Consider the following 1153433-nt stretch of genomic DNA (forward strand, 5'->3'; position numbering starts at 1 on the left):
AAAAATTATCCAACCTGCAAAACAGAGAGAAAGAAACTTTTTAAATGGAAACAGTCCCAAGCAACTGCGGGCCAACACTAAAAGGTGTAACACATGTAGACAGGCAGACCTCAGAGACACTGCAGGTTTGGCTTCACATCCCTTGCAAGATAGTGAGTCACATGAATTTTCTGGTTTCCCAGTGTTTTTGAAAGTCATGTTTACACATGCTGTAGTCTATTAAAGTGTGCAATAGCATTATGTCCACAAAAACAATGTACTTACCTTAATTTAAAAATATTTTACTGCTAAAAAATGCCAGGACAATTACAACAGTAACAACAAAGATCACTGATCACAAATCACTGTAACGCATCATGAAAAAGTCTAAAATATTGAGAGAATTACCCAAGAGTGACACAGAACATGAAGTGAGCAAATGCTGCTGGAAAAAAGGCACCAGCAGTCATGCTTGAGGCAGGGGTGCCGCAGGGCCTCAACTTGAAAAAAAATGCATCATCTGTAAAGAGCAATAAAGCAAAGCATAAAACAAGGTCTGCCTGTCACAGAGGTCTAAGAAGGTAAGTGTGGAAAGGGGCAGAAAATATATTTGAAAAAATAATGCCCAAATATTCCCCAAATTTCATTAAAGACATACATTTACAGATTCAAGATTGGTGAACCCCAAGCAGGATAAATACAAAGAAAATCCCAGCGAAGGATGTGACAGCATTTAGTGTCACCTCTTTAGATGAGATGCTCCCTGAGGGCAGAGACTGGCCTGTTTCTGTCTCCAGCAAGTGGCCTGCAGACACGGATGGCTAATGGTCCCCTCTGTCAGCTAGGCGTCCAGCACAGTTCTGTGTTTTACATGAGCTATTGCATTTACCTTCTTCTTAAGCCTTCAAATATGTGTTGATGAAGACTCCCTTTCTGATGAAGCTCTGTAAATGACCATCAGTCAATAAATATGTATGGACCCCTGTGAAGCACCAGGCGCTGTTGTTTGACTAACAGGCTGTAACAGTAAATATGATGCCCCCCGCCTGCCCTGCTGAGCCCTAGCTGCTGGGGGACACACGTAAATAGAGTGGGAGCCAGGCATCCAGGGACAAGTGCTAACAAGGCGGAAATACAGAGTACCTAGCAAAATGCTTCATATTTTAAAAATTGCACACAGCTAACTTTTGGTAAGAAAGTAACTCGGAAATCCACCATCCATCCAATCACTCCACGAGGGGCTGCTTGGTGTGGAGGCGTCGGGGCCGTGCTGGGGCTCAGACACACAGATGGCCGGGGTCCTCGCGGAGCACAGCGCGTGGACAGCCAGCTCAGAGCCGCGGCCGCAGGAGCCTGGATGCCAGCCTGCTCCCCTAAGGTGGCTGCTCCTGCCCCCCGACCTCAGCTGCCACAATCCCCTGCGGTGCTTTCCCATGTGCAGTGCAGGTCCATCAGAAACCGTCCCCAGCCAGCAGCTTAACCTCACTCTGTTCTCTCACAGGAAACAGGCAGAACGCCCCCTTTTCAAAGGATCATTTTAAGGAATAGAGGGAAGCATCTCAGAAGCTATCCATGCTCCCGAATATCAGTCGCTACAATTCAGACTAGATGTGGTTAAGATGCCAAAGCCTCCTGGGCAGGTTGCTTCCTGCTCTGGGAACAGCGTTTTCAAACTGTACCAGTCCTTTCCCAAGTCACTCGCAGAACCAACTTCAACTCTTGTCTACACAAAAATTGTGTCAAAATTTTTTGAGCAGTATTACATCTGAGCAGTATCTTTTATCATCTAATAATGGAAAGTGAAAGTGAAGTCGCTCAATCGTGTCTGACTCTTTGCGACTCCACAGACTGTAGCCTACCAGGCTCTTCCATCCATGGAATTTTCCAGGCACGAGTATTGGAGTGGGTTGCCATTTCCTTCTCTAGGGGATCTTCCCGACCCAGGGATCGAACCCAGGTCTCCCACATTGCAGTCAGATGCTTTACCATCTGAGCCACCAGGGAAAAATGGAAAGGCTAATTAAAAACCCTACCAAGCCCCAATTTCTCCCCCCACCCCAAAAGGTTAACCATACAACACTGCTATAATAAGCAAAACTGTTTAGGGTTAAAAGTGTAATTTTATTTAGATGTTACTTGTACATAATCTATAGTAAGATATACAAACAGATAAAAATTGTTTACCAGGAGGTTTTTCTTTTTTAATACCACTTTAAATTCAGTGTACAACAGCATTGGTAATACTGCAAGGTGACAGACTCTGGTTTAGAAAACAAAAATTACTTGCTACTCTGGCTGATACATTCCCATGAGTCTTCAATGGATGAAAATGTATCATGAATTTCAGCTGCAAATTATTACAAAACTTTCACAACCTAGCCACGTGGTGCTCAGAAAAGATTTCGACATTCTAAAAATTTACTGAAATGAAAATGCTAATTCTCCAACAGTATACTTTTACTGAAGAAAAACGTAAGTGACCAAATCTTATGGTTTTAGTGCTAGACAACAGAAAATTGACTACATCATATGCGTGCAGTTAATGGGTGGTTCTGAGTCTTCTCATCCCTCTGCCTGATCCATGACATGAGAAAAAGCTTGTAAGAAATTAGACTAAACAAAAAAATAAAATAACCTTACAACATAGAGCTTACTTTAAAATGTAAAATCCATAGATAGGAAATATGCATTTAAATGTTTTTCTCCATTTGTCTCGTAAATACTTCTTGAAAATGAAAATGGACAGTTCAAAATAGTCACTTTTTCCTTTTCATGTGCTATCGTATTAGAAAAAGTCTGGATTTCATTTTTAGAATAAATCAGTGCTGAGAAAAATACTGCAAAAAATAATTTAAAATGGATTTTAGTCCTTTTCCATTCTCTTAGAGGCTACATAACACATCAGGGCAAAAGCGTTTTCACTGGTCAGAACATCAAGTTGAAAATAACTTGTTGATTAAACTACAGGAAGACAACCAATACTTAACAGGCTCATGAATATGTATAAAGTGCCACTAATTTTACTGTGATAAGATATAAATAGAAGAAATCCTGACACGGATAGTAGCTTTATGCATTCTCTCCATCCTGAGGACAGAAGGGACATTACAAAAAAAAATAACAAAACAAAGATTTACCAAACATAGGTTCTAGAAGGACACAGATGCTTCCGTATCCAAAAGTAACAGTAAAGACAAAATACTGTAAGAAAGACAAAATATGACAATTGGTAAAAGTCCCAAGAAAAATGCCAACACAGCTGGCCTCTGCACTGGAGAAAAAGAAATTAAAAGAGAGGAACTGGGGAGTTGATTAATAACTACTTAGAGGCAACACAACATGGTGATGAGCTCCAACAAGCGTGTGCCTGAACAGCTGGTTTTAGCTGAAAAGACTCAGAGACAACCTTGGCCTGGGCACTTGGAAACAAGGGTAATACAGATCTGAGGCTCTTCTCGAGTTCCAACCTAGGTGACTCAAGGCCCGTCAGGCAGCCCTTACAGGATGACTGTGACCTTCCACAGCCCGTGTGTGTCCTTCAGGGACACAGACGTGATGGTGGGAGCAGCGGCTTCCTGGGGAGAACTCAGCAACAACACCCCCCACCCCCGGCAGTCAGGGTCCTGCTGACATCCTACCGTCCACCCAAACATCTCTGTTTTAGCCACAGATGCCTTGGTCACAACTGAGCGTCACCAGGACCCGAGGCGCATGTGGCAGAGAAGGCAGACCTGCTCTGGGGTAAAGTGTCTTTGTACATCTGTGAAGCTGCACCTGAGATCAAAGCCTGGGGTGTTTTTTTCTTCCAAACAAACAGTTCACCTTCACCCAGCATTACAGAATCTAAGTTCTCATTCACGAGTTTCCTAGCAGTTTGTCCTGAACAGGAAGACCCGCTCAGGCTCACCTGTCATCACGTGGGAAGGGACAAGGAAGGGTTGACCCTCCCCCGGGGTACCTGGTCAAGCATGGTGTGCTGACAACTGGGTAGGAGAGGAACCCGTGCGCTTTGAGGGCTGAGTCCCTAACTGGCCACAGCACCAGGGAAGGCAAAAAAGATGCGACAGTCTCCTCTCACCCAAATGAAGCTCTCAGAACTCAAGACCAGGTGGGGCCAGGTGCCACCTGGAGCCTTCCCTGTGGCTCCAAGGCCTCCACGTGGCCCGCCTGGGATGTGGTTCCAGGAGAGAGGTTGTACAGGCCCTGCTCCCAGGTCCGTGTGGGCTGGTTCCCCAGCTCCAGGGGCCGCTGAGGGTGCTGAGTGCACCCCCGCCCCCGACAACCCCAAAGGAAAAAGAGCTGTTCTCCACTTCCCTTCCTACTGCGCTGCTGAAACCTCCTACAGAAACCACCAGCGAGCACTGACTCTGTGAATGCCTGCGAGGGATCCTGCCTGAGAAGGGCCAAGTTCACATTTCACAAGGTCAGCAGAGAAAATGAGGTTCTTCAACAGAGCCTCCAGATTGACAGAGGCCGCCGGGCCATGATAGTGCAAGCTCAGACAGCTGAGTCTCCTACTTGTCAAATCTTTCTCTCGAGAATCAACTTCTTCTGAAACACATTTTCTTTTTTTCTTTTTAAAAAAGTGGAAAACAATATCGCTTACTGATCGGAAGACACTGGTCTGTCGCACAGTTGTGAATCTCGCAGACACCTGACAACAGGCAGCTTCACAAACACACAGCAAGTCTGCAGGATTTTCACGATCAAGGAGCGTGAACCCAAACGGCACTGAACGGGTTTGTGGCCGAGAGAAAGAAGCAAGAGGCTGTTCTCAGGACGATGCGATAGTTACAGCGTTATTTCCTCATGTGCCGCGCGGTTTGCTATGTTTAGTGGCACTTAAGTATTACACAGTAAATACTGAAAAAACCCAGAAGTTTTGGATGTGCAAAAGCAATCTCACATTATTGATACAAAAGTGGCTAAGCTACGGGATTATAATACCACTATCTGGGTGCTGGGACCACTGACATCGTCAACACGCGCCCCCCGGCCCGGCCCAGCCCGCTGGGAGCCCGTCTCAGTCGGACCAGTCGTTCTCATCGAACTCCGAGTCGTCGTCCGAGTCGCTGTACTCGACGGCGATGCGCCGGGACAGGATGGTGGCCACGTCGTTGCCCACCGGCTCGCGCTTGGCCTCCTGCTCCCGCTGCTCCTGCACCTTCTTCAGCTGAATCCCTAGAGACACGAGACGCGGCTCAGAACGCAATCCCTCTGCCCGCTCCGATGAAACAGAGATGGACCAGCAAGCCTGTTAGACTTTTTTTGGCCTACTGACGCTACAATGAAATGTTTTAGAAACTGGAGGGGAAATGCTTGGGAAATAGATGTTCCAGGACCAAGAAGAAAAATAAAATGTATAGAAGCCGTGACATTCCTTAAGCGATGTGTTGAAATGTAAGACAGACAGCTAACGATTCCAGAGCACATGAGCACTGAGAGAGAACTTTCTAGAGCAGCACAGCCCACCAAGGTAGCCACTGGCCACCAGACGCTGTTTCAAGGTTTCCAGTGGCCCCCTGCACTGGGACAGTTGTGCCAACATGAGTGTTTCCATCATGAAGACCATACTCCTGGATGGCCTGCAGCTCACTAGCACATCAAACTAAAAATATGAAAAGTCTAAGATAAGACACATCCTAGATATGAAAAACTAGATCACTGACAGGAGCTAATTTTCTTTTATTTATACTTCTGACCTTAAGTATAAGATGGAGTGAAAGAAGTATAAGTAAGTTTAAAGTGTAAGTAAGTATAAAAAATATAAGTAAGATGGAGTGAAAAACAGAAGATCCAATTAATTGATGATCATTTTTATAACCTATTTCTAGTCAAGTAAAGCTTTCCTGAATTCTCAGTGCTTTATCACCATGTTTACTTGGCACTGAAAAAACACATCCACTGTTTAAAAAAAAAAAGGAAAACCAAATGCAGCTCCTGTCACCCTCTCCTAAAGGCCATCTGGTGGAGGCTGGAGCTGATGGAAGCCGAGGAGGCCATGGCTGGTGGGCCGCTGTCCTGGGACAGGCACTCACCCATCCGGATGGCGGCGAGCAGGTCGCTGCGGGCATCGCTGACCGGCGGCTGCGCAGCCTCCTGCCTCTTGGCCTCGGCCCCCGGGGGGGCGTGCATTGGGGAGGAGGAGAGCGAGGAGCCGGCACCTGGAGGGCCAGGCGGGGGCGGCGGGGGGCCCGGGGGCGGCGGGGCCGTGACCACAAGCCCACCCGAGGGAGGGTGGGGAGGGCCGGCATAGGTGGAGCCGGCGGAGGCAGGGAAGGGGGGCTGCAGGGGCATCTGGAGGGGGCAGACGAAAGCAGTTTGTGCAGAGGGGATCACGGGCGGGGGCGGGGGCGGCGGGGGTCCTGAGGGGCTGTAATACTCCGTGATCTGAGCCGGCAGAATCCTGGCAGAGACAGGAAGCAGAGAGTCACTAGAGAGCAAAGGGCAGTCCCATCCTTGGAGGGTCTCCCCCACCTTGGAGACAGCGCCCCCCCAGACACTGCACACGCTGTCATGTGAAACACTGCAGGACACAAATAACCGTGCTTTGGACCACAGGTCATCACAAGTCACTGTGATGGGACTCGAGATGGTCCGCTGACGTGCACCAAGTGATAACCACCAGAAAAGGGGACGTTTGTGGAGCGCTGGACAGCTGACTGCAGCGTGAAGAAAGCAGGACAGGGCATCCTTACATGGGGCATCTCAGGAAAGGGGCTTGGGAGGGTTCTGAGGCCAATCAGATTGGCAAATTCTGTGTTTTACATCCCGTCCCCATGGAAATTCCCCAAAGCCCACAAAGCCCATCAGAACATCCAAAGCTTCGAAACCCCTCCAGCCAAGAAACCTGCAGGGTTCTACTTAGCCGAGAGTTTTCCAAACCAACTGGACCACAGACTCTCTCTGCCTGACACTTGGAGCCTTGGAACACTCTGTGGGAACCCTGAGTTACAGAGAACCAACTGCAGGGACTGTCTAAGACCCTGCGGTCGGAGAGAAAACTTCTGGGGGCTGAGGGATGTACGTTTAGAGTGTCACCCTTACTGCTCCACAGTGGAGAAAACCCTGTCCGTGGAAACACGTGTTCAAATTCCCTAGGTGCTGACTAGGAGGGACTAACTCTTGAAAAACTAAGCTTAAAGCCGAAAAGACCGCTTACCAAAACACAGGCGGTGCTTAACTTAACAAGCCCTTAACATGAGGATCACTTTTTTAGGAGATGTTTGAACTTTTCCCAAATAACACAAAACAAGAGGACCTGGTGGCAGAATAGTATTTGGGTACCCAGAGGTCAGGGTTACATACATCCAAGTCTAAGAAGTCCTGTGTTGCATATTATCGTTTTCTCCTTTGAAATGTGAATTCTCTGGAGCATTTGTGACATGCTGGTCACAAAACTGGCATGTCGTCCTTTGTCAAGGCCCTGCCTCAGCCATTCAAACATAAAGGTAACGTGTGTTCACAAACATAGACACAAACCTGAGGCTTGTGTGTAATAAAAGGGGAGTGGCGTGACCCTGCCTTTCCTAACACAGAGTTTCTCATAACAGATAGAATCTGCACCCGCTCATTCCTGGCTTCATCCTGGCCTCCAGAGTTTGGCTCAGGGTTCAGTGTTAGTCACTCAGTTGTGTCCAACTCTTTGTGGCCCCATGGACTGTAGCCCACCAGGCTCCTCTGTCTACAGAATTCCCCAGGCAAGAATTCTGGAGTGGGTTGCCATTTCCTTCTCCAGGTTATTCAGTGACAATTCCTCATCACCCATCCACAACACCCCCAAGCAATGGCGAGCCCCAGAGCAAGCCCAGGATGGGGTATTTACCCGTAGTCGGCTGGGGCCACGGGCGCGGGGGCCTGGGGGCCCTCCGCAGCCTGCGGCGGGGGCGGCGGGGGCTGCTGGGGCCTGTTCAGGGCCAGGTGTCGGGCCGAGGCCGATGGGGGCCGGAACTCATGCTCGGGGGCCTGGGCTGCCGGCCCATGGGGAGGCGCGTCACCTGCTCCGTAGGAAGGGGTCCCAGGCTGCGGGTGCAGAGAGTGGTTGGGGGTGGCCGGGTACGAGTAATCCGTGACATCCGATGCGTGGGACCTGAGGGCCAGAGCCAGGGGTGGGAGAAAGTGGCGTCAGTTAAGAAGACTTCCCCCCCAACCAGGCATCAGCGTACATTTAAATCTGAACACGGCCAAGGCACAGAAATCACACGCTTATTCCCTGTACTATCGACAAGGTCGAGGCCCATAAGAGCTTCCAAGCACAATGCAATCATGACTTTAGCGGCAAAGCTCCAGGGTTACGTGGTTTCAGAGCCACAGCTGTGATGTGCGTGGTCAGACAGACGGACAAGCAGCAGACAGCACAGCCCCTTCACAGCATCGCAGCAGACACGTTTGTAAGACAGGAGCCTCCAAGACAGGGCGTTGAACTTGAAAACGGCATCCAAGGTGGAAGATTTCAGTGGCGATTAAACTGACAGCATATAACTAGACCTTAACAAACGGCAGATGAATCAAAAAAAAAAATGAACCGTAAGAACAGAGAAAAAAGTCAAGAATGCAGTGAGTGGTAGTTTTCTTGAACAGGAGAAATGTATTTATGGCCAAAAGAGAGAGAGAAGGAACACAGTGCTGCAGGCAGAAGCCCTCTTGCTGCCTCCAAGGCCCGAGGGAGAGAGAAACTCTGAAAGGATGCACACATCTCCGTGTTAGTCGGCAGAGTTCAGAAGGGTGCTGGGACCCTGGGGGTACCGCTGGGGGCGGGGAGGGCTGGGCAGCGCCGCAGGGCGTTAGTCACCCGGGTTATGGGACGTGTGGTCAGTACAGGGCAGGGCATCCTCTCGTGACGCCGAAGCGGGGGGCCACGGGGGCTGGAACCCGGAGCAAGCGGAACCACAAACCCGGCGGGCGTCCTGGGCTCTGCCGCGCCCCCTGCCTGCTGCAGCCTCCTCGCGTCACTCATGAACTCAATGCCCATCTTCCTTCTCTCCCACTCTTCTCTTCTGGTCCTGACTTTTCTCACACTTATCTGCTGGCTTCTGCTGGGATTCAGCTTGTGTCTCTCTCTCTGAAGGGAAGAGGCAAACACACGTCGGGTCTTTGGAATTCAGACAGCAGCTTCCCTGGGACATCACTGCGTAGAAAAGTTCTCTAAATGGCAGAAAGACTACTGTTTTTGTTTTTTTTCCTTTTTTCTTCCCTAATTGCAGTATAAACATAACTTGAAACTCACTTCCTTTTTCCCTAACTGCAGTATAAACTGTACATTATGGTGTGCATACGACTGTCTTTTGAATTATGCCAACTGTTGGCAAGGGAGTTAAAAATATTTTCATTGGGGGAACAATCTGACCTGTTTTTAGTTTTAGCAAATTTTAAAAATGTAAATACCTGAAACTCTGGATTCCCTGATGATGAGGGCGTGACCCCATGTGGGGAACTGTGTCATAGCCGGGGTACAACTTTCTAAAGGAAACAAACTCATCTACAGGCTACGGACTGCTTCTGATGGGGCGAGGAGCCGGGGCTGGAAATATCCTGGCACAATTCAGAGCTCTGTTCTGTAAGGTGCGGGGTGATACAGGAGGCCATGGAGGACAAAACTCAGTGGAGGACAGAAGTGAGCAGGACATGCCCAATGTCGGGAATTACAGCAGGAGAGCCTGGGGGGCAGGGCTCTGTGATGGTGGTGGGGTGGAGTGGAGAGGGGGCTGACTGGTCACTCCAAGTGTCACTGCCCCTGTTCAGGGGACACCGGTGGACTGGACAAGAGATGAGAAGGAGGGTGACCGCTGAGCGAAAAGGACCCCCCAACAGGAAGTCAGAATCAGGCCCAGGATTCATGGCACCAGTGTGGGCCCGGGCGGGTGGTCCTAAAGCTGCAGGGGCACCAGGAGCTATCTGTTAGGGGAAAGAGAATGTAGAGGAGTGAAGAAAAGATGGGACAGGAGAAGTGTCAGCAGTGGAGACTCAGTGGGAAAAGCGAATGAAGCCCTCGGGGTTCTGCGGGAGGGCAGGGTCGAGTGTCTGCGACACAAGGTCAGGCAGCTGCAATACCCAGAACAGGGTGAGGAAGGGGGAGGACAGGGGCCAGAGGGCACCCTGCTTCCTGATCGATGGGGGGAGCGGGGGACAAGCATTTCATCCAGGCTCATCCTAAATGTACCCTTAGAATCAAACCATTCCTGATGATCTACAAAGAGAGTGAAAACTTATCATTAGTTTGTGTGATGAGCTGAAAATGTATTACTTACAAGAACAAATTATATACATACCATCAAACTTAAAGCTCAAATTTCCCTCAGTTACCCTGAGTACATCCATTAAAAACCACGTTTCTAAATAACACTTCAAACAGGAATGTGTGAAAGTCGCTCAGTTGTGTTTGACTGTTTGCAACCCCATGGACTGTAGCCCACCAGGCTCCTCTGTCCATGGGATTCTCCAGGCAAGAATACTGGAGTGGGTAGCCATTCCCTTCTCCAGGGGCTCTTCCCAACCCAGGAATTGGCCCAGGTCTCCCACATTGCAGGCGATTCTTTATTCTCTGAGTCACCAGAGAAGCCCAGAAATATGAGACATTATAAAGTCAAAAGGTAAATAACACAGGGCAGACTTCAATTTCATTAAGTAAAAAATATACACATGTACAGAAAAAAGACCAAAAAAAGAAATACACTAAAATGCAAAAACAGTGATTTCTCTGGTAATAGGATTATGAATAATTTTTTCCAAATATAAAAATTTAATCTTATTTTATAATAAGAAAACTGTTACACTTTCATAAAATAAAAAATATCCAAAATAATTTAAGGGCTATAATCCATCAATTTTATACCCAGCATGGCACAGTCTAATCTCAGATTCCGGAATGAATATCGATTAATTCAACTGAGAGATTTTTAAAAAGTCATTTTTCCATCTGTACCTATGGAAAGAGTTATGTATGGAATATTACAAAGTATATGTTTTACACGAATAAACAGTCACAGCTTAGCTGGAGAAAACCGAACAGCAGATATGACATCCTGGGAGCTGTCAAGTTCATGTACTTCTCACCCAAAGAACTATGAGCAGAAGTGTATCTTCAGTCTTAACCTTCTACAGAGATAAACTGACACAAAGACTAAAACTTGAGGCTACAGCTCAGTTCAAGCTGCAGGAATTGTCAAATCATTACCTGTTAACAGCTTGTATAGAAAAATCTAGACGCTGCAGTGACCGGCAGCCCTTGTGGGATAAGTGTATTTATGGGAACTATACCCACCAAACATTAAGCATCTTCTGTACGTCAGACTGAGCTAACCACGGAGGTTAATACACATTTCTTAAAACACAGATTTAATGCAAGGTCCAGGTTACTGCTGATGTAAGAATCCTCCATTCACATTTTTAAATGCCGATGGAAGAGCCCACCTTTACAGAAGCAAAAATATGAAATTAACTGTAAATTACAATTACTGGTCAGTTCTTCCTGTCCAGTGAAGCCCTTTCAGGATAAATGCTGCTTAGTGACCATGTCTTTCACATCTGCAAGAAAACAGCTTTACTGAATTGCTAACAATCTTTTAAAATAAATTCCTAAGAGAATTCTCCTCCTGCAATTAGAATACATAAGATTAGCGAACTGAAGGGGGGGAAAAAAAAACTTTGTTCATCCCTTTTGGAAAGGTTATCAAAAAGAAAAATGAAGTTATTCCTTGATCACATCAATCACTACCTACAATCGTTTCAGATACCAAGTGGCAAAGGAAAAGCAAAATTCTAAGCAAAAGAGGCAGAGAAAGAATGAAAGGATTATCAAAATGAAAATGCCAGTCATGGGCAGGTACTAAGCCCAAATTCAGAATCGAGGTTAAAACAGTACATCTAGATTAATCAAATGATTAAGTGAAGTCACAGATGGAAAATGATGCAAAGTAACCCAACATCAAACAAAACTAAAGTATTATTTCAAACTCAAAACATACACAACACTCATCTTTAAGGGAAGTTTGGACACACACTGTGGACCACAAAGACACAAAGCTGTGCTCCATTTCCACTTACGGGAAGCCGGGCCCACTCGCCCTCACAAAGCATGCACGCGCGCGCGCACACACACACACACCTAGTGTCTGGGGACAAGGATCCTTCAGAAGACGCTCCGTGGTGTGTGCTCTGGGATAACCTGGTGTCGGGTCTAAGCTCTTTGTCATACGCCATCATATTCCATTCTTGGCGCCTGTTTCTGGCTTTTCTAACCTTTTTCACCTCCCGGGTTGTGCCATCTATACGCTTTTGCTCCTGACGTCCGAGGAGGAAGGCAAGTGTGCCGAGACAGAGGGAAGGAAAAGAGCGGGTTAGTGCGGTTGCCACAGCAGCGGTGAGCCAGGGGTGCAGACAGGGTGGGCCCCTTTCCATCACTCCCGGGTCGAGAACCTCCTGACACCCTCGCCCAACTCAGACCCAACCAAGAGAACAGAAACCTACTGATTTAACACCAACGTGTAAAAGTTACTGTGCTGCAGTTTCAAGAATTGCTTACCATCATTTTTGGTTAAGAATTCTCACTTCACTAAGATGGAGCTTCTTTTCAGTGTACGATACTTCTAGATCTATTTTATACACACGAAATACCTGCCCGCTCCATGCAGAGACATCGTTTCCCACCCTTATACTGCTCTGACTTGTTAATGTATAATTATCTGTCACAAAATAATTTTAAGTGCTCAGTTTCAAAAGGATTATTTCAGAATATTTGAGCGAACCCTGCAACTAGCTTAACACAAACTAAAAACGAGCTGAGAACTTACCTTCCCTCTCACTCCTGCTCCAGATCTACTTTGCCAGTAAAAATGTCTTCAATAAATAACTTGGGTCCTATGCAGGTGCTTTTTTAAAGGTGAGGACACTGCTTCCATGAGTGTTTATATGTCCTTCCTGCTCCCCTCGTGAAATCTGACGATCTTCGGGAAACTGATCTATGAGCCTTTAAGTCCTACGCCCCCCCTTACAGCCCCTCCACACACGGCTCTGCAATGAACAAATCCAGGTAACAAGATGTTCACTACGGCTGAGGCACCTGCCAAGCCCGGACGGTACGAATGGCAAACAAAAGAGGACAGGTATCTGCCCTCATGGGGCTTGTGGTCTCACCCAAGCCGAACTCCTAACTGTCAATGGAAAGGAACCATTAAAAATTATATTTTAAAATTTTAAATGAAGATAATGCCTAATAAAAAGAGCGATAATCTTCATGACTGGAGGAGCCCTGTTAGGGGCATAAACTGGTCCAGTCCTGAGAGGGTCAAGAGCAAGAGGGTGGCACCTTTCAAAATTTTAAGTCCACGCTGCACTGCTGGGAACTGACCCTGAAGAAATATGTGCCCTGGAGTACAGGTACCCCCTACAGTGCTGTGTTAGTGACAGTTTAGAAGCAACCTAAATACTCATTAATTTATTAACTGGTAAATAGCTTATGAAGCATCCAAACTTTGGAATATGATACAACTCCTAAGAAGAACAAAGCATATCTTTATTATATCACGGTATGGATCTGTCTGTATCTGTGTATGCAGGTCAATTCCAGGGATAAAAAATACTTTGTGAAGTGTGTACACCTGTATTATGAATGCAGAGCTGTTACCAGAGGGCAGTTATGCCTGGGCAAGGGAGAAACTCACCCCCAAATTTTCTAAACGCATGTGTTTACTTCAGGATGGGTTAGGCATTTTACAACTGGCGTGTATTGTCTGAATGCTTTTAAAACCAAGAGAAAGAAAAGGAAGGTGATTTCTCTGGATTCCAACATACCTCCTGCTTGAGAGTCACTGTCTTCGACTAATTAATAGCTATCACCCTACTTTTAAGAGGTGAATGCTGACATGGGTAGGGACAAGTGTAGTGGTATCTGCCACTCTCTTTACAATGGCTCAGCCTCCAATCTACCCATCAATGCTCAACTCACACTCACACACACACACACACACGCTGACTATGACATAACATTGACCCTGACACACCTGCACCTGACTACACCGCCTACATGAAGACCCCAAGGCTGTCCCCAGCTCCTTTTTACCCCAGGATGATTTCAGCTGCTGCTACTTAGAATGCTCCTCCATCCTGAAGCCCCACCACCCCCTCACACACACTCACTCCGCTCAGCCAGCCTCCTCTGCAGCCAGCCTGCATCTCAGGCACAGGCCTCCTCCACTCTCCATGTCCTCCTCGCAGTCACCTCGCCTCCTGCTGCCACCTCCCCCAAAGCCACCCGATCCCTCACTTTCCAGCTCTGCAACTTCAGCCTGACACCAACGTCGTTATTTGCACGACTTAAATGTTTTTACACCAACAAATGAAGGAAATTTCATGTTCAGAGACAACGGATGTCTTCTCCCCAAATTTGCTAAACTAATTCTTCTTTCAGATGGGCTTGTCCATTCCAAATGAGAGTGTGACTTCTGGGGTTTCTAGATTCCTGGGAAATGAAGGCTACCTTGCCTCGTTTTCTGTTCCTATAGAAAGCAGATTTTGTATTAAAAATTTCAAATTTCTTTCCCTCTTTATGAGTTCCAGAGGATGGCATGACTTTTTTTAATGTCTGTTTCCTCTACTCGACTCTCATCTCCATGAGGGTGATAGTCCTTTCTTTTACATCACAGCCTTTAGAAGGCATTCAAAAAAGAACCATTATACAAATGAGTGAAGGAGAAACTCTCATCAGAATTTTATGCGTTTGAGGCACAAAGGATGAGACAAAACCACCAAGGAAGTGACAATTCTGTACACACCGTAATCACACACAATCAACTGAGACTGCTTTCCCCTGAAGAACAATGGCAGAAAAGTTAAATATTTTTGCCAAAATGAACACTGCTGCTTCGAGGGAATTCTGGGAGGCCATTTTAAAGGAGGCATGCTGTAAAGGAGAGAACTTGTAAAGTCTTGGGGTTCTGCCCTGGTGCCATGAAGAGGTTTGGGGATTCAGATCCACTCCTTCTCCTTTGGAGATACCAGCACCTTCCCATTCTGTACTTCAGTCCTTAGCGGTGTCTCTGCTTGAATATTTCTCCACTTGAACACCCAGCAACTCTTCCAAGATTCCCCACTGAACTGCCCCAGTGGGAGTCTCCAGGCAAGAATACTGGAGCAGGTTGCCATGCTGTTCTCCAGGGGCTCTTCCCGACCCGGGGAACGAACCTGGGTCTCCTGCATTGCAGGCGGATTCGTTACCACCTGGGCCCCCTGGGGAGCCCCGAGAAGAGCACACAGACAACAATCTGAGAAATTCCCTCCCAGGATTTGAGGTAACATTTCACACCTGCAGTCTGCATGCTCCCTTTCCGAAATCCTGTTTTCAAATCTCAAGTCCTCTTCCATCCTGAGCTGTGCCTCCTGCTGCGCCGGTACACCTACGGTGGTCTCCCACTCCCAGGGAGCCAGCCCACAAAATGCTAATAAGCTCTTAACTCACACGCTAGGTGGTCATTGTTTAAAACATTGTTCATATATAAAAGGCTTGGCAAACTAATTGCCTTTGGAGAATTAACTGATTTTCAGTCAGTTAAGTCTAATTTCTGGGCCCCAAAGGCACAATTTTCAAAATAGAAGTTCCTGAACCTGAGGGTGGGTTTGTCCCTCCAAGAGTGTTTGCAAGGCAGGTGCCTCAGTTCTCCTGCCTACGACCACCCCACCAAAGGGAAGCAGCTCATTTTCAGGAAATGCTATCCTCTCAGTGTGCTGACCACACATGCTTTTCCATCTGATACGAACCTCTCTCACCAAGGCCTTAATTACAGTTAGGTGGCAGCCCAACAATTAATAATGTTAAAAATGCCAAAAGCAGACAATTCTAACTGATAGTGGAAGGTTGACTGCTTTATGCAATTTGAAAGTGCAAGAGAAAAGTTATAAAATTCAGTGACAAACAATACTGAAATTTTTGCCACTACTTTTATGAAAGCAAAGCAAGTTTTAGAGAATAAATCAATAGAATTTATTGGCAGTAGTACTGTATTACTGTGTTAGATTGAATGGTATCTTCACGTGAAGAATGCAACCTCTAAAAAAACTTCAGCACAAAACCCAACATGTCAACTGTTTAAAAAATGTACTGATTTTTAAATCTCTAATTTCTAAGCAAGCATCTCAATTACACGTTTATATGAGCATTTCCCCTACTTGAATTCTTTACCTTTTGACGTCTTTTCTCTTTCCTTTTGTCTTCCGTGTCCTGTAACATTTTTTCTTTCCAGAGGTCAAAGAAATAGGAAGGATCAGTATAGAACTTCAGCCCATCCTTCTTATCATCTCTGTAAATCAATGTATTACAAGTCAGGTGGGAATAAAAGGTTGTTAGATATTTTCATATGGGGTAATTATTAATGTTCATTTAAACTCACGAGATAACAGCTGCATGAGAAATCTGAACTATCCTACACTCTCTGAAGTCTCCCAATTTTCCTTATTTGAAAAAAAATGTGTGAACATGCAGTAACAGTAGTTTTTTCTAGAATAATTAAGTAAAAACTACTCTTGCATATTTAGATTTAGAAAAATGCTACCCAAAATCACAATATAGCTCATAAACAGCAATATTTAATACCACAATTATTTCAAGGTATGTTCTGTTTATTCCAATGGGGGCTACATATAGAGATGGATGGATCTCTTAGCACATATATGTTCACTTCTATTCTGGAGCGACAAGGCTATTTGGATAAAAATTAGCAAGTACTCTTTTTTTAAAAATCAGGTTTGCCCAACATCTATAATTCAATTAGGAAAGAAGCAGAATATTCATGGTGCATAAATGTAACTAGGATAGAAAGTGATGACCTAGATACTTTTCAAATGGAAAGTGAAAGTGTTAGTCACTTAGTCATATCACTTTGCGACCCCTGGGACTGTGACCCGCCAGGTTCCTCTGTCCATGGAACTCTCCAGGCAAGAATACCAGAGTGGGTTGCCATTCCCTTCTCCAGGGTTGTAAACGGAAGTAACTCACAAAGAAAATTCACTTACAGCTATTTAGTTTTCACGAACTGCTATAATTACTATATATTAAAAAATATTTCAAGTCTTTATATGCTACTCATTTATCACAAAGTCAATAAAATGCAGCCAACATGGACCCAAAGTTGTAATATACATCAATAGACAGCAAAGCTCAAAATAATCATGTTAAGAAGTGAACACTCTATCTGCTAATGCTTTAAAAAGAGCATGTGACCTGTATATTACTTTCAAGAGGAAGCAAAACATTTTCACTTAAAGACAGCATTTCAATTAGTCATTTGAGGCATACAGAGAAAGAAAAAAAAATCAGAGAAAATAAGTCTAGGAAAGAGTTTGTGGCCCAGTAGTCAAACAAAGTGACGTGAATTACTTGAGGGAAACTGGTCTTGAAGTTCCTGCTTTGCTGGGTTCTCTAAGCTTCTCAGCATCAAATGATAGGCCAGGCTCTCAGGAGGGTGGTCTGGCAGTTCCCTGCCTGAAAGTCGCTAACAAACCAGCACAATTCACTCTGTACTTCAATCTTTAGTTATTTAAAATCCTCTCTCTTCCCAGTTTCCTAAGTGACAAACAACCTGCATTATTGGGATTTTATTAAAAACATTGTTGTGAAAAATATAAACTATTTCCCTAAGATACTACTAGGTCATCAATATAGTTGAGGACATAGAAAAACTGAGCAGCAACTTGCTGCAATTTTAAAATATATAAAATGCATCTTCTTTTTTCCAAAAGTGGAGCTGATACTTTGATGAGGAGTTACTACTTAATGGAACAAATACGTATAATAACTTAAGCAAACGTTAACCTTGACACCAGAATATAAGCAGAAATATTCTATGTTTATCGCAACACTTGACTTTTCATTCACACTGTACTTATTTAAAACTGTGTTGTCACTATCATATTTAAATCCAATTGCAAAAGTTTGTGTTTTTTCCTACCCAAAGTATTTCTGTATTAATAAAAAGTAGATTTGAGTTGGCATGACTATTTTTAAATACACTATTAAAAGACAGTTTTCTTTTCCGTAAAACTGAGTATACACAATATATATGAACATCAATTTATTTTTATGCAATTAAAAATTTTAACCACCACAAAGATCATTTAATCATGATCTTGATTAGTAAATATGAGTGGTTCACTGAGTCTTCTGGGTTTCTTTTCTCCTTTATAACAAAATATTTAGTGAAGTTTCTTAGGAAAATTTTAGTAAGTTCTCATGGCTCTGGGATAAAAAGAGCTGAAACTGCCCCCAGAAAAATGTCTGCTGAACAAGTTAAAAAATTAGATTTCCCACCCCATCTCACCTCTCTAGCTTGTCACAGAGCCACGGTTTGAGTTCCCAGAGTCATATGGCAAATTCCCACTGGCTATCTATTTTACAGACAGTGGAGCGGGAGGCAGGAGAGAGGTTCAAGAGGGAGGGGAAATGTGTACACCTAGGATGGATTCATGCTGATGTACGGCAGAAACCAACACAGTATTATAAAGCAATTATCCTTCAATTAAAAATAAATTTTTAAAAGGTAAAAAAAATAAATTAGGCTTACAATACTACTATTCATTTTTAAGATGAGTATCTAAAGACTCCAGAAACATACACTTGTTTCATAGAAAAATGTGGTATCCTGATCCTCTCCCATCACAGCTTCCATGGAATCCCGATTTCATTTTCTGGAGCATTTTTCTGTCCATGCTGAAGAAAGGGATGCAGTCTGAACAACTACTTTCCTAGCAGAGCTGCAATAAAGGACGGGCCCAAACATTTCCTTTTGCACCCTGAGAAAGGACAGGAATTCAGACCAAGAAAACCCCTGGGCACTGCCTGAGAAGGGCCACTAGACCCAGGAGAGAAGTAATGGAAATGAAGGACTCGGTGAATTCAGGAAGGCTGGGGTACCATCCAGCAGAGCTAATCCTGTGGGACCATGAGGACCACCCCTCACCAGTCTGAGCTCATCAGAGGCTGAGAAGCAAGCTCTACAGAGGGTGAAGATGGGGACGAATTACTTGGGTAGGCCAAAAAGTTCATTTGGGTTTTCCTATAACCGTTCCAAAAACCCAAATGAACCTTTTAGCCAACCCAATACATGAAAACAGGAAAGAACACAGTGATGTGGCAGTAGGTCAGAGAGGAGTTCTAAAGAGCATTTTTAGTGTCTTAATAATAATTTTTGTACAATTTATTTTTCATTCTTTTTCTAGGAAGTTCAGTCCTGATAGTGAGTCCTACCAATTCAAACGAAAGGTTACCTTCTTGATTCTATATTCACTCTTAGAAACCCCAACGCTGCAGAACACACGTTTCTGAATTAAATAACAAACGTCTGCGGGGCTGAAATGCTGAGACAGGTACTTGACTGCATTAGAGATGAATTATGCAACTCCTTTAAACTTGACTTTGAACGTGAGGATCAACACAATCACACACCATTACTATGTAATGTACCCTCCTCTACTCAAGATATCTGCATCTGAAAGCTAACATCAGAGCTCACACTTCCCTTGGTAAGCTTATCTGTATTTTGAAATACTCAAACTTTAGCAACTCTGTAAATCACTAATGTCATCACGGTTGTTTTTGTTGTTGAGTCACCAAAAGTCGACTCTTTTGTGACCCCAAGAACTGTAGCCCGCCAGGCTCCTCTGTCCATGTAATTCTCCAGGCAAGAACCCACTGGAGTGGGTTGTCTTTTCCTTCTCCAGGGCATCTTCCTGACCCAGGGATCGAACCTGTGTCTCCTGCATCGGCAGGCGGGTTCTTTAGCATCTGTGCCATCTGGGAAGCACAATTTCATCGTGGATAATACTGCAATTATTATTCTCAAAGTCTGAAAAGATGTTTTCACCACACTGTCCACCTCTCCCAACTTACTTACCCTAAGAAGCTCTGGTGATACACCTGCACATGGAGGACCTACCTGTACGGTGTAAGGATGTTCAGAGGAGGTGGTTTATCACTCTGGTTGTAAATGTCAGCAACAGGATTAGGAATGCTGTTCTTTGAAACCACCTGCTGGTCTTGGACTGTGGAACTTTTGAAAGCTTTTTTCATGTTGATATCCTGTAGTGACACTGTTTAGAGAAAAGTCCCCCAAGTCGGGTTATGTGGAAATATTCTGAACCGTTTAGAAACAAGTATAATTTGATTCACAATCGTAAACATCTCCTAGAATAGCTGAATATATAACATCTATTCTAGCCGAACAATAGTATCTATCATTGTTCATTTAAAATCATGCTTACTAGTATGCGCAACCCCTACCTCTGATAAACAACAGTTATCTCTACAAATCATGTCTTTCCTTCTTTTGTGGCAATATAATGATTTCATTGAGCCTAATTATGAGTGCATCATTCTTTACTTAAATAGCATTTCTCAGAAATCACACAGGAAAAAAATTATGAGTATAATAGGTATGTAAACACAAAGATTCAGGGTATCCAGGGGGAAGGGACCCATTCAAACAGTTAATACCAGTTTAGTTACAATACATGTGGGAAATGCGTATGTAAAAAATACATGAATGTAGAAAGTGCAGTAAGTTTTTCTGACAGCAATATTAAGGAGAAATGGCAAAGCTTTTCAGGACACCTAGAGTCCTGGAAATTAAGCAGCATGATACAACTCTACACTAAGGAGTCTGAGAGAAGCAGGCTAATTACACTCATTTCTTGAGTCTGAACGGCATGCTGCATCTCAGGTATTAACTCATCTGACCTTGACATGACTTTCTGAGGTGGGTGCACAGGCGCATTCACCCACTGGACCAATGAGGCTGACAGTCAGGGGTGTTAAATGACCTTTCCAAGCCTGCCCAACGGAAGAGTGGCAGGATCACATAGAGCATAGATTTCCTGACTTGGTCAAGGATTCTTCTATAGGAATATCCACACCAAGGAAAGTCAAAAGGGAGAATACTGATTGAGAAGGGAATTTAAGGCTATAAAATGTACTGTAGAATCTCAGGATGCTAACCTTTTCCAGGGTAAGTTTTATCACAAGCATCACAACTGCAAGAGCCAACAAAAAGCTGAATAAAGACAAGTAAGTATTTTTAAAATCATTTTTGATACCATTTGAAAAGTATATGATTGATTTAACTCCTTGTCTGAATAGACCCAGTAGCTATTCAAACTTTTCCTTTTAAATAAAAGATATATTTAAAAATCAAATTAAAAAGAGCATGTCTCTAGCTTCCTACTTACTGTTGGAAAAGTAAGAATGTTCCTAACTAATATTAAAATCTCAATGTTCTACGCTTGTTAAATTTTTAGTTCACTAATTTAATTTCGACCTTTGAAACAGGTCTGAAGATAAGAAAATAAGTTTTTTTGAGTGATGAGGGATGAATTTCATAAATAATTACATTTAAAAAAAACTTTCACTTTTTATTAATACTGCTATTGTAGGCCTAGTAGAAAAATAAGGTGCTAGGATCATTTTAGTGCCAGGAGAGAAACTGTAACTACCTATATAAAGGAAAAATAATTTTTAATCTGAGCATTTTCTTCAAAGTAAATATAAAATGGCACATCTTGATGTGGGGGGACAGTTTTTTTCAGTCTTTTATTTGAAAGAGACAAAAAGTGAAAATTTTTTTAAGGGATTGTTGAATTTTAATTTTTTTTTAAACTATCCCAAATTCAGGGTACATCATCAAAATGACCATCAGTTAACTACACAGCACCTGTGGATATTAACTTTGTTTTAGAGGCCTGAAGCCCTTCATTTCTGGGCAATTAAGTCAGCAGGATCAGCTCAATTACCTACAATCGGTCCTAAGGGGAGCAGAGGGTACAGGGCTCTCTTAGCTGGACAGTATCTTTGGAGTGAGTCTGTGATTTTTCCGGTAAGAAAGTATCTTTCTAATAACAACCAGTAACCTCCATTAGGACTTCTAACACCTAATGCATTCAGAGAGTCCTTTAAAACAAATACTGCATGTGTCATTTATTTAAAAATTGAGTGTGGTTCACAAGGTAGACCAGATGTGACTCTTAATTACTAAGTAACCCCTCACTGTGGGTTTTGCCCCTCGCTTTTCTTCTAGGAAAAGACGAGATGAAGGATGAGCGCACAACCCCGAGGAAGCAGCAGGTGACTCCCTCCCCTCCTTCATCATCACTTCCAGCTCCCACCTCTCCAGGGATGACCTACCCTCTTCCACCGTGGAATCCAGCTGGGTGACCTTAACAGCGAGGCGATCAATCCTGTCCTGCAGAGAGTTCGCGCGGATGTAGAAGTTGTTGGCCTCGTTAAACAGCTCTCCGAATATGTCCTCAGCATGTTTGCCTGCAGAAGGCATGAGCAGAAGGGCGCCTGGTCAGAGGCTACACTCTCACCCAAACCCAACGCCAACCTCCACATGTGCGGTTTTGTGCAAATCATCACAAAATGCATCACTGTCAAAGACCTGTAGGATCTTTCAAAATTTATTAGGAATACTCATACATATCTGAAAGTGACCCAAAGTTGTAGGATTTTTAAATGACCCAGATAATATAGAATTTTTACCATGAGCTTTCCACCCCCACCAAGTTGCTTCCCATTAAATTAAGCTTCTTGAGAAAAAAACTCACTCTCATTTTGCATGCTTTGCGATACACGGCTCAGGACCTGAACTTTCCTTTTACTTCCCAAGTAAACAAATTTAATTCAACAAATCATGTTGGCTTCTAAATTCAGGATTTTAACCTCAGCAATATCAGATATCTTATATGGTGCCTCACACTTCCAATGGCATCAAATTCTTCTAATTCATATTTCAAAATCTAGGTATAGAATGCTGACTTTGGCCCTCCCTAAGAATCAGTACGTTGAATTCTGAGTTAAATTTTTCTGTACAGATCATCTCTTCTTTTCCGTGAGTGTGAGACATACACCCATCTTCCTTAAAGTGTAATTAATAACATTTCTGAAAATTTCACAAGATGGGAATCAGTATCTGCTTATGCTCAATTTCCAAATCCTAACACCATTCCTTTACTCACTCAACAAACATTTAATAACTGCCTACTAAGCGTGCAAGGAGCATGACCGCTAGAGCATGACTGCTATGGTGTGAGTAGGTTTAGTGCTTTAAGAAACAGCTAAACCGTCTTCCAGAGTGGCTGGACCATTCTGCATTCCCACCAGCAATGAACGAGAGTTCCTGCTGCTCTGCACCCTCCTTAGCACCTGATGTTGTGAGTGTTTTATGTTGTGGCCGTTCTAATAGGTGTTTTTTATCTTGTTTTAAGCTGCATTTCCCTGAAGACTGTGATGTGGAGCATCTTTTCACGTGCTTGTTTGCCACCTGCACATCTTCCCCAGTGAGAGGTCTGTTCAGGTCTTTTGCCCATTTCTCAAACAAGTTGTTCATTTTCTTATTGCTGAGTTTTAAGAGTTCTTTGGATATATTTTGGATACCGGCCCTTTATCAGATTATGTCTTTTGGAAACATCTTTCCCCAGTCGTTGGCCTGTCTTCTTCTTCTCCACAATATCTTTTACAGAACGGAAGTCTTTCATTTGGATGAAGTCCAGCTTATCAATTATTTCTTTCACTGTCATGCCTTTTAGCACCGTGCGTAAAAAGTCACAGTCATATCCAAGCTCATCTAGGCTTTTTCCTTTGCTATCATCGAGGAGTTTTATTGTGTTACATCTAGGTCTAGGATCCATTTTGACTTAATTTTTGTGAGGGGTATAACATGCGTTGACCTGCAACTTTTTATCTGCACATTCTATCAACTTATCACTCAAAAGGGAAGAAAGCCTGAACCTTCCCAGAAGAAAAGTTACCTGGAGCAAGAATAACTATAATGTTTTCACTGTGCTTTACAATTTACACTGTTTTCTCACACTCACTCACCTTAGTCTTTGCTGTGAACCCTGAGACTATAACCTCCATGAGAGTTAAGAACCACCTGTGTCCACCGGGTGTCCCCAGCTGTCCCCACCTGGGACAGAGCCTTCTGGCACCACCTGTATGATGAGTGAGAACTCATGAGCCAGACATGGAGCCGCTGCTCCCACCTTCCAGGTGACTAAGCTGGGCACCACGTCCAGACACCGTGCCAAGCAAGCGGGAGAAACAGATGAAATGACAACTTGGGTCTCCTCTCTTCTGATTCCGTGCCTTAGCTCATACTTCCCTCAACTTTCTCGGCTAGAAATTTGCAACTCCCCATGAATTATCTCAGGTCATGAGACACTTGGAAATTTCCTGTTTACTTCATAAAATGGATTGAAATATTCTGCTGCTTCAGTGGTTACTCCTAGATACTGGATAAGCATCTCTTAAGAATTGAGAATTTGTATAATTTCATAAATTCTAACACTGTAACTGTCTTAATAACAGGAACGCTGTCTGAGGAAGGAAGAATAAGAAAGGCATCAATGAATACCACTAAAACCGGGAGTGGGGACTTTGACTACGTACCTCAGTTGAGCAGTAAATCATTTCTCCTGAAGCTGAAAACCTGCAGTGCGGCTTTCTGGAGTCACCTGAAATCCTGCTGACAGTCCCCACTCACGCAATATACAAAATGGTTCCAAAAGGCGAACCAATTTAAAAAGGGTCTTCAAACGAACTATGCATGCTTTTAAACACTGTAACTAGATGTGGCATCCAACGGTAAGGTTTGCTTGCTGCCTTCATTATGAACTTCCTGAGCAGGCCTTGTGTGTCTAATTACCTAATAGACATCTCCATGCTGGTGTCCTGTAAGAATCGAAATCCCTGGACAAGTTCTCATAGGAGCTCATGTTCCCATTAACTCAAACCCACACCCCTACGGGGAAAGGCATGGTCCACCTGCGATGAAGCCCCAGAAAGAACAGAGTCACCATGACTGCTCCCTCCCCCCACGGGACTGACATCAAACCACTCCTGCTCCCCACCCCCTGGGCTCCGGCCCTCCCTGTTTCTCTCCTAAATTACATCAACAGCTTTGTTTTCCCGTGTCCAGATTCACCTTCCATTCTTAGATCTGCACATACAATGCTGCTAGTCCGACCCTTCACGGCTTCCATCATCTCAAGACCAAACCCAAGGCTCTGAGCAGGCACGGGGGCCCCATGCACTTTCGCTCTGTCCTTTTTCTGGGCTCCGGCAGAACACACTGCCTGAACCCTCCCCGCTTGCTCACAGATGCCGTTAGTCCTCTGCGTGTTCAAACCCTTCCATGATGTCACCTCACTCAGAAGGAGAGATGAAGGCCGGGAGTGACTCAGAAGGCTCTGCCGGATCCAGTTCAGTGACCTCCCGGGCCCATCCCCTGCTTCCATCTCCCTCCCACGTTCCACGCCAACCACACGGGCCGCAGATACTCAGACACGCCAGACACGCCCGCTCCTGCCCGGGCTTTCACATTTCCTGCACCTCCCGCCTGGACCACTTCTGTCAGCCAGGTCTAGACCCCAGTGTCATCTTCTAAGGGAGACGTTATTAGCACCTCTAGCTAAATGGAGTCACCTCTCTGTACACACACTCACAGATGTAAACAAACTCCCACACCCCCGCCGTCCCCTCCCTGCTATGTTTTTCTCTGAGCACTCACCGCCATATAATAAGTTATACACTTGTATTTAGTGATCCTGTTTCCGGCCTGCCTCCTTCCACAAGAACGCACGATCCAGGAGAGGAGGACTCTATGCATCGCTGCACCCATCGCCAAGGTCTAGGGCGTGTCTGGCTTATTGTAGGTGCTCAAAAAGAGATTTGAAGAAACGAACAAAAATGCACACACTTAAAACCTATCCTTCGGGAAGCAGACTGGGGTCCGTGAGACCAGAGGCCCCTTCCTGTGTGCGCAGATACCCAGAGGACATCTCAGTCACAGGACGCATCCCACACCCCTCCGCTTGGCTTTTTCACACAAGTCCTGTAAGGCGTGGGCCACGCCCCTGGTCTCTGCACTGATCGCGCTAGCCGGTGCTCAGCATCTCTTGAATAAAAACACATAACCTGTACTGGTGTTTTCATTCACAAGGACACAACCAACAAAGGCTCCCTGCTCAGGTACATTTGGGAAATGCTGGACTAGAAAGTTTAAACATGTATATGCCTCAGGCATCTCAAAATCTTCAACATGCTCATGTGTGTTGGGGTTCCACAGGACAAGCACGGTGCACACCACCTTTTCAAACTGACTGGTTTTTGAAACACCTGTAATGCCTTTCAGACTGTTTTCTGAAGCCTGTTTGGGAAAACACCTGCCCATTCAGCTGGACAACCTGTAGACAAAGTACCATGTTCCAAATGGTTTGGATTCAAGTCTACCAGCTGTTTTTCAGAACGCCAGATGTAATCAAAATAGAACCAACTAATTTTTTTCTACTTGACCATTCATGGTTAAAATAAAAAAAAATTCCAGTGGAACTCCAAGAAAACTCCTTTCCCTTCAGCACTGCAGAAATCTAATTAATAGCGACAGTGTGTACCACCAACAACTCGGGCATGGACAGCCTCTTGCTGAAGGGACTTCAATGTTCTCAAAACACACTCTGTAGAAGCTAAACAGGTTGAAAAGAATCAATAACACGGACCCTCCACCTTCATTGCTTAATCCTATTTGAAAAAACACAACGGACACTCTACTCCCCTTAGAAGTTCTCAATTTATAAAAAGAAACAGAAATTAAAGACTTGCAAACTTAATCTTCTACCAGCTGCTGGAAGCTGACAAGTGACTAAAGAAAAGAAAATGCGAGGAACTCTATTTTCTGATGAACAAGAATAAAGTATTGCAACCACAGCACTCAGTTCTAGGAAGAGTCACTTGTTTGAAGAGCTTCATTTGACTCACTCTTCCAATGGCAAGTCCGATAATAGTTGACTGAACTAATTCTGAATTGAATTAAAGACCATGAAGAGGTAAGAGCCACTGATTCATTCTTAACTGACAAAGAACCAATTAGGGATTTATCTGTACCACACGAGTTCGAGTCCAAGCTCAAAAAATCTTGTTGGGAAGGAAGGGAGCAAGGAACGGGGCAATGGACAGAGGGTGATCTCTCAATAAATGAGTATTTGGTAGGAAGGATACAGACGGGAGTCAGGGGTGCATGAGGCAGGCAAGAAGCGGGTAAACCCAGTCCCGGGATCACCACCGTAGAGTGGGCGGGGCAGGACGTGCCGGTATAGAGGCAAAGCAGAGGGCTGAGACGGCAGAAGGGGGATGTCTGGTTCTCCCCTAAAAGCTTTTATTTTCCCAGTGAAATAAGCAAATCATTAGCTCACTATCTGGGATGGGGGGCTGAGGTGAGAAAAGACGTGAAACAGGCAGCAAACTAATTACTGCAGGAATTACAGCGTGCCTGCCGAGAAGCCCTGAATGCCCACATGAGGAAGGCTGCTGATTTCACGTCCCTCTCCTTTTCTGACACAAGCATTTAAAGATACAAACTTCCCTCTGAGCACCTCTTTACATAAATCCCACAGATACGTTGGTGATTCTGTGTGTTCATTACCAGTGCAGTGAGAGTTTGCAATTTCCTTTTTGATTTCTTCTTTGACCCAAGGATTAATTTAGAAGCTGCCGTTTGATTTTCCAATATGTGAGAACTATCTAGAAAGATTATTAGAATTATTTTCTCATTAACATCATGCTCTTGGTGGTATGAGTCTCTTCAAATGTATTATTTTATGGCCAAGCACATGCCCCATCTTAGAGAGGCAGCATTAAAAGAATGTATATTCTGCAGGTGGGAGTTCTGTGTTCTACAAACACGGATGAAGTCAGCCTGGCAGGCACTGTCGTTCAAACCTCCCATATCCTGGTGGAATCTGTCTTTCCCAGTTCTGGGGCAGTGGTTTGTCCTGTGACCTCAGTTCTCCGATGATCTAAGAGAAGCTGCTGAGATCTTTTCTTATGAAGGTGGGTGTGACTTCCATGTCTGGAATGCCAGGCTGGGGTCATCTGTGGTTCCTGCTTCTTTCTGTAACTTCTCTTTTTCTTGATCGGGTGTCACGCTTTTCTCCCTTCCCATGAGTCTCCTACTTTATTTTTTGGCTGGACCACGTGTGTAAAAGGCTGGTAGAGAAAGAAACAGACACAGTAGACCTACCCTTACGAAAGGCCCTGTGTCGAGGAGGAACACAACTGACCTGAGACTGCTGATGATCATAGTCATGGACTGATGGGACAGTGGTGTCATGGTTTGGACAATTTTAGAAAAAAACATTAAAAACCTTGAAAACCTTCCCTCAACGTTTTTAGGTGATAGTAACAGTGCAGATCGCAACAGTCAGAAAGACACCTGTAAGTCACTTATGAAACGTTACCGTAGGCCTATGAACTCATGAGACGGGAAGAACACAGATGATGAAGGCAGAGAGGTCTGATAGCTGGCTCTCCACGTGTGTTAGGAAGAATCAGTCTGCATTTAAATCCTGCCGCGATGCAGTCAGCCCAGAGCAGGGAGAGGTGAGAAACAACCCCGGTGTCATTACTTCTATTGAGGAAACACGTCTGATGCTCCAGGTGAGGGATGGGTGAGGGAAAACGCTTCAGTTTCCAACAGCCCTGTCTTTGTCAGGAGGGGATTCTTCCACTTACCTTCAATTCTGTGGCTGACAGAGCCTTACTTTACACATACACATACACAGGACTGCTTACCTCCTTCACTGGCTTTCTATTTTTATCCACAAGAGATGTAAACACGTATCTCAGTTTGAGGCAGTAAATTTTTAAAAATTCATGCTGTTTCTTCCAGTCAACTCTGTCTAGTACATAAACCCCTCTTCTCTCAAAGCACCCTTAGCCTAGCCTGAACCTGCATGGTAATGAACTTGTGATCTATCTCTTGCATATATTATATTTAATCTTCCCTTTTTCCCCCTCAAATCTTCCATTTGGCTAAAAACATCCAAGAAATCTATTCAGCGCATGCCTTCAAAACACTTAAAATCTCTCTTCTGACTAAAACTGCACTTGGTATAATCAATTAACACAACCCTGAATTTCAGATCCAATTACATAAAGCAAATGTATTATGCTTCAAGCCATCAAGAAAAGTATTTTGATTCAATTTAGCATTTGGTTTGATATGAGACATAATACATAAAGAGTATTAATAAAAATATTAATCACTAATTAAAAAACTGAGAAGAAAACAGACTTTCCTTCTCATTTATACAAGTACTCAATGTAGAAATTAAATGGAAAATAGGTTTTGTAATCTTTTTTTTTAAAGAGACTCATGTTTAAAACTGATAGTCTCAGAATTTTTATACCATTGGTAAGGATGATCTTAGCTCTGTGGGAGGAAGCTTGATGACATATAAGATGAAATCTTAAAAAAAAAAAGAAAAGAGAGATGCCAAAAAAGATTTGAGATGTAAGTACTAGTTTTATACAAGAATTATGACAGTGTTTCCCCAAAGAAACATATGTATGCGCAACAGCAAGATAATGGTTATTCATGGTATATCAATATAATAATCTCTAGCTATTAAAAATGTATCTTAGATGCTGAATATCTACCAAGTGAGAATAGGCTATAAAACCAGATGTATGAGAAATCACTTTTAGAATGATATATATATGAACCATTATCAATGACTTCCTGTGATTAATTAAAAAAAAATGGTAATTTTTTCCTTTCATGTTATCCTGTGCTAAGTTCTCTATACTATCTTATTAGTACCATCAAATATAACCAAAAACTCTGGGCAGGGGGTACCTAAGGTCTAATTCCTTTCCTTGTGACATCTTGGGGGCCTTCATACGAAAGGAAAAGAAAGCTATTACTGCAAGAACGTAGAGAGAGAAGCGGAAACTGGCTTGGGAGGCACAGAAATGGACTGGACACAAATGCTCTGTCTCCTTTTTAAAGCAAATTCTATTAGAATTATATTATAATATCGGAAGGAATTTGACTGCAAGACAATAATTTTAATTGAGCAACTAGGTGAAAAGGACAAGAGCACTCAGATAATTAATCAAGGAAAATGATGAAAAAGCACTCCCAATTCAATGTTCATTGCTACACGAAACTGTCATTATTTGAAGAAAAAAATATCAATACTCCATTGCTGGAAAACCAAGTAACACACTAATTTTTTTTCACTGAAGTAAAGTTGATTTACATATTATTTTCATTTCAGTTAAATAGCACAGTGATTCAGTATTTTTACAGGTTATATACTGCATTAAAAGCTATTACGAGATAATGGCTATAATTCTCTGTGCTATATATAGTAGATTCTTGTTGCTTATCTGCTTTGTACATAGTCGTTTGTATCTCTTAATCCCACACCCATATCTTGCCCCTCCCTCTGCCCCACTGGTAACCATTAGCTTGTTTTCTGTATCTGTGAGTCTGTTTCTGTTTTGCTATATACAATCATTTATTTTCTAGATTCCACATATAAGTGATATGCAGTATGTCTTTCTCTGACACTTATTTCACCAAGTATAATATTCTCTTGGTCCGTCCACATTGCTGCAAATGGCAGAATTTCACTCTTTTTTATGGCAGAGTAATATTCTCCTGCATGTATGTGTGTATCTGCAGCCCACTGTCTCTGTCCATTGGTCTGTCAATGGACAGTCAGGCTGCTTCCACCTCTCAGTTTTTGCAAACAGTGCTGCTAGGAACACAGAGGCTGCTGAAGAATGTTTTCCAGTTAGTATACATTTTCTTCTGGATATAAATCCAGGAGTGGAATCGCTGGGTCATATGTGAGTTCTGTTTGCATTCTGAGGGACTATTTGGTATCTATTATCCCTTCATGACGCTGAACTATCCCCCCACAGATGTAAAGAGAACCAGAGAGACACCAGAGGTGCACCAGGCCCTCCACTGCTAAGTCTTCCTTCTGGAAAAGACCAAAGAGATGCCTTCTGGCCCTGGCTCTGTTCTTCCTCCCCTAGACCCACGAGAGCAGTGCTCCCCAGCCTTCTTGGTCTTGGGGGACCGATTTTGTGGCAGAAAATTCTTCCACAGATCGGAGGCAAGGGGCTGGCTTCAGGATGATCCAACACACTACACTTGCTATGCTCTTTATCTCTACTCTAACATTACCACTGACCTGACGGGAGGCAGTGGTCTGTGGCCCAGGGGTTGGGGACCGCTGCACTAGAGAACTAATGACTCCGGATTGCCCATTTAAAGGACCCCCGGTTTTCACTGGGCCCACCTGGACAGCCCAGGGTAACTTGCTTCTTGTGAGATGAGCTGACAAGCAGCCTCAACCCTCTGCCTGCCGAGTGACACAGCACACCCGTGGGTCCCCAGGGTGAAGATTCAGAAGCCCTCGGACGGGCGGCCCTCAGTCTGCCCAGAGGGGGCTCCACGGAACAGACCAGACCGTGTGGGCGGCTCCACTTACAAACAGGCCCCACAGACACGGCTGATGCAACGCTGTACGGAACACGGCATGATTATTAACAACCGTAATAGTTCATGTTGGTTTTCCTCACGTAGACCCCATGCCCATAGACGCTTCAGGCATAAAAACAAGAGACTGAAAAGCATTCTTACAGAAATACATGAAGGCACACAGAAACACGTTCACCCTTCAATAATCTACATGGTGTCCTCTTGTAACATGAATCTACACATTTTATCAACAACCGCTACCAAAAATCAATTATAATTAGTTCAGACTCCAGAAGAAATCTATTTTGAAACACATTTTAAGTAATTTCCAGGTTATTCTGGCCTCAGCCAACGATTATAGGTATCATATATCAAAAATATATCCATAACAACACAGTACAATTCTTTTAAAGAAAAAAAAACTCATCTGTTATGTTTCTTCTTCAAAACAAATAAAAGTACTTGAGTTGTGTTTTTTTTTTTTTTTAAACCACTCTCCTGTGCTTGAGGTGACCGGGACGTGAAATTTCATGGAGGATTTTCTCATTATTAACAGAGGTTCTGAAAATTTAACTGTGAAAACCTGTCACCCAAAATGCAGTGTGAACCATCTAAACCGAAAAGGAGTGGGATGAAGTGAGAAAACAAGATCACGACGTGAATGTAAAAGTTAGGCAGAAAGACTGCAACTTCAAAAAGCTTTGGAGGAAAAGCATTTTCATGCACAAATAAGTCTTAAGAAATGGAGTATTCCTTGTGTATCTCATACTAATGTTCAAAATTGGAAAAAAAGGAAGCCCTCTCCTCCTTATGCTTGTGTTTGCTTACATGTCTGTAACCCACGCGTGTGATGTGTACATAGCACTGCATATGTGTCACCAGCAGCTCATTGCTGACCTCCATTTGGAAGTCAGTACCCGAACTTTAACTTTTAGAAGGTTAAAATCGGCAAGTCTCACTGGTTTCAGGCTGGATCCTCTGATTCAGTTGAAATCTTATTCAATCAACAAACATGTATCGAGCCTCCACTCTATGCCAGACATAGCACCAGTTCTCAATTCACCACGTTTAAAAAAAAGATTAGTCCTGTCCAAGTGTAATAAGTAACTCACTTAAAAAAAAACAACTACCAATGACTTTATCCTTATGTATAATAAGCTTTTAACAATGAACACTACTTTAAACTACACATTTGGTCTTATCTAGTCATCTGCGAACCAGTCAATTCCAACGTGATCACACCAAGCTGGTGTCAGCAGACCAGAGAGGGCAGACAGCTCATTTCATGCTGGGAAATTTTCAGGAGGGAGGAAGGCTCTTTCCTCCAAAGCCTCTTCTTTGGACAATCCCAGAACCACTGAACTGAAATCACTTGGCTGAAGTCATTAAAATTAACACGTCACTGGCAATCGGAACGGAGGGAGCCTGAGGCGAGGGGACTCACTCAGACTGCTCAGCTGGCGGATGATGGCGGCCAGGGTGCTGTTGGTCACACACTCAAGCTCGCTGGTGATGCCCTCGGGCAGGGCTCCCCGGCACAGGTGCCGGGGCTCGATGTTCCTCTTCACTAAGGGCATGGCTCACGACCTGAAAATGAGAAAGATGGTTTCAGAAGCTCACAGTCCCAGTGCAACGCGCCTGGAGCTTCGACTCCCTGGAAAAAGACTCTTGCCCAGGAATCTGCATTATCCTATCACTTCTATGTGAGTGAACTGGCTAAACACGCAACAGATGTCGAACTACTTATATAAACGTTACAGATTTCAAAGATATACAGACAGCACATCCTACTTTTATAGAAACATGATGTATGCACAATTTCTAGTTAAGCATGGCTAAAATAAAATACTTAAAATTATTTCCCATCTAATTTTGCTTACTGTACAATTAATCTAAATCTGAATTTTTCCTGTGATTTTACTCATTACGCAACAAGACGCCTGCATACTGGCATTTAACTTCCAGTAGTACTCTTCATTACAATTCAAGTCAAATGATAAAAGAATTTCAGAATCGTATCAATATGCTTTCTACTTTCAGGCAACTTTCCTATCTTCCAATAACTCATCTAATCTCTTTTAAAAATTCCATACAACGAAGCTCTTCAGTTATCCCATAGAATGATTAACTGGAATACCTTTTTTCTTAAAAAAAAAAAAGAAAGAAAGAAATTAAGGAAGCAACTCCACAGATGTTTAAAACAGTATGAAGTTCTCAGAGCATCTCTTTCTGTGACCATCCCTTCCATGTGAACCATCTGGAAGATGTCTTTTGGGTGAGCAGCCAAAGCCATCTGAGTGAGACAAACACAATTAGTCAGTTTTTCCAGATCTCTTACTGCTGGTGGTTTTCAGTTTAATTTTGTTGTGATCAGAGGGCATGCTTTGTCTGATTTTAATTCTTTTAAATCTGCTTTGTTTTACGGCCCAGAAAACGGTGTGTCTTGGAGAATGCCTCACACGTGCTTCAAAAGACTGTGTATCGGCTGCAGTGACTGACGCTGCTGCTGAGATGTTCCGTATCCTTGGCTGATTTCTAATACCCTCGTTCCATGAATTACTGAGAGGGGGGCTGGAGCTGTCAGTGATCACTGTGGATCTGTCAATTTCTCCCTTGAGCTCCATCAGTTTTTGTTTATCTATTTTGAAGGTCTGCTGTTGAACATACACACAACATTTAAGATTCCTGTGTCTTCTTTTTTAATTTATTACGTTTGGTTGCCCTGGGTCTACATTGCTGCTTGTGGGCATTCTCTAGTTGTGGCAAATGGGGGCTACTCTCTAGTTGTGGTGTGTGGGCTTCTCATCACACCGGCTTTTCTTGTTGCAGAGCGTGGGCTCTAGGTGCACCGGCTCTCAGGCTCAGCAGTTGTAGTGCCTGGGCTTAGTGGCTCTGCAGCATGTGGGGTCTTAGTTCCTCAACCAGGGATCAAACCTGCGTCCCCTGCACCGGCAGGAGGATTCTTAACCCCTGGACCATCAGGGAAGTACCCACTGTATATTTTCAGTGAAATGACCTCATTATCTTTCGGTGATGGTCCACTTTTTCTGGGAGATCGCGGTGCTGGCTGCCCGTGTTTGGATCTGTGATCATGTTGACAGGTATGCAGGAATTCTGTCCTCAGAATAAACATGATCCCAGAAAAACTGGCCACATAGAGCCTGTGCTCTGACTCCGCCGTACTGTCCACTGTCAAGGGCAAGGTTGCGGCTGCTCCCCAGTTTTACAGCACTCCGCTTGCCGGCTGACATCCCAGGAGGTCACGTGTCCGCAGTCAGAGGGGGAACCTGGGCTTCCCCAAGGCCCAGCCCATTCTGTGACCTTCTAGAGAGATACCGCCTGGCCTCTTCCTAGTTAAGCTTCAGATGAAAGTCGTGATCAAGTGAGGGGCGGGGCGGGGGAAGGATCACAGACGGTTCACCAGTCGTGGTTCACTGGGATCAACGTCCTGACTTTGCTACTAGGACACAGTCTGTCCACTTCTGCAGGATGAGAGACAGAGAATACGGGGTCCTGCCACTAACACCGCGCGGCCCTGGGAGACATCTTAACCGAGAGAGGTCTCAGGTTCCTCTTCTGATCAACAGAGCCACTGCTCTCCAAGGGTCCCGGGCTCTCATAGGCTTTCCTTCCTTCCAGTTAGATACACTTAGCTGGATTCCAGAAACATCCACATTGGATTCGCCTGCACGCCAAACATCTGCATTTTGATTATACTTCAGCCAGTGGAAATGCAGAGAATAAACAGCAAAAAATAAGACAAAATTCCCTTTCCTCAAGGAATTAAAGGTTCAGTGAGAGAGACAGGCATATAAATGAAGTTACAATCCAGGGTGACAAGCACTAGTTTAAGGTATTTCCCATTTCCCGGGAAGTTAAAACACAACTGGAAAGACTTCACTGGCGGGGAAGAGGGGGAAGGGGCGGGGTCGCACTGCATCGCCGACCCCATGCGTGGCACATGGAGGCCACTCACTAAACACAGGGGTGGTGGAGGAGTGCCGTTCACAGCTGTGGCTTAGAAGCAGATCCGAGGTACAGTGGGGAGCAGAGCTGCCTTCCAAGGCTTAGAAGCAGCATCCCATTATTTTAAAAAAATCATCCAGTCTTTGCTCAAAACCCTTTACAACTAAATAAGTATCTCTGGGTGGGGAAAGCAGAGTTCTGTCTATGGACTAACACAGTGATACATAAACAGTCATGCACCTTTCCTTGACACGTGAACCCTTCAGGTGGATGCTAACACCCAGTTCTAACTGAAAAGGCAGAGAGCAGAGGGCAAGGATGACATTCCTCTGCCCCCGTGCGTTCACCACTGGCTCCTGTCTCATTGCTTGTCTGCTATAAGAAGAAGCCCCAGAGCCATCAGTCTATCATGAAAGAGATGCAAACTGAAACCACTAGGAGGTGGTGGGCACACCTGTTAGAATGGATAAGGTAAAACCACCGGCCACACTGAATGTTTGGTAAGGATGTGGACAGAGCAGAGTTCTCTGCAGAAGGGAATGGAAAACGACCCAATCACTACGGCAGTCTGGCAGGTTCTCAAAAGATTAAACACACACTTCTCAGGATGATCCTAGGATCTACTCCATGCCTGGGAACTCACGCAGAAGAAGTAAAAGCACACGCCCAAAAAAAGACCTGTACATGAACGATCATACGCCCTCATCTGTAAAAGCCAAAAACAACCCCAGAATAGAAACAAGCCCAAATTCATCAACAGGTGAGTAGATAAACAAACAGCACTTCTCAGCAACAGCGAGGAATGAATCACTGATCCGGGAAACAACGTGGATGAACCTGGGATGATCACACTGAACCAAAGTCAGACCAAAAAACAGTACAACGATGCAGGACTCCATCTATGTAACTATTATACTGTGATTTATAGTAACAAATATATATATATTTGGTCTTCATCTCCATCGATGGTACAGAGCTCCAAAAACTCTCGGAATTCCTAAGTGACAAGAGCTATAAAGGTGTCTTTTGCCACAAACAAGCCAACCCCATTGAACCACACCTGTGGATGTTACTGAAGTGACTCTGGACCCTCCCCAAGGATGGGGACTGGTTATCAGGGGAACCAACCCAGTGAGTAGGAGGCTGGAAGCTTCAGTCTTACCCCCGAACCCCTGAGGAGAGGACAGCGGCTAGAGGCTGAGTCCCATTACCCACTGCCGATGACCTAATGCATCGTGTCTGTCACGAAGCCACCATACTCCCAAAATGATGGGGTTCAAGGGCTCCCAGCTTCATGCACCAGATGCATTTACGTGCCAGGAGGGTGAACTTCAAGACCAAGCTCACGGGGACAGAAGCTCCAGGGGCTCGGGGCCCACAAGATTTTGCCCTCTGTCCTCATCATCGAACTGCGCATCGTGTCCTTGAAGGTCCTTCTAACAACGCTGCCATGAGTCTGGTGGGAAAACTGGCTTCCTGGGCTTTGGGCACCATGAAGCTCAGATGGGGCCATGGGAACCTTGGATTTACAGTTAGTCGGCCAGAGCGCAGGTGACAAAGGAAGCTTGTGGGGTGAGGGCGGGGGGTCGTGGGGGACGGACACAAAAGGCCACAGTTAATGGCTCAGTGAATCCAGCAGACTGAAACGCTAGCTCAGTTCCGAGGAAAAGTTTCCTTCTGCAGAGTTCCCTCCTCCTCAGGGGATGAGTTCCCCCCTCAGCAGGCCCCAAGTCAGTACTGCAAAGAGGGTGAGTGCTGAGCAGAGACAGCTGCTCTGCCGGGCCCCGCCTCCCTCCCGCACCGCAGCCAGACAAGCCAGACCACTGAGCCGAACCCGAGTTCTTCCACTAAACCCCAGTCCTCACCTACAACACGGGAGCAACAACACCAGCTGCTCACCTCCAAGGGCCGCGATGAGACTACACACGAGCAAGGTCGGGAATGCCGAAAAGTGGACCCCAAACCCCCAGACACTACTCCTGTGAAGGGATCGAGGCTTACTTGACACATTAAAGAACTAGCCCCATCCCTCCCCTCTCCTCTTTAACTGGACAGGAAGGGGAGGACGGTTTATCAGCACCACAACCGGGCTGTGATCACACTGTGATGAGCAGGCCAGGCTCACGAGCTGCCTTCTGCAGTATTATTCCTGCGGTATTCATTAGGATCCACACTAAGTGTCTGTTACGTGAATGCCCTTTTAAATAAAACTAAAATAGTCAACTTCTGATCCGAAGTACAATAAACATGTGACCTATAGACACTTGACAAACACAAGATTAAGTTGAGCGGCCACTGCATTATTTTCCTAAGAACACATGAAGAAGCTGAAGCCATCGAGAGTGCTTTAAGACTTGTGAGGGAGACAGAGCTTTCTGAAAAATATGAATCTCAAAGAATTCTCAGGGGCTCAGACTCTACTATATGACCTATGAACTCAAGGTTTGATTCTCAAAAGGCTCTAGTTTTTGTTTCTGTCCACTCACTTGACCGTAAATGGAGAGTCTTCCTGGAGGTAAGTCAGCATCTCCTCTTCTCGTTAAGAAAGACGCAGCTCTCCTTTTTCCCCACCCTACTCCTTTACAGCAACCATCTGAGAATGACAGTCACCAGAGAAATGAACGGAAGTCCAAAATGCATTAAAAATAAATTTAAGGTCCTGGAGGAAATGAACTATAAGATACAAAAGCAGATCATTTGCCAATCGTGTAAAGAAAACACTATCGGCATAGCCTGAAATATCAACTTGAACCATACAAAATTACCACTTTTGTTGGTCAAAAATAGTCAAATGTTGGTGATTCATATGAATGACATAAAGTAAGGTCAAAATAGCAGTAAATCTGTAGAACCTATCAACTGTTCCCCAGTACACGTGCTATGAATCTGTGGAGTCTCTGTATTTTTAGAAACCAAAAGCATCCTGATGGCAGTATTTTTGGCAACTAGAAGCTGTGCTCATGGAAGAAAGTTAAGATAAACTGAACGGCTATTTTAGTTAACTACTCTCAATTGTTTGCACTATGAAAGCAGGAAGTGATGTACTAGTGAAGTATCTAAAATTTGCAACACTCGGTCTCAAAGAGCACACCCGGCATCCTATTGGTTCCAACACAGTACAAAAGGTGGATTATCATCATCTCCAAAAGGATCATTCAGGCTTCCAGGTGATGCAGAGTCCTGCCCCAAGGCCACAGAAGCTGAGCCCAGTACTAAGGTCATCTCTGGAACTGACTGGGCCCCTTGTAACTATTGCCAAATAGCCCCCCTGAATCTTACCAGCCAGTTTTCAAAAGACCCCAAATTAGGCAAAAATGCCCATCCCAGTACTCTCCCTATAGCACCCTAACCATTCATCTAATGCCACCCTTCCAGCAGAAATTTTCTTTGTTTTGAAGCTATACACACTGGTTTAGTTCAGTTGCTCAGTCATGTCCGACTCTTTGCAATCCCATGGACTGTAGCATGCCAGGCTTCTCTGTCCATCACCAACTCCCGGAGCCTACTTAAACTCATGTCCATTGCGTTGGCAATGCCATCCAACCATCTCATCCTCTGTCATCCCCTTCTCCTCCCACCTTCAATCTTTCCCAGCATCAGGGTCTTTTCCAATGAGTTGTTTCTTCGCATCAGGTGGCTGAAGTATTGGAGTTTCAGCTTCATCATCAGTCCTTCCAATGAACACTCAGGACTGATCTCCTTTAGGATGGACTGGTTGGATCTCCTTGCAGTCCAAGGGACTCTCAAGAGTCTTCTCCAACACCACAGTTCAAAAGCATTCAATTAATCCCCAAAAAGCAGTGATTTGCCCTGGTCGGTCAGGAGGTCAGCCTGCTGCACTCGTGGTGCCCACATGATCTCTGCTCTTTGTTCTCAATAAACTCACTCCTTTCTGAAATGATCTGTGCCTGGAACTTCTCTTCCAACCCACGTTTGGACATGTCATTTTACAGAAAATCAACCAAAGAAACAAAATCATAAAGCTGATGATGGTAAATTGGTTACACATGATAAATGGGAACATGTTATCAATACATATGTAAGCATTTTATATGTCATTGATACCCACTACAACTTTATAGGCTGGCAGATAAAGATAAACTTAACAGATTAAGAACTCAGGGCTCAAAAAGTAACTTATCCAGAGTGATGTGACTAGTAAGTGCAAGAACTTCAACTCCAAACCAGCTATGGCAGGTGCCAAAGTCTTAGTATGTTTCTGCAACTAACATCCTCCGTCAGCATCACCAAGTGAGGGTCCACGGTCTCCAAGGTGCCCTGAGGAATGTTTTTCAATGTTTTCAGCAGCTTATCAAGATTGTGTGTGTGTGCCAAGTCGCTTCAGTTGTGTCCCACTCTTTGCAACCCCATGGATTGTAGCCCACCAGGCTCCTCTGACCATGGGATTCTCTAGGCAAGAGTGGGTTGCCCTGCCCTTCTCCAGGGGATCCTATATTATTACGCAAAACATGTCCGTATACTCTAAGACATGACAGCAAGCACACAGAACAATTGTTAACTCCTCCAAAGCCAAGTGACAGTTATAACACAGTTAACAAATAATGTTGCTATACTATCACAGAATTTGAGAGGACCTCTTAACATTGTTTCAGATAGCCTTTTTCTTTAAAAAAACAAAGGCTATTTAATGAAGTTGAAACCAATGCATAACTTTTAAGTACTATACACAGCTTTCCAGTTACATTAACAGAAAGAAGAAAATGTCGAAATAAGACCTCCCAATAAACGATGCTGACTTTTAACTTTAAACTTAAAAGAAAACAGTAATTTAAACTCGCAAGTGATATAAATGTGTTGCCTTGCTTTCTTGAGTTTCAGATCACAACCACAGAAACCAACACTGAGTAGACAGTACGGGCTGGTATTCAACAGCGACTCCCAGCCCCTACCCTCCCTGATATATCAGAGGCTAGCAGGCGAACCCACATTTCTGAGGCCCCTGGCGAGGGGAACCCTGAATCTGCTTTCGCCTCTTTCCCTATCCATATACCTTATATTTCTTTTTCTTGCTTTGTTTCACTGACTAGGACAATTCTGAAGTAAATGGGCAAAATACACAGGGGAGAAAAATGAGACCCAGTTTAATGAGTCAGAAACTGCATAGCCACATTTGTGGTTCACGTAAAAATTAACAGGAAATTAAGATATCAAATTTCAGTTTTCCTCTTTCAAATTCTTACTGTTGACTAGGAACAAAAGCTTGATATGTTACCTGGCTGTTAATATTTATATGTTAAATTATATTAATATTTAATATTTAGAAACATTAACATATTTTATCCTATTCTATTTCAAATTAACATTTTGAACTACAATGTTATAGAAATTAAATGGCTTTAATGATGAAATGCATACACACTTACCATGTAGCTGTTGACTTATGGGTTGCAGAAATGTCCCCTAGGTAGCATCACCACTGGCTCAGGTATCAGTAGTAACAGCAATCAAAATTAAAGCTAAAAAGGAAAAAATAAAATTAAATACTGGCAAGCAAAATGCATTCGAGTCTCCAAGAAAGTTTAAAATTCAAATTTCACATTTTGATTATCTCATCAGCAAAGCTCTAGTCCCAGAACTAGTTCTTTTTTAATTAGCAGGGAGCTAATAAGGAATGTGCATTCTGATATGACTCCCACTCCTTTTCTTGGAATAAGCTCTGCAAGTAACTTCAAGGAGTCGAGTAAATAACAGCCAAAGGGAAGAAACACAAAAGCCCAGTAAATCACAGGTCTGTTCAGTGGAACTGCTCACACACAATGTAGGCTTGTGACCACCCTCAATTAATGGAATACCAACCCTCTGCACAAGAACTCTTATTTCAAGTCCATAAAAATTTTGGTGATCACTTCAAAAATATTTCAATAGCACATATGGGGATAAAACAGTGACAAAGACTCCATGTGAGCCGAACTGACCCTAGTGTTTCCAGGATGACTGACAGTAACAGCAAGTCTACAGAGTCACCTGAAGTTAAACACTGTTCACCAGTGAGAAGAAGCTAAGCCAAGTCACTTCAGTCGTGTCCGACTCTATGCGACCCCATAGACATCAGACCCCCAGGCTCCCCCGTCCCTGGGATTCTCCAGGCAAGAACACTGGAGTGGGTTGCCATTTCCTTCTCCAACGCATGAAAGAGAAAAGTGAAAGTGAAGTTGCTCAGTCGTGTCTGACTCTTAGCGACCCCATGGACCGCAGCCTACCAGGCTCCTCCATCTATGGGATTTTCCAGGTAAGAGTACTGGAGTTGGGTGCCATTGCCTTCTCTTAGAAGAAGCTATGCGGTGCCAAAAACAGTATAGCTTCCTACCCAAACAGAGTTATGGTTCACTATGGCGAATACAGTTAAGAAAGTTATAGTGAACAAGCATTCATTCATCCAAAAAAACTTTTCCAAGTACCTGGCATAAGTTGGCCCCGCCTTTTCAACACTGCGGACACAAAAATGACTGAGAGGATGCCCGCTCAACCCTGTGAGGATGGCCGACGCTGGCATGTACAACACAACACAGCAGGTGCAGGCAAGGTCAGAGCAGCCCGGAAGTGGGTGTAGGAGAGCAAAAGCTTCCCGGGAGATCAAGGGCGGCTGGGGAGGGGTGACGCTAGGAAAGGAGGCCCAGGAAAGGACAGGATACAATGTCCTTAGGCAAGGTGAGCAACCTGAAGTCTAGAAAGGGCTGTGTTGTGAGCTGTACATGGGCCAGCAGACAACGAACACCCAGAGTTAGGATCATCACCATCCTTTTGAAAGTGTGGAAAAAAAAAAATAGATCGTTCAATGACACTCTGATCCACATATGTCCTCCTCGTTTGCTCACTTAAAATTAACAGCAGCACATGACTTCCTTCCCCTTTCTCAGGAGCAGCTGTACGGCAGGCGCTTGATTACACAAAATTAAAAATTACTTTTCCCTAAGCCATTTGCATAAGCGACCATCCTATTTTCAATGACAGAGAAGAATCTCTGGGTTTTAGATGATCCAGGCCAAATTTCTCCTGAACCAGATCACCACATCTGCATGATTCTGAAAGTAACCAGCATGTATGTTTCACTTTGGATAAGGTTATTATATATATCTGCTAGCTGTGCATAAGGGCAAGGCCGGTGTCCACATACACGTGTCCTGGGTGACGCTTTGTATTTACAGCCCTGGGTTACCTCTTTCTTCGGGAAACACAAGTGTGGATTTCCCCATTCATGTGAAAGGCTATGCAACTAATATTCTGTTATCAGTTATCTAGTGGTAATTGTCTCACTGAAGACCAAGCAGAATGCTAACATGTAACTCACACTTAACCTTCGCAAGGCAGGACAGAACCATGCTCCCTGCCATTTCAATAAACAAAGAACGCTGCCCACCATCCAACCAGCAGCCATAGCAGCTGCCCTGACAAGTCAGCCCTGAGGGAATTCAGAATTGAGAAAAACAGGATACCAGCCCTAGGCAGTCAAGACAGAGGATGAAGGACTATGTTCCATGAGCCCAGATCCCTGCATCTTCCCCCAAACAGAAAAGCACTAAAATCATTAAACTAGGACGTCCATCTTTTATGATTATTAGTGACCTTCTGATGTTCAACTACATGTTTGTTCATTTTTCCCCAACAAAACTCCAGTTTATCCTGGCTCCCCCTTCACCTCTTTGGAGCAGTCCCTCAGAGAAACTGCGAGGCTATCTCCCAGGCTCTAGTCCTCAGTAGGGCCCCCACCCAAATGAAACGTAACTCCCAACTTTCAGGCTGTGTGGTTTTCTTTGGTTGACACAGGTAAACACCCTTATTAAAAAAAAGAGGAAATGGGTGATCGGAAGGTGCCTTGTCCAGATGACACGGCTTTGGAGAGGCAGAGTCCGGACAGGCTGTCTGGCCACCACCATTGCTCTTAGTTACCACATCACACAACGTGCATCACAGGACCTCCTTGGGACGTGCACACATGTACTCTTCTTTCCTACTGACTGGCAAACATGTCTAAGCTAAGTCAGGAGCTGTGAAGGGCTTGAAGAATTAACTCGGCTCTGTGAATGTGCTGCCTCACTTTACAGGGGAACGTGAATCTTTAACTCCTTGGAAGTTACAGGGGAAGACTGCAAAGTGTGAAATGCAGTGCCTCTAAGGAGAGATGTCACACTAGCTCAGGGAAACACAGTTATATGCCGCACCATCAACACGGTAACCCAAAGGTCTATGTCCCTGGGTGAGGCACTGGCCATGGTGCTGAACATGCCCCTCCGTGGCTCCTCCTGGGAGCACAGCGCCCTTCACTTCCTGCCAACAGGCGTGCATCTCTGACGGTCCCCACCACGAATGCCTCTTTTCTTCTGGTTTCCATGCATCCGAACTGGCTCCAGCCTTCACAGCGCAACCTCGAGTGGCCTCCTTCACCCACCCGTTCCTCCCTCTGTCTGCTCAATGAACACACACCTGCTGGGGTGATGTGTCAGGTTTCGTGTGTGTGTCCCGACCCTGTCAAGTCAAAGCCCATACTGCACCCACAAGAACCTCTTGGTGCCCCAGAAGAAAAGTCCTATTGATGAGGAATCAGCGTTCAATGTGATGAATGTATGCGTGTCGTATCGAGAGCACAGGGGAGCAGTGGCAGCCATGGGGGACAGGGGAGGAATTCACAACCTGGTAACACTGCAGCCTTAATTCAGACGACAGATGACCAAGACCTACAATGAGATGGGGAGAAGTTTTTAATGGGAATGAGCTTGAGAGGCGTAGGCACTGGGTGATGGGGCAGATGGGCACTGGGGTGTCTCAGGGGTAGGGGTGGGCCTGGGGCAGAGGCAGCACTGCCTGGCTCAGCTCCTCCATACACAACCCCATGCCACAGCGATGGACGTGTTCCACAGATGGACACTGGTCTGTGTACAGCCCAAGCCACAGACGGCACTTGAGTGACTGCTTGACCTTGACAAGTGTTACTGAGGAGCTGAGTTTTCCATTTTATTTCTTAATTAACATTAAACAGCAGTACATGGGGCTTTCCAGGTGGTGCTAGTGATAAAGAATCCACCTGTCAATGCAGGAGACATAAGAGATGAGGGTTCGATCCCTGGGTCGGGAAGATCCCCTGCAGGAGGACATGGCAACCCACTCCAGTATTCTTGCCTGGGAAAATTCCATGGACAGAGAAGCCTGGCAGGCTATAGTGCATGGGGTCGCAAAGAGTTGGACGCAACTGAAGTGACTTAGCATGCACACACTCATGCGCACAGCAATGCGTGGCTAGTGGCCACGAGACGGAACAGTGCAGCTCCTAATGTTGCAGGCTTGCGATTCTGAGCTGAGGGGTGGTCACCAGATCTGGGAAAGGGAACACTAAGAGAAAGGCATGCAGACATGCAATTATTTGTTGAATAGACGGATGAAGAAGTCAAAGGACAGAGGAAGAAACTGAGTGAGCTTAAGGACTCCTCCCTTTAAAATCCCACCAAGACGTGGCTGTCCTCATCCGGTCAGGTCTCCAGTAAAGTCCTCAACATGGGGGCATCAGAGTGTACTCACGCTGGCCTCAGATCACAGCCTAATCCTTAAAACACTGCTACTAACTTAAAATCCCTTATCCTGTGAAGTACAAAAACAAAAGGGAGGGGGGAGAAAAAATGAAGAATAAGGAAAAACTATTATTTTGAAACTACAGCGTCATAATGCAGATCAAGGATAATGAACGAAGCCAGGATAAGTATCTGTCTAGAAAAATATGTCTTTTTCTAAAAAAAGGAGGCAGAGAAGGGAGAGGTGGCTTGATCGTGAGTTCAGGTCATTTCAGATACATTACAGGCCACTCAGCTCCTAAGCGGTTCAGCTGAACTTGGTCTACACTCTTCTGTGAAAGAAATGACTGAATTTACTTACGAAATAACGCATTTTGTTCTAAACAGCATTTTGTTCTAAACTTTAAAAAGATAATAAAGCTGTCCCTGGGATTTTGCCCTTTCCTCTTAGTTCCTACAACGTCCAAAGTCAACACAAAAGAAGGAACTCTGTGATGTGAAAACATCTAACCTGAGGACAGGTTGTGTCTAAATAACTCACTGGTAATCTGCCAATAATTAACCTAATCTGATTGTATCAGGATTTGTTTACTATTTCGGTCCCTGCCATCCCGCCTAAGCTTCTGAATTCCAGTTTTCCGGAAATGGGGAGCTGCGTACATACGACACACACATGTGGTCCAGGATGGTGGTTTCTGCACTGCATTCCGGGGCCACCTTCCTTCTCAGACTCAGGTTCTAAGCTCCTCTCCATCCAGGAGATCACAGCATCAACCATCTTCACTCTGCACACAGCAAGCTCTACTTACAAGATGGTGAGCACCCCGGAACATGCAGACTCTACCGTCTTCAGAGAAACGTCTCATCAGTATGTCTAATAGGAATGGTTTTAGCTAAAGTGCGTGTCTAACAATATGATAAAACAGCAACCTCTGTGTTGCTCCACCTGGCCTCTCAGGTTGGTTATCTGAGCTTCAGCTCCCACAGCTGGAGTTGTTTTACACCTCCCAGGTCAGGGCCACTAGGGACACACTTAGCCGGCCCCATGGCTCAGCTCAACATGTAGGGAGCTCCTGTGTAGAAGTGCCAAGGGGCACACACGGTCCTGGTGCCCTGTGTGTGTGTGTGTGTGAGAGACACAGTCCTGATGCCCTGAGCTTCACCTGGTGAGGAACAGGGTGTGTGCGTGTGTGTGTGTGTGTGCATGTAAGACATGGTCCTGGTGCTGTGTGTGTGTGTGTGACACAGTCCTGGGGCCCTGAGAGCTTCACCTGGTGAGGAACAGGGTGTGTGTGCGTGTGTGTGTGTATGTGTGCATGTAAGACATGGTCCTGGTGCTGCGTGTTTAAGACACAGTCCCGGAGCCCTGAGAGCTTCACCTGGTGAGGAACAGGGTGTGTGTGTGTGTGTGTGTATGTGTGTGTAAGACATGGTCCTGGTGCTGTGTGTGTGTGTGACACAGTTCTGGGGCCCTGAGAGCTTCACCTGGTGAGGAATAGGGTGTGTGTGTGTGTGTACACATAAAACAAGCAGCAGGAGAGGTACTGCTGTATAAAACACAAAAATAATGTCAGCTGACATTCAGAGCCCACCCCCAACTAGGGACACTCATTTAACAATTAACAAAACCACATTAATTATCTTAAGAGGATGCAGATGAGGAAAAATTCTCCCAGTTTTAAGTATTTGTTCATTTAAAAAGTACGTATCACAGATTTATATGCTAAGGTCATAAAAACAATAGTTTCTCCCCCTTCATTTCATGATCAATAACTACCCAGTATAACAGGAAGATAAAATGATCGATTCCTGATACGACGCGGCTGTGTGGAGCCACGGCTGGCCCACACCTCTGGGCTGAGTCCCCAGCCAGAGACTCGGATAACCCAGACGGAGATCTGGGCCATGTCAACACCTCACAGTCCATTCAATCACTGAGCGTCTTCCTACGACACAGAAGAAACACAGTCACGAATCAGGCGGAAACGAGGCCTGAAAGCGCTATGTGGCCAGAGCGACCCGCACAGTGTCCTGGGAGGAGAGGACCAGCTGCCACGAATAAGACAAGACTTAGACGTGTGTGCAGAACAAAGTGACACCACGAGACTGAGTCCTGTCCTCGGAGGCACGGGGACGCGGCGAGGTCCAGACAGACAAGGGCTCCGCCACCACCTAAATACGGAGGCATCGTGAGGGGCTGAGAACGTTCCCAGGTCCAGAGCCTGCTCATAACATAAACCACCTGTCCTCTCTGCCGAGGTCTCGACAGCTACAGGAAATGCAGTGGCCAGAGCGGGAAGGGCCGGAGAGCCGCCCACCACTCAGTGCAGACTCCCCTCTGGGCTGCCCCACCCCTGGGGGCTTCTCCTGAACACTGCCCAGGCAGGAGACGCTGTAACCTCTCGTGAACACCAGCTCTATATTCAGTTCAAGCCTGCGTCTTTATCACTTCAAACCCGTGCTCTCCGTCTGCCCTTGGAAACCAAAGAATCCAGCTTGGCCACCTCTCGCCTCTGCAAGCTTCCAGGGACCTGAAGGCAGGGGTGGGCTCCCAGCCCCTCTGGCCTTCCCCAGGTCCTCCAGTTCGCCCTTCACAGATGCAGGTGCGTCAGAGGCACCGGGGGCTGCAGTGCACCCTCCCATTAACACGGCCAGCCTGCCTGCTAAATAAGCTGGCTTTTCCTTGGGGTCCCCATGCGATGAGCACAACCCCACCCCACGGGTGACATAGCCAATTCCTGGGCAGGCTCCACAGGTTTCCCCACCTGCCCCTCCTCCCCACCTGCATCTCCCACACCTGCCCTCCCACCTGTACGCCCTCGGTTCCCCTCTGACCAATGAGTGATCACTTACACTGCTAGCTGCAGGTGGAGCCCGCCCCCTCCTCTGTGCCCACCAAACCAGCTGGGCAATGCAGGATGGCATGGTGTGGTGGGCTCTGGAGCCAGAATCCAGCTCAGACTGGGCTCCCACTTACACCCTCTAAGGCAGGTTACTTAAGCTTAAACTCCCTGAGATACAAAAATGAGACTGAGAATCAAAGGAATGATCCCTGGGACAAGCTGGGCTCCCACATGGTAACATCGCCCTGAGAGCCTCCATCACTGACCCGGCGCTGGCCCTGCCTGGTCCCTGTGACTGCCCCCCAGGCTGCGGAAGGATCACCTCATCCTTATACCCCCAGGGTTTCACACAGAAAGGAGCTCAGAGACCTCCTGAACCATCCTGGGTCCAGAACAAAACAGTGAACCAGTGAACGAGCACACAAGAGTCTAATACCAAGACGATCGAAGAAGCCCAGATTTAGGTCTGGTCTTACATCTGCCTGGTTATTCATTACCGCAGCACAAGATACCCGAGCTATTGGAGACCAAAGAACTCAGAGGCTGAAAAAGTTTGGAAATTCACAGTAAACAATCAGTTTTCAAAGAAAAGTGGATTTTCTAATTAGTTGTTGCTTCTGCCAACTATGACTGTTTAGCGTTCATAAATATATATATAATGTTTTTAGGGCTTCCCAGGCGGCGCTAGTGGTAAAGAACCTGCCTGCCAGTGCAAGAGACATAAGAGACACGGGTTTGATCCCCGGGTCGGGCAGAGCCCCTGGAGGAGGGCACAGCAACCCACTCCAGTATTAGAGAATCCAATGGACAGAAGAGCCTGGCAGGCTACAGTCCATAGGGTTGCAGAGAGTCAGACATGACCAAAGCGACTTAGCGCGCACACATGTAACATTTCTAACACTCACAGCAGAGAGGTCTGGCTGTGGGCAGCTACCTGAGTCCTAACACTGCACTCCTCACTCCCAAAGATCTTTTTCATTTTCTTTTTTAATTCCTAGTACCCGGCTCCATGCTTGGCACACAAGCAATGATCAAAGGGCATTTGTCAAATAAGTGAACTTTCCCAAATGCCTTGGTTAAAAAAAAAAAAATCACACTGCACCTTCATGACCTACTTCAGCTAGGTGCCTCGTGCCCTGGCGTCAGCCCCACGGTCACCACCTCAAGGGCTGGGCTCCACCCAGGGGAGCGGCAGGAGAATCTGGGTCAACAGAACCCCCGATTCAACGCAGCCCAACAGTTAATGAGCTTTTGCGGAAGGGGCATGAAAGACAAAGTAATAATAACTTGCGCGGGATAAAATAAGGCTCCCAGCTCGAGGAGAGATTGCTGACAGGGAGCAAGTTTTCAGAGAGCTGTTTAGCAACGTTATGGAACGATCCACAGCCATTAGATACAAATGTGGATCGGGACCAACTGGCAGCTATATGCCCTGTGCCTTCACAGTATTCACAGGCCGCAGAGAACGGGAAAAACAACCGAGCACAGAACCGATGCAGGAGACGGGCAGAACTGACCAGCGGGGAGGGTCTGAGGACAGGCAGACGGGGGGACGCCCAGGGATCCCTCCACATTTCTTCCAGAGCCCTGCCGATGACACAGTTACCACAAGCTTACCCATTAAAGACATCCCAAGGATTTTTTTTTTTTTAAACTTCCCTTCTTAAAAAGGGGACACTGTGTCCTTGGCTGAGGTCCTGGCACTCTTCTTCTTGTTTGTGACCCCACGGGGGATGACAGACCAACAATTCTGGGCAGACCCCGAGGACAGCAGTCTGAACCCTGAAACAGAGTCAACTCAAGTAAAAAGATTTTCTTGCCTACACAATGTTATATTTTTCTCTGCTTTAATTACTGAATCCTGTAACTGGGATTCATCACTGATTCAAACAGATGCTAAAAATAGTCTGTTCTAGAATGTGGAATGAGAAGCATCGTGTGATTTTGCTACTAAATGGACTCTGTTTTTTTCACAGCTCAGTAACTTACTCTTCAGATATATTTCCTCTTTTTATTAACCAAAAATGTAAAACCCTCCAGATTCACACTAAACATTAATTTTCAGTACTAATTATGTATTTATAAGTTTGTAAGTTAAGATCTCAGACATACACTAACCTTACTAAAAAAGTCTCTTTGACTCCTTCCCTCAATGTCTAATCACGACCTTCATCAAACACCTCTGATTACAAGAATACAACCTCATTTACATATGATGAATGAATTAAAACGGAGCTGTGATCCAACAGGCTCCTGCTGCAAATGGCAAATTATTAATAACACCTCACATCTGAATCCATGGTGCCATTTACAAAGGGCTCTCACATAAATCGTCCTGTTTAATCTCTACAACAAGCATGATGCCAACAAGCAAGGCAGAAATTAAACTAGCTTACCAGTGAGGAAATGGGCTCCAGGGGCCAACAGCATGAAAAGGTGGGAGGGGGAAGGGCCCTCCCCACATTCCCCTCACTGAAGTCCCACCTAGTATAACATTTCCTAAGCACCCCCAGGCCAGCCCGCTCACCCCCTCCTCCGGCTTCAATAGAACTCAGGATAAGCACCCAGGTAACACCCAATGCCTCTTCTTCCTACTGAGGTTTCCCTCTGGATGCAGAGGCTCTGTCTTCTCACCTCAATGAGAAGCTCTGTACGGTAAAAAGAGCAGCTTACATTTCATGCTGTCCAGAATAACACCACACACACCACAGGGGGACGCTGGACCAGTGTTAAGACATCTCCTATCAAGAAACCGGCGTGGCTCTTGGCTTTGGCCTCGCCTTCCTCGCTGCAGCTATGTTAGAAAGTCCATCCCAGGCCATCGTTAGTAAATATAAAGGAGGTTTCCTTAGCAATGATTCAAGTTGCTTTCACCTTTATAAATGGTCCCTGGCTTCTGACTGTGTGTTGGTTCTTGAGAACCTGGGAACCTGACCCACTGGGTGTCTCCATGGTGTCTATTTCCTTGCTATGACCCTCCTTGATTCCCATTTGCCCCTGGCTTCTGTCCATTCCTTTCACTTCCAGCCCCACCAACCTGACTTTCTAACCCGTCCTCACATGGACCCCAGTCAGTCCCTACAGGGACCCACAGAGTTTCTACAACTGCCGGAAAGAGGGGGTACTTCTTCACTTATACCTTGAGTCCTGCAGGTCCAAGCTCCTTCAGGAGGACAGACGTAACTCAGATATGAGGGCAGTCACTCTGGCCTCCCCACAACAATATACTTCCTCTTCAAACTCGGACTAATCAACATCACAACCTCCCAAAGCACCACACAGTCAGCAATCAGCACACTGCCAGACACCAAACAGACCATAACAAATCAGGACCACTGTTTAGTTTCATTCAATATGCTGAATCTTAAATTTGGACCAAAACTATCACATAAATGCACAAAAGTACTTAAGAAATCTGCACCTTATCAGATGGAAATAGAGGATATAAATGCGCAGCAGAGGGCTGGGTTTTTCCCATCACCATGACAATTTTTATGTATTCCAGAATCAAAATCTATTTCAAAGCTTTCTGTGTACCACTAAACCTGACATAAAGATTTCACGAGCAATTCAACAAGTAACGTCAGCTCTTTTTCTCCCTGGGGACAGAGTATAGTCACAGCTGCTGTAACAAAGGGGTCCATAAACAGCGCCCCCCGCCCCCAGCAAAGGGGACCTGTTCCTGCAAACAAGACAGATACACGTGGCTATCACAGTTTATGATGCGTCCGCATTCAGGTCTCCCGAGTCCCTGGTCACACCCTGCAGTAGCCACGCCTGAAACACACTGAGGAGGAAAAACACAGCCCGTGGGAGGAGACAAACAGGGGGGAATGATAACCGCCCAGAAAGACAGGTGAAATTTCAGTCGCCTGGAAAGTAGCTCATCACTAAAGAGGAAATGGGAAAGAACTGAGAATCGCTCCCACACCCCCAAGCTTCACTTGTCTCCAAAGGGAACAGGGCAGGAGGAGCAGGTCGCGATGGAAAGAGAACACTTACCAGCCTGGAGGTGGGGACCCGAGGTGCAGGGAAAGCCCCAGACCCCCAGTGAACAGAGCTGAGCCCAGAGTAAGAATGTCAGGATCCACCAGCACTGCTGCAACTGGCGGACGGAACAGGGACACGGCAGGTGGGAGGCCAGGGGAATGAACACAGATGAAAGAAAACAGCCTGAGAGCAAATGCCAGCAGAAAGGCGCTCTCCTAAAGTGCCAGTGGGGGTAGAAACTGTTGTACTTCTGTTGTCAGTGTATGTTAAGAGCCTTAAATTATTTAAACGATTTCAACTAGCAATTCTTTATATATATGGAAGTTAAAGTGAAAGTTGCTGAGCCGTGTCCGACTCTTTGTGACCCTGTGGACTGTATAGCCCACCAGGCTCCTCTGTCCATGAGATTCTCCAGGCAGGAATACTGGAGTGCGTAGGCATGCCCTCCACCAGGGGATCTTCCTGACTCAGGGATCGAACCCCGGTCTCCTGCAGTGGAGGCGGATTCTTCACTATCTGAGCTACAATGTGTCACTATATATATAAATATACGCTAAAGAAGTAAACACAAATGTGGGCAAAGATTTGCACATTAAGATGTTCCCCTTAGTGTTATTTATAATAATAAAACACAGGAAAAATAGAACAAAAGAAATTAATTTAAAGCAAATTATGTTACATTTGTAAAATAAATTATTAGGCAACCACCTATGTTGCATTTTAGAAGACTTCCAAATTACATGGTAAAAGTCTTGTGACACAAGATTACATGGGAAGCGTACAAAATAGTATCTACAGTATTAACTTATAAAAAAAATTATTTGTTGGGTATCTACTACGTACTAGTGCCTAGGTACTAGGGACCTAGTAAAAAATGCAGTAAAAGATATAATTCCTTATTTTTGTGGAACATGGATTCTATTGGTAAGCATCCCAGAAATGGTAAATAAATAAATCTGCAAGAGAATCTCATGTGAAATAAATGCTAACAAGGCAAACATTAACAGATGATATAAAAAGAGTATCAACTATAAGAAAAAAATCTGAAGTTGAGTTAAAATGTAAAGCAAAAAGCAAAATGTAAAATAAAAACCAAGAGCGAATTTCAGGTGACTTAATTTCAGGTCTAGAAAAATAAAGGTGGCATTAAGACAACTGAAAAAGCGTCTGGGTCCTTTATAGTTTACCCTTCAGTATCCCCAGGAGGCGAACTTACAAGCTCTGACCTCTCAGCCTCAAACATAAAAGTCAGGAAGTGCAGGAAGGCAGGCTGCCCACGGAGGCCTGGGCTCCACCCCTGGCTCCCAACAGCCTATTCCCCACTCAGAAGGGAGAGCAATTCTGTCAACAGGGGAGCTGGCTCTCCGTCTTTCCTGATCTGAAACTCTCTAAGGGCTGGTCATCTCACTCAGGTAAAAGCCACAAGCCCTACGACGACCCGGAAGAGGCACCTGGCCCGTGTCCTCCCCTCCCTTCACCGCTCTGCCTCGTCTCTCCCATCTGACTCTGGCCACCTCCCTGTCCTTCGGGGACTCCTCTTCCCCCAGACCACTGCCTCCTTCCGATGTGCACGTGTGTGTAACTGACTAGGTTTCCTCCTCTACCGCCCACTTCTCCCATTAATGGTGGCTCAGCAGGGGTGGGGCGAAGATTTTCTCACTGTCTGGTTCACTGATGAATCCCCAGTGTCCAGAGAACACAACACATAACACGGGAGTCAACAGCCAGCCTGCTTTAAGTCCGTGTGGCGTTTCATCCCTACTTCTCATACAGAAGAAACTAGCGAGTTATGAGACTATCAGATTTTAGATGTATTTATTTGGAACTTTTCCTCAGTGATCTCATCTAGATCTGCCTTGTACTTAAGTCTCAGCCAGATTACTTTCTACGAGTAAATTTTCAGGGGATATTTCTGGTTTAAGATCTACATTTAAAGATGAGATCTGTAGGAAGAAAGACATTTTATAAGAATCATCAACTTATCAACTTATGCCTCCTTTTAGTTTTCCCCTCAAATAAGAAAGGTCAAAATTTTAAAAAAAAAGTGACTGAAGTGAAAGTAAATATCAGGTTACATCTTTTTACAGAGAGTGAGAGACGGCAATCTTCTGAGTCTGATTAAATGGGGAAGAGAGATCTTCTCAGCAGAGGATCACAGATAAGAAAAGAGCAGGGAGGAAACCCAAGCGTTCCAGCCTCCAGCCAAGAATATCCGAACAGTGTCTTGCTGCCGAGGACGGACAAAGCATATTAATGAGAAATCCTGTTGTGAACGCTATTCAGATGCGGGCTCAGCACCAGCTTCCCCAAACGGAATGGGTTTCATTCACAGGGGAGGGAAAGTTACACACACGAGAACAAAGGCGTGTTTACATTCCCCATTCACTCCTGTAACCTGAGCTTATGAGGCCACCTTCGCCCGCACTGGCGGAAATCCAGGAAGGGGTGGTGGTGGTCAGTCAAGGAACCAATGTGGGGACGGGACGCTGCCCTGCTCCAGTTCAGTGTGAGAGGCATGACAAGGGTGTTCACCGAGGCTAAAGTCTAAAGAATCATCTGGCCAAGCAGCGTGAGTCTACCCATGTCCAAGATCACGCAGAGCACGAGGTCTAACATTGAGAGGAAGATGGTCCACTCCACCCCAACCTTCACCAGCGGGACTGTTTTTAACGTAACTGCAAGAGAAGCACACAGACACGTCTGCCCAGCTCCGTGGTGCTTTGGAGAAATAGCCAAAGGGGAGATTTGCAAATATATGCAAAATCATTCCCAAAGGATTTTTACTTTCAGCATTCAACAATGTTGAATCAGCAAGATGCATCCGACACAGGCATCTATGGACACTACCATACCAGGTCAACGTCTCTAACGTTCATGGAACTTTGTCACTTGCGACATAGGTAACTGGCCAGACCATACAGTTCCCGATGCCTGCTGAGTGGTCACGGCTACAGTCCTACTGATCACGATCGACCTGTCGGCCCGGCGGTTCCCATCAGGCGCGCTCACTTCCTTCCGTGCTCTGCTGGCACCTGCCTGCTCCCCCCACCCAAGCTGGTCCCAAGATGAACCTATATCTATGTGAACCTAGTGCTATATCTGATGCCTCACAGAACAAGTTGAAACTCTTCCCAAATGAATCCTCTCACAAAACAGAAGACTCCCTGCAGCCCAGGGACTCGTCTGAACAAAAACAGGGAACTCAGGGAACTAAGTCACGCTCCATCCAGTGATTAACAGAAGAGCAGGCATAAAGAGGACTTTCCTGTGGCTCAGATAGTAAAGAATCTGCCTGCAACGCAGGAGACCCGGGTTCGATCCCTGGGTGGTGAAGACCCTCTGGAGAAGGGAATGGCAATCCACTCCAGTATTCTCGCCTGGAGAATTCCATGAACAGAGAACTTGGCGGGCTACAGTCCATGGGGTTGCAAAGAGTCGGACAAGACTGAGCAACTAACCCTAAGCATGAAGAAGTGGCTAACCTCACGTGACATCCATAAATGCAGAGGAGAGCCGCTGCGCCATACGCTCTTTTCACTTATTATATTAGCAAAGGTTGAGACACGAAAATCTACATGCTGGCCAGGGTAGGGGAACAGACACTCTGACACTTTACTGGCACACATATAAGCTATAAAGGAAGCTTTTTCAGATGGCAAAGGGTGCCCAAGATCAAATTAGAATCTAAGGAAAAAATATGTATTTCCCGGGCTTCCCTGGTGGTTCTGTGATTAAGAATCTGCTTTGCAATTCAGGGAACACCTGTTTGACCTCTAGTCCTGGGAGATCCCACGTGCCTTGGGGCAACTAAGCCCATGTACCACAACCACGAGCCAGAGCCACAACTACGGAAGCCCACAACTACTGAAATCCCACACCTAGTGCCCATGCTCCAAACCAAGAGAAGCTTCCACAGGGAGAAGCCAGTGCACCCCAACAAGAGTAAGCCCCGCTTGCTGCAACTAGAGAAAGCCTTCCTACAATGAAGACTGACCACAGCCAAATAAAAATAAATAATTATTAAAAAACTATGCATTACACACACACACACACACACACACACACACACACACACACACACACACACACACACACACACACACACACACACACACACACACACACACACACACACACGCTCCCCGGCCGCAGTGTGACCAGGACGGACATGACCCAAAATGGGCTGGTTGGCTTCCCTCCCAGGACCTGGGATCTGAGACTCTGATTCTGGCTGACCCCCATCATCTGTGTGCCAATGAAGGAAACTCACATCAAGGGCTTTACCGACTGAAGTCCCACGTTCCTGGCATGTCCTCTTTCTACTTAGCACACAAACAGCATCTGGATCCAGTCAACTGACTCCCAGTTTGAATTTTCCAAATGTAGGATTGCTGTTGCTGTTTTTTAGTTGCTCTGTCATGCCTGACTCTTTGCAACCCCATGGACTGTAGCCTGCCAGGCTCCTCTGTCCATGGGATTCTCCAGGCAAGAATCCAGGAGTGGGTTGCCATTTCTTTCTCCAGGGGATTTTCCTGACCCAGGGACTGAACCCCCAGTCTCTGCAATGGCAGGCAGATTCTTTATCACTGAGCCCCCAGGGAAGCCATACTCTAAGATTATTTTCTTATGTTCTTGTTTTTCCTAAACCCCCTTCTTTAACCTTTCTAATTTCATAGTGGTGATTTAACAAGTTTATCTGATGACTATATTGACCCCTATGATTTGCGTTTCTTAAAGAGACTGTCTGCTGTAACTAGATTCAACACATCCCAAACCTCACCCTTCACTTCAGAATACCATTCTGATAGAATTATAGGATTTTTCATGGCTCTTTTTTTAGTTTTTTTTCCTTTAAGTCCCATAACAACTTTAAAATCAATGAATCCTGAAAGTAATTTTCCAAAGGGGACAAAAAAAAGAAACTGTCATCTCCTCACTTTTAAAACTCACTTTAATGGTAACCGCTATTCACTTATAGATGAAGGCCAATCTTCTCCCATCATTTGTTCCATTATTTTCCAATCTGTTACAGAATCCCACAAAGTATAGACGTGATGTGCCCTTCAAAATGTAAACTCTGGCTCATCTGAGAATTAACACAGCCTTGATTGTCTCCTCCCATAATCATTCCATCCAAGGCTTTCTCCGGCCCTAACAACGGACACTCAGAAAGGGAAGAAGATATGTACATACTTATTTCAATCATAATAGTCAACTATGACAACACAAAGAATGCAAGCTTTCAAAGCACTTAATTCTGCTGAAGATGCAGTTGCGTTACATGCTTCGAAAATAACCCACTCCCCCATCCTGTTTTTAGAGAACTTTGAAAATCTAGACAATATGCTTCCTTTCAAAACACCAACTGCTTACAGAGGAAAAGAAAGAAACAGACAAATGATCCTGCCAAGAACCACTTCTGCAGTTTCTCTTGTTGGAGTAGCCCTTTCAGCCACGACAAAGATGTAAATTCAATCCTTGATGGGGTTGATGATATACCACCTCTCGTTTATCTAGAACTGAATTTTAGAACAAAAAAGAGCTTACAGGACTCTAATTCAGCTGCTTCCAACTTCTGCAAGGATGAGCACCCCACTTCGATGCTAAAAAATGTTAAAGGTTCTTACAATAGTTGTGTCTAGTGACTGAGAAAGTTAAAAAAAAAAAGTGAGTACACAGCAATTCTTTAAAAGCACCTGCAAACAGCTGTAAAATAGTAAAACGTGAATCCGATTTTTTTTTTTTTTTTACAAAGCCAGTTAATGTCCGAACTAGGTTTAAAATCAAGTCTCTAGGCTAACAACACAGATGGGGCCCTAAGAATCCAGAGTGTCACTCATCACAGAGGATGGTTTTTCACTAAGTATGCCCAACAATCCTCTTAGGAACAAGACAAGCCGATTTTAAAGTTCTTATGGGAAAACAAGCAGAGATGTGAAATTCTGAAAAAGAAGACTAAAGAGCTGATAGCATCCCCATCAGACACAGAGACACTAAAGCTACAGTAATTAATCAGTGTGGTGCTGACTTATGAGTAAATACACCTATGAAGGAGCAGATTAGAAAATGCAGAAAATGACAAATACATACACATCTAGGAACTCAGTCTAAAATGGATGTGGCATTTCAAACCACTGGAGTAAAGATTATTATTAAATGCTACTGTAACAACCCATTCAGTCAGTCAGTTCAGTCACTTAGTCGTGTCCAACTCGTTGTGACCCCATGAATCGCAGCACACCAGGCCTCTCTGTCCATCACCAATTCCTGGAGTTTATTCAAACTCATGTCCATCGAGTCGGTGACGCCATCCAGCCATTTCATCCTCTGTCGTCCCCTTCTCCTCCTGCCCCCAATCCCTCCCAGCATCAGGGTCTTTTCCAATTAGTCAACTCTTCGCATGAGGTGGCCAAAGTATTGGAATTTCAGCTTCAGCATCAGTCCTTCCAATGAACACCCAGGAATGATCTCCTTTAGGATGGACTGGTTGGATCTCCTTGCGCTCCAAGGGACTCTCAAGAGTCTTCTCCAACACCACAGTTCAAAAGCATCAATTTTTCGGCGCTCAGCTTTCTTCACAGTCCAACTCTCACATCCATACATGATCACTGGAAAAACCATAGCCTTGACTAGATGGACCTTTGTTGGCAAAGTAATGTCTCTGTTTTTTAATATGCTATCTAGGTTGGTCATAACTTTCCTTTCAAGGAGTAAGCATCTTTTAATTTCATAGCTGCAATCACCATCTGCAGTGATTTTGGAGCCCCCAAAAATAAAAGTCTGACACTGTTTCCACTGTTTCCCCATCTATTTCCCATGAAGTGACGGGACCAGATGCCATGATCTTAGTCTTCTGAATGTTGAGCTTTAAGCCAACTTTTTCACTCTCCTCTTTCACTTTCATCAAGAGGCTTTTTAGTTCCTCTTCACTTTCTGCCATAAGGGTGGTGTCATCTGCATATCTGAGGCCCATTAGGGGGTTAAAAATCCACTGAGTCTGAACCCATCCTTTATACCAAAAGAAATTTCAAATACGAGCCAACAAAGGACTGAAAGAAACAGAAGATTTTTTTCAATATGTATCGTGCAGTGGAGAAGGTCTTTCAAAACATGATTGAACAAGAAGCCAAACGTTAAATTACTTGAAAAAAATCAAATATTACATCATTACTGAAAATTCTATGCATGCACTGTCAGTCGTGTCCAACTCTTTACTACCCCATGGACTGTAGCCCACCAGGTTCCTCTATCCATGGGATTCTCCAGGGAAGAATACTGGAGAGGGCTGCCATTTCCTTCTCCAGGGGATCTTCCTGACCCGGGGTCAAATCCCATGTCTCCTGCATTTCCTGCACTGGCAGGCAGGTTTTTTTTACCACTGAGCCACAATCATTTGAAACATGATTGAACAACAGAAGCCAAATGTTAAACTACTTGGAGAAATCAAATATTACTTCATTATTAAAAATTCTATAAACAAAGCCAGAATTCTGCACTAGAAGAGGACCCCTTCAGAACACAATTCCGACCAGCGAACACACCCAAGTTCTCCGCCACCGCCGCACAGCGCTCCTGTTTGCTATACAGCTCCAGATTAAAAAAAAAACTAAACCTCACAGAATCCAGGGGAACAACGTCAAACCTTTCTCTCTTGCCTGGACCTGGGAAGCGAGGTTTCTAGAGCACTGTCCTCAGCTACGACCTCCACTCACACTGGAAACCATCAGCCACACAGTAAATTTTTCATCAGGCATCTGGGGCCACAGTTGAACTTAACAAAACATACACATGGCAAAGCAACAAGCGATTTTTGTTTTTTTGTTTCTGTTTTTTTTTTTTTTCCAGAATAAGCCTGCTCTGGGGTGTACGGTCTGACGGTCCGCATGCAGACTCAGCAGTGAACGCTTACTGATTTATGATGTCCACAGACGCGCCTGGGCACCTGCTGTATGTAAGCTGTGACACCAACTCTAAGATGGAGAAGAGCCAGCCTTCTGCCTTTGAGAAGCTTACTGTCTAACTTATTAGCCAAACAAACCGTATGGATCAACAGCAGCAACATGGGTCACGTTTCAGTCTTCTCACTTCCCCGTATGACCAAATAAAGCAAAACAACTGTTATCTAATGTATTCAGTCAGTTCAGTTCAGTCGCTCAGTCGTGTCTGACTCTTTGCGACCCCATGAATCGCAGCACGCCAGGCCTCCCTGTCCATCACCAACTCCTGGAGTTTACTCAAACTCATGCCCATTGAGTCGGTGATGCCATCCAACCGTCTTATTCTCTGTCGTCCCCTTCTCCTCCTTCTCCCGATCCCTCCCAGCATCAGGGTCTTTTCCAATGAATCAACCCTTTGCATCAGGTGGCCAAAGTATTGGAGTTTCAGCTTCAGCACCAGTCCTTCCAATGAACACCCAGGACTGATCTAATGTGTTATTTATAAGCAAGTCACTTCTAATCATGTTTTTTTTAAAACCAGTTTATGGGTTACCTAAATGCCTCAGCCTCAAACTAGAAGGCACCAAAGAATAGCCTCTTAGCTGAGTGGGGGCTCCATTGGCATGGTAAACAGCTGCTGTGTGTGTATGTGTGTGTGTGTGTGACTCAGTCACGTCCGACTCTTTGTGACCCCATGGACTGTGACCCACCAGGCTCCCCTGTCCACGGGATTCTCCAGGCGAGAATACTGGAGTGGGCTGTCATGCCCTTCTCCAGGGTATCTTCCTGACTCAGGGATCGAACCCAGGTCTCCTGCATTGCAGCTGCTATTAATATTTAAACTCAACCGTTATTCAGTATCAGTATCACATAGGTCCTGAAACCATGGAATTTCTACTTCTTGTGGATTCGTTCCCCTTTATCCATAGCCTGTTTTCCTCCAAGTTTTCATCCACTCATTCTTTCTCTTTGACATGAGAATTCCATTTGCTACAATTACGTATTCGCACACTTCTATTTTTGCCAAGTTTTCTTCCTTTTGTGCTTCCCGTGCTATTACTTTGGAGGATATTATGTATTTCACAATGGAAGCTCTGATTCGGAGGGAATTTGCTCCCCACCATCCCACCATCACTCCCCAGAGAATGGGAGACATTTCTCCTTCGCGTCCTTGGCCAAACGCACCAGCTGTCGGAACTATCAAAGGAGGAACTCTTTTCATCTTTTTCGTTTACAGTCTTTGAAACAGTTCTGACTTTCTGTAAGGTCATTTGCAGGGCAATTCTGACTTTGCAAAAGATTCCAAAACCTCTTATCCTATGTGTACCTTCAGCATGCAGAGTCTAAAAAGATTCCTGAATAACTATTTCATGTGTTTCTTTGCTGCCCATGAACGTTCCCCATAAAGCTGAAAAAGATTTTATAGGTTCCTTATTTTAATTTGAGGAAATGACTGAACTCAAGACAAAGCATCCTTTAATCTGGTAGTTACGAAGAGGTGAATGAAATTATAAGTCAATTCCATTAAGCTGTCCTTAATAATTTCTGCAATAAATAATTCTTTGGTTAACAACCAGGACTCTCAATATACTGCAGTGAATATATTAAATGTAGATTAGGTTAACAGAGGCCATATAGTCTTAATTTCAGATCCCATGACTAGTTTCATAAAAATTATGTTCACTGCCTAGTACTGGAAATTAAAGTCACACTTCTACTCCAAAAATAAGTGCTCCAGAGAAGCACTCTTAGCAAATATTTCTCGTGAATTATAAGATACCTTCATTTGCCACAGTCAGAGATTTTCATAGTAAATATCTTTAAAATACTGAGTGTTTTATTTGTATTCCAGCAGAAACCATCCAGCCCTCAAGAAAAAGGAACAGGAGAAGGCTTCCCAGTCTGTTAACGTACAGGTCCCCTGTCATTCAGCCATGATGAAGAGCCTTTGTTATCATGCTCACTGGACCTCCATAATCCTGCAAAACCAAGGGTGTCTTTGCTTTTCTTTTCTGGAAGGGAGGGGAATGATAGGAGAGCACCAGAGGTACCACTTAAAAGTTAGAGATGTAAGGAAACAGGAGGCAAAAATGCATTATCTTACAGGAGGTCAGGGGCTTCCCTGGTGGTTCATCAGTAAAGAATCCGCCTGCCAGTGCAGGAGACAATGTTCGATCCCTGGGTGGGGAAGATCCCCTGGAGGAGGAAATGGCAACCCACTCCAGTATTCTTGCCTGGAGAATCCCATGGACAGAGGACTGGTGGGATACAGTCCATGGGGTTGCAAAGAGTCAGACATGACTGAACACACAGACCAGGAGATCAGAGATTCACTGCCCTGAGCCCAAGATGAACTGCACTGACCTGAGTTCTCAGGACCTTTCTGAGATCTCTTTCTGGTGAGCCGTGGCTTCTGCACACCCAACCTTTCCCGGCTACTGAGGGGACGGCCATCTTACTGATGCCTTTTACCACCTGTGGAGACTGAAATGGTCCTGACGCAGCCGCCCAACCACAAAGGCAAACTTGAAGAAAGCAAGAGAGGCTCCAACAGACAGTCATGGCTCTAAGGGACATCCTACAGATGTGATACAGAAGAGGAATGGGGAGGTGGCCCAAAGCCACAGGACAGTGTGTTAGGGGCCATTTCCCCAAAAAACTTCTCAAAGAAACAACAAAAGCAGGAAATAACAAATTCACAATTTAAAAAGCAAATACAAATACTTTTTAATAGAATGGGCTTCCCTGGTGCTGCTCAGTCTATAAGGAATCTGCCTGCAATGCAAGAGATAGGGATTGTATCCTTGGGTCAGGAAGATCCCCTAAGGAAAGGCATGGCAACCCACTCCAGAATTCTCGCCTGGAGAATCTCATGGACGGAGGAACCTCGCATGCTGCTGTCCATGGGGTCGCAGTGTCGGACACAACTTAGCAACTGAACAACACAACAACAACAGTGAGAGAGGGTTAAAACATAGCCTTGGTGGTGGTAGTGGTTTACTCGCTAAGTCGTGTCCAACTCTTGCAACCCCGTGGACTTTAGCCTGCCAGGTTCCTCTGTCCATGGGATTTTCCAAGCAAGAATACTGGAGTGGATTGCCATTTCCTTCTCCAGGGGATCTTCCCGACCCAGGAATCGAACCCAGGTCTCCTGCATTGCAGGCAGATTCTTTACTGACTGGGCTACAAACATAGCCTTAGGATGTAGCATTTACTGTTTCCGCATCGCGTGAGAAGGAAGGACAACAGATCAAAAAGTTTTGGTCAACTCAAACCTCTCTGGGTTTACATTTATTCAACTTTCCTAAAATGTGGCTTAACTCACTACTGTTCATATCCCCAACACTTCAAAACTTCTGGAAACTTAACTTTAAATGAAACTGGCGCAATCTTATGTATTTTAATAATTTCTTATATATTTTAGTACTTGAGATAAATCAAATTTCACTCAATTCAGGAACAGAAATCATATTCCATCCATCCAGATAAGGGTTTCTCATTTCACCAACAAACCAATGCTTGTAAAACAAACATAATCTTTAAAAAAAAATCTGAAATTACCAGAAATAATTTGAGGCTGACACTAGAATTACGGGGCAGAAAAAAGTCAACAAAGTGCTGAAATGTATTATATGAAATCCAACACTTCAGAAATAATATTTCAAAGCTAACTAGACCTACAAAAGCATATGAATCTAATGCTTGGCCGCTTTTATACAAAGCCCATTGAAAGGGATTCCATTCACTGAGGTTCTTTGAGATGTTCCTGATAGAAACAGAAACTGCACATATTTTTAAGCTTCATTATGCTATAGCACTTCTGAGGGGGAAAAAAAAACATGAAAGCCAACTTTTGGACACATTCATATTAATAAGAACCTATCCTAATAACTGCTCTAAAAGGAAAAACTGAAAAGGTTATTTTCAAGTGCCTTTCATACTGGAAACCCAAAAATACATAATAAGAAATGACTGGAAATACATACATCTCTAATTTTCAACAGCTAAGGCTTCTGAAAGGCAGTCAATCCAGAAATCATGTGTTTTTTGGGCATGATTCAGTTTCATTTTTCTCTGGGCTCATTCATTTGCTTCTGATGACCATGCATAATCAGTGGGCATGCTAACCGTCAGGAATGGCGTCTCCTGCTGGAAAGGGTCATCACAAGAATATGTGCTCAGTTGTGTCCAACTCTGTATGACCCCATGGACTGCAGCCTGCCAGGCTCCTCTGTCCATGGGATTTTCCAGGCAAGAATACTGGAGTGGGTTGCTATGCCCTCTTCTAGGGGATTTTCCTGACCCAGGGATTGAACCCAAGTCTTCTGCATTGCAGGCAGATTCTTTACTGCTGAGCCACTGGGGAAGCCCCTCACAAGGGTACACACCATCTCTACAGATCATAGTGAGGGATGGATGCAGGGTGACCAGGATACAAAGAGAGTCACGTTTTTCTTTTTCCTTTTTTTTCATTCCCCCCCCCCCAAAAGTTCATAGACAAAAGAAAAATGGTAAAATAGGCAAGGTGATAATATATGTGAGATTTTGTTATATCTGGAAAACAAACCAAAATACAAATATTCCCTCATAAAGAAGAACTATTATTTTCAACCTATTTCCTATCTTCCATACTTTGATTTAATGTTTGTCTGGAATCCATGAAACATTAAAACACTTGAATTTTATTTGCCTATATCGAAAATTACTCAGTAAAAGGGAAGCAAAAAATTATAATTAAATAATTTGCTTATTATTTAAAGGTGATGGATCACCACCATCTTTCCCCTTCTCTAGCTTGCGTAGTTTATTTACCTTTGTGTTTTAATCTAGTTTCTCTCTTCTTGCTGTACAACAGTTTCACAGTAAAGAGACAGTTTCAGACAACTGTCATTCTAAAATTTTATAGTCTAAAACACATTCATAGATCATTTTTCAACAGTTTTGAAGTTAAGTTCTACCTAGATGGAGAAGATTAACAAAACTGACTGACCATGAAACAAGGAGAGGAATCACAAATCGGTAAAGTCAGGAATGAAAGAACAGACATTGATCACTACTAAGGATTACAAGGAAATACTCTGAAGAAGTTTATGCCACTAAACTAGACAATTTAGATGAAAAGGGAAATTCCTAGAAACATGTATATTAACAAAACTGACTTAGAAAGAGAAAAGCTGAATAAATGGACAGCAAGTTAAGAGACTGAATTAGTAATTAAAAATCTTCCCACAGAGAAAAGCTCAGGTCCAAATGACTTCACAGGTGAACATCTAAAAAGAAATACCAATCTTTCACAAATTCTGCTACAAGAGGAAACACTTCCTAATTCATTCTACAAACCAGTTTTATGCTGACACCAAAGCCAAACAAAATACCACAAGGAAATTATACATCAACAGCCCTCTTGAATTAGATGCAAAAACCCTCAACAAAATAAATCAAATCTAGAAAATAAAGTTACATATCATGAACAAATTGGATTTATCCTAGGAATGCAAAGTTAGCTTAACCCCACAAAATCAATTAGCACAACATGTCATATTAATACGGAGAAGGCAGTGGCAACCCACTCCAGTACTCTTGCCTGGAAAATCCCATGGACAGAGAAGCCTGGTAGACTGCAGTCCATGGGGTCACGAAGAGTCGGACATGACTGAGCGACTTCACTTTCACTTTTCCCTTTCATGCATTGGAGAAGGAAATAGCAATCCACTCCAGTGTTCTTGCCTGGAGAACCCCAGGGATGGCGGAGCCTGGTGGGCTGCCGTCTATAGGGTCGCACAGAGTCAGACACGACTGAAGCGACTTAGCAGCAGCAGCAGTCAATTTCATGACTAGAGCATGTCATGATCCTATATGTAGATCCTATATGTAGGGAATCCACAGTGACACTGCTAAAACCAAAAGACAGGTTCTATAAGGTCACAGAACACAAACCAGCACAAAGCAACTGGTGCCATGAAACCAGAAGACGACTGCTTCCTGGCAGGAAAGCAATGGCAAACCTAGACAGTGTGTTGAAAAGCAGAGATATTACTCTGCCAACAAAGGTCCATATAGTCAAGGCTAGGGTCTTCCCAGTGGTTGTGAGAGTTGGACCGTAGAGAAGGCAGAATGCCAAAGAATTGATGCCTTTGAACTGTGGCGCTGGAGAAGACTCCTCAAAGTCCCTTGGACTGCAAGAAGATCAAATCAATCAATCTTAAGGGAGATCAAACCTGAATATTCACTGAAAGGACTGAAGCTGAAGTTTCAGTATTTTGGTCATCTGATGCGAACAGGCGACTCATTGGAAAAGTCCCTGATGCTGGGAAAGATTGAGGGCAGAAGGAGAAGAGGGTGTCAGAGGATGAGATGGCTGGAAGGCATCACCCATGCAATGAACATGAACTTGGGCAAACTCCAGGAGATGGTGAGGGACAGGGAGGCCTGGCGTGCTGCAGTCTATGGGGTCGCAAAGAGTCAGACACGACTGGGTGACTGAACAAGAAGAAGGTGAAAACAAAGGTTTTTCTTTTTAATTACATTAAAAACATTTAAAACAGACTCAAATGGCCTCTTCCTTTTCTTTTTCTACTTAAATGTTTAAAACTTTTTTCTTGGAAATATTTCACATCTACAAAAAGGTTCACATCCCCCTAAACCTACAACTTTTAGAGAATTACCATAAAGTGGACAAACCCAGGTAATTCACAGAGATCATGAAGCGGGGCACTGTCAACACCCTCAGATGTGCCCTCCATGCCCGCTCAGGTGTTAATCCTTTCTCCTTCCCAAAGGGAACCATTTCCTTAACACCCCTTTTTAATTTTATTTAAGTAAAATCTCACAGTTATGAATTCTGCTGTTGAGCATCTTCTGCCCAACATTAAATGTACGAGATTATCACTGTTGTTGCATGGAGGCATGATGTTTTCCGTTTCTATCACTGAACAATACGTGAATTCACCACAATTTACTCAGTCGCTCTACTGCTGATGAACATCTAGGCTGTTTCCAAACGGGCTATTGCAGCAGTGCTGCTGTGACCACCACCATACCTGCATCCTGGTAGGGTCGTGCATTTCTGCTGGATGTGTGTACACCTAGAACAGAGATTCTGGCTCACAAGGCATCTAGATAGTCAGCTTTAGTAAATAACGCCTGACAATTCTCCATGTTTGTGACAATCCGCACACCCATGGGTCAGGGATACGAGTGCCCGCTGCCCCACTGCTCTCCACACTACAGGCCTCTGTCTGGTCTTTTCCATGTTAGCCAATCTGATGACTGTACGGCGGCATCTCAGGATTATTTCTATCTGTGCTTCCTGATTCCTAATGAATGTAAGCTTCTTTTCATGTGTTCACTGGCCATCTGTATGGCCATACCTGTACATTTGCAAAATACTTATTCAAATCTCTTACCCATTTTTCTTTTGGATCACACACCAATTCTCAAAAATACCATACTTTCCAAACTTTCTGTATGTAATACAATCAAATGTCTACACATTTCTGGTTCTGTTTCAGGGCTTTCTATACAATTTCATTAATCTGTTTGCCTACGCCTGTACCAATATTGCACTGTCTAGAACATATGACTTTATAAACTCTTGATATCTGGTAAGTCCACCTGTTTTTCTTCAAGGGTGTCTTGAAATTCTCTGCTCTCTACATTCATATAAATCCTAGAAACACATAAACACATAGCCAATTTCCACACCCCTAAATTTTTTCAGGCTATGGACTAGAGTTGAAAGGAATCTGTATCAATTTAGGAAGAATGGACATCTCTGTAATATTAGTCTTTCACTCCATGAACATGGTATATTCCTTCTTTACTTACCTGTTCCTTGAATTTTCTAAATATTTTATGGTTTTCTACGTAAAGGTATTGCAAATTACTTGCAAGTTCTACTCCTGTATATTCAGATACTTACTGTTATTATAAACAGTACCTTTATTAACTTCATTTTCTAATTGTTTATGGCTATAGAGAATCTAGCAAGCAGCCTAAACACCCATCTTAAGTCTAATAACTTACACATAATCTTTTGGATGTTTATACATACAAAATAGTTTTGTCTGCATGTACTGAATTTTCTCCTCTTCCAACTCTTGTAGCTTTTGTTTCGTTTTCTTATCTTCGTGCACTGGCAAGAACCCACAACATAATGCTGAATAAATGTGATAATAACAAGCATCCGTTTCTCATTTCCAATTTCAGAAGGTCACTTTTTATTATTTCACCACCAATATGACACCTGCTGCACATTTTCTTCCAGATACTCTTCCTGCTTTGCTTGGAAGTTTTTCATCACAAATAGATATTAAATTTAGTGTTTCCTGCATCTAATGGTGATTGTCTAGTTTTTTTTCCTTCATTAATATGGTGATATACACTGGATTCTGAATGCTAAACCAACAATGCATGCTAGAATAAACACAAATAGCACATGATGTATTATCCTTTTATATTAATAGATGTAACTATTATTTTTTAGGATTTAGCAAGCACATTTATGAATCAGACTACCCTTTGATTTTTTTCCTTGTAACATCCTTGACAATATTAGATATTAAAATTATGCTGGCCTGGCAGGACTTCCAGGCTCTGAGGATTTTTGTCTACCTAATTCAAAATCTCCCCATTCTCCCTCCAAACCATCCATAAGAAGAGTGAAAAATCCACCTATGACCATGCCTTCCAGCATTAATAGAAGACAAAATACAACAGCCTTCAAACTACTTGTAAGTAGAGGAATAAACTGAATTCCAACAGAGCTTCCAACACACACCACCTCAAGCCACTTGAGTCACTGACACCTTGCATTATTCAAATAAGTCCATCACATCTAAAACAATGACCTGGAAGGCTCGAATGCCACTGACAGTACAGATATTGTCGTTTTAATTCCCGATCCTCATAGAGTTTTGATTCTCATTATTTATAACAGCTTTATTATTATGAGTATCTCCTGTAAGTTAATTCAAGCCTCTATGTAATGGGGGGACAAGAGCGATAAGCCCCCATTGTTTCTGTCCAATAAAATCATCAAGTATCCCAATAAATATTTGAAAAGAGTACACATTCCATTTAAACAAAACTGTACTTGGAACTTTCACTTATACACAGTGGATCTAAGTTATTTCGGTGTCCAAAAAAAAAGAAAAAAAATGCTGAGTAAATATAAAAATACAGGGCAATATCATTTGTCTCAAGTGAAATTTGACAATCATTAGCCACCAAATAGCTGCAGAAATAAAGCCACAAACTTCCAAACTGTGTATCAGGAAATAGTAGCCACAGATGTGGCTTAAAAGAAATTCTCTTCTAAACCCTTTAATGCCTAATCCCTAATACAATTCTTTCAAATGATGCCCAAAGGTTTTGTCATGTCCACAGTTTTTTTTTTTTTTTTTTTTTGGAGGAGTAGAATGTCCAGGATGTTCCTGGACATCCTGAAGAAGGTTTTAACTAACCTAGGTGACTGCAATGGACAAACAGTGCATTTTTAATTAGGCTCAGGCAGGGACTTCACTAAGGCTGACAAGCCTGTAACCATTCAAAATTACAATGCCAATTTGTAAAAAGAAGTAATGTTTTAATAATCTTCCTCCCTGGGACATCTCAAAGAACAACTTCCACTGCAGTCAAGCCTTTGGAAACAAAGCTGTTTGCCATGTGCAATTGAAATCTGAAGACAGGTGACTGGGGAGTTTGGGGGATTCTGTGTACTGCCGTTTTTTAAATCAATAATCAAGGTGGTTAACTCTGAACTGTACAAAAATGGGAGACAAATCCTATGGAAAACCAAGAACAAAGATATGTTCTAAATATACAGGGTCGGTTGTAAAACAAATTAGTTTTCTGTTACTACTGAAACAGACGAATGTCTTATCTTAAAAAATTACAATCATGGCCCCCAAATTAAGATGTTACTTTGCAGAAATGGAAGGTGACTCTGTGGCTCCCCTTTCCAGGCTACGGACAGCCGCTCTGAGGATGAGACCAACAGGAGCAAACGCTGCTTTATCTCTCTCCTTGCACCTTCCTGGTTAATGCCATCCCACTTCGGACTGGACACTTGGCTCTCTGTTTAGGCACTATTCCTTCCAGGCACCACAAGGAGTAATTTAAATCCCTGAGCCTCTCCAGAAGCATTCATTCTAGCCTGAGGAAAGAGCTACAATGTCAGGCCGATGCAGAAATCTGCCAGGTAACTCCCTAACCCAGCACTACATAAAGGAACAGGTGAAAACCAAAAACCACAGCATCATATACAAGTTTGAAAAGCTGAAAGAAAATAAGTGTGACGCTAGCAGGACAAAATGACTCCAGTCAAGTTTTTACAATTACACAGTAGGGGTAGTGCTCTGCTTAGGTCATGAATCAAAATTTATGACATTCAGTCAATGAAAAAATATTTGTTGAGGCTCTTCTATGGGCAAGGAATACACTATTTCATTCATTTAGTGGATAAAATATGGCCACATGGGCTGTGGTTCACAGTCAATCACATCCATACCTTTACACTGCCAACAGAATTTCACTGAACTGTTGACAAGCACAAAACAGAGACCTGCACTCAGGGAGAGGATGGCAGGAGATGAACGAAAATGGAACTGTTGCCGTAGATAATAAAATCTTTCGATTGGGACTCCCTTGGTGGCCCAGTGGCAAAGACTCCATGCTCCCAATGCAGCCGGCCTAGGTTCAAGCCCTGGTCAGGGAACTAGATCCCACATGCCACAACTAAAGACTCCACCTGCCGCCATAAAGATCAAAGACCCTACATGCTGCAACTAAGACCCAGGGCAGCCAAAATAATAAAAATAAACATTAAAAAAAAAAAACTTTGGATAGCACTGGAACACAACTTTTAAAGTCCAATACTGTCAGAAGCACTCAGAGACCAAAGGTCAAGTTGGCTGGCAGAAGACAATGAGTGTTACCCCTTTGAGCTAAGGCTATGAGCTATTGAGGTCTTTACCTGAGGTCATCTGACAAAGCCAGACACATCTACCAAGACAGGCACCACCTGTCAGGTTCCTGCCCATCAGGAGTTTATAGATGGTGAATGAGACAATTAACCCTCTGCCTCACCTCTCTGGCTTTAGAGGACAGGGGTTTGGCTCTATCAATCCTGTCACCACCAGTAACTATCATGATACATGGTAGGCATTCAAACACGAGGGAACCTCCTGAAAAGAACCAGAAAGCAAAAACTAAAAGAAAGAAATTAAAATAAATAAAACATTGAAAAAGTTCAAGGATATGTAATACAACTGACAACATCTTTACATCAATTTCAAGACCATTGTTCCAGAAGGTCAGAGGGTACCCCAACAACGGGCATTAAGAGGGAAAAAAAAATCTCATTTGTAAGAAGTCTGAGAAATGATCCCAGGTGCTAAGCTCAGACTCAAGGCTCAGAGGCTCTAACAGACCTGAAAAGTGAGAAAATACCCTGGGGTGTTTGGGATATTTAAAATTTTTTAAAAATAAAAAGTCAACAGAGGTGAAGAGCTAACCTCAGAGACAAGAGGCATGGTCCAGGGAAAAAAAAACAGATGAGGGTGACTCCAAAGATCTGGAGTGAAATCTGAGTATGGAGAATATTCTAATCAAAGGACATCTATTAAGTTAGGGGGAGGGGCTCTGATAGGAAACAAACAAGACTGGCCTTGAGGCCAGTGGGCAAGAAAGCACCACCAGGACGGTGCAGCCAGAGAAAGGATGTCACAGACCATGTGACCCCCCCAAGGACACCAGGACCTGGGAAAATGACAAGGCTGTGTACACAAATACCCATCCTTAGAAGAACCACCTGCTGCAGGAAAAGCATGCCTTAAGAGGAAAACAGCATCTTAAGAAGACTGCTTTTAACAAGGGAAACTTCTGACAGTACTGGACCTTAAAAGTTGTGTTCCAATGCTATCCAAAGTTTTTTTTTTAATATTTATTTTTATTTATTTATTTTGGCTGCGCCGGGTCTTAGTTGCAGCATGTAGGGTCTTTGATCTCTGTTGTGGCAGGCGGAGTCTTTAGTTGCAGCATGTGGGTTCTAGTTCCTTGACCAGGGGCCTTGAACCTGAGGCCCTGTGCTGGGAGCACGAAAGTCCCAATCCAAAGATTTTACTATCTACTGCAACAGTTCCATTTTAGCTTAACTCATAACAATCCTCTCTCTGAGTGCCAGTCCCCATTTTGTGTTTGTCACAAAACACAAAACTCACCCTGAACTAGGGTTCCTCTCTAAGCAAAGGCCCTTCTCTCATCTTCAAAATCTAGCCTTCCCTGACTGGCTTCACCCACTTCGCTCCATCACCCCTCAATCCAGAGCAGTAAGGCTCCCTTGAGATGCTTCCTGCCAAAATCAGTAACTACATCTTAGGGCTAAATCCAACAAAAACCTTGAAACCACCATCCAACAGCATGTCTGTCTAGCACCCTCTCCCCCTTGGTCCTTTAATATGCTCAAACGCCTCCAGTAAAAAAGAAGAAAATGCCCCCCTTCACCTACCCTCCTCCATCACCCTTCAGCACCACACTTCTGGCCCCCACTTACAAGGAAGCCCCCTTACAAACTGGCTGTCTTGCTCCTGTTCCCATAACTGTGTCACCACTGCCATCACCTCTGTGATAATGTCCTGGCTGCTATCACCCCCCCCTTGAATGACGTTTCACTGGATCATGGTTTCCCAGACACCAACCATGTCCCCAACTCCCATTTGCAGTCTTGACGTGGCAGCCTGCCTTTTAAACATGAGAACCCCTCAGAGTCCCTTCTCCTCACTTCTCTTCTCACTCTACACATGCTCCCTGAATAACCTGATCTACTCCACAGCCTCCACTGTTAACAAAGGCAGAGGTTCCAGAACTTTCTCTGCTCACTGCACATGTTCACTGCACCCAGAAAATACCCAGCGAGTAATGAAACCCTTAGCTACATGAAAGTAACAAGTATCTACTAGCAACTTAGTACCCATTTGAAAACAGTGCACTTCTATTGAGAGAAAACGGGTATTTTACTTCACTCTTAAATAAACCATGAACAGCCCACATACCTGTGTGGAACAGCTCACAATTTCTCACACCTGGAGTCAGACTGGATACCATTCCCCCCAGCCCTTCCCTAGCAAGCAGGGAAGGTCTAGCTTTGCAAAGATGACATCATCAGAAGGAATTTTGTAGAAACTCCGGTGGAAGCTGTCCTTAGGTGCTCAGCACTGACAGGTGTTTGCACTGCTGAGGCTCCTTCAACAATTTAATCCCCACAATCTCCCTGTGACTTCACTGTAGCAAGTAGTTTGGGAGCCAGTGCTGAGAACTCTCGAGTGTGTGTCTCCAAGTCCAGACACCTCCCAATATCTGGATCCCAGTGCAGCCACTGACCGATGCGCCCTGCAGGCACCTTGAACTTGACAAGGTCAGCATCTTCCCCCAAGGGAATGGCTGCTGCTCCCTGACCTGGTGTCGAGGGACAGCAGTGCCATCCACCAGCCAACACCCTGCATGGCCCTGTCCCCTCCCTCTGCCAACACACACAACCCCATCCTACTCTTCAACCCCCCTCCCTCCAGCCTTGCCCCAGTGCCCGTTCTCCAAGGACACACCTGACCATGGAGAAAGAAACAGGACAGGACTAGAGCGCCAATAAGAGGAGGAGAGGAGACTGCAGACTTTCTACTCCACTGATCTCTAGAGTGATGTTAAAATTACTGTACAATATGCATTATTTATGCACTGCTGGTCTACGATATTCCTGTATTACCTGCCTAAAATGAGGTGGAGGTAAAGAACCAGCGCTGAAGAAGAATGCAGAGGTCCAAATGCCAAGAGCATTTGGAAAAACCAGGTGCTAAGAAAAGGATGGAAAAGAGAAGTTGAGCATTTGCAGTCTGTCCAGCCATGTGGATGCGCTCCCAAGAAAATATAAGGTACAACAGTCGCCTATGCCTGGAAAACACAATCTCGAAGAGCTATCCTTCAGAGAAAGTTCTGGGCACTCTGAAGGACCATCAGCAGTAGCCCAGGAGCTCAGATACCTCTGAACACTTGAAACAGGCAACTGTTTCAATCAAAATGTCCCAATAACCAAAAAGTTCCTTGTCACATGCAGACCTCCACAGGAAGAAGGGTAAAGCCCACCTACAAGGACACACTGGGAAGAGAAGCGATGCCCTAATGCTGGCAGGACTGCTCAGCGAAGTGTGTTTTTCTACCTTTATATTCAGAATTTGTAAAAATGGTATAGAACATCATTGACTATTCAGTCAATAAATCTGAGACAGACAGAGAAAACGATGCTATAATGCAACTTCAGGTCAGCAACCAGAAGGGCAGGAACAATTTTTTATAAGTAGATAGTTCTAGAACAAGCTTTTCATGGTGGTAAGAAAACAGAGACTACAGGTCAGATGGTAACTACATAAAGCCAAGCAAACTTTCCAACCTAGTGAGTTTGAAACGTCTGAAAAGACACAACTCTCATGAATATAAATTAAGGAGGTCTTTTAAAATGAAGAAAAATGAGTCTGACTGTGGCTGTTCTTAGAAAGGAGCCCAGACACACAATGAGAACTGCCTATGGGAAAGACCAGACCGGCTTCCTTTTGTTTAACCTCTCAAGCAGATAAAAAGAACTAGCTTTCAAGAATCTCCGCATTGTTTCACTGCTAGAAAAGGAAAGTTGGGTGAAGCAGATACAAAAAGAAGCAACCAACCTTCAGCGGAATTTGCCCTAGAGGCAAAAGAAAAGTAAGTCAATTATAATACTTTGAACCTAATTTCGATAGAGAAGCAGACATTTTAAATTTTGGGCAAACCTCATTTTTTTTAAAGATGCAAAACATTTCTAATGGCTGGCTCCTCCCCTTAAAAAAATGTGGATTCCAGTTCTTAAGTTAGTATCTCCTGCCCCACGAGACACTTGATTTGAAGCGCTTCAAAAGCTAAAGCAGACCTTTTAAAGTGTCAGCTTTTAAAAACTTATTAATTATTGCTAGTAGTGACTGAGTATTTAAAATTCACCCCCATATGAGAAAGAATTCCTATTCCGCCCAATAGCAGCTAAGAAATGAGATGTTCCATTCATCCCTTAAGCCCACGGCTGAGTTTCTTAATAATTAAGAACTCTGCTCTCCACCAGGGAACTCTCCCTTGCAGAGACTGAACCAAGAAGAAATCGCCATTGCCCGTGAGCCGGCACACCGAGAGGCAAAGGCTTTCGCCCCCGGCCGAAGCCCCGGGCCCCGCCGGGAGAGTCTCCCCGAAGGACGCATCCCTGCCCAGCGACCCCGCGGCCCCGCAGCGCGCCGCTCCCGGGCTGCCGACCCCTTCCCGGAGCCCAGCCCGAACGAAGGCCGAGGCCGGGACCCTGACCTCGGGTGCCCGCAGCCCCGGGGGAGGGCCGAGCCGAGCGGAGAAGGCCGGACCTCGGTCGGCGGGCACCCGGGGACCGGGCCAAGGTGCGACGAGGGCGCGCGCAGCCCGGAGGGACGCGAGGTTCCCGGGCGCTGGGCAGCCCCGAGCTCGTGCGTGCGGCGCGAGCCGAGGCCCGGGCGCCCGCCCTGGGGCCGGGAGGCGCGTACCGGGGCCAAGGGCCGCAGACCGACCGCTGGAAGCCGGCGGGGAGAATGCGCCGGGCCGCAGTGGGCCCCGCCGATCGCCCAGGCGCCCGGGCGATGCAGCAAGTTCACTTGGCCGCGGGGCTGCGGGGCGCGCACCCGCCTCCGCCCGGCCCGGAGCCGGCAGGGATCGAGGCCGGGGACAGACAGCCGGCCGGCCGCAGCACGCACTCACCGGTCCGCGCCCCCAGCTCCATGGTCCCGCCGCGGCCGCCCCGCACCTCCCGCACCGCCCCGCACCGCCCCGCGCGCAGCGGCGCCGGCGACGCCGCCTCCGGCCCGGCCACGGCCGCGGCCACGCCCCCTCCCGGCTGGGGGCCCGGCGGAGCGGGGTGGGGCCCATCGCCGGCTCCACCAACCAGAGCCCGCTCACCGACCGAGGCTCTCGGATTGGCGGGCGTCTCGGCCAATGGGGGCGCGGTAGGAGCGCGGCGTGTCTGCGCCGAGGGGCGGGGCATTGCGGAGGAGGCGGTACTTAGCCTTGGTCCTCCGCCCCGGGCTTGGGGATGAGGCTCTGGCCGAAGTCCCTCCCCCGGGGGTTGGACAGGTGAGGACGCTGTGGGCAGAGTTTAGCGTGCGGACCGTGCATCCTCTCCGCTTACGATGGGCCCACTGCAGTCCCTTCGGGTGTCCTCCCCTACCTGAACCTTGGCGGGCTTGGAGGGCTCTTGCAGACAGAGATGCATGTACCTGCGTGCTGCAGAGTTGAGGGCTGGCCGCCCTGAGAGGATTAGAGCCGTGCCCGCGGTTGGTCTTATGCCCTTCTCAAATCCTTTACCGGCCTCCCTGCAGAGCATTCTCATCTCCCTCTGCAGGTGTTTTCCCTTCTTTTCCCCAACTCCAGTCTCCCTCTTTCCAAATGTGAGAGAATCCACAATATCTATTAAACGCAGGGTACGCCTGAAACTACTCAGCCAAGCCCCCTGGCAGTGGGACTTGATGACTTAGGGGTAAACTTAAGGAAAGAAAAGAAGGGGGGGGGGGGGAGGAAAAGGGAGGAAAGGAAGACAAAAAGAGAGAGAGAGAAGCCAATTATGTTCTCCTAGGTCCTGAAGGATGTGTGGATCATAACAAACAGTGGAAAACTCTTAAAGAGATGGGAATAACAGACCATCTTACCTGCCTCCTGAGAAACCTGTATGCCGGTCAAGAAGCAATAGTTAAAACCTTATATGGTACAACTGACTGATTCAGGATTCAGAAAGGAGTATGATAGGGCTGTTTATTGTCACCCTGTTTATTTAACTTATGCGCAGAGCACATCATGAGAAATGCAGGGCTGGAAGAGTTACAAGATGGAATCAAGCTTGCAGGGAGAGACAGCAACAACTTCAGATACGCTGATGATACCACTCTAATGGCAGAAAACGAAAGGAACTAAAGAACCTCTTGATGAGGGTGAAGGAGAGTGAAAAAGCAGGCTTAAAACTAAATATTAAAAAAACTAAGATCATGGCATCTGGCCCCATCATTTCATGGCAAATAGAAGAGGAAAGGTGGAAGCAGTGACAGATTTCCTCTGCTTGGGCTCTACAATCACTGCGGATGGTGGCTGCAGCCATGAAATTAGAAGACGATTGCTTCTTGGCAGGAAAGCTATGACAAACCTAGGCAGTGTGTTAAAAAGCAAAGACATCACTTTGCCTACAAAGGTCCCTATAGTCAAGGCTATGGTCTTCCCAGTAGTCACATACAGTTGTGAGAGTTGGACCATAAAGAAGGCAGAGCGCCAAAGAATTGATGCTTTTGAACTGTGGTGCTGGAGAAGGCTCTTGAGAGTCCCTGGACAGTAAGATCAAACCAGTCAATCTTAAAGGAAATCCACCCTGAATACTCATTGTTAAGGGGAACTTCAGCTGAACCTGAAGCTCCAATACTTTGGCCACCTGATGGAAAGAGCTGACTCATTGGAAAAGACCCTGATGCTGGGAAAGATTGAAGGCAGAAGGAGAACAGGGCGACAGAGGATGAGATGGTTGGATGGCAGCACCAGTGCAATGGATATGAACTTGGGCAAAATCCAGGAGATGGTAGGGGACAGGAGGTCTAGGAGAAGGAAATGGCAACCTACTCCAGTATTCTTGCCTGGAGAATCCCAGGGACAGAGGAACCTGGTGGGCTGCCATCTATGGGGTCACTCAGAGTCGGACACGACTGAAGTGACTTAGCAGCAGCAGCAGCAACAGGGAGGCCTGGCTTGCTACAGCCCATGGGGTTGCAAAGAGCCAGACATGACCTGGTGACTGAACAACAGCTTTATTCTTTTGATTTACCAATAAGAACACTAAATCCCAAGTTCAAATCCCAATAAAGAGTTCTAGAAAAACTAACTCAGGTTGTCTTTACAGACAAGTGATAACTACCCACATCTTATCCTGCTGGTAACAGCAACTACATGCTAGGAAAAATGCATAGTAGTTGATAACAATTTTAGCAATGTTTGCAGCACTGGAAATGCAGAAGAAAAAGCATACACCCCTCTTTATGTGTAATCTATTAACCTACATTACTTCCAAAGGAAGGGTTTTTGAAGCTCTATTTTAAGGTGACATATATTTAGTTTCCATATCATGGCAACATGAAATATACTGGCCATTCATAAGGTAAACAGGATATTAGTGAATTATCACAGTGCTCTGTATTTGAAGTATTAATACCCGAGTGATAAATTTCTGCTCAATTCAAAGCTGAATTGGCATTCAAGTTAAAATGTTTTTTCTTCATTCTGTCTTCACTTACCCAGGGGAGTAGCTTCCATGTCTATATTTAGGTCATTGATTTAGAATTCAAAAACATGAAGGCATAGATTATCCAGAGTGTGTTTTCAGGGCTGCTAATCACATTTGCCTTGTTCCTCCTGGCTTCAGTGACCGCCCCCCACCACCGTATGTAAAGTGCTGCTACACTTAATTTACACCTTCTATTAGCTCTTAATTGTATTATCCTGATGTGTACAGGGTTGTCTCCTAGAAGTTGGCCTGATCTCAAATTAGATGGTAAATCCCATGAGGGTAAGGCACTTACTTTCTACTCCTGTTTCCTCACTGCATAATGTCTAGAGCAGTGCTGGAACATCCAGTAAATATAACCCTACCCTAGTACCGTGTCCACAATGTAGAACATTTTCTTCAAATATACTACTTCTGTGAACCAGTCCTTCAGATAAAATTGCTCAGAGCATTTTCATTAAAGGGCTAATGCCTCACACTTAACAGAGCTTGAAAAATGTTGCCAAATCTGGAGTCAATTGGTTGCCTGTAACAGAAACTTGAGGCAAGTGTATAAGAGGGAGGGGGGAGGGGGGGTGTTTCTTAACCACATAGTAGGAAGGCTGGAGTCAGCCTGGGGCTTCTGCCTCAGCTCCAAGGGGTCCGTGGGTGTCAGCCTCCTTCTCCCCATTGTCTCTGCTGTCCTTGACACGTGACTCTGTCTCCGTCTCACATATGCCTGCTCCCCTCTGGACGTTGTCTCGTACTCTGGAAAATGGTAGGGGGATGGGTAAAGGACACAAGGGCAAAGAGATGACTGCCAACTGAATCTTCCCCTTAACAGTCTTTCTGGGAGGTCCCAACCACCATCTTCTGCCTGCTTCTGATTGGCCAGACATGTGTCACACTGACCACCCTTAGATGCCAAAGAATCTAAAAGTAACATAAGCCATGGACCTTGTCTGCACCAATGTTAGGGCTCTGATAGTGAGGGAAAAGGGGAAAGTAGTTTCTTTCATGGTCGCCCAGTCTCTTCCCTCACTCTTATTTATTTATTCATGAGATGACCCACTTTTTTAAACAAGTCATTCAAATCTCAGTAAGAAAACAAAGAGCCCAGTGTAAAAGTGAGCAAAAGGTCTGAAGAGACTCCTCATCAAACAGAGAGGGCAATATTCATTACATGTCAGAGATCTGTAAGTCAAACAATGAAATACTGCAACATACCTTCTAGAATGGCTAAAATCCAAAAAACTAGTAATACCAGACCTGGAAAGGATGCCGAGCAACTGGAACAGTCGTTCCCTGATGGTGGGAATGCAGAATGGTGCAGCCGTCTTGGAAGATAGCATGGTAGTTTTCCACAAAGCTAAGCAGAGTCTGACCACATAATCCAGCATTTGAGCCCCTTGGTATTTACCTAGATGAGTTGAAACAAAGGTCCCCGTGAGAACCTGCATCCACATGTTTGTTAACATTCACCAAACACTGGAAGCAACCAAGATGTCCTTCTGCAGGTTAATGGATAAACAAACTGGTATATCCAGACAATGGGATGTTATTCAATGATAAAAAGAAATGAGGTATCAAGCCATGAAAAGATGTAGACAAATCTGAAGTATATACAGTATTGCTAAATGAGAGAAGCTAGGCTATATACTGTGTGATTCCAACTATATGACATTCTGGAAAAGGCAAAACTATGGAGACAGTAAAAAAAGATCAGTGGTTGCCAGGGGTTAGGAGGAGGATGGGATGTATAGGCAGAATACAGGATTTTTAGGGTAGTGAGACTGCTCTGTATATTATAATCATAGACACATCATTATATATATATATATATATGTCAAAAGTCCATAGAATGTACAACCCAATGTATAACACAAAAGTGAAATATCCTGTAAACCACAGGCCTTAATTAATAAAAATGTATCAGTATTGGTTCATTCATTGTAACCATACTAAAAGATGTTATTAATAGTAGAAACCATGTGAGGGGGTCGGTTGGGGAGGGGTGCACGTGGTGGTTGTATGGCCCTCTATCTGCGGCCCTCTATGTACTATCTGCCCAATTATCATGTGAATCTAAAACTGTGCTAAAGAATAAAGTCTATTAATCATTAAAGAAAAAAACAGAAACCATAGTTAACATAATGATGTCAACATAATGAAGCTATCATAATAAAAATAAAAAATTTGCTTTGAAGGAGTCATCTTTGTTTTATTTATGGACTTTGAATGCATTCACAGACAAATTCTATTGTCCTTCAACTACTGCTAAATCTTAAAAAGTTCTTCACATATACCTTTTTTTTCAGATTTGAAAGTGAAAGTGAAGTCACTCAGTCCTGTCCGACTCTTTGCGACCCCATGGACTGTAGCCTACCAGGCTCCTCCCTCCATGGGATTCTCCGGGCAAGAATACTGGAGTGGGTTGCCATTTCCTTCTCCAGGGGATCTTCCCAACTCAGGGATCGAACCCAGGTCTCCTGCACTGCAGGCAGACGCTTTAACCTCTGAGCCACCAGGGAAGCCCATACTTTTTTTTTTTTAGCTTTAGTTCTGGGTAAAAGATTCACCAATTGTCTGCCACTGCCACATTTTTTTCAATCTTTATCAGTCTCTCTCTCCCTCTCTGAACCCCCTCCCATTTTATCTGTCTCTGTCTATCTGTCTCTCTCTCAGCATGCATGACTTTTTTTCCATTCAACCACTGAAAGTGAATTCCAGACACCCAGACACTCTACCCTTGATACTTCAGCATGCATCTCCAGGAACAAAAACATCTTGATTGTTCTACAAGATGGGACCATGGAGATTAGGCACACGAACTACTCAAGACTTCATCATTTCCTTTTTTTTCCCCTATAAATATTTGTCCAACCTGATATACAGTGCCCTTATCCCCAGGAACTGAAATTCTGCTGAAGCAGTAAAATTAAGTTTGGGAGCACTGGAGGTGATGATAAAGCATCGTGCTGAAGAGAATCCTGGTGATGTGAGGCGATCAGTCGTTCATGTTCTATGAAATGATGTGTGTGGAGCATGTGATGCAGCCAGTCCTGTAACCACCAGTGAGCTAAATGCACACTGCCCGGTGTTATTATTAGGACAACTGAACAAACTCTCAAGTATATTCCTAATGAGATCCTCACAGCTATATTCTTCAAAGTTTTTGAAATGTGCCAACGTTGTTCCTCTTTACCCTTGCTGGTCAAAATCTTGGATAAATTCCCAAAGTTAAAATATAGGCAGTTTTAGTGTCATCTTTACTTTTAAATCAGATGAATCTGAGAGTGATAACACCGTGATTTTGTGAGACTCTTTATAAATGAGATACTTGCTTGGTGATGTGCTTAAGTTATCTTTATCATTGTTAAGTCCTTAGTGAAAAAACAATTGTCATTCTTTTTACTTAATAGCATGTCATCTTACATAAAAATTACAAACTGTTTTGCATTAGGAAGTGAGTTCAGCCTCACTTTGTGTGAAGCCAAGGAATGAGAGTGGTTACTAATTAAAAGAACATGATTAGAATATGTAAGAAATCAAATTAGAAGAGCACAATAATTGTCAACACTTTTGACATGTTCATCTGTCCTTATTCTCAGAATGAAGTGTAGTAATGACTATAAATACCTCAGTTCTCAAGAGTTAATGTAGCTCCATATATAAATCTTTATAAACATGCTTCACTTACGCTAGCTTTCTGTTGAAGGATGGTATCTATTTCTATCTTGACACGAGAGTGAGATAAATACACACATCTACGTGCCCACATCTCACAAGAATAAAATCTACCCCAGAAAAATGAAGTGCTTTATCTTACATTGGAATATTAGCTCAATTATCTTGTGAGAACAGGGCAGTATATTGATATCAACCTTATTTTCAAGTGATAGGAATTACAGGGTGGTGGTAATAACTAACATGTATTGACAATTCATTATTTGCAATGCAATATGCTTGTTATCCTTAACATTTATAACATCTTATTCAGTACATGGAATTATGTCCATTTTACAGATGGACATGGAGAAATTATGTTATTTACCTGGGGTGATATTTTAGTGCTAATGCTGTTTTTCCAGTGAACCAGGACAATGGTGAAAATTGCCACGTGCACACACTCTTCCGAGACCACATCCAGTACTTCTGCCATCTGTCCCCTGCCTTTCTTTCCAAGTGCCACTGTGCAAGCTGAGGTCACTGCCACCACCTTCTGTACTGTGACAGAAGTATTTCTAATACTGGTCTCCAGGCTTCAGTCCCCTTCTGTCTTCACACAATTTTGTGAGTGGTTTTAAAAATTCCTATGAATTTGACTGAATCCCTTCACTGCTCACAAACCTTCCAAGGTGCCTACCGTCTGCACGTTTAAGTCAAATTATTTTCTGGCTCCAGCCAGTTTTCCTAAAGCATCCTGCACTCACCTGCATGCCTGGGCTGTCTGATACCCGTGGTGTCCTTCCCTTCTGCCCCTGGGAAGCTCGCCTTTCACAGGCAGCTCGATGTCACCCTCTCTGGAGCCTTCTGGCGCTTATTCACCTCCGCCTCTGTGCTGACCTGTGTACCCCTCCACCTTCGTTTCCTCCCGCAGCTACTTCACTGGCCCCCACCAGACAGGGGATCCCTAGAAGGCAGCAGCTCGTTGTTATCTGTCTTGAATCCCAGGCCCCTCCTCATGCTAGGCATTTAACTAAGCCTGTTGAATGGATTTCATGACAGCAGAGGAATAACTTACATCCGAGAGATTCACGGAGCACTTAAGGACAGAGGGCTCTGAGGCACCAGGCTTAGACATTTCCATGGTGAGTGGGTGGAAAGTAGGCTTCCATCCCCCATGAAGGCCACGAAGCTGACGGCAGTGGGAGCAGGAAGGGTGAAGGTGTCCGGGTGGTGGGCAGCCTGGCCACGCATGGCCTGGGGCTCCCGCCTGCTCCAGCGCTGCCCCTACCCCACGGCCCTGGTCACCTTCTCCTGACCCTCGTCTGCTAGCCTCGCGGTCTGACCTTGCTGCAGGGAAAGCATGAGGATCTGAAGTTACCTGACTGCCAAATGCGTTCCCAAAAGAGAAGCACGGGCCATAACTAGACGCCATTTGTTGTCTGCTCACTCTGGGCCCTGAAGCCTGCGGAGGCAGCAGGGATGGGCTGCGAAGGGTGTGAGTTCTGGAATGAACCACTCGGGACCTGCACTTCTGAACCCCATTCACGCAGGGCAGTAACCATGTTTCTGAGCCCCAGCTGCCTCATATAAAATGTGCATCAAAGTGGTTGTACCAGCTTCCCTGGTGGTCCAGTGGTTAAGAATCTGACTCGCAAGGCAAGGAACTCTGGTTTGATCCCTGGTCCGGGAGGATCCCACAAGCCAAGGAGCAACTGAGCCTACACCCCGATTACTGGGCCCGTGCTGTACTCTGGAGCCCGGGAGCCCCAACTAGTGAAGCCCACGCACGTCAGAGCCCGTGCTCTGCACCGAGAGAAGCCCGTGCAATGAGAAGCCCACAGACCTCAACTAAAGAGCAACCCCAGATCTCTGCAACTAGAGAAAGCCCACACTCAGTGCAACCAAAAACAAATAACTTAAAAAAAATGATTGTACCCTAAGTATACATACGTCCCCTCCCTCTTCAACCTGCCTCCCCTGTGTATACTCACAGCTGACTCAAGAAAACTTAAAACATAAAATAAAAATAAATTTTTAAAAAGTGGTTGTACCCTTGCCAGTGTTCAGGAAATGTTAATCATTCCTCTTCTCCACCTTCTCAATGTCCAGACGACACTCGATTTATCAGCTCTATTCCCTTCACCACCTGAAGGAATCCTGTTTTAAGTCAGTATTTTACTAACAATGCAGAAGAGTTACTTGGAAATGCCTGAACCAAACCTATGACGTGGACTCAAGTTATGGTAAGTATGTAAACAAGCAGTAAATAGGGTGCAGGATGGACCTGGGTGTTGCAATGAGGAGGTTTTTTTTGTTTCGTTTTGTTTTATCAACCCTGTAGTTGATATTGCTGAGGGTACAGGCTGGTCCAATTGGACTCATAGGGAATGTGTTAATCCCTAGCTGGGATGGGTGCTTCTTTTACTAATAGATCCAGGTGTGCTATATTTTCGTATCATCACAAAAACTGAAGAGCGCTTGTTTCAAATTCAGTTATTAAATGACAAGTCTTCATTTTACTGCTCGGGTTATTATTGTGCCTAATTTGCTCCTGAAACAAGTTTACAGCTCTCTCGTGTACTGCAGGCTACACAGTGACCAGCTAGAGCTGCTGGGGCCATTTTCAACTCCGTGAGGTCGAGTTAAATAAGACATCGGGTCCTTAACAGGAAGTAACTGGCTCCCAGGTAGATGCTACCTGAGAGATGTACCTTCATTTCCAGATGCTCCCTTTGACCATCACAGCTGGAGTTTTGCCAGTTAACCCCATTGCAAACCCATTTATGTGTGGATTATGATGCAATGGCTTTTCCTATAAAATGTAAGGGCTTCCCTGGTGGCTCAGACGGTAAAGAATCTGCCTGCGATGCAGGAGACCTAAAAGATCTTAACAGATTTGGGTGTTTTAAAAAATTTATGTTTTCTTAGAAAAGCCCTTGAAGGTAAGATATTTGACAGATGAGGCATGGGAGGCTCAAGGAAGTTAAATATCTTGCCTGGGGTTACAGAGGATTTTTATTTTAATAAACCTCAGAAGATGTCCTGATTGCCTTAGCTGCCAGTCTGAGTCATCCTGGGTGGAAAGTCTGTTTTCTTCCCCCTCTTTGTGATTCCCACATCACGTTCACTAGCCCTCACTACTCATAAGCAATCATCAAGTCTTCTTAGTTACTGCAAAGCACTAATGATATTCAACAACCTTTCTAAAAGGAAATATAACTTGCAAGGTATTCTGAAGGATGCCAAGCCAAAAGTCATGTTCCTTCCTGCCCACAAGCGGCATCTCGGGAGGGAAACCCAGGCGTGTTATCAAGTTCAAACCTTGTAAGTCAAGGAAGAAAGGTTAGCTGTAGGGGAGAAGAAAGGTAGGTAGTTCTAGGGTAGAAGTCAGTTATAAATTACATTCCACTGGAACATTGTAGAGGGGGGTATAGATTCATTCGAGTGGAAGCATGGAAGAGATAACCTTCAAGTTGAACCTTCAAGGGTAGAGATGTCATTTTGGAAATGGCAGAGTTGGGGAGAAATAGGAAGAAGTTGTGGAGAAGCCAGAGGAAGAGATTAGGACTTATCTCCATTGGGTCATTAAGGTCTTGCTAAGAAATTCAGACATCATTGCATAGATGGCGAGGACCCAGTGGAGACAGTCGGTCGGTCCAGCCACACATGCAAGCGAGCTAAGTGGCCAGAGCCCTGGGGAAGGGTTGAAATGACTTGCACTTGTGCTTCGGGAGGACTTGTGTCCTGTGGAGGGGAGGTGGGCTGGAGAGGAGAGGTCGGGGGTGAGTGAGTGAGTTCTCACAGTTACTCACAGGTTACAAGGATTCAAACTGGTCACACAGCAGAGGGAACAGAGAGGAATGGCAGGTGTGGGGCGTGGGCAGTGGTCTGGCCCTTGGGGTTTAGCCCTGGTCTGGAAGGAGGAAGAGAGGAGGTTAAAATGTCAGGGATTTGAGTCAAGGTTTCAAGTTTCTGGGGAGGGCCAGGAGGATGTTACTATAAACAGAGGAGGCTGGAGAAAGGGCAGGCTGGAAGACATATCTGGAGTTTCACAGTGAACACTAAGGAAATTCACCGGGTACTGTATAGATAGAAAAGATAGAAATCTACAACCAAAAACACACTGGTGTAGGGCTCCCTGGAGGTCCAATGGTTAACAATGCACTTCCCCTGCCGGGGCCACAGGTTGGGTCCCTGGTTGGGGAATAAGGAAACTGCATGCCTTGCAGGAGGCCAAAAAAATAAATAACAAATATAATCTATCTATGCTGTTTACTCAGGAGTTCCTTTCTGCGAGAGAAAAAACAGAAATAAATGGAATTTTTAAAAAATCCATTGGTGCATAGATGAACAATGAAGTCCTACTATATAGCACAGGGAAGTTGTATGTGTAACTGAGTGACTTTGTTGTACACCAGAAACTAACACAGCATTGTAAATCAACTATACTTCAATTAAACATACATATATGTGAAGTGAAGTGAAGTGAAGTCGCTCAGTCGTGTCTGACTCTTTGCGACCCCATGGACTGTAGCCTACCGGGCTCCTCTGTCCATGGGATTTTCCAGGCAAGAGTACTGGAGTGGGTTGCCATTTCCTTCTCCAGAGGATCTTCCTGACCCAGGGTCTCCCGCAGTGTAGGCAGATGCTTTAGCGTCTGAGCCACAAGGGAAGCCTTGTGTTTATATATGTACATATATATATATATATTATATACAGGCACAGAGGTTGACTTATTAGAATCTGAAAACCTGAACCATCTCTCTGCAAAACTGAATATGAGGTCAGTGTGTTAAACCAAGTGATCTATTATGACAGCTATTAATAAAGTGAAACCTTACTCTCCAGGGGAAATCAAGTGATTTTTAGATAGCGTCATTGATTGACACTGACAGAAGACTGAATGACCACACCAAACCTACACAGACTATCTTAATTCACCCAAACAAAGGTCCGTTCTCTGAGGTGTCCTTGCTGGTTTCTATTTTGTCACTCGTTCCAATGTGGGCAAGAGTCGGGAGCATTTTACTTGCCCTTAATGAAAGTGTTCAAAAAATTAAAAGTCTCAGCTGCTGAGGAATTTGCAGTTTAGTCGAGAATATCAGGAGAAGCAAGTGGACTATCTCAGTCAGTGTGCACACACTTCCAGAAGGTTCTATGAGAAGCATCTTAAGCAGAGAAGCTGAAAAAGGGAAACTGATGCAAGAAGCCTTCTTGAGGAGGAGACTCAGGATGAGCAGGAATCAGTAAGCTCGAGCAAAGAGCCACCTGTAGGCAAAGTTGTACCAAAAGCAAAGGTACCAGGGTGTATGGAGAATTCAGGTAAATATCACTGTTAACTCCGGACAGACGTAGAAAGCTGATGTACATGGAGTGTGTGTATGTGTGCACACCCATGTCAGTGTAGGCATAGGAGAGAGGTATGGAAAGGTTATACAGAAATGAGGCAGGAGGCAAACTGAGGCAGGTCCTATTCATGTAGCCGAATAATTTACTTACACATTATATGATTACAAAGAAGGTTTAAAGGATGTCATAGCATATATTCCACAAAACAAGGTAAAAAGACTAATGAGGAGGGCTTCCCTGGTGGTTCAGTGATTAGGAATCTGCTTTGCAATGCAAGGGACACTGGTTTGTTCCCTGATCCGAGAAGATTTCACATGCCTTGGAGCAACTAAGCCCTTGGAGCAACTAAGCCCGTGCTCTAGAGCTCAGGAGCTGCAACTACGGAGTCCACGTGCCGCAACTGCTGAAATCTGAGTGCCTGGAGCCCATTCTCTGCAACAAGAGAAGCTACCACAATGAGAAGCCCGCACACCACAACGAAGAGTAGTCCCTGCTAGCCGCAGCTAGAGAAAAACCACACGCAGCAACAAAGAGCCAGTGCAACCAGAAACAAACAAATAAATAAATCTTAAAAAAAAAACTAACGAGGAAATTGAAGAACAAACATATGAGGCCTGGACATCCTGAGATGAGGCTGAAATCACAAAGAGTAGTTAAAGGTGGACCATTTATTTGGTTCTGAGTTTCCTAGCTGCCAACCTAAAGAAGAATGACTCACAAAGTTGATTAAATAAAAAGAATTCAGTGGCTCAGAAGAAGCAGTGGCACCTGGAATGTAGAAAAGGTTCCTGAAGGTTCGCAGGGTAGATGTTTTGCTGACAGGAACATGGAGCTGGAAAAATAAAGATCTGAGGACAACCATCCTCATAAGGTACCAAGCGGGATGAGAGGATGAGGGGGCGGCTATACCAGGAGCCAGGCCTCCCACCCCCTCTTTGCCATCCAGGCTCCTCTCCTGCCATCTGGGATTAAATCAGCATGGGAGCCGGGCACCCACATACACCCAGCATAGGTGTTCTGGCTGGCCGGCATCGTGTTTTCATTATTGTTGTCTTTTGTTTTAACTCTTCTCCCACTATTACCAAACCAATTCATTTGTAAAATTTTAAGATATAGAAATATATTTTCTATATAAAATACAGGAAAAAAAAAGACAAAACAAACTTCAATCCTGATCAGAAATGAGCACTATTCACACCTGCTTTTTATCCTGGATATTAGCTCCAGTGACAAACACACCAGCCCCCCGGTGTCTCATCCTCTTCTTACAAAGACATGGGTCATCTTGGCTTAGGGTCCTACCCCAGTGGGCTCATTCAACTTAACCCTTTCTTTAGCGATTGCATCTTCCAATACAGACACATTTTGAGGTACTGGGGTTTGGGACTCCCATACATGAAACTAGGGGAGACACAGTTTAGCACATCACAGCATCATTCATAATGTCTAACTGGAAAACATTGGCTTCAGCTTATACTGTATTCAGCAGTTTCTAATCTGGTATCTGCCCAAGTATATACGAAAGATCTAAGATCTACCACAGGTTTGCTTGTAACACCTTCCAATGGCAGAGTCTTTTAAGAAGGATATGATGGGCTGCAGGGGGGAAGGGGTGTTTACATCCAGCCCCAGGAAACAAAGCAGAATTGGAGGGTGAGGGCAGTGCCAATCCCCAGTCCCAGATGTAGAATCATTGCTTTTTAAGGATTTGTTGCAGAACTAGCCTTTATGTCAATAACAATTGCTGGGATCTTAGAGATTGATTCTGGCAGGCTTAAATATAGCTACGGTTAATGACTTATAGATTATTACAGTATAACAGCCCTGTAAAAGCCGTTTCCCACTCAATTGTCAGTTGAAACCAGGAGAAGAAGTCAGGCTCAGCCAGGCTCTGGAAACCAACAGTGCCACACAGTCTTTCTGTAATTCCAGGTTTTTCGAAAGAGAGAGAATTGTCAGTCAGGCAGGTGCTGTTAAACACGGTTCTGATACCAGGACAGAGGACTGGAGGCCCCGAGGCTCTGGGACGGGGGGGCTCACTTTGTTTAGTGCTTCCCATCGTTCCACCTGGAGTCCACACACCGCCTCTCCTCCTTGTCCTAGAATTGGCTGTTTATATCTGACATTTACAACTGCATGAATCTATTACTCCCCCCACCTCAGCCCCCATGCAACAGTGATAGTTCTTTTGTTGTTGTTCAGTAGCTCAGTTGTGTCCAACTCTTTGCAACCCCATGAACCGCAGCAAGCCAGGCTTCCCGGTCCTTCACCATCTCCCGGAGCTTGCTCAGACTCATGTTCATTGAGTCAGTGATGCCACCCAACCATCTTGTCCTCTGCCATTCCCTTCTCCTCCTGCCTTCCTTCTTTCCCAGCATCAAGGTCTTTTCTAAGGAGTCAGCTCTTTGCATCAGATGGCCAAAGTATTGGAACTTCAGCTTCAGCATCAGTCCTTCCAATGAATATTCAGGACTGATTTCCTTTAGGATTGACTGGTTGGATCTCCTTGCAGTCCAAGGGACTCTCAAGAGTCTTCTCCAACACCATAGTTCAAAAGCATCAATTTTTTGGTGCTCAGTCTTCTTTATAGGCCAACTCTGGACCAGATTCAAAATGAAGTCATTGTCTCTTTGAATGATCTCTATCATATTTTTTCAGTCCTAACTGGAAAATAAACGTCTTCTGAATCAATAAATAATCCACCTTCATTTCTAACAACTTTTCCCACATAGTTTTCCAGATTTGCTTTCAAACTAAGCAAACATCCATCCATCCATCCTTCCACTCATCCATGCTTTACTTCCTCCAACATGCACAGAGGGATCCCAAGAGCCCAGGTGAAATACTTCCAGAAAAACAAAGACCCAGGTCAAAGTCAGGGCAGATCCCTTCCCACAACTTCTGTATCACCCTAGCATGCTGCTGCCTGGACATGATTCAGAGAAGTGGGGCTCAGGCTTCAACACAGGGACCAATGGGCCATGACGCCCCAAAGCCCTGTGCTACTCCCCTTCATGTCTTCTTTTTCTTTGCCTACTTTACAGACTCCAACATTTTAGCCCAATTCAGAAATTCTTTATCCCATTAAATCTGTAGGCTCCTCATGCTGTACTCTACTCGCTGCCTCCACAAAAGTGACACTAAATAAATGTCACAGGCCACCAGTCTATGAGCATTTGCTGAGCACCTGGCCTATGCCCAGGGCAACAACAGCCCTTGCTGCTGGGTTTTAGTTTTCAATGGGCCTTGGGCAGGAGGAGGTGGGGAGGACTGGTTACCCCAGATGAAACACATTCGACATGTGGCCTTGAACCCTCATCCTCACATCAGTGTGTGACGTTAACACGACTTCAGGCAAAGAGGTGCCCACCTCGACAACTACTTCTCACTGGCAGGTTTTGTTTTTGTTTGGTTTTTTATTTTATTGAAGTATAGTTGATTTATAATAATGTGTTGGCTTCTACTGTACAGCAAAGTAAGAAGTTGTATGTGTCTATACCTTCTTGTTCATGTTCTTTTCCGTTACGGTGTATCACTATATTCAGGATATTGAATCCTGAATCCTCCACAGTAGGACCTTGTTGTTTACTCATCCTACATGTAATGGCTTGTATCTGCTAATCCCAAACTCCCAATCCATCCCTCCCCCTTGGCAACCACAAATCTCTTCTCTCTACCTATCTGTTTCTGTTTTGTAGATACGTTCATTTGTTTCACAGTTTAGATTTCACATAGAAGAGATTTCATATGGTCTTTCTCTTTCTGACTTCACTTAGTATGATAATCCCTAGGTCCATCCATGTTGCTGCAAATGGCATTACTTCGTTCTTTTTTATGGCTGAGTAGTATTCCGCTGTATACATGTCCCACATTTTCTTCATTCATCTGTCAACAGACATTTAGTTTGCTACCATGTCTTGGTTACTGAGAATACTGCTGCTACGGACACAGGGGTGCATGTATCTTTTTGAATCATAGTTTTGTCTGGATATATGCACAGAAGTGGGATTGCTGGATCATACAATAGTTCTATTTTTAGCTTTTTGAGGTTCCTCCATAGTGGTCACACCAGTTTGCATTCCCACCAGCTTGCTGGCAGGTTTCAATGCTGTCCTCCAATTAAGATTCTGTGGCTCCCCAGCAAACAGAAGACAAAAACATTTGAGAAGCAAGTATGGTCTAGATGGAGATGATTTACAGTTTATTTGCCAAGATGTGTAGAGGTAAGTCTAAAACAAAACCCTAACAAGTTTAGCATTTTCCTTCTCCAAATATAATGTGGCTGACTCCAGGCCAACAATATAGCCTCACACTGATCAGCACACTTCCTCATGCTAAAATGTGCCCAGAACGGCAGCCATCACTGCTCAGCAACGAGACACCATCCCAGTCATTTGTGAGTTTGTGGCCACATACTGGCTTCTTCAGACAACCTGCACTCTTACTTACAACTGACCTTGCAGAGAACAAATTTAATGGTGGAACTTGTTGAAACAGTGAGCCTTTACACATAACCAAAGGTCATATTTTTTTTCCTCAAAGATCATGTTTTGAATGTGCAATTAGTCTTCCTCACAGATGTGAAGCAACAAGTGAAGGACAGTTGCCATGAAGCAGTGAAGGTCAGCATCTCACAGGTGCCCAGCCAGGAGATTCCAAGTAGCATTTTTGTAGAGCAAACTGATTGTCTTCAAAACGTGCGATTCAACTCAGATAATCCACGGAAGGTATGGCAGTTTCCTGGCATATGGTTCCCAAAAGGAGTGAAATAAGTGCCCAGTTAACCAGCAGAAGGGAGGCACGTTCAGGGAACCTGGTTCAGAGCGACAGACGGATGCAGGGGAGAGTGGAGCCACTCCAGGTCAGAGGCTCAAAAAAGGAAATCTTGAGTAAAGGATGTGAGGTTTGAGATGGAGTTGAAAGGCTAGATGGGGGACTTTCCTGGCAGTCCTGTATGGTTAGGATTTTGTGCTTCTACCACTGAGGGCATGGGTTCAATCCCTGGTCAGGGAACTAAGATCCTGCATGCAAGACAAGTTGGCCAAAAAAACAAAAAATGAGCTAAATTTCTTTTTTAAAAAACAAAGAAAGAAAGGCTAGGCGGGACTTTGGAGATATAAAAAGGAGGAACCCAAATGGTGTTGGAGCGCCAGGTGAGACACACACCCCCACCCAATCCTGTCTGCCTTCTCCCCATAGGAGTTAACATTGATTGCATACTTACTACATACCAGACACCAGACAAAGTACTTGTTACATAAATAATTCATTCAATTCTCAAAATACTCCTGAGATTATCCATAAAATAATCTTATCCCATTTTTTTCATCAGACACACAAGGCACAGAGAGGTTAAGCAGCTGGCCCAGGATTGCACAGCTGTCAGATGATGGGCTGGATAAAAACCAGGCTAGCTGCTAACAGTCACAGTCTTAAGCACCCCTTCCCCTGCCCTAGGGAGCTTGGGCCCCACACTTGGGGACTTGGCTTGACTCTGCTCTGGGGCCAGGGCTCACAGCTGACCTCATCCTTGCATCAGAGAATCAGGACTCTTGGAAATACCTTACATTTTTAATTTATAAAAATAATGTCTTTGGGTTGTTTTTCTTACTAAAAACACAATACTTCTTTACTGTAGAATAATCAAATGATAGAAAGAAGAAAAGTAAAAGACTTCCAGAATATCACCACCTCCCACCCCGAGACAGTCACTCATAACATATGGCTGAGTTTCCTGAAAGACTCTCTCTGTACATACATACCACACCCCTGAGGTTATTGCACACAGATACAAACTCCCTTGCAATCTGCTTTTTATCACTTAGCACCGACACAAACATCTGTCTGGATCAATAAATATTTATCTATAGCCTGATTTATCATCTCCTAATAGGGAGTTGGGTGCAAAGCACGTGGGTGGGGGAAGGGGTTGTTTGGGGTCTGAAGCAGGGAAGAAGGCCCTGGAACTGATGGAACACAGGATGAAGAGGCAGCATGGGTGGTCAGGGGCTCAGGATTGTCAACCTCATCCAGAGGGGGCAGAGGACATGGTAAATTCAGCCTGATTCAGAGCTGCCCTGGGAGCAGGTGCGGGCGGCAGACTTCTGAGTGCTGATTATGAAACACCGGGATGGAGCAGGACTGGGGCCAGGACCAATGTTCTACCTTATTCTCGGCACCCATCTGGGCTTGACAGGTAGTCCTGCCAGGGCTGGAAGCCTGCTCTGGTTTGCAGACTTCCTGTCTGTTGCAACTTGAACATTTCCACACATCCTCTCACGGGACCCCTCCAAGCCTGCTCCAGGCCTCAGTGCGTTCGCTCACAAGGCCTCAGACACCATGTTCTGCCCGCCAGGCGGCTGTCCTTCCCACACCTGTACCTTACCTGGACCCATGCATCCCTCCCAGGGCCTCTACATAGTTGGAGTCAGCCAGGCTGACTCACCACGTCCAAGGACAATGCAGGAGAACGCTAGAGTGGAGGCGGGCTAGGCAAGAACGCCCCGCCGTGTCTTGAACAGCGGGACAAGGAACCTGTTCAACTCAGAGTAAAAGGAGAGCCACGGAAGGTTCCAGAGCACTGGCCCTGAAAGGGTCATCTGGAAGTAGCATGGAGGATGGATGATGGGGAAGATGACCAAGCAGTGCTTGATTCTGACTTCTCTAGCATCTCCTGGGCAGTTGCTGGGCTGCCCATTTTCAGAGACTCTAACTCAAGTGGTCCCAGGGAGGTACTTGTTAAATACCTTGAACGGTTTAACCAGGAATGGGGAGTCTTAAAGAAAGGACGTGATCCGAAAAACACAGCTGAGTGGCCTACTCATTTTTTTCCAAAAACAGAAAGGTATTTCCAGGAATGAGTTCCTCCCTGGGTCTCTGGTTCCTGGTCTCACTTTTGCATTAGTTCCTGAATCTGGTAGCCACCCTCAGCCCCTGCCACCCTCACCTCTGCTGACCAGTCCGCACTCACCTGACGCTTGGTTGGCCACCCTGACGCTCGGTAACTAGGCCCGGCTATGCCTCCAGATTCTGCGTTTGCCTCCACAGTTGATATAATCAGCCGTTGTTTTCCCGGCAAGCCCACACCCCCAGACCATGTAAAGCTGATAGGAGTATGTGTGTGTGTGTGTAGGGGGGTGGTGTATGTGAGAGGCATTACAAAAGGAAACACTCAGGGCTCTGCAGCTGATTGAAGCTGACAGGCTACAATTGAAGAGAGAAGAGCGAGATTTCATTGAACAGCCATGAATTCCTGCAGCTGATTAACATTTGCTGAGAACACAGAGTGTAAAGTCTGTAGGAGGAAAAATATCTCCTACGTCGCATGTCTTGGGCTGTGGGAGGGTGTGCGTTTCCGGCAGCAACACAGGCGTGGTGGTTGCCGACGGGAGGCGGGTGAATTGACAGGTGTGGAGAGCCGAGCTGGAGCCCGTCAGGAGAAAAGATGATAGAAGGAGATTAGCAAAGCCGCAGTGCGGGGATTAGAAGCAGGCGGGAGCTCCCACTCCTGAAATGCCAGAGTGAGGCCGAGGCCCGGCGTGGAGGAGGGTTTCAGGCTTTGACCTGAGCCATGATTTGAGCAGAAGGAGTCTATTGAAAAGATTTTCCCTCCTGGTATAAAATGAAATGAATAAGAGGGTGCATGCTTAATTTTTAGATGTCCTCCATGAGTGTGATGGTTCAGAAGGACTCAGTTTGGAACTGGCTCATAAGACAGGGAGATTCTGGCCTGATTGGAACAGAGCGGTGTATTCATTGGGGGAGAACTCGAAGTCAGCTCTGAGACATTCTGGGGGGCGGGGGGCAGTCCACGGGCCCACACAGTCCCCACCCAGGCACCTCAGCCCTGAAACTCAACAGTTTGATATTCATTTCCTCGTGTGCCTTCCCATTTAGCCCTCTTGTTAAAATTCAGACACTCGCTTTTAGAGGTAACACATTAAGTACATTTGCACCAAGGTGTTAATGATTTCTCAGATCTCCTTTCCTGATGACAAGAGTGTAGAGTAAAGGGAGAAATCGCCAGAAACTTGGATTACAAATCAGAAGGGAGAGGGAGACAGAGGGAGGGAGAAGAGAGAAAGAGAGTTATTTGTATACCAATGTCCAGAGAAGCATTATTCACAGCAACCAAAAAGTGGAAGCAACCCAAGTTTCCTGTAGGGAGTGAACGGATAAAGGAAAAGTGGTCCATCCAGACAGTGGAATACCACTTGGCTTTTAAGGAAGGAAATCCTGACGACGGATACATAGATAAACCTGGAGGACATTGTGCTCAGTGAAATAAGCCAGTCACACAAAGGCAAACACTGCATGATTCCACTTGCATGAGGTACCAGGTGTGGTCAAGCTTGTGGAGACAGAGAGTAGGATGGTGGATGCCAGGGGCCAGGGGCAGTGGGCGGAGCATCGGTATTTAATTGACATGGAGTTGCCGTTTTGCAAGATGGAAAAGTACTGGAGATTGGTTCCATCACGGTGTGAACGCGCTTAGCGCTACTGAACTACGCACTTTAAAATGGTTAGGAAGAGAAATTTTATGCTATGGGTTTTCTTTTAAATAAGGGTAGTGAAAGACAAAAAGAAATTTTGTCTATTTTGAAATTTTGCACAGAGCAGGCTCTGAATGGAAATTTTTTGGTTTTATTTTTGTTTTTTTTTTTTTAAGAGACAAAAGGAAGAGATATGCTGTAGTTGTTGCTTTTCTGTCTGGAGTGCCCACCTCTGAATTCCCGTTGGTGGGTTAAGTTAGGGTCTCTTTCACCATCGATATCAAGTTCAGTTCCCATGGACTGAGCACCTCCCACAGGGTCTGTGCTCCTGTGAGTCCTCATTTGTAGGGACCAGTCTCCGTATGGTACAGAGGGAGAAACTGAGAAACAGCAACTCCTCCAGGATCCAGGAGCTGGCCTCCAGTGAGCTCCCGCTTTGGAGAGGTTTCTGTGATTGTTTCTTGGCCCTAGTCAGTATTTGTATTTCCCCATCGTCTTTATTCTCCTGGATTACAGAAAACTTGGAAGTGGAAAATAAGAGGCTTCATAGAGGCCTCTCTATGAAAATAGAGAGGAAAATAAGAGGAAAAAAAGAGCCTTCTCCTTGAGAACAAGTGGGGGACACAGTGTGAGCGGAGGAGGCCAGTCAAAGACTGTCCACGGTGTGCGCCCCGCGGCCAGCATCCTGCAACTTCACCTTCACTCTCTGCACGCAGTTCAAGCCCAGCACAGGCAAACGCCCCTCCACGTGAAGACACACACGTGCAGAGCTAGCAAACAGCCACGAGCTCTGGCGAGTCAAGGAGCAAGGACTTCTGAGCTGGTCGCCTTCTTTCTTGCAATCTCATGAGGCCCCCACAGCAAATAACTGTGCTTCCTTGTGTTTACCCTGGTGATTCAGTGGTAAGAAAACACCAGCCGATGTAAGACATGTGGGTTTGATCCTTGGGTCAGGTAGATCCCCTGGGAGGAGGGCATGGCAACCCACTCCAGTATTCTTGCCTGGAGAATCCCATGGACAGAGGAGCCTGGTGGGTTACAGTCTATGGGGTCGCAAAGAGTCAGACTGAACTTAGTGACTAAACCACCACCATCACCACTTGTGTTTACACGTTAACACTTGCCAGTAGAGACGGATCCCCCTCCGCTCTACTTTCACTCCTACCCAGGCAGACCTTGCACTGGTTCTCTCTGGACTTAGGTCAGAGCCCAGCCACTGCCCTACAAAGCTCTATTGAGGTGGTCTTACCCCTTTCCTGCCTTCTTGCTCTTGGTAGATGCACAAGTGGCCAGATCCATGTGTGTGTCAGTGCAGGAGACTAGGTTTCATCCTCAGGTTGGGAAGACCAAAGGCCTCACATGTGTTATCTCCTCTGATTTGTAGAACAATCCTCCAATGTTGGTATTATTGATCCCGTTTTACAGATGAGGAAACAGGCTCAGAAATACTTCAGAGTTTGCCCATGATCACAGAGTTTGCATGCAGCGGTCAGAAAATGAAACAGGCCTGCCTGACTCCAAAGCCAGGACTCTCAAACTCGATCTGTCCACTTGGCCAAGTGTGTTTCCCCAAATGCTGCAAACCCTTCTTTGCTTATTTTTCGGTCGGACTGTACAGCATGTCGGATCTTAGCTCCCCAACAAGGTATCGAGCCTGAGTCCCCTGCATTGGAAGTAGGGAGTCTTAACCACTGGACCACCAGGGAAGTTCCCACAAATGCTTCTTTAAAACCCTCCTTGACCTTACCTCCTACCCCTCACCCCTGCAGGCACATCCTGTGACTTCTCCTTCCTGACTCCTTTGTTAAACCCTGTGTCCTGAGGGCCTGCAGCCGGCCAGGCCTTTGAAGGGAACAAACCCTCCAGTCTGATAAGTTGTAACTGTCGCTCCCTCAAGGGCAGGGCCTGGGTTGTGTTTTTGTTGCTGGCCCTCCTACTTCCCAGGTGAGTAGATTGACCTGATTCTCAGCCTGGAGGCCTATGGTTAGGAGAAGGTTTATTTATCCTGGGGCCCTCTCCCCTTTTTATGAGGTTTGCTGGAGGGGAGGTTCTTCTACTTTCTAAATCCTTCATGCCGCCCCCCACATAACAGTGCTGTCCACAATCAAGCTTAGGGCTGCAGGTTGTAGACCCGTCCTCCTCCCACCAAGGTCACCGTGATCCCCAACTAGTCATTTCTGTGAACAAATCCTTTGATTTAAAATTGTATTAATGCAAGACCAATCTGGCCACCAAATGATGTCTAAGAAGTATCTTGCTCAAACTTGCTGTGAACCAACGGCCTGAGCATCAGCAACAGAGAGAAGGCCTAGAGCACTCCCCTCCAGTGGCCCTCGGCATCAGGAATGCACAGGACACGTGGTGACCGGCTTGTCCAAGAGTCCTGCCAGGGGTGCTTAAGGCGCCCCTGTAAGAGAGGGGACAAGAGGGTAGCATTGACATAGGTACACTGCCATGTGTAAGACAGATAGATGGCTCGTGGGAAGCTGATGTAAAGAACAGGGAGCTCAGCTTGGTGCTCAGTGATGACCTAGAGGGGTGGCATGCAGGGTGGGGTAGGAGAGAGGTCCAAGAGGGAGGGGATATATGTATACATATAGCTGATTCACTTCATCGTGCAGCAGAAACTAACACAACATTCCAAAGCAATTTGTTGCTGTTGTTCAGTCATTAAGTTGTATACAACTTTGCACGACCCCGTGGACTGCAGCACACCAGGCTTCCCTGTCCTTCACCATCTCCCGGAGTTTGCTCAAACTCATGTCCATTGAGTCAGAGATGCCATCCAACCATCTCATCCTCTGTTGTCCCCTTCTCCTCCCACCTTCAATCTTTCCCAGCAACAGAGTCTTTTCAAATGAGTCAGCTGTTCCCTCAGATGGCCAAAGTATTGGAACTTCAGCTTCAGCATCAGTCCTTCCAATGAATATTCAGGACTGATTTCCTTTGGTATTGACTGGTTGGATCTCCTTGCAGTCCAAGGGACTCTCAAGAGTCTTCTCCAACACCACAGTTCAAAAGCATTAATTCTTCTGCGCTCAGCCTTCTTTATAGTCCAACTCCCACATTCATACATGAGTACTGGAAAAACCATAGCTTTGACTATACAGATCTTTTTTGGCAAAGTGATGTCTCTGCTTTTTAAATCTCTAAGTTTGTCATAGCTTTTCTTCCAAGGAGCAAGCATCTTTTAATTTCATGGCAATTATCCTCCAATTAAAAAAAAATGCAGCTCCAAAAAAGGGGGGAGGGGGAAAGAATGGCCAAGAGTTTTCCCACAATATTTGCCTTTTACTCACCCCACAAGCATGAAGAAGTCCAGCCCTTATCCTGACCCCCCGGAGACCTGCTCAGTCACCCAAGCTGAGTCCCTGGGTCTTATCGATCTGGTCAAAAGAACAAAATGCCGGGTGCCAAGGATTCTTCCCCTGGGCAGGAGCCACAGGGAAGCTGTGTGAACTCTCTGGGCCCTGAAAGTACTGTTTACCAGATTACAGAACATTCAGAGCACCTGAGTCATGGAATTAGGTCCTGACAATCTGGTTCCATGGAAACGCATGAGGAAGGATTTAAGCAGCACATGGAGGCCTCACTGTCTATTCTGTGCCCAAGGAATCACGTCTGCTTTGTGAAGTGCTGCGAACCAGGGGATTTAATCCTATTTTATAAAAATCTTCCAACACCGTTCTCCTGATAAACTGTTAACAGGTCACCTGCAGTGGGTGCCAGCTGTTTGGCTCTCGCCCACCTCAAGTCATTGGCGTGGAAGACTAACCAGCCTTTAGGGACGAGAGCTTAGACCTTGGCAGACACCTCCTTTGTAGACACAAGCTCAGGGCTGAGGTTTCTGTCTGTCTTTAGGGAAACACTATGGAGCCACATCAATTAGTCATTTAGGTCCAAAGCTTTCATTCCATTTTCCTTCCACTGAGACATGTTGAATTTATGAGGCTGGGCTTACAGAATAAATGTTTCCAACATCTCAAGGGAAGCTCTTTCTTTCTTTCTTTTTTTTTTTGAGTTTTTTTTTTTTTTTTTGCTGAGGACTATTTTTAAATTCTTTATTGAATTTGTTATAATATTGTTTCTGTTTTCTGTTACGGTTTTTTGGCCGAGAGACATGTGGGATATAGTTCCCTGACCAGGGATCGAACCTGCCTCCCTGCATCGGATGGTGAAGCAGTCTTAACCACTGGACCACCAGGGAAGTCCCCTGGAAGTTCTTCTTCTTCTTTTCATTGGCCATTTTGTATTGCCTAAATTCTAGGTATTTCAGATGTTTCTTTTATGTTTCTTTACCTTTAAGGCAATATTAAAATTTGTATTCTCATTGAGTTTCAGTCAATAATTTTTCCTCTGAAAAAAATGTTCCTCAATATGCAAGAACAAATGGTTGTTATTTCTGGAGAATGGAAGAGGGAACTAGGTTTGAGGGTGATGGAAAATGGCATTCTAGTCTTTCTCTGTTGAATATATTCTACTAACATACTTACAAATAAAAATCTGTTGTGTTGTTCAGTTGCTCAGTTGTGTCTGACTCTTTGCGACCCCATGGACTGTAACACGCCAGGCTTCCCTGTCCTTCACTGCCTCCCGGAGTTTGCTCAAATTCATGTCCATTGAGTCAATGATGCTATCTAACCATTTCATCTTCTGCCATCCCTTTCTCCTTTTGTCTTCAACCTTTCCCAGCATCAGGGTCTATAAGTAAATATAAACAGTGTGAACAAAGTAGCTGATTTGGAACAAGGTAGCTGTCACTGCCTCCCCCAACACAGCTAAAATAAAGCTGTTCCATAGGTCTCCACAGACTCCTGAGGAGTTCATTCAGTCTGTACCAGCCATTCCCTGCTGCTGCTTCCCAGCCAGGCCTGGGTACAGCCCCAGAACACTGGCACCTCCATTTCCTGGCAGTTGTTTCTGCCACAACTTTTGGGGTGGTGCTGGCCCCTCCCGTGGGGCCACTGCCAACATTCCCAGACTGCAAACTCTCTCGGAGCCCAAAGAGCTTTCTGTTGCCTTCCTGGCTCCTCTCCTCCCAGCCCTCGGTCCTTTTCTTTTGTGCATGAATTGAGGACAGTGTTCCTCTCCCTAAGGTCCACCTTAGCCCTTGGTACTGGGATGAGCAGCAGATACTACATTTTTCTGCTTCTTTTCCTTGACTTGACTTGGGAGGTCACCTGGTTCATTGTCTGCTCCAAGAATCTCCAAAGTGTTCCCTTGGAAGACCTTATTTCCCTTGTAAATCATTCAGGAAGAGAGTTTGGAGAACAATGGATCCTCCTTGGCCCCACAACACAAATAGCTTAGATTCAGTCATATATGTTTACTTACACATGCATGCGAAAAAAAGGTGTGTGTGTATTTGAAAGTATAAAACCATATTTACACACATAAGCAGATGTACGAATGAATGTACAATTCAAGTAGAGATTCAGGCAACCACTAAGTGCAGTGCCTGGCTCCTAATCTGACCACTTGTTGCTTTTATAATTTTATATTCCTGGAGTCCAGTACATTCTCATTAACATAGCTGTGAAGTGGGTGAGTGAAAGTCACTCCATCGTATTCAACTCTTTTCTACCCCAAGGACTATACAGTCCATGAAATTCTCCAGGCTGGGATACTAGAGTGGGTAGCCATTCCCTTCTCCAGGGGATCTTCCCAACCCGGGGATCAAACCCAGGTCTACTGCATTGCAGGTGCATTCTTTACCAACTGAGCTATGTGAGCTATTATAAGTTAACATAGTTGTAGCTTATAATAATTCTCAATGGGACACATTATTTCAATATGTTTGGAAAGATCTCCTCAAGCCTTTAAATATTGCTATTAAAAAAAAAATCCTTGCAAATGTCATCAAGGAGTTAAAAGATTTCAAAATACCAGGGGTTTATTATGAATGCCACTTTACAAGTTAAATTATACATCAGGGTTATATGTAAGGTAAATAGTAAGAAATAATGGTACAAAATTCAGTAACTAGCCAAAGATTTATAGAGGAAAATATGGCTGAATGTTTATCTGATGTTTTCAACATTCCTACATCCAATACTTATACAGTAAATATATATCCCTTTATAAAACATATCTGTGTGCATAAATGAGAAAGGCAATGAAAATGTGCTAAAACAAACGACCTAATGGGGCTTGCCTGGTGGCTCAGATGATAAAAAACCCACCTGCAATGCAGAAGACTCAGTTTCCATCCCTGGGTCAGGAAGATCCCCTGGAGAAGAAAATGGCAACCCACTCGAGTATTCTTGACTGGAGAATTCCATGGTCAGAGAAGCCTGGCAGGCTGCAGTGCACGGGGTCCCATTACTGCTTATAGAGTAAATATATTTCCTCTTATGAAACATATCTATGTGTGTAAATGAGAAAAGCAATGAAAATGTGCTAAAACAAAGAAACTTATTTGATTTCTTTGAGAACTCATTAAATTAATTTCACTTGGTTCTTAGGGTGGCTAAGCTTGGAAAATCAGGTTCAAGAACATCTGCTTCCTCCCAGAAAAAGAATCTGTAATTCAAGGCAAAAGAATACAAAATAGAGACAAAATGTGCTGTGGATCGTTTGGCTGGGACACACAGGCATTTCAGGTTTGGGGGTGGGGGAAAGGAGTGTGTGTGTGCACGTCTACCTGCATCTTTAATTTGCAGAGGCTTGGCTCCCAGCATAATCTGGACACCCAGCAGCAGGAGATGGCATGCTTAATTACTTAAGAGACCCAGAGAATAACAGCAAGATCTTTATTAATGGAGGCGTTTCTTGCTTCTTGTGCTTCTTTCTCTGATAAGCTGATTATCATTTTATTGGTGCCAGTCTTGTCAGGACCATGGACAGCTCCACCACAGCGGGGAGTCTCTGCCTCCTCTTCCACTGGTAGAATTTCAGAGAAAAACAGACCTGAAAGCTTAACTATTTTCACACTTCACTATACAGATGACAAAATGGGTGCCCACAGAAGTTAAAGGACATGTTCAAGTCACACGTTTAAATCCAAAGAGCAGTCTCTCCCCTGACACAGCGGGGGAGAAAATGTACATGAATGAGTCTAAATGGACATTCTGCCTGTTAGTAGCTCTGTGTAATTTGGACTTCAGCTTCCTGATTCTGCAAAATGGGTGCCAGGATGCCTTCCGTATACAGAAGGGGGCTTCAGAGTGAAGCCTGTAAAATGCTGAGCTCAACCTGACAAAAAGTAAGGCCTCCATAAACAATAGCCAGGGATGAAATCAATGCAAGCCACATACCGCACCGAGAAATAAGTGCAAGACATCACCCAAGGTGGGGTTGGCTACCTGAAATGAGTGAGGCTGAATTCCAAAGAGCCTGGAGTTCTACCTGACTAGTGTGAAGTCATATTGTTGTTGTTGTTATTGTTTAGTCGATATGTCGTTCTGACTCTTTGTGGCCTCATGGACTGTAGCCCACCAGGCTTCTCCATCCAGGCAGGAATACTGGAGTGGATTGACATCCTCTCCTCCTGGGGGTCTTCCCGACCCAGGGATGGATCCTGCATCTATTACATCTCCTACATTGACAGGCAGGTTCTTTACCACTAGCGCCACCTGGGAAGCCCTCTACAATGGACATGTAATGGCAAAATCCAGCATTTCAAATCTTATAACATGAAATATGTTTTTAGTGCTGTCAACTTTTTCCTTCGCTGGAAGAACACATCAGAATGAGGTCTTTTTAATGTAGCTAACAAAAAAAGGGAAATCTTCTAGAAGTACATTAAAATATACATCACAAAGCCCATGCTGGGCCAACAATCACATTGGAATGCTCACAAAAGATTAAGATACAGGTGATCAGCAAACCAGTCTGGAGTGTGCATTTGGGAGTTTTTGAATATGTGATTAATGTGGATGTTGACTCGGGACTTTGTACACGCTTATCTACTTTTGAGCCATGTTACCTGATTTGTTGCATAAATTTCACATCTAAGGCTTATTATACAGAGCGTAGCTAATACTAATAAGGATTTGTGTGTAAATGTTCATCCTCAAAGTACTCAGTAAGCATTAATTAATACATTAAGCCCCTTGTTGAAAGAGATGTGCTTTGTAGCCCTATTTTTAGAGACTCGGGACTCTACACTTCACCTCAAGGCAGTAAGGGAATTAGTGATGGAATGTGGTTATCTCAGTGTGTAAAATACTTATCCTCAAGGTGTGTGCAAGTGCACACGTGTGTATGTCTAAGTATGTACTCACTCTCTTTAGCTTTATCTCTCTTTTCTTTCTCCATTCCCCCAGCCCCCCTTTTTTTTCTCTCCAATCTTAAAGACCAGCAGTTTGGAAACAAGTTAGATTAGGAAGAAATCAGCAGAAAAGAAAAGAAGTGAAATGGAAAAGAAAAAGTATCCAGTCTATAAATAATTCATATTGGCTTATGTAACACTTCACTTTCCTGCCCATGATTTACTACTGTTTGATTTAAAATGATAACAGCTATCCTGCATTGAGTGACTTATATGTGCGGCATTGTGCCAGGCAGTGTTCCAGGCAGAGGAGAAAGGTTTTTAAAAATGGGAGAGACAGGGACTTCCCTGGAGGTCCAGTGGTTAACACTCTGCACTTCCACTGCAGGGGGGCATGGATTCGATCCCTCGTTGGGGAAAAAAGATCCTGCATGCCAAATGGCATGGCCAAACAATAAATAAATTTTAAAAATAAAATGGAAGAGACAAGCCCTGGCTTTCCAGGGATGTATAGTATATTGAGGAGACAACCTCAGAAATAGCTGTGATGTCCTGTGGTAAATGATATGGCAGCTGTACCCACAGTGTGTAAAGTCATCATAGAGAAGGAGAATTTGATCTAGTCTGAATCAGTCATGGGAGAATCCCTAGAGGAGATGCGACCTGGGCAAAGTCTTATGAGGTGAATGAGAGTTCCAGGGTGTAGAGGGGAGAGGCATTCCAGGCAGGAGAGCAGCATGCTATGTGTGTGTGTGTTTGTGCATGTGTATGCATGTGTGGTGGGCGGGGGTGGCTGCAGCAGAGGCAGGTGGAGGAAGCCACAACATTCATCTTAGTTGCCGGGCGATGATCAAGGCATAGAGTAGGAGGCCTGGAATCAGGAGTGAAGATGGAAGCCTCCATAACTAAGGGGAAGCCATCATCTCCCTCTATCGGCTCTTTGTTGGCCACATTGTACAATTTGATGGAAAGAAGCCACGTTCCTGAATATATTTTTCATAAACAAAGCGTGGGGCATCCATGAGGCAGAATACTACTCAGCACTAAAGAGGAAACACTCCTGGTATACACAACATGCTTGAATCTTGTATGAATTATGCTAACAAGCCAGGTTGAAGTCAGTCAGTTGTGACAGCCCTCCGAGATGAATAGACTTATTAACAGTCAATACATTTTGTTTAAAGATATGTATTCCTTTAGAATAAAAACTTTCAAAATGTCTAATCACTTTGGAGAAATATATTTATCAGCTATATGTATAAATGCAGTATATTGAGCATGTTTTATCCCCTTGTTGCTTCCACCAGGCCTGCCCATCTTCCTTTTGTATCAGGTTGGAACAGGGCACGGCTGGGCTCTCGGGGACTTGAGAAGACAGGGCTCTCTGTCTCTTCTGTGTCTGGTCCCAGGATGCTCTGCTTGTTGAGGACTTTCATCTGCTTTTAGGCTTTGGTTTGGTTTTGTCTTTGTCTCCTCCTATTCTTTCAGGCTGCAATTTTCTCCCATTTTTTTCACGTTCTTGTCTCTAGAAGACTTCTGACTTCTTCCTAAAGGTATTTCTTATGGGTTGTGAGCTGAACATCAGATAACCAAGTTTGCTGGGATTCTGTCTAAAAATTCACGTCTTTGTCTCAGATGTTGTGACATCTCTTTTTAACTTTTCAGAAGTGGTCTAACGTCCTTCCTAGGTCTTGGCAGCGTCATGCACACTTGAGATGGCCATCTAACTGACTGCCAGGTAAATGAGATGTCTCCGAGACAATGGAGATTTCTTCATGGGTGTGACTAGCTGTCTCCCCAGAGCTCCAGAGTGCGAGGTTCGTTGATACCTTTCACTCTGTTCTGTCTGCCTTATCAGACAGCCCTGGGGTCTCAGGCCACACTGGCTGTCCCATGGAGCGGCTGTCAGGAATTCTTTCTTGTCTTCCTGGCCTGACATTCTGCTGGATTTGTGACTCTCGTGGAAGACAGATACCATTTGTCTTCCTACATCTCCATCTAGATCCAGAAAGATACCCTAATTTGTCAGAACTCATTCACAGCCATCACAAAATTCAGGGCCCGTAGACTGGCAAGGCAATTTTTTAAATGTCAAAAGAAAACTTGTCTTGAGGACCAAAATTAAACTTGAGCAAACTGGCCCATGAGATGGAAGCCCTGGGCACTGGCTCTAGTTCAGCTGTGGCTCCGTGGGGGCTGGGGCCATGCTGGTACCCAGGGGGAAGATGCCCAGCCCTCTGTGCTTTAGTTTAATTGAAGTGACGATTCCTTCTTGTTTAACTCTGAGCTGAGCGGCACTGGGGGGACCCTGAGTACTTGCTAACCTCTGGCCTGTTCATTGCCCAAGGCTGCATTATAGATTCCTGAGCACATCACAGCGGACCAGGGAGGGAAGGCTGAGGTGGACAGGTCATCCTTGCAGCCACATCTACTGCTATTTCCACTGGAACCACAAACGCTGCCACCCTCCATGTCTTCCCCAGGGTCCCTTCAATCTCACATCCTTACGCTGTCAGTAGATATGGAAGAAAGGTGTGTTTGCAGTTTATTTTATGCCGACACTAGGGAAGTCCAGGTGGCTTAGTGGTAAAGAATCTGCCTGCAGTGCAGGAGACGCAGGTTCAATCCCTGGGTCGGAAGATCCCCTGGAGAAGGAAATGACAACCCACTGCAGCATTCTTGCCTGGGAAATCCCATGGACAGAGGAGCCTGGCGGGGTAGAGTCCATGGGGACACAACTGAGTGACTAAACAACATGGCCCAAATAAGTTCAAGGCAGGACTTTTACCCAAAGCTGCAGGCACCAGCTGGCGCTAGTGGTGAAGAATCTGCCTACCAATACAGGAGACCTGGGTTTGACCCCTGGGTCAAGAAGATCCCCTGGAGAAGGGAATGTCTACCCACTCCAGTATTCTTGCCTGCAGAATTCCATGGGCAGGAGAGCTTGGTGGGCTACAGTCCACGGGGTCACAAAGAGTTGGACACGACAGAGAGATTAACACTTTACTTTCAACGCATGGATGACAGTGGCCCAGAGAAGCCACTCAATCTTGCTGGGCTTCAGCTAATGAGAATGAAGACTCTTAAGTTCCACCAGCCTTCTGGGTGACCCATCGTAAAAGCTGACACCCACCTCGCCGGCTGACCTGGGTTGGGACACAAGAGCGAGTGTTAACGTTTCATGTATGTTTGTCTTGGCTCCTCTGTTGGACGCTCCCCAACAGGGCTGGGACCAGGCTGCTGGCATTCATGCATGTGAGCAATCATTTATTCACATGTTCACTTAGAGTAAACCCAGCACTCAAGGGATGCCTCATCTGGTCATCAGCCTGGCTTGCCTCTCTTCTCTAAGCTAGAATAATATTACCCTAATGTCCTTGGGATGCTAAGCGTCATGCCCTAACTCGGGCTGGCAGCGTGGCCTCTGGGGGCAAGGCTGAGGGTGTTTCAGACGCCTTCAGACCCCACCTCTCCCTTTCCAGCTGGAGGAACACTGACCTCGTGTTTCTTTGCACTGCCTATGGTAGCACCATTCAACACTGTTGGCTTAAAGGGAACCCCACACTCATCCTCATGGCCCCTGATCACTCAATGCCCAGCTGACTTTGAAGCCACCCTGTGCCCTGCGCTGTATCTTAATTCATGGTTAGGAGCGGGTGGTATCACCGAATTTTTATTTGATGACTTCTATAGTTTCCATTTCATACAATTTTCTCAGGAAGAAGGCTCTTGTGAGCTCTCCACCCTGATCTGCACTTTCCTCTGTGACCTCCTTAATCTGGGATTTCTCAGCCTGTTCTTTCCGCAGCAGGGGCTTGTCTGGTGCCATCAGAGGGGACCTTAATTGGAATCTAGAGCTAAATTCCAATTAAGAATTGGAAAAAGACTGCTCTGCGGAGGCTGCTGGGGGTGTGAGGAAGGAAAGGACAGATGACGCTCCCATGCTGGATGGAGGCTCAGAGTCAGGAGGCCCTTTACTTCTGAGTGGCCCCCGCATTCAAGCCCCTCTTGTCCAGGCAACCTCCTCCCGTGCTTGTCCTTTCCCAGCCCTCTCCCTCCACCTCTGACCACGGGAGATGAGACAGGCGAGAAAAAGAAGAAAGAGGAGATTGGGGATGCGGTGGACGCAGAGGAGGAAACCTTACTTCTCCCTCCCCCAGCCCACCCTTCAGCTGAAAAACAGCTCCTGTCACCTTAACTTAACTCTAACCTCCCCAGCAAGCCTTCTGCACAACAAAGCTGCTTTTAGCATTTGCTCATTCCAAGCTGAGATGGGAATTACATGGGGAAAGCACTCTTATTTCTTCCCTCCCATCCTGGAGGAGAGACTCATGCAAGTAAACAAGAAAACGTTGAGAAAACAAGAACAAGCCCTTCAGTAGACTGTACTCGTAGATGCATGCCCTAAGAGATTCTGTAAAATACAGCCAATCAATGAATCAGAAAGAGAAAAAAAAACAGAAGGAAGAGAATACTGAAAATAGTACCTGCCTATAAACCTCGGCACGTGAATCACCTGGGATGTACCAGCTGGTGAGGTATGAAGCCAGCTTTAAACAAGCACACCTACTGTCATTTACATTTTAATTATCACGTTTTATGAGGCTGTTACATCTTAATGAAATACAAATTTGTTTACCCAAAGTTCTCTTTGCCATATGGCTCAATAATTGGGCCTGTCTCGTAAGCGTCACAGGGTCAGGATGGAGAAGAATGATCCTTCATAATAACACAACCTTCCAGAAGGATGCTGTCCAGCCATCATCCCAGAGGTGGGGTCCAGCCAGCCTCAGGAGAAGGCCTGGAGGACTTAAATTGCCATCTGAAAAATCTCTCTTCAGAAGACTTGTCCTCCACTGCTGCTCTCAAAATGTGTGAGGGATCTGAATTGATTCACGGTGGACAAAAAATAATAGAAATCACCCTCCCGTCTGTCAGCAAAGGGCCACTTTTTGTCTGTGCGTGCTCAGTCACGTTCGACTTTTTGGACCCCAGGGACTGTAGCCCACCAGGCTCCGCTGTCCTTGGAGTTTTCCAGGCAAGAATACTGGAGTGGGTTGCCATTTCCAACCCCAAGTTATCTTCCCAACCCAGGGATCGAACCGGAGTCCCCTGCATTGGCAGGCAGATTCTTTACCACCGTGCCATCTGGGGATTCTCATTCCTAACAAAGGAACATGTTATTTGTCATGATAGAAAAAGGCATTAGCTTTCCCCTGAAATGGCGTATTTTGTGGGGGGACAGAAGTCTCCTTCTCTCTTTGAGGAGGAAGCTTTCTAATAAATCCAGCATTCCCTCCCTTCCTTTAGAAATTTTCACCTGGAACTGTCAACATCCTGTGATAAACCATAATGGAAAAGAGTATTAGAAAAAGAATGGATGTATATGTGTAACTGAGTCAGTTTGCTGCACAGCAAAAATTAACATTGCAAATCCACTGTACTTGAATAAATTAAAAAAAATTTTTTTTATTGGAGGATAATTGCTTTACACTATTGTGTTGGTTTCTGCTACACATCAAAATGGATCAGCCACAGGTATACATGTTTCCCGTCCCTCCCGAACCTCCCTCCCCCCTCGCACGCCACCCCACCCGTCTAGGTTGTCACAGAGCACTGGACTGAGCTCCCTGAGCTACACAGCGAATTCCCACTGGCTGTCTATTTTACATATGGTGGTGTATATGTTTCCATGCTATTCTCTCCATTCATCCCATCCTCTCCTTCCCCCGCTGTGTCCACAAGTCTGGTCTCTATATCTGTGTCTCCACTGCTGCCCTGCAAATGGGTTCCTCAGTACCATCTTTCTAGATTCCATATGCATGCATTAATATACAATAAATTTCTTTCTTCAATAAAATTTTTAGAAAATTCTCTCCCGGTGATCTTCAGAATTAGTTTGAAGACTCCACAGGTGAGTAGAAGTTCACAGCTCCAGGAGTTCTCCACGGCTTTCTGGTTTCTTCAGTCTCACTGTTTTCACACTGTCCCCTCCCTGTGTTAACAGGGATGGAAAGGCCACCTGCAGAGCTGGGATGTCTCAGGGCTCAAAACTGTGCACAGAACAAATGGCAAAGGCCTCTCTGACTCACCCCAGAATTGGGCTGTAACTGCCATTCCTGTTGTCACCAAAGGCACACCCAGTCCCAGCGGCTAGAAAAGAGGCCAAGGGCCAAAGTGTGTGGGGGGTTGGAGCATCACTGCACCAAGGGTTAAAGCGGCGGAAGGCGAGAAGGCACAGCCAAGCCGATTCTAACTCTGTTACGGGAAGGTGACCCCGGGATGCAGGTCGGCCCACGGAAGCAAAGGGGATGCTCCTGAAGGCCTGGGTCAGGCAGGGGTCCCAAGGGCCCGCCTTTCCTTCTTTGCCCTTTGGTAGTGCTTCCAGGGACACTGATGGTGACGATGGGGACAAAAGGCATGTTTTATCATTCGGTCAACTTTGCAGTCACATCACACACACGTTGTATCATTGTGAGGCAGGCTGGGTGGCTGATCACAACCAGTTAAGAGATAGGGAAACCAAAGCTCAGAAGTTTCAGTGATTTTTCCCAGTCTCATGGCAATAAACTCAGGACTCCAGTTATCCAGAATATGTAACTCCAAATCCTGTGTTTTTTACAACACCAAGTTTTCTTCCTAAAATTACTCAAACAAACAAACAAAAAAAAGAAAACCCAAAACACCCCTAATATTAGAAAAGAGGGCTGGCCCTCTAGTCATCATGCTGAGTCGTTTATCTGGCCTGTCAAGGGTATGTTTTCCATCTAAGGTCATACAGCTCACAGTCTTCTGTTTAGACTTTTTTATTTGATAAGTTCAAGGTTGCCTGGAAACAGTGAGCAGAAGAAATGAAAAACCAATATCTCCTCTTTTTTTTAAATCCCCAAATGTAATTGAATTTATAACTCACGTGGGAATTCTGATGTTAAAAGTCTATTTTTACCTAGCCTTCAGAAAGGCAGCCTTCCTTCATTTCAACAAAACTTATTTGAAATGACTTTGTAGATTCACAAGTAACTTGGAAAGCTCACTGATGGCAATAAAGGTTTCTATTAATCAGACAATGCTGTGTACTCCAGGGAAGGGAACACAGCCTCAAGCTGCCTATCATCTAGTTGGGGCTGGGGACATGGAGAGCCATTAGGAAGCTGCTGGACCAGAAGTCAGAGAGGGAAAATGATGGAGCTTTTCCAGACATATTTCTGTCTTTTTAAATACTCCTCAACCCTTTCCTGCCTCTCTTTAACTTCAAGGACCATCCATCCATCCATTCATCATCCATCCATTCATACATCTATCCATTCATACATCTATCTATCCATCCATTCATTCATCCATCCATCCATCTACTCAGCTTGTCCATGACTTAAAGTTGACTGTGTCCAATAGAGCAGGAGACATCCTTGCCTTTTTTAGGCCACCTCATTGATTTATGTTTCCACTAAAGCATCAGTTTCTAGTGTAGGATACCCCCAAACTCTTGACTCAAAATTTTCATGACACTGGTGAAATTTCATTTCTTCCCTGAAGACTTCCTATAAGTTGCCAATGTCATCTAATGAACCAGAAAATGATAGAATCAGAACTTTCTTTGAACTGGGAGGAATCTTAACAATCATTTCTTTTTACAGATGAGGGAACTGAAGCCTCTGAAATGAAGATGCTTTTCCCAGGGCCCCAGCTGTTGGGTGATGGATGTGGTCCTAGAAGCCCCCTTTTCTGCCAACTGGGCACCCACAGCAGCTGGGGTCCAGGGTGGGCACTGCGAGATGAACAAGTCCTTCCTACCTCCCTAACTCCTTGTTATTATTTATGTCTGACTTCCAAATAATGCTAGTCGATTGTGATAATATACTCTAGAGATTTTCTGCCCAACTGCAGTCTGGCTGACCTTTCCGTAATCTTCCTTTGCCAGATTCTGGGAAAAGTCTAAAGGGAAATTAACAATGATGTTCATTTTTTTTAAGGTTAAAACCTTGATTTCAGTTTTCAAACCACTGCCATTTTATTTAAGCTTTGAAAACTTTCCAGAATTTCCAGGTTTTTCTTATATAGGAATATACTGCTTTCAAAACAACACAAGCAACTACAAAGTGGCTAGAATTAACCTGTAAAATAATTAATAGGAATATTATGTGATGCTCAATTCAAGACCTCTTCATAGATGAGCATAGACTATGTCCCAAACAAGGGATTCCCCCCCACCATCTTCTCTGTAATTTAAGGCTGCATGGTTAAATAGTAAACAACTCACAGTTGCAAAAAGGAAGTTGGAGACAGACTATAATTTTACATCAAATACAATTCCAAAGAGGTCTATAATTTGTGAGAATGGTATTGTTTCTCTGATTCTTTCCTTATATATCAGCTTCCCCTTAACACAAACCTATACAAAGGATTTCATGTTTTCAAGTATTAGCATCTCTTGTGAAAGAATGAAAGAATTCTAACTTTGCCAGCACACCCTCAGTTTCCATGTGGGTCAGCAAGATAGACCCTATTACTAGAAGCTTCTGGGACGGCTTTAAATTAAGCCAAGATAAGAAAGAGAAGTCTTTGGTGGTCTTTTGACACCAATAAATCTGGGCATATAACCGTTCCTATGTTTCATCTGAGTGCAATTCAATTGCATACGCAGAGTGGTGGCCTGAAATTTATTGGGGCACAGAAGAACCTGGCATTTAAAAAATACCCAAATGAGGCAATTTTATGGCGCGGAGTTTCTAATGGCAGAGATGCCAAGAGCTAAAGAGGTTTCAAAGTGTTCTCTCCTCCTCAAATTCCGGGACTATGTGCCACTGAAGCCGCTGGAGTGGTCTGGAATAAGTGCCAGGGATAATAAAGCCAGGGCAATCAGAGGCTGATGATGTGGAAAAGCACACTTTAGCAAAACTGAACTACACGCGGGCTTCAGCCTTCCTGGGGTCAACACCGAGCCTTTGGAGGGAGGCTGGGTGCTGCCTGCTGCTCTTGGGGAGGGGTGGCAGGGCAGGGAAGGGAAGGCAGGCAGGTGCCTTCAGACAAGGTGGAGCCAGGATGGAGGGACAGCGTGGATAAGAGCAGCACGTTCTTCTCTTCCAAACTTCCTCGGGATTCAGATAGATCTTTTTTCCTTTAAGTTCAGTTTTTAATATTTTTAATTTTTATTTTTAATTGGAGGATAACTGTTTTACAATATTGTGTTCATTTCGGCCATACTGGTTTTTAATTTTTATTTCAAAATAAATCTCACACTTACCGAAAAGTCGCAAGAATAATACCCAGACTTTTCACGTACCTTTCGCCCACATCCTTCAAATGTTAGCATTTAAAAGATGTTTTACATTTGTGATGGGTGTATAGTTGATTTTCAGTGCTGTGTTTCAGGGGTGCAGAAAAGTGAGTCCGTTATACAAGGCATCCCTTCTTTTACAGACTCGTTTCCCATAGAGGTTGTTACAGAAGATAGAGGAGAGTTCCCTGTGCTACATCAGACAGATCTTGAAAGGGGAAAAAAATTCCAAAAATGATGAGGAAAAGGAGGAGGCGCTGGCGAGACTGAGCAGCAGAGAAGCCAAGCTGAGCCTCCAGCTGACTCTGGAGAGGGGACGAGGAGGCCAGGGGGACCTTAGGAAGCTGAGTTGTCTTCAAAATTAGAGACTGAGGGCGCTGCATTTCAATATGAGACGATGTTCCTGGCTACCTGTTTTAAAAAGAAGGTCAAGTACCCCCAAGACAGGCCAGAGCCAATTAAGCTGCTTTTCTTCACCTTCAAAGCCCAGGAGAAGACAGGCCTTGATATTTACCTACCGGTCTTTCTCTTTTCCCTTTTCCCCAAGAGGGGAAAACCCCCACTTTAGCCAAAATGGTAGAGAACTCTCCAGACTGGCTGGCGTGGCAGGGGTGGGCAGGGTGGTGATGGTGGTGGCAATTCAGGGCTGATGCTTTAAACGCTAAAGCCATTTAAACAAAGCACAACAAAACCCTCTTTAATCTGGTCTTCAACCCAGAAACCAACAAACCTGTTTTTAGAAAATCGAGCCCGTGGAATTCCCACCTGTAGGCATTTCTTTAGATTCCCAGGGCTGCCATAGTAAAGCACCACAGACTGGGCGGCTCAGAATGACAGGAATGGTTGTCTCCCAGTCCTGGAGGCTGGAAGTTTAAGATCAAGGTGCCAGCCGGGCCTTGATGCCCCTGAATCCTGCATCCCGTCTTCCGATGGCCTTAGGGCTCCTGGGCTTGTAGACGCCTGGCTCCCCTGTGTCTTCAGGTCATCTTCCGTCTGGGTGTCTGCACCCAAATGACCCATTTTCACGAGCACACAGTCACACTGGACTGGAGCCCACCCTCATGGCCTCATTTGAACTTGATCACCTCTGCAAAGGCCTCGTCTCCAAACAAGGTCACGTGCTGAGGTCCTGGGGGCTCAGCACTCCAGCGCATCTTTCTTGGGGGACACAGTTTAACATGTAGTGGGGCTTGGGGTCAGGGCGTGGATGGAGGCATGATACTCCGGCCTGACATGCTTTCACTGGAGGCTGTGGCCACCCCTAGAATGGACTCTGCACGTCTCCAGAAGCACCATCGAAGAGCCCAGGGGCTGACCATCTCCAACCCTCTCCCACAGGTTCTGTGCTTTCTTATTTTAAAAAATTGAAGCATAGTTGATTTACAATGTTGTGTTTATTTATTTTAAACTCTTGGCTGCCCCCCGTGACATGTTTGGGTTCTGGTTTCCCGACCAGGGATTGAACCCGCACCCTCTGCATTGGAAGGTGGAGCCCCAGCCCCTGGGCCTCCAGGGGAGTCCCCTCTCCCATAGGTTTTGAACTCAACCTGCAGAAGGTTTGTTTTTCCTTCCTAGGGAATCCAGCTTCAATTTTAAAAGAAAAACTAGTGGAAAAATGGGGTTCACATACCTTCTATTTAAAGGTGACATATTAAACACCAACTTTTTAATCTCCTTTTTCCTCCCACACCCTGCTAAGATGATAGTAAGGCAATGAGAATTATTCCTAAACTATTAATAATGCATATGACATTGCATATATGCAATATGCAATGCTTGTTGGAATAATGCAAATAACCATACGACACTCTGGAAATGGGAAAACTATGAAGAAGTAAAAGGATCGGGGGTTGCCAAGGGCTGCGGGGGGAGAGAGTTGAATGGGCAAGGCACAGGCGAGTTTTAGGGCAGCAATGTTGTATAGGACACCATATTAGTGAGTATGTGTCATTACCCATCTGTCCAAGTCCATAGCGTGTGTACCATGGAGAGTGCTCCCTGCTGTCTGACTATGGACTCCGGGTGATGAGGGCATGTGGATGTGGGATCGTGGATTGACCGGAACATCCCTCAGGTGGGGATGTTGATAGCCGGGAGATGGTTTACAAGAATTCTCTGCACCTCCTGCTCAATCCAACTGTGACTCTAAAACCACTGTAAAAATAGTTTCATTATTAAAAATATTAACCCCAAAAGACAAGCCATACAGAAAAGAGGGAAACTAAACGCTGTTTGGAAGATTCACAGGAGGTGGAGTAGTGGGATGAAGGAAGCCGGGGTGGGCAGGGCGGTGAGATGAACTCCCTCGCAGCCTCGGTGGACCCACGAAGCCCTGAAGGCTCGGCGGTCCCTGGGGTCCCCATGCACGCTGGCCATCATCCTGAGTTGGGGACTCTTTCCTTCCAGAGAGAAGCCCTCCGCTGGGCTGGCTGCAGCAAGGCATGACCAGCCCCCCAGGTGGGGAAGGAGGCTGGAGAAGGTACCGGGTCACCCACGTCATCCCGGCACTCAGGGTCACCTCACCCCACTCCAGGGGGCATCCCAGAGACCTCCCCTCTCCACCCGACCTTCCCAGGCCCTGCTGTTAGCCCGGCCCCCACCCAGCTGCCTGATGGACCCTCAGCGGGAATCACCTGCTCTTTCATCTGCTGGCCCCCCTCCCCCACCCCCTCCCTCTCCTTCATGCTGTGAGTAAATGACCACTGCCCTGTGTCAGAATCCACACACTTGTTTGGATGGTCGTCTAGAGTATTAAGAGACTTCCTTGCTGGTCCAGTGGCTAAGACGCTGCACTCCCAATGCAGGGGGCCCAGGTTTGATCCCTGGACAGGGAACTAGATCCCATATGCTGCAACTAAGACCTGGGACAGTCAAATATTTTGGAGAAAGAAATGGCAACCCACTCCAGTATTCTTGCCTGGCACATTCCATGGACGGAGGAGCCTGGTGGGCCATAGTCCATGGGGTCGCAAAGAGTCAGACACGACTCAGCGACTTCACCTTCTTTCTTTCCAGAGTATTATGTTTAGTGACATAAGTCAGAGAAAGACAAATACTCTATTATCATTAATATCCGGAATCTAAAAGATGAAAGGAAGGAATTATAAGGAAGCAGAAACTGGACTCAGAGGTAGAGAGCAAACTAGTGGTTACCAGTGGGGAGAGGGAAGTGGGGAGGAACAAATAGGGGCTGGGGATGAAGCGGTCCAAACTACTGTGTGTAAAATAAGTAGGTGACAGTGATAGACTGTACAGCACGGGGAAGTGATAACTTTAGACGGAGCATAATTTATCAGAATGCTGAATCACTATGTTGTACACCTGAAGTTAATACAATTTTGTAAGTCAGTTTATAAAAAGAAAAAATCAGTTATCAAAAACTCCTAACACTTGTAAAAAGCTGTATATTTGGAGACGTCTTACCTGTGGCTCCTTCCACTCCCACCCACCCCGTCCCCCCCACAGGTAACTGTTTTATGGGTCTTTCACGTCTCACCTGCCTCTCTTAGTTCCTTCCCAGGGAGGGAGGTTCATAGTGATGTGTTTATGCTTCCCCACTCTGCTAAGCTGGTTTCTTCTTATTTCATCTTTCAAATATTTCCTGAAATGTTGTTATCTACTCTCCCATTTTCTTCTCCTTGTGCATTTATACTTCAAAACTTTTCTTTATTGTCATTTTAGTGACCTCATGAAGGAATGAAGAAAAAGTCAGCAGAAGATTTCATTCCTGCCTGAACTCTCATGCTCTCTTTTAACCCTGAACAAATGGTCAAATAGAACTTAACTGGAAAAGAGGCAACGCTGATGTGTACAGTTTGCCACTTAAAAGGCTGACACTTACTGAACCATGGCCAGGCCCAAATACAGATCATGACCAGCTCACAGATTCCCCCACCCCACATTCCTGACCCTCCCCAGCCCCAGCCCCCGTGAGTGCATTGTAGGTTAATGACCATCACCAGGGGAAGCTGGCTGAAGGGTACGTGGGCCTCTGTCCCCTTCCTGCAATGTCATGTAAATATATAATCATCTCAAAAGAAGCCTGTATATATTCATAGATATGATGAATTACATGTGCATCAAAATGTGAACCAATTTCTATACTTTTTGTGACAATCACAGTCACACACCAGAAAAATTACTTGGAAAGGCACATGTCCACCATTTGCTAGCTGTTCAGAAAATATGGACATGGTACGTTTGTAAGAAAAACTGGCAGACTAGGGAAGGAAGAGAATTCAAACTCTGTGGACACTATTCGTATCTCCATTTTAGTGACAAGAAAAGAGAGGTGCTCTAAGATGCCCAGGGTCACACTGCTTGCATGGATGCCGCCTTGGTTCCTGTGCAGTCTGGTCTTACAGGGTGTCACTTCCCCAGAGACACTCACTGGTGACCCATCTAAACCACCTTTACACCTTCACGTTCTCCCGTCCTAGCCTGTTATTTTCCTCCAAAGTGGTTATTATCACCAACACTCTATTAAGCACTCACTCATGGTCTTCTTATCAGCCATCTTCTTCCCCTTACCCCCAGTTTGTAGACCCCATGAAGGGTTTTGTCTGCCTTATTGATCTTATTGATGCTGAAGCTCCAATACTTTGGCCAACTGATGCGAAGAGCCAATTCATTGGAAAATATCCTGATGCTGGGAAAGGTTGAAGGCAGGAGGAGAAGGAGGTGACAGAGCATGAGATGGTTGGATGGCATCACCGACTCAATGGACGTGAGTTTGAGCAAAGTCGGGGAGACAGTGAAGGACAGGTAAGCCTGGTGTGCTGCAGTTCATGGGGTCGCAGAGTCAGACACAACTGAGAGACTGAACAACAACAATTGATCTCTGATCCCCAGTGCCCATGAAAATGCCTGACACATAGTAGGCTTGCAAGAAATATGAGGTTAATGAAAAATAATCAATTTTTAAAACAAAGGAATGTGTATCATCCTTAAGAGAAAAATAGCTCTATACGAGTGCCCCAAATAGGATGCCTTCTCACTTGGCTTGATACCAGAAGCCAGGGAAAAGTCATTCTCCCTCATATGGATTTTTCCTGAAACCTTAGACTGGATGTGTATCAGAAAACCATCAAAATGCTTGTAGGCAACATAATATTAACAGGGCATCTAGCATTTCCTACCAGCTTCATGACCTTAAAAATTTAATAGTTGAATTTGTAAGTGTACCAATGGCTATGATGAAATGTACACCGTCACTGAAAATTCAGCGTTCCTGGTTGGTGTGTTCGAATCCCTTCCAACCTCTGTAGGCAGCTGCCCATGTTGTCTAGGTTTGTCTACAGCAGGGGCACTTTCAGCACATGCTGACCCCTTGACCCAAGCATGTAGACCAGTTAATTAAGACAATATTCCCCTAACTGTGGTCCATGGAGGAAAATATTTTCCTCAAAAAGAAATCCTTTATTTTCGTGAACTCGAAAAAGGTAATAGGACATCCCTTGTGGTCCAGTGGTTAAGACTTCTCCTCCCAATGCAGGGTGTGTGGGCGCGATCCCTGGTTGGGAAGCTAAGATCCTACAATGCCTAATAGCCAAAAATGCAAAATGTAAAACAGAAGCAATATTGTAACAGATTCAATAAAGACTTTAAAAATGGGCCACACTTAAAAAAAAAAACTTTAAAAAATTTTAAAAAGAAAAAAGATAACTGATATTGTCAGAGTTGGCCCAAGGGAGCCTGGGGCTGTGGTGCTGAGTCCCTGTGATAACTTGACACAGATGGGCATTTAGGTGTAATCAGTTTCCAAGCGTTAATAGTACTCAACTTTGAAGTCATTCTTTCCACACCCCAATCCTTCTGACACTCTCCCCTCACTGTGGGCTGAGAAAAATCATTCCCAAGCAGGAGAAGGAGAAGCATGGGCCCCCGGAAGCTCACCCCTCAGAGACAAATCTAGCTCGTGGGTAAGAGCAAGGACCCTCATTCTGTCTATTGGGATGGGTTGCTCAACATTTTTGTGCCTCCATTTCCTCAACTCTCAACTGGGGATACTCGTGGCACTTACCCAATAGGGGCGGAATGGGGGTTGAACAAGTTAATACATGCACATACCTGGTAATCGTTAACTCTTCCTGTCTCACTAGAACTTAAGCTTACTGAGGGCAAAGATGTGGTCTGTTTGGAGGACTGTAGGGCTCCAGTGCCTACTCAAGACTGACATGTGGTGAGCACTCACGAGAATATTTGTGGGACGAATGAATAAGAGAATGAATAACAAATTCTAGCATAGCATGGATCTGTGCAGTAGCACAGTAGAAAGGGTATCAACTGTATCTCTTGAAACAACGACGAGGACTTCATAGTTAATATCTGAATTTAAACAATCACAAAGGAAGAATCCTTTCTATGATTGGCCAGTTCCCATCTGATAGAAGGGAGTTAGCCCCCCACCCCCTGCCTCACCCTCCCCAGGATGGCACTGGATATGAAACAGCACATGGAAGGCAGAGCATCAGAGCCAGGGCAGCAGATAAGAACAGAGACTTTGGGGACTTCTCTGGTACTCTAGTGGTTAAGGATCAGCCTTCCAGTGTGGGGGAAGCAGGTTCGATTCCCTAGTTGGGGAACTAGGATCCCACATGAGGGGTAGCTAAGCCCACACACCACAACTCCTACCCCACACACTGCCACAAAGGCACAGCACAGCCAAAAAAATAAATAAATAAAATAACAGTGACCTTTCCTTGGTCACTCCTGAATAAAGATATCAATTCCCCAGGGAGGAGAGATTCAATGTTAAGAACAAAACAAGGTTCCAGTTTCCCAAACACTGGAGGACTACCAGCCAGCCGTGCCATCTCTTCCCCCAGCTCCAGCTTCAGCTGCCCCATCCCATGATTGTCCCACCCCTCACTGCCCTGACTCCTGACTCCTGGATACCTCCTGGTTGTCTTAACATGCAGTTCTGGTTGAGGACTCTGATGCTACCAACCAGCTCAGAGAACAGCAGGAGTTCTTGAAACCACACTTTGATTAGCACCACCTAACAAGAAGCAGCCGTGGCAGCAGCTACTTCACTCTGGGCGGACTCCTGGGAGACTCGCGAGTCTCTGCAGTACCGCGTCCTCCACTTGTGGCTCTCTTTGAAGTCAGGTAGCCGCCTCCCATGGGGAAGGCAATGGCACCCCACTCCAGTACTCTTGCCTGGAAAAGCCCATGGACCGAGGAGCCTGGTAGGCTGCGGTCCATGGGGTCACTAAGAGTCGGACACGACTGAGCGACTTCACTTTCACTTTTCACTTTGACTTTTCACTTTCATGCATTGGAGAAGGAAATGGCAACCCACTCCAGTGTTCTTGCCTGGAGAATCCCAGGGATGGGGGAGCCTGGTGGGCTGCCGTCTATGGGGTCGCACAGAGTCGGACACGACTGAGCGACTTAGCAGCAGCAGCAGCGACCGCCTCCCAGGTCTGGAGGAACAAACTGTCTCAGGGAGTCAGTGGAATATTTTTTCTTTGGAAAGTCACATTTGTATTTTCTGCTATAAAAATTTAATTATGGAACCACAAATGTAGAAATTATCCATCATTCTGCCAGTCTCCTGCCATCACTGTTTGTTTTTTTAAGTACATACTGATATTTTCTAAGGTCTTTTTTTTTTAGTTAAATTTAATGTATTTATTTTTCTATTTCTGGCTGTGCTAGGTCTTTGTTGGTGCCTGAGGGCTTTTCTCTAGTTGTGGGCAAGGGCAACTCTTCTTTGCAGTGCACGGGCTTCTCATTCCATGGCTTCCTGTTGAGGAGCACGGGCTCCAGGGTGAGTGGGCTCAGTAGTTATGGCACACGGGCTTAGCTGCTCTGTGGCATGTGGGATCTTCCCAGACCAGAGATTGAACCCATGTGCCCTGTATTGGCAGCTGGATTCTACCACTGGGCCACCAGGGAAGGCCCCATCACTGTTCATGTAGCAAAGTTGATGGTGGGTGTGTTCCCTATCTCCAGCTAGTACACAAACACTGTCAGTTTTACATCCTGAGTTTTTCTCTGTGAAGTCAGCATCTTCTTGTCATTTGTAATGGTTGAATAATATTCCCAACAGGGGGTTTATAGGGTTGGCATAACCATTCCCCTGTCCTTATTTAAAGTGTTTACTGTTTATATTAAACATATTAAAAAGCAGAGACACTACTTTGCCAAAAAGGTCCGTCTAGTCAACATATTAAAAAGCAGAGACATTACTTTGCCAAAAAGGTCCGTCTAGTCAAGGCTATGGTTTTTTCAGTAGTCATGTATGGATGTGAGAGTTGGACTATAAAGAAAACTGAGCACTGAAGAATTGATGCTTATGAACTGTGGTGTTGGAGAAGACTCTTGAGAGTCCCTTGGACTGCAAGGAGATCCAACCAGTCCATCCTAAAGGAAATCAACCCTGAATATTTATTGGAAGGACTGATGTTGAAGCTAAAACTCCAATACTTTGGCCACCTGATGCGAAGAGCTGACTCATTTGAAAAGACCCTGATGCTAGGAAAGATTGAAGGTGGGAGAAGGGGACGACAGAGGACGAGATGGTTGGATGGCATCACCAACTAAATGGACATGAGTTTGGGTAAACTCCGGGAGTTGGTGATGGACAGGGAGGCCTGGCATGCTGCAGTCCATGGGGTCGCAAAGAGTCGGACATGACTGAGTGACTGAACTGAACTGTTTTTTCACGCTAATAAGCAGTGCTGTCATAAGCACAGTCCTGAATGTAGATTTTTCAGGATTTGGGATTACTGACTTTGGCAAATTCCCAGAGACAGACTAGCTTGCACACTGGTGTGGGGAAGATGTTGACATTTTCATCAGGGACCAAACTGGCTAAGCTGTTTTGCCAGAAAATCAAGTTACCCGTTTCTAAGAAAGTCCTAACACAACTATTACTATTTTTTAAAAGTTTTAAAGCATATATTCTTAGGGAGGCTAATGATGAAGCAGAATTCAATGAACCCGGGAGCCATGCTTCTTGGCCCCGAGTCAGAGCAGATTCCTGCCCACCCTCTTGTTGTTGCTTAGTTGCTAAGCCATGTCTAACTCTTTGAGGCCCCATAGACTGCAGCCCACAAGGCTCCTCTGTCCATGGAATTTTCCCAGGCAAGAATACTGGAGTGGGTTGCCATGCCCTCCTCCAAGGATCTCCTCCTCCCAGGGATCAAACCTGTGTCCTGACTTGGAGGCGGATTCTTTACCACTGAGCCACAGGGGAAGCCCGTCTGCCCTCCTGTCTGACTAGTAAATGGAACAAGGTGAATGTGGTCCTTTCTCTCTTATCCCAGAAGCCCATCATCTGTATTTCCCATCAAGTTGCAGAGGAAGAGGGGGAGGGTCTATTTTGCCCTCCCTCCTCTTCATTATCAAAAGCCCATTTTCATGAGTGTCAGCATCACCGATGAAAGCCAGGGTTGCCTCCAGACCCACGCTGGCCTGGGGACCTCGCCACCCTTGCCCTGAATCACACCTTCTTCCCAGAGTTCAGCCCCTCCCCACCCCCCCAGCACTGGGGAGAAAAGCTGGGCTGCAGGAAAGCTGATTCCTCCAGTCCCAACACCAGGGATGGTTTTAATTACCTGGGAGCTCCTTCCCTTACCGGCTGTGGAAATAAAACAGGGTCAGGGAGGCTGGGGACCAGCTGTCACACCGTCTGTGCCTCTAAGGGTGGAAACGCAGTGTTTCCAACAAATGGGCTCTGTTCTTCCTGCCTGTCTGGCCCTTCATCTAGGGGTGTCTGACACCCCCTCCTCCAAAAATACCCCCCTTAGGGCCCTTGACATGCTTCCTTTGGCAGGTTATTTACTTTGGCAAGAGGAAATGGCATGGGTCACCCAGTTTGAAAGAGACAGGCAGGGTGGGCTGGACGTGGGACCCTCAGGAGCCAGAAACTTCAGTCCTCCTGCTGACTTACAGACCATGACAGTGCCTCTACGACGCTGGAAGCCTCCCTGCCTTCTGCTTTTCTGTCTTTGATTCAGGAGAAAAGAAGGCTGGGTGGGAAGCAGAAAGGAGAAGGAGCCAGCCTGGGGTGGGGGATGGAGGCAGGGGGGCGGGGGGTGGGGTGGTGCCTAATTGTCTCCTGCAGAGCATCGGAGAGGCCAAGGTACCAAAAATTCTTATGCCAGGTCCCAACTTGGGAGGCAGTGAGGTCAGGATGGGGGAGCACTCACAGACGGGATTAGTGTCCTTACAAAAGAGGCCCCAGGGAGGTGGGGTCCCGGGGGTCGGGGGGAAGTGATCACCTGTGACCTGAGGAATAGAGAGGTTCGCAAGACACCAGATCCTCTGGCGCCTAGATTGTGGGCTTCCCGGCCTCCAGACTGTGAGAAATCAATATCTGTGTTTTTAAGTCACCCAGTGTTTCTGTTACAGTCGCCCAAATAGACTAGGACAGACACTTAAAACCAGTGCTGGTTGCCTGAGCTCCGAGAGGGCAGGGCTGGGCGTTCAGGGCAAGGCTGGGAAATGCCGCGGTGCAGACGGTAACGGGCCGGACCGGGCCCCACCCTCCTCTCACACCCCGTGTTGCCCTGGGGACATCATCACTCAGGCCCTCGGGGTTGGGGTGGTCATCGATGGGACACAATGTGCTGGTGCTGTTGTCTTGGAGCTGGGACACCCACTGTTACTTGCACAGGGGCCTTCATTCCAGGGGCCATCACCACCCAGCCTCTCAGGCTGTTCTTAAAGCGGGCTTCCTGATCCCCACAGTCAGTCCGTCATAATAACAGCACTGTCATGTCCACACCTCTTCATGGACCACCGTCGGGGGCTGCTGAAAGACTGGCAATGTAGTTCCTGCCGGGAGGGCTCCTTCCCCAGACGGGAAGGGCCCGTCAACAGAAAGCCCAGGGTTGCATTCTGTTGCTATTTACAGCTCGAGCCACTTTCTATCCCCAAGGCTCCCTGCTTTGGCGGTTCTGGTTGCATTCGAGAGACATGGCGTTAAATCTGCACAGAGAGGAAGGACAAGATGCCTGGCTCCACATTATGGCGAGGCCACGCCGGGCGGTAGACGGGCTCTCAGCTCCGAGGACCTGAGGTCCGGCCAGCACCAGGCAGGGGTGCCCCCAGCCTCTCAGCCCCCTCAACCTGCTGGGCTCCGGTCTAGAAACACCATCTGCCATCCAGCATTTCCCCTTGTCACTTCAGGTGTGCTTATGGTCTTCTGGAAGAATGATGTTCCGTTGCGAACACCGGGCAAATGAACGTGAGTGACTCCGCATCCAGAAGTGGCTCCTCTGGGGCCATCCATCCTCACGAGAAGAGGAACACTTAGCCCCCTGGGCTCAATGAATCCGCTGCCTTTTAGGCTGCTCACAAATTGCTCAGCTATCAAGGGAGGACTGGGGTTTAGAGCATCTTTTACTGGCTGCCAGCCACAGTTTCACATACTACTGGAATTCGATATTAGCAATGACTTCTTGGAGACAGGAAGTGTCTGAAATTGCTCTGTCTAGAAAAATGCGGGTCGATGGATTTCTTAATAAATATGTAGAACGAGGACTTCTGTGAGTCTGAGCTGACTGATGCCAAATGGTAATTAACTTGCCTGCATTCTTGGGTTTTCAAAGCCAAGCGGGAACAACTTACAAAACGAATGAGTGGGGAACCACAGGCGCTTGCCAGAGCCGCTCCTGCTGGGAAGTGAGCTAGTGAAGCCTTCAGGCTCATTCACTTCCTCCCAGGAGCCGTGTGTTTCCCGCGGGTGATGCTGGAGATGAGAGGCCAGCTCTGGAGGACTTGAACTTGATTTCTTTGAGGCGACTAGAGATGAGGGTGTGGCCCCGTGTTCACCCAACAGCGTTGAGTGGCCATCGGTTCCGCAGACACAGTAGGTAAGATTTAGACCAGAGCGGACGATGGAGGGTGATCATTAGTAGCCTGGGGCTGGGGCAGGAGCGCCTCAAAAGATGTGTGGTGTCATCTAAGTTGACGCCCAGGGCTGTGGGCTGTCCCTGGGCAGATGAAGGTGCTCCAGGGAGCAGGAACTGTAATATGCAGAGGCCCCAGTGTCTGAGGGAGCTTGTGGGCAACAGAACCGAGTGTGCACCCGGTGTGGGGGGAGCAGAGGAGAGGGCGGCAGTGGCTGCCACAAGCCAGGCCAGCACTGGGGGTCTCGCCAGGGCACTGGGTGAACCTGGACTTTATTCTCGAGCGGGGTTTCTCGGCCCTGGTATGGCTGACATCAAGGACCGGATGGGTCTGTGTCGAGGGTGGGGTGGGGTGGAGGGTCGTCCTGTACTCCCTGGGGGGTGCTCAGCAGCGTCTCTAGCTCACACCCACAAGAGGCCAGCGGGAGCTTGCCAGTCATGACCATCAAAAGTGTCTCCAGGCATTGCCAGATGGCCCCCTAGCCCCCGGTTGGTGGGGGTGGAGAAATCCCCCCCTGTTGAGAACCCTTGTTCCAGGGGCCGTGGGGCGCCGTGGAAGGATCTTCAGCAGCAGCCAGGTCCCGAGAGCAGGAATGTGAACGGTGTGGGTTTACAGCCGTCACTCCCATCTCCCTTCCCTCTGCTGGGCGAGCTTCTTGTGAGCATGGAACACTGCAGGAGAAGAAGGACTTGCTGCGTCTCTCCTCAGAAACTGAAAGTAGAAACAGCCTCCTCTTCTGATGAATCAGTACACTATCTTTTTGACGCAAGAGCCCTGAACAGTTTCTGAAAGCTCAGAATCATTTTTGCATTTTAGCTCCATCAGCCTCTCTGGGCGAATCTGAGTGACCCCAGGTGAGTGAGACAGCAGGTGGGTGGCAGGGACCTTGCACATCTCCGTCGACCCAGCAGGGGGCAGCAGCTCCCCAGCTCCAGCTATGGGGCCATGACGTCAGATTTTGGAATTGTTCGAGAAAAACAGGAAATCCAGATTTCTGTGTAAGATCTCCCAATGTTTAATTATTGGCAGTAAATCAAGATGCGGATAAGGCATCTGCCAGGTTCAACCAAATCATCTTGGGGATCTTTTCTGCTCAAGGGCCTGTTTGTAACCTCCCAATCTGTGGTTTTTGTTTTGATCTTTAAAAAAAAAAAAAAGTATCCTTTTTCTTCTTTTTGCTCTGGTTTTAATTATCTTAATCTCATTTTTTTTTTCTTTAAAGTAGAGGATTGTGTTGGCTGTCTTCTGTTAGACCCACACAAATCCACTTCCATCTTCCCCCACCTCACCCTGCATCCTGGGAACACTTGCGGGTGTCGTCAGGTGACACTGGCGGGGTTCAGGGGAAGGACGCGAAATGGAATGACCCCCCAGGCCGCCCTCCCCCTCTGCTGACCCTCCTGCAGGAGTGGGCTCAGGTTGCCCACAGCACCCTCTCCAGGGCTGGAATCTGCTCCCCACTCCTGCCCTTATAGAGCAGGTCAGCTAAGGAACCCTGACACCTTCACTATAACCCTGTGGTTTTCCTTTGTTGTTGTTCAGTCGCTCAGTCGTGTCCGACTCTTTGAAACCCCATGGACTGCAGCACACCAGACTTCCCTGTCCCTCACCAACTCCTGGAGTTTACTGAAACTCATGTTCACTGAGTGGGTGATGCCATCCAACCATCTCATCCTCTGCCATCCCCTTCTCCTCCTGCCTTCAACCTTTCCCAGCATCAGGGTCTTTTCCAATGAGTCAGTTCTTCACATTAGGCGGCCAAGGTATTGGAGTTTCAGCTTCAGCATTAGTCCTTCCAATGAATATTCAGGACTGATTTCCTTTAGGATGGGCTGGTTTGATCTCCTCGCAGTCCAAGAGACTCTGAAGAGTCTTCTCCAGCACCACTGTTCAAAAGCATCAATTCTTCGGTGCTCAGCCTTCTTTCTGGTCCAACTCTCACATCCCGCTCACTCATGGCTTACAGCGCACCAGGAGCGCCCCTGGGCTACAAGCACGTTTAGATGTGGTCTGTTCTTCCAGGAGCTCCTGCTGAGCAGGAGGAGAGTCAGCCAGACTCACGTCTCAGGCAGTAGGTAGGTAGCCTCTCAAGTCAACGTCAAGGAGAAAATCAAGCATGATCAACACTACCTGTAGGGGAAACAGTCCCTCGGGGAGTGGTAGGTACCTTGGCGTCTGAAACCACGCACCAACTACTTAGTAGCAACAGCGCAGCCAGCCCCCCGCAGCAGCGCACAGATGGCTGCTCATCACCGAGAAAGCACTCAGCGTGGCTTGCATTCCGAGGTCAGGCTGTACAGAAAATACGGTTGTTGCTCGAAACGTGGGTGTGAGATGCCCCCAGCATGCGATGCTTCCAGCACGAGAATCAGAATGGGTGCACACGTGCCCAGATCCACACTCCAGGGCATATGTGTACGGTGGGGAGGGCCGACAGAACCCACGCTTTGTAGGCATGGTTTTCCTCGAGTCCCTACAGTTGAATTCACTTGAGCTAAATGCCTACAGGGCGGGGCTCAATTGCAAAATGACCAGTATGGTGCCACGTGGCAAAGGCGATGCTCTTTCAGAGGAGGTGAGACAAGTCAGGAGACAGACATATCTTGCCCGCTGTGTATAAACCAGAGTTAAAGAGTAAAGCAGAAACGACCCCAAACTAAGACATTCAAAGGAACAGCAACAATGACAGCAAAGAGATTAAGAGGGACAAAATGTTAAGATGTAAATTCAAAAGGATGTTTTGTTTTTAGGGAGAAAATGATTAAGATAGGTGAAAACTAAAATGTGGATAATAAAAGCATGTCAGCATTAAGAAATTAAAATGATTTATAAGTCACAATAAAAGGAATTTTTAAAAGATAAAAGTTGAGGCAAAGATAAACAGAACAATTTTAAACAGTGGCTGGAAGGAAATGAAGGCAGTTAAAGATGGATAACGATATAAACCAAAGACCAGAGGGAAACATAAAGACTAGAAAAGGAAAATAAGCAGTAGTTTATGTGCTAACGGAGAATATTTTTGAAAAGTACCCAAAAGGAAGGATCTTCAGGGGAAGGTGATTGAAAGGACGAGGCAGCAGCTGGAAGCCAGGGGTGAGACCAGGACCGTCCTCTGACCACGGTGCCTGCAGTGAAGGGGTTGGCTGGTGCCATGGACCCTGGGGCCCAGGAGGCTCCGCGGGCCTCAGGCCAGCCCGTCTGTCGTTTCTGCTTCTCCTGCAGGGCTGGCGCGAGCCTGGATGTGCCTTCTGAAAGAGCTGCCGCCGCCAGTCAGCCTGAGTCTGCCTCAAGCCCCAGCACCCAGGAGCTCCCACTCTGGGAGGCAGTCTGTCCCCACCACACCCTCCGCCCTCTCCGACGACTGCAACGGGATGCCTGATGCACACACTCCTTCCAGGGCACAAATGCCACGGAGGGGGGCTGAAGGGAAAGCCTAGCGTGAGAAGGTGGGCGAGAGAGGGAAGAGGAATGGCGATGGTCCGTACTGTGTTCTTGGTGCTACACGGATGCTGCTTCTCTTGGGGACCCTCCTGGCCAGCCACCATGTGAATTGCGGCTCTGTGCCCATTGCACAGATGTGAACCCAGAGGCCCGGGACCCTCTGCCTATCCCCTCTCTAGCCTCTGCAGCTCTGGTGCTCTGTGCTGTCTTCAGAGCTTTCTCCATTGACCCTCAGCTCCTGGCCGCACTTGGCATTGTATTTGTGCTCTTTTCTGCCTGTTCATTCTGTGTTAAGTCACTTCAGTTGTGCCTAACTCTTTGTGATCCCATGGGCAGTAGCCCACCAGGCTCCTCTGTCCATGGGATTCTCCAGGCAAGAATACTGGAGTGGGTTGCCATTTTCTTCCCCAGGGGATCTTCCCGACCCAGGGATCGAACCTGTGTCTCTTATGTCTCCTGCACTGGCAGGCGGGATCTTTACCACTACTGCCATTCTGGCCACAGTCAATTCTGACATGTGCTCAGCTTCTCTCCGGATACACATGTCTTACGCAGACATTCTGTACCCTAGTATCAAAAGATGGAACCTCTGGCGTCAGACTTCATGCCACCCCAATTTTGCCTACTAAACATGAAAAAGCCTCCCAGGAACCCCTAAAAACCAAGCTCCTCAATTTCCTTTTTGCATTGATTTTTAGATTGTCAAGACACCCCCAATCAGGAATGGAAATCATCTCAGTCTATGATGCTGAACTTTCAAAGAAAGGGAAGAAGAGCCTTTTGAGACTTGAACTGTTAATAATTGATGTCAATAAACAGCATATTCTTATCTGTTTCTGACAATTTTTTTATTTAAAAAAGAAAGTGGGTAAGTTCTCTGTCGTGTCTGACTCTTTGCAACCCCATGGACTGTAGCCTGCCAAGGCTCCTCTGTCCACGGGATTTCCGAAGCAAGAACGCTGAAGTGGGTAGTCATTTCTTCCTCCAGGGATCCTCCTGATCCAAGGCTCGAACCTGTGTCTCCTGCTTTGATAGATTCTTTATCACTGAGCCACCTGGGAAGCCCTTTAAAAAGAAACCATGTAGGCAAGAAAGGGTTAAAAATAAAGACTAACGTTTTGAAAATAAGCACTTTTAAAGTTTGCCCTCTAGTGGACAGAGGTAGAAATGCATATAACCTTGAGAAAAACGGATGCCTTACTGGCATCAGTAAGTCTTACTGACATAGAAAGTACAGAGTGGCTGCTGGGGATACCTGTTGTGGCCCTAGCACACTCACACCTCAGAATGAGACTGAGTGTGGATATGGGTCTGTAAAGGGGGGATTCAGTTACAATGAAGCCTTCAGGGGTCCTAATGCAATCTGCCTGGTGTTCTTAAAACACAGAGAGACCCCAGGACCACCGCGCACAGAATGACCAGCTGAGGACCCAGGGAGGAGGCGGCCGTCTGCAAGCAGGAGAGAGGCCTCAGGGGAAACCCACCCTGCCCACACCTTGATCTTGGACGTCCAACCTCCAGATCTGTGTTTAAATGCCTGCTACTCTTTGCATGTAGGTGGTGGGTGGAGGCACCTGGTTTCAGCTGCCTCCAAGGGCAGAACACTAACCCAACCATGGCAGGCTTGCTGCGCTTGCCCCAGTATAATCAATTCCAACCTAAAAAAAAAAAAAAAAAAAAGGCTGCCGTTTCAGCCACCCAGCCTGTGGTATTTGTTACAGCAGCCCTCGCTGACTCACACAACCAGCACTTGGGAACAAGCATCCCCACTGACAAGGAGGTTAAACGTCTGGGTACCACCGAGTATCTGTTCTCTAAGAGAGCGTCCTGCCTCCCACAGGGCTGACGGCCGTCTGACTTCCGTGAAAGCCCCGCCAGGTGTCCCGTGAGGAGGGCCGGCCCCTCGTGGAGCTACATGGTACCACCTGCTCTCACCCCAGCTGGCTTCCTCGTTGATGTCCACACACCCCATACATGGGTGGGTGACAAACATGTGTAACACTTGACAGGCAGAACATGAAAAAGAGGCAGATCCATGAAGGGAAGAAAATGCGTCCAGTGCTTTCCAAAGTAAAACCTACGTAAATGTGAATATTCTGTTTTATACCTCTGGGTGCACTTTCATTGGGGAATCTAACATGATCTGTAAGGGATGCATGTTCAGGCCATTTCCTCACCTGCCACCTTGTCAGGGAAGTGCTATTTTCATGAACTGTCTTCCTTTCAGAAGGGTGATGCTTCCCATATCAGAAACGAGCCATGACCCTGTGGGTGAAGCCGACACAAGTGATGATAAAGTGGGTCCCACATACACGGAGCACATTCCAAGGGGACTTTTCAAGCCACCTGGGCCAGCAGTCGATTCACTTGTCCCTGGTCCCGGCTCCTCTCTGCGGTCACCCCTCTCAGCATCTCCTTTCCAGCCTCAGCATCCACCTGTGAACTCTCATCGACCAACACCTCACCCTCCCTCCAAACACACGTGCTGAACCCACTTCCCTGGGCAGGCCCTGCTCGCTCCTGGGGTCGGGCTCTGCCCAGGATCCAAGACACCCTGGCCTGGGAGGCTGGGGATGCATGTTAACCGTGTGTAAATACAATCGCAGAATTGAATTTGACCCTTTTTCAACTTTAGGAAATTGATGTCCATTCTGAATCACTTTGCTTCCCAAGTGGCTCAGCATTAAAGAACCCACCTGCAAAGTAGCAGAAGGGGCAGGAAATGTGGGTTTGATCCCTGGGTAGAGAAGGTTCCCTGGAGAAGGGAGTGGTTACCCACTCCAGTATCGTTGCCTGGAGAATCCCATGGACAGAGGAGCCTGGCAGGCTACAGTCCATGGGGTCACAAAGAGTCAGATACGACTGAGCACACACACACCTGAAACGCTGTAAATCAACAATACTTAAAAAATTAAAAATAAAATTCCAACAAATTTTAAAAAGCATTCCGTTTAGATTATCAAGAAAATATGAACAAGTAACTCTGCGTCTCTGGGCTGGATGCCGGATGAATCTGATGGGGATGGGGGAGCTGTTGACCAGAATGAGCCCCACTGAGTCCTGAGACGTCAACCCTGGGTCAAGCATCGGGAAGCATTAAGTGACAAATGGCCCCTTTGACAACAGTCTTTCCTGCAGCAAACGCCTGGGACCACCAAAGGGAGTAAGAGGGGCTCCGCTCACCCGGAGGGAGTCCCCTCTCTGAGTTCTAGCCTTTTCTGGTGACAGCCCCTCCTTCTGACCCCCAGCTCTGACCTGGGAAATATAACCACCCAACCAGACCTGGCAGAGGGACCGTTCCGATATGCTGAGCAGCCGACCGAGAATAACTCTGTCTCTCTTTCACTATTACTTCACTGTCTAAACTCCCCCGGAATTTTCTTGAATACGTAAGTACTTCAACAAATGTGTTACCCTCTCTTCCTCAAAAGGACACTGTAAGAGCCTTGTTTCATTTAGTTCAGTCAGAAGGAAATGGCAACCCACTCCAGCATCCTTGCCTGGAGAACCCCATGGACAGAAGAGTCTGGCGTGCTGCAGTCCATGGGATCACAAAGAGTTGGACACGACTTAGCGACGTGACTGAACAACCAAGTGCTTACGTGAGGAATCATCTTAGGGATCTGTCTGTCTGTCTGTCTCTGTTTACAATGCTTCCCCCAGCCCTGGAGGCTCCATCCTTGTGGTACAAAAAAAATGGAAAATGTCTCATCAGTAATTTGAACATATATTGAAAAAATAATATTTCAGATATACTGGGTTAAATAAAATATATTAAAGTTAATTTCACCTTTTTTGTTTGTTTGTTTGTTTTTCTAGTACCACTACTGGAATATAGAGAAGTCCACATGACTGGAATGTTTCTATTGGGCAGCACTGGTCTGCGGGGCCCTGCATGGTCTGACCCTGTTGGCTCTCCTGGCTTCATCTTCTCCTCCTCTGCCTCACCTGCTTGTCCCCACCATACTGGGCTCCTTGATGCTTCTTCAAGGCATCCAGCAGGTTCCTGCCCCAGGACCTTTGCATGTGCTCCTCTATTACATACCCATGCGCATGTCTGTTCCCTTTCCTCCCATTTCTACTCCATGGTCAACTGCATAACAGTGGTGATTGCTCTGGCTGCCCTCTCTAAAAAGTCACCATCACCTCCCAAATTCCTACCTCTCTCCCCTGCTTTACTGTTCATACTTAATATGTATCTCTAGCCAAAGTCGTGCTCACCTATCTTGTTTATGATCTGTGTCCCCATCAACAAGAAAGCTGATACAGGTGGGGCTTTTGTCTCTTTTGTTCCCAGCTGTACAGTCTGTACCCAGAAAGGAGAACAGTGCTTTGAACAGAGTAACATGCAATAACTATTTATTGAAGGAGAGACTACAGAATGCAGGCTTTTAGCCTCAGAGTTCTCACTCCAAAGGCGAGAAGGCGAGTATATATAACAGATTAAAGATGGTACCATGGTGCAGGGAGTGGGGGAGGAAAGAAGAGACCACAGGTGTGGGGCAGGGGTGAGAACTGGGCCAGCTGAGGAGGCCTGGCCCCAGCCAAGACATTCTCATACCCACTCAGTCCTGCTGTCTGATGGTGGTGGGGGTGGGTGGAGGGCAGAGCTGGGTAGAAAGGGGGAAATGAAGAATTTGTATTTTTCGAAAACCTTCTATAAGATCTGTGGGGCTCACTCACTGAGACCAGCCCTTGGGGCTTTGGCTTGTCTTTGTGGTGTGATGGAACACAGTGGAAGAAGAATGGCCTGGCTTGTAGGGCAAGTGGCCCAGAACTTGCTGCAAAGCCCACTTCAGAAATGCTGATTACAATTTGTGTTGCATCCCGTCCCCAGGAAACCCTGTTCATATAGCACCTCAGAATGCATTCAGCTCCATCAGTGAATGAATGAACAGAAAAAATGTGGTCCATCCATACAATGGAATATTATTCAGCCTTGGAAAGGCAGGAAAGTCTGACATCTGCTACAACAGGGATGAACTCTGAAGACTTCACTCGGTGAGAGAAACCGGACACAGAAGGACAAACACGGTACGATTCCACTTACCTGAGGGACTAGAGCAGGCAAATTCACGGAGACAGAAAGCAGAAGGGTGGCTGCCAGGGGTTGGGGGCGGGGAGAACGGGGACTTGGTGTTTAATGGGGACAGAGTCTCCATTTGGGAAGATGAAGTTTCATGCATGGATGGTGGTGACGGTTGCACAAGTATGAATGTATTTAATGCCACTGCGCTGTATTAAAAACAGTTAAGATGGGAAATTTTATGTCTGTATATTTTACCAAATCTTACAAGAGCTTATGGGCTTCCCTGGTGGCTCAGAGAGTAAAGAATTTGCCTGCAATGCAGGAGACCCACGTATGATCCCTAAGTCAGGAAGATGCCCTGGAGAAGGGAATGGCAACCCACTTCAGTATTCTTGCCTGGAGAATCCTACGGACAGAAGAGCCTGGAGGGCTACTGTCCATGGGGTCACAAAGAGTTGGACATGATTGAGCAAATAACATTTTCACTTTCACAAGTGCCTACAAGTCTCTTGGACTGGGGCCTGAGAATCTGTATTCCTAAGGAGGCCTCTGAGCTGATGTTACCAGCCTGGGGGAACCTCCAGTGAAGCCAACACAAGTGAATTCAGCACCACTGAATTCCCCGCGTCACAGTTTCTGGGTCCAGTGTCCAACCAGGGACCAACGTCCTGTTTGCTACACGCAGGCTCAGTCCTCTCAGTTAGTACCAGTTTCAACAGTTCACACAAGGAACACCCCCTAGCTCCCCACCCTGCCTTCAGGGAGGGGCCTCTCTCCTTTAAAGACCATCGGGAAGGAACCTGACTTCAATAGCATTTTCACGAAAGCATTCACGCAGGAACTTCTCACATGTGTCAAGGGGAGTGTTCTCTGGGTAGAGGTGTGTGAGAACTGATTGTAGAAAGCTTGCACAAATCAACAAAAAGTGAGGAACACCCTCACGGGAAAAAGGCCAAGGGTAGTCTTAAAGAGGCATTTGATAAAGTATTAATAAGAAATACAGATGGCCAGTACGTGTCAAAAGTGATAAATCTCATGGGTAATCAAACAAATGGAAGGAAACATTACAAGAATGCATTTTTCAAATACTGGTTTGGAAAAAAAATTAAAAGAATAATAACCAGTATTGGCATGGGTATGAGGAAAACGACCGCTTTTTCAGATCGAAGGGACCATAAACAGGTACATTGAAGGAACAATCTGGCGAGATGCAGCAAAAGTCCCTGTAAGGAACACAGTCTTTGTAGTATTCTCTTTCTGGGAGTTTTTTTGGGGAAGCAAGCAAACCTGTGCACCAAGATATACACACAAGGTGATTCACTGCAGTGTTTAGCATAGCAAAAATAATGCACACCTCCTAAATAAGTGACAAAATACAGTGATCTATCTATGGTTGTAAAGGGGTACTCCACAGCCATCCTAAAAGATACCAGGGATTCTAGTTCTCTCCTACTGGGAAGGATGTTCAGCATACATGTGATGGAAAAGCAGTTTAGAGAGCTACATGTATAATGAGAATGAAATTTGTTTCTAAAGGACATTCATATTTACATTTAAGGTCAGGAATCCAGGTTACTGTGCTTGTCCCTGGGTGGAAAGATTTAGATTATTTTAGTCAAATCTCTGGCTGTTGCTTATCTGTAATATCTAATTTTTCTACAATGCTTATGTATTACAAGAGTTTGTTGGTTTTTTTTAATCTCCCATTTTGGCACATGAAGAGGAGCCCACAAAAGAAACCAGTTGCAAAGATGAAAGGTGTTTACCAGACTGAGTTCTCGTGTATCATGGGGGGCGGGGGTGTCACTGTGGGCGAACGGAAAAGCGGTAATTAGGCTGAACCTTAAGGGATGGGGCATTCAGGGGAGACGCAGAGTAGTTGGCGGCCACCGAACGCCACGGGGATCCCAGGAACCACAAACGCGGGATGCTGCGGGGAGAGGCAGCCCGCCTCCTGCCCCCCCCGCCCCACCCGCGCGCATCTCCGGACGCGCAGCGCCCACGGGTCCAGGTGGGGACCTGGGCCCCCGGGGACGCTGCCCCGCGTGCGCGGGGTGCCCCAGCCTCGCCCGCCCCGAGGCCGCCCCTGCGCGCGTCCCCACCCCGCGCGTGACACCTGGGGGTGGGGCCCCTGCCACGGGCGCAGCACCCCAACCCTGCCCTCCCTCCCGCCCACAGGCGGGCTTGGTTCCCATGGCAACCTGGACACCGCCCCGCGACGCGCCGCTGGAGCCGCAGCCCCGCTGGGGACAAGGTCACGGTCACGGTCACGCTCGGCGCCGGGAGGAGGGGAGGGGCCAGCAGCCGGCCCAGCCCAGCGGCCGCTCCCCCAGCCCCCGCCCCGGGGAGGGGCGCGGGCGCGGGCACGTGGGCGAGTCCGGACCCTCCCGGCCCCGCGGAGGCCACGTGGGGACGGCCACCCGCCTCCCCGGGGCGCGCGGTCCGCGCTGACCAAGGCGGGACTCGCGCCACGGCGGCCCCCGCTCCCCCGTGACGATCCCGCACCCTAAAACAGGGACGGCCGGCTGGGGACCCGAACTGCAGCTCGGTTACCCAGAACTCACCTTTTCAGCAAACTCCACCAAACCGAACACAACCAAGAACTGGTTGGGAAGCAGAAAAACCTGCCGTGGGAACAGTGATTTCTAAAGCCAGCCGTGAAAAGCGGTGGTGAGCCAGGGAGCCGGGCCCTTGGGGAGGACCACCCCCGCTGCTCCCCGATGTCCCCTGTTTGCTGAGACCCACAGCTTCTCGACAGCAGATATTGACTTCTGCCGGCTGGGAACGCTGGACGTCTGGGATCCGCGTGCAGCTGGGCAGGTTCTCATGAGGCCCTCTTCTGGGTTGCAGACCACAGACTCCTTGTGTCCTCACACGAGTAGAGGGCTCTCTCAGTTCAGTTCAGTGGCTCAGTGGTGTCCGACTCTACAACCCCACAGGCTGCAGCACGCCAGGCCTCCCTGTCCATCACCAACTCCCGGAGCTTACTCAAACTCATGTCCATCCAGTCGGTGATGCCATCCAGCCATCTCAGCATATTGGGGAGTTATCGACCTGGGGAGTTCATCTTACAGTGTCATGTCTTTTTGCCTTTTCATACTGTTCATGGGGTTCTCATGGCGAGAATACTGAAGTGGTTTGCCAGTCCCTTCTCCAGTGGACCACATTTTGTCAGAACTCTCCACCATGACCTATCGGTCTTAGGTGGCCCTACATGGCATGGCTCATGATTTCATTGAGTTAGACAAGGCTGTAGTCCGTGTGATAAGTTTGGTTAGTTTTCTGTGATTGTGGTTTTCATCCTGGGGTCCCTTTAATGAGACCACTCCTCCCATTCACAAGGGCTCCACTCTCCTGACCTAATAACCTCTCAAAGGTCCCACCACCTCAGACCATTACCTTGGAGGTCAGGATGTGAACATATAGATTTGGGGGGACACAAGAATTTGTGCATGACATCCCCCAAGCCAGTTTGGTTATCTGGTTTCCTGGCCAACACAAAAGCCAGGGGGCAAAGTGGAGCCCCTCCCAGGCCCCTCTTATTGGGCTACACCCTGCCCCTAGCCTCCAGGAATATTGGCTGCTATGGACTCACAGGTGTCCCCTTCTTTGGAGACTTGTCTTTGGTCAAACCAGATCTGACTCATCCTGGGGATGGTTAGAAGCATCTGCTGTCCCCACCCCCGGGCAGCCTGCAGCCAGTGACTGACTGGCAGAGTAGTGCCAAGGCTGGCTGCTTTGCGTCCAGGTGCAAGCTACCAGATGCAGTCCAGCTTCAGGGCTCCCAGTCGAAACCGCACCCTTCACAGTCCCCACCGCCCAGCCCTGCTCCTTTTCTGCTATCTCCTGAGAGCTAGAAATGAGAGCTTGGAAGAGACTGTCCAAGCAAGTGTCCCCAAATCTGGCTGGACAGCTGCTTGTTGAAATGCAGATTCCAGGACCCACTCTAGACCTTTGGTGGTGTTAGTTGCTAAGTCTTTGAGACCCCATGGACTGCAGCACGCCAGGCTTCCCTGTCCTCTGCTATCTCCTGGAGTTTGCTCAGATTCATGTCCATTGAGTCGGTGATGCCATCCAACCATCTCATCCTTTGTCGTCCCCTTCTCCTCCTGCCTTCAATCTTACCTAGCATCAGAGTCTTTTCTAATGAGTCAGCTCTTCGCATCTGGTGGCCAAAGGATTGGAGCTTCCGCTTCAGCATCAGTTGCTCCAGATCTACCATGTCAGAATTCGGTGTGGGAGGTAGGAATCTGTATTCTCAGCAAGTTTACCAGATTATATGCTGCAGACTGGCATCTGAATGAGAGGATCTCGCCTCTGAAGGGAGGACCACACTTGTGCTTTTTCATAACAATGCCTCTGAGAGATCAAGACTCTGTTCAAAACGTCAGAGCTTCAGAGACTACCTTTCAGGGCTGCTCGCCCCTCAGTACAGCCAGCAGAGTCAGCCCTGCTGGGCCTCATGTTCAAGAATGCTGCTGCTGCTGGGGGTTATTTCCTGCTCTTGCTCCTGAAAGGTCAAGTGCACAAGTGCTGGACCCTGGCAAAGCCTGCACTGCCGGAGTTTGGGGGGAGTCCCTGTTCAGTTCAGGGGGGCCTGGCATGGACTCACCTTGTGAGCACAGCCCTGGCCAGGGCCTGCCTCTGCCAGTCCTGGGGACAGCCCTGAACATCTGCTTCACTCTTGAACTGATGAGGCTCTGGGTGCCTCCTCAGTGCTGGTGCCATGGGCCGGCGCATGACAACTGTTCCTAATTGTGAAGGAGCTCAGACCCCACCTCCACTGGGAGAATGGCATAGCCTCCTCTGCCTCACAGCCTGGGTTTGCCTTCTCCTTAAAGAAAAAGGAGTTTTGACCTCCTGTCATTTAGTACTTGAAAACAGCACCTCTCTATAATTACATATGGGCTTGCCAGGTAGTTCATCGGTAAAGAACCCGCCTGCAATGTAGGAGACACAGAGACGTGGGTTCGATCCCTGCGTTGGGAAGATTCCCCTGGAGGAGGTCATGACAACCCACTCCACTATTCTTGCCTGGAGACTCCCATGGACAGAGGAGCCTGGAAGGCTATGGTCCATAGGGTCACAAAGAGTCAGACACTACTGAGGACATACACGCACTCATAATTACATATATAGATGGATAGATGATAGACATATAAAATGTGAGTGTAAGGTAGTTCTATCTATCTGTCTATCTATGTCTGACATTTATCTGGCCAATTCCTAACCCATCAAGAACTTCCACTTTTTTTCAACCTATCACCTGATACAAATAAAAATAATTTTCATATCCATGAAGAGGCTAGTAGCAACAGCATCACCCAGAGGCACACAGACCAGTTTTACTTCTTAGCGTTTCATTTCATCCCATGATACACTGTGACTCAGAGAAACAGCTACAAATAAACATGGACAGCATTATTCTGAAGGAGCGCATAACAACTGGAGCTAGAGCTGGGCAACCTACGTGCTGGGGGCAGAGAGAGGGAGGCCAGAGGGGGAACATCCCAGGGCTTAGATGTCCCTGGAGCTCTCTGTGGGAAATGAACCAGTGTCCAAAAGTCAGAAATCCCACGACAGCTGCTCGGGGCCACTGATGCCCATGAAATCCAACCGCCGTAAATCCAGGGCCTGGGCGGGCGGCGGAGGGGGGAGCTGAATGCATGAATTTGGAGGCAAAATGAGGATTTTCCAATATCAAAGCAACACACCCAGAGAGTCAGAGACTCCTTGGCACGCTTGAAAAATCAAAGGCATGTGTAGGGTCCTGCTCGCCCAGCACGTGCAAGGGCCCTGAAGTGTGGATTCCGCCCCCCACCCCCTGGCAATGGCCCTGCCCAGGAGCCCTGGAGTCTCTGTGGGGCCCAGTCTTTGGTCTCAGAGAGCAGTGGGGAGGTGTAGGGACAGGATGGGGCATGCGTCATTCTGTCAGAGGCGTCACCAGCTGAGGAGTCAGCCAGGCGGGATTCCTGCCTCCTGGTCACTGAGGCTCCTTGGCCGACACCCTGAGGCTGGGCGAATTCCCAGCCCCACAGGGCTGCGGTCACTGCTGCTCTTGTCACCGGTGTTACAAGCCTGGTGTGTGAGTCACCGCACATCACGTTATCAGATGGGTAAGAGGGCAGCAATGGGGCCTTCCTTGTTGCTACTTCCTGCTGCAAACCTCGTGCTGAGTGTTGGAGGCGGGGACGGTGTGTGGACAGGATCAGCCAGACAGGCTGCTGGTGCCCCAGGAGGACTCTGAGAAAAGCCCCCTTGCCCTAACATACCTTTCTCATTAGGAAACCATGGTGTCTGAGTTCCTGCCAGGAGAGTTACTTATTCAATTAAGTTACTCCATAAAGTACAGCTTAACAAGGAGTAAGGAGTTGATGTAGCAATTCGGTGAACGGCTGTTTGGTCTCAGGATGAGCTAAACAGCAGAGCAAGTGAGCTTGGGCGGAGAGAGTCAGGACCGCGGGTGTGGCTGGAAGGACAATGAGAGAATGAGGCAACTAGGTGGGCAGAGAATGCTCTGGGCAACTGGATGGGAGGGGGCAGAGGAGGCAGGGAACAGAGTTGTGGCGGGGGCGGTGGGGGGGGGGAGAGCTGGAACTTCCCATGTGGCATGAGTGGTAAAGAACTCGCCTGCCAATGCAGCAGACTTAAGAGACACGGGTTCATTCCCTGGGTGGGGAAGATCCCCTGGAGAAGGAAATGGCAACCCACTCCAGTATTCCTGCCTGGACTATCCCATGGACAGAGGAGCCTGGCGGGCTACAGTCCATAGGGTCACAAAGAGTGGGACACAATTGAGTGACTTAGCACGGGGGAGAGCTGGTGGGAGCAGGACAGGAGGAGTGAAATAGGCCCTTCTAGGCTTAGGGTCTTGCACACACATAATTTTCATACAACGGTGATGTCACCCTCTATACGCAATTTCTGGCTGTTAAAATGGGGTGGAAGAAATGCAAGCAGAATTGATCCAAAAAGCAGCACAAAATCACCCTGAAAAACAACTTGTTTTCATCCCCAGAAATCATCGGTTGATTGTTATGCTCAGGATCTGGACAAAAGAGTACTTAACAGCTTGCCAATCACAGACGTCTAAGTAGGACACGGAGAGCAGGCAGAACACGGGCGGGGAGGTCATGGCAGCACGTGTAACTCTGGAATGCACAGCTGCGCTTCGCAGCTGGGAGCTGGGAAGGAGCAGTGCGGGCCGTCAGCCCAGCCTGCCCTCAGTCCTGGTGCCTTCAGAGCACCGGCCGGGTGGCAAGCCCCGCACCCGGAGTCTTGATGTGTGTGAAGATGAAGATCTGGTCCTTCTCAGGAAGGTCACCATCCAGAGGAGGTTAAGGAATACACGCTATGGAGTAGAAAGAGCACCGATGTGAAGGCTGCCATCAGAATTCAATTTCACAGCCCCACTCAGAGCAACTGTTTCATTTTCTGTAACAAAGAGTAATAATATATACCTCCCAGGGTTGCGTAAACCTTGAAGGAGCTAATAAAAAGTCTTAATGCAATGATTGATCTAATAAATGTTAGCTTTCCTCCTTCTTTCCACAAATGCGTCTAATACACGGCAGAATGTGATGTGTCGCAAAAGAAATGTATTCTGAGGATTCAGAGAATAGAGGTGCAATTACTTATAGCTGGGGAAGCTCAGAACAGAGTTCATGTACTTGGTTTTGAAGATGAGTAGATTTAGAGATGGAGGAACAGGGGAGGAGGAATTCCAGGTAGAGCGACTGGCATCCAGGGACAAAGACCAGGAGCAGGTGACCACTGCCTGGGAGATAAAGTTGGAAGCTTACCAGGGTCATGCCATTGAGGGTCTTGATGCAAGGTTAAACCTCAGGGGTAACCAGAAGAATTTGAGCAGGGAGCTGAGCTTGGTCAGAGCTCTGCTTTATAATTATGACTGTTATAGCTGTTTCTTGTCAACTGGAAGGGAGACTGTTGAGGACAAGAGGCTGGAAGCATGATCTCAAGGTCTTAGATGGGATAAAGGAGTGAATACGTCCCCTAACCCGCCTGACTTAGCTAATGAGCTAATAAGCTTCGACTCCATAGCTCAGCGAAGAATGAGATGAGGTCAAACAGGAAAAACAAATTATGCTTGAAGAAAAAAAATACCTTTACTGAAGCTGGAAAATCATGCCTTCTCTACGGAGTGGTGTATCATTGGGTTGTTGTATCTATTGCTTAGAAATGTCGTCATTGCCAGTATGAAGGCTCGTGGTGGATTCTCTGAGCTTATAGGAGCCCTTGGTCCCATCCCCAGGGGAGAAGCTCAAGCATCCGAACTCAGAAGAACTGGACAGGAAGGCTCCTTACGGTTTGAGTGAACGTGACCCCACTTGTAACGCGCTCCACAGTTTCTTACTCGGGAAAAGGAGCCGTCCATCAATCACCAGAATGGGAGGTTCTGTGGAGACAGGAACCCTAAAGCCAGACTGGAAGCAGCTTTTCTCAGATACGCTGTTTGAGTTTTGCTCTTCTTTTTTATTGTTAATTGGATGAGGTTTGCTCTTTCCTCATGCGCCTATGACACATTCCTTGACCTTTCAGAATTTTTATTTAATTTTAAAAGGAGCTATGATAAAAATACATTTTATCCTAAACATGGTGGGCGTTATTAAAACATCAGTCATACACACACACACACAGATACACACGCACATGTGAAAAGGGGTTCAGAGAAAGAAACAGAGGCAGAGAGAAGCACAAAACAGAACGCTCTTGGCAGCTCTCAGGCCAGGACCCAGTTGTGATTTAAGAGCTGCCTGTGGGGTTTCCCTCGTGGTTCAGTGGTTAAGACTGCACACTCCCTACACAGGATCATGGGTTCTATTCCTAGTCAGGGGATTAAGATTCTGCAGGCTGCATGATGCGGCCAAGAAAAAAGGAGCTTTCTTTTTGTAAGAATATCGAGTCTCTCAGGTCCTCGCGTGGGCTGTTGAAAACAAAGGAATTTCACAACATTTCAGGGCTGAGTGGAGGAGAGGGCGACCAGCTGCTTCCTCACTTAACACAGAGTCCCACTGGCTCCGTTGCAAACGGCAGAAATGTCAGACCAACTCGGAGACAAATATCTGCTGAAAGACGTCCTCAGGGCGGCTGAGGACACTGGGCTCTGCTCTCCCCACGTCAGTGGTGTCTGTGACCAGCATGCCTGGCCCTCCAACGCTGAGATCTCCATCAGGGAGTCTTCACAACTCTACATGACACATCATCTGGCCCATGAGGGAAAACCTGCTTTTCTCTCCTTTGAGGATAAACAGTGTTATCAGCGGGCGGGGGAAGGACTTCAGTTCCCATAGTAAGACAGAGCCCGAGATCCTGGGCTCAGAACTCAAGGACGGGTCATCCTCTTCGACTGAAGGTTTACATTAGGGAGAACTCGCGCCACCAGCTCAGTGTGAATGAACTTGACATGTGACACTGTGAAAAGAAGTCAGGATGATATTGCAAAGAGGGAAATAACAGTCATAACAGAATCTGACAAAAAACTCGAGGTGGGTGACGAGAGTGGCACTGTCCCCAGGGAGGAGGCGGGGAGGGTGACACGGTGTCTGATCTCCTTGGCATTCTTATTGGTGTTGGTGTTTCGTCGCGCCGACTCTTTGTGACCCCATGGACTGTGCCTGCAGGCCCCTCTGTCCATGGGATTGCCTAGGTGTGGATGGGAGATTTCACTGGCTATAAATCAAAGCTTCCCACGACCCCCTCCTTCATTTGCTAGAGTGGCGCATAGAACTCAGGAAACCTGTTTACTAGTGAGATTACTGGTTTATTTCAAAGGATATTAAAGGATGCAAACCAACAGCGAGACGAAGGGCTGCAGGAGGGCAAGCCCCTTGAACAAGGTGGCACATGGAAGGGTTTGGGTTCCCCAACCGAGAAGGTCTCTGAACCTCATCATTTGGGGTTTATGTGGAATCTTTGTTACACAGGCACGACTGATCAAATCATGATTAAATCATCTGCAACTGAGTCAATCTCCAGCCCTTCCTCTCCCTGGAGATCAGGGGGTGGGGCTGAAAGTTCCACCCCTTTCCTGGTTTGTTCCCCTGGCAACCTGCACCCCCACTTCCAAGAGTCACCTCATCAACATAAACCCAGCAGTGGTAGAAAGGGTCTCACTATGTATAACAAGATACCCATTACACCTTGATGGCTCTGAAGCAATTTCAGGAACTGAGGACAAAAGACCAAATATTATTATAACAAAAGATCCTCCCATGGCTCATATCGATCAGGAAATTCCAAGGCTGTCAGAGCTGTGAACCAGGAATAGATGAAGACCAAAATAGATGAAAACCAAAATACGAGTTGTTTGTGGTCTGCCTCTGCAGAGGCATGAGGGTCAGAGACAGCTGAAGGGCCACGGGGCAGTGGAGGGGGCCAGCTCGGGGGAGAAGGGTCTGGAGCAGGGACCACAGGCGTACACCTGAGGGTGGCCCTGAGGGTCCACTATTCCTCAAGGAACAGACGAGCTCTGTTTGCATCAGCAAAGCAAACATCTATCGAGGCACCCGAAAGCATCACTTTGCTCTTTAAAGAGCCTGCAGGTAAAATCTTTGTCCGAGTTTTTTGCCTTCCATCCTTCTCTCCTGCAGCGCCTTCGGACACCTTCTGTACAGTTTCACTCCCTCAGGGCCTCTCATAAATCTCCCTTCTGCATCATGCTGCTCCACAGAACAAAATTCCTGGTTTATCTTATCTGGATGACGACAGTAGTCTTTGTTAAATACAAATTATTTTAAAGGTTACTTTCCATTGACAGCTATTACAAAATACTGGAATTACAAAATATTCCCCAGACATCCTTGAGCCCATCTTACATCCAACAGTTTGCACCTCCCCCTCCCCCACTCTGTTACCCCTCCCTCCCCTCCCCACCATAACCCTAGTCTGTTCTCAGTATCTGTGAGGCTTCTTCTTTTTCTTCTTCTGTCTTATTAGTCTTCTAATCAGTTTCTCAGCTTTTTTTATCTTGTTGTCCCTTCCAATCTGTTTTCCTCCCTGCCTCCAGAGTAATATTTACAAAACCCAAAGCAGAATGTGTCTATTGCAGCTTCAAAGTATTCAGTGAGTTCTCTTTGTTTACAGGATAAAGCCTATGTGCCTTAGTACGAGGTATGAGACCCTACAAGCTTAACTGCCAACCACATTTTCACCTCCGGACATGCTCTTCCTGGAAACTTGGGTTTTAACTAACCACTTGCATTTCCTAGAATCTGTCTGGCTATTTCCAGCTTGCGAGGTGTTGTTCTTCTGCCCTTGCTGGCTGGCATTGTTTTCCCTCCTTTAGAGTTTTTTTAGTGTTAGTTGCTCACTCATGTCTGACTCTTTGTGACTCCATGGACTGCAGCCCACCAGGCTCCTCTGTCCATGGAATTCTCCAGGGAAGAATACTGGAGTGGATAGCAATTCCCTTCTCCAAAGAATCTTGCTGATCTAGGGATCAAACCCAGGTCCCCTGCATTGCAGGCAGATTCTTTACCATCTGAGTCACCAAGGAAGCCCTTTATTACTTGGCAAATAGCTATGTATCCATCTTTCAAGACTTCGCTCAAATACTCTCTAACCTGCTCTCCCTTCTCTGGTTAGAACCAGTCTCTCCATCCTTATACAGATCTTTATCTGCTGCACAAGGGAAAAGACTTCATTTCCTTTGGTCAGCTTCCTTGAAATATAACTTACAGACAATGAAGTTCACCATTTTTATTGAAACAATTCAGTGGGTACTGACAAATACACAGTTGTATACCAGCAACACAATCATGAGAATATTTCCATCTCTCCTAAAGTGCCCTCAGACCCCTCTATTCATTTCCTTCCTTTTAACCGCCTGGCCCTTGGCAACCTTTAAACTGCTAACACTATAGTTTTGCCTTTTGTAGAAGTTCATGTAAATGAAATAAAATAGTCCATAGCCTTTGTGTCCAACTTCTTTCACTTAATATATTTTAAGGATTCATTCACGTTAGTGCATATGAATCTAACCCATCCTTTTTCCTTTCTGAGTAATATTCCATTGTATGGATATACCACTATCTGTTCATTCATTCACAGGTTAATGAACGTTGGAGGTATTGGGGCAGTTATGAACAAAGCTGATCACATTTGAATGCAATTTGCTGTGGAGATATGGTGGGAGTGGAGATGCTGGATCCCATGGAAAGTGTATGTTTAACTTTATAAGAAACAGCCAAACTGTTTTCCCAAGTAACTAAAATGTTTTTCATTCTGACCATTAATTCACAAGAGTTCCACTCACTCTAGAACTTTGCCACAGACTTTACTCTTAGCTCTTCTAGTGGGTATCTCATTGATTAACAAGGTTATAGCATCTTTTCACATGTTCATTTGACATACACATAGCTTTACCACTACATATATTTTAAATCTTTCATCTGTTTTATTAAAACATTGGGTTATTTCTTTTCCTTTCCTTTAGTTGTATGTGTTATCTATTGTGGATGTTGAGTCCTTTGTATATACATGCTTTGGAAATACTTTCTTCCAGCTTGTGGCTTGCTTTTAAGTCTTTTAGCACTCTTCTTTGAAGGAGCAAATGTTTTAAATGTTAACAAAATCTAATTTATTCATTTCTGCTTTCTGTGTGCTATTTAATAGATCATTGCTTGCCTTAAGTCACTAAGGTTTTTCTCCTTTGTGTTCTAGTCAGTTTATAGTTTCAGCTTTTATTTATGTCTATGTTCCATTTCAAGCAAATCTCTGTAAATGGTATGAGGTAAAGGTGTATATATATATATATGTATATATATATATATACATGGGCTTCCCAGGTGGTATTAGTGGTAAAGAACCTTCCTACCAATACAGGAGACAAAATATTGGACATGACTGAGCGACCAAGCACAGCACAGGAGGCTCGGGTTCGATCCCTGGGTCGGGAAGATCCCCTAGAGGAGGGCATGGCCACCCACTCCAGGACTCTTGCCTGGAGAATCCCATGGACAGAGGAGACCGCCAGGCTACAATCTATAGGGTCACAAACGGTTGAACACGACTAAAGTGCCTTAGCACATAAACGCATGCACACACACACATAAACATACATATATATATATATTGTTGTCTGCTTGTTCTAGCATCATTTGTTGAAAGATTATCCTTTATCCATTAAACTGCATTGGCAATTGTATCAAAAACCCACTGGCCAGATACTGTGGATCTGTTTGGGGATTCACTACTCTATTTCAATGAACTACTTGCCTGTTCTACACCAATACTGTTTTGATTACTATTACTTACAACCTGGGAATGTGAGCTCTCTAAGTTTGTTCTTCTTTTTCAGAACTGTTTTGACTATTCAAGGTCTTTTGCATTTCCATCCAAATTCTAGAATTTGCTTATTGATCTATTAAAAAAAAAAAACAAAAAAAAAACTTGCTGGGATTTTGGTTTCGCTATTGCATTGAATACATATGTAAGTCAATATGGGAAGAAATGACAAAACTTTAGTTGAATATGTGAACTCCTTCTACATACAAGGTGCTTAAACCAATTTGATTTTTACAGCCCTTGATAGTTTCCAAAGCCAGTTCACACACATTATCCCATTTGATCTACCAAATAACCAGAGGGAAATGTGGGCCTCACTTTGCAAATGAGAAAAATGAACCCCAGGAGACTTGACTTGGTCAACTGGTGGATAGTGGTGGCGCCAGTTGGCCTGGTGTTTCATTTCATGTCTACAGTCTATTTAATACTTGATCTTGTAAATATTGATCCGGTATATCTAAAAACGTTGGCACGTCGGCCAAGGCAAGAAGCCCTGGCAACACTGCCAATTCAGCCTCATACACTTTCACTCCCCCTTACTTGGGTAAAGAGGAAGCTGGACACCCAGTCACCCCTGCTTTCAGACCAGCCCTGGGGAGCTGGCTCCACCCTGTGAATCTCAAACACTCAGGGAGCTTTAAAAACACATGCCTCGGCCTCTCTTCAAGGTCTTAATTCAATTGTGGGGTCTAGGGCCCAAGCGTACAAAAGCTTCCCAGGTGACCCTCATATACAGCCAGGTTTGAAAACGGCAATTCTGGTGTTTCCAGGGAAAGAGAGAGCAGGAAAGTCAGAAGATTTCTGAGACTTGAGCAAAGCCTGAGGGTCAGGGGTCACCGACATAACCGCCCCTCCACTCAGAAGGGAAGGGAAATGAGAGAGCCGGACAGAGGTCTTGCCAAATTCCTGAGCAGAATCAGAACGAGATACTAAACGCATGACAACTCCCCTCAGGGACTGACCACCCCCCGCCATTCCTTTAAAAATATCCTTCACTCTCGGTGAATAATAAGAAATTCAGATCTCATGGGAATCAGATAAATTCATAACAGGAAACAGTTTGGGATTATTTTGTCCAATTTCTTATCTCTAGATCGGAAAACTGAAGTCCTCTGAGGCCGATGACTGCGTCAACACTGTTCCCCGCCCTCCACCCCCAGACGGGGCAGAGCCAGGATTGGACTCCCCTCAAGCCTCTTTCCACTGCTCTGTGCAGCCTGAGCCATTCACTCACTTGTTTATGGGGCCTACTGGGGTGAGGGGCTGATTTCTGGGGTGTTAGGACCACTGGCTGGGAAGAGTTGACTCACTGGAAAAGAACCTGATGCTGGGAAAGATTGAGGGCAGGAGGAGAAGGGGATAGAGCGTGAGATGGTTGGATGGCATCACCGATTCAATGGACATGAGTTTGGGCAAACTCCGGGAGATGGTGAAGGACAGGGAAGCCCGGCGAGCTGCAGTCCATGTGGTTGCAGAAAGTCAGATCTGACTGAGTGACTGAACAGCAACAGCAAAGGGCCACTGGCTCCCAACCTTGGTGCATCTAATCACTGGGGAAGTGAAAATAGAGATTCCTGATCGTAGCCTAGAAGCCAGCTCTTTGTGGTGGGAGGCGAGACTAGGAATCTGAGTCACACTGTTCCCCACTCTTCTTTGGCTCTCTCTGGGTCTGTTTTAAGTGTTCATGAATTCCAAGGTCTGACACTGCAGTCCTTGGCAAGCCCTGGGTTTAGTGATTACCTGTGAATTCACTTGTGGAAATATCTCTGCCACCAGGGCTTCCCTGGTGGCTCAGACAGTAAAGAGTCCACCTGCAATGCGGAAGACCTGGGTTCGATCCCTGGGATGGGAAGATATCTTGGAGAAGGGCATGGCAACCCACTCCAGTATTCTTACCTGGAGAATCCCCATGGGCAGAGAAGCCTGGCAGGCTACAGTCCATGGGGTCGCAAAGAGTCAGACATGATTGAGCGACTAAGCACACAGCACTGCCCCCACTGCCATTCCGTCGGCTCAGTCGCTCAGTCATGTCCGACTCTGCGACCCCAAGGACGGCAGCACGCCAGGCTTCCCTGTCCATCGCTGAGCTTACTCAAACTCATGTCTATCTAGTCGGTGATAGTCGAGTCACCATCTGCAGGGATCTTGGAGCCCAAAAAAATAAAGTCTGTCACTGTTTTCATTGTTTCCCCATCTATTTGCCATGAAGTGATGGGACCAGATGCCATGATTTTAGTTTTCTGAATGTTGAGTTTTAAGCCAACTTTTTCACTCTCCTCTTTCATTTTCATCAAGAGGCCATTGCCATTAGGAGTGAACAACACTAGATTTACAGCCTGATTCAACCAAGATTTTCCCCTCATTTTCACAAGAGCTAAAATACAAACTGAACATGGCAATCATTTTAAGGCCACAGAGAAACTGACCAGAGCTTTGGGCAGCCACAGAAAGGGCAGGCCCTGCCCAGCGCTGTGTATGTTTTGCAAGTTGGGCAGGCACTGCCCAGATGGTGGGCACCCCCTGCCTCCCACCCTGCAACTTCTGGGACCACCAACCCCCTTCCAGCCCCCGTGCAGGACTCCCAACTGGGGCCTGTGGGTGCTCACCCTGGGTTCAAGTCCCCACACTGCAGCTGGTCAGTGGCACCTCTCAGGTCCCCATCTGTAAAAGGGGGGCCTCACCTGTAAGAGAGGTGTCAAACTATAGCTGAGCTGTCAGGCTCAGCCATCACAGTGTCCTTGGAGCCTGCTCTTGAAGCCACCCGGCTGAAGGCCCCAGGGTCACAGAAGCAACGCATGCCTCCCTCCCCACACCAAGCCTGACGGCGGTAGGTCTGAACCCACGTTCTGCCCACAGTCTGGGGGGAGACAGGCGGGAATACGATCCATTATCATCCAGTGACCTGGTGCCGAACTAACAGGTTCGAAGATCGACGCATGAGGGATGGGCATGCTGGGCAGGGGGGCTACGTGTGATCCTGAGGGCGTGGGGGTTGAGGAGGTGCAGTCCTGGGGCTCAGGGTCCCGGCAGGCTCTGCCGGACCCAACAAGGGCGGCTGGAGAGTGTGTGTACCCGGCAGGCGGTGCTGTCATCCCCAGAAAACCAAGCAGACAAACGGTTTAGTGGTGGGGGTGTGGGGGTGCTGGCGGGAATGGGGTGAGAGATGCTGGGAACTAGGAGGTTAACCAGGGTTGAAACATCACAGGAGCTCTGACTGGGACCTGTTGGTTCAGGGATGTGGATCTTGCCCTGTGACCCCCAGAATTACAAGAAAGGGTGCTCTTGATAACCAGGTTAACCTAAGGGAAGGCCACCTACACAAGGAAAGCATCCCAAGTGGTTAAGATGGTAACTCTTCTGTTACGTATGTTTTACCACAATGAAAAGGCGCAGGAAGGAGGTGCAGTCCGAGGGAGGCGGAGGCTGGTTCCTGGGCAGGACAGAGGGGAAGACAGCTCCCTCTGGCCGGCCTGACTCACCGCTTCTCACCCTCCACACTTTCTCAGGGTCACCAGCAAAGCACCCGCAAAGAGGTGCTGCCTGGGATGTGATGGTGAAAAACCTCGGGTTCTTTGCTTGATTCTGCGAGGTTCCTAGCCTAGAGCAGAGCCTCATCTACGGCGGGGAGAGACCTGTGTGCGGCCGCAGAGTCTGGCCCTTCCGGCAGAGTCCTCACTGTCACGTCCCAGGCGGCGCCTCTGCGGGTGCTTTGCTGGTGACCCTGAGTGCGCTGGGCTTCGGGAAGAGAAAGTGAAGGGGGAGCAGCGGTGAGTCAGGCCAGCTGGAGGGAGCTGCCTTCCCCTCTCTCCTTCCCACAGACTGCACCTCCTTCCTGCGCCTTTTCATTGTGGTAAAACATACATAACAGAAAAGTTACCATCTTAACCACTCGGGATGCTTTCCTTGGGTAACCATCACCCCCTCCATCCCCAGGACTCTTGCCAAACTGTAACTCCCTCCCCCATCTCCAGCCCCTGGTGACCCCACCCTACTGTCTGTCTCTACATTTGACTTATAGCACAAGAAAGAAAGCAAATTTCCGAAAGGTTTTTATTGACAAAATTTACAACGTCCCAGGGTAACCTGGGTATGTATACCCAATATACTGAGTATAATTTCTCAGTGAATGAGGCAGAAGTGACTGGATCTGGGAGCCCAGCTCTCCACGGCCTTCGCCTTTCTCTGGTGGGGGGGCGCTCACCCCTTCACCCCAAAGGGCGAGCAGTCAAAGGGAGTTCCACTGAGGTCAGACAGGATCTCTTTGCAGTTCAAAAAGGCCAAGCGGGTTCCTTTTTTTTTCTTTTTAATTAAATCACCTGATATAGTTTTTAAAAATGAGGAATGTCAAAGCAGTGACAAAAATATTGGCATATTTTAGCATTTCACAGTTTAACAAATTAACGAGTTTGTCACGCCTGCACACATACAATGCATTTAACTGTGCCAGACACGAAATAACTACTGCATTAAAAAGAAAAAAACAAAACAAAACAGATTAATTCCTGGGGCCTGGTGGGTGTGAGGAGTGGGGATAGATGCAATTTTAAGATTGCAGGATGAGCAGTTTCTACCCTCCATCAGTTTCCTCTGGGGCTGAACTTGTGACTTTCACCGGGAGACAGCGTGGAAGGGTCTGCACCGGACGCTCCTCAGGCACCAGGGAGCCTGGGGGGTGCTGCAGGCGCCCGGGCACACCCCTGGTGAGTGAGGCCAGGAGACCAGAGGCCTGGCTTTCCAGCAGGTTCACATACGAGGGTCCCCATCTGGAAGTGTCTGGAGGCCATTGTGATCACCACATGTCAAGGCCACTTCCTCCAGGAGGTCCTGGCCCTCTTTCATCCACAGGGGTGTGGGCTGACTCTGGCCTCCACTGGATGTGGCAGGACTTGGCACAGCGAGCAGGATTCACACGGAAGCCACCGGAGGGCCGGGGGTCCGTGCGGGTCTGGCCCACACCTGGAGGACGACCTCAGGAGTCGAATCCAGCCGCTCTAGGGTTTCCCAGCCCTTCCGTGGGCCTGCTTCTCGAGTCCCCAGTGTTTAAACACAGGATGAGTTTGCATTACAAATTTTCTCATTTTAGGAAAACGAGTTATGATGACATTTCTATGAATAAGAAGTTGGTTGAGAAAAACTTAAAATATTATTCAACTTGCAACACAGACCATTTCCCCTCCTCCACCTCCAGATACACAAAGGTGTTCACCTTCATCCCGGGAACCTAACTCGATGTCCAGGTGGTCTCAAGGAGAGAATGGGGTTTCAAGAGCAGACAAAGGAGACTCGAACACCATGGTTATTGGCCATCTTCCATCTTCACCCTGGTGACTGTGTGGGAACTGGACCCTCCGAAATCCTCAGAGGGTGCGGGCATGTCGGGGCCATGGACAGAGTCATCTCTCCTGGTCAAGACTCCATCAGGACGTCTGTCCCCCTGGGCACACCTGGTTCTACTGTCCAGCTCACTGGCTGTCCTTATCTCTTGACAAAATCTAAGCTACAGCTTGAGGGAACTTGGTCCTCTGTGGGCCCTGGGGCCTGAGGCACTCTACCCGCAAGACCCGATGATGCTGTGAGAACCTTCGTCCACCCTTGTCTGTAGGTCTGTCTTCTCCAGGCTGCCCTTACCCTGGGCACTACCCCCTCACGACTGTCCCCCCTCACCCACCCTCTAATTGTTGGGGTGGACAATTAGAGCCACCCCGAGTGTCCCCATTTGCAAGTGTCCGAGCCCTTTTCTGCCTGCACATGCAGTTTCCCAGGCAGGGTTGAGCAGCCTCCTCAGTGAACAGGCTGGCTGGATACCAAAGCTTTTCAGCATTCAGGCTCACCCTCTCCCCAGCCACAGCTCACCTGGCTGTATGACCACCCTCCGAGGGCGGCTGCCTCCCGTCCTCCGGGCAGGGACACAAATCAAGTGCTTCCCGGTAGGCTGAGAAAGCGCGGGTTGTGTGTGAGGATAAGAGCATCATTGAGACGTAATCAGGGATGCAGGGGAGGCTTCGCCTGGGAGAAAGACAGACCTTTCTAACCCACCGCTGCTGTCTGGAGTGGCGGGCTCTCCCCACAAGGCTGCGATTGTACAGCTTGAGAAGAAATAAATCACTTGGAAGGGAGCGTGAGAGGGCTTTGTGACCAGAGAGCACGCTTGTGACGCACCACCAATAAATAAAATGCTACCTCTCTCTCCACATAGAGCAGGACAGTCTCATAAATGCCCAGGGGCAAGAGAGAAACACAGAAGTTAAAAGAGGGGGGAAAAATATATTCATGAGAACAAAAGCGAGTGAACATTTAATCATCTACTGACACATTTAGATTTCCAATTCGTACGTGATAAATATCAGTGAACACTTCATGTATATAACCCTGCAGAAATGAAGCACATGTGTAAATAATTAGTAAATGGAAGAGGTAGGATGGTAGGAGGGTCCCACACCCAGCTTGCTGGAGGACCGCACATGTGGCTTGCTGGTGTATCCAGAGTCCTTTCCACTGCAAATAGCCAAAAACCAACTCAGAAATGGCTTTAGGAGTACATCTGCTTACTGTTTACACGTGAACCTCTTTACGAAACAGAAACAGACGCATGAACATAGAGAACAGGCTTGTGGTTGCCCAAGGGGAGGGGGATGGAGGAGGGACGGACTGGGAGGCTGGGGTTAGCAGATGTAAGCTTTTATCTACAGGATGGATAAAAAACAAGGTCCTACTGCATAGGACAGGGAACTATATTCAGTATCCTGTGGTAAATATAATGGAAGAGAGTACTTTAAGAAGTGAGTGTATATGTATGCATAACTGAATCACGTTGCCGTACAGCAGAAATTAACACATTGAAAATCAACTATACTTCAATTAAAATATAATTCTTTTTTAAAAAGCAGGAAAACAAGAAAGAATTTCCTTGACTCAAAGGCAGCAGAATACTTTTTTTTCCAACATGAAGGAACATAACATTTTTCTAGGATCAGAGACCAAAGCGACCACACCCAGATCAAGCCCTGAGAACCTGTGTGCTGTGGGGCCTCTCGGGGCGACAGGAGCAGGGGGAATTGTGTCCCTAGTTATCTATTTTGGATGGCGTGAGGGCAAATTCTTAACTGTGCTTGGAAATGTCCAATGCTTTTAGTAGCTAGCAACAATAGAAAGATTTTTGATATCGAAGCAACATCCCCCAGGAAGAGAAAAAGCACTCAGAATCTATCTCAAATGACTGTAGAAGTGAAGACACTTGACCTCTCAGAATTTTTAGTTGTGTCTGCTGCTCCCTGCTACTTGCTGCTCCTGAGTTCTGCTCACTGTGGGGGGAAAAGTCAACCAGAAACTAGATGTCAACACTGCCGTCACAGATGAACTCGATTCACTGACAGGTAATCATCCAGTGCCCCTCTTTGCCTGCTGCCATGCGGGTCCCACCCCTCGGCGAGGCACACCAGGCTGGATTCCCGCTCCAGTGAAGCTCACAGAAGGTAGGCTGGTGATGTGGACAGAGGGGTGCTGTGAGCTCAGGAGGGAGCCCCGTTCCAGACCCTCTGGAGGCTCGGTTCACCCACGCAGATGGTACCAGGGCTCTGGGGAGGTGCCAGCCGCAGCCTGGGATTCGCCCGGCAGCCCTGGAGTTGCCGTGCATGTCTGTCACTCCCCACGCTCCCTGCTTCACATGGGGAAACCTGAGCCCCTCGCCACCCACCCCCCAACACTGCCCCAAGAGCCCGACACGGGTCAGAACACAGTTCCATGTTTCTTCCTCCAGAATGTGCCATCCCCTCAGGCACAGAGCTGATGGCCCATTTTCAGCCTGACTCTGGACCATGGGTCATCCCTCAGTATAAAACACTGTGAAAGAAATCAAGTAACAAAGGAGAGAGCTCTGGGCATCGTTTCAAGTTGGCTTGACAGTTACTGGATGAGAGGGGATGCTATGAACACATGGGCCCTGGGTGCACTTGCCCTTAAGGATGGAGAAACCAGAGCCCGAGAAAATGCCATTTGTTAATGTTTCAAAAAATTATTTCTTTAAGAACGCTTGGCTCAGCACACATGAAATCTCCTTCCGTATAAAAATGAGTAACTGGTGTGGGAGAGGGTGACGGGGCTGGTTGAGCTCTGGTTAACGTCAGTTTTCTGGCCAGTAGGGAAAGAATTGTGCTGGAGAGGAGAGCGAGGATGTGCTTTAGGGACAGGAATGCGTTGGCAGAAATAACTTTTTAAGCCAGGGCATGAAGACATTCCTGGACCAAGCACTTGACTGCCCCCACCTTGCACTAGCCTCCAAGCAGGGAGCTCTCTCAACTTTTCCTCAGGACCAGAGGTGTCCTCTGCCAACAAGACCAGCAGCTGCTTTTCTACATTAAAAGGAGGAGGAGGAAGGGAAGGAGAAGAAGAGAGCAAACAGGGGAGCAAGAGAAGAAACACTGAATTACAGAAGGCGGTGGATATTTTCATAGTGTAGACAGGGTATTTCCAGCACATCTGGGCAAGATCTTAAACTCACAGACTGGTTAATCTAAGATTCTCATGCTTCCTAGGGATGTCTTATTGCATTACTTCCAAGTTTCATCCCTTTATTTCCAATTTGTATCCTTGGGGAATGGAACAAAAAAGATTTTCTGAATCACAGGAAATGATTCCAGCTGGGTACAATTTGATATTAACCGAGGGTATCCAGGAGCCACAGATGAACTTGGCACTTTTTCGCGGATTCTAAAACAGGATTCAAAGTGGCAAACATTATTCTTCCCCCCGCTAATTCAATAAAGTGACAGAATGAGTTAAGTTATTAAAGATCTGACACCCTGCCAGGATTCCACAGTGCTGAGGTGAATTGAATTACTCTTTCTAAATAATATAGCGAGGGGAAATGAAGGCATCATTGTTACCATACCCAAGAACCAGTGAAGGAAACAAGTTAAGTTTTATGAAGAGATTCAGCCCTCAAGACTTCTGTTTTTGTAAATAAATAAATAAAACAAAACAAAACCCCCATCAATTTCATTAAACAGATTCTTTAATCCTACATTTCTTCCTGGATCCTATGACTGCCATTTAAATTGTCTCACAAGCAGGTGTGGCTTAGGAAGGACCTGTACTCTGGGGTCAGGATGCTGGTGAGAAAAATGACATTTGCCTCTGAAAAATGCAGGTGTGCCAAAGACTCAGGGAAAATGAAGCTGAAAATATGAGAAGAAAAATGAACATACTCACCCAGTCCAAACCCACGTTAAGCACATAATGTTTTTATGGGTTCTGGTAGCATATTCAGAGAATTGGTGAATTGAGTCTTCTCATATTTTATTCTCTGAATTAATTTCCACCTTCCAATGAAGGAAAATGCTTGGAAATACATTTAAGAGGGTTTATGGTGTTATATACTTAGGAAGAAAATCATGGAGGAAATTAAAGCTGAAGTATAAAGTGAGATTGTCTCTCAGTCTTATCCCTCAAAATAGAAGGAATCATCTGACAAGATTAGTTGAGGCAGGCACTGTTCTCAAATAGGGTTGTCAGACTTAACAAAGAAAAATCTGTATTCTTATTTTAACTGGGCATTTTGTATGCTCAGATAAATCTAAATTTCAGATACACAATATTTTTTTTAGTATGTTTTAAACAATATTTGGGGCATTATTACATTAAAATTTATTGGTTATCTGAAATTCAAGTTTAAGTGGACACCCTATAATTTATCTTGCAAGTCGAGTATAAAATGACCTTAAAATGATAGTTTCGGATGGTTATAGAGGTCATTTGATGGAATGATTTCTAAAAACAGAGACAAAGAAATTGAACAGGTTTAGTACTTAGTTATTATTCTTGGGGTTGTGACATACTTGATTACAGTTGTCAGGTATACATATTGTAAACAAGCCTTACATAAATCACTTATGACCCCGTGGACTGCAGCCCATCAGGCTTCTCTGTCCATGGGATTGCCCAGGCAAGATTACTGCAGTGGGTTGCCATTTCTTTCTCCAGGGGATCTTCCCAGATCAGGGATCGAATCCATGTCTCCGGCACTGGCAGGCGGATTCTTCACCACTGAGTCACCAGGGAAGCTCTAGGAAAATGTATGGACTGTCTTATCAAGGTCAAACTCACTTATATCACAATACCAATAAATCCAGTCAATCTGCCTAATGTTCTACCTGCCCAACTGTCTCCACGTGCGGACCGTGCTTCCAGCCAAGATGGAGTAATGGGACCAGATTTACCCTTCTTTACACACTCCAAAAACTGGGTAAAATACATTTAAAAGCTGGTTTTCAGACATCAGTGGACAGCACGGTACTGTTTCCCTGAGAAACGGGAGTTTAGCTGGTGTGTGAGAAGCTCCCAGTGCAGGAAAGAATCCATGTGAAGTCCAGGGGTCTTGGGGTTCTGAGCAGATAACAGCTACAGTGCATGGGAGCGGAGGAGGAGGGAATTTAAGAGCAACGGACTGCAGAGTGGGAGGGGCAAGGAGAGGCTGCTTTGGAGATCTGCATGGGGGTCCGCTCGAGCCAGCGCGGGCCTGAGAGGCCTCAACCAGCTGAGACTCGCACAGGCTGGAAATCGTCTGTATTCCCACCAGTCAGAGCGGCAGCTGGGCCTTCTGGCAGAATTCTCAGAAGGACATTTCTTTAGCTGTGGGGCCTAATTTGCTCTAGACTGAAAGGCATGCTAGACTTGATATACAAGCTTAGAAACAAGTATCAAAAAGATACAGTTAATTTAACAGTGTGCCAAAACAAAATTTAACCCTAAGCAAATATAACCCTAGCAACCAACAGAGCAAAATTCAAAATATCCAGCATCCAATGTAAAAAACTACTCGGTTGAGAAATTAAGAAGAAAATTCCATTACAGTGCACCAAAAAGAATAAAATACCTAGGAATAAAGTTAACCAAGGTAGTGAAGGATCTGTATACTGAAAACTATATACAATTTGATGAAAGAAAGTTAAGAAACAAAATAAATGGAAAGATACTCCGTGCTCATTGTTTGAAAGGATTAATATTGTTAAAATGGTCATACTACCTGAGGAATCTGCAATCCCTGTCAAAATACCAAAGGCATTTTTTCCACAGAAACAGAAAAAAATAATCCCCAAATTTGTATGGAACCATAAAAGATCCCAAATTGCCAAAGCAATCTTGAGAAAGAAGAGCAAAGCTAAAGGCATCACACATTCTGATTTTGAAATACATTGCAAAGCTACAGTAATCACAGCAATATGGTGCCGTCATGAAAACAGACATAGAGATCAATGTAATAGAGCCCAGAAATAAACCCGTGCACCATCAACCGATCTACCACGTAGGAGACCAGAATATAGAATGAACGCGGGAAGGACTGTCTCTTCAACAAATGGGGTCAGGAAAGCTGGACAGCCACATGCAAAAGAATGAAACTGGATCCCTACTGTCCACCAGACACAAACAAGTGATCCTGGTGATCATTTTTTGGATTTGACACCCACCGAAAGCAAAGACAACAAAAGAAAATGAAAGTGGAAGTATAGCACACTAGAAAGCTGAAGCCCTGATATTCTGGCCACCTGATGTGAGGAGCCGATTCATTGGAAAAGACCCTGATGCTGGGGAAGATTGAGGGCAGGAAGAGAAGGGGACAGCAGAGGATGAAATGGTTGGATGGCATCACCAACTCAATGGACATGAGTTTGAGCAAACTCCGGGAGACAGTAAAGGACAGGGAAGCCTGGTATGTTGTAGTCCATGGGGGTCGCAGAGTCAGACACAACTGAGTGACTAAACAACAAACCCTATAAGCGCCAGCTGCCCCTCCCATCCTGAGTCTGGAGGGGGTCCCAACAGAGCACCTGTCCAAAACATGGCTGCAGCCCACTGTCCCAGTGGCCGGAGGAAGCAGCAGCCCACAGGGGCACAGGGCGTCCAGTATAACTTGGTATAGTGAGAGCTTCTGACTGCTTCAGAGACAAACTGTACTTGTCTGTTTTTGCCTATGTAGAGCTCTCTTTCTGCCAATGGAGAAACTCAACTGGAAAAGCAATTACCGCTTATTAATCAAGCTGATTTTAGGGCCTATTAATTAAACCTGCATCAGTTTTTAAAATCCATTATATTGTTGAGTATGCTTTCAACAGACATCAGTAACTAGTAAAATACAAATTCTTTCTGTACTTCGTAATTTAAATGGGAAAGCACACCAAGAAATGACTTTATTGGAGAAAGTTCATTAATTTCATCTCTGGTTCCATGCCACAGGACATGTTGTATGCTCTGGACGGAGTAGACACTTCATCAGCCACGACCATCCTGGGCTCATTCCTTTCTCTGAGGACTGGAAGCTGAGATAAAGCAAATCTGACTTTGTCACACAGTTGACTATGAGCAGGGCATGGTCTCTCCAAACTTCATTTTTCCCGTTTGTAAAATGGGGAAAATGACCCTTAACTCACAAAACTTTTGTGAGTGTGTAACAGGCTTCACGTAGCACCTGGTACACGGTGGGTGTTCAGTGTTACTTTAGGGTCCAGCTGAGATAATAATCGTGCCACTTTGAAGAGTGATATAGTTTGCTTTACACGCTGCCTTCCAGCATTTCTATGACAGTGAAAGCATCGCTGTTACTATTACAATTCTTATTACTGACAGGGGCTCGGGAAAGCTGAATGACAACCAAAGCTGACATGAAGGAACCAGCAGAGCCAAGACCTAGGTCTTCTGACTGCAAGCCCTGTGTTCTGCTGCGTCACACCAACCCTCGCCCCCCAGGACACCCCACCCACATGCTGCTTCCTCTCCTTAAGACAGTTCCAGTTCTCGACCCTCCATGCAGCCACTAATGGCTCCCGCTGCTGTGTATTCTGACTCCTCGACTAAGGTAAGTTCCCTGAGGATTTGACAATGGCAACCATGGCCTGTTTCATTCGTTTGGCTCCAAGTCCTCCCAGGCTACCAAATGTTCAGTAAATGTCTAATGAGTTCCGTACTTCTGATCCCTCAAAGAACATCTGGGTTATGAGAAAGCACACAGCTCTCCCCACATGAGAGGAAGACTATTAACTGTTCAGTAACATTTTTTAGTGTTTTGGCCGCGCTGTGCGGCATGTGGGATCTTGGTTCCCTGACCAGGGATGGAACCTGCGCCCCTGCATTGCAAGTGTAGAGTCTTAACCACTGGACCTCCAGGGAAGTCCTGTTCAGTAATATTTCAGAAAAGTTGGAGCCCTAGTCTTTGCAGACTTAAAAAAGAAAACTTTTATAATGAAAATTGAATTCAGGGGGATCTTTATATAATTTTGGCCCTGGAATCGTTGATGCACTAATGCCACGTCTGCTCATTTAAACACTCTACTCTGCTTCATGAGGTGAGGAAATGACTGGTCATGAAAGGACTTCAAGTTTAACTTACCTGTGAGAACTAGGTCATATTATGTCTTAAGAAAAAAATCTTATTTCCATATGGAGAGGACACTAACAATAATTAACATTTAATGTATGCTTATAAATTTGGTACGTGTTAAAAGGTTTACAAATACTGGGTTTTAAGTTTAAGGTGCAATTGATATACAAATCACCAATTTAAACTGTATTTTGATGCGTTTTGAAAAATGTATAATGTGTACACAGAATCACCATACAATCAAGATTCTACCAAATGCTCACTTTTATTGCTGAATATTTTACTTCACTGAATTTATCTTGTTTTGCTTGTTTAGTCACTAAGTCGTGTCTGACTCTTTGTGACCTCATGGACTGCAGCACACCAGGCTTCCCATCCTTCACTATCTCCTGGAGTTTACTCAAATTCATGTCTATTGAGTTGGTGATGTTACCTAACCATTTTATCCTCTGTCATCCTGTTCTCTTGCCTTCAATCTTTCCCAGCATCAGGGTCTTTTCCAATGAGTCAGTTCTTTGCATGAGGTGGCCAAAGTATTAGAGCTTCAGCATCAGTCCTTCCAATGAATATTCAGGGTTGATTTTCTTTAGGATTGGCTGTTTTTTTCTCCTTGGTGTCCAAGGGACTCTCAAGGGTTCTCCAGCACTACAATTCAAAAGCATCAATTCTTCTGTACTCAGCCTTCTTTATGGTCCACCACTCACATCCGTACACAACTACTGGCAAAACCACAGCTTTCATTGTGGATCTTTGCCAGCAAAGTGATCTCTTTGTTTCTGAAAACACTGTCTAGGTCATTCATAGTTTTCCTTCCAAGGAGGAAGTGTCTTTTAATTTCATGGCTGCAGTCACTGTCTGCAGTGATTTTGGAGCCCAAGAAAATAAAATTTGTCACTGTTTACACTTTTCCCCCATTTATTTATCTATTTCTCTATAAACAGACATCCATTTGTGGGCTATAATATAAAGGTGTTTTGAACATGTATCTACAGGCTACTGTGTGGACATGCTTTGATTTCTGTTGGTTAAATAACTAAAGTGCAACTCCAAGATCATATGGTAAGTATACGATTAACTTTATAAGGAACCATCGAATTGTTTTCCAAAGTGACTGTTCTAGTTTATATTCCCACCAGTAATGTATGAGAATTCCAGTTGTTTCTTATCCTTGCCAACACTAGATTTGTTGGTCTTTTTTTTTTTTCCCTTCTATTTATTTTTTTTTTAAGGAAAAATTTATAACTACTAAGATTCACCTGCTCAGTTCTGCAGGTTTTCACGTTCACTTGTGCTGCAGAAATCAGGACACAGAAGAGTTTCATCACCCAAAGCAACCCCCACATGTCCTTTTGTGGTCAACCCCGATCTCGCCTGGTGGTCCAGGGGTTAAGACTCGCGCTTCCAAGGCAGGGACCGTGGGTTCAATCCCTGGTTGGGGAACTGAGATCCCACAGGTGGCAGCCAAAAGTTGGAAGAAAAAAACCCCCCAAAACAAACCCCTTTCTCTCTTGCCCCTGGCAACCACGGTTTTGTTTTCTGACCTCGTGCTTCTGCCTCTTCCAGTATGTCATACAGGCGGGCTCATGGGCATCCAATCAAAAGACTGTACACTTCAATTTTACAGTGTGTGTGTTCATTATACTTCTATTGAAAAGCAAAAGCTGTCTTTGTAGAGTTTATGTTTGAGGAGTAGAATAAGCACGACACAAGTATGTGTTGGTGATGGTAAGTGTGATGCAGGAAAACAAAGCCACGCCAAGGGGTCGGGATGCTGGCTGGTGGGGAAGGCAGGGACAGGCTGTTTTATACAGAGAGCAAGTGGGCGGTGAGGGGAGAGGGGAGCCTCTGATAAGGTACAATTCGAGCTGACCTCAGAGAGGTGAGGGAGAAAGCCAAAAAGCTGGGGGAAGACAGATGCAGTGGAACAGAAAGTGTCAAAGTCTCGAGACGACACCCGTGAGGCAGGCTCCAGGGACAGCTGGACCTGGACCACACTGGAGCTGGAGGATCACACTGGAGCTGGAGGAGGTGGGTGATGGGGCAGGGGACACGCGGGAGGACGTGCGGGGCCTGGTGGGGACAGTTAGGGGTCTGGCCGTCTGGAGGGGGTGAGCAGAGAAGACTGGGGGTGCAGGGAAGGGGAGGAGGTGTTGGCTGGGAGTCCCTGCAGGAAAAGTCGCATGTGGGGTGGACAGGGCTAAGAAGCGGGTGCGCGTGTGTATGAAGATGTGCCAAGGCTGCCGTGTGGCCCAGACAACTGGGCGGGAGGATCCCGGTCAGGCGGAGGTACAGGCGGGTCAGTGGAGGTGGGAGTCTGCACTTGGATGTGCTCAGTCCAGAGGGAACCTAGTAACAGCTCAGATGTGCCAGTGAGGTCCAGGGTGGAAATCTGGGCATCGCAGCCAGGGAGCAAGTGTGAAGAGGGGAGGCCTGGGATGGAGGGGTAAGGGACAGAAAACAGCTATGTGTCAGAGGTGCTGTACAGAGACATGGGGCCAGGGGGCCAGCCAGAGAACTGCGGCGGGCATGTGTGTCACCTGTCACAGACGCAACCAAGTACAAAAACCTGCAGCCTGGGGAGGACACCGGCAAGCCTGGGCAGCACCACCCGGAGAACCGAGGCTGATAAAGGAATAAAGGCATCCGAGACCCGTGTCCACGGAGTTTCCAGCACCCAGAAAGGAACTTGTTGCCGTGGGTTTGGCTTTTTGAAGTTCATGCAGAAGGAAAAGACAGTGGTGCAGCCTTCTCTCCGAGTCACTGAGCCGCTACATTCGCTCAGGCTTTACAGCAGTCTGGGGGCATTCTTCTTCCTGGGCAACCCTCAACAAGGGCATCAGAGCCAACCGCGGACCCGGTTAAAATCAAAGACTCCATGTTCCACCCAAGCCTACCCAATCAACCTCAGGTACCAGCCCTAAGACAGAAAGCTCTAGACGATTCTCGCGTGCATGAGTTTGAAAAGCATGGCACTGAGGGCAGGGAGAAAAAAACAGAAGACAATCAGAGAGGAAGGGAAATTCTGGTAAAAGGTCTATGGAGCTGACCCAGAGGTGGGGGCCCTGCTCTCAGATCTGTCCCTTGTGTGAGTGAAGAACTAACACGGAAACACAAACTCAGCTTCCAAAAATTATCCTTCCCGTGAGGGTCAAGGCCACTCAGGATCCCTCAGTTCTTAAAATGTTCTAGAATGTATTTCAATGCATTGAGTTTTAAAGAAAAGAATATGTTAGTTTTTTAATCTTCTGTATTTTGTGAAGGAGGTACTCCCTCTCAAATAATTATTTGGGATAAAACAAAATGGGCTCAGCATAACACAGATTTTGGCATTATTCTAGAAAGGGAAGGCTCATGATAATGTCTTTCAGTTAGAAAAGTGTCTTTCTCATCTTATATTATTGCACTAAGTGTAACAGAGAAATGAATTTGTATCTAAACCTTAGGCCACCACTTCATTGTGGAGGCAGAAGATACAGATACTATCAATGAAAACACCTGAAAAGGTTTCCTCAGAGGCCACTTGTTAGGGTACATTTTTAAAATAAAACACCTGTGTGTACATAAAAATACAGTTGACTCCATATTTTGATTTATGAAAAATAAATTTATTACATAACACCTTGTTTTTAACAATGTTCAATTTTTTAAATTCAGAATACTTGTGTCATTCATGTAAAATAGTTTGATACAGTACATTGTATGTTATAGGTTTTCTTTTTTCCTCAAAAATTCTAAGGCTCTCCTACTCCTTCTCCTTTGCTGAAGTAAGGGCACCCTAAACAACGTGCGAACAAGTTTTAAAAAAAGTAAATGAACTGAACAAAATTTTAGTAGCACTACACCAACCAGCTTTAAAATCAGGACAAAATATCTGAATCGGATGCCGCACCTTTTTAAGGAAGTTATCATTCATGCTTTTTTCATCTTAAAGCATGCTCACAAATCAGCAACACCAACAGGAAAAATAAAACACTGTCTATGACAATCATTTTAGTTTGTTTGCTGAACCAAACAGGTTTATATCAATGACAACATATTTAATTACTATCAATAGCAGCTTTAATACCAGTCAAGTCATAGATTGAAAATAAAAACAAACTCAGAAGTTGGAAATTAATCTTTGGGACTTTTTGAAACCTTCCTGGAAAAACTATGTGGCTTCTTGTACTTTCCAAAACAATCCAAGCAATATTCTTGGTCAAAGAACACTGATTAATGTAGAAAATAATCAACCCACTGATAAGACATTGAAATGAAAGGTGTACCGAAATAATCTCACGTTGAGTCTTGGTTACTTCGTTGAGTTAATGTATACTGCGTGTTTCAAGTACCAGTTAAACTTCTGTGTGTGTGTGTACTATTGGTCAGATAATGTTGTTACACTGGAAGAATTCACCACATACGACGACAAATGCTTGCCCCTAGCACGTTTCACAGCTTCAACTGCTACAGACTGTCACTGAAAAAAATGCATTGGTCAGTCTGAACCATGTCAAGTAAACTATGGAAGTAGCAAACCCACAACACAAACTGTGCTAGCACTTTCTTCTCAAGCCTAACTCCAGACAGCAACAACGTGGAAGCCACTACCCCAATCTGTGAAAAGCGGTGGAACTCGGCTACCGGACATCTGACTACGTGGCTGCACAGTACATTCTCATCGCCCATCCCAGGCTCCCGCTGAGAGCGGCAGGCGGCCTGCGGCACAGCGGCAGTGCATGGGCAGTGTCCGACGCAGCTCAGTACCGATGTGTCTGGTGGGAGTACTGTGGAGGCTGCTGGGAGGTAGTTGAGTACCCCATGCTGCTCTGCGGCTGTGATGTGCTTGGTCCGGGGTTGGGATAGGCAGCATGCGGATTGGAACGCTGGAAAAGCAGAAGAGGAGACATGACTCGGTGTTGCTGTGGGCTGGCTGCATCCCAGGCCAGCAAGGCTTCTGTGTGTTTGAAATGTCACTTATTTTATGGCAGTAAGAACTTTAAAGGTCCTGTGCTAGGTACTGGCTTTAGAATTAAAACAACAAAACCCTTAAAATCTTTTAGGGTTAGCCTTTCTTTATGAAGGTCAGAAGTACTGCTGATAAATAACACTAAAGTGAGTCTTACTCCTGTGCTGCGTGGTTCATTCTATTAACAGGAACGCCCTTTCATGCTCTCTCGTATCTACCTGATAAATAATTTGTCTGGGACACTTACTCTTGAACTCAATGATGTATACATAGAAGAAATTCAAAGCTAATCTACATACTTGTGTTTTCAATAGAAAACTCTCAACACCCATGCATGACTGAAGAATAAAAAATGAACATGACAAGAAAGGAAACTAGAGAATTACTTCTTCAGCATTAGATATCTTTATGCCCTATAAATTAGTGAACCTTGTTTTTCAGCTACAAGCAATATACGAAGGCAAAGCTACAGTTACTGAAATACAGGAAGAGTGGTATTCTCAATTCTAGAGGCAGCAGAAGAGGCAGAGTTCAAACACCTCTAGTTCCAATAGGTATATTCTCAGCCCTGCACGTCTCTCTCATGCTATTGGCTCCCCAAAACACACACTATGGAAGATTAACAATAATTTAATACTTTCCTCTTTCAGAGATATCTAATAAATCATATAACTCGAAATTCTGCCAACCCTAGCAAAAATAACATTTTAAAGAGAGTGGACAGGTAAAACTAGTCAGAAATACTAGTTTTGAAATCACTCATAAAAACCACCACAATTATGTCAACAGACAGACACACAGGAGCATTTCCTTGGTTTCAGTGGCAAAGGTTAGAGACCCCCCCCACCCCCCGCTTCCTACTCAGGATGCACACCTTGTGTGCAAACACACCTGTGTGCCGGAGATGCGCTCGTCTCCCAGGTGGGGAGGGGAGCAGCAACCATGAGCTCACAAGATGCCTGCCTTGGAGACCCCTGCTCACTGAGCTCACTGCAGGAAAGTCACCGCTCAGCAAACAGGGATCCCCAGGGCTTGCTAGGCTGCACCCCCCATGAACCACGTGAAGAGCTCCGATCTAATTCCTGACGTGTAGCCGCAGGCTCTGGGAGCCTTATCCATTTATTACAATCTCTCTCTTTCAGTAGGTAAATAATTCTCATGGGTCAAGTTTTCAGTACACTTCCACCCTGAATCCAGACCAGATGGGAACAGGATCAGAACAAGGAATACAGTTTTCAAAAATGGGTCTGTCTGCTGTTGTCACTGCAGAGGACGCAGAGAACCGCCTAGCAGGTCTGAGTCTGCGTCCTGAGTGCACCCCGGCCCAAGGGGTAAGCGAGGGAACGGGCTCAACCTCCACGAGCCCCAGTTTCCTGCCAGTAACGCTTACCTCACAGCTACCATACTGCTTGGAGGAAGGAAGGTCTGTCCCACACGGACAGAAAAGCTGCACACCTGTCTCGACAAGCCCTTCCTATGACCGCGTCACCTCCTCAGCACCACCACCGACACTTAGCAAGTACTCACTGTGCACTGTGAACACTACTAAGAGTTTTAAGGATGATAATAATAATGAACACAGTGACTGGTGTCATCTATCAAACGACTGTTGGTCCGGCCGGCCACTACCATTAGCTCACACTGTCTCATCTCATCCTGACTACAGCCTCACACTAACCACCACCCACACCCAACAAATGAAGACACCGAGAAGATCTGAACCACCCCCCTGAGGCTGGATGGGGTTGCAGAAATGAGACCCACCACTTCCTGAGCACCCCCATGAACCAGATGCTGAGGGTCACCACAGCCGCCCCCGCAGCAGCGGCAGGATAGGTGCGCCCGGCTCATGATACAGACGAGAAACTAAAGCCGTGTCCAGGGTCAAAGAGCCAACCAACGGCACAATTGAGGTCCAATCACCCCAAGTCTGGCTAAGCCCCCTCTACTGTACCACCGGGCACCTTCCACGCCCACAGCTCTTCCTGTCAATGTGTTGGCACACACGGGTGGGTCTTTTCTTAGCTACGTCGCATTTCCCAGTGCTTACAAGCCGACAGACAGTACTGACACGCAGATCACTGCGAGACAGCCTGAGTACCTGATAGTCTGAGGTCATGATCAGTCCACCTGAGGTAGTGGTAGGAGGGACGACTCTCACTTTCTTCAACGGGGGTCCCTGGGTGTGACTGCTGTCTTGGTTCCCTGGGTGGCCGGTCCCATTCGTGTGGTTATTGCCCGGCTGCTGCTGCTGGTTCTTCTCAATTGGTTAAACAGAGAGACACAGCTCAACTCAGAGGGAGAACCAAAGATGTCCATGCCAGAAGTCACGGGGGCACCGAACAAAGCCAGATGCCAACTATACTTTAATACTTACTTTGTCTCCTTTGTCATCAGGTTCTTCTTCTGTTAAAAATTCTCGTTTTGGGTAAGGGATCTGACAACCGGCAAAAACACTGATCATAAGAAAAAAGAAAAAGAAAAAGGATTTCCGGTATACTAACCAGTATTTCAAATGCTGTATGTAAGTGGTTTCTTGCTTTCATCTTTTAGTCTGGACTCTATCCCTCTATCTGTGATGTAATAAGCATCTTCCATGCAACTGTGACACAGCATGTCCCTTCTTCTAACCACTGCCGTGACAGCAGGCCACGGGAGGGCTGCTCACTGTATAAATAATCAATACTACTCCGATAGGACTCTGCTTTCTTCTTTGATCCCAGTGGTCATTTTTTATCATCACAAACAAGAGACAGATTCTGGCAGGAATGTGATTAGTCAAACAAAACTTTCTCTTTTACTCTCCATGCTACATTTAAAAGGAAAGAAAGAATGGAAACACAAATGTACTTGGGGATGGAGTCTGCAACTGTAACTGCAAGCAGTGAGGCAGACAGTGTGTGGAACCAACCCATCACTAATCAAATGACAGAGGCAAATGATGCCAGCACTGCACCAGCTGTAAAACCCGAGGACACTTCAGTCATCAGAGCTCACTTTCCGCCTCTCATAAGGATTCCTCTGGGTCCCCATACAAGAGCGATGGTGACTTGGAGCTGACAACTAGAGGAAAGCAGGCACCAAAACCGTCTATGGGGCTGGTGAGTGAACAAACTGATCACTTACTCTGATGTAGGAAGCGGGTCTTCTAGGAAATAGGGGTCCTGCATAGCCTGCTCTGAGGTAATTCGCTTTATTGGGTCCATGGTAAGCAACTTCTGAAGCTGAAACCACAAATCATAAACATATCACTCTTTTACTTCTCATAGTCATACCTGTGGCACATTTGTGGGAGGCATTTTTTTAAATTAATAATACCTCTAGGGAGAGCATTTATTACCCCAAATTAACTCCCCCCTCCAAGTTCCCCAATTATTCCACGTAATGTAATAATTCACATTTTAGTCATTCTAATATTCATTATCTCAGTTGGTTCTCCTGTAGGAAGTAAACTCATGTCTTCTTACTCTAAACCAACGATCTTTTCCCTACATTATGTAAATTGCTATATCCAATTTAGAACAGGACTAAAATTCTTTGAGTTATTATTTTTCTATTAAAGGGAAAACTTATAATATAAATATACTAGCCACATGTGGCTATTTAGATTTAAATCCAAATGAATCGAAACTAAATTAAACTTTAAAAGTCAATTTCTCAGTCATATCAGGTCCATTTCTAGAGCATGGCAGCCGCGCATGGCTCAGGACTGCCCTGCTGGACAGCGCTCTCCTGACAGTGCGCACCAGGCTACAGACAGATGTGGGGCCTGGCACAGAACCAGAGTACACGGGCGTGCTTATGAGTGGAGACGCCAAGGAGACTGCATGGCTTCAAATCCTGACTTTACATTTATTAGCTGAGTGACTTTGAAACAAGTTACTTAACCACTTTGTAACCCTGCTTGTCAAACAGGGGTTAAAAACAGTACCTTTTATCGTTAAGTTTATTTTCAGAATTAAAGGAGTTAATATGTAGAAAGCAATTATAATGGTGTTGGGCACAAAGAAAGCACTATATAAGTCTTAGCCATTACTATCATCATCATCATAACTAATATTACTTACAGAAATGTCACACTAATGTGTGAAAATTCAGTATCTTCTGGTTGAAATATAATTTACTGAAGGCTCTATGAAGTAGAACATTTGAGGTAACATGTTATTTAAGATAGTATCTAAATGATGGTCTCTTGGCTTATATCTCTGACCTAACGCCATGATTTCCAGGCTTCAGAGCACTCCAGCATCAGCCTGGGAGCACTTCCTAACAGCCCCAGATGACTCTGGTGCTGCTGGACTAGGACACGCTCTGAAAACCATGGAACATGTGGCGACGGTGGGAGATGATACAATCAAGAACAAAAGGACAGAAGATATGTTTAAATGCAGATGAAATGCTGAGATGGTGAGAGTTTAATTTCAATGAGCTGATATTTCAGTAGAAGCACAATTCTATTTTGAGACTGAAAGGAAAAGCATGGATTTGCCACTTAAAACACTCATCAACAGGTTTAACGAAATTACATTAGAGCTTTCGGATGGGACTACGCAAGACAGTTACCCTAGTAAAAACAAGCAGGTGAGTGGAAAAGAAAGTTGGTCTCTGGAGTGTCAGTGGTGGGGGTGGTGAGAGACCTCAGACCAGCCTGAGCAGCAGTGAGCAGGGCGGGGGGTAAGGCAATCCCCCTATGGCGGGACTCCTGCTCTACCACTGTCCCCAGCATTTTGTTAGAATAAATAAGGCCGTAACTTTGAAGGGTCTAACTTACCTTCCAATTTGGGTACTATCTTAAGTATATTACAGGAAGCCATGATTTGGATAATAATACAACTGTGTGGTAATATGGTCAGTTGAGCACAGTCTTTTAAGTTGCTGATTAGACATGAAATGTATGATACAGGACATGATAAAACATTACTGCAGGAGCAGAAGAGTAGAAGAAGAAAAAGCAGAAATGGAAGAAATATTTGCCAAGTGGCCTGGTACTAAAGGAAATTTTAATCCTTTCAAAGTAGAAAAATTCCCGTTTAATGAACTTACTTAAAAAATACTGGGAAAAAAGGATTTAAAAGAATTTTAAGCCAAGCAAAATACAACATGCTTCCCCCAATCCTCCTTTATATTACTTTCTTTTGAAAAACATAAAACTGAAAAACATTTTTAATTGTTATAATATAAAAGTGGAGATTTCATTGTAAACAAATTTGACAACAGTTGACTATAGTGTCACAAGTCACCTTGATAGTGCACAGTTGGACCCTAGGTCAAATCATCTTCCCACTGTGCAGTATCTACACACTGCGTCTCTCATACTCTTCCAGAAGAAGCACACTACGCACAGCATCCCTGATGGACCTTTAACAGCTAAGTTTATAAGCGGCACCTTGGGAATTAAAATTCTGTAAACAACCTTTCAAAGGACTGAAATTAAAAAATAATCTCTAAACCTTATTTCTGAACAGTAAGACTGTTTTCATTTTGATTCTTTGAAATTTTAAAATAACTGGTGAAAACCAATAAACAGAATTAAAAAAAAGTGACAGACTTGGTTCAATGACTGTCTTTAGAAAATTAAATGTAATCAAACATTAAGGCTGTCAAACCTGGCTTTGGAAAAACCTGGGTTTTGATATCATTACTAGTACACACCAACAAGAACTCTCCATTAGTATTACTATTAAAGAACTCTAAGAATACTGAGTAACCACAGAAATTGAGTCAAAAAGGTCAGGTTGGGTTAAACAGGTGGGAAAAATATAGTTCATTAGTACTGTTCTCTAAAACTTACCAAGTGGAATGCTTTACTATCTGGTTTAACTTTATGTTTTTCCATATACTTGATAAGGCTGCAGTTGGTATACCTGAAAGAGAAACACTATGAAATATCTCTATTAGATTTGAGATTAATTCTACATTGGGTAAAATTTTCTGAACAGAATTATTTTAATCATAACCAACACAGAACATACACTGAAAATGGTATTAAATCAATTTTACACTTCATTCAGGACTCCCACGAGTCACTTTTAAGTGGATACCACTGATTAAATGCAAGAACATTTCATGAATAACATTCAGACTGCTTAGCTTTTGTTCACATGAATGCTATCGCAACAATGATCTTAAATAACATATGGGTCAAGAGTTGAACTCAGCCTTACTAGTAAGCTTAATACAAATTTTTAAAACAGTCATATGTCATATAGGTCTATAAACTGCATGTCCCAATTCCCTGTTCCTGCTGTGAAAACAGATGAGCCATTCCTTCTTCTCTATTAAAAAAATTGCTTAAATTTACAACCCAAGCCAGGAGGAGCAGGCAGGTGGCTACCAGCAAAGGTTGGTTTGTTTGAGTCTCTTACTGCTTCAGTTGTGATACCTTTCACAGATGCAGAGCTTCCCGAAAGTAATAAATATGGAAAGAAATGAACTGACTTCTTTCTTCATATCCAAATCAGTTGCTGCTATTAGATATTTACCTTCTTGTATCACCATTCAAGCATCTTAAGAAATGAAGACTACCACAATGCAAAAACATTTATTACGGTAAATAAGTAAAATTTAACAGACTAGTCTTCTAGTCTGTTAAAAAATTTAACAGAGTAGTCTGTCATGCTGAGTATTCAATCTTATCCTGAGTATTCTAGAAAAGCAAAAACCAACAGTCTATTTTCTTGCCAACTTACGTATTTCTTCTGAAATCTTTCATTAATGTTGAATGTTCAGGCATCTTTTTTATGTCTTCCCAATCTTTATCTGTGAAACACATTGATACAATTTTATATTGTCTACGTTCCTATTATCAAGAACTTTAATAAAGGTGACTTCACTTCTCATTACATGTCCTACATTTTAACCTCCCTGAAAGCACAGACTTCGAATGAATGGTGAGCTGCAGTAAACATCTTTAACTGTAAATGCATTCTCCATACGTTGTGTTCTCTTGTTTTTTTTAAACTTTTAAAATGTCTATTTTCTCTATGTTTTACTATAAGTTATCTCAGTTTCTATACTAAGATACCAACAAGTTATAAACAAATATTTCCATTATTAAATAGTTATATTTTTATCTGTAAAACCACTTTCGTCCCACCATGTCTTGGTTAATCCAGCAACTGATCTTTTCAACAATAAATGCACTATCTTCCCCCTCAGCAGCTGTAAGCTGTCCTTTTTATATGGCCCTCCTTACACTCCCCTTATTAAATAACACTGCCTTATGTGGTAATCAAGGTAAGCAGTTACAGCTGTCTGAAACACAGAGTAGGATGTACGAGCATGTAAACAAGTCAGCTAGTACCTGGGCTAGTTTCAATAATACTAACAAAAGCAACCTCAGCTACCGGACCCATCAGGTGGAAACGTCTTGGTCACTTTTGCTGGCATTAGAATTATTCAACCACCACACGCAGTTTGAGAAGCCTGCTGTCCCCATTAGGGGGCGTCACTAAGAGTCCACAGGTGCCCACATTCTACTAGGTAGCTTCACAGCACCTCAGCTTTTAAATGACCTCCAGAGGTTAGCTTCTCTCTCAAGTGGCTTATAAAAATATCTGCTATCTAGCCTCCAGATACCACATATTGTAAACTAAATATATACTTCTAAATGGAATTTTCTCCTTGACTACTTTCTTGTTCCAATTTCTTTATTTCTGTCAATTTCTCAAGTAGAAATCCTGAGATAATCCTTTATTTTTTTCTTCCAATTACAGGCTTACTCTAAAAAATTATGCCATTATCCTTTCTTCTCCATCCAAAACACTTTACACATGGAGTACTGCTGCAGATAAGAGCTGGTTTCCTGACTTCAGTTACCCCTCTTAAATTTTTACATACCCCTCCGTAAAAACCTTTCTAAAATAGAACACAAACCACAGCACTAGTTCTCAAAAACTTATCATAGATTTTCCTTCTTTAGCACATCAAATCTAAATTTTATTGCCTGGTTCTCAGATTCCCTATAAGCGGATCCCAACTGTGGAACCACACCCTAAGAACCATTTCAGAACCATCTCCTGTGGAGGCCGCCCCTCCTCCAAGCCCCTGTAAGTCAGGCTCCTTCCCCAGGGGACCCCTGAAATGATGAGTGCATTCAGAAGTGGGAAGAATAGGCCATTCTTCTCCATCTACTCAAACCACTCCTATTCTTTCAACATTCTACTTAGAGCAGCTCAATGTCAACTCCGAGAGGGCAAGAATCACGTCTGTTATATCAACAATATTTTACACTTAACACAGTGCCTGAAACATGGCAGGTGCTCAATAAATATCTAGTGAATAAATGAAACTCCCATCTCAACATAGCAATCTTTGTAGAAATGTTGGTCAATTTTGGACAAAGGTGGGTACTTTACACTTACTGATAATTAAAGGGAATGTGGAATTATAATTCCCAGATATTTCTGTATTAGTTTTGAGCCACTGACCTGAGAAAAATTCCTAATAAGAAACAGCTTATTGTTTCTCACTGTTATTTCAATAATAAGTTATTGATATTTAAATTAATATATTTATTAATAATAAACTTATTATTATTTCAACAATAAGTACTTGACTAGCCAAAACTATGCAGGCATTTCAAAAGGAGAGTGATGGACTTCTGTTCTGTGGCACAAGGACTGGGCTGGGGCTGGAGCTCTAAAGCACGTGACGAGACGCCCCAACAACTGCCTCCCAGTGGCAGTCAGAGCAGGCCCGCTCGCTGTGCAGGGCTGGGCCTTCACTCACATCCTGCCTGTTCTAACTGGAAAGAATGTTCTTACTGACAAGGGTTAAAGAGCAAAAAATGCTATGATTCAATACAACGTGTTTCAAGTAGAAAGTCTTCAAAATCTTCATTCAAATACCAAACAATGACATTGCTATTAAGTGCTGTCAGACAAAAAGACATGCTCCTGAGTTCTATTCAGTTGCCAATGGTGAGAACTAAAGGCACTTTTTAAACGCAGATATTGCAAATATTTTATCATTTTAAATATTAAACAAAACAAAACCAAAAACCGAAATGAAACAAAAATACACTCCTCAAATTCAAGAAACCCATAAATATTTTTATGCTAATATGTGAACTCTACAAATTTTGCTATTTCTATGGGTCTTGGATTAATGCAAGTCATAAATATAGAGAATTGAGTAAGAGTAGCTTTCATCAGCTAAAAATACATATTCTTTCAATGTAGACATCTAAGTTCAAACAACAGTGGTTTAAAAATAAAAACAAAAGTATAATGTGTACCTGCAGGAAATCCCATTACATTGAATATTCTGTCCAGCTGGTCATGGTGATAAGGATTACTAGTTTTGATGTCCTCTTGTCGACAGTGAAATATTGGTTCTGACGTTAGTAGTTCTGCAAATATACACCCTATAGCCCAAATATCTTTAAAACAAAAAAAAGAAAAAGAAAAGGAAAAAAAAAAAACAAGAAAGGAAAAAAGAAAAAGAAAGGAGGAAAATAAAGTGGTTCTTTCCAAAAGAAAATGCATCTTTATCTTGGCAGGGAGTGTTTTTTCATTCTTTTTCTCCCCTAATAAGTCATATTAAATCCTAAGCAATTATAAATATAAAAAATATTGTTTGTAAATATATATTCCCACCCCATCCACCCATTTTTCATTCCTTGTTATACCTCCATCCCACCCAGTGGTTTCAGTCCAGGTTCAATCAAACTTATTACCTAAAATTTTTGGTGAGTTTTAAGTGCTTCAAACGTTACCTTATCTGTGAAATACATACAAAGCTGCACACGGAGCATAGGAACCATAAATAAACAAAACTAAACAAACAAACAAAAAAAACAAACAGAAAACCCAAACAGCCTTGGAAATTGGGCATACTTGCTGAAAACAATCAGCACCATTTTTTGAGGTAAAAAATATTATTTTTTATCTAGTTTATGGACTTATTAGCTTATAAAGTTTAATAATTATCCTCCTGTGTTAGAACTAGTTAGCAAGGTGCTGTTCCAACAGGAAAAAGACAACGCCTGGCCTCAAATATTCTAACAAAATAGCATTTCTCCTGGAAGGACTTTCTGTTCAAAGGGTTTCTTCATGCTATAGCAGTGTCAGACTTTGCAAGTTTAAGTGTTTAAAAGACAAGAAAATATGGGGCAAAATACTACATTTCAATAGGCAGAGGCTATAACTTCATAAGAATTATTTAAAAGCCAGGCAAAGGGATTTCTCTGTATACAACAAATTTCCTTCACTTACTTTAAGATACAGGCTAACTTTCATTCATATTAAATTCCTACTAATAGGACTATTAGTAGAGGAAAGATAAATATGCCAATTTATAATCTGAAGCTGCAGATACTCCATTTCTACCCTTAACAAATCCCTAAACCAGCAATGGCAACTTCCCTACACTCAGGACAGTGCCGTGCACACAGCAGACAGTAAACAGTGTCTCACTGATCTAACCAATACCTGTGGCAAACATAAAAACTATGTGAAGTGAAAGTCGCTCAGCTGTGTCCGACTCTTTGTGACTCCATGGACTTTACAGTCCATGGACTTCTCCAGGCCAGAATCCTGGAGTGGATAGCCTTTCCCTTCTCCAGGGGATGTTCCCAACCCAGGGATTGAACCCAGGTCTCCCACATTGCAGGCGGATTCTTTACCAGCTGAACCACAAAGGAAGCCCTAAATAACTATAGGAGGACAGTTAAAACCACTATTAAAGCTGATTATTCAGACCTGTTAATAATGGTCACTTAAATAGAAAGTGAGGGAAAAAAATGTTAATAAATAACTGGGAATTTCTAAAATCTAAAACTGGAATATACATATTTCATCTAAAATTACCACACTTGTATTTCAAAATAACTAGTTAAACCTCTATTTACTTTAAGATTACAAGCAAGACTATAAGCAAGTGATTTCAAAAATGACACTGTCTGCTCATCAGTTTTCTCCCCCATCAGAGAACCAAATCAGGCCAACACCACCTTATGAAAAAGTCTCCTCAAGAAATATAAGCCAGGATATCTTCTTTGTCAGAAAGTAAACGGGAAAGTTAATTATTTTGTGATTATTCTTTTTATGTGGGAACCCCACAGAAAAGTGACCTTTGATCGTCTCAATCCAAAGGAAGAAGGTAGGCAAGCTACTAAGTGGGGTCACCGAGATGGCCTGTGGGGCAGTGTGCATCTTTAAAACCCTACTCATGGCACCCAAGAGACACTGTTACCAACTCAGCCTGGTAATGAAAAACCCCAACAAAGAAAATAAAACATGCAAAGGAAGATGAATAGTAAGTAAATAGTTTAACTACCCTCACTCGACATTGCTTTAAAAGAAAAGTCAAGAAAGTAGGAAAAATACTGAAACTTGCTTAACTTTACCCTATATAACTTCTCTCTTCATGTCTTTTCTATTATCTTTCACCTGTTATTAATTTCACCATCCTTCCCTCCTTCAAATCCTGACCCAAACAATAATTACGAATTTGACTTCGCTGATCAGGCTGTTACTTCAGATAAATTTGTGAATCTTTGTCAACAAGTCTCTCCTACCTTGCCTATTTTTTCAGATTGTGCTGAATTCATAAGAAAGTCCCTTCTTGCTCACCTGTCAAATTTCTTCTAGAAAAACTTTTCAAATTAAAAACACACAAACCCCATCTACTTCTCAAATTCTGTAATGCTCATGTGTAGCTACGGAGCTAACCAGGCAAAGTAGACACCAACTGGCAGGCTACGCAGACCCAAATGGGGGGAGGGGGGGATATATTAAATTTGTTTTAATCAGTAATTATAAGCCTCTACCTTAATGCAAGAGTAAATTCTCATTCTCCCCGTTTCACTCAAGTTTATACTTTAGAAAAACTTTTAAGACTGCCCTAGTGACAATTAATTAAAGAGCTGATTCCCCTCCTGCACCCTTCTCCACAAAGTCAATCAAACAAAACCCTCAACACTCAAAACTGAATTAAACTTTGTCCCCATGAGTAATGAGCCTATCTCCGTTGACTAGTCTATCATTTTCTCTCGGGTTGAATGACTCAGCTTGCAGTCTCCTACAAGGAAGTGAATGATCACAGCACTAAGACCTATGTGCAGCAAGGCTGGGAACAGGTGGGCTCATGTGCTCACATTTCCCCCATGCTCTCCTGATGCCTGTTAGTACCTTAGTCTTAACACGACCCACCCAACTCCACTGGCAGGTTTATGCCTTCTCAGTGATGTGACTAAAATGAACATATTCAGCTAGTAATATGTAAGTTCAACCACAAAGGTTCCTCTATCTGCTTCAGGAAGTCCATGTGCTAGGGAAGTGCATTGACAGTGGTCTGGAGGCCTAGCTGAGAACCTCACTGCACCCCTAGGCTACCCACCTGGGGAGCAGGAGGAATGTAATGGTGCAGGAGAGACTGGAAGCAAGGTAGAAGTTTCATTTTTCACTTGTAGATTCTAGTGGATCACTAGATTCACAGTGGATTCACTGTGGATTTTATTCTTAAAAATGTATATAAAAGTGATTTATGTATGATTTTTCTCTCTCAAATGAAAAAGCAATCTGTAAGATCCTATATCATTACTTTTTTGATCCAATGTTTTTTTTTAAATGCAGTTATCACTTTAGTTTTTTTTTATTATTACTAAAATTTATTTTTTTTTTATTAAAGGATAATTGCTTTACAGAATTTTATTGTTTTCTGTCAAACCTCACTGGAAGAAAGCATTCTCCAGAACTACTCTGGGCCAGGCCAGGCACTCTCGTGGGGACAGGCACGGACCTTGGTCTCAGTTACCTGCCCCCACGTTAGTCCGCTGTGCTCTTCCTACCCCAGAAGGCAGTGGAGTCTATCCAAGGGCACAGAATGTTTAGAGTTAAAGGGACCTAAGAGGTGATTTAGGCTAAATCCTTGTCTTCAGAAAATGAGGTTGTGAAGGACACATCGTCCCCCAACCCCCAGAGTGGCAGAGCTAAGGCAACAAGTCAGAGGGCTAAGCTTCCGCTGTTCAAAGATGGCAACATATTTTCCACACATATTCATTCTGTTTCTCAAATGGATGGAGATCCCTTAAGAGTAAATGACATAATTTCCATTCATTTTGGTTTCTCTTAAGTTTTAAAAAGCTTAATAGTTATCCAATAACTTTTGATGTTAATGAGGAGGAAGGCCTTTTACTACCCAAATTATGCACCCATCTGAACAAGGGAATCTATCTAATAGCTGGTGAGCCCAGCTTTGTGATGAACAGCCCTGACATAGAACTACTAAACTGCTCTGGATGGCAACAGCTTGTTCAGATCTCAATGTTCACAATGAAAAATGGGCTTCTTAAGAAAATAGAAAAAGATAAATGATGAGCCAGAGTCACAAACCTATGTGACAGTTTATTTTTTCCTCAATTTCTATCAATTCAGTCTCAAAAAAAAAAAAAAAAATCAGTCTCAAGTTTTCCATTAATAGCAGCTACAAGTTGATAATTACTTTCTTATTTGTATAGTCTTTAAATATGTCTTACCAAAAGTAGCACTGTTTTTAAATATTCATTTTCTAGATGGAAAAAAAAAGCTATTTTGATATTAGTTTACATGCTTAAGCATTTAGAATACACTTGTAAAAAAGATAACTAAATGTATGCTTTAGGTAGTAATATACATTGAAAAACAGGACTAGCTTCAGTAATCTTTCCTTTTCCTTCTAATTGACTTCTTTAAAAAATAAAATATTTTATTTTGGAATAATTTTAGATTTGTAGAAAGACTGCAATAATAGCACAGAAAAGTCCCATATCTAATAATCTATCTTTATTTTTCTATACAGTAAAATGTGATCTCAAAGCAGATGTAAAGATTAGTGAACATAAAAGGTCTTAAGAAGAAAGACACATTGACTTCAAGATTGCTATGAGGGAAAGAGCACAACCACCGCTCCTTTCCCCTCTGAATACACACTGAAGTGACAGCAAAGCCCAGTAACACAGAGCGTGCAAAGAGACCATCAGGGATTCCTTGGCAAGGAGCCACTTCTCACCCGGGGCCATGCAGGCAACGGCCTCCAGCAGTGACAGCTGGGCACGGCCCACCCAGTTAGCGGATTTCAGACATTGCATACAGCTACCAGGATGGGGAAGGCGGATGATGTGACCAAGGAAGTTCTCCCTCAAGAGGGAGAATTGTGACTAAGACCTGGATGAAGACACGTGTGCAGACCTGACTGAGCAGACATACAGATAAAAACATTTCTGGAAACAGTTCAGACAAGGCCCCAGTCCACAGTATTATTGTTGGATGGGAAGCAGATGTGTCCTGCACAACTCAGGGAAGATTCTGTACTTGGAAATATCAAATACAAAGACTGTATTTGGAACTGTGGACCACCACCCACCCCACTTCCCAAATGCAGTGAGACTACCAGGCTAGACTGGGCTGAAGGTTGGAGGATTTTTCCCTTATAGAGAATCTGAAAGTCCTCAGAGCAAAGACTCGCACATGCTGGCATTCAGGGTTCCCCACCAATGGCCGCTCTCGGCTGGATCACTCTGAGTAAAGCCACCAGCCTCGGCGCTCTCTGATCCACGCACACTAGGTCCCCAGGCAGCGCTCTGCAACCTGAGCCTTAAATGCAAGAGCTATCAAGGGTCAACTAACCGTTGAAGAATATTAACCACATGAAAGGGAGACTAAGACAAATCAATGAAGAGAGTGACTACAAAGAAAACACAGAGAACAAGAAAGGTAGAAAAATACGAGCAGAAAAGTGGTATAAAGGATCCAGTCCAAGAAATCCGACATTTGCCTACACTCAGCTTTGGAAAGAGAGAAGTAAAACACAAAAGAGAAAATCAAGTCTACTTCAAGAGAATTTTCCACCGACACGGGATATAAACTTTGAACTGAATGGGCCTGTAGGTGGTCAGCAAATCAGTGTGAAACACAAGGATGAGAAATCCTCTGTTTTCAGGAAACACAAAACCCCACAGAATCCACCACCACATGAGACCTTCCATTAGCAATACTGATGCCAGAGCACAGTTGAGCAGCCTCACCAAACTCTAAGGGAAGATCACTTTGAATCTGTAACTTTAGTCCCTGCCAAACTGTAAAGTATGACAAATGCTTTTTTTCAGAAATACAGAACTAGAAAATTTACCTCTAAGACAGGTTACTTGAGAATATTCTGCAGCAAAGTAAGGGATGAAATAATGAATCCAGAAAGAAACAGATCCAACCCAGATGAACACAAAAAGGAAAAAGCAAGCTGAAAATCAATCCAGAATAGAGCAAAGTATAAAAGAGTTGGGGATGAGTTATCCAATAAAATAAAAATGGGTTTAACACCATTCTGGAGAATGCAGAACAAGCAAGCAATAAAGGCATACAAAAACAGGAAAAAAGTAAAGACAAAATATGTAAGAAAAAACTACTTGATAAAATTCTACCAAATAAAATGAAGCAGAATAAAGATGTCATAAAAGGATTGTGATATAGCTGTGATAAAAGGACTGTTGTAGCTGACTATCAAGTCCATTACAATATGTAGTTAAGTATAAACAACAGTGGGCATTTTGGCTCGCAAACAGAAAATAAATGCTGTAAACATCAACAAAGTGATAACAATAATGATGATGATAATGACTGATATTATTAAGAGAGCTTATAAATTGAGAGGCTGGTGGGGGAACAAGTTAAAAGAGCACTCATTTCCTAATTCTTCATACAGGGAGATAATCAATACTAATAAAAACTGCAAAGTGAATGACCATGTTCTCAGCTCCTACTTATTTTCATAATCTTCCTTTCCCTAATTTTAAGGGAAATCTTTTAGAAGCTAGTATTTCTTTAGGCAAAAGAAATATTTGTCTGAAGTTCAATGATTCAGAAATTTCATTGTGTTTATTTTTCTTTTTCACCTAAACTTAAAATAGTTTTTACTCATAGTATGGGCCCATATATTTAAAAATCTTTTTAGCATCTGTTTATTTAACAGAAATAGATGTCTGGAATGGTATACCCCTAATGCCAATGATGGTATTTCTAGACAGTAGAATTTTATGTTAGTTTTTGCTCTTACTTTTATAATTTTCTGTATCACTTGACCTAAAAAACATACAGACATACGTATATTTCACAACAACAAGGCCACTTTAAAAATGTCATGGAACTTTTATTAGTTCTACTCACCAATAGCTTTGGTATAATGTCTTGCTCCAAGAAGTAATTCTGGGGCTCGGTACCAGAATGTAACTACTACTGGATCCAAATCTGCTAAAGGCTTCAAAGGTGAATTAAATAATCGGGCAAAGCCCATATCAGCTGCAAAAAAAAAAAAAAAATAATAACAACAACAACAATGCTAAGTAAATTGATTTTTACAAATATAATTGATGACTCTAATTTTACTATTATTACTTAGTAAGCTATGAAAAACGTGAATTCTGCGGGGAGAAAAACCAACAAAACATCTCACCCCTTTCAGAAGTCTAAATATAAGCCAAGGTTGACATCTTCATTCATTGCAAACTACTGCCACTGGGTTACAGACACACTCTGCTGCCTGAGGTCCAGGGTGACCCTACTCCTCTGGGCAGATTTCTCCCATCTGTCTTACCACCAGGGGGACAGGGCTGTGCAGCCAGCCGCATGTTCATTCTTTTTACTGGTCACAAGTACCAGGGAACTAGATCAGTTAGGATGAGGCTTCCCATTATCTGCATCAGTAAGCATGCTCACTGGCGTAAGCTGATGTACAGTATGACAATACCACTATTTCCCCCCATTTATTTGGGCTGAGTTTTTTCTTTAATTTTAAAGAATTGTGTTTGTTTTTTTTAAGTTGGAAAAGACTTTAAAGATCATATAATTCAATCACCTCCTTTTTCAAATGAGGAAACTGAGGGCAGAAGAAACTGATTTGACAAATGTCAACAACTCGTATCTCAGAGCTGGAGCTGTGTTGAGATACAGTTCACAGCATTTCGAACAGTTTACTATGTAGTGCAGTTATTCAGGCAAAGCTGTTTGTCCTAACGAACCATGATCTTACAGATAAAAACGTTTTTGTCTCGCTATCCCTTGGAACATCAAGTACAGTGTCATTACACAGAGCTGCCAAATACACACTGAATGAACAATCACTAGTCATACCACCTATTCAAAAATTTCAAGATTCATCCACTGTTTGTTTGATTTTGCTCTAATACACATTTTTAATGAAGCAGGCCTTAATCGATCTACTTATAGAGGTTAAAAAAACCAACACAGAAATGTGGCAAAGAACTAAAACCATGAGTCAGATTACTAAATACTGATTTACAGAACAATGTATCTTAAGTGTGATTACTTTAGGCTATTGATATCCCCCATATCCCACATATATGTCAACATCATATATGTGACACAGAAATAATTCCAAACGAGATTATTTTTAATATATAAATTTTCCCAAAGTCTTACAGTAGCGAACACATCTGTAAATACTGTCTGGCTGGGTCTTTTAGACTGTGCGTGCTTTGAACTTACATTTGAATTTGATGCCACCACGCTGGTTGGATGAAATCTGCTAAATGCACACCTAAGAACCTAACAGGTGTCTGACACTACGTAAGGACCAACAGGGCCTGGTTCTTAAAGCAAGCCAATTGACTAGGAGCATTCTGAGATGCATCAAATGTTTGTCAAGAATTTTGCAGTCTGTATCAAGGGTATTTTCAGAGTCTAATTAGAAGGAGAAAATGGGATTGGAGGATTTAAAGGGGAGGGTAGAAAGAAGGGTTGGGAACACCTGGGCTTTTCTTTGCTGGTGAAGTGGTACAAATCAGCTGACAATCCCAATTTATACTAAATGTGGCAATCAGAAATTCCTATTTATTTTGTTATATACTCCCATAACCCTGCTGCTTTAAAATTAAGATAATTTGGTTACTACATTTCTTCTATCCACACACAAACTAAATAAATGTCACAAACACAACTTGCAAATGACAATGAAAAAATAGTTAGGATGAATAAATCTAGCTCTACCCTTATAAGTTATCAGACCAGAAATGGGTAAAATTTTGCACTGATACACAAGAAAACAGAGCTATTAGAAAACATGCAGAGGTACAGAAAGCTCGTTAATTCTTTTCCCTTCAGGCAAAGGCTCGTTAGAACCTACCCAGCCTCAGTGGTATTCTTAGTTTGTAATCCCTGACCTAAATGAGGCTAACAGAAGGATATGTTCGGATCGACCGGCTCAGGGAAACAGAAGGGATGGTATGATTAGTAGTTTGCTGTACGCCCTTAGGACTAAAGGCGAGGTTGGCTTCTAACAGGGATAGAAGCCACTCACCTCTACAGGCTATTTTTAATGAAGGCAAAAAATTTCTAAGAAACTCACATGGCTTATTTTATAATTAGAACACTTCAGTCTCTAAAGATTGTCTGACACCTTTCGAGAGTGTGAAACATTTTTCACTTTTAATGTATACTCTTTAGAAATGGCTTCGATCACATGGAACTATATGAATAAATGCATATTATTACAGCAAAAATTAGAAGTGATAAAGCTGCCTGCAAAAGTTTTAAAAGAGTGCTACGCTGTGACTTATCAAAGATATAACATACCAATTTTTACTCTTCCTCGCTCAGGACCTTCACCCATAACTAAAATATTAGCAGGTTTCTGTGGAAACAAAATAGTGTTTTTTTTCAGTAGACAGTAGTGGTTTCTTTTAAATATAGACAATATGCCAATATAACATAAATCCACCTTTAAAAAAACCACATTTACTCAAAAATTAAAATCAAACACAGGAAGTCACCAAAGAAGCTTTATGTATGTGTGTGTGTGTATGTGTGTATGCCAAGTAATATGCAACTTCATGAAGGCCAAATATGGTAGTGCTTTCTCCAGGCAGAGCGAGGGCTTTTCTTGGCGCTGTTATCAGTCTGCTTTCACTACTGTGGAACCTCTGGCAGAAAGTTACAATGCTCTGCTTCCTTCTAACTCTTTCAATTATATAAAATGCCCTGCAACTTTAAGGGGAAATGTATCTTCAAATATAATACTGTATTATTAAAATAGCAAGTTAATTACAGGGACGGGGCCACCTGATAGCTTTTTTTTTTTTTTTTGGAAACCACATAGTATACATCTATGTTTCAAACAAATTATAGAGAAATCAATGTAAGAGCCTTTTCTAAATGAGTTAGCAGAGTAGTAGAAATTTTCCATGACCTGGACAGTTCCCATTTTTAAATAAAAAAGGAAACTAGCATATTAAAATGAGATTTTACAAAAGTAATACTTCAAACAGTTTTAAAATGTCTAAAAACAGCAAGATTAACTGTCATCTAAAATCCGTTATGGTGGTATCTACCACACTAACATGCAATGTAAGGGCTGCCCCTCTTGAGGAAAAGGGAGAAGGGAAGGAAGCAGAGGAGGAGGGAAGGCGGCAGCCACAACCTCTCTCAGGCCGCCATCCTGCTGTCCGCCTGACCTGACTGCAGTTTTACCAGTCTGCCAAATAAGAGCGAAACCCGAGCTCAATGCCTTTCAAACGTGGATCAAAGCAATCGTGAAGATCAAATTAAAGCTCTTAATGAAGGCTGTGTACAGTGGGAACCAGGTCACAGGCTCCCCTGACCATATTTAACAACAGCCTCTATGCTATTACTGAGAAAATGTGACTTCCAGGATACTACTCTACCAACCACCGAAGATCAAAATCATTTCTTTATCCTCAGCGAAAAGACACTGCTAAAAAGGCAGTGTACACATTTCAAAGGTTGAAAATTCTGCAGCTTTTCAGGTGAGGAAACACGGCACCAGAGAGAGTGACTGGCCTGCCCTGAGTGCGATGGATGAGCTGGGGCGGCAGCAAGAATCCAGCCTGCCCCTGAGCAGAGCCGCCCCCTTCCCAACATGCCCTGCTGAGAGTGATTTATACAGCCAGCTTTAAATGGATGTGTATCACCATAGTCATGATCATTATGTTCTGCTCAAGAAAACGTTTCCAGAACCTCTCTCATCACACCCGCTCCTGCCTCGAGACAGCAGGGCAAAGCACAAGGAAGTGCAGGGCCGATAACACTCCCCATGAGCCGCGTGGAGCTGCCAACCACAAACAGCACTGCCCATCGGTGAGACCAGATGAGGCTCTGCTCCAGGGCAAACCAGGGCTCAGGGAGGCTTGTGAAATGTGACGGCAGCGGTGGGCCCTCCCAGAGGCATAGGCAGCCTGGCACCTGACCGGGGGTGGGGCTCAGGAGGGGACCTGACGTCTGGGCTAGAACTCTCTCCTCATGGGCCACCTCGTGAACCCCATTTTGATTCTCCTCTCACCAACTCTGCCTTCTCTACCATCGCCAGGGCTCACTTCCTAAGAGACAAAGCTGATCACGTCTCCCCCTTGCTTAAAATCTTCCACAGTAACAGGGGAAAATTATTAGGAAAACAGTGGAACAGAAAATGATAGACACACTGTGATTACAACTGGGTTAAAAAAAAAAAGTGAGATGAGTAAGGACTAGAAGAACAAAAAAGGTTAGTGACAGGTAGGGATGAACTTTTTCACAAGTTTCTTTGAGCCCTTTTCTTGTGCTTTATTATTACTTAAATGCTTCACCTTTCACGGCTCCCCCCCATCCTGTGCTGTGAATAGGTAGAAGTCTTCATGGTGGGACGCCAGGCACCTGCAAGCTCGGCTCCAGGACCACTCCCCCACCCCAGGGCACGGCTCTGCCACAAATGTGCTGCATGACAGTCCTGTTCTGTGACTAGTCAGACCTTGTTCACAACTACGTCAGTGCTGGCCCTGTATTTCTGCCACAACAACTTTCCTTTCCTCTGTGTTACTTGGCAACATCTGGTTCTCAACTCGCCTTTTAAAGATATAATATGCGAATACACCCTGATTATACACAGGCCACATACAGTTAAAAGATTCTAAAGAGTCAGACTCTTGCCACCACCCATCACTCCTCCACCGCATCCCGAACACCACTCCTTCCTCCAGAGTTACCAGCTGATTATCTGGCTTGCTGTGAAGAATTCTGCTAGCACTCAAGTGCTCCTAAAAGATTACTTCCGTTTCTGATAAAAGCACAAGCACAAAGGGGCATTTCTTTCTTCCTTCTATCCTAGATAGAGTGGAAAAACTCCCTCTTTTGATTTCTTACTCATTCAGCAGCTGGGCTCAGATCTGAGAAGCGCTGGGGTGGGTGGTACTGGTTAGCCTGCTACTAGGCAAAGAGGGGGGAGAAAAACCCTCTCTTGGTCTTCATTGTATTATACACTCAATGGACTGGCCATGTCCCAAGCAGCTTGGTTCTGAGCCTTGGTTGGGAACAGTTTCTCCGTCAAAGTCTTGCCTGGTATTAGGATTTGGGGCCAAAGCTCCAGCTAATAATTAGAACTTTTTCTAAGAGACAACTCATTGCCTATTGCATGACCTGAAGTAGATCTCAGGGCTGAGGCGCTAAGCAGACTTAAATCAGTGGATTTAAGTTCAGCTGTGGCATGCTATATAATCAGAAACAAAAGAGAACAGTGTTAAGTGCTGTTTTAATAACACTATTTATAAGCAGTGAGTCGCTCCCCATGGGATCGCCCATGCTGCCATTCCACAGGCCCTAGAGAGTGACAGTCTGATTTAGGAGACAAATTCCACACTACATTTCTTTTGAGAATGTAACCTAATGGAAAGTTCAAGAGAAAATGGCAGAAAAGCCACAGAGATATGAATACTCTTGTATTTTTAATCAGCATTAAGGAAGACTTCGAAAGACTTGATTTTTGTTTTAGTATTTAATGCCACACCGAGACAATATTATATCCTCCAAAAGGCTAATTTCTTTCATCTTTGTCTATCAGTGAGAGAACCTGGTAGCCCTAGGGCCAAACCATCCAAGTCACTGATGATAAAACACAATAACAGTCATGACTTTAGTAAACTGCAACCAAACATAATCATCTTAAAAGAACATATAGAACTTTGCTGATCACATTTTGATGAGGCACATCCCCCATTAAACTATTTGCTGCTACATACAGCAAAGGTCCAATGTGACTTAAAAGTATTATAGCATCATGACAACATCTTCAAGAATAGTTATCTTACTCACAGAAGTGACTACAGGATACTTGTATTGCCTGCTGAACAATGAAACAGATGGATGAAATACTTTTCGAAATCTACTTATTTGATTATTTGAAACTATGCCTTGAAACAAGCCTTTCTCTTGTTTTCTTTCTCCCAGAAAAAAAACTAATTTTGTATTAGGTTGGTATGAAAAAACTTAAATGAACTTTTTGGCCAACCTGAAATTAAAAGAGCATGCCCGTTTTACAGTCTCACGGCTTTTCTTCTTGTTTTATGCTGTTGTGCTCCAAAAAAGTCCCCACTGCCATTTCCTAAAAAAAAATGTCTGTTACAGAGATAACCATTCCTGGTGAGACTTTCTGCTCTCCAGACTCTGTCACACTGGGCAACATCACACTGATGACTCTGGCAAACAGCAGAGATGGTAAACTGGTTTCATTTAAGGGCCCAACTCTGGAAGAAAACTAAGGGCTGCCGGGAACTGCATCTTGAGAAAGACAGGACCTGGGCTAGTCAGGAAACTGCCATTATCAATTAGAGGTATCTCACACAGATACAGAACTGCACAACGCTGGCATCTCTGTCAAGCTAACTGCAAAAACTTTTTATTCTAGGGATGAAGCCAGGGTCTTCATATGTTCACTGACCTTATCAAGGCAAAATGGAGACTCTGAGTCAGTAAGAAAAGCTGATTTTTAATGGATCTATGAAAAGAAGACAGCGATGCACAAGTAACCTGTCAAGTGCTGCTCACCAAGATTTGTTTGGAACTCACACAACCTGGTGGCGCACTTTCTGGACACCTGGTAACTTTCAGCTTGGTTGTTAATTACTGTGTGCCACAATACACACTGATCTGTATTTCAAATGACACTTTTCAATTGATGATGTCTACCTGTTAAGAAAATACAATTCTGCTTTTACTCCTAGTTTTGTGTTCTGAGAGATGAATGCAGAATCTGTATCTTTATGAATACTTATTATGTATATCTTTATCTTGCACTACACACTGAATTTTTCTAGACATACATTTTTATTGAATGTTTATTTATATATATATTTTTATTTCTAGGCTGTGCTGTGCACACTGCGGGATCTTAGTTCCCCAAAGAGACGTTGAATCTGGGCCCTAGGCAGTGGAAGTGCAGAGTTCTAAGCGCTGGATCACCAGGGATTCCTAGGTAATGCATATTTTAAAATATATTCTTTTAAATGTCCCTAAATGCCAAGCAATTCTACTGTATCACATAGCTTCATTCTATAGTTTTTGCTTATTCTTTATTTAAACAAATTTGTCACAATCTGATTTATAGTATACCAAGGTACATAATTATATATTCCTAATTCCTTCTACACAACTGCCAAATTGAACAAATCATAAGTTTTTTGGTGTATATTCATTATTTCAAGCATCCTGCTATTATAAAATGTGTTTCAATCTTTTGAAATAAAACATACTTTTTTTGCCACACCCCGTGGCATGTGGGATCTTAGTTCCCTGATCAGGGATCAAACCTGTATCCCCTGTGCTAGAAGGCAGGGTCTTAATCTCTGGACCACCAGGGAAGTCCCTTGAAATAAAATATATTTTATCTAATACTCTGATTTTTTTCTATATTTGAACAGACACAGACTCTAGACCCAGAGTTCTCAACTTTTTTTCTTCCCCTAAACATTTGAGGAATACAACAGACTTCTGAAGATGAGGAAGTATGATTAAATGCTTTAGAATAGGCTAAAAAAAAAAAAATCAAGGATCCCATCAACTATTAGTTCCATGACCTTCACCTCCATTTTCTCATTTATAAAATATGGACAAAAATAATGACAAGTTAGTGTTGCAAAGATAAATTTTGCTAATGTACATAAAAGAATACAATGCTTGATATATTAAAAGTCCAAAACATAATGATGGCTAACACTATAATCTGTTAACAGTGACTAACAACTGAAGTGACTTAAGTAGAAACTCCTGGGCGCAGGGTACCCATGTACGACTGGATAATACCACCAAGATGATTTTTCTCTATCACCCTATTTGTGGTATTCTTAATACCACAAATTAAGAGATGCCCCTAATTTGTTTTTAATCATTTATCTAGATTTCAGTCACTTATGCCTTTTACAAATCAAAAAACTGTTTATTATTAGTAATAGCTTCTTAAGAATTAAACCAATAAAAATATAGATTCCTGTAGGAGATTAAAATATAGAAAAGTACAACAAAAGTAAAATTTACCTGAAACTTCACCTTACATAGTTAGGTCATTACAAACATTTCGGTGGACATAATTCCAGATCTCTCTAAATCTATATTATTACATGTATATAAATACCTTAGAAAAGCCCTTTTGATTACTTCACTTAACAGTGAACAAATAATAAATAAATGCATAGCACTACTATATTGATCCTACTTTATTTAGCCTCCCCTACCATAGCTCCTTAGGCTGCTTTTAGACCAGAAGAGCTCTAGGACATTGTCAGGTAACAGTGGTAACAGAGAAGTCAGATGGATAACAGCTGCTGACTTGCTTACACACTTACAGGTTTCCTTCCTTCCTCATTTTTATAAAGAACTTCAACCAGAAATGAATATTAAATTTTGTCAAACACTGAATTTTGCAAAAGTTTTACATTTACAACTACTGAGATAACCATAGCGTTATTCTCCTAGCATTATTAATATGAATTCTGTCAACAGGTTTCCAAATACTGAGTCATCTTCACATTCTTGAAATGAACTTCATTTTACTTGGAGTATAGTAATCTTTTAATGTTCCTCTGGATCCTATTCACTAATATTTTATCTAAGATATAAGCAAAAATGTTTATATGTGACACTGACCGACTGTATTTATTAGGTTTGTGTTTAGGATAGATTCTGAGTTACCTGTCTCACAAGTTAGAAGGCTGTTGAGGAATTGCAGGAAGGGGAATGACATGGTGTGCTTTGCTTTCTAGAGGTCATTCTGATTGCTACGTAGATACTGGACCACAGAAACGAAAGACTGCAAGGAGGGACGATCACGTGCTTGTTTTTTCAGTAATCCAAGTACCCTGGATTAGAATAGCAGCGATAGAAACGATAAGAAGCAAAGTCAAGAGGCAGGAAATGGACTGCAAAAAACTCAACTGTGCAGTGGGAGGTCAGGCTACTGTAGGATCAATGAACAGGAAAGAGCGAAATCTATGAGCAGACCTGGAAGTTCACTTGAGAAGTCCAAACCCACACCCTGAAATCAAGGGGGTCTGAAATCTTCCTGTTAAGTTTGCACCTGTCCACTGGGCAGACCCAGAGAGACTTAGCTAGGGGGACTGCATCATCCCTGCTCATCTGCCCTTTCCTCCTGGCTAACTCTTCCCACAGCATCTTCTCCCTGAAAACAAGCACTACAGTTGACTCTTCTTTGAGAAAAGATGCTGGTCAGATGACTGGGACCAATGGCCAGTTGTGTTACTTCAAATCAGAGTTACAGGAGAGTCTTACTGTACTTCAATCTGAAATATGTTCTGAAGATAGCACTGATAAGAATCCAGTTATTCAATCAATAAATATTTATCATGCAGCTAGTATGTGCTATCCTGGGTGCTAAAGATACACCAGTAAGTGAAATGGATAAAGTTCGCGAACCTAAGGTACTTATTCACAGTCCTAAGGCAACCTAATGATGGACTGGAACTAAAATGCACTGACTGAACATTTATTATGCACCAAACAACCTGATATTTCACTCTCTATCAAAGAGACAAAAATATGGGTCTGGCTTCATTTTATGTTTTAAAAAAAAGAGAGAAAAGATATATGTGACTTAAAACTCGGATAATCTTCTATTTCTAGCCAATTTTCAGGATTACTCAAAAATATCATCTTCACTTTTTTTTTTAAAGCTCAATTAAATTATTTAGAATATCTGTCTTGTCTGGTGAAAAATGGGACTTAAAAAAGATTCTAGCATCTTGCTGATCAAGTGTCTGAAAAGATTCATCAAGAATCTGAAGGTAGATGAGAAGACACACGCAAACTAAGCAACATAGTGTTTTTATAATCAACTTCTAGTCTGCCCACATAAGCAGGTACAATGTCTGGAGCTGCACTATTTAGTAAAAATGGGCCACTTTTTCATTATTTACAAACAATAGAACACAGTTCATTATGCATGCTCAATATCTAAATTACACAAATGTGGCATATGTTAAGAAACTAAAGGGACTGTTTATAATCAAATACTTCCAAGAAAGAAAACTGTCCAACTGTCATTTAAGTCAACTTACTAGAGAATAAACACAATATTTGTTATGTTAACCAAAAGTAATGCAAACCTCATTTTAGTTTGCCTTAACTCATTCTTATCAATAAAACCTATGTTTCATCTTCAAGCCTAAATTTTATGGATACAATTTTGTATGTTTTCCTAGTTATATAATTAGACAAATAAGAAAATTAGAGTAAATCCTTGGAGATTCCATTTATTCCCAGTAAATGAAGCAAATCTCAAGTAATAAGCAGTGATTGATCCTGACAATCACAAAGCATTTTTCTTCAAAAAATCTGTTTTAAAGAAACATGCTTAATATATTCCCAACACTCATTTCTAGGAAGCTAAGCACAGAAAAGGAGCAACAATAGCAGTGAGAACAGAGGCCTTGAACACAGTCTCCTTTCTTCCCAGCTGGCCAATCAATTTGTTTCTTTGCTTCTTTCAGCATTTGGACAGTGTCAAGGTCCTTTCTGCTTCCCCTGTCCCCTAAAGAATGTACTGGCCCCTCCTTTTAGGCAGACAAAAAAGTGCATGCATGGCTTTTTTCCCCTTAATAGCAACCATCCTCTACTGACATAAAACAAATACACTAAACAACACTGAATATTATGTGTGAACTTTAACAAAAGACTAAATAGGTATTTTCTTCTGTTTCCTTCTATATGATTATAACATGTTAACTGCAAACTATTAGAAAATTCAGAAAGGTGTTAAAGGAGGAAGGTGAAACTTGCCTGAAATTCTCCCACCTATAAATAAACCCTACTTAGAAAAACATATTCCCTACAGGGCTACAGCTATTCAACATGATTTTATTATCAATATCAAGAAATTTGCATAAAATATTAAAGTACTTATAATTAGAACAAAGTATTTTCTACAGACTTGATCTTCCCTTTTCCTAAACATATCAAGTACCTTTTTGGCAACAGTGTAAGACCAGAGGCTTTCAAACCTTCTTGAACACAACCCACAGGAAGAGAATCACTTATTATGGCCATAATTACACACATACACACACACACACATATACAACTGAAACAAAAGTTTCATGATCAACAACCTCCCTCAAGACATATGATGTACTCTGATATTTGCTCTGTCCTGCTCTAGTCCATTAAAAAAATTTAAAATTATATACACACACACACACACATACAACTGAAACAAAAGTTTCATGAATCAACAACCTCCCTCAAGACATATGATGTACTCTGATATTTGCTCTGTCCTACTCTATTCCATTAAAAAAATTTAAAAAGGCTGGTTGTGTTGTGTGATTTCCCAACTCACAGCTTACAACCTGCAATTTAAAAATCACTGACCTAGAGGGGAAAATCCCTAAATTCAGAGATCCAGCTTTGAAAATAATTAGCTAAGTAACCAGAATCAGGTCATTTAATCTCTTCTCTTCTGAGTTTTCCACTTCCTTTACAGAGCTCAGCAGTCAATAAGAAAATGAATCTAAAAATCCCAAGCAAACCAACTAATTATATTACTGTTTGCAAACTTCAGTATTAGTAAGCAAATCTAACAAACCAGGTGATCTTTTACTCAAATAAGAAGAATCAGATCAAAAACACCCCAATAATTCATCACGTTATAATCAGTAATTAGGTGCTGTCATGAAGTAGGCCCTATGATGCTGAGTCTGAGTCAATGGCTCACTCCGAGATTTTGAGCATATTGAACAGTTGCTAGGAAACCAACTCATCCTTCACCAAACACAGTTAAACCTCTGCCCCCACCACCAAGTCATTCCAAGTTATCCAATATAATTAAAATAAACTGCAAGGTAGCAGCACTATCAGATTTTTTTTTAATAAGCCAGATTAAAGCTCTGAAATAGCTCGAGCATTTTATAAACATGTTTATGCAATGGCCCACTGGGCTATTTCACCTCACATACTACACATGACAAGACATCCCCCTGGGATACTTCCAAAGGAAATCTCTGCAGACATTTATTTTCTAGGAAATTTTACTATGTCAAAAAACTGCGCAAAAAAACAAAGAACCTATTTTGCAGTGAATGCTCTGTCACTGAGCTATACCCACCCCTCTCCCCTCCAAAAGAAAATATTCTGAATTGTTTTAGGGCAGAAGTGATCAACTTTAGATAGCTGTGATACTCCAAAACACTCCAAATTTCACATACAGCCTTGTAATTCAGCTTAAAGTAAAAAAAAGGAAAAAAATTATGAAAGTTTAGTATATCTTACATTATCCATTTGGTGCAAGAGGATGAAAATATAGCCTATGTGCCTGGGAGCGCCAAGTTAATTACCACTATGAAAAAATCATTAAAGTAGTAATTAAAATGAAATTTGGGGGGGATACTAGATTTTTTTAAAAGTGGAACACATTAATGACCATATGAGAACTGATATATACTTAATGAAAGTTAATGGCAAACAGGTAAGTCATAATAACTACTTCTTTACTCTCTATTAAATGCCTTAGGAAACAAGTCAAAAGCACAAGTCTTTAATATTTACTTAAATACAAGTCTGATTTGACTGTAAATCATTTCTATGTTAAGTCTGATATACCTGAATGAATATTTTCAACAAAAAGCACAAAATTCAGCCAACAATGAATTCACTAGAAAATTTTAAAAGAACTATCAGCTAGAAATTAAAATACTGACACTGTGATTAGAAATGACCTGGTCTGCTAAATGTAGGATTAAAGTGAAACATCAGCGATGCAAGTTCAGAATAGTTGGAACGTACAGAAAAGAGGCATGCCCACCCCAACCCCATTAACAATTAAATAATAATTCACAAAGAAGGGACTTCCAGAAGTTCTGGAAAGAAAAAAGTGACGGATGTATATCAACAATGATGAAAATGTCCCACCCTTAAGATTAAAGGAGAAAAATTGGAAAAAATAAATGACATAAAGTGAACATCAGAACAAACAGACAAAGGGCCAAGAAATAGGTCTCCCTGGGCGGAACAAATATCTGGAGGAGAGGAAGGGAGCGATGGATGAGATCAACAGATCACTGTCATTAGCTGAATGGTCTCTGAACTGACTGATAAGAGCTGAGTTCTTTTCAGTGGAAAGAAGAAGGCTGCTGAAAGGACTTAAAATGTGGTATGAATAGAAAATAATTTTTTCTGCACTGTTTCACTGCACTAAATCATAGCAGAGATAAGAGGGAGTGAAAGGAAGAAGTGCAGCAGAGTCTGTGTGCATCCCTAGATACGGAGAAGTGTCAGGTAACATCAGCGATAAGCTATGGGGAATAACCTTGGAGACCGCTTTGCTTCTGTTATAGACGGGCTAGTTCGTTCATTCACCCCGTGTAAGCAATACTGTATACATTACTGTGTATTCCACAGGCACTGGGAAGTCTACAAAGACATAAGAAGTCCCAGGTTTTGCCCTCAGGAACTTACCATCAGACAGAGGAGTACAATTACCCAGCTAGTAAGCACCCCAGGGGTAGTTAAAAATTATGCTACAGGGTTTAGAAGTAAACATTCTCATTCTTAGCTAGTGTGACTGGGGTGGTGGGTGCTGGGGGCTTTTCTGATGAGGTAGCAGGAGCAGAGCTTTAAAGGATGAATAGAATTTCAAATGCTGGAGATGAAGGGAGGAGGGCATTCAGACAGGCAGGACAACCTCTGGGTTGACTGGAAAATAAATATAAAGAATGAGATAAAAGAAAAACAGGAGATGGAGCCAGACCATAGTGGTGTTTTTAATCTTCAATTTGGCAGCATGCATACTGGTGAGAAGTGTTTTTCAAATTCTTAATCTATCACAGAATTTTTCCTAGGAAGAGAAAAATTACTGAGTTTGAAATTTCACAATTGCACAAGAAAACAATGACAAAATTTAGAAAGTTTTATAAAAAAAAAAAAAAATCATTTCCATTGATAGAGCCTAGACAGTGAACTGGCTGGACATCCTCAAATAGGTCCCAATGGCATCACTGATGGTCACACCCTTGCCCATGTGCTCTAACTCAATCCCAGAGGACTACCTCTCAAAGGGGAGTTCAGTCACCACTGCTGGATCAAGCCTGGCTTCTACACAAAAAGGATCGAATATGACTCTGGTGCTTCAAGCTTTTTACTAGACTGGGCTCAGAAAAAAAACCACCAACCAATCAGGCTAATGGACTTCAAACTTGTCCTTATTTTGAGTCACTAAAACCTATCTTTACTTGAAACTTTCCTAATATTTCACACTTAGTTTCTCTTTATGGTACATATGCCAAAGAAACCCAAAAAACCTTACTATTCCTTAACACAACAAAACACTACTATTTTATGTAGGCAGATAATTGGGGGGCTGGGGCGGGGGAGAATATAGACAACACAACCCTGAAATACCTTTTCCCAAGTTGCGTGTGTCTCAGTTGATGCATTTGAATAGGATGGCTATTTGGGTGTCACCTTGGCTGGACCATAGTTAGGCGCCTACACATCTGGTCAAAGACTATTCTGGATGTTTCTATCAAGGTGTTTTTGGATGAGACTGACACTTAATTTATGGACTCTGATTTAAGTGGGATCACCCTCCATAATGTGGGTGAGCTTCACCCCAAAACAAGAAGGAATTCTGCCAGGGGACTGACTCTGGACTCAACTGCAACTCTTGCCTTGGGTCTGCCAAACCTGCCAGCCTGACCTGCAGCTTCTGGACTGACCCTGCCTCCACAACTGCCTGAAGGAAGTGCTTAGGAGAAACCTCACTCCCTCCACACAAACCCACTCTCTCTACACAGACCTGTTTCTCTCTGGAGAACAATGATTAATACAGGTAGTAATGCCAGAATCAGGACTAGAGACTGCTAGTCAAACAACTTTCATTTCCAAGGAGAGGAGACTAAGAAGAGAGTGGAAGGGCGTAGTCCCAAAGAAGGAGTAAAGTTACCTTACACACACCACTGTTTTTATTTCTTTCTCCAGTTTACTCTGAAGTCATAAATTATCTCACAAATACTGCATAGACTTCCTTTCCAGCCCATTTCTTAGAAGATCTGCACATGTGTACTTATTACTACATTCAGCCCAACAAGAGTTTCAGAATTATTAAGTCTCTATTTCCTGTGGAGGATGACAGACCTCAGTTACTGATTTGCTACTACATAATGATCAGCAGTGATAAAATTAACCTTTATTAAATGGTAAAGTTAACTATACATATCAATCAAAGAACTCCATAACTCTATCATCTCAAATCAGTATTTCTATTAACAATAAAGCCAATTTTATTAAGCAGAAGTTTCAGTAACACTCTGGACTATTTTCAAATGGTGTTTTTAGGGGGTCTATGTTAACTTTCTATCTTAACATGAAGCTTCATGTGGCAAGTCAGCACCTTAACCAACTGGTCCAATTCTTAACATTAGAAATCTACGTAGACCTGCTAAGGTTGGTATCACCTCATTTCATCTAAACCTGACTGAAAAGGAGCAATGAACATAATTAACTAGTAATTATGCTGCAAATAATAACTGCTTGAGGAAAGATTTTAAAAAAGGTCATGTCATACAGCTTCTAAAGAATATTCTTCAGAGTAAATACTTTAATACTACATATATGAACATCTTATGTAGCTAAAGTTGAAAAATCATATACTATCAAACTCCAAAATTTGATTTTCAGTTGGCAGGAAGGTAGGCACAATTTTAATAAAAACTATGATTATGAATCTTTCCTTCAAGAACCGAAGAGGCAGGGACCTGAACCTGTAAGATCCAGCCTAGGGGCAGAGGTTATCACTTCAATGAGAGAATGGTTCAGTGGGCCTGCAATGCACAGAAGGGTCAGGTGTTTAGAAAGAGCACTAAGAAGCCAAGCATTGACATTACAGGAAACCATGCTTCAGACGGGAAAGTCAAAGGAGGCAGCAGCAGACAAATAATTGATTACAGTTTAGAGAAGACTGTAGATGAACACACTTCTAAACAGATGGCAGTGGCCTAGCAAGAGGGGCACAGTAGCAAGAGGGATTTGACTTCAGTGAATAGGAGTATTTTACCCCGATACTGTTCAGAATTGCCAGTATCTGGTAATAATAAAGTGTTCCATTATTATTTTTAAATCAGCTGCAGACAGTGCATTCCTTTGTCACCTGCACCTGGATGCACTGCTCCACGCCCCCTGTCTCCCGGGGCACCACCAACACAGACTTCTGAAATGACCTGCTTGACACTGTCTCTATGCCAAAGACAACTGTTCAGGCTGTGTCAATAGAAAGAACTCTCCCAAAAGAAACCAGACTTCAAAATGATTTTCATTACTTTCATTATTTTCATTACTTTCATTATTTCATAGTGTAGTTAACACTAATATAAGCAGTTCAGGTATATTATGGGGCTTCCCTGGTGGCTCAGATGGTAAAGAATCTGCCTGCCAAAGCAGGAGACCCAGGTTTGATCCCTGGATTGGGAAAATGCCCTGGAGAAGGGAATGGCAACCCACTCCAGTGTTCTTGCCTGGAAAATCCCATGAACAGAGGAGGTATATTACATATTAATATAAAAATTAAATACTGGTTTAAAAATCAGTTTGTGTTTATCTAATGAACATACATATTTCAGTGATGAGAAAACATTTAAATTAAAAATATAACATTATTTTAGCATATTTAACTCTAAGGGAGAAAAATGCCCTTTAACCATATTCTTTTAAAATAATGAAAAATGTCAGGAGCTCAAAAGTACTAACAGTTTTTCCCTAAGCTGACTCTTCTAAAAGCTGAAATTTATTTTCATTTTCATAAAGAGACAAAGGATTTTTCATATTTATGTTCTATAAATTCACTGCTTATAAATATCCTAATTTTATTAAAAATAAAGTTTGCATAAGAGAAAAAGTTATTTTAACCGAATTTCTGATGTGTTACTTGGTCCTACTGTAAATGCTTTTTCTAGGCTTGAGAACTAGAGATAAAATAACTGCCACCAAATGTATTTCAAGGAGATTTACTGAAGACAGATGAAAGAACCAGAAACTAAAACACCTGACTGAAGGCGAGACGAATGCATTAAACACAGAGCACCTGGCAAAGAGCACGCACGTGAGGGCAGAGCGGCTCCACCTCATCAGGATGGAGAAGCCTCCTACGTACACATGTGATCACAGACCACGCCACAGCTTCCAGCGCTGTGTCTATAACTGCTTGAAAGGAAGGCACTGCTACAAACCTCACTAGAGTCACTACATTTACAAAGAAAAGAACAACAAAAGCACAATGTAATTATGCAATATGAAAGGGGTAAACAGGAATCTGAAATTTAAATGATTTAAATATATAAAGCTTTCATGAACAAGCACAATGTAATCAACAATTTAATAATATACATTTTTTAAAGGGCATACACTATTCTGCCATGTAAAATAAAAATAAAGTCAATTTCTGAAGTTTATGAATTTTTAAGAATTTAGTGTACCTTAACATGGCAAGGCTTCTTAATAATGTATTCAATTATGATTAATAAAGGCTACTGGCTGAGAGACTGCTACTAATATAGTGGGGTTCAAAAAATGAGCAGTTGAACACTCCTCTTCTAATATTCAACTTCATATGCAGTAGGCTCCAAAGGTTGTATTTTCAAGTTATTCATAAATACACCAACTTCCAGAGTTTATCTGGCATCTAATAATCAATATAAAGCAAGCCAATGCTTTATTTACAGACTTAAATGCTTAGCGGAACCAGTGTGGCCTCTTTCACCTCTTAAGCATCAGCTAATATATGTCCCGAAGCAGGAGACATCACACAAAAGCACAAGGCTGGGCTCGTTTTGAGACCGCAGCATTCTTGCTTCCCCTGTGAGGTCTGCAGGCCTGTACAGCGCTAACATCTAGAGACATCACCCAACTCTGAAGTGCATCTTTCTAGCTTACACCTAACTACGTTTCAACTTACCAAATCCCTGTGCAACACCCAGTTAGCATGCAGGTAGTGGATCCCATCTAGAATCTGATACAATAGTGACTTCACCATCCCCCGAGGTAACTGAACTGGCTTCTTGTTTGCTTTAGAAGCTCTGTGAAACTTGATTATATGCTGAAAGAAAGAAAAATATCACCAGAAGCTTAAAAAAGAAAAGAAGGAAAGATAGTTTGATAAATAATATTTTCCTAACTGAAAAGGAAACACTCAGCGATTTCCAAAGATACTGAAAATATCATTTCACATTCTGCTGGATAGCATAAATAACCTTAAATAACTACAGCTAAAATGTCATTTCCTGAGCATGGGATAGGGCCTCAGAAAATAAATGACAACAAAGAAGTAGAAAGTAATGTGATTTTATTTTTAAAGTATAATTAAAAATTACTTTCAGAGTTACTTGACCTGTTTATCTAGTGAAAATTTTCAAGAAACAAATACCTGTTATTCTGCAGTGAATAAAATGTGTATTAAATGAAAGAAAGAAAAAAAAGAACAGAGTTTTGGCTGGCTGACATAGCATAGGTGTGGTACCTATTTACCACAACTGGGTTATAAAGAAAGCAAATGGAAAAATATTTCAATTAAGTACACAGACGCACAAAGGAATAATATGTAAATGACCAGCTCATATCTTTGGTCATATATAATATTTAGAAATATCAATGCTTTAGACAAGGGGGGAAAAATGGCCTTGAAACATCCAGCAAAGCTTTCTAGGTATAATGTTAGTGGACATCCAGTAAACATGATGCCAGTTTATAAACAGAAAAATCATTTTACAAATAAATGTACCTCAACAGAAACAAGATCCACTGTTTCAAACTCTCGACAGATTTCTCCATTGTAATGAAAGCACTCTCAAACTGCAAGAAAATCTAGAAATCGGCTGCAGCCAACTCTACTGTGTGTACCACTGACAGGCCTACATCTAACATGCACAAGAGCAGACTCCTGGCCAGTATCTGACTGCATATTAGGTGTATTCTTGAACTTACCTTTCCATTTCTCTTTTCTTAAGCCATATATAGAAGTAGAAAATGGGTAAGAAGTAACTAATGACTAATGAGTGAAGGAGTTTTATTTTCCAAAGAAAAAATATAGAGCAAAGGCCTATATTTGGGAAGGTAAAGGGTATCAGTTAGTGTCTTTAGTAGTATGTAGTATGATTAATGTAGTATGTAGTATGATTAATCAATTTAGTATGATTAATCTATCCTTTAGTAGCAGCATGATATTATTTTAATTTTCTTCTCGGTCATTTTTTCGAAGTACTTAAGAACAGGCAAACAAAACAGAGCTATAGTAAGTCTTAATAATCTAGACTGTTTTGTCACCTATCCAAAGAAATGACAATCAAGTCACATCACCTTAAGAAGAACCAGTAGCTCTCAGAGCTTTAAAAAAAAAAATTAAGATACATTAAAAAAAGAAAATTAAAACCTGCCAGAGTAAGAATGAAAGGAATAAATATGTGCAGGAGGTAAGATAATCAATTGATGCTATATACATTTCTTTAGGTAGTATTTTCATTAGGGTATTTACAAATTACTTTTTTACCAATATTTTATAGCTACAAAAACTACAGTGGGGAAATCTCTTACCTTCATTTTCATTCCTGGGCTATATAACAAATATGCAATACATATACCATAAGATTTCACCAACACCTAAGTAATTTTTTAAAATGACTTTTTATTCTTTCTGCCCTTTGCTGCCTTACCCCAGCTAATTCATTTCAATATTCCAATTAAAATAAGAAAATAAAATGGATAAAGAGTAGTTTTAGTAAACTGAATCATCATTTGGTTTTTATTAAAATGAGCACTAAAAGTGCTTATTTGGCTTAAATGAGTTGATAAAGCCAATGGTGACTCTATGCACACATTCTGCTGGCTGCTAAGTCACTTCAGTCGTGTCCGACTCTGTGTGACCCCACAGATGGCAGCCCACCAGGTGCCTCTGACCCTGGGATTTCCCAGGCAAGAATACTGGAGTGGGTTGCCATTTCCTTCTCCATCTACACACATTACATGCAGCTTATTTTATGAAAGTATAATTATTATATCTACACATAAAATTAAATATTACATACCAGCTTTGCTAGAAACCATGTTGAATACAATACTATCTCCTATGCTCAACTATGTCTTATTACATATCTTGCTTATCAACTAGCCTGGAAATTTTCTCATAAACTTGGATTATATAATTTGATTTTATATTACATTTGAATATGATGAGTGTTCAATACTGGCCACTCCAATTTAATGAACTTTTATTAACAGAATCTGAATTTGATTTGATTTCTTTTACAATAACAGAAGCCAACAAAAACTATCATGCACCTTGGGCAATAGTCTCATAAAACAGGGAAAATTTCATGTGTCTATTTTCTGTTCGAAAATAGTTCTTTCCAGGTAACTTATATAAAAATAAATGGAATCAAATCACATTTAGTCATGTAAAATAGCAATCTACAAACAATACAAAAAAACTTAAAAAAAAAAATCTGAAAGCATATGAAACCAAAGTAAGTTTCAATTTCTGGAGTCTGTTAAAGTTAAAATGACGAAAATGAGGGTTCACCTGGAAATTAGCAAAAGAGTTTGAAACTTTCACTACTTTCAGAAGGCGAATTTCCTGTTACAGTTTTACCAGGATTTGTGCTAGCTTTATTTCAAAAGTTTGTACTTCCATTTACGAACTACAGCTGAATGAAAAGATAAATTATTTTGAAGATTCTGAAATTGAGCCAGGATACTGTAATCCCTTGCATATGTTTTCTCTTTTTATTTAGCTCAATAAATGCACAGCCATGCTAATTCAGTAAGTATAGACAGGATGCAAAATATAGCAAAATATTTAAAGAACATATTACATATTAAATAGCAGAAAAATGTATTTCACAATAGTGAAGTAGTTAATTAACTACTATTATTACTATTATAAATAAGTAATAAATAAGTAAATAAGTAAATAATAAGTAATAAATACTTATTAACTATTGACACAATACTGGATATTATTTACTTGTAAAAAAGAGCAGTAAAAGTATTATATTTTACAGATGGGGGAAGCTACCCCTTCAGAGTCATTAAGAGATTTGCCCTATGTCATATGACAAATAGACAGGCCCACTAAATCCCAATCTGAGTGAGTGAATCTAAGTCGCTCAATTGTGTGAGACTCTTTGAGACCCCAAGGACTATATATCTATATATATATAGTCCATGGAATTTTCCAGGCCAGTATACTGGAGTGGGTAGCCTTCCCCTTCTCCAGGGGATCTTCCCAACCCAGGGATCAAACCCAGGTCTCCTGCATAGCAGGCAGATTCTTTACCAGCTGAGCCACAGGGGAAGCCCAAATCTCAATCTAGTTCTCCAAATAAATACAACATACTCAGGTCCCTACACAAGGTATTATCACCTTCCCATGGAAATGGAAACCCACTCCTCTACTCTTGCCTGGAAAATCCCATGGATGGAGGAGCCTGGTAGGCTACAGTCCATGGGGTTGCAAAGAGTCAGACACGACTGAGCGACTTCACTTCGCTACAGAATAAAAGGAAATAGGCTGTTTTTAAATTTTACAACAAAACAGTTATTACTGTTACTTTTTTTTATGTTGTCAAAATCCACAGCTAGGAAACAATATTGAAGAGCTGTTTATACTCTTCAGATTCTTTTGTTCTCTGCAGTATGTCAAACTGATAAGAACAAAAGTAAAAATACAAAGCAACACTCTAGCCTTCATACTTTCTCAACTGCATTCTGAGATCCCTTTTATCTTAAAATAATATCTAATACTACGATGAGCTCCCCAAATTGTCTCCAGTTAGTCCTGTTGATCCCCGACTGAAACCATGGCCCCACATCCACCGTGGTGCGCCTTACCCAGAGGTCATGTTCGGCATAGTCAAACAGAAGCCACACTTTCCTGTCTGCGTGAGACAGAAACACCTTTTGAAGAGAGATGACATTTGGGTGCTTAAGTTCTCGAAGTAGCTGCAAAACAAAGGGGAGTCATTAAAAATCTTTGTCATAAAAGTAACATGAAAAACCCTACACCGTTTGTAACTCAAAGGCAATACAAACCTAATGGTACTCAATCCTAAAAATCTAATAAATACCCATTTTCTTAAACGTATTTTCTCAAAATACAATTTTGAGATGCCCATACAAATGAATACAAATCTGTGGGCAAAAGATACTGAAAAGATATAATTGTGTAAATCTGTCAGTTTTGTTGTTATTGTTCAGCCGGCTTCCTTCTTTAATGTTTTTATTATGGTAAAATACATGTAATGTAAAAATTACCATTTTATGCTACTGATGAACCTATCTGCAGGGCAGGAGTAGAGACTCAGACATAGAGAACAGATTTATGGACACACTAGGAGCAGGAGAGGGTGGGCGAATTGAAACAGCAGGACTGAAATATATACGTTACCATATGTAATATAGATAGCTAATGAAAGCTGCTATATAACACAGGGAGTTCGACCTGGTGCTCCCTGATAACCTAGCGGGGTGGGATGGGGTAGGAGGTGGGTTCAAGAGGGAGGGAACATATGGATACCTATGGTTGATTCATGTTGATGTATGGCAGAAACCAACATAATAGTGTAAAGCAACTATCCTTCAATTAAAAATAAATATAATGTTAAAATATTATGTTGTAAAAAATTTTTAAATAAATAAATTTTTAAGAAACTACCATTTTAACCATTTTTAAGGGTACAATTCAGTAGTAGCATAAGCACACTCACAATGCTATGCAGCCATCCCCACCATCCATTTTAGAACCGTTTTATCATCCTAAACAGAAATTCTGTACCCGTTAAATGATAACTCCCCACTTTTCTCTCCCTGTGAGCCCCTGGTAACCCCTAATCTACTTTCTGTCTCTATGAATTTGTCTATTCTAGGTGCCTCACGTAAGTAGAATTATTCAGTATTTGTCCTTTTGTGTGGCTTATTTCACTAAGCATAACTTAGTCTTTAAGGTTTATCCATGGTGTAACATATTTCAAAATTTCATTGCTTTTTATGGCTGAGTACATTCCATTCCATATATACACATCTTGCTTATTCATTCATCAGCTAACAGTCACCGGTTATTTCCACATTTTGGCTACTGTGAATAATGTTGCTATGAACATTGGTGTATAGGTACTCAAATTCCTCCTTTCAGTTCTTTGAGTAAATACCTAGGAGGGGAACAGCGAGATCATATGATGACTCTATGTTTAACTTTTCCAGGAACCACCAAACTGGTTTTGACAGTAGTTTCACCGTTTACATTCCCATCAGCAATGTGTTGAGAGTTCCAATATCTCCACACCCTCACCAACGTCTATTTACCTTCTAAATTTTTTTTATAATAGCCACGTCCTAATAGGTATGATGCGGTATCTGCTGTGGCTTTGATTTGCGCTCCCGAATGACTCATGGTGTTAAGCATCTTTTCATGTGCTTATTGGTATATCTTCTTTGGAGAAATGTCTATTCAAGTCTTTTTCATAATGTCTATTCAAGTCCTCTGCCTATTTCTGAACTGGGTTTTTTGATGTTGTTATTGAGTTGTATTTCTTTATATAGTGTAGACATTAATCCTTTAGCAGTATATGATTTACAAATATTTTCTCTCATTACACTAGTTGCCTATGTTTTGACATCACACAACAATACACTTAAAACAAATCTGTAGTTTGTAATTCTTTGAAAAACTAACTATAGTTGTCCCTCAATATCAGAGGGGGTCTGATTCCAGGATACCCCAATACCCCACCCCACATGGGTACCCAAATCCCCCAGTGCTCAAGTTCCTTATGTAGAATGGTACAATACCTGCATATAACCTATGCACATCCTCCCATATACTTAAAATCATCTTTGGATTACTTAAAATATCTAATACAATGTAAACACTACACAAATAGTTGCTGGAGCAGGTAGATTCAAATTTTGCTTTTTGGAACTTTCTGGAAAGTTCTTCCCCCGAATATTTCCTATTTGCAGTTGGTTGAATCTATGGATACAAAGGGACAACTGTAACAGCAACATTAGAAAATACAACAAAATAACACTCATCACCACTGAATACCAGATGAGAATTAAGATCTGTAACTCTGTGAGATACAGTACCTATTTTCTCAGGTATTTACATTACAAAGTAAAGTTGATTAAAATTTTATAAATGTTTCATAAAATAATAAAGAGCTTATACAGATAGAAACAACCAAGTAGAACACACTTTAAGGGCTTACTAACCCTTGTCATCTCCGAGAAGGACATTCTTCTATTAACACCTTGTATCTCCATATTTTATCTCCATTTAGCAACCCAAGTGGCCCTAATAATCCATCAGCATTCCCCCTCCACTAAGCAAAAACAAATAAAACAGCAACAATAAGAAAAAACTTCACATGAAGCCTGATATTCTGTCTTTATCAGTTAGAAATGATTTACACCGTGCCCTGCAAACGTGTTCCAAAGACATGACAGACCTGTGAGAAAGTCAAGGTCTTAAGAACTTAGGACTTCAGTATCTTTTATAAGAATACTGTCACCAAAATAGCTATCAAGTAAATGTAATGTTAATAATGTATTAGGGGCTCTGAAATGAATTCACAAAAGACAGACTATGAATGGACTATATATGAAGTCATTTATATGAACAATTATTCTTTGGAAAGTGATGATTATTCTATTTAGGAACAAGATTAAATTCAAGTTATATATTTCTACTTTTAGAACAAAACTTCAAACTTATGAAACTCTAGAGATTAAATACAAGTTCTCTGAAACTTAAGGCCAATATCTAAAACTATTTGCTAATTAACAAACAAGGCCAAGAATCTGATACAGGAAAGCCGGGGCTTTGGGGTCACTGGGGACCAGTCAGCTGGCTGGAAGAGTGGACCTAGCGCTAAGTTCATCTCAGTTCTGGGTCAGTGTTTTCTCCATTACCTCACAACTGGAACACACTTCTCAGCTGGGCAGCTATTTCAAATCCTCTCTGGAAACCAGCAGGGTGGAAATTATAACAAACAAACTCCAAAGCTTTGGCAAAAGCTCTCTCAAATTATTAGAAACCTACATACAAGTAGGTTATTCTTAGGTGTCACCTGAATCTCACCTCTGAGAGGAGGCTGAGTTCCTGTACTAAAAAGAAAACAGCAGCAACCATTTTACCAAGCTCTTCCCAGGTGCCAAGAACGGGACTAAGTAGGTGACATGCGCTCTCTCACTCCATCAGGAATTACCCTATGAAATATTTATACTGCTCCTGTTTTACAAAGAGGAAACAGTGGTGTAAGGAGATTAAATAATTTGCTCAAGGTCACATTCATAAGTAGTGGTTAGAATCAGGATTTAAATGCTTTTGAAGTTAACTAATTAATTTCTAAGATACAAATCTAACACTCTGTGGTCTCATATCAACACCTCCTAAGACCTACCCCCAGGGGCGGTAATTCTCCTTCATCCAGAGACACAGAGATTTTAAATACATACTAGGCTGTGAACTGGACAGTGGCAGGCACTGTGTTTTGATTATCACGGGACTGCTAGTTTCAAGCACACTGCCTGGTACTTGAAAGGTACTCATTAAACACCTGGTGAATATATGAATAACTGAATTTATGAATAAACAAAATATATCAGCTAAAGGGCATCATCAACAAACCCTCTGTCTTCTGAACTGTGGACTAACATCAATGCTTTCATCAAAAAAATCAATTCACTTCTATTTTAAAGAAAATCCATCTGATTGGTCAAATATTAAGTCTTTGAGGGCAATGATTTTACTAGTAAGTAACTGTGATTATTATAGTAGTAATAAAAGTGTTACAGACTTAACTGAGTTTGTGTTTGCAAATTCTTGTGTTGAAGCCCTAATCCCCGGCCCCTCAGAATGATTCTATTTGGAGATAAGACCCTTAAAGAGGTAATTAAGGTAAAATGAGGTCAGTAGGATGGGCCCTAATCCAATCAGAATGGTGACCTTACAGAAAAGGAGATTAGAACGCAGAGAGAGATGACCTCGTGAAGAGGCCATAGCAGGGTGGCCGTCTGCAAACCAAGGAGAGGTCTCACAGGAAGCCAACTGTGCAGGCACCCTCCACCACTAAGAAAATAAGGTTCTGTTGTTGAAGTCCCCCAGTCTGTAGCATTCTGTTGTGGCAGCCCGGGCAAATAGTACAGTAAATAGCTATTACTACTGAGTTCGTACAACACGCTCTCCTGGGAGCTGGGTCACTGAGGGATTGGAGCTGGAGCCGAGTCTCTGTGAGGAGCTGCCTCTAAGTAAATATTTACACTCACTCACTTCCAAAGGGCCAGGGAGCTCTGGCAGGGCTCGTTTACCCAACACCTGCCACACTCCAGGCCCTGTGGTAGGTGCTACACAAGGTCCCAGGATATAAAATGTGCCGAGACCTTCCACAGAAGTCCTCCGGCAGCAGATTAATTCAAGTGGGCAGGCTGTCTACGCACTGTGGCTGCCGCAGTGATGACTGGCATCTACTGAGAAGCCAATAGGTACCCCGAGTTCACCGTGCCCCAAGAAGTGACCAACACTCCTCATGCACAGAAACCCTATGAGATACCACTGCTCTCATTTTACAAAGAGGAAACTAAAACAGGGATATCAGGTAACCTGCTTTGGGTCCTACAAGCCAAGTACGTGGTAAAGCCAGGGTAACGAGTGAAGTGAAAGTCTCTCAGTCATGTCCGACTCTTTGCCATGACCCCATACAGTTCACAGAATTCTCCAAGCCAGAATACTGGAGTGGGTAGCCGTTCCCTTCTCTAGGGGATCTTCCCAAGCCAGGGATTGAACCCAGGTCTCCTGCGTTGCACACGGATTCTTTACCAATGGAGCTATCAGGGAAGTCCAAAGCCAAGATAAGAGCCTGGGTAATCTGGGTAGGGTCTTAACCACTCTTTGCAACCCTGTGAGGCGGTGAGCTAAGAGAGGAACAAGGAGGACAGTAGTGGGGGAAAAAACTAGTAATCAACAATAAACTATCCACAAAGCCTCACATATTTAAAAATTAAACCATATATTTCTAAATAACCCATGAATAAAAGAAAAAACTCAAAGAAAATGGAGATTGTACTAAGTGATGATAATAATACATTTGTCAAGAGAAAACTGCAAGAAAAACATAACTTAGGGGCAAATTTATAGTCTTAATTGCCTATATTAGAAAAGAATAGTTTAAAAAAAAAATCAATGACCTAATGGTCCACCTTAAGAAGATAAGAAAAGCAGGCCAAAAGTAAGTAGAAGAAATAATAAAAGTTTAAGAGCAAAAATCAATGACACAGAGAACACAGATTACCAAGTCCACAATGAAACAGGGACACGACTCTAGAAGCTACATTTATGAAAGATAGTAAGAGAATATTCTTAACTTTGTGCCAGTAAATTCAATAACTTAAAATGAAAAAATTACATAAAAAACACAACTTAAACACAAAATACTAAATGTGAAGATACATGGTTTGTGAATTCTGTCAAGCATCTGAGGAAAAATAACTGCCAACTGCACGGAAACTATCAGAATACAGAGGATGAAGAAAGGCTGCCTGACCTGTTCCGTGAGGACAGCACAACTTCAATACTGAAGACAAAGGCATTACAAGAATGATAATCATAGACTAACATTCTTCAGAAGACCTAAGACTCCTTAACAGCACACTAGTAAATCAAAGCAAGTGATATATATAATCAAGCAGGGATTATTTCAAAACTGCAAAATTGGATAAGTATTAGGAAAGTAATCAATGTAGTCAACCAATATAACAGTAAGAACTATACAGTCATTTCAGGACATTCAGAAAAAAGCATCTGACAAAATTCACTACCATTTACACACACACACAAAAAAAAAAAGAAGTGAACTTCCTAAAGCTTGACTAATGATATCCATAAAAAGCCTATAGCTAGCATTTAACTTGATGGTGAAACACTGAAAACACTTTCCCCCAAGACTGGGAACAAGTAGTAAGATGCTGGCTCTCACCACTATTCAACATCTTCTGAGAGGTTCTAGCCAATGCAATAGGAAAGGAAAAAAATAAACGCATACAGACAGAAAGAAGTAAAACTATTCCTATTTATAGATGACATAATTATGTATGTAGGAAATTCCAAGGTATCACCAAACCTACCAGTGAATTTAGAAATAAAATTTATATAATATATAGCATTTTAGGGCTTTCTTTGTGGCTCGGTGGTAAAGAACCCGCCTGCCAATGCAGGAGACATGGGTTTGATCCCTGGTCTGGGAAGACCCCATATATCACAGAGTAATTAAACTTGTGCACCACAACTACTGAAGCCTGTGTGCCCTAGAGCCTGTGCTCCACAACAACAGAAGCCACTGAAATAAGAAGCCCACACACCGCAACCAGAGAAAAGTCCACGTGGCAACGAAGACCCAGCACAACCAAAAATAAATAAATAAAGTTATATGAAAAAAAAAGGATGAAGGAAATACTCAGAAAAAATATAGGTAAGTAAGTGGGTAAATCAGGTAAATCTAAATAAATTTGATTTAAAAAAACTTATAACATTAAAAAAATATATTCTAAGTACAGAAGCAAAGTAGAAGAAAATATTTTAAAATAATACATATATAGTACAGAAAACATAAAATCCTTAGGAATGAATTTAACAACTATGTAAAACCTCCACACTAAAAAACTATAAAACATTATTGACAGAAATTTTGTAAAAACCTTAAAAATGGAAAATATACCTTCTTAAGATTCATGGCTTGGAAGTTTCAGTATTATTAAGATATCAGTTCGCCCTGAACTGATGTAAACCATAATCTCAGCAGGCATTTTTTAGAAATAAAAATGACTAGCCAGTTCAACAATGTATATGCTAATTCAGAGAACCTAAAATAGCCCAAACAATCCTGAATCCAAAGAATAAAGCTGGTGGCATTATACCACCTCGCTTCAAGTCTTGATGTGTGTGATGCAGAGTGATCTGGAATCAGCCATGGAGAGACAAAGAGATCAATGGAACAGAATAGAGCCCAGAAATAGCCCAACACTTACAGTCATTTCATTTTTTACAAATATGCCAAAGGAATTCAATGGAAAAGAGTCTTTTCAAAAAATGATGCTACAATTGTACATTTACATGGAGAGAGGGGAGGAGACATTCAAGCATTACATCAGACTACAAATAGAAATAAAGTGAACAGATCACAGACTTACAATAAAAGCTGAAATTGCAAGGCTTTAGAAGAAAACAAAGGGAAATATCTTCACAATCAGCAAACAGATGAAGATTTCTTCAGCCAGACACAGAAAACAAGTCATAAAAGGAAAAAACTAGCAAATGAGACGTCATCAAAATTAAAAATTTCTGCTCACCTTAGCTATAAGAACCAAGATCAAGTACAATAAAAATAAGGAGTATTCCTTATTGTGCTTAACTGCATTTACAATTATCAACACAGATAAAAAGCTAAGAATGTTTCTGAAATGAATGGAGAGTTGTTTTAAAAACTTTTTGTTGACGAATAATAAAGACAGAGGAAAGCACGTGAATGGTAAGTGCACAGCTCAGTGAGTTTTCACACATGAAACCCACATGACCAGACCCAGGGCAAAATCAAGAAACGGAACATCACTAGCATCCTGAAAGCCCGCTTGTCTGTCCTTCTGCTCCCTCTCTGCCCCTCCGAAGGTCATCACTATCCCGATGCCCAACATCACTCACCATACTGCAATGGATTTTAATCCTTTACAACTGACTGGAACACAGAGAATAGTAGAAGTTGCAGAACTGACAGTTAATGAACAGATATCTTACCTCAAGATTCAAGGGTATGAGAATTTTATTAATGAAATGAAACATAGTTTTCATTACAGCATACCTTTGGTTAAGAACGCCCTCCATCTCACTCCTATTCCTCCCTTGTGGGGGTAATACTTACATGGCCTCCAAAATCTGAAACCCTCCTCGATTCTCTGCTGCTGCTGCTAAGTCACTTCAGTCGTGTCTGACCCTGTGTGACCCCATAGACGGCAGCCCACCAGGCTCCCCCATCCCTGGGATTCTCAAGGCAAGAACACTTCCTCGATTCTCTACTTATGTACATATACCATTTTCCGTCACTTCTATCATAGTGTCTGTTACATTGTTCCTATAAGTTATGAGTCTCCTTCCTCATCAGTGTGTAAACACTTAAGGCCAGGGTTCTTGACTTTTCTAAGTTTCTATACTTTTACTTGGTCTAGTTGTTGTCAATATGATACAAAATAATTGACTATTAGTTGAAAACCCAATGGTATAGAAGCTGTTAAATTGAGTAAAATTATTTAAATTAATACCTCCAGGCTGTAACAGCCTATATCTGTAGAAAGAGGGCTGAAAGCAATAAAAGTAAAGACTATTATAATACATATTTTAGAATATTCTGACTAGAGACTGAAAAGATAAGTCTGGACCCATAGTTTCCCAATAGTAAAAACTGAAGTAAAATCTCACTTTAAATGTATGAATAATTATTTGGTAATGCATTAACATGAAGAATATTTTCCTTCGGAATCAAAATGAGATTTCAATTACCATATGGCAAGGATATGCTTCCAAAAAGGGGGGTATATAATTTTACATATGCAAATGGACAGAAACAATGAAAATCAAATAATCTCATTTTAAGTTCATAAGTAATGGCAATAATTTCATCTTATTAAAATAGAAACACGAATTCTATATGAATTAACATATAATAAATACTTTTATTACACACAATGAAATAAGAATAACTGGACCTTTATCTATTTAGTGACATTTTTTGGAAAACATAAATTTAAATAGTTGATATGAAAAATACTTCTCGTGCTCGCTTCGGCAGCACATATACTAAAATTGGAACAATACAGAGAAGATTAGCATGGCCCCTGCGCAAGGACGACACGAAAAATACTTCTCAACTTTCAGTTAATGTGTTTGTGACAAATACAATTCAGAGACCTATATAATTGACACGCATAAGTCAGTTGATAATAATGATGATAAAAAAGAGCTTCACTTACTGCTATTTCTCTACATGCCGACATAGAGATCCCGGTTCCTTCTATCTGTTTTAAAGCATAGTCTTTATCATCTTTCCTGTGAAAACAAAGTGATTTTAATATATAAATAAATCTAAATATACATGCATTTTAATTTATATAAAGAAATACGAATCACATACACTTTGACACTCTTCATATATAATCACATAATTTCACATGGGAAAAACGTTTTAGATAATCCAGCACAATCACATTACTTGATGAAGAAAGTTATATTCAACCGAATAAAAAGACCTGTCCAAGGCTCTATGCTTATTTGCACAGAAGAGAAAGAAGATTCCAAAATGAAGCTCCTGACTGCCAACAAGTAAGGTTCTTTCTGCTCTAATATGTATACGCTTCCCTGTCTGTGTGTGTACATGTGTGCACATGTACACAACGCATATAAAGTAAAACTTGCTTTCTTAAAACCCGCTCAGATATTAAGGGGTCAAAATAGTTAAGAAATGAATGCATCTCTCATAAAGTACAAAATGATTATGATTTAAAACATGTTATAGTTCATATCCCCAAATACCTTCAGATTCACTCAGCTTATGTTTGCTGAGCACTCCCTGTCTCCAGAACTGGGGACTGACTGGGGCTCCACCTCCATGGTGGAGCTCTCTGTGTGTACCGGCAGTGAGAGGTAACTAACCGACCCACCACAGGACATGTGCTAAGGCACAACCCGCAGAGGTGACCCAAGTCACGCTGTCGAGACCCAAGCCAAGTCTCCTCAGAGGAAATCCCAACTAACCAAGGCCTGAAAGACAGTCCTCAGACCTTCTGGACTTGGGACCCTTTTTCTCTCTTGGGTGTCACTGAAGACCCTGAAGAGGTTCTATCAGTATTAACCCTCTTAGAATTTAAAAATGGGAACTGTTAAAAACACAGCCTACAAAAGCACATATCCACTAGCCACCAGAGAGCAACGGCATCAATCACCTGATATGTCACCTTTGAGAAAAAGCCACTGTACACTCATGAGAATCAGAGTGAAGAAAAGCAAAGAATACAGCACTATTATGAAAATAGTGTTGACTCTGCCGATCCTCTGAAAGGATTCTGGGGACACCTAGGGCTTCCCAGACCACACTCTGAGAACTGTGCTGTGTGTGTGTGTTAAGAGGGAAACACAGTGTGCCGTACCACCTGAAGGGAGGGAAAAGCACTTGAAAAATAGTCACATTCAATAACTGAAGATGAAGCTGGGGATATAATTAGGAACCAGATCATACAAGTCTTTTTATTCCAAGAACAATAGGAGACACTCCATTCAAGATTTTTAAACAGGAGAATAGCAATCCTCCTTTGGGGAAAACATCTTTGCCTACCTTTTTTGAATGCTAGGGAGGTGTGTGTGGTGGGGGTGGGGGTGGTAAGGACAGGAGGCTGAGAGATCAGTTAAGTCAACAGTGTCAGAATGACTCAGGTGAGAGGTGATGCTGGCTGCTGCAGAAGAGACGGCTGGAGCCACCTGAGGCAGCACCGCAGCCCACAGGATAGAATCCTGGGGGTGAGAAAGGAGGAGTCGTCACAGATGATGACTCCTGCCTCAGGGAACAGGCTAACAGCATCATTCACAGGAGGTCAGAGGAAACAGGAAGATGAGCGCTCCGCTGTGTGCAGGCTGAGTCTGATGCCTGTGAGACACCTACGTGGGAGTGGCAAGCTGAACAGACCCGTCCAAAGAGAAAGCTGAAGATATTAGAGTATACATACCATCATCCAAGTCAGGACAGCACATGAGGGGAGATCAGAGACTAGGAATGGCAAGAAAAAGAATTTCAGAAAAGGGCAGAATAGTAAACAGTACCCAAAGCTGCAGAGAAGCCTAGTAAGGTGAGGACTGAGCAGCGTCCACTGAATTTAGCAATGATGAAGTCACCGAGGGATGCTGGACTAGGCAAAAATAGCTGCAGTGACGCAGCAGCAGAGTCTACACTGCAGAAGGCTGAGCAATGACTTGGGCATTAAGTCAACTAAGACGTAGGTGATTCTTTGAAGGTGATAAAATAAAGCAGCAGCTGGAGTAGTACACAAGATTAAACATTTTTTAAGATGTAAGAGACTCGAGTATGTTAAGTACCGAGAGGAAGAGCCCAGAGAAAAGGAAACGAGAGGGGAAAACGAGAAAAGCAGAGACTGAAATGCTGGGAGTGAGGGCGGGGTTGGGGGGGGACTAGATTGCAAGCAAGATCAAATGCTCCTCCATCGTATCACTAACAAGAAGACCAAGGAGGATACAGGTGCAGAGGGGTGGGTTCAGAGGCAAAAGCCAGGGAGTTCTCATTCTGATGGCTTTCATATTTTTCTGATGTTGGAAATTAGGTCAAATACTAAAAGCAAGGGCAGGGTGATAGAGCTGGAGCTCTGAAAAGACTGAAGATTTGACTGAACAAAAGGGTAACTCCTTAGAAAATCAATTAATTTTATTTAGCACTTTATTATTTTAAGTTATTAAGTTTGCTTGACTTTATCTTTGCTTATATAACATTTACACCTTATTTTTAGTTGCAAAAACAAATCTCAATGACATTATTTTTCTGAAGAGATTTGTTTTATGACAATCAGATCTACAAGTACTTTCCAGCAAAGCACACATTATATTAAATATACATTAAGAATATCTGTACTCAATGTTCACCAAGTCGGAATGATGTCTGAAAACTTAAAGGGGACATTAAAGAGAGTGACACAAAACCAAAATGAAATTGGGATCAGAATAAATCCACCAGGGATTAGATAGTTCATGTGCAAGGCACTAATTTAAACAGATGGTCAACCCAGGAGTGTAACAGGTTGTTATATCTACTGCTGAGGATGACTTCCTAAACTAGAGCCCTCTGTGGAGAGAATGAGCAGTGGGGAAGGAAAAAAACCAAAGACTAACTCATTCACCCCCTTAACAACCACCTCTGGACTTTATCTTCTTTAAAAACCGCCTTGTGAAAATTTCTTCAAACTGAACTAAAAAAATTTGAATCTGCAATCAGTTCTCTCCCTCACCCCAAGTAGTTACATGTTTTATCTTTTTAAAAAGTTATCAAAAAGAAAGGTAAATGGGAGAATACTTAAAAAAAAAAAACCTTAAAAGATGTGTAATTATCAAAAAGGCAACCATCTCTTAAAACTCACCTAATTACCGTCATAATATAACAGTACTTGGTGATGTGTGGAGCACACTTCTTTAACCACAAAGGCACACTAGAGAGGAAAGAGTCACAATCTAGTCATAGTAGTCAGACTATCAATAATAACTGCAGTACAGGGTTCTATATAAAGTACTATAAACACAGGGGATGTTCAGCTATACCTAGAAGGGTTGAAGGAAAGCTTCTACAAGAGTATACTTAAGCAGAAGGTCTTAAGACTAAAGAAGCTTGTCAGGAAAGGAAAGAGGGGTTGGGGAAAGAAATGAGTAGTTACATGAGACACCCCAGGAAGGGGGAACAGCATGAACAAAAATACTGAGTACAGGCAGGGTCTGGCTGCTCGGAGAAGAGCAAAGATGAGCAGCAGCTGTGTAAAGTCATGGAAACACGCGGCCAGCCCTGAGGTCCACCTGCTTGCAGAGGAGGGGTGGGAGCAGGACTTTCACGTCAGCTGCCTCCAAAGGATGCAGAGTATGTGTGCCTCACCTCAAGGAGTGTACAAAACAAATGAGGATGACAAGAGAACATTATTACATTTAAAGATATGCAAACAAAGCTAGAGAAAGTGTGTCATGTGACATGACCATAAAGAAGAGGGTACAGCCATGATGAACACTTGCCTTTAACAGATGGGGGGCGGGTAAGTTAATGGCTGCAAAGGAGTGCTTACAAAAATGAGCAGTGTTTTGGTAAAACAGAGTACTGAACACATATCAAACTTGACTCCCCTCCTACAGCCTACTAAGAATATGGAAAAGGCACAAACTTGTAAAGAAGAAAAATGGGAGAGAAGATGGCATAGAAATATGGAAACTAGAACAAAAGTGGACAAACAGTAACAGATAACAAGGATCCAAAAAAACTGAAGAAGCTGATAGAAAGCTGAGCACCAACTGGATTTTCGGAGTCAAATCCTCAAAGCTGAGACCTGAGAGGACAAGATCCCTCTGGAAGCAGAGCTGGCTAGGCAAAAGATAAATTGAGGAGAGAGCCTAAGAAGCAGCAGTCAAACACAGAGAAATGTGAAAGAAAAACAAGAGAAATCAGAGAACCAGTCCAGGGAATCCAAATAATTAGGAGTTTCAGAAAAAAAAGAACACAAAAGAGAGGCAGAAAACTTACAAAGTAATTCAAGAAAACTCCAGCAACTGAAGGACAGGATTTGTAACACTACAAGGGTTCAATGAGTTCCCATCACAAATGAATGAAAGCCCACCCACATCAAGACACAATATTTAGGTATTTCAGAAAAGTGGAGACAAGTGGCAGATTTTACAAGTATCCAGTGAAGATGGGTAATGGGGCCACCTAAAAAGGATCAATGTTATTCAGCCATGAGAAAGAAAGAAATCCTGCCACTTGTGATAACTCGGATCATGTGTGGATTTTGAAGACCCTATGCTAGGTGAGATAAATCAGACAGATAATATCACTTACATGTGCAGTCTCCTGTAAATAGAGAAAGCAGAAGACTGGTTACCAGGGGCTCAGGGACTGGGCAGGTATTGTTTAAGGATAAAACTTGCAACCCGAAGATAAAAAAAATCCTGGAGATCTATGCACAGCACAGTGTACTATAAACTTCAAAGTTGCTAAGAGACTATATCTTAATTATCTCCATCACAAAAAAAGAAATTGTGTGATGTAATAATTCTAGTTAATGTAATAATTTTCCAGAGCTGTTCAACCTTATCACTGATGTAAACAACGATCTTCCCTTGCCAGATACTTAACCAGCTCTACATGCTCTCAGATTAGGTATTTGGCTATTTCTGAAGCAACATTAGGGAAAGACTGCACTTGTGCTCCCATGGAAATGGCCTTGCCATGTTCTGCAGTAAAACTCCGTGGATCCACAGCTCTCAATAACAATGACAGACCACTTCCTCATATTACTGGAAGACTGTCAAGCTAGAGACCCAAATTGAGGATTCCTAAGAATCATCCAGAAGACAATCTCAGAATGAGAAACTTCTACCTGAGACCTTTGGATCAAGCGGCCTGAGAGAGACAGCTTCCACACTCAGGAATTTCAGAACAAAATCTAAATAGTTAGAACCAAAGATTGTCAGGCTTTAATCTGCATGCTCTTTTTCAGTTCTTTCCCATCCTCTCTGCTGCTTTAAACTTCTGAATTGTTAACAGACACTTGTTTCTAACAATGATACCCATAATATTGCTCTTTGCACCCCAAGTCACTCCTTGCATGAGTCTTATTCCTGGCTACAATTTGCTCAGAAGTTCACTAAAATTTGCAAACAGGCCAACTGTTGAAATTGTAGCCATTCTTTTGGGTGCAAGTCAGCTCACTCTAGTTCTTGGGCACTCAAGTACTAAGCAATTCTCTCAAAGAGCCAACTAAAAACAGTAAACAAGACAAACAGCCCCTGTGATGTCAAACCTAGGATAGTTTGTCTGCGCCAAAACCACACTTGGGACCTTGGTGCTTGGATTACAAGTGGTTAATAATCTCTCAGCATTTGCCAGTGTGCTAGAGCTCAGATGTCATCTCCAGAGTCATCTAGTACACAGCCACCTTTACTTCAGAGGGCTCAATAACTAACCTTACAACAAGAAGTATTCATGAAATACTGACTTCAGTTAACAGTAGCTAAGGCTCTCCGAACAGTCTCCTGGTCAGCAGAATCCCAGCACAGAGAGCTGGATTTCATAGAACAATGTCCTCCAGGGCTAAATCTGGCCAAAAATAAGGCCTGAGAAAGTGAAAATAAACCCCACTGATAATCAAATTCTGATATCCCTCAGAAATTAGTGGCAAGGCCAGTAGAAAAGGCAAGCAGGAAATGGAGTTTCGCCCAAGGCTACAGCAGAATGGCAAAAGGACTAAAACGGCCCTTTTCTGAGCAATGACTGCTCTGACTGATGAGGACCCAGCTCTGCTTCACTCCTCCTGCTTTGAGCAGAATACTGAAGCACCCAATTACCAAACGACCCACCCCACGACAGGATCCAGCCCATAGGTGGTCTCCTCCTCAGTTCTTCCTTAGAATCATTCCACCCACACTCACCTAGGAAGACCCCCCTGCTCTGGGAGCCAGGTGTGCGCCCGCCCTTGCTGCAGCAGACCAATAAACTCTAGTACTGGTGCATTCCTGCGGCCTGTATCATACAGGATACCCAATTATCTTACATGAAGTTACAATGCATTAAAGCAAACTGAAACAACAGTCCCTTTCATTTAAATCAGGTCAGCTCTCAGAGAACACATTCTAGCTAGCCATGCTACATTTTGCTTAAAATTCCTTTTCAGGTTAACATGTTGGCTCTTTCAGTCATTCTGACAAATGAAATCTGCAACTTTTTGGTTAATTACATTAGTTTATTTAAAAGATTATTAGAACTACTAACTCTTGATTTGGGGGGTCGTTCCTGTGCTTGGCACTGTTACGGTTCCTAAGATATACCAGTGAGCAAGACAGACCCAACAGGAGTTACTTCCAGGTTTCTCGACAGCTCCAGATGCCAAGCTCCGGGAAGTTACAAAGATTCTTGTAAACTTAGCTATGAATCTCTCTCCTCTGCATTATCATGAGAGATTCAAGCTCAGTTTGTTAGCTCTCATACTTCAAATGCATCTTTATCTTGTTTGGAAAAAAAAATACGTAAAGTTTAAAAAGTATTTCTAAGCTTGGAGACTAGAAAGAAACTCCTGGTCCTTTCTGTCTGTTTAGTTACAAGATTACAGTAAAAGGATCAGATACCACTAAATGTATACTTGGAGTACAACACATGAATTTTGTGTGTGTGTGTGAATATTTTTAAATGTTCAGGTATATTCACATGCCTGATGTGATGCTACTTTTAAGAAGAAAATCTTTGGGGCCAAGCAGAAATAAATGGGCAGATATGCAAAATAGCAGGAAAGACCAGTCATTAGGGAGGAAAGGATTACACATTAATTTCTCTTTTCAGTGTTGCTCATTTCTTCTAGCTCGAATATTAAGGAGAAAAAGAATGATTATAAATTACCAGTGCCAAAATATAGTTCTTGAAGTCAAGATGCCATGATTATAACTTTATTCTTCACAGAGCTGTGTTCAAAAAAATGACACTGGGAAGACGATTTAAGAAACATGGGTTGGTTGTTTACTTTGATGGAAAGCCCCACATTTAGTAATATCTGATCACATTACTGTAAATATATTTAAAATGCATATGTAAATACATGCACATATATATACATGTACACCTACACAGATAAAAACTTTCACATACATGAGATAGACATATACACATCCCAAAATACATGTGTCTACATATATGCAGAGGAAGAGGAAGAAGAAAATAATTTTTTAGTGTTGTTAAGTTACTGACTGGCCATAGTACTGTTTTAACTTAAACAGCTATGAGAGCAATTATACAGGTGCTTCATGAAGAAAAAATGCACCGTGGTTATTTTACATAGCTATGGTTTACATAGCTATGACAGATTATCCTTTATATGGCAAGTGTTGTTCAATAATGACTCAAGCTGTTGTTACATATTCTATGAACAACCAAGAAAATAGATGATACCTTAAAAACAAAAGACTACTTGAACTTTCAAGATTTGTAGCATTCACAGATCTACAACCTTTTAATTATGCAAAACTAAAATATAGTGAAGAGGTAAAAAAAATTTAACTGTGTGTAAAAACTATGATTTAACAAGTTAACATTCTGAGTGGTTGGAAATCAAGAGAAAAGGCACAATCAACTTCAGGAAAGAAGGGCTATCATCAAAAAATCCACAAACAAAAAATGCTGGACAGGGTGTGGAGAAAAGGGAGCCCTCTGCACTGCTGGTGGGAATGTAAGTTGGTATAGCCACAATGGAGAAGAGCAAGGAAGTTCCCCCAAAATTAACAACAGAGCTACCATATGAGTTAGCAATCTTAATCCTGGGCATATACCTGGAGAAAATAATAATTCAAAAAGATACATGCACCCCAATGTTCACTGTGGCACTGTTTAACCAGGACATAGAAGCAACCTAAATGTTCATCAACAGATAAATGGATAAAGAAGATACGGTATATATATACAATGGAATATTACTCAGCCATGAAAAGGAACAAACCTGGATCATTTATAGTGATATGGATGAACCTATATTCTGTCACACGGAGTGAAGTAAGTCAAAAGAGAAAAACAAATATTGTATATTAATGCATATATACGGAATCTAGAAAAACGGTTCTCATCAACCTATAGGGCAGGAATAGAGGTGCAGATGTAGAGAACAGACTTGTGGACACAAATCAGAAAGGAGGGGGTGGGGTGGATTGGAAGTAGCATTAACATATATATACTATAATGTGTAAAACAGGTGGAGGGAAGCAGCTTCATACCACAGGGAGCTCAGCTCAACGCTCTGTGATGACCTAGAGGGTGGGAAGGGGGGCGGGAGGGAGGCCCGAGAGGGAGGGGATATGTGTATACACATAGCTGATTTACCCTGTTGTACAGTAAAAATGAATACAACATTGTAAAGCAATTATATTCCACTTAAAAAATAAAGTATATGGGATGATATGCATAGTTCATGTATGTGTGAACACTACATCATTCTATTTATTTATTTAAAATCTTCACCACACCAAGTGGCATGTGATTGATCTCAGTTCCCCAATCAGAGATTAAACCCTCAGCCTCCACAGCAGAAGCATGGAGTTTTAACCACTTCCCATCATGGAAGTCCCAAAAAGGAAACAAGTATCCTCAATTTTTTACATCCAAAGGGTCCTAGAAACAATACCCCTGACCTTCCACTCTGTGCCCAGGGCTGACTATACTTCAAATCTACCCCTTCAATTTCCAAGTTGAAAGACCCAAATCCTTTCAGTTTATACTATGGTACTCTTCTCCAATCATTTTATCATATTTGCCTTTCTCCAGAGCTACTCTAGTTCTTGTCTTCCTACCACATGACGATGCTTGTCAAAAGCAAAAAGGTCTCATGATTTTGTACAATGGTAGGATTACATTTTCCACTTTGTTGTCAACACACGGTCTAATGATACAGTGAACAGAGTAGTCCCCCCTTACCAGCACTTTCAGTTACTCGTGGTCAACCACAGTCTGAAAATATTAAACGGAAAATAAACAATTCGTAAGTTTTAAACTGCATGCCGTCCTGAGCAGCATGATGAAATCTTGCATCTCGCCAAGGATGAGGATCACTTCTCTGTCCAGTGTACCATGCTGTATACATTTAGTATATGAGAGAACACAGGAAATATGCTACTATCCAAGGTTTCGGGCATCTGCCAGGAAGCTTGGAGCGTATCCCATCTGGATAAGGAGGGGACTACTGTTTCATCTGCTCAACCCCTCGACACATGTGTTTTTCTAGAGATAACTACCCCTGGAATTCTCTGGAACCCACTCACACACTTTTAACAACAACAAATGTATTGGTACAACCAGATCCTATCAATAAGCACCGTTTACTGAGCTGGGCATCAACACTGCACTGAGTTAGAGCAATGACAAATGTCTCAATCTATAGAATGGGTCGTCTGGTCACCTGAAATCAACAAATATTTACAGTACTTACTATCTACCCTGTACTGGCAAATACAGGCAAGTCTCTTATAGCATGAGTTTTTACAACACAACATGCTTATAACATCACCAATTAATTAGGGGGGAAAAGTCTCTACACAAAGGCATTATTACGATGCAAACTGGAATCAGCACAGAGTAAACAGGAAAAATAATAGTTGCATGCAAAGAATATGCACACACAGATGCATTGTTTGACTGTCTGGGTGTTCTTCTGGAATGAAATTGTTTTGTTTACCCAAGCATTCTTTTATTCTTTTACCACTGGCAATGGTAGCAAGACTGCTCAATCAGGGACAAAGGTTGGGGAACCGCAACCTTCTGAGTAGACTAAATGGTAAGGAAGCAAAGTTTATTTCTGTCCTGTTTAGTCAACAGATGCATTCCTCTTAGAATACAACTACAAAAATAGTTATATCACAGCCAAGTCCAACAAAAGCCCTCTAGCACCCATACCCCAGTGAAAGAGCTGTTTTCATTAGAGATTTTTTGTAAGAGATTTCTCAGAAACACAACCATGACATCATAGGCAGACGCACTGTAAGTTACTATCTGCAAAAAGACATATTTAGGAAAACTGCCTACTAATAAACATCACAAATTCTTCCTGAAAAATATAAATTAGCATAACTGGGCACTGGAGAAATAGTGGAACCACAAACAATAGAACCAGTGAGATTAATTTAATAAATACATTAAAATATGTATAATTTACATGGCCCTATGAGAGCCTGAAAACTTTCTTTACATGCTTTATCATATACTATACAAAGGATCTCTGTGGGATGAATCTGTTTTTATAGACAAGAAATCCACAGTGCTCAGAAAGATTAAATGAATTGATCCAGCTGGTATACTGCATGTCAATCTCATATCTAATACTGCTATGAGAATAAAAATTAGTTAAGTGTTCTCACCCATAAGGATAGCTATATTAAAAAAAAAGGTTGGGGTGGGAAGAAAGTGTTAACAAAGATGTAGAGAAACTGGAACCCTTGTGGGTTGCTAGTGGGAATGTAAAATGGTGTGGCCACTGAGGACACATACACATACCATATGATCCAGAAATTCCACTCCTAAGTGTATATCCAAATTCCACATTTGTATGTATATCCTAGGCACATGTATATCCAAGGAACTGAAAGAAGGGACTCAGATGCACACCAATGTTCATAGCTGCCTTACTCATAATAACCAAAAAAGTGGAAACAACCCAACTATCCAACAACTGATGAATGACAGACAAAATGTGATACATGCTAAATCATGGATGGGCCTTAAAAACATTACATTAAGTGAAAGAAGCCAGTCACAAAAAACCACATATTGTATGATTTCATTTCAATGAAATGTCCAGAACAGGCAAATCCAGACAGAAAGCAGATTAGCGGTTGCCTAAGGCTGGAGGGTTGGAGGGTAAGTGGAACGACTGCTAATGGGTGCAGGGTTTCTTTTGGGGGGATGAAAATATTCTAAATTAGATTGTGGTGACAACCACACAACTCTGTAAATATACTAAGAACAGTGAACTGTACACTTAAAACAGGTGAGCTGGACGGTATGCGAATTATACCTCAATAAAGCTATTAGAAAGCTTTATTAATGTATAAAAATGTATAACTTCTTGATAGCTTTCACTAATATTTTCTGCATGAAGACAACTAGTATTGAATTTCTCTACTTAATACACTGCAACTAACTCAAAAGTACTTTTTAAAACACTTAAAAATGAGTCACTATTTTAACAAATGTTATCTTACATTCCAAAACATTTCAGGGATAATCATAGTACAGAATTTCACCAAGGAAAAACGTAATTGTGCTGCATTCTGATTTGAAAATCAGCAAGCATACTTAAATTGGGTGAGTTCAGTTTTACAAAGTGCAATGGAAATAGAGCAAATGCTACATGATCCAAGTCAAATAAAGGTTAAAGGGTGGTAAGGTTGATTAGTATTTCTGGCTTGCATTGAAAACTTCAAGCATTTAAAGTTAACATCAGGTTGAATCACCTTTCAGAACCTAATGGTTCCATCCCTTCAAAAAAAAAAAAAAGTGCAGAAGAGCAACAGGTGAAGTAGGAGATGTGTATGCTACTCTGACAGGCTTCTTTATGTTTTTCACGTATGCACGTCCAAGCACAAGTCAAGGCTCTGAGGAGGTTAGCTAGTCTTGGCTAAAAACAGGACAATAGTAACTTTCGGTTCCAGGGTATCTTATCTGGTTTAAACTCTCAAGAAGTGCGGGACGCATCTGTACTAAAATAGATTTTCAGATAAAAAGATGAAATGTTTGCATACTTTTTCAGCTTCTTATCTGCCTATAAGAAGTAAGTACTTTCCGACTTCTGTTGAGCAGATATTATGTACATGAAGAACACGTTTAGCTGAGCTTAAGACTTTTAAAAAAAAATCTCTTCCAAATTCGTAAAACACATCAGAACTATCTTATAATCAGCTGCCTGCCTACCAACATAAACAATTACCACTGCTGAATACACAAAGTTAAGCAATTCCACTGGCAACAGAAGAGGGTCAAGCTTTCTGTCCACAGAGGCAAGCCCAGAGGGGAATACGACTGAGACAGGGGACAGGGAACAAAGAACAAGGTCAAAGTCAAAATCAGTACAAAACAGAAAAAAAGCAAGCCAAAAGGGGTGAAAAGGAAAAGACTGGGTCACTGCTGGTCAGGGAATGAAAAGATGACCAAAGTCAAGCAACAGGAAACAGAGAGAAAGATCATTTGAGCAACAGAGGAGTACACGCAGTCAGGGCTGAACAGGTGGCTGGAGGAGACACTGCATCAAGAGCTCCAGGCACATGGGACAGGAACAGAGGTCAGCAGCAGTGTTCAGCCGGAACAGAGAAATCTCATGAATGTGAACATAAAATAACATGTGAACTTCATAGTGACTGTAATTTTAAATGTCCACAAGTCTTAATTTCTTTATGACAACCAGCAATCTAAAATACCCAGGACTATGCAGGCAAAGAAAACCTACAGCAAAGTTTCCAAAAGAACAATCGAAACAATTCTGACTCTACAATGCATTTCACCCCCATGATTCAAACATGTTATTATTGTATTTATTCCCATTTCTTCCTTCCACATTAAGTTTTGTTTTGGGAGTTTGGATGACAGTGTAATTGGTGCAAACTTTCTTGAGGACATAAGACTGGATCTCAGAAGAGCCTGAAGCCCAGGCCTGTTAAAGAGACACTCCTGGGAAACTGACCTGCACTGCAGCAGTCTACCAGTGATGTGCTGGGGTCATGTATCACTTGTGCTTGGCACGCTGATCAGTCTGTAAAACAGTTGAGAGAAGCCAGGAGGGAGCTTCCCTTGCTTCATGCACACTTCGCTCCTTGCCAGTGGTATCCTCCACAGCAAACCTCCCTATGGGGAAGGCTCTGGGGACCTGGGCAGTTCTATCTCCACCTGAGAGAATGCTGTATGCAAAGACTGATATAAAGGACATTTACTGCAGTACTGTTTAAGAGCATTAAAAAGCAAAGAAAAGAAAACAATCTAAACGTCTTCAATTGGATCTGTGTATCACTAATACAGTATGTTCATAAAACAGAATGACAAGCTGCTGAAGTGAACTGATTATGGCTGTTGTGTGCATGCTCAATCGCTCAGTCACGACCAACTCTGTGCGACCCCATGGACTGTAGCCATCTTCAGAACACAAAAACTGAGAAAAGCAAGGAACAAAACATACATATACGCCATCAAAGAATTTGTGTTTAGAGATGACGACATACAGACCTTTCTAATTTCTACATGTAACCCAGCAGCCACTGATAAATGTGACTTCATAAAAATAAGAGTTACACATAAAAAATAATACCATAAACTAAGTCCAAAGATGTTTGTGTCCACAAAGCTGGACTGCATACACAAGAAACACATCTAAGTGGACAGCTCTGCAAGAAGAAATGGGTGACTGGAGGAGAAAGAGATGAGAGGACTTAAGTTTTCACTTCCTCAGTATACTTACATTTTTTACATACGCATGTATTATCTGCTTAAAATGAATGAAGTATTAAATTTTAAAGTCGACCCAGACATACACCTGCTTCCACTTGCACACACACAGGAGGCTGACAACGACTGTCCCTAAAGAGGGGGACTGCTGTCTTCCCGCATAGCCTTACATTCTGCTTGATTATTTATCCTGAGAGCTTATTAATTTTATAATCTAATCTTATAACAGAAATATACTTGTTGAAAGAATACAATCTTTGACCCTAAAATTCCACTGCAAGAACTTGATATTATATTGAAGAACTGTAGTCATATTTTCTAGGAGCTTCTTTGCTCACTGCAATGGCCAAAATTTAGAGACTACTTAAATTTCATCTATCACTAGAGAACTGGTTAACTGGATACATATTTACATATAAATCTGTGTGTATATCAAAATAATGTGATGCCCACAATGATTAAAACTAAGGATTTGGAGCTATACTCACAGACATGGAAAGATGCATAATACTCTCGAATGAAAAAATGTAAGGTCATAGGAGATTTCATTCATTGTTTTCTCCACCACAGCCCTATCCCACTTACTACAAGTAACTGTTTACTTGCTTGTGCCCCTCAAAGTCTTTAAGTTCCCTAAAGACTTACAACTGTGGCCTGTCCACTGCTGAATCACCCATACCTGGCACAGAACCTGGAACCTGGCATATTACAGGCATTCAGTGAATAGCTACCAAATAAACTATAAATACACAAATTTGCCTTCCCCCCATTACAGCTAAAGAGAAACTATAATGGAATGTCAAATATTTAAATGATTTAATTTTACATTTAAAAGAACCTTCAATGTTAAGTCAGCAGTAGAAAACAAATGTTAAGTACTCCTTACTGTGTGCTTAACACTTTCTTGGGAACTGTGTATAAATTGAAATTTTTTGCAAACTGAGTCCCAGGATAAGTTTGTTAGGATAGATCCCTTACTTAAAGGACTTCTTTCATAAAGTGAAAAAGCTCCAAACAAATGTGTTTATCCTATATGAGCTTAAAATTTTCATGAGATTTATTGGCTTTCCTTAAAACAAGCCACATAAAAATAATTTTTCAATACCTACCTCCTCTTTTCCCCAAAATACTGACTTGTTTAATATAAACTATGATACCACTGTTTGACAAGTTTGGGTTTTTTTTAAATCCCTTAGTTCTCTAGACAACCTATAAAATTCAGGTGTATCGAAACACTCACAGCAGGCATCCTGATGTGAGGAATTCCTCTCCTTAGGATGACTGTTTACTAGAACTCATGGGTTATAATAAAGTTATACATTTTAAAGAGCTTGTCTGGAAAGATGAGTAACTTGAGTTACCTTGAGCAGCTGTTAAACTGCATAATTTATTCACATGACAAAAGAAAATTTCAAATATGAAACAATCACAGAGCTTAAATAAAATTAAATGCCAACTTTGGTTGAGATTAATTATATTTTCCTTAAGTTTAAAAATAAAGGTTTGATCCCCATTTAAACTGATGCATTGGCAAGGTATACTTTAGAAAATACTTTTTTTTTTGTAGTGGCTCAATTTTTCAAATACCTTTTTTCAATTAACAAAGCTTGCATCTGGCCTTTGGTTTTGTTCAAGTCTGTTCCTGGTATTAATTTAGCCAGCCCATCAAACTTAGCTTCTGTGGGTATTTTCACAAGACACTACTTTTTTATTTCAAAATATGCTCAAGTTTTTAAGTTTAGCAATTTTAAAAGGAAAATTTTCAGATATCAATTTTAGGTACACCAAAAATAAAAAAATATTAAAATACCTGTCAACATTTGGCAATATGCCAGGAAGTAAGGGGAACACAATTACTGCCCTAGAGGAAATTTATACTATCTAACCCATGAACATTCACCAGAAAAGACCCAAAGGACATATAAACAGTAATCACATACACACTGAAGTAGTTACAGAATAATCTATGAAAAGCTAACTATGTGTTGTGTGGTGATGAGTGAAGAGAGGATTATTGGAGTTGTACTTTAAGAAAAAGTAGTTAGGATTTCTGAACCGATGTCAGAACCGATTTCAGCTGAGGGAAAAAAATGCCCAGCAACAGGTGCTGCCTGAGAATAAGTTCAGAAGGGCAGTCTGATTTAATGGACGAGGAGCAGTTGCATTAATCTGAATTTCAGAATCACTATGATATAGACTAGTGTGTCAACAATGTCCTGGGAACAAGGTGTCCTGGAAATTAAGGTGTCCAGGGCTTGCGGACAAAGGACAAATCCTGGTTCTAAACCAAAGTCAAGGTAGAGAGACTCAAAGTGATTCTCAGCTGCTTTCAAACATTTGGCAGTTTCTCAAAAAGCTAAACAGTTACCATATGACTCTGGGTATATGCCTAAGAGAACCCACAACAGGTATCTACACAATAATTCGCACATGAAGTTTCACAGCAGCATTATTCAAAACAGCCAAGAAGCAGAGACAATCCAGGTGTCCACCAAGTAATAAACGGATACACAAAACATGGACTATCCATACAAGGCAATAGTTTTCAACCATAAAAAGGAATGAAATACTGATGCATGCACAACACAGATGAATACTGAAAACACTATGCTAAGTAAAAGACACAAATGGCCACATACTGTGTGCTTTCATTTACATGGAATGTTCAGAATAGGCAAATCCATGGAGAAAGGAAGTAGGTGAGTGGTTGCCAGGGCCTGGGAATAAGGGGAACTGTGGAGCGACTACTAACCGATGTGGAGTTCCTTCTGACAGGAGAAAAATGTTCCGGCATAGATAGCAGTGATAATGGCACAGCTTTGTGAACAGACTAAAAGCCAGTGGGCTGCACACTTTGAAAGGGTGAATTTTATGGTATGTGATATATCTGTTTTTAAAAGGGGCATTTGTTCTGCGATGACACACCTGAACGACATGACATAACTCTATCAGTAAAAGTAGCTTACTACAGCAGGGGCTGGATTTGTGACTTTGACAATCACTACACTAAAGAATCTTGAGGAAATTATACTAAAGGGTCTTTAAGTATTAAGATCAAAATAACGAGTGAAAGTCACTTTTCAGTGACAACTTCAAGAACTGCCTTGGGGTGACAAGAGATATTTAAAGACAAAAAACATCACAGTAGTTTCAAAAAGATGGCCAAGGCCTACTTAAGCTGCTGTGAAGGAAAGGATATACAAACTGCTCTGAAGGAGCTAAGGACAGTAGGATTTCCATTCTCTAGCAGCAGCTAAGAACAGAAAAAGCATTAAAAAAAAAAAAAAAACCCAGACGACGAGGATTCATTCAACAATGTAAGACATGACAAGAAAAATGACACTAGCCACAGGGGAAAAAATATATATTTATCAACACTGATTTGGCATATACAGTTCCCTTACATATGGTTATTTCAAGTGTTTGTAAATCATAATTCTGGACACAGTTGCCAAGAGGACAAATTTTTGAAAAAGCAGGTAAGTTTGCAAATGACCAACAATAACTTATAATAATATATCATTATTTCTGTTTTCCTGGCTGATATTCAGTATGCTGGAAGCCCCCTCCCTACCACCTCTTCACACCACCGAGAGTCCCAGCAAGAGGAAGTCCCCCTCTGAACTGCTGCCACCACCATCTCAGCAGCGAGAAAATTCTGGCTCCCTACTCCTAACAGAAGTGAGGCCAGAGGAAGATCATCTACCATTGGGAGTCATAAGCCAAAGGCTGTCCTGCCGTGGCAGTTCACACGTGAGCGCTACTCCTAAACCAGACACCTGGACTTCAGAGGCAGCTTGTGCTCTGATGCACCAATGTTCTAAAGGTGGCAAACTGCCCCAGAGACAATGAATGTGCTCTGTGTGCATGTGCGCTTAGGTGCTCAGTCATGTCTGACTCTTTGCAACCGCGTGGACTGTAGCCCGCCAGGCCCCTCTGTCCATGGGGTTTTTTCATGCATGAATACTGGCATGGGTGGCCATTTCCTGCTCCAGGGGATCTTCCCAAGCCAGGCGGGGTTATTCACCACCGCGCCACCTCCGTGCTGATAAAGTTATCCCTGTGCTGAATTGGGGGCCTCATCAGGTTCAGTGCAGACAAGGGAACATCTGCAGCGCATGTGTGGAGCACTACGCACGCAGCAGGAGCTTGAAGACGCTGGCAACAGACAGGTACAGGGAGGGAAGGCATGGGAAGAAAGAATCCAAACCCACAGCCTGTGCTGGGGTCTAAGAGCACAACAGAAAGCACTCTTTTGTCCTCCTGAAATGTCCTTTCTGAGGAGACCTTCCCTTTCCTCTCATGGTCAACAGAGTGCTGCCCTCTGTGAGGGGCTTCCCTGAAAGCAGAGAAGCTGGAAGCTCCACGTCTGTGTCCCAAGAGCACCTGGTATTGATTATCATAGTGCTTGTTCAATTACTACAGCTTATTTACATGTTTGTTTCCTCAGCAGGTATCTTCTCAAATAATGGAGTATTTTATTCATCTTTGCACTGTCAATACCTTGGACAGTGCTTGGCAGATAGAAGGATCCAGTAAATATTTGCTGAATGAATGAGGGGATGGACTTCTTTCAATGTTAGAAGAAACTGATGTTAGAAGAAACTGTAAAACAAATCCAAATGAATTAATTTGCCAGTCTTGCTACTAAGAAAATCGGATTTAAGAATGACACCTCAGAGAGGCCTAACCTGTGGATCTGAATTCACTGAGTATCTAAAACAGGTAAGTTCAACGGCCAGCAGGTAAGAAACGCACAATGAATGTTCTGCCTGTCCCTTCCCATCACAGGTTTTAAATGTTACAAGGAATATTCCTTACCGGACATGCAAAATCCCCAGTAGCAGGGATTATTACATGCTGGATTTGCCACATCTGACATCTAAAGAAATACTTATATCAAATTCAAGCTAGATACTGGGTTCAGCGATATTCAGAACAAAACTATCAGAATCCTTCAGGGGAAGATAGGGTTCCAACCAAGTTCTGATCACAGTTAAGGAATTAAAGCCGACTCACAGCATCAGTGCAGATCAGAGAAGTCTCTCATGCTAGCCACCAAATGAGTGGTGCACAATAGTGGGGGAGCCACATGAACCTGGTACCTTCACAGGTAAACGGAGGGGATGCTACAGTGGGATAAAAGACATGCTAGGTGTGGGAGCTGACAAGTCTTTGGAAGTTACCTGTCTTCTCATTGGCGGTTGATGAGAATCCACATTAAAGCATGAGACTAAGAAACATGGAAGTATATTACTGCCTAAGGTAAAATTTTTGTCTTAGTAGTTGTTTACCTGATCTTGCAAAAGTATTTTCTAGTCATGATTTTTACTTCTTCAAATTACAATACTAGGAAGTCCCAAAAAGTTATCAACTGAAACCCTGTAATCTTAGAAATAAAGAAACAAAGGTCTACAAGGACAAATGACTTGCCCAGGGTCACACTGGTGATCAGAGGCAGAGTCTGAACTCATACTCAATTCTCCAGTCTCCCCAACTTAACAGTTCATCCTAACACACACACACACACAATAAGCAGAAACACCCACATAGTTATATACTTACTTTTGCAGCATTAGAAAAAACTAAGATTGTTCAGAAACATACTAAGAAAGTGTAAGTTAACTAAAAAGACTAGCCCAGGAATAAGGCACTCATGTTTTCTGAATGACTCCCTAAAACACCAAATCCCCATGACTATGCTTATATTTATGTTAATACAAAGCATGATGGATAAAAGCATGGGTCTGGAGTAAGAGATTGCTTGTAACCCCCCAATTCCAGCTCTGATATTTAATTAGTTATGTAATCATGGACAAATTTGTTTCACCTTTTAAATCTCCGTTTCCTCAACTGTAAAACTGAAAAAACACATGAGTTTGAGCAAACTCTGGGAGATACTGAAAGACAGGAAAGCCTGGGGTGCTGCAGTCCATGGCGTCTAAAAGTCGGACACAACTGAGTGACTGAAATGAACTGACATCAAAACAAAATTTATTTCATTTTATTTAAATCTGAGTACTCTCTTTGAAGGTGTTACTGTCTAGGATCCTAGAGTTCTCTGAAATCTCAGCTGCAGAATATATAATTTCATTTGAAAATAAATCAATACTAGAACCAAACTATCTGATCATCTTTTTATAAAAGATTAAATAGCCACAAATTTTATTTTACCTGGACTAAAATGCATTAAATTACATTTCACTGACATAAGATCAAAAAAGCTTCATAAATATAATACTGCATTTTACCAGAGTGAGGTTATAAGAAGCCAAACCGAAAAATATTCCCTTTGGAACACAGAAACTGTTGAAAGTAATTTTAAAACTCTCTTGACATTTGATCCATTTTTTAAAAAAGTTTTTCCTATGAACAAAATCATTAATGGCCACTGAAAAACAAGCCCAAGGAATTATAAACAAAAAGTTAATGTTTACAAATGCAATGCTACCTGGCTATCATTAATAAAGAAATGTTCATATACCTACATCCAACTATTTTTAAATTGTACATATTAAATTTAAATCTCCTAAAGTTATCCTAAATGAAAACTTGACCAGAAGACATAAAATGTGGTCAAAAGTACCTCCTGCCAGTAAACAACATTACAGTTTTTAATAAAATGTTCAAAGTTAATTTAGATGTTTTATTAAAATAGTAATTTATGAAAATAGAACTTTTTTTCAGAGAGATCAAAAAGAATTTAAGGTCACCAGAATTTTATAGAACAGATGACAGACTGGTCAAATGTACTACAATGTCTAACCTCATGGGATCGGGCATTTTATGAACATGCCCCAAATTACATAATACTGGGGGACAGGGAGAGAGTATAAGGCTCTTAAAAACATTGTACAGGAAGTTAACAAGGATAATTTTTTAAATATGTACTTTATTACAGAGTAATACTTCAATGAGAAACATAATTAAACAAGAGTCAGCAGTATCTCCAGACAGTGATTTCTCAAATGTCACCCAACTATCCATTCCACTAAAAAGTACTTTTGAATACATGCAGCACCTACAGGATCAAGTTTTCAACTCCCTATCTTTGCAGATACCAGTACTGCTTTATTGCTGCATACAAGCACTGAAACTTATATTCCAAACTAATTAGAATTACTATCTTCTTCCTTAGAGTCCATTTTAAGGTATTTTAGAAAGATACCCCAGTAAATCTAAGAAAAATATTGAATACATAGCTCCTTCCTTTTCCAATATTGAGAATACTGAAGTATTTATAAATATGGCTTCCCCCCAACCCAGGTAACTTCAGCTTTACGAATGGTTTCATTTTTTTAAGCACTAATACCGTTCTGAACATATCCTCCCATCTAATCTGTTGAAAAAAGCAATTATTTTAAACGTTAAACTGCAGCTTAACCAAACTAAGAGTGATGTTCAAGTAAACCTACTTTGTTTATAATAAAATCTAAAGATTATATAAGCTTTGACGTCCTTTCCAGCCTTTTCCTATAGTGTCAAAGGTGGGAAAGACAACATCCGTTTTTACAAGAGGAAAACTAGGAGTTAACAGATTATATTTCTCAACTAAGAAATGTCTTCTCTTTTGTCAACATTACAAGACATTCATCTACTGACAAAGGAAAAATGAACAGTTCACTTGCCGGTTTAGGAAACTAAACTGGGACCATTACCAGCCACAGACTTAATTATTTCTAGGTAAGAACATTTAAAGCAAAAAGACTATTTAAAGTTCCTTGCCAACTGCTAAACTGGGGGTGGGGGGCTCTGAATAAGACACCCCTATTAGTCACTCGCCTTTTTCCCCACCACCCACCCTGCACCAAATCCTCATTGTTCTAGGAAAACTCGCAGCTAATGATAGCGAAACAGCAACTGCTACGTTTCTGCCGCAGGTGATCGATCACCGGGAGGAACTCTTCAGAACCACACGGACTTGCTGCTTTCTTCCCCACAAATAAAACCCAAATGGGGTCTTAAATGCATCACCAACCTGTGCGAGGGAAAGGATCCCAGGTTCCCTTCCGGGCTGATGCATGTCAGTCCGCAGGCGGGTAAAGGGTCCCCTAATAAATCGACCCCTCCCTCCAAGATCATTTAAGCTGACATTTTAAAGCAACATTTAAAGAAATCTGGCACCAAAGCCCTTGAAAAGTACAGAGCCCGTGGATCAGACGCTCCTCCTCCCGACGAGCGGCGCCCGGAGACCACTGGAGCGGCTCGCGGGGTGGGGGTGGGGGTCTCGCGCAGGCTCGGCCCCCTTCGGGCACCATGTCCTCCAGGAGCCCGGCCCGCGGGAGGCTGCCCACCTGCCCCGCCGACACTCACCCATCCTTCCGCTTGGCTTTGTAGACGTGACCGTAAGTGCCTCGGCCAACTTTGCAGCCCTCGTATTCAAACAGGTCCTCGACCCGCTCCCGCTCGCTGCTCAGCTTCACTTTAAAGTCATAGTCCATTGTCACGGCCGGCGGGGCCGGGGAGCTGGGGTCGCGGCGCCGCGGCGCGGGGGCGGGGGCCCTCCGGGAGGCTCCGGCAGCCGCGGCCCCCGGGAAGCCGCCCGCTCTACGCCCGGCGGCCGCAGCGCCGGCCCGGCCGCGGCGGCAGGAGCAAAAGGAGGCCCCGCGAGGGCGCCGGGGACATCCAGCGGGGCAGCGGGGCGGCGGGGCGGGGGCCGGCCGGGGTGGGGTGGGGGGGACACACGCCGAGGAACCCGGGGGCGCAGGAGGGCAAAGGACCGGGGCTGGGGGTGGGGAGTGCGGTCGCTGCCCTTGTCCCCGCGGGCTCCGGCTCCTGCGCTCCGGCCGCGCGCTCGGCCCCCGCGGCGGGCGGCGGCGCGGCGGGCTCTCCCTCGGAGGCTCGCGCCTAGCCGCGCTCACACACGCTCACGCTCGCTCCCTAAGTCGCTCGCTCCCTCGCTCGCTCTCCCGTCCACTCAGACAGAAAGGCAGCGCCGCACAACAGCCGGCACCTCCTCAGAGAGCGGAGGGCGGGGACTCGCGGAACGCGGCCGCGCTGTCGCAAAAACGTCGCGAAGACCCGGGCCGTTCGGCCTTCCCCGCCGCCCGCGCCGCGCACCGCTCCAGCCGAGCCTCGCTCCCCGAGGGGGCGCGTGAACCTAGCGCGGTAGCCGCTGCCCAGAGCAGCCGCCACCAGCACCACGTGGGCTGTCCCGGCGGCAGCCGGGGCTCCAGACTACAGCACCCAGAATGCACCGGCCGTCGCCGTGGCCGCCCCGCCTTCGGCTCCGCCCCCCCGCGAGGGGGGGAGGTGGGAGCGATGCACGATGGGATTCGTAGTCCAGAAGGAGGGGAGTCGTTTCGATGACCACTTGGAAAATTTTTTTTTTTTTTAACAGCGTTGTCGCTAGAGTCAGATTTGGGCCAGAAACTTAACTAGAGAAATTTAAGCGTGAGGGAGTCTAGTCTGTGTTAGAATCACATTTTGTGCCGCTTCCGAACTTCAGAGTTTAAAGGGCACTATCGTTATCGAAGAAAAATAAGTCTAATTATTGATCAACGGCTCACAGACTATCACTCGGGAAATCTTGTCGTTCACGGTCTAATAAGGGCTGCACAGTGATAGCAATGTGCTGACACGCATTGCAAAGATCAGTAAAAGGGAGTCAGTTGGGAGTGGCCACGCTGCCCCTAGAAAGTGGCACTCTTGGGACAGACGACTGTCCTTTCAGAGGTGATGTTACTTTGAGTACGGCCTTCTGCACCACTACTCCTAAGAATAGCCATTTTTAGCTATGATTACAGCAATGGATCTAAATCCATAAAAACTGTTCATAATTTTAAGGGAGGAAAGGTGTCTGCTGGAGGAATCTTGGTATCTTTATCGTTTTTTAAAAAAATATTTGTTCATTTGGCTGCACCAGGTCTTAGTTGTGGCACTCAGGATCTTTAGTTGCAACATGTGGGGTCTAATTCCCTGACCAGGGATGGAACGTTGGACTCCTGCATTTGGGAGTGTGGAGTCTTAGCCACTGGACCAACAAGAAAGTCCCAGTGCTGATATATTGATAATAATACCTCATTTTGTTTTATCCCCCTTATTTAGATGTCTATTTTTCATTTTTTGATTTTATGTTAATTTTATGTTTATATTTATTTTTCCAAACTGCTACCATTTTCACGAAAGCTCCCCACGTTGTCTCTCCACTTTGAACCTCCAACCAATTTTTTCACCTCTCCCATGGTATTCATCAGATTGTGTTCTTTTACTTCCTGTTCCTTGCTAGATTATTAATTCCTATAGGAAGTAGTATTTGCATATTTCCTGATGCCTAGTATCATGGCTTGATTTTGGTGTGCAGTAAACATGTGTTGAGTTAGTAAGTAAGGACATTTGTGTCAAAAACGTCTATATCCATGGGATTCTCCAGGCCAGAATATTGGAGTGGGTAGCCTTTCCCTTCTCCAGCGAATCTTCCCAACCCAGAGATTGAACCCAAGTCTTCCACATTGCAGGCAGATTCTTTACCAGCTGAGCCACCAGGGAAGCCCAAGAATACTGGAGTGGGTAGCTTGTCCCTTCTCCAGGAGATCTTCCCGACCCAGGAATCAAACAGGGGTCTCCTGCATTGCAGGCAGATTCTTCACCAACTGTGCTATCAGAGAAACTGGAAACATGTGTTGAATTAATGAGTAAGGACATTTGTGTCAAAAATATCTATGTACAAATGATGACCATGATACCATTTTATGAAAAATCCTCAGAAGGGCTCTTAAATAAATTTCCCAGGAGAAAAGAGTGACTTCACCACTGGTTTAAACAAAGTTGTTTTTCCTAGTGTGTCAAATACTATTTAGTGTTTAAGTATACTGACTGGTCAGGGAGACCCGGATTTGAATCTTGATGTACCAGTAATTGGAGAAGGCAATGGCACCCCACTGCAGTACTCTTGCCTAGAAAATCCCATGGATGGAGGAGCCTGGTGGGCTGCAGTCCATGGGGTTACTACAAGTTGGACATGACTGAGCAACTTCACTTTCACTTTTCACTTTCATACATTGGAGAAGGAAATGGCAACCCACTCCAGTGTTCTTGTCTGGAGAATCCCAGGGACGGGGGAGCCTGGTGGACTGCAATCTGTGGGGTCGCACAGAGTCGGACACAACTGAAGTGACTTAGCAGCAGCAGCAGTACCATTTATTAGCAGTGTGTCCTTGGTCCCTGAATTCCTTTCTTTGCAAAATGGAGATATACGAAACCTCAGTGACTTCCCTGGTGGTCCAGTGGTTAAGATTCGAGCTTCCAATGCAGGGGGCTCAGGTTCGATCCTTGAATGGGGAATTAAGATCCCACATGACTCACAGCGTGACCAAAAAATTAAAAATAAAAAAAACCTCAGCTTAGGGTAAGTGCTCCAGAAAGGTAAGCGTTCATGATTAGGATGTTAGATGTTTCTATTCACTGATGTAAATTGGAGGATTTCTAGCAGGACTTTTCCTTTGCATAAAGAATTTAATTTTTTTCCTAAATACGAATTTAGAATAGACTCTTCCTGAAGCTTATACATTTTGTATTTCTCGAATGATGTGTTTTTTTGTGCAATCATTTACTCATAGATCCTGAGAAACCAAACCACGATGCTAGAGAAAAGGTTGTGAAGAAGCTTGGGACTGGGCTTGCCCCCACCCTGGCCCTGTACCCACTTCCCACATCCCCTGCACACGATATTCCTAAATCCTGAAGGTCCCCAACTTCTTCAAATGACTTTTGACTACTCTTATGACTTCATCCATTTTATGGATGAAGATAAGACAGACATCCTTGTGCAGAAACTGAGTTTGTTTGTTTTTTAAATAATTTTCTTTATATATTTTACTTCTGGCTGTGCTGGTTCTCCATTGCTGTGCTGTCTTTTCTCTGGTTGTGGTGAACAGGGGTTACTCTCTAGTTGCGGTCCACGGGCTTCTCATTGCAGTGGCTTCTCTTGATGTGGAGCACGGGCTGTCGAGTTGGAGCTTCAGTAGTTTCTATGCACAGGCTTAGTTGCTCCTTCAATCCCCTGGGATCTTACCAGCTCAGGGATTGAACCTGCATTGGTAGGTGGATTCTTTATCACTGAGCCACCAGGGAAGCTCCTGAGTTGTTGTTTTTTTTCTTAAAGATGGATTTAAGAGGCACAACATGATGTTTTGATATACATGTACATGGTGAAATGACTCCTGTAGTCAAGCTAGCCATGTTTCTACTGTGAGTAATCCCAGGACAGGAAAGGAAGGCCACCTTGGACCAGGGAAGAGAAAGGCTTACTTTTCTCTTTGCAACTATGGTGTGAGTTAGAGGTCTGGACTCTAGGTTGGGGGCACACAGGGGTGTGAAGTGAGCTGGCCCCTTAGCAGAGCATCAGGATAGGGAGCAAAGGAAGAGAGAGCCACTAGGGTCCCTGAGGGGAGCTTGGCTAATGTGTCAGGAGCAGTAATAGCTAATATCCAGCTTGAGGTTTTTCTTTTCTGTGTGGTAATTCCCGTCTATCATCCCTAAGACATAAGCTGGTTTTACCTTTGGAGCCTGTGTCCAGGCTTAAAGGAAAGGAAGAGGCAGCAGATGGAACCTCAATTACAGGAGTGAAAAAGTGGCCCACAGAGCCAAAGCAGTGCGCGCTGGGAAGCCCTTGGGGCTCATGCTTGTATTCCCAAGACTTGAGGGAAGGATCAGAGAAATCAGCTTCAGACTTAACTGTTGTTTGACTGAATCGAACATATCAGGGACCCAAGGGCTCCCGTTTCGGTTTGATTTCAGCCTCGGGTCATCCTGATGTCACATCTCATGGCACCACGACGACTTCCAGTGACCCTGGAGCACCTCTGGCCCTCGTTGGTCCGTGTTCCAGACAACGCACAAGTCATGCTTGTGCTTCTTTTCTTAAAATGTGGTTCTTTACATTCTAAATTTAACATCTCCAGTCTAAACATGCCTCTCAAACACCAGCCCCACATTTCCACTGCCTCCTGTTCAGCCTCAGGGGATAATGTGCTGTCATCTCAAACTTAAAATTTCTGAAACGGAACATACCATACGGTGCCCTGAACTTCCCAATTCCCCAGCACAGCGATGCCGATAGACAGACGTTCTGCTGTTTTCCTGCCAACCCTCCAAGCTCAGGCCTTCATTTGCTGTTCACTGTTCTTCGTGCCCATGCCAAGTATGCCTTTGTCCCATTCTCAAAGGCTGGATGCTTCCTCATACCATCTCTGACCTTTGCAGGCCTACCCATCCTCCAAGGTACAGCTCAAATGCCTAAGTCAGTCATGCAGCCTTTCCTGGTTCTGGCAACTGAATATGACCTTTCTCTCCCATGAACTCCTACCCCAGCCCTGGTACCATTGCACTTGCTTTATAACTCACATAGAAACATCATGGTTCCCTCATATGTGTGCATGCTAAGTCGCATCAGTCATGTCCGATTCTTTGCGACCCCATGGACTGTAGCCTGCTAGGCTCCTCTGTCCATGGAATTCTCCAGGCAAGAATACTAGAGTGGGTTGTTCTGCTCTGTAAGAAGATCTTACAGACCCAAGGATTGAACCTGGGTTTCCTGCATTGCAGGCAGACTCTTTACTGCCTGAACCATGAGGGAAGCCTGGCTACCTTCAGTCAGTTCAGTCGCTCAGTCGTGTCCAACTCTTTGCGACCCCATGAATCGCAGCACGCCAGGCCTCCCTGTCCATCACAAACTCCCGGAGTTTACTCAAACCTATGTCCATCGAGTCAATGATGCCATCCAACCATCTCATCCTCTGTCGTCCCCTTCTCCTCCTGCCCCCAATCCCTCCCAGCATCAGGGTCTTTTCCAATGAGTCAACTCTTCGCATGAGGTGGCCAAAGTACTGGAGTTTCATCTTCAACATCAGTCCTTCCAATAGACACCAGGACTGATCTCCTTTAGGATGGACTGGTTGAATCTCCTTGCAGTCCAAGGGACTCTCAAGAGTTTTCTCCAACATCATGGTTCAAAAGCATCAATTTTTTGGCACTCAGCTTTCTTCACAGTCCAACTCTCACATCCATGCATGACCACTGGAAAAACCATAGCCTTGACCAGATGGACCTTTGTTGGCAATGTAATGATTCTGCTGTTTAATATGCTATCTAAGTTGGTCATAACTTTCCTTCCAAGGAGTAAGCGTCTTTTAATTTCATGGCTGCAATCACCATCTGCAGTGGTTTGGGAGCCCAAAAAAATAAAGTCTGACACTGTTTCCACTGTCTCCCCATCTATTTCCCATGAAGTGATGGGACCAGATGCCATGATCTTAGTTTTCTGAATGTTAAGCTTTAAGCCAACTTTTTCACTCTCCTCCTTCACTTTCATCAAGAGGCTTTTTAGTTCCTCTTCACTCTCTGCCATAAGGGTGGTGTCATCTGCATATCTGAGGTTATTGATATTTCTCCCGGCAATCTTGATTCCAGCTTGTGCTTCTTCCAGCCCAGTGTTTCTCATGATGTACTCTGCATATAAGTTAAATAAGCAGGGTGACAATATACAGGCTTGGCGTACTCCTTTTCCTATTTGGAACCAGTCTGTTGTTCCATGTTACATGATAGTAATTTATTTTGCTGCTGTTGTTTAGTCCCTCAGTTGTGTCTGACTCGTGCAACCCCACAGATTGTAGCCCACCAGACTCCTCTGTTCATAGAATTTCCAAGCCAAGAATACAGGAGTGGGTTGCCATTTTCTTCTCTGGGGATCTTCCTGACCCAGGGATTAAACTCTACTCTCCTGCTTGACAGGCGCATTCTTTATCACTGAGCCACCAGGGAAGCCCAGCCATTTATTTTATGTACTTTAAAAAAAAATCTTTCCTTTAATGAACACCTTAATGACCAAGTCTCTAACTTATCTTAGGCCTCCACACAGGGCCCAGGACATAGTTTGCATAATTATAAAGAATTAGAATGTGCTGCATTGGCTTGGTTTCTATAAAGATTTAAATGAAACTTAATAATAATATGAAGGGGAGCAAGTCATTTTAAAACATTTGACATTTTCCTCAGCCCCTCCTCTGAGCATGTGCTTTTTGCAGCAAAAGGTTTTGGTGCTTTATGACATATGAACGTTAAAAGTCTTACTGAGTCTTCTCAGCATTGATCACTTGTCTCTGTAACTTTTAATTCCATTTTCTCAGTCAGTATCTCAATTCTAGTCCTAAGTGATTTAAATGGAAAATATCTACTCTCCCATTCTACAGGTTGAGTGTTCGTTACCTTTATCATCAAAATGCACAAATTAAGCATCTATATTTGAGTGTAATGTTAGACACGAGAAATAGCAGGCTCAATCTGTCTAGTCTTTTATAATTTTTCAAAGAAAATACTGATGCAAAAAGTTTCTCAACTCTATAAGCATCTTGAATTTAATTTAGACCCTAGAAAACACCAGAACCAAAAAAAAAGAAAAAGAACACTTTCAAAAATAACTTTCTTCCCTTCATCATGTGAGTGTCATTTGCTCTTACAGAGTCATTTCCTCCACATGACTGGACACATGACCACTAACAGTCCCTGAATTTGATGTAAGATGCCTGTCATTAGAGAAGAATCAGCTTTGCTTCTCAATTCCAGTTCTAAAAATCCCAGGAAAGATGCTGGACCAGCTGGGTCAGGGGCCCATCTTGGACCAGTGAAGTGTGGCCATGGAGGCAGGGTTATATAAGAATACAGTGCTCCTTCATTCAGAGGGATGAGGAAGATGAGGGTAAAGAGCTCACAGGAGAAAGGGGAATGCTCTAAGTAAGTACCATGAAGAAATGAAAGAGGGCAGTGAGATGGAAAGTGGGCCCAGGAGGAGATTACTTAGGTCAATGGCCAGAGACTCTCTGAGGTGATGCTTAAGGGGAGACCTGAGTGACGAGGGGCAAAAGCTGCCAAGGGGAGGGAGGCAGAGTGGTCCAGATGGATGGATCTGAGGGACAGCAAGTACAAAGACCTTGAGCCAGGAGCCAAGGAATAGAAACAAGGCTGTGTGATAGGAGTGTCATGAGGAGAGAGGTTGTGTGAGATGAGGACAGTGAGGCAGGCAGGGGCAAGCTCATACAGAACCATTTGTTAGTTGCTCAGTTGTGTCCGACTCAACTCTTTGCAACCCCATGATCTGTAGCTCACCAGGCTTCTCCATCCATGGGATTCCCCAGGCAGGAATCCTGGAGTGGGTTGCCATTTCCTTCTCCATGGGACCTTCCTGACCCAGGCTTCTCCGTCCATGGGATTCCCCAGGCAGGAATCCTGGAGTGGGTTGCCATTTCCTTCTCCTTGGGACCTTCCTGACCCAGGGATCGAACCGGGGTCTACCTGTATTGCAGGCAGCTTCTTTGCCGACTGAGCCACCAGGGAAGCCTTTTAGGCCACAGGCTTTATTTTGGAGGAAATAGCAACCCACTCCAGTACTCTTGCCTGGAAAATTCCATGGATGGAGGAGCCTGGTAGGCTACAGTCCATGAGATTGCAGAGTCGGACACGATTGAGCAACTTCAGTGACTGGAAGGTTGCAAGCAGGTTAGTGACCAGGTGTCTTTACTTTGAAAAGAACAACTTGGCTGCTATGTTAAGAATGGATTGTAGAAGGCAAGATTGAGAGACAGATATATGGATGGATAGGCAAGTAGATAGATAGATAGGGGACTTGCTGATTGTTGGAAGGGATGTAAAGAAAAAGGAATCAAGATGACCCCTGAAGATGTTGCCACTTACTGAGATGGGGAAGCCTTTGAAAGAGACAAGTTTAGAAGAGAAGTTAAAAACTCCATTTTGGACATGTCAAATAGGAGATGTTGCAGAAATATAAGTGAACATTCCTAGTGGGAAGGGGGATATGGGAGACTAAAGCTAAAAAGAGAGATCATAGCTGGAGATAAAAATTCGGAAATCATCAGCTGTACAAATTGGCTCGATCACCTGCAAAGTGTTACACTGAGAACAGAGCAGATCCCAGGGCACTTCCAACATCCAGGGCTGGGGAGAGGAGGAGCCAGAAAGGGAGACTGAGAGGAGGCAGCCAGAGGGTTATTTGGGGGAATCAAGGGGAGTGATGTCACAAAAGACAAAGGAAGAACAAGGGAATGGTCAAGAGTGTTGGGTGTTGTCAAGAAGTAAAGCAAGATAAGGAGTATAGTGTTTAATTTACACAGTGTTTCTCAACCTCTTTTAAAATTATCGCCCCCCCCCCCAAGGAATATTTTTAGACATTTTGCTTCCTAACTGTCCACCCCTATGAAATGTTAATACCACAGATACACTGTGTATCTGTTTACCATGGCACTTTGAGGACCACAAGCCATTGTAATAGCTAAGAATTTTGGGGCCTCTTAAGAGCCAGTTTCTTTGGGGGGGGGCACTAAGAGCCTGTGACTTATCTACATAGGTTGTTTTGGATAATAAGTGCAGTTTTGGTGGTAAGATGGGGGCAAAGCCAGTCTACATTGAGTGGAAGAGTTAAGTTTGAAGTAAGGAAATGGAACAGAGTGTAGATGCTTTTATAGCAGAATGGTTAGGAGAACTGACTGTAGCCACAAAATCCGGCTTTCATACCCAGACCTGCAACAGGGCACCTTGTTTTTCACTTCCTTGTGCCTCTGTTTTCTCAGCTGCAAAATTGGAATTATAGTAGTAACTACCTCTTGAGGTAATTGTCATAGTTAAGGCACTTAATAATGTATGTATGTAGAATGGTGCCTAGCTATGGTAAGTGTTCATGTATGATAGCTATTACAAGTCTCGTTCAGGACATTAGCTGTGAAAGGGAGATGAGTAGAGCCTACAGCATCAGGGCTAAAACTGGGAGTGAACATAAGATTGAAGGAAGCTCTGTTAGTCACAAGAGACTGGAGGTATTTCCTTAATTCAGTGGAACCGGTTATAAGGGATTAGTGAGGTTGATGAATAGTTGTGGACCCCTAAACTAGCAAGAGAGACTGGACCAGAGAGGGGAAGCTTGTGCTTGAACATCTCCTCTGTGGTTAAAAGGTAGGAGGAGAAAATGACACAAAATATTTTCACAGATCTCCTGCTGCCCTACAGTCAACCCCAGAACACAGTGGTGTGAAACAGAAACTGATTGTTCCTTGCTTTTCTGGGGGTTGGCGGGGTTCAGCGGTCCAGTCTCACACTTTCCTACATCACCTGGGAAAGCTCTTAAATGGCAAAGGTTAAAGGGTTAAGGTCTCTTGAGGCTGGGGCTCTGGAACTTACATGGCATCACTTCTACCACATTCTGTTGGTGAAAGCAAGACTCAAGATCAGCCCGGTTTCAAAGACTGGGCAAGTAGACCTCACCTCTTGGGAGTAGGAAGTGCAACATATCATCCATGCTTTTCTGACTACCCAGGCATGGATATATATGACTCTGTAGATTTGGTGAAAGTAGTTCCTTTTCAGATGGCGCTGGTTTTCTCTATATGGTAAAAGTTTGCCTGCTGTGAATGAGCAGACAGGTGTGGAAGGAGAGAAAGCAATGATTTCATACCTGAAAAGACTGCAGGTTGAAACAACCTTTGGGCGGAATCAGAGAGATGGCTGGCAGACCGTCCTAGGACTTCCAGCCAATGTCAGGGGCCCATCTGCAGGTGCAGCCACGCAGTGTATCAGTATCTGTCTGCCCTGCTGTGAGGTTTTTGACACCAGCACTCAACAGCCCAGGTGGAGACCAGGCAAAGACAGATGTTGGATTCATCCTGGATTAGGGCCCTGCCAGCTGGTTAGGATGACAAGATGAGGGCTGGCAAGTGAGGATTATTGGCAGCAGTGAGTGAAAAGGACAGACCATGACATTTAAGCTGGGTCAGAAGGGAAATGAAGACAGGATTTCCCCTCTTTATAACACTAGCTTGATGTTTTTAATTTAATGTTTTGCAAAATAATTTAAAAAATGCCTACACTCATCCGTTGCTTCATTAATGTCTATGTATGGTGCCAAGACCCTTCCATCAAATACCTACTAAGTAAAACAGACAGCTGAAAAACACATATAACAGGTTAAAAAATTACTTTTCTTAGCTAAGAGATTCCCATTACAGTGACCGGTAAGAATGTCGCAAGCTGAAATTTTCTCCCATTTGTTGATGATGAATTCTGCTCTCGTGTTCTGTAACTATTAAAGAAAATTTACCTCTTTAAATTGATGTTCAGGAATATAATATTGTCCTTTTATCCCTCTACTGGACACCTTTTTTCTTGAATAAGCATATGACTTTAATTTTCATTTCAAAGTATATTTTGCTACACCACAGTGTAGCAAGTAATCTATAGGAACACCATTTAGTTTCATGTCAGTTTTTCGAGGTTTAATATCTTACTCTGGCTTTTCATTCCAATATGTTTCACCCTCCCAATAGCTGGACCATGCTACTCAGAAAAGCCGAGTCATTTCTGGCTGGTTCCTGTCCAATCATGAGTCTCCTATGAGGCACAGAGCTCTTTCTATCGAACACAAACACGATTAGGTCACCTCTGCAACCACCTGATACTTGATATGTAAGGTTATTTGTTTCCATGCTCAGAAATTCTGGGGCTTTTTCACCCTTCATAGCCCTTCCCCTTACTAGCCCAAGGTCAAGTTCCATCAGATGATTGTCCTTCTTGCTGTGAAACCCTACATCCTTTTTAAATTTTAAAACGCTCTTTTATTTACATCATTACTCCACTCAGAAATCTTCAAGGATCCTGTGTGACCTTTCACCGCCTACAGCCTAGCTCCTTTATCTAATATTTCAGTCTTTATTTACTTTAACCTGCCATGATGAAAACACCTCAAGGCAGCTTGCAGTGGAAACGTTAGAATTAGATTCATTAGCTCCACATAGCTACATTTCCCACAGTCCGAGCTCTTCTGAGTCTCCACTATGGTTCCTAACCAGTTTCTCCTATGCTGCTTTCCATCCAATTAAACAGTGGCTTGCGACCTTGGGTGTCCATTGAAAATACCTGGTGAATCACTCAAGCAATTCTGGTGTAATTGATCTGGGCTGAAACTGAGCACTGGGATTTTTAAAGCTCCCTGGTGATCCTAATGGGCATTCAAGGTTGAGAATGGCTACGTAGGACACGTTTATTGATTCTCTCTAAAACAATCACCATTCCCCTCCCTCCCTCATCCACATTCCCCTTCCTTCTTTACTTCTCTAAATCCTGTCACCTCTTTGAGATTCAACTCAGGTATTGCTGGGATCTTAACTCATCACCCAAAGCCAATACCTTCCCAAAGCAATGCCCTTTTATTGTTGTTCAGTTGCTCAGTCATGTCTGACTCTTTTCGACCCCATGAACTGGATTTTAAATTTCAATTAAGGTTGTCATTGTAAGAAGCCAAAATAATTTAAACATTTTCAGTACATAAAACAGAAAACATACAGAAGATCCTTTTAATGATACGGTTTTAATTCTTTTATACCTTTTTATTCCTAATTGTAAAAAGTCTTGGAGCTAAAAGACACACATAACCTACATGCCCATCGACAGACGAATGGATAAAGAAGTTGTGGTACATATACACAATGGAATATTACTCAGCCATAAAAAGGAACACATTTGAGTCAGTTCTGATGAGGTGGATGAACCTAGAACCTATTATACAGAGTGAAGTGAGCCAGAAACAAAAAGATAAATATCGTATTCTAACACACATATACGGAATCTAGAAAAATGGTTCTGAAGAATTTATTTACAGGGCAGCAATGGAGAAACAGACATGGAGAATAGACTTACGGACGTGGGGAGAGGGGAGGAGCGGGTGAGATGTATGGAAAGAGTAACATGGAAACTTATATTACCATATGTAAAATAGACAGCCAACGGGAATTTGCTGTATGGCTCAGGAAACTCAAACAGGGGCTCTGTGTCAACCTAGAGGGGTGGGATGGGGAGGGGGATGGGAGGGAGGTTCAAAAGGGAGAGGATGTATGTATACCTATGGCTGATTCATGTTGAGGTTTGACAGAAAACAACAAAATTCCGTAAAGCAATTATCCTTCAATAAAAAAATAAATTAAAAAAAAAAGACACACAAAAAAGGCCAGGTACTACTATAGTAAACAAGATTAATTAGGGTTAGGGTTAGGGTTTTGGCAGGTTATAAGACCTAGAAATACAGATATCCAGAGTGATCTGTCTCTCTGTCCCAGTTATCATATCTAGAACCCTTGTAGAGTCACTTTATCTTAGGCTACAAAACTGAAGCAAGATACTGGATTCAGGTTCAGTACATGACCTGACTGTCTATCCACAGAAATTTGTAGAAATTTCCACATGGTAAATCACATGATTAGACTTTATATTTTTTTACTCCTAGGGTAGGGAGTATTATGCTCATTAAAACTCATCTAGATACTTGAAATGATTTCTGCTTGAATTTTAGATGTCTCACGTGTGATTTTCTCAAACTTGTACTCACAGTTCTTGAGGTCGTTGCACTAACATGCATTAATCCTGTTTGTAAAAAGTTTGCATTCTTTTTTTAGTCATGCTGCACAGCATGCAGAATCGTAGTTCCCCAAGCAGGGATGGAATTTGTGCACCCTGCAGTGGAAGCGTGGAGATCTAACCACTGGTCTCCCAGCCAAGTCTCAAAAGTGCATTTTTCTCTGCTCATCCATGCAATTGTCTGGGGGGCTTGTTGTGCCATGCCCTGTGCTGAGTTCTGGGACTATAAAAATGAAGGAAACCATTTGTTCTAATGGAAGGAGTTTGGACCTTAGATGGGAGAGACCTATAAATGAACAGAAAATCAAATCATTGTAGGAACTTGCTCAGTGGCTGTCTTGTTCAATTGAAAAGGAGGGCAAGAGGCCTGGTTGGTCTCATCTTCTGTTATCACTAGCACCTAATTCCTAGTGGCACCCAGTAAATATTTGTTATCCTTGGATAAGGAAATGGCAACCCACTTCAGTATTCTTGCTTGAAAATCCCCATGGACAGAGGAGACTGGTGGGCTATAGTCCATTGGGTGACAAAGAGTCCGACTAGACTTAGGGATTGAGCAGCAATATGAGTAAATGATAAAACATTTACACAGAGGGAGCTATGGGTGCGCCCATACAAGGGACATGGGCCTAGTTTTATGTGTGTCTGGAGGTTGGTGTTAGTGTCAAGTCAGAAGTATCAGAGAAAAAAACCTTTGACCATGAGATATGAAATGAGTCCTGGGAGATAAAGGAAATTAGGTAAAAGTAGGGTTGGGGTTGCCTAGGAGTTCCCAAGATTGAATTTCAAGTAGTTCCCAGACACCAAGAAGAGTCCAGTCTGTAGCAGTAAGCGGCAGAGATGACTGAAGGGGCTTGCAGGCGGCATCATTTATATATTTCCATTTTTAGTCTCTATAACTATGCCAATTAAAAAGCAAACCAACAAACGTCCGTCGACCCCTACGACACTGGTAGCTCATGGACTCCTAAGCTCACACCGGCTTGTTACCCAGGAGCTCAGCGTGATGGCGGGGATCGACGAGCGGCTCCCCAGTTAAGGCCATGAATGAATGAATGAGCTGAAGAATCACAGCAGTGTGAGCACCCGCGCAGTGACTGAGTCTTCTGGACCGTAGGGAAGTCGGGGAGCCCCTGCCAGGCTGAGCAGGGACTCAAGAGTTTAACGAGTGGTGTGAGGCGAGTCTGGAAAGCGTCACATCTCAGAAATAAAACCAGAGGCACGACTGTGGGCAGAGTTTCAACGCGCCTTCCTAGCGGGAAGGTGAAGCAACAGGAGTAAAAGCGCTCGAGAGTTGACGGGGGCTGGCAATTTCCGACAAGCGATACGGGAAAGCGGCTGGGTGTTGAGCTACGCGGTACCCAGGCGATCCAGGGATAGGAGCCGACAGCTGGGCTTCGTGCCAACCGGGGAGAGCGGCCCAGAGACCGCCGGCGCCGAGGGCCGGAACGCTGGACACCGCCTCCCGGGCCCCGCCGGACGCGGTTTCCGGTCGCACCGGCGTGCGCCCCGCAGCGGTGGAGCGAGCATCTCCAGTCGCGCAGGGCGTGGCCCGGCCGTCCCGCCTCCAGAGGAGGCTGGACAGTCCCGCGGCACAGCAGGAGGCCTCTCCTCAGCAGACGCCCACAGAGGGCAGCGGCCTCCAGAGGCGCGGATGCGAGCCCCGCCCGCCGTCGGGTCACAGCCTCCGGGACGCACGCTTCTCTCCCGTCAGCTGAAGGGAAGCGGACCGAACGCCGGCGAGGTGAGCTCCTAGGAACTCTCCAGGCCTCCCGCGAACTTCCGGGAGACACCGCCCCCACCCCACCGCCTGGAGCCCCGCCTCTGCTCTGATTGGCTACCCGCGTGCCCGCTGCACCGCCCTGGCCGGTGATTGGCTCTGAGGCGCAGTCTGTCAGCCGCCTCCCTCGGGAATCTGGGTCGCCAGGGGAAGCGTTCGTTACTCGGGGACGGCTTGGGAAGAGGTTGGTGGGGCCCTTTGAGCTGGTTTGTTTATTGTTCTGGGGACCCTATCCCCGGCGCGCGCTTCCGTCGCAACGGCCAGGACAGGAGCCGGTATCGGAGGCGGAGGGCAGGGGTGGCGAGAAAGTGAAGGTTGAGAAGTGAGTCCGAGGCCCCCAAGCCCGGCCGCCTCCGAGAAGGAGCCGTGTGGGAAGGAAGGGCCTGAGAGGAGCTATCACTCTGGGAGAGGCCTAGTTTCTGCTGCGGGGGAGGGCGGCGGGGGTTCATGACCTAGTTGTCGGGCATCTCATTTTCTAGGTGAGTTTCTCCACAGAATTTACTGGAGATTTTTGCCTCGGCTTTGCAGCCGAGTTTGGAGACGGCCAGCCCGTTTCCTCGCCTTCCCAGAGGCCTTAGACTAAATTCATTCACTCTCTTTTACCGCTTCAGATGAGCAGCCGTCAAAAAAAGCACAAACAATGGAAAGACGGATACCACTGCGTATGTTAAAAGCATGTTGAAAGGAAAATAAGGTATTCACTTGGATTTAATTGTGTTTAATTGTACGAGAGAATTACCTTTTTGAGGAGAAGCTCAAAAGTTTTAAACAATACTAATTTAGTTTGGTCTTGTGACAGGTTTCAAATTTTTTTAATCGTTTAATATACAAAAGTCACATTACTGCCGTACCTACCAAATACGCTCTTTGCTAATGATGGGCTAGTCCTGACCATGCTGAACATGAAAAGAAATAGGGAACTTTTGATAATGTTCATTTGCATATGATTACATGGTGCTACAGACCTTTTAAAAATGACGTTATCACTGTTAAAAAAAAAACTTGTAATTTAATGTTAGACTGTGTGTGAGATTGGATAGTAGCTAATTCTTAAAATAAGTTACACTCGTAGGCTAATTTCACTTTGTTTTTAAAGTACAAATTCGTTGTTTGTTGCTCAGTTGCTCAGTCATGTCGGACTCTTCTGTGACCCCGTGGACTGTAGCCCACCAGGTTCCTCTGTCCATGAGGTTTCCCAGGCTAGAATACTGGAGTGGGTTGCCTTTCCCCACCCAGCGATCGCATTGGAGTCTCCTGCAGTGGTAGGCAGTTCTTTACCACTGAGCCACCGGGGAAACCCAAAATATCAATAGTTTGCTTGCTAGACACTGAGTCATTGTTATAACAGTTGCTTCACTACCCCCCTAGTCATTTGACCCTCTAGCTTCTATTAAGTTATATGCTGTCTTATACATATCTGTTAGTGACATACTGGAAATTGTCAAGGAATGGTTTATTTATTTATTTATTATTTTTTTTCTATTTATTTTTATTAGTTGGAGGCTAATTACTTCACATTATTGTAGTGGTTTTTGTCATACATTGACATGAATCAGCCATGGAGTTACATGTATTCCCAATCCCGATCCCCCCTCCCACCTCCCTCTCCACCCCATCCCCGTGGGTCTTCCCAGTGCACCAGGCCCGGGCACTTGTCTCATGCATCCAACCTGGGCTGGTGATCTGTTTCACCCTAGATAGTATACATGTTTCGGTGCTGTTCTCTCGAAACATCCCACCCTCGCCTTCTCCCACAGAGTCCAAAAGTCTGTTCTGTACATCTGTGTCTCTTTTTCTGTTTTGCATATAGGGTTATCGTTACCATCTTTCTAAATTCCATATGTATGTGTTAGTATGCTGTATTGGTCTTTATCTCTCTGGCTTACTTCACTCTGTATAATGGGCTCCAGTTTCACCCATCTCATTAGAACTGATTCAAATGAATCCTTTTTAATGGCTGAGTAATATTCCATGGTGTATATGTACCAAGGAATGGTTTATTTCAGCCACATGTATGCATGCTAAGTTGCTTCAGTGATGTCTGACTCTGTGTGACCCTATGGACTGTAGCCCACCAGGCTCCTCTGTCCATGGGATTCTCCAGAACCCACACTCAGGAATACTGGAGTGGGTTGCCATGCCCTCCTCCAGGAACCTTCCTGACCCAGAGATTGAACCTGTGTCTCCTACATCTCCTGCATTGGCAGGCAGATTCTTTACCACTGGCATCACTCAGGAATCCCCATTTCAGCCACAGAACACCCAAATTAGCTCTTGAAGTTAGACCTGGGCCCTACCCTGGAAAATTCTGACCTGGATTGGGGATGAACTCTGGATATCTGTATTCTGATAAATTTCCTCAAGTGAGTTTGATATGCATTCCCAGTTGAGAACTGAAGCTTTAACGACTTAGATATGTTTAAGAAATTTTAAGATATTTATGAAATAAATAATTCCTCCCTTGATTTCCTTATGGTTTAAAAGTAAATTTCTCAGGAATGACATTTCAGGATAATCCAAAAGCAGTGTTTGCCTCAGCAAGGTCAGGGAGTTTGACTGGCACTCAGCAGCCTCTGGACTAACCACTCCAATCTTAGGAACAAGGTTCTTATGGAGAGGCACAAAAGCTCTGATGTGCTTGCAGGATCCCCAGAGCTGTGCATGTAGTATTGTCTCCTGTGAGGTGTAAGAGAGGTCAACTCCAGGTCTGTTCAGCTAACTTATTTTTACTTCAACAAAATGCAAAGAGGGTAATGTTACATTTATGAACTTTATTTTGGAAAGAAAACCCCTACTGGAAATAAATGTAAATGATACCCTCCCAATACCCAGTAGTCCTTTGCTTATTAAGTAAAGACTGCATAATTCAAGGTTAAAATCTGTATGCCAACATGAAGTATTCGGATATTTGGAATATATTAGACCAACTTTACAAGAGAGTCAAAGAGGTTAAAAAGTGAGATGATCACTTTGGTTTTCAAGTTTGAGAAATGTGTGGTGAAACCAAATCCATTCTAACTTCAAGGACAGCTTTTGGCAAAGCAGTAGGCCCAGTTGTGTTGTACTGCCTAGGAGCAGTTGGTATTGATACTTATTTTACATGTAAGATTTTCACTGCAAGACTTGGCATATGAAAGTATTTGAGTACTGGGCAGATTTTTAAAATGAAAATGAAAAAACCAAGTTAAACATGAAGCCATGTGTTTAGTCAGTCCATGACTAATACCTTGAATTTGTGTTTATTGTTTGAACAGAAAGCCAGGAGTCTCAGCATGAATCGATCTAGATCTCAATCAGATGATGGTGGTGAAGAAACCTCATCCCAAGACCAGCATCACCAAGAAAATGAGAGAAGGTGGCAGCAAGAGCGTCTTCACAGAGAAGAAGCCTATTACCAGTTTATCAACAATCTCAATGATGAAGATTACCGGCTGATGAGAGACCATAATCTTTTAGGCACTCCTGGTAAGGGATAGGTAAAAGAGAAAATACCTTTTTCAGCATTATTAAAAGTTTCAGCGTTAGGAGGGGTTTTTATCCCCATCTTCCCTGTTCCAAAATACACTGTACTGTTTTGGTGACTTCAAGAGCTTTGTAACATAACAACATAGAAAAATCACTGGCATACTTCTGTATGTCATAAGTAGGTTAATATTGGGGCTTCCCTGGTGGCTCAGCAGTAAAGACTCCACCTGCCAATGCAGGAGATTCACTTTGATCCTTGGTCAGGAAGATCCCTGGAGGAGGAAATGGCAGCCCAATCCAGTGTTCTTGCCTGGGAAATCCCAAGGCCAGAGGAGCCTAGTGGGCTACAGTCCATGGGCTTACAAGAGTCAGACATGACTTAGCGACTAAACAAGAATATTGAATATATAGCACTGTTATACAAGTGTCAAACAAACCAACTGGTTCATGTACATGATAGTGTTCAGTATTTACCTATGTGGTCCTGTTTCTCTTAAGTCATATTTGTACAAATACTATTCATTTCAAACCTGATTCTAACTCATTTGAGGTGTTACTGTTTATTTATTTAGTTGAACTAATAACTCCCCCAGAGTCAGACGTGCTCCATGATTTTTTTACAAATTAATTTCACAATGAACTGGTTGAAACTTGCAGGTTTGTATGTAATATATTTGTATGTTGCATATTTGCATACTATATATAGGATTACCCATATAATGAACTAGGTAGAATTCAAGTAAAGATCTGAAGTTTTCTCTAGAAATATGCCCCTCTTAATTTCTTTTTACCTCTGACAGAAACCTACAGAATTATAGCCTATGGGTTCCTAAGTATATCAGCTGGGAGCACTTTATTAATGATTCAAATTAAATCTTATTTTAATTTAAATAAAACATTAATAAATGAAACAACCAAAATGATGTGTATTTGCATCAGGTAAACAGTTTTTACTGTTTTCAGTTTACAGAAATGAAAACAGTAGAATGTCTTTCACAGATTGCTAAAGATTAGTCTGACCATAAGTTTTCATAAAACTTAGTAATTTAAAAATTTGGATTTCAGTGAGCATTTTTCTGTTTTTTAGGAGAAATAACATCAGAAGAATTACAACAGCGGTTAGATGGTGTCAAGGAACAAATAGCATCTCAGCCTGACTTGAGAAATGGGACAAATGCCAGAGGTACTATGGACTCCTTTCCATAAGGAACAGGTTTGAATGGAGTAATTGCAGACATGAGCTTCCAGGACCTTGTCTGACGTTGGTTTTTAGTGTTTTTCAGATTTAACGTGATACTCATTCAGGGAATATTTATAAATTATATGCTATGCAGTACAGTTTGACAGTACAGGACAGAGGTTGCATATAAAGATGTCTTATACACCCGTTGCCTTCAGGAGCTCCTGTGTATGAAGTAGTATATTAATTGCCAGCAGAATTCTTTTTAATTTTAGAATGCACGGACTAGTTTTTATGTTTAAATTAATATAACTAAGCTTAGCTTTTAAAAAGTTATACAGAACAACACAGAAAGACTGAGTCAGGGAAACCTGTTTGTTGCTTTGCTGTGTTTTTGTGTTTGTTATATCATTTTACTGAAAAGACACTAAGTCATGATAGAAGTTCTTAGAAACAAATTGCTTGTAAAAAAAAAATTCAAACTAAACAGAAGTGTATAGAATTAAAAGTAAAGCCAGCATTAAGGTCCACCCTACCACTTCCTTCCCCACAAGTATTTGTTAGTAGTAGTTTCACATATTATATCAAGATCATGGTATAAATTAGGGTGAAGACTATTAAAAACCCCAAGGGCATTGGCTCAGGAAGATACAAGTTTACTCCTCTTTCATGTTAACAGTCCAGGGCAGACACGCTTTACTCCATAAAGCCTCCTGGGACCCACCCAGCCAGCAGAGTGGTTCTACAACTGTGCTGTCCACACAGTGCAGTAGCTACTGGCCACATGGGCCTATTTCAATTTAATAAAACTGAAAACTCAGTTCCTCAAGTCATATTAGCCACATTTAGGCGTTTAATAGTCCCATGTGGCCAACGGCTTCTGTATCTGACAGCACAGAGACAGAGCACCTCTACTATTGCAGAAAGGTTTACTGGACATCAACTGCTGCTGCTCTGGGGTGCGCCCTTCATGATCAAGCTAAGTCACCACCACATCTAGGTTCCAACTGGCAGTTCTAGGTCCAGAGGGAGGCGCAGGCACCTGCCTGAAAATGAGCTCTCTCTCTTCCAACTCCAGTTCTGTTGATGAGAACTCAGTCCTGTGAACACCCTGCTTGCCAGGCTGCTCCCAGGACCGTCAGTGCATTTACAGTGGAAGAAGGGACCACAGATTTTGTGAGATACAAGTGACCGCTTTCATGCATCATCATCACTACATCCTAGTAATTTAAGAAGTGGCATTTAGAATGAGTTAATGTTTACCTGCTCTTTACTCATATCTCTTTGCAAATTAAAATGGGAAGTGGATATTAACTCTTATTTTCTTTACATTGGTATAGGCAGATTGTACTGTATGAGTATAGCTGGTAAGACTGGTCCTTTGAGATATGTTTTAATGGAAAATGTACTCATCACAAATGAAATAGCTTATATTTTTAGACTATGGCTAAAGTTGCTTATTTTACTGATAATCAGCAGCTGATTAACAGGTTTAACTTTAATAAAGAACATTTTTTATGAGAGATTGCAGTAATGAAATAAAAGCAGTCCCATTTAATAGCTGTTTTTGAGTAGAAGAGACTTTAAGGGTAAAGTCTGTGTAGTTAATATGCATCACAATGCCTTTCAATGAGTTTTGTACTTTAATAACCCACTGGTTAAAAACAGAAAATGTAAGCTTCCCACAGTAGCACTGTCATAGTCAAAGAAGTTTATCAGGGGCACAGTTATTTCTAAATTGATTCATTCAGCAGTACTAACTGAGAGTCTGATTTCTACCAAATAGAATAGAGGTTGGGGATTTAACAGTGAACAAAATAAGACAAAACTTGTTTGTTTTCATGCAGCTCACATTCTAAATGAACAGAAAATGTATTTTATTGTATTATATATAATGGCTAACATTTATTGAGTGCTTTCTCAGATATTATATCATACCAGATGTTATATTAATCATATACCATGTCTTCTTTTATCCTCATGATGATTCCCTGACATCTATTCTATTATTATCTCAAATTTGCAGATAAGGATATAGCCATAGAGAACTGAATTAAATGCTTAAAATTTCCTTTCTTTACATAAAGACATATGGTTCTAATATTTTACTCATAAAGCCACAGTTCTTGAGCTATATGTTTTTGGCAGTTTCTAAGAAACAAGATTCTTAAGGTTACCAAAATACCTAGTTGTAAAAAACAGTTACCTTTCCCAAAAGGATTCTACAAATTCAAGTGAATTATCTATGTTTTGTTGCTATGTTTTATTAATATTGCCATATGAATAAAGCAGTTTAAATGTACAGTTTTGGTAATGGTTATAGTTTTCATTTGCCTTAATATTTTGCCAATAATAGGCCTATAGAAAGCAAGAGTTAAGATTTCTTCACCCCTCTGCACAAATAGTATTTAAAATTTTATAATGTTAATTCACACTGTGTATTCTAGTATGTTTGTAGTATACACCTTTCTTTTAGAAAGTTCATTTTCTTTTTGGCTGTTTTTCATTCATTCAAATGCACAGATGTTCTTAAATATAATTTAATAAAAACTATCTTACAAGCTTTCAATGAAAATCTAAAGATAGATTTCAGGAATTGATGTTAAGTTGATTTGGTTTGCTTTCCAGGCTCAGGAATCCCTCGAGAGAATTCGAATGAAGATTCTCTGCTGGAGTGGCTGAACACCTTTCTTCGCACAGGAAATGCAACTCGAAGTGGGCAGAATGGGAACCAGACCTGGAGAGCTGTGAGTCGAACCAACCCGCACAGTGGAGAGTTTCGGTTTAGTCTGGAAATCCACATCAACCACGAGAACAGAGGATTTGAAATGGATGGCGAAGACTCTGCGGGCATGCCCTTCTCAGATGTCAGCCAAGATCAGGCTGCAGATGGGCCCCAGAGACCAAGCAGTCCTGTGGCCAGGCGAACCAGGAGCCAGGCTGCAGGGAATCTAAGCCGCGGTGCCCGCATTCCCAGGATGCGCCTTGGCTCCGGGGGGCAGAGCTCAGCTGAAGGCTCTCTGTCTCCATTGGGAAGACTAAGAAATGGAATTGGGGGTGCATCTGTCAGTCCTGGACCTGGTGTTCCCCTCACTCATCTCAGCACCCCATCAGGTGGGAGTGAACTCAGGCAGAGGGAAGGGCAGCGGTTTGGAGCGGCCCATGTCTGGGAAAATGGGACCAGAACCAACGTCACAGTAAGGAATACAAACCAAAGACTAGAGCCCATAAGACTAAGGTCTACTTTCAGGAGTCGGAGCCGGTCGCCGATTCAGCGGCCCAGTGGCACAGTTTACCATAATTCACAAAGAGAGAGCCGGCCTTCCCAGCAGAGCACCAGGCGGTCTGTCAGGAGGAGAGGGGTAACCCGGGTCTTCCTGGAGCAGGACCCAGAAGGCAGAGGGGCCGCGTCCTCGTTCTTCTCCAACTCCAGGCTCGTGTCCAGAATCACGGTGGAAGAGGAAGAGGAGGAGGAGCTCAGCAGGCTGCCCGCGGCTGTGCGGCGACACCCGACCATCACCCTGGACCTGCAGGTGAGGAGGATTCGTCCCGGAGAGAGCAGCGACCGCGACAGCATCGCCAACAGGACTCGGTCTCGGGTAGGGCTGGCGGAGAACCGGATCTCCTTGGAGAGAAACAGCGGGGGCTTCCACCGCAGCATCTCACGCCAGGAGCGCTCGGGGATGCGCACCTACGTGAGCACCATCACCGTGCCGCTGCGCAGAGTGGCTGAGCACGAGCTCGTCGAGCCGTCCTCCGCGGCGCTGCGATCAATCCTAAGGCAGATTATGACTGGCTTTGGTGAGCTGAGTTCTCTCATGGAGGCCGAGTCAGAGTCAGAGGCGCAGAGTGATGGGCCGTACGGGCCGGCGCTGCGCTCAGACGCCGGTTCCCCCGGTGGGGCCACCGGCCCTCTCTTGGGAGGAGCCCCCTGGGGCCGACTGGCCCGCGTGGAGCTCACCCCGCCTCATACACTAGCCAGCGACCCCATGGCGGGCCGGGCTGCGCGGAGTTCAGGTAACTTAGTGGAGACGGGAACACTACCCATTCTTCGCCTCGCTCACTTCTTCCTGCTTAACGAGGGGGACGATGACGACCCTACGCGTGGTTTAACCAAAGAGCAGATCGACAATCTCTCCACCCGGAACTACGAGCACAGCGGTGCGGACGGCGAGCCGGGCAAGGCCTGCAGTGTGTGCATCAGCGACTACGTGGCCGGAAACAAGCTCAGGCAGTTACCCTGCATGCACGAGTTCCACATCCACTGCATCGACCGGTGGCTCTCCGAGAACTGCACCTGCCCCGTCTGCCGGCAACCTGTCTTAGGGTCCGGCCTAGCCAACAGTGGGTGACGCCCTAAGTCCCTCAGAAGCACACCGCCGTGGAGCTGTGTTCAGGCATTGTTTTCTTGAATCATTTGTGATGCGCTTACCAGGATGAAAAATAGCAGATAATTATAGTTTGAACTATTTCTTTTGTGTGCTTTTTTAACTTGTTAAAAAGAGTAAATTTATAGAAAGTTTAAAATGCAAATGTTAAATTATCCTAAAGTACAGAATAGTTAATATTGCTAGAACCAAATATTTTTATTTTGGTAATTTTGTTCATGCTAAGCACTTTTGTATCTGCACAGTTCGGTAGGTTACAAGTCAGTATTTGTCCGAAAAGTCCTGCAGGGTTTTGCTTGGACTTTCAGGTCCCATAGGCTTCATACTGTGTCCAGACGTTGGTGTCTAAATAAGCCTTCCTTTAACTTTTCATTTTAAGGACAGTGTCTTCATGAAAGAGTCCCTGGCTGAATGTTTGCTCAATGCACTTAAGTTACTTGAAATGTTAAATTTATTATGCAGCACTTAAATTTAATATGTGTATATATAGGTATATAATTTTAAGGTTAAAATATTCAGTCTGAAAACTACTGGTTTGTTTCTTATTTTAAGCTGTTGGGCTATTACTGCATATGGCACAATATTTAATATTTGCCAGATCATCTCTGGGAGGAAGTGGATTAAGATATTTAAAAATAGAGATAATTTATGAAGCGTTTCTGACAATCTGACTTACTAGACAGCAAGCAATATATAACACTGAACAAGTATTTTTTTTCAGAAATGGAACATGGACATTTTAGAGCATAGAGGTTATTTGAGTTCTGCCTTTTCATGACTTTTTTGAAAGTGCAAACCATTTTTTGGATTAAATTAAGTAAAATGTACAACATGCATGGTTTCTCAAATTTAGTTTAAAATCTTAAAAAAAAAAACTGTAAAGAATCAAATGCATAGATACTATGTTAAGTTTACTTGGAGGCCAAAAAAACTCTAAATAAAACAATGACAACAAAAGTTAAGAGAATGTAGAATTTATACAAACACAAAGTATGCATTGAAGATCTGTTTCTATCAATAAATATTAAAACATGTCAACTATTCTCTGTTGGTCCACTGTGGTTTATTCACTGAAAGAAGTAGATATTTCGCATCAGCTGGATGCCAGGCACTGTTACAGGTGTCAAGGATTCCATAGAGGAGAGACAGAGTCCCTCTCACGCGAAAGACATATTTGCTCTTAGAAATGGAAACTTGGTTAATAAAATGAGTTACTGTTCTGACTTTCATGTTTGTTCATATCATTAATAAATGACAGTTTCCTGTGGTGACACTGCTTGGACAAAATCACAAGAACAAGTACCTCAAGGCCAATTCTGTGAGATTGAGGTATATCTCAAGACTTTGTTTTCCTTTCCAGTTAGCGATTAAATGCATTTTGTTCAGTAAGATACATGAACAGACGTTAGGAAGAGTATTTCACAGCTGGAGTGAAAAGTTTATGTAAAGGTGGTAACTTTGGAGTAAATGGTTTATGTAGGGCATGCACACATGGGACATGGGACTCAGAAATTGGATCTGAAGACTTTAAATACCAGACTTAAGGACTTTTTACTTTACAGACTTGAGGTGTCTCTTGCTAACTTACATTGGCGAAGGGTGGGATCATTTTTCATGTTTTGGGAAGATTGGTGTGGTGCCGAGTCCAGTGGAGTCGAAAAAGATTGGAAGCAAAAAGTCAATAAAGGAACAATTGCTGTAAATTTTTACTACCAATTATCATCATCATCACCAGTTATTATCTAACCCAGGGTAATGGCAATGAAACTGGAAAGAAAGGGCAGAAAAATACTGGGGAAAAAAAGACATTATTTCATTGTTTCTTGTTCACTGTGAAGAGGTGGAAGGTCATCGGTAAAGCATCTCTGAAGGCAGGAGGGAGGACACGTTATAAGCTTGGCCAGTGTAGACATTTACCTGAAACAAAACTGTGTTCACGTATCTGTCCCACTCATTTGAGTGTGAACATTTGACCCCAGTATGACAAGAGACTATGGGCTTCCTAGGTGGTGATAGGGGTAAAGAATCTGCCTGCCAATACAGGAGACTCAAGAGTCTCAGGTTCGATCCCTGGGTCAGGAAGATCCCATGGAGAAGAAAATGGCAACCCACTCCAGTGTTCTTGCTGGAGAATCCCATGGACAGAGGAGCCTGGTGGGCTACAGTCCATGGGGCCACAAAGAGACACAACTGAGCACACACACACACATAACAAGAGACTAAATCCAGCAGTTACTGCTCAGATGAAATTTTCCTTAGGAAGTTCTAGCTCCCTGTTCTGACGAATTCGGAAAATCAAGAAAACAAAGAAATGGGGAAATGAACAAAGCAGGGGTCAGGGAGAAATGAGAGCGCGTAGATCCTCGGTGCTTTGCAAGTTGTGGGAGGACCTGCATGCAGAGAGATCCCAGGTAGGCACTGGATGTGAAATTCGATGGTGGGTAGTATGGAAAATTCCATGAAAGCAGCAGGAATGCCTAATGAGTGGTAAATTGGTATCCTAGTTGGGAACAAAGAAGTGTTTAATAATTTCATTAATCTTCCAGTAAACAAGTCCCATGACAAATACAAAGGCTCTATCTATTTATAGCATCTACTCAGAAAGGATTGTACCCTTTGTGCTTCCAATATAGAAAGGAACAGATCATTTAAAATCCTCCATTTGAATATTAGGTTCCCTGACATGTCCTTAGAGCCTCTTCTGTAAAGTGTGGCTGTCTTGCAAACTTCTGTCAGCTTTCCAGCCAGCTATCCTGGTGGCTCAGACGGTAAAGAATCTGCCTGCAATGCAGAAGACCCGAGATCAATCCCTGGGTCGGGAAGATCCCCTGGAGGAGGAAATGGCAACCCACTCCAGTATTCTTGCCTGGAGAATTACAATGACACAGAAGACTGGCAGACTACAGTCCATGGGATCATAGAGTTGGACATTACTGAGTGACTTTCACTTTCTTACATATTACATCCTTTCCCCATCTTGTATCGCAGAGTTTTATAATTTCAACTAGCATTGTTGTGACTTGATCATCTTTCATCCACTCTTAGGTCATTTTTCTTTAAATCTTTAATGTGACTTCATAATTTAGATCTCCCGTGAGCTCCTTGAAGTATTATTGCCAATTAATTGGCAGTAATTCGCAGTCTCTGGGATCTTATGCCTGATGATCTGAGGTGGAGCTGATGATAATAATAATAGATATAAAGTGCACAATACATGTAATGTTCTTGAATCATCCTGAAAGCATTGCCCTCCCCCACCCTGGTCTGTGGAAAAATCTATGAAAGCAGTCCTCCATGCCAAAAAGGATGGGGACCTCTGATTTAACACAGTAGATGGCAGAGTTTAGAGAGTCAGTCACAGGACTATTTGCCTCCAAACCTGTGCTCTTCCCACACCCTGCATTCACAGAAGCAGAAATGCCTTGAGACATTTTCAATCTAACTCCTTCCTAAAGATATTTTTCTTTCTTTTTTGTGTGTGTTGGGGGGCACACCCCATGTGCAACACGTGGGCTCTTATTTCCTCAACCAGGGGTCGAACACGTGCTCCCTGAACTGGAAGCTCAGAGTCTGAACCACTGGACCACCAGGGAGGTCCCTGAAAAGATATTTTTCTAATTTTGTAACTGTTATGTCATGTTTCCATGTGCAAATACATCTTTTCTGTCTCAAGGATGAATAGAGAAGGACTGCTCCAGAAAGATATCAAGCATAATCTATATTACAAGGATGAATCCAGAAAAGAGATGAATCAGTTCAGTTCAGTTGCTCAGTCATGTCCAACTCTTTGCGACCCCATGAATCGCAGCACACCAGGCCTCCCTGTCCATCACCAACTCCTGGAGTCCACCCAAACCCATGTCCATTGAGTCGGTGATGCCATCCAACCATCTCATCATCTCATCATCTTTCATCCCCTTCTCCTTCTGCCCACAATCTTTCCCAGCATCAGGGTCTTTTCAAATGAGTCAGCTCTTCGCATCAGGTGGCCAAAGTATTGGAGTTTCAGCTTTAACATTAGTCCTTCCAATGAACACCCAGGACTGATCTCCTTTAGGATGAACTGGTTGGATCTCCTTGCAGTCCAAGGGACTCTCAAGAGTCTTCTCCAACACCACAGTTCAAAAGCATCGATTCTTCAGCTCTCAGCTTTCTTTATAGTCCAACTCTCACATCCATACATGACCACTGGAAAAACCATAGCCTTGACTAGACGGACCTTTGTTGACAAAGTAATGTCTCTGCTTTTTAATATGCTGTCTAGGTTGGTCATAACTTTCCTCCCAAGGAGTAAGCGACTTTTAATTTCATGGCTGCAATCACCATCTGCAGTGATTTTGGAGCCCAGCCGCTGTGTTTCCCCATCTATTTCCCATGAAGTGATGGGACCAGATGCCATGATCTTAGTTTTCTGAATGTTGAGCTTTAGGCCAACTTTTTCACTCTCCTCTTTCACCTTCATCAAGAGTCTCTTTAATTCTTCTTCACCTTCTGCCATAAGGGTGGTGTCATCTGCATGTCTGAGGTTATTGATATTTCCCCTGGCAATCTTGATTCCAGCTTGTGCTTCTTCCAGCCCAGCGTTTCTCATGACGCACTCTGCATGTAAGTTAAATAAGCAGGGTGACAATATACAGCCTTGACGTACTCCTTTTCCTATTTGGAACCAGTCTGTTGTTCTATGTCCAGTTCTAACTGTTGCTTCCTGAACTGCATACAGGTTTCTCATGAGGCAGGTCAGGTGGTCTGGTATTCCCATCTCTTGAAGAATTTTCTACAGTTTGTTGTGATCCACACAGTCAAAGGTTTTGGCATAGTCAATAAAGCAGAAATAGATGTTTTCTGGAACTCTCTTGCTTTTTTGATGATCCAACAGATGTTGGCAATTTGATCTCTGGTTCCTCTGCCTTTTCTAAAACCAGCTTGAACATCTGGAAGTTCATGGTTCACGTATTGCTGAAATCTGGCTTGGAGAATTTTGAGCATTACTTTACTAGCATGTGAGATGAGTGCAATTGTGCGGTAGTTTGAGCATTTTTTGGCATTGCCTTACTCAGGGATTGGAATGAAAACGGACCTTTTCCAGTCCTGTGGCCACTGCTGAGTTTTCCAAATTTGCTGGCATATTGAGTGCAGCACTTTCACAGCATCATCTTTCAGGATTTGAAAAAGCTCAACTGGAATTCCATCACCTCCACTAGCTTTGTTCATAGCGATGCTTCCTAAGGCCCACTTGACTTCACATTCCAGGATGTCTGGCTCTAGGTGAGTGATCACACCATCGTGATTATCTGGATCGTGAAGATCTTTTTTGTACAGTTCTTCTGTGTATTCTTGCCACCTCTTCTTAATATCTTCTGCTTCTGTTAGATCCATACTATTTCTGTCCTTTTTTGTGCCCATCTTGGCATGAAATGTTCCCTTGGTATCTCTAATTTTCTTGAAGAAATCTCTAGTCTTTCCCATTCTATTGTTTCCCTCTATTTCTTTGCACTGATCACTGAGGAAGGCTTTCTTATCTCTCCTTGCTATTCTTTGGAACTCTGCATTCAAATGGGCATATCTTTCCTTTTCTCCTTTGCTTTTTGCTTCTCTTCTTTTCACAGCTATTTGTAAGGCCTCCTCAGCCATTTTGCTTTTATGCACTTCTTTTTCTTGGGAATGGTCTTGATTCCTGTCTCCTGTACAGTGTCATGAACCTCCGTCCATAGTTCATCAGGCACTCTGTCTATCAGATCTAGTCCATTAAATAGGAGACATCTGAAGATGCTGCGTTAAGATCAGAGTTAAAAGGCTTCATCTGAAGGCTTTTCATGAATATTATCAATCCTCTCACGCAAGAACTTACAAGGAACTTTTCATCTTCCTGCATCTCTCCATTTGAATAATCTCCAGCCAGAGGAAGAAGACATCGTGTAGGAATGGTGCTCCAAATGAAGCAGGTGGTTTTGCTTCCATTGCAGAGTCAGCAGGGTCTCCCCCTCAACCTTGTATAACATTGGAAATCAGAGACCTTAGATATCTGTCAACACAGACGTGGGAGGTGATTTCCTGGGAAACCAGAGCTGCCTTTTGTTGAGAAGGCCAAATGTTCTTGTTTCAGAGAATGTGGCTGTGTGTGCCAGCAGTGGTGGTTGCCTTGATGTCTTTAGACAGGTTGAGGGTACTTTTCAGTGACTCTGAGTGTATTAGGCCCTGATGTTTCTGCCCTTGTGATAATTGTAGATCCACAAATACTTTCAGCAAGTATATATATATATTTTTTTGATATGTTTTATTTTGAGCACTACATCTCTGAAGACTCTCGAGTGGGGGAAGTTTGAGCTGGTTCATCACATTGCTTTTGGGATTCAATTCAGTTCCAAAGCTGGTCCTCAGATCTGTGGCCTTCTAATACAAATGAAGATGAGGCTGCATTTACTTCTGCAGTAACTTTAACAGCATCTGCTAGAGCCGTGCAGGTTTCAGATCAGAGATGGTGACAGGGACAGTAAAGATGTCATTCAGGCATTTTTCATTATCGTTCAGGTAAACATTTTAAGGTCATATTTCTTGGGTCATATAACTTATAAAAAATGAAATAAACTAGGATCATTCAACCTCTGTTATATTTCAGTGCCAGAAACAGACTCATAGAATCTCAGTCCTAGGAGAAGGTGGACTATCTAAGCACATCCTCTTTTAACCCCCGGGAGCCTGCCCTTCAAATGTCTCAGTTAATTGCAGAGCCTACTTTTAAAGACAAAAGATTACTTTCCTCTCCCAACACAGCATGCTGTTAGACTGGGTCTCTGAGAAGCAGACACATTTGACAGCTTTACACATCGTGGTTGTTTTGTTTTGTCGCTGAGTTGTACTCAACTCTTTTGCGACCCCATGGACTGGAGCCCACTAGGCTCCTCTGTCCACAGGATTTCCCCGGCAAGAATAGTGGAGTGGTTGTCATTTCCTCCTCCAAAGATTATACATACAAGAGATTTACTGGGGAAGCACGTGTTAAGGATAAAAGGGTCAGAGCAGGAGCAGGTGAGGGTAACCTCCAGGCTACTTTGCATGTCTCACACCTCAGACAAGAGGGAAGGAGCCGGCTTGGGGGACGAGAAGCTTCAGACCACTGGGTGGTTCTGGGAGAGGAACCTCAGGGGGCATCATCAGGGCCAGCAGGGGAGGCCCCCACTGGGCAAGGATGGCCCAGCTCTTGTCCCTGCTCAGGTCAGTCATTACCTGGGGCAGCTGAAAGAACAGCAGCCTGGACCTGGAAGCCTCGGCAAGCCCAAAGGGTGACACCTGGAGGCTGTCGGTCGATTGTGTCCCCACTGCAGGCTCTCTTGCATGGTATACCTGCATGGTCGCCACAGACACACAGCATCCTTTGTTTCCAGAAACAGTCACAACTGGATCCTCGTTTAGTCGGAATCCTGCTTCTCTCCCAAACCACCAGTAACCATTTTCTATTGCTTAACCTCAACTATCATGAGGTAAGTTAACTTTCCTATGGATTTCAGCTTAGCTCTCTTTCCCAGTTTTGTGTGTGTGCTCAGTTGCTCAGTTGTATCCGACTCTTTGAGACTCCATAGACTGCAGCCTGCCTGGCTCCTTTGTCCATGGGATTCTCCAGTCAAGAATACTAAGTGGGTTGCCATTTCTTCCTCCAGGGGATCTTCCTGACACAGAGATCAAACCATTGTCTCTTAGGTCTCATTGGCAGGCGAACTCTTTGCCACTAAGTCACCTGGATAGCCCAGAAAGCAGTAAACCCAGAGGTAATTCATACCAATGACTCCTAAGTACTAACCTACTGAGCAGTTTCCCATGTTTAAATAATTTTATTCCTCTCACTTCTACCCACAGGATCCTCTTAAGGTTTGCCAAGTCCCTCTGCCAAAGCCCAGAATTGTGCCCATTGCCCTCCATGAACAGGATGCTCTCAGAGAGGCAACTGACAGTCTTGATTAGGAACACAGACTTGGGTGACAGATGTCAGCTCAAGTCCCAAATTTGCCACATGATGGCTTGGAGGCCTTGGGCAAGTATTGTAATGCTCTGGGCAACATTTTCCTGGTTTGTGAAATATGGATACAATGATACCCACCTAGTGGGGTTAAAGAAGATAACGCATGTATACACTAAAATCCGACCCCCCCCCCCCGCACATGGTCCTCCATAAATATTGTTAACATCATCCCCAGTCCTGAGCTTAATTAATGAAAGGACTTCTGTTGCTGACTCATATCCAATTTATGAGCCATTTGGCTTAGCCTTGGGGTACTTTTGTTCATTATTTGTTCTGTATCTGCCAGGGTGATACTGACATCTCTGTTTTTCCTTCCTAAATGTACTCTACTATTTTTATTCTTGCTCACTGACCCTTTCTCTTCCAGCTTTTCTGCAAAGTCTGTGCTTCTGAGAATCAGTTAAAGGTTTTCCTTTTTTGTTTGGGGCGGGTGTTTAGTGATGCTCTGAGGCAGAGATAAGAAACTGCCTTGTATCATTGTTAAAGCACTCCACCTCTGAGCTCTAACAATGAATGCCTCTTTTGGACTCACAGTGCTTCCCAGGTTTTCAGGAAGCTGGCACAGCCACAAAACTCTTTGATCCTTGTTTCATGAATAGCAGTATATTGAAAGCTAATGGGACTCCCCCAGTCTGATTATGATATGATTCTCTCTTACTGTCAATAGTCTGGAAAGGAAGGAGAGGGTGCCAGCCCCACTCTGGAATGCTGATGATACTACTCATCAGCACATCATCCTAATTTTCTGACATTTCATCTGCCCAAAGAGGTTTCATGCTTCATGTCTCATTTGATATTCAAACCAACTTGAGAATAGGTTAGGTAAGGATTATTTATGTTTATTTTGGAAGAAACTCAAGTACAGAGAAATGAATAATATGCCCATATCAATCAAAAGGCCCAGTAGCAGTACCAGAAACAGATCTTGGATTTCTGGAATTTTGTTTCATGCTAAGTGACCAAAGAATGTGAATGTTGTTGTTGACACCGGTGCCGAGCCCAGGAACCCCCCAGCCATGCCATCCTGTGGGGAAGAGGTATGGTGAACAGTGACAAATCGGGTAAAATTAACAGTAGTAAACCATTTTTTACAGTTCTTCCTCATAGGTGATCTCCAGTTCTCAAAGTCTCCTTGCCATTTCCTGCAAATCTCCTTGGAGGAGTCTCCTGTGTTCTCTGAGGTCCTGCCCATTGTCTGTGGCTACAATATCAGTAATGATGTGATATTGTGGTGGTCATAACTTAAGCCTGTCAACTCTCCTACTGCACCCAAGAAAAAAAATTCCTCTAAGGGCATGCTTTGAGGGTTAGGTTATTGATTATTTTTTACAATATGTGTGAACATTAAATGGGTAGAGCTTGGTTTGCTTAAATTGTCTTAATCATGTTACATTTTTAAACATCCAAACCTATGCATAAATAAGGAAAGAAACCAACACATGGTCACCTGCCCCAGAAAGATTCCATTTTGCCCTAAGGGAAGGGGAACCACTTGATCTTTGCTACTATCAGGCCCAAGTTCTCTGAGTTGATACAGGTAGTAAAAGAAGAGGGCGAGCAGAGTTCTCCAGCACCTCATAGAGAACTGAAAAAGAATGATACCACTATTGTTTCACTGTTTACTCAGACAGCATTGCACCATCTTTTAGTTCTCATTTTAGACCCTGTCTTCACTTATAATGCAATTTCAAGTTTCAACTCAGTATACCCTCTTAGGGACCAAACAAAATTTAAAAATAAGAATCACTGAGAATGAAATTATCCTCACAGGATACAAACTTGGTTCCAACCAAAACAATGCCAGAAACACTTCCAGCAATCATTAAGAAGGTCTTTGGAAATATGGCTGAAGTTGACCTGGAGTCAAAGAAGTCAGAATTATTCTGAGTCTTAAAGGCAAACATGCCTAAAAAAAAAAAAATACATAAATGATTATTTTGCAACAAAGCATTCAAATAAGAAAGCTGAAGGGGAGACCTCAAATGTTAATTATAAAATGCACCAATTTCTAAACAATGAAGAGATGAAGTCAACAGATAATTCAGTCTACCAGGGAACATTCAATGTTATGGTGTCAGCTGCAGAGTCTCTAGAAAATTGAGTTGAAAAGAAAAAACAACCACCAGATTTTCATTTTCTGTCAGGAAATTGGAGTGAAAATTAGTTATGTTTATTTACAGTATTTCAGTTCATCTATATTTCAGAAGGAGCAGTACACAAGGTGAATGCAAATTACACTTTCCAGAATGCACATGGAGAGGATATTTTTCGACCAAGGGGAAGAGGGTAGAAGTTAAGTGGCTAAGAACAAACGACTTGATAAACTTCACCCTCCAGAGCACCTCCCAGATTGTACAGGTTGCCAGTGCCTGGAGCTCTGCTGGAGACTCAGATAAACTCAATCACAGGAAGCTAAAGGGTGTTTTGAGCTTCCCTGGTGGCTCAGAAGGTAAGGAATCCCCCTGCAATGCAGGAGACCTGGGTCGGGAAGATCCCCTGGAGAAGGGAATGGCAAGCCACTCCAGTATTCTTGCTTGGAAAATCCCATGGAAAGAGGAGCCTGGCGGGCTGCAGTTCATAAGATTGCAAGGAATTGGACATGATTGGGCGACTAACACACAAAGGGTGTTAGCTGCCGGGTTTGTAGCCTGTAGAGATGGTTATTTCTTGTTTCACAGGCTCTTTGCAGAGAGGGAGGTGTTGTGCTACCCCATCGCCACAGAATTCCTAGTCTTCTCAGTGCCTTTGAGAAGACTTCTATTTAAAAACAAGCAGTAAAACAGTCTGAATATACTCGACCCACAGCCCAAACTGAAAGGATTATCTGCACAAGTCCCGTCTTCTCTGGCTGCCATGGCGTCAGCAGAAATTTACAGCATGGCTTCTCCTCTAGGCTTTATTTATCTAAATCCACTCATCTTGGAAGTCTCAACTTTTTCCAAGAAATCATCTTGGCTTACTCTGATTGAAACTATTCTATCTTACTAAAATCTTCTCTCCCTCAGGGCTAGAGTAAGATTTTCAGAGGACTGTGGGTATGAGAACGGTCTGATGTTCCCCCCATTATAATCCAAAGCAAAAACAACCCTGAAATATGAAACATATGTACAAAGTTTCTAACTTCTTCCTATAATCATTATTTACATGATTTAAAAACAAAACAAAACAACAACATTCTTTCAGACTTCCCGGTGGTCCAGATTTTAGGAATCTGCCTGCCAATGCTGGGGACACTGGTTCGATTCCTGGTCAGGGAGGATCCCACATGCTGAGGGGCAACTAAGCCGGTGCACCACAGCTATTGAGCCCACTCTCCCTAGAGCCCATACTCTGAAGCAAGAGAAGCCACTGCAACGAGAAGCCCGCACAACTAGACAGTAGCCCCGGTTAAACACAACTAGAGGAAGCCCGTGTGCAGCAGGCAGCACAGCCAAAAATAAATGCAATTTAAAAATCCATTCTTTCAAGAATTTTTTGGTACCCTTGATCTGGTGTATTCAAGGCAATGCTAATACTGTTTGTTGGATCATCCACCTGTTTTCTTCACCAGAAGTAATGTGTTATGAGGTTAAAGACCTTGGCTGATAAATTCCCCCATCTCTGAAGCCTAGAATAGAACCCACATATAATAGGTTCTACCAGTTCGTTCAACTGAGGAATGACAGCAAAATCATCTAGCTGTCTTCAAATATTTCAAGAATACCACGTGGACGTATGTAAGTGGGGATACCAGACTGGGTTTTCTTCTGCATTTCCGAAGGCAAAGACCTGTGCATGGGAACACTGGCACTGAACATACTCATCTTCTGACATTTAGAGTTGGTCATCACCTGTAGATTAGAGGTGATTAGAGTTGAACATGACCCTCGGCAGCCTCATAAAGTACTAACCTCCCCGCTGTCAGTGGAAGTACTCAAAACAGCATGTGTCAGGGGATTCCTTCTTGCAGAAAGTAGGCAGAATAACAACCCTCCCCAACAGATACTCATGTCCTAATCCCTAGAAAGGCAGTGCCAAAGAATGTTCAAACTACCACACAATTGCACTCATCTCACACACTAGCAAAGTAATGCTCAAACTTCTCCAAGCGAGGCTTCAACAGTGTGTGAACCATGAACTTCCAGGTGTTCAAGCTGGATTTAGAAAAGGCTGAGGAACCAGAGATCAAATTGCCAACATTCGCTGGATCATTGAAAAAGCAAGACAATTCCAGAAAAACATCTACTTCTGCTTTATTGACTACGCCAAAGCCTTTGACTGTGTGGATCACAACAAACTGTGGAAAATTCTTAAAGAGAAGGGAATACCAGACCACCTAACCTGCATCCTGAGAAATCTGTATGCAGGTCAAGAAGCAACATTTAGAACTTAGCATGGAACAGACTGGTTCCAAATTGGGAAAGGAGTATGTCAAGGCTGTATATTGTCACCCTGCTTATTTAACTTACCTGCAGAGTACATTATGAGAAATGCCGGGCTGGATGAAACACAAGGTGGAATCAAGATTTCTGGGAGAAATATCAATAACCTCAGATATGCAGACGACAGCACCCTTGCAGCAGAAAGAACTAAAGAGCCTCTTGATGAAAGTGAAAGAGGAGAGTGAAAAAGTTGGCTTAAAGCTCAACATTCAGAAAACTAAGATCATGGCATCTGGTCCCATCACTTTATGGCAAATAGATGAGAAAACAATGGAAACAGTGACAGACTTTATTTTTTGGGGTTCCAAAATCACTGCAGATGGTGACTGCAGCCATGGAATTAAAAGATGCTTGCTTCTCGGAAGAAAAGCTATGACCAACCTAAACAGTTTATTAAAAAGCAGAGACGTTACTTTGCCAACAAAGGTCAGTCCAGTCAAAGCTATGGTTTTTGCAGTAGTCATATACGGATGTGAGAGTCGGACTATAAAGAAAGCTGAGTGTGGAAGAAGCAATGTTTTTGAACTGTGGTGTTGGAGAGGACTCTTGAGAGTCTCTTGGACTGCAAGGAGATCCAGCCAGTCAATCCTGAAGGAAATAAGTCCTGAATATTCATTGGAAGGACGGATGCTGAAGCTGAAACTCCAATACTTTGGCCATCTGATGCAAAGAACTGACTCATTGGAAAAGACCCTGATGCTGGAAAAGATTGAAGGCGGGAGGAGAAGGGGATGAGAGAGGATGAGACGGTTGGATGGCATCACCAACGCAATTGGTGAGTTTGAGTAGGCTCTGGGAATTGGTGATGGAGAGGGAGGCCTGGTGTGCTGCAGTCCATGGGATCGCAAAGAGTTGGACATGACTGAGCGACTAAACTGAACTGAACTGAATCCCTAGAACCTGTGGATGCTACCTTACGTGGCAAAAGGGACTTCATAGATGTGATTAAGATAAGGACTTTAAAGTGGGGAGATGATCCTGGATTATTGGCAGGGGGTTGGGAGTGTTCAGTCTAACCCCATGTCCTTAAAATCAGAAAAGCTTTCCCCACTGAGGTCAGAATCAGAGGAAGATGTAAAGAAGGGTCAGAAGAGGCAATATTGCTAGTTTTGAAGGAGAATGGGGGTCACAAACCAAGTAATAAAGTTAGCCTCTAAAGAAGTAAGAAAGGCAAGAAAGACACCACCAACCCAGCAAGAGCCCCCAGAAACAATCACAGCCCGGCTATCTGATTTTTTCTTAACTTGCATTGATTTTTTTTTTACTTCTGTTGGAATTCTAAATGCATAGAACTGTAAGATAATAAAGTATTGTGTTTCAATCCATCAAATTTGGTGGAAAACTAATACAATGACCTTTAAGGCTTTTTTCCAGATCTAAGTTTCCATAATGCTACCCTGGTGGAGGAGGGATTGGATTAGAACCAGGAAAACTATTCCAAAAGTGAGGGGTTTTTAATTTATTTATCTTCTCCTTCTTTTTTTTTTTTTTTTGTTTAAATTTGCCACCCCATGCAGCATGCGGGACCTTAGTTCTTCAACTAGGAAGTGTGGAGTCTGTATGAAGGGAGGTAGGGTGGGGGGTTGGCTGTTGGTGGTGAAGGTGGCAAATGCCCTAATCGTCTCCCTTGTACCATCAGCATTTCTCACCATCTCTCACCATTCTCACCTTGTCCACCAACCATTTATTCTTACAGAATCCAGTTTCCCATTAGTGGTGATGAGGCCACTTCACCTTGGAGCCGCTGCATCACCCTTAGAATAGGTTACATGCTGGCCTGCCAATGACTAGTTACACGCCCTAGAATTTGTAGACCTTGGACATTAACCCTGTTTCTTAATTTTCACTGGCATATAGTTGCTTCACAATCGTTGGGTTAGTTTCTACTGTATAGCCAAGTGAATCATCTATACTAAACCCGTTTCTTCCAGGGGGAAACTGAAGTCTTGCTTTAGGCTACCTGCTGACTGCCAGTCCTATTTTTTGACTCCCAGTCCAGTGGGCTTGTAGTTCAGGGCGCTGTGGTCCCAAGCTGGCATCAGATATGGCTGAAACTAAACATTTTAGAGACGGATCTAGCATGTTGGTTGAGAGCATAGCCTCTGGAATCTGAGCGGTCTGGGTTTGAATTCTGAGGGCCACTTTTGGCAATGGGACCTCGGGTAAGTTACTTAACCATGCGTTTACCCACAAAAATCACTGCTTCCAGAACTTGGCTTAATTCCTGGGAAGGGGACCCCCCCCCCCCCAGAAAAAAAAAAACAAGCAAAAAACACAGTGTAATTTTAATTTTGTACCCAGTCCATCAGAAGGGGACAGGGAAGGGTGGGTTGCACGTGGCTCAGAGGAGTCATAAAGTGAGATGCAGAAAATTAAGAGGTGCGGTATTTCTTGCACACCAGAGCTGACATTCACACCAACACCCCAGGCACCCTGGGAACTCTCCTCTCCTGCGATCCCCAAGGCTATCCGCCTGACCACCAAACGTTCACCGCTCCTGGGGCCGGCTCGGTTTTCCAGGCCTTTCCCCATCCCGTGCGTCTCCGGCGGGCTCCCAGTCCGAAGACTGGACACAACGCAGCCTGGCCGGGGGGCGGGGCCAAGGCGGCGGGACCAGCCGTTCTCGGGCTTGTGGTCCGATCACTGTTCGCCCGCGAACTTCGGACTTGGCGAGGTCCCCGGGAAGCCCCTGCGCGAGGGTCGCGGGTCGACCGTAAAACCCACATGTCACCGCAACCCGCCTGAGGGCCTCGCGGGAAGGCGGCGGAGGAGCAGCTGCCCTAGGCGCGGCCTCGTCAAGATAGGCGGGTCCAAAAGGCGCTCTGAACAAACTGCTGGAGCTTTAGCGGTTCAAAGCTGCCCAGGTTCTGGCCGTCAGATTTCCAGAACTGTCTTGAGGGCTTGCTCCCCAACCCCCACCCTCCGCGCCCCGCTTATTTGTTTTGAAATCTCATTCTGCAGCGTGTAATGGCCTGACTCTTGGACCTGCTGTAGGCAACCTAGGGCATGAAAAAGGGAAATGGAAGCTTCCCTAAATCAACTTGAATTTCTGCCCTTGATTAAAAGCTGTGACTGCCCCCCCCCCCCCCTCCATTGCATTTTTGGATACAATCTAAAATCCTTACACAGGTTGCAGCCTCTGCGTGACCTGTCCGCAGTGGACCTGTCCAAGTCCACCCGGCCTCACTTCCTCCCCGCAGGCTCCAGGTACATGGACCATGTGCAGTTCTTTAGGGAGAGAAATCTCTGCCCAGATGACACTTCCCACTTCTGCTTTGTTTCCCCAGACAAAGACTTCTCCTCCTTTCTGCACATCCTTCAGATTAAAGGCCACTTCCTTGGAAGGACTTTCGCTGATCTTTCGAAACTTTATTCTCCTTGGCACTTATCCCAGTATATCATTTAAAAAATAATTTAATTCCTATATTATTCGTAGTTTTTTTGGTGAGATATTCTCTACGTTTACATATATGCATGTATATTATATGATAAATTTATAAAACCTCAGATATGCAGATGACACCACACTTATGGCAGAAAGTGAAGATGAACTAAAAAGCCTCTTGATGAAAGTGAAAGAGGAGAGTGAAAAAGTTGGCTTAAAGCTTAACATTCAGAAAACTAAGATCATGGCATCTGGTCCCATCACTTCATGGGAAATAGATGGAGAAACAGTGTCAGACTTTATTTTTTGGGGCTCCAAAATCACTGCAGATGGTGATTGCAGCCATGAAATTAAAAGATGCTTACTCCTTGGAAGGAAAGTTATGACCAACCTAGATATCATATTAAAAAGCAGAGACATTACTTTGCCAACAAAGGTCCGTCTAGTCAAGGCTATGGTTTTTCCAGTGGTCATGTATGGATGTGAGAGTTGGACTATAAAGAAAGCTGAGAGCTGAAGAATCGATGCTTTTGAACTGTGGTGTTGGAGAAGACTCTTGAGAGTCCCTTGGACTGCCAGGAGATCCAACCAGTCCATCCTAAAGGAGCTCAGTCCTGGGTGTTCATTGGAAGGACTGATGTTGAAGCTGAAGCTCCAATACTTTGGCCACTGATGTGAAGAGCTGTCTCATTTGAAAAGACCCTGATGCTGAGAAAGATTGAGGGCAGGAGGAGAAGGGGATGACAGAGGATGAGACGGTTGGATGGCATCACCGACTCAATGGACATGGGTTTGGGTGGACTCCAGGAGTTGGTGATGGACAGGGAGGCCTGGTGTGCTGCGATTCATGGGGTCGCAAAGAGTTGGACACGACTGAACGACTGAACTGAACTGAACTGAATAGGCTTATGTATTTTAAGCCTTGAGGACTTCTAGAGTAAAAGTGTAACAGATTTCTATAAAATGTCTTTTGGACTTAAATAGTTCAGTATTTGAACAAATTTGTAAATACCTTTATGGAGCAGATGAAATGGGGGAGACTAATCATATAGTCTGAGGAATACATTAAAGACCTGTGTATGCGTTTCCAGCAAAGTCAGATATAGGACTGTGAGATACAGGGCTGAAACATGTAATGTAAATCAAAAGAGCAATTGTTCACTAATTGTTTACAGTTTCCAGTTCTGTAGATAAATAATTCAGTCACCATTTTTTTATTTCTCCAAGTTTTTTTAAACTACTTGTTCAACATATTCAATTTTACTTTCTATTTCTGCTTCTGCAAAAACTAATATGTTTTAGAATCTAAGCTGCCCGTGTCTTCAAATTGCAGTCTGTTGGGGTTATAGGCAAAGAAATAAATGATCATAAGCAGGTAAGAGTCCTGATCCCTCACCCTGATTCCCAAATAACAAGCACTAGCAAATATACACAACTGCCCCAAAATGCCTAGGTAGGGTAGGGAAAGGAGGGGAGAAAGACAAGGTAGAATTGCTTTAGATATTCCACTGACTGTGAGCTTCTCATGCCTGATAGAAGCTTCCTTCACTGTCCCTTGTATCTCTCTACTTCACTTCCAGGCCACATGTCAAGCAGGAATATTATGTGGGCAGCCCACAGTCCAACCACAGTCTCCTAAGGGAACACATCTCTCAGAATTCCTTTGTCAAAGATTACAACCCCACCCAACGCTCCCATCACTTTCCTTATTCGAGGTCACCAAAGGAATTCTTTTTTGGAACTATACTCGGGTCCTGTGGCATACCGAGTTGCGTGTTATTTACTGATTAGTTATATATGGAAAGAAGGTGCCATTACGATGGAGAGACTTAGAGGACACTATTTTAACTAGATGATCAGTTGATCATCAGCAACAGCTCTGAGCCCTGGCTGGGCTTCCTCTAGCCCCAGGCGGGCACCGCGAAGTGGCTCTTCCCTCCTGGGGTTGCGGCCCGGTCTGGGGGAAAGGACGGAACCACACTAGGTGCTGGGTGATGATGCTGGGACCTGCTCCTGGAGCTCCTGGCAGCTAGGCGGTGCCCCTAGGCGCCAGCAGAGGGCGCGCCGCCGAGGTCCCTGGGTGCTGACTGCGCAGGCGCAGAGCCGGGCGGTCGCGCGGCGCTCTGTCAAGCTTCTGGGGCTACTCCTCTCGCGTGACAGCTCATCCTGAGGAGCCCGGGGTGCGGGAGGCTGCCGGAGCAACAGCCGCGGACCCGCGGAGGAGCGTGCAGGACGCACGGGCGAAGCCGAGCTGGGCCGCTCCCTGCCTTAGTTTCCTCCTTAGTGACCCTGCCTCGAGTGGGCCGTGAAGGAACAGCGTCGGACACGTGGCCGGTGCGCCTGAAGAAAACGGTGACAGGAAAAAGGCGCGGGCTGCAGGCTGTGTCCCTGTGTCCCCGCGTCCCCTCCCGTGGGAATGCCGCCCGCGTTCCCGGTCCCCGCGGCCGCTGATGCTGGGAGTTGGACTGGGGACCCTAGGGACGGCCTTGCTTCCTGTGGAGACAGCTCACCGCTCACGTGACGCTCCATCTCAGTCTTCAGTGTCCACGTTGGAATCGAGTGAAGGATGGTCTAGCCCACGTGTGGGTCGAATGAATGTTCAGGAATTATTTTAAGAGTGCTGAGGAGAGCGCCTGGCATCTAAAAGCGTCACATTCCTGGTTTAACATCTTAACTTCGCAAGGCCCTTGCTCTTCATCTGTGAGAGTGACTCCTTTGGCCAAGATCACAGGCCAGGGAGCTGCACTGCTGGCTGCGATTTTTTTTTTTTAAATTTTTAAAAATTGAAGTACAGTTAATTTACAGTCGTGTTAATTTCTGCTAAACAGCAAAGTGATTCTGTTCATATGTATATGTGTGTATATGTATATATTATTTTTAAAAATTCTTTTCCATTCTGATTTATCACAGGATATTGACTGTGGTTCCCTGTGCAAAGTGCTGGCTGAAATGTGAAGCAAGGTATTTGACCTCGTCTCTGTGCTCTTCTTAGTCACAACAGTTAGCCGGCACCAAGAAGCACACTTTAGATGTCTTTTCTATTTTTTTTTTGTTCTTTTAATTTAGGAAATAAATCACTTCAGAGGACATCTATGACCTTTCCGTCCTACATGGATAGTAAACGTGCAGTGGCTTACAGGATATTGACGTTCTTGTGCATGTTTTTCAAGTTGACCTATGGCAGAATCCGGCTGCCTGAATTTCTTAAATATAAATGACATCTGAAGTCAAAATACACATGATCAACAGAAGGCAACCACAAAACTCACAGGACTCAAACTTTCTATGGTCCACTGGGTCACCGTTCATCTAAAGGAAACTGTAACTGTAGTTGCTGGTGAAACTAAAGGGACCCAGATGTTATCTCCCCTAGGAGGATGGTTGGGCATCTCATAGAAGCTTTACTTCCAGAGGTCAGTCGTTTATGAGATTTGCTCTGTTCTTTGAAGCTACATATTTCAAAAACATTTCTTCTTAAGACCATATGTCTTTCCTAGTATCACTTTCCCAGCAGCACTGAGCATGTGTACTCAGTCATAGTTGAATCTTTGTGACCCTGTGGACTGTAGCCCGCCATACTCCTCTGTTCTTGGGATTTCCCCAGGCAAGAATACTGGAGTGGGCTGCCATTTCTTCCTCCAGGGGATCTTCTCGACCCAGGGATTGAACCCTGGTCTCGTGTATTGGCAGGCAGATTCTTTACCCCTGAGCCACCTGGGAAGCTCTCTCTCCCGGCACAAAGCTCAATATATTCCTATAACGTATTCCTTTCACTAATTTCTATGCTAGAGGAAATGAAGTTAATCAGTTGGGTGTATGTGAGAAGACTCCTCAGGGAAATGTAAAATGGTTAGAGGGCAATTTGCCAGACAGCTAGCATTGTTGCATGAAGAGCTGTGGGAGCAAATATTAGACTTTTTAGGGGTCATGGTTGGGTTTTCAGGCATTTCCTGCTAAATCATGGTAAAGAATGCACGTTCGTGCATCAGAGGGGCCTATTTTACACGTTAGAAATAAGATCTTTGGATGGAGTATTGAGTTATGCTTTAGAAACTGTGAGTCCATGATGATAGGCTGAAAAGTGCTCCCCCAAAGTTATCCACACCCTACAACAAACTAGGTAGCTCCAAACTACAGGAATGTATTCTTTTACAGTTCTGGAGGCCAGAAGTCTGAGATCAAAGAGTCAGCAGGACTCTGCTCCACCTGAGGTTCTGGGTAGAATCCTGTTTTGCCTCTTGTTAGTTTCTGGTGGTAACCACCAATCCTTGGTGTGCATTGGCTTGTAGACACATCCAGTTCTTCTCTCCATCATCACATGGTACTGACTCTGTGTGATTCTGTCTGTACATGACATTTTCCTCTTGTAAGGACACGAGTTATGTTGGATTATGTTCTACCCTAATGATCTCATCTTAACTTGGTTACATCTGCAAAGACCTTGTTTCCTAATACTGTCACATCCTCAGGTACCAGGGGTTAGGACATCAGCGTGTATTTGGGGGACACAATTGAATCTGTAACAGTCAAGGGGAGACTGGGAGAGCATGCTTAAAGTGAAAGGAAAAGTAGAGACTAGAGAACCCTGAAGACAAGCTTCCCCACATGAAAATGTCTGATCTTGACTAGAAGGTGGAGTTTCAGTTCAGAGAGTGACCAGCCAACCCCTCTTCCCATCTTCAATCCTCTTCATTAGTTCCACTGGACCTCACACCTCAGACAACCACCACTGCCTATTTAGCAGGTTTCGCCTCCTCTTGGCCATGTCTTTAAGATTCACTTCTAAGGCATTGATGTGGACAACTTTATGTCCCAAGGCTGACAGTTAGGTACATCCAGAGCATGACCACTGCTGGCTTTCCATGAAATGTGAAAGCGTGTTCCTACCCTTTTCTTGTCAAACACACATACATGCACACGTGCGCATGCACACACACACACACACACTGCCTCGAGAATCTTGAATTTTATATGAGTCTGAGAAAATTGTAAAAAAGCAGGCATTTTCATTGTTTTCCTTACACATCTTCCAGGTGGAAATTGCCCTGCATCCTGGTATAACCCAGAGGCATATGCTGCTGCCCCAGGGGTCACTAGGAGAGTGAGGAAATTGTCCACCGTCTCTGACTCCCTTTTGGTACCCTCTGCTGCTTCCTCACTGCCCAGTTTTCCTTGCTTTCAGGCGGCTCTTGGTCTGCAACAAGGTGTGTCTGGAATCAATTCCTTAGGATGCCTCTAGCTGTGGTAGTAACCAGGGAACCAAAGACAAGTAAGCCAAGCTTCATCTTAGAGAGGGCCATGTGATAGGCCCTCAGGGAGGACGGCTGAGTGTGCCTGGGTACATGGGGGTTGGAGAGGGAAGTCACTATTCTTTGGGTCAGAGTGTTCTCTTAAAACACACTTGATGGACTTACCTGGTGGTCCATTGGTTGGAACTCCCCGCTTCCACTGCAGGGGCCACGGGTTCTATCCCCAGCCAGGAAACTGAGATTCCCACATGCCACTCCATGAGACCAAAAAGTGAAACAAACAAGCAAAACCCCCCAAACAAACAACAAAAAAAGCACCTGACTCAGAGAATAAGTACCTTGGTTGGTAGCGAACTCCTTGGCTGCTAGCAAGAATCTTTGGAAATTGTATGGGCTAGATTGTCTGCCCCAAAGTCCCACTCCCCAGTACCCTAGAATTCAGCTATATTTGGAGATACCTTTAAAGAGGTAATTAAGTTAAAATGAGGCCTCTAGGGTGGGCCTTAATCCACTATAACTGGTATCCTTATAAAAAGAAAAGGTTAGAACCCTAGACCCCAGGAATGCATGTCCAAGAGGAAGGACCACGTGAGGACACAGTGAGAAGGTGGCTGTCTGTGTGCCAAGGAGAGAGGCTTCCGAAGAATCCTCATCTGCTAGCACCTTGATTGTGGACTTTGAGCTTCCAGAGCTGTGAGAAGTACACTTTAATCACTCAGGTCATGCAGTCTATGGCATTTTATTATGGCAGCCCTTCCAAGGAAGGGTATCCGTAAGTCTCCTGGGGGACTGTCTGGAAGCTGGCCGGCCCTAGGATCATCCTGCACTGTTCCCACCAGGTGGCAGAACATCCTGGAGGGCCGGCTGGGGGTGCAGGCTGGGCATGGGGTGAAGGCACGGCCTCGTGTCCTCTCCACCCAGACTCTAGAGGTTGCCTTCTGACCCCTGAGCTTCTGTTGCACTGGGTCCACTTAGCACATGTGCTGCCTGTGATGTACGACTTTACAAATTTCGGGGAGGGAAGGCTGACTCTTCATTCCAGGAAGTGCTGATTTCCTATTTGCAACAAACCCATGAAACATTGGGGGTTCCCAGGTAGAGCTTAGTAGTAAAGAACCCTCCTGCCAAAGTGGGAGAATAAGAGATGCAGATTCAACCCATAGATTGGGAAGATGCCCTGGAGTGGGGCATGGCAACCCACTCCATTATTCTTGCTTGTAGAATCCCATGGACAGAAGAACCTGGTGGGCTATTGATCATGGGGTTGCAAAGAGTCAGACATAACTGAAGCAACTTATCATGCATGCACATGAAACATTCCCTTTTAAGACTCATCCAGGGACACAAAACTTCCTCGGTTGAGGTGATTACAGGGAATCGGAAGCCAGCCTTGTCCTAGCACTTGGAGCACTGACGTCACTCCAACCGATATTCTAATTCTCGAAGAGCCTGGTGCCTGGCAGTGGGAAAACTCTTTTGTGACTACAGGAAGAAACTAAAAGTGTATGTGCACTCCCAGTTTGCCTAGGAGTCAAGAGGGACAGGAAGGGTAGGACAGAAATAAATAACTTTTTTGGGGGAGGGGGCAAAAGAGCTATCAAAGTCTTCTGTCCCTCTGCAGCAGACAGCTTTACAGAGATTCCCAGCACTGATGTGATCGCTCCCTCTTGTGAGCAGTACAAGGTCCATATCAGTACTAGTTGTGCTTGTTTGTTCATTAATTCCACAGGGATTTATTGAGCTCCTTCTGATGCTTGCTAGATGCAGAAACAAATCGTAAGGCACGATTCCTGCCCTTGAGGAAGCCAAGGTCTGGCCTGGAGAAAAATCCCCCACTGGGAACACTAGTATGTCGAGGTAAGGTGCCACATAGGAGAGGGCCATACAGGATGGCCAGAGGGGAGGGAGGGCCACAGGGCGGAGGGGACGTCTGAGCAGGAGTTCGCCGAGGGGGGCCAGCATTAGACAAGGCGGCATGTGCTTGGAGGGGCGTGGGGTGTGGAGGGGCTCTGCGTGCCCCAGGGATGCTGATGGGTCCAGCTTTTGAATTCTGTCCACCACAGACTGGCATCTGCCATGGGTGCTTCTCTTCTGCCTCTGCAAGGATTAACTCATGTGCCATGGCAGTTGCTGACCTCCAACACCCTCTGAAGGAGCTCAGGGTGGAGAGCAGGAATGAGGAGCTCTGTGTTCCAGGAAGCTGGCAGGAAATGTCTTTAGATAGTTAGATATTCTCAGGAGCTCATTTTGTGAGTCCAATTCTTTGTATCATCTCATATCTAGGAAAGCACTAAAATCCTTCACGATGACGACTGTTTCTCGTGACTATCAGAAGCTTCACGAGACCTGCAGAGACTTTCTACAGAAAAAATATGTGCTTGGTTGCATGTACTCCCCCTTTTACCAAAATCACATATATACTGTCTTTTCCCCCTATGTCTTTGGAACAGTTTCTCAGAGTTATCTGAGGTGCTGTTTCCCAGGCTGCAGTTCTCATATTGCCCTGGATAAAACCAGCTCTCACGTTGTACATTTTTTTAGTCGACAATACTCATGTGAAAAGATGAAGTGACAGGAGAGAAAACCAGATAAGGGGCCAGTTGGTGAAGGGTCATATATATTGTTAAAGATTCTGTCCTTGACACCACAGGCCCCTAGGAGCCAGGGTGAAGTTTTGAACTGAGAGATTAGATATGCAAACAGACATGGCCAGACCCATATGTAAAGACAGAACTCCCACCATAGTCTGCAGCAACAAGCCCAGAAATCAACGTATTATGCACAGTAACCAGCCCAGGAAGTCAGTCTGCTAGCTACAAATCAGACTTTGAGGAAGTCAGACCTTCATCTCTAGTAATCTTCCAGGAAAACAAACAATAACCTCTATAACAATTGCCCCCACACAACCAGGACTTGATTCCTGACAGCTTTTCTAATTTTCATCTCCACTCCCAATTTAGGACCAACTAGAGAAAGTCAAACATACATGCATAACCAACCACGTATGAAGCCCTGCTTCTCACACACATCTGCAGCTTCTCAGTGCCAGTAGCCTCCAGTCAGGGTGCCCCTGAAGCCTTCTCATTTTTCTACTATGAAGCTTTTCCACTCCTCTGCCTGCCTTTCAGTCTCAGCAAAAATGCCAATGATGCTGGCTTACTCCTCTCTAGAAGCAAGTTCAGAATAAGTGGCCTTTGTTTGTTCTCATCTGGTTGTGAAAGTTGCTTAGTCGTATACAACTCTTTGCAACCCCATGGAATTCTCCAGGCCAGAATACTGGAGTGGGTAGCCTATCCTTTCTCCAGGGGATCTTCCCGACCAGGAATTGAACTGGGGTCTCCTGCATTGCAGGCAGACTGTTTATCAACTGAGCTATGAGGGAAGCTGGTTTTCAGTTATTTCCATAGAATCTGGGGGAGACAAAATAGTGTGAGAATAGACAGTTGGCTGCTGCTGTCTCCTATGCCTTGGGCTGAACTCTGCTGAACTAGTAACTTACTCTTGTTTATTTGTGTTTCTTTCTTTTTTTTTTTTTCTCCCTAGCAGGTCCAGAAAAGGGTCCAGGGTCCAGAACTTGAGGATAAAGGACAGGACTCAATGACCCCCCCCACCCCCTCTTGGGGAGATAAGGCTTCTCAATAGTGGTGCTCCAGGTCAGGGCTAAGAAGAGAGACATTCAAGGCAGACCTGGGGCGAAGCTGTGGATAGAGCACCATTCAAGCATCTGGGTGTGTGTGTTTTAAATTGGTGAGTGATTGCTTTGCAATGTTGTGTTAGTTTCTGCTCTACGGCAATGTGAATCAGCTGTATGTTTACACACATGCCCTTCCTCTCGAGCCTCCTTCCTGCCCACCATCCCATTCCTCTGGGTCATCACGTAGCCCCGAGCTGAGCTCCCTGGGCTAGACAGCAGCTTCCCACGAGCTGTTTTACACGGTAGTGTGTCTATGTCAGTGCTACTCTCTCAGCTTGTCCCATCCTCTTCTTTCCCCTCTCTGTCCGCAAGTCTCTTCTCTACATCTGCACCTCTCTTCCTGCCCTGCAATAGGTTCATCAGTACCATTTTCTAGATTTTATATATACATATGTTAATATACGATGCTTGTTTTTCTCTTCCTGACTTACTTCACACTGTCTGAGTCTCTAGGTCGGTCCACATTTCTACAAATGAGTTTCAAGTTGTTCCTCGCTCTGCTCTAATTTCCCTTTATGAGTGAAAGTGCTATTTGCTCTGTTGTATCTGACTTTGCGACCCTGTGGACTGGAATTCTCCAGGAAAGAAGACGAGTAGGTAGCCATTCTCTCCTCTGCAGGGGGCGGGGAGGGGCAGGTCTTCCCAACCCGGGGATCGACCCTGGGTCTACCTGCATTGCAGGCAGATTCTTTACCATCTGAGCCACCAGGGATGCCCTTATTAGTCCTGAGCCCTTGGCAAAGCCTATCCCACAAGATAACCTTGTATCACCATTATTGTGGAGAGGAGGAAGGTGTCTGTCCTGCTTTGGGAGGTGCTGTGAGCTGCCAGCTTGGTGCAGAAGGCTCGACAGCCCCTCAGCACTTGTTCACCCACCAAAGCTTGGGGGACTTGATAGCACTCTGGACACTCAGCACTTAGGATGTGCTTCTGTTTCTTTAGTTATTTCAGTCATACAATTTTATATGCGTCAGAAAACCTGTGCTATTACTTCTATACAATCACTGATTTTGACTGTTTCTAGTAGTCAATGCACCTATAGTTAAAGTGTGAAGGTGTCTTTTTTTTGGCACTTTATAAAATATTAACAGCTTGATGAATATACCTATGATTTTTTACTACTTATTATGATATATTTCCTTAATGAAATGTAAGGTGGATGCATTTTAATGTATTTATTTCAAGATTTTGGGTCTTTTTGTGGGCAGTGCTCTAGAACCGTGGTGGTGGGGGGACCATAGAGTTCAGGACCCTTTCTTTCTCATCCTTTCTCATGGATTGTAACCTATCCATCAGATAGGTTTCTCATCCCTTGTAACCTATGCTCAGGGGTTACTATCCAGACATGTGATTGGCGCTGGAAGCCAGCAGGGACAAGAATGAAAGATTGGCAAAGTCCAGACTGTCTGCTGGTGAGTCGCAGGGAGCTGCTCGGCTAAGAGGCTCCTGGAAGTGTCCTGAGAAGCTCTCCTCCCACCTCAGGCCGGAAGCTCCACTGAAGCGGTCATGTTTATCACCTGTGGTCAAGTCTAAGCCAGTGGCTCTCACGTTCCAGGTGCTCAATAAGTATCTGTTGACTGAGTGAGAACTTTCAGGTACCCTTGTGCTCTGGTTTCTCTCTCTCCAGTTCTCCCCTAGGACATAGGGTAGTTTAACAGAGCAGAGGAGGTTACCTAATATATAATATAAATCTGTATGGATGGAATATCATCTCTGTAATGTCAAGAATAATCAAAAGTAAGATGATATGGCAGTTATATGTTTTATAATTTTTTCCATGTATTCTCTAGCTTCTTACATCCTGTAAAAACTATCAGACTCACACATACCTAATTAGAAATGAAAATTTGTTTACTTGTTCCTCTGCCGAAAATGTATATTAAAATTATTTTGCTGATACAAGGTAACTTAGAAAAACAGGGTATTAGTTCAACACAAGAAATTTTATGTCTTCAGCATTGTCTTGAAGTGCCCTTTCATATTATACAGTTTTTAAAAATCTCATTTTACTTGGGAGAATAAACTGGTCAGCTAACTCATGAATCCTGTGGGGGCACTTACTGTATCATGTCCCATGAGTAGTTGTCACATGTAAAGAAGTGTTTACATAGTCTTGGCAAGTCTTTTTTTTTTTAAACTGCGCTGAGTGGCATGTGGGATCTTAGTTCCATGATCAGGGATTGAACCCTTGCCCGCTGCAGTGGAAGCATAGGGCTGTAATCACTGGACCTCCAGGGAAGTCCCAGTGAGTCTTTTTTTTTTTTACAAGGAGAACACCAAACATACTTTATTAGCACAAAAAAGCAGCTGTAACAAGGCACAACAAGCAGAAACATACATTAGCAGTCCAAGGGTTAGTGTTACATACAAATATAGCTTTCCTTTTTTTGGCCTTGGCGATAGCCATTGGGATGTAAAATAACTTTCTGTAGCAGCAGGTAAGGAAACTAGGAAGCACTCACCAGTGGTACAGAGCACATTAACAGAAAGACACGAGAACGGATTTGACTACTTTAGTGCAAAATGTCTAAGACAGACTGTAAATTCGGTTCAATACTAAGAAGCAAACACTAGAACTTGATATTACGTCCAAAATAGTTCACTCAAGTAGTACTGCATACTATTCTAAGTGACAAAAAGGAGCTAAGTAAAGTTATTTACAGATACAATGGTTGTACAGTACCTTTTAAATCAGCAATTTAGGTTTCAGATTTTCCATTAAAAATTAAGTGCACTGAAATTCTATAACTTGTACTTAAGCAATTCAGCTATAAGAGTTTACAACAAAGAGATAAATACTGCCATCCAAATTATGAGTTACAGTTTAACAATAATCTCAATGACCAGCAACCACTGTAGTTAGTATCATCTGACTTGTCTGGGTATGGTCTCGTCTCACTTTCTTCATGGTTCACAAACTCATCATGGGCATAGAAAAAGACCCAACTTTAACCAACCAGCAACTCGACTGCACATGTCAACTTAAAAAAATCACACGCAGGCCTACCTTGCAGCAGCTATTTCCAATGCGTTTTAAGTTAAAGCACTCATAAAAAAATGAATACGTAAGGCCTTAAATAAAATTCTATTACAACTTTTTATATGTCTGAAATTTTAAGAACTACTACTTAGAAAACCTGGTTTACTTACCAGTACCTTTTGCAGAAGAGAAAAGGAGACTGACTATAAACTATATCAACACTTACATGAACTGCACTATGCCCTTGTGGCCAGAAAATTGCATTTTCTTTTTTCTAAAAGGAAGGCAATCTTTATTTTTTTGGACTTCCAAACTTGACTTATAGTAACTATAAACATCACTACTTTTGGAAGGTTATAGAAAAATTCTTAGAAAAAATAATAATTTCAAACATTAGTCATACCGTTGAAATACTCATTCAATATTAATAATTTGTTCTTCAGTAAGAAATAGAATTCTTCATAGCAAATGCCCCAGAGTTGCTTCACTCAGTTACTACAGCCATTAAAAACCAAACTGCCAGCTAAATCGGCAGAATGTCTTTGCAGCCTTCCTGAATACCTGTAGCTCTACCCCTTCTTGTCTCAATAGGCACCAATTTACTGAGTAAAAGTAACAGCAGATTGCCCCTGACAGATACTAACACTAAGCTTACATACTGACTGAAAGACCTAACACTGATATGTGTGCTTGCTATAGGTATACTGCCTGGTGCACATAAAAGCAGATCTAGTTAATGCCCTTGGGGGACAGGAGGGTTTACTTTGCTTTGACTGGTTCTCGTTCTAGCCAGCGAACTCTGACCTTCTGTTTATAATGATACTCTTTTAAAAAATCCTGTAACATCGATGGTAAAGGGAGCCCATCAATTCCATCATATGTCGTGCATCTACAGATGACTGCATGGCAGATGTACTGCAGGCTAAAAGGGAAAGTCCTCTTTTCAGTGGCACAGTTTTGGTTTCTCCTTGAAGAATTCTTTGAAGGGCTTAACCCTAGTTGTAAGGCAACATTTTCTCTCAAGGGACTGCTTTGCTGCTGGGGAGCTGAGTCTCCTAAACTGATGTTTTTCTCTTTGACAAACATCTGTTGGAGTTCATATCCACATTTTCACTACGGCTTCCTCCCTCGTGACCGAAGAGATTCTGACACCTGTACTTGAAGTTATTCCACATTTTCCCCACTTTATCCATTGATTATAAGACCGGTCGGGGCACGCGGGGCGGCCTCATCCAGGGGCACCTGCGGCCAGGCAGGACGGACTAAAGCCTCCACTACAACACTGCATAGACACTGTGAGAAAGGACAGCCTCGTATTGTTTCCAGTCTTACAGAGAAAGCATTCAGTCTTTGGCAATTAAGTATGATATTTGCTGCAGGTTTTTCATAGAAATCCTTTGTCAGGTTGAGGAAATTTCCTTCTTTTCTTGGTTTGCTGAGAGATTTTATTGATTAATGTTAATTTTGTCAAATAGTTCTTCTATATCTACTGACATCATTACCATGCTTTTCAGTCTTTCGACAAGTTTCATTATTTTGGTTTCAAATGATTCAACCTTGCTTCATTCAACCTAACCCTAACCCCACATGTTGTTCAGTCACTCAGGCATGCCCGATGCTTTGCGACCCCACGGACTGCAGCATGCCAGGCTTGCCTGTCCATCACCATCTTCTGGAGCTTGCTCAAACTCATGTCCATTGAGTCAGTGATGACATCCAACCATCTCATCCTCTGTCATCCCCTTCTCCTCCTGTCTTCAGTCTTTCCCAGCATCAGGGTCTTTTCCAATGAGTCAGTTCTTCTCATCAGTACCCAAAGTATTGGAGTTTCAGCTTCAACATGAGCCCTTCCAATTCAGGACTGATTTCCTTTAGGATTGACTGGTTTGATCTCCTTGCAGTCCAAGGGATGAAAGGTATACTCTTGGACGAAAGAGTCTTCTCCAACACCACAGTTCAAAAGCATCAGTTCTTCAGTGCTCAGCCTTCTTTATGGTCCAACTCTCACATCTATACATAACTACTGGAAAAACCAAAGCTTTGACTATTTGGACCTTTGTTGGCAAAGTAATGTCTCTGCTTTTTAATATGCTGTCTAGGTATGTCATAGGTTTTCTTCCAAGGAGCAAGCATCTTTTAATTTCATGGCTGTAGTCACCATCTGCAGTGATTTTGGAATCCAAGAAAATAATGTCTTTCACTGTTTTTGTTGTTTCCCCATCTATTTGCCATAAAGTGATGTGACCAGATGCCATGATCTTAGTTTTTTGAATGTTGGGTTTTAAGCCAGCTTTTTCACTTGACTCTTTCACCATTAAGAGGCTCTTTAGCTCCTCTTTGCTTTCCTGCCATAAGGGTGGTGTCATCTGCATATCTGAGGTTATTGATATTTCTCCAGCAATCTTGATTCCAGCTTGTGCTTCATCCACCCCAGCATTTCGCATGATGTACTCTGCATGTAAGTTAAGTAAGCAGGGTAACAATATAGAGCCTTGATGTACTCCTTTCCCAATTTTGAACCAGTCCCCACATGGTCATCATTAGTTTCCTGACACAGGAAAGTACCACAAAATGGCTGATTTAGGACAGCAGAGATTTACTGTCTCATGTTTCTTGAGGATAGAAGTCTGAAATCACGGTGTCATCAGCCCATGCTCGATGTGAAGCCTGTAGGGAAGGATCATTCTTTGTTCTTTCCGTTTCTGGCCTGTGTCAACAGAATTCCATTCTTTACTTCCATCTTCACGTGACATTCGCCGTCTCTGCCCATCTTCCCCTTATTTGTATGTCTGTCTCTGAGCCCAAATGTCTCTCTTTTATAAGGACACTAGTTACATTGGATTCGGGTTCATCCTAATGACATCATCTTAACTTAGTTAAATCTGCGAACAACTTATGCTATGGTTTTCAAGTTTGTGTCCTGCCTCCCCACCATTCATATGTTGAAATCCTAACCCCCAAAGGTGATGGTATTTGTAGGTGGGGCCTTCCGAAGGAGCTTAGGCATGAAAGTGGAGTTCTCATCAGTGGGATTATTGCCTCATAAAGGAGGGTCCAGAGGCACCATAGACCCTCTTCCAGGTGAGAACACAGAATGCGCTGTGTGGATGAATCAGGTGGATGGTCCTTACCAGAACGTGATCACACTGGTGTCTTGATCTTGAACTTCTCAGCTTCCAAAATTGTGAGAAACAGATTTCTGTTGTTTATAAGCTACCCTATCTGTGGTATTCTGTTATAGTGGCCCAAACAGATCTAGACAATTTATTTCCAAATATGATCACATTGAGGTACTACTCCAAGGTCAGGATGTCAATATATTAATGTTTCCTTTGGTGGGGAAACACAATTCCACCTACAAAAGTTATGATGTGTAATCATTTTGCATAGTGGTAGATTTTAAATACTTTGCTAAAGATTTTTGTGTCCATGTTTATAAAGTATTTTGTACCATTTTTTTCTTATAATGACTTTGGTTTTGATATGACTATAATGTGGCTTCATAGAATATTTTGGGAAGAGTTCCTGCTTCCCCTCTTATTTTTCTGTGGCTAACTTTAAGATTTTTTCTTTGACTTTTGTTTTCTGTATTTACTACATGTGTAAGTATGATTTTGTTTTTATTTATCTTATAAAGACTTGTTGGTTTTCTTGCTTTTATGGAAGAGTCATAGCCATTGGTTCTTCACATATTGCCTCCGCTCCATTTTTTTTTCTCCTCTCTTTTCCCTGTGAGACTCCAATTAAATTTTTGTTAGATCATTTTACTTTATTTACTTGAATTTCTTTATGTATATTCCATCTATTCCCTTCCCCAAGCTGTATTTTTCATAATTTCTCAGATCTCTATTTCATCTTGTTATTTTCACTTTCAGCAGCAGCCTATCTGCTGCCAAATTTGTCCACTAAATTTTTAAGTTTGACTATGACTTCCCTCATTTATAGAGGTTTTGTCTGATTCTTTTTCACACTTGTCGGGTTACTTCTCATAGTTTCTCTCCATATAGGTATGTTAAAGCTTGTGCTTTTTTTTATATGGTTATTTTCTTTCTAAAGAAATCTGTACCTTCTAACTCAAGCATTTGAAATCTTTAGTGGGCAATTTCTGCCATCTTTTATTCATAATGCTGATTATTTATGATGCTTTGCTTTCTTTTTTGGCTGTATATTACTCCTTATCCTCAATGAGTAATTTGTGGGGATTTTATGAGGCTTAGGATGAAGGTATTTTTCTTTGGAGTGGACTATTTGTTTCAGTCACCTCTAGCACTACCAGTGTTGAACCCTTTTAGATAAAGCTTGACGTTTCTTTCAACTCTGGTGATTCCATTTTGGATTATTTTGCTAGACAGCCAGCCCACCAGAAGTTGTAGCCTTCCAGGATGTGTTCTCTGTCTCTTTCCTTCCTTCCTCCCTCCCTCGCTCCCTCCCTTCCTCCTCTTTCCCTCTTCCCTTTTTCTCTCTCCTTCCTCAGGAGATGAATCTGTGTGACCATAGGGTTCTTTCAAATTCCCTAAGCCTTTCAGGACCTGAGCCTTGACTTATATACCCTCTATTTCTCTATAATTAACTTTAGTAGGACTTTGCAAATTTCTTCTGGGAAAAAGTGCTTTTTGATTTTTTTCATCTATTTCTCTGGATTTTTTGCTTTTGACTGATTTTTTGCCCAATAATAGCTTTTATCTTGACTATTCAATGCATTAAAAAAAACTTTAAAATTTTGGCTTTTTTTTTTTTTTTTTAAGCATTTTAAAATGTTTCCGTAGAGAGTTTGGTCACAATAAGATTGCCCACCATTATCTAAAGCCTTACTTTTGTGTCTAAATAAATCACTGCTTCCTACTAGTCTTGATTACCAAAGTTTTTCATTCATTTCTTGGTGGGATATTCAATCTTCTGTCTCTGGCTTGAATGTTTCAGTGGTAGAGTATAAGTGTGGCTCCAGTATTCCCTTTCCTTCCAAATTTTGTAGGTGATTAAATTGGTTTTAGGGGACTTCCCTGGTGGTCCAGTGGTTAAGAATCCACCTTGCAATGCAAGGATATGGGTTTGATCCCTATTCTTAGAACTAAGATCCCGCATGCCAAGGCAACTAAACCTGTCTGCTATAACAACTGAGCCCTGGTGGTCTGGAGCCTGCACAACACAAGACACAAGGAGGTTCCCCAGTACTGCAACCAAGACCCCATGCAGCCAAATAAGTGCATTGAATAATCTAGCTTTTGATTGAAATGAAATAATGATTTTTTTAAAAAAAGAATAATGATCTGTTTTTCATTATTCTTAAAGTCCAACAAACTTTGTCAGGAAGTGTCTTGGCATTGGGCATTGGTTGTTTTGTATCAGATTTTCCTTAATCATGTCATGCCCCTTAAAGAAAAGTCTTTAATGACAAGCTTATTCTACCATGGCTTTGGATATTTTTATTTGTAATTTTTTATTTGCATCAGCAACTGCTTAGCTAATTTTTTTGTTTTTTGTTTTCTTTCTCAAGGACAACAAATATACACACATTCGATATACTTTGTCTTAAATTTATAATTTTTCTCCAGTTCTTTATCCTCTGTGCTCTTTCAAATTTCATCTTGCTTAGTTTTCTGTAGTATGTGCAGCATACCCCCTCTTTTCAGCTATTATTTGAGTTGCTTCAATGTAGCTTTTCATTTTCTTAAGGTATTTTTCTCTTTCATTTCTTCCCTGAGCTCTTTCAGGTCAGTTTAAAATTCTTCTGAAGTTTTATTATCACTTTACTTTTTAAAGATTTTTTTTTAATGTGAACCATTATTAAAGTCTGTGTTGAATTTATTACAATATTTCTTCCGTTTTATGGTTTGGTTTTTTGGCCAGAAGGCACTGTGGGATCTTAGCTCCCATACCAGGAATCGAACCCTCACCCCTTGCATTGGTAGGTGAAGTCTTAACCACTGTACCACCAGGAAAGTCTCTATTATCACTTTAAAAAGTGATTTTTTTTGAGCTCTTGTTTCATCATGGCTAATTTAACTTCTTTTAAAGTAAATGCATTTTCTATGTGTTTTGTTACTTAATTCTTTTGATATGCAAACAACAATTCCCTTTGTCTTTTGTTCCTCCTACTTTGTCATATTTTGGGCAAAAGGCTGCATAACTTTGCATGGATCCTGTGCTGGATCACTTTCTACCACTGCTCAGTTTCCTGGCCCACTCTCCTGACCAGGTACCTGCTGAGGAAGGAGGCACCTTATGGGTGCACAGGGGCTTTGTCTTAGGCTTGGCCCTTCCCAGTGGGAACAGTCGGCCACTGGCAACCTTCCCTTAGGTTGCAGGTCAGCAGGCTTTACGAGGTAGCCCTGATGACACAGGTCTCTGGTTGGGTGAAGACCCAGAGCTTTGTTTACATTCATCAGCAGCAGCTTAGCTGTCATTCACCTCTTTTATTGTGTTTCTTTTGTATCTTCCCCTCACTCATGGATACTTTGTTAGTGAAATATGGGAAGAGAAATACCTGGACTAAGCTATAATTATGATGGTCGAATCCCTGACCCAGAGAATCTGAACATCTACTTTAACCCTGAGCTGAAAGAATTTTGACAAATCTGGGCAATGTGGGTGTTTGGACACATACAGAGTTATTTTCTCAGTGTGGATGGCCTGCAGGGCAGAGCCCCTCCCCAGGCTGGCCTCTCCTCACCACAAACAAAGCTACCTTTGGCCCTTTGGTCAAAAACCTTCTTCCTTCTTGAGTTAGATGTCCGAGTAGGAAAGCTACATAGACAAGGAAGACTATTCAAGACTCTTGCAGAAAGAAGGGAGACAGAGCTCAACTCAGCTGACACAAAGGACTGGAGAGGGATTTTTAAGAGCTGAGGTGGGGAAGAGGGGGATCGTGGACAATCCAGGGTTTGAACATTCATTTTACCCAAAGGAAAAGTACAGCTTCTCCCCTTTCATAACAGGAGGGAGTTTTCCAGCTTTGAGCAGTGCCTCAGCCGAAGTCAGGAGTCTATGGTCCTGGATGATTGCATTTCAGAGATATCCCAGGTCCTTGAGAAAGATTCCCTGAATCTTAAAGCTGATAAAGGGCTTTTGAGATTTACATACATTTCAAAGGGCATAGAGTAAGTTTAGTTACAATTACAGGTTATCTAAAGAGAATACTTTAGAAAAAAGAAAAGTTACTTCAAGGACCTGCAGGCAGAAAGACAACTGTTTGGACTTTAGTTTAGATGAAGGTCATCTTGGTCAGGGTTCAGGTTTCTGATCTGGGAGCCATTGCTCCTTAGCTAAGACACTCTTCAGGGGGGGTCCCCATCCCATCCTCCCCTCTGCTTCCCTTTCTTCAGTCTCTTTCCTCCTCCTCATTCTGGGTCCAGCCTTTGGGTCCTAATTCATGGTTCCTCACCCGTTTCTTGGGCCCTGTGCCCACCCAGAGCCTCTGGGGCTGGGGAGAGGTGGGGTATGTGAGTTGTGAAGCAGTCCGGCTGTCCCCTCTATGCAGGGCAGCAGGGGAAGGCTGCTCTACCTCTCTTGGCCCAGGTCATGATCCCTGGGAGCAAAGAACGCTGTCCTCCCCAGGGGACTCAAGAGAAGCTGTGTGTAACCCCTCCACACACACACAGATACACATACACAGAGTACCCGCTGTCCTCCCTGGAGCCTGCCTTCACCTGAGTTTCCATGTAACGTCTTGGTGCCTTCTTGCCACAGGACCTGTTCGCATCTCTGGGGGCTGTTGGACGTGGAGGAAAAGATGGGCTTGAGGCAATCTCTGCAAGGAGCAGATGTGCCACAGGCCCGCACCATTTACCTCAATGAACCCCTTAGGAACACTTTCTGCAAAAACTCCATCAGGTGAGAAGACTGTGGAGGTAGGAGAGGAAGGAGGAACGAGGAGGCTGTGGTCTTCCCAATAAACAACACTTTGTATGGATGCTCCAGGCTAGAGCAGTGTTCTTGAACCTGGAGGAACTCACTGCAGAGAACAGGATTTGTCTTCACCTCCTCTTCGAGGCTTCTTGAAGTCGCTCTCTGCTCTGACTTGTCCCCATTCACAGTCTGAGAGTGCTCTAGCAAAACCACCTGCAAGGGAGCGGGGCAAAGCCCTCGCCAGGGGAGCCACCCACCATCACCCACTGGGGAATGAGTATTAGCTAGGAAGAGTTCTGCTTCCTGAGGAATTCACTGAGCTGAGTACTGAAACTCTGCAGAGGCAGTTTAGATGAAAGCCTAAAAGGGACTTTTTTCATATATATGTTTATAACTTCCCTGGTGGTTCAGATGGTAAAGAATCCACCTGCAATGCGGGAGACCTGTGTTCTATCCCTGGGTCAGGAAGATCCACTGGAGAAGGAAATGGCTACCCACTCCAGTATTCTGGAGGCTTCCTGGACAGAGGAACCTGGTGGTCTATAGTCCATGGGGTTGCAAAGAGTTGGACATGACTGAGCAACTAACACACATATGCACACACACACATATATATGTGTACATACGTATATACACACACACATATATATTCTTTATTTTTTTAAAACCATGCTCTAAGGCCAGAGGTTGGATACATGAGGTCAGTAGTCAGTAAGCTTTTTCACTATTAACTAACTAACCAAAGAGCTTAAAAATGTGCATCATTGACTCGGCAAGAGAAAGAGGATATCACTGAAGCCAAAAATGAAGGCAAAGCAGGAACCCAAAGAGGTCAAGGTTGCAGATGTGGCTGGTTTTGGAGGACACCTGCCCAGTTCTGGTGACTTAGGGCTTCAGATTTCGTGCTCAGGGGGAGAAGGGAACTCAAACCTAAGGCCACACCTGGTGGAAAACAGAATTGTATACCCACTACCGTAATACTGGGTCTTTGGAGGACTACGTCCTAAATGAAGGGAGAATAAAACATCTGCTTTTTAAAAGGCATGTGATGAAGAAACTTAACCTCTTTTAAATTTGGCTCTGGCTTTAATATTTATAAAATTATTTTGTGTATCAATAGTCTTAAAAGTTATTAAATGTAATGAACTTGAAGAACAATTTTGGATTGCTAATTATTAATTCTATTTAGTCCATGAGTCTTTCAAAAACATCCTACCTAAGGAATTCTTCAAATTCAATGAGGATGAATTAAAAGAAGAAATATTAAATTTCCTATCTCAAAACTCCAAAAGTTTGGTAAAATAACATGCATAATATCCAGCAAATCCAAACATAATAAAGAATATAAGGAGTATATGAAAAGAAAGTATGAAAGATAAGCGAGGTACCCAGAACACATTTTTAAAAATTAACCATACTTCAATAGATTTTACAAAAATATTTGAAGAATTTGATCCTTTATATTTTTGGATTTATAGAGCTAAAATTTTTAAACCATTCATATCTACCTATCATCTCTCTGTCATGGTCTGAATTCCCCCGAAGTTTATATGTTGAAATCCTAGCCCTCCAATGTGATGTTTTAGTAGGTGGAGCCCTTGGGAAATGATGGGGTCATTTGGGCAGAGTCCTCATTAGTGGACTTGTGACCTTATAAAAGGGCCCCAGAGAGCTGCCTTGCCCCTTCCACAATGTGAGGTTACACTGAGAATGTCAGTGGTGAAGTGGATACTCACCAGACACTGAATTTACTGGTGCCATGATCTCAGACCCCCAGTCTCCGGAACTGTGAGAAATAAATGTTGGTTGTTTATAAAGCACCCAGTTTATGTATGTTTGTTACAGCAGTTCAAATAGACTGAGACATTATCCTAGACCAAAAGACATACTGTCTATACTTTTATACATGTTAAATAACCTTCACCAGAGATGATGCCAGTTTACACCTACATCATCAGTTTGAGAGCTCATGTTTCCTCATGTCCTTGCTAATAATGCCGGGACTGCTCAGTCACTCAGTTGTCGGTGTAAGAAGCAAAAGCCTCTATTTGTTTTTATTCCTTTGATTATTAGAGGTTTATTTGCTTGCTTTATGTTTACTGGCCACTTGTATTTATTCTTTTGATAATTACTTGTTTATGCTTTAGATCCATTTTTATATTATGGTGAATGTTGTTTGCTTAATGGTTTTTAAAGACTCACTGTATACTAGAGATATTAGCCTCTTTTTCCTATGTGCTACAAATATATTTTTCCTAGTTGGTTATCATTTTTCAGTCTTATAGTGCTTTCTTTCTGAACAGAACTTATATTTTTATATATCAAAATTTTGCTCATTACCAGGTTGTGTTCCTTATTACCTTCTCCTTTCCATGTGTTTATTTTTTTTCTTTTGAATTTTTTATTATGTATTGGAGTATAGCTGATTAACAATTTTGTGATAGTTTCAGTTGAACAGCAAAGGGACTCAGTCATCCATGTGTCTAGATAGCATGTGGCTCTCTGCTTTCAGATCCTTGGTTCTCCACATCTGCCTGTGTATTCACAGTACTTCATGAAATGGGGAAATTCTTCTTTTACCTTGGGTTTTTTTAAAAATAACAATGAATGCTGTCAAAAAAGACAAAATATCTTTAGAAAAGGCTCAGCATTTTAAAACAATGTTTTATCCACTTCTGAGTTATAACCAGATTTTGTGTTTTCCATTGGTGTTTACTGAGTTCAGAAGGTTAACTTTCTAACTTTCTACCCTTCTACCCACAGCACAGCCAAGTACAGCATGTGGTCGTTTCTCCCTCGATATTTGTATCTGCAGTTTAGCAAAACTGCCAACGCCTTCTTCCTGTTCATCACTATATTGCAGGTGATGTTTTGAACATGTTGTTAGATTCAGATTTCTAAGAAGTAAAAAAGGTATAACAATCTCATGAGTGTGATCAGAGAATAAGTTTAAGCACTGTAAAGAGAACTCTCTACTTAAAATATTTAACTTACTCAGTGAGACACTAAACTCCATTACTCAGCTGAAAGACATGTTGGTGAACAGTAGATGAATTAATGAGATGTATTTTGAAGTGACTTTTGTCATTTGTGCCACCTCTATAATAAGATAATTTTACTGCATTTTGAAAGATACAATTCACCGCCTCATATTAGTTTAAAATAACATCTCCCCACCCCCGCCCCCCCCCAGTAATGATAAGAACACTTAACATGAGGTCTAGCACCTTAAACTTTTAAGTCTCCAATCTCCAATAAAGTGCTATTACCTGTAGGGCCTTTGCTGTTCCTGCTTCCCTGGCCACTGCCCCGCCCCCATCACCAGGCTCTGGCACCCACTGTTCCCCTTGATAATTCTGTTAGTTTGACTATTTTAGATACCTCATATCAGTGGAGTCATATAGTATTGTCCTTCTGTGATTGGCTTTTTTCACTTCCATAATTTTCTCAAGGGTCATCCATGTTGTCACATATAATGGAATTTCCTTCTTTTAAGGCTGAACTATGTGTATGTATATGTACTATTATACAAAGAAATAATAAGCAAGCAAAAAAACTAAGGCAGCATAGAGAGTGTACCTAGGCCCACATCTGGAAATATAGTCTAAATACTGGCTTAAAACTCAACATTAAAAAAACAAAGATCTTGGCATCTAGTCCCATCACTTCCTGGAAAACAGAAGAAAACACGGAAGCAGTGGCAGATTTTATTTTCTTGGGCTCCAAAATCACTGCAGATGGTGACTGCAGCCGTGAAATTAAAAGACGCTTGCTCTCTGGAAGTAAGGCTGTGACAAACCTACACAGCATATTAAAAAGCAGAGACATCACTTTGCTGACAAAGGTCCATATATTCAAAGCTATGGTATTTCCAGTAATTACGTGAGAACTGGAGCATAAAGAAGTCCCAGTGCTGAAGAACTGATGCTTTTGAACTGTGGTGCTGGAGAAGACTCTTGAGAGTCCCTTGGACTGCGAGGAGGTCAAACCAGTCAATCGTAAAGGAAATCAACCCTGAGCATTCACTGGCAGGATTGGTGCTGAAGCTGATGCGCCAATACTCTGGCCGCCTGATGCAAAGAGTTGACTCACTGGAAAAGATCTGAAGCTGGGAAGAATCGAAGGTAAAAGAAGTGGATGGCAGAGGATGAGATGGTTGGATAGCAACACCGACTCAATGGACATGAATTTGAGCAAATGCCCAGAGATAGTGGAGGATAGTGGAGCCTAGTGTGCTGCAGTCCATGGAGTTGCAAAGAGTCAGACCCAACTGAGTGACTGAACAAGAACTTGTCTAAATCTGGAAAACTAAAGGGTCAGACCCCAGACCTCACTTAGGCTTGCATCCATCAGAAAGCAACTACAACCTCAGTTTCAATCACGTTATTTTTCACAATTTAGACAGTAGCGGGTAGCCCTAGAGCACTGTCTATAGGTAACTTGTACCCAGGAAACATTATTCTTCTGGGCCTCCAAAAAATTTCTCCCCTTTCTCAAAAAGAAGTAAGATTAAGATAGCTGATCATTTGGATTTAGCAATTTTGAAAAGATGCTCTTTTATTTATTATTTTAAAATTTACTTTATTTTTTTGGCTGTGGGGCTTGTGGAATCTTAGTTCCCTGACCAGGGATTGAACCCAAGCTTTTGGCAATGAAAGTGTGGAGTCCTAACCTCTGGACTGCCAAGGAATTTCCCCCAAAGATGCTATTTTAAACATTGAGGTTTTGCGCTGTCTCAACCAAAACATAATATTAGAAAGGTGACACAATAACTGAAATGTCATTAAGCAATTGCTCTGGGGACTTTTCTGTAGTGTATAACATTTAGTGTCTGGGCTTCCCTTGTGGCTCAGGTAGTAAAGAATCTGCCCGCAACATGGGAGACCAGTGTTCAATCCCTGTGTTTGGAAGATTCCCTGGAGAAGGGAATGGCAACCCACTCCAGTATTCTTGCCTGGAGAATTGCATGGACAGAGGAGCCTAGCAGGCTGCATAGTCTATGGGGTCGCACAGAGCTGGACACAGCTGAGCGACTAACACTTGGACTTTTTGACTTTGAGTATTTAGTGTCACACTCCAGGGTTGATTTTGGTATCCTGAATCCTTTGCCTTTATATTTAATGTGTCTGTTGTTGTCACATCCTGGATCATGCCATTAGCAGTGTAACTTTCAATATATGCAAAATATAATAAGGACTTAAGAAATTAATAGTGTAACTCTATTTTGCAGCAAATTCCAGACGTATCTCCGACGGGAAAATACACAACTCTGGTGCCTCTGCTAGTTATTCTTGTAATTTCAGGCATTAAAGAGATTGTAGAAGATTATGTAAGTTTACTGTTAGTAAATGCTCTCAAAACCACTGCTTTGAATGTAAGAGGTGTATTTCTTGCTCTTTTTTTTTTTTTTCAGGCTACTGGTTGGAACTGTATAGTTCTTTAAATCTGTAGTTGATATGAAGAGTGAATTAAAGTTTTGAGGTTTCACGTTTTTAATTGTATGTGTATTTGACAGACCAGCAGGACTTCATATCTATTCTGAGAACTATGATAGTATCTTTGGGGACATAATCCAGCCAGAGGAGAGAACCCTAGATGGCAGAGAAGGATGTACACACAACTTTGTCGTCTTACTTTGTTTTTCCTATAACCTTGGCAGAGGAGTGATTTTACAGGCACCTGCAGATTTCAGTAGAAAAATAAAAGAAGACAGATAGCTAACAGTGTTTTCTTTTGCTGCAGCTGGGGTCTCTCTAGAGTTGTCTCCCCCTCCTCACCTACAGTCCTAATGCTCGTTTCTAAAATAACTAGTGGTGTCATCCATGTGTTTCTGCCTCGCTCCTACCAGCTTGTTATGTCATCAGTTAAATCTGTTAGACCTTTCAATTGGTTGATAGTGTGAAAGAATTTTTCAAACTTAAAAGCTTTTGGTTATATTGGGGCAATATTCGACATAGCCAATTATGTGTTTCGCCAAATAGTCATTACAAACATCACATGAAATGCTAACATTTCAAGTAAGCACTTTACTATGCAGCAGGCACTGTGCTATGTGTCAATATATCTGTGTGTGTGTATGTGTGTGTGTGTGTGTGTGTGTGTATGTGTGAATTCATTTAAACTGAGGCACAGACAAGTCAATGACCTGATGAGGCTGTCACAGTCAGGGGCAGAGTTGGGACGTCAACCAGGGCAAGCTGGTTCTAGATGTCCCACACTTGACCACGTTGGTCGTTGGCCTCCCCTAGGGCACACCTCAGTTTAGGAAGTCATGTAAAGGAGAAAGGAAAGTGAAATCAGTTATAGCCAAAAACCTGCTTTATAGTTAGGTTTACTACCTCGATTCTTTTTAAGCCCACTGTGTCTTGTATTGTGATTTGAATGATTCATTTCAAACTTTTGATAGCATGGTTTTTTTTTTTTTTTCCTGTAACAGAAACGACATATGGCAGACAAATTAGTTAACTCAAAGAACACAATAGGTAAGATATTAGATTTAGCTTTTACCCTATTTCACTCTAAGAAAATATCCAAATTCATCAAGTAGATACTTGTAATATGTTTTATAACATTTTGGTATTTAAAGAAATATAGAAATAAATAGCAAAAACCAGAAGGAAACTCAATTTCCATATGTTAGAATCATGTAAATACATTAACTAGAATAAAAGGAAAGATAAAAGGTGGGGAAGGGTAGAGTATTCAGGATATGAACAATTCTTTTTTGTTTTTTAACAATTCTTATGCCCGTAAAAAAGATCTGGGTGTTACATATTCTCTCAGTCCTGGTTTTGATATGTGCTATCTCTGTATTTGATTGGAAAAATGTTACTCTTCAGGCTACAGCCAGTATTTTAGCATATAACAGCAAACTGTTTTCTCTTGGGATTGGAAGTGACTTAATACAGCCTCTATCTGCCTGTCTATTTATATTATATTATAATATATATTATCCTATAGTGTTATGTTATATATATTGCTCTTTTTGCTAAAGTGCATATTACTCTTTCAGTTTATATAAAAGTTAAATTAACAAAGAGAATATAAAGAAATGCCTGTAGTTTTTGGGAAAGTTATCTTTATTACACTGAATACATAGCTGTTTCTTCTTCAGTGTTAAGACAGAATGCATGGCAAATGATTCTGTGGAAAGAGGTAAGAATGTAATTTAATGCTTAACTTAGTCATAAGCACCTACCATATTTAAAGCTAACAGATTTTTATCTGTGAAGCATGTCTTTCGAAACCATCATATTGTCCATTTGTTGCTGTTGTTTATGAGGAAGTATAGAATCGAAGAAAACGAGCCTCTTGCTCAAAGTTATGTGGCCAAGAAGGAGTGAAATGGATCTGAACTTAAGTTGGCCTGGCTAGAGGTCTACACACCTCCACTGTGCCTGGGTGTTACCCCCATGTCACTGCATGGAACATTTAAAGTCAGTTCAGTTCAGTTCAGTCACCCAGTCTAGTCCTACTCTTTGTGACCCCATTGACTGCAGCACACCAGGCCTCCTGTCCATCACCAACTCCTAGAGCTTGCTCAAACTCATGTCCATCAAGTCAGTGATGCCATCCAATCATCTCATCTTCCGTTGTCACCTCCTCGTGTCTTCAATCTTTCCCAGTATTAGGGTCTTTTCCAATGAGTCAGTTCTTCGCATCAGGTGGCAAAAGTATTGGAGTTTCATTTTCAGCATCAGTCCTTCCAAATGAATATTCAGGACTGATTTCTTTTAGGATGGACTGGTTGGATCTCCTTGCTGTCCAAGAGACTGTCACGAGTCTTCTCCAACACCACAGTTCAAATGCATCAATTATTTGGTGCTCAGCCTTCTTTATGGTCCAGCTCTCACATCCATACATGACTACTGGAAAAACCATAGCTTTGACTAGACGGACCTTTGCTGGCAAAGTAATATCTCTGCTTTTTAATATGCTGTCTAGGTTGGTCATAGCTTTTCTTCCAAGGAACAAGCATCTTTTAATTTCATGGCTGCAGTCACCATCTGCAGTGATTTTGGAGCCCCCCCCCAAATAAAGTCTCTCACTGTTTCCATTGTTTTCCCATCTATTTGCCATGAAGTGACGGGACTGGATGTCATGATCTTCGTTTTTTGAATGTTGAGTTTTAAGCCAGCTTTTTCACTCTCCTCTTTCACTTTCATCAAGAGGCTCTTTAGTTCCTCTTCGCTTCCTTCCATAAAAGTGGTGTCATCTGCATATCTGAGGTTATTGATATTTCTCCAGCAATCTTGATTCCAGCTTGTGCTTCATCCAGGCCAGCATTTCGCATGATGTACTCTGCCTGTAAGTTAAATAAGCAGAGTGACAATATACAGCCTTGATGTACTCCTTTCCCAATTTGGAACCAGTCTATTGTTCCATGTCCAATTCTAACTGTTGCTTCTTGACCTGCATACAGATTTCTCAGGAGGCAGGTCAGATGGTCTGGTATTCCCATCTCTTTAAGAATTTTTCAGTCTGTTGTGATCCACACTGTCAAAGGCTTTGATGTTGACTTAAAGTCAACGGTTCACAGCCTGTTGCTGTGGGTACAAGACAGCATTTATATGGAAGATATCATGGAGGAGTGAAAGCATCAGGAGATTCAGTTGTTCTAATGTAGCTGAATTTATTAGGATGGCCCCAGGATTTTCATCTTATGCTTGAGAATATTTGACAGATTTTGCTTTTAATTGTGCTTTTAAAAGTTCATGCTTCTGTGTTTTCTCTCCTGGTTTGAAAGGTTAATGTGGGTGACATTGTGAAGGCCACCAATGGGCAGTTCCTTCCTGCAGACATGGTCCTGATTTCTTCCAGGTTAGTTATGTTAGTGGGCATTTAAGGAACTTTTGTTATGAAATAGAAATTAAACAAAAAAACCAAAGGCCTTTTCTTCTTTCACTCCTTTCACCATCCCTTTATACTGGACACCAGTGATTGCAAACATTTTCTGTAAAAGGACACATAGTAAGTATTTTCAGCTTTGTGGGCCATGCAATCTCTGTTGTAGTTACTCAGGTCTTTTTCTGTACTATCAGAAACAACCAAAGGCAAAATGTAAACAAATAGAATGATTGTGTCCCAGTAAAACTTTATTTATGAAAATAAGCAGGGGCCAGATTTAGCATTTGGGTCATAGATTGATGATTGCTATTCTATACTTCTATGATCTTTAATTTCCCTGGACATATTTTCTTCTATTCTGATTCTTAGGTTAATTCTATCTCTTCTACAATTTCTATAGACATTCAACAAATCTAAAATATTTTACACTTATTATCTTGTTTTATTGTCATGTAATAAAAAGATATATTTTACAATAGAAACAAAAATGATAGGGTACTTAAGAACAGATCTGACAAAACATATGCAAGTGCTTAATGGAGGACTTAAATGTATGGAGAAATATATCATGTTCTTGGATAGGAAGATTCAATATTATAAAGATGTCAATTCCCGCCAGACTGATCTAAAAGCTTACTGCCATTCAAACCAAAATAGCAAACATATTTTAATGGGAATCGATGAGCTGATTATAAATATCTAATTTGTACCTGTGGGATTTGACCTTGTGGAGGTGATTGAATGATGATATTCAATGCCATTGAGAGAAGAGTCATTATACTTCCCAAGAGAGGGCAAGATGCCCTGCCATGCAGGGTTCAAAGGGGAGGCATTGCATTTGGTCAGGAGGTAGAAACGAGAGAGAGAGGAAGCCGAGGTCAGAGCCTTTAGTGAGATTTCTGGAGGAAAGTCAGGGCAGGGCAGAGTGAACCATTTAGGATTGCTTAAGCTCTAATACTTTGACCACCTGATGCTAAGAGCCAACTCATTGGAAAAGACCCTGATGCTGGGAAAAATTGAGGGCAGGATGAGAAGGGGTCAACAGAGGATGAGCTGGTTTGATAGCATCATTGACTCAATGGACATGAGTTTGAGCAAACTCCAGGAAATAGTGAAGGACAGGGAAGCTGGGCCTGCTGCAGTCCATGGAGTTATGAAAAGTTGGACTGGACTTAGTGACTGAGCAGCAACAACAGTCTTGGCTAATTCTGCTGGGCTCTGGGCTATAGGTCTCCTGTTGCCGAGTACCAGGCCCTGGGATGATTTAGGGCACAAGTGTGTGAAAGTTAGATAAAGTAGATGTTTAGGGAGCATAGACTCAGGATTGGTTGGTTTGCATGTGAAGGCACACTCCTGGTAGAGCCCTACTCTGTCTCTAAGGATCAATTGCCCTTGAGAATTGCAGTCTCTCTCCAGCCAACACTATTTGTAAGATGTCAAGACATCATGAGATACAGAAAGTCAAAGACAATGTTAATAGAAATGTATTTGGAAGAGCAAAGGGCTGAGAACAGTCAAGGCACTTGTGAATAGGAATAAAGACTCAGACATAGAGAGCAAACTCAAAGCAGGGGAAGAAGAGGGTAGGATGAATTGAGAGAGGAGCATTGAAATATATACTTTACCATGGGGCTTCCCAGGTGGCGTTAGCAGTAAAGAACCCACCTGCCAATGCAGGAGACGTAAGAGATGTGGGTTTGTTCCCTGCGTCAGGAAGAGCCCGTGGAGAAGGAAATGGCAACCCACTCCACTGTTCTTGCCTGGAGAATGCCATAGATAGAGGAACCTGGCGGGCTACAGTCTCTAGGGTTACAAAGAGTCAGACATGGCTGAAGCAACAGTGCGCATGTGTAAAATAGATAGGTAATGGGAAGTTGCTGTGTAACACAGGGAGCTCAGCTTGGTGCTCTGTGACAACCTAAAGGGGGTGAGATGGGGTGGTGGGAGGCAGCTTCAAGAGGGAGGGGACGTGTGTATGCCTGTGGCTGATGCATGTTGATGTATGGCAGAAATCAATACAACATTGTAAAGCAATTCTCCTCCAATTAAAAATAAATTTAGAAAAGAATTATTTGAGGGTAGCTGTCTGACTTCATTTAAAGAGATGGGTTTCAATTTGTAGCAGTTTAGACGGGTTAATATTAGCACAGGAACAGAAAAACTAGGATCATGGGAGGTAATAGAGAATCCAGAAACACATCTGTACATGTTGGAGCTTTGATGTGTGACAGTGGTGGCACTCTGCTTCAGTGGTAACAGGAGTTAGAGTTAGAGTTATTTGCTCAGTCGTGTCTGACTCTTTTGTGACCCCATGGACTGTAGCCTGCCAGGCTCCTCTGTCCATGGAATTCTCCAGGCAGTAGTACTGGAGTGGGTTGTCATTCCCTTCTCCAGGGGATCTTCCCAACTCAGGGATTGAACCCAGGTCTCTAGTGTTGCAGGCAGATTATTTACCATCTGAGCCACCAGGGAAGCCAGTGGTAACAGGACGGGCTGTTAAATAGTAATGTTTTGGAACTGGTTACCCACACAGCAAAAAGTGAAATTCCTTTCTACACAGAAACCAACTTTAGGGAATTCCCTGATGGCCCAGTGATTAGGACTCTTGGGCTTGTAGGATCACACTGCTGAAATCCACTGGCAAGGTAGTTGTTGTGGTCCTTTTAGTTCTGAAGAATCCTTACTGATGTAGATCATATTTCATGGTTACAGTTATTGGGAAATTAATTTGTTGGAGAGATATTGATTCAATATTACTCGTTTTATTTTCTTTAGTGAACCTCAGGCAACGTGTTTTGTTGCAACATCTAATCTGGATGGAGAGACGAATCTAAAAATACGACAGGTAAAGATACCTTTATTTACTTATTTGGCTGCACCTGGTCCAAATTGCGGCACCTGAACTCCTAGTTGTGGCACATGGGATCTAGTTCCCTAACCAGGGATAGAACCTGGGCCCCCTGCATTGGGAGCCCAGAGTCTCAGACACTGGACCACCAGGGAAGTCCTGAGATGTCTTTCTAATTCCTAACTTTATACTTGAGTCCACAGTGTCAAGTTTTGTCATGTACCAAATTTACTTTTTTTTCATGATGCAAATGGTCTCACCACTAATAAATATAATTTATTTACATAGATATAATTTATTTAAATAGATGTAATTTATCCTCATGAGATATTTAGAAGGTACTTTCAAAAGAATAAGCAACAACTACATGAATGTGTCACTCACTACTGCAAGAAAAATCGTATTGTATAAAATTCAGGTCATAAAGGATGACACACCTTTATGCATTTTGTTTTGAGTTTGATATTTCTGCTGATGATTGATGATAAAACTGTCCTGACTAAATATAACTAGATCAAAGTGTGTTACTCGCTCAGTCATGTCCAAATATTTGGCATCCTGTGGACTGTAGTCCACTAGGGTCCTCTGTCCATGGAATTCTCCAGGCAAGAATACTGGAGTGGGTAAGCAGTTCCCTTCTCCAGGGGATTTTCCCAACCCAGGGACTGAACCCAGGTCTCCTGCATTGCAGGCAGATTCTTTACTGGCTAAGCCACCAGGGAAGTTGTCCATAACCAGATTAAAAGGGGATATAAATGAACACTGGATGATCTTATATACCATTGCTTTTAAAACTACCATCTGAACTTTAGATTAGCATGTGATTATGAGTGGGCAGAGGCAGTGTTCAATTATCTTTTCATTAATGGAGAAAAGGACATTGATCTTTGCTCTGTTAGTTTGCTTAAGTAAGGAAGTACCTGATTTTATATTTGATTATTTGCATGTCTGTTGCTACCTTTACTGCAAACTTTAATTTGATTTGAAAATAGAAAACAGGTTTAGAATTTGTTAAATCTATCATCTTTGTAAAAGTAATTGAGAAAATGAGTTTATTTTACCTCTGGCACTTTCCAAATCCCACCTTTGTCCCCAGTGCTAATCATAGTAATAGTTTGGTACCTACCTGATTTTTTAAAAATTCAATTACAGACTTCTGTTTCTGTGAAGATGGAGTAGACATTGTTTTACCTATTTTTTCCTGCTAAGTACAACTAAAGACTTTGGCTTTTATATAAAAAACAAACAAGACTCTGAAAAACTGAGAGGAGAAGCCAGATGGCAGGACCTTGCGACCCTGTGAACAGTGTGATGGCGAGTTCCCTGTTCTTTCTTTGGCCTCATTTATCTCAGGGTCCACATAGTCAAAGCTGTGGTTTTCCCAGTAGTCACACATGGATGTGACAGTTGGATTATAATGAAGGTTGAGCACTGAAGAATTGATGCTTTTGAACTATGGTGTTGGAGAAGACTGTTGAGAGTCCCTTGGACAGCAAGGAGATCAAACCAGTCAATCCTAAAGGAAATGAACCCTGGATATTCATTGGAAGGACTGATGCTGAAGCTTCAATACTTTGGCCACCTGATGCAAAGAGCCAACTCATTGGAAAAGACCCTGATGCTGGGAAATATTGAAGGCAAAAGGAGAAGGGAGTGGCAGAGGATGAGGTGGTTAGATAGCATCACCAACTCAATAGACATGAATTTGAGCAAACTCCAGGAGATAGGAAAGATATTCCTTCCAATGAATATTCAGGGTTCATTTCCTTTAGGATCAGGAGACCATGTGGACAGTAGTAACAAGGCATTGCAACCCATTCACGCCAGGGAGGTGTTGTTGAAGGTCTACAGGGAGATCAAGGGCTCTCACCCTTGCTCAGCTATAACTGACCACCCCCCCAACTTGGCCATCAAAAAAGGTCAAGTTTGCAACTTGTATTCTTATCCCCCATCATGCAGTAATGAGATAGCACTTTCATCCCCTGTCAGAGAGGTGCCAGAGGAAGCCAGCTAAGGTTTAAATGATATCTATCTAGTATCTCGTAACATAATATGTGTAATAGGCAAGCTGTCCGTTTTCAGTCAAAATTTATTCACCATACCCCAAACCAGAAGGATCTCAAACTCAATGAAAAATGACAACCCATGATGCTAACACCAAAATAACAAAAAATGTAAGCATTATCTGACAGAGACACTTCAGGGGACATTAGAAAAAAGGCTTTCATGAGCAATGACAAAAATGCTTGAAACAAAAGTCTCAGCAAAGAAACAGTCTCAGCAAGGAAATTTGGAAATTTAAAAACTTAAAAATACAATAACTAGCCCCTCTCCCCCCTCAGACACACACAAATCAACCGCCAAAGCAACCAACCAACCAAATGAAAAAAGCTCAGGGGTTGGGCTCAACAGCAGAATGTAAGGGCTGGGGAAAAGAATCTGTGAATTGAAAGATAGCACAATAGAAACTACCCAATTTAAACAACAAAGAAAGTAGACGAGAAAAAAATGAAGAGATGTATTTGTTCTTGTTGGGGGCTTCCCTAGGGGCTCATACAGTGAAGAATCTACTGCAATGCAGGAGACCTGACTCAGCCCCTGGTTGGGAAAGATCCCCTGGAGAAGGGAATGGCTACCCACTCCAGTATTCTTGCCTGTAGAATTCCATAGACAGAGGAACCTGGTGGGCTACAGTCCATGGGGTCACAAAGAGTTGAACACGACTGAGTGACTAACATTTTCAATACACTTTTCATTCATTCATTCTCTTTCTGATTTATAGAATCTCTTCATGCACTTTCAGCACATAATAGGTATATCAGTTGTATGTGTTGCAAATGTCTTCTTCAAGTTGGTAACTTGCTTTCAGACTTTATTTAAGGTATCTTCTGTTGAATGGAAGTTCATCCCAAACTGTTTCAATGTAGGTCCCTGAGTGTCAAAACTTTTAAGACTTTGTATGCATGCCTGAGAATATTTGTGCTAAACTTTCATTTATTTGAAATTAGAAAGTTGTAACATTCTAGATTTAAAGGTCTCTTAATTAAGTACTTAAAAATAAAATCCTCTGTCTTTAAGTATTTCCTATTGTTAGACTAATGACAATTTGATTCTGAATTCTCTTGGAGGTGATCTGCCCTTTCTCTCTGGAAGGCTGAGATCATCTCATTGGGATGAGGCATTTTCTCGATGAGTGATTCTCAAAGTGTGATCCTTGGACCAGCAGCGTCACTATCCTGTTAGAGTTGTTAGAAATGCAAGTTTTGGTGCCTTACCCCAGACCCACTGAATAAAAAAACTCTGGGGGCACAGCCCTGTAATCTGTACTTTACCATGACTGCAGGTTAGTCTGATGCACACAGAAGTTTGGAATCATTGTTCTAGATCCTTGCTAGTCAGAGTGTGATCCACAGTTGAACATCATCAGTTGCAGGCATAAATCTATCAAATACTACATGGTGTTTGATTGTGATAATTATAATTTCACTTCAAGGCAATGGAAACTTAACTTTCATACCTCTTTTGACCTCATTAGAATTATTTGCAAAATGTTGGTATGGCAAAGCCTTCTAGCAAAGTTTATGTTAGCATTTGATATAAATTTTTTTTTGTTTGGTAAGTACACTGACTTACCAAAGTCACTTACAGTGACTTTCAGACACTGACTTTCATAATATTCTTTTATTAGCCATTATGGCAACCCTCTCCAGTATTCTTGCCTGGGAAATCCTATGGACAGAGTAGCCTGGCGGGCTACAGTCCATGGGGTCGCAAAGAGTTGGACATAATTGAGCGACAGAACAACAAGAGACATTGAACTTTGTCTTGAAAATTCTGTTTTCATTTTCTCCTTTGATTTTATTTTGTAGGCTTTGTCAGAAACAGCTGCCATGAAAACAGAAAAGCAATTGTCAAGCCTATCTGGAAAAATAAAATGTGAAGGGCCTAATTTTCATTTCAACAGTTTTGTGGGGACCTTGTACCTAAATAGTAAAAGGTATCATTTTTTTCCTTCTCAAACATTTTTTTGTCCACTTAATCTTCCCTGACAATAACTTTTATAGTCACTCTAAGTATAAAGATTGTTTACTCTCTAAAAATTTTAACCTACATATATTTGGAATGGTGAGAAATGGATAACAAAGCAATTTTTTTCTGTGCTGTTTTAGAAATAGATACTTTCTTTGAAGACACATTTGTTTTTATTGCTATTTTTCCAGAAAGTTAAACTTGACAAAGGAAATATATATATATATATATATATATGGTGAAAGTCTAGGTTTGTTTTACATTGTGAAAATAAAAAGTTCTGTGGTAATTTACTAATACTCTTTTTATTTTTTTAGCCCTATTTCAATTGGGCCTGACCAGGTCTTGCTGAGAGGTACACAGCTTAAAAATACTGAGTGGATCCTGGGCATAGTTGTTTACACTGGATTTGAAACTAAATTCATGCAGGTAAATAATCTATGGTGACAAATAGCATTGCCCCAAATCACAACATTTTGTGTTTTTAGGAACCCTAGGACTTTGGACTTTGAGATGATAGATCTGCTATGTGGATCTGTTTCCTGTGAACTAGAGAGTGATGCTCCAAGAAGCAAGGTGGAAAGCCATGGGCACACTTTCAGTCCATCTGTGATTTGGCAAAAGATGTTGTACTTTTTGACCATTGCAGTTTTTAGCCTCCTTCACCATCAAACTGTAATTCACTTGTCTTGCTTGTTTGTGGTCCTTTTTGGTGTGTGGTTGCCTGCTACCATGCAGAATGCCGTCAAGTCACCCCTCAAGAGATCCAAGGTGGAGAAGGTGACCAACGTGCAGATCCTGGTGTTGTTCCTGCTGCTGTTGGTCATGTCCTTGGTGAGCTGTGTGGGAGCCATATTCTGGAGAGACAGGTACAGAGCAGAGCCCTGGTACATCGGGAAGAAAGGTAAGTGTCAGAGCATGGGAGGAAGACGCCGCTTTTGTAAGCTACTTCCCATGTTTTCATGTAAAAGGGAAGGCTCTCGTTCTAACTGGAGGCTGGCGCTTTTGCCTTACTTGTTTGTTTTCAGAAACTGAAGGTTAATGAGTTTTAGAAATAGAACATTTCCTTCTTAAGCACCAACCTCCAGCATTTTTACAGCTTCCTTTGTATTTAGTTAGAACTTCTTCCTCCCATAATTCAACTATATAAATTTAATATGTAAGTCTGAGATGCAAGTTGTCAGGAAGACATATATAAGGCAGTGCATATAGATCCTCTGAACAATTTCTAGATATTTTTAAGTAAAATATCTTTTACTTCTTTCCCTGGGTTTTAAAAAATCATTATAATAATTATCTCTTTAGCTTCAAATCTACGGTTACTGTTACTTTAGTCCCTAAGTCATGTCTGACTCTTTTGCAACTCCATGGACTGTAGCCCACCAGGCTCCTCTGTCCATGGGACTCCCCAGGCAAGAATACTGGAAAGGGTTGTCATTTACTTCTCCAGGGGAATCTTCCTGCCCCAGGGATCAAACCTGGGTCTCTTATATTGGCAGGCAGGTCTTTTACCACTGAGCTACCAGCGAAGCCCTCAAACCTACTGTTATATACAGTTTAAAAAGTCCGCCTCATCACCCCCTCCTCATCTGCTGTGTTTAGCAACTTCCTTTCTTCAATGCTTTGCTCACCACCTTATCCAAGACCCGTTTCTGTGCCTCCAGCTTTGTGTTTTTTTTTGCTACACACCTCACAGAGTTCGTCCCGCTGTCTTTCCTGACTCATCCCACTTTCTCAAGCTATCTGAAGTTCTCTGAGGACAGGATCTAAGTCTTATTAGAATTTGTATCCCCATGCTTCTATGCACCCTATTACATGATTGATTGGTACTTAGCTAATATTTTAAAAACTATCTTATATCTGTGTCCACTTAATTATACTCTTAATAATAATTTCCATGGAGAAAAATTCCACAATTTAAAAAAGTAATAATGAGAACACAGATGAATAAAGATATCGCCTGAAGCTGCAACGTGGTTCCTCTGATTTTTCTTCCACAGATTATGACTATCACAGCTTTGGGTTTGATCTTTTGGTATTCATCATCTTGTACCACAATCTCATCCCCATTAGTCTGCTGGTCACTCTGGAAATTGTGAAATACATCCAGGCCCTGTTTATAAACTGGGTGAGTAGTAAATTCAGGAAATTAAGACAGTTCTCTCTTGGGTTATGGCTTTGGGTTCAAAAATCAGTGTGACCGAGTCCTTGTGGTGGGGCCGGTGCAGCTGACAGGCCAAAAGCCAAGGCTGACTCAGCAGTGCCTGGACGCCTTTGACTCACTGTTGAGGACACAACAGTTTCCCTATATATCTATTTTCCAGATGATCAGAAATATTTAAGAGATAGAGGCTTAGTAGCAAGTGTAGAGAAACAGTCAACCATTAAAACTTAAGATACTCACAAAGGAGAGTCCAATAGACTCACAATAGATTTACAGAGCTTGGCAAGAATGACAGAAACAATGGCATTTCAGCATTCCTTCAAATTAAGAAAAATATTTCTTAGGTTAGAACCATGTATTGATGGAAGTTAATACTTTGTCAGTTGTGACTGAACAGATTTTCAAATCTCTGTGTAGGGTTGTCACTTTAAGTTTTTTTTTGTCTTCATATTGTTCTTTTTTTATTGGAGTACAGTTGATTTACAATGTTGTGTTAGTTTCAGGCATATGGCACACAGTAATTCATAGTAGTTTGCATTTACTGATCTGTATTATTATTATTTTTTTAACTGGAGAACAATTGCTTTACAATGTTGTGTTGGTTTCTTCTTTGAAATAAAATTCTTTCTGGATGTCACCTTAACAGGATCCTCCCAATATATTGATGAACTATCATCATTTGAAAGGGAGTATTATTTTAGCAACCACAAAATTAGACAAAGTGCCCTCAAACATGTTCTCATCTGATCTTTGCAGTAGCTCTGAGTAGTGCCAGGAGGGAGGTCCCTGCTACTACCCTATCTGATAGACGTAGGAACTGAGACATGCTTAAGGCCACACAGCATGCCTGAGGCACAGCCAGGATTGAAAACCGCATCTTCCAAATCACCTTGACCTTTGTTTCTACATGGCTCTGCTTCTCCTGAATCGACTCTGCCAACCCATGTGAAAAACTAGCATATATGCGTCCCAACCCAAGTATTCTGGACTCTCCACTGTGAATTCTTTATAAGTGTCAAGCACATCAGATTAGTGGCCGTATGGACTTCCTGAAGACGTTTTGAGCCTAGCTCTGTCTGTGTGGCTTGGCTATTTTGTTTGTTTCCTGCAGGATGAAGATATGCATTTTAAGGGAAGTAATGTCTATGCCATGGCCAGAACATCCAATCTTAATGAAGAGCTTGGGCAGGTGAGGACCCCTCCAGGGCTGGGCAGTGTGACAGGAGTGCCACAGGAGGTGGGTCTAGGGAAAGCGTGTGCAGAGCTGAATGGCCAGATTTAGCCGTGGGCTAGAGGTAATATGGGGCTTCCCCAGTGGCTCGATGGTAAAGAATCTGCCTGCAATGTAAGAGATCCAGGTTCAATCTCTGGGTTGGGAAGACCCCCTGCAGGAGGGCATGGCAACCCACTCCAGTATTCTTGCCTGGGAAATCCCATGGATAGAGGAGCCTGGCAGGCTATAGTCCATGGGGTCGCAGAGAGTCGGACATGACTGAAGTGACTGAGCATGCCCATAGATAATGTGACACCCTTGTGAAGCTTTAGAAATATAACTTGTTCCAATTATTAATAATATTGCATAATGGATTACAAGTAGAACATATCTGATATAGGTTATTATGTGCTTACGAGAGAGTGAAAGAGCTGGGAGGGAGGTAGAAGAATGAAAGAGCTGTGGGACAAGTGGGAAAAGCTGCTGGGGGCTCCCAGGGCTTCAGGTAGCTTCCAGGGAGCCACAGGGACCCTGGAATCTGGGGGATGGCTGGGTTTCTGCCTCTTTAAGGCAGGTGACTTATAGGGGAGCATCCACAGGCTGTTGTGAAATTTCATACCGGCCAAATCCATCTGCCCACAGCTGCCAGAAGGGAAGCAGAAGAGCTTCTGGATCTTCACTGAAAATGCCTCTCAATGGTGGAATCTAATCTGCAGACCAGAGAAACGTAGTAGCCTCCGGCCTCTATTCCTGCCTTACAATAGAAAGGCGGGAATGATGCCCAGTTACCAACAGACAGTTGTTGGTTGCCTTTTAAATGACAATGGCATCTTTATAAGTTTAAATTCAGTTTTAAAAACTCCCAAGATTATTTGTCAATTATACTATTAATATAATAAGGCTGAAAAAAAAGCAGCAACAACTCTCAGAGCTGTACAGAACTTGAAGGAAGAAAGACCTGGAGTTGTTACTTTTTTCTATCTACTTTATGTTCTGTCTCTATATATGTATTTACCAGACTATGATTTTCTATCTTTCAATTAATTAGAGGCCACATATAAATTATGGTAAAAGGCAGAATTTTGAAGTCAAACATCCTGAGTGTGAATCCTGGTTTCATCATTTACCAGCATAGACAAAGATTCCACTGGAGAAGGAAATAGCAAGCTACTTCAGTATTCTTGCCTGGGAAATCCCATGGACAGAAGAGCCTGGTGGGCTACAAAAATCCATGGGGTTGCGAAGAGTTGGACACAACTGAGCATGCATGGATGCACAGGCACCACAAGAAAAGAAAATTACAGGTCAATATCCCTTATAAACTCAGATGCAAAAATCCTCAATAAAATATTAGCAGATCAAATTCAACATTAATAAAGGATCATACATCATGATTATTTATTCTAGGAATACAAGACTCGCTCAATATGCACAAATCAACCAATGTGATACACCCTTTAAACAAAATGAAGGATAAGAAATATATGCAATAGATGTAGAAAAAGCATTTGACAAAATTCAATATCCATGTTTCATAAACATCTCAATAAAATGACTACAGAGGGAACATATTTCAACATAATAAGGGTGTGTACAACAAGCTCACAGTTAAAATTATACTCAGTGAAAAATGAAAAGTTTTTCCTCTAAGATAAAAAAATAAAACAAGGATGCCTCCACTTGTTAGGGTAGCATTAAAAAAATGCTACTTTTATTCAACTTAGTATTGTAAATCCTAGCCATGGCAGTTAGGTAAGAAAAATAAATAAAAGGCATCCAAATCAGAAAGGAAGAATTAAAGCTGTCTCTTTTGACATGTGACATGTTATGTATAGAAAAACCCTAAAGTCTGCACCAAAAACCTGTAAGCAATAATAAAAAAAGAACCCAGGAAAGTTGCATGATAAAAAACCAATATACAGAAATAAGTTGTTTCTAAAAATAAAAACAAATGTTTCTGAAAGCATACGTGAAAATTTCTGCCTTTTATTATCATTTTTGGTGACTTTACATAACAAATAGTTAGCATCCATCTTGTCTATCCAAATAATGCAAAGATCTTGAAACTTTAAATCCACATTGCTTTGCAGTGTTCATTGGACAGAAATGATCACCTACAAAATTTCCATTTGTCTTTAAAATGATCATTATATTCATGATCATGATTAAAATGGCTTTGAGTCTGTTTTTCTTTTTCATCTGAGGTATACATATATATTGGTATATCAATACCAATCTAGCTACTTAATGTTTTCTAGGTACTTTTCATGAGATTTCTTATGTCAGGAAAATGAACTTGGACTTCTGAATTTCTTAGGTTTGATGGCTTGAAGTTTACTTTGCATATTACCGTAGAATTTCATCTCCAGTGTAAAACAAAGAGAAGACTATGGCTTCTGAAAGAAGTAGATATTAAAGATAGAATTCTTATAGATTGAAATCCTTGTTTTCTAAAAATTCACATAATTTGAGGGCTTAAAGAGAAAGAATGCCATCTTTGCTCTCTAAAATGCATTTTAAATTATGTCATTTATCATGTTAAGTTTTTCTTCATTTAGTTAAATTTAAAATGTATTTCTTCTTTGTGTAGGTGGAATACTTATTCTCTGATAAAACAGGAACCCTCACTTGCAATATTATGACATTTAAGAAGTGCAGTGTTGCTGGTATAATGTATGGGTAAGTGTTTTTATTGCCATACTCTGTTGGAAGTTCCCATTTTTTTTTTTTTTCTTAACAAAATTAAGTAGACTTCATTTACTCTAGAACTTATCTGAACTTCTAGTACTATAGCTATGTCTGAATGAGATTGCAACTTAACATACCTTAAATGAAAACTTGCAGTGTCTTTATTTTCTAAAATATGGTTTACGTCTACTTTTAAACATGATTAGAATTCCTAAAGAGTTTTATATTTATAACCTGTAATCATCATATTTCCTCCCTCACTTTCTCTTAGAGATCTGTCAAGCAAAAGTGATGGTGCAAAAGACTTAAGGTGACTAGATAACATTCTCTCCTTTGCCGGTGTTCCTTTTCCCTGGATGTTTTATCATACTGGAGCACTGACATACAATCACACAGCCCGCATTGTTCAGACCCCTAGTGGCAGTTCTCAGGAAGCTCCCTGGTACAGATCTTTCCCATGTTTTGAAGAACCCAGAATCTATTCTTCAGTTTACTGTGTTGGTGGCAATTTCCTCTGCCTCAGAATCTATATACCTATACCATTTTCAACACAACTTTAAGCATTTTCTAATGCAGCTTGAGGTCTGGAAAGTTGTATAATTTGACATGGTGGGGGGCCCTGTGTGTTCAGTCATGTCTGACTCTGTGTGACCCCATGGACTGTAGCCGCGCCAGTTTCCTCTGTCCGTGGGAGTTTTCCAGGCAAAAATTACTGGAGTGGGTTGCCATTCCCTTCTCCATGGAATCTTCCCAACCCAAGGATCTACCCGTGTCTCCTGAATTTCCTGCATTAGCAGGCCGTTTCTTGTACCATCGAGCCACCAGGGAATTATAATCTGACAGAACACTGAATATTTACTAGTTGTAAGTGTGATTTAGTGAAAACAGAATATGGGGCTATATTTCACTTAGGTCTGTGTGATTGCTGACTGGTACTACCAGGAACTTTTAGTTAAAATGAATGTTATCTGTTCTTCTTCAGTCAGTCTCCTTGTTCCATCTCAGACTCCTATGAATTCAATGACCCAGCATTGTTGCAGAACTTTGAGAATGATCATGTAAGTCTGCTATTTTCCCTCTATGTTGACAGGGTATTGTTATATAACTTTCAAACATACATGTATTTTCCTAAAAGGAAAAGAGAGAGAGTCTTGAAAAGTTTTTGGTATTAAATAGTAAGCAAGGGATTTAACATGAAAAGTATGAGCTATGCCTTGACTTGAGTGTGAATGAATTCAGACCTTATATAGGAATATTCTACTATGTAGCAATCTGTGAAATCCTATCTCTATCTGCTTTTAAACTCTTTGGTTCTATAGCATGCAATCAATATCTTCACTTATCTATTTTAAGATATTGATCTAGCTGATGGGAAATCTTGATCTTCTAAAAATAAAAGTGATCTTTGGGACTTCCCCAGTAAACTAGTGGTTAAGACTCTGTCTTCCAACACAGGGAGCATGGGTTCAATCCCTGGTCAGGGAATTAAGATCCCAAATGCCTTGGGGAGCAGCCAAAAATTAAAATAAATAAAAGTGATCTTTAAAATATAAAACCTGTACATGTTCTTCCTTTGCTTAAGACCCTTCCGAGGACTGGCACCACATTTAAGATAGAATCCTGACTCACTACTTTGGTCCTCTCTGTCTCCAACCTCATTCTGTGTCTCTGATCCCTACACTCAAGATGTTGGAGCCACATTTATCTTGAAGCTCCACAAACAATGAATCTGTGTCCTGATTTTGGGTCCTGGGAAAGTGCTACAACCTTTGGTGTGTGCCACCACACACTTGAACACAGACCCACAATTAACCTTTCCATTTAGGTCTTAAGTTAAACATCTAAATATGCTTTTTTTCCCTTGTCAGTTCAGTTCAGTTCAGTTCAGTCATTCAGTTGTGTCCGACTCTTTGCAACCCCATGGACAGCAGCACGCCAGGCTTCCCTGACCATCACCAACTCCCAGAACTTACTCAAACTCATGTACATTGAGTTGGTGATGCCATCCAGCCATCTCATCCTCTCTCTTCCCCTTCTCCTCCCGCCTTCAATCTTTTCCAGCATCAGGGTCCTTTCCAATGAGTTAGTTCTTTGCATCTGGTGGCCAAAGTATTGGAGTGTCAGCTTCAGCATCAGTCCTTCTGGTGAATATTCAGGACTGATTTCCTTTAGGATTGACTGGTTTGATCTCCTTGCAGTCCAAGAGACTCTCAAGAGTCTTCTCCAACACCACAGTTCAAAAGCATCAATATTTTGGTGCTCAGCTTTCTTTATAGTCCAACTGTCACATCCATACATGACTACTGGAAAAACCATACCTTTGACTATATGGACAAACTTGGCAAAGTAATGTCTCTGCTTTTTAATATGCTGTCTAGGTTGGTCATAGCTTTTCTTCCCAGAGCAAGTGTCTTTTAATTTTATGGCTGCAGTCACCATGTGCAGTGATTTTGGAGCCCCCCCCCCCGCCTCAAGAATAAAGTCTCTCACTGTTTCCATTGTTTTCTCATCTATTTGCCATGAAGTGATGGGACCGGATGCCATGATCTTAGTTTTCTGAATGTTGAGTTTTAAGCCAGCTTTTCACTTTCTTCTTTCACTTTCATCCAGGAGTTCTTTAGTTCTTCTTTGCTTTCTGCCATAAGGGTGGTATCATCTGCATATCTGTTATTGATATTTCTTCTGGCAATCTTGATTCCAGCTTGTGCTTCATCCAGCCCAGCATTTCGCATGGTGTACTCTGCATCACCTCCTTAAAATATGCCCCTGACTTCCCTATCACACCTCCTTCTTGTTTCCTCCAGCTTTGCGAACACCTGCGTCCCCAGGGAGAACAAACATCCCTAGAGAGCAGGGTCTTCCTGTTCCCTGTGGTCGCCCCAGCCCCCACCTCTGCCCCTGACTCAGCCTCCACTCCACAAACACATTCTGAATGTGTGGTATGGTTTCTAGCCAGTGCCTTACTCTGTATGGATCTGAAGTGAAATCTTACTTCGTGTATATATATATATATATGCAGATTATATAGGACTTTTGAGTTCAAGGGGTAGGTTGGAAGAGAGTCATCAGCTGTGTCCCTTTCTTACAGCCCACGAAAGAGTATATAAAGGAATTTCTTACTCTGTTGTGTGTGTGCCACACTGTTTTTCCAGAGAGAGAGGGAAACAACATAAGCTACCAGGCCTCCTCTCCAGGTAGGTGCCGTGTGCCTGTGAACACCTGGCAGGTGATGAGCCCGCAGAGGAAGGGAGGCCATCACAGATCCCCAGTCGTGCCTGCCTTTCTCCTTGCCTGAAATTCTTACCAGTTTGGGGCATTCGTATACAGCTCTGAGCCACTCTGAAGCTCTGGGGCTCCCACTCTCCACATACCCCACACACCCCCAAAGTGCCCAGAAGGCTGGCAGGGGGTGGTCTTAGAGCAGTGGCCTAGAAGCAGGTTACCGTCAGTACCCAGGCACGGGGCCGGGTATGGCCATGCACATTTTCTGGAAGTACTACTAGTGTTGTGGAGAACAGAGAGGACCTCAGTGAGCGGGAGGAGAGTGTTTTAATTCCAGGCTGGTGGATTAGCCCCTCTGACCCCACTTAACCGGGTTTCTTTTTCTGTCAACACTCTCTGCTTACTTAGAATCACTGATAAACACATTTGGGTAGAAAACCCCAAGTTCTAAAGAATGACATGATATTTTACTGCTGGAGAAATCTGTATTAAATTAAGTATAGTGTTAATACACTTGCTCAATCTCCATTAATTCAGGCCTTTTATTGACAGATGAAGCAGCTTTAGTGAAAGGAGCCAAGAAACTTGGCTTTGTTTTCACCGCAAGGATGCCGAACTCTGTCACCATAGAAGCTGTGAGTAATACTTGATGTACTTTCTAGCAGTTTACATGCACCTGCTCATCCAGAGACACACGTGTACAATTTTTCTAATCATGCTGATTTTAGATTGGAGAGGTGTTTCAGTCTTAATCTGTCGCAATAGGAAGCACTTTTGTTAATATTGTCCAGGTTGCAAACAATATCCTTACCAGAGGAGGGCACCATCATCTCATCAGACTTGCAGGAAGGCTTTATTTTGAAAAAGATATGTATTTGGAGGGTGAAACTTGTTCATGATTGGGAGAGTGAGTTACTTTGTGAGACAAATACTTTTTTCCTAAGGTAAGAATATGTTGTCTTATTTTCCTGTAGATGGGAGAAGAACTCACATTTGAAATACTTAATGTACTGGAATTTTCTAGGTAAGCTGCCTTTTTGTTCTGTGTGTGCATTTTCCAGGGCTCTTCTTTGATTATTCAACTGAGATTTGGCTGTAAATGAAAACCTAAAAACAGAATCCTGAAATTCTAGTTAGCTTCTACACACCCTTGCATCTCAGTTCAGTTCTTGCTTCTCTAGGCCTCATTATGATAATTATTTTAATTGGAACACTCTTCTCTGAGGCTTAAGTGTTTCAATTTTACCAAGATTTTCTTCTCCCCGAAGGAGATCCTCCTCCTCTCATTTTGGCCATCATTTCTATGAACCTCTTACTTCTCTTCCAATCTTGAACATCTTTTTCTTGATCAGTCTTATTCCTGAGGGAAAATAAAGTTATTTTTTTGAAAGAGCTTGAAAACCTGGAGGAAGTAATGACTGCGAGCCCATCTGGTCTGTAGGACATGTTCAGAACTGTCCTCTGAGGCCCATGATGGCCATACCACTTGGAAGACCTGTAGTTGGGGCTCCATTTAAATGACCTTCTCAATGTCTCTAAGCAAATATGTGGGAGAATCAGGGTTGAAATCCAGGTATACTGGTTCCAAAGTCCTTGGTATTGTCAACCAATCTGTGCCTCTGGAGGTAAAAGAGAAGTTGCTGTTTAGTTGTTAAGTCGTTTCCAACTTATGACCCCATGGACTGCAGCACACCAGGTTTCCCTGTCCTTCACTATCTCCTGGAGTTTGCTCAAATTCAAAGAAAAGCTAAAGAACTTAAAAAAATGTATTTTCATCTCCGTGGTGTGCATTGCAGTCTATAAAGCTAAAAATATTTTTCTAGAACTGTTCGAGGAGTAAGGTGGCCTTGGTGACCGCCTGTTTGTGCGGCCTCTGCTCCATTCATGTTGAGGGCGATAAAAAATGTTGAACAGTATGACTTGATAGAGACTGTGGTGCCCCGGGAGATGGAGGTTTACCTCTGAGGGGCCTGGGAGCCTGTGCGAGGAGGTGGGGTTTGGGCTGGTGACTGAATGGTGGAAGGAGAGTTAAGAGTGGGCGAATGACCTGGTGAGGAGGAAGGACTGTCTCGGCCAGTTTACTGTGGCTGTGTGTGGAGGACAGAGGTGAGAGGAGATCTTCAAGCCGATTTGGGCTCCTAAATCAGGAACAAAAGCAGTGAGTTTAGGTTCTATGATAGCTATAATACACACACACACACACACACACACACACACACACACACACACACACAAAATCTGGAGGGCTTTGAGACAGAACTATACATTCAAAAGATTCTGGCATCTACTGAGCCAGCAATTTAACATCTTGTGCAGGAAAATGGGGCCAGAAAGGTCTAGTTGATGAAGATGGTGTGAGGACTGAAAATCATACAGGACCAGGCCTGCTTTCCCCTTCTCTCATCATTATATTAAGCGCATTACATGTATATAAAATGTATGTATTTTAAGTAATATACATGTTGTATAATACATGTGTATGTATAATAATACATAAAGATGTTACATTATATATGCATCATGCACTATATTATATTATAATAGTACATATTAATCTAATATATCCTAATATGATCTATTGTATATACTTGTGTAAGTAAATTCCCATGAAAGAAAAGAATAGTAGTAGAAGAAGGTGGAGATTTATAATCAGAATTTCAGTTAAAGGAAGTCAGTAAAGAAGGAAGAGGAGGGTGGTAATAAACGTGCCAGCCTTTTTAGCCATAGGCAGCTGAGGATTCTGACAATTAGAATCCTTTTGACTTTGAGTTTTTGCTTGGGTGGTAGCTCCACATACTGAGGAAAACAGAAACTAACAATACTTTCGATATTGTTTTAGTAACAGAAAGAGGATGTCTATAATTGTCCGAACTCCTGAAGGACAGCTACGGCTCTACTGCAAAGGAGCCGTAAGTACTGGGATTCAACATTCATGTAATGAATTTTAAAATGTCGTTACTTTGTATGTGCTGTTACCACTGTTGGTTGATAGCATTAGGTTGAAAAGTCCCTCTCAAGGCCGCCAAACCCACTGAAATGCTACCAGAATTTTATTAAACTTTGATGTCAGTGAAAACGCGCTGTCACTCAGCTATTTTTTTGAGAACCAATGATCTGCAGTTTTGGCTGCTACAAGTAATGCTCCTGTGACCATTTGTTTGCAACTCTTTCTGTGGACACATAGTTTTATCTCTCACTGGTAAATATTGAGGAGTAAAATTATTGGATCACGTGGGAGCTATCTATCAACTTCTTAAGAAACCACCAAGTTGAAGTTACATTCTTACCAGCAGTTGTTACCAACATCAGGCCTGGTTAGTCTTTTTAATTTTGCCATTCTGATAGGTGTGTATCTCACTGTGAATTTAATTTACATTTCCATGATGACTGATGATAGCAAACTTTCTTCCATGTGTTTTTCATCTGTGATGAGGGTTCCCAAGACTACCACTATGCTTTCAGGGAGTCTCTAAAAGGATTCATGGGACTTAGCACATAGTCATGGACCTGAGGTGGAAATATTCATAACTTCAAATTCCATTTCTTTAATAATATAGAGCTCTTCAGAACATTTTTTTCTAATTAGCTAGTTAGCTTTGATTTGTGGCTTTTATAGAACTTTTCTATTTCATCCAAGTTGTGGAATTTTTCCTAGTTGTGGAAAAATCGTTTGTCATAGTCTCTTTACTATTTTAAATTTTATTTATTTATTTTTGGCTGTGCTGGGTCTTCATTGTTGTGGATTACTCTCCAGCTGTGGTGTGTGGGTTTCTCATTGCCATGATTTCTCTTGTTGTGGTGCATGGGGCTTAGTTGCTTCACGGTAGGTGGAATCCTCCAGGACCAGGGATGGAACCCATATCCCCTGCATTGGCACGCAGATTCTTAACAACTGGTTAAGAAAGTCTTAAGACCAGGGAAGTCTTCTTTATTTTTTTTTTCAATCTTTGTTTTTGTTTGTGTGTGTGTATGTGTGTCTTTAAAGTGTGTTTCTTCCAGGGAGCATGCTATTGGGTCTAGTGTTTTAAATTTGTTCTGGAAATCTCTGCCTTTTAACTGATGTTTAGACCATTTATATAGTATGGTTATCTATATGACTAGGTGTAAATATATCATCTTGCCATTTATTTTCTATTTGCTCCAGTTGTTCTTTTTTATTTTATACTTTCTTTTGGATTTCTTGAACTTGTTTTTCCAATTTCCTTGTTTTAAAACTTAAAGTTTTTATTTTAGTAGCTACTTTGTGGCTTATAATAGGTATCTTTATTACATTTCTCCTTCAAGTGATATTATATTACTTCACATATAGTACAAGAACCTTATAATTCTATATTTCCATTTCTCTCTCCTAATCGTTCTGGTATGCTGGTCATACATTTTAATTTTACAAATGTTACAAGCTTCACACTTTACAGCTATTAACTTTGTCCAACTTCTTCGAATAAAAAGAATTAGATAATGAGAGAAATAATATATATATATATATATACACACACACATATATATATATGTATGCACATGCCAATACCATGTCCAGCGCTCTTCAGACTCATATTTCCATCTGGTATAATAATCTTTTGTCTGAAGAAGTTCCTTTACTATAGCTTATAACATAGATCTATTGGTGATACATTTTTTCAGTCTAAGTCAGAAAGAAAATATGTATTTCATCTTTATTTTTTCTAACCTTTTGAAGTAAATTTTTGCTGAGTATAGACTTCTAGGCTGACCATTTTCTTCTTTCAGTGCTGTAAAGATTTTGCTTTACTGGCTTCTCACGTGCATTGTCCCCATGAGATATTTGCTCTGTTCCTTGTCTTTGTTCCTCTGTATGTAACATCTTTTTTCCTGGAATTGTGCCTTCACTGGGGCTTCTTGAGCTCCTTCACTTCTATGAGCTATAACAAAAAAAAATGATAAAAGTTTTTGTAATTCAGATTATCAGGCTTAGATAAGATGTTAATCACAGTGTGTGTTTGTGTGGCTTTTTTCCTATAGGATTCAGTGATTTATGAGAGACTTTCAGAAAATTCTCTCTTTGTGCAGGAGACATTAGTCCATCTGGAAAATTTTGCTAAAGAAGGTAAGTGAAACTTATTTAGAATTGAGTTCCCTTTTGTAATGTTGTCCTTAACTGTTGAAATTATAGCCTCAGTGCGTGCTTGGGGTAGTTTGTTGGTATGTGAGACCTTGTATGCCTTCTGTTTGGTTAAAAATAAATGGTTTCCCAAACAGGCCCTGTCCAGGCAGTCTTATTATTTTCTCTTTCTTCCACTCCAACGGTATTTTGTGCTTAGTTGCAAACACTAAAATGTATGTTTTTACATTTGTAGGCTCTTCCTTTATTCCTAAAGCAGTGTCTTCAGTCTATTATCTATTTCTAGACAGAGGATGAGATGGTTGGATGGCATCACCGACTTGATGGACATGAGTTTGAGCATGCTCCAGGAGTTGGTGATGGACAGGGAAGCCTGGTGTGCTGCAGTCCATGGGGGTCTCAAAGAGTCGGACACGACTGAGTGACTGAACTGAACTGGAAATAGAGGTTTTTTGGTTTTTTTTTTTGGTTTGTGTTGTGTGTTTTGAAGTTAATAATTTTGTGTATAACTCAGAATGCTGACATAGTTGATATTTTCCTGCATTCTTTTATCCTTCTGATTTTGACTTATCATCCATCTCTTTATGAAATACATTCCTTGAGTGAGTTTTGAATAAGAACAACATCCATTGGAAGGTTTATAGGTGCTTTTAAAAGCAAGGAGTAATACTGACTAAGAGTACCTTGAAAACTATAGTCCACTTTCTCCTTTTAGTTTACAAACTGCTGCTTCCTATAGACACATGTGTGTCTTGTGTGAGAGTATGGATATTTTGCAAGTTTACATTTTGGATCTTTTAGTGGTCTCTGAAAATATAACTGTGCTGTAGGTTGGTTGCAATAGGTAGAAGCATATGGGGACTATATTGACGACAACTTCGATAGGTCTTCTGCAGAGAGTTGTGTGTGTGTGCTCAGTGGCTCTGTCATGTCCAACTCTTGGGACCCCATGGACTGTAGCCCTCCAGGCCCCTCTGTCCATGGAATTTCCCAGGCATGAATACTGGAGTGGGTTGCCATTTCCTCCTCCAGGGGATCTTCTGGACCCAGGGATCGAATCCTTGTCTACTGCTTGGCAGGCAGCTTCTTTACCGCTGAGCCACCTGAGAAGACTGTTCTGCAGAGAAACAGGAAATTCTCAAGTGTTTGAATGTTTTGCCACAATTAACCTAAAATATTACAATCCGATTAAAAAATTTTTTCAAGCATGTCTTTGCAGTTCAGTTCAGTCACTCAGCTGTGTCCGACTTTTTGCGACCCCATGGACTGCAGTCTGCCAGGCTTCCCTGTCCATCACCAACTCCTGGAGCTTGCTCAAACTTATGTCCATCAAGTTGGTGATACTGTCCAACCATCTCATCCTCTGTTGACCCCTTTTCCTCCTGCCTTCAGTCTTTCCCAGCATCAGGGTCTTTTCCAGTGGGTTAGTGCTTTGCATCAGTACCCAAAGTATTAGAGTTTCAGCTTTAACATCAGTCCTTCCAACTCAGGACTGATTTCCTTTAGGATTGACTGGTTTGATCTCCTGAAGTCCAAGGACTCTCAAGAGTCTTCTCCAACACCACAGTTCAAAAGCATCAGTTCTTTGGCATTCAGCTTTCTTTATGGTCCAACTCTCACATTCATACACGACTCCTGGAAAAACCATAGCTTTGACTAGACAGACCTTTGTCAGCAAAATAATGTCTCTGCTTTTTAATATGCTGTCTAGAATGGTCATAGTTTTTCTTCCAAGGAACAAGCATCTTTTAATTTCATGGCTGCAGTCACCCTCTGCAGTGATTTTGGAGCCCAAGAAAATAAAGTCTCTCCCTGTTTCCATTGTTCCCCTGTCTATTTGCCATGAAGTGATGGGACCAGATGCCATGATCTTAGTTTTCTGAATGTTGAGTTTTAAGCCAACTTTTTCACTCTCCTCTTTCACTTTCTTCAAGAGGCTCTTCAATTCCTCTTCGCCTTCTGCCATAAGGGTGGTGTCATCTGCATATCTGAGGTTATTGATATTTCTCCCGGCAATCTTGATTCCAGCTTGTGCTTCATCCAGTCTGGCATTTCATATGATGTACCCTGCATATAAGTTAAATAAGCAGGGTGACTATATGCAGCCTTGATGTACTCCCTTCCCAATTTGGAACAAGTCCATTGTTCCATGTTTGGTTCTAACTGTTGCTTCTTGCCCTGCATACAGATTTCTCAGGAGACAGGTAAGGTGGTTTGGTATTCCCACCTCTTGAATAATTTTCCACAGTTTGTTGTGATCCACACAGTCAAAAGCTTTAGCATAGTCGATGAAGCAGAGATAGATGTTTTTCTGGAATTCGCTTGCTTTTTCTATGATTGAGAGGAGGTTGGCAATTTGATCTCTGGTTCCTCTGCCTTTTCTAAACCCAGCTTGAACTTCTTGGGATTCAAGTTAATTTTCTGTTATCTCAGCATTTGTTGGGCTTACTTTAATGCTGGAAACTGAAGCCTCTTATTCTTTCCTTCATTCGACAAATAGTTATTGAGCATCTATATAGTGCCCTGCAGTGTTTTCAGCTTCCAGGGCAGAAGTGAACAAAACATAGACAGCTAATGTCCTGCGAGAATATGCCAGTGATAGATGATGTCATGGGGCGAGGAGTGCTGTGGATAGAAAATAAACAGGGTAAAGGGACAGAGCGACGAGGTGCTCTCTGTGTAGGGTGAGTTAGGTAGAGACTGCGGGGAGGGAGAGAGAATGACAGGCCCTCAGGAGAAAGCATTCTGGGTATAGGATGTGCAGGTCCAAATGTTGGGGAATATGAGGACCAGCGAGGGTACTACAGTGAGCAAGGAGGAGGGGAGGAGGGAAGATGAGTAAGGAGACCAGGTGGGTCAGGAAGGGCCACACGAAGGCCTGTATTGTTCCATGGGCTCTGAAACACTTTTGGATTTTGTTTTCAAGTTCTCTACTTCTATCCAATCACTGGAAGCCTCACCAGGTGATCTCTCTCTTGCAGGTCTGAGAACTCTCTGTGTTGCCTACATAGACTTAACTGAAATAGAGTATGAGCGGTGGCTGGTCATGTATAAGAAAGCCAGCACAGTGGTACAAGACAGAATACAAAGTCTGGAAGACTGTTATGATAGAATTGAACAGGTAATGTACCCCATATGTGTTGTCCATGCCAACACAATTGAAGAAAATGAGCTTATCAATGTAGTCATATCTTGGTGTCATGTTAAAAGCTCAGGTAAATTTTTTTCTGAAGTATACATCTGTCTTATTGTATTGAGAATTCATAAAATGTCTTTTAAACTATTCAAAATATTTCTCCCTGTTTTGAATCGTATCCTAGTCGCTTCAATCTTGTTATCCTCTGTATGGCTTTTCCCACTTGAAAAGAAATACATGTTTATTATAGAAAAATAAGCTAGATTAACATATAACAATCATCTGAAATGTTGGGCTAATGGCTGAGTTCCAGTCTCTTCCCTTTGTTCTTTTCTGTGTATTATATATGTAGTATCCTGTTGTATGTATTTGTGTGTGTGTGTGTGTGTGTGTGTGTGTGTGCTCAGTTGCTCAGTCCTGTCCGACTCTTTATGACCCCATCGACTGTAGCCCACCAGACTCCTCTGTCCTTGGAATGCAAGAATACTGGAGTGAGTTGCTATACCCTCCTCCAGGGGATCTTCCCAACCTAGGGATTGAACCCACGTCTCCTGCATTGGCAGGTGGATTCTTTACCACTGAGCCACCTGAGAAGCCCCTAACCTAACCTAACCCTCATTTAATTGGTGTATTTAGACCACTATAAACATTTAGGCCATGTTTATAGTGAGGATTAGTTTAATATATACTATATTTGTAACTATTTTTATTTGTTCCAACTTTTTTCTTTTTATTTTTTTCCACTTTTTTTTCTGCTTTCTTTGGTTCTAATTGAGGATTATATATAATCTGCTTTCTTGCTCTCTTTTTTAGTATATCAATCATACTTCCTTTAAAAATGTTTTTAGTGATTGTCAAAGAGTTTGAAAAGTCTACTTTCAAATAACACTGTAACCACTTCTCTCCAGTGGTAGACCAATACTTCACAATAGGAAGAGAAACTATAAACCATCTGGTGATAAGAGATTTATGGAGAAAATTATTAAATTTTCCTTACAGACAAAAATAAGGGCCTATACATGTGGAAGGGTTTATACATTATATGGTGGTGGTGGTTTAGTTGCTAAGTCATGTCCAACTCTTGTGACCCCATGGACTGTAGCCCACCAGGTTCCTCTGTCCATGGGATTTTCCAGGCAAGAATACTGGAGTAGATTGCCATTTCCTCCTCCAATGGAAATTCCCAACCCAGGGATCGAACCTGTGTCTCCTGCATTGGGATGTGGGTTCTTTACCCCTGAGCCATGAGGGAAGCCCTATAGTGAAATAGGGACAAACAGATCAGTGGTAGAAACTAGAACAAAATGTGTGAGTGTATGCACTTATGGGACTTTGCATAATAAATTATTAGACGACATGTTTTTTTATCAAAATTTGCTCTATTTATTCCATCATAAAATATTTTTATCTTTACACTTGATCTTAGCCAAAAGGCCAAGAAACGATATATTTTTATCTTTAATTAGCAATAATGACTATCTCTTCCCAAAAACATCTAGAAGTTCCTACTACTTGGAGCCACGGCTATTGAGGATCGCCTTCAAGCACGTGTTCCAGAAACGATAACAAGTCTATTGAAAGCGAACATAAAAATATGGGTCTTGACAGGAGATAAACAAGAAACTGCAATTAACATAGGTAACAGACACAAAGAATGTTTTTTAAAAGCCTGGTTGTATATGTATCCTAAATATACAGTTAAGAATGTATGGTTGTTAATAGTTACTAGTTTTTTATTTCTTCAGGAAAGTATAGTGCAGTGAAATCTTGCCATCACATGTCACAGAATTCAAACAAACAAAGCAAACTCTTATCTTTCCTTCACCGTCTTGAAACAATAGAATGCAGAATGCCCATGAGTCATATGTAATTTCTTGTTCTTTTCCTTTGATACTTGAAGTTATGATATTTTTTCTCTAATGAAGTATATATTGGCTTGGCCAAAAGTTGGTCTTGGTTTTTCCATAAAATCTTACAGAAAAACCTGAATGAATCCAAATATCTGTGTTTGAATTGTATGTTTATTCATAAACATTGTAATCATTATCAGAATATTGGGTTAGTGTTTCTTTTTTTCTAAGCTCTGATGTCACTTGTTTGACTTTATAGTTTTTATTATGATTATTATTATTATTTCACTGTTTGATGGTATTTAGGGTTCAGATGTGTGGAAAAGGAGTTGAGCAACTTCCCTGGTGGTCCAGTGGTCAAGACTCTGCACTCCCAATGCAGGGGGCTTGGGTTCAATCTGTGGTCAGGGAATTAGATCCCACCTGCCATAACTAAAGAGTTTGTATGTCACAACTAAGATCCACTGCATCCAAATAAATAAATATTTAAAAAAGGAAAAGGAATTTAAAAATCAACTTTTAGCCATGAATATGTAAGTGTTGATCATAAGAAGGGATTGAAATTATTATTTTTTTCATGATCATCATGGTATCCAGCTCTGGTTAGACTAACACATATTATGAAATGACCCTGTATTCGTTGGACACCCTTTAAACTATGTTTCTGCTAATTTGTCAACTCTATATTCATTCATTTAACAAATATTGAACCCTTGCTATGTGCCAGAAAATTCCAGGATCTGGGAATGAAAAATTGAGTAGGAAAGTCTCTGTCCTCAAGGAACTTACATCTACAAGACAAAAAATTAACAAGCAAATCAGCAACTGTTGTAATGTTATTGCAGTAAGTGTTAAGACTGAAAACAAAGCATGGAATAGTCATGGATAGAGGGGTAATGAGACAGAAAACACATTAGGGAGGTGACATTTGAGGCAGAGACCCAGATTGGAAGAAGGAGCAATCACTGGGAAAGTCCCAGGCAAACATATGGTGAGCACATGGCTCTGGTGTCTTATCTGAGCAACAGTGGAAAGGCCAACATGGGTGGAGTATGGGGAGCAAAGCAGAGGTGAGAGCTTGTCAGGCCACAGGAAGAAATGTGTAGGGTTTTGAGCAGGAGAGTGATATGATTTAATTTGTGTTTTAAAAATATCTTCTTGCTGTTGTGTGGAAACTGGAGTAAATGGAAGGCAGGAGATCATTTAGGACACTTTTGTATAAGTCTATACAAGAGATGGCAGTCATTTGTACTGGGCTGTAATGGGAAATATTGGGGAGGGACTCCATTGGATCCTTTAATCACATGATTTGGACTTGATAGGACTACCTGTACTCGGATTTTTTTCCCCCCAATGGCACATATGATAGTATTGCACCACGCAGAACCACAGATTGTTGTTGTTAAGTTGCTCAGTTGTGTCTGACTCTTTGCAGCCCCATGGACTGCAGCACGCCAGGCTTCCCTGTCCATCACCAACTCCTGGAGCTTGCTCAAACTCATGTCCATCGAGTCAGTGATGTCATCCAACCATCTCATCCATCCTCTCTCTTCCCCTTCTCCTCCTGCCTTCAATCTTTCCTAGCATCATAGTCTTTTCCAATGAGTCAGTTCTTCATATCAGGTGGCCAAAGTATTGGAGTTTAGCTTCAGTATCAGACTTTACAATGAATATTCAGGACTGATTTCCTTTAGGATGGACTGACTGAATCTCCTTGCAGTCCAAGGGACTCTCAAGAGTCTTCTCCAACACCACAGTTCAAAAGCATCAATTCTTCGGTGCTCAGCTTTCCTCATAGTCCAACTCTCACATCCATACCTGACTATTGGTGATTGAGTCAGTGATGCTATTCAACCACCTCACCCTCTTTTGTCTCCTTCTCCTCCTGCCCTCAATCTTTCCCAGCATTAGGGTCTTTTCTGACGAGTTGCCTCTTTGCACCACGTGGCCAAAATATTGCAGCTTCATCTTCAGCATCAGTCCTTCCAATGAATATTCAGGGTTGATCCTTTAGGATTGACTGGTTTGGTCTCCTTGCTGTCTAAGGGACTCCTTGTAGCCCAAGAATCACAGATATGGAGGGTCAATTATAAAGATACATGTGGATTTCTGACTGTATGTGGGTTAACACCCTACCTCCAGCATTTTTCAAGGGCCAGTATAAATTTGGGGCACATTTGGTGGGTTAATCTGTCAGCCCTCATTGATATGGGTGCAGTAAGAGTAGATGACTGTTTCAAAGAATTTTGCTGTGAAGGGAGCAGAGACCTGGGGTGGTAGCCGGAAGAGAACAGAATTGATGAAGTGTTGATTGTCTTTGAAGGAGCTATTTCATCTCTAAACATCAGTTTCCTGCCTGCAAATTGGGGATGATAGTTTTTACTTGATAGAGTTGTGAAAATGCCCTGAGGTAACTCCCGTGAAGTTGTTGCAAAACACTTAGCAAGTCCTCTGGGAATGTCAGATATTAATGTAATTATGAAAGACTCACAAAGCAGGTCCGACCACCATGCAGTCACTTATCCATCTGGCAAACATTTGGAAACGTACCATCCACATGCTCTCCTTTTTCCAGCTCTTTCACATTTCTGCTTTAATGTGCCTTGCCATGTTCCTTGAGAACCATGCAGTCAATGACCACAGTAACTTAGTGCATATCTTGTGAAGAGGCTCAGCTGGCCCCGCACCATAAAAAGGGACAATTGCTTTCTTACCACCTTCCTCAATTACATCTTTGCCAGGTCCACTACCTGAAACCATTGGCTTTACCTGAGACTTCAATAGTCTCTTTGGCTCAGGACTGAAACTCAACCTAGATGAGACCCAGCAGTTACTGTTAAGAGCAGAGTTTTTATACTTATCGAAAGAGACTTATTTTTGTTACCAGAAATCTACAATTCACATGAAGGACCCCTTACTCAGAATAACTGGATTGCGTTCAATCCAGTTGCGTTCAATAACTGGATTGATTCAATAACTGCTTTATTGAATTGTACATATTTTCAAATGACTGTTTAGTAACCATGGTGCTTTTGAAAAAAGAAGGGAAACTCTCTCCAGTTTCTTAGAGCAGGGATTGAAAACACAGGGAAGAACCGGCAGAACTAGAGTGAAGGGCAGAACACACATGTAGTGGGCAGAGGACAATCATACATGTGTAGGGAAAAGGCAACACACACGTTGGAGGGGGAGTCCATGGGGGAGCACTGGCCCCCCTGGAGGGGCAGCCAGAGCAGCCATGCCTTCTGGAAATGAGTACCCACTGTTGGCACAGGTTTTTAGCTCTTAGAAGATAATCGCAATTCTGTGCTTTGATATGAAATATCCTGATTTATAACCGTTGCTTAATGTGTAACATGTTGTAAGGGCAAAACAATATATGTCTGTTGACTGAGTGCAGGTTGCTATCCTCCGACCTTAAGTTCTGGGTCCTAGGTTGGACTTTGCTGCTGCTGCTGCTAAGTCACTTCAGTCGTGTCCAACTCTGTGCGACCCCATAGACAGCAGCCCACCAGGCTCCTCTGTCCCTGGGATTCTCCAGGCAAGAACACTGGAGTGGGTTGCCATTTCCTTCTCCAATGTTTGCATGCATGCTAAGTAGCTTCAGTCGTATCCAACTCTGTGCGACCCTATGGACAGCAGCCCACCAGGCTCCTTTGTCCACAGGATTCTCCAGGCAAGAATCCTGGAGTAGATTGCCATTTCCTTCTCAGATTGGACTTTATTGCTCCCCTTCGAGGCTACTTATGCAGAGGAGACCAGTTGAAAGATAGAGTCAGTCAACTCTGCCTGGTGTATGCTGATATAATTTGTTTTCTTAGAGGCTTTCTGAGCTCTTGCTTTTTCCCCCAGAAAAGCAATAGGCTTTAGTTAGAGAGCTTTCGTGTTCCTTTCATGAGTTTGAACGGCTGAGGAATAATTCAAAGAGAAAAAAGATTGAGAGCTGGTTCTGAGAGCCAACATCATTGAAGAGAAATGCATAGCAAGCATAATGGTTGAAAAGTCAGGCTTCAGAGTTATAAAGACCAAGGTCTGAACCTGAATCTTCTGTCTCTATATTTATGAGCCCGTGCCTTTGTGGGCTTTTCTAACCCTCAGTTTTCTCATTATTAAAACGGTCGCAATACACCTCTGCTGTGGAAGGGAGTCTGTGAAGGTTTTTCTAAGCTGGTGTATTAGATAGAGTGAGGGCTTCATAGATGTTAGCTCCTGCCTTTATGAATACTGTGGCAGTTTTAACTACCATCATCTCTCCAGGGGCTAAAGTTGGCTAACATGGTACAGTTAAAAGGCTCCACATAGTCTTGACACTGGTTTCAAACAAAATTTGGCTAAGAATTTGGCAGGAGGCTTACTTTCAGGAACAAATATGTTAGGATTGTTTTTTGTCAACAGCAAGAAATAAAAACTACTGTCACACATTTTTAACATATTTCCTAGACCAGCTTCTAGTTCTATTAGCTTCTGAAAGTTTTCTGATAACATGATTCCACATGAATCCGCGGCCTCTTGACTTCAGCAGCAAATGTACAATTACATTTGGTTACATTCATTGGAATGTATGTGTGGTTTGTTTTCTTTTGTGTTAGCTTTGCTTCCTTGGGTTTTAAGAGGCTTATCACATATTCTGTTGTAAATCTTCCTTAGCAGCCAGCATAAAGCTGGGTACCAGTAAGCACTCAGAACTTGCATGCTGATTTGATTTGCATTTTGGTCATAATACATGGAAACTTTTTAGCCTTTGTTAGGATTCAGCCAGTGCGGGCAGCAGTGGCTTCAGGGAAGAGGGCTCCTCATGGGGGCAGCACCGGGATCCTTGGTGGGAAGCTGGCTTTCCCATCTATGTCTGGTTTGTGTCTCTGAGCACCTGCACAAATATTAACTTTCTAACCTGACTGCTAGGACAGGAGCTGCCAGCATTCAGGCAGTTAACTTCCCCAGTAACTTGTGACAAAATGTAAGTGGAAATTACAGTAACACATGTCAGGAAGTCACTAGAATTCTTTGAAAATCTTAGTATCTCTAGTTTTGCGAAATATAACAAGACAAAGTGAATACCTACAAGTTTCAAAATAGGAATTTAATGATAATCATATTCTGTGGAAAAGAACACAGGAAGTGTTACATAGGAAGTGTCACATAGGAAGTGTCAGATAAACCAAAAATTAATGAAGAGCCTTGAAAAATTATTTTCTCCTTGTAATTGTACTGACTACAGTAGAAAACATACATATAGGCATTTTGAATTATATGCAAATCAGGGAGTTACTTTTGTTTTTGAAACCTACACAAGTTTCAGGAAATTTCAAAGAAAACATTAAAATGATATTGTATAAATTTATATTTAAATTCCAACTCTCATGAAACTGATTTGTATGAAGATTTAAATCATTTTAGAAAATTTGTCCCATAAGAATCATCAGTTATTGATGTAAAAAAATTTAATTTTCAAAATTATCAGAAATTTATCCATCTGCTGCTTCTTGCTGAGTTTTTGTGCTGAGCCACTGGGCTTTGAAATAGTCATAAGGCAGAAAGTATGATAAAGGAAGAATATAAATAGATTTTTTTTTAAAATGAGCTCACGTAAGGCACTGAGCCTTCAGATATATGACTTCTTTATTTCTTTCTTTGTAGCTTATTCCTGTAAACTGTTATCAGGTCAAATGCCTCGTATCCAATTGAATGCAAATTCATTAGAGGTAAGTAATTTTTAAATATATATTTAATATGAATGTAACCAACTTGTTACTTGAAGGTTACTCAACTCCTTAAAACCTACATAAGGTTGCCTTTAACTCTCACTCAAGTCCATTGGAAAGTCTAGGTTTGTCCCAAGATTCTTTTCCCAAGACTGAAATTTTTACTGGTTTTCTATTCCTTGTCACCCCTGGCTCCCATTATTCCTCTCTCTGTGTGAGTCTAGTCCTTTAATCACCACCCCCCCACCCACCCACCCCAGTGTCATACCAAATCCAGGACTCAGATCCTTCATTTTTATAATGGAAAAAAGAGAAAAAATTTTGTCTATATAACAGTCTTTATGAAAAGTTTGAAAAGATCAATGCATTTACATTGCAAGAATGAAAGGAATTTGAAATCCAATATTGAACATCCTTGCCCTTAAAAGGCTAGTTTTATAAAGTATTTTTTACTGTATAATTTTCTTAGACTCATTTTAAAATAATTTTAAATAGATTTCATTTATTCCTTTTCTGACACACTTCCTTTTTTAAAAAATGTAGATCTGAGTTTCCGACATAGATCATTATTCTTCTCTGTGAAAAACCTTTACAAATATTTCTTACAAAGCAGATCTGCTGGTGAGGAGTTTTCTCAGTTTTTGTTTGAGAAGGTCTTTATTTCTCTTTCACTTCGAAAGATAATTTCCTTGGATATAGAATTTGAGGTTGGGATTTCTTGTTCTTTCAGTACTTCAAATGTTTTACTTTACTTTCTTTTTGGCTGCAAGCTTTTTGCCGAGAAGTCTGTTATTTATCTTTACTCCTCTACCGGTAAGGTGTTCCCTCCACTCTGAATTCTTAAGATTTCCTCTTAGCCTTTGGTTTTATGCAGTTTTATTATGATATGCTTGGGTGTAGATTTTTGGCATTTATCTTGCTTGGTGTCTTCTGAACTTCCTGGGTCTATGTTTTGTGTCTGTAATTAATTTTGGAGTATTCTCAGTTATTAGCACTCAAACTTTTCCTTCTGTCCTCTGTTTCTTTTCCTTTTGGTATTGCAAGTGTTTGTATGTTAGATCTTTAGAATGGCCCCACAGTTCTTGAATATTCTGTTCTGTTTTCTCTTCTTTTCCTCTTTGAGCTTCAGTTTAGGAAGTTTCTATTGACATTTCTTCAAGTTCATTAATTCTTTCCTCACCTGTGTCCAGTCTACTGTTGAGTCCATAAAAGATATTTTTCATTTCTGTTACAGTGTTTTCCACAGTGTTTTTACAGCCCAATGGGGGGGTGGTGTTAAGGTATGTGGGCAGGGAAGTGTTCTATAGTGAAGTGAAGTGAGGTCGTGTCCAACTCTTTGCAACCCCATGGACTATAGCCTACCGGGTTCCTCTGTCCATGGGATTTCCCAGGCAAGAATACTGGAGTGGGTTGCCATTGCCTTCTCCAGGAGATCTTCCCGATCCAGGGATTGAACCCTGGTCTCCTGACTTGTAGGCAGACACTTTACCATCTGAGCCACCAGGGAAGCTCTATAATCTTAGGTTAAATCTCAGTCTTCAAGAGAAACTGTACCCCTTTGTCTTAAGTGTTTCTTAGTGCTTTCTTTCTCCCCATAGGTGAGACAAGGAGACCACATGGGGCTGGAGTTGGGTAAATGACTTTCCCTCCAGGTGGGATAAGGCTCTGGTAAAGTTTTTAACCTCGGAGGCTAGGCTTTTGCGATGGAGAATGCTCTGGGCATATTTCCTTCTCTCTTAGAACCTTGATACCCAGTTTTATGGAAGTTCACCCCATTATTCTGTTCCCATCTTTTAAAATTTTCCCAAAATTTCTCTGAACTTCCTCTTTGCTATTAGCACTTTTCCATGTTTTCCAACTAAAAATTCTCTTACTTACACACCTTTTCAAGAATAGCTTTATTGAGATGTAATTCACATGGCATAAAATTAACCAGCTTAATTCAAGGGATTTTCCTGTATTTACAGATACATGCAATCAATGGCAGAATCATTTTAGAAACTTTTCATCATCTGTAAAAGAAACTCTGTACCTTTAACTGTCATCTCCCTGACCCTCCTTGCTCCACCCCTAAACAACACTCCTCTACTTTCTGTTTCAATGAATTACTTATTTTGGGCTTTTATGTTAATCAAATCATTTAACAGGCAGTCTTTTGTGACTGGCTTCCTTAACTTACCATAATGCTTTCAAGGTTCATCCATGTTGTACCAGGCAATAGTACTTCATATCTTTTTTTAATAGCTAAGGAATATTGCATTGTATTTATCCATTCATCAGCTTGTTTCCACTTCTAGGCAGTTATGAATAATACTGCTGCTTATACATTCATGTACAAATTTTTGTGCAGACATGTTTTCATTTCACTTGAATGTATATACACTGATAAGTGGAATTGCTGGATCATTCACTAACTCTGTGCTTAGTTTTTGGAGGAATTCCTGGACTATTTTCCCAAGTTGCTGCACCATTTTACATTCTGACCTTCAGTCTATGAGAACTGTGATTTCTTCACATCCTCATCAACACATTATTATCTGACTTTTTAATTCTAGTCATGCTAGTGGGTATGAAGTAGTATCTCATTGTGGTTTTGATTGGCATTTACCTGATGACTAATGATCTCAAGCATACTTTCATGTTATTTATCTACTTTTAAACTTAATTTCTGTGAGATTTTCAAAGGGAACAAGGAGGTAGACATATGCCTTAATCTACTATCTTGACTCAAAAGGTCTTTTTAATTATATTAAAAATGGTAAAAGATAATTTTCCCCTCTTTGTTTAAGGCAACACAACAGGTGATTAATCAGAACTGCCAAGATCTTGGAGCACTGTTAGGTAAAGAAAATGACCTGGCCCTAATCATAGATGGTAAAACATTGAAATATGCCCTCCATGTTGAAGTTAAGAAGTGCTTCCTTAATTTGGCCCTCTCATGCAGAACAGTATTATGTTGTAGGTAAGAATATATTCACTGTTGGTTTTTTTCCTGCTATATTTCGTAGTTTTTTATGGAAAGAAAATATAGACATCGAAATATAAGTTTTTTTCAGAGACAAACTACCTTACTGGGAAAATATACACTCAAACTGAAATGCAAGGTCTGAATTTAATTCTAATTATCAGGTTTAAGATTTACTCAAAAGCAGTTTATAATTTTTTAGTGGTACATTATTTTGGTACGTTATTTATTGATGTATTGGCCAAATGAAAGAAATCTTTTAGGTACAACAAAAGGAAAGGAAAGGAAAGCGAAGTCGTTCAGTCATGTCCGACTCTTTGTGACACCATGGACTGTTGCCTACCAGGCTTCTCCGTCCATGGGATTTTCCAGGCAAGGGTATTGGAGTGGGTTGCCATTTCCTTCTCCAGGGGATCTTCCCAACCCAGGGATCGAACCTGGATTCCCACATTGCAGGCATATACATTTTACTGTCTGAGCCACAGGGAAGTCCAGGTACAACAAAGGCCCTGGTCATTTACAGGGAGGAGCAAATTTGAAACCACTGAGACCTAGAGGAAAATGAATTTGTGAGTGGTTATTGAGTAATTGACTATTGCTCAGTTAACAGATGGTTATTACAAGACTAATGTTATTTTAGGCTATATTTTCATATATGAGTGAGAAGATCCAAAATCAGAATAGTGATCATCCAGTTCTCTTCTTAACTGGTCAGAACATACTTGGAGCTTTGGTAAAGGGTACAGAACTGCATTAAGGAGTGAGTGAAGGACTTGAGGATATGTGGAGAACTTGACTGCCAAGAGGATGGAATTAAAATTTGAATTAAGATATGAAGAGTCAGGGGCTCTCTTAGGTGATGCTAGTGGTAAAGAACTCACCTGCTAATGCAGGAGATGTAAGAGATGCGGGTTCAATCCCTGAGTTGGGAAGATCCCCTGGAGGAGGACACGGCAACCCACTCCAGTATTCTTTCCTAGAGAATTACAAGGACAGAAGAGCCTGGTGGGCTACACTCCACAGGGTTACGAAGAGTTGGACACAACTGAAGTGACTTAGCATGCACACACATGAAGAGTCAAACTTGAGATTAATTAAAGTGATTAGTTTTTTCCCCTCTACAAATATCATAGTCTAAACATGAAAGTGATCATCAGACTAAATGGTGAAGCGATTATCAGTGCAAGTATTCCAGTAAAAGAACCAGTGTTCTTTTACTGGACTTACAAATGGTTTCTGACCACCTCTACTTCAGAAAATGTTCATATTATACCCACAATGTAGTGATGTTAACTGAATGTATTCTCTTCATTATGAAGTGAAGGTTTTTTTTTTTTTTCAACTGTGTTTCTACTTTAAACATGCTCATTTTGGAGCATGTTATGAAACATACTAGAAACATGCAAAGAAACCTTCTATCTGCTCAGTTTATAATAATCTCACCTGACGTTTGAAAAGGTTAAATTTAAATTAGTTATTAGGAGTTGTTTTGAGGGAAGAGAATAAGTGAGGTCATTTGCTTACTGGAATATGAAACCCTGTGTGCCCTTATTGCTTCTGATAGAAGTGTGTGTCTAACTTGCTGACTGAATAAATGAGTGATGGGTAGGGACTTCCTTGTATCTGTAAAGAAATTAATTAATGAATTGGAAAATTTACCGGTAACTGCCATTTAAATGTGACTGTATGTGGATTATTGCTGACTCCTTTGTAAAGCCTTTTAGAACAGGATGAATAAGATGAACCAAAATAAAACAAGAAAACATGGTTGTTTCTTTTTTTCCTTTTCTTTCAGGTTATCTCCCCTCCAGAAGGCTGAGATAGTGGATGTGGTGAAGAAGCAGGTGAAGGCCATCACCCTGGCCATCGGGGATGGTGCCAACGACGTGGGGATGATCCAGACGGCCCATGTGGGTGTGGGCATCAGTGGGAATGAAGGCATGCTGGCCACCAACAACTCTGATTATGCCATTGCTCAGGTCAGTGGTGAGGGTGGCCAGCTGGACATGGGGAGTGTTGAAGACCTCGGGTCCACCCCCAAGGTTTAGCCTGATCTCTAAGCTGCTTTCAGTTGGAAACTGTCAGCACCTTGTTTGAAGGCTATACTGCTCACAGGCTGATAAATGGAGAGAGGAGTTGTTAGGGCAAGAAGTAGTGGCTTTACTGGGAAAGTCAGCAGACTGAGAACATGCTGGGCTGGTGTCCCAGAGAACCATCTTGCCTGAGTCAGAATTCAGGCTTGTTTTATACTAAAAGGGGAGGGGATAAAGTCCTGGTTCTGGTCAGCCTCTGGAGGGGGATGTGTTAACTTCTTCCTCCCTGCAGCCATTCACAGGTGGGCTGTGAGCTGAACCAATAGGTATTTTAGCTTCCCCTGGGAGGCAGGGTTCCTGGAGATGGGCCATTATGTGTAATTTAAACTTCTGGGCAACATCTTTTGTTGTAATAGAATAGCTTGTAAAGAATACAGAGGTTCTACCCTATCTCCTTAGTTTTGTGCTGATGCATTTTGCAGCAGTAATGCATGCATGCATGCTAAGTCACCTCAGTTGTGTCTGACTCTTTGGGACCATCTAGACTGTAGCCTGCCGGGCTCCTCTGTCCATGGGATTCTCCAGGCAAGAGTACTAGAATGGGTTACCTTGCTCTTCTCCAGGGGCTCTTCCCAACCCAGGGATCGAACCCACATCTCTTACGTCTCCTGCATTGACAGGCAGGTTCTTTACCACTAATGCCACCTGAGAAGCCCTTGCAGCAGTAAAGGTTTCCCTTTTCCAGCTTTGAAATTTTCAAAACTGCTGCCACTAAGAATCTGTAGTTCTGCTCGTATAACCTCCAGGTCCCCAGTCTCTCCAATCTGTGTGTGCTTTGCTTTGTGGTATCTCTTGATAAAGACTTAAAATAGTCCTATCCACCCCCGCCCCTCCCTTTTTCTTAAGGAGATACTACTACCTTTTGGCAGGCATTTAAAAAAATTCAACTTTGTTTATTTAGAGCAGTTTTGGCATCACAGCAAAATGGAACAGGAAGTACAGGTAATTCCTGTACACCCTCAGCCCCCACACCCTCAGCCTTCCCTGTTAGCAACATCCTTTACCAGAGCAGTTCATGTGTTATAACTGATGAACCTACAGGACAGGTCATTATCACCCAAGGCCCGCAGTTTACACTAGGATTTCTCCTTGTGTTGTACATTCTGTGGGTCTGGACAAATGTACAATGACACATATCCACCATTATAGTATCACACAGAGCAGCCTCACTTCCCTAAAACCCTCACCTCTTCATCTCCACCCTTCGCCATAACTCTTGGAAACTACTGATCTTTTGACTGTTTCCGTAGTTTTGCCTTTTCCATAAAGTCATATAGTCAGAATCACACAGTAGTCTTTTCACACTGGCTCCTTTCACGTAGTTTTATGCATCTTAAAGTTCCTCTTTGTCTTTACAATTTATCCAATTGTACATCTCTAAACACTGTATTTTACCTTGTATATGTGCTCAGTTGTGTCTGACTCTTTGCGACCCCATAACTGTAACCCTCCAGGGTCCTCTATACATGGGATTTCCCAGGCAAGAATATTGTAGTGGATTGCCATTTCCTCCTCCAAGGAATCTTCCTGACCAAGGGATCAAATCCGTGTCTCCGGCTTCTCCTGAACTACAGGCAGATTCTTTACCATTGAACCCCCTGGGAAACCCTTTCTTTTTAAGTTGTTGTTCAGTTGCTAAGTCATGTCTGACTCTTTGTGACTCCCTGGACTGCAGCACACCAGGCTTCCCTGTCCTTCACTATCTCCCAGAGTTTGCTCAAATTCATGTCCACTGGGTCAGTGATGCCCTTCAACCATCTCGTCCTCTGTTGCCTCCTGCTCCTCTTGCCCTCAGTCTTTCCAAGTATCAGGGTCTTTCCAATGAGTTGGCTCTTCCCATCAGGTGGTCAAAGTGTTGAAGCTTCAGCCTCAGTCCTTCCAACGAATATCCAGGGTTGATATCCTATAGGATTGACTGGTTTGATCTCCTTGCTGTCCTAGGGACTCTCAAGAGTCTTCACCACCACCACAGTTAGAAAGCATCCTTTCTTGGGTGCTCAGCCTTCTCCTTGGTCCGATTCTCACATATGTATATAACTACTGGAAAAACCATAGCTTTGACTATATGGGCCTTTGTTGGCAAAATGATGTCTCTGCTTTTGTATACACTGTCTAGGCTTGTCATAGCCTTTCTTCCAAGGAGCAAGCATCTTTTAATTTTGTGGCTGCAGTAACCATCCACAGTTATTTTGAAGCCCAAGAAAATAAAATTTGTCACCGTTTCCACTTTTTCCCCTTCTACTTGCCATGAAGTGATGGGACTGGATGCCATGATCTTAGTTTTTTTAAACATTGAGTTTTAAGCCAGCTTTTTCATTCTCCTCTTTCACCTTCATGAAGAGGCGCTTTAGTTCCTCTTCCACTTCTCTTTTTATACCATATCTTGCAGGGGTTTAGAATCACAGCTGCAATCATGATCAGACAGAAAGTGCAGGATCCCAGGGCTTTCTTTTCTCCCTTCCACCCACCTAAGTCGCCTCACGAAGCCAGGCACTAATGCAAGAGACTAGTCTGACTCATGCTCTGCCCCCCCTTTTTATTAACATGCTATTTCAGGTTAAGGAAACCACTTTGAGCCCCATCAGCTTTTTTCTGTCTCGCTTTTCCTTGAGAGTAACTTTGACTGGAGAGAGGGAGAGGTTGTCCGCCATGGTGGGGGCCATTTCGTACTCCCTCGAATGTTGTCCATATCGGACATTCTCCTATATTGGTCCCATCCCCCCGCCCTTAGATGGACTGCTGACGAGGGTCTGCTGTCTTTCCTTTTCACTTCTTGCAATGCATGACTCTCCCTTCCTCAGAGAGGACCAGTGTAACACTTTGCTCACAGCCTAGATCTTTTTATTCTCAGAAAAGAGTAAATTATTCCCTTCTCCCTCTCCAAACTTCTTAATATTTTAAAACCATCCCAAGAAATACAACTTTGACTTACAATGTCCTTTTTTCTCCCTGTAAATAAATCATTGGAAAGCCAAAAATAGGAATGTTGTCTATAATGACTTGTAATATCACGTTCTAGGTGAAAACAAAAGCCATCCCTCCTGAATTCACTTGTTTCAGTGTAGCTATGCATTTTATGACTTGTCATGTCCCTCCCCATCCTGACCATCCTGTTTGAAACTCTTGAGCAGTCTTTTTTGAAAAGCTGGGTTTTTTTCCCCCATATATAGAAACTTATGTCACTCTAAAGTCAGTATTTAATTTTCATAGTCACTAAATTACTGAATTGCCTTGTTTTGTGGAATAATGCTCCTGAATATTCTTTCATCCTAAAAAAAATGTTTATTGAGTGCCTCTCACACCCTAGGCCTGTTCCTGGGTATTTGGGATCCATCAGTGAACAGGTGAACTGTGAGCCCTGCTCACTTAGTTTGAAGATGTTAAGTGTTACGGAAAAGGAAAATCCAGATGAGGGAAAACAGCTGAGAGGTGCTGCAGAAATCACACATTACCTCCTTTTAAACTTTAATTTTTCTCTTTATATATTTACTATAGGAAATGGGGGGAACTGATTCCTATAAGACTTTGTTACATGCACCTGCTCAGACAGAACAATCATTGAATGATGTTCTTGCTTCCAGGATCTTATTTCATTAAGTAATTCTGAGTCCCTTCTCACAATTAAGGTCCTAGATGTGGATCAGATCAAATTCTAAGCCTTGTATGTGACAAGTGAAAATATAAGCAGGATTTGCTGGGCAGAAAAGTGATGTTTATTTATTTATTCTAATAATAAGAAAAGTTAATTTCACAGAGATCTGAAAAACTCCTTTATACTGAAGAGTCCTGTCAGGTTGTCTGGGAGTAGGTTTCATTCTGCTTCTGTCCTGTGGAGTGGGAACTGCTGAGGTGCAAACCCTGGGAAAATGACGTTTTGTGGGGTTTGTCACTAAATGGTAGGTTCCTTTGAACTTCATTGATTGTTATTTCTGTCTTCTAGTTTAGCTACTTGGAGAAGCTTCTGTTGGTTCATGGAGCTTGGAATTATTTTCGAGTGACCAAATGCATACTGTATTGTTTCTATAAGAATGTTGTGTTATACATCATTGAGGTAAGGAATGCTTTCTTTCCTTGAGGTGTGAGGTCTTGTCTAATGTGGAGCTTGATAGTTTAGTGTTTTCCTTATTTATCTCACTAAGTACTGTTACATAATGCTGTTATATAAGTTGTGGCTCACATAAAATCAATTTAATAAAAAACGGCATGCAAAATATGTCCAACATCACGACGACTTACTGACATAATCTGTTGTTTAAAAAAAAAAAGAAAGTCCTATTTGGAACCAAAGTGTGTCTCTGCCAGCTCCAGATCCTTCTAGTTATCAGAGGCATCAGAAATCTCTGGGCTTTTGAACTGTTTTCCTCCTGACGCTGGAAATCTGGTCCCAAGGCTGTTGTTGTCTTCCTAACATCCCACTAGGGGCCGGGATGGGCCTTGTTCTTCCAAACACCAGCTCTTTCCTTTTGTCTTGGCTGTACTTAGCACTGGTGGTTAAAGCAAGTTTTCAGGGGCAAGAAAACTTCACGAGTGTTACTTCCTTGTCAAGAAAATACCATGGAAAGAACCTGTACCTGCTCTCCTTCCGTGCTGGGGGCTGTGGAGCTGTGGCTCCCACGCTGCAGCCGGCCCCGCCGCCCACCCCGGCTCCTGTCCCCTGCACTGGCAGAACGCCTGGCAGCAGGGCCTCTTTTTTTACTGAAAGTGGACCAAAGAAGAGTTCCATAACTGCAGTTTTCATGGAATCTTAAAGTTTGTCATACCTTTATTGCCTCTGAGAAAGCATGTTTTCTCTAGTGTGTAGTGTATAAGGGTAATGGGGTTTTGGGGTGAATCTTTCTTTTATTACTGAAGTATCATTGATTTGCAATATTACAGTTTCAGGTATACAACATAGTGATTCAGTATTTTTACAGATTATATTCCATTTAAAGTTATTTTAAAATAATGGCTATGTTTCCTTGTACTGAACAATATATCTTTGCTACTTATTTAATTTAAAATGATTATTTAATAGTTTTTAATGGATTAAAATTCATTTTAATGGTTGATTTACAATATTATGTTCATTTCAAATGTACATGCTTATTTTACACAGGGTAGTTCGTGTCTCTTATTCCCATACCCCTCCCTCACCCCTCCCGACTTGCCTCTCCCCACTGGTAACCAATAGTTTGTTCTCTATACCTGTGAATCTGCTTCCTTTTGGTTATAATCACTAGTTTGTTGTCTTTTAGATTCCACGCACAAGTGATAACATAGAGTATTTGTCTTTCTCTGTCTGACATTTCACTTAGCATAATGCTTTCTAGGCCCATCCATGTTGTTGCAAATGACTGAATTACTTTCTTTTTTATGGCTGAGTAATATCTCATTGTATATACATACCACACCTTCTGTATCTACTCATCTGTTCATGGGCACGTTATTTACAATAGCCAAAATATGGGAGTGAATCTTGTAACTACCAACCTAACTTTAAAAATATCTGTGTAAGCTTTAAATTTGCCTGTGGAAATACATTTTTAAACATTTTATTTTGAAATAATTATAGATTTACAAGAAGTTATAAAAAATATTTACCAGAGTTCTTGTGAACTCTTCACTGAGTTTCTCCCAAAGATAGCACCTTATGTAAAATCACAGGATAATATGAAACCAGGAAACTGATATTGGTACAACTCATTCAGAACTTATTCAGATTTCATCAGCTTTACATGCACGTGTGTGTCTGTGTGTGTGTGTGTGCATGTGTGTCACTGTAACCTTCTATCCCTGTGTAGACTCATGTAACTACCAGAGTAATCAAGATACAGGCCTGTTCCAATAAAAGATACAAACATGCCTCATCACCACAGGATCTGCCTCATGCTACCCTTTATATTCACACCCACCTGACCCCTGGCAGTAGCTCATCTATTCTCTTTTCCTGTAAGGGAGTTCTTTCAAGAATTCTCTAAAAGTGCAATCATACACCATGTAACTTTTGAGACTGGACTTTTTTCACGCAATATAATTCCTTTCAGATCCATCCAAGTTGCTGCATGGGCAGTCATTTTCCCTCTTGATTGCTGTGTAGTACTCCACGGCACAGGTGGCTATCGCTTGTTTACTGTTCACTTGTCGAAGGACATTTAGGTTGGTTCCAGTTTGGAGCCATCATGAATAAAGTTGCTGTGGACATGTGCATAGGTTTATGTGTAAACACAAGTTTTCACTTATTTAAGGTGAGCGTCCAAGTGTACATTTGCTGAATTGTATGGTGAATGTATGTTTAGTCTTAAAGGAGACGACCAAACTGTTTCCCAGAGTGACTTTACTATACGAGTGTATGTAGGTCAGCACTGACATAGCGGTGCACTTGGCTTCCTTCTCTTTCAGCTTTGGTTCGCCATTGTTAATGGATTTTCTGGGCAGATTATATTTGAACGTTGGTGCATCAGCTTGTACAACGTGGTAAGTAAGCACTCTCCCTCTCTCTCTGATGGCATGTGGGGCTGCGCTCTTTGTGCCTGGGACGCAGAGCTAAGTCCTTCATCTGCATCCATGGCTCACATACATCTTTAGGGCCTCTGTTGCTGCCACACAATCTGCAGAAGCACAAACTCCCCACACATGGTTTCAATCATGGTAGATCATTTTGTAGTAACTACATGATATTTCCCAGGTGGTGCTAGTAGTAAAGACTCAGCCTGCCAGTGCAAGAGATGTAAGAGACACGGGTTTGATTCCTGGGTCGGGAGGATCCCCTGGAGGAGGGCATAGCAACCCACTCCAGTATTCTTGCCTGGAGAATCCCCATGGACAGAGGAGCCTGGTGGGTCACAGTGCATGGGTTGCAAAGAGTTGGACACAACTAGAGACTTAGCAAGCATGCACACAACATTTATATGCAATGTATTTTTTATAATATTGATATTTCAGAATCTTTCTAACTTTGCCTGTACAACATTTTCATATTTTTAAGTCAAGTAAAAATTGCTGAACTCTTCCTAAACCCATTGCATTTAATACACGTAATTTAGATTTATCTCTCTTTGTGTCTGTGTGTATGTATGTGTGTTTATAGTATAATTCCATGTCCTCTTAAGCCTCTTGGTAGAAAATTTGTATTTATGGAAATAGAACATGCTGTGCTTGTATTAAATGCTGAATTTTTATATCAAGCCTATAGTAAATACAGTTTTCCATTTTAATGGATCTTCTAATAATAAATAGTCACATACCATTACTTGAATTATTTTGAATTAAAAAACTAGATATTTAGTAAACAGTAAGACTAAGTGGCTTTTTACCCACATGGCCTTTTAATTTTTGCTTTGTTTTATTTTTCTTGTATTATGATTCCACCAAAGGGTTAGAAGTTAGGAAACGTAACATAAAAATGAGGCTCCCAAGCAAGTATCCCATGACCTCTCTTGTGCACTGTGTTATTGCAGTGACATTATATTCTGCATGCTCTGTGCACTCACTCCTAAAGGTCTGTCTTCTGGGAGCTGAAATTCCAGAACAGACTGAAGTTACTGAATAGAAGTCATTGGGTGCTCAATGGTCAGAGCACTACACCAGGGAAGCTTGGGTCCTGTGTAGAGTTGTCTCTGCCAGGCTCTTGGTCACACAGGACAAAACTGATAAACTTTCTTTGAAGTTTCATTAGAGACAGGAATAGAGAGTGGCAGAGTCTCTCCTCTGGGTGAGAACAATCCCTATGAATACATAAGCCACAGCTATTGACCAGTGGAATCTTGCCAACTGGAACTCCAGTGGAAAATTTAAATAATTACGGACAACTGAGGATAAAATATGATGACACACTATTGAATATCCATTGACTTATTAACTTTCATCCCATTACAAGTATATTTTATAGGTGAAAAAAAATGAAGACCAGGACATTCCAAATAATAGTTACTGGCAATGCCAGAGATGGACTCTGTCTACTTATTTGATAACTAAATTTATATGAGTTGTCATGCTCATACTTCTAGAGGTTATATATTATTTCTGCTACTGCTCATGCATGACTAATGCTATAGGAATTACCCTCCTACAGAAAAAACTAGAATAGCAGAAAAAATGTATGAAACAATAGTTTTCAGGCACTAGATGCCAGGCTGCTCATTGCGTGATCACAAGAGCAGGCCTGTTTATAGGCCAAAGTGAAGGAAGATGGGCCCACAGGGGAGCCCAGCTGTCTTACTGAACTGAATACACAGAGGGTAGAGTTCAGTGGGCCAAGAAAGCTAGAATTTGCCAGACAGAAGATCAGAGATGGGCAAACTGTACTGAGAAATGGAGAGAGGGAAAGAGTTGCAGACACAGAGAAATACAGAGACACAGTGTTTCTGGAAGTGGGCAGCTGTTCCCTAGAGCCTCTGGTTGAGGATTTATCCGTATGTGCATGAGAGAAGTGTACTCAGAGCTAAGGGAAACTCAGGTCTCCCGCATTGCAGGCAGAGTCTTTACCGTCTGAGCCACCAGGGAAGCCAATGGAAAGCAACGGGCTGGATTTCTGGAGCTTGCTCAGGGCTAGGAACAGTTTGTATTCCCATTAGCCTGTTGGGGAAGACCTATTTCACAAGATATTGGGGAAATTCCTTACGTAAGTCACACTTTTAACAATAAGGATGAATTAGTCCCATAATAAGGGCTTCCCGGGTGGTGCTAGAGGTAAAGAACCTGCCTGCTAATGCAGGAGGTATGAGACTTGGGTTCGATCCCTGGGTTGGGAAGATCCCCTGAAGGGAAAGACAACCCATTCCAGTACTACTGCCTGGAGAATTCCATGGACAGAGAAGCCTGGCAGGCTACAGTCCATGGGGTTTCTAAAGAGTTGGACACAACAACCACCAGGCGTCTCAGCCAGCTTCCGGCACAATGATACCTTAGTAATTGCAATACATTATCAAAGCCAGGAAAATGACATTGGCACAGTATTCACTCAGATATAGACTGAAAGCTCTTTTTAATAGGTTCTTGTTTCCTATGTAGATTTTCACGTCACTGCCACCCTTTACCCTCGGAATCTTTGAACGGTGTTGTAGTCAGGAGAGCCTGCTCAGGTACCCACAACTCTACAGAATTTCTCAGACAGGTGATATTTTCAACATAAAGGTAAGCAGAAGGTTATTGCAGATCTTTCAACTTCCCTCCAAAAGGTACTTTTGTCTCTTTCCTTTCTCATGCTTTAGGAAAAATAATTTAAAAAACACAGGGAATGCAGCCCTATGCCATATTTCTTTGTATTCTACCCAAGGTTCCGTGAATCCTAAGGTCTTCCAGTCTGGCATTAGCTTTATGTTTGAACCAGCTTCTTCCCTAAAAACTGCTTTGTGCTGTGCTGTGCTTACTCCAGGAAATTTTAGTTGCAGGCCAAAGATGTTTTTTCCACACTCTTTTTTTTCTCTAGTCCCTCATCTGTAAGTCTTCCCACAAGCATGAAAAAAAAAAAAATTGGTGTATTTAGAATTGAATGAACAAAGAATTGTTTTTGTTACTTTTCTGTCATATCCTAACCATGTGCACCCTTCTTTGATTGAGTCCAGAGATATTATATTATTGAGATATCCTTTAAGAAAACTGTGCAGGCATACCTTATTTTATTGTGCTTTGCAGATACTATTTTTTTTTCTTTTACAAATTGAACTTTAGTGGCAAACCTGTATTGTCAGAAGATGGCTAGCATTTTCATTGATGTGTATACATGATTTTTAGACAATGCATACTTAATAGACTATGTATAGTGTAAACATAATTTTTATATATACTGGGAAACTAAAAAAATCACGTGACTTGCTTTATTATGATATTTGCTTTATGGTGGTGGTCTGGAATCAAATCTGCAATATCTCTGAGGTATGCCTGTATATGGTATATTAAACATTATTTTGACCACAGTCAGGGTATAGATATAAAAATACAGGGTGTATCATGTAAAATATGATATTAAATTATATTTTAAATGCTATAATTTAAAGATTGAAAGTATTTTTAATTATTTCTTTAGATTAGTTCTTTTTTGCTAGATAATTAAAGCCTTTATATGTTTTTATAATAAATACATTATCTTTGAATTCTACATATTTATATTTATTAAATTTGTTTTTCAAATGATATTACCCTATAATTTCACAGTCATTTCTTTTAAAAGGAGACTAAAGACATGGAAATTTTTAGTCTCCAGAAAGACATTTTAGCTTTGTAACTGTGTTTCACACAGCAAATAAACTTTATAACATATAGCATAACTTTATAACATATTTTTAGAGTTAGACCTGGATACTATCTTGATTTTCTTGCTTTGTTTTCTTTTAGGTGCTTTGGATTCAAAGTATAAATGCTATTGTCCATTCATTCATTCTCTTCTGGTTGCCTGCAAAAATGCTGGAGCATGGTAGTAACTTCATTGTTTTCTGTGTGTGTGTGTCCACAGATAGAACTGAAGAAAGCAAAAGTAGGATTAAAAATATGGGTTCATATATGTTCACCTAAACTAATAGTGCAATCTGGTTAACAGATTGTAGTTTGAACATTTAACAGATAGCCTTTAGAGCCCATTCTCCTTGCTTCTGATATGTATAAATTGTAACTTAGTGCTTTTATTGTTAATTTTTAATAAATATTTGAGTCAGGATGTCTGGTAGAAAGCACAACAGTTCTACTGAGTCATAGGTTCCCTCTGTTAGTGAGTTTGAAACTTTTGTCTACTATATTTATTGCTTTCATTTCTCAAACTTTATGCTTCAATTTAAACTGTAACAAGTCCAGCAGGCCATATAGAAATTTAACCTTATATTTTATTATTGGACTAGGTCTCCTTTTCCGGACATACAGTTTTCCAAATAACATTATGCGTGAACTTTTTTGCCAAACTGGTTTGTGTATAAGTAGATCCAGAAGTAGGAGATATATTTATGAAGTGTGTTACTGATGTGTAATGGGCTCATAGCCACAAATTAAGGTGTGAAATATAATTATTTTCCTTTAAACAGATCTAATTTTTATTGGATAGTACTAGCAACATGTCCTAATCTTAGGCATATATTTTGTTTAATTGAGCCTTGGTTGTGTGTATTTATGTCCATTTGTATTTAAAAAAATAAATCTGCCATTATATTGCTAAGGGCATTCCTTATAAAACAAATGAGCAAAAAAAAAAAAATGAGCAAAATTTTCAAGTGATGATAATATAGCAAAGTAACACGCTGACGAAGAGTTAGTTCCACTTTCAGAATGATAGTGTGAAGAGCTCCCTGGATGTGCTCCTCACCCTCAAAAAACCAAAGCTGCAAAACTATAAAAACACAACTCTGTAAATTCCCTGAAAATTATCCAAAAGGCAAGGAAGATTATCAGTCTACTAAGTAACTCAGTAAGAGCATCAAGAGCCTGCATCACTTGAGCCATGACCCTCTCCCTCCCTTCCCCACGGTAGCCTGGCCGGATGAAAGGTCCACTCCGAGCAGGTGTGGACAGGAATATGGGACTACTGCTCCTGTCAGCTCTCAGTCAAGGGTTCCCATCTCACAGGAAGGGCAGCCCACCAGCATTCTCATCCCTCCAACTCTGAAGAGGCCAGATTTCTGATGGGTGTGGCTGAGATAGAGCTCCCTTTCCCCCGGGCAACTAACATTCACGGGACAGAGTTTCTACCCCATGCACGACAGGCCAAGAACACTGGGGCCCTGGTCACTCTCATCACAACTCACTCATAGGGCAGGGAATTTCTGGGAAAGTCAAGCCCAAGAAGACTGGTGGCTTTGTGCTAGACCACTAGCACAAAAGTACTGGGTCCAAGATTTTACCAGTGGTAAAAAAGAGCTCCAAAACTCTTTCCCAAATAAGATGACTATTCAAAACAAAGTGGGGGAAAGTTCAAGTCTAAGGATTCTCTCAAAAACAGTAGCCCTTCTTCATTAGCAACAAGCTAAATCATAGGCCAACTGATTTGCCAGAGAGAACCAGGGAAAGAGATAGATACAGAACTGAATGAAAACCCTGGAGTTGAAAAGGACCAAAAACTCGAAAAATGTGTTAGAGAGGCTCAACAGTAGATTTGAACTGGAAGAAAACAGGATTAGCAAACTTGAAGTTAGACCAATAGCTAATAAGGGTCAGGCAGTGCTAGTGGTAAAGAACCCACCTGTCCATGCAGGAAATGTAATGAGACGTGGGTTCAATCCCTGAATTGGGAAGATCCACTGGAGGAGGGCATGTCCATCCACTCCAGTATTCTTGCTGGACTACAGTCCATAGGGTCGCAAAGAGTTGGACAATACTGAAGTGACTTAGCACAGCACAATTTGAAGACCAGAGATAAAAGAGTGAAGAAAAATGAACAGAGCATTAGAGAATGTGAGATGCCTTTCAGCACACCCACAGAAGCACAATGAGTATACCAGAACAAGAGGAGAAAAACCAATGAAGCAGAAAAAAAAAATTATTCAAGGAAATAATAGCTGGAAAGTGTCAAATTAGCTGAAAGTGAAAATGCAATCTACAGAATGGAGCAAAGGATACACAAGTTACAGATAACAAAAGATTTGTATCCAGAGTAAATAGAGAAGATTTATAACTCAACATAAAATGACAAATGACCCAATTTTTAAAAATGTACATAGGATTTTAATAGACATTTATCCAGAGAACATAGACAAATAACTAATAAATACGTGCTCAACATCATTAATATTTAAACAAAAAAAAATTGAAACCTTGATATACAACTTCATACACGTTGTATGTGTCCTTAGCATGTCTGATTCTTTGTGCACTGATTGACTGCAACCGGCCAGGCTCCTCTGTCCATGGCATTCTCCAGGCAAGAATACTGGAGTGGGTTGTCATTTCCTTCTCCAAGGGATCTTCCCGACCCAGGGATGGAACCGGCCTCTCCTGCGTCACCTGCACTGGCAGGCAAGTTCTTACCACTAGCACTACCAGGGGAGCCCAGGCTGCAGTCCAAAGGCTCACAAAGAGTCGGACATGACTGAGCAACTGAGTAGACATTGCATGTTTTAGTGAGTTCTAAATCAGAAGAAAACATAAATCAGGAAAATAAGTGAGCCTTAAATATATGGGTGTGCTACCTGAATTGGGGTTAAGGGTCAGGGATTTGCACTTAAAAATTTCTATATCAACCAGGACCAGGTCCACCAATATTTACTGAGAATTTTTAAAAGTGTAAAGAAGATCTTAAGAAATTATCCTAATCTTGAGATAATATTGACCCTTTAGAATGAAATTTGTAAGTTTACAGCAGATTTAAGAATAGTTAAAAAGTATATGAAATTCTATTTTAACTTTAAGTTATATGTTAGATTTATTATTTTAGTCATCCTGGAGAAGAAATAGTGTGAAAAATGTGATGACAAAAATCCTTAAAATCCCTGTCTTGCTACTTGGTGTCACTAATTGGATTGCTTTTAAAAAACTTTCTTTTTCTTAAAAAATATTTATTCTTATCTATTTATTTATTTGGCTTCACTGGGTCTTAGGTTTTGGCATGTAGGATCTAGTTCCCCAACCAGGACTTGAACCTGGCCCCGTGCATTGGAAGTACAAAGTCTTGGCCACTGGACAACCAGGGAAGTCCCTGGGCTTTTGATTTATAGATTCTGCTAGATGTTTAGAGGCATGTGACACTAGGTTTAATAATCACATTCACGTAATCCTTGCAATTTATTTATTTGTTTCTAAATCTATCTTTGGAGGATGTAAGAAAAGGAAAAAAATATCACAATTGTGGTAGGCAAAGTTAGCATTGTTGTCACTGACAGAGCACTTGAGAAATGTGACCAATAATTGATAAACAGTTTTGGTGTCCAGTGTGGGTACCTTTAGTAAAAATAAATTTAAAAAAATCTATGTTTCAGACTCTGTAAAGATTAAAAAATAACTTTTTCACTTTTCAGATATGGTCTCGCAAGGTGGTTACACTACAGACTATTTGTTTCTTGGAAATTTTATATATACGGTAAGATCATCCATGTAGATTGTCACTTTTCCTAGTGTTTAATGAAACAAAGCATTAGTGACAGTAGTGATTTTCAAGAAGGCACTGTTATAATGGTTGCATTATTTATGTTTCTAGAAACGTGAAATGCATATACATTTGTTGTTGTTCATGCAGGCGGTGCTCTTCTGTGTCTTGTCATTACATAACTTGCCTTGTCATTACATAACTTGCAGTCTGCCTTTCAGGGCTGCTTGTGTAGATAACTCACCATTGTTTATTCAACTAGTCTTCAGCTAGTGGATGTGAAGGTTGTTTGAGATCCTTTGCCACTATGAACAATGCTGCAAAGATGATTCTTTGTGCCCATGAGTAACTATATCTTAGGATAAATTTCCAGAAGTGTAATTTCTGGATCAGAGGGTATTGTGAATCTTGAAAAACCTTGGCTATTTATCCCTAGTAGAGTTGGCAGAAATTTAGTGATAGAAATATTTGCTTCCCCACCATAGTTCAAGGCCAGTGGACGTGATCATATCACACTTTCTGATCTAGTCAGCAAAATGATAGTTTTGCAGTTTTTGCTTTGAAGGTCAGCACAGTCACAAGAGATTGTAATCCACTTCTAATCTGAGTCAGATCTTCCACACTGCTCATAAAGAATATAAATAGAAGAGCTGAAAACATAAGCATGGGATTTTCATCATATGGTACAGAGCTGCCAAATAAGGAACACTTATTGAAAAGTGTAGCATTTTCTCTATTACTAAAATGCAGCAAAACACTTAGCAACCTAATGACATCACAGCTCAGCAGACGTGGTGGAGAGCCATGGGGTGAGGGGTCAGGAAGCAGGTGCGGAGGTGCAGATTCTGATGGAAAGTTTTAATACTTTTTCTCCAATCTCTTTCCCTTCGCATTGCACCTGGCGCCTTGCACAGTATGTTGTTGTCACTGTTTGTCTGAAAGCTGGTTTGGAGACGCTGTCTTGGAATAAAGTGAGTATTTGTTAAGATATTTCCTCAATATAGTATAGTTGTTGGCATGCTGATGTCCTTCTTCAGCTTCAGAAAAGTAATAAGCCTTTTTTTCCTGGTTTCCACATTTTACTTCTTGTGTTACATGTTTGAATGATGATTTAAACCAGAGGAAAGGCATACTAGTCATCTAATGGCTGTCGAATATTCATTTTCCTGCCTTACGTTTGAAACAGATTCAATTTATCATGACATTAATTGAGACCCTTAATTCACTATTATCCAAGTACAGAATGATAAGAGAGAATTTAGCAAATACAGAAAAAAGGAAAATACATATCGCTTATTCCTTTCAGTGTCAATGATGTTGACATTTTGGCTTCTTTGTCTTTGTTCTATGTAGTCTCCCCCCACCCCTCTATAAAAACAAGATTATAATGTACCTAATATTTTACAAGTTGCTTTTTTTCACTTAATGACAGATCTTTAATGTTTTTCCAAGTTTTCAATTTTTATGCCTTATTAATTGATGGAATAATGTTTCAGCACATGGGTGCTTGTTATTTGCATTACTGTATTTATTAAAAAATTTTGCATTATTTTTAGAAAATTGTTTTAACTTTAGTTACTGTAAATGATATATAATCAATACTGTTATCAATACAGATGTACTTACAGATATGAGTAATGATTTCCTCAGGATACTATTAGAAGTGTAATTTCTGATAAATTAAGCAGAATTTTAGTTTTTATGACATCAATAGTTTAAATAAATTGTATGTGTATCTGCACATACATATTTACATTTATAAATAAGTTGTGCCTCAAGTTGTACTCAAAAAGTTTCTGAGAGAAAATGAATTTTTATGTTTGTCACTTTTGAAGAACTAAGTTGATGCAGCCTATGATATATTCCTTTTCTGATGCAATCAATTCAGATTTCTGACTGTCACCATCCCTACTGGACCCCAACACTAAGTTGGAACCAAGGAGTTATGAGAAAAAACATTTTATTACAAATTATAAGGCAATCTAATTGTATTATACCATATTCATGGAGCATAGACCACTTCTGTCATCTGCGTATACTGAACCTCATTTGTGAATAAGGCAATAGTCTAAGGCCAAAGCACACTTAGAACTACACGAGGTGTCTCTTCTGGCCCAAGATGGATTGGGCTCCTGCCTTCCAGCTCACCTGGGGGCTAAGAAGGAGTGGTGATGGAGGCAGGAGAGAGAAGGGCTTGTTTCTCACCTTTGCGCTGATGCTGCCCTGCCTATGGGGAGGGCTGAGGAGGCAGTGTCTTCACTGGGGAGGAGGGTGATGCTGGAAGCCACCGATCAGGTGCAGAAAGCGAGCAAGGGCAGAGAGACACAGAACACAACTCTAAGCAGCAGTGGGGGCTGGCTGCCTCCAGAAGGTGATGATCCCAACAGAGACCCATCCGAAAATACTCTCGAAGCCACACAGAATACCTCACATTGCATATGATACATGATGCTGACTCTAAGGGAACTCTTACAGGAAAACTCACTGCAGTTCTGGAGACTTTGAAGTTCATAGCTCAAACTGATCCTCTTCTCCATCATCTGTGTTATCATGAGACAGAGTCCTCAAGAGACCAGTTCTGTTTACTCTAATCAGAGAAAGAATTGTTTGGGTTAGAGGCTATTTTTAAGGAGTGTGAAAAAGTGCCTTTGAAAATGACTCCTAAGCAAATAATATACTTGGAGAAGTAGCAGATTTGGGGTTTTTTCTCTATAGTTTTTGTTCAGTATACTGCTCATTACTTAGTAACCTCTGAACAAAATATTAAGGAAAAGAACCAAAATCCTATTAGGATAAGAGGGCTTCCCAGGTGGCTCAGTGGTAAAGAATCCTCCTGCCAATTCAGGAGACACAGGAGACACAAGTTCAATTCCCAAGTCGGGAAGATCCCCTGGAGCAAAAAATTGCAATCCACTTCTTGCCTGGGAAATCCCATGGACAGAAGAACCTGGTGGGCTACAGTATACAGGGTCTCAAAGAGTCGAACACGACTTGGCAACTAAACAAAAACAATTAGGATAAGAACACTTGATCTAGTCTAGCCAGTTGCCTTATTATAGATAATATATCTTAGGCCTGCTCAGTTTAAGTGGTGTACCCACTGTGGCCAAGGGTAGAACACAGGTCCGCTAAGTCGTTTTCCTCACTATTCTCCTGCTAACACCAACTGCTCAAAGCAACAGATTACAGATCCACAGAAGGGTCTACTGTTTTAGCACCTATCATTGGAGAATCTGGTACCAGTTCCCAGACTCAGGCCTGGTCAGTGGTACTTCAGCTGTAGTCTCAGCCAGAATGGCATATACTGTTGATACGTACACAAAACCTACCAGTTCGAGTCAGTCTAATGATCACAACTTCTGCCATTGTTCCACAGTTATATGGAGCAAGTATGATACATTCAAATTTTATCTCTCAATGATTTGTATTTAAATTATTTTTTACTGTGAAAAACTTTGTATTAATAAACAGACAGAAGCCCAAGTCTCATTAAATCACCCACCAATTGTAATGAACCACATCTACTGAGAGTTGATCTTTATGCTGAAGACTCTGAACACCACTTGGCTTGGGTGAACAAGGTATAGTTGTTTTTGATACTTGCCATACAATGGTGCCTTGAGTTCATAGCAAAGTATTCTGAGAAAGATGTTAGGAAGTCTCAAATACCAACAAATTGAAAAATGATCAACTTATTCATATGAGAACTTATGATTTGGGCAAATGGATTTTGAGCTGATTAATAGAGTTCTTAAAAATGTCCTTTTAAATAGAGGAGGCTGAAATATTTCTGCTACTCTTCCGTCTGCAGTTTACCCATTTCGCCATTTGGGGCAGCATAATGATTTGGCTGGGGTTTTTTGCGGTTTACTCCTCCCTCTGGCCCACTGTTGCTGTTGCTCCTGAGATGACAGGACAGGTGAGTGTGCTCTAAATCTCTCCCTCCCACTTTCGAAAGACAGTCTTGCCAGAAACTGGGTTTCTGTTTGATAGTATTTTTCTTTTAGCACTTTGAATTTATGGACTCAATGTCTTCTGGCCTGATTAGTATTTCTGATGATAAATCTGCTAGTGATCTCACTGAGGATCCTTGTATGTGGTGATTTACTTCTCTCTTGCTGCTTTCAAGATTCTGTTTTTGTATTTTGAACGTTTCAATGAAAGTATTAAATTAAGTTAGTTAATACTATATTTAGGCTTTATATACCTGTTTATTTAATTGATTTAGTAGTTCTAGATTCATATGACTGCAGTCATATGGATTCACATCCGTACCTTTCCTGACATCTCCAAGTTGTTTTTTTTTGTGGAGGGGAGGAAACTAAAAGCTGCTCTTTGTACTCATTGTCGCCAAACTAAAAGATTCTTATTTAAATGTCCCTTATCTCTGCTTATTCGCAGGTCAATATGGCTCTGATGTGTCCACACTTTTGGCTGGGTTTTTTCATAGTCCCGATTGTGTGCCTGATTCAAAATGTAGCGTGGAAATCGTAAGTTGATAAATGAAGTGGTAACCAGAGAATATATTATCATAGTTAATTATCCTTTATAATTGTATGGCTCTCAAATTAAACACTTAGTTTAATGCCACCCTGTGAATATTAAATGTCATGGAGCTTATAAAGGGAGAAAATGCCTTTTGCTTTTTGCCACTGGAGATTTAACAGCAATCAATTTAGGAAAAAAAGATGGAATCAAATGTATGAGAGGGAAATTTGGTAGAAATATTATAAAGTTCCTAATTTTTTTCTGAAAAGAGGTCCATTTCGTCACTCTTCAGTGTGGAACTCTTATCTACTTTACAGGAAACAAAAGGTGACACCAGATGATCACAGATTAAGAATTAATGATAAAATAAGAACTAGAAGGGAAATATTGAAATTAGAAAGTCATTCTTTACTTTAAAAAAATTTGACATAGGGGTCTTTCAAATCCAATTCTCCCAGAACATTTAAATATTAGATTGAAAAAGTGTTAGACATTCAGTCGTGTCTGACTCTCTTGCAACGCCATGGCTGTAGCCCACCAGGTTTCTCTGCCCATGGGATTCTCTAGGCAAGAATCTGGAGTGGTTAGCCATTCCCTTCTCCAGGGGATCTTCCTGCCAGGAATTGAACCTGGGTCTCCAGCATGGTAGGCAGATTCCTTCATTGTCTGAGCCAATATTATTAGATTTGTTGTTGTTCAGTTGCTCAGTCATGTCTGACTTTTTACAACCCCATGGACTGTAGCACGCCAGGCATCTTTGTCTTTCATCATCTCACAGAGCTTCCTCAAACTCATGTCCATGGTATTAGTGATGCCATTCAACAATCTCATCCTCTGTCATTCCCTTCTCCTCCTGCTTCAATCTTTCCCAGCATCAGGGTCTTTTCTAATGAGTCGGCACTTCACATCAGGTAGTCAAAGTGTTGGAGCTTCAGTTTCAAAATCAGTCCTTCCAGTATATATTCAGGACTGATTTCCTTTAGGATGGACTGGTTGGATCTCCTTGCAGTCCAAAGGACTCTCTAAGGGTCTTCTCTAACACCACAGTTCAAAAGCACCAATTCTTCTGCACTCAGCTTTCTTTACAGTCCAACTCACATACATATATGACTACTGGGAAAACCATAGCTTTGACCAGATGGACCTTTGTCTGCAAAGTAATGTCTCTGCTTTTCAATATGTTGTCTAGGTTGGTCATAACTTTCCTTCCAAGGAGCAAGTGTCTTTAAATTTCATGGCTGCAGTCACCATCTGCAGTGATTTTGGAGTCCAAGAAAATAAAGTCTGTCACTGTTTCCATTGTTTCCCCATCTATTTGCCATGAAGTGATGGGACCAGATGCCAGGATCTTAGTTTTTGAATGTTGAGATTTAAGCCAGCTTTTTCACTCTCCTCTTTCACTTTCATCAAGAGGCTCTTTAGTTCCTCTTTGCTCTCTGCCATAAAGGTGGTGTCATCTGCATATCTGAGGTTGTTGATATTTCTCCTGGCAATCTCGATTCTAGCTTTGCTTCATCCAGTCCGGCATTTCTCATGATGCACTCGGCATATAAATTAAGAAAGCAGGGTAACAATAGATAGCCTTGACATACTCCTTTTCCAGTTTGAACCAGTTTGTTGTCCCATGTCTAGTTCTAATGGTTGCTTCTTGACCTGCACATAGGTTTCACAGGAGGCAGGTAAGGTGTCTGGTATTCCCATCTCTTGAAGAATTTTCCACAGTTTGCTGTGATTCACACAGTCAAAGGCTTTAGCGTAGTCAATAAAGCAGATGTAGATGTTTTTCTGGGCTTCCCCAATCGCTCAATGGGTAAAGAATCAGTTTGCAATGCAGGAGACACAGGAGATGCGGGTTTGATCCCTGGGTGGGGAAGATCCCCTAGAGAAGGAAAGAAATGACAACCCATTCCAGTATCCTTGCCTGGAAAATCCCATGAACGGAGGAGCCTGGAAGGCTACAATTGATAGAGTTGCTAAGAGTCGGACATGACTGAGTGACTTCACTCACTCAGTCACTCAGATGTTTTTCTGGAATTGTCTTGCTTTTTCTATGATCCAATGGATGTTGCAGTTTGATCTCTGGTTCCTCTCAGTCAGTTCAGTTCAGTTCAGTCACTCAGTCGTGTCCGACTCTTTGTGACCCCATGGACTGCAGCACACCAGGCCTCTCTGTCCATCACCAACTCCTGGAGCTTGCTCAAACTCATGTCCATCGAATCGGTGATCCCATCCAACCACCTCATCCTCTGTTGTTACCTTCTCGTCCTGCCTTCAATCTTTCCCAGCATCAGGGTCTTTTCCAATGAGTCAGTTCTTCACATCAGGTGCCCAAAGTATTGGAACTTCACCTTCAGCATCAGTCCTTCCAATGAATATTCAGGACTGATGTCCTTTAAGATTAACTGGTTTGATCTCCTTGCAGTCCAAGGGACTTTCAGGAGTCTTCTCTAACACTACAGTTCAAAAGCATCAATTCTTTGGCACTCAGCCTTCTTTATGGTCCAACTGTCAAATTCATACATGACTACTGGAAAAACCATAGCTTTGACTATATGGACCTTTGTTGGTAAAGTAATGTCTCTGCTTTTTAATATGCTGTCTAGGTTTGTCATAGCTTAACATTTAGGAGTTCTCACTTCACATACTGTTGAAGACTAGATTGGAGAATTTTGAGCATACTTTGCTAGACTGTGAAATGAGTGCAATTGTGCAGTAGTTTGAACATTCTTTGGCATTGCCCTTTATTGGGACTGGAATGAACACTGACCTTTTCCCATCCTGTGGCCATTGCTGAGTTTTCCCTATTTGCTGGCATATTGAGTGCAGCACTTTAACAGCATCATCTTTTAGGATTTGAAGTAGCTCAGTTCGAATTCCATCACTCCACTAGCTTTGTTCGTAGTGATGCTCCCTAAGGCCCACTTGACTTCACACTCTAGGTGTCTGTCTCTAGGTGAGTGATCACACCATCATGGTTATCTGGGTTATGAAGATCTTTTTTGTATAGTTCTGTGTATTCCTGCCACCTTTTTTTAATTTCTTCTGCTTCTGTTAGGTCCATACCATTTCTGTCCTTCATTGTGCCCATCTTTGCATGAAATGTTTCCTTGGTATCTCTGATTTTCTTGACGAGATCTCTAATCTTTCCCATTCTAATGTTTTCCTCTGTTTCTTTGCTTTGTTCACTGAGGAAGACTTTCTTATCTCTCCTTGCTATTTTTTGTAACTCTGCATTCAGATGGGTATATCTTTCCTTTTCTCCTTTGCCTTTTGCTTCTCTTCTTTTCTCAGCTATTTGTGAGGCCTCCTCAGACAACCATTTTGACTTTTTGCATTTCTTTTTCTTGGGGATGGTCTTGATCACTGCCTCCTATACAATGTCACAAACCTCCGTGCATAGTTCTTCAGGCACTCTGTCTGTCAGATCTAATCCCTTGAATCTATTTGCCACTTCCACTGTATAATCGTAAGGGATTTGATTTAGGTCATAAGTGAATAGCCTAGTGGCTTTCCCTACTTTCTTCAATTTAAGTCTGAATTTTGCAATAAAGAGTTCATGATCTGAGTCATGGTCAGCTCCTGGTTTTGTTTTTGCTGACTGTATAGAGCTTTCCATCTTCAGCTGTGAAGAATATAATCAATCTGATTTCGGTACTGACCATCTGGTGATGTCCATGTGTAGAGTCATCTCTTGCGTTGTTGGAAGAGGGTATTTACTATGACCAGTGCATTCTCTTGGCAAAACACTGTTAGCCTTTGTCCTGCTTCATTTTGTACTCCAAGGTGAAACTTGCCTTTACTCCAGGTATCTCTTGACTTCCTACTTTTGCATTCTAGTCCTCTACGATGAAAAGGACATCTTTTTTTTTTTTTTTTTTGGTGTTAGTTCTAGAAGGTCTTGTTAGAAGATCTCAATTTTTTTTTTTTTTTTTTTTACTAAATCTAACAGAAAGGGGGTGGGGAAAAGACTAAGGTGTTAGAAATCCCTGTCTCCAATATTGAAGGTAATTTTAAATGTAAATGGAGAAGGAAATGGCAACCCAGTCCAGTGTTCTTGCCTGGAAAATCCCATGGATGGAGGAGCCTGGTAGGCTTGTAGTTCATGGGATCGCAAAGAGTCGGACATGACTGAGCAACTTCACTTTCACTTTAAATGTTAAAGAACTCATGAAATTAATAAAAATTTTAAAAAAATATTTATTTGTTTATCTGGCTGCATTGGGTCTTAGTTCTGGCACGCAGGATCTTAGGTGTGTCACGTGAGCGCTCTCGTTGCGGCACGACGATTCTGTAGCTGTGGCACACAGACTCAGTATTTGTGGTGTGCAGGCTCAGCACATACCCAGACACATCCAGGCTCTCACAGTCAGTCAGCAGTGTTTGAGGTGGCTGGTTGCTAATTCACATTGTCCAAATCTGTAATGCTCTCGGGGCTTCCCAGGTGGCACAGTGGTAAAGAATACACCTGCCAATGCCGGGGACATAAGAGATGAGAGTTTGATCCCTGGGTTGGGACGATCCCCTGGAGGAGGGCTTGGCAACCCACTCCAGTATTCGTGCCTGGAGAATCCCATGGACAGAGGATTCTGGCGGGCTATAGTCCCTGGGGCTGCCAAGAGTCAGGCACGACTGAAGTGACTTAGCAACAGCAGCAGCAGTAATGCTCTCAGTTTCCAGAAAAGTAGGGGCTGCTGCTCACACGCAGACAGGACATGCTGCCTTGCATCCCTCCACACTGCTTGTAGCCAAGGGGTGTCCAGCTGTCATCCAGGAGGGGAGAAACCATCACTCCCAGTGTGCAGAGCGCATGTGTTATGTCCCTTTTCTCTTTCCGTCTCTTACAGGATTAGAAACACCTGCCACAGAACTTTGCTGGAGGACGTTCGGGAGATGGAAAGCAGTGGAGTTCAGGTACTTCGCAGAGACTCTGCACGGAGGTGAGGCAGTTCCCTTTATCCTGATTTTTGTGAAAAACCTGTTTCCCTTTTCTTTCCCCCTCCTCCCCTTTCCCTCCCAGGGGTATGGGGATTGACCCTCCATGGTTTCCCAGGTCCTCTTGGAATCTTGAGCATCGAATCCCCAGCAGGGCAGGCCCTTCTTCTGCTGCACCCCTCCACAGTCTTCCTTTCAATCAATGGCTTCCTGGCCCCAAATCCTGAGGTCCTCCTCACTTCCTCTTCCTCACATCCCATGCCCAGGGCAGGAATCTTGTCAGGAAATCTCATTCCTCTCATCAAGACTTTAACCTCTGCATGCACACCAGCTCCAGAGAGAGATCAGTTCCAACTGCTTGACATAACCTGGGAGCTGTCCTGAGTGAAAGGACCACGGGTCTACTCAGTAACCATGTCAGATGTTTGTTCTGGGCTTTCACTGGAGGCCTGGGAGTAACCTGGAGTTTCCAGTCAGCATTCTCTGAATCTGGAGTGTTTTTGCGGGGTTTCTAAGGCAAAGAATCAATCTTTGGAATATGCTGAATACCTACTACATTTAAGTGCTTTGTTAGGCTTAAAGGAAAGGATGGAAAACAACTGATGGTGTGGCTTGGGTAAAGAGACCCAAAAGCATATTTAAAAGTTCTAGGGGGAAGCAACATTGTAGTACAGGCAAATCTAAAGCAAATGAATGGGGTGATTAACAAATATCCATGTATTTGGCATCTACTGAATATGTATGATTGATAGTACCAAGTGTGATGAGAATGAAGAGTGGCTAGGACTCTCGCACAATCAGTTTGGATAACTGGTCATTCTAATCCGTTTAAGCAAACACCTATCCTGTGACCCTGCACCTTCATTTCTAGGTATTTACCCAAGAGAATTAAAAAAAAATACATCTACATATTCAGATACATAAAGCCATAAGAAAGCCTCAATCAGATTCAACCCCTAAAATATTTCACTGAGACTCATTAGCAAATTATAGTCCAACAGGCTTCTCTGTCCATGGGATTCTCCAGGCGAGAATACTGAGATGGCTTGCCATTTCCTTCTCCAGGGGATATTCCCGACCCAGGGATTAAACCCAGATCTCCTGCATTGCAGGCAGATTCTTTATCATCTGAAATATATATATATATATTGATATGTATAAGTATATACATATAAATATAAATATGTATTTATATGTATATATATATTGATATGTATAAAACTGTGAAAAATCAAAGATGAAGAGAGACTCCTCAAAGCTGCAAAAGAAAAGAAGTTCATGACACAGAAGGGGATGTCCATGAGGCTATGAGAGAATTTCTCAGCAGAAACCTTCCAGGCTGAGAGAGAGTAGGGTATCATGCTGAAGGAGAAAAAAAGTACCAACCAAGAATACTTCACTCAGCAGAGGTATACTTCAGAAGTGGAGAAGAGATAAAGAGTTTTCCAGACAAGCAAAAGCTGAAGGCATTTATTACCACTAGACTGGTCTTCAAAGGGGGACTCCCCTGGCAGCCGTGGTTGAAAATCCATCTGCCAATGCAGGAGACATGGGTTTGACCCCTGGTTCGGGAAGACACCGCATGTTATAGCGCAACTCAGCCTGTACACCACAACTACTGAGCTCACACACCACAGTTGTTGAAGCCCAGGCGCCCTAGAGCCCATGCTCCACAACCGGAGAAGCCACGGCAATGAGAAGCCCACACACTGCAACTAGAAAGGAGAGCCCACTCTCCACAACTAGATAAAAGTGCGCGTGCAGCAACGAGGACCCAGTACAGTCAAAAAGAGAGAAGGAAATGTTAAAGGGGCTTCTGTAGGCCAAAACAAAAGGGCACTAAGAAGGAAAAGGAAAAGATGTGAAAGTATAAATCTAAATGGTAAAGGTAAATAGTCAGATTCAGAATAATCTGATGTGAAGGTGGTGAGGTTAATCACTTATAAACCTTCACTTAATGTGAAAGTTAAAAGACAAAAGTAGTAAAAATTACTAAAACCACAACCATTTCTTGATGGATACACAAGATAAAAATATGTAAATTGCAACATCAATATACTAAAGCACTGTTGTTGTTGTTTGTTTTAGTTGCTAGGTTGTCTCCAACTCGTTGTGACCCCATGGACTATAGCCCACCAGGCTCCTCTGTCCATGGGATTTCCCAGACAAGAACACTGGAGTGGGTTACCAATTCCTTCTCTGGGGGATCTTCCCAGTGCCGAGATCAAACACATGTTGGTAAAAGTGTGAAGTTTTAAAATGCACTCTAACTTGGGTTTTTATCAACTTAAAACAGACTATTACCAATATAAATTGTTTTGTGTAAGCTTCATGGTAGCCACAAAGCAAAAACTTATATTAAATACACAAAAGTAAAGAAAGAGGAATCACACTTATCACTATAGAAAATCATCAGCTCACCAAGGAAGAGAGCAAGAAATTAAAAAGTTGTAGGAGTTCAAGATTCTCAGTTCTCTCGCTGTTGGCTTTCCTGCGTGGTCCCCTAGTCAGCCTTGGGATCTGGATAAGCTCTCATGCCCAGAACTGACCTGTCTTGACATACATTGTCAAGAGTCTCAGACCAGGACTACCCTGGTAGTCCAGTGGTTAAGAATCCGCCTGCCAATGCAGGGGACACGGGTTTGATCTCTGGTCTGGGAACTAAGATCCCATATGCTGACCCCTGGTCTGGGAAGATTCCACATGTCGCAGGGCAACTAAGCTCACACTCTGCAACTACTGAAGCCTGTGCACTCTAGAGCCTGTGTGCCACAAAAAGAGAAGCCACTGCAGTGAGAAGCCCACACTCACATGACTAGAGAAAGCCTGTGCAAAGCAATGAAGACCCAGTGATGTCATATTAAAAAATAATTTTAAAAAGAGTCTTGAACCACTATAGATGATGGCTTTGCCATAAGAAAAGGAAACTGGGACAAAGATTTTGAAAATACATGCCATAAGAACTCTAAGGTACTCTTTGAGGCCTGAGGGGAATAGGACATTTATTGTCCAGTTCAGCTCTTTGGAGAAATCAGTTAGGATTTCTGCTGTACATGAAGCAGTTATGTACGGATGTGAGAGTTTGACCATAAACAAGGCTGAGTGCCAAAGAATTGACACTTTCAAATTGTGGTGCTAGAGAAGACTCTTGAGAGTCCCTTGGACAACAAGGAGATCAAACCAGTCCATCCTAAAGGAAATCAACCCTGAATATTCATTGGAAGTACTGATGGTGAAGCTGAAGCTCCAATACTTTGGCCACCTGATGTGGAGAGCCAACTTATTGGAAAAGACCCTGATGCTGGGAAAGATTGAGGGCAGGAGGAGAAGCAGGTGACAGACGATGAGAAGTGGGTGACAGAGGATGAGATGGTTGGATAGCATCATCAACTCAATGGACATGAGTTTGAGTAATAGTGGGATATATATATATCTGGGCTATAATGAAGGACTGAGGAGCTTGGTATGCTATAGTCCATGGGGTCACAAAGAGTTGGACATGACTTAATGACTAAACAATAAAATAAGAGATGCTCACAGCAAAATGCTATTTTAGAAGAAGCATCTTACCGAGAGTGTCTGGATAATATCCAGTTTATTTTAAATGTAAGAATATTCTCCAAGTGGTAAGGAAGATTTTTTTTTACTTTTACCTTGAAACTTTTTTTCCTCCAACAAATCCCTTTAAATCTGCTTCCCAGGTGGCACTAGTGGTAAATAACTTGCCCGCCAATGCAGGAGACACAAAGATGCAGGTTCGATGTCTGGGTTGGGAAGATCCCCTGGAGTAGGAAATGGCAACCCACTCCAGTATCCTGGCCTGGAGAATCCCATGGACAGAGAAGCCTGGTGGGCTACAGTGCATGGGGACACAAAGAATCAGACATGACTAAAACAACTTAGTATGCAACGAACTAAAGTCAGTCTGTGTTTGATTTAGGCCCAAGGTGGAGGAGGTGGATCTCCAAAGGTCCGTGAGTCCCAGGTCCTGTAAGGTGGTTTTCCGGAACAACTCTGTGGACCTAGGTGCCCCACGTAAGTCACACACTCCACACGGAGATGCCATTGACTCACAGAAGGAGGGGCGGTTAAACGTGAGGGCCTCCTCCTTGAAGGCGCATGCTGAGTGAAATAAGCCAGACACGAAAGGACAGGTACTGTGTGACCCCACAGACATGAGGTCCCGGAGCAGTCAGATTCTCAGAGGGAAAGCAGGCTTTCCAGGGGTGGGGCGAGGGGAGTCTCAGGTGGGAGAGGCAGAGAGTTCCGGGGCCAGAGGGCGGGGGTGTCTGCACAGCCTTGTGTCTGTTCTCTGTGCCACTGGACTGGACGCTTCCTATCCTTAAGATGGTAAACTTTATGCCTCATGCATTTAACCACATTTTTAAAAAGGTAGGTAACCGCCTGAATTTTTTTAAACCATTAATGCAGAACAAGGAGACCATTTAAAATGCGAACACATCTTCATTTTACAAGGTGGGGCTGCTTTCACATTTTTATTTTTTACAGCCCTCCATGTTTCTGCATCTAGAACATTTGAGATAAAGTGAAGGACAGTGGTTTTTCCACCTTTGGCAGTTTGCATTGCCGACAGAGCCTGGACTTCTGCTTGGGCAGGGGAGGCCTCTGTCCTCAGAAAATCTTCTCAGAGACTTGCTGCCAAGGGCACTCCCTCCTGTCCCCACAGCTGCGCAGAGAATCCGTGACACCCGAGAAGTGCCAACCCAGATTCCACCTTGAGATTCTGGGTGGAGCCATCCCGAGTGGGAGGAAGGTCATCCCTGGCAGTGGGAAGCCACTGATACCTGCATGCACTCCAAGACTGTGGTGAAAATGGCCTAAAACAGTGGTGCTCCATGCACTGTCCTTAACCCAGGAGCAGAAGTGTCACCTGGGAAGTTGCTAGAACTGTTGGCTCTTGGGCCCCACTGCAGACTCACTGAATCAACCCTCTGGTGGTGGCGCCCACTCTAGTTTGAGAACCGCTGGTCCTGCCTTTATGCGGGGTACTAGGCTTCTCACCAGTTCCGGGGTGGCTCTCCATGCAGAGAAGGCTGTGGACCACCACATCCCTCTCTCCTTCCACACACAAGCACATAAGCCAGTTCACAACACGTGGACACAAGTTACTTTTTCTGCTTCTAAAGAGCATGGCCACTCACAAGTAAATCCACTGTCATCGGTGAGCCGTAGTAAACCTTGGGAGTGTGTGGAAGCAGCATGTGCTCGCTCTGGGTCATGTTTTAATCTAAATGTATTAATTTTGTTCAAATGTGAGACTGCTCTAGGTCTGACCTGTCAAGGTCAGAAGTTAGAGAAGAGAGGAAATAATCGTCAGCTCTCCTCATTGCCCCATGAGAGCCGATATCTCTTTCAGAAATGATTCTAGGCTTGACTCTCCCAGAGAGACAGTGCTGGTCAATGAGTTATTCCCTCTGGGAACTTCTACCCATGACCCTGTTATTCACGTCAACCCAAGTAAACCACTTTGAATTCCTAGTTAAATCAGCTAAATTTTAAAACAGAGACATTTCCAGCATGATGGACCTTTTTTTTTTTTTAACCAAGTTTACTATTAATACTGCATGTTGTCCCCCAGCATGTTTTCAGCTTCAAAACTTACCTTTCTGGGTTTCAGTTGTAGATTTTAGTTTCAAGACTCAGACTGTTCCAGGGCCTCTTCTCTTGAATGGTGGTAGGAAAATGTAGTGAGGGGCCTGTGGGTCCCCTCTTGAGCTGCTCAGACTAGGCTGGGCCACAGCCCCATAGAGACAGGCACGAGCTCCTGAGCCCCTTGGCCAGGCTGCATCCTCCAGGACATGGCTCTCAAGGAGCATCGGGCACCACATCAGAATCCTTGGGAGAACTTTAAAAAGCACCCAGCCATGTCCAACCATGCAGATCCATTGGCCCCAGAAAGATGGATGCAGAAAAGTCTTTGTCGGTGGTTCTGACGCAGCTAGGTTTGCAAACTGCCCCAACGCCAAGCCCTCCCCAGACCTCGCCACTCTCCCCGCCTCAGCCACCCTGCCTGAGGTGGCCAATGTGTCCCAGTCAGGGAGGGGTTTTGATTTCTGTCACCAGAATGTTCACTGTACGTATTTGCCTTCTAACAGCATCCCCCATGCTTTGCTCTTTCAGATGGGTATGCGTTTTCTCAGGTAGAACGAGCTGTGATTTCTCAGGAAGAACTAGTCCGATCTTACGACACCACCAAAAGCAACCTCCAGGGGACTTTTCCTTCTGCCACCTTTGAGTAAGAGCTGGGTCTCTGGGTCCTACCCTTTTGTGTCTGTTCTGGGGACAGCTGCAATGAGCCAATGCTCCTCAACACTCCTGTGACTCTGGCCAGTTTGTTATTTCTATACTGATTAAATCATTACCCTTGGGTATAGATGATGGGGAACCCTATGTGCTTTTTCTTAATTTGTCTTCAATGTTTTACCTAATTTATTTATTTTTCCTGTAGCTGTGAGATGATTTATCAGTTGAGTCTGAAGTATAAAATTACAAAGTATTATGTTTTACCAAAATTTAAACTTTTGGTACAGGTTGTTTTGGGGAAAAAATGTCAAGGATGTTATGTCGCATAATAAACTTGTCTTGCTTCATTGGAAAGGGGTCATGCAGGAAAGTCACAGACTAAGGGGTGCAGGCAGCATATAAAACATTTTTCTAAGTAGAATGTCCTGTCCTGTTATGTTGGAGTTTTATCTGATAAGTATGAGATGTGCACCATATTCTTGATTTCAATGAACTCATGTAACGAGTATAGTGTAGACTGACCTTGAGCCTCAAAACCAGGCGTACGAGAATGACTGTGTCTCATCCTCCCCTGATTCCCCCGCACATCAGGGCCAGTAGAAAATTCAACCTCATTCTTTTTTTTTTTTTTTTTCACTCTCAGTCATTCTTGTGATTCTGCCTCAGGTGTGTATGAACTCTCCAGGGTTTCAGATGCTGCAAAGCACTAGGCTCCTCCATTCTTTTGTCATCTGCCCACACAGGTCACCATTAAAGACACGTGCTTTCTTTTGGCCTGGCCATTTTATGAGGCGTCTGTGCCAGGGATAGTGCACCGGAGCCTTTGGGGAGCTGGGACCCCCATGCCCATGGTCTAACATTCCTGTCTTAGGGCACACTGTCTACCCAGTGCACTCTGAGGGGACAAAGAGATGTCTCTCAGATCTCTCCTGTAGTCCAAGGTAGAGAGCACCCTTCCTCAAGCCCTGTTCTACCTCTTGAGTTTTTAGAAGTGAAGACCGAGAATTTTTGTAAACTAAGTCGATTTTCTGTGCTGCCAAAGACCCTTCTTGAGGAAACAAACCGAAAATCCTGAGACCTGTTTGAATGGAAATAAGACAACTAGGAAAACACTGGGAGAAAAGCCCATAAATACCTCAAAAAGTTATCCAGAAAGATATAAAATGTGGTATAGCCATAAGATGGAATGTTATTCAGCTGTAATAAGAATGAAACACACACAAAATGGAAAACCTTAAAAACATTATGCTAAGTAAAAAGAAAGCCAGTCCTAAGGCGGCTCACGGGCTTCCCTGGTAGCTCAGTGGTGAGGAATCCACCTGCTAATGCAGGTGACATGGATTCGATCCCTGGATCAGGAAGATCCTTTGGAGAAGGGCATGGCAGCCCTCTCCAGTATCCTTGCCTGTGAAATCCCATGGACAGAGGAGCCATGTGGGCTATGGTCCGTGGGATCACAAAGAGTCAGACACAACTTAGCGACTAAACAACATCAAGGGGCCACATACAACACGATTCCATTCACAAGAAAGTCATAAGCAAATCTACAGATGTAAAGTAGACTAGTGGTTGCCTAGGGCTGGGGGTGGAGGGGCTGAATGGAAGGTGGGGCGATTGCTCAGGGGCACAATGTGTCTTCTGAGAGTGATGAAAATGTTGTACATTTGGATGGTGGTGCTAGTTGCACAATTCTGTAATAGTCTAAAAATACTGAACTATGCACTTAAGGGTGGATTTTCTGGTATACAAATTATATCTTAATAAAACCATGAAGTTTTTTAATCACCTATTTCAAAAGTGATAAATTCAGACATTTCAAAGCTACCACGTCCATGCTTTTATGTGATTGTAGCAAAAGTTTATTATGCAGATAGTACAGGCTGCACACTTTGCTAGGGGTACCAGCAGGAAACAGGAAAAACAAGTTGCCTGACACCATGCAGGTTACAGTGTGCTTAGGTAAAAAGTATTACATGCCTACTTTACTTTGACAGCATCTCACTTGTTTCCTGAAAAATATCCTTTCTCCAGCCAGTGAGGCTTACTGAGAAAAGATTTCCTGACCAAAAACCAAGCCAATGATGGACCATCCTATGTTAATTATTTGGGAAAATGTCTTGTTCCAAAGCTCCTTGTTAAAACTTCATTTCTGGGCAGGAAGCCTTTTTGGGAGGCTTCTTTGTGGAAAGGAACTTATTAATATTAAAGACATGTGCGGTCTCTTGCTGGCCTGCGTTTTCCAAGGCTAGTTGCTCAAGCTTTCCGTCTATTGTTGCTGTTTGATTGGTTTCTTAAGAACTAGGACACCAGGTGGTCTGTCCATTGCCTGGAAACATAGGCCAGCCTCAGCTTCAAGCGGCCGCGAGGATTTGATCCTTTCGGGGGATGTCTGCACCTGGTCCACTACTGATCCACAACCTAGTATTAATAGAATGAAACACAATATTCGCCGGCAAATAAACGATTGTACACCCACGCTCTGAATTTGGGTTTTGAACCTCTCACGTTGGTATTTTTGTCTAGTTACCTTAAAGTTTTTTACATTTATGAACTGTGCACAGAGACAGCAGCCACATTTAATACTCTGAAAACCAAAAACAAACAAAAGTTGAGTAAGATACCCTTGGACAAGTCACTGCTCAAGAATTTTGTTTCGGCAGAGCACGGATTCCCTGCACGTTCACCTCTAGGCCGCCTTTTTTCTGCGCAGGTGGCTAGAAACCCGGGATGCTCCGGGAATCCAGGCGCAAGGAGCGTGCGCAGGTGCGCCGGCGCGGCGCGGGGCGGGGCCGAGCGGGGAGGAGCGGCGCGCGCTGGGAGGGCGTGGGAGTGCGCGCGGGGTGCAGTCCCCGGTGGTTCACGCAGAGCCGGCGGATCCTTCCAGTTCGCGAGGCGAACGCCACACCCGACGGCAGGAAGCAGGCTTCCCGAGGCGCTCCCAAAGTTCAAGCAAGGGGCGTCCCTCGGCAGCCACACCCCTTCCCAGCTCCTGAAAAGCCCCCTAAGTTCGCGGCTTCCTGGACTCTTTTTACCAACCCTGGTCCCTCCAGCCCCACCAGTTGAGTGCGGGACGCCGGGCCAGCCGGACCTAGGAGGGGACGGGGTGACTGGCTTCGAAAGGGTCGGGGCTCGAACCGATGCGGGGGCGACTCGGGCGCTGGAGGGGCGAGACCGGCCTTCCCTCCCTCTGTGCACCCCCTTGCAGCCGCAGGTGAGCAGGTCTGCGGCGGGCGGCTACGGGGAGCGGAGACGGAGGTGGGCGCAGGGGTGTGCACAGGTGTGTGCGCTGCACGTGCTTGTGAGTTCACTAGAGGGGAGAAGCGCCCCGACACCCCGTTGGGCATCGCATGTCCTCGGACCCAGGGGTGGGTCAGCCGGAGCCGGGCATGTCTCTTCCGAGGTCCAAGCTCGCGGCTGTTCTGCGCGGGGACGCACAGCTGGGCTTGTTAGAGACTCAAATTCGCGGCGCACCCGGCTATTGCGGCTTTGAAAATTCAGCTGTTCCCCGACTCGCCGGGGGGTCAGCCAGCCAGTTCAGCTGGGGTCTCCACGAGCACGATGCGCTCTGGCCCGCAGGGGAGACTTAGCCCGGGCGCCCAACTATGGGTTTTTGCACGCGAGGAGCGCGCGGGGCCTCGGACGCACCTGCTAGCCGATCGTTAGTTTCCTGGCCCCTTAGGCGCCCAGGTCTGGCTGAGCTTCATGAGAGTGGCTAGGATCCAGAAAGCCGTGTCCGCGGTGCACGCTTGGTGCCCAGTTCGGAAAGAGCATTGTACGTGCCTTGGGTCTCTGGGGTGGCCCTGCTGTTGGAAGCCGCTGGGTTGCATTCGCAGAGGGGAGCCCTGAACCCCTGGGCTTTTCAGGGCAGACGAGGGCCTCAAGAAGCCTTTGGATTTAGACAGTGGGGATTTAGACCGTGGGGAGCGTGCTGCCCTCCCCTCGTGATACAAAAACAATTTGTCTGCAGTTCCTCCGTGGTGCAGTTAATGTGCATAGCTGAAGGTTGTGTTAGTCCTCATCCTCCACCTTTGACTTGGAAAAAGTAAGGATTGGCTACTGTTTTCACCTGCCCCGTATGGAGCGGGCAGAAGTGTTGGGGTCGTGAGGGTGTCCTCCCTGGACCAGGAAAACATCAAGTGCAAGGTTGAGGACTTAAAACTTCTAGCTTCAATGGAAGCAAATCCTTCTGATTGTTTGGGTTCACCCAAGTCAAAGGGGGAGTATTATTCAGTAAAGGCACACTTAGTTTTCTTCTGCCTTTCAATAGATTCTGTTTGAAAACAGATGGGTGACCTCATCATGATAAGATATGGTTTTGTTGGCTGTGAAGTCTTAGGAAGGTTTTGGGCAGCCGCACAAATCCATCTCTGAAAAGCAGTGCCTTGTGACTTTGGGCAGAGGGAAGCTGGAGGGGTGGAACAGGTGGAGACTGGCAGTAAGGTAATCCCCTAGGCATGTCCCAGAGGACTGGGTGGGTACATCCCAGCAGAATCCACCCCAGCACCCGGGGAGCCAGCTTCTCAAAGTGATCCGACCTCCCGCTGATTGTGGTGTTGATTATTTAGTGTTGTCGCTGGGAGACCAGTGTTTTGTATCTGTGGGACCTCTTGGATGCTATGTCATTCAGCCACGGTCAGTCCAAATTGTGCAAAAACAAACCCTTCCTGGGATGTCACGTGCACACCTGCTGCGGTGCTCAGACCTCAGGCTTGAAGAGATGGAGATGTGGCTCTTGAGGTGGTAAGTAAGGAAACTGATTCTTTGAGCCCTGTGTTCTGTTTCCTCCTCTCACCAAAATCACATGCATGAAAAATACTTTCCCAGAAGCCTGCTGTCTGGCTTTTAGTTTTGTTCATGTTCTTTAGCTATTTGAACTTTTAAAACATCAAATTCCTGAAGCTTCTAGTGCAAGTGGTAACAGCAAATAAATACAGACCTTTCTCAGCACTCTTCTGATCACATTATTTTGATTATTTCTCTGAAGGGGGCTTTATTTTTTTTAATGGCCCCTTTCTGTTAGTTTGTTTTGATAGTTGCTTATTTGACCGCCTTAGATCTAAACTAGGTTAAAGCAACATTCAAAACTCCCAGCTCTACACAGCCGTCAGCAAACACTCAACCTCCCGTCATTTGTTGTTGTTGTTCAGCTGCTAAGTCGTGTCTCTATGACCCCGTGGACTGCAGCACACCAGGCTCTTCTGTCCTCCTGTGTCTCCTGGTAGTTACTCAAATCCATGCATGTTAATTCATAAAATATCTCATAAGTAAGGATGGGGAATTAAAATTCATTCACTGTTCTAGAAATTGTTCTGAGTCAGGGAAAAAATCTACAGAAATCCTTTCCCTTGAAATAATGATTCAAAAATTTTAGAATGCTGCCAAGTCAGATGGAAAGACAGTAGGGGGCAGGAGAGATCTTTTTCCTTCTGGTCAGTAGCACTTTCCCTGAATAGGAAGAAAGAAGACATGTCCAATGTTGATGTTTGTAGCTTTTCCACCTACCAGATCTGCGTTTGTTTTGTCCACAGTTTATATATTTTTCTATTCCTCTTTCCCCCCTAGCACTGGGTGAGAATCAAATTGGCTGTGTATTAACAGCAAATCAAACATCTGGGCTGACAGTGAATATTTGTTTCACATGATTTACTCCCAGAGCAGCAATTGAGGCCTAGAAGAGCGTTCCATCCTGGTCATGCAGCTTCCTTCTACTTCAAGGTATTAGGATGTGTTCAGAGAGGGTTTTCCACTTGCCTGGGGGCTCAGACGGTAAAGTATCTGCCTACAGTGAGGAAGACCTGGGTTCAGTCCCTGGGTCGGGAAGATCTGGAGAAGGAAATGGCAACTCACTCCAGTATTCTTGCCTGGAAAATCCAATGGACGGAGGAGACTGGTAGGCTACCGTCCATGGGGTCACAAAGAGTCAGACACGACTGAGCGACTTCACTTTAAAGAGGGTTTTAGGGGGAAAAAATGGTACCTTTGTGCACAGAGTAGGAAATACTTCCTAGAAAGTACTGACTGGGAAAACAGATGCCAGTAATTCAAACAAATTGCAGGTGGTAGGCACTATATTGTGTTCAATAATTGTTACGTAGTTGTTGAGTCACTAAGTTGTGTGTGACTGCAGTCCCATGAACTGCAGCACACCAGTCTTCCCTGTCCTTCACCGTCTCCTGGAGTTTACTCAAAACTCCTTTCATCCTCTGTCGCTGCCTTCTCATTGTCAAGTTACCTGAATGAATTTATAAAAGGTGCTTTGGAAACAGTAGTATTCAACATTTTTAGCCCTGTTACCCAGTGATTAAAATAATTTTCCTATACCCTCTTGAATGATGAGAAATTTCAAAAGTGGTTTGTCTGTTTTTCTTATCAAAGTTTTTTTATTGGTGTATAATTGCTTTATGGTTAGTTTCCTCTTCCAAGTAGTCAGTGATCTGAAAACAGTGAATTTTATGCTTGCCCACCTCAGAGATTCAGAGGTGTCTGCCTGTTTCGGTTGGGAAGGAATCAGCTTCATGGTGGGCACAACTAGGACGTATCCTGTGACTAACAGGAGACAAATGTTAGTTTGTGTCTCTTGTCTTTGATCAAGCTCCTTGCCCTCTTTAGTTCACCTGTCTAGGCCATCTTCAGATCCCAGTAGAGTTATCACAATGACGTAACCTTGGCAACTCTGCCAGAGATGGTTGAATCCCCCTGCCCCAACCCACCCACGTGCCGACCCCCTGCAGAATCCGCCTGCCTGATCTCTCCTCCCTGCCTGGGGCTCCAGCGCCTCTCCACGGGTTCATCCAGTCAAGATGCCCTGCTGTCCGTTTTCAGACCTATGTGCCTTTGCAGAAGCTCCAGTCCCACCTGAAATGCACCGTCTCTTTCCTTCACCCAACCTAGATGCCTCCCTCCAGTCTCCTCTGAGCTCTGCTTGGACCTGTTTTAACATCACGTACATTGTCTCCATCTTGTGGACTAAGAGTCTCTTCACTCACATTTCCAGGGCTGCATGCGTGTTGTCCATTTGGTAGATGCTCAGTAAACCCTTGCCGGATAAATAGACTTCTGGCCAGGTCCAGGGCTGAACTTTTCTGCAGGTTTAGTTTGGGTTCTCTGGCCATGAGTGGTCCATAAACTGGAGTTTTAAAATTCATTCTTATGGAAGGCAGAGGGAAAAAAACAAATCCAGGTCTGAGTAATCACTTGAACCATTATCTTTTTTGTATCAGGCACTTTTGATTTCCATCCTATATTTCAGACAAAGTTCCTGAATGCATGTAGTCAGCTTGCCCTGGCCGAGCATTCAACAAGGAGCCCACCTTCCCTCGCATCTGTAGCGGCTGCTTCTCGTCTTCTAATCCCGCAATCTCTTGAATCCCAACCAGCTGAATTTCCTGATACTGATTTCAGAAATAGCTTTATCACAATTAACTAAAAGTTAGGCTATTCCAACAAAAAGCACGTTTCTTCTACTGGATGTGCCATTCTTTAACTTGGAGGGAAAGTTTTTTTACCTCTTTCCTGTACATAACACACAATTCCCTTCCTCTCTCACACATGCTTCTGCTGTTTTAAAATAGCAACTACAGCTGCCAGTAGAGACTCTTGGGGGAATTTTTAAGGCCACTAATCAGTTTCACAGCTGGAGGCCAAGCACGTTGCTGGGGAATATTTTTCGCATGACACACCAGGTGCTTTGACCTTGTCGGGGCAGCCAGAGGGTTAAGCTTAAGGAGCGGGGGGAGCGAGGGCCGAGTGACGAGACCACCGGAGGCCCGGCTCCTTCCCCTGACCCCTGCACTGTGCAGAAACCAAGCCAGGCACCAGGGGGATCCCAAGTCCTCCAGGAGCCTCTGGGGGCATAGAGCTGGGGCCATGGGGACCCCCCCCCCCAAGTCCTCCCAGAGTCTCTGGAAGTGCTGGGAAGGTCAGAGCTCTCGATTCCCCTCTGAACTGAGCACAAGCCCCAGACTTAAAATGTATGCAGAAGCAAAGTCCTCCTTGAAAGACACCTCCTCCTACCCGATGTTGCTCAGCCTCCAGGGGCATCAGAACCTTGGAGGGTTCCTTGGAACATGGATTACTGGGCCTCAGTCCAGACTGCTGTCTCCATAGGCCCAAGAATCTGCATTTCTGACCCATTACCAGGCGACTGGAAACCACTGTTAGAACTTCTTTTCTGTCCAATCAGTTTAGTTTCTTTCACTCAAATATTTACTCACAAGAGAGTTTGTTTCCCCCAGACACACAACGTGGATGTGGTGAGCAGAGCAGATGAAGAGAACAGAGCAGTGGTTACCAGAGGTGCCTGTTGGGAGAGGTGGTGACCGGTACAGGGGGTCAGTTGTCTGGTGACTACAGAAACAAAAGTTTTGGTGGTGAGCATGTTGGAGGCTATACAGAGACCCAGGATGCTCTGGGAATCCAGGCGCAAAACTTAACTCACAACTCTCAAGTTGTACATTTTTTTAGTTGACAGTTTTGGTGACCATGAAGGGACCCAGAGTGGACTTCCTTCCTTCACCTGAACTCCATGAGGAACCGGAGCTTTGGTACCAGCAGCGGCCCCTTGTGCCCATTCGCCTTCTTGGGGAATCCAGACGAATTTGGGTAAATCTCTCCTGGTTCTCGAATCTCCTGTGTTGGTTGAGATTCTGAGTTTTATTTGGTGGTGGAGCGGGTTAGCTGCCCCCTCCCAGTTGGAAAGATGCAGTGGGGGGGAGGGGGGCAGCTCAGGTGAAATATCCGGGGCATAACCACTCATGGTCTAGACACTGAGTGGGGCTCAGTTGGAAGATACTGAGAAATTCCCACCCAGTCAAGAGATACTGGGTGGGAGGCTGGGTGAAAAAACCCAGCAGAACACCCAGCCCGTGGAAAGGTACTGGTCGGGGGCCTCGACTGAAAGAAATCGAGGTATACCCGGGGCTCGGTTGGAAAGGTCCTGAGGTCACTCCATTGTAGAGGATTGAATGATCTTGGCTGAGAGCACAGGTAAGAGGCTGATCTGACGCTTTCCCTCAATTCAGCTGTCTTTATAGCATTTGTTGGGATAAAAGTATGGAAAATACATGAGAGCTTTGCTCTGAAGAAAAGGGACAAGACTCCTCCTGGCCGGTTACGGTTTTCTCAGGTGATGGAGAAATTTACTGGAGTGGTGGAGGCCTAGTCCTCATACCATGCAGTGGTCCCATAGGGAAACCCACTCATTAATTAAAATATTTGCTCGTCCAGGGGTTGCACATAAGAACTGGCCATTTAGCAACCTGAGCAGCCACGGTGGTCTTAGATTGCTGGAGGCAGAATCTGAGACACATAAGAGGGCCGAAATGACTCTAGGGTGACTCCTAGAAGAGTTAAGCTCACAAGCAGCACATGCGCCCACTACACCAGTTCACTAGTGATTTTTATCCCGACAAATTCAGCTTAAAATGGGAAATAGAATCTTGCAGAATCAAAAAGCAGGGGCATCAGAAAGCCAACCGCCGACCCACACCCCAGCCAAATTCATGTACAATATGTACGGAGCTCATACTTGCAAGTACCTAGTTAATTGGGGAATTTATACTAAAGGAGACCCTAACTTAAAATGACCAAACTGGCATTCTTTTGATATTCCAAAATTGATATTTTTGCATGCACAACTAGAAAAAGCCAGCTGTAAGATCAAACAGACTGAATGGAATGCTTGCTTTGAGTAGTATCTAGAAGCTTCTAAAAGAGGAAATAATAGAGTAACTTCTTTGCAGGAAACCAACAAAAAATTGCTTGATATGATATCAGAACTAGGAAAAGCCACTGCTGCTAACTCTGTCTCTCCCTCTGCTCCTCTTCTCTGTGAACTGCCAGACACTTTGTCCTTCAGCCTCCTGTTGCTCCTCTTTCCCCAGCAAAGGAGAATAAAAAATCAGAAGTGATTATGGCTCCCTTTAAGGAGAAACCTATCACAAGGAGAGGTGACCCATCCTCAGTGTTGACCTTCACACCCTGTACCAGTACAGAACTTACAGCCATCGCTAAGGAATTTCCTGATCCCAGTCAGGATCCATTGGGATTTTCTAAGGAATCTGAATTAACCATCCAGGCCTACAAACCTGGGCTTTCAGATCTATATCAACTAATACAGCTATTAGTTTCTGAAAGTAAAGCAAGGGAATGGAGAAAGCCAGATGGAAACACCCCTTAATGAATTTTGAATCCCACAGTCCACAGGCTCATACTAAATGCAAGGAATTGGCTCAGAAATTATTCGAACTTATCCCAGAGCTTTTTTCAAAGACTGAGGACTGGACAAAAATTCAACAGTGCAAGCAGAGACCAGATGAATCAATCCAGATTATTATGAGGGATTTGAAAAAAACTTTTAAACAATATTCGGGTTTGACGCCTGAATCATTCTCCAGCCCCCAAAATGACCTCGTGCTTAACTCCACCTTTTTAGTAGGTTTAGATGAGGATTTGGCTACTTTGGTCAAAAGACCAATATAGGTTGGTCTGTGTTGTATACCAGTGGTCTCGTTACACTGGCTGACCAACTTTTCAAAACCATTAGAAAGAAAAAGGATTATCTACCAAAATCATGAACCTTCAGCTGTGCCAGTTAAGTACTCAAAGCCAGTTGAAGGTCAACCAACCCCCATTTAGTTCTCAACTGAGAGGAAAACAAAGAGTTTGTTTTTACTGTGGAAAACCAGGACATCAGAAAATGAACTGTAAGCTAAGAGGGGAAAAAAAAAAAAAGGCAAGAGGGAGAACTGGGTTTTAGACCAGAATTCCGAGTTAAACAGGAATAGGGCTGCTGCTCCTAGGGAACGTGGGGAGCTTTCCCCCCATTTCCTCTCTAATACTCTGGGAGAAGTAGAAATGATTATAAAAGGGGAAACAATTAAAGCCCTAATAGACACAGGGGCCACCTTTTCAGTTTTAAGCCTTACCAAAATTAAAGGCACTCTCCCTCAGAGTGATACCTCAGTACAGATGGTAGGGGCTTTTAATGCGCCTATTAAGGCTCCTAAATCATTACCCTTAGAGTTCTACATAGGGAAACTTAAGGGAAGACATTCCTTTCTTCTAGTAGAAAGTGCTCCTGTTCACTTGATAGGTAGAGACCTATTAGAAGTTTATGAAGCCCGTGTTTCCTTTATTTCTGAGGGAGAAGTGTTTCTAGATCTAAAGGACAATCAGATTTCCTTCATCATATAATGTTTGTGACTCATGATGAGGATGATGCTGAACAAGATAGGTTGCTAGCCTTTAGTACCTAAAGAATTATGGGCACTTGATTCTGCTGACAACAGATGAATACATTCTGCATCCCCCATCAAAATTACTGTAGATAAAGATAAGCCTCTGCCCAATATTCGCCAGTATCCATTAAGGCAGGAGGCCATAGAAGGAATAAAACCTTTAATATCAGCTTACATCAAGAAAGGGCTCATTGTGCCTTGCACAAGCCTTTGTAACACTCCCATTTTGCCAGTTAGAAAACCAAATGGCAAGGGTTGGAGATTTGTACAGAATCTGACATCTATCAATGCTATTATTATCCCTCGACATTCTGTAGTGCCAGACCCCCATACTTTAGTGTCGTGGATTCCTAAAGACAGTAATTTCTTTTCTGTGATAGATCTCTGCAGTGCAGCTTTTAGTGTCCCTGTAGACCCTGGTGATTAGTATCTTTTTGCCTTTACTTGGAATGAGTAGCAATATACGTGGACTGTAATGCCACAAGGATATACTGAAAGCCCCACTTCTCCCAGATATTGAAAGCTGATCTAGATGCTCTGGACTTCCCTCATAAGTCCGTGTTGATACAATATGTAGATGATTTGCTGCTGTGTTCAAAGTCTTTGACAAACAGCCAGCAAGACACCTTGTATTTACTCCAGAAACCTTAAAGGGACATAAAGTGTCGAGAGAAAAATTGCAGTTCTGTAAGACTGGTGTAAAATATTTAGGACGTAGGGTGATGACCCAAGGACAAAAGAGCAGATAAAACCAAGGAGGGTCTTGGAATGCAGGAACAGAAAAACCAGACCCTTATCGTCCTTCCCTCCCCCATGTTGTAACTATTAATGGAACAGTATAACCTATCTCCCCTCCTACCCTATAGGGAGAAGGTATTTGCCCTACTCTTCCCCCACCCAGTATACATGCCTCATCCAATCAGCAAATGACCTGCAAGACCCCTATCCCACTCCTTGTACCCTGGGTATAAAAGTGGACTAAGGACTCCCTGTTCAACGTTGGTTCTCCCTTGAGCTGGCCCGCTGTTCTAACAGTGTCTCCCACTCTAATAAACTTTATTTCCCTCTCATTCTGTCTCATGTCTGGAAATTCTTTTCCAACCTGTGCCTGGACCATGACACATAGGATCTCTAAGGAAGAGCTTCTGATTGATCTGGATGGAGTGAAGGGCATTCTGGCCTTCCCTGCCCCAAAGACAAAAAAGACAACTAAGGGGATTTTTAGGACTTGCAGGCTACTGTAGAAATTGGATTCCAAGTTTTTCCTTAAGTGCTCAACCATTATATAACCTACTCAAACAGGACCAACCTGAACCACTTTGCTGGAATGCAGAACATTCTGAGGCCACACGGAGACCTTAAAAAAACAAGGCCCCAGGCCTGGGGCATCCAAATTATGATCTGCCCTTCTTCCTCTTGGTTCATGAAAATAAGGGAACTGCACTAGGAGTACTAACTCAACCACATGGTGGTTACTACCGGCCCATAGGATATTATAGCCAACAGCTAGATTCAGTAGCCAGAGGCCTCCCCCCTTGCCTCCGGGGTATGCTATGTCAGATCACAGAAGAGACAGTCATGAGTCCCCCTCACTATCTTTGCTCCTCATTCTGTGGAAGCCTTACTAAATTCTCATCACACACATTACTCAACAAGTAGACTGACTTCCCATGAGATTGTCTTGCTCTTGCCAAATATGACTATTCACAGAAGCTTAACCCAGCTACCTTGCTGCTGGAGGAGTCAGGTATCGAAGATGAAAAACATGATTGTATTGTTTTTAACTGACAATCTTTCATCCCCCAGGATTGACCTCCCAGAAAGCCCTATGGATAATCCTGATTTTATATTATTCACCGATGGGTCATATTTGCGAGGACCTCAGGGGAAATACCAGGCTGGTTATGCTGTTATTTCTCCAGTATCAGTCCTTGAGAATGGTCCCTTACCTGATGTCTCTTCGGCCCGAGAGGCCAAATTAATAGTATTAACCAGTGCCTGCCAGCTGGCAAAAGGGAAATCTGCTAATATTTACTCCAAGAGCTGCTTACGCATTTGGGGTGGCACATGATTTTGGCATGCTTTGGAAACAAAGAGGATTTTTAACATCTGCAGGGAAACCTATAAAAATGGGAGACAAGTTGCAGAATTGTTGGATGCAATTCTGCTACCAAGTGCATTAGCTTTCATTAAGGTGTCAGGTCATTCAAGGGCTGACACTGCAGAAGCTAAAGGGAACTCTTTAGTAGATCACACCGCCAACATTAGCTTTCATTAAGGTGTCAGGTCATTCAAGGGCTGACACTGCAGAAGCTAAAGGGAACTCTTTAGTAGATCACACCACCAAAACAGCAGCTCTGCAGAATGATAATAATCAATTAACAACTTATTTCCCTTTTCAGCTTCCTAGTAATCTTACTAACACCCTGTTAAATTTTCAGAAAACAGCTCCAAATGGAGAAAAAGATACTTAGAAACAAAAAGGAGGAAGGTTTGACTCCAATAAAGGGCTGTGGATAGGCCCAAATGGAAAGCCTATCCTTCCCTTTGGAGCTCAATACCCCACTTTACAATATATTCATGAGTTGGCTCACTGGAACCCAGATAAGATGATACTGTGGGGTAAACAATTTTATTGGAAGCCATCTTTCACTATAGCTCAGAAAGTTTATTCTAGGTGTAACTTATGTCTGAAATACAACTCAGGAAAGCCATTACATAGTTCTCAGGGAAACTTTCCATGACTAGCTGGCCCTTTTGAAATTTGGCAGATCGATTTTATCCAGATGCCCCCCTGTCAAGGTTACCAGTCCGTACTTGTCATGGTTTGCATATTTTTACATTGGATTGAGGCATTCCCATGCAGAAGGGCCACTGTGCAGTTGGTAGGCAAATTAATCTTAGAAAGAGTGACTCCCATTTGGGGAGTCCCTGCAGAAATACATAGTGATAGGAGAACCCATTTCACCGGACAAACTGTTAAGGAAATTTGCAAAATCTGGCCAATTATGCAGTATTTCCCTTGTGCTTACCATCCCCAGTCCTCTGGGCTGGTGGAAAGTACAAATGGAACAATTAAAATTCAGTTGGCTAAAAATCTAGATGCTTATTCCCTACCCTGGCCAAAGGCTCTTCTGTTGGTTCTTCTCAATCTAAGGTCTACTCCCTTTGGGAAGCATCCTTTGTCTCCCTTTGAAATTGTCGCTGGGAGACCAGTGAGACTAGATGAAGGATTGTATGAACCTATATTATTCAAAGGAGATATGTTACCTTATCAAAAAGGCTTAATCAAACTCCTAAAGGAACATTCTAAACTTGTTTCTGAAAAAAAAAAAAAAATAAAAAAAAAAAAAAAAAAAAAAAAAAAAAAAAAAAAAAAAAAATAAACTTGTTTCTGAAGCTCATCATAGTAATCTATCTTTGGATGAAGATAAGGTATCGCATGATCTGCAACCAGGAGATCATGTGTATTGGAAAAGACATCATATAAAGGACTCCCTGAAACCCAGATGGAAAGGCCCTCATCAGGTACTCTTAACTAACTCACATGCAGCGAAATCCAAGGGAATTGACTCTTGCTTTCATTTTTCCCACTAAAAAGGGGCCCCTGCTCCAGACTGGACTATAGAAAGGGCTACTGATCTCAAACTCACATCAAAACAATGCTCAAATAGAGGAGGAGCTGCACTCACTCCAGGATGAGAAGATGACGACATCAAGTAGACAGCTTGCCCAAGATGCTGGACCTGACCCGTATGATCATTTATAATGTTTTCCTGACTTTTGGGCCTTTGCATATGAATCAAATGTTTTCGTGGCATGGGTACAATCCTGTGCTCATTTTAAGAATCAGTCCAATTGTTGGTTTGTGGCCAGTTAACTGCATCTAGTACTTCTGAGTTGCCTTGATCTCCCCTTCAAGGCTCTGATTGGATAGCTCTTAGGAAATTTATTTTAAAAGAGAGATTTCAACTCTGTTTTGTCTACTCCTGATATTACTAGATGGGATCCTCTCAATTGGCCAATTAATAATACCTGCTCTGACCCTGGCCATAAGTTTAAGTTTTCTGTTAGGATTACTTAAGCTCATTCAGAGCAACAAGCTAAATCGCAATCAAAAACTGTAACGTCTCGTCTATTAAAAGGAAAACTTCCACAATTATGGGATGGATCCATGTGGTTAACACCAGGCTATGGTCATTTAAGTTTAAAAGCTCCCCTATGTTGGGGACAATTAAATCATACTAAAGATGACCAACCTAGAAATATCAGGAAACTAGGCTGGTTGCCTTACAAACAATGCCTACATACCCTTAGAGAGTATGGAACTGACTGGCTCAGACGACCAGAGATTTGCTGGGTTGCACCTAATGGAACTCAGTGGATTTGTGGTACTAATTTATGGCCTTGGCTTCCATCAGGATGGATAAGAAAGTGTACCCTGGGATTCTCATGGATGCAAGGTCTTATACATAACAAATTAGAGGTAACTCTAGCCAATCTACCATTGATGTGAGCCCGATGGGTCAAACGGTTTGTATTCCACTGGTATGACCACTTAGCAGCTATTCTTTTGCCTCCAGTAGGATTAGAGGATGTAATTGTCCATATCGAAGGCTTAACAGCTTTCACTCAACAAGTTTTAAATGACAGTAACCAGGCTATTAGCCTGTTGAACTCTGAGGTCTCTATGATGACAAAGGAAGTGCTACAAAATCGCATGGCCCTTGGCATCCTTGCAGCATCTCAGGGAGGCACCTGTGCCAAAATTCAAACTGAACGTTGTGTTTTTATACCTGATGAATCCTCTAATATAACACATTTGATGAATCATATGAAAAATCAGATTTCTGCCTTAGGTGACCCACTCCCTAGTCTTGATGATCTTTTAAAATGCTGGTTTGGTGTGGGATGCTCATGAATAAAATATTGTAATTCCACTAATGTTATTAACTTTACTATTTTGCCTGTTTTACAAGATTATTGTTTCTTGTATTACCAAGTGTATGACCGAGCTTCCGACCAGATTAATGATGACTAGATTTGAAGCAGTTGGTCAAATGTATAGTTCCATTTTAGATCAATGATTGTAGCCTAGGAGGCAGCACCTCAGATAGCTCTGAGAGACTGCTCCAAAGAAGTAGTAGGGGAAGGTCAATATATAGGATTTTGGTGAAGGGGGGAGTTCAACACCATTAAGCGTTCCTAGATATGGGAAGATGCAATGATAGGGAATACTTTCCTGGGCCATAACTAGAAGACAGGTGTCCAGAGATCTTTAACTATGAAGACCTAGTCCAGTAATAGCACATTGAGTGGCTTATCAGCTAAAACCTTCTTCAGAACTGGAAACAAGCCTCCCCAGCAGTGCGGGCCAAAATGGTCAAAGTATGGTTGGATTTATGACCACAAGGGGGCCATGTCAACTACAAATTGGCGCTTGCCAAGATTGTTGCCGATGACTGTACAACAAAGGCATTCGCCATCTGCCTCTGCGGAGACCGAACCCTGCACTGTTGCAGCTGCTGACCGTCAACACCTCCTGAGGGGGTGGCAGGGTGGAGTACGGCACTCTGCGCTCCAGGCAATCTGGTCAGACAGGTCTTTAGACAGACGTTTTAAGAACAGATTTTATGATCTCAATCCTTGCATCTCCTCATATCTAGAAAAGCAATAAGCCCCTTCGTGGTGACATCAGATCCTCGTGTCTAGCAGAAAATTTGTTGTTAAAGGAATGCTTAATGGTATTGAACTCCCCCCCTTCAACAAAATCCTATATATTGACCTTCCCCTACTACCTCTTTGGAGCAGTCTCCAGAGCTATCTGAGGTGCTGCCTCCTGGGCTGCAGTCCTCATTTTGCCCCAAATAAAACTTAACTCGCAACTCTCAAGTTGTACATCTTTTTAGTTGACAGCTGGGGAGAAATATCAATAACCTCAGATATGCAGATGACGCCACCCTTATGGCAGAAAACAAAGAACTAAAAGAGCCTCTTGATGAAAGCAAAGAGGAGAGTGAAAAAGTTGGCTTAAAACTCAGCATTCAGAAAACTAAGATCATGCTCTCTGGTCCCCTCACTTCATGGCAGATAGATGGGGAAACAATGGAAACAGTGAGAGGCTTTATTTTGGGGGGCTCCAAAATCACTGCAGATGGTGACTGCAGCCATGAAATTAAAAGACGCTTGCTCCTTGGAAGAAAAGTTATGATCAATCTAGGCAGCATATTAAAAAGCAGATTACTTTTCCAACAAAGGTCCATCTAGTCAAAGCTATGGTTTTTCCAGTGGCCATGTATGGATGTGAGAGTTGGACAATAAAGAAAGCTGAATGCCGAAGAATTGATGCTTTTGAAATGTGGTGTTGGAGAAGACTTTTGAGAGTCCTTTGGACTGCAAGGAGATCCAACCAGTCCATCCTAAAGGGAATCAGTCCTGAATATTTACTGGAAGGACTGATGCTGAAGCTGAAACTCCAATACTTTGGCCACCTGATGCAAAGAACTGACTACTTGGGGAAGACTCTGATGCTGGGAAAGACTGAAGGCGGGAGGAGAAGGGGACGACAGAGGATGAGATGGTTGGATGGCATCACCTACTTGATGAACATGAGTTTGAGTAGGCTCCGGGAGTTGGTGATGGACAGGGAAGACTGGTGTTTGGCAGTCTGTGGGGTCACAAAGAGTTGGACACGACTGAGCACCTGAACTGAACTGACGTTATTGGTTATACCAGTCGGTGTGTTCAGTTTAACTGTCTTGAAAGTGTGCTACTTGCTCAGTTGTGTGGACTCGTTGAGACCCCATGAACTGCAGCCTTCCAGATGACTGGAATTTCCCATTCAAGAACAACTGTCTTATGGACAACTTTTAGCCAGAAGATGGTGCTCAAGAGCCAAGATGGGAAATCTTGGCACATTTACGGCTTTCATTCTTTTCCTCTGTTTTGAAAGGCCTGGAGTCATACTCTTCAGTTTAGCCCTTGAGCCCAAAGTTCAGCAGCCAGATACATGTGAAGTTAGCCAAGCTAACAGGAATGGGTCCTCCAATGATGTGTTTTAACAAGCATACGATTGAGAGTTAACAATTTGTTGACAATAAGGAAATGTATAAATCAATCACCAGCATGAGAAAATGGGACTTGGGTCTGTTCTAACAAGCAGTGTACAATTGGTGATGTTGGTGCTGTGATGTTGGTCTTCGTGTCTGTATGGCAGATCACCCCAGATCAGAAGGAGCGGGGTTAATCCATTCTGTGAGTCACTGTTTGGCCATAAGACAGATTGCCTGAATGTGAAAAATTGCTGACCACGGTAAAGGGGTACAGAGCAGTGCTGTATGCCATTCTTATTCATGCAACTCTTTCTCCAAGTTTGAAGTTATTTGCAAGTAAATAATAAAAACAAAAAGCAAGCTTCCTAGTTTACAGAGTCAGTCAGATATGACATGATTTTATCATTTGGATAACAGCAGCGCTGACACTGCCCTTAGCTTACTTCGTAGGAAAAGACACTCAAATACTGGAGTTGGCGGAAACCTACAGCCAACTGTGAAATGATGTCATGAGCATTAATCAAGGGAGTTTGAAGATTTGATATGTGTCAGCAATCTGAATCTCAAGTGTTCACAGTCTGAGGAATCTTAGAGTCTCCAGTGACCAGAGACGTGGCAGTGTGTCTGAATTCTTCCAGAGAGGCACGGGAAAAGGCGAGGAGCTAGGTTTTGGCTTTCTTTATTTGTCTTTTAAAAAGAATCTTCCAACTTAGTGTGCTTGCTCACTCTTCATCCATGACTCAGCCAGGATAATCCCTGCCTGTGCTAGAACATCTCCCCCTCACACCCAAACCCACAAGTGGCTGTGCCTCAGGGCCGGGGGGTCGAGATCTATTCCAAGTAAAGTAAAGTAAAACCAGCCCCAATCTTCAGCTTTACCTCCAGGACGACCAGAACAGGACCCACCATGATGAAGAAAACAGCAGCGAGAGCTGTGCTGGGAGCCAGTTCCTCATATTTTTATTACTTGGAGTCTGTCTTAATCTTTCTCTTCCTATCAGGCAACATATGGATTATATTTTCTCAAAAATCAGACTGAGTTTGGCAGCCCCGTGCAGATTCTGGAAATGTATGAATGAGTTCAGAAGGAAGTGGGCTTTTTTTTTTTTTTTCGCTTGTTTGCTTGTTTTTTTGTTTTGTTTCTGAGCACTTAGTGTTCATTCCATACCAAGAGGATATCGGATGTGCAAGTACGTCTGAAATAGAGCTGTGGACGTTGGGAGTTCTCCTCTCCTGTGGCTTCAGCACTCAGTATCAGGACCACTGTGTTCACTTGGCAGGACTTCTCCACGTGGAGTGAGAGATACCGGTTTTACTGCACTCTATAAATACGCCACTTATTGGCTCCAGCACATTTATGTTCCCCTTCACTCAGTGCTCACTTAAACTGTCCAGTTTGCTTGACCTGGTCTATAAATGTAAATTGCCTACATCTGAAACCCACTCTGGTTGCCTTCTGAATGCACAGGAACTAGAGTCTCGTTACTTCTGCAGACAGACAGAGACCAGGTCTGAAGATAGCCCTCAAGCAGGGGGTCACCTTCTTACTGTCTCTCCCCCCGCCCCCCGCAAAAGTGTTAAATATGCATATTATTCCAAAACTTTAAACTATTACAGGGATGGGATACCAGGTACATTTTTGGAGGCAACGTTTTGTTTTAAAATGTTTTCTTTGTTGAAGGATGTCAGGAAGCTTGACTGATGTCATAGGAACAAAGATGAACCGCATTTGTTTTCTTTATTATAAGCCTGACACTACACATTGCATAGTAAGAGTCAGGAAACACTAGTAAGGAATCTTGAGAGAGTAACCGGTCTTGGCCCTGTCTATGGCACAGCTGTTCTAAGACATCCTTCCCTCTTCCGAGGCTGGAGTATGTGTGCTCAGTTACTTCGGTCGTGTCTGACTCTTTGAAACCCCATGGACTGTAGCCTGCCAGGCTCCTCCATCCATCCATGGAATTTGCCCAGCAAGAATAGCGTAGTGGATAGCCATTTCCTCCTCCAGGGGATCTTCCCAATCTAGGGATGGAAATTGCGTCTCCAGCATTGTAGGCAGATTCCTTCCTCTGAGCCATCAGGGAAGCCCAAGCTCTTAAGGAAGGTAGGGGCTAGGCAATTTCACCCCCTATTTTCATCCTCCATGTTCCTGCTTCTGCACCTACACTGGTTAGATGATGTGCTTTAAGTATCACTCTCCGTGAATTGATTGCACTTGCTCTAGTCTGCTTTCTCTGTACTGGAGACTAAAGCCCACATCGTTAAAGGGTGTTCTGAAGCAAATCCAGCATCTTTTTTTACCTCCGTCACAGTAGCTCATCACCTGAAGTCTTTCTATACTCTCCTGCTTTCCACTTTTTAAATATTTTCTTCTGGACTTATCTCTAAAGTCAGTCAACCTACTTCCAAACTGCTGTGCACCAAAAAGGTGATCGAAATTAAGAATGCCAGCGGTTTGTCGTCTTCTAAGACATCTCATTTGTGTCACCTTAGTAACTGGTTCATTGACCATAAAGACTGCGAAAGGAATGCTAATGATACTTGTGTTAAAATTAATTGGATGACATTCTGTGTAGGCTGGAAATTCCTTTTTAACTTCTTTGGAAATTTTAGAGAAGTGGATGAAGAAACCTTTTTAAAATGCTTTCTTAGTAAACTTATTAGGAGAGACACTGTAATGATAATCAAAGAATTCAGCACAATGCCCAGCACATACCAGATGTTCAGTAGTCAGTGGTCCTTATTAGCTGACGGAGCTTCAGTCTTTGAGCTATTCAAGCATATGTTCTAATGTAAAAACATTAAAAAAAATAAAACAACCCTTTCTTCTAAGTAGGTAATGAAGGCTAGCCAGTTGGAAACTGTCCAGAGAACAGTTACATTATCTGAGAACTTACAATATCAAGCAAGCAGTGCCCTGAATGCTGCAAAGCTGCAAAATGGTCTGAAATACTTGAGTCTGAAGTATAATTGGGCTGCTAAATTAGATTCATGGGACACAGACTCATCAAACTTTTCTCCGCTCATCTGAATACTACACAGTACAGAACATTCTTCCTGTATTCTTTTAGTGAAGACATTTTGAGGAAACACAAATGTGGGGTGTTATCCAAGGTCTTTTAAACAAATGTGAAGTTTAATTCAGTTGCTTCCTGAGAGGCTGACTTCTTGCAAAAGCCAAGGAAAATCTCATACTAATCCAAAAGGTACCCAAAAAAATGTCGACACCGTGACACGGGGGAGGGCTCAGTTTGGAAAAGTTAAAGTGTTTGGACAGGGGTAATTATGAGGGCTGTGAGGCTGCACTGTAAATTCCATCATCCCGTTTCTGCTCAAAAAAGCAGCACAATGGTTCTTTTATCTTTTTATGTTTTCGCCAGGAGACTAGTAAGGCAGCTTTGATGAAGGAAATTCCCATTTATGTCAAATCTAAACACCCAGGATGAATGGGATTTTTTCCCTATGACCCGGGCATATAAAAACAATGATCTTAAGAGTGAGAAATCCCAAGGAACCAATGGGCTCAAAGTGACCTCTGAATTATTAAGTTAAAGATATGAAATTTGAATTCTGTGTAAAAATGACATCCTTTCATACTACATAGCATTAGACATGATTCCAGGTTGTCTTGCTCTGCAAGGGCCAGCCCTGCCCCACCTGGAAAGTCCTCTCCACTGGGGGAATCCTTGGGTGACTGAGCTTCTCAGACTCACCTTTGTGGTACCCACTGAAGCTGGCAGCCTGCTGGGCCAGCCCTGGGTCTCAGTGGTACCCAGAGCCCCAGTGCCCAGGCTTCTGCTTGGGGAAGGCCTGGTGATGTCCCACCCCCCACAACACTGCAAATGATGGAAGTTTCTGGCACTGGTTCTGTGGATGGCAAACTTTCCCGTTTCACCTGGTGACACCCAGGAAACAGCTTGTTTCTTTTCTCAGCTTCCTTCATTGCAAAGCCACTCTCACCTTCAGCCTCAAAAGGATTCAGTTAGGCAGGGCCCTGGGAGGCTCCAATCAGGAGTTCCCTCCCTCTGAGCCTGCCTTCCAAGGCTTTTATCCCCAGCGTCCTCTGTCCTCTTAGAGTCACATTGAGGGGTTAGGGCTTCAGCCTGTGCATTTGGTGGGGGGCGGGGGGCGGGGAGGGTCATAATTGAAGTCCATAATGGAGAACTTGCAGCATTCATTTTAGAGGGTAGGAATTACATTCAGAGGTGTCTGACTGTGTCTAGCTTCCTTGGTTTACCATAGTCTTTTCAAAGTTCATCCGTTCTGTAGCAGGTGTCAGTACTTGATAATATTCCAGTTGTATGGATTGACCACCTTTTGTTTATCTGATCATCAGTGGCTGGACACTGAGTTGTTTCTACTTTTTTGACCATGATAAATAGTGCTGTTATGTGTACAATTTTTTGTATGGACACAAGTTTCCAACTCTTTTGGGTGTGTGCACCTAGGAGCGGAATTGCAGGGTCATAGGCAATTCTGTAACTTTTGAGGAACCGTCAACTTGCTTCGCACAGTGGTTCGTATTCCCAGTTGGCAAAGTGCAAGGTTTCCAGTTTCTCTCCAACACTTGTTATTTTCTGTTTATTATTATCTTTAGTATTACTACTATTGCCATCCTAGTAGGTGCGAAGTATTATTGTGATAGTGACTGGGATTCCTTGGTGGCTCTTGACAGTAAAGAATCTGCCTGCAATGTGGGCGACTCCATTTCGATCCCTGGGTTGGGAAGATCCCTAAAGATGTTGAACGTCTTTTCATGCGTTTGTCAGACTGTCTTCTTTAGAGAAATGTCTATTCAACTTCTCTGCTTCTTTTATGATTGGATTGCTTTTGAGTTGTATATACACTCTGGATACTAGACTCTTCTCATATAATTTGCAAAAACTTGCTGCAGGCTTTTTGATGGTGTGTTGATTTTATTTATGTCACCCTTTCAGGTACTCTGGCATTACTGGAAGTCCTGGCTGGTGTTTAACTCCATATCTTCAAAAAGAAAATATACCACTAGTAAACAGAAAAATCAACATAAAAATGGTTCATTAAACTGTGGAGTTAGGGATGAGGGTGGGGCAGGAAGAGAAGTATGCTAAATGTTTAAAGTGAATAGTAGATGAGAAGGAAAAGAATTTTAAATATGGAAATTACTTTCCTGAAAGTCAGTGTATTAATTACAAGGAAAAAACAGGAGGATGAAAGATGAAAACTTTTAAAACAACAGGAATTTTTTTTTCAGAGTTTTATGACCATTTTTATTTTCAGATGAGGTTAGGTAACCACAAGACAAAATTAAAGAAAGGTAAATTAGCATATTTGTTTGGGTTTGTGGTCTCATTCGTTAACACAAACACTTTAACTTGAAAGAAATCCTGGTAAACCAAATGTGAGTTTTCATTACTGCTCCCATTTATAAAAGGGGACGGAAAGAAGCGAATGAACCCAGGGAAAGACATTCTTCCTAAACAGACTGCTGACTGGTGTGCAGATGGTAGTGACCTTCTGCTCTTCCTGAAATTTATAGAAAATCACTGTAGATCTTGCAAGTTTTAGAACTGCCAGACAAATGAAATATGACTACCCTCATATGATTTGCATCAAGTCCAGTTAGCAAAGTTATAAGTAATGATTTCTATAGTTCTGTGACTTTGTACTTGTACTCTTGAAGATATGTCAGAAATTTGTTTTTAAATAATTGCATTTTATTCACATATATCTGTATATAGGCACAGACTGAAAGGTAAAACAAACTGAAAAATCTGTAGTTAGTGTCTATAGAATTCAACTTTTTAAAAGGGCACACCTTCATTGGTGTTTAAATCTACTCTGGCAGACTGCCTGACATTTAGTTTTGATTATAATAAATTATTATTACTACTACCTATATATTTTGATAACTAATTACAGCTGCTCAGAAGAGACTAGTAAAATAGTTTAAGGCTATCTGTTGAGGATGGTCAGGGAATTTTTTATGGAAGGAGTTCCACCACCTTACTATGTTCAGGTAGCACCTCTCACAGAGATGCCCAGTAAGTACCTGACAACTTATTTTATAAAACTTCAGTACAACATACTAGATACACAAAGAAAAAGTAAAATCAAGTCAGATTGAGGAACAGAGTGATATAAACTCTCCATGAGCATTGAAGACAGTCAACCACCGCATTGAGCAATCACAGGAGAGGCCACTCCTTCACTTTTAGGGATTACAGGAACACAGCAATGCAAAAAAAAAAAAGGATGAATTTGCTCAAAGCTTTGCACTTCCAAGTCTGCTGGTTGTGGACTAAGTTGTGAACTGTTTGGGAAAAACTTGTGTTTAGGCTCAGGTATCACCAGCTCATAAATCAATTTCCATATGAAAATGACCAACATTGCTTTCTTTATTAGTAAACTCTGACAAATGGTGGGTGTTTCGGAGAAGTGGATAAATGTATAGTGGAAGGAAGATATGACATAGGTGCTGTCTGAAGAAATGGACAGTTCCCTTGCATTTCCCCCTGCCCCAAGACAAAAAGCAAGGTAAAGGATTAAACCTTTGAACACCACCCTAGTTATTTTATGGTGCCATAGGAAAATAATGCTGCCTAACCATCTGGTCATTGGTATAGACTCTGAAGTTCATTCCAGGCTTTTTGTAGTGGAGCCTGGTGACCAGCAGCATAGTGGGCAGGCTTTGGAGTCCAGGAAACTGTCACTTTCTGTTTGTAAGGATTTCGAGGGCTATCCTCACCAGTAAAGTGGGGCAAGTCATTATGTCTTCTTTGTGGGGTTGCTGTGAGGATTACTCAGGTAAAACTCAGCCCTGTGTCCAGCATAGAGGAAGCACTCAGTAAACATTTGCTCATAGTATCTTCTAAGAAAAAGACCCAATCTTAACACCTGAGTCTTCCCTCCACTTCATCTGGACAAATGCCATTGCTCTGATGATTCTTCTGACCCTCCCACCCACCTCCCCACCCCCAGGTTATGTGCTTAAACTGACTCTGGACATCACCACTCAGCTTTATAATACTTGTACCATCTTTGCTTAGTCAGTTCTTTGTGTCTCTGTCCAATTTCCGTTGACTTTCAGCTCTGTTTGGAGGAAATGGCCAGGATGTCTGGCTTTTTGGAGAACCCCCAGTACCCAACCCAGAGTACACTGAGACTGCTTAGCATGTAGTTGTGGAACAAATAATTTGATATTAAAATTTTGTTAATTTACTCGGTTTAGAAAAGTTCCTGGCTGGTGCATTTAAATGCACAATTTTCTGAAGCTAAAAATACACGCCTCCCCACAATGAAATGAAGTAAAGTGCAGTGCTTAGAGAGAGGTTTACTGAAGAGTAAGATGTTTGTTTCCAGGGCGTAAGGTAGGTTTTTTCCTTTGATTCTGTGTGGTGGCTGGCAGGGTAGCCACCCTACTTGAGTCGGACAGGTGGCCCAGCCTACACAAGCGCTGTGAATAAAACTGCCTTGTGTTACACGGTCATGGACTTGGAAGGGACCTCTGTGGGTCGTGTGTGTGTGTGTGTGTGTGTGTATGCTAAGTTGCTCAGTTGTCTTTGACTCTTTGCAACTCCATGGACTGTAGCCCACCAGGTTCCTCTGTCCCTGGGATTCTCCAGGCAGGAATACTGGAGTGGGTTGCCATGCCCTCCTCCAAGGGATCTTCCCAACCCAGGGATTGAACCTGTGTCTCTTATGTCTCCTGTATTGGCAGACAGGTTCCTTACCCCTAAGTGCTACCTCGGAAACCCCTGCAGGTTCTGTGCTCCACTTTACAGAGGAGGAAACTAAGGCCAGCACAATGCAAGGTTCTTCTTCTGGTCAGATGAGGCCTAGATTTCAGGTTGCTGACTAGCAGACCTTGTTGGCTGGGTCACCAGATCTTTTAAAAATAATCTGGAGGCTTTAATAGTGTCAGCACCTGTCACTGCTGCTTCCGCAGGTCAGCAGCTATCAATTTCTCCTCCTCAAAGCCGCGCTGAGGGTCTGTCAGGAGCCTTGTTTGCTTCCTCCCACAGCTGTCTACACCGCCGGGGCCAAATGTGAGGCCCAGGCACCTTTCTGCCTGGGTCCAATAAATCGCTCGGCCCAAATTTAGAAAGACAAGAAGCGACACAAATCATGGGAAGGAGGCCCCATTGGGGCATTCTCCGTCCCACCTAGTAGAGGCCCGAGCCCACCGCGCGGCCCCCGGTCCGTGCGTGGCTGGCCGAGGCCTGGACAGCAGGGGCCTGGAACTAAGTGGGACAGTGATTCTGAGCGACAACTTTCAGTGTCTGCCAAGTGGAGCGCAGTTATCATCCTTCTTTGGGGAGTTTTGAGAATCAAACTGAACTGTGAATGCCTAAGACCTGCAGAAACACGTTTAGTTTGTCCTTATTGCCAGGACTGCTGTTACTGTGTCAGCTCCGGCCCGGGTCTCCCGCCCGCCTTCCAGCCTGCAGCCCACCGCCCGCGGCCGCAGGAGTCCAAAGGTGCAGGGCGGGCGGCCGGGGAGGCAGGAGCAGGGGGGCGGTGGGCCAGCGCGCATGCGCGTCCGCGGCGCCCGCCCCTCTTAAGAGCGCAGCGCAGCCGCCGGGCCCCAGAGTCGGAGCCGCGCGCGCGGAGTCCCTGCGCTCGGCTTCGTCCGCAGCCCGGGGGGACCAAGACTTCAGTGGGAGGCGCCCGGCTGTGCGCGCTCCCTACCCACCGCCCCCCGCCCCCCGCAAGGGCGCAGAGCCGGCGGAGAAGGAGCGCCAGACAGAGCTGGCCGCGGCCGGAGAGCAGAGGAGGGGAGCGGGGCGAGCCGCCCGCCTGGATCCGCGCCCAGCAGCAGCAGCGGCCACCGCCAGCCCGGCCGGCTCCCGGGACCGCGGCGGGGCGCGACGGACCCGCATCTACGTCCAGGACGCCCGCGAGCGTCTGGAGACCGACCGTCCGGCCGCGGAGCGGATCGTGGGGGCTGCGGCCGGGTGGTGGGGAGGTGCGCTGCCCGGGTGGCGCGGCCGGAGCCATGCGGACCGAGCTCGGAGCGCAGAAGGCTGGGCGCGGCCGACCGCTGCACTTGCTGCCCGGAGCCCTGCGCCCGCTGCCCGGCTTCCTGGGCTCTTCTCACCGCCCGCGCGGGGTATAAAGGCAAAGAGACGCACTCTGGACCCTTGGGCTTAAACTCGGCGGAGCGCCCCGGCTCTGGGTACGCCGCGGCGCGCCCACTGGTGGTCCGGCTAGAGTGAGCGTCCCCTCGGGGATGCACGGGCAGGGTCCCGTCGCGGGTGAAGCCTCCGGGGGCTGCGCCACGGCAGCCCCGGGGACCCTCTGACTCGTAACCCGGAGAGCTCGGTCGGCGAGTGCCCACGAGTCCAAGGCTGCCTCTGCTCGGACCGCGCCGCCGGCCGAGGGAGGGCATGGCTTAGGTCCCGGACGTCGCGGCGGGGGCGGTGACCCGCGGACCCGACACTCGGCGAAGAGGACCCGGCCTCGGCACCGCGGGGACCAGGGCGCCGGAGTCGGTTCTGCGCCCTCGGAAGACGCGCCGCCTGCGCCCAGGGTGGTGCCATGTGGGCCGGCCGCCACCCGGCCGCCGCCTCCCCGGACGCCACTTCACTCCTGCGGCTGCTGCTGGCCGCGCTGCTGGCGGCCGGGGCGCTGGCCAGCGGCGAGTACTGCCACGGCTGGCTGGACGCGCAGGGCGTCTGGCGCCTCGGCTTCCAGTGCCCCGAGCGCTTCGACGGCGGCGACGCCACCATCTGCTGCGGCAGCTGCGCGCTGCGCTACTGCTGCTCCAGCGCCGACGCGCGCCTGGACCAGGGCGGCTGCGACAACGACCGCCAGCAGGGAGCCGGCGAGCCCGGCCGCGCGGACAAAGACGGCCCCGACGGCTCGGCAGGTAGGCGGACCCGGCCGGCCAGGGCGAGCCGGAAGGGCGCTGGCTCGCCGGCGGGCCCCGCGAGCCTGGAGGGGGGGTGGCGGTGTTAGGAGGCTGCGATTGCGGGCCTGGGGTCTGGACTGGGCGGGGGGGGGGCGGGGGGCGGTAGGCGGGGGACGGTGTCTGCACTGTGGCCCAGCCTTTAATGTGTGCGGAACCGGACACCGGTGTAGTGCCCTGGGCCTCAGTTGCCCCATCTGTCAGCTTTAGGGTGGCTTGGCTTGGATTTTTCCCGAAACAAACAAGATCGTAACATGCAAGTCAGGGTTGGCCACAGACAGCCCCACGTTCCTCCTCCCCGGGGGTCTCTGTGCCCCTCCCCGTGTCTCCTGTCTCCATGAATATAAGTCCCGGCAAAGGGTCCTGTCCTGGCGGGGGCACTCGAGGGCTCCCCGGAGGGGAGACAGCTCCGGGGTCTTCCCCGGGGTGATGGTGACGCGGCGCCCCCATACCCCGGGAGAGTTTAGCTTTCCCTAAGACACACTCCTCTGGCCGGGTCTCCTTACCACGTCAGACCTGGTGCGTGTGACATCAGAGCGCTGCCAGTCTTGCACTTTGTGGCTTTGATTTTTTAATTATAGTTTTTTAAATTGCCGAAGTTAGAGTTGGAAAAATATACGCCTGAAAGCCTTTGGTAGGTTCCACCTCCTCTGCTTGTCACCAGCCTCCAAGGCCCCTTCCTACCTCGAGGGTCCACCCAGGATGTGTCCAGGGAGGGAGGACATGGTCCGATGGAGGTGGCAGGGCACCTGTAGCCCGGAGGGGCATCTCCTCTGATTCTTTGGCAGGTATTGAGAAGGAGAGGACTTTGCACCCCGAGCCTCCTGGGTTCCAGCTGCCTGAGCCCTGCTCTGCTGGTCACTCTTCCCAGAACTGGCTGGGCTTGTGAGTGGCAGCTCCTTTCGGTGTCCTTCCCCTTGCAGTCACACATTTCTGTTAGCCGCTCTTCCTGATCTCTGCCTTGACTCTGAACAGGAGAAGGGAGGGTGACTCCAGACGAGGAGCTGTCCTGGAAGGCGAGCCCAGTGCAGCTGGGTGTGTGGCCACAGAGCAGACCTGGAGCTGGAGGGAGGAGCCAAGGCACTGGGCTCCCGCCGGCTGCCCAGTTGGCTGTAGATGGCCTCCCAGATGCCGCGGTGACTGCGGACCAGTCAGTGGGCAGCCGGCTTCTCACAATCCTGTCGTGTGAGCAGATGCCTTCTGAGTTGCACTTTTGGATCTGTTTTCCTAAAAGCCCTGCGCTTCTGCATTCAGTAAGGACAGCATGTCTAATCAAGCAGTCTCCAGGGCTTCTAGGAGCACTGCCTTCTCTGCCTTGCATAGTTATTTAGGCTTCTGATTAAAATCCTGGAAAGAGAACAGTTATTTCCCCCCAAAACTCATTATGTGGACTTAAACTGCTTTCAGTTAGTTATACTATAACGTTTGGGGTACTTTTTCTTAACTGTTAATTCGTTTACTTCTCAATAACATATAAGGCTGGTATCTTAATTTAGAAAATGTTATCTTCCATCATCAGCCTTTGGTTACATGCTTAATAAAGTATGTTTTACTGACAAGCCATCTTTTTTCTGTGACTCTGTGTGGTTCTGTGTCCTAGAAACACCAACTCCAGAAATATCAGTGCTGTCAGAGGAGCATGGTTAGAACAGCCGCTGCCTTAGTGGACAGTTAGGATAAGAGAGTGTTTTGAGTCTCTGCCCTCGGGTGCCGGGTAGCTGCGCATCTTCCTGGACCGTGTACTGACCGAGACCGGTGGGACCAGTCCTTGTCCTCATGTCCAATCAGATAGTCAGGGAGATGGGAAGGAATACCTCAAAAGACATGGTCATGTAGGGTGGGGCCCACAGACCCCATCAAGCCAGTGTGTCCAGCTTCTGAAACCCCATAGTGCTAGGCCCACAACACCCCCCAAGATCTTTGTAAGTAAAATAATTTTAAAAATGGAGCTCACTACTGATTTTAGGAAAGTGTGTATTTTTATCTTGACGGTTTTATTTTCTGGAATAAATCTTACTGGCTAGGTACGATGTCCACTGCTATATGTTCTATGGCTTTCCCTGGGGCTTTCCACACAGAATCCAGTGTCCTAAGCCAGGCCTGTGACTCCTCTTCCACCACCTGGTCCTGCCTAGGCCCTTCTTGGTGCCCCTGGAGACAGTTGTCCTCCTGGGTACCTTGTTTCATGCTGACCCATTGTCTGGACAGCTCCCCTGCTCCCTCCCCACCGCCTCCCAGTTATCAGCCTTCAGCTTGGCAAATGTGTATGGGAGGGCTTTTTCCCCTTAAAACCCTTCTTTGACCTTTGTGCCTTACAAACTCTTTTTGGAAATGGTTGTGACTAGGATGTGACCTAAATTTTTGATTTATTTGCCTGTGAAACAAGAACCTGCGAAAAAATGGTCAAAGAAGTTTGCAAGGAATGCAAATAACTTTCTGGGGAAAAGAAAAAAGATTTTGAAATACTATCGACTCATTTCTGTGCAGACCACACAAACTTTAGGGCAGACTGAAATGTGGGCAGTGCAGTTACTGTAGAAATTTTAGAATAAACTCAATGTGCAAAACTCATATTTTTACTAAATTGGATATCTGCCTCAAAGAGTGTTGTGATTGGTGAGTCTAGCTGTCAGCGTTAACAGCTTTGCTTTGGGAACCGACCCCCGAGTCTGCAGGCAGGTCCTATTCCTCACCCCCTTTTCCTAAGCTCCTGATAAAGACGGTGCTTCCTATGCTGTGCGCTGCCGATCAGCGCACACACCAGCCCGGCCGCGGTCCCGAGGTTCTGGGTACTGGCGCGGCTCATTTATTCACCTCTGCTGCCCATCACCGATTTTTACTGCATCCCTCCAGGAAGTCCTCAGATTTTTACTGCCTCCTTCCAGGAAGTCATCATGGTATATCTCTCTCCTTTTCTTCAGTCCCCATCTACGTGCCCTTCCTCATCGTCGGGTCAGTGTTTGTCGCCTTCATCGTCTTGGGGTCCCTCGTGGCCGCCTGCTGCTGCAGATGCCTCCGGCCCAAGCAGGAACCGCAGCTGAGCCGGGCCCCGGGAGGGCCCCGCCTGGTGGAGACCATCCCCATGATCCCGAGTGCCAGCACCTCGCGGGGTTCCTCCTCCCGCCAGTCCAGCACGGCCGCCAGCTCGAGCTCCAGCGCCAACTCGGGGGCCCGGGCACCCCCGACCAGGTCCCAGACCAACTGTTGCCTGCCCGAGGGCACCATGAACAACGTGTATGTGAACATGCCCACGAACTTCTCTGTGCTCAACTGCCAGCAGGCCACCCAGATTGTGCCCCATCAGGGGCAGTACCTCCACCCGCCCTTCGTGGGGTACACCGTGCAGCCAGACTCGGTGCCCCTGACCCCGGTGCCCCCGTTCCTGGATGGGCTGCAGACGGGCTACAGGCAGCTCCAGGCTCCCTTCCCTCACACTAACAGTGAACAGAAGATGTACCCAGCGGTGACCGTGTAACTCAGAGGGCGGCCGGGGCCTGGACCAGACGGCTGAGCTGGCGCGTGGGCTTGGGAAGGATGCCAGCCTGGAAGTCTGTGTCTGGCGGTGTTGCTTATGGCACGGTTCTGTTGGATGGCTTCATTTGCCCCCAAACTGTATGAAAACATCTTTCTCCACATTAGCCTGTCTAGATTTGTTTATCCTGGTTAATGATTGATTTACGATGGGAAAGAGCAGTCCCTGGAGATACCTGTGTCGTTACCAACGGCTCCGTGACACCTGTAAGCCTTTAAGTGCCCTTGAGGTATGGCTGTCAAAAGAATTTTGTAAACAGATGGAGCGTTTTTATTATTTTGTTATTATTACTTCTTTTTTCTTTTGTTTTGTACAAGATCAGAATTGCTGTTCCCTCCCTGTTACCTGGGCCGGTTTCTAATAAGCATCTAAGGTTTTAGGGGAGATGCCAAGAACAACAGTTCTTATAAAAGGCAGCCAACCTGGACTCAGACGTTAGTCCTTGATCTCAGTATTTCCCAGGCACATCTTAATTTGTTGTAAAAAGATATATATATTATCTATTTTTGTGCTTTTTGGGGGTCTGTTTTGTGCTTTTTTACCTTGTGTAGAGATCTTATTACAAAGTGATTTTCTACATTAAAAAAAAAGACTGAAAGAAATTGTATAGTTCTTAACTGATGACATTTCAGAACTCTGGGATTATTTTAATCTTGAAGTAGTGGATGGTGTAGTAATAAAACCATTCATCCCCTTCTTGATTGTATCTTTTAAATTTCTGGCTTTACATTGATATCTGAGAAGAAGTAATTGTTTTTGTGTTGAAATCATAAACTCTATCACCTGCTACTTCTCCAGGTTACTTTTTAATTTTGCCGTGTGGTATGGCTTGGCTTTCATTCTCTTTGATGTTCAGATCTCCATGTCTATGTGGTACTGAGTGCAGGTCATTACTGTTGTTATAAATGTTATAACATCAGCCTTTCTGCCTAGATCTGATAAAACATTTTCTTGTTTTCCCTATAAAAACTCACATGCTTTATAAAGATACTTAGTATCGTTTCTCAGCCATAATCCCAGTCTTGGGATGAAATTTAAACCATAAATACGATTTACTGTGCAAATCATAGGCTTTTTATACTGTCGTTATCAAAATGTCTTATTTTTCAAGCAAGAGGGACTGTTAAGTTGAGAAGAGCTTTTCAAAGTAGATATTGTCTTTCTTCCCCACAAAGTTAGTTCTTGTTTTCCTCTCTCTCGGTTCTCAGCAAGCACTGTATTCATTACCAGCGTGGTGAATTATGAATCTCAAGCGACTTTATTTGTGTATTGTTCACTTATAAGAAATAAGTCAAAATGTGTGCCAGTAAATTTCCAAATGCTAGCAAAACCAAGATTTGTAATTAAATGGTCATAAGGTATGGTCTTTTACATATTTATATCTGTATCTGTGGTTATCTGTCATTAATCATCTGTCTACCTGTTTGATTGCTTATGTGCATCTCTACCTGTTATCTCATGACTGAATAATGTAAAACCATTGTTGGCAATTGGTGTCAACAAGATACTCCATCAAACCTCTTAATAACCAAAGGCAGGGGAAAATCATTTTACTTATTAATAAATATTTTATGGGATGAATTCCTAGGAGAGTTTTTTTTTTTTTAAATTTTCATTCTACTTGGTAATTTTTCAGATGGTCTATTAAACCTGTTAATAGAGTAAAATTGCTAAAAATCATAAGTACTGCTTTCTAGAACCAAGAGCCTGCCTTTAAAAGTGATTAATATCTGGGAAAGTGATGGTGTGTTCTGAGTCAGTGGGTGTCATTTTACATGTATCTTGGGAAATGTTGACAGCACTAAATAAGCAGTCCTTCTGGGGTCATTGTACTATCAGGCTAATGTGTGTTCTGTACCTTGTCTTTGACGGAGGATTCTAGCTTATCTAAGGAAGTAAAATTCCTAGGAATTTGGAGGTGAAAGGAGCCTCAGAGATCGCCCAGACGAAAGATTGGCAAACTTTTTTTTTTTCTGTAAAGAGCCAGATTGTAAATATTTTAGCCTTTGCCTGTTGTCTCTAAAACTATGCGGCTCTGCCATTACAGCACAAAAGTAGCCATAGAAGGCACATAAATGAGCGTGTCTGGGCTCCAATAAAACCTGATAGATGGACACTGAAATCTGAATTTTATGTAATTTTCACATGTTACAAAATACTCTACTTTTGATTTGATTTTTTTTCCCTAGCCATTTCAAAATATTAAAGCTATTATTAGCCCTGCTGCGGCTGCTAAGTCGCTTCAGTCGTGTCCGCCTCTGTGCGACCCCATAGACGGCAGCCCACCAGGTTCCGCAGTCCCTGGGATTCTCCAGGTAAGAACACTGGAGTGGGTTGCCATTTCCTTCTCCAGTGCATGAAAGTGAAAAGTGAAAGTGAAGTCGCTCAGTTGTGTCCGATTCCTAGGGACCCCATGGACTGCAGCCCACCAGGCTCCTCCGTCCATGGGATTTTCCAGGCAAGAGTACTGGAGTGGGTCGCCATTGCCTTCTCTGATTATTAGCCTTAGGGCTAAACAAATCCAGTGTGCCAGATTAGGCCATGAGGCCATGGTTTCCCACCCTCTTGTGGCTCAGCTGGTGAAGAATCTGCCTGGGTTCTTTGAGTGCAATGCAGGAGACCTGGCTTTGATCCCTGGGTCGGGAAGATCCCCTGGAGAAGGGAAAGCTGCCCACTCCAGTATTCCGGCCTGGAGAATTCCATGGACTATATAGTCCATGGCATCACAAAGAGTTGGACACAACTGAGCGACTTCCACTTTCCCAACCCCTAATCTAGTCCATGGGCTTCCCAGGTGGCTCAGTGGTGAAGAATCCACCTGCCAGGGCAGGAGATGAGGGTTCAATCCTTGGCTTGGGAAGATCTCTGGAGAAGGAAATGGCAACCCACTCCACTATTGTTACCTGGAGAATCACCATGGACAGAGGAGCCTGGGGGGTTGCAGAGTTGAACACGACTGAGTGACTCACACACACACAGTCCAGTCCATCGTTACTTGGCGCTGGAGTCCCCATGCAGCGTTCTCAGCAGCCTTTTCTAAACACAGAGATGGAGGGCGCCTGCTTCTCTATACGAGACTGTCTGACTTTGTCTTCTTTTCAATATCATGATTCAAGCAAAAGTGCACTTTAATGAAGGAAATGAGTTTTTCACTTAATGAATGCTACTTGGTCTTTCAAAACAATATAACATCCCTAGAAGCAACTTCAGGTCTCTTCAGTTTTGGTCAAAACCGGAGAAATGTAGCTGACAAAATATCCATAAAGACGTTCAAACACCTGGTTTTGGTATACCTGCCTTACTGCCAGGAAATCAGAACTGGTAAAGTGTAACGGGCACCCCACAGAAACATTGTAAACCGTGGGGAAAAGAAAAAGAGCACATACAGACAGGAAATAGTCAGTGCTACATCCTCTGTGTGGAAAACTTCAGCGTTGGCTGGTTCATGATGGTTCGGGGGCATTTGGGGTTCCCGTTTGTAAGAAAGTTAGATCCTTTGACAGCAGGGAAGAAATTAACTAGGTCTTGGCATCCACCTGAGAACCTGGAAACTCCCCATCTCCTATCTCTAATGCTGCCGCTGGGAAAGTTAAATTTTAACAAGAATATCAACAGTCAAAGTGGCGAGAAGACCATTGAGACAAATGTGTTTTTCCAGTGTGTTTACTCTGCAATGCTCACCTTGAAGCCAGACTTCCGCTTCTAATCAAGTCCTTAGACTCATGACTAAGGACATATTTCATTTATTAAATTTACCTTGAGCTCATTTTTTCAAGATTGTACTGTCATGCTCCATGAATTCTGTGACTTGTATTTTCTCTGTGTTTTGTTACAAATTAGGATTTAAGTTTCCTCCGAAAGCATCTCCTGAGGAATGCACGAAGGTGAGAATGGGGTTGGCGAGGCAAGCAGGGCAGAAGTTCTGGGCACACGAGAGAAAAGTTGTTGATTAGTCACTAAGTTGCGTCAGACTTTTTTGTGAACCCATGGACTGTAGCCCGCTAGGCTCCTCAGTCTATGGGATTCTCCAGGCGAGAATACTGGAGTGGGTTGCTATGCCCTCCTCCAGGGGATCTTCCCAACCCAGGGTTCGAACTCCATGTCTCCTGTATTGGCAGGATTCTTTACCACTAGTCACCTGGAGAAAGGTTTAAATAGAGCTACAAGTGGGGCTCAGACAGTTTGGAATACTGTTTTCTCTCCTCAAGTGGCCCCTGCGCAATAACAGCGATCACCCTTTGTCCCTTTTTCTCTCGAGACTTTGACAGTGTCTCCCTGCAAATTCAAAGCAGTCTTTCACTTACATAACATCTTCCCACCACACACGTGCCCAGCTATTCATTAAAGTGGTTTAAATTAATGCACAGATGCTTGCTTTTCGTTGCTTAAACTTCCTAAGTGTATAAAAGGAATACGTTTATTTACAATTGACTTTAACATTGTGACTTCCCAGGAACTTGGCCTGGTCCTCCTCTAGTCTGTCAAAGTGCAGATTAAAATGAGTCATGGGTGTTTGACGCCATCTATACCTAGCCTGTTCCGGAGAGGGCGGTGCGCTGGTGGGATCTGGGGAGAGGGGTTCCCCGGGCTCAGAAATGAGACTGACTGTGTCAGTCATCAGGAGGGAAGGCCAGTGTCTCGGGCACCTGACTTGATGAGTTGCTGCCGAGTGAGTCAGGTGTCAGCAGCTGTGGCCGACTGAATTTGTTGGGAGTCTTTTGTTTTTATTCTATTTAAATTTTTTGTCAATTTTTTAACTTTTTATTTTATATTGGAGTATAACTGATTAATAATGTGATAGTTTCAGCTGTACATCAAAGTGAGTCAGTTATATACATATATCTGTTCTTTTTCAGACTGATGCTGAAGCTGAAACTCCAATACTTTGGCCACCTGATGCGAAAAACTGACTCATTTGAAAAGACCCTGGTGCTGGGAAAGGTTGAAGGTGGGAGGAGAAGGGGATGACAGAGGATGAGATGGTTGGATGGCATCACTGATTCAATGGACATGAGTTTGAGTAAACTCCAGGAGTTGGTGATAGACAGGGAGGCCTGGCATGCTGCAGTCCATGGGGTCGCAAAGAGTCGGACAGGCCTGAGTGACTGAACTGAACGGATTCTTTTTCAAATTCTTTTCCCATTTAGATTGTTACGTGATATTGAGCAGAGTTCCCTGTGTTATTCAGTAGGTCCTGTTGGTTCTCCATTTTAAATGTAGCCATGTGTACATGTCCATCTCAAACTCCCTAACTATCCCTTCCTCCCGCTTCCCCCCGGTAACCGTTGAGTTCGTTCTCTAAGTCTGTACGCTACCCTCAAGGTGAAGGTGCCTGATCTCATCTGACCTTGGACGGTAAGCAGGGTCTGTCCTGGTTAGTGCTCGGATGGCACTTTTTATCGTGATCGCTTCCCTATTTTGTTTGTTTCCTTCGCGTCTTGAACAGGAACAAATCACAGTGTCTGAGGAAGCTGTGAAGGAATCCCCAGACCCAGAGTGGGTGGCCGCAGGAACTTAAAAAAACCAGAGGAAGGCCTAGGAGCCCGGCAGTGGGTCGGAACTGGCCGCTGGGGAAGTCACATGTCTTGTGCTCATACAGGGCTCCCCAGGTGGATCCGCGGTAAAAGAATCCGCCCACCAGCGCAAGAGACGCAAGAGACCCCTGGGTCAGAAAGATCCCCTGGAGGAGGAAATGGCAACCCACTCCAGTATTCTTGCCTGGAGAATCCCATGGCCAGAGGAGCCTGGCGGGTACAGTCCACGGGGTCACACAGAGTCGGACACGGCTGAGCGAGCACATGCACGTGAGCTCGTAGATCCCTTGCATTTTTTGAGCAGCCTATATATTGCAAGGAAGAATGAGTCATGCACACGAGCGAGAACCCCATTCCCTGTCATCAGCCGTGATCCTCCTTTTCCTCCCCTTCTTCGATAGTAGAGCAAGGAGGACAGCTCCGTCCTTCTGCCCCCTCTCTCTTTTTTAAGAACCAGAGATGAACTATTTTCATCGGCCCATTCATTCCAAAATACTTATATAGAAAATTTCTTGGACTTCTGAGAATTTTTTCTTAATTGAAAACATGATTTAAGTACCTTTCAGGTGGGCAAGTGAAAGATGACAAAGAGAAATTATTAACCCCTTTCCTGAAAATCATGGCACTACATGGGCACACGTGTGTCCTGCAGATTTGTCAGTGAAAGATGAAAAGATAAAGCCCTGGAAAAATAGTCCCTCCTGTCTAAAATGTTTGGTATTTTTTAATATTAGCTATAACCCACAGTACTTTGAGATAAAATGTAGGGGGTTGGCTGTAATGGTCATTTTACTTTTCATAGTTAAATGTTCAGAATGCTGTCAACACTTACAGTCAAAACTGAAGGACATAGATTCAAATCAAGAACAAGAAATTTAGAATTAATGTTTAAAAATTTTTTGGTGAGAGATGATAAAAAGGGGTAAAAATGATGGCAGATTTAAGATCAATTTTAAACATAAAACTGGCATCTTAATTTCACACATCTTGAAATGCAGGTCTTTCCATTTAGAAAAACCATAGTTTACACGAGACATTATTTACTCAGGAGCCATAACAGCTGTAGAAGTCTGATTGCCGTCTGTATCATGTATATACAATTGCCACATGTGTGTGCACATAAGTGTCCAGAATGCACAGAGGGGAAATTGGAACCGGAATGACTTACTATATGAAGCTGTCTCATCCATGACTCTGCTCGGGGTCCTTGACTGTTATTTTGAAACTGGAATTTGTTTGCAGGGCTCAGCTTTTCCTGTTTTGATAGAGTTGGTTCTGTCCACCCACTCTGGAAGTAGATGGGCCCAGGTTTGAACCCATTTCTGCCACCTGCTGTGTGGCCTTCGAGGAGGGTTGCCAGTCTTTGAACCTTGGTGTGAATTCTGTAAAAGGCGATTAACACCCACCTCCTATGGTTGGCATGTGGATGGAGGACCTGGCATCATACACTTCTGGTGGCATCCAGTAGGTTTCTGTGATACACATAGAACTTAACTTCTTTTCAGGTGTTTTTAACCTGCTCCATATAAAGAAATATATACCTTATTTGACAAAGTATATCACATAAATATATATGTGCATCTTTATAAGAGAACCAGCTTACGATATTTCCCTTATTTTTGTTTCAACCACTAACGGGTTTTACCTGGGTTAGTCTACATTTCTTGTATTTTGGGGTTGCCTAGTATACTTGTATGGGCTTCCATGGTGGCTTCCGTGGTAAAGAATCCACCTGCAATGCAGGAGACCTGGGTTCGATCTCTGGGTCAGGAAGATCCCCTGGAGGAGGGCATGGCAACCCACTGCAGTATTCTTGCCTGGAGAATCCCATGGACAGAGGAGCCTGGCTACAGTCCATGGGGTCCCAAAGAGTCAGACACGACTCTGCGACATCACGCATGCACAGCGGACTTGTGCAGAACTGGCCTTCTCTGACTCTGGAGTCATTTCCATTCATCATAACACCCCGAATACCTGCGTTACTTTGCTGTTGCTTTGTAAATTCCCAGGCTCTGTCTGTTCCTTGTATCTCTACTAGATTTGGTGGTTCCTACCAAGCCTTCCTACTCTGCCACTTGGCATCTCTTTGAAGCAGTTACGGTTCAGTCCACAATCTGGACTGAAACATTAAAATTTCCCACTGAATTACAACCAAGCACACACATCTGAATTCTACATCACAGTGGACCATCACACAGATCAAGAATAGAAAATATCCACTTGATAGCACCCTTAGAAAATAAGTGCTCTCTCATCACCAATGATTAGCATTGCCTGGTTTTGAGTTTCATACAAATGGAATCACACAGTATGTACTCTTCTGTGTCTCAATGTTATGACTAGTGTTGAATAGGACTATTTATTCCTCTTCTCTGCTGTGTACTATTCCACCCATGGACTGCAGTGTAAGTGTAATTATTTATCAACTCTACTGTCAATGGAGTTAGTGGAGGACAGAGGAGCCTGGCATGCTGCAGTCCATGGGGTCACAAAGAGTGGGACACAACTTAGCAACTGAAAAAACTGTGGGTGGACATGGTTTATTTTCAGTTTGGGGCTGTTAGAAATACGCAGTTAGGAACATTTTGAAACTTGTCTTTTGGTGAACAAAAACACTCGGTTCTCTTGGGTGGAATTCCAGAAGTAGAGTTGCTATGGTGTAAGATATGTTTGTATATATTTGCCTTCGTATAATAGATATGGCCATTGACACACCAGTTATTTTTAACAGGAATTGGTTAAACAGGTGTGAGAGGCCTGGAACAGCAGAAGGGGATGCTGAGATAACTCAGAGGGAGACAGAATTGTTACCCAATCGAGGCAGTTACTTCCCCAGGGTCAAAGTGAAGGGAAGAAGCTGGGGTGTTGGAATCTAGGAGCTGGAGGACCCACCATGATCAGAGAGAGGGTACCTGCAGACCGGTGTCCAAGGGGTCACAGGGAGGCTGATTCTGAGGATATCTATGTTAAATATAGCAGTGTGTACATACATGTCAATTCCAGACTCCCAATATAGCCCTTCCTCCATCCCTCCCAGCATAGTAACCATAAGTTCGTTCTCTTAAGTCTGTGAGTCTATTTCTGTTTTGAAAACAAGCTCATTTGTATGATTTTTTTAAAGCTTTGTCTTAATTCAACATTTTCTGTCACTGACGATGCATTGGTGGAACAGTTCATGGTGTATAAGTTGTTCTCACATCCATTACCTCTTCCTGGGTGAGACCATCTCCTTTTCCTAAAGTCTCGTGTATCCTCAGGGAGGCATCTTGTGCCCACACTGCTTCAGTACCTTGTACACGCCTCACTTCTATGTTGAGCTGGGATAATACGGGCCACGAATTCTCTAGAACTCCTTCCACGGAGAGGCGGGGCTGTCAGTCCCCTCCCCTGTGATCTGGGGGACGAGGGGCTCTGTGGCTTCTGACTGACGGCATTTGGGGAGGTGATTCTGTGGTGTCTCCAGGCCGGACCTCAGCTTAGCTTCGACTTCTTCCTCTTGGACGCCAGAGCTGCCACAAATGACCTCTGACTGTGGTGAGAGTGAAACTGTGGGTGTGACAGTGAAAATGTTAGCCGCTCAGTCATGTCTGACTCTTTGAGACTCCATGGACTGTAGACTGCCAGGCTCCTCTGTCCCTGGGATTCTCCAGGCAAGAACACTGGGGTGGGTTCCCAGTCCCTTCTCCAGGGGATCTTCCCGACTCAGGGATTGAACCGGTGTCTGCTGCATTGCAGGCAGATTCACAGTTGGAGTCACTGAAACTGTGGGTAACCATGAGTTAAATCCATTTCACCTGTGACTACCTTTCAGAAATCAAGGTAATTTTAATTGTTGTTAGGAAGGACTTGCATGTCCTCCACTGGAGAGAACCTGAACAACAAGAGGTTTCCTAGTGACCGTGGAGTCAGCTGTGTCTAGTTCTAGCTGAGCCTGTTAAGACTGGTCCTGACAGGAGCACCTGCCCTCCGGCTGGGCCGGCCCGCGTGTCCTCCTGACCTCGTGACGTCAGAGGACCTCAACCCCACCTTGAGCAGGTGCTGCCTGCCTCCTGCGTCTCCATCCCTCATCCCACGAATACCCCGGCCTCACCTTCTGGAGAGCTAGTCTGAGGCTTGTTCTGCCATCCTCTTGGACCTTTTGGATAAACCCCTCTTTGCTGCAAACCCCAGCGTCCCTTGGGCTGTGGCTCCTGACAGCATGTCCGGCAAGCGGACCTGTTTTGGTGACAAGGTGAGACCAGGTTGCGGGGCCGCCCGTGAGGCTCAGAGGCGCGGGCGGCTCGGCCACTGCGGCCTTCCCAGGTGATGGCTTAGCATCGTCAGCAGTCACTGCTGCTGAACTCTGTGCAAATCACTGATTCAAGCCAAAGAAACGGTGGTTCTTTTTCTTCTTTTTGAAAAAAAAATTGTAAAATACACAAAATTTGCCACTCTGACTCTCTCTAAGTGTAGCATTGAGGACATTCATATTGTTAAACATGCACCACCATCCATCTCTAGAACTGTTTTTTCACCTTCCCAAACTCAAAAACTCTACCCCAAACACTCACTTCCTGTACCTCTTTTACCCAGACCCTGACGACCACCATTCCACTTTTGGGAGGGGGATGATTTTATTATTTATATTTTATTGAAGTAGAGTTGATTGACTAGTATTGATTATAATATTCATTTCAGGTGAAGTATAGTTGGTTGACTAATATTGATTACAATGTTAGTTTCATGTGAATTATGATAATTTTATTTTCATTAAAAGTTATTGCAAGATAATGGTTATAATTCCCTGTGCTGTACAATATATTCTTGTTGCTTGGCTATTTTATATAGAGTAGTTGTATCTCTTACTGCCTTCCCTACTGGGAACCACTAGTTCTGTGAATCTGTTTCTGTTTTGCATATACATCCATTTGTATTATATTTTGGATTTCACATGATTGATATCATACAGTATTTGTCCTTCTCTGACTTATTTCACTAAGCACAAGATTCTCTAGGTATGTCTACATTGCTGCAAATGACAATATTTTATTCTTTTTTATGACTGAATAATATTCCACTGTGTGTGTGTGCACATGTGTGCTATATCTTCCTAATCCAATCCTCTGTTCATGGGCAGTTGGACTGTTTCCATGACTTGGCCATTGTCAGTAGTGTTTCTGTGACCACTGAGGTGCATGTACCTTTTCAAATTAGTGTTTTCATTTTTTTCCAAATATATACCCAGGAGTGGAATTGCTGGATCATATGGTAGCTCTAGTTTTCATTTTTTGAGGAACTCCATACCATTTTCTATAGTGGCTGTGCTGATTTACATTCCCAGCAATAGTGTAGGAGGGTTCTTTTTTTTTTTTTTTTTCAGAGCTTCTGCAGTGTTTGTTATTTGCGGACTTTTAGATGATGAACATTCTGACTGGTGTGAGGTGATATCTCATCACCTTGATTTGCATGTCTCTAATAATAAGCAGTGTTGGGCATTTTTCATGTGCCTTTTGGCCATCTGTATGTCTTCTTTGGAAAAATGTCTATTCAGATCTTACGTTCATTTAAAAAAAATTTTTTTTTGATATTGAGTTGTATGAGCTGTTTGTATATTTTAGATACTAATTCCTCATCAACCATATCATTTACAAATATTTTCTCCCATTCTGTAGGTTGTCTTCTTATTTTTTCCTTTCCTTACCAAAGCTTATAAGTTTAATTAGGTCTTATTTATTTATTTTTGTTTTGGTTTCCTTTGCCTTAGGATCCAAAGACTATTGGTATGATCTATGACGAGTATTCCGCCTATGGTCTCTTTTAAGAGTTTTATGGTTTCAGGTATTAAATTTGGGTCTTTCATCCATTTTGAGTCTATTTTTTTTAATGTGGTGCCAGGAAGTTCTAATCTCATTGTTTTACAGGTATTTCTCCAGTGTCTCAGCAGCATTTGTGGAAGAGACTGTCATTTCTCCACTGTGTATTCCCGCTGCTTGTCATAGACTGACCATCGGTGTGTGGGTTTATTTCTGGGCGCTCTCTACTATTGCACTGATCTGTGTGTCTGTGCTTATTCCAGCATGCTGCTTTGTTTACTGTAGCTTTGTTGTACAGTGTGACATCTGAGAGACTAATACTACCTGCTTTGTTCTTTTTTCTCAAGATTGCTTTGGCAATTTAGGGTCTTTTGTGGTTCCACGTGAATTTTAGGATTATTTGTTCTAGTTCTGTGGGAAAATATTATTGGTATTTTATACTTAGCGTCATGTCTTTGAGCTTCATCCGTGTTGTTGCACATGTCAGGATTTCCTTTGGAGAGTAAATAATATTCCACTGTATGGACAGATGAATTTATGTATCTGTTCGCCTGTTAGTGGACACTTGTGTCGTTTTCAGTTTGAGCTGTTGAGAATAATGTGTGTAAATATCGGTCTGAGTCCCAGCTTTCAATTCTCTTGGATATATACCCAGAAATGGGACTTCCCAGATGGCTCTAGTGGTAAAGAGTCTGTTTGCCAAGGCAGGAGATGCAAGAGACATGGTTCAATCCCTGGGTGAGGAAGATCTCCTGGAGAAGGAAGTGATAACCCACTCCAGTATTCTTGCCTGGAAAATCCCACGGCGGGCTACAATCCACAGGGCTCACAAAGAGTCGGATGCAACTGAGTGCACACACATACACACCCAGAAGTGAAGTTTCTGGATCGTACTTAACATCTGTTTAATTTTTGAGGAGCCTGTTGTTTTGAGCCTAAGTTCGGAGGTGGTTTGTTCCGCGGTAACAGGCAACCCGAACGCTCCTGGACTGCACTGTGTGTTTGCATGTCTGTCTTCTCCACTGGGCAGAGCTCCTCGGATGCCCTGTTGGTCTGCGTTGTTAGCTTGTAGCAGCGAGCGTGGAGCCTGGTTCTGGCACTAGTGAATGGAGAGTCTCACAACCAGCTGTGACTTTGAGAATATTTACAAATCTGATGAGCAGTAGGCATGGGTTCATTACAAAGGACCAGTGCCTTGTAGGGTCAGGAGCACCCCCTGCCCCCTGGCAGGTATCCCCTCTAGTTGCTGGATGGTGAGGTGGTCCAGAGGTGGTGGTGGAGTGGACCCACCTGCTGCTTTACTGGCAGGGATGCAGCTAGTTATCACCTGGTATGGATGTTTCAGCATCTCTGCAGGCAGCCGTGTGGTCCTAGGGTGTCACTCGCAGCAACAGTGTTCACCATTGCTGTTGGGGGCGTGGACCACGTCCTGCAGATGAGGAAACTGAGGTGTGGAGGGGGGCGGGTCAGTGACTTCTGTGAGGTCACAAGGTGGACAGGTGTCCAGGCTCATGAAATGGGGGCTTTGATTCTTAGTCGAAGTCCTTCCATCACACAATGGGTACTGCAGGGGAAGTTCACGGTCATCCTGGGAGGACGGGCTTCTCGTTGTAAGCCCTCTGGCTGCGGGGCCTGGGGACTCCGGGCTATGGGTGCAGGCCTGTGAGCCCTGCGGTCTGAGCCATGCCCTGGGGAGGCTGTGGGAACCAGGCTCTGAGGATGTGGGTCTTGGTCGGGGGGAGGGCAAGCAGGGAGCCCAAGTGGGCAGTGGGCCTGGATGTCCAGAGGCCCTGAACTCTGGCTGAAGTGGCGATCCTCTGGTGAGCAGACAGACGGCCGTCTGCTGGGGAAGGGAAGAGACACACTTGTCCCCTCTCTGGTCACTTACTGTGTGGCCGATGTGAATGTCCATTCATGGAGAAGGTTGTGCAGTGAGAAGGAATCCACAGAAATATTAGCAAGAGGAGAAATTCATTTTCCAAGAGAGGGAAGAGCCAGATGCTTAGAGTGGCATTGGCACAGAGATGGGGGTCTGACTTTTATCAAGTTTAGGGGACCAGGTGCAGGGAAGAAGGGGTGCGTGCATGTCTATCTTTGTCCCCAGCAGAATCTGGGCTGCCGTGTCTGTATGATGTGGTTTTACTGCGATTCTGTACGTTCTTGTTTTCAGTAGTTTTCCAGTCCTGGGGTCTGAGAGAGACTCGATAGTGGCCCTTGACAGGTGCTACTCTGTTGTGAACAGTGTTAGATGGGTTTATATTTCCCTCCTCTGAATATTCTGGCTTCCTAGGTAAAGAATCCATCTGCCAATGCAGGCAACGGGTTCAATCCCTGGGTCGGGAAGATACCGTGGAGGAAGAATGTTAACCCACTCCAGTATCCTTGCCTGGGAAATCCCATGGACAGTGGAGCCTGATGGGCTACAGTCTGTGGGGTCGCACAGAGTCAGACACGACTGAGCGACTAAACAGCAGCAGAAGCTTCTGAATATTAACTTAGTCTTAAGAGTTACATAGAATCTAGATGGCCCCTCCGTTGGGAATCAGGACGGAAGGCTCGTCTTCTGAGCTGGGCTGCAGAGCTGTCCCCACCTGGGGGCCCTGGAGGGTTGTCTCAGAATTGAATTGACCTGTGATGGGGGTGGGGGGCGGGGAAGGGCAGGAAAACAGTTCTTGGTGAAGGAGAGGAGAAACCAGACAAGACAGGGAGTGAAGCAGAGGAGACAGCAGAGCAGTTACGGAAGAGTACAAGATAGCCACGGTTAGTGCCTGAAGCCAGAGCTGCAGCCACGGTCACTAGGACTGACAGAGGCTGTCCTTTCATCTGACATCTGAAAAGGTGGGGGGAGGCATAGTCCTGGTGTGGCTGCTCTTCTGGGGTGATAGGGGTGCAACAGTGCAGCTTTCGATCCAGTTAGGAGGAGTACAGAGGTCCCAAGGTCCCACAGAGGAAGTGCAGTCTAGCTGAAAGGGGTATCGGGCTGCAGGAGCTGTGGAAAAGCAGACGTTCACGTCTGACACTTCTGGCAGGGCCTGTGTGGGGGTTACACACAGAGGGCTCCCTCCAGAGGGCTTAAGGTGGCAGAAGCCTTGGGGAGGCTGCAGGTTCTTTTCCTAGGTGAGAAGCTAGCCTTGAAAGTCAAAGCCCCTGCTTTTTGTGGAAGGAGCTGATGTGTTTGTGATGGGTCCTCGTTTCACCTAGCTGTGTAGGGCAGGTGCCAGGAGTTACCTGGAGAGGAGGTCAGATGAAAGTCAGTGGAACTGATAGGAGGACAAATAGAAGTCCTGTGACTAGTCACTGAAGGAGGATGGAATTGTTTAGATGCCCGATTTAGGAAGGCCCCTAGGTTGGGAAAATTATTTATTTTAGCTCTGTTTCTTGTTCTGCCCCAATGTCAAGAGGGGGTTTAGGTAGAGAGTTTGATTGCAGTTGGGAGGAGTTGGGGGTGAAGATGTGGTCTGGGTGTGAGGCCAGGGGACCACCCCTGAGGTAGTGCTGGCCATAACGTACCCGGGGTGACTCAGTCAGTAAGGAGACCTCCTGGAAGAGGGGTCCGTGGATGGGGAGGGGCATTAGAGGAAGTGGACCCATGAGACAGCCTGATGTCAGAAATGCCACTGTGGTGGGAGGGCCCTGACCAGGGTGGGGGGCCTGAGTAGGGACAAAGTTGCCTGAGGGGGTCCTGGGAACCCAGAGGAGCCTGTCTCACCAGTGGTACCACACAGCCAGCAGCTGTGATGCTGCGAGCCCTTGGCCTTTGGAAGGAGGGCCGTGGTTTCTTCTGTTGTGCAGAAGGAAGGGCGATGGATGAGAGGCCCCTGACGGGTGGCTGGTATGAAAGAGCATGGTCAAATACAAGGTGAGAAAGAGAACAAGCATTCTGTCTTAGCCATCTGCAGGCCTGGTCCAGCAGGGGCTGGGAACTTCCCTCCAGGGACAGGAAAAGGGTTACGTCTGCCGCTGTGCAAGATTATAAAGAGTAGAAGGGGAAATAAGAGAGTAAGACCCACGTAAGCCCCCCTGGGTATCTGGGTTTCGGTGGTCTCTGGGTTCTGGTGGACCCATAGTTTGGAGGCAGATGATTGCTGACTGATGTAGGGGAAACAGCAGGGGGTCCAGTGGGCTTGAGTCATGACAGGTGGGTCTAGCTGGATGTCCCGAGAGCTTGGCTGCTGTCGGAGGTGTGAGCAGTACCTGAAATGGACCCTCTGCAGGAGGTCAGGGGGGTTGGTATGTGCATGGAGGCTCTTTCAGAGGACCTAGTCCCCAGATTGTAGGATTGTGGGCGGGGGCAAGTCCTGAGGTCGGGGTGCGTGCTGCGTGCCAAGCCACCTCAGTCGTCATGTCCAACTCTGTGCAACCCCATGGACAGAGGAGCCTGCCAGGCTCCTCTGTCCATGGAATTCTCCAAGCAAGAATACTGGAGTGGGTTGCCATGCCCCCTCCAGGGGATCTTCCCAATCCAGGGATGGAACCCAGATCTCTTATGCCTCCTGCATTGGCAGGTGGGTTCTTTACCACCAGCACCACCTGAGGTTGGAGTAGGTATCTATTAGCATGGGTCCATGAAAGGTTCTAAGTTTAGTTTTAAGACTGAGAGGTTAAGAGCTTGGAGGAGGAGTCCTCATGGTAAAAAAGAATAAGAAGAGCTGAGTGTCATACATGAGTTCAAAGGGATGGAGGTGCAAGCGGGACTTCAGAGTCATCTGGAGTCAGAAAGCATGGGGAATGTGTTCTAGCCAGCCCTGATGGAGTTCCAAGGTGAACTTGGTGAGATGTTTTTTAAGGCAGGGGTCCCCAACTTCTGGGGCCTAATGCCTGTTTTTCTGAGGTGGAGCTGATGTAATAATAATAGAAACAAGTGCACAATAAATATAATGCTCTTGAATCATCCCGAAACCATCAAACCATCCCCCCAGTCTGTGGAAAAATTGTCTTCCATGAAACTGGTCCCTGGTGCCAAAAAGGATGTGGACTGCTGTTTGAAGAGAAGAGGGAGCCTTTTCTGGTTTCCCCTGAAGGTTGGGGATGCCAGGCTGTATGTGGTTTGTATTTAATGTCTAAAGTTTGAAACACCTGTTGGGCAATTTGAGAGGTGAAAGCCGAGCCACTGTCACTCTGGAGAGAAGCGGGGAGACCCAATCTAGGGATAATTTCTTGCAGAAGTGCCTGAGTTGCACAGAAGCCCTTCCGGGTGTAGTGGGAAGGACTTGGTCCACCTAGTAAAGTGTCTACGAGTGTTAACAGGTACTTGCACCTTTTATGGGTGGTCATATGGGTGAAGTCTAATTGCCAGTCCTGACCTGGCAGGCGTCCTCTTATTTGCTGGATTGGGAGAGACGGCACAGTCTTTAGATGTCTCCAGGAGTTCACTCGTTTGCAGATAGGATATGGTGAGGTGACATCTTCTAGTTCTACTTCTAAGTCAGCGGAATGGAGAAGAGGGTCTGAGAGAACCTTTCAGGGCTCTGTGCCCATGTGGAGAGTGGTATGTGGGTCAGCCTCTTGCTGACCCAACAACATTTTCCTGAGAGTAAAAACTGTGGCCTGTCCTGAGGAGCTCCTGGTTCTGAGCACACCTCAGCCTCAGAGTGGTGAACATGCAGGGCATCTTGAGAGGGAGAAGGGCTGGAGTGAGCCTGGCGGGAAGGGTGAGGCCCTGCGGCGGCCAGTGTGGCTGCTTTGTCGACTGTGCTGTTGCCTTAGTCTCTGAGCACTGGGTCTCTTGTTGCCCTTTGCGGTGCGTGACTGACACCTGAATGGATGATGGAGCTGCCTGCCTGAGTTATAGGATAAGATGGGCATGTTTACTTGAGGTCCCCTGGGTGGTGAGCAGGCCCCTTTCTTTCCAGATAGCGCATGTGAGTGAAGGAGATGGAAGGCAAATTTAGAATCTATGTGTTGTTGACCTCAAGGTCTCTAGACCTCAAGGTCTAGTTGCAAAGCTCTGTGCCATGCCTAGTCACTCAGTCGTGTCCGACTCTTTGCAACCCCATGGACTGTAGCCCGCCAGGCTCCTTTGTCCATGGAATTCTCCAGGCAAAATACTGGAGTGGGTTGCCATGTCCTCCTCCAGGGGATCTTCCCAATCCAGGGATCGAACCTGGGTCTTCCGCATTACAGGCAGATTCTTTACCATCTGAGCCACCAGGGAAGCCTGTAAAGCTCTAATTAAGGCTATTAATTCAGCCTTTGGGGAAGAGGTATTGGGTGGCAGTGGGGAGCTCTCTCTTACTTGGGTGGTGGTGACGAGAGTGTATCCTGCTTTGCATTGTTCACTGATCATATATATAGCTGCTGCCACTGGTGAACCAAGTGTTATCCAGGGAGGACATGGGGGTGTCTCTTAAGTCAGATTGGACAGTGGTGGACTGTTCCAGGATTTCTACACCAGAGTGTTCTGGGGATTTGGGTTCAGAGGAGTCTGGCAGGAATGTGGCACGTTGAGGACTGAGTGCATAGAGAGACAATGAGTGACGGACTGTCGGGTAAGAGAGTTTGATATTGAGTAATCCTGCTGTTGGTGAGAAACTGAGGGGCCTTGTTTGGAATGTCCATCACCTGGTGAGGTGTGGGGAGAGGAAGTGTCTGTCCAGAAGTGAGTTTGTTGCCCTCTGCTCGGAGGAGGCCAGCCTTCAGCTGTGGTATCCTGGTTCTTTGAGAATTAAACTACAGCTTTAAAATCAGGGCTGTGTTTTTGTCCTAAGACTTGTGGGGTGATTCCTCTTCATTCAGGGGGGTATAGCCAGAAGGGCTTCTCCAAGTTTGGGGGGCCAGGGCTGGAGCAGTGGGGAGGAATGACTGGGGAGAGGGCCTCAGGAGGAGGTTTGGCTGTAAGGCCACAGTGAGGGGCCAGATGTGGAAGTGTCCAGTGAGGCTCAGAAAGGCCCTGATTTCCTTTTAGTTCCGAGGTGGAAGGAGAGAGGCTGTGAGTTCTGTGTGTTGAGTAGTGACTGCGTGATGTCCTGGGGATGAGAGAAATTCCTGGGAATCCAACTGTGACTGGACTGACGTGTGCTCTAGAAGGAAGACCTTGGTAGCCTCACAGAGCTCGGCGGGTGAGGAGGGCGGTGGATCTGGTGAGGGAGGCGCGGTGGTCCAGCTGTAGAGGAGGGGTCGTCAACACGGTGAGGAGAAGTGCTGCTCAGGAGCCGTGGGTGGATAGATCAGAGCCGGGGGTTTGACCAGAGAGGTGGGAGCTATCTCTGAATCCCTGGAGAAGGGAGGGCAAGGTGAGTTGTTGGGAGCGGAGAGTGTTAGGGTCCATTCATAAAAAAGCAAATATATTTCGAGAATCTCGGGGGAGAGGGATGGTGGAGAAAGCATCTTTTAGATGGAGGACAGTAAAGACCTGAGTGTTAGGAGAACTGAGGCAGTGTGGGAATTTGGGACTGCAGGGTGGAGAAGGACCACTGCCTCATAAATCATAGCTAGGTCCTGTACTAGACGACACGTGCCTTCTACCTTTTAACGAGTTGAACAGGGGTGTAATAAGGGGAGTTGCTAGGTCTAAGGAGTCCAGAGTTTAGAAATGTGTGAATGAGGGGTGTGTGTCCCCTAAGATCTTCCAGTTTTATAGGGTATTGAGAGCAGCAGGGACAGCAAGAGGGGTCCCTCCTGGTGACAGTGACAGGAGTTGGTGAGAGGTCCTCCTGGGGGTGTCAATGTCCCATACCATTGTTGTTCAGTCATGTCTGACTCTTTGTGTCCTCTTGGACTGTAGCACGCCAGGTTCCTCTGTCCCCCACTATCACCTAGAGTTTGCCCAAGATCATGTCCATTGAATTGGTGATGACATTCAACCATCTCATCCTTTGTTGCCCCCTTCTCCTCTTGCCCTCAATCTTTCCCAGCATCAGGGTCTTTTCCAATGAGTTGGCTCTTCACATCAGGCAGCCAAAGTATTGGAGCTCAGCTTCAGCATCAGTCCTTCCAATGAATATTCAGGGTTGCTTTCCTTTAGGATTGACTGGCTGGATCTCCTTGAAGTCCAAGAGACTCTCAAGAGTCTTCTCTGTATAATTGAGGGAACCTGTTTAAGCATTTCTTGTGGGAGAAGAGGGCTGAGCATCAGAGGGAGCATCTCTTAAAGACTCCAGGGAAGGAGGCTCATGATGTAGAATTAGTTCAGTCTTTAGTTTGGTCCAAAACAGGGTTGGGGGGAGGCTTACGAGGGTGCCTAGGAGGGGATGGGACAGCTGGGAAGGACGAGGAAGGAATGTGAAGATCTGGTCTCCCAGTGAGCGTGGTGAGTCAGAGGTTTGGAGTGTAGGTTGAGGTTTGCCTTCTGCTGTGATGATGATGATGGGTGAGGGAATCAAGGGACCTGAGAACTTGGGAAGAGCAGAGTAAGTGGCTGCAGTAGCAGTTAAGAAATTGACTTTCTTACCTCTATGGTTAGAGTTACCCGAGGCTTGGCCAAGTCGATTAAACAATATATTTATTTGACTGTGCCCGGTCTTAGTTGCAGCATGCAGGATCTTTAGTCGAGGCATGTGAACTCTTTAAAAATAAATACATATATATGTGCGTGTGTGTATACACACACACGCACATATTTTTTTATTTGACTGCTGGGTCTTAGTAGAGGCATGAAAACTCTTATATATTTTTATATATATATGGGCTTCTCCAGTGGCTCAGTGGAAAAGAATCTACCTGCGGGCCTGGCGTGCCATGGGGTCACAAAGAGTTGAACGTGACTTAACAACTAAACAACCCCACTATTTATTTATTTATTTGGCTGTGTCGAGTCTTAGTCACAGCACACTGGATATTTGGGTGCAGCATGCTGGCTCAGTAGTCATGGGCTTAGTTGCCCCAAGGCATGTGGGATCCTAGCTCCCCAACCAGCGACGGAACCCATGTCTCCTGAATTATAAGTGGATTCTCAACCACTGGACCACGAGGAAAGTCCCACAGGCTTAGTTGATCTCATGTCAGGGAGCCAGGTCCAGGGTCGTGGCCGTCAATCTGAAGATGGTAGACGTTCTTGAAGATCATGGGGGTGGAGGGGTCCTCGCAAGAGGGTCCCCGGTTTCAGAAGGGGATTTTGTCCCTTCTCCTCATGGCGAGGGCGGGCAGTCCCTCGCCTCATGCCTTGTTCATTCACACAGTGGGCACGGTCATGTGGGCAACCTTTCCTGGTAATCTTGACTCCAGGGCCCCCTGGTCTGCAGCAGGAGTAGGAGCCAGAGTCAGGGCCCAGTGACTGTTTTCCTTGTCGCTGCTGGGGGGCCTCGGACGATTCTTAGCCTGGTGGGTGCCTCTGATCTATTGCAGAGGTGAGCGTTTAGAGAGATTTTTCTGCTCTCGAGACCCTTGTGGTCTCGCTCCCTCTCAGCCATCCTCATCTTGGTTATTAGAGACCTTAAAGACTGGTCTCTGAGTTCAAACTGGGAGTCTGAGGACCCTTCTCTAATTTTTGGAGTTTTCCACATGTGTTGGAGGTCAGTTGGGAGATGAAACACATTGCCAGCATTGCTTTGCCTTCCTCAGAGGTTAATTCTGAGTTGGTGAAAAGGCATAGAGCCTCTGAAAGATGAGACAGGAGAAGAGCAGAGTTTTTATCTGGGCCTGAAGTAATTTCTTTACTTTTGTCATAGTTACAGCCTTGATGGTGGCCCTTTTAATGCCTTCGGTGAGGCAGGTAAGCACATTGGCCCATCGCTGTCTATCCTGACACTTCCTGGTAGTTTCAGTCAGGGGCATTGTCAGGGACCACCGTGGGTCCCGGCACATGAGCATCAGTTGGCCCCTGTTAAGGTCGTCCCCATATTCCCTGGCTCTAGACCAGATTCTAGCTTGCTCTGCTGTGTTAGTACAAGTGGGGAAAATGACATGTATGTCACACCAAGAAAGGTCTTTAGTTAAAGTAAGATATTCAAATTCTTTAGTAAATTTGGTGGGGTCTTCCAAGAAATTGCCTAGCTTGAGAGAGATCAGACATAGAAAAAGGAACACAGACACGAACGATTCCCTGGGAACCACACACTTCATGTGAAGGAACTTGGGGGCTGACTCCAGAGGAAATTGGGGGGGACATCCAGACCGGGTGTGCTGGGGAAGAGAAGGAGAACTGGGGGCTGGTGGAGGAGCGGTTGGTGGTAGGGAAGAGGGGGTGCTGGGGGTCCTGGTCTGGGAAAAGGGTTCAGTGGTTTCCAGGGGCTGGAGGAGGATGTGGCTGAGGGGACTGGGGGGAAGGAGCAGAAAGAGGGAGGTGCTCAGGATTGGAGGTGGGGAAGTCAGGTGGTGTTGATGTTGACATGTGGCATGAGGACCACAGTTTGGGGTCTTGAGTGAGTTGACAGAAGGCCTAGACGTCAGGAACCTCAGACCATTTGCCAAGGTGGCGGCAGTACAGATGGAGGTGGAGAATAGTGTTGTAGGTGAGACAGCTGTCCTGGGGCTGGACCTCCCAGTAGCCCAGTGTATATTGAGGCCAAGCCGTGCGCCAGAAGACCTTTCATTTGGGTCTGAGGTTGTCCAGGTTGAAGTGAAAGTGTTAGTTGCTCAGTTGTGTCTGACTCTTTGCGACCCCATATACTGTAGCCCACCAGGTTCCTCTGTCCATGGGATTCTCCAGGCAAGAAAACTGGAGTGGGTTGCCCTTCCCTTCTCCAGGAGATCGTCTCCACTCAGGGATTGAACCTGGGTCTCTTGCATTATAGGGAGATTCTTTACCAGCTGAGCTACCAGGGAAGCCTAGTCTGAGAGCTTTCCAGTGTTTGAGGAGACATCCCAAGGGGGAGTCTTTCCCTGGGGCAGATTGACAGTTGCCCATAATGACAGCTAGGAAGAAGAGGAAAGAGAGAATTTGGGAGATGGGGCCATTCTGGGAATCCTGGGGTTCAGAAGAAGCATCCTCCACCCTCTTTGAACAACCTAGGATTCACTCTGAGTCAGAGATGAATCGGATCATTGAATGAGATATAAGGAAGATGGATGGGGGCATCTGAGAGGCCATGTTCCAACCTAGACCTCGATGGTTGGAAGACCTGACCTTGGGCTTTCTGCCACCCAGATTCTGCCACTGATCTCCCTAGAGGAAGCCCCAACAAAGGGAATAACTTTTAGTTTGGTGGATGTCTCGGTGGGTGATGAGGAAGGTCAAGCCAGAGGTGAAGGTGAAAGGAGTTCAGTTAGTGGAGGTTCTCCCCGCTCCAGTCACCAAAGTGTTAGGTGAGCTGATGCAAGTTGTGAAAGAATTCACAGGAATATTAGCAAGAGGAGAAAAGAGTGTTTGTATTCACTTTCCACGAGAGGAAAGGGGTAGATGCATGGAGCAGTGCTGGCACTGAAGATTGGGGGTCTGAGTCTTTTATTGAGTTTAGGGTGCAGGGAAGAGGGGGTACATGCATGTCTATCCTTGTCCCCAGCAGACTCTGGGCCACCATGTCTCTGTAAGATATGGTTTTACTGAGATTCTGTTTGTTCTTATCTTCAGTAGTTTTCTAGTCCTGGGGACTGAGAGACTCAACAGTGGCCCTTGACAGGTGCTGCTGTATTTGTGGACAGTGTTAGGTGGGTTTATGGAGGTTAATAGAGAAGGACAGTCTTGTTGGCTGAGTGGGACTAAACCATCTTCAGGGCTGTGGGATGTGGCTCCGGGTTTGGTGCAGAGGGTGGTCACCCTTTGCTGGGACTGGTTGTTGTGTCCCCCTTAAGTGCTGCCCCTGTGAGGAGGTGGGCCATGGTGGGTGGTGGAGTTAGTGCTTTTGTAGAAGGGACCCAGGAGCTGCCCAGACACTGGTGTGGTGGGAGGACCGGGCGGAAGGATGCTGTGACCTGACCAGACCCCTGTCCTACATCTCAGCCTACCACCTCGGCTACGTGGGAAAGGAATGGGGTTCTTACAAGCCCTCAGGGCTGAGTGGTCTTGTCGGGGCAGTGTCTGTGCTGTGGGCCGAGCTGTTGGATCCCTCTTTCTGTCTCTGCTTCCCCCTGGAAGATAAGCTCCGAGAGGCAGGGACTTTGCTTCTCTGGCTCCTCTCCAGGGTTGGGAAGATGGCTCAGGAGCAGCTATGCAGGTATGTGACTACTTTGCAGGCCAAAAATCCCTGGACAGCAGAACTCAGGGTCATTGGCAGGTCTTGCTTCCGAGCTTGGCTGTGGCGCCCATGTGGATGGCAGGGCCCAGGTCTTCTACCTTTGCCTCCAGCCTGGCTTCTCCCCAGGCACTGGGCCTCAGCCACCTCATCAGGGAGGCCCAGGTTCTCAAACAGCTGTCTGGGCAGCTGGGACCCAAGGGACCCTGAGCCGTCCCTCCTGCATGCAGTTGCCAGAATTATGTTTTCTCCTGTCTTCAGAAACAAGCTGTGGGCCAGCCTTTGCATACCTTCACAGCATTGTCAGAGCTGCTCTGCCAAATTCTCAAGGTTAAGAAGTTTTGTTCATTTGTGTTCGCGGACATCTGTCTCCTTCACTGCCCACCTCGGAACCAGCCCCTGTTTCACCGTGCCCACGTGGTTCCGGAAGTGTCCTTTGTGTCTGCCCTGGGGGCCCTCATGTGGGGGGGCAGGTGGTGGTGGAACGCCTGCCCCCCACCACTCCCGGGTCCCAGGTCTGCAGTAAACCCCCCGGGGCTTATCACCGAATAAATTGGAGAGCAGGATTCCATTAAAATGTTTTCAGCAAAAGTATTAAATAAATTTGCTGGGAGGAGGTTTCTTTTACTGATGCATGAGGGTTTCCCCTGCCCCCATCCAATTTTAAATGTAATATGGAAACAAATTCAAGGGCTTTACCTGCAGCCACCTTTGCATGTAATTTGCAGGCAGCGGCTTCTCTTAATAACACTGAGAAGGAAGGGTGACTTTGTTCTTGGCTGAAGGTCCATTTCCACTCACAGCAGCTACTCTTGCCCCCCATTCAGGGCCATTTGGGAAGGATCGGGGACAACCCAATGTAACCCCCCATCTCGCCTGGCCACGGGCAAGGTGTCTGGTCAGCAGAAGGGCTTTACATTAAATGAAACTTAACGTATGCACAGATGTTTTGTTGAAAGAGAATCAGGAAGAGTTTCTCAGCAATTAGAGTATTTCAAATCAAAACACACATTCTTTAGAGTAGAGGAGACAGTGCAGGTAGCATTAAACTGTGAACAACTGAGACAAACTCTGTAGATACTGGACAGAACAGACCCTCTCTGTTCAGGGCTCAGGCCAAGGCTGTGACTCTTAGGACAGCCCTGAATCCTTGCTGTCAGCACCCGTCACTCTGCAGTCTGAGGTCAAGGACTGTGCACTGCAGAGAGAGACGAGCATGAAGACAGAGCTTTGAGGGCAGCGTCAGGAATTTTAAGTTATTTTATTTATGTGTGTTGTTGTTGTGGTTCGATTGCTAAGTTGTGTCTGACTCTTCGAGACCCCATGGACTGCAGCACACCAGGCTTCCCTGTCCTTCACCATCCCCTGCAATTTGCTCAAACTCATGTCCATTGAGTCGGTGATACCATCCAACCATCTCACCCTCTGTTGTCCCCTTCTTCTCCCACCTTCTAGCATCAGGGTCTTTTCCAATGAGTCAGTTCTTCGCATCAGGTGACCAAAGTATTGGAGTTTCAGCTTCAGCATCAGTCCTTCCAATGAATATTCAGGACTGACTTCCTTTAGGATGGACTGGTTGGATCTCCTTGCAGTCCAAGGGATTCTCTAGAGTCTTCTCCAACACCACAGTTCAAAAGCATCAATTCTTCAGCACTTAGCTTTATGGTCCAACTGTCACAACTGTACATGATTACTGGAAAAAACACAGCTTTGACTGTATGGATCTTTGTCGGCAAAGTGATGTCTCTGCTTTTTAATGCACTGTCTAGGATGGTCATAGCTTTTCTTCTGAGGAGCAAGTGTGGCCTCCTTTAAATAAGAAAACCTCAGTGTCTGGGAGCTGGACTATGTGGTTTGGTGCTTCTGGTTTTGGTAAGTGGAGGATTTTATTCAGTCCTCCTTTGGGAAAAGATTAAGTCCCACACCTCCAATTATAGACCCAGGTACATCGACTGCCTAGCTTTGCAACAACTGCTGGAAAGTCCCCATGAAAGATTCCTATGTGGAAGAGAGCGTAGGCAGAAGATGTTAGAGGCTGGAGCAGGTTTCTGCCGTGTGCTGTGTTCCTCTGACCATACTTCAGTCCCTCATGTTGTGTATATTGTAAGTAAAGGTTTTGAAAATACACAGTGGAACCTGAATGATTTTTCAGAGCATCCTGAGTCTTTTTCAGAGACAGAACTATTCTAGAGAGCGCTGCTTTAGGCAGAAAGGTAGGGTCTGCGCACTGTCATCAGCTGCCCTTGGCCTTGGTGGCTCAGGTTCATTCTGGTGAGCACATTGGCAAAGGCAGATTTTTGTAGACATGATCAAGAGATGACAAAGGGTGGAATTTAACACTTTGCTGCTGATTGCATGAAATCATCTTGTTTTGCATGACTTTTTTAAAAGAGAAAGCAAGGACTATTTAGAGCAGAGGAAAAGCTGCAGAACTCTGCCTGGAAGTGAGGTTGGCCTCCTCTCCCCACCGTGCCAGGAGATGGGGCCACCAAGGTCGTGACCCCTGTCCAAGTCCAGTTCTAACAGCACATGGCCTATCTAGGAGGAATTGATACTGACCAGGGTTCTTGGCCTTCTCAAGGCAATAGAAACTGATCAGGGGCCAGACAAGAAATTCAGGCAGGGCTTTATTGGGGCCCCTCTGCAGCAGAGGGGAGCAAGAACAAGTAAGGGATTCCCTTACTCACTTGTTCCCCAAGGGGAGGTGGTGAGCTGGTCCCTTATATGGGGTGAGGGTAGGGGTGTGTCCAGGGGTCAGGCTGGAGGGTGGCTTAGGTGGGGTTTGCCCAACCCATTGAGGGTGTTGAGTGCAGGGGACATGCGCAGTACCCTGCTTTTGCTCTTGGGTCCTCAGAAGTAGCAGTTGGGGTTCTTTGGTCTCTTGGTATTTTATTGTCCATAACTTGCCCTAATTGCACATTGCTGTTGTTCAGTCTAAGTCATGTCTGACTCTGTGACACCATGAACTGCAGCACACCAGGCTTTCCTGTCCTTTACTATCTCCTGCAGTTTTCTCGGTGATACCATCCAACCACTTCATCCTCTGTCACCCCTTCCCCTTCTGCCCTCAGTCTTTCCCAGCATCAGGGTCTTTTCCAATGAGTTGCCTCTTTGCATCAGGTGGCCAAAGTACTGGAGCTTCAGCTTCAGCATCAGTCCTTCCAATGAATATTCGGGACTGATTCCCTTTAGGATTGAGTGCTTTGATCTCCTTACAGTCCAAGGGATTCTCAAGAGTCTTCTCCAGCACCCAGTTCAAAAGCATCAATTCTTTAGTACTCAGCCTTCTTTATGGTCCAACTCACATCCAGACATGTGTGTGTCCGGATATGTGTTTGTTGCTCAGTTGTATCTGACTCTTTATGACCCCATGGACTGCCAAGGCTCCCCTGTCCATGCATAACTACTGGAAAAGCCATAACTTTGACTATATGAACCTTTATCATCAAAGTGATGTCTCTGCTTTTTAATACACTGTCTAGGTTTGTCATAGCCTTTCTTCCAAGGTGCAAGTGTCTTTTGATTTTGTGACTGCAATCACCATCCACAGTGAGTTTGGAGCCCAAGAAAATAATATCTTTCACTGTTTCCACTTTCCCCATCTATTTGCCATGAAGTTATGAGACTGGATGCCATGATCTTAGTTTTTTGAATGTTGAGTTTTAAGTCAGCTTTTCATTCTTTTTTCACCCTCATCAAGAGGCTCTTTAGTTCTTCTTTGCTTTCTGCCATTAGAGTGGTATCATCTGCATATCTGAGGTTGTTGATATTTCTCCTGGCAGTCTTGATTCCACCTTGTGATTCATCCAACCTGGCATTTCGCATGATGTACTCTGCATGTAAGTTAAATAAGCAGAGTGACAAAATACAGCCTTGATGTACTCCTTTCCCAATTTTGAACCAGTCTGTTGTTCCATGTCCAGTTCTAACTGTTGCTTCTTATTCTGCATACAGGTTTCTCATGAGGCAGGTCAGGTCGTCTGGTATTCCCATCTCTTTCAGAAGTTTCCCCAGTTTGTTGTGATCCACACAGTCAAAGGTTTTAGCATAATCAGTGAAGCAGATGCATTAAGTTATTTTTAGTCCCTTATTGTTTCTTTGTATCCTGTTTCTGGAGGAGACATTTGTCCAGGTGACAGGCACTGCAGCAAAGGGGCCCAGAGCCTGTCTCAGAGTCATAGTAAATGTGTCAGTCACTCAGTTGTGTCTGATTCTTTGTGACCCCATGGACTGTAGCCCGCCAGGCTCCTCTGTCCATGGGATTCTCCAGGCAAGAATACTGGAGTGGGTAGCCATTGCCTCCTCCAGGGGATCTTCCCAACCAGGGATTGAACCCGCTTCTCCCACACTGCAGGTGGATTCTTTACTGTCTGAGCCACCAGGGAAACCCATGTGAAGTGGACAGGTAAGAGGTTTTTGGGTTCTGGCCTCAGGTCCTGCAGGGAACCGTATCCAGCATGCTTTACTTCCTCCCTGCCCTGCACCCCTGGGACGTGTGGAGCTGCCCAGACAAAGCCAGGCAGGCAGGCCACTGGCCGGGGTTCCAGCAAGGATGCTCCCTCCCCTGTGCTCCAAAGCTGACTTCTGGGCCCTCAGCTCCCCTAACCCAGCTTCCCCATGGCCTGGGCCATGTGAACTGTGCCTCCCAGGGAGGGACTTCTGGGGCTGTGGATGCTTTCCCGAAAGCGACATGTTGTGCCTGCAGGGACATGAGTGGTCTCGTGACGCTCTTGAAAATAATGTCAGTTCTGTGGTTGGTCGGGTTCATTGACATGAAACAGAAGAAGAGCACACACATTTATTTAACATTCTTACGTGCACATAGGAGCCTTCAGGAGGAAAATGAAGACCCCAGCAGCTCATCTACTGTTTTACGGAAAGAGAGATTGTGGGACGTGAGTAGGAAATTTAAGGGGGGAACTTGTGGAGGATCAGGGTTATTTCACAAGATGGTCTGTCCATGCCTCTGACTGTCTCCACACCCATTTCTGGTGGCAAGAACGTCCTTCTCTTCATGATGCAGGGAGGGAGGGCCCCTTTCTCACAGAGATACTGGGGCCTGACTGTCGGTGGAAAGCGGGGGTGGGGAGCCCTTCCCGCACCTGCTGTTTCGCAGGCGCCTTCAGCTCAAAGTCCTCATTATGCCAAAGCGGTCGCTCTCCGGATGCCGTGTTTGGACCCTCTTTCAGGACAGTGTCATGACTTCACACTTGACAACAGAATCTGAACTTCCCACATCTCAGTTTGCAAGGGAACTGGGATGGACCAAAGGGAATGAAGTGATTGAGAGAGAAGGGCTTCCGTGCACAGTCTGCCCCTTTGCCTGGTCAGTCTGGCTCAGGGAGGCCTCTCGGACCTGCTTCTCATAAAGGGGGCCTGGCCTCCCACTCATCTGCAATTCAGATCGCTCTGCACGCCCGCCGTTTACAGCGATTCCAGGCTGTCAGCTCAGGAGGCAGAGCATGCGTGTGTGTGGATGCGGGGGTGTGTGTGTAGTCTGTAGCGGCTGACAAAACCTCTGTGTAATAGGCCAAAGTCCCTATGGCAGGAGCTGCTTATTAGTGGGAAAGAAATTCACAAATACAGCCCAGTCCAATCATTTACTTTAACAAAAGATTTATTTGAAACAGGTTTGTGCAGACATACACCAGTCAACAGGATTGATCAAAGCCACACATCACTACATTTTCCAACCCCCCCTCCCCAAAATACCAATAAATGCCCTTCATTTGTATTCACTCCACGAGTAACCCCTGGCTCCCCTGTTCTGGCTAAAGACTGCTGTAATTTAACAACCAGAGGACGTTAATAGGACATGAGGACGGTAGTAAGACTTCTAGAGGGGGAGGACAGGACCCCTATACTCCAGAGAAGAGCTGCCTACTCTGCTGGGAGCCAATTAAGCTAGCTCCCCCCTCCCTGTGCCCCCTTCCCTCTGCATAACCAGATGAAATCTCCCAGCCAAATGCCATCTCAGCAGTGGCAGCACAGATGTGACAATGGAAAGGAGAACACGTGGCTTTGCCCAAGTGAAGGAGACACTGCAGGGTGGCACGTTCAGACCACAACCGGAAGGGTGACCTGTCAGGGCTGTAGGCCCTGGGGGCAGGGGGACTGGGGGTAGCAGCCCAACACACCTCCCAGCTCAGCCACCCGGGAGAGGGCAGGTGGAGTAAGAGCGACTGGACTTGGGTTGACTTTATTAATGGAAAACCGCAAACGCATTCCCCTGTGCAGGGACCTCGTGGGGCGGAGGGAGGCCCTGAGACAAGGCAGGTTGTCTTTCTGTTCTGTACCTGGTGTCTCCTGCTCTGCCTGTAGCTGCACGCCCAGCCGTCTCAGGACCCCGGCTGGCTCCGGTCCTTCGGAAGGAAGTGGGTTCACATCCTGACCCTCAGGCGGACCCCCTCCTGCTGGCCCTTTCTCCACACTGTCAGGCTGGCTTGTGAGAGGCTCTTGAGAAGGCTCTCTTGACCCCGGGTTTCCCCGGGCAGGGTTATTTGGATAGCGCCAGTCTTTCCACTTGCTTCTTCCTCTTCCGTCATAAATCAAAGCCACCTGACACTTTGTTCCCGGCTTTTAAAATGCACAGGTCTCCTTTCTGTGACCAGGTCAGGAGAAATGCTGATGGGCTAATCTCGGGAGCGTGTTTTTCTTGGTCTGATGCCTGGGAGTAGATATCGCTAAGGCAACTCGGACGAGAGATTGTCACTTGAAAATGAGCCGGCCTGGGTGTCAGAAGAATCGCTCTCTTGTCTCCTTCCTGTCCACCCCCCCCATCAGGGGAGCAGGGGGCTCTGCTGGGTGACAGGTATGGGCTCTATGTGGTGTGGGGACAGAGGGGCGCGCGCCCCTCCTCCACTGCTGCTTGTTTCACAGCTCTAGCCGCTTGGAGCTGCTGTGGGCTCCCAGGGCTTTCTTCTCGCCGAAAGGATTCCCGTGTAGACCCAAAAAACCAGAAGCCCTTTAAACAGCCGGAGCTGGAGGTCTGGCATTAAATGAAGCTCTTGTAAAAAAGAGTGGAGGCGTGGGCTGCTGGGCACTGGAGGATACAAGAAAAACTCAGTGAAGAGTCTGATACGTCGAGTATCATGGGTCCCTTCCTTTTGGGAACACTTGTTAATTTGTCATCACATGGGATCTCAGGTCCTGACCTCTAAGACCCATTGGAAAATCTTCTAACTGTCCTCTTAGTTCTTCAAGATGGAAAGATGGCTAATATGAGGCAAAATAATTTTCCCCCAAGACTTACAGAGACCAAGAACAGACTTAAAACCATAGAGCCTCTGCTGTATTGCTCTATTTTTTGGGAAGGGATGCTTTATTTTCACTGTCTCCATCACTTGTATATTTTCTAATTTAAGCATCTGCATGAAGAAATTGTTTAATGAATATGATGGAGTGGGGGGTGGCATCCTTTAACTTGACCTGATAAACTCTCTTCTTTGCTACATTATTTCAGGCTCTGCTTAACCAGTTTCCCTGTTAAAATTCTTTATGGCTCCCAGGAAATAAAGGCTACATTTCAAATGCTGAGCCTGAATCACCCTTGAGATACTTGGGGACAGTGACCCTGGGCAGTAATTCAAACCCTGGCTGAAATGTGTGTAGTTCTTTCACATGTTCAAAACTAAAGACCACCTTATCTTAGAGCAGAGCTTTGAAAACATTCTATTCAACCTGTGGTCCAGAATGTAAATCTCTAGGAGTGGGACTATGATAGAAAATTCTCTTCTTTATGGTTCAAAAAGATAAAGGGTCATTGTTATAACAATGAGATGATAGACTAGAGCTTTCTTTAAAGAAAATTCAACCATATAGTTGATAATATTATGTCCATATGCATTTTCAGATATTAGTTACTTATACTCACTTTTTCATGATTCACAGTTTCTGGACAAGTGATTATAGATTTTCACTGCCAGCTCCCTACAGCAAGACCTAAAGCCTTGTCAGGGGAAAGCAAAGACCAGCAGAGCTCTCAGCTGTGGTCCACCAAAGCCCAGGCTTCCATGTTAGGGTTTCACTCCAAATGTTAAAGGCACAGCATCTCCTTTCTCCAAAGCACAGGGTTTTGTTGTTGTTGTTGTTGTTGTGTGTATGTGTGTTGGGAGATGGGAGAATGTAACACTGGTCAAGAAGTCTGAAATATTCTGCCTAGAGACTAGAGCCATCAGTGACACCCAAACACTATGACCAAGCCCCCAGACTGGTGATCACAGGCTAATCCCAACAGCCCAGCAGAAATGGCTGATTTCTTCTGCTTTCTCATCTTCTCCTCTCAGACACCCACCCATGCTTGCCGGTGCAGAGCTAAGAGCTGGGGAGGCTACTCTCTTCTGTCTACAGAGGTTCAAACGCACATCAGCAGTCTGGGTACCAGGCTAACCCAGCACTGGGTCCGAGTGGGATCTGCCATTTTAGCCCAATCAAATGTCAGGCCCTGCAGTGCCGACCTGCTGGCCTGTGTCACGTTCCGTGTGGCAGAGTGACAAGTCCCAGGTGGCATCTCCACGGAGCTGACAGCGTGGAGCTCAGTCGGCCCACCCTGCTCCCAGGGAAGGGCTTGTGTGCGACACTCTGACCTCAATTTAAAGATAGGACAAACAACACAGCCCGAGTCGCCCCAGCTGAATGTCATGCATCTCACACAGTGACAGCTGCTCCTCCCGGACACCCAGTTTAGTCATTTGGCTACAAGATATCTTAATCGTGGGAGAGAATAAATAGAAAGGCATCTCTCTAGTGCTTCCTTCTCTGTGCGTCTTTCATGACTGCAAAGGCTGTTTAGTCTACTTCTCAAGAGAGCTGGAAAATATACTTCAATCTCAGAAAACTCGGAACTGTATTTCAACGTGAAAAATGAAAACCATAAAGCCCTAAAAAAGTGCACGCAGTAATTCGCAAATCTGATTCGGAAGGCTTCAAGAGCCAGCCAAATGTTTGACAAAAAAATTGAGTTTGAATTCCCTTTTCCAACCAGGCTTAGTTCCCAGATGACACCAAACTGTCCTGGGTGCCTAGCGCAGCTCAATCCAAAGGTTCAATTCTCCTCTGTATTTAGGACTTCCTCCTCCTGTGTGTGAAGGTGGGACATCTGCCTGACTTTGTGTGTTAATTACAGGCACGTATTTTGTTGTGATTCCTGCTCAAGGGTCCTCCACCTCTCCTCTCTCTGGTTGCCCTAGTGTTTAAAATGTCTCAGACCTTGGGAAGGGAGAAGGGGCAATTTTCCTAACCTCGCCTGTTTGCTGTGCTGTTCTGCTTGCCCTGGAGCCCTCTCTGGGCTCTCATCACCTCTCCTTTTCTGTAAGCCAGGCAGATTATACCCTAAATGATCTCAATGCCCAATCAGATGCGGATGCTCTGAAAAGAAGCCGAGGAAGCAAAATGCCCCATTGTTTTATTTTGTAATTTAGCACGGCCCTCCCCAGGGGAACTGTGTCGTTTTAACCAGCAACAGCTGCCCAGAAGTATTGATGTTACACCATCCAAATAGCTGGTTTGGCAACAAAGCTGCAAGCAGGGGACATGCCTCCAGGCTGGTTCCAGGTGGTGCCTTCCCGCCTGAAGGCACCTGGGTTTTGTCCCATTCAGAACTTGGACACGTGGCCACCCCAACCCCCACCCCCCCACCCCGTGTTGGAATCAGGGACCCTCCTATTCAGACAGCTGCTTGCATCTAACACGGGCAGGATAGGAAGGAAAATCTGTCCAGGTAAGAAAGGCCGCTTGCTTGGAACACCTGGAGCTCTGTTCAATTAAGACTGCAGGCCTGTGGACACTGTAGGCTGATCATGACGACTATCTGGGCTTTGGGCTTGATTTCAGAATTCTACTGCGATTTGCAGGAAAAGCGTCCTCCTTCGGTGTCTCTGCCGCCACTCCCCTGCAGTTGCTGTCTTCCTCTGCACCTTCAGGGACCCTCACTAGGCTATTTATCCTCCCAGAGTCTGGAGCGACTGGTGTGTTCCTTTGCTGGGGAGACGTGCTGTAAATTTACTCAAAATCCAAAATGTGCTCTGAACTCCCAGGAGAACGAGTGTGGGTTCTAATTTAAGCAGGTGCCAAGGTCCAGGGGTCTGGAGGCCAGAAAATGAGGTTTGCGAGCCTGAGCAGAGCAGGCAGGGCTCCATCAAGTCCACATCACCCTGACCCGCAGGCCTCCTTGTTGCCAGAAAGAGGAAGATAAACACTTGGAATATATGTAAATTGCTGTTTCTTTAGATAGAGAAGAAGGGGGGTTTCTTGCATCCGTTTCTGAATCTGGGGGAGAAGGAGGGAGGGTGAGGGTCGGAGCGGGTGCCCGCAGCTGCCATGCACCAAGCGCAGGGCCAACCATGCAGCAGGACTTTTTGGGGTGCCCGGCCAGGAGGCCGCCGGGCAGGAGGGGTCAGGAGACTGTGCGGACCCTGGCGGTTCTGCCCTGCTGAGACTGTGACTGAGATTCCAAAAGTTCTTCTCAGGTTTACCACCCAGATACCTATGTTTATGACTTCATTGCAATCAAGATGATGATGCCAACTTCACACAAACACAGGGGACATCAAAGCCAGCGGGCTGTCCACCTTGAGGGAAGGTTCCGTGCAGCCTGCGGAACAAACCTGCGGGTATCCGACCCCCGAGCTGGGCTCCTCACGCAGCATGAAAGCCTCTCCCTGTTCTCCCAGAGCCACCTGGACGGATGTGTAAATACTGGGGAAACATAATGGTTTTAATTTCACACCTCACAGCGCACAGTTGAACGTTTGAACAAGAGTCTGGCGAGCACGGCGGACGAGCAGGGAGGGCGTGGGGCGCCCCGGCGGCCCGGGTCCAGGCTCGCCAGGGCACGGAGCGAAGGAATGGGCTAAGGCCACAGGACGTGTTGCGGTGTTTTGGCTGCTGCCATGAGTCTCTTCTTGCGCTCCGGCGGGAGGCAGCGTCCTACTTCTTCCTGGATTTCTGCTTCGTGGTGTCATAGGCGCGAACGATTTCCTCCTGAGTCACGGCTCCGTGTTCCTCCTGGGAGAAGGCGTACCCATCTGCAAGAGAAGCACAGGGGCCGGTGAGGAGGGGCGTTCAGAGCAGCTGCATTTGTGGGGAGAGACTGCGGCTCTGTAGCCTTGGATGGGGGTCCAGGGCCCTGTGACCCCCGTGAAGGGGTGGGTGCTGACGCGGCTGGGCAGGGCTCATTTAGCGCAGCCTGTGAGGCATCATCTGTGGGTCACTGGGCCATGGCTGCACTTTCCCACCACCCATCAAGGGGAAAGGTAAGTCGTCCTGTGCGGGAAACATCCCAATGCGCCCCGAGCCGCAGGCCAGTCGGTAATTCATGAAGCCGTAAACACACTAACAGGAAAGGCTGGCAGAGCGCACATGGTGCTGGGAGCCTGCCTGGCTGACGTGCACGGATCTGGACCGGTAATAAATTACAGCGAGTGTGTGTTCGTGTAAATAAAGAAAAAGATCACTAGATAAAGTTGAGGAGTTTAATGATTGGCCCAGTGGCTACATAAAGACTAGATTTTGCAACCAGTACCAATAACGATTTTTTTCTTTTTCTTGGCCACAAAGCTTGTGAGATTTTAGTTCCTCACTCAGGGATTGAACCTGGGCCCTTGGCATTGACAGCCTGGAGTTCCTAACCACTGGATCCCCAGGGAGTTCCCACTTCCAATGATGATGACAGTAGACAATTATTAAATGCTATGTGTCTCGGGCACTGTTGTATGTATTATGCTAAGCACACATGGCTTATTTCCTCCTCCTGACAGCCCTAGGAGACAGGTGAGAGCTCTTCCCATGTCACAGGTGGGGAAACTGAGGCACAGGTGATGTCATTTTTCCCAAGGTGGCAGAGCTGGGAGTCAAGCCCAGGCAGGGCCCACATTCCCCTGCAGCTCTGTCCTGTGTTCCTGGGACGGAGTTTGCATTCCCAGCCCGAGGCAGGACACTCCTCCTAACCAGCCTTTCCCACTGGAGGGACATTTGTAAGCCTGCCTCTCTGCTTACCGACCCTCCTGGGTCAGGGGTCCAGAAACGCCCCACAGCCAGATAAGACGTTCTGAGCAAAAGACAACCCAGGCCAGAGCCTGCCTCCCATCCACACGTTTATGACTTATCACTGGTGCTGTTATCTCATCATATCCTTTAAAGGAGAACAAGAAATCAGGAGTTTTGTCTGTGTATCATCCTGGGTTTCTTTTTTGTTTGAATTTTTATTTTATATTGAAGTATAGTTGATTCACAGAGTTGTGTTTTGGGTGGACAGCACTTAGTTATACATGTGTTCAGTTCAGTTCAGTTCAATTGCTCAGTTGTGTCCGATTCTTTGTGATCCCATGGACTGCAGCACGCCAGGCCTCCCTGTCCATCACCAACTCCCGGAGTTTACTCAGACTCATGCCCATTGAGTCGGTGATGCCATCCAACCACCTCGTCCTCTGTCAACCCCTTCTGCTCCAGCCTTCAATCTTTCCCAGCATCAGGGTCTTTTCAAATGAGTAAGCTCTTAGCATCAGGTGGCCATAGTATTGGAATTTCAGCTTCAACATCAGTCTTTCCAATAAACACTCAGGACTGATCTCCTTTAGGATGGACTGGTTGGATCTCCTTGCTGTTCAAGGGGCTCTCAGGAGTCTTCTCCCAGTTCAAAAGCATCAATTCTTCGGTTCTCAGCTATCTTTATAGTCCAACTCTCACATCCATACATGACTACTGGAAAAACCATAGCCTTGAGTAGATGGATCTTTGTTGGCAAAGTAAAATGACTCTGCTTTTTAATATACACGTGTATCTATTCTTTAAGCTCTTCTCCCATTTAGGTTATTAGGGAATATTGAGCAGAGTTCCCTGTGCTATAGAGTAAGGTCTCTTGTTTGTCTATTTTATATACAGTCGTGTGTACACGCCCGTCCCAGTCTCCTGTCCTATTGCTCCCCCCTACCCCCATACCATGAGTTTGTTTTCTGTGATTCTGTTCCTGTTTTGTAAACAAGTTCATTTGTAGCTTTTTTAGATTCTGCATGTAAGTGACATCCTATGATATTTGTCTTTCTCTGCCTGACCTACTTCACTTAGTATGTAAGTGCCGCTCCCCCACCGGGGGAGGCAGGCAGCCACAGGTCTCTCCATCCTAAGCTGGCTGTCCCCCCGCCCCACCTTTACAAGGGATCTGGAGCCCAGAGCCGGGGCCCCAGGTGAGAAGGGCTGGTTCCAGTCCTTGCTTGGCCACAGAACTGGTGCTCTTTAAGGTTTTGGTCTCCTGGATTTACTCTTCTGTAAAATAAATGGCCTGTACCAGATGAGGCCTCCACCTCGAGTCTTCCATGCGGGCACCAGCACGGGCCCTTGGCTGGCAGTGCCCAGGCCACAGAGCCCTCTCCTGCAGGCAGAATTGCTTCTACCCTTGGCGTCCCCAGCGGAGGCCTCCACTCCAGGTCAGGAACCTAGGAGCCTGACTTGACAATCAGCCCAGACAAAACAATTGGTAACTGTGTTTTAATGCATCTTCTCCAGTGGTGGATGGGCTGGAGTGAAGGGGACTTGCTGAGAGGTACAAGTAAACATTGCTTGGGAATGTCCTGTCGGGAAGAGGACCTTAGCGTCTGGAGTGGTCTACTCCCTGTTCCAGGGGAAGGGCTGCAGCCTTATCTTTTATTTCGTGTTTTCTGTTCAGACCTGCCTGTGCCTGGGGGACTCAGTTGCAGTGCCCTCCTGGGCTCACGGGAACAGGGCCATCTGGTGGGGTAGCTTGGCTCCTCGGGGGTGGGAAGGGTTTCCAGGGAAGCTTCTGGTCAGACAGCAAAGCTATTCTCCTGGAGTCCCCTCCACCAGCTTCCCCGGGGGCATCCACCAGGATGTTCTCAGCCTCAACTGAGGCTAAGTGGACTTGCAGAAAGAAAGGATGGCGGTCCTAGGAACAAGGGTGCTCTGTGACTCAAATAAGCATTTTCCTCTTGGAAACCCGGCCTGGGAGGGGTTAGACCAGAACCACCAGGACAGTAACCACCCAGCCAGCCTCTGCCTGCCCAGTATGACCAAGATTCCCCATCGCTCACAGCTCCTTCCAGATGAACAGGTAACTGCCATCTGCATTCAAACGGGGAAGGGGGGAGCCCTGGCTCTTAGCATTTCCCATCATCATTCATCTCCAGGAAGTCCTGAGAGCCGGGAAGGAATGCTGGGGGCCTGGAGAACACACTTAATGGCTGGTGCATTGGCTTCCTTGACCTCAGCCACGGCCGGGACCCGAGGACAGCGTTCAGGTAGGTGGGAGGGCAGACACACTGCTTAGTTGTTTTGTCTTCTTCTGGTAGAACATTTGGGGAAGTCCATAAAATCAGGTCATTTTTTCATTATTTTGGAATAAAATGTCCCTTAAGTAGCATTCCTTCAACGCTGAGCTCTGATAACATCTTAGGGAAAGTAGCTGTTTCCTGTCTGGAAGAGTCCTCACAGCAGTAGAATGTGGGAAGACCAGGGGGACGGTAAAGAGATCAGACCGGCCAGGGAACACTGAGCTTGGGCTGCGGACACCATGTACGTGCGGTCCCCGGGAACAAGTGCTCCAGGACCTGGGCTCCTGGTTTCCTGGGAACACTGAGGCCGGAGGCTGCTCCCGATGCAAGATGGTCTTCTCTGGGGGTGGGTGATGAGAACACCCCCTTGTCCATCAGGGTCTTACTATTAGTTGCTGACTGTCTTTAAAACATGGTGTGATTTTAGCAGTTTGCCTATGTTTTGTACTTGTTCATTAGAAAAAATTTTTTTTGTCCTTCAAAATATGGAGAATTCAGAAAACAATTCTTAGTTATTTTAAGAGCCTTTCCGGTTGTTGCCAGACAACCGCACAGGTCTTTAAGTGGTCTTTGCTCTCCTGTCTGTCCTTTCTCTGGTCGGAGGCTCCACAGCACAAGACCTGTGTTTATGGAGCCAGTGCTCCTGTTCCTCGTGGGCTGTGCACCGCCCATCATGCGGCCTCACAGACTGTGTAAGATGGACATCATTCCATTTTTCCCCTCAGGTGAGAAAATAGACGTTCAAAGAAATATGGAAGTGGCTCAGACTTATTCAATTAGTGGCAGAAAAGTAATACCTAGCATTTATCAGACTCCTTACTGTTAGGCTCTGTGCCAGGCCCTCTGTATGTACAACCTCAGAGAATCATCCCAGTAACCCAAGTATGTTCTCACGTCCTCTCTGATTTACAGGTGTAGAAACAGAGGCGTTAACTCACCTGAGGTCACAGAGGGGCAGAGATGGGACAGGACTGCAGGCAGCCCGGCTCCAAGTTGCGACCCCAAACCTGGGAGCCCACCATCCCGCCTCCTCCAGACTCACCCTCTCGAGGATCAGAGGCCCTGGCTGGGCTCTGGAGCCCCAGGCAGTGCTGGATCAGTTGCTGCGCTGATCTGAGGCTCGGCCAGGTGTCCTGAGGCAGGTAAGCCCACCACCTCCCTGAGCTCCATTCCCTCTGAACTCTCGTGTCTCCTGCTCCCCTGGCCTCTGGCACATCCCCGTGGACCCCACTTGGCAGAAACCAGGCCAAGCCTCCACTTGCAGGGCCAGGGGAGGCAGGGGCTAGTGATTGTCATTGCTTAGTTTGCCAAGAGCACGGGGCCATCCTTGGAGGGCACCAGGCAAAGGCAACATCACTTCCATCTTAGAAAGAATCTGACTGGGAGGCTGACACACAGATCTTAACCATATCCAAGTTTTAAGTTTATGGACCATGTCATTCAGACACTTGACTAGGTCCTGGGGAATTACCTGCCATCTGGCTGTCCCTGCCAGGGGCCAGGTACACCAATTCTACTTTCCTATGTGGGGCTCCAGCCTGGCCGTAGGCTCCTCCCATCCCCCCTGTCCCGGGGGGCTACTCACGTGGCATGGACTGCTGGAGGGAGCTGCCCCGGAAGAGGGTGGGTGGCGTCTTCCTGCTCAGCCTCTTTAGCAGCCGGTCTCGCTCGTTCATCCTGGGGGCACAGCACACATGGTCAGTCTCCGGCCCCGTGGACACCTCCTTGAGGTGCTTGGAGGGCGACTTCAGGTTGTAAGATGAAACAGACCAGGAAGAAGCTGCCCCCATCCAGAAGAATGCCCCATCTCACCAGCCGCCCGTCCACACAGATGCTGCCTGCTGCTGCTCGACCCCGTGAACTGGGTCCTCTGAAAGCGGCCCTGTGTCCGGCCCACCCTGTGCAGGACACCTTGGAGCCCCACCAGCCTCACCCCGGAGGGGACCAGAGCTGTGGCTCTGGTGAATGAAAACCCTCCATCCCCGCCAGGCCTGGAACCTCCCCCAGTACCCTGGGGACCCAGCAGGAAATGGATTCTTTCTGCAGAACCTGATGCTTCTCTAGAACCACAGTGAACACCAAGGTGCATTTTCTTTGAAAACATATGGATTAGGAGTTCTGCTTCTCCAGACATGATCCCCTCCAACGCTGCCACTGCTGTGGGGAGACAGAGGCCCCCCTGAGGACAGCTGGGTTTTATGCTTGCAGATCAAGGTGGGGGGTACTCGGGGTGGTACAGTGCCCTGACTTCCTCCTGTTGGGGGGACGTCACCAGGCTTTCCTCAAGAGATCACGGTGTACAGAGCTGCCCACGCCGTCTGTGATGGCTAGACTGGGCCCCTCCAGACTGCACCTGTGGGAGCCCCAACCCTCCAGGATGCCAGGATGGGCCTGGATTAGGAGAGGGGGCTTTTAAAGAGCTGATCAAGTTCAAATGCGTCCCCTGGTGGCTCAGACAGTAAAGAAACCATCTGTAACGCAGGAGATCTCGGTTCACTACCCGGGTTGGGAAGATCCCTAGAAGAAGAGAATAGCTACCCACTCGAGTATTCTTGCCTAGGGAATCCCATGGACAGAAGGGCCTAGCAGCCTATAGTCCACGGGGTTGCAAAGAGTTGGACACGACTGAGCAACTAGTGTTAAGTTCAGATGGAGTCGTTGGGGTGACCCTAATCCAATCTGACGGGGTCCTTATGAGGAGAGGCAATCAAGACACACATACACAGAGGGACGACCAAGTGAGGACACAGTGAGGAGACTGCCTTCACCTACAAGCAGAGGAGACCACCTCTGGAGGAACCAGCCTTGTAGACACCTCGCTCTGGGACTTCTGACCTCCAGAACCATGAGAAAACACTGCTGTTGTTTAAACCATCTGCTGAGTGGTACTTTCTATGGCAATGCACACAGCCCCCTCCCCAGCCCCCAATCTGCTCTGCCCCGCTTCCCACGATGGAAGTTGTAGGAGAAGCCGAGGTTGCCTGTGGTCCAGGCCTGAGCCCAGGGCCCACTTCATGCTCCCCCAAGGGCCTATGCGGAGGGAGCAGGGCCCAGCTCCTCTCCATAGACCTACGAGCTGAATTTCACTGTGCACTAAAGACTTCAGTGTCTGATTATCTTGGTTGGAAGGACGAGCCTCAGCCTGCGCACCTCAGGAAGACATCTAATGAGGACACACGCTTCCCTCTCCCCTCACACTGGTTCTCCCCGCCCTATCGTCTTTCCTTCCAGGGAAATGAACTGTCCTGGGCCCTCTGAACCACCACCCTGAGCCACAGGGCTGAGCAGATGCACAATCCGCAGCTCCCAGACTCTCTGGGGTGATAGCTGGTTGTCCAGAAAATGAATAAATCACCAGGCATTGCGGTCTTCATGCAGGTATGCTGATCATGGTGCTTGGTTATTCGTCAGCTTGACTTACTTTCACACACACACTCAGACACAGTCTCCACTTGCACTCTTGTACCAAGCCCTACAAGTGTTGGAAAAGCTCAAGACAGAAAGGGGTATAAGAATAATATTTACCACTTCCAGCATTCTGCTATCTATATATGGTTTGAAAGTCACCTACTCAAGAAGACAGGAAGAAAGGTGAAGAAAACACAATCAAATATTTGCTTTGGTTAATTCTGCTTAATAATAAGAAAAAAAAGAGTACAGCTTACTTAGGAAAGAATAATTTAGGTCTAAAAAAGAGAACTCTTGATAAAATATTACAAACCAAATTCAGCAGTATAATGAAAGGATTATATAACCTTACCAAGGGCTTTCCTTGTGGCTCAGTCAGTAAATAATCTGCCTGCAATGCAGGAGACCCAGGTTCAATCCCTGGGTCAGGAAGATCCCCTGGAGAAGGAAATGGCAACCCACTCCAGTATTCTTGCCTGGGAAATTCCATGGACAGAGGAGCCTGGTGGGCTTCTGTCCATGGGGTCGCAAGAGTTGGACACAACTTAGCGACTAAACTTACCACCAACAACCTCACCAAATGGGATTTATCCCCGAATGCAAAGGTGGTACAACATACAAAAATCAATCAATATAATACACCACATCAATAGAATGAAAGAACAGTATCAATGATCACCTAAATTAACACAGAAAAATCATTTGACAAAGTCCAATGCCCTTTCATAATAAAAATACTCAGCAAACTAAGACAAGAAGGGAAATTCCTCAACAGAGCATTTATGAAAAACCCACAATTAGCATCATACTCTGTGGTGAAAGACATCTCTCTCATGATCAGGAACAAGACAAAGCTGTGTTGTTTTACCACTTCTATTCAACAAATTTACTGGACATTCTAACCAAAGCAGTTAGCTAAGATTCCAACAACTTTTTTTTTTAAATAGAAATGGAAAAGTTTATCCTAGGATTCACATGGAATTATAAGGGGCCCCAAGTAGTAAAAAGGATCTTGAAAAAAGAACAACATAATTATTGAACTCATACTTCCTGATTTCAGTTCAGTTCAGTTCAGTTGCTCACTTGTGTCCGACTCTTTGCGACCCCATGAATCGCAGCATGCCAGGCCTCCCTGTCCATCACCAACTTGCGGAGTCTACCCAAACCCATGTCCATCAAGTCGGTGATGCCATCCAGCCATCTCATCCTCTGTTGTCCCCTTCCCCTCTTGCCCCCCTGATTTCAAGATTTACTATAAAACTATAAGTGAAAGTGAGTCACTCAGTCGTGTCCAACTCTTTGTGACCCCAGGGATTATACAGTCTATGGAATTCTCCAGGTCAGAACACCGGAGTGGGTAGCCATTCCCTTCTCCAGGGAATCTTCCCAACCCAGGGAACGAACCCAAGGTCTCCCACATTGCAGGCAGATTCTTTACCAGCTGAACCACAAGGGAAGTCCAAGAATACTGGAGTGGGTAACCTATCCCTTCTCCAGTGGATCTTCCTGACCCAGGAATTGAACCGGGGTCTCCTGCATTACAGGCAGATTTTTTAACAACTGAACTACCAGGAAGTCCTAAAATTTATAGACATATAAATCAGTGTAGTGTAGTTAAGAGCCCAGTAGTAATCTTGTACATCTATGGTTGGCTGACTTTTGGCCAAGGTACCAAGACCATTCATGAGGAGAAAAAAGTCTCTTCAGCAAATGGGTCTGCAGTAACTGAGGTTGAGCTCTTACCTGCAATCACATGCAAAAAGTATCTCAAAATGGGTCGAAGACCTAAATGTAAGAGCTGTGGTTGTTATTCAGTCACCCAGTCATGTCTGACTCTTTGTGACCCCATGGACTTCAGCACACCAGGCCTCCCTGTTACTGTAAGAGCTAAAACTATATAAATCTTTATATGGATAAAAATTAAAAGATTTATATATATATATATCAGTTCAGTTCAGTCACTCAGTTGTTTCCGACTCTTTCTGACCCCATGAATTGCAGCACGCCAGGTCTCCCTGTGCATCAACAACTCCCAGAGTCTACCCAAACCCATGCCCATCGAGTCGGTGATGCCATCCAGCCATCTCATCCTCTGTCGTCCCCTTCTCCTCCTGCCCCCAATCCCTCCCAGCATCAGGGTCTTTCCAATGAGTCAACTCTTGGCATGAGGTGACCAAAGTATTGGAGCTTCAGCTTCAGCATCAGTCCTTCCAGTGAATATTCAAGATTGATTTCCTTTACAATGGACTGGTTGGATCTCCTTGCAGTCCAAGGGACTGTCAAGAGTCTTCTCCAACACCACAGTTCAAAAGCATCAATTCTTAGGCGCTCAGCTTTCTTCACAGTCCAACTCTCACATCCATACATGACCACTGGAAAAACCACAGCCTTGACCAGACGGACCTTTGTTGGCAAAGTAATGTCTCTGCTTTTTAATATGCTATCTATGTTGGTCATAACTTTTCTTCCAAGGAGTAAGCATCTTTTAATTTCATGGCTGCAATCACCATCTGCAGTGATTTTGGAGCCCCAAAAAATAAAGTCTGTCACTGTTTCCACTGTCTCCCCATCTATTTCCCATGAGGTGACGGGACCAGATGCCATGATCTTAGTTTTCTGAATGTTAAGCTTTAAGCCAACTTTTTCACTCTCCTCTTTCACTTTCATCAAGAGGCTTTTTAGTTCCTCTTCACTTTCTGCCATAAGGGTGGTATCATCTGCATATCTGAGGTTATTGATATTTCTCCCAGCAATCTTGATTCCAGCTTGTGCTTCTTCCAGCCCAGCATTTCTCATGATGTACTCTGCATATAAGTTAAATAAGCAGGGTGACAATATGCAGCCTTGACGTACTCCTTTTCCTATTTGGAACCAGTCTGTTGTTCCATGTCCAGTTCTCACTGTTGCTTCCTGACCTGCATACACGTTTCTCAAGAGGCAGGTCAGGTGGTCTGGTATTCCCATTTCTTTCAGAATTTTCCACAGTTTATTGTGATCCACACAGTCAAAGGCTTTGGCATAGTCAATAAAGTAGAAATAGATGTTTTTCTGGAACTCTCTTGCTCCAATGGATATTGGCAATTTGATCTCTGGTTCCTCTGCCTTTTCTAAAACCAGGTGGAACATCTGGAAGTTCATGGTTCATGTACTGTTGAAGCCTGGCTTGGAGAATTTTGAGCATTACTTTGCTAGTATGTGAGATGAGTGCAAATGTGGGGTAGTTTGAACATTCTTTGGCATTGCCTTTCTTAGGGATTGGAATGAAAACTGACCTTTTCCAGTCCTGTGGCCACTGCTGAGTCTTCCAAATTTGCTGGCATATTGAGTGTAGCATTTTCACAGCATCATCTTTTAGGATTTGAAATAGCTCAACTGGAATTTCATCACCTTCACTAGCTTTATTCATAGTGATGCTTCCTAAGGCCCACTTGACTTCACATTCCAGGATGTCTGGCTCTAGGTGAGTGATCACACCATCGTGATTATCTGGGTCATGAATATCTTTTTTGTACAGTTCTTCTGTGTATTCTTGCCACCTCTTCTTAATATCCTCTGCTTCTGTTAGGTTCATACCATTTCTCTCCTTTATTGTGCCCATCTTTGCAGGAAATGTTCCCTTGGTATCTCTAATTTTTTTGAAAAGATCTCTAGTCTTTCCCATTGTATTGTTTTCCTCTATTTCTTTGCATTGATCATTGAGGAAGGCTTTCTTATCTCTCCTTGCTATTCTTTGGAACTCTGCATTCAGATGGGTATATCTTTCCTTTTCTCCTTTGCCTTTTGCTTCTCTTCTTCTCACAGCTATTTTTAAGGCCTCCTCAGACAACCATTTTGCCTTTTTGCATTTCTTTCTCTTGGGGATGGTCTTGATCACTACCTCCTGTACAATATCATGAAACTCTGTCCATAGTTTTTCAGGCACTCTATCAGATCTAATTCCTTGAATCTATTTGTCACTTCTACTGTATAATTATAAGGGATTTGATTTAAGTCGTACCTGAATGGTCTAGTGGTTTTCCCTACTTTCTTCAATTTCAGTCTGAATTTGGCAATGTGTTCATGATCTGAGCCACAGTCAGCTCCTGATCTTGTTTTTGCTGACTGTATATAGCTTCTCCATCTTTGGCTGCAAAGAATATAATCAATCTGATTTCGGTATTGACCATCTGGTGATGTCCAGGTGTAGAGTCTTCTCTTGTGTTGTCAGAAGAGGGTGTTTGTTATGACGAGAGTGTTCTCTTGTCAAAACTCTATTATCCTTTGCCCTGCTTCATTCTGTACTCCAAGGCCAAATTTGCCTGTTACTCCAGGTATTTCTTGACTTCCTACTTTTGTGTTCCAATCCCCTATAATGAAAAGGATATCTTTTTTTTTTTGGTGTTAGTTCTAGAAGGTCTTGTAGGTCTTCATAGAACCGTTCAACTTCAGCTTCTTTAGCACTGCTGGTCGGGGCATAGACTTGGATTACTGTGATACTGAATGGTTTGCCTTGGAAACGAACAGAGATCATTCTGTAGTTTTTGAGATTGCATCCAAATACTGCATTTCAGACTCTTGTTGACTATGATGGTTACTCCATTTCTTTTAAGGGATTCTTGCCCACAATAGTAGATGTAATGGTCATCTGAGTTAAATTCACCCATTCCTGTCCATTTTAGTTCACTGATTCCTAAAATGTCATTGTTCACTCTTGCCATGTCCAATTTGCCTTGATTCATGGACCTAACATTCTAGGTTCCTATGCAATATGGCTCTTTACAGCATCAGACCTTGCTTCTATCACCAGTCACATCCACAACTGGGTGTTGTTTTTGCTTTGGTTCCATCTCTTCATTCTTTCTGGAGTTATTTCTCCAATGATCTCCAGTAGCATATTGGGCACCTACTGACCTGGGGAGTTCATCTTTCAGTGTCATAACTTTTTGCCTTTTCATACTGTCCATGGGGTTCTCAAGGCAAGAATATTGAAGTGGTTTGCCATTCCCTTCTCCAGTGGACCACGTTTTGTCAGAACTCTCCGCCATGACCCATCCGTCTTAGGTGGCCCTATATGGCATAGCTCATGGTTTCACTGAGTTAGAGAAGGCTGTGGTCCATGTGATCAGATTGGTTAGTTTTCTGTGGTTGTGGTTTTCAGTCTGTCTGCCCTCTGATGGAGAAAGATAAGAGGCTTATGGAAGCTTCCTGATGGGAGAGACTGACTGAGGGGGGTAAACAGGGTCTTGTTCTGATGGGCGGGGCCATGCTCAGTAAACCTTTAATCCAATTTTCTACTGATGGGTGGAGCTCTGTTCCCTCCCTGTTGTTTGATCTGAGGCCAAACTATGGTGGAGGTAATGAAGATAAGGGCGTCCTCCTTCAAAAGGTCCCACGTGTGCACTGCTACACTCAGTGCCCCCAACCCTGCAGCAGGTCACTGCTGACCCACACCTCTGCCAGAGACTCCTGGACACTCATGGGCAAGTCTGGGCCAGTCTTTTGTGGGGTCACTGCTCCTTTCTCCTGGGTCTTGGTGTGCACAAGGTTTTGTTTGTGCCCTCCGAGAGTCTGTTTCCCGAGTCCTGTGTAAGTTCTGGTGGCTCTATGGTGGGGTTAATGGCGCCCTCCTTGAAGAGGGCTTATGCCACACCCAGGTATAAAAACAAAACAATGCCATTAGCAGCAAAATGGATAGACCTAGAGATGATCACATCAACGGGGGTAAGTTAGACAAAGACAAATACCATATCACTTAGATGGGGAACCTAATAAAAATGATACAAAGGAGCTTAGTTACAGAACAGTCTCACAGATATCAAAATCAAATGTAAGATTAACAAAAGGGAAACTTGGGGAAAAGTGATAAATTAGGAGATTCGGATTAACAAGTACACACTATTATATATCAAATAGATAACTAACAAGGACTCACTGTACAGCACAAAGAACTCTACTCAGAGTTCTGTAATAATACACATATAAAGCATACATATAAATACATATATATATAACTGAATCACTTTGCTGTTCACTTGAAACTGATACAACATTGTAAATCAACTATACTCCAATCGAAATTTTTTTAAGAAAGTGAAAGGACAACCACAGAATGAAAATATTTACAAATCAAGTATCTGGTAAGGGCCTAGTACCCAGAATGTATCAATAATCCCAACACCACAGCAAAAAGACAGACAAACCAAACCAAAAACAGGCAAAGGATTTGGATACATTATCTGAAGAAGAAACACCATGACCAATGAGCACCTGAGAAGATACTCAACATCATTAGTCATTAGGGAAATGCTAATCAGAACCACAAAGGGAAATGCTAATCAGAACCACAAAGAAATAGCACCTAGCATCTACTAGGGCAGCTATAAGAAAAACGAGAACAGATAATGACAAGTCTTGGAGAGCACGTGGAGAGATTAGAACGCTAGCACATTACTGGTGGGCCTGTAAAATGACGCGGCCATGGTTCTTCAGGAACTTCAATGTGGAATTGCTATCTCAACTGGCAGTTCCACTCCTAGGTTACATAACAGCCAAAAGAACCAAAAATGGACTCATACCCTTGTACACCAATGTCTGTAGCAGTGTTATTCATAATAACAGTCCAGATAGATATCTATCAATTGCTGTGTGGATAAACAAAGTGTGGTCTAGTCATACAATAGAATATTATTCAGCCACAAAAAGGAACAAAGGACTGACACATGCACAACATGGAAGAACCTCGAAAACCTTATGGTGAGTGAAAGGCACCAACCCAGTAGGCTACGTCTTGTCTGGTTTCATTTATATGAAGTGTCTGGAACAGGCAGCTACACAGAGACAGAAGAGTGGGTGGGGACTGCAGCGGGGAGTGGAGGGGGGGAGGGGGAAGGGGAAGGGAGCGGGGAGGGTCTGCTCAAAGCATCTGAGGTTTCCTTTTGGGGAGATGAAAATGTTCTGTAACTAGACAGGGGTGAGGGCTGCACAGCGGGTGAATGTACTAAATGCCACTGAAATGTACACTTAGAACGGTAACTCTTATATACAGAGTAAACAAGGTCCTATATTGAACTATATTTCGTATCCTGTGATAAACCATAATGGAAAAGAATATGGAAAAATATATATGTATAACTGACTCATTTTGCTGTACGGCAGAAATTAATGCAACATTGTAAACCAACTCTACTTCAGTAACATTTTAAAAAATAAAACTAAATTTAAAAGGGGGCTGGCTTCTGAATGGAGCAAAATTCCCTCTCCTCACCTGAAGGGTTGGTAATGATGTCCTCTTTATGGGTTATCTTCCCCACCGGAGTTGGGAGGGGGAATGGAGTCTAGTGCTTGTTTGACCTTTGTCCGTTGCAGCTTAGGCAGAGATACTGCCTGAGCTCTATCCCCACTGTGGAAGGTGCAGGGAAACACCAGTGACGGTGGCGAAAGCCCATCTCATGCAGCCCCTCAGGCAGACTGCTGCGAAGCCGGCACATCCCGGGGGAGGTGGTTGGTGTGCTCCAGTCTCAAAGAGCAGCAGCAGGATGGAGCAGAGAGCTGGCAAGTGTTATTCGGGGGATAATAAACCTATGCCCACGTGTCTGCCGGGAAGCTGCTCCTGCTAGAACCACACACGCATCACTGGTGCAGAGCAGACCATAGAGAGTACAGCAAGAACCATGAATCTGCTTTAGATCTTGTCAAAAGTTGACACTTTCCAACTGTGAGGCTGGAGAAGCAAGGAGATCAAACCAGTCAATCCTAAAGGAAATCAACCCTGAATATTCATTGGAAGGACTGATGCTGAAGCTGAAGCTCTGACACCTTGGCCACCTGATGCAAACAGCCAATTCACTGGAAAAGACCCTGATGCTGGAAAAGATTGAAGGCAGGAGGAGAAGGGGATGACAGAGGGTGAGATGGTTGGATGGCATCACTGATTCAATGGACATGAGTTTGAGCAAGCTCCAGGAGTTAGTGATGGACAGGGAAGCCTGGCATGCTGCAGTCCATGGGGTCGCAAAGAGTTGAACACAACCGAGTGACTGAACAACAACAGAAGTTACAGCTGGTAGGAATCACAGCTGACGCCACAAAGCAGCCAAAAAAACAGGTATTTTTAGAAACTTATTTTTAAATGACTGCGGGACTGTCTTCAAAACATAAATCTGATGTGTTCCTCAAGATAAAAGCTAATCCAAAGTCCCCTTACCTTCAGGTAGGGCCAAGCATCTACCCAGCTAGCTGACTGTTGAAATTAGAACCCACTTTTAAAGATCCCCAGGGAATGAAACTTCATGGCCTCAATTGGTAACTTATTTGGCTCATTATAATCTTAACATTAGGAAATGAGAAATTTGGGGCTCAATCATATTCCAGACTTACCCAGGCCTTTGTAGGATTAAAAAGTAAAAATCCTAACAAAATAACAACAAAAAACCCTCACCATAGTTAAATACACTTATGTAATGAGGGAAAAATCACAAGAACAAAAAAAACCAAAAAAAAAACCCACAAAAAAACCACCAAAAAAACCCCCAGTATTTCCAGCCCAAGATTCCAATAAGACAGGTGTTCTATACTGGATGTAGGAGCCCTTCATAAACTCTATGGTGGTGGTGATGCTTTTTTAGTCGCTCAGTCGTGTCCAGCTCTTTGTGACACCATGAACTGTAGCCCACCAGGTTCCTCTGTCCATGGAATTCTCCAGGCAATTAATACTGGAATGGGTTGCCATTTCCTTCTCCAGGGCATCTTCCTGACTCAGGGATCGAACCCAGGTCTTCTGCACTGGCAGATGGATTCTTTACCCACTGAGCCACCACGGAAGCCCTCATAAACTCTATTAGATGGTGGTGAATTATTCTCCTCCTGGGCTGCCTTTGAGGCACTGGGGGCAGGGGGCCATATCAGAGACGCTCTCCCGGCCCCTTATCCTACAGGAACCACAGAGAGCAGGCAGAAAGGAGGCCTTGTGAGCAGAGACTCTCAGAAACACCAATGCAGCTCTGCGTGTTCCCCTGGAGGGCTCGTCCTCACACAGGGACCAGGTCTTCTGTCTTCTCTGCGTTTCCACAGTGCCCACCCTGGCTGAGAACAGGGGACACAGTTACACACACAAACCCACCCTTGTGCTTGGCACCGCCCTGTGCGTCTGCCCCATGACTCCATCACTGGGCCCTGCGTCCTGAGGCTGTCTGTCCACACTGCCTGCCGCTGACCTCAGGACAGCGGGTGTCCCAACACTAGCTGTGAAAATTCCTCTTTAGTAAATTCTTCTTTTAAAATGACAGAATGGAGAGTCTTCACTGGGGGATCGGGGGTAAAGAATCCGCCTGGCAGTGCAGGAGACACGGGTTCGATCCCTGGTCTGGGAAGATCCCACAGGCTGCGGGACAGCTAAACCCATGCACAACTGCTGAGCCTGGGCTCTTGAGCCCCGGAGCTACTGAGTCCACCGGCACAATTACTGCAGCCCTGACACCCTGGAGACTGTGCCCCACGACAAGAGAAGCAGCCACAGGGAGAAGCCTGAGTGCCACAGCTAGAGAGCAGCCCATGCAGCAATCAAGACCCAGCATGGCCAAATACATCAACAATGTAAAGAAATGACAGAATAGGGACATCATCCCACTTCTCTCTGAGAAGAGGAAAGCCCCCCTCTAGATCCTCGACAACACCATGAGCGAGAATTAAAACAGTTCCGTGGCCTTTACAGAGACAGGACACTGTGTTTTGTCAAGAAAAGAATTCAGACGCAAGCAACAGCTGGAGGACAGTCGGGCTGAGGACAGGATAGAGTTCAAGGTTAACTAACTTAATACAAATTCCATTCCCCAAATAAAAAGATTGCTCTCGTCCTCCCAGGTCTCAAGTCTCCTCTGACCATCAAAACTGGGGAGTGGAGGGAAGGAAGGCTTGTCTCAGCAGTGTCTGTTTTCTTCTCTTCTGCACAAGGCTTTGGACAGTGTGGGTAAGGGGCGCATTCTGGGTATCAGAAGACATCTCATCCTTCTATAGTGTGGATTGGGTGATTTCTTTTCAAAAAGAAGAGTGTGACCAAGGAGTGGTAGCCCCAAATTGGGTGGAGAACTTGACAGGGGAAACAGTGGATCTGCAACCTCAAAAAAAGGTGGGGGGGGTCTGGTAGAGAACAGACTTGTGGACACTGGGAGAGGGTGGGGCGCATTGAGAGAATAGCACTGAAATGTACACATCACGGTGTGTAAAATAGCTAGTGGAAGCTGCTGCATCGCACAGAGGGCTCAGCTCGGTGCTCTGTGATGACCTAGAGGGGTGGAATGGACTGGGGGGTGGGGGTGGGAGGGAAGTTGAAGCGGGAGGGTACATATGTATACTATGGCTGATTCACGTCGTTGTATAGCAGAAACCAACAGAACATGGTAAGGCAATTATTCTCCAATTAAAAGTAAATTTTAAAAGCTATTATACAATACCTCCTTGAAGTCAAACAAGACAAGTGAGGTCTGTCTGTTGACAACCAGCCTGGCTCAGGACACAGGTAGTGTGCATGAGGTGACGGTGGTGATGGATAGGGCTGCCTGGGAAACTTTTAACAAGAGGAGGGGCAGGGGACATTGAAAAGATCCCACAGCAAAGATAGATACATGTAAATCCTCTTCCACCATGCCTGCTCATGGGGTGGGAATCTAAGTAAACCAGTGAGGTTAGGAGGAAAGCCAAAAGGAGATAGAAATGGGCAGCCAGCAACTACACTGTCCTTTACCTGAAATAGCAAGTTAGCTAAAATTGGCAAAAATGCTTCTCCTGAAAATCGGCATTATCATATTCTGTCTACTTTTAAAACGTTTAAAAGGCTGTTAAAAACAAAATTCCCAGAGAAACTTCTGCCTCCAAGAGGATAAAATAGATGCATTTTCTCTATTCTGCCTGTAAAGTACAACTGAAAACCCTGGACATCACATGTCAAGCAAACATATGAAGACACTGAAAAGGTGGAGAGAAGGTGGAAGACCAGCTAGGAACCTTGGGGCATGAGAAACCTGATTCTCCTTTTGGCTCGTAGATTCCAGACTTAGAGTGGAAGAGCCTGGCAACACAGAAATGCCCAGGGGTGCAGCCAGAAACACCTAGGAAGAAAGCCCTCTTGTCTTCTGCCAAAGAAGCAGGAAGGCTGCAGCCTCACAAGACAGAACACTCTTAGACTATAACCACTCTAATCACACACCATGGAAGAAGCTGTGACTCTGCTCCCATCTGTGCCAGAAAAAACCAAGGGAGGCCTGGACTCCACCCTCAAGGGGCTGTGACAAGGTGTCCTGAAGCCCTACTGTGTACGTGATGGAGGAGGCAAGGCAGGGACCTGGGGTTTTCATCCCTGCCAGCATCTGGCCCCTGTGATGTCAGAGAAGATGTTGGGAGATGCACAGGGGAGAATGGACTTCTATCCTTCCTCTCCTCACTGGCGGGTGGTATCAGAAAAGGCCTAATGGAGAATCAGGACTTTCATCCTTACCCAGTAGTGATAAGGATGTACCTACCTGTGACCCCTCCCCACCTGCCCTGCAGCATCACTGGAGACCACGCAGAGAGCAGGAACTCACACCTGCTCTCTGCTGGCATCAACACAGACCAAGCTGGGGTCCAGGATCACCTCTGCCTGGCTGGGGGGAACCTGCCATAAATCCAGAGTCACATAACACAACACCCAAATGTCCAGGTTTTATTTGAAAGGTTCTATACTGAGAAATTGAATGTAAAGAGATCAACAGATACCGATATCAAGATGACAGAGACGGTGGAATAACCTGGCCAAGATTTTAAAGCAGCCACGATACAAATGCTTCAGTGAGCAACTATGAACACGCTAAAAGCAAATGGAAAAAAAGAAGAAAGCCTCAGCAAAGAAATAGAAGAAGAACCAATTGGAAATTTTAGAAGCTCAAAAACATAATCACTGAAATAAAAAGCATGGTGGATGGGCTGTCTTGATGGCAGGGCAGAGGGGACAGAGGAACCAACCTGTAAACTGGAAGGCAGGGCAGTAAGCAATGATCTGAGTTCAATAAGAGAGGCAAACAGTCTGAAGGAAAAATTAGCAGAGTCTTGGGGACCTGTGGGACTATAACTGGCAACATAACCATTCATGTCTTTAGAATTCTAGAAGGAGAGGTGAACGAGGATGGGGCTGAAAAAGCATTCCAAGAAATAAAGGCTGAAAACTCCCCAAATTTGGTGAAAGACATCATCCTAGAGATTCAAGAAGCTCCATGAATCTTAATTGGGATAAACCCAAAGAAAGCCAGGCCAAGACATTATAATTAAACTTCTGGAAATTAAAGACAAAGAAAAGATCTTAAAAAGCAGCCAAAGAGAAATGACACTCTACCTATAGTGGAAAACCAATTCGAATGACAAAGAATTTCTCATCAGAAATGATTGAGGCCAGACACGGCATAATATTTTTCAAGTGTTGAAAGAAAAGAACTGTCAACTCCGTGAAAATACCTTTCAGAAATGAGGAAGAAACTGGAACATTCTTAGATGGGAAGAAAACTAAGAGAATCTGTCACCACCAAAACTACCCCATAAGAATTGCTAAAGGAAGTTCTAAAAACAAAAAGGGAATAATAAAAGAAGGAATTTCAGCACATCAGGGGAGAACATGGTAAGCAAATATATGGGTACAATAATGAGCCTTCTCTTCCCTCCTGAATTCTCCAAACTATGTCTGACAAGTTAAAGCAAAAATTACGTACGGTCTGATGTGGTTCTGAATGCATGTAGAGAAAATATTTAAGAATATTATAAATATGGGTGGGTAAACAGATAAAAGGAAGCAAGATTCCTGTACTTCATTCAAACTGGTAAAATGACACCACCGGTAGACTGAGATTAGTATCGTATATATAGTATAATGCATAGAACAACCAGTAGAAAGAAACTATACTGTAGAGATACTAAAAAATACAACAGATAAATAAAAATGGAATACTAGAAAATGTTCACATAACACATGAGAAGAAAAAACAGAAAAATAAAAAACAGAATAGAAAACAAAAGATAAAATGGTAAACGAAGCCCAGACATATTAATAATACATAAAATATAAATGCTTTAAATATGCCAATTAAAAGACACAGGGTAGCAGAATGGATTACAAAACCAGACCCAACGATATGATATGCTGTCTACAAGAAACTTACACTTTAAATATATTGCTATAGAAAGAAAATAAAAGGATGGAAAAAATACATCACATGAATATTAATCAAAGGAAAATAGGAGTAACTATATTAACATAAGATAAAGTAGATTTGAGAACAAAGAAAAAGTACCAGACAGTGAAAGACTTTAGTTCAGTTCGGTTCCGTCGCTCAGTTGTGTCCGACTCTTTGCAACTCCATGAATCGCAGCACGCTGGGCCTCCCTGTCCATCACAAACTCCTGGAGTTTGCTCAAAATCATGCCCATCGAGTCGGTGATGCCATCCAGCCATCTCATCCTCTGTCGTCCCCTTCTCCTCCTGCCCCCAATCCCTCCCAGCATCAGGGTCTTTTCTCAAACGAGTCAACTCTTTTCATGAGGTGGCAAAGTAAGGAGCTTCCAGTCTTCAGCATCAGTCCTTCAATGAACACAGGATGACCCGTTAGGATGGACTGGTTGCGATCTCCTGCAGGTCCAAAGGGACTCTCAAGAGCCTTCTCCCAACCCAAAGTAAAAGCATCAATTCTTTGGCCACTCAGCTTTCTTACGTCCAACTCTCAACATCACTACATGACACATGAAAACACAGCCTGAACCAGACGGACCTTGGGCAAAGTAATGTCTCTGCTTTTTTAATTATGCTATCTAAGGTGGGTCCACATAAACTTCCCTTCCAGCCATAAGCATCTTTTAATTTCATGGCTGCAATCACCATCTGCAGTGATTTTGAGCCCAAAAAAATAAAGTCTGACACTGTTTCCACTGTCTCCCCATCTATTTCCCATGAGGTGATGGGACCAGATGCCATGATCTTAGTTTTCTAAGTGCTAAGCTTTAAGCCAACTTTTTTCACTCTCCTCTTTCACTTTCATTAAGAGGCTGTTTAGTTCCTCTTCACTCTCTGCCATAAGGGTGGTGGTCATCTGCCATATCTGAGGTTATTGATATTCTCTCCGGCAAATCTGATTCCTAGCTTGTGCTTCTTCCAGCCCAGCGTTTCTCATGATGTACTCTGCATATAAGTTAAATAAGCAGGGTGACAATATGCAGCCTTGACGTACTCCTTTTCCTATTTGGAACCAGTCTGTTGTTCCATGTCCAGTTCTCACTGTTGCTTCCTGACCCTGCATACAGGTTTCTCAAGAGGCAGGTCAGGTGGTCTGGTATTCTCATGTCCTTCAGAATTTTCCACAGTTTATTGTGATCCACACAGTCGAAGGCTTTGGCGTAGTCAATAAAGTAGAAATAGATGTTTTTCTGGAACTCTCTTGCTTTTTCGATGATCCAGTGGATATTGGCAATTTGATCTCTGGTTCCTCTGCCTTTTCTAAAACCAGCTTGAACATCTGGAAGTTCTTGGTTTACATATTGCTGAAGCCTGGCTTGGAGAATTTTGAGCATTACCTTACTAGCGTGTGAGATGAGTGCAATTGTGCGGTAGTTTGAGCATTCTTTGGGATTGCCTTTCTTAGGGAGTGTAATGAAAACTGACCTTTTCCAGTCCTGTGGCCACTGCTGAGTTTTCCAAATTTGCTGGCATATTGAGTGCAGCACTTTCACAGCATTATCTTTCAGGATTTGAAATCTTTTAGGAAAGACATTATGTAATGACAAAAAGTCAGTGTACCTAAAACACACAGCGATCATAAATGAATGTCTGTGCACCAGCCAACAGAGATGCAAAGTGTGTGAAGCCCAAACTAATACATCAAAAAGAAAAACAGACAAACTCACAGTTATAGTTGAATCTGTCAATATGCCTCTCCCAACAGTTGAGAGTACAGACAAAATAAGCAAGGAAAAATCACATGATCGTATCAGTTGATACAAATTAAAACCACAATGAGTTATTGTTACACAACTTTCACAATGGTTAACATTATAAAAATAGGGACCACACCAAATGCCAGCAAGGATCTGGAAAAACTGGATTCCTCACACATTACTGGTAGGGATGTTATGTGGTCTGACCACTAGTTCCTTAAAAACACCAAACATACCACATCATTGTGAATATACCAAAACCACTGAATTTACACTTTAAAATGATGAAGTTTATGTCTTTAAACTGTATCTCCAAAAAAATGATCAGATAAGCCTGGACTAACATGCAGCCCAAGCTGCCAATCCACAGAACTTTGAGCTAAATAAATGGTTGATATTTTTTCAAAGAGGGAATACCTAAACATGCAAGTACCATAAACCCAGCAGTTGTACTCCTGGACTTTTATCCCAGAAAAATGAAGAACTCATGTTCTTGCAAAAACCTGTACACACATGCCTATAAGAGCTTTATTCATAATAGCCCCAATCTAGAAACCCAGGTATCTTTCAACAGGTGAATGGTTTAACAAAGCTCGGTGTATCCATACCATGACATACTACTCAGCAATTAAGAGGAAGGAAGTACTGTACACGAAACGACACACGTGACTCTCCAGAGAGCTATGCTCTATAAACAAAGCTCACTGCCAGAAGGTTACATACTGTAGGTTCACTTATATGACTTTCTTGAAATGACCAAATTATAGAAATAGAGACCAGAGAGATGGAGCTAAGCAGAGGAAAAGAGTAGATTCGATTATAAAAAGATGACATGAGAAAACTTGTGGTGATGGAAACATTCTATATCCTGACCACGTCCGTATCAGGTATAGATGACTGAATCTATTCCTGGTTGTGAGACTGTTTCTTCACTTTTGCAGGATGTTACTATCAGGGGAGGGCTTTCCTGGCGGCTCAGTCGGTAAAGAGTCTGCCTGCAATGCAGGAGACCTGGGTTCAGTTCCTGGGTCCAGTTCCTGGGTCGGGAAGATTCCCTGGTGAAGAAAATGGCAACCCACTCCAGTATTCTTGCCTGGAGAATCCCATAGACAGAAGAGCCTGGCGGGCCACAGTCCATGGGGTCGCAAGAGTCAGACATGACTTAGCAACTAAACCATCACCACCACCACCACTATCAGGGGAACTAACAGTACGTGGGATTTCTCTGAATTATTTCTTACAACTGCAGGTGAAGCTGCAATTTTCTCCAAATAAAAAGTTTTAATAAAAGTCTCTCTCAGTTTTACGCATTCCCTCCTGTTTTGTGTTTGTCTGCAGTTACCCTTTTGAAGCAGTCGGGCGAATGCTGCATCTCAGAGCTGTGTTAGAGCGGGATGCGGGGTGCGGGGGGGTCCCTCCTCCATCCCCCGCCAGCCCTGCCCCAGGGAGCAGCTGTCCACCTCCACCGAGCCGTCTGACCTCATTAGAGCAGGCGAAGTGGAGTTGGATCGACAGCCCCGCACATATGGAAACCATTCCCATCCCAGGACTTGCAGTGAGGTGGGAGGCTCCCCTCGAACAGAGTTGAGCTCCGTGGGTCAGTCGGAGAGCCCACGGTGAGGTTAGGTCAGAGTCCTGGGGCTGTGAGGAACAGATAAATTAGCAGGGGCACCTGGCTGACCCGGAGGGGCCTCAGGGAACAGCGGCTCAGTGGGTTGAGGAGCCCCAGATGTAATGGAGCGAGTCAGGAATGGTCCAGGCTCCACGTGTTTCCTGACGGGCATCTGGGGAAAGGACGAGCCTGAACAGGACTGCAATGATACAGCAGCGTGTGGGTCAGCAAGAGGCAGCTTTACTGGCAGGAAGTTTTGTTAAAGCTCTGTTTCCACCCACTGGACCTGCCTCTTACCTGCTCAGAAGCATTGGCTAAAGGACCCTGGCTTCCTCTCCAACCCAGCATCCTACCCGCCCACCTCTCCCTCCCTCTGCTCCACCCCACAGGGCCTTCTGGCCTTTCCTGGGACACCCCAGACAGTTACCCATGCCAGAGTCTCCACCTTCCAGGTGGCTCCTTTCCCCCAGCTCCCTCAGAGCAGCCCCAGGACCACTCACGTGAGAATGCCCTCCTCTCTCTATCCCCGTGTCCCCTGCTTTACCTTCATCCCACTTTCACTGCAGACTTGGTGTTGACGTCTGTGGTCCGTGCTGGGTGTCAGCTCCAGGAGGGCTAGAATTTGGGTTTGTTCACAGTTCTGCACCCAGCACCCAGAACAGTGTTTTAGCCCATAGCAGATGCTTAGGAACTATTTGTTGCAGGATTGGAGGAGTCAAGAGAGTCTGGACTCTGGGCCAGAGCACCAAGCAGAGACAAAGACAGGCATGGCAAGGCCACAGAGCCCTACGTCTTTCCCCATGAGCTTTCCTCTTGCAGAGGGGTGAGGGGGTACCTGGCACGACCTCACAAGATCTTGTCACAGGAGCTTCTTTCTATAAAAGGGAATTTCCAGGCCCACAGGACTCCCAAGTCTACTTTGTAATTTGGCCAAAGAAGAGCAGGCACTTCTCAGCAGACCCATAGTCTGGCGAAGAGTCAGGAAACCGTGCATCATGGCCCCAGTCCAAGGTGCACCTTCAGATGATGCCCAGAAGCACAGACTCATTGAAGGCTGCAAAATTAATAAATGAGGAGGTCCCTGGCCCAAATCAAGGTTAGGAATTAAAATCTCAGGACACGTAATCCACCAGCAGCCGAGAGGGCTTGAAGCGATGGCCAGTCAACAACCACCTTGCCTTTCTCCCCCTCCTCTGAGTACACCCCTCTCCCCAGCTCCACTCTGCTCTGTTGCTGCCTGATTTTTATTTTTTATTTTTTTGCTTAAACTCTTGATTTTTAAAAAGATGCCTCAGTTTTCTCTTTTTGTAGGAACAGTATGTAATGAAGGAGGGAAAAGAACTTTGGAAAAATATTTATAAAAAGGCAACAGTGGAAGCAGCCTAAAGGTCCATCAACAGAGGAATAAAGAAGAGGATAAAGAAGATGTGGTACATATAGACAATGGGACACTCCTCAGCCATGAAAAGGAATGAAACTGTGCCATTTTCAGAGATGTGGATATAGAGACTGTCATATGGGTAAAGTAAGTCAGAAGGAGAAAAACAAATACTGTATATTAATGCATATATGTTTAATCTATAAAAATGGTATAGATGATCTTATTTGCAAAACAGAAATAGAGACACAGACATAGAGAACAAATGTATGGCTATGACGGGGGCGGGATGAATTGGAAGATTATAGAGTTGACACACATACACCGTTGATACTACATGTAAGAAAGTGAAAGTCGCTCAGGAGTGTCTGACTCTTTGTGACCCCATGGACTATACAGTCCATCGAATCCTCCAGGCCAGAATACTGGAGTGGGTAGCCTTTCCCTTCTCCAGGGCATCTTCCCAACCCAGGGATTGAACCCAGGTCTCCCGCATTGCAGGAGGATTCTTACCAGCTGAGCCACAAGGGAAGCCCAAGAACATTGGTGTGGGTAGCCTATCCCTTCTCCAGCGGATCTTCATGACCCAGGAATCGAACCTGGTCTCCTGCATTGCGGGCGGATTCTTTACCACTGAGCTACCAGGGAAGCCCACCAAGTGTAAAATAAATAATGAGAGAACCTACTCTACAGCACAGGGAACTCGATTCAGTGCTCTCTGGTGACCTTAATGGGAAGGAAATCCAAAAAGAGGGAATAGATGTACACGTGGAGCTGATTCACTTTGCCGTACAGCAGAAACTGACAGCAAAGTAAAGCAACTGTACTCCAATAAAATTTTTGTAAGAAGGCAGCAGTGAGTGATTTTTGATGGTTACAGGTAACAGCTGGAAGAGGGACTGACGTAACACAGGGTTCTGGAGAAAAGCCGGGGGCGTGGATAAACCACGTAATAAAGGTGGGTTTGAACAATGAAGCCTGTTGGGCTACAGTCTAATTTCCCGAGGGTAAGGCTAGCAGCCCCAGCATGTAAAATACTGGAAAGTTAACCTGACCGAACAAAGGAGCCAGTTTGTGAAAGTTAAGGCATGCGGACAGGGCCTTCATCATATTTTTTTGAAATCAGTTAAAGTCCCTGAATGTGAACTTGCCCTTAAATGAAAAATAAAATTTGCCTATTAGAACCTGAGCAGAGTTGAATCAAGTATGAAACCACCAATATCTCTCATGATGGTGATTTTGTTTTAAGGTAGCCAACTTCCCAGGAGGCCCATGAAGCTGCAAATTAATTACAATAAAATAACTCCCCCCTCCACCATCACCCCACTTTCATTCCCTCCAATACACACAGGGTCTGGGCAATGAACACCTGACTTCACAGATTCAAATCAGCGTGCAGACACACAGAAAAATTCAGAAGGGGCCACAGGGTCCCCCGACTCAATTGTGGAAATAATTAAAGAAAGATGAGCTTCTCTACCGATTAACCTCCTAAATGCTAATTAAAGATAATGATGGATGGAGGTGCAGCCTGCCCTGTTCTCTGGTGTCTGCGGGCAGGTGCCCCCAGGGAGGCGAGGGTGGAGTGGGCACTGCCTTCCTGCCGATCGGTGGGGAAGACAATAACCTCACCCGGTAAGAACAACCGGGGAGGCCCTGCAGCCTCAGACCATTCTCTGTTTCTTTACAGACCTCAGACCACAGACGAGTCACTGCTCGTTCAGCCCAGCCTACGGGGAGAGCCGGAGGACTTCAAGAAATTGGTTTTTAAACAGAGCACTTGAGTCACGGTCTTGAGCTGCCTAAAACCCGTTTGGGAACCAGGTGGGTTTATAATGTAAGCAAGACTTTACAAAGGGGGATGCACTCATGGTCCTGAGCCCCCAGAGTCCAGCCGGCCACTCCCAGCACGTGGGGGAAGCTCCCCCCATCCTCCCCCACCGCATCCCCAGTGGGGGAGGGGACCGTGACAACAAGTCCTGGGGAGACTCGGGAAAAGCCGCCAGCTGCCCTCCCTTTCGGATGACTGTGTTCCACGTGGGATGCGGTGCTGGGCTGCAGCGCCTGGGGACAAGGTGAGCGGGGTAACTGCAGGGTGAGCCCAGGCCTGTCCCCAGCCCCGTGCCAGGGCCCAGCATCTCCACGCTTGGGCACAGGTGGCGTCTGAGCTCTGTAACCCCGAGGGACAGGCCTGGACATTGGCTGAGACTGACGGCCCCGCTCCGTGTCTTGGCGGGGCCCCTTCATCACTCCCGGGGGACAGGTCTCTGCTACCAGGCACGGCCACTTTGGAGCTTTCCCAGATTTTTGGAGATTTCCCAGAATCCTCTCTGGAGACTAACAACTCTATTTCCCATGGCCAAGCCGCCGGCCTGGCTGAACCCCTGACTTTGCTTAAACCCTGACTTTGCTTAAATAAACTCTTACTTTTTAAAAATATGCTTTCAGTTTTCTCTTTTTGTAGCATAGTATGTAGACAGCAGTGATGTTTCTTGGATGTTGCTATTAGTTGCTATTTCATAATCTTTACGGATGACCCAGAGAGAGTCTTCTTGGAAGAGGCCCTGTCTTCTTCCAGGTAGGAGAGCTGCTAAACTTGCTGGTGTTTCTGGCAGACCATCGCTTTCAAAATTTCAAAATAAGATTACTGTCTGCATCACTGCTGGCTCACGCTTTGCAGTCTGAAGAAGAGCCCTCGTTGAGAGGACTTACCTATATCCAACAGGGTGAGGCTGCCCAGGCAGGTCTACCGGATCACCTTGGTCTGGGTGCCAACAGCCTGTGGGAAAGTCCTGGCAGCTGATACTAGGACAGTGTGTGAAGGACGTGATGAAGAAGAGAAGTATAAGGGGCGCAGGAGAGAAAACAGGTTTCCCTTTTCTCTTCCAATGGAAAAAAAAAACCCTCTGGATTATGAACTTTTTAAAGAGTATATTAAATGTTTAAAGTTAACTCTTCATATATTATTACCTGGCCTCTCTCTGGGTCATCCATAAAGATGATGAAATAGCAACTAAAAACCATAGTCTATCTCCAGTGTTTGATCCCTGTACTTCAGGAGTGCATAAACCACAAGGGAGAATGCTGAAACTTCAGAGTATGACACATCTGTGCCTCTGGGAAGCGATGCTATTTTTCTAAGATAAAGAATAACATCCATCGAGAGAGGAATGACTAAGGAAGATGTGGCACATAGATACAATGGAATACTACTCAGCCGTAAAAAGAATGAAATGATGCCATTTGCACGAACATGAAAGGACCTGGAGGTTATCATACTTAGTGAAGTGAGACAGAGAAAGACAAATACCAAATGATATCACTTATATGTGGAATCTAAAAAAAAAAAGAAAAAAGATACAAATGAACTTATTCACAAAACAAAAACAGCTTCAAAGACTTAGAAAACAAGCTTGTGGTTGCTAGAGGAAAGGTGAGGGGCGAGGAGTTTGAGGTTAACAGATACACACCGAGTGCAGAGTGAATGCTTGGTCGCTTAGCCGTGTCTGACTCTTTGTGACCCCATGGACTATAAGCCCACCAGACTCCTTTGTCCATGGGATTCTCCAGGCAAGAATACTGGAGTGGGTTGCCATTTCCTTCTCCAGGGGATCTTCCCCATCCAGGGATTGATCTCGGGTCTTCTGCACTGCAGGTGGATCTTTACTGTCTGAGTTACCAGGGAAGCCCAAGATACACACTACTATACAGAAAATAATCAACAATGAGCTACCGTATAGCATAGGGAACTTACACCTAGTGTTTACTTTTTAAAACCTGCTTTTGGATGTGATTTGTAGTAGTAGTCTGGATTTTAACACCTTCTCCATTCCTGTAAACAACCAGCACATGTTATTTCTCCTGGCTGAGTAGACCCATCAGGTCCTGCCTGAGTGACAACATGCCCACTGGTGCCGTGATTTCAGGATGGAGGCCAGGTCACAGTCAGCTCCGGAGACAGCGTTCTGAGCACACTGCATGTGTGCTCAGGGCTTCTCTGCAAGGCAGTCACTCACCTGCACTTTTTCTTTTCTCAAAAACAGTGTGAGGCCACGGTGAGAAAACCTTCCTATGTTGTAAGCTATTCTAGGGTGGGGTTGAGGGTGACCTTGGAATACTCCTGGATGAAATATGCGCGTCCCAGGACAGCCCCGGTGGAGAGGACTCCTGGGGACATCTGAACTTTGTTTCTGCGTGGACACACTGCACAAAGCAGGGTGAAGAAAGGCCAGTACTCTCTCCTCAGAGGATCTCACTCTATGGCTGTTTCTCGTAAGTGAGGCCAAGTGAGGCTGTCGACAGCTCCCTGTGGTTTACAGAATAAAGCCCCACAGGTCATATGATCTGGCCCTCCACCTACTTATGAGACCTAACTTCTCAGCCCTTGTTCTGCATTTTTCACTGTGCCCGGATAACTCTTCACATCTGCCCTATAGCCAGATCCCTCCCCTGCTTCACTCTCCAGGGGCAGATCCTAATTCGCACGGTGCTCTCTGGGCAGTCTCTCCATCACTGATACAGCACCTTCCCACTGTATTCCCATGCTTATCTGCCATCCCTCCCTGAATTTCTATACCACCCACAACGATCTCTGGCAAAACACAGGGACTCAGTATAGGCTCTTGCCTGGTTTAGCATCACCACGAAGGACAACATCATCAGCATCTCTGGGTGAGCAAACACATACCAGCAGCCCCATGTGGAAAACTCTCGGGAGCTCCACTTTTATCCAAGCTGACCCCTAGCCATTAGGAGGAAATCACACCAAGGTTCTGTCAGAGAAATCTCTTTTCATAACATGACCTTCAACAACAGGATATGCCTATTCACAGGCATTTAAAAATAGTGGGATTCTACTTGCTTATCAGGTATTTTGTGCAAAACATTTGTAAGAGTTTGGACGAAAATGGTAATAGTTTATGGAAGAAAAAAAAATCAAGGGAGTATTATGTCCTGTACTGCTCACTGATGGTTGAGCAGAGTTTTGAGAGAACAAAATATCGCTGAAAACTCTAGAGTTGTTTTTTTGTTGTTGTTACTTCATTTTTCTTTTGTTGTTCCTATAAATAGTAGAAATATTCTTTGCACAGCAAAGAAAGCCATTGATAAAATGAAAGGACAACATCCTGAGTGGGAGGAAATATTTGCAAATGATATGAATGACAAGGGATATCACATATAAAATATATAAACAACATATAGAACTCAGTATTAAAAAAAAACCCCACAGAACCCCATTAAAAAATGGACAGAAGACCTGAATAGACAGTTTTTCCAAAGAGGTATGTAGACGGTCAACAGACACAGAGAAAACTGCTCAACATGGTACTTATCAGGGAAATGCAAATCAAAACCACAGTGAACTATCACCTCACACCTGTTAGAATGGCTGTTATCACAAAGACAACAAACAACAAGCGCTGGCGAAGATACAGAGAAGATGGAACCAGTGTGCACCGTTGGTGGGAATGTACGGAATAAACTGGTGCAGTCTCTATGAAAAACAGTGTGGAGGGTCCTGAAAAAATTAAAGAACTACCATATGATCCAGCAACTCCACTTCTGGGTATATATCCAAAGAAAATGAAAAGACTAATTGGAAAAGGTAAATGCACCCCAATGTTCAAGGATGCATTATTCATCATAGCTAAGATATGGGAACAATCTTAGTACCCATCAATAGACAACTGGATTAACACACACACACACACAATGACATGCTACTCAGCCATAAGAAGAATGAAATTCTGCCATATGAAGCAATGTGGATGGACCGGGGGAATATTATGCTAAGTGAAATGAGTCAGACAGACAAAGACAATTACCGTATGATATCACTTACATGTGGAATCTAAAACATAATACAAATGAATGTATATTGCAAAACAAAAACAGACTCACAGATACAGAAAACAAGCTACTGGTTACCAGTGGGCAGAGGGGAGAGCGGAGAGGAGAGGAAGGGATGTGAGATTAAGAGACACAAACTACTATATATATAATAAATGAGCAACAGGGAATTATAACCATCATCTATAATAGCTTTAAATGGAATACAACTTATAATAATACTGAATCACTAAGTTTTACACCTGAAAGTAACATTACAAATTGACTATATTTCAATAAAAAACAGAAATAGATGTTCTTTTGTTGTTCTTGTAAATGGCAGAGGTAGATGAGAAATGTTGGCTGGGTATATGTGTGTGTATATACCTAACAACATCAATCAGTGGTTAGGTATGTGAAAACACTTGCTGCTGACATGAACATGAAAGCAACAAGGAAAATCCAAGTGGATCCCCAGCAGGTGCGTCTCCCGGCCTCCACGCTATGTCTACTGATGTCATGGGCTGGCCGCGCTCCAGCAGGGCTATAAAAGAACAAAAGTCAGAACCACGAAACCTCTGCTGAGTATGAGCTGCTGCCTTTGAGAAAGAAACGAAGGCAGGGAACACAGAAGTGACACAGTTATGAAGTAACCCTGATGGAATGATGTGGTTATGTCCTTTGAGAATACCACACAAAAAGGAAGAAGAAGAAGTTGATCGTAAGGATCAAAGGAGGAAGAAGGATGTCTGCTGGGCTGAGAGGCGAATTCCCTCACGATGCTCAAGACGAACCTTTATCTGGAATCAGACGGTGCACTCTGCCCATAGACATTCCTTACAAAACAGCACAGACACATATCGATTGTTTCTGAGGATGAAAGGGTGTTCTCATTTCCCAGCACTGAAGAAACTCAAGCGAAAACCTCCAAGGGATGGCAGGAATGGTCCTCAGCCGTTGGATCAGGGCGGCATGATTTCCAGATGCAAGAAGCAGGGACCAGATGGAGCAGACGTGCAGGTGCAGTATTTCCCTGGGTTATCAAGTGAGCAGCTCCCTTGGATTTTAATTTGGAAAGCCACTGGGGAATCTCAGAGGCTCCAGGACACATTATTTTTGATGCCGGTCAAAGAACTCAGCACCACGGCCATCGAGCCAGCACACAGCCCAGCCGGACACCACTGCCGTTGAGGGCCTTAGCATCTTTCATCCGTTTTGAGAAAGGCTGAATGAAAGATGCTGCCTGGATGGAGCAGGCAGAGGCCTCGGTCTCCAGCCTCGACAGTTCTCCCGCTTTCTACATATTTGTGAGGATAGTGAAAAGATGCCACCAAGACAAGAAGCCCAAAGTTCACGGGACCAAAGTGCTTCCACCGAGTTCCTGTCCTATGTGCTTTTCAAAAAAGACAAATGCTTTCTGAAGAAGTAGCACAGAGTCAGGATGATACAGGGCCTCTGGGTGGTATGTCAAGGCTTTAATAAACAAAACTATTGTTCTACAGATATCTTGAATATCTAACAATTGTGATTATTTTGGATGAACTGGCAAAAAGAAATCTATGGTAGAATTTAAATTTTAAAAATTTCATTAGTGATGAAAAGTTATGTTTGTCAGTAAATTAAATGAGTGCCTAAAATTTACTTTTTAATTTAATCACATGTTCAAGAAAACCGGGTCCTGCAGTCCCCTTGCTGAGACCCATCCCTGGCTCTTGTGACTGAAACCCTGGTCCCCTGAGCTGGCTCACCATCCCCCAAGAGACCCTGCTGCCTGCAAGAAGACTCTGCCTGCAAGAAGGTTCTGCCTGCAAGAAGACTCTGCCTGCAAGAAGACTCTGCCTGCAAGAAGGTTCTGCCTGCAAGAAGGTTCTGCCTGCAAGAAGACTCTGCCTGCAAGAAGACTCTGCCTGCAAGAAGGTTCTGCCTGCAAGAAGGTTCTGCCTGCGAGAAGGTTCTGCCTGCGAGAAGGTTCTGCCTGCGAGAAGACTCTGCCTGCGAGAAGGTTCTGCCTGCGAGAAGGTTCTGCCTGCGAGAAGACTCTGCCTGCGAGAAGACTCTGCCTGCAAGAAGACTCTGCCTGCACTGAGGAGGCCCCGGTTCAACCAGACAGCCCCCTTGGCTTTCCCACCAGGCTCTCTGCAGCCAGCAGGGCTCTTTCCTCAGATCTCTGTCTTGTTGGCTGTGTGTATTGATTTTATTCGGGTCTCTGATGAGCGTCACCTGGAGAGGCTCTGCTGCCACTCCAGCCCTGCCAGTCTCACCCCAGCACAGAGCTCTGCCTCATTTTCCTCCTTTCCTCCTGTTCACTTTTCTGTTTGTTCTCTGTCACCTGCACTGGAACGTGAACCTCAGCACAGCAGAAATCTGTCTCGCCCTACGCCACACCCTGGTCTGGCGGGTCCTCACTTCAGACTTGTCTCCTAGTAAGCCGATCACTGGTTCTATTTGTTTGGAAGCCAATGTGGTGACTCATTAGCAAGTGTGTGAACTCCCAATTATCCCAATTATACCACCCATGGTGCCCTGAGTAGATGCTAATTGCATGAGAGAGAAAACATGCTGAAGATCCATGTTATCAGTGTCTTGTTAGGAAGCAGAGACTTTGCTGAGGTCCCTGAGTAGCTGAAAACCAAGGGACCATGATTAGCAAGCAGTCATGCCTGTGTCCTGTGTCCTGGCCCAGAGAAGGATTTATTCTCTAGAGACACTACTCAGTCCATCACTAAATGCAGTGATTCTCTGACAGTGACCATCTCCTAGTTCTTGTGTCTTGGAAATTTATTCTCCAAGTTCTTCTCAATCTCAGGGTCAATGATGTAATATTTACCTGTGACCAATTGGGCAAATAGATGGGGAAAAATGGAAACAGTGACAGACTTTATTTTCTTGGGCTCCAAAATCACTGGGGATGGTGACTGCTGCCATGAAATTAAAAGACACTTGCTCCTTGGTAGAAAAACTATGACAAACCTAGACAGTGTATTAAAAAGCAGAGACATTACTTTACTGACAAAAGTCTGTATAGTCAAAGCTATGGTTTTTCCAGTAGTCATGTATGGATGTGAGAGTTGGACCATAAAAAAAGCTGAGGGCTAAAGAATCGATGCTTCTGAACTGTGGTGCTGGAGAAGACTCTTGAGAGTCCCTTGGACTGCAAAGAGATCAAATCAGTCAATTCTAAAGTAAATCAACCCTGAATATTCATTGGGAGGACTGAAGCTGAAGCTTCAATCCTTTGGCCATCTGATGTGAAGAGCCAACTCACTGAAAAAGACCCTGCTGCTGGGAAAGATTGAAAGCAAGAAGAGAAGGGGGTGAGAGAAGATGAGATGGTTGGATGGCGTCACCAACTCAATGGACATCACTTTCGAGCAAACTCCGGGAAACAGTGAAAGACAGGGAAGCCTGGGGTGCTTCAGGCCATGGGCTCACAAAGAGTTGGACATGACTGAGCGACTGAAAATCAACAACAAATGGGCCTCGACTGGCCTTACAGGTGCCAGGTACAGATGGGGCCGCCTCACCTGACACAAACACCCATGCCTGGGGCCTGGGTGATATGTTCAGAGCAATATCAGTGCAGAAGCAGATATGGGATGTCAGCGAAAAATGTCCAGCAGCGCATCTCAACTTTCCCCCTGCAACAGTCCAGTATGACTGGGGGATTCAATAATCTCGTGACTGCACCACAAAACCCACTGGCAGGGCACCAGAAAGTCCACACTTCTTTCCTCAGCCTCCCCAAGAACTGAGGAGTGAAACAGGCGGTAGCATTCGGTCCTTCCTGGACAACATCTCACTGTGGCTCCGTTTCAAAGCAGGTATTCTAGGTCATCTGGTTTCTGGCTGGGATGTTTTGCTCCCATATCAGCTGGAGGCAGGGGAGACGGGTTGGGGGGGTGGCAAACAGAAAGCAAACAGCTCACCGATAATCAAAGGAAAGTAATTAGCAGAGATCTTCTAAGGTGGAGAAGAACTAATCTCTGTCTGGAAAATGAAGCGTCACCATTCAAATGATATGACCTGTACAAGCAAAACAGAAGTCTTACGTCCACCCTTGATTGCTTCTCTTGTTGCTCAGATGGCTTAAATATTAATAAAGTCAACTTTCAAAAAAGAGGATTAAAATAGTTCATGTTAGTTTTAAAAGGATGCTATAAGCTGTCAATCCTGGGTCGTTACTGACATTAACTTCATGGGTGAAAAGTTTTTGAAAAGGGGTCTTATTGGCAGATAAAAGTTGACACTGAGCTAACTTAAGTCATAATCCAAAAAAAATTAAACATATTTAAGTCATTTGACAAATAGAATGAGGACTGTTGCCAGCAAACCACTGATCAACACTGAATCTGCCTTCACCCATTACCTCGTCTCCCTACATCGCAAGGAAACAGCACTCCTGCCCAGCCCTCTCCAGGCGTCCTGTAAAGATGTCATCATCATTCATCAAGCTGTGGCCAGTGGCTAGATTCTGGGCACATCTCAGCATAGCTAGCCTGCCTCCCAAGGTGGACCAGAAGTCTATTTCTTGCTTTAAAACAAATGACAAATGGTGTTCAAAAAAGTTGTTCCTAATTATCAAACACCAGGCCATAACAACAACAGGGCCCTTAGGATGGAGCATCATAAAATATTAATAACAGAGCCGATTAATTCTAGTTGACACGGGCGGCTTAGGTGTTCATTAACCACATGCTAGTCAGGTCTCTCACCTCCTTAAGAGTTTATTCCCTCATCCCCTCCTCCCTGGGCCCAGGATGCAAAACAGTTCCCAGAAATCCCTGTCTGGGTCATCCCATCAGCCCTCCTGTCGTTTTCTGGGTCATTTACTCTCCCTGTCCCCCAAATGCATTTCCTCGCCTGCTCTGACATCTCCCTGGTCTCACCTGGGAGTGTTGCTGCCTCTCTTGCTGGTTGTTCCCCTGAGAAGGCTCCCTGGTGTCTAAACTGAGAGACCTGCCGGTGCTCGGCCTTGCCCCAGGCTCTTCCCCATGCTCAGGGTCTGTTAGGCACACGCTAGTCCCCTGGAAGGTGATGCTGGCCGGACGCCATCTTTCTTCACAAGGCTGCTTCTCTCTGAGCCCATGGAAACAGAGCAGTCTTCATCAGCTCCCTGCCCTTCTCTCCTCTGCAGTGGTCAGCTGCTTGGCTTCTGTGTTCCTCTAAGCGAGGGTATGGTTTTTCTATTTGCCCCATGTTCTTTCTGCGTTTAGGGGCCTAAAGCCACCACCCCCTGGCTCCCCAGCTCCTGCAGAGCCCTGCTCATGATGTCAGACCCTGGTCTGCAGCCTCCGATGGGGCTCCCGCTCTAGGACCGGCCTCCCTCCTGGTCTCTGGGGCTCCGAGGCTCTCCAGGAACTCTGAGGAAGGTCAACTCAGAAACTGAAGCACTCAGTGACTCTCACTATCTTGGCTTCCTAGAAAGAGCCCTGGACTTGGAAGATGGGGTCCAGCCCCTGATTAGTTGGATGACAGGGGCGTGAGTCCACCTCCCAGAGGGCAAGCTCCCCACTCTGTACAGAAGGAAAGTGCCAATTGCTGCCTGCAGCGACAATTGTGATGAGGAAAATCAAATGGGGCATCACGTCTTCAAGTCCATGGCATTAATAACAAGGGGGGATGCTTCTTGAGATCCAGAGACTTAAAAAACAGAGCAAGCACATGTTATGTGTGGACCTCGCCTAGATCCTAAAACACACCTAATAAAACCCTAAAAAGACAGGGCTGAGATGACCCAGAAAATCTTTATGGGCTGAGCATCAACTGATACTGAAAAATGATTGCTAATTATTAGAGGTGATAACAGGCAGTGGAGTTACAATGTTTCTATGTCACAACACAAACAAGGATAAGATGTATCAGTCATCAGTTCAGTTCAGTCCCTCAGTAGTGTCCAACTCTTTGCAACCCATGGGCTACAGTCCACCAGGCTGCTCTATCCAAGGGGATTCTCCAGGCAAGAATACTGGAGTGGGTTGCCGTGCCCTCCTCCAGGGGATCTTCCCAACTCAGGTCTCCTGCATTGCAGGTGGATTCTTTACTGTCTAAGCCACCAGGGAAGCCCATAATGTAGGATATTTAGAGCCAAATGCTCACGTATGCCAGGGTGAAATGCTGTCATGTCTAGGATTTGCAAAGAAAAAACAGGAGTGGGGAGTTCCCTGGCACTGCAGTGGTTAGGACTCCGGCGCTTTCACTGCTGAGCGCCTGGGTTCAATCCCTGGTCTGGGAACTAAGATCACCCTGCAAGCTGTAAGGCGTGGCTGAAAACAAGAAAGAAAATATTTATAACAACAGGCGTATCTGATTGAAGGCAGAAGAGAAGGGGTGATAGGAGATGGTTGGATGACATCACCAATTCAGTCGACATGAACTTGGGCAAACCCCGAGAGACGGTGAGGGACAGGGGAGGCTGGCGTGCTGCAGTCCATGGGGCTGCAAGGAGTCGGACATGACTTGGTGACTGAACAACAACAAAAGGGTCTAGATGAAACAACTGTGGCAACATCTTGGAGACTGTGGAACCCAGGCAGTGAGTACACAGCAATTCCTTGTACTAGTCTCTCTACTCTTGTGTTTGTTGAATGTTTGAATAATCTAGAAAACTGTAGAAATGAACATACTCAGGGAAGCCCAGGCATATGTCAGGATAGTGGGAAGACTCAGGAACAAGGGAGCAAGGTCAGTGTGTCCGGGGGAGGAAGCATTTGTCCTCAGGGCTGGGTCCCTGCAGGACGAGGATCCGACTCCCATGTTTCTCCAAGCCCTCCGAGAAAACCAAAGATCCAGTGGAATTGAACTGTGGTTCTGCTTCTGAATTACAGACACAGGAGTATTAACACTTTCTGAACATCTACATGTGCTACAGATTTAACATGGATTATTTCATTTAGACCTCAAGTCAAAGTGATGATAAGCAAACTAAAGTTCAGAGACGTTTGTAACTCAGCCAAGGTCACACAGCGCAGTGAGCAGCCGGGCTTGGAGCCCAACTCAGGTCTGTCTGTCTCCACAATCTGTGTTTCCTCCCCAGCTTTATGACACATCGATGGAAAAAATGCAGCTGGAAGTGAAATAAATCTTACCCAGGTGTCGGAGGCAGAAGTTTGCCACCTGGCCTGGAGAGGTTCATTGAAATGATGGCATAATTTCCTAACCTTTTAGCTAATAAAACAACTAATAGATATTTTAGGGGGGAAAGTGTGGGGAGTGGGGTGGAGAAGGAAACAAAATGAATGTGTTGTTTGCAGCCAATACTTTGAGAAAGAAAGTATTTTTCCTGAAACGATATAAAACCCATATTGGAGAATAATATACAATCGAGCTGGTCGTTTCCTATTTTTGGCCTTGTTTCTACTCATCTATGACTCAGCAGTTGTACCCAATTTGCCTTGGAGGAATGACGAAACCAAATAGCTTTTTAAACATCATTTTAAAAATCAAAGGATTTCCATTTGAAGATCAAAGCATAATGGATATTTTTTTGGTAAGAGCACACACTCAAAATGTATTGGGCAGTTTTTGTGTTTTGTTTTTAACGTAACTGGTTTCAAAAGAGCCTGGGAGAGTGTGGCCTGGGGTGGAGTGGATGAGCTTTTTGGTCTGAAAACCCTGCTGACAGTGCTCTGTGACAATCTGGAGGGATGAGGTGGGGACGGAAGTGGGAAAGGGAGTTCAGGACGTGGGTGGGGGGTGCGGTCGGAAACACATGTATACCTATGGCTGATTCATGTTGATGTATGGCAAAAGCCATCACTATAGTGTAAAGTAATTATCCTTCAATTAAAAAAAAAAAAGAACAAAACAACCCCTGCTGATGTGATTCAGGCTCTGTCCTCTGGTTCTGGGCAGATGACACTCCACGAGGAGGCCCAGATGGCCAGCGAGGACCGTGTCCTGGCTGTGCGGAGCAGCCTTGATGTGATGAACGCTGGGGGACACGAGGAGGCTGTGGCCCAGACAGAGGAGCAGAGAGGAATTTCTGAGGGGCAGATGTGTGTCTAGATTTCCCCTGAGCGCTGGCTCAGGCGGGGCAGGGTGGGAGGGTGGGGGACATTGAAGCTTGTGCATCAGTGCTCTCAAAGGACAGAAAACCACGTGGGGGATGCGGTGACAGCTTAGGGCCTGAGGAGACCATCCGCATGGCTTCCTCTACCCAGGCCTCAGCGGGCTTGGGGAAAGCACATAAACGAAAGAATTCCACCACCTGGCTGGCCCAAAGCAGGGGCAGCGACCAGAACTCTTGACCTTGAACCTGGAGAAGATCAGCATAGGGTCCACCCCACCCGCCTCCTGCCAACTCTGATGAGCAGAAAGGTCTGGGACAAGACTGGGGCCTCCTTCTTGCTCCTTCAGACTTAAGGCACAGCTGGGAAACTAGGCGTTTGCATCAGACACACCCAGCCTTTCTTCTTGCTTTGACGAAACACCTAAAACACCAGGACACCCCCTACTACACACCAAGGAAGAAAAACAATGTAAAGGGGAAAAAACAATAGCTTGTCCCGTTACATGATATTTTAGGCATTTGTCTGAACTGTATTTGTAAAGGAAGTGGCCACTGGTAGATTTTCTTCCAGCAGGAAAAAAAAAAAAATGCATGAGTTATGCATTAGGAATAAAGAGGGAGGGATAAACAGCAAGGTCCCACTGTACAGCGAGGGAACTACATTCAACATCCTGAGAGAAACCATAATGGAAACCAGTATGAAAAAGAATGTATAAATGCATAACTGAGTCACTTTGCTATAAGCAGAAAGTAACACAACATTGCAAGTTAACTCTAGTTCAATTTTTTAAAAAAGTAATAAAGAGGGAAAGATATTACCAAAACATTGAAACAAGGAATTCTTCCAACTTAGCTCATTTTTAAGACCATGTAGAGTAACGGTGTGCATGACAGACTGTTCCATAGGCAGAACGGTAGGGCTATCTTCTGGTGAAGAACACTGGGAATATGGGTTGGCAACAGGTGTTCTGAACAACCAAATATCTGTAAGTTCTTAGCATCTCTACTGTACACAAACTACCTGGTGAGAAAAATGCTCCACCCAGAAAAAACAAACTGAAAATCAAGAGAAATCATTTTGCTCATCCCCTTGGCATTTCTTACTTCATTATACTTTCTAGACACCTAATTCTCTTTCTCAGTTTCTTTTCTCTAAGTCATGAGAACAGGCTGATTTATGTCCAAATCACACAGGTTAATTTTGGAAGCTGATTCTACTCATGAGAGAAGGCAGAAACCGTTTCATGAAACTTTAAGGTTTACCAAAATCATGCAAAAGTCTGGGGGCTTAGATAAGATCAATAAAATGTTTGGGTATTTTCACTGGATGAATTAGGGGCACAGAGGGGTACTTGGAATCTCCAGGTACCATTTCAAAATGGTCATTTGGCACAAAAGGGGTTTTGGAATTGATGCATAAAGATTTTGGTTCTGTTTCTCATGAGCACGTTCCTGAGAAAAATGGCTAGACGTGGCTATTCGTTAGACTTTGCCAGTGACTTGGACCTGCTTTTAGGATTTGGCAGGCTGTGCTCAAGGGGCCCTCTTTTGGGCATCAGAGCTAAGCTGAGGGACAGTGACGGGCAGGGTTCGGCCATGGAGCCAGGACACCTGGGTGCTGGGGCACCGGGGAGGACCAGAATCCCCGTCTGTGCTTCTCTCAAGCCACCAGATAAAAGGGCCCTGTCACTAGAGGTTGAGTGACGGCCTGCACCCTCGGTGGCCACTTTCAACAGGAGCGATCGCCCTGGCACCAGATGCCAGAATGCGGCAGGTTCACCTTCCTCACCTCACTGGGTTTCTGCATTTCCACTCGGTCAACAAATATTTACGGGGTCTTCCCCAGTGGCTCAGTGGTTAAAAATCCACTGGTCTGGAAAGATCCCACATGCTGTGGAGCAGCTAAGCCTGTGCACCACAACTACGGAGCGTGCGCTCTAGAGCCCATGTTCTGCAAGAGAAGCCGCTGCGATGAGAAGCCTGCACAGCGCAAAGAAGAGTAGTCCCCGTTGGCCGCAACTAGAGAAACCTGAGCAGCAACAAGGTCCCAGTGAAGCCAAAAAGAAAGAAATTAATTCAATTAAAAGAAAACAAATATTTACAGAGCTTCCTTACGTGCCAGACTGACAGCTGGAGAGAGAGGCGTGGACGAACTCAAATATCACATGGGGCGGGGAAGCAGGCACGGGGAGGTGAGGGGAGAGACAAAATACTCAGGGTCTCTCAAAGAGGGAGTCGGTTTGTGACTCTTCAGAGGCGGGGACAGGGCAGCCCCCACCCCAGCCCGGGCTGCACCTCCCCCAGCAGCTCCTCAGCAGTAGGGAGTCCAAGCAGGAGTGAAAGGAGCCAGGCAGGTGGTAGACGAACAACTGGGAGAGCAGAGTCCTCTCTCCAGAGCAGCTGCCTCTCCAGGCTGCCCATGGACCACCCAGGAAATCTGGGAGCCACCGGGGGGGGGGCGGGGCGGATCAGGAGTGAGAGGTGCTGGGAGGCCTGGAGTCGCTGAACTAACCTCTCCAGGAGCCCCAGTGTGAGGCCAGATCTGGGAGAAAGGAAGCTGTGACCCCACATTTCCTCCTGCACACCCATGTTCACACCCTCCCTCCACCCACCTAATCGACTGTCCCCTTAAGGAGTTTACAGCGTGCTCAGGGAAGAGATTCCAAAATGCAGGAGGCAGAGACCACGTTTAAACTCCGGTTATCTCTTGATCCACCTGAACATATGAAAGTGAACTTTGAACAAGTTAACTGCTTTTAGACATTACATTCTCTTTGAATCTGAAAAAGTATGTGTATGTCTGTATAACTGAATCACTTTGCTATATACCTGAAACTAATACACATTGTAAATCAACTATACTTCCACAAAAAATAAGTATTTTTTAATTTACTTTTTTTTTTTTAACCAACCACAAGCTGAGAGCCCACGACACCCTTCAATAGCACAACCTTCCTGCCAAACCAAAGCCCAGCCCCCGACCTTTTGCTGGCCAGAGACTCAGGTTTGATCCCTGGGTCAGGAAGATCCCCTGGAGAAGGAAATGGCAACACACTCCAGTATCCTTGCCTGGAGAATCCCATGGACAGAGGAGCCTGGCGGGCTACAGTCCAGGGGTCGCAAAGAGTTGGACAGGACTCAGCAACTGATCACAGCACTGGTCAATGTGCTGTCACTTGTCATAAACTCAGTTTCATAAATTCTAACACCTCCCACCCTCCATGAGTCTCCATCTCTAACAGATGAAGATAGTCTCCTTATAGGAAATCTCTCGCCCAAGACTGCAGGGCTCGCCATGGCTGAGCCAGGATTCGGACACAGGCTCAGAGCTCTGTGATCCTCCCTGCACACATCCTCCCTGACTCGAGCCTCCGCCACACAGGCTCTCATCCTTTCTGTGCATCCCCATCCTCACAGCTCTGTCTTCCATCCTGTCTCCAGTGGGCAGCCTCTTTCGACTTCTCAAGCCAGAGGCCGCCTGGGATCGCCGCGTCTTCCAGACGTCCCCTGTGCCGCTAACCCCCCATCCAGGCCTGTTCTGAGGACCCCGCTGGCCGGAGATCCCGCCCAGGTCAGCTCAGACTTGGTGAAGGGTTGTCTTACACTGCCTTCCTTGCAATGTTTTCCTGTCCAATGTTTGAGAAGAGTTTTAGAATTTTGCTTGGAAAGTCTCATTGTCCTCAGAAATGACTCATGATCTCTTAGCAATCACTGTGTATATATGGGAGAATTCTTGAGAAACAGGAGAGCCTGTAAATTTTTTTGCAAATAGGATAAAACAGTGTGCTTATTTCGCTTGACAGTTATTAAGACTGACATCCGTGTATTAATTTCAATTTGCAGAGGCATCTCCCTATTTTTAGAAGCTATGGACATGTTATTTTTGGAGATTAAAGAATTTTGTGGGTCCTTGACAACCTAGACACAAGCCCTGTGTCTGCTGTCCAACGGGCAGAAGAGGCCTGCTCACCCTTAGCTGTGTGGCCTGTGTATCAGTTATACACAGACCACCTGAAAGCCCAATCCTGCCCCCACCAGTCACGGCTTCAGACAGAGATTTTTGTCCAGCTGACTGATAAAGTCTTATGCTAATGGACTCAGGAAAAATGTCATAAATACACAAAAAAAATCACAACTTCAACCACAGAGCCTTCAATCCTATACTCTTCAGCCCCTTTCCTAAAATATCTAGCCATTTGAGATGATATTCCTGATACTTCTCAAAATATTTGCATTCCCTTTCCTAAAAGCAACACAAAACAAAAATGCTTTGATTTCATTGCTTTGAAAGATGGTACAAGAAGACAGAACCTAAATAAAACAGAACATAAATATCAGAGAGTCTCTGGAAGTACTCCACCTCTAGATTTTTGTTTCTTGAGTAGCTAGTTCTAGGACCCCTTCCAAGTAGTTAGAGGGGAGCCGTGCTCATAATCTCCTGGACCTCCGTGCCCCTAAGGTGGCCAAGGCCTCCTATTACCTATTACCTCCTATTACCACATTGTCCTTGGGCTCAGGTCAGTTTCCTTCAGTAAATTTTAACCAGATGAAATCTGATAACATTTTAACACACACAATTAAACCAAACCTACTCACATGCCCAGCAGTTAGGGGAGGAGTAGGGGCCACTGAGGCTCTGTAAGAAATAAGGGGGGTGGGGGAGGGGGCAGCCCCTGCTTTGCTGGACCAACCAGTAGGTCACATGATGCTGTCTCAACACCAGGAGCAAAAAATAATTCATCAAAAACAAAACAAACCCTGGGTATACTTGGAATGAACAGAATCTACACAAAATGCATTCTTCGATGAGCAGAACTTCAGGGCAGATACCATTTAGCACATCACTGGGGCTGAGAGCAAAAAGCCTGGCTTTTAAACATGCTTTGCTAATATTGCTGACACAGCACTTCTCCACCTGAAGATCACAATGCTATTTCTATTTTCTGCATGTCCAGACCCCATATAAGGCTCTGTTTCACCTGGGGGCAGGCCCAGGGACCTGAAAGTCAGATTTCATGTTGCCCTTAAGAGGGCATGGTTTCTATTTCATCCATCATGTGCTCACATTGAAAACCAAGAAGAGGAAGGGAAACCCCAGAAGGAGAGATAGGGAAAAGGAGAGGGGGTCCTGGGGACCCTGGCCTGGTGCTGCCCACCTCTTTCCGTTACTGTCCCGGAGCATTGCTCTGCCCATCACTCTGGACTTCGTCTCCAGCTCCTGCACCTCCTCCAGCAGTGTTTTCTTGCAGGTGTGCTTGGCCCTGTGTCCAAGGAAAAGACAAGAAGAACATGACATGTGAACTCAGCCGTGACAACAGGCTGCTCCCCCATGGGCCCTCTCTGATGTCCTCTGACCCGGGCTGGGGCTCAGGGACACCGTGGAACATGCGCCAGCCCTGTGCCTGGCAAGGGCTCCACCTCTGCAACCTGGGAAGCACCCCAAGTCCTGCGGAATGGGCCCAGGCCATGGGTGTCAGCAAATGATCCCCTAAGAGCATTGCTTGTGGCTGCAGAGCTGGCTTATGTCCTCCAAGTCAAGACAGAAGCCCAGGGTTCCTGCAGGGTCACAGGTCTACCTCGAAAGCTGTCTACTGCAGGACCTAAAGACCAGAAGATGTTCTAATCCTCACCCAAGTGGACACATGCAGGTTCTTTGGACTGTGCCCCAACTGTAAGGTCAAGAGCCCGGGGGAAACAGTCTTCTCTCTCCTTTTAGGGTAAAAAAAAGTCACAGCAAAATGGTTAATGATGCCAGAGGTCACTGTCATCACGCCAAACCCTTGATCTGAAATTTGGGTCAACACAAATATCCGGGCACAGATTTCCTTCCTTCTCTTGCAGACCTCAGCAGCGTAAAACAACAAACACAGTAGCAAAACAGGCTGGCCTTTCCAGCCTGTAAATCTCAAACTCTCTCCCTGACCTGAGGAAAGAGTTACCTGCACCTTCTCCTGATTAAACTAAGAAACACCTCACAATGTTTCAATAGGTGTCTGATTGCAAAGGTCTTCCTAAAATTGAGATTAAACAGAGAATGGCTGGTTGGAAGCCATACAGGCGAAGAAAGGGCACTGATGGAGATACAGGTTAGAAATGAGAAAAGAGAAACTGTAAAAAAGCAAACAACTCTAGCAGAGCAGCACAGGGCAGTGTTTTTCTGAAAAACTTTTTCTAGTTTTTCTGCAGAAGTGCATGTGGGCTGCCCATCAAGCACCCAGACTCAGAGACAGAATCAGAACCAAATTGAGTGTGTCTGCAAAGACATGGCACAACGCAATGGAACCTTCTGGAGACCTGAGCTGCTCCACGGAACCACGTGCTCCCATCCACCTTCCACCTTCAAGGAGTCTGGGAAGACAGCGCCCAGTTGTCTGCTGACACCCCAAGTTCATTTCCGGTGGAGAGTCAGAGCGGAGGCTCTGTGTAAGTGTAGGTCATTCATTTCCCCACAGGAAACAAGAACTGAACCACACAGTTTTCACACATAATTCCTTAACCACACCAAGCAGTGTTCTGAGACTCAGGGGCGATTAAAACACTGCAGTTCAAAGCGGAGACAGGGGAATTTTCATTTAAACAAGAAATGAGAAAATGTTTAACTTTCTGCTGGAAAGAAGACAAAAAGAACGTGACACTGTTCACTATGAATGAATATGCCAGGCCCAACGTCTACCTTTGATCTCAACTGGGCTTCTGGGCTGTATTGATAAGAGCCATCTGGGTAAACAGCCAGCCCCACTCGACTTGGATTCACCCCAGATACACGGGTCCTGTGGAGTGTGTCTGGCTTGTCCTTACTGTTTCAGTAATGTCTTGACTCCAGCATCCTCCCTTCCTTCTTCCTTTCTCGCCCACAGAGCAAGCAGTGCTCATCAACCTCTAGACCAGCCCCTAGTGTTATTCTCTGGGTTGGGGTAGGGGAAGGGAAACACGAAGAAGTAGGCTTGAAACAGGAAGGCTGGACCACAGGGCACAGAGCACCAGAAACCTACACCTTGGGCCAAGAGAAAAGAGACTTTGACCCACGGGACTGAAGCTGCCAGTTTTCACTCATTCATAAAATTGCTCAAGAAGGAAGTAAGCATGTTGATTCTACTAGGCCTTGTTTACGTCCCCAGTAGATGAGAATGCATTCATACCCAAGAGTTATTCAGCAATTTTGTAGTATTTCCACAAGGCTAGTTCCCGGGAGTCAGCCTGGGAAGTTAACCAGTATGAGAACATGGCTAGTCTTCCTGCCTGGAGCACTGCCGTAGAGTTGATGCTAGCAATTTAACACCATGTTTTTGGGGACTGTCCTGGTGGTCCAGAGGCTAAGACTCTGAGCTCCCAATGCAGGGGCCCTGGGTTCAATTTCTGGTCAGGGAACTAGATCCTGAATTTGTGGTTGCTGTTTAGTCCCCAAGTTGTGTCTGACTCTTTTGCGACCCCACGGACTGTGGCCCACCAGGATCCTTTGTCCATGGAATTCTCCAGGCAAGAATACTGGAGTGGGTTGCCATTCCAGGGCATCTTCCTGAACCAGGGATCAAACCTGAGTCTCCTGCATTGGCAGGCGGATTCTTTACCACCAGAGAAGCCACCAGGGCATCCCAGATCCTGCCCACTGCAACTAAAAATTCCACATGCCACAACGAAGACTAAAGATCCCACGTGCCGCAACTAAGACCCAGTGCAATCAAGTAAATAAATAAAAATAGCTAAAAATATTTTTCTTCAAGAATCTTTACCTAATAAGGCCTTACTTAGAGAAATGATTCAAGACCTCCCCTGCCAAAGTCTACATTTGTCATCGACTAAAATCTAATACTTCTAAGTTTCAAAAAGCCAGCCAGTAAGTAGTAACCACTGGCAAGGAAATCAGGTCTCACCATGAGCTGGGGTTGGGTTTGTTCTGAATCACAGCTTGGGCAGAGTGAGCCCAATTACCTGTGGACAGCTGTTTCCCAGGGCTCCTCCCCCAACCCCATGTCCAGAGGCCAGGTGAGCACAAAAGAGCAGGTGGGGATGCTTAGACCCTGTAAGAGTGTGTGGCAGTCCACACTGAACCTTCAGAGAGAGTGAAAGGTATTCTCCAGGTTATCAGAGATTTTTGAAATAAGTAAGTTGGCCTAAAACCCTGAACTTTTCATCTTCTTGTTTCTGAAATTTTTTTCCTGGACTCCTTTTCTTTTTTTTCCTTATGGAAGGAGAACAAGTCAGAAGGAAACATTAGATTCTAAATGTGGATGAAAATGTAAATAGAATGTGCCTCAAAAGAAATTAGTCTAGTTGGAAGGTTTTTTTTTTTTTTTAATCAAGGCCCCGTTGTACACAGAAATTTCTTATTACCTTTTATTTCCACTTAACTGCCTATCGGGGATTATAATAAGGAAATGAAGTCATTCTGGACTTGCCGAATGTACTGTGTGCTGACTGGTAAGGTATAGGAGATACAGTTAGATAAAAAGAGATGGGTCCCTGAGTTCTGTGGCCTTGAGCTTTATATTATTTTTATAAAGCAACGTAAGTGAATTGTTGGTTTATGAGCATAAATACATGGGAGCTTACCTAAGAATGTTGTCATGGGTAAACACTTTGGAAGCACGTGAGCTAAAGGATATTAAAGTAGTTCTGGATAATTTAAACTGCATGCATCTAATAAAAATATTCATTAGCCAGGTAGCATCTATCATCAATTATTTTAATAAAAGATGTTTTAGTTTAGTCGCTCATGAAAATTCTGGTTAACAGAGTAACAGAAGAAGTTTTTTTTGCAAAGTCCAAATCTGCCTTAACATAGTTTAATAATGGATTTTCATTCAGAAATTTGATAGACTTCACTGAAAAAAATCACCAAATTGCCTCATGCTATTTTTTCTTCCTTACGCTTAACTGTGCAGGTCCTGAAAATGGGAGAGAGACTGGGTGAAGAAAGAGGGAAAATGCAGGAAGACAGAGCAACCTGCGTGCACAGAAATGCACAGTTAAGACCCCTATATACGAACCTTCAAGTTGCGAACTTTCAAAGATGAGAATGTGTATTGGGTTCCAGCACGGAGCCAGCACCTGCTCCATCCACGTCAGGTGTGAGGGCCACTGCAGCTGGCCTCCCGCCTCCTACTGCTGACGACCCTTCACCTCTACCATCTCCCACCTCCTCTCCCTCTGCTGCTCAGTAACTCTTCTTGTCTGTTCACTCGATGCCAGCCCCTGTGTGCCTGCTATTGTACTACTAGGTACTGTACTGTAAGATTAAAAATGTTTTATTTTTTGTTTTGTTTTTTATATATTACTTGTGTTAAGAGTACTATAGATCACTACAGTACTATATAGCTGATTATGTTATTTATAGTTGGGTACCTAGGCTAACTTTGTTGGACATATGAACAAATTGGATTTAGCAAACACACTCTTGGAATGGAACTCGTTTGTATGTAAGGGACTCCCTGTATGTGAAAAGGCAGGACTGCTTTGCGCTGGAATTTAAAAGTGTTTTCAAAGTAGAGTTAACCACCAAATCTCAAAATAAAACTAAAAGGTCTTAAGACTGGCCCAAGGCAAGATGTAAGAATCACAGCAAATTTACAGAAGGTTCCAGACACTGCCTCAAGCTGATTCATCAGAGCCAGCCCTCCAGCTGCCCCTGACTCCCTATCATGTCACACACGCTCTCTTCTCCAGAGGCCAGGGTGCAGCCTGGCACAGAACGTGACAAGAAACATTCTACAGTCTGAACCAAATGACGGGCAATTTTCTGGACAATTGGGATTAATATTTTTGTTCATTGTGTAGGAAGGAAAAACAGGACAGCTTTGTAAAGCTGAAGAAAGAGAAATGACAGGTAATTATCATGGCCTCATTAGAGGTAAGCAACTCATAATACACTTTCCCTGGGAGAAGCCTCTGAATTTACTTGAAGTGAAGTGAAGTGAAAATCACTCAGTCGTGTCTGACTCTTTGTGATCCCATGGACTGTACAGTCCGTGGAATTCTCCAGGCCAGAATACTGGAGTGGGTAGCCTTTCCCTTCTCCAGGGGATCTTCTCAACCCAGGGATCGAACCCAGGCCTCCCGCATTGCAGGCAGATTCTTTACCAGCTGAGATATCAGGAAAGCCCCCGAATTTACTTGACTCAACAATAAATATTTCAGGCTGGGAGTATAATAGGAGATAAAAGATGGACTCCTTGATCAGAAGCAAAATGTCCAAAGAAACTTGCCGAATTCTTGCTTTTGAGGAGAGGGATAACTATAGTTTAGACATTAACTATGTATTATTGGTCATATATTTTGGGCAAACACTCTGGGTCAGAGGCTATACACGCCATACAATCCAAATTAAATGAGACAAAAATGCATTTCAGGAGATGGGTTTGGAATTCAGAGGGGCCTTTCCTGTGCCTACCTGGTTGGCAACTGCCTTGGAAAGAAGTGACTTCCCTTTCCATATGGTGGAGCTGGAAGCGGTGTCCTTGTTAAAATGTAAATAGCGCTAATCTGACAGTGCCAGGAACCTCCCCCCCCCAGAAAAATCCCGTTGGAGAGGACAGATAATTTGCTTCACGCAGACAGGGAACTCTTCCTTGGAATGTATTAGAAAAGATCCAGAAAACAGAGGAGGTGGCAGAGATATTACAATCTGCAAATACTCTCTTTTGAAATGGTAGAAAGATACTCCTGCCAGCATCTCACTTAGCAAATATATCAGTCTCAGCAAAAAATGTATGGCAGAAACCAATACAATATTGTAAAGCAATTATCCTTCAATTAAAAATAAATTTAAAATTGTGTACTAATAAAATTTTTTCATGACATTAATTTGATAGTTGAATTAAAAGAGACCAAGATTAATTTACAATCAAGTTACTAGTCTCAAACTATACACTAAAAAGTGATCTGATGTAATTAAGACCACATTCTATTTACCTAAAACTAACTTGATGATCTTGCAAAACTGAAGAAATTTGGCAAGACAATGTATTGTGCCATAATTGGGCTGTGTTATGAGCACAAGTCATAGAACTCAGATTTTCTTTCAGTTCATTTATTAGATTAAGAAAACATCTTTCTTGGATATCATAGTTTGATTTCCAAGGATTCAAATTCTGCTATTTATAGAACACAGTTTTAGCAGATAAAATGGGAGTAGTGATAAATCAAAGTTTTTGAGAAATCACAGTTATTTAATTTTCACTAACAGTTATAAAGCTTAGTGAAGAGAAGGAAAAAAAGAAAACACCCAAAATATGTGCTATAAAATCCTCTCTCCCACCTTCTCTCTCTGCAGATCATTGGTTGTCAAGATAATGCCAAGATGAAGATTTTTTTCAAAATACACTCCTACCTATCAGGTAGGAGCAGTTCTCATTGAGTGTGGGAGGAAGGGAGAGCGAAAAATAAAATCTGATGTCTTCTCCTGGAAGGTTTGGAATTAAGTCTCAATTCTCTACCTTAGAGACGCCAAATAATTATGCTTTGCCCAAAGTAATACGAATCCAGGAGTCTCGATTTTCAGGGAAGTTGGCAACAGTATAAGTCATCAGGTCTAACCCTGTCCTCAAAAATTAACCTGACCTCTTTTGCAGTATTCCTTCTTTTCCTTGCAGATGAAATAAATTTTATCTTGAAACCTTGTAGCTTTTTTTCACATTGTAAATAAGATAGTTAGAAAATAATATATTTTGAAACACAAATAAAAATGGAGCATAAGTTATTTCCTATTGAACCTATGTAATAATTTTGTCATTGTGATTAATCTTCTCATAGACTTGTAAACTGACACTTCAGGAAAATTATATTTGAAGGATTCTTACTGGGAGTAATTTGGAAAAACAAAGACTACTTGATTGTAAGCATCTGGTGATTTGAAATGACGTACATATACACACAATTTCCCTTTAAGCATGGAGTTTAAAGCCAGACTATATTTGTGATCACTCAGCATTGATAAAAATCAATGAATTTTGTGGGGCTTGTCTAGTGATCCAGTGGTTACGGATCTGCCTTGTAATACAGGGGATGCTGGTTCAATCCCTGGCCAGGGAACTAAGATCCCATATGCCTGGAGGAGCTGAGTCCTCACACTGCAACTATGGAGTTCACATCACAACTGCAGACTTCATGCAACACAAAGAAAGATCCTGCATGATGCGATGAAGCTCTTGTGTGCTGCAACTAAGACCCAACACAGCTAAATTTTTTTAAAAAAATCAATGAATTTTGAGTTACGCTTCTTAACCCTGGTGGAATGGATCTGTACTCAGAAATTCTCCCTTATAATCCTGTACAAGCAACACCTCTCTTGACATTCACACAGTCTGACTCCTATTCTACTATATTCTCCTATCAAGGTGAAGCACAGGTTAAAAGAAAACAAAACAAGCCAACATCCTTTATATCTGCTGTGGCAGGTGGCAGGAGACCTGTGACTTCAGAAATCTCACAGCATCTAACACCCTACGGAGGGGCTTGCTAAAGACTAATAGAGGACACAGGACAAGACCTGGGGTATCACTTAATCTCTCACTTACGCTCTCCACGCCACGTCTTCGATCAGACATGCGGTGGGAACCAGAAATAATCCCAGCCAAAAGTGCGCAGAGCTCAGAACCATGGTTGCCTGCAAAAACCAGAAGTGACACATGCATTAACACTGCTGAGAGACAGAAATGTAATTCAATCAGTATAAAACACCCCTTAAGCAAAAGAAGGTTATTAAGTTCAATGAAAGCTGAAATACACACTCAGGAAGAATGTCAAGGGGACCAACTGGTGGTGAGAGCCCCTCATCATGATCTCCATCAGCTCTTGTCTCCACCCTGATAGGTTGATGAGTTTTGTCTCCTCTTTTATAAAGCACTTCAAACCCCTTCACGGCAACAGGAGTGGGAATGGGAAAGGAAGCAGGATTAGCCCAAGTCTCAGAACTGAACCTGAGACGCAATCTCCCGATGCTGCCCACCCAGAGTTACACTGCCTCTTTAAGTGTTACATGCTGTGTATATGTCCATATACATTGATGCATATGATGGCTTTTGTGTGTTCTGTTTTGGAATCTCCTCAGCTTAGAAAAAACAATTCACAGGCCTCAAACACAGTGTATCACTCCAGGTCTTGATCCACTGAGACTATGCAGACCACCGACCACTGGACCCACCGTGAGATCACATGTCAGGAAAAACGCATGCAGAGGTCTCTCAGAGGGAGTGCACTGCAGTTTTCATAGCTCTTTGGCTATCTCTAGTTCCCATTTCTCATACAGAAAGCATTAACACAGAAGGAAAATTTAACTCACCCGCCCAGCCACAGCAGCCCAAGCAAACCACAGGGAGATGCTGAATTATCCAGGTTCTTTCTGCAGGTCCCGCCTTCCTCCTCCAAACCTATCCCAGGTTGATGGAGCAGCAGAAGGCGGGCTTGTTAAAGCTACATTTGTGGGGCTACTACATCCTGGATCATTACCGGCTGGTATATTTATCAAAGAATACAGTCACTTAAAAATAAAGTCTTATAGAAATGACAATTATCTGATAAACTGGAGGTGTTAGCTAATGCTGTGATGGTAATCATTTTTCAAGACGTACGTAGATCAAATCGACATGCTGTATGTACCCCTTGACATACGATGTTAGATGTCAACTGTGTCTCAATAAAGCTGGGAAATGCTTTTTGAGAAAAGTAAAAATAATATTTGATAACAATCATGTATGTGCTATTTAAAGTGGGTTATGAAACATCAGTAAGAATCTCATGGCTGAGGGAAATGAGGAAAATAATCTTTGAACCCAGTTGACAAAGGTTATGTGGGAATTTGGAAGTATGGTTTTGTCGTTGGTTTTTAAAACTTGGAGCTGTTAAAACATATTGTGGAAATAATTGATTTTGAGGGTGTGTCTCCAGAAAGATTTTCTAGTGTCTTGATTGTCACATATTGACTAAGTTCGAGGTACTGAAATCTCTGCCAAGGCCACAGCTATTGGTATTGAAATTGAGATTTAGTTAGATTGTTCTTATTCTCTTAGCATTAAAAAAAAAAAAGGTTTATTAAACTGGACTAGGTGACAAACAGCATTACTTATCCCCTTCTCCCCACCCACATACACTACTGAGTGAGGCATCCTTTTGATGTGCTAACATCCCCATTAGGAAGAAGGCACCCTCAGTTAACCCATCTTTAGCTAGTGAGGACTCTTGGGTTGGGTGCCAAATGCATGGGCTTCCCTGGCAGCTCAGTGGTGAAGAATCCACCCACCAATGCAGGAGACTCCAGTTTGATCCCTGGGCCAGGAAGAGCCCTTGGAGAAGGAAATGGCAACCCACTCCAGTATTCTTGTCTGGAAAATCCTATGGACAGAAGAGCCTGGCGGGCTACAGTCCATGGGGTCACAAAGAGTTGGACACGACTGAGCACACATGCCAGATGCAGAGGAACCTCTTGCAGTAAATCAGAGGAAGGTGAGGCTTGCCACAGCTGGTGAGAGCCCAGAGAGGGTAGAGACGGTCTGGATGTAACAGCACAGCACCGTATCTGGACAGACCAGGGTGCCGTGAAACAAGTGGCCAGGGATTAGAGCATGCAGAAGCTTCTGCGGGCTCCTCATCACACACACACAGTGTCCATGGTGCGCAGGACCAGCCACCCACGGACGTGGTGACAGACGAGAGAAGGTTCTAGAAACGAGGCTGGAGGAGCCTGAGTTGGGCAAGGTCGGTCTGTGTTTCCTGTTGTGGGGTGGATTCTGGACGCCGTGATAGCCATGCAGGAGGCATCCACGGCAGTTGCTCCCCTACCTGGAGGAGGAGACCTAGATTGCCTGGTGCATCACCGAGTGGCCAGGACTTCCCATAAATTGTTCTTCCCAGTCCCTTTTCTACAGAAGAAAATCAATACTGCAACCTCCCCAGGGACCCAACTCCCTCCCTATGTGTGAGGGGCGAGGGGCTTCCTTTGGGAGGGACCTGGTGAGGGACCACCTCCCCATGGATGAAGAGGCAGACAACAGGAACCAGGTAATTAATATGATGTGTGCGCTGAGACACACATCCCAACTGGGACATCCTTCATCCCACAAGAAAGGCCTCAGCAATCACTCCTTGGGGCAATTAGAGTATCTTTAAAACTCCAAGTGGGACCTGAAAGACACGTATATTCTAAATTAGAATAAAAACCACCTGATTAAAAGGTCATATTTTCCTGGATCTTCAATCTTGCCCAAAGATTTGAAAAATGGATCATTTCATATTGGTAAAACCAGAGTGTTCAAATACATATGAACTTGGAGATGCAGCGAATGCTACAGGATACATCCCTGGACTTCCAGGGTATGTGTGTCTCCCTCATCCACTGTCAGAGGTGTTTCATTAATTAAGAAAAGTGGACTTAACAGTCAAGAATACATATCTGGTGTGGAGACTACACATTAGATGACCAATCCCTGAGGTGGGAGCTTAGAGGGGCAGGAGTGGGCATTGTTGGGGGGGAAACAGAGGGGCCGTGGATCACCAGGCTTCAATCACACTACAGTTTCGCTGATTCAGGTTTCAGGTGGATCCTACCTGGATCAAGGTTTCCATATTTCCAACCCACTGGATCTCTTGGGGGTGCTTCTCAATCTAGATCCCAGAATGGACACAGAAGGGACAAGAAGGATTCCCCTTGGGGACAGGACCACCGTCTTCTTCTCCTCCATGAGTCACCGAGAGCATTTGCTGGGGGTGGGGGGGCAGAGTCCTTGCCCCTGGGTGGCAGCCTCGGGCTACCAACTCTTGCTGTTCTGGGGGATTTCTCAGCAGTTGAGCAGGTGGACGGAGCAAGGTCTTCGGGTTCACACAGAGCCAGGAGGGAGCTGTGCCTCTAAGCTTTAGACGGTGACACCTGCATGGGGCCACTGCCCTCTGCCTGCCTCAGTTTCCCCTGAGTGGCCAGGACCAGGACAATGGAACCTCTTCCCTTCGAGGGCCTGTGGTACCCAGCTCACTATCAGCTGCACTCACAGATGATCCATGCCACCAGAGCCCCAAGCAAACCTTCGAAAATAAGCCAGTGCTCCTCCCTTCCTTGAAGTCTTCCTAGCTCTCCCAACCCCCAAACATCTGATCTGGAAACAGCTCTGCCTGTAAGATGACTTAGAGCCGCCAGTGAGCTCAGGGCTGGCGCGGGGCACCGTGTCTGAGCCCCCGCCCGGCCTCTGGCTGCGCTCCAGCCCTCTGCTGCCTTCCTGGAGCAGAGCAGCCCGGGACCCTCGATGAGACATTTTCTCCACTGTTTTCTTTACCTCTGACAACTGCAACTGAAACTGAACAGCAGCCTGCAGCCCTCCAGGGAGCCCTTCCGCAATTTTTTCCTCTCTCTCTCACTCTTGCTGTTACTTTTTACAGCTCCTCCAACCAAAGTTCAGATTGCTATTTTTTTTTAAGAGAAAAAAAAGAGTCTTGGGAAGAAAAGATCTGACTTCATAAACAGTTTATGATAACCAAACGAGAATTGCAAATGACCCATCCCCAGGACCAGATTGAGAAATGAAAACTATGCTTTCTACTTTTAAAGTAAATGTATTTCTTGAAGCTAGAAACTTCACAGCAACAACTATTCTGCCTTCCCTTCTCCAAGGTTTTGGAGCACTCGGTACGTACCAACCTCAAGGTCCCTTTGTAGAGACTCGGGGAAGGAGGAGGGCCATCCATGCCTCCAGGGCCTCATCTCCACCCACTCAGAATGTGTGTTGCAGGCACCTTCTCATCTCCATGGACACACTGCTGGATGTACACAAGGATCTGCCAACACACCCTGCACCAGCTCCAAATTCCCCACAGGGGCTTCCCAAATAATAGACGTGTATTAGCAGCTGAAATTAGTGATGGACAGGGAAGCCTGGTGTGCTGCAGTCCATGGGGTCGGAAAGAATCAGACACGACTGAGCATCTAAAACTGAACTGACTGAGTAACTGAAAATCAACCCTCCCACCTCCCCACTCCTCCCCTAGCCTTTCCTACTTTCATTAAGTGACACCACCTGCCTCAGGTTTGTGTAAGAGATGGGTTTGGTTTCTGCTTCTCTTCTATTAAACCTCTCTTCCTGGGCACTCCCACATATATTGTTTCTAAGCCCCACAAAAACCCCCTGCAAGAGATACACTAACTGCTCCCATTTTACAGATGAGGCAACTAAGGCTCAAGGACAAGTGGCCAATTCAAATTCACCTGTAAGGGACTAAGTCAGGATCTGAACCCAGGTCTCTCTGACTCTAGTGCCAGGGCCTCTCCTGTGGTCTGAGATCCATATTCTCAACAGACAGTGGCTTTAATGGCTCCTCATAATTTTCTAGTATTTTCTTTACCATTTTGCTAGCATTTCAATAACTTTTATTTTAATAAATTGCAAGCCTTTACATATGTATAATCCAGCTGCAAGTTTTGGCTCAGAAGTCCTACTCTATTGCAACTTTTCTGACCTTGTCTTTTTCCATTCTGCTTAAAATGCAACATTTTTCAATGATGCATTTAATAACTGGGCTATTTCATGGGAATGTCATTGTTCCAGAGGGTGATGCAATGTGCTGACCCAGCGAGCAGGCGTGCATTGTCTAAATTAACAGACAACAAAGTGCCATGTCCATAAAAACAAGAGTCTGGTACTGGAACAGCTGTGGGTCCGAGTGGGTCTCATGGTCCTTACTATTTCTCAGTAGGACAAGTCTTATTAAGGTTGGTACCTATGAAGCAAAACCAACATCTTAGTCTTCACAGCATCTTGGCTGGCATCAACAGGTTAGGAAACAATCATTTCTATAAGAAGGTCTTTGATGACCAAGGTTCATATAGTCAAATCTATGGTTTTTTCCAGTAGTCATGTATGGATGTCAGAGCTGGACCATAAAGAAGGCCAAGTGTCAAAGAATTTATGCTTTCAAACTGTGGTGCTGGAGAAGACTCTTGAGAGTCCCTTCAACAGCAAGGAGATCAAACCAGTCAATCCTAAAGGAAATCAACCCTGAACATTCATGGGACGGACTGATGGTGAAGTTGAAGCTCTAATACTTTGGCCACCTGATGCAATGAGCTGACTCACTGGAAAAGACCCTGATGCTGGGAAAGATTGAAGGCAGGAGAAGAAGGGGTTGACAGAGGATGAGATGGTCGGAGGGCATCACTGACTCAATGGACATGAGTTTCAGCAAGCTCTGGGAGATAGTGAAGGGAAGCCTGGCGTGCTGCAGTCCATGGGGTCACAAAGAGTCAGACATGACTTAGCAACGGAACAACAACAATTTAAAAGTGGAAAAGAGGCTACCAGTGGATGACCCAATTGTTCTCTAGAGATTCCAGCTTCTAGACACTTAGCCTTAGCTATACTGAAGGTCTCAGGACTCTTGAGACTCTGCAGAGGGACAAAACCTCCCTTGCAGTAGACTATGGACCATCTCAGACAGGCTCTATATTCAAGCCACTCACCTGTAGGCAAAGGCTCACGGTCCTCTTAGCCTGGCTAACAGAGTACCCCCACCCACTGCTCAGACCCTACCCCTCAGACGCAACCCCAGTGACTGGGGGCCTGGATGTGCAGAATCCCAGTGACAGTACTAGAGACCCAGAGGTTAGGAGTCCTGCAAATCCGTGGGGGAGGAGCTCGTTCAGATGCAAACATCCGGTTCCACCTGCTTCGAGGCTCAGACACAGATCACTTCTGGTTGGATCAGAGACCTCCAGGTGAAAGGCAAAACTTAACACTTATGGAAGAAAAGGTGGGAGAGTCCCTGATTAGCTTTTAGAAAAGTTGATATGAAATAGCAAAAAATATGCAGGGAAACGAATGAGTGTGCATTAAAATGGAAGACTTGCACTAAAACACAACATAACAGAGTTTAAAGAAAAGCCACAGGCTAAGAGATTTCCAATGGGCATTCCAATCCTGGTCATACATATGCTCCGGTTATATGTATGCTCTGGTTATACATATATATGTTCACAACCAGATACAGAAATCTGTGCAGGAATGTTTACTACAGCATTTTTGGTGATTGAACTTCACCAAAAGTCAAAACCTTAAATGTTTGTCAATAGGAGGAGAAATGCATTCTGGCATATTTATACTGGGGAATTCCCTGATGACTCATCAGGTAAGGAATCTGCCTGCCAATGCAGAAGACATGGGTTTGATCCCTAGGTCGGGAAGATCCCCTGGAGAAAGAAATGGCAACCCACTCGAGTACTCTTGTCTGGGAAATTCTATGGACAGAAGAGCCTGGTGGGCTATGGTCCATGGGGTCACGAAGAGTAGGACATGACTGAGTGACTTCACTTTCACTTTTCACTTTCATGCATTGGAGAAGGAAATGGCAGCCCACTCCAGTATTCTCGCTTGGAGAATCCCAGGGACAGAGGAGCCTAGTGGGCTTCCATCTATGGGGTCGCACAGAGTCGGACACGACTGAAGTGACTTAGCAGCAGTGGCAGCAGAGCGCATACACACATATTTATATAACTGAAAACAGGACTAAAATGAGTCAGCTACAAATGCATCACTATAGATAATCCTCAAAAACCAGTCTTGGAAAAAACCAAAGCAATCCAGTTTTGAGGGGAAGAGTATATATCATACAGTCTATATAAAGTTCCAAAACCCTGCAAAAATCAACATTGCCCATTATTTATATTTTCTACATACATATTACATGCATGAGAATAGTAAACATGAAAGCAATGAGAATACTTCTAGCTCAAGAGGAATGAGACAGGGAGTTCCATGAGGAAGACTCAACAGCATGGCTAACACTTTATTTTTGAAAAGATACGAAGCAAGTGGCATGTCAACATTCAATATTCAATATTCAACTAAGCTGGGGGTTTGACTCCACATCCTTTGTCTCTCCATGTGAAATCTGTCACCAGGTTGAAAAATTCCACAGAAAGAGGGTCTCTGAAACAGCCAGGGGGACAAAGGTGAGCCTTGACTGGTCAGAGGGCAACAGAGGCGGTGGGCAGGAAGAAGAAGGAGCCTGTAAGGAAGGGGAGGTGGAACCCCAGCCTGAGGCTGAATGAGGTGGACTTGCAGAAAGTTCCGGTTTTGCAGAGAACTTGGAGCTCCCAGTAATGACCACCACGTGGAGATGGATGAGGAAGGCCATGACCACAAGGAAAGAGCCTGCTGTGTGCTCAGTCCTTTCCATAGTCAGCTTCCCCCATCCTCCCGCATCCAGGTAAGACAGGCGCTATGGCAACTCCCAGCTTACAGACGAGGTCCTCTGCATTCTATTACAAGTTAATCACTAAAGGGACGTTGTCTATAAGCCATATATAATTGCCCAGCTCTGGGAACTCTGCCTTGTGGGTGATGAGCATTAAGTTAAAATACCTTTGTTTAGGTCACAGGAAATATCCTGACCAGACCCACCTGTGAACAACTGTGGGCAGGAAGAAATTAATACATCCCCTCTGGAGTCTAGCTGGAACCAGGAAATGTCTGACATTACTCCCTCCCCTTTTAGGATAAAAGAGGCCCGAATTCTAACTTTGGGAAGACAGTTCTCCGGGACATGAGTCTACCATCTTCTCGGTCTGCTGGCTTTTGAGATAAAGTCGCAGTTCCTTGTCCCAGCAACTCCTCTCTGGATTTACAGGCCTGTTGTGAGGTGAGCAGTGTGCACTTGGACTTGGTTACAAACCCAGCCGTCTGACCCCAGGGCTATGCCTTCTCACCGGAGAGGTGGGCTAGCTCTATTTATTCAGAGGCTCGTTTGTACCCAGTGATGGGTGAATCTGTGGAAATATATGAGATCATGAGGAAAGGGAATACTGGGTGGGGAAAGGCTTGAGATTATCATCTGAGTGATTCCTACAATAGCAGGTGGGGAGCGGAAGGAGGAATCAAGACTCAGTGAAGCCTTGGGGGAAGGAGTCCAGTATGGGGTTGGATTCTGAGGTGAGGAGATTTTAGGGATGATAAGGGGGAGGATGATGGGGGTCGGGGTACAGTGATAGCATGAGGAAATGGGGGGAAGGGAGGAGAGCCGGATGGAGCTTGTCCAGTAAGATGAGATTGCAGCGGGGGGACGGGATAGGAGAGAGAAAGAACCTTGGGAGGTAAAATGAAAGTGAAGTGAAAGTTGCTCAGTTGTGCCCGACTCTTTGCGACCCCATGGACTATACAGTCCATGGAATTCTCCAGGCCTGAATACTGGAGTGGGTAGCTGTGCCCTTCTCCAGGGGATCTTCTCAACCCAGGGATCGAACCCAGGTCTCCCACATGGCAGGAGGATTCTTTACCAGCTGAGTCACCAGGGAAGCTCAAGAATACTGGAGTGGGAAGCCTATCCCTTCTCCGGGGGAATCTTCCTGACCCAGGAATCGAACTGGGGTCTCCTGCATCATAGGTAGATTCTTTACCAACTGAGCTATCATGGAAGCCCTGGCGGTGAAATAATCAAGAGGACAGGGTGTGAGAGTGGTCCCAGCAGAGTGCAGAGAGGGGCTGGGGCGGAAGGTGTGACTTTGGAAGTTCAAGGGCCGGTGTCAACTCAGAGGTGCTAAGGGCAACTTTCCAAGACCCCAGACACACACGGCACTTCACAATTATCAAGACACAACCCTCGAGCTCCTCCGATAAATAATGACACTGAACGAAAGCCTATCTCCTCCCAAGTCTTTCCTCAGGCTCCCAGGCTCCCGATAACTTGGGAAAAGGAGCAGGAGACCCATCACACATCCTGTTTCACCTCTGTCCTGTTACAACCATAATTCAGATGAAACACACACACACGTCTATCCGCGAAAGTTAGCATCACATCCCGGAATATGAAATATTACACACATGCCATGGGGCTAATTTACAGTTACTGCGGGATCCACAACTGTGTAATTTCCTGGCTTTGGTCTGTATGGTTTTTCAGACTCAACGTTTTATTAAGTTTTCCTTTAACCCAGCTATCTGTTTTTGGCTAGTATTCCCCATCGTACTCGCGTGCATATTTCTAAGCTGAAAATCATGTTGTAAAGGTCTGTCTATTTCCTCTCATCTCTCTCAGTCCATCTGTATTTTTATGTCTCACCTCCTGGGTCTTCACCTTTTTTTGGCTCTGTAAATTTAATTAATGTAGTTTTGACTTTCTTTACCACTGTTGAAAATTTACATAAAGCAGATGCAATTTTTGCATTGCACTCTAATAGAAACATATCAGCCATGTTTCCCTTTCCCATATATTTCATTTTATCTCAATATAGCTTCCCGAGTTTAAAAATTCATAGATGCAATAGCACATGAATGCTTTTGACTGATTCTTCTTTAACCTAGTTATCTATAGATAGCCTACTACATTTCAGCATCTTCTCATGTTAGAACTGGGTTGTCATGTACATAACATATGATAGCATTTGCTCTTCATAAAATCATCTAGACTTTCTTTTCTTCTTTAAGAGTTCAATACAAATATTTTATATATATACATATATATATTCTTTTCCATATTCTTTCCCATTATGCTTTATCCCAGGATATTGACTATAGCACCCTGTGCCGTACAGTAGGACCTTGCTGTCTAACCATCCTATAGACAGTAGTTTGCATCTGTTAATCCGACACTCCCAGTCCATTCCTCCTCTACCTCCTTGGCAACCACAGGTTTGTTCTCTGCGTCTGTGGGTCTGCTTCTAGATAAGGTCACTTGTATTGTATTTTAGATGCCACATACAAGTGACATCATATGGTATTTTAGACCTTCTTTTTTTTTGGTCTTTGTTCCCTTAATATTGTTGAAGGCACTGTGGGATTTCTTTTCTTTTACAGAAGTGTCTTATATTAATTTTGGAGAAATGAAGATGCTTTCAGAGGAGAAACAAAACTCAATAATTATCCCTCTTTCTCATTTTAAAAAACAAAACAAAAACAGTTAGGCTACTTTGAGGCACTGTTAAAAAAAAAATTCCTAGCTGATTGTGTGAATGAATTCTACTAATGCATTTGAGATTTTGAATTATACAATGTTTATTCCAAGGATCCATTTTGCTTTTTTTCAAACTTTTACTTGTTTATTCATTATGGAAATTCATGCCAATGATATACAATTTTATGTCTCCTTTATCTGCTTTTTTCTTTAAAAACATTTGTTAGCAACCTATCACCATTCCTTTGTTCTCCATATTAACTACCTGCTTTCTCCCTAGCACAAATGTTTATATGTTTACCTCCAGAAAACACAACATATATACTACAATCTCAGAAAAAAACAAAGAACAAAAAATTCATATCAACTCTAAGGCAGTAATAGTTGAACATACATCTTTGCCTGTAATTCTTTCTACTGAAATCCTTGAAAGTGAAAACCACTCAGTTGTGTCTGACCATTTGTGAACCTGTGGACTATACAGTCCATGGAATTCTCCAGGCCAGAATACTGGAGTGGGTAGCTTTTTCCTTCTCCAGGAAATCTTCCCAATCCAGGGATCGAACCCAGGTCTCCCGCATTGGGGGCAGATTCTTTATCAGCTGGGCTACAAGGGAAGCCCAAAATACTGGAGTGGGTAGCCTATCCCTTCTTCAGCGGATCTTCCCGATCCAGGAATCAAACTGGACTCTCCTCCATTGTAGGCATATTCTTTACCAATTGAGCTATCAGGGAAGCCCTCTGAAATCCTTAACAGGCTATAAATAAGTTGGCAACAGACCTAATGGAAGAGAAAAATCTGAGAAGAAAAAAAAAAGTATTGAGTTCTATTCCACTTACAGTCCCTATTTAAATACTTTTATTTCTAAATTTTTCTTCAATGAGTCTTACTGGCTGAGGTGATTCGAATCATGTCATTGCTTTCTTTGTGGCTCTTTAAATGACTTTATTTTTTAAACCAACAACAGTTACTGACATGCACTGACCAATGCAATTGAATTGTATGAGAAATCAGACTGAAGTCCATTACCCGCACAGAGGGTGACCCAGAAGCGCTTAATGTAGTTGTCTTCCGGTTAGCTTTCCATACAGCAGTGCTAAGAAACAGCCGGGGCTCACTGATGGTCATTGCGCAGATACTGAAACTGTCACCTAGAGCGTCGTATGCTCTGGGCCTCTAACTCACAGCATCTTGGAAAGCAGGCCGAGGATGAGACAACAGTACATGTACCGCTGGTGGAGCAGCTGGACAGACGAATTTTAGGATGGCCAGAAATGGGCAGAAGAAACAACTCTGTGTAATCCTGGGGTAAATTGACCCCAGCCTTAAAAGAGACTCCTGGAAGCCAGGCCAGGGATGGGCCACCAAGCTTCCAGGACCCTGCCAACCGTCTCCCAGTGATTCACGTGGAATCAATCAGAGGATACCGCTCTGATGAGTCAGGACCTCACTGACTAATTCACAGTTTAGAATTTGAACGAGTATCTGTGGGATTAGGGTTTCTTCACTTCCCTGTTCAGCTGGACTTGTAGATGATGATGGACGATTTTTCCTTCAATCCAAGGACACAGGGAGAAGGTTTGTTTTGCACCCTGATCTGCAGGCCCACTGAGGCTTATTTCCTAGAACTTCTCATCACAGGTTCCACGGGGCCTGTCCAGTCCCCACAATAAATTACTTCCGCAGATGCTTGGGCCCACGGCCTCCCCAAGTCCTCCCCTGTAATCCTCAACATCTGTTCTGTGTCCAGCGCTGACCAGCGTGGGAACTGGCAAGTCCCGGCCGTCAGCATCGCACAGAGAAGCCGCCAGGCCTGCATGGCCTCCGCTCTGTGATTCCAGCTGAACACGCCGGACGTGGCGAGGCTCTGAGTTAAACCACTTGCGGCCCAGAGGAAACACCTGTTTAGAACTCATCCAAAATAAATGCATGGTGAGCATTCTGGGTGCACAGCAGCAGTGGAGATTACAGAGCTCGGGGTTCTAGGGTGTGTCAGATACCCCAGCTCCTAGGTTGATGTGAACGTGTGCTTTTACCACCTTTTAATTGAAGATGCTACATCTGCGGTTGTGTGCATGCATGCTTGGTCTCTCAGCCATGTCCTACCCTTGCAACCTCATAGACTGTAGCCCACCAGGCTCCTCTGTCCATGGGATTCTCCAGGCAAGAATATTGGAGTGGGTTGCCATTTCTTCCTCCAGGGGATCTTCCCAAGTCTCCTGTGTCTCTTGCATTGGCAGGTGGATTCTTTACCTGCTGAACCATTTGGGAAGCCCATCCATCTGAGGTTGGTTTGGGCCTTATTCCTTTCTGGGTGACACACAAAATTTCATGAAATTCATAGCTTCAATCTCAGCCCAATGTTTCATATTATCCTATTTTGCACTCAAGCTAATACCTACCATAAAAAAATAGAATGTGTAGTTTTATAACAGGGTGCCTGATTTATTTGGAGAGAATATGACCCAAAGTAAACATGAGTCTCTGTGTTGGTGTTTTGCCTTTAACAGAGAAGCAGGGCTCCACCCCATCTGATCAGCGGTCCAGCTGGTGAGGGTGACCCAACTCTATTTTAAGTCTCACCATCAGAGGAGATGGTGTATTTTATTTATTTGTGGTATTGCTTTGTTCCAAATGCATCCAAGGGGAAGTGGGTAAACATGAAACAAAAAGTAAGGCAACACAATTGAACATGAAATATGAGATACCTCTGCCAGGTGGGCAGCCTGCCTAATTCCCCAAAAGTTAATACAGTGAGTTGAATGATGAAGTGACAATCTCCTTGAGCTCAAGTGCACACATCTGTAAAATGGGGCTATCTTATCCTTGGAGGGTGAATTTGGGCATCAAGTACCATAAAGAAAGCTGAACACCAAAGAATTGATGCTTTCAAACTGTGGTGCTGGAGAAGACTCTGGAGAGTCCCTTCGACAGCAAAGAGATCAAACCAGTCAGTCCTAAAGGAAATCAACCCTGAATATTCATGGGAAGGACTGATGCTGAAGCTCCAATACTTTGGCCACCTGATTGCAAATAGGTGACTCACTAGAAAAGACCTTGATTCTGGGAAAGATTGAGGGCAAGAGGAGAAGAGGATGACAGAGGATGAGATGGTTGGATGGCATCACCGACTCAATGGACATGAGTTTGAGAAAGCTCTAGGAGATAGTGAAGGACAGGGAAGCCTGGTGTGCTGCAGTTCATGGGTCACAAAGAGTCAAACATGACTTAACAACTGAACAACAACAACCGTATATAAATTGCCTAATAGGGTACTTGGCACTGGGCTTTTCAGCACGTTGCAAAACTTGGCAAAATCTAACTCTCTACAAGGGCACCTGAGGCCACTTCTGGTCTTTCATTCAAGACCCAATTCTTGGCCTTGCATGCCCAGCTGTGCATTCTGGCCACATGGACTGTCTATATTTCTCCAAATCCTCAAGGTTCTTTTTTTTGGGGGGGGTGAGCGGCCTCTGCCTACCTTGTTTTATGCTTGGCTGACAGTGCCCACCTCTGCCATGGTTCTAACAGTGAGAATTCCTCTTCCTTCTTCAGGATTCAGTTCAAGGATCACCCCCTGGGTGTCTCCAGGCAGAATGATCTACTTCCTTCCTTGTGTTCATCTATACCGGTGACAGTTCTATTGCTGCCACTTCTTGCGTGACTACTGTGTGTAGCTACATGGTCACTTGCTATCGCCTGGGTTAACACACACAGATGGCCCTGCAACAATAGCATTCACCTCTGTTTCATAGATGGGGAAATCTGGTCCAGAGAGGTCATGTGTCCTCCCTCCAGAGCCGGAGGTAAGAACCACCCCCTGGTCCAGGTGGGCAGACCTCAGGGTATACCCGCTTTCCACAGTGCCTTGTGATTCTGCTCTGTGCTTAGGGATGCTCATGTATTGCTTGATCTTCTTCTTTAGACAGAAAGCCTCCTGAGGGTGGAGGTGGGTCCTCAGTGGCTGATGTCATAGGTGACCCCTTATTAACAGGTTCACTGGCACAGGCTAGTCATATACATTATAGAATCTACACTGTTGTCTTGGTTGGGGTACAAATATCTGGTAAGAAAGCTAAGGCCGGGCCCAAGAGTACCACCAGTTCCTAAATCTTCAGCAGCTAATACTCAGTATTTTCATCCGGGCTCTTAAGGATTCTTCAGTTGGCATCAGGCAAACCTCTCCCCTGGCCTGGCTTTCCAGCAGTCAGATCGGGTTAGGTTCCTCAACACGTGGGTCCATTTTGAGCCGATGACTGACTGATCCTCTCTGAGGGGTGGGCAGTGTGCTCACTCCCAGGTCGGCATGCCCCAGCCCTGGAAGACATGGTGCTGGCTTGTAAGACTGTGATTTTGGTGATAATTCCTCAGTGAAGGAACACAGCAAACCCTAAGATGTTGACAGTTTCCACCACCCCGATCCGCCTTTGGCAGATGACGCAGCAAAGCGTAAAGAATGGTGACTCGTCTAAGGTCACACAGACAAGAAGCAGTCCAGCTGGGAGACCTTGTGTTCTGAACCCTGGGCTGTGCTGCTTCTCAGGCAAACCCAGGTTTTACTAAAGCCTCTAGAGACCAGCAGGGAAAAGCAGGCAAGGAATCCGAGATCATGACCGCCAAACCAGGCAGAAAAGCTGGGCCGGCCCTGCCTTGTAATCCGGCCTCAGCGGAAGGAAAGCTGAGTATACAGAAGTTGGAGGAAAAGTTCGCACATGGCTCACAATAATGCACTGGGAATGGGAAACCTCGCCGGGAAGATGAAAAGTGAAATTTGCGGGCATTCAATATGGTTCCTTTCAGCTCTAAAGCCCACGACTGACTTCCCCAGCAGGCCTGGAGCAATCCAAACACCCAGGACAAATCCTATAAGCGTGCCTAATGGAATAATCCACACTCTGTTTGCTTGGGGTTTTGAAGCATCAAAACAGTTCCTTTCTGCGCTTACTTTGGCTCCCCTGCAGTTTTAATTAAGCCTCCCGCAGCTCACGAGCATATGAAAATTAGGCAGAAAGAAAACCCAGGGCCTCTGATGCCAGGGACCACAAGGTGCAGGCCTTCTGGTTTGCTCTTTGCTTGAGCAGCCTCAACGAATGCTCAGAGTCCACCCGAAGGGAGAATTTTCCATCTTACTTTCTTTTGTGGGGAGGGGGCTGTGATGACTCTAGTGATGAAAAGGTTTCTTGTGGGAAGCTGCAACAAAACAGGCACCAAGGAATCCCCAGGCTGGGCTGTCATTTCTCCTTTGACCTGGCCGGGGAGACGGGATGACTGTGGGCCTCTTCCCTCTCTGTGCCTCTCTGAAGGCCACAGCATCTGCCCACCAGCTGTGATGATACCATACTCTGGTCCTACCCCTGGTCTGCTGTCACAGAAGCTAGACATGTCAGGTCTGCACCCTGCAGGTGAGTTTATTATAAAACAAGGAGCTCACCTACAAGTATATCCAATGCATCTAGCAAGGGAGACCAACAAGGCACAATTTCCTCCAGAATCTCACATTCTAGTGCAGAAGAGGAAGAAAGTCAGTGTTTCTGGACTGCATAGAGTAAGAGCTGAAATGAAGACTGATTTTGACTTTTTCTCCCCCAACATTTCTGGAAGAAGGTATTTGTTCTGCCATGATCCAGAGCACCCAGGTTTTTCTGGCCTCGGTGCCATCACCCTCAGCGTTAGTTTTCTTCTTTCCTCTCTCCTGTGGCCTCATGGCCCCAAGATGGCAGCCATAGCACTAGACCTTCCATCTGTCTTCCAGGAGGGAAGACAAGGCAGCCTATCCAGCTCCCCTCATGCTGGAAGGCCCTGGTTGATGTCCCCACTGACCACTAGCTAATTCTGGCTCATAGGACCACTTCCAGCAACCAGGGAGTTGGCCCCCTGAATATGTGTCTCCTTAGCATCCTTAGTGGTAAGTGATAGGAACCAAAGAGGTTGCTAATGGCACTTGAGTCAGCTATGGCAATGTAACTTGGGGAAGAGGCAGTTAGCTTGAGGGAACAGAGCAATCATATGGCTCCTGAGACAGAGGTGAGAACACATATGATACAGAGGAGCTGGGAGAAGAGAAACATGAAGGTGGTGACGGCTCGGTCACCAGTGTGGCACACGGGACCATCCTCGGACAGAGCTCAAGCGAGGGAGAGTGGGAGAGAAGTAGGGACCGTGGCAGTGTCCTCTGGGCAACATGGAGGAGAACCTGTCTATACTTAGGGTGACCTGCCGGGCTGGACTCCAGCATGGAAACCTAGGACCACGTTCCATGACTGAAACACCACTTCTGATACCAATTCCCCTTTAACTATTTATTGGGTTGGCCAAAAAGTTTGTTTGGGTTTTTCCGTTTGCTGTATGGAAAAACCCAAAAACGTTTTGGCCAATCCAGTTGAATACTCATTTTGTTTTTTCTTAAATGGTCAGCTTTCAAATTCGTGGGGAGTTTTTGCTCTTTGTTCCTTTTAAATATTTAAGGGACTGGCTGAATTAATTTTAGGGTGTAAATATGAACGTAGGCTTAAAGGAAAGAAAGAAGACTGAGAAATATTGTCAACAATTTCCACTTGAACACAGAGAAATAAGTGGAATACATATTTTCCTACCTCCCTCAATTACATAATTTTGAATCAACTGAAAGGATTCTAGGGCTTCCCTGGTGGTCCACTGGCTGAAAATCTGCCTTGCAATTCAGGAGACACTGGTTCAATCCTTGGTCTGGGAAAATGCCACTTGCCTCGGGGCAACTAAGCCCACGTGTTAAGCCACAACAACTGAGCCGGTGCTCTGGAGCCTGGGAGCCGCAACTACTGAGCTCACGGCTGCAGCTACTGAAGTCCACACATCAAAACAAGAGAAGCCACCATGACAAGAGAAGCCACTGCAACAAGGAGCCCATGCACTACAAGCGGAGAGTAGCCCCAGCTCGCCGCAACTAGAGGAAAAAGCCCACAGAGCAATGAAGACCCAGCACAGCCAAAAATAAATAAATAAATAGATCTTAAAAAAGAAAAAAAAAAAAAAGGATTCTAGTATCTATGATGGCAAAGAGAATACTTAAAAACGCTAATACGCATGTCTGCTGACTCCTTGTCCTTCCTTAATAAGCACCCCCCCCAACGCCCCCGCACCCCCTCTCCCTGTCATCTGCTCTGGGAAGCCCACAGTGTCAAGGAAGTACCTCTGCCAAGCCGGAGCTCCTTTCCAGCAGACAGGGAGAAAATGTGGCTTTGCAGAACTTCCCAATTGTTTTCCCTGGGGTTTGAAACCATAACATTTCCATGCAGAGGAAATAGTCGTAGGATGTTTATTTTTTCAGACTTCATGAATATTAAAAGCACTGTGATTGAGGCCAAAACATAAGAAAAATGAAGGCAGGGATACCAAATGTGGGCATTCTGCTTTCAAAGCCGTCTTCGCCCTTGTAAAATGTTTGACGCAAAAGAAGAGGAGTGGTGTACACGTAAAGCGAAATCAAACGTGGTTCTGGACATGCGGTGATCACAGTTTTATCTGGGCTTTGGCTGTGGTCTGGGGGACAGTGCAGCAGAAGGGCTGCGCTGCTCTGAGTGGATAGAACCCCAAGAAGAAGGAACCGTTGAATTTTCAATTGCAAACTCAATGTGCCAATTCTTTTTTTAAAGGTTCAGACTTACTCAGCCCAGATGTATCATGGACCTCTGAGGACTTACACATCTTTTTAATGTGAAGAACTAATAACCAGTGAGTGGCTTAGATAAGACCTTATGAATATTCAGACCTTTTAAATCTTCGGGTGCCAAGACACACACTTCCAATGTGAACCCATTTACTCCAGTGAGCATTAGACTATTTCTTTTCTGGCCCTGTTGGCCCAAGAGCAGCTCCCACAGTTGGATAAATGCTACTTGGTATTATGACAAAAAAAAGAGCCCAGAACCCTGACACAGCCACCTGCCTATTTTGAGACTGAGTATGATTCAATACTTTGGCCACCTGACGCAAACAACCACCTCACTAGAAATGACCTGATGCTGCTCAAGACTGAAGGCAAAAGGAGAAGGAGACAGCAGAGGATGGGACGGTTAGATAGCATCACCAACTCAATGGACATGAATTTGAGCAAACTCCCGGAGACAGTGGAAGACAGAGGCGTCTGTGGCACGCCAGTCCATGGTGGTGCAAAGTGCTGGACGTGACACTGTGACTGAACAGCAACAACATGATTGCAGGTGCCCCAGATGTCAACTCTGATTGACTTTTAAAGAGAAAAACCAAACACTTCTGAAATGAAGAAGTCATTACATTTTGTCCAATGAAAGTGACAAAATACATAACCTTAACCTTTTAAAAGTTAAGATTACATGCCTTTTCCAGCGTGTTGAGTAGTAGAAGAGATGAAATACTGTGATGGTGGGGCTCAAAGCACAAGGGCCAGCCACGTGGTCAGGGAGGGGAGCCCAGTACCGAACGAGCATTGATACGCTTCTGTTAGAACAAGCTGTGGGCCCAGCACACCAGGGAGGATGGAGGGTGGGGAAAAGGAATGGGAAAGACGAAGTCAGCAGAGGAGAGGGAGGCTGGGGGCATCTGGGAACACACATCACCCACTGCTCCTGTGATCCTCTAAGGCTTTCTGGGGTCAGGGTAAGTAACTACCAAGCCATTTTTCAGTTCACTAGTTCATTCTTCCAAACATTTCTGTTAACTGAATCAAACTACATTAGCTCTGCAGTTTTACAAAAGATAATAATAAAAAAGCACAATCCAGTCCTTCATCTGGTTAGTTCTCAGTGAGAATTATACACAGTAGGAAGCAAAACTATCTCAATGTAAAATCAATTTATGACACTGCTATAGGTTGAACTGTACCCCTCCCAAATTCTCATGGTAAAGTCATAACCCCCAGAACCTCCCAACCTCAGAAGGTTGGAAATAGGCTCACTGCAGACGTCACTAGTTCAGATGAGGTGGTTAGGATGGGACCTTAATCCACTACGACTAGCACCTTTTAAAAAAGGTGGAGTGTGGACACAGACATGAACACAGGGAGAAAGCCATGTGAACATGAAGGCAGGAATTAGGTGGTGCTTCTCCCAGACAAGGAATGCCAAAAATTACCAGCAAACCACTGGAATCAAGGAGACAGTGGCCTGGGGAAGACCCGCCCTCAGTCTCAGGAGGAACCAACCCTGCCAACACCGTGACCTCAGACTTGCAGCCTCCAGAACCACGAGACAAGACATTTCTGCTGTCTGAGCCACCCAGCATGTGGTCATTTCTTACAGAACCCTAGGAAATGAAGGTGGATGTTAACAGGTCTGCTGTTTGCAGTTCAATCGTCCTTGTCAAGCCTTCCATTGCTCTTCCTCTGGGTCTAGGACCTACAGGAGGAAATTGGGAAGGAGCCGGGCATGTTTGATGGGATGCAAACCATAGACATGACCAATACTTGATTCTTGCAAAGACATAGAGGGTGAGCTGAAGGACTGCTGACTGGCTAGTGTGTATTTGCCTACCTGAGCCAGCCACCTGGAAGAGAAGTGCCCTCTGATAATGCTATGGCTTCTCAGGAGGTGCTAGTGGTAAAGAACCCGCCTGCCAACGCAGGAGACATAAGAGATGCTGGTTTGATCCTTGGGTCAGGAAGATGCCCTAGAGGAGGAAATGGCACCCCATTCCAGTATCGGTGCCTGGAAAATCCCATGGACAGAGGAGCCTGGCGGGCTTCAATCCATGGGGTCACAAAGAGTTGGACATGACTGAAGAGACTTAGCACACACACATCCATTAAAAAGCCAGACACGGTAACCATACTGCTGTTTTCTGGAGTGTCTTATGCAGCCAGAGAACAACTTCACAGAAAATGCTAGAATTACATAATCCTATCTAGATGATATTCTCAGAAAAATAAAGCCAGAAAGGAATGAAACGATTCAACCCTCTGTCTCCAAAAAGATTAAGATCAGAGCCACCATATCCAGAGCATCTCTGGATGTGGGCAGTGTTTTTAATACACACAGGACCTCCAAGGCCATTGTTATGATAACTTCCAGGTACCAAGGGGCCTAACATCATCCCCATTTTACAGCAGACAAGTGGAGGCCAGAGATCAAGATACCTCCAGGCTGAAATGTAAGTCATCTGAACTTCATCACTGGGATTTCAGTCTCAATCATTTTTCTAAAATAAATGGTGCCTGGATGGATGTGGTCATGGAGAGGGTAACTTTTCTTAACTTGAAAAAAAAAAGTAACAGTAAAAGACATGAGACGCTTTTGCACACTCTGAATTTCACGCTTTTCAGAGCTTAGACCAGCCTTCGGTGGCGGAGGCCACGGCCTCGCCTACTGTCTGCAGTGCCTCGCTGATTACTGGCTTGTGGAGGGCAAACAATAAACGTTCCCTGAAAGTGAAATAAAAGATCTTAATAAAATGCTCTTTTAGGAGACTCCTTGAACTGCAAGCCTGTGGCTGCTGCTCTTGGCAGGGCATTGGCAGTGGATCTGGTTGTGGGAAAACTTGACTACACTGTTCAGCCAAATATGATAATTGGTGACCTTTTCTGATGTGAGGAGGGGCGCTCTTTTTCACTCTGTGTTCCTCCCAAGACATGTGTTTCTAGGTCTTTCCTTGGCTTTGTAAAGTAAACAGGGTAACCAAGTCTGGAGCTGTCCCTTCCCCATCATGTTGGTAATAGAAAGAAGACACCCCACTTCAGATCCAGATCAACTCAGCACAGGGTCTAAGACTGGGTCCCTGGGAAAGAAGGCGTTCTCTGGGTTTCTACTAGGTGAGTTTCTGGGTCCAGTGATGCGAGCGAGGCTACAGGGATCAGAATTAGCCCATGTTGCAGGCAGACAGCGGGGCTGGCTGGCAGCTGCCTGATGCCAACAGATGAGCAACAAATGTGCAGCAGACCAATGGTTCTCCCCTTCGGTTTGGGAAGCATGGGGTCTCTGGATGCACACAGGCGTATGCGCCTCGGCATCAGAATTCTAGTGGCGGGCCAAAGAAAGAATGCCAGGAATCACTGACCCTTCTGCCTGGTCTCTGAAGGGGTTCCAGTAATTGCTTATTTATAACCTCGGAGCACTTGGTGGCCGTCCAGGAAGCAGTGAGCAGCTGCCTATAACAGGAAACCCACGGCCCTGCCCACTGACTGCAAACACATGTTCCTTTCTGTCATCTTGGGAAGAGGTGCAGCTCTGTAACGGGAGAGCTGTCGACTGGTTTCCTTCCGTCTGGGGTTCACAGCAACTTCAGGATCGAAAGGTCTCATCGTCTTGTCACCAGTCATTGTTAATTCCCCAAACAACGTGACAAGAGTTAATACTGATCACTCTTACTCTTGTAAAGTCACTTTTCATCCTAAACTACATGCTCGTCTGCCCCCCACCCCCAGACATACTCAGATACCCAAATTCTGGATGCTGGAGTAAAATTCTGAATGTTTGAAAACTCCTAACAAGCAACAGCAAACTGGCCACAGAGACATTTCCAAATCACATGTTACTGGTTAAGATGACAGACCCATTCACTGAATTTTACAATTGAAGACTGCATCCATTTTGTAATACAGTTTCACCTCCTTATTTATATAGATAAGATTCAGGCCATCACCATGCCAGGATTTCTCTGTTTGATCCTGAAACTCTGAAAATGCAGCTAATTCTTACTCTTCAAATTTAAATGAAGTTACTTCTTACCCTCCAGACTTCACACAAGGGTGTCACTGTTTTTACATTTCAGAAGTTGAAGAAATAAAGCCGGGAAAGGAAAAATATTCACTACCTCAAGAAATTATTTAACTTATTTCTGGTTTAGAAACCTAGTTCAATATACGTTTCACTTTCATACACATTTGATCAAATAAACACCGAGAACTACTCTTTCAAACTATAAATATTGTACCGGGCCACAGCATGTCACATATTCCATCAAAATAACATATTTTGGCTTTGAAGTCTTTCAAGTCAGCACACAATTTTATAGGTAAATAAATTAAACAGAACACGCAGATATGAATTACTTTCAGTTCAGCTTTTCTAGTATCTGATCATCTTTTATATATTTTAAAGGTGGGGGGAAGATTCAACAGTTCTCTTTAGAAACTTGCTTACACTAGCTTATTCGGTTGCAAGAAAAGTCTTACAGCCTTGCTGTTGAACTTTGTTAGATCTTATTCATTAGTCATTGCTTTTATTGTGTGTCTGAGAGTGGGGAAAACAGTGCTGCTTCTTGTAACACCAGGAGGAAGACAGAGTTTCTGCCCTCTGAACCCTCACCGTTTGTCCCTTGGCACAAATAAGGAACAGTAAAATATGATGACAGAGAATGAGATGGTTGGATGGCATCCCCAACATTATGGACATGAGTTTGAGCAAGCTCCAGGAATTGGTGAGGGACAGGGAGGCCTGGAGTGCTGCAGTCCATGAGGTCGCAAAGAGTTGGACATGACTGAGCGACTGAACTGAAGTGAAAATAAGAAAGTGTTGGGAACGTTAGGGAAAAGGACTATTTTAAAGGCAAAGGAAGGACTGGGAGTTCGAGATGCTGGGGTAAATGGCAAAGCTGCAGGATGGGGACCCCTGGGCCTCGTTGGCCAGAAATGGTGCAATTCTACTGAGTCAGGCAGCCAGCACGCCGGGAGACCTGGCAATGTTTCAGACACAGAAACCCCAGGCTCTGTGATGCCTCGCCTGCTGAGAGAGAGAGGATGGTGGCTCCCCATCATGTGGGCTGGGAGACAGGGACGCCACCTTTTTTAAGGAGAGGCAGAAACACAGACTGTTTCTGTGGGTGTGCAGGGGAAAGTGAGGCCCCTCTCCCACATGCTGGGCTCGGGGTGTGAGTGTTCTCATCCAGGCTGGGAAGCCAGGAGGACACTGCCTCATCAAGTCCTTGCCTGTCAGCGTTGATGACGTTCCCATCAACTAGTCTCACCCAAGTCTGTGACCAGCTCCTAATTCCAATTCCAAAGAATAGCTTCCATCTTACAGACTTCCCTGTAGTTTGTAACAGTGGCTAAGGCTCTGAGCCCTGGTGCCGTTTCCAGTGTCCAACTATCAGGCTAGGGAGCGGGAAGTCCTGGGGGGCAGGAAGCCTGTCTCATGGGAATACAAGTAAATGCCAGGAACAGTCCCAGAAAATGGAATGGATTCCCTCTATTTTACTAAAACAAGTGTGTGTATGTACACACCTAGCAGTCATCAAAATAACTGCGGACAGTGACTGCAGCCATGAAATTAAAAGACGCTTGCTCCTTGGAAAGAAAGCTATGACAAACCTAGATAGAGTATTACAAAACAGAGACATCACTTTGCTGTCAAAGGTCCACCTAGTCAAAGCTATGATTTTTCCAGTAGTCATGTACAGATGTGCGAGTTGGACCATAAAGAAGGCTGAGTGCCAAAGAATTGATGTTTTCCAACTGTGGTATGGAGAAGACTCTTGAGAGTCCCTTCGACAGCAAGATCAAACCAGTCAATCCTAAAGGAAATCAACCCTGAATATTCATTGGAAGGACTGATGCTGAAGCTGAAACTCCAATACTTTGGCCACCTGATGTGAAGACCCCACTCACTGGAAAGACCCTGAATGCTGGGAAAGACTGAGGGCAGGAGACGGGGGGCAACAGAGGATAAGATGGTGGGCAGCATCACAGACTCAATGGACATGAGTTAGAGCAAACTCTGGGGGATAGTGGAGGACAGGGAAGCCTGATGTGCTACAGACCCACAAAGAGTCAGACATGACCAAGCGACTGAACAACAATAACTTTAAAATTATCTGGAGTTAGGAGTCATGATATATGTGTGTATAATTTCACATCTTAGTTTACTCCTGAAAAACAATTCACAAGCCCTTTCCCCCACCCTCAGTGTAAAGACCACACTTAAGGAATCAAGGAAAAGAGAAGAACGAATCATTTCCCAGAATGCTGAAAACTTTAGTCAAGACGTGCTTGGTGTTTTTTCCCAAATGAACACATGTAGTTTTTCTCAACATCTTGGTCTTGACTATGAGATCACCTGAATCTTCCAGTAAGAAGAACAATGTAAAATTTTGGAGACTGTATTAAAAACATGACTTGAAAGCCGAAGTCGAATTCCAGGTTGGGTACACAGCCATTCAGTCACTGGCCAGGACTCTCCAGGCTTCCATTTCCTCATGGAAGGAAAGGACTGGGATGTTCCCTAAAGGTTCCTCCAACTTTGCTCAGACACATGCTTCACGTAGGGCTTCCCTGGTGGGTCAGTGGTAATGAAGCTGCCTGCCAATGCAGGACACACAGGAGACTCAGGTTCCATCCCTGGGTTGGGAAGATCCCCTAGAGAAGGGAATAGCAACCCACTTCAGTATTCTTGCCTAGGAAATCCCATGCACAGAGGAGCTTGGTGGGCTATAGTCCACAGGGTCGTAGAGCTGGACACAACTGAGCATGCATGCTATGCTATGCTTCATGCAGTAGATCCCATGATGCATTTTTTAAAAATTGAAGTATAGTTAATCTACAAGGTTGTGTTGATTTTCAGGTATACAGCAAAGTGACTTGACTCAGTTACATATATGTATTGTTTTAGATTCTTTTACACTAAAGGTTATTATAAGATACTGAATATAGTTGCCTGAGCTATATAGGAGGTCCCTGTTGTTCGTCTATTTTACCCATGGAGCATTTTAAGTTGAATCCTGCTGTCTGACAGACCCAGTCTGTAGGTTGGGCAGCAGCCAGGTGATATCTCAGCAGGGTGAGGCTGATTTACAAGCAGGAGGGTGACTGCTGTGTGCCAGGACCATGGGCTGCCCTGGGATGGCTTTATTCTTTGAGGGAAAGAACATGTCTCCTTTGAGGGAAAGCTGGACCAGTGAGGCAGACAGGCAGCCTGACTACACAGCTCCAGCCCCACACCCACTGTGCCCTGCCCATGTGGCCTCTCTCTCTGAAAGATATGCTCTGCGTGGTCCAGGGGAGCCCAGTCACAGCTGGGGAAGGAGCCGGTTCAAAGGCGTATTTAGGATGACTGATGTGAAAATTGCCCACAATGTCATTTTTCCTTTTTCTCTCACATTGTTAGCATTTATGAAGCCCACAACTCGGTTTCCCTTCCTTTATTTTCACGTGACTCACTGTTGGTGGAGAATGTTTTCAAAACCGAACTCAGAGCTGATAAATAGCACTGGCTTCACGGTAATAAAGGAACAGAGTTGAAATGGAACGAGAGCCTGGGTTTAAGTAAATAATGACACAAAACCCTATGATTTTTGGAAAGACAAATTTCATGGAAATGTTTCATGTTTTTGCTTCCACGTGATGATAAATGGAAGCAGAGGGGTAGAGAAAACATCATTTTGGTCCTGGAAGGAAACTCAAGAATTCACTCCAATTCACCAAATATTTAAATATTCACTAAACCCTACTTGGTGCTGGGTGCTGTGATTACAAAAGCAAGCGAGATGAGGTCCCTGTTTTTAAGTAGCTCAGAGTATATCATGGAGACAGACACAGCCGCTATCTGTGCTTGGTCCTGTCTGCCTTCAGGGCCTCTGCACAGCCCCTGCTCTGCTCTGCTGCACTCGGACTGACCCCTGCGGGCTGCAGGTCCTGGGAGCTCCAGCCGGGGTCTGCCAGGAGGGAGGCGCTGGCAAGCGATGACAGGGTGGGGAGTAGGAGAAGCCAGGATTTCTCCCCTCTGCTTGGATGTCTCCAGAACTGGCTGTGTTTTCAAAGGGCTCTTGCTCTTGCAGGTGAACCGGCCAGGATTCCTGCTCTGTGCAGTGGTCTAGCCCTTCCCCCCCTCCACCTTGCAGCCTAGGGTGCGGGCACTTTCCACTGTGGCTCACCTCTGGCTGCCCTCTCAACCCCTGTGTTACCTCCACAACCATCTCTTCAAATTAAAAAAAAAAAAACACACACACTTAAAAATAATGATCCTGACTTCTCTGTTGCTGGTTAGACCCTGACCAATGTACAACAAATTAATGGTGAGATAGACGATTCCTGGAGAAGGAAATGACAACCCACTGTAGTACTCTAGCCTGGAAAATCCCATGAACAGAGGAGCCTGGCAGGCTACGGTCCATAGGGTCGCAAAGAGTCAAACACAACTTAGCAACTAAACAACAGCAACAATAAGTAGAATAGATGTTCTTCTAGCAATCTGAGCATTTCAGAGCTATGGGTGGGCATAGAGAGAAAGTTAAGTTTGCTCAGAAGACTGGAGAAGACCCACCCAGGGAGTAAGACTTGTCATGGCGAAACCCTGACAAGTGATGAGGGTTTAGTCCTTGAAAGGTCAACCAAGTCTTAAGAGCCTTACACAACAAGGAACTGAGGTGCAGGCTGGAAATGAGCCTTGGATTTTCCTGCCTAGAAGGGAAGGTTTTGGAATGTTTCCACCTGGGCTTTCCTGGTGACTCAGATGGTAAAGAATCTGCCTGCAATACAGGAGACCTGGGTTAGATCTCTGGGTTGGGAAGATCCCCTGGAGAAGGGAATGGCAACCCACTCCAGTATTCTTGCTTGGAGAATCCCATGGACAGAGCAGCCTGGGGGGCTACGGTCCATGGGGTCACAAAGAGTTGGGCACGACTGAGCAAGTTACACTTTCACTTCCACCTGGGTTGGAGCCTCCGACCCCCACCCTGTCGCTGACCACATGGGTCCTGAACTGCCAAGCTACTAACTCCTTCCCTTCAAGCTCCTCCCTCATCCCTTTATGATTCTCAGGGTAAATTCTAACTGCTCTCAGCACACTTCCTCCTGCTTAAGCCTAAATGAGCCCCTACTCTGGACCCCCACTGGGCTGCCCTGGTACATCACGGGACACTGGCTGGGAAAATCTCTTTTTAGTGCCCTAAAATCACCCTAGTACCTGCGCCTCTGAGGAGGCCTGTGCCATTATTTATTACAGAATAAGCTCTAGCTGTTGAGGGTCAATTATTCCATTGACCAGGCATTACAATAATTCCTGGTAATTAAAAGAGGTACTTATGTGAATCCGGGTGCATATTGAAAGAAACATTAGTCCTTTTGTCATCTTGGCAAGTCTATTGTTCTGAGCCAGGCCCAACCAATTAACATCTTTCCCCAATCCCTGTCAGCTGGGGCTTGGAAAAAAAAAGGAGAGAAAGGGGGTCACTCAGATGCTAATTTAGATACAATTGTGTCAGGGCTGTTTGGAGGGGTCTGGCTAGAAAGAAGCCACTGGGGTTTAATGAAGCAAACAGCTTGGGTCCCACTGACCCTGCAGGGGTAATTTTTAAAAGACCCTTCTGTGTTCCTTTGCCAAATAGAAGAGGGCATCACAAGAAGCCCTTCCTTCAAAAAATAAAAAAAAAAAGAAAGAAAAAAATTAAGACAGGGATAATCATGCATTTAATCTGCTCATTAAACAAATCTCTCAGGCGGACTTAACATGAATTAGCACTTCTCTAAAAAGGTAAAATGTGACATACACCAGACAGCTCAGATCATTTGAAAAAGGTCACAATTCTTTGTCATAAGCTCAATTGTTAATGTATTAATATTTGAGGATATTGAGTGAAGACCTCCACCTCCATTCAACCCCGGGAGCAGAACAGTATACGTTTTCCTAACTGGAAAACAAAAACACTTTCTCCAGGTACTGATACAGATGGAAGCACAAGCTACATACAGATGATGCGCGATTTTCAAACAAAGGAATTAAGAGAGAGAGGGGAAAAAACCCCCAACTGAGTCTGCTGGCTCCCAGCACAGCTTTCCACCTGACCCTGCTGGGCTCACCTGTATGGTTGCTAAGATCCAATAGCGACATCAATCCTGAATACTCATTGGAAGGCCTGATGCTGAAGCTGAAACTCTTCAGCTTTGGCTAAACAAATACTTTGGCTACCTAATGGGACAAGCCAACTCACTGGAAAAGACCCTGATGCTGGGAGAGATTGAAGATGGGAGAAGAAGGGGGCGACAGAGGATGAGATGGTTGGATGGCATCACTGACTCAACGGACATGAATCTGAGCAAATTCTGGGAGGTGGTGAAGGTCAGGAAAGCCTGGCATGCTGCAGTCCATGGGGTTGCAAAGAGTTGGACAAGACTTAGCGACTTAACAACAAGAAGACTACCCTTCTGTGGGGACCCTCAGGGCCACCTGGTCTGAGCACTACAGCCTGGACGCAGGGACTCTGGCAGCTGAGGCTCCAGGGAGGTTCCAGGTTGACAAGGTCTGGAATATATACTTCCTGGAAAACAGTGGAATCTTTTGTTCACCCATGAAACATCACACTGACACACACACCTTTCAAAGATCTTAGCCTCCTCTAAAGTGGGCTAACTGTCTTCTCTCCATAGTTACCTAGTCATCTGTAGGTGCCGCAAAGGTTGAGACGGTGTCTACAGGAAGGTGTGAAGACTCACACAGTCCTCTAACTAGTCAACCTAGACCCTCACACAGGACGCTTATACCCATGAAGTTATTGTTTCAATGGAAACAAGAGTAAAAAGGCCAATCTTGGACCCCTTTTGAAAGACGCAGTTGATGTGTCTTGTCAAAAAGTATTTCCCATGATAAGAAAAAGAGAGAGAAGCCCATTTTAAGACAAGTCAATACTCAAAACAGAAATGATACACTTCTGTTCATGGCAGCATTACTCACAACAGCCAAAATGTGGAAATAACACAAGTGTCCATGAACAGATGATAGATAAATAAAACCTGGTCTGTATTCATGGGGTTGAGGACACCCTATCCTCACCTATGGCACCTTGGCAGAATGAATAGTTTAAGCTGAAGGAGTTTGCAAACATGTGGCAGAAGCAAGATGTGTCTCCAACCTCCGCCTTGCACCCCTGAGGTGGGTAAAAGACCTTCACATGAGAGGTACGTCCTTAAAGAGCAGGGACACAGAGGCATCCGACAGACAGGCCATGCGGAGTCCCTTCAGCTCATCACCCTGAACTCCCACTCTGCTCAGCACAACTTTCCACTCTTCGCCCGGTGAAAAGTGAAAGTATTAGTCACTTAGTCATGTCTGATTATTTGTGACTGCATGGACTGTAGCCTGCCAGGCTCCTCTGTCCGTGGGATTCTCCAGGCAAGAATACTGGAGTGGATAGCCATTTCCTCCTCCAGGGTGTCTTCCTGACCCAGGGATTGAACCTGGGTCTCCTGCATTGCAGGTGGATTCTTTACTATTTGAGCTATCTGAGAAGCCCACTCTTCACCAAACTCAGCACAAAAGCATTCAGGTTTAACCATTTTTTCTGGTCTTCATTTCCTTATGAAGTTTTCTGAGTCAATAAAATTCAAATAAATTTGCATGCTTTTCTCCTGCTGGGCCTCCCTGGGGGCTCAGATAGTAAAGAATCTGCCTGTAATGCAGGAGACCTGGGTTTGATCCCTGGGTCAGGATCCCTGGGAAGGGAATGACAACCCACTCCAGTGTTCTTGCCTGGAGAATTCCATGGACAGAAGAGTCTGGTGGGCTACAGTCCATGGGATTGCAAAGAGTCAGACATGGCTAAGTGACTAACACTTCTCCTGCTAACCTGTCTTTTTCAGTTTAATTTTCAGACTCAACTAGCAACTCTAAGAGGGTCAAGGAAAACCTTTTTCCTTGTCTATGAAGCATTTAATGGAATCATGTGATTCAGCCTTTGAAAGGAATGAACTTCTGATATGAGCGACAACATGGCTGAGCCTTGAACACATCATGCTAAATGAAATAAACTAGAAACAAAGGATGAATACTGCATAATTCTATTTACACGAGAGGTACCTAAACTAGGCAAATACAGAAGGACAGAGAGGGGCTGGGTAATGAGAGGGTGTGAGGAGTTAAAGGGGACAGACTTTCTGTTTGGGAAGATGAAAAAAGTCTGGAAGTGAACAGTGGGGATGGTTGCACGCATTATTAATATCCTTAATGCCGCTGAGTTGTACGTGTAAAAATGGTTAAAATGATTAAAAATTAATATGAAACAAAATATGACATGGATAATAAGTCACAGTTAAATGACTTTACCGGCTACATTTTTCTACAAACTTAGTGTTAGTCTTTCAGTTGTGTTGGACTCTTTATGACCCCATGAACTATAGCCCGCCAGGCCCCTCTGTCCATGGGATTCTCCAGGTAAGAAACTGGAGTGGGTAGTTATTTCTTCTTCTCCAGGGGATCTTCCTGACCCAGGGATCGAACCCAGGTCTCCTGCACTGCAGACAGATTCTGTGCCATCTCAGCCACCAGCCAAGCCCCCTAGAAACTTATGAAACTATTACCTTGGGATGATTTAATTATAGTAACATAAATGGGTATTTAGGATTTCCTTTTTTTAGGAAAGTAAATAAACAATCAGAAGATAAATCATTCAGCAACTCCAATGTCTATTTGCAAAGCTCTTCTACTCAGCTTACATCAGATTGAAATAAAGATTTAGCATATGGGTATTACTGATAAAGAAGAACTCTCAAAGTTCAAGGTTTATTTTACACCATCTAAAAATTTAATACCATAAATTCAACTTAAAGCCATGAATAAATCATTTAGCTTTCTTTAGTATTTCTTCACACTGTTTGCTTTTCCTATTTTCCAAAGAAAATTTTCTACTTTATTGGCTGCTTATATAAAAGCTAAGTCACACACTAAAAGTATTAAGAATCATTGAGTCAACTGCCCCGTCTACAGAAAGACCAAGGGACAGAAATGCTGTTGAAGTCAGTGGAACCAGGCTCCCGGCTGCCTGAGAGCTGCTCCTGGGAAGTCAATCTCTTTTGAAGAAAGCAGCAGTTCATTGGCATTTGAACTGTTTTCCCTCTTTGGTACTTGTCGTCTGAACAGTAAGTCATGTCAGCTTTGGCTCAGCCCCCTTGAGGCCCAAACCCAGCGAAGCCTGAATTCACCATTCAGCGCAGCAGTGGCCGGAGGGTGTCTGGAATCTGTTGAGTGCAGTGAGCCTTACAATGGCACAGCTGCCCTGGAATGCTGTTACACGACACCCAGGGGGCCTGGGCCTCGGGGATATCCTGAACGGGGAGGCCAATCACGGCTTCATTACCTCCTTACCAGACAAGAAGCTGCAAACGGGAAAGTGTCCAGGAGCAGCCTAAGGACCAACGGGGAAATTCTCGGCTCCTCGCGGCCCCAGCTGCACAAGACCACTCAGTGGGTGAAACCCCGCTCAGCTCCCCTCCATCACTGTGACCACAAACCAAAGTGCGCAGTGCAGAGTCACCAGGCTGTGAGCCCACGGGATTGATGACTCACAGGAACAATCGCTTGTATAAATACACCATGTCTTCTTTATCCGTTCATCTGCCAATGGACACAGGTTGCTTCCATGTCTTGGCTATTGTAAACAGTGCTGCAGTGAACACTGGAGCCTGTGAATCTTTCCGAATTATGGTATATTTATACAACGGAATATTATTCAGCCACAGAAAATGAAATAATGCCATCTGCAGTAACATGGGTGGACCTAGAGACTACCTTACTAAGTGAAATAAGCCAGAGAAAGACAAACACCGTATGATGTGACTTACGTGTGAAATCTTAAAAAAAGATATAAGTGAACTTATATACAAAAAACACATAGAATACAAAGCTGTGGCTACCAAGGGGAAAGTGGAGGCAGGGAAAAATTAGGAGTTTGGATTGACAGATACACTCTACTACATATAAAAGAGTATATGTTTGTGTTACTGAATCACTTTCCTGCACATCTGAAATCAACTCAACATTGTAAATCAACTATACTTACATTTTAAAAAAGGACGCTATCAAAACCATGCATGAAAGATCTGCTCTATAGATGCAGAAGCAAAGAAAGTCTGTCTCAATAGGAAACCATCAGGCATGGAGGAACTGGCTCCAGCAGAGATTTCTAAGGTTTATGTTAAATCACGGTAGTTATTATTTCAATCTTGATAGCCTAGTAGTGGGCAGCACTAGACCATAGAGATGATTTGTTATCAAAGAACCATGATCTGAAGAAAGTCTATCAAGGACGCAGAAGTAAGTAAAATCCTAAGGACACAGCTACGTAACATGACACCTTAACTCCTGAAAATTACCTGTAAGACCCCACTTCTGTTCAGAGCCAGCTGCACCAGGTCACGCTTTGGTCAATCCCAGACTCTGAGAAAATCTCTTTTTACTCTGCAATCTACTGTGTTTATTTAAGAATGTCATCTGATGTCTGAGAGCCGAAAGCACAGGGACCAAACCTGGGGTGGGAAATAAAGGTAGGAGATAAAAAAAGAGGGGCATGTGGAAAGCTTGTGATGGCAAAAAGGGAATAATAAAAAATATCTCTCTGAGGCCTGTTAATCAAGTAAGGCTTTTGTCTGTCTTCAGAAAATGTCATTGATACGGTGCCGTTGAAAGCAGACTTAGGAATCTGCCGTGTCCCTTTCATAGGTATTCACGGAACGGTTGTTGAATGGTTGAGTCAATAAACCCTTTTACTGAATAAATGAGACAAGCAAGAAAAATAAAGAAGACATCTTAGGCCTCTGTCAAGGAGAAACCCACAGAAGAAGCCAAGATTCCAAACTAGTGTTAATGTAAATGGTTATCAAAGTGGAGGTTTCAGGTTAATTGAGCTCCCTTTGAAAGTTATCATTTGTTGGAACGCAGCAACATCCTAGCTCTTTGAATGTGTTCTGCCCTGTTTTAACTGCCTGACAACCTGTACTGATTGAGGAGCCCTGCTCCACGCCTAGATGTGCTCACCATTGAGAAACAGTGTGTGTAGTCAGTCACGCAGTCATGTCTGACTCTGCGACCCCATGGACCATAGCCCGCCAGGTCAATGGGCTGTCATTTGCTTCTCCAGGGGATCTTCCTGACCCAGGGATTGAACCTGCGTCTCCTTCAGTGGCAGGCGGATTCATCACCACTGCACCTGGGAAGTCCCGGGGAGAAACAGACATGGATGCAGAACTCAACCAGGCCCACATCAGTGCTGAACCATGTCACAGGAGCCAGAGTCTCCTAACCGAAGGCTCTCATTTTATTCATCTCGATAATTAAGCAAAAAAGCAAGAGCAAAGCAAAGATTGTGTAGAATGTATTCGCAAAGGAACAAGAACAAGAAGGAGAAGCAGAGCGTCTGGGTGGAAAGAGGGATGGAGAGGACAGCAGAGCATCTCCTCTGGGAGCACAGAAGACGTCACAGGGAGGCAGAGCAGGGAGGAGGGAGGGGACCCCGACGCTGGGCAGTGGGTGCAGAGGGGCAGCGGATGGCCGTGGGGAGCTGGGAAAACCAGGGAGGTGTGTGCAAGGGAAATAACAGAACCTCTGCAGATTCTGGGCAGAGGGACCATGAGAACAGGCTGTCATAAAAGTCAAGGCTATTGCTGTGTGGGTCCCGAGAGGGGAGACCAAAGGTGGGAAGCCAGGAAGCAATAGAGGGTTTGCGCTCTCAGGCTGGAAGAAAAGCCAACAGGGGCAGACGGATGGGCTGTAGAGGCAAAGGTGGAGGGCAGAGAGGTGATCAGAGGCCGGAGACACGAGTCAGAGGGTGAATGACAACCACAGCAACTAGGAAGGATCTGCCTTAAAAGGGAGTAAAAAGACAAAAGTTTCAGACAGTGAGGTTTAAGGTAAGGGTATTACCCATGAGAGGCACAGCTGGCAAGCAGGGGCCTGGAGGGAGGGCTGGGGGCGCTGAGATGGATGGAAGAAGGACAGAAGTGGCAGCCAGGCCACGTCAAGGAGAGGAAACTAGGAAACTAGGAGAGGAAACGTCAGGGTCCTGCTGCCGACCTTGGGAGGTGTGCATACAGGAGTGATGCGGGGAGAAGCCGGAATGAGTCCCTGATTTGGGTTACTTGAAAGCAAGACAGGGCTCACAGCAGGAGAAACACCTTTTATTCTGCTTTGTCCCCCTGCCCTCTGATGCATGCATGTGTGTGTGTGCCCGCGTGTGTCCGTGTGTGTGTTGGGGGGTGGATAAAGCGAGTTACTACTTTGACATGTTGATTTTGAGAGGCCTGGAGACCAAGAGACATTTAGGAGGAAGTGACCAGTTGAAAAAGCTGTGCCCAGTCAATGTCAGTCTGAGGCTCAGGATGCTGTCTGGGCTGGACATGGGCATGGGGTCACTATCTAAGAGTGGGGGTGGATGTTGCAGCAATGATGTACTGGGCATTTCCAATGAACAGATATAACAGACTGTTTCAAATACCCACGATCCAAAATCTAAGTATAGGCACGTAGTATTTACACTCTTCTCTGTCCACCAGGTATGGGGATTCTATAGGCAGAAGCTGGATTTCCTATTTCAAAAATGCCCATCATTTGGACAGATAACCCAATCAGTTTGTAAAGAGAAATGTCCAATGTTCCCCGAGGCTTTGGGGAGACGAGTACAGAGATATGACTGAAGCTTCAACGTGTAACTAAAAGAAGACCAGATGGACCATTATCACATCACTCTGCCGTCAGATAATGTCTTCTGGCAGGAACTGCATCTGCCTCTTGAAACGACAAGATGCTGGCGGGAGAGATGGGTCCCTGTCCGCTGAGGAATTACCCCTTCCTGCTCAACTTTTTCATTATTCTTTCCCAAACTCCATGCTTTTGTTTCATTTTTTTGCCAAGAATTTTTAACTTTGTTATCTTTTTCTATAAATACTAGGCTAGTCGCATAATGGATCCCAAAGCCAGGTCAACACAGCTAAATTATTTAGAATTATCTTTAGTGAGTCACCTTCCAATTTGGTAGGTCATCTAGTATTGTGTATGCTTGCGCATATGATATTTTCATTCAAATCATCTGTATATGTTTCAAAGCCGGCCCTCTGAGTACTTGGGGATGAGCTATTGTCAGAAGGAGCAATGATCATTTACAAATAATCACCATATCCTGTTCGGAGAGAGTTTCCCAGCCAAGAGGCTGGAAGAGGCCTCTCCAGAGTGAAATCTAATCTGACTTTGAAACTTCAGCCGTCCAGCACAGTTGCTTTGTTATCAACAGCAATTTAAAGCCTGGCTATTCACTCCTCTCAGAAACATACCTGTGAAACGGCTCAGTTCCCGCTTCTAAGATCCATATACAAAAAACAATAGAAAAACGAATCATTAAAAATTTTATTTGATCCTATCTAGTTGATATAATTTTTCTATGAATCATACTTTCCATGTATATAATATAGCTATGAATTTGTAGTCATAGCTATGATACATTTTTACATAAAAATGTACATCTCCTGAGTATACAATTTAATTCCTTTAAAGGCACACATGTGCAGAGAAAGTATCTCAACTACAAATACTACATGTAATTTTTTTTTTTTTCTTGGACATGAACAGATGCTGCTGGAGCTCCTTCCTTCAGAAAAGTTCTCCAATCCCACAAAATTCCCAAAGCCCCTCCTGCTCAGCCCATTTCTCTTTTTCCCGTTCCTCAGACTCTCAACTTTCATATCCCAGCGCTACTTACAAGATCCCCAGCCCAATGCTCTTATCACCCTCTTCCAGCACCGCCCACGCTGGCAGAAGTCTCCAGAAGTATCCCTTCCTCCAGGCCTGGCACCTTCAGCAAATCTCACCGACCCTGTTTAGTCACCCATCTTAGCCAGTTTCTTTGCCATCCCAGGGTGGTGGCCATCTCTCTGTCTTTCTTCACCGCCTCCCTCCAAACTTCCTCCTTAGACCCGTGGAGGCTCATTTCTTGGGCCCCACCTCTGAGCACAACACTGCACTGGCATTTGCTTCAGGGTGGCTCATGTTTTGGATACCGTCATATCCAAGGGGAGTCAGACTTTTCTCTCAACTAGACCCCAACTCTGATGCTCACTGATTTTCTTGCTTCTTCCAAGCATCTCCCTGGAACCAACGAGACCAGAATAGAGAAGCTGAGTCCCCCATAAAGGCTTCACGTGAGGGCAGCCTGGCCCGGGACCCAGCACAAGTGACCTGAGCTGGTGACGAGGCGCTGCAGAGGAGAGGGCGTGGGAGAAGCTTCCAGTCGTAGGAGAGACAGCCCTGCACTCTGTGGGCACAGACCTCCCAGAGCATCTCAGTAACACAGGTGGGAGAACAAGAAAAGTCACTGAGACATGTGAAAAGACAGTGTCCGGGACTTTTCACCTATTTTCCATAGGCATCAAGGAAATTTCTCTCTTCCAGCCCAGATAAATGTCTTATAATGAAGGAAGTGCCGCAGCACACCTGGATAGGCCCTACGTGGTAAGAACCTAAACGATACCACCTCCTAAGAAAACAATAAAAAGACATTCAAGGTCACACGCATCCATTTTCTAAAAGACATGAAGCCTCAAAATCAAGCAGACAACAACAACAAAACACCATTCCAATCAATCTGTTAGAGACCTTACTTTGGGCTTTCTTTTGAAAGAGTCAGACAAAAGAAAACCATCAGTGGTCTTTCTGCTTCTTGTTCTTTTCCCAGAATGGGCCACTCTGGCCCTTCCTGGGGAAACACTCAGACACCTGAGTGCAGAGACAGAAACAGCGGTGACCCCTCCAGAGTTAGTCCCCTAAAGTCGATAGATCGCTCTTTATTTTTTAAAGTTTACTTTATTAAAGTATAATTGATCTACAACACTGTATTAGTTTCAAGTAGACAGCAAATGATTCAGTTATACACACACATTCATTCTTTTTCATATTCTTTTCCAGTATGGTTTATCACAGGAGAGTGACTAGTTTCCTGTGCTGTTTAGTAGGACCTTACTGTTTATCCATAATATTTTTTTTTGACAATTCATAGGGATTAAGGAGGGTGGTGGCAGGACCCAATGGTTCAGATCTAAGAAGCATCCCTGAATCTACTCCATTCTGGATTCTGTAGGCTTCTCAACATGATCATTTTTGAGTTATTTGAGATATTTGCCCTAAAGAAATATCAAGTACACATCGAAGAAAATCTATGGTTTTCTCCAGTGAGAGCCAAGTAGAGTGTCTATTGAAAAGTGAAAGTGAAAGTCGCTCGGTCCTGTCAGACTCTTTGCGGCCCCAAGGACACAGTCCATGGAATTCTCCAGGCCAGAATACTGGAGTGGGTAGACTTTTCCTTCTCCAGGGGGATCTTCCCAACCCAGGAACCCAGGTCTCCCGAATTGCTGATTCTTTACCTGATTGCTGATTCTTTACCAGCTGAGCCACCCGGGAAGCCCAGAGTGTCTATTAAAACACACTTTTCACTAGACAAAGGTAGATCTCAAAGACCGGGGAGCTTGCTGGTCTCAGGAAGAGAAGCGTGATACTCTAACAACGATGGGCAGCCCTCCCCTCCCCAAACCCGTGGCTACCGCACACCCTCAGCTGTGCGCTCTGCTGAGCTGTCAGAATGCGTTCCAGGTTATAATTTGGCAAACGTGACTTAACCTAAAGGAAATGCTTTAAAACAAATTTTCATAACATCTGCCATGTTCTGTCTAAGCAGTACCTTCTGTTTCCACAGAACTTAAACACAACTTTGTTTTTAAAAGTTAAATTTCATAGGTCTTTCTTCAGCCCTATGGAAGATTCACTTTTGGCCATAAAAATCTCCCCCTAGGAAAAAAGTTTCCCAAATGTTTCAGCACTTCAGCTCCGCAGACTGAAGTTCAAAAGCAGTCTGTCCCACAAGAATCTAGGAAAAAACTATTCTGCAAAGTGTCACCTTGATCCCCAAAGAAGCACTTGTACAAGAAGTGTGAGAGGTGGGTCCTCAGGTAAAAAGGTATCAATAATGAACACGGCATGAGGGCAGAAGAGTCTGGGAAAGGAAACATCCTTATTCATCTTTCAACATGTCATTACTTAGGGACTGGCTTCCCAGGTGGCTCAGTGGTAAAGAAGGCACCTGCCAATTCAGGAGATGCAAGAGACACGAGTTCAGTCCTTGACTTGGGAAGATCCCCTAGAGAAGGAAATGACAATCACTCTAGTACTCTTGCCTGGGAAATCTCATAGACAGAGGAGCCTGGTGGGCTACAGTCTATCGGGTCACAGAGTCAGACATGACTGAGCAACTGAGCACTCTTAGAAGAAGTTCATAAAATTGAACAGAGAAATTAATTTAATTAAGTATTAATTAAATTTTTACCAGTGTGATAATGTTCTCCATCCATCTAATATTTATTATGTACCAGGTATTCTGTCAAGTATTCAGAGAGACACAAAAGGTGAAAAAGACCTGTCTCCATTTTCAAAGTAAATCAAGCTGCAGGCAACTATCAAGCTTTGGCTGAAAGACAGATAGTTAGGTGTTATTAGTTTTTAGCTGAAGTTAAAGACTTTGGTATATATACTGTAACCTAAGAGAAAGTTAAAATAAAATAAGGAAAGAATCCTTCAGACTAATTATACTTTAGGGATGTGCCACTGAAATGGAGGTAAGAAACAGTTAAGAAAGATAGGAAAAAAACTATGTTTCAGAAGCAAAAGACAGAATTTCTACAAGACTCAGGATCAAATGCTGCCCAGAGATCAACCACCATGAAGGTGAAGAAGAGGTCATTGTATCAGGGAGGGAGGGGGCGGAAACGGTATTGATGATATCCAACAGGAAAAGAGCTAAGGTTTGCATAAAAAGCCCAAACTGAGCCTAAAATAATAGTCCTTCCAAAAGAACACGTTCTTCATCCGCCACGGAGCCTCAAGCAAGTGTGAACAGAGTTATGATCAGACCACATGTCAGGGACTTTCTTAAGAGAAATGAAACCACGTCTTCAAGAGTCCTCCAGCCAAGAGGCAGAGAGGCAGTGATTTCAACAAAATTTGTTCATACAATGCTCTGCCCCCAGGATTTTCAACTTCCTGAAATCATGAAACCTTTTATTATCTTTGAAAAATCATTCCTGTGACATATTTGACAAATGATGAGAAAGCAAATTTAGTAGCAATAAAGAGACAAGGTCTCTGTTAGGAAATGGGGAAGATCAGAACAGTAAGAGCAACAAGATAGCAGAGCAAATGATAGTCTGAAATGGGCTTCAGACAACACTTCATTATTCCTTTGTAGAAGAAGTCTCTCAGGTGATGAAGCTGAAATGGCCTGCTTCTTGGCATAGCCGGGTCATAGGGAAAAAAAAGCCATATTAAGGTGAAAAAGAAAAAGGAAGCATCAGAAATAGAACTTGCCCATAAGCTTAAACATATGGTGGGGGGGAATTGATCTATTCCAGTAAACTTTCCATCCCTGAGAAGGGCCGCTGAACTCACACAGGCAGACACATCAACTGGTCCAGTAACGTGGCTCCTACCCTGATGCTGCATGAACCCCCGCACCACTGACCCCCGAGAGGCTGCTGCTCACAGCCTCTGTGTGGTCACTGTCCTTTTGCTTTTAGCCTTTTCTGCACTTTTTCTTTATGAAAAAAAAAAAAAGAATTCTTATCATCTAGTTTTAGAAAATTTATACAAGGTATTTTAAAGTTCTTTATTGAAGCAGACTGTCGTGCTACTGAACTCTCAGTCAGGATATTGCTCTAACATCTCAGATAGGGAATCTCATGGTGACTCAAAGTTATTTCATTTTTCTTTTCAATGTTATTTTTTAATTGAAGTCCAGTTGATTTATAATATTGTGTTAGCTTCCGGTGTACAGTAAAGTGATTCATGTATGTGTGTGTGTGTGTGTGAGAGTATGTGTAAGCTCTCTCTCACACTCTTTTCCCTTATAGGTTATTATAAAATATAGTTCTCTGTGCTATTTAGTAGGTCCTTGTTGGTTATCCATCTTACATATAGTAGTATGTATATACTGAGCCCAAACTCCTAGTTCATCCCTTCTACATTGTTGATGGGAATACATATTGATGCATCCATTATAGAGAACAGTATGTAAGTTCTTTAAAAACCTAAAGATAGAGTTACCATACAACCTAGCAATCCCACTCCTGGGCATACGTATGGAGAAAATTATAACTTGAAAAGATACGTGCACGCCAATGTTCACTGCAGCACTATTTATAATAGCTAAGGTATGGAAGCAACCTAAATGTCCATCAACAGATGAATGGATAAAGGAGATGTGTTGCATATATGGGTTTCCCAGGTGGTGCTTAGGGTAAAGATCCTGCCTGTCAGTGCAGGGGATGCAAGAGATGTGGGTTTGATCTCTGAGTTGGGAAGATCCCCAGGAGGAGGAAATGGCAACCCACTCCAGTGGCTAGAGAATGCCACGGATTGAAGACCCTGGTGGGCTACAGTCCATGGGGTTGCAAAGAGTCAGACAAGACTGAAGCGACTTAGTATGGCTGTGTGTATATGACAGAATATTACTCAGCCATAAAAAAGAATGAAATAATACCATTTACAGCAACATGGATAGATCTTGAGATTATCATATTAAGTGAAGAAAGCCAGATAAAGACAGATATCATATAACTTTGGTTATATGTGGCAGCTAAAAAAAAAATGAACTTCCCAAAAAGTTCATCCAAAATGAATTTATATACAAAATAGAAATAGACCCACAGACATAGAAAACAAACTTGTACCAAAGGGGAAAAAGAAGGGACATAAGATTTAAACAGACATTTCTCCAAAGAAGACATACAGATACCAAAAGGCACATGAAAAGATGCTCAATGTAGCCATTGCATTTTTATAAAAAGACTGAATTATTCAACCCAGCTTTCTATTAATACAGCCATCGCAGTACTGCCTAGGGGTCCCCTAGTGGCTCAGATGGTAAAGAATCTGCCTGTAATACAAGAGACCCGGGTTTGATTTCCAGGTGGCTAAGATCCCCTGGAGGAGGGCATGGCAACCCACTCCAGTATTCTTGCCTGGAGAGTCCCATAGACAGAGGAGCCCGGCGGGCTACAGCCCATGAACTGCCTACTATCCTGTGCTATCTTCGGTGGGCAGAAGGCCGTTACCCACCCCACCATGTAAATGCTGGGTTCCCTGGGGCTGTTCCTTTCCTGTCTCTCTGCCCACTCACCATGGGCCGTGCTGCCCTTCCCGTGATCATCACCCACATGGTGCCGATTTCCAATCAGCCTATTGAAAGGGACATTGAAGATTATTCACTGCAGAAGCAGCAACAGAAGCTTTTATTCAAAAAAAGCTTTTATTTAACCTACTGAGGTTAAAAAACATATTGATATGCTTATTATTTAAAAAAAAAAAAAACCCAAGCCAAAAAACCAATCTGGGACCCTCCATAGACAATCCAAAGCTTCGTAGGGAGGGTCATCAGATAATACACAGCTGATGGGGTCCCCACCTCCAGTGCTGCAAGAAACAGCCACTTCGATCTGCAGCCTCCTCTCTCCTCTCATCTGCAATTATTACTAATGAGAGGTGGATTGATCCCTCAGTGGGTAAAGAATCCACCTGCAATGCAGGAGACACAGGAGACGTGGGTGCAGGTTCAATCTCTGGGTTGGGAAAATCCCTGGAGGAGGAAATGGCAACCCACTCCAGTATTCTTGCCTGGGAAATTCCATGGACAGAACAGTCTGGCGGGCTGCAGTCCCTGGAGTTGCAAAGAGTCAGACACAACTGAGTGACTAAGCACTACAGATTGAGGAAAGAACATTATCCTCATGTCCTTATGTCATACTTATAAATGTAAAGTTTTGATCGAAATAAAACATGTACCTAACAGAGTGCACAGACGATATGTGTATATTGCAAATGGGCTTTCATTTTTGCAAAACAAATACTGTGAACACAGCACTCTGATGGAAGCCCCCAGAAACTCAGCAAACAAGTCTTCAGGCCTCTCCCATTTCTCACTCCTCCTCCACCCAAGCGTAACCCCTGCCCTGACCTCTAACACCATAAATTAGTTTGGCACGTTTTTGAACTTTCTACGAATGTAATCACACAGCATGGATGTTTGGCGAGACCACTTGGATGTTAACGGAGAGTCAACCACTGCATGGGAAAATGTTCTGTCTGCCTCTTGACTGGGTGTTGTCAACAGCTGAAGTGGATGCCCTTTGCTTTGCAAAATGGGTTCTATAATATAATAAATAACCTGTGATGTCGCATCTGTAAAGCCTATGGAACACAAAGGGCCTGGCAAATGGAAGCCTCCTCATGTTTTTCTCATAATTTTCCACTTTCATGGCAGTAAATCTCTGATAGTCCCACTGGAGGAGGCCCTGAGTCTCAGAACATTTTTCCTACACGCCGCTCAACAGCTACCAGATGTGACAAAGATGCCCTGGGCTGCTGCTTGGCACAGATTCCCCAAGTGGCCAGGGAGGCGCTCTGCCCATGAGGTCAAACCCGGGGGTCCACCCCTCTCCCGCGGTCAGCACCCAGCACACGTGGAACGTGTTGGGCCATCATGGCGGCAGCTGCGTGTAACTCCCTCGTCTGGATTCAGGGACCTGTTGTAAAAGGCAGGCTATGCTTCCAGATGTGGCCTAAAATAGAGAGACCAGAGCGGGGGACAATGTCCAACAGTCATTGCGTGTAAAGCCAGGGCACGAATGCCGTCCCGCTATAAATACACACAAAGCACATGCAGTCAAGTCCAGCCAGAGCCCAAAGCCACCAAGTCCAGAGAATCTTCCAGAATGAGAGCGGATTGAGATTTATGACCTAATTTTCCCAGCATCACTTTAATTCACCATCATCTCCCATGATCCAACGTCTTTGGAGAGGGGTGTGATAGGGTTCGTATTAGGTAAGGTAGAAAACATGGCATTGTTGATTAATACGGGTGCATAAACACATAACCTCATCTCAGAGAAGACATACCACTACTTGCCAGTTTCAGAACTAGCTACTATAATAGAGAGAAAACTCCCTTCAGAGCAAATGCAACTTGAAAACAAAGGTATATGCTAGAGGGGCAGTAATGTGCTGCTCTGGGAGGCCGCTCTCTTTTTTCAAAAATTAAATTTAAAAAAAAAATATTATTTTAAGTAATTTATTATTTTTATTAATTAAAAAATTTCTTATAATGCTGTGTTATGTTGGAGATGGCTCTCTTAACTTAGACATTTCCAGTCCCTCTTTGGTAGGGTTTTCAGTTTCTCTCTGGAATTTTGAGTCTTCAGTTCCCTTTGCTTTTCCTGAACAAACCCCTTCCTTCAGTAGAAATCCTGGTTATTACAAATTAATATTGGATTACTCAGGGTGAGAGAGGTTGTGTGGGTCTAGGTAAATAAACACGCCATCGGGGCAAGCATGGAAACAATGCCCACGGCTGCGTCAGAGGCCAATTTTCAGAGAGGAAAAAGCACCTCAACTCCACAAATACCCTGACTGAAGTTCCCTCCACTCAGGTTATAACTTCTAGGGAACAAGACTACAGAATCAACGGGAAGAAAGTAGATAATCAGACACAGACTTCTCTGGGTTAGGGCTAGACTACTCAGGGGTTGGTGATGTTTTCTCCAGTTTACCTGGAGTGGCCGACACAGGAGGGGGCTCTCTAGCTTTTCAAAGCAGCTTCGACAGAGCCCTCGGAAACCCAGTCCAGTATTCCTGCCTGGAGAATCTCCATGGACAGAGAGGCCTGGCAGGCTGCAGTCCACGGGGTCACAGAGTCTGATATGACTGAAGCGAGTAAGCACACATGGGACGAAGCCCAGGGCCAAGGGCTCTCCTCGCCCCTCCAGAATCACTCAGGGTCAAGTTCCATCACCCAGTCCCCCCTTCACCGCCCCCCACCCCTGGATAGGGCACAGCACAGGATGGAGACTCAGGGCTGGGGGCGTTCAGGGGGAGCCACCTCTGACCACTGCCAGCCCATTCTAAGCCAGGCCCTCTCCTGAGACCCCTACCGGTCCAGTGAGTGAGGGATGTGCACACACACTCGTCTGCAACAATAATGATAACCTTTTTTCATAAATAAATGACACAGAGGACTCAGCGCACAGAGAAGGCAGGAAGCCCTCTGGGAGGCAGTGGCAGGGAGGCAGGCTAAGGGGCTAAGGGGGGTTGTGTTTGGGAGGGTGACCGGGGCTGAGAGGGGCCCTCAAGGCAGCCCAAGGTCAAATCCTGCCTCCCTCCCTGACTTAGCAACCACGGCAGTTCCTCTGCTTCACCAGAACTTGGTTTCCTGCCTAGGAAATGGAAAATGTAGTGAAGATTAAATAGTTGAAGCTTTCAATAAAGTGCCCAGCACTGGGTGAGCCCTTCTGATCAGCAAGGGCACCGAAGGCTTAAGAAAACATTTGCAGATAAAATGAGAGAAGAATCTGTCTCTCTGGACAGCCACTCCTTGTTGAGTGGGGACAAGGAGTCACCAGTCATTACTAGCTGGGAAACAGATGTCTCTTTGGAACACACAGCAGTGAACGAGCTCCTACAAAGGACAGCACGAGAACCACCTGGCAATATGTAAGTGAGCACCTTGCCCAGCATGGCACGAAGAGTTTAATAAACACGATCCAGGGAGGACGGCTCCATCCCCCCAAACCATTCATGAACATCAAATGCCAAGAACCAGCCCTGTCAACGTTTACAGGTTTATGGTACCAAGGATGCTCTTGTTCTAAAACTCATTCTTCCCCTCCCTGCTTCTCAGGGACTCAGCTTTCTAAGGGAAGGGGCGATGTGAACAGGTCATTTATCTGCCAGCAGGCTGTGTGGGACCGGCCGCTGTCCCACTTATCTGAACCCCTGGAAATCTGATCTGCATTGATTTAAAGGAAGAGGAAGAGGCTGTCCAGGGTGTTTCATCTTTTCAAATAACTGAGACGATCTCAGCTGGCACAGCCCTCTCCAGCTCCACTTGGTTTGGCACTTAACGCTGACCTGAAAACCTCCCTTGTAGGGCAAGACCATCTCTTCTGCATTATCTGGTGGTCGCAGGTCCACAGTCGGGTTTCTGAGGCGCTGGTCCCTGCATTCCAGCCTGAGCCCGGCAGGAAACGGAGCCTCTGCAGCTGCCAGCGTTTATTTACACACATTCCTGCCTCAAATTGAATTAATGAGCATAATTTAACTCAGCCGATGTCCTCCCCGCCCTCCTTCCTCTCTGCCCCACACGCTCTCGGGCGATCTTACTGGGATGGGACTCTGGTGGCCGGGATCTAACTCAGGCTTCTTCCCCTTTAATGTCCTACGAAACCCCTGGGACTCCGGTTACAAATGCAGACTCCAGTCCAGTAGTTCGAGACTAGGGCCTGAGATTCAGCATTTCTAACAAGCCCTCTCTTCAGTGACACTGGGGCTGTCAGTGGCTGGGGGCTGCATGAATTACGGAAAAACTCGCCTGCACTGCATATAATGATCCTTGTCCTCAGTGAGTCACCTGAAGGCAAAAGTGACCCCGTGAGCCTTCTGATAAACCCGACATAATGTAAGGTTTCTCAGAAGCGTGTCCACAGGGAATCCATTTCCTGCGTCTACCTTCTCTGTGTGTGCATAAATAACACAGAATAAGTCCTATTAAACCCCAAGGCCTATTAACCCCTAAACACAGCCATACGCCAATTCCAAAGCATAGGGGTTAGAGGAGTTGGAATAGGAATGCTGGGACCCTTAACTTTTACACAAAGAGCAAAAGGAACCCCACATAAGAAACTTTGGTGTGGATGTGGTTAGATGCAGGAGGTCTGTTTATTGCATCGGGCAGACCCTGGAGGAATTTCCTGCATGCCAAGCCAGAGTCAGAGTGCATGGAACTTTCTCTGAAGTCTGCAATGAAACCAGCAGCTCTCCTGTGTATTCACACACTGTCTGCCTTTGCTCGTTACTCCTGGCAAAAATCCTTCCGAATTCTACCAAGTGTGGAAAAGGATTAAAAGTGGGAGTGGGGAGAGAAACATTCCCCCAAGACAAGAGAAGGCAAATTAATATATTTCAAAACCACTGTCAATGTGTTGGATTTTGCTCTTCCTGGATACGAATACACGTAATGCGTCCAGCAATAAATATCCTTAACCTTGGACCCAGCACTGTTTGCCCAGGTCCACACACACTCAGCATTTGGCTGCTTCAAGAGAGAAAGCCCCACATGTCGAAATTTGTGCAGAAAAGTAGATTTGGGGAGCTTCTTTTTAGAGGAAAGATTGAATTTATCATGGAACATATTTCTTTGAGAAACTGGTAAAATGAACCACCTTTCTAACCAAACCACAAAGACTGCAAATTCCTTTGCTGGAAAAGTTGGCTGCTCTGTTGAAAAGATTAACTTATTCTGAGTAGTTTTAGGAGGGGGCATGCAGGAGTAGATGGGATTGCATTTTTCATTTAGAGAAACAGAACTTGTAAAGACACTTAGTAACTCTTGGGAGAGGAAAAATGGTATCTTATTGTGAAGATTCTTCTGGAAATTTTACATGAATTGATCTAAAGGTATTCTAGAAAGATCCTCACAATGCCTAAATTCTGCTGCAAAGCCAGAAGTCATCTCAAACCTTTCATTCCCACTTAAGGTCTCTCTGTAAAGACTAACAATAGGGGAGCAACTTCCCCTGGTTTTAGTGACTGATCCGCTCAAGTTGAAACTACCACTGTGTTTTAATTAATATGATGAAATAATGCTAATCGTATGTTTTCTCTTCTCTTTTTTTGGTTGCTCCTGATTTGACAGAATCCTGAAAAAACAGAGAAATTACACTTTTTAACCTGGTGGAATGTCTAACTACTTCATGTGTGTGCTTAGTAGTTCAGTCACGACCGACTCTGTGACCCCAAGGACTGTAGCCCACCAGGCTCCTCTGTCCATACGGATTCTCCAAGCAAGAATACTGCAGTGGGTTGCCATGCCCTCCTCCAGGAGATCTTCCCAACCCAGGGATTGAACCCAGGTCTCCCGCATTGCAGGGGGGTTCTTTACCATCTGAGCTACCAGGGAAGCCCTACTTCATGCAGAGCATGTTTGCCAAGAGACAACCATCTATGGATGAGCTGCTGGTTTCCCTTGAAGCGGAAGGAAAAGGAAATTCATTCTTTGAGTTCCTATGGACCCTGACAAGCTCTAGGTAATTATATGTCTATATGTGGTTTACTTCTGACTCTAGGATTATGTCCTTCTTGAGTTCTTAATGAGCACAGCCCACTTCCTAAACTATGTCTGAGGGGGCTGAGGGTCTTACAGAGTGATGTCAGAATTCACGGAGACAGATTTTGATAGAAGACACCCGGGCAAAACTGTGATCTATAAATTAATTTAATCTGACACCACTACAGCAGCGTACAAAAGTTTAGAAAGGCACTTGCTCTAAGACACACGAGAGGAGACACCCCATAGAAGCAACCACTGACCGAGACCCAGAGTCAGATGGAAGAGCAGGGGGCGACCATGACAGGACATCAAAGGGAAAACCAAGAAGTAGCCTGAAAGAAGGCAGGAGGTATATAAAACTACCGAATATAAACAACTCTCTGTGAAACAAAGCAAAGCGACATAGAGAATTCACACACAGGACAGCTTCAAACACATCACTTTATCAGTTAGATGTTCATTGTTTAGAGTTTTGAGTTTTGGAAACTCATTTCACCCTATCAAAAGTTTGGGGGATAAAGAGGGTTGGGGCTCTGTGGATGACCTGGCCCCAAAATGCAACTTTCTAAAATGACTAACTCCATTTTGGAAAACTAACTTATGGTTACCAGTGGGGGGAACGATGGGGTGAAGAGATAGTTAGGGAGTTTGGGATGGACACGTACACACAACTATATTTCAAATGGATTACCAACAAGGGCCTACTGTAGGGCACAGGAAACTCTGCTCAGTGTTATGTGGCAGCCTGGATGGGAGGGGGCTCTAGGGAGAATGGATACATGGATATGTGTGGCTAACTTGCTTTGCTGCCCACCTGAAACTATCACAACATTGTTAATTAGCTACATTCCAACATAAAATAAAAAGTTAAATGACAACCCCTATCTTGGTAGTTACATAAAACTACTATATATGGAAGAATAAAGGACAAATTGCTTTTCTTAAAAAAAAATAAGTTTTGGGGGGGCAAATGGCCTGAAATGGCCTCTAGAAGATGGTAACCCATCACTAAGACCTATGCCAGAAGAAGGTCTTAGAAGGTTTGGATAGAATTCACATTTGTGCCTTGTATGAGAATACTGCCTTTGTTCAATTATTCCACTAGATCTAAGCCATTGAAAACACTGAAAATCTAAAGGACCAATTTTTCTTTTAACAAAATGAGCAAATCCCCAAGTAGACAACTTTGTTAATTATCTAAAGTTGTTCCTTGATTTTACATTTCCAGTTCAAAACAAACCATTCTGGCATAATAAAATGTTTTCTAAAATTGTGATCATCTCAGATTTTTTTAAATCTCATTTAGAATCAATAAGTTTATATAACAGAAAACTGCTGTAATGTTCTAATCCAATGTTTAATTATTTTTGGATCGTGGAATGAAGACTTTTTTTTTTTTAACAGCTTAGACAAGGGCTGCAATTTTATTCATTTAAAATGATTCAGTTGTCAGAAAGTCAAAAAAAAAATGAAACTCCTATGCCCTCTATTTTCTTTCATTTCTAAGAATTAATTTTCCCACATTGATCATAAGAAGGTAAAACCCAGACTCATTATGTTACAGGACCTTTATTTATGGTCACCCTCATTCTTTCTTGATGCCATGTCTTGGAAAATTTCTCAACAACCCTGTAATTTCCTTTGGTGAAATTTTAAAGCCCTCTCCTTCCAGCCTCATTGCCCCACCTGGCCTTCTCCATCACACTAAGACTTCTCATGTCCTTCCCGTATCAATCACGCCCCCCTCCATCCGTCTGTTTCCCACCGCTGCTTCTTCTGGTTTCACTGGACATAGAAATCACCGTACCTACCGCTTTTCTTTCTTTTAATGAAGATGCTGTATTGGGTACAAATCAAACTTTTTACTTTCTTGTAATATCACTTTACATGACACTGAAATTCTACGTCCCAACGTGGTTCTTAGTGTCAGATCCACTTCAACTTTAAACCACAAGCCTGGAATGCTTCCCCTTTTGACTAAAGGCACAAACCCCCCAGAGAAGGTCTGTTTCTTCCATGAAATCATCTCAGATTTATCACAGGCCAGCTGCTAATGAAACTCTACCTATGACATTTTCTTGACCAAAACCTCCTCCCCAACTATGTGCTTGTATTTATTACTCTAAAAATAACCAATCCCTTCAACAGAATAATGAAAAGGCTGTCTGATCATGCTTTTGTTTAGAGAACTTACATTTCTGCTAAAACTATCTGTGACCCACTAACTTCATCAGTTTTATCTCCGGTAATAAAGCTGTTGGAAAATGACTAGCTTAGTACTTCCTTGAACTAGGTACTCAAAATTTCATCTCTATTCCACATTTACCTTTCCTTTAATATTTGCTCTGAAACAGCCATTTCCATTAAGTAATTAAACCTTAATATTAACCCTACACAAATACCAACATCAACAACATTTACCACAGATATCACCCATGTAGCTAAAAATTATTCAACTACAATTTTAACTGGAAGTGTTTAAAAATTTTTTAAATCTAGAAATCATTCTTTGGGTGGGAAAAATGTATGGTTCGTGCACTGGTTGTTTGAGCACACTTCAGAAAATGGTAAATTAACTAACCAATCCCTTCTTACATGCACATCCTGTGCCAGGCTATTTCCAAATGTTTGACTATTTGGCATCTGCTTTTGTTATCAATTCTATAAACAGATATTAAGCACCTATTACACAAAGTGAAATCCATTCTCCATTTCTACAGGAGAGGTGTTTAATTCTGCTTTATTAATCCATTCATTTAAATACTTACTGAATGCCAGGAAAAAGCAGAGGTAGGCACTAAAGGCATATTGAAGAGCGTTCACTTTGCTCATCAGCTTACAATTTAGAGGAAGAAATTGATATGAATTATGAAATCACATAAATATAAATTTTTGAAAATTGTGATAAAAATAACACAAAATTTACCATCTTAAGCCTCTTAAGTTCAACAGTGTAAACTATCTTTACATTGTTGTGCAACAGATCTCTACAGTGTTTTCATCTTGCAAACCTGAAACTCTGTTTCCATTGAACACAGCACCCCATTTCCCCTCCCAGCATCCCCTTCTATTTTCTGTCTCCATGACTTTGACTACTCCAGGTTCCTCATACAGGGGAACCGCAAGGTGTCTGTTTTCTTGGGACTGGCTTATTTCACGCAGCCTACTGTTCTCAGGATTCACCCATACTGTGTAGAGGCTACACAGTATTCCATGGCATGGACAGATTGCATTTGTGTAGCTGATTACATGTCAACAGGCACTTTGCTGCTCCTTCCTCTTGGCTATTGTGAATCTTGCTGCTTTGAACAAGGGTGTACAAATACCTCAAGATTCTGCTTCCAATTCTTTCAGGAATAAGAAGTGAAATTATGGGATCATGTGGTAATTCTTTAACTTTTTGAGGACCCTCCATACTGTTTTTTTTTTTTCAGTGTCCACACCATTTTACATGCCCACCAACTATGCCCAAGGATTCCATTTTTCCACATTTTGCCGGCCTTTGCTGTTCTTTGAGTCTTTTTAAACAGTGGCTATCCTAATGTGTATAAAGTATTATCTCACACACAAAGGTAGATTTTTAATTGTGCTAAGTGCAAGGGAGAGAGGTAAGTTGTGTTAAGAGAACACACACCTAGGAGGGTTTCACCTTGTCAAGGCCACAAGAAAAAGTACCTGCAGGAAGAAATGACTCATCAGAGGTCTGAATACCAGGTGAGCCCTAGCTCCGTACAAGGTAGAAACCAAGGCATTTAGGAAGTGGGGGCAGGAGCAATTTACACTGTGGGAGCTTAAACAGGGCCCACACAGGAGTGAAGGAAGGCCAGTGTGGGCGGGGCGGGAGTGGGCGCTGGACAAGCAGGCCTGGCAAATGCCCTATAGTTTTACCCTGAGCACACTGGGAGGCCAGGGGGACAACTCCATCAGTTTTCTGTTTTGAAAGCCACTTTGGCTGCAAAGGGCTTCCCTGGTGGCTCAGATGGTAAAGATTCTGCCTGCAGTGCAGAGGATCCAGGTTTGATCCCTGGGTGGGGAAGATCCCCTGGAGAAGGGAATGGCTACCCACTCCAGTATTCTTGCCTGGAGAATTCCATGGACAGAGGAGCCTAGCAGGCCACAGTCCATGGGGTCACAAAGAGTTGGACACGACTGAGCAACTAACATTGTCACTTGGCTGCACAGAACAACGGGTCTAGACAGGTTTTATTAAACCAGTCATGAGGCTACTCTACTGCAATGGTCCAGGCATGAAATTCTGTAGCACTAATTAACTGCGTGGGAGCAGAACTGGATGGAAGGGGACAAGGTAAGAGATGTTTAGGAGGTAGAAACAGTAGAGCTTGTATCCAGCACAATGATGTTGGAATGATGGCCTGAAACTCTAGAAGGAAAAAAAAAGGATGGAGGTTCATACAATCTTAGGAATTAAGAATCCTACCTGAAATTGCCACTTGCTGAACAAATTAACCCCCTGTTCACAACAGATCTAGTTTATTTTTGGTGGCGCTGGTTACTGTGACTCTATGACTCCTTAGTTGGTTGCCTCTGTGTGCATGCTCAGTCGTGTCTGACTCTTTGTGACCCCACAGACTGAAACCCACCAGACTCCTCTGTCCATGAGATTCTCCAGGCAAGAATACTGGAGTGGGTTGCCATTTCCTCCTCCAGGGGATCTTCCCCACTCAGGGACTGAACCCATGTCTCCTGCATTGGTAGGTGGATTCTTTACCACTGAGCCACCAGGGAAGTCCTTTCAGCTGGCTGCCACATCATAGAAAAGTGACCAAAGGCCTCCATCCTGACCTCTTCCATCCCACGTCCAGGAAGATGTGGCCGGGGAATTAGCCAGCACTTTGGGAAAACCACCTGAAGTCAGATCCAGGTTTCCTAAGTCTTGGTTTATACACTTTGCTTAAAGCAATTAATGAGCAGTGATGAACAGCAGCTCCAGGGTCCCCAGAGTTTCTTCTTTAGGGGAAACCTCCTGTAAGACCCTTTTCACTGCAGGTGACAGAGATCAAAGTCAGACACCCACACCATGCTGCAGAGGAAGGTCCTGGAGGCCAGGCTTCTCCCAGGCCCCAGTCTTATCTGAGCCTGGGCTTCCCACCTCTTAATCTTGCCTGCACTAAATTTAGTTCTGGAGCGTGAAACTGCTGTTTAAGAGCTGGGCTGTCCAATACATTAGTTGCTGTCCAGATGTGGCTACTGGGCACTTGCCATTGAGTCAGCCTGCCTTGGGATGCCCTCCAAGTCCAACATATACACTGGCTTGCAAAGATTTAGTGCAGCAATGCAAATTACCTCTTTAACAATTTCTTTAAATGTCAACTACATGTTTAAGTGATACTATTTTGGAAATGGTGGGGTAACTATATTAATAAAGCTAACAACCTGTTCCATTTCCCTTTTTTTTTAATGGGGCTGCTAGAAAATTCAAAGTTATAATGTGTCTTCCATTATATTAATATTTCTATAGGACAGCATTGCTTAGGACCAAGTGACTCTGAACCATGTTGAATTGTTGGCTGCAGAGAGAAAGAGGCCCATCTTAGAAAAACTTCTATTTCCTTCCATCTCAGTTTTGAACAACCACTTCATGTCTTCTTTTTCTTGGCGGGGGGCGGGGGGGCGCGTGGCAGGAGAAGGGCATAGGAAAGCCACAAAAGTAGGCAAATTCCCTTGGTACTCTGACTCTCCGACTGCCGACGCAAGATGCACAATAGGGAAATCCACCAGCTGCTTTTCTACAACATAACCAGTTTCCCAGAAGGGAAGAGTTCTCCTTACCTTAGCTTGACCCAGCTGATTTTATCCTTTGTGTCTGTAACTTAGTAATTTTTTTGTTAATTAGAACCCTTTTCAGAAGTAACAGAAAGCCAACTTGAATTGTATTCTTCTGCAAAAATGGGTATATATTGATTTAATGTATCTGGAAGTTCACAGATCACTCTAGCTTCTGGTAGAGCTTGATCCAGGTGCACACTCAATACCAGCATCTCTCACTTTGGCTTTCCTCTGTGCTCGATTCATCCCCAGTCTCTCTTGGCAGTGGCCCATGGCATCTCGAGACTGATGACATCCCTAATACACAACAAATGCAGCAGCAAGAGAGCTCCTCCCTTCCCTCTTAGTTTCTATAAATAATCCGTTAATTATCTCTAAGTGGCCTTGGTGGGACACCACGCTGTTCCTGAATCAATCCCATTGTACACGAGACAAAGATCCTGCTTGAGTAGTCCTAGGTGGTGGGTCCAGACCCAGAGGCAGAGCAGCAGTAGAACCAGCACTGTTTGAGTGCATGTTCTGAAAGAAGGGATGGGACAGGGGGGCTGGGACCGGAGGAGGGGAAAAGGGACATAGGGCAGGCGACAGGTGAGGAGATGCTGCCGCTGGGTGGAGTGGGGGAAGATGCCTCCATTTCTCTTTTTCTGTCTTTTGCCAAAGGAATGCCAAACACACCGGCTGGTTAATTCAATTCAAAAAGCATATGATTTCGATGAACATTTGATAGTTTGTAGCACCCTGAGAAGGACCAGCACATCCACATGTGCCCTTCATTCTGTTCCTATCCTTTATGAAGACCAGGGATCCCTGACATACTATTGGTGGGAATGTAAACTGGGGCAGTCACTAGGGAGAGCAGTGTGGTGGTTCCTTAAAAAACTAAAACTAGAACTACCATATGATCCAGCAGTCCCACTCCTGGGTATACATCCAGAGAAAAACACAATCTGAAAGGATATCTGAGCCCCAATGTTCACAGAAGCACTATTCACAATAGCCAAGACATGGAAATGGCCTAAATATCCATCAACAGATGAATGAAGAAGATGTGGTACATGTATACAGTGGAATATTACTCAGCTATAAAAAAGAACTAAAGAATGCCATCTGCAGCAATGTGGGTGGACCTAGAGATTATGATACTAACTGAACTAAGTCAAAGACAAATACCATATACTATCATTTACATGTGGAATATAAAATGAATACAAATGAACTATTCACAAAATAGAATCATAGACATAGAGAACAAATTTATGATTACTCAAAGCAAAAGGTGGCAGAGTGGGATAAATTGGGGGAAATAAATACATAAAATATTTAATAGATATTTTTAAAAAAACAAAGTTGGAGACAAAGGAGAACAGGGTGCTGGATTAGGATGGACCCACAGTACTATCAAGTAAGACTTTGAACTCAATGACTATTTCCTCATAAGAGATGCCTTGTCCCACGCTAACGGCGTGTGTTTACATTATGGTATGTCTAAAATTTTCCGTAATAAAAAATCTTAAAAATTAAGAAAAAAACACACTGCAGTAATTTTACTTAAAAAATATGTGGATGAAAGTGCCCTACAGACATGGACACAGATAACCTAGACTTCTCTTTTCCTGCCTTTTGCCAAAGGAATGCAAAAAAAACAACAGCTGGCTAATCCGACTCAAAAGGCATATGATTTCAATGAACATCTGATAGTTCGTAGCACCCATGGCAACAACAGTTAAAGCTCTCACCTGCTTTAAGTCCTTCCACTATCTGGTGCTCTGGGATGCTGTCAATAAGAGCTTTGCATCCTCATTCACACAAAACAGGGAAACTTGGTACATGTATAATAGTGTGCTGAGATTCTGTTTTCTCTCTTCTTAGCCTAACCCAACCTATCTTCTCCTGCATGAATTCTTTATCTGCTGGTCTTTCTCAGGCAGCTCTCTATCTCTTAAATAGAATAAACCTAAAGAACCCGGATGTTGGTGGGTGGTGGGGAGAACTACAGCTCTGGTCCCCAGACAGGCATCTCCCTTCACAGATGTTTGAGAAGAAGTCAATCCCTGCAGAGAACTTCAACCCCAGAGCTCCCCACGCACATTTCCACATGTTTGGAGAAAGGAAAAGTTCAAAACCACATCAAACATCCTCTGTGACCGTGGAGGATAAATATTCCAAACAAACAAAATCAGCATGTAATGTGTACTTCAATTTGCTGACAGATATTTTAAAAATTAACATCAGAATGAATGGCAAACGCCAACACCAACACCAGACCTTTAACCGCAGAGAAAAAGAACTCGCAATCAAAGCCGTCCAGTCTTGAATTAGCACACAGCATCCTTGAAACGAGAGGCCAAAATAAAACAAACTTCCAGAATGGAGAGAACGGTGCAGAGAGCAGGGCTAAGAAAATTTCGGCTTTTTATAATGTGCTTAGAAAAAAGCCATTGTTTGAAACTGGCTTGACTAGGGCTCATAGGCAGTTGTTGCTCAGTTGCTCAGTCGTCATGTCCCACTCTTTGTGACCCCATGAACTGCAGCCCATCAGGCTTCCCTGTCCTTCACTATCTCCTGGAGTTTGTTCAAACTCATGTCCATTGAGTTGGTGATGCCATCCAACCATCTCATCCTCCGTCACCCCCTTCTCCTCGATTGCTGCTTAAATATGAAGTATGTGTAGAAATTCTACATTTATATTTGAAAAATTCTCTGAAACTGCAGGGCAAGTCACGTCAGATACAATCTAAGAAAACCAAATTTTTAAGAAGTTTTTAAGAAGTGACTGGCACCTATTTGATCCTTGGTTTGCACCAAGCATTGCCCTAGGTGCTCACCGTAATGACAGTGTGTGGGGGCTCGTACCCTGAGATCCCGGGGACTCAGGAAGCCCCAGCTACCTTCCGCAGCCTGACCAAGCTGCTGGTTTCTTTCTTTCGAAGCCCCTACCTATTCATATGGCTATAGAGTGAATTATCAGATGAACTAATGCCAATTTATTATACACGTAATTTCACAGGCAGAGCATATTTACTTGAATGTATATTTTGTCTGGGACATAGTACTTTCTCAATAGACATCATCTGTTGTTACTCATTGGAAAAGACCCCAGTGCTGGGAAAGATTGAGGGCAAGAGGAGAAGGGGTCAACAGAGGATGAGATGGTTGGATGGCATCACCGACTTGATGGACATGAGTTTCAGTAAGCTCCGGGAAATGGTGAAGGACAAGGAAGATTTTTTGATGTGGACTATTTTTAAAAAGTCTTCGTTGAATTTGTTTCAGTATTTTTACTGTTTTATATTTTGTCTTGGCGCCATGGCATGTGGGATCTTAGCTCCCTGACCAGGGATCGAATCCACATCCCACTTGGCACTGGAAGGCGAAGTCTTTACCACTGAGCTACTACGGAAGTCCCACATTATCTCCTTCTCATACTTGACAAAACTAACTCCATGGCTGATTCATGTCAATGTATGACAAAACCCACTTCAATATTGTAAAGTAATTAGCCTCCAACTAATAAAAATAAATGAAAAAAAAAAACTAAGGCTCAGAAATAACACAATTATGGCTCTTATGGACAACTGACTTGATCGATTTTTTAAGCACGAGGCTAATTTAATTCACATCCCACTTTCACTGTTAGGATTTGCAGAGAATAGGAAAGAAGTTTGATTCGGGTCACATTAACCTAGACCTCAGTTGATCCCGCAGACCCTGTAGGAAGCAGTCAGGATTCAGTGGGTGCTGGTTGCATTCCTTTAGGGAAAGAATCTGGATTACTTTGAGGGGCAAATGGATTTTATAAAGCACACTTTCTTCCTTGTTTGGTAATCAGGAAAAGAAAAACAGAAACAATTTGGCGTGACATGTAATGACTTTGAAAGCCAATTTCTGATAGAACTCTTTTCCAATGCCTGAATTTTCTGATTTTTAGAGCCCAGATATTTATAGCCCTATATTTATAGTGAGAACTCATCTAGATAGCCCTGGTCAAGTGACTGTTTTTGATTTCCCTTTTGTTAGTGAAGAGTTTTTTGTTATAGTTTTCTTTATTTATTTTTCAGTTCTAGTGACTAACTCAGACAGGGATTCGTGTAGGGAGCCTTCAAGAGGCAAATGTATATGAATGCAAGAATCCTGGAGGCCAGACATATAAAAACCATAAAGTCCTTAACCTCTTAATTTTATTCCTATTGCTATTTTTTCAGATCATGCCATCTAGAAACAGCAAGTTCCTCCTTGGACGTCAGTCTTATTATTACACAAAATGCACAAATTGAAAACCAAAATGTAAACTGGACTTCAACAGATAATTTGGCCAAGTTCCACACAGAAGTACACTGTACAAAGAAGGTGTCAGGAAGTTATTTCAAACCAAGAGGCAAGTTTCTACTGATGGGACTTCCTGCCTTACCGGGATGACCATGTCTCACCCTAGTCAGGCCACAGGCTCCTGAAATATGTTATTTAGGAAAAATAGGACCAACTCTATTCAATATTGCTGTATTAAAAGATTAATTCCAATGAATTTACGATATTCACATTAGGTGTTTCTGGGATATTATCATCTAAAACACTCATAATTGCAACACTCAAGTAATTGTTTACAAAATCTTTAAACAAATCTATAAATACCTAAGTCTGAGTAAAATAAAACTTGGGATATTAAAGCCTTATGATTGCTTTTTAAAAATCACCTGTTTTCTTTGTTGCCCTTATACTTGCAAACATAAGAGAAAGCTCCATCCACAGGAGGCTGACAGCTGCCTCTCACTGAGGCCAGGCAGCCCGGGGCGATGCTCCTGGGGGGGCCTGCACTGGGGGTGGCCTTCGAGGCTGCTGCACCTGCTGTCTGGACAATCGCGTAACAGACGTTTGCTGGTTTCGGTCTCCCTATTCCTTCTCTCACCGCAGCAGTTTGATTCTGGAGCTGGCATCTCTCCCAGTCGTGAGCAAGTCCAGGCAACCTTACCCACTGTGCATAAGAGCAGACCAAGTCTCCAATGGGCTTCAGGAGCAGACATGCGACTTTGCCAGGAACCCCAGTGAACGTTTCCTTGCATCCCCCTTCAGGGTTCTGAACCACGCACAACAGCATGGGGTTGGGGACAAGCTCCCCACTGGACTGAGGGGTGGAAAGGCTCCCTAAGGGGCTGGGTTCTTCCAAGAGGGCCAGAATGGGATATGAACTGGGCCCCTCAGCAAAGGCAGGAGGGAAGGTGGGTGCTGGGGACAAACAGCGGTGTCCCAAGCCACAACAGTTAACCTGAGGACATGGGTTCCCCTGGCCCGCAGGCCAGCCTCGGCCTTACACAAACATTCTAGAATGTTCTGAGCAGAGATGGCCCTTACCCCAGCTTCTCGGCGTACCTCTTAACACCTGGAAACAAAACCCCTTTTTTTATATTTATATGGAAAATGCCTGCGCCTGAGACCTTGCTCAGCTGCAAAGTCCAGAGAAGGCCAGCACGTAGGGAAGATGAGGAATTAATCGCTTTCATCCAAGGATGGCACAGAGGCAGCCAGACCCACTCCCCCTTCCTGTTCACCCTTAGTCCACTGGGATCTGCATTGTGTATACAAAGTGTGTATATAAAACTCAAAAGTAAACCCGTTCCTGGGTTTGGATTAAAAAAAAAAAAAGACTGCCCTCTGCCAGAAGCTGGCTGGAGCCTGGCACTGCAGACGGAGTTAGCGGTTTGTCGGCTTTGAACTGAAGGTTTCTTTCCCTCTTTACTAGCCATGGAAAGGACTTTAAAGGAAAAGCAAGGAGCAGTCGGCGAGGAGCACTTTTCTCTGGCAGACGAGGTAATGTCTTTGGGTAAAATCTGCTGCTTAGAGCATGGGGTTGAGAGCAGACACCACATCACCTGCTGGCGCTCACGGGCCCACCGCTCAGAGACGCAGGGCTGCTGCGGACATTCAGACGCCGTCTTCTCCAGGAACCCCCAGCGCTGGCTTAAATGTCAGGGGTCACATTTTAGGTGCGGTGAGCAGGGGTGCTCCAGCTTTAAACAGAAGAATAGCCTGGAGATTTATCACAATTCAGAGGCTGGGGCTCCATGCTCAGGGATTCTGATTCTGTGTGTGTGTATTCCAAGTACATATTTTTTTGGTGGAGAAAGAGGTTGTCATTTTAACAAGCAGCCCAGATGGTTCAGATGTAGGTGGTCAGTGGACCCTACTAAGAAATTTCACCTCAAGAACCTACAGAATGTTGAAAATAAAGTGAAAAAGAACCCATAAAACGTTAAAACTCTTTAGTCAAAAAAAATGGGAGTTTAAGTCACAATATTCCGATCTATAAAGGCTTGAGGAAATAACTGATCAGTGAAAGATCAAGAAGAGGAGGCATGTCTCTCAGGTAATTCTATTTTGACTCCTGGTAAGAAATGCCATTTGCCTTCAGAGACTAGTTTAATTTTACGACTCAAAAGAACTGCGTTCCATTGCCAAAACCTGACTGCCCATGACCTACAAAAAATGTTTATAAAAATCACTAGAAACAATCTTATAATAATATAACAACAATAATTTTAAAAATGCAGTCTTTTTTCCAGAATACCGTCACCCGAAAGCCTTTGCCAACCATCTCAGCCAGCTTAAGCTGCTGTAACAAAATACCCCAAAGTGGGTGGCTTCTCAACAGCAGGAATGTATTTCTCCCTGTTCTGGAGGTTGGGTATCTGAGGCCAGGGTGCCAGCCTGGCTGGGCTCTGGTGAGGGCCCTCTTCTGGGTGGGAGATGTCTAACTTCTTGCATCTATTTTTTTCCCTCTCTTGCTGTGTCCGTCAGGCATTTTTAAAATTTGAAGGACAGATGACTTACAATATTGTGTTAGTTTCAGGTGTATAGCAAAGTGACTCAGATATATATATTTTCAGATCCTTGGGTTTTCACACAGCAGAGAACGAGCAAGCTGTCTCTGAGGTTGTCTCTCCACTCATCTGATCTCTAGTCCCTCCCCAAGGCCCCACCTCCATGTTGGAGAGAGGGTCAGGGCCTCAGCACAAATTTGAGGGGAGCCCAAACATTCAGTCCACAGGACCAGCATAGCACCAAAGGGATGGATGTGACTTGGCCATATTTTCAATTTCAAGACCAGAGATAAGAAATAGTCCTTTCAACACAGACTATGGATTATCCACCCAGCAGCCCCTGGACATGAAAACTACAGTAAAATTGCCTTCCATGTCTAATGAAAACCTCGGACTCAGCCAGTGACGGGCGATTTCAGAACAACATCTTTTGCCTCATGGAAATAGACCAACCAACCTAAAAGCTGAAATGATATAGTTTATGTTTAAAAAAAAAGCTTTTATACCTAAGTGAAACATGATTTAATATTACAAATTCCTTGCTCTTGGATGACAGGAATAGCTCACTGGTTTTTTTCCAGAAAGTCCCCAACTATGGAAATTTCATCATTACATTGAACCTTTGAACCACACAAAAGAACATGCAACTTGGACTACACAGTGAATGGTCCCTCCACATGTCAAAGGTCAACCTCCTGATGAATTGGCGACCAGCCCAACTCACGCACATCTGAATTGGGTTACAGGAGCCAGTGAACACAGAGGGGTCACTGGAACATCTCTCTGGGGAGGGGCTTTCAAAGGAGGGGTCTTTGTCAACCAGTCACCCGTCAGCTGATTCCATCCTTCCACTGTCATTCTCCTCTAATTTAGAAGATTGTCCTCTGCAGTTGGCTGCTGTCCCTTTTATCATCCTCTGCCCCAAATCCCCCCAATGAAATGTTTATTGGGTCACACTCACCCTTAACCACAAGTATGAAGCAGATACTTTAGGCTCCAAGCCTTACCCAGTGATCATCATTATGGATAGTTTTCTTGCTTAATTAACCCATGCATATGGAATCTAGAAAGATGATACTGATGAACCTATTTGCAGGGCCGCAATGGAGATGCAGATGCAGAGAAGAGACTTGTGGACACAGTCGGGGAAGGAGAGGGTGGGACAAATTGAGAGGGTAACATGGAAACATATACACTACCATATGTAAAATAGACAGCCAGTGGGAATTTGCTATATGATGCAGGGAGCTCAACCCAGTGCTCTGAGACAACCTAGAGGGGTGGGATGGGGTGGGGGGGTGGGTTACAAGAGGGAGGGATCATATGTATACTTATGGCTGATTCATGTAGATGTGTGGCAGAGGCCAGTACAATATTGTAAAGCAATTATCCTCCAATAAAAAAATAAATTCAAGAACAGAAAGAACTGATTGAAGGGTACAAAGCATCTTTGCTGGGAAATGCTTGTTTTGCTACACAACGATCTTCTTGATTCATTCACTGCTCTGTAACTTCTTATACCGCTTGGATTTGGGAAGGACCTGAAAAGTATGTTACATGTTTGTCCTGGTGCCTTATAGGAGGCAAAGCTGTGTTCAGGCACACACAAGTCGCCCCTCTAGGACACATCCATCCTGCTCAGCACCTCAGAGGAGGTCCCAGGCCCCCGAGGGTACATCAGTGGATTCACCAAGTAAAACTGGCAAGCAGCCCACCCCGATAACCTCACAGTAAACAGTTGCCAGGCGTATATCTAGACCTGGGAGACCCGAGTTCTGGTTCATTCATGCAGAGTAAGTGAGGTAAAGATAGCAGCCTGATGTGCCATGCATGGGCCTGCCCCTATAATACATCAGCGTGGGGCAGGAGCCAGAAGAAGCCTGCAACCCACAGCCCTCTCTTCCGATGCTTGGTTCTGACCAGAGACATCCTCGTGCAAATTGGGGGGATGACCCAGAGCAAACCTCAGCAGACCCAGCGCATGCCCCCTGCGAATAGCTGCCCGGGCCCTGCAGTGTGTTCCGGGCCTGGAAGTGGGGACAAAACAAGGTAGGCCTGGTGGGTAGAGCTGGGGAGCAGACTACAGCTGGGGTGCTTCCCCGGCACCAGGACTGCTGACCTTGACAAGCCCAACCAGGGACGGTCAGCGAGGAGACCTCCAAAGGGGTCTGAATGCAAAGAGAACAGGGAATGCAATGTCTTCCTTCATAGACATTCTGTGTCCCTTCCCACAAATCACATATTCTCTTATAAACCCTGAAACATTTCCCTGGAAAGCAAGTTTTACAGCTTCATTTATAAACTGAGGGGGTTTGGAACCCAGGGCTTTCAAGTTCCCCCCGCCCCAGACCCTATCCTGTGGGATCTTAAGATCTTAAGGCTCCACGGCAAACACTAGATGGAGATAATATAAAAGATGAAACAAAATACAAACGAGCGTAAAGGTCTTCTATCTCAGCCTCTCGATGAAGAGATGCACAGTGCGAAATTCTGGTTAACTAGTGATCTGGTTCATAAGGTGGTTAGATTTCTTTTTCACAGGTGACATTGTCAACTACTCCAAGTATAATAATACCACTATCAAAATTACAACCAATATAATCATGAACGACTCAAATCATCTCCCATTTTCCATGTCTGTGAACCGTACACCTGAGAACAGAATTCACTGTGGAAATGCAGATGCGCTGGGTAGGTCAGAGGAATTAAGTCAACAGTTTACCTAACTGTGAACATTTCAAATGCTGTTGCTGTGGCCTGGACAACCTCTTCCAGGGGCTCTGATGTGGTTTGTTTCCCACCAGATTCATGTTGACAGAAGCAGGCAACACCAGCCTGTCCTGCAGTTCATCCCCACCCTGAGACCCAGGACGCCCACTGACAGTTAGTGGCACTGACCTGTCCTTTCATGTCTGGAGCGATGGGAATGGTGGGCCAGATGGTCGAGTAGATGCCAAAAAACACCAGCCAGATGAGCATGCTTCCCCAGACGGCCAGGTGACTGAACTGCAGGAGGAAACAGACGCTCATCAACAGGGCCATCTGCGGGCCTGGGAGCCACCTGACCGACCCCGCCCCGCTGCAGGAGCCCTTGGTCCATGCCACTTTTCTTTATGGAAAGGTTTCCATGAGTCACTGGTCATTAGAGAGTTTGATCTTTCTCATTTTCTTGTCTCAGAGCATTTAACGGTGAATTTAAGTAACTAGTGACCCCAAACCACTCTGAAGAGGAAAGTGCTTTTTGCACCACTGCTGATGGTCCCCTAGACCCACCCCATGGTGCCAGCAGAATCCCGCCCGTCCCTTACTGGTGTGCATTCCAACCTGGTCTGAATAAACAAGGCCTCATTCATCTAGTAAGAGGGTACTGGACAGACAAAACGACCAAGGTCATTTTATTTATCATTCTGAGACTTCAACTGTTCTTTTCTAAAGAACTTAAAAAGAAATCTGGCATGGACATATATCTTTTTTTTTTTTTCTAAAAAAACTATTTATTTATTTGATTTTGTTTTTTTTTTTTATTTTTTTATTTTTTTTTTCCAGTGGGTTTTGTCATACATTGAAATCTGGCATGGACATATATCTTAACAACACCACTCTGAGCATCTACTGGGTTGTGAATTTCTTCTCCTTTGTCCTCTTAATAGGATAATCCTTGACTTCCTCCATGATCTAATCCATCATGAGCCTCTGTCAGCTTTTTGAAAAATCTGACCACTGCTCAGTGCCTGCTCTAACCCCCAGGCTAAGCCACCATCCCCCATCACCTGGCTTCATTGTCTCTGTCTCAATTCTCTGCTTCCATATTTACCTCCCACCCGTCTCTTACGTAATCAGCACAGAATTAGAAGCCTTTGTAAACAGCAGAGACAACCATGAAACATTGGCCATAACCCTCAAGAGTTGGAGATAACTAAAAATGCCCCAAATTGGGGACTGATTAAATAAGTGATGGGATATTGATAAAACTCAATCCTCTTTAATCATGAACTACGACTTTGCAGAAGCACATTTTAAAGCATGTAAAATGTTGATATATTTTTAAGTGAAAAAAAGGCTACAATACTCTATGTTCTGTAAAGCTTCATCTTATTAAAATAAATGCACAAAGTCTAGAAGATAATACAGCAAATGTTAAAAGTAACTACCTCTTGGTGGTAAAATTATGGAAATTAAAAATTCACCTTTTTGTCCTGTATTTTCTTTGTATGTATATATATATTTTTTTATAATGTGCATACATATTTGAAATGAGCTGTTAATAGCTTAGAGTTGTATTAAGAGCCTAGCAAATGATTAGGGAAATTTGGATGGCAAATGTGCCCTGATAAATATCAAACCACAATTTTTAGATGCAAAAATTTAAAGTCTGTGGCTTGACATTGCTTACCGTTTTCCTGGGTTTTAAAAAGATACTATGCCACAAAAATATCTATACTGGATAGAGAAATATTAATAATTCTACAGAAAACTTACTTTTGTCCAAGCTGTCGTCTCCAAACCAGCTTTCAGACAAACAGTAACAACAACATACTGTGAAAGAAAGAGGAATTTGGGAAACGTGTTATCCTTGTATTTTCAACCAGGAGAAACCCCACATCCTCCCCAGGGGCAGTTTCTTTCCAGCAGCTGGACTTTGGAAGTGCTACCTTGGGAGCTAGTTTCCTGGGGGTAAGTTTTAGGAAACTTACAGGCAGGTTTCTTTTTAAAAAGGCCTTACTTTAGTGATTGTCTTCTCATAAGTAATATTACTCCCCCCTTTTCTTTAGCTTGGAAGATTAGGGAGAAATCACCTTCTCTCAATGTAGGGTGTTTTTTTTTTTTTTTTTTGCTTGTTTTGATTTTTCACAAGTAGGTGTGAAATGTTCATGTAAAGACTGAGGGAAGTCTGTTGATCCCTTGTCCTGAAGTCTGAACTCTACACAAGTGAGTGAGTGAAGTCGCTCAGTCGTGTCCGACTCTTTGCGACCCTGTGGACTGTAGCCTACCAGGCTCCTCCATCCATTGGATTCTCCAGGCAAGAATACTGAAGTGGGTTGCCATTTCCTTCTTCACGAGATCTTCCCGATTCATTGATCAAACCCAGGTCTCCCGCATTGTAGGCAGACGCTTTATCCTCTGAGCCACCAGGGAAGTTCCCACCAGGGAATTTTGCATAAACTTCACTAAAATACAAGGTAAGCATTTTACAACCATTTTGAGCTTGTTGTTGTGCAATTGCTAAGTCATGTCTGACTATTTGTGACCCCATGGACTACAGCACACCAGCCTTCCCTGTCCTCCACTATTTCCTGGAGTTGTCTCAGATTCATGTCTATTGAATTGGTGAGGCCATCCAACCATTTCATCCTCTGTCCTCCCCTTCTCCTCCTGCCCTCAATCTTTCCCAGCATCAGGGTCTTTTCTAATGAGTCGGCTCTTTGCATCAGGTGACCAAAGTGTTGGAGGTTCAGCTTCAGCATCAGCCCTTTCAATGAATATTCAGGGTTGATTTCCTTTAGGATTGACTGGTTTGATCTTCTTGCAGTCCAAGGGACTCTCAAGAGTCTTCTCCAGCACCACAGTTCGAAGGCATCAATTCTTTGGCGCTTAGCCTTCTTTATGGTCCAACTCTCACATCTGTACACGACTACTGGAAAAACCATGACTTTGACTATACAGACCTTTGTTGGCAAAGTGATGTCTCTGCTTTTTAATATGCTGTCTAGGTTTATCATAGCTTTCCTTCCAAGGGGCAAGAGTCTTTTAATTTCAAGGCTGCAGTTTTTTAGTTCGGTTCAGTTCAGTTCAGTTCAGTTCAGTTGCTCAGTCGTGGCCGACTCTTTGCGACCCCATGAATCGCAGCACTCCAGGCCTCCCTGTCCATCACCAACTCCCGGAGTTTACTCAAACTCATGTCCATTGAGTTGGTGATCCCATCCAGCCATCGCATTCTCTGTTGTCCCCTTCTCCTCCTGCCCCCAATCTTTAAGGAATCTATAATATATACTTCAGAGATTTGAAATAATGATGACAAAGACCTTATACAAAGGGACAGAAAGAGAGAACCCACACACGTGCCATTTAAGAAAGATTCAATAAACAGGCAAACTTACCGTATAAACGATATTTCCAACAAATAAATAGTCTGTGGCATGACCATTGGCCAACACAGTATCTGAAAAACAAAGAAGTTACAATTAACATGTAGAGCGCTGCAGTCTGTTTTACTCAGAATGTAAAAAGAGAACTTTAGAGACATTTACATTTGTCACATCATCTGTGATTCTAATGCCTCCTCTTTCTAACTCTGAATTTCTTCATCTTACATTTTCTCCAAATGAAGCAAACACACAAAGTCAGGTTTCCAACAAACCAACCAACCAACCAACCACTTTTCATACAGATTAAAATTTCTCTTTGTCTATTAGAAGAAGGAATAGAATAAAACCATATTAATCTATCTCTGGGTTTCCCTGGTGGCTCAGTGGTAAAGAATCCATCTGCCAATGCAGGAAATATGGGTTCAATCCCTGGGTTGGGAAGATCCCCTGGAGAAGAAAATGGCAACCCGCTCCGATATTCTTGCCTAAAAAATCACATGGACAGAGTGGCCTACAGTCCATGGGATCAGTCACAAAGGGTCGGACATGACCAAGCAACTAAACAACCAAAAAATCTATTTCTGTGGGTGCTAGTATTAGACAGTCTCTGCGTGTTCATTTGCCATTTGTCTTTAATTTTTGCTAAATTGGCATTGTAGGCCAGTAGCAGAGATAACTATGTGATACAAAATGAGTCCATGATGACTGCACTCAGAATTCTGGAGGACATTCACTACTCATGCTCTCCATCAACTTCTATGTGAATTACTGGGAGCCTGTAAATGCAAACACTCAATGCGAGATGCCTGGACAATATAACTAGGATGTGAAGACTTAATTTTGCAGCTTTTCCATTTTCCAACGTACATAATGATCACTAAGACAGAAGTGAAGGGAAAGTCACTCAGTCATGTCTGACTCTTTGTGATCCCATGGACTATACAGTCCATAGAATTCTCCAGGCCAGAATACTGGAGTGGATAGCCTTTCCCTTCTGCAGGGGATTTTCCCAACCCAGGGATCAAACCCAGGTCGCCCACATTGCAGGCAGATTCTTTACCAGCTGAGCCACAAGAGAATTATCTAGTTCAGGTCAGCTAGCCTGCTGTGAAAAGTCTGGTTTTTACCTTGAGGGTTGAAAACCTGTTTTAAAATCAGAAATGGTTTATTTGAGTGACACCGCCAATCTCCTTCTATTCTTTCTTTATACCCAAATTAGACCTGTGGCCTATAGGCCAAGTAAACAGGGATTTTTGTGTTCAAATTTCTAACCCAGTAGCTGTTGTACATGTACATTTGGGCTCATCAATTTACCCATCTGTTTGTTGAAGAATCTGACTCATGAAAGTATCAAAATCTATTTAGTTTTGTCAAACACCATAATGACAAAGTACATCACAGGTAAAATATGATCGTCATGGGACCCTGGATCCAGCCACAGGGTGTTCCCTTTCTCCTGAGTCCTGGTAAGAAAATTGGTGGATAAGGACAGATGAATCCTCAAAGAGACATCACGGGCTGTGTTAGCTACAGACCTAAACTGAGAGTTTCCAAACTACCTCCTGTTTGTTTTAGCTCAAGATGGATTTCCTATCCTTAGTCTTGCCCTCTGAGTTCACAAATGAAGAAAAGACATTTGATTGAGATGAGCAGTGATCTGAGGGCCCTGAGTTCTACCTACACAAAACCCTGACGGAGTCTGGAGAAAATGCTGATCAGATGGAAGACTTAGGATGGCTGGGAGGCTAAGCTGAAAACCAGGTTTACAATTATGGTTTGACAACTTCTGAATTTCCTTTCGACAGTAATATTACAAAGGCTGGTTGACTCATGTGCTAAAAGAAATTAAACATACAAAGCATTTATCTACGTATGGAGGACTTAGAATGTGCTTCATACTTCAAGAATATACACTTAATGAACAGAAAACTGTTTGTTAATTCTACACTGAAAATAGAAATTACGTTACTAAGCATAAGACAGGCTCTGTTCTAAGCACTTTACCTCCATGAGTATGCTTCCTAATATATGTAATACTAATAGATGACTATTAGCATTGCTAATACACAACACTAAAATACCTAACACTTCTTTGATGCTCCAGCAATGCTATGAAATGGTAATATGACCTGCATGTTTCAGATGAGGAAACTAGGGCAGCAAAGAGAAGCTAAATGACATGTGAGGCCATACTCTGAGTGAGAAACTGTGAACTCTGGAAATAAGACATTGTTCTCACTAACTGAGAGAGAGAAATGGACCCCAAAGTGCAGAATCTCTGCCACGTGAATCTCACTTTTATTTCCACCTTATTTCTCTCCTAGAAAGTTCCTTTCCCATTAGGTGTTGGTATTTCAAAAGAATTCTTCTTAATCTAGTTATTTTTCCCCCTGAAGTTGTCTTCTTTTATTCTTCTGGGCCCATTTTCCCCACTCAGTTGGGGGGCGCTGTCCCTGTGATGGGAGGGTGTTCGGCAGCCTGCCTGGTCTCCATCCACAGGATGAGAACAGGACCCACTCCCTGGTTGTGAGCCGGTAGTATCCACCACCAAGTTGTGACAACAAAAAATGCCTCCAGACACTGCCAAGGTCCCCTGGGGAACATTCCCCATGTTGAGAATCACAGTGTTAGAGGAAAGAAAACAGAGGAGCTGGAACAAATACAGAGAACACACCCTGAAATAAGAGTGGTGAATGAAGGGGACGCCCCTCGTCTGTAGTCAGGCTGAGGAGCAGAGTATGTTAGGACCTCACAGCTCACACCATCAGGAGAGAAGTAAGGTTAGGCCTTGGTACAAAGAGATGGAACTGCCATTGCTTGATGGCCTTTAAAGGGGCAAACCCTGGGATCACCTCCAGGGCCGAGACCTCACTGATGGAGAGAGCATCTCCATGGAGACGCTTAAGACCATGGACCACCATGCTGGGAATTTGGCACAAACTGAAGAAACACGTAGTGAAACCCAGGGACCTCTTCTAACTGTAGCTTCTAGAATTTTATAAGGCGTGCATTTCTACCTTGCCATGACAGTACAATGCTACTGGCATTAAATAACTGGCTTGCACCTGAGTTCATCTGAATATACTTAAGATTAGTGAAGCCAAGATAACCCTACTATTCCAACTCATCATTTTTCAAGGATAACTCAACACTGCGTTCTAAGTTTCTGCTTAGGAAAGAGCATCTCCCAGCCCAATCAAAACTAATACCATCTGGGAATAATTCATTCCTTGAATGAGAAATTCCCAAACTAACCTGTGATTCTGAACATACCAACAGCCTCGGAAAAGAGCATCCACTACACAGCTCACAAGTCACTGCTTGGCCCGCCCTGTTGGGGAAATTCCCACAAAATAGTGTGTTCTCTTAAACGTTATATTTTGACTGCTTTAGAGGGAAATACCTGTTGGAATCAGTTCTTATGAAAAATTTGCCAGTAGCATCCTCCTGAAGAAAAGACACCGACTCTTAAACGATCATTGGTGAATGAACACATTCATAAGCTACAGCTGGCTTATAATTCAAGGCTGGAAAAGTCCATTTGCACTGTCCACTTTATTATTTCTGCAGCACGTTACTCACAAATTATTTCTTCCTGTTTTGCTTAATTTTAACAGTACTGTTAAGATCCACCACTCTACTCAGAAAAACAACTTTCCTGTAGCTTAGCTGTTTTCATTTTAGCAGGGTATTTAAAACTCAAGTAACTTTTTAAATAGGAGATAAAGAACCCCTAAACCAAGGTAAGTCATTGGGTTCCCAAGCCAGCCTTTAGAACATATTTATCCACCATCTATGTAAGCGATGATAAGATTACTGCAGATGAAGCAGCACAGGGGGCACAGATGGATGTAGGGAGGAAGGGGGCAGAGAGAGGGGAAAGGACAGCTCAGGCACAAAAGGAAATACATCCACCTAGAGACATGGGGGTGGATGCCTGCGCTGCATCAGGCGGTGACGTCAGCTGGAGCCAAGCCATTCCAGGTTCTGAGAAGGTCCCAGTAAGAGAAACCCATCCAATGCACAGGTGGAGAGAGGTGATCTCAACACACCTTTATTCACCAGCATGACGTTGAGCATCTCCCAGTAGAAACCATCCCCAGCACACAAAGGCCCAGCAGGCCCAGGGCGGGGTGGGGGAGGGAGGGGGAGGGAGAGAGGGATTGAGGGGGCAGGGGGACGAGGGAAGAGGAGGGAAGTGGGCTGCCTGTTGTGTCAGCACTCCCCGCAGCGTCTCACTGGACCATGTGAGGTCAGCCAGGAGATCGAGATTGAGGATCAGCTCTCCCTACATGAGAGCTGAAACAAGGGCGGACAGTGTGTGCTCCCTGTCCCTGCGGTCCAGGGAAAGAGCTCCGCAAGGTAAAAGAAGCCGTAAGAGTGGGAAAGATGCTTGTCTCACTTGTTGGTCACACATAGAATGACCTGGTGGGGCTGCATGTGGGGTAAAATCTGATACGATGATGGGATGACCGTGTGCATCAAAGGTGGTATTACGGGAGCCTGAAGCCCTGTCCTGAGAGCCACTCATTTTCCTCCAGGCAGAAATCAGGACCCACAGACCCTCAGCAGCCGCCCAGCCTGTTGGTCCAGACTTACGTTATCTACAAAGTCAGGTTGGAGTCAGGGACTAGCATGATGTAGGAATAGCCAAATGAGGTTGACAAACCCAGACACTAAACCGACTGGTGTGAACAATGATGACAAACCCACATGGACCCTCCAGTGACTAGTGACAGCCCCAAACGCTACATGTAAAACGCTCTCCAAGAATGTTTGTGGGGAAAGTCTGTCTTGTTTTCTAAACAGGCAGAATGATCGGGGAACTTACCTCAGAGGCTTCCAAGGGGCTAGGCTGATGACATCTTATAAAGATGCCATTTCAATGAAATGCTCGTTAAACACACTACATTATGACCCGGCTAAACCACAAAAACGTGTTCAGAGAGGGCTTTGACGAAAAGCAAAATCTGAAGCCTAAGTTACAGTGTAGTCCTGTGCAGCCAGGGCTCAATAATCAAGAAAACAGATGGCGTGAATGCATACATGTGTTTTTCGTGTGTTAAGAACCTGTGGAGGACTGGATTCAAAATCACAGCATCAAGCACACATCTGACTCCAGAGGAAGAATTAGGGAGATGGCACCATTCCCTTGACAGACACCAGGGCACCTGCCAAGAATTTTGGCTGGAGAGCAGATGCCAAGTCCCTCCTGTTCTCTTTCTTCCAACCTTTTGCTTCAGCAGCACCAATTCAGTGTGTGTGTTAGTCAATCAGTCGTATCCGACTCTTTGCAGCCTGCCAGGCTCCTTTGTCCGTGGGATTTCCCAGGCAAGAATACTGGAGTGGGTTGCCATTCCCTTATCCAGGAGATCTTCCCGACCCAGGAATTGAACCTGTGTCTCCTGCTTTGCAAGTGGATCCTTTAGCGTCTGAGCTTCTAACCTTCAGCAGCACCAATTCAGAGCAGCCCTTGCTCCAGCACATTAACAGGCTCTCCTCTCCCCATCTCACTCTTGGGGCCTCTTAAGATGGCAGAGGCTCAGAGGTACAATGCCAACCAGCTACTACTGGATGAATATCAAGAGTGAAAATGTCTTCCAAGTGTCAAAGAACTCACTTACAAATGCACTTAGAAGTCATCCTGCTCAAATGTCTTCACTGTCTGTATGACAACTGAAATGATTCTTTTTGCTTCTGATGCTGTGTATTCATAAAGAGAAGATTCATTTTTCCTTTCTCTGTAGAGTGCCATACACTATTGAAAGGCGTTTCTAAAAGGTAGAGTTTATACAAGTGTTAGTGATTATAATTACATTGAGAACCAGCACTGGGTTAAGTTCCTGGTTATATAAGCCTTTTTCTGGATTTTCTCCTCTGTACTGACATTTCTGCTGGATAAAGTTAAGGATATGAAACTCAGATTTCAACCTTTCTCTTTTTTCATTCTTGTTTACTAAAAATAGATTTTAAAAAGGAAGTGAAAATCATGGAAAATAAGCTCGACTGCCTGTCGATGTCAAACAGCCATCTTGTAGGCACAGGCTTGTTTCTGACTCCCAGGAGCAGAGTCTAGGGACAGTTCGAGGCTCTTCCTACCTAGGCAGGCCCTGTGACTAGTTCTCGCCAAGCAGAAGTAATGGATCTTGTCCTGCCAGAGAAGGTTAAGAGCCATCAGTCCTCCCAGCCCTCTCCTGTCCCTGTGTGAGGCTAAGGGTGAACTCGGGGGCCATGAACAGATGAAGCACCACTATGGAGATGAACCCAGGGCTTGTTTTAACCAGGTGTCAGAAGAGAAATAGACATGGATGTGATGGTCATGAAGGGCAAAGTTTACACTCAAGGATGCCTAAAAACAGGACACACAGGATGTCAGGCAGGGCCACGTGGGGAAACAGCAGGGTCAGGCAGGAGGGGAGAGGGGAAGACATGGCCCAGAGCTTTTATTTGGGTTTTCACGGGATAAAATGGACAAGGCAGGGTAGGTACACTGTGTAACTCAGGGTTGGATAGTGTGAATAATTTCAACAGCCTCTGGGTTCAAGGTTGATCCCTAGCTATGTGATACCTGGTCCAGGGTGATTTAGGGTAGAGAACGTTAGTCTGGTGTGAGAGAGTAAGATACAGAGATGTCTGGGGGCCCCAGAACTGTTGGCTGGATATCAAAGGCAAGCCTGCAGGGGAGCTGTCTGCTCTAGGGATCAGCCAACACTGGGAACATAGTCTCTCCAGGATCAGTTCAGTTCAGTCAGTCAGTTGTGTCCAATTCTTTGTGACCGCATGGACTGCAGCACACCAGGCTTCCCTGTCCACCACTACTCCTGAAGCTTGCTCAAACTCATGTTCATTGAGTTGGTAATGCCATCCAACCAACCATCTCATCCTCTGTCGTCCCCTTCTCCTCCTGCCTTCAATCTTTCCCAGCATCAGGGTCTTTTCCAAGGAGTCAGTTCTTTGCATCAGGTGGTCAAAGTATTAGAGTTTCAGCTTCAGCATCAGTCCTTCCAATGAATATTCAGGACTGATTTCCTTTAGGATTGACTGGTTTGTTCTCCTTGAAGTCCAAGGGACTCTCAAGAGACTTCTCCAACACCACAGTTCAAAAGCACCAATTCTTTGGCACTCAGCTTTCTTTATAGTCCAACTCTCACATCCATACATGACTACTGGAAAAATCATAGCTTTGACTAGATGGACCTTTGTTAGCAAAGTAATGTCTCTGCTTTTTAATATGCTGTCTAAGTTGGTCATAGCTTTTCTTCCAAGGATCAAGTGTCTTTTAATTTCATGGCTGCAGTCACCATCTGCAGTGATTTTGGAGCCCAAGAAAATAAAGTCTGTCACTGTTTCCATTGTTTCCCCATCTATTTCCCATGAAGTGATGGGACTGGATGCCATGATCTTCGTTTTCTGAAAGTTGAGTTTTAAGCCAGCTTTTTCACTCTCCTTTCACTTTCATCAAGAGGCTCTTTGAGACAAGTGCTCTGGCCTGGTGCACTGGGAAGACCCAGAGGGATCAGGTAGAGAGGGAGGTGGGAGGGGGGATCGGGATGGGGAATACATGTAAATCCATGGCTGATTCATGTCAATGTATGACAAAAACCACTACAATATTGTAAAGTAATTAGCCTCCAACTAATAAAAATAAATGAAAAAAAAAGAGGCTCTTTAGTTCTTCTTTGCTTTCTGCCATAACGGTGGTGTCATCTACATATCTGAGGTTATTGATATTTCTCCCAGCAATCTTGATTCCAGCTTGTGCTTTACCCAGCGTGGCATTTCTCATGGTGTACTCTGCATATTAGTTAAATAAGCAGGGTGACAATACACAGTTTTGATGTACTCCTTTCCTGATTTGGAACCAGTCTGTTGTTCCATGTCCAGTTCTCACTGTTGCTTCTTAACCTGCACACAGATTTCTCAGGAGGCAGGTCAGGTGGTCTGGTATTCCCATCTCTTGAAGAATTTTCCACAGTTTGTTATGATCTACACAGTCAAAGGCAAAGCAGATGCTTTTCTGGTATTCTCTTGTTTTTTTGATGATTCAATGGATGTTGGCAATTTGATCTCTGGTTCCTCTGCCTTTTAAATCCAGCTTGAACATCTGGGAGTTCACGGTTCACATACTGTTGAAGCCTGGCTTGGAGAATTTTGAGCATTACTTTGCTAGTGTGTGAGATGAGTGTAATTATGTGGTAGTTTGAACATTCTTTGTCACTGCCTTTCTTTGGGATTGGAATGAAAACTGACCTTTTCCAGGATCAAGGTGCCTAATACCAGGGCATCACAAATGCAGAAAATAGAAAACAGTGTCAATATACCATGTACAATATACTATTCCATTTGATGATGACACAAGGCAGAATTAGCCTTTATTGGGCTAAACCCTTGATATTTGGGGGTTGTTTGTTGCAGCAGCTGTTCCTACCCTAATACACCTTGATTCAACCTCTTGGCAGAGTTCTAAAGGTGAAATCTAGGAACTCTGGCTCATACTTTTTACAGTGTTACATCAAACCCAACTGTGTAAAATACATGTGACACAGTCAGGTTACAGAAGTTGTCAACAGTGCAAAATAGAAATGGTTAATGAATCACACTTTGGGGCAAGGAAGAAGTCCAAGCTGTACAGTTTATTATTATCTTTTTGAGAAAATATTGGCTTCCTAGGTGGCTCAGTGGTAAAGAATCTACCTGCCCTGCAGGAGGTGCAGGTTTGATCTCTGCGTTGGGAAGGTCCACTGGAGGAGGGCACAGCAACCCACTCCAATATTCTTGCCTGGAGAATCCCCATAGAGAGAGGAGCTTGGCTGGCTACAGTCCATGGGGTTGCACAGAGTCGGACACAGCTAAAGCAACTTAGCACACATGCACACACAGTCAGATAGACCAGGGAAGTTTTCATTAATGCAATATTCAGTTCAGTTCAGTTCAGTTGCTCAGTCGTGTCCGACTCTTTGCGACCCCATGAACCTCAGCATGCCAGGCCTCCCTGTCCATCACCAACTCCTGGAGTCCACCCAGACCCATGTCCATCGAGTCGATGATGCCATCCAACCATCTCATCCTCTGTCGTCCCCTTCTCCTCCTGCCCTCAATCATTCCCAGCATCAGGGTCTTTTCAAATGAGTCAGCTCTTCGCATCAGGTGGCCAAAGTATTGGAGTTTCAGCTTCAGCATCAGTCCTTCCAATGAACACCTGGGACTGATCTCCTTTAGGATAGACTGGTTGGAGCTCCTTGCAGTCCAAGGGACTCTCAAGAGTCTTCTCCATCACCACAGTTCAAAAGCATCAATTTTTCGGTGCTCAGCTTTCTTCACAGTCCAACTCTCACATCCATACATGACCACTGGAAAAACCATAGCCTTGACTAGACAGACCTTTGTTGGCAAAGTATGTCTCTGCTTTTTAATATGCTGTCTAGGTTGGTCATAACTTTCCTTCCAAGGAGTAAGAGTGTTTTAATTTCATTGCTGCAATCACTATCTGCAGTGATTTTAGATCCTTCCAATTCTGCCCCCTTAGTAGCCCTCTAATCCGTCCACCTCTCTGACACTGTCACTATACAACCTAAGCAACAGCCAACCAGCTGGATGCCAAAAATCGTTCTGGCCAGTGGGGTCACATTGAAATTCATCAGCTACTTGGCTCTCTGCTTATAACCCATCAGTGGCTCCCACTGAACTTATACGTGAAAAGGCTCACTAGTCCCCAAGACTGGGAAAGGTCTGATCTCTTGGTCTCCATCCTTTACCATCCCTAGGCAATCAATCTCACAGCCTCGCTTCTCAGTCTTCTACCCACACATGTCTTCTCTGACTCTGAATCACAGCCTCTTACCCATGCTATTCCCACAGCCTGAAATCCTTCCCTCCCTACTCTCTTCCCAGCTCTCTCCTCCCACTCATCCTTCGACTATGTAACACATCCTCTAGGGGGCAGTCCTCAAACCTGGGGCCAGATCAGTGGTCCTTGGAACACATACCATTTGACCTTGATTGTCCTGTCATTACACTTTCTGTTCAGTCCTGCTTTGTCCCGTGTGAGCTCCACGAGGGCAGGGAATCTGCCTGCTGCTACTTGTACTACATCTGCCAACAGGGACGGGGCACAAAGGACATAGTCACTTGTCTTTTTTTTTTTTAATGAATGAGTAATTGATTTTAAGAAGATGCAATCTCAGAGAACAAGGGCAATCTAACCCCAGTTTAGCTTAATGTGAAACTTTCGTGACATAAAAATAACCAAGCTTATAGTAACAGGTATAGGGTCATAAATAATTCAAGCTAAAATGACCCAGTACTGCCACAGGCAGAGAGAAGTACCCTACATCTCATTTTCTACGGGTATACCATCATTTCAGTTTACAAAACATGTCTCGTCTCACAGCAGCACATTTATTAGAAAATATAATGTAGCCATCTCCAAAAATGTTCAGAGATCCTGTTGCTTAATTAGTGCCAATACAATAAGTATCTACATTGCATTTCTTCTGGAAAGGGATGGGGATGGTTTCCAGAATGTAGACAGGGAGGAATCAAGAATAAATCTTTTTTTTTCAGGCATTTTTCTCTGATGCTAAGTATATTCCTATCCCTTCCCTCTTAAATTCCATCAAGAAAAACAAAATCTGAAAATTTCCTTTTTAAAAAATCAAAACGGATTTGCCAATAACCACATTCCACTTCAAGGAGGATTGCTCAAATATGCAGACTGCATACACCACTGGAAAGTCCAAGAGTGGCCCAACACCAAAGTCTTGGTGAATTTCAGTCCCTGCAAAGGTGACATCTCTGGTTTTAACCTAGAATCACGTTTAAGTTTGAAGGGTGGGAGCTGCAGACTGGCCATGGCCATGAGCATAAGGTTGTGATGGTTGGAAGAAATTTGATTTACTACAGAATTGCTGGAGTGGAAAAATGTATTTTGAAACTTGAAATGAATCATCACAAACTCCACCAGCCGAGCACTGCTTTGAAAATTCTATCCAAAACCACGCAGAAATAAGCAAAGCAAAATTCTTGGACACTTCTTAAGGAATGATCGATGGGCTAGCACCTCTCAGAAACGTTTCTTGCCAACAGTGATGCTGGGGGTGACCAGCACTGTCTGTACCTAAGCCTCTCTCCAGGACGCCTGGAGAGAATTTCCTGGTAAAATCCACCACACTGACGATGCAGCCCACAGAGTATAAAGCACTGCAACCAAGCCGCTCTGTGGATCTCAGCCCCCAGTCGAGCAAAGGTCCTCAGGGCTGAGCGTAGCCCGCGGTTGACGGACAGCTTCCGGCAGGCCTTGGGGCTGGAGCGGGAGTGGGGGGCCCAAAGCACTGTTCTGTGAGATCAGGGTCCCCGTGGTTTGACGATGCCCTCGTTTGTCTCAAATTGGAGCTATTTTCCAACACTTCTTGGGAGCGGGGTGAATGCTTCCTTCTAAGGGGTGGTTCAAAGTGTTAACAGGAGCTCATTGTTATTTAGGGCAATCAGCCCGTGAACAAATAATCAAATCAGCTGCCACATCCTGGTTCTTCTCAAACTTGCAAGCTTTTTGATTTCCCCCTCTGACTTCCTTCCCCCCACTAAAAAACCAAATACACAAAGACCCGTGCTCTTGCCAGACCTCATGCACTTCTCTACACGGTTGTCTTGTCTTCCTCAGAGGCAAGTCTGGGGTGTAACTCTCCCACCCCAAACCTCTCCCTGAAAAAGGGCCCCATCTGGGTTTTAGTGATCTGACCCTCAACCTAACACCCCTCTGCTACTGCCCTCTCGACTAGGGTGCTGCTGCAGATGCAGAGGGGATGCTGGAAATGTGTGTAGTCATGTTTTGATTCACAGCTGCACAAGGACGGGGGGTGGGGGTAGGGGGGGAGGCGGTAGGGAGGGGATTCGCTGTCCACGGCCAGGGAAGCTCAGGGTCCGGAAGTGCTCGCCAAAGGCTGAACGAGGTCCCGAGTCCATCCCCTGCATCCCCTTGGGGGCCACTGCCCGAGGACTCTCCCAGTTCCTGGGCAGCACAAGCCCCGTGTGCTTGCACTCCCTGTCAGGAATGCTCTTTCTCCCCTACTTTCCCTACACCTCCCCTGCCCCACCTGCTCACCCCCTGTTCCTTTTTTTAAGAACTTAAGTACTACTTACTTTCTTGGAGAAGATGCTTCCTTGACCCACTCAACTAGATTATGTCCCGGTATTACAAGCTCCCCAGCAGCCTGTAGAACACTGCACACTGGCCATTAAGCAATTACATGCATAATTCCTGATCATCTAACATCTTCTTCTTCCCGATTGTCAGCTCCGATCTCACAGACGCTCCCAGAGAGCAAGACAAGCTGCGTTTATGTCCACCACGCCCTTGGCACCCGGCACATCACAGGTCTGCCATGATTCTGCTGAAGGACTTCTCAAAACAAGTTCTCCCCTCACTAAACACGCCCCTAGTCCCAGGTTTAACCCTACTTAAGCTCCCTGGAACAGCTGGAGACCTAACCAGGACTCCTGCTATCAGTTTTCCTTCTACTATCGGCCTTACAAGATATGATGGATTCAACTTCCCAAAACTGCTCTGCTTGAAATACTCAGCTCAATCTAAATGCTCCTGACTGTTCAATTATTCCAAATGGAGTCTTGGCTTCTTTTTTTTTTTTATTAGTTGGAGGCTAATTACTTCACAACATTTCAGTGGGTTTTGTCACACATTGATATGAATCAGCCATAGAGTTACACGTATTCCCCATCCCGATCCCCCCTCCCACCTCCCTCTCCACCCGATTCCTCTGGGTCTTCCCAGTGCACCAGGCCCGAGCACTTGTCTCATGCATCCCACCTGGGCTGGTGATCTGTTTCACCACAGATAATATACATGCTGTTCTTTGGAAACATCCCACCCTCACCTTCTCCCACAGAGTTCAAAAGTCTGTTCTGTACTTCTGTGTCTCTTTTTCTGTTTTGCATATAGGGTTATCTTGGCTTCTTAACATTGCATTCCAAGTTCTTTGCAGTCCAGTTTTCACCCACCTTCTCCAACTCTTCTGCCTTCCTCCCAGTAAGGAATGAACTTCTTAAACTCTCCGCATCTGTCCTGAATCGCCCCCTTCATTCAGCTCTTCCCTCCAACCCTCGCATCTCACTCTGCCTGGACTTCCAGGCTAAGCCTACACCTTATCCCCTCCAACAAGCCATGAGTCATCCTAAATGAAGGACATCTCTCTCAGCCCCCTGCAATCTGAGAGCACTTCCTCTGGATTTTACTTGAGAGTTACTTTCTGCCTGTACTAGAATTATCCGCATCCCTTACCAGACTTTGAATGCCTTGACGGTGAGACCCATGTTGCCACGTTTACCCACCACCCTTAGACTCTATCACAGGGCCTTGGAGATAAATATCACATCAAAGAATAGGGCTGAGGGACACTGTAAACATGTTTGTGGTGTACTAATACTGAGAATTTAGAAATGAATCCTACAATATTCATTCCATTTGCTAGAGGATATCAACTAGTGACCAAAAGCATCAACAGTCTTCTGTTGTTCTTTACCAGATAGACTTCACACTTGCTATTCATTTCACCTTCAACAGTTTCAGTCAAAAGGTTACTGTTTATAATATAAGCAAAAGAAAACCTCTATGCAGAAGGCTTAATAAATATGATGAAATCATGATGCTAACCATGATGGCGATTAAAAAATGGAAAAAAGTCACCCTTTTGGTTGCTAGGCAAATTGCTAATCTGAATGAAGTGGATAAAGTGAAAGTCACTCAGTTGTGTCCGATTCTTTGCGACCCCATGGACTATACAGCCCATGGAATTCTCCAGGCCAGAATACTAGAGTGGGTAGCGTTTCCCTTCTCCAGGGGATCTTCTTAACCCAGGGATCGAACCCAGGTCTCCCACATTGCAGGTGTATTCTTTACCAGCTGAGCCACACGGGGAGCCCAAGAATACTGGAGTGGGTAGCCTATCCCTTCTCCAGTGGATCTTCCCAATCCTGGAATTGAACCAAGGTCTCCTGCATTGCAGGGGGATTCTTTACCAACTGAGCTACCAGGGAAGCCATGTGGTGGAAGCTAACTTGAAATTTAGCTGGTGACACCTCTTAGGTAAACTAGTAACTGTTGGGGATCTATCTTCTTTTAAATACAGACCACATTGGGAGAGTGGATGGATTTATATGATGTGATCTAGGTAAACAATAGTGATCCCATCATAAACTACAAGCCACCATCTCAAAGCACATAATGTTGACTCAGGATCAGAAAACCATCTGATCAGATGGGGTCACACTAGTTCCTTCTGAAGCGGGCAAGTAAAGGACCATCTTGCAAAATACCTATGAGTCCAAAGCAAGCACTGTGTATTTACAGAGTCTGCATAGACATAAGAGGGTGGTGGGCCTAGAGATAATACACAGAGTCAGTATGAGTACAAGTCTTCCTGTGCACAAAAGGCTGGGCTTGGGGACCAGAGGACACGTACCAAACCTGCTCTTGTGCGCAGCAGACAAACTGCCTCCCATCACCAGCCCAGCCTGATACAAAGACAGCCACTATCACCAAACTGCCAGAGCTTCTAATACAAAGCACAGTCAACACTCTTATTTTTGTAAGCCCTTAATCACAGAATCATTTCAAAATATTGGGTTGGTCAAAAGGTTTGTTTGGTTTTCCTGTATGATCTTATGAAAAAATTAAAAGAACTCTTTGGCCAACCCAATAAATTAAGACCACTACATGTAAAGGAAATGGCAACCCACTCCAGTAGTCTTGCCTGGGAAATCTCATGACAGAGGAGGCTGGTGGGCTACAGTCCACGGGGCCGCAAAGAGTCGGACACGACTGAAACGACTACACAACAGCAACACATAAAGATGAATCACAGGAAAGCATCACCGTCCAAAGAATGATTCATCAAGAATGCCCCTTTGGGGGTGAGGCTAGAAGCAAAAAATTTTACTTTCTGATTTAGAGACTCAGGCGTGGAGTAGGAAATGGCAACCCACTCCAGTATTCTTGCCTGGGAAAGTCCACGGACCGAGGAACTTGTCAGGCTACAGCCCATGGATCACAAAAAGTCAGACACGACTGAGCACACACACAAGTAAGCAAGAGACTCAGGGACCCTTGAAAGAAAAGGAGGTCTGATGAAACAGCATAAGTCATAAGACATATAACACATTGGCTGTGCATGCATTTTCTCTAACAATCAGTATTTGACAGGTTAAAGCACATCAGTGAGGATGAATCATGTCCATTTGAAGCACAAAAACCACTGACACAGAAGCTTGGAAGAACAGACAAAGAAGCTTGGAAACTTCATATCCTTTGGTTCTCTGAACAGTCAGAGGCCTTGTCTAGTCAACATTTGGAGTAACTTTCCCCAGGGGTATTATTACGATTTGAGAGGGGTAATAGACTGACATTCTCATAATACATTTTCATTTTTTGAGATTAAAAGGTATGTCTCTTTAAGAAGCCATATTTTGGATGCATTAATGCAAACAAGCATACCCTCCTCCAGCTCAGCAGAAAACCGTTAAAACCAACTGGAATAGTCCGGCCTCCAACAAACTTTAAACATTTGCTTGAAAAGTGTACATCAAGGAAAAGAGACTTTCAGAAGACAGGGTATAAAATTATACCCTCATGAGATTTGAGTTATTTGGCATAGAGGTGCGTCAGGTTTGGAAAACGAAAGCCCAAGTAATTAACAGAAAATTTCAAACTCGAGGGCAAGAGGCATTGATGTTTCATTATAGTAAAGTGCTTTTCTTCAAGATCCTTGACTCAAATGGTTATTAAAAATAAAGTTTCAAATTCCTAGTGTTTAAACTCTCCAAGCAACTGGAAAGAAAATGGGTTCTTAGAGCCAGAAGGGGTGAAACCTACAAGCTATAAAGCCCGAGACTAGCTCTCATTAGATGTTATGTATGTTTTTCTTCTGAAATTTGTTCCCGTGATCTCTAGGCCTGTGGAACTGGGAAAAAAATTTGTGAACAACTGGCGTGGAGGGGCTGCAAAGCTACTTGCTGAGAGTTGAATCACGAAGCCATTACCTACCATGTTCCAGCGCTTTCATGGGAAACCAGAAGAGGATGAGCGAGTGGACCAAGGCGTTGATGCAGTGACCCCAGAAAACCTAAGGGAAAACAGACCGAGGCTGTCAGGAACTGCCCACACTCTTGACCTCTGTGTGGCTCAACAAGCCCCTCACTGTCAGGGATGCGGGCGGCAATTCCAGCTCCAGAAGGCGGAAAAAACCAATTTCCTCCTTTTTAGCTACAAATGAGCCGGCTGTCTCCAGATAATATTCCTTGAGTACAAAGACCTAAAGAGATATTCACATATACACAGGACAATATACGATCTACCCACATCTGAAAAATAAATGATGATCCATTTCCTTTAGAACTGAAAGCAAGCTAGCAACATTTTACCATCACTCAAAAAAAAAGGGGTAACAGGTCACAGTGGGACTGAAGAGACTGAAACCATCCTTTTGGAAAGCATTAAAAACATTTAACATGTGAATTCTCACACAGCACGCTCACTCTCTTGTTTCACCCCTGAATATCCCTCCCATTTTCGGTTTTTAGGATTTAGATGAGTATCATTCAGAGTTAAAGATTCTGTTTAACACTTGAAAGGTCAAATAACAGAACTTTAGTTCTAAACCAGTCGTTTCTTCTAAATTACAGATTCATAAATGCATTTCAATCATGCTTTTAACCCTGAGATGAAAGAATTACTAAAGCCAGATTGAATTTCTTTAAAAATCTACACATCATACTAGGAACTGCTTGCTCTTAACTAGTGACGGGACAACTGAAAATGATGAGAAATGATAAGACAATGAGATCTTCCTACTTTAATGTTGATGATTTCCCTATCTCTTCCCTGACCTTTACATGCCACCCCCCCATCTTCAAAATGCCTACAGGTTAGTCTCCGAGCACCCTCATCTCTGCTCTTTCCAATGGGTCCACTCCCTACCCCCACCTCATGCAGCCTTTGAATTCAAACTCTGTAGATCACAGATTTGATTCTGTTGATCACAGATTTGTTCACGCTGAACAAAGAGACCCTATTTCTCATGGACAGAGCCACCGTGAACAAGAACACAATCAGTCACTCCCATCTCCTTGTGTGTGGAACACACGAGATCCAGCAGGATCCCTCGTATTTTTTCCAGATGTGGACACAGCTATCATGCTTTCCAGAACATGAGACCGCTCTGAAGGAGGACTGTCACAACACCTGGCTCAGAACAAGGTCTTCAGGGACTGCTCTTTGCCCAGGACTCCCAGATGACCCTATCTCAGGCCCCGACAGTGGTCACACAGGCGGGTCACACACTCAACCAGCACCTGCTGTCTTAACTGAACGGGGCAATGAACCTCAGTTCCAGCCCCTGAAACCCCTCCTGCATGAACACTGGAGATGGAAACATGGCAAATGCAGGCATATGGGCATCTCTGCCTCCAGCCCAGCTGGGCAACTGCCCTCCTCAGGGTGGGTCCTCACTGCTGCCCCCCAGATGTGGCTGGCTGGCCAGTGACCCACCAGACCCCTTGGCTACTCTTGATCGGAGGACCCTGCAACACCTAAGCCTGCTCCTGCTCAGCTCAGCCCTGGATCCCTACTCCTTGTCTGTCTAGATGTCTTCTCTTTACCGATTCTCCAGACTGAGAAACAACAGCCATGTCTGACTTGATTCCTGCATTCACCTCTGGCCAATTCTCCTGAAGGAATATTTCTCTGTCACTGAGAACCAGGCAGTGATGGAGCGAGGACCGTGCCAGGTGACGGGGCTCGATGGGATGGGGGAGGATTGGATCCTACAGGCCTCGGGGTGTGGGGGCCACTGGCCACGTGGCCATCAGGGGTGCAGGTGGGGAAGAAGGCTTTGTTAAACAGGAAAACTGGATGCTTCCTGCCTGGTCAGGCAGCTCAGATTCCCCGGGTGTGCCATCCTGGGGGAGGTCTGGGGCTTTGCCTTCCTTCAAGCGCTCCCTCCGAGCATCGGCGGGGTCTCCAGCCTTTCTGAGGGGTCCCATGTGCACACGTGGCTCACCTTGGTGTTGAAGCCCTCGGCGTTCTGGGTGATCTTGTAGAGCTGTGGGAACCTCAGCATGCTCTCCTGGCTGCAAGACCTCTCAAAGATGCCCAGCGTGAAGGGGGGCAGCGCCGTGAAAATCTGCGGAGATAACAGTGAGCCGTTAGCAGAGGCCCTTCCGACTCCTGCAGCCCCGGAGGTTTAGATCGACGCGACAACGCCATAACTTCAGGTCAAGTCCAAACCCGAGGTTCAGGGACTCCCTGGACACCCTCCCATCAGAGAAAATAAATGAAAGGTCATTTTACACTGTTGCCTAATCAGCATAAAACAAATTGACACAGAACACTAAGACCAACATCCTAAAAATGTGACTAGCCAAGAGCTCTGGTTCAAGGAGTAACTGCCTTCCTTTGCAGCTGAGCTGTGACTTTGAACCTGACACGCTGGGCTCTGTGTGGTGTGGGGGTATTTTTCTGTGGGAGCCGAGGCCCCATGTACCTTGATTTTCTGCTCACTCTTCAGGAAGCACAATGTCCTCCACCCACTTACTCATTCACTTTACTGGGAATACATGATGGTTAGATACTGTGATAACCCCCAGGAAGGGAGAGATTTAAGAACAGAAGGAAGGAAGGAGGCAAAGAAGCAGGTCCCTGACCCCTTGGAACTCTGTCTACTGCAGAGGTGGGGATGCGGCAGCTGGCAACAGGCACAGAACATACATACACAACAGCATGCTCTGCAAAGTCACTCCTGGGGAGATGATGCAGGAAGCGGGGGAGCCAAGGAAGGATGCTTGGACCACAGAGCCTCTGGCCTGGAAGCTACTGCACCTGTAGAGTTTGGCAGGATGGCGAGGGGTGTGAGTGGGAGGGGACAGGGGGCAGCAACCCCACGGAACGAGCACCCGTCACAAAGTTCTGAGGCTCAAACACACACAGGACATTTGGGGGGACCTGGAGGTCATCCAGGGTGGCCGGGGACACGGCAGGAGACAAGGCTGCGATGGAGACAGAATGACCTCTGGATATGCTGAGCAGAGGGTGCTGACATTTGCCTGTCCTCCATAGCATGTGACAGGCTTCCATCTGTGTTCCGGAAAGAGAAAGCTGGGTGCTGAAGCAGAGGGCTAGAACAAGCATGTCATCCCAGTCTGGCATATCTACGGGCCACCTCCTCCTCGGGTGTGAGCATGGGCCGCTCTCTGCTCAGCATGGACCAAATCCGTACCCTCAAGCCCGCCAAGTTCTGGGGGCCATGAGAACTGAATGTGCGTCTCGAGAAAGTGCTGAGTGCATATCAGTTCCCAGCAGCCTGGATGTCTGGCCAGGAGTCAGCCTGTCCTAAGTCTGCTGGGACAAGGCAACCAGAGTGCATTGGGGTGAGGCCCGGAAAACTGGCCGGCTCCACCTTCAACTGGGAGCAGAGGAGAACAGCCCCGGGATGTCCATGTTCTAAAGATCTCAAGGAGAAAAAGATGTCAATGACAAACGCTACAGGAAGGTGCCCCACAGACATCTCAGAAGCGCTGCACACTCAGTGTATATATAAACTCACCCTCACTGTCGGGCTGAAGGAGCGATCCACACATTATGTACACAGCCGGCTGTTTCTTCTTTTCCTTTTTTCACTTGACTTCCTCCTACCTACTTCAAATCCTCTGGCCCTCTGCATCCCCAGGCTAACCACCTGCCAGATATCTCACCTGGATTGTACTGTGTGTGTGTGCGCGCGCACACACACACACACACACACACACGTCAGGGATCATTACTCGTTTTTCAGAAACAATCCATCATACACACTTTCTTCATTGTATTTTTCTCATTAAACAAAACACCATGGGAAGCCCCCAAGTTCCCAGGGTTTGACCCCAAAGCAGTCATTTTCATGCTCACATAATAATTCATACTATAAGTGGACCATATTTTTTCAACCATCACCTATGGATAGGCATTCATCTTGTTTCCAGTTCTCTGTTGCCACAACCATCACGTAGTAAACACCTAGAATATATTATAATATCTATCCTATATCTTTTATTTCTCTGTGAAGGATTCCCAGAAGTAGGGCTATGGGATTTTAAAAAACAAATACATTTTTAACTTCATAGGATGCTGCTTGGCTGCTTTCAGAAAACGTCCCAATGGTTTCTCTCTCCTTTCATGAAGGACACAATCTTTTCCCTGCTTTCCTATCAGCAATTGCTTGTTATATTCTATTTAATACTCTCCACTTAGAAAAACTGAAGATTTGACTACTTCTAAAAATAAACATTCCCGGGCCACCAGTGAGTCTGACCATGTTTTCATGTATTTGCTGGATGTGAGGATTTGGAATTGTGCGCAACATCAGGTCCTTTGTCCATTTTCAATTCATGGTTTATCTGCTTTTCTAAGAGTTCTTGAACTCTGTCTTTCTATTATAAAATTTCCTCCAAATACACTTTTTGTCTACTGGCTTTCTTTACGGTTTCATTTGTCATATAAAATGCTTTGAATTTCTATAAGATCAAGAAGAGTTTTTCAACATGCAATTACGTCAGGAGTTTCTTGCAGGATTTTTATAGTTTTACTTCTCAAATTTATGTCTCAATTTTGTTTTTTTGAAATTAATGTATCTATGCTGGATAAGAAAGGAGTCCAATTTTACTTTTTTCCCTATAAATAGCCAGTTTTGAGAACACAATCCAAACTTTTTCACCACACTAAAATATCACCTTGGACATTTACTTATTAAACTCTCACATGTTACAGATCTAGAAGCTAGAACTGGGATTTAGTGCTAAGTTCCCTGACTGATCCGCCCAATTCTCTCAGTACCATGTTGATGCGGTTGTGGCAGCTTTACAACACGGTTTGATGTTTAGATAAGTCTACCCTCTGATTGTTCTTTTCTGAACATGCTTTGCATATTTACTCTTAGGCAGGCACCTGTTAATTCCATTTATACTTCAATATCATTTTACGCAATTCCCTTCCCCTATCCTCTCCCACCCAAACAATCATTCATCAGGATTCTAATTGGAATCACATAAATTTACATACTAATTTTGGAAGGGTTGATACTAAGTTTTTTATGATACTGTGTGAAAGTCGCTCAGTCGTGTCTGACTCTTTGCGACCGCATGGTCTATACAGTCCATGGAATTCTCCAGGCCAGAATACTGGAGTGGGTAGCCTTTCCCTTCTCCAGGGGATCTTCCCAACCCAGGAATAGAACCCAGGTCTCCCACATTGCAGGCAGATTCTTTACCAGCTGAGCCACAAGGGAAGTCCTCAGTACAAAAATTATTCCTATGAAATGTAGAGTTCTAATGGTTATTTTGAAAGGAATTATTATTCTCCTTCCATTTCTAAATCTCACTGCAATACTAAACAAAAATAGCTAGTGACTGCCAGGTCAGAAAAAGCTATTGGTTTTCATGTATTTATTATGAATCTAGTCATCTTATTAGATTTTCTTATAATTTATCATTGTCTTATAGATTTATAACTTACAATCAAAATCTTACAATTTTATAATTTTCTTATAATTCTATCATTTTTTTACTGGTATGTTTTGGGCTTTTTAGATGTACAGTCATATGAACATATTTACACAGCCATTTTTGGTTCACATATTTATATGAGCACAGAAATATTTTACTTTTTCCTAGTATTTGTAATAGCTATTTAATTTTCTTGGCAGTTGCTGAAAATTCCCAAACAATGCTGAATTATATAGTGATGACAGGAATCCCTGACTAATTTCTTATGTAAAATGAAACAGTTTTAGGATTTTACCATTTATGGTAGTATGGTACTAGTTTTTCATAAATAGTATGCATTATAGCCGATTGACTTCCTTCTATGTTATGTTACTTAGATTCCTTATTTTGGGACTGACATTTGGATTGACTCAATAACTTTTGCAGCATCTACTGATGGGATCACATTTTTCTTCTTTATTTGGCTGATACAGTGATATTTAGAAAGTTTTTTAAAGTTTTGAATCTCCTACATTTCTGAAATAAACCAATTATCTGTCAAATATTTTATCCTTTTGATACACTGTTGAACTCTATTTGCTGACACCTTATTTATAATTTGTACATTTCTGTTTATAAGTGAAGCTGGGATCAGTTTTCTTCAAATTCTGCTGGCTTGATAAAATTAAGTCGGATACATTTCTTTGTTGTTAAAAAGTCATCTCTTCACACAAAAAAATGGATAAAATGTAACTGAAATCCATTTGATCATGGTAGCTTTTGTCACTGGTGGCTTCTTTGGTCTCATTCTACCCATAAAATAAAATGATGTAGAAATTTGACTGTGGATATAATTAACATCTAATAGGATGGCATTGATCCATGACTTCAGGATATGGAGGAATCTGAAGTTAGTTTCAGAGCTATTTAATTCAGCTCTGTGAGAATTAAATTGGGAAACAGTAACTTGCTGCTTTAGCTGGTTTGGCGAATCAAACATGAAGAGTTAAGTACTGAAGAAGGAAAAGCAATATTGCTTGAAGAAAATGGGAAGAGCGACCCCAGCCCAGAAAAGCAGTCATTAGCATTGTCTCAGATGTCACTAACTGCCTCTTGCCCTGGGTATCTGTGGAGCAACCTGGAGAGGAAGGAAATACTAAACAGAAGAATAATGACAGAATTGGAATATGGGCTGGTAAGGGCTTCCCCAGTGTATCAGCGGTAAAAGAATCTGCCTGCAATGTAGGAGCGAAAGGAGACCCAGGTTTGATCCCTGGGTCAGGAAGATCCCCTGGAGGAGGGCATGGCAACCCACTCCAGTATTCTTGCCTGGAGAATCCCATGGACAGAGGAGCCTGGCGGGCTATACCCCAAAGGGTCACAAAGAGTTGGACACGACCGTAGCGACTTAGCATGCAGGTACATATAGATTAGACAGCAGTGTTGTAGCCATATTAAACTTCATGATTTTGATCATCATACTATGATTATATAAGAGAACTGGTCTTACCAGCTGTGCACTTAAGGATAAAGCAGAGGGACATGATGTCTTAAAAAAATTTTTTTTTTTTTAGTAAATCGCTTATTTGTTATTTATTTGGCTGCCCTGGGTCTTAGTTGCAGCATGTGCGATCTAGTTCCCTGACCAGGGATTGAATCCAGGTCTCCTGCATTGGAAGAGCAGAGTCTTAGCCACTGCACCAGCAGGGAAGTCCCAGGGACATGATGTCTTAACTGATTCCCAATTAGCTCAGAAATACATGTGTTGCAGTGTGTGCATGTGTTTGACTATATGTGCACATGTGAGTGTCTTGAGAGAGAATGCCAGTGGGGGCAAAATGCTAATAACTGATGGATGAAGGCATACAGTTCTGTATACCTTTTTACATCTTTTCCCTAAGTTTCTATTTATTTCAAACAAAAGTTACCAAGACAATTTCCAAGGGAGGCGAGCAGACTTTCAGTCCTCAAAAGCATTGGCCCTTCCGTGATGGACTGCGAGGTCAATGACCCTCTGAGCCCACTGGACTTGACTGTCCCAACTCTCTGCCACCACTTCCTGGTGACCGACTTCCACACTGTGGTAACAGGACCTTTTCACCTGGGAATTCACTTCTCAGCTGCAATAATCTCTCTCCTCTGGATTTTTAAGTTACAGTTAAAAAATACATCCCAAACCCTAGGGGGTCAAACTTTAATGTGGATAACCACTGCTAGAAAGTTTTGCTAAAAATTTTATTTTGTTTCTCAGTATCTTTGGGAAACTCTTTGTTAAGTTGGGACGGTGCTCAGGAATCCACATTATCAAAGAAATCCTGGTGATGCTCATGCATGTGATCTGAGGACCACGTTGACCAACACAGTCCCACAGCCCATCAACATCTGATGTATCACAGCTACGAGTTTGCTGGATGAACCTGAACTGCCCAATATGGCAGAGAACTAAGGAGAGGGTTCAATGCTCTGCCTGAGCATGAAAGCAGGCCTAAACTCCTTTTATTGTGTAACCAAGTGATGTGTATTTCAATTCCTAGTGCTAAAGCACAGTTTCTTAGGTCTCAGCCTTCCAGTTATTAATACTATACGTATGTGGGCCAGGGTTGGCCTTTTCCAATACTAAATCACTGTGGAGCAGTCAGTATATTTCCCCCTGAATGGTCACATAATTTTAACCTACTCAAAACACTTCTAAGTCCTGCAAAGTTAACAACCTGCCCAAGGGGAGGCCCTTTCTATGTGGTAGGTGGTTAGAGTGGCTTTTCTAGCATAGGTGATAAATGGCCATCAATTCAGCTCTGTTCTCTCCACTTGTCACTTTTGCCTTTGGGGGCACAATTATTAGCAAAAAACGTACTAGTGTACTTTGCGGTGAGTAACACAGTTATCAACTGACCAACCAAGATCTGAACTTGGTTCAGCACCATCTTAGTCTCCACATGTGACCCTCTTCATCTGTTGAGCTCTACAGGGCTGAAGCTGTGTGTTCTATGTGTTGCATGCAGTATTTTATTAAAATACAGAGCACCTAGCAGAGTGGCTACTTAAAAAAAAAAAGAGGGGACTGAGTAGATGGATGACTTGAATATCCAGCCACAAATGTATATACAAACTCTAAATATTTATAGCACCATGATTTATATTATTGTATGTCTGGTAACTTCCATCTATGCCTACCTATGATGGCTGTTTCAGAGTATAAACTCCCCCAAGGCAGAGAATGTCAGAGTTAGGGTCCAAAACAGAAGTGTGAAAGCACAATTCAAGAAAGGTGCCTTAAGTTACACCCCTTGCCAGGAAAACAAAAGGCTAAGTAGCTACTTAGTCATGTTAGCCTATAGTTGGTACTTATTTTTAGCTTTTGAATTTGTTACAGTCAAGTAATGAAATGAGAACTCGAAAATCATAAAAAAATAGCAAATAAACTGAAGACCATTTGCCACAGGAGCTGGGAGTCAGAACTCATTACTTTAGCACTAACTGTGGGAGGAAATGTCCATCCACACGGACACATATGCTTTTAAGAAGGGCAGAAAGGACACCAGGTTAGGTTTTGTACATTCACATCTGGGTTGATGGATTCAGAAATGAAATTATGGAGCTGAATGAGTTTAGACACAGTTCAGAAATTTTTTTTCTGGAGCTGCAAACATGGAAATGTTGCCCAGGCATTTAGTCAGGAGGTAACAAGGGTCTATTATCAAGATATATGGGTTAATAATTTCATGGGGTTATTCAGGAATGATCTGCGATGATTGAAACCATGTGTGGGGAGTTTGTACTTCTGCAGGATGTGTGGCAGCAACGGAGGCCCTAAAGATGTATGTGAGCAGTGGATGCAGATGAGGGACTTAGCTCTGCGTCCAAGACACAAACAGAGCGGCCCTGCATGCTGTCAGAGGGAGAGGGAGAGTGCTTACTTACCACGTTGTACAAGCCAATGCACCAACGTTCAAATAAAATCTGCCCAGAAAATCCATTAACGAAGGCAAACCAAAGCTGAAAGAGAAGGAAGTTCATGAAGTTTTATATCAATATTGACCTAAATGTTTCCATTCACTAAAGGAATCTTGGGGAATGTGGACCACCAGCTGGACACAGCTGCCTAGGGACACAGAGCCAGAGGACCGAGGTTATTCTTCCATAAAATACAGATTCCCAACATCACAAACACCAACATTTTAAGGAAACTGTACATTGAAGGCATTCATCGATTTTAAGAGGTAGCCTGCACATATTTATAGAAAAGCAATTTATGTTTAATTTATATCTAATGTTTCGTGTCAGCACATTCTCAATACGGGAAGGATCTCTACTTCATGCTCTTTTCCCTATAAAATTGACTTGATAAATATGACTTATCTTTGTAGGGCTTTCAAATAGATAAAAGTGAAAAAGAAAAAAAAAAAGAAAAAACCAGACACTCCACTGTTGGTCACATGTGTTCTTAGTTCATAAAGTACTCGTGTGCTCAGTCGTGTCTGACTCTTTGCAGCCTCGTGTACTGTAGCCCACCAGACTCCTCTGTCCATGGAATTTTCTAGGCAAGAATACTGAAAGGGGTTGCCATTTCCTCCTCCAGGAGATCTTCCTAATCCAGGGATTGAACCCACATCTCTTGCATCTCCTGCCTTGGCAGGTGGATTCTTTACCACTGAGCCACCTGGGAAACCCAATTTAAAGATTAGCCACCCCTAAAACAACAGTTTTATTCACATGGCTTCCCTACCATGTGAGGCCCCGGCAATCAGTACTTCAACCAAACTTTTAGTGCAATGAGAGTCCAGATCCATACAAGATACAAACACAATTCTAAAGTGTTTTAAGGGTCTTAACCTAATTTTTCCAAGATTGTGTTATACTTTTCTTTGTCCTTTTCTCACACAACTGAGTGAACATTGATAAATACCTAGCAAACAGAACTATTTTATTGATTATTTCGGTTAATTTATTGGTTTTTGTTGACAGTAGAGTAGTAATATTTTTACTTCCCTGACCTCCCTAATAGCAACTGAAAGCAGCAAAAATAATTGAAAACAAAAAAGAAGTAGCTATTTTCAGTGAAACTATGAGATAGCCTTAGTTAAAACTACAAATGACATAGAATAGAAACTGATCAATAAGACGAGAACGTCAACAGCAGACAAAACCTTCAGAGACAGGACTTCCCTGGTGGTCCAGTGGGTAAGCATCTGTCTTGCAATGCGAGGAACCTCGGTTTGATCCCTGGTTGGGGAACGAAGACTCCCACATGCTGCGTAGCAACTAAACTTGTGCACGGCAACTACTGCGCCTGTGAGCCCCGACTAGAGAATCTGGTGGAGCAATGAAAGGATCCCACATGCCACAACGAAGACCCGACACAGCCTTGTTAATTAATTAATTAAAAGAAAACAGAAAAAAAAATTTTTTTTAAACCCTTCAGAGTAAAAAGGTTTCCAAGAAAGAGGTGAAACAAGCCCAGAAAGAGCAGAATCAGCTCTTATTTAGAGGGTGAGATTGATGTAGGGGTGAGTCATGACTGATGTCCTGAGACTGATTTAACATAGCAGGCACACTATACACATACATGCCTCCTCTCCTCGTGAGTGATGGAGGAGGAGAATGGCAGGGCCCAGTAGGGAGCAAAGGGCAATCAATGTGGCAGATGCTAATTGAGGTAAACCAAAAGGAAATAAATGCAGATTCACCTAACAGGAAAGCTGTGATACACAGAAATTCACCATGAGGTGTAGAGGCCTCCAACTCACCTGCAGAGAAAAAACGGTGGTGAGGGAGGTGGTCACAGCAGCAATAGGACAGGTGACCCAGGCGGAAGAGACAAACCACTGATAGGAAAGAGTTCTGAAAAACTGAGGTCCCCCCCCCTAGGCGTCACTACAACATAACAAAAAATAAATTAAATAATGTGGCATAAATAAATGGCCAAATATGAAACAATCTCCATAGAAAGAACCAGTTCAAAGCATAGAAAAATATTTTGAATGCTCTCGACAAGCCTAAAAGAGCCAACGAAGATGTGACCTTTCACTGAAACAAGCTGGAACAAGATGTGTAAGATACCAAAGAGGGAAACAAATAATAAGAGGCTGATGAGACAGATTAAGGACACATAAAGGGAAATAAAAATGGGCTTCCCACATGGCACTGGTGGGAAAGAATCTGCCTGCCAATGCCGGAGATGCAAGAGATGTGGGTTCAATCCCTGGGTTGGGAAGATGCCCTGGAGGAGGAAATGGCAACTCACTCCAGTATTCTTGCCTGGAGAATTCCATGGACAGAGGAGCCTGGTGGGCTGCAGTCCATGGCATCACAGAGAGTTGGACACAACTGAGCATCTGAGCACACACACAACGGGAAACAAAACTCAGGATGGACACTGCTGAAACTAGTCTGGGTTGGGAAGGACAGGCTCGAGTAGAAAAATGGTGGGCAAAGGACAAAAGTTAACACTGAATTTAGGAGAAACTGACAGCCTTCCACATATAACAACAAAAGTCCGAAAAGGTGTACCTTTAAAGAAAACGTAGACTAGAAACAAATGTTCAAAGATATAATAGAAGAAAAACTCCTGAAACAGTCTAAAACCTTACTCAGCCAATAAGTACAGAAGACACCCTTTGTCCCCAGAAAACAAAACAACAGCTACAAAAAGATAAACAGCCATGGGCACCCTGATGTATCAGTTAATGACTTTTGTAGTATCAACTCTTTAATATATTCAAGCAGGAAAACCAATTAGCCTACAAGGGGAAAAGTCAAGTTGGTGTCATGTTTCTCCAGCACAGTTAGACAATACCCGAAGTCAGCAGTGAGTGTTCACAAGCCCTTAGGGAAATAAAGCATGAGGAGAATTTCAGCAAAAGGTAGAAACCAAGGAAACAGCAAGAGCTGAAAACATAACATAAAATGTGATGACAGAAGCAATACCAAATATGTCTGTTACATTAATAATACACTGAAAAATGCGGAAAGGATTAAAAATATGAATCCCCAAATATATGCTAAGTACCAGAGAAATGTGAAAAAGAAACACTATTCAAATAAGATTGAATTCATAACCCCAACTTACAAAATCCTACAACGGACAAGGCCCTCGCCTGTCATCTTGAGGTCACTGTCCTTCCTTACAGAGAGGTAATGGCCTTCCACTGGTTCCTATGAGTGCCAAAGGTGGATCCAGCTTCATTACTTTGAACCCAGACAGAAGGCAATTATGTCAACAGCATTTGGTTCATAAGCCACATTTATCTCACTCTGTTGAAATGCCCTTTAATATATAATGTTACCACAGTATTTGGGAAAAGTTTTAGGTTGTTTTGGTCTCATGCCATATACTGAAACTAATTACAGATGGCTTGAATACTTAACCATGACACCCAATGCAAAGCATTAGGAGACAGCAGGAAAAAAAGTTATTTTTTTGTATGTGAAATAGACTCTATATGACATTAATTTTCAGAAATCATACAAAAAGAGAAATACACTTGAAACACTTCTATAGAGACAAACATTAATAAAGCTGAAAGAAGATGAACAGTATATATAAATACTTATTTGTAACATCTATGAAGATCTAATTTCCTTACTCTATAAAGAGTTCCTCAAATGACGAAGAAAATGCCCAACAAGCTGTTAGAAAAACAGGCCAAGAATGCACATGCAGGGGGATCACAGGACACAAAATCACTTGTAAATGTAGGAAATCTCATTTTTTGTGAAACATACACACAAAGGGATATCATTTTTCACCCAACAAATGGTCAAAGATTTAAAAGTTTGACGACCTGAGAAAACAGCTACTTTCATACCTAGGTGGCAATACAGCACTGTCCACAAATATGTTTCATATATTTTTCCTTTGATCTAGCAATTCCACTTCTAGGAACATACTCTATATCTTAAAGCTATAATCATATAGCATTCAACATAAAATATTAATACTAGGGGGTTACCATGGCATTATTTAGAAGGATAAGAAACTAGGATCCACCGTGTACACTGGAGGATGGTTAAATAGATATAATTCATCTAGAACAAAGAAATACTAGGCAGACATTTAAAAAAGCAATATAGGTCTATGCCCATGGTAATACTGAACTCTCACTGATACAGTGTTACATGAAAAATACCAGGGTACATATTGAATGGTCATGGTTACATGGAGTAGATGGATACACTCCTGCATGCATGACAAATTTCTGGAAGATTAAGAAATTGTTAATATTCATTATCTTGATGTAGCAGAAGTGGTCTCTAGGTGGGTAGTATGGAGACTCACATACCTCTGTGAACTTTTTAGACATGTCCGTGTTTTATTTAGATAACTGTTTCAAGCAGTTATTTTCAACTAGGGTTGATTTTGCCTCTAAGACACTTGACCACGCCTGGAAACCATCTGAGTGTGTTATCAGCATCTGGTGGGCAGAAACCAAAGATTCTGCTAAATATCATAGGATGACCTGGAAAGTCCCCTATAGCAAGGAACTGTCTAGTCCAAGGTGTCAACAGTGCCACTGCGGAGAAAGCCTGGATGAAAGAAATAGGTTCATGAGGTCAACATGATAAAGTTTTAAAATAATATTGTAACATGTTTGTCAAAAGCAAAATAACGCCACATGACTGACTGCAGGAAGTCATGCTTGGACGTGTGTGTGTACAAGGTGGGGGTTCAGTAAGCTTTGCTTCTTTTTGAATAACTCCCCTCTGGGCTGACCTCGTACATAGAACCACAGGCCCTACACCTTAGAGACCATGGTAGCAATGGATGTGACTGCAAAAGTGGACAAAATTAGATCCCTAAAACAGAATATATCTTGATAAATTATCACTGAGATATCACTTTAAAGACAGTGAATTTTGTGTAACTGTGACATTCTAGTTGTTGAAATTCACAGTAAGGAAAAAAAAAAATCCTAAGAAATCAAGCATGTCTTTCTCAGCGTTAACCTTCGCCCTGAGCAATCCTAACCAAGTCACAATTTTCAATCTTCACTTCAGATTAACATCCCTGATTAGCTGAATGTTGAGTTATTTCCTCTAAGCAGCCAGTGTTATGATTCTGTCCAAGTTGGCCCTGACTGAGCCACATGTTTCTTCCAAGATTTTTGATATGTTTGTACTAATTTTTATCAATTGCAGGTGCTGCAGCTTTTTGAATAGTATAAGCCAGCTCATTTTCAACATTTCCAAGTTTGTTTCCATCTTCATTCAAATAATCCATCATTAGATGATCAGATCTGTTTATTTCATTAGAAATATTTATTTGGGAGAGGAAAAAAATTAAAACAAAAATAAACACAATTCTCCTAAATTCAAAATCCATGAGCTGGTTTTCTCTTACGCTGTAAACACTCAAACTTGATTTTATTTTGGCAAGATCTCCCTAGGTGAAATGGAAAAAGTAGAACACACTGTATTTTAAAATATTTATATAAACGTACTGAGTTTTTACTTTATTTATCCACGAGACAGGTACACGACAACTCCCTGACACACTATAAAATCAGACTTTCACACTGGTTAGTCAGACACAAATGCTGATTCATCTACTAAGAGAGAAAGCACTGCCCAATTCATAAACATCAATGTCAATTTTGGAGTACCGGGGCTCCAAGCCGCACATCTAGGCACACAGCCCGCAGAGCAGACAGACTGCCCGCCCCTCTGCGGTGAGGTTACTTGGACTACGGCTTGCTAGTCACTAAATCTTACTCTTCTGGACTAAGAGGGCAAAGATTCCTCCGCCTTCACTCTGCTGTTAACTAGGAATGATATTAAATGGCTGTAGTCAAAGCGGAGAGCCAGGCTCTGCCCGGAGAGCCTCAAACTTGTGAGCTGGTGGGAAGGCTGGCCAGCAACATGCTTTGCCAAGCTCCTGGGGTTTCTCCTGTTCAAATGCAGTGCTGTTAGGAGCAAACTGACCCAAACTTATTAAATGGCTTTTCCTTCTTGGAAAAAGATCCTTTTTTGCTTTAACTGCTGCCCTTCTGCCAAGAATGCAGTAACCGTCCTGGCTGACTGCACAGACTCCTGTCTAGGGTCCCGGCCGCCACTGTACCACCTCGGCAGTTAGCCCTGCTGCCGCTCAGAGTCTGAGCCCCCAGCCCACAGGCTTGGGTGATGGTTTCACCTGGGAACGGGTGGACCTGCTCCACGGTTTACTCTGCTCTTCCCAGACCCACGGTAGAGGGCTGAAGTGGAAAAGTACCCTCCAGAGAGCAGTTAAATAAATCAGCCACAGTTCCTCACTAAAGTGGCAGCAACATTGTGATCTATTGATGTGCAGATGGGTCTGAGCCGATCAAAGTCAAAGCACTACAGTCTTTTTGGAATTCGATCTGGCAATATGTATTAGGATAGAAAAGAAACACACACCTCGCCTAGAAATTCTATTTTTAGAAGTTCATTTCTCATAAATAAAAGCACCTGTATGTTAAAATATGTCTTCTTTTGCAGTACTGTTAACAGTGGAAAAACAGATCCCTTGAAGTTCTTTATTAGGGAGTGAAAGCAGCAAGTCTGTCTTTTAAAATGTAAAATCTGTATATACGTGAATGAAGGAATGTGTGCCAGAGAATCAGCATGGAATTGACCAAAGAAAAGACAAAATGAACAGGTAAGTTTGTAGGTAGGTAGTTAGGAAAACAAGGGAAAATAATTCAGGGGTGCTATGATAGAGTTAAGAGTTATCAGAAATAAGAAAAATAGAACAGTGAAAAAAAAAAAAAAAAAAGGCACTAGGTAGGGAGACTTCCCTGGTGGTCCAGTGGTTAAGACTATACCTTCCAATTCGGGGTGTGCAGGTTCAATCCCTGGTTGGGGAACTAAAATCACATGGTGCCTTGTGGCCAAAACATAAAACAGAAGCAATATTGTAACAAACTCAATAAAGACTTTAAAAACGATCCACATTAAAAAAATAAAATCTTAGTGAAAACAAGTAGTAGCAAAATACCCTAGAAACCTCCCCCTTCAAGACGTTTTGTCCAATAAAGATGGGACTAAGTGGTCAGAATTAAATGAAGACTATGGTAATAAACAGGCTGACTTCATCTCTGAAAACGACGGGGTTTTTTCTTTCTAGGCCAGTCCTGGACAGGCCCAATGCTAACAGCAAACACCACATGCTTTCAAAACTTCTGGTGATTTATTTTTCAAGGCAAACCAACACAAGAAAGTGACACAGTGATGTGTATAGAATCCACCTCATGTAAAACCACAACAAAATTGCTGCGTGTTTACGTATTTCTACGAATGCAGAAAAAAGCATGGAAGTGACTATTAGTGCAGAAATAGCGGTGGATGAGGAGGGAGCTATTTTTCTGTACACATTGCTACCACACAACAAATAAGCATTCCTTTCAAGAAGTTCATAGAAGAAAACACCTTGTTACTCTCTGTCATTTCACCATGTTCATTTATCTCCTGTACTTTCTGTCGCCTTGTTACCTGTCTACCCCGCTACCTGAGGGATGCATGCAGCCAGAGATGATGTCAATTCCACCCACTGAATTTCTGTGATCGGGGAAGCTTCCTTAATTCACCTCAAGCTTCTTGTTTTTACGAAATAAATGGAAAGAAAACCGCCCACTGCCGAACTGTCATCGTTGTTTCTGACGATGACCGTAAAAGCTAATGCGTATTTGATGCTTACTCTGCACAGAACCTTTGAGCACTCTAAGTGGAGTAACTCCCTTAAACCTCCTAGCGGTCCCAACAAAGGCACAGTCTGCATTTCACAAGTGACAAAATCAGGGCAGAGACGATCTGCAATATTGTGACTGCTACCAAATAGGTGTCTGGTAGACTGCTGTAGTTATTAACAGTAGACCCTGCATAACAAATCAGTGATTTCTTTTTTTAAACATTGACGTTAAGGCGATTCAGAATCAAATCAATACTCATGGCAACTAACCATGCTGTTGACGGTTTAAGATTGAGACAGGAACAAAATACTTCACAACTACAAGCATGTAAGAAGCTCATAAAACTTATTAACAGAATGATCTCAGTCTTCAGTCTTCCATAACATGGAAGGAAGCTAAGTCTCCTTTTTAAATTAAGATAGAAACTGCTTTGAAAAACATGCCACAAAACAAAATGCAACCACATTGGTTCTAAAAACATTTTCCTCCAGTATTTTAAGCTGAAATATTACAGTCTTTCGTTAATATGGTTGAAACCAACCCAGCAGACAAAAGTAAGCCTCTCACCTTTCATTATCCAAAATTTTTTAATATAAAACAACACAAATTAATACTAATGTGACCACCTAAGTTATGTTTAAGAGATTAGAATGTCAACAGCATTTTTGTTACATGCAAATAAATGTAGCATATGATCTGCAGATAGCAATTTTCTTGCTTCAGTTTAAACATTTTCTTTTCCATTAAAATCCCAAATGATCGAAGATGTTAAGCCTTATAGCTCAAAAGACCCAAAAGTTAGTAAAGTGAAATCTGGTAAACAACCTCAAAGTCTCCTTAATTTTTCAGGACTACCAAATGCCTCCTTTTCTGCAAAGTGACTTGCTTGTCTTACAGACCATCAGGTAAATACAGAAACGTGTTTCCTTCCCATAAAAACCATAATACCAACCAGATGGAGTATGCACAATTAAATTGATTTTTAATAAGGAATTCTTGGCACAATAGAAAGTAATCGCTCCAAATTGTGTCAAGGACTACTTACATTTTTTAATAGTTCAAGGCTTAGACTCTCAGCCCAAATCCCGTGCTCCAGTGTTATGAGACCAAACAGCCCTGGAGACTAGTAATGAAATAATGAGCCTTTCGTCTGGGATAACTGATGCTGGAACAGTGGCAGGGGGTTTATTGCAGAAGGGGTAGCAGAAATATGAATAAGATCATTCCACTTATGGATAGGACCTATGGCAAATATTTGGGATCGTGTGTTTTATAACCAATAAAGGAGTGCTCCTAACATATGAACGGTAAGATTTAAGGCCTGGCTCCACAGACGGGGACTGGAAGGAGGCAAGAGAACGCTGATGCTGTTCCTCCACCTCCACAGGTCATCTGACACCTGCAACCTGGGCGAGGTGTGACATTTCTTTTCCTTATTTATTTGTTCTGGAGAGTGGGGGCAAAGGACTGTCTACCCTCTGAGAAGGATTAGAAAAATACTATGTATTTTTAAAAATTCAGTTACTGAACTATTTCCTAAGACCCTGCTTCAAATTATGTTCTGTGCTATGTGTAGCTGGTACCAAGGTGAGGCAGACATGTCTCTGCCCTTAAAGACCTCACTCTGGTTGAGGACAAGTTTGGGATGGATCAGAAGGATGGAAGAGTTCTTTGGTAAATGGATTCTGTCTACAGGAGTCACTGCAGCTTTTCCAAAGGTGGCAGGCACTTGGCTGGGTCTTGAAGTATCAGATTCCATCATCAACTCACAGGGGCAGAGGGACATTAAAGGCAGAGGAAAGACTTGCATGTAATTTTAGCAGATGTGAATTTCCAGGTGGCTAGAACAAGGGAAATGAGGTGAGAGGAGAGGGCTGGCTTCAGACTCTGAAGGACATCAGACAGCTGTTCTTCAAGAAGGTGAACAGCACTGCACACACTGCCTTAGAGAAGTGCCCTAGAGAAACATGCATATACAAGCCTGCAACTCTCTCAATATGCACTTGTGTATCTTACCATGGCAAAATACACATAACGCAAAATTTACCATTTTAACCATTTTAAGTGTGCAATTCAGTGGCGTTAAGTACATTGGCATTGTTGTAAAACCATTACCACCATCCATCTCCATAACTTTCTCATTGTTCCAAACTGAAACAGTTCCCATAACCAATACCTGCCCATTTATTTCCTCCTCCCTCTAGCCCTTTGTAACCATTCTTCTGCATTCTGTCTCTGTGAAATAACTACTCCTGTGGCTTCATATTGGAGAAGGAAATGGCGAACCACTCCAGTGCTCTTGCCTGGGAATTCCCATGGACAGAGGAGCCTGGTGGGCTACAGGCCATGGGGGTCACAGAGAGCTGGACATGACTGAAGCTATTGTGTGTGTGTGTGTGTGTGTGTGTGTGTGGCTTCATATAAGTGGAATCACGCAATATTTGTTCTTTTGTGTCTGCCTTATGCCTTTAGGCACAGTAGTTTCCAGGTTTGTCTACAATGTAGCAATTATCAGAATTTCAGCCCTTTTTAAGACTGAATAATATTTCATTGTATATATAGACCATGTTTTACTCATCTCTTCATCCACAGATGGACCCTTGGGTTGCACCCACCTTTTGGATACTGTGAATAACGTTCCTATGAACCCTGATGTCCAACTATCTATTCAGGTTTTTGTGTTTGATTCCTTTGAGCCTATATCCAGAAGTGGAATTGCTGAATTGTATGGTTCAACTTTCTGAGGAACTTCTATACTGTCTTCCACAGTGGCTACACCATTTAACTTTCCCACCAGCAAGGCACAAAGTTCTAATTTCTCTGTATCTGCACCAACACTTGTTATTTTCTGTGTGTATGTGTGCTTTAAATAGTAGCTATCTTAATGGGTATGAGTTGTGTGAATTGGTATTTCATAGTGGTTTTGGTTTGCATTTCCCTAATGGTTAGTAATAACCACAACCAGAGGTGGAGCTTGGAGGTGAGAGGGCGGAAGACAAGTTCGTTTTGGGGGTGTGTTAAATGCACAGAACCTGTGGGCTTGACTCCCCAGGGAGAAATCCATAGTGCAAGGCTGATGCTCAGGGGAGAATCTAAATAAGGAAAATGTTTTCAATATTAATAAATAGGTAATAATCATATCAACGGGAGTAGAAGACATCCAGTGAGGGACCCTGGGTTAGAAGAAACCCATGGATGGGCCTCTGGGTGTCAGCAACAGTTATAGGTCAAGGGTCAAACACAGAAGCAAAGCAAAGGCACTTTGCATTAAATTTTATAAATGGCACTTAAAGTTTATAGCTCATTTATTTCACTGCTGAGTAAATATTTGCTCATGGGCCAGGCACTTCTGGAAGTCCACCCAGAGGCATTTACTTATATAAGACTGGCCAGAACAAGGCACACAGTCTGGCCCCGAACAATCGCTCTGGGGTTGTGGGTGGAAGGGTGGGAAGCTATAGGGGAAAACATTATAGACGAGGTCAAGTTAGCCCAACATCCTTGTTTGTCCCATCAGATAAGAAACTACATGAGACAAAAGCTAAAACGATGGTTTGTAAAAGCACTCCTACCCTGCCCTCTGTACCAACTGTGATGTTCAAAGTTCCCGACTATGGGACCCTTACAAGTGGCAGTTTCCTCAAAGGTCCCATATTGAGAGCTGCTTCAGTAGGTTTAATCTCAGGATCTGAGTGAATTAATATGGGAAATATCACCAGGAGCATCCCCTCTCTCAATCAACACCACATATTCGCCCCAGGCCTCACCAAGTTGTCAGAACAGGGCAGAGTGATGCTGGTGAATGAGCATGGAAAACCTTCTTGAGTACTTTTCCCTTTTTCTTCTCTCTTTTTTTTTGCCCTCAGCTTTTATTTTCAGAAGGGAAAATATCTCCTCAATAAATTCATAGCAATCGAGCTACTATGATGGCATTTTATTGCCTTTTATTTAATTGTGGCACGATTCATATTTAGAACATAATTTTAAATAATTTTGGGGCACTAATACAGCAACTTGTCCATTTTAAGCACATGTGTATGTGTGGTTAGTCACGTCCAACTATTTTGCAATCCTATGGATTGCAATCCTATAGCCCTCCAGGCTCCTCTGTCCATGGAATTTTCCAGGCAAGAATACTGGAATGGGTTGCCATTTCCTCCTCCAGGAGGAATCCTGATCCTGGGATTGAACCCATATCTCCTGCATTGGCAGGCAGATTCTTTACCATTGTGCCACCTGGGAAGTTATTTTAAGCATAGGTTCAGAATAACAGTTTTAACAACCAGCAGAAACATTTTTCAATCTTTCTAAAAGGCTAATATAGACAGGCTAATATAAACACTAATATAGAGTATCAGCAAATGCTAAAGGCATTAATTATAGCCTGGTATGTATTTTATGGGGAGTTAAATTCTCAAAATAGCTTTTCTTATTGCAGATACTTGTCAGTCTTAGACTTACACTAAATAAGCTAATATACAATTTAACTTGAATCTAATATATAACTCAATTAATTATTAACATCTTGGAAAAATTCCAGAATTCCTTCCTGAGAAAGATCTCTTGATAGCTATCCAAGGATATATGCACGTATGCAGTAATAATGATGCATTTTTTATATTTCCATGAAAGAAAACTCTCACAATAGGATGTAAAGGAACAGGCATAGTGCTTGTCATTAACTAGATTTGCTAAGAAGTTTGTTATCCATTATTTTCATAACTTATTGAGATGTTCTTTCAGGAGATGAGAATAAATGTGATAAACAGAAAATGCTGTCACCTTTGATCCAAGGGTCAAATTACTATAAGCATATATTAATTTTATGATTGTCTGAAATGTCTTAGCTTATTCAATGTTTACCTTATTAGGTGAATATTAAAATATGTAAATAAGAAATAAAAGAGCTGATTAAAGAAAGTCTAAAACCACACATTGGAGCTTCTGAGAAGAGCTTTCAAAAACAGAAAAAGAAAACCACATAAAATGAAGGGAAATGTGGGAACAAAAGAAAACTTCAAATAAATTTTATTTCACATCCTCAAAGAGATATGAGAAGATGTTTCACCTATAAACTAAGGTCAGGATGTTATATAAAAATACGGAGTAAAATAAATAAAGCACTTACAAATTAAAAAGAAATAAAAAGATCAACATTTAAAAAAACCTCAATCACAGGGCTAACAGATAAGACAAGGAATCTCCAAGAGGGCAAAAAATAAGATAGAATAAAATCAAAGAAAATACAATCTGCTTGGGAGATAAACCCGAGGTTTGATATATGACTAAGCTGTAGGAAGACAAAATGCAGAAAATTGAGGAGGATATTACTAAAAAAATAAAAATAAAAAAACAATGAAAAAAAATTCCCAGACTAAAGAAAACCAGTCTCTAGGTTGAAAAGGCACATAAAGGAAAGAAGGTCCTCCCCGCTTCCCACATCTGCAAATTTCAGAACACAAAACATAATGAGAAGACAGAAAAATATCCTAGAGTCTAAGTACAAAGGATTGGGAATCAGAATTGCCTCGAGTTTCTCTCAGAAGAAAGGTAAAAGACACATAGAATTCTGAGAGGGAAAGAATTTCAGCCTATGATTTTATACCTAGCCAATCTACCAACCAATTACAGTAAAAAAAATAAATAAATAAAGATATTTCTGGTTATCTAATGTCTCAGAAATACACTACCCAATTAACACTTGTTAAGAATCTACTGATGTTTATGCATCAGGAACATGACCGAAGAATTTGAGAATAAAGATGACAAGGGGTCCAGGAGACAAATTTCCACAGCAGAAGGAACGGACCATCTAGATGGAGCCTGGAGGACGAGAGCCTCAGAAGGGAAGGAGGGTGGACAGACAGGACAGCAGACACAAGAAAATAAACGACAGGATGGAGCACATGGAGAGTATTTTGTGCAGCATCAGAAGTGTGCAGAATTCAGTTAAGAGGCAAAAAAGAACAGCTTTCAGAAACTACAGGAAAAACTGAAACCTGAGCAAGAAAGGAAAATTAATCCTAACACATTTCTTGGCTCTAGAGCAAACATGATTTACATCATTCTAAAGAGGTTAACATGGGTCCATGCACTTACAACATGATAGATGTAAGTGCCCTAGAAGCAAGGAGGGGGATGAGGGCAGGGCTGTGGGGGAGGGAATTCCTTACCCACCAAAATGGGAAGTCAGAGGTGGGGTGTGAAACAGGCAAACCAGCACACAGCACAAGCACATTCATTAGAGACAAAGATAATTTCCAGGAGAAACATCTAAAGGGGTTTTTCTCTTGGAATTATGACCAGAGGAGAAATAAAAGTAGTGGTAAAGATTATGATCTTTAATGGAATGTAAATACATACACACTCCCAGTATATATAAGTATATACTTATATAGACACCCTATGCCTACAGGTACTATGACTTCAACTTTTAAGTAAACTGTATGTTTTATTTTGATTAGAAAATTTAATGTAATTTTACTTCCCAGAAGCATTAATTCTCAAATTATTGACAACCTGGTATAAATTTTTTATCTCTGTATTGACATTGGATTATAGGCATTTTTTTCTACTGCCAAGGTTATGCCACTGATAGTGCTGCTTATTTCTTTGCCAAGTGCCTTCCAAACACTAATTATCAACTTAAAATCATGTTATTACATCTCACTCAGCACAGCTTATATAATTAAGAGGGGGGAAAAAAAACCCAGGAAAATAGCTGCCTCTTAAGACAGGAGAGTCTTTTAATACAGTTGTGGGTATTTTTTTTTTCCTCTTAGGGGAAGCAAAAAACAAACATCTTGTATAACTCTATTGTTCGTCCCTTAAAATCCTTAACTCCAACAAAATTTATAGGGCAAACTGAAAACAAAATGATGAATAAAATGTAAAGATGGTCATAATCCTATTCTTGAATATTTCTAAGAAGTTGGAAAAGATCATCAACAATGTGAGGGTAAAAGCTAATACACCATAATCACATTAATAATTGTTAAAAAGTTCAAGTTGCCAACCCAGGAAACAAGCCGCTGCTGCTGCTGCTAAGTCACTTCAGTCGTGTCCGACTCTGTGCGACCCCATAGACGGAAGCCCACTAGGCTCCCCCATCCCTGGGATTCTCCAGGCAAGAACACTGGAGTGGGTTGCCATTTCCTTCTGCAACGCATGAAAGTGAAAAGTGAAAGTGAAGTCGCTCAGTTGTCTCTGACTCTTAGAGACCCCTTGGACCGCAGCCTACCAGGCTCCTCCGTCCATGGGATTTTCCAGGCAAGAGTACTGGAGTGGGGTGCCATTGCCTTCTCCGGAAACAAGCTACCTGTCTGCAATTCTGCGGCTGAAAGCTCAAACTGGCTTCTCCTGTTCTCTCTCTTCTCGCCCCTCTTTCTCAATACCTGAGCCATTCTCACTGAGCCATTCACATCCCTGTATTTGAATTTTCTGGGCATTTATTTACTATTACAGCAAAGTCACATTGTTACTACTGCTGGAAAATGGGTCCACGCATCACAGATGTCAGCATTTTCAGGCTGGAAAGGGATGTATTCTAGAGAGAGAGCAGTTTAGAGAAAAAGACAGATGTGTTCTCTGGTCTCAAGGATTTTTTTCAGGCTGGGGCTAGGATGACGACAGAATGGACAATCAATTGGCATCTTGAATGTGATAAATGCTATTAAGGACAGTAAAGGCTGCTCAGGACCCCAAACAAGGCCCCAGCCTCAGCTGTGGCATCAAAGACAGGCAGCAGCTCCTACCAAGACGGACAGGGGAGTCAGCGCGCTCCTTCACACTGTAACTTCTAACTTGCCATCTAAAGAAGCAGAATCTCGTGTCAGTTCATCAGCACTGAGGCCAGAAGCACAGCTAAAATCAGAAGCAACACGAAGCCTCCTTCAGGCAACCTGCCTTTTCCACATTACTTCAGTACAACAGTCCTTCATTCAGTTAGAACTGAATGAAGATCACAAACCCTCAGAGCTGAAGGAAAGCTGTCATAATGACTTTTCTGGGGTTCAAAGTCCAGGGAAAAATAAAACCGAACAGAACTGAAATGACTTTGCTGCATTTGAATGGTGGAGGTCAGCTAAGTGGGCTCCCTAGGAAGAGGGAGGTATGGACGGTCCACTCCATGGCAATACATCAGTTAGGGCTCTGCACAGAGGCTAGTTCTTGCAGACTCTCCAGGGGTTTGACTTTGGGTTTAGCTCACTGCTTATGCTGTGATCATGTGTGGGGCATGTATTTATGAAGCACCAACCATGTACTAGGCTCTCCTCCAGGTGCTGGAGATTCAGGGGGAAAGAATGGTCCTTGCCTCCATGGCAACTGTTGACTAGTGGGAGACACAGGAGAAAGGGGAAAATATACAAATCAGAGGGTCCTGACAGTGAAGAAAATAAACAGGGTGTTGTGAGATGGAGGTGAGAACAATCACCTTTCAAAGGGAGATGGATCAGCCCAGTTAGAGAGGAAGAGGAGGTAAATCTGTTTAGACTACAGGACAGAGGGTAATTTTGCTGGAGCTTAATAAGTAATTGGGAGTGTGGTGTGAAGAGGCAGACAGGTGGACAGGAATGGACCACAAGAGGAGGGGGAGGGAAGAGCAGCAAGGCTAGGTTTTGAGATGAAAGCATCAACACCTTTCTTGGACAGGTGAAGTTTGAGAGGGTAAAACAACATAGATTTTAATTTCAAATAGCAGTCTTTCCCTTTCTGATCATTTAAAGCCAGTACTTCACATACAAGCCAAGCCATTGTCAAAGTCAGATCATTTAAAATATGCCATGTGAATATTCACTAGAACAATACATTAAAAAATATTACATGTGTTTTTCACATCTGGCTCTTAAGAAGGACACAGTCCTTCCTCCTGAGATGTGAATTCCTTAGCGCTCTTTCAACTTTTTGAAAAATCTCTCACAGTTCTCTGAAAATATGAATTCCCAGTTTAGTTCTCAAGAGATCTCTTTGTTTGTAAGGTCACGGAGGTACCTAAAAGTTAAATCATGTGTAGTAAAGTATAGCTATCTGAAGGTTTTTTAAATTCAAGCAGAAATATCTTTTATGTAGGTATTTCAGGTCTAAAAAAGTCTTTGGGGAGCCAAGAAATCAGCTTGAACTTAAGTTCAAAAAAGGTTTATATGTTGTTCAGAATGCTCTTATTTCTTGCCCTGAAATTAAGGTAACTTGTGATTCAAACCTCTCATGAAAATATTTCTGAAAGTGTGTTAAGAGACAGACTTGAGTGCACAGCTGGTGCAGGGACACTGTACTGCACTCAGTGAGTCAGGGAACAACAAAGAATAGAATATTAAAAGGAAATTTAACAACCCCTTTTCCCTTCCTGCGTGTGTGTGTGTGTGTGTGAAGTGATCCTAGGGGTCCTGCTGCTTCATGTGTTTCCTCTGTATTCTGCAGAGTGCAGAAGAACAAATGAGCAATGCAAGCAGACTGAGTTAAAAAAAAAAAAACAGTAAGAATAACAACTTTAAAGGAATTAAATGGTCCAACTCTCACTCAAGGGAAATATGGCAAAACATTCCCAGTGACAGGATTACAGATATTTTTCCATCCTCTCTTTTCCACAAGGAATAAGTAATGTGACCAAGTTAATTGTATCACTATTGGTATTTATTTTAAGAATTTTGAGGTTAGACATATAGATCAATAGAATATAATTGAGAACTCAGAAATCAACCCTCTCATTTTGTGGTCAACTGATTTTCAACAAGCATCCCAAGACAATTTAATGAGGCAAAGAATAGTCTTTTCAATAAATGGTGCCAGTGGATAGTCACAGGCAAAAGAATGAAATTATACAAAAACTAACTCAAAGTGGACAATGATCCTAAATATAAGAGCTAAACCTATAGAACACCTGGAAAAAATATGAGTCCAGAGAGTTGGACTGTGAAGAAAGCTGAGCACCGAAAAATTGATGCTTTTGAACTGTGGTGTTGGAGAAGACTCTTTAGAGTCCCTTGGACTGCAAGGAGATCCAACCAGTCCATCCTAAAGGAGATCAGTCCTGGGTGTTCATTGGAAGGACTGATGCTGAAGTTGAAACTCCATACTTTGGCCACTTCATGCGAAGAGTTGACTCACTGGAAAAGACCCTGATGCTGGGAGGGATTGGGGGCAGGAGGAGAAGGGGATGACAGAGGATGAGATGGCTGGATGGCATCACCGACTCGATGGGCATGAGTTTGAATAAACTCCGGGAGTTAGTGATGGACAGGGAGGCCTGGTGTGCTGCAATTCATCGGGTCGCAAAGAGTCAGACACGACTGAGAGACTGAACTGAACTGAGTTAGAAAATGGTTTCTTGTATTGTGAAAGTGAAAATCACTCAGTTGTGTCTGGCTTTTTGTGACCCCATGGACTGTAGTCCATGGAATTCTCCAGACCAAAATACTAGAGTGGTAGCCTTTCCCTTCTCCAGGGGATCTTCTCAACCCAGGGATCAAACCCAGGTCTCCTGCTTGGCAGGCGGATTCTTTACCAGCTGAGCCACAAGGAAAGCATTGTGAAGTGAAGTGAAAATGTTAGATGCTCAGTCATGTTTGATTCTTTGCGACCCCCATGGACCCCCATGGACTGCAGCCTGCCAGGCTCCTCTGTCCATGGGATTTTTCTAGGCAAGAATACTGGAGTAGGTTGCCATTTCCTTCTCCAGGGCATCTTTGTGACCCAGGAATCAAACCCGGGTATGCCGTATTGCAGGCGGATCATCTGAATCATCAGGGAAACTCTAGTTGCTTGTATATCTGACACCGAAAACAAGGACAAATAAGAAAAAGATAAATTGGGCTTTGTGAAAATTAGAAACTTTTATACTTCAAAGTATACCATCAAGAAGGTGAAAAGACAACTCACAGAGTGGGAGGAAATTCCAAGGCAAGAATAATGGACTGGGTAGCCAATCCCTTCTCCAGGGGATCTTTCTGACCCAGGGATTGAACCCTGGTCTCCCACACTGCAGGCAGATTCTTTACCATCTGAGCCACCAGGGAAGGGAAATGGAAATCAAAACCAGACTGATGTACTGCACACCCACTGGGATGGCCATAACTAAAAAGGAGGGTGGTAACAAGTGTTGGTGAGGGTATGGAGACATTGAAATCCCTGGATATTGCTGGTGAGAATGAAAAATGGTGCAGCTAATTTGGAGAACAATTGGCCATTCCTCAAAGTGTTAACATAGAGTTATTGTCTTTCTCTGTCTCAATTGTATACACAACTCAACAATTCCATTCCTAGTATACACCAAGGGAACTGAAAAGACATGTCTGTACAAAATACTTGTATATGAAAGTCCACAGGAGTATTATTCATAATAGACCAAAGGTAGAAACATTTCAAATATCTATCAATTAACAAGTGGATACATAAAATTTGATCTATCCGTACAATGGTGTAGTACTTGCCACAGAAAGAAATGAAGTCCTGACACCTGCTACAACATGGAAAACCCTTGAACGCCTCATGCTGACCCAAAAAAGCCAGACACAAAATGCCACGTATGGAATTTTTCCACCTACATAATAAAGCGTCCTGAAGAGGCAAATCCACAGAGACAGGAAGTAGGTTTGAGGTCGTCAGAGGCTTTGATGGTGGTATTGGCTCTATTTTTTTTTCTACCACTACTCCCAAATGTCGAGCCTCTACCAGAGCTTTGGCTCTTTTGCCTCTTCCTGTAAACAGACCTTCTTCTGTAGTTAAAGAAAAATGCTGTAATAGCTATAGCCTTCATCAAGACAGTAACTTAAATATTTCCACATTTTCAAAATTATATGCTGCATGCCATTTTATAAGAACAGTTTGTACTTAATTTCTGAAATGCCAGTATGGTTTTCAATGTGAAATATGGACAGACACTCCACCAATAGGCACAGTTTTAGGTCCCAAGCATGCGGAAATTTAAAAAGCAATCTTTGCTTTGGAATAAATTATACATATTACAGATTTCTGTAATCAAATCAAAGATATATTACCTCCCTACTCTTAAATAAGGGTAAATAAGAAAAAAGTAAGCAATCTCTAAGTAACTATCTCTAAAGCAAAGTCAGAATTTGTAGGACATGAGAATTTAAACAAGAAAAGATTTTTTTTTTAACATTTATTTTTATTTATTTGGCTACATAGAGTCTTAGTTGTGGCATGTGGGATCTAGTTCCCTAACCAGGGATTGAACCCAGCCCCCCTGTATCAGGAGCGCAGAGTCTTAGCCACTGGCCCACCTGGGAATTCCCAAGAAAAGATATTTTAACAAAACTCTTAGCCAAGTATCTAAAACACATGCACTAAAAAGTAACAATCAAGAAACCAGAAGCTGGCAATCAAATGGTTAATATTGGTGAGTTGGAAATGGTTATATTTTGGACCGAAGACCTGAGTGTTTCAGCACTATTAATTGATGCTGAAAATTTGGTGGCTGTGTCTAACACCTCATTTTTCTCCTAAACAAGCTTCATAAACCTCAACGAGCCTCTGCCTTTTCTTTATACTAGAAGTCCCCTGGGGCTGTGACTTCAGGTTCACAGAAATCATTTTTTCTGCACAACTTGAGTCAAGAAGTCTTTGCAGGGCCACCAAATCCAGTCTGTGTCAGCTGGGCAGCCAGGCCACACCAAGTGCAGACTCCCTAAAGAGCACCTTTAGAGCAAAATACCTGCCCAACCGAAACCCCGTCTTAAAGGAAAAAAAAAGGGGGGAGCTCACTTTTAAAGATACTTTTAGATTTAGAATGTGTTTACAGACGGCTTGACAATTTGGGGCCCCCATCTGTCAAGGAAAACTAGCCCCACTCACTAGCACTATAAATGCAGACACAACCATTTTCTCTATTGAGTTGTGAGATCAATACAATTGCAAAGCTAAAACTCATTACATGGAATTGGCTAATATCAGAGAAAATTAAACTCCAAAACATATGGAGATGCTACTTCAGAGTTAAAATGAGCTTCCTCATTCCTTGTAGGTTCTAAGTTTTACAGTTTTTCAAGCAGGCACCACTTATTTCTATCTTCACACTTTCAATACATATTGTAATTTTTACTAACACTACTTCCTAGCCCAGAATCCTGTTAATATCATCAAAGCGACCCTTCCTCACAGCACCCCCTCACTCCCAGAAAATGATGATAAATGCATACAAGCATTTAAAAATCTCCTGGCAAACACTAAAAGGCTTTTGAAGTTTAAGCAAAACATTTTGCTAAAGTACACAGTGCTCTATACATGCAAGGCATCACTTCAGCAGCTGAATATTATTAATGTGTTTTTTTCTCAAGAGCTGGATCTGTTCATGCTTGCTCTGATCATTTGCTGTCTCTTCCAATACCTAAGTTCATGCTGCTCTTCACAGTATTTCTCTTAAATGGGAGTTAAGCAAAAGCGCTAAAGACAGTGTTTCAGAAAAACTGGAGATGTGGTCTTGGGTGAAGACAAACCTACACCCAAGTGCAAGTATGCTCTCAGATGCATAGCCTGTAACACACTTCTGGAAAACACAGTACTGCGACCAACCCCAGCTAAGGCAAAGAGTAGGTAATAACCTGAGGTACCAGCCACAAGACAAGTTTCACGGGTCCGCTGTAGCATCACATGGAGAACCTAGAAGAGCCTGCAGGTAAAGGTGATACTGGATCTGGTTTTGAAAGGATATGCAGCATTTCAATACTCAAATGTAGCAAAGAGGCAAGGGGCATTTGGGTTGAGAGGCTCATTTAGACAAACGCAAGAGAGCAAGGCAGCATATGTCATCTGTGCGATATTTATTAAATGACTGTAGCTAAAAAAAGTTCACATGTGGGCCAAGTCTCTACAAATATCCTATTTAAGAATATACATATATATATACTTATATACTATGGGATATTCCTTAGAGAAGACTCTTGAGAACCCCTTGGACAATAAGGAGATCAAACCTGTCAAACCTAAAGGAAATCAACCCTGAATATTCATTGGAAGGACTGATGCTGAAACTGAGGCTCCAATACTTTGGCTACTTGATGCAAAAAGTCAACTCACTGGAAAAGACCCTGATGCTGGGAAAGATTGAGGGCAGGAGGAGAAGGGGGTGGCAGAAGAGAACAAGATGGTTAGATAGCATTACTGACTCAATGGACATAGGTTTGATCAAACTCTGGGAGACAGCGAAGGACAGGAGAGCCTGGCATGCTGCAGTCCATCGGAGTGCAAAGAGTCAGACATGACTTAGTGACTGAACAACAAATTCCTTAAATTGACATCAAAGAACCTCCATTAAATGACTGTGTGATTTAATTGTTCTCCCAAAGACTGAATTATAATTTTAATATTCAGTTTCAATTATATTATGAAACTCATTTTAGCAATCTGTTACAATCCTGTCATCTGGTTTGCCTGAGATCTGCAGTAAGTCAGTTAATCAAAAATGAATCAAACCCAATACATAAATATTTTGTTCAACTGAGAATATATAAACGTAAATCTGTTCACTAAACGTGATTCTGCTGGTAGGAACTCCTCTCCGAGACAAAGTTTTGTCTTCTCCATCACACACAGACACTACAAGATGTCCATACTGTAAGTTACAAAATGCCCAGAGTCATTTTTTTTTTTAGGTAAAGAGAAAACATGCAAGGCAGTTTGGGTATAAATCCTTCATGATATTTTTTTAAATCCACCGGTTTTTCAGTTGTTTTACTCCTATCTAATTAGCTTTAAAACAAACCCCCACCTTTGAGTCTTTCCAAAGCGAAACAAATTAGTTTTCATTAGGACAACACAACACCCTCCCTTTCTGCAGGAGTATTTCATCACTTCATGTACGTTTACACTACATGGTTATGACAACTTGCATGCCTAGCAAGGCAGTAACCACTGAAAGGGACGCAAGAATCAAAGGGAAACAGAACTTCATTTCTCTTCCTCGCAACTGGAGGAGAAAAAATTTCCAGGTGGAAGGCTGGAGGTTTATTTTTACGACAAAACTAAAAATGAGTTGATTTTCAGATTTCTCTCCTGCTAAGTTAATATCCAACATCTAAGCTTTCTACTTTACGAATAAAATCAGGACGGGCACACACAATGGTTATGTCTTATGTTGCTTCACAATCTGCCGTTTTCATGAGAAAAGGACAATAAACATTTACCATCTCCATATATTTTGTGTAGGAAAGGAAGTTCACTTGGGGTTACTGCATTTTTTTTTCAATTAAAACCTACATCTCAATTCCAGAAAAATAAATGACCCAATCAAAAAATGGGCCAAAGAACTAAACAGACATTTCTCCAAAGAAGACATACAGATGGCTAACAAACACATGAAAAGATGCTCAACATCACTCATTATCAGAGAAATGCAAATCAAAACCACAATGAGGTACCATTACACGCCAGTCAGGATGGCTGCTATCCAAAAGTCTACAAGCAATAAATGCTGGAGAGGGTGTGGAGAAAAGGGAACCCTCTTACACTGTTGGTGGGAATGCAAACTAGTACAGCCACTATGGAGAACAGTGTGGAGATTTCTTAAAAAACTGGAAATAGAACTGCCATATGACCCAGCAATCCCACTTCTGGGCATACACACTGAGGAAACCAGGTCTGAAAGAGACACGTGCACCCCAATGTTCATCGCAGCACTGTTTATAATAGCCAGGACATGGAAGCAACCTAGATGCCCATCAGCAGATGAATGGATAAGGAAGCTGTGGTACATATACACCATGGAATATTACTCAGCCATTAAAAAGGATTCATTTGAATCAGTTCTAATGAGATGGATGAAACTGGAGCCATTATACAGAGAAAGTAAGCCAGAGATAAGAACATTACAGCATACTAACACATATATATGGAATTTAGAAAGATGGTAATGATAACCCTATATGCAAAACAGAAAAAGAGACAGATGTACAGAACAGACTTTGGACTCTGTGGGAGAAGGCGAGGGTGGGATGTTTCGAGAGAACAGCATCGAAACATGTATATTATCTATGGTGAAACAGATCACCAGCCCAGGTGGGATGCATGAGACAAGTGCTCGGGCCTGGTGCACTGGGAAGACCCAGAGGGATCGGGTAGAGAGGGAGGTGGGAGGGGGGATCGGGATGGGGAATACATGTAACTACATGGCTGATTCATGTCAATGTATGACAAAACCCACTACAATATTGTAAAGTAATTAGCCTCCAACTAATAAAAATAAATGAAAAAGAAAAAAAACCCATGTAATTCATATCTCCTAAGATTTGTTAGCTTATTTTTTATTTTTAATTGAAGTATACTTAATTTACAATGCTATGTTAGTTTCAAATGTACAGCAAAGTGATCCAGATATATGTGCATTTTTTTTGGTATTCTTTTCCATTATAGTTTATTACAAAATATTGAATATAATTCCCTATGCTATACAGTAGGCCTTTATTGTTTGTTTTATATATAATGGGCTTCCTTGGTGGCTCAGATGGTAAAGAATCTGGAGGAGACTGGGGTTCGATCCCCGGGTTCAGAAGATCCCCTGGAGAACGGAATGGTTACCCACTCCAGTATTCTTGCCTGGAGAATCTCATGGACAGAGGAGCCTGGCAGGCTACAGTCCATAGGATTGCAAAGAGTTGGCCAGGACTGAGTAATTAACACTTTCACTTTTTCATCTGCTAACTCCAAATTCCTAATTTATCCCTCCCCCACCCCTTTCCCCTTTGGTAACCAGAGCTTGTTTTCTATGTCTGTAGGTCTGTTTCTGGTTTGTAATATAAGTTCATTGTGTCGTCTTCTTAGATTCCACATATAAGTACTATCATATGGTATTTGTCTTTCTCTTTCTGATTTACTTCACCTCACATGATCATCTCTGGGTCCATCCATGTTGCTGCAAAGGACATTATGTCATTCGATGTGTTTATTTTGTGGAAGTTGGCACGTGGTGACAGGGCGTTCATCACCCCATCTCTCACTGCGCCTGTCTGCTCCCAGGGGATGGGGAACCAGAACAGAGCTGTCGGCCTCCAAGGTCTCCGCGAAGCTGCCCGTGGGAACTGAGCCTCCCTGACTGAATACTGATCACTTGTTCCACCTCAGTTACTCACCATGTGTGTTTGTAAAGACAAGTTCTAAGAGAACATACACCTATTTTTAACAATCATGGGAGGCGTCTCTAAAGAAAAACATGTTTTTAACATCTAGTATCCAGATGATGACTCTCTTATTAATGTAGGTTACCACACAGATCACATTTTTAATATTTAAGTTTGTCTAGTAATATCCGTTCACATCCAATCACTTAACAATCTTCAAGTTTCAAGGCATACTGAAAAATTCTCCAAAAGCAAGCCCCAGTCCTCCGGGAAGAAGGAGGAAGAAGATTTAGCAGCACTTCCTCCCCGATCATCCTGGCCACCTTCATGAGAGAACCACCCACAGACAGGGACATAGGAGGTAGATTTTTAACAGCAGCAGTGATTAGAGTTTACCCATGTGAGCTTCCAGAAGACTGATGTGTGTGGCTGCTGGGCTGGAGTGATGAAGCAATCCCAAAGCTGGAGATGATCTGGCTGGAAGCTGGGAGACAAGGGGCATTTCATTTGGGTCAGAATGCTAACCCACTCCAGGTGAGTGTGTCTGGACAGCCCACCAAGCACAGAAAATGCCTTAAAGAGAGAGATGCCCTGGGCTCCACAGCTGTCCCCAGGAGAGGGGGCGCAGATTCCAGGGGAACCTGAAGAGGAGGCAGAGCTCAGAGGTGGAGCCCCCCCGCACCCTCCTCCAAGCACACTTTAATTCTCTTTCATAGGCAGGCTCTTTTCTGGTTGCAACTGAAGCCATCTTATTCTGACAATAGTCCAGTGTATTCTACAGACAAACCTCAGAGAACCAAGCAAGGTTAGGCTCAGAGTTTGCTTCTGTGTCTGAATGGAAGACTTTTGCTGAGGGTCTCAGTGATTCTTGACCCAGAAAGATGCTTTCTGCTGCTTCTTCCTGGAATCAGCACAGAGTGGGCAAGTAACTGCTTTGAAGGGAGGTCTTCGAATCACAAGCCCCTCTCTGCTGCTGAAACCATATCCTACCGACGCCCCGTGGATTCTCTCACCACTGCTCACTGAGAATTCCACAAAGGTCAAGTTTTCCAAGGAAGGATGGAGATGTGTGGCAGGCTGAAGTCAGGACTGAGACGGAAAAGCTCAGTCCAGCTGCAACAGCTGAAGTCCTCCTTCAATGTGAGACACACACATCCTTTGTGAGAGAGAGCTCCACGTCTCAGGTCAGCCGTTTCCTCCCAAGGGACAGCTTTTTAGGAAAAAGGAATCCATGTAGTGCCTCCAGGTGTTCGGGAACCTGCCATATAACTCCTTTAACGTCAAAATAAGTAGCTGCACCTGAAATCATATGCAGGATTTCTGAAAACTCCAGGAAAAGGATTCTATCAGACATCTGGACCGGATTCAAGCTATTGCATCATAATTTCTGGTGTGACTTCTTAGGACTGACCTGCCATCTAGTTCGTGGTTTTATAATCATGTTCCTGTGTTTTTATTACACTCTTCCCAGATCAGCACAGATGCCTTCTCCTTATCCTCACTGGTCTCAGAGATATAGATTCAGATGCGATGTGTGCATTCATTACAACCAGTATGTCTGCTTTAAAATGTTGGCTTGGCCATCGTTTGACTATGAACACATTACTTCTGACCTGCATGCTCCTTGGTTTCTTCATGTAAAATGGGGATCACCTTTCATGAAAGTCTAATAGGGCGTGTGTGTGTGCATGCTAAGTTGCTCAGTCATGTCCAACTCTTTGCAACCCCATGGACTGTAGCCCACCAGGCTCCTCTGTCCATGGGATTCTCCAAGGCAAGAATACTAGAGTGGGTTGCCATGCCCTCCTCCAGAGGGTCTTCCCGACCTAGTGATGCAACCCAAGTTTCCTTTGTCTTCTGCATTGGCAGATGGGTTCTTTACCACTAGCGCCATCTGGGAATAAGTGAATACATGTAAAGCACTGAAAACAGTGGATGGTACCCAGAGACACACGGCAGATGTCTGCCACACTGTGACTGTACTTACCGTGGAATATACTGAGTCATCAGAAAATATTTCACCTTTACCACTTCCTTTGGAAAACGTTTTATATTTCCTCAAAGATCTGGCTGCTCTGTTGGGGAGGTCTGAATTTTGTCTTCATGAATAAGAGTCGCTGTCCTGCTCTCTTAGGATCAGGGCAACCCTTTGTAATGAACACTGCCGCCGTGCCCTTCATCTGCCTTCTATAAGAGCAGCTGACATCCTTGAGTATGAGCGCTGCTTAGGGCCGAGTCCTTAAAAACACAGAGCAAAAGCTCCTCGTCCACCTGGATGCAGCTGCGCTGGGAGCACGCCTCACCTGGACTCCTCTCCAGGCTCCGGCTCAGCCTCCATCTGCCCTCTGGGGAGGCAGACCTGCTTTAGACGATTTTCCAGGGATGAACTCCTGTCGTGCCCCACAGAACTGCCTGCCAGAATGACTCTGTGTTTCGTATGGCAGGGCGTTTAGGGGTTTAGACTCTATCAAGCACCCACACGTCAATACTATTTAACTGCTGCAACTACCATTTAGGGTAGAAAGTCCTATTTTGTAATGAGGACACTGAAATGCAGAAAGATAGTTAATATCAAGATGTTTAATTTTTATGAATTCAGCATGTGATGTTAAATAAAATGTGCCATCGCAAGTGGTAGTGAAACAGTCAATAGGCCCTTGGAGATTCTACTTTCACACACTCAAACCATCAAATAATACTAGTTTGGCCCTTCCAGCACCTAAAGTAGAAGATAGAACTTAAGTAGAATCTATACTAATACAACCTATACATCAAATTTCCCCCCAAATAAGTATATATGCTTGATAGTCTATATAGTTGCAGGTAAAAGTGTCCCTCAGTTTCTTTGGATTAAAGCTTTTTATAAACATGCCACTTATTATTATAACCAGCTTACAAGCATAAACTTTTAAATACACAAGCATATTTTAAAACCAAAAAGGAGCAAATTAATATAGAAGAACTCAACAGACGACAACATACCTGACTGCAATGAAAGTGAGATGAAATTAACGATTGAAATAGGTACAATGCAGCTATTTTGTTTACCCCTCACTAGGGCAAGTTTTTCTTGTTATATTTGAATGTGTTCAGAACTCAACTCATGCACAGGTGTAAATTACCTAGTGTCCACTGGAGACCCTTGAAGAGAGAGTTCATTAAATCCAGCCAAGGTGAGTATCACTTTGAAAAACTTTCACAGTATGTATCTTTCAGGGAAAACTGTAAATAAATATGTATGATTGACAGCAAAACATATGTAATAATATAAGATTCCCTGATACTTTCCCCATCACAGCCTAATTTTTGTTGCAATGGCCTACTTGAGTTTCAGTGGATTTGGGGCGTGATTTTGTTTTTAATACATATGACAGCTATAATTTCTGGTTGTCTTTCTCCTAACCCTCTTCATTAGAGCATCTATTCACACATGTACAAACTAAAATGACATTTTTCTGCATATAAAGCCAATCAATATGCTATTTTAGGAGACATTTAAAAATATCTATAAAACACATAGAAAAATCACCCATACATTTACTCAAATGTGAGTATGGGGATATATTAATATTTGCCCATCTACTCTTTTTTATATGCACATATATTTACAGAGCTGAGTTTATGTGGTATAAAAAATGTCATTATCTTAAGGAAGCTTTCTCATGGTCGTTAAAAATACACAGTCATCACATTTTAAAATACAGGTTTAAAATGGGGCAGTCACTGCAAATAAAGTCTCAAAAGGTTCCCCACCCACTCTACACTTCACCTAAAAAGAAGGATTCAATGCAGGTGAAGCCCAAGGGTACAGCTCAGCCACCATGTACAGTTTCGGGGTCAGAAGTGAAGCTGTGAATGGCACTCATATCTGCAAGTATGTCTTAGTAGTTTCATTCTGACATTCTTTTTCAATTCACTATCATCGTTATTTTAAGTCACCTCTCCAGACTCTCTTATTCCTGTGACCAGTGACGTAATGATGCCCCGGGGCCTCCATCCACTAAGGGGTGGGATAAAGCCTCCTGCTCAGCCAGCCAGGAGAGGGTCAGGGTGATGTGGGCAGGTGTCAGAGACCCGAGATTCCCCGGGTAGGATCAGGCTCTGAGAGCCGGAGGTCTATGGGGCACCCACATCCTGCAGGATGTTCCTGGATTCACCCAAAAAAACTCCACCAATGACCCACCAAGAACCCTGCCAAGGAACCTTCGCCGTTTGTGGGCAGTTGTTGAAGGATTCATGGTCTCTGGTGGCTGTTAATTATTTTCCAAAGGAAAATTAAAACTGCTTTCTCTGCTACACAAAATTTACCTTCATCCATGTGATGGTGTTTTCACCTCCCTGGGTCCATGTCCTATAAAATCTTACCAGTTTAAAAGGAATCAAGGCAGGTGATGCTTTTGGGCAACACAATGGCCATTTCCAGTGAGATGGTCCCAAACTTTCGGAGGCAGAAACAGCCTGCTTCCTGAGCAAATTCCAGAACCTCGGATCATAACTGGGTCATAGACACAAGTTGAGCCCCTGATCCTAGTCAAGGATTCAGGATCTCAGAGTGATCATAATTCTCCAAATAGATATATTAGGGAAATACTGTCCTGCCAACAACAAATTTCAGTTCAGTTTCACAAATAAATGTAAGGAAATGCCCTGTCTACCATGTTTTGATCAGTTTCTTTGCTCACACATTATCCAAGTAACAAAATATAATAAAGGAGAAGAAACAGTTCTAAACTATTAATTTTTTTTCCCTCTGTCTTCAGCCGAGAAGATTCAGATGATTCCTTTACTATTTACTCACAGGTCTATTTCTGTAAATGTGAGAATGCTTTTCAGCAAACTCCAAATTTCCTTTTTCTTTTGTAAAATACTTGTTATTAAGTACAGATTGAGTTGACCATAACCCCACAAAAAGGGGGGAAAATTCTGTAAGTTTGGTACATGGAATAACAATCCTTTTCCTTATTATTGTATTTGTGAGAAAAACTCACTCAAAAATCATTTATACCCACCAAAAATATACAACTAAAGCAATCTATGTCAATGTGCTGACGATCTGTCATCCTAAAGAAATTTCTTCAGCTGTCATTAAGTGAGAATGGAAAAGAAATTGACTAAATATGCTAAATGTGGGCACAGGAGGTGTTTGCATCTTTGAATTGTGGTTTATTATTTACTGTATTCACATTTGAAAGTTAAGGAAATGTATAGAAATATGAGCATTTTAACTATCTTCTTACAACTCAAAAATAATGAGGAGTATGAAGCTGTGATAGCCCGATGGAACATAAATAAATTGCTGCCCCAAAACCTTTGAAACACATAAACTCTCAAGGATGAGAAAGTGGAACGAGAGAAAACTCCCTAATGCTCTTCACATATGCACATGTGAAGGGCTTGCATCACTTTCCCAGGCTTTGACTGTGGTCAAGGAGACAAAGTTTGGTTTGGTCAAGTGTTCCCCAGTTTTATAAGTTATAGAATCAATCTTCTGATCACAGTTCTGTCTGCTGCATCAAAACCCAGGCAGGGGTGTATGGACCAGCCTTAGCAGGCCTACCCATCAAAAACGATTATAAGAAAGTGTGTGAGATAGTGGGCACATAACCTGAGAAAACCTTAATTCAAAAAGACACACGAACCCCAATGTTCACCGCAACACTATTGACAATAGCCAGGATATGGAAGCAACCTAGATGTACATGGACAGATGAATGGTAAAGAAGATGTGATACACACACACACACACACACACACACAAAAACACACAATGGAATATTACTCAGCCATGAAAAGAAAGGAAATTGAGTCAGTTGAAGTAATGTGGATGAACCCAGAGCCTGTCATACAGACTGAATTAAGTCAGAAAAAAGAAAAACAAACACCATATTTTAACGCATATATATGGAATCTAAAAAATGGAACTGATGAACCTATTTGCAGGGTAGGAATGGAGGCACAGATGTACAGAATGAACTTGTGGACACATGGGGGGAAGGAAGGCATGAAATGAGAAAGTAGCACTGACATATATACATTACCATGTGTGAAAGCTGCCTAGTGGGGAGCTGCTGAATCACACAGGGAGCTCAGCTCAGGGCTCTGACCGGATGGGTAGGATGGGGGTGGGGTGGGAGGGAGGTTCATGAGGGAGGAGACATACGTATGTATAGACATATATATAGACATATACATACACATATAGCTGATTCACTTCATCATACAGCAGAAACTAATACAAATTATAAAGCAATTACATTACAACAAAAAATGTGTGAGATTATGAAAGAGAGACAAACTCTATATGAATGTGTGTGTGCGTGCCTGCGTGTGCGCGCGTGCGTGCATGTTGAGAGCAACAAGAGGACAGGAGGGGAGAAGTTCAATATAAATGAAAGGCCTTTCTGATAGATGCAGTGCTTGACCTGATTTAAGTATCAGGAAGCAATTAGTAGACTCTCTCTCCACTTATTTGTATTTATTTTTAGATGTAATTTATATACAGTAAAATTGGCCCTGTTCCAGGTACGGTCCCATGAGTCTTTAACAACTGCATAGACTTGTGTGGCAAGAGGAAGACCTGGTACTGTCCTGTCAATGGGACACGGATGGTTTCAGTGTCTCGGCAGGTCCAGGGGGAAAGGACACAGGGCAGAGTACGTGTGCCTAATCATTACGTCTCCTGGTGACGGGGTCCTTGTAACCAGGCTGCTTTTTGATGAATAACCTCTTTGTATTAATACATAACACAGCATTGCCCAAAGTGCCTGGCTCAAAGAAACATGAACCAAAAGATAAAAAAAACTTGTTGGCTGGATGGGGCATTAATTAAAATCAAAATGGGCATAGCTATTTGTCCCAGTGATTGGGGTTCCTTAATGAGTTACTCCCAAGACTTAGTGGCTCTAAGTGAGGACGAGGCGAATATGGCTCACAGATCTGCCCCTTGGCAGGCTCAGCAGGAAGCAAGCTCTACTACCCTGGCATCAGCTGGGCGTGGGGCTGGCAGCTGAGGCTCTATGTGCCCTACCCTTTGCCCTGGTCTTCCTACAACAGGACAGCTGGTTTCCAAGGGTAGTGACCCTTTTATGCTTTACCCTTGGAAGTCACCTGGTGTCCATGTAATAGGGGAGAACAAATCTGACTCCATATTGGGTCTGTTTCTTTAACTTTTATATTCTCTTGCTTTTACAAGTCAAGAATGTTGCCTGTAGCCTGAAATATTCAAGAGAGCCTATTTTCAAGACTCTGATCTTTAAAGGTATAGAACTTTCCATTCATATAGATATAAAAAGTTGCCAGAGAATAATTTGTCTTGTTGAAGGGTTTACAGGACTATTATAACCTGACTTACCTGGACAATGGCAAGAATAAAGGATCCTGACATCAAGAAGTTTGCATCAACCAACCACATCCCTCCCCTTTTCATATCAAAGAAACCTGAAATCAAACTCGGGGAAGGTGGTTCTTTGGGACAGGAGTCCAGCATCTTCTCAGTCTGCTGGCTTTCCAGATAAAGCCACTATTCCTTGCCCCGACAAGTCATCTCCAATTTACTGGAGTGTGGAGAGCAGTACAAGGTTGGACTCAGAAACATCTATTGCTTCAGCGTGTTACAACAGTCCACCCTGAATCAGGGAAGGGAAACACAGTCCCAGGGCTTAGTTCAGGAGTGACAGGGGCACTTTGTATGACGATCACAGGACTTAGAAGACACATTGGTGGCGCCCTCTGTGTAAAACAGCATCTGTTGCTCTGTTATGAGCCATCAACATGAACTGCTACCAGAAAGATCTTTCAGAAGCGTACATCTCATCACATCACTGCTACTATGTTTAAAATGCTGGGACTCGCCCATACCTGAGGCTTACCTTCACTCCTGCTGCATTTCTAGGCATTTCTTTTATTCCTAATTTTCAACCATTCAGACCTGCTTACAACTTCTGAGCCTCACTTGCACACCCTCTTCGTAAGGAAGCCTTCCTTCTTTGCTTTTGTTTGCTTCCTCCCACTTGTTTCTTTTTTTTTTTTTTCTTTTATTATTATTTTTTTTTCCAGTGGGTTTTGTCATACATTGATATGAATCAGCCATGGATTTACATGTATTCCCAATCCCGATCCCCCCTCCCACCTCCCTCTCCACCCGATTCCTCTGGGTCTTCCCAGTGCACCAGGCCGGAGCACTTGTCTCATGCATCCCACCTGGGCTGGTGATCTGTTTCACCATAGATAATATACATGCTGTTCTTTTGAAATATCCCACCCTCACATTCTCCCACAGAGTTCAAAAGTCTGTTCTGTATTTCTGTGTCTCTTTTTCTGTTTTGCATATAGGGTTATCGTTACCATCTTTCTAAATTCCATATATATGTGTTAGTATGCTGTAATGTTCTTTATCTTTCTGGCTTACTTCACTCTGTATAATGGGCTCCAGCTTCATCCATCTCATTAGGACTGGTTCAAATGAATTCTTTTTAATGGCTGAGTAATATTCCATGGTGTATATGTACCACAGCTTCCTTATCCATTCATCTGCTGATGGGCATCTAGGTTGCTTCCATGTCCTGGCTATTATAAACAGTGCTGCGATGAACATTGGGGTGCACGTGTCTCTTTCAGATCTGGTTTCCTCAGTGTGTATGCCCAGAAGTGGGATTGCTGGGTCATATGGCAGTTCTATTTCCAGTTTTTTAAGAAATCTCCACACTGTTTTCCATAGCGGCTGTACTAGTTTGCATTCCCACCAACAGTGTAAGAGGGTTCCCTTTTCTCCACACCCTCTCCAGCATTTATTGCTTGTAGACTTTTGGATAGCAGCCATCCTGACTGGTGTGTAATGGTACCTCATTGTGGTTTTGATTTGCATTTCTCTAATAATGAGTGATGTTGAGCACCTTTTCATGTGTTTGTTAGCCATCTGTATGTCTTCTTTGGAGAAATGTCTGTTTAGTTCTTTGGCCCATTTTTTGATTGGGTCATTTATTTTTCTGGAATTGAGCTGCAGGAGTTGCTTGTATAATTTTGAGATTAATCCTTTGTCCGTTTCTTCATTTGCTATTATTTTCTCCCAATCTGAGGGCTGTCTCTTCACCTTACTTATAGTTTCCTTTGTAGTGCAAAAGCTTTTAAGTTTCATTAGGTCCCATTTGTTTAGTTTTTCTTTTATTTCCAATATTCTGGGAGGTGGGTCATAGAGGATCTTGCTGTGATTTATGTCGGAGAGTGTTTTGCCTATGTTCTCCTCTAGGAGTTTTATAGTTTCTGGTCTTACATTTAGATCTTTAATCCATTTTGAGTTTATTTTTGTGTATGGTGTTAGAAAGTGTTCTAGTTTCATTCTTTTGCAAGTGGTTGACCAGTTTTCCCAGCACCACTTGTTAAAGAGGTTGTCTTTTTTCCATTGTATATCCTTGCCTCCTTTGTCAAAGATAAGGTGTCCATAGGTTCGTGGATTTATCTCTGGGCTTTCTATTCTGTTCCATTGGTCTATATTTCTGTCTTTGTGCCAGTACCACACTGTCTTGATGACTGTGGCTTTGTAGTAGAGTCTGAAGTCAGGCAGGTTGATTCCTCCAGTTCCATTCTTCTTTCTCAAGATTATTTTGGCTATTCGAGGTTTTTTGTATTTCCATACAAATTGTGAAATTCTTTGGTCTAGTTCTGTGAAAAATACCGTTGGTAGCTTGATAGGGATTGCATTGAATCTATAGACTGCTTTGGGTAGAATAGCCATTTTGACAATATTGATTCTTCCAATCCATGAACACGGTATGTTTCTCCATCTGTTTGTGTCCTCTTTGATTTCTTTCATCAGTGTTTTATAGTTTTCTATGTATAGGTCCTTTGTTTCTTTAGGTAGATATACTCCTAAGTATTTTATTCTTTTTGTTGCAATGGTGAATGGTATTGTTTCCTTAATTTCTCTTTCTGTTTTTTCATTGTTAGTATATAGGAATGCAAGGGATTTCTGTGTGTTAATTTCTCCCACTTGTTTCTTTAGGAATCATGTCTCCTGAGCTGGGGCCTCCTGTAAGATACTGTCCTTGGAAGCAGCAGCCTGTATCTGTGCCCCACCAAGAGCAGGGCCTGTGGTCCCCTCCTGGCTCTGCCCCTGGTCAGCCATCTGACCCAGGGTCCCATACATACATTTGCCTGAGTCATAGTTCCTAGGAGCTTCCATCCCCCCCATCGAGAGATGCTGATCTCAAGGGCACTTCTTAACAAACACCCCTCATGCCAACCACATTTCAGAGTCTCCTTCTCAGGAATCCTAACCTGCAGTTAATAGCTTAGAATGATTCCAATCTTTTACAATGAAAAATAAAATACTTGCAACTCATACCACACACTAACCTCCATGATATATAAGGAGCCGCTAGAAAAAAATTTTTTTGAAAAGGGAAAATGACAGTGTTTATCAAAATTATTAATGCATTCACCCTATAACATGGAAGTCCCACTTCTGGGAATTTATCCAACATTGCAGAATAATTTGTTAAAGGAAAATGTTGAAGTTGGAAAAAACCCAAGTGCCCATCAAAAGGGGACTGGTTAAATAAGCTATTTACCTAATTGAACACTCTGCTATTGAAGAAGATTGAGGAGGCCCTCTAGTATTATGTGGAGAGATTCTTGGGATACATTATGTCACAAAAGTGGGTACAGAAGAGGTCAGTAGAATGTGGCCTTCTGTGCAAAAAAAGAAGGCCTAATGGTGAGTTTCCGAGGTGGCACAGTGGTAAAGAAATTGCCTGCCAATGCAGGAAACACAAGAGACATGGGTTCAATCCCTGGGTTGGGAAGATGCCCTGGAAGAGAAAACGGCAGCCTGCTCTAGTATTCTTGCCTGGAAAATCCCTAGAAAAAGGAACCTGGCAGGCTATGGGCCATGGGATCACAAAGAGTCAGACACGACTGAGCACGCATGTGCACACACACACAATGGTGAATAATCATATAATCCAGTATCCATAAACAAATGCCAGAAAGATGTATGAGGGACCCCTTCAGAGGGCAGGGGGCAATGATGCAGAGCGAGTAGAGACAGAGGCAGGTTTATATTCTTCGCTTGGATGGGGTTTTACAGCTTAGAACCACATGACTGCATTGCCTTTCCACAGCATGAAATGGTTTTTTAAGCCAATCAGCCAACCAACCTCAAATCCATTTGGAATTAACTTTGGTGACAACGGTAAAGAATTACCAATCCACTGAAATAGTTTTTCCAAATGGCTCCCTGTTGCCCATTAGCATTTATGTCAAGATCTTGGACCCACTCATTTCAAATGCCAGTTTCATCATGACTCAAAGACCCTGCTGGAATTCAGATCTGTGTGTGTTTTCTCTATCCAGTTTTATTGCTCTGTCCATCCACAGTCCCAGTGGCTTTTATTGCTATAATTTTTATACTATGTTTAACATCTGGTATGACAAATCCTTCTTAACACCCTTATTTTCAAAATTTCCAGGCTCTTTCCTCCTATTTATATTTTCTTATGATCTTCAGCATTTCCTTGTCTAAGTAAATAATCATTTTGATACTTTAATTGTCATTTGAAAGTCGCTCAGTTGTGTCCAACTCTTTCATAGACTATACAGTCCATGGAATTCTCTAGGCCAGAATACTGGAATGCGTATCCTTTCCCTTCTCCAGGGGATCTTCCCAACCCAGGGATCAAATCCAGGTCTCCCACATTGCAGGTGGATTCTTTACCAGCTGAGCTATGAGGGAAGCCCCTCTAATTGTCATATATTATATATAGATATGTATGTATATGTATGTATGTATCTGAATGTCTGTGTGTATGTATGCATATTTCTTCATATCCAAAAGTGGGAAGGTCTTCTTGTTTATTCACATTGACTTTCATAGTAGTACTTTTCTTACTTTAGCTTAGGACACTTACGTTCATTTTTAATATATCTTTTTTAAGTATAGTTGATTTTTAATGTATTAATTTCTGTTATAAGCAGTGATTCATACATACATATATATATATTCTTTTTTGATATTCTTTTCCATTACAGTTCATCACAGGATATTGAATATATCCTTATGTTAATGTTTAAGACAAATATTTCTGTAACTCATCATAGGTGGAAAAATTTGATTTTAAATATCATTTTAATTGTATTCTTTAGAATTCCTTCTACCAACTTAATCAGCAACAATAAAACTTAGTTGTTTTAAATAGAATTGAGGGTTCTTTTTTTTCCATTTGTGCTTGATGTTTAGAAACCACTGATTAGCATTTTTTGATATAGGCTGATACCACCAGGGGGATCATACATTGTGGCAGATGCCACAGAAACAGGATAGAAAAGAGAAGCAGCAGATCATCACTCATGACTCCTCTCTGCACAGACTTGGGCCTGAAGCAGGGTGCTGGCTGTCGTTATAGGAAGTAGCCGATAAGAGGAGGGATGAGGGAGGAAGACAAGAGGAGGGATGCAGGAAGACACATCCAGTGAGGGTTCCTGTGGCAGGAGTCCCAGGGAATTTCCATCACAGACAGATTCCTATCAGACCACACAAAGAGAAATAGGAAGGACAGGCAAGCTCTGAGGGTATTTGTATACACATGGCTCTTGTGCATCTATGGCAGTGCTTATTCTGGGAGGAACTTCGAGAAAGATGCAACCAGGAGATCCGTGTTAAAACAAGGGCCATCTGTTTGGTGTGATTCAGGTGGGAGAAAAAACCCACAGCTGCTGTATAACTTTGCTGTGGTGAGTCTTCCATCAGTCTTTTCAGATACATTTGAGGATAAAGTAACAAGATACTACAAGTACTTACTATGAGCTTTTAATGTTTCCAGAAAGAATCACTAAGTCAAATGCACTAACTCAAATGTTTTACATCAGCTAATGATAGTATTATAAGAATGGACCCCAGCGGCCTTTACTATGACCCATCAAATAGCACAGGAATGCTTTATAGCACTGCCTTTTGGTTTCTCTGGCAAGTCTCCTCCCCCACCAAAAAAGTCAGGCTATACCAAATGCATCCAACTTTTAAAGATTTAAAATGTGCTCAGCAGCAAGAATAGCAACAAGAACCCAGGAAAACTTACTTTTTATTTTCATTCCAACACATACTGGTGACCAGTATCTCACTGTAACTTGCTCTTATGGTAGAGAGCCCAAAGCAGGTGAATTTCAAAGCACCTTTTTGCAGGTGTAACTGGCAGAACTTCTGGATGCTTTAAAACTATAAGTGGAAAACACCCAAGATCAACACAGCACTTTACCCACCTGAAAGTGCTGACATTACCTTTTTGACAGCACAATTCCCACCCAGTTTGTACATGAGGAGAGAGGAGGGTGTGTTTTCAGGCGATCGGCAGGCAACCAGAGATAGGATTATTTTGGCTTCTAAAGCAGACAGGTATCCTGATCCTTTACAGCCTGGAGAGTGACCTTCAGTTCACATGAAATGTCCTGGCTTTGAAAGAAACCGGCAAATCTCATACTCTGGGGGAGAAGCCCTCTCACGTGGATTCCATCCAGCAAAGTCCAGCAGAGTGGACTGGGGAGAGGATGCAGTTTTAATGTTTCATTTAAATGCTCCTGATGTAACTCGGGCAGAGTGTGTAAGCACTGAGGGGTCTAGGCTACGTGATGAAATTTGCAGGGGCCACTCTGGGTCAGGGCAGATGAGACCTCAAATAATGTTAGAAGAACTCTTTCTCAGTTATGGACAGGGGCCCACAATACTGGAAAACAATGTATCAGCACCTCAATTATTAGCAATGCACAGATGGGAAGCAAGCAAACTTCCAGTTAATCTAGCAGTTTGGTCTTGGTTGTTTTGCTCGACAGTGATTATCCACAGTTGCAGGGTTTAGGATTATATAATCAGAGCCACACTCAAGGCAGAGCATCTACAGAAGCAGTTGAGGGAAGACATGCCTCCTCCCCAGAAGGCTTCCTGTTGTGGGGGAGGGGGACTAGAAGACTAGATTCCTGTTCTGGGGAGAAGCAGGGACAAGAAGCCTCTCAAGCCTGTGAACACAGTGTAGCTGTAAGCGTATCAGATATGAAATAACTTATAGGGATGCTAAAGGCTGATGTGATGTGAGGGCTGCTATATGGTTGGCTAAAGGCTTTCCATGGTGATTTCACTTAATCCTCACCAACTTTCTGATACATGGGCTATCTTATCGCCATTTTACAGAGAAGGACACTGAGGCTGGGAGTGGTCTGGGGCTTAGTCTGCACGGCACAAGCTGGAGACAAAGCCCCCAGGTGGAGCCTCTGGCCATGGCCAATGCTGCCATGGTGATGGTGCCCAGCCAGACAGTGGATGGAAGTGTGGCTCTAGGAGACAATTCTGTGGGCCTCTGGTCTTTCTCTTCCCAGAGAGGTTAAGCAGACAACATTCGCCAGGCTGACTCACCGTCCATTACCACCATCTTGCTTTATTATGGCCAGTGTCATCCCAGTCAAACTTGACTCCAGCCCTTCCTTAAACTATGATATTATCTGGAGTTCATTGACTTTCTGGCCCCTGGTTCTCCACCCCTGGGATTGGGTTTCCAGAACTCCCCAACCACGGGAAACTCTATTCCTATAAAGGAATACTGTGCTGTGCCTAGTCGCTCAGTTGTGTCCAACTCTTCATGACCCCATGGACTGTAGGCCACCAGGCTCCTCTGTCCATGGGATTCTTTAGTCAAGAATACTGGAGTGGGTTGCCATGCCCTCCTCCAGGGGATCTTCCCAACCCAGGGATCGAACCCAGGTATCCAGCATTGCAGGCAGATTCTTTACCAGCTGAGCTACCAGGGAAGTCCATAAAGGAATACTACTTGGCAATAAAAAAGAATAAACTACTGACACTCTCAACAACATGGATGAATCCCAAATGCATTATGCTGCAAGGAGAAGCCAGCGTGACCACACACTATGCAGTTATATGCCTATGGAATGGCAAAACTATAGCATCAGAAACCAGACCGGTCATTTCCAGGGACTGGGTGTGGGGGTAGAAGCTGATACAAAGGGAGCTGAGGGAGGTTTGGGTAATGATGATACTGTTCTATATCCGAGAATAGCAATGCATTTGTTAAGACTCACAGAACTGTATGCTAAAAAGTATTAATTTTGTGCATGTAAATTACACCTTATAAAATAGGAGAATGGCATACCTTACTAATAAATACTTTCAAAGGAATAAGGGAAACTAATTAGGTGAAGCTAATGAGGAGGTAACAGCTTCTAATTAATAGCCCATGTTATGAAAAAGCAATTTTCAAATTGACAAGTGTCCCACAACAGATTATCAGAACAACATGCAGCTTAGTTAAGGAGCAATGATAAACTTCATCCAATGATCCCCAGATAAAAGAGGCCAATATTTAATCAATATTCTTTTAATGGCATGCTTTGCAGGTACTGGCAGCATCTGATTGCACTAATCTACTTTGTTTCCCTTCGTTTGAAAGATCAGGCAAGAAAATATATACATTACTCTTGAGCTTTCTTGAAACAGTCTACTGGGTCTGCCAGGACCTTGGAAATAAGAAGGAAAGGGCACCTGTTGGAAAACCAGTACCGGGGCTCAAATGAGCTGTCAGAATGCAGCAGAGATTAGCTACTACTTAAGGGTACAGGCCTTTACTGAAGGGAAGACGAGTTTCTAATGTGGTGCTTATTAATAGGAATGATTTCAACTAAAAGTCAAAGCCAGAAAACTCTCAAGTACAAGAAAAAGAAAGATGAATTGCATTACCATAAGTAATTATATTTTACTTGCCTATAAAAGATATTTTAAAACTATGAGCCATGCTACCATACGACCCAACAATCTCACTCCTGGGCATATATCCAGAAAAGTTGAAAACTCTAATTCAAAAAGATACATGCACCCCAATGTTCATAGCAGTACCATTCACAACAGTCAAGTCACTGAAGCAAGTTAAACATTTATGGATAAAGAAGATCTGATATATATAAACATGCACACACACACAGAATGAAATATTAGCCATAAAAAAGAATGCAATAATACCATTTGCATCAACATGGATGGACCTAGGAATCATCATACTAGGTGAAGTCAGGAGAAAGACAAATATCATATGCTATTACTTCTACGTGAAATCTGAAAAAAAAAATACAAACTTATTTACAGAACAGAAATAGACTCACAGATGCAAAAAATTTATGGTTATGAAAGTGGAACGGGGACGGATAAATTAGGAGTTTGGGATTAACAAATACATACTACTACATATAAAGTAAACAACAAGGACCTACTATAGGGAGCACGGGGAGCTATGTTCAATGTCTTGTAACCTATAATGGAAAAGATTTTTCTGCCATTGGAGTCACACATCATCAGTCAATACACTCTGTCTGTTACTGTTACCGCCCCCTCGCCGCTGCCGACTTCGTCGTCTACAGAAGGTGCCTTCTGATGTCACTTTGTATCTTCTGGGTCTATAATCAAATTCTCCATTTTTTAGAAAAATTTTTTAAAAATTAGTTTTTGGCTGTTCCATGTGGCATATGGGATCTTCATTCCCAGCTAAGTACTGAATCCATGTCCCCTGCAGTAAAAGCGCAAAGTCTTAACCACTGGACCACGAGGGTAGTCCCTTGATCTTGGACCTTCCACCACACCCACTCAGCTCAGTGTCCCCCAGTGTACAGAGATAAACACGGACAGGTAGGAATCACAATGGATTTGTGCCGAGACATTATCCCAAAATTAACTGTAAAAATGAAAGGAAATCTGGTTTCAACAGTTTTAGGAAACCCAGTCTCTACTGCCAGAAGAAAGGAGAGGAAAAAAAATGCATTTCAGGAGAGCAAATCAAACAGAGGAAAATGGCAAGAAAAAAACAGTAGATGAAAAACCTAAAAAAAAAAAGAAAAACCTAACTGGTAAAATCAACTTTCTGAGAATGAAAAATCTATTTGAGAGTTTCAGCTGAAATAGAAGTTAGTTTGAGTAGGAAAGTGTGTGTACTCATGTGCTCATTCATATCCGATTCTTTGTGACACCATGAACTGTACCTGCCAGACTCCTCTGTCCATGGCGAGAATACTGGAGTGGTTTGTCATTTCCTTCTCCAGGGGATCTTCCCAACCCAGGGATCGAACCCACGTCTCGTCTCCTGCATTGACAGGTGGATTGTTTACTACTGAGTCACCTGGGAAGCCCATAAAGTGTGTAAAGAATGCAATCAATATACTTCACTCTCAAAAGACGAGATTAAACACACTGTAAAATGAATTAACTAATACTGGGAGGGGATATTTCTCCATGTGAAAATTCCACCCGGAAAGATTTAAGGTTAGACCAGAAAGGCATTTCCTAAAAGGCAAGACACACAGTACAAAGTGCAAACCTTCTCTTCTATCCTAAAAACAAAAACAAAACAAACAAAAGAGAAAACCAAGAAGCCTGACAGTTTCCTAGAGGCTGGCCGCTATTGAAACCCACTCAGTCGAGTGTGTGTTTATTGGGTGCTGGTCACTCATTGTGCCTGGACGTCCCCACCGATCTGGTGGATAGAGAAGCACCCAGTACTGCCCTGGGTGGAGCTGTCTCTGGAAGCAGGAGGCCTTCAGGAAGGGAAGTGAGTTGGAACCTGTGAACTTTAATGCAGACCAGACGTGATGAGCTGGACACTTTGCTAGGTTTGGGTGTTTTGTTTTTTCTTTTTTTTTTTTTGGCCCAAGTACCAGATGGTGGGGAAATGTGGTCACCTGGAATAATGCATACCGTAGAGCTCTCGAAGTCTTTTTTTGTTTTTGGACTTGCGCCTCTTTTTTTTTTTTTTAATTCCAGGGAGGCTTAAACATTTTATGGAGTTAGAGACTCAATTTTTAAAACAGCCACGGCTGAATACTTTTTTCTTCCAGAACGCTGGATCTTTATAACGATCCTCTTAGGTAAAGCAGCTGCGAAAACATCATTAAAAAAGCATATATTGTCACCTGTAAAAAGCAGTAAGAGTCTATTTTTATAAAGTTCAAAGTGCTCGGGTATCTGGTGGGGGGATCCCTCTGGACTGCTAAGACTTCTCTGGCTTGGTGACCGCTCTTCTCCCTTTCTCCTCCCCTCACCTTCTGCTAACACACTCCCAGCTCTAAGGACCAGCAGCAACCAACTAGGCTTTGAAAAGCTGGTCCTGAGCCCACGTCTAACAAGTTCTGCAGCTGCCTTCTCACCGAAACATAAAATCCCAACAAAATGCACTTTCCCCCTATTGTTTACTTGTATTACTTCTCTACAGAGCTGGAATAAATAGGGCATGGGATGGGAACGGCAGGTGTGGGCTCCCCTCCTGCCCCTCCTCATCCTTCAGGTGTTGACTTGCTTCGTCCTAGAACCTGGAAGCTGCCACCCTTCCTGGATGTGAAGCACGCCTTCTGACAGATCTCACTGCAAGCATCTTCCTGGAAGTCGTCTGAGTGGTGGGTGCTCTTCTTTGTGTCCCCTCACTTGACTCCAAGAGCCAGGGCTCTGTCTTGTTCATCTGGATCCCGTGTGGGCGTGCTAAGTCACTTCAGTCATGTCCAACTCTTTGCGACCCCATGGACTGTAGCCCGCCAGGCTCCTCTGTCCATGGGATTCTCCAGGCAAGAATATTGGAGTGGATTGCCGTGCCCTCCTCCAGGGGATCTTCCCAACCCAGCGATCGAACCTGTGTGTCTTACATCTACTTGCGTTGGCAGGAGGGTTCTTTACCACGATCCCAAAATGCAATAGTTTAAATCTCTATTTCTCATTTGGTGATAATATTTCCAGACCACCAGGCTAATATGCACCCCATTTCCTGGCCCATATCCCATACCAATTTAACAACCCCAAGAAAACATTAAAATTTCTTATATGTGGTGCCAAAAATAAGTAGGCATTCACTCTTAGTGGTATAAAAATTCCCATTTTTTTTTCACTTCGATATCTATATGTTGTGGTTGGTCTCTGTATTAGGAACCACCAACTGCTCACCATCATGATGGCCAGGATTCACGCCCCAGGTTAAAACTACAGAAGTATGTTAAAGGTCTCTGCTTACCATCTGCCTGCCACACTGACAGACACATTTTCTGAAGCTGCTTTTACTGTGGAACATGCCTATTCCAGAATGAAAAACGAATCCCAGCCTCCAAGAGCAACAAAGCTCCTGTCTGGTTTTCAGGCCCTTCCTCTGGCCACTCCAGTGGCCACCCATGCCCTCCTTGGCTTCTGCAAATTCCATTTCTTTTCCTGCCCTGAATGCAGACACACAGGGCACACTCCCCTCCAACTGGCTGATCAGGGTCCCACCTGCTTGGCCGGCTTGTGAAGCCACCCCCCTCCCAAGCCAGCCCCGTGACAAGGTTTCTCCTTCTGAGAAGTATGGTCCATCTGGTCACAGCCATTAAACTCAGCATCTGCTTGGTTTGATTCATGTCAATGTATGGCAAAAACCACTACAATATTGTAAAGTAATTAGCCTCCAACTAATAAAAATAAATGAAAGAAAAAAACTTAAGTGTAAAGTTGTCTTTCAAGCCTTCAATAAGCTGAAGTGCATTTTTTTGGTTTCCCCTCAATGTGACTAAAGCAGCCAAATGCTTGTGACATTCTTTAACATTTTAGCAAAAAATTGTGGCAAAATTGACATAAAGTTCACCATCTTAACCATTTCCAAGCGTGTAGTTTAGTGATATTAATATATACATTCACACATGTGTGCTCAGTTGTGCATGTCCGACTCTTTGTGACCCCATGGACTGTAGCTCTCCAGGCTCCTCTGTCCATGGGATTGTCCAGGCAAGAACACTGGAGTGGGTTGCCATTTCCTCCTCCAGGGGATCTTCCCAACCCAGAGATCGAACCCACATCTTGTCTCCTACATTGGCAGGCAGGTTCTTTACCACTGTGCCACCATATACATCCACACTGTTTTGCAACCATTATCATCTTCCATCCACAGGACTCTCTGTGACATTTTTGTCTGTCATCATCTGTGAGAGGCAGACAGAAAGCCGCCAGTTAGTTTCTAATGATAAAAATCCTGTTTTAATTCATGGAACTGTACACCAAGAAATGGTATATATTATGGTGTATTAATTATACTTTAAAACAGTGATGTCTGCCCATTCAAGCATCTCTAATGCAGGCAGGATGGGCTTTCTGAAACATACATCTGAGCAGTCCCACTGCCTGGCACAGAGTTTAGAGCATGGGTGCTCCAAATTGTTGGCAACGAATGAGTGAATGAATTCAACTACTCTCTTCAAACTTGTCAAGGGTTCCTGTGTCTAACACCTTTATTGGTAATTCAAGTCATGATAGCTTCCCTGGTGGCTCAGTGGTAAAGAATCTGCCTGCAATGCAGGAGACATGGGTTTGATCCTTGGGTTGGGAAGATTCCCTGGGGGAGGAAATGGCAACCCACTCCAGTATTCTTGCCTGGAGAATCCAATGGACAGAAGAGCCTGGCGGGTTACAGTCCATGGGGTCACAAAGAGTTGGGTATGACTTTGCAAGTAAACAACAACAAATGATTCTCCTACTAATGACTAAGGCTAGATACGTGTGTGTACATGCATGACACCTTTGTATTGATGTCTTTTTTAGTTGGCAAATTATTTCAAGTTTGTATTTTAGGTGACAGTTACATGTATCACAGGGCATCTGAGATGAGAACATCCTGGCTATTGCAAAGAGTTTCTTCTTGAGTTATAAGAAAACCATTTAAGAAAAATACACAATATATTTAATTTATTCTCACATAAATAATTAGCTACAAGGTAACCCTTAGAATGCAAAACTTTTGATTGCAAATGAACAAATCAAATTATACCATCTTTGATCTTTCAGCTCAAAATACACTAAAACAGCATGCACGTAGTACTTTCCTATGTTTGAATTATGTTGAAGCACACCCACTGATGCCATGAAGGTTATGCAGCAATGGCAGATGCAGTCTGAGTCAGTGCTCTGTCTGGGCTCAGGAAGGATTTCGTTTCCTATTTTAAAATGAAGATCACCCAGCCATACCAAGGAGAAAATTGGGCACAGAGCAGTGGAGACACTGTATTTTATATAGAATGTTTTAAAAGCCTGATTATGCAAGACTGTTTAACCCCTGCGGCTCAGCCACAATAGCCAATATTAATGTAAGGAACTTGCCTGGCACGTTCAGAGTTGAAAGTCTGCCAAACAGAATTTTTCAGACAGACTGAAATTGTACTCGTCTCAGAGTCAGCTCACTGGAAGCTTTTTTTTTTTTTTTAAAGGAAAAAGCCAAGATAGTAGGTGTCAGTGACTAAGAAGGGCCCCCAAGGAAGCTCTGGAAAGCTCCAGGGTTGGGGCTTCATGGGGACGGTTCTGATAAGAAGTCTAGACTATCTGTAATGTGCTGATCATGAGGAAAGCCAGATTATTGAGCAAGCTTCTGAAGCCAGCAGCTCCAAGAGACGAACATGCACGTGAGACACGCTGACATGTGGGAACTTGCTGACACCAGGGCCTCAGTGATCCTGGCCCCAGACCACAGCACCAATTATCTGTGACCCCGAGTGACACTCAGGAGGGACTCCTGCTACAGATGCAGAAAAGGCTGTGGGGAGGGGGCTGGCAAACATCTTTAAGCACCCAAAGGGAACTGTAAGAATGTGGACAGAAAGAAGACAGAAACCACAGCATTTATGATGGGTAACATCTGAAAGCCCTTACTCAGAGAGGGTGGAGTTGAACACAGCAGCACCAGATGAGCAGATGAGGCAAGTGGGCTGCCCTTTGTAGGGGTAAGAAAACATATCCCTTCTTCTAGGTTTTCCTATGTTTCAGCTGCTTTGGTTGGGCAGCCTTGTGCAGTGAACAACCTGTGCAACTTGGGGAAACTACTTGGTAGGAGTTTGGCTACAGAGGGAGGGATTCAAACCTCTAGGTCTGAGCTGACTCTTCAACAGGAAGGATCAGATGATTTGGTCAAGAAACGGTTAACCGCAGTTCCACTAGCAAACCCCGTGTCCACGATCTGAGCTGAGCCTTTTCAGGGACCACATCAGAAACAGTGGATCTATGCCTCAGTTATTATTTCTGCCAAGAGTGGAGAAACCAGACACAAAATAACCCGCACCACACACAATGACCATTGCTTCCCTATTTCCCCAGAGTGACTGCCTGTTGCCTCTTTCCTAAACACGTCTGGAAATCTCTTAGTCGTGACGGCCACACCTTTACAGTAGAGCTGCTCCAAAGGAGGAGGAACGAGGCGCCTGGTGCTCCCATCGGAGCGGAACTTGAAGTGTCTTTTCCACTCGTCCCTGGGCCAGCACCTCTGCCCCACCGGTCCCTCCAACCAGCATGCGTATTTCACTTATAACCGAATCTGCATCTTGAAAAACAGGCTGGCAACTCAATGCGTTCATTGAGACATTTTTAATTATGTTCCTGGCTTTCTCCCCACTCAATCCCACATCCTCCCGGCTAAAGCAGCAACATCCACATGTCCCAGAAGCAAGAACCAAAAGCTCAGGAAGCCTGCGGAGTCCGTGAGACATCCAGCAAGAAACGCTTCCATTCAGTGAAGAAAAACCAGGCTGGGTTGCCTAGGAACGTCTCAGCGCTCACCACGCCAGGTGCCAACATCTGCTGCCCAGGCTCCCGCCACTGGGGGGTGGGGTAGGGTGTGAGTGACAGCAGGAGGGCCACTCAGAGGAGAGGGCCTTGCCCTGTCCATCTGTCCATCAGGGAGAGAGAAGGCAGAAGGCAGCCATGGATGTCTGACTTTTGATCCAGCGAAACTAGATCTGGAAGGTGTCCCCAGCTTCAAAGAGGCTCCACACATCAGGGGAACATCTTTTAAGTATTCCCTGAACAAAACCCTTCCTTGAAGTCACCTAAGGTCCCTCTGATAAGGACCCTCCTCCTGAAGGAAGGGGCCAGCCGTGCTCACCTCAATGATGTAGAGCACCACGTTCTTGTAGAAACAGTACAGGATGCACTTGGTCACCCGGTTGTAGCTCCAGGCACCGTGAACCAGCAGGAGCTTCTCCAAGTAGGAAAACTGAAAAAGGAAAGAAAGAGGGTCTGGAATGCCCTTCGGAGGAGAAGACAGGCAAGGGAGTGGACAAACCCTGATTCTGCTGGTGACTAAGAACACCACTCGCTTTAGAGGCAGCTTTCAGGCCAGGTGAGAAGGTCTAAGATCTCCTCTTTAAGCTATAGAGTTATGATTTTCCCCAGTCACACAGCTAGACTTCAGATTGCTGTCTTGTGAAGTTCTATTTACTCTAATGCTTTTAGGATATTAATTATTAAAAGGAGGTGACCAACAAAAATTGGAAGAAAAGAGCAATGAAATAAGATGCTTCTATTCAATCACCAATTTGGTAATGACAACAGGAGCAAGGGACAGGGACTGTCATGCACCTGTATCCTTTTAAGAAGAGGGATGCGCATATAGACACTACCTGTTCCTATTTCCACTGTCAGCCTGCAGGTGCGAGACAATGACACTCTACACACAGAGAGACACACACTCTGCCCTCCAGTTCTAGACCCATCTCCTTCCCCTTTTTCTGGCCTCCAACAAGAGCGAGCCCCTCTTGCTGAAATGTGATGTAGTCGTCCTTCCAAATAAAACATCAACACGCAGCTGACACCAAGTTGAGAGTGATGTAATGGCTTAGCTCTTGCAGTATGAAATATTCAACAATATTCCAATAAAATACTCAAATCCTCCTCTGGGCAGGGGGTCTTTGGACACCACTCCAATCTTATCTCCTCAGCCTCCCCTTAGCCTGGCTTTGTCTTCTGGGTCCTAATTCACAAAAGCCTCCAAAAGTGTGAACAGGGAGCCGGAGGGAGGGAGATGGGCTGTTTTTGGGGTCATAGTCTTGGCGTGTTCTGGCGGTATGCATCATTAGGGGTGATCCTGCTTCACTTCACGGTTCCTATGTATTCAATTAGCCTCTCCTGGCACTGAGTCCTCCTTGGTTGCCTTGAACTAAAACCTCACCTCCTGCTCTGAGTCGCAGGGCAGCCCACAAACTTACATCCATCACTCCCCACGAGAGGACCATGCACAGATACTAGGAGTTCTGCTGTTGTCAACTTCCTATTAACTTTAGGTTACTTTTGAAGGTACATTTAACCATCTACAGAAAAGAAAGACTGGCCAAAGATACAGTATTTTTAAAACACTTTTTCGAGAGGAGGCCACACAATAGCTGGTGTTAACACTAAGGACAGGAGCTCAAGCCACGCGAACCACATCTGGGTGAGTTTCTGCAGATGGCTTGTCTACATGTGGCTCCAAAAGCTGAATGAGACTCTGGAGTGGTGGGAATGGGTACACGTGGAGAAATAAAGCTCCCCATACAGGGTCATCAAGGATTCCAAAGGGAATGGCTAAACAAATAAAGAAGAAGTTTGTATTTGACCTGGACACCCTGGCGTTCAACCTTCCATGAGTACAGAGAACATCTGTTGGAACCATCCAGAAGGCCCTAGCTTAGCACTACAGTGATTTCTTTTCAGAAAACAAAGCAAAAAAATCCTAAATCAAAATGCTGTTTTCATGAGGTTGCTCAAAAAACATTAAGGAGGCAGGGGGCAGAAATGACTCTCTCCAAGGAGAACAGGCAGCGGAGGGCTGGAGACACAACACGACACGGGCTGGCCCTGCACAGTGAGGCCCCAGCGGGCCAGTCGGCAGCCTGGGGCCACCCCGTGGACACAGCACAGCACAGCTGGGGAGAAACAGGACCAGGGCTTGCTGACTTCATAATTTTCCTGAGGACAAGTCTTTGAGCTAACCTTTTTTTCCTTCTGGATATAACTTTCCAGGGCACGTTCTCAAGAATCCAATCAAAAATGTGTTCATCCACATTAAAATAAACAGATCAAGTGCTAAGGCATGAACTTTGACCAAAGACATTTATCACTTTATTAACTTCAACCAAAGGAACTCAGTCAGTTGTGGCATGTCCTACCTAGTAATTATGGCAGAGGAAACATCCTGGTAAGGAGGGTATGAGGTAAGCAGAACGCAGACCCGAAATAACGGGATCCCTGTCTACACCTGAACAGGATGGCGGACGGGAGGGACACGCAGGGATGCTGGTTGGCTAGAGACCCCTGGTGTTCCTCTGTGTTCAGTCTTTGGGGCTGTCCATCAGCTCCTCCAGCACAGGTGATGTAGGCTGGATGGACAAGAAAAGCCCCAAACAGAATCACAAAGCCCTGCCGCCCTCTGTATCTGCCCTTTAGTTTTGATTTGCTTGTCATTTTGATTTGCCTTTAATTTGAAGAGACCAACTGCTCCAGATCCCACATCCTATTAGTCCGGTTTCAATAAAGCAGGTCACGGAATCTCCCTTCCCTCGACATTTGCAAGAAAAAGACAAATATTTGCCTGGAGCTCCTAGGAAACCTCTGAAGACCCCTGCCAGCCATATGATGCTATAACTCAAGTATTTAATAATGCTGGGGTGCATAACATCTCCAGGTGCTGACAGCCTGCAGGAAGCGCAAGTCCCATAGGCCTTGGGGCAGTCGACTCTGGAAAGGAACCAGGCAGGTGCGCGGGGCTAGTTCCCCAAGGTCACGTGCAGGTCCACTGTTCTCTGACCCTGGGGGCTGGGACCCGCGGTAGGTCACCTCTTGTAAAGGAAGCCCAGTTTTCCCACCTATAAAGTCTGAATTCCTTCTCCCACCTACGTGAGTCATCATCTTGAGGATTCATTTAAAATTGACAAAAGGAACAAGGTGGATTTCATGCACTTTTTGGACTTATAAGGATCCTGCTGTTCTCTGCATTTGCAAAACCACTAGCTGGTGGGTGGGGGGTGGTGGGGATTTGAGATGGCATCTAAGCAGAGCCCCCCTCCGGGAAGTGGGGCCTTGAAGGTACAGAAGGCCAGTCTGCATCCCTGGGCTTGCAACAAGTTCTTCCACGCTTAACATGCAGCCCCAGATTTCAGCTTCAAGGAGGAAAAGGCCATGATTACTTGTGCTCATGTGATAAGGTTAATGCATTCTCCCAAAGACTGAACACGGAGGAACACGAGGGGACTTGAGCCAACCAGTAGGCATTTAATCCCCGCACACTGTGATCGGAGATGGGAGGAAACGGTCTGTGTTCTCTGAGACACCTAGATTTCCCGGATGGTCAGGCAGCAAAGATGGTCTAGGTGAAAATCCCAGGGGGGCAGGAGCTTGGCCGCTTCCCTTCACTTTGGGGCTGTCATTGAGGAGTGGACATTCCGTTTGGTCTCCGACTGCTAGGGCAGGAGCTGCTAAGTCTGTCAGGAGCCTCTGCTGAATCATACAGACCAGAGAGGAACAGGCTGGATGTGGCCGAACTGCCAAAAGCTTTGTCCTGCTGACCACGGGGGGACCGCTGCCCAAGCCTGGGGTTCGTGCCCGTGCCAGCAGTGGCCCTGCAGCCCTGCGGCACAGCCAAGAGGGCAGCGCCTGTGAGTCACTGAGTCCCCCGACCTCACGTGCCACGTGAGACAGAGGGTTCCAGCACCTTCTGGCAGGGGGGAGATGCCAGGAGGGAGGATGCAGAGAACAGGTGCTACAAGCACAGCCATCCCTGGGCATGGAGGACACTGGAAGAGAACATGCAGCGGTTGCAGGGTTTAGGGGAAGAGACTATTATCATAAAATCAGAGATTCATCTGTTGGAAATGACCTCTCACCTGGACAACAGAAAGCCTGGCCCTTCCCACAGCCGAAAAAGAAACCCAAACCGCAGAACAGGGCCTCGTAACTACACAAGATGAAGCCAAGAGAGAAACCCAGCTACACTGGTGGGTTCTCCTCCATGCCGCCTCCAAAGGGGCGGCTGAAGGACTGGACTGAAGGTCAAGCGCCAGCTGGCCTTCATGCCCAGTGGACTCTGTCAACTACATGTGACGGCTGGTCGACCACGCAGCTCACCTGAGCGATGGCGTAATCCGAGTTGTTGGTGGCCTGCATGCCCTCGTTCCCGCTGATGCCTACACCCACGTGGGCTGTCTGGATCATCCCCACATCGTTGGCACCGTCCCCGATGGCCAGGGTGATGGCTTTCACCCGCTTCTTCACCACGTCCACTATCTCCGACTTCTGCAGAGGAGACACCCTGGAGGAGGAGAGAGACGAGTTAGGACTCTACACGGCCTTCCAGAGGAAACAGCTGTAATCTACATTTCGCTGCATTAAAAGGGCAGTTACTGGATAATTTCCAAATCCAATACAGACGGTTTTAGGCTCATGTGCAAAGAAGCTTTCAGAAAACAGTAGCTTGCGGCTTTCAAGTATGTGCCAGCTTCACAAATGAAATACACAACTCAAGCTAATGCAAAACACAGCCCATCAGTAATCACACCACCAGGCGGGAGCTATATGTGCAAACTCCTCTGGGGCATGCCCGCCCTCCCGGATGATAAAGGCAGTCGAGATGCTCACAGAGGTCTTGGGATAGGTCTTCCCAATAAATCAGAAAACTAGCACAGATCCGTTTTGCTTTGCCGTCCATCATACGTAACTTAGGACGGGCAAGGGAATTTTCTACAAAACCTGCTTTCAGAAAAGGGAATGAAAAATTGGCAGGGCTTGAGAAGTGCAGAAAAGAGGACTAGTGTGAGAGGAAAGAAGAAAGAGGTCTCCATCTCCACCCTGGAGATGGAGGCAGCGTTTGAAGGGCAGCCAAGGCAGAAGGCCTTAGGACGGGCAGACCCAGGACAGAAGGTACACTGACACCGCACTTGTAGAAGCCCGGCCCCAAAGGAGATGGTGTGCAACCTGTACCTGAGAGGGGCTATTTCCACGGAGAGTCAAAGAAAGTGGGCTCTTTTCCATAGCCCACCTGGGGGAAAGAGCAGTATAAATCTATGGGGTCCAAAACACAGCACCATCAGTTATGATGAAGTGTTTGTTCAGAGTATAAAACCAGATAATAAAGCATGGTGGCTCAGATGGTAAAGAATCTGCCTGGAATGCAGGAGACCCGGGTTCGATCCCTGGGTTAGGAAGATCCCCTGGAGAAGGGAATGGCTACCCACTCCAGGTTCTTGCCTAGAGAATTCCATGGACAGAGGAGCCTGGTGGGCTACAGTCCATGGGGTCGCAAAGAGTGGACACGACTGAGCGACTAACACTTTCACTTTTACTTTTCAAAATGACTGGTATATGGTGCGTGTGTGCTAAGTTGTTCCAGTCATGTTTGACTCTGTGGTACACTTGAAACTAACACAACATTGTAAGTTACACTCCCATATAAAATAAAAGTTAAAAAAATTTCAAAACCACATCTGATTGGTAATGTAAAAGGGGAGATTTCCTTCAAAATGCCATAGGACATGAGACAAGTGCTCGGGCCTGGTGCACTGGGAAGACCCAGAGGAATCGGGTGGAGAGGGAGGTGGGAGGGGGGATTGGGATGGGGAATACGTGTAAATCCATGGCTGATTCATATCAATGTATGAAAAAAATAAAATAAAAAATAAAAAACAAACAAACAAGCAAAAATAAAAAAAAATAAAAAAAATAAAGATACATTGTAAATCATTAAAAAATAAATTAAAATAATATAAAAATAAAAATATGGAAACATACACAAAGGAATAAAAACCATTTTAATTATTAAAAAAAAAAATGCCATAGGACTGAAGTTACTGTTCCTTCTCTGACCTCATAAAAGAGCAAGAAGGATAAGAGACCACAAAGGGGACCACCAGCACGTCCCTCAATTGTATTTACTTCTATGAACCCTAATTAATATATACTCAGTGTGACTGAGCACATCCTTTATGTGGGGTGTGTTTGTTTGTCTCGTTCACCTTTCCTTCCTCATCCGGCCTGGTCCTCACCCCAGCCTCACTGCTAATCCAATGATTCATACCGTGGACTTTCAATCCATGGGGACTAACTACCACAATCACGGTTCTAAGATTAATTACATCTCTAACCATACTGTGGATAACAGGGGAAAAAATACTCTTCGACCTACACAAAAATACATTAACTTCCGTATAAGTAACAGACCTAGAAACGTGGCAAATGAAAGCACTCAAAAAATGACCAGACGCCTCTGTAAGATCTAAACTTGGCACCCTCGGAAGTAGATAAAAGCACCCCCTCCCCCCACCGCCTGTGGTCCAGGAATGGACACTGTTTACAAGCTTCCTGACTAAACAAGCCAAGGGTCTTGATTTCTGTTTTCTGCCAACATCCCTGGAAACATTATAGACTACTACAGGCTTTTTGTGACAGCTGTTAGTGACACATAGCTGCCAGAGCTCTTCGGCTTCTCGTAGGGCTCTCCTGGGACAGGCTAGCACATAAGCCTGGTCTCTTCCCACTCCCCCACCCCTCCACCCCGGGCCTCTCTCCATCACTGTGCTTTGACTATGATAAGCCGATGGTGAGGCCCTGAGTATCATCTTAAACAGGCACTTGGAGGGCAGAGCAGACACTGGCTTACCAAGTCTCTACAAACACTCTCAGGATGTCGGGCGGTGCAAGTCCTCCAAACAAGGTCTGTTTAAGCATTTCAGCGGGTATTTGCTCTCTGCACAAGGATTTCAGTCTGAAATCACACGCTATTGAAATCTCCAACACTTGAGTGCCTTCGCACTGCTAATAACGACCAATGCAGAGGCTAGTAGGATAAGCACTGAACTTGCTGACTAAATAAAATGCGGAATCTCATTACTGGTGACAAACATCTGCATGAATTAACGATGAACCCTGATGCTGGCCAGCCAATGCTATGACACACAGGCCACCATGCCACTGAATTTGCTAAGAAATGAAGCCAAGAGCCCAGGTGTGCCAGCACCGTTACTTATTTTGGTATGGTTGAAATGCACACGTTCTGATAACATTTCCTGTATTTTGCCAGCTTCAGCCATAAGGCAGTCTTCTTCTGATGACAGTGGAGGTTGAGTGTGTGCTTTGGGCACAATGTGACAAATCTGGCTATGTGGGGGCTGAGGGGGAAGCAGGCAGGTAGCCTGTCATCTTGCTTTATATCCTGCTGGGACCATTCTACAGTCACTTTAGGAACTTAACACATATATGTGGGCAGATATTAAATTCAAACTATAGAAAACGTAACATTTCTGCAGCATCCTATAGGTACAAAGATGATTTTCAACATGGCCTAAGTATTCATTTTCCATAATTGGTAAGTAAAAATGATTCCACGCTCCAGAAAATACGTTTCACGTAGAAGTCAACTCTCAAAAGCTGAAGCTGAGCTCACCTTCAAACTCTAACAAAAAGGAGACGAGGGAGGAAGGGGAGGGCGGGGGCAAAAGGAGGAAGAGGGGAGAATAGAAGCAAAAAAAGAACTTGAGAGGCTTTTAAAAAATACTATTTATATAAACTGACTGCTATAACAATACATCAACCTTTTCCACTGATAATATCATTGTTGTTTAAAAGGTTCATTTACCTCATTCGATATTTAATATTTAGTAATCATATAAAATCCGGAGGGGTCCCTGACTATCTTAGAGCTGCACACACACACACACACACACACACACACACACACTGCACAAAACACAGTCCTGACTCTCCTATGTTTAGTGTTGGACCTTGAAAAACAAACTCGCCTGGCCACTTTCACTGGGATGCATTACCCAAGGTCTAAGGGTGAAAAATGTCAAGACGAGATTTTCTGGCCCTTGAGGTCATCTTTATACGGCCTCTACATCTTGATTCCAAATGCTGAAAGTTTCCTCAATAAACAGGAATTTTAAAAGGAAGGATGCTATCACCTAATGTGGAGATGAGGCCATCTATTAATTTTATCACTGACCTCAGTGACTACCTGCCTGTTAATGGCCCATCTTGCTCCCCAGCCTCTGGGGGGACAGACCAGCCATCCCACAGCGCGAGTCAGAGGGAACCTGATCTTCTTTATTAAGAGAACAAAACCCTTATAACCTGATCCTGCACCAGGGCTGTAAATGCTGCCGGGGTAACTCGGGCTTTTAGAAGTGCTCTTGGTGAAGGGAGGACACCCTGGCTGAAGATCAGCTTACTCTGCAACTGAGAAACGGCTCCCTTTGAAATCAGGATACCCGGCTTGTGGGTTCAGGATTTATCATCTGCACTTGTGTCCATGACAATTTTATCACAGAGCAACTCAAGAGGCGCTCAGACAGGAGGCTGGCTTCTGAAAACCCAACATCGACACCAAATGGTGTCAAATCGATTAAGATCTGGGTAACCGCATTTTATAAAAACTTTACTAGGCTGTATGTTGTGAATGACACTGACTTTTATATTCACTGAAGTCGACTGGTTAGCGTCTGTTTCTTCCTCTACTAGGTGCAGTCGAGGAAGGCTGGGATTTAAATAAAAGATATAGGATCCTCCTGTTCCCAGGCTGCAAGCGGGATTAGAATAACACATTTAAATACCTTAATGTTTTTAGCACAAAAAGCATAAATTCGATACTCTTGCTTCCTTGAAATGCTTTATTAAGGCCCCCAAGACCCTCTCAGGAGTGTCTGCTTCCTTGAAGCTAACATACATTAACTACTCCCTACTGTAAATTTCACTACTATTTCAAAACAGCATGCCTGGCCTCAGCTCCAGGGCAGGTGGGTATAGGAAATACAGTTGGGAGGAAAGCTGAGAAGGGCTTGAGTTTTGATGTCTCGGAGCAAGCTGACGGCTCCATCAGGACCAGGCATTGTGAGATGCCGCAAGGCTGAAAATGAATGACGACCGAGGTGCTTAAGAGAATACCCTTAATCACACCTGCCCATCACCTGTGCCTGGAACAAAGGCCCCCACCTGGTTAATGATCAACAAGCAGGGCAAGCTGTAACCGCTCATACTCTGCAAAAAGAAGGCAACCATTTCACCACTGACCTTCATCCCAGACCTAATCCAGACAGCCAACAGTGCTGAGAGGCCCGGGGATGGTGGTAGCCAGGCCGGGTTCCCGCGCCTAGGAGGTTAGTGCACAAATCAATGCCTCTCTCTCATGCCCTTTTTTTAAAAAAATTTGAGAGTGGGATTTGTTGGGTGGGAATAGAAGTGAATTAAACAAAGGTATTTCTTTTAAATAACGCAGACCCTTCTCAAAGCTTATATTTAATAAACTGGAGAAGGAAATGGCAACCCACTCCAGTCTTCTTGCCTGGAAAATCCTGTGGACAGAGGAGCCTAGTGGGTTATAGTCCACGGGGTTGCAAAGTGTCAGACATGACTGAGCATGCATGCAATGCAACACATATTTAATAAAAACCACTAATTCTTGGTCTCAATAGCAGGAAATGATATGCTTCCCTTTTCATGACCATACAAGTAAATGTGTGTAAACCAGGAGGTACATTCATCTAAACCCATAGGATGTACAACACTGAATCCTACCATCAGCTGTGGCTGGTGGGTGATAGATGTTGATAGTGGGGGAAGCCATGCATGTGTGGTGCAGGGGGACAGGGGGATATCCGGACCTTTCCTTCATTTCCTGTGAGCCTAAAACTTCTAAAAATAAAGGCTACTGGAAAAAACAACAACAGCATTCTACCACTCCCCAAACAGAGCACGAAAATGATTCTTGATGGCTCTGGACACCTGCTTAAGTCCTGGACAGAGGACTTTACGGCCTGCCATCAAAAGAGATATGGCCAGCCATCAGGCATGTGGGCAGGAGGTCCTGGGCTGGTGGGCACACCTGGCATAGTGGACACCCATGGGGGTTTGTGTAAAGAAGGACGTGGGCCTTAAGGCATGTGCACCCCCAGAGGAAATGAACTATGACAGCAGTCAGCCAAGTCTTCTGCAAAGTTGTATCTGTAACTCGTTCTTCAAGCTGATCGAGGCCATCGTCATAGTGCTTCTTCAGATAAAGCCTCACCTGAAATGCAGTCAGCTATGCACTTCTGTCTCCACAACTGGGCTCTGAGCTACCCAGGGTTCGGGACCTGCTTTACAGCACCAAATATAACAGGTAATAAATGAACATTTGCTGAATCATCCATTTTTTAAATGATTCTTTGGGACTTCAAACACAGCTCCCCATTTCCTCCTTCTTAATTATAATGAACAGTTTTCATTTCATGTTCAAGGACACACTTAGCATGCTAAGTGAATAATATTCGTCTTGCAGTTTGATTAAAGAAAGTGCAAGATTAAGAGGATTCGTTTGCCTGTTCAGAGAAGCCCAAATCACAACCTTTGATTCCACCTGGTACTTTCAGAGGAAATGAATTCACCGACAACCACATGTATCAGGTTACCACCTTTCACAACCTCTTGTACCACTGCCAAAGAATCAAGCCTGCTGGTTTACAGGCTGGTAGTGGGTCGGTGACGCCAGCACCTGCCAGGTCCACCTTGTCTGGTAGGGCCACGCTGCCTCAGGGCAGAGCGCCTTGATGCTGAGCTTGTAACGAGGACCAAGAGAGAACTCTCCAGACACCTGACTGCAGGGGTAGGGCTGGCACCAGACTGGGGTCAGGGGGAGAGAGAAGGAAGTTCCAGCTGAGACACTTGAGATGTGGGGGGGCTGCTCCCACAGAGGGGCTCCGAGCTCCACGAAGATGGGTGAGTTCCTGGCCCACAAGAGCCTTGATGCAACCTTATGATTCCACCCACCTTCCAGCCAAACACGGGACTAAAGTGGGCCCCAACCAAGAGAATGTGTCGGGGGCATGAGACTAGATCAGTGTCACAGCGAACAAAGTCAGAGCGAACACCCAAACTCTTCAGTTCATTTACACATACACACTCATCCCCACAGTGTCTAATTAAACTGAATAGGTAAATATATCCCTTACATACAAATGAGTTCTATTCTGAGAGCGTATTTGTTAAGTCAAATTTGTTCGAAGTTCAACAGTTAGCCTAGGTACCCAAGTGACACAATTGGCTACATAGTACTATACTGTAATAGGTTTGTAACGCTTTTCACATGAACAGTGCATAAAAAACAAGGAAAACATTTGAATCTTATAGTGTTGTGCCTTGAAAAGTACAGTAGTCCAGTACAACAGCTGGGACACAGGGGCTGGCATCAAGTGAACAGACAAGAAGAGTTACTAACTGGGGTGGGGAGAGGAGGTGGGAGATGGTGGAGCTGAAGGGTCGTCAGTGATTGGAGATGAAGGGCCAGGTCTAATGTCACTCATGCCTGATGTTTATGGAATGCACATTTGCATCTTTGAAAGTCTGCAACTTGAAGGTTTGTGTGTAGGGGACCTACTGAACTACAGATAGACTCTAAAGTATGAAACCTTCTGTGTCCTAATCTGTTTTTCAAGCAATGTAACAAAACTCCAACAACGCTACTTTGTCCTCTGGTTCTCGGTTTCCTGCTTGTACTTTGGTGGGTTAGTGGGTGACAGCTAAAGGGGTTTCTTTCTGAGGTGATGAAAACGCTCTAAAGTTGACTGGGCTGATGGCTGCGTACTTGTGAATATACTAAAACCCACTGAACTGTACATGTTAAAGAGGGGAACTATATGGTATATAAAATTAAATCTCTACCAGCCTGTTTTTCAAAATAAATTTAAAATAAATCTTCACATATTGCGGTCTGGGGAAGTCATTCTGAGTTCACCTGAATGAGTTGACTTGAATTGGATGCTAACTAGAACAGCCTGTTTGTGGCCTATCAAACATACACTGTACATCTGCTTTAATTATCAAGGAAAAGCACACACTGACCAGAAGTGAAGAATTGTCCACGTTCAACATAAAGATTAAACGCCTCCCTTCCTGGGATGCCGGTGCTGGTCCCCCTTTGATGATAAGTCTCCCTCCCAGGTGCCAAGGTCATGCTGACTTTCTGTGGATGTCAGGCTGGTCTGTGATTTGAAACCTTGAAGAAATGTACCCCTGGCTTGTTGAATGCTCTTTGTCCTGACAAGATATAAAACTGTGCTGAGAACCCTGCCTCTCCGGAGCAGTTTCTCAGAGTCATCTGGGAATCAGGCTTCCGGGCTGTAGTCCTCAGTTTGGCTCAAGGAAAACTCTTTTATTCTTACTGCTGATGGTTTATTGAATTTATTAGCCCTTCCCCTAAAGTCCTGTGTCGGACATCTCCATGTATAATTTATACAGTTTCTTTCTATACCAACCCATTAAATAGTATAATCATTTACGCTACTATTCATACCTACTGAATATGAATGTAAGTAAACACAAGCAAGATTTCAGGTCTTGCAGAGTGAAGACAACGTCTCCCCTTTTTCAACTGTCCACATGCCCAACAATGTGCTTGGCACACAAGGGCTTCAGCTCATTTACTCTCGTGACCAAGGCTGCAGAAGTGATGGAATCTCCTCTGCTGTGTGCTGTGGGGACGGATATGCATGGAGCAGACAGCAAATGAGGAATGAGTGACCTTGTCACTGTCAGCTCCCCTTGCTCAGCAGCTCTGTCCCAGAGGAAGTGGGGAGCTGAGCAGAAGGCCTGCATCTGAAGATGGAGGTGAAATAATGCCAGCTTTTTCGGAACACTCACCACTGTACAATGAGCCCACTCCATCCTCATGCCCTAAAACGATGCCTGTTTTAGGCATGTTCCTTAGAATCAATGACAAACACCACTAACTTGTGTGCAGCCGCCACAAGCACAACCTCCTCCCCAAGGGACCTCAAACATGGAAGCCTGGTTCTCTTCATTGAGACCCCACATCATCCTCCTTCTTGCTCTCAGCTCCAAAATCAAGACAAAACAGCAAACCATAACCCAGCTGGGGTGCAATTAATACAAGTGAAAGTTTATAGACCCAGTTTGATGCTTTCCAAAGAAAAGGGATAAAAACATATAAAATAATGTCATATAGCCCTAGCTATGTAAAATAATATTAGTGAACAAGTCAGAAACAAAACTACCCCCTCCAGCAGATGGCCATTGTCAATTACCCTATGATTCTAAATAACAAAATCTGTGATTTTTCTCTTATATCAGAGATAATCTGCTGGTCTCTGGTGCCTCAGACACCAGGAGGAATCAGTTTGCAATGCAGGAGACCCCAGTTCAATCCCTGGTCCAGGAAGGTCCCCTGGAGAAGGGAATGGCTACCCACTTCAGTATTCTTGCCTGGAGAATCCCATGGACAGAGGAGCCTGGCGGGCTACAGTCCATGGGGTCACAGAGAGTAGGACATGACTGAGCAACTAACACTTTCACTTTCATAGTAAAACACAACAGAAATTTAAAAAGCACTTCATTTCTGAGGTGATGATTAAAGTCACAGGAAGACTTTAAATTAGAACGTGAATGTGTTCTTCATCTCTGATACAATTTTAAGAGCTAAAATGATGTATGCCTCTGTGCCATCAGACAATTCCCCACTATGTGCTCACTCACATGGGGCTCAACAGAGCCACAAAACTCTAAGCAGAGTTCTTCTAAAGTCAAAGGCATTTTCAGTCAAAGGGAAGGGCTTTTCAACACTACTGAAAAGATGGTTTGGTTTCCAAGAAGCTGGCTGCAGCCTATTAAGTCATATTTGCAAAAGCAGCACCTCCCCCACACCCCCACACATACAAAAAAAAATCACAGAGGGTTTTTTTTCTGTTTGAAATGTTTAAAAGTTGGAGTTTCCCTAAGAAGCAAACAGAAGGCTGCTGCTTCCTGGAGAGATAACCGCCTGATGGATCTGGGCCATCAGCATGGGGATAAGCCCACTCTGTCTGACTTGCTCACAGATATCCCCAGAGGCCAGGGCCAGTTAGTTTAATGAGACACCAACATGCTCTGTCAGTTTCCTTTTCACATTTGGGGACACTTTTTATCCACATGCTATAAAGTTTAGGTCATTAGTTGAACAAAAGAATATATATATTAATAATCCAGCTACACAGACTGCAGCCAACTGCTTGACCAATATAAATGCATCTGGCAATTAAGTTGGACGTATAGAGACATCCCCCCAGCTGCTGAGATGCTGCAGTGATAAGGTGGGACATCAATCCTCACTGAATCAGATGTACCTGCAGGGTGCCCGGCAGCTCTTAGAATAAATCACACAGTATGTATGTGTGTGTGTGCTCAGTCGCTCAGTCGTGTCTGACTCTTTGTGACCCCATGGACTAAAGCTCGTCAGGTTTCTCTGTCCATGGGAGTTCCCAGGTAAGAATACTGGAGTGGGTTGCCATTTCCTTCTCCAGGGCATCTTCCCAACCCAGGGATCTAACCCACATCTCTTGTGTCTTGTGCATTGGCAGGTGGGTTCTTTACCACTAGCGCCAACTGGGAAGTCCATAAATCACAGGCATAGTGCTAAATGCAAGGGAAGTGGTTTCTTTCCAAGTCCTTGAGTGAATGTAGGAGAGAAAAATATACACGAATGTTGGCTTAGTACACTTTAATGGTAATCGGAAATAGCCATTTTCTATTTCTTCCAGATGCATGTTAATCAAGGAAATAGACTCGTCCTGAATTTGAGGAGGTTGTTTTGATGCAGGTGTGGTACCTCTTTTCCTGTACACTCACTCACCACGCCCAGGGGAAAAGGACACCCTTCACAGGCAGGGAGATCCTTCACTCCAGAGCATCATCATGGGTCCCTGGTGGGGCTGCCAGTTCTCAGACATCTCGTCCCTGAGAGACAAGCTGGGAAGTGACATCACAGGCATGGAGACCCTGTCCTTCCACACGGAGGCTGGCGTTCCTGCTGCCATCTCCCCAAGGCAACACCACACTTGTTTCCCAACATAACACCGGTGGTCACCACACTCCTGGGTACGTGGTCCACTCTCACGACACTTGTGGATGGACCTATGCCACCAAAATGAGAGTCTCCGCACCTACAGCTGCATGTCACCCTGGTCTGTGAGCAAGGCAGTATTGTGCTCATCAAGAGAAGAGGAAGCGGCCTATCACACACACACACACACACACACACACACATCTAGAACATTCTGCCAGCACTCCCAGGATTCAGCTCTGAGCTGTTGGCTGAAGGAGCTGGAGAGGGTTTTATATGCGTGTGTGTGTGGTGGGGGGGGGCTGTCGAGTGGGGGTGGGCAGCTGCAGGACCACACCCAGGAGAATCACCCAGCTCACGGGCTCCCATGTGCACCCCCTGGTCTGTCTGTGATGCCACCTCCCAGCTTCACCTGCATGTTTTACTCACCCAGTGATCTGACATGTGCTGTGATCGTCCTGCCAGCATGTCTCTGATCTGTGGTTCCAAGGTGGCACCTACCTGGTCTGTGCCTTCTCTCAGCACATGAGCTGTAGGCCCACCCTGGGGAAGAGTCCCATGGGAGGGCCAAAGACCCCCACGGTGAGCCACACCCCACCCCTGCCCCCAGGATGCCACACTCCAACAGGAGAGATAAGAGCTGCTTATTTGTCACCCTAGTCGCGGGGGACAACGAAAGTGACCAGGACATCACAGTTCAGCCAAGGACACAGAAACTAAGGAACAGAAACTAAGGAGACACTATTATAGTTACTTGAAGTAATTGTTTTTTCTCCATAATGATCAAAACTTCCTTTTAAAAAAATCTGAGCAAGCATCACAGGTTTGTCCACCCAGCAGCCTTGCTCTGCTCGTGGGACTACTATGCCCAGTGGACCCTTTCCTAAACACCCTGCCTCTCCCCACGAGGAATGAGCCCACAGCCAGCAGCTCACCACTCAGGAGGATCCCTGATCAGCTTTGCTCATGATGGGTGTGTCTGGTACCCTGATGGTGGTGATGGTTTCATGGTTGTTTGCATATGTCCAAGTTCAGACTGTACACACTACCTGTGTGCAGCTTTGGTCTATCAATTATATCTCAACAAAACTTAAAAATATGCAGGAGTCATGGACTCTGAGGAGACTATGGTGTTTTATATCTCTAATTGTGTTTTCCTGGGTATACCTAGCTTAATTTTCTCTTTTGACTCTCTTTTGCATTTGACTTGCAAATTAACATTTCAAACATAGAACCTCTCCTTTCTTTCTCTGAGTGCAGATCACAATATTAAATTACAATAAATCCCCGTTTTTGAAGTAAGAGGTTTCCCGACCATCCCCTGCATCAAGGCTGTTCCCTCCAGACACCGCCTCCCTCTGAGAACTCTGGCGCCCAGAACTACGCACCATCTACACCCATCCACCCACTCACGTTCCTATACCTGCTTCTTCTCCTGATCAACGCCTCCCCACCGGAACCTGCAGTTTCCTGTTTCCCCTCAGCTCACTTCTGTCCATTCTGAAGACCAGTTCCAAGGTCACCTCCTCTTTGAGAGAGGTCTGTCCCAGTGACTCTCCATATCTGGCCCACCCACCCGCCTAGCCCAGCCACCCTCCACTACCCTCCTGTGGTCCCCTGGTAAATATCCCAATCAGAACCCTCACCCCATCACCCTGAAGTGACCTGTTTCTGTTGTCTAGTTCCTAAAGGCAAAGATGACTCTCCTTAGGAGGACATCCCTGGTGGTCCAGTGGTTAAGACTCTGAGCTTCCACAACAGGGGGCAGGGTTCAATACCTTGTCGGGGAACTAAGATCTCACATGTTGTGCAGTGCAGCCAAAAAGTAAAAATTAAAGATGATTTTCTTTTGTATTCTCAGTGCCTGGTACAATGCTTAGCACAAAATGTGCCAACAATAATAAAAGTGTCCACTCTTATCTACTGGACGGAAAAACAATGCTAAGGACCCACAATTGGATGTTACTAAAAACTGTTCTGATAATTTCTCTCTAAGGTGTTATAACTGCATTGTCTTTCAAGGACAAACACTGATTACCTATGCTAACTCTCAAACTTCTTAAAAATCTTGGCATAGAACCAAACTGGGTTCCTATATTCTGACCTCTATGTCTTCTAAACGTGGAAGTCGTGTCCGACTCTTTGCGACCCCATGGACTATACAGTCCACGGAATTCTCCAGGCCGGAATACTGGAGTGGGTAGCCTTTCCCTTCTCCAGGGGATCTTCCCAACCCAGGGATTGAACCCAGGTCTCCCACATTGCAGGCAGATTCTTTACCAGCTGAGCCACAAGGGAAGCCCTTATAAAAATTGAGGTGTAATAATTTACAATATTGTATTAGTTTCAAGTGTACAGTGAAGTGATTCAGTTATGCACATGTATATATTCTTTTTTCAGATTCTTTTGCATTATACGTCATTACAAGACATGCAAGAAAGTTTCCCGTGCTATGCAGTAGGTCTATGGAAACGCCCATGGTATGTACATGTGGGAATGATGGTGGGCTGGCTCTCTGCAAATACTAAAAACATTCAAAGAGAAAGAACAGAAAAGACATTTTGAAAACGCTATAACCCAAACCAGAAATAACTGCTAATACAAACAGACCCCTTCACAAATGCAAGCAGGTCACAGGTCATAGGTCACCTCAAAGTGGTCACAGCCATACTGTTTACTCTCCTTTTGGGGCTTAAAAGCATTTTAGTTGATGAACAGGCTCTGAGGCAGAAACATCTAAACCCATGCTAATGCCCAGCAGTGCAGTAACTTCTTTTGATTAATTTACCAGGACTGAAAGCACAAGAAAGAGATCAAACCACGTTCTGTGCTAAACAATTAAACAAGCGGCCACTGCCTCCAGGATGGTGTATGTCAGGATGAAAGCAGGACGGGGTCGAATGAAAAAGCAACAAATAGCTTGCATTGATTAATGCTTATAGGATTTTTTCCCCTTAAATGTCATAACATTTCATTCAAGGGTCCAACCAAAGAGTTTATATAACATTTACAACAGAAAAAAAAAGTTCCAAACGCTTAAGAAAATTCAGATGTGTACTGAGGAGAAAAATCAGGTCAGTTTCAAAGATCCTTCAAAATGGGTTGGCAGAAGGCTGGCCAGTTTGCTGAAGAATCTTCAACATGAAACAGCACAGGGTGTGTGTGTGTGGTGAGGGGAGAATCTCACTGTCTCCTTTCACCAAAAAGTAACTTTTACTATGAGTGAAACTTTCACAAACTGTTTAGCTCATTTACAATGTATAGTACTATCTACACATACTGCTTTGAAAACACAGAGCTAAAACTATTAAAGTTCAAACAGATCTCTACTGAATATTTTTTTTTCTACTGAATAATTTTTTCTATGAACTAAAAAACTTGAATTTAAACCAAACTGACTTTCAAATCAAAATGCACTACAAACACGTTAGAAATGAACCCTCAGATTTTCTCAATCATTAGCTGAATTGATTTTTTTTTAAACCCAGTGAATCCTTTTGTAATGAAACAAAACTCATTCACATATTGTACTTATAGAAAAATACCTGAATAGAACCAGCTAAAAATGTCAACCTGCTAGAAAATCAAAATTGGCTAATTTTATATCCCCGGGGAACATTTCTTAGTTAATTCAGTATTATGTTTAAATGTATTTCTGTGCCCATGGTATTGCTCACTGCTGCTCTTTCCTGGTCTGTACAATGGGGGTGATGAGGCATGCCTGCAGGGTCTTAAGCTGAAACAAAAGTATACACAAAGCAGGTATCAAAACTCCACACGAGGTACATGCCTCACTGCACAGTCTGCACTGGTCCTCGCTAGACCATCCCCAGAGTGGTCCCTCTTCCTGGGAGATGTTCCATGTGGCCAGCTCCCCTCCATGCTGGCACTTCACCTCCAGGGTCACATCAATGCCACTGTATCCTAAAGACTCCTTCTGAAGCGGCCTCCAGGGCAGCTATTCTCCTGCAAGGGTCCTCCGGGATGTGAGACATCACAATGCCCTTTACTACTTCTGCCAGAAGATTAAAATAGAATTCCTGAAACTCTTCTATGGAAAGACCATAAAAACTGGGGAATGCAGAAAACTGACTCTTCTTCTGACTTGCCCAAAAGCCTGCCCCTTGTATGAGTCCAAGGATCATGGATGTAGCAGCGTGTTTTCTGGCTTAAGCTGGTTCTAGCAGGCTTGAATTCCTTATTACTACTAGTGGATAAAATAACAGGGTTACAGATGAGATGGATGCATCTCTTGATCCCTATTTTTCCTTTCTCCCATGTGAAAATTACCCTTCTAAAGCTTTCTGAAGATGGTAACATCCTCCCTTGTTTTAAAAAAAAAACAAAACAATTGGAAAACCCTTGGGTGAGATCAGAAAACCTGAGAAAGAAGCGTCTCACTTTACAGAGGAAGTGGGGAGATGTGAACATGATCCCAGCGGAGCCTGGGATTCCCCTAAACGAACTAAATGCCTCCGATCCAAGACGCTCTGGTCACAGGGGTGTTTTGAAAGCCCGGATGGAAGAGCCAGAGATGACACCACAATGTTTAAAATATGAAATTAAGAAATATCTACTCCACAGTGATTCTCACTCTGGTTGTAAAAATTGGCTTTCACTCTGACCTGTTTATACAGCTCAGACTTAAATGCAATTCTCTCTCAACACTCTGAGCTGGGACTCTCAGGTTTTAGCTATTGAGGAAATGCTTGCTTTGCTGTTCATTGTTATTGTTGTTGAGGTGTAAACAGTGTCCATCCAGGGCAGAGGATGCACTGTAAAGTTTCCTTTTGATAACCTGATCCTCAGTGTGCAACCAATGAGCAGAGAACATAGTATAATCTCACAAGTATTTGAACACCTACAATATACACGTGTCAGTCACTTCAGTCATGTCTGACTCTTTACAATCCCATGGATTGTAGCCCGCCAGTCTCCTCTGTCTTTGGCATCTATCCAGGCAATAATACTGGAGTGAGTTGCCATGCCCTCCTCCAAGGGATGTTTCTGACCCAGGGATCAAATCCGGATCTCCTGCATTACAGGCAGACTCTTTACCTGCTGAGCTACCTGGGAAGCCCCATAAGAAACAAAGTCATCTCAAATATTTTCCTTTAAAAAAAGAGAACGTTACGTGTACAGAAAGGGACTGTTTGAAGTCCTTCCAAGTTCAAATTCAAATTCTTGGGACACTTTACTGTAAGGAACTTTAACTGTGGGCAAGCATCACTCTTTTTCCTTTCCCAAGTTCAATAATCAGGGAGGTGCCCACGCCATGTCACCCATCCTGCCTGAAGCCCAAGTCCACTGCAGAGCCCACCAACAGCCTGAGAGCTCTGGATCAGTCTGCCCTGTTCCGCCTGGAGTTTTGTCTTTAGGTTTTTGGACTTGAATTGGTTTTATCATTAGTGCCTTGAGGGTATCAGCGAGCACACCAGTTGCAGCTAGAAACATGATGAACATGAATGACATTATGTGGATTTTAAGGTCTTTTCTGAAAAGCATTATTTCAATGGCAGCAGTCTCTGGGGTACAAATGAAGCTGTAACAAAGGCTCACTGCAGGAGAATGAGAACTTGGCCCCAAAAGATACCCAGAGCATGGTGAAAACACCGGGAATCACAGACATGTGGGATCTAGCCCCATGTTCAGCATTTTGTCCAAACTAGGGAGATCTACTCCTACAACAACACTATTTTCTTTGACTAAAATATATTTTTTGGCACCAAAAAAAATATTGCATTTCTAGGAAACTGAACAGGACGGTAAAACTCAGGTATTCTTTGCTTGCTTAAAAACTATTTTTGAAAAGAAGAAGCAATGAAAGTCCTAATCACATTAGGAATTGACACTGGCACTTACTTCATTCATGTAATAGTCATTTCGTTCCTTAAATATTACCTTATCTTTGTATCAACTCTGCCCTATCTGAATTCATACTCCTCTACATGTAAATTCTCCGGCACATCCCCAGTTGCCAGGAAAATTCCACCTTCAGTCATAGGTGGATATAACACAGAGCATCAGTGGACTTAGACCAAGCAAATGAAATATTCTAGGTCTTCCTGAGATAATCCTGAAGATGACACCAAATGGAATTCAAGCACCTCACGTAGGGTATCGGAAACAAGATGGGCAAAAATAAAGATACATTAATAGTATAATGGACTTGACTTTAAATTTTAGGCTGGTTTCCCTGTCACTGGCACGTGACTCCTGTTGACATCAAGCCATTTGTAGCATAAAGCAGAGGGCTTGTCATCAGCCTGAGGAAAACAAGTGGGAAGGTAAATTATATACCATCCATGCTCCCTCCTTATCTTGAAAATTCCAAAGCCAAATCAGAACAGGTGGGTCCCTGCCCTAGCACTCTCCTCCTTTCTCCCCGCAACCACTTAACACAACCATACAGTCACTGGGTTTTTCAGGGTTTTCTCAAAAGGTGTTAATTTCCCTTGCCCTTCAGCTTTACTGAGATATAATTGATATGTAACATTAAGGGGTACAACATGTTGATTTGGTACAATGATACACTGTAAAATTATTAGCTTGGCTCACACCTGCATCATGTCACATAATTACCATTTCTTTTTTCTTTTTTGTGGAGACAATGTTTAAGATCCACTCTCAGCAACTTTCAAGTATATAATAGAGCATCTTAGCTACAATCAGTACTCTGTGCACTAGGTCCCAGAACTTATTTATCTTACAAATGCATATTTGTATTTTCTGGCCGACATCTCCCCGTCGAACCTGCTCCCCGGCCCCTGACAACCACCCTTCTCATTCCCATTTCTATGAGTTCAGCTTTTTCAGATTCCATATATGCGATAGCACACAGACTTTGTCTTTCTCTGACTTACAGTTTACCTTTTATCATCTGCAGGACATGGGACTATATCCCTGAAAGACATATTGAGTTGGCCAACACAATATCTAAGATCCTTTCCTCTGAACAGCAACCTGTGTCTAATTAGCAAAGAATGAAGAAAACTCCAGTATTTCTCTCCAGACAGGTACACATCAATTTCACAGCACGCCTTGTAATGTGGTTGTTGTTACATTATCTGACGCAAGTCACTCTGACTACAGTGGCTTTGAGATTTCCAACCAAGGTCACATAATAAGGGCACAGTTGGGCTAGAACTCACAGTCTCATCTCCTTTCTCAATCTAATTAACAGTTTGCAATTACTTTCTAATTATCACTACCACAGATGCAATTGAAATGATCCCATAATCTCAAACTACGGAACCATATTTATACAGATTAAGCTCTCCGCTTCACCCATCTTAGTCCTTTTGAAGGGACCAAGGAAAGTGCCTTTGAAATGACATGTGCAAAACCACACACAGCATTTATTGCCCAGCAGTGTCTCTGACTCCACACCCCTGCATATTTGGGTAGAATGAACCTCACACACACACAGACACACACACACAGAAGAGGAGACAGCCAGGAGGGCAGAGGGAGGGTGAAAGCAAACCTAGAAGAGAACAAAGAAATATATTCCACTGATAGTTTCAGGGTTAAAAACAAAAATCTACTGCATTCAGATTGGTTTATAAGTTGAGTAGTTTGAAACCATATGCTTGTTTTCTATGTACATTCGGTATGTTGAAATTCAAAGAGATTGCCAACAATGCAGAGCACTAAATGGTACCAAACATTGTTAATAATAAACACTGCTGCGGCTGCTGCCACTGCTAAGTTGCTTCAGTCGTGTCTGACTCTATGTGACCCCATAGACGGCAGCCCACCAGGCTCCCCTGTCCCTGGAATTCTCCAGGCAAGAACACTGGAGTGGGTTGCCATTTCCTTCTCCAATGCATGAAAGTAAAAAGTGAAAGTGAAGTTGCTCAGTCGTGTCCGACTCTTAGCGACCCCATGGACTGCAGCCCACCAGGCTCCTCCGTCCATGGGATTTTCCAGGCAAGAGGACTGGAGTGGGGTGCCAACGCTACTGAATGTCAAAACTGTACTTATTTATTTACACAGGAAACACTTCCTTTCCCACTGCTGTCAGGAAAAGTTGGACGATGGTCTAAGAAAATTCATACCTAGGGTGCATTAGGTCCCCAGAACTTATTTATCTGACAGAGGCATGTTTGTATTCCCTGGCCGACATCTCGCCTCACCCTTCCTTTCCAGCCCCTGACAACTACCCTTCTTGCTCCCATTTCTATGAGTTCAGCTTTTTCAGTCTCTTCCTTCTCACAAGACTGAGGCACTTGTTGGAAGATGTTAGCTTTTATTTTTTTTTTAATTATTTTTTATTTTTTATTAGTTGGAGGCTAATTACTTCACAACATTTCAGTGGGTTTTGTCATACATTGATATGAATCAGCCATAGAGTTACACGCATTCCCCATCCCGATCCCCTCTCCCACCTCCCTCTCCACCTGATTCCTCTGGGTCTTCCCAGTGTACCAGGCCCTAGCACTTGTCTCATGCATCCCACTTGGGCAGCTTTTAAAAATTACCAGATCCACAGAAGATAATGAATGACTTTAAACGTTGCTGCTATGCTAGAAGACAGTACAAACTTTTTCCTTCCTAAGTAATAGATGTAGTCACAGGATTAACTTACATCCTACAGCATTTCAGAATACTTTCCTTCTAACCCAAAATGCTTTTTCCAAGGACATTCCATCGATGAATAAATCAACTGCTAACTGACAGAAAGCATGCTTCTCAAGGGCCTTCACCTCATTCATCAATATAGGTTTTCACAACTAATTAGCATTCTTGCTAAGGTTAAGAAAAACTCAGCAACAGGTGAAGTGGGTGAAATTGATCAACTTGTTGAAAGCTTTAGAACAAATCGCCACAGAACCCTTTCAGTGGCGCTGCTGGACACCCCAACACACACTGGTCTAATGTTTCTTTTCCAACCCAACATATGCCAGAAGCTGATGCAAGGTCTCCCATTACAAATGAAAAATGTGACTGGTAGATGCCACATGCGAAAGTGGAGCTGTGTTCCCAGATTCCGTGACCACCCACACACACTGGGTTCATCTCCTCCATACCCCCAAGTTGACTCTTTGTGCTTCCTTCCCATGACCAGACTGTCCACCACTCAGCAGGGATCTTGGGGTGAGAACATAGAGAACAGACTCGCGGACACGGTTGGGGAAGGAGAGGGTGGGATGGATTGAGAGAGTGGCATGGAAACATATGCATTACCGTATGTAAAATAGTCAGTGGGAATTTGCTGTATGATGCAGGGAGCTTTAAATGGTGCTCTGTGACAACCTAGAGGGGTGGGATGGGGGCAGGTAGGAGGGGGTTCAAGAGGGAGGGGACATGTGTATATCTACGGCTGATTCATGTTGTTGCATGGCAGAAACCAACACAATATTGTAAAGCAATTATCCTCCAATTAGAAATAAATTAAAAGAAAGAACTTCTTCGTGTCACCGTCTCCCCTTAGGTGAGTTTGCTGGGGCTGCCATGACAAGGTGCACACCTGGGAGGCTTAAACAACAGAAGTGTATTGTGTCAGAGGCCGGGAGGCTGGAAGGCTCCATCAGGGGGTCAGCAGGTTCCTCTTGAAGCTCCAAGGGAGACTGTTTCAGGCCCCTCTCCTCACTTCTGGTGGTTTGCTGGCTACTGTTGACATTCCTTGGCTTGCAGAAGCATTGCTCCAACTTCTGTATTTATCATCACATGATATCCTGACCATGTTCCTCTCTCTGTCCAAATTACCCCTTTATATAAAGTCATCCTGGATCAGGGTGTATCCTACTGACCTCACCTTAATTTAACTAATTTAATTAATTACATAAGAATGACTCTTCCCACTAAGGTCACAGTCTGAGGAACTGGGCAGGTCTGGACTTCAACACAAGGATCTGGGGAGACAACTCAATCCACAACACCCCTAAATCTTCCACCTCTTCAAGATCCCTCCACCTCCCAAACTGGAACCTAGCTCCTCCAGGAAGTCCTGTGATACTAGGGTGCCTGCCATCTTGGTCCCCCCACCATCTCACATTCCATATCCTTCAGATTGAAAGGGGCAGAGGCCGCCTTCTTGTCAGCCTCTGAAGGCCATTTCCAAGTCTCTGCTTCCTCTACCTACTGTAAAATCTGTGGTTATAGGTTCCCTTACTGAGGCACAGTCCTCAGAGTAAAAGGCCCCAAAGATTCACTGCCAATAAAAAAGGGGGTGTTAAATAAGTCAAATACGTGTGGGCATCACTGCCTACTCTGGATTCCCCTCCTGAAAAGATAAACGATGCCAACAGGGGAGACCCCAATGATGGTGAGAGGAGCAGGAAATACTCTGTGAAGCAGAGAGCCTCAGCGACTCCCAGCCCCTCACCTGTCCTAATTCCTCCTTACGGTGTCCCCGTATGCGGCCTGCCTTATCCATGTGGTCGCTGCGGACATGAGCAATGCACTTTATCTCATGTACCCTCACACGCACTCTGAGAAACTGACTCTTAGAAAGACCTGGAAGGAAGGCTGCTGGGGTTTCCCTCAATGAGCATCCACACTGAAATCTCTACAATGAAGGCGGAGAGATGCCCAGGCACGTCCCCTCAGGTGACCAGAGCCTCGTCAGAGCTCACACATGTAAAGGGCAGGTCCAACTGCAGAACACAACTCTCCTGGTTTCAGGGTTCAGTGTTCTTCCCCAAAATACCATGACATCCAGGCCTCATTTTGTAAAAGGTTGTATTTTAATTGAATGTCAGTAATTCAACATCCCTAAACTTTAAACTTAAAAGCTAAAATTTTGCTTGCATGTGTATTTCAGCTATTCTAGGAACACTTTTATTCTGGATATTCTGCCCATTAGCTGCTAATTACTATCAAGGGGGAAAATTCCAGTATCTTAAGAAACAAAGCAGCAATCTGATTTCAACCTCACACATCATCAATGTCCTTAGAATGTGAGGTTTACATCCAGTACACAGCAAAGTTCCCATGACATCCTAGAATTCATTGATTTTTAAACTAATTCTTTGTCAGACAAAGGTCTATCCTACAAACCCAAAATTATGAGAATTTACATTAAGTGTTCTTTTAAATAGCCGTTTTCTTAGGTAGTTCGTAGCAACTACACATGGTTTTAAATGTGTGATGATTGAAATAGCTTTATTTACTGTAGCTGTAGTTAAGAAAGGTGGGTGCTTCCCTGATGGCCCAGTGGTTGAGAATGCACCTGCCAATGCAGGGGGCATAGGTTTGATTCCAGAAATATATCACGTGCCATGGGTAACTAAGCCCGTGTGCCACAACTACTGAAGCCTGTGCTCCACGACAACAGAAGCCATGGTAACAAGAAGCCCATGCACCGCAACTGGTGAGTAGCCCTCACCAATCACAACTAGAGAAAGCCTGTACGATGCAATGAAGATCCAGCAGTCAAAAATAAATAAATTTAAAAAAAGAAAGGTGATGAAACAGTCTTGTGAAAAGAAAAAAGATACTTAAATAACTGGTTTCCCTTGTTTTGCCCAAGTTGAGATTCTTGCATTTTTCAGTTTTGGGGGAGGAAAGGTTAAAGGTCAATGCAACGTAATAACTGATGTTTCATATCAACCTCGAACACATTATTCAGTTTGCTAGACCAACCCAGCTGGACCTAAGCATTGATTTGGATACTAGAAACTCCTACAATTGAATATACTTTTAGCTTCTGCAAAAAGTCAACTGCCAACTCTGCAAACTCTGACTTGCCTCCTACAACCTCTCCTGCGGGTGTTCACCGTGACCTGCTGCCCCAGGGGTGGCGCCATCTTCAACTTCTCCCCCCTCCTTCTTGGATCTTCACCTTGTTGACTTTGCCTCCTGAACTTCTCTGAGGTCCATCTCTTTGGACCGACCCCATGATCATGGTCTCAGTTTAGTATTCATCTCCATTTGCATCCTCCCTAGGGTCATGCGAACATCTACCAATCAGTGCCTTCCAATCTCCTTGTCTCTTAAACAGTGAAATGATGGAAGCTAACTTCAGCACTGCTGGTCATCTCTCTGCAAACTAAAGCAACTCTTTATTGAGGATATGCAACGTAGGTGGCCCTGATGGCTAGTCCTCTGTAGTGTATTACACAGTCCAATGGAGACTTCCAAATACTGTTGCTCTCTGGCAGTTTAGAACACATTTCTTCTGTTCACTTGGATCCTGCACTTTACATTATTTTCCCCCAGTTGTATTAGTCTGCGTTTTCCAAGCTGTATCTCATTTTGTTATTTCCTGCCTATATTTTTAATCCTTAAGGTATAATTATAATAGTTCTGTTCTTCCAGATTTTTGAAATCTCATGATTCAAGACCACCTGCCAACCTCATTAACATGAAATCTGTTCCTCCTGAGATAAAATAAGATCGATCGTACAAATCCCCGTAACGTCAAGCTACAGTGGTAACCCTGCCATTTATCGTACATTTATTTACTGTCTTCCCACTATTTTCCATCTGTGTGGCTCTTCTCCAAGCCAAGTTGAATTTACTTGGCAATAGAACAGGGTCAAAAGTACTGTAGAAAAATAAGAAGGAAAGAAAGCCTCCTTCTATTCTGTATCATGATGACTTGCACCTCTTGGTTATCTAGTTACAGAGAAAAAAGTTAATGTCCACAAGTTTCACCTTTAAATCTTTCAGCTCCTGTTTCTCTCTCTGTTTCAATATGGTTTGATTGAAGGAGAAAAGAATTTCTCCTGCAAACAAGAGCATCACATCAATAAGCTCCATTTAGGATAAAGTTGGGAGGCAAGGGGGACACACCCAGTGCTGCAGATGCCTTTGGGACATGTGTTGGCAGGTGCTGTGAGGAATGGCACCCCAGCATTCATCCTGTGACCAGCAGGCACTTAGGCAGGCATTGGAGACCCTCTTCAAATGCAGGGTGTGACACTTTTGCCCCAGAAGTTTGAGAGAAAAAACAGAACATTTACTCACCAATTTCACATGCCAGTCTACCCTTTCATGCCTCATGTCTCCCTTCCACACCCTCCAACACAGTAACAGAAGTTTATTCATGATGAGACCAATCATCAGCTCAATAATTCCCATGATTTTCAGAGTTGTAAAGTTTTACGTTTTCATGTTTCATGTTTCTTTACGTAAAGGAAACCAATATTCAGATATCCTGTTCTGAACAGCTGTAACAGATGCAGCCTTATCTTGCCACCTCATTAGAAGAAACAAACAACTATAAATCTTGTATTACATCCAAAATATTGTCAGCCCGAAATAAAAGCTGGCAAAGATCCAGGTGGTATGAGCCTTGATTCCAGCCATTTTGCCTGTAGTTCTTACGTATGTAAATTGAGAAACTGTTAGCAGAAGTGAGCCAGCTGAAAACAGATGTGTTTAGGGTACACGGACACATTCAGAGGGGCCCCCAGGCGCAGCCCCCTCCCCATTCTTCACCACGAATCCCTTTCTACTTCCTGCCCTGGGCACCCCCTTACCCACCTCCCCCCATCACGACCATTCCCATTAATTTCTACTGGCTAAGCTCACAAGCCCAGCCATGGCGGTAGACCTCAAAATAAGAACACAGGATATGACAAAATTCCACAGCCCTACAACCTTCTTAAAGATGAAACCAGAGCAACGATCAGAAAAGGAGGTGGGGGTGGGGCAAGGGGACAGGCAGAAACAAGAGGAACAGACAAGACAACAGAAACATCACATCTGTGTTTCTGAATCTGCAGTCCGTGCCGAAGTTTCAGCACCCGGGGATCTAAATCCTGGGCCACCACCTACTCTAGGGGTATCTTGGAGCCTTTCCTGTGGGTAAAATGAAAACAACACTCCTGAAATCAGAGGGCTGATCTAAGATTAAACAAACTGACATGCCTAACACTCTGGGTCCAGAGTACGACATGGTCTTAGGACTCAGCCAGCAGCACCCTATGTACAAAAAGGGTCATCTGGTCTCTGGATGTGAAAATAAGTTTATAGAAATAAACTATCACACTGTTTACAATAGGTAGGACATGGAAGCAACCTAGACGTCCATCAGCAGACGAATGGATAAGAAAGCTGTGGTACATATACACAATGGAATGTTACTCAGCTATTACAAAGAAATGCATTTTAATCAGTTCTAATGAGGTAGATGAAACTGGAGCCTATTATACAGAGTGAAGTAAGTCAGAAAGAAAAACATCAATACAGTATATTAATGCATATATATGGAATTTAGAAAGATGGTAATGATGACCATATATGCGAGACAGCAAAAGAGACAGATGTAAAGAACAGACTTTTGGATTCTGTGGGAGAAGGCGAGGGTGGGATGATTTGAAAGAATAGCACTGAAACGCGTATATTACCATGTGAAATAGATGACCAGTCCAAGTTCAATGCATGAAACAGGGCACTCAAAGCCGGTGCACTGGGACAACCCTGAGGGATGGGATGGGGAGGGAGGGAGGAGGGAAGGGGGTTCAGAATGGGGGACATATGTACACCCATGGCTGATTCATGTCAATGTATGGCAAAAATCATTACAATATTGTAATGTAATTAGCCTCCAATTAAAATAAATAATTTTTTTTAAAAAATAAATTAACTATCAAGTCTGTTGTGGATGACTTGTAGAAGAGAAGCTTTTACCTGCACACAGGAGACCAATGGGTGACTTATCCTTGGTAAAACAGGAAAAGATTCTCTTACTGTGTGATGTAACAAAATGACCAAAAGAATTTATCAGGGCCCAGGTGGGTACAGTAAGAAACTAAAACTATACACAGACACCTGAGTTTGAGTTTGGGCTCAGATTTGGGTAATTTGTTTTACCTTTGCAAGGGTCTGTTTCCTTGCATTTGGACTTGGTAAAGACCCCCGTGCTCACCTGCCCACCTTCTATTCACCCTCCAATCTACCTGCGTCCCTCCTTCTGGCTTACCCCTCCCCTACACGTCCCCCTGCCTGACGGGCCACAAGGTTGTTATCTCAGCACTTAGACAGTCACGGTGACAGCTGACTTTGACACATCTCCCCAAACGCTGAAATCCTCTTCCCAGTTTTTATCTTCTGATTAGTGTTCCACAGGGCTCTGTGTCACAGGGCCACAGGGTACATGTTCAAAGGCAAACTCCACATGGGCACTCTCGTAATCCGGGGGTCAAAATTCCAGCCCACCACCCAATCTCGTAAGCACAGACGTCCTGGAACACAGCCCACTTCACTTGTTATGGAGCACCCACAGCCATACAAAGCTTAGGATCCTTATTATCTGACCCTTTACAGAAGAGGTTTGCCAACCCTCAATGCAGACTGTGCTTCAGGTCACACTGGCACGGGTGTCTCCCAGGCTGCTCTCTAAACATCTGCAAGTGCCTGCACCCCTGTCATCCCTCACCCTCGCATTGCACTTGGAATTAATGGAGGAATGGCCCACCCACAGCCAGGAATCCACCTGCCACAGTGCGGTCAGCCTCACCTCCAGCTCTCTAAGCACCCCCATCCACTCTCCCCTGGTTTCCTCCCTCCCCCACCTCACCTTCTTCTCATCACCTTGCCCCAGCTGTCAGTCATTTTTCTGGCATCAAAAGCCTTCAACTCTTATTTCTCACTCAGTGTCCCCTAAGATATGGCCCCCCAGGCTTCATCTACATCTATAATCACTTCTGTCTTCATAGCCAACAATTTCCCATCCATAGATCCAGCTGCCTATGCAAGGATTTCCAATACCCACCTTCTAGGAGGCAGATGGAACCACAGAACTAAATAAATCAAACTGAATTTTAGGTGGTGCACTGGGAACCAAGTCAACTGCTTCTTCCTGAGTCTCAGTTGACCATCAGATGGAACTGATCATGTGTTCCTTTCTGCCATGATGGCACCTTGATCATACCTCTATTAAACAGCTATCACAATAGGTCATGATTATTCATTACACGCTACCCAGTATTCATTACATGCCATCCCTCCTCTGGGCTATGAACTCAAGGTAAGAGCTGTCTTGAGCAGCCCTAAAGTCCCAGTAACCTCACCCACTGCAGCATAACAGGTGCCCAATAAATGCCTGCTAAGAGACGAAATGCTTTGTGCAAAGTAGTGCTCAAAAGATAAGAGAGAGACCTATGCTGCCAACTGTTCTATGTTTAGCTTACCACTCACTTCCTACAGACACAACCTGTCCTACAGACACAACCTGCAGAAGGAAAGGCCATTCGTCCGGACTTGATCAAATTCTGATTTTCCCAAGTGTTGTCTTAGCAGTGGGCCTAGTTCCCATTCCCAGTTAGACATAGGGGCCTTTCCAAGTAGGATGAACCAGGAAGACAGAAAAGGATATGAAGATAAAGAAAAAGTAGGGAAAGTGATGCTTTATCTACACAACAATTCACAACCAATACTGATATACAATTGAACATATCTATGGAATGCATACCACATGGCAGACATGATATACGAGGAGTCCAGAGTCAGCTCATCATGACAAAAGAGGATGGAAAGAAGTTTAACAAGAAGAGGAAGTTAGAGGGAACTTGGTCTTTTCTGTACACTGGGGAAAGGTAATGTTACAGAAGAGCTGACCAGCTGTTCCCCATCTCCAAGGGAGAAAAATCTAAAGGAAATGGGGTAAGCTGTGCCACAAGGTATTGAAATTTGGTAGGAGGAATAATTTGCTGACATCAAAGGGTGCTAAACACTATTTGTGGTTTACAGTTTTACTTTCAGGAGGTCCTTAAGCCATTTGAGAGAATCTGGGTGGCTCTATTTGAAGAAATGAGAAGGAACTGATAAATTCTTAAGCTACCTCATTGGATCACGACGGATTGACTTTTGATTAAAGTGGGCTCATGTATAAAATAGACTAAGTGATTCCATACTTGCAACCACTAAACAACACATCCTTTGGAAACACTATTAAAACCCAGTAAGTAGGAGGGTTGACCAAGTACAAAGAACAAAATAAGTAGCTTCTAGATTAGTATAAACGAAAAGAGAAAAGTTCTTAACACAAAGAGTAGAACTTTTGGGTCTTGTTGACCTAGGTTTCCAATCTTCTCACGTCATTGATGACCTATTTGACCTTGTGGAAAATGCATGATACACCTTGTGTACATCAAGAGAAATGAGACCCACGTGTGCATGCACATACAAGTACATGTAGCAAAGGGTGTTATAAGGAAACAATAGTATTTGTCTGAAAATGGTGGCACCATTAGTGATTTCTAGTTTCTGCACTTTTTCCAAATTCTGCAGTTAATATCTATTACTTCTATAGTTGGGGTAGGGAGAAATTGCTCCCCTTCCCACTCCACCCCAAATCTGTCTTATTTTGGGGGGCAATATAATCCTTCATGCCATTCTTTATTATGCTATAAACTAACTTCTCTGTTAATCAAAACACCTGCTGTGGGTCAACTTCTTCCTGTATTCAGCTTGAAGACTTCACAACGCACATTTCCTACCACCCGTATTTCATCCTAAAAGCATGTAAAACTGTTGTTTAACAGCCTATTATTCTCCAATCCACCCTATTCAATTTTCTCACATGTGGGAAATGACACCATTGAGATATAAGACAAATCCCAGCCAACTATAATAATTCTTGATTTTTGGACAGGAACAAAGAAAGGGTGGGAGTTCTGTACTACATTTCCAATAAATTTTCAATAACTTCCAAATGTTTACGCTTTCTGAGTGTATTCACACCTGTAGGACAAATCAGCAATAATACTGGGTATGAGGTATTCTTTTCAGTGATAAGTTAGCTCTTTTACTGAGGCAAATTATGTACTTTTTTCCATAATTTTTATCCCTCTGAGACCTCACTGATTAACTCATTAAAGACAGCATCCATTCTGTTATCGCTGAGTTTGCTAGACCAACTCAGCTCATAGATAGGCTGAGATCCTTCACAAGTCAGGATGCCATGAAAATAAAACATCTCAAGTCAAATATAATCCCACAGAAAAATTAAAAAGCACTTCCTGAAATGACTCATTGACATCAATGAATATTCTTGGTTACAAGCTATAAACCCAAAGTAAATTCAGGAGAGATTTCATTTATTTCTCTTAGGTACTGAAATTTAAATACTATCTACAATTTCTGAACAATAAACAATATCTTGGAGATGGTGGAGCCTATTCCTACTTTATAATCAGGAAATAGGGGTCTGAAGTGTGAACAGCTTGTCCAAGGGACTCATGGTGAGTGACAGTCTCCATGTGGCCACACAGGTCCAGACACTCTCCCATCATGCAATGCTGCTCATCCCTGGAAACCCATGAGCACATCTCATCCACATGGGACCATCCACACATCCAGCCTCCAAACACTGTACAGGGGGAGAAGGGCTTCCTTCCTCCAAACCTAATGACTGGACCAGGGGTTTCTCGTTCCTCCAGGAAAAGTCGAGCTCTTTGGGCTGGGGAGAGAAAAGCTTGTTTTCTCTCCTGATGTTAAGGAGACTGAGCAGCATGCCCCAGGTACAGCACCACAAGAGGGATGGTGAAGAGGAAGGGGAACCAGTGGGGGGTGACACTGGGGACCCTACAAGGACACCAGAGCTCCAAGGGGGAGGCACTACCCACCTGTGGAAAAAGTCTGGTTTTCCAGTGTTGATGGTGTCACCCTAAGATCAAGAAAGCATTCGATTCCACTTTTTGCAACAGACATTCCACTAACCATTGCAGTGACCCTAAGTGTCTTACATGAGCTCTCATGGAATCAGCACTCTGACTCAGAAAAATGGAAGTACAAGACTGGACAGGTCTTCCTCCAAATAAAAAGCAGTCTGTGGCCAAAAGAGTTTGGAAAGAGAAAGCAGAAATCAGGACAAGAATTCAATTGATTGATATTTTAACGATTATGGCTTTCCAGCAATCCCACCCCTGGGCATATATCCAGAAAAGATGAAAACTCTAAGTTGAAAGGACATGCTCCTGTGAGGGCGACCCAATAGACCAGTGAAATCTTCTGTAAGAAAAGAGAGAGAGAAAAGCAAGATTAGCCTTGAGGGTGTATGAATGCAACAGGAAGAGACCCATCTGATAAGGCTAAGATGAAGCTATACCTGCCCTGTGAAAAACAATTTTCAGAGTCAGCGTTGCCTGCAGTCACTGTCCAAGGAGAATTCAGTGGGAACCTCACAACAGTCTCAGGCACATGCCTAGACATGCACACCCAAGTGCCAATTCCAGATCTCCCCACACACACCGAAGAGATGCAGTGAGAACCTCGACCTGAAAGCTACAGTTGTGCAAACAGCATGAGACCAGGGGTGGTGGCGGGGAAGATCTTAGTGGTTCTGTTCTTGGGGACACAGCACCAAACCTTCTTGCAGGCTCAGATGCTTCACCACTTGGATTTCAGATGCTCAACTCAAATATCTGCTGCTGACAGTATGATGCCATCCTGACCACTTACAAAGTCCATTTGTTCCCTAAGGCAAGGACCTTTTATCTGTCCATTTCATGGCTCAAATATCCTCAGTTGTCCTAAAAAGAAATATGACCTTTAAGTACAGATCTTCCTCAACTTACAATGGTGTTATGTTCTGATAAGCCCATCATCAAGTTGAAAATACAGTAAACTGAAATTGCATTAATACCCCTAACCTACCAAACACCACAGCCTAGCACTGCCTACCTTCAATGCTCAGGACACTTAGATTAGCATGCAGTTGAGCACATTCATCTAACGCACTGATTATTTCATACTGAAGCATTGAGCAAGTCATGTAATTGGCTGAATACTGTACCAAAAGTGAAAAACAGAATGATTGTCTGCATCTTGCATGACAGCAGTGTCAGGTGCGTCCCCTTGTGATTGCAGGGGAGTTTCACTCACCAGTGCTGCCCAGCATCACACGAGAGGATCAGACCCCCTATTTCCAGCCTGAGAAAATATCCAAATCCCAAATTTGAAGTATGGTTTCTACTGAATGCATATCACTTTCCCACCATCATAAAGTCAAAAAACTGTAAGTTGAACCATCATAAATCAGGGGCCATCTGTCCTAGTGGTTTCAGCACAAGATGAGAAGCTCAGAGGAAAAGCCCTAAACTTCTTCCTGTAATACTGGGCAAGACCTCACTGCAGCTTTTACCTCCATGATTAAACAGGTAATATCATCAGTCAGGCAGTGTGCTGGGCACTTCACATTTGCACAGGTGGGTTTGTGAGGCAGATGTCCCCGCATCAAACAGGAGACCCAATACATGATTCTGGTCAGTTCCTTGATGAGGCCCCACAACTAGCAGGTGGACGAGACAAGGTTCAGAACCTGTACCCTCCTAACTATAGCTGCTAAGTTTGTTCACACCAGCCATTTAGACATTGTTAAATTCTAAACAATAATACATTATTAATAATGAGTACTTAATAATAAGTAATAAAAAATATTGGTGCGAATGTTGATGTCTGGTAAAGACTACAAACATGGGTTTTGGTTTAACTAAATCTGACAAAGGTTTAACTAAACAGACCATGTGCCAGTTTAGAGCAGGAGAGGGCTCTGTGGATGCCCATGCCATGTTCCTGCCTTGCCCACACCCCACCCACAGCACCCCTGCCATGCTCCCAAGACACCAAACCAATGCCTGTCACTCCCATATCATGCCCCCAGCCCATACTACGTCCACCCATACTACGTCCACAGTGTCCCACCACTCCCACTGCAAAGGGCTAGGGCCACACCTGGGGAGTGGGCCAGGGACCACAGGTGCACTGTGACTCTGAACCTCAGAAGAGAGGGCTTACAGGCAATTTAAGGTTTCCATCTGGGTTCTTCCCCACATGCAGCCTCTTCAGGGTTCATGCTCTGTCCGTAACTGAGGCGAACCGGTAGGAAATTACACAGGGGCATATTCCCAGCGCTCCGTCATACTTGAGGAAATGAAAGGATTTAAGCATATCTGGCTTCAATAAATATTTTCTCTATAAAAACTAATCTACAATTACATTTAGTGTGAAATATTATATACGAAAACATCCCACGTGTTTTTGTTGCCGGAGGACTCTTTACAGTTTGTGTTTTATTACTGGTCCACTGCGTAAGTCTGGAAAATTCCCTCTGGGGAAGTTGATTCTGGGTAAGGGCTGACTTCAGCTGCGAGCACTCCCAGTCCTCTAGGACAGAGGGTCTCAAATTCTTCAAAGGCCCGTGGTGTCTGCTTTTCTATACTGCAAATACAGCCCTACCGCGTGGTGGATGCTCTGGTCCTGACACAAATGACACCACGGACAGAATTACTTCCCTGGCTGTGCACAGCATCTTGTGGGAACCAAGGTTTTCATGACGCCAAACATAACCCCCAAAGCCCTAAACTTCTTCCTGTAATATTTCAGTGCAATAAACAATATTCCTCAGAGTATGGAAAACTGTCACAGGAGGGTTAAGCTTGAAAAGGTTTTGAGTTTCATGGTTTACCTTGAAAATTCAGGTGACCTTTACAGTCTCCATCATACCACAGTGAGGTTAATTTATACACAAAGACTTTCCTCTGAGAGCTGCGGGGAAAAAAATGTACCCTGGATGGGCCAGGTTTTCTGTGAGGCTCTGATCACCCCAGTCCGACAGGACACGTGTGCACACACCCTGCCCCAGCTGGAGGAGGGTGGGGATGTGGTATTACAGGTACCAGGCACTGCTCTGAACATCAAGACAAAGGAAGGGAGCTGAAATGTATACACACGTGTCCGCCCAACTTCTCCTCCTCCAGCTGATGCTTAACACTTTATGACCGGGGAGTTTTTGCAGAAACTAATGTCTGTGGCTGGAGATTTTTTAGATAAGGGATACTGCTATGACTCCAGTCAATAACGTTCCGGTAACACAAGACTGCAAGATCAAACCAATCCATCCTAAAGGAAATCAGTCCTGAATATTCATTGGAAGGACTGATGTTGAAGCTGAAACTCCAATACTTTGGCCACCTGATGAGAAGAACTGACTCATTGAAAAAGACCCTGATGCTGGGAAAGATTGAAGGCGGGAAGAGAAGGGGATGACAGGATGAGATGGTTGGATGGCATCACCGACATGATGGACATGAGTTTGAGTAAGCTCCAGGAGTTGGTGATGGACAGGGAAACCTGGATGCTGCAGTCCATGGGGTCGCAAAGAGTCGGACACTACTGAGCGACTGAACTGAACACAAGATGTATTACTTCCTCCCTGGTCAGTAAGCTGTTAACTGCTCTTCCCTACAAAGCCTCCTAGCATTTCTGTCTTGTTGCTGGATATTTCCTCCAGCCCCTAGAAATCCAGCCTTCTCATGGAAAGGTCTCCTTGGAATCCATTAAATGACTTCTCTGTCCTTTCAAGCCAATGATACTAGGCTGAATAAAAGCTTACGCCCACATCTTAATCCTTGCAACCCATAAATGTTACCTTCTATGGCAAAGAGGACCTCTGCAGACATAATTAAGTTCAGGAGCTGGAGCTGGAGCGATTATCTGGAATTATTTGTGTGGTCTCTACATGTGATCACTGCCGTCCACTGAGGACAGTTTACTGCAGAAGCAGAGGAGGTGACGTGATGACAGAAGCAGCCTGTAATGATGCATTCTGAAGATAGGAGAAGGGGCCACAAGCCGAGGAGTTTCTCATTTAAAGAAACCCTTTAGGGTCATCCCAGTGCACCAGCCCTGAGCACCCTGTCTCATGCATCGAACCTGGACTGGCGATCTATTTCACATATGATAATATACACATTTCAATGCTATTCTCTCAAATCATCCCACCCTCCTGAGGGATGGGATGGCGAGGGAGATGGGAGAAGGGTTCAAGATGGAGAATACCTGTACACCCGTGGCTGATTCATGTCAGTGTATGGCAAAAACCACCACAATATTGTAAAGTAATTAGCCTCCAATTAAAATAAATAAATAAAACAGAAACCCTTTCGAATTCCGCATCCACCAGACGCTGGAAAAGACAAGGAAACAATCTCCTCTGGAGCCTCCAGAACCATAAGAGAATAGCTGCTGAACTTGTGGAGACTTGTTACAGCATCAAGAGGAAACTACTGATACCGCCCAGCTTGCAAGGGGCTCCCTGCCCTCCTCGCATCTATCCCTGTCATGCTTCCCACACCCACTGCGGCTTCCCGAGTCCTGTCTGCCTTCTAAACAGTTTGCCTCAGCTTCTGGACAACACAACATGATGATCTATTTCACCCAAATTGGAAACTTTTCCCCCCTATATATATATCCTAAATATTGGATATATAGGAAATTTTTTTGTTATATATCCAGTATGTCCTCTTTGGGAAATAATTCTTATCTAATAATTCTTTAAATAATAAACACCACTGATGCCTTTGAAATAAATAGGTCCAAAATATGTTGACAGAGTTTTCTATTAAATGTGTATCTATATGTCACAGGCGAACATGGGCTCAGAGAGTGCTTGTCAAGTCACTTATCCCCTCTGAGCTTCAGCTTGCTTTCTAGAAAAATAGTGTAGCCACACAAATGAAATTACATATAAAGTGTCTTGCGTAACAGCCGGTACGTGATGAGCACTCAGCGTGTGTCATTGCCCCGGCATGTGACATTGAGCCACAGGTATCACATTGATCCCCCGTGCTCTAGGACTTAAAAGGCACACGATGGGTCTATGAGTTGGAAACCCAGTTCATCTGACTTCCCAGTCTCACCACTTGCAAACTCACAGCATATCCCCACTGTGGCTGGCTGCATCCTCCTGACACCAGAAACAAGAACATCATCAATGATACAGGAACTGAAACAGGAATGGGGACCCATCATTATGTGTGACCATCAGGAACAAACCAGGGTGATATCAGCAGGAGGAGACAGAGAGGAAGCTGGTGGGATGAAGGGTCCAGCAGCTAAGGGGCCAAGAGTATAGTGTTTCGGTAATAAACTCTGAGGCCTGGTCAACGCACGTGGCAGGTTTTCAGCCAGGGCAGGCCCCAGGGCGGCCGTCCGACCGTGTCTGGTCCAGGCCAACAGATGTGTCTGGGAGTCACACCCAGCAGCCTGGCGACCACAGATGCACAGTTTTCTGCCACCAGCACCCAGCGACAGAGCTGTGGGACCTGGCTTCCCTGCTTCTCCATACTTGCATCCACCCAAGAGTGAGTCCTCTGTTGTCCTGCCCCAATCTTCCATCCTTCAGGTCTGGGAATGCTCACCTCAGAGGAACAGTGTCTGCAGTGAACCTTGGGTCTGAAAAGGCCCTCGGACCACATCTCGGTCAACAGTCACCACCTCTAGCCCTGGTCAGCAAGACAGGCACATGACACCACACTCAGACTCTGCCCCGAACCTCTGGGTCCATTCTCACGGGTAAGTGATGAGCCTCCAGTGATGACTTCCCCACCCTGGATCACTGCACAGATGGTGCTACACGTCAACTCATCCCTCCCATCCTTCACTCACCCGAACAGCAGCGAAAAATCACCACAGCCTCCGGGAAACGACCACACTCTCCAGCTACACTGACCCTCCCAACAGAGTTACAAACCGTAAACTAACAAAAGCCAGCTAGGTGATGCTTAAAAGGAACACAGAAGAGCCAGAAGTGAAAGGATAGGGACGGATGTGCCAGGCAGATGCTCACTAAAGAGAACTCATTACTGTGCTAAATTAGTATCAGATATGAGACTGTAAGGCAAAAAAAAGCATTGCTAAAAATACAGGAACGCCTCTCATGAGCAAGTGGGGAGCAAAGTTGGGACAAGGAGATAAGGTGCATCACATTTTTGAGGTTGGTAAGAGTTAAACATGTTCTGGAGAAGACTCTTGAGAGTCCCCTGGATAGCAGGGAGATCAAACAAGTTAATCCTAAAGAAAATCAACCCTAAATATTCACTGGAAGGACTGATGCTGAAGCTGAAGCTCCAATACTTTGGCCACCTGATGCAAAGAGCCAACTCACTGGGAAAGACCTTGATGCTGGGAAAGACTGAGGGCAGAAGGAGAAAGGGGTGACAGAGGATGAGATAGTTGGATGGCATCACCGACTCAATGGACATGAGTTTGAGCAAACTTGGGGAGATAGTGAAGAATAGGGAAGCCTGGTGTGTTGCAGTCCATGGGGTCACAAAAAGTCAGATACAAATTACTGACTGAACAAGAGTTAAACACCTTAAAAATCCATGTCCTTAGAGAACAGACTTGTGATTGCCATAGGATAGGCAGTGTGGGGTATGGACTGGGAGTTTGGAATTCACAGATGCAAACAATTATATACAGAATGAATAAATAACAAGTTCTATAAACAATATCCTGTGATAAACCATAATTGAAAAGAATATGAATACACACACACATCTGAAGAAGGAAATGGCAACCCACTCCAGGATTCCTGCCTGGAAAATCCCATGGACACCAGAGTCTGGTGGGCTATAGTCCATGGGATCACAAAGAGTCGAACACAACTTAGCAATTAAACCAGCACCACACACACATACACACACACACAAGTAAACCACTTTTCTGTATAGCAAAAATTAACAGCACTGCAAATCAACCATACTTCAATAAAGTAAAAAAAAATACATGTCTTAGCATGTATGTAGATCTGGGGAAACTTCTATAAACTGCTGACCATTCACTTGAAAAAGCAATTCTGCACTATTTAGAAAAGTTGAAAACGCACATTCCCCATTACCAAGAAATTCTACTCCCAAGCATTACACTCTAGGAAAATATTTGTACATGTGCACAAAGGGACGTTTACTATTTCCATATCCACATTGTGTGTATGTGTAATAATCTGCCATCAAGCCAAATAAATGCCTGTTGACGGGAGAATAATAAAATAAGTCGTGGGGATATTCATACAATGGGCATTTGTGTGGCAGTGGGAATAAACTACCACAGCTACACGAATCACAGATTAAATGCAAACAACCTTGAACAAAATGGGCCACGCTGCAGCACAACTCCATTTACGCCACACTCAAACATACATACAGGGAAGCAACGTGAGTCACAGACAGGAAGAAACTGGGAGGAACGCAACTGGCCAAGCAAACAAGGTGGGTGGGCACCGTCAGCTCCGTGGGGGAGGAGGGGGTGTGGTCTCGGGTACAGAGGGCTTCAGCACCATTGATTCGGTTCCATTTCTTGGCCCGGGTGTGAGACAGCAGTATTTGTTTTGCTGTGGTCATCCCTGAGGGAGAAAGGGCAGCTGTCCAGCCAGCACACGGCAGTGATGCGGTGGAACTATTCTGGAAGAAATGAAATAGGGAGACTTTCCGAACTGAAGCCTGAGGCCCAATGATGAAGTCTTTCTCTGGGCCTGAGTTGGAGTCCCAGGACAGCAGGGCCCAGTGAAGGAAGTCCGGGTGACAGCGCCCGCAGACATTGATGGCCAAGTGTTTCACCCACATTTGAACTCAAAAGAGCCAGAAGAAGACACAGCCTGGGAGACCCTGCACACAGACGGTGCCACCGGAGTCCACGTGCGTGATTCTACACTTGAACAAGGCGCAGTCCTTTCTTCCCTCTGCCATTGTGTACCAACTTTGTTCACTCATTCCTTCCTTCCTTCCTTCATTCAGTTTGTTCTCAGCTAAGCCAGAAGCCAGTTACAACAGAGCAGTCACTAAACTGGCCCATGTTCGTATGTTTTTACTTCTAACCAACTTCTGAAAGATCAATTTAGAACAGTGTACTGGTGTGTGTTTGTTTTTAATTAATTAATTTATTTTAATTGGAGGCTGATTACTTTACAATATTGTGGTGGTTTTCGCCATACATTGACATGAACCAGGCACGGGTGTACACCTGTATATGAGTCCCCCATCCTGAACCCCCCTCCCACCTCCATCCCCATCCCGTCCCTCAGGGTTGTCCCAGTGCACTGGCTCTGGTGCCCTGTTTCATGCATCGAACTTGGACTGGTCATCTATTTCACATATGATAATATATATGTTTCAGTGCTGTTCTCTCAAATCATCTCACCCTCACCTTCTCCCACAGAGTCCAAAAGTCTGTTCTTTATATCTGTGTCTCTTTTGCTGTCTCACATACAGGGTCATCATTATCATCTTTCTAAATTTCATGCGTTAATTTCTAAATACATGCATTAATATACCATATTGGTATTTTTCTTTCTGACTTACTTCACTCTGTATAATAGGCTCCAGTTTCATCCACCTCATTAGAACTGATTCAAATGCATTCTTTTTAATAGCTGAGTAATATTCCATCATGTATATGTACCACAGCTTTCTTATCCATTTAGCTGCCGATGGACATCTAGGTTGCTTCCATGTCATAGCTATTATAAACAGTGCTGCGATGAACACTGGGGTACATGTGTCCCTTTCAATTCTGGTTTCCTTAGTGTGTATGCCCAGCAGTGGGATTGCTGGGTCATATGGCAGTTCTATTTCCAGTTTTTTAAGGAATCTCCACACTGTTCTCCATAGTGGCTGTACTAGTTTGCATTCCCAACAACAGTGTAAGAGGGTTCCCTTCTCTCCACACCCTTTCCAGCATTTATTGTTTTAATCTCTCATTGTTATTCTTAGCTAAAAAAAACCTACCTGTTTTCATTTCCTCAAGTCGTTGCTTTAGGAGGCTTGGCCTCTGTATTGGTCTTGGAGGATGTTTCCTAGATTATTATTGGTTCTTCAGCAGTTTCTTTAATTTTTTTTTTTTTAGTATATATTGACTTTTGTAGCTCCCTTGGGCAAAACAAATACATATTCCTCCAGATTTAACACAGTGTCAGCTAAACAACAGCAAACAGGCTCTCAGTTTTGTGTACTAGCTGGCATTCGTAACCCCAAGAGCAATAAACATATAAAAAAGAACCAAGAGATTCAGAACAGCAGGACAATAAAAAGGAAACAAAGCTCAAAACAAACTGTCTAGTCATTTAACTTTCTTCTGACCCTGAGTCTCCGAGATACTAAGATGCTCTTTAATAAATTTTATAATCCAAGATTTCCCTTCAACTCAAGGAATGACACAAATGCTTGGTTTTAGAAACTGTTGCTGAATTTCATCATTATGACAAAAAAAGTAATCTTAGGCCAACTTCCCTGACATCACCATCCCACTCTAAAAATTTAGGACACCACCACACAGATAAAATCCCATGACCTAACCAGTCCCAACATCAAGGGAAAAAGATCTTGGGACACATGTGACATCAGGGAGGAGTAAGCCCCCTATAATAGGCCCCAGGACCCCCCTGCCTAATCCCCAAGTCCTTACATGCAATATCATTTTCTTTTGCTTGGGAGCCTGGACTTTAAAGTGCTATCATTAAAATATATATCATGCAGTAAAAGGGAGGAAATTAAAATGCCAAAGATAAGCAAGCTTGATCTCAATTCTTCATTCCAACTGTGTGCCTCAGGCCCTTGCCCACCCCAGAAGGAACTTCAGTGGGGCACATGCTCTAGTGACTAGGGTCAATTATACAAAGAGAAGTGTTCAGATTAGGGTTCATCCCCCCAAAATCAAGCACAGCCACCAAAAGATCATCATACATTACAGAGTCAGTGAGATTATGGGAAATTTTTTTTGGGGGGGGGGTCAGCTTTCCTTCTTTGAAAAAGTTTTACTTAGAGTTATTATAGATTCTTTCATTCCATCTTTGGATACTTTTTGAAAAGAGGAGTTTGACAAAGTGAAAGGAAGTCCAGCACACTAGTAAGAGGAACTATTATTGATCAAGGTTCACAGTTTTGAGATCTGGGGCCTGTGACTTTATACCCTTAAGACTTGGTCTTGTCTGATGGCAGTGGTGATAGTGTTCATCTTGAAAGAATTTTTTGGACATCATGTGAAATGATGCCTGGAAGCTGCTCAGTAGGGATCCCATTCTCAGCATTAAATAGCTATCATTACCAATAAAATATTGAATCCCTGGTCCCATTCTTGACAATTTGCTCCTTTCACTCTGACTTTTCATACTTAATTAGAGTCCTCTCCATTTTCCATCCTGACCGCCCTCAAATCTGTGAATTTCTCTTCAACTCCTTAATCCAAGCTACTCAAGATCTGACTGACTATGGATGAATGAATGAATGAGCTGAATAAATGAAAGAGTGACCATTTTTTCAGTCTGCCCATCTCTGGCATTGTCACCAGCAGTTGGAAACACACTTTAAATGAAAAACTCACAGGCGAAAACAGCACCTATGGGACAATGACGCCTAAAGACATCTTTCCTTCCAGGAGACTATTTACCAATTCCGTTCTACCCACCTAGTGTGTGACTTGTTACGTTCAACCCAAGCATGGAAACACATGTGAGACCTTGTTTCCACCACTTCTCCCTCCCCTGCAACCGTACAGATGTGTCCCCAGAACAGACCAGGAGCCCCAGGAGGTATTGGGCAGGAATATTTTTATACTACGTACCTTTAACTCATTCAACACATATGCAAATTTCGTCTTGATTTTCAACTCAAGACACACAATGTGACCTACATTTGAATTAATCTTTAGAAGACTTCTAGAACTTTCTGGGATGGTCACAGGAAAGGCACTAAGGTAAAAATAGGGAAAATTTACAAATCATTAGCAGCTGCTAGATTTAAATTGAACTCTTCCAGAATCTTGCCTGAGAACCTTAGCTCACGGCAGTAAGATATTTATTTTCCCTAAAATATCTACACGAAAGCTGTGGCACTCCAAATCAGACTGATTAATTTCAGGAATTTGAAAATTAGTGGGCTAATGTAAATTGGTTCTAAGTCAGCACCCTTTCATACACAAAGGTATGCTTGAATAATATTATATACATATATATATATATATATAACTGGTAAAAATTCCGAAGCCAATGAAAATCACCCCTTAGTCCTATCAGATAACAGAGACACAGTGAGAATGATGCAATTTTTTACACAGAATTGTAAACGTGCCTTTCAAGTTGGAAACAGAGGGGGCAATTTCTGCTTCTCAAAGCTGACATCAAAACTGAAATATGGGATGAACTGACAAAGCTGGGAACTTAGTAAGAGAAACAGACATCATTCTGGGAAAGGAGGGAACTGTGTACAGTGATCACCATGTTGATTTTTAAGGATTAAGTTACTAAATGTACCTTAAGACAAAATAAATCAAGTTAATCTTAGGATAATCTTAAGGGGAGACTGGTATAGTGAACTAAATACAGTATTAAATTTTCAGTTCCATGAAGATTTCCCTCACTTTCCCATCTATCAGCTGAAATAACTTATCCTTTGCTGTTTGTTGTTGTTTAGTCACTAAGTCATGTCCAACTATTAACCTCATGGACTAGCCCACCAGGCTCCTCTGTCCACGGGATTTCCCAGGCAAGAATACTGGAGTGGGTTGCCATTTCCTTCTCCATATGCTTTGTTGGAATGGCATAAATTTCCATTCCAAGCAGTTCCTGGTTTATTTCACAAGGAAATACTTTTAAGGCTATTATTTCCTACTCACGCAACTCTACTCACCTATCATTCATACCCCCGCAAATCCTTTTACATACACAAACTCAGACTTGAGGATTTTATTAATTAGCTTGAGCAGTATGGAGACCTAAGCTTACTGTATTGGTTGGCTCAGGTTGGCAAAACAAAGTACCACAGACTGGGGGGCTTCAACAACAGAAAGACATTTTTCCCACTGTTCTGGAGTTGGGAGTCCAAGATCAGGTTGCTGGCCAGCTGGGTTTCTGGGGAGAGCTGCTTCCTGGCTTGCAGACAGTGCCTTCTCCCTGTGTGCGTACCTGGCAAAGAGCTCTCTGGTACCGATTACAAGGACACTAAGCATATTAGATCAGGTTGTTGCTGTGTTTTTGTTGTTCCGTCGCTAAGTTATGCCTAACTCTTTGCGACCCCGTGAACTGCAGCATGCCGGGCTTCCCTATCCTTCACTATCTCCTGGAGTTTGCTCAAACTTGTGTCCATTGAGTCAGTGATGCCATCCAACCATCTAATCCTCAGTCACCCTCTTCTCCTTTATGACTTCATTTTACCTCAGTTACCTCCTAAGGCTCTGTTTGTGAACATGGTCAAATTAGGCGCTAGGCTTTCAACATACAAATTTTGTTGCTGTTCAGTCACTAAGTCATGTCTGACTCTTTGTGACCCCATGGACTGAAGGCTTCCCTGTCCTTCACCACCTCCCAGAGTTTGCTCAGACTCATGTCCATTGAGTTGGTGATGCCATCCAACCATCTCATCCTCTGTCGCCCCCTTCTCCTCTTGCTATCAATATTTTCTAGCAAAAGGGTATTTTCCAGTGAGTTGATTCTTTGTATCAGGTGGCCAAAGTATTGGAGCTTCAACTTCAGCATCAGTCCTTCCAATGAATATTCAGAGTTGATTTCTTTTAGAATTGATCAGTTAAATTTTGGGAGGACATAATTGTGTCCATAGCACTTAGATTCCCTTTCACTGTGTCTGTGGTCTCAAGCAGAGCATGAAGGGAGCCACTTAGATCCTTGTAATCTAGTCCCCTAGAGTCTGTAGACTTCCAGCAAACCCATGCAATTGGTCTGGATACAGGCAGCATACTCACATTACCCTGAATAGGCTCATTACTGAGGAAGCAAGCCTGACCTTACCCAAAGCCCTGCCTCTCGGTGACCTTGACAGGGGGACTGAGTTATGGAGGATGCTTCACCTTCCTTGGCACTTCCTCCTCTTCTGAGCCTGCATGGAGAGAGAGGGACTTCCTACATGGCTCGTCCTCTTGGCTCCAGAGACCTAGAGGGAGCGGCACTGACCGATGAAGATGGTCTCTGTGCCTTGAGGTGAAAACCCCCATGTTCTGTGCAAACCGAGAGGAGCTCAGAGTCCTTTTCTCATGGGGAACAGCTTCAGTAGCCTGGCTCACAAACCCAAAGACAAAGAGCAGCCCTGCGACTTGCACCTGATGGAAACACAGCAAGTTGACAGAGGAGAGCACAAGCTTTCAGTGGCTGATTGTTGGTGCAACTTCACACATCAAGGAAATTAATACAGAAAGGCAAGGGCCCCCCCAGAATCAACTACAAAACATTCCAGTTTCCTCCTGCAATCAAAAAGGAACATTCATAGAACATTTGTTCTATGAAAGACGCCAACCATGTCACCTGGTGTCCCATACTGCATCAGCTGTGACGCACCTTCCTCCTGAAGTCCTGTCCACTCAGATCCTGCCTGACCCCCTAGGAGGATAGTACTAGCCTCTCCCCGTGTTACAAATTTCCATCACTTCTGCAAGCTGCAAAGGGAATTCACCTCCTCCAGAAAACGTCCACTGATCAAACAAACTACAATGATAAATACTAGAACTTGCCACTGTATGATATTTAATTTGCAATCAGCTCTCATCATTTACATGCGTTATTTTATATATTTTCTAAAGACATACTATGTTTATTTATATTTTTTTCCACCAGATTGTATGTAAGTTCAGGGTGACTCTGTGTGCAGCCCAGAGTCTTTCTCTCTTGTTTTCGTCCTGTAGCTGCACAAACTATAGTGACTAATCAAATGCCGTTTGCAGCTACACAGATGGAACTAGTGATGATCATGCTAAACAATCTAAGTCAGAAAGACAAATATTATAACACTCCTATGTGGAATCTAAAAAAATGATGCAAATGAACTTATTAACAAAACATAAACTGATTCACAGACATAGAAAACTAGCGATGATCATACTAAACAATCTAAGTCAGAAAGACAAATATAACACTCCTATGTGGAATCTAAAAAAATGATGCAAATGAACTTATTAACAAAACATAAACTGATTCACAGACATAGAAAACTTACGGTTTGCAAAAAGGGAAAGTGGAGGAGAGGGATAAATTAGGAGTTTGGAATTAGCACATTCACACTACTATGTATAAAACATAAATAAGAAGGACCTACTGTATTGCACAGAGAACTATACTCAATATTTTGTAATAACCTATATGGAAAAAGAATCTGAAAAGGTATATATATATATATGCGTGTGTGTGTGTGTATGTAGGGATATGAATATATGTATGTGCATAAAACTGAATCACTTTGCTGTACACCTAAAACTAATACAACATTGTAGATCAACTATACTTCAATTAAAAATATATATAAAAATATTAACTCTAACCATAATTAGACTTTGGCAGGTCTAGAAAATATTTTAAAGCCCTCTTTTTCTCTTTTTTTCTAAATAACATGACACTGAATCCAGAGAAATCTTTAGCACAAGACAACCTCAGATACAAAAGAAATACGGCAAGGCCCCCAAGGGTGGACTCACGCTAAAGATTCAGACACAGTTTTTAAACACAGGAAACACAAATAGGACCACAACCAACCCCTGCCTTCTCTCTTTAACTTTTCTGATAATAAATATTTTAAACTTCATGTAATGTTGGTACCAGCCCTAATGCAGTTGTTATTTATTATTCTTAAGTAGCTGTGTTTATACTCTCATGGGTTAATATACAATTACAGCTATATGGGAATAGAAACCCAGATCCCAAGTGCCATGAAAGTAAGTGAACACCATGCAACATTTTTCTTCCATTTTTCAAATATTTCAAAATATTTTTCTATATTAATCTTGCATTTGTTCCCAGATTTGATCATTCAAACTTCCTATTGTGACGCAAACCACTAGGGTTTGAAGAACACTGAACCTATATGTTCACATGTTCAGTAGTCTACAAATAAGCATCTATTCCCTTATTGTTGCTATCTTTTGTTTCAGGGACAATAGTTTATGTTCATCATGGTTTTATAAAGAAAAAATAAGAACTTAAGCCTCAATTATCCGTGCATTGACAAAATACTGTGATAACATAAAACTTCTAATTTTTCAGGCTCTGGTATATTCAAACAACACCTATTCATTAAAACAAATAAAAGGAAAAACACGATTGACAGATGGTTTTAACTTGATGCTTGCATATTTGTGAAAGGATTGTCTTCAAGCTGGTGTATTTACTTTGGTCTTTAATGGCTGGTATGCCCAACTGAAAGGATGCCACAATGAGTACTTGCTTAGTAGGAAGAAAGGCTGGCTCTGCTCTTCTCAGATGATCCGGATGTCAAATGATGGAGTACTTGGGTGAGAGTGGCTGTCTGTCTGTCTACCTCGCTCTCTCATTTGCCAGCCTATCCAGAACTCAGCCACGGGAGACCACTGGCTGGCAGACCTCAGTCAGCTGATCAACAAACAGCAGAAAGCAAGACTTTCAGCAAAAGCTCTTAGCCTTTGCTGACCCAGCAAAGCTATGCAGAGGACCCTGGTAACAAAGCTCTGAAATCACCAATCAGAAAACTCAAACCAAGCCCAGGCTTCCAAAATTTGGCAACTTGACTCCACCAATCTGACTTCTCTCCTGTTCACAATTCTGCTTGTAATCCAAAGTGGGACGGAATATAAATATCATATCAAGAACTCTGAGAAACAAAAGATGTCAATGTTCTTCTCTGTCTTGCAGTCTCTCCCTTGTCCTGCATCCTCTCTCAAGTTCACCATGGAATCTCGGGGGCTCACAGCAGAGAAGCCACCCTGCCCTCACAGAGGATGGATGGACCCGGAAGATGTTAAGCTGGTGAAACAAATCAGTCCCAGAAGGACAACCACTGCACGATTCCTCTTACAAGAGGCGTCTGAAATAGTCAATGGTAGAGCCCCTGGTGGCTCAGAAAGTAAAGAATTTGCCTGCGGTGGCAGTTTGATCTCTGGGTCAGGAAGATCCCCTGGAGAAGGGAATGGCTACCCACTCAAGTATTCTTGCTTGGAGAATTCCATGAACAGAGGAGCCTGGCGGGCTACCATCCACGGGGTTGCAACGGAGCGACTGACACTTTCACTTTCTTCTTTTCATAGTAATCAACAACACAAAGGTGGTGATGGAGGGGCAGGGGGCTGTTGTCCAGTGGGTACAGACTTCCAGTAACACATGAGTAAGCTCCAGAGATCTGCTGGAGTTCACGATGAGGTCCTTGACAATCTGCCCACAGAGTCGATCTCACACTAAGCATCCTTACTACATCAAACAAAAGAAACAAGCAAAAAAACGCCAATGGGGACACAAGGAAACCCTGGGAGGTGGTGGATATGTTAATTACCCAGATTGTGGTGATGGTGAAAAGAGTAGATACATATGTCTGGACTCTGCAAACTGCATATGCTAATTATGTGCGGTTTCTATATACCAATTACACCTTAATAGAGCTGGAAAATACAAGCAGAAACATAGACGCCTTCAGTCTGTGGATGCAAACTGTAACCCTGATCCTTCCTATTCAAACTGGGGGACAGTGAAACTTCAGGGTGGAGCACTCCATATGATGTTCAAAGTCATCAGAGGAATCCTAGCTGTCAGATGAGGACAGGGAAGGCATCGATAATTCAAGAGGTGATAAATGAGGGAACGCATCAGATACATAGACAGGGAAAGGGAAAACATAATTTTCTTTGGGACCAATTAAGGTAAGAGCTACTTTGCATATTCTCAATCAGAAAGACATCAGTGCTGTCAGGAGAAGTGGGATTTTTTTCCGAATGAAAGTTAACATGACACTTTCTTGTATTAATGAAACACGTTCTGGAAGACTTTACAGGAAACGGGAAAAAAAAGGCACTTTAAGTACAAATACTATCACAAGGCAAGACCTGGGGACATAAATATTCACGACATATTCCACATGTTTAATTGAGCTCTGTTCTTGACTTTGTCCTCCACTGGTTTGTTTTTATAGTAGGAAAGATGCCAAATATTATGAGCTTCTATTTCAGAACTTTGGACCATGGTTTGACCTAATATCACCCTGTTTCGTTTGGCAAGCAGCATTGTCAAAAATGACATGCACCGGCGAATTAATCATTCCTGAAAGGGGGAAGAGGAAGAAACCCAGGAAAAAAACGTGAGACGTGACGTGTCTCTGGGCTCCTCTGGCATCTCCTGCTGGGCCGGGTGTTGGAAGCAGCAGAGCAGAAGGATGGAGAGCTGGGGAATCCTGTTACCATAATTCTTAGGCTACTGCCGAAAAGGAAAAGGGTCTCCATCATCCTTCCCCTGCCTACTTTCTACCTGAGGTTCTATGTAGACACACTGATGTGAAGATCACCAATCCAAGGGAACTCTTGTCGTATAAACCACTTTTCAGAAATGTTCGGAATAATACTTTCCTTACAGATGAAAGGCGATACAACACCAATTTTATAACTAAAAAGAATTTTCTTCTAGGAGATGTTTCCAATAACACAGCATATTATTATAGATCAAACCCTATTATCAAATGTCCCCCAGTAGATATTTCTATCATGTTGTCATGCTGTAAGTACCAACTTTTCATTTGAATTACTTATACTAGATTTTCTTAAAGAGGATTTTCCTGCAGTCTGAATCTATACTAAAATATTTGCCCATGTTTTATCACATGTACTATAAAAAGCCATCTGTCTACCAAATCAGTTTGTTAGTTCTGGACACAAGCAACTAAGTTGACAGGTTAATTCACTTTTCTACGTCTCACTGGAAGGAGTTACATGTAAACAGTGGTAACAGATAACTTTTAGCTGGAGGGGAATCAAACATATCAGAGACCTCTAAAAGTCAAAAGTTGATCTCAGAGTGATTAGCATAAATTATTTCCTGCAATAGTTACTTAAGATGAAAATAGTCCATTTCTAAACATGAGTCATAGTCAAAATTATCTTTGGCTTCCAAAAGTTGAATAAAATTTTTTTTCTAAGATGGAATGTTTAGAAAGGGATTCCTTTCACTATTTCAGATTAATACTCTGAAGCCTTCAAATATGCCAGTCTCTACAACGGTTAACATAAGGAATTTTTTATACATTACAAAACCTACATCCATCTCATTTTCATTCTGGAGAAACACTAGTAAAACTGTGGGTAGAAAAACATTTCTTAAACTTTGAGCTTCTGGAAATTGTTTTCATTCAATGTGTTGCCAAAGAACCATTACACCTAAGCACTCTATAGCAGAGTAACAATAAAGCCAGTTAGGACCATATAAAATTGCTGTAATCATTCAAATAATAGCATTCATGCTAGAGCTAACCAAAAAAAGAGAAAACCTGTCTAAAAATGAATTCTCCCTTAATTGCATTTAATCAACAAACGAGCTGACATACTCTTAAGCTGTAATACAAACAACCCAAGGATAGACTTACAACTCGACAAGTTAATAATGCTCTCTGGAATAAAAGGTCCAAGGAGGAAGCTGACTTGTAACCAAACACGTAGGATGCCGAGAAATCACATCATGAAAGAAACCAAAGAAAAGTTTTATTTTTGCAAGTGTACAATTGGATCCCTACCAACATCGAGGCCAACCCAAACACGATCGGTGGTACAATTCTAATTAGTGTATCCGAGCTCTGCTTTGATATTATTCTTGTGGATGGCTCACAGGCTGAAAGACACCCCATGCAAAATCACAGCGCCCTGAGACGTCTCAAAGTCCATCATGCCTCATTAATGGGAGAGCGGAGCTGGAGGGAGACTGAGTGGGAAGAAACAGTTCCTTTCCCGGGGGGACAGAGGCACAGACCTCTTGGATAAGTGAGTCTGGAGCTTCAGGGAGTTCAGAAAGTGTAAGACTGAGCCAGTTGTGGGAATGACACTGTCAGCAGGTAAAAATGCAGTGTGGTTTCTCCCTAGATTCTGCATATGCGTGTCCTGACACAAAATAGTTTCTCAATTGCTCTTCTTTCTAGGCGAGACTAACAAAGGCCAGCTCTGCTGCCCAAACAGAGGACAGCACATTTGTCCTGGCCGGGGGTGACCAGAGAGTGGACCAGTGAACCAGAGAGTGACCACTGACCACACCCAAGTCATCACTTGGCTTTCCGAGAGGAAAGGCACAGACATTTTTGTAAATTTCTGTATTGCTCCCTCTTGAATCCACTATTATATTACGGAAATCAAGCATCCTTACAAAGACTGAGCTATAACAACCTTATTCATAGTGATACTTAAATCAGTGGAGGGTAGGGGGGAACCCCTCTTAACCTGAATATTCAGCAATGAGGAATAAATTAAATAACACATTTATGTTACTATTTGCCATAAATACTGTTAAAACATCTTTGCACTCCACATATTGTGGACAATCTAACCCTCTTCCAAGAAAAGCCATTTCAACTGAAAAAGATGTACATTTAGACACTGATCGCTAAAAAGGCTTATCTCTAGTCTACAGGATTGGGAATGCTGTTTTCTTTCTTCTTGTTTATCTGCACTTTCTGACTTCTCTCTACAAGAAATATAAATCACTCTTAGAAAAATAAGCCCCCAAAGCTTTCAGAAACATTGGTCGTACCCACTCTGCGCTCTCCTCTGCACTATCTTTACTCCCATGGTATGAGAGTAGGTACATACTTGTTTATCTTTGCATCTTTCCTGAAAGACAGAAGTCTAAACACACTGGAGAAAATAAACGATGCCTTCTGAGATGCCTAATTTGCACAACCAGGGTAAATCTCTGCTGTGATGTTTTCCTTCCACTCCATCTCCTGCCCAGAGACACAGAGCCATAAATCACCTCTGCCCGGGTGGCGGCACTGGGGCTGTGAGCACCCCGTGTTTGCAGGGGGCTGCGGTGGGGCCATCCACCAGCTCCCTCACAAAGCCGGCCCTGATGATTCTTTCATGACTCTCTTCCTGTCAAGATAAACTTTTAAATTTGTCAAAGTTCAAGAAGTCAAAGTGTCCCCAGACTCTCATCTGTGCCTACAAAATTGATCTCCATTTTGAAGCTCTCCAGAATAAAGAGCTTCACAGAAAAAGGAAAAATAAGAAAACAAGATAGATAGTCATTTTAGGTAATGGGAACAGGGGAGAACAGAGGATTCCTTCTTTCAACCCATTTTCTACATGCCTGCTATCCCTCCGTGTGTGCTTGCTAAGTCGCCTCAGTCATGTCCACTCTGTGTAACCCCATGGACTGTAACCAGCCAGACTCCTCTGTCCATGAGATTCTCCAGGCAAGAATACTGGAGTGGGTTGCCATGCCCCCCTCCAGGGAATCTTCCCAACCCAGGGATCGATCCACATCTCTCAGAATCCTGCATTGGCAGGTGGGTTCTTTACCACTAGCGCTACCTGGGAAGCACTCTGGGGAATGATAAATCCTACAAAATTGTATGCTGAGTAGGTTTAAACAAATTCTATGGGTTGAAAAATGTGTTAAAAATCAAACCTTACATTTGGTCCCAGTAATAAACACAGGACCACCGATTTTCTGACACAGACAACTTCATGACTCAGAAGTGGATAATGCCTCCATCACTCACTGAACCCATAGGCAAGATGATGTAGTTTGTCTGAGGCTTTCATTTCCTCACTTATAAAAAATCAAGACAACACTTTTCAAGAATAAGTTTTGAGCCTGCAATTTCTGACCTCGATGTCATAATCTGTCTATGTAGTTTAGTCTCTCTAAAAGTTCCTTGGGTATAAAATCATGACTGTTCTGCTACAAAAAGGCCCTGGTAATGGAGAAGAGTACCATCCACTGAGACAGTAAACCTGGAAAACCAGTGGGAAGACTGGCAAGGATAAGGAGATGCACAGCCCAGAGGACAGTAACCAACTCAGTCACATTCCAACTCAAGGTGCCCAAGAATGTCAGTGTGAGGAACCCCAGACACAGATGGAGCAGCTCTCAAGCTGGAGCTCAAGGGAGAGGTCGCACGGGACAGAAAGCCTGGGGAGGTCATCTAGTTTCAACCCTGACTATTCATCAGAACCACCCGGAGGCTCATAAAATTCCTAGAATTCCACATTAATTATCCTGGGATAGGGTCTAGGGCTCAGGCTTTTTTTGCTTATTTTCTTAACAAAGATTTCATTCAAATGAATTAATAAAACTTCCATTCAACATTCCATTTTTTCATTCAACAAACATGTCATTGCCATGGATGAATTCTTTGGTTCATTTGTTTATATTTTTAAGTTAAGTTAACATTCTCCTTGGAAGAAAAGCTATGACAAACGTAGACAGTGTATTATAAAGCAGAGACATCACTTTGCCAACAAAGGTCTGTATAGTCAAAGCTATGGTTTTTCCAGTAGTCATGTATGGATGTGAGAGATGGACTATAAAGAAGGCCAAAAAAAACGATGCTTTCAAAGTGTGGTTCTGGAGAAGACTCTTGAGAGTCTCTTGGACTGCAAGGAGATCAAACCAGTCAATCCTAAAGGAAATCAACCCTGAATATTCATGGGAAGGACTTACGCTGAAACTGAAGCTCCAATACTTTGGACACCTGACTGCAAAGAGCTGACTCACTGGGAAAGACCCTGATCCTGGGAAATATTGAGGGCAAGAGGAGAAGGGGACGACAGAAGATGAAATGGTTGGATGGCATCACCAACTCGATGGATATGAGTTTGAGCAAACTCTGGGAGATAGCGAAGGCCAGGGAAGCCTGGTGTGCTATAGTCCATGGGGTCGCAAAGAATCAGACACAACTGACTGACTGAACGACAATAGCAAAGTTAACATGAAATTAACCACGTCAAGTGTAATAGCTCAGTTCATTCACAGTGCTGTGTGCAGCATCACTGCTGTGGAGTCTCAGAACACGTTCATCATCCCCAAAAGGAGACCCATATCCACCAGACACTTACTCCCAATTCCTCCTCCCCCAGTCCTGGACAACCACTAAGCCACTTTCTCTCTGTGTGGATTTGCTAATTCTGAATATATCCCATGAATGGAAGCCTATAATACACAGTCTTTTGTGACTGGTTTATTTTTCTGGGTATGTTTTTGAGGTTTATCCATGCTACAGCATGTATCAGTGCTTCATTCCTTCTTATGGCTGAAAAAGCATCCATTGTATAGACAGACCACATTTTGCTTGTCCATTCATCCATCAAGTGACACTTGGGTTGTGTCCACCTTTTGGCCATTACAACTAGTGCTCCTTTGAACATGCACACACAACTATTTGCTTGGTTACCTCTTTTTAATTCTCTTGGGTAGCTACCCAAGAGTGGAATGGCTAGGTCATACGGGGGTAATTCTATGCTTAACTTTTTAAAGAAATTGTCTTAGGCTCTCCAGATGATCCAGTGGGAAGTTAGCACTGAGAATCTCTAATGGAGAAGACAGATGAGCTGTAAGAGCAAAGGGGACACATGTGTGGAAGAGACATGGGTTGAAAATACAACAGGGCCAAAGGTGAAAGCTGAAAATATGGAGTCTCAAAGCTGGTGTGAAAGGCCCTATGAGGGAAACACAAAACTAGGGAGAAGAGAAAGGTGTCATGGAAATAGAGGAGAATCCAACGGGCAGTGGCTCTCAACATCAGATGCTGAGGACAAATTAAGAAAAGAATTGAGAGGCTGTGCATATGGCAAGATGGAGGCCTTCCTGGAGGAGGCCTGATTTCAAGGAGGAGAGGAGTACAAGAGAAGTAAAGGAAGATACCAGAAGCAAGGATTACAAACACACATTCATCATTTGCACTGAAAGCAAAGACCAGTCTTCTCTCTATTCTCCTATGATGTCCAGGAACATACAGTGCGAATATCAAGCCTACAGTAAACACCCTAGCAGACTATTCATTTGAAATCTCAATAAATAAATGCCAACATCCCTGCCAACAACAGTAAGCTGTCATCCACACTGATCGCTAAATGTACTGCTGCCCAGATGATGACTTTCCTAGAATTTTAAGCACATGAAAAAATACTCTGGTATCAGTTCAGTTCAATTCAGTTGCTCAGTCATATCCAACTCTTTGAGACCCTGTGGACCGCAACACGCCAGGCTTCCCTGTCCATCACCAACTCCCAGAGCTTGTTCAAACTCATGTCCACGGAGTCAGTGATGCCGTCCAACCATCTCATTCTCTGTTGTCCCCTTCTCCTCCCACCTTCAATCTTTCCCAGCATCAGGGTCTTCTCCAATGAGTCAGTTCTTCGAATCAGGTGGCCAAAATAGTGGAGCTTCAGCTTCAGCATCAGTCCTTCCAATGAAAATTCAGGGCTGATTTCCTTTACAATTGACTGGTTTGATCTCCTTGCTGTCCAAAGGACTCTTAAGAGTCTTCTCCAACACCACAGTTCAAAAGCATCAGTTATTTGGCACTCAGCTTTCTTTATAGTCCAACTCTCACATCCATACATGACTACTGAAAAAACCATAGCCTATCTAGGTTGTCATAGTTTTTCTTCCAAGGAGCAAGCATCTTTTAATTTAATGGCTGCAATCACCATCTGCAGTGATTTTGGAGCCTAAGAAAATAAAGTCTGTCAGTGTTTCCACTGTTTTCCCATCAATTTGCCATGAAGTGATGGGACCGGATGCCATGATCTTAGTATAACGATGTGTAATTAGCAAAACAGTGTGATTCCAATCTCAGCAAAATCTTAAATTCTTCCATTTTCCATCTTTCTGCTGCCTAAAATATTTCTTTAAAGTATTTATCCATTTTCACACAGCCTTTGCCAGTCTTTGAATCAATACTGCTGGGAGACTACACAAAACAATGTCCATGAAAAATTATTTTCTGAAAAAAAATTATTTTCTTCTATTATTAGAGAAAAGGGTAACTTTGATAACTATTACATTTTAAAGATGAAACGGTCAACCTTAAATGGAAGGTTAAACCTTATATTTGAAGTCACATATTAAAGTTTAAATTCTCAATGAAGAGAAAGCAACTGAAAGATGCACTTTAAAAAAAAAAGAGAAGTATGTGGGTTTTTTCCCCTTAATCTTAAATGTGAGACCAGCCAAGAAACATCTTCTGTAGGTAAAACTGCACCATCCCAGGTTCTTTTTTTTTTTTTTTTCAATTAATGCTTCTATTTTGTATTATTAAATACAGTAACAGTATTTAATTTGAAATTTCCTCCTTCCGTGCCAGTTCCAGGGTGAACGCCTTCCTGTGAAGCGGTGAGGGATCCAGTGAGGTGGGACACACAGAGGCCTCAGGGAGCAGCCACGGTCAGAAGGGGAGAAAGATGTTTTCCTTTGGTGTCCAGCACCTGGCAAGCGGAGTGTGAGTTCCCGTAGAGCCTGGAAGGCATTCCTGCTCTCCCCTGAGAAACCCAAACGGGCTCGTTTCGCTTTCCCTTTGAAAAACCATGACATTAGAGCACATGTGCTGGGACTTAGAGCCTACCAGACTTTCCGTGTCGTTTCTGGTGGTGTCTGGTGCATCTCTGCTCACCACGGCGGCGGGGTGGTGGCTCCCTGGCCATCGTGGCAGCTGCTGGGGATGGTGACATTCTCACCGTGACCTCCGGCTCCGCGTGAGACAGTGTGAGTGACACCCTCGGGTGGTGACACCTCACAGACACCACAGTGTGCCTGCCAAGACAGCCTGGCTCTGATCACTTCTACCTTCTCAGAAGACAGTAGAGAAAACAAAAATGCAAAAACCACTGACTGCCTTTCACAAAATCTGTGAACGGACGGTTGAATCTGTATCGTTGTTTTGCTTTTTTGCCCCCCGAAACTTCACCCTTAGAATTCCCACGTGTGGTTCTTTTACGTAAACGAAGGACATGGACAAGTCAGCGTGAGCCTGGGACAGCCTGGCACCTACCTGCAACAGATGACTGCCTTGCACGAGAGGGCCAGGTCCAGGAAGCTCCTCCGGACCTCGAAGGACAGCGCGTACTTGAGGGTGTGGCCGTCGATGATGAGGGCCGCGTCGTTCTCCTTGCCCAGCAGGCTCCCGAGGTCAGCGCAGTGCTGGGTGATGGCCGCCCGGGTGGCCTGAAACAAGGCGGTGGGGTGGGGGGAGGCGGGGTGTTACATCTCAGGGTAGCAGAAAGAGCAGCAGCTTTTAAACAGCAGAAAAAAGACCCAGAAATCCAAAGTAAGTTCCTTAAAATGAAAACATGCCCCCTATAATGTAAAACATACAAACACAGCTCAACTTGGCCTATTGATATTACAACAGACCACAGCCTAGGTCTGTGCTATGGGTGAAAACATCCCCATAGTGTAATTTACAATAACCTACTGTGGTTGCCATCTTCAGCTGACCTAGAGCATCCAAATTCTTTTCCATTGGAACTTTAATTGCTAAGGTTCCTGTGACTATCTTTCTCTCTCCTCCTTTACCTACATACACATTATTCTTGGTGTTCCTAGAACAGGAAATTCCATAAATACAAATGTTTTTTCTTGGCGGGGGTGGGGGTGAGGGTGATAACATTGCTGGAACTTAAATGTCAAGAACTTCTCAGTTTACACAAGGTCATCTTCAAAGCATGCAAAAGAAATTAGAGGATATAAAAATAACACAAAAGGTCCCTTCCTTTTCTTTACTGAGATCTGCAGATTAAACCATTTTTCTTCATGAATCATTGGAGTAAGAAACGAATTGATCATTTTTTTCATGTTACAAAAAATATTCAAGCAAATGAAATCACCAGTACCTTTTAAAACATTACTACCAGCCCGAGTAACTGTTTTCATGTGATATCTATTATCAGATGGAATTAAAGTGTAGAACCATTTTTTTAAACTTTTTATTTTAGTACTGGAGTATAGCCAATTAACAATGGCATGAATTTCAGATGGACAGCAAAGGGACTCAGCCATGCATGTACATGTATCCATTCTCCCCCGAACTCCTCTCTCATCCAGGCTGCCGCATAACTATTGAGCAGAATTCTCTGTGCTATAGAGCAGCTCCTTGCTGATGACCCATTTTAAACAGAAAAAGTGTATACATGTCTAACCCAAACTCCCTAAGTATCCCTTCCCCCCATCCTTTCCCTCCAGCAACCATAAGTTCATTAGAGCATCATTTTTAAGATTAAAAAAAAGGATGCTCTGATCTTCCAAGGGAATTCATGATTACGAATAGGATATCCAGTTCAAACATAAGACGATATTTGGGGCTCATAATAAAAACCTGCTTTAAATTAATCAGAGATGCACACCAGTCAGCTGAAATTACTCTGTTTGGACAACTGTCCTTCGGCTATTAAGTGACATATACGTATATTTGTCATCTGATAACATAGAGTACAGTTAAGAAACATGTAGAATGAACTGGAATTCTTCTACCCCTCATTAAACTGAGGATCAGCCACCGTCACAAGGTGAGAAGCAGGTTCTACTGTCTGACTGCTCAGCTTTCCTTCTCAACAGGAGGCTGTCAATATCAAAAAGGATTTGCTATGCTGCAGAAACAACCACACTGCAAAGCAACTACACTCCAGTAGAAATTAATTTTAAAAAAGATGCATCTAAGGCACAATTGTCGTTCTATGGTCAAGTGTCCTGGGGTCCGGTCCCAACTCTTCCCTTATTGCCTCTGTGACCTTGGGCAAGATGCAAAACCTCTTTAAATAACAGTTTCCTCAAGTGTAAAACGAAGCTAAGAATACTCACTTCATAGCGCCCTTCTTATGAAAAATGAGCTGCTCAGCGTAACCCACTTGGCACATAATAGGCCTCCAGTCAAACCCATTCCTCTTCCTGTTACTATTTATTCAATAAGAACTTCCCACATCAAGGAAAACACACAGCTCTGCCACTTCAGGCGGTGAATAAATGCCATCCGTGACAAGACCTGCTTTGTCAACACGGTAATAGAGGAAGTCATAAAATAATGCTCTAAGAAAAAAAGTTAAATGGACTCCTACTAAAAATAAAAATAAAGGACACTTTATGCTTCTTACTCTTGGTGAGTTGCGTAATTCTGAATCTCAAACAAAACATCTATGTTTACTTTATCTGTGCCAACAGCCTGTCCTTCAGAATTTAGGGAGAGAAGACAATTCCAGCCACTTAGGGAAACTCCAGCCTGGCAGTCTGGAGATGCCTCCAGGGGAACTGAGACAGGTCCAGGCAATTCTGGAGAGCATGCCTGCCGGGGTCAGTGCACAGTGGCCAGAGCACCCTCCTGGGAAACTTCTCACCATAGTGATGAGACTGGGTTTGCAGATGTGGTCCATAGAGGTTCAGGCATGAATGGGGGGTGGGCCCAGAAGAAGTCTGAGCAAAGGGCACATGATGGCAGAAACGTGCTGATAAAACGTGCTCCAGGGTTACCATGGCTGCTCCCCTGGAATCATACCCTGAAGTGAAAGTTAGTCACTCAGTCGTGTCCGATTCTGTGTAAACGCATGGACTACAGCCTGCCAGGCTCTTCTGTCTATGGGATTCTCCAGGCAAGAACACTGGAGTGGGTTGCCGTGGCCTTCTCTGGGGGATCTTCCTGACCCAGAGATTGAACACAGGTGTCCTGCATTGCAAGTGGATTCTTTAACAACTGGGCCACCAGGGAAGCCCTTCATACCCCAAACCCTCCCTCAAATGTCAATCAATTGCTCTTATCTAAGTTTTAGAAAGAAGCTGCAGAGAATAAAACTGGTTAAAACCAAGTAGGCCCAAGATGGTATGGGCCAAAAATGTCACCTGCTGCATCAGTATATAAAGGGTGTTGCAGTCCATCAAACCATCAGCCACCACAGCTGCCCCTGACTGTGCACCCTTGGGGGTTCAAGACGGAGAAAAGCAGGACAGTGGCCCGAGATAAGACGCACAAAGGACAGAATTCAATGAGCCCATAATAACCCCATTGTGCCCTTAGGAGAAGAGACAGGAGAACTTCTCTCTTCCTTCCCCTCTCAACCCTCATGAAGACAAACCAGGAAGAAAGCCCACATGAGACACTGGCTCTACTCCTGGGTCCTGGTCTTCCAGCTTTCACAACCATGAGGAGAGAGCTCCTGTTGTCTAGGCCACCAGACTAAGTACTTTTGTGACAGCAGCCTGAGCCAAGACAGAAGGTCACTGGGTGAATTCACGGGTGCTGCAGCACTCTTGTTGGAGTAGCGGACACAGAGATGAAAGGACCAGGAGGACATCGTCACTGAACAAGCCAACAACCCATCACATTTACTGTCTGGAATGAGCCTTCTACTCCAGCGTGGCAACAGCGGTGTCAGATATGTGCAACATGGGAGACAAGGCCATGAATACATGGAAATGGGGTGAGCAGGGCATGGCCACTGGGGCAGGTGGCGCCCATTGGCTATGCTGAGCTACACCCTGTAAAAACAGGGCAACCAAGCTCTCCACTTGCAGTAAGAACACTAAATGTTACTAAAAAACATTTTAAAAAAGAGAGAGATTTCACGTTCATATTCCATTGACTGGGCAATTTCTCATACACTGGTAAAGAGTGCAGTACATTAACAAATACAAGTTTCCCCATGAATAAAAAGGGTTCAACTAAGCAATTACATGAGTCAGACCTATTACCATCAACCAACCAAGATGTGGTTACTCGAGTACCTACTACGCTCTAGGGGCATATATACCCCCGGAAGTCCTATTGTACCGTCAGGGTAGCAAGTACACACACAGAAGAGTGAATAAAAAACCTAATATTCTTAAGGACAGAGTATAGGTCTCACCAACATTCTGCCCCAGCCAGCTCTGGCTCATCTTTGAGTCTGGCTGGAACTGTACTCAATTGTAAATTTGATGAAGGCAGAAACTTCCTTTGCCAAACTCAGATCATGCGAGCCCAGAGCAGCTGCTCAGTAAATATGCTGACTTCGTAAATGAATGAATGTGTCTCAGCTAATCCTTCAGTGTAGTATCTTTAAGAGATTATTTATAGGTCTCAGAGGCATTTGTTTGTCTGGAAGACGTGAGCTATCCAGCCTTCCTGGTACATTTGACATTATATTTCCTTAAAAATTACTGGTTCTTCATGAGTTTGCTTTCTATGAATATGGGTCTATTTCTGTTTTATAAATTGGTTCATTTATAATTTGTATCTTTTTTTGGATTCCACGTATTTATTCTTGTTCATATATAAGTGATGTCAGTCGTGTTTGTCTTTGACTTACTTCACTTAGTATAATAATTTCTAGATCCAACCATATTGCTACAAATGACATTCTTTCATTTTTTTAAAGAATGCCACTAGATTTAACACTTCTCAGTAAAATCTATAAATGTATGGGAAATAATATCAACTATAAAAGAGATAAGGGTATAACTTACCGTCTCTAATTTAATAAGAATATTTGCAAACCAATTAAAACATAATTTATATTTCCAGGTTTAAAAAGAATGACTGGTTCTTGATTCACCTTCCTCCTCCTATCCTACCTAGCCTTTTCGTTTTCAATGTTTTCTACACTTAACCTCCCTAGTCACCTGTTCTCCCTTCATTTCATCTGCTCAGAACCACACCTGTGCCTTTGAGATTAAAAACTTTTCCTACCACTAAACCCCCTCCAGACCCATCCTTCCAGCTCCACCCTTGACTTGTCCCCAGTCTCTACTTTGGTTTTAATTCCTATGCTTTCAATGCCCACTCAGCAATAATCTTTGATCAAACCCAGACTAGCTCAGCTCACCACACATGTGTGGCAGAATATAGGTCCCTTCTGTGTAATTCTGGAGCAAGCCAATCGGAGGTATTACTATCACAAACAGTTCCTTATTCTCAAATGGACTATGATTCAAAAGTCTATTTGTAAGTTAGTTATGGGGCACTTAGAATCCATTTTCCCAAAGGAACGATGTTACAAATTGTGGTTGGATCCCAGGGCCTGTTAATACCTATTTAGCCTAGTTGCTAAAATTTATACTACACTCTCTTATTTTAATAAAAAACCAATTACAGAAAGTTACAATAGACTTGGCTGTTACGAGGGGCAGAGGGAATTGGGGCTGGGGTTTCATTACCTGAAAGATGCGAAACATTCCGAAATTCTTCATTAGAATTTGCCTTTTAGGTGTTGCTATGAAAAATTACATTTCCAGCTTTTCATACACATTCTCCATTTTCCTCCACAATTAAAAGCACACAAGACTTAAAGCCAAAAGTGGGCAACTCTGAGTGAAGATTGATCCCTGAATCACACCAGACACTTTTACCCAGAAGTGCTGTACAATGAACCCTGCACTTCTTATCAGTAAAGTCAGTGCTTGCCTCTGCCTTTCCGGGTTTTTCAATATGATTAGATAAACAACATAGACAGTGCTACCCTGTGATCTCAGGAAATGGTTCTCCTCTGCAGATTCACAGATCAGATGTTCATCAGATGGCCCCTGAGCACAGCTGAAGTGCACTCCGCTCAGCCTACAGGCAGATGGGATCTGGAAGGTGGTGCTACTGTTCTGACTTTAGACTTAATAAACAAACCGGGAGAGACGACCATTTCTAGACCCTGGATGCATGACTTCCAGTCTGCAGATAGCAGGAATCTTTCCTCAAAATTAAACCGTGCAGCAGCACTGAACTCTGTCCAGACGGCTCACTGTCCCCTTCCCTGACCTTGGCAGGGTCCTAAGGGATGTCTGAGATGCAGCTGCCTCAGCGCTCATGTTGATGTTCTGTAAATTCCAACGCGCTCAGAGCTGATGATGCTGAAAAGCCCGGATGGCTTGAATTTCAGGGCCGGCAACTCGATCAAATCACACTCAAGAACTTGCACAGCCTTCACGTTCGAGGGCGAACTACCTTCTCCTGAGGGAACTTTGGGCTCACAAGCCTCTTAGGCTCATGGCCATCCTATGGCCCAAGGGTTCAAGAGAAGGGGAATCTGTTAGATGTGTAACATTTCAAAGACTTCCTATAACACAAATAATTTCAGGGAAAACGCATGATATGTCACAGGCATGAAGCAAACATCCTCAAGAGATCACGTGGTCTCTTGCTATTAATACAAACACAAGGTGCTTGTCAGGTATCCTCACATCACCTTTTACCCCATCCCCCACTCCCATCAGGCCCTTCCTTGCACTGGCCATCTCCACCTCCTATAGAATACTTGCATTTCCGATTTTAAAAAAATTAATCTCAGAGTAAACCAACCCAATTTACTAAATTTGCACAAGCACAAAAGCCTATCCAGAGGTTTATTTGGTTTGGTTTTGTTAATCAGCTTCATTGGGTTATAATTAACACAAAATTGAGCCACTTTAAGTGTACAATTCAATGAGTTTTGCCAAAAGAATACAAAGGGATGTCAAGACATAAAACTAAATGAAGAGGAATAATTCAAGTAGTACACAGGGATTGTGTAGGGTAATAACAACAGGGCTTCCCTGCTGGCTCAGTGGTAAAGAATTCACCTGCCAATGCAGGAGACGTGGGTTCGATCCCTGGGCTGGGAAGATCCCCTGAAGATGGAAATGACAACCCACTCCAGTATTCTTGCCTGGGAAATCCCATGGACAGAGGAGCCTGGTGGGTTACAGTCCATGGGGTCAAAAACAGTTGGACACAACTGAGGGACTAAACAATGATAACAATGGAGGACATAGGCCAGCCCCAAGAATCTCTCTATAGGTTGGTCATGTAACCTCTTCTACGATTAAAATACAGATCTCCATCACTCCAACATGTCCCCACCTGACATTCCACAGGCAATTTCATCCCTTCCTCTGCCAGCCTTTGGCCACTTCTGTTACTACAGTTTCCCTTTTCTAGAAAGCCATATAAATAGAAGCAGAGTTTAGTCATTCCTCTCTCACCTATCCATTCAGCCTAATCTTTTGAGATCTGTCCAATATTTATGCACTTACCAATAGTGTATTCCTTTTTGTTTCCAAGTGGTATTCCAATGTATGACTATACCACAGTCATTCACTCACCTGTTATTACACATGGGGATTGTTTCTAGTTTTAGGATATTTTGAATTAATTCTACTATAAAAACTTGTATAGTAGTCTTTGTGTGGACATACATTTTTATCTTTCTTTGGTAGATTCTCAGATTGGAATTACTCTGTCTTACCATCTATACAGATACATATAGAACACATACATATTTACTTTATGAAAACTGAGAATCTTTTCCAAAGTGGTTGTATCATTTTGCCTTCTCACTAGTCCCAGCTGAGCTTTCTAACTATGGCTCATCCTTGTCCACACTGACACCATCCGTCTTGCTAATGTCAGACATTCTAATGGATAGGTAGTGTTAGATTTAGTAGTTTTCATTGGCATTTCTCAAATGACTAACAGTTTGAAATATCTTTGGATGCTTAAAGAATTAAACACACTTCTATTTGCTGGAATTCATGACAGGCAACAAAGTGCAGTGGAATAATTCACATAATACACGGGGGACATTATGTAGGATAATGTGCTCAGATGGTAAAGAATCCACCTGCAACACAAGAGACCCGGGTTTGATCCCTGGGTCAGGAAGAACCCTTGAGAAGCAAATAGCAACCCACTCCAGTATTCTTGCCTGGAGAGTTGGAGAGCAAAGCCTGGCAGGTTACAGTCCATGGGGTCACAAAGAATGGGACATAATTGAGCAACTAACACTGACTGACTAATAACAACCATGTACATAGGCTAGCACCAAGAATCTCTCTTCAGGGCCAGAACATTCTATTTTCTCAGGTTCTTTTTTCTTTTTACATTTCACATCCACAAAGATCCATGATTTCCTGAAAAGGCAGCCCCAGCAGTGTTAGAAAAGAGACTCAGCAAGTGGGGCATGTGAAAGAAACCAGCGGCAGCCACTGACCCACAAGTATCATTTATAAGAAAGAGACCATTTATTCACTGAGGCTTCAGAGCCTAGGAAGTTTGAAAACTATCAGTCTCCACTATTTATTGAAAGAAAGTTCGACTAACAGTTGTTAACACAGTTCACATCACTGAGGTTAAAAAACTCCCTGAAAATATGTACTTCCTTTTACTTCTCAAAGGATATTAAGCAGCAACCCAAATATGCTTAACTTATTTTCTTCCAGAAAACTAGATTTTGGTTTCAGCACCAGGAATCCTTTTATAGACTGAACAGATATGTTTCTTGCATAACCCCATGGACTATACAATTCATGGAATTCTCTGGGCCAGAATACTGGAGTGGGTAACTATTCTCTTCTCCAGGGGATCGTCCCAACCCAGGGATGGAACCCAGGTCTCCCGCATTGCAGGCGGATTCTTTACCAGTTGAGCCACAAGGGAAGCCCAACTGTGTATAATAAGATCTCAGAAATAATGTAGATGCATGAAAAAACATTTGGTACTTGAATTTTGGCTATGGATCCTTTTGGCAATGTTGGAGAAAAGAGATAACGTTTTTCTTTAAGAGATGACTTCAAAGCATGACCCTCTCGCAAGAAGAATGTGACATCCGCATTTGTGAGTGATCACTCAGCTGTGTAGAAAATGACCCTCTATAATTCCATGCAACAGTTGCTTCTCACACATCTGTCCAGACTGGGTCTCAGGAAGTAGCTGTCTATTTTGGGGACATGGTGAATCATATATTTACAATCATCACAATAGATAAACAAGGTCCTACTGTAGAGCACGGGGAACTACATCCAATATCCTGTGATAAACCATATTGGAAAAGAACATGAAAAGAACATATGTATGTGTCACTGAGTCACTTGGCTATACAGCAAAACGTAACAACATTGTAAATCAATTAGACTTTAATAATATTAAAAATAAAAAGATAAAGAACTCACACACAAATACAACAGAAAAAAAAAGATGTAAGTATCGTCAGTGATTCTGAAAGAGTCACAAATAACACATTTATCACTAAAGTACCTCCTGGACTCCAAAATTCCTGGGCCTTATCCCCCTCCCCAACCACACACACACACAAAAAAAGACACTCACCAGGAACAATTTTACTCTCCACATAACAACCTCAGCTTAATTGCTTAATTTCCTTACCTTTGCAGATTTACATTTTTAACTTATAACCTATCTATGATATAGTCATTGCACTTAACTATTTCAAAGTTGCCTTGGTTCTTGGAGGAATTATAAAATGCCCAAAGCAAATACAATGGTGACTGAGCTGAGAAATGCAAAAAGAAAAGTATTACAGAAAAAGTTGGTAGAATATTTCTAATGAACTGTGTGATTAACTACATCAGGTAAACTTTGGCAAAGGAAGACAGTGCTATTAATCTCACATAGGAAACATAACATACCTCAACGAGGACCTACTGTATAACACAGGGAACTATAGTCAATATTTTGTAATAATCTATAAGGGGAAAGAATCTGAAAAGGAATCTAGAAAATATATTCTTCTCTCCCTCTCTCTACATACATATATATATATATTCTAGATTCTTTTTCAGACTCTTTTACCTTGTAGATTATTATAAAATATTTGTATAGTTTATATATTAAATTCATAAGTCTAGGTATTTCTGGGCATGTGTATGTGCTTGGAGTGTGCTCAGCCGTGTCCAACGCTACAACCCCATGGACTGTAGCCCGCCAGGCCCCTCTGTCTATGGGATTTCCCAGGCAAGAATACTGGAGTGGGTTACCATTTCCTCCTCCAGGGGATCTTCCCGATCCAGAGATCAAACCTGAGTCTCCTGTGTCTCCTGCATCATAGGCAGATTCTGTACCACTGAGCCACCTGGGAAGCCCGACATATACACATACAGACACGTATGTGTTTGACTGACACTTTGCCATACAGCTGAAACTAATGCAACATTGTAAATCAACTACACTTCAATTAAAAAAACAGATAAAATACCAATTACAAACTAAAGGCCTAAATTGCTCCTCAGTGACAAATGCTAACATCTGTCACGTCCTCACGCGGAGCACATTGCAACTACTACAAAATCATCTCTGTTCTTGAACTACTGATTTGTTGTACGATGAGACCAGATTCTTTAAAAGCACAGGCTGACTTTTAAAATAAACCTTATGGATGCCATGTAAAAAATGATCATAATATTACTTAATTTCCTGACGTTGGAGATTTAAGCTTTTAATGTTAATATTTCGAGGATATGGCCTTTGCACTTCCTATTTCTAAAGGCTTCTGGACTCTGAGAGGAATTATAATGTGTCCAGACTGTGTTTAGACTTGTGTGAGCAACAGAGAGGGTAAAAAAAATTTCTGAAAGAGAAACAGTGAAAGCAGATCATAAAAATGATCTGTGTGTGGCATGTGTGGCAGCTGCAGGCTGTGCAAGCGGGCAGTGAAGAGTGTCACCCACAGGAAGAATAAGGGACCATGGGCTCTCATTTGGGGGCACTGAGGCAGGACCACAGAAGGGGGAGGACTGGGCCTGGCTGCCATCAGAGCTGCCACCAGAGCTGCCACCGGAACCACCCACCCCAGCCTGGTTCTGCAAAGAGTCTGCCCACAGGTCCTCTGCACTTTTCCTTGAATCAGCAGTCGTTGGGAGAAGAATTTGTCACGTGAGAGGCCAGCTGTCCACAAACCCTCAGCTCTGTTAGGAAAACATCTCATGTCTTCGTGGACACTGCTGCAGACTTAAACACTTTCTAAGCGATAGTCTCTGGTCAGAAAAGCCAGGGGTGTACTCCACTGCATACGCATTTGAAAAATGAAAAAATAAAACCAAATAAATCAGTAAAGAGCATAGGAACGGTCGCGTTTCCACAGGTGACCTCTTCCCTGGACTGATGCCCTCCCCATGGCCTTTTCCTGAGCCTACCCTGTAGAGTATGCTCCAACCTTTCCTGAGCAGGAGCGCTTAGGGAAGGGAGTCGTGGGTGGGGAGCGGAAGACCAGCCAAGGGGCTGTGCCAACAGCCACAGAGGGCAAGGCTGGGCTGGGGAAGTGTGGGATTGGAGATTTCTCTGGAGCAGAAATACCAGGGGGGCTGGTAACAGAGTAAGGCTGTGGGAGGGGCCATCACCTCCAACAATAGCTAGACCACCTTCATGGAGCTGGGGGCGGCTGGAGGGATCGGGGGAGGGCAGGACGGATGGACACGGAGTTTGACTTCTGAGCCTCTTAATTAAACAAGGGGCACTGATCCATCCTTCTCAGATGCAGTTCAAAGCCTAATAAACTCCTCCAAGATGATTTTTAAAGGCTTAATTTATTCCTTGAACAATTATTCCTTCAACAATTTACTCTTTGAGCAAGCCCAAAGACCCACATGGGCTCAAATTCACTAGGTATCTGTGCTACAGCCCAGCAGAAAAGAAAAATACCAACACCAGAAATAAGTGTGAAATGATGATATGCAGAAGACCAGAGTGTCCCTAGTGCTCGAAAACTATGTAGAAAATTTTTTAAAAGAGTAGCAGCTCTTCCCTCCAGACCCACATTTAATAGGTTCTAAATCCAGGCTAGATTTGACCTTTACTTTAAATACATTTTCTTACAGAGAAGGGAAGAAAACATTGATTCATCCAAGACTCCTGAACGACCTACTGTTCACATGACTTGAAATAATGTCTGCTTTAAATCAGAATTCTTGAGACACAGAAATAAATATACCAAGAGGGTTCTAATTCTGGGCTTTCACCAACTGATTATTTTCATTCACAACAGAGGACGAACTTGATACGGCCTTTCCAGAAGACAGCCCTTGACCACAGAGAGGAACGTGGGGAGGAATTGATCACACCACTGCCAGCCAGGCTCAGGCTGTAGCCAGTCGCGAGATCAACACTTTCAAGAGAACAAATAAGAGATGTGAAACGGAGAAGATTTTGCTTGTGTTAATTCAGCAACATTTGGGGAAGAAGGGAAACCTAGCAGCAAAAAATCTGTCCAGTAAGATCAAAAGCAGTGAAACCAGGGTCACTCAATACCAGTGCTGTTCACTCAGTCAGTGTGAAGCATACAAGCTTCCTGCCCTGAACACAGTCATTAAGATCAACGCCACCAACGAACAGACTAATAAAGCAGTTAATCTGTAATCCTGGCCCTAAGCCTTCCTAGTCTATCCTTCAGCAGTTTTATTTCCTTTCGTGAATGTTGTTTCAACTCTTCATTTTCAACTTTCTCTTTTTTGGCCATGCTGCTTGGCATGTGGGATCTTAGTTCCCCGACCAAGGATCGAACCCATGCACCCTGCAGTGTAAGTGTGGAGTCTTAATTAACCACTGGACTACGAGGAAAGTCCCCTCAACTGTTCATTTTAAACCACTATCAGAAGATAGTTGGAGAGATAAATACAAATACAATTGATCTTGAACAACATGGGTTTTGAACTGTGTGGGTCTACTTATACGGAGTTTTAAACATTTATAGGGTTTTCAATAAATGTAGTGCTTATATTCTCATTTTATAGATCTTTAAATTAACTAACTGGGGAAAAATTTTGATATTGTTAGAGATCACGAAATGTGAAATCAGAAAAAGGAGGGTTTGAGTCTATCCCAAACGTTTCAGCTTTGTGCATTTGAATGAGTCATCCATTTCTTTGTTTTTGAGGCAGAGATAGTAGAATACAGATCTTCAGCTACTCAGGGGTAGGTGCCCCTAACCCCGGCTCTAATAACGGGTCAAGGGACAACTGAATAAACTGAATAGAAATCTGCCTGTCTATCGGCTTTTGGTTAGGAAGAACTTGAAAATGTGCTTTGGGAGGTCACTTATCTGCACATACATGTATCTATGTGCAGATAAATGACCTCAGGGCACCAGGCAGGTTATAAAAGTATAGCTGACATTGAGGAGCGGCGGGGTCTGTGGCCAATTACAAAGTGCCACTCACCAGCATGGACAAGATGGTTGGAGGGCATCACTGACTCAATGGACACAAGTTTGAGCAAACTCTGGGAAACCGTGAAGGGCAGGGAAGCTTGAGTGCCGCAGTCCATGGGGTCACAACTGAGCAACTAAACAGGAGCAGCAGCAAACCCATCGGCACATGGGAATCCTCAGAGCAGGCCCCCCAGCCTGAGGACTCTGGGGAAAGATATCCTGCAGCTGAGAACTAACCAGGTCCAGCACTCCTCGGGTGTAACGTGATCAGTCGCCCCGCAGAAACCCACCAATTGATGGCTTTGCCAAGAACTGAGCAGAGGGCACAGGTCTCCTCACCAGCCGTGCACCATGTGCAGAAAAGAATCCCAGTAAAGAAGGGGGAAATGACTCTCGTATGATTTTCAAGAGTTTTCGCAACAGATGAAGAGAACTGGGGCCAATTAAAGCAGCAGCACAAGTAAGGAAACCAGTGGCTGGGGAGCACACCAGGAGGCCGGGCCACTCCGGCTGGAGGGCGCAGGGGTCCCAGGGCCGGGCTGCGGCCTGGTCACACCCCCTCTCAGAACTGCGAGGTGTCTGGGGAGGAGTGGGCATGGAGGGTCCAGTTAACCACAGACCCACGGGGAAGGGGCAAGGCCGACGGGGGACTCCAGAAGCCCCTGTGGCCAGGGTGCCCACATCTTCATGAAAACTGCCACAGTACTTCTTCCTTCCACACTGTCTGGGTCACAGAGAACAGCAACCACAAGTTGTTCCCCCCACGTTAGTGTTCCTGCAGCTACAGTTACACACACAGTTACAAGCAGAAGCCGACACACATTCATCTTGCTTCTATGTGACATGGTTTGCTTCTCAGCGTCAGCCAAGGACCAGAGTGTTCTTCAGGGCCTGGACTATGGTCCAGCACACTCGCTAGAGACTCAGCCTGTTTTAGTCACACAGACCATGTGTCCAGCTGTCAACCCACAGCTGTCCCCTCGTTCCCTCTGTTCTGAAAGGTGCACGGAAGGGAACAGGCCTTGAGGTTCCCCTTGTCTCCTGCCATCTCAGATCACTGTTTTCACACACTTCCAGTTCTTGAGGACCCAGGTGCTTGGTCTTGGTGAAAGGAGGAGGAGGGAGGTAAAAAGAGAAGGAAAGGAATGGCCAATCTATGGAGGGCAAGCAGGGCCGTCCACATTTCCTACCGGGACCATGTCTCTTCTTCCACTGGGAGAAACCACTGTTTCTGGAGCTGCCCTGGAAACTTCGAGAAGGGTTCCCTGCTGCTTCCTTGCCAGCCAGGGCGGCTTTGCCAGGAGCCCACAGTGGCCAGGACGGCAGGAATGCACACAGGTCAGGCTGCTAACCCAAAGTCACACACCTATCCATCTCTGGAGTAACCACAGCTTGGAAACTTAAAGAAAACATGAGTGAGGGGAACACAAATATTTCATGCTGCATCCAATATGTGACGAAGCTTTCAACATGTCAGCACTTAGTCCTTCATTGGAAGGACTGATGCTAAAGCTGAAACTCCAATACCTCAGCCACCTAATGCGAAAAACTGACTCATTAGAAAAGACCCTGATGCTGGGAAAGATTGAAGGCGGGAGGAGAAGGGGATGACAGAGGATGAGATGGTTGGATGACATCACCAACTCGATGGACATGAGTTTGGGTAAACTCTGGGAGTCGGTGATGGACAGGGAGGCCTGGCGTGCTGCAGTCCATGAGGTCAAAAAGAGTCGGACACGACTGAGTGACTGAACTGAACTGAACTTAGGCCAAGCTCACCATCCAACACAGCAGCTCTAAGAGAATGGACTGAAGACACAGGTTCTCATGTGTCCGGAGTCACAGGACACATAGACAACCAGCCTGCAATGCCTTTGCCACCCTCAGGCCCTGGACCTTGGGACGTCCAGCTGCCTAAACACAGATCTTTCCTTTTATTTTCCAGTTTCTTAAGCTTCAAAGACTCTGTTCTCCAGAAAGCCCATCTAGAATTCCCAGTGTTCCTGGAAGCCCTTGTAAAGAATCAGTCACTTTAAAACCAACTGTTTCCATGACTTGCAGTTGCCAAGAGGGAAGCAGGGAGGGTGATGGACTGGGAGTTTGGAGTTAGTAGATACAAACCAGCGTATATAAGATGTATAAACAGCAAGGTCCTACTGTATAGTACAGGATACTATATTCAACAGTCTGTGATAAACCAGGATGGGAAAGAACAAAAGAACGTAAACACGTGTATAACTGAGTCACTCTGCTGCACAGCAGAAAGTAACACAACATTGTAAAATCAACTGCTGTTGTTTGTTGTTCAGTCACTAAGTCATGTGACTCTGTGACCCCATGGACTCCAGCACGCCAGGCTTCCCTGTCCATCACCATATCCCAGAGTCTGCTCAAACTCATGTCCATTGAGTCTGTGATGCCGACTTCAATTAAACAACAACAAAAAAATGCTTCCACACAAATTCCCTTCACCCATCAGCCTGCAGTGGTTCAGAGAGTGGGAATTATTCTCCTCGTTCTGGGAAGATGAAACAGCCTGAGAGGTTGCCCTTTATTCCCTATACTTCACCAAGATCTTCCACATGTCTGAAACTGACCTTCCCATTCACACCTTTCCTCAGACCTACCTCCTGCCTTTTGGAACACCACTCATTCTTGAAAAAGGAATGAGATGCCTCATCTGTTCCACCCAGTCTCTTGGGAGCTCCAGCCCCTGGGTTTTCCTCACCACCCGATAGTGAGTCATACTCAGTCTGTACAAACAGCAAGACTGCAGAAGGCTTAGAAGCCAGGTTAAGGTGTTTACACGTGAAGCTTTACAGAACAGGAAACTGCTATGGACATTAGACCAGCATCACCAATAGAACTTTCTGTGAGGATGTCAGTGTTCTTCTGTCTTGTCCATACATGGCCATGGAGCACCTGAAATGTGGCTGAAGCAACCAGGGAACTAACTTTTCAGCAGTGTTTAATTTAAATACCCATGCACAGCTGGCGGCAACAGGAATGGGCAGATTTCTAGACTATGGTGATGCCACAACAGAAGATTTTTTTTAAAAGATGAGTGTGATTCAGCAGGAGTGCAGGTAGTATGCTGAGGACCCAGTGAGGGAAACTAGCCAAGCGCCCCTGGAGGCAATCTGAGCAGACTTCTCTTTCTCTAGAAGGGAGGAGAAAGAGAGGACTCTGTTCCACCACCAAGGTACTAGGAAAAGAAAAATGAAAAGAAGAATAGGAGGTTTCCTAAACTCCTTAAAAACACAAAACAACAAAAACCACAAGACTATAGAAGATAAGACATTTTTCCATTTGGGAGCATTGAAAGTGTGTTAGTAGCTCAGTTCAGTTCAGTCGCTCAGTCATGTCCGACTCTTTGCAACCCCATAAATCGCAGCACGCCAGTCCTCCCTGTCCATCACCAACTCCCAGAGTTTACTCAAACTCACGTCCATCAAGTCGGTGATGCCATCCAACCATCTCATCCTCTGTTGTCCCCTTCTCCTCCTGCCCCCAATCCCTCCCAGCATCAGGGTCTTTTTCAATGAGTCAACTCTTTGCATGAAGTGGCCAAAGTATTGGAGTTTCAGCTTCAGCATCAGTCCTTCCAATGAACACCCAGGACTGATCTCCTTTAGGATGGACTGGTTGGATCTCCCTGCAGTCCAGGGACTCTCAAGAGTCTTCTCCAACACCACAGTTCAAAAGCATAAATTCTTTGGCGTTCAGCTTTCTTCACAGTCCAACTCTCACATCCATACATGACCACTGGAAAAACCATAGCCTTGACTAAATGGACCTTTGTTGGCAAAGTAATGTCTCTGTTTTTTAATACGCTATCTAGGTTGGTCATAACTTTCCTTCCAAGGAGTAAGCGTTTTTTTAATTTCATGGCTGCAATCACCATCTGCAGTGATTTTGGAGCCCAAAAAAATGAAGTCTGACACTGTTTCCACTGTCTCCCCATCTATTTGTCATGACGTGATGAGACCAGATGCCATGATCTTAGTTTTCTGAATGTTGAGTTTTAAGCCAACTTTTTTACTCTCCTCTTTCACTTTCATCAAGAGGCTTTTTAGTTCCTCTTCACTTTCTGCCATAAGGGTGGTGTCATCTGCATATCTGAGGTTATTGATACTTCTCCTGGCAATCTTGATTCCAGCTTATGCTTCTTCCAGCCCAGCATTTCTCATGATGTACTCTGCATATTAGTTGAATAAGCAAGGTGTCAATATACAGCCTTGACGCACTCCTTTTCCTATTTGGAACCAGTTGTTGTTCCATGTCCAGTTCTCACTGTTGCTTCCTTACCTGCACATAGGTTTCTCAAGAGGCAGGTCAGGTGGTCTGGTTCCCATCTCTTTCAGAATTTTCCACAGTTTATTGTGATTCACACAGTCAAAGGCTTTGGCATAGTCAATAAAGCAGAAATAGACGTTTTTCTGGAACTCTCTTGCTTTTTCGATGATCCAGCGGATGTTGGCAATTTGATCTCTGGCTCCTCTGCCTTTCCTAAGACCAGCTTGAACATTTAGAAGTTCACGGTTCATGTATTGCTGAAGCCTGGCTTGGAGAATTTTGAGCATTACTTTACTAGCATGTGAGATGAGTGCAACTGTGCGTTAGTTTGAGCATTCTTTGGAATTGCCTTTCTTTGGGATTGGAATGAAAACTGACCTTTTCCAGTCCGGTGGCCACTGCTCAGTCATGTCCAATTCTTTGCAATCCCATGGACTGTAGCCCGCCAGGTTCCTCTGTCCATGGTATTCTCCAGGCAAGAACAATGGAGTGGGTTGCCATTTCCTTCTCCAGGGGATCTTCCTGACCCAGGAATCGAACCTGGGGCTCCTGCATTGCAGGCAGATTCTTTACCATAAGATGTTTTTCCATTTGAGAGCTTTAACTTGTCAAATTTGAATTTTCAATTGACTAACCCTACCAGTAAGAGATTTTGAGCCCTTACTAAGTTCATCATTTTATCAAATCAAACACAAAATTATTATTTTCTAGACAGGATATATAAAATGTAAGATAATCATGTAATAGGAATTTCTACATTTTCCTTTCCATTTTGGCAAAATTCAGCCTTTTTAGTTTGGCACACATAAAACAATCTATTTCTGAAGTATGGGGAGGCTGGGAGAAGGTATTAGGTTTTATGATATACTCATGTAAAATCAACTGCTGCCAGGGAAATGGTTAGGATATCCTCAGGTACTGCTCACAGTGGTCTCTAAACCAGATTGGACCTCACTCCCCTGAAATGACTTATTTACCACCTTCCGCCTCACACAAAGGTCTGCACTTTCCTGGTAGAACTCAACTTTGGTGACGAGCTACTGAGGGAAGCAAATGCAGAAAGATCTATGAGAAAAACAACCTAGCTCACCCCTCCCTGGATGCCCGTGAACATTAAGGACATCTGACGATCTCTATGCTTGAGCTCTCAAGTTGGAAACTTACTCCTTAATTTGAAATTTCAATCCCCTGATTTGTACTTCCAATCAGATCATGAGCTTATAACCATTATCTCTCTGTCGGAAGACTTATCCTCCAAGGCACTCTGATTTTTCAAATGAATAAATAACCAAGTAAATAAATAAGTAATGTAATTATAGTAATTGAGTTTATGTAACCTAAATCAAAGGAAGAAAGCACCAACTGGGAGATTTCCATTTAAAAGTGTTCTTTTTTTTTTTCATAGAAAATAAACTTATGGTTATCAAAGGGGTAAGTAGGGAGGGACAAATTAGGAGATTGGGGTTTATTTCTTAATTGGAAGATAGTTGCTTTCTGCTGTGCAATATCATGAATCAGCTATAAGTATACATATATCCCCTCACTCTTGAGCCTCTCTCCCACCCCCCACGCCCCCCTTAGGTCGTCACAGAGCACTGAGCTGAGCTCCCTGTGCGATACAGCGGCTTCCCACTAGCGAGCTATGTTACATTTGTAATGTGTATATTTCAATGCTACTCTCTCAATTCATCCCACACCTTCTTCCCCTGCTGTGTCCACAAGTCTGATCTCTACATTTGTGTCTATTCCTGCCCTGCAAATAGATTCATCAGTACCAACTTTCTAGCTTCCATATACATATGTATATATATCATAAATAAATGACATGTGTTTTTCTCTTTCTGACTTACTTCAATCTGTATAACGGGCTCTAGGTTCATCCACCTCACTACAACTGACTAAATCTGGGATTACCATAAACACACTACACTACATATAAAGTAATCAACAAGGACCTACTGTACAGCACAGGGAATTCTACTCAATATTCTGGGGAAAGGATCTGAAAAAGAATAGATATACATATATGTATAAATGAATCCTTTTGCTGTATGCTTGAGACAATACACTATTGTAAATCAACTATATTCCAATATAAAATTTAAAAATCAAATGTTCTTTTTAGAGCCTCTGCATCACTGATTCGCAGCACTCAGACCTGCTAATCGAAAGTAAGCATACTCAGCTCGTGAACTCCAGCAGAGCCCAGGAGAAGATTTTCAACACTCTTCCAAACACCTTCACTCTCCAAAACATACTCATCAGAACAAAAGTTAATGTCTGAATCTGCTAAAATCTGTTTACAAGACAGCCTTCTTCCATAATTCTTTCCTACTTCTGGAGGAATGACTTCACATTCTACCAAAAGCACACAAGATATTAGTGAGAAAAGGTTATGTCATCACATTTCCTAAGATATTAAAATGAGAACCTACTTGATAAAACACATAACCTCCACATAGTCGCCAGCATCTTAAAAATATTGCAGGCATGTACCTGGCCTGCAGCGATTCGGTCTGTCCTGTTCTACAACTCATGTATCCACTAGGCTCAACTTCAACAGTGACCATGTGTACACACGACATGCCTTCTGGAATGGAAGAATGTCAGACGTCTTTAAGCATTTCAGACTGGCAACTGCAGGGCATTTGGTCCTGGAGACAGACAGACAGCTTGGCTCCCGCTCAGCCACCTGGCATTTCAGGTCACATGACCCAAATTTTCAGGACAACAGACACAACAGACATGTAACATGCATTGCTGCCATTCCCCAAATTCTGTCCCAGGAGGCCTCCCCTCCACCTCATGGGGACCATGTCCATTTCATCTGTTCACATACCTTGTAAAGCCTGATGCTAACAAGCAGGTGGACACATTTAGGGGGAGAATCGGCATGAGGGACAAAGGGAGGGAGAAAAAGCAGGTTCACCCCCACCTGGTCCCAGAATAGTTCCAGGAATAATAGGAGGAAGGGAAAGAATGAAAGGGTCCGTCCATGGCTCCCTATATTCACTTGATGACTACAGTTTGCTTTCAAACCACTCAGAAACACAACCAGTGAATCTGGTACCTTCAAAAGCCCACCCATGAGATGATCTTCTTGAGGCCAGTGGAAACAATTTAGACTCGGTTTCAAGCTTCAAGCCTCTCTCACTTCAGCACTGCTCCCAATTCCATGCTATTTAGAGCTATAGTCACACTGCCATTTTGAAAAGGGAGTCAAGTATTACTCTCTCGGGAGCCAAGCAATGGGAAGAAATGTGCCACTGAGGATTCCAGGGTATGGAGATTGTGCCAGAGAATGTGCTTTCTCTCAAAGTCTCAGTCTCATTTTGCTCTCCAAATCTGATAGTAATTTTATACTCTTCAGAGAAAAAAAAAAGAATAGGAAACTCCAGTCTGTTACAGGGATTATAAAGCAACAAATACACCACCTACTAGGAGAGGCAGAAACAAGAGGGCTGTCCTGGCAGGGAGCCCATGGTAACCTCCTCCTGCTGAAATATGGGCGCCAACAGGAATCAGAGGCATTTAAAAGCTAATTTGTTTCAACCAATTCAGGACCTAATGACTTGATTGGAGGCCGAAAACTGCCTGGAATGGAAAAACCATTATGTGAGGAGTCATGATTTATAAAAAAAATACCTAATTTGCATACTTTATTCCACACATGGCTGAAAATAAAACAAGCTTCTTAGAATGTGCCCAGGGTCCTCATAGAACTGATACAGTTTCTTGACATCTGGACCTTCCAAAGGACCCCTGGAAAGGCACTATGACCAGGATGACTGTTCCCTTCACAGAGATCTGGAGGCTTCTCTCAGTGCAGAAATGTTACTTTGGGCAGAAAATGGAGCTTCTTGGATGTCTCGGTTATAACTTGAGACATCAACACCATCCCGAAGGCATCATTCTTCAGGCAAGGTATAGCCATGACGGATTCCATAGCTGCAGTCACACTTCTGGGTGTTTCCTGCTGAACCACCAAGACTTTAAAACACAAGCTTCAGGAGGACAAAGCAGCACGTGGACTATAAAATTTCCAACCAATGTCCTACACCGTCTTTCACTTGTTCCCTGATCTCACTTTTTGTATTTCTCCTGTCCACTTAAGCGACCAAGTAAAACTAGGACCACAAAAGCAAATAAATACATCTTTCAAAGTAAGGGGTTCCTTTTCCGTTAGTTCAGTAGCCATTTTCCTTTCTTTTTGTAAACTCCACTGTTGTAAAGTATTCTTTATAAGCCTAAACCATTTTTCCCACTTATGAAGAGCTATCTGGGTAGAGTAGATGGAAGATTCCAACTCCATTTTTGTCTAGAGTAAGAAACCTAGCTTATTGGAGGAACAAAGCAGGGTGAACAGGGAGTGATAAATGCCAATTTGTAAATGTCATGAAATTAAGGTCAATTAGTTAGTAAGGTTGTATGACTCTCAGGATCACATTAGTTACAGTATATTTTTTACTTCCATTCCTATAATTACATCGATATTATACACAACAGGATTGGAGTAATGAGATTTCATTTCCTCTGTGGTGTACAGACATGAGAGTCATTGCTTTCTAGTTACAGCAATTGGTCTCTGGGAAGTTAAACAAGAATTATTGAATAGAATCCCTTATGAGTTTACAGAAGGCCATCAGCATTCACTGGTAAGAATCTCAACAGAAATATGCAAATGGTATGATCTCAAAGCCAGAGCTTTGAGAATGTAGGAATGCCTCAGTCTCCCCTCTAGTCCTCCTCTGCCGGTAGGACAGGGGCAGGGTCACATGGAAAGACAGTGCTGACATGGGAATTCTGTGATTTTCCATCTAAAATACCATGCTCATTTTCATTCTGAAGATGGAAGCTGGAGAGATTATTTTCAGGGCATGTGTGTGTGTGTGTGTTAGTCCTTTAGTCATGTCTCACTCTTTGCGACCCCATGGGGTGTAGCCCGCCAAGCTCCTCTGTCCATGGGGTTTTCCAGGCAAGAATACTTGAGTGGGTTGCTGTTTCCTTCTGCAGGGGATCTTCCTGACCCAGGGATCAAACCTGGGTCTTCTGCATTGCAGGCAGACTTTTTACCATCTGAGTCATCAGAGGCTTTCAGGGCATACTGACCATAAAAGCTACCACAGGAACAAAATTTTTGTCCCTGTCCTGCCTCTTCCATCTCTTCCACAATGCCTTGTATTATTCACATCTCCCAAAGTCCCTGAAACCACCGGAGCTTGTCCCATCCCACTCCCCTCCCACTCTGTAATTGCCTCCTCTTTCCTCTATGACCCAGGCTCTTCCGGTCTCAAATAAGCATGTTCACAGTCTCAAAATGTTTTAATAGCTATCATATGTGAGGGAAATTAGAAGAATATATTAGCTCCAAAAGGCAGAACCGGGGCCCATTGGTACAGATTTTCACCCCATCCAAAGGTCAGATGCATCCACACTCACAAAGGAACAAACTGGCCCACGTCTGGCAACTGGAAGAGGCAGCTCCAGAAATGCTGCTGACAAATTAATTTAGAGAACGAAGAAAAGAAACAGCAGCCAGAATAAGTTTGGAGGCAAGGAAACTTTAGGGCCTCTCAAAAAAAAAAAAAAGAAAGCACACATGTTAAAAAATATATTCCTTATAGTTTGGGATCTGACTTCCCCTATCAAATATGTTAGAAAAGAATATCGCCCCATCCCCAAGATCCAGCCCCAAAGAGAAACGGACTAACCTTGTCAAGTGATGCTCTAAGAGGCTAGTACTTACAGAAATGCTTAGGACAATACAGTCAGAAAAGACAAAAAGCCTGACGTATCTGCTCTAGCACATGCATACTCAATGGTGTCTGACTCTTTGCAATGCCATGGACTGTAGCCTGCCAGGCTCCTCTGTCCATGGAATTTTCCAGGCAAGAATACTAGGGCATGTTGCCATTTCCTACTCCAACCTGTTCTACGGTGGCCTGTAAAGACAGGCTGAAACAGAATCAGAATCTCCTTGGGCATCTTGTATTGATGCCCTATAGAAAAAAAAAAATAGCAATCTTCAAACAAGACAAAAGGCATACAAAGAGATAGTCAAAGAAAGAGATAAGAGACAGACAGATTGGCATATACTAACTCCAAGCTGATACCCATCTGAAGCAGATGGTACAGCCTACAAGGTCCTTACTGAACAAAACTGTATCCTGTTCCTCTGTCCGTTTCTAGAAGATACAGGCTGAGGTGTGATATATAATAGACAAGTAAATACGAAAACATGTGTACCAAAAATAACTACAATACAGGACACTGGAACATTAAGAGCAAAAAGTAGTAAAGTAATAAGGAATTTTTTTTTAAGTAGATGTTTCTTTTACAAAACTTTCCAATCCTCCACAGCTAGCAGATTTGACATCTGAGACAGATGTTGAGGGACAGGTAGATTACAGACCCATGAAGGAGAGAAGGTGAGGGAGGGGAAACATGGGGAAAAGGGAACGACAAGGGGGAGACCCCTAGGCTCTACACCAGCAATGGTGACTGGCTCACTATGAATACAGCAGAACAGAATGGGAACTGGTGGGCTGGTAAGACCAGGCTGGGTTAAGGGAGCACTTGAAGGGGAGCCACTAAAGCTGAGGCTTCATTTTGAAGTTAACAGGTGCTTGTTGTTTTTTTTTTTTAATTTTTTTAACTGAAGTATAGTTGATTTAGGGAATTCCCTGGTGGCTCTGATGGTAAAGAATTTGCCTGCAATGCAGGAGACCCAGATTTGATCTCTGGGTCAGGAAGATCCCCTGGAGATGGGGATGGCTACCCACTCCGATATTCTTGCCTGGAGAATTCCATGGACAGACAAGCCTAGTGAGCTACAATCCATGGGCTATAATCACAAAGCGTCAGACATGACTGAGGGACTAACACTTTCACATTTACAAAGCTGTTAATTTCTGCTGCATGGCAAAGTGACTCAATTATATATACACATTCTTCTTTCATATTCTTTCCCATTATGGTTTATCACAGGATATTGAGTACAGTTCCCGGTGCTCTACAGAGACATCAGAAGTCCTAGGATCATGTTGATGTTGCCTCTAACCAGATAACCTAGTTGCAAATCCATCTCAAAGTTTTATTCCTTTGCCCTAATCTTTCTGAAAGCAAAGTTAAAATGCATGCTCCTTTGCTGCAGCTTGGTGTCAGACTCTCAGAGTTTAACATATATAACAATGAAAAGAGGAAAAATACCAAAAAATATCCACTTTTAAGCCAAAACATTCAAAGTTATGATAATAAACCCCAATATGTGAGATAGCAAAATTTAACCTTAAATCATTCATTTCAAAACTACTATTTTTAAGATTTGACAATTTAAAAGTTCCAGAGAATCTCTTCCCAGGAAGTTTAAAGCCCATGTCATACCACGCCAGTTTTTGAGAACAGGAAGGCACACCTGCCTTGGTCTGGGTAAACATTCTGCTTACAAGCCTATGATGATCTTCCCACCAGCCAATAAAAGTCAAAGGAAAGAAACACCATTGTTCATCTTAAATTTTCTACCACACATTTCATGATTATGCAAGGCTTAATAATCCAACTGGATTAAAAAACCTAGCCAGCACGGTTACCGGGAAAATTGAACAGCTACATGTAAAATAACGAAATTAAAACATTTTCTAACATCATACACAAAAATAAAGTCAAAACGGATTAAAGACCTAAAACCATAAAAGACCAGAAACCATAAAACTCCTAGAGGCAAAGAAGTAGAATGCAAATTTTTAGACTGTGGCAAACTATTCTGGATCCATCTCCTAAAGCAAGGGGGAATAAAGCAAAATATAAACTAACAGGACTGAATTAAACTTAAAAGTTTTTGTATAGCAAAGGAAAGCATCGACAAAAAAAGACAACCTACTGAATAGGAGAAAATCTTTGCAAATGATATGACCTATAAGGTATTAATATCCAAAATATCTACACAGCTCATACAACTCAACATCAAAAAACTAAACAACTCCATTTAAAAAATGGGCCAAAGAACTAAACAGACATTTCTCCAAAGAAGACATACAGATGGCTAACAAACACATGAAAAGGTGCTCAACATCACTCATTATCAGAGAAATGCAAATCAAAACCACAATGAGGTACCATTACACGCCAGTCAGGATGGCTGCTATCCAAAAGTCTACAAGCAATAAATGCTGGAGAGGGTGTGGAGAAAAGGGAACCCTCTTACACTGTTGGTGGGAATGCAAACTAGTACAGCCACTATGGAGAACAGTGTGGAGATTTCTTAAAAAACTGGAAATAGAACTGCCATATGACCCAGCAATCCCACTCCTGGGCATACACACTGAGGAAACCAGATCTGAAAGAGACACGTGCACCCCAATGTTCATCGCAGCACTGTTTATAATAGCCAGGACATGGAAGCAACCTAGATGCCCATCAGCAGATGAATGGATAAGGAAGCTGTGGTACACATACACCATGGAATATTACTCAGCCATTAAAAAGAATTCATTTGAATCAGTTCTAATGAGATGGATGAAACTGGAGCCCCTTATACAGAGTGAAGTAAGCCAGAAAGATAAAGAACATTACAGCATACTAACACATATATATGGAATTTAGAAAGATGGTAACGATAACCCTATATGCAAAACAGAAAAAGAGACACAGAAGTACAGAACAGACTTTTGAACTCTGTGGGAGAAGGTGAGGGTGGGATGTTTCCAAAGAACAGCATGTATATTATCTATGGTGAAACAGGTCACCAGCCCAGGTGGGATGCATGAGACAAGTGCTCGGGCCTGGTGCACTGGGAAGACCCAGAGGAATCGGGTGGAGAGGGAGGGGGGAGGGGGGATCGGGATGGGGAATACGTGTAAATCTATTGCTGATTCATGTCAATATATGACAAAACCCACTGGAAAAAAAAAAATGGGCAGAATACCTAAGCAGACACTTTTCCGAAGAAGACATACAGATAGCCAACAACACACGAAAAGATGCTCAGCATTGCTAATCATTAGGGAAATGCAAGTCAAAACCACAATGAGATATCAACTCACACTTGTCAGAATGGCTAGCATCAAAAAGAACACAAATGTGGCAGAGAGTGTGGAGAAAAGGAAACCCCTGTACATTGTTGATGGGAATGTAAATTGGTACAGCCACTGTGGAAAACAATACGGAGGTTTCTAAAAAAAAAATAAAAAAACTAAAAGTAGAGCTACCATGTTGTTTTTGTTCAGTTGCTAAGTTGTATCTGACTCTTTGCAACCCCGTGAACTTCAGCATGCCAGGCCTCCCTGTCCCTCACCATCTCCCGGAGTTCACCCGAGTTCATGTCCATTGAACCAATGTTTTATAATAACGATAAAAGGAGTATAACCTTTAAAAATTGTGAATCACTTTATTGTACCAGTCAATCCTAAAGGAAATCAACCCTGAATATTCATTGGAAGGACTGATGCTGAAGCACCAATACTTTGGCCACCTGATGCAAAGAGCCGACTCACTGGAAAAGACCCTGATGCTGGGAAAGATAGAAGGCAGGCGGAGAAAGGGACAACAGAGGACAAGATGGTTGGATGGCATCACCAACTCAATGGACATGAGTTTGAACAAACTCCAGGAGATGGTGAAGGACAGGGAAGCCTGGCATGCTGCAGTTCATGGGGTCCCAAAGAGTCGGACATGACTTAGTGACTGAACAACAACATTATATTGCACACCTGTAATTTATATAATATTGTACAGCAACTATACATCAATTAAAAAACGCTGATGCATCTACATATCAGGATTTTCTTCTGCATTATAACAGGATGCTTGTTGTTGTTCAGTCGCTAAGCTGTGTCTGACTCTTTGCGACACCATGGACTGCAGCACACCTGGCTTCCCTGTCCTTCACTATCTCCCAAGGTTTGCTCAGATTCACGTCTCAGAGTTGGTGATGTTATCTCGTCCTCTGCTGTCCCCTTCTTCTCATGCCCTCAAGCTCTCCCAGCATCAGGGTCTTTTCTACAGGCAGATATTCCTGGTTGCATTGAATCACCTTGTAGACACATTAGTTGAATCTTATGAAACCTGCACCTTCAGGAGATTCGGCAGCTCTGGAGTCACTCCAAACTGAGTGATGCGAGCCTTGGCCCTGCCATGCGCTGTGTGCGATCTTGGCTGGGATGCTCTTCTTCCCGCAGGCTCACTCTCCTCCAAAGGCCAGATGGAGGCCACTGTGTCCCTCTTCTGGATGCCAGGGCACATTCACTGGACTGATGGCTGAGGACGCCAGCACAAAGCGCGGGCAGGGTGGTTGGTTAGGTGTCCACCTGGCTCCCTACCAGTGACTCTGTGAGTTCTGGGTGATCCTCTGCATTTGGGCTGCTGCCATCTTTTCACTGACAGAGTACTTGGAAATGAGCTAGTATCTGTGTATGAAGGTCTTCTTCTGCATTGTAACAGATGCTACAAGCAAATATTCCCAGTTCCCAGAAGAACCTTCAGCACAGATCCAGGTTTCTATAAACTTTTTCAAGAGTTTAGAACCTTCTTAGAACCCTCAGCTAATAATTTTAAGGGACATGAGCAGCCTAAAGACAAGTACACACAGGAACCTCAATGTGAGGGCTTCCCTGGTGGTTCAGACAACAAAGAATCTGCCTGCAATGTGGGAGAGCAGAGTTCAATACCTGAGTCAGAAAATTCCTTTGAGAAAGGAACGGCAACCCACTCCAGTATTCTTGCCTGGAGAATTCCATGGACAGAGGAGTCTGGTTTGCTACAATCCATGGGGTCACAACAGAGTTGGATATGACTGAGCAACTAATACTTTGACTTTCACCTCGATGTGTAAGGTTTATTTGTTGCCAAGGGATTTTTTTTTCTAGGTTAATCACTAATTCCCTTTTAGAACAGTGACTGTAAATTCACACTTCTTAGAATAATTCATTTCAGCTTGCAATGACTCGCTATTAACTTCCAGTCAGGTTTCTCTCTCAGACAGACCATTTCAAGAACATTCTTATTTTGATACCAAAGGATCTAAAACTTAGTACGACCTCTTTTCTGTTTAATACAATTAAGAAAACAACATTCAACATGCAAAGCTAGAAAAGAACAAAGATCCAGAAGCTCACACAGGGGTGGTGAGCACATAGGTTCCAATCGGTCACACATTAGGCCTACAGGTACTTTCTTTCTGAAAAATGGGGTGCCATCTTGGGGCACCTACTAAACCTTTTTTTAATTGAGTTATTACTAACATATAATGCTGTGTTAATTTTTGTTGTACAAAGTGATTCAGTTATACATATATATATTCTTTTTTATATATTTTTCCATTATCATTTATTGTAGGCAACTACCAAATTTTATCAAGGATACAGCCCACAAAAAAACACTTAGCTCTGATGCTGTGAGCTGCCTTTGTGTCCTAGTCAATCTCTGCCCATTCATCACAGCAAGTCACGGTAGCCAACACATAGTGCTGACAATACGCTATCAAGTGCCTGTTTTTTGTATTGCAGCATAGACAATTAATAGCGTTGTAAGAGTTTCAGGTGAATGACGAAGGGACTCAACCATACACATACATGTATCCATTCTCTCCCAAATTCCCCTCCCATCCAGGCTGCCACATAACACTGAGCAGAATTCCATGTGCTATACAGTAGGTCCTTGTTGGTTATCAATTTTAAATACAGCAGTGTGCTCGTGTGCCTATTTTAACTCACTTGATAATCCTGAGGTTGGTGTTATGATTACCACCATTTTATAGTAGGGAAAGTCTAGGCATAGAGAGTTTAAGAAACTTGGTCCAGATCACAGTCACAAAGTACTACAACCAGATTCAGTTTCAGACCATCTGACCTCAGGATTCTTGGGCTAATCGCTACCCTATATTGCCTCAAGTATGATGGAAACAAGCGTGGTCAAAGTACAGAATCCTCACGTTTCCACTGGTTCTCAGTTCACATCAGTGATTGCACGTGTGTCAACGCCAACCTCACACCAACACTTTGATTAGCATATATCCTTCTCTCTCCTTTAAAATGATGCCTTATTCCCTGGTGGCTCAGCTGGTAAAGAATCCACCTGTAATGCAGGAGACCTGGGTTTGATTCCTGGGATGGAGGAATCCCTGGAGAAGGGAATGGCTACCCACTCCAGTATTCTGGCCTGGAGAATTCCATGGACTATATAGTTCACGGGGTGGCAAAGAGTCAGACACAGCTGAGTGACTTCCACTTTCACTTATTTTTAAAACATTCTTATACAAACAACAAGTTTACTCCTCAGTCCCAAACAATGGGGTTAATTTTATGTCAGTGTCCATCAGGATGTAAGAAATGGGTGCTAAGTAGAGTCACATGGTTCATGATTCAGACATTACATCTCACATCTTCTAAATCCTGCTTTACAGAAGTGACATATAGCCTCTCCAGAGCTATGCAAATTGATTTTATCCTGCTTAAGTTCCCCCCTTTTTCCTTCAAGCAGTTTTCACTTGATTTAGTATGTAACTGAAATATCAAGGCTAATAAACAAGAGAAAAGATAATCCTGACCCCACTCAACGATCTATATAATGTGCATGCGTGCTAAGTTGCTTCTGTTGTGTCCGACCCTCTGTGACCCTACGGACCATAGCCCACCAGGCTCCTCTGTCCATGGGATTCTCCAGACAAGAATACTAGAGTGAGTTGCCATGCCCTCCTCCAGCAGATCTTCCCGATCTACATAATAATTGTGGTCAACAACAAAAATTGTTTGTCTATCCTTTTCTTTTTTTTGGTCTATCCTAATGAGGACCAAAAGACCCATTTATATGTCAATAAGCAAAATGAATGAATGAATATTATCTGAATCAAGAAAAGTATAAGTAGAAAAATATTTCTCATCTTTAATACTATGCATTTATTCAGCTTTGGATCCATCTAGATTAAGTGGGGCAGCAGCAGGTTTTACGGAAATGAAAGAGTAGAAGACATGGTCCTATAGTCAGTATCTGATAGGTGGGTCAGGTGTGTTCCTGTGTCAGAGAACTTGTGTATCATAATATTCTTGGACTTCAAGGAACTCATGATTCAGTAGAGGATTCTAAATCCACCCCCCACCCACCGCCCACACACACATCTCTCTCTCTCTCAGACCCATGTGCATGCACACACATCAGTTCTTACTACAGATCTACGGTTAACATGAATTCAGAAACACAGATATCTCATACAATTGCTGTGTATGTGTGTGCTGAGTGTGTGAGTTGTGTCCGGCTCTTTGCAACCCCATGGACGGTAGCCCACCAGGCTCTTCTGTCCATGAGATTCTCCAGGCAAGGATACTGGAGTGGGATGCCATTTCCTTTCCCAGAGGATCTTCCTGACCCAGGGATCGAACCCATGTCTCCTGCACTGGCAGGTGGACTCCTGACCACTGTGCCCCCCAGGAAGCCCCACAGTTGCTTAGAACAAAGGTAATCATTTTAAAAGCATCCAGCATGTGATGAGAACTCAACAAATCCTGCCATCATCATCCACCTGAGAAACAGATAACAAAATAATATACCTGTTGCTGGATCAAAGACTTCACAGAAGCTAAAAAGCATATATAATCATATTGCTTAGTTTACTGTTTTTCCCAATTTGCTGCAAATATGTTAAAGGGATTTTCCTTGAAAATTATCCACCCTGTAATCATCCCAGCATATTTTAAATTTTTTGTACATTTCCTTACACATCCCCACAGGCTAGTTCAGACAATGGCTCCTCATTTACCGCATTCTTTAACCTACCCTTGCCAGTGTGTGGGCTTTAACCGGGTAGGTATGTTAACTGCCAGAAACCAAGAGTACCTGATAGGCCCTGCTCTCAAGGGTATCTTGAGATAACAAGGGAATATTTCTAGATTTATGACTTGGTTTGTTGCTTCACACCTGAGCATAGTCTATTTTTATTTTCTATGATATTCTCTATAGTTTGATGATTTGTTATCATTAGATAATGTGGGGGCACTCTTTGTTTGTTTTAGGTCTATGGTGTGGGATCTAAGTTTCTGGCTCCAAACTGCCATTTTTCTATGCCACCATCACTCCTGAAGAGTTCCAATGTCTTATTTGGGAGTAATTTTTGATAATAAAATAGACTCAACTTGCTAGCTGGCAATTTCTCGACTGCCTTATGGGTTCTTGCTATTTTATGTGTCCCCAGCACCACACTGTTTTAAGGATCAGTGTGTTAACTTGGGCTCTAGTATTTGATGGGTTAAGCCCTCCCCTCAGATTTGTTGTTTCAGAATATATTTGGTTGGCCAAAATGTTCCAGTTTTTAAGTAAGCTGTTATGGAAAAATTTGAACAAACTTTTTGGCCAACCCAACACTACTGGCCTCTCTGGCCCATTTATTTTCCGCACGAATTTCAGAATCACAAGATTTCAATGAAGATGATGTATTTGACTTTAGGGGAGAAAGCTCAAGCATGAGGACAGGTACTGAAAGTAATGAAAAGGATTCTTCCATCCCACTTTAATTTTTTAAAAAAGAAATGGATGCTGTCTAGAAAGACTTCTTTAAGTCTAACATTTGGAAGAGTTAAACTTGTCTGAAATAAAGGGCCTGACAGTAAAAGATTGAGTTCCTTTCTGACTGCGTCCTGTTAGCAACAACTGGCTTCGACTGGTTCTAGTTCATTAAAAATAAAAGGGGAAAAAATGGCTAATAGCAAATTCAGGAGGGTGGCTCAGCTCTCAGTAATACAATTCTAAATGTAATAACATGCTTATTAAAAATGGAAGGTCACTCTTCCAAAAATTTCCCCAAAGGCACAGCTGCCAAATTGACTTCTGATTTCGTCTTTACAACATTATTAATTCAATGACATAATAGAGCTGGCAAGAGAAGGCTCTGCGTTTTCACAAAGGGAGCTGCCAGCGCCTGAGAGAGGACCTTGCCTGTTTCCTAGAAAAGTGACCTGAAAAAATAAAAGTCAGCTTACATTTTTTAAAAAAGTTGTCCTGATAAAGGACTAAAAATACTCTGGCTTTGGGGAAAGCCTACCAAATGGCTTCCCTAATTCCACCACCTCATAGGCTTCGCTTTGTCTTCATGCATCAGCAGCAAAGAGCCCTACAGGCAGTGGTGCTGGAAGGGTCGGTCCAGGGTCCACCCCCCTGGACTGGGTCTACCAGCTAACCGATCTGGGTAAAAGGCAGCATATACTGGGAGGTTGTCTACCTTGACCGTTGAAACATACTTGGCATGGAAGTCGGCCTCCAAACCATGACTTGGCAGTGAACGCTAATTAAATGAAACTCGACCACAAGATGCTTGTTGATCTTAACTTGTCTCAAGTTCCAGACTTGGACAGCAGGTTGAAACCTGCTAGGATCGTAATCAGCACAATCGATAGCTTTTGGAAAGAACATTCTCGACCTGGGTTGCCAAGGGTCATCAGCTCCTCCTGACTGAGAATCGCTGCGTTTGCAGTTCCGCCCCTGAGATGTCCTGACTCTCCCAAGTCCTGCAGAGGCCACCCCGCTCCCCTCCAGGTCTCATAGCCTGGACGAGAGACCATGTGTGAAGCAGCTTTTAATGAAATGGATCATTCATTCAGTTTTTACCATCCATCTCCCTTTATAAACTTTCTCCTATAATGTGTCCTTCTGCCTCTAATGTTTCTCAAGTAATGAAAGTAATGATGTAATAATACCATCCACTCTTACACAGGTGTCAATGCCCTTCACCTGCAGATCACCAGGACGGCCTGTGGGAATCAGGTGGCCAACAGGCAATGGGAACTGGAGTGGGGGTGGGGGGGGTGCTCCAGAACAGGTCCAGGAGGGGCTTGTTACAGGTTGAGTTCTGACAGCTGATTTGGGGAAAGCTTCACAGAAGGCTCGCATTCTCTCTGGATTGGGGGCTGTCAGAAAGCAGGGGCAATCTGTGATCAGGGATCTTGGTAGTTTTATCAAGAAGATGGAAAGACCCAAGGAAGGCACGATCGTCAAACAGTAAAGCAGAGTAGCCACCCCATTGGGGGAGAGAGTGTGGGTGCCTGTGGCTTGGACGCTGGTAATTCTGTCTATACGGTCAATTTGCAAAGTCACATACATTTTTCAGGTAATTCAACTTAGGGAATCTAACAAAAGCCCAAGCCAAACAACTGTCTGCTGAAGAGGCCAAGCAGTCACTTCAACCTGCTCTGATGTATTAAGATGACCGTCTGCTATCCACGCCTAGGTCTGGGGGTCCTGCAAGCTCGGGTGTCTCTGTCCGCCCCTAGGACTCCCCTGATTTTGGGATTCTGACCCATAAAACTGAGATCCTTTAGCAGATGATGCAATCAGTTGAACACGGAAGAAGAGAAGAACCCAATCCTTGAACCTTGACAAGGGAAACATCACTAAAAGGCAAAAGACAAGCATTCCAAGCATTTTACAGGGTGGCGTCGGCTGCATTGGGCCAAGTCTGACTTGTAGCAACTGCTCTACCGAGAAACTGTGGGCAGAGTTACGTATTCACTCAAACAGCGGGTGCCCAGAATAACTCAGGCATCCCACAGTAGACCGGCCAGCCCACAATAACCCTCACTAGTCCACTTCAGGCCACTTCACTCAGAGCTTCCAGTAACGTCACCTGACACCCTCAGTATTCCTGCATTACATGTATAGTAAATGTGTTCTTCCTATTTCAAAGAAAGCCAACAGATGGTTTTAAGCCTGGATCCTAAGATATGATTTACTGGGGCCATGCAGTGCTCCTAAAACATCATTTCCAGCATGCCAAAATCAAGAGATTTTACGTAAAAATCTAAGTTTCTGCTTCTTTTGAAAAATCAGACTCTGGGACGGTGGGCCTGAATTCCTACATGAAACAAATGGTTGGCACCAGTCGGTGGCTGAACCTTTAGAAGGAAAAGGTTCTGCCTGGTGACAGTCCCCACCCAGCCACCACATTCATGTATGTCCCTATCTCACCCCAGAGGCATCTGAGCTTGCGAAATGGATCAAGACCGACCCTGTGGGTTCCTCCCAGGACAGTCCACTACCCCTGCCATGTCCTCCACCTGCCTCTCGTCTACAGACAAATTTTAGTCCGAATAAATTTAATCAGACAAAAATGAGGAAATATAGAAAAAGTAGTTAAAACAAAATAGCAATAGTTTCATCATTAAATAAATGATCTTGCCCTTTGGTTCCCCATCAAGGGCTAGAGACAATATTCTGAGCTGTGTCCTTTGAGCTGTCTTCTAGATACTAATACCAGGTGGACTAGCTTCGGGTGACTTGATCACAAAGCTGGGATTTTGAATCTTAGAATCTTATTTCATATCCAAGGTCAGAATAACACTTCAGGTTAGAGTTTCATTAGAGATACAAGTAAAATCAAGTTGGAAGAAATTTCTAAATCTTTAATTTCTAGATAGAAGATGGCTTTTCAGGTCTAAAAATAAAGGGAGAAATTACAAACAAAAAATCTGACTGAATACTGAAGAATAGCAGAGAAAATCATTTACAACAAAGTTGGAAATTGTGTTAAATGATTAATATCTTTCATAAATACATAACTTATAAGAAATGAGAAAAATGATTATGACGGACAAGAGTGAAATAGATGTGTACAATTCACCCTTCAGAACGGCTATCAAATAAAGCCCAAGTCTGTTCTTTGAAAAGTCTAACATAGTCCCTGGTAATATTGCTCTGATCACTAAGATCTAAAATAAATCAATAACAAACTGAATTAAAATGAGAGGCACTTCAGTCATAAAGTTAAGAGGATCATAACTATGAATAACTTTAAGTCAATAAATTTGAAAATTGAACGATATGAGCAACTCCCATCCCCTGAAAAACAGTATAGCATAATAACCTGACTTTCCAAGAAAAAGAAAACTGAATAATCTTATAATCATCAAGAAATGGACTCCGTATTTTAAATCTTTCCACAAAGAAAATTACAAATGAGCTCTAGCAAACTGTAAAAAAAAAAAAAAAAAGTCATTCCAGCTTTATACAAACCATCAGAGAAAAACACAGAACTTGTCCTGAACTTATTGTGTGTTATGTAACCAATATCACAATCCAACAAGGACAACAGAGAGAAACAAAAATCACAGACAAATTACACTCATATAAAGTATGTGAAGTTGCTCATCCGTGTCCAATTCTTTGCAACCCCATGGGCTGTAGCCTAGCAGGCTTCTCTGTCCATGGGATTTTTCAGGCAAGAATACTGGAGTGGGTTGACATTTCCTTCTACACATGTAAATATAGATATAAAATTCTAAATAAACATTTGCAAATAAAAGTCAGTAAGAAATAGAAAATGTAATTCATCCTAAGTTGGATATTTCTGGGAATGCTAGAGTGGTTTAATATTGAATAAATGCAAATGTAGCTCAAAAATTAAGTGTACTTCCAGGCTTCCCCAGTGTGGCTCAGTGAATCTGCCTGCCAATGCAGAAGACACAGGTTCAATCCCTGACCTGGGAAGATCCCACATGCTGCGGAGCAGCTAAGCCCAAGCACCACAAATTTTGAGCCTGTGCTCTGGAGTCCAGGAGCGGCAACAACTGAAGCCCACACACCCTAGAGCCCATGCTCCACACCAAGAGAAGCCTCTGCAATGAGAAGCCAGCACACACGACTACAGAGGCACCGCCGCGCTGCACAACTAGAGAAAAACCCTTGCAGAAATGAAGACCCAGCACAGCCAAAAATAAATAAATGAAAAGATATTAGAAAATTAATTGTAGCTCAAAAATTAAAAGATGAAAGATGAAAAATCAACAGATCCTCCGAATGAATATATAAAAAGAATCTAATACAACTCACATCCATTCATCTTAACATGGTAAAGAGTATCTACAGAAAACCTATAATAAACATCACTCTTAAAGGTAAAACTTGAAAAGAATTCAGACAAGAAAAAAACAAAACCAGCCCCCTGACTACTTTTATTTGGCAATGTGCAGGACGACTCAGTCAGTAAGGTAGGTCAAGACAGGGGATAAACCACGAGGACTTGGAAGATGTACCACAATGCCATTCAAAGGGTATATTATCATTTTCACTAAAAACTAACATTTCATTTTTAATGTTTCATTAAAAACATTTCATTTTCATTAAAAACTAATATTTACATTAGAATATTAGAGTTTAGCAAAGTTCCTAGATCACAAAATAACCTACTAAATAAATTCCATTTAGAAATGCCAGCAATGTATATGTAGCAAATAAAATTTGGAAGAAGTCACTATCTATCACAACATAGAGAAACATAACATACCCAGAAATAAATCTAAAAGTATACAGGAGACCTTAAGGAGAAATTACAAAATTTCAGCCACAATCGCTCTTTCTCATGGACACGGCTCATAGCCTGGGGTACAGATATTACAGCAGGACACTCTGCACATGATGGCAACCTTCTTTAAGGAGGAACTTAAGCCTCATTTCCCCACCCCCACCCCATGCTTTCTCTCCAATTCATTTCTTCAGCCTTAACCTTTGCCGATCTTAGCCCACTCCTGTCCACATCCCCCCTTATTTCCACAGCCCTCTCTAGGTTCATGAGTTTGCATTTTTAAAACATTTTGTTGGTCCCTTTTCCCTTGAACTGAGCTTGGTGACCCTGATGATGACAGCTTGCCTCCCTAGCACAGAGCGAAGCCCCTACCATGTAGTAAAACCTGATAAACACTAGGCAGATAGAGACAGTGCACACACAGCAATGCAAACTCACTTTTCCCCCCTAGCTTTGTTTCTGGTACTTTTTTTTAAATTAGAAGGAACATTCCACAGAGCAATTTCAGTAGGTATTTCCATCCTTCTCTTTAAAATTAAAAAAAAAAAAAAAGAGTGTTTGCTAATGATCAGGTAATTGTGTTTTTTATGATTACAACTTCCAAACCAATGGCTAGCCATGATGGTTAGTGTCAAAGAGGTTAGTCCTCAGGGCCCTAACTCCCCTGGGAGGCCTAGCTGGTCAGGGACCAGAGTTAAAATTGCAATTCTATGTCAACTTGAAAAGACAAGTGGAAGGAGGCAAGTGGAAGAAAGGTTTGACACAAGTCTTCTTTCCAACATTTTCCACTGAAGACAGAATACAAAAGTACCACCACAGGAAAGTGAAAGAAGTGAAGTCGCTCAATCGTGTCCAACTCTTTGCATGGACTGTAGCCTACCAGGCTCCTCCCTCCATGGGATTCTCCAGGCAAGAGTACTGGAGTGGGCTGCCATTTCCTTCTCCAGGGGATCTTCCTAACTCAGGGATCGAACCGGGGTCTCCCACATTCCGGGCAGACGCTTCAACCTCTGAGCCACCAGGGAAGCCCAAGCAAACCAAACATGGACTTATTTTTCATGCCACTACTTGGTACAGGAGGATTTAAAAGAAAACATCAGTTTCAACTTCCTTAGAGAGTCTAAAGAGATTGTTATAGTCATAGTTGAAAAGCCTTAAGATGAACTACTTCTCATTAAAATTTGAATTTTTTCACAGTTTAGATGTAGCTTAAGTTTACGATGTGTTAGAATTTTATTTCTGAACGATCACTTTATAGGCTGGATGAACTGAACACCCACACCCACTAAGAGCGCTTACTGTAGTTTAAAGCAGAATGTGACCATTTTAAAGGGCTAGAGACCTAGTATTTACTTTTTAGAAATTAATATTCATGAGTTCAATTGATTTGTTGCCTGCTCCATCAGGAGCACAGTTTCCAACCGTAGTAACGGTTCCCAGAGAAAAACCGACGGCTTTTCTGAAGACTTGTTTGGGGACACTGTCTCCTAAAACATCTGTAGCTAAAAGCAGAGACAGCACAGGTCTGTGTCAAGCTTGACTGAGTTAATCCTTAAAGTTCTTACATTTTGGGGTGAAGTTTTGCAGATTTTGAGAGCATTCAAGTTCCTTTTTTCTTGATCATGTTTAATATTCAGGTGGTTGTTCCATCAACAAATAATATTTGCAAGGTACTCTTGACTACAATCTTGATTTTGCTGATGCTACATTACATCCACCTTATCCCACACCTCATTCCTGCAGTGCACAGTTTGTCCTCCCAGAGACAAACTGACAGCAAGTGACTATTACAGCGTCATTACTGTGATCACATGTCATTTTACTGCTGCTACTGAAAGGGCAAAGTAAGAAATTAATTTTGATGCCAACATCTGAGATTTCTATTGGGCTAGACAGAAACAGAAAAACCCAAACGAACTAGCTGGCCAACCCAATAAAAAGTCAAAGATGTGATCTTACTCACATGCTGATGCATTTCATATTCTCATTCTCTCCTTCTTCCTCTCCCCCTGCCCCCACCTCCCACCTCTTTGTGAACCCATGAGCTTTAGCCCACCAGGTTCCTCTGTCCATGGGATTCTCCAGGCAAAAATACTAGAGTGGGTTGCCATTCCCTTCTCCAGGGGATCTTCTCGATCCAGGGATCAAACCCGGTCTCCTGCATTGCAGGTAGGTTCTTACTGACTAAGCCACCAGATAAGCCACCTAGAAAGGAAGACAAAGCTATAATTCAAACCACTCAGACTAATGATGGATAGTATTCACTCTTCATTCTTTGAAATCACACTACAGGATGAATCCCCTTAAAATCAGACTATGAGCAGTGAACATGGAATATACAATGAATACTCCAGGAAGCAATACATGTCTTTACATGCCATTCTAAAGAGAGGTCGTTACTTACTTGGTGTGGACACTTGGGGAACCTCAATCTTGACTCTGTTTGTAAAAACAGAGCACGCTAGGTCAGATCAACCTCAATCTATAAAGGTTATAATAATGGATGTCACCAAGCTCCAGAGGAATAAAACTTCATTTTTCTTTGCCAATGGGAGTAAGTAGAGGCTGGAGGAAACCAATCCCCAGGACCCCCTTTTTCAGTACTTTGGAAATCAGCCAAACAATTTTAGACACTAAATATACTCCCATGACTCAGCACTTTTACGTAAAATTGGTCACCTAGGCATGAAAGCTTCAAACTGCCGGTAGTAAATAAACCGTGAGACTCTGAGAGCATCTTCCAGAGTCCCCTCCCTGCGGAAGTGACAACTTGCAGGGTGAGCAGGGCACCCCCATTCGCCTGAGAAGAGAGCTTCCCCCTTGAGCTGGGGACTCAAGAAGGTCCTGCATCACAAAGACACAGATGTCCACACCTCCTCTGAATCTCTAAATCAAAGATGCTCCCACAGAACTGCCCCTCGCAGCCCAGGATCCCACCGTCCATCTACCTCCCACCCACCCTCCCCCATGAGTTACCCCTGTGCTGTGACCTTGACGACAGCCTGCAGAAGCCCACCAGGTCAAAGAGAGTGCGAGGTGAAGGACAGGCACCTTAGGGCAAAAACCAGGTGAGCTGTGAATGCACAAAACCGGAAGAAGTAGAGGGATAGTACCCAAGTTGACGGTAGCAGCAGTTTTTAAGTGCGCTTTAAAAACACTGTCATCCACGTGCACCCCAATGTTCATCGCAGCACTGTTTATAATAGCCAGGACATGGAAGCAACCTAGATGCCCATCAGCAGATGAATGGATAAGGAAGCTGTGGTACATATAAACCATGGAATATTACTCAGCCATTAAAAAGAATTCATTTGAACCAGTTCTAATGAGATGGATGAAACTGGAGCCCATTATACAGAGTGAAGTAAGCCAGAAAGATAAAAAACATTACAGCATACTAACATATATATATGGAATTTAGAAAGATGGTAACGACAACCCTATATGCAAAACAGAAAAAAGAGACACAGAAGTACAGAACAGACTTTTGAACTCTGTGGGAGAAGGTGAGGGTGGGATGTTTCAAAAGAATAGCATGTATACTATCTATGGTGAAACAGATCACCAGCCCAGGTGGGATGCATGAGACAAGTGCTCGGGCCTGGTACACTGGGAAGACCCAGAGGAATCGGGTGGAGAGGGAGATGGGAGGGGGGATCGGGATGGGGAATAAGTGTAAATCTATGGCTGATTCATATCAATGTATGACAAAACCCACTGAAATGTTGTGAAGTAATTAGCCTCCAACGAATAAAAAAATAAAAAATAAAAATAAAAAAAACAGTAAAAAAAAAATAAATAAAAATAAAAACACTGTCATCATGTTCCCTGGGCCACTATAAGCTAATCCATCCTCAGGTGAGACTGTATAATGCCCAAGACAGATACAGCCTTGCTCTCTTCAGCTTGTGAATGAAGTACGACCCACCAGGTTACTCTTCTCCCACATGAGCAGCAAGCTTTTTCTTCAAAAGTCAATGTCATCATCCTCACCCAGCACGGGACAAAATGATGTTGCATAAAGAGTAAGTTTAGATGATCTCAAAAACATAAGCCTCTTCCTCACATCAACTCAGGACCAAAAATATAAATGTATCCTGGAATGGACCTAAGTACACTAAGTTTACTTAGAATTATCTCCAGCAGGTAGAATTATCTCTGGTCTTTAAAAATACTCTAAATCTCCCCTGAAGGGAATGGCTACTCACTCCAGTATTCTTGGAGCTTCCCTGGTGGCTCAGATAATAAAGAATCTGCCTGCAATGCAGGAGACCGGGGTTTGATCCCTGGGTCAGGAAGATCTCCTGGAGGAGGAAATAGCAGCCCACTCCAGTATTCTTGCCTGGAGAATCCCATGGACAGAGGAGTCACAGGGTCACAAAGTGTCTGACACGACTGAGTGACGAACACTTTCACTTTCAGAACTATCTTCGGTCTTTAAAAATATTCTCAGTCTATTTAATACACTGCCTGATGAGGCAGCTACCAGTCACATGTGGTAAGTTACACACAAATTCAGGAGAATAAAAAGTTGAGCTCCTTGGGCACACTGGCCTAGGGCATGAAGAGCACGAACGAACATTCCTGCAGGAGGGGACGCTGCTGCTTTAAGTTCTGAAGACCCGTTATTCCCCCTGCAAAGATCACATGTGTTTTTCTCTTACTGAACAATTACTTGGGGAAAGTTACTCACTTGCTGGGTCAGAAACTGAAAAGGAAATTGCTCTTAGCTCCCGTGGTCTCTGAAAACCCACCATCAACAATTCAAGATGCTGTGATTAAGCTCCGATGAGAGAGGCCCTTCACCGTGAAGCCTGCGGTCTCCAGCACAGCCTAAGTCTCATACCCAGACTTAATCCCCAGGAAACACTCCCAAGTCATTCCCAAGAGCAGTAACCACTTGTGCAAGTTAAAATGAAGGAGGAGAAAGAGAACTCGAACAACTTCTCAATAAATGATGCACTGGCCTTTGGTGTGTCTGGAGGATTCATAAACACCCTGTTCGCCAGCCAATCAGCAAGCTGGAGCACTCAGTCATCACTCCGTTTATCCGATTACCACCAAAATGCACGGCTAAGCGGCGGATTTTACGTGTATCAACATAAAGGCTGCCTCCAGATTTTCTGCAGAGTCTTTCCCTCTAGGAAATACCTGGAAGAGCTTTCTGTTCATCAGAGGATACGAGCACTGCTGGCTGAGTGAGCAAAGCAAAGCTCCAGCACTTAAAATTGTTTGCCTGGAGCTAAGCTTCATCCATGAAGGATGAAGGAGGAACACGCCTGTGTGTAAAATGAGGATTACGGCTGGGACACACTGGCCAGGAAACTGACGCTGGAACGTCAGTGTGACACCAAATAAATGTCGTCAGATAAAGAGGGAAAGGGCAGAGAGTCCTCTGATTGGCCATCTCTACGGAGACCTGCCACTTCTTTTGGACACACGACAGTAACTAGACCTGGCCTGTGGGGCTCACACGGTGGGTTTGAGTTATAAATTGTCCTATGAACACATTATTTCCCACTAATTGTGAGCGAAACTGGAAATGTTTCAAGGCCACAAAATTAAAGCTCTGAACCTCCTAGCTTCAGCTTTATGTGACCATATGGTCTCCATTCACTTAGAAATAAAACCCTGGAAGGCAAGCACTGAAACAACCTACGCCTGGTTTTCCCTCCCAGTTCCCTTCTCAAGGAAGGGGGAAACAGTGTCTTTAATAGCGTGAGGGTGGTGCAGGTCTATGACAGAATAATAAGAATCGCTTTCTTTGAAAGAAATTGCCAACACAAAGCTTTCAGTTCCATAAATACATCACCCTTTCTAAAGTCCGTGATTTTGTCATAAAATTAAACTGTGGCTGCCACATGAACTGCAATATTATATTCTCCCTTCCCTGCATATCTTAAGTTCTCTCTCAAATATCAAAACAATAAAATTATTACTAAAAACGCTGTGATAGAAAGAAGAACTTCCTCCTACACTTTAAACATTTAACAGCATCAGACAGTGTGGTACGGTCTGTAACCAACCGCCACTAAGCCTGGCTGGACCTTCCTGGGCACCGTCCCTCTGGTTGATTGCAATACCCAGGTAGTCGGCCTCTCGGGGTCCTTATCATCTTTCCTGTTTACCAACTTTTATCTCTTTCAGTTTTTTCTTTCCTTAATGCCCAATACACACATGTGTGAGAGGGAGACAGAGCTGCCGGGAGAGTTAAATAACAGGAACTGAGTTATATACCAATGTGCACTTTTCGGTTCATAAGTCATTTAATTTCTAGATACTCAGAGATCAATCGAAAAATCAAAGCAAAAGTCAAACAATTCAAGAAACCTCAGCTTTTCCAGACCTGCGAAGGAATCAAATCTCCCCTCTGAGGAAGGAGCCCACACCTCACACACAAGTGCCAGGCAGCAAAGCTGTAAGGAAACACCTATCACCTGGCATCTCCAAGACCCTCTTCCCCACTGCTCGAACTCACGGATGGTGGATCCCACAAGAAAGCATAATTCAGGCATCTCTGAATTGCTGAGGTCTGTGCAGTTTTAAAGACCTGAGGGCTCGTTTAGCAGCCGGAGTTCAATCACTGTAGCAGCACAGGTAATTTTGGCCAATCATTTCACACCATGCAGGGAACTTTGGGTGTGAAGAGCCAAGTCTTTTAAGTCCTATTCACATGACTGCGATTCAACACCCTTTTCATTAAATGATGTCTTCAAGGACTGCATTTGAGGGACTGATAAAGAAGGAGTTTCTCTCAAAGGGAACTCTACTACACAGTCAATGGGAATGTAAATTGGTGCAGTCACTATGGAAAACACTATGGAAGATCCTCAAAAAACTAAAAATAGAGCTCCCGTATGATCCCGCAATCCCACTCTTGGGTGTGCTGCTGCTGCTGCTAAGTCACTTCAGTCGTGTCCGACTCTGTGCGACCCCATAGACGGCAGCCCACCAGGCTCCCCCGTCCCTGGGATTTTCCAGGCAAGAACACTGGAGTGGGTTGCCATTTCCTTCTCCAATGCATGCAAGTGAAAAGTGAAAGCAAAGTCGCTCAGTCGTATCCAACTGTTTGCGACCCCATGGACTGTAGCCTATCAGGCTCCTCTGTCCATGGGATTTTCCAGGCAAGAGTACTGGAGTGAGTTGCCATTTCCTTCTCCACCTGGGCGTACACCCAGACAAAATTAAAATTCAAAAAGATACATGCATCCCTAAGTTTACAGCAGCACTACTGACAACAGCCAAGACATGGAAACAAGCTAAACATCCACTGACAGATGCAAGGATAAAGAAGATGTGCTACAGATGTATAATGGAATATTACTCAGCCATAAAAAGATGAAACAATGCCATCTGCAGCAACATGGACGGACCTAGAGATTATCACACAAAGTGAGCTCAGAAAGACGAAGAAAAATACCATATGAAATTACATATAAGCAAAATCTAAAATATGACACAAATAAACTTATCTACAAAACGGAAATAGATTCACAGACATAGAGAACAGACTTATGCTTGCCAAGGGAGGGAAGAGAGGTGGGGGAGGGATGGGTTGGGAGTTTGGGAATAGCAGATGCAAACTATTATATACAGGCTAGATAAACAAGGCCCTACTGTACAGGACAGGGAACTATATTCAATGTCTTGTGATAAACCATGGTGGTAAAGAATATGAAAAAGAGTGTGTGTGTATATATATGTATATACATGTGTATGTGTAACTGAATCACTTTGATTTACAGCAGAAACTAACACAATGTCGTAAATCAAGTATATTATTCAAAAAATAATTTTAAAAAAAGGAAACAAACAGAACAAGGTTTTGTCTTCTTAAAGAACACTTTGTCTCTTGATGACTGGACCCCAGTTGAACTCATGTTCAAGTTTAATTTGGGGGCTGAGAAGATGCATATTACAATATATTCTTTAAACTTCAATGGCTCATAATTTATAGCAAAGACATTTAATTGAGAATATCTCTAACAGATTTACACACAAATGTTTAAATGAGAAAATCCTGGCAAATCCATTTTTCTCTTACATGATGACTTAGGTCTGTAATGACCCTATAGGAACTCCTATAAACATTTGTTTCAGATTATTTCACCCTTTCCCAAAGTATGGGAGAGGGGAGAAGGGTAGGAAGGGGAGGCAGGACAAGATTCATTGCTTTTCTAGGTTTCAAAATATAATAATGTTATACCTCAACATTACCACTTTTTAAAAAGCTTTCACTGAAGTATAGTTGATTTACAAAGGTGTGCTCCTTTCGGCTGGACAGCAAAGGGATTCCGTTATACATACATGTGCATTTTTTTCATGCTCTTTTCCATTGTGGTTTATCACAGGATATTGAATATAGTTCCTGTGCTCTACAGTAGGACCTTGCTGTTTATCCATCTTATATGTAACAGCTTGTGTCTGCTAACCCCAAACTCCCAATCCTTCCCTCCCCTACCTCCTCTTCTCCTTGGCAACCACGAGTCTGTTCTCTAAGGTCCATGATTCTGTTTGTTTCACGGAGAGGTTCACTTGTGTCATGTTTCAGATTCCACATACAAGGATATCATGTGGGATTTGTCTTTGTCTTTCATCAGTACCCCCACTGCTTTGTGACACCCTCTCTCCTGGCTTCTGCTCACCATCACCCCTCACAAGACTGCTTACGTCACTGGTTCTTTCCGTTTCTTTTCTCTCCATTAGGCACTAAACAGGCCAGCTGCCCAAAATCTGCTTAGCTCCACTTACACATCTCACACTTGCCACATAAATTCCTCGAACATCTTTATTTATAAAAATAACACAGGGTCAAGGTGTAATTGAATCATGTCCACAGGACAAAATTCAAAGCCCACTGTGGATTTTAAAGACAAACTTTGGGGTAAATTTGCTCTAGATTCAGTACAAACTTGTTCTCTACGATTTCTAATTTTGACAACCAATACTTCAAAAGAAACAGATTTTCAAATACTTCGAGGGGAGCCCATTGTTATATAAGCAATTGCACCTACCACCCACCCCCAAATTTCCTCACATATATCAGGACTGCGTTTGATAAATATCAACAGTAGCTGGAATGATTAAAAAAATGGACTTTGGGGTCTGACCAAAAAAACTATGAAGATCTCTGTCCATAATGATTCTCGTTAGGAAGAACATAGATTACACAGTAAGCTTTTTTGTGTTTTTTTTTTCTCTAGAATTCAATCTTTTATTTGAATAAGTATTTTACATCATTTATTCATTGCCATTATGTAGGTTTTGATACAAATTCAGAATTAGAAATGACCTAATGGAGTTCCTATAGAAAGGACGAACAGAAAATGTACTTTGTCCCATGAACTAAATTTATGGTAAGTATTTTCCACATGAATGCAATTTAAAACAAAATGTATGAGCTTACTTAAAGAAAGAATTCCTCTTTTATTGTCTCAAAACTTTGAAACAAAAATAAAACTCCATGTTTCAGTATGTCTCATAATACAGAAATAAGACTGAATGACGGTGAATTTAACTGTATGTGAATTAGATTTTGGTAAAAAAAATGAAAGTGCATTAAATAAAACCTAAGACAATTGTACTTACGAGAAAGGAACTGATCTCTCTGTTCTGCAAAATCCCTCAAGAATTTCCAAGATTGACATTTATAAGCATTATCAGCCCAAGATAATACTTTAGGAGTTAAACATACTAATTTTAAAAATCCAAGACAATGGCAAGTAAGCACCAAGTAGCAAAACAGGTTGTGGAAAATAAAAAAAGTGAAGTAAACCTATTTAGTCTAGTTCTAATTGAGTCTAATGGTTAATTTGTCCTCCAATGTCTCCACCAACACTCAGCCCAGGGACTAAGAAATCTGATATTTGACACGTAAGTAGGTTTTATACTTACTAATGCACAAAACAAATTATATTGAGAGCATCTCTCCTGATTATTAAGTAAATATTTCTTGATGCATCTCAAGGTACCTTCTTGTGAACTGGAGAAGAGAGCAGACATAACAGTAAGTAGGATAAGATGCCTTCCCTGGGGATGCTGAGCCTAGAGTGGAGGACGCTGGGACCAGTCCCACTAACATAGCAAGAGGAGCAATAAAACAGAGGCCAGACAGCAACACTGATAATCCTTCCACAGGGCCACGGCTCAACCCTCACTGTAACGCCCTCAAACCAGCTCCCCATCACAATGATCATACATTCCTTGAGGATTCTTTCATTTATTTAGGTCTCTTTTCCCCCTATAGTTTCATACAATTTTACTGAAATAAAATTAAAATGTCATCATTGGAGCCAAGACATGGAAGCAACATACATGTTCATTGACAGATGAACGGATAACAAAGATGTGGTGCATATATACATGAAATATAACTCAGTCATTAAAAAGAATGAAATGATGCCATTTGGACGGATGCACCTAGAGAGTATCATATGAAGGGAAATCAGAGAAAGACAAATACCATATGATATCACTTATATGTGTGATCTAAAATATGACACAAATGAACTCATATGACCAAACAGAACCAGACTCACAGACATAGAAAACAAACTTAAGGTTACCAAATGGGAAAGGCAGGAGAGGGATAGATTAGGAGGTTGGTATTAACAGATACAAGCTACTATATATAAAAAAGATAAATGACAAAGTCCTACTATGTAGCACAAGGACCTATATTCAATATCTCATAATAAACTATAATGGAAAAGAATATAAAAAGGAATATATATATATAACTGATTGCTTTGATGCACAGCAAAAACTAACATAGCTTTGTGAATTAACTATACTTCAATAAAAAGTAATGTCATCATTGGTTTACTGATTTCCAACTTTCCCCCTTGATGACAGGTACCAAGCAATAGCATTCACAGTGTCTACTTGGAACATTTGGTTCCATTATTCTATTTAAAAGGGAGGAAAAAGCTGTTTAGTCTTAAGATTTCTATCAACCATAAAGCAATTTCTGCTTGAAAACTATTTCCAAACAACATGAGGGTTTCCAACTAATATCTATTTCCCACTCTTCAACTTGTAGGCTATCATCATGTTATATTTCAAATTGATACTATATCCCCAGGTACTACTGAATACATTCAGTATTAATCTAGGCTTTATCACTCATTTTACACTTTCTTTGCTTTTTAGTCTGTTGTGCAACTTAGGTCTTCCACCCAAGGCCATTTTCTTTCTGTACAAAATACAAACTTCAACTTCTCAGCCCTAGTTCTGTGAGTACTCTGCACCAGACAGGTGAGAAGAACCCAGTGTCAAGCCCACAGGAAGCCAGGTTCGCCCCGGCTCACTCAGATTCCTAGGCTATGGCCACGAAGGCCTTCAGGACAAGGCTTCTGTTCTTCCTTCAGTTTTATCTGAGAATTCCTCACCTGTCTTCTCTTCAACACGTATAAAAATATTAATTCAACAGCCTTACTTATTTTCAGCAGGAGAGCTGGTTAAGCTTACACCTATCACAACTAGAAACAAGAAATAGCTTCAGTTCTAAAGTTCAAAACGGAATCACCTTCCCCACTGCCACCCAAATATCCATCCAAGTTCATACCATCTTTCAGCTCCTACACATTTTCTACAGGACAGGCAACAAGCCCTAGATTCTCAACCTGCTTTTGTGAATATGGCATACTTACATGCTGGCCACTTGCACGTAATTTCCAGACCAGTAATCAATTTCTGTATTGTTTAAATTCATAATATAAAACATAGGAACACATAAATTAACTAATATAAATAATGTGTCATGAGGCAGAGGGGTTCAGTAGGCTACATGGATAGAAACGGTTGAATTTTAAACACAAACATGCATCACACCACCAAGTGCTCTTTTGCAAAACAGTTAGAAATCCACTCCTTTCTTTATCCATCATGTATATTTTAAGTCTAGATAATAAGGTTGATGAGGGGAAGATCACAGAAGCTAAGAGTGAAGGAAGAGAGGTGTTTCTTAAAATCTTCTCACCAGATCACACTCACTTTTTTAAATTCTAAAGTAATGAAGAAAAACCATGGGAAAATACAAGTAATTCAGTAAATCGCATGATTCTAACAAAAATAAATTCAAGAAATCCATACAGAAAACCACAATAAACAATAAAGTTGAAAAAAAAAAAACAACAACAAAGTTGAGGTAACACCAACAAAGAATCAGGTTGGTAAGCAAATATCTTGTCCTTGTCTCGGCATCCAACTTAGGAGTTTTTGTCAGATGAACCAATTTTCAGTTCTATTTGGCCAAACCCTTAAAATAAACACCCACTTTCAAAACTAGTCTGTAAATTCTCAATGGAAAGAACTGAAATATTGAAAAGTGCTTATAATTCAGATTCAACGGAACATAAAATCCCAGAATTTAAATAAAGATATCAAGGGAATTTCCTGGTGGTCCAGTGGTTAGGACCTGGTGCTTTCACTGTGAGGCCCAGGTTCAATCCCTGGTCAGGGAATTAAGATCCCACAAGCCATAAGGTGCAGTCAAAAAAATAATAATATATAAAGACAATCAACTTCTAAAACTAAAACCTAATATCTAAATACTGCAAATGCCACATAAATAACAAGGAAAAGACCTTCAAATTAATCTATTAGACAATGATAAAGAAATTGTACATGGTCATGGAATAATAACTCTCTGTACAATTATAGTCAAAAAATTAACTTCAAAATTAATTGAAACTGGTGTTACATTCCACTTGGCATTATAGCTTTTGCTATTTCCATACAAATGCAGCAAGATTTTCAGTCCTACATGAATCTCCTTGTGGAGACTCATCAGTTGAGCCTTGTCTACTACTAAGACTATAATTAAACTGTACAGTAAGCTATTTATACGTCTGAAATAATTTCCTTTTCAAGATACAGCAGGCTTCAGCTTTATTCTGCAAAATCATTGTCAATGACATATTTAATCTCGAGGTTACTGCTTAAATTACATGTGCACCGCCCTCTAAGCCTAGATCCCGGCTGGAGGCTGGCAGCAGCTGCCACACGTGTCAAAGGGTTACTATGATTACCTTCAATAGGAGCCATATGTGCTTGGTTGGCCACAGCAATTTGTCCCCTACAACCTAATTCAATCTATTAGATTTGCTAATTTTTTTTTTTTTTGAAGGAACAAAGAGTGATTCCTAGGATTCATGATTCAGAAACAGAAAATAAATGTTCTAGAGGTGGGGGCAGCCTAGAAGTTCTTTCTGGATCCCCAACAGGTAACTTCAGGGACTCGAAGAATCTGATGAGATAAGCTATACCAAATACTGCTCTTAAAATTTCGGTTTCATTAAGTGGTCACTGAAGAATGGCAACAAAGAAGGATTCGTCTTCATTTATCTCGGGGAAAAGAACTGCTTTAGAAACCATTTACCCACAAAGAAAAAAAAAAAAAGACCACCAAAAAGGTACGGAGAGCATGTGGTGTCCACAATCCTTAAGAAGAAAATGACGTTCCACACACTGACAACATAATTCATCACATAGGCCCCAGAAGTTCTTGTGAGAAATCAGAGTGGAGGAGCACGCTGAAAACTTTCCCCAAGCAGTCAGGAAGCAGTACGAAAAAGACCCACTAAGAGGTGACTGTCAGCCTTCGGCAAAGATAACGGGAAACGGACATCTTTTTGTGCCTATTGTATTATGGATGGAGCATCCACGGAAATGGGGTTTGGAGTCATGGAAACCTGTACACACGCCTGGAGGAGGAGTGTGTGGTGGAACCACCCCAGAGAGAGAGAAGCATCACCTGGGGACACAGTGGGTGTGCACATTGAGGAGCTGGACTTGTTTCTCGGTGCAGGGGGCACAGAGATCACATGCGTGCAACGTTCTCAGCAGCACTCACAACCACACAAAAATGGAAACTCAATCCGACACGTCTACCACCAAGTTTTCAATGCTGTTCGGCAATGAGCTAGAACTAGACTGATCAGCACGAGTCAGTGTCAAAAACACAGGTGAAAAAAGCAAACTGCACAGAGATACATAAAATACGATCTCAAAATTGAAGCTTCAACACCAGGTTTGACATAGCTTATAGATACACGCGTGGATGGCAAAGGAACCCAAAGGTTTTAGACCATGGATAAAGGAGAACTAATGAAGCTTCAATCATCTGTAATGTTCTGTTTCTTTAAAAAGTTATCTAGCAACCCAGGACATCTAGGCAATAACAGGACATTTAGCAATAAAAGGGACTCCTGGCGGGAACATGCTATCTCTCTACTTTAGAGAAAATGAGTCCATCATTGACTGTGAATAATACAGTTATTTGACATAGGATTTCAGTAGATGCACCTTATCAAGTTAAGTGCACACCTACTCCAGGATTCAAAGTTTGTTGCTGTTGTTGGTTAAAGATAAATACTAAATTTTTTTCTACATCCAATTGGATGACTGTATTATTTTTATCTGTTAATGAGGTAAAGTATATTAACAGTAGATTTTTTCTCAAGAAAACACATGCTTACAGCCTTGGAATTAAACCTAACTGTATCATATGTCTGATTTCTTTTATATTATTGGATTTGGTTTGTTGATCTTTTATCAAAGAATGTTACCTCTCCGTTCACAGTTGAGACTGATCTGCAATTTTTCTTTACCATTCTGCCCCTATTGCTTTTGATCCAAAGGTTACTTCAAACATCAACCTACACTGAAAAGTATTGACTTTTTTTGGTATTTTTTTGGAAGACTTTTTATAAAATTGGAACTGTTTGCTCTTTTAATTCTTGACAAAACTAGAGTATAATGTATTCTCTTTGGAGGAAAAATCAGAAGTCATGACACTATTCCTTTAACGGTTGTAGGGTTATTCAGGTTTCCTATTTCCTCGAGTCTGAAGTTTTATGTTTTTCCTAGGTAATTACCCATTTCATCTAAGCCTCAAATTTATTTACACAGAGTCATTCATATTATTCTAATCACTGCTGTCTCTACCTGGAGTTATTTCTCTTTTCTCATTCCTAACATTTTTTTTCCCTGACCAGCTTTGTGTGTGTTAATCTCATTAGTCTTTTTGAAGAATCCACTTTCAGTTTTGTTGATCTTATCTTGCTCTTTTGCTAACATCTTAAATTGTATGAATAGCTTACTAATTTTAAGTATTTCTTCTTTTATACGATAAGCAGTGATGGTACGAATTTCTCTCTCTGGGAAATTCAAATCCCACAGATTTTGATGCAAAGTATTTTTAAATCATTCTAAGTATTTTCTAATTTCCAATGTGATTTCCTCTCTGACTCTTGAATTATTTATGAGTGTTGTTTTTAAATTTCCAAGAGTACAGATTTTTATGAGTGTGAAAGTCCCTCAGTCGTGTCTGACTCTTTGCGACCCCATGGACTGTAGTCCATGGAATTCTCCAGGCCAGAATACTGGAGTGGGTAGCCTTTTCCTTCTCCAGAGGATCTTCTTAACCCAGGGACCAAACCCAGGTCTCCCACACTGCCAGTGGATTCTTTACCAGCTGAGCCACCAGGGAAGTTTTATAATAAACTTTTTTTAAATCACTGATTTGTTGGTGTGGGACCTTGGATTCACAGAACAAGCCAAATGATAACCAATTCTCTGAAATGTCATGAAGACTTTCTTTATGACTCGTACAGTCATTTTTGGAAAATACTTAATCATTATTGACCAGAGAGGTATTATGGCCACAAGTGTTAGTGTCTACAAAATCCCCTGGTCAATAAATGTGTTAAAGAACATGAGTACAAAGAGACAGATGTATGTATGCGAATGGGGCACGCTCACATCTATGTATGGGTGACCTGTGTGTGTACTATCTACAGCTGCTTTCTCATTAAAGGGGAAGAAAAGAGCAGCTGTGACCTAGAGCCTAAAATATTTACCATCTCATCCTTCGCCAAGACAGCTCATGAACCCCCCTAACTATTTGTACTTAGCATCTTACCTTACACTTCTCCTTTGTGGCAACTGTCACAAAAAAAAGCTTAATTAAGTCAATACTAAAGGGCTGTTTTCTCAGCTAAAATATAAACCTGAGCGTAGAGATTACACTGTCATTTATTGTTGTGTCTGCAATTCTAGCAATCTGCCTGGCCTACTAAGACACTCAAATATCTGTTGATTTCATATAAATTCTGAAGTTAAATATGTGTTTTTCTGTTTTCTTATCAGTATCAGTAACCTTTTATTTGCTTTTACTTTATCACATCTGTAAAGAGGAAATCTCTATATTTTTAAAATCAGCATTTCTAAACCTGTATTGCTATCACAGAGTTACTCATCAAAAAAGAAACTCAGTGGTTAAATAAGTTTGGTTAACAAAATATTCTGTATCACCCTCTGCCTGACTCACAGTGTGATAAGCATATTAAAAATCGCACAAGACTCATGGTAGGGACACGTACTTAATTATTTATAAATCTGGATCTCCCCCCTCCCCCAAATTAGCCAAAGATTCTACTTCTCTATTAGTGCTTCTTAACAGTTCAAAAAACATTGTTTTAGAAGATGCAGCAATAGCACACGATGGAACTAGAATGGGGTCAGTTTCCCTCTGATCACGGAGGGCAAAGGAGCAGACAGCCAACAGTTGAGGGTTCATGGACCATTTGTTCTGTTTTGCAATTACTTACATTTACCACTGACAATATGTAAATGACTGTTTTCCAATAAAACTTTATTTACAAAAACAGGTAGTCAAATCCCTATGTTGTGTAACAGGAACTAACAGTGCTATAGGTCAATTATATTTCAAAAGCAAACTCATAGAAAAAGATCAGATTTGTGGGTACCAGAAGTGGGGGGTTAGGGAGGGGGAAGTGTAGGAAGGTGGTCAGAAGCTACAAACTTCCAGTTGTAAAGTAAATAAGCACTAGGGTTGGAAGGTACAACATGATAAATATAATTTATTTATTGACTGCTGTAAGTTATATATGAAAGTTTGTTAAGAGTAAATCCTAAGAGTTCTCATCACAAGAAATATTTTTTCCACTTAATTTTGTATCTAGGAGATAACATTCACTCAGTGTATTATGGTCATCATTTCATAATGCAGGTAAGTCATTTTGCTGAACACCTTAAACGGATACAGGGTCGCGTCCGACTCTTTGCAACTCCATGGACTGTAGCCTGCCAGGCTCCTCTGTCCATGGAATTCTCTAGGCAAGAATGCTAGAGTCAGTAGCCATCCCCTTTCCTGGGGAATCTTCCCAACCTAGGGATTGAACTCAGGTCTCGTGCATTGCAGGCAGATTCTTTATTGTCTGAGCCACCAGGGAAGCCCAGCATGTACAGTGCTGTATGTCAATTATGTCTCAATAAAACTGAGAGGAAAAAAAAAAGTGGTAAGCTTAGATTTGGACCAATGGCCAGAAATTGCTGACCCCTGCACAAATGGACTGAAAATGACCTACACTGTCTTCCAATACAGTAGCCACTAGCCACACATGTTCATTTAAATTACTTGAAATTGATAGTTCCTTAATCAAGCTGGTTACATTTCAAGTAATTAATAACCACTTATGGCAAGCGACTATCACCATGGACAGCAGAGAAAACCATTTTGACTTCTCATTAACCCCTTACAGAAAGTTTTCTCTTTTTTTTTAATATGTCGCTTTATTTTACACTGAAAATTTAAGTTCTGGGTAATAAGAGAGAAGAGTACCTCAATAAAATAATGTTCAGATCAAATGAATAAGTTCACATGAACTAAAACATCTTCCATGAGGTTTATGATTCTAATTTAAGTGGAAGAAGTAGATGGTTACACCAGGAGAAGGAGACAGTGGTAACTTAAGAATTTCCCCAATGAGAGCAGACAGCTCATCTCTAAGAAAGAAGACTCCTATTCCTACTTATACAGTAAGCTTGGGTTTTTATCTGCCCAGGGATTCTTTTTCTTCAACATGTTCTTGAGTCATGCATTTAAGACTGCCCTCATCTTGAAAGACTGAAAAGAAAATGCTCATCCAAACAGAAGAGTGATCAGTGACATCTCTTACCTCTCGTGGTTCACTCAGCACCACATCCCAGGGAGGAAAAGCAGAGACCATCCACATCAACTTATGAGGGCCTTCAGAGGTACAGACACCCCCTGACTTCCGCCCCTGGAATCCTCAACGGGTACACCGCATCCTGGCCCTGACAGGAGGATTCACATCCCCAGTCTGCAGGTCGCACATCTCCCCCCTTTACAAGTGTAACTAACCTTAACACCTGCTCGGGGTGCTGGCGTTTATATATAACGCGCTGACCATAAGCACTGCCATGGGTGCCTGCCAGGAACAAGCTCTTGTTAAGTGACCTACAAATGGAACCTCACTGTTGAGCTCCTGGTATCTTATCAAACTGCCAAGCAGACCACTGGTGACCCTCAAATCAGCTCCCAGCCAGGGTCTTACCAGTGGCTTTAGACTGTGAGAGGGCAAATAGGGGTCTCTTCCATTCTCCTTGAGCCTGTGTAACCAACTGTCATATACACAGAGACAACTCCTGACACTTGAAACTAGAAAGGAAATTCTGCAAGTCTCCATAGCAAGCAACACTTGAGCTGACCATCACTCCTCTATGGAGATCCTAACAGGAAGTCAAGCCACACTAAGACTCAGTCAGTTCAGTTCAGTTCAGTTGCTCAGTCGTGTCTGACTCTTTGCGACCCCGTGAATCGCAGCACGCCAGGCCTCCCTGTCCATCACAAACTCCCGGAGTTTACTCAAACTCATGCCCATCGAGTCGGTGATGCCATCCACCCATCTCATCCTCTGTCGTCCCCTTCTCCTTCTGCCCCCAATCCCTCGCAGCATCAGGGTCTTTTCCAATGAGTCAACTCTTCGCATGAGGTGGCCAAAGTATCGGAGTTTCAGCTTCAGCATCAGTCCTTCCAATGAACACCCAGACTGATCTCCTTTAGGATGGACTGGGACTACTCCATTATAAATGTACAACTCTAGGTGAGTAAAACAAAGCATCATCATGGAGCTCACAAAGCAATGTCCTAAACTCACTATTTTGATGTTTAAAGATATAACTTTATGCCATCCATTCATAAACAAAAACAGAAAACACACCAAGTAGTTTCAGTTGCTTTTCAGTAAAATAAATAAACACTGCTTATCAGCCATACTAGATAAAATAAAGAAAAGGTTTAACACAATTATATCAAATATAAGTTTTGAAAAGCTACTTACGTCCAAAGAATCCTCCTTCAGTAGGATAAGGGCCATGTTCTGTGACACCAACCGGCAGGAATAACCTAGAGTGAAAAAAAGAACAAGATACGTGAATTAACCATCCCCACCAGGAACGCACCATGTTCAGAGTGACCTGAATTCAGTCCCCCTCCTGCACCTGACTGACGACCATGTTAAGCCTATGGGCTCACCCAGAGGAACCGAGCAGAGCGTGCCCCGTGCTGCTCAAGAAGGTCTCCATAACTAATGACTGAAATAGCATAAACACTTGTCAGTTTTCTGTGGATCTTCCCTTATCCCTGTTATCCTTGTAGAACAGTAGGAGGAGCTCTGGGTTCTCTAGAACAACAGCAAACACTTTTGGAGACAAATGGAACCCAAAAGTCCTCCTCAGTCACCATAAACGCACCTACTGTGACATTAAGTCCCTCACCTGCTTGGGACTTCCCTGGTGGCTCAGACGGCAAAGAATCTACCTGCTAATGCAGGAGACCCGGGTTCGATCCCTGGGTCGGGAAGATCCCCTGGAGAAAGGGATGGAAACCCACTCCAGTATTTGTGCCTGGAGAATCCCATGGACAGAGGAGCCTGGCAGGTTACAGTCCATGGGGTCGCCAAGAGTTGGACACAACTGAGTGACTAACACTTTCACTTTTACTTCAATCCTCATGCAGGTTTCTAAGGAATCCTATGATACACAGAGTTACTTTTCCTGCAGAAGCTCAAAGCAATCCCATTTCAAAAATTAAACGAGCTTTAAAAAAGGTTTGGAATAAAGTATCTCAGTGCTAATTCTTAATAATTCCCATTGCATTTTAAACAACAGTACCTCTCCTCTGTAGGTTAATTTAAGCCAGGTACTCTCCCACTTTTCCTCCCAGAAGCTGAATATATTTCTATGAAGCTCTTTCCTACTCAGACTTTGAGAGCCTCTTCTGACTCCTGCCTTCAAATCCCCTGGCTCTGGGGAAGAGGAGGAGGTGGGCCTCAGTCAGTTCAGTTCAGTTCAGTCGCTCAGTTGTGTCTGACTCTTTGCGACCCCATGAATCGCAGCACGCCAGGATCCCTGTGCGTGCTGTCTATCACAAACTCCTGGAGTTTACTCAAACTCATGCCCATCGAGTCGGTGATACCATCCAGCCATCTCATCCTCTGTCGCCCCCTTCTCCTCCTGCCCCCAATCCCTCCCAGCATCAGGGTCTTTTCCAGTGAGTCAACTCTTCGCATGAGGTGGCCAAAGTACTGGAGTTTCAGCTTCAGCATCAGTCCTTCCAATGAACACCCAGGACTGATCTCCTTTAGGATGGACTGGTTGGATCTCCTTGCAGTCCAAGGGACTCTAAAGAGTCTTCTCCAACACCACAGTTCAAAAGCATCAATTTTTCGGTGCTCAGCTTTCTTCACAGTCCAACTCTCACATCCATACATGACCACTGGAAAAACCATAGCCTTGACCAGACGGACCTTTACTGGCAAAGTAATGTCTCTGCTTTTTTAATATGCTATCTAGGTTGGTCATAACTTTCCTTCCAAGGAGTAAGCGTCTTTTAATTTCATGGCTGCAGTCACCATCTGCAGTGATTTTGGAGCCCAAAAAAATGAAGTCTGACACTGTTTCCACTGTTTCCCCATCTATTTCCCATGACGTGATGAGACCAGATGCCACGATCTTAGTTTTCTGAATGTTAAGCTTTAAGCCAACTTTTTCACTCTCCTCTTTCCCTTTCATCAAGAGGCTTAGTCAATCCCAAGTCCAAGGGTGTTTATAGGGGCCCTGGGCTTTCTTTCAAATCACCCTGCTCAAGAGAGCTGGCAACAACATGCATTCACCACCAACCCCTACTCAATTGATCTCATTGAGAAAAGGCAAGAAGAGAGTCCTCCCACCTAGAAAAGTGGCCCTTACAGCAATAATGGACCACTGACCACAGAAACAGGGAACAAGTTATCAGCATGAAGGACATCACCCTTCATGCAAGGATGCAGGTGACCATCACATGAAGGGCCTTAACCCATGCTGTTCCCTGAGCAACAGGGGCCAGGGCTGTCCTCCACAGAAGAGCCAAAGTAACCCTTCCCACAGATGCTGTATTTATTAGAAAGGACGTCAGGCATTTAACGGATGAACAAGTCACAGAGCTACTGTGCATATGTGCTCAATTCTACCCGGCAGGCTCTCTTTTCATCCTCAGAAAGCACTACTAAAAAGCACAAAATAGAACTCAAGACAGACTAAAATTAAGATGAGAAAAACCTTGGGTTTTTTTTTGGGGGGGGGGAGTGATAAATATTTATGTTTATTTTGGAATATATGAAGTATATTATTTTTTTTATTAGTTATTTTGGAATATATGAAGTATAATCTTCACGAATGATGGTCATTTGACAAGAATATTTAGCAGCCATCTCAGAACACAAATTTTCAAGCACGAAACTACGGCTTTTTATCCAGTGGTAATTTTTTTAAGAATACCATCAAGAATACCTAGTCCAGGCAGTTAATAACAATTATCTCAAGGGAATGAGACTATTTGGCTGGTTACAACCGCCACATATTATTAATGTTTTTAAAGTGAAAACAACTAAGTCAAAAATAACAGGACCACACAAGCAAACACCTGTTAAACCTCTAAGAGGGGGAGAGGGGCAAAAAAGGAGGAAACACAGCACCATTGCATAGAGCATTTCCAAACTTGTTCAAGTCTGTATTTTAACAATAGTGATGAGTAGAAATGAGTTTCCCAGGATGCCATTAAAAGTTCTACAGAGCAGGATAGAAATAATTGAACTTTCTTTCCCCCAAATTTTACAAATGTATTCTTCCTTCCTGTAAATTCTTAGGTGAAGTATAGAAGGGAGGTCAAGATTTTATTTTCATTGACAAACAGGGATATTGAAACTTTTATCATTTTTCTTCCCTTGCCCCCGAAACTCCCAGCAACTCCACACAACAGAGACTGCTACAAATTTAGTATAACTCATGTGAAAGGATTTGCTGGTAGTTTTTGATATGAACAACAGCTGCAGAAGCAAGCTGTAATCTTTAAGCCGTCGCCTGCCGCTTGATTTTACATTTTGCAATTTAAGTCAAATGCCACTTGACAACTGAAGCTGCATAAAGATATTATGGAAAAGCTCAAAGTATTTTTCTATCCGTTGCAGGGAGAGGGTAATAAATAAAACCACTGACAGGTTCATGAATTTAAATACACAGAACTCAAGGCTTCTGAGAAGAAACAGGTTTGTTTTTTTTTTAATTTGGAAAACGAAGCAAGATTTTGCCTAAAGAATTATCACACAGAACACTTGCTCTAGACAGACCATGGAAGTTTAACACAGTTAAATGTGACTTAGCTAATGTGGCAAATTAAATTATGTCAATCCAAGTTTGCTGTGCTTGAGTTCTAATGTTTTTGGATAAAATGAGATCAACTCTTGGAGAAGAGCCAGGTATGAAATGTCAATCTACTCTTGTAAATTGAGGTCTATTTCTTTAATCTCACAATCTAACAAGACGACCGTAAAATGACTGAGGAGGGGCCCTCTGGGATTTCACTCTTTACTAGGGCTGAAGTTAACAGTACACCACAAAAGTGTTGAGTCTTTCTGCTACCTGAGTAGAATCAAAGAAATCAAAATATTACAGCATCTATGGTACTTAGAGCAGGACCTGACTTTAATAAAACCATCATTCACACTAGAAAATATGACCAAACCAAACCTCTGGGAACTCACTATCAGTGTCTTTTTTTTGAGGTAAGCATATATTGTCAAAGATAGCTCAACCCAGATTTCTTCAGGGACACTTTTGGAAGGTTCGTGTTCATGCTAAGTCACTTCAGACATGTCCAACTCTTAGTGGCGCTATGGACTCTAGCCCACAGGCTCCTCTGTCCATGGGATTCTCCAGGCAAGAATACTGGAGTGGGTTGCCATTTCCTACTCCACAGGATCTTCTGGACCCAGGGATTGAACCCATGTCTCTTACATCTCCTGCATTGGCAGGTGGGTTCTTCACCACTGCGCCACCTGGGAAGCCCTCTGGAAGGGTTAGGAATGACTGATTCTTACTAACCATAAACCTGGGATTCAACAAACTACCTGACAGAGGGATTCCACCTTGGTCCAAATCCTCGACAAGTGTGCTGTTGGTTCTAAATGATATCAGGTAGAATCTGGTCACCCGATGTTCAAGTGTGAGCATGTGGAACATAGCTCCAGACGTCAAAAATGGACGATGACAGATGGAACTCAATCTCCTCCAGACTGGGTCAAGGCTCAAGAACCTTCCCCATCAGAGAGCCAGAATGTTGAAGGCTTGTCCACAGAACCACACCCAGGCACCCTTCTCGCCAGATCCTCAGATGCCTCTCAGAAAGGCTTCAACTGTACCTCACCACAAACCCTGCAAACCCTGCCATCGTTGACCTGTGCTATGCTCATTCTTTGAAACAAATTCTTGAAGTTCAAGTTTTAAACCCATCTCACCCACGGAGCCTCCCTTGGTCTTTCTTTTTTTTTTTAATTAATTAATTTTTTTATTGAATGATAATTGTTTACAGAATTTTGCTGTTTTCTGTCAAACCTCAACATGAATCAGCCATAGGTATACATATATCCCCTCCCTTTTGAAACTCCCTCCCCATTCCACCCCCTAGGTTGATACAGAGCCCCTGTTTGAGTTTCCTAAGCCATACAGCAAATTCCTGCTGGCTGTCTATTTTACATATGGTAATGTGAGTTTCCATGTTATTCTTTCCATACATCTCACCCTCTCCTCCCCTCTCCCCATGTCCATAAGTCAGTTCTCTATGCCTGTTTCTCCACTGTTGCCCTGTAAATAAATTCTTCAGAACCATTTTTCCTAGATGCCATATATAAAAAATATGGAATGCATCACGAATTTGCGTGTCATCATTGCACGGGGGCCATGCTAATCTTCTCTGTATTGTTCCAATTTTAGTGGATGTGCTGCTGAAGCGAGCACTCCCTTGGTCTTTCTGACGCACATTTTTCCTTCTGGGAAGTGACTATCACATGTCAAGTTCACACGCTCAGACTCTCAGGCTAGGTGTGGCCCAGGCCACAGATACCTGGTATCTCTGTGCCTCAGTTTCATCTTTAAAAGGGGATAATGTCGATCTCAAAGGGATGTAAGACTTACAGAGAGGACTTAGCTAGCATATGCCAACCACCATGCGCACATTCACTGAGTAACTACTATGAACGCCAGCCATGCTCAGCACCTACACTGCATGTACTTTCTCATCTATCTCATTTCTGAGTTGGTCTCATGATTCACTCAGGCCCCAAGTTGGGAATCTAAGCTCCCCAGTCTACAGGGGAGCATCTGGCAACTACGGAGCTGCAGGTCATCAAGAAACCACGCACCTGACTCTTCTGTGAGCGTCACTGGGGCCGGGGCCGTGCTCCCCCAGCACCGCCCGACAACCAGACTCATCCTCCTGCCAGTGGGCAAGTCCACGTTCATGGGTTTCAGAAATTAAACTTGCAAAAGACTACAGAAGTGGTTTCAAGGTATCAAATGACAACAAAATGTGTATGTGGGGGGTGAGGGGGAGTCTGAATTCCAGCTCAGATGGTTCACAATGAAAGCTGCTCCCAGCATGATGACTTTAAAATGGAATATGCATTCGGAGTTTGTTCCCACTTATGCTGCCTCCATTAGAAGAAAATTATAGACTCTGAAAACCTCACATCTACTTTCTTACTACGTAATAGATGCTTCATCCAGCCATAATAGGAAATGACAACTAAATGATTCACAAAGGCTACAGCTGAAATTTCACTTTAGAATAGCTGATGCTAAATTTTTAGGCTAAACAAGAGAATTGCCAGTTCCCGGAAACACAGCTCGCTAGTGTGTTTCAAGCACAGCACTGCAGAGTCCTGGCACTGTGCCAGTTCCAAAGGACCTCAAAGTCACACGCGGGATGACTGTGTCTACCTAATATTCATAAGCTCATACAAGACAAATATCCTGGAATTTAATTTGACTACATGTATTTATCTTCATACAAACTAAAAGGTATGCTTTAAATAAGTTTTCAAACATCTGATAGACAGATGGCTGGACAGGTGGTAGATAAATGACAAGAGATAGACAGAGCAAATACTAAAGACAGCCAATAGCACCAAACACCAAATGTCACCTCTAAAGGGAAACATTGCCAGTTAAAACCATAAGAGTTAACAGTCATAAGACATTCCAACTTTGGAGGCAGTGAAATATGAAAACAACATGTGTCTTAGAATGCATGAAATAAAGTACCTTCTCCAGGGTTTTCAAAGTCAAATTTTGGAGAAGCGTGCTCGTGAAAGCTGTGTGAATCTGTTTAAAATGCTTCCTGCACCAGGACTCATGGCCCCAAGACCCGGCACTAACTAGCTTGGTCATTAAGTAGCGTGAGACCTTGTAGACTCTGATGTCTCCCGCTTCCAGGGCTGTAAGACTGCTGATGTGTGAAGACCAAAGACATGGTAGAGAAAGGACCCCCAGCACAGCACTTGGCTCTCGGGACTCTTCTCCTTACTCCAGCTAGAAGGAGAACTGCCAGACCCTTGATCTGCTTCCCAAGTACCTTCTGGGTACCCTAACATACACATAGGATGCACTCAAATGTACAAAATATCCAGTCCATATTGTGGGAAACAGATGGATAACAGCTCATATCACAGAATGTTTGGGGAACATGGGACTAGAACAGAGGCTGACAATTGTCCTCTACCTAGAGCACGACCTCAGGCTGCTCAGAGCCGTTGCCTATGGTCTGATGCGGACAAGTCTAACATTAAGTCTAGACATCTGCACTATATCCTCTACAGGCTCAACTGATGCCCTAACTCAGTGGTATAGACACAGTGGAATACTACTCAGCCATAAACAAGAAACAAAGCCATCTTCAGCAACACTCATCAAGTCATTTGGACTCAAATTCCCTTTCTTCAATTTTCATTTCTGCAATACTCAGCAACCAAAGAGGTTGTCAACTCATACAGGGAAGGGAAAGATGCAAGCCTCTTAAAAAAACATATCAATAGGTAAAAATTATTAAAATGGCTATAACTATATAAAATAGTAATGCATATTTAAACAATGAAAATATGCTTAGTCTCTGAGACTAAATTTTTGTGAAAAGATAAGAATATCAAGAATAAGAAGAATATCAAAAATAATAAGAAAATCAAGCTGTCATCAACTCTTGAATTCTCTAAGTTTTATGAATGTATACTCAGTCGCTCAGTTGTGTCTGACTCTTTGACTCCATGGACTGTAGCCTACCAGGCTCCTCTGTCCATGGGGTTTTCCAGGCAAGAATACTAGAGTGGGTTGCCATTTTCTACTCCAGGGGATCTTCCCAACGCAGGGATTGAACCGGCCTCTCCTGTGTCTTCTGCATTGCAGGCAGATTTTTTGCTGCTGAGCCACTGGGGAAGCCCTATAAGTGTGTCTAAATACTTTTCAGGAAGGTGTCATAGTTTTAATATTTATAACAGGCAGATAATGCTCATAAAGAGCATGTTAATTTGGTTTCAGTAAACTTTTCTCGACCTTGTGAATGAAGAATTCTATAAAACACCATCTGTCAGTGTGTCTGAGGAGCCCATGGACACTTCTACAAGCCTTTAAAAATACAAGACAAAAATCAGCATCAGGCAATTATTTTTTAAATGAATTACCTATATTAATAGCAGTTTCTTGTTTGTCACCTGTCAACACCCATATTTTAATCTCAGCCTTCAACAGAGTTGCTATGGTTTCTGGCACGCCTGCCTGAAGTCGATCTTCTATGGCGGTGGCTCCAAGTAGCAGTAGATTCTGGATTGAAAAACAGCTTCAATTAAAGATGGTGAAACATGTGAGAGTGGCATGAATGACAAAACTCCTCACAAACGAAAGGCGGTCAAAATGTTCTGAAGTAATTACCTTATTTCCTCTACATGAAACATTTGTTTGCAGATAATTAATGATAGACACGTGTGGCATTTCAAAACCATCCACAAGGCTAGAGCCCCCTACTCCCCACATACACACGCAGGCTAGCACTCATCATCTACTTCTGGGTACCCGGGCATCCTGAGATAGAGACCCTCTGGCAGCAGAGCACTTGGGCAGGTCACCTTGGGGACACTCACAGGACTGAGCCCTCCCTCTCACTTCACTGACAAGCCAAGGACAGTGGTCCAGCTAATGCCTGAGAAGAAATGACTCAGTGACCAGCAAGCCAACGATGTCCTGAGTGCCCACCGCTAGCATGGGGCCACATGGGTACTGCGTCTATTTAATTGCTTTATGATTCACAAAGTAAATATTGGAATCTTCAGGGAATCAGGGTAAATGGACATGCGAATTCAGCTCCATCTGCACCCAAATTTCATTAAAATGACAAACAAGGGGGGAAAAAGCAAAGGTGAATTAAAATAAATAAATAAATAAAGGAATGAGAAAAGCAAGCAAGCAATGACTTTGAAGCTACTGAAACTGGAAAACGGATAGACCAACAGTTGCTGACATGAAACAAAAGGTTGAAATCTGGCTCCCAGATTTCAGGGGATCAGCCTGTAGAAAGCTAATTCACATCTTGGGAGAATGAAATAACAACAAAATCCACACCAGCAACATGGAACAGCAAAGGCAGAGCTCAAACCATGTTGGGATAGTAAGTGTGAGAACAGAAGGTATGATGTCCAACCAGCCTAGGCATTCTATCGGCCCAGGAGACTCAACAGGGTCAACTAATCTCATTAAGCCTCATCTCAGGCCAGCCCAGAAAGTCATAGATGCTGTTTTGACCCAGATACTTAAGACACAAATGTTTGGCAGAGGGTGGCTAGACCTTTCCAGTAGCCCATAAAAACTGATGGTTTCTTAAAGAAGAGAAACGATTAAAAACTAATGATGACTTTTTACTTGGTTTTTAGTTTTTCCAAAGTGTATCTTTCTTCACTGATGTACCTCATTGATTTAGTGAACTCATTTTACGAAAAGTTTCAAATAATCAGGTAACTGTTATGTAAGGATAATATGTCATAAAGTAAGTTATCAGACTGCCAATTTTTGTGTTCAATCAATTGCGCTTTCCTATTGAGAAAAACAAAAAGAGCTAATGGTGAGTTAAGACACTCATAAGACAGAGAACATCACTGTGCAGATAGAGCAAAAGGAGTCCTGCTCACAGACTGTCTGCCCGCTGGGTGTCACTGGGCAATAACAACCCCGCCACGTGCGGTTACCTTCTCGATGATCTCGTAGCACTCCTCCAGCCGCTGAGCGCGATCCTTCAGGATGGTGCTGGCTTCCTGGTAGACTTGGAGCCACTCCTCGTAATCCCGCTCACTGAGGTCGGCGTAAGCCACACACAGAGTCCGCAAGCCTGTAAGACAGCCCCGGCGTCTCTCGTCTCTCGGTGAGGCCGCTGGTGGCGGGCCAGTAGGGGGCTTACCCCCAGGGGACACCGTGCGACCCCACTGGCACGTGCAAAAGTGAGACAGACCATCGGCTCTGTAGGGTCACTCTGACTCCATGTTCACACGCTCAAAAAGAGAATTTAAAAGCAATTCTATTTTAATATAAATCAGCTCTTCTACAGATGCTGACAGTAGAGAAGAAGCCACAAGAGTGAGCCCTCAGCTGCAGAGCAGGACAAGAGCTGGGTACGACCCACACCCAGGAGCCAGGGCCAGGGAGCAGGAACGCCTGTCAGACAGCAACAGAGGCCCACCACGCTACCACGCGAAAGACACGGGCTTCACTATGGAAAACAGTGTGGAGATTTCTCAAAAAATTGGAAATAGAACTGCCATATGACCCAGCAATCCCACTTCTGGGCATACACACTGAGGAAACCAGATCTGAAAAAGACACGTGCACCCCAATGTTCATCGCAGCACTGTTTATAATAGCCAGGACATGGAAGCAACCTAGATGCCCATCAGCAGATGAATGGATAAGGAAGCTGTGGTACATATACACCATGGAATTTTACTCAGCCGTTAAAAAGAATTCATTTGAATCAGTTCTAATGAGATGGATGAAACTGGAGCCCCTTATACAGAGTGAAGTAAGCCAGAAAGATAAAGAACATTACAGCATACTAACACATATATATGGAATTAGAAAGATGGTAACGATAACCCTATATGCAAAACAGAAAAAGAGACACAGAAGTACAGAACAGACTTTTGAATTCTGTGGGAAAAGGTGAGGGTGGGATGTTTCGAAAGAACAGCATGTATATTATCTGTGGTGAAACAGATCACCAGCCCAGGTGGAATGCATGAGACAAGTGCTCGGGCCTGGTGCACTGGGAAGACCCAGAGGAATCGGGTGGAGAGGGAGGTGGGAGCGGGGATCGGGATGGGGAATGCGTGTAACTCTATGGCTGATTCATATCAATGTATGACAAAACCCACTGAAATGTTGTGAAGTAATTAGCCTCCAACTAATAAAAAAAAAAAAAAAAAAGACACGGGCTTCAATCAGCCAGGCTGTGCGTGTACGTGGGCATGTGTCCCTGTGTGGGAGTATGTTCCCATGTGTGTGTGTGTGTTCCCATATGTGCATGTGTGTGAGTGTGCATGTGTCCCTGTGTGGGACTATGTTCCCACGTGTGTGTGTGTGTTCCCATGTGTGCATGTGTCCCTGTGTGGGAGTGTGTTCCCAGGTGTGCATGTGTGTTCCCATGTGTGCGTGTGTGTTCCCAGGTGTGTTCCCCTATGTCCCTGTGTGTGTATGTGTCTCTGTATGCGTGTGTGTTCCCATGTGTGCATGTGTCCCTATGTGGGACTATGTTCCCACGTGTGCATGTGTGTTCCCATGTGTGCATGTGTCCCTGTGTGAGTGTGCTCCCATGTGTGTATGTGTGTGCCCATGTGTGTGTTCCCCTACATCCCCGTGTGTGCACAGATGTGGGTACACATGCCCAGGGGAGCCCAGGGAGATGAGGAAGCAGAGGCCGGCACTCATGCAGGGGCCCGGTTCTCATCGCACCCATGTGCAGGGGAGCCAGACATCAGTCTGTCTAAGCCCTGCAGAGAACTCCTTTCCTGTCCTCTGTGGGTTCAGTGGGTTATTCTCACAGGAAATCAAGGGTAAGCCAGTGTCATAAGGAAAACAACGACAAGGGGAGTTTTCCCAGAAAGGGACTATGAACTAGAAGATGATTCTGTGCAGCATCAGGTGTGAACCTGCCTCACCCGCGTCCCTCGGGTTAAGAGTTGGGGGGTCCCCGTGTAGGTCACAGAGCACAGCTGGTCTGGGGCCTCAACTCTTGTCACTGCCAGGGGCACAGAACACCAGAGGTAGGGACGGGGTCGGCACGAAACCACCATCCGCCTGTGAAAAAGCCAAGCGCTGCCCAGAGATGACACGTGAATGCGAAGGCTCACCAGAGTGGCCCTGAAAGCACGGCTGTGCCGGCAGAAATAACACTTCCAGCTCCACTCACCTTCCGTGGCAAAGTACTCCAGGTGGCAGAGAGTCTCCTCCATGTATTTTGAATCTTTTGAAAGTCTCTCAAAAATCACGTTATCCTATAAAACAGGGAAACGCTGTAATTGGCACACCCTTAGGCCAGCTGACCCTTCAGCACCGCAAGCCCAGCTCTGGCTTCCTGGTTTCCATCCAGTGCAGGCCTGAGTGGGGAGGGGAAGGACAGCTCTGGGCTGGATGCAGTCATAAGCTGTGGAAAGCAAATCGGCTGTGGGTCCACAAATCAGGGAGGACCCCGGGTGTCAGGAGGATACATAATCAGGGACACAAAGGGGCCCATGTTCACCCAGGTTTGTGAAGCTCACAGTGGAGTTTATAATACCCTCTGCAGAAGTGGCAAGCATAAACACACAGCCTACACTGTTCAAGTGTAGGGTCTCTTCCTAGCGCTGCCGGACTCCCACCTGGGGGCAGGCACAACCTGCCCGGCACAGAATCCAATTCAGCTGAGAACACACAGTATAGACAGTTCATCACCCAGGGATTATTCACGACCTACAAAAGTAGGGCTGGAGGATTGCAGGCTACAGATCATGCAGAAAATATGTTACAAACGGCACAGCGTTAGGCTTCCCCCAAAGTTTTTAAGAAATCTAGTTTGGTTTGGGGGGAGGCAAGTTGGAAAAAAATTAAATCCTATAATACTTTGGGCACCTGATGCAAAGAGCCAGCTCATTAGAAAAGATCCTGATGCCGGGAAAGACTGAGGGCAAGAGCAGAAGGGAACACAGAGGATAAGATGGTTGGATGGCATCACTGACTCAAGTGATCACCAACAAACTCACCTGAGTTTGAGCAGACTCTGGGAGATGGTGAAGAACAGGGAAGACTGGTACATTGCAAACCTAACATAATCTGGACCTCAATGAATTCACATAGGATGCCTTTAGAATTCACACACATTGCCCACTTTTAAAAACTCTGGTCACAGTGTCCTCAAATACTTCTTCCCACAATTGGTAAAGATCAGTAAGGTTTCCAACACATCGTTGATCCTACTATTATTTCATAGTTCCTGACACAGACTCAAGAACTGAGCTTAATAAAGCTTTCCTTCAACACATAAGACCACAGTGTTACAGAATGTAGTTTTGTGAGTCAGGCTCATAAACAACAGCATCTTTCCCTAAAAATTTAGATTCAATGACCAGGAGGCAGAGAGGACAAAAAGCCTGATGTAGGAAGTAACCAGAGGGGACCAGACGTGATGATGGACCACAGATGGACACTGCCTCAAGCCTGCCACACAGCCTCTTTGGTGAATAAAAACCACAAATACTGAGAGCAACTACTAAAGAAAAAAGACACACCAGAGTCCTTAAAAGATTAAGTCACCCTTCAGTCGTGTCTGACTCTGTGCGAGCCCATCGACTGTTGTCCCCCAGGCTCCTCTGTCCATGGGATTCTCCGGGCAAGAATGCTGGAGTGCATTGCCAAGACCTCCTCCAGGGAAACTTCCTGACTCAGGGTCCAAACCCACATCTCTTACATCTCCTGCATTGGCAAGGGGCTTCTTTACCACCTGGGAAACCCTAGAAGATCATAGGTCAACACAAATGATTGCATCTGTCACAGCCACAACGCAAGGGTGGAAAACAGCAATCAGAAATCACATGCCAAGGATTCTGGAGGACACAGCCAGCTATTGTTTCTGAAACCAACCACTGACTGTCCTAGCCACGCTGGCTTGAGCCCCCGTCACGGTCAGAGGGCTTTTACCTCTCATTGAGCTTTGGGAGCCTTTCAACCTGGGTGACCATGAGGGGTGCTGAGAATGGCAGGTAAGGGAGAAGCAGGGGTCCCCCACCATGCAGACATCAGCCAGTACTTACAGCCCCTTTACAGTAGAGTCGAAGCTGTCCTGAAGGAGTTCGCACTATCACAGACATTCTCTTTCTGTCGCTATAAGAGTAAAGACACAAAGGAAAAAACTGTCATTGCTGTTTTACAGGATCACATCCTGTGATTAAACAGTAAGCAGCCCAAGAGGTGGTCTGGCTGCCTCAATCTCCATCTTCCCCACCTTCCTCCTCCAAGTCGAAATTGGTGTGCCTCCTACTCTCTTATTTACATATAAAGGACATAAACCTATTCTTTTCCCTACCAGGGAGACTCACTAGCACAGCTCTTGATGGCAGGACCGACAGAAATGGAGACCTTGAGTGCCTCCTCTGTGCATCTAATTTTCTTCTTATGATACTCTGTCCATGTACTCTCATTGCACAGCTCAAAAATATCCAGCCACATGCCAAGTAACAAAGGGGAAGATTGAATACAAACCCACTTCACTCAAAAGCATCTCATCCTGCCTTCTTTTGACTGGAGTGGAAAGAGATGATGGATTCTGAGAACCTCGTGATTTAGCACTGAGGTCCCTCCATGGCTCCTCCCCAGCGCCACCCGCCCCCCCCCCTCCCCGCAGCACGTGCCTCCTTGCACATCTTCCATCAGCACCTGCCCTCTCCCTCTGATTCTTCTTCTTGCTGATCAGTATATATAGAGAGAGTTTAAGAAAAGAGAAACATACCTGGAGAATTCCAGGACGTTCAGGATTCCAAATGTCTGTTCCTGTCCCATCTAGAGGGGAAAAAAAAAAGCTCTTACCTGAAGTGCGAAGCATTAACATCTCAAAACAACCGACTCCCCACTCACAAACCTCTCTACACACACCTGCCCCCCTCCCCTTCCCTCCTCCATCCTCATTCTCTCCATCTATTCCCGGTCAGACTTCCAACCTGTATGGGTCCCCGCAGTTAGTCTGGTAGGGTCACAGCGCCCCCTTCTGGGGGAAGCTTCTCATTTCCTTCACCAGGAGTGACCGTCCCACTAGCTAGTGACAAGAGTCACTTCCAAGGCACACAAATAAAGGACAAGAGCTACATGGGTCCATCCCAAACCTGGGACCAGTTAGGCTCACGAATCCAGAATTTTTCACATTTCGTAGAAGTATATACACACACTACATCCCACTACATTCCCGGGGGACTGGGACTGCACCCTGTTATACAACACATGGGTTTTCTGCAGTATTAGTCACTCAGTCATGTCCAACTCTTTGTGACCCCGTGGACTGTAGCCTGTGCAGCAAGACATGTGGCTAGCTGAGAGTCACACAGAACAGACGCAGCCCCGTGGCAGTCCCATTAGGTTTTGCTACCAAATGTCCACACTCCAAATTCAGGGGAATTCTGAAAACAACTTGGAATATGATATTTTATAAGTTTTGCATGTAAGTAAAAGAATGGACTGCCGCCAGGTCAGGAACAACATGGACTTATTACACCAAATGGACATGAACTTCACACACATCCATGAGATCCAAGGATGCAGAAAGCTAAGAGCTGTAAAGAGCCATGAGTCCTCCCCAAATGGAGGGTGGGGATCTTTAGAGGACTTGCCCACAGACCCTCACCCACCAAGACAGTAAGCATGGCCCCTCTCAGCTCATTACAGAAAACACCCGTCCCACCCACCCGTGTCCCTACGCCACCCCAAGACCCCTATCCGACCTCATTCCTGATTTAAACCTTTTCTTATCCCCAAATTTTCCCTCTAGCTCCTTGAGAGGGAAACTCAGAAAAAATCAAACTCCTTGATCTCAAGGGTGGAAAAAAACCCATATCAAAAAAAAAAAAAAAAAATTAAGTGACAACACCATCCTCTGCCAGCCCGAGACCACAGTCAGAGACCAAGGGCTTCAGAGAGACAGACACAGACCCACCCCTGAGGATGGGGTTGGGGCAGGGGATGGATAGGGAATTATTCCCAACAACCACAGACCCAGTATCAGGCTTCCCACGTTCTCTCCTGCACGTTATTCCACATCAGCGGGTGGAAGACCATGGGTAGTGCCTTTGAGAGAGAAAGATGATAGAAATGCAAAAACACAACCCTGAGCCAACAACATAAAAACATACCACACTGAGCCAGCAGAACCACACAACCTGTCAATTCTCAACACGCCTAGTTTCTCAGACAACCAGCTCTCCTAATTACAACAGATGTATTATATCTAACAGACAGCCTTCCAGAAAGCAGGTGACCAGGAGCATCCGGCGGTGCCCGGGGCTGTCACTTACGGCCTCGATGATGACAGAGTAGGGCGTTCTGGCTGTGAAGACAAAGCCCAGCTTCCGGGCCCCTTTGACCAAAGCAGCTTCGTCTGTCAATAAGAACAGAGGAGGCATTGACTCGTCTCTGGGAAGGATAGCATTCTGTTCAGCAAGTGTTATTTTTCACATGAAAAAGACCCACACCAGCGGCAGACACCTGGTCTTCCGTGCAGTAAAGACTGAGGACCTAGAAAGTGCCCACTCGCTCCTCACCCACTACTAGGGCCCCGAAAGGAGCGCCTCCCTCAGAGGAGAAGCCGTGGGCCTGGAACTAGTCCCCCAGGACACTCTGCAGCCAGCGGGAGACCGGAGACACACGGCGAGGCTTGGCAGGGCCGGCAACAGCACCGCAAACGCCCAGGGGTCGGGGAAGGGGGCAACGAGCACCCTGGCCGCGGGGTCTCACCTGGGGAGGAGGCCTGGTAGACAATGCTGTCCCCATCCCTCTCGGGGACCACGGTGTGGCACACGGCCAGCAGGGTCAGGAACTCCTGGATGCAGGGTGCTGTGGGCTGCAAACGGAGCCGAGGTCAGTGGCTGTCAGGACGCCCCTGACCTACTTCAGGGTCAGGCTCAAGGGACCTCCTGCTTAGAATCCAGGGGTCCCCTCCTGCTCCCCCCAGAAGAGAGGTCAGGAGCCCCGGTGTGGACTCCAGGCACCCTTCCATTCACACCTGCTCAGCATCTGGCCCATCTCCTGCGGCTCACAACCCCCTACTCCTGGTACCCAGCAAGGTGTTTGATGTGAATTAAGCCCTTAAACTGTTTCTAAACGAATGAGTCTTATTGGCCAGTTTGCTGTTTGACAGTTTAAATCCTTTGCTGCTGTCACCTGTACTTCCTTCTTACCCTTCACCATCCCAATGTGAACAGACCACTGTAGCCATCCATCTGCGTTATCACTCTCAACCTAACACACGTTGAGGACGCTTGAGTCCTTTCTCAGAAAGCAAGTCCTCACAGGTGCTCGTTTCTTTAACATCCTTAATTAACACTCCCCTCCTCCACAGAAGGTTCTTCTGAGACGCCACTCTTCTGCTTAAAGGACCTCTAGCCAAGTAGCGCCATCTACCTCTGAGACCAAAACCCAGGAAAGGACAGTATCAACGTCTGTGATCCTGACACAGAGCACGGCCTTCAGCAGCATCCTCTGTGCAGCCTGGACCACCTGGCCAGCATCTCTGGGGCTGAAGCAGGACAGCTGCATCCCAGCCCGGAAGCATGGGTGCCTTCCATGCTCACATCTCAGAACACTGCTGGTAAAGTTCTAGCATCAACAAATAGGCACTAACTGAAATATGGTATAGCAAACTTCTTTGCTGAAAATTCAGAGAACGTTTTAAGTATATCTATCTCTTCACAAAATTTGGGAAAGATGAAGTTTTAATGTTGCTCGAGTTTACCTAATTTTAAAACTGAATTTTTTTTTTAGAAAAGTCATATTAGGTTTAATTTATACTGGTTAAACTGGTTGTAAAATGTTCTGATCACTGAAAAAGTTAGTATTTTTCAGAATAGCCTTTAGAACAAAAATGCATGTATATGGACCAGCAGTAAATCCTGGTTTGCCACAATAGTTCAGAATGTGACATTACAGTTAAGAATCCAACAGATTAAGATTCTGACTCTCATTTCTCCATCTGTTTGCTGGGTAACTTTTGGTCAAGTCAAGTTTTCTATGCAACTCCCCATCATCTCTCTGAGGTGACTCAGGTGCTAAAGGAAATATACTTCAAATGTCTAGCACATACATAGGATGCTATAAATCCTGCATATTATATTTTGTTTCCTAAATGATCCTAACCAAAAGATACTGTAATTACTTTTCAAAATACATGACCTCTTAGATTCACAACTATGAAGAAACAGTCTTGCAGAAATCTTACAAAACAACAGAAATCTGAAATGTTAGCGAATTCTATGATCAGATTCATCTTGATGTGCTTACTTTATAACTTCACTACATACTTAATTGGGCTTCAAATTAAGTTACGCAAAGTGTTCTTCACAAACTGATCATTTTCCTAAAGTACTAACACCATAGAAGTGAAGCTACTTCTCTTCCCCAAGTTCCAAAACAGCAACTTTCAAGATGCTACATACATACATGAATGCAAGTGCATCATAAAATGTTTAATGTCCCAGAAATGAATGATGTCCCTTACATGATGATCCTCAATGTTCTTCAAGAGCCTGGGGTCATCAAAGTCGCAGGAATCACTAGGTGGAGGAGGAATCCGGCTGAGAAGAGAATAGGAGATATTACTCAGCTCCAAAGTTCCTTTAACTCAAATCTAGGAAAAATCTGTCTTCAGAAAGAACCACACATAAAAAATCTATAAATTTATATTAAACTTTTAAAGATTTGAAATATTGTGTATTATTTTAAACCTCAAGACAGTAAATCTCACACCTGACTATAAACAAAATAAGGATGGTCCCTGACTTACATTGTTTTGACTTAATAATTTTTTAGTCGTGCAAAACTGATAAGCATTCAGTGGAAACCATCTTTCAATCTTTGAATTTTGATCTCTCCACAGGCTGGCAACACATGACACAATCCTCTCTCATGATTCTGGGCAGTGAGTGTAGCCCACCATTACACGGGTGAACAACTAAAACACAACCGTGCTGGACCCAGACAGTCACACAACAGATGAATTAATAAACAAAATGTGGTGTATATATATGGAATATTACTCAGCCTTCCAAAGGAATGAAATTCTGATACATGCTACAACATGTACGTTACAACCTTAAAGATACTATGCTGGGAAGCGGGAAGTGAGCAGGACGTATCAGACCGATAGCTGGGTATTTTTGTTAAAAGCCCTGTAGCACGATTGGACTTCTAAAACCATCCTCTTGTTTCATTTTTATTCTGGTTCTCTCTTGAAATAACATGCAACTTTTATTTACAAAATAATCAGGTGAGAAATGCTAATATAAAATTGTTCCAAAGCCTTTCCCACTAAAGTATAAAGAACTGTTAAAATATACTTACGAGAAATCATCTGAGGATGGTTCCCTTGTCAGTTCTGGAAAATGACTGCCAGAGAGAGAAACAGCATAGTTACAGAACTGTGATCAAAAACACAGGTATTCACACAAAGTACAAGCTCCGGCACAGATCATACATTAGGCTACTAAACAAGTCTTAGTAAATTTAAGAAAACTGAACTAGCAAGCATCTTTTCCTATCACAAGATATGAAACTGAAACTCAATTACCCCCCAAAAATGGAAGATTCACAAATATGTGATGATTAAACAACATGTGACTGAACAACCAATGGATCAATGAAGAAATCAAACATGAAATCCAAAAATACCTAGAGACAAATGAAAATACTAAAACTTGCAGAATGCAGCAAAAGCAATTCTGAGAAGTTTATAGCAATAAATGCCTACCTCAAGAAACAAAAATCTCAAACAACTTTATACCGAAAATAACTAGAAGAGGAACAAATAAAGCTCAAAGTTGGAAGGAAATAAAGATTAGAGCAAAAATAGATGAAATACAGACTCAAAAGTCAATAGAAAAAAAATCAATGAAATTAAAAGTTGGTTCTTTGAAAAGATCAAGTGAAGAAACCTTTAGCTAGACTCACCAAGAAAGAGAAGACTCAATCAGAAATGAAAGAGAAGACATTACAACTGACACTACAGAAATAAAAGTATCACAAAAGACAACTGTGAACAAATTAGATGATAACCAATTTGACAACCTAGAAGAAACAGATAAATGCCTAGAAACATATAACGTAAACAGAAAATCTGAGTGCACCCATTACTGCTAAAGAAACTGAATCAATAATTTAAAAACTCCCAACAAAAGTCTGGAACCAGAAGGCTTCACTAGTGAATTCTACCAAACATTCAAAGAAGAATTAATACCAACCATTTTCAAAAAATAGAAGAGGAGGGAACACTTCCAAACTCATTTTACAAGGTCAGCATTACCCTGATACCAAATGAAAAAGAACATCACAAGAAAATTACAGGCCAATATCCCTGAATAACAGACACAAAAATCCTCAGTAAAGTATTAGCAAACCATATTCAACAATACATTAAAAGGGTCATACACAACGATCAAGTGGGATTTATTCTAAGGATGGAAGATCAGTTTAGTATCTGCAAATCAATATGACAACACCATCCACTTTACCAAAATGAAGAATAAAATCATATAATTGCCTCAATGAAAGAAAGTGAAAGTGAAGGTTGTTCAGTCATGTCTGACTCTTTGTGAACCCATGGGCTATACAGTCCATGGAATTCTTCAGGCCAGAATACTGGAGTGGGTACCCTTTCCCTTCTCCAGGGGATCTTCCCAATCCAAGGATCAAACCCAGGTCTCCCACATTGCAGGTGGATTTTTTACCAGCTGAGCCACAAGGGAAGCCCAGGAATACTGGAGTGGGTAGCCTATCCCTTCTCCAGTGAATCCTCCCAACCCAGGAATCAAGCTGGGGTTTCCTGCATTGCAGGTAGATTCTTTACAAACTGAGCTATGAGGGGAACCCCAATAGATTTGCCTCAATAGATGCAGAAAAAAAGCATTTGATAAAATTCAAAATTCACATATAATGAAAAAAAACTCTCAGAAAAATGGGTATAGAAGGAATGTACCCCAGTATAAATATAGTCCATATAATATATGACAAATCCAAGGCTAATATCATACTCAACAGTGAAAAGCTGAAAGCTTTTCCTCTAAGATCAGGAATAAAACAAAGATGCCCACACTCTTATTATTTTTTTTCTCAACATAGTATTAGAAGTCCTGGCCACAGCAATTAGGCAAGAAAAAGAAGTAAAAGGTATCCAAATAGAAAAGGAAGAAACAAACTGTCACTATTTATAGATGATATGATTTTATATATAGAAAACTCTAAAAGATTCCACCAAAAATCTGCTAGAACTAACAAATTCAGTGAAGTTGCAAGATACAAAATCAATATACAAAAGTCTGCTGCATTTCTATACATTAGTAAAGAACTATCAGAAGGAGAAATTAAGAACACAATTCCACTTATACTTGCATCAAAAAGAAGAAAATACCTAGGAATAAATTCAACCAAAGGAATGAAAGATCATATACTGAAAAGTGTAATACATTACTGAAAGAAATTCAGCAACACAAATGAATGGAAAGACATTCTGTGCTCATGGATTGGAAGAATTAATGTTGAAATGTCTATACTACCCAAAGAAATCCACAGACCCAATGCAATCAATATCAAAATTCCAAAGGCATTTTTCACAGAAATAAAACAATTCTAAAATTTATACAGACTCACAAAACCTTGAGAAATAAGAACATAGCCAAATGCATTATGCTCCTTTTAAAAAAGGAAAGTGTTGAGATCAAAACATGAAGTAGAGATGTATACTTAATAGATTGGAAATATAAAGTTACATATTCCTTGAGATTTCTCATAGGTTAGTATTTATAGAAATAACCATGTTTTAACTGTTCTAAATTGGGACTCATTCAGTTTTAAATATCTTCGGTAGTAATTATGAAACCAAATCCCTTATAAATACCCTTTCAAAGTATCAGAAAGTCAAGGTATTTGACTAAGTGGCTAAAAATAAACTTCTTTTGATGAAGAATACAAATAAAATTCAGTAAGTTATAAAGACACTCACCCATAGGTTACCCCAGCAATGCTACACTTTTTGAAATTCATGATATTGCATGTAAGAGTTCCTGTTTTGTCAGAAAATAGATATTTTACCTAAATCAAAGAGAAAGATATATGCCAAGAATGTAATAACATGCAAAGACACATAAGTGAAGTCTTTTATTCTACATGTTTCAAAATCTGTATTAGTTTTCAAAGGTAAATTTCCTTAGGCAAGCAAAACATATTTTATAATTAAATATGTTATATATGATAACTATATATTATAAAACTAATATATTTTAAAGCTTAAGACCACAATTCTGGATTCCAAGTGTGTGGAAACATACAAAAGAGACTTTAGTAACAGCCCTGAATCCATTTAATATCAGTAAGCACTAAATTTTGCCACAAGGCATCTCAATGATACTTAGAATTCATTCTTGTGTTTAATACATCAAGACAACAAACTCAGACTGTGGCAACCACACAATATTTGTTTTTAAAACTGCATCCCTTGGTTGTACTAAGAAAGCATGTCCTGAAATAGCACAGAACACTAAGCTTTCAGTCATCCTCATAGCGAGGTTACCTAAAGGCAGCATGGCACTGCAGCAGATTAATGCAACTTTCTAAGGCACAGAGTTCTACAGATTTAACGTGCTAGGCTCTCAATATACAAAGGTGAAAAGAGGAACTCCTGTGAAAGTCAATAAGCAAACCACTTGGATATGGTTAACCGAGTGCACAAGAGATGAGCCCACATGCACATGTGCGGTCGCGCTCTGTCCTCCTGGGTGGGTGCTCCGATGCGGGAAAGGGCAAAGAACTCAGGACCACAGGAGAAGGGAGTCCAGGTCAGCCTCTGCATCGTGCACGTTGGAAAAGTCACCTCAGCCTTCTGGGACTCAACGTCCACGTCCATAAGGGTTTGGCCAGAAGATAAGTAACATTACTCCATGTCTAACTTTCTGGGAAATTACATCATAGATTAGTGAGGGGGCATAATTAACAACTATCTCCAGTAAAGTTCCCGTTTCTCAGTGACTTTCTAAAGAGGGGTCATGACTGCGGCTGGATGTGAGATGGATTCCAGGAATTCCCAAGAATCGTGCTAGGGAAGTCACACTGCACTGTTTTTATACAAGACAGATTAATAACAAGAATTGTGTACTCTAGACTTTTCCTAACTGATACAATGTAAGCAAATACTAAGAATTATTTTTAAAGTGCCTCCAAGTAATGATTATTAATGATCCTAAAGAAGTCAAATAGTACACAGAAATATGAAATCAGTACACTATTAAAGTAATGAATGTTTAACCATAAACAAGTTTTCATATAAGCTTTATATAAGACTAGGGGTATAAAAAGTTCAGTAGAATCAGCCTTTCAAAGAGCAGTATCTCTTCCTGTTTCTTTTTTAAAAGTTAAAAGATGATATCAAAATATTTTAAAATGACAATTTTATAATAAGGAATTAAGATTTTTCTATTCTGCCTACTGGATTTTGACTTGTCTTTTCAGTTCCAACTCAGAACTACTTCCCCATGCAAACTTTTCCTATTCCCAATTAGGATGAACTATCTCATTGTAGGGGCTGGAGGACATTGAATCCTTCATTTGGGTCCAGTTCAACAGCATCTGAGAACAAAGGTACGCTAACCATTATGCTAAAGTAACGAAGGCAGGCAAAGACGACCAAAGACCTTGTCTCCACCCCCTTGAACAGGCTCAGAAATCTGGAAACAGACACATATCACTGTCACTCTTTTTTACTGTATTTATGTTTGGAGAGATTATTGCAGAAACATTGAAGAGAGGTAAATTAACTCTGCTGGAAGACTGCAGCAGGGTTCAAAGAGAAGGCCGGTTTAGTCTGATACATACTGCACTCACTTCATGGGGTTGTTAGGAGAATCTTAAAAGATAAGTAAATAAAATGAAATTATAATCTGTAATTATAGTGTATTCAACACACCTAGACTTTGTGAGTGATTTCAACTCACAATGAGGACATAATGCAAAATGTAACTCAGTAAAAAGGCAAGAGGGGTTTGGGGCTGATGGTAGAAAAGAAACTGGGTCCCTGAAATATTACAGAGACAAAATCTGGAACATGTGAGAGATTTTATGGATTTATGTCCTTCAAATTAGCCCCCACATAAAGTCCCTTGGACAGCAAGGAGATCAAACCAGTCAACCCTAAAGGAAATCAACCCTGAATATTCACTGGAAGAACTGATGATGAAACTGAAGTTCCAATACTTTGGCCACCTGATCCGATGAGCCAACGCGTTGGTAAAGACCTTGATGCTGAGAAAGATCAAGAGCAAAAGGAGAAGGGGGCAACAGAGGATGAGACGTTTAGATAGTATCACTGACTCAATGGACATGAGTTTGAACAAACTCTGGAAGATAGTGAAGGACAGGGAAGCCTAGCGTGCTGCAATCCACGGGGTCACAAAGAGTCAGACACAACTTAGCAACTGAACAACAACCCAATATCCTAGCATCTTAACCATCATCTTCCCTTTATTTGCTCCTAATTAACAATCTTGCATACAAAGTGACCTTGCACTATATTTTTTGTACTGAATGTGTTGCAGGTGATAAGATCTTCTAGGTGATAAGATCTATCCATGCCTCAAAAAGCAAGTCAAGATCAATTAACATTTGTATTGAATAATACCTTCAAATACTACAGAGCTCTTCAGACATCAAAACCACCTTTATGGAGAATTATTTTTGCACAATCTCTCCACAGTTCTTCCAACACTTGTCTGCCCCTGTGCTCACATCACTGTCCCAAAGTCCCCAAGAGGCTCTCACCTGGCCAAGCTCTTCATTAAGGTTTGACGTCCTGGCCATGGCAGGGGTGTCATTTCCGAGATAATACATATCTGTGTCCTGAGAGAGAGAAAAAAGTGGAAGGACTTCAGCAAATATCCACCATCCATCGTTCATTTAGATTAAGAAGAAGCTCAAAACAGGCAACTCAAATAAATGCTAATTTTTAATTTAGTGGTGAAAATACAGGGTCTGTTTATGTACAGAAACACTGAGATACAGGGGAAAACATGGTTTATTTATATCTAGAAGATTTGGCTTCCAGATGATCATTTCCTAACCTAGACTAACTCATACTTCTGAGCTTAGCTAACACCTCATTCAAAGGGTTGTTGTGAAGCGCAAATAAAAATGCCCATGAAAAAACAAATGCACATGAAAGTGTCTGGTCATCAAATACTAGCTGCTGAGGTCCAGAGCTTCACAACCATGGCAGGGTCCTTGAAAATTCCTCCTGGACTCTTGCAACAGAACCCAAGTTCACTGTCACTGTGAATTTTGATACAAAGAACACTTAAGCAGACACACCTAAGAGAGCTTTCCTTCTGCACTGGGGAGACTATAAAGCATGAGCAGGTGCAGCCACTCATCCCCACACACTGGAAGACAGGGACCTGCTTGCCTTCTTCTCCATTATCCCACTGATGCTCCTGAGAGCACCTGCCTGGTTCATGGCCCAGGACACTGAGGCACTAGGTGACTAGTCACCACCACCACTGGCTCAGGGACAACCTTGCCCAGTCTCTGGGCAGTGAAATCCCAGATCGAATCATAAATCAATGACACTTCCTTTTCTGGAGGCCCAGTTTCATCACTAAGGCTCCGACAGGATATTAGGAAGTGACACGTCCCCAGCAGTTCTGCTTCCAGCCCCGTGTGATACTCACCCAGTTTATGAAGAGGGCTTGTGTGTACTTCACAACCTCGAGAGTCACCAGCAGACTGATGGGAATCAGATTGTTGTAGAGGATGATGAATGTCAACAGGTTGTACCCAAAATTGTCTGAGGTCGCGTCTGCAGAAGAAAACCACAATATGTGCATAGCTTAGTCTCCGTTTATTTAGAGATTCAAGTTGAAATAGTTACTGAGCACCTGCTCTGTGCCATGAACTGTGGATACACAAGGCTGTGATGACACAATTCCTTCCAATAAAGAGCTGGCTTCCAATAGGAGGCTTTGGGGGAAGGGGGTGAGCAGAAGTAAGCCATCTGCCAAGGTGATCACATAGCAGGAGATATCGATTAAAGAGGAGTTCACAGGCATGCAGACACCACGGCAGCAGGGGTTTAATGGGAAAGCACAGTCACAGTCACTCAAAACCATCCAGAAGAACGGAGGCTTAAAACAAGTTCTGGAGGATGGCGAGAAGGCAGCTAACAAAAAGGATGCAGAAAAGAGGACAGGCGTCTGAGACGGTTGCAGGAATACCTACAACCTCACTAAGGTAGGAATGTATTGGTGACACCCCAGAGAATCGGTCAAACTGGGGCAACTGTGAACAGGCGAAACAGGTGCAGACAGGGAAGCAGACAGGAAGCTTTGAGCCTATTTATAGAAGACAAGAGGAAGAATGTCTTAATGGAACACAGTCCCTAAAGGAAGAATCTGAAGCAGAATTGGCTAAGGCAGGAGGAGGGACCAGGAGAGGAGGGGGAGCTACAGGGTCTCTGAGTGTCAAAGAGGAAAGTTCTCTGAAGTCAAAGCTCTGACCCTGATGGCACAAATGTGAAGTCTGATGGCTTTCACTGGAGCTACTCAGACTTCAACCTAAGGATAACAAGGCACAAAGCGCTGAATGGAACCAAAAATATGTAAATTATTCACTGTAAGTCATGCAGCTAATACTGGAGTTTGCTGTCAGCTGAGCAATTTAAATGACAGTTTCCACAAAGTTTGTATATCAGTACAGTGTCACTGTTGTTTATGTACTGAAACCACGACATGCTGCAACTAATACATACACAAATTCATCTGTCTTCACGTTTGAAGCTAAACATACAACATGGTTGAAATCCATGTTTTAAGAACCAAAATCAAGGAATTTTGACCCAGCCTACAACGGAAGTCCCAGTGCCTTTTCCCATCTGTAAAGTGGCAACAAGAGTCCTCCTGGGCAGTTCAAAATGTGTCAGCTTTCTATATGAGATAACTAGGAAAGGGGAAAAAAATGTTTTCATCAGTTTAACTAAAATATAAAGAAAGATGGGAATAATAATTATCCCAAGAAAATACTTCAAAGTTTAAAATTCAAATGTATTACTCAACTTATCATTATTTATTTTGTCATTAAATTTTACTTATTTTTCTGGAATTGCTGTGGAAGGAGATTAGCAAATCTTCTCTCAAAACAAGAAGCCATAAAACTAGACAAAACTATCAAAACAAGCATTCAAAGTGCTGAGAAACCAATCATAGAGCACACAAAAAATTAAAAAGCATGAATTCAGGAATAACTGCTCAATCTCAATGAGTGGGAGACTTTGGCATTTAAGCCAAAGTCTGTTTTTCCCTTCTCTCCCCCAGATCCACGTTGCTTAAGTTCTGCCCTGGGTGGTAGGTGGAGAGGGCCCTGAGGACTGGCAACTCTCATCCCCCCACCCCAGCCCAGTTGCATAAATTCTATCCCAGGGGGGGACAGACTCTCAGAACAGGAACAGCCTGAGGGATCCGACAGTATCTGAAGCAGAGCACAAAACTGCCATGCCCAGAGCACTGTGAAAAAACAATAGACATCCCTGATCAGGGAAGACCAATCTCTCCCAATACTAGTGGGGGCAAACAAACCAGCAGACTAGACAGAAATTAAACAGGCAGCTCCACGGAAAGATGGCCAAGGAAAACTAGCTAAGATTACACCCAGCCCTGGTGGTCCGGAGGGCAGGTCCATGTGCAAGGCTCCACCTGCTCACGAGACTGGACTAGTCCTTGCGAGCCTCTAGTCCCTGATTGAATGTGGGGTCGATTTTAAACTTCCCATCAGTGAGGCCAACTCCGAAGCCACACACAGATCAAACAACTGGCCCCTCACTGGCTCAAGGGAAGGTCAGGACAACCTCTGACCACCCACTGGCTGACTTCCAAGCTATGCTGACCCCCTAGAAGTCCAAGATAAAAACCTGGGATGACTTGTTGCTATCCAGTCTGCCTTACAAGAAATAACAAAGGATATTCTCTGGGACAACAGGAAGTGACACCAGACAGCAATTCAATGCACATAAAGAAACAAGGGCAACAAAGGTAATTACATAGTACTTATAAAAGAATATAGTTACATATGTTCTATACTTCCACGTGGATTTTTTTAAGTGGTAAAAGATTATAAAATTGCACAATGGACATATCTAGATGTAACAGGGCAGTGGTGGTTTAGTTGCTCAGTCATGTCCAACTCTTTGTGACCCCATGGACTGTAGCCTACCCATCCATCCCCTCTGTCCATGTGATTCTTCAGTCAAGAACACTGGAGTGGCTTGCCATTTCCTTCTCCAGGGAATCTTTCCAACCCAGGGATTGAACCCATGTCTCTTGCACTGCAAGCAGTCTCCTGCAGAGCAGGCGAAATTTTTTTTACTGACTGAGCCACTAGGGAAGCCTCGATGTAAAATACATGTCAGCAAAAAGAAGTCAGGAAACAAGGTATGTGAAGCAAAGACATGACAAGTTGGTAACTCAGATACACAGGGAGAAATGAAAAGAACTGGGAATAAGAGTAAATAAGTAAGTTAAAGTGAAACAACTCTATAAATACACTCATTTTTTTTCTTTTTCTTCTTTAAGAGACATAAAATTACATAGGCAGTAAGTACAACATTGTATTATTGGCTTAATAACAAAGATGGATGTAATACACATGGTAATAACAACACAAAGTTGAGGAGACAATGGACCTACACTAAAGTTTCTGTATTTTATTGGAATTGAGTTAGTATTAATCTGAAGTCGATGCTGAGGAATTAAGACATATGCTGTTAAGTCCTAAAGCAACCACTAAGAAAATAACTCCAACACTAACAATCAAACAGGAATCATCTGGGATTTTCCTGGTGGTCCGGTGGTTAAGAATCTGCCTGCCAGTGCGGGGGACACGTGTCTGATTCCACTAGCCTCAGGGCAACTGAGCCCATGTCCCACAACTTCAGAGCCCACGTGCCAAAAGTACTGAAGCCCACAGGCTCTGGAGCCCGTGCGCCTTCTCATGACAGTGAGGAGGTCCCACGGACCACAACTAGGGAGGAGCCCCCATTTGCCACAACTAGAGAAAGCGTGCACACAGCAGTGAAGACCCAGTGCAGCCAAAACATAAGTAATTTTAAGAAATAATCATGTGAATATACAACAATCCCCAGATGAGTCCACCTTCACTTTATCACGAGACTCCTGTTCTTCCGGTTCTTCAAAGATGGGCTTTGTGTACAACAGCCCAAGGGTGAAGAAGAAGGAAGGATGGCATGTACTTGGAAGGATGGACCATGTCAACAAGCAGCCCGCCCAGCACGTACCCATCTTCTTGATGTACCAGTTCTTCCCTCCTTGAGAGCCATTCCAGTACAGGGCCCCCACCGAGCTCACCAGGGCCATGACCAGGAGGATGCCAAACAGCACCAGGATCTGCACGTTGGTTACCTTCTCCACGTTCGACCTCTTGAGAGGGGCTTTGGTGGAATTCTGCACAGGAGCATTTAAAATCAATAAGGGTCACAGAATACACAGAATACACTCAGGGGCCAAGAGGAGGGGGAAAAGGAGGCAAGTTAACCAAATTCAACAAATAAAAAGACTATGTTTTCTTTGCCCAATAAGCAAAGAAATTTTAAAGTAGTACCTTTAATCAATCAACATCTAGTTTTACATAAAGAACACAGAAGACACACTCTAAAAATCGTCTCAACTTTACCGGATTCAGTCTGTATTTCTTATGACTACATTTTAACAAAAAATTAGCTACTTGTGTGATCTTAGACATGGCAGGTTCTACATCATTTACATCCAGTTTTAAAGAAATCAAGATGTTGCTAATTTAAGAGAAACAAAGATTCTACATCAGGAAAATCTAGAAGCTTCAAAAGAATAACATAGCTCTGTAATTAATACATGATGAGCTATTTTTTAAGCTCAGTAGCTCAAATTTTAATTGGGGCGGTGCGGGGGTGGGGAAGACATACACAAACACACACATCAATAATGCAAAATAGAACAGTAGGTGTCAAAAAGAAATGGATAGATGAAGAGTTCATTTGGAAAGCTGTGAACAGGAACAAAGAAGAGTCAAGAAAGCTTGAGGGGCCAGGAGAATTCTGAACAGAGTCCTAAGTTCCTAACCACAGACAGAATATGGGCAGGAAGCAACGACAAAAGCAGAAAGACAGTGCAGCTGCCTGTAAATGCTCATGGCCTGCTTTCTCACTGCTGGTGGGGAAACCAGCCCAGCTACACAGTAAGCGAGTGAGTCCAGAAAGCTTCATTAAGACCAGATTTGAGGACCACTGCACATCACCTTTGGAACCACATATCCTCTGCAGTGGAAAAGTCAACACAACTGTTTGCACTGGACAGGTATTCACTCAAAGTCATTTTTTAAAAATCTCTGAAGGAAGCTGTGGGGAACAGAATAACATTCCTCCTCAGGATGACCTGGACCATGAATATGTCACTTTACATGGCAAAGGGGCTTTTCTGGTCTGACTTAGGGAGATTAACCTGAATTCTCCAAATGGGCCCAATTTAATTATTTAGGTCTTCAAAAGCAGAAAAGGAAGAGATCCTTTCCCAGCTATGGTCAGAGGGAGATATGACTACAGACAAATGGCCAAAGAGATGCAGTGTTGATGCTCCGAAGATGGATGTTATTGTTGTTTAGTCACTCAGTCCTGTCTGACTGTTTATGACCCCACGGACTATAGCCTGCCAGGCTCCTCTGTCCATGGGATTTCCCAGCAAGAATACTGGAGTGGGTTGCCATTCCCTTCTCCAGGGGATCTTCCCAACCCAGGGATCAAACCTGAGTCTCCCGCTTTGGCAGGCAGATTCTTTGCCACTGAGCCATCAGGGAAATCCCTAAGATGGACGGGCTTAGTCCCTCAGTCTGCCTAATTCTTTGCAACCCCATGGTCTGTAACCCACCAGGCTCCTCTGTCCATGGGATTCTCCAGGCAAGAATACTGGAGTGGGTTGCCATCCAAGAAATTCAGGAAGCCTCTAGGAGGCTGGGAATGGCAAGAAAGGAGTCTCCTCTGGAACCTCCTGGAATGTTCTAAAGAGGAAGGCTACCGGCCAACACCACAATGTGGATGAGACCCTCATCAGACCTCTGCCCTACAGAACGTCATGTAAGAGCTTCATGTAGTCGCAAGCCACGGCATTTGTGCTATTTGTTGTTGAAGCGACAGGAAACTGACACAGCAATACAGCAGAGGTGACAACCCTTCCTGGAGAAGGACAGAGCAAAAGCCAGAAGAGGACAGCGGGGGTGAGGCGGCAGGAGCTCCACTCCACAGTCTCCTTCCATGAGTCCTGAGCCTTGTCCCTCTACAGGCGACACTGATTCGCAAGATCAGATGATCGGAATGCTTGCAGGGCACTGACTGGCCATAAAAAAGGCATCAACTCGAGTCCACTCTCTCCCTCCCTCTTCCCAATCTATCTGACCCCAACAGAGCTAGGATGAAAATGTCCCTGAAAATAAGACCACAAAGTCACAACGTGAGAACAAAATCGAGATAAAAACGAGAGGCGACTCATTCCTACATTCCATAGAGAATCTCAGACCACAGGAGGCTGAAACTTCTCTGAATTCTATCCCCAAAACCAAGACTGCTGTTACTGTGGCTTTCTGTGAGGCTGGGGAGTCTAGGAGTTGCAAAGCTGGTGATTTTGTAGTCTTATAAGAATCCAAACAGCATAGCACCGTTTCCTTCATGTATACTCTTTTCTCCATTTCACCTTCAGTTCAGTTCAGTTTTTTAGTTGTGTCCGACTCTTTGTGATCCCATGGACTGCAGCACGCCAGGCTTCCCTGTCCATCACCAACTCCCAAAGCTTGTTCAAACTCATGTCCATTGAGTTGGTGATGCCATCCAACCATTTCATCCTGTCGTCTCCTCCTCCTGCCTTCAATCTTTGCCAGCATCAGGGTCTTTTCCAGTGAGTCATTCTTCACATCAGGTGGCCAAAGTATTGGAGTTTCAGCTTCAGCATCAGTCCTTCCAATGAATATTCAGGACTGATTTCCTTTAGGATGGACTGGTCTGATCTCCTTGCTGTCCAAGGGACTCTCAAGAGTCTTCTCCAACACCACGGTTCAAAAGCATCAATTCTTCGGCACTCAGCTTCCTTTACAGTCCAACTCTCACATCCATACATGACTAATGGGAAAACCATAGCTTTGACTAGATGGACCTTTGTTGGCAAAGTAATGTCTCTGCTTCTTAATATGCTGTCTAGGTTTGTCAAAGTTTTCCTTCCAAGGAGCAAGCATCTTTTAATTTCATGGCTGCAGTCACCATCTGCAGTGATTTTGGAGCTTCACTTTAGTTTCACTTTATAGTTCACTAAATTATTCATCCTTTGAAGATTTTTTTAAAAATTTCCTCTGGAATCTAAATGGAAATCCATCAGTAAAGGCCAACTTATCAAATATCATATCAAAGTTGATAGGGTCAACACATCACCTTTGGCCTCATGGCAAGATCCAGAAGACCCATTTTAAGACTGCCTACCCCAACCTTTTAAAAGTTATTTTTAATAAACATTCATTGGAGATACAAGTAGGAAAAAAATTTACAATAAACATTATTTCTATGACTCTGTAAGTTTACTAATTTCTGATCTTTCCCAGTGTTTGAATCCCAGCCAGTTAACTGGGTTAAGAGAAGTTGTGTTTCATTAAACACAAGAGCAAAAACCCAAAACTTCCAGTTTCAGCCCACGCACTTAGGGGAGACTAGGTCTACCTGCTCATCCCCCTTCCCTGAGCATTTCTCCTTGTAGTGATGAACCTGTAATAATGCAAGTAGGAACCTGATATAAGTTTCTCTCCAAAATTCTCAGAAAATACTGCTACTTCTGAGTGATGGAGTTCTAGATAGAAACAGGCCAAAATGTTAGATTTTGCAAAATCTTAAATCAGGCCTGAACTTTAGGCCTGATTTGATTTGATATCCTTTGTTTGATTCCCTTCTTTTTTTTTTTCATTTTTTTTCCATTTATTTTTATTAGTTGGAAGCTAATTACTTTAAAATATTGTAGTGGTTTTTGTCATACATTGACATGAATCAGCCATGGATTTACATGTATTCCCCATCCTGATTCCCTTCTAAGAAAATAGTCAGCAGGGTACTAGTCAGAACAAGGAGCCAGACTGCCTAGGTTCAAATCCCAGCTCTCTCTTACTGGGAATATAACTTTGGTGACTTACTTAGGTTCTGTGCCTGTGTCCTCACCTAGAAAATGGGAACAACAATTCATATTTTCTTCATAGCACCGTTGTGAGGAATCAGTGAGTTCATAAATGCAAGTTCCTTGGAACAATGCATGGGGCACTATTTGCTGTTATTAATGTGACAGTATCTCTTTCCCATTCAATCAAACAACAAAAACATCAGACATTGAAATATTTTTACCAGTAAGTACTCTCAACATGAAATGAGGGCACTTTGAAGAGTGGAAGACATTGAGGTGAGAGTTGAAAAAACAGAAAGAAGAACCCTAAAGCAACAGTGTTTCCTCTCTGTGGTCAAGCAGCACAAGTACAGACGGGAAATATTATTTCACAAACAGGATGGCTTCCAGCTACGTGTATTATATTATATTCCTTTTAAAAACTCATTATTTTTACTTGTTGTTTTAGCCCTAAAGGCACAACAACCCTAGCACAGCTGTTCTGGGGCTTTCCATTATTCTGCACTGGAGCAGTCAACGTGTAAGAAGCCTTACAAAGAGGCTTACCACATGCAGAGGAAAGGAAGGTGCCCAGCACACTCAAGGGACACAGACCTCATGAGTTCACTGAGTGTACCTTGTTCACCAAAGGGAGGACAGAATCATTCTTGAGTGTCACTTAAGTATCTCTTACGCCTTAGTTACAAAGCTGTATCACCAACACATGATCTAGAGAAACAGCATACTTAGTCGCTCAATCACGTATGACTCTTTGTGATCCCACAGACTGTGGCCAGCCAGGCTCCTTTGCCCATGGGATTTTTTCAGGCAAGAACACTGGAGTGGGTTGCCATTTCCTTCTCCAGGGGATTTTCCCCACCCAGGGATAGAACCCGCATCTCCAGAGTCTCCTACATTGCAGGTGGATTCTTTACCCACTGAGCCATCGGGGAAGTCCAAGATTTCCATAGAGAAACAGTACTGCACCCTGAAAAAAGAACCACTCAGGGTACAAGGAATCTTAGAGAGCAGTGACATTTGTAAAATGCACAACCTGAAAACTAGTCTCAGGGCCCTGCCCAAATACTGAGCGGGTGCCTTGTGCTCTGTCACTTCATCATAAAGACAGAGGTAAAGTGTGGCTGGCGTAGCTTCCAGCTCTGGCCGCTGGCTGCTGATGCTAGGCTGGGGCAGGGTGAGGACCCTCCCCAGGTGGCAGGGTGCTAAGCTATTCATGGAGATCAGGTCTTCCACACAGCCACTCAAAACCCACACACTTCACGTGTTCTGATCAGCACTGGTGGACAGGTGAGGACCTACAGGAAGGCTGGAGCAGGTGCATCCCAGGTAAGTGCAAGTCTTCATCCACTCAAGAGCTGCCTCTCAGCACTCACCAGCTCCTCTCTCTGTGTGTGGCCACGGACCCTTCCTGCCCAGTGCAGCCTCTGCAGCAACCCGCCTGCCTCCAAGACCAGGACTGCCCTAGGCCCTTAGGCCCTCCTCCTTGCCCCTGCCTCACCCACCCCTTCCGGGGAGGTCCCCTTGGCAGAGGGGTCTCCGTGCAGACTCCCATGCTGCAGAAGACAGTGTTGCTAAGCGTGTACTCAGGACCCGCTAATACTGTGACACTTTCTTCCTCCAGTGCTGCATTTAAAACCCACATGTAACATTCCTGCATTGACTACACTGCCTTCTGCCCCTTCCCCCAGCAAGTCCACCAACTCTCCCCTCCCTCCACTCCCTGAAGACTCGAGCCACGTTCAGCGTCCTCTCTACCTGGCCCTCATCCTACGGTCACCAAATGCTGTGGTCCCTGTGTCGTCCATCACTCCTCAATGGCCTCCAACAGCTTTCCTTTAGCATCCTACCCTCCGGGGATCAGGTCTGGGTCTCCACTCCACAAACCCTCTTCCCCAGGAGGTCAAAGCCAAGCGCCCTGCACAGAGGCCTGTCACTCAGCAATCTTCCTCCACTTCAGTGAGTCTCAGCCCTTCTAACCCCTCGACCTTCCTCTCCTGTCTGCATTGCAGTGACCAGCTGGTGTAGACACTGGGCTATATCACCCCATTGGTCCTAATCAATAGCTAACTCTCTCCTTCTATATCATTTAACCTTCAGGAGTGGACCAACACAACAGTCTCTGTTCTTCAATTCAACGTCTAAAATGTGCTTCTTGGTATCTGGTCAACCCTCCTAACCTGGGCTGGTTGGCCTTCCATATGGACTGTGTGTGTGTGTGTGCCTGCTCAGTCATGTCCAACTCTATGTGACCCCATGGACTGTAGCCCTCCAGGCTCCTCTGCCCATGGAATTTTCCAGGCAAGAATACTGGAGTGGGTTGCCATCTCCTACTCCAAGGAATCTTCCCAACTCAGGGATTGAATCCTCATCTCTTGTGTCTCCTGCACTGACAGGTGGACGCTTTACCACTGAGCCACCTGGAAAGTCCCCATGGACCCATGACCCTCAGTAATGACCTGCATCACACAATCATCTCTCCACTCTATAATCCCCATCACTCCTCAGTCTATCTAACTCTCTGGGGGGTGGGGGGCGGGGGGCAAGACTGGGCCTTTCACTATTGTATCCACACAGCTTGGCACAAGACATGGTGCATGGTGGCCACTAAACACTTTTAAATCAAAAAACATCACCAAATATGCGCCTCGGGGGTTATACAAAAGGGCAGACAAGTTGAAAAGCCAATCCTGATGAATAACAACCATGAGCCCAGTAAGATGCCAAGTGATAGCTAAGCAATGTAAGAAAGAACATGGAGGGACACTGGTTTATGCAGGATTTCAAAGTCATCTGGCAAAATGTGTCATAAAAGAATGACAGGCTATAAATTCACAAATAATCTTAAAAAAATGAACAGGGAGAAAGAACAAAACCATTTTAGTACTTTTTCTCTTTGGTATAGGATACAAAGAACAAACATAATTTCAAAACTAGCTGATTTTCAACTGCCTACAATTTAGTTAAATAAGACAATTTCCTATAAAATCTTAATCAATCGTGTGAGAAGGAGAGGTAGAAAGAAAAATAAAGAAGTTAGAACAAATCCCCCCACCCCTTGAATTTGAAGACAAAACAGACGAGGACTGATTGTCCCACTAGATCCAGAAAATAAAGACAGTTGATATTTCAGGCAAGAGGTAACAAATACCTGATACAATAAAAGAAAACCAGGAGAAACCACCTGGGAACCAAAATAAAGGCCCTTCCTTTCCAAATTTAGATTCACAGACAAAACTCGAGCCTCTTAAAGGCAACATCTGCATTTTACACCCTCTACTCCTCTACTCCATAAAAAAAAAAAAAAAAAAAAACAGGAAAAAAGACTAAAATCGGCATTGTTTCTCAGCACAGAAATGTTTTACCTGCATGAGCTTGGTGTCATGTCCAGTGTAAACAACTATGCCAAAGCCCCACTGAGTGTTTCTAAGCTGTGTGCCTCTCAATAAGATCTGGTCCGGCCCAAGGGCAACGGGGCTAAAAACAAAAAACAACATTTATATTCAATGAGAGTTCCAAAAAAATGAGCATGAGTTTTCCCCTTAAACAAAAACCCACAATAAATGAAATGTTTTCTTTAGTCACATTTGGACTATTTCACTGGGACACAGCAGCCATAAAGGTTACCACTGGCTTAATCTACCCTGAAAGAGACCCACACAGAAAGGCTGACCTCATCCATTCATCAATACAGAAAATGTTTCTTTTTTTTTTCCTTTAAAACACTAAGAGGAAATAGTGTCTCTTATAACTCTATTAGGAAACTCAATATCCAAAAAGGAACTTGTTAAGATAACCAGAAGTTTATTCATTTGGGAAAGTCAGTTTATAGATTATAAGAAAAAAATAAAAAAAAAAAAACACCAAAGCTATACTATCAGATCTGTCAAAGATGACTTCATTAAATAAAAGCCTGAGTGAAAATTTAGAAATTTAAAAAAGATAGTCTACAGAATTGCTCTGCGGACTGCGTGAAACCGAGAAAGCTGTCACGCTTAGAGTTGTCAGAGTTATCTTAGGTCGATTCCTATGGCTGGGTCCTTCCCTTTGGGTCTGTTCAAATATGAAGGCAGGGAGCACTAGTAAGAGGCATGATGATGAAAGATGAGCAGAGGAGAGACACTGCACCCCAATGTAATGACAAAAAATGACTCAAATGATAAAACAAGTGCCAAGAGGACAAGGATGACAGAATATAGACAACAGGGCAGTGAACATTCTAATGGAAGGGTAGTTGTTCCTTTCATTTAACTTGCTAAAAGCATAGACTACTTAGAAGAAAGCAAAAAGATAAATGAAAAGGATGTTTCTCTAATAGCTGTTAGCCTTTATACACTTCAGACACCTCTCTTCTGCTTTTCTGCACAATTTCATGCACTCAAAACCAACTAGTCTTTTACCTGATGGGTAATACACACAGATAGACACACCAGGCCAGTTTTGTGAACCTCATTTCAGACCCTTGTGACATTTTCTTGCCAAAAATCAGGTCTTTCCTTAAATTTCAGGGAAGCCTTAAATTGATTAAAATGGTGTTTCGAGAAAAGCTCAACATGGAGAAATCTTGTTTTAAAACATTATGAAGCCAGAAGACAAACTGATATTTCCCAAAGCTCCTATATATAATTCTTAAGTCACGTTAAAGATTAAAATAAAAACCACTAAGACAAGAGGAAGCGGTACCTTTTCCCATCCAAGTTCAAGTTCCCGGTGAAGTCGTAGAGGTGGCGATTGGGCCCTTCGCACTCTATGGTCCCGGACAACTTCATGAGCACCTCCCTTGTCTGCATGTCCGCAGTGTGACTCAAACCCTGAAACGTTCAACCCCAAGAGGAAACTGAACACAACCTTCCAGGCTTAGGAACGACATGCAGCACCCCTACTGTTAATCCAAAGGGAAGCCTGAATCAACTAAAATGGAATAGTTTTGGGACAGGGGGCTCCTCAAACATAGCAACCCCTCAGGATGGATCATAGGTGGCTTTGGCCACAGCAACCGAATAGAAAAGGTTCAAAAAAGTTCAATAAAGCAGGAAGTCAAGACTCTACTACTATGCTGACACATTCATACTAAAGTCATAATTTGTTGTTGTTCAGTCACTAAGTCCTGTCTGACTCTCTGAGACCCCATAGACGGCAGTACATCAGGCTTCCCTGTCCTTCAGTATCTCCCAGAGTTTGCTCAAACTCATGTCCATTGAGTCATTGATACTATCCAACCATCTCATCCTCTGTCGTCCCGTTTCCCTCCAGCCTTCAATCTTGCCCAGCATCAAGGTCTTTTCCACTGAGTCAGCTTTTTGCATCAGGTGGCCAAGTATTGGAGCTTCCGTATGATAATTAGCACACCAAAACACCTTACAGAAAGCATCCTTCATTAGCAGTATCCTGACAAGACCATAAACACAGAATAAAGTGCCCCTTTAATACACTGTGATGTCTAATGCCCTGTAACTCTTCTCTAATGAGAAAAATAAAATGTCTATGCCAAATATCTAACACAGAAATGAAAACTATGTGGACAGAAGCATCAAATTCAGCTTGGTACCGCAGAAAACTGAAGTGTCAATATGAATCATTGTTTATTGAGACTTAAAACTCTTCTATCAAAGACTAATCTCCATTCAATAATTGAAATATATGGTAAGAATAGCTTTATGTTAGGCATGGACATTTTGTACACTGGAAATCTAATATACTACTCTCTAGAATTAGAATCTCCATGAAAACAACAGAGTCCAGTGAGGCACCCGGAGACCATCTGGATCCTCTGTCCACTGCACTTGCTGCCCACGGCCTCTCCCAGGATCCCTTTCCTCCCACCCGACCAGGTGGAAAGTCCAGTAAGATATAAATCAAGACATGGCTCCCTGTGTGGCCTGTGCTCTGAGGAAGCCCACTTGCTTTAGTTTTGTCATCACTCCCAAGGAATCCCTCCCCTGACCGTGCTCTTCCCATGGATCCCATCAGGGTGAAGGCATAACCTTTTGTGACAGAACATTTTGTTCCCACTGGAAACAGCACCGACGGTTAACCTGTGGGAAGCACCTTTACAATCTGGGCTCTGTGATGATGAGGGTGGTAAAGGGCCACGTTACCTGACGTATTTTAAGGTTCGTCTCCCCGTCCAGGTTGGCTGTTTCAACGTAACACATTGCCTGAGGTTCACTAAGGAGAGAGAAAAAACAAAACAGCCAAGTTGAATAAGGTCCACTCCGGCACTTCACGGCTCACAGAGCCTCCACCACAGAAACTCTGCTGACGGACCCTCACAGGGGTGTCAGAATCGACCACCGCGGGAGCAGTGACTGGCTGGGAAGACAGACGGACCCTCCAGTCCAGTGATCCGCCCACAAAGACCCCACACAACAGCACCTGACCCCACGTGGGCAGAAGTAATGGAGGATGAACAGAAGCACAAGATGTCCCAGCTAAGACCGGCCCAGTGGGCTCAGGTGACCTTGAAAGTCGGAGGCCTGTCGGGAGCCGCCGGGACGCACCCAGGCCATGACAAGGTCACGAGACGAGAGAGGAACCTGCAAGTCAGCTCTTCCCCTCGAGGTCGCCCCGGGGACCCAGTTTGTCCCCTTTCTCTTTCTGTCTTACTGTTGTGCTTTCTTCTAAATCTTGGAAATGTAATATGTAGTAATCAGGCCTCCCCGGGACAGCCCAAGCCTATCAGGAATTCTCCCCCAAAGCCTAGACCCACCATGCCTCCAGGTCACTGAGAGCCTTATGAGCAACCAGGAATGAACGGTTTATTTAGATATCTCACAGATCCTCCTCATTGGATAAATAGATATGAAAGGATGGTATGTAGCCATGGATTTGGTCAGTGTAGTTTTCCACGGTATAGAAATGCTCATGATTGCTTCAGCCCAGGACATGACCATAAGCACCGTACCAAGCCAAAAAGGAAAAGGCCACAGGCATAGTTTGGCTGCTTACTTAGAAGATTATAATGTTCTAGATTAGAAAAGAGTAGAGGCATTTAGATTCAGAAGTAGATGTATGATAGGTTAATGTTCTTTGGTCAAGAGGGTTTTCATTGTTGCTATTTCAGTGCTGCTGTTTGTCCACTGTTTCCATTCCCTTAATAAACATAGAATATTAAGGGTATTTTTGTAGAATTAGAAATATGTAGCATAGGATTTCAATAGTATAGAAGATTTATATTAACCAGCCTCACTGCCATTACCTCACTATTAATAGAGGTGTTTTTGCTGCTTTAGAGGTGTTTTGCTGCTTCATAGTTAAATATTGTAGATTGAGGTTTTGTGGTCTCAAGTAAAGAAAAATGTCAGGGTTATTCTCAGAAATGTCAAACATGTTTTTTGTAACCCTTCCCATGTATTGTTTTATTGTCCAAAGAATTCATACTATATCTGGAATCTATGGAACATTGTTTTTGTCAGAATGAAAATGTTAGGCCATTGAGGCAAGAAGACTATGTACGGGACATTCAAGGTAAAAACCTGTAATCGGGATTGTTCCAGATGAAGTCACTGGGAAAGATATGAGGGAAAATGTTGATGGGAGTATGAAACCAACATCTGATGTAACATGGGGTGATGGTAAGGGGGAGGCAAGAAAAATAATTCTATATAATCTGAGCTGTTAAAAAATAAAGTAGACGAGTTCTTGCGTTGCAACCAGAGTTCGTGTACTTCTTCTTGTCGACACCACTCATCCCTTAGGTATTCCTGGACCTGCTGGGGCTGGACTCCAGCAGAGGCTGACTTGCCCTTGACCACAAGAGCTGCCTGGATCAGGCCCACACACATGGCATCTGAAGATCATGGCCAGAGGAGCTGAGAAACCAAGGCAGGGGATTGCAGACCTTTTCTTTCTACAGTTTTTATTACGTCTACAGGCAACTTTTAAATCAAAACACCTAATTTCAAGGACAGAAAATTCAAAGAAGAAACGTAAGCATGGCAGAGACTATGCCCCGACTTCGGATATTCAGGTCGAGGCAGCAGAGTTCGGGTTAAGAGAACAGATGCTGTGACCACCGGCCACGTACAGTCTCCTGTGCTGCCCTTCCTGGTGGGGTGGTCTCTGTAAGCTGTCCCTTGTCCCCTCTGCAACCCTTGTTTTCTCATGGACCAAGTAGGGATGTCTAGGGTCGGTGGGAAGATTAGATGCGATAACGGGCTCAGCAGGTGGCTTGGCACAAATGCCAACGAGCATATGGGAAACGCGACGTCTGCTCAGACACGCTGCCTTCAAACCAGGCTTTCTGAGGGTCACATCCAGCCCTCATAACCCAAACCATCAAGCGATCAACGTTTTACTATTTCTGAGAGTTCCTTGGTTACTGATCATTAGGGACAAACATGAGCCCTGCCCCCGTGTATACAGTGCTCTTCCCTCTCTACAGGCCTGGGGTGCTTTTACTAAGCTTTTTATCTCAAGGGGAAAATCCATGCTAAGGCTTAAAATCTGACAAAATGAGTGATTCGGCCCCATAAAAGAAAGTCTGTCTGCGCTCAAATCACACACACCCAGTGTGACAGCTGATTCCCAGCAGCACATCAGTACGGCATCTAGTTTAACCTTGAGCTCAAGTTCAAGTGTATTCTTATCCTGATTTGGGCTTTTCTTCTCTGACAGATATTTTTATGTATCATCCAGGGGAAAGTCAAGGACTGAGATGTCTATCATTTATGCTCCTTGGTGATGACACCTCTGTGACACAAATTACCTAGAAAACAAGGCAATGATGCTTGGACAGAAAAGGGGCAAAATATGGACCATCTGCAAGTCACACGGATGATGAGAAACGCCTGTGGTCGCTGAACCTCTGGCGAAGGGAGGCCTGGATTCTGGGGAAGGCTGCTGGGCTGGACCCTCCATCAGAGCTGGGCCTCAAGTTTCAGAGACTCTGTGACCTGGACGCTACTCAACACATCACTCCGCTGCTCTGAAACGTTTCCCTACCAATAAGTAACAGCCCAGAACAGACATGAGATGAAAACGAGTCAAAAAACAGAAAAGTTCAGGAAAAAGGGCAAGGTGAAGGCAGGACAACGCAAAGGAGTAAAAGAGGAGGAGCCTGGGGGGGTGGTGACCCGGGGGTGGGCGGAAGGCGACCGGAGTCCTCTCCAGGCTCCTGGCGACACCCTGCTGTTCTCAACACCGACTCCAAAGCCGTCCCTCGAGCCCACCTGACCTGGAGGAGAGCAGGACCACGTCTGCTGGAAGGTACTGCCCGTTGACGACCTTGACGATGTCTCCCACGGCCACCTAGAACCCGGGGACAAGGACACAGACGCATGAGAGACAAGAAAGCGCAAAGTGGCTAAACATTTGGAGGAAAAATTACTGTGTAACTGTGCCATGATGTTTAAGGCAGAGAAGCTCAAATTCTTTTCCTCGACAAGAATAAAAACATTTCAATACACACGAATGGTAATACTGCCTTTTTACAATGATGCTGAATGCAGGAGCAGGAGAAGAGAGCTGAGTCAAAACGATCAAGGTCTCACCTTCTCACAGCTATTCATCCACTTACAAACACACGCATGTCCATCCCCACGGCTGTGGACAGCCGGGCGAGTGGCTAAGGGCACAGATCCAGAGCCTGCCTGGATCAATCCCCCTTCCCCAGGGATACCCCTTCCCTGTGAGTGTAAACATTTGACATTTATATCCAATTTAAAGGCAAAAGAAAGGCAAATAATTATAGGAGATCCCATAATGAAGTCAAAGATGACACACACCTATTTTGACAACCAGCACAAGCAAAAGTACTTACGAAAACTGAAAATGTTTTCTTAATGTAAAAACATTTTATGTGAATAGTTTAATTACACAGAAGAAAATCAGAAGCAATTAGTTACGGAAAAAACTAGGAAGGAAAATTACTCATGTTTTCAAAAGAAAAAAGGCCATGAATTTTTTTTTTTTTTTTTAGTTCAAAGTGGGAGGACAGAGAAATTATGGCTTTCCCTTGTCTTTGCTAATGGGGTAGTAATGCTTCTTAGATTAAAAAAAAAAAAGTACTAAGAAGTCTTTTATATACGAGAAACTACTTATTTGGAATTTCATTTGAAAATAGTTTTCTATCTGGTGTTCTTATGTGTGGTCGTCCCTTACGTGTGTAAGATATCTAGAGGAAGGTTTCTCAAGGGGGTAAAGGGCCCCCCCATCGGTCCCTGAATCCCCTCTTGCCTCACAGGGCTGCTCACAGTTCTGAATAAGCGCAGAGGAAGGTCCCGCCAAAGAGCCAGGGTCACAGAGACGCCCCCGAAGCTGCCGCTGCAGCTGAAGAACCAGAACGGCCAAGTCCAGCTTACAAGTCTCAGGCTCAAGTCGTGTTGCTTGGGGACCCGCGAGGCAGCCAGCTCCCCACGCCTGACCCACCCCCGCCACACATCACCGAACCTCTCATCACCTGTCCTCTCACACCTTCTCAGCCTCGCTCTGAGCAGCTCTGCGGATGCACCGGCTCTCCACCACCTCTAATTTTGCCCAGTTAGCTCTTCACTGCAGCATCTGTGAAGCAAGCCTTTCCTGACCTGAACCGGTGGGTCCAGACCACGTGTCCCTCCCTGACGGCCCTGGGCATCTGAAGCAGGCCTCACCCCAGGGCTCAGTGTCCACACAGCATCCTGTTTACCTGCCCATCACTTCCACTACACCTGTGATTCTGGAGTGGGATCCCCGGACCAACAGCATCAACCTCACCGAGGAACTCTTAAAAATGCAAATTCTGAGGCCCCAGCCTGGAGTTGCTGGATAAAAGGGTCTGAGAGAGGGGTCCAGGACATCACTGGACCAGCCCGCCAGGCAACTGGGGTGCCAGCTGAAGCCTGACCACTTAAAACCCTTCTAAGGGCAGGTGCCAGGCTTAATTCTTATCTGCATTTCAGCGCCTAAGACTGCCTCTGGTCCATGCTCTTCATGCTTCATGCTAAGTCGCTCAGTCATATCTGACTCTGTGCAACCCCATGGACTGCAGCCCGCCAGGCCCCTCTGTCCATGGAATTCTCCAGGTAAGAATACTGGAGTGGGTTGCCATGCCCTCCTCCAGGGGATCTTCCCTACCCAGGGATCAAACCCATGTCTGTTACATCTAACCTGCATTGGCAGGCAGGTTCTTTACCACTAGCACCACCTGGGAAGTCTGGTCCATGCTAAGAGATCCAATTAATAAGCACAATGCATTTTTAACTGAAATAAAAATGCATGTGGCAAAGCATATAACAGGTATTTGTTTTGTTTCTTCTCCTCTTCCAGCAAACGTGTGTGGGAAACAGTAAGGAGATTTAGGAATCTGAATCCGTCCGCTCCTAGATCCAAAGTTCTGAGCTCATTGCTCCAATTTCAAGCAGTGTCAGGAGATCCCAAATTCAAATAATTCTCCACTCTGGCCAGGATGACTGCCTTTCCGGAGAGCAGGTGGGGAGTGGCAGCAGGGACTTTGGGGACAGAAAAGCCATTCCTCAGTGCCTGGGAGGTTTTCGAGTTTCTCTAGTACTGGGAGCATTGCCACCCTCTGTGGAGGCAAGAATTTCCAACCACTTGACGGAGAGCCATCCCACTTCCTAATGAGATCCAAGTGAGATCAGTTAGTATTTACAGGACAGGACCTCTGGGTGTCTACCAGGTTAAGGTGCTCTACCAGGGGGCTTAATGGATCATCAGCAACAAAGTTAAAAGAAAAGAACTACAATGAAGGCTGCATTACCACATCTCGGGCATCCTGGAGACTCACAAGGTTATAGAGACATTTTGAAACGTTGCTTATTAAATGCTTAGCGAGAGAAACTATTACAAGTCACCCTTCTAAAAGACAGTCTTCTTCTGAAATGAAGATAGTCAGCTTTGCATCTTGGAATCATGAGTCACACTCCAAGAACATCTTGTGACCGTTAAGCTCCAGTCACAACAGACACTCCCTGAAAAAGCCAACTTTAGTAGACATGAAATACCCAGATGGCACAGCAGATCCTTTCTCAGTCTTCTATTTCTCACTAGCAACAACCAAATCACCAGGCCGTTCTCAAGCCCTGCCAACCCCAACCTCCAGGCGTGTGGATGCAAAGCCTTCTTGCTCTTGTAAAGCTAAAAGCATCAACAACTCTCAGCCTCAGGACCAACACAAGACGATTCCAAACCCCGACTCCATCACTTCAAATTTAGTGCTAATCAGTCCCAAACCCTTTCCACCAAAAATGTCAGAAGTGAGACTCTCAAAAGTTAAAAAAAAAAAAAAAATCTTAAAAAAATTGAACTGACACTAAGATAGCAACAGAAGACCAGAGGAAAATGTTTCTTGAACTGGGTTTAGAAACTAGAAAATGCTGTGAATTTTCAGAAACATCCATCAAGAGCAATGAATTTCCCAGCTCTGAGCCGACATGGGGGAACACCTAGAAGATCCAGGAACAAAGGATACACACACCCGTTCTAGGGAAGTCTCAGGGGAAAACCACCCTGCCTCACTTACCTGAAATGGACATGGCTTGTGTCCTAACACAAACCGTACTCCAAAATCTACAGTAACAATTAATTACAAGTCTCCAAGACAGTACTTTCTGGCATATCTGCCATCACAATATTGTAAGGTAATTATCCTCCAATTAAAATACATAAATTAAAAAAAATAAAATCAGTCTTTACCTCTTTCCACACAATGGTTTGCCACATACCATTCCTTAACACTAAAAAAGAAAAACAAAACAATGTATTGGTTAATACTGGTGATAATCAGAATAAAATCAGCTTTCCAAACTCCAAAAGGCTTCTTTTAAAATTCCACTTATTAATTCCAATATACCATATCCTTAGACATAAAGGTGTAACACCACCACTCCCCAAAACAGAGCCCCATCAGGGTACTTACATACCATATATTCAGCAATGAACACACATAAATACATGTATATGCAAGGAAGTTACATCTATGCATATTTAGCCCATATGAAGTAAAGTACATCACTGTGCTGCTATAAGATTTTACCAAAGCACATATGCACCCCCTAATAACACAGAGCTACTGTTCTAGAAATGCTAGAATAAGTAGACAGAGGTAGGGAGCAACTACAAAGCCAGAGTATGAATGCTTTGACTTTTTACAGACACAAAGTATGTCTCGCTCCTGAAAACTACCATCTTTTCTTAAATTTTACACAAATCCTATTTAAATCTTAACTACCAGGACTCAACTTCTGTTGGACTCATCTGTCATTTTGCTATTTTTAATGTATTTTATAGATTACTTCCCTCAATTTATCTCAACACCGTTAATTACCAATTTAAAATTCCTTAAGTGCAAGTCTTGTTCTTAAGTTTTCTAGCAGAAAAAGTGAGTCAGCCTGGAATCTTACCTATGGTTTTCTTTTTGTTAACTGCATTGTCTGCCTTATGTCGCTTCTGTTACAGAAAGGAAGAAAGATGTTAGTTTCAAAAGTTTCAAATGAATAACTGAAACAGCGAACAATAAGACTGGGCAAAAACAGCACAAAGAAGGCAACTGGCAGGAACACTAATGTCCTAAAATTCAGTTCGATGGACAAGGTCACTCACTAAATTCAGAGGCTAACACAGTAACAATAAATGAGGTTTAAATGCCTACATTTTGGCTATAGCAAGGAACAAGCACTTAGAAGTATAAAACTTTTACTCCTAGATTATTTTAGATTGAACAAAAAGAATTATTCTACATGATTACCAACAAACAACAGAGTTCATTTTATTAATAAAGAACTTTATGGATAAAGTACCTTGGCTTTGATTTATATTGCATTGATTCATTTATCTATTTCCAGAAAAAATGTGTGTGCACGTATGAGAGAGAGGGGGAGACAGACAGAGAGGAAGGGAGAAGAGAGAACCTGAAAAGAAGACAGAAAACAGAGGAGAGTATGAGCCAGTGAACTTGGAGACACTGACACAAGGATGAGAGGGAGAAGAGTCTTGTAAAAATAACCTCAGTGCTGCTACCCTAGACAACCTGACATCAGTCAACACAGACTGAACTACTTCTGTCCCACTGTATGGGTATTTCAGACAGTGTGTGTGCACATTTTCTTCCCCAAAATACCATCACAAGCCTTGAGAGGCTGGTTAGCCTACAGACCAATTTTTCTTCCTGAAAGACTCCAAAGCAACAAGTAAGTTGTAAGTTACAGTCAATACAGTGTTGTTATTAGCCGAAAGCAAAAACTTACAAAATCTTCTACAATCTCTTTGATGCCTGCGATGGTTAAAATAATGATCAATGGCACCAGGGTGGTGTATCTTCCTGTTGGAGATACATCTGGAATTTGCTGTAAGATAAAAAGACCACAAGTAGGGACTGGGCACATTACAATCCTCTCCACGAAAAAGAAAATACAGCGCACATTCCTCACTCTTCTGTAGTTCTGTTCCTTTTCTGTTGCAAAGTGATTACCTTATTTTAAAATCTAGCTGAGTGTGTTACATGTCTTTAAAATTTTACCCGACATCTCTGTGTTTGGAACAAAAATAGGGTTAAAGTGGGACCCCACAATCATATTTCAATGCCTCTTTTCACAACTGCAATTCCCTTAAGCAAACACCTAAAGAACTCTACCTTTATGCAAATATCGCATTCATGCAAACAGTGACTGGATGAAGGAAGCAAATTTCATCAAGTATGATAACACTTTCTCAGTTAAGTGACCTTTCAGCAAGAGCTTATTTTGCATGCAATTAAAGCTATGAATTTTAAATAAACGTCACCTGTAATAAGGCAATGAAGAGGAAGAAGGCATTGGCAGCTCTCCTGATCTGCTCGTACAAGAATCGAGGTAGAAACGTCACCACGCTGTACTTGGCCGTACTGTGAGGGCAAGGGACAACACTGCTATCAGGTATAGACAGAAATTCTACACAATGAAAACAAAGATCCCAAAATTACACGAGTAACTGTAAGAACAAAATATTTCAAAACTCAGGATAAGAAGATTGCTGTGCTGGCCTACTCCTACGAAGCTTCATTGTGTAAAAAGACACCTTTCCTAAGAAAATCTTCTGATGTGATCTCGGCTTTCAGACTTTGATGGATATGTGTTTGATTATTGCCACACAGTGTAAGCAGGGACATGAACCCACCTTCTGGGAGCCTCGGGCTGTGAACAGAGTGAGTGTGCAAATGATGTTTTTAAAGATAAAGGCATGTGTCAAAGGTCACAAAACAGAAAGAGGCACATGTTCCCAACGCAGTAAGATATGAATACAGAGAGGTGAAGCATCAACTGAGAAACTCACAATCAAGGGAGAATTATCACCCTGGGATTGGCGATGCACTAGAATTCTCATTACACAGTCACTGATTCAATGTAGAAAGTCAACTCTGCTGAACATGGTAACAGGTGCATGGTTGGCTGTTTAATGTACCTCTCTGAGCACTCACCACAGACACTTTACGCCACTTCCACACACCCTTCAGTCAGCCACGGTCATTCACATTCCAGCTTCCACGGCCAATGTCCTGCGCTTCCATGTGGTGTCTCCAGGACTAAATGGTCCTACCCATCTTACCCTTCCATGAAGTCTGGTCCAATTCGAAGGCTCTTCCCCCAAGTCATAGTGTGGTGTTTACACCTCTGTTACACAGTCTCTGCTTTGCTTTGTATTATATTTATCTACTCCCAGAATAGACTCTGGGAATAATAAGATTATTTTCTTTACTAAAAAAAAAAAAAAAAAGAACTAACAGACCCAAAATGGAGTCACTAGTGCTCAGCCCACATCTCCAAACCAAGACTCAATGCCAGATCTAACGGATGAGTTTCAGCCTCTCTCAGGAATGTATTCTCAACCAGTCTGGAGTCACCTGCTGAGCACTCGGGAGTAATCTGCCTGACAGGCCCCCATGCTGTCCCCCCAAAGGAAGGTGACTTTGTCCCCAACAACCTATTCTTTGCTAGCAGCCTCTTTGCCTGCTCCTATCTGCTTATAAAAGTCTTCCACTTTGCACAGCTCTTCAGAGCTCCTTTCTATCTGCTCAATGGAATGCTGCCCAACTCATGAATCATTGAATAAAGCCAGTAAGATCTTTAAAATTCACTCAGTTGAATTTTTTTTAAACAACTTTGACTTCGTATATTCCTGGCACGTAGCAGATAATCAATGAACCATGAAATAATGAAAAGGCCTGAACTAGAGATCTGAGGGATAAAATTAACCATGCCTCCTTTAGCTGCTCAAAGGCTCATCCATAAAAGTACCTGCCTGAGTCCTAGCTCACCTTCTGAAGCCAACTCTTATCTGAGATACAGTCTCGAGAGATTTTCTAGGTTTAAAATACACTGATGCTGAAGCCGCAACTCCAATACTTTGGCCACCTGATGCGAAGAACTGACTCATTAGAAAAGACTGTGATGGTGGGAAAGATTGAAAGCAGGAGGAGAAGGGAATGACAGAGGATGAGATGGTTGGATGGCACCACCGACTTGATGGACATGAGTTTGAGCAAGTTCCGGGAGTTGGTGATGGACAGGGAAGCCTGGCATTCTGCAGTCCATGGGGTCACAAAGAGTCGGACATGACTGAACTGAACTGAAAATACACCTCAGTTAGAAGCACCAGACAGAAGAGCCAAGGGCTCAGAAGACAGGCCACCTGAGGCACAGGTCCTTAAGACCGTGTCCTTAAAGACCTAACAGTGACCAAACCTGGGAGGACAGAAGGAAACATGAAAGCAGACAAGTCAAACAGCACAGCAGCCACAGGCCATCTGATGGAGCTGAGCAGCGGCTCCGTGGGCTATCTGCGGCCACTGCCTCAGGGAAGACCTAGGACCACAGCCTGGGGTTTCATTTTACGGTGATTACCATCATCCTTGAGTTATCTTTAGCCTTCTTCTGCGTAAGGTGCTGTGATATTGTCCTTCATCACAAGAAACATGTATTTGGTTTTTATCCCAGTTTCTGGCACAGAGCTCCCAAAACCCTGGGGACTGCCACAGTGTTGAGAGAGAGAGATAAAGGTATCTTTTGTTACCTCAATGAGGTGACTCATGGAAAGCCCCTAGGATGCTGGCTGGTTCCCAAAGGAACCAACCACATGATCAGAGGGTTGGAAATTTCAGTCCTGCCCCCTCCTAAGAGAGAAGAGGGACTGGAGATTGATTTCAATCACCAACAGCCAATGATTCACTCAACTGTGTGTTTGCAATGAAGCCTCCGTAAGAACCCAGAAGGAGAGGCTTTGGAGAGCTGGAGGCCTGAGGGAAGATCTGATGTAGCGATTCAAGTCTGTAGACCATCTGCTGGCAGAATTGCTTCTTCCTCAGTGAGGTGACTCTTTGTTCATTAATGCTGTCAGCTGATCTGACAAGGTCCACCTACATTACCGTGGGTAATCTGCCTTATTCAAAGCCCATCAATTTAAATGTAAACCTCATCCAAAAGGCACCTTGAAAGAAACATCTAGAGACATGTTTGGCCAGATATCCAGGTGCCATGGCCCAGCCAAAATGACATGGAAGATTAACCATCGCATATATATCCTGATTCAGTGGGACTTCCCTGGTGGCTCAGACGGTTAAGAATCTGCCTGCAATGCAGGCTACATGGGTTCCATCCCTGGGTCAGGCAGATTTGCTGGAGAAGGGAATGGCAACCCACTCCAGTATTCTTGCCTGGAGAATTCCATGGACAGAGGAGCCTGGTGGGTTACGGTCCGTGGGGTCACAGAGAGTCAGACATGACTGAGCAACTAACTTCCTGATTCAGTGGGTCTGGCGTGGGTCTCAGATTTTGCATTTCTAACAAGTTCCCAGGTGAGACCAGAGCTGCTGGTCTGAGGACCACAGTTTGAGTGGCAGCTACCCCTGAGGAGGTAGACGTATTCAAATCTCACATTTGAGTTCAGTCCAGCTGAACATTACATGATGTAATGGGATGGGAGATCTTTACCATCACTGCCCCGGGTGAAGAACACGTACAGGATGACCAGGGTGAAGGAAGAGCTTCCCAACAGAAGAGTCTGTCCACGGGGTGAGCTCACTGACCCCACAACGTTCCCCCTCAGTCTGCAGGCAGCAGCACCCCTGAGAACATGGCCCAGCGTCGGCTGCCAGCGAATCTCAGGCACTGAGCGAGTCCACAGGGCCTGGGGCACGGGGAGAAGTGACCAGGAGAAAACAGAACCGTACCCTGTCATTCAGTCCATCTAAACACCTGTCAAACCAGTGTTTCCTGAAATCGGGTGACATGAAGAATGACCAGGGGCTTGACAAAAATCCACCCATGCATCCACAGGTATGTCCCGAGCCCCATTTATGTACCAGGCACTGGGCCGGGCACTGTGGGAAACCGGAGGGTCACAAAACCATAGTCTCAAGGGAATTACATTCTAGAGGAAAGTGAGATTTAAAAACCAATGCATGGCAGGATAGATGATGATGAATACCATGGAGGGAAACAGACCAGGGATGGAGGGCGGGGGAAGAGGTTACTTTCAATGGTGATAAGGGACCATGTCGCTGAGAAGGTGACCTGTGAGCAAAGGCCTCTCTGGGGGCCTGACTCAGCAGGGCAGGAACTTGGCTACATGTGCGGTGGATACACACCTTGCGGAAACTCTTACAATGTGGCAAGTGTGGGAAATAACCCATCAGAAAATAGGGCCGGGAGAAATGTGGGTCGGGGGCTCCCTACCCATCACAAGTCACAAGCACTTACAGAATCTGACCTCCAGAAGGCAGCCCCAGGACCAACCCTGAAATGATGTCTGAGTGCGAATTTTCAGCTGGGAGAAAAATTCAAGTTGATTTCCAAAGGCAAATCTAAAAATTCAACAGCTGCTCAAAGTGTAACTTCCCTGAATAACAAGCCTCCAGAAACCCAGGAACCAAACTAGCTTACACTCTACGTGTGAACAGTAAACACACACTGGGGTGTTTTCCTTCTCTGGCCCTACACAAATAAATTTCTTGCATGAGCCTAATGTACCCGAGCTGTTCAATGTTTACTGGAAGAGCAGGAGCCTGTTTAAACCCCTTCACCTCTTTGAGCTGGCCAGGGGCTCTAACACCCTGTTCTGATACCCTCCACTCTCCCCAGCTCCCTGCAGGAGACCTTCCACCTTTCTGCTCTCACATACTCAATGAGAAAGAAGTTCTGAATTACTGGAGGAAGAAGACATGTCCTCAGTCATTCATGTCCTCATAAACAGCTTCATTCATTTACCCCTTCATTCATTTATTCCATTTATTCCATGGAACAGTCCATGTGATGTTCCAGGCCAGAATACCGGGGTAGGTAGCCGTTCCCCTCTCCAGGGGGTCTTCCCCACCCAGGGATCGACCCCAGGTCTCCCTCACTGCAGGCAGATTCTTTACCAGATGAGCTACCAGGGAAGCCCAGTAATACTGGAGTGGGTAGCCTATCCCTTATCCAGCAGATCTCCCAACCCAGGAATCAAACCAGGGTCTCCTGCATTATAGGCAGATTCTTTACCAGCTGAGCTATCAGGAAAGCCCTATTTACCCCTTAAGAGTCCATTATTCTCTAACCCAGATCACTCTATGCAAAGCCCCCAGGAGACCCCCTGCCATTCTCATTGACACCTGGTCTCACCACACACCTAGGGCTCACCCAGGAAGACATGCCGATAGATGGCCAGGCCCACCATCCCCTCCCCGGGCTGGGACTCCTGGTGTGTTGTCAACCACCCCTCCCAAATTATATTCTGGAAATCTCAAATGCAAAAATCCCTGTTAATCACCAGTGCCCATCCACATGAATATAAGACCACTAGAAAGTTTTACCTCATTTTACTAAACTACTAAAATTTTACCAGTTGCACATCAGAGGTTAATTAACTCATTTCAAAATGTTGACATGTTTATTTTCAACACTTCTCTGATTTTTTGGTCTATAGCTGGGAAACAAGTGCTAAATACTGCCTGGCCTCATTGCCTGGACCAGAATGTAGTCATGAGACCAGCAGTGCTATTAGTGCTATAATTATTTATAGCCTTTATTATAGATCATGCCAGCTGAAAGATCAGCCTAATCTTTATAACACACATTCAATGAGAAAAATGGGCTGAATTTTAATCAGCTTATAAATAAACCTTTGAAAGTTAGATACCCTCATAATTTCTATTAAACAGCATGAGAGTCTTGTTCCTTTCACATTCCTAATTTGGTTTTCTTTACTCAGTACATTATTCAATGAATAGCTTTGGCCATAAAGCAATTTATTTTCCATAGAAACATGGACTGAGAAGAAGATAACAAAGAGAAGATAGCATCTTGAGCATGGTACTTTCTGCCAAGCAAGTCTTTCAGTGCAGAAAACTCTTAGGTAAGCATTCTCAAAGGTCTGACGTTAGATGCTGATGGCTAACATCTTTAAACACAGCACCATGAAAGAGTAGGTTAGATTCATCTGCTTTACAAGAAAACGTATGAACTTTATGAGGTAAAATCAAATGGAAAGAAGTTCTGAGACTCATTCAATTTTGCATCACAAATCTCCAAGGATCCTTTTCCATGAGAAGTCTCATCTTCAGTAAAAAAAAAAAACAAAACAGAAAAAAAAACAGCAGATACTTATGAAACTATCTGTCTTAAAGGCAGGTAAGCACAGAAGTGGTCACAGTTGAGGCCCAATCCTACCACTGGGCCACAGAAAGAAAGCAATATGGGTCAGTCCACTGAATTACAACACCCTTGGCCCTTTGCTCAGAATTCACTATATTCTTTCCAAACCCAGGGCAACAAGCCCTCTCAGAAGGGAAGGATTAAGGCTGCCCTAGATGTCAAACAAGGTGTGACCAGACTCTGACACTGAGTTATAAAAACAGAAGCATCCAAGTCCACCGCGCACATCTCTGCCCTCAGTCAAGGAGGCAGTGGTGCTGCGGGTCGCAAGGGGAGGGCACGTGACTAGTCCAAGAGGTCACTTCCCAGTGGGCAGAGTCTGTGAGCTCCAACAGTGAGCGACAGCTACCTGGAGACCAGGAGGAGGTGGAATCAGGGTGCAGGGCTCACACAGAAACCTCACTCAGGGCTGGTGTAAAGCAAAAGTCTGTCTGTCCTTTATCATTGTGTGGATGTGTGTGTGCACGTGTGCGCATGCATGTACTCAGTCAGGTCCAACTGTTGGTGACCCCATGGACTGTAGCCCTCCAGGCTCCTCTCTCCATGGGATTCTCCAGGCAAGAATACTGGAGTGGGTTGCCATGGCCTCCTCCAGGGGATCTTTCCCGACCCAGGGATCGAATCTGCGCTTCTTGCATCTCCTGTATTGCAGGCAGATTCTTTACTGAGCCACCTGAAGCTCTAGTTTATTTTTGTCAACTTCTCACATAATTGCCAAACTTAATCCAAATGTTCAATTTTAGTGACAGATTTCCTTTTGGGTTCTGTGCAATTTCTTACATGCAGGATGAGCTAAGGATACAACTGGACTTTCCAGAAGTGAATACAACCACGGAGGCGACTGCCTGAAATTTAACACAGAGACATGAGGAGTGTCAAGTCTCCACGAGTGGATTTGAGAGCAACAACGGCCCAGTCTCAAGGGGACCTGGCTTCTGACACCCAACTGTGAAATGGACACACACATGTTATACTTCTGCCTACTCAGGCACCGTTAAAATAGTAGGAAAGAATGCCATGTGTTTAAAATTGAGGAATGAAATTATTAGCTAAGGCGATTTTTTTCCCCCTGAAATAGACTCCTTTCTGCTTCTGGCAAAAAATGACATCTACTCACCTCTAAGATGCCTTCTGAAAATGAGCTGTGGTTTGAGAGGGATCTACAAAGGTCAGTCTAGTCAAGGCTATGGTTTTTCCAGTGGTCATGTATGGATGTGAGAGTTGGACTACAAGGAAAGCTGAGCACCGAAGAATTGATGCTTTTGAACTGTGGTGCTGGAGAAGACTCTTGAGAGTCCCTTGGACTGCAAGGAGATCCAACCAGCCCATCCTAAAGGAGATCAGTCCTGGGTGTTCATTGGAAGGACTGATGTTGAAGTTGAAACTCCAATACTTTGGCCACCTCATGCGAAGAGTTGACTCATTGGAAAAGACCCTGATGCTGGGAGGGATTGGGGCAGGAGGAGAAAGGGATGACAGAGGATGAGATGGCTGGATGGCATGACTGACTCGATGGGCATGAGTTTGAGTAAACTCCGGGAGTTGGTGATGGACAGGGAGGCCTGGCGTGCTGCGATTCATGGGGTCGCAAAGAGTCGGACACGACTGAGCAACTGAACTGAACTGAACAGAGGCACTGTGGCCTTCTGGTCCCAAAGAGGATCAACCCAGAGAGAACACACCAAGAAAGACTGCAATTTCAATGAGGCAAAAATTAAAGAGAATATTAAAAGCAGCAAAGGAAAGGCAACTTAAGTTACATACAAGGCAACTCCCATAAGGTGATCGGGTCTTTTCAGCAGAAACTTTGCAGGCCAGAAGGGAGTGACACAATATATTTCAAGGGATGAAAGGGTAAAACCTACAACCAAGACTATTCAATCCAACAAGGCTGAATTCAGATTTGATTAAGAAATCAGAAGTTTTACAGACAAGCAAAACCATGGAGAGTTCAGCACCAAGCTAACTTTATAAAAAATTGTAAAAGGAACATTTCTAAGCAGAAAAGGCCACAACTAGAAATATGAAAGTCACCAAAGAAAAAATTATTAGTTAAGGCAAATATGAAGCTGAAGTGCCAATACTTTGGCCACCTGATGCAAAGAGCCAACTCACTGGAAAAGACCCTGATGCTGGGGAAGATTGAAGATGGGAGGAGAAGGGGACGACAGAGGATGAGATGGTTGGATGGCATCACTGACTCAATGGACATGAATTTGAGCAAACTCTGGGAGATAGTGAAGGACAAGGGAGTCTGGTGTGCCGCAGTCCATGGGGTTACAAAGAGTCAGACTTGACTGAACAACTGAACAACCACAAAAGGAAAGTACACAGTAAAGGTAATAAATCAGCCATATATAAAGCTAGTAGGAAGGTTAAAAACATTAGTAGTGATGTCTATATCCACAATAATTATTAAGGAATACACAGAAAGATATAAAATATGTTGTCAAAACAGTTCACCTTAAACAGTATTATACATCAGTTATATCTCAGTACAGATAGAAGAAAAAATAAAAACACTTTAAAAATAAGGTACAGTGAGAGGCTGCAAAATATAAATATATAATGTTCTGATGGAAAAATAAGAATTGATATGTAAAAAAAAATTCCAGTAGAAAAATAACACAGGGAAAGTAACTTGCATTAGAAAAGAGACGAACATGATACACTGCTTCATTAATTCATCCCAAAGCAAATGAGTTAAATATCCATCTACAAGAGAATTCAGAGAGATTTCTTCTAAATCTAGTTTAGAAACATGGTGGAAACCACCAAAAGAATTAAAAACAGTGGTTGCCTTTGGTGAAGTAAAATCAGAATGGGAGAGATGAGGCTGGAGTTACTGATTTTCATGCTAAGCTTCTATAGCATTTGAACTTTTAACTACCTTCATGTATGATTTTATAAATAAATATTTTAAATAAGAATAGTACCCAGATGTAACTGTCAAGGGAACTATCGGTTCTTCTGTTTTAAGCTAATTTCAGGAATGGCCGCATATAAGGAGTTGCTTATTAGAACATGAAATCAGGCTGAAGACCTAAGTTATTCACATAGTACCTCCTAGCACAAAACAATCTATTGACACTCATCTCTGACAGTGATTGCTATGGTCACTCTCTTCTGCCAGCAGCTTCTGGGCCTCTGGTGAGGGATAAAAGGAAGGGAGTTTTAAACTGCCCTCCATGAGCCTAATGAGGAGCGGACATCAGCCCAGAAACCCAGGTACAAGGCATTTTCCCACTGGTCCCTTTGAGAAGAGCAGTCTGGCTTTCAGGATGGGAGCCTCAACCCTGTAACTCAGCCCACAGAAGCAACAAGAGCAAAGTTCCTCCCCCTTAAATGGAAATCATTTATTCTGAAGAGTATCGAGCTCTTCCTCAGTTCCCTTGCTTCCTGTCATCCTCTGCCAAATTCTTAGAACATCTTTCTTTCTTCTTCTCAAACCACATCCTTCTCTTCTGAGCCAACAGCCCAAGGGGTCATCTTCCCTGCAAGCTTTTCCCTATGCATGCCTTCCCAACACAATCATTTCAGCTGCGTGTGTCAATGTGGGTGGGGGGTTGAGGACGGGTAGGGGGGAGAGAGAAAAAGCAATTCCATCTGCTCTTAGCGGTGGGCTCAATGAGCCACATCAAAGACCCACTCCCTTAACCACCTGTGCTTGCCTTGCAGGTGGAGAACGCGCACCCCGCACAACAGCAACGCAGCGCCCTCTGCTGGCTGGTCATCACAGCGGCGTTTCTGCCGGTAAACCTCACTGCTCCATCCAGCCTGAGCCAGACCTGGGTCCTCAGTCATTCCTAACAAAGCCTCAGAGGACCAGTATTTAATGAAGAAAGTTCACATTTTATTTAATTTTAATAGTTTGTCCATGTGAATTCACTGGATAAGTCTCTGGCGAGTTCCTTGGTCAGCAAGGTGATCAAACCAGTCAATCCTAAATGATATCAACCCTGAGTAAAATCACTGCGGATGGTGACTGCAGCCATGAAATTAAAAGACACTTGCTCCTTGGAAGAGGTGAGTGAAAAAGCTGGCTTAAAACTCAACATTCAAAAAACTAAGAACATGGCATCCGGTCCCGTCACTTCATGGCAAATAGATGGGGAAACAATGAAAGCAGTGACAGACTTTATTTTCTTGGGCTCCAAAATCACTGCAGATGGTGACTGCAGCCATAAAATTAAGATGCTTGCTCCTTGGAAGAAAAGCTATGAAAAACCTAGACATTAAAAAGCAGAGACATTACTTTGCCAACAAAGGTCCGTCTAGTCAAGGCTATGGTTTTTCCAGTGGTCATGTATGGATGTGAGAGTTGGACTATAAGGAAAGCTGAGCACCAAAGAATTGATGCTTTTAAACTGTGGTGTTGGAGAAGACTCTTGAGAGTCCCTTGGACTGCAAGGAGATCCAACCAGTACATCTTAAAGGAAATCAGTCCTGAATATTCATTGGAAGGACTGATGCTGAAGCTGAAGCTCCAATACTTTGGCCACCTGATGCGGAGAACTGACTCATTGGGAAAGACCTTGATGCTGGGAAAGATTGAAGGCAGGAGAAGAAGCAGGCAGCAGAGGATGAGATGGTTGGATGGCATCACCAACTCAGTGGACATGAGTTTGAGCAAACTCTGGGAGATAGTGAAGGACAGGGAAGCCTGGCGTGCTATAGTCCATGGAGTGGCAAAGAGTCAGAAACAACTGAGCAACTGAACAACAACAATACTGACTTGTGGCCACTAAACATTTTAAAAATAAACTATTCTAGTTCATTCCTGAATGTGAATTTGTTAGTTGGTCAGTCGTGTCCAACTCTTTGCGACCCTGTGGACTGCGGCCCACCAGGCTCCTCTGTCCATCGGATTTCCCAGGCAGGAATACTGGAGTGGTTTGTCATTTCCTTCTCTAAGGGGTCTTTCTGAACCAGCGATCAAACCTGGGTCTCCTGCATTGCAGGCAGCTTCTTTATCATCTGAGCTCTAAGTAATCCTAAAATTTTTTCTCATCTTTTCATTTAATTTACTCATTTAAATATTCAGATCCAGATTTTGTGGGATTGAGAATATGATTTGTATATAATAGGCATACAACTTGAGAATCTCAGTTTTTTAAAAAAAAAACACAAAATCACCAGAACAAAACAAAGTACAAAAGTGAATACTTATTTAGAATGAGGGGGGAAAAGAATTACCAAGTAATTCATGAAAGCTGGTATATACTACACTAACATCCAGAAAACAATATTTTTTATTAAATATGTGGTATTCTATAAAGCTTTTCCCCATATTTCATTGTTTAAATTGATTCTCGCACAACAATTTTGTAGCAGTTTTTATATAAAAAAATATAAAAAGAATTCATTCTTTCCTCTCATATGGTTATTTTTCATTGATCTTTCGGTAATGTTTCTTTCAGCGTCATAATTCAAGAACAGCTGTGCCATGTAAATTTTTATGATTGGTGTCAAATCGAAAGGTACTTCCATCAAATTTCTTCTAGAAATTTGGATGTGGGCAGAAGGTGTCCAAAAGAGAAAATGGGAAGACAGAGGTGACTGCTTTTCAAAACAATTATAAAAATGTCAAAAGCTTCAGATCAGATTTTGTCCTTCTGTTTTCAGTTTTCTAAACACAGATGAAGGTCCTCTGAACACCAGAAAAGCAAAGCTCTTCTAAAAGCCCACGGGTACCAGAGTCCCTGCCCCTCGAAAAATGAAAACAAAGAAACAAACACAGTCTGCGTCCTCCCTGTTCTCTTGTCACACCCGCCTCTCCCATCCGTCTCTGCCAAACCAGCCTCCATACCCTCTGCAGCGGCGGTTTGGTTCCCAGGAAACCTAATTAAATATTTATTCATGTTTCAACCCTCTGCAGCGGCAGGAAGGTCAAAGCTTCCCCCACCCACAAAGCCCCTCGGAGCCCGGTCTCTACCACACCCGGAAGTCACTACTGCCTCAGAGCCAGGCTGGTCTCTTTACTTCATTCCAGCTTTCTTTTTCAACAAAGGTTTAGAAAACACTAATGCATGTTACTCCAGGAAGCAAAGCCCAGCAGACCCTCCACTGTGCAGTGACCCACGTGTCTCCCTGGGTTCTCTGGGCCCCTCTGGAGGGGACAGACCCCTCCCCAGCCTCCGGGGCCCTGCTCCCGCCCCGCCCCCTCCCCACAAGCCCCGCCCCTTCCTCCGAGGCTGTGCCCCGCCCCCGGCCACTGGGGTAATGAGACTTGTTTCACTTGGATCTCCAGCTCACCAGCTGCCCCAGCTCCTCAAGCTCCGCCCTCCCCATCCTCCCTTGGGAAGGGATGGCTCTCCCATCCTGTCCAAGTCCACGGTCGTCCCCTTAACCCCCAGTGCCTCCTCCAGGACTGGGTACTATCAGAAATGTCAACATCTCTGCTCTCCTCTCCTCTTCCTCACTGCTTACCCCTTAGACTATGAACAGGCTCAAAACTCTGCGGCAAGATCTATTTTGATCTAAAATCCTTCAGATCTTCTCCCTTTCATCAACCTCTCTTCATCGACTTATCCCAGAGGAAGGGGCTCCTGCCCACCTCCCTCCCCAGAGGGCCTCCTCCCTGGGGACCACCTTCCCTCCTTCACTGATGGGCACTTAGATGGGACCCTCTCTTGCTCAACGTCCTTGAGCATCTCTCCACTCACTTCCATGTCTCAAACTGCCACCAGGGTGCACATAGTCACCAAGTCCACCTCCAGCCCTGACCTCTACCATAAAAGCCCTCCTTGAACCAGCATGTTCTGGGTTCACCTGCCGGCCCATCCCAGACCTGCCAGGTCAGCGCTGATGGTCCAAGCTGATGGCTCTGCCTCCCATTTCCCACTTGGTTAGTACTTTCATGATGAGCGTCCACAACCATGCTTGAGAGTCCAGAAAAAACAAGAAAGCAAAGAGACCAAACAAACAACAGAGAGGTCAAGTGTCCCTCTGTGAGGAGTCTGTCACTTAGAAAAAGTAAGAACAAGTTCACAAGCAATAACACAAACATGAGCAAAAAGAAAGCAAAGGCTGTTCTGTTCCACCAAAATCAAGTCTGAGGCCAGAACAACCAATATGCATAAAGCTGTGGGCTTCCTAGATGGCCCAGAAGATAAAAGAATCAATGGGCAATGCAAGAGACCTGGGTATGATCCCTGGGCTGGGAAGATCCCCTGGAGAAGGGCATGGCAACCCACTCCAGAATTCTTGTCTGGAGAATCCCATGGACAGAAGAGCCTGGTGGGCTACAGTCCAGGGGGTCACAGTCGGGCACGACTGAGCGACAAACACTTGAGAAATACCAATTAGAGCCAAGTCACCACCAGCGTGGTAAATTCTAGGTACTGACACAGTGTGAAGCAAGTCAAGCAAAAATCCTGAGCACATTGGCCAAAAAATCTGTGACAAGAGGAGACTGATGATATTATCAGACTAACTGGATAGGTAAGAACATAGAATGTCATGTAAAACAGTGGTCCCCAACCTTTTTGGCACCAGGAACCAGTTGTGTGGAAGACAATTTTTCCACGGATGGGGCTGGGGGGAAGGTTTCGTGATGATTCAAGCATATTACATTTACCAAGCACTTTGTTTCTATTATTATTACATTAGCCTCACCTCAGATCATCAGGCATCAGATCCTGGAGGCTGGGGATCCCTGATGTGAAAGTGTGAACAAAGGAACTCCAAGACCTACAGAGAATCTATTTCCTCCCAAGTGCAAAGGGAGACCTAGGCACACCTCTCTCTCCTAGTCTGAGGGAACAAGAAGGAATCCACAACATGCCCACGGGCCACCTGCAACGTCTGCCAACCAGCAAGAGAAACCGATCCCACCCACCTCCAGTGCTAAGGATGGCAGGTGTGGGGGGGGGGGTGTCACAGCAGAAACGGGTTCACAGGTCACACCAAACCTGTTCCCCCCACACCAGGCCACGGGCTCTGCATCGAGTCACCACAGATCACAGGTGAAACAGACCTTGAAAGATCTCCTTCCAGCCCCTCATTTAACACAGGAGGAGACTAAGGCCCGGAAGACAGAGCGCTATGGTCAACTATACCTGCCCAGGTACAGGAGATGGGGTCCACGGTCAAGGACAGCGAGAGACCAGGATCGGGCCAGGCCAGCCTGCATCCAGTGTGTTACACCCAAAGGACACAGGATGTAACAATCCCCTCCTCTGTGTTGAAAAATTACTTTCAGTAACAATCATGAAATTAAAACATATAAAACAGACCAGGAAACAGACAGGAAATGTTGTGATCAAGTTTTATCTAATCATGGCTAATTCTGTACTAAAATTATAGTACCAAAAAAGCACAACTATTCATTCAATCATTTTTATATCTTCGTAGTGGCTTGAACTTGGATCTTTCGGTTACAGGCTACTACAATATTTATGTCCATAATTGTCAAGTAACTCACAGGCAAAATTTAAGAAAACTGGAATGTCTGCAGAAAATGTAATTTAGACAACTACTAAATCATACCACTAATGTTAGGTTTTTATTTTCTTGATTTGGTCTCCAAATTTTCAAACAATGAATAATTATGAAAAAGTTTCAGCTGTAAGATTTTGATTAACTTAGTCTGTATGCAGTAGATGGGGGCCAGAGGGTTGCCTGGGACTGTCCCTAGTTGATCCCCATGTCGAAGATAATAAAGTAATTTAAAAATGTGTTAGCTTGGAACATATATGTGCATGCATTTTACATATATGTTGGGTTAGCCAAAAAAGTTCATTCAGCTTTTTCTATAACATTTTATGGAAAAGCCCAAACAAACTTTTTGGCCAACCCAGCCCAATACAATCTTTAAAGCTAAATAATCATCACTGCAAGAGAGTCCAAAACTCAGTACTTGGGTGCAATCTCAAAAATGACAAAGTGATCTCTGTTCGTTTCCAAGGCAAACCACTCAATATCACAGTAATCCAAGTCTATGCCCCGAACAGTAATGCTGAAGAAGCTGAACAGTTCTATGATAACCTACAAGATTTTCTAGAACTAACACCAAAAAAAAAAAAAAAGATGTCTTTTTCATCATAGGGGACTGGAATGCAAAAGTAGAAAGTCAAGAGATATCTGGAGTAACAGGCAAGTTTGGGCTTGGAGTACAAAATGAAGCAGGGCAAAGGCTAACAGAATTTTGCCAAGAGAACGCACTGGTCATAGTAAACACCCTCTTCCAATGGCACAAAAGACGACACATGGACATCACCAGATGGTCAACACCAAAATCAGATTGATTATATTCTTTGCAGCCAAAGTTGGAGAAGCTCTATACAGTCAGCAAAAACAAGACCAGGAGCTGACTGTGGCTCCTAGCATGAACTCCTTATTGCCAAATTCAGACTTAAATTGAAGAAAGTAGGGAAAACCACTAGACCATTCAGGTATGACCTAAATCAAATCCCTTATGATTATACAGTGGTAGTGACAAATAGATTCAAGGGACTAGATCTGATAGACAGAGTGCCTGATGAATTATGGACAGAGGTTCGTGACATTGTACAGGAGGCAGTGATCAAGACCATCCCCAAGAAAATGAAATGCAAAAAAGCAAAATGGCTGTCTGAGGAAGCCTTACAAATAGCTGTGAAGAAAGAAGTGAAAAGCAAAGGAGAAAAGGAAAGATATGCAGAGTTCCAAAGAATAGCAAGGAGAGATAAGAAAGCCTTCCTCGGTGATCAATGCAAAGAAATAGAGGAAAACAACAGAATGGGAAAGACTAGAGATCTCTTAAGAAAATTAAAGATACCAAGGGAACATTTCATGCAAAGATGGGCTCAATAAAGGACAGAAATGGTATGGACCTAACAGAAGCAGAAGATAGTAAGAAGAGATGGCAAGAATACAAAGAAGAACTATACAAAAAAGATCTTCATGACCCAGATAATCACAATGGTGGGATCACTCATCTAGAGGCAGACCTCCTGGAATGCAAAGTCAAGTGGACCTTAGGAAGCATCACTACAAACAAACCAAGTGGAGGTGATGGAATTCCAGTTGAGCTATTTCAAATCCTAAAAGATGATGCTGTGAAAGTGCTACACTCAATATGCCAGAAAATTTGGAAAACTCAACAGTGGCCACAGGACTAGAAAAGGTCAGTTTTCCTTCCAATCCTGAAGAAAGGCAGTGCCAAAGAATGTTCAAACTACCACACAATTGCACTCATCTCACATGCTAGTAAAGGAATGCTCAAAATTCTCCGAGCTAGGCTTCAACAGTATGTGAACAAAAACTTCCAGATGTTCAAGCTGGATTTAGAAAAGGCAGAGGAACCAGAGATCAAATTGCCAACATCCGTTGGATCATCAAAAAAGCAAGAGAGTTCCAAAAAAACATCTATTTCTATTTTATTGACTATGCCAAAGCCTTTGACTGTGTGGATCACAACAAACTGTGGAAAATTCTTAAAGAGATGGGAATACCAGACCACCTGACCTGCCTCCTAAGAAATCTGTATGCAGGTCAAGAAGAAACAGTTAGAACTGGACATGGAACAACATACTGGTTCCAAATTGGGAAAGGAGCATATCAAGGCTGTTTATTGTCATCCTGCTTATTTAACTTATATGCAGAGTACAACATGTGAAATGCCAGGCTGGATGAAACACAAGCTGGAATCAAGACTGCTGGGAGAAATATCAATAATCTCAGATATGCAGATGACACCACCCTTATGACAGAAGGTGAAGCAGAACTGAAGAGCCTCTTGATGAAAGTAAAAGAGGTGAGTGAAATAGCTGGCTTAAAACTCAACATTCAAAAAACTAAGATCATGGCATCCAGTCCCATCACTTCATGGCAAATAGATGGGGAAACACTGAAAGCAGTGACAGATTTTATTTTCTCGGGCTCCAAAATCACTGCAGATGGTGACTGCAGCCATGAAATTAAGACGCTTGCTCCTTGGAAGAAAAGCTATAACTAACCTAGATAGCATATTAAAAAGCAGAGACATTACTTTGCCAACAAAGGTCCGTCTAGTCAAGGCTATGGTTTTTCCAGTAGTCATGTATGGATGTGAGAGTTGGACTATAAGGAAAGCTGAGCACAGAAGAATTGATGCTTTTAAACTGTGGTGTTGGAGAAGACTCTTGAGAGTCCCTTGGACTGCAAGGAGATCCAACCAGTCCATCCTAAAGGAGATCAGTCCTGAACATTCATTGGAAGGACTGATGGATGAAAGAAGCTGAAACTCCAATACTTTGACCACCTGATGCGAAGAACTGACTCATTGGAAAAGACCCTGATGCTGGGAAAGATTGAAGGCAGGAGGAGAAGGGGACAACAGAGGATGAGATGGTTGGATGGTATCACCGACTCGATGGACATGAGTTTGAACAAGCTCCAGGAGTCGGTGATGGACAGGTAAGCCTGGCATGCTGCAGTCCATGGGGTTGCAAAGAGTCGGACATGACTCAGTTTCTGAACTGAATTGAACCTAATCATCACTGCAATTGTTTAGACCTTAGTTCAACTGAAGACTTCTTCAGGGAGGAGTATTTTTATTGCCAACACTGCTGACCACTGCTGGTGCACGAGACAATTGCACAGCAGACAGACTTTTAGTTGGTTTTACTGTTTGCATCTCAGGCAGATGGCTCCTTAGTCCTCCATGGACTGTGAGGCTCAGGTGAGTTACAGACCCTTTCCTTGCAGGTCTTCCTGTGACGTGGGGATCCCAGCTCTGCCTTGCCCACACTTCCCACCCAGCCTCTCCTTGGGATGAAGGCTTGGACATGGGAACCTAGCCCCCTTGCCTGTGCGAAGTCTATACCCCAAGGAGAGCCTAAAAGGAAGGTGCCATGGGAGCAAATGTTACAAAAGCCATGAAGGCTTATCTGAGTCTCCAGCTCCTAGAAATCCTCTGCTAAGGGGCTGAGGGTTTGAGCCAGAAAGCAGAGGACAACTAGCTTTGAGGGGTTGACTCTGTTTGATAAACAATTAAGTAGGACTCAGGTCTGGACAAAATGTGTGGTCCCTCAGTCATCACTTGCACCCAAACCCACCCAAACCCACCCAAAAAGCTAAAGCAGGAAAAAAAAGGGGGAGGGGTGGAGACAAGTCACAAATGCCTTGCTTTTCCATCATATCCCCAGTGGCAGCTCAGGGACTGGTATACTAGGGACTAAAAATAAATTTGTCAAATGAACACATTTTAAACTTTGAAGGACAGAAATGACTAAGGATGCCAATGATCACATTAAATCCCAAAGGCACCCACCCTGGAGGGCAAATATCAATCTGTTAAGTCTGAAGAACTGATGTGAAAAGTATTTAAGTCAGCATACCCTCCACCTTTCAAGAGTACTTCATAAATAAAAGCAAAACATCAAAACCACATAAAACATCAATTTCCAAGGTTTAAGTAATTGCTTTGGGGGTTCAGCTCTGTTCGATAAGCAATTAAGTAGAAAGTGAAATCTTAGAACAATGTGTGAAGCCAATTCCTATTTTTTGCTCTGTTCCAACCTTCACCTGTGGAGCAAAGTCAGTCAGCAAAGACTTCCAGCTTCCGACTGGCCAGCATGGGGACTGGGTCCTGGGAAGGATGCTGGGTAGAGTGGATGGACTTTGCCATCAAGGATGATACAGAGGAGCTCGGGAGTCAACCATGAAGATAGATGTGATGCAACCCAACCAGCTCATTCCCCAACAGAAAAGTCAGTGCAGCGTTGTGGGGCTGAGAGGGGCTGGACTTGCCAAGGCAGGTGGGGGGATGTGAAACAAGAAAGACAGGCTTCCGTGATATGAAACCTTCCTGGGATAAACAGTAATGGAAAAGAATATGGTGGGGGGAGGAATGCATATATTCTATTCTGCAGGACAGGGTGACAATGAGACCACCTTCAAAATCACCAAGTGCTGGTTTCCAACAGAAATCAGAGCCCTACCCCTTCTTATGCAATGTAAGGTTATTTATTTATTTATTTATTTATTTATTTTTGGTGATTTATATCTCCTGGTCTCCCCAACTCTACGACAGGAAATGAGAAGCACAATACAGCCTGTGGAGTGCAAGTATCATAATAACAAGAAATTGAGGGCAAAAAGTGACCACTGGCACTGATGCCATTTTGCAAAGATTTCACAAAAATGTATTTCATCATTTACAGGCTACATAAGCCTGGCAAAAAGATTTTAGAGACAATTCACTTTTTCTTTTTTTTTTGACAATTCACTTTTAAAAAACAGTTTGTGGAAGTATAGCTGATTTACAATGATGTGTTACTTTCTGCTTTGCAAAGTGATTCAGTTATATATATTATTTTACATATTCTTTTCCATTATGGTTTATCACAGGATACTGAATATAGTTCCCTGTGCTGTACACTAGGACCTTGTTGTTTATCTATTCTATACATAATAGTTTGCATCTCCAATCCCCAAGTCCCAATACACTCCTCCCCCACCCTCACCCCTTTGTCAGAGACTATCTTCCAACTCTTGCTAAGCAGAGAATACACCTTAGATGTTATGACAAAGCTGTATCACTCAACCACTACGCTACTCAGTACATCAGAAACATTATTCCATGGACGTTTGTGGACCCATTTTTAGGCTAATTTTTTAAATAGTCAATGTATTTCAAAAAGTAAACAGGATATGAGTTTCTCAAAAACCCTAGGCTTTCTTATTGTATTCATTTTTTCTAATCACGATATCTCAAGACACCAAAATTCATGAGGTCCCTTACCCAAACAGTTCAAAAGAACAGGTGGTACCTAATCAATCTGTCTTCAACCACTGTGTGCAAAAACATATTTGGCTGTGAAGAATGTTAAATCAGTATCTGCAGACTACTTATATAGAAGGGATTATGAATTAAAATCAAGTCAGCTAACTTTCTTATAAAGCAATCCAAAAATAAATAAATAAATAAATAATAAAGCAATCCAATATTCCACAATCCTTAGATGTCATGTGTTGGTTTCTGTAAAACATTTATTTTACTTGATGGCAAACACCAGCACTGTATTAAAAAATAGTTTCTTGTCTAGGTTAAGTGTATGAGTGAAACAAACCTTTGCAGCACTATATTGTGTCCATGAACCATCCAAAGAAAGACCATCAAATGGACCACAAAAGTCAAAATACATTGTCCTCAGAAACTGGAATTAGAAACATGAATAAATGGTCAGTAGCTGATTAACATCAAACTTTCTCAACACGTCCTCAAAGTTCAACATGAGCATGCAGTTTTAGAGTTTTCAGGTACAGTTTTAAGGGCAAAAATATGGTAGATAACTTCTCCAACCCTTCTGCCTTATCCAACAGGTGTTCATTTGTAAGCAGTAAGTGAGAGTTTCTGGTATGGGGAAGGGGTGTGCATGGACACACGTTTACACAGAATGGAGGAAAGAGACTGGTTAAAACATCAGAAGGAATGTCCCATGTTGTTATCTTTTGCCTTGGAGTTTCCTGACTGCATAATAGTGACAATATTTGGCTTATAAACATGGCTGACTCATGTCAAGACCTCCATATAGAGAATAACTGAATCCACATACACACACACACACACACACACACACACATGCCTTCCTGTCCTTAAAATTATTTATCTTGAAACATCTAAGGAAACAGAATGAATAAAATGTTACTGAAATCGCAGCAGCAGTGAAATCCCGTGACAGCTGACAGGCAAAAAAAGGAACACCGAGAGAAGTCCATGTTTCTGTCTGCCCTCACCATGGTTGTTTCATGAAATACTTCAATTTATTCTGATATATCAACACTAGAATGATTAATGAACTCTAATTTGTAATGGCGACATTAAAAATTCAGGCTTAACTATTCTAACAGAGATGGAATATTAAGGAAGTAAGTATACACTACTCAGTCGACAGCCTTCCTCTTTTCAAGTAAAGAGCTCTATTTTTAAACTGTCAGAGCTCGGTAACACATTTCATATGCTAGACAATACTTTCAAAACCTCCACCCTTTGCAGGAGCAGAAATAAAGGAGGAATTTTTTGATTCCTTAAATTATCCAATTTAATTATCCAATTTAAGGAATAATCCCTTATGTAACTGAGTCAGGCAGAAGGGTCTCAGACAGGAATGATCGCTGTCACTCGTCCCTTTAAAAGCCTTCCTGAAAGAAAAAGGAAAAAAAAAAAAGCCTTCCTGGCTGCGGCTAACCCTCCGCTGGAGCCTGGCCCTTCCAGGCACTCAAGCATCATCCACATGGTTTCTGAAAGGCACACACGTGGCTCCTAGACCTTCTGCCCTTCCTACATCAACTCCAACCCAGCTCACTGGTCACCTGCAGGCAGCTTTCCCCCGCCCCTCAGAGCCACAGGCCACCCCCTAGCCCACCCCATCGTACATCACTCCTGAGAGAAGGGGGCTCACACCCTCCCTCGTACAGACCAACGCAGGCCTGGAAGCGGCGCTCAAGTCTCCCTTCAGTGATCAGTCTATGGCTGCTGAGGCTGAATGGGCAGGACAGGTTTTCCCCAAGAAAGAGAATCTAAAGCAGATGGTTCCACCGGGGAGTGCTGGAGGAAGTTTTACAGCTTATGTGTACATGCGCCTCCAAAAGTACGCTTTACTAACATTTACTGAATGTGTTGACACTGGTACCCCCAGCTGCAAGGGGAGCACCCTAACAGTGCGGGTGGGGTGCTGTGGACTGAACTGTGTCCCCTGAATCCACAGGTCGAAGCCCTCATCCTTGGCAGATGGGGCCACTGGGAGGTGATGATGCTGAGATGAGGTCATGAGGCTGGGCCTTGGGATGGGACTGCCACCTGCGCAGGAAGGGACCCGAGAAAGCCTGCTCTCTCTCTCTCCTCACCACGTGAGAAGGAGGCTGTCTGCAAGCCAGGAAGAGAGTCCTCCCCAGACCTTGACCCTGCTGGCCCCCTCACCTTGGACTTCCAGCCACTAGAACTGTGAGCAAATGCATCCCTGAGGTGTAAGCGCCCAGTCTACGGTGTTCTGTCTCAGCGGCTGAGATGACTTAAGACAGGGAGTAACAGAGGGACCCTCCCTCGTCATTCTCTCTGCTTATCACGGCGTGTTTCAGTTTCCATGTCCAGCTAGGTGCATGGATGATTAATTTCTCTCATTTCAACCCAACTAACCCTCCCAAAAAGAACAAGGGGCTGAAGGCTGATGCAATGAAGCAAACTGCAGACTGAAAATGATAAACTCATGACAAGCCCACAGACAGCAGAACTGGCACTTCTAGGAAAGAAAAGCTCTTCAGAATCATGTTTCCAGGTTGTGTTAGCATAATTTAATCCAATCTGATAAATCAGCCCAAAGTATTTAAAAATCAAGAAAGTTACCAATGATATGGATTGACACCCACAATTCTTAACCAAGAAATCTTGGTCAATACATGTTGGGTCCTCAGATAAGAACTGTAACACACATCAAGTCAAAGTGTTAGTCACTCAGTCACGTCCGACTCTTTTGCAACTACATGGGCAGCCAGCCACCAGGCTGTACTGTCCATGGGATTTTCCAGGCAAGAATACTGGAGTGGTTTGCCATTTTCTTCTCCAGAGGATCTTCCTGATCCAGGGATTGAACCTGGATCTCCTGCATTACAGGTGGATTCTTTACCACTGTGCCACCAGGGAAGCCCGGTAACACATACAGACAGATAGTGAAATAGACATAGTACAGGTTCATGGTAAAAAGTTTTACTGATGGGCCATGTGATCAGAAAAGTGTAGAGATCACTGATACAGATGCAGAGCTGATGTGAGAGAGGGAGGGCCCCTCCCCAGATGTCATCCTATCTCAGGCAGGTCTGAAAGCCTGAGCCAGCCAACACTCTCCAGGAGCTTGTGGAGGATGAATACCGAGGATACAGAGAATAATTTCTCTGAAGGATGAATCACAGCATCCCAAACTCAACCCCAAATCTCTCCCTAATTACATCTAATAATCCACCTGCAATGTGGGAGACCTGGGTTCGATCCCTGGGTTGGGAAGATACTTGGAGGAGGGCATGGCAACCCACTTCAGTATCCCTGCCTGGAGAATCCCATGGACAGAGGAGCCTGGTAGGCTACTCCATGGGGTCACAGAGAGTCGGACACGACTGAGCAACTAACCACAGCACAGCGCAAGGGTAGCTAAAAGCCTACAGTCTGAGTTGTGACGAGGCTTTCATTTAGCAGAAAAGGGTAGATCAGCATTTAAATGATCAAACTCAACCTCACAATTTCAGGAAATTTCTCTGCAATGGTCAGCCCTCGCCTTTTGTTCTCTGGAAGCATTGTCCCTCTTGAAAGGGCTGCTGATTGGCATTTCTGAGTAAGCTTCTGCTGTCTGTTGAGTGATTCAGCCAGAAGTAGTAGAATGAACACTTAGATGCTACTTTCTAGATCACTACACAAAAGCTCACAAGACTGAACTCTGACTGCACCATTTTCTATAGCCCACAGTTCTACTTTTTCAGCTTCAATACAGCTAGAGCAGACGTTATGGAAACAAGCTCCAGTACTGCCAGTTAAGGGGATGCTGTCTCCCTGTCTGGACAGCATCAGGATAAACATGTGAAGATAGGAGTCCAGTCTCCCTGACTACCTCCCCTTCAAACACACAGCTCTCGCCAATAAGGACCCAACACTTCCCATAGCATCCAACAGAAAGATTAGAGTTGACCATTTAGTTCCTAATCTCCCAGACAGTTCTTGTTCATTTTTAATATATTTTTATCCTGAGATAAGTTTATAGTCACAGAAGTTACAAATATAGTACAGAGCTGCCATAAACCTTCACCCTGCCCCCATGTCGGTATCTTCAATCACCAGAGTATAATCTAGATCAAATTAGATCAAAACTAATATAATGGCATCAGCATAAGAATACCTCAAATTACAGAGTTCAAGTTCACTAGTGTTACATACATTTAATCGAATGTTACTCAGTCATAAAAAAGAATAAAATAATGCCATTTGTAGCAACACGGATGGACCCAGAGATGATCATACTAAGTCAGAAAGAGAAAGATAAATACCAGATGATATCACTTATATGTGAAATCTAAAATACAACATGAAATGAACATATCTGTGAAACAGAACAGACTCACAGTCATAGAGAACAGATTCATGGTTGCCAAGGGGCAGGGGGTGGGGGAGAGGGGGATAGATTGGGAGTCTGTGGTTAGTAGATGCAAACTATTATATATAGAACAGATAAACAACAAGGTCCTACTGTATAGCACAGGGAACTATATTCAATATCCTGAGATAAGCCATAATGGAAAAGGACAGGGAAAAGAATGTATATATATGTATAACTGAATCACTTTGTGTACAATAGAAATCAACACAACACTGTAAATCGATTATACTTCAATTAAAAAAAAAAATTCCAGTGCTTCTTCCAGTGTACCTTTTCTGTTCCAAAATCTGATTTAGAACTGATACTGCATTTAGTTGTCACATCGCCCTAGTCTCCTCCAGTTATGTTAATTTTAACTTGCATTTTTCACAAATCCTGATGCTTCATTCTTTTCATGGGTAAAGATCAGAAGTGCTAAGTTCACAGAGGATGTTAAGAGTTAACAAAATCTGCGATCAGGAATGAGAGGAAATAAGTAAGTGACCAGAACTGAAACCCAGCACCTTTCCCAGTTTTTACAGATCAGAATGGCACAGACGTTTTAGTCTGTGTTTTTAGTTTTGAAAAATATTTAGTTTTGAATATTAAATTCAAAACATGCACCAGATCTACCCATACAAGGGTCAACTTGATGGAGAAATCACCCCAGTCAACTCCCCTAGACATCTGCTGTTTCCTTAGAAACAAATACAAAACTGGCCCAAGGCTGACACGGTTTTCTGTTTCTAAAAATAATATATTTCAAGAAAGCTCAAGTGTTTGATTACCAAACTATACAATGCCAGAGGCCCTGAGCTTGAATGCTTTTGCCTGCAGAATGCCTCAAAAGCCTTGTCCAGTGGTGCAAACCTGGTAAGAGTTCTAATTACAAGCAGCTTCTGTGGCCTTAATTGCTACTGGCTTGTATAAAGTAAGGATTCTCAGTATACTGTGACATTCATGTTCAGGAAATATAAGATAGGAGTGCCTGGTTTGGAGACTAAATATATGGCTCCAAGGGCTTCCCAGGTGGCACCAGTGGTAAAGAACCTGCCTGCCAATGCAGGTTAGATGTAAGAGATGTGGGTTTGATCCCTGGGTCTGGAAGATCCCCTGGAGGAGGGCACAGCAACCCACCAGAATCCGGTATTCTTGCCTGGAGAATTCCTGACAGAGGAACCTCGTGGGCTGCAGTCCATAGGGTCTCACAGAGTCAGATACAACTGGAGCAACTTAGCATGCATTCATACGGCTCTAAATTAAAAAACAGTGAATGGTAACTATGTGAACAGATTAGCTAAACTGTAGCTTTTCACTACATAAATCAAATCTCATTTTGTATGTCTTAAATACATACAATTTTCATTAAAATATTTAAAATAAATTAAAAATATATTTATATTGGGGTTCTCTGATGATTCAGATGGTAAAGAGTCCATGTGTAATGCAGGAGACCAGGGATCGATCCCTGGGTCAGGAAGATCCCCTGGAGAAGGGAATGACAACCCACCAGTATTTTTGCCTGAAGAATCCTATGGACAAAGGAGCCTGGCAGGCTACAGTCCATGGGTTCACAAAGAGTCAGATATGACTGAGCAACTAACACTTTCACTTTCTAAATACATACAATTTTCATTAAAAAAATAAGTAAACAGAAAAATAAAAAGAACATTAAATGGAAGAAAATCTTGGTCATTTGAAAGTAGGTAAATGCAATGCTTTCAACGTTATATGAAATAGATAAATAACAAGGTGCTACTATAGCACAGAGAACTCTCTTCAATACTCTAATAGCCTATTAGAAAAAGAACCTGAAATAGAATAGATATATGTTTCTGTATAGCTCTTAATCAACTATTCTTGATAAGGGTTTTTATATACCTTCACCAATCTTGACAAGGATAACTATCTCAAGTGAGATCTGTAAACCATGGTTCTTAATACAACAATCTGTACGTGAATCAAAAGGAAGTTAGAGTTGTTAACAGCATCTTGGTATTCTTTCTCTATTAAACTGTAAGCACCTTCATTGTGAGACCAGATTCCACTTAAATTCTGCAGCAGTAGCCGCCCAGGAAGAGTCACTGCTCCTCGAAGTCCTCCACGGTCTTAGAGCTGGTACCGTATCATCACTTACCACCCCTACTCATGCACAAAGTGCTTTTGAACATGATTCTGTTCTCTTCACCACTTAAGACAAAAATATCCTCTCAGACATCAGGATCCCAGCAGAATATTATACAACTATGATGCTACAAGGCCTACCACCCTGTACTCAATTCTCCTTTCTATAAAAGCAAAATTCTATTTCAATCTTATCCTGGCAAAACCAACAGAATATTCGCATGAAGTCAATTTCTTTCAAGACAAAGGAACCTAAAGCAATGCAATAGCTTGGCAAAGTTCAAGTTACTGCTTTGATGAAGAGTTTTCCTACCTAAAACTCCTACCTGAAGTGAATGACTCATTCAAAACTGAGTATCTGTAAACATTCCTAACTTGCTTTGAAGACCTCATTTCAAACACTGGAGAAAACCATCTGATAGCCTTGATACTCACTGTTTTACATGGTGTGCTGACATTCACATAAAAAGATTGCACTGAACTTGATGGTATAAACATTGCCCATTCCTTTGACCAATAAAATCATGAAGATATTTTCTGGAAAAAAATTTAACTTGAAACATTTAAGATATAGATACATGAAATTAATTATTCTCCATCAAGAATAATTAATACCAAGTTTCTCTAAATATCAAACTTTCTATAAGCATTTAATATTTAACTTAAAATGCTTAAAGGACATGGTATCATTCATATAAAATATCCAGAACAGGAAAGTCTACAGAGATAGGAAGTAGGTTAGTGGTTGTCTTAGGCCTGGAGAGAAAGGGACTAGGATATGACAGCCATGGGAACAGTTTATTCGAGAAATGACAGAATGTTCTGAAGTGGTGGTGATGCATGTACAATTCTGAATATACTAAAAGCCACAAAACTGTATCCTTTAAATGGGCGAAATTATATGGTATGTGAATTATCTCTCAATAAACCTGTCCAATTTTAAAGGCGATGTGATTGTACACTTCAGAAAAGGAATCTTATAAAGTAGATATACGTATAATCGTACATGTACAGATGTAATAATTACACTGCAAAATCTACCCATTTCTGGATAATGGAAGACAACTATTGTCTTCACAGTTAAGGTCCTAGAAAAATCAATCCCGACAAGATCCCCTGGAGGAGGAAATGGTAACTCACTTCAGTATTCTTGCCTGGAGAATCCTATGGACAAAGGAACCTGGTGGGCTACAGTCCACGGGGTCAGAAAGAGTCGGACACGTCTGAAATGACTTAGCACACAGCACACACACAAGAAAAGACCATGTTATGTGTCTCTATAACTATGATAATCTATATTCACTGGCTTCAGTAATGGAAAACTTCATCCTACCACTGCTTCAGGTCAAATTAAATGCTGGTGTCAAGTTTCAAGAACAAGGTTAAGAGAGACATCTGTTCACATAGCACAGACCCTCCCAGAATTTCAGGAAACAACTTGGAATTTGAGTCACGACAACTGGCATTCCCCTGGGGCCGCCAAGGCCACAGTCAACCCAGGCAGTAAACTCACTCCCACTAGCCTGGTGGCGCCTTCTCCTTGGACAGACACACCAGTCCAAATGCTAACCCCAGACCGTCCATCCCTACTCTAATGGTACCATCCTGCCGTCACCAACCTCCCCAAACACCCAACCACCATATCCCTTCCTGGCAAACTCCAGTCACTCTAGCGAAGTCAAAACACCAGCTGCCCACGAAGGTGGTCAAGAGCAACTGTCACCATTACCAGGTTCCAATCCAGGGAGGCCCTGGGATGGGGGAAGGTGAGTGACAGCTGGGTCCCAGGGAAGACCAGCCTTCGAAAGGGCAGAGTGTCAAATATGCCAGACAACCCCAACACCCTCCTCCACCAATCATGTGGTCCCTTCTTCTCAAAAGCCTCAATTTAGATGCAGACTGCCTGGAATGACACTGTCTGACCCACCAAGAAAATCCATCAGTGTTTTCTCAAGAAAAAGCTATTAAGAAAAAGAAATCCTTTATCAACTCCCTTTAATGAAAATATCCCTTTCAGTAGCTTTATCAACTTTCAGCAAACATTCATGACCAAGATAAGAAGCCTTATTTTTTTTAATCAGTATTTTATAAAATGAATGGTCCAGTGCTGAAACAATGTTGCTCAACATTTTATAAAATCCTTAAACCATAATGCCAAGAAGCTTTAAAATCAATTCTTTAATGAACTATGAGTCACATTACCATTAGTAATTCCTAAGTAAATAAAGTCAAGATAAAGTAAAAATTGGAAGACCGTATTCTAGGACAGCAGGCAACACACCTTAATTTCTAAAAGCCTATTCCATGTATTCTGAAACCGATTCTCACAGTATAAGCCATGAACTCAGAAACCGTATGAACTGTAAGAATATTTAACTAATTCAATTGTACACTCACACATAAGGAATGATTGTGTCTACCTACTTTATTCCTCTTTTTATTCCTATTTTTTTTATTCCTATTCCTTTATTCCACCTATGGTATACTCCCATTTAGTCCTCCCCCACTCCAAAAAAGTACAAATGAAACTGTATATCAAGCAGCCACTGGAAATCTCTGATATAAAAATCAGTCTCAAAAGTCAGTGAGTCTTCAGACATACACAACAAACTTATGGTCACCAAAAGGGAAAGATGGGAGGAGGGACAAATTAGGAGTTTTGGATTAACATATACACCCAACTATATATATATATAATAGATCTAACAAGGACATACTATATAGCGTAGGGAACTATATTCAATATCTTGTAATAACCTATGGTGTAAAAGAATCTGGAAAAGGATTTATACATATACATGTATATATAGAGCTGTGTGTAGAACTGATTGCTTTGCTATACACCTGAAACTAACATTGCAAATCAATTGATACTTCAATAAAAAATAAATAAATAAAATTTTTTTAAAAGTCAATGTGAGTCAATTAAAGAACAGGTTGTGAGACCCCATTACCTAGACATTTAAAAATCTTCACCTTCCATGGAAACTAGAGAATTTAGACAAAAAACAAAGACTCCCCAAAATAAAAAAAAAAAGACCCCTATTTCTTTCTCCCAGCTTTAAGCATCCACAAATGAATACTGAAATTAAGGAACTAGTCAAAAGACTCTTGAGAGTCCCTTGGACTACAAGATCAAACCAATCAATCCTAAAGGAAATCAACCCTGAATATTCACTGTTGCTGAAGCTGAAGCTCCAATACTTTGGCCACTTGATTCAAAGAGCTGGCTCATTGGAAAAGACCCTGATGCTGGGAAAGATCAAAGGCAAAAGGAGAAGGGGATGACAGAGAATGAGATGGCTGCTTGGCATCACTGACTCAATGGACATGAATCTGAGCAAACTCTGGGAGATAGTGAAGGATAGGGGAGCCTGGTGTGTTGCAGTCCAAGGGGTCGCAAAGAGTCAGATGTGACTTAGCAACTGAACAACAAAGCAAAAACACTACTTGAAAACATCTTAAAGTTAGAAACACATGACAAAGTCTGAGGAAATGGAATTATGCTGTCAATGCAGGATTCTGGATGGTGTAGGTGTGTTTCACAGGGTCATGGATCCATCACCCCACAATGAAACCCCACGTACATTACAGTCTCTCCCCTTTTCCCAACCTCCTCCTCCACCCTAGAAACCACTAGTCTATCTTCTGTCCCAATGGATTTGCCTCTTCTGGATGCTCCATATAAATGCAATCATACACGAGACCTGTTACTGGCTTTTCTCTTAGTACAATGTGTTCAAGGTTAATCCATGTTGTAGTATTACATTCCTCTTTGTGGCCAAATGACATTCCACTGTATGGACGTACCGCATTCTGTTTATTCATTTGTCAGTTGATAGACAACTGGGTTGTCTCCCCTTTGGGCCACTCTGATGAAGCTGCTATGAACATCTGCACCCAGTTTTGTGTGGATGTGTGATTTCCTTCCTCTTGGGTATATTCACCTCGAATGGCTGGATCATATGTAACTTTACATTTAACCTTTTAAGAAACTGCCCAACTGTTTTTCAAAGCAGCTGCACCACTTTCCATTTCCGCCAGCAATGTAGGAGGGGCCCCATTTCTCCCCATTCTTGCCAGCACTTGCTACTGTCTTTTTGATTAGCGCTATCCTGGTGGGTGAAGCAGTAACTCATATGTGCGCTGCTCTGCATCTTAAACCAAACCCACTCATCCTTGAATTTTGGCCTCAGTTGTTCTTCCAAGCTACACATTTAAGTAAAAAATAGGCCCCAATGGCCATTCTTAAAACCCAAAATAAAGTCAGGATAATCTAACACTCTTTTAATAAGTGTCACTTCTGCACAGGATATGCACCATTATTTTACCCCCAACCCTATGAAGCTGCAATAACGCCCAACAGCCAGGCCTTTCTGAATAAAGATTTCAGGCTAAGTTCAAGTGCTAAGGCTTCAGGGTGACACAACACACAACAAAGTTTTAGCCACAGCTTTCAAGAGAGAGCTCTGGACTGGGATTCAGTTACGCACACACACAGTACTGGCAAACCTGACCCATCATGACCCTTCTCTGCACCTGAGCACACGGTTCGGAGCCACTCACAGAACCACATCCTCTGAAGTCCCTCCCAGGGATAAAGTTGTCGAAGCCTGAAAGTTTAATGAAATTTGCAAACAGGCCAGCTTCCGTGCCTAAAAGATTTAGCTTTGCACAGCACAAACACTTTGAGCTCAGCAGCCAGACAGGCTGGGTTCTATGTCCAGCTCTGCCACTTGGTAGCTAAATGGCCACAGGTCCTTTAACATCTATCTTCCTATGTCGGTTTCCTCACATGAAGGTAAGACTGTCTTCTTCTAGAGGTGATGAGGTTTCATAAAGCTAGTGTAACTAAAGCGTCCAACAGAGCTGCCGGCATAGAGCAGGCATCTAAATCTTAGTGTTCATCCGTCTTCCCGCTAACTCTGGGCAAAGTTTCCCAGAAAAGAAAGCCTTCTTAACAAATGTTCTGGGCACTGAGAGCTGAATGCAAGTTCTTGTGACAAGAGGGATCCATTATAAAGCACTCTGCCACATTACAGTCGGCAAATTGCTAAGGAGAGCTTAAAACAGGCTTAAATTGTCTCTAAAAAATGGGCTTAAAAACGGGATGGGGGAGTTCTTGGGAGGGCACTCAGGGATGAAGAGAGAGAAGAAACCTTATTTTTGCCAGGACAGAAGCCTACAAGCATCCTTCAGGCTCACAGACAGCCTGCACACAGAACCAACGCAAAGGACAGAAGGATGAAAGGTATATTCCCACACCCCAGTGGGAAACGCGGGTATAGACTGCCGGGCTTGAGTGGGGAGGGGAGAGGATGGGGCTGGAGGCCGCAGGGACACGGGTTGGGGCTGGCTTGGCTCCTGCGGGGGTCTCGGAGGAAGCCAAGCCCCCTCCTATGGGGGAATTAATGAACTGCTCCGACTGGGCCGCCCTCGCCTACCTGATCTGGTTGTCACAGAATTTGTTGAGATGCGGTTGGTTGAGGTAAATGGTGCGGGCTGGTGCGTCCAGCTGGTCTCCAACAGACGTGGCCCGGGACATCTCATCGTCTGCCTTCTTGTAGCCCGGAGGAGGACGGACAGGTCCTGCGGAGAAGAGGCACGGGCAGAATGCAAAACACAAAGAAGTCACGCAGGGCAGCGGCGGCAGCACCGGCGGGCGGGGACTAGCTGCAAGGATGCTCCGGGCGTCGCGCCACCCAGTCCCTCCGCTGCCCTGGAGACGGGCGCCGGCCCCGCCCCGCCCGCTGGTCCCCAGGCGGAGGAGCCTCTCCGGGGGTGGGAACCTCGGCCCCGCCCCCACTCGTCCCTCCCCCCCTACCTCCCCCTCCCCTCCTCTCTCCATCCTCCCTCCCCAAACCTGCAGCCCCTGCGCCAGACCCGCAGGCTCGGCGAGGATGGTGAGGGGCGCACGGCTGGAGGCAGGGCCCCCGTGGACTGCGGGGATGTGGGCAACAGAGACCAGAGCCTCCCCTCCCCCGGGCGAGCTCCCCCTCCAGGCCCGGAGACCGAATTCTGGAGCTAGGCTTTCTGGCTCCTTTGTGCTTGGGAACCGCGAGAGGAACCGCAAGGGGGTGTGCCCTGCATTCGGGCCCAGGAGAAGGGGCACCTCTGTGCTTCAAGATGAAATTCCCAAACCTCAGTGCAGAGCCCTGCACCACCCCCGCCGCCAGCTTAGCCTGCACAGACCAGCAGATGCCCCTGGCCACCTGACCACAGAGCACTGCCCATCCCAGCTCAAGGGTACAAGCGAGCCTTACCCCGAGCCTGCATCCCAAGTCTCTGTGGTTAAGACCCAAGCCCCTCTGTCTCCTTAAGACTCGATTTCAGCCATACAGCTAACCCTTTCTTGGGCTAAAACTCCCCACTCACCTTCACTTGAGGAGGGGTCAGCAAGGGGAATGATCACATAACCATTACTGAAACCACTTCCCTGGGCTTACCCCCCAACACCACCCCCCCCCCCACACACACACCTCCAACCACAAGGCAGTCTCCCTCCCTGGACAGGGCAACCCAGCTTGAGAACTGACCTTCAGGGAGGAGGCCCTGAAGTCCAGGCTCACAGAAATAAGTGCCCTGCAGGTGACGGAGGCCTCTCTCCTTTTCCTTAAATCTCAGCTGGGCTTCCCTCGTAGCTCAGCCGGTAAAGAATCTGCCTGAAGTGCAGGAGACTCCCGGGTTCGATCCCTGGGTAGGGAATATCCCCTGGAGAAGGAAATGGCAACCCACTCCAGTATCCTTGCCTGGAAAATCTCATGGACAGAGGAGCCTGGTGGGCTGCAGTCCATGGGGTCGCAAAGAGTCGGGTACGACTGAGCGACTAACACTTACTGTGTTCTAGTACCTGCCGCACGTCCCACCTATAAAGGAAACAGGTGTCGCAGAACTTAGGTAACAGGCATCTCACTTCAGACACAGCCACTTCATGCTCAGAAACGTTTTGAAGTAGACAGTTTGAGCTATGTAAATTTATCACCTTTTTCAAGTGATTAGAATCCTGTTACAATCTGCATCCTAAGATGGGGACACCCCAGTGTAACACTGGCTATTGAGGGTTGACATGCTCTCATGGGACATGCTCACAACCGGGTCCCTGGTCACAAGCTGGGTGTAGGTCTGAGTACCCGACCCCCCATTCTCAGATCACCCCCTGTAGCCCTCACTGTCTGGCATCCCTCTGCTCTACTCCCTGCTTGTCCACAGGGGGCAGCAGAGAGCAGCAGGACCTTCAATCCGGCTGGACCTCAGAGGAGGCTGGTTTTAAAGCATTTGCTGATTTAAGGCCGACACAGGATATTTTTGAAACCAGCCTATACAAAAGTGCTGCTTTCCTCTCTGCCCACTCACCCCACTTTGTTCTCCTCCACAGCCGGTGTCATCATTACCTGACATTATTTATTTATGGTCTGTCTCCCCAAGGCCAAGAGCAGAAGCTCCAGAGCAGCAGAGACTTGTTTTGTCTACTACAGGGACCTGGCGCCCAGAACAGTGCCTGGTACATGAAGGGCACTTGTATTTGCTGGTTGAGTAAGTCATGTAAAGGGTCGCTTTGAATTCTCCAGGCAGAGATGCGGTGATGGGCAGCAAGGGCACAAGCCCCACACGCTCCTGTGGGCAGAGCAGCTCACCTGGTCTTCGTTCAGTGGCTTTCAACTCTGGCTGCAGACAATCACCAGAAAAGCTCTCACAATTAGCCAGTTCCTGGGTCCAGCCCTCACCGATTGTGCCTCTTGTTTTTAAAGCTTCTTAAAGTGATATGAATGGGTAGCCACGGTTGGGAATCCATGGTGAAATGCAGGTGAGACCACAAAAACAAAAAAGCTGGCTCCTGCTCTCAAAAGTGTTAACCAGCATAACCCCGGTTAGCAGTGACTAGGACCAAGTGACGAAGAGGGGACCTGAAGGGGCCAGCGGGGTCAGAGGTCAGCGGCCACTTTGTGCCAAGGGCGGAGAGCTGGTCAGAACAATGTGAGGATCTCAGAGCCTTAACCTCTGGGCCAGGTTTACAGTAGGGAAAAGGAGGACAATCTGGGTGAGGACAAGAAGACCTCAGACAGAGGCCCCGTAGACAAAGTGCATTGGGTGGGGGGGGGGGCCAACTGAGAATGGCAAAATCCAGCGCTGAGCATCCAAACCAGGAAATAATAGACAGGAAACTCGGAAAAATAGTCAGTGGCCAGACTGTGGATGATTTTAACACCAGGGGAAGAAACCTGAACTTCATCTGAAGGTCAGATGAACCACAGACGGTTTCAAAGCAGGAGACAAGCGTACCTGAGGCAGAAAATGAACTTCATCGTTGAGGAGTGAAAGTGAAAGGCGCTCAGTCGTGTCTGACTCTTTGTGACCCCATGGACTATACAGTCCATGGAATGCTCCAGGCCAGAATACTGCAGTGGGTAGCCTTTCCCTTCTCCAGGGGATCTTCCCAACCCAGGGATCGAACCAGGGTCTTCTGCATTGCAGGCAGATTCTTTACCAGTTGAGCCACTGGGAAAGCCCAAAAATACTGGAGTGGGTAGCCTATCCCTTCTCCAGGGGATCTTCTGAACCCAAGGATCAAACCCAGGTCTCCCGCATTGCAGGCAGATTCTTTACCAGCTGAGCCACAAGGGAAGCCCAAGAATACTGGAGTGGGTAGCCTATCCCTTCTCCAGCAGGTCTTCCCAACTCAGGAATCAAACCAGGGTCTCCTGCATTGCAGGCAGATTCTTTACCAGCTGAGCTACTGGGGAAGCCCAACCATCTAGAAGCAAAATGATAAAAGCATCTATTGCATGGAGAAGGGGGAAACAATGGACATGAGAAACAGCTCAAAAGAAAATTCTGTGTGACTTCTTTTGGACAAAATGTGTGGACCAGAAAGAAGAAGAAATACTGGATAACTGAGGGTGTGAAGAGAAGACTGAGGCCAAAAAAAAAATCCCTGATAGAAATAAGAATGGAAACAAATTTTCCCTAATAAGTATTTCAATGTTGGATCATAAATATTGGGGTGGAAAATTACTGACACAATTGGTGGAAAAAACATGAAGCAAATGATTTCCCAAGTACATGTCATCTATCAGGCCAGCTCACCTTTCTATACAACTACGGGGCCAAATCTGGAATTTTAAGTAGAAATACTGTCCCTACCTCCTCATCCCACCTCCAGGACTCAGATAACTTTCTTCTAGCTCAGGGGCTGCATCGTGACCCAATCCTGCTTTGGAGAAAGACATTAATATTTTGAAAATAACTAACATGATTTGTTAAAAATGTCTTGCCTAAGGAGAATGCTGTACCATATATAGCAAAGCACATTATGAACAAGGTTTCAAATTCAGACTTGTGAGGTGAATTCTGAGTTAATGCACTAGGAAAATACCACCGTATAAAATCAAAGTGTATGTTTACAACTCCCCCATATACAGAAACCTGGTGTCAGCAGGAACTCAGGAAACATCTACTGAGAAAGAAGCCAAAGTAAAAGGAAAGAACAGACTCAGATGAGCACAGAGCAACCCAGATTGGGCAGTGGACAGCCAGGGCCACGGGGGCAGGGGCTCTCTCTAGTCCACGACTCTGCCCCTGCCCTCCTATCAGCTGGGTACACAAAGGGCTATGCAGTTATGTGGTCCGAGTTGACCCAGTAAGAGTCTGCCTCCTGGAAACTTTGACATGGGACCCAGGGAGATGATCTGTTTTTCTGTTAATCTGTCTTATGTCAATTTGACTACTAGATCAACTGGAGAACCTCCAAGGACAGAAGGAGCATTTTTCTGCCTTTTCGCATGCAAAGTTTTACTATCACACAGAAAGAATTCTTGGGAAAGACTCTTGCCTTCCTAAGTCAGAAGCCTGTTAAAGTGATAAGGCTTTTGGCAGCACTGCCACCCAGCTCCGTGGGAAGTGTCAAGCCTCGGCCACTGTCGCACAGTCAAGAATTCAGCTGGTCTTAGTCCTCGCTTCCCAGGGGGAGGCTCTGGCCCCCTGGAATCTCCCAAGTGATAGGAGTATCTGTTGTTCATGTTGGAACCTTTTGAGCACACCTGAGTTTATGCCAATGGGGTGACTCCTGTGGACCCTGGACAGTCTTAGGATGCGGGCTAACCTGCCAGGAGCACCGTGTGATTGGAAGGCTGGGGATTGAGCCAGTTGACATCAGCCTGACCTCCTGGATGGGAGCTCAGGGGAAGACATGGGGACTGGAGACCTATACACAGGAGTCCCATAAAAATATGAGGCCCAAAACTCAGCCAGGAAATTGCAGCTTATGTAACATCCTGAGCTAAGGGGGCAGGGGGGTGTCAGGACACGAAGGAAGACCTTTCACGGGAAGCAGAGGAGTTTGGGAAACAGAGGTCGCCCTGCACCCTGTTATGCAGGGAAGTTTCTCAGGTAGAAAGTTATCTCAGATGAAAGTTCAGTCATGTGGCCAATTAATAACACCCGTGTAATGAATGGGCTTCCCTGGCTCAGTGGTAAACAATCTCCCTGCAATTCAGGAGACCTAGGTTCGATCCCTAGGTCTGGAAGATCCCCTGGAGAAGGAAATGGCAACCCACTCCAGTATTCTTGCCTGGAGAATTCCAGTTTCTTTTTTCATGAAATCCCAATAAAACTATGAACACCAAAGCTCAGGTGATGTGTCTGGAGAAAGCTTCCCACAGGGAACCTCCCAAGCCTCACTCCATCTCTATAGGCTAGTCCTGATTGGTACCCTGTCCGATAAAACTATAATCATAAGGAGATCAAACCAGTCAATCCTAAAGGAAGTCAACCCTGAATATTCATTGGAAGGACTGATGCTGAAGCTGAAGCTGCAATACTTTGGTCACCTGGGTCTCCCATATTTTTATGGGACTCCTGTATATAGGTCGGCAAAGAGCTGACTCATCGGAAAAGACCCTAATGCTGGGAAAGATTGAAGACAAAAGGAGAAGGGGGCGACAGAGGATGAGATGGTTGGATGGCATCATCGACTCAATGGACATGAATTTAAGCAAACTCCAAGAGATAGTGAAGGACAGGGAAGCCTGGCATGCTGCAGTCCATGGGATCACAAAGAGTTGAATTCGACTTAGTGACTGAACAACCAATAACACTCTTTCCTGAGTGCTCTGAGTTATTCTAGTTTATTATTGAAATCACAAGGTCAATGGGAACCCTGAATTTGTAGCCATTTGCTCATAAGTGCTGGAGCTCTGGGGACCCCAGACCTTGCAGCTGGTGTCTGACTGAGGACAGACATAAAGAATTGTGTCCTTAACCTGTGCAGTTTGACCAGCTCCTGGTAGTTAGTGTTTGAATCTCATTGCAGACACCACTCTGAATTCTAGGATGACAGAGTCAAAAGGGAAACTTCAACAGTCACAGAAATGTATTAGGTAGGTCCAGTGAAAGCAGGGTTAAAAGCCAGACCTGCAGACAATTGGACCCAATTCTCCTTCCACTGGGCCCGGCTGCCCCATGAACTCAGCCCCCCTGAGCCCTGGTTTCTTCAGCCACAAAACAATACACAAATCAAGGGCTGGCAAACTTCTGCAAAGGGTTGGGTAGTAAATATTTTAGGTTTGGGGCTACATGTGGCCTCAGTCTCTTTTTTTAAACACCAAAGTCTAAAAAATGCATGAACCATCCTAGCCCCTCTTCAGACCAGATTGTGCTGACTCATATAAACCAAGTCCTTTCACAGTTAAACTGACTATATCCCAACCCCCATCTCAAGGAAAAGTTAGATTACACTTCTCCTTTATCAAAAAGACAGGACATCGAGTTCCTGGCAACACAGGTGCTTGGGCTTTGGCCACATGAGTTAAAAGTTGGCTGGATAAACAAGGTCCTTGCTCAGTCGTGTTCAACTCTGCATGGAATTCTCCAGGCCAGAATACTGGAGTGGGTAGCCTTTCCCTTCTCCAGGGGATCTTCCCAACCCAGGGGTTGAACCCAGGTCTCCCGCATTGCAGGCGATGCTTTACCAGCTGAGCCACAAGGGAAGCCCACAATGTACAGCACAGGATATCATTATCTGTGATAAACCATAATGGAAAAGAATATGAAAATATATGCTTATATAACCGAAACACTCCATAGAGCATAAATTAATGCAACACTGTAAATCAACTATATTTCAATAACACATTTTGTTGACTATTTTTGTATCTATTAAAATATTTAAAAAAATTTTTTAAGTTGGTTATGTTATTTTCCTAATTTTTATGTACCTGTAAAGTATGTAAAGATGGGGGGTTTTTGCCTCCAGAAAGATTTCCAAGAAAAGACTGCAGTCATCACAGAGCTTTGCAACAAGAGGTACATGAATGTGCACACGTGCACGCACACACACTCACACACACACACACACACACACACACACACACACACACACACACCCTCTTTCCTTCCCAAGGAGTTTCGAGTTCAACTCCAGGATCTACCCACATTAACAAAGATGTTTCTAAACCTTCAAGACAGACACAGAGCAGTCTGGTAGCCAGGGAGGCACTGGGGCTGTTAGTTCTCCTAATAAAGTCAACATAATGAAAACACTGCACAAATGTGCCTCTTCTCGCCTTGACAGACACACTTCAGGGGCCTTTTCTAGACCCCATCTTGTGCAAACCACATCTCCCCAAACACAGCATCTGTGATCTACTTCCACCCAAGATTTCAAAGGAAATACACCAACAAGTCAGGATCTCTCATGACTGCAAATGCCTATTAGTTTCTCTTTTCAGGGAAAGAAAAGATGGGGGGTAAGTATGGGCCATGGACTATTTACAATTTAAGATGTTGTGGGGCACCATTTCACCCGGAGTCATGGGGCATCTCCCAGACAGAAGCATGTTGCCGGGAGGTGGGAAGGGGAAAGGCAGAGGCTTACATTTAACAGAGGCTTGGGCAGAGGCTTACATTTAACAGAGGCAACAGAAAGAACCAATAACCTGGGAATTCAGAAGACAAATGTGACTGCCAGGCTCATGCCGGCCAGAAAACCAGAGCAATTTCATTAAGGAAGAGTTTGCACTCAGCTATTAAGAATGGCTATGATCTGGTTGTGCAGACAAAGTGCAGAGCCTTCCAGGAACGGTATCACACGAGCAGAGACACAAGCCAGTGATGCTTAATGCACAGCCTGGCCGGCTCCAGCTGGTGGGTGAAAGGTGAGCCACGGTCACCCGAAGCCTAGTGTCCAATAAGCACAGCTACACAGACTGGGCTGTTCCTTGAAGCTCATTTTATACCTGTGTGCTAGTCGCTCAGTCATGTCCAATTCTTTGTGACCCCATGGACTGTATAGCCTGCCAGGCTCCTCTGTCCATAGGATTCTCCAGGCAAGAATACAGGAGTGGGTTGCCATGCCCTCCTCCAGGGGATCTTCCTGACCCAGGGATCAAACCCAGGTCTCCTACTCTGCAAGCAGAGTCTTTACTGTCTGAGCCACCCAGGGAGACAGACACCTTAAAATCCATCATGTAAATTAAAACAAGTATGCTTTCCATGGAACTCTGTTCAATGTTCTGTGGCAGCCTAGATGGGAGGGGAGCTTGAGGGAGAATAGATACATGTATTTATATGGCTGAGTTGCACCTGAATCTATTACAATCTTGTGACTCAGCGATACCCCAATAGAAAATTAAAAATTTAAAGTTTAGAAATAACAACAACAAAGACTATAATAAAGTGGCTAAGTAAAGGTGAAAAAAGTACACTTTTAAGGAAATACATTTAATAACTAAAAACAAAGAAGAAAAGCTATGTTTCAAATATTCAATTCAGAGGGTTTTTCAACATGGACTGGATTGACTGAGACTTAAAATACAAGCCCAGTGAGTTTTCTGAAGCAAGTCCCCCTTTTGCTAGAATTGGACACTCTCCATCACTCCCTGGGCCTCAAAACTGGGCTGGAATTACAGACAGACTTTAAACCCCACCACCAATTCAACATGTGTGAGCACAGTCTCTGCTCAGTTAATCCTAGGAGAGGGCCAGTTTGAACTTGTAGCTTGCCTATTCTAGGTGTTTTAGGCTTCCCTGGTGGCTAAGTGGTAGAGAATCTGCCTGCCAGTGCAGGAGACGCAGGTTTGATCCCTGGGTGGGGATGATCCCCTGGAGGAGGAAATGGCAACCTCCTCCAGTATTCTTGCCTGGAGAATCCCATGGACAGAGGAGCCTGGCAGGCTACAGTCCATGGGGTTGCTAAGAGCTGGACATGACTGAGTGACTAAACACGTCACACACACACACACACACACGTGTTTTGAGACTCCCGAGACCTTGACCAAAGGCACACAGGCTCGCTGCCCATGTTCTCACAGCCCATGCTCCTCTCCAGCACCCTGGTGACCCATCTCTCCCTTGGTCTTGGAGCTCCCCTCCCCTCAAAGCAGCCTTCTCCCCTCCTCAGCTCTGTCCCCCAGGGCGCTGGCACATGCCCTTCCTTCCACCTGATCTGCTCCTCTAGGCTTGGCTTTGCCGACACCATCCCATCACAGCCCCGACAACCCGCCATCTCACCGCACTCCTCAGCTCAGTCCTTCCCTGAGGCCGCATCCTTCCTTTCACTGCGCCTAGGAAACTAGTTTGCTCACCCTCTGACTTCCAGCGTTAGCTGTAAGCTCCACGAGCAGGGGCCTGCTCATGTCAGTCGCCTCCATGTCCCCAGTGACGGGACACAGAAGGTGCTCAATAAATGTGTCCAACGAACAAACAGAATGTGACCACAACACATCCTGTCTTAAGTGGACAGAGGAAAATGTAGATTGAATTTGAGGAGTTGCAAATTGGACCCTAAGGTACCACCCAAAAGGGACCTGGGGGAGAAAGGGCAATATCCGGTTCTCTTTGGAACTTAGTCCAATTTTATAATTTTTAAAGTTCATGTAAGTGGTGTTAAATCTCTTGAGGAAAGATGTTCTGGCTGCCAGAATTTCACCCTCTTCCTCTCATCTTCAGATAGCATGGGGCAGGGGCAGGCAGGGCATGGGCGTGGGAAGAGCTCAGATCCTTGGATGCCTTCTGTCTCCACTGGTTTACAGGGTGATATCCCAGGCCCCCTGCTGGAATCTGTGGCTACAGCTGGTGACAGGTCTGGCTTGGCTCCTTCAGGGGGCATTCGTGTCCCCAGGAGGCTGCCCCTCACCTGGGCTCCGTCTGCCGAAACCGCCACCCTGCCATTGTCTGAATCCAGGCTGCTCATATCAGTCATCCACCTGCAGCCATGCAGGACCAGCCTCTGGTTGGCCAGAGGCTTTCCAGTCAGCTCCCGGACCTCATCGACAGTCAGGCAGGTGATTCAAGAAAATGAAACCTATCAGCTCTCAGTTTTACCCTCATGTGTCCCCCACACCTTGGCTCCCAGAGGAGAAAAGTTCAGATGTCTCTTGTCCAATGTTTCTTCTCTCCCAACCCCTCTCCTTTCTATCCCAAGAAGATCAAACACAGAGGCGAGCTTCTGAGTGCCTGGCCCTGACACCATCCTTCTGGATTTCAAACAACCCTTTAAAAACCCACTGAGGCATCTCATCTTCAAGCTAGAAAATGCTGAGTCAAGACTCCCAATATCTGCTGTAAATATGACAAAAGTGTGAGAAACTGACCTGCAAAGACTCCTCGTAACCAAAATCCATGCTTCCCTGTCCCCGCTCTCCCTGAGAGGTGGGAGGTATAGCATCATGAGGTTTCTCCGGGAATTTCTCATCTTCCCATGGCCGTTAGGACTCTGAATGCCTACAAGTCAGATGCCACGTTCAAGAGAAAGGCACGTGTATGTGCATCGGCCACCACCCAGTGTCACATGCAAACCAGTCTGTTAGGGTCCCATGACCCATGGTGACAAGCAAAGCTAACACTGTACTTTCAACAATCTTAACGTAACCTCGAAAATGATGCACAGAGTTGAAGGAGGCAACTCATCCATCTTCATGGCGAACTCGTCACATACAAAAGATACTCTTCCCCAGTGTAATGGCTCCTCACGACTTTCCTAGTGATGTGACATTTTGTGTATCACGTTTCTTCTCAGACAGAGAAGTGAGAAAGTCTCGAATATGGGAAATCGCTAAAAAGGCAGTGCAGCGCCAAGAAGACGCAGACATCTGGAGCTCGAGCCCCTCTGCCAACGTGGTGTCGCCACGTCCGTTGTCTCCATCAGGTCACGAGGTCATAGATATGAGGTTATGATAAGAAGCACCTCTATCTTCTGTTGAGCCTTGTCTAAGCATTTTATCTATGTTAACCCTTACGATCCCGGTAACAATCACAGGGTAAGCATACTCAACCTGGGAGAAAACAGAAAATGGGGCAAAGAGTAACTCCCAGGTGGCACAGTGGTAAAGAACCCGCTTGCCAGTGCAGGAGACACAAGAGATGCAGCTTCAATCCCTGGGTCAGGAAGATCCCCTGGAGGAGGAAATGGCAACCCACTCCAGTATTCTTGCCTGGAGAATCCCAGTGATAGAGGAGCCTGGTGGGCTACAGTCCATGGGGTCACAAAGAGTTGGACATGACTGAGTGTGCACATGCACACACACATACACACACATGAAGTATAACTCTGCAAATAGCCCAACACCTACAGGTTGAATTTTTCCTCTGCAGTTCGACACAAGCAGCTCTGATAACCCTCCCCATCCTTCAGACCTCCTCCTCGGAAGCAGCTCCTCTCAGACCCACCTGCAGAGGGGAAGCAAGGCACCTCTTACACACACCTGCGCCCCTCCCCATCTCATCCAAGTCTCCGGTCAGTGTTTGGTCTGTACACACATATTCCACCCTGGTGTCTCGCAGGCACTGGCCACCAGGAAATCGGTTCCAGCCCCAGCTGAGGCCACAGACAGGGGGTGGCGGACACAGAGGGCCCAGCAAAACCTCCCCTGCTCACACCTGGCTGAGTCACACTTCTCAATAGGAATGCGTGTTTCACATCAATGCCTATCGTTGAAACATGCCAGCATCTTGGCCTATTCATGCATACTCAGTTGCTAAGTTGTGTCCAACTCTGTGCAACCCCATGGACTGTAGCCCACTAGGCTCCTCTGTTCCCGGAATTCTCCTGGCAAGAATACTGGAATGTGTTGCCATTCACTCCTCCAGGAGGGATCTTCTCAACCCAGGGATCGAAATTGCATCTCCTGTGTTTCCTGCATTGCAGGCAGATTCTCTACCCACTGAGCCACCTGGGAAGCCCCTAAGTAACTTTCAGTTTGAAAGACAAATTTGCATTCTGTTTTGAATTTTACCATCATCCTCTAAGAATAACTTTAAGACAGTTTTGAAACAAAATGATATTAATAGTTTCAGTCAAAAGTCAGCATTCTAAACTTAATTGTGTTTTATGTGAAAGTCACTCAGCTGTGACTGACTCTTTGTGAACTCATGGACTGTAGCCCACCAGGCTCCTCTGTCCATGGAATTCTCCAGGCAAGAATACTGGAGTGGCCATTCCCTTCTCCAGAGGATCTTCCTAACCCAGGGATTGAACCCAGGTCTCCTGCATTGCAGGCAGATTCTTTACCCTCTGAGCCACCAGGCAAGTTCAATTAAGTTTTATAGCAAAATAAAAATTATTAAATCCAATCCCCCAAAAAGAGTTCCTTGAGAGATACATAAGATGTAACCACCTGAAACACACAGCTTATCATCAGCAGTGCCTCACTCTAGTTCAAGTATTGAAAAGTGAAAGTCTTAGTCGCTCAGTCAAGTCTGACTCTTTGGACCTCAAGGACTGTAGCCGGCCAGGCTCCTCTGTCCATGGAATTCTCCAGGCAAAAATACTGGAGTGGGTAGCCATTTCCTTCTCCAGGGGACCCTCCTGACCCAGGGATCAAACCCAGATCTTGTGTATTGCAGGCAGATTCTTTACCATCTGAGCTACCAGGGTAACATGGTTCCCAATTCAGTTCTCTCCTATCCTGTTGCTACGGGTGACAGCTGTCAAGCGGCCACTCCCTAAGGCTGAAATTTCAGCCTCACTGTAAATACGAAGCTGCTGAAGCCTGTGGCAAGCTTCCCACCTGAGCCGACACTATTAATGCAATGATCTCATCACAGCCAGACACCAGATGTTACAATGAACTCAAGTCTGTCTAACCCAACGTCATAATCCTACCTCCAGACCTCATAACAAATCTCTTAATCTCCCTGACCCCAAACACTGATAGGTCCTCCTGAGAGGTGTTAGAGTTAACAAAGACAAATTTTACAAGCACAGAGCTTTTTTATTAACGATTCCATGAACCTCTATGTCTGTAATTGTCAAATAAAAGAGTTTCAGCACCATAAGAGGAGAAGGAAATGGCAACCCACTCCAGTATTCTTGCCTGGAGAATCCCATGAACAGAGGAGCCTGGTGGGTTACTGTTCATGGGGTCACAAAGAGTCGGACATGACTGAGTGACTAACCACACCACCATAACACAGAAGTGTCTAAATATCAGCTACTAGAATTCCTCAACACACGCATCACTCTCTTTATGTCAAGACGCATTTCTCCCAAGAATCTCTCTTGTTTACTTACTTTATATTCCAACCAGGAATTCCTCTCCCCCATCCACTGATAAGTTTCATCTGACAAGTGTATCCCGCGTCCACTAGTCCTTCTGACCATATTGCTCCTGTACCTTAGAATTCTAAACTAAGTCCCATATTTCTCTTGCACAAAAAAGCAGTTCACTTGTATATTGCACAATCTGACCTGACAAACTCTTCTTTTCCTACAGTGGAGTCACAGCTCATACTGGAAAATATTTTCCAGGTTTAAGGTCGCCCTCAAATTTGGACGCAATGCACCACAAAAAAAATAAAAAACAAACCCTGTCAATTACCCAAATCTCCTGGTATAAACCTCCTGGCTAGAGGACTGATAAGTATAGTCATAAATTACCCAAAGACCAAAGACTATTCCATTATAGCTCTCCAAAGTGTCTTACAATAGGTATTGATGCAATAAGGAAGAACCTTGGTATGCTATTACAAGTTAATCACTACAGGGGTGTTCCCTGTAAGTTAAAATTGCACACAATGGCCCATCTCTGGGAACCCTGCCTCCCATGTAATGAGCATTAAGCTACCATACCTTTGTTCAGCTTGCAGGAAACATCCTGTGAAGGGCTGTAGGGAGGAAGAAATTAACACATTCATCCACTCTGAGACTGACCCAGAAACAAGACTTGACCCTTTTCCCTTTTAGTATAAAAGAAGCCAGACAACATTCAGATGACAAAGCTTGGAATAAATACATCTTACCAGAAGCCAGAGAAGACATATTATATATTGAGGAACAAAGAAGTATCTCAAACTTCTCATCAGAAACTATGCAAGTCTAAAAGAAAATGGAAAAATATCTTCAAAGAGTTTAACTTAATTTAGAATTCTATACCAAGCAATAATATCTTTCAAAAATGAAGGAGAAATAAAGACTTTGTTTTTTAGAAAAGCAAAAGGCGACAGAATTTATGAACTACAAGAAAAGTTACAGGAATTTTTAGGCTGAAGGAAAAGAATATAGATAGAAACTTAGATCACACACACACACAAAGGGATGCCTAAAACTGGAAATATATTAGGTAAATGGGACATTTCTGTACAAATTTTTTTAAAAATTTCAATAGATAACATAAAAGTATGTTGTTCAAATTATACTTGGAACTAAACTGTTTTCCTAAAGGAAATCAATCCTGAATATTCATTAGAAGGACTGATGTTGAAGCTCTGATACTTTGGCCACCTGATGAGAAGAGCCAGCTTATTAGAAAAGACCCTGATGCTGGGAAAGGTTGAAGGCAGAAGGAGAAGGGGACAACAGAGGACAAGATGGTTGGATGGCATCACTGACTCGATGGACATGAGTTTGAGCATGTTCCGGGAGATGGTGAAGGACAGGAAAACCTGGCATGCTGTGTAGTCCATGGGGTCGCAAAGAGTTGGACATGACTGAGCAACTGAACTGTTGTAGCCACGCATTCCAGGAAACAATCTCACTCAGAAGGACGATGCAGATAGTGGAGTGCAGTTTATTACACCCGGGGGCCCAAGGCAGAGTCTCCTCTTAGCCAAGGACCCCGACCAGTTTTTGAGAAGATCTTATATACCCTAAGTGTATGTGCCCAAACCCACCTCCCCAAATTCCCTGAAACTAGTCTGAACAAAGGAAGAAGAAAGATATAACCAAAGTTAACCCATAACTCATATGTCTTAAGCCTAGAGAGTTAACAGTAGACAATTATCAATAGGCTTGTGGTCATACCCCAATAAGCATAGTAGAATGTATGATTCTATTTGGTTACACAGATAATCAGGGTGTTCTTTTAGGCGATGGAGAGCCCTGGGGCTCTTCCTTCTGGGGGCCTGGTTTTCCAGTTGGTATATCGTTTCCATAGATACTGGGCATATAACTCAAAGTCCACAGTCTGGCCCAAGATGGAGTCTGCTTATTTAGTGAAGTAATAAACTGCACTCCGCTATCTACATTGTCCTTCTGAGGGAGTTTTTTTCCCTGCAACGTGTGGCTACAACAGCACCAGGCAAAAGGAGATTTTACAGCAATTTTGCCAGGGTAAAAGGCATCACTCAGAAAGATGAAGGACTCAACTAGCCAAGAAGACTTAACACTAAATATTTACACCTTTACTCAAAGATACATGAACGAAAACTAACAGACTTATATGTAGAAACAGTCAAAGCCACAAGTATACTTGGAGACTTGATTATGTCTCAGCAGTTGATACAACAAGGAGAAAGAGAACTCAACAGTGAAACAAGCAACCATGCAGCAATTTGAATATCATCATTAGGCAACTTGACAGAGCTGGCACTTCCAGAACACTCCACCCAACAAAAGCATATGGTCAACCATTCGACAAGATAAACCACATTTATACTATAAAGTCTCAACTCCTTTAAAAGGGCTGAAATTATACAAAGCATGTTCTCTGACCACAATTAGAAATCAATAATGCAAAGCTCTTTGAAAATTTCCACATATTTGAAAACTAAAACACACTTTTAAACTGTAGGGCAAACAAAGAAATGAAAAGGAAAATCAGGAAGTATGTCAAACTGAATAAAAATAAAGACAAGAGAAAGACAAATATACTGATTTCATTTATATCTGGAATCGAAAAAAGCAAATGAACAAGCGTAACAAAACAGAAACAGTTACAGATACAGAGAACAAACATGAGGTTGCCAGAGGGGAAGAAGGTGGAGGGAGCAGGAAAATATGTGGGAGAGATTAAAAGCTACAAACTTTCAACATGACTCTCGGGATGAAGTGTACAGCCAGAAGAACAGAGTCAATAACATTGTAATAGCTTTGTACAGCCACAGACGGTAACTAGATTTATCATGATGAGCATTTTCAGATGCACAAAAAAATCAAATCACTATGTCATGCCTCTGAAACTAGCAAAGCTGTAGGTCAATTATACTTCAATTTTTAAAAAAGAAAAAAGTTTATAATTGAAAGCTCATAAAGGAAAGGTGAGGGGCAAACCAGGGAAGTTACGCTCAACAGTATAAGCAGAAAGAGGACAAAGGTTTGAAGTCCAAGTTAATCTATCCGCTCTCAAATTATTATCCCCCTTTGCTGTGGCAAACAGAACATATCCTCTTTTAACATTAAGCAGAAACAGGGTTTTTAAAAAGTTCAGGCAGCATCAAGGTGGTGCAAATCATTCCTCTTTTCCCTCCTTGTTATTTACAACTAATCAGACATCCATGTGTGTGCTCAGTCATGTCCAACTCTTTTGGTAATCCCATGGACCATAGCCCACCAGGCTCCTCTGTCCATGGGATTTCTCCAGGCAAGAACACAGGAGTGGGTTGCCATTTCCTCTTCCAGGGCATCTTCCCAACCCAGAGATGAAAACTGCACTGGGGAGATGTCTCCTGCATTGACAGGTTGAGTCTTTGGCAGATTGAGTCTTTGGCAGGTTAAGTCTTTACCACTGAGCTATCTGGGAAGCTCATGGATTCATGGATATCTATAACTGGGAAAACAGCGCCTTGGCCATTTCTTTCATAAACTAGTAATAAATCCACCATATGACCCAGCAATCTCACTACTAGGCATATACTCTGAGGAAACCATAATTCAAAAAGACACATATACCCCAATGTTCACTGCAGCACTATTTACAGTAGCCAGGACACAGAAGCAACCTAGATACCCATCAACAGATGAAAGGATAAAAAAGATGTGGAAGAAATATACAATGGAATATTACTCAGCCATAAAAAGGAACAAATATGAGTCAGTTCTAGTGAAGTGGATGAACCCAGAGTCTGCTATACAGAGTGAAGTCAGAAAGAAAAATACAAATATTATTTATTAATGCATACATGTGGCTCTAAAAAACGGTGCTGATGAAACTATTTTCAGGGCATGAATGCAGACATAGAGAACAGACTTGTGGACACAGAGTGGGAAGGAGAGGGTGGGACGAATTGGGAGAGGAGCACTGATGTACATACACTTCCATGTGTAAAACCGATAGCTGGTGGGAAGTTGCTGGATAACACAGGAAGCTCAACCCGGTGCTCTGTCACAACCTAGAGGGGTGGGATGGTGTGGGGGGTGGGGGGTGGTGGGAGGGAGGCTTAAGAGGGAGGGAATCTGTGTACGCTTACGGCTGATTCACATTGTTGCGTGGCAGAATCTAACACAACATCGTAAAGCAATTATCCTCTGATATAAAAAATTTTTTTGAAAAAGCATCTCTGCTTAGCAGCCCAGGACACTGATAGATGCACTCATCTGGGCACTTGAGAGTGGGTGGACCGGACCTCGGAGGAGGCTGTGGGGCAAGGGGACTGGACATGGGGCCAGCGGGGGCAGAGGAGACGGTTCACCGGGCAGTAGATGGGCCCAACCGCTGGCAGAGGCGGCGGAAGGTGGAGGTGGTGCATGGGGTCGCCAGGACCAGCTGCTCTCTGAGGATGGGCCACAGCGACCAGGGGAGGGAAAGGGATGGGAGGGAGTGGATTAGACGAAGAACCCTGGAGGAGCGTGTCCCCTACTGTCTGTCCTGGGAGGCAAGAGCACCACCACTGACCTCTGGGATCCCCCCGCCATCCTTACCAGGTGTGGGCACACCCAAGGGCCACAGACACACCTCACCCCACTCTGCCCCCACCCTTTGTTTCCCTCGGTCTGTTTTTAACGTGCCCACTCCCAACCTTACTGGGGAGTCAGCGCACAGAAACCAAAAACTTGTGCTGTAACACCACCTCCTGGAAAACAAGGAGACTCCTAACTAGCAAACTATTTGAACTATTAGAATCAAAGTAAGTGAAGAATAGTTTAAATAAGGAAGGTGTCCAAGACTTCAAGTGTGGCAGCAGGGGCACTTTCCGCCAGGTGCTATGAAATATCATGGTAGTACAGTATCACAAAAAAAAAGAAAATGACAATTTTCCAGGAACTAAACCCAAAGACATGGAATATTGCAATCTAACATAAAGAATTCACAACAGCTATTAGGAAGAAATTCAGTGAGCTAAAGGAAAATTCAGAAATGCAGTTCAGTGAGCTCAAGAATAAAGTTAACAAGGAGTTCAATACTGACCAATGAAACAGAATAGGGAGCCCTGAATTAAATCACGGCATTTACAGTCAACTAACATTCAACAAGGGAGCCAAGAATACCCAAGAAAAGACAGTCTCTGCAACAAATGGTGCTGGGAAAATTAGAGAAACACATGCAGAACAATGAAACCAATAGAACCTGGCTGGTCCCCAGGAACCCTTCCAGACATGAGAGCTACAGCGAAAACAAAACAGGCAGAAGGGTCTGCCCTCACAATCTGGGGTAGGGGAGACAGAGTAAATGAGTTATATAGTATTTTATAAGGAGAAACGTAAAATAGCAAAAAAATTTCAATGAGTGAGGATGGAGAATGGGATGGGGAGGGAGTCTGGGTTACCATTCCGGCATTGACCCCATAAACTGGCTAAATCGAGTCATGATGGATACACACAATTTCATGTATTTTTTTTAAACTGTGGTAAAAATGGTTAAGAAATATGTGCTTTAAGCATACAGAAGTGTTAAGTACATTCACATCATTGTGTAGCCAAACTCCAGAACTCTTTCTCTTGCAAAACTGAAACGCATTCCCATTAAACACTGACTCCCTGCCTCCCCTAGCCCCAGGCTCCTGGCAACCACCATTGTCCTAGGTCTCTATGAGAGTAGCCAGCTACAGCCATACCACTCTGAACTCCTCATCTCCTCCATGAGAGTAGTAGGTTTCATTTGTAACATGTAGGAATACAACCAGGAAAAAACTTCTAGTTATGTGTGATGGATGTCAATAAAATTCACTGTGGTGATCCGTTTAGCTGCATACAAATATCAAATCATTATGTTGTATACCCAAAACTAACATGTTATATAGGTCAATAATCTCAATTTTTAAAAGTCCAGTCTAATTATTGAAAAACGTATATATGCAAAGCATGACATTTTAGTGTTGGGTGTTTACCACAGCAGTTTTCTTGGTCATCCAATAATACTTAAAGTATGTCTGAAAGAATAGTTTGCATCAGGTTGTAGAAACCTGAGTCCCAAGTTATAGTTAGGATGGAGAAAAAAAGTGAATGAGCAGATAGGCCAGGATAGCAGACCGAATGAGGAGGAGAGAGCTCCTAGACTACTTCATGGTACCTGGCGGAGCAACACCTCATCACACAGGTCTGGAGTAAACGACTAGCACTTCTGGACTCAAGGTCCTGATGCTGTGGTTCTAACAACAGAGCAGGGATCAAAATACTTGATTGCCAAAAGCACTATATCTTAAAAAAAAAAAAAAAAAAGAGCACAGTATCCTGACAAACAGCTTCAGTCTGTTCAGCTACAGTTTAACAGCTGTTCAGTTCAGTTCAGTTCAGTCGCTCAGTCATGTCTGACTCTTTGCGACCCCATGAATCGCAGCACGCCAGGCCTCCCTGTCCATCTCAAACTCCAGGACTCTACTCAAACACATGTCCATCGAGTCGGTGATACCATCCAGCCATCTCATCCTCTGTTGTCCCCTTCTCCTCCTGCCCCCAATCCCTCCCAGCATCAGGGTCTTTTCCAATGAGTCAACTCTTCGCATGAGGTAGCCAAAGTTAACAGCTGTAATTATTACCAATTAAAAGAAGTTGCCCAGAAACTCAGAGTTCAACTCATGTTCTTTGGATTTTTAGACTTCAGCAGTCATTCCATCACCATTGCCAAAGCAAATTAAATACCTAACCATGATATTTAAACTAAAAGAAATAGCAAAAAAACACAAAACAATAGGGGATCTTTAATGCTCAACATTAAAATTACTTCCTCTCCTGCCAATTGGAAGCATAAAGTTTCGAGCTTATAATATTTCTTTCACCTGCTGAGGGGTAAAGAAACCTATTCCAAGACCACAGAATATTATTAGATCATTTTCACATGTAACCTCTGTCCTAGGTACTATCTAATTCAAGGTTTCGTCTAAATATTTGCATTACAAAAAAGCTATTTCAAGGCTCTCAACAAATATTTTTAAAATATTTGGTTAACATTTGGAAAAATAAAAAGAATTCCCTATATCATCATCAAGGCTGTTTCGGCTTCATTTTAAGCTAAATGACACATGCTCAGTACTGAGAAGGCATAAGAATGAAGAATTGCTGACTACAGACTAACCATTTACTCAAAACCTTGCTGCTCCTCGGCGGGACCCCATGAGGCACTCCTGTGTGGGCTACATCTCTGCTCAGCAGCTGCAGGTGTATTCATTACCTATAGAGCAGTATCTCCTCCAGCTGTGGGCCAGGGTCATGGCGCTCCGTCCTCTATGCGGACACATGGAGACTAAGGCGGCAGTAACCACTGATGGGTCTCTGAGTATTAGCAGAGCTCAGGGCTGATCTCACGATAATCTGGGAGAATTGTGTTACGACCTGAAACTGTCCTGCTCTAGTTCACCTGGCAGGAAACACAGCTCTCGAGCACAAGAAACTCTAAGGGGTAGTAGAGTGTCACGTGGAATTGAAGAGCGGGGGAATTTTTGATTTAAAAACAAACCTTTATACCTACTAAATTAGAGAAGGGGGGGGAAGGGAGGGAAGAATATTACTCAGTGCTATTTCCTGCTGCTACAGTAAACCCTCCAATCAATAGGAGGTCTTATTGGCTGTACTTCCCAGTCACATCTGAAGATTGATCGTAGAGTCCGTGATCGAGTCACAGGGAGAGCCACTCCAAGACCCAGGCTGTCCTGGCTGCCCTGGAGTGCCTCCCAGCTAACTGATCTTCCTGCAAAATTCAGGCGAGTACCACGTCACATCATTTACAAGGACGGTGCAAATGGGTGATACATGCAACCGCAGTTTCTCCCTGGCTAACCTCCTCCCATAAACTGGCTCCTGGAGGGTGTGGAGAAAAAGGACTTACCTACACTGTTGGTGGGAATGTAAACGAGTGCAGCCACCATGAAGGTTCTTTAAAATTATAAATAGAAGTGCCATCCATCAATTCCACTCTTGGGCATATATTCAGACAAAACTATAATCCCAAAAGATGCCTATACCTCCATGTTCACAGCGGCACTATTTACAACAGCCAGGACTTGGAAACAAGTTAAATGTCCATCAACAGATAAATGGATAAACATGTGGTGCATATACACAGTGGAATAAGATCGGCCATGGAAGAGAATGAAACAATTCCACCTGCAGCAATGTGGATATACCTAGAGAATGTCATTTTAAGTCAGAAAAAGACAAATATCTCATGATGTCACTTAGATGTGAAATCTAAAATAAGACACAATTGAAAAAAAAAAATAAGACACAATTGAACTTATCTATGAAACAGAAACAGACTCACAGAGAACAGAGAACTCTCCTTCCAAGGGGGAGGAGAGTTTACGGAGGGAAGTATTGGGATTTTGGGGTTAGCAGATGCAAACTATTATACATAGGATGGACAAACAACAAGGTCCTACTGTAGAGCACAGGGAATTATATTCAATACTCGGTGATAAATCCTAATGGAAAAGAATATTAAAAGAAAAAGAATGTATATGTGTGTGTGTATATATATATATGTATAACTAAATCACTTTACTATGCAGCAGAAATTAAAACACTGCAAATTATTTAAATTTCAATTAAAAATAAATAAAATGACTCTTGGATTTTAATCCTCCAACTCCATAGATAGGAAAGATCTCTCAGCATGATGGCTTTTGGCTGACATCTAGAAAATATACAGAAGTCCTCGAACTCAACATAATAAACAAAACCATACATGGGATATGTCCTAGTTGAAACCCAAAATCAGTAGAGGGAGTTAGAATCCTGTGACATTTTTAAAGCCTGTCATGCATCAAGGATGTGCAGAGGCAGCAGCAAACATTATCCCTGAAAGTGATAAGTGATAGCACAAATCAGAGTCTCTTTCTTTTTTTTTTTTTTTCCTCAGAGGCTCTTTCTTATACAAAGTGGCCAGATTGAGCCTGGAGCTCCTCACAAAGACACCGGGGACACCCTCAGCAAAGCCAACAGTGTTGCCTTCTGTAACTTCTGTCCTGAAGCATCTCCCACCTCCCAAGGAAGATGTAGCACCACCTCCCTGGTAGGGAGACCCTGAGGCAGCTCCAGATACATCTAATGGGGACCATTTGCAAGAACTACCCCAGGACTGTCCCTGCCCAGCCCTGGCACACACGATGAGCACCGGGAGGGCTGCACCTTCTTCAGGGATGCTGTGGAGGTTGTGGTCCCTGATCACAGCGCCAGTTTGCACCCCAGGAGAGAAATCCCATTCTCACCTCAGTATCAGAAATAGCTCGGTGGCCCCAGGGCAGAGTTTCTCCTTGACTGGACACTAATTCTCAGGATACAGCACATTTCCTTTCTGTTTTTGCTGATCAAAGGCTGAGCCAAGTGTTCGTTCTCTGATCTCTGGTTTTCTTCTTTTTTTCTTACTACCTCTGTTTTTTCTTATCGCCTATTTTCTCCCTTCTTTTCAATTGAGACACAGCGTGCCATATTGATGTGTAGATAAACTCTCCTTCCACAAAAGGACTATAGTGAAATAAATAATTTGTCACACAGAAACAAAATCTCAGCATAAACAAGGCTGAATTTGCTACCAAATTTGGTTTAAAGCTGAGAGAGACTGTGTTTTCTAATTCATCTTTTTTTGTAGAAAGTGAAAATCTTTCTAAACATATACACCATGGAATATTACTCAGCCATTAAAAAGAATTCATTTGAACCAGTCCTAATGAGATGGATGAAGCTGGAGCCCATTATACAGAGTGAAGTAAGCCAGAAAGATAAAGAACATTACAGCATACTAACACATATATATGGAATTTAGAAAGGTGATAACGATAACCCTATATGCAAAACAGAAAAAGAGACACAGAAATACAGAACAGACTTTTGAACTCTGTGGGAGAAGGTGAGGGTGGGATATTTCAAAAGAACAGCATGTATACTATCTATGGTGAAACAGATCACCAGCCCAGGTGGGATGCATGAGACAAGTGCTCCGGCCTGGTGCACTGGGAAGACCCAGAGGAATCGGGTGGAGAGGGAGGTGGGAGGGGGGATCGGGATTGGGAATACATGTAAATCCATGGCTGATTCATATCAATGTATAACAAACCCACTGGAAAAAAAAAATAATAATAATAAAAAATAAATAAATAAATAAATAAAATAAAGAAATCATCCCCCAAAGTTGATAACAATTAAAAGTTCTTACTGAAAACACAAGGTTTTTAGAGGTAGGCTTCTTCCTTAAATACTTACGGGACTTTTCTAGGTTATAAATCTCCCACCCAGAACTTCTCTTATTTCTCATCTGCTTTCAAGGTTTAATTATCCCTTGGTTAAAAACCACTAAGGATCACAGAAAGCCTCAGAGTCACTCACTGATTTAAGATTTTCAGATTGTGACTCTGAAAAAAATACAAATACAGCAAACCAGTGAAAGCAAAGAATTAAAACTCATTATTTCCTGTTAAGAGGACAGATACCAAAATGTTAGTAGTAATCTTCTTTGGGCTTTTAGAACATAGACGACTGTTTTCTTCTTTATTTCTGTTTCTGTTCTCATATTTTCAAAAATGCAAACATTTTATGATTTGAAAAAATAGGAAGGGTAGTTTACTATTCTTTTTAATGCCTTATTAATGTTGGATTAATAAATTACCATTATCTTGAGAAATATTGTATGATATCACTTACTGGCTTCTAAAAAATACAGCAAACTAGTGACTATAACAAGAAAGAGAATCAACTAGTGGTTACCAGTGGAGAGAGGGAAGGGGGAAGGGCAATTTAGGGGTTGGGAGAGCTACAAATTTATGTATCTACAAATTTATGTATCAAATAAGCTACAAGGACATCTTCTACAAGGAATATAGCAAGTATTTTATAATAACTATAAATAGATTGTGGGCTTCCCTTGTAGCTCAGCTGGTAAAGAACCCACCTGCAGTTCCGGAGACTCCAGTTGGATTCCTGGATCGGGAAGTTTACCTGGAGAATGGATAGGCTATCTGATCCAGTGTTCTTGACTGTATAGAATTCAGTCAAGGATAAACTACCCTTCTACAAAAGGACTATGGTGAAATAAATAATTTGTCAAACAGAAACAAAATCTCAGCATAAACAAGGCTGAATTTGCTACCAAATTTGTGTTTTCTAATTCATCTCATTTTTTGGAGAAAAAGAAATGGGAAGAGGAGCCTAGTGGGCCACAGTCCATGGGGTCACAAAGAGTAGGACACGACTGAGCTACTAAGCACATCAATGGAGTGTAACCTTCAAAAATTGTGAATTACTATTGTTCACCTGTGACTTACGTAATATTGTACATCAACTACACTTCAATTTAAAAAAACACAATGAGGTATTACCTCACATCTGCTAGAATGGCTATTATCTAAAAAACTGGAACAGGGCTTCCTGCTGGCTCAGAAGGTAAAGAATCCACCTGCAGTGCAGGAGACCTGGGTTCAATCCCATCCTTGGATCAGGAAGATCCCCTGGAGAAGGGAATGGTTACCCACTCCAGTATTCTTGCCTGGAGAATTCCACGGACAGAGGAGCCTGGTAGGCCACTGTCCATGGGGTGGAAAAGAGTTGGACATGACTAAGCAACTAACATTTTCACTGGAAATAACGAGTGTTGGCAAGGGTGTGGAGAATAGGGAACCCTCTTGCACTGTTGATGGGAATGCAAATTGGTTCAGCCACTATGGAGAACAGCATAGAGATTCCTTAAAAAACTAAAAATAGAGCTACTCTATGACCCAGCAATTCCACAACTATGCATAAACCTTAAGAAAACCATAATTCAAAAAGACACCCATACCCCAATGTTCACTGCAGCTGCAGCACTATTTACAATACCTAGGACATGGAAGCCACCTAAGTGTCCATAGACAGATGAGTAGATAAGTAAGATCTGTACATTGAAGAAGTAATATACAATGGAATACTACTCAGCCATCAAAAGGAGTGAAACTGGGTCATTTGTAGTGATGTGGATGGACCTAGACTCTGTCATACAGAGTGAAGTAAATCAGAAAGAGAAAAATAAGTATCATATATTAACACACACACATGTGTGTGCATGCATGCTCAGTCATGTTCAACTCTTTGAGACCCCATGGACTCTAGCCTGCAAGGTTCGTCTGTCCATGGAATTTTCCAGGCAAGAATACTGGAATGGGTTGCCATTTCCTTCTCCAGATCTTTCCATCCTAGGGATTGAACCCAAGTCTCCTGCATCTTCTGCATCAGCAGATGGATTCTTTACCACTGTACCACCTGGGAAGCCTCCAGCACATATATATGGAATCTAGAGAAATAGTACAGATGAGCCCATTTGCAGGGCAAGAACAAAGACACAGACAGAATGGACCTGTGGACATGGCAGGGGGTGGGGAAGGAGAGGGCTAGATAAATTGGGAGAGTACAATTGACATATATACATTCAGTTCAGTTCAGTTCAGTCGCTCAGTCGTGTCCGACTCTTTGCAACCCCATGAATCGCAGCACGCCAGGCCTCCCTGTCCATCACCAACACCCGGAGTTTACCCAAACTCATGCCCATCGAGTCGGTGATGCCATCCAGCCATCTCATCCTCTGTTGTCCCCTTCTCCTCCTGCCCCCAATCCCTCCCAGCATCAGGGTCTTTTCCAATGAGTCAACTCTTCGCATGAGGTGGCCAAAGTACTAGAGTTTCAGCTTCAGCATCAGTCCTTCCAATGAACACCCAGGACTGATCTCCTTTAGGATGGACTGGTTGGATCTCCTTGCAGTCCAAGGGACTCTCAAGAGTCTTCTCCAACACCACAGTTCAAAAGCATCAATTCTTCAGCGGTCAGCTTTCTTTACAGTCCAACTCTCACATCCATACATGACCACTGGAAAAACCATAGCCGTGACTAGGCGGACCTTTGCTGGCAAAGTAATGTCTCTGCTTTTTAATATGCTATTTAGGTTGGTCATAACTTTCCTTCCAAGGAGTAAGCATCTTTTAATTTCATGGCTACAATCACCATCTGCAGTGATCTTGGAGCCCAAAAAAATAAAGTCTGACACTGTTTCCCCATCTACTTGCCATGAAGTAATGGGACCAGATGACATGATCTTAGTTTTCTGAATGTTGAGTTTTAAGTCAACTTTTTCACTTTCTTCTTTCACTTTCATCAAGAGGCTTTTTAGTTCCTCTTCACTTTCTGCCATAAGGGTGGTGTCATCTGCATATCTGAGGTTATTGATATTTCTCCAGGAAATCTTGATTCTAGCTTGTGTTTCTTCCAGCCCAGTGTTTCTCATGATCTATTCTGCATAGAAGTTAAATAAGCAGAGTGACAATATACAGCCTTGACATACTTTTTCCTATTTGGAACCAGTCTGTTGTTCCATGTCCAGTTCCCACTGTTGCTTCCTGACCTGCATATCCATGTGTAAAACAGATATCTGGTAGGAAGCTTCTGTCTAACACAAGGAGTTCACCTCAGTGCTCTGTAGTGACGTAGAGATGGGGAGGTGGGAGGGAGGCTCAAGAGGGAAGGGAAATATGTATACATATATCTGATTCTTTACCATCTGAACCACCAGGGAAGCTCTGAAAAAGACCCTGAAGCTGGGAAAGATTGAGGGCAGGAGGAGAAAAGGGCGACAGAGGATAAGATGATTGGATAGCATCACCGATTTAATGGACATGGACTTGGGCAAACTCTGGGAGATGGTGAGGGACAGGGAAGCCTGGCGTGCTGCAGTCCATGGGGTCGCAAAGGGTTGGACACAACTGAGCAAATGAACAACGACTGATTCATGTTGCACAGCAGAAACACAACGTTATAAAGCCTTTATACTCCAATAATAAAATAAAATTTTAAAAAGAAATTATACTAAGTCAAAGAAGCCAGATGCAAAAAGCCCCATATCCTAAGACTTACAAGAAATGTCCCAACTAGGCAAATCCATGGAGACAAAGCAGGTAAGTGACCACTAGGGGCTCAGAGGAGGGGTTGCTAAGGTGTACAAGGTTACTTTGGAGCTGATGGAAATGTTCTGGAATTAGATGTGGTGATGGCCATGGGACTCTGAATGTAGTAAAACCCAGTGAATTGTACACTTTAAAAGGGTATATTTAATGCATGTGATTAAAATAAAAAAGAAAAACCATGCACTTTTCTATAAGTAATAATTTAATGACAAGTTAAACTTATAAAAAAATGCTACAAGCATTTTTTTCTCAGAAGCATCTCCTATTAAATTAGAAGCAATCAAGCTACAGCTTAACTGAATTTCAGATAACCTCAGGTTGTCTTCTAGAGCTCGGGGAGTTGGGGGGAATCAATTCCCATTTTGTTGTGACTGCATGAGGCTTCTTCCCAAAATAAAAGTTGCATCAGAACACATCGATTAAAATTTGTTTTAGAGGAAGCATATAAAATGAATGTCGTTGAGGTCTTTCGGCTCCCTCAAAGGCTTTATCATCAAGATAGGAGATTATAGATTATATATAGGAAACACAGACATTTATATCATGTAACTAATATGATAAGTGTTACACGTTGTATATTGTATGTAATACACACACACAATGAATGTCTACTTTGTAAGATACATCTTAGGAAGGAAGACATGCTTTAGCGGGGAGAGGCACTGATCACCAGCTCCCTCCTCCATCTCACAATCCAGAAGAGGATGATGACGCTGCCTTGTCTTTCCTGAGATCAGAAGTCAAGGTTGCAGTCCTGCACCTGTTTTTAATCCCCTCCCAGTAACTGCTCAGTACCACTGTTTTAGAAAGGACACTACATGATACAGAAAAGTGGTGATAAATTTACAAAGAGCCAAAAAAAAAAAAGAGAGATTCAAATACCCTCCAAGGGACTTCAGCTGTCTCTGTCAGTCCTGCCAGGCCCCACAGTTCAGCAGTAAACACACACCCAGTCTCCATCTCGGATTTCCAGGGCACCAAACAGAGCCGGCACATGGTGACTGAGCGAGCTCTATTTTTGTTTTCTCTGCCCCGCTGTGCACTGCCAGTTCTGTGCAGGCAAAAACAGCGATCAGTACTTGTGTTGTTTTCAGGTCGCCATACAGTTTACTCCTCTTTTAAAAGGAGAAGAGAAACTGGAAGTTACGGAGAAACAGGTTAACAAATGTCAGAATAGTCACTATGCTCCCCGACACAAACTGGGGAACACAACTCTGGAGGAATCCCGCAAACAAAATGCTCTGACAAGCAAGCACCAGAGAACCACTGCAGTCCCAGCCCATTAAGAGAATGATCCCTGGGAAGTTCAACCTGACCTGTGCATTTTATGCTAATGAAAATGATCAATAAACAAGCAGTAACAGGAACAGAAAATGGTCTTACTTAAACCAAACTGAAGACGAGCCCGCAAGCCTGATTCCCGGACGACTCTGAGAAATTGCCCCAGAGAAGCAGGGTTTTCAGCACAGCTTTATTTCTTATCAGATACAAGTCAGAGAAACAATTAAAAAAAAAAAAAAATCAGCAGGCGCACAGCGAGTCAACAGGGCCTCGGCACCTGGGAAGGAAGGCATATCATCAAAGGAGGACCAGGGAGGGAGGCATTTCATCTTTATTTTCATTTTTAAACACAGACATTCTTTACTTCTGGTCAATGTGCCCTTTTCTTTAGTAATTAAAGCATTTGACAGGCCACAAGCAGGCTGTTTCACTTGGCATAAAAATCAAGTTAATGTGTAAGCCAGAATGACTTCCCCAGACTTCAATATGTGAGCATTTCCATTAAGAGTGGTCATTTCTTAAAGAACGTGATTAGAGTTTTGTCACACTTTACACAATAGACACATTTAGACCTGGAACTTGGAGCAAAATTTTGGAAATACAGGGAAGGCACAGCTTGAATAAAATAACCCTGGAGAGATTCTGTGGACCTAAGGTAAAGATAAAAGGTGTTTGTACAGAGCTGGTTTTACCTATCCCAGCTAAATCTTAAATTCATCCTTTAACATTTGAGCTCTACTAAGATCAATGACTGTGATCCTGAAAGCATGGCACTTTATAGATTCAATGTGAAGTCCATTTCGGTCATCCCATTAAGTTTTATTTTGTACTCACAATATTGCACCTAAAGTGTGTCTAGTATTCAATGTAATAATCTTTGGCACATCCCAGTTCTGAAAAAACAACTTGTAAAATGCTAACAAAAGAGACCTCCCTTCCACTGCAGCCTGGCCTTGGCTCCAGCTAAACTGCCCGCCCCCTGCCCCACCCCCTCAATTTATCCTGGTTTCTGATTGCTTTATTGACTATGCCAAAGCCTTTGACTGTGTGGACTACAGCAAACTCTGGAAAATTCTTAAAGAGATGGGAATACCAGACCACCTGACCTGCCCCTTGAGAAATCTATATGCAGGTCAGGAAGCAACAGTTAGAAATGGACATGGAACAACAGACTGGTTCCAAATAGGAAAAGGAGTACGTCAAGGCTATATATTGTCACCGTGCATATTTAACTTATATGCAGAGTACATCATGAGAAACGCTGGGCTGGAGGAAGCATGAGCTGGAATCAAGATTGCCAGGAGATATATCAATAACCTCAGATATGCAGATGACACCACCCTTATGGCAGAAAGCAAAGAACTAAAAAGCCTCTTGATGAAAGTGAACGAGGAGAGTGAAAAAGTTGGCTTAAAACTCGACATTCATTCAGAAAACTAAGATCATAGCATCTGGTCCCATCACTTCACGGGAAATAGATGGGGAAACAGTGTCAGACTTTATTTTTGGGGGCTCCAAAATCACTGCAGATGGTGTCTGCAGCCATGAAATTAAAAGACTATTGCTCCTTGGAAGAAAAGTTATGACCAACCTAAACAGCATATTAAAAAGCAAAGACATTACTTTGTCAACAAAGGTCTGTCTAGTCAAAGCTATGATTTTTCCAGTAGTCATATATGAATGTGAGAGTTGGGCTATAAAGAAAGCTGAATGCTGAAGAATTGATGCTTTTGAACTGTGGTGTTGGAGAAGACTCTTGAGAGTCCCTTGGACTTCAAGGAGATCCAACCAGTCAATCCTAAAGGAAATCAGTCCTGGAAGGACTGATGCTGAAGCTGAAACTCCAATACTTTGGCCACCTGATGCAAAGAACTGACTCATTTGAAAAGACCCTGATGCTGGGAAAGATTGAAGATGGGAGGAGGAGGGGACGACAGAGGATGAGGTTGGACAGCATCACTGACTCAATGGACTTGAGTCTGAGTAAACTTCAGGAGTTGGTGAAGGACAGGGAAGCCTGGTGTGCTGCAGTCCATGGGGTCGCAAAGAGTTGGACACAACTGAGCGACTGAACTGAACTGAACTGATTGCCATTCACCCCAGCTGGGGTCCTGCCTGAGGCAACCCACTTCCAGGCAATTCATCCTAAAGTGGTTCTTTTCAAAGGGTCCCAAGGATGAACTCCCTTTGGCCCTCTTCTATCCTCCAAATGAGTCAAGTTTGGACATGCTCCCAAGCTTCGTCTGAAGGCTGTATCTCTGGTGGTTTTTCTGCAAACCCTTAGATGGAAAACCCCAGAACCCTGGAAGATGACTTAGTCGCTGGGCCACTGTGTGCACACACACACTCCGCTAATTATCTCTGATGATGCTTTCCAGGACTACTCACACATTTGCATCAGTTCTTTGCTCCCATCAACTGTCAGGAGAATCCTGGCCAAGGTCGCCCTTAGTTAGGATTGTTAAGAACCGTAAGTGGAGAGTCAGCTATAGCTATTATCACTTATTTACATTATTTTTCATCACAGCCCCTGACTGTATTTTGCTCTTGTAGAATCTCCCGTTTTAAGCTTATATATCCAGTTAAATATAAGCTCCCTAAAGCAAGTGATTAAGTCTTACAACTATCTAGAAGCCTGCACAGGACCAGTGCTTGTACTAAATACACTGTGGTTGATGGAAGAAAATGAACTTCCTGATGGTTCCCACAGACTATCATCTCTCTGAGTCATAGCCAGTCCTGTTATAGAAACTCAGAGACCCTTGGTGAGAGGTCCCTCAGGTATCAGCTAAACTTCATGGAATTTTTGCAATGTGGATGCCACAGGGGTCCGTGTTTCCCCCTCAGCCCCTCCCCACGATGGAGGAGGTTAAGGTCAGTGGAGCCAGGTTACCGGCAGGGAAGGGAAGCAAGCTCACTTTTGGAGGAGGCCTGCTGCATGCCAGGCACTTTGCATGTCATCTGATTTCAACTTTACAAAATCCTGAAAATGAAAGTCGCTCAATTGTGTCTGACCCTTTGTGACCCCATGGACTACACAGTCCATAGAATTATCCAGGCCAGAATATGGAGTGGGTAGCCTTTCCCTTCTCCAGGGGATCTTCCCAACCCAGGGATGGAACCCAGGTCTTCTGTAATGCGGGCAGATTCTTTACCAGCTGAGCCACAAGACAAAATCCTAGCAGGGTGAATAGGGGCTTCCCAGGGACTCAGTGGTCAGGATGCCTGCAATGTAGGAGCCGCAGGAGATGCAGCTTTAATTCCTGGGTCAAGAAGATCCCCTGGAGTAGGAAATGGCAACCCACTCCAGTAGTCTTGCCTGGGAAATCCCATGGGCAGAGGAGACTGGCGGGCTACAGTCTGTGGGGTCACAAAGAGAGGCTGAGTGGCTAAACGCACACACTCACGCACATACATGCACATAGGGGGTGAATACTGTTACCTCAGTTTGAATGATGAGACCACGGGGGAATCACAGAAGTTCAGCAATCTATTCAGTTCACACAAGAAGAGTTAGAAGAAGGATCTGACTCAGGAACCTTGCCCCCTTCACTCTCATATAAGGAAGGACCAAAATCAATAGCTGGGATGGAGGTGATGGCCCACATAACAATGAGGATGGGACCACACAACACATATGCTCACACGATCACGTATGAAGTGCTTTGACATGCGTATCTGAGCCAATCCTCACACAAACCTTGTAGACAGCCGCCCGGGTATTTCTGCACGCTTCAGATAAAGGATCTGCAGGTAAGAGGCTGGACCACAACCCTGAGGGGTGCCAGCAGTTCAGTAGGATAAGAGGTCACCTCTCTAGGGTCAAGGGGCTGATGTCACTGAATACACTGTCATATGTTCATCTCTACTTAGAAATTTTAGTTCTGTTTCTACGGTTAATATGACTTGAGATTGGTTGTCCATAGATTAAATCAATAAGCATTGGATGAGCACTTCTGCTGTGTCTGGCACCCTTGTCGGAGACACGGTGTTTCTCAAAGTGCAGCCAATAGCCCCCTGATCAGAACAGCTATGATTCCTTGTTATGATGGAGATTCTTGGGCTCCACCCCAAACAGTGAGTCAGAAATCTCCTCTCTAAACAGACTCCACATTTATAGCCACTGAAGTCTGAGAATCGCTGAAATGGAATCTTTATACAACTGAATGACAGGATGACTGGACTATCGAACTATCAAATTTGGGTTATTGGAAGGGGCATCTACAGTTAGTGTTGGCTGCTCAGTCATGTCCAACTCTGCGATCCCATGGACTGTAGCCTGCCAGGTTCATCTGTCCATGGAATCTTCCAGGTAAGAATACCGGAGCTGCCATTCCCTTCTCCAGAGTACTTTGTCAACCCAGGAATTAAACCCAGGTCTTCTACTTTGCAGGCAGATTCTTTACCATCTGAGCCTCATATCTAAATGACCTGCCTCACAGAAATGTTATGATAACCAAGAGGGGATCATTTTCGTGAAAGTGCGTTGTATGCTGTGAAGGCAAATGCTATTACCCGGCTGTCTCAAATTCTTCCCAGAAGCAAACTCAGATGTGAGTCAATGAATAAATGAATCACCCAATGAAGAGTTATCCACTACTATACATAAAACAGAGAATAAGGACCTGCCGTATAGCACAGGGAGCCCTACTCAGTACTCTGCAATGACCTATATGGGAAAGGAATCTAAAAAGAAGTGGATATATGAATACATATTACTGAGATGCTTTGCCGTACACCTGAAACTACTGCAACATTGTAAATCAACTATACGCCAAAAAAAAATTCTTTAAACAAGAGTTAAGCAGTGTCCATGAAGATCGAAACCCATGTATCTGCTGATGAATGAATGAATTCTCGGGTGTAATACAATCATCCCATCTTATAGACAAAGAAACTGAATGTCAGCCTAACTTGACCAAGATCATGGCGTTAGACTGTGACAAATTCTGCCCAGGCCAAGAAGGCAGGACCTGGGGCAGAGCACCAGGGGCGGGGGGTACCTCACCGTGTGTTCAGGGCACAGCATCCCAGAAGTTGGAGACCCCGTTATACCATCAGGCTAAGGATGGATGGAAATGCCACATTCAGCCTAACCTAGGGAAACTGAAATCATTACCTGCCTCCAGAAACGGCCATGAATTCTGTGAAACTGAGGACAAAAAGTCCCAGAGGCAAAGATGGGGTCTTCAGACAGGGGAAAGAAATGAAGTGCTTTCACTTTGTAATTGAATTGCTGATAAATGACATCACTTAATTTGGAAACCAGTTTTCAAAACACCCCCCCAAGGTGGCCCAAGTTTTAAGCCTGGTGACAGTCCCGAGCAGGAGAGAGCCCAGACCTCCCATGACGAGAAGAACCACAGGTCACAAGGACCAAGTCAAGGCCTTTGACACGTGTCTGTCCCAATACTTTCAAACCTAAAAGCAGAAGGGCTGCTGTGAGGATCTCCCATGAATAAAAGAAAGGAGTAAAGGAACAGGAAACCATTTGGAGATTAATTTTAAATATTAATGCAGTTAGTCATTCTGCAAGAATTATGGACAGTTCAGGCTTCTCCTGGGCCATGTACGTCTTGTGATGTGACAAGCTAACCAAAGGATGGCAGGAACGGGCCCCAAGGGGGTTAGAATCAGCCCATTTGGAGAGGGCCTGGGGAAGACAGATACTCAGCTTCCTGTCAAGCAGATGTGCACGTGGACAGCAGAGCTGTCTGGAAGTGCACGCATGTCTCGTCTTGCTGTCGCCGGATGCCGGATCATGAGAGTAGCACGCAGGGCTCTCACCTTCCGAGTCTGGTGTCTGGATCTGCCCTGGAGTCTTTCAGAGACCTTCGTGTGAAATCCAGAAAGGTAAATGGGCTCGGGCTGGGGGCGGGGCTGGGGGGAAGGGCCACACAGACAGACCCAGGGAGCGACCATGAGGGAAATCCTAGGATTTTACTACCTGCATGGTGCCAGCACCCTTGCAGCCGTAATGTGCAGCTGCAAAACTCTGAGCTTTAATAGGAATCTTCATCATCGCAATAGAGTCTCAGATAATCCCAATGATTCACTTCACAAATACTGGTTTTCTGTATCAGAAACAGTGGACAAAACCCAAAATAGAGACACAGATGTAGAAAACAAACATGGATACCAAGGTGGGGAGGTGGGGGTGGGAAAAGGAGGGTGGGATGAATTGGCAGATTGGGATTGACAGAGCTGCACTACTATGTATACAATAGATAACTGACGAGACCCTCCTGCATAGCTCAGGGAACTCTACTCCATGTCCTGGGGTGATCTAAATGGGAAGGAAATCCAAAAAGAAGAGGGGATATATGGATAGCTGATTCACTTTGCTATACAGCAGAAACTAATATCAGAATGTAAAACGACTATACTCCAATAAAAATTAACTTTTAAAAAAACAATGCCCGGGGACTTCTTGATGGTCCAGTGGTTATGACTCTGAGCTTCCACTGCAGTGGGGGCACGGGTTCAATCCCTGGTCAGGGAACTAAGATCTGACCAGCTGCACAGTGCGGCCAAAAAACAAAACAAAGCGATGCCTGTCTCGTGGAGCCTGAGATCTAGTCAGCAGGCACACAGCACACATATCACATATTCAGTGAAGAAACATAGAGACTAAGGGCTCAGAGGGTGAGCCGGGAGCGCAGTTTCAGATGCTGGAAGTAGGAACCAGCCCTGTGAGTGCACAGCGTCCCGATGGAGGCCAGAGTGTCTGAAAATCATCAGGGAAGCCATGCGCTGGGGGTGCAGGCAGGAGCAGGAGGCTGGCAGGGAGTCAGTGAGGGTCCCAGGGCTGGTCACAGAGGACCTGCACCTGTGATGGGCTTTAGACTAAATTCTAAGTGGACTGAAAAGACACGTTAGTGTTTGGGCAGGAATGTATGCTCAGAGTGTCCGCTCCCGGAAACCATTCATCTTTCGCGTCTCCTTGATCCACAAGAGCACCATGCTCTTCGGCTTCATCCCTGAAAATTCCAAATACATACGTGCTCCTTGTCAATTATTTACAGAATACCTGCTCAGCATGCCTTGGGCCAAGAATTGACAAAAGAACAAATGAAGAGACAGAAGAACAGCTGGGTAGTGGTGAGGGCACACGAGGAAGGAATAAATTAAAAGCAACCAAGGGCAATTCTCGGAGAACAAAATGTACATTAGGTATTAACCAAAACAAGGCAATGAAATTCAGCCTCATTTGTGATTCTGAGACTTTGCAGCACGGAATTAATACACGACAAGGGTCCTTAACATACAGGATGCTTCAGTAAGCTACATGGAAGCACTCAATTTATGGAAAAGTGACAGAAGTAAGATGATTCCAAGGACTGATTGATGCAGATGCTTCTGAATGTGTCCTGGGGCACAGAGCAGCCAGCTTCACCTCCTAAAACATATTATATTTACTTTTAAAGCCTATGCAACTGATGCTCCTGTTTAGAAGTACAGTCCTTCAAGAAGACAGACACGGAGTCAAGGGTCTGGAGTTCCCAGGCACAGCCCTGGGCCCTGAAAAGTCACTGGGTGCCTGTGGGTCTCAGTGTCACAGCGTGAAAGTCAAGGTCAGGTCCGTGCCCACCCAGGCTCCTCCTCTCCAACGGGTCTGCTCTGATCACGGCCAGGCCACACGGCAGACACTGGCCAATCCCTGCCCTCATCGCTGCAGCCACTAAGGCAAGAGCAGGGCCTCCATTTTGAAAGATTTTCAGCTCATTGGCAGGAAAATGATGAACCTCATTAGGGATCAAAGAAACAGAAATGAAAACAGAGGGTTATTGAGGGATTACAGCACAAGGCCTTTTAGGAATGGAAAACTCTTATTCTGAAATAATGGCCAGGCAATGGAGAGCAAATGGTCAGCAATGGAGAAGCAGGTCTCCCAGGTGGGACGCCCTCTCCTGAGGTGACCACCAGCCTCATGGTCACTGGTCATGGAACATTTCCAGCCTCCATTTTCTTGTTTTAAAAAAGAAGTGTTTGAACTCCACACTGCGTGTGTGAGTGTGTGTATGTGTGTGTGCTCATGCACGCATGCACACTCACTCATGTCTGACTTCTTGCAACCACATAGACTACAACACACCAGACTTCCCTGTCCTTCACTATCTCCTAGAGTTTGCTCAGACTCATGTCCATTGAGTCGGTGATGCTATATACCCATCTCATCCTCTGCTCCCTTCTTCTTTTGCCTTCAATTTGGCCAAAGTATTAGAGTTTCAGCCTCAGCAAAAGTCCTTCCAATGAATATTCAGGGTTGATTTCCTTTAATATTGACTGGTTTGTTCTTATAGTCCAGGGGACTCTCAAGAGTCTTCTCCAGCACCACAATTTGAAGGCATCAATTTTACAGTGCTCAGCCTTCTTTATGGTCCAACTCTCACATCCACATACAACTACTGTAAAAAACCATAGCTTTGACTATATGGATCTTTGTCAGCAAAGTGATGTCTCTGCTTTTTAATATTCTGTTTAGGTTTGTCATACCTTTTCTTCCAAGGAGCAGTTGTCTTTTAATTTTGTGGCCGTAGTCACCATCCACAGTGATATTGGAGCCCAAGAAAAAAATAATCTGTCACTTTTTCTCCATCTATTTGCCATGAAGTGATGGGACCAGATGCCGTGATCTTAGTTTCTTGAATGTTGAGTTTTAACCCAGTTTTTTCACTCTCCTCTTTCATTTTTATCAAGAGGCTCTTTAGTTCCTCTTCACTTTCTGTCATCTGCATATCTGAGGTTGTTAAAGTTGATACTAAAAATATGCTTGACGACACTACAAATAAGTTGTTGTCTTTGGCCATACTGACCGATGGGCATTTTTCCAGAGAAGAGGTAAGGGAAGAACCTAATTGGGAGTGGACAGGAGCCCAGCACTCTTGGAAGACAGTGTCGCTAGGAAGCAGGCATGCTGACAACAGAACAGGCAGCTGGGTGAACCTCTCAGGACCCCACATGTGAAGGTGTGAACAGCCAGAAAGAGGAGGATGGTGGAAGCAGTGATCAGGGAGACATGAAGGTAAGATGTGGGCCCGGGGTAGGGCAAAGCCTGTTCTGGGAATTTTCCCAAGTGTGATCCCTGGGAAGATGCTGTTGGCTCTGCCGGCTGCCAAGGGGTAAGGCCACAGCAGGGCTCATCAGTGGCAGAGAACCTTCCAATCCTGATGACAGGCTTCTCAGAATGCATGCCCACCCTCCTCATGGGTGGAGCTGAAAACCATGTGCTGACTCAACACGATCTGCTATACTAGGGCCCCAATCCTTCTGCTTTATTTAGAACTAATTTATTCCCCAGCAAACATCTCCTGGGAGAGTACTCTCATGCTGTGCGCTATGCAAGACATTGAGAACAGAAGGGAGAAGATACAGCCTGTGAGTTCAAATAAGTCAGAATCCAGTGGGAAAGACAGGAGTGTAAATAAATATAAGACAGCAAACGAACGTCTCCCTAGAAACAGACAGCGGTGCATGGGGCTTTTAGGAAAAGTTATATCCACACTGATGAGAAGAAGAAACGCTTCCCAGAAGAAAGAGCCTTGGGCCAGGTTTTGAAGGCAAAGTGAGTTCAGGACTCAAAACTGGAGAGACCATTCTCGTGAAGAGGGAGAAGGCCTGAGAAGTAATGTCTGTACAAACTCATCTACACATGTAAGTCCACGGCCACATGTGTGCTGTGAACAAAGGCCCCGCAGTGGGGGCCAAGCAGAAGCCCCACTGCAGTGGGCTTCGTATTTATTCTGGAAAAGCACTGCCCCGGGGGCGGCCTCTCTGGTCCCTGCTAGTCCTTGTAATACGACAAGATATTGGGCTTCCTGGGTATCGATAGGGGTAAAGAACCCTCCTGCCAACACAAGAGATAGAAGAGATATGTGTTCGATTTAGAGGAGGGCATGACAACCCACTCCAGTACTCTTGCCTGAGCATCCCATGGACAGAGGAGCCTGGAAGGCTACAGCCAGGGGCTCACAAAGAGTCAGACACAACTGAAGCGACTTAGCACACATGCAGCACACTGGTGCAACAGGAAAATGGCTTAACCCCTGTTGGCCAACTGAGGCCTACAGTCCTTCCTGAAGACTGGGCAGTGTGTCCTGTTTCCTTGGTGAATGTTAAAGTTTTAGTATTTTCCATGGTTTTCCCAGTTACCCTCTAATTCAGAGGCAGCAACCCTGTTAGACTGGAGCTTCAACATGCTTGGCACAGACCTCTGTCTCTTCCTGAAGGTCATGATTTATAAGAACCTGAAATAAAGCACTATCATCCTGTCAAATCACTTTTTCCATTCACTCTTCCAGGTTATCTGTTCCACCATCTCTGTCTCATTTCAGCTTAGCTATTTGCTATGGTATTTGCAATTTTTCATCTTAGATCTTGAGCCCTGGATGTCGGAGAGCTTGTCCTTTTGTTTGTATTTTTCACGCTCTGTAATGATCATGCTCAGACTGATAAACAAATGTCAGTAACCGTCTCCTTCCTCCCCAGAGGGAAATGAGGCCCAAGTAAATCCCTTTTTTGTAAACAGACACAATCGACATTAGTACTAAGCCTGCAGACTCTGAGTCAATACTGCAGCGGACAGAGTGTGCATCAGGGCAGAGAAGGAATGAAAGCCAGCCCGCTGGTCTAGCCAGCAATGTTATTTCCAGAAATTGTTGATTGCAGAAAAAGTGAGCTTTACAGGAATATCAAAGTAAGAAAGGGTATACATCAGTTCAGAAGGAGCAGAGAAAACTAAAAAAGAAAGATCTTCAAATAACAATTCTGCAATATGATATAGGAATTTGCATATAACTGAAGATACTAAAATCAAGCACCACAACAATGCTTTACTAAAGTGTTATTATGATTCTTTGCATATTTTCAGAAAGCTCACTTTTTCTACATTTAGGCTGCCTCTTGTGCAACATTCCAAGAGGATCACAGTCTTGTTCTCTACCTATAATCAGAAATCAAAACTAAGAGACATAAAATCAGTTTCCTAAAATTATTAGACACAAGTTGGGTTTCCAGGAACTATGAGAGCTGTTCCAAAGCACAGGAGCTATGAGGATTCCCTAATGAAACTGTTTTTAAAATAAGGCCAAGATTATTTTGGGAGAGAGAAGATTTAAGGTAAAGGCTTAATACAGAAAACCCATAAATAGAACTCATTAATAAGACGCTAATACAATACTTGGAGAGTTTTTACTTTGCTCTGCTACAAACCTGGCTGCATGCTGTGTGCATGCTCAATTGTGTCTGACTCTGTGACCCCACGGACTGTGGTCCGCCAGGCCCCTCTGTCCATGGGGTTCTCCAGGCAAGAATACTGGATTGGGTTGCCTTTTCCTTCTCCAGGGGATCTTCCTGACCCAGGGATTAAACCTGGATCTCCTGCATTGCAGGTGGATTCTTTATCATCTGAACCACCAGGGAAGCCCCCCTCCAGAGTGGAATCAGAGTCAAAACTCTCTAGTGTGAAACCCATTGTGGAACCTTAGAATCCTTCAAAGGATCCTCCACCACTTTGCAGGTGAAGTTCAAGCTGTTAAGGAAGCTGGGCTTTCCTGCTCCCCAGACCAGATGTATCCAGCCCCCACAGGCTGCTTCCTGGGCCCTGAGCCCTCATGTACCCCAAAACCCTCCTTCCGAGACTCAGTCTTCACATGGAGCTTCCTCTGACCACCTCATCTGAGCGCCCCCCCACCCCAGACATCCCTCCTTCCCCTCCTCGTCATAGCTCCTATCACCCTGAACAAGCCGTCTACTCATCTGGATCCCTCGGGCCTGCGGCACAGCGTCAGCACTTAATCAGCACCTGCACCCAGCAAGTACTCAACGACTGTCCCAGTGGATGGACGAGAACACCAACCAGCGCCCTTGCATCCGGCATGATCCCAGGATTCCTTACCTGTGATCAATGAAGATAACTTCCATGCAGATTATAGAATCATACATAGAGTTTTCTTGGACATCCCCAACGTCAAGGTCTCTACGCCTCTCAGGCCCTAATCTTCAAAGTGTCATGGCTGAAACTAGCTACCAAATGCCTCAAATCAGTGGGCAACAGTCCCTTTAAAAATAAATGTATGTTAGAAAAATATGCCTCTAGACCACGTGTTCCAGTTGGGTTCTGGGGAAACATGGTGCCCACCCCACCCCCCACCTCAGTATGGAGAAAGCTGGCCTGGAAGCAAACATCTGGATGCAGAAGAGTTGAAAACTGATTCAAGGTCGCCTGGTTAGTTCCTGGCAAAGGTGGAGACAGAATTTACAACTCATACGACTCCACGAATTCCACTCAAGGATGGTTTTCTTCATATTTTCTGTGGCTCCAGTACTATTCCAGCTCAATAGTACTAACCAAGACAGAAGGTTCCATGGAACAAGAACCATTCTATCAAGGAGGCCTCTGTAAGTGGGCCTCTATGAGCATGCTCATTTGCTCAGTCGTGTCCAACTCTCTGTGACCACATGGACTATAGCCCACCAGGCTCCTCTGTCCATGGGATTCTCCAGGCAAGAATATTGGACTGTGTTGCCATTTCCTTCTCCAGGGGATCTTCCTAACTCACGAATCGAACCCACATCTCCTGCATTGGCATATGGATTCTTTACCACTAGCACCACCTGGATAGTCCCTAGGTGGGCCTGGGGAACTTAAAATTCAGAGGGCTCTGTTTCCACCAGAGTCCTGAACTGGCATTCTGCCAGACTCAGCCACTCTCTACTGAAAGGCAGAGAATAAATGAGACTGAACCAGTAAATCCCACACTTGTCCCAGGAGCCAGCACCCGGCAAACCAACACGGAACACAGGCTGACTGCAAAGGGCACCGTCCATCAAGCCTACCCTCTCACCCACACAGACACCCTCCAGCACAGAGGCCCCGTGGCCAGGATACCTGCTTGAGGCTGATGACCTGGCTCTCATGCACACATCTGCTGCCATATTCTCCTGAAACAAAAAGCACTTATCTTTGCCCCTCGAAATCTAGCCTATACTATATTAATTGCTCGGGGGGGTGGAAATAGCTTGAAGCAGGAGAATAGGGATGAAAAACAGTGACTTTTGGAAAAGAAAGTTTTTGGCTGCCAGTTAAAGGAAACAAGAGATTCCTATTATAGCCTGTTGTTGTTCAGTCGCTAAGTGATGTTTGACTCTTTGCAACCCCATGAACTGCAGCACACCAGGCCTCCCTGTCCATCACCAACTCCTGGAGCTAATTCGGTGATGTCATCCAACTGTCTCATCCTCTGTCGTCCCCTTCTCCTCCTGTCCTCAATCTTTCCCAGCATCAGGGTCTTTTTCAATGAGTCCGCCTGAGTAAGCATTTATCAATACTGGGGACTCCCTGGCAGTCCAGTGGTTAAGACTCTAAGCTCCCAACGCAGGGAGCATGGGTTCAATCCCTGGTTGGGGAACTATGATTCCATATGCCCCACAGCACGACCTAAAACTAAAATATAATAATAATACTAATACTGCTGCTAGCCCTTTTTTCAGGTTCAATTTATAACCTGAGAGATACACACTCTTGCTCTAGTGAGGCAGGCTGAAAGCCCGTAAGAAAATGTCGCTTCAATTACAGCATCACACCAGTTATTTGCAGATCCTATGTTTAACACTTTGAGTAAAAGAAACGACCATCCCCTTCATTTATAACACTGAACCACTTTAAAGGGCCGTAGCGTACTTCTCATTATCCTCATCAACTCTGCAACGCTGCAAGGGCGAGAATGTGTCCAGATCTCATGAAGAAAACATGCTTCTTAGGGCAGGTAGGACCTCCGTCTCACTTCCCAGCTGGGCGGCCCCATGCGGCCCATTTATCTCCGTATTAACCCAGCGTGCGCAGCAGTCGTCCAGGGAACTGAATAAGAGTTACCATTAACGCCAGCTGAGGACATGATCATAGGAAAAAGACACTAAACCATAAAATGCCCATCGTTGAGCTGGCAGTCACAGAGCCCATGAGCACTCAGATCGCCACCTCTCAACCTCACCCACAGCTTTCAATAAAATGTATCAACCACACTGTATGGGCACAATTCTATAAAGGTCTCCCTCCTCTCCCGACTCCACCGCTGGGGCCCCCGTCCAGACCCCAGCACCACAGCCCAGATTCCACAATGGGTCCGGGGCACCAGCCGGCCGTGCTTCTGTTCCCAGGTGGAGCCCCGAGGGTGACCACACTTCACGTTGTATGGACTCGGCACTAGGACAGAGGAGCCAGGGACGTGCTGGCTGCTCCTCCGTGCCCTGGAATTTGATAGCTTTATGTCTTCCTTTTAAAAATAATTTATGTATTACTTTTGGCTGCGCTGGGTCTCTGCTGCTGCGCACGGGCTTTCTCTAGATGCAGCGAGTAGGGAGCTGCTCTCCTGTTGCAGACTTCAGGCTCTAGGGTGCATGGGCTCAGTAGTTCTGGCACAAGCGTTTAGTCGCGCTGTGGCATGTGATATATTCCTGGACCAGGGATTGAACCCGTGTCCTCTGCATTGGCAGGCAGGTTCTTTACCACTGAGCCACCTGGGAAGTGGCTTTATTTCTTAGGCCAGGTACTTATATATTGTACATTACGATAGATGGTGGGTGAGTGTGCCACAACGACTGAGTCCGTGCTCTAGAGCCCAAGAGCTGCAACTTCTGAAGCCTGAGCACCCTAGAGCCTGTGCTCCACAAGAGGAGCTACCACAACAAGAAGCCCAAGCACCACACCTAGAGAGTAGCCCCGGCTCGCCGCAACTAGAGAAAAGCCACCACAGCCACAAACACCCAACACAGATAAACTTTTTTAAAAGTTTTAAAGAATAAATAAACTCTTTTTAAAAAGCTCCCCATGACCCTTCTGTGCCTCTAGTGTTCCTCTATCATCCATGCAACCCATTCAGCAATCAATCATGCCTTGTGGGCAGCTCTTTTATGATTGCCACAATTGTTATCTATTTTTCATTATTTTTTCATGACATACCCAGCTCTTATCTCCCTACCCCAGATGATCAAATCCTTAGAAACGGACCATGTAGTCCTGTGCATCCTTCATCCACAACGAGGTACCCAGGTCACTGCCTGACATAACGTAGATGAGATATGTTCAATAAGTATTTATTTGCATTAAAAAACAGATAAATGAAATATCTGGGGGACTTCTTCAGTCCAAAGTTGAGTATGATAAACAGGCGTGCAAACGCCTTTCTTCATTAAACCCACCCCCACCTGCAGCCTCATGTCATAGATTCTCCTAAATTCACCAAAGCACCATCCTCAGGTGGGAAACTGATGTTGTTTCACAGGAAGAGACAAATTCTCCTGTGCACTTGCTAATATAAGCAGAATTGATTAATGCTCTTCAATAATTAAGCCCACTGTGTCCATTGACTGGAGAATGGATAAAGGAGATGTGGCATATTATATACAATGGAATACTAATCAGCCACTAAAAAAAAAGAAGAATGAAATGATGCCATTTGCAGGAACATGAATGGACCTAGAGAACATCACACAAACTAAAGTAAGTCAGATAAAGACAAAAATCATATGAATCACTTATATCTGGAACCTAGAAAAATTATACACATGAATTTATTTAGTCCTACAGATATAGAAAACAAACTTTTGGCTATCAAAAGAGAAAGGGGAGAGGAGGGATAAATGAAGAGTTTGGGATTAACAAACTACTATATATAAAATAGATAACCAACAAGGACTAACTGTACAGCACAGGTAACTCTGCTCAAAATCTTATAATAACCTATGATGGAAACACTCTAAAAAAGAAAATACATATATGTATACTCTAAAAAATAATATATATATTCTCTATATTATTATTTATATATATATAAAACTGAATCACTTCACTTTACCCCTGAAACTAACATGACAGTGCCAATAAACTCTAATTCAAAAAAAATTTGTTCTAAAAATTAAGCCCACTAAGATTGACATATGACTTTCCAAAGACATTTGTAACCACACAGACAGAGCTCGCATCATACAGAGAGAAGCTAATGATCTAGTTATAAACAAAATAAACTTGGATGATAAGGGCCCTATAGTCCTAGTATATTGTTCTTGAAATAATTACATTATCACATTCAAGTCACTGCTTTAATTATAAATTTTATAATAATTCATAGTCACACTAAGTTTCAGGCAGTGTGAAGTGCTTTCAGTAATCAAGGCAGTAGGGAGGACTATCACTGTGTTTTACAGGTGAGGAAAGTGGTGCTGAAGAAGAGGTCACTTCCCCAAGGACACCTAGCGAGGAGGGGTCAGGGTCAAACCCCACAGCAACAGTCATCTAGCTAAAAACCCCATGGGGAGAACTTCCCCCAAAGAAAGACACAATTCTCAAATGGAAAGAACTTTCCAGCACTGAGCATTTAACTAACAGAAAAAGAAATACTGAGGCCATCATACTGATATTTGAGAACATCAAGGGTGAAAATATTAGAAACTACAAAGAAAAATAGCTGCAAAGGAAAAAGAATCAGATTTCTATCAGCAAATCTGAGTAGAGGAAGATAAGGAAGCAGCCTCCCAAGGGCTGAAGGAAAAGCATTTCCAGTCTAGAACTCTATATTCAGCAATATTAGCCCTCAGTTGAAAGGGTGACACAGAAGTATTTTTGTGCTCAGCCCAGACCACAGGTCCAATCAAAGGAGAAAAGAGTGTCTGGTTGGCTTCCAGCCTCAACCAGCACACACGCTCTGAAGTAAAGAAAGGAAAAAGTGGAACAGACAACCCGCATGGGCATGTGACCCCAATGCCTAGAAAGGGTTAACCCACTGAAACACTGGCCCTCTGGGAACTGAAAGGCCAGCAGTTTTCCCTTGGTGGGGTCCCCGGTTCACAGGGTACACAGAAGAGCTGACGAGGACAGGACTCAACAGACCGGCCACGAGGAAGCCCTGGCAGCTCATCCCACCATCCTGCACTCACTGAAGTCTGTGTGGACGGTCCCAGTAGCCAGATTTGTCCCTTCCAGTGACTCTCAACTTCAAAAAAAAAAAGAGTTCTGGAATCACTGAGTCCCAAAGATGCATGCACACCATGAAAAGAAGAAAGCAAGAAGAACTCACATTCAGTAATAAAGTGAACAGAAAATACTCTGAAGCAAGTATAATTTATGTCTTCCAGGAAGGGAGTAATCAATCCATAAAGCAATACTAGACTGTTACAAAAAAGAATTGGTTAGAGACTCTGGAAATAAAATATCTAATTGTTGAAACAAAAAGTCAATAGATATGAAGAACTGACAAGAAGAAAAGCTGAAGAGAGAATTACTGAACTGGAAGGCAACTCAAAGCAATTCTCCCCAAGTAGGGCATAAAGAGATGGGCGGGCGGGGGGAAGGAGAACTAAGAAATCAAATTGGAGTTGGGGAAGGGACCAACAGCAACCTAACTAGGGTTGCAGGGAGGAAGAGGAGCAGAGGGGAGGCGGTAAGAACTGACAAGGGAGGTGAAAACACGAGAATTTCCTCCAAAGAAAGACACAATTCTCAGATTGCAAGAGCTTCCCAGAATGGAACATTTAACTAATGGAAAAAAGAAATACTGAGGCTGTCATACCAAAATTTGAGAACATCAAGGACAAAAATATTTCAAACTAATCAAAAATAAAAAACCAGCTTAGCTGCAAAGGAATGAGAGCCAGTTTCTTATCAGCAAGTCCAGGTAGAAGAAGATAAAGAAGCAGTATCTTTTAAGTGCTGAAGGAAAAGCATTCTGAGTCTAGAACTCTGTAGTCAGCAAAACTATCCCTCAGTTGCAAGGAGGACACAGAAGTGTTTTCAGGGACAAAAGAATCAGTTTACCACTCACAGATGGTCACTGGGAGACCTTAGGGGATCTCTTCCAATGAGAGAAATGAAACACAAACAGGAAGATCTGTAAGCAAAGAAATTAGTAGGTACCCATTCCCTGCTGTGTGGAACAGATGCAAGAGATGTCAGCAAGGAGGCAGTGAAAGGGAGGGGAGACAGTGTCCACGGCTAGTCCTCCTGCTGTCCTTGGGGCTCGTTGAGGAGAGGGAAGGGATCTATATACTGATTAATTCTAGCAGCTGTTACAGGAAAAAAAATAAGTAAATATGTGTATTCTATCTTTATAACTTAAAAGCACCCTCTAGAAGAATAGGTTTTCTTGTACAAGTTTCCAAAAACTAAGGGAAAACCTTACCAAAGAAAACTGGAAACAACAAAAGCATCATTCATGGAAGAAAACATTGATAAGTTGAATTCTTTTTTAATTAAAAACCTGTGCTCTGCCAAAGACACAGAATGAAAAGATGAGCCACAGACCGAATTGTCAGCTGCTCTCCATAGACAGCACAACATGTGGTCAAAAGTCCATTTAACTGTAAATCCCAAGTGCATGATGTTTGAAGATCCTCCCAGCAAAGACTGAAGGATAATACCTGACAACCAAGACTCTCAAGCAACTAAATTTTATGAGTGATTGAAAGTGAAAGGGAAAGTGAGTCACTCAGTCGTGTCTGACTCTTTTGTGACCCCATGGACTGTCGCCCACCAGGCTCCTCTGTCCATGGGATTCTCCAAGCAAGAATACTGGAGTGGGTTGCCATTTCCTTCTCCAGGGGATCTTCCTGATCCAGGGAATGGAATCCAGGTCTCCCACATTGCAGGCAGAGTCTTCAACTGAGCCACTGGTTCAAAGAAATATAATAGGCCTTTGCAGTATTATGACCCAGTCTGTTTTCTAAATTAATTCTAGGTGGATCTTTTAGACTATGCCCATGGGGGATTTTCACTCAGTGGAAGAGGAAGATAAAATAACCCTGATAAGGACACGGCTGGAGCTTGAAGGCATTGGTCCTGGCCTCCATCACTGACCTGGAGCTCCAGTGGGTCCTGGCTTCACCCCTCCCAGCCTTGGTTTCCTCACCTGGAAATGTGGGCGCTGGACTGCCAGATGATTTTATTCCAAAAAGTCTGCAATTCCATGAACAGTCAATCAGAACTATTTGGACAAGATCATCTATCATGTTATCCAACAGAAATATTTTTTATCATTAAAAAAATTTTTTTTCTTTGCATATAGTTGATTTGCAATGTTGTATTCATTTCAGGTGTGCAGCAAAGTGAATCAGTTTTAAATATATATATGTGTGTGTGTGTGTGTATACTTTTTTAGATTCTTTTCCCATATAAGTCATTACAGAGTAGTGAATAGAGTTCCTATTCAATAGAGACCTCTACAGAGGTCTATAGACTCTATAGACTCTATAGAGACCTATACAGTAGGTCCTTATTAGTTATCCATTTTACATATTTTTGCTGTTGTAGTTCAGTGGCTAAGTCGTGTCCAACTCTTTGCAACCTCATGGACTACAGCACGCCAGGCTCCTCTGTCCTTCACTGTCTCCCAGGGTTTGCTCAAACTCATGTCCATTGAGTCAGTGATACCATCCAACCATCTCACCCTCTGTCGCCCCCATCTCCTCTTGCCCTCAATCTTTCCCAGATCAGGGTCTTTTCCAATGAGTCGGCTCTTTGCATCAGGTGGCCAACTTTGTATATGTCTATCTCAGTGAGTATATGTCAATCTCAATACCCTAATTTATCCCTGCCCACCACGCCTTCCCCCCTGGTAACCATGTTTGTTTACCAACAGAAACACAATGCAACATCAAACATATGCAACCTGAAATTTTCTGGTAGCCACACTACAAAAGGGAAAAAGAAATATGCAAAATAATTTTTGATATGCTTTTATTAAACCTGACATAGCCAAAATATTATTTCAATATATATAACATAAAATATTAATGAATATTTTACATTCCATTTTTGTAAGGGGTCTTCAAAATCCAGTGTGTATTTTCCACTCATACAACAGCTGTTTCTGGTTCATTTTACTGCACTCAGTAGCCACATGGGGCTGCTGGCCCCACACTGGATGGCACAGACTTGGGGGATGCCTTCAGCGTTGATAATGTCTGACTCTGGGCAGAAACCCCAAGCTCTCTGAGGGACAGATATCAGACCAGCAAGACGGAAATACAGCTTTCCTCCTTGCTCACCCTCAGAAAGTGTCTCCTCACCTCTCACATGCCTGGCCTGTCTCTCCAGCTTGTGATTCCATAACCATCCTCCCTCTTCATCTCTAATGTTGCCCTGGTTCAGGCTGGCATTTCCCTCAGCCCCTAACCGTCTGTTTCATTTGCAGTCTTCATCGATCCCGTGTTTCCACCCAGTCCCATTCATTTTCACAGGCGGCTCCTCTCAGTCACCTGCCCACACTGTTGTTCCCCCTCCAGAAACAGCGCCTGAGCCCCGACTCAGAAGTGGACCCCAATGAGACCCTGGGACCCAGGCATCGGGAAGGGGGCCACAGGAACAGAGTGCAGAGCAGACCTGGAGCCTCTCTCCGTTATTCTCACCAGCAAAAACAAGCAGGGCGCTTTAGAGAAGGGACATGTAGGGCAGGGCACACAATAGAAACAGCACAATCGGACACGTCTGGCAATTCGGTTCGGCTACACCTGGCCCTTGAGCGAGTCCCTGAGATTCCAGAGGACGGAAGCTTGGTTGCTAGATATACAGTAACTACCTCTCTGGGGGTTCAGAGATGGATAACCTAAATGTCCATGGACAGAGGAATGGATAAAGAAGGTGTGGTACGTATATAACTATAGTGGAATATTACTTAGCTATAAAAAGAATGAAATAATGGCACTTGGAGCAACATGGATGCAACTAGAGGTTATCACACTAAGAGAAGTCAGAAAGGGAAAAACAAATATCATATGCCACTTAGATGTGGAATCTAAAATAAGATGCAAATGAACTTATCTATGAAACTGAAACAGACATAGGGAACAGATTTGTAGTTGCCAAGGGGGAAGGAGGTGGGGAGGGGTAGACTGGGAGTTTGGGATTAGCAGATGCCAATTATTATATACAGAATGGATAAACAAGGCCCTACTGCACAGCACAGAGAACTATAGTTCAATGTTCTGTGATAAACAATATTCTGTGATAAACCATGATGGAAAAGAATATGAAAATGAATGTATGTCAACGTATAACCGAATCACTTTACTATACAGCAAAAATTAACACATTATAAATTAGCTCTGCTTCAATAAACATTTTTTAAAATTCTGTAGCTTTAAAACCAGAGTTATGCTTCCTCAGTGCATTAAAGAAAAGAAAACTGAAGAATCTTAAATAAGGATCAGCATGATGAGGCTAAAAATAGCTGATAAGAGGCCTGATCCTGCAGCGCCCTGACCTGAATAAATCACCCGCAGTGAGCGAGTCACTCCCCGCTCTGAAGATGCATGAGTATCTCCTGGTATGAAGGTATCAGCTACTGGGAAGAGCAAGCATCTCTGCACTGAGGAGGTGGAATGAGATTCCTGACGTCAGAGGGGAGAAGTGCTGACTCGACATGTCACTTGCTCACCCTGGTTCCCCGGATGACCAGTCTTGGTAATGTGCTTAAAATACTACCATAAACCCAGGATCCTCGGTTCCACTGATGGCTAACAGACAGGAAAGGAAACAGGGGCTCCCAAACGCCCCACCAGAATGTGGGAAATGCGCCATTTGGCATAAGGTTACAAATGACTGGAAAACTTGCTTGCAAATATATAAGCTCTAAATCAAAGTTAATCAAGATTAGGGTCTTTTTTAGGTGAAATTTGATGTTATATTAGATTCTGATTCCTTTTTTTTTTCCTGATTCCTTTTTTATGGTTCAATTTTTTGAAAAAAATTATTTATTTTTGGCTGTGCTGGGTCTTTGGTTTTTTTGGGTTTTTTGAACTTTTTATTTTGTATTGGGGTAAACGGCAACCCACTCCAGTACTCTTGCCGGGAAAATCCCATGGACGGAGGAGCCTGGTAGGCTGCAGTCCATGGGGTCACTACGAGTCAGACACGACTGAGCTACTTCACTTTCACTTTCATGGCTGATTAACAAACAATGTTTCAATAGTTTCAGCTGAACACAAAAGGGACTCAGTCATACATACATATGTATCTATTCTCCCCCAAACTCCCCTCCAATTCAGGCTGCCACATAACATTGAGAAGAGTTTCCCGTGCTATACAGTAAGTTCTTTTTTGTTATTTATTTTAAATAAAGCAGTGTGTACAGAGAGGCATTGAGCAAGGTAAGAGATGAGCTGTCAGAGCAAGAGACGTGCACAGAAACAACACATACACACAGACACACACAGACACATGCACACACGTGCTGATGAATGAATGGAACAATAGGAACACAGCTACGCATGCAGACCCAAGCAGTTGTGTGGGGGGACTGTGTCCCTTCCACTGTCAGAGTATTTTCAAGTGTAACCAACCATCCTCAAGTCCAGGTGAGGGCTCTGTCCAAGGTCCTGCTTCTGCCTTTGTCCTTGATGGTGGAGAGAAGCTCCCAGGGCACGGATGTGAGATCACTTTTATTTTTAGCCTTTCTTAACGGTTGTTGACATTTGCTCTAAGCACTGTCACAGCCTAAAAGGACATAAATAACACCTTGTATGCAGTGCGGTATTGACCAGAGGTTATATTTAGTCCATGTAAAGACCCAGACTGGAAATGTAGAGACCCATCTTTAGAGGTGCTCTGTACACACCACCCACAAATGTTTGAAACCTTTTCAGAGAATAACTTTAACTTAATCCATTTGTCTAGCTGGCACTTATGTTAGATTAGGGTTTGAGATAAAGCATCCATTGTAAAGTAAAATCAATGAATGATAAAATAGCAGAAGTCAACAACTGATGTGCTTATTGATCCCTGTTGGGTAGAAAACAGTCTTGGAGGGAAGACTGATTCTAATAGAAGGTGACAACCTTCAGAGACATCAGAGGATGGAAATCAGAGTGCTTGCTGGGTAATCATGCACACCGGACAACAGCGCAAACAGAACACAAATTAACCAGTGACGACCATGCAGTCGTCTCCCAGTTAAGCCTCCATCATTTGATGCAGACAAGAAAATAACAACGGAAGTTTTTGCCAATTCTGCTGTTTGCAGGATAAGTAGGTGGTGGAACTGACCTTGGCTGATGCTGGGCAGCCTGAGAAAGACCAGACATGCCAATATGAGCTCAATCAGATCACAAAGCCCTCTTTTTAATGGGCCAGGTAACTAATGTGTGCCCCTTTATACATATTACTCACTAATCACAACACTCCATGAACTACACATTTTTTATTTTCATCCTCATTGGTAGTAGAAATAGAGAAAGCTTTGTAATGTCATACAGGTAGCAAATGAGTATCAAAATTTAAATCCACTTTTCTCTAACCCAAAAGCCTGATGTTTTAACCCCCATATATGTGTGACCTCTAGGAATCTTCCAAGTTAGACCAAGTTCAAAAATAATGCATGACAAAGCTCAGCCAAATCTTAATTTATTGAGTACCCACAGGATAGACAGTACAGAAAATGGAAGAAATTAGACCTAGTTCTTTATTTCCACTGGAGGAACAGAAAACAATACAGAATGAATGAACCTGTTCTGTGAATGCAGGTCTGCTACTGAACTAGGCAAGTTGGAAGTGGTGGAAAGTACCCTGGATTTGGAAACTAGCTGTCCTGCTGGAAGTTGACTAGCAAGCAAGACACACCTGGGGTTGGTGTCTCTTCTGTGAAATGAGGGGATTAAACTTTGAGATCTCTTCCAGTCCTTACATTTGTGGTCTTCGCCCTTTCAGCTGCCCCAGTTCTCCTCATTCTCCCCTTAAAACTTGGGGCAGGTCGTTAGGGTAAATCTAGATCCATGTAGGAACGCTTTTTAAAACAAAACAAAATTAAAACCACCTTTGAAGACCAGGAGACCACAGACAAGATGGATGGGTGGGGTATGGATCTGGAGGGCTCTTCTGGAAGAGATGTCAGCCTCTGGGGTTGGTATTTGGTCTGTGTGTCTCCTGCCTGCTCACTGTGGCTAAAGCTTTGCCAATCTATACATTCAGTAAGGCTTCCCTGGTGGTGCAGACAGTAAAGAATCCACCTGCAATTCACAAGACCTGGGTTCGATTCCTGGGTGGGGAAGATCCCCTGGAGGAGGGCATGGCAACCCACTCCAGTATTCTTGCCTGGAGAATCTGCATGGACAGATGAGCCTGGTGGGCTACAGTCCATGGGGTCACAAAGAGTTGGACACGACTGAGCGACTAAGAACACAGCACACATTGAATAAGGCAGGGGTAAACTGCTGCCCAATATCACCAGACATCGTTGTCCACGGAAAACACCTCCACTTCCTGTCCGTCCTCACTCTCACCCCTATCGCACACCCACCAACACACTCAGCGCCTGATTCCCTGCTCACCCACGTGCACCATCTGTGAGGACATGCATCCCGTGTGCCCAGCACATAGCAGGCCCCCATACATATCTGTTCAAATCAATGACTTTGTTTCCCCTTTGCCTCCCTCACCAAACTGAAAGGCTCCACCTCAACCAAACTGTAAGTTCTATAGAGGCAGGAGGCCCCCTCTTAGCAGTCTCATCTCCAGGGAAAATGTCTGAAACACACCAGCACAAAGTATATTTGAGCTGACCAAAGTAAGATCTCATATCCAGGTTAAGACAGGCGTCAAAGATGTCTTGTAGGTGAGAAATAACAACCCTAGAATTATTTTACTCAACAGTATGCAGCTTGGAGGGCTTCCCAGATGGCACTAGTGGTAAAGAACCTGCCTGCCGATACAGGAGACATGAGAGAGGCAGGTTCGATCCCTGGGTTGGGAAGATCCCCTGGAGATGCACGTGGCAACTCACTCCAGTATTCTTGCCTGGAGAATCCCATAGACAGACAGAGGAACCTGGTGGGCTATATAGTCCACAGGGTCACAAAGAGTCAGACATGACTGAAGCAACTTAGCACATGCAGCTTGGCATGAAGTCTTTTTAAAAAAATATTTTATTGAAGTTTAGTTGATTTACAATGTGTTCATTTCTACTGTGCAGCAAGGTGACTCAGTTATACATACGTATATTCTTTTTCACAGTCTCTTTCATTATGGTGGATCACAGGACATTGAATACAGCTCCCTGTGCCGTACAGTAGGAACTGCTGCTTATCCAGTCTATACGTAATAGATTATATGTACTAAGCTCAAGCTCCCAGACACCCCTTCCCCACCCCTCACCCACTTGGCAACCACAAGTCTGTTCTCTATGTCTGTTGGCACATAATCTGAAAGCAGACCCTGACCGCTGATCCCTTCATTGCTAGTTTGCAAAAAATGAGAAGCACACTTCGAAGGGAGTACCCTATTGTCTAAGCTCACCCCTGCTCACACCCTGCCAAGATACATCAAGCAGGAGGTAACGTGCCAAGCACAAAGCTTCTTAAACACAGAGGCTCCGTGGTGTTACAGACAAAGGTGGTGGGCAATCTAATTGCCCTGAAGGAACATCCTATCATGGAAGTTATAATAGCATAATTCAAATGTCTTCAATGGGAATATACCACAAGACCTGGAACATGACAATTAACCATTTGAGCTGATGAAAAATGACTATGCCTTACTTTTGTATATTAAATTTTATACTTTGAGATCATTTCAGATGCACATGCAGTTGTAAGAAATGACAACTGAGGGCTTCCCTGGTGATTCAGTGGTAAAGAATCTGCTTGCCAATGCAGAAGCCATGGGTTTGATCCCTCAACCAGGAAGACCTCACATGCTGTGGAGAAACTAAGCCTGTGCACCACCACTACTGAGCCCATGCCCCCTAGAGCCTGTGCTCAGAAACCAGAGAAGCCACTGCAATGAGAAGCCCATACACTGCAACTGGAGAGCAGCTCCCACTCTCCACAACTAGAGAAAAGCCCTTAAAGCAACCAAGACCCAGTGCAGCTAAAAAAATAAATAAATAAAACCATTTAAAACTGAGACGACATTGAGATTGCATGTACCCTCCAGCTGGTTCCCCCAGTGGCACCATCTTGCAAAACTATAAGGCAGCATCACAAGAAGGATACTGACATGGAGGAACTCAAGACGCAGAAATGCCCATCAGCACAAGGATGCCCATGTTGCCCTGTACCCCTCCCACCCCTGCACCCTCCTGCACCCCAGCAACCACTAGCCAGCTCTCCATTTCTATTAATACAATGTTGCATTTCATGAATGTTATATCAATGGGATCAGACAGCATATAACCTATTGGGACTGGACTTTTTTCACTCAGCAGAATTCTCTGCAGATCCACCCATATTGCTGTACTAGGTTCCTGTTTATTGCTCAGCAGTGATCCCTGGTACAGAGACACCACAGTTCTTGTTCAATCACCCAGCCACAGAAGGACATCTAGTTTTTGGCTATCAGAAGGACATCTAGTTTTTGGCCATCTAGTGCAGCTGCTATGAATATTGATGTACAAGTTTTTGTGTGAAGGGAAGATTCTGTTTCTCTGAAATAAATGCCCAAGGGTACAACTGCTATGTCAAAGGACACTGCAGGTTCAGTTTTGTAAGAAATTGCCAAACGTTCTTCCTGAGTGGTTGGCTGGACCGTTTTACCTGCCCACCACTAAGGTATGAGTGATCCAGTTTCTCTGGACCCTGGCACGTGTTTGGTGATGTCACCACTTTTCATAATAGCCATTCTGATAGATGCTCCATGATTCACTTTAATCAACACAAAGTTCCAGAGGTGAAAGGGAGAGACCCCCAAAACCACCAGGAATCTTGATGTATTTTCTGGTTTCTTATGATTATCTAAAAGGTGCAAGCAAACCAGCCTTTGCCCATACTGAACCGGGTATAGGTAGGAGGGCAAGAGTCCTTCCCTAGTGTAACAGAACTACAGCTTGAGAGCAAACTTCACACTCCAGAAGCACAAGATCCTGGAAGCATCCCCTTATTGCACTTCCGGTAACCATTTATTGGCAGTACTAGCAAATATAATCAAACGGGAAAAAATATTATAGCATTTATAAAGTAGATACTATCGGCAGATACTGAGACTACCTAGGCTTGAAAGTTGTAATGAATCCATAAACTATCAAAATCCTTGCCACTATTATTCAACATAGTTCTGAAAGTCCTAGCTACAGCAATCAGAAGAAAAAGAAATAAAAGGAATCCAGATCAGAAAATAAGAAATAAAGCTCCCACTGTTTGCAGATGACATGATACTGTACATAGAAAACCCTAAAGATAGAATCAGAAAATTACTAGAGCTAATCAGTGAATTTAGCAAAGTTGCAGGATACAAAATCAATATACAGAAACCACTTGCATTTCTATATACTAACAATGAAAAATCAGAAAGAGCAATTAAGGAATCAATGCCATTCACCACTGCAACAAAAAGAATTAAATATCTAGGAATGAACTTACCTAAAGATACAAAAGAACTGTACATAGAAAATTAGAAGACACTAAAGAAAGAAATCAAAGATGACATAAACAGATGGAGAGATAGTCCATGTTCCTGGATAGGAAGAATCAATATTGAGAAAATTACTATACTACCAAAAACAATCTACAGATTTAATGCAATCCCTATCAACTTACCAATGGCATTTTTCACAGAACTAGAACAAAAAATTTCACAATTCATATGGAAACACAAAAGACCCCCAAATAGCTAAAGCAGTTGAGAAAGAAGAATGGAGCTGGAGGAATCAAGCTTCCTGACTTCAGGTTATATTACAAAGCTATAGTCATCAAGACAGTATGGTACTGGCACTAAAACAGAAATATAGACCAATGGAACAAGGTAGAAAGATTAGCAATAAACCCACACACCTATGGGTACCTTATTTTTGACAAGGGAGGCAAGAATATACAATGGGGCAAAGACAGCCTCTTCAATAAATGGTGCTGGGAAAACTGGACAGCTACATGTAAAAGAATGAAATTAGAACACTTCCTAACACCATACACAAAGATTAACTCAAAATGGATTAAAGACCTAAATGTAAGACCAGAAACTATAAAACTCTTTGAGGAGAACAAAGGCAGAACACTTGATGACATAAATCAAAGCAAGATCCTCTATGACCCACCTCCTAAAGTAACAGAAATAAAAACAAAAGTAAACAAGTTGGACCTGATTAAACTTAAAAGCTTTTGCACAGTAAAGGAAACTATAAGCAAAGTGAAAAGACAACCCACAGAATGGGAGAAAATAATAACAAATGAAACACTGACGAAGGATTAATTTCCAAAATATACAAGCAACTTATACAACTCAATACCAGAAAAACATACAACCCAATCAAAAAGTGGGGAAAAGACCTAAACAGACATTTCTCCAAAGAAGACATACAGATGGTTAACAAACATATGAGAAGATGTTCAACATTGCTTATATTAGAGAAATGCAAATCACAACTACAATGAGATATCACCTCACACTGTTCAGAATGGCCCTCATCAAAAATCTGCAAACAATAAATGCTGAAAAGGGTGTGGAGAAAAGGGAACACTCTTGCACTGTTGGTGGGAATGTAAATTGATACAGCCACTATAGAAGACAGTATGGAGATTGCTTTAAAAACTAGGAATAAAACCACCATATGACCCAGCAATTCCACTCCTAGGCATATACCCTGAGGAAACCAAAACTGAAAGAGACACATGTACCCCATTGTCCATTGCAGCACTATTTACAATAGCTAGAACATGGAAGCAACCTAGATGTCATCAACAGATGATGGATAAAGAAGTTGTAGTATATATACACAATGGAATATTATTCAGCCATAAAAAGGAATGCATTTGAGTCAGTTCTAATGAGTTGGATGAACCTAGAACCTGTTATACAGAATTGAGTCAGAAAGAGAAAGATAAATACCGTATTCTAACACATATATACGGAATCTAGAAAAATGGTACTGAAGAATTCACTTATAGGGCAACAATGGAAAAACAGACATAGAGAATAGACTTATAGACATAGAAGGGAGGAGAGGGTGAGATGTATGAAAAGAGTAACATGGACACTTACATTACCATATGTAAAATAGATAGCCATATGGGAATTTGCTGTATGGCTCAGGAAACTCAAACAGGGGCTCTGTATCAACCTAGAGGGGTGAGAAGGGGAGGGAGATGGGAGGGAGGTTCAAAAGGGGGGGAATATATGTATACCTATGGCTGATTCATGTTGAGGTTTGACGGAAAACAGCAAAGTTCTCTAAAGCAATTATCCTTCAATAAAAAATTAATTAAAAAAAAATTCTTAAGACAGCCCACTAGATTGTTGGATACACAATCAATATAGAAACCCCAAAGATTCGCTGCTGCTGCTGCTGCTAAGTCACGTCAATCGTGTCCGACTCTGTGCGACCCCATAGACGGCAGTCTACCAGGCTCCCGTCCCTGGGATTCTCCAGGCAAGAATACTGGAGTGGGTTGCTATTTCCTTCTCCAGTGCATGAAAGTGAAGAGTGAAAGTGAAGCCACTCAGTCGTGTCTGACTCTTATCGACCCCATGGACTGTAGCTAAGATTTGCTAGGCACTAGCAAAACCAATTTAAACTGTAATTTGTGAATAATCCCCCTCCTTTTTTCTTTTAGTCTTTGGATGCATGCTCAGTCATGTCTGAATCTTTGTGACCCCATGAATATAGCCCGTCAGGCTTCTCAGTCCAGGCAAGAATACTGGAGTGGGTTGCCATTCCCTTCTTCAGGGGATCTTCTCCACCTTGGGATAGAACCCATGTCTCTTACATCTACTGCATTGGCAGGCTGGTTGTTTACCTCTAGTGTCACCTGGGAAGGCCCAACAGGCCCTTTAGGCAAGTTCAAATGTGTGCCCCAGAGAGCCCACACTGTCAAGGCCTCCCTCTTCCTTACACAGTGTGTAGTGAAAAAGTGAAAGTCGCTCAGTCATGTCTGACTTTTTGCAATTCTGTGGACTGTAGGACTGCCAGGCTCCTCTGTCCAGGGAATCATCCAGGCAAGAATACTGGAGTGGGTAGCTGTTCCCTGCCCCAGGGCATCTTCCCAACCCAGGAGTCAAACCCAGGTCTCCCACATTGCAGGTGGATTCTTTACCATCTGAGCCACCAGAGAAACCCAAGAATACTGGATTGGGTAGCCTATCCCTTTTCCAGGGGATCTTCCTGACCCAGGAATCGAACCAGGGTCTCCTGCATTGCAAGCAGATTCTTTACCATCTGAGCCTCCAGGAAGTGTAATAGACCCCAAATAAACTCCCATCTCGCAGCCTATCCAAGAGCGAGGCCCCCCCCCATCCTCCACCTCTGGACGTGTCTCCACTGCTCCACCCTGATGACGTGCTCTCTTCTCTGAATCTCAGAACCTCAGAACACTGCCCTCCCTTCTCCCCTGGCTTTTACGTCCATGCCAACAACTGTACAACTGTCACATTAGCCTTAAAACGGCCTTCTAGAACTCATATCCTCCCCCAGCGACCACTCCCCCTCTGCTCCACGCTCCCTAGCAACAAAGTTCACCCCAAAGAGTTTTCTGGTCAAGCTGTTTCCAACGCCTGTCCTCTTTGTCTCTTATGGACATTCTTCCCGGGATCACATAGAATCAGTCCTGCAAGGTCACCAATGCCCTCCCTTTCCTGCTGCTGAACAAACGGATGATTCTCAGGCCTCACCTGTCCTGAGCCTGGGGTGATGCCAGGCCCAGCCAGACACCCCGCTTCCTGGACATGGTCTCTCAGCTCCCTCTGAGCTCACTGACAAACCTCGCAGCCCCCTGCTTCCGCCTGCATCTCCCTGACCTTGAAACGTGGAGTGCCCAGGGCTCTGGGCAAGGACCCCTCTCGTTTTGCCCACATGTAAACACATGGGTTACGTAATCAGCAGGGCTCAGAGCCAAATGAAAGCACAGGCCCCTGGCTCAAAAATCAGGAAGACTTCCGACAGAGCAAGAGCAGGGCCTGAAGGCAAACTGGGGACTCTTTCCAGATGGCAGCCTGAGTGAGTGCTGGTCAAACCCCATCCTGAGAGCCCATCCTGCTGGGCAATCCTCACGGTTCTCCTCTCCTCACCAGCCTGCCTCTCTCCACTGGGCTCTCTGGCTGGCACTTCACAGGTTCAAAACCAAACTCCTGATCTCCTCTCCCCCCCAAAAAAACAGAACCCTGCTCTTCCTGAACTTTTTCCCATCTCAGTAACCATTTCTTGGACCCAAAACCTCCAACTTTGCATCTCCTCTTTCACTTACACCCTCCATCCTAAGCATGAGCAAATGCTGCAGGTCCTACCTTCAAACACAAGGCAGCTGTACCCCCTTCCCCCTTGGCACCCACACAGGGACCATCCGCCCTCCCCCGACCCAGGACTCCGGCAGTCTGGTCTCAGCCCATCAGCCCCCTTATCCTCGGCCGCTGGGATTCTCTGCAAGTGACTCCGAAGGTGCCCCGACATCACTCAAGCCTCGGAAACACCAGTCTAGACTGTCTGATAAGCTGCTTCCCTTTCACATTATTCAGCCACAGGAATAGGGAAGTCACTTATTTTTATATGCCTATTTTCTCAAACAAAATCCGCGGGAGGCTACTACCAGCGACCCCAGCTGCAAGCCGCAAACCCTGCACCTGCCTGTATGTACCTACAAACTTGTCAAGAGCCCCGAAGTGGCACGAAATCTAATCGTTTAGAAGCGCCCTTTCAATATGTTATGATCGAAGGGTATCGATAGAGCATCCTGTATCACCATCACGTGACACCCAGCTCCACAAGCCTGTGGTCCCTACACACGTTTACATAACAAACCACACACGGCTCCTGAGGACTGGCGGCCCGAGGCCGCCCTCGACGCGCCGGGCTGCGTGTGGCTCTAACGACCGGGCCTCCGAGGCGCAGTGCCGCCTCGCGGGGGCGCCGGGCGGCCCCTGGGGGTGGGGGGAGGGAGGGGGTCAGCGGCTCCGGCGTCGCTGCGCGCGGCCGCGGGGTCCCCAGGGAGTCACAGCGCCTGGTGCCCCGCCGCCCCCCACCCCAGCTCTGCGGCAGCGAGACGCGCGGCGAGGCCAGAGGGGCGAGATGCTGGTGCGCCGCCCGCCCCGAGCCCACCGCAGAGGGGACGGGGGTGGGGGTGGAGAGATGGGGGGGCTGGAGGCGAGCCGGACCCCTCGCTTCCCCATCCCGGGGGGACCTGCCCCCACCCCCGGCCTGGGCCTCGCAGCGCTGGGAGGGGTCGGAGGCGCGGACGGAGGGCGGGGCGCTGTGTCCTGACCGCGCCCCTGGCCCGCCCCGCCCGCGCCCCCCCACTCCGCCCGCGCCCCCGCCCAGAACCCCCAAGTCCGCGCCCCCGCTCTCACCCACGGACGCGCGGATCCGCGGCCTCCCGGGCAGGGACATCCTAAGAGCCTGGGCGCGGCCGGGGCCGTTGGACATCGCGCCCCCCGCGGGCGCTGCGCGGGGCTGGGCGCGGGGCCGGCGGCCCGAGGGCCATGGGGGGCGCGCCGGACGGGAGCGGGCGGCCTCTGCGCGGGGCTGCGCCTTCCGTGCCGCTGCGGCGCCCAGTGCGGCGGCGCCGGGGCTGCGGGCTGCGGGCGCGGGGTGCGGGGGGGGAGCCCAGGGCTCCGGGAAGCAGCCGAACGTCACGCAGGATGGGGCGCCTGCAGGTGCGGAGAAGGCGCGGGGCGGGGCAGGGGATCCGTGCTTTGGGGGTTCGCCTCGGGGACGCGCGCCCCTCAGGGACTTTGTCTCTGGTTTCCCTGCACTTGCCGTAGGGCGCTGATGTGAGGCGGTCAGGACGCGTGCTTTCTCTTTTTACGCCCCCTCCCCCGCAGTTTCTGTTCTTCCATTTCCTCCGTGTCCGGTCTGCTGGGGCCTTATGCGGAACCTCACAGGAACAGGTATTTCTAAGGTGCCCGATGGTGGCCTTATCCCCAGTGAAGTCCTGGGTCCCTAGACTCCTACCACCACCCCCACCCCCACCACCACACAACCTCCCTCCAGCTCTACCTGGTGGGTTGTTAAAGCTATAAGACATGTGGGCATCACTTAACGCCGGATACACACACACATACACACACTCACACCTTGTGCCACAGAAACAGAATCATTGAGGGGTGAGGGGACTGGTCCAAGATCACTTGATCTACTTTGGTTGTTTTTACCTTAATGTTGAAACTGGGCTTGGTCCTCCTGGGCACAGTTCCATAAAGGAGGGGGTGAGGGAGGGGGGCACAATCTGTTTAATATCTGATAAAATTCTGACCTCAAAGTGAACACACACACACACACACACACACAACGATGTAAGTAAGAGCCTGCCCCAGCATTTACTGATGCGATCGTTAAGCTTCAAAAAACATAAACATCAGGGTTGTCAAGAACAGAGTTCATGTATAACTCCATGGCTGATTCATGTCAATGTATGACAAAACCCACTTCAATATTGTAAAGTAATTAGCCTCCAACTAATAAAAATAAATGAAAAAAAAAAAAAAAAGAACAGAGTTCAGCACAGAGAATCCTCCCCCAGACGCAAAGCCATGTGGTGCCAAGCTCCCCCTTGGCTGGCCTCTGCCTCCATTCTTAGAAAAAAATGCAGAAGGAATGGACAACTTGCTTTGGAAACTGAGGGCTGGGAATTTCAGCTTCAAGTAGGATTCCTGCCTATCCTGGGCCCTAAAACAAAACAAAACAGGTTCCTGATAAGCAATGAGCCTTTAGCAGGAAGTTGAGGAAGAGGACTTGTTCTGAACTGCAGGGCTGAACTTCAGGGTGGCAGAAGATGTTTTCTTAGGAGGTCATCACAGCTGTTGGGGTGATCCTAAAAGTTTCTATCAGTGAGTTCATCTTTATAAATTTATAAATAAGACTTCAAATGACTTCTCTGGTGGTCCAGTGGCTAATACTCTTCACTCCCAATGCAGGAGACCCGGGTTCAGTCCCTGGTCAGAAAACTAGATCCCACGTGCTCTAACTAAGAGTTCACATGCTGCCACTGAAGAGCCCACATGCTGAAACTAAAAGAACCTCCCTGCCACAGGGAACGTCAAAGACCCCACGGGCTGCAGATAAGACCCAGTGCCACCAAAGAAATATATATATATGTATATACATATGTGTATACATATATATTTTAAGACATTAAACCATTTCTTAAGCCTTTCTTTTCCTCAAGCTAAAACCCTATTTCCTTTTTAAATGTTCATCAAAAGTGAAAAAGTCGCTCAGCTGTGTCCAACTCTTTGCGACCCCAGGGACTATACCCGCCAGGCTCCTCTGTCCATGGGATTCTCCAGGCAAGAATATTGGAGTGGGTTGTCATTTCTTTCTCTAGACCCAGTGCAGCCAAATAAATAAATAAATTTTTTTAAAAAGATTTTAAGCCATTTTTTAACCCTTTATTTTCCTCAAATTAAAACTTCACTTCCTTTTAAAACTGTTCATAGTAGGTATACATATACATGTCTACCTTTTATATATGGATGGGCTTCCCAGGTGGCTCAATGGTAAAGAACCCACCACTGTGGGAGACACAGGAGACACAGGAGATGCGGGTTCGATCCCTGGGTCAGGAACATCCCCTGGAGGAGGAAATAGCAGCCCACTCCAGTATTCTTGCCTGGGAAATCCCATGGACGGAGGAGCCTGGCGGGCTACAATCCATGGGGTCACAAAGAGTCAGACACAACTAGCCACAAACACACGTTTATATGTGATGCATGTCTATAGATATTTGTAAAGGAAAGGCATATATATGGCATGTAAAAAGGCACAGATAAGCGTATAGCTAGCATGCACACCTCTGCTCCCCAGTTTAGGGAACAAACAAATCCAGACACAGAAAGCCACCAGTCCCTAACATCCTTCCTTTCCCTCTGGTCCCCAGACCAATTTCCTTTCAGGCTCTCCTCTGATGTTATTTACAAACTAACAAACCAAAGAGCAACTCTGACAGGATTAGGCAAAGGGTCAGTTCATGGGGTCACAGAGTCAGACACAACTTATTGATTGAACAACAACTGGGAAGGAAGAGCAATCAATGGAAATCTTTATTCCCCTGTTCCTTCTTAAGAACTCTGCAAAGTGCATTTCGAAGACTCTTCTCCAGATTCTTTTCAATGTTACCCATTGTTTTTAGAGAGCAGTGGACCACACCAGACATAGAAAAAGCAATATGGGACTTCCCTGGCAATCCAGTGGTAAAGAATCCACGTGCCATTGCAGAGGACACGGGTTCCATCTCTGGCCCAGAAAGATTCCACATGCCTCAGGGCAACTAAGTCCATGCACCACAACTACCAAGACTGCGCTCTAGAGCCCATGAACCACAACTACTGCAGCCCATGAAGCCTAGAGCCCGAGCTCCACAACAAGAGAAGCCTACGCACCACAAGGAAGGGTCGCGCCCGCTCGTCAAAACTAGAGAAAGCCCGAGAGCTGCAGGGAAGACCTAGTGTGGCCAAAAATAAAAATAAATAAAATTTAAAAAGAAAAGAAAAAGCAACCTGCAGTAGAACTGCCCGTCTATTTTCCTGATGACAAAGTGGTAGTTGTGGCAAGCCCTCCCCCTCAGTCATTCATTCACTTTCACTTCCAGCTGCGATGCTGGCTGCAGCAGGACCGCTGCACATGGCCACTCCTGGTAATCCCGGCTTCCTCACAACATGCTGGCTGGATCCAGGGGTCCCAGGAAAGAGAGGCAGGTGGACACTCTGTCAGCCCTTCCAACCTAAGCTTGGAAATCATGCACCATCTCTCCCTCCACATCCTGTTCGCTGAAACAGCCACAAGGGCCCAGTCAGTCCCAGGGGACAGGAAAGAGAAGACCCCATCTACTGATGGGAGAGTGGCGGGAGTCTGCAAGAGCATGAGGATTGGAAACCGTTGCAGCCATTTTGGGAAATATAGTCTATCAGAACTACCAGGAAGCAATTGTGATTTTCATAAAGTATTAGTGGTAAGTGCAGCAAAATCATAAAACACTTACTGAAAAATTAGTGGAATATGTGCAGAACCTTCACACTGAAAGTAAGGCATTCAGGCTCCCAAAGAACAAAACTGATGACTTACACTGCCTGGTTTCAGGTCTTACTTGAATGTGAACACTACTCAAGACACTGGAGTGTGGACATGGTAGTAGACAGAGCCCAGAAACAGATACCTGCACGTGTGGGGAAATGATTTTGAGAGGTACTAAAGCAATTCAATAGGGAAAAGGTAGTCTTCAATAAATGGTGCTGTGACAACTTGATGTTTATAGGAAAAAAATAACCTTGACCCCCTTAACCATACACAATGATTAACTCAACATGGACTGCAGACTTAAAAGTGAAAACCTAAGCAGAACTTCTAGAAGAAAATGGAGGAGAAAATACTTCCTGTGCTGGGCCACAAAAAGCCCTGATCAGAAAAGGAAAAGCTAATAAATGGAACATCATCAAACGTCATTTCTTCTGCCAAAAAAATGAATAGACCATCCACTGACCAGGAAAAGATATTCACAATGCACCCTTTCAACAAGGACTTGGATCTAGAGTGGATAAGTAATTCCTGCAGCTCACAACTAAAAGAACAGCCCCAACTTGTTCATCATCAGGAAAATGCACATCACAGCAGATACCATGTGATGTTGCTCATGTGTGGAACCTAAGAAAGTGGTACAAATGAACTTATTTACGAAACATAAATAAGTCACCCATGTAGAAAACAAACATCTGGTTGCCAGAGGGGAAAGGATGAGGGGAGGGATAAACTGGGAGACTGGGATTGGTATACACCCACTGCTATATATAAAAAAGACAAGTAATAAGGACCCACTATACAACACAGAGAACTCTACACCATAGTCTGTAATGACCTATTTGAGAATGAAATCTTTTAAAAAGAGGATACATGTGTAACTGATGCACTTTGAGTACACCTGAAACTAACCCAACATTGTAGATCAATTATATTCCAATTTAAAAAAAAAAAAAACAAAACAGTAGTCCACTACACACCCACAGGATGTCAAGGATAAATGACTCCAAATTATTGTGGAGGGTGTTGAGCAACCAGAACTCAGACATTGCTGGTGAGAGTGTAGAATGTTGTAACCACTCTGGAACACTCACAGTCCCTGTAGAAGTTAAATATCCACCTTCCATAAACCCAGAGATACCACTTCTAGGTACTTACCCATGAGAAATGAACACATATTTACAAAAAGACTTGTAAGAGGATATTAATAGTAGTTTTATTGGGCTTCCCTGGTGGCTCAGTGGTAGAGAATCCGCCTGTGATATAGCAGACATGGGTTCAGTCCATGGGTTGGGAAGATCCCTTCGAGGAGGGCATGGCAACCCACCCCAGTATTCTTACCCAGAGAATCCCATGGACAGAGAAGCCTGGTGGGCTACAGCCCATCCCAAAAAGTTGGATATGACTTAGCAACTAAAGAACAATAACAACTTCACACTGGGAACAACCCAACAGGTACCTGGATAAACAATTGCAATATATTCATAGGATATGACTCAGCAGTAAAAAGGGATGCATTTGCAATTACCAATGTATACAACAAGATGGATCTCAACAGCCTGATGTTGAATGAAAGTGAAGGTCACTCAGTTGTGTCAGACTCATTGCGACCCCATGGACTGACTATACATAGTCCATGGAATTCTCCAGGTCAGAATACTGGCGTGGGTAGCTATTCCCTTCCCCAGGGGATCTTCCCAACCCAGGGATTGACCCAGGTCTCCCAAATTGCAGGTGGATTCTTGACCAACTGAGCCACCAGGGAAGCCCAAGAATACTGGAGTAGGTAGCCTATCCCTTCTCCCAGGGATCTTCCCAACCCAGGAACTGAACCAGGATTTCCTGCGTTGCAGGCAGATTCTTTACCAACTGAGCTATGAGGGAAGCTGAATGAAAGCAAGACACAAAAGATTAGATAAAGAATGGTTATCACAGACTCAATGGACATGAGTTTGGGCAGACTCCAGGAGACAGTGGAGCATAGAGAAGCCTGGTTGCTGCAGTTCGTGGGGTTGCAAGGAGTAAGACACAACCAAGCAACTGAACAACAAATGTTAAAATAACCAGATTAATCCCAAGATGAGTTGCTTACGCCAAGCCCCACATCAGCAAACCGAAACTTAACAAAATTTCTATGCTCTATGCTTGACTCTCCCAGAAAAGGAAAGCCTCATCCACCCATCAGGGCTTGTCTGCTCAACACAAGTTTCCTGTCTGCTCCAAGACTTCCCTTTGTTCCTTACAAGGAAAGTAGTGACCGAACAACAACCACCCTGTCTTAACCGATCAGCAAATGCCCAGTATCACTTCCTTGTTCCTGCTCTCTCTGGTCTATAAAAATCTCTTGCAAGGTATTCAACATCACTAATCATCAGAGAAATGCAAATCAAAACAACGGGATCAGCTCACATATGTAAGAATAGCTATCATCACAAAGACAAGAAATACAGGACTTCCCTGGTGGTCCAGTGGCTAAGACTCTGTGCTCCCAAAGCAGGGGGCGCAGGTTCAATCCCTGGTCAGGGAACTAGATCCCACATGCCACAACTAAGATCTAAGGTCCTGTGTGCTGCAACTAAGACAGGATTACAGTCAAATAGATAAAAATAAATGTTTTGTTTAAAAAAAGAAAGGACTAGTGGTCGTGAGGATGCGGAGAAAAAGGAACCCTCATGCACTGTTGGTGGTAATGTAACTGGTGCAGCCTCTATGGAAACAGTATGGAGGGTCCTCAAAAAAGTAAAAATAGAACTGCCATACAATCCAGCAATTCTAGTTCTGGGTATTTATTGGAAGAAAATGAAAACACTAATTTGAAAAGATATAGGCACTGCTGTGGTCACTGCAGCATTGTTTATAACAGTCAAGATGTGGAAGCAACCTAAGTGCCCGTCCATAGATGAGTTGATATAGAAACTGTGGTGTGTTTATATGACATATATGTATACATGTGTGTATATATATATGTATGTATGTGTGTGTGTGTATATATATATATGGAGTCAAAAATGGCACCCAACTCCAGTATGCTAGCCTGGAAAATTCCATGGGCAGAGGAACCTGGTGGGCTACAGTCCATGGAGTTGCAAAGAGTCAGACATGACTGAGTGACTGAGCATATATGTGTGTATATATATATATATATACATACACATACACATGCATACAGAGAGAGGTTATATATATAATATATATATATGTATATATTTCAGGGAAACTAGACCACAACTTTTAAAATGCTAATAAAGGGAATTCCCTGGCGGTCCACTGGTTAAGACTCTGAGCTTCCACTGCAGGGGGCACAGGTTCAGTTTTTGCTCTTGTGTAACTAAGAGCACACCACACTTGTGGTGTGGCCAAAAAAATAAAATCCTAATAAAAGGGAGTTCCCCAGTGGCCTAGTGGTTAGAATTCCAGGCTTTCACTGCTGTGGCCTGGTTCAGTTCCTGGTTGGGGAACTGAGGTCCTGAAAGCTGCACCACCTAACCAAAAAAAATAAAATACTAAATAAAGGAAGCAAGTATTTTAGATGCTTGTCCTGGGATACTCATAATAATGTTATTCCTAATAGCAAAAAACTGAAAAGCAAGCCCAACAGCAAAAGAACGAGCATCCGAGCATCCAGGGCTGGTGTACTGGGATGACCCAGAGGGATGGGATGGGGAGGAAGGTGGGAGGGGGGGTTCAGGATGGGGAACACATGTAAATCCATGGCTGATTCATGTCAATGTATGGCAAAAACCACTACAATATTGTAAAGTAATTAGTCTCCAACCAATAAAAATAAATGGAAAACAATAACAACAACAAAAGAACGAGCACTTAAATAATTTAAAATTCTTTCTAGAAAATGATTCTCTTTAAAAACAAAAATTTTGAAGACTATTTAATGGTTTGAGAAACCATACTATGTTAAGTGAATGTCAAATGTTAAATGAACAGAGAGAAAATGCCACTGTGTATGTTGTGATCTAGTTTTGAATACACATATATAGAAAGTTTCCCTGGTGACTCAGACAGTGAAGAAGCTGCCCGCAATGCGATGCGGGAGACTCAGGTTTAATCCCTGGGTCAGGAAGACACCCTGGAGGAGGAAATAGCAACCCACTCCAGTATTCTTGCCTGGAGAATCCCAAGGACAGAGGAATCTGGCGGACTACAGTCCATGGGGTTACAAAGAATCAGATACAACTGAGCAACTAACACTTTCACTTTCATTTATTACATATGTGTGTGTGTGTATACATATATATACACACGCATCCCCATATCTGAAGAGTGAGGTATTAAAATGTTAGCTGTTATTGCCTCTGGGTGGTGTTTTTTATTTCCTTCTTACACTTGTTGGTATATTTCCATTTTTCACAATACAGTAAGAAAAAGTGTCTTCTTGCACGAGGTGTTGCTCAGAGGTGTCGCTTTGCTGGAATTCCACAGAGAAGAATAGTGCGCTGGGTGAGATTCAGACAGTGACCAGAGCAGGTGCTGGTGACCAGGCTGAGCCTGAGGGTGGTGGGGTCAGGAATGAAGCCCCTCTTGAAGGAAACGCAGCAGCTGCTGCTGAGTGCAGGGGAATTCAACAGCTAACAGGGCAACCTGGCAACCATGAACAGCCAACAGGCATAAAAGCAGATGAACTGGTTTCATAATACTGATAACAACAGCACTTCTGAGTGCTTCCTCCGTGGCAGCAAGAAGCTCAAAGTTTTGCTTGCATGTTTTCTTTTCATTTTCAAACAACACAAAGAGGAAAGCACATTTTTACCTCTGTTGTGTGGATGAGGAAATGCAGGATTAGAGAAGCTGAATAATTTGCCCAAGATCGCACAGGTAGGCAGGACATGGAGCCAGAAAGCGAACTCTTTGTCACCTGTGTCGAGGGGCCACACTCATAATTACTCTCCTCTCTTGCAGCTCCAAAGAGGTCTTCCAACAGAGAGATTGAAAAAAAAAAATCTAGAAGCTGTAATAGCACAAACAAAAAGCACAGTTTTATATAAACAAAATGAAGGACTTTACTAAAGCTTCTGTATTTTCTTTCACATCTGCTGACCAAGGACCAACAAAGGTAAATATTGCTTTGGGGGGAGGGATAAATTAGGATTTGGGATTAACAGTTACACAGTCCTGTAAATAAAACAGATAAACAACCGGACTTGCTGTACAGCACAGGGAACTATATTCAATATTTCATTATCTTGTTATAACCTGTAATGGAAAAGAATCTGAAAAAGGATAGATATATGTATGTGTATAACTGAATCTCATTGCTGTACTCTGAAACACAAGACTGTAAATCAGCTACATTCCAATTTTTTTTTTAAAAAAGGTAACTACAGATTTGAACACATGTACTCTCACATACGATATGAGTAAAAACTCATATTCCACTAACTCTGAGGTTCATCAACCCTCAGTGGACAGACATCTGTGACTTGTCATCTTTTACTACCAGCAGTTCGGGGGGAGAGATTAACAATGTTTCAGGCTCCCTCTCCCACAAAGATGTGGCCAGGGAAGTCACGCTGGCCAACCAGAGTAAGTCTCCCTGGAAACCTGGCTTTACCTCCAGGGGAAAAGGTGATCCAAGCAGGGGGAACTAGAGGGCTTTACAGAGAGACTTACAGAGAGAAACTTGAGGACAGAGGGACTGTAGGGACTTATAAGAAGGATGTGAAGTCTGGGGCTTCCAGCAGCCGTCTTAGTACCACTGGGAGAGACCATGTGTAGGCAGCAAAGACTGGGACTCATTTTTTTTTTGGCCACACCTGTGGCTTGTGAGATCTTAGTTCCCTGACCAGGGATTGAACCTGTGCCCCATGCAATGGAAGCATGGAGTGCAAACCACTGGACTGCCAGGAAATTCCCTGAGATTCATTTCTGATAATATTGTGTGACCTGATTGGTCCAGCTTTTTCTGAAACCCAGTCCACTCACTGGACTTTATGTGATTGAATAAATTCCTTTTTTTTACTTCAGATAATGTGCAACTCTGGAAGCTTTACATAGGAAGGATCTAGGGAGGAAAAAGCTAGGAAACATAGCTTGAAGTATGGCAAACACTCCTGAAACCAATGATGTTTGTATTGTTGGCAACCAAAATATTACTGATTAATACACATCCCTGTACCATTCCTGAATCTTTCTGTTCTTTGCCAGCAGATTTGCCTGGAACCTGCTATTATAAAGAATGCTGTGTATAGATGCATGAAAGTGAAAGTTGCTCAGTCGTGTCCTACTCTTTGCAACTCCATGCACTATAGCCCACCAGGCTCCTCTGTCCATGGACTTCTCCAGGCAAGAATATTAGAGTGGGTTGTCATGCCCTCCTCCAGGGGATTTTCCCAACCCAGGGATCAAACCCAGATCTCCCACACTGCAGGCGGATTCTTTACCAGCTGAGCCACCAGGGAAGCCCACGTATAGGTTGTTTTTGTCAACATAAAACAAAGCAACAGCCAAGCTTCTCAAAGTGTCTCAATAGTTTTTTATTTCAAAAACGAAATGTGTTTATGAGCATCAGCTGGTATATTGGCCATGGTGTTCCCATCACAAACCGCAAATCCCTAAACCTGTATCCTATGTATGTTTGGACCTTTTTATGTTCATTGTGTGATGCTCCCTGGGAAGTAATTAAGACCTTGAACATAAAGAATGCCCATCCACTACAAATTCCCCACCAGTATCTTATTGTCATTTATATAATTGTCCATGAATAAGGTAACTTCTTCCTAACTTTAAGGATGACACAGTTCCTCAAATACTTTCTCGATTATTTCCTTTTCTTAGAGGAAGTTTAGGACTCAGTGTCTCAGTAGCCAAGCAGTAGCCTTCTACCTAAGATAAATTTCAAATATCAACAGGAAATTTCAGAGACTTATAAAGGCTTTTAAATATGTGATTTCTACTAAGATCTGATTTCACAATTTAAACTCAGTTACAAGGTCTAGTAAAACAAGTTTCACAGACTCACATTTATGTCAGCATTTTCTGCTTATCTCAGAATATTCTCCATCACCAGAGAAAGTTAACTTTTCATGTTTAGATGAATTTGAAAGATAACTAATACATAATTCTCTTTTTCCCGTTTCCCTTTCACAATTCTTTCTATGAGTTGCATTCTACCTTTGGGTGAAAGGTCTGTCATCCCATTTGAGCACTTTTACAGATGTGCCACTAAGGAGACAATGGAATAAAGAAAAATGGGTTTTTCAGGCAAGCCACTGTGTATCCATTGGCCTTATTTAGATGAGCAGTAAGTCTCTTTAAACTCTGAAATGCAGTGACTACAAACATAATGAGGTCCATTTCGTACAAAGGACCAAGAGCCACACTTGCATTCAACAGCAGTCAACTGTGGTCAGTTCTACATGTCCTTCTGTGACATCCCCTGGACCAGTAGCTTAAGTTAAGCTTCTGCAAAGAAAAGCACCTCTTACTAAACCCAGGAGCTGAGGACCTACACAGCCCCCTCCCCCAACCAGATTCAGTAAGTCATGGTTAGTTACCTTTTTACAAGCATTCTGGGTGGTTTTGATATGCATGGCCTCTGCCCCATTCTGAGAAAACTGCCTTAGATTCAATCTGACCATCTCTGTTTTGCTTAAACAGAGAACAGAGCAGCCCTTCATCTGGATGGTCCATCAGGATGGACTCTGAGTTCCCGGGTTGCTGACTGTGGTCACAGCGCTGTCCCTAGGGACCTGAGAGTCAGAACTGCTCCGTTCGAGCTCAGACAGAAAGAACCCCAGAGAGTGACCACAGTGGGTGAGCGAAGGCCCTGAGAAAGGCAGGCACTCGGGGGGGGACACAAGCATGTGTGGTGTGTGATGTAACCTGCATACACACATGCTCACGGGGATGGGAAGCATCCTGAAGCTGGGTCTGCTCCAGGTGTGCTGTTTGTTCCTCGCGTGATGCGGGGTCTGGAGTACAGCATGATGCCTGTGCTCCAGAGGGCAACCTCTCATCCAGGACATCAAAGCCCAGGGAACAGCTGAGCAGAGAGTGGACCTGGACCCCTCTGTCAGCCATACCTTAAGGCAGAATTATCTGGAAAACAGGCTGGGAAAGGAAGTTGCCCTCCCCTGCCCGCCCGACCAGCCATCACAGCCGGAAAGGCAGTCCTGACTCATTATATCCTCCCCAGCTGTCTTTCAGGAAAACTTAAGAGTTTCCTCTCCCCTCCACCTTGAAGAAATAGGAGATGCAAAGGAAAGCAGGAGCATCCAGTGGAAGAGGGAGCACTTGGGTGGATATGGTGTGAACTGGCCATGAATGCAGAGCTTGTAGAAACACTGCCAATTTGCTTCCAGTTTGCAATTACAGGCGACTGATGATTTTTGATGTTCACCCAGTTTTTAAAGTGACTTGTTAACTTTGTGAGCATTATTTTAACTAGAGACAATCAGTAGAGTCACACAAACCGTGTATGAACATGACTATAGATACGCCAGCTGATATACAAACTCTTCAGGGACGCTGTAACAAATCTATATAGTACCTAGGAAGAAGGTAAACGTCTTTTCACTCCACACATCTCAAAAGAACATTTTTCCACAAGGGATGCTGGAACAATTGGATATCCACATACACAATGGTGAATTTAAACCCTTACATCTCACCACATAAAAAAATTAACTCATAATAGATCATAGAGCTGAATATAAAAACTAACACCATAAAACTTCTAGAAGAAAACAAAGTCTTTGTGACTTTGGATTAAGTAAAGCATTCTTAGGATACCAAAAACACAGTCTATAAAGAGGAAAGAGTTTGACTTCCTCAAGATAAGAAATGCTTGCACTTCAAAAAACTCCATTATGAAAGGATTTGCAAATCATATATCTGGCAAAGGACTTACACAGAACAGTTCAATAAGACAAATGACCCAAGTTAAAAATACACAACAGGTTTGAATAGAAGATACACAAAAGCTCAGAATCGCATTTTAAAATTCTACACATCGTTAGTCATTAGAGAAATGCAAATTAAAACCCCAATGGCTATAATAAAAAACAGACAATAACAAGTGTTGGTGAGGATGTGGATAGAAATTAAAATCCTCATATGTTGCTGGTGAGAATGTAAAACAGTACGATAATTTTGGAAAACATTTTAGCAGTTTCTTAAAAAGTTAAACATAAACTTACCATATGACCCAGCAATTTTACTCCTAGGAATCTACCAAGAAAAATGAAAACCTGCAATCACACAAAAACCTGTCCACAAATGTTTCTGTTCAGTTCAGTTCAGTCCCTCAGTAGCATCCAACTCTTTGCGACCCCATGGACTGCAGCACGCCAGGCCTCCCTGTCCATCACCAACTCCCAGAGCTTACTCAAACTCATGTCCATTGAATCGGTGATGCCATCCAATCATCTCATCCTCTGTCGTCCCCTTCTCCTCCCACCTTCAATCTTTCCCAGCATCAGGGTCTTTTCCAATGAGTCAGTTCTTTGCATCAGGTGGCCAAAATATTGGAGCTTCAGCTTCAGCATCAGTCCTTCCAATGAATATTCAGGGCTGATTTCCTTTAGGGTGGACTGGTTGGCCCTCCTCAGTTGGCTCTCAGACTCTTAAGGGTCTTAAGGGACTCTTTAAGAGTCTTCTCCAATACCATAGTTCAAAAGCATCAATTCTTTGGTGCTCAGCTTTCCTTGTAGTCCAACTCTCACATCCATACATGACTACTGGAAAAACCATAGCTTTGAGACATGATGAATGGTGGAATAGAAGGACGTGTGCTTATCTTTTTGTCTCAAGCTTATACTTTTTCCCAAATGACTCGTTTTGGGCAGAGCAGACAGATGCTCCAGCTGAATCCATGTGCCCCTCTCTCTCCACTTTCATTTGTGGTTGATCATTTTTCTTCACATTTCTGGAAGCACCGTCTCTGCTAGAATGCTTAAATAATTGTGTTCAAAGCACACATTCATTCTCTTGGTAAATATCATCTTTGATCCAATAGTTTCAGAAGCCTGGTGTTTGAAGTCCTAGAATCTTCTCAGCTTTGCCATGATAGCATCTGTGAGGCTATGTACCCTGGTCCACAATATGGCTTTTCTGAGGATTCTCCTATGTTCAACCAGGCCCCTCCTCTGTACACTGTCTGTTCTTCATTCTGGGGCTTACTGAAACATGTCAGGTCTGGTTGAAATCTACAGATGCTGGTTGCATTCTGTTAATTTGTTTTCATGGCTTACTAATTGTGAGCCATGGTCACAATCAGTTAGTAGGTCCCTGCCTCAGAGACCCTCTTACATGGTGTATCAGGGAACACACTTGGTAATGTTCATGGGTTCATCATAGAAAATGGTGTAAGAATGACAAAGCTCCACCCTCAGGAGACAGAAACAGTGAGCTTTACACAATGTATGTTATACCATTATGAAAATTCACGAACCTAGATATACCTAGATATAACATGGGTAAACCTCAAAATATAATGTTGAGAGAAAATAAGCAATTTGCAGACTACATACAAGGTAGCATGTTTATAACACTCAAAAACAAGCTAAATGAAACGTTTAGGGAAGTATGTGCTTAGTCATGTCCAACTCGGTGCGACCCCATGGCCTGTAGCCCACCAGGCTCCTCTGTCCATGGGATTCCCCATCAAGAATACTGGAGTGGGTTGCCGTGCCCTCCTCCAGGGGATCTTCCTGACCCAGGGATCAAACCCATGTCTCTGGCATCTCCTGCACTGGCAGGCAGATTCTTTACCACTAGTGCCACCTGGGAAGCATGCATATGTGTTTGAAAATAAGCAGAGTAAGTACATCATGCAAAATGCCAGGCTGGATGAATCACAAGCTGGAATCAAAAGATTGCCGGGAGAAATATCAATAAACCTTAGATATGCAGATGATACCACCTTAATGGCAAAAAGGGAATAGAAACTAAAGAGACTCTTAATGAAGGTGAAAGAGAGTGAAAAGGCTGACTTACAACCCAACATTCAAAAAAACTAAGAACATGCCTTCCAGTCCCATCCCCCCAGCCAATAGATGGGGAAAAAATGGTAACAGTGAAACTCTTTATTTTCTTGGGCTTCAAAATCACTGCAAATGGTGATTGCAGCCATGAAATTAAAAGACGCTTGATCCAGAAAAGCTATGACAAACCTAGATAGTATATTAAAATCAGAGACATCACTTTGCTGACAAAGATCCATATAGTCAAAACTGTGGTTTTTCCAGTAATCATGTATGGATGAGAGAGTTGGACCATAAAGAAGGCTGAGAACTGAAGAACTGATGCCTTCTAGTTGTGGTGCTAGAGAAGACTCTTGAGAGTTCTTTGGACAGCAAGAAGATCAAACGAGTCAATGCTAAAGGAAATCAACCCTGAATATACATTGAAAGGACTGCTGCTGAAGCTGAAGCTCCAATATTTTGGCTACCCTCTAATACTTTGGCTACCTGAAGTGAAGAGCCAACTCACTAGAAAAGACCCTGATGCTGAGAAAGACTGACAAAAATGGGGATGACAGAGGATGAGATTGTTGGATGGCATCACTGACTCAACAGACATGAATTTGAGCAAACTCTGGGAGATAGCGAAGGACAGGGAAGCCTGGCGTGCATGCAGTCCACAGAGTCACAGAGTCCATGCTGCAGTCTGTAGGGTCACAAAGAGGGACACGACTGAGCGACTGAACAATGTGCTACCCCAGCACTCCCCACCCACCCCTCAAGCCTGACACTTAAACATGTTACACCCTTGCACATTGACCCCTAATCTTATCACCCACCCTTCCCCAGTTCTTGAATTCTGTGTCTGCAGTGGAGGTCAGTTCTCAGCAAAGTCCCTTACAGCCTCAGAACCGGATTCTCGTCTTCTCGCTTTGACGGAAACCCACCTTCCCCCCAGGGCGCTGCTTCCCTGGCAGCCTGCTCTCATATCCCCTACACCTGGCCAGGAGACAGGTGTCTGCCAGAGGATGCTTCTGGGCCAACCTCCCTCGTGCTTTCAAAAAATCCCTGCGCTCCAAAGTTCAGGCCATGAGGCTGCACCACTGGCTACTCTGGGTCATTCCTCCTCTCTCCTTCCTGGAAGACTTTAGCTTCTGAATCCCACTCTTTCCAGTACTACTCCTGGGAGATTCTGGTTGACTCCAATATCCGTGTACATAGTCCTCACAGCACCCTGGCCTCAGGGTCCCTTAACTTCCCTTCCTCCACAGAGTCTCTGTCAGTACCCACTCCCGTGGGCATGCACCCAGCACCGTCCAGTAGGACTGTGATGATGGAAACATCCTGGATCTATGCAGTGCAGTATGGTGGTCATTTGTCACACACGGCTTTCAAATGTGGCTAGCCTGGCTCAAGAACCGCATCTTCAGTTTTACTTTCAGTTAATTTGCATTTACATAGACACCCAAGGCTAGAGGCTAGTGTGTTGGAAAGCACAGCTATAAACTTGGCCATGATCAAGTAACTGGAAACCCTCCCTAGTCTCCCCCAACACCCTTGGCCTCTGAGTCATCGTAAGCATACATCTGCATCCATTTCCCTTCAGTGCTCTTAACAGACATGTTTTCTCAGGAGAAATTCATCATTATTCTAATTATTATTTTCTTATACTAACTTTTTCTTTTTTTTGCCATGCATGATGTGGTATCTTAGTCCCCCGACCAGGGATTGAATCCTGCAGTGGAAGCTTAGAGTCTTAACCACTGGACCACCAGCAAAGTCCCCTTTTTTCTCTATCTTGGGTCTCATGGAGTTTGACTATATCTGGCAGACTGTCTTTGAATTTGTTTTGCTCGGCGTTCGGTGAGCCTTTTGAGTCTGTAAAGGCATGTGTTTCATCCAGTTTAGAAAGTGTCTGGCTGTTATTTATTTCCATGTAGTCTCTGCTCCTGGAGAAGGCAATGGAACCCCACTCCAGTACTCTTACCTGGAGAATCCCATGGACGGAGGAGCCTGGTAGGCTGCAGTCCATGGGGTCTCGAAGAGTCGGGCATGACTGAGCGACTTCCCTTTCACTTTCCACTTTCATTCATTGGAGAAGGAAATGGCAACCCACTCCAGTGTTTTTGCCTGGAGAATCCCAGGGACAGAGGAGCCGGTGGGCTTCTGTCTATGGGGTCGCACAGAGTCAGACACGACTGAAGCGACTTAGCAGCAGCAGCAGCAGTCTCTGCTCCATCATTTATCTCTTCCCCTTCTGCGAGTCTTTTCACACGGACGTTGGATTTTTAAACATTATACCACAGGTTCCTAAAACTCTATTCATATTTTTCCAGTTTCTTTCTGTCCTTCAGATTTAATCATGTTTGATTAAAAAAATTATACATTTGATTATAGATTATATCCACACAATGGAATATTATTCAGCAACAAAAAGGAATAAAGTAGTGTCTCCTACAGCATGGATGGCCCTAGGGAACACTGTGCTAAGTGAAAGAAGCTAGTCATGTTTATATGAAACGGCCAGAATAGGCAAATTATGTAGAAACAGACAGTAGATGAACGGTCCCGAGTCCTTGGGGTGGTGGTGACGGTAAGTGACTGCTAATGTATATGGGGTTTCTCTTTGGGGTGGCAAAGATGTTCAGGTGCAGTAAAGACCCCAGGACTTCCCTGGGTCAGAAAGACACCCTGGAGAAGGAAATGGCAACAACCCTCTCCAGGATTCTTGCCTGGGAAATCCTATGGACAGAGGAGGCTGTTGGGCTATAGTCCACGGGGTCGCTGAGAGTCTGACATGACTGGGCGACTGAGCACACACACCCATGTGTTCTGACATTAGACTGTGATGTTGCCCAACTTTGTCCATACACTAAAAACCACTGAAACACACCCTTCATTCACTTTATGGTATGTATATTATACCTCAATAAAGCTCTTTTTTAAAAAATAGTATGAATTGCGTAAAGTTAAAAACATTTAATTCACTCTACTTGGCCAGTTGCGTTTTGGGTCAGCTTTCCCTTTTCCATCTGTGAATTTTCCTCTACTCCTTGCATACACTGGATTAGCAGGCTGCTTGCAATTGCTTTAAACACTCCTAGGATCTGGTATATAATCCATTAGGTTGTCCTTAAACAACAGGGGCGAGCTTTCTTTCCTGAGTTCTAAAAATCTTGATCAGACTCACTCTACGACAAATGAGATTCCCAAGATGACAATTGGAAGTTTCTTGCAAAGTAGACATTTGCTGACTCAGTGCCTGCTCAGAACTGGATTTTTCTTCCTAGCTCATTGACTTCTGTCATACTGGCTTTTCGAAATCCAGTTAAAACCTGTGATTTGTTGCCTGAGAGAAAAAGAAAAAAATAGTTTAGACTGTACTAGGACACATGTAGATACTACTTATTACATGCTTAGCTTTCATCTTACCTAAGTTAACTCATTTTAGTCTGCATAGTCAACCTGGAACATCAGTAGTGCTGTTTTACTAAAGAGATACAAAGATGTTAAACCTGACCAAGGTCACATGCCTAGTAAGTGGTGGAGCAAAATTCTACACCAGCAGCGTGGTTCCAAAGTCCAGAGAAAGGTTGGCAGTGGGTCACCAAATTAACTAACCTTTTCCCACTGTACTAATTACTTAATTCAGAGGTATTTATGAAATTCAATGAGATGGTAAGTATTGATACAACACCAAACCAAAACAACAGAGGACAGGGTTCCTGTTCTGGGACTACTCAATCTAAAGTGGGAGACAGAGAGACCCATCAAGGAAACCACGTAATTCCTTACGTGCACCCTGAGACCCAAAGTCTACGCAGACTGTAGGTGTGTGTTCAGGGTGAGAAAAGATGGCACTGAAAGGCCAACATTTACTCCAGACCACATGGGAGACCTGGGTTCAATCCCTGGGTTGGGAAGATCCCCTGGAGAAGGGAAAGGCTACCCACTCCAGTATTCTGGCCTGGAGAATTCCATGGACTATACAGAGTCGCAAAGAGTCGAACGTGACTTTCACTTTCACAGAAATGGCTGGTGCACAAGCGGAGTGGTGGAAGGGACATGGTGTCCTAGAAGGGCCATGGTGTGCAAGGGTGCCCAAAGGGGTGGGTGGGAGTAGAGGTCAGGCTGTGAAGCACTCCCATATCTTCAGAACACTCCTTAGACCCCACATATGACAGAGACCTCTGTACTCACCTCACCTGCCGTGATCTAGTCTATTGCAGGTGTGTAACCCTACTGTAAAAATCATCACATGACCTTTAGTGTTATGGAGAGGATGGACATGAAAATCCTGTATCACAGAAAATCCCCAGCTCCAGGACTTAACAGCTGTGCGACCTCATGGAAGCTGCTTAATTTAACCCTGTTCCTTCATCTAGACATGGAAGATTTCTGCTTTTGAGAGAAATGAGGCTAAACAAGGTCAAGTATATAAAGTTCTGAGTGCGCTGCCCATTACAGACTACATACAAGCAAGACACGACTGTGAGTGAGATTCACATTTGCACTCCCTGGTGCTCCCAGGACACTGGTCCACATTATGGAGTAATGTTACCTGAGTAACACCCTGCGGTGTGTGCTCCGGAAGGCACACTGCAGCCAGGCTCATCCACAGTGAGAGGCTGCAGCAAGGCTCATAGAAGGTGATGCTGCCTGTCTGTTGATAAACCATTCCAACTCAAATATGTCCCACACAGAAATATCCCCACTGCAAAATTTCTGGAGGCACCATTCAGATTCTCTTGCTGCAAAGACACTATTTGAGATTGCTGTTTAGTTGCTAAGTTGTATCTGACTCTTGCGACCCCCTGGACTGTAGCTCACCAGGCTCCTCTGTCTATGCGGATTCCCAGGCAAGAATACTGGAGTGGGTTGCCATTTTCTTCTCCAGCGGATCTTCTCGACCCCAGAGATCGGACCCACGTCTCCTGCACTGGCAGGCAGATTCTCTACCCCTGAGCCACCTGGGAAGCCCCTATTTGGGATTAGTAGTACATAACTTGGGCATACTATATTATCACAAAAGAACAGTTAATCTGCATCTGTAATAATGTGAATGACCTTGTACTGACTGTAGGATGAAGACCCTCAGTGAGAAATAGAGTTAAGAAGCTGTTAGGGGAAACCATCAGGGAGCTAACACACACTGGAAAACCTTGCTGAAAGACAAGACCTAAAAAATGCACATACCAGGTGGTACATAGAAAGACACTGATTCTCCCCAGGTACAGACTTCATTTGCATAAACCTAATAAAAAAATCCCAGAAGTATTTTTCCTAAGAAAAAATCGAACTTGACGAAATAGATACACCCTAAAGGTCCTAGAGCAGTAACCCAACATAAGGCTCTACAGGGTCAGGGATCGCACTCAAGTGCCTCATGTAGACACAGCCCTCATACGACCACATGTCTTTATTGTCCTCACTTTGCGGGTGCTGAAGCTGAGGTCTAAAAAAGAAATTGCCAGGGACCACACAGGTTCCAGGCAGGGATCTGAAGCTGAGCTCACTCCCAGAAAGGCAGCTAGGAGTTGTCTGTCTCCTAAGAAAAATGTTAGATTATGTTACCTACAGACATCATTAAGAAAAAAACTCCCAAGTCATCTGGTATAAAATGGACACAGGATATTAATATGCAACTACATTAATATGCAAATAACTAGCATTTATGCTAAAAAGCTCCAGCTCACATGGACTTAAAAGACTGATGGTTATCTAGGGCTGCAGACAGGAAGCGGGCACTCACAGAGCAGGAGCATGTTTATACAGCATTTATGGAAGGCAGTCTGACATTAAAACATACATTCTGTATGCTTCTTTCAGCAATTCCTCTTCTAGAATCAATCCCAAAGAAGCATTAAACATGAGCACCAACTGTCATGTTTAAGGATACTCACTGCAGCTCTTTCTGTAAAAGTGAAATACTGGGAAGAACAGGGAGCGGCTAGAGCGGATGACCCGGCGTCCATGCCATGGTCAGTCAGCAAAGAGTCAGTCTCCACGGACTGACGTGCAGAGATGTCCCTGATTCGCCACTCAAGGAGAGACAGGCAAGTCACGGAATACATAGACCTTTAAGCCACTTGTTAGAAAAAAGGAAAAGGATAAAATGTGAGAAAATGAGAGAAAAAGAATGAACATCTGTACACAAGTTGAAAGGCATTTTTTAAAGGGTCTGAAAGGATACACACCAAACTTCGAAGACTGGACACTGTGCGGAAGAGAGTCAGACTGGGGCCCAGGAGTTGAAGGCAACTTTCACTTTTCACTCAGTATTTCTGTTTATAATTTAAAATGTCTTTATAATTTTGCAAAGACAAAAGTGAGTGATGAAGTACTTGCTATCTTGTGCTCAGCCTTTTGTTTTTGTTTTTTTAAAAAAGCAAGATGTATAAACCAGTGAAAACAAAACACCAAAAACCAACCAGAGAATGAAAGAGGAAATAATAAGGAATAATAAGGAAATTATGTATTAAGAACGACTACTGACGCCTATAAAGATTCAAAGCAGCTGACACAGTAAATTTTATTGTTTACATCATGACAGGCTCTGGACAGAGTGGGGACACAGTGAACACGGGGACGACACATTTAAACTCCTGTCACAAACAGATTCATTACAAAGTCCCAATGGTCAACATATTAAAATGTAAAATACAAAGAAAAAAACCCAAGAAATATAAATATCCAGATTTTTTGCAGCACAATGCAATGTCCTTTTTTTTTAAAAAAAGTTTGCTATAATTGTGTATTTAATTAAACACATGTTTTCCTACCCTTCCCCAAAACCTGGATCTGGGGACTGCAGTATTAGAGAAGTATGCAAAAAATAAAAACAACTTCAGTGCTCAGAAACAAAGCATTTTCCTTATTTTAATGCATCAAGGTGCAAAAACTTCAATTCCAAAAGCCAATCATCGATATATGCAGATAAATAAAACAGACTTGACAACACTTTTGTCAAACCCAACTAACATTATACTAAAATATATATATATGTATATATATTGTATGTAATACCTATTTTAGAAAAAAAGGTGCCTTGGTGAAAATGATTCTGAAAATATTCACTTGATGCACATTATGTACAAAACCTTCTATATAAAAAATTAAACTATTTTCAATGAAATTCCATGTTCAGCATCTCACCTGAAAACTGTACTTGAAAGATAAATAGGTCTACATAACGGTTTCTGTCTGAAATCATGGCTAAGGCAGTTCTCTTTCCACGGGCTCTCTTTTTCACCCACTCTCTATCACTAATACTAATAATACACAGATGGAACCTGACATGTCTCTGTGTTATTACCTGGAGCTGTCTGTTCACTGTTAAAACAGGGGATAGTTTACTGTTGCTACAGAGAATACTTTTTTTCTTAAAATATACCATTTCTCTATTTCAAATTATGCACTTACTTAAGACATAAAAGAGGCTGATAAGCCACTCCATTTGGTGTCAATGTCAATAGCCCTGTAAGAAAGAACTCTGTATTGGAATAGTTAGAGAAGTTTCCACTAAAGCAATAGTGCATCCTACACCTGCATAGAATCAATTTGGCTCCAAAGCTCTTTGCCCCCAGACACCAGTCTGGAGTTCAAAGGTGCTCCTGAAGGTTCATCTTGGATATAAGAATACATAGGGGAGTTAAGTTGTTGACAGATATGTCTGCTCAGTCTCACAGCAGCCTTCGACAGGAGGAGCTGCTGAGATTAAGGTGGAAACGAAAATAGGGCAGACTGGGGGCAATGTTGTTGAGTTGGCCAATATTTACACCAGTAACCATTTCACTAAGTCTTTAAGCAAGTAACTATAATGACCTGGTACCTTTAGCTCCTCATTCTACAAGCACTGAGGATTTGAAGCATAAAAGGTGAAAAATGGAACACCCTTAGAAAAGGGGAACAGTCTGAGGCAAAAGTTGTAGGTCTGTAAATATATATTTTATATGCACACACGGTTGTGTGTATTATCCTGTATATATTTTACATACATATTCACAAGATGCCCTGCAGTGTAGTTCAAAAGGCCTTTTGTCAAGGAACACACAGATTCTAGTATAGGTCCTAGAGTTCATAACATCCATATAAGAAACAAATGTGCATATATTCACATAATGTAAACCTTTTCAACAAAAACATTGCTAAAACACTAGGTTTAGTAGTAGGTTTTACCAATCAGCGATGTAATAAGAATATTTCTTACACTGAGAATCAAAATAAAGAAAGATATACAACTAGGTTTCAAATTCACAAAGAGAAAAGTTGTTTAGCATGGCAAACAAGAACAGAGTTCAAATTCCAGAAGTAAGGAAAAATATCAAAACTTTATAAATCTCCTGGGATGCAATTTATTTACTGCATCAACTTTAGAAAAATAGACTCAGAGAATGAATGATGCTGCTATGGGTTCTCTCAGCACATCATCTCATAGGTTTATCTTTTTCCTCTTTTGTTTCCAGCTGGAGGTTTCTTCAACTGAAGGAGTTGTCCTCCTGTCCCAAAGCCTGCAGAGGCAGGATTGGACACCCCAAATGTCAAACCCGCTGATGCCGTGATGCCAGGATTGCTGAAGTTAAACCCAGATGTACTTGAGCTGCCAAAGCCTTATGTTTAGGGAAGAAAATATTCATATCAGAAGTTAAGTCACAAAAACAAATGTAAAAAATGGGGATAATTCTCTAGCTGAAAGAATATATAGCCCATGAAAACAGCAAATGTCTTAGGGCCCTAAATTTCTAACATGGAATTTTACAGAAAAATAATTTAGCTGACAACTAAGTGGCCCTATTATAGATACAAGTTGAGTGATCCAAGCCAAGAGAGAAACCTTACACAAGTAACTGAAATCAACAGAAAACTTCAAGTTGGCAGTCACTTTTGTGTTAATTAAATATGCCAAGGTGCCTTCCTCCTTAGCCATCCAAATACACTTTACCAAAATGTAGAGGAGAGACTTTCCCGGCCTTTGGACCCACCCTCACAACTCTAAGTCCTCTAAGAAAGCCTCAAACCACAACTTTCAGGACAAAGAATACATGGGAGAGCAGTACCAATTGTTACTATTTTATAAGAGCCTTCACATAGTTAAGATCAAATACTGCCTAGCTAATTAATGTTAGCATATCATATTTAAATTATAATCCTGATATCACTGAATTCTATTGTCTTACTTCCTAGGAACTACTGAATTTAAACACTACTTAAATGGAATTTCCTTAAAATTTCCTCAATTAAAAAGCTAATCCACATTAAATTGTTGTTATTTTAAGCATGCTATTAATCCCTAAGCATTGTACAATAAAATATGTCATTACTGGTAATTCCCTGGTGGTTCAGTGCTTGGGAATCTACCACACTTTCGCTACCAAGGGCCTGGGCTCAGCCCTGGTTGGGGAACTAAGATCCCACAAGCTGTGCTGCGAGACCACAAAGAGTAAATAAATAAAAAAAAGAAATAAAATATAACAAGTCATTATTTATAAATACAGAAAAAAATGCACAAGCAGATGGAATTCTCTACTAGAAGTGTCAAAAGATTATATCTATTTCAAAAGCAAAGCATCCAATTAATCATCATTTGTAGGATTGGTATTCTTAAAATCAGAGGGACTTGCAACTAAAGAATTTATAACTTATGTAACTGTATCTCTTCAGGAGAAAAATTATTCTCCTGAATGAATAATGATAAAAACTGGGTTAAAACTCACAATGGGTTTATTTTTGTAATAATGAAAGAAAAACTGTTCAAGCATAAAACTAGTCTTAGGGTTCAAAATAATCTCTACATAGTTAACAGCATTTGTAATTATTTATTATATCAAACTTAAGTTGTTAGAAAGGTTCTACTAAGCCGACCTTCAGCGTATGAGAGAGAAAGCTATATGAATATTGGGCTTGTAGGCTTCATCCAGGGGTAGAAACTGAATCAGGGATCTTTTTTTGATATTGGAAGTAACAACACTTATACTTTTAAAATAATGCACCTAATGGCCTGAAATTCAGGCTAAAACACACAAACCTGCACTAAGACTTCCTGAGGGTTTATTTGTTGTTCCAAATCCAAATGTGGAGGCCCCTGTGGTGCTGCATCCAAAACCAGAGCTAGTTCCAAAGCCTAGTGGGGGTGATAGAGAGACACAGGGAGGTAAAACACAGGTGAAAGGGTACCGACAAGCCACACCCAGTAATAAACAGTGTCGAAACCACGGCCCTATCGAGACCTGCTATTTACCCCTTTGTCTAAGACTTCTGGAAGAACTAGATCAATTCTCAAATAAAACATTTAGCTCTACTTAGACTAAGCTTACAACCCCTCAGTAATTTTTAAAGAACAAAGCCATAAAAAAATAAGAATAGTACTTTCTCTCCCAAACAGACTAGAAATTTCAGTGACCATTTAAGTATGACTTTCCTCAAACACATATACATATATCTATAGGGGTTATTTCATTTTGAAAAGAAAAAAGACTAAATTCATAAATAAGCACATGCACGATAATTTAAACACAATGTACCGCATAGTAATTTTATTCTCCTTTTTACAAAAACACTTTCACTTAAGTTTACCACTGTAAAAGTGCATGACCACACGAGAGTCAGTCACTAATTCTACGCAGGAAGAGCAGGCTCTTGCAACAGTACCAGCAATGCAACCCTGAGAAACTGGGAGTGGGGGCAGCATGGTTTGCTCTTAACAACACTAGTCACAATTTAAATAAAGAACATGTGTTCATCATAGAGTTCTAGAGCACAGTCTGCTAAGTACTTGAAGACTTGTTTCAAGTGCTCAAAAAATGAAATTCAAAATCATCTTTGCCTACTTTGCAATAGTTTATCTAAATTATTGAGTTTGATAGTATTATTGCCTGTAACTCTATGAAATATGGTGACAAACTGGAATATAGACCACAGGAATTATGCTGTCTGCTATTAATTCTAATAATTCCTAACACAGTCTAATATATTACATAACCATATAGCTAATAAGCTTCACCTCTTATGATGATATATTCTGATGGCAATAAGGGACTCTTACTCATTACATGACAGTGCACCTGTCAAAATACAATCAACCTACAAATACCCACACCAGAGAATTGGGAATGCATTTGTACTTCAGCATATTTTGCAGAAGGCTTTCCTTGCTAATTAGTTACGTTATAAAAACTATTGAAATCAACTTAATTGCTTATGTATAGAAGTATACATAAAGGCAAATAGGCCAAAAGTGCTTAGAAATGGACAGAAGTTGGGTTGTTCAATTTATGATACAATTATTTCCCCATTTAAAGCACTGCATTTTCAGAAAAGAAAGATGATTAGGACAATGTCTGTCCAGAAGTAGCCTGAACTCCAACTAACTTTTTAAAGTTAATTTAATAAAAAAAAGCAATTTCCAAATTCATATTTTAGCATATTGCTTTGAAAATAGGAACACCCTTACCATTTGATTTTAATACATTTTTACATTTACTGTTCAGAGAGGAAATGATTTTTAAAATTCTAGATCTAATAATTTTAAAAAGCACTGATATGTTTAGAGAATCCTTTTTTTTTGGCCAGATAGAACCTTAACTTCCCAAAGAGCAGATCCTCTTAGAGGTTTTTACAGGCTAATAGCAATTCGAATGTATCATAGTGCAATGCAATATGAGAAAAGTTAAAGTGTACCTCCAAGGTTTGAAGAACCTAGGCCACTTGACTGCAAGCCAGTGCCAATACCTGAGCCGAATGGCGCTCCAAAACTAACTCCCAGAGATGGCTGTGGCCCTGGTATAAAAAAAAAAAAAAAAAATGGGGGGGAAAAAAAACAAATTTGCCTTACTCTTTCAAGATTAAAGTTTCTTTATGAAATTAATTTTAAAATGAACAGTCATTATTTTTAACAAATTCTATTTGCTAAAACTTAGTTTTCAGGATGTCTCCCCAGCCTAATTTATCTGTCCCAGCAGATTTACCTATTCAAAAATAAATTTAAAAAAAAATTAACTTGTTCACACTTAAGACAAAAGAGGCTTACCATACGAAAAGAGTGTTAGTTTAACCTACTAAATAATTTGAAATCTTTAATGTATTGTAAATTATAGTTCTTTTAGTTTCTCTTCTAGAATGATTTTAGATCTCCCCAGTTGCTTTCTGTTAAAATTAGTTGCTGTAATCAGTAAAGGTTTTTACTTTTTTCTTTTTAAAATAAGCTCCTTACTGTTAGAGTCAAGTCCCAATTGATCAAAGGAGACTGACACTAACATGCAAAACCATCATGTTACTTCATAAGTGTAAGTACCAAAAACTAGGCATGATTTCTTACAGAAAATATAAATGATATAAATAAATAGATAAAAAAACAAGACAATGTTTTATTTTATTAAATTTATTGTTCATTTTAAAGCAAATCAATTACACAGTAACATGACAATTCCAACTTGTTCACAAAAAGTGATAACTGAGTTCTACTGTTAGGCTCTGCTACATCACACCACTTATCACCTGATTAAATAAGATAGAGAATGAACATTTACAAAGGCACTGCTGTGTACCTTGACAGATTCAATACATTCAAGATTTCAATTCAGAAGTTTCTTCTCAACATTTTGGAAAACGTACTCAGATGCAAAACGATTAAGTCATCCTTTTCCCATTTGTTAAAGATTTTGGCTGAGTTTGTTTGGCAAGAATAGCATCAAACTTACTAGCCTCTCTTTTTTAACTACTTTTTTTTTAAAACTAAGCAGAATACAAAAATCTAAAAATCTCTCACTTGATAATTTATGAAAATTATTTGATAAATTTCATAGTACAATCTTCAGTCTTGTCTTTTTCAAGCACAGTGATCAGTGCATCTCAAAGTTGAGGGAACTGCCAAAGTAACATACAGACTGATATTTAGACTTCTTAAAGAAATCAAAGCCTTCAAGTTGTTCAGTGAATAATGAGGTTTCTTTATTCAAAAAGGTAGTGTAAAATTATAAAACATTAAAGAAAGAAGAAAAAAGAAACTAAGAAACTACATTTTGCTACACTGGGACAGAAACTGGACTTTCCAAATAGCTTCTACCCAGAAAATAAAGACCAACAGTAGCCAGAGTTCTTATACTACTATTAAAAAATAAATTAGAAAAGATTTAAATTTTTACATCCAGTTTGAGATCAACTTGAGAATAAAATACCTGCCTAGCAGCTCTTTTGTAAAATGTTACTATATGAAAAAGAAACTAAGCATATTACCTTCTTATTTCTAACAGAAGTATTATGTAGAAAACACACGTCCAGTTTCTTTAACATTGAGAGACTTAAGTGTCACGTGTTCATAGGAGGCACTGCTGGTGGAAGACCCTAGAGCATAATGTACACCACAGCCCTCAGCCCTACAAGTCCCAAGAGTTACTCACATAACATGCTTTTCGTTGTGTGCGGGTCTGCTTTTAAGAGCAACTCTAATCATTAATATTCAGGATATAGGTAATCAAGAACTCTAAGAATGACAAGACTTTCCATTGCACAACAGGTACATGATATTTTGAGTTTTGTACCTTCACACAAATTCTGAAGGCAACATCATTTATAAAACTAGTAGGCAAATGTATAACATTTTTTAATAGTAAAAACTCATGATAAATATCTCCCATGCCAAAGTATTAGCATATATTACACTCTGGCCACCATATAAATTAGTTTCACTCTTAGAAAGCAGAATCTACATCCTTCAGGCAAAGATTACGTAAACAATTCAAGAAGTCTGTCTCAAAATCTGAATAGTCATTAGTCATTCAATGAGAGGCTCTTAGTTCCATAAATAATACCCAGTTAGTAGTAACATATCCCAGTGATTGCCCAAAGTGAAACCTTCATGTAGAGTAACATTTTACAAAAGTTACTGTATATTATATTCACACATAACAAAATCAAGTTAGCACTTTAATTCATATTTTTCAGAATAAATTCTACTTTCTTAAAAGTAAAACTGAATTCACAGGAAAAGGACTAAAGTGCTAAATTTTTCTTTTATAATTTTGAATGATCATTCAAAATACCTAATGTAATTAGGATGGTTATTCCTAAATCATACTTTTTAAAGTAATAATTTTTCTTAAAAAACAAAAACTGCTTTTTCCCCGATTTGAAAATTTTTGCTCACTGATTTTGTGGGGAATGCTCCTTTGGTTATTACATACAACAAAATTGTAAAACCACAAGAAACTCAAATGAAGAAGTTTCCTATTTAGCAATACACCTTAAATGTCCAAACCTACACTAAAAGCTAGAAAGTAGGAATTCCTAACAAAATGTCTCAGCTCTCCTTAAAAACAGCAGTTAAGTCACATGAGAAAAGTCTTTTTATGTAAACATCAAGAACTTTTAAAAGCATCAAAACACAACAACAAAACTTAATCCCAGTTCATTAGCTTAAAACAATCTATCCTAAGTAAAAATTACACTGAAAAGCCTAATGTCGATGTCTTAAGCTTTTTAAGAGGCTTCAGAAGCATGGTGGACAGCGTGCTCCAGATATGCCAGCACGTAATCTATCCACATATGAAGTTAATTTCATACATAAATAGCCTGCGGAGTTTGTCATCAATTCTCTTCAGCTTTCAGAAGCAATAACCAGAATCACACAGGCCTTAGGTCTATTTTTTTTTTTTCATTAAAAGACATTGAAGGAGGATCATGAAGTCACTGACGTCCATACTTCCACCTCCAAGAAAGACTACACAGAATGCACCTTCAGAAGGTAGCAGCCTAAGAAGCGGTCTGCTTTTTTTACATTAATAAAGTCAAGAACCTATATGCAAACAGAAGCAAAGCCTCCTGACAACTCAAACCCTGCACAGACCAACAGGGTTGATTAAAAACAGCATACAAGCCTCACCCAGCTTCACCTAGATGGTCTTTAGATTCTGTTACTGGCACTTAAAGATGTCACCAGTCACAGGACATAAGGAACAAGAGATGAGTACAAAGCACAATGCGATAAAGAGGGGTTTCTAACGGGCTGCATGCATCTAACAGCTGCTCAGGCTCACTCCAGTGGTGGGCGACATGACTCAAGCGGCGGACCCTGACTGACCCAGAGAGGCATGAAAGGATGCGCCACAGAGCATGGAGACCCTCAGAGAAACAAAAGGGAACCAAGAAGACAGCACACAACCATCACTATTGTTCAGCTTCTCAGTTCAAAAATCCATACAATGCAAAATGAAAACACTGTAAGACTGTTTAGGTTAATAAATTACAATTCCTGCCACCTGATCAGAAAGCCCTAGATGGGCCTCACAAATGCAGGGAAGGTACAAGGCAGTCAGTGTCCCCAAAGCCTGGCAAAGATCTAAAAGAACCCAAGCACATGAGCAAAGGGTGCTTCAGGATGGTTCCTCTAAATTAAGCTAATATTTTCCACCACTACAGAGAGCACAGACACATCTCTACTGTTTACCTTGCTATCCCTGGAGTCTGACACAGAGGAGGCACTCAAAGAATGAACAAGTATCTTCCTAAGCCCAAAACGTATGCAGGGAAACCTACAAACCTCTCGAGACTGCCTACGTAAGAAAGTGTATAAAACAAAAATCCAACAAGTGACTTTACCTCAATTTTAGCGTACACCACAGAACATAATACCCTTATAGCATAACAGCTTAGATAACTGACTTTTCTTCGGTTTTACTGATTAGAATAGAAATCTCTTACGTTTAAAGAATACCTAACCAAGTACTGCTTTCTCTGGTCTATTTTAGAATTAATATTTGCTCTGAAAAGTAAACTAGTACTACAGTTAGTTTGATGAGCTGGTTAAATAAATCATCAGAACTGAAGGCACCAGTGCAGGGCTGATTCGATTTCTACCCACCCCACAACGACCTGCTGGGAACCAATGCCACAATGACTTTTTCCCTCTGTAATATAAGAATGCAGTCCCACACCCTAGCCAGCTAGAGAACTACTACACAGTGCCTATGTGGGCCACTGTCCACATGGGTCCAGCCATGGAACGTGGGGGACTTGGCATAAAGCCATTATCAGCCATTCACTGATGGTTAAGTCAACTCTGTCATCTCCAAGTGTGAAGAACAATTTTTTAAATTGCCAACAGTAAAACCCAGAGAATGCTTCTCCTGTAGAGGCAGCCTGAATGTAATCTAGACATGCACATTTTTTTACTTTTGTACATGATAACCTACTACTGGACTCTATGGAACTCTCAGAAAGACACATGCTATAGAGTAACTCATAAGCACTATTCAAAAATGTATGAATGAAAAAAAAAAAAAGTATGAATGCGTAAAAAAAATCAGTATCCATTAAGACTGTATTTCTCTATGTCACACTTCAAGCCTGACAAAACAGGGACTGCAGAAATAAAAAGACAATAATCTCTGAAAGACCCAGGGCCAAACTAAACATGCAGAACTGGACCACAGAAATGTCTCTCTCATAGGAAGTGAAATTAAACCAAGGACTACAATTATCTGCTCTCCAGTAGCTCCCCAGTTATTTCATCTGCTCCTCCCAGCACATACCTCACGCACAATCCAGAGCAATTCAAAACATCTTTTTCCTGCTCTTGCCACTGTTCTGTTCATTTGAAAGGTATGAACAATTCCAGCATGTACTTTCTTCTAAATTTGGTTAAGAAGGCCTGTTCTGTTTTCAGTCATTATACGAACCTACTGCTCTCAACACACTTTCAGTCAAAAAAGACATACTTCATCCTGAGTGTGGGCATTCTGTAACCACTGCATGCGAGAACATACCGCCTGTCAGCATCACAGAGAGAAGAATGCAACCTCTGGCTACTTTACCTCTGACTTTAAAACAATATACGATACAGTCACAAATTTAGAATTTGTTCTTAAATGTAATTCAGTAGTGAAACACCATGTTCTAAAGGGCATTTATAGCAACACAGCAAATAACATGAAGTAAATTCACAATATTCAGTATCTAATTGATAATTAATTATTGCTAAGACTACCCTGTGTTTTTATCAGGTATATGTTTATAATTGTGTCCATCACAATTTTTAGACTGTACTGGAACAGTTACTCAGAAATTTCTTCAGTGCTAACACAAAAGGAAGACTCATAAAAATGCACATCAGTGTTCTGCACTTTAACAGTAAGAAGCTATAACTTGAATGCATTCAGACCTGTAGCAGGCTGCTGCTGCTGTGTAAGAGTTGCAGCCATGGCAACGGCTGCTGCGTTTGGCATGTTGCTGAAGGGGGTGGGTCCAGTAGTGACTCGGGGTGCATTCTGCCACTTCTTGGCTTCTGCTCGCCTGGCTTCAAACACATCCACAGCATCTCCCAAGAACATTTTCCTGTAGCCAAGGTACTGTTCTTTAAGCACCTACAGGAATGAAAAATAGAACATGTTAATCACGTCTTGTGTTGACTTTGACACTATGAGGGTGAATATAACCATGCAATAAGTTAGCAAAGACAGATCAAAAACACTGCCAGCATCATACACTTCATCCAACTTGCCAATCACAGTGCTGGCACTGCACACGCATGGTGTGGGAAGTGGTGAATTTGAGAGTTCTACCACACCTTTGTATAGTGTCTTCCTGCTTTTAGCCATATGTCTTTACAATCAACTGCCTGCATATTCTGGCTTCCTGAGGCCCTCTTTAAAATAAGTTAGAGAGCTTGCAGACAAGCAGAGTAATATCGAAAATTCCATTTTAAATATTCTAATTTTTCATGACAATTTCCCCTTTAATAGCCAACCTTTGGGTAATTCAGATATAAAGAGCTTAAAAAAAAAAAGCCTACTAAATACATATATATGCATATATATTTATTATATATATATTAAAAAATATATGTTAAATATCTTTTAAAAGGTGCAGGTGACACATTAAAATGTCACCAAAGCAAAGAGAGCTTGGAGGGTATACTTTATGAATACTGTTTGATTATTTTACAGTGAGAATAACATGGTGAAAGTGAAAGTTGCTCAGTCGTGCCTGACTCTACCCAACCCCATGGACTATACAATTCTCCAGGCCAGAATACTGGAGTGGGTAGCCTTTCCCTTTTTCAGGGGATCTTCCCAGGTCTCACGCACTGCAGGCAGATTCTTTATCAGCTGGGCCACAAGGGAAGCCCAATAATACTGGAGTGGGTAAAGCCTATCCCTTCTCCAGCAGATCTTCCTGACCCATGTATGGAACCGGGGTCTCCTTCATTGCAGGCAGATTCTTTACTAACTGAGCTATCAGGGAAGCCCAAGAAAAAAATTACCAAGTTCATAAGATGTGTAGGATTACCCAACACAACATCTTCCTTAATTAAGGCTATGAATAGGAATGATTCTGTTTCACCCTGGAATTATTAAATACTTTCCTTAAGAGTTTTGCTTAAATAAATCAACTTTATACTACTTTTTACATATTTGAAAACCTTCATAATAAGACAAGGAAGAAAAATATCTGCACAACATAGACTTTTTTTCCCCATTTTTTATTTGATGTTTCCAAATATAAAAAAAGTCAAGATTCTTACACCAATTATCTCAAATGAGACCATGCAAAGCAAAGTGTATACAACAATCATTTCCCCCTCAGTTCTGTGTGATCGACAGAAAACTGAATGGCATATGCCTGGTTGAAAAATTTCACCAGTTCACCAAAAAAAAAAAAAAAAACAACCCCACCAACAACCCAGCAACAAACATGCAAGCCAGTTGCTACTTTACGTCTACAACTTCCTTCATAAACTTTTTTAATTAGGAGGCACACTGAACTGAAAATTTTAGCTGCCCAAATTTATCCTGCTACCCCACAGAAAGCACAGGTGACAGTCCCAACACTCTGTAAACTTCGGAGAGTTGAGATAGTAGACACCATTTGTTATCTACAGTATGTTCAGCTCTTGAGTCTGCCAAAGTCGACTTTTTCTCTTAACAGAAATAAATCTCCTTAGGGCCTTTCCCCGAGGAAATTTTGCTAGGCTGGGTTCCAAAAGAATAGTGAAGTATGAAATTTAAAGTGTGACAACTGAAGTATTTTGATGCATTATACAAATTTTTCCTAGTTGCACAGACTAAAGACAGGTGGTTTGCTAAACAGCACTGAAGAAAATCCTGACCCAGTGGTACTACTTAGTCCAAATACAACATAGACTTCAAAGTAACAAGACAGAACCACCTTCAGCACTTTAAAAAACTAAACACTTATTACAAAGTTTCAAGAGAATTTAATAAAAATTCCTCCTTTAAAATTAAGTTATAAAAAAAATTGAAGTTATTTTAAAGATTTGGTTTAAAATTTTTAATCAATCAAAGCAAAAGGTCTGAACTATGCTATCACTTCAAAAATAGTATGATTTAAGTGGTTAAAGTTAAAAAATTCTATTACCATGCATCAGAATAAAAACGAAAACTCTGGTAATCTCCATGAAATTCTAATCTATACAGTTAAGAATTTATCTAGATTCAAGTTAGGATGCTTTGAATTTTAAAAGGTTTTCTCTGACCATATATAAATCCAAGAAAGACCAATTACATTTGCTTGATTGGTAAAGTATACCTATATTTATTTCACCCAAGTAATTTTTAAAAATGAACATATTACACAAGGTTCAAAATATTCAGTGACAATTTTTTTTTATTTTTATTATTTCATAAATACAGTTTCCTGTGTTTAGAAGGGACAAGTGTTAGCAAGTTTTTTTATAATGAAGGGTCCAATAAACACTTAAAACACACATAAAATTCAAGCAGTGGGAAATGCTTCTGCTACTAAGAATGTTTACCTTCTATAGTGCTGTAAGAGATGGAAAAACCAAAATGTCTTAACAAAAGACAATGGGTTAAACAAACTGCACATACATGCAACAAAATCCTGCTTAACTACTAAAACGATGGCAAACAAGTACATGTATGAATGTGGAAAGTCATTTACAATACGCTGATGAAAAAGTTAACACACTTCACAGAACACTTGCCCGGTTGTGTCTGGGCATATTTTTCAGAGTTGGTCTTTTTAACTTACAAGTAATCTGAACTATTTCTATGATGAGCATGGACACTTTTGTCCTGCAAATGAACAAATACTTCACTTGGTACAGATGTCCAGATAAATGAACAAGGAATGAGAACTCACCTTCACATTTTCATGAATAGACTGAAGCTGTGCAGCTAAAGCTACAAATGTTTGATAAATTTTCTGCATAGCCATTGACAAATCTATAAAAGAAAATCATATTATCACACAAATACATATATAACACAATCAATATTATTCTTCTATTACTTGAGTCCATTTCTTGGCACAGTTAACGTGTAGGATAAAAAAAATTACACCAATACTTCCAAGGACGGGAGAAGACAGCAGAACAGACTGAGAGAAGGATTTCTCTCTCTCAGTAATCTGGGAGACGTGGGACCCGGGACATCTGCCCATTATATCATAATCATTCATAATAAAGCATTTCATATTTGTAAGAAATAAAGATATAATCAATGACTTTCAAGGAAACTGTCTTATGGCAGTTTAAGACAACTACTAAAAGCACTATTAAAAAAATGACCACAGAAAGCATGTTACCTTGTGGGGTGATATGTGAATTGTTCGCTTGGGTGGCAAGATGGTTCTCCAGCTCCTCAATCTGCTGTCGGTACTGCTGGAGCTGCACCTCAAACTGCTGAACCAGGATCCTGAAGTAGCTACATGAGAACATTTACCAAGTCAGACCATGGTGTAAAAACACTGCTTCCTTCATATTCAAAAAGCTCTCTGTTTAAGTATGGCCTTTAAATTAGTCTGATGACACGATGTACCTTTAAGTGACACAAGTATTTCTGAAACAAAACCTCAAATTTATAAGTTATCAAGGTATCAAAAATAGATGCATATCCTTACTCCAATCATGAAAAATCTCAATTAAGGGATAATCTAAAAAATAACTTAATATTCTTTAAAATGTCAAGGTCATCAAAGAAAAGACTGAATAAATGTTGTAGACTGGAAGTGACATAACAACTAAATGCAATGTGAAAAGAATCCTAGAACAGAAAAAGTACACTAGTGGAAAAGACAGTAAAATTCAAGTAAATTCTATATTTCAGTTAATACAGTAGCAATGTGAATTTCCTCGTCTTGATAATTATACTATGATTATGCAATATGTTAACAGTAAGGGAAACAGGTAAGGAGTGGAAGAAAACTCTTTGTACTATACTACCAGTATTACAACTTTAAGTCTAAAATTTAAAAGAAAAAGTTTTTTTAAAAAAGTGCAATTGTCAACCAGATTTTACAGCCAAATACTTAGTTCTTATATTTATAACTGGAAGTACTATTTATAGGCTGAAAACACTACAGGGTACTACAGGAGTATACAATTACAATTACTATTCTGATAAACATAACCAGAGAATGCGAGATTGATAAAAAGAGACCTTGAATAGCATGAAACACAGTTGGAACTGACTATAAGAAATAGGGAACTGTGAAAGCTTTTACAGTGGAAAATAATGATTCAACCCATTTCAGAATTAGCTCTGATGGCAGACTGAAGAACAAGACAGCAGGATAAGATACTGAGGAAGTCCAGCAAAGCAGCTCACTCCATGCTCATCTGAATAAAGCAACAGGAGTTATCACCATCATTGTCATTGCCTGAGTTTGACCACTGCACTGTGGTTATGAAAGAGAATATCCTTATGTTGAAGAAATATACTCCGAAGCACTCAAGCATGCAAGGGCATCATTTCGACAAACAACTCTACACAGGTGAAATGTGTTTATAAACATGGACAGCAAGGAACAAAACAACTGCAGTAAAAATGCTAACATTCGGGGAATCTGGGTGAAAGATATGTGAGAATTCTTGGGTTTTATTCTTGAAACTTTTTTGCAAAGCTGAAATCAAAACAAAACTTAAAAAAAAAGAATAAGGGACCAGGAGTCCAACAGACCCCGCCCACCCAGAAGCTCAGGACTCCCATCTCCGTGCCTCAGGCTCCCCATCTCTTAGACTGGACTCTGACAGCTGGAGAGGATTTGTGCAGTCAGATCTGGCAGGAAAGAGCCAAGCACCCAGGTGGTGTATGGCAAGCATCTAACAATGCTCACTATTGTCCTCTTGCATAACACAAAAGGATATGGAAACAGACAACAAGATATATATCACATGTATGGAAACTAGATGAATATACAAGCTGGGTACAGGTAGATTTGTCAAACTGCTTATCTACACAATTTTTCTTCCTAAAGATTATTATGTATGCAAATAAGTTATGGATGCAAATAAATTTATGGAAATAAATAAAAGGGTTAAACTATACTTAGTATGCCCTGTTTAAGGACGAGACTATCATAAAAATATTTTTAAACTGAAAGTACTTATGGTATAATCATAAGTTCCTACTACCTGCACAACATAATCAAGTGGAACAGACCCTGTAAACAGTATGAAGTGCAACTGCAGAAGAGTGCTGGAAAGCTCGACCTTAGCTTTCACTTACCCTCCAGTAAAATGGGGGTGACATACTTTCTTAGAATTATTATGAGAATTACATTTTAAAAATTCACACAAAGTACCCAGACTCGCTAAAAAGTGAACTAAGAAATCCATGGCCTGTATACTGTTTTTATTGTTCTGCTATTTTAAAAACAAACATTTATTTAACTTACTCAGCAGGAGCCGTATTTTCATGTTGCAATCCAGGTGGTGTTTTCTGGGTTCTTAAAGCTATTTCAGCATTTTTTAACTCCTAATATAACAGAGGTTTTAAAAAAGAAAAAGCCAGTTAAAAGTCAGGCTAAAAATACCAACCATCTCAGGATTTCAACAAAGCCACTCTCAGAGCTTCATATGCTGTGAGAACATATTATGACTGAAGCTCCTTCACAAGGTGCTGCAACCTCCTTTCAGGCAGAACAAACTATACTTTCAAGAACAAATTTCATAATAAATGTAAAATGAACTGCTGGTCTATCTTAAACTATGGGTTTATGTAGGATTCATGAATTTTATTCATCCACAGATACAGACATTATTTTAAAACCTGTACTACACAACCACAGAAAACACTGTTGTACAAAAACAAGGTAAATAACCCTGAGGATGACCACAGCAGCAGCACTCACTGTGTACCAAGCCCTTTGCTACAGGTTCTACTCCTCTAACCAACGCCACCTCATGGGGCTACTGTGGAAAATCACTGGGTTAATATACCTAGATTGCTTAGAATACTGCCTCATACAAAGTAAGCACTCAATAAAAACCAGTAACTATTACAGTAATTTAGAAGTACATGTGCTATGTGGTTTTCTTATGCACGAAACTTCATAATTTTTAAAAGACCTATTTCTACTTAAAAAAACCAAACACAAATGAAAAACCCCACAACAAAACTACACTCAGTTTACCTGAGCGGTTTCTATCTTCAGTTTGTCAATATTAAGAGTGTTCCTCTGCAATCCACTGGCAGCCAGTGACAAAAGCTGCTTCAGAGCTTTAATATCTTCCTGGACTTTAAGCATTGCTTTTGAAGACATTCTACTAATTTCTTCTTGAACCTGTTTTTGTTCCTTCACAAATTTCCTAAAAAAAGAAAACTGAGTTTAAAAAAAAATACACCTTTGGGGACTTCCCTGGTGGTCCAGCGGCTAAGCCTCTGTGCTCCTGATACAGAGGGTCCGGGTTCATTCCCTGGTGAGGTAACTAGATCCCACATGCTACTACTAAGACCTGGTTCAGTCAAATAAATAAATTAAAATAAGTACTTTAATTAAAAAAAAAAATACACCTTTGGTTTTCTACAGAAAAAAAGTACATTTACCACACATTGATCAGAGTTTTAAGTCCGAGTGTTTTGAGAAGCAACTATTAAAAAATTCACCTACAGTTCACAGAATGGCAGTTACAGAATTTTAATTCCTTTATTTCCTTCGTTCAATTGCTCTGCTTCTTTAACTTCTACAGGCATTCCAATGTTTCCAAAGTTTAAATGCTCAGGAGGAGGAGGATATGGTCCCCCTGAAACCCACCCCCACCCCCCACCCCCGCCCGCGTTGGAGTCTGACTTAGCTCCTGATGACACCTGACGCACTTACTGGAGGTTGTCGACGTCCTGGCAGATGACAGCAGGCAGAGTCTCATCCTTCAGTGCTTTACTGTCCCTGAGAAAGATGCCACAGGCCCATTAAACCCGAGATCATACGAAGCTGGCAGTTGAATTCTACTACAGTGTGTGTTAAAGCATGTGAAAACAGAGCAAATATTCCTTATTTATAGCTTTCCTGGATGATTTTAAAGTTCCTTATAAAGAGTAATAAACTTCCTGACCTACACAATAACTAGCAATTCACCTGACATGGAGGTTTCTGTTCTAAGAAGACTGGCATCTGTTACAAGTACACATAGGTGCATTTGACTAAATGTTTCAGAAAAAAATCAGAGAATACTGCAGGGGGGGATGAGATATTAAACTAAGTTTCTCCAGCTCCAAAATCCCAGGACTGACATTTTGTTCAGTTCAAAAATATTACAGCATTCATTAAAGAAAAGAAAGCCTGCCAAACTTCTCACAGTGAGATGCTCACAATACTTTTACTTTATTATTTTATAACTTCAATTTGTTCTTCAACAAAATAAGACCTAGGGGTAGCTGAAAGGAATCAAGACTACTTAACAAAGACAGGAATAAATGAAACTCTTCAAACATACAGATAAAGTACATGGAGGCCTTCTCCCTCTTCAACATCAGGAAGTGAATGGTGCTGGCACAGTAATTTACACATAAAAGAAAAGGTACATATACATGTTTAATTTGTATATATAAATAAAAAGTGGTCCAAGAGTAAAGTTCCATGAGTTGTTCAATACTTATAAGAAGGTAAAGAGACACTACATATATTTGTGTTTATTTTTATTATTTGAGGAAAAGCTAACTACTTTGTAGAAAGAAACAGTTATAATTTTCTCAAATATCTGACCTTTCACAATCTCTCCAGAGCCTATGTTTATTATTTTGTCACAAAAACTTCAAAATAATTTTTCTTCTAAATGTGTGTATGGTTCCATTTACTTCCAAAAATACCATTTGCCTACAGTTTAATAAGTAAACTCTTTAATTAAAATATTTTAGAAGTCAAATTGTAAACTTACTCTGGTCTTGTTCCTGTTTTATCACCTAGAAAATTGAAAAAGCTTTGTGTAAAAATATGCTATTTATCAGTGTATTCCAAATACAATAAGTTAACATAAACTAAGGTAAGAGTAGAAATGGTTAAGGATTTCTTAGATTACCTCTTACAACAGTATGTGATGTCATTACTTGTCACGCTCCAATCATAGCATGTTACAGACATATATAACTGTTTATAATGGTTACACAGCTGATTTGCAAGTATTTCTTTCAAGGGAAAGAAGCTTCCATTAGCCCTATTATCAGGCTGTTCCATCTGAATACAAAAATAAGCTACTAAAACATCTAAGGCTATTTTTGAATTATGGAATTACTACAAAGAAAATTAAGTAAAAACAAGATAGGACCTTGTGTCTAAAATTTTTCATTCAAATAAAAATAAATCCAAATCTTCTAGGGTTAACAGGACTTTATCAACTTTCAGGATAGTAATTCACCCTATAATAGTAATAATAGTAACTTCTATAATAGTAACTTCTAATAATAAAATCCATGTCCAATTTAAAAATTCCATACAGATATAGGACACTGAATATCCTACAACTTCATGCATTATGTCATTCTAAGTTCTTCAAAGAGGTTCAGTGCAGTATGTATGTATGCACTCTGGAGGAACATGCTTTCATCAGAACAAATCACACACAGAACCAATAACCACAAAGAAAAAATTTCACAATGTATTGGATTGGAGAAAATTGGCATTTTCATACTGGTTGGTGAGTAAATCTTTTTGGAAAGCACTTTCACAATACATACAATGGGACTCCAAAATGTCCCTCCCTTTAAGCCAATGATTCAATTTCTAGGTATCTGCCTTAAGGAAATAACCAAAATATGAACAAAAACTCATAATAAAATCAAACAGCATTTTCTGTGTGCCTGGCTCTGCTAAGGTTTTACAATCCTCAAACCTACCCTATGAAGCAGGGACTGTTACTTCCCCTACTTCATAAAGCACCAAGAGGATAAAGAGCTTGAATATGGTCACAGAGCTTGTGAACAGCTGAGCCAGGATCTACGGCCAGCAAACGGGCTGGCCATCACACCACACTGCCTCTCTCTGCAAGGCTGCCCAGTACAGTGACATTTCCCAAAGCAAAGGTCTGGAGAGAAACACTGACTGGAGGATGATGGCTGACTGGATGATGATGCATCCAGTCAGAAAACTGATGATAAGCACATTAAAATATTTGTAAAGAATTACTGACTCTGATTAAAACTTGTGATATATTACACAAGAAAAAACAGGTTACAAAACAATACATGGGTCATGGTCCCGATTTTTAAAATGTGTGTTAATATACACATTCAGATAGTTACATAAGACAAATGCACATACAAATCTCAGTCCTTTACAAAAATAAAATCTTAAATGCATAACACACACAAAATTTGTGAAATATAATGCAAACTTAAAAATTTCCCTATTGAATATTTAACTAATAATTTTTCAGACACAGGAATATAATTCCCTCAATAAGACTGTAAGAAGGTGAAATTACAGTAACATTACTTACTCTTCTTATCCGATGAGCTACTAAAATCTATACCTCCGAGGCCTTCATTGCCAGCGGCTGAAGTAGCTGCTGTAGTTCCCAGAGTCAGGCCTAAAGCACTCTGTCCAAGTCCTACAAACAAGCCAAACATCACTGATAAAGTTTCTCACCCTAATATATAATGAATTACCCGAATGACCAACACACTTAACACCTTTAAGTTGGATCCCAGCTTATCATCATGCTTGACTTAGACAAATAAAAAGAAACAAGTCCAGAGCATGCTTTGGACAAAGACTGATATCTCACTTGGATTCAGTGCTATATGTAAGTTTGGATGATGTGATTTTTATCAAGAGGGCCAGAATATATCTGTTAACTGATATACACGGACACTCGATTTTATTTGATGTTTTTAAACCGTATCAAAGTAGTTTTAGTGTGCACATTTTTCAGGTGATTACTTCTTGTCTTCCAATCATGCTTTGGAATTCTATACTTCAAAATCATCCATATTGGATGTATAAATTAACTTGATGGGGGAAATAAGGTATACAGTCAAATCTTCAAGTTGTACATTTTAAATATCTTACAGTTTTACTTGTCCATTATATTTCAACAAAGCTGGGGAAAAAGAAATAATCTAGCATGAATTTATAAGATTTTTAGTATAATACAAAGCTAACAGCTTTACTATTAATGAATTTTAAAGAACTGATAGAAACTTACAGTTGAAACATCAAAATTTCACATTCTCAAGTTCTTTTGATTAAACAAACAAACAAAAAAGACTTCACTTATTTAAATTCTACTTCACAGACAAAAGGATGTGGAAGAGCTAGACTACAGTTAATCTTAGGTCATCAATGTACACCTGTGAATCAAGTCTAAACTTCAAAGACCCTGCCCTGGTAAATCATTTAAACCCATGCATTCTCAAGCTGACATAAGTGTGTTCTTTTTAGACAAGATGCTATTTACTTTAAAAAACAGAAAACAGCAAGGTGTACTGGGTAAGAGAATGGGATAAATGAAAACTGGATTTAAATCCTGACAATGTGTGGAAAACACACAGTTGGATAAATGCTATGAATTAAAAAAAAAAAAATCAATGGCACTTTTAGGTTAACCTAACATAGAGCAAGCATTGAATACTGTGTCAACCGAAACAACACCGAGATACAAAAGCAACCCTGACTCTTCTATTGCTTTTGTGTTTTGATCTCACTAGAATCTTTGGGAAAGATGTTTAAATATTTATCCTGCAAAGAAATGTATGCTATAGTAAGCTAGTGATTTGGTTATTAGAAGACACCAAAAAAAAAAAAAAGGAGACACCTACAAAACTGACTAATAAAATCATTTAATACTTGCTCTTAATGCCTTGCCTTCAAAGCACTCTAATACCCTTTCGTAACATCTGTAACAAAAAGCCATTCCCAGAACCTGGGTCAGGAGGTCAAGTTCTCACAGTGAATTTAGAGGCTAAACAATTCAGTACTATCCAACTGCCATTTATTCAAAAGACAAGTTTCTCTGGAACAGTTTACTAACTCTTGAAACAGGTCCTTCTTTGTCTCCTTATCTAGTCAATGTTGAGAAAATTTATTTCTAAAATATGGCAAAGATATCCAATTATGTATGAAAAACTTATTATTCACTCTTCTGGAGAGTAGGTGTCACCATTTACCTGATGTTGATGTGCTTGTACCTTGGAAAAGTGAGCCTCCCAAACCAGTCAAGGCCCCTCCTAAAGAGAGGCCTGTTGAGGCAGTGGTAGTTGTAGCTGCTGTTCCACTCAAGTTATTCAGGGTAAATCCTGTGGATGCTATAAAAAGTGAAAACTGTAAGACTTCAAAAAGAAGCATCATTTCTAAGAACATCATAGAAAATACAAAGCATTTTCTTAAACTGATGTCAAGATAAAACTGGCTCTTGGGGAAAACTATTCAAATGTAAAGATAACATTACACATACTTAAGAATAGAGAGAAATAGTACCTTTAAAGCAAAAACCAGTGACAAGCATAGGCTTTGGTTAATACTAACATGGTATCAGGTGAGAGAGCGCAGACAGTAATAGTTTTCAACCCAGACTACCAACTCCACACTAAAGACCAGATGACTCCTAACCAGGCAAGGTTTATGCGGTCTTCATCCTCCCGTCACCAGAATGTTCCTTGAGAACAAAGCAGACAGTAACAGACTCACACATGACTTCTCATCCAGTACCCTGTTGAGGGCCTCTGCTGCTTTAGTGCTCAAGGCAGATCTTCACAAACCAGTATTCAGTGCGTCAACACTGCTGAATGACTGAAGTAAAAATCTTCCCAACTGAAGTTACCTTTTCTAAAGGTGGCCACCTGTGTTCACTAACTGAACGAAATGAGAGTAAAACCAGAAAATGCCACTATTCTCCATCAGCCTCACCTGCAGGAGTGGACGTCAGTGCAGACGAGAGCGTGAGACCGCTGGCCGAGGTAGAGGCGATGGGCAGCGCAAAGGGTGTGGCGGACGCTGCGGGTTTACTGAAGCCTAAACTGAAGCCTGTTGTAGATGCAGATGTCGTGGCTGCCGTTCCTGTTTTAAAAAGAATCCCATCTTAATAACCGTGCGTATACTATACCGATATCAATCAGGACCCTAAAAGTCTAAGATCCTACTTTAGATATATGCACTTATAAATGAGAGAAAAGCATTCACCAAATCACAGTGAACAATGAAGAGGAAAATCCAACTGAGGTGGTGATACTGGAGTTCACCTTCTGCCCCATCTCCACATTTACCTAGAATAGTGCTTCCCCTCCTTTCTTTTATACTCAACAGAAAAAGTCTTCCTTCTCCAAGACCAAATTAAAACACCTCCTCTGCTGCTGGCAACCCTCCTCCTCTGCTCCTCTATCAGAGCCCAGCCTCTCTTCTCTTCCCCATGCGGCTCCTCCAGTCCCTCCTGTCCGTCTCCTTCCTCAGTTCACGTCTTCTAAAGCACAGCTGATTTAACAATGATTCAAGTGTACAGCAAAGTGATTCAGTTTTATAAACACATACTATTTCCTTCAGGTTCTTTTCCATTACAGGTTATGACGAGACACTGAATTTAGTTCCCCATGCTGTCTATTGATACTTTACACAGAGATACATACTAGTTATGTATCTCTGTTCACTTACTAAATCATACTGTATCTGGCTCTGTTTTTGCTCTCTCACTTCCTAAAACATCTTGCCCACATTCGGAATCTCAACTGTAGGTTCATGGGTCTAAGTCTATATCTACCTGAGTCTCCAAAGTTATCTCTGCCTTATGTCCCTCTGGATTCCACAGGCCTCCCTGTAAAAACTTCCCTAAATCCCCACAGTCAACTAACTGGGTTGCTAAAACTAGAGACCATGAACATCCGTGGCATACTTTTTCTCTCCTGCATTCTGTCAATTCTACTTCAGAGATACCAGCACCTCCATCACAATCTGCTGAAACTCAGTATTCAAAGCATGCAGACTCAAGGCCACAGCCAGAAGCAGTAGCTCAAAATTATTACATAAAGAAATTATGAATGACCTGCATCTGGCTTCTCCAAGAGAAAAGAAACCAGAAACACCAGAAACCGTGCTACTGGCTTGCCCCCGCCACCGCTCCTCTATCAGTGCCCAGGGAGTCCCTGCCAGGGGAATGTGCTTCGGACACATACAGGTTTTCAAATCTCACAAGAGGAGCCAACTGCTTGACCGTGTAACCAATCCTGTCTAAAACTTCAGTGGTAAACAGACATGCTTTCTGTGGATAACAGGCAAGCAGCATCCAAGTAAAGAAAGTCCACCAATCTTTAATTTATTTCACTTTTAAGGCTGCATTTAACTAAATGAATTAACTTCTGTGGTTCCTCACTGTCCTCTCATCTTTTTGCATTATTCCCTGGCATCAAGGTCAAGGCAACTGTCGCCCTGGTTACCCACATTCCTGACAGCATATCATGATGGACAACTATGATAGTAGAGAGCTGAAAGGGAATCTAAAACCTTTCATTCCAATACTCTCCTTTGACAGATAACTAAAAGCTGCCAGATATGACTGTCTAAGGTCTCACAACTCCTTTTGGTACAACCAGCGCCTAATTCCAAGACTTCTTGCCTAAAGTTTGGTACGTTTTTTCCATTAAAAGGGCTTAAATGACTGAAATATAACTGTGAAATAAATTTTGACCAAAAAATTCTGTATTTAAAATTTTTTTCTGAAGTAGAAAAGTATTACACAGTCATTGATTTTTTAATTTTTTAAATACTCAAATACTGAAAAGTTCTTTGAGAAGTCAGTATCTGTTATCTGTATCAGGTCCTCGCATGCTGTCTTCTATATCCCAACTCTGTGAGAGATCAGGAAAGGGCAGAAAACCACGGATCTGGGACCTCCCCTCAGAAACCCTTACCCAGTTAATCCTGTAGTTATAGTTGTTGTTTTCGCTGGGGACAAAAAGAGAAATAAGCTTGGATCATCAGTGGAAGACTGCACTCTTTTGCCCTGTCATAGGGGAGGATTTGAAATCACCCTGAGGGAGCTGTAACACTGCTGGTGAGACTGACGGGCAACACAGTATCTTCCACCACAATCGTGATCTGACACCAGCATTCTTCCTACAGCACTGGTTCCCTTATTACAAACTGTATATAGTTTGCTTACTTAGGGACTGAGTTGTAAAATGCAAGCAACTACTGCCTATAACAAAATCGAGCAAAGAGAAAAAAAAAGCTACTCCCAACAAAACACCAGCACTGTCTCAAGAGGCACACTCACGTTACTCCTACAGTCCTTCCATGATCTCTGTGTAGCCGTGGGAAGTGCTACAGTGAGGCTGGCAGCTCAATGCCAAAGGTGGTAACAGAGACCCAGAGGCTCTGAGGGCAGACGACAAAGGTAAGCAAACTTTTAAATGGTGGCTCCAGTGAAACATATTTTTGGCTTATAACAAAATTTTTTTAAATTATTATTAAAATGTCTACCAGAAAGCTTCACCTCCTGCCCTTTCCCAGTGAAACAACTGTTTCTAATAGTAAAAAAAATTTAAGACATCTCTTAGGGATGTAAATTACAATGTTACAGCAAAATAGGAAGCTGACTGTCCCATATATGCTAAATTAATGTCCAAACTCTAAACCTGACTTAATCTTCACTAATGTAAAACACTGTGTTGTGTAATCTAACATAAACTTTTGAATTACTTTGTTATATTTAAAAAGATTTATTTTCTTTCATTCTTAGATGTATGTGTGTTGTCCCTCCTTCACTGAAGTAAATCACAGTTAATGGCTGGCCCTATCTCTGGCCCTTAATCCCACATCCCTGTATGGCTTTTCCTGTCAGTATTTATTTTTTTTAAGTCTACCACCAATGATGATTCTTTTTTTTCCCCCCCTCAATGATGATTCTTGTAAAGGGAGGAGACAGAGGACAGAACCTGGAAAGAATGAATATCCGAAACCCACTCCCTGAGAATGTGACGATTCCCCTTACCTGTGCTCGTTCCTCCCAGAGTGAACCCCGTGGCAGGTTTAGATCCGAAGAGGCTGGTTCCAAAGCCACCAGAAGCAGATGTCGTCGCTGGAGTGGAGGTGCTCCCAAGGGTCCCAAAATTGAGCCCCACAGAAGGGTTGCTTGTTTATAAAAAAACACAAAGAAAAGTCTCCTAGAGCCAATATTGTTTAAGAGAAATGCAAGCTAGCTCTTCGAAGTTAGTATCTCACTCATCTCCACAGGCTACAAATATAACTAACAATTTACCTTTAACCAACCAAGCTCAAATATTTTTCTCTTCTCTTTAATAATAAATCCACATATAAAAAACCCACCCTTAAAAAAAGGCAACATCAGTCTTCAAGAAAAGTAGGATCTAGAGCAGCTAGGATTTCAGCTTGGGATTTTATAACTCCCAAGGAGTTATAAACAGGATCACATATATTCTGCTCTCACTAGTTTTTGTTTGAAAGCTGACATATTTTAAAACAACCATAGGAAATCCTATAAATGTGGATCATTCTCCTTTTTAACTAAGTATGTACGATTCACACTGCTAAGCTCATTTGTCCTTCCCCAACTGCTACAGAAAACACATGACCAGAAAGAGAAAAGTCAGTCTAAGTTGTCTCCACCCCCTCTCTATCACTATATTACCACCAGCAGGACTCAGGGTGAGGGACACAAACAGATGTGTCCTGGCACAAGGAACCTGCAAAGCAAAACTACCCTCTACCACGGCAATGTGAAATCAGCAGAAGTCAGAGCTCTTCAGAGCTTCTGAAAGCTTAAAAAAGAGCAGCTGACAATGACAAGTGATGGGAACAAAGTTCACAGCTTTTCAACCGTTCTTAGCAAGCTGCAGAGGCTCAAATTTGCTATCTATAAATGGGAGAACAAATTATGAAAACAAGCCAAAATATCTTGACAATCTGAGACTTCAATATATGTAGGAGAATTAAGAGTGATTATAACCTGTATAACATAAAGGGAAATCCCGTTCATCCTATGCCCAAATCTTTATTTCTTCTCTCTCTGCTCTTCCACATAGACATAAATGCCACAACACAACCCAAGGTCAGTTTTAAAAGAATCTTCAAAGCCTGCAGCATTTCAACTAAAGGGGGCAGGCAGCAGTGATTGGGCCAGGCTCCAGTACCAGCCCTCCAACCTCCTGGCACTTGTGTAACATACCCTTTCTGAGCCTCTATTTCCTCATAAGCAAAATGGGAATAACAGGGATTTCCTATAAAGATTTAAAGATTATGAAGAGCACATTAACTTCATTCAATAAATGTTGTTGCTACTGTTATCATAAGGAGCACTTATAAATTCAACTAAACATACTATGTACACCGCATTATGCCAGGAGGTCACTGTCAGAGGAAAGGAGAGGGAAGAGCTTCTTAAGAAGGAGAGCTTGAAATCAGTCATCAGCACTGAGCAGGAAGAAGGAGAAGGTGCACCCTGTGTCTTTCCTCATCAGCAACGTGTACGTGCCCCTGGGATATATAAGCACAGGGGACTGGCAGAGCAGGGCTGCTAGGTCTCACCCACAATTACAATCAACTGAATCAAACTGTATTTTACAAAACAGAATCAAATTAAGAAAATGCTTATTATGCTCCCCTTGCTCCGAAACAAATCAGCAACTCCATGTTTTTGCTGCTTTCCCATGAACATACAAAAGATATATAGTGAAAGTATGCACATTTAAGACAGGTATTTAAAATTTCATGACAATTCAAGACAAGTGGAGACACAATGAAGTGTTTCACAACTTCATAAAGTTGAAAACATTACCAAAGAAAATACATCAAAGTGAAATCTTACTTCACCAGAGAAGCAAAGGAGAAATTTCTCTGTGGCAGAGAAGTTCACTGAAAGAAAAACAAAAAGCTACCCCAGACCTAATCAATTACTGTCTTAAACAATATAATTATCTGCCAATTCCTCAACAGAACGTGTTGTAGAAAAGCCAGGAGACTGAGACTGATCCAGAATGGAATCTTACCTTCCCCGCTGGCCTTACTGTGGACTTCAGAGCTAAACTAACAGGTGACATTTACAGAGTAAACCGACTCATTTCACCCAGCAACCCTAGATATGGGACTGAAGCTTGGAGAGTAACTTCCCCAAAATGATTTCCCAAAAGAATGTTAGGTCTCCAAACCAGTACTTCAATAGGCAGGTGTTAGACCATCTCTTCTTTTATTAATTTCCCAAGACTTTCTAAAGCGTGTATAAAATTTTCTAGTTTATTACTCAATCATTCAACAAGTATTTATAAAAGTCCTTTTATATGACCAGGCACTGTCACAGGGTCTTGGGAGTGATAAATTAGCTTAAGACCTTGCCCTCAGGAAGTTCCCAACCAGAGAAATATTTATCATTCATGCAGGTGGTGCTAGTGGTAAAGAACCCACCTGCCAATGCAGGAGACATAAGAGATGCAGGTTCAATTCCTGGGTCAGGAAGATCCCCTGGAGGAGGGCATGGTAACCCACTCCAGTATTCTTTTTTTTTTTTTTTTAAATTTATTTATTTATTTATTTTTTTCAGTGGGTTTTGTCATGCATTGCCACGAACCAGCAATAGATTTACACGTATTCCCCATCTCGATCCCCCCTCCCCACTCCAGTATTCTTGTCTGGAGAATCCCACAGACAGAGAAGCCTGCTGGGCTATACAGTCCATAGGGTTGCGACAAACACACCAAAGCAACTTAGCACATGCACACACATTCAACAAGTATGTACTGAGCTCCACTGTCTCAGTGTCTCTCGGAAAACCAGCATGAAAAGATCACCACCATCATGGAGCTTACACTGTACTGTTGAGATCAGACAATAAACAAGTCAAAAAAAAATGAAATGAACTGACCACAACTATTTAAGTGCTCTGACATCAGGTAAGGGACGGAGACCCCTCTCTGCTGACAGGTCTTGAAAAACCTCCCTGGGCTGTAACCACCGGAGGCCCACACAGGCATCAGCTCAGGGAACTGCCCTCAAGTTGGAAGGGGTTTGGCCCTCCTTCACCTGAGGAACTGAGAAAATGCCCAAGTTGTGTTTTTCAAACTAAGATAAGGATCCACCACAGGAGAATAACCAGCATTTAAAAAAAAGAAAAGGAAAAAAAAAAAAAGAAACAAGAGTAACAGGTCAAAAAAGAAAAAGAGAAAAGATCAAAAGATCAAAGTGCATAGAAAATATCAAAGTGTAACTGTAGTATCTTTTGTTGAAACTTTGTTTCAGTTACTTATTGGTGTGCCTGCAGGTTTTGTTTTGTTTACAGTGCACCTAGCTAGATTACTAAACTGGAGCAAACAAATGAGGTGGGCTCAGGATGTCCAGAACGGATCCAGTGGACCATGGTAAGATTCATTTTTATTTCATTTGGAAAACAGCTGAAAGTCACTGATGAAAGGCAATGGAAAAAAAAATTTTTTTAATTAAAATTTTTTAAATTACAATTAAAAAATTAAAACAATTTTTTAATTGTTTTAATTAACAACAATTTAATGTTGTTTTAAAAAAAAAAGCTGACGTGAATGCAGCTGAGACAATTGGGATTCCAGGGAACTAATCAAAGTAGAAGATGGAAGCAGTTTTCATCTAACATGAGAAAGGTCACTGGTTGAGAAATTGGCAGGAATCTTAAGTATTTTCATAAGAATGTAAGCTTCAGGAGAACAGGACTTATTTTACCGCCTAAAAGAGAGCCTATTACACAGGAACCTGTTCTACAAATGAGGAGCCTACAACAGGCTGTTCCCCTTTTGGTACAGACAAAGCTATAGCTTTTGTTTCCGTGTGGTTTTTTTGGCCTTGATAATCTACAGCCACATTCTTCAAGTTTCAGGAGCTATCTTGTAATTCATTCTACACACGCCTCTTAATTTAATGATCTCCTCCACTTTTATATTCAAAAGATTGAGTTTAAGATTAAATCTCACATCATTGAAAAGATCTTTATCTTATACTGCTTCCTTCTGGAGATCAGCTAGCCGATCACACTTTGGGGTAGGGAGGTGGGTAGCAGGCGCCACAAAAACGTCGACTGTGGTGCCTACATTTTACAAGCCAAGTAAAGAACAATGAGAGTCGACACAACACCCTCACCTGCGTTATACTAATTTGCAGAGACTGTTCGAAATTACAGCCAATAAGTGCTGTAACAAGTATTTGAAACAAACAAACAAAAAAACCCCACAAAAACTCAGATAGGGTTCCATGAAGCACAAAAGGTTTGAAACCGTGTTTAAAAGAACTAGGAAATCATTAACGTCCCAAACCACATATCCTGCAACGGCGTCTCAACTATCGGGGACAAACTTGACATTTTCCCCCCTTAAAATTTCCTATTGTCTTTTTCTAACCCCAACAAGCTGAGATCCACTCAGCCGCTTGACAGTCAATTGGTGCCGCAGTAGAGCGCCGGGATGGACCCAGAGAAGTCGCGATGCCGCCGCCGAGCCTCCACCCAGGCCATCCACCCCCGCCGCCCGCGACCCTCAGGCCGTCCCCAGCCCCTTAGGGCGCCCCCACAGGCCCTTTGTCCCCCAGGCCGTCCCCCACAGGCCCCTCGCCCCCAAGGTCGCCCCCCACAGGCTCCTCGTCCCTCAGGTCGCCCCCCACAGACCCCTCGCCCCCCAGAGGCCACTCGTCCCCTAGGTCGCCCCCCACAGACCCTTCGCCCCCCAGGCCGCCCCCCCTCCACAGGCCCCTCGTCCCCCAGGCTGCCTCCCGCTGGCCCCCACCCCTACTCACCCCGCCTTCAGGCTCCGGCCCCCAAGGCCGCCTGCCCCCAGCCCCGCCGGGAAAGAGACCGCTTGCAATTACCTGGACGTCCCGGTCCCGAAGGAAAAACCTCCACCCGTGCCGCTCCCGCCAGCGGCCACGGTGGAGGAACCCAGCGTGCTGCTCCCGAAGGAGAACCCTGTGGACATGGTTGCGGGCTCCGCGCGCCGTCGGCAAGCTAAAGGGTCGGCACGCCGTTCCCGCCTCAAGGCCCAGGCCAGCCGGGCAGCATCGCTCCCGCCTAGCCGCGACCTGGCGCGAACGCCGAGCCCTGCAGCCGCGAAGACAGGTCTGAGGGCGGTGGAGGCCGCACCGCCCACGTCTGAGCTGGTGGCGCGCACGCAGCTCCGGAAGCGCGCCGCCGCGCAGGGGCTGCTGGGAAGAGGTGGGGCCAGCGCGCCGCGCAAGGCGCCCTGGGACGGACGGGGGCGGGGCCCGGAGGTACCGCTGGGACAGTGCTTTGGTTTCAGTTCGGTTTTGGTTTTGTGCTCTGTATCTTCTTTCGTGTATGGCTGTTGAATCTCAGTCAGTTCAGTTCAGTCTCTCAGTCGTGCCCGACTCTTTGCGACCCCATGGACTGCAGCATGCCAGGCCTCCCTGTCCATCACCAACTCTCCCCGAGTTTACTCAAACTCATGTGCATCGAGTCGCTGATGCCATCCAACCATCTTATACTCTATCTTCCCCTTCTCCTCCCGCCCTCAGTCTTTCCCAGCCTCGGGGTCTTTTCAAATTAATAAGCTCTCTGCATCAGGTGGCCAAAGTATTGGAGCTTCAGCTTTAGCATCAGTTCTTGCAGTAAACATTCAGGACTGATTTCTTTTAGGATGGTCTGGTTGAATCTCCTTACAGCCCGAGGGACAACCAAGAGTCTTCTCCAACACCACAGTTCAAAAGCATCGATTCTTCGGCGCTCAGCTTTCTTGAATCTCAGTTATTGCTTATATTTGCCCCCTGCCAGGGAAAATGCGCAGTGGACCGGACGAAAAAAGTTCCGAAGCGAGGACGATGTAAGGGTTCCGTAAGCAAACCTTACACATAAGAAAAACGGGGTTTTAAAGTGGATATTCCCTCTGGCAGGAGGATGAGGAAAGGTTTGCGGGCGGTGGTGCATTTGAGGTGCACCAAATGCGGGTGCACCTTGTTTTTCCATCAGAGGTTGTCACGTTACTCTTGCAAAGGATTTTCCTACCTGCTGGTGTTTCCCCCCACCCCCCCATTAAAATACATTTTATAAGCAACCGCCGTATTTGCTTTCCAAAACAGTTCCCACCAGGACACTGCCTTGATCAGAAACCCAATGACTCTTCCCGTGTGGTACTCAGTGGCTTATACGTGACGTATCTTTATAACCTGACATGTCACAGCTCCCCTTAATGCAGCATTTTCTCCTGCCTTGAGCTTGGACTACCTGATATGCACTGAACTGTGTCCCTCCGCAACTCACATGTTGAAAACGTAATCCCCGATGTCCTGGTAGTTATTTGAGATGGAGCCTTTAAGAGAGGCAATAAGACTTAGATGAGGTCGTGAGACTGGGACCATCATGACAGGATTGGTTCCCTAATAATGAGACACCAGATACAACACTGTAAAGCAACTGTGTGTCTGTGCGTGTGCATAATCGAAATGTTTAGTGGATCGGTCCTGTTGGGCTCTGTGACCCCATGGACTGTAGCCCGCCAGGCTCCTCTCCGTGGGTTTTCCAGGCAAGAATACTGGAGTGGGTTCTGATTCCCTTCTCCAGGGGATCTTCCCGACCCAGGGATGGAACCCGCCTCTCCTGCATTGGCAGATGGATTCTTTACCACAGAGCCACCTGGGAAGTCAAAGCAACTATACTTCAATAAAAATTAATTTTTAAAATGAGGAAAATTTATTTTAAAGGAAAAAAATTTGTTTGTAATTTATAAAAGTTCTATTTGGTTCTTCTTCATGTCTGCTAGATCATTAAGAAACTATTTTTCCCCCATACACTGCAGATATTTTCATCAAGTCTGATCTCTTTAAGCATAATGAGCATAATTTTCTTTTTTACAAACTAAGCCTGATAATTATGAACTGTCATTGCCACTTATGCTGTTCTTGCAAATTATCTGTTTAAGAATTGTTTCCTCTTGTGCTAGTTATTTTTATGGTGACTAATGATTTTCCCTGGAAAATTAATTGTGAGGGTTATTTAAATTTTATTATAGAGTGGCATTTCACCAAAAAAAAAAGGGAGGGATTTGTGTTTGCTCTGCTAACATTCCTTGCTGTCATTCAGTTGCTAAGTCATGTCCAACGCTTTGCTACCCCATGGACTGCAGCATGTCAGGCTTCCTTGTCCTCCATCATCTCCCAGAGTTTGCTCAAACTCATGTCCATTGTGTCGGTGATGCCATCCAACCATCTCATCCTCTATTGCCCTCTTACATTCCTAGGCACTAATCCCAAACGTTTAAAATGATATTCACAACCTGAAGGTTTCTTTGAAAGTCTTTTAGGTGGGATGAACTAGGTTATATAAATTTATCCAATAAATGTTAAGGTAAATTTCCTGCAGTATTCTGGGCACTGGAGTGGTTGAGACTCCTTCTGGTCCTGGCTTCACATAGGTAAAATCTCCCATTGTGCTCACTACCTGAGGTGGGCCCTAGACTTTGACTCCTGGACTTTGGGTGCTGCAAGAGCGTCAAAAGAGGTACTAAATTCACCTGGTTTGGAAATGGCCCTTTGGCAGGAATTTCTGCATCCTGCTTACCTTTCTGCGTACACACTTTCCCTTCCATTTTGCACTTGTAAGTCCTCACTCTCTTCTCAGTTATTTGGTACTTTATGGAATTCAATTTTCTATTTTATTTATTCATCCATACATTTATTTTGGCCATGGTGGGAGGCATTGGGATCTTAGCTCCCCCACCAGGGACCAAATCTGCACCACCTGCATTGGAAGGGCAAAATCTTAACTGCTGGGTTGCCAAGGAAGTCCCTTGATTTTCTATTTTAGATATTATTTTCCTTTTTTTTTTTTTTAAAGAAGCACAGACTCATCTCCTAGCCTATCAGATTACCACAAATGAAATTTTAATGGATTTTGAAAAACAAATCAATACAGAACAGTGTTAAGAATACAGACTCTAGAGTCAGACTGTCTGGCTTTAGCTCTGAAATCTAGGCTTTATCTGCTGCATGATGTTGGGCAAGTTACTTTATTGTATTTCACTTTCCTCGTCTTTAAAATGAGAAGGATAATAGTATTTACCCCGTAATACAGATAAAGCACTTGGTACTCTTTCTGTCACCTGGTAATCATTAGTGTTAGTATTGTTACCTCTCTATGAAAACTGAAAAAAGATGAGAAATGACAAGAGAAGAGAACGGGGAGATAGAGTTTTGATGATACATGTATGAAGATGTGAAATGGAGAAAATGACAAAACCTTGGGGGAAAATAATACAGAGAAAGGTTTTTACTTGCTTGGACTCATCACATAATTTTTAAGAGATGATGATATTAAACTGTGGAGATATCATGCTTTACATCACAATCCCATAATACTGGAGATGGTGCTGGATTCAGATAAGACTACATAAAATACAGCTGAGTGTCAAAGAATTGATGCTTTTGAACTGTGGTGTTGGAGAAGACTCTTGAGAGTCCCTTGGACTGCAAGGAGATCCAACAAGTCCATCCTAAAGGAGATCAGTCCTGAATATTCATTGGAAAGACTGATGCTGAAGCTCAAACTCCAGTACTTTGGCCACCTGATGCGAAGAACTAACTCATTTGAAAAGACCCTGATGATGGGAAAAATTGAAGGCGGGAGAAGGGGACGAGATGAGATGAGATGGTTGGATGGCATCATCGACTCAATGGACATGAGTTTAAGTAAACTCCAGGAGTTGGTGATGGACAGGGAGGCCTAGCGTGCTGCAGTCCATGGGGTCGCAAAGAGTCGGACACGACTGAGCGACTGAACTGAGATTCTCGTGAAAGAACTGCAGCTCAGACAAAAGCGGAAGTATCGAGATTTGGTGCCGTCCCCTGATAGGGTAAAGGGGCTCCAGGGACTCCCCGTCTCTCCCTCACCCACCGAATGCTCTGCACGGTCGGTCCCCACAACTTCGTCCACCGGGTAGAAGCGCGGGCCAGTCGCTATGGAGAGGACCACACTCTCCCGGGGATCGGAGAGCCTCCACCAGCAGGGGGCGCCGTGCGTCCCGCCTCGGGCCACGGGCGAGTCCGCTGCCGCTCTGCTCGCCGCGCCGCGCCCACTCCGCGCTCCGGGGTTTGCGGAAGTGTTTCCAGGAGACGGCGGGTGGGTGGCGCATGCGCGGCGGGCGCGGCGGGCTGGCGGTGGTGCGGCCCGGGTCTGGGGTCCTCTGCTTCACGGTGCGGCGGCGGCGGCCCGTGGGCGCCTAGTCGGGATGGAGCACATCCGTACGACCAAGGTGGGTGCACGGCGGCCGCTCGCGGCGGAGGGCCCGGCGGGCCGGGCGGCCTGGGCGGGTTTTCCGTCAGGCGTTCGGCGCTGGGGGCCTGCGGTCAGTCCCGAGGGACCAGCGGCCTCCCTCCCCTCCCGATCACCTGCTCCACCTCACTTTCCCTGGGGTGGCGGTTTCCGGCGCCGCTTCAAGCTCGGGGGTCTGTAGAGTTCAATCAGCTGCACAGACGAGGTCCGGAGAAGGGGAGTGTGACCCCACGTCTTAACGTGTCTGAGGGAAACGCTCTGCCGCTGAGCTCACGAAATCCCTCGCTTCAGTGTTGTGTGTGAAGGGCACTTACTAGGGTTGTGATCCTGGGACAGCTGTGAAAACGGAAGGGGGTGACATCGGAATATCGGCGACTTGCTTGACCGTCGGCAGTAAAGTTCATCTTCAACTTAGGGCTGGGAAGGGGAAAACAAGTCGAGATCAGAAGCATTGAATGGCCCACGCGGAGCCTTTAACAAAATCAGGACAAGGACCAGCTGTGAGCCTTGATTCTCCCTTCGCGTTTTGTCGAAGCCATCAGTCAGTTGTGGCCCATCCTCAAGTTACAGCTCCTGTAGGGAAAAGAACATCTTCTTTTCCGTCTTCTTCATCTATCCCAGGGAGAATGAGATGGATATCATTAAAATGTTTCACAAACCTTCCTAAGGTGGATTTATATTAAAGCTTTTTTTTTTTTTTAAAGAAAAACATGGTCCACATCACTCATTATCAGAGAAATGCAAATCAAAACCACAATGAGGTACCATTACACTCCAGTCAGGATGGCTGCTATCCAAAAGTCTACAAGCAATAAATGCTGGAGAGGGTGTGGAGAAAAGGGAACCCTCTTACACTGTTGGTGGAAATGCAAACTAGTACAGCCACTATGGAGAACAGTGTGGAGATTCCTTAAAAAACTGGAAATAGAACTGCCATATGACCCAGCAATCCCACTCTTGGGCATACACATTGAGGAAACCAGATCTGAAAGAGACATGTACACCCCAATGTTCATCGCAGCACTATTTATAATAGCCAGGACATGGAAGCAACCTAGATGCCCATCAGCAGACGAATGGATAAGGAAGCTGTGGTACATACACACCATGGAATATTACTCAGCTGTTAAAAAGAATTCATTTGAATCAGTTCTAATGAGAAGGATGAAACTGGAGCCCCTTATACAGAGTGAAGTAAGCCAGAAAGATAAAGATCATTACAGCATACTAACACATATATATGGAATTTAGAAAGATGGTAATGATAACCCTATATTCAAAACAGAAAAAGAGACACAGATGTACAAAACAGACTTTTGGACTCTGTGGGAGAAGGCGAGGGTGGGATGTTTCTAGAGAACAGCATGTATATTATCTATGGTGAAACAGACCACTGGCCCAGGTGGGATGCATGGGCCAGGTGCACTGGGAGGACCCAGGGGAATCGGGTTGGGGGGGGGGAGGGGGGAGGGGGGATCGGGATGGGGAATACATGTAACTCCATGGCTGATTCATGTCAATGTATGACAAAACCCACTGCAATGTTGTGAAGTAATTAGCCTCCAACTAATAAAAATAATTGAAAAAAAAAAGAGAAAAACATGGCACATGCTGTATCTAATAAAATTAAAGATGCTAAAAAGTAATCCCACTGGAAAAAAATTTCTCTTTGTATGTTTAAGAGAGGAAAGATAAAATAACTCTGGAATTCAAGTTACTGCCACTTCAAGTTTGAAGAGAGGGTGCCTAAGTTAAAGAGGCAAAGTAGTAGAAGGTGCAGAGGTGGAGAAGAGGACTAGCATACACTCAGACCAGGGTCTTGTCCTGGTTTCCAGTTTCCGGGTGTGTGTTAGGTAGTAGCTGTGTGCACCATGACTTCCTCCTGTGCCCAGATGAACCTCTTCATTGCATCTTTCATCCTGCTGGCCACAGTGTGGAGCACACAATGAAAAAATAGTAAAGAGTGAACTGAACTGAAGCAGTCAGAGCAAACCCTACTCCTCAGGATTGGTGAGAGGGGACAGAATGTTAGAAAATGTTTAGGATCCCTTGGCTTATTTTAAAGCTTTTCACCTGAAATTTATGATGAATATGTACCTTTGTTTCTGTCTCTGTAGTTGTAGCAGCCCTCATGCTCTTAAGCTTCTTGCCCATGACTTTCATTTGGTCTGATGTTTCTCTTTAACTACCAGTTGACGGACTTTAATTATGTCTTACCTTTTCACAATGGATGCATACTGGTGGTTTACTAAGGTGTTTTTATGAATTTTTTTTAAAGACTAAAAGATCTCGGACTAATTTCTTATTAACGTTACTTTTCAAATGTGCTGCTTTATTTCTTTGGGTTATTTTTCTAGCTTTAGACCATTCCTGCTCTCTTAAGTGCCTGTGAGTGAACTGCAGTTAAACAGATATTTCCTAGGTACTGTTACGTGTCAGGCCCACAACAGTGAGCTGAACAGACATTCTGAGAGTTGCTCAGTGAGCTGGATATCCCCCTAAATAATAAATTATTCTTAAAAGATTTTTGTTTCTATTACACATAGCCTTCACCTGGACAGTTAATTTGCTGCAAAAGTAACTGTAAGTATTTGAAAACTAAAAATGAATTGCTTTCAGTTTATTTAGCTGTTTTGACCTGTGCGGTTTAGTCACGATCAAGAATTGACTGTCAGAATAGTAACTGTGTAACTACTGATTTGTTCTGTGTTGTTCAGACTGGCTGTATTTGAGAAGTAATAATTACCTTTTATTGAGCAAGGGTATGTCAGAATAGCCAACTCTACAATGTGATTTCAAATATTTACAATTCCCAAATATGTTAATTTATACAAAATCATCCCTGATCTTTTACCGCTGCCTTTGGGGACTTTATCTCCATTTACGGATGAAGAGGAAGTCAGCTTCAAGAGTTTAAGCGACCGAGGTAGAGCCTAGATTTACCTCAAAGCTGTCTCACCCACAAACTACACAGTGGCTTTTCCATTGCCTCTCTGCTTTCAGTCTGTTTGTTCAAGTGTATTAATATTAATTCAGAAATCTTAATAATTCTAAGAGCTTTTTCTTCCACAAACAACTTCTTGACATAAGTAAATAAAGAAATAGTATTGTCTTTTGTACTGTTTTAGTCATTTTTAAAAAATTATTGCTTACTAACCAGAGATGTACCAGATAAAGTATTTTAGCTGACTAGTAATTAGATGGCTTTATAGTTCTAAAATTTAGGATCAGATGTATTATCCTATTTTGGTCACATTTGGCTTACTAACTGTATAGTGTCAATAAAGACGTCAAGTCTGAATTTGCGTTTCTGAAAGTGCGTTTCCAGGCTGTATTTGTGAGCAGCGTAGCAGCTGTCTCACACTTTGAGCTCTAACTTTGCCCTAAGGAGAGTCTTGCCAGGAAACAAAGGGAACTGTGCGGAAGCAGTCCTTTTTTATGCATCCTCTTTCCGCAGCCAGGCCCCAGTGCTTTGGCTGACATCATACGTTGATGCCAAATGGTGTTGTGCTGCTTGCTGTGAATGGAACGTTACAGAATGGAATGGGAGGATTTTCCTTGGTGCTCTGTGTATGAAAGACCACTTCCTAGAGCTGGTTAAAGAATGGAATATCCCTTGAAAATCTGATCCCACTGAGGCTCAAATTGAGTTATTTCAAAAGTGATGCTTTCTTCTTAGCTTGCTACGTGCCCCCATTTTTTTATAAATGCATGTGCAAAGGTTATTACTAAAAACACAGATCATTTGCTTGAGTAGCATTGATACTTAATAATAACCTTTACTTCCATGTATATGCGTTAGTTCTCTTTTCTTTAGAGCACTTTGCTTTAATTGCTGCAGGAAATAAGACAGATGAGCTTTAAATCCAGGTATCACTGTTGGCTGACCAGAGTGTCCTTTTTCAGCTGAGCCTCACACAGTTAAGGAGGAGTCAACAGTAGTTGATCCCATTGTTTTAAAGATGTTTATGTTTTGATGAGAAGTGTGTGGTATAATAAAGTTAGATTTTTATTTAAGGAAGAAATAGTCCTGAGCAGTGGTAGTTTACTTTCCTAACCCTGGATAATAACCTTATTTATTTCTTGACTTGCCAACGTACAAAATACATTGACTCTTGGATACAAAAAAATGTTTTTGCTTATTTATACCACACTCCTCCTCCCTGATTCCCTTTCATATTTATGTTAAATTTCTTACAGGGTTTTTCTCTGCAGGCTGTATTTGTTGCTGTAAGTAATACCAATGTTGTTGGTGGCTTATATATTACCCAAGATATATGAAATTTAACTTTCAACCTTAAGTAATCTCATCTTTTTGAACAGAAGGAGGAAGCAGTTTGAAACTGTACATTTAAGTACTGAGATAAAAAGAAGAAGAACTTATATGACTTTGTAATGAGAAATAACACTTTCTCTTTTTCAGGTTGAGCAAGTGAAGTTACTTGACCGGTTCAGTACCAGCAACAAGTCGTTAACAGGAACGCTGTATCTCACGGCCACACATCTGCTCTTCATAGATGCTCATCAGAAAGAAACCTGGGTGAGGCGGGCCTGTGCTGCACTCGTCACTGTAATTACAGTAATGGACTCGCGCCTTGTTTTCTCTGAACATGTGCAAAACAATGCTCCTGTTAGCTGGCTGTCTCAACTGAGGAAATTTCAGTCACGTGATTACATCTGCCCTCCTCTTTAAATAAAACAGTGGTGTCACTGGAGTGAGTGGCATTCTTTCTCAGTGGTGAATTGAAAGTGAAGCCCAGAAAGAGCACTCGAAGTTCCCAGGTGAAGAGTTAGAGCTGCCTCATCCCAGCAGGTGGGGGCAGCGCAGTGTTGTGTGAAGGAGCTTGTGTCGGAGGAGCCGAAAGACGGCTGTTGTCACAACTTAGGGATGTGGGGGGACTTGAATCGAGGCAGAGGAATGGGGAATAGCATGACTAGACGGCTTTTTTTATAATTGCCTTTTTTGTTTTAACTTATTTGATTTTATCTTTAAAAATTATGTTGAAGTATTGTTGATTTACAATGTTGTGTTTGTTTCTGTCATCCAGCAAAGTGACTCAGCTTTATGTTTACATACATACATATATCCTTTTCCATTATGATCTGTTACAGGATATTGAATATAGTTCCCCGTGCTATACAGTGGGACCTTGTTGTTTATCCATCCTATATGTAATAGTTTGCATCTGCTAGTTCCAGACTCCCACTTCTTTCCACCCCTACCTCTCTGCCCCCTTGGCAAACACAAACTTGTTTTCTATGTCTGTGAACCTATTTTTGTTTTGTGGGTATGTTGATTTTTATCATATTTTAGATTCCACATGTAAATAGCATATGGTGTTTGCCTTTCTCTTTTTAGCTTACTTAGTATGATAGTCTTTAGGTCTATCGGTGTTGCTGCAAATGGCATTATTTTATTCTTTTTTATGGCTGAGTAATGTTCCATTGTATAAAGCATATCTTTATCCATTCATCTGTCGATGGACATTTCAGTTGTTTCTGTGTCTTGGCTATGGTGAATAGTGCTGCTGTGAACATAAAGTGCTTGTGTCTTTTCGAATTGTAGTTTTGTCTGGGTGTGTGCCCAGGAGTGGCATTGCTGGGTCATTTGTCAACTGTTTAATTGCTTTTCAGTGGTCACTCCTCTGCCTTGTAGAAGATGGCTTAGAGAAGGTCAAGAGTGGCTATGGAGAGAGCCTGCGGAGGCTCTTTACAGTAGTTCTAGTGGGACCAGTGGAGACGTTGCACCCAGGGCCATGATGGTGGAGATGGAGAGAAGAGGACAGGGTACAAAGATGTTTCTAGGGTCCTGTTCTCAAGCTCTGATTGTGTGTAGAACAGGTACAGTGGTAGGGAGGTATCAGGCATGTTTCTGGCACGGGCATTTGGTCGTTTAAAAGCTTAAGTTTGAGTGTGTAACCTTGAAGACTGTTTGAGGAGGCGTTTCTAACATTTCTGCTCTCTAGCAGAGTAAGATGCTGAGTGCTTTGAAGGTATGACGATGAGCGAATGTTCTCTTGCGCTGTAGATACTGCACCACCATATTGCCTCCGTGGAGAAGCTCGCTCTGACGACTTCTGGGTGCCCCCTGGTGATCCAGTGCAAGAACTTCCGGACTGTGCACTTCATCGTTCCCAGAGAGAGAGACTGCCACGATATTTACAACTCTCTGCTGCAGCTGTCAAAGCAAGGTGCTGTTCTTCAGGACCAAAGCTTACTTCTCAATTGACGTGGATTCTCTAAGCTGCTTTTTAAATATCTCATTATTGTTATTTTGTACTTTAAGTTACTCTTAAGTCAAGGTCATTCCAAAAAATTTGGCCTATAAATAGTTAGAAACTTCTGAATTATAAGACTGGTTTCCAAAGAAGGTGTTGTTGTTCAGTTGCTCATTCGTGCCTGACTCTTTGTGACTCCATGGACTGTAGTTCACCAGGTTCCTCTGTCCATGGGATTCTCCAGGCAAGAATAATGGAGTGAGTTGCCATGCCCTCCTCCAGGGAATCTTCCTGACCTAGGGTTCACACCTGAGTCTCCTGCATTGGCAGGCAGATTCTTTACCACTGGGCCACCGGGGAAGCCCAGAGAAGGGGTGATAATAAGGAAAGTGTGAAACATTTAAAACCACTGAAAAACCATAGATTTATGTAGATGTTTTCAAAGTCTGTTGATCACCTGAAGCACAGATTTTTTTTTTTTAAGTGGGTATCTCACAACCGAGAGAAATGATGTGGAAATTGATTCCAGTTAAGGGCAGTCAGCCTCCTCTGATAGCAGTGGGGTTAGTACATATAATCCAGGGGAGTGGAGCCTGTGGGGTTGACCTCTTCTTTAGCAGAGGTGGCAGTGAGGGTGTGACACACCCTAAGGAGGAATCACATCACTGCTTATGCCCCTGGGGTCTGCAGGCTTCCTTCCAGGACATGCTGGAATCTGTTGCTGTCTCTTGGTGGTGAAGCACACAGATTCCTGAATGTTCCTTTGTGTGGAACACCTGGGTGGCAGTGGTCTAGGAGCGGGTCCACGCTCACTCCCCTCTCCCAGCCCTGCAGCCTGTGCCATTGATCCCAGTATCCCCAGGGCAGCCACGTCTTACAGCAGGGATGGCCCTGTGACTTTGGGGCTTGGCCTTGTTCAGGAGGAAGTGGTCTCTTGAGCTCTACACAGTCTTTGCTGGTTTGGGTCCACACTGTCCCGTGGTGGGGTGTGTGCTGCCTCAGGTTCTGCATGCCACCTCTGGCTTTCCACTAAGTGCACACTGGGCTTCCAGTTCACATCCCATTTGGGGAATGTCTACTTGTATCTTTAAAATTTTACTTTGAGAAAAAGGAAATATTGCAGTGTAGTATTTAATGCGTGTGTATTGTTTACTAGCTCTTGCTGATTTTATAAACTGAATCTCAGATCAATATGTGTGCCTTTAGGTATAATCATCCATTTCAAAGAACTGAAGTGTTAAGTTGTAGTATGTTCAGATGTTAGCTGTCTCTTTGAAGATTTTTTAAATAGATAAAACTGAAAAATTACTCTCATTTGTAGTGTCCTAAGTCCTAAAAGTTGCCTCTTAACATTCATGTGTTTTGTATACTGTAGCAAAATACGAAGATCTCTATGCGTTCTCTTACAATCCCAAACAAAACGATGCCGAAAGACTGCAGGGATGGGAACTCATTGACCTCACCGAGGAGTATCAGAGGATGGGAGTGCCCAATACCAACTGGCAGCTGTCTGACGCCAACCGAGACTACAAGGTACCCATCTCCCTCTCTGGAGGTTCTCAGAATACAAGGTGCTGGGGTCAGGGACCGTCAGAGCAGGAACTTTTACTGTTCTTGCATTTAGTGAGTTTTAGAGGTTTTTAAAGGTGATTTTTAACCTGGTTTTAGAACTGTGAGTAGAATCATTGTGTTTTGTTTGATTTTTACAGATCTGTGAAACTTACCCCAGAGAACTGTATGTGCCCCGAATAGCAAGCAAACCAATAATTGTTGGTAGTTCCAAGTTCCGGAGCAAGGGGAGGTTTCCTGTTCTCTCCTACTACCACCAGAGTAAGGAGGTAGGGAGTTGCTCTGACCTTATTAGTGGGGTACGAGTCCTCTGCAGGTCTAGGTGTCCAAAAGAATACCCATCTCTACACTTAGAGGTCACCATCAGTGTTGCCGATAGAGAAGTGTTGACCTTTCCCTTGATTATGTTTCTGAAATTTTGAAACAAAATTATCCTGAAATATGGAAACTTTCATACTTGTCACCTTCCTCCCCTCACCTTTATTAGAATTTTAGTCGGGTTTTAGAAGGGAGCAAGAGGTAAAAAATAAAACTTTAAACAGAAGTTCCTCATCAACTTTTCACAGAAAACTCATAGGAGTTTTATCACTCTCATTATAGCCTTTGTTTGACACATCCATATTTGTGTACATTTTTTTAATTGGAAAACTGGGCTGAACTTACAGAAAATAGATCTGAAAAAAAACCTCAGGCAATCTGTATTTTCTTCTACTATTTTCTTAAATTTCCATGATCTTATTTTGTGTGTGAGTTTAAACTGTGTGAATGTGAATTTACGTGTACTTTTTTCCCTCATGATACTATAATTGTAATGTTTGGGTAGGGTCAAGTTGGAGTTACTAAGAATGAGGTTGGAGAAAAAGTATATGGGTCTAAATCTTAGAAATCTTTTTTAAGACTTTAAGCAACAGTAAATAATCCAACACACACGGCTTATTATAGATATTTTTGCCCTCTTAGATTGACTGTATTTTAACCAAATTTGAATTGAAACTTATTTTTCTCATAAGTCTCATTATATATAAACGTCAGTGATTCTAATTAGATATCGGAATGACTTTGGAAGGTGAAAGTTCAAATGTTGCTATTTTTAAAAATTCTGTTCTACATTTATTGACTAATTTACTTACTTGAACTTGAAAGAATCTTGTAACGCAGAGCACAGAATGCAGGTATCTGGTTAGGTTACCTGATAGGGAATCAAACAGTTGTTACTTCTTAGGACCAAAGATTTTGGTTTGTTTTTTTTTTCCATCAAACTCTTGAGTAAGGAGGTATTCAGATTTCTTAGTAGAAGAGAGTATTGAGAAAACTTAGGTAAATGTCAATATGTTGGAAAGTATTTAATACAAATAGGATTTCCAAGTTAAAAGTGAAAGTATTAATCGCTCAGTCATGTCCAACTCTTTGCAACCCAGGCTCCTCTGTCCGTGGACTTCTCCAGGCAAGAACACTGAAGTGGGTTGCCATTTCTGTCTCAAGGGGATCTTCCCAACCCACGGATCGAACCTAGGTCCCTGCATTGCAGGCAGATTCTTTACCATCTGAGTCACCGGGAAATCTAATCGTCCTGTCAGCTTTTAAACAGATTGCACATTTAATTTTAACTGTGGGTTTTTTCTTTTAAGCATGTTTTCAAGATGTGTTATAGACTTCTCTGGATAACCTGCTTTCTCTCTTTCTATAACTAGGCTGCCATTTGTCGCTGTAGTCAGCCGCTGTCAGGGTTCAGTGCCCGGTGCCTCGAAGATGAACACTTACTTCAGGCCATCAGCAAGGCCAACCCAGCCAACTGCTACATGTACGTCATGGACACCAGACCCAGAGTATGTGTCCAGTACAGCCTGGCAGTTCACTGTCTCTGCTGATTCAGTTAGTGGGAGCCGGGCACTGTGTCCATGTTAAACATGCTGAATCCTAGTTTTAAATGAACCGAGGCTAAGGAAGTCAATCTTTTACAGGATACCAACTTAGGAGACCCAGTTCCCAGTAACCCAGGTGGTGATTTTTTATGTCTTCTGATATATGTACAAGTTTAGGAAAGCTGAATTTTATATCGGGAGCTCTAGATGGTATATCAGCATTATGTTATTGTGAAGTATGTTGTGAAAATTAGAAATTTTCACTACTTTTCTTTTCATCGAATTTTTAATTGGCAAAACACTTTGTGTTAAAATGATGTTCCTTAATATGGAATATTCAAGAAAATAAGGAAAATAGTGAGCTAACTTAAGAAACATTGAACTAGAGAAATGAACTAGTGAACTAGTTGAACGTTGAACATTGAACTAGTGAACAACAAACAATTGTTCTGTTAGGTATCTATCATGTCAAGATAAATTTTTATCTTTGGGACAAATGTCTGAATCCCTTTTTCCTTTTGTCAGTGCAGTAAAACAACCAATTCATGTAGGATCCTGAAACTAAAATAATTAAAATCCTCAACAGTAATAGCTAACATTACTTTTAATTTTTATTGTAGCATCGTGTGCAGAGCTGGTGGGCTACACAAAAGGACATTGGCAGAATTATAGTGAGGATTTCTTCAAAAATCTGGAATGATGAGAAAATAAGAGAAAGCGATGAGAAAAAGCGAGTGAGCGATACAAAACACAATTTTAGGCAGCTTTGTTGAAAGGAATCATTAGCTGTTTTAGAAGTAATTCTCATCATTATGCAGTTTTACAAAAGATAATGGAGAAAAAGAAGATAAGAGTAACTTGTGTAAATTAAGTATTAAAAGTTAGAGATTGATAGTTTGATAATCTTTGTTTAACAAAAAAAAGACTTTCTTAGAAGTCAAGAGTGTTGGTGTTATCTCTTGTAAGAAAAATTTTGGTTTACTTCCTAGTATAATTTGAGTGGCTTAATTGCATTGCACTATTTTTAGGTAATATTAGATATAAAGGATGACTGTAATTTAAAACTTTCTGAACATGAGGTCTGAGGGTGATTTGTTTCTCAGGCACTAATATCTCATATAATTGATGTCCACACAAAAAATGTATATCTTTATTTGATTGTTGTGTTTTACTGGTTAAACCTGAGTAGCAATAATGTGGAAGCATTTTATAAATATCTAAGTCTTGCCTTAGTTATCATAGATCCCAAATTACCAGTGAGTCAGTAGACAATGTAACTGTACTTCTTACCAACCTGAGCCCCAGTCCACTGCAAGAAAAGCAGTTTTTTCTTCCAGTTTAGGTTCTGTTTCATCCAACTCCTTAAGACTATTGACAAATATCATAACACACCATAGGAAATCCCAGTCTCAAAGAATTAAACATGCCAGATAATAACCTCTGAGAGCATTTGATCTAATAACCTAAGACCATGGGCCCATAGGCAGTCTTTTCTCCCTAGAAATCAGGTTGTTTTGGGCCCAGTTCTTGGAACTGTATCAGGCTAGCTCATTGCATGCTGTGTGGTATACTGTGTAATCTGATCCCAAGTGACCTGACCTATGTTTCAGCTGTGCTTCAGGGTCCCTTTGGCTTTCTGAGTGATCAGGTGCTCCAGGCTTGTTCTGAAGTGAGTCTGAAAGTTCATTCTGTAACAGCTCTGCTCAACCCTGAATCGTGTAAAGTTTAGATGGGAGATAATTCTTTTATAAATTTTGAAATGTTACAAACATATGGAAGACTGACTACACATATGAATCAGTTTCATGAATTATGCGTAGGGAATTTCTTGTCTGATCCTTACGTAGCAAGCGTGTTGTTATAGGATCCTCTGTACTTTGAATAATATAGATGATACTTTTCAATTATTAAAAAATGGTAACACATTCAATTTTGATGAGTTCCTTTAAACTCTGCTAGCTAAAAGGTGGTTTATTTAGTGTTTTCATGATATTTGGTAAATTAAGTTAAAAGAGAAAGGCAATTTGTCTCTAAATTTCTAAAACTTAAAATTTTAGCTGAATGCAATGGCCAACAGAGCAGCTGGAAAAGGTTATGAAAATGAAGACAACTATTCTAATATTAGATTTCAGTTTGTTGGAATTGAAAATATCCATGTCATGCGGTCCAGCCTTCAGAAATTATTGGAAGGTACGATTATTGCATGCCTATAGGCAGCTTTGTCCAACAGAAACAATGCTTGTCACAGTATAAAATTTAAAGTTACATACTTAAAAATTTTCTAGTAGTTAACATTCAGACGTGTAAAAAGAACAATTGAAATAAATTTTAATAATGTAATTAAGCTAATATATTAAAAACATTATGCTAACATGTAATCAGTATAAAAAATTAGTAAAATATGTTTTGGTTTTTTCTCTTTAAGTCCTATAAATTGGCTAGGGTGTCTTTTACACTTGCAACACATCTTAGTTTGGAATACTCACATTTCAGGTGTTTAATAGCGATATTTCAGTAGTGGCTACTATATTTTGGGGTGGTATAATTCTAATGGTTTTACAAAAAAATACTATTGTTTAGATATTTTCATCAGTCAGTACCATGAAGATTTAATATATAACAATGTTCTGTTTAAATATTAGGCTATCTTTCCAGTCCTGATATGGAATTTAAAAAATTAAAATATCAGACTTTTTAATTAAACGCTTGTGTTGGAGATTTTTTTAAAAGGGACATTGGAACATTTTTTTTCTTTTCAAAGCACAAGGAGTGACAGAAAAATGTACCCAAAAATCCATTAATGAGCTTTTAATAGCATGTCTCCATGTATGAAGAGTCTAGCCTGTTTGTTGTGTCTTCTCCAGCTGGCTCCCTGGGGGTCTCTTGAATAGAAGTGGGGACTCAGGCTCCTGCCTAACTGGACTGTCTCTCTCCTTGCAGTCAACGGTACCAAAGGGCTTTCCGTCAACGATTTCTACTCTGGTCTGGAGAGCTCAGGATGGCTTCGCCACATCAAAGCTGTGATGGACGCTGCGATCTTCTTAGCCAAAGTAATGCTTTACCACTCACATTCGATCGTGGTCTTTCCGTGGTTCGGAAGGAATGGGTTCATTCTGTGGGGTGCTCGTATCCTTCCCAGTCAGATCGCTCTTACTACATTCTGTCTCTGTAGTGAGATTTACTTTAATTGGAGCTTTAAAAATATCATATAGCAGTTAATATAGGAGCTTCAAAAGAAATTCCCCAGCGCTTTGAAATGACATTTTTGTCTGTTTTTTGTTTGTTTTGTGTTTTGTCTTGTTTTTTGGAGATTATGCTCTGACAGCATTATCACTGCAACCCTAGCTCTTCTTCATGATGCATACCTGCTAATCTGGTTTTTTGAGTAAGTAGAACTTACTGACTTACCTAAAATGTGTCCTGGTAGAATCAAAGTGTGTGGTCTGTCTTTTCAGGCAATCGCGGCTGAGAGCGCGAGTGTGCTGGTGCACTGCTCTGACGGCTGGGACAGGACCTCGCAGGTCTGCTCCCTGGGCTCTCTCCTGCTGGATCCCTACTACAGGACGATCAGAGGGTTCATGGTAAGGGCTTGCTTGGCCAGGCCAGGGGAGACAGCAGGAGTCATTTTGATGTTTACGTCTAAAGAGCAGGGTACACCTGGGCTCCAGCTGGTGGAGGGCCAGCTGGCAATGTCCTGTAACACACAGGACAACCCTTCAGCAGAGGGGTACCTGGCACAAAATGTCGGCGGTGCTGAGGCTGAGAAACCCTGCGTTAGACGAATTTCTTCTTGTGCCATCTCTTTGACAAAAAGTTTTAAACTTTTTTTTTCTCCTGCAAAGTATTGCAATAGAAGTATTCAGCATTTCTCCCTTGTTTTTAATCTCACAAATGTAAATAATGTAGTAAGACAAGACATAGGTAAGAGTACTTATAAATTATATTCCAGAGGAAACTTTGTATTTAACACACCTTCATTTCTCAGTCGTAGGTACACGTTAAGTGTTAAGTGTTAGTTGCTCAGTCTTGTCTGACTCTTTGCAACCTTATGAACTGTAGCCCGCCAGGCTCCTCTGTCTATGGGATTCTTTAGGCAAGAATACTGGAGTAGGTTGCTGTTCCCTTCTCCAGGGGATCTTCCCGACCCAGGAATTGAACTCATGTCTCCTGCATTGCAGGCAGATTCTTTACCTTCTAAGCTATCAGGGAAGCCCAGGTACACATTAGGAAGCTTGTTTTAAATCTGAAGAGACAGTTTATAGCTGGACAGATTTTGTTTTGTGGCCCTGAAACCCTGGCTCCTGGGTTTTATTTACCTTTTTAACATATGATCAGATTAACTTGTGTTTTCAAACTTTGCATCTTAACTGAGGGCAGGTACATAAGTGAAAAGCTGGTAAACAGTTTTCCTTGGTTTAGAATTACTCTACACAGTGCCAGCTTAGCAGGGGAAGGTTGGACACCCCCAGATCCCTTTCAGAACCGTTGTGTTTGTGGCGCCAACATATTGAATCGGGGACAGGCCAAGTGGAAGTGCTGCTGATAAAGTGCAGTTCCGCTTGCCTCCAGCATGTGAGACAAGATGTTTCCTTGGCCGTGTTTCGCTTGCATTGTCTTGATGTCCAGATGAACTCAAGCAGTGACCAGTGCCTGTGTGAGAGCCTCCCAGACCAAGGAGCAGTGAGAACTAAAGCGTGGCTCCTGCAGGGGCCTGCAGGCTGTGTGAGGGGCGGGCCGGGTGCAGAAGAGCGGAGTGGGCTGCAGGCCTGAGGAAGAAAAGTGTGGCGTCTGGACTTCACCCTCCCTGGGTGGCGAGAGCCGTTAAATGCAGGAAGAGTAACGTGCTCAGAACTGTTTTTTAAAAAATGGCTTGATGTCTTGAAGGCAGAGGGGTGGGGATGGAGGCTTGGAGACTTGCTGGAAGCTGCTAGGACGGCTTACGGAGAAAAGAGGGCAGAGCTAAGGCAGTGCTACACAGGTGGATGGAGGAGAGGGTGCTGGGTCCACCTCCAGGGAGGTCAGGACAGCAGCGTAAGAGCTGTTCTGGGACTGGAGGTAGTGCCAGAGAAGAGTCCTCCCCTAGGATGGTGCTCAGGCTCAGGGCTCAGGAGCAGGATGGATTGTGCGACTCTGCTCTTCACTTGAACAGCAGAGGAGTGAGTTTAGTGAGAAGGGTACTGAGTTAAGTTTCAGAGGTGAGTGTGTCAGAGGGTGGCAAGGAGCCCACGGTAAAGTCCGGGGCTGCAGGTGGAAGAACAGGTGCTGGGAGTTGCGGGGCATGAATGTAGGGAAGCCAGGATCTGAGCCCAGGCACTGTGACGTCAGGTTCTGCACCTTACCCTCGAGTGCTGTAGCCTCTTGGAGAGATTCAGGACAGAGAGGAGCTGAAAGTGACAACTTCGACAGCGAAAAGGATGTACTTGGTGATTATTTAATGAGATTAGAAAGTATGTTAAATACTACAAAGATAATATTGTTATGATTAGACCGAAAATAATTAGAAGCCTACTATTTTAATAAGAGTTGTAATAGAGAAAACATACAGAGTTCATTCAAGAGGTTAGATATCAACATTTGAATTTGAATATAAACTTTTCGTTGGTTTCTTTACCATTATTTTTTCTTTTTTTTTAAGTATCAATATTATGGAAATGATGTACAGTAAGCCAAAAGATTTAAACCATCCACCCCTGTCTACCACTCAGTAACCACTGGTAACCTCCGGGTTTGCATTTTCCTAACCTTTTTCTGTACATATATCATCATCACTCATACAAAATGCAGTAATGTTTTATAACATGCTTTCCACTTAAAATATAGTATTTAAATGCAACTGAAAAAAAATAAACTTAAGTCACAAGACTACTATACTTCTTTTTATGAATCATTTTCATTTTCTGTTAGGCCAACCTGTAATTCAGATTCTTGCTGGTTTTTGCCTATAATTTAAACAGTTTTATTTGCCACCATAAGTTTAAAAAGTAATGTGTTTTTAAGATGACAGGATTGAATCCATTCTAAACAAAAAAGGAATTGAAGGGGGTTGTAAAATGGATTTTACTTTTTCTCATTAAGGTTTTAATAGAAAAAGATTGGATCTCCTTTGGACATAAGTTTTCAGAGAGGTAAGTCACAATGTACATTCAGGTATTTTGTAAAATTAATACAACTAGTTTAGATGACCAGAATGTTCTGGTTCTTCATGATGGGAAATGAGAGTGGTGTGAATTTTTGTATGAAAACCGATGTAATTTTTTTTCAAGTCTCATACTTTCATGAATTCTCATGGCAGTTTAATTACCTTCCTTTTTGTCTGGATTGTAGTGGTTAGAATGTAATAGATCCTTTACAACTGTGGTTGAAAAACTCATAAATTGTTTCAATAGAAACATGACAGGTTTTGGGGGTTTTTTTAATGCCAATATAACAATGTTTTAGGACTTTTTTTTTTCTGGATGGGGGTGTATGTATTTAAATTTAACAGTACCCAAACAATTGACCTCTTCCAGTGCCATTTTCAAAAGCTTGTACTTTCTGGGGGGTAGGTGTGGCCATTTGGATGGTGACCCAAAGGAAGTCTCGCCGGTGTTTACTCAGTTCTTGGAGTGTGTGTGGCATTTGACTGAACAGTTTCCACAAGCCTTCGAGTTCAATGAAGCGTTTCTTCTTCAGATCCATGAACATATCCATTCATGCCAGTTTGGAAACTTTATTGGGAATTGTCAGAAGGAAAGAGAAGAACTCAAGTAAGACAGTTGTTTGAAATGGGCTTTTTTTTTCCCTATTTAGCTGAGGTCTAACATAAATTGTAGTTGAACCTAAACTATCTTGACAATATGATATAGAACTGGGTCTTAACATGAATATTTTGCTGTCTGTATTTCTGCAGCTGAGTAAGCTCTGAGCACCCCTCACACTCTTGGCTAATGGTTAAAAATTTCTTTTGAAGTATGGTGTCTGTGCAGACAAGTATGTATAACCTAAGTGTGAAAAATTCAGAGGTGAGGTTAGACTGTGACTAAAAGAAAAAGGGGAAATTAAACCTGTGTGGGAAATGATTACCTGCTTTATAGGAGAGTATCAGCGTCTCTGGGAAAGGTCTTCATGTTTATCTCATCACATCAGGTTGAAGGAGAAGACGTATTCCCTGTGGCCATTTCTTCTGGATGACCAGAAGAAGTACCTCAACCCTCTCTACGGTTCCCAGTCTCAGAAATCGGCAGTTCTGGAGCCAAATACAGTGTCTTTCAATTTTAAGTAAGGTGGCATTATTGAAATACTTAATTATACTCAATTTTTCTCAATTTGTTGAAAAAAATTTTCTATTTTTTGTCTGTTTTTGTCATAAAGGTTTTGGAGAAACATGTACCACCAGTTTGATCGAACATTGCATCCTAGGCAGTCTGTATTTAATATAATTATGAACATGAATGAGCAGAATAAGCAGTTAGAGAAAGATATCAAGGACTTAGAATCTGTAAGTATTCTGAAGCATCTTGTGTGATATATTTGGAATATTAAGTTAGTTTAAATCCTTATTTGTGCTCTCAGTGTAAATCAGTATATATAGAAATCTCACGAGTACCTATGGTTGCTTCAAAATCAGATCTCCGCTGCCTTGAAAGGTTGGTTCAAATCACATTTTCTGAATTTTGAAATATATTCAAATATTTGAAGTATATAGGAAAAAGAGATATAATGAATATTAGGGTATTCACCACCTAGCTTTGTGAGATTTTAGCATTTGTCATATTTGATTCAGATCTTTCCTGTTTCTCTCTGAAGAAAAGGAGCATTACTGATCTGTTTGCAGAGCCTGCGAGCCGCTGCTGCGTGCTCCCACCCGCTCTCACTGCACTGAGCCTGGTGTTGGTCCCTCCTGCCCATGTTTTTATACTTCCTCTATATATGTTTGTATCCACAAACAATTTATCACAAGCTTTTTTTGGTTTAATATATTATTTTTATTATGTATTGAGAAAACATAGAAGAAAACAGTTTTCTATAAAGGGCAGCAAACTACACGATTGCCCAGTCCCTTCACTCCGCTTCAGGAACCACACATTTTAAAACTATACAAAGGCTGTCACACTGTCATGCTTCACCTTGCTCTACATTGTTCTGAAATTTGTCCATGTTGGTACATGTACCTTTAGTTCATCTGTTTCCTCGGTGACTACTACCTGATATTCTCTTGTATGACTGTGGCACAGTCTGTCAGTTCGGCTACACTAGACATTTCAGTTATTTGCAGTTTTGGATTTCTGTCACAACAGGTGAAGTTGGATGACTTTTCATGTTTTTGTTGGCCATTTGGTTTTTCCCTTTCTGCATGCGAATGGCCCGTTCAAACCTGTACTCATTGCTCTGTTGGCGTATTTGCCTTTTTCTTACCAGTTTCTAAGAATTCTTTATATACTAGACACTAATTCTTATTTAGTTAAATATATTACTAATGGCTTTGTCCAGTCTTTGTTTTTTCCATTTTCTTGATGGTGTGTTTTGTATAGATACTGTGAATTTTAATATAGTCAAATTCATCAGTCTTTGTTTTACGCCTTTTTTAATATCTTTTTTAAGAAATCCTTCCCCACCCTAAAACATCTCTTTACCATTATATATAGCCAAAAAGGATCAGTAAGTACATGTTTTTAAAAAGCCTAACCAGTTGTTATATCTCAGTGAGACTGTCCTGTCTGCCTTTGAGGCAGGGCTTTTGCTGGTCGGCTGTCAGATAAGGAGGCCATGACCGTGTGAGTGACCTGTCCGAGAGGCCCTAGTTTTAGGTGGCACAGGAAGGTTATCTGGAGATCAGTCCGAGGATCTGTGGAGTGTGAACTCTGCCAATGAATTCTTTTAAAATCTGTTAAAATAAAAAACTCTGTCGTGTTCTAGCGCCTGTTGTGCACGCCTAACAGACCCGTGCAGGCTCACCACAAACAAAGCTCATCAGGCCAGCAGATCTTCAGCTAAACGAGTGTGCGTGTCACATTGTACAGCTGGGATTTCAGGGTGACCGTCTCATACATATTTCTTACATTGTAAAATGCTTACTTTTTATCCTTTCTAGGAAATGTATGTGCTTTTCAGATATGAAGGTCTAGTGACCCTCTTCGGATTCTCAGTCCTGTCTCACCTACACTAGATTTTAGTTTTTGAGATTTAATTTTGCATTCTACATAAACAGAGCATTTGCAAAAGCGGGATCTTTTTCTAGCTTTTATCTAGTATATATTGAACATGTGGAGTGTGCAGCTCATAATTTCTTTCAAATTTGACTTTGTTCTAGCAAATTAAGCAACGTAAAAATAAGCAAACAGATGGAATTCTCAGCAAGGAATTGTTAAATTCAGTCCGTCCTGAATCACCCGCCCTCAAAGCCACCCTGAGTCTCAAGGAGCAGGCTCTGCTGCCTGTGAACGATGTTCTTCGAACTATAGAGGGCAGTAGCCCTGCAGATAACCGCTACAGCGAGTACGCAGACAAGTTTTCCAAAGCCGAGCCTGCGGTGGTCAGCCTGGAGTATGGCGTGGCCAGGATGACCTGCTAGGCTCGAAGAGGGCTTTCTGGCTGCCGGCGGTGTGATTATTGTGAGGGTGGTCTGTGTGCGTGATGCAAGGAATTTGCCTAATAATGATCCTAGAGTTTAACAGGTTAATCGTTGAAGTCAGGGTGACAACTACTCTTGTGAGAGAAGTCAGTTTAATTGCATTTCTAGCAAGGAATGAATGACTTTCATTTCTGTAAGAAGCAGGTGATATATTGGCCAATGTACTCCAGACACAGTTTGTACTGTATACTAGTAAAGTGACCTGTCTATATGATTTACATGTTAATTGCAGCCAAACATGAATAGCTTTCCATAAGTATAATTTGATTGCCAGAAGACTCAACTGACAAAGCCGTCCTTCACTTAATAATTCACATGGCATGTACTTTCAATTATGTAACTATGAGTGTTTGCAAATGTTGCCTATCAGTGGTGTTTATTGTTGAAGTGCCATGAAAAATATTTCTAAGAAAGCCTTAAAACCTCAGTTTACTCATTAATCATTATAACACTCTTAGGTTTTATAGCCAAGAGCAATGGTTTGTTCTGTTTTGCTTGATCAGCCTGGTTGTGTTTGTGAGGGGTTGCTCTCACACCGGCAAGAGCTGTAGGCCCTACGGAGACATGGTCAAGGGACACTGCCAAACTCAGGTGTGACTGGTCCCACTTCTGGAGTCAAAACAACCAAACTGGCAGTTTAATTCTGGTTACTATTTGTTTAGTGCTACATTTCATGACTTATTATTCATAGCTTCAATTGTTGATTTCTTGTGCTTAGATTTGATCGTCTTTTCTGAATGGATTACTGCATCCTATTGATTCTTATTTTGTGGTTGGCCTTATTCCTTGGATAACTGTGTGAGTTTACAAAGCTAAAGCTCTAAATTGTTATTAGAAACAATGAACAGTACATATATGTATATTTGCAAACTGTTTTATCTCTCAGTGAATTGTTCTTCCTAGAATAAGTTTTCAATTTACTCAAGAATCTTTGGGTTTAAAAAAGGGAGTACAGATAGTTCAGATTTTGCTTGGTTGCATGAGTTTTTCTTTGTGACACATTATTTTCTTCTCTGTTTTCATAGAAGAGAAAAAAGGAAAATTAACACAAAGGTAATGTTTAACAAAAAAATTCAATGCTGGGAAGAATTTCATTTTGCCATGTTACAGTAACTGTTTATTCTCTGTACTAGTACATATCGTTAAAGTACAAGAAAAAGAAAAAATAAAAGAAAATTACTTTCAGTTGACAGTATCACCCAGCTGGCTTTAAAATGGAAAATTCAATGTGGGTGACACAAGCTGTGATTCAGGGGTACTAGGAAATCTGCATAGGATCCCTTCTGCTTCTTTTTATTATACCTACATCTGTTATATTGATTTTAAACATAAACATCTTTTTCAAATGGAAAAACAGGCTTTATTGTATGAGCTTATCTAATCCTATTTTTTCAGTGCTTTTCTGTAATGCATTATGTAATAAGAAAAACACTTGTTTTTTAACAGTAATAGAAACACACTGTAACGTATAGTCTGTGATTTAGCCAAGTCTATTTCCACATTTGAGCCCTGGGATGAGAAACTTAATCTCTGTGACCATAGAAGGGAAGCTCTTGTGCCTTGTTACCTGGTTCCAGGTGCTGACTGTGGTTTTAGGATCTTCCACAGCACCCTTCCTATCTTCAGCTCTTTGGCTTATTGTTTTCATCTTCAACTTGAGGCATATATATGTGTGTTCATGTGCTCACATGTGGACTGAGAAATCCGTTAACATCCTAAGTGACCTACAGGGTGTATGTTGATGAAAAGTAGATTGTGTATATCTTATAAGATTGGATTTGTATTCAGTGTGTTTGGGAGTGTATAGCATGTACATTATTACATATATTATTTAAAGGTAATTAAATGCTCATGTTTTACATTGAATTTTTTTTTTTAAACAAATGGGATCTAGTTGTGGTACGTTTTTTCCCTCACTTAGGCAAAATGACCTGCATATAACACAGTCATCACAGGGTAAGGTTTGAGCATTTCACGTTTCAAAAGTGAATGTTGATAAATAGTAACATATATAGAAATCATTTTCAAAATACTTAAAATAACCATAGAGGGCTGAAAGTTTCAGCAGATACAGTTGATAATGTCACTGCATTTTCCTTTCGATCCTGTCACTTCCTGATGTCACATCAGTATATTACTGCGCCCTTCTCAACGTCGATGGAACATGGTGTCCAGTGGGTGTGTTTCTTCAAGGGGCAGGGTCTTCCCCAGAGGCCAACCTGCATGTAATCAGGAAGAAGGTGCCTGACAGAGAAGCGTGTGACTTTATATGAGGGTGTTTCGAGCAGGTTGGTTAGGCTAGAAGTAGCTTGGGAAATCTTCACTAAATAAAGATGGATGGAAGGCCTTTTTTTTTCCCAGTTTGTTTGTGGGGTAGCAGGGCAGGGGGTAGTTAACCTCAATTTTTTTTTTTTAAGACCATTATTTTTCGGGCAGTTTTGGGTTCACAGCAGAACTGGAGGGGAAGTCCAGAGATTTTCTGTACTCCCTGTGCCCCACACGTGCACAGCTTCCTACATCGTCAGCATCCCCACCAGATGGCACATTTGTTAGGGCTGATGAGACACTGACACACTGTAATGACCCCAAGTCCACAGTTTACCTTAGGGTTCATCTCGGTATCATATCCTGTGGATTGGGACAAATGTATGTATTGACCTTTATCGTGTCACACAGAGCAGTCTCACTGCCCTAAAAGTCCTCTGTGCTCCGCCCGTTCATCCCCGCCTCCCCCCAGCACTCAGCAGCCACCCATCTTTTTACTGTGTCCAGAGTGTCGCCGTTTCCAGAATGTCATACAGCCGGAGTCATACAGTGCGTAATCTTCCAGGTTGGCTACAGAGTCGCTCACTTAGTCGTGTGCATTTAAGTTTTTTTGTTTTTTTTTTTCCATGGCTTGGTAGCTCATTTCTTTTTAGCACTGAGTAATATTCCATCGTCTGGATGGGCCACAGGTTATTTATCCGTTCACCTACTGTAGAACATCTGGGTTGCTTTCCAAGTTTCGGCAGTTAGGAATAAAGCAGATGTGAACATCTGCATCTGTGTTCAGGTTTCTGTGTGGGTGAGAACCCAGGAGTGTGGCCACTGGCTTGTAGGGGAGGAGCGCACCCAGTGTTGCAAGAACCTGCAGGTCGGTCTTCCAGAGAGGCTGTACTGCATCTGCATTCCCACCAGCAAGGATTTCTGCATTCTGCATGTGGGAATCTGCATTCCCACCGGCAATGCTTGAGGCTTCCTACCACTTCACACCCTGCCCAGTACCTGGCGTTGTCAGTTATCCGGACACTGGCCTTCCTGTGGGCGTGTAGCCAGTGGTTTTTGCTTTTCTCCCCCTTGTGCAGAAGGTCAGCTTTGGAATACTGGACGTTTTCCAGCTGGCATCCCAAGTGAGACGAAATGCCTGCTGTCCCCTGCAAGTGCTCTACAGAGCAGCTGCAGACTGTTACTGACATTGGTCCACTTTCGTTCCCCAGGTTTGAGCTATGTCGTTGGCTTTTCTGTGTAGTAATCCAGTTGGCATTAGCATATCTTGCTTAAATATCTACATTCTAAATAAAATGTAGAACCTATTTTTAAAAACATGTCCCTTTACCTATATGGAAGGGGCTTCCCAGGTGGCGCTAGTGGTAAAGAACCTGCCTGCCAAGGCAGGAGACATGAGAGACATATTTGATCCCTGGGTCGGTGAGATCCCTTGGAGGACAGCAAGGCAACCCACTCCAATATTCTTGTCTGGAGAATCCATGGACAGAGGAGTCTGGTGGACTAGAGTCCATAGGGCCACAAAGAGTTGGACATGACTGAAGCAACTTAGCACACATGCACATGTATGGGAAAAGAATCTAAAAATAAGTGGATGTATGTGTATGTATAACTGAGTCACTTTGCTGTATGGCGGACACTAACAACATTGTAAATCAACTGTACTCCAATAAAAATTAAAAACAAAACCAAAAGGTCACTATAAGCTTTAAGAACCTATACTAGAAAAAAGCCTGTAATTTAGAATGACTGATTATCTCAAAAAGAAGTATATACTTTTTGCTGGCCATCTTATAAAATAAAAACATGAATTCTGCCATTTTTATAAATAATGTTAATGCTACTCATCACTGAACAAGTAGAATATCCTTTTGCACTGCAACTTCTGTAAAATAGTGGAATGTGTAGCTAAAAGCCACTTTCAGAATCTAGTTTGTTGACTCCTAAAGCCTTGGCTTTGAGCTCCTGATTCAGCAAGTGTGGGTTGGGACTGTGGAGTTAAAAACATTTATATAGCAATAAAGCATTTTAAAATGCTTTGGAGATTCTGATGCAAAATGGTAGGAGAATCCCACTTTGAGGAGCACTGCCCTAAATCATCTACCCTGATCCTCAAGCAGTGTCTCTCATTACTGAAAGAAAAACTGAACTGCTCTTATACAAAGAGCAGTAGATTGGGGACCGTCTTACTTCTGAAACTTGTGTGTGTGTGACTGCATGGGTGAGAGTGAGGCCTTTGTTCTGAGCCACTGAGAGTTTGGGCAGCTTATTACTGGAGATGACCTGGCCCTTCAGGAACAGTGAGACCACGGACACACCAAAGAAGAGAGCAAGTCTGATTGCATCTGAAGACCGCTTCTTCACCGTCCCCAGATGGCCTTTTACTTACGATGCTTGCACTCATGTCCAGTAACAGTTCAGGCAGTGCTGTTGGCTGGAGCTCTTTTGTCTCCACCTCAGACAGTCGCCTGACCTTTGCCCCTTGGCACTGATGCTTTGAACCAGAGCAGGTGTGAAGTACCACTCTGCCCTTGTCCAACTGTTCCCCCAGGTGTAGTTCCGCTCACTCCTCCATCAGCTGTACCTCCTGTAAAGTAGGCACGAGGTGAGATTCAGATTAAGCATTTTAGGAAAGGTGCTGTGCACTGCATATTGAATCCCTCTGGAGGGTATAGCATCAGACTGTCAGCTGTGCTGATGCTGGATTTGGTCTCTTGGTTGATCTCTCCAAATAAAGGTGCATTTTTCCCCTCTGGATTTAGCAGGTGCTCTGCAGGATATGGATATCCCATTCTCTAACAACTTATCCACTAATATTTGCCTGAATCAGTTATTTCATTGCATGATCACAAAACAGTGATTTTTATTTTTTAAATTTAATTTTTACCCAAATTTTTAATTTTTATTTTTAATTTATTTTTATTTTTACTCAAATAGTTCAAAATGTGTGTATTTGTGTGTAAATATATATATACATCTTAGGTGTGGTTAATATATCATTGCATTGGACTTGCCACATCATACATGCTCCGTAGTCGTATGTTCTCGCTGTCTGGGGCAACAAAAACCTAACCAGTGGGGTCTTGCTCACCCACATCTGTTCCTCTGTTTACTTTCCCAAAGCTTCACAGATTAAATTGGTCGCTTTCCTGCCCTCTGTTGGTAAATAATTACCCAACTGCAAGCTAGTACACAAGAGAGTTCCTGCAGATAGGTGTAAATCCTGGAGCCTTCAGTTTGTGCAATCATGCCGTCTTTAGAAATTATCAGACATCGGGCAGAAACTGATGTGCAGTCTTGGCATCTGAGGGGAAAGGAGGACTGGGGCAGAGCCATAGCAGGTGAAGCCAGGGGTTCATGCAGGGTCTTAGGCTAGCAGGAGCCAGAGAGAGGGAGAGCTTCTGAGCAGTGGGTAGATGGAGAGAGAACTTCAGGGAGTCTGGGAACAGGGGCTGATGGGCAGGGAGGCTGGCCTGCCTTCCCTCCACTCCTGCCCGTGTGAGGTCTGCGAGAGGTGAGTCAGGCACACTGCTTGTCACCAGCTGTTCACATACACCTCAGTCTTGTTCTGTGCGGCCCTTCCATCCCCCTTGTATCCCATTCCCTGAAAAAAAAACCACTTAACGTGACTAACATAAGCCTCCTTAAAGTACAGGCAGAAATCAGACTTCAGTGGTTTTACGACTGAAGGGAGATGCATAAGTAGAGACCACGGAGGCAGATTGCACTTATGACTAGGAAGGAAACAAAATTCTTGTCTATATAACTTCCCCATTAGAAGGATGGACGTATATTAAAGATCGTTGTTTTTTAAAACCCAAGCACACAGAGCCTGTGGGATGGAACAGAAAGGGAAGAGCAGTTCCTAGCGCCCTTGGTCCCGGACCACAAGCCTCTCAACGACTGGGCGTCTTCCTCTTTTTATCCGCAGCTCAGGGCACATGGCCAGGAGCCCAGCAGTTGGACAGTAGAGCTTTATTGATTGGGTGGGTGGATAGAGATATAGCCCCAGCCTTTTTAGGGTCATTTCTTTCTAGTTTCAAATGGCATTAAAAGGAATTAAACAGAATCATGTTCAAATATTGATGTATACCAAGAACGATACTTTTAATTTTCAAATAGGCTGTCATTTCCCCCATTTGCTAGGATGACTATTTCTTAATATGCTTTCTCTTCCCTTCCTCATAATTCTAGCAGAATATTTAATCTAAATATTTTAGTATCTTACAGAGCTTGGCAGTGAGAGGATTTTAAAATTTGAATGTTGATACCAGCTAATGAGAATACAGGATCCTAGCAGGGATGTTTCAGCTGAGCTCCAAGCCCTTATGCCGTGTGGCAGCTTCCACTTGGAGGCCTTGGAAGTATGCTCCAAGGGCAACCTCCTGGCAGCCACCTGGCAGCCTCGGGGCCAGGGCCACTGCTCCAGGAGGCAGGCCAGGTGGCTCTTGGCCAAATGGCTTCTGAAAATGAGCAACATTAATAAATGTTTAATGCTCCTCCTTTGCAGTTGCTACAAAGCACCATCCTCTGCATGATGACCCTGTGTTTGGTGCTGTTTTCCTTGGTTGTCACCTGGAGTACTTTAATCCAATTTTCTATTCTGCATGGTCATCATGTCCACTTACCCTCCCCCCAGTGCCTCCTTCAAAGAATTTGCAAGTTATTGGGGATGTTGAACTAATACACTTTATAGCAGTTGCTCTCACAGGACTATATTTTAAAGGGTAGAATAGGGAAAGCAGAAAGCTGCGGTCTTCAGTGAAGACAAACAGTAGACGAATGAATTTTCAGCTCTTTATATCTGCCGGGTCACCTCCTGATGGTGTGCCTTCCAGGTGTACTTTGTTTGGACAGGTTTCTGATTCCTCCCTGCCTGCACTTGAGTGACATTTGCATCAAATACTCAGCCAAGTGGCCGATTCCTTACATGACAAATCCATGCTGTCATTCAAGAAATACTTTGTGTGTGACCTACGAGTCAAACACTGTTCAAGGCACTAAAAAAACAAAAATAAGACATAGAGATTTGTGCACTCAAGGGTAGATGGTAGGGGAGAGACAGGCATGTAATCAAGACTGTTGACAGGTGGAATTAGAGTTGTGTACATTATTCCTCCTATTTGTTACAGGAACAAAGGAGGAGGGAGCCTTAGCTGGTTTTTTGTGGGTCTAGCTGGGGGCCTAGCTGTGTGGGAATCAGGAAGGCTCTACAGAAGTGGTGATGGAGTTGAGTTTCAGATGAGGAGTGGAGTCCACCAGTTGGTGGAGAAGAGGCAGGCGGATGAACCAACACAAGGGCTGGCCAAGGGTGATGAGTGCAGGTGACACGGGGGCTCTGACACGGAGCCGGGGGGCAGTGGGGCGCCGTGGGGAGGGCAGTGGTGGCCGGAGCAGACAGGCCTTATCCTCTGCTCTGATGGTGGGTGCTATGAATTGGGGGATTTTACACAGGGAGGTATGAAATCAGCTTATATTTTAGGAAGATGTTGGGAAGGAAGGGTGTGATGGGACGGGTGTCAGACTCCCCTGGTGCCTCCCCCCATGCCCCTCCCCGACCTGGGAAGTACAGGATTTCACACCCTCATGGTGAAGGATGGAAGCCAGTGGGTCAGCACCTTTCCTGGGCCCCTCCTGGGTGGACAGTCCAGGGAGGCAACCTGCATGGGTCTGGGGCGCAGGGGGCCCCAGGAACTCAGCCTTGTGCTGGCTTTGCTCTGCCCGCCTCCCTCCAGGCTCCCGCATTCCGTGCATGTGTGCGTGCTAGGTCGCTTCAGTCATGTCCGACTCTCTATGACCCCATGGACTGCAGCCCTCCACATTCCTCTGTTCATGGGATTCTGCAGGCAAGAATACTGGAGTGGGTTGCCATGCCCTCCTCCAGGGGATCGTCATAACCCGGCAATTGAACCCGGGTCTCTTGCGTCTCCTGCCTCGGCAGGCGGATTCCTTACTGCTGGGTCACCAGGGAAATCCCTTCCCTCCACTCTTGTGAGTACCTCCCAAAGCCACTTTCTACACCCAGCTGCCCATCACGCCTCTCTCGGGGAGGGGAAGGGAGACCCAGGTTGGGATGGCAGGTCCCAACAAAGAAGCCTGTGCAGTATAGTTCAGTGGCGATGATGAAGGACCCACACCAAACATTATCTCCAACAGTCAACCTCCCAGGTTCACAACTCATGGTTAACATGGTCAGGAAACCAAATGAGTGTCAGATAGTCAAATACCTGATTATTTTGTAAATGAGAATAGGATTCTAGCATCTGGCATTCACTCTGGAGATTCTGTCTAAAAGCAGCCTGCTGTGGGGACTTGACATTGTGTGTGCGAGAGAAGCTTACTCCTGTAATGGAGAGTCGGTCACCAAAGAGCAGTCCACAGAAAGCCAGTGACAAGGTTACAAGTGTCGTCTGGGGGCGTGCGGGTTCCAAGAGAAGGCTTTTAACGTCTGGATTCACTCTGGGTGGTGGAGTACAGTATTTTGACAGGGAAAACCTGCTTTTAGCCACCTCACATATTTATGTCCTTGACTTCTCTCCAGCCCGCCTGTAGGGTGGGGGTACATTCAAAGAGGAGCCTTGACCCACAGAGGAAAGCGGGCTGTGGATAGAGATCACTAAAAACGTGTGCTCACCAGGAGGGAGGAGTCGTGTCGTGTTCAATAAAAGCAGAAGCAAGTTTGTGAAGTAGTCTCCACTAGTTTTTACAATTACAGAGCTACATCGGAGGGGAAAGGTATATTGGGTATTTCACATCAATGAAATTCAATTTCCAAGCATGTGAAGTCTGTTTTCCTGGTGGGAGATGAGGCCGTAACTAGGGGGTGGTTCTGCTTTGCTCAGGACTGGAGGGGGCACTGAATTTGCCTCCATAGACCTGGGGACCCAGGGACCTTGTTGGCAACCCAGGGTTCTCTCTCCTGGTAGTGGCTTTAGACAAGGGCGCAATTTATCTAACTTGTATTCCTGCATTCTCTGAAGCAAGCACACACACACACCATGTTGATCACTAAAAAAATTTTGAAAACTTTTAGGGCCACCTTCCTATAATTCTCCAACCTTCCCTGGAGCCTCCTTCCTCCAGGTGATGGCTTGGCTTCTGTGTGTTTTGTGAGAACACACGCCATCCAAAAGGGGTTCCCCCGCCATGGCCTCCCCATTGCCACCTCCAATGGCCCATTCTCTTTGCCCCCCCCCCTTCTGTCTTCTTGGGACCTTGGATGTGATTGGTCTCCCTTCCTGCATGGAACTTCTCCTGCCATCGGCTCCCCTCGGCTCCGTGGCCCCGTGTGTGGGGGTGGCCTTGCTGCCTTGTCCCAGCAGGTGTGTGCAGCCCTGGCTCCCCTGTCCCTGGCTTCTGGTTTAGAGCCTAACATGCGTTTCCTGGCACCAAACAGGTGGGCAATTATCTGGGATTTGCATTTAATTTGGGGTAGGCCATCGGTGTTCCATAGTGTAACTGAAAGTGGGATCCACTGCTCGCTGCTCAAAAGCCAAGAGAGAGGCCAGTTTAGTGGAAAGGAAAGTTTGCTTTATTTTGGATGTTGGCAACCCAGGAAGTGGGCGGGGCAGACTCCTGTCCAAAGGCTGACTCCCTCCCCTGATAGTCAGGGGGCAAGTCCTTTTATAGGCTGCGGGAGGGGGCTACATGCAGAAATAGCACAGGCAGCTCTGACAGTCATCTTGAAATTGATCATGGGTGGTCTGACCAGTGTCATCTTGATTGTTTTAGATATAATCTTCAGTTCCAGGTCGGTTTTTTCCAATTTCCTTGGAGCTAGTTCTCAGAATTGTAGCAGCTTATGTCGTGACTATGGTGTGGTCATCATGTAGCTAACGTCTTCCACCTGGTGGGGATCTCAGTCTCTATAAGACAGCTCACAGAACATGGCTCAGAATAGTATCTATAGCCCTTAAGGAGGAACTAAAGATCCCTGAGCAGAGAAGTCTGGCAGGCTACAGTCCATGGAGTCACAAGAGTCAGTCACGACTTAGCGAATAAACCACCACCACCACAGCTGACTCGATGGACATGAGTTTGAGCTAGCTCTGGGAGTTGGTGATGGACAGGGAAGCCTGGCGTGCTGCAATCCATGGGGTCACATAGAGTTGGACATAGCTGAGTGACTGAACTGAACTGACCACCACCACTGACTAAACTATTATTACTTAGTCTTATTGGACTGTTTTCCCTTGATTCTGCATTTTCTTCTCTGATTAAACTTATTCTTTGGCTGATGTTTTTTCACAAATGAAAGGCAGGCAGAGGATGTGGGAGCAAGGACCACAGGATCCTGCTCCATCTCAGTAGGGTGGAGAGTTCCCAAGCCTGGGAGCATTCAGAAAGAACCACAGTTGTCCATGTTGGACCTTGATATAGTGAAATTTGGGCCTTCCATGTTAGTACCCCAACTGGCATGTCTACTGAACTAAGGTTTTGCTACCTATCAGATAACAGGATACATCGAAGTCTCTAAATGCTTTTGTTTTTAAAGAAAGCAACACACATATGAGCTAAGACTCAGACAAGAGCAAAAGGAACAGAATGTCAAAAGAAATAGAGAGCAATCACAGAGCCCAGAACACCACTGATGAATTATTGACAAGAGAACATCAGAAGAGAGTGCATCAGGAAAGCCAAGAGCTGTTTCCTAGATGAAAGCGATCAAGCAGGCAAACTTCCAGAATAACTACTTGGTAGATGAAGAACTAAAACAAAATGAGAGGAGGGACGTGGCCACACCCTCATCTCCTCCCTGGACAGCCACTCAATCCCGAGCGAGTCTCCCCGTGGCCACTCTGGTTCTCTGCCCCGACACCCCTACAACAGCCACACTGCCCTTCTTGAGGTGTGCACGAGATTCTGTCCAGCCATGCAGAGACTCCTCCGGCATCCTCCCATTGCCCTCAGCAGCCATCCAGTCTTCCAGTGACGCCCAACAGGGCCTTCATCTGTGCCTGTGTCTGGCCTCCTTTCTCATCACCTGCCTGACTTTCCTTCCTGCCCTCTTTTTGTTCTTTAACTTGCCATGCTTTTTCTGGCTTTGGAGCCTTGGCAGTGCTGGCCCTAGGCCTTCGCAGGCCTGCCTCCCATGAAACCCGAGCTCCTCTGAGCACTGTGTACCAGGCAGCCACTCTTCTGTCCCCATTACATGTCCCCCCTTTGTCCTCTTCATGCCACTGTCTACAGTCAATTTGTTTACTTTGTCTATGGTTACCCCGCTGGGATGGAAGCTCTATTGGCATTTTCACAGCTGTATCACCAGCACCTAAACCAACAACTAGGCACAGTGATTTTATACCTAAAATGTGATATCTCCCTGCCAGACTCCTTAGGAATTGGATCTGTAAACTCAAAACACAATAGTTGTTGAAGGGAGGGATGGATAAGTATAAGGGAGTTTGAAAAGATTATAAAATACAATAAATGCTAATAAATGGGAAAAAATTTAACTGGATAAAATGGGAAACTTGAATAGGTCAATAATTAAAAATTATCAAAATTTTTGTTAAAAGATTTATTTTTCCCAAATTCCAGAATAGAAAACTGTAGACCAACCTCAGCTTCAAACATGGGTGAAAATCCTACATATAATACTAGAAAATTAAATGGAACAGCACATTTAAGGAATCATTTATTATGATCATGTAAAATTGACTATAGGAATACAAGAATAACTACACTAATATTAATATATTAATAAATGAATAACTCAAAAAGGAAAAGTTCATCTCATTAGAGGCTGAAGAGACTTGTGAAATTCAAGGCTCTTGCCCTACTGAGATAAGAAAAAGCCTTAAAACACTAGAGATTTGAAAGTGCACATTTGTACAGAATATGTAGCTTCATTAAACAGCAGCTGACTTCAATGTGAAACCTTAGAAGTATTTCCATCAATACTGGGGGTGAACCAAGGATGTCTGATATGGCTATCATTGCTTACCATTTCCTGGAATCTCTGGGCAGTGCACTTAGATCAAGTGGAAATAAGATATATAATTACTTAAATGGAGCGGAAAGTCACAGACAGTATTGTTGACTGCCTATGAAAACCCCAGACAATCAATTAAAGAAGCATTTCCTGATGAAGCATCAGGAGAGTTGGACCATAAAGAAGAACTGATGCTTTCAAATGGTGGTGCTAAAGAAGACTCTTGAGAGTCCCTTGGACAGCAAGGAGATCAAACCAGTCAATCCTAAAGGAAATCAACCCTGAATATTCATTGGAAGGACTGATGCTGAAGCTCCAATACTTTGGCCACCTGATGCAAAGAGCTGACTCATTGAAAAAGACCGTGAAGCTGGGAAAGATCAAAGGCAAAAGGAGAAAGGGGGGGGCAGAAGATAAGATGGATAGATAGCATCACCGGCTCAATGGACATAAGTTTGAGCAGACTCTGGAAGGTAGTGAAGGACAAGGAAGCCTGGTATACTCTGTGTCCATGGGGTCACAAAGAGTCGGACACGACTTAGTGATTGAACAACAGTTTTCCCACCCATATGATTTTCCCTCTTCCTCATTCTGGGACGTGTACCTCACAACTCCAGCTCACAGGGCAGTTTGCAGGTTGAGGAAGTCACTCTGCTTGAAATTGACCTTAAAGGTAAGAGTCACTTTCTTTTGACCTGAATTTCCTACCGTGTCATGAAAAATTCATGAGGGAGAAGATAGAGCCCATAAACTTTCCCCTCATTCCAGGCAGGCCTCTTGTGCTCCTGAGCACACACCGTTCTTGAATGACAGCACCTTCCAATGGCCCCCCTGGCCCACTGGGAATAACATCTCAGCCCCTCAGTGGGGACTAAAATCCCAGCCCCTCGCTGGGGACTGGGGATGTAACCTCTTCCCTGCCAGCAGTCCTCTTGTGTGCCACGAGCCAGAATGGGATGAAAGGAACCTTTGTTCTCATTACGAATCCTTTCTTAGGAAGACAAAATCAAACCCACTGTCAAAACCACGATACCACTTTTAGTGTTCCAGTGCTTACTTGCTGAAGAGGGGGAGGGGAGAGGGGAGGGTGATGGGAAATTGAATTGCGGGGCACAGGAAGGAGGGCACTTTCACAGCACCCCTGGCGTCGCCCCCGCCCCCTTCTGTGGGAGGCCTGGGAACGGAGCTGCGGGTGTTCCTGCCTTGGCCTGGAGGACCAGGGCTTTCATTGTGCTGAGCTGGGTTTCCCACTGAGCTGCCAGTCAGACGCAGCAGGACTGGAAGTCCACAACCCCGTTGCCAAGGCCCAGAGAGCATGCAAGGACCATCTCCACAGTGAAACGGCCCTGGGAAAGTGCAGCCCCTCCCCCTCAGCATCACCCATATCATCTGCACCAGCACTTTTAGAGTTAAGGCTCTAAAATGTTTAAAAAAAAAAAAAGATGAAAGTGTTAGTCGCTCAGTCCTATCCCCCTTTGTGACTCCATGGACTGTAGCCTGCCAGGCTCCTCTGTCCATGGGATTCTCCAGGCAAGAATACTGGAGTGTTGTGCCATTTCCTCCTCCAGGGGATCTTCATGACCCAGGGATCGAACCCAGGTCTCCTGCATTGCAGGCAGATTCTTTACTGGCTAAGCCACTAGGGAAGCCCTTTGAAATGTAGACCCTCATTCAGCTCCTGCAACCTAGGATTAGCTAACGCTGCTGGTGCTGCTATCAGGCAGCAGATAGGAGTGGGGCCAACTGGTCACCCCTTCCTGGAGGGGGACATTGCATTCAGGCTCTTGGGCTGTCACTACCAGTGTAAATTCACAGTTCAGAGACACATTCAACTGGGATTCCCCAGGTCAAAAGGCAGCACGATTGGAAACTCAAACTTTAAATTGAATCATAGTCTAGTTAATCTTTTATAATTAATTACTCCATGTACAGCCACCAATCATTTGAGTGTCCTGAGTCCCAAATCTGAGCTAATTGGCATTTGGCGAAGTTGTTGTCTGCGTTTGATTCCATCTGTGTTGTCTTAACTGGTCTTGGAAATAACAGGGTCCAGGTGTTGTTCAGCTTAGTTTTTTTTATTTTTTTGGTCTGTCTATTCCTTAGTTTTTGTTGTTTGTTTGTTTTTGGCATTTTTGTTGTTGTTGTTTGTCTTTGACCATGCCATGTGGTTTGTGGGATCTTAGTTCACCAACCAGGGATTGAACCTGTGCCCCCTGCAGTGGAAGCAGGGAGTCCTAACCACTGGACCATTGGAGAATTTCCTCCTCAGTCTTACTTATACAAATGGCTTAATACTGGTTTTTGATCAGTCTCATCTAATTTTTTAGGAAATGCCTGACTTTAGGATAACCTTAGTTTTACAACAGAGATACAGAGAGAATCCCAGATGCTTTTCCCTATTTCCCCCATTGCTGGCATCTCACTGCAGTGGGGTTTGCCCCAGGAATCAATATTGGCATGTTACCACTAAACTGCACTCTGTCCTCAAATTTCATCATTTTCTCCCTCAATGTTCTTCTCTGTTCCAGGACCCTATCCTTGGTTCCATTTAGGGGTCGTGTCCCTGTAACCTCCTCTGGTCATCAACAGTTTCTCAGGCTTCCTTCCCCTCATGCTGCCTGCTGATGGGAATCCAAGAGGGCTTCACGGAAGAGGTCCCATCCAGGATCTTCATTTTATAGCATCCTTTTGATGGCAAGCAGATCACTTGCCTCTCAGAGAGTGAAAAGGACCCCAGCACCCTTGACTTGTCCCTGGTCGGCACCACCTCCCATGATAAACCAGGAGATGTCCCCAGTGGTGGCTTAGATCTTTGTCTGCTGCTTCGTCTGCCAGACACCTTTTCTGTGAAGCCTGGTCCCCAGCTGCTGGTCCCCCGTGTGACCCCTTCCACTATGGCATGAGGTCAGGACCTAGCTGTGCCCTCCTTCCCTGGGGACAGCCCACAGGCAGGTCGAAGCCTGCATGGAACAAGGGGCTGGAGCGAGGACCCCTTAGAGGGTGTGGGCACAATGCCTCTCCATCCATCCGGACAGGCCCTGTAAGTCCTCAGCTGTTCTGGAAGGATGGCGGGAAGAAAGGACAGGCTCTGAGGACTCAGCCTTCTGCCGAGGAGACTGAGCAGAGACCTGGGGGTAATGCTTCAGTGATCCATCAAACTGGATTTACAGAGCCCAGGGAGAGTCCATCCTGCAAAGTGGGGCTCCTGGGGGCAGCAGCTGAGGGATGGAGACCTGCAGAGGAAGGGGGGGATTTGGGGTCCCCTGCCCAGGCCCTGTGGGCTCAAGACAGTTTCATCCAGAGTGCAGCTCCAGGGGGCAGAACCCCAAACCATCCTATTTCATGCCCCCAGCACTTCTGTAAGTATCCGAGGATAGATGGGCTTCTGTATTTCCTAGTTATAAACTCCATCCTTAATCATCACTCTCGCAGAAGGGTCTCATGGCTGCTCTCCAGATCAGCACAGAATAATGTGATAGATGGAGCTGCAGACCTGCTTCATGGGACACGGGGATGCTGTGCCTAATGAAGGAGATGAAACATTCATGACCCTCATGTTTCACTTCCAACCCAAAGCCTGGGGTATTTCATAAATGTTATTTTATATCAAAGCGTGTAGAATCACTGTCCCAGGAGCATTTGATCAGTCAGATATTTCCTCTCTGGAGCAGCTCTCGGGAGATCAGAGGCATGTGGGCAGCCCCACAGGACACGCACGTGCAGCGGGGAGGCCAATGCCCTACCTGGGCCATTCTGCTGAGAAGGAAGGGTACAGGAAGGAAACCTGTACCCTGCCCTGTTTCATCAGCACCAGTGATGTGTGCGAAAGGGTCCTTGATGGAATTTGAACAGACGCGCAACCTTTGGAAAGATCCAGTCCTCCCTGTGCTCTGGGGCACACAGAGATGTACAGATGTGAGAGTTGAACTATAAAGAAAGCTGAGCACCGAAGAATTGATGCTTTTGAACTGTGCTGGAGGAGACTCTTGAGAGTCCCTTGGACTGCAAGGAGATCAAACCACTAATCCTAAAGGAAATCAACCCTGAATATTGTTTGGAAGGACTGATGCTGAAGCTGAAACCAGTACCTTGGCCACCTGATATGAATAGCTGACTGATTGGAAATAAGACCCTGATGCTGGGAAAGATTGAAGGCGGGAGGAGAAAGGGACGACAGAGGATAAGATGGTTGGATGGCATCACTGACTCAATGGACATGAGTTTGAGCAAACTCCATGAGATGGTGAAGAACAGGGAAGCCTGGTGTGCAAAGGCTTCCATGGGAAGCCATGGAGCCAAAGGGAAGTCCATGGGGTTGCAAAGAGTTGGACACAACTGAGCGACTGAACAACAGTGATAATCCTCCCCTTGCTCTGGGGCAAACAGAGATGCAATTTTCAGGGCCTCTAAAGGGAGAAAAAGGGGGAATCATGGCATACGTATGGTATTTGGGTAAATGCTAGGGCTCACAGCAGAGCCTGCTGAGGCTCACAGGCTCTCGCCCACCTCACAGATGAGGAAGCAGGGTTGGGAGATGCTGGGGATTTGGACTGAGGTCTTGGGGTTGCTCTGTGGGAACCATGGCTCAGAGTTATCTCTGGGCAAAACCAGAACAAACCCCCAAGACTTTGTCTGTGTGACTTCACCAGGAACCGTATTGATCAGCATCTCCTTCCATCTTTGGATCATTACCCATAGATGATGTGTGCAGGAAGTCTTGCTGTCACCTGATGTAAGGATCAGACGCTTAGAGGGACTGGGCTCCCAGCTTAGAGCTGGGCCCCACTCTGTGGCGCCCATTTCCCAAGAGCGGGTGAGGCTGGCCAAGGGCAGCTGCTTCTGGCGTTTCCCAGCCGCTCTCTAAAGGGGGCTGTTCTCTCCTCCTTCAGATCACTGCAGTGTCGGGGGACAGGCCAGATGGACAGTCAGGCTGAGAGCACCCTGACAACACTCGGACAATTTCACGCCACCAGGCTGACATCCTGCTTGGTGTCGTCATCTGCCAATCCTGTTTCCTCCTTCGTCCACCGAGGATGCGTGTAAATCAGTAAATGCAATCAAGGGCCCACATGCCCCCCGCCCCGCCCTATTCGCTGGTGAACAATAACGACAGTTAGCTTTCAAGGCTTTTCCTGGGCTGAACATGTGACAATACTAGTTACCCATCCTTTGAGGGGCCCTGGTCCCCAGTTTGTGAAGGAGGAAGCTGGGCCTGGGGGCAGGATTCACTGCCTGGGGTCAGCAGAGCTTCCCTCCTTCAATTCTTGGGGTACCTGGCACATGAGAGGTTCCCCAAAAGGACAGTGGGAGCCACTGTCTCTATTGCCCTGTCTACGTGGAACCAGGACTCTTTGAGTGTGAGGGCCCACAGTTGCTAAAAGTAAGAAAAATCATTCTGGTGATTCTTATCTAAAAACGTGCTCAGAGCCCGTGACCCAGGGCCTGGTCTGAAGGATGTGAGCAGGTCCAGAACCAGCGGGCCTCTGAGTGATGCCACATCCTGAGGAGTCACGTCAGGGAAGCCGCCGAGCCTGGTGCTCAGGCTTCCATTTTGGCCTTGAGTCACGGAGCCAACTATCCTCAGAAGATCCTTCTCCTTAATGATTCAAAATGTAGCCGGGAAACCGTGGCCCAAGCCCTCGATCTAGGAAGCCACTTAACCTTCCCTTGGAGCACATCTGGGAGCTGGCACACACTTGTGTCCTCACTCCCCTACATAGCTCTGCAGACACTCCATGACCAGCACTTGGCTCTTATAAAATACCTTCATGATCTTTCAGATTGAACCGCCAAACACACGGCCACCCTTGTCCAGAGTGCAGCCTCATTCCAGCTGCCTGGGCCTTGGACACCCCACCCCCATCCGAGGGCACACAGAGCAGGCTCCCCTCCCAATCCTACAAGCCTCAGGGGCTGAGGGGTGTTTCTGCACTGGAGGTGCTGGCAGGACCAGTTCAGGCTGTCCCCTGGACCGGCTGCCTGTCTGGAGAGGACCTGCTGTCTGGGGCCTGAGGTGCACGCCCGGATAACCCCCACGTCTTTGCCCACCCCCATCAAGACACAGACGCCTCACTGCCCTTTCTTCTTTCTTCCTCTTCTCTGGAGCCAGTAAGGATCTTTTGAATGTTTCTTCCCTCATAGTTCACTTGTTTTTGGTTTTGGTCTTTCCATGCTCTTTCCTAAAGTGTCAGATATTCCAGATGGACTGGTAACACCTCGATGCCACTTTGCTCACCTGAGACACCCCCTAACCTGATACCCAGGGCAGATTGGGAAGATGCACCCAGACAGAGAGCAGTAGGGTGAGCATCAGTCCCCAGCCTTTTGGCATCAGGGAGCAATTTCAGAGAAGACAGTATTTCCACAGACTGGGGTTCGGGGGATGGTTTGATGGTTTTGGAATGATTCAGAAGCATTGCATTTATTGTGCACTTTATTTCTATTATTATTATATCAGTTCCACCTCAGATCACCAGGCATTAGATCCTGGAGTCTGGGAACCCCTGGGCTGAGGGGACCCAGGAGGACTGCTCTGCCATGTGGCTTGCAGTCTTGGGTTTTATGGTCATGGATTTGGTTTTATGCTGATGGGTTTGGTTTTATGGTGATGGGTTTGGTTTTATGGTAATGGGCTTGGTTTATGGTGATGGGCTTGATTTTATGGTGATGGGTTTGGTTTATGGTGATGGGCTTGGTTTGTGGTGATGGGCTTGATTTTATGGTGATGGGTTTGGTTTTATGGTAATGGGCTTGGTTTGTGGTGATGGGCTTGATTTTATGGTGATGGGTTTGGTTTATGGTGATGGGCTTGGTTTTAAGGTAATGGGTTTGGTTTCATTGTGATGGGCTTGGTTTATGGTGATGGGCTTGGTTTTATGGTGATGGGTTTGGTTTTAAGGTGATGGGTTTGGTTTTATGGTGCTGGGTTTGGTTTTATGGTGATGGGCTTGGTTTATGGTGATGGGTTTGGTTTATGGTGATAGGTTTGGTTTATGGTGATGGGCTTGGTTTTATGGTGATGGGCTTGGTTTATGGTGATGGGTTTGGTTTATGGTGATGGGTTTGGTTTTAAGGTAATGGGTTTATTTTGCAGTGATGGGCTTGGTTTTATGGTGATGGGTTTGGTTTTATGGTGATAGATTTGGTTTATGGTGATGGGTTTGGTTTTAAGGTAATGGATTTGTTTTGCAGTGCTGGGTTTGGTTTATGGCGATGGGTTTGGTTTTATGGTGATGGGCTTGGTTTTATGGTGATGGGTTTAGTTTTACAGTGATGGGCTTAGTTTATGGTGATGGGCTTGATTTTATGGTGATGAATTTAGTTTTATGCTGATGGGTTTGGCTTTATGGTGATGGGCTTGGTTTTATGGTGATGAATTTGGTTTTATGCTGATGGGTTTGGTTTTATGGTGATGGGCTTGGTTTTATGGTGATGGGTTTGGTTTTATGGTGATGGGTTTGGTTTATGGTGATGGGTTTGGTTTTAAGGTAATGGGTTTGTTTTGCAGTGATAGGTTTGGTTTATGGTGATGGGTTTGGTTTTAAGGTGATGGTTTGGTTGTCTCTGGACAATCATCTTGCTTGGACTGTATCTGATGACTCAGGGTCCTTCCTGGTGGTTCACGCATCTCTCAGCTAAGACAGATTCCAGCACAAAAGATTCTGGGAAGTTGGCAGGGCAAATCATCTCCTCCCTCCTCCTTCCCCTGCCTCCTGTCCCTCACCCTGAATTCTCCAGATTAATTCTCTGGGTTAGTTTTCGGGGCAGCACTGCACTCTGTATTGAGCCCTTCTGTTGTGGGACAACTCGGGCAAGTGGTTGTCATCCTGTGGCCAAGGTGGGTAGTTTTGGTCAATGGTTCCCTAATGGAACAAAGGAGTGAATTCCACTTTTGGCCACACAGGCCACACCATCCAGACCAAATCTTGGGCAACAATGTGGTTCATGAGCAGAGAGCTGGGACGTATTTCACTTACTCACTCAGGATGGAAACTGAGAAGTAAGACACTGCACTGCACTCAGTCACTCAGTCGTGTCTGACTCTTTGCGACCCCATGGACTGTAGCCCCCCAGGCTTCTCTGCCCATGAGATTCTCCAGGCAAGAATACTGGAGTGGGTTGCTATGCCCTCCTCCAGGGGATATTCCCGACCCAGGGATTGAACCCCCTTCTCTTCTGTCTCCTGCATTGACAGGTGGGTTCTTTTACCACTGCATCACCTGAGAAACTGAAGAGGGTTAAAAAACAGTAAGTAATGAACAATGATCTTAGTGAGCTCTCTTAGTGCTAAAAAAGGTTTTCATCTGGTTCCCTTGTGTGAGGAGGGCTTGTTAACGGATATGGAGGAAATGGAGATGTGAGGTCTGGGTCCCTGGTCTCAGGAGGACAGAGCAGACCTGACTTTCTGAGTCTGAACGCATGGCAGCTCTCAGGGCAGGAGAGCCTGGTATGGTCGGTTCCTCACTCTGCTTCCAGTCTTTTCTGCTAACTCTGTCTCTGTATTTCACATTCAAACTCCCCAGGAGGAGAATCCGATTAGTCTATTACAGTGGTGAAAATTAAATTAACCTCCCACCCGGTGCAGGGATATTCAGACTAATTAAAATAAGCCACGCTGTAACCTGCTCAAGTGTTCAGCAGCAGAAAACAGCAGTATCATAAAATCTGTTAAGTGTTACCTGCAAATACAGAGGGAACAGCCCTTTCTCTTTCCTCCCCTGCCCTCCTATCCCTCACCTTACCCCCTTCCCACCCCGCTCTCTCTCCTGCACATACCCCAGACCACACTTGGGAGCTGTATTGGTCCTTAGTGTGGCCCCCTCCCCAGCTGAGGAAGTAGGGTGTGGGGGGAGGGAAAGTAAGCCTCTGCCTTGTTGGCCAGAGGAGGGGCTGGGTCCCCAATCCCCAGGTGAGATGGAAGATCCTCCTGTCCTCAGGCTGGAATTGAACCGGCTGGAGAGAAGCTTTAGCTTGTTCACAAAAATTTTCTTTAATTATTGTGGACATGGGTTTCATATGTACACAAAAGTAGACAGAATAGAGTCATAACCACCACCCCCCATTTAAAAATCAACAGTATTCTACCTTTTGTGTTTTACCTCTTCTTCCCCTGTGCGATGTCTCCTGGAGGATTTTAAAGCAAATCCCAGACATGGCATCACAACTGATGCTACTTAAGCGTGTGTCTTTATTACATACGAACATTTTTAAAAAAGCATAACCACAATGCTGTTATCACGCCCAACCACACTTAGTAATATTCCCACAACATCTAATATTTAGGAGGCAACTCATGTTCGATTTTCCTCTTGGCTCAAAAATGAATGTTTCGATTCATTTATTCAAATCAGGACCCACTCGGGACCTCCCCTTGCCTTCCGTTTGTGGGATGGGTCTCTCAGGTCTTCACGTCACTCCTGATGGATTTTAACAGCCACTGATGATTGTTCCCAAGCTCCACCATTTCTTCCCAAAATTGTGATTTTCCAAGAATATAATTGCTTGCATATTAATTAGCTGTGTTCTTCTGTTAAGCATTTCCCCCCATTAGCTGCATTCCATCTTTAGAATAACTTGCACATGTCCTATCTGCCTCCAAAGACAGCCAGTAGGTTTGGGAAACCCTGAGCCTTCTCAACCCCCATATCCATGGGAGCCAGTTCCTCTAAGAAATCTCCTCTTATCTATGTCTGTATCGACGTCATCGATCTCTCGGTTGTGTTTCTCTAATGCATTATTTTTTGGGGGGAAAAAAAGAGCCCAGATGCCAAAGAAGTTCTGCTTTCTCGACTACATAATTTTTGTCCTTTGATGTTCATGTCACAAATGGCTTCTCTCCTTTAAAAATATCCATTCTAAAGATGGTTTTCCCTTCTGAATGGACTCCTGAGTGAGAGACAGGGGCAGAATTCTCAGTGCCGGGGCACTGGTCTGCTGGCGTCTCAGCCAGTGCAGACCGCCCCTTTCTGGCCTCTGCCTCCAGGACTGTTTCTCATAGGACAGAAGCTTCCTAGCACCACGGCCGAGGGAAGAGCTTTGTGAAAGGCCTGTCCAGAGAGGGTGGAGGAGCCAGCAGGCAGCCCAGCTCTGGGCCTGGAGGGCTGCACTCCTTCAGGACGCAGAGCTCAACCTAGATGGGCTCTGCATCCTGCTGGTTCCCTCAGTTTCCCTCTCCATGGAGATGGGAGGATCTGCTGATGGTGGTGGTTTGGGGAAAGGTGGTTTGTGTTCCAGCGAATGTTGTGGGGATGGAAGTACTTCAGTTTGGGGAGATTACATTTGGAACATCGAAAATAAATGTTATAATGTTACCATTTTAGCATGTTTTTAAGTGATTTGATTCTTAAATTTTTAGAATGTTATCATTTTATTGTATAAGGTTATAATTTTCATTTCACATTATTTGTAGTAATATTTGCTGAACAGAAATTAATTATTTTACAGTCAAATATTATATTCCTTTCCTCACCATATCTAATTCTTTACAACCCAGTGGACTGTAACCTGCTAGGTTCCTTTGTCCATGGGATTCTCCAGGCAAGAATACTGAAGTGGGTTGCCATGCCTTCCTCCAGAGGCTCTTCCTAGCACAGGGATCGAACCCACATCTCTTATGTCTTCTGCATTGGCAGGCAGGTTCTTTACCCCGAGCACCACCTGGGAAGTCCATTAACTGAATACGTAAGGAAATGTGAGACACTCCCATTTGTCAGTTAAGTCGGTCAGCCTTGTATGAGCTTTGAAAAAATTATCTTTCTTTCCTTTGTTGTTCAGTCGCTTAGTCGTGTCCAACTCTTGGTGACCCCATGGACTGCAGCACTCCAGGCTTCCCTGTTCTTCACGATCTCTCAGAGTTTGTGCAAACTCATGTCCATTTGGAATTAATTTCCTGTCATCTTTCAGGAGGAGTGTGACATCAGTTCCATCGCTTGCACAGCAGGGCTGTCTGACTCGGTGAAAGTCGAGTGTCAGGCACTATGTTAAGCCTTTGGAAGGGTGCCTCTCCTAGTGACAGAAGCATCCCAGAATACCAGGTTGCACACTTTAAGGGCAGGAGATGGAAACTCTGCCCCAAAAATATGCCTCGTAGTTTCCCTGCCTCATGGGAACTATGTTCATTCATGTTCATACATTCAACAAGTATTTATTGAGTGGCTACTATGTGCTTCTGGGGCACTGTGCAAGGCATCGTAGATGCAAACAAATTGATTCCTCTTCTCATGAAATCTGGAGCTCAGCTGTGAATACAGACAACAAAACAGAGGATAAAAATTAAATGGAAAGCTTCTGTCACTAGAAGAGTGATGGTACTGATGTCACATTCCTCCTGAAAGATGACAGGAAATTAATTCCATGCTTGTTTTCACAACGGTTCTCATTTTAACCTCAAAATTAAAGTAGAAGTAAAAGATGTGAGTCTAGTGACATGGTTAAACTGAGCTACTACAAATCTTTAATCAGCTTAAATATTAATATGATCTGGGCATCTGTCATCTCCCAGAGGACACTGTGACGTGTCCACTGGCCAACAGTAGGAACTCGTTCTTGGTTCAGCAAATGCCTGACTGCAGAGAAGCTCCCTGTCTCTCTATGAAACCAGACTCAATTCATCACCCAAATTCAGCTGTGTTCTCCTCTTGTTTCCCAGAATCTTCTCTGTTGTGGGCTCTCCAGCACCACGTGAAAAGCCCCCAGCTGGACCGTTGCAGTGATCAGGGTCCACGGCACAGAGTAGCCACTGCTTCGTGCTCAGCTGACACCAGCCCCCCCTTTTGGGGCCCCCCCGCCCAGACCCTGCCGCACATCTGCGGTTGACAATGCGTCTGAGCTCACATTTTGGCTCCGCAGTGGCATTGTCATGGGAGCTGAGCACATGCCCTGAGGGTTATAAACAAGGGGGCTCTTCAGTGACAAATATTAAAATAGGAAAGAAGAGCTATTTGTCTTTCTCTGTTATTTTTGGTCCCCCAGGTTTCCTTCTCAAAGCTTCATGAAAACCCTCTGGTTCTGTCCACCTAAATGGAAGCTCAGAGGCTTCTCCAGGGATACACGGCTGGGGAGCCTCTGTCCTGGGGGCCAGTGTGCCCCCTCCAAGTTGTCTACCTCACAGTCTTTATCCAAATCCCCGGTGAGGGACAGCAGAGTGTGGAGGTAGCCCAGGACTCTGGGGTCACCAGTAGGAGATGTGGTGCCCTGGATCAGTCAAGCAGGGCAGGGGTCCCTGCTGTCCACGGTTGAGAGAGTCCAGTGTCGCTGGGGGGAGTCACAGGATGATGGGGAAGTCCACAGGGTGCTCCCACCCGTAGGCAGCTCTGCCCTCCATCTTCTCTCTCCATCCTCAGGCTTCGGAAGGTCCCCCTCTGGGCATGTCTTCCTTGAATCGGCCCTTCCTCACTTTGGGGTCCTTAGGAACTCGGTGCTAACAGGTTAGTCTTGATTACAGGGCTCATCTCGGGGACTGCTCGCCCTCCATGGGCCTGCATAGGGTCACTCAGAAGGCTGGACACAAGCCATTGTTTGTTCAGAGGGTCCACACACAGGAGACATCTTCCTTCCAAAATACACAGTGATGCTGCTTGCTTTCTGTCAGTGGAGTGATAGAAACCTGCTCCAGCAGAGATATTTAATCTTTTTTTAGTTTATGCTGGGAGGCATTTTGGATCCTTGGGCTTCCCCAGTGGCTCAGAGGGTAAAAAATCTGCCTGCAATGCAGGAGACACAGAAGACACGAGTTCGATCCATGGGTCAGGAAGATCCCCTGGAGAAGGGAATGACAACCCACTCCAGTGTTCTCGCCTGGAGAATCCCATGGACAGAGGAGCCTGGCGGGCTATGGAATCGCAAAGAGTCAGACGTGACTGAGCAGTTGAGCACGAACAGAGAAACAGATGATGCCTGTAACTGGCCTAGTGTTTGGATTCCTACTAAAAAATTCAGAAAATGAAGCAATCAGCTCCAAAGGGGAGAGAATGACTTCATCTCTGTTATTTGAGGAAAGGTAGCAATTTGTCATAAGGAGCAATCGTGATTGGCAGGAAACTGGACAGATGAAATCAAGGGTCCCTCTGTCTCTGGATTTTACAGGTTTTCCTGACATTATGAAGATGTGTGTGTCTCAGGGAAATAATCTGATACAGTTTAAAGGTTAGTGAGTGAATTTTCCTAGTTTGTAGAACTCCAGGCCAAAGGACAGAAAGAGCTTGGCCTCTCTTCCACTAACCTCAGCCCGTTTCAGGAGATGTCATATGTATGAACATTGATTGTTCATAAATTTTCTTTTAAAAAGAAAAACCTGTGGACCTCATAGGATCTCTCAGGACTAAAGGGCTGTTTGGGCATAACTGGTTCGTAGTCATCAATAAATGTAAAATGAGGGTATGATTGACTTATTTTAAAGGTACTGCAATTTCACTTCATCTCAAACACTCAAGGCTAAGGAAAATCAGTTCCTTTTCTAACTGTTTAAAAAAAAAAATCAAATAAGATGTTGCCTGTCTCACATATCACAAAAAAAGGACACATATGCCACAAAGTCACAATTATCTATTTATTCCAGGATTAGACACAGGACTGGACCGAGAACAGATTAAAATGACTTGACTTCATTAGCTTAATTAGGGAGTTCCAAATTAGATTTTTTGCAGCTAAATTCTTCAACCGGGCAGAGTGAGCAGCTGTTCCCAGGCGCCGGCCTCAAAAGGAGAGCTCACCCGGCCGTCTGGCTAGCCCCTGGCCCTCCCCAAGCTCATCTCCATGGACCTCTCTGCAGGCCGCCCAGGGGGCCACACCCTGTGATCCTGGCGCGCTTGGACCCACAGTGCCGCCGCCAACAATGTTTCCAGGAGAGACCCCACTGACCTTCTCTGTTACTCCTGGGATCTTGAGCTGTGCAGCAGGGCTGGCTACAGAGTCTGTGGGGTTCAGTACAAAATGCAAATGCAGGGCTCCCCTGTGCAAAAAGTATCAGCAATTTCAAGATGCAACGATGGGCCATTAGCCAGCAAGGCCCTGTGATACTGGCTGTGCTACGAAGCTGGCCCTGCTTTGTGGGATGAACTAGACACAACTTACCATCTGAGCTCTGGTTGCTTCTCTATCTCTCTTCCCAGGTCCTGCCACACCCTTCTACTCAGGAAGGAGGCTGAGGTCTCTAGTACATGTGTTTTGCACATAATGCATGCATGTTTCGATTATTTACTGGTAAGCACTTTTTTCTACATCTTTGATGTCCAGAAAGACAGCAAGATACCAGGGAGGGATAAATTCAGAAGTTGGGATTAATATATACACACTAATAAGGAAGATCCCCTGGAGAAGGGAACGTCTACCCACTCCAGTATTCTTGCCTGGAGAGTTCCATGGACAGAGAAGCCTGGAGAGCTACAGTCCAAGGGGTCACAAAGAGTCGGACATGACTGAGCGACTAACACATACAGCTCATGTTATCATAAGCATTTTCCCATGTCACGAGAAATTCCTCACACACTAATGTAAGTAGGGAAATGTATATTATTAGCAACTGATACAAGAATTCCTTCTAGGGAAAAATTTGCCTCCTTTTTGGGGAAAAAGCTCTGGAGAAACATGGGGACTGACCTGTCTGTTGCACTAGGGAATTGAGAGTGGGCTGACTCCCAGTGGCCTCATCTGAGCCCCCTTGCTCATCCCCACAATGTCAGTAAGGTTGCCCAAAGCATAAAGTGCTTGGGGGGCTGTGGAAGCTGAGTTTGGGCAGCCCCAGACAGGGAGCATAGACAGAAAAAAGCATCTGGGAGGAAGGAAAGTCTTGGTCATTTACACGATTATCAGGAAAGGATTGCATTTTCACCAGTTGTGGAGAGTCAGAGCATGTTAATTGTATACCTAGGTCAGCAAGTGAGGGCCTCTTAAATCCCTAAGCTGAGGTCAGGTCTGTATCCACCATGGTCTTTTGCTGGCTGCCTAGCATTCCATTCAACAGCCTGCATGCGTGCTCAGCCGCTAAGTCAAGTCTGACTCTTTGTGACCCTCTAGACTGTAGTTCTCCAGGCTCCCCTGACCATGGGATTTTCCAGGCAAGAATACCAAAGTGGTTGCCATGCCCTCCTCCAGGGGAATCTTCCTGACCAAGGGATCAAACCCGGTCTCCTGCATTGCAGGTGGATTCTTTACCACTGGGCCACCAGGGAAGCCCTTCCATTCAACAGCAATATCATTTTAATAACACTTTGAACATCTTTGTGTGTGGATGAGTTCCTTGGATTTTGCACACTCAGTCATGTCCGACTCTTTTGTGACACTATAAACTATAGCCTGCCAGGCTCCTCTGTCCATGGGATTCTCCAGGCAAGAATACTGGAGTGGGTAGCCGTTCCCTTCTCCAGGGGATCTTCTAGACTCAGGAATTGAACCAGGGTCTCCTGCATTGCAGACAAATTTTTTACCACCTGAGCCACCAGGGGAGCCCAGCACGAGATCAAATGGTAGCAGGATGTTAAAGAATCTGCTACATTGTCACCTGGCCGTTCTCAAGAATGTCCCGAATGGATAGGCTTATAAGCAGCAGAGCAGAAGCCATCTCTCTGCATCTCCGCCAGTGCTCAACAGATATTTAGGATTTACTCCACATGCCACTGCCTCCAACAAGCTTTTTCCCTGCCCAAGTAGAAGTAATTTGTCTTATAAACCCTGTCATGGCTCACTTCCACCCTCATAAAGGTAGCAATTATATTCTTTTTATAAATATATGATTGTTACTAGCATGCACCCTTGAACTAGACTGTAAGTGGCTTGAAGGGAGAACCTATGCCCTTCTCTTTGAGGGGAGCAGAAACCCACGTTTCTAGAAAAAAAGTTGGCAGCACCTGCTACTCTAACTTTATGTCTGCTGACCCAGATTCTTAAGAGGATCAGACTTGTGGTGCTGTGATTAATTCCATGAGTGCATCCCCGAGGTTCTCTCTGAAGGGCTCTGGAGCCCAGGAGAAGGGCTGGAGATGGGTGGACAATGCGGTGACATCCAGACAAGGCAGCAGGTGAACAAGTTGGGGCAGGGGTCCAGCATGGGATGCTAAAGGGATGATTGGGGGAGGGGAGGATTTGCCATTGCCAGGAGTCCACAGGGGCTCCATAAAGCAATCCAGGCCGACCGACTAAAATCCTTGTGCTGCACACCAGGGGAAGCCATGGAGCAGGAAGTTTGTGGAACCTGAACAAACTGCCAGCAGTGGTTCTTATGCCAAGACAGAAAGACGTGGCTTGCACGCAAGGGCAGGTTGAAGCCCAAACTCCCCGAGCAACTGCCCCATCCATTTGCAAAGCTGCCGATTCATGGCTAGATTGTAACATGGAGACAGGCTCAAATGGTGGTTCTCAGAGCTTCGCTCTTGTCTCTGAACAGGCCAGTAGGTTTGTTGGTCATGTGGCAGAAGATGCAGAAGAAGGAGGTGAGTTGTGAGTCAAACATACATTTGACTGAAAGCTGGGAAGGGGTGTGAATACAGTGGCAGACAAGATGGAGATCCAGAAAGGCTCAGTGAATCAGAGGGCCAGGCTGGATTTCATAAGATGGAATTTAACCTGGGTCCCTGGAAACAATTGCACAAGTACAGCATGGGGGACAGAGAATTTCAGGTGACAGAACTGCCATGTGAGACGGTGTCCAATTCCTAGTGCTGTATCCACAGCTATAACACATGGATGATGGTCTTTTGGTTGAGACACAGCCTGGAACCAGACACTATGTCCTGGGTGTATCAGAGAAGGACAGCGTGTGTCCCACTCTCATAAGGAACAGTTGTTGGAATGAGAAGGCTAAGCTGACAAGAAGGCTCAGAGAGACTTGAGAGAGAGCTTCGCATACCTGGAGAGGTATCACTTGTAAGTTGCATGAACTTCTCTTCCGGAGATGCAGTGTGGTGGCATGGTTTTGGTAGATGGTGTTTCCCCAGGTGGCCACAACACCCTCTCTCACCTCACCTGTTCTTCTGTGTTATGACCTTGTCATTCTTTGATAAACTGGTGGAGTTTGGTTATCTTCCCCTTGAAGCTGGGCAGCCTTGAGACTTGTTAAATCAATAGAATTCGGTGGATGTGGGGTCAGGTAACTTCTGGGTCTTAGCAAGCATACGGCTTTTGCCTTGGCAGGTTGAAATGCTTGCTTTGGGGGTCCAGTTGTCATGAAAAGAAGCACTCACCGGTCATTTGGCAAAAGTCATGTGGAACCTTTTGGCTTGTCCTTGCCACGTGCCATGTGTGAAGTCACCCTCCCGTCCCAGTTCTAGTGCCATCACACCGCAGTCCTCGAGGGACCTCAGTTGATAGCAGTGGGACAGAAGATCCACCCAGCGAAGCCCTCCTGAAATATCCAAACCACAGAATTCTGAGCCAATCCAATGAGCCTTGTTTTAAACAACTAAGGTTTTGGAGAGAAACATTATTTAGCAATAACTCTACCAGACAGTGATTGGGAAGCTAGGCTGTGGAGCCAGCTGCTTGGCCACCTTCTGGCTATTTGATCTGGAGCAAATCATGAAACTTCTTTGTCCCAGTTTCTTTTGTAAAACATGTGATGACAGTTGGGATTAAATAATTTAACACATGAGAATCACTTAGAACAATCCCTGTTCCCTAAAACCTGGGGTAGAATGAGGACGAAGGGATGGAAGATACAAAATAATAATAATAAGATACAAAATAATTCAACTCTATTAAAAATGTCTCTAGTGAAATCGTCCAGACGCAGAGTGAGCTGCATCGTCCAGACTCAGAGTGAGCTGCCTGGGGATGTCAGAGGCCCTTTTCCTGGGGGCCTTGCAGTTGTGCATGGGCTGTTGTTCACAGGGTTGAGGTCCTCTGTCCCATGTCTCCAGTGGAAGAGGCCCTCATTTTGCTCCATGCACTTCTCCTGAGCACATGTGAACTAGAGAGATAAGAAAGAAATCTTCATCTGGCTAAATCGTTACGAATTTGAGATCACCCAACATGTTCAATTTGCCACAATGTCTTCTCATCAAGCATGAATATTCCTGGACCCATCCTCACAAGGTCAACATCACCACTTCAAGGATTAAGGATAGTTTATTGATTATTGAATGGGCTGCTAACAGCAACCTCCTGCCTGTGCGGTCACCCTGGACTTCCTTGCCCAGATTTGTACAGACTGTCCTGACCTCCCAAATGCAGGAGCAAAAAGGCACAAGACATGAAACGGATCTCAGTTCACTTGTCTCCAGCTTCCGAGACACAGAAGCAGCCCAGGTGGCCCCTGGAGGGCAGGAAAGGAAGGAGCTGCCCACTCAGAAGCTCACAAAGCAAAGGAGGCCTGGATGGAAACCGTCCCATCCGCTACGATCTGATAGTGTCCCAGCCCTGGTCCCAAAGGCCCCGAGCCCCAAGTCACTGGCAGTTTAGCTGAACAAATCTACCAGGTCATTCTAGGGTAGAGCAGAAAATGGGGACGGAGACGCAGGAAGGCAGGGGTCCTGAGCCAGCCAGGGGCAGTCACTGGCTCTACACCTGGGCCTCAAGGACAGCGATCCTGAGGCCACGAATGAGGACAGGCTGACCCAAGAGATGGGGACAGGTGGTCACTTTGCTGCTCAGCCTGCAACCCCCTGTGGGGTGCTTTAAGACTGCTCCCCATCTGTCCCACCTCGGGGGTTAATCCCTGCCTTGTCTGAGCCGTAATCATTGGGTAATCAGACAAGGCACTCCAGAAAGCCAGGCCACGGTTTTGCTGTGCTCTTTGGCTCGATTTCTCTTTCATTAGAGCAGAGAGTAGCTGACCTAGAAATCTCCTGTATGCGCTTCTGTCGTCAGCTAAACAAAAGCAGACACTCCTAAGAAGCGGGCTAAGAGGAAGGGCCCAGCCCTCCCTTCCCGCGGGTGATTTTAGTCCCTGCTGCCCCAACTAGTGCGAGCTCAGAGGAGGACATCACGTGGTCCTGCTCTTTGCTGCAAACTAAAAGGAAAAAAGAAAGAAAAAGGAAAAAGAGGGGAGGGGGCGGGGAAGCCTCCTGGTATTAGCTTGGGCTAATGAGCTCACTGGTGTGTGTCCGGGAAACATCCCAGAATGAATTCATCTGCTAAGATGTCTGTCTTTTGAAAAAAGTACCCTTGTGGTGGTGGATGGCAAAGAAAACACAAATGGGAACCGCGTGAAGCCAGATCAGGGGCTAAGCCCCAAGCCCAGGAGGGGCCAGCGTCTGGGCACAAGCACTGCATCGGGCTGTTTGGGGATTAACCCATCCTGGAGGTAAACACAGAGTTTGGTTTTTTGTTTTTTCCAAAGGAGAGAAATCTAACATGTGAACTGCCAAGGCCCCATTGCACTGGTCCACAACTGAGATGGAACCAGGTCACGTCATTCTGGCCAGGTGGAGAGTTTCATACTGAATAAGGGTCACAGTGACGAGTCTCCTGGTCAGTGTCCAGGGCTGGCATCATGCTTGATTTCTGCCAACCTCCAGGCACACAGTAGATGCTCCATAAACTCGAATGGATACAGCTAAGGCGGCATGGGGACCCTTCCTAAGATAACCATGGTCAGGTGGTTAATTTAGCCTATTTCAAACATTTTATTGTTGTTGCTGCTTAGTTGCTAAGTCATGTCCGACTCTTTGTGACCCCTGGACTGCAGCCCTCCACGCTCCTCTGTCCATGGAATTCTCCAGGCAGGATACTGGAGTGGGTTGCCATAACACTCTCCAGGGAATCTTTCTGACCCAGGGATCAAACCCACATCTCCTGCATTGGCAGGCAGATTCTTTACCACTAAGCCACCTACGAAGCCCATTTCAAACATTTACTAGATATACTTATTATTATTATTTTTAGTTCTACCAGTTTATTGCTACTAACCCATCTCCCTCCACCCTCATGCACATATGCTCAGTCATGTAACCCTATGGACTACAGCCCGCCAGGCTCCTCTGTCCATGAACTTTTCCAGACAAGAATACTGGAGTGGGTTGCCATTTCCTTCTCCAGATACACTTATTTTTTAACAGAGAATATTCTCTTTGAAGGAGAAGGCTACAGGGCATGAGAACTGGGTGTGGGCCCGGAGGTCCTGGGATCTCCCACATGGCTCACGGAGGAGGAGGCAGGAAGGCAGATGAACCCCTGGGGGTGGGAAGCTTCCTTTCCTCACATGGCTGGGGGTGGGTGGGTGGGTGGCAGATCCTGCCAGCTGTCCGCGCGAATCTCTTCCCTCCTTCCACAGTTGTGGGCATGCAGCCAGGCACGGCTGAGACGGGATCTCCCACTCTCACTGTCATTAGATGCAGCTACATGCCTAGTTGTCACCAACAGACCCTGAAAGGAAGTGAAATGCACCGCGTCTCAGTCGGAGCTTCTCCCAGGGTTTTTGCCCGCCTCCCATCAGCCGGATGCAGACAGCAACCAGACCCCAGAAAAGACAGTGGGGCAAGACAGCTGGGACTCTGCAGATCCTGTGGCGGAGACCACCTCCAATGACCTGAACATCCGCCGGGGACTCGGAGGGTGAGCAAGAAGTAGTCCTCTATTGGGTTGAGTCATGATATTTGGGGAGCTATTTGTTGTAGAAGCCAGCACAATTCCAAGTAACACCTTAGAACACGAAGGGAAGTAACCCACCCACCTGCGTGACTCGAAACAGGGAGACGGCGGCCCCAGAAAGAGCTTCATCGGCCTCCTATTGAGTTGACAGAGCTGCGTACCCGCTGGGGAAGAACCACACCCTTCACTGTCATCACAGCCTTGGTTTCCCCAAAGTCAAAGCCCACTTCTGAGGGGCGGGCCCTGGGCAAGACGATGGACGCTGGGTAGAAAATGGCCTGACCGTGTTGTGGGAATTTGCGGCAGCTCAGAGAAACCAAGAGGACCTGGGGTCCCTGCCATCGTGGAGAGCGTGCATAGGAATCCTAAGCTGTATGGGGTGGGGCGGGGCAATACTACCCCAGGTGACAGCGGCAGTGGTTCAGATGCAGACGGCCAGCAGCTATTCAGGGGCTGTGCTCAGACTCGCTGGAACACAGTGTGAGAGCCACTGTTTATGTGTTGTGCGTAGCAGATGGGACAGAGCCGGAAAACTAGAATAGGTAGGCAGACATGCAGGAGAACAGAGAAGACTCACCTTTAGAAGCTAAGTTTATTGTGAAATAAACTCTGAAGCGTGTGGCTAACCCTGCACCCAGGTCCACCCCAAAGGCGCAGGGCTAGGACACCCCACAGGCTGAGCGTCCTTGTGTGTGTCCCCATGCCATCCTGGCAGGCGAGGATGAGGTAGTATCATGTGGGGCAGGGGTGGGGGAAGCAGGGGAGCTTTTTGGAATCTCTGAGACAGATGTGAAAGGGAGTCAATGACCACTCAAGGCCTCCACGTGGTGGTGACGAGGGGATTCCCCCAGCAGAGGTGGCAGTGAGGAACAGCAGAGGGTGTACCTGGGCTCAGAGGTGACCTGTGTCGGCTCAGAATGCTGGACCTACCGCATGTGTGACGCTGCTTCCTGGCAGGAAGGAGTTCCTTTGCCAGATGCACAAGCTCAATGAGGGGCCAGGGGCTTGGGCTTGGCTGGTTGTTTGCAGCCCCTCCGGGCTCACATTCGTGAACTCCTGTGTCTTGCCTCCGCATGCATGCCAGTGGGCCCACATCTTGAACTCTGGTCTAGTCTGCATCCCCGCTAGGATTAGATGGTTCCTGCGGCTGAGCCTGGCCTTCCCCGACGTGTGCTCATCCAAGCGTGAGGCCTGGCGTCTGTCCACATGCCCTCTGCTACCTGACCTCATTCTGCTTGTTTTTGGCCTCCCTGTGGCCACCTTGGTGCCAAGAGTCTGGGGAGACCCCGCCCCACCCTGCAATCTGGGATGGAATATTTTTTTCTTTTTAAAAACACTTTTTATTTTATATAAGAGTATGGTTGATTAACAATGTTGTGTTCATTTTGGACTGAATGTTCTCAAGAGTAGCCCCAGCTAGACAGCAGACTAGGAGAAAAGAGGATCACTGGGTGAAGTTCCCCCTGATAATCTGAGGCTCCCCAGGGTATCACAGCCCACTCCCACTTTCTTGTTTACACTGGCTGGTAGGAGTGCTGTCCCCTCATTGCTGGCAATTCCACAAGTGCCACCCATGATCTTGACGTCTGCCAAGGGCCCCCACCTGCGGGAGCAGCCCAGGATCCACTTGAAGTCACCAGCGTGGACATCTGTGTCCCGGGTACTGGTGACCAAGCCAAAGAACAGAGGCGTGGCTGGTGCTGTCAGCACCACTGAAAACACTTGTTGCGAGGGGAATTGTGTCCCTCCAGAGGTGTGCTGAAGTCGTAACCCCTGGCACCTGGGGATGCGACCTTACTGGAAACAGGGTGTTTGTAGATGTGACTAAGATGTAAATTAAAGATCAGGTCTCGCTGGAGTGAGTGAGGTGGGCCCCTGACCCACGTGACTGATGTCCTTTTAAGAAGAGATGGAGACAACACTGTGTGGAGATGGGAGCAGTGTTTAGGACGAAGTGTCTAGAAGCCGAGGGGCACCATGATTGCAGCCATCACCAGAAGCCACCGGAAAGGCACGGCCACTGCCCAAATACAGCATTGCCCCCTGCCACCTGGCTCCTGCGCCTGGGCCCCTGGGGCATTTCGGAGAAACACTCATTTTGTTTTCATTTGGTCTCCTGTTGGGCACTCTTGCTCCAGGATCCAGGTACAAAGCCATGGGGCCTGGGCTGAGGGGACGTCGTCTGAGCGAGGACCTGTTGCGTCCAGAGCAGCTTGTGGGCTGAGCTCCCCGACCATTCCAGAACCCCTGTGGCTTCCTACTCCTCGAGGCAGACCTCTGTCCCCTCAGCAGCCCCAGCTGTGCACCCGGTGAATGCAGAAAATCACGAGTCATGCTGGGCTTTTTACACCTGCATCTACTCATTAGAATGAGTTTATCTTCTGAATATGTACATACTCTGAACAGCTATCAAACCATAGTGAAAGCTGATATTCGGGGAAGTCAGGAATCAAAATGAGAGTCAGGTGAAAGTGTTGGTCACTCAGTCGTTTCCGACTCTGCAACCCCATGGACTGCAGTCCTCCAAGCTCCTCTGTCCATGGGATTCTCCAGACAAGAATACTGGAGTGGCTTGCCATTCCCTTCTCCAGGAGTCTTCCCAACCCAGGGATTGAACCCACATCTCCTGCATTGCAGGCAGATTCTTTACCATCTGAGCCGCCAGGGAAGCCATCAAGAATCAAAATGTGAGAAAGAAAACATAAGGACTTCAATCTAGCTTGAGACTGTCTGTGCCAAGACCCTCTAGCTCTCATCCTGCCAGCCCTGACCCAGAGCATCCCCTCCTCCCCCAGGAAAGAGGGCATGGGACCCTCCTGGCCAGGATTCCTGCAAGGGGCACCCACTCATGCGCTCCTGGCAGTTGTGCATGTCACCTTGTTGGTCTCAGCTCACAAGAGGACCTCAACATCTCTTGGAGGGCAGGGTCAGGCCTGGGATATGAACCCTGGGTGAGGGTCAGGGCAAAGCTGGGGCTGTCCTTGAGAGGTGTTTGTCCCAGGTCAAATATCACTTCAAATTTCACTGATTAAACATTATCCCTTTAAAGACCTGATGCAAATTTAGGATAGAACCCTCAGTCTCCCTAATAGGGATGCTGTGGCAGGGGCAGGTCCTCTGGCAGCCACACTGTGGCTTGAAGCCACGCTCCTCACCCAGCCTTCTCCACGTTACATTCTGGTGGCTCCGCTAAGAGAAAATCTTAGGGCAAAGGTGGGTTGGAAGACACATGAGAAAAGAATTGATGGTGTTGATGGTGACAATGACAGTGGTGGGCTCCCAAATGATTCCTCATGCATTTCTCCAGTTTTCTTCTTTATTTGCTAATAATCCCTCAGTGAGGATCATCAAATCAGGTGTCAAGGTTACAAGATGCTCCAAGTCATATGGGAACTTACAAATTAAAATAAGATACCAACACACACCTATCAGAATGGCTGTAATCCAGAACACTGGCAACACCAATTGCCGTTGTGGAGCAAGAGGAATGCTCATTCACGATGGGCGGGAATGCAAAACTGTACTTCGGCTTCAAGACAGTTAGGCAGCTTCTCACCCAGGTAAACAGTTTTACTCAATTTATTCCAACTATTCTTATATTCAAATTATTCAAAACTAGTCTTATTCTAATAATTGTACTCCTAGGTGTCTACTCAAATGCCTAGAAATATTACATCCATGGAAAAACCTGTATATGAATACCTAAAGCAGCTTTATTCATACTGCCAAAACCTGGAAACAACCCAACTCAGTGGGTAAACAAACTGTGGCACGTGTGTACAACTGAATATTCTTCAGCGATTAAAAAGAAACCAGCTGTTAAACCACAAAAAGATATCAGCAGCCACTTTCAAAGTCAGAACATAGCAAAGATCTCCAGATTGGGCTGTTATGTGGGACAAGATTTCCCTTTTCCCAGATCAAGCAGCCAGACCAAGTGGCACTCAGGGACCCTGCCAGGCTTTTTCTTGCCCCATAGGGGAGGTGGCTACAGACCAGCCATGGGAGATGGTGAACGGGCCTGGCAGCAGCAGCAGGAGTCATGCCTGAGCCCTGCTGGATGGAAAAGGAGAGGGTAGACCCTGGACTCCATGGACCACCTGTGGAGGGGACCTGAGAGTCTCAAACTGGGTGCCCTATCCTCAGCTTGGTCAGACTGGCTAATGGCTTCTGTGACTTCAGCCCCAGTAGCTGGAGTCTGGGATAAAAGCCAAGGTTGTACCACAGGACCAGTCCACTTCCACCTTGCAGAACTTGCACTTGCATGGCAGAGAGTTGCTTTTTGGTATCTGACTAATGGCCCATGCCTTTGGGGCACGAACAAGAACCACAGTAACACAGACTCCATATCCCCTGGGAGACCGTGCTCCACCCTGGACAAGACTGATGTAAACAGATACCCTTTGTGCCTGGAGGGCTTGGTGGTGGTGGCTGTTGTTCAGTTGCTCAGTGATGTCTGATTCTTTGCGACCCTATGGACTGTAGCCCACCAGGCTCCTCTGTCCATGGGATTCTTCAGGCAAGAATACTGGAGTGGGTTGCCATTTCCTCCTTCAGGGGATCTTCCCCACCCAGGGATCGAACCTGTATCTCCTGCATTGGCAGGCGAATTCTTTACCACTGAGCCACCTGGGCAGCCGCGCTTGGTATCCCAGAGATAAAGAGGGACATGAAGGGTGTGGGGAAGGCACGAAGAGTCGTGAAGTCCGGGATGGCTGATGGGAGAGATCCGCGATTTGTGCTGGCGTGGCTTTCTTTGTCCATGTGGGGGGCATTTTTCGATCCTCGGACTGGGCTTCTGGAAAGAGCAAGCCGGAAGGAGGAATCTGAAGGTGGGTGAGACTGGGTGGAATTTGCATTCCGAGATTACGGGCCTTTAATTTCTGCAATCAGCTCGCGGCTCTGCCGCAGAAAAGCCGCAGCACAAAGCCGAGCCGGCCGCGAAGTGGGTTAGGGCGTTATATAAGCCCCGGCGGGAGGGGAGACGGCCCTCCCGCGCTCCGCCGGCGGATGCAGAGCGCGGGTGACCGCGGGCGGGCGCGGGCCGCGCTGACGCCGGGCTGCTCGCGTCGCCATGGAGACGGGCGGGCGCGGCGCGGCTGTCAGCGGCGGGCGCGCGGCCGCGGGGGGCTGCGGGAGGAAGGCGCGGGCCGCGGCCGGGACCCTCGCGGTAGAGATGGACTTGCATTGTGATCGCGCCGCCGAGCCGCCGGCCTCCGAGCCGCCGTCGGGGAAGATCAACAAGGCCGCCTTCAAACTGTTCAAGAAGAGGAAGCCGGGCGGCGCGATGCCCAGCATCTTCGGGGTCAAACACAAAGGGGACGGCAAGGGCGCGGGGCCGGCGGGGCTGGTGCGCAGCCGGACGCACGACGGGCTGGCCGAGGCTCTGGCGCTGGAGGGCGGCCGCCGCGAGGAGCCGCGCGCGGGCGGCGGGGACGGGGCGCGGCCGGGCCCCGCGGCCCCCCGAGCGGCCCCGGGAGGCGCGGGCCCGGCGGCCGGCGGCTCGGTGGCCAAGTCGCACAGCTTCTTCTCGCTCCTGCGGAAGAACGGGCGGCCCGAGAGCGGCGGGGCGGAGCAGGCCGACGCGGGCAAGGCCGGTGGCAGACAAAAGCGGGGGCTGCGGGGGCTCCTGGGCGGCGTGCGCTGGCGCAGGAAGGACCGGCGGCCCCAGGACGCGGCGCCGGCGGGGCGCGCGGGGGCCCCGGGCGGCCTGGCGCGGCCGGGCTCGCTCACCGCCAGCCTGGAGTGCGTCAAGGAGGAGGCGCCCGCGGCCGCGCGCCAGCCGGAGCCAGCAGGTGAGCCCGCGGCGGGGGAGCCCGAGCCGGCCTGCGCCCCGGGAGAGGGCGCCTCGGGGCCCGGGCGGCGCGCCGAGCGGCCCCGCGCGCCCCCCGAGCCCGAGCCGCTCGCCGGGGAGGGCCGGCCGGCCGAGGACGCCGCGGGGCCTGGGGCCGCGCCGGCAGAGACGGCGCCCCGGGCAGATTCCGAAGGCGGCCGCGCGCCCGCCGCCCCCGACCCTTCCTCGGTCGATCCGCCCTCCGACCCATCGGCAGATCGTATTTGTCTGATGTTTTCTGACGTGACTTCACTGAAAAGCTTTGACTCTCTTACAGGCTGCGGAGATATTATCGCAGACCCCGAGGACGATGCCGGGCCCGGCAGTGCCAAGCACGCCCCCGGGCCGGGCCAGCCGGGCCCCGCCACAAAGCCGCCGGGCGTGGTGGCCTACCAGGGAGGCGGGGAGGAGATGGCGAGCCCGGCCGAGGCGGACGACTCGTACCTGCAGGAGTTCTGGGACATGCTGTCCCAGACCGAGGACCGGGGAGAGGGGCCCCAGGGAGGAGCGGCCCCGGCGGCGGCGGCGGCGTCCGACGCGCAGGTGGCTCCCGAGACCCCCAAAGAAGCCAGGTGTGCGGAGGTGACCAAGGACGCGTCCTCGGTCAAGCGCCGGAGGCTCCACCGGGTCCCGACGGAGCTCCCCCCGAAGGAAGAACCCAAGCACCCAGACAAGGAGCCGCAGGAAGGCGTCCCCAACAGCGACGAGGGCTACTGGGACTCCCCAACCCCCAGGCCGGAGGAGGACGGCGGCGCGAGGAAGACGGGCCTCCCCCGGGACAGCGACAGTGGCGACGCGCTCCACGAGCTCTGCGCCGCCGAGCCGGATGGAAGCCCTGCGGCCCTGCCCGCCGCCCCCGCCGCCAGCGAGGAGACGTCCTGCTCTTCCCGGTTAAAGCCTGTGTCTCCGGTCACCATCACCTGCCCGCTGCGAACGCCGGGGAGCCTGCTGAAGGACTCCAAGATCCCCGTCAGCATCAAGCATCTGGCGAACCTGCCATCCAGCCACCCCGTGGTGCACCAGCCACCAGCCAGGAGCGAGCTGCCCAGAACCAAAATCCCGGTGTCCAAGGTGCTGGTCCGCCGGGTCAGCAGCCGGGGCTTGGCTGGGACCACCCTCCGGGCCGCGGCGTGCCACGATAGTGCCAAAAAGTTGTGAGGTCTCCGAGGCCGAGGTGGAGGGGCCGCATGTCGAGGAATACACCTTTGTCTGGAAACTGCTCGGACAAATGTTGCGTCCCCAGAGAAAGGCCTTGCCGACAGTCCCCACTCGGAGCTTGGACCCAGGAGCTCTGCCCCCAGGCAGGGGAATGCTGCACAACGGGATTCCCCCTCCAGATAATTCCCTGAGGATTCTTTTCAAGCACTTTTTTTTTCCTTTTTTTAACCTTTTTAAAAATGCGCCCCCCCCTTCTTTTTTTCTTCATTGCACCGAACTTTCGGAAGTCACCTTTACTTGCCTTTGCAGAAAATAAGACTTAACCCAACCTAAGGAAGCATCATGCCATGATATTTGGCTGTGTCACCGTCCAGCGGGCCTCCAGGAACCATCTGAAGAACCAGAGAGGAGCCCTCCTCTTCCTGACACTTTACTTCCTTATTTTCCTTTTCCTTTCCAGGGGAAAAAAGAAAAACAAAAACAAAAACACCCTTTGCTGTATCACTGTGTGGGAAACACCTGCAAAGCTGAAAGAGCCAGGTACTTACCTGATGAGCAGAGGCAGGACTGATGGGCAGAAAACCTGCTGTACTTTCAGTTGCTAGGTATGCAAATAGATATATATCTACCACTAAGATGATCACAGAGTTTGGGTTTGGTGGGTTTATTTAGATCATTTGTTTGGGGAGAAATAAAAACCTCAGCAGAGCAGGGCTTTTTTTTCTCTCTCTTTTTTTATTTCCCCACCCAGTGCAGAGATGAGGACCAGGGCAAGATTTCACTAAATGCCAACAGACACAGTGTTTTAGCATTTATGAACTGTAACCTTTTCATGTGTAGATAACGCATCTTTTACAGATTATCCAGCTGTTAACCTTTTATAATATGTCAGTAACCTCCAGTTTAAAATCTGGTTTTATAGCTAGACACCGTAACTGCTCCCAAACCATTGATGTTCTTTTATGTACTGTAAACAGAAGCAGTTCTCTTTTTGTTTTATAAGGGTTCTCTGGCTTTCAGTGTAGGGGAAAAAAAATTTATTGTGTTGATGTCCCAAAGGAATGGTTCTGCCTTGTCTTGGGTAAAAGTCTGTTTCTCACCCTGAACCCTGGTTTTCAGAGATTTTTACCTTGGTTATAAAAATTTAGTATTCAACCATGTCTCAGTATGAGGAGTCCAAAACGAGGAACACGTAAAGAAAAACAATAGAAAATGTAGTTTTTTCATTGACTTCTTCTTTATGACTTAGGACTGAGCCACATATGTTAAGAATATGACACTGGGAAACTTATGTATCGTTAACATTGTGTGCCAAGATTATTTTTGAAAAGTGATTTACTTATATGTGTGTTTTCTGTTATTTTAGATGAAGCATTTATTTCAGAAAGGGTTACCATATGCCTCGATAGTTTGAATGATAAACTGAAGCCTTTCCTAGAATACTATTAGGGTCTAATGGTTATAAAATATCTTCTTTGAAACATTTCAGTGTATTTAATCAAAAGATCACAGCTTCTACTAGGAGATGGTTCATGGTATTGGGGAGATTCGTATTCAAGTGAAACCACACACACATAAAAGACATGCACGCTTCTCTTCAACTCTCATTTTCCAGGGAGATTCCCTAAGTAATGAACTGGTAGTACATGCTTGTTAAGTTTGTTTTCTGTTTTATAAAAGAAAGAATAAGGCAAGTATATGAAGATCTATTTTAATAATATGAAAGAAGTCACAAAATAAACAGACATCAAAGGAATACAAATCCTAGCCAATAGCACAAAGCAGGTTGTTCCGCATTTTAAACCTGCAATGACTCCATTAGAAGAAGTGGTAGAGATTGACTGAATTTATTTATTATTCAGATTACTGGCTTTTATTGCGTCGTGTCAGATCCTTAATGTTATTTCAAAGTAGTGTTTTAATATTTAATTTCCTATGTCTGTCGATGAGGTCTTATAGGCTGACATAGCCTTGAGCAGTCTGAATATACCACCAGGAATTCATAAAGCAGCTCACACGCGCTCAGGCACTCAGCTGTGCACAACCAACAGACAAAGGCGTTCACCGTGAACTTGGAGATGTCTTAGAGATTAGTTTTGTCTTGGGAAAGGGATTTGAATTCGATTCAACGCTGATAATACTACTTAGACTCAAAATATGTCCATTTCCCCCTAGTGAAGGGGAGGAACATAAGTTTTATTTCTAGCTGTAAAACAAAGGATCTTTCTTTTCTTCCTGTGCATCTTCTTGCAGGGGTTATAGTCTCCCCAGCCTGAATCCATGACAGAGTTCTGTTTGTTCAATAGCACAGGGAAGGTATGAAGCCCTGAAGGACTGATGAGAATATTGTAATAGGAAGACAACCTATTTATCTATTTTGTAAGCACTGGAACAAATTAGTTTTGCTTTCATGGTTTTGGGACTTGTTTCTACATTTGTACCTCTATGTTGTATCTTTATTAGCAAAGAAAAATGTCAGCAAAGTTTACCTTAATTTCCCCTTGCCTGTCAGTGAACCATTTATACAAGATTTAAACTATTTTTTCCTGTTCTTTTTCCCATATATTTTACTTTTTTTTTTTTTAAACTCTCTATCTTTAAGAATTCCATCCACACTAGTCAAATGAAGGATTCAGGCAATGAATAAAATGGCCTCAGTCACTGATGAGAAATCAAGACCAGTGTAGGGAGCTGTGTCTTAACCTTTCCAACCACAGACAAGGGTTTGTCATTGCCTTTTTGTGCCAAGGGCTACTTTCTCTTATTCATGTTCATAGAGATTGTATTCTAGAATTTTAGTAGATTTACATTCCAGTAATTATTAATGCTCTTACCTAATTTGGCCATATTTGCTGTTTTTTTAAAGGAAAGGATTGGATATGGGCTGCTGACACCTTTCCTGTGAATCTATGATGCTAAGATAGTTGGTTGAGACCCTTTAGTCAAAGAGTTGGCCAACTTATGTAGGAAAAAGTCAAATCGTTTTGTTGTTCATTTGCTAAATCATGTCTGACTTTCTGCCACCCCATGGATTGCATCGTGCCAGGCTCCCCTGCCCTTCACTGTCTCCCAGAGTTTGCTCAAACTCATGTCCACTGAGTTGGTGATGTCAGCCAACCATCTCATCCTCTAGGTCCAAATCAATTGTTGGCCCTCCATTTATCAGTCATTTTAACAACTTGGCAGAAAGACAGCCTGACTTCAGCATCTGTGTTACCTAGGCAGTGTGGCTCGAACCCCTGTGCTTCTTACTAAGGTTTTCTTGCTTCCATTAGCCCTAGAGCATTTTGAATCATCTCAAGAGGAAGTAGATTTGCATTATGTCATCTAATAACAACAATGGAATGTAGAACATAAAAGACTTCCTTTAACTCCATTTCCCACAAATTATCTGCCTATTTAAATACAAATTGTGTGATGTCTATGAAAGTGATGACTCAGGAGTTTAAGGGTTTATTCGTTAATCTCAGAAATAGTTTTCTGCCAGTATACTGGCACTTCCATGAATATTCACATAACCCTTTACCTTCACAGTTGTCAGAGTAGAAAGATGGTATTAGTGGTGGTGGTGTCTTTGGCTGAACTTGCTGAGTTTCTGTTATTTACATTCTTTGTCAGATTAATTTTCAGCGACCTTTTACAGTTAACTTTGGCTGAAGAGACTGGTTTGCGAGCTTTCTGATCTCTCCTTTGGTTTCTATCCTGTTTCCGTGGTGCCCTCAGGGAGCAGAGACTGGGATGCTGCTCAGCATCTTCGCCTGTTTTGACACTTGCACAGTGGAGCTCGGTCCTCGCTCACAGACATTCTAGATTTCTCTCTTGCATTAAGACTATGTGGATGTGGCCCCCTGTGCTTGGCTTCTACATTCATGTGTATATTCAGCTCCCCTTATCACTGATAAAAAATTAATCCAAGAATCTTACACCATTAAACATAAGGAAAAAGCATCACAGTTACCTCTTTTTTCCTACCACTGCTGCTGTTGTTCAGTCGCTCAGCCATGTCTGACTCTTTGTGACCCCATGGACTGCAGCACACCAGGCTTACCTATCCTTTGTTATCTCCCAGAGCTTGCTCAAACTCATGTTGACTGAGTCAGTGATGCCATCCAACCATCTCATCCTCTGTCACCCCCTTCTCCTCTCACCCTCAGTCTTTGCCAGCATCAGAGGCATTTCTAATGAGTCAGCTCTTCACATCAGGTGGCCAAAATATTGGAGCTTCAGCTTCAGCATCCAATGAATATTCAAGGTTGATTTCCTTTAGAATTGACTGGTTTGATCTCCTTGCTGTCGAAGGGACTCTCAAGAGTCCTCCAGCACCACAGTTGGAAAGCATCAATTCTTTGGTCAGCCTTCTTTATGGTTCAGCTCTCACATCCATATGTGATTGGGGATGGCCTGTTAGAAGTACCTGGGTGAAATAAGAGGAGAAACTGAAATACCCCAGCCCTATTCCCACTTCCCTTCCGCTAGCCAGGCAGACCAAGGGATGAACAGCACCGTTCTTGTTTAGGAGTCTTCAATTTTGTAAGCACAAATATTTTAAAGGAGTTTAGGAGCCAAAGACTAACAGGGCAGCCTGGTTTCTCAGGTGGGAAAACCACAGGCCAACATTTATTAATACTTGTTGAAGGGAGGGGGCTGTAACAGGTGATTTGGGCATGTGGTCCCTCCTCAGGGCAAACCCTGTCCTGCTCTGAAGGTTGTCTGAAGGCCACCCTGCATGGCCTCTTACAGCCTTTTCACTGTGATGACCACTGAGAGGAGGAAATCTGTTGCAACAATAGCCACTTCCGAGGACAGTTATCTCCGCAGACAATGTTTCTAAGGGCTGATTCAGAATGGTCATTTCATGATTATGGAAAGCAATTCCTTCTCAAACTGAAAAACAAAAGGTTAAAATAGCCACTAAGCCTCCAGAACCGAAAGTGGCCACATCTGATTTTGATATTTACTTTAACTCAATGCAACACATATTCAAGGGGCTTATACTGGATCTCGTGCTTAATAAAAACCCATTCAGTTCAGAGTTCACACATAGCTGTACTGGAATCAGACATTCTTAATATTCATTAGAAACACCTTTATTTCATTTTATACTTTTATTTATTTATTTTGCTGATAGTCTGTGGGTTGGAGCAGAATGCAGTGAGACTGAACAAGGGTGGTATGGATTAAGTCAAACATATTCCTCTAAAAGGGCTTCCCAGGTGGCGCTAGTAGTAAAGAACCCACCTGCCAATGCAGGAGACATAAGAGACGCAGGTTCAATCCCTGGGTTGGGAAGATTTCCTGGAAGAGGGCCTGGCAACCCACTCCAGTGTTCTTGCCTGGAGAATCCCATGGACAGAGGAGCCTGGCGGGCTACAGTCCAGAGGGTCTTAAAGAGTCAGACACGAATGAAGCAACTTAGCACGCACACACATATTCCTCTAAAAGTAAGAATAGTAATTATACAAACAATTAACATTTGTCAAGTACGTCATGCCAGCCCCTTCCAGGAGCTTTACAAATATTTACTCAGTCCTCTCACAGCCATGTGGGTTAAGTGATATTACCTCCCTCACAGAGCATACCTAATTCATTCTTTTGGTTTACTTCTATCCTATTCATTCCATCCATCCCTCTCTTTTTCTCTCTTCACCCAGGACAAGGATAGACAGTCTTTAATGATTTACAGTAATACAAGCGCTAACTGCTAAATCTCATCAACAGCTGACTTTTAATAGAGAAAGAGCTCACACATGTCATGCAGCTGAGAATTGGTTTTGTGTCGGAGACGGTGGTATTCAGCATTGTTCCGGGGGGAGGCTGCCGCTGGGTACCATTTAGAGGCGGACAATCCTCCTTGCTTGGGAGGGATCTGCACCTTCTTGGGATTAACTTCAAAAGTGTAGACAGACATCTCTTCTGTTGTCATGGTGATACTTCTGCCCTGATAGGATTTCAGTCATGCTGAGCACGTTTCACTTGTTTTTCTACCTTAAGCCCAGTCTAGGCTGGTTCTGGGTGTCTTGTGTTGTTTGTTGAACTAGTAGCTGGTGGAGTGACATCCACCTCAACATGATTCTGAACTGCAGAGACAAACTCCTGGCTCTTGCGAAAGTAGTACATCCCATGTTCTGTCTCTGGTCATTGAATACTGGCCTGGATTTTCTGATTTGTTCATTCATTCAACTAATATTTCATGCACACCTCTAAGTCTAAACCTATGCTGTGGATTTATTGTGAGCTGAGATGGTGCTCTGTTTTTGTTGACATTCTGTCCAGAAGAATCAGGCAAGGTGGGGCTTGGTTCTGTTCTATCGAGGAGGAAAATGATGCAAAGGTAAAATATCTTTTCCTTTTGGAAAATGGCAGCAATTTAGCAAGCCACTGACAGAATGTGGACCAGAAATCTAACTCTATTGCTTGTGCTTTAATTATAAGTCCGATTAAATTTATGTGTGATTTAGTTAAGAAACTGATCAAAGTTCTGAACTGCAAGAGTCAAACCAGAGTTTTATGATGGTGGATACCATTAAAAGGATGACTGTTTCAGTTAAAAGTGAACTTGATTTTTTTTTTTTAATTATTTGATGGCCTTTGTACATGCAAGTCTGAAAGGCAGATCTCGGAGCTAGCAGGGTTGTTTTTTGTTTTCCTCACCTGGCCAGTCAAAAATTTAGGCCATATGTACCAATTACTGCATGCTAGCAGGTCTGCGTACAGATTTTATAATCTGATGACAGATTATATAATAAAAACCAACAAAAGCAATTTCAATAGTGAATTTGGCAGGTTACAGCCTGTTTACTTCCACTCTGATTCTATGAAGTTGCAAGTGTCATTGTTTAGGGAAAATCATTTTGAAATGCATCACTGTCACAATTAAAGAGGTTATTTTATTCATATATGGGCTGCCCACACTTGGTGAAATGCTTTTTTAATGAGAAGCAGTGAAAGAATTTAATCACAGGTGATCATTGTGTTGAATAGTAAACTGGAGTAATTTTTGGAAGTTATTCAATAATTAGGTAGAGTAACTTTCTGCTCTATGTGAGATCATTTTTAATAAAATATAACCTAGGTCACTGGTTGTTAAAGGCATAATAAACTTTTTCAGATCCCTACCTAATACACTAAAAAGGAAAATACTAAAAATAACTGATCAAATGACACAGGGGCATTAAATTGACACACAAGAAATACTCGTTATCACGTCATAAAATGAAATGGACTCAGGGTGCCTGGAGAAATTAGTAAACCTTCTCAAATATGCCCCACTATAGAGTTATTTCTAAATAGAAGAGGAAAAACTCTAACAAAATAATGTCTAACATTGTGTGCATTTAACTGAATATGAAGGATCAGATGGTAGTATTTTTTCCCAAGAATATCAGGGGAAATGGTTTAGATGTTATAGACAAGATAAACTCCTGTCATCTTTTAATGGACTCCAGCTACATACCACGCTCATTGCTAACTTCAGTTTTGCCCAAGTTATTTATAGAAAATATCTTGGTTTAATATAGGGAATTGCAGGTTGTTGAAAATAAAGACAAAGAAAATCCAAATAAGAAACTCCATATTTCTAAAATTAGTTTTCCTGAAAGTCAAGCATATCTCTGAGGACAAGCTTTTGGCTGTATTATTTTTGTGCACAGGAGGAAAGTTGTTAGTAGGTTTATAGATATTATTTTTATAATAGAATGTTAAACTCCCCCAATATCAGAAATTGTCTCCTAAAATTACTCTATGTTTTTAAGACTTGTTTTTAAAAAGGATTCTAAATAACAATAGGTCTTTTCTTTTTCTCCTCTCCAATGGTTTAATGGGATAGATGAACCAATGTTTATATTTTTAAACCTGTAAATATTTTATTTTGGGTATTTTGTATATTTGTTGATATAATTCCATTTCGTGCATATGTATCACTGTGCATGTTGCTGGTTTTGATAGTCACTCCTTTAATGAATGTAAGAAGCTTGGACTAATAGCACTTTTCTTCATTCAAACATCTTAAAATGAAAGTACAGCACTGCCATTTTAAATGTTGTGTTTAATTCAGTCAATAAATTTTGTTGCTTCTTTACATTAAATGTGAATTCTATTGGTGGTTATTTTTCCAGGATAAATTTTATTTCCACTCTCTTTTAATTTTTAGAGTTTATACTAGTGATGACAATAATGACCATGTGATGTGTGTGTGTGTGTGTGGTGGTGTGTGTGTGGTCTGTGTGGTGTGTGTGAAGTGTGTATGGTATGTGTGGTATGTGTACAATGGGTGTGTATGTAGTGTGTGTGTGTTGTGTGTGTAGTGTGTGAGGTGTGTGTGGTGTGTATAGTATGTGTGAGGTGTATGTAGTGTGTATGTGTGAGGTGTGTGTGTGGTGTGTGTGTGGTGTGTGTGTAGTGTGTGTGTGATATGAGTGAAGTGCGTGGAGGTGTGTGTGGTGTGTGTGGTGTGTGTATATAGTGTATTGTGTGGTGTGTGTGTGGTGTGTGAGGTGTGTATGGTGTGGGTGTAGTGTGTGTGTGTGGTGTATATGTGTGGGGTGTGTGGTTCGTGTGTGCTGTGTGTGGTGTGTACGTTTGACCAACAGGAGGCCCGTATTTATTTCCACAGTTTGTGAACAGGTGCAAAGTTACTGTTTGGCTTGAGCAAATGCCTTTGGAAAAGCTTGTTTTTTATTCTGACTCTGATCTGATTTCTGAGCCTTTACTAGGAAAACCTCTGTTCCTTATAATCCCCTGTGAGTTGGATTCACCTGCTGCGTGTGACTGTAGGCAGTAGCGAATTAGAATCTTTCTGAAGAGATGTTTTCAGTTTTGTTTGAGGGGTATGTTTTCACCACATCTGGCTAGTAATTCAAATCCAAGTACTTCTGAAACTTAATGTGATGAATAATGAGGTTGCACCACTTTGTTTGAAAAATAAGAATTGAAGTCTGCCTAGATTGTTTGAAAGTTTACTTCTCTTAGAAGTAGAATGGGTTTGTCCATACTGCAGTTGCTTACGTTTCTCTTAAATAAGAAGAAAAACTCAAATTTATCTATAGAACACGATAAGCACACACTTCCAAAGGGAGCTGTGATTCATCACAAAGAAGAGTCACAGTAAGTGGACACAAAGCCATAAACAGTGAGACATGAGCCTCACAAAATCTCGACGCCCTGTCTGCTCCCCCTTCTCCCAGCTCTTCTCGACCCTCCTCTTTCCGCTTTTCCTAGAATTCAACAGAAGTCACCTCACAAGAACAAACCAAATTCCTCTTTCATGAGGCAATAAGTAAACTAAAGCCCAGGGATGCCGTGACTTTCCTAAAATCTCTGAGGTGGTGAAGTTGGTAAAAAGAGACAGAGTTTGGGAATCAAACAGAATCCAGTTTGAATTCCAGGCTTCCTTGGTGACTCAGATGGTAAAGAATCTGCCTGCAATGCTGGAAACCTGGGTTCAATCCCTGGGTTGGGAAGATCTCCTGGAGAAGGGACCAGCTACCCGCTCCAGTATTCTGGTGTGGAGAATCCCCACGTACAGAGGAGCCTGGTGGGCTACCTCCATGGGGTCGGAAAGAATCAGACATGACTGAGAAACTTTCACTTTCACTTTGGACAATTACCAGCTGTGTGAATTCAGGCAGTTTCCTGAACTTCTCTGAGCCACAGTTTCCTGCTCTATAAAAGGAGGGTAATGAGATTGAATCTACACTATAGTTGTACCATGATTAACTTTCAGAAAGGCAGGTGTCAAAGACATAGTACATATTTTTGTATATGTTAATTTAGCTCCTTCTATTTTTCTAAAAGGGGCATTTATAAAAATTAAAACTTGATGGGTTGGAGTTGAATTTTTCTTGAACAGAGAATTTGCTTTGATTGGTGAAGAGAGTGAAGCCTGCTGAGGAGGAGAGGGGTCAGAGTGTGTTATTCTGAGACACATCGCTCTGAAATGAAAAGTCTAAGTGTGCTTAGGAGAGATTCAGGGATGACACCGTGTCTTTGTGGAGGACGTCAAGGATGGTTGCTGGGTTGGCAGCCTCAAGGGCTGTGACCAGACACATGGTGGTCAAGACAGTTATCTAAATGTTGGGTCACAAACAATCGGACATGACTGACAGACTGAGTACACATACGCAAGTGTTGAGTCTGCAGCTGGCATAGAGGGCGGTGGTGCCCAGACCTTAGCACTGTGGACTTTGGTACTTGACTTTACAAACCCTCTCCCCGTTACCAGGCAAAGGTTACCCAAGGACTCTTAGTGGCCCTGCTCAGCCATTGGTTGGAGCTTCAATAGCCCCTCCCACGGGCAACCAACTGTCAAGAAGCAACAGTTAGTGGTCCTGCTCAGCCATTGGTTGGAGCTGCAGTGGCCCCTCCCACAGGCAACCAACTGTCAAGAAGCAACCGTTAGTGGTCCTGCTCAGCCATTGGTTGGAGCTGCAGTGGCCCCTCCCACGGGCAACCACCTGTCAAGGAGCGACTGTTAGCAGCCCATTCTGTCAACCTTCAGTGGAATAGTGGTCCTCAAGAGGAGAGTGAGGTAAGAGGCAGACCCCAGCGTTCTTCCTTAGGTCCTTCTGGTTCACCTGGCCTAGGGCCAGCAGGTGAGCTGGGGAAGCCCAGGAAACAGGTTGGGGGCTGTGTTCTGCAGGGCTCCAGAGCCCTCGCCAGGGCTGCCCTCTGACCAGGGCCCAGACCCTGAGGTGGTTACTCTTTCTGCATCCCTGCCTCTGCCACCTCACAGAACAGGCATAGCATGCAGTCTTCTGGACCTGACCTCCACTATATGGCTGCCTGAGGAGTCCAAAGGCCTGTTGGGTTGGGAGCCTTTCTCCCTCAGGGCTGACACCTGGGCAGTGTCCAGGGACCTGGCTCTGAGGGAGCCGCCAGCTGAGCTCTGCCTCCTCTCAGTCAGGACTGGGACCTGGAAGGGCGACAGCTGTGCTTGGGATCTGGCTCTTTCTTGTCCGAACAGGGAATTACGTTTGGTTACCTGACCATGATCTGACCTCAAGAATAAAGGATCCGATAGCAAGGGGTTTATAACAATTAACAATGCCCCTCCCTCACCTTTCTTAGAAAAGGGCTTTGATGAAAGCTTTTGGGGAGTTTGGGCTTTTTCAGGCACAAGCACCCAACTCCCTATGTTTTGGAATGGTTTGGCCTCACTGTGCATGGGCCACACGGACAGGCATTTGGGTAAAACAGGGTTGTGTGTATGTTAGTCACTCAGTTGTGTCTGATTCTTTGCAACCCTAGGGACTGTAGCCAGTCAGGTTTCTCTGTCCATGGGATTCTCCAGGCAAGGATACTGGGATGGGCTGCCATGCCCCATCCAGGGGATTTTCCTGACCCAGGGGTTGAACCTGCATCTCTTACGTCTCCTGCATTGGCAGGCGGGTTCTTTGCCGCTAAGCCACTGGGGAAGCCCTATGATGTTTGGGTAACACAGCTGCCAAATGTCCAGACATTGGGAAGCAATTACTATTTAGTGAAGATGATGCCAGATAGACACAACTAAGGTCTCTGACTTCAGGGAAATGGTCTGTACAGAATTACACAAATGTAAGGACTAAAGTTGGTGATGGACAGGGAGGCCTGGCGTGCTGCGATTCATGGGGTTGCAAAGAGTCGGACACGACTGAGCGAATGAACTGAACTGAACTGAACTAAACTGAAGGACTAAAGAGCCTCTTGATGAAAGTGAAAGAGGAGAGTGAAAAAGTTGGCTTAAATCTCAACATTCAGAAACCTAAGGTCATGGCATCCAGTCCTATCACTTCATGGCAAATAGATGGGGAAACAGTGGAAACAGTGGCTGACTTTATTTTTGGGGGCTCCAAAATCACTGCAGATGGTGATTGCAGCCATGAAATTAAAAGACGCTTACTCCTTGAAAGGAAAGTTATGACAATCTAGACAGCATATTAAAAAGCAGAGACATTACTTTGTCAACAAAGGTCCGTCTAGTGAAGGCTATGGTTTTTCCAGTAGTAATGTAGGGATGTGAGATTTGGACTGTAAAGAAAGCTGAGTGCCGAAGAATTGATGCTTTTGAACTGTGGTGTTGGAGAAGACTCTTGAGAGTCCCTTGGACTGCAAGAAGATCCAACCAGCCCATCCTAAAGGAGATCAGTCCTGGGTGTTCATTGGAAGGACTGATGCTGAAGCTGAAACTCCATTACTTTGGCCACCTAATGCGAAGAGCTGACTCATTTGAAAAGAACCTGATGTTGGGAAAGATTGAGGGCAGGAGGAGAAAGGAACAACAAAAGATGAGATGGTTGGATGGCATCACCGACTCAATGGACATGAGTTTGGGTAAACTCCAGGAGTTGGTGATGGACAGGGGGGCCTGGCGTGCTGCAGTTCATGGGGTTGCAAAGAGTCAGACATGACTGAGCGACTGAACTGAACTGAATTGAAGGTTATTTCTCAAGCTTCTCACTTTGGAAGAAAATGAGAACCTGTACATTTGACATTTTTGCTTCTTGTCTTTGCTCATTTCCTAGGCCCTCCACTTGGGCACACAAAAACTGAGTGAGAATCTAGAAAGATCTTTCTTCGTTAGCAGCTAGCCCCTCAGTGTTTCCTGGAAGACACCAGTTCCTCATTGATCTATGTCACGTACTTATTTCCAGATGGCAGTGTGCTTCTTAACAAGTGTCTAAATCTTTCTTCTGCCCACGGGACTGCATTTCACAAGCCTCCTGTCACGTCTTGTTGTCTTACTCTTGGCCTGATGCCACACTCACCAGGATGTGTCTGGTTAGTGTGTGTCCTGGAGTTTCTTCTCCGGGGGGGCTCATCCATGGGTGAGTCCAAGCCCAGAATTTTGCTTCAGAGAGTTCTGACCTCGCAACAGTGATCCCCCTCCACCTGTAGGTCTTTAAACAGCAGTAACAGGTGAAACCCTACTTGGCTCCACCTTTCCCCATGGTCTAAGTGTCCCCATTTCAGGGACTTGCATCTTCTAATGGATCTTTTCTGATTATGTTTTTTAGTTGAAGTCTTTCCTTCTTTCTTACTATTCTCTTTGCTCTTTTTTCTCTTAATAACCTTCTTGCCTACTGACCTTTAACCCGGAATCACCTTCCCAACAATTCATTTGTTCTCCTTTAGGGAAAAAAATCAATGTACTATCTGTTTTATCTCAGAGGTTTGTCCTGAGAGTTGTGCTGATAAACTAGTGTAGTCAGGGATTGTTTTATAAAGAACATGCCTAGTTTTTGTTCCTTTCTGGGAGATGGCCTTGAAATCCTTGGAATTTCCTGAGTAATAAGACTGTTTTTGTTCACGGTGGGTCTTCCAGCTGCACCTGAGTTTATGTAATGAGCTGACTCAGCATGGGGACTGATCACCCAGAAAGACTGGCTATGTTATTGGAGGGTTGGGGCTCTGAGCCCCGTGATATGAGCTGCCCTCCTGACTTCCACAGAGGGGAAGGGGCTGGAGACTGAGTTCAACCATGTGGCCAATGACTGAATCACCTATGTGATGAGCCCCAACAAAATCCCTGGACACTGGGGCTTCTTGGTATAGGCTCCTGGTTGGTGAGCAGAGAAAGAGCAGAAAACTGCTCAGTTGGCATGTCTAGTGTCAGAAGTGGACAGCAGCATTGCAAGGACACAATGAAAAGAAAGTCTTGATTCTATCAGCCCGAAATAAAACATTATCAAAAGTTATTTTTATTATGTTATCTATAATAAAAGAAATAAAAATTGATACTATGTTCTTATAGCTTATATACCTAGTTGATCTACCAGCTATGCTTGATTTGAGTTAATTTTAGGAGACTTTCTCTGAGCCTTTAAAGATTTATTGCTTATGGCTTTAACTGGATAGTCCTCAGAGGTCCGCCGGGAGGACCAGATCCCCTCAGCCCTTGGGCAGCCTGGCAGTGTCTGGAGTGACTCACCAGACTCTGGTTTGGAGGTCTGTAGAGTGTGGCTGGGGCAGAGGATGGGGGTCATGACATCATCATATGGTACCCACAGGTCTGAGGATGGATGAGAAAACCTGGGTTCCCTGACATGATAGAAAGAGCAGGCAAGGTGACCCAGGCTCAGTCACCTGCTGCCCATTTGATGGACAAAGCATGGAGCTGTGAGTGGCATTTGGACCGGAAAGGGCAGGGAGCTGGGCTCTACAGCCCAGGGTGCAGTCAGACTTGGGGTAGACGAGACCAGGTGGGCCCAGTGCTGTCTGTCCACCCACTTAGAGTGCTTCTGTCTGTTTCTGACTGAGGACACTTTCTGCAGTGTAACTGCCCCCAGCATGACTGCTTTCACACCCATGAGACAAGCAAAGGAGGGCTTCCACATTTCAAAGTTGTTAGTGTCAAAAAGTCCAATTGGGTTCAAAATCCACTTGCTCTTCTTCCGAGAACTTCCATCATGAAAGAAAAGGCTGAGCTCTTGACTTTTAAAATCTAATCTCAACCGTTATAAATGTTTGAAAGCTTTGCAAAATGGTTTTCAATTTTTTATCACCCATCTGCATGAACACATTTTCTCCCTGATGGTGACTGTCTTGGGTTTGAAAAGAAATGTGGAGCCAAGTGAGGCTGAAACCCTGACAGACACAAACCACATCCAGGAGAGCAACCTGGACTTTCTCAGCTAAGTTCTTGAAGAAATTTTATTGAAGTTTGATAGAAAATCAGTATTACATATTTTCCCTGATACTTCCTATCTTATTTTTTGACATAACTGTATAATATGATGAAAATGTAATTTTTTTTACCAAGTGCCCTGTGGTTGTCCACAGACTCTTCCTCCTTCCTCCATGACAGTAGCATGGACAGGTTGTCATTTTCTATAGGGGCTTCGAAGGGAAAAGCATGGGGTCCAGCTCTCCTCAGTCAGGAGGTGCCCAGACTCAGGTGAGAGTCACTCATATTTTAGGGAAACACAAAGTGTCTATAATTTCAGTTATCCACTCTATTTCATATCAGAAAAATCCATTTATATTGTTCCCTCCCCCTTGAGCTGTTAGATGATAGCATCCCCAACACCATAAATTTCAGCAGATTCTCATGTGATGAGTAACAGTGAACACAAATAAACACACAAGTTTAAAACATTTTTAAGTGAGAGAAATGACTAACTGAATATCTCAATAGAAGATCTCAAGGATTAAGAGTTCTGCTCCTGGGGCTTCCCTGGTGGCTCAGTGGTAAAGAGTCTGCCTGCCAATACAGGAGACACAGTTCCAATCCCTGATCTGGGAAAATCCCACGTGCCGTGGAGCAAGTAACCCTGTGCACCACAACTACTGAACCTGTGCTCTAGAGCCCAGGAACCACAACCCCTGAGCCCGCATGCCACAGCTACTGAAGCCTGCCCGCCTAGAGCCCATGCACTACAGCAAGAGAAGCCTGCACACTGCAGCTGGAGAGTAGCCCCTGTTCACTGCAATAAGGAAAGCCCGAGCACAGCAATGAAGACCTGGTGAAACCAAAAATAAATAAATAAATTTTAAAAATGAGTTCTGTTCCTGGAGAAGCAGTAATAAATACATTTTTTAAATATTATGGACAAAAACACCTGTGTCCACCCTTTTGACAAGGTGAGCTGAATTATCCACCAGTGAATACATGTAATCCCATTTCCAGCAGAGGATCAGAAGTGGTGGGAGTCATTTCTGGGTGTTGTTTACTGTTGCCTTTGACCAAAAAGGAAACCACAGTGCCCACCCCTTCTCAAAAATCCCTGTGGACTGGACAGTATCCTTCAGTGACTTGAAATTCAGATGAAAATGATCAGAGAAGCAGGTCCTCCATCAAGGCAGCACTTGAAATCACAGAAGTAGTTGAGGTTATCCAGAAGGAATGTGAACCAGGAGGCAGGAGACAGAATTCTGGTGTGATGGACAGCCCTTGAATTAGCCTTCCCAGCATTGCTCTCCCCACTTTGGTAACAATGTACTGTTTCCTGGGGGAGCACCTCCATGCCCGCCCATCAGTCTGACCTGTTCATGTACAGACAGCCCCACACTCTGAACCTAGGGCTGGACACACCACCCAGACACACTCCTCAGGCACTCAGCAGTCCCTGGTCACACCTGGTGGGTGCAGGAGGGGTGCCTGGCTCCCTGGTCCTTTGAGGTATCACCCTAGGTCTTCTGCTAAAACTACCAGAGAAATGGGTTCCTTGTCTGCCAGGGTTGCTCTGGTGCTGGGGACATGGGAAGAGATCTCCTATTTATGGCAGGGAACTCCTACCTGAGAGATACATAGGGAGGCACGGTGGAGAGGGGACAGAGACCTGAGTGAGTGAGTGAGCAATTACGGTGCCCAAGTTCACGGACACAGTGTGACCAAACTCACTCTGTGACTGAGCCAATAAGTCCCCTTTCCTACTCAAGTTGATTTCTACTTGTAACCAAAAAAAGGATCCTGACTAAGGCACTAGGAAGAATTAACAGTTAAAACGTGGTTCTCAAACTGGTCTTTGGGTGTTGCATGTACACGTACATGGGCTCCATGTGCTTGATGAGCCAGCACTCCCCCACCAGCCCCTCCTCCTGTGCAGAACTGGGATAATGGAAATGTTTCCTGCTCCCAGTCAAAGCCTGGATTCTGGTTGAGATTCACGTGCTGCCAGTGAGAGGAGCTGTAACAACCTTGATGAGAAACTGGGTTACCTTTGGGGCCCCGTGAGCCTCACAAGTGATTGATCTGGGACAGAGTGACATGAGCGTAGAGTGGTGGGCAGGCACCCCCCTGCCGGCACAGTTCCTGCCAGAGCTGGTGGCAATTTCGTGCCAGCAACTTGGTGGTGGCTTTCCGTCTGTAAGCCTCCCTTCTTCCCAGGCAGAGGCAAAGGGGTTTGGGGTGTGGCTTCAGGTTCCTGAAGTTTCACCCTCCCAACCCTTATGGGAACTCTGACCTCTTAGGGAAGTCCTTTCTAATTAAACTAGCCCAAGAAGACCCTTTGTTTGTTTCTAACAACCTTGACCAATACTGTGCAAAGCACACATTTCTAGGGAAAGAAACCATAGGTTCTGCCAAATTTTCAGTAGGTTTGTCATCCCTAAAAGCCATTGCCCTGTTGGCTTGAGGGGTGGAGAGTGGAGGAGGGAGCCCTAGAGAGAAACAGTGAGATCTCTGGGGGTGGGGGGGAGGGTGCTGCTGGAGGGGCCATTCTGAGGAGGATAAATCAGCAGAATCACTGTTCCAGAGTAGAGAGATGTTGGAATTAGGTCACTGAGCTTGGCCACGTCAGGAAAGTTGCAGCAGAATCCTAATTGCAGCAGGCTGAGGAGTGAATGGAGGATGAGAAGGGTAGGGGTACAGAATGTTCTTGAAACAAATACATGAAGTAAAGTGAAGAAAGAGGATGACAGCTTGATCTTCAGGAAAAAGGGAAGTGATCTTCATTTCTTTCCTCAACCCTCCCTCCCTCACTCCCTCACTCCCCCCTCTCTGTCTCTCTCCATTTCTCTCTCTCCCTTCCTTTATTCTTCGTTTTCTTCCTTCTTTGTGCCTGGTGCTTTCTCTTCTCCGAGGAGGAGGAGGCAGGTGCCTGCTGAGGGTGAATAGGAGCGGGTGTGGAGCCTGGAGAGGAAGGGCAGGGGCTGCCTTGGGGAGTGGGGGGAGCCCTGGATCAGCTGGACCAGTCAGGCTTGTCTAACAACAGGGACAGGAAACCCTGCTCAGGCAGAAAGGAAAGCTGCTGGTCATGTCGTGTATGTGTAAAACTGAGTCACATTGCTGGACACCTGAAACTAACACAACTTTGATAATCAACTACACACCAATATAAAGTAAAAACTAAAAGAAGGAAAACAAGTCCCAGGTAGGGCTGCATCCAGGACTTCAGACAAGGCCATCAGAGCTAGCTTCTTTCCCTCTCTCCTTTATGTTGGCTCCAATTCTCAGCGCAGTTGATAGTCCCTGGCAACTTGCTCCTCTTCTTGGGATCAAGCACAGGGCAAGAGGAGAGGTTTCCGCCTGGAAGTCCAGCCTCAGTCCTGCATTGGCCTGGACTAGGCCAGTTCAGATCTTAAGCTCATCCTTGAACTCATCGCTGTGCCCTGGGGAATTGAATGGCTCTGATTGGCCAGCCCCCAGAACATGTGACCGCCTCTGATCCAGTCATGTGGCTGAGGGGTTTCAGCATGTAAAAGAGTCAGCTCTGGGTCCAGTGTTCCAGCCCTAAAGACTGCGTGAGCCACGATCAAACCAAATCCTCAGAGGGGTAGGAAGAGCAGGAGGCTGACGCCGAAGAGGCAGGTGATCAGTGTGAAGTATAGGTGAGCCTGCGTTAGCACAAAGAGGGCTCCTATGTCCTTAATTAAGGGAAAGGGAAGCCTTCTGCTGTCAGGACCAGAGAGTGGGAGGAATTCAGATGACCTACAGTCTGAAACAGCCAGCGGGGACCCAGAGGAGGGGACTGAAATATGACTTAAAGGATTGTGCAAGGGCCCTGAGGTTAGATAGCACAAATACACAGTTGAGTCCATTGGCACAGTAATGAGACTTTTTTTTTTTTTTTAGCGGCACTTGGAGTTTGAGGGGAGAAAGCAGAAATGTTGGTAGAAATACACCCACTGCAGACACTTCTAGCCAGGATGTATTAACTAAGTGCTCTATGTCAGCAACAGTGCACTGACTCATGGGAAATTCCCGACCTGCCCATGGAGGGCCTTGTTTTGGGGCACACGCAGATCACAGACTGGAGCAGACGTGGCTCAAGGCTTTCTGTGCCGGCACATTTACTCCTGGGGGAAGTGTAGTGACACGCTTTGGAATGATCCCCAAACAAGGAGGAACAGGGGGTGTTGGGATGAGTCCTTCTTAGGACTCGAGTTAATCACACCTAACAAAGCCAGTGCTTAAAATAGCTGGGCCACCAGTGAATTGGCATGTAATTCCCACAAACTCTGCTTTCAATTTTAATTTTATGTTGCTCCCCTTAGGGTATTTTTAATCACAGCAAATATGTTTCTAGATTCTTGATCCCCTCTGTACCCTTAGTCTCATTTTTTCTCATTCATTCCCTGCAATAACGAAGTCTTGTCTTTCAAAGATCTACAGCTGAGTCAAGAAACATTGATCCTGGTGGTGAAATGGGACAGTGAGTGTTCCATAATCCCTGTGGAATAACTTTGATACTGTGACATCAAAGGATAAGCGTGGAATTAAGTATGTATCATAGAAAGAGTGACAGCATGATACTTTACCTACTTTAAGCAAATATATGTATGTTTCCTAACTAATGTGGTAGGTTGCACGCTTTCTCTTATAGCGGGCATTTTTCAACAACTCCCAAGCAGATCTCTTTGCCTCCAGCCCTCCTCCTTCATATCAATGCTATGTGGATGGTAGAACAATCTTTCTAGAGCACAGCTCTGGCAAGACTGCCCTCTGCTCCAATACTTCGAATACCCAGAGAATAAAGTTCATGGTAGATCTCATGGTAGATCCCATCCCTCAAATTCTGTCCTCAAATTTCACTTTCACTCTTTTAATTTTTTTATGTTTAAACATAAACATTTATGTATTAAAAATTTCAATACACAGAAAAGTTCAGAGAAAAATGTAACAGACATTGAAGTGCCCACAACCAAGGTTAGACTGTTAATTAGTTTGCCAAGTTTGTGTCATATCTGTGTTTAAAGAGAGTCTTAGAGGTGCAGGAGAAGTGGCCTGCTGTCCTGTCCCCCACGTGGTGTTCAGTTTCATTGCCACCACATCCTTCTCTCTGTGCCCTTAAGGAAATTACTATCCTGAAATTATTCTGTGTCCTCCCACCCAAGTTTATATGTTTTTGTTAATTATATGTGTCTATAGTCACTATCTAGTATTACTCAAGGAGACAAAGTGTACGTGTCATATCCGAACTTGCTTTTTAAGATTCAATATTTTTGAGATATGTTGATGATGATATGTTCATTTATTTCAACTGATGTATTATATTCCCATGTATGGCTATAAAAGTTTATGCATTTTCTTAATGATGAACATTTATTTTGTTTCTTTGCAACAATGCTCTTAGGTACATATGTGGGTTTCTCTAGGGCAGTGTTTTTTCAAAATTGTGTTCTATTAACCTGTTTTGGAAACAGCACAGATAAGTGCAGACAGTAATGAGACAGAAGACACAAGTGTTACTATTATATGACAAATCTCTCAAGAAATTGCCATTATGAGGCACAACAAGAATGTTCTTTCAGTTTTCATAATCAAGAAACACTCTACTTCTGAACAACTGCTTTTTTTTTCTGTGAATCTTGTAATAATTGGAGTGATTTTTGCTTTGACTGCTGAGAAGCTTGGCACCAAATTTTTAGCCCACACTGGGAGCTCCATAGCATTGCATGGCTTGAATTCTGTGTTCTAGTCTCTCCCTGGCCTAAGTCTTTTCCCTCAATTTTATCACATCAAGTACTCTGTGTGTGTGTGTGTATTATACATGTGTGTTCTTCCCAGAAGCATATGTGGAGTGCAGCAAAAATGAATCAATGAATAAATAAACAGATTATTTCTGCAAGACTGCAAGACTAGACAGGGTAGAATGAGCAGATCAAATTAACTGTACCCATTACAGAATACTGTCTGAAAGCTAATTTTTGTCAAGACAAAATTCCTCTTTCATAAATAATACAGTTTATAATTTCATAACTTTGGTGTTTTCTGCTGGGGAACTAAGCTCAGCCCTATCCTATAGAACCATCTCAAAGATTAAAGGTTGGAGTGTCATGTTACCTTGCCTTGATCAGTGTTAGTAAATAAATCAAAAGGGCAATTCAGGAGCTTGCTGATATCCAGCAGTTAGAGGCAGAACAACAAAAGCTGCTACAACTAACAGCTGAAAGACACCCACATTATTAGTCAATGGATTCTTTTCTTTGAAAAAAATATAATGAAAAGTTCAGGCTTATGAAAAACATAATCTGCCTGCAGAAGAGTGTATGTAAATCACATGCAAATTAACACAACACGCTGAAAGTGGCTGAAAGCAGTTACCGAGTCTCACGTATTTGGCTAACAAGAAACATGGGGTGTAACTGGTTCTTTAATAGTATTTGGAGATCTAAGCCATTCTGTGGCCTAAATGAATGGGGCTTTTCAATGTCTTGCCCTGATTAACCTTTTGTGTTATATGTAGGAATCCTTTTTCACCTTGATTTAATAATGTCTTCTCGTGTTCAGCCACTTCACTATCAAGGTCCTGTTACTTTTCCTTTTCTGATTATGGATGCTGTCTGTCCATAATGTGGAAGGGATTTTAAGTGCTGACTTTCCCCCTCTGAGCTACTAAATTTCTTTGGTTCTGTTTTACACAGATTGGTTTGATAGTTTTTAATGACTTAGCAGGACAAAACAATTTCTGGGGAAAAAATATTTTTTTAAAGGAAAAACCAGTCAAACCAGAAAATTTTTGTCCAAATGGACCTAACTGGTCATGGCAATCACTGTCATTTTCTGGTTTAATGAACAGTGATGTAAAAATTAAATGAATAAAAAAACCCTACTTAAGTTGTTTTCACCTGGATGGACTTTCTTACCCTACCCCCTGCCAATGTTGGTGTCTCTTAGTGTGTGTGGGGTGGGGACAAATTGACCCATTGGTTGAAAGAAGAGAGTCTGAATGTCATTGAGTCTCCAAGTCTGAGTATCTTTAAATATCAGCTGAATCTTGTGCCGCACTCTAGAATAATTAATTTCTTCTTCTTTTTTATTTGTTGCCCAAGCACCTTATAGGAAGATTTTAAAATCAAGAAAAGTCACCTGAGATCTTGCTCTTCTGATAACAGGTCTTGGTTTTCTTTTCAGAGAATTTGTCCACAAGTGCACTTACATAGGTGCCTCCAAACAATATGTTTTTCCCCACTTAATAAAAAATGCCATTTCATCTGTGAGCATATACCTCTGGATACAAGGTCTTAGACCTCCCAGCTCAGCAGGACTTGGGGCTGGACAGTTCTCGGTGGCAGGGCCTATCCCGTTCGCTGTCTGATGCCCTCACCTACCAGTTACCGGTAGCACACCAATCCCACTCCCCAGCCCCCCAGCTCTGACAGCCACAGAAGTCTCCAGGCAGAGCCCAGTGTCCTCTGGGGTGGGGGACCTGGTAAAATGATTGCCCTAGTTGAGGGTCACTGAGGAAAACAAGGGGTGATGAGAGAGAAATCCCGAGGTCCAGATGGGCAGGAAGTGATGTGGTCGGGGAGGGGATGGTGACCCCTGAGGACGATGTGCAGGCCTATGTGGCTGACCCTTGAAATAAAGCCCATCAGGTGGTAAGGGAACCCCAAACTCAGCTCTGTCCGAATCAGGACAGATCCTTACTCTCTTCTCTGTCGGGAAGTGCCTTGTGCAGACACTGTGTCTGAACCACAGCCCTCTGAGAAGTAATACTATTATGTTTTGCAGATGGGGAAACTGAGGCTCCAAGAGGTTAAGGATCTCGCCCACTAGTACGCAGGGGACCCGAGATTCAAGCACTGAGCAGGAAGATGCAAAACTTACACTCCACCCCTCACTACTGCACAGACCTGGACCTGCAGGCGGGAGCAGGTGCAACAGGAGATAAGCCGCCCACACACCCGAGGGAAGAAGGGAGGCTGGGGGGACGGGGAAAAGGGCGAGGGGCTCTGTCCTGCCAGGAAACCATGCCTGCGGCTGGATTACTCAAAGGCAGTCCAGGTCTCACACTCCGCTTCACTTTATGTCATGGGTGATGGAGGGATCTGGATGCATCCAGTATTCTCATTAAACTGCACCTGCCCAGTGCAGGGCATGGGGGACAGAAAAGCAGTTGTGGTCCTAAAGCCCCGGACACACAAGACAGAGGCTGGACATGTCGGGATGCAGTGGTAGGCTTGCATGGGCAGCCCTCAGCCCACCTTACTGTGAGGACTTGACTGATGCTGAAGATGAAACTCCAATACTGTGGCCACCTGATGGGAAGAACTGACTCATTTGAAAAGACCCTGATGCTGGGAATTATTAAACGCTGGAGGAGAAGGGGACGACAGAAGATGAGATGATTGCATGGCATCACCAACTCAATGGACATGAGTTTGAGTAAGCTCTGGGAGTTGGTGATGGACAGGGAGGCCTGGCATGCTGCAGTCCATGGGGTTGCAAAGAGTCAGACATGACTGAGCGACTGAACTGAGCTGAACTGAACTGAAAAGCTGTGACGGAAGCTGGTCCTTCTCACGTCGGAGTTGCCTGTGTTTTCCTTCTCTGAGAGCCGAGGAGCCCCAGAGTGACATTTGGGTCAAGGCTCTGGGAATTCAAGTCTACACCAGCTGCCAGACAGGAAGTTGCTGACCCCCGGGCCCTATGTTTCAGTGTGGGATGTGGAGCTGACCCTGGGCCTGGATGGAGCAGGGGATCACCAAGGTCTTTCAAATCTGTGTTGTGGGGAGAGAAGCAGATGTGATGCTGATGACTGTCAAGGGAAACTTCCAAGGTGTTAACCAGGGAAGCTGTATTGTTTCTACTGGGCACTGGCTGCTGAGGCCTCTCTACTGTATCCTCATAAAATATTGAATAAAACTCACGTTTCGCATTATTGCAACTTGCAGCTGGTCTGAGGGCACCCGAGGGACACGGAGTGTGCACAGAGGTCGCCAGGTGGGGCTGGTCCATCCAGGTATTATGAAGACCGTAGGTGAATGGTCCAGGCAGAACCCCAGGGTCCCTGTGCACCCCATACTCTATGCTCACTGGTACCCGCCTCGTCACAGCCTATGTGTGTGGCGATGACTTTTGCCATTTTACAGTGACAGGAGCCGAAGCCCAGAGAAGTTATGAAGTTTTCCTAAAATGATGCAGGTAGCACACATCAGAGATGGGAATCCCCCTGTGCTAGGCTGCCAGCCAGGCCCCTGCCTGCACTGTGGAGCTGTCTCCTAAGACAGACCTGACCAGGGAGTTTGTCTGTTCCCAGGTGTCTTCGTGACCAGCGGTGGCCTGATATTCCTTTGAGGTGGAGAAATGTGGGTCCTTACAGGGGGTCCACGCCAGCCAAACCCTGTCAGCCTGACTTTGTGAGGGACAGAGCAGGCACTGGAAAGACGAACACCCCCATCATCCTGTCCTATGCCACTCCCCAGACCCTCTGCCCCAGACAGCAGGAAGCACATGATTGTACTCAAGCCTGGTTAATCTCAGAATGTATGTAGTTGCTTAAAAGAGAAAAAAAAGCAGAGTTTAGTGACTGCTGAATCCCCTTTGAGTGGATTCTGTTTGGGAGCTACTGTGTTAGCAAGCCCAGCAGTTTAGCTGGTCTACGGCTTTTGGCCAGTCTTGCTCTGGCTGACCATGCACTAGTGTGCAAGGGCATTTGTTCCCTGAGAGTGCTTAGTTGCATTGATTTGAATATCAACCATTAATACCAAGGAACAGCTAACAAGGATGCAGTAAGGCTTGACGAGACCAGATCAATTATGTCATTTTCAGCTACTATTTGGAGCTTTGAAGAAGTACCTCAAAGTGAAGCAGAGAAGAAGCAAGGGCTCTTTCCAAGCTGGTTTTGGGGACCCAGGAGCTGAGGCAAAGCAGAAGCAGCCCAGGGGGCCAAGGTGGGGACAAGTGGACCAGAATCAAACCTGAGATCCAAGAGCAAGAATCAGGTGAGCACTTGTGGGTTCTTGGGGGGCCAGGGATGCCAGACCTGCAAAGCACAGTTACAGCCCTGAGGGAGGGTGAGCAGGTGTTCTCCCTGAAAGAAAAGAAAGAAAACATGAAGAGCTTTGAATTCAAGGGTGGAGGGAGGGAGCCTTCATAGTCATTCACGTGTGTGTGTGTGTGTGTGTGTGTGTGTGTGTGTGTATTAGAAAACTATATGGTTATCTTTGATGTGCTGACACTTGTCTAGGTTCTTGGGATAAGTGGACAATATAAACAAAAGAAAAGACATTGCTCAGTTGGAGATCACATTATACATACATCTATCTACTTTTGTATGTGTGTGTGTACAGAATGGGACTTCCCCAGTGGCTCAGCGGTAAAGAATCTCCCTGTAATGCAGGAGATGTGGGTTCGATCCCTGGGTTGGGAAGATCCCCTGGAGGAGGGCATGGAAACCCACTCCAGTATTCTTGCCTGGAGCATCCCATGGACAGAGGATCCTGGTAGGCTATGGTCTATGGGGTTGCAAGGAGTCAGATACAACTGGGCACACACACACGCATGTACAGAATGTATCTGTGCCTGTACTTATCAAGTCACATCCTAGCAGCTAATTAAGTATTGATAAACTGCTATTCTTTCTTTAAAGAATAGATAATAAATGTGACATAAAGAAGTTTCACCAACTTTGAAGATTATATTACAAAATGTGACATCACTTTTATCCTATAGTTAGGTTATTATCTTATTGATACTACAAATTGATTTAACAACTGGTGTATGAAGAAATGATGTTGCTGGAAGTGAACTTCTGTCCTTTGAACATGTGAGCGATCGTGATAGGAATTAGAGTTTTATGCAATCCAGGTTCTACCACAGACATTTCGGTAGAGCAGGGTAGGACTTTGGGATGTGCTGGGTTTGGACTAGAGTTTATGAAAGACTGGGTGGCCTCTAGGTGTTGATGTTCTTTAGATAGAATAAAATAAGTACGGAAATGACTCATCCATTCAAAGCTTTCTTGTGGGAGTTCGTCTGTCTTCCCATTTCAAGACTTGGGAAATAATCCATTGCAGTTGAAAATGAAACTGTCATCATTTAACAGCCACAGTTCCTTTCCCTGAACTTCTTTATCCTTATTTTGTTACTGAGATGTAACAGAACTGGTCTGTAATGATGTATCACTATAATACACTGCATCTTCCAAGGCACTTTGCAAAAGCTGTGGGGGAATCTTATTCATGCTGGTGGGAGGGCACAATGGTACAGTCACTTGCAGGACAGTTGGCAGTTTCTTACAGAACTCAGCATCCCTGTGCGCTCTGATCCAGCAATCATGCTCCTTGGTATTTACCTGAAAGAGTTAAAAACTTCTTTCTGCACAAAAAATTGCATGCAGTTTTTTTTCATTTCTTTCTTAAATTTAAAAAAATTTTTAAAGTATAGTTAATTTACAATGTTGTTAGTTTCAAGTATACAGTAAACTGATTCAGTTATACCTTCTTATATTCAGTTATATATTCTGTATATAGATTTTTTTCAGATTCTTTTCCATCATAGGTTATTACGAGATATTGAATATAGTTTCCTGTGCTAGTCAGCCATTCCTTGTTGTTTACCTGTTTTATATGTAGTTGTTCGTATCTGCTAATCCCAAACTCCTAATTTATCTCTCCCTCCCTTCCCCCATCCCTTTTGGTAACCCTAAGTTTGTTTTCTATGTCTGAGAGTCTATTTCTGCTTTGTAAATAAGTTCATTTACATATTTTTAAAGATTCTACAAATAAGTGATAGCGTGTGATATTTGTCTTTCTCTGTCTGAGTCACTTCACTTAAAACGATAACGTCTAGGTCCATCCACGTGGATGTTTATAGCAACTTTGTTCATAGCTGCCAAAATCTGGAAACCACTTAGATGTCTTTGGTCGGTGAATGGATAAACTGTGGTCGATTCAGACAGTGGAATATAATTCAGTGCTAAAGAAAAAAGAGCTATCAAGGCATGAAAAGACATAGAGAAAGCTTAAATGCATAGTGCTGAGTGGAAGAAGCTAGTGTGAAAAGGTTACATATAGCATGATTCCAACTCTGTGACATTCTGGGAAAGGGTATGGAGACAGTACAAAGGCCAGTGGCTGGCAGGAGTTAGAGGGGAGGGAGGGATCAACTGGAGTAGAATGGAGGATTTTAGGGCATTGAAAGTACTTTGCATGGTACTTTCATGGCAGACACATTTCATTATACATTTGCCCAAAACCACAGAATGCACGGGCTTCCCAGGTGGCACTAGTGGTAAAGAATTTGCCACGAAGAGTCAGACACGACTGAGCACACATCGAATGTGCTGTACCAAGAGTGAGCCCCATGGTAAACTATGGACTCTGGGTGATAAAGATGTGTCCATGATGGATCTTCAGTTCCCAGTGGACCATTGGTGGGGGTTGTTGATGCTGGGGGAGTTTGTAGGGGTGGGGACAGGGGGTGTTCTGTAACCTTAAAACTGGTCTAAAAAAAGAAATTTAATCCATTTTTACAACTTAAAATAAACTGACTGTGAGTTTAATTAGCTTGATCATTCAGAGATGACCAATCAGGCCTTTTGCTCACTTTGTCCATGTGACTGGCAGCAAATCTGTACAGAAATGCTTGTGGGTGGGGCCTTCTGCTCCCTCCCTGAACATGAGAGTCTCATTTGCTTTCAGCCAGATTGGCTGATGCAGCCGTGGTGCATCCCCCCTCGCCCCCCACCCCCACCCCATTTTGCGGCCCTGAAAGCAGCATTGTGTGAGTGCAGCCTCCGTGCCCGTTGGCAATTTTCACTAATTGTTGACAGCGCTCTAATTTTTACACTCTCTTTAAAGGATCTTTGTGTGTGCTGATTGCAGAAGGTAATATTTCTGGCATCAGTAACCATGGTAATGAATCATCCCCTCTCAGAAGGGGTACCAGCTGCACTAGCGTCTGGGTAGTAGCATCCCCATGATCTGCTAACGAGCCGCTTCTCATTTGCTGTGGGGAGGACCTTCCCGCTTTTTCACGTGTTTGCTTGGGTTTGGTTGAGGGCTCTTCCTCAAGAATAACATTAGATAAAATAAATCCCATTTGCTAAAACCTGGATCTTAGTTTCAGAAAGCAGAGCAAGCCTTTTGTAGAACGAGAAGCATTGGGTTGGGTGGGGAGGTCGGGTGGCGAGGTTGGGTGGGGAGGCCATCTCCCCCTACCCCTCTGCCTGCCTCCAGCCCCCAGCATCGCATCGCGTGTCTTCCAGGCAGCAGCACGCCTTCCATCAGCATTCTCCTCTGACCACTGGAGAAAGGAGTGTAAATATTTCAAAGATGTCTGTTATGAATAATTGAAGAGAAATTTTAAAAAGCTCCTAAACTCTCTTTGAATTATGTAATGAGAGCTTTGAGATGTGGTAGCATTTTGCCTTATCAGATTGAGCTCTCTTTTGTGGGAAGATTGAAGTGGAAATGTAAGCCATTGTTTTCCTTGATGCCATCACTAACGATGGGACCAGGAATAAGGAGAGCTCACTGACCTTGGCAGAAATCGGAGTCTATAGGAGCCAGTGTCCTTTCCTTCCACGCACTGGTTCCTCAAACAGACAGGAGACCCTTGCCAGCTTTTCCATCACTTGAATCCCTAACCTTGGCTGCTTCAGCCAGGTGACTGTTTGCAGAGAACTAAGGAAAACGGATACCCAGAATACCTGCTGAGTATCCTTTTCCACAGTCACTTACGCAGACAGCCGGTCATATGTTCCTGGTGCGGACCCTGGTTTTCATGCTGAGCACTTTCCAGCAGAACTGTGTGTGAGAGGCAGCATGTATGTACATAAGGCTGACGTGTGGTGCTTTTCATGCTGTTCACGTGTCCACTTGTTTTCTCCTTCCAGTCACTCTTTGATGGATGTAACTGTTTCCATTTTACAGATGAGAGACCGCAGGAATGCAGGTTAAGAACTCACTACCTTCAAAACATTTTTTCTAGTGAATGAACTTGTAAGTTCAAAATGCATTGTTCTAGGACACATCTGAGACAGACATATTAAAAATAGGGTCTTGTCCCATCAGGATTATTTTTGGAAAATGTCCATCCTTTTCAAAGGGACTAATCTACTATGTCACTTAAGAAAACAAGTCATAGGTCCCTTTCTAGATGTTTTGCATCAACTCAGAGAGTAAGATCGAGAAACAGCCAGCTGGCAGAGTGAGGCCCTTGGCCGTAGCTGGTAGAGCCGGGACAGTGCGACTCAGTGGTTGGTGCTTGGGCGGCTGCAGTCAGGGACGCAGAGAGCGACACCACAGAATGGCACGAACATGACCACATACACAGTTCAAGGCTTAGTCGGCAGGATGTGTTTGGGAGAGGAGGGGGTGAGGATGGGGCAAAGAGACAGAAATGAGACAATTTCGGGTTTCAGGCTTTAATAAAGATCTTGTGTTCCACAGCAGGAGGCTCATTTTTCTTCCTTCCAGAAATGATAACCCGACTCTGATTTTCCCTTTGGATACTTTCCTAGTAGAAGGAAGAGCTGCAAGAATAGTTAATATCCTTGCACAATTCTTCTATGTGAACTAATCACTTGCTTTATTATTTTTATTTTATTATTTTATTGAAGTATTATAGATATCCAATATTGTATGTTACATATGTACAATATAGTGATTCACAATTTTTAAAAGTTAAAGTCCATTTATAGTTATTATAAAATATTGGCTCTATTCCCTGTGCCATACAGTATGCCCTGTAGATTATTTATCTTATACCTAACTAGTCTGTATGTCTTAACCCCCTACCCCTGTCTTGCCCCTCTGTCCTTCCCTTACCCCACTGGTAACCACTAGTTTGTTCTCTATAGCTATGAGTCTGCTTCTTTTTGGTTATATTTACTACTTTGTTGTATTTTTTAGATTCCACATGTAAATGATAACATTCAGTATATGTCTTTCTCTGTTTGACTTATTTCACTTAGCATAATACCCTCCAAGTCCATCCATTTTGCTGCAAATGGCAACATTTAATTCTTTTTTTTATGACTGAGATAGTATTCTATTGTGTATATGTATGTATAATATTAATATATTTTATATGTAGTATATATGGCATCTTGTTTATCCAGTCAGTTATTTATAGGCACTTCAGTTGTTTCCATTTCTTGGGAATTGTAAATAATGCTGCTAGGAACAGTGGGGGGTGTGTATATCTTTTTGAAGTAGTGTTTTCATTTTTTCCAAATATATACCCAGGAGTAGGATTGCTGGATCATACAGTAATTCTGTTTTTAATTTTTTGAGGAATCTCCATGCTGTTTTCCACAGCAGCTGCACAGTTTACATTCCTACCAACAGTATACAAGGGCGTCCTTTTCTAATATTCACTTGCTTTAAGCAGAGACTTATTTTTTGAATTTAGCTGTGGTGATAGTTTAGACACTAAGTCATGTCTGACTCTTGTGACCCCCATGGACTGTAGCCCACCATTCCTCTCTCTCCATGGTATTTCTCAGGCAAGAATACTGGAGTGGGTTGCCATTTCCTTCTCCAGGGGATCTTCCCAACCCAGGGATTGATCCCGTCTCCTACATTGGTGGGTGGGTTCTTTACCGACTGAGCCATCAGAGAAGCCCCTTTGGAACTTAGCTACTAGTGGCAAATAGTATTAAATCTTTCATTATCAGAGCTGTGTTCCAGAATCCAATTGACAGGTGGAAAATATGGGGACTTTGGTCTTTCCAACAGCAAATCACAGTGAGACCAGCTTTACTGGTGTTGTCCTTTAAAAAAACATGACTATATTCCCTTAAAAATTCACTTTTAGTGTTGAGTACATGAGTCACGAGAGCTTCCCAGGTGGTGCTAGTTTAAAGAACCCGTCTGCCAACACAGGAGACATATTAGACTCTGGTTCAACTTCTGGGTGGGGAAGATCTCCTAGAGAAGGAAATGGCAACCCACTCTAGTATTCTTGCCTGGAGAATCCCATGGACGGAGGAATCTGGTGGGCTACAGTCCATCGGGGTCCCAACGAGTTGGACATGACTGAAGTGACTTAGCATGTGTGCACACACATGAGTCATGAATGCTCACACTTTGGAAAAGCGGAGAAGGGTAAGGAGGTCTTTGCCGGCTCTGGTGAGGGTGGGGGACAGAACAGTCCTCCTGGCGGTGGAGCATCTTTGAGCATATTCATCCCACTTCAAAACCTGTGATGTCTTGGAAGGGATCCATTTGTAGAGACGCAAAGCGACAGATGGTGTGCGAAGGAGAGAGACTGCGACAGCAGAAAATGCATTCGCTTATTAAGAAATCAGCTACTTGAGACAGCACGGCAGGTTTCCATGGAGCAGGCGTGGGGCTTGACTCAAAGGGAAGGGGGATTTCCCAGCTGCTCGCTCTGAAGTTGGGATTTATCTTTGGATCACCAGCATTTACAGTCATCTTACGAAAGCCTCCTCCCTGAGTCAGGGATTCTTGCGTTGATTCCCCTGCCCTTGCTTCCACTCCTCGGGGCCCTGATTCTGCCCATGTTGCTCCTCATGATGCTCAGAGCAGGGATCGTTGATCTGACTGCTCCAGGCCCTGTGCTGGGCTGTAGGGGGACACGGACAACTGGGAGATATGGTTCTCATGAGCTCGTAGTTCAGAGGAGGGCACGGGGTGCGGGAAATGCTGTGTCGAGGGGGAGATAGCAGATATGAGCCCACGAAGTGGCCTCATGTAGGACATCAGGGAGTGGTGGGGACTGTGGTGATCTGGAGGCAGAGATGTGAGCAGGGGGATTTTTGTGTGCAAATGTCTGGTTTTTAAAACACCTCTGGTGAAGGAAAACTCACTGGAAGCCGAACTCGGTTCCTGGCCCGCCAGCTCACACAACACAGGGCTAGAGGAGGAGATGGTCCAGGACACTCCTGTCCCTTCCTCTTTCTGAAACTTAGGAGGAGACAAACTTTCTGTTTGTCTGTTAAACAGACAAACACTCCAAGGAGAACAAAAAGCAAATGCAAAGAGCTTGAGCTCCTACTTGGCCTCGAACACAGTGGTGACACCTATAGCATCAGGATGGCAGCACCCAGGTTTGAATCCTGGTCTAACTGCAGGCTGTGTGGGCATGAGGGAGTCCTCAGTTTTCTCATCTGCAGGATACTAGTAGTCACCACCTCGTGGCTGTCATGAGGATCAAACAAGCTGATACACGTGCAGGGCCTGGAAGCATGTCTGGCACCATGTAAGTGTTAGCTGTTGTCGGAATTACAGAGGCAGATGGTTTCTGACTGTGAGGATCCCAGAAAAAGTGTGACGAGGTGACTCAGCTCAAGATGCCCCCATGCTCCAGACATCCTCCCCATCAGCATCTTCTCGGCTCATCTTTGTGGTCCCTCCCCTCCAGTCCTCGTCTCCATCCTTGGCTGTGCCTTCTTCCCAGATCTGGGCCAGCACCGCTGAGCTGTTATGTGCGTGTGAGCTGCTTGGAGGTCTTGATGAAATGCACCTTTGAATTTTATGGATCTGAGCAGGACCACACTTGTAAAAAGAGCCCAGGTTTTGCCAACTTTGAGAAGCTAGGAGCTAAGGACGTGCCGCCTCCATACCCTCTCCCCAGAAAAGCCTTGCCTTCAGGATCCAAGTCTCGTGCAGCCCGTGCGCAGCATCCACCTCTCCATCCACACGGCTGGCCTGCCAGCAGCGGGAAGGTGGACGCTGCATACACGGAGCATCCCAGTTCGGTCATCACTCCATCTGCCCCACTGGCTCCCATGACTCAGGCCACATCTCCTACCGTGGGAGTGTCTCATGTGAATAGCGTTTCAGAGCTGTCCTCAGATCTCAACACACTGAGGAGAGTCATTTTCCCCCAGAATAGATACAGTACAACAGAGCCTTATGCGGTAGGCTTGTTCCCCCGGGACACCCACCAGCCTGGGTCTGTTATGCTTCCACTTACAGTCTGTCTACAGCAAACCTGTGAGGAGGGTGTGAAAGCATCTCCACTCTGAGAGAGCCATTTGGTCACAGGCCACACCTCACTTTGCTCCAAGATGCCCAAGCCACAGCTATCCCACGGACTTATGAGAATAAATAAATAGTATTTATCCCACAGTTCTCTTTGTTAAAACTCCCCCAAATCCAGGAATATGGGACCATCAGGCCTCTCTGTGTGTTGGTACCAACTAACAAACTTGTAAGCATCCCAGCCACAAAGTAGCAGAAAAGAGTGTTATTAAGAGAAAGAAGACTCTGTGAATATGTTTATTTTAATGGGAAAATGACAGTTACTCAAAGCACAGTAATGTGACCTGGTCTTCCAAAGGCCCAGCATGAGTAGCCCCAGGGCTGATGACACTTGGTCAAGGTCAAGTGCACTTTTAGGGGAGTTTTAAGGGGGTCTTCATCGCCACAAGTATCAGGGATTAGCTACCACGACCAGTGACCCTCCTGATCAGTACCTTGTTTAATCACGGACCTGTTGGTTCTGCAGACATTTATTTCATCCTGTCGGCTTACTGATGTGTGGGAGCAGGCAGGAGAGTAGATTTGATTTGGAATAAGAGGAAACGATGAGAATTCAGTAAAACACAGATGGTGTGGGTATCTTGTGTTGGGAAGTTTGGAAGAATTGAAATGAGATTGGCTATCAATCGTGTTCCCAGCCAGCCCCTGGGAAAGTGTCTGGGGGAGACCAGCATGCAGGTGTGGCCCCTGGTCCCCGTCCAGAGATCGGGGATGGATGACGTCGGCCAGGTCAGAGCCAGTTACAGGGCAGTGAGCCTGCGGGCAGCCAGACCAGGAGTGAAAGCACCACTGAGCAAAGCTGGGACAAGACCGAGGGCCGGGGCCAGGCCCTGAGGACTCTGAGGGGCTGTGATTCCCCAAGTCCACGGCAAAGCTGGCCACCCCCAGGCTGTGCCTGTGGCTGACGGTTTTCACAGTGAAATGGACACAGCAGGGGCTCAAAGAGAATCTGCTGAGATGTGACTGGCAGATATCACGGAAAACCCCAAATTCAGGGAAGCATTTGGCTTTGGGTGGAAACGGAGAAAGACATGTAAAGAGGATGGTGAGAATGGAACACAGGGTGTGACATAAAAAGCCCACAAGACTCTGCGCACACGTGCTCTACACACCCAGGAAGGAATCTAGACCATTCTGCTGGAGGGTATTGGAGGCATCCTGGAGATAATGAAGTTTAACCCACAGAAGCATCCTGCCGGCGCAAGGGCTGCAATTTCCCAGGTGATGTTATAGAGATGTAGCAGAGGGAGGGTCTGGTTTGAAATTCACCCACGAGGAACAATCACAGTTTCTCTCAAATTGTGGCCCAGAGGGGGCATCCCAAGTGGCTCAGCAGTAAAGAATCCACCTGCAGTGAAAGAGACTCAGGTTTGATCCCTGGGTTGGGAAAATCCCCTGGAGAAGGAAATGGCAACTCACTCCAGTATTCTTGACTGGAGAATGCCATGGACAGAGAAGCCTGGCGGGCTACAGTCCATGGGGCAGCAAAGAGTCAGACACTACTGAGCACACACGTATACCATGGCTTAGAGACCATCTGCCTAAGAATCACATGGGTGCACTTATTTAAAAATCAGGTTCCTGATCTTGGTCAGAAGCTCTGAGGTGGAGCTTGGGAATTTGCATTTTTAATAAACCCTCCAGGAGATTTGTCATCAAATTGAAGTTTGAGAACCCCTGGCTCCAGTGCTGAAGGAACTTGCCGACTACACACACACACACACACACACACACACACACACACACACACACACACACACACACACACACACACACACACAGCCAAGACCAGGACCAGCCTTTCTGGCCTGGCAGCCTTCCCACTAAACCCCTCCCTCACTCAGTAAACCCAGGTGCCCAGCACCATCTGCTGACACCGGTGTTTCTAAGGTGCTTATCAAAACTCAAGTCATTTTCTTTAAGGAGGATGATTTGGGGGAGGTCATATGACTGAAGGACAAGTGTCTCTAAAGAGAAACCCATTTGTTCAGAATGACCCCTGCTGTCTTTGTCAGTTGATGACTTAGAACCTGCCCTTTACCACCAAGTTAAAGAGGCTGGTTCGACACAGAAGTTAAGTTTTACCTTTCATGGTGAAACTCTTGCTTTACTTGTGAAAGCTGCATATTATGTGCTGGGATGAGGGTCCTTCTCATGTGGGGTGTCTCATTCTTGGTGGAGGAAGTGCCTTAGTTTAAACCTCAGCATCCACTCTGGTCCTGATGGTGACATGGGGAGGGCAGCCCTGCCCCCCTCCTCCTTTGAGGGTTGGCTCCAGCGCCCCTTTGGGCTGCAGGCTACCTGGGGCAGCCCTGCCTGGATGGGATGGACACAGCCCCCTCATCCCAGGTCTGGCACAAGGATGCCTACTCTTCCACAGCCAGAAGCCACATCCTCCAGTGATGGCCTTCCCTGAAATAGAGGCAACATGTTGGTGTCCTGGGACTGAATTTGAACTGAATTGCCTGCATTTGATTGAGCTTCTGTTTCTTTCTGGAGCTAAGGTGAGATGGAAGCTTGCCACCCTGACTTGTGGAAAAGGACCTGGTGTGTACGTGTTTTGATGAACAAAGGAACATGGGTTTGTTTAGCTGGAAAGGCTGTTCTCCTACATGGCTTGCTGTTACAGAAGCCACAGGACTGTGGCAAACACCCCCCAACAGTCCTTGGAAAAGTAAATCCCAGAGTTCAGGCCTCAGAGATGAGGAGGGGCGAGGCCCGCACAGGTCCACCAGGAAGGGGGGCTCCAAAGCCCCAGAACATGGGCTCCAGCCAGCGTGGGGCCCAGAGGCCAAGCTGGGGCATGGGGTAGCAGTTCTTCCTAGCAGAGAGCACCCGGTGATGCTGCAGAGCATTCAGCCGGCGCTGATGGCCCTCGTTGGAAACAGACACCGTCCACCCCCTCAACCTGACCCTAGGCACAGACCATTCCCCCAGTGAGCTTTCCTGAAATGGGCTGTAACCTGCACAGCGGGAGGAGGAGGAGGTGATGAAGGTGATGACGAAGATGGTGATGCAGATGACCATGGACCTTGGTTGGCAAAGTAATGTCTCTGCTGTTTAACATGCTGTCTGGGTTGGTCATAACTTTTCTTCCAAGGAGTAAGCGTCCTTTAATTTCATGGCTGCAGTCACCATCTGCAGTGATTTTGGAGCCCCCCAAAATAAAGTCTCTCGCTGTTTCCATTGTTTCCCCATCTGTTTGCCATGAAGTGATGGGACTGGATGCCATGATCTTAGTTTTCTGAATGTTGAGTTTTAAGTCAACTTTTTCGCTGTCTCTTTCACTTTCATCCTGAGGCTCTTTAGTTCTTCTTTACTTTCTGCCATAAAGGTGGTGTCATCTGCATATGTAAGGTTATTGATATTTCTCCCAGCAATCTTGATTCCAGCTTGTGCTTCCTCCAGCCCGGCATTTCGTATGATGTACTCTGCATATAAGTTAAATAAGCAGGTGACAATGTACAGCCTTGACATACTCCTTTCCCAGTTTGTAACCAGTCTGTTGTTCCATGTCCAGTTCTAACTGTTGCTTCTTGACCTGCATACAGATTTCTCAGGAGGCAGGTAAGATGGTCTGGTATTCCCATCTCTTTAAGAATTTTCCAGTTTGTTGTGGTCCACACAATCAAAGGCTTTGGCATAGTCAGTAAAGCAAAAGTAGATGTTTTTCTGGAGCTCTCTTGCTTTTTCAATGATCCAACAGATGTTGGCAATTTGATCTCTGGTTCCTCTGCCTTTTCTAAATCCAGCTTGAACATCTGGAAGTTCACAGTTCATGTACTGTTGAAGCCTGTCTTGGAGAATTTTGAGCATTACTTTGCTAGCGTGTGAGATGAGTGCAATTGTGTGGTAGTTTGAACATTCTTTGGCATTGCCTTTCTTTGGGATTGGAATGAAAACTGACCTTTTCCAGTCCTGTGGCCCCTGCTGAGTTTTCCAAATTTGCTGGCATATTGAGTGCAGCACTTTCACAGCATCATCTTTTAGGATTTGAAATAGCTCAACTGGAATTCTATCACCTCCACTATCTTTGTTCATAGTGATGCTTCCTAAGGCCCACTTGGCTTCGCATTCCAGGATGTCTGGCTCTAGGTGAGTGATCATACCATCGTGATTATCTGGGTCATGAAAATCTTTTTTGTATAGTTCTTCTGTGTATTCTTGCCACCTCTTCTTAATATATTCTGCTTCTGTTAGGTCCATACCATTTCTGTCCTGTATTGTGCCCATCTTTGCATAAAATATTTCCTTGGTATCTCTAATTTTCTTGAAGAGATCTCTAGTCTTTCTTATTCTATTGTTTTCCTCTATTTCTTTGCATTGATCACTGAGGAAGGCTTTCTTTTCTCTCCTTGTTATTCTTTGGAACTTTGCATTCAAATGGGTATACCTTTCCTTTTTTCTTTGCCTTTCACTTCTCTTCTTTTCATAGCTATTTGTAAGACCTCCTCAGACAACCATTTTGCCTTTTTGCATTTCTTTTTCTTGGGGATGGTCTTGATCCCTGTCTCCTGTATAATGTCACGCACTTCCATCCATAGTTCTTCAGGTACTCTGTATATCAGATCTAATCTCTTGAATATATTTGTCACTTCCACTGTGTAATTGTAAGGGATTTGATTTAGGTCACACCTGAATAGTCTAGTGGTTTTCCCTATTTTCTTCTATTTCAGTCTGAATTTGGCAATAAGGAGTTCGTGATCTGAGCCACAGTCAGCTCCCAGTCTTGTTTTTGCTGACTGTATAGAGCTTCTCCATCTTCCATGCAAAGAATTTGACCATCTGGTGATGTCCATGTGTAGAGTCTTCTCTTGTGTTGTTGGAAGAGGGTGTTTGCTATGACCAGTGCATTCTCTTGGCAAAACTCTATTAGCCTTTGACCTGCTTTGTTTTGTACTCCAAGCCTAAATTTGCCTGTTACTCCAGGTAACTCTTGACTTCCTGCTTTTGCATTCCAGTGCCCTATAATGAAGAGGACATCATTTTTGGGTGTTAGTTCTAGAAGGTCTTGTAGGTCTTCATAGAACTGTTCAGCTTCTTCAGCATTACTGGTTGGGGCATAGACTTGGATTACTGTGATACTGAATGGTTTGCCTTGGAAATGAACAGAGATCATTCTGTCGTTTTTGAGATTGCATCCAAGTACTGCTTTTCGAACTCTTTTGTTGACTGTTATGACGAGCTATGGTGATCACTTAAAGGACAGAGTAGGAATCGCACATTCTGTTCTATGATCAATCCTGTGTGATTTTTCTTCCATGTTTCAGGTAGTCAAGCTTTTGCACCATAAACACACCTCAAGCCACAAGTGTAGCCATGTTGGCTTTTTCATTAAGTGAGGTTAATTATTCAGAGGTTTTTTAAAACGGTCTGGTCAATATTGCAGAGACTGAAATCTCCAGAAGATGGCAGCAGTGAGACACACTTGCGCCATAATCTCAGACTGTATCCAGGACATTCACATTTGAGCAGACACATTCCTACCAGAATCCATTATTACACACTGCCAGTAAAAAACAATCACTTTACATAGAAAAATAGTAACAGATCAGTCTTTCACTCAATAATTTTGAATCATAAAATGTGAGAAACAGGGGAAAACACCTTTCCTATATTTCTAATCCAAGTGTCATGTGTTTATATCCCAATTTCCAGAAAATAACTATTGCATGTGCTGTTGAAATTTATTGCTTCAACAAGGCATAAGGTCTATTGCTTAGAAATTTGCTTTTGCTACAAGAGCTGGGAAACTGAAATGTTGGGAATCTATCAAATGTAGACTTTTGGTAAGAGGGGTTCTCTGTGTTTTGGGGTGTCTCAGAAAGGACACCAGTCTTTTTCTTAGATAAGGGAAGACTGAACTTGGTTGTTTTATTGCCAGCATAGGAGTTAACTTTATTCCAAGAAAGACATTATTAGATGGGATTGCATATGCTCTTCTTGTTAATGTAAATATTCTGAAAAAAGTGGAAAAGTGAAATTGTTAGTTGCTTAGTCTTGTCTGGCTCTTTGTGACTCCATGGACTGTAGCCCACCAGGCTCCTCTGTCCATGGAATTCTCCAGGAAATTCTAGTGGAATAGGTAACCATTCCCTTCTCCAGCAGATCTTCCTGACCCAGTGATCAAACCCGGGGAAGTATGAAAGTGAAAGTCTCTCAGTCACGTCTGACTCTTTACAACCCCATGGACTATACAGTCCATGGAATTCTCCAGGCCAGAATACTGGAGTAGGTAGCTTTTCCCTTCTCCAGGGGATCTTCCCAACCCAGGGATCAAACCCAGGTCTCCTGCATTGCAGGCAGATTCTTTACCAGCTGAGCCACAAGGGAAGCCCAAGAATACTGGAGTGGGTAGCCTATCCCTTCTCCAGCAGATCTTCCCAACCCAAGAATTGAACCATGGTCTCCTGCGTTGCAGGCAGATTCTTTACCAACTGAGCTATCAGCGCTGGGGAGGTATAAACTAATTAATTTTTTTATTTTTAAACTTAATTAATTAATTTATTTTATTTTTGGCTGTGCTGGTTCATCCTTGCTGCATGCAGACTTTTTCTGGTTGTGGTGCAGGGGCTTCTCATTGTGGTGGTTTCTCTTGCTGGGGAGCACTGGCTCTACATGCGTGGGCTGAGTAGTTGTGAGGCACAGGTTTAGTTGCTTCACAGCTTATGGGATCTTCCCAGATCAGGGATTGAACTCATGTCTCCTTCATTGGCAGGTGGATTTTTAACCACTGGGATAACAGTGAAGTCCAACTCAGTGGCATTTTATTTTATTTTTTTAAAAAAGTAACCGAAAAAAAGAGGCATAGAAAGCCCTATCGGAAATACCCGGAAGACCGACGTGACCCGGATGTCAGTGGTATTTTAAAAACAACTGGTCTCCATCTAGCTGTTTGTGGCTGGCAGATCCTGAAGCCCATTGTGAAGCAGAGGGCACCTTACTTTAGTAGATGGTCCTGCGAGGTGGAAATTGCATTTGGGCTGACACTCATTCATCTGGGTGTACCTGTGACTCCTTAGAGGGCCACGGTGGAGAGGATCGGAGGTTCTTTGGAAGGGATACTGCTCTTACTGTCAGTGACTCTCTGCATGTTTTGTGCTATTTTGCTATCACTCATATATATAGGAACACATACATACACATAAAAACATATACACACCCAAGAACACACACACGAGACATCATTTCTGCATTTTCCTTGTCTCAACTGAAAAGGACCCAAGTTCCAGTCCCACCAGCAAAACTTCTGGGTATCATCTCTAAATGACATATGGAAATGCAGGGATGACAAAGGGTCCAGAAGCTTCAACTGAAGTCACTTTCAGTCTTGACCTCATTCCCTTGTCTGCTTGACAAGGGCTGTGGGCTTCTCAGGGCTCTTTCAGGTGTAACATTTCACCTTCTTTTGGAGGCATTGGGAGAGGATTAAGGATTTACCTCCTCCCCTGACTACTGCCCAACTCTGCCAGAAGTAAGAAAGAGCATTCTCTCTGCTTCAGCACACCCAGACAAGACAGCTGAAGAGATACCACACCAAGGAAACGTGGGACTTCCAGAGACTCCCCACACCTGAGTCCTTTCTTGGAACATACAGCTTTTAGTTCTAGAGTCATAAATCTCAGATTCCTACAAACATGAACACTGTCTTCTGCAACAAGATTCAGAAAAGCTGTTCTTTCTACCTGTGCATATTGCCCCTGGCAGGAAGCAAATGTCAGCTCATACCTGTGTAATTGATCTGTGGCATCTCAGTTTCAAGGCTTAGCCAAAATAGTTACTAATAGATTTTAGATGACAGATACGGAATTTTCTTCTCTTGTCCTTCAGTGGGAAAATCAGAAGGATGAACTGTGATTAGGTTTTGATGCCTTTACGGTAATTTTTGGAAAGCTTAAAATATTAAGAAAAAAACTGGAGTGTATATGAACAATGTTTTAGTTGTCTGTTTAACAAACATAAATTTATTGAATTGACTTGGCAGGTAAAGTGCATTTTTTTCTTTCATTATTTTAAATTTTTGTTAAGCTGAAGATTATATATAAAAACACCAGAACAATGTATCACTCAACAAATGTTAATTTAATTTTTTATAAAATGTACTTGAAGGGTGATTATTTGTAATCATCTTAAGAATACCTAGATTTTTTACGTGATAGCAGTTCACATTAGAAGACTAAAGACAAACAGGTTGTTTTAAGTAAATGTTGGCTAGTTTTGCAGAGGATTTTTTAGACTAAGATCTGCTGAAACCTCAGAACTTGAAAGATGAACCATCCTGTCATTGACAAAGTGTTCATGATCCATGTAGCCCATTTTATCCATCTGGCCTTCTTTCCTTTAATTTAAGGTATAAAAGCTCAAAGACCAACATCTCCAGGAGCTTCTGATCTTGAAGCATTCTTTATAAATTCTGGAAGGCCCAGGAAGCATCGTATAGGTACTAAGGTTCATTAGTGTCATGAGCTCTAGTGTCATGAACTCTTTAGAAGAAATAGATTTTACTACAGCAAGAAGCGGACCCGCCTATCTCAATAGTTATAAAAACTTGTCAGAGTTGTATTTTCACAAGATCTGCGCCCAAAGAGCCTTATTTCTTGATTGACAGCCGAAACCTCTCTTAATAAGTACTGAACAGCAGCGGCTCAGCATTCACAACACGGCTGGAGGGACAGGAAAGGCGCTGCTTCTGCCCCAGGTGCCTGGAGATGGGAGCAGTTAAGACAGGAGGACCGAGCCCAAAGATTCTGGGACTTGGGTGCTCACTGATTATGACAGAGGCGAATTCAATAAGCGTTTGACACAGAGACAGTACGTATTTTTTAAAAGGAAACAAACGCCTTTTTGATTGAGAGAGTGCTCTGGCAAAGTAAATGTCAGCATAATGCAGAGAATAGCCTACGCTATCTGTTATCACCATGGTTACTGATGTAGTGGGTCGTCTTCACTCGTTGGAGAATCGATACTGAACGGCTTTATTTTTCCATTAATAGCCCTTAGCTGTGCTCTGTTGAACATCACCACTCCTTTCTCTCTGCGAGGAGCCAGTCCAGTTATATAAACCTTTAGTATTTCCAGTTATTATAACAGTCTTATTCTAAAAACAAGTCCTGTTTATTTGCTTTAAAATTACATATTGTTTATTGAAGTAAACTTTGTGTAGTGAAATGCATGTGTGGTAAGATTCACTGACTTTCAGCAAACTTATACCCTGTGTAGGATGCAAGATGAATGTGCAAAAATAAATTGTATTTCTGTATGGTGATGGTGGTGGTTTAGTTCTCAGTCCTGTCTGACTCTTGTGACCCCATGGTCTGTAGCCTGCCATGCTCCTCTGTCTATGGGATTCTCTAGGCAAAAATGCTGGAGTGGATTGTGATTTGCTTTTCCAGGGGATCTTCCTGACCCAGGGATCAAAGCTAGGTCTCTTGCTTTGGAGGTGGATTCTTTACCAACTGAGCCACCAGGGATTTCTGTATACTAACTATTAAAAATCTGCAAATGAAACTGAGAAAATGATTTCACTATAGCTTCATAAAAAGGCTAAAATATTTAATATTTAAGAATAAATTTACAAACTAGTGTGAAACTTGTACACTGAAAATATAGTACAAACAAAATGTGGTACATCCATATGATGGAATATTATTCAACACATGATACCACATGGATGAACCTCTAAAACATTATGTAAGACAGATGCAGAAGGCTACATATTGTATGACTCCTTTTCTGTGAAAGGTCCAGAACAGGCAAATCCATAGAGGCAGAAAGTAGGTCATGGCTGCCAAAGCTTAAGGGGAGAAAGAAATGAGGAGTAACTGATGGGTCTGGGTTTCTTTTTGGAGAGAGGAAAATGTTCTGGAATTAGACAGTGGTGGTGGCTGCACAACCCTGGAAATTGACTGAAATAGTTGAATTACATTTTTTGAGAGGGTGAAGTTTATGATGTGTGAATTTTATACATATATATGGCTGTTATGAAAGTGTACACCTAAGTTATCACTGACTTGTTCATACTTAAACTTCAAGCTCATGTTCAATTCATTTGCCTACTCCAACCTCCAAGCTAGACTTTTGCTCCTACCGTGTTCCAGACTCTTTACTGAGAGGGCAGGGAGAAGGGAAAGAAATATTGCCTTCTTATTTGACTCCATTGCAGGTTACCCGGTCCTCCTTGATTGGCTGTGACTTTTGTTCTAGCTCACTGTCTACAGGGTTGATATGGACAAGGCTCTGTCCAGTAGAAGCTGTTGTCTTCCTTACTCTTCTAAACTTTGGGGCACTCTTGGAAACCTCATCCACATCTCTGGACTGTTAGCTGATAGTATCAGCTACTGTTCCTCTGATGTGTGAAACTCTGGGTGCTACACACCTGTCTCCTGTTCTCTATCTTCCATGGTCTCCAGACAGTACCATACTGTGGGGATAAATACTTCCACTGCTACCTTGGTGCTTAAAATCTTGTTGAGGAAACTGTCTTGAGTATCATTGGTTGTCAACCCAACATATGCCTTTTCTAGCCCCTGCCTTTCTAGTTCTAAACAGAGCCCTGCATTTCCCCCCACTCTCCACCCCATCATCAGCCCTAGAGTTGGCACTCCTTAGATCAAACCCATCAAACCCATCTTGGTCATCTCACTCACCCATGCCCCACTCCCCACTCCAGCCAATGCTTGGTTTGGATGGAACTAGGACAAAACTTGGGCCAAGAAGACACAAGAAGTGATTTGCTGGAGGTTCTGGGGAGATTTTCAGGAGCAGTTCTTCTCACAAGGATGAGGAAGAATGTAGCCTCCATGCAACTGTCTCACCCCCATGAAATAATTAGCTTAAACTGCCTCCGACACTGTTGATGATAAAGAGGCGAGATGCAACAGCAGCAGGATTCCTTGTTGCGACTGTCAACCAACCAAGCCAGTCCTAGGGAGGATTGTACATTTAGGGAGACAGTACATTCCTTAGCAGTGTAACCCAGATGGAGTTGGATTTTCTATTTTTGATCAAAAGCAAACTGAGTCAGAAGCAAAATACATAGGTGAAGGGCAAAGACAGTCACAGGACAGGGAAGTTCAATCCCATTCAAACTCAACACTGTTCTTTCTTCTGTCTCACACTACAAACCTAATTAGCATGTGTTCTTGCACTTGTAGGCAATTAATTAGGACTGAGTGTCATGCTTTCCTTACCAAGAAGGTTTCTTGTTTTTCGAGCAGTACTGAAGTTCCTGTCACTAGGGCTGGTACTTGGTTTAGCAATTCTCAAGGGGATGTGTTGCTCTCACTTCTTCTCTTCCTCCTTTAATTTTTAAAAGCTGACATATAACTTACAAACAATATGGTGCACACATCCTAAGTGTACATCTTGGTGAATTTTTATTAAAAATTTTTTTATCTGAGTAGAGTTAATTTACATTGTTGTGTTAGTTTCAGGTGTAATTTTTAAACATGTATATTCTCACTGATCAACCACCCAGATGCAGACACAGAAAGTCATCAGCCCTGTCTCTGTTCAGTCAAGGCTTCCTTCCCGCCCCTGCAAAGTTTTGCTGCTCTTCCTTTTCTGTCACCATAGATGACCATGGCCTGTCCTTGACCTTTACATAAATAGATCATGGAGATGGATCTTTCCAGTTACGATTTCTTCTGTTTAGCAAAATATCTTCAGACATTGTCCACATAAATGCATTCATCAGAGTTTGTCTTTTCTTCTCACAGCTGTGTAGCACTCCATTTTTAATATCCCATTATTTATTTATCCATTCTTCTGATAAGCATTTGGATTTTCCCATTCCAGGGTGTTATGAATAAAGCTGCTGTGAACATTTTTGTCCACGTCTTTTGGATCCAGGAACTCATTTACATTGGGTGGACACATATAGTGGAAATGCTGGATCATGATACATACATCCTGTTTTTGTAGGATGTCAAATAGCTCTACTGGAGAAGGAAATGGCAACCCACTCCAGTACTCTGGCCTGGAAAATCCCATGGACAGTGGAGCCTGTTAGGCTACAGTCCATGGGGTCACAAACAGTTGGACATGACTGAGCGACTTCACTTTCACTTTTCACTTTCATGCGTTGGAGAAGGAAATGGCAACCTACTCCAGTGTTCTTACCTGGAGAATCCCAGGGACGGGGGAGCCTGGTGGGCTGCCGTCTATGGGGTCGCACAGAGTCGGACATGACTGAAGCGACTTAGCAGCAGCAGCAGCAAACAGTTCTACAGAGCGGTTGCTCCCATTAATACCCTACTTGCAGAATATTCATGTTTTACTTGTTTCACAACCTCCCACTTGGTACTGTCAGCCCTTTTAAGCCCTTCCGGTGGGGGTGTAGTGACCTCACTGTGGCTTTAATTTGTGCTGTAGTGATGACTATATATGAGTTAGCAGCAGCAGCAGATGACCATATATGATGTTCAACATCTTTTGGGTACTTTTTCTCTATTTGGATATTTGTTAACTGCTTGCTTGAGTCTTTCCCTCATTTGGTAAAAAGAAGTTAAAATTGAATTTGAATTTTGTTGTTATTTTGTAGTTTTTTGAATAGTCTGAAATAAGTACTTCATCAGACATTTTGCAGGCGTGCTAAGTCGTTTCAGTTGTGTCCACCTCTTTTTGATCCCATGGACTGTAGCCAACCAAGCTCCTCTGTCCCTGGGATTCTCCAGGCAAGAATACTGGAGTGGGTTGCTATGCCCTCTTTCAGGGGCTCTTCCTGACCCAGGGATCAAACCCGGGTCTCTTGTATCTCCTGCATTGGCAGGCAGGTTCTTTACCACTAGCACAACCTGGGAAGGGATTGCAAATATCCTCCCCCTCTGTGACTAGCCCTTTTGCTTTCAATGTTGTCTTTTGTTGAACAGAAATTCTTAACTTTTTTTTTTCCTGCTGTGCCATTTGGCTTGTGAGGTTGAACTGAGGCCACAGCTGTGAGAGTGCCAAATCCTAACCCTTGGACCTACAGGGAACTCCCAGAAGTTGTTAATTTTAATGAAGATCAACTTATTAATCTTTTCTATCCTGGCTAACTTATTAATCAATTATTAATCTTTTATATCATGGTTACTGCTTTTGGTGCCTTGTTTAAGAAATTTTGCCCACTGATAGTCCTAAAATCTGTATGAATCATAAAAGACTTCCAATAGCCAGAGCAAACTTGAGAAAAAAGAACAAAGTTGGAGGTGTCAGTCTTCCTGATTATTTCAAACTATGCTGTAAAGCTGTACTGATTAAATACATTATTTACATGAAAAATCCTGACTCTACAGATTTTTTTTTTGTTCAGTCTTATTAACAGATATCTGACCCACCTTACTTCCCAATATCTTTTAGTCTTGCGGGGAGAAGGGGAGCTGAAATCCTTCTTCTTAGTGTACCTTGTCGGTTTGCCCAACCTACCACAGGACTCTGCACTGATGGATGCTATCTGGGTAGTGATCTAACCTGCAAAGTTGCCCCAGTTTTTTAACATTGGCATGATCCCCAGGCCTGATGAAAATTCTGCTGCACATCCAGAATGTCTGGTTAACACAAGATTAAGAACCAGCTGAGTCCTTATGCCAAGTTCATTATTCCTGCATCCAAGCAGGAGCTAATTTCTCAACCCACTTGGCTGTCTACCCTTGGAATAAACGAGCCCTCACGTGGAATTTCTCTTGGCTCCTGCATTGGAGGGTGGGTGGCAGGGGAACAGTGCCATTTTTATTTGGTATGAAAAGCCCAAGAGGGATAATCCAAAATGGGGCTCATGCAAACAAGTCAGTAGTGGGCAAAGACATTGAAATGATATTCTCATTTCCTGATTCCTTTCTGTGGAGTGTGTCTGGGGAACTGAGTGCAGCAGAGCGCTCAGGGGTTGTCCTATCCCAGTGGCATCCTTGGCTCTGGAATGCAGGGTCTAGGACTTGAGATGTTCTTCTTCCTCAGTCAAGGCCTCATCACTCTCTTGTCTGTTTCCTGATCTTTAAAATATTTTAAGAAATAGTACCTGCAAGTGAGCTAGATGAGAGGATTAGTATAGCATACCTATTATGGTACCTGGTCAAGTAAAGACTTCATGAACGGTAGCCATTATTTTCTGTTCAGAGAAGATTTTTGTGTTCCTTTGTTCTAGTGAAATGGGTGTGGGTTGTGGACACAGCGAGGGAAGAAGAGGGTGGGATAGACTGAGAGAGTAGCATTGAAACATATACATTACCATACGTAAAACAGACAGCCAGTGGGAACTCGCTGTATGATGCAGGGAGCTCAAGCCCAGTGCTCTGTGTCAACTTACAGGGGTGGGGTGGGCTGGGAGGTGGGAGGGAGGTTCAAGAGGGAGGGGACTCATGGTTCCCTTATGGTTGATTCTTATGATTCTTACCAACTTATGGTTGATTCATACTGATATGGTAGTATCATGTTGATACATGGCAGAAATCAATACAGTATTATAAAACAATTACCTCCCATTAAATAAATTTGAAAAAAAAAAGACATTAAAAAATGGGTGTGGGAAGTAGATGCCTTGCCTGTGCTGTCTAGAATGTGACGCTAGTCACTTGTGACTACCAGGCCCTTTAGATGTGGCAGTCTGAAGTGAGATGTGCTATACATGCAAAATTACCACCGGGTTTTGAAGTCTTAGTTTGATTTTTTTTAAAAAAAGAAGGTAAAATATCCCATGAATCATTTTTGTATTGAGTACACATTAAAATAATGAATTTTGGCTGTATTGGCTTGAAGAAAACAAGCTATTGAAACGAATTTCACCTCTTTTTATTTTTAAATGTGGCTACTAGAAAATTCAAAATGAAACACGGGGCTGGCTTTATAGTTCTGGCTGTAGCGCTCCTTAAGCAGAGCCAGCTTAGACTTGGGCCGGGAGGCCCCGCCCCCCACCGGTGATGGCGCCGAAGGTCCGCCCACACTGCTGCATCCGCGTGCTTAGCCTGGCCTTAGCAGCAGCTGCTCTTGGAGCAGCATGGTTCGGGCCGCAGGGAACTCGCTTTTTACATCGTAATGCTTGCAAACTGGGGATGTGGCTGTTGGTTTTAGAGGTGGACCTTGCTCCAGATTAACAGGAGGAATTGAGGGTCAGGGGTCGTTGGTGGATGAAGTGTTTTGATAAAAGACATCTAACTTGGTTTGATCCCTGTGTCAGGAAGATCTCCTGGAGAAGGAAATGGCAACCAACTCCAGTGTTCTTGCCTGGAGAATTCCATGGACAGAGGAGCCTGGCAGGCTACAGTCCATGGGGCTGCAAGAGTTGGACACGACTTAGCGGCTAAACAACAACTTATCAAAGGCTTCCTCTCATCAGGCGTGCAGTGGATTTTCTGTAACAAAGCATCTCTTTCAGGGGGTGGCACATGTCCTTCCTTCCTGGCCGAGGTTCTGAAGCATCATAAATGCACAGATGCACATGTGGGAACCCAGTGGACATGCGGGGCCCCAGGTCCACTTCCCAGCCGCACACCCTCCCCGGCCCTGGGGGCAGGGGCTGGTACTTAACATCTGTCACTGTCGCAGACACCTGTCCTCAAGATGCTGGGAGGTTCCAAAGACCCCACAGATGTGTATATATCTGTATGTGGGTATATACAATGTGTGAAGTACTTATCAACTCCTTACATTAGCAACTAGATGAACATCAAACACTAGACTTTAATAGCTTTATTTTCATAAATATTGATATATGTCTTATGTTTTTATATATGTATAATCTATATCCTTTAAAATAATGCTTAATATTTAGGGAAATTCTGGAAAGAATATGATTTTCAGCTTTGATTTATTTTGGATTAAAAATTTTGACTCTAAAAGTTTTTGATACTCATTAACTAATAATTTATATATTGCCTTTAGGTTTTTTGTTTGTGTTTCTTTTTTTCCATTTATTTTTATTAGTTGGAGGCTAATTATTTTACAATATTGTAGTGGTGCCTTTAGATTTTAAAAAGCAATTTTAATATATTCTAATAAAATTTTTTTGAAAAATGTACATTAAAATAATTTAATTTTTTCATTTACTCATTTTATCATATACACTTTTTTAACATATTTATTTATTTATATCTGCCTCAAATTGCCAACATCCGCTGGATCATTGAAAAAGCAAGAGAGTTCCAGAAAAACATCTATTTCTGCTTTATTGACTATGCCAAAGCCTTTGACTGTGTGTATCACAATAAACTGTAGAAAATTCTGAAAGAGATGGGAATAGCAAACCACCTGACCTGCCTTTTGAGAAACCTATATGCAGGTCAGGAAGCAACAGGGTGTATATTGTCACCCTGCTTATTTAACTTATATGCAGAGTACATCATGAGAAATGCTGGGCTGGAAGAAGCACAAGCTGGAATCAAGATTGCCGGGAGAAATATCAATAACCTCAGATATGCAGATGATACCACTCTTATGGCAGAAAGTGAAGAGGAACTAAAAGGCCTCTTGATAAAAGTGAAAGAGGAGAGTGAAAAAGTTGGCTTAAAGCTCAACATTCAGAAAACTAAGATCATGGCATCTGGTCCCATCACTTCATGGGAAATAGATGGGGAGACAGTGGAAACAGTGTCAGACTTTTATTTTGTTGGGCTCCAAAATCACTGCAGATGGTGATAGTAGCCATGAAATTAAAAGATGCTTACTCCTTGGAAGGAAAGTTACGACCAACCTAGATAGCGTATTAAAAAGTAGAAACATTACTTTGCCAACAAAGGTCTGTCTGGGCAAGGCTATGGTTTTTCCAGTTGTTATGTGTGGATGTGAGAGTTGGACTGAGAAGAAAGCTGAGCGCCAAAGAATTGATGCTTTTGAACTGTGATGTTGGAGAAGACTCTTGAGAGTCCCCTGGACTGCAAGGAGATCCAACCAATCCATCCTAAAGGAGATGAGTCCTGGGTGTTCATTGGAAGGACTGATGCTGAAGCTGAAACTCCAGTACTTTGGCCACCTCATGCGAAGAGCTGACTCATTGGAAAAGACCCTGATGCTGGGAGGGATTGGCGGTAGGAGGAGAAGGGGACAACAGAGGATGAGATGGCTGGATGGCATCACCGACTCAATGGACATGAGTTTGAGTAAACTCTGGGAGTTGGTGATGGACAGGGAGGCCTGGCGTGCTGCGATTCATGGGGTCACAAAGAGTCGGACATGACTGAGTAACTGAACTGAACTGAACTGAACTGATGCTGGGTCTTCATTGCTGTGTTCAGGCTTTCTCTAGTTGTGGCGAGCGGGGGTGATTCTCTAGTTGTGGCACGGACTTCTCGTTGCAGTGGCTTCTCATGTTGGGGAGCAAGGGCTATACGGTGCCCAGGCTTCAGTGGTTGTGGGTCACATGCTTAGTTGCCCCAAGGCGTGTGGGATCTTCCTGGACCACGGGTGGAAACCACGTCCCCTCCATTGGCAGGTGGATTCTTAACAACTGTACCACCAGGGAAGTCCCATATATACTTGAAATTTTCACACTTTGACTACCATTACATTTTATTTTAAATCCCTTAGCTTATTATTGTTGAAGAACAGAAATTCTGTAAATGGCTTGATAATAAAAACATAAACAGTGACTTTTGGACTTAAATCCAAAACATAAAAATCATAACTCTACACCTTTTTTTCTACTCTTTTGTTATGAAGGTTTATTTGACAAGGCAATGGATAAGTGGGCTACGATCATTTTCCATTTTGAACTTAATCATTCCATTTTCAACCAGAGAGTTAAACTTAAAAATTTGTTTTTAAAGAAGGAAAATAGCTCGACCATATTTTATTTAGCTGTTCGTTGATTTATAACATTTAATATTTATAGCTTTTAAATATTGATACTTAGCAGGTGAGCCTCTGTCCCTTAACTGCAGACCTGGCAAAATATCAGTTCATGCCAATTTGGCAGGCTACCTAGGCTCTTCTTGGTGGCCTACTGATTTTGAAGTTTCTTCCATAAACTATTTTATAAAATGCATTAGAAGGAAATGGGTAATTTTTAAATGCTGTGACATTTCCTTAGAGGATGGATTTCTCTCCTACCTCCTACTCAGATGCACGTGCCTGGTCCCTGCAGCCAGTATCCTGGTCCATGTTCTCACGTGCGTCCTGGCGGTACACTGGTCATATGGTATGTTTCTAGAATGTGTAGTGCCTATACTATCCTTTTAATAAATTCCACTGGAAGCTGCCTAATGATTTCCCTGCTTACTCACTTCCTGCCCCTTGAAAACACAGCTCTGTCTCCTCCTCAAATACTGCTGATGCTGCGTGAGACAGAGAGCCTGTGACACCTGAACAGACGCTGTAAAGCCACCTGCATGTCTCGTTGGTCTAAGTGCGCTGGTGGAGGTGCGCTCCGTCTACTTAGGCGGGCGTGTTCGGAGAGTCATGGCTTTACCTGCCAAGCTGCCCTTGATGGAGGCCCTGGGTGTCCAGTTCCTTGGGCCAGGGGAGCACAGCACCCCGCAGAGATAGCCCCATTCTGACAGATGCAGCTTCTTGCCTTTGCAGGAGAAGGCTTGTCTCAAAAGCTTCGCAGCCTGCCCCTTAAAATGATACCCATCGTATTTATATATAAACAGCTTAAGCAATAATTCATGAGAACATGGCATCTCATGGTGAATTCTGGTGATGCAGGAGCACTGACAGGTCCTTGGCAGAGTGTATTCTAAGCCTTCTTCTCAGGATCTCTCTCCTTTAGGTTGACTGTTGGTTGGTATTTGGTCACCATTTTCCTTCGATTGGAAATAAAAGCCAAAAGACAGGATAGGTAGCTGATCACTTTTTAATCCAAGGTGCTTAGTTTTTACAATAAAAATGTTATATTCTTGTAACAGCCATTATTGTTGTTGAATTGCTCAGTTGTGTCTGACTGTTTATGACCCCATGAACTGCAGAACGCTGGGCTTCCCTGTCCTTCACTATCTCCCAGAGTTTGCTCAGACTCATGTCCATGGAGTCAGTGATGCCATTATCCCAGGTGATAGATCCGATGTTTGTCTGATTTTATCTGTCTCCAGGGCTTCGTATCAACATACACGAGTGTGCCGGCCTCAGATGAGTGGCTCATTACAGAGATCTGTGTGCAGTCTTGTATATGTCTTAATGGGCATGTGATTTTGGAGAGGAGTCCCTGTTTATTTAGAAGCTTCTTCTTTTGACTGTTTTAGACTTGATGTATCCTAAAGGCTAATGTTAAATGTTAACTGGCTAGTGTCAGCTTAAGTCTAATGATATAATCTGATTTGACATTAATTTCCTTATTGAATTGCAAGCCTATCTTTCTGAAGGCAGGCCTATCCCATCCATGAACTCTGGTCTGCTTGGAGCAGCCTAATTACCTTGCATCTCCCGTCTTTCACATCACCCAGAAAACCCTGGTAGCTTTGCCTTCTTCTGTTACAAGTGGTGCCCCAGGCGGGGCTCCCCCAGAGAGCTTTGGAAATGAGGACAGTTGTGCTTACCATTTAATGACCCAGTTTTCCCAGTGGAAGGGGTGGCCACGGACAGCCCAGGGGAAACTAAAAAATAAACCTGAGGTTTGTCAGCTGCAGCCTCGGGCCACAGGGCGCAATGAAGTCATCCTTTCAGGGGAGCCCTTTCTTCCCTTGCCTTCAACTTGCATGCTGTGCCCTTTCTAAATGCCTCCCAAGTCCCAAAGGATGTATTTTAAGGAAAGAGTGTAGTGAAGATTGTTGTTCAGTCACTAAGTCGTGTCTTTGTGACCCCATGGACTGCAGCACGCCAGGATTCCCTGTCCTTCACCATCTTCCAGAGTTTGCTCAAACTCATGTCCATTGAGTCAGTGATGCCATCCAACCACCTCATCCTCTGTCGCTCGCTTCTCCTCCTGCCCTCAATCTTTCCCAGCATCAGGGTCTTATCAAATGAGTCAGCTCTTTTTATCAGGTGGCCAAAGTATTGGAACTTCAGCTTCAGCATCAGTCCTTCCAATGAATATTCAGGGTTGATTTCGTTTAGAGTTGACTGGTTTGATCTCCTTGCTGTCCAAAGGACTCTTGAGAGTCTTTTCCAGTACCACAGTTTGAAAGCATCAATTCTTCAGCGCTCAGCCTTCTTTATGGTCCAACTCTCACATCTGTACATGACTACTAGAAAAACCATAACTTTGACTATACGAACCTTTGTTGGCAAAGTAATGTCTCTACTTTTTAACACGCTGTCTAGATTTGCCATAGATTTTTTTCCAAGGAGCAAGTGTCTTTTAATTTCATGGCTGTAGTTACCATCCACAGAGATTTAGAAGATGAGTATTTTTTTCTTTCAACATTTTAACCAACTAGAAGCTTCCTGCTTTAAGGATCTCTGGATGGCTCTTCCCCCTTTGAGTGATAAATGTAGTGTGTTGTAATGACAGGACCATAGCCTGGATCCTCACTTCGTGCTTTCTTTTCTTTCCAGTTCAAGGAGTTTGTGTTACTAGTTGGTGAGTAGCTTTGTTCTTGGAGAGACTCTGGGCCAAAGCTTCTGTCTCTGGCTTCTCTTTCTTTTAATGGATGCGACTGCTCTTCCTCCAGGAAATGAGGAGACAGACAGTGGAAATGTCCCTGTATCTAGCGTGGACAAGGATTCATGACATGGCCCCTTCTAGATGGAACAGGGAGCTGGGAGGACAGCTGCTTTCCAGAAACAACTCGATTCCAGGGAAGGGAGACAACTCTGAGATTTGGTGAATAGCCACCTGTCTTTGGACAAATTCCCTTAGCCTGTAACACCTACCTTCCTTTTTAGTATTAACATCTATCCAAATCTCACTCATGTTTAAAGGCTCAGCTGAAATGCTGTCTCATTCCCAAGGCTCTCCAAATAGTCAGACTCACAGAACCAGAGAGCAGAATCGTGGGCACCAGCAGCCCAGGGGAGCAGGGGGAGAAGGAGGGGGCCATATCAGTGAAAGGATACAAGATTTCAGTTGTGCCCTGAGTAAGCTGGAGATCTGCTCTGTACAACTAGGGCCCGTGGTCAGCAACACTCACTGCGCTTCATTTGGTGAGAGGCAGACCTTGTGTTAAGTGCTTTTACTGCAAAAGGAAAAGAAAGAAATTCAAATAAATGAATAAATGAGGCAGAAGGAAACTTGAGGAGGTGATGGATAAGTCGTGGCCTTGTTTATGGTGAGGTTTCAGGGGTATGTATTTATCCCCCATCTCATCAAGTTGTGTGTACATTGAGTGTGTACAGCTTTTTGTGTGTCCATCACATCTCAGTAAAGTGGTCTTGAAAAACCAGGTGGTTTAAAGTGATTACCTTTGTGATCAAGACCAAGAATGCCCCTATTTAACTAGATTTCAAAAGTTATCTGTGTATTTATCTTGATTAGTTATCTTTAAAAAAACATAAAATTTAATCTTATGATTTTCTAAAAAGTTGCTGAATTTATAATAGCTATTTTTCATTATGCAGTTATGTATTTTCTTCATTTATGAATATTGAAAATAAGCACTATTATTTTGGATGAAAAAAGTGATTTTCATATTTGAAATATTTTGGGAGATACCAAAATCATAGTTCAGAAAAGGTAGAGAAAGATCAGTAAAATTAATAATTTTCCAAGGCTAGCTTTCAGATCTGCAATTTTTTTTTCATTTATTTATATTAGTTGGAGACTAATTACTTTACAATATTGTAGTGGTTTTTGCCATACATTGATATGAATCAGCCACGGATTTACATGTGTTCCCCATCCTGAGCCCCCCTCCCACTTCCCTCCCCATCCCATCACTCTGGGTCATCCTAGTGCACCAGCCCTGAGCACTTGTCTCATGCATGAAACCTGGACTGGCAATCAGATCCCAAATTTTAAAATGTAGGAAAAAATAGCTCAAATGAAAAATTTTCTCTTTCCTTCCTACTTTGTTAATATACATATTATGTGGGTTTTTAAAATATTATGTTTTAATTTATATATAATACATTCTACTTTATAGTGTATAACTATATAGTAAATGTGTAACTATATAAAATAAATAACAAATACATAATGTTAATAATATAAGTATATATTTGTTCTCTTGGGGTCATACTGGGAATTCGCATGTTAAGTATGAGCTTTACACTCAAAAATAAACAACCTTGATCTTGGGACTTAATGTAGCTATGTATCTATTAATTGACAATCTGAAATAATTCTGTTAACAAAATCCTTTAAGGTCCAGTCCTACAAAGAGGATCAATTAGGAGAGTCTGTCCTTGTTACCAAGAATTCATTCCAGAGCTTCTTTAAATAGCGGTCTTCATGAATACAAAATTCAATTAAAGTTTTAAAAATTAGATTCATACCCAGCTTTTTAGGAATACACACATCATTTGAAGAATGCAGTCTTGAAAAAAGCAGGTGCTAAGAATGGTGTGATCACTTTAAGATGTGTGATGAATTTTCTGCCTCATTAACAAATGCAAAATGCTCTTTTCTTTCAAAGAAAGGCAGCAGAGTAAAGCCATTTCAGTGTATAAATAGATAGGAAGGCAGATTCACAAAGACGTGAAAACAGACCAGCTTTTATTCCTTCCTGTGGGTGGAGTGGCAATGGATGGAGACCTATGATTCAATCTGTAACTTCATTTTCAGATTTCCAGAAGTTTTCAGGGTGTAATCCCACGCCCAGGGACACGGAGGCATTTGGAACAAGGCTAGGCTACGCATCAGGAGGTCATTTCTGCTGGGCAGCTATTGGTCCGTTTGGTTTATTATAAACCTACTTGGTTTATATTAGAAAACCTTGATGGTGGTTGGCAAACATTGATTTTTGTCCAATAGGAAAAGAAATAGATCAAAGGGATATATTCCTTCCAACATGCACCTGAGTTGATGCTGGAGTATTGTTGGTGTATTGGATGGCTTCACTGGAGCTCTCAGTCACCATGGTTTCCAAAATAAAGCGAAAAATAAATTCACACATCTGACTCCTATGCTTTCCCTCTCCTTTTGTGGAGCTTTCTATTCATTTCGTGATTTAATGACAGGTTTGAATGCTCATCTACTGGAGAGCCCACGACCTGTAGAAAACACCTCCTCCTGGATGTTTTTGTAGATAAAACTTAAGGCAGTCAGTCATATGCACAAATAAGGCTGAATGAAGTAGGTTCTTATGCGAAAAAAAAAAAAAGGAAAAGTACCAATCACAGGCTGTCAGGCTAAACTAAAGACTATTTCTTTTCGGCAATGGTGCTGAATTGTGTGGTGAGCTTGAATGTGTTGCAGTTGCACTTATTAACTCGTCCAAAGAGAGAAGTTCAACAGTCCTGCAAAAACCAGCGCGCGTGGGCATCCCCACAACATGACGGGAAGTGGATCATTCCTAGGGCGGTTCTCCTGCCTCTGAGTCCTGAGATGGGTCAGAATTGAGGAATAAGCGTCCGGGCTGGGAACAAAGGGTATAGACCTGCTCTTGTTGGTTCTCTCTGGATGAGAACAGAAAATGTTCACAGCACTTTGTAAACCCCAGGGATGTGAAGAACCCATGCTAAATTAAGGAGCAATTGTTGACGTAACATGCTAGTATTCATCATTCTGGGGTCCTACTTTTAAGATTAACATACCTTAATGTTTTTAATGGCTTCCCTAGTGGCTCAATGGTAAAGAACCCGCAAGCCAATACAGGGCACACAGGTTCAACCCCTGGGTCAGGAAGATCCCCTGGAGGAGGAAATGGCAACCCACTCAGTAGTATTCTTGCCTGGAGAATCCCATGGACAGAGGAACCTGGCAGGCTACAGGCCATGGGGTCGCAAAACAGTCAGCCATGACTTAACAACTAAACAACAATGACAACAATGTTTTTTAATAAGAACTTATCTATTTATTTATTATCATTATTATTTTTGGGGGGCTGCACTGCATGGCATGTAGGATCCTAGTTGCCTCATGAGGCATCAAACCTACACTCCCTGCACTGAAAGCTTGCAGTCTTAACCACTGGACTACCAGGGAAGTCTCTATGTTTTGAAAATTTTGAATAGAGGATATAGTAATAGTTATAGGGTTCAACTTCCCAAAATACCAGAAGGTAAATGATGCAAATCGCCTTCCCACCTCTACTCTTCATCCACCTAGCCGTCACTACCTCTCACCTTTGTCCCTCAGACAATCACTCTGACTAGTTTCTTGCCTGTTCTTTCAAAGTAAAAAAAAAAAAAAAATTATTTCATTGAAGTATAGTTGATTTATAATGTTGTGTTAGGTTCAGGTGTACTCAGAGATACATATATATATTCTTTTTCATATTCTTTCCCATTATGGTTTATCACAGGATATTGAATATAGTTTCCCATGCTATACAGTAAGACCTTGTTGTTCAGAGTATTCCTGTTTATATACAAGCAACTATAAATCTGTACTTTCTTACTTTCCTCTCCTTTTTCATTCATACAATTTGTAATGCACTACACACCCTCCCCGGAATCTTGCTTACTTCAGTTAACATTTCCAATGAGTATTCTGCCATATCGGTAAGTGGAGGGCATTCTCCATGTGTGTTCAGGCTGCAAAATATTGCAATTTATAGATGTATGTGCACTGAGTTGTTCAGTTATGTCTGATTCTTTGAGACCCCATGGACTGTAGCCCACCAGGCTCTTCTATCCACGGGATTTCCTAGCCAAGAATACTGGAGTGGGTTGCCATTTCCTACTCCAGGGGATCTTCCTGACCCAGGGATCGAACCTGCATCTCCTGCATTGGTAGGTGAATTCTTTACCACCTGGAAATAAATATGTGTTAATTTATTGCATCAGTTCTTCGTGGTTAGATATTTGGATTATTTGGGGGTTTGGGTTTTTGCTATTAAAAACATGCTGAGATAGAAAGTTTATGTAGGCATAATTTTGCACTTGTGCAAATATGTCTGCAGACTAAATATCCAGGGATTGAATAGCTAGATCAAAGAGTAAATGCATTTTGAACTTTAATAGATGTTTTCAACAGCCCTCTGTAGAGGTGTCACCAATTTACTCCTAAGAGCCCTATACAGAGGAAACTCTGTTCACAGCCTCACCAGGACTCCTTTGTCATTTTTCTAAGTTTTCTTCCTGATAAGTGGACAGTGATTTCTCAGTGTTGTTTTAATTCGCACTTCTTTTATTATGAGAAAAGTTGGGCATCTTCTCTTGCCTTTAAAACTCTTTTTTTTTTTCTTCTAATTGTTCTTCTGGTCATTTTTATATTGGGTTGTCTTTTTCTTATGGATCTCTGGGAACCTGATATTTTATTCCCACTTCATCTTTAGACATTACTACTAGTTTTTTGGAATCTATGTTCAGTAATGTTTGTCAAGACTTCTAGATTTTAAGATAATTATAAAGACTTTTACCACTCCACAGTTATAGCAAATTCCCTTGCTTCTAACAGGCCTTCTAACAGGGCTCACATTTACTTCTGATAGGGCTTCCCTGGTGACTCATATGGTAAAGAATCTGTCTGCAATGCAGGAGACCTGGATTACATCCCCGGGTCCGGAAGATCCCCTGGAGAAGGGAATGGCTACACTTTAGTATTCTTGCCTGAAGAATTCCGTGGACAGAGGTTACAGTCCACAGGGTCGAAAAGAATTGGATGTAACTGAGCATCTAACACCTTTAACTTACTTCTAATACTTTCATGATACTTCTAATACTTTCATGATACTTCTAATACTTTCATGATTCCATTTTTGCATTTAAATCTGTGATTCATTTGGAATTTCTCCCAATACATGTTAAAATGTTCAGCTGCCTTTGTTTCCCAGAATACTACCTGCTGTCCTCAAATCATTTATTTACTAGTCTTTTCCCCACTGATTTGAGATGCAAAATTTATTGTAATTTTCACAAGTATTTGCATATATTCCTAGAATTTTGTTTAATTATATGGGTGTCTCTATTCATGGGTCAGTACCATAGGATTTATTAAAAACTAGTGATAATTTTATGTTTTACTATTTGCCCTTCTTTTTCAGAGTTTCCATAGCTATTGTTTGTTTTTCAATATGAATGATAAAACTGGTTTGTTTATATAAAAATGAAACAATAGCAATAATAGCGACACAACAATGAAAGTACCAGTTGGCATTTAACTTACAAATTAGCTGAGGAATAATTGATGTCTTTATGATATTGAGGCTTCCCATCCAAGTACATGGGTGTCTTTCCCTTTAAGTCTTCTGTGGATTTTGCAATCTTCCTTACATAACTTCTGCAATTGCTTGTTTGTTAATTCTGATGTATTTTTCCTTTTTTGTTGCAATTTCGATTGGGTTCTGTATCAGTAAAGGCTCCATAAGTAAAGAAATGACACGATTTAAGTTGGATAACTTCATGTGATAAAGAAGAGAAACGTGATATTTACAAAAATGCGAACAAAATATAGAAGCAAGAGGGCAGAGGAATTAGTACCTTTGGGCTGTGCACAGCGGGCCTCAGCGCCTCCATTCACACACCAAGTGTGAGTGGTCGAGGGCAAGGAAGGACTGTGTATCCCACACTCAGAGGTCCCCTTGGAGACAGGAACTGTGACCTTGGTTCAGGGACACCACCAGCCTGCTGTGATCCCATCAGAGAGAACAGCGGCAGAGGAAGAAATAAATATGCCTCCTCCCTTTCCTCCCCCCACCTTAGAGCTCTAGTTGGGGCTTTCCATTGGCCAAACTCAACCAGAGGCAAGACCAGAGAGCCCACGGGTACAGCTGGTGCAGAGCCTTCCTGGGGGTGGAGTCAGGTGCTTCTACTGAATTCTTTCCCTGACTGTTATTTTCACACTTGAAGGATATTCATTTTTAGATGTGAATTTTTCATCTTTCAAGAAAATTTGCATTCAATAACATTCACAGATTTCTATGATTTTGGCAAATGAATGCAATTATGCAAGTCCCATCAAAATCAAAGTACGACTATATACTCATTTAACTATTGATAGGATTTATGTTGCCTGATGATTTTTTATTTGTTTTATCTCTATTTATAAAAAAAATCACACTAGGGATCTCCCTGGTGGTCCAGTGGCTAAGATTCAGAACTTTCACTGCCCTGGACCTACCTGGGTTTAATCCCTGGTTGAGGAACTAAGGTCCCACAAGCTGTGTGGCATGGCCAAAAAAGTTAAAAAGTCCCTCTAGTCCTTTTCCCTGCCTTTTATGTATTAAACAATTTTTTTTTTTAGTAAATGTTAATCTATTGGCTTTTTAACTAATTTCATTGTTTTTGCGGTTGCTCTAGGAGTGCTATATTTGTTTCTAAAAGGTCATTTTCCTGTGCTTGGTGTTAATATATAGAAATAAAATAACCATTATAGATTGGTCTTTTAGCCCTGATGGTTTCAGGGTCTTTGTGCTGTCTTCCTGATGAGTCTTCTTAGATCTTCCCTCCATCTGGCACTTGTGCAGCAGTGGTCAGGGTTTGTGTGGTGTGGGGTCATTTTCAGGGGTCATAGTGCCCTTATAAATAGCTGTTTTTATGTTTATTTCCAGAAGACATATTTTTTTCTTTTTCTTTTTAGAGCAGAGTGCTCCAGTTTTCCTCACTGGTCGCTCTCTTCATTTGCAGCTATGACAAACCTAGACAGCATATTAAAAGGCAGAGATATTACTTTGCCAACAAAGATCCATCTAGTCAGAGCTATAGTTTTTTCAGTAGTCATGTATGTATGGATGTGAGAGTTGGGCCATAAAGAAAGCTGATCACCAAAGAATTGATGCTTTTGAACTGTGGTGTTAGAGAAGACTCTTGGGAGCCCCTTGGACTACAAGGAGCTCAAATCAGTCCATCCCAAAGAAAATCAGTCCTGCATATTCATTGGAAGGACTGATGCTGAAGTTTAAACTCCAATACTTTGGCCACCTGATGTGAAGACCTGACTCATTTGAAAAGACCCTGATGCTGGGAAAGATTGAAGGCAGGAGGAGAAGGGGACAACAGAGGATGAGATGGTTGGATGGCATCACTGACTTGATGGACATGAGTTTGAGTAAACTCCGGGAGTTGGTGATGGACAGGGAAGCCTGGCATGCTGCAGTCCATGGGGTCACAAAGAGTCATCCGTGACTGAGCGACTGAACTGAACAAAACCACTCCCCTGCTCCACAGTCTGTCAGCATCCGCTCAGCTTATGGAAGCTCTGCCTTGTAATTGAGATTTAGCGTCTCTCTGAGATAACAGTCCAGAGCAGATGGCCTTGATTATCAACACGGGGGAGCTGAGCCCATCCATCAGTGCCCACAGCTCTGGCCTAGGATGTGATCAGTGTATCTATGAGTCAGTAAGAGAAAGTAGGTACTTTATATCTGAATCTGATGGCCTATGTTGTATCCAAGGAACAAGATCACAGCGAACAGATGAGAAATTTAAAACAGGAGATTCTTTCCATTGAGAAGATACTTATAGTGATATGAAAAAGGTCTGCTGATATACATTAATTGTCCATTTCAAGATGATTTCTACACAGCAATGGAATAGAGCAAACTCCTAGTACACAACGTGGGTGAAACTCAAAAACAGTGCACTCAGTGAAAGAAGCCAGGTACAAGGGAGTACATATTGTAGGATTCTGTTCTGATAAAGCCCAACAATAGTCCCCTCTCATCTGTGAGGACAGAAACCAGAATAGTGGTTGCTTCTGAGGGGAGAAGCGGGAGAGAAGAAATGGACTTGCGGAAAATTTCTGCTCTGTCTTTATTAAGGTGGTAATTACACAAGTGTACACATTTATCAAAGTTTATCAAACTGTACATTTAAAATCCACGTGTCTTACTTATGTGATTACACTTTAAAGAAAGATAACAGTCTGCTCTGGACTATAATCTCAGAGACACACTAAATCTCTTAAGGCTTTGTGGGGGAATTTTCAATTTACTGGATAAACTGTGGTGCTTCATTCTAGTGGAAAGGAGAGGACATGAGCAGACAAGTGAGTCCCGATGCTTTTAGCCCATTAAACTGTGTGTCTCTGGCTTCGCACACTTGCTGGCTCTCTTTCTGGAAGTCTCCCCCACAGAGCAGCCCAGCTCATCTCACTTCCTTCATGTCTCAGGTAACAGCCTTTACTTGATTTGTGTCCATTGGAGACTGTTCCCAACCGTCTCCTCCTGAGCTGACTTACTCTCTCTCCACATTCCTTGAACTTGTCTGACCCTCCTGTACCCGGGCTGAGCCCCATGGCAACAATTCCTGCACAACTAACATCTGTGCTTGTTCTGCTGCCAGGATGGGAGTCCTGACCTATGACCACTGATCATAGCCTCCAGCCTGTCTCAGGGGACACTGGGCATTGAATCATATTTATCAGAACCTCTCTGCCTTGAGTTAGAGGCTCCTTTGAACCTGGTGTCCTCATCTCTCCCCATTCTTGGGGGTCCCCATTCCCACACTGGCCATCTCCCCACCTCTTTTCTCCATGTCCTTGTCCAATCCCTCATCATCTCTATTGCCTTTCCCCACCCAGGTCATTCAGGAAAACTTTCAGGAAGAAATCTGCCATTTCTCAGACTCCTCTCAACTTTACAAATGTGTTTTATACCAGTATTCCAACTTAAAAATCAAGTAAAGGCTGTTATTTATATTACAATTGGATTCTTGGCTTTATAAAACCATGTTTCACATAATTCCTCAAATTGTGTCTCTTTTAGTTGGAAATTGCCCTTTATTTTTTAAATTGAGATACAGTTGACATGTAACATTATATTAGTTTCAGGTGTACAAATAATGATTTGATATATATATTGTATATGCCATCATTTTGCTCAGTTGCTCAGTCATGTCTGACTCTGACTCTTTGTGACCCCATGGACTGTAGCCTGCCAGGCTCTTCTGTCCATGAGATATGCAAGGCAAGAATACTGGAGTGGGTTGCCATTTCCTACTCCAGGGGATTATCCCCATTCAGGGACCAAACCAGGGTCTCCTGCTCTGGAAGGCAGATTCTTTATCACTGAGCCACCAGGAAAGCCCAGATATTGTATATACTGCAAAATAATTATAAGAAGTCTAGTTAACATTCATCACCACGCATAGTTATGGTGTTTTTGTAACACACTGTGTATCTTTTAAAGCTACACTGAAACAACGTATAGAAAATTGACGTACACATAGATGTTATGTTCTCACTATATTTTTATGTCCTTATGGATAATTGCTTTATAAAAAAAAAAACTCCCCAGGTGCCTAGCATCTTGCCTTATACATAGTTACTCGATTGACTGTTACTGAATGAAAGAGTGAACAAAAGTCAAAGTGGAGAGTAACGACTTATTATGTCTTCAAAAGCAACAGAGTGATGCACACAATCAATGCTTTGGGGGAAATCTGACTGACAGTTCCTAAGGGCTCACTCTGGGGTTAATTTGCTAAGAAACCTCAAATTCAATCTCGCTTCCCTCCCCTCCGAGTCTACCTGGTAAATGGAGGGCAGCAGGTGTTTGTACGGAGTAGCACAACCACAAGGGGAATCCCGTGCTACAGTGATCAAGTTTGGCACTGGTGGTTAACGACACTGTCAGAGCTTGTCGGTTTTGCTTATGTGTCTTTTTCTCTGGGGTATGCAATGAAAATGATAAAAAGTGACTTTTAGGACCCCAAGGTAACATGCTCGTTTGATGCTTAGAATAATTTAGGGCAGTAGATATGAGTCTTTCTTACCCACTTTTGATTTCCTCTTGTTTGATTCAAGTCCCAATAATGCATTAGAGCAATTCATGGGAATAACATCACATTCTGAAATTTGGAGAGATTCTACCTTGTGTATTTCTGCCTGCCTGTGGCTTAGATAAAGATCTTCCTATATAATTAGCCTAACATTTCTTTTCGATAAACTTGGGAATCCAGGGAGGGAATACAGTGCATTTCTGTGTATTTCAAATGCAGAAGAAATATCTATCCAAATTAGTTGACCACAGATGATCACAGTACCGAAGAATGAACAAGAGTGGTCACTGAGCCAAACCTCATAGCCAACAGTACCTAACAAAGTACTGTGTTCCTGATAAGATTGAAGATCTCCAGACAAGTGCACAAACATTTTACTGGGTTTAGCACATGCTAATGAGGAGCCTCATTGGGGTTCAGCTACTTCCTTGAGGTCTAGATGGCATCTCTGGGGTGGGCGCCTGGCCGGCCGTCTTTTCCAGGTCCCAGTGCTCCTGATTCAGAGCTGTGTCACAGGGCAGCCAACTCATCATGGCTAGGCCTCCCCACCCTCCCTCTTCTGCATCTTTGCTCTCTTCCTCATCATTTGTGGAAGGGTGATCTTAACTCCAGAAGCACCTTCTGCATGCTTTGACAGACAAACTGATGGCCAGCACCAGAGACCTTCCTCACAGTGGGGCCTGAGAAACAATGGAGAAACATGTTTCAGAGTCACTCACAGGAATCAACGCAAGAAGAAAGGGTGGTCAACAGGACAGTTAGCAAGTACTTACAACACATGCATGGCGTGTGCAGGGCATCGGATTAGAATAGAATGGGGGTGTATTTTTGTCTTTATGTCTCACAGTGATTTTATTAACTCTCTAGAAGTGACTACAGCACTAAGGAAAACCGTGCTCAGATTCTCTTTTGAATCTGTGCAATGATTAGAGGTGACTGCGGCCAAGTGATGATGCACAAAGAGTGCCAGAGGGGCATCCGTAGGTCTTAGCCTGTCCCTCACATTCTACTTCCCTTTGCAAGGACAGACTAGAGACAAGGGTCAAGGCTGGAAAGCAACGTCAGTTCTCATAGTCAAGCAAACACCCTTTCAAGGATATGCCAGTGGGCTGCCCTTCAGAAGGTGAGACATTATTACAATAGCTAATCCTATTATTTTTTGTCCCTTTATTTAAAATTCCCAGCATGTCTGAGGTGGATATTATTACCCAAGTTTACAACGGGGGCAACTAGACTCAGAGGTGAAGGGTCTCGCCTAGTAATCTGACCACAGCATCCATGCACTGACCATCTGACCACACCGTCAGACCCTCTGCCCCTCCGTGTGCCTGCCATCAGCACAGTAACCTTCCCTGACCACTGAAAACTACTAAAAAGGTAGCCTAGCCTTTTGTTTGTTTGCTCTAAGAGGAAACAGAAACTCAGAAGGGCAATTCAAAATGCCACACAGTTGGTGACCACAGAACGAGCCTAAAACCCCGTCAGAACACCTGGACTCAATCTCAGTTGGTTCCGTCCAGGAAGTCATGGCACCGCTGTACCCTCTGGGCCTCAAGCACCTGCCTTTCTACATGGCTTTATTTTTCTCTGCAGTGATGATAACTGTAACTTTTTGTTTGGGGTAGTTTGTCTGGTACTAGAAGGTTGGCTCCCAGGGCAGTGCCCTGGGCTATTTCATTGTCATCTGCCTCCGCAGCACCCACTGCTCACTAGTAGATAGGCAGCAGTGAGGACCTGCAGAATGAGGGGATTTCTAACACCCATGAGTCTGTGCTGTGCTCAGTCACTTCAGTTGTGCCTGACTCTCTGTGACCCCATGGCCTGTAGCCTGCCAGGCTCCTCTGTCCATGGGATTCTTCAGGCAAGAATACTGGAGTGGGTTGCCATGCTCTCCTTCAGGGGATCTTCCCAACCCAAGGATCAAACCCGTGTCTCCTGCATCTCCTGCATTGCAGGCAGATTCTTTACTGATTAGTCACCAGGGAAGCCCATCCACAAGTCTAACCAGCTGTAAATAGTGAGGGGAAATGAGCTCGGGTCACCTCTTTTGGCTAACAAACTTACATCTTAACAGGGATTTCTCTACAGGACTTTAACACAGAGAAGTGAATTCTGTGGTGAAAGCAGGTCGTTTGGGGGTCAAGTGTTAAGCAGAAGAGTTTCTGCATTCCTCAGGTCACCTCCTCAGGGACCACCTGTGCTATGAGGAGCAGCTAGATCTGAAGTCTGTGATATAATTCAGTGATGATGCCCCTGGTGGACATTTCAGGGAGGAAAGAGAAGCCCTTTTGGAGGACCACTTGTTAAGTCTAGGGAAATTTGTGGTAGTAGTTGTGGTGCATGGGCTTAGCTGCTCTGATACTTGTGGGATCTACCCACACCAGGAATCAAACTTGTGTCTCCTGCACTGGCAGATGGGTTCTTTACCTCTGAGCCATCAGGGAAGCCCAGAAAAATCTGTTTTTTTGTTTTTTTTTAAAGCCTGGTGGAGGGCTGCACTACATTAAAAGCAGACAATTATAATGAAACTCAATAAAATGGATGTAATGAGTAAGGTCTGCATATATAATTTTTAACTGCTCTCTTTGGCATGAGGAAGGAGCACATAGATCAAATCATCTGTTAAAAATCCGTGCCCCCAGTCAAATTCCCCAATTAGTCTACTACTGCAGCTAGGACCAAGGGACTTAGTAAGACTCTCCTTGAAGCTTCCTTTGCTCCGTTCAGGAATTGAGGAAGGTCCTGTGTGTGCATGTGTGGGCCCTGGATGCCTGGGGGGCTGGGGGGGGTGACTGAAACAGGACCCCTCTGTTTGCTTACTTACGTTACTCCTTCCCCACCCTGTCCTCCTCTTAGTGTTTGTTTCCAAATGAAATCATCTCCACTTCGCCTGGACTTCATCAACCCCGAGGATTCAAAAGAGATGCAAGCGGCCCCGCCTCCTTATGAATATGCAGCAGCGAGGGGCTGGGAGGAAGCACTAGAGGAAAGCCCTGCAAGAAATTCAACCTCTGTCGGCCTTTAACGGCTCCGGCCGCCCCCCAGCCTCCACCACGCCCTGCACTGCCGGCGAACAATAGCGCAGCCCGGAGCCCCGGAGGCGTGCTCGCCCCGGCAGAGGAGCCCCTGGATGTTGGTCGCTTCGGAAACGTGGAGTCTGAACAGCCCTTCGGAGCCCGTCTGAACTCGGTCGGGAAGGTAGCAGCCGGACCGGTTCACCGTCTCCCGCCCAAGCAGCCGAAGGTCTCCCCTTTGTCGTGCAAATGACTGGGACGCAGGTGTCCTCGCGGCGGCGCCCGCCGGGGCCGAGTTCCCCTTCTGTTTCCCCGTGACCTCCTTCCCACCCGACCTCAGCGCGGGGTGGGCGATCCCGCCGGAGACCCCGCTGACGTGGAGGGATGCTGAGAAAGGTAAGCGGGTTTCTGCACCGGCGGTCCCTCTGCCCTCACTCTTGGAAAGGGGACCGCCAAGCAGCAGGTGGTTGAAATCCCGCGTCCGTGCCCACTCTGTAAAGGGAGGCTGAGAGTAGGCGAAGGAGCGGCGTGAGAGCTCGGCCGCAGCACTGGCCGAGTCGGAGGTTTGAGAAGTTGCCGCGGCCACAGCAGGTGCAGCGCAAGCGCGGAACTGTGCCTGGGAGGCTCGAGCACCACCCGCAGCCTGCGTTGCCATGGCATCGGGGGCGGGGCCCGGTCGCGGCGTGCGTCGCCGTGGCAGCGGGGGCGGGGTCGAGCCGCGGCGTGCTCGGGTTGCCAGACGACGGAGGAACACGGGGAGGGGTTCGCGGCATCTCAGTAGCTGCTCAGAGGACCAGCCACAAAGTCTGGTGTTTCTTTGACGCTTGGCTCCGGGCTAACTGCAGCCTATTGGTAGCGCTGTTAGGTAACCAGGCTTCTAGGCTACCGCCTACTCGATGCTTTAATACTCTGTTTTTGAAAATACTTGGATTGTGGTCAGAAGGAAGACGTGAAAAAGTTAGACGATATCCTTTCTAAAGCAACAACAAAAAGAAGTATTTTTGTTTCTTCGTTTACGTGGATATCCCTTAATTATTATCACTTAAAAAAACTAAACCGAGAACCTGGTTTGAATTCATGAAAACGAATGGGCCTTCGGCCTTTTGGGCATATTAATAAAGAATCTTTGCAAAAGTAAAGCACATATAATATTAAAATTCAGACAGTTGCATCTTAAAATGTTTTAGAGAGACACGACTCTTTAAAAGTATGTGAGAGAATTAACTTCATTTCTCCACCACCCCTGTCCCCTCCCCCCCCTCCCCCCCCCGCCCCGGGTACTTTCTCTTTTTTCCCTTAAAAAAAAAAGATTTATTTATTTATTTAATGTTTTGAATGCTCTGGGGCTTTTTTGCGGCAAACGAGGTTTCTCTAGTTGCTGCGAGTGGGGCTACTCTCTAGTAGTGGTGCATAGGCTTCTCGTTGCCGTGGCTTCTCTTGCACAGCAGAGGCTCTATGCACCCGTACTTTAGTAGGTGTGGCTCCTGGGCTCTAGAGCACGGGCTTAGTAGTTGTGACCCACTGACTTAGTTGCTCCAAGGTATGTGGGATCTTCCTGGACCAGGAATTAAGCCCATGTCCCTTGAATTGCAGGATGGATTCTTCACCACTGGACCAGCAGGAAAGACCCTCATTGGGTTTTTTCTTACATGTAAATGTGCTGAATAATTTTGGCTTGTTATTTAAAAGATTGTTTTAGCTATACACTGCAGAAAAAGATTGGCAAAGAATTTGAATAACATTTTCCAAGCAGTGACTGACAGCTACAGTAGGACTTGCACCTACTCTCTTTTCCTTTTATCCTCCTATAGCTAAGAGGGGTTTTTCTTTGGTGTTTTTCATCTGTTTCTCCAGATTTAAATTGTTTGCCAAAGACATGGATCTGCTACCAGTACTTAAGATGTATTCTACACACTAGGCTCTTTCTTCCTCTGCCTCCATTTTAAACTTATCTATGTGTTATTTAGTTATTCGTGTATTCATTCATCAGACATGGGTTGGGGTTCTAATCTGTGCTGTGTACCTTGCTGGACTTGAGAGAAAAGGAGTGAGTGGTGAGAGGGACAAAGATGAATTAGAAAAACTCACCATTTCGGGAGCGGTGGAGGCTGGTAAGTGATCCGAATCCACTATGATACTTTCTCACTTAGGAATCCACTCAGAATGGCCTCTGTTACTGAAAGGAGGTGGTGCCCTGACCATGCTTGCCCTCTCGAGGCAAAGGTACCCGTTGAGAATATGAGGAAGGTGATTCTCAGAAAAGTACAGTGATTTTCCCTAGGACTTACAGTCAGTAAGTAGTTAAGTCAGGATCTAAATTCAAACATGGTTGCTATGACATCCTGCTTCTGAAGCATTAAACCATTTGACCCAATGTCCCTACAAACCAAATTATCTTTGAAGTTTGTGAATTTCCACCAAAAAAAAAAAAAGAAACCTATGTAATTTTCTTTTTGGTTGAACTGTTTCTAAAGCAAGGTATTTCAAAAATCAGATTTCAATTTCATTTTTGAAGAAGGTATGGTTTTCCTGGACTGTTGCAACTGGATAGCAACTGGACTGTTGCTATCATCAATAATCTTTTTTTCTTAGGGGTTCCTAAGAGGTTAGTAAGAAAATTAAGATCTGGTTATTAAAATCATGTTTTAAAGATATTGGAGGTACTTGTGTATTCTAAAGTACAAACTGTTACAGAATTAAACTTCTTTAAAGCAAAATGTATACTTAGTTATCATTCATGTTTTTATTATCTTTCCTGATTTTAAATCTTTTCAATCAGATTTGTTAGTCTTTCCTGGCATTGTCTTTAGATGGGTGATAATTGGAAATTGCCTTATGAAAAGTTGTCCTAGAAAGTTCAGGTACCTGGCTTGACCTGCAGTTAGATTTGGCTACCTACACCCCATCACAGCCCTGAAAACCACTGTAAAATATTTTTTAAGTGTTTTTACAGTTAAAATATTATTTTCCTGAACAGATTACAGAAACCAGATCTTTTGTGTCTTTAGAATCCTCCTCTTAATACCAAGTGCAACATTCTTCATAATTATTAACTGGCAGGAGAAACAAAAATAAACTTTATCAGGTCAATGAGATATAGAGTAGAAATAATCCTTTAAAATATGTATATTCAGAGTCATAGAAATTCTAAGTTTTTTTTCATGCCACCACACTCTAAAATTCTAGGCAGTACCTACTTTGCAGATAGAAATTTTTATCCAAATTAATTAACTATAGATGATGGCAAAAGGTAAGAAAAGAATTAACAAGAGTTATGGTGACTAGTATATAAATTATTTTCCAGTGTATTATCTTAATTGAACCTTACAATAACCATGCAAGTGTCAGGGAGAAAAACTTTTTCTTCCATCCTTCTGGGTTCTTTGTCTAATCTGATAATTAAATTGACATAAGAAGGATTAATAGGAGAAAACAAATTTAGTTATATATGTAGAGGAGCCCCAAAGATGTGAGACCCAAGGACAAGTCTGGGAGCTGAGGCTTCTGTAACATCCTGAGCTGAGGAAAGGGATGGGGGCCTGAGGCTTCCATGGGCAAGGGGTCATTCCCAGGACAATGAGAAAACAGATGTTTGGTAAGTTTGGTAGTTGCTTTGCTGTACAGATCAGTCATTCAGATAAAAGTTCTCTCTGTAATAACCCTCTCTCTGAGTCAGGCCTCAGCCTAAATTCCTGTAGGAAGCTGCATGCATGCTAAGTTGCTTCAGTCACGTCTGACTTTTTGAGACCCTGTGGACTGTAGCGTGCCAGGCTCCTCTGTCTATGGGGTTCTCCAGGCAATAATAATGGAGTGGGTAACCATTCCCTTCTCCAGAGTATCTTTATCGACTCAAGGATTGAACCCAGGTCTCTTAGGTCTTCTGTGTTGGCAGGTGGGTTGTTTACCACTGAACCACCATATGCATTCACACTGTTGTGTGACCATCACCAACGTCCATCCACAGGACTCCCTGTGACATTGTTTGTCATCATCTGCAAGAGGATCTGTGGATTCTTTACCACTAGCGCCAGGTGAGGGGGAGGTCAAAAGCCCCTCCTAAGTCTTTTGGGGCCTTATTGTCTTCAGTGCAAAACAATCCATGTGCCAAAGTGGCACGTTTGGGGAGAGTTGTCCTAAACCTCTTCACAGGAATTTGCATCACCATTTTTTAATAGATGAGAAAACAGATACTCAGAGAAGTTGAGTGACTTGGTCAGAGTCACCCAGAAAGGGAGAGTCACATCTTCTGATGAGGTCAGGTGATTCTGCGTGATGCCCTTGCAAAGCAGACACACCCGTGTGCTTTGGGGACCAAGCCTGAGCCTCTTGACAGACCCAGTTAGGCTGTGTGCAAAATCCTTTGTCTCCCCATTACCACCCCTAGGCTCCACCTCTGTCTGGGAAAAAGGGGAGGGAACCTTTTTTTAAAAGACAAGAAAGAAGCAGAAAGAAGAAAGGAGGAGATGGAGCCAGGCTCAGTGGAGCAAAAGAAAATAAGAGTTAGAAAAAGAGTGAAATGAAGTCTATGAAAGAAGGAGCCAGTGTTTAGAACTGGTAGCGAGGAGACCCAGAGAGAGGTGTGCTGGTCCACTGGGCTTCTGTAATGGAGTATCCCGGACTGGCCGGCTTAGACCACGTGTCACAGCTCTGGCGGCTGGCAGTCAGCAAGGCTGGTTTTTGCCGAGAACTCCCCCTTAGGCTGAACGGTGCTGCCTCTTGTCTGCACTCTGAGTGTGTGTCTCTGTTCTAATCTCTTCTCCTTATAACACCTGTCATATTGGCTTAGGGCCCACCCATTTGGGCTTCCCAGGTGGCTCCGTGGGTAAACAGTCCTCCTGCCAATGCAGGAGACTCAGGTTCGATCCCTAAGTCAAGAAGATCACCTGGAGAAGGAAATGGCAACCCATTCCAGTGTTTGTGCATGGAGAATTCCTTGGACAGAGTGAGCCTGAGAGGTTACAGTGCGTGGGGTCGCAAAGAGTTAGACACGACTCAAATGACTTAGCACACCACCCATCTGACCTTATTTTACCCTAATTGCCTCTTTGAAGGTCCCATCAAATACAGTCACATTCAGAGGTCCTGGGGTTTAGGACTTCAACAATATGAATTTTAAGGGAGCTCATTTTATCCCATAATAGAGACTAAGGAAAGTGAACTTGGTCTATGACCCTGAAGACCAGACCTATTTCAATTGCTGTATGCTTCCCATTAGTTTTCTCTTCTGGCACCAATCAATGTTTGGGTGAGTTGCGGCAATTTTTCACATCAGTATATTCCACTGGAAAGAAAACAAAGAGATTCAGAACTGAGTTCTTCTGTGTTTAGCCTGCTTCATAGTTTATTTTTACTCTCACCTCTGCAGGGCCAGCTTCCTTGTCACGTTTTGACAGGGCAGATGAAGCTGATCATGACCCCATGTTTCCTGCTAGGTGAGATGTGGCTGCCTTTTTTGAGCTGTGGACTGATTTGAGTCACATGCATTGCCTGTGGAGCATGATAAATCCTATACACACGAAGTCACAGTGCTGAAAGGACAAGGAAGCGTAGGTTTTACAACCCTCAGAGCCATGAAGATAAAAGCCAGGGCAGCCTTCCATCTGCATGGCATTTTCCATGCTTATTTCTAACAAGATATGCTTGGTGTTGTGTTTTAGGCTCTGGGATGGTGGCCAGAAGAATCTGAAGGTTTTCTCTGAGGCACTGAACAACTTACAAGGTTATAACTGGAATGCTTGCAAAGGCTCAAATTATTAAAATGCTGTGGTCATAGAGTATCCAGGTCCAGAGGGAAGCCTGCAATGCTGTGACCAGTGCTGGCCCATGGGTGGACCCCACAGGACCTGCCTCAGGGGGGTAGGAATCCAGGCAAGGTTTCAAGATGACCCAAGAAAGTTCCAGAATTTCCTGCAACAGAAATTTCAATATTCACCAGTTGTCAGGCTCTCAAAGGACTTTTGTCTGTCTCCCTGATGTCCTTCCTCTTGTGCCTTCAGGAAAGGTAGAGTGTGGCTGTCCACTTTTTTGCCTAGAATAGCTGGTCATTTGCTAAAAGTCTTAGTATTAATAGCTCATTTCTTTGCTCTTTTTGGTAAATTGAATGGGAACCCTGTCTGTTGTGAGGAATCTGTTGCTGTCACAGTCCCAGGAAAGCTGCCCCAGACTCTCCTAAGTTGTGTGTTGTTATTTGTGTCTTTGGGGCTTCCCAGGTAGCTCAAATGGTAAATAATCTGCCTGCAATGTGGGAGACCCAAGTTCCATCCCTGGGTTGGGAAGATCCCCTGGAGGAGGTCATGGCAACCCACTCCAGTATTCTTGCTTGGAGAAGCCCATCGACAGAGGAGCCGGGCTATAGTCCATAGGGTCGCAAAGAGTTGGACACTTTTATGTCTTTATGGCACTGTCCTGAGTCATGATTTTTGATGGCTGTTGTATTTACTTCCAATTGTGAGACCGCGGACTCTGATCTGAAATGTCCATACCAGAGAATGTATTTCCAGGAATACCAGCAGCTTTCCAGATGAGCTCTTTGGATGGGATCCAGCAGCTTCCATGATGGGTGGGTTCAGAAACAGGCTTGTGTGGACCAGCTATTGTTAACCCAGCCAAAAAAGAAGGCCTCCTTCTCAGAGCAAAGTGTACTTCATTAGTGAGGGGCTGGATGCCAGCGCCTGGAGTTTGAAAAGTCAGCCTTGGAAGCTAGTGCAAGTTCCTGAAGGGCAGAACTGTGTGTTTCCCCTTCTGATTCAAGCCAGACATTTCTCCCTGGTCAGTTGTGCAAATTGGCTGGCACAGGTCCAGAAGGTGGGTTGGTCTGTTCAACGGCTGGTTCTAGAACACTTTTAATTAAACCCCCCCTGAGAGGCACTCCCCTCAAGTTAGGAGGAAAGATGCCAACACAGATGCTTGAAGAACAAGGAGAAACTACTGTTCGTGGCTGACTGTGACGCCCCAGGTTTTGGCCTGGTGAAGTACCCCTCATTCCTTCAGTTACTGGAGAAGGTCATGACCTTGAAGGGGCCTGGAAGTTCCCAGGCTTTCATTGAGTATTCATGAGTGACTCACGGTCTTTTTAGGCTGCAGGACATGAGAAGACATGTCATGGGCTTCCTCCTCAAGCAGCTGATACTCTAGTTCAGGCTAAACAGATGTGAAAAATTAGAAAGTACAATCAGAGGCCCTGTCGTGCACCCAAGCATAAGAGTGCACGTGCTAAGTTGCTTTAGTCGTGTCCAGCTCTTTGCGACCCCATGAACTGTAGCCCGCCAGGCTCCTCTCTCCATGGGATTCTTCAGGCAAGAATACTGGAGTGGGTTGCCATTTCCTCCTCCAGGGGATCTTCCCGACACAGGGATTGAACCTGAGTCTCTTAGGTCCCCTGCATTGGCAGGTGGATTCTTTCCTTCTGAGCCACCTGGGAAGCCAGCAATAACCGCTGCTCAAGGGGTTCTCAGCCAGGGAACTGCATCCCCTTTCTCAGCATGGCTTCCCAGATGGGAATCCCCTTCAAGTACCCATCACCCCAATCTCCTAATCTGTTCCTTTCTTGCTTTTCCACTGTTCCATGCTCGCTGGACATGTTTACACCAAAGTGGATCTGGTCACAGCATTTGAAGCCTTTATGCTTCTGGGACTCCATCAGGATTTGAAGGAAAAACAGGAGGAACAGGGCCAAAAGAGCAGAAGAGGGAGTCATTTCTACTCTCTCCTCACTGATAGAGTTCACAAATCCTTGGAAAGCCGTTAAAAAGACTGCCTGAGTGTTCATTTCAAGGGCAGAAGGATATGTAGGCAATATAAGAACAGGAGGCTGTGTGGACGGCCACAGCAGGGCAGAGAGGAGAAAAGTCCTCGTCCAAACCCGAGGTGGTGACAAGATAGGGCACCGGCAATTGACTCTTACCAGGAGATGGAGGGAGAGAAAAACACATGTTGCTGGGAGGCCAGCCCTGGGATACAGGCGTGTCCCCTGGGGTTATGGCCCCGGAAGCCCACACGCCCCACGACTGAACTCCCCACTCCTCACCCACAGGGGCCCAGAACCCCTGTATGATGGTCAGCACAGATCTGCAGCTGGAGGGGCCTGGGCAGGGAAAGCTGAGTCTCTGCTTCCGTTGTTGCTGACACTTCAAGTTTGCGCAGTCAATTCTGTTGTGGGGAGTTAAGTTGTTTCATTGCTTTTCATTGCACTGGGTCTTTATTGCTGCATGGGCTTTGGCTTTTCTCTAGTTGCAATGAGTGGGAGCTACTCTTCATTGAGGTACACAGGCTTCTCACTGTGGTAGCGTCTCTTGCTGTGGAGCAGGGGCTCTAGGCACTCAGGCTTCACTGGTGAGGATGTGCGGGCTCTGGAGCACATGCTCAGAAGTTGTGGCACACAGGCTTAGTGACTCCATGGCATGTGGAATCTTCCCAGATCACGGATCGAACCCATGTCCCCTGCATTGCCAGGTGGATTCTTTATACACTGTGCCAAACTGCTTCCTCTGCTTGTGCTAGGTATTTGGGGCTGGCCCAGGATCTGTTTTGTTATCCTATTTGTAAAGAAAATGTATTCTGAACCTGCAGCAGGTGAAATGTATTTTTGAGCAGCAAGCCTTTGTGATGTGAAGATCAGGGCAGCTGAGAATTTCATTTGGAAAGCCAAGGCATAGCGGAACGAGCATTAGAGGAAGGTGGGGAGACCTGGGTGAACGTGTCATCTCTAACACAAATTAACATATTTTAGCAAGCCAAGTTCCCATAGATCTTTTTTTATCTGTTAAGAGGAGGGACTTGATTAGATGATTTCTGAAGTTTCATTGTGTTCTGGAATTCTGCTCTTTCTAAAAGGCAGCCTAAAATGGAATGTGTCACCTCTAAGAACCCCAAATGCTTGTCAAGTACCCATCAGTGAGTCTCCTGGTGGCCCCATGAGACCGTCATAGTCAGTGATGGTCTCACCCCCCTGAATCCACACATAACCCTGAGAAAGTGTCACCAGGACAGGTGTAGAGGTAAGAATTAGTTTTCCTTAACTTATTCTTTTGGTTCATGCCTTGTAAGAATAAAATTGTCTCCGGATGCGCTTGGCTTCCATGTCTTGGCTGTGAGATCTCAGCCTTGAGAAACCATCAGGCCATGGAGACTGTTTCTGTGGTTATTACGTTCCATCTCAAGGAAAGCATCTTGGGATGTTTCCCCAGCTCAAGTGCCTGGCATTTCCTTTGATTGGAAACATGGAAGGATCTCCTTGTCCACTGAGTTACAGCAGACACAAAGCGAAGCACAATTTTCATCATTTTACACTGAGTAGGGAATTTTGAAAAGTTTTGGTGTTTTGAATTTATACTTTAAATGAACAAGAGGACTGAACTAAATGGAAGCTAATTGAATCTGCCTAGTGAATATAGATCTCTCAGTTTATGGAATTTATCATCTTGGAGTCTTGTTTATCAGGTTTCTTTGTAATGGCTGTGTCTCTATCTCGGTAGTAAACATGGTGTTTTAGAACATTTTTTTCCCTTTCTAATTATATATGTATTGATTTTGAAAGGAAAAAGATAAATCCACGAAAGCTTCCAATTAAGCAAATCTTAGGGAAAATGCATATTTTGACCTGTAGTTAAGTAAGAATATTTTGGTTTATGAGCTGAGTGTACCCATAGCATCAGCATGAGACATATATACAGTTTTCTCCTTGATTTCTGCCCCAGATCCAAGCAGTGGACTTTTCTTTCTTTTCCCTGTATCAGGGGAGAGGAATTCTAACTCAATACTTTGCTTAGATAACTAATTCCGTCTCATCAGTGTTACACCCAGATGGGAGAAATTAACAAAACTTCTGACTGTGTTGGTTACAATTTTAAGAAATGTGTTGGGATACACTTAATTCTTAGTATAAAAAAATATCTTTTTTTTTAAATAAAGAAAGGGAAATGACATGAATGAGCACTGACTATGATCCAGACTTTTACTATAGAAATTACACGGCACTTGGGGCTGTTGTCATTTTTCTGTCGGGGTTATTAAGGTGAAGCACAGAGAAATTCTGTCACCTGTCAGAGGGCAGAGCTAGCGTCCAACCTCACGGGGGAAAAAAGGAAATTTTTTTCCTGTCTAGATCTTGAATATGTATGTAACTTGAAAACAAGAAATCACACTGCCTCTGAGATACACACACTTTTTGTGGGATAAAAGACAACTGGAATGTTGTGAAAATCAGCAGTTCCCCTGATTATGGGAATATATTCTTCAGAGTAAAGTTGAAACATTTCTAACATTAAATAGTGTATTAATCACTATTAGCTCTGGGAATCTGCCCAAACAAATCATTCTTCCAACACTGTTTGTCTTCAGCCAACTCAGGCAATCAGCCACTGAATGAGGCATTTTTCCCCCTGAAAGACATGATTTGACCAGTAATAATTTGGTTATGCAATTAAGTGTTGACAAATTGGGAGGTGAAACCCTGAATTTGGGAAGTTTGATAGTTTGATGAGCTAAAGTATAAACAGTTTTCTTGGCCACGATAAATAATATCTGTACAAATTTTAATTTCAAATTGGCCAATCTTCAAAGCTACACTGCAAGCCATACATTAAGATATGAAGATAACAAGCAAGAAAAATTAAAATGCCATCAACAGTGAGAATCTGTTTAAAAAGAAAAGAAAAAGAAGGGCAAATTCCTTTAGACAATGACCTAAGACTCTTTTTTTCCTGTTAAAAAATGAGAGAAGTGAAAGAATTTTCAAAAACTGTTGATGAATGATAGAGTTTCTTGTAAAAACTATACTTTTTAGTGGAACTCTAAAATTGGAAGCTTAGGAGTCAATAGCCTCTTTTATATTAAAAATCTGGTGTTCCTGATAGTTTAATTGCTACTTGAACATAAAGATATATTCAAATAGTTTACTAAAGAATATATTTGTAATAAACTGATCATTTAAACATGGATTATCATAGTGGGAAAGATGGAGTTTTTAGGAAAGCAAGAAGAAACTATTGAAAAAATTTGAAAGTGTATTAATTTAAAATTTTTGTTTTAATTTTTAAATATGAATTTTATTTAGTTTATTTACATGCTACAATGTTAGAGGATATGAAACAACATTTACTGAAAAGTAGTCTCCTCTCTCCTGCAGCCTTTCACCCCACTAACCTTTCTGGGGCACCCAGCTGCACCCCTGGGAATGGCTGGTATTTCCAGTTTTTCCATATGCTTCAGAAAAAGTCTGCACCTATATAGGGAAGTGTGTTTTCTTCTATTCCCCTCTATTTTTACACAGGTGATGAGATGGTATACATAGTATTCTGGATCTTTTATTTTTACTCAATTATATATTTCAGAGATGATATTAATATATTATACTTGATACATTATGATGTATTTGATATGTGATGATATATTAATGATGTATTTCATATCAGTACATAAGAACACTCTTTCATTCTTTTATTTTTATTGTGGTAAAATATACATAACATGAAATGTTCCATTTTCAAGTGTACATGAAAATTTCCTGTGGCATTACATACATGCACCTTGTTATGCAACCATCACCACCACTTATCCCTAGAACTTTTCATCATTCCAGTTGAAGCTCCATCCCCATTAAATACTAACTCCCTCTCCCCCTGGCCTTTGGTTAAGCCCATTCTACTTTCTGTCTCTGAGAGTTTGACTATTCCAGCTATCTGAAAATAAGTTGTTGCTGTTGTTTAGTTGCTAAGTCGTGTCCAACTGTTTGCAATCCCATGGACTGTAGCCCACCAGGCTCCTCTGTCCTTGGGATTTCCCAGACAAGAATACAGGAGTGGGATGTCATTTCCTTTTCAGGGGATCTTCCCAACCCAGGGATCAAAGCTTGTTTCCTGCTTGGCAGGTGTATTCTTTACCACTGAGCCACCTGGGAAGCCCTCTGAAAGTAAGCAGATCATACAAATGCTGTCCTTTTGTGTCTGGCTTATTTCACTTAGCATAATATCCTTAAGATTTATCCATGTTGTAGCATATATCAGAATGTCATTTCATTTTAATGGCTGAGTAATATTCCATTGTATGTATATACTGCATTGGTTTTATCCATTCATCTGTAGATGGACTTTTGTGTTAGTTCCACCTTTTTAATTCTTTTTAATGGCTGTTTAGCATTCTGTTCTATGGCTGTAGCATACTGTATAAACCAGCTCTCCAGTGATGAGGTCAGGTTATTTCTGTATTTCAGTGAATAATTGCGAACTTAGATCATTTGACACCTGCATTAGGCTATCCAGTAAACAAACTTCTTGAAATGGATTTGCTAAAATGAAATGTTACAGGCATCATAAAGTTTCAGCTGTTGCCAATTTGTCCTCTGTGAATGTAGTCCCCACTTGCACCCAGCCCAGAGACCACCTGCTTCCCGCCCCTCACTAAAAACGGCATCACCAAACTCCTCATCTCTGCTCATCTCGTGGTGGAGAATGCTATCTCGGTACAGTTGTGATGGACTTTTCTCATGTCTGGAATAAATGCTGAGTGTTTCGGGGCCATTGCATTTTCTTTCACTGGGGCCATCTTCATTTCCTTTGTTCATGTCTCAGTTGGGCTGTTGAGTTTTTCCTCCCTCTTCTCTATATTGGCTGTTGTTGAAAATTTGCATTGGTTTGGCATCCTTTCCACAGCCTGTGGGAGGCTTTTGGAACTGCTGTGAACAGGAACTTTGTCTAAGAACAGTGAGACCTGCTCTTCAACAGTGACCAAATGCTGGCTCCGTGACAACAGTTTTATCAAGGGGACAGACTTTAGGAGGTGGGAGCTGTAGGAGGCTTTATGGAAGAGGTTACATGCAAAAGGAAGTATATCTATTGTCACAGTGTGCTTTAATGTTATTTAGGACTTACTCATCTTTCAAAAGGTGGGTGCACGAACACTAGATGATGTATAACTCAGGATGCACTAAAAAATAGCCGGAAAATATCAGGCTTTCACTCTTGAGAGTGCAAGGAGATCAAACCAGTCAGTCCTAAAGGAAATCAACCCTGAATATGTTGATGGACAGGGAAGTCTGGTGTGCTGCAGTCCATGGGGCCGCAAAGAGTCGGATGCAACTGAGTGATTGAATTGAACTGAACTGAACTGATTCACTGGAAGGATTGATGCTGAAGCTGAAGCTCCAATACTTTGGCCACCTGATGCAAAGAACCGACTCATTGGAAACGACCCTGATGCTGGGAAAGATTGAGGGCAGAGGAAGGAGACGACAGAGGATGAGAGGGTTGGATGGCATCACTGACCCCAATGGACATGAATCTGAGCAAACTCTGGAAGATAGTGAAGGGCAGGGAAGCCTGGTGTGCTGCAGTCAATGGGGTCGCAAAGAGTCAGGTATAACTGGGTGACTGAACAGCAACAAAAAAGTAGGCCTTCATACCTGCTCACAGACCAGGGAAAGGTATTGGCAGGGGTGGTTACAGGTATGACGAGGCCTGAAAAGAATGCAATTAGGGGGAAGCAGTTTCAGAAAAAGAAAGCAAAGTGACTTGTGACCGGATTGCCAGCACCCCTCGCAGGCCTGGGGAGGGCCCTACAGCCCCAGATTCCATGGCTTCTTGGCACCTGGGACTCTGGAGTGCAGGCTGCACTGGCCGGGTCTCGGGGTCACAGCCACGTTGACCCCAGGGTCCCAGGAGCACATCCAGGGAGTCAGGTGACAGCTAGAGGTCTCAGCGCAAGCCCTGAAATTCCTCCAACAGCATTAGCACGGCCGAGAGTAAGATGGCTCCTTTAATTACAGGCATGTCCGTCAGACCTCTGCCCCATGTGATGTCTCAGCACACATCACCATGTGCTTCAGGCACCCAGCCTCATGCCGCCCACAAAGAAGCCTGAAGTCAGCAGTGACCCTGACATCGAAGACCCAGTGCGTCGTCTACACCTGTCATCTCCAAAGTGGGAGTGAGAGTACTCCTCTTGGGTGGGCAGAAAGTGTCAGAATGTGTGTACACACACAGGTACACATACATGCATGTATATTTATGTCCATAGATGTGCATCTGTATGTATGTCAGAGTGGTGTTGTTTAGTCACTAAGGCCTGTCTGACTTTTTGTGGCCCCGTGGACATCAGCATACCAGGCTTCCCTGTCCTTCACGATCTCTGGAGTTTGCGCAAACTCATGTCCATTGAATCAGTGATGCTATCTAACCCTCTCATCCTCTGTTGCCCCCCTTCTCCTCCTACCTTCAATCTTTCCCAGCATCAGGGTCTTTTCCAGTGAACTGGTTCTTTGCATCAGGTGGCCCAAGTGTTGGAGCTTCAACTCCAGCTTCAGCATCAGTCCTTCCAATGAGTATTCAGGTATGATTTCCTTTAGGATTGACTGGCTTGATCTCCTTACTGTCCAAGGGCCTCTCAGAATGTATCAGAATGTATATATCTCCTCATCTAATAGAACCTTAATATAATTTATAAATGAATAAATAAGTGTGTATAGGGATGTGTAGAATTTTAACAGTTTTCCTTATTGGGATGTGTCATTGAAAAGATGTGTGACCATTTATCCTGACAGGCAATGCCCTGAAAGTGAAAATGACAGCATAGCCCTTAGGATTTTATGTGCAGACATGTCCAAAGAAGAGACCTGGACACAGGCAGACGCTGTGTGAGCAGGGCTGTGCGGTGATGAACGCCGTGTGCCCGTTTGTCCACAGGGTGCCCAGACACTTGGTTAACATTATTCTGAGTGTCTCCGGGATGGAATTTCTAGACGAGATGAGTTTCTCATTTGAGGTGGTGGACTTAGTAAGGCGGATGACCCTCCGAATATGGGGGCCTCGTCTGGTCTCCCAGAGGCCTGAGCAGACAGCAGGGCCGAGCTAGGAGAGCCTGCCCCTCTGTCATCCAGCTGGACGGCTCTGCTCTCTCCTGCAGGCTCAGACTAGAGCTCGGCCTTCAGGCCTCTGGGCCTCCAGCCTCCAGACTCACACTGCAGCTCTTGGACTCATCAGCCTTCGTGGTGTGTGAACCAACCCTTATAACATGTCCCTTTTCTGCATCTCTGCAGGACCCTGACTCACAGCTACGGGGCCCTCTGTCATCTCAGGCTGGGCCTTAGTCCCACCTGCATGCACACCCATGTGGGGAGCTTTGAAAATACCAGTGCTTAGGTTCCTCAATCAGAGACTCTGGTTTTTTTAAATGATTAATTTGTTGTTTTTAGCTGCGCTGTGTCTTTGTTGCTGTGCATGCTTTTCTCTAGTTGTGGCGAGCAGGGGTTACTCTCCAGTTGCAGTGCGCAGGCTTCTCTTATTGTGGAGTACAGGTTCTAGGCCCAGGGGCTTAATAGTTTTGGCACTCAGGCTTAGCAGCTCAGCATCATGCAGGATCTCCCTGGATCAGGGATCGAACCTGTGTCTCCTGCACTGGCAGATTCTTTACCACGGAGCCAACCAGGGAAGACCCAGAGACTCTGATCTAATTAGCATTTTTTCAAAAGTGCCTCAAGTGGTTCTGGTTGAGATCAACTGATGCAAATTCGAAATGTCATAGGGGTCAGAAACCTGATTTGTTGGCTAGAACACAGTACCCCCATTTCTGGGATGGCCTCAGGTCAGCCAAGCTCACAGATGGAAGAGGACACTGGCCATCTGGCCATACAGTCTCCTGCCGGACCCTGACCCAGGGGGACGAGCTGGTTCTGTGCGGTGGGGTGGCTCTGTGAGCCTGCAGGCAGGAGGAAGGGGCTGAGGGGCCAGGTGGGGCCGTGGTCAGGGACTGGACCTCCTGATACTGCCTCATGGTGTGGCCTCAGTTTACCCCTCTGTAGAATGGAGACGCTTACAGACAGACCTACCTCCTGCAGTTGTTGAGAAGACTTGGTTGACACATAAACGGTGTTTAGAGTGATAGTTTGTTGTCACTTTCACAGATTCTCAGCGATGTTATTGTCCCTGAGACGTGTGGCCCCCTCCTCATACCCACGCACCTGCCCCCAAGTGTGCATTCCTGCCATGCTCGCCTTTTTTCCCAGCACGCTCTGCCTGGTTCCATATTGTCCACATTGGTTGAGTCCCTTGTCTGCTGTACTCGGGTTCTCCAGGCCTGGGGTCCATCATATACTTAAGGCGATGTTGGATGTCTCTGCTCTGAACCAGCCTGTGTTCATTTTAAAGTGTAATTTTCAAGGGCATCTTCGTCTGGTCATATTTCTAGCTGGGACATCTCACTTTTACTCGTGTCGTGTGCTGACCCCCCATGATGGTGTTGTCACCTGTGCCTTCGGGAAAGACGGGAGGCACCAGAAAACATGTGGCTTGAAAACATCAACGACTGAGTTGCTGCACGAAGGGTGAAAGGATCCAGCTCTGTGCAGGTCATGAACACATCCCGCCCCCCAGCGTGGCCCACGAGGACCCTCAGGATTCCACGCCTGACGCTGTGTGCCCGCAGGTCAGAGCTCGTGGCCTCGCACAGAAGGACAGAACATCCTGGGGTCTGCTTGGTGGCATTTCCTGTCCAGGCATCAGTCTTACACGTAAGACTGTTTTTGTGAATGGTTTTAGCGGATCCCCTACTAACGAGGCCACGACCGTGTCGGTGGTGCGCACATGCTGCTTTGTTTAAGTGTATCGTGCACACTGATGCCAACCAGACCCGCCTGCAAATAGGAGGCAACGCCCCCCACCCCCAGGAAGCCCCTTCCAGATGCCCCACGCTTGGTGCCGGCTTCTGCCCATGACACTCCCAGCCAGGGGAGGGGATCAACTGTACATCGAGCATCCCCCTGCCCCCAGCAGACCACACACATTATGTTCTTGGACCACAGATTCAAACCCATGAGGCTGAGACAAGTAAGAATTCACCCAGGAAGCATATCTTTTAGTGAAAGGGACAGAAACCAACTGGAGTCCCTTCCAAGGGGTCCAAGGCACTTTCCCATAGAACCCTCCACCCCCACTCAGCCCACCCCGGCTCACAGCAGCCTGGGATGAGGGCGAGTGGTTACATCAGAACAGCAGATTAGGCTCAGAGACTAAGTTCACTTACTCTGCTCAAGCACTAGCTATTTGGGGGGTGAGAGAGATTTCTCTGAAGCTGGGGAGGTAGTAGATATGTTTCATGATTTTTCAATCTCTCTTTTTTTTGATGACACCAGCATTTAACAGTAAAAAGAAATTCTGCGCTTGGACAGCTTGTATAAGTGCTCACATTGCAACATTGGTTTAATTCTTACATTTTTATAATGTTTAACTGATCTGGATGGACATATGAAACTTTGTTCCTAAAGGAAGTGCATGTGCTCTGAGGTGAGAGTCAGGGCTCGTTTTGGACAGCGTGAGAATTGCCTGGTGTCTTAGACCAACAGAATGCCCACCTAGTGCCTAGACTGAGGGGTCCTAGGCAGGGGCTCAGACTGAAGCAGGAGAGAGAGTATTTACAATTATGAAGTGAAAACAAGTTTAAGGATGCTTGTGGATTATGCGATGGTTGGTGAAGAGATGCAGTTACAGAGCTGTCCTGCCGGGTGAGGGAAGAAATTTGTCTTTGGATCACTCTTGGAGCAGGGACATGGGGGTGGGGAAGGTTTGAGTTCATCAAATTGTCACAAATAATCACATGAAAAACAGCTGGTAAATGTCACGAGAAGGGGCTGAGGACACAGTGTTTAGAAGGGCATTTCCCAAGGACTGCACATTCTTTCAGATTTGTCAACAGACCATCAAAGTTGCCTACGAGACACAAGAAGTAACAGCCTCGGCATTTTTGTCAATGGAGGAGTGGGTTCCTTGCTCTGCACACAGTGGCATAACTGACATTTCTTTCCTGCTTAATAAAGACTTCCACTCCCTTGACCTTTTGAGTTGACCTTCTAAACCACAGTACAGCATGTCTTGCATAATTATCACCTGTTCCAATATGCAGCCACCATACTCAGACTCACTTCTGGATAGGAGAAACATTAAACAATAAATGAAAAAACACGTAACACATCTGTGTGACAGCACCCATAAAAAAAGAACCGATACAGGTAAGAGACTTCGTTCAGAGCAGGGAGCAGCCGTAAGTCTGCTACATTCCATGGGTTTTCCATTGAAACACAGAGAAAATACAGTTTGTGAGTAACTATCTGAAATTCTATTAAGTGAGAGGTTGGTAGTGAATGTGGTACAGTGATTTCGAGTGATGTGGAGGGTCAGTTAAATATTAGCATTATTTCCCAGCTAACAAGTAAGGTGTTTACTTGCCATTTACTTATTGTGTGAAATAGCCCTTTGTATTCCTTATTTCCCAAGTAAAGTGGACGGCACTTTAACCAAGCTCAACAATGCAAAACTTAGAAAGTTCAGCTTGAGATTACATTTATATGTCAGAAATCCAAAAAGGTCTATCCATTAATAGCTACTGCTGACGACTAAGGTACAGCTTATCAGCTCAGAGATCACTGGCTTGTTTGAAGTTCAAACAGGATTATTAATTAGAGCACCATCGAGCTTTCCGGAAATGTAAATTTACCATTTGCAATTGACCTGAAATGAAGAGGCTATTTTTTCTCCTGTATTCTGCCAATGTAATATCTTCTCTTTGAATTTTTAACTATTTGGTTTGTGGAAAAATCACATTATGGCATTTGGATTCCAAAGTTTTGCATGTGTTATGAATGGATAACCAGAAATCTTTGTAGCTTACTTCAAAATCACCTGGCGTACACTCAGGTGAAAAGAAGTATGATAAACTATTAAAAGGTACTCGGTCTGTTTTATGAGGATGTTTTCAGTGTTCAAGATGAAGGTGAATGCCAAGCCCCGACCCAGCCCCTGAGTGGGTGGATATCAGAGGCGTGAGGTCACAGCTTGGGTGGTACTGAGGGAAAGTCAGTGTGTTTCTAAAGAAGAGGGAGCCTGAAGGTTTATGACTTTTATGAAAGAGAAATGCAGTATGTATTTTTAAAACTGTATAATCACTACAAATTTGATAGCAGTAGAACCAGTTATAATTTCTACATGTTTTTTGTTGTTTTGTTCTTTGATAAACACATCGTTAAGAAATGTATTTATTCAGCCATATCAAACACTTTTAAATGTCATGTGCTAAATGCATCAAACGTATCAGACAGTGGGTTTCCTTTTTTTCCCTTGTACATCCTTCACAATTAGGAATAAATATCATTAATGAAAATTTTGCCTCTGAGATTAGATTTTATTTCAAAATAAAATGCTATAGGAGCATTTCTAAAAGTGTGATGTTTGGAAGTAATTGCTGGGCCCCCTGGCAGTTTAGAGGTTCTATGCAACCATGGGAATTCAGGGGGAAAGAGCCAGCAAAGGCAGGGGTTCAGAATGGCCACCCCTTTCTCCCAGGAGCCCCTCTTTGGAATCCTCGGGCCAGCTGGGGCTTTGTCCATGTCAGGATTCAGACTCTCTGCCTTTCTTGAAGCTTCTGCTCTCATGGTGCGAGGTAGACTCCAGCCGCCCTGCTAGGAAGCCCCCCTGAGTGCAGAGCCCCCAGCAGCCAGAGTTGCTGGCATGAAGAACATCCCACTATAGGCACAGTGACCTGAGGGATTTGGACCTCAGTGGGAGCTGTACTGTGGGTTTAACGTTTAGGATGTTACTTAGTTCTTTGTTTTAAATTGTTCCATGTCCTATAATAAATAATAGAACAATTGGTGCCAGGAATAACTTTCTTGGTTTTATCCTTCTAGATTGGCTAGTTTATTTTCATTCCTCAAGAGGAGTAAGGAACGTAGAGCATGCCCCCGAGGAAAGTCCAGCCATAAGTGTCATAGTAATTTAGACCCATGCTAAAGCCTTGACTCCGGCTGCCAATCTCTAAGTGACCTGGCCCTGCCCACCTCTCCGGTTCATCTCACCTGCTCCCTCTCAGGTGAAACCACGTTGGCCCTTCTGCTGTGCTTTGAGCACGCCAGGCTCTGCTGCCCCAGGCCTTTCTCTTCTCATAGCCTGGAAAGCTCTTCCTATAGATAGTTTCCTGGCTTATTCCTTTGTTTTATTCACTTGAAACAGAGGGCTTCTCATCGCAGTGGAGGCGTTGGACCAAGCTGGCCTGAAGAGCATGTTCCGTCTACCCCCAAGGGGTGTCTCTTTGCCTTTCCTTCTTTCTTCATAGCACTTATACTGCACATTTACTTTTTATTTATTCTCCCCACCCCAATAAAACCCCAGACTGTAAGCTCCAAGAGGGCAAGGAACATGCTTACTTTTTAAAATTAGTCCCCTCCAGCCTCCAAGACAACCCCAGTTAAGCCAATGCCCAATATATGTCATATTTGCTGAATCAATTGAATGCATGGTTATAAGTTTCATTTAAAATGTTTAAAAGTATTTCATCTGAATAAAGCTTCTCCTGGAAATTAAAACCAAAAAGATAATAAAGAAATAGTTCCATTTCCAACTTAAGCATTTGCTTGTCTTGTTAGAATGCTTGAGCTTTTAACTTCTCTGCAGTTAATATTATTCCAAAGTAGGAAAAAGGACAGCAGAAACCTATTTGTATTCTCACTGAATTCCCAGATTTATTCACTCCCATGCATGGAAAAAGTCTGAAAACTTTTGCTTTCTAACCTTAATCGAGTATTTTATGACAACTCAAATGAAACTATATTAATATTTTTTTAAAGCAAGTTTACAGTTGTTTGAAATGGAAAGCACTGACCTAAATTTCAAATAACTGCTTACGTTTATTCCTGGCCTAAAAATGACACTTTTATGCCAAATAAAATTTATCACTCAGTGGCAATCTCAAAATTGAAGGTTTTGATAACCTCAAAACTGAAATTGATTGAGAATCACTTCAAATTCAAGTTTGAAAAGTAAATTGAAATGCTGGCTTGACTAAACCTCTCATGGCCAGCAAACCCAGTTTCCTTCTATGGCCACCAGAGGGAGCTGTTGAACCTTAAATGAAACATTTGAACTTCAACAAACCAGGTAAATGCTTCAGGTAATCTGACCTTCAAAATATAATGCGATGTATTGAAAAATAAGCAGTGACATAGTTTTTGATTCCTATTAAAACAAAATATATGCATATAACTGATAGATATTGCAGTTAAATTCAATGAATTCTTTTAAGCTTTTATTTACAAGGTACTCATTTAAAGGGGGATATAAAGATAAAGAATTCAAATGTTTCGTAAATGTGTGTATGTTTGTATGTATGTACATTTGCATTACAAATGAGCTGTAGAACATGATCTATAAGAACTGTTAAAAAAAAAAAGTGCTATGGAGTTTCAGAACAGAGAGATGGCACCCAGAAAGTCAGGGTGAAGGAGGTGGCATTTAAGAATGGCATGGAGATGGGGTGGGGGGCAGGGGGGCTTCTAGGGTGTGATAGATGGAGATGGGAAATTGTCTAAGTGCTGAGAACCGTGTGAGTGTAGAGAACGCTGAAGAATCTGGCTTGCTTGAAGCATAGGTCACACGAAGGTGATGATGAGAATATCAGGCAGAAAAGGTACGTGGGGATGCGTTGTGATGACCCATAAATGCTGGAGGACTTGTCTGTTATTGCTTTGAATGTCAAAGTGTGGCCAGGTGAACCCTTGGCCGGTGCTTGCAGAACCCTGGTGGGAAGCGTGTCCTTTGCTACCTGCGGTGTCCCCTAGTGGGTCTCAAGCCCATAGCATGTCCCAGTAGTGTTTAAAGGTCAGTGGGGCTAGATTTAGGCAAAATGTTCGCGTTCCCTGTTCCTAGGCATTATTCACCAAATATTGACTGAGCACATGCTAGGCTTGGGTTCTTAGCAAATCTTTATATTTATTACTCATAGTTTTACAAACTCAATGAAGCATTTTTAGAATTTAAAATGTAGTTGAAAGTGATCTTTTAAAAATGATTCGTAGTTAGATGCTTTGATTGTCTTTACTAAGACAATTGTCTTTACTAAGTACTCCTTAGAGTACTTTGAGAGGCTTTGAAAATCTGTGGCCAGGATGTTTTCCCATTTGATGAACACATGCAGAATCAGAAACTTTCCTGGAATTAAACTCAAGCAAAAATGTATGGTATGGGCTTTTATATAAAAGGAACAGGACAATAACTTCAATTACAGGACAATAGCTTCAAAAAACAGGTGGAGATGGTTCAAACAGACTTGGGTCTTCAATAAAGGCTGCTCTTTAGAACAGAGGGACATTTTCCTTCTAATTGCTTTTTAGCAACCAGACTGCATATCCATTTTTACTAAAGTATTTCTTGGTGTTGTACTTAATCCCAGAAGCTATGTGTGTGCATCTTTTTTCTCCTACAGATGAAGATTTGAGTTATTTCCAGTCTTAACTGTTGCAGACACACTTCTGTGGACATTCTGTTCATGTCTCCCAGAATCTGAGTACAAGATTCCTAGGGCATCCATTTAGGAGTTACTGGATTATACTGGAGTTGTTATTCAGTTATAATAAATAATCTTAAACTCTTTCCCAAGGCGTTTGTACTAATTCGTACTTAAAACCAGAAGTAGCTATCACTGAAGTTCGGTATTCTCAGTTTACAAATTTCTGCAGTTTACTAGTTATAAAATGGTACCTCATTATGATTTGGATTTTCCTTTTATGACTTCTAAGGAAGTTGAGCATCCTTTTACATAATTATTAGCCATTTACCTTTCTTTTCAGTAGACTATCTGATCATATATTTTGTCCTTTTTAAAAAAATTGGCTTGCTTGTTCTTCATATGTTTTGGATACTAATTCTCTGTCTATTATGTAAACCCCAAATATCTTCTCCCCAGTGTGTGAGTTGATATTTCGACTGTTTTTACAGTATCTTGAGGAACAGAAGTTCTTAATGCATTCTGTCTTCTTCCTTTTATGATTAATACTCCTTGTGAGTCTCCTCGCCTATCCCAAAGTCAGGGTCTCCTGCATATATTCTTCTAGAAGTCTGATGTTCTGTGCCCTTCACATTCAGGGAAGGAAATCTGCAGCCCACTGTGTTTTTATTTGCTGTATCTGACGACCCAGGTCGGGAGACTTTTTTCCCTTCCTCTGAAAGCCAAACCAAGACAGATGATTGCTTCCTTCGCCTGCTGATTGTAGGGTGTTTATGTTTCCCTATTAACATTTCTCTGAAGGGCAGAGCCTATTATATGTCTTGCCTTTCTTGATCCCTCCGATTCTCACCTGAACTAACCCCCCCACCACCCAGGCTTCTGCTGAGATTGACGCTCTCGGCCCTTAAGGCTAGATGAATGGTCGGTAATCTCTCATTTCCCTGGATCTGTCCTACAGCTTCATTCCTGATTCCATAGGAATGCTGTACTCTCTGGCTACTCATCCATGCATTTTAAAAGACGATTTAAAAAATGTAGACTCTTGCATTCCTAGGTGTTCTGTAGTGAGATGCTTTTTAGGTTCTCTTGTCCACTCTGTTGCCAGCAGTCAAAGGATGGTGTAGATTATCCCCTTCAAACCTAACGAAATAGGTAGCCTTATTACCTCAACTCCACAGAGAAAATCAAGATTCAGAAACATTTAGTAATTTGCTTAAATTCAGAAGTTAACAACCCAAAATACGATCTTAGCTCTTGTGATCTGCAAAGCCTGCATGTTCACCCACTTTGTTGCATTTGCTTCCATTGCTCAATACCTTTTACTGTACTAAGTAGCCAAAGTGTTAAAGCTTGTTATGTGTTTAGTTGTGATTTACTTATTTATTTATGCCACAATCAGACCTGCTGTTGGTGGGAAGCCCTCCAGTGGACAGCCGTGGTGCTGGAGCCGGGCCAGGCCCATGGTTTAGACAGGAGCTGCCCTCTGCCGCAGGGGTCACTGGAGAGATTTAGCACAGACCAGGAGCTTGTTGGCTTTACTGGCTCAGAAACTCGATTGTATCAGTTTACCTGGAGCTAATCTGATTCTAGAGAACTGATTCATATGGATACATCTCAGAGGCCGGGATTCCAGTACAAATGTATTGACTTAGAGTGAAGGGTGGACCAGAATCCCTACATCCACACTCCAGGGATTTTCCAGATGGCAAGATGGGGGTGGGGTGGAGGTACACATCTGTTACCAGCTTGGTGAACTTGGAATCAGAAAAAGAAAAATTAAGTGACCTGAGGTAATTACATGGTCTTCAGGCTGTGGAAAGTAAAGCAAAGTGAAAGTGACACTTTGGGACCCCATGGACTGTAGCGCCCCCTGGCTCCTCTGTCCAGGCTGGGGAATATCCAACAAAATTAATGTTTGTAATAATCAGAAAGGACGGTGATAAACACACGTCGGGTGTCTGCAGGATCAGTACACCAGGTGTCGTGGATGCAACGATGACTAAGATGGTGACCTGCCCTGGGGACCTGATCATCTCAGTCAACTCTAGAAAATTCTCTTTTTATGTCTGTGTGGAGCATTCTTCACTTGTTGCACTGCGTGCAACATTCCCGGCCGGGGAAACTGACTCCCGGGTCTCCAGGGTCTTAGCACTGTGTGGACAGGCTTCTCTTTGGGCAGTTGCTTCTCCGGGTCCCTCTGCTTCATTTTTAGGTCACTTTTCACCCAGTCACCCTGTGTGCTGTGTACACAGGGCGTGGCTTCTCACAGTGACTCACGTGGCCCTGCAGGAGGAGGGTGTGGCCGGGGTCAGCCCCCTTTGCCTCTGCCAGTGGTTTCCCAGGGAGCAATGACAAACACCTTGGGTTTCATTTTGTGTTTGTTCACGGGGTGGCTGGCTGAGGAAAGCCTGCTGGCTTATTTCTGTCACGATGGAAACGCGGAAGCTTGGGATTGCAAATAAGACTCTGGAGTCTGGGGAGCATGGGAGCGTCTGGTTCAGGAGCAGAATAACTCCAAAGTAACCGGACACTTGAGAGCTAAGCATGACCCAAATTGGAGGAAACAGGATGGACCCTGAACGTGCTGGTCCATCCAGCAGCCCTGCCCTGGAGGGTCGCCGAGGTTCTGGCTGATGGGCTTCCTCATGGTTCAGTTCAGGGCAGCTCAGTTGAGTCAGCCGATCTGAGGCTTCATCTTTGTTTTCTGGGTCACCCAAACTGGGAACACTGAGGTATTTGATGTGGATCTGGCCGGGGTTAGGTATTTGACTCATTTATTGGTTTGGCTCAATTTGGGTAGTTGCAAAGTTTCACTTAATAAAATGTTTAATGGAGAGAAAGAAGAAAGTCACATTTTCATCTAGCTAAGGAAGGCATCAAATTAACTGTTTAAAAGCCTTTAACTCTGTGGGCCCACAGAAGGTCCCCAGGGTTTAGGTATGGGATGGAGGTCCCCCTGGGATGCACCCAGGAGGTTGGACTGGATGCTCTGGGAGCAGGACCACTTACCCAGCCTATGCACGGTGTGTGAAGCCACCGCATCGAACAGAAACAGCTCGGAAAGTAGAATTTCCAAAATCTAATGGAGACGAAAGTCAAAGCAGTGGAGTTGAGAGGCTGGAAAGCTGCTGCTCACTCTTGTGTTTTGATGGGGCTGAAAGGGCACGACAGGGTCGAGGGACGGATCCTCAGGTCCTGGCGGGAGACTGCCTTCCACTCCTGAGGATGCTGACGGGATCTGTGCTCACAAGTCTTCCTGGAGCCTTGCCCGGTCCCACATGTCCTGCTAACCTCCTGGTTCCTGCTCAGGATGGTAAATTGACTTTGTACTTGACCTGATGTGAAGGAGGGCTTAGGAGAAAGTGGATGCAGAGCAGCCGATCTGGCCTCAGTTTCAGGGGCTGGCAAGGCTCTGGGTCCCTGGCCCTGGCTGTCAAGGGCTGTGGGTGCCTGGCGTCCCTGGTCTCGTGTCTGGTGAGGGGCAGCTCTGTCTAGAATATTGCTGGTGTGGCTCTGGTGAAAATCACCTTGGCTCTGGCTGTCTTGCCATCTACCTTTTGGCAGGTGAGACCTATGGTTCCACCTGTGTGGAGCCTTGGGAGGTGAGCGCCAGAAGAAACATGTTAAAGTAAGCCATAAAAAGAACGAAACTGTGCCATTTTCAGAGACATGATGCACTTAGATTTATTTCATACAGAGTGAAATAAGTTAGAAAGAGAAAAGCAAATATCATACATTAATCCACATAAGTGGAATCTAGAAAAAAGGTACAGGTGAACCTATTTGCAGGACTTGAATGGAGACACACACATAGAGAACAAATATATGGATACCAAGGTGGGAAGAGAGGATGGGATGGATAGGGAGATTAGGATTGACATATATATGCTATTGATACGATGTATAAAATAGATAGCTAATGAGAACCTACTGTATATCTAGGGAAACTCTACTCAGTTCTGTGGTTACCTGACTGGGAAGGAAATCCAAAAAAGAGGGGATATATGTGTACCTGTAGCTGACTCACTTTCCTGTACAGTAGAAACTAACGCAAAATTGCAATACTCCAATCTGAAGAAAAAGGTGAGACCAGGAAGCCTGGGTAACTGCAATTGTGGGAACCACCCATTTCCTTTTCTTTTATCAAGAATGGGCTTTTCCCTGAACAGAAGGATGGAGGCCTTAGGTTTGCTGTAGCAAGTCCTTGTTTATGGAAGAGGGGACTGTTTATCAACACCGAGATTCTGAGAATTCCATCCTGTTTCTTTCATCGCCATAGTCAGCCTTCAACATTTAATGAAGACTCATGGGCGGTGACTTCCCCCACCCACAGACAAATTCCTTTAAGGAATCATGAGACCAGTGACACTCAGCAGCTGTTTAAAAGACTGTTTAGACTCCTGGAATGATGCTGGGAAATTCTGGGATTTACAGTCTTGGTCAAGAGGGGCCCTCAGCTGAGAAATCCAGCAGTATAATAATCTCAGTTCAAACCCAGGGGAACCTTCTTTACAAAATCTACTAGTCTGCTCTTCTTGATACAGTTACTGCCAAGTGGTGGAGTTTAAAGTAAACAACAAACAAACACAAAAAAAACTACTATCCTTTCTGCTCTGGATCACATAACATAACATAGGAGACCAAATTCTACATGAAAATGGTTGGATTCAATCATTCCATGCTAAATGCTTGGGTTAGAGGCTATCATGCTCACTGTGGGCTAATAGTGAATTCTAACAGGTCCTGAGAGATAAAGTGATTTGGAATACTGGCCACTTCTCTGTCAGTTCAAGTGTGCTCTCCTTTTTTTTTTTTTTTTTTCAAGTGTGCTCTCCTTATGTGATCTTCTTAAGCCACCTGGTTTAGCTTTGGCCATGGAGACTTGGAACAGAGTAGTGGGAACCCTCCAGGCAGGAGTTCTGGGCACACAGCCTAACTTAGAAGAAGCAAGAAGCAGACACGAGCAGACACAAGCCAGAGAAACAGGGCTAATAGGATGCATGCTCCTGAGTGTGTTCCATTCTTATGAGGCAGGGATTCTCAAGCCTGTTGGTCTCAGGACCCCCTTTCTGCTCTTAAAAACCAAAGATTTCAAAGAGCTTTTGTTTATAATGGGCTAGACGACTAATATTTGCCACACGAAACAAATAAAATTGAGATGTTTTCAAAATACTTATTAATTTATTTAAAAGGCACAGTAAGAATCCCATAACCTAAATAACATATTTTTTATGAGAATTAAGTATATTTTTCAAGACAGAGGAAAAGAAGTAAGGAGTGTGTCACTGTTCTGAAGCTTTGCAGACGCCTTTAACGTCTGGCTCAGCAGAACTCAGCTGGACCCTCAGATCTTTTGTATTTCATCTGAATCTGTTGCAATATGTTGTCTTAGTTGAACAATAAGAGGAAATAGAAGAAGATAGTTTGTGGGGCCCCTTGCAAAATAAAAATGCAGTCCTTTCGATTTAAAATGATTGGAAATTTTAAGAAAGTAACAGCAGAGCATTAAGCCAAAGACCCATGCAAGCGTGCTCTGCCCAAGATAGGTTGTTGGCATGAACACAAATCTTGATAGTGCTGATGGTCAGGGTGTGAGATCTGGAATAGTTTACTGCCTAGCCATCTCCTCTGATGCCTAAAATCTGTTGTTTCTTTAGGATGATGCCTTTTAGGGATGTTTTAGATTCTTCTCTGCTTGGGGCCCACATGTAAGAAACCAAGACCCAGGGCTCTCCGAGCCTTGAGTTTGTCTGTAGGTCAAGCCCTGTACCCTCTGCCCCTTTCTGCTTGCCTGAGACTTCGCTGCTCTCAGATCTCAGATAAATCACATTATTTCTGTGAATTCTCCTCATCTTACTTAACAACAATGATCTCTTTCTTCTCTCAATTCAGATAATGTTGTCTGCACCACTTGTTTGGCACTGATTAGATGCTGTTACTTTTAAATTAATTGCCAAGCAAGAGCTTGCTAATTGTTAATTAAGTTAATTAGAAACAGGCTCTTTGACCAGTGCTTTTGGTAAAATACTTTTTCTGTTTTCCCCACAACTAGCAAAAAAAATGAATTGGTCAATGAGTTTTGTTTGTTTGTTTTCATTTATTTGGCTATGCCAGGTCTTAGTTGTGGCATGTGGGCTCTTAGTTGTGGCATGCAGGATCTAGTTCCCTGACCAGAGATTGAACCCAGGTCTCCTGCATTGAGAGTGCAGAGTCTTAACCACTGGACCACCAGGGAAGTTCCTGATCAGGGTTTCTTAATCTGGGGCTCATGGATTGGCTTCTGGGGGTCCAAGAGCCTCCCAAAGTTGCAAATAAAATTGTGATTGTATATCTCATTTTTCAGAAGTATGACCCTCTCTTTCCCCCATAAAAAGGTTAATGACAACTAAACTAGACTCTCAACAGATTGGTCATTTGGGAATTTTCAACCCAAGATCTATTATCACAAGGTCAGGAAGGGTCTTAGAGACAGTCCCATCCTTTGGACCCTCAGCTCTAGAAGCAATTCCATCCTGGACTGGGCCAGTGGGTGTTGTTTTCTCTGCTGTGTGTTTCTGTGGGAGTTTCAGTCATCTTTTCTTTGCAATCCCAGGGGGTCTATGTTTGGAAGAGAAGCCTTGGTTTGCCCCTTGACTTCATCCATCCTGTGCAAACACGCCCCTAGCTCCAGGCAAGAAGGACATGTGGTTAGTCAGGCACCTCCTTTCTGCTGAGAAGCAAGCAAGAGGTCGTAGAACTCTTTGTGTAAAGGGCTAACAGTAAATATTTTAGGCTTCTTGCAGCTTGTATGATCTCTGTGGCTGTTACTCAATCTACCATTGCTATAGGGACGCAGCCAGGGAAGATGGACTCGGGTAGACAGAGGGCGAGGCTGTGTCCAAGCTCAGATCTAGTTAACAAAAACAGGCAGTGGCTGTACTTGGCCCCCAGGCCAGAGTTTGCCAACCTCTGATCTAATTCATGACTCCCTGGGGCTTAGGAAGCCCCAGTTATTATCAAAAAGCAAGACACTGAAAAAGTGAGCGGATCTGTCAGATCTGTGCGCCTCACCTGCGGCACGGCCCTGTACTCTCAGCCGCAAACGTGAGCTACAAATCCAGAGAACCAGCTGCTCCCCATCCAGGTAACGGCCCAGACAGGCAGCCCAGTGATGTGGCAAGGAATGGGGTGATTTTGTTATCATCCTGCCCGTTCTCATGCACCCTTCATCAGAGACAATAAAAAGGTTATTGTTTACACCATCGCAGACAAGGAGAGGGCAGGTCCTGCTATAAAACCCGAATGCTCCCTGATCCGCCACCTCTGTAATTAGTGACCCCTTCTTTCTCCATCCCGGGCAGAGGATGAATAAAAGGTTCACAGTGTGTGATGTCACCAGGGCTCTAAAACAGTCTCTCGATTGTTTAAGTCCTGCCTTTGCACCCGCTGTCACTGGGCTACCCGCCATCCCTCCATCAGCTATTCTTAATGTGGGGCTTGTCAACGCCCCTCTTGGACCTTCCTGGAGGGAGGAAATGCCAGGTGGTCATAGGAATAGGAAGTAGAAATTCGAGATAGTGTCACCAACGTGGAAGCCGATTCACAACTTTTAAGGATCTGAAAACACAGAAGGGGTTAGGACAGTTTAATGTGCAAAAATCTGCATCTAAAAACTTGTGCTTAGACTTATTTGTTCAATCGCTAAGTTCTTTCTTACTCTGTGACTCTGTGAATCGCATCATGCCAGGCTTCCTGGTCATTCACTATTCACTATTCCTAGACTTTGCTCAAACTCATGTCCTTTGAGTTGGTGATGCCATTCAACCATCTCACCATTCTTTCTCCTCCTGACTTCAATCTTTCCCAGCATCAGGGTCTTTTCAAGTGTGTCAGCTCTTTGCATCAGGTGGCCAACATTCTGGAGCTTCAGCATCAGTCCTTCAATGAATATTCAGGACTGATTTCCTTTAGGATTGACTTGTTGGATCTCCTTGCAGTCCAAGGGACTCTCAAGAGTCTTCTCTAACACCACAGTTCAAAAGCGTCAATTTTTCGGTGCTCAGCCTTTTTTATAGTCCAACTCTCACATCCATACATGACCACTGGAAACACCATAGCCTTGAAAATTTGGACCTTTCTCAGCAAAGTGATGTCTCTGCTATTTATCATCTCACCAGAGGCAACTTTTCTAGTTTATTCTCAGCAGGATGTCTTACATCTCATTCCTGGCGGTCCCTCCTCTTGCATCTCGCTGCTCTATCCACTTGAGGGATGCATCAGTTCTGCATTTCTTATTTGTCTCTAGTAGGTTGCATTTGTTCTCCCAGCCATGCCCAGGACTGGGGACAGTTTCTATCGTTGGCCCTGGTCCTTTGTCTTTTCTGCTGGGACTTGTTTTCCTGGCAACTATTAATGCGGTCCTCATGGATTTGCTCTGAGAAAGCCCCCTTCTAGTCAGTGGGAGAGGCTGTGTGTTTGACCCCACAAGCACCGTTTGGTCCCCCTGGCATCTTCAGCCCCGACCCTCCTAAACTTCCACTTAAGCCCACTGGGTAGCAACTCCCCAAACTCAGACCCTGCGGAGATACTGGGCAGCAAATGAAATGGCAAGGGGCACTGCTGCAGCTGAGCTGGTCCAGGAGTGGGCAGAGGAGGAAAACAACCTGCTCACGACATGTCAGGCTCTGAACAGGGCAGGGGTGTATTTACCAACACAACACACACCCTTCTTCCAAGGGGCTTCCCTGGTGGCTCAATGGTAAAGAATCCGCCTGACAATGCAAGAGACATGGCTTTGATCCCTGGGTCAGGAAGATGCCCTGGAGAAGGAAACGGCAACCCACTCCGGTATTCTTGCCTGGGAAATCCCATGGACAGGGGAGCCTTGTGAGCTACAGTCCATGGGGTCACAAAGAGTCTGACATGACTGAACACACACACTCACACCCTTCTTCCAAACCAGGGAGCCGTGGCTCTGAGCAGTGGGGTTCTGAGACCTCCCGCGCGTGTTAGGTGGCTGAGCCAAGGTTTGAAACAAAGTCTGTGCTCTTTTAAGAGGACACAGGCAATAATTAAAGCTTGGGATGGAAACTCATGACACCCCCCTGCAGAGAAGCCGGCAGACTCCGCTTTTGTGTGCTCGGACAGGACGGGGTCGGAAGGGAGGAATCGGCGCCGCTTGCTGGTGTTGAAGGCGCTGTGAACCCAGCATCGGGTCCTGGGAAGGCAGTGCCGGAAGCCGGGCTGGACCAGTTTGGCAAAGCTCAGTGTTAACAATGGGAAGTCCCCTGGTGAGAGTCCAGCTAGGATTTCTCTGTTCTGGGTGCAAATTTTGCCAGTTGAAAGCGGAAAATAAGGACTTCAAGGCACTTCAATTTTAAATCTATTAATAGTTTAAATCTCTCCGGCTCCTGCTAACCACTGATTATAATTCCTTTATAAAGATCAGAGACTGTGATTATCCAGTCACAAAAAACTTGCTCCGATTACATGAACTTCTCCGACAGCATGAACTGAAATACTGTAGTTGTGGTCTGGCAGGAGCCCTGAGTGCTGGTGGGAGCAGAGAGGGCGGCGTGGGCTTAGATGCAGGCAGACCCTGCAGAGCCGCTTTTAGACTAGGGCAGCAAAAGCGGTTTTTCTTTGAAACAACGAATAGAGCAACCTGTGCTCTACCTATAGGAACCTTGTGGGGTGGGGATGGAGCCTGGATGGTTCAAGTGCATCCACTTAGCTTGGTTCAATCCTCAGTATGCTGGAACACATAGAAAACTGGGAAATCTTGATTCTCATCGTAAAGGTGACATTTTCTCTTTGTATAGTCTCCTGGCAATTTCAATGTTACACAGGTTACTGGGGTTTTTAAAGGGATTTTTGACCTGTGTTTTTGATACAAAGAGTTTTTGGCTTTGATTCCTCCCTCCTTTCTTTCTTTTCTTCTTTTAAATTGAGATTAGTTAATTTACAGATGTAAAGCAAAGTGATTCAGCTATATATATATATGTATATATATATATGTATTCTTTTTCAGATTCTTTTCCGTTATATGTTATTACAAGGTATTGACTATAGTTCCCTGTGCTATACAATAGGTCCTTGCTGTTTATCTTTTTATATATTCTTTCTTCTTTTCCTTTTTACTTCCTTCCTTCCATCCTTTCTTTCCCACATCATTTTAACTCTTGTTTTCCCAGTTGAAAACCTTGACTGATGCCTATGTCCAAATTAAATTCAGAATCAGAATCACATAATTAAACGACCCTGGTATAAAAGATGTCATTATATAGAACTAAGCAAAAAAGTCAGTATCAGTTTCATCAGCTAGTGTATAGGCCAAAGGTTTACAAATATTGGAAACATACAAACCTGAGATTGGGTTAGGAAATCCTGCTGCTTTTGTGTGTGTGTGTGTGTGTTAGTTGCTCAGTCATGGCTCATTCTTTGTGACCCCATGGACTGTAGCCTGCCAGACTCCTCTGTCCATGGGATTTCCATTGGAAATCCTGGAGTTGGTTGCCATTTCCTTCTCTACGGGGTCTTCCCTACCCAGGGATGAACCCACATCTCCTGCATTGGCAGGTGGATTCTTCACCTACTGAGCAATCTGCTATTTGTTAAATTCAAGTTCAAAGCTTTCACAGCAGTGTGACAGTTGATGGGATGACGCAAATGTTGATATGTGTAAACATTTAAACTGGTGTAAGTCAATAGTGAAGCCTTTTGCACATGGCTGTTGGTTAAGGAAATGGCAACCCACTCCAGTACACTTGCCCGGAAAATTCCATGGGCGGAGGAGCCTGGTAGGTTACCGTCCATGGGATCGCAAAGAGTTGGACACGACTGAGTGACTTCACTCATTGGTTAAGGATGCCAGTCGTGGCTCAGTTTTGTGGAACATACAAACTCACTCAACCTAAGTGCATTTTTTCTGTGTTGCTGTGGTTCTGTCCTTCGTCGGTATACATCATAGAGATGTCCCAGCCCAGCTGGGCCTCCTCCCTAACCCCCTGTCTGACTTGATGACTCTGTGTTACTTCTCTGCTTGACCCACGTGGACATTTGCTTTGGCAATGACACGTTGAGACTATGTGTGGTACACGTAGTGCAGAAGTTTTGGTGGTGAAATGTCAGCCTTGGTTTCCCTCCAGTGTTATTGGGATGTTGTTGACATATGATACTGTGTAAGTTTAAGGTTAGAGCTTAATAGTTTGATAGAGTGTGAAGTGATTACTACCAGGTTAGCTAACTTTGTGAACTCACAGAGTTCGTTTTTTCTTTCTTGTGATGAGGACTTCTAAGGTCTGTGGTCTTAGCAGCTTTCAAATAATGTCTTTTTAAAAATCAAACCAAACACAGCACTGACTTCTCCTGTTCCAGTGGCCCCTGCAGTTTGGGGATTTCAGACAGCCTCTTGTCTTGTTGCTGTTCAACTGCTAAGTCGTGTCTGACTCTTTGCAGCCCCATGGACAGCAGCACATCAGGCTTCCCGGTCCTTCACTGTCTCCCTGAATTTACCGAAACTCATGTCCATTGAGTCTGTGATGCTTGGGGGAGAAGAGAATCCTCTGTCACTCAGATTCTGGATCCGTGTTTGAGGGTTACATGCACACACATACGTGAAAACACAGTACATGCATACATGTCACACATGCACACACAGTGTCAGATTCCCACCTGGGATTTTCCAGGTGGGATTCCATGATTGTCAACTTGGAGGCGCACACTCTTCTGGAGGATAAAGTCCTCCATGAACTTGGTCCCACTTTTTACATCTCTCATAACTCTAAATGGGGTATTTTTGTGTTTAGAGTCCTGTCCTGGAAGGAAGGACAGAACGTTGGGTGAGCACCACTCAGCAGGAAACGGTGCATTGTTTTAAGTCTGCACTGATTCATTATCCATTGATATTTTCTAATAAACGCCTTCCTGACACAGCTGCAAAGGACAGTGAGTGGAACAAATGACATCACCCTCAAGACAAAGGTTGCAAGGAGAAAGACAGATGTTAACTGCTTCTCAGCCTTGGAAACATGAGTTGTGGGTTTTCCCCCCAATTTGATGGTGCTGGTAGAAGTCAGATGATGAGTTTATACTGGTTGAACATTTCCCCAAGTGCTTTAATGTGAGGCTGCAGGGTAAGTGTTATTCTCACTTTTCTCTGTAGGGAAACTGAGGCACAGGATGGGGCTTGTCCAACCCCAAAACTGCTGAGTGACCCCTGGGTGACCTGCTGTCCCAGCCGCTGCCTGGTCAACCCAGCAGGTCTCTGCCGCCTTGTAAAATCCACAATCTCTGTTTGTTTTCTTTTGTTTTTTCCTTAGAACTCATTCTCTAAATATAAAATCCAAGGCTGTTTGTAAAATTTTCCTCCTAAAATGGACTTCTTCATATCACTTTACATCTACATATTACTCACTATCAAATCTTTTGTACAATGTTTTTGATGTGCCTCTTGGAAATTTGTATCTGGAAAGTTGTCTTCTTTGAATAATGGGTCTATTTCCTTTTATCGGATTAGGAGATTTGTGTACTTCTTGTCTTCCAGAATGTTTAGAGCCGAATTTAATATTCAGTCTCGGCCCTTGTATTATCCTGAATTAATTTCCTCTCCTTCTGTGAGGTTTTAAATCATGTATTTCAGCTTTATTTTATAGTTACCTTTTATTATGCACCAAAGCTTTTTAGGAATAGGCAGGGTGAAAATAGGCAGTACATTTTGAATAAACATTTTTTGATCTGAGTTTAATTTACTATAAACACATCAAGTGCCTTAAATAAAGCTGTAATATTATTACGTGGAATTGGGTGGATCACATAATATACTCTTTTTATCATTACAGATACTGTAAGAGTAAAAACTTGTTGTGAAAGAAATTTATTGTATACAATGAAACTATAAACCGTACCAGGGTTTATGACAATGGGGAATTAAATTAAAACCAACGTGGAAGGGAAGCTGGGAAGGTAGATGTACCATTAATTAATGGTACAGTTAATTTTAGTTTGAACCATCTCTAAGCAATTCATTTGAAATTTCTTGAGGGAAGACCCTGTAGACAAAAATAATCTGCACACTGGGTTCCTGATATTTGTCCTCAGTCCAGGCTCTTGACTTCAACAAGGCCATCGTGTGGTCACAGTGATGAAGGAACTGAAGAGACTAGAGTCCCCCCAGCTCCGCCGCCCCTCTGTGAGATCTACCTCTAGCGAAGTGTGTGGTCTGCACTCAGTCTCATCTGGCTGATCTGTGAAATGGGATCATAACGCCTTCCCCATGGGCAGTGCTGGCCATTTAACGACAACAGCAAAATTAAAGAGATGCTCTGTGCAGCACTTGATGCACGTTTCCTTGGAGTCTGGTGGAAGATATCACACACAGAGAGAGGTGCTCAAGTGAGATGTGTGCAGGCAGCCACTGGGGTTCTCACATGCTGAACACTCCCAGGTGCTAGCACTGAGACCAAGAAACAGCCCCAGGTCCCCGCCTGCCCCCTCCTGGTCACTACTCCGCCCTAGAATTGTGTCCATCCACTGTCCAGACTTCCGACACTACAGCTTGGCTTTGCCTGTGTGGGGATTTTACACAAGTGAGCCCAGCACTCTCTTGCGTGTGTGGCTTCTTTCATCTGACGGGACGTTTGCAAGATTCGTGCATGGTGTGTATAGGGCATGGTTTGTCTATTCCTGTGGCTGCACAGATGTCTACCGCACGACACCAGATGTGTGTGTCTGTTCTGCTGAGGATGGAGGTTTGGACTTCCAGTTTGGGGATGTTATGAGTAAACTGGCTGTAGGCATTCTCGTACGCGTCTTACAGTAAATGTGTGTACGTGTTTCCGTGTGACAAACACCTGGGGGTATAGCTGCTGACTTGAGGGTCTGCAGATTGGTGAGTGTGACAAGTCTTACCAGTTTTCCAAGGTGCTTGTGCCAGTTTACACCCCCACACAAGTGTGGATTCCTCTTCTTCCTTGTCACCTTTGGCGTGGTCTGCTTTCTCAGTTTGGTGTTCCCACCGCATGGCCGTGCAGTGACAGCTCGTGAAGCTTTTAACCTGCATTTCCCAGGTGATGAATGCATTTGATGCATTGTTAACATTACCTTCACATTGTTTAGATGAAGTAAGGTGCCTGCATGCCTTAAACAGATGGGACCTAACAAATAAGGCAAAAGCTATTAGAAATATCTGGAGAAGGAAATGGCAATCCACTCCAGTATTCTTGCCTGGAAAATCCCATGGATAGAAGAGTCTATTAGGCTACAGTCCATGGGGTTGCAAAGACTCGGACACGACTGAGCGACTTCACTTTCATTAGAAATATAAGCAGAATTCAATAAAGCACAAATATAATGAGTGAGTATAAATATTCTTATTTTGCAATTCAGCAGATCTAGCGTACTTTAAACAATCAAAGGTGCATAGGGTCTGCACACGTCCATAATCTCATGTATTAACACATATGAAATTTGTATCCTACAAATACATAACATGTCATTTTCCCTTAGGTGTTTTGTCTTTCAAAATTTGTAAAATTCAGTTTTTAGTGGTAAGCATACCTGCCTTCCAATTTGGTACTTGATGAGGAAGGACATTTCGACTAGTTCAAGAAAGTCAAGATTTTAGAGCACTTGGTCTTTCATCAAAATCCAATAAAATGAGATGAACTGTGTAAAGATCCAATCAAAGTACTTAGGAATCAGGGCACACCCTCGTAAAGTAGCTACAGAGCAAAGAGGAAGTCAAGGGAGAAGTTACATGTCGTCTTGTGAGCGTTAAAACTAAAGAAACTTACACCAAACCTATGGGGTCGAGGGAAAGTTGTATTTAGAGGAAATAGCCTTAAATGCTTTCTTGACTCTAGACAAAATTTTAAAAATACAAGCTAGAACTCACCTTAAGATGCTGGAAGGAAAAAATAACCAACAAACCCAAAGGATGTAGGAAAAGGAAATTAAGATAGGAGTCAATAATAATGGAGTAAACACAGGACTATTAAATCTTTGCTACAAAAATTCAGTATTAGGGTTCAGAAATGGTTATCGACCCTTTCGGGTCAACCCCAACAAGGGTCCTCCTGCCTAAAAACAAACATATTGCTTCTCTGCTTATTGCTTTTCCTTTGCTGTAAAACAGCAATAGCAGGAGCAGGAGTAATCCTCAAGACAGTGTAAGTGGTCATAGTAAGGTCTAAAAATGCAATATTGTTGTAGTGCAGTCTGGCAGTATCATGACTTCCTGTGTATTATCTGCCAAGAGACTCGCTTCAGAATACTACAGACAAAAAAAACCACACAACTTTAAAGGGAGCATGGAAGCTCTGTTTATCACACAAGGCCTCTGCACCTGCTCTGCATGTGTCTATATTCTGCAGAAAGTTCCTAAACTACTTTTATTGAGGAACCAGCATTGACAGACCTGCAGGGATCGTACGAGCCAACTAGAGGTGAATCTGGCTATATTTGTTTGCAGATGTTTTCAGACTCTTTCTGAACCATCTGTAGAAGTCAGATACCATGAATTTATGAGAAAATCTTTTACGTTTCCTTGTCTATAATAGATATTAGAAAACAGATATAAAGCTGATTTCAGTTGGTAAAGAGATGAAAATCTTCAGTGTGTTCTGGTTCCTTGAAACCTGATAATGCTGACTGGTCAGGTTCCCAGAGCCCAGTTTGCCTGCTGGACTAGTCCTCTTAAGAAACCAACATCCAAAAAAAAAAAAAAGAAACCAACATCCTTGTGATAAGACGAGAACAGTGAAGTGAAACAGAGACACTCGGGCAGGACAGTTAAGGTGCCTTGTGTTCGTAGAACTGGAGGCAGGCTCTGACTATGGAGCACCACTCAGGGGCCATCCAGGCCAGGACAAGGGGGGCCTGGGGCCCAGGGCAGCAGGGTGGGTCTCGGCCTCGGGCAAGAACTCAGTGAGGTGAAGTCGTTTTCTGTGCTGTGTCTCAGTCAGGGGTTTAAAAATGCAGAGATGGTGATGTACTTTCCTGATGTTACATGAAACCGCCTTGTCCAGCTCCAAATTCAGGATCTGCATCGTGCTGAGGATCGGTGTCTGTAAGCCACAGGGCTGAGCCCACCCTCCGTGTCCACGGGCAGGAGCCACATGCTGCCCACGTTTGGCTGCGCTGGTTTGTACCACACAGACACGACATCTGGAGGGAAGCCACCCGCACTGGTGCCTCTGTGATGTCCCGGGAGACCTCCTCACTTCTCAGAGATGTGCTACTTGCTTTTTTTTAAATTTCCCAGATAATTTTGATGAAATTTTCATAATGGATTTTTAATGGCTGCCAGGTTAATGTCATCATATTAGCATTTGAAATTATTTCCTCCAGTTATTTAGAAACACGCTCCTCACTAGCTGTTGAACTAAGTCATTGAATTATGTGCTTGAGGGTTTTCCCCACCACCATCTTCTGGGTGAGGGGCTTGTGAGTTAAGCTGAGCTCTAGCCTGACCTGCTGGGGACTAGCTGAGATGTGGTGGGAAAGCCTCTGCTCTGGTTTCCTTGACGCTGGAGAGAGTGAGAATCATGAACCGAGGGACATGCTCTGGCCCCACCCCCCTAGCTTCTCCCTGGCCTTCTCCCACACAGGACGCACCTGGTCGCAGGGTCCCTGCAACCTGCCGAGAGGACGTGACCCGCAGATGCAATTTCCAGTCCAGAGGACAGGCTGTGTCTGCAATCATCAGGATCACCTGTCTCCGTCTTGACATTGTGGGAGGATGATCTTTCCTCACCTGCAAGAGATGGAAAGATCCTCAGGCCCCAAATCTGTCCCTGCCCACCCCACCCCACCCCATCCTACACACCCCTGTGCCAGCTCTGTACAGTGGCCCCACTGACACTTGTCACAGTCCCCCAGCTCCACGCACTCCGGGTGCAGCCTGTCATGTGGCATCAGCACCCCTCACGGGTGGCCTCCGGGCGGCCTACCTGGTCCCCTTCCCGCCGCCTGCACACTCACCCCTGCAGGCTCTGACCAGCCTCACCAGGTGCAACCAACAGGGTCTGGCTCCAGGTCACACCCCTTGCTTCCTGCTGGGGGCTCCTGGAGGATGCCCAAGAGTGGGACTCGGGGGTCCTGGGATGCACATAAATATGCCAGAGATGGAGGGAGAGGTTATCTTTGGGAAAGGGGTCAGCAGAAGGAAGTCGTGAGTAATGCTGTGTCCGCTGGCCACGTACATGGAGTCCTGAGGAGAGAACAGACCCTGTCGGGGGTCCAGGGACGAGGAGAGGAGAGAAGAGGCTCCTTAAGGGGGAGATCTCTGAGCTGAACCTTAAGAAAAGCGGGCAGCTTCAGGGGCAGGCGGTGAGAGGAGGGTCCGGCCTGGATGCAGCGGGGCAGCGCCGCCAGAATCACGGGGACGAAACTGTGGTGGCTGGTCCTCCAGGACCAGAGTTGGAGGGGAGCTAAGGGGGGCAGACGGCAAGTGCCCGGTCCCGCTCCTCATCCCGGTCCAGCCCCTACCGTGCATCTCTGGGTCCCTGGGTCCCCTGTGCCACGTTCTCTTCCCCAGCGTCTCTTCTCCCCACGGATGGATGGGAACACGCCTGGTCGGTGAGGAGCCCCGATGGCTGTAGGCAGAGCTGGGCTTTGGCATACCCACCCATCCGTGCTGGGCCTCAGGGCCCCTCGGGTCTGTGCTCTCTGTACGGCTCCCAGTGGAAGGACGGGAGGGCCAGGCCTGATTCCAAAGTCTCTTTTTCATGCTAACATTTTTGTTTCTTGGTTGTCATTAAGAAATGATCTTACATTTAAATTCAGAATGAGCCTTTACCTCAGTAAGAGTTCTTCCTATTGGTGCAGTTTGTGTGTGTGTGTGTACTTTCCGTCATGTGAGAAACAAATGTTCCAGTCAGGTTGCTAGGACCCCCCAGCAGAGCATCTCTGCCTGACTCCCCCATTTCCAACTGAGAACTGGTCTCCATGGACACCAGCCTGATGACAAGGGGAGACGGATGGTGTAAGAGATTCTTAGTATGAGGGACTCTCTGGAAACATAGAATGTGACTAATTTCTCTATGAAAGACGCATTTTATAAGAAGGACATAGATATTCAGCATCTTGGCCTTGGACCCTTCACCCCCCACTTTTCAAGTCGGGAGGCCCACACCCAGAGCCCGCCTGGTGGCCTCCCCTCCTCCATCCGGGTTCCTTGTTTGACTCACAGCCCTGCCCAGCTCTTTATTTATGAGACATGCCTCCTGTTTTCCACGGAAAATTGTTCCACTGAGCTTCCTGTAGGGATATTTTGGGAATAAGAACCTTGGCTTTTGATTTTTTTTTCCTTCTACTTGGTTTAACAGCTCTGATTCCTAATTCCTTTGAATTTTCTGCCTCCCTTGCTGCTCTTTAGGCTAAAAAATAGCAAATCTCTTGTCTCTTTTAACATCTTGTTTTCAGTTTATAAGACCTGTGTGTATCTACAGCACAACGTTCTTTACCTCTGTGATATTTTCATTTTAGATATACAACATGAAGTGTTTGAGGAGCAAAAACATTTTGCTGGCTTGAATTTTATTATCATGAAATGCAGAAAAGGTCTTGTGTGAGTTAAGTTTGCAGAGGGTTTCAGAGCTAGGGCCCTGGCTGAGACGCTTCTCCAAGACTGTCTTGACCTGTTTTTCTTTGAGGCTGGAGTGTAAGTTTTCACTGTGTTTTCTTTTCCTAAAACAGTGCCATGATTGATAAAAGATGAAGGATAGAATCTGGAAAGTTACTGCATTTAGATGTAAATGCCTAGTGAACCATGAGCCGCTGGAACTCCCTCTCAGCACTCATGGTTTGTGGGTGATTCGCCTGGACCTGCTGCATGTTAGTGTCCAGGTAGAATTGATCTGTGAGACAAAGCCCCAACTCCACTCACTGGAGCCATGAGACTGGGCAGCTTCCACCCTGGACTCATGAGGAGGGTCAGCCAGCTTGCCACCCGAGCGCCTGCTTGCTGTAGTGGCAGGAGCAGGTACTTCTCTGCAAGGCCACCAGGTGTCGAGAAGCACACACCTGCAGGGCTGATGTCCCCGAGAGGCCAGGGGAGGCCCCTGCCTGCCGTCACCCTCTCTGCCGGCTCTGTTTTGCCTGGGAACTCCGGAGCCCGGCAGATACGCTTAGGGCAATGCTTTGGTCTCATGTTTGTAATATCTGGGGGCTGGTGACTCAACCGTCCAGAGCCAGACAAGAATTTTTTTTAAAAGACCAAAACAATTCCTTCAGTTTCTTCATGGCTTATTTGAAACCTGGCTGGGAACCAGAACCCTTTCAGGAATGGATTATCATGTGGGCCACGATGTAGGCATTTACAAGGATTTTTCAAATGTGAATACGTCAACAAAGGGAGAGTTATCACGGATTATTTATACGATGAAGGTGCAGACACCTTCAGAATTGAAGTGGCAGGTGCAGGCTTCCCTCTGCGTGCGCCTCCCACACCCTCCTGTGGCGCCCTGTCCTCCTGTGCTATGCATCGGCTCCGTGGAGGTGGTGGTGTCATCTGGCCATTCACTGTTGTCCACTCAGAGCCAGGAGTGTCCGGATGCAGGTGGAGAATACCCATACCGTGTGGACCTGAGTGAATGGAAAGCTGGCTTCTCTTAGTGACTCACCTTCTGAGTTGTGCATACTCAGTGCTTAAAAGATCATTATCTATGCCTGTGTGTTTTGGTGGCTTTGTTCTAGGAGACAGGTGAAGCTGAGAATAAGCACGTTGCTCTGAGTGTCTGGCAAGGCAGGTGAAGGCAGTTCCCCGTGGTAGGGACCTTGTGCTGCTCACTTCTGCATTCTTGTTGCCAAGCCACCATGAGGTGCAAAGGATGCACCCAATAAATATTCATGGGCTGAGTCCATGAGCCGCAGTCACTCTGGACTTGAGCCCAAGATACCAGCCCTCTGGCTTACTGCTATCCTCTGGTCTTGACCCTGAGCTGATCTGAACTTCCTCTTCACCGGCCCAGGGCCCAGGTACCTCCCTCCCGGGGGATCTGTCCTGCCTTCTGTACTCTGGCTGCAGAAAGACACAGTGCCTACATCACCACTAGGTGCCCCTCCACCTCCTCGCCTGGCCTGAACCCCAGCTGTCACCCAGGAGCACGCTACCCCAAAGCCCCCGGAACCTCAGGGGCAGGAAGAGGGGTCAGCACCCTCGACTTCAGTTTCACATTTTGTAAAACAAATCAGAACAGAAGCCTCCTCCCCATGGCCCATCGTGGGGTCAGGAAGCTGCCTGCCCCTCTTTATTGCTGATCTGAATTGGTGTCCCCGTCACCCCCTCCCGCAGCCCACATCCCAGCATCTGGAACACTTCCTGACATCCCAGGTGGCGCTGCCTCCACTCCCAGGGCCTCCCGTGGCCACACCCGGAGCTGCTCCACCTGAGGGTCTCCTCTCCTCGGTCACGACCTCCACCCTCCCAGCTCTTCCTCTCCGGTCTCTCCTGCACCTGCTTGTCGGCTGCACCAGGCCCACGTCCAGACGTCTTCCCCAGTGAGTCAACCTAGTTTTCTATCCCGGAAAACTGAGGAAGTTCTCAAGCTCATAGCACATCAGCATAAAAGCAACAAAACTCCTGAAAATGGCTCGTGTCTCGTGGTTCCATCAAGCCCGCATCTTGTGATTTAGTGATGGAATGACATGCGGATATAAAGCACTGCAATTAAATCAAAAGGAAAAGAGTCGCTCACAGCCTCACAGTGCTGCCTGAGTCAGGGGAGGACGGCTGATGTCACCAGTGATGTCATGAGGATGTGTGTACCCCTGATGCGAGAATTCCCCCAGATCCAAGCCCGGTCTAATAATGAGAAAAGCATCAAACTCAAATTGGAGGAAATTTTTATAAACTACTTCACAATTCTTTTTGAAAACTGTCATGAAAAATAAGAAAAGCCTGAGAAACTATCCCAAACCAGAGGAGATCAAGGAGAGGTGACAGCTTCATGCAGTGTGGCATCAGGTTCGGGGCCTAGGACACAGGGAAGGGTGGTCGATGGCTGTGTCTAAATCCACACGGGGCTCAGGTCGCACCTGGCACCCGCCTCGGTCATGTAGTCATGACATGTGCCCTTGACAGTGGGCTGACACATGTAAGAGGGGAGGGTGGGTAAGGAACGCACAGGAAACCCCTGTACTGTCTTTGCCAGTTTTACCAAAATAGAGAATTATCTACCTAAGATCCCTTTCTGATGATTCCAACATCTCTTTGAGTCAGTTATGCCAGGGCAGAGTGATCTCTAGGCCCCCACATCAGACCTCATGGTGTATTCCTCACCCCAAACACCATGCTGAATCTCAGGACATCCATCCATCCATCCATCCATCCATCCATTCCACCATCCATCTACCCATATCTGTCCATCCATCCATCCATCTGTCTGTCCAGTACCAACCAGCACTTCAGACCAGGCACGGCAGGAATGCTGGTGAGAAAGTAGTAAGCAAAACAGACCTTGTCCATCCCATCTTGAAGGTCATGTCAGCGGAGAACACAGACACGTACGGGAAGACACTGAGTGACGTGGCCCTGTGGGGCCCCGTGGGAAACAAGGAAAACCAAGCCAGCCTTCAGCCAAGAGCACCTCAGAGTGTCCTGACATGGCTGTCATAGTCCTGCCCCAGCACCACGGACCCCTGCAGTGTGTTGCAGAACTTCATCACATTATATAACTTCATGATCGACAAAGCTAGTAAATCATTCGGTAGTAAAACTCCGGGATGCTATACCTCTCAGTGGGTTGTCCAATAATGCACACAGGACATAAAACATATTCAATGACGTCTGTTCAGGAAAAAAACTTTAAAAAAAAAAAAAAAAGGAAAAAAACTTTTTTAGGAGGCGATCAGGCCCTGAGGCCACTGCGTAGTCGGGGTGATGTCCGAGATCCTCCATGTGCCGAGCTCCAGAGCGGGTACGGGTGGGGTGGGGTGGGGTGGGGGACGACAGCAGGCACTGGAGGATGGCCCGTCTCCCTGGATTCCACCCCCACTCCCCAGATCTGTGCAGAGACAGAGAGAAGGAAGCAAGACTGGAGCTCTGGGTATATTGTCCCCTGTAGCCCTGAAGCAAGTCTCACCCCAGGAAACCACACAGAGCTCCCCTGACCATTCAGAGCAGCGTGGGCACGGAGGAGTGTGAGCAGGTAACACAGACTCGGATGACGGGGAAATAAAACATCCTCCCGGGCCAGGGGGCAGGTGAACCACACCTGGCTGAAGACACCATCTCCTTAATGATGAGAGGACAGGATTCACACTAGAAATGCATGGTATTGTGTGGGCTTTTCAACCAGCACCTCACCGCCCCCCCCCCCACCTTCTGAACTGCCTGAACATGGCAGAATCATTCCTTTCTAGAAGGAAGTCTGCATATCTGGAGACTCACGGAAGCCTAGAGCTCACCTAGACACGTGGGACAGAGGGCGGCAAGTGCAGAGGGCAGGAAGGCAGACGGCAGATGGCAGAACCAAAGCAACAGCAGCCAGGCTTCAGTCTGCTCTGAAGAGCATCAATGGACGTACCCGAGGGCAATAACAGCCATGCCGCCACTGCCTCTGTGTGGGGCTCTAGAGAAAGCCTGTGCCTGGGCTGCCATGTTCAGACCTCATAAGAAGTCTGTGAAGCGGGTCTGATTCCCCAGAGTCCTAAGCCTTAGGACGGAAGTGCCTCACTCCACTGGCTTCCCAGGTGGCCCAGTGGTAAAGAATCCGCCTGCCGATGCAAGGAGACGTGGGTTTGATCCCTGGGTCAGGAAGATGGCCCTGGAGGAGGACATGGCAACCCACTCCAGTATTCATGCCGGGAGAATCCCGTGGACAGACGAGCCTGGCGGACTACAGTCTGTGGTCACAGAGAGCCGGACAGGACTGAGCGCGGCACGGCCTCACCCCACGTGCTCAATTGCTTCTTTAAGATGGATCCAGGATGTGAACCTTGGTCTGACTCGGTGGTCTGGAGCTCATGGCACCGTGCTCATCCAAGGTGGCATCCTTGCTACTGACATGTTTTGTTGCCCCATGTATGACAGCGGGAGTGAGGAGGAGGTTCTTGGCATCATCACCCACTTTGCGATCTTTCCAGAAGACTGTTGGCTCTGTTGTTGTGTTGGCAAAAGTTTTAACATCGTGAGGCTTTAAATAATTTTTGAGCAAGAGGGGCCTCTCTGCGTTCACTTTATTAACAGCTGTCCCTGGGGCTCCAGTAGCCAGAGGACTTAAAGAAATGAGGGTCTGCAGTTGGTTGCAGCATGTTATTGATGGTTTTGTTGGCAGAGTTAGTTGGCAACATGTGCCTGCTATATTAATAATTCAACTCATATGTCCTTTTCTCATTTTGTTTATAGAAAATAAAAGAAGTATGCATATCCAGTCAAGGATAGTAAGAGTGAATTGCAGAAACTAAAGTTGAACACAGAAGTATGTGAGGGAAAAAGTTATTCTTTGTCACATGGTAAAAGTTTTCTCAGAATCACAAGAAGCGGCTGTGACTAACCCTAGGAAAAAGAAACAAAACAAAACATCTAGAGTCACTGATGCAAATTAATTTTTTTTAAAAGTTCCTGAACCACTGTCAAAAACCATTGTCCCCCCCAAAAAAAAACCATTGTCCCTGTTTAAGCAAGTGCCCTTTTTCAGAACTATTCTGGATTGAGACGGTCTTAGAATTTTCATGCCTGGATAAATTGAATGAAGCCTTGAAAAGATACTGGATAAGATGGAGGGAGACACAGAAAGGGAAATCGACAAGCAAGCCTGTGTATGGCCTGGCACACCATGATGGATGCTCAGACTGACCCCCTCGCAGGCCCACCTCCGCCATGGGTGCCCATGGGGCAGACGTCAGCTGCCCTGTTACATCAGGGCTCCTGTGACGTGCCCCCTCGGTTGACAAACAGACCTCATCACAGGATCATGTAGACGGTGCTCCGCCCCCCGAACCTCCCACTTCTACACAGTTCAGTCCCCTGCTGCGGGCTTCTGTTCCCGAGCTTCTGATAAAACTACATGCTGGAATGTTACCAGGGGTCTGTGTGCGAAACCAGAGGCCCTTCTGTCTCCCTCTCCACACCCCTCTGTGCCATGATGCTCTTGGCAGCTCAGAAGTCTCCTCCCCTGGCCTCGCTTTGGTCCAGGTTCTTCTCCAGCCTTCGATGCCTCCTCCTCAGTGTCTATCACTGGCTCCTTTTCTTTTACCATATTCTTTAAACATCACCCAAGATTTCATCCTTGACTGTCTCATCCAGCGCTAAACCCGACGCACAAATGGCTCCCCAGCTCCCACATCCAAACCAAACCATCTCCCAAATTCCAGACTTGGTTTAGCCTGGAAACTGAAAACTCAGCCTTTTTCTTTTTTACTATCAATTGTAAAGCATTTTTTATATTCTCAAATGGTTTCTTTCTTTTAAAAATGTATCCTATTCTTATTTCATGGCTACAGTATCTTCTTTCTTTTTTTAAGTTGAAATATGGTTGATTTACAAGATTGTGTTAATTTCTGCTGTACAGGAAAGTGACTCAGTTACACACATATATATTCTTTTTCAAATTCTTTTCCATTATGCTTTATCACAGGATATTGAATATAGTTCCCTGTGCGGTACAGTAGGACCTTGTTGTTTATCCATCCTGTATATAATAGTTTGCATCTGCTAATCTCAAACTCCCAATCCATCCCTTCGCTCCCCTACCCCTCCTGGCAACCACAAGTCTGTTCTCTATGTCTGTGAGTCTGTTTCTGTTTCACAGATAGGTTCATTTGTCATATTTTAGATTCTACAGGCAAGTGGTTTCATATGGTGTTTGTCTCTCTCTTTCTGACGTTCTTCACTTCACAGTATGATCATCTCTAATTGCATCCATGTTGCTACAAATGGCATTTTCTTTTTTCTGACCGAGCAATATCTCACTGTACACCTGTACCACATCTTCTTTATCCTTTCCTCTGTCAATGGGAATTTAGGTCATTTCCATATCTTGGCTATTGTGAATGATGCTGCTGTGAACACTGGGGTTCATGTGTCTTTTTGGATTAGAGTTTTGTCTGAATCTATGCCCAGAAGTGGAATTGCTGGTTCACATGGTAACTGTGCATTTAGTTTTCTGTGGAGCCTCCATATGGTTCTCCATTGTGGCTGCACCATTGTCTGGACACACATATTCTGCTTATCCACTCATCCATCCATCAGTGGACATCTAGGTTGCTTCTGCCTTCTAGCTACTGTGAACACGGGTGTATATACCTAGCACTCTTAATACTAAAAATAATGACTATCCCTTATACAGACTGTCTATGTAAGATACTGCTCTGACATATATGAATCCCTCTAAACCTGGCAGCCAGCCTATGAGTTGGGCACTATTATTATCCACATTGTACCAGTGAGAACTGCACAGTGCTTCGTCTATAGCGTTATACGATAGCAACCAGGATAGACAGGACGTGTCGCCAATGCTCGTCTGGGAATGTCACTTGTGCATTATAATGGAAGGTCCTTTGTGATGTGTGAAATGTGTTTTATATATAAATGAGCACAGTTAGATGTGTTGTGGTAATATTTCTTTTCATCTGGAAAGAGTTAAGTATGAACATGAGGCCCCACTTCTGATTTATTGCAGTGTCCAGTCCCAGGTTTTACCTTTATTCTTGAGGCACTTGGTTTTGCTTTCCATGTAACAGACCTCCATTCTGAGCTTGGTGTGCAGACGTGTACCGATAGTTCACATTTAGGTTCTGCAGGTAATCATGCTATTCAGCACCGATGCTATGTTGCATTATGTGAGTAATAAAAACCATGTATGGAGGGAAAGAAGCCTCATAAGTGTAAGGGAACTTGGTCCTGGCTGCTTGAATCTGGAAATGTAACTGAGGTTCAAGTGCCCCAGCCTGGCTGTGAGTCGAGATGCCCCGATCTGCAGCCTCTGACTCTGAACGCACTGCCGTGGGCAATGGTCCCTTCCTTGGAGCGTCACGGTGACTGTTGCTCTGTGGGCTGCTCCTGATTTGGGCTGTGTCCCTCTGACCTCTCTCTGACAGCTGATTCCTTCTTGCCATTTACACCTGAGTTTAAGGCCTTTCCTGACTGTGTGGTTATTCTTCATCGCTGCCCCTGTATTAAATCCTTGACTAGATCTTTTTACTCCCTACCGTTTTACCATTCTTCAACTTTCTGTTCACCACCAGTCTCCTGATAAAATGTAAGCTCCATGAAAGGATAAGCCTGTGTTTGCTTCCTACTGTTTACACCCCATCACTAGGACTTTGATTAGAAAATTGTAGGTGCAGAGTCACTAAATGGAAGACAATAGATGGACCATAAGTGGATCTCTGGCAACTTAGAATCTTACAATAATATCATTGAAAGGAAAACAACTGTGAATATAGGAGAACTCTTCCCATTGAGCCAGTTTAAACTCAATTCTAAATGGAGGCTAAATCAACTCAAGAGTTAAGTATAATGGCTAAAATATTCTCCAGTTTCTAATGACCGTGTGATATTCTGATACCAGAGTTTGCTGATCAGAGTAGCTGTGATGCTGGCATCATTTCTACTTTATGGAATTGAAAAAGTCATGACAAAGTTGTTTATCCAGCTTAGTAAAAGTTAAGTATTTAGTTCAAAGAAACGTGGAGACTGTCTGTAATTTCAGCTGGAGTTGAAATGAGTGAAGGTTTTCATCTCGCCTGCAGGAGGTTTCCTGGACCGGAGCCTCTCGGCTCTGCCGCTGATCCCGGGGCTGCTCCGGGTCCCGACACAGGTCACTACTAGATGGGAAGGGAAGCAGGTCCTCACAGTCACTCACCACCTTTCTTTCTCCCTTAACTGACATCCTCTCCCTGTGAAAGAGAAGTTTTCCCTGCAGAAAAAAGAATTTCTATTGAAAAATTAGGGTCTAAAATAGACTAGAATAGAAAAAAGTACCTAAAACTGAGAAATAATATGGCAGCAAGCACTACATTTACTCTAAGACCTTCTGACCCTATCTAGCTGTCCAAACAAAGTTGAGCATGAGCTTTTTCTGTCTCATACAAACGTGTTTTTCTATGTGTAAAATAGAGCAAATGTTTACTTTGGAATTCATTAAGATAATAAGAACCACTGATGTACGTTTTTCTTTCTGGAAAGTTCTCAGAGATCCCCAAGTACAAAAGCAGAATCCTAGAATGATTTGTGAACTGACACAAATGTGGTGTGTAACTGGACTATAGTTAATGCAGCGAGGTAGAAAATTAGGATCCCAATACATTAGCAATTAGGATTTTACGTTGTAAGTCAGGGCTAGGAATCCAGGTGTTCTATCAATATCGGTTTTGTATCACACCCAGAACAGAAACATGAGGAGTTGGCAATGAACACAGTGCGAAGCTTGCCTGCTTCACAGACGAGGAGTAGGTCCGTCCCATTGGGAATAATCTGTCCCATTTTCCTCATTAAAGTTTCATGAAATACAATGGCCACACTGATTATAAACTGTGCAGACCAAACTCCTCCTGGGCAGAGTGACCATCTCGGGCCATGTGGGTGCTCCATCCCTGAGCAATAGATGAAGGCCAGTTACATCCAGGTCTGCAGTTGGGCCAGGATGGGGGAGGTGTGTGTTCCAAAAGAAAGTTGAATTTATGGATGTTATGTTTTTGTGTCTTTTTCTTTTTGTGTCTTTATTCTTGTTACAATATCATTTGTGCAAAGGGTGAAACAAAGCTTTTTGTTAATGGAGAATATATATATACATATATACATATGTATATATACATATATACATATATAAAACCTCAGTCAGTCTCTCCCATCAAGAAGCTTCCATAAGGAGAAGGAAATGGCAACCCACTCTAATATTCTTGCTGGAAAAAGCCCATGGACAGAGGAGCCTGTTGGGCTGTAGTCTATGGGGTCACAAAAGAAATGGACACGACTGAGTGAGTAAACAACAAACAATGCATCACTTAGAACTCCCTATTTGGGGAAGACTTTTTGAATAAAAGTATTCATAAATGCAAAAAAAAAAAGAAGAAGAAGAAGAAGCTTCCATAATCCTCTTATCCTTCTCCATCAGAGGGCAGACAGACAGAAAACAACAATCACAGGAAACTAACCAATCTGATCACATGGACCACAGCCTTGCCTAATTCAATGAAACTATGAGCCATGCCCTGTAGGGTCACCCAAGACAGATGGGTCATGGTGGAGAGTTCTGACAAAACGTGGTCCACTGGAGAAGGGAATGGCAAACCATTTCAGTATTCTTGCCTTGAGAACCCCATGAATAGCATGAAAGGGCAAAAAGTTATGACACTGACAGATGAACTCTCCAGGTCGGTAGGTGCCCAATATGCTACTGGAGATCAGTGGAGAAATAACTCCAGAAAGAATGAAGAGATGGAGCCAAAGAAAAACAGTACCCAGTTGTGGATGTGACTGGTGATAGAAGCAAGGTTCAATGCTGTAAAGAGCAATATTGCATAGGAACCTGGAATGTTAGGTCCATGAATTAAGGCAAATTGGAAGTGGTCAAACAGGAGATGGCAGGAGTGAACATCGACATTTTAGGAATCAGTGAATTAAAATGCACTGGAATGGGTGAGTTTAACTCAGATGACCATTCCATCTACTACTGTGGGCAAGAAGCCCTTAGAAGAAATGGAGTAGCCATGATAGTCAACAAAAGAGTTCTAAATGAAGTACTTTGATGCAATCTCAAAAACGACAGAATGATCTCTGTTCATTTCCAAGGCAAACTATTCAGTATCACAGTAATCCAAGTCTATGCCCTGACCAGTAATGCTGAAGAAGCTGAAGTTGAATGGTTCTATGAAGACTTACAAGACCTTCTAGAACTAAGACCCCAAAAAGATGTCCTTTTCATTATAGGCGACTGGAATGCAAAAGTAGGAAGTCAAGAAATACCTGGGAGTAACAGGCAAATTTGGCCTTGGAGTACAGAACGAGGCAAGTCAAAGGCTAGTAGAGTTTTGCCAAGAGAATGCACTGGTCGTAGCAAACACCCTCTTCCAACAACACAAGAGAAGATTTTACACATGGCCATCAGCAGATGGTTGATACCTAAATCAGATTGATTATATTCTTTGCAGCCAAAGATGGAGAAGCTCTATACAGTCAGCAAAAACAAGACCAGCAGCTGACTGTGGCTCAAATCATGAGCTCCTTATTGCCAAATTCAGACTTAAATTGAAGAAAGTAGGGAAAATCACTAGACCATTCAGGTATGACCTAAATCAAATCCCTTGCGATTGTACAGTGGAGGTGAAAAATAGATTTAAGGGACTAGATCTGACAGACAGAGTGCCTGAAGAACTATGGATGGAGGTTCGAGACATTGTACAGGAGACAAGGATCAAGACCATCCCCAAGAAAACGAAATGCAGAAAAGCAAAATGGCTGTCTGAGGAGGCCTTACAAACAGCTGTGAGAAGAAGAGAAGTGAAAAGCAAAGGAGAAAAGGAAAGATATATCCATTTGAATGCAGAATTCCAAAGAATAACAAGGAGAGATAAGAAAGCCTTCCTTAAAACTAGATCTGAAAGAGACACGTGCACCCAAATGTTCATCACAGCACTGTTTATAATTGCCAGGACATGAAAGCAACCTAGATGCCCACCAGCAGACGAATGGATAAGGAAGCTGTGGTACATATACACAATGGAATATTACTCAGCCATTAAAAAAATTCATTTGAATCAGTTCTAATGAGGTGGATGAAACTGGAGCCCATTATACAGAGTGAAGTAGGCCAGAAAGATAAAGACCAATACAGTATACTAACGCATATATATGGAATTTAAAAAGATGGTAATGATAACCCAACATGCAAAACAGAAAAAGAGACACAGATATACAGAACAGACTTTGGGACTCTGTGGGAGAAGGCGAGGGTGGGATGTTCTGAGAGAATAGCATTGAAACAGGTATACTATCAAGGGTGAAACAGATCACCAGCCCAGGTTGGATGCATGAGACAAGTGCTCAGGGCTGGTGCACTGGGAAGACCCAGAGGGATGGGATGGGGAGGGAGGCAGGAGGGAGGATCTGGATGGGGAACACATGTAAATCCATGGCTGATTCATGTCAATGTATGGCAAAACCCACTACAACATTGTAAAGTAATTAGCTTCCAACTAATAAAAATAAATGAAAAAAAGAAATAAATAAAGAAACTGGAAAGAAAAAAAAAAGAAAAGAAAGCCTTCCTCAGTCATCAGTGCAAAGAAATAGAGGAAAATAATAGAATGGGAAAGACTAGAGATCTCTTCAAGAAAATTAGAGATACCAAGGGTACATTTCATGCAAAGATGGGCACAATAAAGGACAGAAATGGTATGGACCTAACAGAAGCAGAAGATATTAAGAAAAGGTGGCAAGAATACGCAGAAGAACTATACAAAAAAGATCTTCATGACCCAAATAATCACAATGGTGTGATCATTCACCTAGAGCCAGACATCCCAGAATGTGAAGTCAAGTGGGCCTTAGGAAGCATCACTATGAACAAAGCTAGAGGAGGTGATGGAATTCCAGTTGAACTATTTCAAATCCTAAAAGATGATGCTGTGAAAGTGTTTCACTCAATATGCCAGCAATTTGGAAAACTCAGCAGGGGCCACAGGACTGGAAAAGGTCAGTTTTCATTCCAATCCCAAAGAAAGGCAATGCCAAAGAATGCTCTAACTACCATACAATTGCACTTATCTCACATGCTAGTAAAGCAATGCTCAAAATTCTCCAACCCAGGCTTCAAAAGTACATGAACTGTGAACTTCCAGACGTTCAAGCTGGTTTTAGAAAAGGCAGAGGAACCAGAGATCAAATTGCCAACATCTGCTGGATCATTGAAAAAGCAAGAGTTCCAGAAAAACATCTATTTCTGCTTTATTGACTATGCCAAAGCCTTTGACTGTGTGAATCACAACAAACTGTGGAAAATTCTAAAGAGATGGGAATACCAGACTACCTGACCTGCCTCTTAAGAAACCTGTATGCAGGTCAGGAAGCAACAGTTAGAACTGGACATGGAACAACAGACTGGTTCCAAATCGGGAAAGGAGTACATCAAGGCTATAGGTTGTCACCCTACTTATTAACTTATATGCAGAGTACATCATGAGAAATATTGGGCTGATTGCTGGGAGAAATATCAATAACCTCAGATATGCAGATGACACCACCCTTATAATAGAAAGTGAAGAAGAACTAAAGAGCCTCTTGATGAAAGTGAAAGGAGAGCGGAAAAGTTGACTTAAAACTCAACATTCAGAAAACTAAGATCATGGTGTGTGAACCCATCCATTTATGGCAAATAGATGGGGAAACAGTGGAAACAGTGACATACTTTAATTTGGGGGCTCCAAAAGCACTGCAGATGGTGACTGCAGCCATGAAATAATAAAAGATACTTGCTCCTTGGAAGAAAGTTATGACCAACCTAGACAGTATATTAAAAAGCAGAAACATTACTTTGCCACAAAGGTCTGTCTAGTCAAAGCTATAGTTTTTCCAGTAGTCATGTATGGATATGAGAGTTGGACTATAAAGAAAGCTGAGTGCCAAAGAATTGACGCTTTTGAACTATGGTGTTGGAGAAGACTCTTGAGAGTCCCTTGGACTGCAAGGAGATCAAACCAGTCCATCCTAAAGGAAATCAGTTCTGAATATTCATTGGAAGGACTGATGCTGAAGCTGAGACTCCAATACTTTGACCACCTGATGGGAAGAACTGACACGTGAAAAGACTCTGATTCTGGGAAAGATTGAAGGTGGGAGGAGAAGGGGCTGACAGAGGATGAGATGGTTGGATGGCATCACCGACTCAAATGGACATGAGTTTGAGTAAATTCCGGGAGTTGGTGAAGGACAAGGAGGCCTGGCGTGTTGCAGTCCATGGGGTCGCAAAGGGTCGGACAGGACTGAGTGACTGAACTGAACTGATAAACAAACCGGCAGAACCTGAGGCTTTATAATTGAAGATCATGTATGGTGTTGTGACTCTGGTTGCTCACAGTTGCTGCAGTGAGTGTAAAAGCAAGAACTAAGGCTAGGGGTAACTCAGTAGGACAGGAGTTGGGGGACCGGTCACAGAGGGAAGAATTCTGTTCATAAGAAATCAGAAAATCCAGAAGGTTATGCTTCATCAAAGGGAAGTTGCTTCCCCCCAGAAAGGGAATAGACGTCAAGTGGAAGGCAGGCTGAGTGCAGAGTTCAAGTGCGGTCCCCCGATGTGCAGACCAGACCCCTCTGCATCTCAAGGACTGGCTGCCTGGTGGGCCATCAAGGCGGTGACCCCCGTTAACCTCGCTCTGCTCTTAAGAACGATTAGCTTTCCAGTTATAAAACAGCAAACTCTTTCCCTTTAATTCAGACATTGTTGAGGGGATCCTGGGTTCCTTGTCAAGCCACAGTTTTCACCATGGCTGTTTTCTGTTAAAAAGTACCATCCCTTGTGGATAAAGTGGAATTATGTTGAGGAAGAACACAATGTCATTACAGTTGAACTTAATAACAGCAAGTGGATTTTTCCAGTGGGTAGGCACTGCCCAAAAGTTCTTTGGAACTTGCCCACAGGAAGTAGAAATAAGAATTAGGATCCCAGTTCCAATCCACAAGAGCCGGTTTAATTTATGATAGAGCTGGACCATAGTTACAGGGACCAAATTTTCTGAACCCAAACTGGGACTCTTGATTTGACAAGTAAGCATGTTCTTACTGAAACAAAAGAAGAGAATGTGTAAAGTGGATTTGCACTGGGAGGCTCGGGATGTACTGTGTTGTTGGATTTCAAATGCTCTGCTCTTTCTCCAGCAAAGAGCAGTGCCCACTCCAATATGGGGGATCAGGATTGCAGCCCTCCCTGCCCCACTCACCCTTGGCTTGAGGCCTCAGGAGGTGGCCCCACTGCTATGTGGCCACTGACCCAGGGCCAGCACTCTCTAACCCCTCAGTTGCTCCCATAGTCCCCCTGCCATGGGGCTAGGCCCACCGCAGGCTCAGGGAGAGTCCCAACCTTGACCCAACGACCTCTAGGGCCTGGCTCCGTGTCCCCAGCCACCTTGCCCGTCCCCACTACTGCAAGCTGCTCCTAGCCATTGTCAGGTTCCATGGTGCTTCCCGGTCCCATCACCTGTCCCGGGGCTTAGACTGGGTTTGGGCCCTTATGGCCGCAACCATGCTGGCTGCCTGCCCACCTGGACCCCAGCTTGTTGCTGCTTTCACTGTCCACACCAACCCATCTGCAGACACCAAAACCCTCCGCCCAGAGGCTCAGTGCTGCCAGCACCTCAGCCAACAGGGTCCTGAGAACAAGGACTTTGGACCAACACACCTCAGTCTGAGGTCTTATCAGCCTCTATGATCTGTGGGGCTTTAAACCAACTGACGGAAATTTCTGAGCCCCAGTTTCCTTCTGTTTGAAACAGGGATGTTGATAATAATAGCTGTGATATTCTTCATGTTTACTATGTGAGAAATATCGTTGTGAGAACTTTGTGTTCACTCACACCTCACAGTCACGGTCTGAAGTCAGTGCTGTTATGACCCAGTTTTACAAACGAGGAAAGGAAACCAGCACTTTGGTGATTTGCCTGGAGAATCACTTCCGGTAAGTGATGGAGCCAAGACTCTAGCCCAGTGCACCTTCAGACTGACACTCACAGCCTCAGAAACAACCTGTGTGCGGCTCCAGCCAGGGCCCAGCCGGCGGGAGACCCCAGTAAGTAAATCACTGCCCTTCTCGGTTCTGTCCATCCAGACCGCCATCTCCCGGAAGGTGTGCTTAGAAATAGCTATTGCCCTAGTCTATGAAGGTGTATTCCTAAATCTGCAGTCCTGTGACTGCTACATGTGTTCCCAGTTCTTCCCCAAGTCCAGTCTCATCCCTGGTTTGCTCATTCGTTCATTCATCCATCGAGGCAATTGTTAAATAAATAAATACCTCCTGTATCCTCACTGCTCCGGATTCTGGGGACACGACTTGACAGACAGTCTCTGCCTTCTGGTGTTTACAGTCCTGCAGCCAATCCTATTGACACCCAGTAAGTGCAGAGTTACAACTAGCAACTGCTCTGAGTGTGGTGCTGAGTACTGTGAGCCTGTCATTGGGTTTGACGTAGCCAGAGAATTGGGGAGGGCTTCTTGGAGGAAGTGATATTTACTTGACAACTGAAGGATGAGTAGAGGCTGTGGAAGAGTGAGGACATCGTGTGCAGAGATCTCGAGGCGTGAGGAAGCATGCGGATATGCTCTACACGTGTGAGACATGTAGAAGCAGAAACTGTGTCGGGGACGTGAGGCTGGAGGTACAGACAAGGACCGACTGCCCAAGCCCTTGTGATCCACTGGGCAGTTCTATCTTTATACCAAGGTCACTGGGGACTGTGGAAGGGTTTTAAACAGAGGTGAGTTGGGGAGGGGGTGACGTGATCCAGTTACGATGTGAGAAGGTCACTCTGGCCTCGTGATACAGAAGGGGTTAGAGAGAAGCAAGGGTTCCTGGTCTGAACGTTCTCATCTGCAGGACTCTGGCTGAACTCTCTTTGCTGACCTGGTTGCTGATTGTTCTCAGGGAGTCTTGCCTAGAAGGTTTAGTCGATCATTCTGACTTGAGACTCAGTAAGACATGCAGGTGTCTGATCCTGGGGGACTCCTAAGGGTCAGAGGGGAGGTCCCTCCTACCAGCCATGAAGGCCAGTGCTCTCCTGGTCCCTGCTTCTGACTCTCTGGTGAGGATGGTGTTCCTTGGGGATGTTCACAGACTGTTTACAATAAATCACAAAATCAACCTGTATCCCAACCAGCATCTCTCTGAAGATGCTAAGATGTTTCGATGAAGACCCAACAGCTTTTCTTGCTTCAGGATTGATCTGTAGACACCACTGTCTCCAAATCAGAAACAACACCAAAAATAGAAGTAATTGAATTAAAATATTCATTAACCCTAGACTGAAGAAGATTGAGAATTCTGAAAATCTTGCTTCTTGTGTTCCTTACCTTCAAGTTTTGGATCTAAATCCAAAACCCTTTTAGCACCAAGTTTACCTTTGCCCTCCACCCATCTCCCTCGTTTGTATGTCAACACAGAAGCACCTAGAATAAGATTCTATTACTCACCCTGGTAAGTTTTGTTGTAATGAGCAAACAACTTGGGGCATTGCAGCAAATTGGAAAGCTTTCTGCTGTGGGATAAATGGATGGTGACGAGGTTAATTAGGTACCTTGTCAGAAACTAAGGCAAAGGATTAGACGTGCTGCTCAACCCCAGTTACTCACCTCACCGCCGTGGCATGCCTCCTCACTGCCTCGAATTGTGTAAAATGCCCCAGAGGCCTACCGTCACCCTGCAGATGCAGAGCAGGGCAGGAGGGGACGTCAGGGTCGCCATGTGCATCAGCACCTGGGGATTTGAGCCCCGTCGGCCCTGGGATCCATTAGCTCCGATGAGCCATGTGTCATCTCAGAGGGGAGCTGCCCCTCAAATTTGCAGTTAGGTCTGGGATTTGGCCGACGACCTTGATGTCACAGAGCATCAATCACACCAGGAGGTGGCTTGTACAATGTACTGTGAACCATTTCCATATACCGTGTACCATGTACCATGTACTGGTGTACCGTGTACTATGAACCATGTAACACATGCCAAGGAGCCAGAGTCATCTTCTGGCTTCTGTGGGGCTCAGGGTCCAAGGCCCTGGTCAACTTTGCGCTTTGCTTTGTGCTCTGGCGGGCTGTATTGACTGGCCTCATGTGTGCAAGTCTTGTCTCCCTCCAGAGAGTAGACCCGCCTCTTGAGGGCTGGATAGCCAGCTCCAGCACCCCTCCTAGTGTCTCCTGGAGACATCCTTGCCCCCACCCCCTGCAGTTCTCCAACACTCCCTCTCTGTCATCTGTCAGCCCCCAGGAAGTTAAGGAGGGAAAGTCCTGGTTCTACATAAAGGAGTAAATTTGGTTTTACTCATTTTTTCTGTCTGTTATAGCCTTGGTGCTGTGCTAAGTACTGTGACAATAAAAATGAATGAAAACATCAGTTACTCTCAGTGGTCTTGCCACTGGACTGGTTGGCATGATGATTTGACTTGTTTCAAGTGAATCTGTCCATACAGTAGACACCACTGCTTGTGGTTTTTTTTTGGACATGAAGTTAAGGAATGCATTAGTCATACAAAGTTCACTAATTATCTGTATAAGACCTGTCTCTTGTTTTATTTATTCTTTTGTTCTACTTTATCCCCAGTGCCCTCCCATGAACCCTCCTCTCTCATCCTGTAAGCAACCTCTCCAGCGTGCTCAGCACATGTCCTTAGACACATCTTTGAAAAGTAGGGGGAAAAAAAGAAAAATAGGGTGTTTTTCCATGTACGTAGACAGTTTCAATCGACATCATTAGTATTGTGCTGTGAAATCTCATCCTGTGACTTAAACCTTAGAAAACAGCATGCTGTGTTTGCTGTGTTAACACAGCCTCACAGCACCCCAGCTTCTTCCTGTCTGCTTCTCAGCCATTCCCCAGGTAAACCCCAGGTTACTGGCCATGAACACTCCTAGATCACCTGGCCCTGTGCCAGGGCTGGTGCTCACTGGAATTTACGGGTCAGAAGTTGTGTGCTCATCTATCTTCACCGAGCGCCACCAGAGCGCCCTCAGCCAACCCCACCTTTTGTGCATAATCGGGTTGGCATCTAGAACAGTAACAATCTTAAGGTCACTGCCGTTTGTCGAGCACCTGCTGTCTGCCAAGCTCCGTGGCAGTTGCTTCATGTGCAGGATCCAAAATACCTGCAGTTTTGTGAGGCGTGCACCAACATCAGCTGACAGGTGAGGACAGATACACAGAAAGGCTGAGTTCCTCCCCTGGGACATGCAGCTCTCCCTCTGCAGGGCAGGATTTGAGCTGATATCAGGCCCTGGTGCTGGGCTCAGTGTGATTTGAAAACTAGGAATTAGTGATGCGCTGCTGCTGCTGCAGCTGCTAAGTCACGTTAGTCATGTCTAACTCTGTGGGACCCCATAGACGGCAGCCCACCAGGCTCTGCTGTCCCTGGGATTCTCCAGGCAAGAACACTGGAGTGGGTTGCCGTTTCCTTCTCCAGTGCATGAAAATGAAAAGCGAAAGTGAAGTTGCTCAGTCGTGCCCAACTCTTAGCAACCCCATGGACTGTAGCCCACCAGGCTCCTCCGTCCATGGGATTTTCCAGGCAATAGTACTGGAGTGGGGTGCCATTGCCTTCTCCAGTAATGTGCTAGATCTGTTTTATTGAAATAGCATTACTAGCTGTTATTAGGGAGTGGCTACATTGGTAGAGAATTCACCTTGAGATGGCCAACAATCTGGGCAGAGTTTTGCCCAGCATAGTGGGTGCTCAGAGAGCCATGGACATTTTTATGCTCAACTGCAATAGGCTTCCCTGGTAAAGAATCTGCCTATAATGCAAGAGAACCAGTTTGATCCCTGGATCAGAAAGATGCCCAGAAGAAGGGAATGGCTACCCACTCCAGTATTCTTGCCTGGAGAATTCCACCGACAGAGAAGCCTGATGGGCTACGACTAGACCATGGGGTGGCAAAGAGTCAGATATGGTTGAGTGACTTTGAAGTTTTAAAAAAAGTGGAAATAAAACTGAGATCTTTGTATTATTCTCACATAAATGCAACAGCACTAAAACTAAAAACGTCTCAGACTTTAAAAATTGTGAACCACTATATTGGGGGTATTCCTGACACTTATAGAATATTGTACATTAACTATACTTCAATAAAAAAATTTTTTTAACTGATCAGTGATCTCAGTATGAAAAGGCTGTCTTTTCTGGAGACCTGTTTAATTTATAAGAGTAGCATTTTCATACAATTTGTCCTCAGGGCTTCAGAGAATAAACCTAAATGCCTAATGATTGTAATTGCCCAAGCCTCAGAATGAAGGTGGGCCAAAAATTACAGCTTCTACTTGAGGGTGAAAACTCATCTATCTGTTTGATAAGAAATGTTACAGCTGCCAAGATTGATGAGGCAGTTTCTCTAGCCTCAGGGCGCTTCCAGTCCAAAGAGAGAAAGGCATCAGTGAATAATCTGCGGACCCAGCAAGTTCTGCACCAGCAGATGGAGAGCTTCCAGGGAACGAGACAGAGACAGGCGCCCAGCAGGAAACCCGGGGAGAGGTGACAGCTCCCAGCATCTGACAAAGGGTACCTGGCCCAGGTGCCAGCTCAGCTCTGCCTCCCCAGGCAGTAAGGGCCCCAGACCACAGACCACAAGCATGCAACAGGGTCAAAGTGGAATATGCCTGACTGGGCCAAGGGCGCCTGACCCTCCGGGACCAAGCAGCCAAGGCTGGCGCCGGCCTTAGGAGGGTGACGGTGACCTGTCTGCTCTCGTTGTCTGCTCAAATAATATCCCAGGTATCAGGGGAGCTCACTCATTAATCAGAGTGGATTAAAACTCTGCTTCCCTCTGATCTCTCTCCTGCACAGGCTGCTTGGGAATGTGGGAGTCGCTTCCTGGCTTGAAAAAAACGAATTCAGCCCAGTGCTGATCCTTGGGCTACAGACTGCTTCCACTCAACTGTTTTATACCTTTATTAAGTTCTAACTGCTCCTCTCCTGGCCGCCCCACCCTCCTCTCTGGCCCAGCAGCCTTGTCCCGAGTGCACATAACTTCCTGACACTTTCTGTAAAATGGGGCTGGGATCTGATGGAGGATTTCAGGGGTTTCCACAGCAACGTGGCATCATCAGTGCAGTTTACAAGAGTCCACAGCACCGTGCCCACCACCTGGGTTGCCTGCTCAGAAAACTGAAGGTTCTGGTTGATTTCCATTTAAGAAACATCTTTCTCCCACTCCTCCTGCTTCTTGGAAAGAAAGAGAGAGATGGGGGTGGGGGGGAGGGAGGAAGAGAGAGAGAGAGAAGAAAGCATGTTGGGGGGAAGAACCATGCCTGGAATTGTAATGAGCTCACAGACCTGTTCCTAATTGTCTCTGTAACTTAGCAACATGCTGGATGAAAGAAGAAAGGAGGGAACAATTTCAATTCACTGGTAGGATGTGGGTGGAAACAAGGGAACAGAGCACCAGGCACCCAGGTACAATAAGGAGGCGTGCAGATCGGCTGCTTTTGCGAGAAACCGTGGAGGGGGCAGAGCTAGTGCACGGGTGATGGAGGAGTTGCTCACAAGCATACCTTACAGTTGATGGAATGCCCAGGAAGGGAATCTGCATCCTTCTCTGTGCTTCTAAACATGTGCAGCAGCCGTGGGCTGGCTAACAGTGGGTTCCGGGGCCCTGAGTGTTTTCTGCACCCCGACCCGACCCCCAGCCCTCTGACACCTTCTCCCTCATCCCAATCCAATCAGTCACCAAGTACTTCTGAGTCTCTGCTTAGCTTGGTTCCTGTCGATTTCTTAAATGCACTGAAGGAATATCTCCTTCCTGTCAAAACTTCATGGAAACTCCTGGCTTATTTTTCTTACGGGAAGAAATGCAGTCCACAGTTCTTTAGCTGGAGATGAATTTCTGATTACCTGTGACCTGTTGGTGGCCAGTTCAAGAGTTGTCAGGGTGAGGTTTCAAATGATTTTGAACACTACCCTAAAACCAAGAGATTTGACTGATTTCCAGTGGGGAAGTCACGTGAAGGTGGGAGGAAGCAGAGCTTGACCACAATTTGTGAGAAAAAATTTGGGGATTTTGTTAAATTGGAACTAAGTATAAAACCCAGAGACTCTGATTCTAAGAATGGGTCAGATTCCCACCCAGTTACACTTATGTGAACCTCTCTGTCTGGACCTGCACCCGTTTCCCTTTATAAACCCACAGGTGGCAGCTGCCTTGCTGGGTCTCACTGGGGTCTCACACACACACACACACACGTCTGCTTTGTGAATGGGATTTGATGTTGATGGAACTTCCACTTCTGTACCTCCAGTCTCATCTCTGTCCCAACCGTCAGACTCATGTGTCTAACTGTTGACACCTCCTCCTGGACGTCCCAACAGCCTCAACATCAGCTGTCGGAAGTGAACTTACATCCCCACAAATGTGAGCTCTGCTGTCTCCTCTCTGCAATGGTATCACCACCTCAACCTCGACCTGATACCTCCTCCCTCACTCCCATCCCATCAGTTGCCAAGTCCTGCTGAGTCTCTGCTTAGCTTGATTTTCCTGTAGATTTCTTAACCGCATTGAAGGAATATCTCCAGGCTTTTTATAAGGAGCTCTCTGTATGTTAGGTCATGCTTTCACTACTCCAGCAGATGGTTTACATCTCTTCCTTCGCCATCCCTCCCTTCTTGAACACAGTCTGTTAGCCAGAGGTGAGAGATTAGACCTTCTAGGACCCTGCTGCAACAAACACACAGCCCTGCACATGCGTGTGTCCTTCTAGAGTCTCCGTAACATGTCACAGCTTTACAAAGCCCCCTGTAAACGTCACATTCCCCAGAATTTCCCCTTTTTTTGTTCAGTTTCTTGTTAATCTCAGTGGTTTCACCTCAAGCGGCCACCATGTTAAACACTTGCCACAGTTTGTGTTTGATACACGCCCTGGGGATACAGCTTCTTGTGCCAAAGTTGCTTTGAACGAGGTCGAATAAATGCAAACCCAGAGAATGGAGCCTTCCAGGGAGCTTCCATGACACCATTCTGCTGCTAGGTTTTCTTGTGGCTGATAGCTCCCAAGGCACCAACAGCGCTCACTGCTCCTACTGAGATTCAGTCATATTCCTTGAATAAATACTTCAGAAATTGTGATCCTTCTATTTGCAGTCTTCTAAAAAGGGAGTTTTGGGCAAATCTGTTCATTTCTTATTGTTTTTATAGAAGTCTTTGAAGGTCCTTACCCCACTATTCTGGAAGTTGCTTCTCCAGTACTGACCTTTTTTTTTTTTAGTACTGACATTTTTAAGGAACTCTTTAGAGACTGTGCCTTTCCTCAAGCAGGAAATCATAGTCCTGTGGTGTTTGGGACACTAGGCAGTGCTAGAAGAGAGGCAGTTTTAGGAAGGGGATGCTTAGGCCCTCTGGGAAGAGTTAAAGCTTTAGGTGTTTACTTCACTTATTTATTTCATCCCCAGTAGACTTTTATTACTTCCTTGCTATTGCATACAGCTATTGAGTGATTCTAATCAATATTACCTGAATGATAAGATTGTGGTTTAGATTTTCAAAGTAGATGAGCCAATGAGAGACAGAAGTTTTAAAACAGTGTTGAGGCCTCTCACTTTCTGAAATGGCCTACACTCTGTGCAAGGTGTATCTCTAAATAAATCCACTTCTTTGAGAGACAAATCTATCACTTTGCCTCTCATGAAACCTTTTCTATGACAAGATGCGTGTACCACTAGGAAGGACCATGAGTCAGACCAAACATATGATTGGCCGGAGAAATTAACCTGTTTATAGGGAAGACTAGCAAGAGTTAGGAAGGTGGTTTAAAGAAGCCAAGAGAAGAAGGAAGAGTTAGAACTGCATGACAGAAAACACCCAGGAAGCAGAGGTTGTAACAGTTAAGAAAGGAGAGAAGAATTTAGTATCTGGTTTGTGTTTCAGTCTTGTGCTCACTGGAATATTAAGCTGCTTATGAGAAGAAACTAGGAATTCCATGGAGTTCTTAGAGGGTGGTTCTCAAACTTTATAGTATATAAAATTCTGGTAGGGTGACTAATAAAAATCAAATCCCATGTCCTAGATGTTGCTTTGTTGGTACAGGGAAAGCTGGTACCCAGGAAGCTGCATTGTAACAAGCACACAGTTTGTGTGTTCACGCAGTCCAGTAGGTACTACGACCACAAACTGGCTCCTGCTCTGTATCTCTGTCCTGTATTTTAATGTTCTAGACTCTGGTTCTTAAAGCAGCTAGGCTTTTCAAGTTCAAAGTTTTTAAAAGAAACCTATCTTATAGCCTCCTCCTGGCCACCAAGCAAAAGCTACTCTTGCTTCTCTGTGACGTGGCCTCTTCCAACCACTGTTCCATTTAGCAGAAGAGAAGTCGACCAGACCTCAAAGAGCATTTGGGCCAGACTTTCTGCTGTCCTCAGGGATATGTCTGAAATGTGCCCAAACTTTGCATTTCTGTTGAAACCATTTAGCAACTTTTCCTTCTGAGGTCCATCTCATTTTGGGGTGGTCATGTTACCTGATCATGGACCTGGATCACTAACTACAAGGTCTCTTTTAAAATTGGCAAATTGCTGTAGTACTTTTTCATCTCCAGTGGCTCAGAACAGTGGATCCTGGCGAATAGACAGTGAATTACAGCATTTCTGACTTTCATGCAATTCAGCAAGAATGAATAGCTGAGTGAACCCAAAGATGTTTATTTTCACCCTTTATAAACTATATAGAAAACCAGGCTCAGTCATGAGGAGAAACGTCGGATTCCCACTGGAGTCTCCCAGTGGGGCAGCAGTTTTATTTTATAATAAAAGAAAAAAAGATTTAAAGGAACCTAGGAGTACCTCATCAGAGCACTGTGCCTCTGACAAGATAATTTCTCCTGATTTACTATCTTTCCATTTCCTGGCCAAACCTTTTTACTAAGTGACATAAGTGACATGTGTGTCCCCCACTGCATTAACATTTAAGAAGACTGCACTCGGTTCCCTCTAAGGCACCAACCTGCTCTCTAAAGGAGAGAAAAGTGACTTTCCGTTTGCTCCTGCTGTCAGCTCGTGCACTTCATTTTCAGACAATTCTGCTTTTCTGCAACTCACGTGTCTGGAAAAGTGCTGCTGACGGCAGGTTCTCAGCCCTCCCTCTGTAAACTCTCTCCAGGAGAACATGCAGTGTATAGAATTCCTCGCATGGTGCTGGTAGGATGTTCTGTTGGAGACATACAGAGAGATGACTGATTCTATTCAACCGTCTCAAACAGTCACTTATGGGACATCCTTGGTGGTCCAGTGGTTAAGAATCCGCTTGCCAGTGCAGGGGACATGAGCTCGATCCCTGGTCCCAGAAGATCCCACATGAAGAGGAGCAACTAAGCCTGTGCGCCACAACTCCTGAAGCCTGCCTGCCCCAGAGCCTGTACTCTGCAAGAGAAGCCACCAAAATAAGCCTGAGCGCCACGACGAAGGGTAGCCCCCACTCACCAGAACTAGAGAAAGCCCATGTGCAGCAACAAGACCCAGCACAGCCAAAAATACGTAAATAAAGTCACTTACGAAATCTGAGCCCCGGAGAATGCATCCCCCGGAGAAGGATGAAAGAGTCACAGAACTCCAGGGAGCAAAGCTGGGGATGAACTTTGATTTTTCAAATCCCCCAGTTCTGTGTTCTCTTCAAAAGCCTCTGTCTAGTCCAGGACAGAGTTCTGTTTTCCCCAGAGCTCCCTGTCTGTGCCACCCACACTTTTCACCTTTGCTGATAAGATTCACCCTCCTGCCAAGGGCCGCTTGTGTTTAAGCTGGTGTTTGGATGGTAATTTCAAGGGTACATTTGTGCTTTCTCTTGATATAAATTTCCACTGGGCTTCACAGCATTGAGAAGGGGAAAGCATCTATTCAGTGTGACCAATGGCATCGCAGCATCATTACTGAGACCCATAGCCACCATTCAAGAGCACGAATAACATGAAATGAAGACTCACCTGCCTCTTTCGAGGGAAATCCACATCCCTGTGGGCACCTGGGATAACCCGCAGCAGGTGAGGCGTGACTTTTGGTGCCTCTGCTGCTCTGCGTGGCCGTGGCCCCTCAGGTTGCCCCTCACTTGGGGTCCTGGGCTCCTGTGCCCACTCACTGTACAGCTGCTGCCCCCGTGGGCCAGCGCCCCTGACCACAGAGCCGCCCCCGCCCACGGCTCCCTTCTGTTCCTCTTTAATCTGATGTCCTTTCACATTTTAAAAGCCTCTTTTCTCTGGCTGTCATATTACACGCCTATTAGAAAATCTTCAAAAATACAAAGAAATCCATTGCTGACTATGAACATCTGACTCTGGTTTGCCTACTGAAACTGCCCTTGCTTCTCCCCTCACTCTCTTCTCTTTTTCACCCCTCTTTCCTCCCCTTTTCTTGTCTATTCCTTTCTCCCCCACCCCTTTCTCTACTCACACTCACCGTGACATCACGATGAATATATATTTGGTCTCTTCTGGCCCCCTTTCCTGGCTCACAGTTCCTGAAACCCAACCCTCTGATGAGTTTTTGTTTGTTTATTTGTTTGTTTTTGGTAGCTAACAAGATGACCTGTGACTGGGGTCCTGGGGAACCTCAGGATGGGGACTGGTCACCAGGGGAAACCATGTGACTGAGGGTTAGAACATCAACTCCACACCAGACCTCCGGGGAGGAGAGAGGGACTGGAGTTGAGTTAACCACTAGTGGCCACTGATTTGACCAGTCCTGCCTGGTAACGAGGCCACCGTGTAAATCTCTAAAGTATGGAGTTTGGGGAGTTTCCAGTTTGGAGGAGGTGCTGGGAGAGGGGTGAACTCAGAGGGTGGGGCTGAGAGGTCTGCATCCCTCCCCGGTGTCTTGCCCTGTGTTCTTGTCCATCCAGCTATTTCTGATTATTTATAAATAAACCGGGAATGCTGTGAGTAGACCATATTCCTGAGTTCTGTGAGCTGTTCTAGCCAATGACCGAAGCTGAGGGGGTGGGAGGGGGGTTTAGGAACCTCCAATTTATCAACAAAAGCAGAGGTGACAGCCTGTACTCAGTGGGGTGTGGTCTTATGAGATGGAGCCTGTGAACAGTGGGGTCTGTGCTCACTCCAGATGGACAGTGTCAGAACTGAATAGAATTTTAGACACCTAGCTAGTGCTGGGAAGCGCTCAGCGTGGGGAAACCCCAGGAATAGTTACAGAGGGCAGAGGAGGAGATGGGCTTCTGTTACACACCACTCATCACAGGTGTGCCATGAGCGTACTCTGCTTTGATAAGTGCATGCATGGGTGTGTTTGTGCTAAGTCGCTTCAGTCATGTCCAACTCTGCAATCCTATGGACCGTAGCCTGCCAGGGTCCTCTGTCCATGGGATTCTCTAGGCAAGAATACTGGAGCAGGTGCCATTTCCTCCTCCAGGGGATCTTCCTGACCCAGGGATCGAACCCACGTCTCCTGCATTGGCAGGTGGGTTTCTTACCACCAGCACTACCTGGGAAGCCCAATAAGTTGTTATCAATTTCAGAACCCCTGCTGCGCTTGAATTTTTTTTCATGTTGTAGTGCTAACCCATGGTTTGTTTATATTTGCTGTCAGATTTAATTTTTTTGTTTCTTTAACCCTGTTTAATACTACTATGTATTCGGTTACTCTATTTTTTTATTGTGGTAAAAACACATGCTAATATAACTGAGAATTTACTGTCTTAGCCATCTTTAAGTGTGCAGTAATGTTAGCCTTGTGCATACTGTGACACAGCAGAGCTCTGGAACTTCCCATCCTATAAACCTGAAACTCTACACCCACAGAAAACCTGCCCACCCCCTCTCTCCCCAGCCCCTGGTAACCACGTCCCGCTGCCTGTCTCTGAGTCCGACTTCTTCAATACTTCATAGAAGTGGAATCATACCACGTTTGTCTTTTTATGATAGGCTTATTTCACTTAGTATGTCCTCAAGTACATCCATGTGGTGGCATATGATAAGATTTCCTTCCTTTTTAAGGCTGAGTAATATTCCAGTGTATGGCTGTGCCCCATTTTATTTATCCATTCATCCGTCGATGAACATTTTTAGGTTGTTGCCACTTCTTGGCTGCTCTTAACAAAGCTGTATTGTACATGGGAGTGGAAACACCTCTGTGAGATCCTGGTTTTGATTCTTTTGTATATATACCCAGAGTACCAATGCTACAGCTTGTGGTCATCCTGTTTTTAATTTTTTGATGAATCTCCGCTACTTTTCACAGTGGCTGCACCATTTTGCAGTCTCATGAAGGGTGCACAAGGTTTCCGTTTCCTCTGCATCTTCACCAACACTTGTCGTTTCTTGTCATTTTGATGATGGACACTCTAACTGGTGTGAGGTGAAGTCTCATTGTTGTATTGATGTGTGTTTCCCTGATGATTAGTGATTTCGAGCATCTTTTTACATGCTTTTGGGCTTTTGTTTATCTTCTTTGGAGAAATATTTAAGTCCTTCACTCATTTTTTAATCAAGCTATTTGTTTTTTTATTGTTGAGTTGTAAGCATTCTTTATACATTCTGGATATTAATCCCTTATTAAATAAATGGCTTTCAAATGTTTTCTCCCTAACTAAGCTGCCTTGTCACTGTTCATTTGCCACACAGGTTTTTCCCCAGCTTTATTTAGATTAGTTGATGTATAACATTTATAAGTTTAAAGCGTACAGCATGATGATTTCATATATGTTGCTGTTGATCAGTCACGAAGTCGTGTCTGACTCCTTGTGACCCCATGGACTGCAGCACTCCAGGCTTCTCTGTCCTTCACTATCTCCACAGAGTTTGCTCAAATTCAAGTCCATTGAGTCTGTGATGTCATCCAACCATCTCAATCCTCTGTTGCCCCCTTAATATATTGTTAAATAATTACCACAATAAGATTAGTTAACAGATAATTGCCATGTTGTGTGTGGTGATAATTTTTAATAACTACTCTCTTACTAACTTCCAAGTTTACAGAATAAGATTATAACTGTAGTCACTACGCTATTCATTAGGTTCCCCAGAACTGACTCATCTTATAACTGGAATTCTGTACCCTTTGACCACCTTCCCCCATTAGTGTCAGCCATTTAAATATACTTTCTGTCCCTTTCTCTTTTCCTTCTGAGATCATATATTGTTTCTTTGGATGGTGTCCCATGAGCCTTACAGGCTTCCTTATTTGTGTTTCATTCTTTCTTTTCCTCTGGCTGTGTTAAGTCCACGTTATCTGCCTTCCAGATCACTGCTTCTTTCTTCTGCTCGGTCATGTCTGCTTGCAAAGCTCTCCGTTGAATTCTTCACTTTGGCTATTGTATTCTACAGCTCTAGGAATCTGTTTTATTTTGATGTTTCTATTTTTCATTTTGTTCCTGTATTATTTTCTAAATTTCATTTAATCATCTGTGTGTTCTTGTGGTTTACTAAATTTCTATAAGAGGATTATTCTGAATTCTTCATCAGAGAGTTTATAGATCTCCATTTCTTCAGAATCAGTTATTGGAGCTTTATTGGTTTTGTTTGGTGGGGTCATGGTTGTCTGATCCTTTGTGATCCTTCACTTCTTGTGTCGGTATCTGTGTATACATATAACTGTATAAGTAAATATATGCATACATTATACATGTACTATAAATTGTACATATATATCCAGCAAAATTGGTAAAAAGCGGTATTTCCCAGTGGCAGGAAACATCCTTCCAAAGGTAAACGTCAGCTCAGCATCACTTTCAGAGCCCTTCCAGGCAGGGGCAGAGCAGAGGTCTTTCTGCCCCACCGTGTTCTCTCCTTGGACCTGGGGTTGGCAAGGCTCTGCCCACACACAGTTGAGAAGGAGACAGTGTTCACTGGGTGGGCCGGCTGCGTGGAGCCCTGAGGCCGGGCTCTGCCCCGGGAATGAGTGCCCTGGGCAGCCATCATGCACGCAAGCCTGGTGCCTGCTCAGGATCACTGCTTCAGAGGAAGCAGTGTGTTTCCTTCTCCCAGAATCAGCGCTTGCTGCCATCGCCCCTGCGTTCTCACATTGTCCAGAGACCTGGGCCACAGAAAAGGCTTTTTTACCCCCTTTATCTCATGCCTCCTCCCAGCACCTGAATAAATGCAGGGGCTACATTTCCGGCATCACATGAGACCACACGCTCAGAGAAACAGGCCCATGAATTCTCCAGGTGCGATTCAGACGTGGCATCTGAGGGGCAGGGAGGAAGGATGAAGGAGGATTGAGATAAGCGTTCCCTGTGGAGAAGCCCGCTCTCAAGCATACATCCCTTTACGGAAATTTTCATCCTTTTTCACAGACGCAGCGCTTTCTCCAGAACTGCCATCTCCTCAGTCCTGTGGGGAGAAAATAGCAAAGGCGGCCTCTTGACCCACACGGCTGAAGGCCCAGTGTGGCCTTCTCCTGGTTATTAGCTGAGGAGGAGTTGCTGCATGTGGGGCTGACTCCAGCACTTTTCAGCGATCACTTCATTTGTTTTCTGCAACCTTTCAAATTTCAGTGGCCTTAAATAATCCTGCTGTATTTAAAAAGAACACACTGGAAGTGACCCTCCCTCTCAGGTTAGCTCTGCCTCAGCAGGTCCTCCACCTGCTCCTGATTTTCTCCAACTCACCACCTTACTCACAAAGCACAAAGCAGTCTCTTTCACAAAGACTCTTCATTCTAGAGTCTAACTAGATGTGATGGAGTTGAAGTTTATCAACTAATAGGATAGAATCTAGAAGTTCAGTTTATCCAAAAAAAAAAAGCATATCCATAAACTTTTAAGCAATCTGTTACTCTACTTAACACTTGCAGAAAGTTTTAAGGTATTTAAAAAATTGCAACACAGTTCTGCTTTAGAACATGCCAAGTCCTTGATTATTGCCAGCTTTTCTATACTATTTAGGTTGTCAAATGTCACTGAATTTTATGATTATCTCCAAGTAAGTTTTATACCATGTTTATAGCATAAACAAGGACAGCATCGATAATAGTGGCCATGTGATGGTTATCGGCCCTGGGGCCGCCCCAGACCACCCCCACACTCAGCCTGATGCAAGAGGGGCGGGAGGAGAGGCTCTGTGTGAGCACCTTGTTTTAGAAATGCCTGTCCTCCTAAAGAGGATTCCTGCAAATCACTTTTGCTGAATTGAATTGAAATTGAAATTAGCTTCTGAGGTCCAAGTGAAGTCTAACCTGGGTGGGTCAAGAACTTTTCTTTCTTTCTTTTTTTTTTAAAGGTAGAATTTTATTTTCTTTATTTTTTGGCCATGCCACGTGGCTTGTGAAATCTTAGTTCTCTGATCAAAGATTGAACACAGGCCCTTGGCAGTGAAAGCACAGAGTGCTAACCACTGGACCACCAGGAATTCCCATACAACTTTTCTGATTTCAAATGCACCTCAGGCATAGATAGCTTTGCTGATAAAATCTGATGCTCCAGAAGAATGTTGTCACCCAGAAGCTCTCGCTTTGATGTGGATTTCACCAGGACTTTACTGGTTTTTCTGAGAGGCAATAAATGTAGACACAAAGGGCTGGGTCCTCCAGGTGCTAGAAATGTCCCCACCTAGACCTGGGGACAGATGTGTCCTGTTTTTGTTTAATCTATGCCCTCATTGAAAAATTTTTATACAAAGCAGACATCTTACCATTTCATTGTAAAGATTTATTATGCATCATAAGAGATTAAGATCTAAAAGAAAATATGTAACTGTAATGCTATCTTATTCTAAATGAAATTGACACTGAAAAATAAGTTGTATTTTACTGTGTGTCATGTATACTTCAGTTTATAAAGAGAGAGAGAAAAATGGACAGGATCAGAAGTCATTTTGGGGAGAGGGGAGAGGGCAGAAAAGGAGTGAGGAAAAGGAAGGGGGCGGGAGGAGGAGGGGAGCTCTCTCTGCTGGTGTCGCCCCTACACCTCTTTCTCTGTCTGTAAGTGGGAGCCTCGTTCTTCCTGCTTGGGGTCTTGGGGGAGATTAAATGAGACAGGGCAATCAAGCACTTGGTCCAGTACCTGCCATATATCATGGGCTCAATAAATGGTAGCTGTTATTAATATTATTAACTATAATTTATCCTTCATAGTTTTAGAGAAAAGATTGAAAGTAATGATAACCACCATTTGCCGTTTGCAGTCTCTTTGAGCCATTTTTATAAAAACAAAAGCCTTTTGGTGATGTCGTTGCTGACGCCCCGGGAGAAGAAAGCAGGTCATTGTCGGTGGCCTCGAGCTGGCCGCACACACAGGTCTATTGACCTTGCACAGCTGGGCGGCCTGGCGCCCAGGACAGAGCTGGGCGCGCGGTGAGACGCGTTGCCAGGCACTGTCCTGGGAGCCCAGCACTTTGCTGCCTGCCCCCCTCCACCGCCCCCAGCAGCTGAGTGGACAGAGGAGTCAGTCCTGTCCCTGGTCCCTGGGCTCAGATGTGTACTGAGTGTGAATGAATTCTTAGGAGACCTTCTAACTGTGTGGTCAAGGTCCAGACTCTAGAGTCACATTCAGCTCGAATCCCACAAGGCCCACTTAGCCATGGCTCTTTGGGCAAGTCGCTTGGCCTCTTTGTGCTTCAGTTTTTGATGTATCTTTAAAATAAAGATAATAATGGTGCCTACCTCACAGATTTTTATAAGAATTGAAAGAGTTCATAATCCATAGAGAATTTGGCACTGTGTACTGTGTTTGCCCTTCTTATATTTTCTGTACAGCAGGTGCTATGGGTAATGGAAAGATATAAATGTTACATTTTTAATGGTTTATAAAGGAAATCACTTATTTGAAACCACTGGAGAGCAATATAAAGTGAGTGTGAGGTTGTCCAGCATGTGTGTAAATGCTAAGAAGATTCCAGTAAGAAAGGGTCCTGTGGGGCAAACAGCCTTGTTTTGAGTAGTATAAGGAACAAAGGGGGCTTTTTAGGAAAGGGCTGTTTGATGTCTGACAAAAAGGGCCAGTTGATTTCACTTCATCTTAATTTAAAGGATCCTGCTTCCATCAGCCTATAAAATGAAGAATTCAACTCATCCAGCTTTTTAAATATGTTCTAATTTGACCATTGTGAAAACAGGCATGTATCCAGCAGTGCTTACAACACTTTCCCTTAAATACACATATGAAGGGGAAGTGTTTTATATAGACATATGTATGTGGGCATCTTTGTGTTCGTGGATAGGTGTCAGGCACAGAGACGATTGTTTCTTGGAAAGAAAAGACTTCATTTTCATCTACTCCTATTTTCATTCATGGTGACAGTGCTGGGAACCTGGGGAAGGCAAGTGTGAGATAAAGGTGTGTGGTCTCTGGAGTCCAGCTGGCTCAAGGCTCAGTGATGTACAATGGCGCTTTGCACTTAGAACATATTCAGAAACCTGGGTTTTAATAGAGTAATTTGCTAGTTAATTACTGTTTGTAAACGTAAGTCCACTTCCTCTGCTCAAGTCCTAACTTCCTGGCCTGGCTCTGACCCGCTTCTCCGGCTCCGTTTCTGTCCACTCGCCGCCCTCAGCCTGCTGGCAACTACACGCTGCGCTGTGCATACCCTGTCAGGCCTGCGCACTTGGCACTCCTTGTCTTTTTTCCACTATGATGTTGCCTTTGTGTCTCTTCCTCACAAACTCACACATGTCATTTTAAAAGCTTCTTGCTTGTCGTCTTCTCTGCTCAGACTTTGCTCCCAGGCAGGAATTGCTGGTCCTCTGAATTCCCACAAAACATTCTCTGTCCCTTCTTTAAGGTGCTAACCAGATGGTTACGATGTTTTTACATGTCATCTGCTCAGGGATGGGAGGCATCATGGTGTCTCCAACACCAAGCACTGTGTGAGCAAGGTCAGTGTGTGTGGAAGCTCAGTAATATGGAAGCTCAATAAATATATGATGAGAGAGCACTCGCTATTAGAGAAATGCAAATCAAAGCTACAATGAGATATCACCTCACACCAGGCAGAATGGCCATCAGAGAAAAATCTACAAACAATGAATGCTACAGAGGATGGTGGAGAAAAGGGAACCCTTCTATACTGTTGGCGGGGATGTGAACTGGTGCAGCCATTATGGAGAACAGTATGGAGGTTCCTCACAAAACTAAAAATAGAGCTCCCTTATGATCAAGCAATCCTACTTCAGGGCATGTATCCAGAGAAAACTATGGTCTGAAAGGGTGCATCACCCAACATTCACTGCAGCACTATTTAGAACAGCCAGGGCATGGAAGCAACCTAAACATCCATCCAGAGGAAGGGATGAAGGAGATGTGGTACATATATTCAATGAAATACTACTCAACCATTAAAGAGAATGAAACGATGCCATTTGCAGCAACATGGATGGACTTAGAGACTGTCATGACTAACTGTCATACTGACTGAAATAAGTCAGACAGAGAAAGGCAAATACCGTATGACATCACTTAAATGTGGAATCTAAAAAAAAAAAGGATATGAATGAACTTATTTACAAAGCAAAAACAGACTCACAGACATAGAGAACCAGACTTGTAGTTACCAGGGGGGAAGGGTTGTGAGGGGAGGAATAGACTGGGAGTTTGGGACCGACGTACACACACTGCTACATGTAAAACAGATAACTGGTGAGGACCTACTGTATAGCATGGGGAACTCTACTCAATACTCTGTAATAACCAAAATGGGGGAAGAATTAGAAAAAGAATAGATACTTGTATGGGTATTACTGAATCTCTTTGCTATATACCTGTAACACATCATTGTTACATTGTGAAGCAACTCTTCTTAAGCATAAAGTAAAAATTTTGTGTATATGTGTGTATATATATATATATATATATATATATATTGAGGGAGTAGAAAAGCAAAAGGGTGGTATAGGAAATGAGCTAAAATAAGCCAGCAGAGAATAGGATAGATGTGAAAAGTTTAGGATAAAAATGAAAAGTCTCTGTTATGCTGAACTATGTCCCCCCAAATTTGTATGCTGAAGGCCTAGCCCCTAGAACCTCAGAATCTGACTAATCTGACTGTATTTGGAGAAGGGGCCTTTGAAGAGAGAATTCAGTTAAAACGAGGCCCCTGGGAAGGGCCCTAACCCAAACCAATCGGTACCCTTATGAGAGAGACAATCAGGATAGACACGGGCAGAGGAAGACCATGTGAAGACACAGAAAACCCTGGCTGCTGCACCCCAAGGACAGAGGCCACAGAAGGAACCAACCCCGCTGACCCCTTGACCTTGGACATCCAGCCTCCAGACCTCTGAGAAAATAGATTTCTGCTGTGAAAGCCACAGAGAGTATCTGCTTAATATTAACCAGCCAGATCTTTCCTCTCTCACTGTTAGAACCTGAATTATCTTCTCTCTACACTCAGTGTCTGCTCGTATGAAATGAAATGAAGAGGTGAACCATCCCACTGCTGGTGTTGGTGGGATTCATGAGATTTCCTCGCAAGTTGGTGGAAGAGTTGTTTAGCGGAGACCAGCCCTGACGGTCCCTGCAGAGCCGACAGTTAGCTGGCGGCGTGCACGGAACAATCCCAGCGTTGTGTCTCACTAGATCTATGTCCCAACAGTCCCACAGGGCTGGCTCTGGCTCCTGAGCAAAACACAGGCAAGTTCAAGGTGAGGGCCAGGGCCCCTCTACACAGACCCCACACGACAGGTCTGAAGCCAAGAACCTGCTAAAAGAAATGGGAGTAATAGGTAAGCTTGTCAAGAAAAAGACACAAAAGAAAAATCTTGTTCCTAAATTCATTCAAGATTCCAGATAAAGTGGATCCGGTGCATTTGAGCGAATGTGGGAACACAGATTGGAAAGGTGACCATGTGTGCACGTCCATGGGCCCTTTTGAACGTTTGAGGAATTGACTGATAGGATTTTAGCTGCGTTTCCTCTCTGAAAGCTATATTTCTGGGAACCTTCAGATTAGGCATAATCTTGAAGGGAAGATAAAGGCGGTGAAAAGGGGGAGGTAAGGAATGCAGGCTTCCAGAGTAGTGGAGGGAATGAAAAAGCTCTTATAACTCTATCAGGGAAGGAAATACTAGAAATTAAAGTAGATATAGTAAGTGAAGGAGAGAGTGAAACACAAGATGATTACAAGATGGCTGGGTGCTCAAATGCCCTTTTGAAGTCTCCCTTTCATGGCAAAAAAAATTGTAAGGCCCTGGCTCTCTACTGAGTCCCAGTTACCTGGGTTTTGCTGGAGAAAATCTACGTGCACATGAAACATTGGAAGTTACACCCACAGGGGAGAGCATTCACAGTCAAATGCACTGCTGTGTCATCCCAGTTCAGTTCAGTCACTCAGTCATGTCTGACTCTTTGCGACCCATGGACTGCTGCACACCTGGCCTCCCTGTCCATCACTAACTCCTGGAGTTTACTCAAACTCATATCCGTTGAGTCGGTGATGCTGTATAACCATCTCATCCTCTGTCGTCTCCTTCTCCTCCTGCCTTCAATCTTTCCCACCATCAGGGCCTTTTCCAATGAGTCAGTTCTTTACATCAGGTGGCCAAAGTATTGGAGTTTCAGCTTCAGCATCAGTCCTTCCAGTGAATATTCAGGAATGATTTCCTTTAGGATGGACTGGTTGTATCTCCTTGCAGTCCAAGGGACTCTCAAGAGTCTTCTCCAACACCACAGTTCAAAAGCATCAGTTCTTCGGTGCTCAGTTTTCTTTATAGTTCAACTCTCAACATCCATACATGACTACCGGGAAAACCATAGCCTTGACTAGATGGGCCTTTGTTGGCAAAGTAATGTCTCTGCTTTTTAATATGCTGTCTAGGTTGGTCATAACTTTTCTTCAAAGAAGCAAGCATCTTTTAATTTCATGGCTGCAGTCACCATCTGCAGTGATTTTGGAGCCCCCAAATTAAAGTCTGTCACCGTTTCCACTGTTTCCCTATCTATTTGCCATGAAGTGATGGGACCAGACACCATGATCTTTTCTGAATGTTGAGTTTTAAGCCAACTTTTTCACTCTCCTCTTTCACTTTCATCAAGCGGCTTTTCAGTTCTTCTTCGCTTTCTGCCATGAGGGTGGTGTCATCTGCATATCTGAGGTTATTGATATTTTTCCTGGCAATCTTTATTCCAGCTTGTGCTTCATCCAGTCCAGCATTTCTCATGATGTACTCTGCATATAAGTTAAATAAGCAGGGTGACAATATATAGATTTGACGTACTCCTTTCCCTATTTGAAACCAGTCTGTTGTTCCATGTATGGTTCTAACTGTTGCTTCTTGACCTGCATACAGATTTCTCAGGAGGCAGATCAGGTGGTCTGGTATTCGCATCTCTTTAACAATTTTTCACAGTTTGTTGTGATCTACACAGTCAAAAACTTTGGTGTAATCAATAAAGCAGAAGTAGATGTTTTTCTGGAATTCTCCTGCTTTTTCAATGATCCAGTGGATGTTGGCAATTTGATCTCTGGTTCCTCTGCCTTTTCTAAATCCAGCTTGAACATCTGGAAGTTCACGGTGTCCGTACTGTTGAAGCCTGGCTTGGAGAATTTTGAGCATTACTTTGCTAGCGTGTGAGATGAGTTATCAACTTATGGTATATATTTGCTAGCGTGTGAGATAATATATCAACTTAGGGTATATCTATTTTTTTTAGGGTATATCTTTTGAGCTTCTGGTATGAAAGAAGTTTGTTTGCACTATTTTGCCAATTTTAATAATTACTATGTGTAGTTAGTTCTTCTGTGGGTCACCTTTGCATTTTGTGCCCAGGCTGAAACTTATGTTTCTTATTCCTCCAACATTGGACTTGACCCTTTGGTGTAAAATGTAGCCTGTTTATTGTCAGAGCCAAGATCTTGGTCAATTCCTGGGCTGCCTGGGCTGTGCAGCCCTGCCCCTCACAGGCATGTCCCCCTTGGGAGTGAGTCCACGTGGACGGGACCTCTGGACCCAGGAACTCACTCCTGAGTGAGTCTGTGCAGGATCACTTGCCCTGGGAGTGGGGATTCTCTCTGGACAGTGTCCTTAACTTTTTAGAAGAAGCCCCCGTTTTGGGAGAAGTAAATGCCCCTGGTTTCCATAACAGTGGGGCTGGGAAGACAGCTCTGAGGTTCCCTAGGAGAGCTTCCAGTCGGTTCCTGTTTTCAGCACCTTCTTTTGTTCTTACTCTTTAAGCCCATTGGCCCCAAGCCCAGAGCTTCCCTGGGGTTTTGCCAGTAGGATTGGCCCCCACCCAGCCCAGGGCTGTGTTCGGGGCCGCGGCTCACTGCACTGTTTCAACCATAAACACACTTGCACTGGCTCTGTCTTCCAGAAAGGTTTAAAATCTCTCTTCCGCTGATGACTGTACCCACTCCAGTGTGTGTGTCTGTTTGTGTGTTTGTGTGTGTACATGAGTCCTGAGTCAGCCAAGTGAATCAGAGCGAAAACCAATGGAATTTTTAAGGGCTTGAAACATACATTCTCTTTTGGAGGTTTTCTGCCCTCTTTAGCCATGTATCTTAAAGTATTCCCTACATCATTACTGTTTTTTAAATGCGTGCATAGTATTTCCTTGTATGGAGAGACTGCAATTCATTTAACCAGGACTCATTACCAGGCATTTAGGTTGATTATAAATTGAGCTAGTAAATTCATCTGCAGTGGATATCTTAGTGTCATATGAGGTGTCACTATGTCCTAGGGATAAATTCTGGAAGTGAAATCACTGAATCAAAAAGTTGCACTTTTTTTTTTTTGCTTTTATTACTATGATTTTTATTGAGGTAATAGTTGATTAATAATGTTGTGTTAGTTTCAGATGTACAGCAAAATGATTCAGTTATATATGTATTAACTGAATGTGTTCCCTGGTCGCTCAACTGGTAAAGAACCCACTGCAATGTGGGAGACCTGAGTTCGATCCCTGGGTTGGGAGGCTCCCCTGGAGAAGGAAATGGGAACCCATTCCAGTATTCTTGCCTGGAGAATCCCAAGGAGAGAGGAGCCTGGGAGGCTATAATCCATCAGGTCACAAAGAGTTGGACACAGCTGAAGCAGCTTAGCATGCACACATGTCTATATGTATGTGTGTATATATACACATATACATACATATATACATAGATATATACATACATAGACATATAGGGGCTTCCCTGGGGGCTCCGCTGGTAAAGAGTCCACCTGCAGTACAGAAGACCCTGCTTTGATTTGGGTTGGGAAGAGTCCCTGGAGAAGGAATAGCCTACCCACTCCAGTATTCTGGCCTGGAGAATTCCATGACTGTATAGTCCATGGGGTCACAAAGAGTTGGACATGACTGAGCTACCTTCACTTTTCATGAGCGCGTGCGCACGTGTGTGTGTGTACTTTTGTGTGTGTGTGTGTGTGTGTGTGTGTGTGTGTGTATATATATATATATACTTTTTCGGGCTCCTTTCCATTATAGGTTATTACTAGACACTGAATATAGTTCCCTGTGCTAGACAGTAGGACCTTGTTGTTTATCTCCTTTATATATAGCACTGTGTGTATGATAATCCCTAACTCCTAATTTATCCCTCCCACTCCTTCCTCCTTTGGTAACCATAAACTATTTTCTTATGTCTGTGAGTCTGTTTCTCTTTCACAAATATGTTCATGTGGATTTCACATATAAGTGACATCGTATGGTATTTGTCTTTCTCTTTCTGACTTACTTCGCTCAGTATGACGATCTCTAGGTCCATCCATGTTGCTGTAAATGGCATTATTTCATTCTATTTATGGAGACTGGTGGAGTAATATTCTATTGTGTATATGTACCACATCTTCTTTATCCATTCACCTGTCGATGAATATTTAGGTTGTTCCCATGTCTTGGCTATTGAAATAGTGCTGACCGAACATTGGGGCGCATGTATCTTTTCAAATTAGTTTTTGTCTTTTCTGGATATTTTCCCAGAAGTGCGATTGCTGGACTATATGGTAGCTCTATATTTTAGTTTTTTAAAGAATCTGAATACTGTTCATAGTGGCTGTACTGATTTACTTTCTCACCAACAGAGTAGGAGGATTCCCTTTTCTTCACACCTCCTTCAGTGTTTATTTGTAGATTTTTTGATGATGGCCATTCTGACCAGTGTGAGGTGATACTTTGTTTTAGCTTTGATTTGCCCTTCTCTGATAATAGTGTTGTTAAGTATCTTTTCATGAAAGGGTTGCATGTTTTTAAGGCTTTGGCACACATTGTTTCATTGTCTTACAGAAAGTTTATATCAGTTTTTCACCCCCATCCTAGGCCAGTACTAATTTTCTTGCAACCTTGGATGTTATTATACTTTTAAACTTGCAAACCTAATAGGCCATCTTGTCTTAACTGTTTGTGCCTCTAGTGTTAATCATTTAGTTCTAGCTATATGAGGACTTGTGGAACTTAGTTTCATACAGAGGAAGTTGGGGGGGGGGGCATGGAATCGGTGTCACTGTGTCCCCTGCCATCTAACCCTGCTTCCGCTGAGTCCTCAGCCCTCCAGCGCTGGGCAGGGAGCAGGAAAGAGGGAGGAAAATGCTTGTGGGGGAGACCTCAGCCCCCCTTGTCCAGTGGATTCTGCAAGGAATAAGGGAAATGTGAGGACAGACCTGAGGCATGGACTGCACTTGGGGGCCACATTCACTGAATATTAAAATAAGTCCATGGGTCAGCTCTAAGCCTCTTGACCCTCTTGAGCTGCTGGGCATGCTGAGTGCAGCCCCAGCACTTGTTACCCTGATCTGGGCCTCGGTTTAGCTAATACTTAACAGAAGGCGGAGGAGGAGCAGTGTTTGAGGGTACATGACCATTTCATTTATTAATAATTATCTATTATAATATCTGTTGTTTATCATAATGTTTTTATTATCAGGCTTTTATTGAGCCCCTACCATGCTAGATCCTGGGGACACCAAAGTGAAATAAATATATCCTTGTTGACAAGGTACTTGAAAAGGATTTAGGGAATAAATATCTAGCCTGTGATAATAGAGTGATAATAGCCACAAAGAGATTGCACAGAGGAGAGCAAACCTTCCTAGTCTATAACCAACTTCAGGTGAGGGTGTGAGGAACTGGGTGAACTGACACTAGACTGACAAGGTCTGAGAAATGTTGTGTTATCTGAGAATTTATATTGACTCCTGCTTTATTCATAAAAATAAACAGACTAACAAAAAATTTTAAACTCCAACAAAAATAAACTGTAACCTCATCTCTCTGTTCCATGTCTGTTGCCAGTATCTTCATTCAGATGCTCATGGACTTTCTCTAACGTGGATCCTGCCCTCTGGAATCCTCCCTTACTTGGGGGCTGTTATTGCCTCCATATCTTTTTGTTCGAAGTATAGTTGACCTACAGTGCTGTGTTAGGGTCAGAAGGGCAGTGGGCAGCCGGTTTATCTCCACCCTGCGTTCCCTCAGGGCTCAGCATCCCAGCGGCTATAATGTGATGGCCTGATGGCTGTGACATCCTTTGTTCACTGATAGAGCAACAACATTTTTGTTCTCAGTCCTAGACCTCCTCCACTCCTGGCCTCAGGGGACAGAAACTCAGCCTGCCTCTGCAGGGTCTTCAGTGTCGAGATGTGGTGTTTGATCTTGGCTACTGTTGCTGCAGATTCTTACCCATGCACTTACCCTCTTGTGCTGTTTCTCCAGCCATGCCAAGGCCCCCTCTGTATGGTTCAGGCAGTCTCGTTCACTTTCCAGAACTGTTTTATAGTTCATCCTGACAGACTCCACTCAGCAGGAGGGGTTCCTTACTCTGATGACCTCCAGATGGGGCAGCCTGACTTCCTGGAAGCCGGGGTGCCCAGGGCAGCATCCCCCAGCGTCGGGACACAGGCTGACACCAGGGTGCTTCCTGGTCCTCATCCCTCACGTGCCCCCGGAACATTTCTGAACAGGCGACCTGGAGCACGTCCACTGTTAAGTTTAGTTTTGTAACAAAACTGCTTTGTGCTCATACCGAGGCATTTTTGCTTCAGTTATTTAGGATTTTAGGCAAAAGTTATTTTCATTCAAACCATCGCCAGCGGTGATATTCATTTTTGAACTGGTGGTTTAATAAGTTCTGTAAAGCCAGGGAGTTACCTTCTTAAATAAGACAAAGAAATAACCCAAGTTACAGAAACACCTGCTGAAGCATGGGGGTGTTATCAGTTTGCAGAGTTCTCTGGGGTCATGGGTTTGCTCATTCAGGTCATTTGAATCATGAGAGGCTTCTACATACAAGCCTGGATGTGGAAGAGTTCACCCCTCATGAGTGCTTCTCTGAGCAGCGCACAGGTCATCTCTAGCCTGATGGACAGATGTCGACCTGGTCGGGCTCTTCACTCAGATGTGTGGCGAGGCTGGAACATCTTCTGGAGAGGCTGGAGGGCAGCTCCTCGAAGGTGGACGAAGGAGCGATGGTTGGTCCTCTTGCTAGGGGTCGGTCAGGTCTGACTGTGTGTTTCCTCGTTGCTTTCCAAGAGTTAGAACTGACTGGAAACCAGCTCGTGAGGGTGTGGGAGCCAATTCAGTGTGTGTGTATGTGTGCACTCGTGTGTGGGTGTATGTGCGTGCGAGTGTGTGAGTATATGTGTGGGTGTGGGTGTTTGTATAAGTGTGAGTATACATGTGTGTGGGGGTGTGCAGAACATCACAGAGCCAAGAGCAGGGCCCTCCCCGGCTCACCAGGCCGCTGACTTTAAGGCCGATGCTGCCTCAGTCACATTTTATTTTTTTTAATTCAGGTGGATTTCTTCCAGTTTTTATTTTTGGTTTTGAAAAATTGCTCAAGATCAGTGCAACCCTTCTGGCTTTGCTTTTGGACACCCCCCCACCCACCCACCCACTGGGTCTGGAGTCTGGATGACAAGTTTCCAGAATCATTGTTCTCTCAGGGGAGGAGACAGGGAATCTTGCCTTGTAGGACCACGGGAAAGGAAGGGACCCTGAAGGTCCTCAGGTCTGCCCTTTCGAGATGGTGAAAATAAACAATTTTTTAAACATTGATTTTTGTTTATTTGACTGTGCCGAGTCTTAGTTGCGGCATGTGGGACCCAGTTCCCTGACCAGGGATTGAACTTGGGCTCCCAGCATTGGGAATGCAGAGTCTCAGCCACCAGGGAAGTCCCCAAATAAATGATTCCTAAAGGACATTCAGGCACTTCCTGCATCAGGAAGGGACCCTGAGGGAGCCAACCTCAGTCATCAGCTGGGTTACCAGGTGCCCCCAGAGTGAAAGTTACTGTTACCTCTCACTTCACAACAGGTTAACCCCAAAGCTTAGCACTGACAACAGTAATCTGGTGCTGGTGGTCAGGAACTGAGGAGCAGCTCGCCCCGGCGGTTCCAGCACAGGGTCCCCAGACGTCCGATGTCGGCTCAGGCCACCCCACTGTGAGGGCTGGACCGCAGGCGGAAGGGCCACGTCAGAGCAGCTCACTCACTCGCCAGGCAGGCAGCTGCTGGTTGTCGGCAGGAGGCTTCAGTGCCTCCCTTTACGGCCTCTCCAGAAGCCTCTTGGGGCGCTCCCACATCACTGGCGGACGTCCCCTGGGAGTGGGCCAGGCGAGCGCTGCGTCTCAGTGGTCCAAGCAACCTCATCTCAAGCCACTCACCATCATCTCTGCAGGGCGGGGTTGGTTGTCACAGGCCAGCAGGGTTCACCGTGGGGGCAGCACCTAGTGTGGAGACGTTGCGGAGGCTGACCACTAGGTCACATGCTGGACTCACGCCCCAGCCTCAGGGGACCAGCACTGGATCTCCGTGAGCATGATGGCTCTGCCACTGGTCGGCTTCACCCCACTGTGCATCTCAGCAGGAGGGAGCCGCCGGATACCCTGACACCTCATAGACAGAAGTAGTGGACGTGGGGCTCCTTGAGGCCGGAAGACCTCAGCACTGCATTCTGCTCCCGTTCCTCCAGCACACCAGACACTCCCCACAGCGGAGCAGTGGGACCGACACCTCAGATTGCACCGAGAGCTGAACGCAGATCTAATGCCACAGAGGGAGACATCAGCTCTGGTTCCCAGGTCACAGAGAACCCTGGAGCCTCAGAGGGGTGAGGTCACATGCCCGCAGCCCCATGCAGGTGTGAAGCAGGGCTGGAGAGATGCTCGACACCCCCAGGCCTTGTTCTCTTCTTTGCTGTTGTTTTTAAGTTCTCATCAAGTCTTGCCAAGCATAAACCTGAGACTATTTTAAAACTCGAAAATTCTGTACAAATTCAACAGAAAAGTTTTCACATTGATACTGCAGGAAAAAAAATAACGACGAAACTCACCTTTGCTGGTCCTTCCCCAGCCTCTGGTGGATGGTTTCCTGTGGACACAGCATGGAGGGAAGCACCTTCATGGGGCTGTTACAGGAGCCTCTTCTCCAGAAACTTTTTGCCCCACTGAGGTGAACATCTGTGATGACATCTGCTTGGTGAGAGTGGCTGCCCCAGAGAGGGCCCTGAGAAGTGAGGACCTGCTCAGAGCAGAGCCCCTGCATGCTTTCCCCAGTGTGTCTCCTCACTTAGCTGGGGGTCCAAACTTGTCCTGTGTGGAGTCATATCTCCCATCTCCATCACAGACAGCCCTCCCCAGGGCTGGACCACCACCAGCTGCCCAAAGCCCAAGACAAGCAGCGACCCTCAGGGGCAGGTCCACGGATACGCATGAGTCCATCCACTCATACCCAGAAGAACGCTTTGAAAAAGCATCCCAGTGCAGAAGACCTCGGCATTTTAGACAGAATTTCTTCCCACCAGATCACCACTGGGGCATCAGATGTTGACACTGTTATCAAACAGCCCGCGTCTTGTAGTTATGTTCCCCAGCATGGCAGCAAGGAGCAACCACCAAATGCCTCTGTGGGTTTGTTTGTGGAAATGGGCAGCTCCTGCCCTGCTGTGATCTTCTCTGGCTCTGAGATTCCTTCCTTCTGCAAACCCCTGGGGGTTGTTTGCTCCTTTGCAGAAATCACCTTCCACCTCTTCTGCTAAACTTCTAGTTAGTGATTATCAAGGGACTGGTGTCCTGCTGTGTGGGAAAACACAGCAGAATGCAAAAGATTTCCTGCCCCTCTGGCCCATGACTGGGTTACTCATGGTGGCCTTGCTGTTGTTTCTGGGAAGACTGATGGTGTGACTGGTCTTTCCCCACCATGCACAGCAACAGGAGGGCCTGCAAGGAAAGTAAGTTAAAGTTTATTCCCAGTGACGCTAGTGGTAAAGAACCCGTCTGAAGTGCAGGAAACATAGTGAGATGAGGGTTCAGTCCCTGGGTTGGGAAGAGCCCCTGGAGGAGGGCATGGCAACCCACTCCAATGTTCTTGCCTGGCAAATTCCACGGACACAGAAGCCTGGTGGGATACAGTCCATGGGGTCACAGAGAGTCAGACAAGACTGAAGGGATTTAGCATGCTCATTTTTTATTAATAAATGTAAACTGTGGTTTGGGGGTCAGATTGCCTGGATTCCAGCTCCAGCCCTGCCTCTTGCTCACTGTGGGATGCCAGACAATTTACTATGCCGCTCTGTGCCTTCCCAGTATCGTCTGTGAAATGGGGACAATGACTGCCTCTGGCTCCAAGGGTTCCTTGAGGATCCAGTGTTAGTGCTTCTGAAGTGCTTAGACAGGTTCTGGCATAAACTCTCCCTAAATGCTGTTGTTATTATTACTAAATGCTTAGACTCAGAATCAAAGTATCAGCTAAAAAGTCTCTGTGCAACTTTAGGAGCCGGAGGGGCTGCCCCTGTTTTGGAATCCTTGTCACCCAGGCAATTACAGTTGAACAGAAGAGGCAGAACCACGTGTAAGAGAAGTTTACCGTGTTCTCCTCACAAATGGAAATGTATAGGCACTTCCGTGAAAGGTGGGCGGAAGCTTCCTGGGACAGAAAAACGCAAGATAACAAATGATAAATAGGAAGCAGGGGTTATCTCAGGCTTGCTTTTTTTTTAAATTATGAAAGCCCATTGGGGAATATAGAGAAATGTTTAAAGCAGAAATAAGTCACTTACAGCTCCTCCACCCAGAGATAACCATTGTTAACTCTTAACAGATTTCCTGTTTTCGGCTTTTGAGATAAGCCGGGCACACTGGGCCGTGGGAAAGGATGGCTCAAGTGGCTGGGAGACTTGACCTCTGAACCGCGTGGCCGCCCCTGGTGGGCGGGGTGCACCTGGAGGGCTGGGCCGCTCGGATCCACACCAGTAGGCATGCCTGGAGGCCGGGACTCATCACTGTCATAACCCATCTCCTTCAACACCTTGTCCAGCCTGTTGAGGCTGACTCTTCAAATGTCCAAAGGCATGCATGTGAGGTCACCAGGAAAGCAGTTGTCTGAGTTCTTCAGGGAAGACAGCTGATGAGAAACTGACTGGAGGTTTTTAAGTTTTTGTTTGGAATGTTTGGGTGTTTTAGCTACTCGGTGAAAACTCGCTCTCACTCCCTGTCTGTGAGGTTAGGGGACCATGGCCGTGCCGGACTTCTCCCTCCAGGGCAGCAGGAGAACATCAGATCTTCCCAGTGAGTTGTTGTTCAGTCGCTCAGTCGTGTCTGACTCTTTGCAACCCCATGGACTGCAGCATGCCAGGCTTCCCTGTCCTTCCCCAACTTCCAGTGAGAGTGGACCCCTTAGAGTGCTCTGCTGTCTGACAGACTCTGGTGGAAATGGCAGTTCTGGAAGTGGATCTACGCAAAGGCCCTCAACAAGCCTACCTGAATGTTAGGCAATGCATGGGCCTCTCAAAAGCAAGGAAGCATTTGGCCTCCGTTTGCAAATTTCATGCAGTCATTTTGAATTGTGCACGTCCTCCTGTCGCCCCCTGTGACACACAGCGGTGAGTCAGGCCGCTCTGAACTCTCTCTTTTTTTCATATGTATTGTTATAGAGTCAATGTTTGTCCCATTTTTGCTAGTTTCTAACACTCTACAAGACTTGTCCAAGTGTTTGGAGAGGGACCAGACGTTACTAGGATTGTGTCAGCTGTTTTTTCCATCCTTGTGTCAGCCTGGCTGCCCGGGTTTATGAGAGTAAGTCCCTCAATGGAGTCAGAGTATGAATGGAACTGAAACCCATTCACAGGGTGAGGAAGGGTGGAGGCAGAGGGGAGGCTTAGAGGCTGCAGTGGCCAGGTGGGGTCTGTCCACCCTGTGCCCGCGTGGCTCCGAGGTCTCCTCCTTCTGCCTCCCGCTCTGCATCCTCTGTAAGGCTCCAGTGCCTGCCCCAACCCCACCCCACCCCTCCATCACTTAAACTTGCATGTGGAGGTGGCTGTAAAGGCACAGACTCTGGAGCTAGTATCTGGAAGCTCCTCTTCCACCTCTTCTGGATTCTCCAGCAGAGGAGCCTGTAGGTTCTGTTCCTAATGGGAGTTAAGTCCCCTTGTTGCGTTGGGACAAGAGCCCTGGAAGGGGCATTTGGAGCCTCAGGGTCCAGGGAAGGGGCAGAGGGGAGATAGCAATGAGAGGAAGACGTTTGCCTCTTGATGGAAATTGGGAGGGAAGGTGGGGAATCTGCAAGTTCCTCCTTCATCATCCTCCTCCAGCACAGACACAGAACACAGCCACCCCTCCAGGGGTTCAGTGTGAAAAGTGACTCTGTGTGACCCTATGGACTGTAGCCCACTAGACTCCTCTGTCCATGGGATTCTCCAGGCAAGAGTACTGGAATGGGTTGCCATGCCTTTCTCTAGGGGATTGTCCCAACTCGGGGGGGAGAACCCCTGTCTCCTGCATTACAGACAGATTCCTTATCGTCTGAGCCACCAGGGAAGCCAGGGAACAACCCAAACTCTTTCCTGTATCCTGTGATTGTCATCCAGGTGGTTTAATGACCCAGGGAGAGCTCAGGAGAGCTGTCAGGCCACCCTGCTGAATTATTAACCAAGGAATTTCTCCCTCATAAGACTGTCAAGATTCCATGGCTGGGGACTTCTTTGGTGGTCCAGCGGTTAAGACTCTGAGCTCCTGATGCAGGGGGCCCAGGTTCTATCCCTGGTCAGGGAACTAGATCCCATATGCAGCAACTAAGACACAGTGCAGTCAAAAAAAAAAAAAAAAAAAAGATTCCAGGGCTGGAAGCTTGTCTTGCCAAGGAAGGGGAAGAAGGAGAGGGGTCATTTTGGAGGTGAGTAAGAAGAGGGGCAGAAGCATATAGGGCAACCCAAGGAAATGGTGCAGAAGGGTGTGGGAACCCTGCACTTGCCTTGAAAATAGTGGACACTCCATAGTCATCTGGCCTGCTCACTGGCAGAGTAAATAAAGGAGAAAAAGAGGGGACAGCAAGCCCAGTCTGGAACATGGGTCTCAAACAACTCCTCTCCCCAGCGATGAAGCTCCTGTAGTGAAGAGCTGCCGTCTTCAGCTCTGCTTCAGGCTGGACCTGTGGCCCCTGGAGAGCCAGGGACAGAGCAGGTCAGACAGGGGAGCTTGGCCGTCCCCTCGACCCAGCCTGGAAGTGACAGGGCAGTTCTGCCACCCGCTCTGCCCCTGTGCCTCAGGGGCCGCCTCTTCCGGCGGGCAGCAGAACAACTCCATCGGGGTCTGTGGCTGTGAAGCGTGCTTGGCCTGGGCAGGGGTCCCTGTGGTGTGGGGTGCAGCCTGAGGCCTGTGACACAGTTCATCATGGTATTAAATTAACCAGAAATGAGGGGCTCCATGTGGTCTCACCACTGCCGCGCTCTAACCAGCTGGTCAGCTGACAGCTTCCCCGTCGGGAACGGTTAGACTTGAGCCATATTCTGAAGCCAGTGATGGCCTGACCACATTTCCCTGGACAGACTCAGGGAAAGAGACCAGAAAATAAGCATTATTATTTTTATTACTAACTTGGCAGCTCTTGACTAATCTGTTCCATGAGGCTTCTCTCACACAGGATGATTCTCACGGTGATCAGGAAAACCAGAGGTTGTGAAGCCAAACAGAGACGGACTTCACTTCCCCCAAGTCCGCTCTCCCACCTGCGGTCTCGGTAGATCCATTAACCCACCTGAGAGTCCCTCCCAGGGTCTGTAAAGTGAAGTTGGGAATACTCACCTCACTGTGATATTTGAGAATTTAATTCAATAACACCAAAGTCATGGGAGGAATGCTAGTCAGGCATGGCAGGAGGGGGAGACTTGAAAAATATCTCAAAAAGGAGTCATTCACCGGGGCAGGGAAGCCTCAGGGCAGTGCCCACCCAGGGGGTAGCCGTGGAGCGCCAGGCCCAGGAGAGGCTGTGCCAGACCCCGAGGTGGAGAGCTGCCCTGCAAGGGTCCTGACCCCACTGCCCCCTCCCTCCCCACTGGCTGGGCTCCCAGTTGTGCAAACCCAGCAGAAGCCCGAGGGCACAAGAGCCCAGGTGTAGCCCAGTCGGGGCAGCCTCTGAGGACTCAGCGGGGTGGAGCAGGTGAGCAGTAGGGGGAACAGAAGCCACCCGGCCCTGGCAGGGCTCTGGGAATGAGAGGTATTGTGACAGATCACTTCCAGTCCAGTGCAGAGCCTGTCAAGCCCGGAACTTGAGGGTTTCTGGAGAGCAGGCATCTCTTTCACCTACAAAGCATTCACCCATCCCATACACACTGTACATGCCAATCAGTGTTTGCTGAACAGAAACCAGAGACTGGAAAGGGCATCAGATACTGACATTCAAACGTAATACTTGAGTGTAATGAGTGTGCGTGCTAAGTCGCTTCAGTCGTATCCAACTCTAGGCAACCCCATGGACTGTAGCCCACCAGGCTCCTCTGTCTATGGGATTCTCCAGGCGAGAATACTGGAGTGGGTTGCCATGCCCTCCTCCAGGGAATCTTCCCCACCCACGGAACAAACCCGTGTCTCTTATGTCTCCTACATTGGCAGGCAGGTTCTTTACCACCAGCACCAACCGGGCAGCCCCGTAATGTACACAGTATATTCAAGATGACCACATTGTATATCTCAGTGGGACGTCAGAGATGGTGATGAAATAGAAAACAAGTCTGCTACGGCTTTACTCATGTCTTACTTTTCTCCACAGATGAGTTTGCATCCAAGTGATTCTCACTCTCCTATTGGCGAAATGACAGTGTAATTAACCAACAACAGGGCTGTAAACTGCTTTGTAAATGGAGGGCTCACCCCCCAGGCCTGTCTCTGGTGTCTGCGGGTTTTTCTCTGAAGTCACAGGGACTCTTGCTGGCAGGGGAAGACTCTGGGTAGATGGAACCTCTTATAGATCATTGTGTGTCCCCCCCGGGGCCTGGGGTGTGAGGGGGAGGGGGTAATGCTCTCTTCACAAGCAGGCCTGTAGGATCTGTCCCAGATGGGGACCCTGGCCCTTAGAGCTGGACTTCTTGATGGTTGATCGGACACTTTTCCATGCTCTGTTGAGTGACTACATTGCATGCACCTGTCAAGGCCCAGAGGGGAATGACCTGCTGCTTGGGAACCTGCCTGACCTGCTCCGTAAAGATTTTCAAACTGTTCTGCAGCAGTGCCTTTAATGTATTCTAACCCCACGCCTGGCCAGATTTCTCTGATTTCTGGTAGCTGTTTGGAGAGAAGGGTGAAGCCCGGTAATCTGATAGTGGGCAGAGTAAACAGGAAGGTCCACTGGGCCTCAGGTCACAACCGGCCAGCCTGTGCTTCACTGCCCCCAACTAAGGCTTTGAGAACCTACTGTTCTCAGGCCCGGAATCTGCATTTTTACAGCTCCCTATTGCTGTGATATCTGGTGGCCTTATTTTGAAAACAAGATTCCTGGAAGCAAGAGCAAAAAATATATTGAAAGAGGATTTAAGCATAAAGACATCCTACCTTACATTCTAAGAACCTGCTTATTTTCCACTAAAAATATGAACAAAAGGTTAGTTCTTAGTTTATCTTCTTTCTGAGATCACTAATTTTATGCTTACATTTTTCAATACTATATTTTATGATGTACTGATCTTTAAAAACTGGTAAGAGAACAAGTGAACTGAACACTCTTAAAACGTTCTCTGCTATCCAAAATCAAGTTATTTTCTTTATTTAGGACAACAATGGTTATAGAAAAGTTCTAGCAGAGGCCCCATCTAATCTGCCTTCTGCAAACGCTGAAATAAGCTCAGCACCTGGAAAACAAGCCCCCTCTGCGGTCACCCTGTGGCTGAGTCATCCACCTGCCGAGACCTTGGAAGGATCATTGATTTTGAAGGGGTGGCTTCTGCAGCACGGGCCTTGAATCCAAAGCCGGGTGGTGCCAGCTGTCACGGGGCCTGTGTGTACCTCGGTGCCCGCTTCCCCAGCCCTCACTGACGCAGTGACAGGGTGACGCAGTGACAGGGTGACACAGTGCCGGCGGGGGGTTGGTCAGAGGAACAGCCAGTGATGAAAGAATCCTGGAAGTCTGTCCTGTGAGGGGTGGGGTGGACAAGAATCCAGGCCTGAGTTTAATCCTTGAATTCCCAGGTCAATCCCTTAACCTTTTGTGTTTCAGGATTTTTTTTTTTTTTTTTTTCAAAAAATCTGCTAAAACACGGATGGGGACTGGTCTGGAAAAGGGTGGAGGGTGTGACTGGTGTTTCAGCCTGGTGTTTGCTGGAGGCCTGAGCCTAGACTTGGGAAGAGCTGAGTTTGTCCTGCTTCGCAGCCAGCTGTCGGTCAGGAGTCAGCCAAGCAGGAGGGCTCTCCGGTCTGGATGACAGAAGAGATGGTGGCTTCTAACCCGGCGGAGATTTCTGACCTTGGTGGCCCGCGCTTTGTGTACTTGCTGTGTGTGCCCAGGGGCTGAGTGATGACATCTATCATCCATCACTCAGGATGCACAAGGTTCTGTCCGCAGAGCCCCTCCAGGATCAGAGCCCAGCGCCCACCTCCTGCCTGCTGGGCAATGCCTGGGCTGCCCGTGCCCTCCTCTGGGACGAGGACCACACACAGGAGGGAAAATCCCGAGTCCCCGGGCCTGGGGTCAGGGCCCCGGAGGACCTGCAGCCCAGCCCCAGCCGGGGGCGTCGCATGCTGCTTCCTGCTGACCTGTGTCTAGTCCTAATGCACGACTCACCTGGGGCTCCTCCTACACCTGGACAAGTGCTAAGAGGTGGGTGGGGCACCTGGATGCTGCCCACCCACCCATCCCCTCAGGAAGAATTTTTTTCTGCCCGGCACTGGCCAGGAACCCTCAGGCTGCCTTATTCCCCTGCTTAGGGCTGGGCGCTGGAGGAGGGATATTCCCTCCAAGTCCACACACTTGGAGCCACAGGCTGAGGCAGCAGAGGTGGCTCTGCATAAATGGGGTGATGGTGCTGGTGACTGAGTGAGGGGATCCAGCACTTACAGAGCCGAAAGGAAAAAAAGTCCTCAGTGTCCGGGGTGGACCGCGTGGACACCTGACCTCTAAGTGTCTGTGTAGCTGACAGGACTCAGACCACCATCCTGGGATCCAGCCGGGAGGAGAGAAAACGTAACCAGAGGAGAGAAAAGGGGGAGAGGTCAGAAGTGATGAGAAGACTTTGCTGATTTATGGGCCACATTTCAACTCGACTGGGTGTCGAGACAGCAAGCCATCTATCAGGCAGGCAAGGTCAGAAGCACAGAGGAGACTGGCTCCCTTGGATGAATCCTTTCACATGGAGGCCCCCTGAGCAGATAAGGGAAGAAGTCTCTGTGCTGAAGGCTGAACAGTTTCTCAGGATAAAACCCCTACCCTATGTGAAGTCATAAATACCTGTCTTCTGGCCAAGAAGACAAATCCACAGACCTGGTAAGCACACTATTGTCTTGGATTTAAATAAAGGCCCGTTTCAAATTTCCCCTGCTTTTGAATGCTTTGCTTTCTTCTCAGTGGGCTTTGCATATGTGATCTAAGGAGCTGGGCCTCTCAGCAGGTGAGCTCTGCAAGATGATGAGCTGTGGGCAGAGTTCTTGGCTGGGCTGCTCCCTGCTCCATCCTGACTCAAAGATGTGTCTCCAGACCAGTTCCCCATGTCCAGATATGAAACCCATCCAAAGGGACAAGGATTTTCCAGTGAGAAAAATTCCAAAGATTTTTATATAATCTTGGAAGTAATCCAGAAAAGGACTTGCAATTCGAATAAATTGCATTTGCAAAGGAATGCTTTGAACAGAGGCTGCATTGTTAAACTTCACTTAGTGGCTGCTTTGAGGAGACCAAAGTTTACCAGTTTAAAGTTCTTGTGCATTTGTTTACATCAAAAAAAAAGAAGGAGAAGAAGAATTCATACCACATGCTGCACATGCCTCATCCCTTCAGATGTCCCCTTCCTGGCATGTCTCCCAAACTTCTGCAGACACGCATGCCCCTCCACTTGCTGAGCAGGACACAGATGTCTGCCATCCACACAGAGAGCACCTGGAGGGCAGGGTCCACAGCTCAGAATCCCAGCATGTGAGAGAAAGGGACTCTGTGCTACTTCTTTCAGACATCCAGGAGATGCAGTTTGGATGCTGCAGTGTTGGGATTTGTGTTGGAATTTACAAGACATTCTGACCATTTATGAGAACAATAGGACCATGGACTTGAAGTGGGAAACCCAACAGAGAATCTGGGATGAACACAGATTCTCTGAACCTTTCTTAGGGTTGTGTTAATTACTTTAAGAGATGGTTGTTTTTAATACTTTTCTGGGGAGATAGAAGTTTTGCTGAGAAACAGGTGACAACTGTGGAGTCTGACTGTCTTGGGATGTTGTAGCACTGTCAGGGGGGTGGGGAACTGGGGCAAGAGAGGACAAGGAAATGGCTCCTACTTGGCAATAGTGGAAGGCAGATTAGATGGGTCATCAGCGGTCTCACACATAGCCCACCGTTCATTCCTTATACAGCTCAGAGTTTGTTCAGGGTATCGGTGTGCAGATTAAGACACCCAGCCTCCCAGACTCCCTTGCAGCTATGATTGACCAGGTGATACATTTTAGCCAATAAGATGCAGATGGAGCACCTGGGCCAGAGTTTCAAGGAAAGCTTCTCAGAGGAGAAGTAAGTGCCAGGCATCATTTTGATCTTTTCCCTTTGCCCTTCACCCCGCAATGCAGAGCTGGTACTTAGGGGTGGAAAAGGTCTTGCCAAGTGTGACAGAACAGAAATATAGGGAAACCTGAGACCTGATTACATTATGGAGCTGCTATGTCAGTCTTCGGTGGTTTTGCTCCAAATTTCATGTTATGGGAGAAATATAAATCCTCTGTTGAGTGAA

At 44.0% G+C, this 1153433-nt stretch overlaps 10 protein-coding genes, 2 long non-coding RNA genes, 3 other non-coding genes and 1 pseudogene across 26 annotated transcripts in view; 9 read left to right on the forward strand and 7 right to left on the reverse strand.

The window, feature by feature from the left end:
- Nucleotides 1-2079: 2079 nt before the first annotated feature.
- On the reverse strand, nt 2080-75453 carry WASF3 (WASP family member 3). 3 transcript variants are annotated; one of them, XM_043478067.1, is made up of 11 exons: nt 75336-75453; nt 40640-40732; nt 37742-37848; nt 32734-32876; nt 22139-22273; nt 19899-20052; nt 16151-16268; nt 12083-12258; nt 7805-8068; nt 6018-6385; nt 2080-5160 (listed from the first exon to the last, which is right to left on the reverse strand). In XM_043478067.1, exons 4-11 carry the CDS (start codon nt 32864-32866, stop codon nt 5003-5005), a joined length of 1506 nt encoding a protein of 501 aa, XP_043334002.1. In that variant the 5' UTR covers nt 32867-32876; nt 37742-37848; nt 40640-40732; nt 75336-75453; the 3' UTR covers nt 2080-5002. The 3 variants fall into 3 exon arrangements, with proteins under 3 accessions (XP_043334002.1, XP_043334004.1, XP_043334001.1); XM_043478069.1 differs by lacking the exons at nt 12083-12258; nt 37742-37848 and adding an exon at nt 8874-9040; XM_043478066.1 differs by lacking the exon at nt 37742-37848.
- A 40172-nt stretch (nt 75454-115625) lies between these two features.
- TRNAG-CCC lies at nt 115626-115698 on the forward strand. Its single transcript has one exon. It is a non-coding gene; the product is annotated as a tRNA-Gly (tRNA).
- An 8812-nt stretch (nt 115699-124510) lies between these two features.
- Nucleotides 124511-128983, forward strand: LOC122447398. The gene is made up of 3 exons (XR_006271210.1): nt 124511-124692; nt 127952-128175; nt 128869-128983. It is a non-coding gene; the product is annotated as an uncharacterized LOC122447398 (long non-coding RNA).
- Nucleotides 128984-129179: 196 nt separating this feature from the next.
- Nucleotides 129180-135967, reverse strand: LOC122447399. Of its 2 annotated transcripts, none has more exons than XR_006271212.1 (3): nt 135764-135967; nt 130348-130435; nt 129180-129235 (listed from the first exon to the last, which is right to left on the reverse strand). It is a non-coding gene; the product is annotated as an uncharacterized LOC122447399 (long non-coding RNA). The 2 variants fall into 2 exon arrangements; XR_006271211.1 differs by lacking the exon at nt 135764-135967 and adding an exon at nt 135401-135507.
- A 27489-nt stretch (nt 135968-163456) lies between these two features.
- On the reverse strand, nt 163457-234920 carry CDK8 (cyclin dependent kinase 8). 5 transcript variants are annotated; one of them, XM_043477756.1, is made up of 13 exons: nt 234183-234920; nt 212134-212209; nt 202954-203064; nt 199028-199168; nt 183388-183445; nt 180964-181095; nt 174060-174188; nt 171511-171580; nt 170613-170685; nt 167948-168045; nt 167199-167277; nt 166923-167081; nt 163457-164738 (listed from the first exon to the last, which is right to left on the reverse strand). In XM_043477756.1, exons 1-13 carry the CDS (start codon nt 234308-234310, stop codon nt 164613-164615), a joined length of 1380 nt encoding a protein of 459 aa, XP_043333691.1. In that variant the 5' UTR covers nt 234311-234920; the 3' UTR covers nt 163457-164612. The 5 variants fall into 5 exon arrangements, with proteins under 5 accessions (XP_043333691.1, XP_043333690.1, XP_043333689.1 ...); XM_043477755.1 differs by having other exon boundaries at nt 166923-167078; nt 174060-174203; nt 234183-234919; XM_043477754.1 differs by having other exon boundaries at nt 174060-174203; nt 234183-234918.
- Nucleotides 211937-212035, forward strand: LOC122447670 (annotated as a pseudogene).
- Nucleotides 234921-248820: 13900 nt separating the features above from the next.
- Nucleotides 248821-259133, forward strand: RNF6 (ring finger protein 6). 4 transcript variants are annotated; one of them, XM_043478081.1, is made up of 5 exons: nt 248821-249021; nt 249669-249751; nt 252312-252522; nt 253610-253705; nt 256331-259133. In XM_043478081.1, exons 3-5 carry the CDS (start codon nt 252330-252332, stop codon nt 258052-258054), a joined length of 2013 nt encoding a protein of 670 aa, XP_043334016.1. In that variant the 5' UTR covers nt 248821-249021; nt 249669-249751; nt 252312-252329; the 3' UTR covers nt 258055-259133. The 4 variants fall into 4 exon arrangements, with proteins under 4 accessions (XP_043334016.1, XP_043334015.1, XP_043334019.1 ...); XM_043478080.1 differs by lacking the exon at nt 248821-249021 and adding an exon at nt 249168-249241; XM_043478084.1 differs by lacking the exon at nt 248821-249021 and adding an exon at nt 249242-249379.
- Nucleotides 259134-281008: 21875 nt separating this feature from the next.
- LOC122447296 (phospholipid-transporting ATPase IB-like) lies at nt 281009-362940 on the forward strand. Its single transcript, XM_043477803.1, has 34 exons — nt 281009-281016; nt 293520-293663; nt 296442-296541; nt 298909-299007; nt 300115-300160; nt 300793-300833; nt 302425-302498; nt 305301-305370; nt 309243-309370; nt 309720-309831; nt 310141-310306; nt 311403-311530; nt 312678-312755; nt 315370-315458; nt 316450-316525; nt 318556-318661; nt 319242-319324; nt 319664-319713; nt 321529-321598; nt 323688-323772; nt 326769-326908; nt 328423-328561; nt 334411-334475; nt 337265-337437; nt 339236-339419; nt 343474-343584; nt 345912-345986; nt 348522-348644; nt 349845-349923; nt 353444-353505; nt 354426-354482; nt 357323-357430; nt 357913-358001; nt 362844-362940. The coding sequence occupies exons 1-34, from the start codon at nt 281009-281011 to the stop codon at nt 362938-362940; spliced, it is 3255 nt and encodes a 1084-aa protein (XP_043333738.1).
- A 34056-nt stretch (nt 362941-396996) lies between these two features.
- Nucleotides 396997-402486, forward strand: SHISA2 (shisa family member 2). The gene is made up of 2 exons (XM_043478104.1): nt 396997-397334; nt 400295-402486. Exons 1-2 carry the CDS (start codon nt 397004-397006, stop codon nt 400846-400848), a joined length of 885 nt encoding a protein of 294 aa, XP_043334039.1. The 5' UTR covers nt 396997-397003; the 3' UTR covers nt 400849-402486.
- Nucleotides 402487-429877: 27391 nt separating this feature from the next.
- On the reverse strand, nt 429878-878565 carry ATP8A2 (ATPase phospholipid transporting 8A2). The gene is made up of 37 exons (XM_043478109.1): nt 878347-878565; nt 817766-817910; nt 786236-786335; nt 785701-785799; nt 784858-784903; nt 784151-784191; nt 780696-780769; nt 777619-777688; nt 776204-776331; nt 774886-774997; nt 767626-767791; nt 764012-764139; nt 763107-763184; nt 760300-760388; nt 757647-757691; nt 756805-756880; nt 755046-755151; nt 754607-754689; nt 753055-753104; nt 752360-752429; nt 750484-750568; nt 748271-748410; nt 746717-746855; nt 739013-739077; nt 683398-683570; nt 629230-629413; nt 625235-625345; nt 577538-577612; nt 570163-570285; nt 568149-568227; nt 552107-552168; nt 550488-550544; nt 548907-549014; nt 486230-486318; nt 478874-478978; nt 440146-440237; nt 429878-435302 (listed from the first exon to the last, which is right to left on the reverse strand). The coding sequence occupies exons 1-37, from the start codon at nt 878420-878422 to the stop codon at nt 435205-435207; spliced, it is 3567 nt and encodes a 1188-aa protein (XP_043334044.1). The 5' UTR covers nt 878423-878565; the 3' UTR covers nt 429878-435204.
- LOC122447738 lies at nt 743896-744002 on the reverse strand. The gene has a single exon (XR_006271386.1). It is a non-coding gene; the product is annotated as a U6 spliceosomal RNA (small nuclear RNA).
- A 20861-nt stretch (nt 878566-899426) lies between the features above and the next one.
- Nucleotides 899427-930237, reverse strand: NUP58 (nucleoporin 58). Its single transcript, XM_043477809.1, has 15 exons — nt 929935-930237; nt 925091-925230; nt 922018-922167; nt 921279-921416; nt 919610-919720; nt 918053-918077; nt 916999-917064; nt 916312-916486; nt 915574-915653; nt 913483-913601; nt 913039-913121; nt 910076-910277; nt 904600-904698; nt 902948-903043; nt 899427-901532 (listed from the first exon to the last, which is right to left on the reverse strand). Exons 1-15 carry the CDS (start codon nt 930039-930041, stop codon nt 901363-901365), a joined length of 1761 nt encoding a protein of 586 aa, XP_043333744.1. The 5' UTR covers nt 930042-930237; the 3' UTR covers nt 899427-901362.
- Nucleotides 930238-934180: 3943 nt separating this feature from the next.
- Nucleotides 934181-955463, forward strand: MTMR6 (myotubularin related protein 6). Of its 2 annotated transcripts, XM_043478008.1 has the most exons (15): nt 934181-934325; nt 938769-938885; nt 940374-940536; nt 941939-942096; nt 942273-942401; nt 943824-943958; nt 944615-944728; nt 946052-946184; nt 946935-947044; nt 947450-947575; nt 950070-950119; nt 950540-950740; nt 951120-951251; nt 951345-951471; nt 953284-955463. In XM_043478008.1, exons 1-15 carry the CDS (start codon nt 934302-934304, stop codon nt 953542-953544), a joined length of 1980 nt encoding a protein of 659 aa, XP_043333943.1. In that variant the 5' UTR covers nt 934181-934301; the 3' UTR covers nt 953545-955463. The 2 variants fall into 2 exon arrangements, with proteins under 2 accessions (XP_043333943.1, XP_043333942.1); XM_043478007.1 differs by lacking the exon at nt 944615-944728.
- Nucleotides 955464-991374: 35911 nt separating this feature from the next.
- Nucleotides 991375-1001395, forward strand: AMER2 (APC membrane recruitment protein 2). The gene is made up of 2 exons (XM_043478223.1): nt 991375-992115; nt 992431-1001395. The coding sequence occupies exons 1-2, from the start codon at nt 991395-991397 to the stop codon at nt 993309-993311; spliced, it is 1602 nt and encodes a 533-aa protein (XP_043334158.1). The 5' UTR covers nt 991375-991394; the 3' UTR covers nt 993312-1001395.
- A 58497-nt stretch (nt 1001396-1059892) lies between these two features.
- Nucleotides 1059893-1153433, forward strand: part of SPATA13 (spermatogenesis associated 13) — a 219960-nt gene continuing 126419 nt past the window's right edge. Inside the window, exon 1 of the mRNA XM_043477670.1 lies at nt 1059893-1059919. Within this exon, the coding sequence (XP_043333605.1) occupies nt 1059908-1059919 (12 nt within the window). The 5' untranslated portion in view covers nt 1059893-1059907. The remainder of the gene's footprint in view (nt 1059920-1153433) is intronic.
- Nucleotides 1087943-1088015, reverse strand: TRNAE-CUC. Its single transcript has one exon. It is a non-coding gene; the product is annotated as a tRNA-Glu (tRNA).

This window comes from Cervus canadensis, chromosome 9 (genome assembly GCF_019320065.1).
Source record: "Cervus canadensis isolate Bull #8, Minnesota chromosome 9, ASM1932006v1, whole genome shotgun sequence".
Classification (NCBI taxonomy): Eukaryota; Metazoa; Chordata; class Mammalia; order Artiodactyla; family Cervidae; genus Cervus; species Cervus canadensis.

What these genes read in the sequence shown, in the direction of transcription:
- LOC122447296 (XM_043477803.1), top strand. An exon ending in GTTGCTGGTATAATGTATGG is followed by an intron (nt 315,459 to 316,449) that starts GTAAGTGTTTTT and finishes GTTCTTCTTCAG; the next exon opens with TCAGTCTCCTTGTTCCATCT. An exon ending in CTACCAGGCCTCCTCTCCAG is followed by an intron (nt 318,662 to 319,241) that starts GTAGGTGCCGTG and finishes TTTTATTGACAG; the next exon opens with ATGAAGCAGCTTTAGTGAAA.
- SHISA2 (XM_043478104.1), top strand. Translation starts at nt 397,004, where the DNA reads ATGTGGGCCGGCCGCCACCCGGCCGCCGCCTCCCCGGACGCCACTTCA. An exon ending in CGGCCCCGACGGCTCGGCAG is followed by an intron (nt 397,335 to 400,294) that starts GTAGGCGGACCC and finishes CCTTTTCTTCAG; the next exon opens with TCCCCATCTACGTGCCCTTC.
- AMER2 (XM_043478223.1), top strand. Translation starts at nt 991,395, where the DNA reads ATGGAGACGGGCGGGCGCGGCGCGGCTGTCAGCGGCGGGCGCGCGGCC. An exon ending in GCGCCAGCCGGAGCCAGCAG is followed by an intron (nt 992,116 to 992,430) that starts GTGAGCCCGCGG and finishes ACTCTCTTACAG; the next exon opens with GCTGCGGAGATATTATCGCA.
- CDK8 (XM_043477754.1), bottom strand. Translation starts at nt 234,310, where the DNA reads ATGGACTATGACTTTAAAGTGAAGCTGAGCAGCGAGCGGGAGCGGGTC. An exon ending in ACATTATACCAAAGCTATTG is followed by an intron (nt 174,204 to 180,963) that starts GTGAGTAGAACT and finishes TTTGTTTTAAAG; the next exon opens with ATATTTGGGCTATAGGGTGT. An exon ending in GACCCGCTTCCTACATCAGA is followed by an intron (nt 167,278 to 167,947) that starts GTAAGTGATCAG and finishes TCTTATGATCAG; the next exon opens with TGTTTTTGCCGGTTGTCAGA.
- ATP8A2 (XM_043478109.1), bottom strand. Translation starts at nt 878,422, where the DNA reads ATGTCCAACGGCCCCGGCCGCGCCCAGGCTCTTAGGATGTCCCTGCCC. An exon ending in TGGTGCTCTACATCATTGAG is followed by an intron (nt 577,613 to 625,234) that starts GTGAGCACGGCT and finishes CTTCTCTTTCAG; the next exon opens with CTTTGGTTTGCCTTCGTTAA. An exon ending in TTGGAAATATCGTTTATACG is followed by an intron (nt 550,545 to 552,106) that starts GTAAGTTTGCCT and finishes TTTCTTTCACAG; the next exon opens with TATGTTGTTGTTACTGTTTG.
- RNF6 (XM_043478081.1), top strand. Translation starts at nt 252,330, where the DNA reads ATGAATCGATCTAGATCTCAATCAGATGATGGTGGTGAAGAAACCTCA. An exon ending in TAATCTTTTAGGCACTCCTG is followed by an intron (nt 252,523 to 253,609) that starts GTAAGGGATAGG and finishes TCTGTTTTTTAG; the next exon opens with GAGAAATAACATCAGAAGAA. An exon ending in AAATGGGACAAATGCCAGAG is followed by an intron (nt 253,706 to 256,330) that starts GTACTATGGACT and finishes TTTGCTTTCCAG; the next exon opens with GCTCAGGAATCCCTCGAGAG.
- NUP58 (XM_043477809.1), bottom strand. Translation starts at nt 930,041, where the DNA reads ATGTCCACAGGGTTCTCCTTCGGGAGCAGCACGCTGGGTTCCTCCACC. An exon ending in ACTGACGTCCACTCCTGCAG is followed by an intron (nt 921,417 to 922,017) that starts GTGAGGCTGATG and finishes CACTTTTTATAG; the next exon opens with CATCCACAGGATTTACCCTG. An exon ending in GAAAATACGGCTCCTGCTGA is followed by an intron (nt 913,602 to 915,573) that starts GTAAGTTAAATA and finishes GTTCTCATGTAG; the next exon opens with CTACTTCAGGATCCTGGTTC.
- MTMR6 (XM_043478008.1), top strand. Translation starts at nt 934,302, where the DNA reads ATGGAGCACATCCGTACGACCAAG. An exon ending in TCATGGACACCAGACCCAGA is followed by an intron (nt 943,959 to 944,614) that starts GTATGTGTCCAG and finishes TTTTTATTGTAG; the next exon opens with CATCGTGTGCAGAGCTGGTG. An exon ending in CCTTCAGAAATTATTGGAAG is followed by an intron (nt 946,185 to 946,934) that starts GTACGATTATTG and finishes CTCTCCTTGCAG; the next exon opens with TCAACGGTACCAAAGGGCTT.
- WASF3 (XM_043478066.1), bottom strand. Translation starts at nt 32,866, where the DNA reads ATGCCCTTAGTGAAGAGGAACATCGAGCCCCGGCACCTGTGCCGGGGA. An exon ending in AACATCCTTACACCGTACAG is followed by an intron (nt 16,269 to 19,898) that starts GTAGGTCCTCCA and finishes ATTGATTTACAG; the next exon opens with AGATGATAAGAAGGATGGGC. An exon ending in GTGGCCCCAGCCGACTACGG is followed by an intron (nt 6,386 to 7,804) that starts GTAAATACCCCA and finishes TGTCTCTGCCAG; the next exon opens with GATTCTGCCGGCTCAGATCA.